General features: G+C 41.1%; 2 protein-coding genes across 2 annotated transcripts; both read left to right on the top strand.

Moving 5' to 3' along the window:
• Positions 1–207,433: 207,433 nt before the first annotated feature.
• LOC145129549 (delta(12)-fatty-acid desaturase FAD2-like) lies at positions 207,434–208,852 on the top strand. The gene has a single exon (XM_079064297.1). The coding sequence runs from the start codon at positions 207,552–207,554 to the stop codon at positions 208,698–208,700; it is 1,149 nt and encodes a 382-aa protein (XP_078920423.1). The 5' UTR covers positions 207,434–207,551; the 3' UTR covers positions 208,701–208,852.
• Positions 208,853–1,138,774: 929,922 nt separating this feature from the next.
• Positions 1,138,775–1,139,545, top strand: LOC145130796 (uncharacterized). Its single transcript, XM_079065561.1, has one exon. It carries the CDS (start codon positions 1,138,775–1,138,777, stop codon positions 1,139,543–1,139,545), a length of 771 nt encoding a protein of 256 aa, XP_078921687.1.
• The last annotated feature ends 13,888 nt before the right edge of the window (positions 1,139,546–1,153,433 follow it).

The raw sequence follows: 1,153,433 nt of genomic DNA, 5'->3' as shown, positions 1-1,153,433 counted from the left end.
CTCCAGGGATATAATCGAACATGTTGAAGTTTTGTCTTAACATCTCCTGACGACTCTCTTTCATGTCTTCAATTCCCTCGTAAACCTCAAAAACCATTAAAAGCACAACTAGAACTTAAAAGTCAAACCCAAAAAAATATGCCCTTTGACTATAAACCTCAAAAGTCAACCTTAAAAGTCAAATTTAAAAAGTCAAACTCAAAAGTCAAACTTGAAAAGTCAAACTTAAAAGTCAAACCGAAAAGCTAAATTTGAAAATTTAAAAGTTAAACGAGAAAGTCAAAGTTTAAAGTCAAAGGTCAAACTTGAAAGTCAAAGTCAAAATTTTAAGGTCAAAAGTTAAAAAATAAAGTCAAAAATTAAAAACTAAATTTTTGGGTTGAAAATGGAATTTTAAAATAAAGAAAATTGATTTTTGGGGTTAAAAGTGTTAAATTTGCGAAAGTGGAACCGAAGGGGGACACTTTATGAATTAAAAACGGAAGTGGGATATCATCTCGCAATGTAGTTGAGCTGGTAACGCGCTTGGCTGTGTTGGCAGGAGCCCTGGCTTCGATCCCCGACACCTACAACTTCGCTTCCTTTTTATTGATGCGAGGGCGCTGAGTGCGAAGCCGAGGCGCGATGCGATGCGAGGACGAGGTGCGAGGTGCGAAGCGCTGATGCGAAGCTTGCTGCTGCTGAGCCGGCTTCCCTAGCCGTTCACTGAGCCGAATTCCGAGCCGATGCCGCAAACTCCGGCAACCGTAAACCGCCGACCGTAAACTCCGGCGACCATAAACACGTTTACGGCCGTAAACTCCGGACCATAAACTGCCGACTGTAAACTCCGGCGACCGTAAACACATTTACTGCCGTAAACTCAGGACCGTAAACTCCGGGAAATCCTAGCCGCCGCCGACCGTAAACCCTTCAAGGACCGTAAACTCTTCGCAGATTACGTGAAAAACAGCGTTTTTCACCTCTTTTTGCTCCAAAACTCGATCAAAAACCCATTTTTATCAAAAACACGAAGAACAAACCCCCCCTGATTTTCAGAGATCTATCCAAAAACGCAGGAATTTTTCAAAAATAAGATCAAATATGCTCCAGATCTGACAAAAATGACTGATACAATCCAAGCTCTGATACCAATTGTAAGTCCCTAATCTGCTTGTGTATCAATCAGATCCGTTTGATGGTGCGGAATCCCAATCAAACGGATGATGTCAGATCAAATAGAGGAGAAGGAGAAGAAGAAGATGATGAATCTTGTATGTATTGATATGAATGAAGATCTGGATACAAGATTCACACACACTAACACACACTCTCTTTTCTCTCTCTAGAACACCTTCAAATGCACACACTTAAGCTCCTCTAGTGTTTGTGTTCATCACTCTACATGCACTCCTCACCCTATATATATATGGACCTAAGGCCAAGCCGAAAATACAAATAATCCAATGCTCGGTCCAAGCTACAATTAATCCTATACTATTTTTGGCCCAAATAATAAAATCAATAAATGCTTAGAAAAGCAAAGTATAAACCATATTTTTGACCCAACAATTGGAACACCATGCAGTCAATTAATCTCTCGGACACTCGTTCTAGTTAACTTATCTATTTTTCCTATTTCTTTCAAGTTGCAGGAAGCGTGCAGACTTTTGCTCTGAAGTTCATGATAAGACTCAGATTTGGCTCATCCACCATCACCTCGTGTATACGAGTTGTATATAATTTAGATTGACAAAACGTTCTGTTGGGTGGCTCTGCCCCAGGTCCACAACCAAACAAGGAACAGGAGATAGGGCGGAATCACATATCTAAAATCTTGTTAAGTCTAAATTATATACCACTCTTGTGTATACATTTAGCAGCGATAGATTAACCTCATGAGTTCTTAGTCTCTATTCTTGAACTTGACATTACGGTACTAGCGATCTCCCTATGAAATCTATTGGGGTGCTTCGGTGGTTACTGCTTCTGAGACTCCTTGAGTGTCTTCCGCTTTGCGTTTCCTATCTATTGAGTAGACTAGAAGGGCGTGGTACCCTTCGCATGGGTACTTCTGAAGTGATGAAGAGAGAGATGATATAAGGGTTCGCGTTATGGATTGGAAGAATTTCATCTGACGGCTGATTAAGGAAAAAGTTCTTTTACACAGCATAAGGAATTTGCATGATAAGGACCAAGCCAAACCATGTCGGATGATGATGTCGGAACTTCTCGACGAAACATATATTAATAGGGCTGGCAATTCTCGACATGACCCACGACACGACCCGCGACACGACACGAATTAAATGGGTTTGGGTTGAATTTTTCAACCTGCCAACCCGGTAACCCGTCAACCCGCCAACTCATTTATTAAACGGGTCATATATGGGTTTCTCAAAAAATTAACGGGTTGACCCGCTTACCCGTTTATATTTTTAATAAAAAAAATTATTTTATTTTTAAATGTATTTATGTATCAAATATTAATATTGAAAAAGTATTATATAATATATACCATTGATTCATAGACCATTTGACTGTTTTGACATTTTGACTCGTGGTGGATGGCCTAAGGTCGTAAGTCGTAACCTGTAAGGCTAAGTCTGTAACCATTTTGCCATTTTTCCTAAATAAAAATCTCAAATTCAAATCGTGTATGAGCATATCTTCCTCTTCCAAACTTCTAGTCTCCCGCTCTCCTACAATCCCACTATCCCCTCTGTTACTCTATGATCGAAATCAGGTATCGAAATCGTGTTGGAGAATTGACTTTGTTTTTTGTGAGAAAAAAATTGGAATTGTGGCTATTACTTTAGCACTTGAATTATCTATGTTTGTATTAATGTGTAGTTTGAACATGTTTCTATGAATGTTTTTAATTTTCATTTGGATGTTTAAGACTTAAGTGTCTAAAATTCGGATATATTTGCATCAACCATCAAGAATTTATTCATGTTTAGTTGTCAATTTTATTTATGGAATTTGACCCACGAACCCACCAACCTGTGAACCCGTATAAATAAATGGGTTGGCGGGTCATATATGGGTTTATGTTCCAAACCCGCCAACTCGTGACCTGTATATTTAAATGGGTCGTGTTTGGGTTGGCATATTTTGACCCGCCAACCCGCAACACGCCAACCCGAACATGACACGATTGCCAGGCCTAGATATTAAGTCGTTCTGGAAGAAATGATTACTAGGATGACGAACTATCCTATGTATATAAGTTTTCAGTGCTTCGGGTTTTATTCTGTTATTATTGCTACGAACCCCCTTTTTGATTCGAAATTGGCAGGTACTAACAATACGAGGGTTCTGATAATTTGAAATACGGAACTTTCATGAAATGATCCCTGCTAGGTCTCTCTATAACCACTTGGTGTACACAAGTCATGTATAATTAAGATTGGTAAGACCGTTGACTGAGAAATCCTGCCCTAAATCTACAACCAAAGAAGGAACAAGAATTGAGGCGGGATTACTCACTCTAAGTCTACAAATCTTAATTATAAATGACCCTAATGTATATACTAAGCCATCATAGCTTACCTGTTAGGGCTTCAAGTTTTCTATGAGTGCTGTGATTTGGTTCGAACGAGAGAGTAATCATAATTAATATTAATTATTGGGGTTTGGAAGCGTACCAAAATTATAGCAGGGTTCTTTGATACTTCCCTGTGATCTGGGGTCAAACTCCTCCTGCTTCCCCGTCATTCCTCTCGGTTGGACAGTCCCTCTTGAAATGTCCTATTTCACCACAAAGATGACATATTGGACTGGTTCAACATTGGTAGTTGAAGTTATGAACTCAACCGTAGTCCTACAGATGCGGACGTTGTGCCCCTTCATGTTGCATCTATTTCAATTCATCTCTCGACAAACTCCATGATGATGGTAGTTGCACTTGCTGCAGTGTGGAAGGTTTCCTAAGTACGGCGTGGTTGGTGCTGGAATAACAGGGCTGATGGGGGTATTGACTGCCCCAGTTCGTTGCCCTCTACTAGGTTCTTGAGTTGAACAACTCCCTTTCTCGTTCTTGAACTTTCGTTTCAGGATATTAGGTTTGAGGTTCGGAGTGTCCCTACAAGTAGACACTCTTTGCTGAAATTGGTTATCACCATGATCGGGATTGCCGATAACATTTTCGCTAATATTTGCATTGTTAGCATTAAGATGGGTCATGACAGCTATTACAGCTGCTGTGACTGCATCTTGAAACGTAGTCGCATCTATCTGAAGGATTGGTGTTTTTCCGGTGGACGTTTCTTTGGAGGCATGATTCTGCTACACGAAGAGAAAACGAGCTCGTGAGCAACAATAGTTGCCTCTAGATGTATTCTAATCATTTATATATACATATAAATTTGTCGTTTTGTTTAACGGTTCTCAATGTTTCAAACTACATCCCTATGATGCATTCCTGGTAAAGAGCATAAATAAGTTTCTAGAATGGTTATGAACCGAGTGTCATCCGAACTAAGTTACCTTCAATTGGTGGATATCGTTTTCCAACTTTTGAAAAGATTTGAAAACAATTCATAATAAAGTCTACATAAAATAGACTTATGAATTTGAGAAGTAATCGCTCTCAATTTAGATTTTATGATCCGATTTATTGTTATTAGTCGTGTCAGGGAAAGACGATAAGCTCAAAACCTAATGTGAGTAATATAAACACTAACTCACTAGGTTGCATTATTTATTAGTTATTACTGAGATGAAAAGGCGCTCAAACACTTCCCATGAATCACGTGTGGTTTTCCTCTGTTCTCCGTTCTATTATGGGCGGTAATAATTTGTTCTCTCCTGGTATCTATATGGTGTCCTTCTCGTCCGTAGGTATATTGAATTCCTGATCCGTCTTACTTCCGATTCTGACACCGATCCCCATTACTTCATAATGAAGAGTTTGAATCCCGAAAGTTCATGTGAACCTCTCATTGGTGTCCTTAATAGGGTAAGGGCACTAATGATTTCTATAGTTTCTTTACTTCTCATCTGTTTCTTTCTCGAAATTCTCTTAATGTAACTCTGCTGCATCCTCCTTGACTCTTCTATTGAATGCTGGAGTGACTACATCTATCTAAGGGGTTTATACGAGAATGGGAATGTCTAAAGAATCTATGAGAAAAATTAAATTTTTTACGAAGGTGATCCTTTCCGGTCTTTCTATAATCACATAGTGTGTACCGATTATATATAATCCAGATCAAATAGACCTTCGAATAAGTAATTCTACTCTAAAACCACATCCAAACAAGAAAAAGGGAGTAGAGTGAAAATCACATATTCTAAGTCTATAAAGTCTCAACTATATGTAACCTTAACGTAAACACTTAATAATTATAAACCTACCAGAAAAGGTCTTTTAAAATTTCCCAAAAGTTTATTTATGGCACCTCAAATACTCCTATGGTATTTTAATTATATGATTGATTCTTGAACTTCTTGATATATGAAGTTAATAAGTTTTGAGTTATGTTGCTATAGCATCATAAAATACTCCTATAGTATTTTAAACTTTATGTTTGAGTCTAAAATTCTTCTGGTATCTAGGTAAGTTTTAGGCTTGTTGCAACACTACGATCACTCCCAAACACATGTTGGTCATATCTCAAATAAAAATAGTTGATCAGGCTATATTGATCCTTGATAATATTACATAACTGTCCAGGTTTAACTGTAATGACCAACATCCAAATACTTTTGTTTTGTTCTTCTTGTGATACTCGTTCTAGTATATATATTTTGCATGTACTTATACTTTTATAAAATATTGTTATATTTTAAAGTATAAATCTTGGTCAGAGTGTTTTTATCCTAATGTGTTTATAGTTGTATATCTTTTATGACTGATATACTGAGTTCACTATAAACAATGCTCTGATACCAATCTATCACACCCCCAAACTAGAACGGCGGAAACGTTCGGGGGCGGAGGAAGTCATGTCAAGTATCACAACACATGCATTATAATAATCAAAGTACAAACAACCATTGCATTAATAAGTATAAGTTTTACATAAGTGTTTAAACATTACATATTCAAACATCAAAGTAGATATGGTAAAAGACAAAAGACGCAACACGGTACTAGGCTGTCTTCTCAAAAGCTCTGAGAGTGTACCTGTCTACTGGATTCCTGAGAATACAAGTTATTTTGAAAGAGTAGATCAGCATTTAAGCTGGTGAGTTCATAAGTATTTTAGTTATTTAAAGTATACTCTAAGTTCTTGGAAAAATTCGTCGGTTCCTCCAGAAAATCATATATTTTCTGATGTGATAAAATGATAACCATAATGGTTCCCTCTACAATTACTTAGTTTATACTAGTTATATATAACCTAATACCGAACGGACAGTTAAATATGTGAATCTGCCCTAAGTCCACAACCAAACAAGGAATAGGAAGTAAGGCGGAAGTCACACATTCCACTGCCAATCGGATATTACTTATATATAACTCTGATGTATAAACTAAGGAATTATAGAATTAACCATTTAAGGTCCTTTATGTTATACTAGTTTTGAGAAAGTGACTGATTACGCTCCAGAAAATCCTATATTTTCTGCTTTACAACTGATAAATAGTTTTAATCCTATAAAACCGTTCTATTTAAGTATTATTGTAGTTATAATAAAGTTTAACATAATTTTAACTATCAATAAAATTATAAGAAGAATGTTTTCCTTTTTGTTGGTGAAAAGTAGTTTTAAATCCCTATAAAACCCTTCTATAAAGTAGTTTTAAATTCCCATAAAACCGTTCAGTTTTGTTTATGGAAAGTGATTAATACGGTAGTATTTCTTAAAAATAAACTACTGAAGAATAACTACCCTAATATTAACCTGGTTAATTAGGATTTAAAATGTGATAAAGTTGTAACCATGCTGGACTAGAATGAACACGACGACCTACTGGTGTCGAAACTGAATATGTTACATTTGTCACCCCATGGCTGGTCTGCCGGATTGTAGCTAGCAGTCCGGATGTGGGATTGTCGGTCCCGTATAGATCTACACACACAATGCCCGCTCTCCCTCCAGGAGACTATGGTTACAAGAATGTAACATAGCAAGTATTGCTATGTCCTGAATACATACCATCACATTTTAGTTTGAGTAAAGATCGAATTATATCATTTTCTCGACAAAGTAGTTTAGACCTCGTATACTTATCTAGAAAATAGATTTCTCGTTTGTTTCATAAATTATACCTATTATAATTTATACGTTCTATCTGATTAGCATGATTTATCCTGAAAGTACCCCTTTGCTCAGCATGATACAAAGGTAATGATACCGACTGAAGTAACCCTTTATATTCCCATATGTATAATATATATAATTAAGAAGGAAACGACCTTCAGATAAATAACCCCACCTGAAGCCCACATCCAAACAAGGAAAAGGATATAAGGCAACTCATTAGTCCTAATCCCTTTAAGTCTTATTTATATACTTATACATATATGAACATGATTTTGACAATTATAAGTTAAAAGAATTATAAATTCATTTTAAAGAGTTTAACGGTATCTTAAAAGAGTTTATGTGATTTTCAAAAGAGTTCACATGACTTCAAGTCATTATGGAAGTATTGGGTAATCCTTTATTGTAAAAATAAAGATTCAAAGCATAAGGAAATCTTTTATGCGATTGATATCACATGTATTCACTAACACAATTAGATTGTGTTCAACGTGTATTCCCCCTAAAAAGCATTTAAAATCATTTAAAAAGTAGATTATAGGGGTATGAACTCACCTGATGTTGGAGATTTGATTGAAGATATGATATAAGATGTTTGGTATGTCAAGTGAAGTTCCGAGCACAAATGGACCCTAATTGGCATATATAGACATATATAGGCATATAATTAGTGTTTATAACTACTAATATGTAAGGGAAACAACTCTAGGAAGTAGGAAACACTTTGAATGAAGTGTTAGAAGTGAAAGTGTGGGGTTGAAATTTTTTACGGCCCAATCATGAAGGGTTCACGACCCTTGGGTTGTTCACGGCCAAGGAACATGAAGAACACTTGAAGTGTTCACGACCAAGATGAAGGGTTCACGGCCGTGAACTCTTGAACATCATGAAGATCATGAAAAGAAGTGTTGCATCTAGGCTAGAATCAAGTGTTTCAAAGGGACTACAAGAAGAGGGATGAGATACTTACGTTTTTAGAGTGAAAAGAGGGCCTTCACTTGATGATACTTGAGAGAGAATGGGGTGGTTCACGGCTGGAAGGTGAGAAATGAGGAGAAAATGGCTAACACCCTTATATATAAGCGAGGGTTCACGGTCCGAGGAGTTCACGGCTGTGAACCTTTTGCGGCCCGAAGTGTATCATCTGAAGTTCACTTGTTCTCGGTTGCGATGTTGGTGTCCGAAGGGAAAGAAAGAATGGATTTCGGACTTCAAGTTTTCACCTCTTAAACATATAACACCTTGAATACGAGGTGTACACATTTATATAACATCAATATAATCCATTTAAAATAGAATAAGATTTAAGTTGATTTTAGTTGACCCAAGTTTAAACTTTGACTGAGTCGGTTTGACTTTTCAAGATGAAAATAACGGGTTGTCATGGAATCCCAACTCCCACCGAAGTCTATAACACACACCCTCAACATATCCTCGAGGGTCTGAATGGTCCGCTCGCTCTGACCGTCGATCTGCGGATGAAATGTTGTGCTAAAATGCAGCTGCGTGCCCAGTTCCTCGTGGAACTTCTGCAGGAAACGGGAGGTAAATCTAACATCTCGGTCGGAAACAATGGAGACCGGAACCCCATGGCGAGCTACAATCTCGCGAACATACACGTCGGCCAACTTCTCGGCCGATGAACTCTCCCGTATAGCCATGAAATGGGCACTCTTGGTCAGTCAATCTACGATGACCCATATAGCATCAAATCCCTTCGCCTTCCTCGGCAACTTGTTAATGAATTCCATCGTGATCTGTTCCCATTTCCACATGGGAATCTCTAGGGGCTGCAGCATACCATGCGGCCTCTGATGCTCGGCCTTGACCATCTTGCAGGTCAAGCACCTCTCGATATACCAAGCGATTTCTCGCTTTCATACATGGCCACCAGTAACTCAAACTCAGGTCTCGATACATCTTGGTGGCCCCCGGGTGAATAGAGAAGTGAGACTTATGAGCCTCCTCCATGACTGTCTGTCTGACCCCACCAGACATCGGAACCCATACCCGACCGCATCAGGTTAATAATCCTCGGCTATCATGCACAAACTGGGTGTTCTCACCCTTGATCCTCTCCAATTTCCAGTTCACTGTTCGCATGCCGTCGACCTGAGCATCTCTGATCAAACTCACAAGCGGAGAATCCACCGTTATCCTCATACATATCGTTGGGGTAGAAGACCCAGCGGACTTGCGGCTCAAAGTGTCCGCCACCACATTCGCTTTACCGGGGTGGTAAAGGATCTCGCAATCATAGTCCTTGACTACATCCAGCCACCTACATTGCCTCATGTTCAGGTTCGGCTGATACATGATGTGTCTCAGGCTCTTGTGATCCGTGTATATGGTATAACGGACCCCATATAGGTAATGCCTCCAAATCTTGAGAGTAAATACCACCGCCCCCAACTCCAGATCATGCATAGGGTATCTCGTCTCATGTGGCTTCGCTTGTCGTGATGCGTGGGCTATCACTCGTCCTCTCTCCATGAGGACCGCCCCAAACCTGTGATGGATGCATCACAGAACACTACAAAATCCTCAACTCCCTCCGGGAGAGTCAAAACTGGAGCCTCTCACAAACGCTGAAGGAGGGTCTCAAACGCCCTCTGCTGCTCAGGGCCCCACCGGAAATCCACCCCCTTCCTCGTCAGACGAGTGAGGTGTACTGCAATCTTGGAGAAATCCCGAATGAATCTCCGGTAGTACCCTGCTAATCCCAGAAAACTCCTAATGTCTGAAGGAGATCTTGGCACCTCCCACTGCATGACTGCCTCGATTTTGGCCGGGTCGACCAAAATCCCGTCCTGGTTAACAAGATGTATGAGGAACTGAACCTCTTGTAACCAAAACTCACACTTCTAGAACTTGTCATAAAGTCATTCTCGTCCCAGAACTCCCAATAACTCCCTAAGGTGCTCCTCGTGCTGTTCTCGGGTCTTGGAATATACCAAGATATCATCTATAAACACGATAATCAAGCAATCAAGCATCGGTCTGCAAACCCGATTCATCAGGTCCATAAATATTGTTGGCGCGTTGGTGAGCCCAAATTGCAGCTGTGAAGACATCTGCTGCATCTCGGGCGGCGCCAACCGGTACGGCGCCTTGGCGATAGCAGCCGCACCCGGCATCAGGTCGATCCGGAACTCGACTTGTCTCTCCGAAGGTACCCCCGGTAACTCCTCCGGGAACACATCAGCAAACTCTCTAACCACTGGAACCTCTAAAACTGGATTCTGACCTCCGGACCGCGTATCCACCACATACGCTAGATAACCCGCACACCCGTGCTGAAAATACTGCTGAGCCCTGGCAGCTGAACAAAACCCTGATCCCACATTGGTTCCCTCGCCATATACAATCAGGTCTCCCCCACTTGGGGTTCGAACAACCAACCCCTGGCCCTCGCAATCTATCATGGCACCAAATCGACTAAGCCAGTCCATCCTCACAATCACGCACACCTCCCCCATGGGAATCGGAATCAAATCTATCAGTAAGGACACTCTGAAGATCTCCAAATCGCATCTTCGGTAGACCGAAGAAGCAGAAACTCCGTGTTCGTATGCGATAGAGACTCGCAACAGACACTCTAGCTCGCCTACTGGCACACTGAATTCCCTACTAAATGCCTGAGATACGAAAGACCGACTTGCCCCCGAGTCAAATAAAACCAATGCAGGCAAGGAGTTCACTAAAAACGTACCTAATCACAGGTACAACAAATAAGCATAAAACAGATATAATAAATGAGATAAAGGACAGAAACATACCAGTAACCACATCCGGTGCTGCCCTGGCCTCCTCAGCTGTAAGCTGGAAGGCACGCCCCTAAGCCTTCGGAGGCTCTGCCCTAACTGGCCTCCCATCCGCAATCCTCAATGTAGCGGACGCTGGAACCTACACCGGCCTAGCTGCGAGCTGTGGACAGTTGGTCTTCACGTGACCAACCTGATGACAATGATAGCATATCCTCATATCCGATGCAGGGGCGGACTGGCGAAAGTCCCTAGCATAGTGCCCCTCCTTGCCACACTTGTGGCACCCTCTACCCGCTCGACAAGCTCCAAAATGACCCTTGCCGCATTTTCCACAAGTGCGTCTCTGTTAACCCCCGATCCTGGAATCAGTGGTCTTAGACCGCTTCGGCGCCGCCTGAGACTGTGTCGGGGCCTAACGCTGCTCCCTCAACTGCAGCTCAATCTCCAACTCATGCCGCCTAGCGGCCTCCTGTAGATCCAGTAGATTATCAAATCGTTGTGTGGCAACAAACTGACGGATGTCTGTCTTGAGCATGCTCAGATAACGAGTCATCTGAGCCTGCTCGGAAGCAAACTCCGGGTAAAACATCGCCCTCTCAGTGAACATACGAGTGATCTCTGTCAACGACTCCCCATCCTGCCTCAAACTCAAAAACTCCTGCGCCAAACGTTCCCGCTCGACCCGTGGAATGTATCGGGCACGGAACATATCCCTAAACTGCTCCCAAGTAACAACAGCTCTCTGTTCATCAGTGTACGACCTTGTCGTCAACCTCCACCAGTCCTTGGCCCTGAGCCTCAGCATGTTCAGGGCACACCTGACCTTCTGGTCAGTAGGACATGAACACGTGAAGAAACAGCCATCCACGTCAGATAACCACCTCATGGCTCTAATCGGATCCCGGGTACAATCGAATGTCGGGGGCTTCGTGTTATCGAAGTCCTGGTACTGCAAGCCCCGACTGGCTCCACCTCCTCCTGTCGCTTTTACATCCGATGCATTGCAGCGGCAGCCGTCTCTGCAAGGGCTGCGTAACGCTCGTCGAAGTACTCGACCATAGCGGTCTTAATAGACCCAAACATCTCCGGCAGCTGTGCCCGGAACATAGCAGCAACCTCATCATGCAGGATCTCTCGAATCCTGGCATCCAGATCCTCTGTACCCATCTGCACCACAGGCTCAGGTGCTGTTGGCCCCTCCTGGCCTCCGTCTCCTGATCCTGATCCTGACTCAGATCCAGTCACAAAGCGTCTTGTAACCACCATATTGGAAGTATAACGGGAAGATATCATATAATCCGCATAAATAACTGGGAACCAACTCCCGACTAAACCCTAGGGGTTATGACTTCCTTGCTACGCGTATGGGTCCTGTGCTTTCAGTAGTACGGGCCCATACTACCTTCCAAACCTACCCATATTTGTCTCAAGCATCACCACAACACCCTAACAATATATATATATATATATATATATATATATATATATATATATATATATATATATATATATATATATATATATATATATATATATATATATATATATATATATATATATATATATATATATATATATATATATATATATAAACATAGCGAGCACTCAATCCTCACTCCTAGAGGAATGCTAAATATCTCATAACTGGCCTCTAAGCCTCGTACGAACCACCCATCCATGAAACTTTCACCAACCCTGCAGCACTAGTGTATGCTAGTCATACATAACACTGAACCCTATAGACTTTCGAATATCCAATCCTACCCTAAGCCCCCAATCAACAAGAACATAACATAAGCCTAAATCAAACATTCTCAGGCTATAAGATCTTAATTATGTATAACTGTGATGTATACACTAAACAACTACAGTAATGATGTCAATCTCATATAAGGAAAACCCTAGGCTAGCAGGCATCATGTAATCAGGAAATTCTATCATGCAATTCCTGAAGATCCCTAGCCTAGTACTAGCATGATGTTCTAACATATCACAATATCAAATAACCGTCTGGTACTTTGGGGACTACTTACTGGCTCCGACTGATCGTACACTCTGCATTCTCCTTTTCTCATTTTGATAACCATTTTAAAATTATTTTGAAAATCCTTCCTTGGTTTGAGACTGGACTCACACGAGTGTTCATCCAATTCACTCAAACCAAGGCTCTGATACTAACTTGTAACACCCATAAAATCATGCCAAATTTGAACTTTTAAAAACATTTCAAAACCATTAAATCATTACAAACTTGTTTTCAAAATGTATAATATCAGATTTTTCCTAGAAACATAAACAAAACATGAGGAGCTGTACGATCACGCCTTTGCCTTGTCGCGATCCCTTGATGTACCTGAAACAATAAACTGAAACTGTAAGCCTGAAAGCTTAGTGAGTTACCCCCATAATACCCACCTCATATAACCATAATCATATCGTATCAATAGATACAGAACAACATGCATAACGAGCCTTCAGCCTGACTGGATCGCCTCGCAGGGCCTACGGCCTATCTGGACCGCTCCCGAGCCTTCGGCATGACTGGACCTCCTCGCAGGGCCTACAGCCTATCCGGACCGCTCACCGGGTATGTTGGCCTACAGCACAAAGCAGGACCGCCTCAACCCAACCCCCAATCGAAAAACATGTGCACATAAATATCATACGCTAGCTCATATCATATAACAGTCAAACAGATCTAGCAGATCCCTAATCATAGCAACATCCCAATAATCGGGGTACAGACCTAACCGGTCACTAGCATAGCATCATCCTATAATCAGGACAATGACCTAACCAGGTTACTAAGCATAAGCATATCACCATCCTAACTACCAGGATGTAAACAATAAAGATATCATGCCATAATCCGGATACGAATCCATAAAGGGCCGGCCTTGGTGCCTTAGACCCTATTGATATAGTGAGGATAACTCACCTCGCAACTGTCAACTCGAAAGATAAGCTCAACCTATCGGATCACCAAAACGAACTCCACCACCTATATTTACAATAAAACCATTTCCATAAATTTCCAAAAATACCCCGAGAGGTCAAACTCGTCAACCCATAGTCCAAGTCAAAGTCAACGGTCCATGTTGACCCAACTCGTCGAGTGCAACTAGCAACTCGTTGAGTTCTTTAAGATTTTTGATGGTCATAAAACCCTCACTGACTCGCCGAGTTTTCGACCAACTCGTCGAGTCTATGCATGTCCAAAAGTCGAGAAAACCCTAGTTCACTCGCCGAGTCACCCTACTGACTCGTCGAGTCCACGACAATCTTCATCGGACTCGCCGAGTTGACAATCCAACTCACCGAGTCCCTTCAGTCCATATCCATACAGATGCTTATTAAGCCATCTTAAGGTTCCATATTGCAGATCCAGCTTCCCAAGGCATGTTTATCACGTAAAGTTGCAAACTTTACGTGAATGCAAGGCTCTAAAGTCTTATAATGACAAAACCAAGCTTGTAATGGAGTTTTACACTTGAGGAGAGGTTAATACTTGCCAAAGCTGAAAACTTTATGGACTTAGAGACCAAGGAGAGTCCAGATCGGAAGTTACAACTTCAGATCTTAGCTTATACCCATGAATGGCTTCTTATTACGCTAGAAAAGCCCTAATCTTTAACCAAATGAGATATAGAATGAAATGAGGTCAAGGTAACGAAGTGATACTTTCCACTAGATGCCAACTGAGGTAGATATCAGATCCCCACAAGTTCCTTGCTTCTAGTCACTTGATCTCCAAGCTCTTCTCACCAAGAATCCTCTTCCAAAGCTTAAAACACACAATGGACCACACACACACGTATTAGGGTTTTGTTGATCTCTCAAGGGACTGTAAAGAGGCTGAAGGAGGCTTATGATTCTGTAAATAGTGTGCAAAACCCCGAAAATTAGGGTTTCATCCCCCAGCTCCTACTAGTCGAGTCCATTCTGGGACTCGGCGAGTAGGTCACTTAAACACGTGGCCCAACCCGCTTCTACTCGACGAGTCAGGGCATCCAACTCGTCGAGTAGACCTTTCAATTCATGAAAAATCAAAGCTATAAAATTATCACATGAGAGTCGGGGCATTACAAGAGTTTTGATAAGTTTCAAAACTTGCCCTCAAGTTTTGGAATTTGTAGAGTCTCACTAATGAAACGTTAATTCCAAACCCTAGAGTTTTAAAAGTTAAAATTTAACCCTTATACTTTATAATATTCAACCGTTAGTAGGCCTCATTCACGAAACCAGTCTATACGGGGGTATAAGGTTACCGCCTATAAAATGGTAGTTTAATGGGTGTCCACTCTCACCCACCGCTTCCTTGACAGGTGGAGGGTCGTTAGCCGAACGGGTAGGATAGGACATTAATTCTCCTTCATTAAAAAGTATAATGATAAAATATAAAGTAACTAAACTTTTATTAAATTCTCAATCTTAGTTACTTGAGGAAAAATGTGAAATGGTGCTAATCCATGAAATTACACTTTGCACCTTGTTAAATAGTTAGTGGAGCGTGTGTGGTTAACCGGCACACTAATCTGGGACTGACAATGTGTGGCAAAGGGTAAATTGGTGTTAATCATAGATCAATGGAGCGTGTGTGGTTAACCGGCACATTGATTAGGTGATTTGTAACATTGGGTGTACCAAGCTAATTTGCATGGTTATTCACTCCTTGTTTGTGATCCTAGACATCCCAGTCACAAACTTGAAGGGCACAATCGAGATTTAAACATGCCATTGAAAAGTTAAATGAGTCTCAAACATCTAGGAATTTCAAACCAATTAAAACTTAATAATCTATTTCGTTTTTCATGGTGGAAATTGGTAAATCATCATTTACCTACCTTCCAATATTTTACAATTGGATTACGGCATCCCTATTCGCAATTGTATAATATTGTGTTGGGTCCTAGCCTTAATATTTCATATTGGGAGTAATATAAAGGATTATCATCTAATCTAAACTTTGTTCTTCTTCTTTTACAGATGTCTACCCCAAACAATTCTTCCAACCCAATCCCTTCAGGCTCTTTCTGTTGGGTTTTGAGCATTCTAACACTCCTATGGTGTACATGCAACCCTATATACCTTGGATCTATGTCTTTTCTATTATACATGCAAATATCAATTTTCCAAGGTATCATCCTAACTAGCATATTATGGAGTATATACAATATGAAATATAGTTGAATGACATACCTTTTGTTGTAGCTTGATTCCTTGTACCTTTAAAGAGCTTAGTGCCCCAAGTGTTGCACCTCAAATGGTTCACACAACACCACCAACAGTTGGAATAACTTGAGAGAATGATACTTCCACTCACAAATCGGCTAGCCCTCTTATCTCTATCACTAGTGCCATTTCATGAGCTATGAGGCTTCTTATATAGTGTGCACATTATGGTTACACCATGTAACTCATTACTTTCCATATTCCTCATGATCCATGGGTTTTAACCTCCATGGAGTATCCATGGGTCACCACATGGGTTTAGCCCAACATGAAGAACTATGGATCATAAGACCACTTTATAAGAATGAATGATTTACCAAATCAATACCCATTTATTTAATTAGTCTCTTTTGATCACAAAATTAATTCCAAACTAATTATTGATCAATACTAATTAAATAATATTAAAATATTAGAACTTATAATATATTAATAAATCATAAATATCCTCTTCTCACAAAAGTCTATCCAAATTGTTCTAATGCCATGCAACCCAAATGAACCATGCTACTCTCGGGTCAAGTACATACCAATAATAGTTATGGGCTTAGACACCTAATCCGATAGTCTCCCACTTGGATAAGTCTAATAACTATTATTGCAAGCATGAAAGCCAACCCGACTAGCAATCGTAGCTCTTAAAAGCCGTTGTCGAACTCTGATCTAGTCAATGACGTGCCCATTAGATAAGGGATCATATATTCCTCCATTCTGGATATCATATGGACTGAGACATGGATTATAATCATTCTCTCGGTCCATCTGTTGTTTCCCGATTTCTGATTTATGACGACCGACTAATTGAACAAATCAAACCAGTCAGGCTTGGCGAAGCACTTAGGAGTGTCATCACAAAATCATCGAGGGGCCCATAGATATCGCTTTTATCCACATGGGGTAAAAGGAACGGATAAACTTCGACCCAAATGCTCGCTTGCACTTACTCATCAAATTACACACAACGATATGTTTTATAACGACCAAGTTACTGGTGCGTTTGCATACGTCAATGTGCAACCGACTTGCAACTACAACTCAAATGTCTCCGTTTGAAGAATATAAGATATTATTGTCTCATGATCACTCGTGATAATATCCATGAAGTGCTTTAAATGAGCGTGGGTTGAATCCAATACTCGAATCTTATTCCAGGAGCACTCATGAACACTGTAGCAAACTTGTGCTAAGACCAAAACACACCTCTACAGACCCATTCATAACAGTCTTACCTCAATACCTACTTCCAAAGTATGATCGACTGTGGATGGTTTGAATAACCTAGTTATTCGGGAAGTCAAAACATGAAAAGTGAAACACAAAAATAATACTAATCCTATATGGTCCCAAAATGTTTGAGTCCCATATTGATTACTCATTATTCATTGTATAATGTTTCGAATAATCAACTTAATACTTGAATTAAAACCATAGTCATGCATGCTTCAAGCATGCACACTATGTTTGTCTAAACAATAGTTATGCCATGCTCCAAGCATGCACACTATGTTTGTCTGTGGTCCTTATTTTGTGAAATAGATTAATTGAAAAACATTTCAATGATGCTCATTTCACAATTTCAAATCCTTATTGAAAGTTTAAGAATTCCAAATTCTTGTCACTGGTAGAAAGTGTTACATTCTAAACTATCATGCAATGATTCTTTTGTAATGTCTAGCTACCAGAAGTCACAGAGACTTGACCAATGATATTACAAAATATTCCTTTGGAGATTGTTATAGGACAATTCCATTGAAATGAAGTCTCAAATTCAAAGTACAGTCCTTTGAACATCCTTCTTGCACAAAGTTTCTAACTTTCTCATCTATTCTTCAACTCCCAATATGGAAACCTTCCATATTTTCCATACGACAATTCATTATTAATAGACTTGTAAGGTCCCAATTACAAGATCCAAACCAGTGATCAAAACAAACAATAACAATAATGAGTAGAATAAAAGAATTAGCAAGCAATGCACACGTTCATTCTGAAAAACGTTCGGTACACCTTGAAGATACACACACACTGACCGTAAACACTATGGTACGTCACTACCTGACAGACTCTGACACATACTATATATAGGGACAGATTGGTCGTAAACAGGTTTACGGCCGTAAACCTGCTTACGACCATGAACACTAATTCAGCCGTAAACACACTTCAACAAGCTACAAACACATCCAACATGACCAAAACCCTACCAAGACTTATACAAAAGATTGTCTAGCCCAAACCACAAATCTATGACCTATCAATCTCCCCCTGGTTTGGGGCTAGCATTGATTTTGTCCTTCTCGATAATGAGCACATCAGACCTCCCCATTAACCCAAGCCACATCTGATTCTCGATAATCTCAGAGATCATAGCAGTATACTCTTTAGCGGCAGCTTCAAAAATCTCTTCAGCAACCTGGATTTAATGTTGAGCCAGATAATGTATATCCTATTTTCCAAATTGAAGCAGATCTTTCTTGTCAAATAGTCGAAATACACCTTCTGGGAATCTGATGACAGCGGAAGCTGTGGTTTCATCATAGACCTAGTAAAGCATACTCGTTAATGAACCATCCTGGAAGTTTTGCACAACAGGAATCTGTTTCAGTTGCTTAGCGGGAGGCCACATCACCGTCTTAAAAGTCTCATTAGTCTTTGGATCCAGATCGAACATGCAGGAAGCTCTTGATGAAAGACTCAGCAGTCTTCATATCAGAAAAGCCCTTCTTCACCTGATCTTCCAGAAAGTGCTTGAAATCTGTTGCTTGTTGATCATTTGATGGATTAGCAAAGGGAGCATTGGCAAGTTCAGACAGATCAACCCTTACCCATGAACTAAAGTCATGTTTGTCTTTGTAATACTCCACATTTGAATTTTTTCATTTCACAAGCCACAGTTTCAATCGATCATGAAAGCCCCACGACACAATTCCTGACCGATCACCGTACTTAGTACCAAATTTTTTCTGCTTGAGCTTAGTAACGGTGAGTCGGGGTTGATCTCCACGAACGTTCTGATCTGAACTCCTTTTGAACAACCACATTTGTTTTTTAGAAGATGAAGCTTGTTGAGCTCGCTTCAAAGTAACTAAGTGTGGAGCTTGAGCTGGCTCACGATCAAATCGATCAACTATTCAGGTTTTTCTTACAGCGGGAGGATCAACACGGGGTTCTTGTTGTGAAGCTTGGGCAAAGTCAGCTCTGTCTGGTTCTCTGACAGAAGATTTGAATTTGTCACCACATTCCATGGCTAGTTTATCCTTAAGGTCAAAGTAACAAGTAGTCAGAGCTCCTAGGTGGGTCTGTAAATCGGAGATCTGTGTTGTCTTCAGAGAGTTGTCTGCCTTAAGCTCCAAAACTTCAGTTTTGAGGCTATCAATTAAAATATCTCTCTCAACGATTCTCTGATTTAACACACCCATTTCATTCTTGAGCCCTTGGACAGATTGGTCCACTCCCTCTGAGTTGCCTTTCTCAATTGAGATACCTTTTCCACGAGGAGGAAGGCATGTTGCTTTTTGTTCAGCCAAGACCTGTGCAAGTCTTTCAGACGTGATGTCATGAACAGGTCTTGGGAGGGAGGAACCTCCAGGAGCTGAAGCACTCCCTACTTCAAAGATGGTTCTTGGTCCTTCATGATCAGTAGCGGTTGAAATGGTTGTAGTAGTAGCTGATGGTTTAATTGCATGATGAACGGGTGAGGCATGTTCCTGAATTAGTACCCCCGGCCTCCGATCATGTCTTCTTCGCTTCAATGGAGGCTGGGAGGTGTGTGTCACAGGCGGATCACTCACAAATGGCATGGAAGTTGGAACATCAACATTAAGGGGAGGAAGCCTTGATGTTGTATCTGTATCTATTGGAGTATTGGCCATCTGTGTTGAGGAAGGAGGCGTAGCTTCTTGAACATAAACCACTTCATGTGTCTCCGTTGCCGGTTGAGCAACTTCATGGACATTGTCAAAGAATGTGTCAAGGTCCTCTTTTGAATGGCAATAATCATTCTCAAATCCGAAGTTCAAGTCAAAATCAATTGGTCCTGACATGTTGAGATTGCATGGCCTAGACATATCGCCTCCAAAAATTGAATCATCATCTTCAAATCCCTCTTCTTCACCACCATCATCACCAGTATTTACACTCTCATGAAAGTCACTCTGCACTTCCACATTGACCATATTATCATGTTCCTCTGCTACAATTGCAACAGGAGGAACTCTCTCATCTTCATGATCAGAGACAGTTATCACATCATCTTCAGATTCCAAATGTTCAAGGGACTCTTCAAACTCAGATGAATCACTTAGCTCCATAAATGCTCCAAACTTCGCCAAAGGATATTTTCCATGAAACATGACTTTTCCCTTACGGTTTTGTTTAATTAAACCAATAGTGTGTGATCCAAGAGATTTCATATCAAGTGTTTCTCCTGCTTTCTCAATCTCTGGGTATTGCACATTGATGATCACTTGAAGGAATCTTGGATACATGAAGAATTTGTCTCTTTCTTTCCTTCAAGGTTCTCGACAAGTTCGTCCAAGATGAACTTGGAGAAATTGAAATCAAACCCTGCAGCCAGAGCAGCGATTGTGCCTATATTTCATCTGCCCCAGATTTCCTTCCCCAGATGCAACTCACAAAGACATGAGCTAGAAACCTCCAGTATGGTGGTAACAGCTTCTTGAGAGTAGGATGAAAATCTCCTTCATATCCAATTTTACCAAGGAGTTCTTGAGATTGATCCATTGCAATCTCAGTGGGAAAACCTGGTTGATCTTCAATTCTTAGCACCTCCCAGACGATTTGTTCTCTTGCTATGACTTTGCATCCCTTGACAGTAGCTTTAATAGACTTTGATCCATCATCCCCCTTTTTCACCATTATAGTCTTCCAGAATTCTTGAATCAGACTTTAATAGACCACTAGATTTAGAGTCAGAGCAGTAGCTAAGCAACATTTCTTCAAACCATGGATCATAGACTTGAATTCACCATGAGCTGATGGAGGGTCAACCAAAAATCTCACCAAATTGTGACTATCAGCAAATTTGAGTTCAGCCATTTGATCTACACTTCACCAAGCCAAGTGAGAAAACAACTTACTTAATCATTTAAGACTAAGGTTTTACTCATGTAACAATTTAATTAGGCTTTAATGGTGATTAAGTGTTAAAAACAGTTCAAATGTCCAAAAACATTGAGTGTACGGTCAGATGGGTGTGTACGGCCGTAAATGGGTGTACGGCCGTAAACGGGTGTACAGCCGTAAACTGGTGTACGGCCGTAAACTAGTGTACGGACGTAAGCCCTTCAATAGCCGTAAACTGCTCAAGAGTCGTAAACGCCGACAGATACAATTTCATCGATTAATCCTTCGATTCACGATCGATTTCTTGTTAAAATAACATTTTGGTGGTCGGAATATGCATACCCACAAGAGTAAACAGTCGATTTCGAGTTATGAACACAGATGAGATGGAACGATGAACAGTAATAGAGAGGATTTGGGATGGAGTTTACGGCCGTAGAGAGAAAAATGAGAAATAATGAGTTTACAGCTAGACTTTAGCACTTTATATACTCGGACCCATGACCCGGTCGAAAACCCATGGACTACAACCCAAAAAGCTTTAAAAATTAAGCCCAATACCCAAAAACAATTAAAGATAATGCATTTTGAGGACTAAAAAATAAAATAAAATAAAAATAAAACAAATTCTAAAAATTAAACTAAGCAAAATTTTTAAATTTTAATTTTTAAAATTTTTTAATTTTATCAAGATAAAAATAAAAATAAACATAAAAATAAAATTTGAAATTAAAATGAATTAACACTAATTTTACCTCAACTAATGCTAATAAAAAATTTTATGAGATTGGGATCAAAGTGTTTAGACAGTCCAATTCCGTTTATCGGTACCTCTACCTTCATGTCTAGATCTGGTCGATCGCCAGTATTGTGGTCCACTTAAACACGAAAGTTTGTGACAAGTTTTTGACATACTATAAATGACAAGGCATTGTGACCTTACGTTTCTAGATAAAATTCCTAGGGACCATTCATATGACGACGACCAAGGATATTGTTGTCCACCTAAATTGAGCAGCGAGATCTACAGACAACCAAGTGATTGTTCAATTTTAAATGTACTAGAACATGTTTCCCGCTTCCTGACATACCCCAATAATCAGGAACTTCCAAAGTACCCCTTACTTTAGGTGAGTAGAGAATTATTATGGGAGAAGTCAGATTTAGAATGCATATGCTATACACCCAAGTCGGATCTCTTCCAATCTCGCAGAGGGTGAAACATATGACTAACCAGATTTAGAGGGATATAGAAGTAGAATGGTGCATATGTTGTGTACCAGGTCGGATATATTTCAATCACGCAAAGGAGACAGCATATGGCTAACAGATAGGAAGAATTGCATAGATAGAAGATGCAGAGAAATAGAATTTCATATGTTGCAGTCCATGTCGGATGTATTTCAATCACACAGAGGAGGCAACATATGACTAACAGAAAGAAAGAAAGAAAATAATTTCCTACAGACCTACTTTATCGGAATTCCCCAGTTGCCCCGTCAATACCGGAATTAAGGACAGAGTTCGTACATCAAGGAAGAGTTAAAACACGATTCTAGATACGGATTACTTTAGTGTGACCGGTGGATTCTCATGTATATCTCCCTGCTCAACCTACCCAAGCGTCGCATTGTCAGGCTAAACGGAACTATCTAGGTTAAGATTTGTCAAATCTCCGGATTCCTTAAGTTCGTCTATACCTAGTCAAGTCCATTTAAATCTTTCGTGCCTACCAGCGCATCGAACACAGAGCCTAGAAAATTGAACTTTGGTACATTACACATATTCAAATTTCCTGTTATCACATGAATATATCACTTCCCAACACAACACTTATAGAAAAACAACTGTTTTTTTTTTTTGAATTTTGAATTTTCTAATTTTTGTTTGGTTTTTGTTTAATTTCTCCCCCTAAATTTGTGCATGGATGAGAATGAAAATTAAATGTGCAAATTTAAACTAACCTAAAACAAAAATTAGTCCTCAAAGCGTATCATTTTCAAAAATCCCACAAGCACATCGAATTGTGCTTTGTTAAACGGTTTTGTAAACAGATCCACCATATTATTAGCAGTGGGAACCTGTTCCAACCGAATGAGCGAACGCTCATAACAGTCTCTGATAAAGTGCACCTTGATGTCGATGTGCTTGGTTTTCGAGTGTTTGACCGGATTTTTAGCAATTTGAATTGCAGCTTCATTATCACAAAAAAAGGGTTTCTAGAAAATTCAAACCGTAATCCAGTAATTGATGTTGTTGTTGGATTAATGTCTAAGTTCATAACTATAATTGGTAAGACTTGACCCGACCCGGCATGGTCCATTTGGGTTGCATGGCATCGTGCATTTGGATAGACTATAATGAGAGAAATAACACTTAAGGTTGGTTAATATATTATAAGTTCTAATATATTAATAAGGTTATTTAATTAGTATTGATCAAGAATTAATTTGGAATTAATTAAGTGATCAAAAGGAGACTAATTAAATATATGGGTTGATTGTGTAAATCATTCATTCTTATATATGTGGGCTTGTGATCCAAGATTCCTTATGTTGGACTAAGTCCATGAGGTGACCCATGGATACTCCATGGAGGTTAAAATCCATGGAGCATAAGGAATGGGTAAAGTTATGAGTTACATGGTGTAACCCTAATAGCCACCATATAAAAGAATCCCATGGCTCAAGAAATCGTGCACTAATGTGTGAGTGTGAGGTCTAGACGATTTCAAGGAGTGTTCAAGTTTCTCTCAAGTTATTCCAAGTGTATTTGGTGTTGTGTGAACCATTTGAGGTGTCACACTTGGGGCACTAGGCAATCAAGCTTCATGAAGACATTCTACATCAAAGAGGTATGTATTCTATCTTGTTATATTTATTATTTTGTATGCTAGATTAGGATAATACCTTGGATGTTCATAATTGTATGTATAATAGAGAAAACATAGATCCAAGGTATTTAGGGTTGCATGTACACTTAGGAGTGTTAGAATGCTCATAACCCAACAGTGGTATCAGAGACTGGTTTGTTTTCTTGTTATACTTGCAAAAGTAGCTGAAAAATCGAGTTGGATGCATATATTCGATTGTTTTGGCTGGAATTGGACTAGGAACATTACCCTAAGATGTTTTTGTAAACTTGTTTTTGATGTGGTAATGTTCATGCTAATCCAATTTCTAAGATAATTGTCATAATTTCAAGATTTGTATTAGTTTGTATGTTCATGCTAATTTCTTGAAGATTGATGATTTGAATTATCTTGTTCTTATGAGGTTCTTAGATTAATAGAAAAGTTGTGTGAAATAGTTGTTTTCAATCCATTTTAATCTAAGAGTTGATTCCAAAGTGTGTTTTTGTAACTTGTCCTCAAGTTATATGAAAAGTCACATTTAAGAATCATAAAACTCATAAAAGTTGGCAAAGGTTACAAAATGAAGAGTCTAGTTCTAATTAAATGGTTTTATGACTCCATAACTTGTCCTCAAGTTATGGAGGTTCAAGAGTCTCTTCATTAAATTAAAAAAAAAGTGTAACCTTAATTAGTTCCATAAGTTACAATAAAAAAAGTTATTTTTTTTTTATTAATTAGTTTAAAGTCTTCCATAACTTGTCCTCAAGTTATGGAACTTGAAGAGTTTTTTTTTTTTTTTTTTTTAATTAAAACTACTTTAAACTCATAAGTTATGGAATTAATTAGTTTTGAATAGTTTCAAAACTTGCCCTCAAGTTTTGGAATTTGAAAAGTTTTCACTTATGAATACTTTAATTCCAAGTTAGCCCTTAGAATTTTAAAAGTTAAAATTCAACCCTTATACTTTATAATATTATAAGTTAATAATATTTATATATATGTATAAGAGTAAAGTCAGTCTTACCGTTAGTAGGCCTCATTCACGAAGCCGGTCTATAAGGGAAGTATAAGGTTACTGCCTATAAAATGGCAGTTTAATGGGTGTCCACTCTCACCCACCGCTTCCTTGACTGGTGGAGGGTCGTTAGCCGAACGGGTAGGACAAGGACTATAATTCTCCTTTCATTAAAAGTATTAATGATAAATACTAAGTAACTAAACTCTTATTAATACCCAATCTTAGTTACTTAGGAAAATGTGAATTTGGTGCTAACCCATGAAATTACACTTTGCACTTTGCTTAAGTCGTTAGTGGAGCGTGTGTGGTTAACCGGCACACTAACCTGGACTTAACAAGGTAGGCAAAGGGTAACTTAATATTTATCATAGTATCGGTGGAGCGTGTGTGGTTAACCGGCACACTGATTAAGGGGTAAATATTAAGGGTACCAAGTATATTTGCATGGTTATTCACACCTTGTTTTGTGATCCTCGGCATCCCAGTCACAAAACCTGAAGGGCACACTCGAGATTGAAACATGCCTTTGAACAGTTCAATGAATCTCAAAGATCTAGGACTTTCAAATCCAATTAAAACCTAATAAATTATTTCATTTTTCATGGTGGAAATTGGTGAATCGTCATTCACCTACCTTCAAATATTTTATAGCTTGGATTACGACATCCCTCTTCTAAGTTATAAAATAGTTTGTTGGGTCCTAGCCTTAATATTTCATATTGGGTGTCATATTAAGGACTTTAAATCAACTATCTTGAATATCTCCCAAAAAGATGTTTGGTCTAGACATTTATGATCTTCCCAAATCTCTTGAAACAAGCTTTCCTAAATGAAGATGATGTCCCATGGATATCATACTTCTTTCACCTCCTCCAATTATTCTCCCTAACCCACAAGTTCCTAAAAAGTTTAAGGTCACTCAAGCCCTATTGGCAAGGCAAGGTCTAGGTGTGATCACATCTTGGAGATGTAGTCACATATTGACAAGCCGGGAGAGTTGGGTGTCAAAGTCTTGAGAAAGTTGGTGGCTCAACTACTTTCTAAGTCACATAGTGAGTTCTTTTGGGAATCCTATGAAACAGACTAAGACAAGACCCTTAATGATGTTATCTATTTGCTAAGATCAACTTCCTAAAACGCTATGGACATTGACAATGATGACATTGGATATCCAGTAAAGCTCTCTCTTCCCAATGGAAAGGGATCGGCCATAGTCAACTCGGTTGACCCAATGGTAAAGAGAGAGGCAAGTCTGAGATAGTCCCATTATCAAGGGTCCATAGGTAACTATTGCCAAAGGAAGGGGCATTGGTTACGAAGCTGCCAAATTTACCTAAGGATGTTAAAGTCAATAAGTTTGGCTCTACTTCAGGTAAAGTCCATTGTCTAACTCTATTAAGTACATGTTGATTCTGATCGCGAAGATGGATTTCAATCACATGGTTCGGTGATCAGAATTTTGGGCTATTACTTAAGAGTTATGATATTTATATTGCTTAGGAATAGATAACAACAAGGTTTTCATATGGATTGTAAGGATAAGTTTTTCCGCAAAGTTTTAAAATAAAAGAAAAAGGTTTTGATTTTATATATTTTAAGTATCCTTACAATGGCATTTGTGAAAAGTTGTTGCTTATAAGATTCCATTGATAGCAATATTGGAAAAATGGATTTGATTCTTTCGGTTGTGGTAGTGTCTAATATTACCAAATAAGGAAAGAGTCTCATCACCCAAGGTTCAATTGGACCGAAACTTGGAATCATGCAAGTTGTATAGTATGATGAATGAGAACTTTCAGCTTGGAAAATTAAGACTAATTCCTTATGTGAATAAGGAAAGGACTAAGGGATCGACTACACATTATTGTGCACTGGTCAAGTCCACCACAAAAGATCAAGAAGACTATTCGTCATGATTTACTTAAGTTCAGTAAATATGGTTATACTTATAAGTTTAAGTATAAGTCTGTAGCATTGGAGAAGTTTCAATGTGAGACAGAACGAATAAGAAGAATCAAAGTATGGCAGAAAGATAAAAGTTTCTCAAATCTGAAAAGATGGGAGAGTACTTTAGTATCATGTTTATGATCATCTTAATGATTAAGATACCATATCACAATTGGTCCTCTAAAGTCATCTTAGTGCATTCTTATGACTAAGAAGAGGAGTCATGAATTGTTGAAATGGTTCAATCAAAAAGATGAGTCATACTTCGTTCCAAAACAATTCTTAGAGTCATAATCCAAGATTGTAACTTGAGTGACATATCTTATAGAGGGTTTGTTAACACTAGTCAAATGTAAGAGTAAAAGGTTATCTACTCTTGTACATTTGAAATTGGTAAGTTGTGATGTTTTGGATAAAACAGAGACCAACTTAGGCCAATTGTGTAAAGTGTTAGTCTTGATAAAGAATCCGCACTATCTCTTGAATATTTGACAAGGGAGTCTTATATGTCAAGAGGACAGTGGGATTCTTAAAGCTCTTGAAAGTTTCAAGACTTAATCAAGAATAAAACCTAAAGTCCTTCACTAGCACACGACTTGAGGTTTATAACCTATCGTGTTGAAATTTTTGTGCCTATTCAAGTTGGCTTTGCATAGGAGTTCTGAGAGTTCTCAATTGGTTGCACAACTACTTGGAAGCAATGGCAGGCACCTGAGCTGCCAAATGGCAAGAATTTAAGATTGCACAAGTTTAATCAATATGAGTTTGGATTTGTCACTAACCTTTTTTTGTGATTATGGTTTTGACAAATTCACATGGATAAGAACACATACACTATTAAATCTAAGTGTCATAAGGTTTCTCTCCGATTCATGAAAATGATGGTGAGGAAACACTTTCACTAAGTAGATTTTAGCTAGATAGCAATTGTGATATTTGCATTCTCAAAGCCGTTAGTGGAGCGTGTGTGGTTTACCGGCACACTAACATGGACTTGTGAGAAGTGGCAAAGGTCTAAACAATTGAGACTATGATTACGGCATCCCTTTTCATAGTTCTAAAATTGTTTAGACACACATGTGAGCTATCTAAGAGAGGTGTATGATTTTGATAAAGTTTTATCAAAACAATCTAGTATCAGAAATCTGAACTTTGGTAAGAAAGTGAGCTGATTTCTGAGTACATGTCAAAGCTAGTGGGAGCATAAGTGTTATGCTAATAATCATCATGTTAGTGGAAGCATGATAATTATGATAAAGGTTGCAAGTTAGCAATGTTAATTATAGAAAACAAAAGTTTCAATTCGTGAGGTTGCAGGGGTTGAAAAAGTTGTTTTGCTATAATTAAGGGAGAGGAAATTATACTTCATTTCAATTCTAAAAGCTTAGATTGAGATTTTAATCGTATTTAATCAAGGATATATATATATATATGAATTTCATGTTGGAATGGCTCAACATAAGGAAATTCTATATATGGGTCCATTATTTGCGTTCTAAAATTCGATTATGATTACGGCATCCCTTTTCATAATCTGAATTTTGAGAACTTGGCAAATTGAAATGGAAATATTATAGCAAAAGACTGGTTTAGTCTTTATGTGAGACATCATGAATCGTGTCCCATATGCTTCGGATATAGGATCGATTACATGTGCTATATTCGTCCCTTCTAAAATTTTCCAAATGCTTGGAGCATTATGAAGGGAAAAGGTCTAGAATTGGATATGACTAAAATGATTAAGCAATTGTCGAGGACAATCTAAGGTTTACCAAAGATTGGTTGCTCAAGGACAGTTGGAAGTATAATGTTAATTCTGGAAGGACCATATTGACATAATCTGTAAGGAGGCAACTCTTGTTCAGAAGTGATAGTCAAAATGGAATATGGAAATGTTTCAAAGTTAGAAATTATTCAATCTGTGTAAGATTAGGAAACTTAATGAAATAAGGATGTTTCCGAGGAGCTGATCTTCTTTGGAATGCTCTGTAATGATTGTTGTCAAGTCTTTCTGACTTTGTGCATAATCATTAAGAGGATCAATGCATATAAGTTTAGAATCTAACAGATTTCAGTAAATGGCATGAATTTGGAATTCTTGCATTTGCAGTAAGGATTTGGGACTGTGAAAAGAGGATCATTGGAGTGATGTTCAATTGATCTATTTTACAAAGTAAAGATCATAGACAAACATAATATGCATACTTGGTGTATGGCATGACTAGTGTTTAGAAAACATAGTGTACATGCTTGGAGCATGGGACAACTATTGTTTTAAATTCAAGTATAAAGTTGATAAAACCGAAACAATGAATAATGAGTAATCAGTATGGTGATAAATAAAAGTGTTTATTTATATTCATAGGGTTTGATACCATATTTGATTCATTTATTCTTGTGTTTCACTTTGCATGTTTTGACTTCCAGAATAACTAAGTCGCTCTTCCTGAATGATTAAGTTATTCAAACCATCCACAGTCGGTCATATGTTGGAAGTAGATATGAATCAAGACTGTCATGGGTTGATTTGTAGAGGTCCAAGTTGGTGGACAAAGTGGTGCTACAACACTCATGAGTGCTCATAAGTTCTGAGTATTGGATTCAACCCGCGCTCATTTGAATCACTTCATGGATTTTATCACGAGTGATCATGAGACGATAATATCTTATATTCTTCAAACCTAGAGATATGAGTTGTTACTATGAGTTGGTTATACATTGATTGCACGAAAACGCATTGGTAACTCGATGTTATAAAACATGCCTTTGTGTATGATTCAACAAGTAGTAGAACAAGCCATATGAGTCGAAGTTTATCCATTCCTTTTACCTTCGGGATAAAAGCGATATTTGTGGGCCCCTCGATGATTTAAAGATGATACATGTGAGTGCTTGGCCAAGCCAGGACTGATTTGATTTGTTCAATCAGTCAGTCATCATGAATCGGAAATCGGGAAACAACAAATGGACAGAGAGAATGATTGATAATCCATGTCTCAGTCCATATGATATCTAGAATGGAGGAATATATGATCCCTTATCTAATGGACAAGTCATTGACAAAGGTCAGAGTTCATCAACAAGGTCAGAGTTCGACAGAAGATTTTGAGAGCTACGATTGTTGATCGGTTCCTGAAGTCATACGCAATAATAGTTTTAGACTTATCCAAGTGGGAGACTGTTGGATTAATGTCTAAGTCCATAACTATAACTGGTAAGACTTGACCCGACCCGGCATGGTCCATTTGGGTTGCATGGCATCATGCATTTGGATAGACTATAATGAGAGAAATAACACTTAAGGTTGGTTAATATATTATAAGTTCTAATATATTAATAAGGTTATTTAATTAGTATTGATCAAGAATTAATTTGGAATTAATTAAGTGATCAAAAGGAGACTAATTAAATATATGGGTTGATTGTGTAAATCATTCATTCTTATATATGTGGGCTTGTGATCCAAGATTCCTTATGTTGGACTAAGTCCATGGGGTGACCCATGGATACTCCATGGAGGTTAAAATCCATGGAGCATAAGGAATGGGTAAAGTTATGAGTTACATGGTGTAACCCTAATAGCCACCATATAAAAGAATCCCATGGCTCAAGAAATCATGCACTAATGTGTGAGTGTGAGGGCTAGACGATTTCAAGGAGTGTTCAAGTTTCTCTCAAGTTATTCCAAGTGTATTTGGTGTTGTGTGAACCATTTGAGGTGTCACACTTGGGGCACTAGGCACTCAAGCTTCATGAAGACATTCTACATCAAAGAGGTATGTATTCTATCTTGTTATATTTATTATTTTGTATGCTAGATTAGGATAATACCTTGGATGTTCATAATTGTATGTATAATAGAGAAAACATAGATCCAAGGTATTTAGGGTTGCATGTACACTTAGGAGTGTTAGAATGCTCATAACCCAACAGTTGTATCCAGATAACTTGAGAACAACAGGCAGAAGCAGCTACGTAATCCGCTTCTACCGTTGAGGTTGAGACTGTATGTTGTTTCTTGCACTGCCATGACACCAGCCTGTCTCCAAGAAATTGACATCCGTCGGACGTTAATTTCCTATCAAGCTCACAGCCTCCATAATTACTGTCAATAAAAGCATATAAATCAAATTCAGAATTTTTCGGGTACCAAAGACCCAATTTTCATCTGCCTTTGAGATACCGAAAATTTCTTTTGACAACAATAACATGTGAAAGTTTAGGATTAGCCTGGTATCGTGCTTATTGACAAACCGCGAACATAATGTATGGCCTGCTCGCGGTAAGATACATCAACGATCCGATCATCGATCTGTAGTTAGTCTGATCTACGGATTCGCCTTCAATATCTGGAGTCAACAGAGGTCTTTCGGCCATTGGTGTCCGTGCAGGTTTTGCATCTCGAAACCCGAACTTCTCCAGCATATCTTCAACATACTTGTATTGATGTATCAGGATTCCGGTTGACTTTTGTTTGACCTGAAGCCCCAAAAACATGGTCATCTCCCCCAGAGAACTCATCTCGAACCTCTTATTCATCACGTTTTCAAACTCTTTGCATAGTTGTGGATCCGAAAATGATGTCATCGATGTAGATTTGAACAAGAATCTGATCGGCCCCAACATGCTTAATGAACAAGGTTTGATCGATCGTCCCCCGTGAATAACCATGCTTAACCAAGTGCGTCGTAAGAGTTGCATACCACGCCCTTGGAGCTTGATGTAACCCATAAAAATCCTTGTCCAATTTGTAGACGTGATTCGGAAGCTTCGAATTGACAAACCCAGGAGGTTGATCAACATAGAATTCTTCTTTCACAGCGTCGTACAGGAAGGCAGTCTTGACGTCCATCTAGTAAACCGTGAAGTTAATGTAGGAAGCATACGCGAGGAAAATGCGAATAGCCTCCAAGCGAGCTATCGGAGCATAAACTTCGGTGTAGTCAAGACCCTCAATTTGGCGAAATCCACATACAACCAATCGGGCCTTATTGCGCACAATAACCCCCGAATCATCTTGCTTGTTTCTATAAACCCAGCGCGTGTCGAGTGACTTCTTGCCCTTAGGTAATTCAACCAGCTTCCAAACTCCAAGCTTTTCAAACTAATTCAGCTCCTCATGCATAGCATCCACCCAGCTGGGCTCATTCAAAGCCATTTCAACATTCTTTGGCTCTATTTGAGATATGAAGCAAGAATAGAGACATGTATTTACATCTCCACTCTTACTCTGCATTTGAACACCGTCGCCCAGCTGACCAATGACGTTTTCGATTGGGTGATCGCATTGAATTCTGGAAGGTAGCTCATGGCTGATGTCATTGAGCGTTACGGGAAGGTTGTGAATATTGATAAATCCATCATCTGCTGAATGATCCACCTCAGACGGTCTGGAATCGTGAGAGGGGCTTGCCACGAACTCATTAGCAATTGGTTCAGGAAAGAGAAGTTCCATGAATGTTTGAGTAACAGCGGAAGCATCTTTGGACATGAACTCTCTTTCATCATGATTAAGAGCAGTGGCATCAACATCTGGATTGTTTTCTTGACTTGGAGAATCGGACAAATTCCTTGGAACAAATGCATCCACTGTAGGAGTCGTAAAAGACACCACCGGCGGTCTGTAGACAACTTCTTTGTCTTCATCTTCAAGCACAGCCTTCGAACCAGAACTGGAACCAGACAAATCATCTGAAACACAATGAACGACTTGAAAAGAGATGTATAATTAAGAAACCAATCTGGACCAACTCTGGCATCCGTTTCGTTCTCCTCCAACCAGCGCACGTCGAAGGATTCTACGATTTGCTTCGTCTTCTTATTGTAGACCTTGTACGCCGTGCGAGCTGCATACCCCACAAAGTAATAATCATCGGCTTTGGCGTTGAATTTAGGGTTGGATTCCAGATGAAGGGGGGTACAAGGACAGCCAAAAATACGGAAGTGACTAATAGATGGTTTGTGACCGTAGAGAATTTCGTATGGAGTCTTCATTTGAGCTTTGTTGATCAGAACATGATTTTGAACATAACACGCTGTGTTGATCGCCTCGGCCCAAAAGAAAACCAGAAGTTTGGAGTCACATAACATCGTCCTTGCAGCGTCTTGTAAAGTTCGGTTTCGCCGCTCAGCAACACCATTTTGTTGCGGTGTGCGAACGACACTGTATTGACGAACTATCCCTTTTTCCGCACAAAAATGATCGAGAACAACATTCTTGAATTCTGTCCCGTTGTCAGTTCTGAGTGCCTTCACCTGGTGGTTGGTCTGGTTCTCTATCATCACAATAAACTTCTTAATCAAATCAGCAACCCCAGCTTTGTTGGACAGAAAGAAGACCCACGTGAACCGCGAGAAATCATCGATCACAACCTGACAATATGAATTTCTGTTGATGCTGAGGATGTTGACCGGACCAAATAAGTCCATATGTAACAATTGGAGCACCTGGTTGATTGAATTGACCTGTTTTGGCAGTTGTGGATTTATGATGTTTTCCTTGGGCGCATGCCACACACTTTTCAAACGTGATAAAATCCTTGACAGGAAGCCCGCGCACTATTTCATTCTTAGCAAGACAATTCAAGTTCTTTGCGTTAGCATGTCCGAGTCTTCGATGCCACAACATAGCATTGTGCTCGGAAACTTTTGAGAAAAGGCAAGTGACTTGTTCAGGAAGATTGTTGTTCATGTCAATGATCTATGCGTCGCCATCCCGTTTTGATTTTACAAGAATCCATTCATCTGGAATGACAATGCCTGGCTTCAAATATAGAAATTCTTTATCTGTGAAATGCATCGAATAGCCCTTGTCACAAATCTGAGAAACACTTAACAAACTGCGCTTTAACTCAGACGCATAGTTAACATTCTCGAAGCTCAGCACTCCATTGGAAACTGTTCCTTTTTTAGTGATCTTTCCGCCATCTCCTCCCGCAAAGGAAACGTATCCCCCATTAAAATTCTGAATGTTGTGCAGTTGGGAGATGTCCCTGTCATGTGCCTGGAACAACCGGTGTCGACATACCATGGTCTGGCGACATTCCTCCGCAGCTGTTCCTTCACAATGAGCGGAATCATTTAGATTTGGTGACCCATGTCATTACATCCATGGGTTTACCATTGACATTCACAGATTTAACATTTTGATTTTTCAAATTTTCATTAATATCAGAAACACCGTGAAAAGATGATGATGATTAGACAAGTGTAGATTTGGGCATCCACTGATAGTTAGGTTTTGAAGAAATTACAGGTGATTTAGAAACATTTTTCTTTTTCTTTAAGCGTTTAGATCTTTGGCTAGGATTAGTCAAAGATCCAGACGCACCCTTTGATCAAATCAACCTTAGCTTAACCACATTCGATTTCGGCAAAGCACCTGTTGCTTGTTTAGTGAAAACCTGTTTGTTCATTTTAAGATCAGCCCTTTTCTTATCATTATGAACTTTCCGATCATCATCACGAAGACGAGATCTTGAGGACCTTCTCGTTAAAGACCTTCCTCGAGACTCGTTTTCTCTTGTCGGTGCAGAAAAATGCACAAATGCCCTGTTGGGATAATTTCGAGAAATGTGGCCGGCAGTACCACAGTTGAAACAAATTTGCTTATTATCATTAGACCTGGTACCACCTTTATCAGATTTCATGCTCTTATTGACTTTTCTAACTTTTCCACACTTGCATGTACATGATTCAGATTGTGTGACAGGTGTAGAAGATGTGGATGTGCTAGTTTCAGATTCAGTAGATTTATCAAAACCAACACCCCAATTATCAAAAACATTTGAGTTTGACACCAAATCATCACAAATTAAAAGATCAGTCTTAACATCAAAAACAGACTCATCAACTTTTGAAATAGGAACACCAAATTTTGACACAAACTTATTTTCAGACTCAATTCTTCCATTCTCCTGCTTTTCTTGGCTTACTGATGAATCTGCATCGAAAGTAGAAACGTTGGTATCTAAATTCCTAGCACTACATTCGGTTGCCTGTTTAGCAGCTGCTTTACCATAAACCATAAATGGTTCACGATCTATCTCAGCTTGAGTTAATGGAATAGCAGTATAATTGTGATTAAACGGGGGAGGGACACTCTCATAACCTATTCCTACTTTCTTCTGATCCTTCCATTTCATTTGTTTTTCAATTATTGTTGCAACTCTTTCACTTGACACATCGAATTTCTTGAAGTTAAAATCAGCATTTGCAAAACGAGTTTTCAATGTGTCAATTTCCACAGTTACAGCATCAAAATCAATTTTAAGATATCTATAATGAACACACTTGTCACTATAGTCTGCCTGTAATTTCTTATAGTGATTTGTCTTGGCCTCTAATTGGTCTTTCAATGGTTTCTGGCCTTTCCTAAGTTGGTATCATTCATACTTTAGTTCCTCTATTTCTCTACACATCAAATCAGCCTGTTCTCGAAAAAAAATTGATAGTTTTAATACAAGATGGAGAGCAAGTGATTTCACTGACCTCAGACTTTTCAGGCTCTGGCATAGTTTGAACCATGAATACAAATTGTTGATTCATCATCTCCTCCTCCGGATCCATCTCAGCTTCTCCTTTCGCAATGTCGTTGATTTGAGCAAGATGCGTATTTTCAGATCCCGAGATGTTCAAGGCCTGAATTTGGTCATCTGAATTAAACGACTGAGCTACTACAACAAGGTTTTCAGTCTGGTTGCTGGTGGTAGCTCCCCTGTTGTTATCCACTAGCACCATTGTTCTTTCATTGTTTTCTCTTCTGTCAGGCTTCGGGCAGTCTCTGGCAAAATGGCCAGGTTCATGGCAGTTAAAGCATCGGAGTTTGCCTTTGTTGAACCCCACCTTCTTTTCGGCATTCATACCCAAGTTATTTTTGCCAGTCTTCTTGGAGAACTGTTTTGCCCGGAACACTGCCATAGCGATTTGCCATGTAATATCCATCTCCTCAACATCTTCGGGATGAATTTGATCCAAATCGGCGAAAGATAGTTGAGGAGGTAGTTCACCAGCCACAAAAGCATTGTAGCAATTGACAAGACCAGTAGCAAGAGCCAAATTTTCATCATTTTCCTTGGGAGTAGGAGCTGGAGCTGGTGCTTTTGAAGAAGAAACAACTTGTGGATCAGATAATGGAGGCTGAGCACTTTGCATGAATGGAGGGACATTTGATGATGGTTGAGGCACAATGAATGGTTGAACTTAAGGAGTGGTGAATGATGAAAATGCATTGTTAGATTGAATCCCAAGATTAGTAGTGGAATATGAGTTTACATGATTCATCTCCCGTTCTTTGTCATCAAGATCGCACGCTTTGATGATGGCCATGGTTTCAACCAGACTAATCCGGTTAAGATCTTTTGTTTTCTTGATGACAGCAACATTCATATCCCATGCCTTTGGAAGAGAATTCAACGGTTTCTTGTTAATTTCAGATCTTGGCACTGAGATCCCAGCCGAACTCATTTCAGTAGTCAAAGTGATGAATCGTTGAAGTTGAGCTTCCACGGTTTCTCCAAGAACATGGTCAAACATATTGAACTTTTGTCTCAGTATATCTTGGCGACTCTGTTTCATATCCTCATTTCCTTCATAAACTTCAATCAATGCCTCCCATAGTGCCTTTGCAGATGTGTATTCACGAAAACTGTCACACCCCAAAACCGGAACGACGGAAACGTTCGGGGGTGGTGGACGTCATGTTTAGTATCACAAGTCATGCATCATAGTAATCAAAGTAATAAACAACCATTTCATTAGAAAGAAAGTGTTTACAAAGTATGTGGTTCACATAACATAGAATACAAAGTAAATAAAAAAACAAGACATGAAGCTATACTGCTCCATTTTCTGAATCCCAGTGCGCGTACCTGTCTACTTGTCTCCTGAGAATACAAGTTATTTTGAAAGAGTAGATCAGCATTTAAGCTGGTGAGTTCATAAGATTTTAGTGATGTAAGTAAGTTGTAAGAAAGTTGTAGTACGTTGTAAGAAAGTTGTAGTAAGTTGTAAGTTCTTTTAGAAATGTTCGCTTGTTCCTCCAAAAAATCCTATATTTCCTGCTTTGATGAAAGATAAGTAAAAATGACTCTACAATCCTTTCTATGAGTGCTAAATGGATACAAGTTATATAAAACCCAGAGTAACAAACAATCGATTATGTGTATCTGCCCTAAGCCCACAAGCAAACAAAGAACAAAAATGAGGCGGAAGGCACACATCCCATTGGTTGTTAGATCTTCATTGTATATAACCCTGGTGTATTCACTTGGTACTCACGGAGTTAAATGTAATAGTTCCTTTATATTTGATGAAAACATTCTTTAAGAAAACCCTTATTTCTTTTAGTAAAAATGGTAACCACAATGGTTCCTTCTATAATCACTATGTTTATACTAGCTATATATAATCTAATATCGAACAGATAGTTAATTATGTGAATCTACCCTAAGCCCACAACCAAACAAGGAACAAGAAATGAGGCGGAAAGCACACATCTAACTACCTATCGGGTATTAATTATATATAACCCTGATGTATAAACTAATGTATTATAGAATTAACCACGTAAGGTCCTTTAAGTTATACTGGTTTAATAAATGGATTAAACCCTTACAGGTAAGTTTTTAGTTTTGTATACTAAATGTTCTATTTGAAAAGTATTTTTGTACTAGAAAACGGTGTATTGAATTAGTGTCCTATGACCTGACCCATACCTGGTACCCCTTATGATTACTTGGTGTATACGGAACATATATATAGCTAAGATCGGATAGAGAGTAGGCTGGGTGAATCTGCTCTAAGCCCACAACCAAACAAGGAACAGGAAATGAAGCGGAAAGCACACATCCTACTACCTGTCGGATCCGATTAATATATATTCCTGATGTATAAACTAAGGAATCATAAAGTTATCGTTATAGGCCCCTTTCTACTAAATGTACTAGACTCGACTGTTCTGTTTGTCGTTTGAAAAGATGTAAGTTTTCCCTAGTTAATAATTATCTTAACTCGAAAATAGTTTGCATTAACTTTCAAGTGGAACTGTCACAATATGAAAGTGATGGGAAAATGTAAGTACTCAATTGTGTTTTGAATTGACATCCTGAAGTACTGATTACCTTAAAACAAGTTTGTTTTATTAAGGTCATAATGTGATGAGTAGTACCCATACTATACGCTCTCCCTGCAAGAGATTTTGGTTATCAAACGCGACTTCAACAAACAAATTGCTAAGCCGTGAAGTAGTCTCACATTAAAGTTATCTGATCATGTATACCCAATTTATTATCACCTTTTGTTTAGAACAATAAGTTAGTGATTGTTGGTATAATTAGATCTTGGTTTGTTCTTCTGCTATAGCATCTTAGTATGTTCTTTCTGTTATAGTATCTTAGTATGTTATTTCTGTTATGGTATCTTAGTATGTTCTTTCTGTTATCGTGTATTGTATCTTCCTCCCTATTTTTCTTTATAGTATGTTCTCTATGTTATCGTGTATCGTATCTACCTCCCTGTTTCTCTTTATAGTATGTTCTAGTATGTAGTATGAACTGAACCCCTAAACTATACCTATTATATTTTACTAGTATGTTTACTTGAACTGTTACTGAAAAATACTCATTTATCTACTAAGTGATGATCGTACATTAAAAACGTAGTTTTATAAACTATAAAGTAACATAACTTAAAAAGAGATTTTGAAATGTTTTGATCACTTATAAAAACATAAGCAATCCTTTGAAAGATGTTTATAACAAACATTTATATAATTATCATTGTGTTCAACTTGTATTCCCCCCCCCCCCTTTAAAAGCATTTAAAACAGTTTAAAAGATTGATTATAGGGGTATGAACTCACCTTATGTGGGTGATTCAAACGAATATGTGCGTAAGGATGAGAAGTTCCACGAATGAAGTCCCGAGACACAAACGAGTCCTAAATGACATATATGGTATGTATTGGCATGAATATAGTGTTTATAAGCAACTACATTCAAGGAAACACCCTTAGGGACTAGGAAACACTTGGACCAAGTGTTAGAATCACATGTGATTCATCATAGGGGTGTTTACGGCCACACATAGGTGCTTACGGCCAAGGGGTTTACGGTCTAAGGAGTTTACGGCCACAATGGGGAGTGTGCGGACATGGGTGTATGGCCATGGAGTGTACGGCCATACACTCATGGTAAAAAGTGCACAAAAGTGTGTTTGAATGATAGGGAAGCTTGTGGGACTATTGCTCATCAAGTGTTGAAGCTAGATTTGCATTTTGGAGGCCCTTTTGGGGTGTTTTGAGGGGTGTACGGCCACACATGGGTGTACGGCCGTACACTCCTTTTGATCTTGATTTTTGATCGTTTTTAGGGTGTTAAACAAGTGTTCCTAACATGAACTAAGCATAGGGAAAAAATACTTACGTTCTTGAGGCTTGAAAAGGGTTCACAACCACCAAGAACAAGTGTGTGTTCTTGGTGTTCTTGGTGAAATGGATGAAGATTTGAAGATCTACCCAAAAAGATGATTTCCATGGATGAAATCAAAGGGTGTTACTAGGTTAAGAAGAATAACAACTAATCAAAACGGAAGAAAGGCTTACATTCTTGAATATCGGGGTGAAAGGCTTAATGATAGTTGAGAGAAAAATCGATTTCTTGACTTGGAAACTGAAGAAATGACTTAGAAATGAAGGGATAGCATACTTGTGGAGGGGTTGTACGGCTAACATTGGTGTACGGCCGTACACTCCCTCTGATGGAGTGTTCGGCTCGATTTCAACGCGAAGAACTTTAGCTGGCACTTCCCTAAACCCAATGCCTGAGTCTACTGAGCTTAGAACCCTTAAACAGACTCTAAACAATGCTAACTGATAGCAGAAACGGGTCTGACACACGGTTGAATTGAATGGCTGGACTTACAAGGCAAAAAATTTCGGGTTGTCACATCATCCCCCCGTTAGATGGAATTTCGTCCCGAAATTAGCTTTCTTAGCAGTACTACTAGGGTTGTGCTCCTCTGATTAGCAGAATACCCACTCGTAGACCTGGAAACGTTTCCCTACTGTTCATGATAGGATTCATACTTGGTCCATCTATCATTACCTCGTGTATACAAGTCGTATATAATTAAGATTAGTAAGACGGTCGGATGTGCGACCCTATCCCAGGTCCACAACCAAACAAGGAACAGGAGATAGGGCGGAAGCACACATACTAAATCTGCATAATCATAATCATATACCACCCTCGCGTATACACTTATTAGTGTTAGGTGGGCTGTATTTGTCCTTAGCCTCTGTGCTTGAACTTGGTCTGCTGAACGAGTGGTATTTCGGGAAGGTCTGTTGAACATACGTCGGCAAGGTTTCAGAGGGCAAAGTACCATTCGCATGAGTACTTCGGGGTTTTAGAATACGAGGGACAAAAACTAAGGTCTAGGTCGGACTGTCGTTACGAATGATGAAGGTTTCGTGAATTTGACGGTCAAGGCGATAGAAACATATGAACTTAGTATGGTGAGGACCATGCCAACTCATGACGAATAATAGCAACGGACTCTTTACTGAACAAAGTTTGGCCGATTTGAAAGAAACGTCTGTTATACGATGATGTACCCCTAGTGTGTTCGACAATGTACTCTGTGTAAATGTTCTAGTGTCTTTTGTGTTCCCCTTGATGTTAACACTTCTACGTATCGTACCGCGATGAGCGAGTACATACAATGAAAGTGCTTTGATAACTAGTGTCGATACTTTATACTACGATCCTCCTCGGTACCACTATAATCGCCTGTAATATACAAGTTATGAATAATTAAGACGAATTAGACAGTCGACTGAGTAACTCTGCCTCAAATCCACAACCAAACAAGGAATAGGAATCAAGGTGGAATCACTCACTCTAAGTCTGCAAAATCTTAGCTATGCACAACCCTGATGTACATACTAACCCATCATAGCTTCTCTGAAGGGATCTTTTAGTTCTCTTGAATACTATGACTAGTTTCAATAAGTGAGTTATTATAATTACTTTTAAGTGTTTTCCCCAAGTTTTAATCTTATATAAATAAAAATTAATTTTTAAAGTAATTCTCATTTTATTTCGAAAACGTACCGCTGCTCGCTGGCGACTCCGGGGTTGATTCTCCTACGGTGATCATCAGAATTCGTTCATCCACTCCTGAGTTCTTCGTTATCGGGCAGTCCTTCTTATAGTGTCCATTCTCACCACAGCCATAGCAGGCTTGGTTTTCTTCGACTCTGGGGACTTGGGAGATCGGTTGAGCCGGTGCCCTGCAGAAATGGAGTGTGTGTCCCATTCTGTGGCAGTTCAGGCACTGCATTTCCCGACATACTCCGGTGTGGTGATAGTTGCACTTTCCACACTTCGGGAGGGTTCCAGCATATCGAATGGCAGGTGCTGGAGTAGGAGGTGTTGTGGCGGTGTACATAGTACTCGTTTGTTGCTCCTGCGAGGTTTCCTATGTTGTTCGCTTCTTCTTCCTCTTGTTCCCCGACTTTTGTTTATAGTCCTCTCCCCTCGATGGCTCGGGAACGGGGACTACCACGCCATGGCGGATTCCATGGTCAATGAGTCGCTGTGCCAGGCATTTTGGTTGGGTTAGAAGACAGTACATCTCCTTGGATCGAGGCAGATAAACCCCATATGTATCTTTCTATCTTCTTGCACTCCGGGGTAACCATCTCGGGGCATAGTGTTTCCAGGTCGCTAAACTTGTCAGTGTAGGCTACTATGTTTGAGCCGACCATCGTAAGCTCCCATAGTTCTTGTTCCAGCTTTTGAACTTCGCCCATCGGGCAGTATTCTTCTAGCATTAACTCTTTTAGGTTCTCCCAACCTATTGAGTTAGCCACTGATAGGGTCAGTGACTTAACATGGCTATTCCACCATGTTAGGGCTCTGTCGGAGAAGGTGCAGGCAGCAAACTTCACTTTGCTCCCTTCTCGGCACGAACAGATTGCGAAGACCGAATCTGTTTTCTCGAACCATCGCATCAGAACGATGGCTCCACCATTTCCATTAAACGAATTGGGTTTGCAGTTCAGGAAGTCCTTGTACAAACACTCCCTTGGGTGTTCGTGAGTAACTCCGGGGTTTGTTAAGTGGGTACCGCTACCAGATTCGAAGGTACCACTTTCGCCGAAGTGAGATAGAGCAGTTGCCACTGCGGCTGATATCGCTGCTTGGAGAGTAACAGGATCGAATTGTGGCAGAGGTAGTGGCGGTTGAGTTAGAGTTATTGGAGTAGTGCGTCTGTTTGATCTGCGAGGAGACATCTTTGCTAAAAGAATACAAAGATGAGACGGAATAAGTCTATAGCAGTGGATATAAGCCGAAAGCTGAAAGACAAGGTTATCCTAGTTCTGAGTGTATCGGGTCCTGACTTCCACAGGGTTCTGGAAATAATTCATAAAAGAGTCTATACCAAATAAACTTTATGAATTAGAAATGGCTATCCTCGAATGAATATCTATGACATGAATAACTGTTACCAGTTGCACGAAACAAAATAATCCTAACACATAATGTGAGCAGTGTTTCCACTAACTCATTAAGTTAGACAAGATTATTATTTATTAGTGTGACGCATATGACATGTTGGTTACTTCGGCTGACTCTTCCTTGAAAACTTCTCATGAACCTGCTCTTGTTCCTCTTTGACTCTTCTGTTGACTGCTATGAGGAAGTGGTTACATTTATCTGGGTTTGCCATGCGAGAATGGAAGTGTCTAAAGAATCTATGAGATTTAAGTGAAACATTATGGGGTGATCCTTACAGAGTCCTCCTATAATTGCACAATGTATACAAGTTGTATATAATTTAAGATTAAATAGACCTTCGAATAGGTGATCCTACTCCAAAACCACAACTAAACAAGGAACAGGTAGTGAAGCGTAGATCACAAATTCTAAGTCTATAAAATCTCAATTATATAAAACCTTGGAAGTATACATTGCAAGATTATAGACCTATCCGTAAGGGTCTTTTAAGTTATCACATAACTTATTTATATAGTGCCTAAAATACTCCTATAGTATTTTAATGCAATGAACTTGGTATGTTTTAAACTTGTTGTCGTGTTATAGTATCATAAAATACTCCCATAGTATCTTAACTTTATGTTCTGATCTAGAAATCCCTTGACTAGCGTTAGGTAAGTTTTAAGACTGTTGCAACACCACATCACTCCCAAACACATGTCGGTCACATCTCGAATGAATATAGTTGATCAGGCTATATTGATACTAGCTATGATTACACAACTGTCCAGGTTTGACCGCAGTGTTCAACCTTTAAATACTTCTGTTCTGTTCTTCTTGTGATACTTGTTCTAGTATGTATATATGTATAAGCATCTATGTATACTTTTATAAGGTATCGTTATATATTTAAAATATATTATTATCCAAAGCACTTCGGCCCCATTGTATTTATAGTTGTATATCTTTTATCGGTTGATATACTTAGTTCACTATAAACAATGCTCTGATACCAATCTGTCACACCCCAAAACCGGAACGGCGGAAATGTTCGGGGGTGGAGGACGTCATGTTTAGTATCACAAGTCATGCATCATAGTAATCAAAGTAATAAACAACCATTTCATTAGAAAGAAAGTGTTTACAAAGTATGTGGTTCACATAACATAGAATACAAAGTAAATAAGAAAATAAGACATGAAGCTATACTGCTCCATCTTCTGAATCCCAGTGCGCGTACCTGTCTATTGGTCTCCCGAGAATACAAGTTATTTTGAAAGAGTAGATCAACATTTAAGCTGGTGAGTTCATTAGATTTTAGTGATGTGAGTAAGTTGTAAGAAAGTTGTAGTAAGTTGTAACAAAGTTGTAGTAAGTTGTAAGTTCTTTTAAAAAAGTTCGCCTGTTCCTCTAGAAAATCCTATATTTCCTTCTTTAATGAAAGATAAGTAAAAATGACTCTACAATCCTTTCTATGAGTGCTAAATGGATACAAGTTATATAAAACCCAAAGTAAACAAACAATCGATTGTGTGTATCTGCCCTAAGCCCACAACCAAACAAGCAACAGGAAATGAGGCGGAAGGCACACATCCCATTTGTTGTTAGATCTTCGTTGTATATAACCCTGGTGTATTCACTTGGTACTCACGGAGTTAACTGTAATAGTTCCTTTATATTTGATGAAAACATTCTTTAAGAAAACCCTTATTTCTTTTAGTAAAAATGGTAACCACAATGGTTCCTTCTATAATCACTTAGTTTATACTAGCTATATATAATCTAATATCGAACAGATAGTTGATTGTGTGAATCTTCCCTAAGCCCAAAACCAAACAAGGAACAGGAAATGAGGCGGAAAGCACACATCCAACTACCTATCGGGTATTAATTATATATAACCCTGATGTATAAACTAAGGTATTATAGAATTAACCACCTAAGGTCCTCTAAGTTATACTGGTTTAATAAATGGATTAAACCCTTACAGGTAAGTTTTTAGTTTTGTATACTAAATGTTCTATTTGAAAAGTATTTTTTGTACTAGAAAACGGTGTATTGAGTAAGTGTCCTATGACCTGACCCATACCTGGTACCCCTTATGATTACTTGGTGTATACGGAACATATATATAGCTAAGATCGGATAGAGAGTAGGCTGGGTGAATCTGCTCTAAGCCCACAACCAAACAAGGAACAAGAAATGAAGCGAAAAGCACACATCCTACTACCTGTCGGATCCGATTAATATATATTCCTGATGTATAAACTAAGGAATCATAAAGTTAGCATTATAGAACCATTTTTACTGAATGTACTAGACTCGACTGTTCTGTTTGTCGTTTGAAAAGATGTAAGTTTTCCCTAGTTTATAACTATCTTAACTCGAAAATAGTTTGCATTAACATTCAAGTGGAACTGTCACAATATGAAAGTAATGGGAAAATGTAAGTACTCAGTTGTCTTTTGAAATGACATCCTGAAGTACTGATTACCTTAAAACAAATTTGTTTTATTAAGGTCATAATGTGATGAGTAGTACCCATACTATACGCTCTCCCTGCAAGCGATTCTGGTTACCAAACGCGACTTCGGCAAACAAATTGCTAAGCCGTGAAGTAGTGTGACATTAAAGTTATCTGATCATGTATACCCAATTTATTATCACCTTTTGTTTAGAACAATGAGTTAGTGATTATTGGTATAATTAGATCCTGGTTTGTTCTTCTGCTATAGCATCTTAGTATGTTCTTTCTATTATAGTATCTTAGTATGTTCTTTCTGTTATAGTATCTTATTATGTTCTTTCTGTTATCGTGTATTGTATCTTCCTCGCTGTTTCTCTTTATAGTATGTTCTCTATGTTATCGTGTATGGTATGTACCTCCCTGTTTCTCTTTATAGTATGTTCTAGTATGTAGTATGAACTGAACCCCTAAACTATAACTATTATAGTTTACTAGTATGTTTACTTGAACTGTTACTGAAAAAGACTCATTTATCTACTAAGTTATGATTGTAATTTAAAAACGGAGTTTTATAAACTATAAAGTAACATAACTTAAAAAGAGATTTTGAAATGTTTTGATCACTTATAAAAACATAAGCAATCCTTTGAAAGATGTTTATAACAAACATTTATATAATTATCATTGTGTTCAACTTGTATTCCCCCCCCCCCCTTTAAAAGCATTTAAAACAGTTTAAAAGATTGATTATAGGGGTATGAACTCACCTTATGTGGGTGATTCAAACGAATATGTGCGTAAGGATGAGAAGTTCCACGAATGAAGTCCCGAGACACAAACGAGTCCTAAATGACATATATGGTATGTATTGGCATGAATATAGTGTTTATAAGCAACTACATTCAAGGAAACACCCTTAGGGACTAGGAAACACTTGGACCAAGTGTTAGAATCACATGTGATTCATCATAGGGGTGTTTACGGCCACACATAGGTGTTTACGGCCAAGGGGTTTACGGTATAAGGAGTTTACGGCCACAATGGGGAGTGTGCGGCCATGGAGTGTACGGTTGTACACTCATAGTAAAAAGTGCACAAAAGTGTGTTTGAATGATTAGGAAGCTTGTGCGACTATTGATCATCAAGTGTTGAAGCTAGATTTGCATTTTGGAGGCCCTTTTGGGGTGTTTTGAAGGGTGTACGGCCACACATGGGTGTACGGCCGTACACTCCTTTTGATCTTGAGTTTTGGTCGTTTTTAGGGTGTTAAACAAGTGTTCCTAACATGAACTAAGCATAGGGAAAGAATACTTACGTTCTGGAGTCTTGAAAAGGGTTCACAACCACCAAGAACAAGTGTGTGTTCTTGGTGTTTTTGGTAAAATGGATGAAGATTTGAAGATCTACCCAAAAAGATGATTTCCATGGATGAAATCAAAGGGTGTTACTAGGTTAAGAAGAATAACAACTAATCAAAATGGAAGAAAGGCTTACATTCTTGAAGATCGGGGTGAAAGGCTTGATGATAGTTGAGAGAAAACTCGAGTTCTTGACTTGGAAACTGAAGAAATGACTTAGAAATAAAGGGATAGCATACTTGTGGAGGGGGTGTACGACCAACATGGGTGTACGGTCGTACACTCATGTGTACGGCTGTACACTCCCTCTGAAGGAGTGTTCGGCTCGATTTCAACGCGAAGAACTTTAGCTGACACTTCCCTAAACCCAATGCTTAAGTGTACTGAGCTTAGAACCCTTAAACAGACTCTAAACAATGCTAACTGATAGCAGAAATGGGTCTGACACACGCTTGAATTGAATGGCTGGACTTACAAGGCAAAAAATTTCGGGTTGTCACAAAAACTCTGAGCAATTTTTTGTGACAAAGCCATAGTAAGTGTAGCAAGTGCTCTCTCTTGCTGTTCAACTTTATCAAATTCTTCATCAGTATACTCTTCAACAGCCTTGTCAACGATCGTTCTATCCGGAAGTGTTGTGGTGATTCTGATGGGTCCCTTCAAAATACATCTCCAAATTTTGAAGTCTTTCATCTTGATATATTTCTCCATATGATATTTCCATTCCGGAAACCCCTCAGCCGATAACAAACGGGGGATGCGAGTGGTAGTGCCCATAACAGAATCGAGTTCATGGTGAGAATTTTGTGAATCCATTTTTTTGATTTTGTTTTTTTTTAATTTTCTAAATTAAGTGAAAAGATACTTGAAAACAAAAATTAGTATACGAGAACTGATTTACAGCCGTAATCAATCTACACCCGTTTACGGCCGAAAGCTGTTTACGGTCGTATACTCGAATACGGTTAAATAGATTACGGTCAAGCAAGAGTTTCTGGTCCTTGAAGATTAACTGTTTACGGCTTTAGAATATTAGCTATTTACGGCCTTTGAAGATCAATGGATTACAGCCGCATAAAATGTTTACGGTCATACTCCCTTCAACACCAATAACCGTAAACTCCCAGAAACGAACACCAAAAACTATAAACTCCCAGAAACGATGAAAACAAGTGTTTTTCAGTCAGTTCTTGATTCCCTTAGCTGTGAAAACACGATCTAATGCAGAACCAAGCCTTGAACAATGAAGAAACTGAAGCTTCTTTCAACCGTAAACACCACTAAAGTTTCTTTTGACACCAGATCTGCTCTGATACCAATTGTAAGGTCCCAATTACAAGATCCAAACCAGTGATCAAAACAAACAATAACAAGAATGAGTAGAAGAAGAGAATTATCAAGCAATGCACACGTTCATTCAGAAAAACGTCTGGTACACCTTGAAGATACACACACACTGACCGTAAACACTATGGTACGTCACTACCTGACAAACTCTGACACATACTATATATAGGGACAAACTGGCCGTAAACAGGTTTACGGCCGTAAAACTGGCCGTAAACAGGTTTACGGCCGTGAGCACCAATTTAGCCGTAAACACACTTCAACAAGCTACAACACACATCCAACATGACCAAGACCCTACCAAGACTTATACAAAATATTGCCTAGCCCAAACCACAAATCTATGACCTATCAAGACTCCTGTCTATTCATAACAATGTCAATATGGTCCTTCCATTACTATACTTCCAACTGTCCTTAAGCGACCAATCTTTGGAGAACCTAAGATTGTCCTTAACAATTGTTTAACCACTTTAGTCAAATCTGGTTCTATTCCTTTTTCCCTCTTAATTCCCTAGGCATTTGGAAAATTAGAACACGAGAATATTATAGCATATGCAATCGATCCTATACCGGAAGCATATGGAACACGATTCATAATGTCTAACAGAAAGACACGATACTTAATCAGTCTTTTGCTATAAAAATTTTATATATGCCATGTTCTCTCAATTCGAATTATGAAAAGGGATTTCGTAATCATAATCAAATTTTGAGAACGCAATTAACATTTCCGTATATGGAATTCCCTTATGATGGACCATTCCAACATAACATTCATATATATTTGACTAAAATTGATTAAAAATTCAATCTAAGCTTTTAGAATTAAAATGAAGTATGAATTTCTCTCCCTTAATTATAGCAAAACAACTTTTCAAACCCTGCAACTTGTGATTTGAAACTTTTTTTTCTATAATTAACATTGCTAACTTGCAACACTTTCCATAATAATTATGCTCCCACTAGGATTATAATTATTATCTTACCAGCATAACACTTATGCTCCCAATAGCTTTGACATGTACCCAGAAATTAGTTGGACTTCTAGAAATCAATACTTATTTACTTTCTTACCAAAGTTTAGATTTCTGATACGAGATGCTTCGATAAGACTTTATCTAGGATTCTCAAAATCATACACCTTTCCTTAGACAACTCACACGTGTGTCTAAACAGTTTTAGAACTTACAACCATAAGTCTGAAATTTTTAGACCTTTGCCATTTCTCACAATTCGAATTATGAAAAGGGATGCTGTAATCATAATCAAATTTGAGAATGCAAATATCACAATTCTATCTCCTTAAAATCTACTTAGTGAAAGCGTTTCCTCACCATCATTTTCAAGAATCGGAGAGAAACCTTATGACACTTAGATTTTATTGTGTATGTGTTCCCATCCATGTTAATTTCACAAGACAAGGTTGCTGACAAATCCAAACTCATATGGACTGAACTTGTTTAATCTTAATTTCTTGCCACTTGGTGGCATAAGGCCTACCATTGCTTCCAGGTTGTTATGAAAACATTTGAGAACTCATAGAACTCACATGGGTTTTGAGCATTCTAACACTCCTATGGTGTACATGCAACCCTATATACCTTGGATCTATGTTTTCTCTATTATACATGCAAATATCAATTTTCCAAGGTATCATCCTAACTAGCATATTATGGAGTATATACAATATGAAATACAGTTGAATGACATACCTTTTGTTGTAGCTTGATTCCTTGTACCTTTAAAGAGCTTAGTGCCCCAAGTATTGCACCTCAAATGGTTCACACAACACCACCAACAATTGGAATAACTTGAGAGAATGATACTTCCACTCACAAATCGGCTAGCCCTCTTATCTCTATCACTAGTGCCATTTCATGAGCTATGAGGCTTCTTATATAGTGTGCACATTAGGGTTACACCATGTAACTCATTACTTTCCATATTCCTCATGATCCATGGGTTTTAACCTCCATGGAGTATCCATGGGTCACCACATGGGTTTAGCCCAACATGAAGAACTATGGATCATAAGCCCACTTTATAAGAATGAATGATTTAACAAATCAATCCCCATTTATTTAATTAGTCTCTTTTGATCACAAAACTAATTCCAAACTAACTCTTGATCAATAGTAATTAAATAATATTAATATATTAGAGCTTATAATATATTAATGAATCATAAATATCCTCTTCTCACAAAATTCTATCCAAATTGTTCCGATGCCATGCAACCCAAATGGATCATGCTACTCTCGGGTCAAGTACATACCAAGCTATGGGCTTAGACACCTAATCCAACACTTTCTCCCTCATGAACCTATGTGGGAGGTTCATTTTCAATGGCTCGAATTTCAATGACTGGATTCGAAACATCAGGATGGCTATTCGTTACGAGGACAAAGAACATGTCATAGATAAAGAGCTCAAAGAGATTGATGTCACCACTGCTACTCCTGAACAAATCGCTGAACACACTACTCATGAGAGGGATGCGACAAAGGTTTCGTGTCTAATGATTGCAACCATGACCGCTGAGCTGCAGAAGTCCTATAAGGACTACTACCCCTATGAAATGTATCATGATTTGATGGAAAGGTACCATCAAAGTGCTCGGCAGGAGAGGTATGAGATCATTGCCTCCATGATCACAACCAAAATGAAGGATGGTGAACCCATCACGGCACACTTGCAGAAGATGCAGAGATTCGTGGACCGCTTGCTTAAATTAAATGTTAATTTTGATGAAGAGTTGTCCATAGATATTATTCTACACTCTTTACCTTATTGTTATGATCAGTTTCGTATGACTTATCATATGAACAAGGAGGAGGTCACTCTTAGCAAGTTTCAAGGCCTTCTTTAGACTGCAGAAAGCAATTTGAAAGTCAAATCGGTTGTGTCTACTCCTACTACTACTTCTGCCCCTGTTCTGGGAATCGGACATGGGAAGGGAAAGAAGAGGAAGGCTCCCTACAAGAGCCGCAAGGGAAATTCACTTGATGGATCCTCTTCAAGTGGGACCAAAGTCGATTCAGTTAATCCCTCTTCCAATCCGAAGGAAGCTGAGTGCTTCCACTGTCATGATAAAGGGCACTGGAAACGAAGTTGCCCCAAGTACTTGCAGGACATTAATGATGGAAAGATCAAACCCTCCCTTGCAGGTATTTACACTATTCAATCTAATAACTCATCTCATGCTAATTCTTGGGTCCTTGATACAGGTTTTGGTATTCACATTTGTTCTGATTTGCAGGGACTGAAAGGAAGTATGGATGTGGAGCACGGGAAGATAAACTTAATCATGGGATATAGGAAAGTGTCGCTTGTGGCCAAGATTGGAGTTTATTCTTTGTTGCTTAGTAATGGTTTTAATTTATATTTGAATAATTGTTGTTACTCGGCCGATATGGCGAGAAATGTTATTTCCTTTCACAGTTTGTATAAACAAGGTTTTACTTTTTCCTTTAATAATGAAAATGGTGGTATTTATGCTTATTGTAATGGTGTATTTTATTTTGAAGCATTAACTTGCAATGGTATATATGAAACTGTGATGGTTGTAGATAACTTAGGAAATAATGTGTTCAATATTGATTCTTCCAATGAATTGGATAAGGCATGCTTGTGGCATTGTCGTCTTAGACATGTCAACAAGAAGCGCATAGCCCAACTCCAAAAGGATGGAGTTTTGGAGTCATTCGACTTAAAGTCAGATGACACTTGCGAATCTTGTTTACTTGGAAAGATGACCAAGTCACCCTTCACTGGTACTTGTGAAAGGGGTGAAGGTCTGTTGGATCTCATACACACTGATGTGTGTCGACCATTTAGAACCGCCACAAGGGATACTAACCGTTTCTATGTGACTTTTACTGATGATTATAGTAGATATGGGTATATTTACTTAATCAAGCATAATTCAGAAACTTTCGAAAAGTTCAAAGAGTTTAAACAAGAAGTGGAGAATCAATTGGGCAGGAAGATAAAGATGCTACGATCCGATCGTGGAGGAGAGTATCTTAGTATCGAGTTCCTTGACTATCTTAAGGAATGTGGAATTGTTTCACAATTGACGCCACCTAGGACACCACAACTTAATGATGTGGCTGAGAGGTGCAATAGAACCTTGCTAGACATGGTTCGTTCCATGATGAGTCGAGCTTCGTTACCTATCTCATTCTGGGGGTATGCCTTAGAGACTGTCTCCCATATCCTTAATCTAGTGCCTACCAAAAAGGTTTCCAAAACACCTCACGAGATGTGGACAGGGAAAGTTCCCACATTAGACCACATCAAAGTTTAGGGTTGTGAGGCTTTTGTGAGAAAATAAACTCACGACAAGCTCGAACCTCGGAGTGAGCGATGTATTTTCATCGGCTACCCACAGAAATCCTTTGGATATCTCTTCTACAAACATAGTGACAATGTTGTCTTCGTTGCGAAGAGAGGAGTCTTTCACGAGAGAGAACTCATAGGACAAGGAAACAGTGGGAGGAAAATTGACCTTGAAGAGCTTCAAGAGTCAAACAGTGAAGGAACCTCAAACACTAGCAATCAACCTGAGGAGGAAACTCCAGTTGATCCAATTGACGATTCCTTGCCTCTGAGGCGTTCCTAGAGATAGAAATACACATGAATTTTATGGTTTACATATTACTACTGAAGGTGATACATTTATCAGTGATAGCACACTGGTAAATTTGGATGAACCTAACAACTACAAGGAAGCCATGACAGGCCCCGAGTCTGCAAAATGGAAAGAGGCTATGGACAGCAAGATTCAGTCCATGTATGACAATCAAGTTTGGAACTTGGTTGATAATGTACCAGATCGTAAGACAGTCGGGTGCAAATGGATCTTCAAGAAGAAGAGTGACATGGATGGGAATGTACACACATATAAAGCGCGACTGGTTGTGAAGGGCTTTACTCAAACTCCGAGAGTTGACTATGATGATACCTTCTCACCAGTAACGAAGATTAAATCTATAAGGGTTATGTTGGCCATAGCTACATTTCATGATTATGAAATATGGCAAATTGATGTCAAAACCGCTTTCCTTAATGGAAAGTTGGATGAAGATGTTTACATGAGTCAGTCAGAGGGTTTTGTCAATACAAAGTACCCTAATAGAGTGTGTAAGCTTGATAAATCCATTTATGGATTAAAAAAAAGCATCTCGCAGATGGAATCTTTGTTTTGATGAGAAAGTCAAAGAGTTTGGTTTTTCAAGAAGCGAGGATGAGTCATGTGTATATGTCAAATCTAGTGGGAGTATAGTTAGCTTTCTGTTATTGTATGTAGATGAAATACTGCTCATAGGAAACGACATCCCAACCTTGCAGGAGGTCAAGTCCTGGCTTGGGAAGTGTTTCGCTATGAAGGACCCCGGAGAAGTTGCTTATATCTTAGGGATAAGGATATTGAGATACAGGAGTGAAAGACTAATAGGACTTCGTCAAAGCACATACTTGGACAAGGTGTTGAAACCTTTCAGCATGGAGAACTCCAAGAAAGGTAACCTACCTATCCTAAGCAATACCAAACTGAGTAAGACACAGTGTCCGAGTATAGAGGCTGAGATAGCAGAGATGAGTCGAATACCATATGCTTCTGCAATTGGCTCTATCATGTATGCTATGACTTGTACTCGCCCTGATGTGGCCTTTGCTTTGAGCATGTTCAGCAGATATCAAGGGAACCCTGGTAAAACTCATTAGACTGCAGTTAAGAACATTCTTAAGTACATGCGGAGGACTAAGGACTGGATCCTTACCCTCGGTGGGAGTGATGACTTGAGAGTGACAGGGTATAGTGACGCCAGCTTTCAGACCGACAGAGATAATTTCCGCTCTCATTCGGGCTGGGTGTTTACCCTGAATGGAGGAGCAGTGACATGGAAAAGTTCCAAGTAGGAGACTGTAGTTAATCCAATGTACGAATCAGAGTACATAGCAACAAGTGAAGCATCGAAGGAGGCGATATGGTTGAAAAACTTCATTGGAGACCTTGGAGTCATTCCATCCATAAAGGAGCCTATGGAGATTTTCTGCGATAATGAAGGGGCGGTTGCCTTAACCAAGGAACCAAGAGATCATGGTAGATCCAGGCATATCGACAGAAAATACCACTTCATAAGACATCAAGTAGAAGAAGGACACCTCGTGGTAAAGGGGATATCGTTGGAGGACAACCCAGCAAATCCTCTTACAAAGGGACTGACTTGGGATAAGCACTTGCAGCATGCAAGGGGCATTGGGCTAACGATCGATATTAGTTTTAGTGGTTAGATAAATAGAAACTTGTAATAGCTAAATTGTAATTGACAATTGATGATTAAATAAAAGGAATTTTATTTATAAGTAAAGTTACTGTCTTGTGCCAATTATTTACTATTGTTTCACTTTGCATGTTTTGACTTCCAGAATAATAAAATTATGATTATTATTATTATACAAACTATCTACAGTCGATCATACGTTGGAAGTAAGTATAAAAGTGTAACAACGTAAATTCCAAAACAATTTTTCTCTTTAAAAAAATATAATTTCATTCATAAATATTATCAATCTCAATGTATCACATATCAAATCCATAAAATTCATCCCAAGATCACAATACATAACAACTCCACAGGTGTGTACTGATCATGTCGGCGCCTTCTCGCGATCCTCACTGGTACCTAAAACACATAACACAAAACGTTGTAAGCATAAATGCTTAGTGAGTTCCCCAAAATACCACATATAACACATATTAGCCACTCGAGGCTATAACTCTGTGGGCCTACTGGCCCTAACTCTGTGGACCCTCTGGTCCTAGCTCTGTGGACCTTCCGGTCCTAACTCTGGGAACTCTGGAATACACACAGCATAAATCACACAGAAGTAATGCAGTGCAGCACATCACATATATATAGCATACAAGATACTCTGTCACATAACTCTACTTACCACTCAAGGTAAAGTATAGTGAGAAGACTCACCTCGGATAACTCGGTAAACCTCGAACTCGGAAATACTGATCTAGCCTTCGCCTAATCACATAAAATAATTACTCTAATTAATACGACTTTCAAAGACTAGGCTAATCCCTCTCTAAGTTCTCTAAGAAGGGTAAAAGACCATTCTACCCCTCCAATGGCTCACAAGTCCAAACATTGACTCAACCCTAAAAGTCAACGAAGTCAACTCTAGTCAACGGTCAAACTTTGACCAGACTCGTTGAGTGCATCCGGGCGACTCGACGAGTCCATGCGGGTCCTATGAATCCTTCTAAGCCTCACTTGGCACGTCGAGTCCCTCCTCCACTCGTCGGGTTTCTCTGCAACGAATCGCGGGGCAACCCCAACTCGACTCGTCGAGTCCACTTATGAACTCGGCGAGTTGCTCCCATGACAATACTCAAATGACCTTCTAAGGTCATATCTGCTTCTCAAAACTATAGATCTGACTTCCCCACGACCAATAACCACGTAAAGGTCGAATTTTGACTCACATGCAACGCACCCAAGGCTTCTTTTGGTGAAATAACTACTAAAATGGCCACCTAGGCTCATAACCTCAAAGGAATGGCATAAAGCAGAGTGATAGGGGCTCTCTGGACCTCTTAAGGTCCAGATCTAAGAATCATTTCACCTTGGGACCTCACACACTCCAGATTCAAGCTAAATAATGCATAAAGAAACCCTAGATTCAACTAAATCATCATAAATACGAGAATAAGCACAGATTGATACCTCCAACAGCTTCCTCTGATCAAATGGAAGTAGATCCAAGCTCCCCAACCCGCCTGGCTTGTCCTTCCTCCTTCCTTCTTGCTAAAACACACAAGAAATTAGGGCCATAAGGTCCTTTAAATAGGGTGCAAGCCCGGGGATTTAGGGTTTCAGCCCACGGCGCGGACTCGTCGAGTCCACCCTTTCCGACTCGTCGAGTCCATTCATTAATCCAGTCAGCATTCGCGATCCTACTCGACGATTTTAAGCGTCAACTCGTCGAGTCCCTCTCTTTAACTCAAAATAAATGATCAAAACATAATACCTGGGAATCCGGGTGTTACAGAAAGAAGATTGTCATGAGTTGGCTTGTAGATTGTCTAAGGAGTTATGCATAGCAACAGTTTGCTACACCATTCATGAGTACTTCTGAAATAAGATTTGAGTATTGGATCAACCCACGCTCACCTGAATTACTTAATGGAATTTATCACGAGTAATTGTGAGACGATAATATCATATAGTCTTCAAACCTAGATATATGAGTTGTTGACTACGAGTCAGTTGTGCATTGATGGCATGAAAACGCATCAGTAACTTGATGTTATAAAACGTGTCGTTGTGCATGATTTGATGAGTAGTTAGTACAAGCATATAATGTCGAAGTTTATTTGTTCCTTTTATCCTAAGAGGATTAAAAGCGATATCTTGGGACCCTCGATGATTATGTTTTGACTTATGTTCCGGGCCTGGTCAGAACTAAATTGATGTGTTCAGTTATGTTCTATGTCAAACAAATCAGAAATTGGGAAAAAAACTAAGTATGACATTGTTCCATGTATTTGTCTAGCTGATATCTTGAGAACAGAGGAATATATGATCACTTATCTAAAGGATGCGTCACTGACTGGGTCATAGTTGACAACAGCTTTTGAAAGCTTACGATTACTAAGTCGGATCCTGAAGTTACATTGGCAGCTATAGTTATTAGACTTATCCAAGTGGGAGACGGTTGGATTTGGTGTCTAAGCCCATAACTATAACTGGTATGTACTTGACCCGATTGTAGCATGGTCCCTTTTTGGGTTGCCATCACCAATGCAAATTTGATAGGAAGGATTTATTAGAATAAGGTTATTTGTGATTTATTAATATATTACAAGTATAATATATTAATATTATTTAATTAGTATTTGTCAATAATTAATTTGGAATTAATTTTGTGATCAAAAGAGACTAATTAAATATATGGGGATTGATTATATAAATCAATGATTCTTCTAATGTGGACTAATGATCCATGACTACATGGTTGGGCTAAACCAATAAGATAATCAATGGATAGTCCATGGAGGTTAACCCATGGAGCATAAGAATGTGAAAAGTCATGGAGCATTAGGGTTTACAAAGTTTAACACTAGTGTTTGCCATATTATAAGTAGTGCCCCCCATATGCCAAAATCGGCTACATACTCTTTGGTGTCAAGTATCTTATTCTCCTAAAACCTCCTCTTGTATTTTGGTGTTTGTGAACCAATAAAGGCATCACACTTGAGGTGCTCAAGCTTTCAAAGGTCAAGAACTCTACCCTACTCAAGAGGTAAGCATCCAAATTAATCTTTAATTATATAGCTTCAGTTGTATGCTAGTTAGGGAGAATGCTTTGGAAAAAGAAAATGCATGTATAATTAGAGAAAACATAGATCCAAAGTATTTAGGGTTTCATGTGCACCAGAGGAGTGTTATAGTGCTCAAAACCCTACAGATTTATCAAAGCATTTCCGAAGAAATGTATTTCATTATATTAAACCTTGGGATGTCATGTTCGATACAGATCAAAAGCATAAACAAAACAACATAGGCCTTACAACATTTATTTATATCTACTGGCCTATAATCCGTAATTCATCAAGTCATCCAACTATGCTCTTGTGCCACTACCTGTAATATAAGAAACTGAGTGGGTCAGGCTTGGGAGCCTGGTGAGCACATAGGGTTTTCAACCCACAATAAATAAATTTATCAATTTCATCAAACCAATTAACCCGATTACCCGTTCCCGTTATCCTCACTTTACGTCCCTAAAGCTTCTATTATAAGGGACCTAGCCTAAGGATATTCATCGGGGTTACAGCATTGCTTTGGGGATTCCTCAGCAATTTATGTCAAATAAGGCAACCATGTGGGGGATGGAGTACTGCTGGTGAACACTAAGTTCAAATAAACACCTACAGGTTGCGAGCCTGCTAGCGTTCCACTGGACTATCTAGAAAAGTCTGTGGTCGTCATCTATACTCCGCTAGATGATTGGATCAACGTCAACATCGAGGCCTCTCATCATTTTATTTCATCACACACCAACTATTATATCTACCCATGTTTTACCCAACACATTTTGTAGATATAAAATACATATACAGTTTAAATCATTTAAAACGTATATAAAATCGATCATCCAGCATAGACAGCAAGTATTCAGATAATATGCACACATATCACGTAATTTTATATAAAATACTTCATATCTATGTGTAAGATGAAAGTAACTATACACTCACTTGTAGTGTGCTTTAATAGAATCTATCTAGAAACGGTCAGCGGTTCGTGATCGTCGGGCTTGGGACGGGAAACGGCTTCAGCAAACGAGAGAGAGAGAGAGAGAGAGAGAGAGAGAGAGAGAGAAGAATTGGGTGCAAGAAAGCTTAGGGTCGAAATGGCTATTTATAGGCAGATTTTTGGCCTCTCACGTCGTGAGAATTCATTGCTCGCGTCATGAGCCATGCCTGCTCACCCCGTAGACTTTCCATTTGCGTTTATAGCTTCGAAACGTATCCGGACGACTTCTCACGTCGTGAGAATGATAAGCTCGCGTTGTGAGCTTTAAAGAGTCATCTCGTAGACTTCCCAGGTGTTTTCTAGGCTCGATTAGTGTCCGTTTGACTTCTCACGTCGTGAGAATTAATGCTCACGTCGTGAGTCCAGTCAGATTACGGTTTCTGACACGTGTCATGCTCTCAGGCAGCGACATCTTAGGAAGGCCATAACTTTTACATACAAGCTCCGTTTTTGACGTTCTTTATATCCACGCGAAGGTAGAGACGTACTCTACAACTTTCATTTAGAACCCTAAGGCTAAAAAGTAATATATCGTAAACTCACTTTTTACGATTCCCGGTGTCGTGCCGGTTTTGTCGCGAAACTTCGACAGGTCATAACTTCTTCGTTATAACTCGGATTTCAGCTCTCTTTATATCTCCGGAATCCTTGTCACGACCACTACAACTTTTTTTAGAGATATCGGGTTTATCTAACATTTTATTTTTGGCGCTTATTTTTATTCTTAATTTATTATATCATTATAAACAAGTAAATAAGCACATAATTCACATAATTCCTCTGTATTACTTCAAAATGAGTTACAATGGTTGACCATATCTATTACATCATCTCACTAATGTTTAGCCTGAAACACGGGCGTTACATGTCTTGATATATTAGATATGATATCTTCATTTAGTAATTGTTGTGTTCTATATTAGAATGTTCAATCCTTAAATAACGTTGTTATTCTAAATGTCCATAGTCGTTCATAGTTGTGGGATCATCTATGAAATAAGACTAATATGAATGGATTGGTTGATTTTCATGGAGATTAAAATAGAAAAGGGTTGCGACCAAATTCATAGGTACTTTATTGGAGAATAAGTATTATACATGACTTGCATCAAGATCATTTCATCGATCATTATCATGAGTGATGTTTGATTAATGTAATATCTATGTATTATTCGACCTAAGATACATATTTGGCACTTAAGTGTAGGAATTGTTGTGCTTGGTTTAACATTTTTCTTATTAACAAGAAATTAAGAGGGTTATCATTGGGTATAACATGAACTATATGATAAGTGTATGTCGTCACTATGTGATTTTTTTTTCTCTTATACGTTGATAATTAGACATATATGGCCTTACTAAAGGTTAAATGCCACAGGAGATTGATTGTGATCCATGTCTCGTGTTCAACATGATGTCTATGACAAAGGGATAATTTATACAACACCTTATAACCAATTGTGGCTTGGAACTCTTGGAAATTGGTAGTTGCTAGATGACACATCTTCGTGTGATGTTGGGGGCATTGATCTGTTGTTACACGTCAACCAATATATAACCTAATCTTTAATGAATCTTGTGTAAGTGGGAAATTGTTGGATCTATATGTCCAATAATCATTTTAGAATGATGTTTTCCAATAACATAAGATCCTATAGGGTCACACCTTTAGCAAGTTGTCACTTATTGATTATTTATTGAGAATTTTATTATTAATAAATATATTCAACTCTTGTATTTAATTTGAAGAAATTATTATTTTGTGAAAATAGTTTTGGGAAATTATTATTTTATGAAAATAATATTTTAGAGAGTATAACTAGCTATTTAATCATATGGTATGATTAAATATGTTATCTACAAGTTTTTGGACACTTCAGATTTCACTAGACATTTATATACAATAGTTTAATAAGATAATGTGTAAAACATTTCACCATCTTATCACACCCATAATTTCCGGCCATCACTTGAAAGAGAAGAGATGTATTGCTTGTTTGACTTTGTTCATACACGCATCATGCTTGTAAGTCCTATACATTTGTATTTAAATAAAAAAGCATGGGTCTTGGATCTCAAGTACAAGTATATATGGAAAACTAGGACTTTCATTTACAAGCTAGTTTTTGATCTCATACTCTTTCTCTCAAAAGTCATGGGTTTCCCCCTTTCTCAATCTCTTACTCTCTTTTGAATCTAATTAAGTTTTGGTGTACTTATAAAGTGTTTCTCCTTTAGTACTTAATTGTGACAAGTACTTAAAGGCAAAAGAAGTGATTTAAAAAAGAGAACCAGCATTCCTGGTGACTTAATCTTGTTGGTGGATACATTATAGAGAAGCTCTATCTTGAGAATTTTATCTCTTCATCAACTCCCTAATTGCCAAGAAGGATGAAATCGTCAAAGATTATCTTCTAAACATCTCATATGTTGATTATACTCTTTCTATATCATGTAAATGTAGTCTTGGTGGTTTTTTTTTAACTTAAAATAATAGTTATTAATTGTGAGACTCATTTACTACACATGTTTATTTAAAAAAATATAAAGGTCTAAATATTTAGGAATTACAATTTATAAAACAAGGTGAAAAAATATTGTGTTTATTGAAATTGAAGTGCTTATTTCTCTTTTTAATTTAAGAAAATAACTTAAATATATAAACAAAGAAAATAATTTGGATTTAATTTAAGAATTTTGAAATAAGAAAGAAACTTGCTTTAATTATTTTAATAAAATGGAAATAAAATCATAAAATAACATGTGGAAAAAAAATTAAAATAACCACCAAAATGAGATGCGACAAAACAAATAAAAATGTAACATGTGAAAAAAAAATTTATTAGAATAAAATTTAAAATTATTTCTCTTTGCCCTTAAAATGATTTGGGTAAATAATATAAAAAACACTAAGTTTATATCAAAATTATAATTTGACACTGTGTTTTTTTTCTTTCAAATTTGACACTGTGTTTTCTAATTTTTTACAATTCTAACTACTTGATTGGTCAACCCGGTTACTTGCTGACGTGACATGATAGTGTGTCAGTTTTGATGACTTGACAAGCTGGCATATCAAAATTGATTTTTTTTTTCCACGAAAGACAATAAGTTTTCACTTTTATCGATTTTAATATTAAGTTTAATTTTTTCCTTCAATTTTGACATTCTATTTTTTTTTGTTGCAAATCGAACATTATTTTTTTGAATTTTGTTGAATGTTGACCATTTTCATTTGAAACCATATAAATATTTTTTAATACTTTTTAAACCGTAGATACATTTTTTTTCATTTAAAAACTATATTTTTGTATAAATAGAATTTTTTTTTACATTCAAACCATGATTTTATGTATATATATGTGTTAGTTATATAAAACCGTATATTATATTAAATACGCAACTTTAAAATGAGTTTGTAGGTTTAGAGGCGTGTAGTCGATCAATGCACAGACGTCAGGTTGCAACCAATGAAATTTTTACGTCTTATTCGAAGCGTATGATTAGTTTGGTTCTCATGATATAACTAACGCATATTTATGCATAACATTATATTAAAAAAAAAAAAAAAAAAAAAAAAAAAAAAAAAAAAACTTTTCTATTTATATATTTATATGGTTTAAAATATAATAAAAAATTATTTATACGGCTTCAAATGAAAATTTGTCAACATTGAACAAAATTAGAAAAATCATGTTGATTTGGAACAAAAAATAGTGTCTTTTGTGGAACAAAAATTCAATTTTAATACGTCAGAATGTTATGTTAACATGACATATCATCATAACAAGTCAGCAGGTAACTTGGTTGACCGCTCAAATGGTTATAATTTGAAATTTTGAAAAACACAGTGCAAAATTTAAGACAGAAAAACACAATATCAAATTACAATTTTAGTATAAACTTAATATCTGCTATTTACCCAAATAATTATTTTATAAAAAAAATCATTTTAAACTTCTGAAGACTCATTAGAACCGACGTCAAATTCTTCCACAATTAAAAATCACATTATAAAATAACACTTTCCAAAAGTACTATTCCCAAATTGAGGTGAATAAGAAATGCTATGTACCCAACAAACACTCTAATCCAGACAAAACAATAATTTACTTAAATTAAACAAAAAGTTGTGATTGGAATCAAAATAAACTGGCCTGTTTGACGGAATCCAATTTTTAAATGGGCCTATTTTTTGTTATATCCTTCCAACTGTCTTAGTTTTAACCCCTTATAGTATTATTTTAGTTAATATTATATTATACATAAGTGATTTTCAATCTTTATTGATATATTACTTATTCTATTTTTATTGGTATTATATTAAATACTATTGTTATTTATATTGCTATCTTACTAACTACTAATGCTATTATTTTTTAGTACACCCCTTATATTACATATTATTTTAGTTAATATTATATTATCCATAAGTGATTTTCAATCTTTATTGATATATTTAATAACGATATGTTAGTTTTATTATATTAATACTTATTATATTTTTATTGTTATTATATTAAATATATTATTATTATTTATATTGTTATCTTACTAACTACTATTACTATTGTTTTTTAGTACATCCCGTATATTTGTCATGTCTACCTCCTATTACTTTATATTCATAATTGATATCAAAATAAATATTTATATTAAATATAAAGTTTGTTTTTAGGTCATGGAACGTTGTCTTTCAATGTTGATTGATATATCGCTTTTACAATTTTCTTGAATTTTTTATAATATTAATACTTTATATATATATATATATATATATATATATATATATATACACACACGGTGTATACTCGCGCAAAACGGCGGCGACAATTATTAATGTTTCAATGAATTGTTTTTTATTCAGAAAATGTTATTTGAATGTTTTAGTGGCTATAAATTTTATAGCTGATATGTTTGAAAAATTTTATGCCCAACCCTTGGGAAAACATGATGCCCACGTTAAAAAAGAAAAAAAAAATTAATTCATGTTTCCTTCCTTAAATATTTTCGTTGATAGATATCTAAACAACTAAAAATAAAAAAATTATTTCATTTTCAAACCATAATAAGTTAATCATGTCAAAGTTATGTAATAGTTTAAAAAAGAATCAAACACCCATGTCATATAGTGATGTTAATTCACATAATGTGACAAATAAAGTATAGCTAATTATAGAAAATAACAACAACAAAAAACTCAATATTCATCTCGCATTTTGTAAAAGACGTGAAAATTTTATTATGAAAATAGTTATAGGAACCGGTAACGAAGCTCTTCAAGCAATATAACATAAAAAACATCATCAATGTTGTTACTTATTACTTCTCTCTTTGCATTCCTAATGGCAAGCACATGAAAGTACAAAGCTATAGTTTAAAATTTACAACCTGCAATGTCTTAATGAAAAAATAATCGAGGGTATAAACCTAAAATGATTGAAACTCCACATCTAAATAAAAACCAAAATTTATCATTGTCAAAAGATAACTAAATCAATCAATTACATGAAACTGGTTTTTATTTTTGTTTCAAAGCTTTTATACACTTGCCAGGTTCTTCACTTGAAGTTTGATAAATTATGACAAGATTGGTTAGCAATTATCTTTTTAATATATAATAGAATATTTTCTATTTCTGTGTGCAACACCCTCTATCAACATATACCATAAAACTATCCATCTAAAATACTTTTTTTTTTATTAAATCTACCATATGGTTAAACGACATCTTACCAATATCACATATCCGATTATAACTTCAATAATTTAATACACAACTGGGCTTTTTTACTTAATTTACAGTTCAATAACATGTAAAATTGTAGTTTAGGATTTGAGTTTTCTTTTAATTTTTTTCTCATGTTGTTGATGAGTTTCATTCTTCGTGCTTATCTACTATTATCAGAAGCAGCACTACCGGAACTTCTATACTTCTTATTCACGGTTGTTGCTTGTGGATGTTTTAATTTTGGTGTAGACACCTTCATATTTGGATATTAATAATATGTGAAATATATATGATTGAAAGACGGCCATCATAACTGCAAGTACATTGGCTTCAACAACTACATTAGCATCATGATTAGTGCATCTGAAGGTCATTAACATCACAAATCAGTCAATATGCATTGTTATTTCTTGTAAATAACCCTAAAATATAACCCAAATCAATATATTTTTCTGGATCAAAATTACTACTTTTACTCTTAGATAACCAGTCATGCAGATAATAGATTAAAACTTGCTAAATAACTTAAGAAGCTTGGCTATATTGAAAATCAAAGTTGCTTCTTTTATATTGTGACTGTAAACACCATTCTAAAAATCCAATGATAAGGTCACAACGAGGTCAATTAAACATAAAACTTGGTAAATGATAGTTAAGAAGCTTACCCATAAGTACAATTAAATACCAAAATGATCTTAAATTGTCTTAGATTTAATACATTTTGATTTGTGGAAACTTTGTCCACTTATGTTCCAGCACTTATTTGCTTTCTTTCGTCATAGAACTAAAGATTCTATGTTGCATGATTAACAAAAAAAAAAGTTGGACACATTCAGATGGTTTATTTTCTAAGAGTTTACTATGGTAATAACATTTTTCTTTTCTTTGAGATGCTCAGATGGAATCGCTTGTTGAACTATCATATCCTTGTTACACCATATAAGTTTTTGAAATAATTAAATCGGGCATGCTATCGATGTTTATTATGTTACTTTTAAACTATATGAAAGTTCTGACAGGGATCTAAAAAGTTAAGAAATAGCAAATTAATGTTTATCAATTTTAATGAACAATAAGTTTTGCTAATAAAGTATCCATAAATCAACAAACTAATTCTAGTGCCACAATTTGTCAAACAATTGGCAGGCGAAACACATATAAGTTAATGAAATGGGGATCCACCAATTACATATGCCACAAACATTCACTCAAAATAATGTCCGCCCAATAAACAATCAGTTAAAGCCATTCAGACATTTCAACAAACACCTTACACTCAATATACAAAACCAAAATCAAATGTGTTGCAGAAAACCAGAATAAATCACGAACAATAGAGACTCATGTGATGTAGGGATAATTCCATGCATATTTGTTCTACATTCACCAAGACTTACGTCTTGCAAAGCAGGGCCCTTGACTGATGTTTTTTGCTTCTTATTATTAAAGAACCAAAAACCAAACATACAATAATCAAACATACAACAAAACTGAGTAAAAGAATGCTATGAAAAGTTCAACTATTCTACCAAGGACATGTCAATACTAAACCTTATGAAAAACGAAAGGTATACAAACTGGTTACTTAAAACGCAAATATGTTTAGAGGATGACACACAAACAACCACACACGCATTCAAAACAAATGAATACACATACAAATATCGTATAGAATAAGAAGAAATTTGATTATTAACCTGAAATCAGTTGCTTGATTAGAATAATCTTCAAATCGATGCCAAAAACGGAATGTACTTAATTTGATGAATATGTTGAGAAAGACGATATTCAAAGAGACAGGTGACGATGTGTCACACCCCCAAACCAGAACGGCGGAAACGTTCAGGGGCGGAGGACTTCAGGTAAGTATCACAACACATGCAATATAGTAATCAAAGTACAAACAACCATTGCATTAATAAGTATAAGTTTTACATAAGTGTTTAAACATTTCATAATCAAACACCAAAGTAGGTACAGTAGAAGACAAGAGTTGTGGTCCGGTACTAGGTAGTCTTCTCAAAAGCTTCGGGAGTGTACCTGTCTACTGGATTCCTGAGAATACAAGTTATTTGGAAAAAGAGTAGATCAACATTTAAGCTGGTGACTTCATAAGTATTTTAGTTATGTTAAGTATACCCTAAGTTCTTTGGATAAGTTCACTGGTTCCTCCAGAAAATCGTATATTTCCTGAGGTGATAAACTGATAACCTCAATAGTTTCCCTCTGTAATTACTTAGTTTATACTAATTATATATAAATTAATATCGAACAGACAGTTAAATGGGTGTATCTGCCCTAAGCCCACAACCAAACAAGGAACAGGAAGTAAGGCGGAAGTCACACATTTCACTGCCAATCGGATATTACTTATGTATAACTATGATGTAATAACTAAGGAATTATAGAATTAACCACTAAAGGTCCTTTATGTTATACTAGTTGACTAAGTTCCAATTGTAAAAGTAGTTTAATCCCATAAACCGTTTCATTTGTAAAAGTGGTTTAATCCCATAAACCGTTTCATTTTTAAAAGTCGTTTAATTCCATAAACCGTTTCATTTGTAAAAGTGGTTTAATCCCATAAACCGTTTCCTTTGTAAAAGTGGTTTAATCCCATAAACCGTTTCCTTTGATGCCTTCCCATGTATTGGGGTCAAACTCCTCCTGCTCCCCCGTCGTTCTTCTCTATTAGACAATCCCTCTTGTAATGTCCTATTTCACCACAAATGTGACATATGGGAATGGTTCCAACATTGGTAGTTGAAGTGATGAACTCAACCGAAGTTCTACAGATGTGGGCGGTATTCCCCTTCAGGTTGCATTTATTGCAATGCAGCTCTCGGCAAACTCCATGATGATGGTAGTTGCACTTGCTGCAGTGTGGTAGGTTTCCTAAGTACGGCGTGGTCGATGCTAGAATAACAGGGCTGATGGGGGTATTGACTGCCCCAGTTTGTTGCCCTCTTTTGGGTCCTTGATTTGAACAACTCCCTTTCTTGTTCTCGAACTTTCGTTTCAGGATATTAGGCTTAAGGTTCGAAGTGTCCTTACAAGTAGGTGCTCTTTGCTGTACTTAGCCATCACCACGATCGGGGTTACCGATAGCATTACCACTAACATTTGCATTGTTATCATTAAGGTGTACCATGACAGCTGCTACAGCTGCTGTGATTGCAGCTTGAAACGTAGCTGCATCTATTTGAAGGATTGGTGTTTTACTGGTGGGTTGGTTACGTTCCTTCGGAGGCATGATTCTGTTTCATGATAAGAAAATGAGTTCGTGAGTGACTATCGTTGTCTCTAGATGTATTCTAACCATTTTTATCTATGTATAAATCTTTCGTTTTGTTATATTGTTCTCAATGATTCGACCTGCATCCCTATGATGCAGTCCTGGTAAGGAACCGAAATAAGTTTCTAGAATGGTTATGAACCGAGTATCATCCGAACTAAGTTACCTTCGATTGGTGGATATCGTTTTCCAACTTTCGAAAATATTTGAAAATAATTCATAACAGTGTCTACATAAAATAGACTTATGAATTTGAAAAGTAATCACTATCAATTAAGATTTCGTGATCTGATTTATTGTTATTAGTTGTGACAGGAAAAGAAGATAAGCTCAAAACCTAATGTGAGTGGTATAAATACTAACTCACTATGTTGTATCATTTATTAGTTATTACTTAAATGAAAAGGCGCTCAAACTCTTCACATGAATCATAGGTGGTTTTCCTTTGTTCTATGTTCTTCTGGGTGGTAATGATTTATTTTCTCCTGGTATCTATAGGGTGTCCTTCTCCTCCGTAGGTATATTGAATTCCTGAGTTGTCTTACTTCCGATTCTGACACTGATCTCCATTATTTCGTAATGAAGATTTTGAATCTCGGAAGTTCATGTGAATCTCTCATTGGTGTCCTTAATAGGATAAGGGCACTAAATGATTTCTATAGTTTATTTACTTATCATCTGTTTCTTTCTCGGAATTCTCCTAATGAAATTCTGTTGGATCTCCTTGACTCTTCTTTTGATTGCTGAAGTAACTACATCTATCTCGGGGGTTTACACGAGAATGGGAATGTCTAAAGAATCTATGAGAAAATTTAAATTTTTACGAAGGTGATCCTTTCTGGTCCTTCTAGAATCACATGGTGTGTATCGATTATATATAATCCAGATCAAATAGACCTTCGAATAAGTAATCCTACTCTAAAACCACATCCAAACAAGGAAAAGGAAGTAGAATGAAAATCACATATTCTAAGTCTATAAAATCTCGACTATACATAACCTTAACGTATCCACTTAGTAATTATAGACTTATCAGAAAAGATCTTTTTAACATTTCCCCAAGGTTATTTATGGTATCTAAAATACCTCCATGGTATTTTAATTATAAGTTTGATTCTTGGACTTCTAGATATCAGAACTTGACAAGTTTTTAGTTTTCTTGTTATAGCATCCTAAAATACTCCTATAGTATTTTAATCTTTATGTTTGGTTCTAGAATTCTCCTGGTACTTAGGTAAGTTTTAGACATGATGGTCATATCTCAAATGAATATAGTTGATCAGGCTATATTGATCCCAGATATGATTACGTCACTGTCTAGGTTTAACTGTAATGTCCAACATCCAAATACTTTTGTTTTGTTCTTCTTGTGATACTCAATCTAGTATATACATTATGTATGTACTTATACTTTTATAAAATATTGTTATATTTTTAAAGTATAACTCTTGGTCAGAGTGTTTTTATCCCAATGGGTTTATAGTTGTATATCTTTTATGACTGATATACTGAGTTCACTATAAACACTGCTCTGATACCAGTCTGTCACACCCCCAAACCAGAACGGCGGAAACGTTCGGGGGCGGAGGACTTTAGGTAAGTATCACAACACATGCAATATAGTAATCAAAGTATAAACAACGATTGCATTAATAAGTATAAGTTTTACATAAGTGTTTAAACATTTCATATTCAAACACCAAAGTAGGTACAGTAGAAGACAAGAGTTGTGGTACGGTACTAGGTAGTCTTCTCAAAAGCTTCGGGAGTGTACCTGTCTACTGGATTCCTGAGAATACAAGTTATTTGGAAAGAGAGTAGATCAACATTTAAGCTGGTGAGTTCATAAGTATTTTAGTTCTGTTAAGTATACCCTAAGTTCTTTGGATAAGTTCACTGGTTCCTCCAGAAAATCCTATATTTCCTGAGGTGATAAACTGATAACCTTAATAGTTTCCCTCTGTAATTACTTAGTTTATACTAATTATATATAAATTAATATCGAACGGACAGTTAAATGGGTGTATCTGCCCTAAGCCCACAACCAAACAAGGAACAGGAAGTAAGGCGGAAGTCACACATTTCACTGTCAATCGGATATTACTTATGATTAACTCTGATGTAATAACTAAGGACTTATAGAATTAACCACTAAAGGTCCTTTATGTTATACTAGTTGACTAAGTTCCAATTGTAAAAGTAGTTTAATACCATAAACCGTTTCATTTGTAAAAGTGGTTTAATCCCATAAACCGTTTAATTTGTAAAAGTAGTTTAATTCCATAAACCGTTTCATTTGTAAAAGTGGTTTAATCCCATAAACCGTTTCCTTTGTAAAAGTGGTTTAATCCCATAAAACGTTTCATTTGTAAAAGTATTCTTAGTTTTATCCGTTCTACAGTAAAACATTAGTATTAATCCTGGAAAATATTATATTATCCATAATACTGACTTGTGGTTTTAAATGTTCCAAATCAGAAGTACAAGTATATTTAGTTTTTACTATAACTAAAAACTAACAGAAGGTATATTTGGTCAGGATGTAATTATCTTTTCTTACTGTTTTAAGAGAAGTATATTACTTAGTAATTTACTCGTTATTTTATCCATGTGAGTTCTATTAACCATACTAATATGACTGATATGCCTGATGCGACGTTCTTCAGGCGTCGGAAATGATATGATATTTGACACCCTAGGCCTTCCGGCCAAACTGTAGCGAACAGTAAAGGTGCGGGATTGTCAGTCGCATATAGATCTATACACAAATTCACGCTCTCCCTACAAGAGATTCTGGTTAATATGTCAAGACTTAAGGTCGTACTTAGATAAGTACACCATGCAGAGTCTCACAAATTTATTGTTTCAACGAGATTTACGATGTATTATTACCCCGTGATTGCTAACCCTGGTACTCTGTATTGTACCTTTGTTAATGCAAACCCGGTATGATGTATTATTAACCCGTGTTTGCTAACCCTGGTACGTTGTATTTGTACCTTTGTTAATGCAAACCCGGTATGATGTATTATTACCCCGTGATTGCTAACCCTGGTACGTTGCATTTGTACCTTTGTTAATGCAAACCCGGTATGATGTATTATTACCCCGTGATTGCTAACCCTGGTACGTTGTATTTGTACCTTTGTTAATGCAAACCCGGTATGATGTATTATTACCCCGTGATTGCTAACCCTGGTACGTTGTATTTGTACATTTGTTAATGCAAACCCGGTATGATGTATTATTACCCCGTGATCGCTAACCCTGGTACTCTGTATCGTACCTTTGTTAATGCAATCCCGGTATGATGTATTATTACTTCTTTAATATGTTTTTCATATATTAAAGGTATTATACATATCCTGGTATAGATAAATGAATTGTTGGTATTTTCCTTGGAAAGTATACAGTCGTGAATCATACTTGTATATTTAGTTTTGAATCATAAATTATACCTATTATAATTTATATGTTCTATCTGATTAGCATGATTTCTCATGGATTAACACCTTTGCTCAGCATGATGCAAAGGTAATGATACCGAATGAAGTAACCTTTTATATTCATATATATATATATATATATATATATATATATATATATATATATATATATATATATATATATATATATAATTAAGAAGAAAACAACTTTCGGACAAATAACCTCACCTCAATTCCTCATCCAAACAAGGAAAGGAAATAAGATAATTCATTAGTCCTAAGCCCTTCAAATCTTATTTATATATTTATACATATATAAACATGATTTTGGCGATTATAATTTGAAATAGTTTATAAAACCTTTTTCAAAGAGTTTAACGGAGTTTACATGACTTTAAAGATTTAACATGACTTTAAGTCATTTTGAAAGTATTTGGTAATCCTTAAAAGCATAAGGAAACCCTTTGTGTTATTATTATCACATACAGTTGTTAACACAATTTATATTGTGTTCAACTTGTATTCCCCCCCCTAAAAAGCATTTAAAAACCATTAAAAAGGTAAATTATAGGGGTATTAACTTACTTTGATAAGTGGTGATTTAGGCAGCGTTTCGTTTCTATAGATGATCTTTCTCGAAGAAACCGCGAGTTTTTGAGTAAAAACCGGGCTTTATGCGGGCAACACTTCGACTGGAAAGAGGTTAGCTTCTTGAGAATTCCGGGGCTCCAGGGCTTTCTTTGGGTTTTAGACACTATACCGGGGCCTTGGGGGTTGTTTGTGAAGTTATGGAAGTGAAAGGGGTGAAAAAGGAGCAAAAATGGTGTAAAAAGGGGTTAAGAACCGGAGGGTCTCGCACCTCCTATTTATAGTCCAAAGTCTCGGACAGCTGGTGAAGGGAAGGAGGAGTCAGCAGCACACGCGTCGGTCATGCGAAGTGTACACGGGGCGAGGCTTCGGACGTGGTGGCTTCTGAGTGGGCCGAACTTCGGTCCAATGGGAAGAGGGCATGTGTCCGAGGGGTGTCTCATGCGAATGTGTCGGCTGCTTACTGGACCTCGGCTGCGAGGGTGACGTGTCCGAAGAGAGTCCATGCGAAATTTTCCGGTTTTCTAGATTTCTTGATTTCTGTGCCAAAAACTTGCGAAATTCATAACTTTCTCATACGAGCTCCGTTTTTGGCGCTCTTTATATGAACACGTAGGTAAAATTATACTCTACGACTTTCGTTTAGACTTCGTCGGCTAATTTTGATTTTATTTTTAATATTATTATTTTTAACAGACCGGGACATGAAATCCGTTAAAAATTCATAACTTCTTTATCCGACGTCTGTTTTCGTCTGTCTTTTTACCGTTGTACTACTTTTGAAGAGACCTTCGATTCTCGTTTAAGTTGCGTCGGCTAAATATCTATCGATTTATATTTCGAATTTTAAGCTGTCTACTGCTAAACCGAAACTTAGAAAAATCATAACTTCCTCATACGAAGTCACATTTTTACGTTCTTTTTATGAATGTTCTCGGTTTAACATATTCTACAACTTTCATTTAGATTGTTAAGGCTAAAAAGCCTTTTATCGAAAATTCACTTTTTACACTGAACAGTGTTTTGCCGGTTTTGTCGCGGAATTTCGATTGATCATAACTTCTTCGTTATAACTCGGATTTCAGTGTTCTTTATATTTTTGGAAACCTTGTTACAATCTCTACCGTTTTGTTCATCCCAATTACGATTATTGATAAATTTATTTTTGACCTAAATTTGTCTGGTGTCACACGATGTCTATGGGTATCATTTATAGGGAGAGTTGCACAACTTGACAGTCGTTGAATATCGGTTATAGAAGCAACAAAAGCCCAAACAGGCAACAAAACTGATGTTATCACTTTAGTATACTAAATGAAACAATCAATTAGAGAGAAAAAGAATCAAAACACGAGGATGAACACGATTGCAAGAAAATAAGATGAAAGCGAAGAAGAAATAAAGTTGATTTACTTTTCTATGTGATTAAGCCGCCTCTATATCTACAATCTGAAAAAGAGTGCAGATGTGATTTTAGGTTTTAATCAACCGCCTAAATTCAAAACAAACATAATTTTGAGGGGATAATGAGAAACAACAACATCAAAGTGGATCAAATCAACCGACATCTTCATTTGTCGAAAGCATGCCATCAAATAAAAAAAACAAAATGCATACTTAAAAATTGAAAAACAAAATTAAATGTGTTTACTCGTTCAAAAAAAACCACACGTTTGGTTGAAGTTGTATATGTAACAAATTGGAAGATGCGTTCGAGGTATATATGACGTGGAAAGAAGCCCTAGTCTACCGATTTCAAATTTGGATAAAAATACATTCCTGATTTGCAAAAGAAAAACCATATTGATTACAAAAGAGGTTAAAGAGAATTCAAATTTGAAATTTTCAATCCCAAAAATCAAGAGATTAGATAAGGAAAATACGGTAGAAAACCAAGAAGAGAATCAATACCAGATTTAATGCACTGTGAGGAATATAATATCTTGGCGAAAGAGATTATATCGAAGGGCAAAGCAGAAATTTCATATAGATGTTTTGAGCAGGAAAATTCACAAGGGGGTGCTCAGCTATTAATATAATATCTTGGCGAAAGAGATTATATCGAAGGGCAAAACAGAAATTTCATATAGATGTTTTGAGCAGGAAAATTCGCAAGGGGGTGCTCAGCTATTGTCACCTGACAATTGGGTATTGTTTTATTAGGATAGAAGATAAGTATTTTATTAACTTTTTCAATCTAAATTTCAATATATTTAAAATATACATATAAATTATATGTAAATATATATGTACATTTGTATTAATATTACCTAATAATAGAATAAAATCAGCCGTTCTAACAAAAACAAAATTTGAATAAAATAATTTTTTTTAATAAATTCGTAATTAATAAATAAATTAATATTTTTGTATGAGATTATAAGGTGAAATATTAGTCATATATTATTTAAAATTCTCGATCTTTAACATAAAATTTTATGTAGATTTCCGTTTTCTATTGATTAATATTATTAGTTAATTTGCGGTAGTCTTCACTCAAGATTTCATTAAACATATTATATTATTTAATTATTTAGATTAATTAAAAAACATCTCATTAATATATTATGTTGTTATATTGCCTTTATCTTTCGGGTTTTCCATAGAAAATCATACATTTGATTTTTTATTAGACCGAAAAGTTTTTTCTTTAAATCCCAATGTTTACATATTAATTGTTATCTTAACTTCCATCAGGTTAACAGTATGTAAATTAAGATTTTTTTTTTCAAAATTAAAGATCTTATATTTTGCTTTTTTTTAGACCTAAACTTCTTTTTTTCAATAAACTTAATTTTAATATATCCTTTGTTATTTCGTTAATAGATCGGTTGTCAATAGGTAACCCTATATCTAGCTAACATGCACCCTAACATCTAAAAGAATGATTTTGAAGCCCTACACTTTTTGGACCTATCATTTATATTCACTGGTTTCCATTATGGGTTATCATTATTGTACCCCAACGATGTTTAGTATATTGGTTTAAAATGTCGCTCATGACTTTTGTATGTTTGTTTTTTTTTTTTTTTTGCCTTTAAGGGTACTGTTAGGTGCATTTTATGCACACCTTTTAGTCCCTTTTATGCATCTATTTCACATAATTGTTTTTCATTTTTTCTTGCATCTGATCAAAGTCATGTTAGTCGCTAGAACAATTTTATTTGCACGCTTTTATGGTTTTTTCAGGTAAACCGGAGGTTGAAACGTGCTTTGGGAGGTGCCGGGAAGTATGGGTGAAGATTCCGGGATGATTGGATGCAAAAAGGAAAAGTTGGAAAATAAAGATTGGACCTGGAAGCAGGAGCGAACACGGGGCGTGTTGGATTTGCACTGAAAAGTGAACACGGGTCGTGTTTGACCAAGAAGAAGCTGTTGACAATGCTGAACACGACCCGTGTTAGTTTAGCCTATTTTGACACGGGCCGTGTTGGTCCAGCTGTGTAACACCCATAAAAATCATGCCAAATTTAAACTTTTAAAAACATTTCAATCCATTAAAAATCATTACAACTTTGTTTTCAAAATGTATAATATCAGAGTTTCCCAGAAACATAATCAAATCATGAGGAGCTGTACGATCCTGCCTTCGCCTTGCCGCGATCCCCTGATGTACCTGAAACAATAAACTGAAACTGTAAGCCCGAAAGCTTAGTGAGTTCCCCCAAAATACCTATACCCACAACAATACACATATAATCATAAACAACATACTATGAGTCCAGTCAACCATCGGGTTGGAATACCCCAGGCCCACAACCAACAAGTTGGAATGCCCATATACTATAGGTCCAATCATCCTCGGGATGGAATACCCCAGGCCCACAACCAACAGGTTGGAATGCCCACATATTATGAGTCCAGTCATCCTCGGGATGGAATACTCACGGCCCACAACAAACAGGATGGAATGCCTATGTCTATTGGCCTTCACACAGATCAGATAAGCCTCAACCGCCAACAAACATGTGCACATATAACAGATAATCACATAACAGTCTATAGACAGCAACTGATCTACCGGATCGTACCACATAGCATATAATATTATCCTACCCTCTAGGATATCGAACTAACAGGTCATACCACATACCACAAGATATTTCCTACCCTCTAGGATACCGATCTAATAGATCATACTAGCATATCATAACAGATAACAATCCAAAGGGCCGGCGTTGGTGCCTTAGACCCTTGAGTATAGTGAGGATAACTCACCTCACAAATGTCACACTAAAGTGATAGGCTCAAACTCCCGATTCACCAACACGAACTCCACCACCTATAGTTACCATAAAACCTTTTTCCATAAATTTCCAAATTACCAAAATACCCACAGAGGTCAACTGGTCAACCCTTGGGTAAAGTCAAAGTCAACAGTCAAGGTCAACAGTCCATGTTGACCCGACTCGTTGAGTGCAGTTCACCGACTCGTCGAGTCCATCCTGAACTCGAGAAGTTGTGAGATCCTTGGTTGACTTGTCGAGTTTCCCTGTAACTCGCCAAGTTCATGTGTGTCCAAAAGTCGGGAAAATCCCAGAAGACTTGCCGAGTCATCTCCCAGACTCGCCGAGTTCAGTCGTACCCCCTGTTATGTAAACCTTACATTGACTCGTCAAGTCGGATTATCCGACTCGCCGAGCCCATGCAATCTATACCCATAATCAACCGATTCCGAGCTAACTCATCGTTCCAAACAATAGATCTGAGTTCCTAGGGTGTGTTTTCAACGTAAAGTTGCCACCTTTACGTGCTTGCATGGCTTTAAAGGCTAAAAAGGCACTTTTCAATCTTAAAATGGGGTTTGATTCCTAAGGAAGGGCTCGTACATTGCAACGCTCAGAACTTTATGAACTTAGATCCCAAGAAGGGTCCAATTCTGAAGTTTCAACTTCAGATCTAGCTCATGCACCCAATATAGCTCCATAATCAAGGAAAAAAGCCCTAACGTCACCCAATGAGATCTAGAAGTAAATAAAGTTAGGATCACGAATTGATACCTCAAAATGAAACTAGAGGAGGCAGGTTTTTGTTGGGTCTAAGGGTTGCGCCATTGGGCTTCGTTAGTTAGTCTAATATTGTCACGGTATGGGCCTGTCCATCAGTGTTTATGATATTAGGGTTTAGTATATAAGATGCATGCATGCATCTTTCTTAGTACGCTCAATAATAATTATTCTGTTATTGTACTGTAACCCTAGAACACCTCTACAGTTGAAGTTCTTTGTCGAGCTCTTCTGAGGTGGAGCATATTAATCATTCATCTCTTGTTTGATTCATTCTGGTGTTTATTACTTTCTTTATATTCATTCATCTGTTAACGAATCTATCGATCTTAGAGAATAATATTCTCATTAATTGGTATCAGAGCAGGAGACTGTGTAATTCATACGCATCTCTTCTGTTGGAAGGATCTCTTTAGGGTTTCCGCTTTTATTGAAATCGTTGAAGGCGTCATCTCATTATTGACGTTGTTCCACGTTTTAATAAAACCCTGAATCAACCTTACAAGTCTGGTTCTTAACAGATATTCAAGAAGGTCATCATGTCTCACAAAGATTCACAAACTAACCCTATCAACATATCCAACAACATCGGATCTACTACAAGAATCCCAATCTTGTACACTCAAGATTATGAAGTCTGGACGCATCACTTTGAAGACTATGTTCTTGGTTCAGAAGATAATGGGTATCTAATCTGGGAGGCTATCACTTTGGGTCCGTTTACTCACTTTGGAACAAATAGAATCATCAAAACTCAAAAGGAGTACAATCAGCTGATGATCGACGTGGAAAACGTTCTTCAAGACGAGAAGGACAAACTAATGAGAAACATTAAAGCTATGAGGATGATCAGATTTGCCTTGCAATCTGATACTTTTCGCCTGGTCAGTTCGTGCACGATGGCAAAACAAATCTGGAATAGACTGAAGGAGCTGTATTCCACTGATGAGGATCTGGAGCACTCAATACAAACTCTTTTGCTCTCTGAGTTCGGTAAGTTCAAGCAAAAACCAGAGGAAAAACTCATTCAGGCGTTCGATCGTTTCAATCATCTTCTTAGCAAGGTGATCAAGCATGGTATTGGCAGAGAAGTTATCGAACAGAAGATCACTTTCATGAATGGCCTGAGGCCCGAATGGATGGCTGTGGTCTCAACTGTGAAAGCTCATGAACAGTTCAAAACCTATTCGTTGGAAAAGCTTGTAGGAATACTCAAGTCACATGAAAGTGTAGTGACTAAGGAAACGAAGGTGGTGTCTAGTATGGGATCTTTGGCTCTTATCTCAAAGGGCAAGAACGTAGCTGAAGAAGAAGAAGAGTTGGATCTCTCTGAATGTGATCTGACAAATGATGAATATGCATTAATGATCTCAAATCCCAAGAAGTTTGCTCGCAAAAAGTTTCCCACCTCTAAGAACCGAAACTGGAAAGGGAGCTATTGTTCAGAAAAAGCGAAAGAAGAGGTTAAAAATACTCCTCAGCAAGAAAAAGCGAAGAAGGAGAACAAGCTTGTGGGTGACTCTGGATATGACTGCAATTTCTGTCATGGCAAATATCACTTTGCCAAATATTGTATGTTGAGAAAGCTGTCCGAGAAGAAGGATGGAGAAGACGATGAATCATACCATTCATGCAAGCTAGAGGAAATAAAGAAGAAGAAAGCCTCTAAAAATACAATGAATGCTTTGATTGTGCAGGAAAACATTGTTGATGATGAGTTTGGAGGTGTAGAAGTCTAGTCCACAGACTCTGAAGATGAAGAAGTGCGTAAGCCCACGCATGGCAAGGCTTTTGTTGCTAAAGAAGAAAAATCTGAGTTTGCAGGAAGATGTTTGATGGTGACTGCTGGAGTGTCAAGATTGAGAGGATATACAACCGAAGGCGAAAGCGAGGAAGCGAAGGAAAAAGAAGACAAGTGCTTCGCTACCAAACCGATGGGAGAGCAGATCAACGAATGTGATCAGTTGATCAAGAAGGTAAAATCTATCCTTGAATCTCTAAAAATACCAGTTAATAACTATGAAAAGGAATTAAACGAGTTAAAATCCAAGTTTTCTAGTTTAAGTGGTAGTCTAAAACAAACTCGCCTCACGAATTCTAACCTAACTGATCAAATTAGCAGGGTGTCTTCCAAGAGTGAGGAGCGAAGGATGTGGATAGAGAAGAAGGAATTAGAGTTAGTTAGGGCAAAAGACGAACTGATTTATTTGCAACGTGATAAGTTGAAGTTTTTGAAACAAATTTGTTTAATTGCTAAACGTCTTTATACCAATATTACTCAATTGTATTTAAATTGTGAGATTGGAGATAGGATTCACAAAATGATTTTGCCTTTCCTTGAATTAAAGGAAGACGAAATAGATGCTGATTGCTATAAAAGTGAATCTATAGTCTCTTCAGATGAGATTTCTGATGCCTACAGAATCGGTCTGGATAAAATCGAGTCCTTTATCGAGTCCAAAGACCACAAGCACATGCTTAAGAATCTTTTGGACGAGAATGATAAATTGAATATCAAGACTGAAACTGTACAAAAATTTGACTCGTTGAATGCCAATTTGAGTTCAGAAAACAAGTTAAAAGTGGAAAACTCTTCTGAATTTGACGAGGATAGTGATATGAGTGAAATTTCTATGGAGGATGTAATTGACTGTTCAGTAATTTGTCAAAAGCAAAATCACACCTACGAAAGGTCTTATATCTGAAAATTCATTTGAGTTCGCTCGGATGTCCCAAGATAAATCCAAAGTTCTGAAACCAAAGGCAGTGGTTTATCAAAAAGTACAAACAGTACCAAATCAAGTATACACCACAACAAGAGTTACTCAGAAACACACAGCCGAACTCACATCCATAGTAAACGAAGACAACTCAGGTGGCTGTGATATTTATTTTTGGTCTGTTCCGATTGACAATGCAGAAGTAACTGTTGGTTTATCAGAAAGAACATCATGGAGATTCAAATGCAGATATGTGGCAGAACCGCTCAACAAGCCAGCAAGCTTTGATGTGCCGAGCACAAGTGGTACAAAAGAAATTCCAAGCGAACCTACGAAGGCGGCAAGCGAAACCTCTTCATTGAAGAGTAAAACTCAAGTTGAGAGACCGAAGCCAAGAGTAAACATTCACAAGTCTCAAAAGCAGCTTGCTGAACAAAAACGCCAACGAAATAGGAGATATCAACAGAATCTCAATGAAAGGAAGCAGTTTTGGCACTCCTAAAACTCCAATTATGTTCGCATAGAAAAGATGTCCAATCACAAGGCGAAAGAAAAATCAAAGGCCAACTCTGATCCGTGCACTCACTGCCAGTCCTTTAGTTAGGCGAACCGAAAGACTAGTTTCGATCCCAAATCTAGCAGCGACAAGAAACAAAAGACCAGTTTCGGTCCCAAAACTAGCAGAGATAATAACCGAAAGTCTAGTTTCGGTCCTAAATCCCATCCTAGTCATTCTCAACCAAAGCAATATCCTAACAAGGATATCAAGGGAAAAGGAAAGCTTGTCTCTGAAGACGAAGAGCAGAAGAAGAAAACGTCAGCTAAGCCTAGGAAACACGAAAACAAGTTTGTTAAGAATCAAAATGAAAATCCTAAACCCGATTCAAACAAATCTAATACTAACAAAATCAAAGTTTTCACCGTCAAAAGGAAAAATGAAACCACTTTAATAAAATGAACTTATATGGTTGATCTTTCTATTGCTATTCCCTGTTCTATAAAAGGCTCACGTGGACCCAAGCAACTTTGGGTTCCTAAATCTGCTTGATTTTTGCAAGTTATCAGTGACGAGCAGTTCGACGATGAATGGTATATCGATAGTGGCTGCTCGCGTCACATGAGAGGGAGACGGGAAGAGCTGAGAGAGTTTCGTGCTCTAAAAGATGGTAGTTGTGTGAAATATGGTAACAACTCATATGGCACAATAAAATCTATGGAATGATCACGAACGGGGATTTTTCGATTAGAAAAGTGGCATACGTGGAAGGATTGCAACACAATCTAATTAGTGTTTCGAAATTGGTTGTGGGAACTGGCCTAAAGGTTTCATTTGATGATGAAGTTTCTGAGATCGTTGAATAGAAAACTAAAATAGTTATGTTGAAGTCCCAGTGCAAAGGCGAAATGTATCCATTGAATCTGAACCCGGTACGAGGGAAGCCAGCAGTATGCCTTCTAACGAAAGCTCATTCTGTTGAAAGTTGGCTATGGCATCGAAGACTCTCGCACCTTAACTTCAAGGACATCAACAAGCTGTTTATTGGTGATCATGTACGAGGACTGCCACTTCTAAACTTTGACAAGGAACACTTGTGTGCTGCATGCGAAATGGGAAAGCAAAGCCGAAAAAGTCATCCCACACGTGTTAACATAAAGATCATCGAACCTCTTGAGCTTCTACACATCGATTTTTGTGGTCCATCGGCCATAGAAAGTATCGATGGTAATAAGTACATACTTGTTATTGTAGATGATTTTTCTCGTTTCACCTGGGTCAGAGGCAACTCCACAACTCAAACTCTTCATAAAACAGGTGGAAGTAAAGCTGAGAAAGATAGTGAGAAATATCAGAAGCGACAATGGGTTAGAATTCAAAAACCACGATTCTGAAGAATTTCTGGACGAAAAGGGAGTAACTCACAACTTCTATGCTCCCTATACTTGTGACAACCCGAAATTTCTATTCTGTACAACCATTCACTTTAATAGAAGTCAGAACTGTTTCTGCTAACTTTTAAGCTTTTTGGAGTCAGTTTGAGTGTTCTAAACCCTAGTACTGCAAGAGATAACTGGAGAGAGGATACTCTAGGGTTTATTGTGCATCAATAAATTCTCAAAACTCCAAGAGTTTGGAGTTTACGGCCCAAACATGGAGTTTACGGCCGTAAACTCTAAGGAGTATAAATATGACACTTAGTCATTTTATTCACTTTTTTACCATTTCAAGCCTAGAAACTCATTCTCTCTCAAGTAGCATCCGATTTTCCTTCTTGATCTTCAACTTTGTAAGTGTTTCTTGCCTTAATTAGTTGATATCCTTCATCATCTAGTGATCTTACATGATTTCATCCATGAAATCTCTTCATTTTGATAGATCTTCAAGTGTTCTTCATTTCACCAAGAACACACACTAGTGTTCTTGGACTTTCAACACCCTTACAAGCTTATATATTGCAAGTACTCTTACCTTAGCTTGTTATAGGCTTGATATACTTGTTAAACAACTAGAAAACATCAAGAAACATAAGATCATAAGAGTTTACGGCCAAGGCAATCTCCTTGGACCGTAAACTCTAATGAAGGGCCATTGTGAGCCCTAGTCCCTTCCTTAGCCTTGGATACTAGTCTAGATCACTTCCTTGAAGTGTTTAGGACCTTAAACATCAAAAAGATCAAGAACACATAGATTTTACGGCCGTAAACCCATTAGGACCGTAAACCCTAAACCATAAACTCATGAAGAGTTTACCCTTGGACCGTAAACTCAAAAACAAAGCCCTACAACCCCTAGATGCAATCCTTGGTACTTATAGCAATTGAATCAAAGTGTTTTCCATGTTCTAGGGTGTCTTAACTTGATTAATTAGTTATCAAATGACTAATTGGATACATATATGTGTCATTATATGTTAAATAGGATCCGTGTGTGTGTTCAAGTCTTCACTTGACACTTAGCATCCTATACCATCTGTTCATCCAAACCACTCACTACAGGTGAGTTCATACCCCTTAATCAACCTTTTAAATGATTTTAAATGCTTTTATGGGGGGGGGGAATACAAGTTGAACTATTATAGTTATTATATCAATCACATGTGATTAATAACTACCAAACAAATGGATTTCTTACTTTTCAAACTGTGTTATCAAGCAAACTAATTCAAACTGTTTTACAAACCCTTTTACATGTTAAATACTTTTTTTAAACTCTTTTAAACTTATATTTTGTTAAATGTGTATCTATATAGATATATTTATATAAGTAGGATTGGAAGGACTTAGGATTGATAGCTCACCTTACCTCCTGTTCCTTGTTTGGTTGTGGACTTAGGGTATCGGTTGTTTGTCCGAAGGTCGTTTGAATTCTAGTTATATATTATGTATATGTATATAGATATAAAAGTTCCTTCTTTCTATTCAATACCTTTGGGTAGCAAAGGTATACAAACATGTTCATTCATACAAACAACATTGCTAGTAAACTATAATAGATATAGTTTAGGAAGTTACTAATACTAATAGTAGAACAATGAAACATACAATGAGTCAGTTCATACATGAGTCAACACTTACTATTATGAGAAACAGAGAGAACATACTTACATACTAGACAGAGAGAGAACATACAAATACAGCTAGTACATACTATACATTATACAAGAGAACTTACTATTATGAGAAACAGAGAGAACATACTTACATACTAGACAGAGAGAGAACATACAAATACAGCTAGTACATACTATACATTATACAAGAGAACATACTATTATGAGAAACAGAGAGAACATACATACATACTAGACAGAGAGAGAACATACAATACAACTAGTACACATAATACATATACAAGAACACTACTACAGTTATGTGAGCCACGTAACGGGGCATGGCATCACCTGTCATGGCTCGTTTTGTATCCAGAATCTCCTTAAGTGGAGAGCATTGAGTTTGTGTATAGATCTATACTGGATTGACTATCCTACACCTTGCTGCTCGCTACAGTGGGACTTGCAAGTCTACGGGTGCCAAACGTCATTTCTTCCGACGTCTTTCATCGTCGTGTTTTTAGTCGGTAGTATGGTACATGCATATCACATGGTACTTTAAATAACAATTGGTTTAAGGTAGTTAGTACAGCAGTAGTTACTTAATACAACACTACAGTACTATTTTATTTCCCCATTGCATTCACTTTGTGATCTTCACACAATGAACAGTAATGTAAACACTATATTTTTGGATAATGATAGTCAGATTTGGGAAAATACATACTCTTACAAGAGACTTACATACAAACATTTGATGCCTTGGTAGAAGGCTACTTTTAGTAGAAAACATAGGGTTTTCTAGGAGAGTTCAAACAATTACAAACATTTACAAACATTTACAAACTTATATATCAAGTACTTACAAACACTTTCATACAAACACAGACATTAAAATACTTATGATCTCACCAGCTTTAAAGCTGATAAACTCTTTCAAAATAACTTGTATTCTCAGGTCACTAGTAGACAGGTACCGGTGCCAGGTTTTGAGAAGATGGAGCTCGTTCAAGACTCATCTCATATTTTGATTTACATTTTTGGTGTCTTATAAACTTTACAGAACACACTTGTATGAAATTATATTATTAATGCAATGGATGATGTTGTTGCTTGTTTACTACTATGCATTGTTGTGATACTGTACATGACGTCCTCCACCCCCGAACGATTCCGCCGTTCCGGTTTTGGGGTGTGACAGATTGGTATCAGAGCACTGTTTATAGTGAATCGAGTATATCAACCCATAAAAGATATACGAACTATAAACACAACGGGATTTAAAAATACACTGATAAAGAGTTTATACTTTTAAATAATAATATATTTAACCAAGTATACCTACCTGCATTCATACTAAAATCAGTGTCACTAGGACAGAACAAAAGAATTACGATTGTTGGGCAGCACAAGTAGACTTAGAGACATATAGTCAAATCTGGGAAGATATAGCCTGATCAACTATATTATCCGAGGAGTGACTAGCATGTGCCTAAGTGTGGTTGTGAGGTTGCAACAAGTCTAAAAACTTACCAACAATACCACAACGAAAACCTTAGAACAAAACATAAACCTAAAATACTATAGGATTATTTTGTGTTACTATAAATTACTTATGTGCTTATTTCTTATATCCCTCTTCTCGCATAGATATCATGGCTGGATTCCATCTTCCCGGAGACCCGTACTATCCCAACAACGGCAATGCAGGATGGCTGGGAGAAGAACCAGAAGATGATCACCCAATCCCTTTGGATGATCACCAAGCTGAAGGCTTTTTTGATGGTTCTGACTCAGAGCCGGAAGTCAACAACTTACCCCCAGTAGCTCAAAACCCAAACCCAAATCCTAACCCTCGTCCAGCATTTCAAGGCCCCACACCTCTGTGGGCAACAAACTTGAACAAATGGAGTCATGAGCAAGGTCAGCCGTTACCTTACAATGGAGACCGAAGCTTCTATGACTTAAGCGAGGGAGGTTCAGCTGATCGAGTCCTGCCCATCCTGGTACGTAGGATTGCTCGGAACACCGAGGAAGGTCGAGCATCTATTGACCGACTCCTGGAGATTGACGCCAACTCTGGCGTTAACACGGTCTGCATTCTCCAACTCGAGGTAGCTATGGAAAGGACTAGGATAACCAATGAGACTCTGCAGCAACAGCTAGCTGCATCCCAAGCTGAAGTTAGGGAACTTCAGGCTAGGCAGCCAATGTATGAAAGGCGCATGCGAGACATAGAGCGCCGTCTGTCTGAATCAAGGACTCATTCGAGTGGCTCTCGTCGTAGATAGAGCCTACTCAACCTTCTCTTTTGGATATAACTTCGTTATGTAAAACTCTAGTCTAATTTCCTATCTATGTTAAAACTTGGACCTGTTAGGTCTTGATTAGGTCAAAGTTCTGTCAAAATTTTCCCATCTTGGTTGATGTAAGACCTACTTCTAGGTCATTTTTCCCGAACTCGTTACATATGTAATTCCAGTATTATTGACAGATATCTAATCTCATGGAAATTATTATCCAACTGCTATCATCTGTTAGTACTAGATCTACATTCAATCATACTATTCAATTGTGTTGTTGGGCTATGGAGAGTTAGTCCATGAGTCACTCTCATCAATTTCTCTATTCTTACCAGTATTGTCATCTTTGTAAACTTTTAGCTAGAAGATGCCTCCGCGTCGATCAACGAGACGCAATCCCCCATTAACTGCAACACCACCTGCTCCTCAAATTGGTACAACAGCTCTAAATGCTGCAGTAGCTGCGGCTGTGGCAACAGCCATGGCTCAATATCATTCTTCGAGTGCCACCGGAGGTGGTACACCTGTTCATTCTACCCATGGTGAAGCTCCTGTGCGCTTGAGAGAGTGCTCCTATAAGGACTTCACCAATTGCAAGCCATTGTCCTTTAAAGGGACTGGCGGAGTCATTGCTCTCTCGCAATGATTCGAAAAGATGGAGTCGATCTTCGAGATCTGCTCATGCCCGAAAGGAAGCAAAGTCAAATTTGCTGCGTGCACCTTCGAGGCAAAAGCCTTGACATGGTGGAATAGCCATGTCAAGTCACTATCTCTCATATTGGCTAATGTTATGGGCTGGGAAGCTCTGAGGGAGCTAATGATTGAAGAATACTGCCCGAGGGGCGAAATCCAGAAGCTGGAGCAAGAACTTTGGAGCCTGACCATGAAGGGCTGCGACATTGTGACCTATACCGCCAGATTCTGCGAGCTGGTGGCCCTCTGTCCCAACATGGTTAATACAGAGGGAAAGAAAATCGAAAGGTACATCTGGGGGCTGGTGCCTCCATTTCAGGGGAATGTTTTAGCTTCAAACCCCACTACATTCGATAGTGCCAAGAGGTTGGCACAGAGGCTCATTGACCATGGGGTCCGTACCCCAGCAACAACAACAACCCTAGCCATCTCAGAACCCTCCAAAGCCGCTAACAACAAGCGGAAATTCTGGGATGACAAGAAGAAGAAGAAGGCTGCCAAAAAACAGCAGGTCGTGGCAATTCATGCTGCAATAGCACCTGCCGCTGCTGCTCCGGTAAAGCAGTATGCTGGAAGTTTGCCAAAGTTCAACAGATGCAACTTCCACCACACAGGAGCCTGCCGGGAAATGCAGTGCTCTAACTGCAATAGGAAGGGGCACAATGCCCGTTTCTGCAAAGCTCCGGCAAGGCCAGTCAACCAAGTCCCCGGCGCTGCAGTGGGCCAAGCTTGCTACAATTGTGGTGAAGTGGGCCACTACAAAAGGAACTGCCCAAAGGCAGGGATCGCCGGTGGAGTAGGAAGAGTTCTGGCTATAGGCCATGAGGAAGCGGTTACCGACCCCACAGTGGTCACTGGTACGTTTCTCCTTGATAACTATTATGCATGCATATTGTTTGATAGTGGAGCGGAGAGGAGTTTCGTGAACCAAAAATTTGCTCATTTACTTAAGCAAAAATCACGAGCGCTTAAAGAACCGTTCACTGTAGAAATGGCTAATGGAAAGACGGAGAGCACTAGCAGTATATACATAGGGTGTACCCTAACTCTAGATAGCCATTCATTTTCGATCGACCTCATGCCGGTCTCAATTAAAAGTTTCGACGTCATTATCGGCATGGATTGGTTGAGTCTTCATCGTGCCGACATCATGTGTTATGAAAAGGCTGTTCGCCTTAATCTGCGGTCTGGCGAAACTCTGGTAGTTTATGGTGACAAACCCGGCACGAACCTTCATATCATCTCGAGCATTCAAGCCCAGAAATTCTTGCGAAAGGAATGTCGCGCATTCCTTGCTCATGTGGTAGATGTGAGCCAAGAAACGAAAGACGTTAAGAACATTCCAGTAGTATGCGACTTTCCCGATATCTTTCCAGAAGAACTCCCAGGATTACCTCCACAACGTAAAGTCGAGTTCAGAATCGACTTAGTTCCAGGGGCTACCCCCGTAGCCAAATCGCCCTATCGTCTAGCACCTGCAGAGATGCAAGAACTGTCCAGTCAACTTAACAAACTGCTCAACAAGGGCTTTATAAGACCAAGCTTCTCACCCTGGGGAGCTCCAGTCTTGTTCGTCAAGAAGAAAGACGGATCGTTTCGTATGTGCATCGACTACAGGGAGCTCAACAAACTGACCGTCAAAAATCGTTATCCTCTGCCTCGTATAGACGATTTATTTGATCAACTGCAAGGGGCGAACTTCTTTTGAAAAATCGATCTAAGATCCGGATATCACAACCTACGAGTGCTAGGGGAGGATGTCCCGAAGACAGCCTTCCGAACTCGTTATGGGCACTACGAATTCGTAGTGATGCCGTTCGGATTAACAAACGCGCCCGCAGTATTCATGGATTTAATGAATAGGGTGTGTCGTCCTTACTTAGATCAGTTTGTCATCGTCTTCATCGATGACATACTTATCTACTCTCGTAGTAAGGAAGAGCATAGTCAACATCTGCGACTAGTCTTAGAAACGCTGCGTTCGGAGAAGCTCTATGCGAAGTTCTCGAAATGCGAATTTTGGATCCGAAGAGTCGAATTCTTATGGCACGTGGTTAGCGAAGAGGGAATACACATGGACCCTTCCAAAATCAAAGCCATTGAGAGCTGGTCAGCACCAAAGACGCCTACCAAAATTCGTCAATTTATAGGCCTCGCTGGCTACTATCACAGGTTCATTCAGAACTTCTCCCGAATTGCGAAACCTCTTACAAGAATGACCCAGAAGGGCGTGGCCTTTGACTGGGAAGAGAAGCAGGAGAGAGCGTTCCAAACGCTCAAGCGAGCCTTGTGCACCGCACCAATACTATCCCTCCCCGAAGGGATAGAAGATTTTGTTGTCTATTGCTATGCGTCAAATCAAGGGCTCGACTGTGTTCTGATGCAACGAGGTAAGGTCATCGCCTATGCCTTGATACAGCTGAAGACACACGAGGTCAACTACACCACTCACGATCTTGAGCTAGGAGCAGTTGTGTTTGCTCTGAAGATCTGGAGACACTACCTGTATGGTACGAAAATCACTATCTTTACAGACCACAAAAGCCTACAACATATATTCGACCAGAAGGAGCTCAACATGAGACAACGACGGTGGGTCGAGCTACTTAGTGATTACGAATGTGAAATTCGTTATCATCCGGGTAAAGCCAACGTAGTAGCTGACGCCCTAAGTCGGAAAGAATACTATGGTCGTAGAGTCAAATCATTGACTATGACTATCCATTCACACTTATCCACGCAAATTAAGGAGGCTCAGCTCGACGCTTTGAAACCTGAAAATGTGGCGAGTGAATCCCTGAGAGGGATGGATAAGAACTTGGAAGTCAAAGGTGGCGGAGCCTTATATTTCATGGATCGGATCTGGACACCGAAACACGATGGTTTCAGAGACTTGGTCATGACCGAGGCGCATAACACTCGTTATTCCGTCCACCCAGGTTCAGATAAGATGTATATGGATCTTAAAAATCTATACTGGTGGCCTAACATGAAAGCAGAGATTGCTACCTTCGTAAGTAAATGCCTTACTTGCGTCAAGGTCAAGGTCGAATACCAGAAACCCTCAGGCCTACTACAACAGCCGGAGATACCAGAATGGAAGTGGGAGCGCATCACTATGGACTTCATAACCAAGCTGCCCAAGACAACGGGTGGACTTGATACCATATGGGTCATTGTCGACAGATTGACCAAGTCCGCACACTTCCTGCCTATCAAAGAAACAGACAAGATGGAAAAGCTAACAAGAACCTACATAAGGGAGATAGTACGACTGCATGGTGTTCCAATATCTATTATCTCCGATAGAGATAGTAGATTCACTTCGAGGTTCTGGCAGTCGCTACAAAGTTCCCTAGGAACTAGGCTGGATATGAGTACAACCTATCATCCACAGACCGACGGATAAAGTGAGAGGACTATCCAAACCTTGGAAGATATGTTGCGAGCCTGTGTGATCGACTTTGGGAAAGCATGTGATACTCATTTACCCCTTGTCGAATTTTCCTACAACAACAGTTATCACACGAGCATAAAAGGCTGCTCCATTCGAGGCCCTCTATGGACGAAAGTGCAGATCCCCTCTGTGCTAGGCTGAGGTGGGTGATACCCAGTTAGCTAAAGGACGAGTTCCTGACAGCACTCTCACGGGTCCGGAGATCATTCGGGAAACGACAGAGAAGATCGTTCAGATTCGTGAACGATTGAAATCCTCTAGAGACCGACAGAAAAGCTACGCAGATAAACGAAGGAAACCGTTGGAATTCCAGGTGGGAGACCGTGTTCTACTGAAGGTCTCACCCTGGAAGGGCTTAATACGCTTTGGAAAGTGTGGAAAGCTAAATCCAAGATACATAGGGCCTTTCAAGATTCTCGCTAGAATTGGCCCTGTAGCTTACAAACTTAACATACCTAGCGAACTCAGTAACGTACATTCTACTTTCCACGTCTCGAACTTGAAAAAGTGTCTGTCCGACGAGACTCTTGTAATCCCACTCGACGAGATCGAGATCAACGAGAGCCTCAACTTCGTGGAAGAACCTGTGGAGATCATGGACCGGGAGGTCAAGCAAACGAAACAAAGACGTATCCCGATAGTGAAGGTTCGCTGGAACGCCTAGCGAGGACCTGAATTCACTTGGGAGCGAGAGGATCAGATGAAACTGAAATATCCTCATCTTTTTACTTAGTTATTTGTAACTACTTATTTGCTTAAACTCTAATTTCGGGACGAAATTCCTTCTAACGGGGGGATGATGTGACAACCCGAAATTTCTATTCTGTACAGCCATTCACTGCAATAGAAGTCAGAACTGTTTCTGCTAACTTTTAAGCTTTTTGGAGTCAGTTTGAGTGTTCTAAAGCCTAGTACTGCAAGAGATAACTGGAGAGAGGATACTCTAGGGTTTATTGTGCATCAATAAAGTCTCAAAACTCCAAGAGTTTGGAGTTTAAGGCCCAAACATGGAGTTTATGGCCGTAAACTCTAAGGAGTATAAATATGACACTTACTCATTTTATTCATTTTTTTACCATTTCAAGCCTAGAAACTCATTCTCTCTCAAGTAGCATCCAATTTTCCTTCTTGATCTTCAACTTTGTAAGTGTTTCTTGCCTTGATTAGTTGATATCCTTCATCATCTAGTGATCTTACATGATTTCATCCATGAAATCTCTTCATTTTGATAGATCTTCAGGTGTTCTTCATTTCACCAAGAACACCAAGAACACACACTAGTGTTCTTGGACTTTAAACAACCTTACAAGCTTCTATATTGTAAGTACTCTTACCTTAGCTTGTTATAGGCTTGATACACTTGTTAAGCAACTAGAAAACATCAAGAAACATAAGATCATAAGAGTTTACAGCCAAGGCAATCTTCTTGGACCGTAAACTCTAATGAAAGGGCCATTGTGAGCCCTAGTCCCTTCCTTAGCCTTGGATACTAGTCTAGATCACTTCCTTGAAGTGTTTAGGACCTTAAACATCAAAAAGATCAAGAACACATAGATTTTACGGCCGTAAACCCATTAGGACCGTAAACCCTAAACCGTAAACTCATGAAGAGTTTACCCTTGGACCGTAAACTCAAAAACAAAGCCCTACAACCCCTAGATGCAATCCTTGGTACTTATAGCACTTGAATCAAAGTGTTTTCCATGTTCTAGGATGTCTTAACTTGATTAATTAGTTATCAAATGACTAATTGGATACATATATGTGTCATTATATGTTAAATAGGATCCGTGTGTGTGTTCAAGTCTTCACTTGACACTTAGGATCCTATACCATCCGTTCATCCAAACCACTCACTACAGGTGAGTTCATACCCCTTAATCAACCTTTTAAATGATTTTAAATGCTTTTATGGGGGGGGAATACAAGTTGAACTATTATAGTTATTATATCAATCACATGTGATTAATAACTACCAAACAAATGGATTTCTTACTTTTCAAACTGTGTTATCAAGCAAACTAATTCAAACTGTTTTACAAACCCTTTTACATGTTAAATACTTTTTTTAAACTCTTTTAAACTTATATTTTGTTAAATGTGTATCTATATAGATATATTTATATAAGTAGGATTGGAAGGACTTAGGATTGATAGCTCACCTTACCTCCTGTTCCTTGTTTGGTTGTGGACTTAGGGTATCGGTTGTTTGTCCGAAGATCGTTTGAATTCTAGTTATATATTATGTATATGTATATAGATATAAAAGTTCCTTCTTTCTATTCAATACCTTTGGGTAGCAAAGGTATACAAACATGTTCATTCATACAAACAACATTGCTAGTAAACTATAATAGATATAGTTTAGGAAGTTACTAATACTAATACTAGAACAATGAAACATACAATGAGTTAGTTCATACATGAGTCAACACTTACTATTATGAGAAACAGAGAGAACATACTTACATACTAGACAGAGAGAGAACATACAAATACAACTAGTACATATTATACATTATACAAGAGAACTTACTATTATGAGAAACAGAGAGAACATACTTACATACTAGACAGAGAGAGAACATACAAATACAACTAGTACATACTATAAATTATACAAGAGAACATACTATTATGAGAAACAGAGAGAACATACATACATACTAGACAGAGAGAGAACATACAATACAGCTAGTACACACAATACATATACAAGAACACTACTACAGTTATGTGAGCCACGTAACGGGGCATGGCATCACCTGTCATGGCTCGTTTTGTATCCAGAATCTCCTTAAGTGGAGAGCGTTGAGTTTGTGTATAGATCTATACTGGATTGAGTATCCTAAACCTTGCTGCTCGCTACAGTGGGACTTGCAAGTCTACGGGTGCCAAACGTCATTTCTTTCGACGTCTTTCATCGTCGTGTTTTTAGTCGGTAGTATGGTACATGCATATCACATGGTACTTTAAATAACAATTGGTTTAAGGTAGTTAGTACAACAGTAGTTACTTAATACAACACTACAATACTATTTTATTTCCCCATTGCATTCACTTTCTGATCTTCACACAATGAACAGTAATGTAAACACTATATTTTTGGATAACGATAGTCAGATTTGGGAAAATACATACTCTTACAAGAGACTTACATACAAACATTTGATGCCTTGGTAGAAGGCTACTTTTAGTAGAAAACATAAGGTTTTCTAGGAGAGTTCAAACAATTACAAACATTTACAAACATTTACAAACTTATACATCAAGTACTTACAAACACTTTCATACAAACACAAACATTAAAATACTTATGATCTCACCAGCTTTAAAGCTGATAAACTCTTTCAAAATAACTTGTATTCTCAGGTCACTAGTAGACAGGTACCGGTGCCAGGTTTTGAGAAGATGGAGCTCGTTCAAGAATCATCTCATATTTTGATTTACATTTTTGGTGTCTTATAAACTTTACAGAACACACTTGTATGAAATTATATTATTAATGCAATGGATGATGTTGTTGCTTGTTTACTACTATGCATTATTGTGATACTGTACATGACGTCCTCCACCCCCGAACGATTCAGCCGTTCCGGTTTTGGGGTGTGACAATACTCCACAACAAAATGGTGTAGTTGAAAGTCGAAACCGTTCGTTGTGTGAAGCCGCTCGAACCATGCTTAGCTTTGCTTCCCTACCACTGTACTTCTGGGTTGATGCAATTTCTGCTGCTTGTTTTACCCAGAACCGAACCTTCCTCAATAAGCAATTTTCAATCACACCATATGAAATTCTGAATAATCGCAAGCCTAATGTGAAATTCTTCCATGTCTTCGGTTCTAGATGCTTCATCTTCAACTCTAAAGAGAACCGAAACAAGTTTGATGTGAAGGCAGACGAAGGGATTTTTCTAGGCTACTCTCTTACCTCCAAGGCATATAGGGTTCTGAATAAAAGATCAAAGAAGATAGAAGAAACCTATTATGTCACTTTTCATGACAATTACATGAAGAAACTTCAAACCAGAAAAAGTTCTATGGAGGAAATCTTTCCACAAACTGGTCAAGTCACGACTCCTATAGCAAATCTGTTTGAAGAATACATATTGCTTTTTGATGAACCAGAGAAAGGCATTCTATCTGAAGCTAAAGCAACTGATAATAAGGTTGACAATCTAAAGAGGATAATCAACGAAGCGGCAAAAGCTATGGAAAGCGAATCTCATGATTCTTACGAATCTCAAGGTCCAAACGAATCTCAAGGTCAAAGCGAACCCAAAAATGATCGCACCACATTCGAGGGGGAGAGCTCATCTACACCAAAGCATCCTAACTTTCCATTCCATGGGGAGAACGCATCTCTAATCGAGGGGGAGAATTCTGAACCTGATGTGGAAATTGTTTCATCGTTCGAGGGGGAGAGTCGTAATACGAATGATGATGACAACCAGTCAGAATTTGAAGAAGTAAATACTGAATTGGATCTGGCTTATGATCCTAACTACCCTCCTCTCACTAAATGGTCAAAAGATCATCCGAAAACTCAAGTCATTGGTGAACCATCTGAGGGAGTTCTTACACACTCTCAACTGGAAGCGAAGCAAACAGCTTTGTTCTCTCAAGTGGAATTCTGCATGTTCAATTCATTTGTCTCCAAGATTGAGCCAAAAACGGTTAACACTGCACTTGATCACCCTGATTGGGTACATGCTATGCAAGACGACCTCAATGAGTTTGAGCGAAACCGGGTATGGAGACTAATTCCCACACCAAAGGATGCATCTGTGGTTGGATTGAAATGGGTATTCAGGAACAAAATGGATAAAGAAAGGAACGTTATACGTAACAAGGAAAGGCTGGTAGTTAAGGGATACTGTCAGGAAGAAGGAATAGATTACGAAGTAACCTTCGCTCCTGTAGCAAGGTTAGAGTCTGTTCGGATCTTTCTAGCATACGCTCCTCACAAGAATTTCCAAGTTTTTTAAATGGACGTCAAATGCGCATTCTTAAATGGAGAACTAGAAGAGACAGTGTACGTTGAACAACCACCTGGATTTGTGAACGAGAAGTTTCCCAATCATTGCTACATTATGGACAAGGCAGTTTATGGTCTGAAACAAGCCCCGAGAGCCTGGTATGAAACTCTAACTCGTTTTCTAAAAATGTCTAAATTCAAACAAGGTTCGGTTGACCCAACCTTCTTTTTCAAGAAAGATGGTGAACACCTAATGATTGTCCAAATTTACGTCGATGACATCATCTTCGGTTCTACGAATCCTAGCTTAACAGCTGAATTTCGGAAGTTGATGGAGACTAAATTTGAGATGAGCTCAATGGGTCCAATTAACTTTTTCCTTGGACTGAACATAAGACAGGGACCAGAAGGTGTATTCATTAATCAGGAGGCTTACACGAAGACTCTACTGGCTAAGTTTGGCATGACGGGAGATTCTAAAGTAAAGGTTCCAATGGCATTCAGAATGAAGCTGACACCATCTCTGAAGAAACTGGCTGCTGATATGACACTCTATCGTTAAATGATAGGGTCTCTTATGTATCTAACTGCTAGTACACCAGATATTATGTTTTCTGTCTGCTATTGTGCCAGGTTCCAGGCTAATCCACGCGAACCTCATATGGTGGCTGTGAAAAATATCTTCATATATTTGAACCGAACCTCATCTCTCGGTCTTTGGTACCCAACGAAACCTGGCTTCTTTGTTCAAGCATTTTCTGATGCCGATCTTGGAGGATGTGGGTTAGATCGAAAGAGCACGACTGGCGGATGTCAATTCCTTGATGGTAAACTTGTTAGCTGGCAATCCAAGAAGCAAACATGCGTGTCTCTTTCTACGGCCGAAGCTGAATATATTGCTGCAGCGTCTTGCACATCACATGTCATATGGATACAAAGTCAACTTAGAGACTACGACCTAAACATGAAGAAGATTCCTCTCTATTGTGACTCAGAAAGCGCTATTAGGATTTGTCACACCCCAGTGCAACACTCTAAAAAGAAACATATAGCACTGAGATACCACTTCATCAAGGATCACGTTGAAGATGGTAACGTGGAGATTCACTTTGTTCGATCCAGTGATCAATTAACTGACATCTTCACGAAAGCCTTACCAGAAGCAAGCTTTAATAAAATACTCCAAGGCTTAGGGATGATGGAAGCTGAGTCAGTACCGAAACCACTTTCGCTTCTTTAAAATTAAGCAAGCGAAATATAGCGAACGCTCGGTCTATTTCGGTTCCATATTTTTCGGGAACCGAAATGAACCGAACGCTCGGTCCATTTCGCTTCATCTCTCCAAAAGTGAGGTTTCGGTTGTATTCTTTTTGTACACTATGTATTTTCCTTCTTAATTAGTTTTATGTTTTTCATTTCGTTTCATAAAATCCAAAAATATTTTTTCCTTTCTGTTTTTATTTCTTTTCAGAAAAATCATAAAATCCAAAATTATTTTCTTTTCTGTTTTTATTGTTATTTTTCAGAAAAACCAAAATGTCCAAAAATGTTTTATCTTGTGTTAAGTTTTATTTATTTTCTTTCTCAAAATAAAAGAACTCATGGATGACTTTCAATGATGAAGTTGGGACATGTATAACTTTCTTTATCTTCGTACTAGCTAAGTGTCCCTAGAAGCATGCTGCTGCATGTTGTCCTAAGCCTCGACGACTCTAAGTGAAGCCTTACTGATCCAATATATACAAATTGTTTCTTCCCCATAAGGCTGCTACAATCACTCAAGTCATGAGCTACCTTACTCCTCTCATATTGAGTTAAGAGTTTTCTACTCGATCCTTACTATATAGCAGAGGTACTTTCGATTCTTTAACCACCTCACACTTTTCTCCATCCTTTCGGTTCATAATAGTAACCCTTGAGACTCTCAGAACTTACCACTGAGGTTTATGGTTACACAAAATCTGTGTTTATGATCTTAGTTTCGTCAACCATGATCTAAGTGAAACCCAAAAGACCAACACCTACAATGAATTGACGGTGAACAATTATGTATTCTAGTTTTCACCCAAGTATTAACGAAACGACGTTAGTGGGAGGTACCAAGAAACCTCTTTTAATTTTTTTGAGCGATCTTTATGAAATTGTCTAAAACCGAGACTTTTCTACCCAAAAGATCCAGTTTATTTTTGTTTTTGAGATTTCTACGATATCACCAAGTCACTGAAAAATGATCAAACCTACTTGTTTTATAGGCTACACCAGTCTCACAAGTACTTCAATCAACTTTCGGTCTTATATCAAGTTCCGTAGTTTGTTTGAAGCGAAAGCCACCCTATTAGCCTTATACTGAAAATATGCCTTTCAATGCTTCTTAATAAGTGCTTGATCGTATTTTATCGGGAAACCACACAGACACTTCTAAGTCCTTCTTGACTTTGAAGGAAGAGATTCGTGCCCGGGATCCACAGTTTTATGTCTTAATTGACATCACTTATATCCCACAAATAATTTGTTTTATTTCTTTTCTTTGACACTCTAATGCACGAAGATATTTATCATCTTCCATAATTCTTTATCATGGTATTAATGGCTATATCTCAGATTTGATGGCAAAGGCTAGTTGATTCTAATGGAAGCGAACGGGTGAGTTCAATTTCAAAGGGAATTTGAACCGTTTAAAATAAAAGAGGCGGTGAATGGATAAGATCTTAAAAGGCGCGTGAATTTGAACCGTTTCCTTTTCTCACGCCGCCTGACGCCATTGACACAGTTTTCGGGGTAACAGCTGTCAAATCCCGCTTTTTCAGGCGTCACTTCAGAAAATCGTGCAATCATCACTCCGGATTTTTCTCTCTCATGGTAATCGTATAAAGAGATTTATCAACTTCCTTTTACGCTCTTACCACTTAAAAATCCTCTCGAGCATTACGACAAATTCTCTCTACTGTTCATCTTCTTCTCATCAAAGTTCATCAATGGCGGACTCCTCATCTGTTCATAAACAAAGCGCACAGACCTCTATTCTCACCATTAAACCAAATCAAAACCTGATCATTGATCTCTCACCTTTCCAGTATGATTCCTATATGATCCAAGTGGTTGAATGCCTAAAATAGTCAACCCTTGTTGTTGCCCTAACCAAGGTGGAATATGTCCCAATGTCGCTACTCTCTCAAGTCTACTCTACAACACTATACGATAAAGTAAAGGAGAGAATTTTCTGTGAGATATTCAATCAAAAGACATCGATTTCAAAAACTAGGTTTTGCTCGTTGCTATGGATTTCTGTCGACGACTCCATGATCAACCCATATTCAATCTCCACAACTCAACTCTTTACCATGTTCTATGATATGGGCTACACTGAAGTTCTTACCACTGTCACAGAGTTCAAGAAGTCGTGTCTTCCTCCACAGTGGAATGGCCTTTTTACCCTCCTCTTCAAAGGTTTATCAGAGAGGATTGCCAGGTCCGATGGGGCAAGCAAGGCATTCATGACCCTTCTCTATGGTCTGTACCATGGAATCAACATGTATTTTGGGTCTATTTTATGGTCACAGTTGGTTCAAAGTCTAAACTCTACTTCTCGCTTTTCTGAAATCTCTTGTGCTAGGTTTTGGACCCTTGTTACACAATGGGCAATGGAAAAATTCCATATTCCTATAATGGCGGATTCTTTGATGTCCTCTATTGCTACTTTTCACACGACGAAGATCATTGTCACCGATCCTACAAAGTTTTTGTTCATTGGCTCGATTCCGGAATCCATGTACAGATGTGTTTCCAGTGAAAGTAAAGTTATCAGTGAATACAAGAAGCTTCCCCCCTACATGACCGAGGCAACTTACTCCCGAAATGCAAAGCTCTTTGGATGATGCTGATAAACCTACAAAACGAGGGAAGAAGGCTGAACGAAAAAGCAAGAAGGAAGGATCTTCATCTAAAGCTGCTTCGCCTAAGCCAAAGACTCCGTCTTCAAGTGATTCAGATTACATTCCATCTGACCATCAACCCGAACCAGAGTCAAGCGAAGGTGAAAGTTCTCAGGAAGAGAGTTCGCTCCGAGGGAATACACCTCCTGCTTCACCGACTCATCGTGGTAACCGAGACTGCCTCCTTCCTCTCCTATTCATTCTGTTCCAATAACAATTGCTCCATGTCCTCCTCCAATATCTTCTTCAACTGCAACCTCAATACCCATACCAACCCCTTTATTCACTGAACTTACCACCACCACCACTACTCCAACCGAACCTTCAGTTCGTGTCAACGTATCTAATACGAGGGCACCTACTTCAGGCTCCGAAACCCTAGTTACCTCCAAACCTCTATCTCCACCAGTCTCAAGCGAATCAGCCACCATTCTTGGTGGGGAGGATGCTGACTTTGACTCTTTCTATTTTAGCCCCTACAGAGTTCAGAGCGAGGATGACGATGATGATGCTCCTGTAACGAAACGGAATTTAAAGGATCTTAATGAGAAACTTGACAAGCTGATTTCCTCTTTTTCTTCTACTCCTAGTGAGACTTACTTAGAGGCTACTATCAAAGCTTTGTTGGCAACTTTTGTCAAGGAGCATGTGTCACACCCCAAAACCGGAACGACGGAAACGTTCTGGGGTGGAGGACGTCGTGTCAAGTATCACAACACATGTAGTATAGTAATCAAAGTACAACAACCATTGCATTAATAGTATAAGTTTTACATAGGTTACATTTAGTAACAACATCAAAAGAAGATATAGAGAATAACATAAGGTGCAGCTCGGTACAAGGTTGACTTCGCAAAAGCTCCCGGAGTGTACTTGTCTACTGACGACCTGAGAATACAAGTTATTTTGAAAGAGAGGATCAGCATTTTAATGCTGGTGAGTTCATAAGTATTTTAATGATATTGATATAAATACATGTTTTTCCTTGAAATAATCTCATTAGATGAATGTGATAAAAGTTTCTAAAGTATTTGAATTCCTTCCAGAAAATCCTATATTTTCTAATAAAAGTAGTCTTCTACCAAGACTCGACTGTTTCATGTTTAAAAGAATGAATTTCTCTACTAAAAGTAGTCTTCTACCAAGACTCAACTGTTTCATGTTTAAAAGAATATTTTTCCCAAATGTTACTATCATTATCAAAATATAGTTTTACTTTAACGTTTTAAGTCAAAAACGTTCCAAGTTTAATGTATTAGGGAAATATTATAGTACCTTAGTTTTATATGTAGAAACTATCGTGGTACTAATTACCTTAAGGCCATGAATTATAAGGTAAATGTGAAAATACTCGTAACCATACTGATTGACGGATGTAAACACGACGACCTGCTGGCGTCGAAGTAAATGTGACATTTGTCACCCCTTGGCTTGGTCGGCCGGGACCGTAGCTAGCAGTCAGGATGTGGGATGGTCTGTCCCGTATAGATCTATACACATAATGCCCGCTCTCCCTCCAGGAGACTCTGGTTATCAACTCGACAATGGTGAAATCCGCGTCATGAGGATGTATCTCGTGTTTTGATTGCTATATACGTTTCTTTTTCCTAAAAGTACATGTTTTAGAATATTGATATAGCTAGTTTCTCCTCATAAAAGTTATTGTTGATTTCTAAACTATACCTATTATAGTTTACTTGAGAGGTTATCTAGGTACCTTTGCTACCCAAAGGCGTTGAACTGGAGTAAGAGTTTTAATATCTAAACAGATATACATAATATATAACTAGGACTTCAATGAAACTCGGACAAATAACCAGATACTCTAAGTCCACAACCAAACAAGGAACAGGAAATAAAGCGGGCTATCAGTCCTAAGTCCTTCAAACCCTACTTATATAACTATATCTATATAGACATGAATCTAACAAGAATATAAGTTTAAAAGACTTTGATAAAATTTTAGTAATTTAGAAAGAGATTATAGTACTTTAAAAGAGATTTGAAAGTAATATATGAAAACCTTTAGCTGAATAAAATAGTTTAACATGCAAAAATCTATTTGATTGACAGTTATTAATCACATGTGATTGATATAATAAATTAATAGTTCAACTTGTATCCCCCCCCCATAAAAGCATTTAAAATCATTTCAAAGGTTGATTAAGGGGGTATGAACGCACCTGTAGTGAGTGGTTTGGATGAAAGTGCCGGATAGGATGCTAAGTGTCAAGTGAGGACTTGAGCACACATGGATCCTATGCACATATAATGACACATATATGTATCTAATTAGTGTTTAAGCAACTAATTACGCAAGCAAAGACACCCTAGGACATGGAAAACACTTTGATTCAAGTGTTAGAAGTACAAAGGGTTGCATCTAAGGGTTGTAGGGCTTTGCTTTTTGAGTTTACGGTCCAAGAGTAAACTCTCCATGAGTTTACGGCCTAGGGTTTGCGGCCCTAATGGGTTTACGGCCGTAAACCCATGGTAACTTCTACCATTTTGATGTTCAAGGTCCTATACTCCTCATGGAAGTGATCTAGACTTGGTTCCAAGGCTCTAGAAGGGACTAGGGCTCATAATGGCCCCCTTATTAGTGTTTACGGCCCAAGGACCAATTCCCATGGAGTTTACGGCCTAGGGTTTACGACCCTAGTGGGTTTACGGCCGTAAACCCATGGTAACTCCTATCATTTCGTGGTTTAAGGTCCATAGCCCATGCATGCAAGGTTCTAGTCCAATATCCAAGCTCTAGAAAGTAATGGTGGCACATATGCACCACCTAATGGTGTTTACGGCCCAAGGAGATTGCCTTGGCCGTAAACCCATGTGTTCTTGGGAGTTCTTGGTGTTTTTCAAAGGTTTAACAAGTAATCTAAGCACATAACTAGTTAAGAGGGGTGTACTTACTTATAGGAAGCTTGTAAGAGTGTTTAAGGTCCAAAAACACTAGTGTGTGTTCTTGGTGAAATGAAGAACACTTGAAGATCTATGAAAAAGAGAAGATTTCATGGATGAAATCATGTATAACTACTAGATGAAGTGTTGTATCAACAAATCAAGAGAAGAAACACTTACATTTTTGAAAGATTTGGAAGAAGATCTTATGATACTTGAGAGAGAATGGGGTGTTCTTGAGCTTGGAAGTGAGAAAATGAGGAAGGAAAGGAGTAAACTCATGCCTTAAGCATGAGTTCACGGCCAAAGGGGAGTTCACGGCCAAAGGGGAGTTCACGGCCCAAACCGCTCATGTTTGGCCGTGAACACCTCATTAAGGTGTTAATTGTTTTATTTGTTACACAATAATCCTAGAAAATACTTCCTATCATTTGTTCTCTCGAAGAATTTATATTAAAATACTCAAACGGACTTTAAATCAAGCTTAAAATTAGCAGAAATGAATTTGACTTTTAATTGAAGTGCTTGACGTATGGGTTTGTACAAATGGAAATTTCGGGTTGTCACATCATCCCCCCGTTAGAGGGAATTTCGTCCCGAAATTAGAATCTTAACGAACACTCAAGGATGGATACGAAAGATGTGGATACTTCATGTTCTAGCTGATCCGTCCGAGTCTTAGGGGAATCAGATCCATACTGAGTTTTAGCGAATTTTCGTTACGAGTTATAGTTTCTTCTTCGATCTCTGGGCCACACGGGATAAGGTTACATTGGTTCCCTTTTACTGAGCTAGATTTCCCCCGTTTCCTTTAACAAACGTGGCTCTGGTTTCCATGGACCTATTCGAGAAAAATGGTGAGAGTTTTGTCGGGTACTACCGATTCATTCGCTGAGACGTGGACATGTTAGGGTGGAATTTATGGAATCCCTAAAGTAGTTGAGGTCTGACGGAAGCTGGACCAATTCTTATCAAGAATCTCTGATGGTCCTAAGTACTTGGGAAAATAGAACGTTTCAGTACCTAGAACATAATGTACTTCCATGGTGAGATCATCACTTGGCGTGATTGTCATTCTGAAGTTCCAAAAGTTTTCTCTTACTGGAGGTGTAGTCCATCTGATTGGTTCTTAGGAGGCTCAAGTCGTCTTCGGATTCATATTTCCTACTGGTTGGCTTTCGGAGGTTTTCTGGATCATTGAAGGTGCTGACTATATGCTGGTATCTATTGGTTGCGTGGCATCTACCTCAGCCCAGTACAGAAAGGACCTGCACTTTCGACTAATGAGGTGTTTCTAACGGAATCCCTCAACGTCAGGATGATAGAGGGTTTTATCAGATGATGCTTAGATAATTCCAATTTTCATCATAGTCTAATAGATGTTTTCACAGCATGATCCCTAATCGGAAGGAATCGTTCTCCCATTCGGTTCGCTGATTCATTGGATAGCAATCTCTGATTAGGGCTAGCTTCGCCCTTAGAGATTTTCAAGTGATTGACTATTTCGGGAGGTGGTTCTATTATCTCTTTAGTGATAATATTCCTTGGAACACCTAGTAGTCTAACAATCTCTATGACATGCTCCATTAGTTTTTCCATTGTGTCTGCTTCCTCAAGTTTGTAGGAAGCGCGTGATCTTGTATAACCCGTCGACTAACACCTAGACTGGTATCGATTCCACAATCTCTTTATGACCTGGGTTATACGCTTTACGCAACTTGTTGTCTACTTTACTCAAGTATTCCTGGTCGCGGAGGTAATCATGCGGTTCTTAGCATCCTAGTATTAACTTTGGTGAATGCAGACTATCATCTATAGGGCAACGGTAACTTTCTTACATGACGAGGTATCATCACAATTCTTTCCGACCTAGGCACTTCTCGTCTGTATCTGGATGAACGAAGTGCTTGAGTAGTGCGAGCATCCCTTGCAGCTACTCTTCCGATGTTACCGAGTTTCTCTCTCTAGATTAAATCTAGATGGCATAAGACTCTGCCACTCAGAACCTCTAATTTCCCCGTCCATTCTTCTCAGAGTTTAACCTGTCACAACTTTCCAGGTTTCTTGGCTCACTACTGAGATGCTTAATTTGTGGGATCAGGCGTGAATGGATGGTCGTAGTCAATGTTTTTGACTCTTACGACTTGAGTTACTTTTCCTAACTGAGGGTGTCAGCTACTATGTTGGCTTAACCCGGGATGACAACAAATTTCGAATTTGTAGTCATTTTAGTAGCCCAACCCACAATTGTTCTCTTGACTTCAGCTCCTTTCCTATGGGTATATGATGAAGGGTTTTATTTTAAGGTTCGTGGTAGACCTCATACTTGGCTCAATCACCATTACTCAGTGTATACTAGTCGTATATAATTGAGATTGACAGGATGTTCAGATGTGTGGCCTCACCCCAAACCCACAACCAAACAAGGAACAGGGAGTAGGGCGGGAGCACACATCTAAAATCTTATCGACCCAAATTATATACCACTCTAATGCATATACTCAGTAGTAGTAAGTTAGTCCCATGAGTTCTTTCTCTTGATTCACGAACTAGATCGTGCGGTGCAAGTGGTCTTTCTGGAGGATCTATTGAGTAGGCCTCGGGCGGTTATTGTCTTCCGGAATATCTGCAATGCCTTTCGCTTCTGGATTTAATGTCTAATGGGGTTGGTTAACAGCGCGTGGTACCCCTCTCCTGGGTACTTCTAAAGGTTGGGTGAGAGAGACAACAGATGGTTCTCATTAGGTTTTCTATTAGGTTCGAAATGATTTTATTTGACGCTTAGGATAAGGTGGGAGTTCTTTTTACAAAACACTAGGAATTCTCGCATGGTCAAACCAAGTCGAACCATGGTTGTCGGTAGTGTCGAAATTAACGAACATCGACACAATGTAGAATGAAGATTGATAGGACCATGTGCTGAACAGAGCACACAAGATCTTAGTGTTTCGGGTTCGTCCATGGTATTACTACCGCGAATACTTGGACCGAAATGATTGACGCTGAACGCTAGGGATCCTGATACTTTGGGAAGATGTACTTTTCATGAATAGATTTCTCACGAGGCCTCCCTATAATCGCCTAGTATACACTAGTCGTGTATAATTAAGATTAAAAGGACTGTTGACTGAGCGACTCCGCCCTAAATCCACAACCAAATAAGGAACAGGAGATAAGGCCGCATTACTCACTCGAGGTCTATCAATCCTAATTATAAATGGCCTTAACGTATATACTAAGCCATCATAGATTTACCTGATGGGTTTTTAAGTTTTACAACAGTGCTGCGACTTTTGCCTTAACGAGGGAGTAATTACAATTAGAATTGATTATTTAAAGTTTTCGATTAGCTACTTAAGGTTGAGGGGCGTACCAAAATTCTACCAGGTTCCTTGATGTTCCCCTAGGTATTAGGGTTAAACTCCTCCTGCGTCTTTGTCATTTCTTTCAGTTGGGCAGTCCCTCTTGAGATACCCAATTTCACCACATAGGTGGCATATTGGACTGGTCCCAACATTGGTGGTTGATGTAATGAACTCAACCGGGGTTCTACAGTTGCGAGCGGTATGCCCCTTCATGTTGCACCTAACACAAAAGGGTTCTCGACAGGCTCCATAATGATGGTAGTCACACTTGCTGCAGTGGGGAAAGTTTCCTAGGTATGCTCTTCTTGGTGTCGAGACAGGCGGGTTGACAGGGGTATTGTCTACCTTAGCTTGCTGTCCTTTGGAAGGTCCTTGAGCCGAGGTACTCCCCTTCTCATTCTCAAACTTTCTTTTCAGAGGATTAGATTGGAGTTCTTGGGTGGCTTTACACACCGGTGCTGGTTGCTACTGTCCATTGTTATGATCGGGATTCCCGATAGTGCTCCTGCTAACATTTGCATTGTTAGCATTCAGGTGAGCCAAGACAGCTGCTACGGCTGCGGAAACTACAGCTTGGAACGTAGCTTCATCGATCTAAAGAGTCGGTGCCTTGCTAGCGGGTTTGTTACGTTTCTTCGGAGGCATGGTTTTTCCTACACGATGAGGAACACAAACTGATGAGAGACGATGGCTACCCCTAGACGTATCTTTCTTTACTATAATAGGCATAAAATTTTTCCCGCGCTTTGAGCTATGGTTCTCTAAGTGTCGACCTACATCCCTATGATGCAGTCCTGGTAACAGGGTAGAAGTAAGTGTATCGGAAAGCCATAAAATGGGTGTCGTTCCAACTAAGTTATCTTTATATTGGAGAGGTGCACTCTTCGGTTTTGAAAAGATTCGAAAGAACTTCGGAACGAAGATTACACAAGAAAAGACTCATGAAAGTTTAGGGCTAAACACTCTCAATCGAGGTTTTGTGATCCGATCTATTCATATTAATCGCGACAGGAAAGACGATTTTCCTAACACATAGTGTGAGTAGTGTAATCACTAGCTCACTAAGTTGTATTATTTTATGGGTTATTAGCGTGACGTTAAAGAGGTAGAACCAATTCTCGGGTTTCATGCACTGGTTCCCTCTGTTCACCGCTTATTCTTGGCTGAAATGAACTTTGGTTTTCTCCGGGTATTTTTATGGGGTTCTCTTCTTCTATAGACATATCGAATTTCTGCTCCACCTCACTTCCGATTCTGACTCTGATCATCATCACTTCATAATGGATGACTGGAATCTCGGAAGTTCAGGCGAATTTCCCATCGACGTCCCTAAAAGGGTATAGGCACATGGCGATTTCAATAGTCTCATCACTGTTCAATTATTTCCTACTTGGTAATCTTCTCAATGAACCTCTTCCGGGTCTTTATCGACTCCTCTGTCGATTACTGAAGTGGATAAGGTTTTCTAAAGGGGTTTATGCGAGAATGGGAATGTCTAGAGAATCTTAAGAGATTATTAAAACATTTTAATGAGTGATCCATATCGAGTCCTTCTACAATTTCAGAGTGTACACAAATCATATATAACTTAGATCTAATAGGCCTTCGAATATGTGATTCTACTCTATATCCACATCCTAACAAGGAAAAGGAAGTAGAGTGACACCACACATTCTTAGTCTATGAGATCCTCACTATATATAACCTTGAGAGCATAGACTCTGTAATCATGGATCCATCAATAAGGGTCTTTTTAGTTTTCACGCAAGGTTATTTATGGTTCCTAAAATACTCTTATAGCATTTTAATTACATGTTGGATTCTAGAAATTCTGAACATGCTTTTAGGTTTATTGTCAGTCTTTTACTATCATAAAATACTCCTATAGTTTTTTAAATTTTATGTTCGGCTCTAGCATTCCTATATGGTAAGTTTCAGATTCATTGCAACACCACCATCACTCCCAAACACACGTTGGTCGCATCTCGAGTAAATATAGTTGATCAGGCTATATTTATTCCAGCTACGATTACATAACTTCCCAGGTTTGACGGTAATGCTCAACATCGAAAGACTTTTATTCTTGTTCTTCTTGTTATACTTGTTCGGGTTTTTATATTCTGGATGTACTTATACTTTTGTAAAATATGGTTATATTTTAAAGTATAACTCTTGGTCATAGTGTTTTTATCCCATTGTATTTATAGTTGTATATCTTTTATGATTTGATATACTGAGTTTACTATAAACAATGCTCTGATACCAATCTGTCACACCCCAAAACCGGAACGGTTGAAACGTTCTGGGGTGGAGGACGTCATGTCAAGTATCACAACACATATAGTATAGTAATCAAAGTACAACAACCATTTCATTAATAGTATAAGTTTTACATAGGTTACATTTAGTAACAACATCAAAAGAAGATATAGAGAATAACATAAGGTGCAGCTCAGTACAAGGCTGACTTCGCAAAACCTCCCGGGGTGTACCTGTCTACTGACGACCTGAGAATACAAGTTATTTTGAAAGAGAGGACCAGCATTTTAATGCTGGTGAGTTCATAAGTATTTTAATGATATTGATATAAATACATGTTTTTCCTTGAAATAATCTCATTAGATGAATGTGATAAAAGTTTCTAAAGTATTTGAATTCCTTCCAGAAAATCCTATATTTTCTAATAAAAGTAGTCTTCTACCAAGACTCGACTGTTTCATGTTTAAAAGAATGAATTTCTCTACTAAAAGTAGTCTTATACCAAGACTCAACTGTTTCATGTTTAAAAGAATGTTTTTCCCAAATGTTACTATCATTATCAAAATATAGTTTTACTTTAACGTTTTAAGTCAAAAACGTTCCAAGTTTAATGTATTAGGGAAATATTATAGTACCTTAGTTTTATATGTAGAAACTATCGTGGTACTAATTACCTTAAGGCCATGAATTATAAGGTAAATGTGAAAATACTCGTAACCATACTGATTGACGGATGTAAACACGACGACCTGCTGGCGTCGAAGTAAATGTGACATTTGTCACCCCTTGGCTTGGTCGGCCAGGACTGTAGCTAGCAGTCAGGATGTGGGATGGTCTGTCCCTTATAGATCTATACACACAATGTCCGCTCTCCCTCCAGGAGACTCTGCTTACCAACTCGACAACGGTGAAATCCGCGTCATAAGGATGTATCTCGTGTTTTGATTGCTATATACGTTTCTTTTTACTAAAAGTACATGTTTTAGAATATTGATATAGCTAGTTTCTCCTCATAAAAGTTATTGTTGATTTCTAAACTATACCTATTATAGTTTACTTGAGAGGTTATCTAGGTACCTTTGCTACCCAAAGGCGCTGAACTTGAGTAAGAGTTTTAATATCTAAACATATATACATAATATATAACTAGGACTTCAACGACACTCGGAAAAATAACCGGATACTCTAAGTCCACAACTAAACAAGGAACAGGAAATAAAGCGGGCTATCAGTCCTAAGTCCTTCAAACCCTACTTATATAGCTATATCTATATAGACATGAATCTAACAAGAATATAAGTTTAAAAGACTTTGATAAAAGTTTAGTAATTTAAAAAGAGATTATAGTACTTTAAAAGAGATTTGAAAGTAATATATGAAAACCTTTAGCTGAATAAAACAGTTTAACATGCAAAAATCTATTTGATTGACAGTTATTAATCACATGTAATTGATATAATAACTTAATAGTTCAACTTGTATCCCCCCCATAAAAGCATTTAAAATCATTTCAAAGGTTGATTAAGGGGCTATGAACTCACCTGTAGTGAGTGGTTTGGATGAAAGTGCTGGATAGGATGCTAAGTGTCAAGTGAGGACTTGAGCACAAACGGATCCTATGCACATATAATGACACATATATGTATCTAATTAGTGTTTAAGCAACTAATTACGCAAGCAAAGACACCCTAGGACATGGAAAACACTTTCATTCAAGTGTTAGAAGTACAAAGGGTTGCATCTAAGGGTTGTAGGGCTTTGCTTTTTGAGTTTACGGTCCAAGAGTAAACTCTCCATGAGTTTACGGCCTAGGGTTTGCGGCCCTAATGGGTTTACGGCCGTAAACCCATGGTAACTTCTACCATTTTGATGTTCAAGGTCCTATACTCCTCATGGAAGTGATATAGACTTGGTTCCAAAGCTCTAGAAGGGACTAGGGCTCATAATGGCCCCCTTATTAGTGTTTACGGCCCAAGGACCAATTCCCATGGATTTTACGGCCTAGGGTTTACGGCCCTAGTGGGTTTACGGCCGTAAACCCATGGTAACTCCTATCATTTCGTGGTTTAAGGTCCTTAGCTCATGCATGCAAGGTTCTAGTCCAATATCCAAGCTCTAGGAAGTAATGGTGGCACATATGCACCACCTAATGGTGTTTACGGCCCAAGGATATTGCCTTGGCCGTAAACCCTTGTGTTCTTGGGAGTTCTTGGTGTTTTTCAATGGTTTAACAAGTAATCTAAGCACATAACTAGTTAAGAGGGGTGTACTTACTTATAGGAAGCTTGTAAGAGTGTTTAAGGTCCAAAAACACTAGTGTGTGTTCTTGGTGAAATGAAGAACACTTGAAGATCTATGAAAAAGAGAAGATTTCATGGATGAAATCATGTATAACTACTAGATGAAGTGTTGTATCAACAAATCAAGAGAAGAAACACTTACATTTTTGAAAGATTTGGAAGAAGATCTTATGATACTTGAGAGAGAATGGGGTGTTATTGAGCTTGGAAGTGAGAAAATAAGGAAGGAAAGGAGTAAACTCATGCCTTAAGCATGAGTTCACGGCCAAAGGGGAGTTCACAGCCCAAACCCCTCATGTTTGGCCGTGAACACCTCATTAAGGTGTTAATTGTTTTATTTGTTACACAATAATCCTAGAAAATACTTCCTTTCATTTGTTCTCTCGAAGAATTTATATTAAAATACTCAAACGGACTTTAAATCGAGATAAAAATTAGCATAAATGAATTTGACTTTTAATTGAAGTGCTTGACGTAAGGGTTTGTACTGTAGCACCTGGTTCCTGGTATGTATTTTAATTAAGTAATTTTGCGTTTTTGGCCTGGGACTCGGCGAGTTGAAGGCCCAACTCGCCGAGTAGAAGTGGGATGAGACGCGGGATTTAAGTGATGGAGTCGTCGAGTCGGGTCCCGTACTCGACGAGTAGGCTCTGACTGGACAAAACCCTAATCTGAGGGCTTGCACCCTATTTAAACAACCTTATACAGCCTCCATCGCCCCTTTATGCTCCCAGAAACCCTCCATAGCAAACCCTAAGTGTGTTGGTGCAAAATCTAAGGCTTTTGAGTGATTTTTGTGGGTTTTGACCTCAAGGAAGGAGGAAGGACATAGAAGGATCTAGAGGAGACTGAAGGATTCGAGTTTGGTTCATCATTTGCAGTCTTTGAAAGGTATAAAGTCTGTATCTTGCTTGCTTGTTTGTTAGATCCCTTTTTGGGGAAGATTTAGGGCTTTTTAAGCCATATGAGGTAGCCAACCATGATTGCAAACATGGTTGGGGGTCAAGACTTCGGATCTAAGTCTTAGGAAGAGTCACAAGGCAGATTTGGGTTGCTTTTGCACCCAAGGAAGGCCCCATGCAACAAAAGAGCCATTTTAGAGCCTTTTTGGCTCAAAAGTCCCATGCATGCACGTAAAGTTCGTAACTTTACGTGCTACATCGAGCTTAGGGGCTTGGATCTATCATTTGGACAAGTGTTGTACATCAGAAATCGAGGATTTAGGGTGTGGACGTTATCGACTCGGCGAGTCTGTTCTTGGGACTCGACGAGTCCAAGGCTTTGAGTTCCATATCTGTTGAGGGTCAAAGAACTGAGTTGGGTGTTAGAAGGGTTGTAGCAGGATAGAAAGAGTGACCCAATGCATTGGACTTAGTTTTAGACCTGGAGTTCATGGGACTCGACGAGTGCTAGAACAGACTCGGCGAGTCCAAGGCAATCTCCTTATGATTGAAGATGAACTCGACGAGTTGTTCATACAACTCGGCGAGTCAAGGTCAGAACTTGTTCATCGGATGAAGGTGAACACGACGAGTTGTTCATACAACTCGGTGAGTCGGATGAAGGTCCATTCGATGTTCATATCGAAGAGGAACTCGTCGAGTCGTCGCTAAACTCGACGAGTAGGGTCGTGGATGAGGACAGTTGGAGAGATAGGGACTCGACGAGTTGGCGGCCCAACTCGACGAGTCGGGTCAACTGGAAGTTGACTTTGACTTTGACTTGGACTTGGTCAGGGGTAAAATGGTCATTTTACCCTAAGAGTAGATATCAGATTCTGACTGAGTGTTTTGCGGGAATTATAGCCGGAGGATTTCCGGAGCAGCAGCGGACAGAGGTTCCCGCACAAATTATCAGCAGCTACTCGTACGAGGTGAGTTACCTTCCAGTAGGGGTGGGTCTAAGGCCACAATGTCGGCCCACCAAAGAGGAGTATTTAGAAGATGATTGTCTTTGTGACAATTATCTTGGTCTGGTTACGTGCTTTGGTCATGAGTTTTATCTGTATGATATGTTACGTGTATAATAGGGATTAGTTTCCCTGACAGCGGTCCTTAGGACCGAAGGGTAGGTCAGTTCCCGGATATGCCTGACTGTATGTTTATATCTTGTTGATTGTATGCTAGTGGTAGGGGGTGGAATAGTCCCCAGTTACTGGTTGAAAGATACCGATGACAATTACCGGTTGAAAGATACCGATGATGATTACCGGTTGAAAGATACCGAGGATGATTACCGGTTGAAAGATACCGATGATGATTACCGGTTGAAAGATACCGACGATGATTACTGGTTGAAGGATACCGATGATATTGAATGGTATGTGGTATGATGGGGGAACTCACTAAGCTTTGTGCTTACAGTTTCGGTTTTGTTTTCAGGTACCTCTTCGTCTAAGGGGAAGGAGCCGGTGGCGTAGCATCGCATCACACACACATATGATTCCGCATCGGACTTTCTGGGATTGTACTCTGATTTTCCTTATTTTTGATGTCATGGTTTGGGACACAACATTATGTTTTTGTAATGTGTTGCTTTATTGACAGTGTTATGGTAAAATGTTTTAAAAATTATTAATATAAAAATGAAATTTTCGGGCTTGAATTTTGGGATGTTACATGTACAAATGGAAATTTCGGGTTGTCACAGCATGATTCTTCCATTTCCAAAGCTGCTCAAGCCATTGAAGCTTCAACCTCCATTTGCCAGAAAGCCACTATTGCTGTTGACGAATCAACAAAAGAATGCAAGAAAGCGACTGAAAACGTAGAAAAACTAATTTCTGATGCTACCATCTTTTTGGACTCTCTTCAGGCTGCTGCTCAAAAGAATGTCGCGACTGTTAATGCTACTGTTGAAAATCTCAGTAAATCACTTCAAGCTGAGAAGAAGCATTTTGAAGACGTATGCCAAGGTATCAAGTCTGCCAACACCAAGCTTCACACATCAGTTGATGCCCGTCTTACTCAACTCGAAGCCAAACTAGTTGTGGAATACAGGATAATGGATGAGCTAGATCGTCGCACTGCTCAACTCACAACTCAGACCTTGAAGCTCACTATGGCGACCAAGGAAATTGATGAACTTAAGTCTGAGCGAGCAATCATCAAAAGCTGTGTTGGTGATGTGCATTTTCTTTTGTCCAATCTACTCGAGGCACACGATTCAGTGCTTACTCTCACTGTTCTCCGGCACTTAGCTGAGAAGCTTAGACCTGCTCTTGACATGCTGAGCCGAATTGAAGGTGTTCCGGAGACGGTTGTCTCTCCAAAACAAGGGGGAGAAGATGTTCAGGGTCAACCACGACAACCTCCATCTAGCAAATCTTCTTCACAACCGAAAGTCACCACTGAACCGAAGGGTAATGAAGCAACGTGATAGAGAGCTGGATGAAAATCTTCGCATTGCAAAAGAAGAAGAAGAGAGGGAAAGAAAACGAAAAGAAGCTCACGATGCATCGGCAAGTAGAAAAACTCTATTTCCTCTGTGGTCGTTGGAGAGACTATTGAAAGAAGCAATCGAGTCTCCAAGCACGCATTGGCTTGAACCGGTCATCTCGTTTGAAGGAGAGAATTCAAAAGATTCTCAGTTTGACATGCCTATCACCCGAAAGGCATCTGTCTTTCATTTCTTTGAACCGATTGCTGCAGTTCCTTCTCCTGACCCGAAGGTTGATCGAGAACTTATTGATTGTTATCTCGCTTTCTCTCAGCCGCAATACTTAACCTAGAGTGCCCAAAAGATCACAACAGTCAAAGTATTGAAACCAACTCTAGCAGGAAATTTTATTAATGTAAAGTTCAAAGTGACCCGAGGCTCTGACAGTTCGGTCCATATGATTTCTCTTGCTGATCTGCCGAACTTAAACCCACATGACTGGATCCTATTGAACAACATTCTGCTTACCAATCAACAGCAGTACGAACCTATTATTGATCATATCAAAAGAATGTTGGTTTCTTACATTCATGAGGTTGCCAAGATGGATCAAGAGATCGCCTCTGCCTTAAGGAAGAAGCCCACAATCAAACCCATTGGGAAGGCAAGTGATGTGAACAAGATGTAGATAGGGAAGATTGACCCAAAGTATCACACTATCATGTGCACCAGATCCGAAGACCAAAAGTGCTTGTTCGCTCTTGATGATAAACACATGTTCTCCACTTCTTATCTAGAGCACATTCTTTATATTACTCACAGGTGTAAGGCAAATAGTGAAGCTGATAAGAAAAAATTTTCGGATATGCTTCGGTGGTATATCGACTTCCGTCAAACTCTTCTTGCCATCATACCGAAGCTATTCAAGACTGTGAAGAAATCTACTCTCACTCAACCAAAATGATCTCTCGCCTCAATTGATGCACAGGGGGAGATTGTTGGGTCTAAGGGTTGCGTCATTGGGCTTCGTTAGTTAGTCCAATATTGTCACGGTATGGGCCTGTTCATCCGTGTTCATGATATTAGGGTTTAGTATATAAGATGCATGCATGCATCTTTCTTAGTACGCTCAATAATAATTATTTTGTTATTGTACTGTAACCCTAGCACACCTCTACAGTTGAAGTTCTTTGTCGAGCTCTTCTGAGGTGGAGCATATTAATCATTCAACTCTTGTTTGATTCATTATGGTGTTTATTACTTTCTTTATATTCATTCATTTGTTAACGAATCTATCGATCTTAGAGAATAATATTCTCATCAGTTTTGTAGATCCACACGAGATTCTTGCTGCCAGCTTCTTGATCTTCAAGCTCCCTTCACAAACTTCACCTTTCAAAAGCTCAAACACACTCAAATGAAACTCACACACGAAATAGGGTTTTTTCTGGGCTCTTAGGGGCTGAGGGGACTGAGGGAGGCGCTAATGGTCCATTAAATAGGATGCAAATCCCCGAAAATTAGGGTTTCCTCTGCCAGCTCCTACTCGTCGAGTCCCCATTTCGACTCAGCTAGTTGTTCACTTAATGACGTGGCCCAAACCCGCTGCTACTTGACGAGTATGGAATCCAACTCGTCGAGTAGACCTTAAAACTTGAAAGTCTAAAACTGTAATATTAATACCTGAGAATCAGGGCGTTACAATTCTCCCCCACTTCAACTAGACTTCGTCCTCGAAGTCCGCTGCGATGAACAACTTCGGATAGTGCTCCCGCATCTCTGCTTCTGGCTCCCACGTCCACTCGGACCCCCTACGATGCTCCCATTGTACATTTACCAAAGGTATCTCCTTGTTCCTCAGAACTTTTATCTTCCTCTCCAGTATGGCCACAGGCCTCTCCACGTAATTCAGGCGCTCATCGACCTGAATATCATCCAGCGACACCACTGCCTCCTGATCCATAATACACTTTCGCAACTGCGAAACGTGGAAAGTGTTGTGGATCCGACTAAGTTCCTCCGGTAGCTCTAGCCTGTAAACCACCTTGCCAACCCTGGCAATGATCTTGAATGGCCCAATGTAATGGGGACCCAATTTACCCCTCTTCCTGAAGCGGATCACACCCTTCCAAGGTGAGACCTTCAGGAGAACCATATCACCCACTTGAAATTCTAGCTCAGATCGGCGTCTGTCGGTGTAACTCTTCTGCCGACTCTGAGCGGTTTGCAGTCGTTGCCTAATCTGCTGAATCTTCTCGGTAGTCTGCAAGACTACTTCCATCCGTCCCATCACCCTGTGCTCGACCTCACCCCAACAAACCGGGGTGTGACATCTCTGCCCATACAGCAGCTTGAAAGGCGGGGCGCCAATGCTGGAATAATAGTTGTTGTTGTAGGCGAACTCTACAAGCGATAGGTGGGAATCCCTGCTCCCACCGAAATCAATGACACACGCCCTCAACATATCCTCGAGGGTCTGGATGGTCCGCTCGCTCTGACCGTCAGTCTGCGGATGGAATGTTGTGCTGAAGTCCAACCGCGTGCCCAACTCCTCGTGGAACTTCTGCCAGAAACGGGAGGTAACCCTAACATCCCGATCGGAGACAATCAAGACCGGAACCCCATGGCGAGCCATGATCTTGCGGATGTACACATCGGCCAACTTCTCGGCCGATGAACTCTCCCATATGGCCAAGAAATGGGCACTCTTGGTCAATTGATCCACGATGACCCATATGACATCAAACCCTTTTGTCGTCCTCGGCAACTTGGTAATAAAGTCCATCGTGATCTGTTCCCATTTCCACATGGGAATCTCCAGGGGCTGCAGCTTGCCATGCGGCCTCTGATGTTCGACTTTGACCATCCTACAGGTCAAGCAACTCTCGACATACCAAGCGATTTCTCGCTTCATGCACGGCCACCAGTAACTCAAACTCAAGTCCCGATACATCTTGGTGGCCCCCGGGTGAATAGAGAAGTGAGACTTATGAGCCTCCTCCATGACTGTCTGTCTGACCCCACCAGTCGTCGGAACCCATACTCGTACGCATCGGGTCAACAACCACCGGCTATCCTGCACAAACCGGGCGTTTTTGCCCCTGATCCTCTCCAGTTTCCAGTTCTCTGGTCGCATGCCCTCCACCTCAGCATCTCTGATCAAACCCACAAGCGGGGAATCCACTGCTATCCTCATACATATCGTTGGGGTGGAAGTCCTAGCTGACTTGCGGCTCAGAGCGTCCGCCACCACATTCGCTTTACCGGGGTGGTAAAGGATCTCGCAATCGTAGTCCTTGACTACATCCATCCACCTGCGCTGCCTCATGTTCAGGTTCGGCTGATCCATGATGTGTCTCAAGCTCTTGTGATCCGTGTATATGGTGCATCGGACCCTATATAGGTAATGTCTCCATATCTTGAGAGCGAACATCACCACTCCCAACTCTAAATCATGCGTAGGGTATCTCGTCTCATGTGGCTTCAACTTCCGCGACACATAAGCTATCACCCGTCCCCTCTGCATGAGGACCGCCCCTAAACCTGTGATGGATGCATCACAAATCACCACAAAATCCTCAACTCCCTCTGGGAGTGTCAAAACTGGAGCCGCACACAAACACTAACAGAGGGTCTCAAACGCCCTCTACTGCTCAGGGTCCCACCAAAAATTCACCCCTTTCCTCGTCAGACGAGTGAGGGGTACTGTAATCTTGGAGAAATCCTATATGAATCTCCGGTAGTACCCTGCCAATCCCAGAAAACTCCTGATATCTGAGGGAGATTTCGGAACATCCCACTGCATGACTGCCTTGATTTTGGCCGGGTCGACCAAAATCCCATTCCGGTTAATGAGGTGCCCGAGGAACTGGACCTCTTGTAACCAAAACTCGCACTTTGAGAACTTGGCATAAAGCCACTCTCGTCTCAGAACTCCCAACAACTCCCTGAGATGCTCCTCGTGCTGATCTCGAGTCTTGGAATACACCAAGATATAATCTATAAACACGATGACCGAGGGATCCGGCATCAGTCTGCTGACCCGATTCATCAGGTCCATAAATATTGTCGGCGCGTTGGTGAGCCCAAATGGCATCACCACGAACTCGTAATGACTATAACGAATCCGAAACGCGGTCTTCTCCACGTCCTCCTCTCTGACCCGGACCTGATGATATCCCGACCTCAAATCTATCTTGGAGAACCAAGACGCCCCCTGTAACTGATCAAAGAGATCATCTATCCTCGGGAGTGGATAACGGTTCTTCACCGTCAACTTGTTCAACTCCATATAATCAATGCACATCTGGTGCGAGCCGTCCTTCTTCTGAAGAAGAAGATCGGTACTCCCCATGGAGAACTACTAGGTCGAATGAAATGCTTGCCCAGCAGTTCCTGCAGCTGTGACAACAGCTTCTACATCTCGGGTGGCGCCAGTCGGTACGGCGCCTTGGCGATAGGAGCCGCACCCGGCACCAGGTCGATCCGAAACTCGACCTGCCTCTCCGGATGTACTCCTGGAAACTCCTCCGGGAACACGTCAACAAACTCTCTAACCACTGGAACCTCTGAAACTGGAGTCGGATCCCTAGCCCGCGTATCCACCACATACGCTAGATAACCCGCACACCCGTGCTGAATGTACTGCCGAGCCCTGGCAGCTGAACAGAACCTTGATCCCACACTGGTGCCCTCGCCATATACAATTGGTTCTCCCCCACTTGGGGTGCGAACTACCTCCCGCTAGCCCTCACAATTTATCATGGCACCGAACCGACTAAGCCAATCCATACCCACGATCACACATACATCCCCCATGGGAATCTGTATCAAATCTATCGGAAAGGACACTCTGAAGATCTCCAACTCGCATCCTCGATAGACCAAAGAAGCAGAAACCCCGTTTTCGTTGGCGATCGAAACTCGCAACGGACAATCTAGCTCGCCCACTGGCATACTAAACTCCCTACTAAAAGTCTGAGAAACAAACGACCGACTCGCCCCCGAGTCAAATAACACCAATGCGGGTAAGGAGTTTACTAAAAACGTACCTAATCATAGGTACAACAGATAAGCATATAACAGATATAACAAATGAGAGTAAGGATAGAAACATACCAGCAACCACATCGGGTGCTGCCCTGGGCTCCTCGGCTGTAAGCTGGAAGGCACGACCCTGAGCCTTCGGAGGCTCTGCCCTGACTGGTCTCCCATCCGTGATCCTCAAAGTAGTCGGTGCTGGAGCCTGCGCCGGCTTGGCGGCTAGTAAAGGACACTGGGCCTTCATATGGCCCACCTGCTCACAATGATAGAAAAGCCTGACTCCGGAAGTCAGAGTCGGCTGCCTGCAATCCCTGGCCAGATGTCCCTGTTTGCTACATCGGTGGCACCCACTCCCTGCTCGGCACGTCCCTGAGTGAGCCTTTCTGCACTTCCCACAAGTGCGGCCTGACATTCCCCCAGTCCTGATATCAGCGGTCTTGGACCGCTTCGGCGCCGACGACGACTGTGCTGGGGCCTGCCGCTGCTCCCTCAACTGTAGCTCAAGCTCTAACTCACGCCGCCTGGCGGCCTCTTGTAACTCTAGCAGAGTATCACATCTCTGAGTGGCAACAAACTGGAGGATGTCAGTCTTGAGCATGCTCAGATAGCGTGTCATCTGAGCCTGCTCCGAGGCAAAATCCGGGCAAAACATCGCCCTCTCAGTAAACATACGGGTGATCTCCGTTATCGTCTCAGTACCCTGTCTCAGCTCCAAAAACTCCTGATATAACCGCTCACGCTCGACCCTCGGAATGTAGCGAGCACGAAACATGTCCCTGAACTGCTCCCAAGTAACATCAGCTCTCTGGTCATCCGTATACGAACCCGTCATCAATCTCCACCAGTCCTTTGTCCCGGACCTCAGCAGGTTCAGGGCACATCTGACCTTCTGGTCAGTAGGACATGAACATGTAAAGAAACACCCCTCCACATCCGACAGCCACCTCATGGCTACAATGGGATCCCGAGTACCATCAAAAGTCGGGGGCTTCGTGTTATCGAAGTCCCGATACTGAAAAACTCGGCCCGCTCCCCCTCCTGCCGCTGTTACAGCCGCGGTGGTTGTAGCGGCAGCTGTCTCAGTAAGGGCTGCATATCTGTCATCAAAGTACTCCATCATAGCAGACTTGATAGTCCCAAATAACTCCGGTATCTGACCCCATACAATCCCGACCACCTCCTTGCGGATGATCTCCCTGACTCGATCCTCTGTCAACAATGGCCCCTCCTGGCCGATAACCTCAGGTGCTGCTGGGGCCTCCTGATCACCCTGTCCTGATCCCAATCCGGATCCTGTCACGAAACGCCTCGTAACCACCATACTGAAAATATAACAGGAAGATATCAACAAATCCGCATAAATGACCGGGAACTAACTCCCGACTAAACCCTAGGGGTTGTGACTTCCTTGCTACGCGTATGGGTCCTATGCTTTCAGTAGTATGGGCCCCTACTACTTTCCACACCTACCCATATTTGTCTCAAGTATCACCACAACACCCTAACACTATACATACACCTGGTGGTCGCTCAACCTCACTCCTAGAGGAAGGCTAACTATCTCACAACTGACCTACCGATCTCGCACAACCCACCCATCCATGAAACTTCCACCAACCCTGCAGCACTAGTGTATGCTAGTCATACATAACGCTGGACCCTATATACTTTCGAATACCCGATCCTACCCTAAGCCCTTCATCAAACAAGAACAGGAAATAAGGCCAAACCAAACATTCTCAGGATATAAGATCTTAGTTATGTACAACCGTGATACATACACTAAACAACTACAGTAACGATGCCAATCTCATATAAGGAAAACCCTAGGCCACCAGACATCATGTAATCACACAATTCTATCATGCAATTCCTGAAGATCCCTAGCCTATCACTAGCATGCTGTTCTAACATAACACATAATCAAATAATTGTATGGTATTTTGGGGTCACTTACTGGCTCCGGCTGATCGTACACCCTGCATCCTCCTTTACTTATTTTGAAAACCATTTGAAATTCATTTTGAAAATCTTTTCCTTGATTTGAGACTGGAGTCACACGAGTGTTCCTCCAATTCACTCAAACCAAGGCTCTGATACCAACTTGTAACACCCATAAAAATCATGCCAAATTTAAACTTTTAAAAACATTTCAAACCGTTAAAAATCATTACAACTTTGTTTTCAAAATGTATAATATCAGAGTTTCCCAGAAACATAATCAAATCATGAGGAGTTGTACTATCATGCTTTCGCCTTGCCGCGATCCCCTGATGTACCTGAAACAATAAACTGAAACTGTAAGCCCGGAAGCTTAGTGAGTTCCCCCAAAATACCCATACACACAACAATACACATATAATCATAAACAGCATACTATGGGTCCAATCAACCATCGGGTTGGAATACCCCAGGCCCACAACCAACAGGTTGGAATGCCCACATACTATAGGTCCAATCATCCTCGGGATGGGATACCCCAGGCCCACAACCAACAGGTTGGAATACCCACATACTATGAGTCCAGTCATCCTCGGGATGGAATACTGACGACCCACAACCAACAGGTCGGAATTGTTGGATATAGTGTTTAAGTCCATCACTATATTTGGTATGTACTTGACCCGACCCGACATGGTCCATTTGGGTTGCATGACATTGCAATGCTTGGATAGACCAAAATGAGAGAAAGGACACTTAAGGTTTATTAATATATTATAAGTTCTATTATATTAATAATATTATTTAATTAGTATTGATCAAAGAATTAATTTTGAATGAATTAAGTGATCAAAAAAAGACTAATTAAATATATGGGGTTGATTGTGTAAATCATCCATTCCTATATAGTGGGCTAATGATCCATGGTTTATGGAGTTGGGCTAAAAACCATAAGGTGCTCCATGGATAGTCCATGAAGGTTACAAACCCATGGATCATGGAATATGGAAAGCCATGACAATTAGGGTTTACATGGTGTAACCCTACTTGTGCCACAACTATATAAAGACTCCTAGACTAGCAAAATAGGCACTTGTACAAGCAAGGAAGAGGGCTAGACGATTTTGAGGTGTTAGTGATCTTCTATAAAGGTTATTCCAAGTATTGTGGTGTTGTGTGAGACATTTGAGGCATCACACTTGAGGTGCTAGGCTCACAAGGTTTTCAAGGAATCCAAACAACATAAGGTATGTTCTACAACTAGCATTTATGTTTAAAAGTTCCCCATGCTATGCTAGATAGGTTATGATCCTTGGAAATCAAATTTGCATGTATCATAGTAAAACATAGATCCAAGGTTTCTAGGGCTGCATGTACACCATAGGAGTGTGAGAATGCTCAAATCCCATCAGTGGTATCAGAGCCTAGGCTTGTTTGTTTGATACTTGATGCAAACTTATTGAAAAAACTCAGTTTTCTGCATTCTGCAGCATGAACTCGCCGAGTCCATGGGGGGACTCGACGATTCCATGAGTTAATTCATCCTACTCGTCGAGTAGGTTCTTGCACTCGACGAGTAGGAGCCCCTAAATGCAGATTTTCGAGTTTTGTTGCTGGAAATGGACTAGAAATTCCATGTTTTTATATGTGTTAATATGATTATTGAAATTTTGATATGAATGTTCATTTTCTTATGAGTTTTAGAAGATCATAGGAATTATGTGTAAACTTGCTTGTTAATATGATTCTTGATCTTAATGCCTAATGTTGGAGTCCATAACTTGTCCTCAAGTTATGGATAACCAAAAGTCACTTCTTTAAAAGTGTCATTAAAGAATATGAGGTTATATAAAATGAAGAATCTTCATTTTAATGGACCATTAAACTCATAAGTTATGAAATGAAAAGTCTTGAATAGTTTCAATACTTGCCCTCAAGTTTTGGAATTTGTAAAGTCTTACACCCTAATACTTTAATTTCCAAATTGAACCTTAGATTTTTTAAAAAGTTTAAAATTCAACCCTTATACTATTATTATATTAAAAGTTTAAATATATAGATATGTATAAGAATAAGTCAGTCTTACCGTTAGTAGGCCTCATTCACGAAGCCGATCTATAAGGGGGGTATAAGGTTGTTGCCTATAAAATGGCAGCTTAATGGGTGTCCACTCTCACCCACCACTTCCTTGACTGGTGGAGGGTCGTTAGCCGAATGGGTAGGATAGGACCTTAATGCTCATTAAAAGTATAATGAAATTATAAAGTAACTAAACCTTAATAATTCCCAATCTTAGTTACTTTAGGAAATATGTGAAATAGGTGCTAACCCATGAAATTACACTTTGTACCTTACCAAGTCATTAGTGAAGCGTGTGTGGTTAACCGGCACACTAACAAGGACTAGTAAGAGTGGCAAAGAGTAACTTAATTTTATCATAGATCGGTGGAGCGTGTGTGGTTAACCGGCACATCGATTAGGTGATAAAAGTTAAGGGTACCAAGTCAATTTGCATGGTTATTCACACCTTGTTTGTGATCCTCGGCATCCCAGTCACAAACTTGAGAGGGAACAATCGAGACTCAAACATGCCATTGAAAGCTCAATGTATCTCAAAAGATGTAGGAATTTCAAATCCAATAAAACTTAATAATCTATTTCGTTTTTGTGGTGGAAATTGGTAAATCGTTATTTACCTACCTTCAAATATTTTATAGCTTGGATTACGGCATCCCTCTTCCAACTATAAATAGTTTGTTGGGTTCTAGCCTTAATATTTCATTTTGGGTGACTTATTAAGGACTCTTTATCTAATAAAACTTGTCTTTCTTTCTTTCAAATGTCTTCCAACACTGCTACTGGCTCAAACCCTACAGGCTCCTTTTCCCTAATGAATTTGTGTGGGAAAGTCACTTTTTGTAACAACGTAAATTATAAAAAAAAATTCATTTTTCAAACACAATAAAACTCATATAATATTCTCAAAATCTCATGTGTATCAAATGTCATCACAATAAAACATATCCAAGAATCTCAAAAACATAATCCTCTATCAGTATGTACAGATCATGTCGGCACCTTCCCGCGATCCTCGCTAGTACCTGAAACACATATCACATAACACGTAAGCATAAATGCTTAGTGAATTCCCCAAAATACCACATACAGCACATAAGCCACACGAGGCTATAACTCGGAAAGACCCTCTGGTCAATGCGTCTCAGCGGGACCCTCCAGTCCCGTAGCTCGTTGGACCCTCCGGTCCGATCTAGCTCGTTGGACCCAATGGTCCGGTCTAAATCGTTGGACCCTCCAGTCCGGTCTAAATATCACATAGCATACATAAATCACAATGCACATAATCTCAAGTAAACACATAACACATAAGACCCTCCGGTCTGCACATAGATACCACTCTAGGTAATGTATAGGGAGAAGACTCACCTCGTACGATGTCTAGCAAACTCTCGTGCTCGGTAATCCCCGACCTAGCCTCCGCCTATCAAAATGATAATATCTCTAATCAATACTCTCCTCATGTTCACATATCTAAAGAATGGGTAGAAGACCATTCTACCCTTCCATGGCCCCTCATGAATCAGTTTGACCAAATCCCCAAGGTCAACAGATGTCAACTCTAGTCAATGGTCTAACTTTGACCCGACTCGTCGAGTGCACTCGGGTGACTCGGCGAGTCCATGTGTGTCCTCTAAATCCTCCCAAGGCCATACTCGACTCGTCGAGTTAACCTTTCACTCGACGAGTTACCACTGATCACGAATCGCGGGGAAACTCGATCCGACTCGTCGAGTCCTCTTATGGACTCGGCGAGTTTCCTCCATGGCAACACTCATTTGACCTTCTGAGGTCAGATCTGCTTCTCTAACCTATAGATCTGACCTTCTAACACTCAAAAGTCACGTAAAGGTCTGAACTTGGTGTCCATGCATGGTGTATCTTGCATTATATACCATAGAAACCCCATTAATGCTTCCTAGCTTCAAAACCCTATGATTACTCGACTAAAGCTTCCTACTTTCTAGCTCTCTGGACCTAGAAAGGTCCAGATCTATAACACAACTAGGAAGAGGGATTTGATGCATTCAAGACCCCAAAAATGAAGTGATTCAAGCCCTAACCCCAAAAATGGAATCTACACAATAGGGAAGAAGAGGGGTTCGATTTGGTACCTTAGACTGAAGCTCCTTGCTTGACTAACTCAGAACAACAACCTCCTCTGGTCCTTCTTGCTGGAACTCTTCTCCTCCTTTGCAAAATCACACCAAAAAGCTCAAGATAGCTCTTCCTCTCACTCTACACACTCAAACTCGCTAGGGTTCTCTCTTCTGGAAGGTTAGCCGCAATTGAAGGCCATAAGTGCCTTTAAATAGGGCTCAGGCCCAAAGATTTAGGGTTTCTGCCAACAGCACGGACTCGTCGAGTCGACTCGCCGACTTGTCGAGTCCATTCATTAATCCTAGTCATCAGTCGTGATCCTACTCGACGAGTTTAGGCGTCAACTCGTCGAGTCCCTCTTCTTGACTCAAAGGTAAATAATTAAATTATGACACCTGGAAATCCGGATGTTACAATTCTCCCCCACTAGAATCAGACTTCGCCCTCGAAGTCTCATTCTGCAAACAACTCTGGATGTTGCTCCCGCATCTCCGTCTCCGGCTCCTAAGTCAGCTCGGACCCTCTCTGATGTTGCCACTGGACCTGAACCAGGGGCACCTCCTTGTTCCTCCGAACCTTGATCTTCCGATCCAAGATCGCGATTGGCCTCTCAATGTAATTCAGACTCGCATCCACCTGCATATCCTCTAGCGACACTACCGCCGTCTCATCGGCTATACACTTCCTCAACTTGGATACGTGGAAAGTATCATGGATCTGACCCAACTCCTCGGGTAGCTCTAAACGGTATGCAACCTTGCCCACTCTAGCGATCACTATGAAAGGACCAATGTATCGGGGCCCCAGTTTGCCCCTCTTCCTGAATCAGATCACTCCTTTCCAAGGATATACCTTCAGGAGTACAAAGTCTCCAACCTGGAACTCGAGCTCGGATCGCCGCCTATCAGCATAACTCTTCTGGCGGCTCTGGGCTGTCAGTAACCTCTGTCTGACCTGTTGTATCTGCTCAATTGTCTTAAGCACTATCTCAGTGCTACCCATCACTCGCTTCCCTACCTCTCCCTAATAGATGGGGGTCCGACACCTCCTCCCATATAAAAGCTCAATGGGAGGCATGCCAATACTCGAATGGTTGCTGTTGTTGTAAGAAAACTCAGCCAAAGGTAGGTATGTGTCCCAACTTCCCCTGAAGTCCATAACACTTGCTCAAAGCATGTCCTAGAGCGTCTGCTGCTCGGGACCCCAAATAAAAGCAACACCCTTCCGGGTCAATCTGGTGAGGGGACCGACAATCTTGGAGAAATCTCTGATAAATCTCCGATAGCAACCGGCCAACCCCAGAAAACTCCTGATCTGGGTGGGGGATCTCGGCACCTCCTAACTCATGACAGCCTCAATCTTGGCCGGATCGACCAATATCCCATTCTGATTAACGAGATGTCCCAAGAACTGGACCTCTCATAACCAAAAATCACACTTGGAGAATTTGGCATAAAGCCTCTCCGATCTCAACACTCCAAGGATCTCCCTCAGATTCTCCTCATGCTGCTCTCTGGATCTTGAATACACCAGAATGTCGTCAACGAAAACGATCACTGATCGATACAAGATCGGCCTGCATACTCGGTTCATGAGATCCATGAACACTGATGGTGCATTGGTGAGCCCAAAAGGCATCACCACGAACTCGTAATGCCCATAACGAGTCTTGAACACCGTCTTCTGGATATCCTCATCACGCACCCTCATCTGGTGATATCCAGACCTCAAGTCTATCTTGAAAAACCAAGACGCTCCCTGCAACTGATCGAACATATCATCGATCCTCGGTAGCGGATAATGGTTCTTGACCGTCAGCTTGTTCAACTCCCGGTAATCGATGCACATCCGGTGTGAACCATCCTTTTTCTTGACGAAAAGGATCGGCGCCCCCCACAGCGAGCTACTCAGTCGGATGAATCCCTTCCCCAACAGCTCCTGAAGCTGTGAGGATAACTCCAGCATCTCCGTTGGCGCAAGGCGATATGGTGCCTTGGCAATAAGCGCCACTCCCGGAACCAAATCAATATGGAACTCCACCTGCCTCTCCGGAGGCACACCCGGCAACTCCTCGGGGAAAACATCCGGGAAATCACGCACTATTGTAACCTCATCGATAGAACTCGGCCTCTCTACGGCAACTTGTGTATCCATCACATAGGCTACAAACCCTCTACAGCCCTGTTGTAGACTCTGTCTCGCTCTGGCAGCCGAACAAAATGCTGACCCATATCGGGTACCCTCGCCATACACCGTAAGTACTCCCCCTCTAGTGTCTCGTATGGTCACCAACTGATGCTCGCAGTCGATAACAGCTCCAAATTGGCTCAACCAGTCCATGACCACGATGACACAGACAACCCCCATCGCAATCGGTACCATGTCTATCGGGAACTCAACACCGAAAATCTCGAGTACGCATCCTCGAATCACATCAGTAGCATACACCGCTCGCTCGTCAGCTATAGAAACTCGTAGAGGTCGACTCAACGCCTCTTTTCGGATACTGATATGCTGACTAAACGCTAATGACACGAAAGATCGACTCGCACCCGAGTCAAATAACATCAAAGCAGGTACAGAAATCACAAGAAAAGTACCTATACATACCACCATATAAGCACAAAATCTCAAACTCAGTATAAGTAAATGAAAGAATACATACCAGCCACGACATCGGCCGCTGCGCGGACCTCCTCCGCTGTCAACTGAAAGGCTCTCCCGTGAGCCTTCGGTGCCTCGGTCTTCGTTGGCCGGGCCTCGGTAGCTCTAGCAGCAGGTGCAGATCCATGTGTTGATCCCTGAAGTAGCTGTGGGCACTCGGCCTTCCGATGGCCAGTCTGGTTGCAGTGAAAGCAAACTGCAAACCCCTTGGGGCAATCCCTCGCGAAATGCTCCTCCTTGCCACACTTGTAGCACACACCCGCTCTACACACTCCCTCATGGCTCTTGCCGCACTTCCCACAAGTACGGCCCTTCGGACCTCCAGATCTCGAATCAGCGGGCTTTGCCCGCTTGTTTGCTTGCTGAGACTGTGCCGGATGCCTATCCTTCCTCCGAGACTCCGCCTCCTCCCTGGCCTAAGTCTCCAGCTCAATCTCCCTCTTCCGAGCATTTCCCTGGAGCTCGGAAAATGTCCGGTATGTCGAGTTCGCCACGAACTCACGGATTTCTCTCCTCAGTATGCTCAGATATCGGCTCATACGTGCCTGCTCAGTAGACACATGCTCAGGGCAAAACAATTCCCTCTCATGAAACATCCTCGTAATCACTGTCACCGACTCAGTTCCCTGTTTGAGGGACAAGAAGTCATGGGCTAAACGTTCCCTCTCCACCGGGGGAACATACTCATCTCGAAACATGGTGGTGAACCTCTCCCAGGTCACCGCTGTAATCTCTGCAGAAGTGAAACCAGCCGTCGCAAACTTCCACCAATCCTTCGCTCCCAAGCGAAGCTGGTTCAGCGCGAACCGTACCCTCAGATGCTCCTAACAAGAACATGTGTAGAAGCATCCCTCAATTTCGGAGATCCATCTCATCACGGCTATCAGATCCTGAGTCCCGTTAAACTCTAGTGGCTTCGTGTTACTGAACTCCCGGTACAACAACGAGTCACCCCCCTGTGGCCTGGCAGCGGCGACGGCTGCGGTGGCTGCAGCAACAGCAGCCTCGGTAAGAGCAGCATACCTTTCGTCAAATGTATCAATCAACGTGGTCTTGATAGACCCAAACATCTCTGGTATCTCAGCTCGAATGGTTGCGGCGACCTCCTCGTGAATCAACCTACGAATCTCCTCATCACTGATACCACTGGTACCACTGCCTCCTGGGTTGTGGCGCGTACCCACCATGATGTCTCTTAAAAACAACACAAAAGAAATCAGAGACTCGCTCAAGTATACTCACACTCGATCACTCAACCCTACTTGTTCCTTAGTATCCTAAGGATTCTTACTTGGACTGCTCACTGATCCGGTGTTTCCAGTAGTACGGGCCCTATACTACCTTCCACACCACATCAGTATTCACTTCAAGTCCTCCTCCTAGGATTCCAGATCACAAGTACTCTATATCTTGCTGAGCGCAGGCTACCACCCAGTAGACCTCTCATAAGCTCCTCCTTGCTACCAACTCACACTCGAAGAAATTCAGAGTAGCAGTAACTCCTAGGCTAAGGCATCACAAATCAGGCCCACTCTAGTCCTACATATGAATACCTAGCCTACTCTAGCATGCATAACATATCACATAATATCTCATAACACATAATGTAAGGGTATTTTGGGAAATCACCGTTCGGGCGCTGGCTGATCGTACACACTGCTCCGTTCTGCTTTTCTCAAAATATTTTACTCTTTTTAGAAAAATTGTTTCTTTTATGAAAATTTTTCTCAAATCCTCAGTTTGAGTTCAGATACGCCCGAAGGTGTATCCGAATCCCTCAAACCAAGGCTCTGATACCAACTTGTAACAACATAAATTTTAAAACAATTTTTCATTTTTCAAACACAATAAAACTCATATAATATTCTCAAAATCTCATGTGTATCAAATGTCATCACAATAAAACATATCCCAGAATCTCAAAAACATAATCCTCTATCAGTGTGTACAGATCATGCCGACGCCTTCCCGCGATCCTCGCTAGTACCTGAAACACATATCACATAACACGTAAGCATAAATGCTTAGTGAGTTCCCCAAAATACCACATACAGCACATAAGTCACTCGAGGCTATAACTCGGTAAGACCCTCTGGTCAATGCGTCTCAGCGGGACCCTCCAGTCCCGTAGCTCGTTGGACCCTCCGGTCCGGTCTAGCTCGTTGGACCCTCTGGTCCGGTCTAAATCGTTGGACCCTACAGTCCGGTCTAAATATCACATAGCGTATATAAATCACAATGCACATAATCTCAAGTTAAAACATAACACATAAGACCCTCCGATCTGCACATAGATACCACTCTAGGTAATGTATAGGGAGAAGACTCACCTCGTATGATGTCTAGCAAACTCTCGTGCTCGATAATCCCCGACGGCTCCTCCGCCTATCAAAATGATAATATCTCTAATCAATACTCTCCTCATGTTCACATCTATAAAGAATGGGTAGAAGACCATTCTACCCTTCCATGGCCCCACATGAATCAGTTTGACCAAATCCCCAACGTCAGCAAATGTCAACTCCAGTAAACGGTCTAACTTTGACCAGACTCGTCGAGTGCACTCGGGTGACTCGGCGAGTCCATGCGTCTCCTTTAAACCCTCCTAAGGCCTTACTCGACTCGTCGAGTTAACCTTTCACTCGATGGGTTACCACTGATCACGAATCACGGGGCAACCCGATCCGACTCATCAAGTCCTCTTATGGACTCAACGAGTTTCCTACATGGCAACGCTCATTTGACCTTCTGAGGTCAGATCTGCTTCTCTAACCTATAGATCTGACCTTATAACACTCAAAAGTCATGTAAAGGGCTGAACTTGGTGTCCATGCTTGGTGTATCTTGCATTATATATCATAGAAACCCCATTAATGCTTCCTAGCTTCAAAACCCTATGATTACTCGACTAAAGCTTCATACTTTCTGGCTCTCTGGACCTAGAAAGGTCCATATCTATAACACAACTAGGAAGAGGGATTTGATGCATTCAAGACCCCAAAAATGAAGTGATTCAATCCCTAACCCCAAAAATGGAATCTACACAATAGGGAAGAAGAGGGGTTCGATTTGGTACCTCAGAATGAAGCTCCTTGCTTGACTAACTCAGAACAACAACCTCCTCTGGTCCTTCTTGCTGGAACTCTTCTCGTCCTTTGCAAAATCACACCAAAAAGCTCAAGATAGCTCTTCCTCTCACTCTACACACTCAAACTCGCTATGGTTCTCTCTTCTGGAAGGGTAGCCACAATTGAAGGCCATAAGTGCCTTTAAATAGGGCTCAGGCCCAAAGATTTAGGGTTTCTGCCAACAGCGCGGACTCGTCGAGTCGTCTCGTCGAGTCCATTCATTAATCCTAGTCATCAGTCGCGATCCTACTCGGCGAGTTTAGGCATCAACTCGTCGAGTCCCTCTTCTTGACTCAAAGGTAAATACTTAAATTATGATACCTGGAAATCCAGATGTTACACTTTTGATGGTTCCAATTTCAATGAATGGATTAGGAACATCAGAATGATTACTCGCTATGAGGGCAAAGAGTATGTCCTCGATAAGGAGCTAAAGGTTATCGATGTGTCAACTGCTACTCTTGAGGAGATTGCTGAGTACACTACCCATGAGAAAGATGCCACTAAGGTGTCTTGCATCATGTTGGCCACGATGACAGCAGAACTCCAAAAATCCTATGAAGATTTCTACCTTTTTGAGATGCACCAGGATCTGATGGATAGGTACCATCAGAGTGCTCGTCAGGAAAGGTATGAAATCATTTCCTCCATGATAACAGCTAGGATGAAGGAGGGAGAATCCCTCACCGGTCACTTGCAGAAAATGCAAAGGTTCGTGGACCGATTATTGAAGCTTAATGTGGACTTCCCTGAGGACATGGCGATTGACATCATTCTTCATTCCTTACCTCCAAGTGATGATCAGTTTCGAATGAATTATCATATGAACAAGGAGGAAGTCACACTGAGTAAGCTTCAAGGACTTTTAAGTACCGCTGAAAGTGGTCTTAAAAGTAAATCAACTGTTACTTCTACTCCTACTACTGCTCCTGTCCTGGCAATTGGGCAAGGAAAGGGGAAAAAGAGGAAGACCCCTTCTAAGGGTACCAAGGGAAAATCTCTTGATGGCTCCTCTTCAAGTGGAACCAAGAAAGGTTCCATTCTTACTTCTTCAAATCCAAAGGAAGCACAATGCGTCTACTTCCAGGAAAAGGGGCACTGGAAGCGAAGCTTCCCCAAATACTTGCAGGATGTAAAGGATGGGAAAGTTAAACCCACCCATGCAGGTATTTACATTATATTGTCTAATAACTCATTGAATAGTAACTCTTGGGTGCTTGATACAGGTTGTGATATTCACATTTGTACTGATTTGTAGGGCCTAAGAAGAAGTGAGAAAGTAGAGCACGGGAAGATAAACTTAATCATGGGGAATAGGAAAGCATCACCTGTTACCAAGATAGGAGTTTATTCTTTATTGCTTAATAATGGGTTAATATTATATTTGAATAAATGTTGTTACTCGTCTGAAATGGCGAGAAATACTATTTCATTTCATGGCTTGTACAAACAAGGGTTTACTTTTTCATTTGATAATGATAATGGTGCTATTAATGTTTATTACAATGATGTATTTTACTTTAAAGCATTACCTTGTGATGGTGTATATGAAGCTGTGAATGTTGTAGATAATCTAGGAAACAATGTGTTGTGTATTCATTCTTCAAATAGTTTAGACAAAGCATACTTGTGGCATTGTTGTCATGGACATGTTAACAAGAAGCGCATGGGCCAACTCCGAAAGGCTGGAGTTTTGGAATCATTTGACCTAAAGTCGGATGATAGTTGTGAGTCTTGTTTACTTGGAAAAATGACAAAGTCACACTTCACTGGTACTTGTGAGAGGGGTGAGGGTTTATTGGACCTCATACACACTGATGTGTGTGGACCCTTCAAAACCACCACAAGAGATGCTAATTGCTATTATGTGACTTTTAATGATGATTATAGTAGATATGGATATATCTACTTAATCAAGCATAAGTCAGAAACCTTTGAAAAGTTCAAAGAGTTTAAGCAGGAAGTGGAGAATCAACTGGGCAGGAACATCAAGATGCTCCGATCCGATTAGGGAGGAGAGTATCTTAGTATCGAGTTCCTTGACTATCTTAAGGAATGTGGGATTGTCTCACAATTGACACCTCCTAGGACACCATAGCTGAATGGTGTGGCTGAGAGGTGCAATCGAACCTTGTTGGACAGGGTTCGTTCCATGATGAGTCGAGCTTCGTTACCAATCTCATTCTGGGGGTATGCCTTAGAGTCTGCCGCCCATATCCTGAATCTAGTCCCTACTAAAAAGGTTGCCAAAACACGTCATGAGATGTGGACTGGAAAAGTTTCTAATCTAGATCACATCAAGATTTGGGGTTGCGAGGCTTTCGTGAGGCGCGAGACTCACGATAAGCTCGAACCTCGAAGTGAGAGGTGTATTTTCATCGGCTACCCACAGAGATCCTTTGGTTACCTCTTGTACAGACCCAGTGATAATGTGGTCTTTGTAGCAAGGAGAGGAGTCTTTCGTGTGTGAGAGTTTATAAACCAAGGAAACAGTGGGAGACAAATTGATCTTGAAGAAATTCAAGAGTCAAGTGGTGAAGGAACCTCAAACCCGAGCAATCAACCTGAGGAGGAAACTCCTGCTGATCCTACTGACGAGCCCATACCTCCGAGGCGTTCCACGAGAGTTAGGAATGCACCTGAGCATTACTATGGTTTCCATATTACTACGGAAGGTGAGCTTATCAGTGATAGTACACTGGTAAGTATGGATGAACCTAACAGCTACACGGAAGCCATGGCAGGATACTTGTGTATATGTTAGGGCTAGTGGGAGTATAGTTAGCTTTTTGGTGTTGTATGTGGATGATATACTACTCATATGAAATGACATCCCAACCTCGCATGAGGTTAAGTCCTGGCTTGGGAAGTGTTTCGCTATGAAGGACCTCGGAGAAGCTGCCTATATCCTAAGGATAAGGATATTGAGAGACAGGAGTAAGAGACTAATTGAACTTAGTCAGAGTACTTACTTGGATAAGGTGCTGAAGAGGTTCAGTATGTAGGATTCCAAGAAAGGGGAATTACCGATCCAGATTAACGCCAAACTGAGTAAGACTCAGAATCCGAGTACAAAGACTGAGATAGCTGAGATGAGTCAGGTACCATATGCTTCCGCTGTGGGCTCAATCATGTATGTTATGACTTGTACTCGCCCTGATGTGGCCTTTGCCTTGAGCATGGTCAATAGATATCAAGGGAACCCTGGCAAGGCTCATTGGATTGTGGTAAAGAACATTCTCAAGTATCTGCGAAGGACTAAGGACTCGGTCCTTACCCTTGGTGGCAGTGATGACTTGAGAGTGGCAGGGTATAGCGATGCTAGCTTTCAGACTGATAGGGATAATTTCCGCTCTCAGTCAGGGTGGGTCTTTATCCTAAATGGATGAGCAATTACTTGGAAAAGTTCCAAGCAGGAGACGGTAGCTGATTCAACTTGCGAATCAGAGTATATAGCAGCAAGCAAGGCAGAAAAAGAGGCGATATGGCTAAAGAACTTCATTGGAGACCTTGGAGTTGTACCAGCTATAAAAGAGCCAATGGAAATTTTATGTGACAGCGAAAGTGTGGTTGCTTTAGCTAAGGAACCAAGGGATCACGGGAGATCCAGACACATTGACAGAAAATACCATTTCATTAGACATCGAATAGAAGAAGGACTCCTCGTGGTAAAGAGGGTATCATCAGATGAGAACCCAGCAGATCCCCTCACGAAGGGACTGAGTAGGGTTAAGCATTTACAGCATGCGAGGCGCATCGGGCTGAAGGATGATATTAGTTTTAATAATTAGATAGTTTTGAAACTTGTAAAATGTAATTGACATTTGATGATTAAATAAAAGTTGATGTTTATTTATGAGTAAAGTGTTACTATCTTATGATTAATAGTTTACTATTGTTTCAACTTTGCATGTTTTGACTTCCAGAATAATTATATTATTCAAACTCTCCACAGTCAGTCATACTTTGGAAGTAGGTATTGAATTAAGACTGTCATGAATTGGGTTTGTAGATTCTCTAAAGGTGTATTAGACATAGCAATGGTTGCTGCAACATTCATGAGTGCTCATAAGGCCTGAGTATTGGACTCAACCCACGCTCACTTGTATCATTTCATGGAATTTATCTCGAGTGATCGTGAGACGGTAATATCATATAAATCTTCAAACCTAGAGATATGAGTTGTTGACTATGAGTTGGTTATACATTGATTGTACGAAAATGCATTGGTAACTCGATGTTATAAAACGTGCTTTTGTGCATAATTCAACAAGTAGTCAGTACAAGCATATGAGTCGAAGTTTATCTGTTCCTTCTAGGATTAGAAGCGATATCTAGGCCCCTCAATGATTTTGTTTTGACCTATGTACCGGGCCCGGTCAGAACCTAATTGATGTGTTCAACTTAGTTCTATGTCAAACAGATCAGAGATCGAGAAACAAATGTAGGACAATAAGTAAGACCACGTTCCATGTATTTGTCCGACTGATATCTTGACAACAGAGAATTATATGATCACTTATCTTAAATGGCGTATGATCATCATCTCAGTTCTGCGAGACCTTGAAAGAGCTACGATTGCTGATCGGTTCCTGAAGTCATACTTTCAGTTATAGTTATTAGACTTATCCAAGTGGGAGACTGTTGGATATAGTGTCTAAGTCCATAACTATATTTGGTAAGTACTTGACCCGACCCGGCATGGTCCATTTGGGTTGCATGACATTGCAATGCTTGGATAGACCAAAATGAGAGAAAGGACACTAATGGTTTATTAATATATTATAAGTTCTATTATATTAATAATATTATTTAATTAGTATTGATCAAAGAATTAATTTAGAATTAATTAAGTGATCAAAAAGAGACTAATTATATATATGGGGTTGATTGTGTAAATCATCCATTCTTATATAGTGGGCTAATGATCCATGGTTTATGGAGTTGGGCTAAAACCCATAAGGTGCTCTATGGATAGTCCATGGAGGTTACAAACCCATGGATCATGGAATATGGAAAGCCATGACAATTAGGGTTTACATGGTGTAACCCTACTTGTGCCACAACTATATAAAGACCCCTAGACTAGAAAAATCGGCACTTGTACAACAAAGAAAGAGGACTAGCCGATTTTGAGGTGTTAGTGAACTTCTCTCAAGGTTATTCCAAGTATTGTGGTGTTGTGTGAGACATTTGAGGCATCACACTTGAGGTGCTAGGCTCACAAGGTTTTCAAGGAATCCAAACAACATAAGGTATGTTTTACAACTAGCATTTATGTTTAAAAGTTCCCCATGGTATTCTAGATAGGTTATGAACCTTGGAAATCAAATTTTCATGTATCATAGTAAAACATAGATCCAAGGTTTCTAGGGTTGCATGTACACCATAGGAGTGTTAGAATGCTCAAATCCCATCAGGAATGCCCAGGTTTATTGGCCTTCACACAGATAAGATAAGCCTCAACCGCCAACAAACATGTGCACATATAACAGATAATCACATAGCAGTCTATAGACAGCAACTGATCTACCGGATCATACAACATAACATATAATATTATCCCACCCTCTAGGATATCGAACTAACAGGTCATACCACATACCACAAGATATTTCCTACCCTCTAGGATACTGATCTAACAGATTATACTAGCATATCATAACAGATAACTATCCAAAGGGCCGGCCTTGGTGGCTTAGACCCTTGAGTATAGTGAGGATAACTCACCTCACAAATGTCACTTTGAAGTGATAGGCTCAAACTCCTGAATCACCAACACGAACTCCACCACCTATAGTTACCATAAAACCTTTTTCCATAAATTTCCAAATTACCAAAATACCCACAAGAGGTCAACTGGTCAACCCTTGGTCAAAGTCAAAGTCAACAGTCAAGGTCAACAGTCCATGTTGACCCGACTCGTCGAGTGCAGTTCACCGACTCGTCGAGTCCTTCCTGAACTCGAGAAGTCGTGAGATCCTTGGTTGACTCGTCGAGTTTCCTTGTAACTCGCCAAGTTCATGTGTGTCCAAAAGTCAGGAAAATCCCAGAAGACTCGCCGAGTCATCTCCCCGACTCGCTGAGTTCAATCGTAACCCCTGTCCTTTAAACCTTACATTGACTCGTCGAGTAGGATTATCCGACTCGCCGAGCCCATGCAATCTATACCCATAATCAACCGATTCCGAGCTAACCCATCGTTCCAAACAGTATATCTGAGTTCCTAGGGTGTGTTTTCAACGTAAAGTTGCCACCTTTACGTGCTTGCATGGTTTTAAAGGCTACAAAGGCACTTTTCAAGCTTGAAATGGGGTTTGATTCCTAAGGAAGGGCTCGTACATGGCAAGGCTCAGAACTTTATGAACTTGGATCCCAATAAGGGTCCAGATCTGAAGTTTCAACTTCAGATCTAGCTTATGCACCCAATATAGCTCCATAATCAACGCAAAAAGCCCTAACTTCACCCAATGAGATCTAGAAGGAAATAAAGCTAGGATCATGAATTGATACCTCAAAATGAAACTAGAGGAGGTAGGTTTTGTAGATCCACATGAGATTCTTGCTGCTAGCTTCTTGATCTTCAAGCTCCCTTCACAAACTTCACCTTTCAAAAGCTCAAACACACTCAAATGAAACTCACACACGAAATAGGATTTTTTCTGGGCTCTCAGGGGCTGAGGGGACTGAGGGAGGCACTAATGTTCCATTAAATAGGGTGCAAAACCCCGAAAATTAGGGTTTCCTCTGTCAGCTCCTACTTGTCGAGTTACCATTTCGACTTAGCGAGTTGGTCACTTAATGACGTGTCCCAAACCCGCTGCAACTCGACGAGTAGGGAATCCAACTCGTTGAGTAGACCTTAAAACTTGAAAGTCTAAAATTGTAATATTAATAACTGAGAATCGGGGCGTTACAAGCTGAGCGATTTTTAGCATTGTACTTTGGTAGAAGACCTGATGACGGCTTGCATACTTCCACCCAACACGACCGGTGTTGATTTACTCTATTTCGACACGGGGCGTGTTCGGCCCAAAAACTAACTTCTAGCAGTTTTTCCTATCTTTCATATTACGGGATTGGAAACATTACACACAGAGACTTCTTTTTCCATAGCACGGGAGAATGGCAATTTCAAAGGTTTTTTCAAGGTTTCGATTGTAATCATTTGGACACATTTGTCTTTGGTTTTGTAAGTCTCGTATGTGGATTATTTCATCTTTTCTAGACTTGTTGATTGTTCTAGTCATGTGTGGCTAGAACCCTAGTTTCTCCAACTTTATGTATTGACTTTTAGTTGTGATTTCAATCATGTAATTTGATGTTTGTTTCTAATTTCTATCTAGTGAAATTGATTTCGTTTCAATCGAATGTTTGATTTTAATTTTAGTTCTTATTGGTCATTGGAATTAGGGTTAGATCATTCAAGTTTTCTATTTTGCAAAATCCGTAATTGTTTTGTGAAATAGAGCAAGTAACAAGCAAAAAGTTGAATTCTTTTGAATAAATCTAGTGTAAATCATATTCATACATTCTTACGCTCCCGAGCTTGTGAAGAGTATTGAATGTTTTTGGGAACATTCACATAAAGTTTAATGCAATATTTTAATCTAACTCTAAGAGCTTGTTTAGATTAGGTTAGTGAGGTTAGGGTTAATTAAAGAACTTATTTTGGTTATTTAATGTGGTGAATGGAAAATGTTAGAGCTTGTTAACACTTTCAAGTACCAATTTGGGTAGAATTGAAAAAAATATCATGTCATCTTGGAATCACATTGCTAAGCCATTATACATAGAGTTCGAGTCTTTAAAAATTATAAATTTACTTTAATTAGTTAATCATTTGTTTTTCCCTTGTTTCATTTATTTGAATTGTTACATACAAAACCCCACTTTTTTTATTCTTGGTGACTAAATTACCTTACACAAAAAGGTATAGACATTAGCCCTGTGTCTCTGTGGATCGACCCTGCTTATCATGTGCTACTTTTTAGTGTAATATAGCAGTGCTCTTTTGGAGTATATTGTACCCATATCATTTGTTGGCTTTGGCAACCTAACAAATTGGCGTTGTTGTCAGGTACACGGTGTTACTAATTGTTTATGCCTAGATCTTTTCGTACAAGTGCACCATTGCCAATTGACTTGAAGATAGAGAAGACTGCAAAGAGCTTACGGAAGCAAGCCAAGCTTCGTAAGAAGCAACCATGTTCCAGAACTTCTTCATCATCTACCCCTCCGGTCATCAACATTTGGGACGACATACCCCTCTCAAGTGTGTCAGAAACTGAAACAGAAACCTTCTCACTCTCACCTCAACCATCCTCATCCAAAAGTATGACTCCACCCTCTTCACCTACTCATAACATCCCAAACTCCACACCCGCAGAAACCTAAATTTCTACTCATAGCATGGGAGACAACCGTGTAGGTAATCAAGGTCCTCCAAATCCACTACCCGAGCAAACCCTTCGCCAATGGGCGAGTCAAGAGGTTAATCAACAACCTCTTTGCATCGCCTATCCAGCAGCTACTAACCTTGAACTAAAATTCGGACTCATTCATTTACTTCCAACCTTTAGAGGCCTTGAAAATGAGGATCCTCACAAATTCATCACAACACTCGATGTTGTGTGTGTCGGCATGAAACCACACAATGTCACGGAGGATCAAATCAAGCTTAGGGCATTCCCTTTCGCGGTGTAAGATTCAGCAAAAGACTGGCTCTATGACCTCCCACCGGGGACGATACTACTTGGGTAGATCTTTCACGCTTCTTCTTAGACAAATACTTGCCAGAAATGAAAGCTTCAGCCCTACGAAGGGAAATCATTGGAATCAAGCAGCATAAAAGAGAAGCCTTCCACACCTATTGGGAGAGATTCAAGAAGTTATGTGCCCGTTGTCCAAAGCATGGAATCACTGAATACCAACTTCTTCAATACTTTATTGAAGACATGACTCCAATGGAAAAAAGGTTGCTCAATGTTTCAAGTGGCGGATATTTTCCTGACAACACTCCAACTAAAATCCGCAACCTAATCAAGAACATGGCTGAAGACTCTAACATTCGGGTCATGATGAATAATGGTACACGGATGTGTTGGATTAGGTGTCTAAGCCCATAACTATTATTGGTTTGTACTTGACCCGAGATTAGCATGGTCCATTTGGGTTGCATAGCATCAGAACAATTTGGATAGAGTTTTGTGAGAAGAGGATATTTATGATTTATTAATATATTATAAGTTCTAATATATTAATATTATTTAATTAGTATTGATCAAGAATTATTTTGGAATTAATTTTGTGATAAAAAGAGAGTAATCAAATAAATGGGGATTTATTTGGTAAATCATTCATTCTTATAAACTAGGCTTATGATCCATAGTTCTTTATGTTGGGCTAAACCCATGTGGTGACCCATGGATACTCCATGGAGGTTAAAACCCATGGATCATGAGGAATATGGAAAGTCATGAGTTACATGGTGTAACCCTAATGTGCGCACTATATAAGAAGCCTCAAAGCTCATGAAATTGGGACTAAGGAGGGACTAGTGATAGACATATGAGGGCTAGCCGAGTTTGAGTGTAAATAATCTTCTCTCAAGTTATTCCAATTGTTGGTGGTGTTGTGTGAACCACTTGAGGTGTAACACTTGGGGCACAAAAGGTATGTCATTCAACTATATTTTGTATTGTATATACTCCATAATATGCTAGTTAGGATGATACTTTGGAAAAAATGATATTTGCATGTATAATAGAGAAAACATATATCCAAGGTATTTAAGGTTGCATGTACAGCTTAGGAGTGTTAGAATGCTCAAAACCCAACAGTGGTATCAGAGCCTAGGCTTATTTTCAATTATACATGATGCTACTTACTTGGAAATGCCTTAAAAATCGATTTTCTGATGTTCTGGACAGTGGACTCGCGAAGTCCACTTATGGACTCGCCGAGTCCAAGCACAAACTCATCCAACTCGCCGAGTTTGTTCATACACTCGACAAGTTGGAGCCCCTGAGTGCAGATTTTTGATGTTTTTGGCTGGAATTGGACTAGGATCATTACCCTAAGCTGTTTTTGAACATATAAACTTTTTTTTTGATGTGGTAATGATCATGCTAATCCAATTTAAAAGATAATTGTCAAAGTTTCATGTTTTGTATTAGTTTATATGATTAGGCTAATTACATGAAATTTGTTTGATATAAATTGTCTTGTTCTTATGAGTTTAATTTAGATCATAGGCAAATTGATTGTTTTTGTATGTTACAATTTTGATCTAAATGTTTTTTGATGAAATCCATAACTTGTCCTCAAGATATGGAAAAGTGAAAGGTCTTTATTTTAAAAGTCATTAAACCTCATAGGTTATAGAAAAAATGAAGAGTCCTTTTCATAAATTGTTTTATGAACTCCATAACTTGTTCTCAAGTTATGGATTTTCAAGAGTTTTTTCAATAAATCCTATATTAAACTCATAAGTTATGGATTCCAAGAATTTTTTGAATTGTTCAAAACTTGCCCTCATGTTTTGGAATTTGTAAATGTAAAAGTCTAACTTTTGAAACATTTAATTCAAAACCCTAAAATTTTAAAAGTTTAAAATTCAATCATTATACTATTATAATATTATAGGTTTAATTTTTATATATATGTATAAGAGTAAATTCAGTCTTACTGTTAGTAGGCCTCATTCATGAAGCCGGTCTATAAGGGGGTATAAGGTTACTGCCTATAAAATGACAGTTTAATGGGTGTCCACTCTCACCCACCGCTTCCTTGACTGGTGGAGGGTCGTTAGCCGAACGGGTAGGATAGGACTCTAACTCTCCCTTCTTTAAAATTATAATGATAAAGATAAAGTAACTAAACACTTGTATATTCTCAATCTTAGTTACTTAGGAAAATGTGAATATGGTGCTAACCCATGAAATTGGACTTTGCACCTTGTTAATCCGTTAGTGAGCGTGTGTGGTTAACCGACACACTAATCTGGACTGACAGTGCATGGCAAAGGGTAGCTTGATGTTAATCATAAATCAATGGAGTGTGTGTGGTTAACCGGCACATTGATTAGGTGGTTGTAACATTGGGTATACCAAGCTAATTTGCATGGTTATTCACACCTTGTTTGTGATCCTCGGCATCCCAGTCACAAACTTGAAGGGCACAATCGAGGTTTAAACATGCCATTGAATTGTTCAATGAATCTCAAAGGATCTAGGAGTTTCAATTCACTTAAAACCTAAAATTCTTTTTCGTTTTTCGTGGTGGAAATTAGTAAATCGTCATTTTCCTACCTTCAAATATTTTGCAGTTTGGATTACGGCATCCCTATTCCAAATTGTAAAATATTGTGTTGGGTCCTAGCCTTAATATTTCATTTGGGTGTTATATTAAGGACTTAAATCAACTAACTTGAATTTCTCCCATTGTAGATGTCTAGTTCAGACAGCTATGGTCTTCTCAAATCTTTTGGAATAATCTTTCCTCTAGAAGATAATGTTTCGCGGTTGGATCATGGAAGTCATACTTCACTTCCTCCACCTCCTCCAATAATTCTTCCTAACCCACAAGTTCAAAGACTTGAAAAAATTCAAGGTCACTCAAACCCTACTTGCAATGAAACATCAAGATGGAAGGCTTGTGTGTACTCACGTCTTGGAGATGAAGTCACATACTGACAGGCTGAGAGTATTGGGTGTCGTTGTCTCGAGGAAGTTGGCGGTTGACTGGGTTCTTCAATCACTTCCTGAGTCATATAGTGAGTTCATTAAGAACTACTATGTGACAGACCACGACATGACCCTTGTTGATCTTACCTATTTGCTTGTTGCTGCTGAATCAGCAATGATTTGGCGCACTGGAAAAGCAAATTTGATAGGAAGATCTACTCTCCAAACTTCCATGGACATTGACAATGGAAACATTGGAAGTCCAGAAAAGATTTCTCTTTCCAAGGGAAAGAGAAAGGCTAAGTTTGAGATTGTCCCGTGTACGATTCCCAAAGAGTCTGAGATTGTTTCTATTACTAAGAGAAGGGGTGTTGGTTGCGAAGCTACCCTGACTACCTCAAAGATCTGAGAAAAGGTAGAATCAAAAAGTTTGACTCTGCTTCAGGTAAGTCTACTATCTAACTCTATTAAGTTCCTAATTGTTGATTCTTGATAACATGATATGACAAGGTTGCATTTTGATGTTTTGTAGGATCATGCAAAGGGAACGAAGCTTAAAGGAAGAGTATGCTGAATCTGATCGCGAAGATTGATTTCAATCGCATGGTGTGAAGATCGGATTTTTGAGCTGCTGCTTAGGAGTTATGATAGATTGCTAGGAAATATGTAATAACATAATTTTCATTTGTAATTACATTGTAAGGAAAAGTTTTTTCCACAATTTATAAATAAATAAATTTTTTTGATTTTATCTTATCTTATATCTCCATACAATGACATTTATGAAAAATTGATGTTTGTATGTTTAGCAATGGATTTGATTCTTTCATTTGTGGTAGTGTCTAAATTTACCAAATTAGGAAAGATTCTCATCTCCCAAGTTTTAGTTGGACAGAAACTTGGAATCATGTAAGTTGTATTGTATGATGAACGAGAACTTTCATCTTTAGTAAATTAAGACTAATTCCTTGTTCACATGTGTATGTGAGTCAAGTGAAGGACTAGGGGATCGGGTACACTGGGTGTGCGCAGGTCAAGATCCACTACAGGGATTGATAAGACTATTAGTCAAGATTTACTAAAGTTTAGTAAATATGGTTATACTTACAAGTTTAAGTATAATTCTGAAACATTGGAAAAGGTTAAATGTATGGGAGAACGAATGAGAAGAATCAAATTAGGCAGAAAGATAAAAGTTTCTCTAATCTGAAAAGATGGGAGAGTACTTTAGTGTCATGTTTTATGATCATCTTAATGTTTATGGAAAAACCATGTCACAGTTGATCCTCTAAGGATATCTTAGTGCATTTGTATGGCTAAGAAGAGGAATCGTGAATTGTTGAAATGGTTAAATCAAGAAGATGAGTCATACTTCGTTCCCAAAACAAGTCTTAGAGTCATACTCCAAGATTGTAACCTTGAGTGACATAATCTTAAGAAAGGTTTAAAACACTCATCAAATGTAGAGTAAAATGTTTTCTACTCCTGTACATTTGAAATTCGTAAGTTGTGATGTTTTGGATAAAACAAAGACCAACTAAGGCCAATTGTGTGAAGTGTTTATCTTGGTAAGAGTCCGCACTAACTCTTGAATATTTGTTTGTCAAGTTATGTTCCTTGACAAAGTGAATCATATATGTCAAAAGGTTAGTGGGAGTCTTAAAGATCTTGACAAGTTTCAAGAACTAATCAAGAATAAACCTATTGTTAAACACTAGCACACATCTTGAGGTTTGTGACCTATCGTGTTGACGTATTCTTGTTTATGTGTCCATTCCAGTTAAAGTTGACTATGCATATGAGTTCTGAGAGTTCTCAATTGGTTGCATAACAACCTGGAAGCAATGGTAGGCCCTTGTGCTGCCAGGTGGCAAGAAATTAAGAATGAACAAGTTCAGTCCATATGAGTTTGGATTTGTCACTAACCTTGTCTTATGATTATGGTTTCGACAAATTCACGTGGATAGGAACACATACACCATAAAATCTAAGTTTCATAAGGTTTCTCTCCAATTCATGAAAATGATTGTGAGGAAACACTTTCACTAAGTAGATTTTAAGGAGATAGCACTTATGATATTTGCATTCTCAAATTCGATTATGATTACGACATCCCTTTTCATAATTCGAATTGTGAGAAATAGCAAAGGCCTAAACATTTCAGACATATAGCAATAAGTTCTAAAATTGTTAAGACACACATGTGAGCTATCTAAGGAAAGGTGTATGATTTTGACAAGCCTAGATAAAGTCTTATCGAAGCATCTCGTATCAGAAATCTGAACTTTGGTAATGAAACTCAATAAGTATTGATTTCTAGAAGTCCAGTTGATTTCTGAATACATGTCAAAGCTAGTGGGAGCATATGTTTTATGCTAATAATAATTATTATGCTAGTGGGAGCATAATTATTATGGAAAGTGTTGCAAGTTGGCAATGTTAATTATCGAAAACAAAAGCTTCAAATTGCAAGTTGCAGGGTTTGAAAAGTTGTTTTGCAATAATTAAGGGAGAGGAATTCATACCTCATTTCAATTCTAAAAGCTTAGATTGAGATTTTAATCAATTTTAGTCAAAAATATATGAATGTTATGTTGGAATGGTTCAACATAAGGAAATTCTATATATGGAAATGTTAATTGCGTGTAACATACACGTTAATAACCTTGTTCGATTATCGTGTTTTGTAAATCTGATTAGCTTAAAATGAATAATATTATATGTTTTTGAGCAATGAGTTCTAACAAGATAGTTTTATGAAGAATTGAAGTAAAACTATGTTTAGAATCATTTGGAAAGTATTGGAAGTCTTATGAGATTCCAATCAAAAGTCAATATTGAAATTAATGAAAATATAAAGTTGGAAATAAATAAAAATAATGTTACTGAAAGTTGTAGATAATTTCGTTAGAAACATTTAGGCGAAAACCTCATCGAAATCAGAGTTATAACGAAGAAGTTATGACCAATCGAAGATCCGCGACAAAACCGACAAAACACTATTTAGCGTAAAACGTGAGTTTTCAATAAACTACTTTTTAGCTTTAGTGATCTAAATGAAAGTGGTAGTATTCGTTAAACCAAGCATTTTCATAAAAAGAACGTCCAAATCTGACTTCGTATGAGGAAGTTATGATTTTTCTAGGTTTCAGTATAATAGTATACAGCTAAAAACTCGAAATAAAGATCGAGCGATTTTTAGCCGACACAACCTAAATATGAATCGAAGGTCTCTTCAATAGTAGTACAACGGTAAAAAGACAGATGGAAACGGACGTCAGATGAAGAATTTATGAATTTTTAACGGATTTTCTTGTCCCAGTCTGTTAAAAATAATAATATTAAAAATAAAATCAAAATTAGCTGACGGAGTCTAAACGAAAGTTGTAGAGTATAATCTCGCCTACGCGTGCATATAAATAACGTCAAAAACGGAGCTTGTATGCAAATGATATGAATTTTTGAAGATTAGGGCACAAAATCTGAGAATTCCCGCATGCATGCAAGGCCTAGAATTAGCCACGTCATCCGGATCTTTGCATGCTGCCCCGTGTCCGAAGCTGCTGACTCATCTGATGCACGGCCTAATCCGAGACCGATGCGTGTCTTCGTGGTGAGGCGTCCGAAGCGAGCCACGTGCCCCTCCCTCTCGTCCTCGCTGAGCCGTGTGTCCCTCTTCTCTTCGGTCCGAGGCCTTCGCACCCTATATAAAGGGAGGTGCGAACCCTCCCGGTTTTGGTTGGAAAATTCACACTTTTTACACATTTTTCACTCCCATAAACTTCTTTACAACCCCCGAAGTCCCGGGAACCTACCTAACACCTGAAAAATATCTCGAAGTGCCCGAAGACCCCAAGAAATTTATCTTTACGGTTTGAAGCTCAACCCTCGCAAGGCCGGTTTTCAATAAAAACTCTCGGTTTTCAATAAAGCTACCGGTTTCATCGAAGAAAATTATTTATAGGAACGAAGTGCTGCCCAAATTACTATTTTAACTTTCGGTTATTTCACGGTGAGTTCAATATATAGGAACAATTGTATGTTATGTGTTATATGTGCTATGTGCTTTTCCATGTTATTTTCCCGTGTTATTATTCTGTGTTATTTTGATAGCAAAGCTGTGCCTTTGGCCATATGATCAGTGAAAGAACTTAGATTCACAGTGGTATTGGTATGTAGCCTCTGGCCGTGTAGAGCATGTCTCGTAAGAGAATGACTTCTACCACTATGGCATTAGCAGAAGGTTAGATAGGGCTGAAAGCCTGTGTATTTTAGCAAAATGATATTCTGAAATTGTATTTTCTACGCCACTTAGGCTGAAGTCTTATTGATGTATATGAAGTATTGAAATTGTTATTTCTCATTGTTTGTAAATCTCACATATGCCTTTGTTGTTGTTTGTTCCTCTTGCTTCTGTCATATTGGTATATATATGGCATAACATTATATTGTATCTATTTTTGAACTCACTAAGCGTCACCGCTTATCCCTCTCAGTGTTTAACTATTGCAGGTAATAAGGATCCAGTATAGACACATACTGTTGGAAGATTTAGAATAGTTAATAATATTACTTTTGTTTTTAGTGATCGTGTATGTATAAAAATTATAATTTCCTGGGTAGTTATGTAACATACTAAAACTTAGTCGGTTTGTATCCAGTCTTTTGTAATTAAACTATAAATGTAAAATATTGTTTATAAATATGCATGTAGCATGTTTTGGAGTAATATGATGTAATTTTAGAGAGGGGTTTTTTCATTGCGTTCTCAAAATTTGATTATGATTACGGCATCCCTCTTCATAATCAAAATCATGAGAACATGGCAAATAGAGATATTATAGCAAAAGACTGATTAAGTATCAGGTCTTTATGTTAGACATTATGAATCGCATCCCATATGCTTCGGGTATAGGATCGATGGCATATGCTATAATATTCTTGTGTTCTAATTTTTCCGAATGCCTAGGGCGTTTAGAGGGAAAAAGGAATAGAACCGGATTTGACTAAAGTGGTTAAACAATTGTTAAGGACAATCTATGGTTCGCTAAAGATTGGTCGCTTAAAGACAGTTGGAAGTAGAGTAGTGGAAGGACCATATTGACATTATTATGAATAGACAGGAGTCTATTAATAATGAATTTTCGTATGGCAAATATGGAATGTTTCCATATTGGGAGTTGAAGAATAGATGAGAAAGTTAGAAACTTTTATGCAAGAAGGACGAATGTACTTTGAATTTGAGACTGCATTTCCATGGAATTGTCCTTTAACAATCTCCAAATGAATATTTTGTAATATCATTGGTCAAGTCTCTGTGACTTTTGGTACCTAGACATTACAAAAGAATCATTGCATGATAGTTTAGAATCTAACAGTTTCTAGTAGTGACAAGAATTTGGAATTCTTACACTTGCAATAAGGATTTGAAATTGTGAAATGAGCATCATTGAAATGTTTTTCAATTGATCTATTTCACAAAGTAAGGACCATAGACAAACATAGTGTGCATGCTTGGAGCATGGCATAACTATTATTTAGACAAACATAGTGTGCATGCTTGGAGCATGCCATGACTATGGTTTTAATTCAAGTATTAAGTTGATTATTCGAAACATTATACAATGAATAATGAGTAATCAATATGACTCAAAAGTTTTGGGGCCATATAGGATTAGTATTATTCTAGTGTTTCACTTTGCATGTTTTGACTTCCCGAATAACTAGGTTATTCAAACCATACACAGTCGATCATACTTTGGAAGTAGGTATTGAGGCAAGACTGTCATGAATGGTTCTGTAGTTTGTCTAGGACAAAGTGGCTGCAGTGTTCATGAGTACTCCTGGAATAAGATTCGAGTATTGGATTCAACCCACGCTCATTTGAATCACTTCATGGATTTTATCATGAGTGATCATGAGACGATAATATCTTATATTCTTTAAACGGAGACGTGTGAGTTGTAGTTATGAGTCGGTTGCACATTGACATATGTAAACGCACCAGTAACTTGGATGTTGTGACATCCCCATTTTTACGGCCAGAAAAGACCGATTTAGTTTATGCTTTTTAATAAAAATCACAGTAACTTCTTAAGAAAAGTGTTGCAGAATTTTGTTCCCAGAAAAACATGATAAATATGTTATCAAAGCATTTCCGAAGAAATGTGTTTTATTCCTTTTAAAACATTGGGATGTCAACGTCAATACAGAAACATAAGCATAAACAGAACTTACATTCATTTACACTAGTGATCTACATCTATTTAATCCCTCAGTGAAGTGTAGCTTTATATCGACACATGTGATGCAAATAAACTGAGTGGGTCAGGTTGGGAAACCTGGTGAGTACATAGGGTTTTCAACCCACAATAGTAAAGTTATTATGTTTTATCATCAAACAATTAACCCAATTACCCATCCCCATTATCTTCTTTAATTCCTAGGGATCTACCCTAAGAATCATCTATCACTCATTCCTAAGGGTTTTCCTAAGGAATAGGCACGAAGTCCATCGTCGCCAAGGTTTATAAAACAAGAACTAAATCCATAGCTGCCAGGGTTCATCCAACGGGTGCTAAGTCCATAACTCTCATTTATCGACAGTATTATTTGCGGGAGTCCACCTGCAATACATGTCAATGGGTTCTTAGAGTACACCGAGTGAACGTATTGTTCACAACACCTACAGGTAGCGAGCCTGCTAGTGTTCCACAGACTGTCTAGAATAGTCCATGGTTGTCATCCGTACTCTGCTAGATGACAGGGCCATCGTTTGGGTAAAGGTTTCTCTCATTTTTCACCTCTCACCCTCATCTCATAATCTATATTACCTTTTATCTCATCCTCTAACTCATCTTTCATCATACACCAACTATTTCATCTACCCATGTTTTACCCAACATATTTGTAGATATAAAATACATATACAGTTCAGATCGGAAGAAATAGTTTAGATTTGTAAAGAAAATACATATACGGTTCAGATCTGAAGAAAAAGGTCTAGATCTGAAAAATAAAGTCTAAATCTTTCATCATACTTTCAAAGCATAAAATGCATATACAGTCTAGATCTAAAGAAAAGGTCAGATCTGGAAAGATAGAAGTTTAGATCTTTCATCCAGTATAGATCTCAAGTATAAATAATCCATATATCAGTTTTAGATCTGAAAAGTTCAGATCTGCAGTGAGAAAGTCCAGATATGAAGGAAAAAGTTCAGATCTGAAAGAAAAGGGTTAAATCTGACAAAAATACATATACCATTCAGACCTGAAGAAAAGTCTTAGATCTAAAAGGAAAAAAAAGTTTAGATCCGAAGGAAAATCTAGATCTGAAGGAGAAAGTTCAGATCTGGAAGAAAATGTTTAGATCTAAAGGAAGAAGTTCAGATCTGAAAAGAAAGAGGTTCAGATCTTTCATCCAGCAAACATCTCAGGTAAACAGACAGCATATATTTAGACACATAGCACATAATTTATATAAAATACTTCATATTTATGTGTAAGATGAAAGTGACTATGCACTCACCTGATAAGGAGTGATTCGGACAACACTTCGCTTCTTAAAATAATCTCCTTTGACGAAACCGGGAAGTTTGTTTGAAAACCGGGCTCTACACGGGCAGAGTTTCGAACCGAAAAACTCTTTTTCTCGGAGACTCCGGGCTCTCTAAGCCTTCCTTCTAGAGATAGAAAGGTTTCCTAGGCTTCTTGTGGTGTTTTGGGAGGTTTATAGAGTGAGTAGAGAGAAGAATAAGTGGGTTTTGGTATGAAAAATGAAGGAACTCTCGGGGGTATTTATAGGCTGAAAAAGGGGTGAACTCGTCGAGTTTCTGGCCCAACTCGTCGAGTTGCTGGTCCAACTCGTCGAGTTGGTGCCACGTTTCGTCATCAGATTGTGCCACGTCACCCACTTCGCTGCAGCACCCTACCGACTTCAAAACCCCATAACTTTCGCATACGAGCTCCGTTTTCGACGTTCTTTATATCCACGCGTAGGTAAGGACAAGCTCTACAACTTTACTTTTAACCCTATTGGCTAATTCTTGACCGATTTTAAATTTAACAGTATGAGAAGATTACACTGTTAAACGACCGTGTAGAATTCACAACTTCTACATACGGAATTTGTTTTCATCTGTCTTTTTATCGTTGAGCTCCTATTAATGAGATATTTAATTCTCATTTAGGTTGTGTTGGCCAAAAATCGATCGATCTAAAATTCGAACTTCGGGCTGTACACCGCTAAGTCGAAACTTCGAAAAATCATAACTTCCTCATACGAAGTCAGATTTGGGCGTTCTTTTTATGGACGCTCTCGGTTTAACATATTCTACGACTTTCGTTTAGATCGCTAAGGCTAAAAGTCGCTCTATCGTAAATTCACTATTTACGTTTCCCGGCGTCGTGTCGGTTCCGTCGTGAAACTTCGACGGGTCATAACTTCTTCGTTATAACTCGGATTTCGGCGTTCTTTATATCCCCAGAATCCTTGTTTCGACCACTACAACTTTCTTCATCGATGTCAGGCTTATCTAACATTTTATTTTTTATGCTTATTTTATTATATCTTTATAAATAAGTATATAATCACATAAAAGCACATAATTCACATAATATTCAAATAATTCATCTTTATTACTTTAAAATAGGTTACAGTGGTTGACCTAGACTATTACATCAATGCATCAATGCTTAGCCTCGAAACACGGACGTTACAGATGTTATAAAAATATCGTTGTGTGTAATTTGATGAGTAAGTACAAGCGAGCATTTGGGTCGATGTTTATCCGTTCCTTTTACCCCATGTAGATAAAAGCGATATCTGTGGGCCCCTCGGTGATTTAGTGATGACACTCCTAATTGCTTGGCCAAGCCTAACTGATTTGATTTGTTCAATTAGTCGGTCGTCATAATCCATGTCTCAGTCCTTATGACATCCAGAATGGAGGAAGATATGATCCCTTATCTAATGGACACATCATTGACTAGATCAGAGTTCGACAATGGCTTTTAAGAGCTACAGTTGCTAGCCGGGTTGGATTCATGCTTGCAATAATAGTTATTAGACTTATCCAAGTGGGAGACTATTGTATTAGGTGTCTAAGCCCATAACTATTATTGGTATGTACTTGACCCGAGAGTAGCATGGTCCATTTGGGTTGCATGGCATCAGAACCATTTGGATAGACTTTTATGAGAAGAGGATATTTATGATTTATTAATATATTATAAGCTCTAATATATTAATATTATTTAATTAGTATTGATCAAGAATTAGTTTGGAATTAATTTTGTGATCAAAAGAGACTAATTAAATAAATGCGGATTGATTTGGTAATCATTCATTCTTATAAAGTGGGCTTATGATCCATAGTTCTTCATGTTGGGCTAAACCCATGTGGTGACCCATGGATACTCCATGGAGGTTAAAACCCATGTATCATGAGGAATGTGGAAAGTCATGAGTTACATGGTGTAACCCTAATGTGCACACTATATAAGAATCCTCAAAGCTCATGAAATTGGGACTAAGGAGTGACTAGTGATAGGCACATGGGGGCTAGCCGAGTTTGAGTGTAAATAATCTTCTCTCAAGTTATTCCAATTGTTGGTGGTGTTGTGTGAACCATTTGAGGTGCAACACTTGGGGCACTAAGCTCATTAAGGTCCAAGGAATCAAGCTACAACAAAAGGTATGTCATTCAACTATATTTTTTATTGTATATACTCCATAATATGCTAGTTAGGATGATACCTTGGAAAAAATGATATTTGCATGTATAATAGAGAAAACATAGATCCAAGGTATTTAGGGTTGCATGTACACCTAAGGAGTGTGAGAATGCTAAAAAACCAACAGGATGCACCCTGAGGTGTAAAAGAAGTCCAAACTCCTCAAATTGAAGCTCAAATGTCTGAGCTTACAAAAGTGGTAATGATGTTAGCTAAAGTTAAAGGTGTGAAACCCACACTCCGACCCTATAGTATTTGCACTCAAGTGGGGCACCCAACTGACATGTACACTCAACTTCAAGAGGAGGATTATGAAGAAGCAACTGCGTTAGGAGGGTATTCCGGGTCAAATCAAAGAGGATACGAGCAGCCACGGGGTGACCAAATATGGAACAACAATCAAGGTTGGGGAGGAAATCAACATGGGAGTTATCAATAAAGACCACCATTTCCTCAAAATCAACAAATGCCGCCTTTTCAACCTCAAAATTTCCAACCAAGGCAGCCACAACAACCACCCAAACAAATGAGTTCATCAAGCATGGCTTTAGAGGACATAGGCAAAAGCCTTGCTACTAGCACTCAAAGCTTCCAACATGAAACTAAAGATAGCATAAATATATTGGAGTAACAAGTGTCACAAATTGCTCAATCCATGAGTAGAATGGAATCACAAGGAAAGATACCATCTCAAACTGAGAAGAACCCAAAACACAATGCATGTGCCATCAATTTTAGTAGTGGAAAAAGCTATGAAGGCCCAAGAATCCCGGATGAAGAAGAGGAAGAAAAGGAGATTAAGGTATAGAAAGATGTCAAAGAAGATGAAAAGAAAGAGACTTTAAAGTCACAAAAGCCAATAGACATCAAGGTGAAAGTCACTCCAGCACCATTTCCTTTAAGGCTAACAAGCACAAAAAGAGAATAGGAAGATGACGAGATCATGGAAATGTTCTGAAAGGTTGAAATCAATATCCCTCTTTTAGATGCTATTACACAAATTCATAGATATGCTACGTTCCTTAAGGAACTTTGCACATCTAAGAAAAAGCTCAAATGAAATCAAACGGTGAAAGTAGGAGAAAACGTGTCCACCGTGTTACAAAAATGGGCACCAAAGAAATACAAGGACCCATGTGTATTCACGGTTCCTTGTAAAATGGGTAAACTCTTTGTGCCACGTGCCATGTTAGATCTTGGGGCATCAATTAATGTTTTACCTTATTTAAGCTATAAAACAATGGGAATTGGACATTTAACAAAAACTGGAGTCACAATTCAACTTGCCGACCGATCTTTAGTACACCCAAAAGGTGTATTGGAGGACGTGTTAGTGCAAGTCAATGAACTTGTATTTCCCCCTGATTTTTACGTCTTGGATATGGGTGATGACAACACCCCACAATCGAGTTCCATACTTTTAGGGAGACCCTTCATGAGTACCGTAAAACAAAAATAGATGTAGCATATGGTACTTTGTCTATGGAGTTCGATAATGAAGTGATCAACTTTAATATCTTTGAAGCTTTGCGTTATCCTAGTGATATTCATTCCTTAAACTTCATAGATGTTATTGATTCATGTACTAATGATTGCTTTGAGTAGTCAAGCCAAGATGTGCCAATTGTTGAGTTTTGAGCATAACAACAAATCTATGTGTTCATGCAACCCTAATTGCATTGGATATAAGTTTTTCACTAATTGAACATGCAAATTGAAAACAAAAGCAATAACCCTAGAAACTAGCATACAATTTCGAAATTCATATATAAATTAGGGTTAGAAGATTAACTTACTTGCTATGTAGTAATAACAAGTCAATCTTGAAGATCCTTGACTCTTGAAAGCTTAGTGCCCCAAATGTTGCACCTCTAATGGTTCACAAACACCCAATGCAAAAAGATGAAAGTAGAGACAAGGAAAATCGGCTAGAGTTATGAATCATATGCATAGGCCAAAATTCCAAGGGTTTTAGGAGGTTTATATAGGGCTAGGTTGCTTAATCTTAAAGCTGGACTTGAATAAGGAAACCGTAGTTCCCAACCCATGGACTTCCTTAAGGAAGCCCTTGGACGAAATCTTACATGTCCCACCTATAAATTTCATCCACTCCATTTCATGGAGTCCTAAGCCCAATTTCACAACTATCAATGATTTGCAAAACAGTCCCTCCATTATTAATCAGTTCCTTTAATCCCAAAATTAATCCCAGATTAATTTCTGATTAATTACTAATTAATAATATGATTTCCAAATAATATATTTATCATGTAATATAATAATAAAATCATTTTGAGTACCAATTTATTATTTCAAATAATAAATTCCACTCTCTCTCCACTAGTCATCCTATCAAGTTGCATGAGTGAAGGCAACTCAAAAGGACCATGCTACTATCAAATCAAGTACATACCAATTATAGTTATGGGCTTAGACACCAAATTCAGCAGTCTCCCACTTGGATAAGTCTAATAACTATGATTGCAAGTATGACCTCAAAATTTGACCAACAATCGTAGCTTTCAAAAGTCGTTGTCGAACTCTGACCTAGTCAGTTACGTGTCCTTTAGATAAGTGATCAAATATCCCACCATTCTACAAGATATTGCATGGATATGAGACATGGATTATAATCAATCTCTCTGTCGAAGATTTGTTTCCCGATGTATGATTTATGACGACTAATTCAGACTACAATTGAACACATCAACTTAGTCCAGGCTTGGCCAAGCGGTTTAGATGTCATCACTAAATCATCGAGGGGCCCACAAATATCGGTTTTATCACATTTAGGGTAAAAGGAACGGATAAACTTCGACTCATATTCTTGCACTATTCATTCATCAAATCATACACAACAATACGTTTTATAACATCAAGTTACTGATGCGTTTACGTATTATCAATGCACAACTGACTTGTAAAAAACAACACATATGTCTCCGTTTCAAGAATATAAGATGTTATTGTCTCAGAATTACTCGTGATAAAATCCTTGAAGTAATTCTCTGAGCGTGGGTTAATCCAATACTCAAATTCCTATTTCAGGAGTACTCATGAACACTGCAGCAAACTTGTGCCATGTCTAACTTCTTAGACAATATGCAGTCAGATTCATGACAGTCTTAATTCACTAATTACTTCCAAAAGTATGATTGACTGTGGATGTTTGAATAACCTAGTTATTCGGGAAGTAAAACATGCGAACTGAAACACAAGAATAATCACCATATTAACTAGACTTTATTCATTGTATAAGGTTTCGAGTAATCAACTTAATACTTGAATTAAAACAACAGTCATGCCATGCTCCAAGCAGTCACACATTTCAATTGAACACATTTCAAATGATACTCATTTCCCAATTCCAAATCCTTATCATAAGTGTAAGAATACCAAATTCTTGCCACTTTTAGAATCCGTTAGAGTCTAAACTTACATGCAATGATCCTTTTGTAATGTCAAGGCACCAAAGTCATAGAGACTTTTCCAATTATATTACAAAGCATTCCATTGGAGATTGGTTACAAAAACAATTCCATGAAAATGAAGTCTCACATTCAAAGAGCATTCCTTGAACATCCTTCTTGCATTAAAGTTACTAATCTTACATACAGATCTCAATAACCAACTCCCACTATGGAAACATTTCCATATTCCCATATGACTATCAATTCTGAACAAGAGTTACATCTACTCAGAACATGTCAATATGGTCCTTCCAAAATTATATTATACTTCCAACTGTCCAGAAGCAACCAATCTTTGGCAAACCTCAGATTGTCCTTAACAGTTGTTTAACAACTTCAGTCATATCCAGTTCTTGTCCTTTTTCCCTCTTAATTCCCTATGCATTTAGAAAATCAGAACGAGTGAATATTATAGCATATGTGATCAATCATGTATCTGAAGCATATGGGATTCGATACATAATGTCTTACATAAAGACATGATACTTGATCAGTCTCTTGCTATAATGTTTCCATATATTGAATTTTGCTATGTTGAATCATTTCAACATGATATTCATATATGTTCATGACTAAGTTCTATTAGATCCTTCAATCTGAACTTTTAGATTTGAAATCATGTATCAGTGCCCTCTCCCCTATAACTTTGTATAGAGAAACAACTTCTAAACTTTGCAACTTGCAAATATGTAACCTTTGTTTCCTATCAATAGTATTGCTAACACGCAACACTCATCATAATGATTATGCTCCCACTAGCATAAAAATTATGTTCTTACTAGCATAACAATTATGCTCCCACTAGCTTTGACATGTACCCAAAATTCAGTTGGACATATAGAAAACAATACCTATTGACTTTCTTAACAAAGTTTAGATTTCTGACACGTGGTGCTTCCATAAGTCTTTATCTAGAATTCTCAAGGTCATACACCTTTCATTAGATAGCTTATGTGTGTGTCTAAAACCTTTCCTAACTTATAGCAATAAGTCCCGAATGTTCAAACTATTTGCCATTTCTCACAATTCGAACTATGAAAAGGGATGCCGTAATCATACTCGAATTTGAGAATGCAATTATTACAACTGCTAACTCTAATGATATTAATCATTCCTTTAAAATCTACTAGTGGAAGCATTTCCTCACAATCATCTTCATCAAATAGAGAGAAATCTCTTGCCACTTAGATTTTATGGTGTATGTGTTCCTATCCATGTGAATTTGTCATTTCTATCCACTATCATAAGACAAGGTTTATGACAAATTTAAACTCATATAGACTGACCTTGTTTAATCTCAATTTCTTTCCATCTGGTAGCACAATGGCTCACCAGTGCTTCCATGTTATTGAGCAGCTCATCCATACAGATCAATGTACTTTCACTGATCAAGGTGCTTTGCCTTATGCAGTCAACTGAAAAACATAGAATTCATAAGCATTGCCAACTCAACTGGAATGGGCACAGAAAAAAGAATGTGTCAAAACGATAGGTCATCAACCTGAGGTCGTGTGGTAGTTATTACTAAAAGGTTTATTCTCGATAGTCTCCTGAAACTTTTCAAGATCAACCAGACTCCCACTGACTTCTTGACATACAAGATCCTCTGTCAAGGAACATTCTTCGACAAAGAAATATTCAAGAGTTAGTGTGGGTTCTTATCAAGAAACACTTCATATAATTGGTCTTAGTTGGTCTTTTTTTTAACAAAAACATCACAACTACCAATTTCAAATGTGCTAGAGCAAGAGAACTTTTCTACTCCACATTTCATGAGGTGTTATAAACCTACATAGAACATATTTCTCAACGTACAACTTGGAGTAACTAGAGTATGACTCTAAAACTTGATTTTGAAACGAAGTATGACTCATCTTCTTGACTTTTTAACCATTTCAACAATACCTGATTCCTCTTCTTAGTCATATAATTGCACTAAGGGGTTCTCAGAGGATCAATTGTGACATAGTTCCTTAATCATTAAGATGATCATAAAACATGATACTAAAGTACTCTCCTTTCCCTTTAGATTGGAGAAACTTTTATCTTTCTGCCCAATGATTCTTCTTATTTGTTCTGCTATACTTTGAAACTTATCAAGGTATTAGAATTATACTTAATCTTATAAGGTTAACCATATTTACTGAACAACAGTAAATCATGAAGAATAGTCTTTATCGTCCTTTATGGTAGATCTAACCACATCAGTGTGTACTAAATCCTTTGGTCTTTCACTTGACTCACATATACATGTGCACAAGGAATTGGTTTCAATTTTCCAAAGATCAAGATTCTCATACATCACACAATTCAAATCGCATGACTCCAAGTTTCTGTCCAACTAAAACTTGGGTGATGAGAATCCTTCCTCACTTAGTAAATTTATGACATCACCACAAGCGATATAAGTAAGAATCAAATTCAACTTTTCAACATTTCTAATAATAGAAATATAAACACCAATTTTCATAAATGTCATTGCAAGTAATCATAAAGAAAACAAGATAAAACAAAATTTTACTTTATTGATAATGTGTGGAAAACATATCCTTACAATGCAAATACATATGAAAACTATGTTTCTCAAAATTCCTAAGCAATATATCATAACTCTAAGTAGCAGCTCAAAAATCTGATCATCGAACCATGCAACCAAAATCCATTTCTCACGATCAGACTCAACTTACTCCTCTTTTAAGCTTCCTTCTTTCTTTTCGATCCTACAAAACATCAAAATGTGATTATCACATCATGTAATAAGATCTATAAATAGGAACTTAGTATAGTTAGATAGTGAACGTACCTGAAGTAGAGTCATACAATTTGACTTCACTTTCTATAAGATCTCTAAGGTAGTCGGGGCAGCTTCGCTTCCAATGTCCCTTCAATTGGCAGTAGAAACAGATGGTTCTTTAGCATTGGCACATGGAACTATCTCAGAACTGGCCTTTCTCTTATGGTCAAACTTTTTGACCTTGGTCGATTTCTCTTCCTTAGGAGGAGAAACCAATTCTGGACTATCACTGCTGCCATCAGCAACTTCCATGGAAATTTGGGAGATTAATCCTTCAAACACATTTGCTTGACCATTTCACTTTAGCATTTCTGCTTCAGCAGCAATAAGCAAATATGTCAGATCAATAAGGGTTACGTCGTTTTCAGTCATATAGTAGTCTTTAACAAACTGGCTATATGACTCAGGAAGCGAGCGAAGAACCAAGTCAACAACCATATCCTATGGGGAAACGACACCCAACATTCCCAATCTGTCAATGTGCGACTTTTATGTTTAAAACATGTGCACACACAGAATTTCCATCAAGGTATTTGCACGCTAATAAGGCTTGAGTAATCTTGAACTTTTCCAGTTGACGAAAACATGGGTCACGGAGAATCACAGGAGGAGGTGGAGGAAAAGAAGGATTTCTAGTTCCACCAATGCACGAAGAAGGGAACAATCTTTCACCTTGATCGACATGTGGAAAATCATCTTCAGATAGAAATCTTTTTCCAAAAGGATGAGGAAGATCATAGTTGTCTGAACCCGACATCTATAAAAGGGAGAAAATTCAAGTTAGTTGATTTAGATCCTTAATATAACACCCAAATGAAATATTAAGGATAGGACCCAACACAATAATTCACAATTCAGAAGAGGGATGTTGTAATCCAATTGTAAATTATTTGAAGGTAGGTAAATGACGATTTACCAATTCCACCATGAAAAACGAAAATTTTAAACGAATTAGGTTTTAAATGAAATTCCTAGATCTTTTGAGATTCATTGAACTTTTCAATGGCATGTTTAATCTCAATTATGCTCTCACTTTGTGATTGGGATGTCGAGGATCACAAACGAGATGTGAATAACCATGCAAATTAGCTTTGAAATCTCGATGTCATTTATCATCTAATCAATGTGTCGATTAACTATACATGATCCATTGACCCAATGATAATTTATGAGACACCCAGTGCCAACAATATTGGTCCTATATTAGTGTGCCGGTTAACCACACACGCTCCACTAACGACCAATAAGGTGCAATGTGTAATTTCATGGGTTAGCATCAAATTCACATTTTTCCTAAAGTAACTAAGATTGAGAATTTTATAAAAGCGTTTAGTTACTTTATGATTCATTATACTTTTATAAGAGTTTGTGTCCTATCCTACCCATTCGTCTAACGACCCTCCACTAGTCAAGAGTTCTGTGGGTAAGAATGGATACCCAATGACAGTCATTTTATAGGCTTCTTCCTTAAACACCCCGTATAGAACAGTTTCGTGAATGAGGCCTACTAACGGTAAGACTGACTTTTTTTATACACATATAATATTTATACTTTTAATTCTATATAGTATAAGGGTGCATTTTAAACTTTTAAAATACTAAGTTTTAATCTTTTAATAAAATTAAATTTAAACCATACATGGATTTATTAATTGTCTTTTAATTAATCTTTTAATTAAAGTATTAATAAAATCCATAGGATATCTTCTAGGGTCTTTCATTTAAATTTCCAAAATTAAACTTTTAATTTCAAATTTAAATAACAAAACAAAAATGGTGTATTTTCAAACTTTTCAAAAATACTAGGTTAATTTTTAAAAAGAAAATAAATTTATCATTATCCAAATTTAACCAAATCCTTTAATTATGATAAGGATATCATATTACCTTTCAGAAAATTCAGTTTTAGGTATTAAAAACGAATTAAGGAAATTATCCTAATGAAACGAAGATATCAAAATCGAAAAATCAGGGATCTGACGAGTCAACTCGTTGAGTTGGGAAATGGACTCGTCGAGTTCACTCAACTCGTCGAGTTCCTACATGAACTCGTCAAGTTCTTTGAGCAGGCATGTAGCACACCCAAACCAGAATAGCGGAAACGTTCGGGGGGGGAGGACGCCATGTACAGTATCATAACAAAGCATAATAGTAAAACAAGCAACAAAATCATCCATTGCATTAATAGTATAATTCAATACAACTGTGTTCCGTGTATAGTTGAAAGACACCAAAATATGCATCAAAATGAAAGACAAGTCTTGTATATGCTCTGTCTTCTCAAAACCTGGTCCAGTGTACCTGTCTACTGGTAACTTGAGAATACAAGTTATTTTGAAAGAGTAGATCAACATTAAAGCTAGTGAGTTTATAAGTATTTTAGTGTCATTGTTTGTATATGTTTAATGAAAGTGTTTGTAAATGTATGTTTTTAAATGTTTGTTTGCAAATGTTTGCATTTCCTAGAAAATCCTATATTTTCTACTTTAACTGAAATGTAGTCTTCTACCAAGACACGACTGTTCCGTTTGTTTGTACTTGTGTAAAAGTGAGTGTTTTCCCAAAGACTGACTATCATTTATCAAAATATAGTTTACATTACCGTTTATGTGAGAAGATCACAATTTGAATGTAATGGGAAAATAATAAAGATGTACTTGTAGTATTTGTATATAGCAACTACCGTTGTACTAACTACCTTAAAACAATTGTTTTTTGTTAAGGTAAAATGTGATGAGATTATAACCATACTTGATTGACTAGTAAAACACGACGCTCAACACGTCGAAATGGTATGACATTCGTCACCCGTAGACCTGCAGGTCCCACTGTAGCTAGAAGCAAGGTGTAGGATGGTCAATCCCGTATAGATCTATACACAAATTCACGCTCTCCCTCTAGGAGGCTCTGGTTACAAAACGTGACACAACAGTATATTGGCATGCCATGAAGTAGTGGCTCACATTAATGTTATAGTATTCTTGTGTTTGTATAGTATGTTCTAATGTATTGTATGTTCTCTCTGTTCTAGTGTATAGTATGTTCCTCCCTGTTTCTCATTATAGTATGTTCTTTTTGTTTCTCATTATAGTATGTTCTTTCTATTTCTCATTATAGTATGTTTGTACTGACTCATGTATGAACTGACTCTTGTATGTTTCATTGTACTAGAAATAGTGAGTAGTAGTTGTAACGCCCGTGTTTCTAGGCTAGGCATTAATATTGACATAATAGTCTAGGTTAACCTTTGTAACTCATTTTGAAGAAATGAAAAGGAATTATGTGAATATTATGTGAATTATGTGTTTTATGCTTAATTATTAGGATTTAATTAATTAAGAATAAAAATGAGCGTCGAAAATAAATATTAGATAAAGCCGATATCTATTAAGAAAGTTGTAGTGGTCGTGACAAGGATTCCGGATATATATAAAGAATACCGAAATCCGAGTTATAACGAAGAAGTTATGACCTGTCGAAGTTTCGCGACAAAACCGGCACGGTGCCGAATGTCGTAAAAAGTGAGTTTTTGATAAACTACTTTTTAGCCTTAGTGATCAAAACGAAAGTCGTAGTGTTCGTCAAACCATGAGCATGTATAAAAAGAACTCCCAAATCTGACTTCGTATGAGGAAGTTATGATTTTTCTAAGTTTCAGCTTAGCAGTAGACACCTAAAAACTCGAATTTTAGATCGAGTGATTTTTAACCGACACAACCTAAATGAGAATCGAAGGTCTCGTAAATAGTAGTACAACGGTTTAAAGACAGACGAAAACGGACGTCGGGTGAAGAAGTTATGAATTTTTAACGGATTTCCTGTCCCGGTCTGTTAAAAATAATAATATAAAAATTAAAATCAAAATTAGTCGACGAAGTCTAAACGAAAGTTGTAGATCGTAATTTTACCTACGCGTGCATATCAAGAACGATAAAAACGGAGCTTGTATGCGAAAGTTATGGATTTTACAAGTTTTTGCACAAAAATCGAGAAAATTCGCATAGTCATGCTTCGACCACGTCACCTTCGTTCTATGCGCGCCACGTGTCCGAACTGCTGAGTCACCCGAGGCCAGCTTGCGAGGCGTGTCGCACCCTCCTCGCACCGAAGCCTCGGCCAATCAGAAGTTTCCTCGTGCCTTCTCCGTGTCCGATCTCGGTGAGTCATCCGAAGCAGGTGAGTCATCCGAAGCTGGACCAGTCCGAAGACCACATGTGTCCGAGCCTCGCACCGCCATCAGCCTCTGAACCTTGCAGCTAAGACGCGTGTCTTCTTCTCGTTGCTTCGGGTCCGAACCTCGGCCCTATAAATAGAAGGCTGCGAGCCTTCTCGGGTAATTTTAAGAAATTGCCATTTTATACCTCTTTTTCAATATTTTCACTATTTTCACCTCCCCCGAAGCCCCGGTATCAATTTTAGCACCCGAAACACGTACCGAAGTTCCCGAGAAGCCCGAAAAATTTATCTTTTCGGTTTTGAAGTCCGACCCTTGCAGAGCCCGGTTTCTCAATAAAACTCCCGGTTTTATTAGAAACGATCGTTTTAGGAAACGAAGTGCTGCCCGATTATCGTTAAATCAAGTGAGTGTATAGTTACTTTCATCTTACACATAGATATGAAGTATTTTATATAAAATACATGCTATGTGAATATATATTGTTTGTTTATTTGAGATGGATATTGAAGGAATGATTTATACAGGTTTTTAAACTGTATATGTATTTTTATCTACAAATATGTTGGGTAAAACATGGGTAGATGAATTAGATGATGTGTGATGAAATAAAAATTGATGAGAGGTATCATTGTTTAAGATGATCTAGTCATCTAGCAGAGTATAGATAACGGCCACAAACTACTCTAGATAGTCCAGTGGAACGTTAGCAGACTCGTAATCGGTAGGTATGTTTATACTATATGTTCATAAGGTGTTCTCGAACTATATGTTCATTAGGTGTTTTTGAACCATGTGTTCATCCGATAGTTTTTCTTTTTGACACTATTACGTGTCGGGGTAAGGGAGCGTACGGGAGTACTTTATTAGTATTTTCCCTATACTTTTTATTTTGAAGAGCTTTGGAGTCTTCGTTTCTCTTATGAAGTGATCGGACGAGCTTCATGAGTCAGTGTTTCCGTTCACGATGCTGGATAGGGAGAGTCTGGGGGTAATTTACCTCACGATATTCAGACCACTGCCTAGGCAAAGTTCGATGCTGGATAGGGTGAGTCTGGGGGTTACATACCTCACGATATTCAGACCACTGCCTAGGCAAAGTTCGATGCTGGATAGGGTGAGTCTGGGGGTAAATTACCTCACGATATTCGGACCACGGCTAGGCATTGATAACTACCCCTGATTTAATTGTCTTGTGGTTCTTTCTTTTACGAACGAAGGTTCGTGGTTAAACTTATTCCATTCATTTGATGTCTTTATCGATCCTCGTTTGCTCCTAGGGAATTTCCGAAGCAGTTTCGTTAGTTGGTTGTTCATATCGATCCTTTAGGCTAGATCTAGTAAGATCACTATATAGGATCAGTATGTGGGGATCGACGTTTGTTAGTGCTTGTAGTATAAACCTCAGGCAGCGATGGACTTCGTGCCTATTCCTTAGGATGAATCCTTAGGAATGAGTGATAGTTGATTCTTAGGGTAAATCCTTAAGAAATAAATAAGATAATGGGGATTGGGTATTTGGGTTGATTGTTTGATGTTTAAACATAATAAATTTATTTATTGTGGGTTGAAAACCCTATATGCTCACCAGGCTCCCAAGCCTGACCCACTCAGTTTATTTGTATCACGGGTATCGATACGATGTTGCTTTACACTGAGAGATTAAAAAGGAGAAGTAGATCACTAGTGTAAATGAATGTAAGTTTTGTTTATGCTTATGTTTTTGTATTGACAATGACATCCGAGTGGTTTAAATGAATAAAATACATTTCTTCAGAAATGATTTGATAACATATTTATCATGTTTTTATGGGAACAAATTCCGCAACACTTTTAATCAAATGATTACTCTGGTTTTATTTTAAAAAGCATAAACGAAATCGATCTTTTCTGGCCGTGAAATTGGGGATGTCACAGTTGGTATCAGAGCATTAGTTTAAGCGAACTAGGAATTTGTAGGATTTCTAGACTTAAACTTAGAATGCTAAGCGATGATTGTGAGATAAGTGTCTGCTATATTTTAGACACGAGCAGAAGTTTATTTTAGGAAAGATGCCTAAAATGTTTTATGTGTTAAATGTTTATGTTATAGCTATAAAGATGCCTTATATGCTATTATTTGTTCGTATCTATGGTCTGTTTCCGACCGGATCTGGAAACTTTATGTGTTTAGGATTCTAAGCGTATGACTACGATATTAGAACTAGCATGTAAACGTTTCTAAGTGATAAGGAGATTTATATGTCTCTCGTAAATAAAGCTTTCCTATCTGAAATTCTCGCCCAGTACACCGAACGTCTGCTTGGGTGTACAAAACATTATGGTGAAGACTCGTAGAGAATTGAGTAGATGGAGGAAATGAAAAGCTTATGATAGTGAATGATACCTATCAGAAGATATCGTAAGAGTGGTATCTTTCCTTTAGAATATGTCTGATAAAATAACGGAACGTTTAGAGGGGTACGGTACGTCTAAAGTACACCTTCGATTGGCAGGATGATGGAATGATTGGTGTAATTCTTGAAGTTGTCCCATCGTCTGGAATTTCCATCACCAACCAAGTTGAAGTAGAATTGATGATTGAAGATACGCATGGAAGAAATCCTAGTAGAGTCTAGGAAAATTTTATGATTAATTGGACATATTCGTATGTGTTAAATTGTTTTGTGATTTTAGGACTTGGGGACTGCGAGACAGTACTTGGGACGAGTATGAGTAGGTGTGAATAGTAGTAGAGATCTATACTACTGGAAGCACAGGACTCACACTTGGATCAGGGAAAGTCACAAGGTTACCAAGGAGCTAGTAATTGATTCCATCTTATTCTGGTCTGTCGTTACCATCGTTTCGCTAATAACTAAGAAGATGATTGTTATTCCGACCCTAGAGGTCATATCGAATCGAGTCCGACTACGATGAGTTTATTACATGGTTCAGATAACCAAGTTCGATGTAGCATTTGACGTAAGCCAAATTAAAGTAAAGGATGATCAAAGCGATCAATAGAAGTATCGCGTTCGTTGTTAAAGAAGTTGGGTTAGGTTGTGTTCTGACCCAAAGGGATAAAGTGATAGCATATGCATCGAGGCAATTGAAAGAGCATGAAAAGAACTACCCCACTCATGATCTGGAGTTGGCAGTGGTAGTATTCGCCTTAAAGATATCGAGGCACTATCTTTATGGTACTAAATGGAAACTTTTCACTGATCATAAGAGTCTTCAATATCTCTTTAATCCGAAGAAATTGAACATGAGGAAACGGCGCTGCTAGAATTACTCAAGGACTACGACTGTGAGATATTTTACCACCCTGGTAAAGCAAATGTTGTTTCTGATGCTCTCAGTCGGAAGGTAAATATTGAAAAGAAAAGGCCAAGAGCGTTGAGAATTGAAATTGTCTCGACAATTGCGGAAGGTATAAAGAAAACTCAACAGGAAGCTTTAGAGAAAAATGATCGAAAGGAAGAACGTTTGGGTAAAACGTTGGTGTTTGATACAAACGGTCAAGGACTGAAGGTATTTAAAGATAGGATTTGGGTACCTAAGATGGGAGGAGTAAGAGATCTTCTGATGGAAGAAGCTCACAAGACCATGTACTCGATTCATCCCGGCAGTACAAAAATGTATAGGGATCTAAAACCCTATTACTGGTGGCCGACGATGAAGCTCGATGTTACTAAGTATGTGGCCGAGTGTGTAACATGTGCTTGGGTTAGGGCACAACATCAGAAACCGTATTGGAGTTTAGAACCTTTACTTGTACCCATGGGTAAACGGGAAGACATCACCATGGATTTTGTGACTAAACTACCCAGAACAAGGAACGGTCACGACATGATTTGGGTGGTCGATGATCGCTTCACTAAGAGTGCGCATTTCATAGCAGCCAACGAGAAATTGTCTATGGATAAACTTGCGAATTCTTACGTGAGGGAAATTAGGAGGCTTCACGGTGTTCCGTTAACGATTGTATCAGATCGTGACAGCCGTTTTACCTCAAGGTTTTGGAGTAGTCTACAAGAGGAATTGGGTACCAAGTTGTGTTTGAGTAGAGCTTATCATCCGTAAACCGATGGTCAGAGCGAACGAACAATTCAAACGTTGGAGGATATGCTGAGAGCATGTACCCTAGAATTCCAAGGTAACTGGGATGAACACTTACCTCTAGTAGAATTTTCCTATAATAATAGTTTCCACTCGAGCATCAAGATGGCACCTTATCACGCTTTGTATGGAGAAAAGTGTAGAACGCCGTCATGTTGGCTGGAAGCTGGGGAAAAGCAGTTTGTGGGACCTGAAATAGTCCATCAGACTGCTGAAAAGTTGAAAGTGATTAGAGAAAGGATGATTAGCAGCTCAACATCGACAAAAGACCTATGCTGACAAGAAAAGACAACCGATATCATTCGAAGTTGGAGATTCGATTTCACTTAAAGTCTCACCGTGGAAGGGACTTATAAGATTTGGTAAAAGGGGAAAGTTGAGTCCAAGGTTTATTGGACCATTTAAAGTTCTTCAGAGGATCGGGAATAAAGCTTACAAGCTAGAATTACCGGAAGAACTAAAGGGTATTCATAATACCTTTCATGTGTGTTATTTGAGAAAGTTCATGGGAGATGTGCCCGACATAATTTCAATTTCTGAATTAAGGTTGGATGAGAACAAGAGGTTAATTGAAGAACCTGAGGCAATCGTTGATCGTAAGACTAAGAAGTTGGGACGCAAGATGGTCGATTTAGTGCTTGTGCGTTGGAAACATACGAATGGGCCAAATCTCACCTGGGAAACGGAGAGTGACATGATGAGTCACTACCCGTAGTTGTTTGTTGATGTATGATTATGGGGACGGAATCATCCTAAGGGGCAGAGAAATGTAACGCCCGTGTTTCTAGGCTAGGCATTAATATTGACATAATAGTCTAGGTTAACCTTTGTAACTCATTTTGAAGAAATGAAAAGGAATTATGTGAATATTATGTGAATTATGCGTTTTATGCTTAATTATTAGGATTTAATTAATTAAGAATAAAAATGAGCGTCGAAAATAAATATTTGATAAAGCCGATATCTATTAAGAAAGTTGTAGTGGTCGTGACAATGATTCCGGATATATATAAAGAATACCGAAATCCGAGTTATAACGAAGAAGTTATGACATGTCGAAGTTTCGCGACAAAATCGGCATGGTGCCGAATGTCGTAAAAAGTGAGTTTTTGATAAACTACTTTTTAGCCTTAGTGATCTAAACGAAAGTCGTAGTGTTCGTCAAACCAAGAGTATGTATAAAAAGAACACCCAAATCTGACTTCGTATGAGGAAGTTATGATTTTTCTAAGTTTCAGATTAGCAGTAGAGAGCTAAAAACTCGAGTTTTAGATCGAGTGATTTTTAGCCGACACAACCTAAACGAGAATCGAAGGTCTCGTAAATAGTAGTACAACGGTAAAAAGACAGACGAAAACGGACGTCGGATGAAGAAGTTATGAATTTTTAACGGATTTCCTGTCCCGGTCTGTTAAAAATAATAATATAAAAATTAAAGTCAAAATTAGCCGACGAAGTCTAAACGAAAGTTGTAGAAAGTTGTAGAACGTCAAAAACGGAGCTCGTATGCGAAAGTTATGGATTTTAGAAGTTTTTGCACAAAAATCGAGAAAATTCGCATAGTCATGCTTCGGCCACGTCACCTTCGCTCTATGCGTGCCACGTGTCTGAACTGCTGAGTCACCCGAGGCCAGCAGGCGAGGCGTGTAGCACCCTCCTCGCACCGACGGCTCGGCCAATCAGAAGCTGCCCCGTGCCTTCTCCGTGTCCGATCTCGGTGAGTCAACCGAAGCAGGTGAGTCATCCGAAGCTGGACCAATCCGAAGACCACACGTGTCCGAGCCTCGCACCGCCATCAGCCTCTAAACCTCGCAGCTGCGACACGTGTCTTCTTCTCGTTGCTTCGGGTCCGAACCTCGGCCCTATAAATAGAAGGTTGCGAGCCTTCTCGGGTAATTTTAAGAAATTGCCATTTTATACCCCTTTTTCAATATTTTCACTATTTCCACCTCCCCCGAAGCCCTGGTATCAATTTTAGCACCCGAAATACGTCCCGAAGTTCCCGAGAAGCCCGAAAATTTATCTTTTCGGTTTTGAAGTCCGACCCTCGCAGAGCCCGGTTTCTCAATAAAACTCCCGGTTTTATTAGAAACGATCGTTTTAGGAAACGAAGTGCTGCCCGATTATCGTTAAATCAAGTGAGTGTATAGTTACTTTCATCTTACACATAGATATGAAGTATTTTATATAAAATACATGCTATGTGAATATATATTGTTTGTTTATTTGAGATGGATATTGAAGGAATGATTTATACATGTTTTTAAATTGTATATGTATTTTTATCTACAAATATGTTGGGTAAAACATGGGTAGATGAATTAGATGATGTGTGATGAAATAAAAATTGATGAGAAGTATCGATGTTTAAGATGATCTAGTCATCTAGCAGAGTATAGACAACGGCCACAAACTACTCTAGATAGTCCAGTGGAACGTTAGCAGACTCGTAATCGGTAAGTATGTTTGAACTATATGTTCATAAGGTGTTCTCGAACTATATGTTCGTTAGGTGTTTTTGAACCATGTGTTCATCCGATAGTTTTTCTTTTTGACACTATTACGTGTCGGGGTACGGGAGCGTACGGGAGTACTTTATTAGTATTTTACCTATACTTTTTATTTTGAAGAGCTTTGGAGTCTTCGTTTCTTTTATGAAGTGATCGGACGAGCTTCATGAGTCAGCATTTCCGTTCACGATGCTGGATAGGGTGAGTCTGGGGGTAAATTACCTCATGATATTCAGACCACTGCCTAGGCAAGGTTCGATGCTGGATAGGGTGAGTCTGGGGGTTACATACCTCACGATATTCAGACCACTGCCTAGGCAAAGTTTGATGCTGAACAGGGTGAGTCTGGGGGTAAATTACCTCACGATATTCGGACCACGGCTAGGCATTGATAACTACCCCTGATTTAATTGTCTTGTGGTTCTTTCTTTACGAACGAAGGTTCGTGGTTAAACTTATTCCATTCATTTGATGTCTTTATCGATCCTCGTTTGCTCCTAGGGAATTTCCGAAGCAGTTTCGTTAGTTGGTTGTTCATATCGATCCTTTAGGCTAGATCTAGTAAGATCACTATATAGGATCAGTATGTGGGGATCGACGTTTGTTAGTGCTTGTAGTATAAACCTCAGGCAGCGATGGACTTCGTGCCTATTCCTTAGGATGAATCCTTAGGAATGAGTGATAGTTGATTCTTAGGGTAAATCCTTAAGAAATAAATAAGATAATGGGGATTGGGTATTTTGGTTGATTGTTTGATGTTTAAACATAATAAATTTATTTATTGTGGGTTGAAAACCCTATATGCTCACCAGGCTCCCAAGCCTGACCCACTCAGTTTATTTGTATCACAGGTATCGATACGATGTTGCTTTACACTGAGAGATTAAAAAGGAGAAGTAGATCACTAGTGTAAATGAATGTAAGTTTTGTTTATGCTTATGTTTTTGTATTGACAATGACATCCCAGTGGTTTAAATGAATAAAATACATTTATTCAAAAATGATTTGATAACATATTTATCATGTTTTTATGGGAACAAATTCCGCAACACTTTTAATCAAATGATTACTCTAGTTTTATTTTGAAAAGCATAAACGAAATCGGTCTTTTCTGGCCGTGAAATTGGGGATGTCACAGTAGTCCTCTAAACTATACCTATTATAGTTTACTAGTTATGTTGTTTGAATGACTGAGTATGTTTGTACACCTTTGCTACCCAAAGGTGTTGAACTGATGTAAGAACTTTTATATCTATACACATATACATAATATACAACTAAGATTCAAACGACATTCGAATAAACAACCGTTACCCTAAGTCCACAACCAAACAAGGAACAGGAAATAAAGTGAGTTATCAGTCCTAAGCCCTTTCAACCTTATTTATATAACTATATCTATATAGACATGATTTTGACAATATATAAGTTGAAAAGAGTTTGATAAAGAGTTTAGCATATAAAAGAAATTTTAACCATTTGAATGGTTACAGATGACTTGATGTCAGTTTATAAAATGTTTTGAAATAGTTTGTTTGATAAACAGTTTGAAGTATAAGGAAATCCACTTGTTTGATAGTTATTAATCACATGTGATTGATATAATAACTATAAGGTTTCAACTTGTATTCCCCTGCCATAAAAGCATTTAAAATCATTTAAAATGTAAGTTAAGGGGTATGAACTCACCTGTAGTGAGTGGTTCGAATGTAAGATCGATATAGGAAGCTGAGTGTCAAATGAAGTCTCGAGCACAAACGGATCCTATTAAGCATATAATGATACATATATGGATATAATTAGTGTTTATAACAACTAATAATGCAAGGAAAACACCTAGGGACTAGGAAACACTTAGATTGAAGTGTATCAATCACATATGAATGCATTAAAGGGGTTTACGGCCACACTAGGGTGTTCACGGCCAAGGTGTTTACGGCCATGGTGTTCACGGCCATGGGAGTTTACGACCATGAGAGTTTACGGTCAACACAAGAAGAAGCTAGGGTTTACGGCCTATGATGTTCACGGTAATTGATGTTCTTGAGAAGGGTTTACGGCCAAAGGAGATGCTATGGCCGTAAACTCTTGATTAACAAGCTAAAGTGGTTGATTTCAACGGTGTGATTCAAGAGCTTCTAATGGGAAACTAGTATATGGAAAAGATACTTACGTTTTGTGTTGAATCATGAAAAAGTGACCCTCTTGAACTTCAGCTACCGCAATCAAACTCCCTCATCAGCAACCGCATCCGAAGTCATCTAGTCAGCCGCAGTCATTCTTACTTTACTTAGTCTATTTTGTCTTTCTGTAATACTCTCTATTGTCCAGTATGCCTTGCATGGCTACTCTTAGAGAAGTGATTCAAATGTAACTTCTTGAGTCTCTATAAATAGAGCTCATTCTCACTTATTAATCAATGAATCTATGAATCTGAATACACATCTCTGAAGTTATCTTCTCTATTTCTCTACGCATCACTTCTTACTCTCAAATCTTACTAGAATATAACTGATTACAATCTCTCTTCGGAGCAAGTCTCTTGTGACTTAATCACTATGTTTGATCTCACTTATTAACTTGGTTTGAATGCATTCCTCGTTATGAATCAACTTATGTGTATTCTTGATATAACAATTGTTGTCATTTCATTTCTTTACCTTTCCGCAACTAACTCTCTAACTATCTAACTCTAACTTATTAATATTATTGTTGAGCTTTTAGATCCTTCGAGATTAACTATTCCGCAATATACTTGTTCTAACGTTTGTTCAAGTGTGTATCCAAGTTTTTCTCTCAACAATTGGTATCAGAGCCATAGTGGTTGCTTTTTCAAAAACGGAACTCTGACTTTCAAAGGGCCTTCTATACCACTGAAGCTCACTTCTTCTGAAAAAAAACTTTAAAAAATATGGCACAATCGTTATCTCTGAATGTTTCCAACAGTGTTGGTGGTTCTAATCGATCCCCAATACTGGTAGCAAATGAATATCATCACTGGTCCCAAAGAATGGAAAGATACTTAAGGACACTTGGTAGAGATGTATGGCGATCCGTAGAAGAAGGACCACATGTCCCAGTTCTTACACCAGTCCAAACTGACGACGCTACAACCAGACTAGGAGGAGGTCAACCAGTCATGAACCGTCCTATCAAGGATGATCTCGATAAAATGGAAAATGACGTTGTTGCTTTTTATGAAATTTCTTGTGGAGTTGCTCCTGACAACTTCGATATTATCATAAATTGCAAATTAGCAAAAGAGATCTGAGAATTTCTCAAGAACTTGTACGAAGGCTCAGAACAAGCACAAGACAAGAAGCTTACAACCGCACTCAATGAGTTCAACAACTTCAAAGCTCACACTGGCGAAAGTTTGGAATACTCCTTCAAAAGGTTCAACCTGATAGTCACTAAATTATCCAATGTGGGCACTGTCCGCAGTAACCATGAAATAAATCTTCAGTTTCTTAATGGGTTGGGAAGACATTGGACTACGGCCAAGATGATAGTCCAAGGCGATAGAAAGATTCATTCTTTGTCACTCTACAAGCTCTATGGAGAACTACAAGCACAAGAATCCACCGTACTCAAAGACTGTGCTGACTTCGGAGGACCACTTGCTCTCATAGCACAAGCTCCACATAATCAATCTTACTCTCCCTCGTATGACACTCCACCGCAGTCATACGAAGCTGATTCAGAGTATGATGATGAAGAAGAATTTCAGAAGGCTATTGCTCTAGTTAGCCAACAGTTCAATCGACTACCACCTTCTTCCTGTCGCAAGAATCAGCAGTTCAACAAACCTCCATTCAACCGTAACTTCAACCCACATAATAATCATTCTCGTTATCCCAAAAGTTCTCATCCACCACCGCAATCTCAAAATACTCAACCAAAGGAGGTACCGCAGTCTACTCAAACCACTGACTCTGGTACTCCCTCAGATGACAAGACTGATGTTGTGATTTGCCACAAACGCAACAAAGAGAATCGTTTTGCAAGAGATTGTAAGGCCAACGTACTAAAAGACAGAGCATTCTACCTTAGAATGGCTCAAGAGTTGGAAGCTAAGGAAAAGGCAAGGGCATACGTAGCCCATGTCAAAAGAGACCATCAAGTTTGGTCATCCGGAGATGAAGATGAAGCCATCAGCAGTGTCAAAGGAAAAGGAAAAATCTGGATGCTGGCAACTGCGGATGATGATGGATCTACAAAGCTGGAAAAGAACTACTGCTACATGGCAAAGGATGGAACTCTAAGCATCATCGAACAGGTAAAACTCATGATCCAAACTCTAAACTATAGCATGCACGACTATCTACCCTACATAGATGATCTTAATGACACTTGTGCTGCCGTCCTTACAGACTATAACAAAGCGTTAGATGAGAAGAACATTGCGTCCCAAGAGATGTTCCATGTGAGAGGACGACTGGATAACAAAAGACTCAAAATGGCTATGTTAGAAAAGGACCTAGAGTTAGAGAAAGATGCAAGAATGTTGAGTGAAACACAATTAGAGATAACTTTGAACCAGAGAGATTTAGCTCAGAGTGAAATTGTACGCTTAAATATTTTAATCGAAAACTTGTTCAATGAAAGTGAAGCTATTGAAAATTTGGTAAATAATGGAACCGTGGACAATATATACAATTGGGGTTGGTCAAATGGATATCCTACCGCAATGGATTCCTCACCCCGGTTCAACAAAGACAGACTGTATATCCCTCCAGACCGAGAATTTCATTTCCCAGTCAATGACAAGACCTTTCCCGAAGACATCAAAACTCACTTCGGTAGACTTCATAATCTAAGCAATAATTGTGTCATTGAGGAAATTGTGCCCGAGGTTTCGGGTCACACAAGTGATCAAATTCCTATCTGTGGCACCATTTATCCACATTCTCAAACCTCATCCGTAGTTGATGAAGAAATTATCATTGAGGGCCCCGAAGTCTCTAGAGACCTTCCATCTCTGTCCTCATACCGTAGTGTCTCTCACTATAGTCAGAAGTCCCACAAAAGTCTCACTGAAGTCCCAACTTAGACTTACTCTGCGATAGTCAAATCTTCCCTGCCGCAGTCCTCAGTAAAAGGAACTCTGAGTCTTCAGCCAATTCATCATGAACTACCCATAGAGAACTTTGAAGTGGGTCAATGCTCTCAGACCCCTGAGTCTTCAAGTTCGGATGACTCAAGCCCACGTTTATAAAAATTTTCTAAGAATTCCAGGAAACTGCAGTTGAACATCAAAGACTGCGGTTCCCCAAAAACCTTAGCAAAAAAGGCTTTCAAAGAGGAAATTCGCTCCCGAGGCACAAATAGACAAACTTTTTCGAAAAACAAGAAGCATCTCAGATTTCCAAAGTCCAAAAGTCCAGAAAAATTTGTTTTCTCACACTACTTTTCGAAAAACTCTCCCATCAAGAAAACATTCAAAAAGGAATGTACAATTTCAACAGTCATTCCTAATTCATCTGACACAACCCAAAAGAGTGTAAAGTCTTTTCAAAACAATGGTTTTCAAGTCTATTCCTCTGATGATCCGAAATGGAAAGGTATCTTACCCACTCCAACACTTTTAAAGTCACATCAAAATTTTAACAAATGGAAGGGTATTCTACCAAATCCAACAAAAAGGACACAAAGATCTACACGTACTAAACCTTTTACAAAACAAACTTTTTCAAAGCCCAACAACATTCATGTCAGAAATTACCAACCTCGGACCGATCTCAAGCCTAACTCATCTTTTAGACCACTGACCAAACGTAGTGTCAGAACAAAAGACAAAATATCAACCTGTCAATGTCAATGTAGCTGTCAAAAAGATTTATCCTATGTCAAATCTAGTTGGAGTCAGAAACCTCGTAATTTTTCAAAAACACACAACACTCCAAAACTGCACAAACACCCAGGACTAGGATTAAAAGTTGACAAGAAACCAGTCCCTGCAACCTCGGACCATGCATCATTTAGAAACTCATCTGTTGTCCCAGGCTCCAAACTAGTTTGGATGCCTAAACTAACCGTGTAATTCTCAGGCTTTGTGCAAGGAGGAACAAGAAGAAGAATGGTTAATCGACAGTGCCTGCTCCTTGCACATGACCGGAAGGTTAGAATACCTTCGGGATTTCAGGCCAATTTGCAACGGTGGAAATGTTACATTCGGCAACAATGCGTATGGGATCATCCGAGGTTATGGTGTTCTCTCTACGGGGAACTTCTCTATTCAGAAGTTTGCTTACGTAGAAAGCCTTAAACGCAATCTCATCAGTGTTGGCCAACTATGTAAGGCATGCCATCGAGTTGAATTTGATGATCAATTTTGCTATGTAATGACAAGTAATAGGAACACATGTTTGATCAAATCTCGATCCGAAGATACTATGTATCCTCTCGATGTCTCTCTGATCATAGGCAAACCGCAGTTATGTTTCCTATCCAAAGCAGTATCCGAAGTCAGCTGGCTATGGCACGGCAAGCTAGCTCATCTCAACTTCAGATACATCAACAATTTGGTCACTGGAGAACTAGTCAGAGGTCTCCCTATTCTCAAGTTCAACAATGATACTCTTGGTCCTGCATGTGAATGCGGAAAGCAATCCAAAGCAAGTCACCCCATGGTGATTGACTCTTCAATTTCTGAACCACTAGAGCTCCTTCACATTGATCTCTGCGGTCCATCAACCGTAGCCAGTCTCCATCACAAGAAATACATATTGGTTATTGTAGATGACTTTACACGCTTCACATGGGTCTTCTTCCTTAGACTCAAGTCAGAAACACCGCATATTCTCATCAATTTCATCAAGGAGATAGAACTTCAGATCAAGCTGCCCGTAAGACGTATCCGCAGTGATAATGGAACCGAGTTTACTAATCATCTTCTCAACAGTTTCTTGGTGTCCAAAGGCATCACTCACAACTTCTCAGCTCCTTACACACCGCAACAAAATGGGGTAGTGGAGAGAAGGAACCGCACTCCAGTAGAAGCAGCCAGATCCATGCTCAACTTCGCACACCATCCTCTCTACTTCTGGGCTAAAGCAGTAGCAACTGCATGCTTTGTATAAAACCGAAGCATTGTGTGAAAACGCCTCAATAAAACACCGTATGAGGGCCCTAACAACCGCAAGCCAAATGTTCGCTTCTTTCATATCTTTGGGTGTAGATGCTTTGTGATCAACAACAGATATCATCTTAACAAGTTTGCACCGAAGTCTGATGAAGGCATCTTCCTTGGCTACTCCACTAACAAGGTTGCTTATCGAGTTCTCATTAGACACACAAGGTTGATCATTGAAAGCTTCAATGTGAAATTTGATGACTATCACAATCGCAACTCCCCTCCATCCACTGAAACCACCGCAATCCTGGAAAGTGATATTTCTGCCTCTTCGGGTCCATTAAACTTAGTTGAAGTCAACTATGACGACCTCTTCGACCCTGTAAAAATAGCAAAATTATCCGAAGTTCTTGTGTCTTAAGAAGCTCAACAGCAGCACGCTGATGTATCTGGTCCATCTCTATCCGAAGTAGCATCTCTCAATACTTCCACCTCGCCGGTTGAGGGGGAAAGCTCTACTCCGGATCAAGCAACAACCATCGAGGTTCTAGTACTTGATATAGCTCAAGTTCCCATCCGCAGAGAATCATTACCATCAAGCAACAACCATCGAGGTTCTAGTACTTGATATAGCTCACTCTTCCATCCGCAGTCCAGGGGGAACCTTCTCAGGTTCCAGAGGAACTCCCATCAGCAATCCAGGGGGAACCTCTTCCGACTACTCAAGAAAATTCCATTCTCATTCCAACAAACCAAGATGATTCCGCAGGATGTTCTCAAATCCAGGGGGAACTGCCATCTCCAACCGCAGAATCTTCTGACATTAAAGACATTCCCTCTACCGCAGCTGCTGATCATCTGCAACCCTGTCTACACGTATGGACGAAGGACCACCCACCAGGTCAAATCATTGGCAACCCATCCGCAGGTATCCAGACTCGATCTTCCAAGGACTTATCTGATCATTGTCACTACGCAGCATTTATGTCCTCAATCGAGCCCCGACCGATCAAAGAAGCATTACTAGAACCTGATTGGATATCCGCAATGCAAGAAGAGCTAGAAGAATTCAAAAGAAACAAAGTGTGGCAGCTCATCCCTAAACCACATGGTCACACCATTGTTGGTACTAGATGGGTATTCAAAAACAAGCTGGATGAATCTGGTGCGGTAGTCAGAAACAAGGCAAGGTTAGTTGCAAAGGGCTACAGTCAACTTGAAGGTATTGACTATGGTGAAACGTATGCTCTGGTGGCACGAATGGAAGCTATCTGAATCTTCTTAGCATACGCATCCCACAAGAACGTCAAGGTACACCAAATGGACGTAAAGAGTGCATTTCTCAATGGGGAATTAAAAGAAGAGGTTTATCTTCAGCAACCTCTAGGTTTTGAAAGTATTGAATTCCCAGACTACTGCTACAAACTTGAAAAAGCAGTCTATGGTCTGAAGCAAGCCCCAAGAGCGTGGTATGAGACTCTCTCTGAATTTCTTGTCTCATCCGGATACAAAAGAGGAGTGATTGATCCCACTTTATTTAGAAAAGAAAATGGTGATCACCTCATGCTTGTACAAATATATGTGGATGATATTATCTTCGGATCAACTGATCAAGGAATGGTGGATGAATTTGCTAAGCTCATGACAAACAAATTCCAAATGAGCAGGAATAGAGAGATTAACTTCTTTCTAGGACTTCAAGTGAAACAAATTCCGCAAGGGATATTCATACATCAGGAGAAATACACCACTGAACTGTTAAAGAAATATTCTATGGACAACTGCTCTTCGGCTAAGGTCCCCATGGCCTTCGGATATAAGATCTCTGTTGATCCCTCAGGCGAATCTGTAGATCAAAAGACTTATAGAGGTATCATAGGCTCTTTGATGTACCTCACCGCAAGCAGGCCAGACATTGTTTTTGCTACAGGTGTATGCGCAAGGTACCAGGCTGATCCAAAAGTGTCACATATGACCGCAGCCAAACAAATACTACGGTACCTGAAAGGAAGCAAGTCTCTTGGATTATGGTACCCTGCAGGCAATGACTTCAGTCTTCAAGCATTCACAGATGTGGATCACGCCGGATGCAAACTAGATCGAAAAATCACCTCTGGTGGATGTCAATTTCTGGGTGGAAGACTCGTCAGCTGGTCATCAAGGAAACAAAATTGTGTATCTCTGTCTACCGCAGAAGCTGAATATGTGGCCGCAGCCAGCTGTTGTTCACAAGTATTATGGATGAAAACACAACTTATGGACTACGGATACAGAATGCTGCGGATACCGATTTACTGTGACTCTGAAAGTGCCATAGCGATTTCTCACAATCCTATTCAACACTCCAAGACCAAGCATATTGAACTACGGTATCACTTTATCAAAGACCACATCCTGAAAGGTAACATTGAACTCATCTTTGTCCATACTCATGAAGAGATTGCTGATGTGTTCACAAAGGCACTTGACTCTACAAAGCTCAACACTTTCCTGCAAATGTTAGGAATGATGAATCCGAACCCGCAATTCTTCTTGAATTGATAGGTACCGCAGACCATCCTTGGTCTCTGTTGCGGTCCTAACTGAAGTTACTTATGATAGATGGTTTTGGTATATCATGTGTACCGCAGTCTATGTACCGCAACCATATATCATATTTATCTTTCACTGGTCCTTATTGTTTGTTATTACTAATTTCTTGTACAAGTGTTCTCCTCAGTTTCTCTATTACAAACATTCATCTGATCATCCGCAATGACATCTGGTCATCCGCAATGACATCCGGTCATCCATAATAACATAGAGTCATCCGCAATGAAACCTTCATCCGCAACCACCTTGATATTTTCTCAACTGTTCTATTAATCTTTGAATCATGGTGTGTTATTTAATGATCCTTCATTAAATAAGAATACATTAAATAAAAAAACATTCCTTGGAGAAACTGTCCCCTCACCTTTTGAATAAAACTTGTGTCAGACCTATTTTAGGTATGATGACAAAAAGAACGTTTTTCCATAAACAAATCCTTAATCTGTCTTTTCCTCACACCCAACACGTCCAATCCGTTACAACTTCTCTTTGCACAACGGATTAAATCAACTCCATCCACACGATCACCTGACGTGATGATAGTACGTCTGACATTTCATTAAATGAAAACCCCTTTTTGGTAAAATCTCAAAAATTTAAAACCGTTTCATATTTTGTGGCTGAGATTTCATCTCCCAAAATCGAAAGAACCCCCAATTTTTTTTTTTACCTTATTATTTTTCACCTGGGGTAAATAAAAGATAAATGTTTCCCGCTCCCATAAGCCCCTACAAAACCTTTCTTCTTCCCCAAGAACAGTTTACGCTCTCTGAACTTTGAACCCTTTTCTCCATTATCACACTCTGTTTCTTCACTTTTTCTCAAACTCCTACAATGGTGAAATCTGGTGTATCCAAGAAACAATCCAAAGCTTCTGGATCAGTAAACCCTACTGGTTCAGACTCTGCTTCAAGACATCCCGCTCCCACGATAGCTTCAAGCAATTTCAGATCCGTGTTCGAAGACCATTCATCTTACAATGCCCCGATCAAGCTGATGATCAAGTTCTTGCACAATCACCCCCTGTTTGGCCCTTTCGATTCTTTTACAGACGTTGTTCCCCTTTCTACCCTATTCAAATGTGCCTTTTCAGCCTATCGACCACTCGAGAACCCACAAGAAGTGCATCTAAACCTAGTTAACGATTCTTTAGTAATTATGTCTAAAGAAAAGTTTCTTTCTGCCATTAACCTTCTTGTTCATCCTTCCATCAAGGTCTTTACTCCATCCATGGCGAACATCACTTCTGCACTTTATCAAATGGGATATCAGAAGAAAATCAAAGGCATTGGAGAATTCAAGAAAAACCAACTGCCTGCAGTCTGGCAATTCGTTTGCCATTTTGTCATCCGCAGTCTATCCGGCAGAACCGGAGGCACGGATAATATGGGACTCAAACTCCTGGAGTTAGTATGGAGTATCTTCACAGGCCATGACGTAAACTACGGTCAGATTCTATGGGATGATTTTCTACAATACATTCCCAAGTAGAGCCCAAAGGAGAACCCTACCGAGCTTACTTTTGCAAGATTCTGGTCCCTCTGCATTTCAGACCTCCATGCGGACGCAGGGATCAGCATGGGCAACGACATCAACTACTTTGTCACCAAGGATCTCAAAAGGTACAATCCCTCATCTGATCAATCTGTCTTTGGACCAATTAGAAGACTTCCAACCCACATTCTCACCACTCTTGGTCTTGAGACTGCTGATGTCTCAGATCATACTGAGGCTACGGAAGGTATTGCCCCATACCTTCCTACCCCGCCTTTTCAAAACCCATCTACAATCATTACCCCTGGAAGTACCGCAGTCCCATCTTCTGCTACTCTCTCAAATATTTCTCAAAGAAGAAAGAAATAGGCCTCAACTCATCAAGGCCCCCGCAACGTCTCAAAGAAACAAAGAACCCCAAAGAAAGATGCTCCCAAACCAACCGCACCCTCAAAGAAACGCAAAACCAAACCAACCGCACCCACAAATGAAAGTGACTCTGATGAGGATGCGCAACCAATTGCCATCCTTAAGAAAAGAAAAACCAATCCCACTGGCCAAATGCGTGACCGGACTGATACCCTAGCCTCTCAAAAGGCTCCGGTAGTCCTTGGGGTGGCCGCAGACCCATTCAACTCCACAATCGAATACCACTCCAGCTCAGAAAGTGAGTCTGTTTCATCTCATCGTGGAGACTCCCCCCCCAGTTCAATCCCAAGAGGATAACACTGGCTCTCGCCCAAAGGTCTCCAGGGCTTCCCGACTGCATTTCTTTTCTCCTGAGGAGTTGAACTCCATCCTCTTGAATGTCACCCATTTACTTCAAACACCTTCCCAACCGCAGTGCACTTCTTCCGCCCTTGCCGGAACTGAGCCGAGGCCAAACTTGACTATGGGTCAAGGAGACCGAGGAAGCTCAGGAAATCCTACTCTGCTTACATCAGTAACAGGTGGTTTAGGCACGGTGGCACCAATGTGCAAGGATCCGTGGACCCGAAGGACACTTCGGTGCGATACCAAGGATTTGACGGTGACCAATCTAATGACTCATGGTTGAACTACACTCCGGTATCTGAAGCCGACATTCAGCAGTATGCCGCTTTCCGTAGGGCATTCCAAGCACGAAAAGATCAACAAATCAAGCAACAGCAGCAAAAGGAACAAGAAATCCAAGTTGTGGCTAAGTATTGGGCAGATGCAATTAACAATGCCAATACCGTAGCGACCATACTGAAAGTTCAAGACTGTATGATAGAGATGGCTGAGACGATCCTTAAAGCTCAATCCACTGCTGAAGGTGCAGGCCCCTCCAAAGTCACTCCAACTCCAAATCCAATTCCAACTCCCATTGTTCAAGAATCACAAGACGAAGGAACCGCAATCGAAGTCAGTTCTGCTCCCACCTTCGGTTTTGATGATGTTGATCTACAAGAGGTAAACAAACCCTCTCCCTCTGATGATGATCTTATGATGTTTGATGAAGAAGAAGAATCTAGTGGCTCTCATCATTCTACTTCTAAGCCCAAAGAGAAGAAGAAAAAGAAGAAGAATGTGGTATCAAGGAAAGAATTTCTAAGTCTTCAAACAAAGGTAGATCAAATTCTTGCTGCGGTCAAGCTAACTCAACCGCAACCAGAAGACATGCTCGGACCGCAGTCATTGATCGAAAGGATCGAGAGATTGGAAACTCGTGAGAGATTGGCTGCTGAACGAATTTCTCTCAAAGTTGAAATGGGAATCCGGTCCCTGGACAACAATCGTCAAGCAGATCACAAGGCATTCATGGCCACTGCGGAACGCCTCATCTCTGAGGTGACCGCAATCAAGAAAGATCTACAAGCAGCCATTGCGGATCAAGCCACCCAATCTCAAAAGCTGATAGTTGAGACTCACACAGCATATGAGTCCATTGTCTCAGTCCTTCAAGCTACTATCAACCGATTGCAACGCTCCTTGTCAACCAACTTCCATGGTCCTGAAATCCTTCAACTCACCAAGGAAATTCACAGGCTGCTCTTCAACTCTACCATCCCCAACAATCAACAATTGGCAGATGCCCTCAAAGCTTAATTTCAAGAAGTCTATGCCAAAGTTGATGGCCTTAAACAATGGCTTGAGGAAGCTCCTGGGTTGCATTCCTCAAGAGGGGGAAGTGAAGATGAAGTCCATCACTCCAATCACTCCATCTCACAACATCAAAGTCCCCCCATCATTACAAGAAAAATTCCTACACCGCAACCCTCACCACATCCATCTCATCAGACTCCCCCCATCATTACAGAAAGAATTTCTACACCGCAACCCTCACCGCAACCATCTCATCATACTCCACCTCATCATACTCCACCACAAAAGGAGATCACTCCTGAGAAACCAGAGACTCCCCCTCACTTCAAAATTTTGGTTGATCACATGTCCTCTCCAAGCTCAAATGACTCTCCTGCCACTACCCAAAAGAAAAAAGACTGGAAAGCAGCTAAACTTGCTGAGCTTATATGGAGAGAATGCGGTTTTGACACTATCATGGATGAATCCTTGATAAACTCTTGGATCAATCCCCACCGCAGACTGCTGGATGATAACTACAAGCCATATCTCACATATGCTGAACCCCCTTCGGATGGCTACTGGGATGTTCCAATCTCCCCAAACGCTAAATACTTCACAGTGTTTGAGCAGTTCGACCGCAGCCTTCCAGATCACAAAATACTGCCAATGGAATTCGAGAGACTTAACCATTTTTATGCAAAGCATGCCTCTCCCATTGAAACAATATGGTCTAACGATAGACCATCCGCATTCAAAAACTACAAGCTCTGGAAATTCATGAAGGCTGACTTCATCCAATACACTCTCACTAGAAGGGAACACGACTATGTCCGCACCCAAGCTGACTTCCCCTGCATGAATCCTGAAGAAGTCTTTCTCATAGCTAAGGTGTTCCAGAACAAGTCGGAGAAGCATCCGAAGATGAAGATAGCTCTTGAAAGGGCTAGTACATTTTTGAAGGAGACTGTCTGTGATTTTGCTAAAATCGATGCAGACATCTACCCCACCATTGCCAAGAAGATCAATCTACCACCTCTCGATCCTACACCAATGCCTACCGAAGGCTATCAAGAAAGATCCTTAGGTGCAACCAACTTTCCTGATCTCGGAGTCCTTTTCAAAAGGAAGACCGATAAAGTCAAATACTTTATTCCTATGACTGCCATGAATCGCCTCACCAGGAAGCAACTTGAAATTTGTCGCACCGCAGTCGAAAGATCAAAACATACAACTGCCGAAGTCAAGTTCGAGATTTTAAGAAGGATCGCTTGGTTGGAAAACATCAAGAAGTTTTGGTGGATCCTGATCAAGTTTCTTAAACTTGATAGCTGAACAAAAGTTAAAGAGGTCACTTAGGGGGAAATTGTTGAATCATGAAAAAGTGACCCTCTTGAACTTCAGCTACCGCAGTCAAACACCCTCATCAGCAACTGCATCCGAAGTCATCTAGTCAACCGCAGTCATTCTTACTTTACTTAGTCTAATTTTTCTTTCTGTAATACTCTCTATTGTCCAGTATGCCTTGCATGGCTACTCTTAGAGAAGTGATTCAAATGTAACTTCTTGAATGTCTATAAATAGAGCTCATTCTCACTTATCAATCAATGAATCTATGAATCTGAATACACATCTCTGAAGTTATCTTCTCTATTTCTCTACGCATCACTTCTTACTCTCAAATCTTAGTAGAATATAACTGATTACAATCTCTCTTCGGAGCAAGTCTCTTGTGACTTAATCACTATGTTTGATCTCACTTATTAACTTGGTTTGAATACATTCCTCGCTATGAATCAACTTATGTGTATTCTTGATATAACAATTGTTGTCATTTCATTTCTTTACCTTTCCGCAACTAACTCTCTAACTATCTAACTCTAACTTATTAATATTATTGTTGAGCTTTTAGATCCTTCGATATTAACTATTCCGCAATATACTTGTTCTAACGTTTGTTCAAGTGTGTCTCAAAGTTTTTCTCTCAACATTTTGAAGCTTAAAAAGGTGTTCACGTCCCAAAGAACTAGTGTGTGTTCTTGGTGTTCTTCATGTTCTTGGTGTTCTTGAAGATCTAACCCAAAAGAGTTGATTTCACGGATGAAATCAAGGGGCTTTACAAGATTATGAAAGGTATCAACTAATAAACGGAAGAATCACTTACAAATTTGTCAGTAAATCGATGTGATATTGATGATACTTGAGAGAGAAAAAAGAGTTCTTGAGTTGAAAGTGTAAGAAATGAAGAATAATGAAGGAATATTTATCTTATGGAAGGAGTTCACAGCCAACATAGAGATTACGGCCGTAAACTCCAAGACTTGGAGTTTTCCGGCTTGAATGAAGTACACTGAACTCTCGTAGATACTTCCTAACACCCAATCCTTGAATGTAATAAGCTTGGAACACTCAAACAGGCCCTAAACAATGCTAAAAGATAGTAGAAACGAGTCTGTATTTGATTGAATTGAATGGTTGTACAAGATAGAAATTTCGGGTTGTCACAAGGCAGCAAAAAACGATTGTGTTTCTGCCTTGGACAGTTCACTATTGCATCAATTCAATTGAAACCCATCCTAGGCTCTGATACCACTATTGGGTTTTGAGCATAACAACAAACCTATGTGTTCATGCAACCCTGATTGTTTTGGATCTAAGTTTTTCACTAATTGAACATGTAGATTGAAAACCAATGAAATAACCCTAGAAACCAGCATACAATTTCGAAATTCATATATAAATTAGGGTTAGAAGATTACCTTACTTGTTATGCAGTAATAACAAGACAATCTTGAAGATCCTTGACTCTTGAAAGCTTAATGCCCCAAATGTTGCACCTCTAATGGTTCACAAACACCCAATGCAACAAGATGAGAGGAGAGACAAGGAAAATTGGCTAGATTTATGAATCATATGCATAGGCCGAAATTCCAAGGGTTTTAGGAGGTTTATATAGGGCTAGGTTGCTTAATGTTAAAGGTGGACTTGAATAAGGAAACTCTAGTTTCCATCCAAAACCCTAAGCAACCTATGGACCTCTTTAAGGAAGCCCTTGGACGAAATCTTACATACCCAACCTATTAATTTCGTCCACTCCATTTCATGGAGTCCTCAGCCTAGTTTCACAACTATCAATGATTTGAAAAACAGTCCCTCCATTATTAATCAGTTCCTTTAATCCCAAAATTAATCACAGATTAATTTCTGATTAATTACTAATTAATAATATGATTTCCAAATAATATATTAATCTTGTAATATATTAATAAAATCATTTTGAGTACCACGCTACTATCAAATCAAGTACATACCAATTATAGTTATGGGCTTAGACACCAAATCCAACACTAACCACCATCTTGAGCAAGCATTTTGATGAGACAGGGATCAAGAATCTAGCTAAGAAGTATACTTTGGAGGATGAGTTGATTGAAGCAATCAACTCTTTGGAAAAAGCACAACCTATGAGAGCTGAACCACCTCGCCTGAAGCTCAAAAATTCTGATCTGAAACTCCTTCCTTCCATAGTACAACCACCAGTTCTTGACTTGAAGACTCTTCCTGACCATCTCAAGTATGTTTATCTTGGAGAGCAAGAGACATTATCGGTGATAAACTCAACCAAGTTGTCAAAAGAAGAAGAAAAAGAGCTGGTTGGCACTTTGAAGAAGTAAAAGGAAGTCATTGGTTAGAGCATCGCGGACATGAAGGGGTCCATCATTATGCATGCACACAATATTGATGAAAGAGGACTTCAACCAACCCACGAAGCCCAAAGGAGAGTAAATCCATCCATGATGGAGGTGGTTAAAAAAGAGATCATGAAGCTCTTAAATGCAGGTATAATCTATCCCATCTCTGATAGCAAATGGGTAAGTCCCGTGCAAGTTGTCCCGAAAAAAGCCGGAGTTACGGTTGTCAAGAACTCCGAGGGAGAGTTGGTACCCACCCGTGTGAAAAACGGGTGGAAAGTTTGTATCGATTATAGGAAGTTGAATGCTTCCATCCGCAAAGACCATTTCCCTTAGCCATTCATCGATCAAATGCTTGAAAGATGGCTAGAAAGTCCCACTATTGTTGCCTTGATGGTTTTTCTAGTTTTCACGAAATCCCGGTCGCCCCAGAAGACCAAGAGAAAACCAAATTTACATGTCCCTTCAGCACCTTTGCGTATAGACGCATGCCATTTGGTTTGTACAATGCGCCCGCAACTTTTCAAAGATGCATGGTGAGCATATTTTGAGAATATGTTGAAAATATTATAAAGGTTTTCATGGATGATTTCACTGTTTATGGAAATTCTTTTGGCGAATATTTGCAAAATCTCAACAAAATGTTACAAAGGTGCATTGACACAAATCTAGTCCTTAATTATGAAAAATGTCATTTTATGGTTGACAAGGGCTTGATACTTGGACATGTAGTGTCACAAAAAGGATTAGAAGTAGATAAGGCCAAAATTGTTGTCATTAAGAGCTTACCATACCCGACAAATATTCAGGAAGTGCGTTCTTTTCTTGGCCATGCAGGTTTTTATCGGCGATTCATCAAATACTTTTCCAAAATTACAGTGTCAATGTGCCAACTTCTACAAAACGAGGCCGAGTTTGAGTTTAGTGATGCCTGTAAAAGTGCATTTGATCGTTTGAAGCATTTTTTGACATCCGCCCCCATCATTCAACCGCCGAATTGGGATCTTACATTTGAGATCATGTGCGATGCTAGTAATACCGTGGTTAGGGCGGTTTTGGGTAAAAAGGTGGACCGAGCTCATCATGTCATTTACTATGCGTCCAAGACCCTTGATAATGAACAAATCAACTATACCACAACAGTGAAAGAGTTGCTTTCTATTGTCTTTGCACTAGAGAAGTTTCGACAATATCTCCTTGGGACTAAAGTTATCATCTATTCGGACCATACAACGATAAAGCATTTACTAAACAAGAAAGATTCGAAACCGAGGTTAATATGGTGGATGTTGTGTTTGCAAGAGTTTGATATATAGATTAAGGACAAAAGTGGGAAGGAGACTTTAGTTGCAGATCACCTTAGTCGTACTGTATCACTCGAAGATGGTACGCCAATCTGTGACATATTTTCGGATGAGCACTTGTTCGTGACCAAAGAAGCTCCATGGTATGCGTAAAAAGTCAACTACCTGGTCACGAATCAATTCCCCCGGAATCCACATGTTGGCAAAAGGAAAAAATCAAGAAGGAGGCAAAGCGGTATGTATAGGATGAGCCATACCTTTGAAAGTATTGTGCAGACCAAATGATTTGATGGTGTGTTGAGAAAAATGAGGTACAATCCATACTTAACTTTTGTTATTCCTATGCTGGTGGAGGTCATTTTGGGCCCCAAAGGACAAGTAGAAAAGTTTTAGATAACGGATTTTATTGGCCTACTATTTTTCATGATTCTTATGTGCTATGTGCACATTTTAATAAGTGGAAAAAATCCGGGTCCATAAGTTCTAGGAATCAAATGCCCCTTACCCGATCTTAGTTTGTGAAATATTCGATGTATGGGGTATAGACTTCATGAGACCATTTATGCCCTCTTTTGGTTGTTTATATATTTTTTGGCGGTGGACTATGTGTCCAAATGGGTGGAGGCCAAGACCACCCATACTAATGATTCCAAAGTTCTTGTGGATTTCCTTAAAGCATTGATTTTCTCTCGGTTTGGCACTCCAAAAGCTCTCATAAGTGATCGTGGGACTCACTTCTGCAATCGAATGCTTGAAGTCGTCTTGAAAAAGTATTGGGTGACTCATAAAGGCTCAACAACTTCTCACCCTCAAACTAATGGGCAAGCAGAGGTCTCCAATAGGCAAATCGAAGGAATCTTGGAGAAAACAGTCAATCCAAACCACAAGGACTGGAACATAAGGTTGGATGATGCCTTATGGTCATACCATACCGCTTTCAAGACTCCTATTGGTATGTCTCCATATCGGTTAGTGTTTGGGAAACCATGTCGTCTTCCGGTAGAGCTTGAGCACAAAGCATTTTGGGTTGTGAAGAAATTTAACTTGAATGAAGATGAAGCGGGCAACAAAAGGAAGTTAGACATTTAAGAGTTAGAGGAGATTAGAAATGATGCGTATGAGAATGAAATGATTTACAAAGAGAAGAAAAAGGTGTACCATGACAAAATGATATCCCGAAAGACTTTTACAATGGGTCAAAAAGTGCTTCTTTACCACTTGAGGTTCAAGTTGATATCGGGGAAGTTAAGATCAAGATGGGTTGGTCCTTTTGTGGTCACAAAAGTCTTTGACCATGGTGCGGTGGAAATCACAAGCCAACAAACTGAAAAAATATTTAAAGTCAATGGTCATAGATTGAAACTGTTTTACGAGGGATTCAAGGTGAAGAATGATGAGCTAGAAATGGTTGAGAACCCCACGTACCAAGAATGAAGCATATTCAGGGGCCAAGTCGAGCCAACACGGGCCATGCTCGATTTTTATGATTTTTTCCAAAGAAAAACCTCATGAACACGGGTCATGTTCTTTTAGTGCAATTTGACACGGGTCTTGTTCAGCCAATTCCCAGCCATTTTTCACCCAACACGGACCATGTTGATTTGACCTAAAACGACATGGGTCATGTTAGCGCATCAGATCAGTGGGACTTCCAACATTAAATCGTGTTTTTCACCTCATTTACCACAAACACATCTCAAACAGTTTGCTCTCTCCCAAAAAACCCCTCAATTCCGATTTTCACTAACATACCTTGATTCTTCACCAATTCTTGCTTGCATCTTCAAAAAGGTTTGATTTTTTATCTTCTACACTTCATCTCTTACATCACACACACCATTTCCGTGCACTTTCATGGTGGATTTGGGGATTTTCATAAACCCTAGGTCTGAAATTTCTTAAAGTTTTTGGTGTTCTTATGCTTGAATCTTTATGTAGGAAAACTTAGGGAGGTTGAAGAGGAACTTCTCACCCACAACAACGCGTCTCCACTAACGATTCGATACAATCCTTCCAATTCTTCAATTGTTGATAATGTGCTTTTAAAGTCAAATTGCATGCATTTATGGTCATTTTGGACTGGAAAATCACTAGTAAATCGTTCAAATCTGAGTTTCCTGCGAAATCTTGGTGACTAAATTTATGTTGACTGGACCCGTCAAACAGTTGACTTTTTGACCCATTGACCTGTTGACTTTTTGACTCCAAATTCTGAACATGGAAAATGAGCAACCTAAACGAACTAGGCACACTAAGATGTCAGCCCATCATCCTAGGTCCCCATCACCACCGCCTTTACCTCCACCTAATCTGGAACATGGTGGTGTGATTTGTCTTGGTCCATATTAAGTTCCCAAACTTGAGGCCTTCCATCAGCACACTCATACCATTCAAAAGTTTGCGCATGTGCCATATTTCCATGAGTTTCACATCTATCACCAACTCCACACCTTGTTCCGAAACATTGGCTGGGAAGGGTTGCTTCAAGTCCATGAACTCAGCTACAAAATCTCAGCAACCGAGTTTTTGTCCTCCATCTATTTAGACCACGATGTCCTCAATTTTTGGCTCATGAATCTTGACTATGCCCTTTCCTTGTACCAAATCAATGCCATTTGTTGGGGCCCCAACCGAAAACACTTTTGGCCCCACTGACCCAATTCTGGGATACAATGAACTCACTTAGTGGACTCAACTTACCCATCAGCATCCTTATGTCTCAAGTGCACCTAAAGCCTCATCTCTCATCCACCTGTGATGAATGTGGATCACCGGATCATTTCTTCGCTCGTCATCCCTAGATAGGAGCGAAGCACCATTAGCGTGTTGGGATTTATTATATTAATTAAAAATGTAGGGGATCTTTGGCAATTTATTGATAGTTGAGGAATTGGGCACTAGAACCTCCCTAGAAGAGGTTGGACGAAAATCTCTAGGAAGGCCCTAGAATTTTCGTCCAAGGGCTCTTGGATGGGGATTCTTGGGCTTTCTTGGTCCCTAAGCTAAGGGAATTAGGGTTTCCTCCTAAATGCCTAGCATTGGCTCTAACCTACCTTACTATATAAAGGGCATTACCCCTTCACATTTTTGGACTACTTGATTCCTTAGGGAATAGCCGAAAATTCTCAAGCCTCCTCTCCTCTATCCTATCTCATCCTCACGCTTATTTTGGGTGTGAAAATTCTCAAGCCTCCTCTCCTCTATCCTATCTCAAGGTTTCATTGTTATTTCTATATAACAATCAAAGGTATGTTTTTCTAACCCTATATCTAAACTTCGAAAATAACATAGGTTTCCTAGGGTTTCCAATTGATGTTCAAATGTTGTATGTTCAATTAGAGAAAACATAGACCGGGAAAATTAGGGGTGCATGCACACATAGGCTTTTGTTTGTTATGCTCAAAACACATCAGTGGTATCAGAGACTTGGCTTGTTTTCTATTGAATGTGATTGCAATATGTTTGAATTTGATCAATTAGGGTTTATGGCAATTAAACTCCTTTGGGACTTAGGATTTTCGATTCTAGGGTTTTTGGACCCTAGATTTCGAAATTTTTAGAAAGGATCTTATCCCTTTCCTTTGTTCCTCAAATTTCAAATTAAGGGTTCCTTTACCCTCAAGGATTTCGAAATTTTGGCAAGGATTTGAAATCCTTGCCTTCCTCCCCAAGATTTGCCAAATTTTGAAAATTAGGGTTTGTTGATAGGGTTTCTTATTTTTGGTAATTATCTCCTTATTTGATTAACTAGATAGTTATAAGATTTGGTGTATCCCTCCCATGATTTTCGAAATTTAGTGGGGAGAGGATTAGGTTAAATTATCTTGATTAATTTTATTAGCTGATCCTCATCTGATTTAATAAATTAATTAAATGTTTAATTCAGATAGTTATTAAATCATGTGGTTTAATTTTAAATTTAAATTAAAGGTTTTAATTTTCGAAATTTAATAATTAAACCTAGTATTTTGAAAAGTTTAAAATACATCTTTATGGATCTTATTATTAATTTAACTAAGTGATTATTGAAAAGATAATTAATAAATCCATAAATTGGTTTAAATTTAATTAAATTAAAAGTTTAATTTATTAAAGGATTAAACCCTTGCTATTTTAAAATGTTTTAAAATACACATTATACTATGTATATAATTAAAAATTAATATATACTATATGTATAAGACTAAGTCAGTCGAACCGCTAGTACGTCTCATTCACGAAGCCAATCTATAACTGGAGTTTAAGTAAGCAGCCTATAAAATGACCGCCATTGGGTATCCACTCTTACCCACCGCTCCCTTGATTGGTGGAAGGTCGTTAGCCGAATAGGTTTGATAGGACATAACCTCATTAAAAGTAACTAAACTATTTTCTAAAATCCCACTCTTAGTTACTTTAGGAAAAATATGAATTTGATGCTAATCCATGAAATTGCACATTACACTTTATAAGTCGTTAGTAGAGCACGTATGGCTAAACGGCACACTAATATGGAACTACTAAAGGGTGGTAATGGGTGTCTTGAAAATTATCCTTGATTAATGGAGCGCATGTGGTTAACCGGCACATTAAAATAAGATGGTAAATGACATCCAGAGTACCAAGCTAATTTGCATGGTTATTCACATCTTGTTTGTGATCCTCAGCATCCCAGCCACAAAGTGAGAGGAAAATTGAGATTAAGCATGCCATTGATTAAATTCAATGAATCTCAAATGATCTAGGAGTTTCATGAGATTGAAATTGGTAAATGTTTTACCTACCTAAAATAGATTCGAATTTGATTACAGCATCCCTCTCCAAAGTTCGATTTGAAAATATGGATCCTAGCCTTAATTTAAATTTATGGGTTAATAATTAAGGATTAAAATCAACTAACTTGAATTCTATTTTCTCCTATTATAGACGTCAAGTTCAGACAACAATGGTCTTCCTCGTTCTTCTAGAAATGTTTTTTTTCCTTCTGAAGATGATCTTCCACATTCTACTCAAGGTGAAAGTATACTCCCTTCTTCTGAGAATGGTGGAAATGGAGGTCATGCTTCTTCAACTCTTCCTCCTCCTCCAGTGACTCTTCCTAAGTCATGTTTCCTTCAAGCTGAACAATACGAAGTCACTCAAGCCCTGTTGGCATGTAAACATCAAAATGGAAAGTCTATGTGTGCGCGTGTTCTGAAAATGAAATCGCACATTGACATATTGGGGATGTTGGGTGTCGTTTTCCCAAGGGAGCTGGCTATTGACTTTATTCTACTTTTGCTTCCGGAGTCATATACTCAGTTCATTAAAGACTACTATGTGAGGGACCACGACGTGACCCTAATTGATCTAACATATATGTTGATTGCTGCTGAAGCAGAAATGCTTAAAAGCACAAGTCAAGCAAAAGTGTTTGAAGGATCTGTCTCCAAAATTTCCGTGGACATTGATAATGGCAACAATGGTAGTCCAGAAAAGCTTTCTCTTCCCAATGAAAGGGGATCGGCCAAGGTCAAATCATTTGATCGTATGGCTAAGAGAAAATATAATTATAAGATAATTCCATGTGCTAATCATGAAAGGTCCATATGTTTCTATTGCCGATTGGACGGACATTGGTTGCGAAGTTGCCCAGACTACCTGAAAGATCTTAGAGATGGTAAAGTCAAATCGTGTGACTCTACTTCAGGTACATCCATTATCTAACTTCATTATTTTATTAAGTTCCTATTCGTAGATTCTTAATACATGATGTGATGATCACATTTTGATGTTTTGCAGGATCTAAGAGATAGAAGGAAGCTTAGGAAGAGTAAGTTAAATCTGATCATGAGAGATGGATTTCGATCGCATCGTTCGATGATCAGATTTTGGAAGCTACTACTTAGGAGTTATGATAATTTAATAGATTTCTTAGGAAATGTCAAGAAACATTGTTTTCATATTTCTTGCATTGTAAGGACAAATTTTTCCGCTTATCATCAATAAAAGTGAATTGTTGATTTATGAAGTTTACTTTGTATTTTCTTGCAATGGAATTTATGAAAGTGTTGGTTACATTTCTATTATTAGAAATATTAATTGTGGATTTGATTCTTGTTATATCACTTGTGGTAATGTCATAAATGACCAAGTGAAAAGGAATTCTCATCACCCAAGTTTCAGTTGGATAGAAACTTGGAGTCATGCAATTTGAATAGTGTGATATATGAGAATCTTGATTGTTGGAAGATTATGACTAATTCTTTGATCACATGTTTACGTGAGTCAAGTGAATGACTGAAGGATCTAGTACACATTGATGTGGACTATTTTGATCCACCACAAAGGATGATAACTTTATTCGTCATGATTTACTGATGCTTTGAGTAAATATGGTCGTTTTATAAGATTAAGAATAATTATGATATTTTGAAAAGTTTCAAAGAGTGGCAGAACGAATAAGAAGAATCTATTAGGCAGAAAGATAAAAGTATCTCCAATCTAAAAGGAGAGGAGATTACTTTAGTATCATGTTCTATGATCATCTTAATGGTTACAGAACTATATCACAATTGATCCTCGAAGAACATCTTAGTGCAATTATTTGACTAAGAAGAGGAATCAGATATTATTGAAATAGTTCAATCGAGAGATGTGTCATACTTCGTTTCAATCAAGATTTAGAGTCATACTCTAGTTACTTCGAGTCGTAATTTGCAAGTTTATTTCATACTACGTAGGTTTATGACACCTCATAAAATGTGGAGTGATAATGTTTTCTTACTCTAGCACATTTGGAATTGGAAGTTATGATGTTTTGGTTAAAACAAAGGATGAACTAAGACCAATTATGTGAAGTGTTTTTTCTTGTTAAGAATCCACTTTGACTTTTGAATATTTGTTTAAGCTTGTCGAGGAATGTTCCTTAAATGGAAAACTTATATGTCAAGAAGTCGGTGGGAGTCTTATTGATCTTGAAGAGTTTCAGGAGTCAATCAAGAATTAACCTTTTAGTTATCACTAGCACACGACATGAGGTTGATAACCTATCATGTTAAGTTAACACATTCTTCTTTCTGTGCATCTTCCATTTAAGTTGGCAATGCTTATGAGTTCTATGGTTCTCATTTGACTACAAAAGGCAGGGCACGTTGGTCAGTGAATGTACATTGAGCAGTATGGGTGAACTGCTTAACAACTTGGAAGCATTGGTAGACCATTGTGCTACCAGAAGGCAAGAAATTAAGAATGAGCAAAGTTCAGTCCATGAAAGGAAAACTAAATTTGATTTTGGTTTTGTCCTCAACCTTATCTTATGATTGTAGGTTGGAAATGATAAGATTCACATAGATGGGAACACATACACCATAAAATCTAGGCGGAAAACGTTTTCGCTCTAATTCATGAAAATGATTATGAGTAAACACTTTCGCTAGTAGATATTAAAGATTGATAAATATCATTTTGGTTAGTGTTTGTGTTAATTGCGTTCTCAAATTCGCAGTATGATTACAACATCCTTTTTCATAGTTCGAATTGTGAAAAATGGGAAGGAACTGTTTGAACGTTCAGGACTTATAACTATAAGTCCTGAAAGGGTTTAAACACACACATATGCTATCTAATGAAAGGTGTATGAGCTTGAGAAGTCTGGCTAAAGACTTATCGAAGCATTACGTATTAGAAATCTGCACTTTAGTAAGAAAGTCAAAAAGTATTGATTTCTACAAGTCCAGTTGATTTCTAGATACATGTCAAAGATAGTGGGATCATAATTGTTATGCTAGTGGGAGCATAATTGTTATGTTAAGTGTTGCAAGTTGGCAATATTAGTTGTAGGAAACAAAGATTTCAAAAATTTTCAAATTGCAAAGTTTGAGAATTGTTTTGCTACATAAATATTTGGGGGAGAGGGCACTCATACTTCATTTCAAATCTAAAAGTTTAGATTGAAGTTTTAATGGAACTTAGTCTTGTACATATATGAATGTCGTGTTGAAATGATTCAATATAGGAAATTCGATATATGGAAATATTATAGCAAGAGAATGATCAAACATCAGGTATCTATGTAAGACATTATGTGTCGAGTCCTATATGCTTTGGATATAGGATCGTTTACATATGTTATAATATCCAATTGTTCTGATTTTTCCAAAATGCCTTGCATATTGAGAAGGAAAAAGGACTAGAACATGGTGTGACTAAAGTTGTTAAACAACTGTCAAGGAAACTCTAAGGTTTACTGAAGATTGGTTGATTTTGGACAGTTGAAAGTATAGTATTAATTTGGACAGACCATATTGACATAATTCATAATGGAGGCGACTCTTGTTTAGAATTGATAGTCATATGGGAATATGGAAATGTTTCCATAATGGGACTTGATGATTAGAATCTACATGTGAGTTAGGAACTTTAATGCAAGGAAGATGTTCAAGGAGTGTATCCTGAATTTGAGACTTTGTTACCATGGAATTGTTCTAAGTAACAAAGTTTCAATGGAACGTTTTGTAATACCGTTGGCTAAGTCTTTGTGATTTTGAAGCCTCGACATCACAAACGGATATTACATGTAAGGTTGAACAATAACACATTTAGTAGCAACAAGAATTTGAAATTGTAAAAATGAGCATCATTGGAATAGCGTCAAATCGATCTGTTCACAAAGGAAGAACTATAGGGAGACATAGTATGCATGTTTACAACATGGCATGACTGATGTTTAATTCAAGTGTTTAGTTGATTACTCGAAACATTATACAATGAATAAAGTCTATTTGATATGGTGATTAAATAATAAGAGTTTTATTTATATTCAATAGCTTTGAGACCATAGTTAGTTAGGTTATTCTTGTGTTTCACTTCGTATGCTTTACTTCCCGAATAATTTGATTATTCAAACATCCACAATCACTCGTACTTTTGGAAGTAAGTAGCGAATTAAGACTGTCATGAATTGAATTGTAGATTGTCTAAGGGTTTAGACATAGCAATGGTTTTGCTACAATGTTCATGAGTACTTGGAAAATGGGGATTTTAAGTATTGGATAAATCCACGCTCAGAGAATTACTTCATGGATTTTATCATGAGTAATTTTGATACGATAATATCTTATATTCTTGAAACGGAGATATATGAGTTGTTGTTTACAAGTCAGTTGAGCATTGATAATACGTAAACGCATCAGTAACTTGATGTTATAAAACGTATTATTATGTGTGATCTGATGAGTAAATAGTGCAAGCATATGAGTCGAAGTTTATCCGTTCCTTTTGCCCTAACGAAAAAAGTGATATATGTGGGCCCCTCGATGATTTGATGTCGACATCTAAAGCGTTTGACCAAGCCTGGACTAAATTGATGTGTTCAATTGGTATTCTAAATCGATCGTCATAAATTAGAAATCGGGAAACAAAATCTTGGACAATGAGATTGATTATAATCCATATCTCATGTTGGTACGATATCTTGTAGAACGGAGTAATATTTGATCACTTATCTTAGGACACGTAACTGACTGGGTCAGAGTTCGACAACGGTTTTGAGAGCTACAATTTGCTAATCAACTTTTGAAGTTATACTGGCAACTATAGGTATTAGACTTATCAAAGTGGGAGACTGTTGGATTAGGTGTCTAAGCCCATAACTATAATTGGTATATACTTAAATTGATAGTAACACAATCCTTTTGGGTTGCCCTCAAAACTAGCAACTAGACATGATAACTTTTGGAGAGAGAGGTTGAATTTATTATTTGATTAATAAATTGAAATAAATGATTTATTAATGTATTATGGAGATAATATAGTAATTATAAATCATATTATTTAATTTATAGTTAATAAGAAATTAATTGGAATTAATTTTGGGGTTAATTGTTTTAATTAAAAGTGTAGTGGCTGTTTGGCAATTTATTGATAATTGAGGAATTGGGCTCTAGAACCTCCCTAGAGGATGTTGGACGAAAATCTCTAGGAAGGCCTTGGAATTTTCGTCCAAGGGCTCTTGGATGGGGATTCTTGGGCTTGCTTGGTCCCTATGCTAAGAGATTAGGGTTTCCTCCTAAAACCCTAGTTTTGGCTCTAAGCTACCTCACTATATAAAGGGAATTACCCCTTCACATCTCCGGCCAACTTAATTCCTTAGAGGAATAGCCGAAAATTCTTATGCCTCCTCTCCTCTCTCCTCTCTCATCCTCTTGCTTAGTTTGGGTGTGAAGCATTAAAGGCGTGACACTTGTGATGTTTTCTCTCAAGGTTTCAAGAAGACTAGGATTTCATTGGTAATTCTATATCACAATCAAAGGTATGTTTTTCTAACCCTAGATCTAAACTTCAAAAATAACATAGGTTTCCTAGGGTTTCCCAACTGATGTTCTCAATTAGAGAAAACATAGATCAGGAAAATTACGGTTGCATGCACACATAGGTTTTTGTTTGTTATGCTCAAAACCCATCATAGCGGTCTTGAGCTAAAAATCCTTTATGCTATGGCCCATCCAAATGATAACCTCACACCTCACTACGGTTCATTTCTTTCCAACAAACTCATCCCTGTCACCACATCCCGATCAGGAAAAATTTATTGTGGTGACATTGTTAGCATGTTTGCCAAAAGTGTACCGGTCCGGGCCCCATATCTCGGAAATCACCAACCATTGCCCGGTGATCCTTATCTCACCATGGCAGTGCTCGATTCCATGAGGGTGTTCCAATCGGTGGACGGCAATCATAATTGGACCGTGGCCCAAAACCACGACCCAAAGCTCCTTATCACACCTGATAACCGAAACATTCTTGCCCTAAAACATACGACCAACCTCACCGATTGGCAAATCACCCTGTACCTTTTCCCCGTATCCTCTTTCGGTAAGGAAGATGAGGAAGGTGAAGAAAGTGAGGAGGATGACGATGATGAGGATGGAGAGGAGGAACCACAAAATCTTCCTTCGACGGGTGGAGCCAGCTCATCCAATGATGCTGGACACCCGTCGTATCACCAACAATACATGGACCAATTCCAATCAATTCACACCCGCCTTGACACCTACCATCAAGACCTCACACGTCTAACCCAAAATTTTTCCACCTTCACCACCCAATATGCCTGTGATCAAGACCGTGAATGCAAGCACGAGGAGGACTTTTGGATTTGGACCCGAAACCCCGGGTACTATCCTCCTCCTCCTCCTCCTCAATAGGTTGTTCTGCCCTCTCCAAGCATCGGGGACGATGCCTATATTCAAGCTTGGGGAGGGGTAGAGTTGTACATTAGGATTATCTCCATGCATTTTCATTTTCATGCATTTCATTTAAACCAAAACAAAATTAAGAAATTCAAAAAGATTTTTTGTTTATGTTCTTAGTTTCCCACTTTCCTTCCTAGTTGCTTTAAAAAAAACAGATGAGGACAATCTTTACGTACGATCGCTCCGTGAAGTGGGAAAATGAAAATCAAAATGAAAGAAATCTGAAGCGACCGGATCGTTATTGGAAGTGTAGAATCAACTGTCATAACTAGGGGACCCAAACACCGTAATCTGAGACCCCAGCCTTAGAAAGTAAAAACAAAATGGCGCACTAAAACATTTTGTGAGCGGTAATAACAACTTTGGGATGATTTGTTTTTGAATGTTTAAAGAAAATTTTTATCGACAACTCTAGACCCATAGAACATGACTCTATTTGTCGACACACGTTACCCTTGGGTAACCAAGGACCTTATATCAGATCCAAACAATCGAGAAGGAAGAAGGGTACAACTGTCATATCCGGTACCCAAGTCGAATTTCAAGCACTAAAGCGAAGAAAAAAATCTCAAGAAATTCAAAAGTTGATGGAAGAACTCAAATTGAAGACAAGATGCAAATTCAAGTTCAATCAAATCAAGAGCCACAACGAAGACAAATCTGGCACAAAAATTGTGTGATATGATATTCGTCGTCCTCTACCAAGTGAAAGCATAGAGCTCTGGGCTACGGGAGTTGGCCCATTGTTGCTTCGGTGAAAGGTGATATGGTCATGCCGAGTTCTTAGGGATGCGTCGATTCTGACTCTTGACTATCTAGTCTTAAAGACATGAGATCTTGGATTGTGTTATTTTCGCTCAAACAGCTAGTTAAGGTATAAAGTTTAAATAAAACTATGGTTGGATTATTAGGTTACACCGTTTCTTGTTTTTCCTCACTTTGGGAGTCTGTGATACATGAAAGGTAGCAAGATGGTCGCCTAGGTATTAGTGGTTGGAGCCTCCTTGATGTAAAGTCTGGTCGTATAAAGAAAAAAAAATTATTCGTGTTTTTGAATTTTTCTTCGGTTCTTTTTTCTTAAGCTTCTTTTGTACATATATTTCTTTTTCATGGTTTTCATTGCATGCATTTGTTCTTAGCTTTTAGGATCTTTCTGTCCCCTTTTGTTATATGTTTCTTTTTGCCATCTAGAAATCGTCCTGTTTCGTTCGATTCTTGGTCTTTATTGAGGACAATAAAGGTCTAAGCTTGGGGAGACTTGTTAGGTGCATTTTGTGCACCTTTTTGCACACCTTTTAGTCCCTTTTATCCATCCATTTAACATAGTTGTTTTTCATTTTTTCTTGCATTTCATCAAAGTCATGTTAGTCTCTAGAACAACCTTATTTTCACGCTTTTATGGTCTTCTCAGGTAAACCGGAGGTTGAAACGTGCTTTGGGAGGTGCCAGGAAGCATGGGTGAAGATTCCGGGATGAGTGGATGCAAAACGGAAAAGTTGGAAAAATCAAGATAGGACCTGAAAGCAGGAGCGAACATGGGGCGTGTTGGATTTGCACTGAAAAGTGAACACGGATTGTGTTTGACCAAGAAGAAGCTATTAACCATGTTGAACACGGTCCGCGTCACTTTAGCATATTTTGACACGGTCCGTGTTGGTCCAGTTGAGCGTTTTTTAGCATTGTACTTTGGTAGAAGACCTAATGACAACTTGCATATTTCCACCCAACATGACCCGTGTTAATTTACTCTATTTCGACACGTGGCGTGTTCGACCGAAAAACTAACTTTTAGCAGTTTTTCCTATCTTTCATATTATGGGATTGGGGACATTACACACGGAGACTTCATTTTCCATAGCATGGGAAAAGGGCAATTTCGAAGGTTTTTGTAAGGTTTCGATTGTAATCATTTGGAAACATTTGTCTTTGGTTTTGTAAGTCTCGTATGTGGATTATTTCATCTTTTCTAGACCTGTTGATTGTTGTAGTCATGTGTTGCTTGAACCCTAGTTTCTCCAACTTTATGTCTTGAATTTTAGTTGTGATTTCAATCATGTGATTTGATGTTTGTTTCTAATTTCTATCTAGTGAATTTGATTTTGGTTCAATCGAATGTTTGATTTTAATTTTAGTTCTTATTGGCCATTTGAATTAGGGTTAGATCATTCAAGTTATCTATTTTGCAAAATCCGTAATTGTTTTGTGAAATAGAGCAAGTAACAAGCACTAAATTGAATTCTTTTGAATAAATTTAGTGTAGATCATATTCATACATTCTTACGCTCCCGAGGTTGTGAGGAGTATTGAATGTTTTTGGGAACATTCACATAATGTTTAATGCAATCTCTTAATCTAAATCTAAGAGCTTGTTTAGATTAGGTTAGTGAGGTTATGGTTAATCAAAGAACATATTTTGGTTAATTAATGTGGTGAATGGAAAATGTTAGAGTTTGTTAACACTTTCAAGTACCAATTTGGGTAGAATTGAACAAATATCATGTCATCTTGGAATCACATTGCTAAGTCATTATACATAGACTTCAAGTCTTTAAATATTTTGAATTTACTTTAAATAGTTAATCATTTCTTTGCCCCTTGTTTCATTTATTTGAATTGTTACATACAACCCCCCCCCTTTATTCTTGGTGACTAAATTACCTTACGCAAAAAGGTATAGACATTAGCCCTGGGTCTCTGTGGGTTGACCCTGCTTATCTTGTGCTACTTTTTAGTGCAATATATCAATGTTCTTTTGGAGTATATTGTACCCCTATCATTTGTTGGGTTTGACAACCTAACAGGTACATACTTGTATTTTACCGTTTTAAAAGGTCATTACAAAAAATATGAAGTGGTCACCCGATGAACCCCTTCCAAATCATCAGTTATGATATGCCACATGACATTTGGTCAACAATCCCTATAAAGCTCTATTTATCTTTTTTTCTTTGCTGGCAATTCAAGGCAGAGATGGGTTGTAGACGCTAATTCTGGTGAGTCCTAGTTATGTAAACTATTCCGACCACCACTAACCACCACCACAACTGCCGACGTCAGAGAATTTCATGTTTCTAAAGAATCATCATCAACACCCATCACATACACAACAATATGTAGGGATCCCTCTTTCGTTACAACCATCAGGTTTTATTCATTCCCAATATGACATCTCTACTCTCCACACCTTCATGCCACGAGTTCAGTACAACATGTATTCTCCGGCGGAGCTGGCGGCGCCACCGGATGAAATCACGAGATTCCAACAAGGTTTATTATTGACACTCTCATCTCAGTAATCTAAATTCGGGTCTTATGTTGTCGGAGTATCCCCCATTTCTCTGAGGACGAAATGAAGAATAATCCCTAGTGATGGCGGCGGCGGAGATAATAGTGGTAGTCGATCGACAACATTCTGGGGTTTCAAACGTAGTGAACAGTATGCAGAGTGTACTCTTGAATTCCAAATACTTAAAGGCAACCCATGAGATTCTTGAAGAAGTTGTGAACGTGGGTGAAGGTGTTTTCAAGAACTCCGATCAGTCTACTAAGAACCTTATCATTGTCGGCAATGTCATGGAATGTAAAACTAATATGCAGTTTTTCTGAATCGTAGCGTTAATTAGAAGATCCTTTTTAGACACTTCACGATTTACATCAATTTAGAAGTTGAAACTTAACATGTTTGATATTCTTAATTATCTACAATTCATGTTCTTAAAATTCATGTGAATTTTGGTAATTAGCATGTGTTCGCTTGTGAAAATCAAGAAATTTTATGGGGGTTTTTTTTAAAGGTGGAACAGAGGTACAGACAATACCATAACCAGATGCAAGTCATAATCTCATGGTTTGAACAAGCATCTGGAATCGGATCTGCTAAAACTTACACATCATTAGCACTTCAAACAATTTAAAAGCAATTCAGATGCTTGAAAGATGCGATCATGGGGCAAACTAAAACTGCTAGCAGGAATTTAGGTGAAGAAGACAATAAGATTGAAGGTGGTTCATGGCTGAAATTTGTAGATAATCAGTTTCGACAACAAAGGGTTGTACAAAGGTTTGGGTATTATTGCTTTTCCCTCTGATGAAGAACACGAAGTTCGATTTGTGCTTAGGTGTAATAACTCTTGGCTTACATGGCAACGATGATCATTGTTGACTCACCTGCTTAGTTGGCAGTTGACAAGGCAATGTAAAGGTATGAAATTAACTGGTAAAACAAAAGTTGGTAACCTTTAAAGGCAAACTTTAATTCTGATTGACCATTTAAACCAATATACAAAACATTGTTGAGCTACAATGACAATAACGCTTCCATTATAAGGCCTCTTACTTATTGTGTTTGAGAAAATCATATAAAAAATAAACCCATTTCAACTTATTACTTTTGAATTAAATTGGGCAATTTTTAATTAAATCAAGGTTTATTTGAGGTTTTTCCATTTCAGTCTAAACTGAAACAAAAACTCTTAAATAGGTGATGCCAAATGCTATGAAACTTGTATGGGTAATGATATATATGGCAGACAATATAGCTACCAGATGAGGATGAAGGGTTAAAGAGATGAAGTTTATAAAAAGCAATGAAACTTGATCAATGTAAGGTATTTTAGGGATGCATACATAAAACAGCTGATTTAAAGCTTGAAGAGCAGATCGACATACAATCAGAAAGAGTCCTTTTAACTTGGTTGTTATTTATCAGAAAAGAATTGACACCATTTTTTTCATTTTTGGTCATATAGTTTCTCTATTTTTGTAACAGTGACGTTTTCAGAACTTTATATTATTAATTTAACAGGTTAAAACTCGTGTGACACACGGATTGACAAATTAAAATAGTAAAACTAATGCATAATAAATGGTTTGTAATAAAAAAAATCAACAATATTCAAAAAAATATTAAATGTAAAAAAAATAGTATTTTTGATTGTAAGTAAACCTGAAAGTCCGTAATCTTATGTAAAAATATGTATTTATGCTACATAGATGTTGTAGTTAATGTTTTGTTATTGGTTCGTAAGTTAATATGATCCATGTTATTCTACGAATATATAAAACAATAATAATAATAACAACAAAAAGTTATTTATCTGACCATAATTTATTCTTTTAATACTCAACATTATTTTTCTTCATTTTCTTCATTTTCCATTATTAAAAATGAAGATATTCATGGTTAATATTATACCATCGTTGTGTACATGTTTATCAATATTAGATATATTAATAGTTATTATAAAATTGAATTTAGATTAATAAACATAATGGAATTACAAATATTATATTTTAAATTAAATTTAAAAGATATACATCGTAAAAATCAAATAAGCGCCTTATACTATATGTATTGACAAATACAAAATTTAATTTAAAAAATATCAATAAAAAAGTAAATATACAACACATACATACATAAAACATATACAAACCACACCCAGGCAACAACACATACACAGAAAATCATTACATTTGTGTTGCATTTCTTTTTTAACTTTTAAAAAAATTGAAAGTAGGTTGCTGTAATATAAAAGTAATTGAAGGTATAATGGTATTTGTTGGTTGTTATGAAACGGTTGTTTACTGGAAACATACAAAGCAAGTTAATATCAAATAAATAAGTTTTTAAAAAGTAAAATACAGTTTAAAAAAAGCTACAATGCACAAATCAATGAAAATATAGCATTCTGCACAAATCAGTTTACATTATTGACAATTATAGCAATATACTTAGAAAGTACATTGCTATTTTAGGGTAGAAAGGATAAAAAGTCATAATAAATATATTGTATAAACTAGTAAAAAAAAAATGCATTGCTATATTATGGTTATATTGCGATATTAAGTCATTGTTAGTTATAAAAAATGGTATTATGGGAAGTTTCCAAAAAAATTTAGTAATTTGCAAGAATAGTTCTTGTTTGAAAGGTCCATGTGTTACTAACTTTACAAAAAAGGTCCCTTTGTTACTAACTTTACAAAAAATCTTATATTTTTAGAAATTTACAGAAAAGGTCCCTGTTTTTTCAAAGTTAACATAAATTATCATTATTTTAATTCATTGAGAATAAAAATAACTGTAAGATGCTATATTTGACAAAGGTAATAAACTGAAAAAAATAAACATAAATGGTCCCTGTTTTAATATGAAATAATTGCAAATACATGAATGGTCCCTGTGATACTAACTTTCCAAAAAAACCCATGTTTTAAAGTTTTATTGAAATGGTCTCTGTTTTGTAAGAATTAACAGAAAGTGTCAATATTCATAATTTTATAGTAAACAACAATGTACTTTGCAGTGCTTGTCTAATATAGCATCATTTCATTTTGAATAAAAGTAATTGTAAGATTATATACTTCACAAAGGTAATAAATAATGAACTTGAAATATTAAAAAGGACGATGGATTATGAATTTATTATTGATAAATTATCATTACTTTTTTTGGCTTTTGAAATAGAACCATACTTTGCATCAAGTTGTTGAGAGGTCCATCCACCAAGCACTCATGCTCAAGGCCTCAATATAAACAAAATGATATTTATTGGGGGAATGGTATTATTGTCTTTTCATAGATGTTATAGGGTATGACCTTATAGTGCGTGAGTAAGCCATTCCATAATGGTTGTTTACTAAGAACTTTTGGATTTCCAAGAATCACAATACCATATCGAGCACGAGTAAGTGCAACATTAAGCCTACATGGATCATTCAGAAACCCAATACCCTAAAATACACAAGCAAACCATAATTAAAATCTCATCACCCCGTTATAAACCCTAAACTAAATACAGATCATAGCAATGGGTAAAAACTGTATGTGTTGTCATTTTCTATAAAGAAAATGTAAGTATGTTGCTATTGAGAGTTAAATATTTGTTATTATTGGGAAAAAGTATTAACCAACCTGATGTTCGTTACTTCTAACGCATGACAAAATAATGTAATCTTTTTCCCTCCCTTGGAATGAATCCACACTTGCAACCTGAGTATACATGATGTAGCTCATGAATTATATGAATTTATCAAAAAATGAGAAAAGAAAAATGTGAAATTACCTAAATTTCCTTGTAAAGCTGCTGCGTAAGTGCACCGTTTCTTGACATATAATTAACAATAAATGCATGTTGGCCTTCGTATGGTGTTATAACCCCTATCTGCATAATATTTAAGTATAATAATAAATTAATTATATCCTATCAGTTTCAGTTATTTTTACAAAAATATATATACCTGACTTGGAAGTACACCACTTTTTAAAAAAGTAGGCACTATTTTTTCAACATTTGCAGCAACTGTTCTATTAAGATAGGATGTCTCACTAGCACTAATTTCTTCTTGTCCCATATTACAATATAAAATAAATTAGTGAACTCAATACATAAAACAACATTAAGATTTAACTTTTAAGACCATTTTGCCCTTGTCACGCATACCTGGATATAAAAAAACATGGGGCGATTTGGGACAGGCCATGGAAAATCAATGCCTGTTGATTGCCTTTCGTTTATGGTAACTCCATTTTGGAAGGTACCTTCTTAAAAATTATTTGAAGGGAATTCTGAAAGACATGGATGCATACGATATTGCACCTAAAATTTTTCAGAAGGAAAAAGTCAACATTTTTTTTGTTTTGTAAAAAGACGTATTTGCCCTTGTCACACATATTAATATTTTTTTTAAAACATGTAATCGAATTAGTTTTACACCAAGAAGCACAAGTCTAACCTTGTTCAACTTTTAATTGTTGAAGCTTGTGAAGTTCACTCTTTTCAGATGTATCAAGATGGCGAACCTTAAATGAAAACATATAGAATTCAAACTATTAAAAATCAAGTGTGTAAAATTCATAAATGTATACAATTTGGAACATTAAGAAAAAAGAAACCTGAAAGAACCATAAAGCAAAAAAAAAAGGCATATCATCGACCACCTTCTAGACATGACAACAAATCATAACATACAAAGATTTCAACGCCAAAGAAATATAAAACATGTAATATATAAATAAATCAAAAGTATTATACATGGAAATGGGAAAATCAGAATATCATAATCATACCTAGTTCCCATGTTCATGGTCATTTTTGTCCACAGGCTCAAGTAAATGATTGAATCTTGAAAATATCCTTCACATCTTTAACCCCTTCATCATACAAAAAATTGCCATTAATATTCAATAAGTTATACCATGGTTTACAATATTATCATAAAAAGACCTAGTTACTACTCTCTCTAGTGTACAAACATGACATGATACAAAAGGATTAAAAACAATTCTCTTGTTACTCAAAAAAATCTTACACATTCTTAGACAGCAAAGATAACTAATATGAAAACTAACTGCATGATGCCAAACGAAGTAGTAGGAAAAGTGATGTCAAAGATTTGAGGGTTTGCTTGAATCGATCGGAAATTTCAGCGGTGGACTCGCTGAAAAAGCCGGTTTGAAATCGCATCTTTTACTTCATGGTATTCCAGTTTTGATTTGGGTTGGAATTCAAAGACTTAACATGTTGATATAGGATTTTCATTCCAAATGTTGAAGATAATTATAAAAAAAGAGTAAGAAGGATTAGCTTTGGCTAACACGTGTTCAGATTGTTGTGTGCCTTCTGTACCTTGCATGGCGCTTCAATTGCATAAAAGAAGTGTTCCATTTTGACGACCTAGCTTTGTAGTAAAAAAAAGATGCGATTGAAGATTAGTTTTAGAAATGATTTTGTTCCTCATTTATTCTTATCAGTTGACAGAAAATCGATGAGTTAGTTCTTGATTTATAGCCTTCAATTTTGAAACTTGATAAAAATGTGTTGATTGTATGCGAGGGCTTAAGAAGAAGGGAAAGTGAAAGTGGAAAGGGCATGGGGGGAAATTCACTTTGGTATTTTGAGTCGGAAAAATCGATTGGGGAGGGCTTAGAGAATGTCACGTGGCAAAAATCTACTTATTTATTAGATTAGGGGATTATGTGTACCCACACTTGAATTATTTGATTCAACTATAACTTTCCGTATGAGCCGATACAATCATAGTTTGGCTAACTTTCCGTATGAGCCGATACAATCATAGTTTGGCTAACATTGGTGCATTGGAAATAATGATATCATTGGTGTTGGCGGTGTGCATAAGGGCGGTGCCAAGGGGAAAGGTATGGTTGAGAATACATATGTTGATATTGATATTTCTCTTATGAAATGGCAAAATAATGATGCAATTTGGTCAAGTCAATATGTATATGTAAATTGGTTTCTTTCTAAAATTTCACATGTATATGTAAATTGGTTTCTTTCTAAAATTTCACCTCCTGGAAGTACTAACACGCAATGAAGGAATGAGTGGTGGTGCACCTACCTTTTTTTTTTCTCCTAATACCATCATTGTATGTTAACTCGGTTTCCAAAACTAAAAAATAATCCATAATGAATTTAGGCTAACCTGTTTTTGATTGGAGAGCTTGATAAAATCTTTTGATAAATAATTTTTAAACAATGTTAATTAGGTAAGGTAACAAACGACAGGTTTGAGATTTATATTAATATAAGAGTAAATTACGTAAGGTTTGAGATAAACTATGCGTTCGTCCCTAAGATAAGTTCAATTGAATAAAACTTTGGTTACTAAATAAGCAAACAATGACGAAAAAATCATTATTTAGTTTAAGGAACTAAGTTTATTACTTGAATATAAACTTATATTATAAGTTAAGAGACATTGATTTAGAAAATATATTTTCCAAATAAATTAGATGTGTGTTCGCGCAAAGCAACGACGATAAATATAATATTTATGTTTATAACTTATCTCTATATTGAATGTTTATATATTTGATGTAAAGTAATTAATAGCGGTGTGTAGTTTAATAAATATAAATGAATTTATATATATGAATTTATTATTTTAAATTTATCATTTTGTTCTAAATTGAATTTTTTAATAATTTTTTTAATTCAAATCTTCAAACTTTTGGCAAGTATTAATGATTTATTATGCATAATTGATTTGTATAAAAAACAGTATAACTTATATCTCGTAAAATTCAAGATATAACTAATATGTTTTATAATATACTATAAGTATATTTTTATGTACAAACTATCAAAAATCTACTAATAAAAAAATTGTTTAATTGAAGTCATATAACAACTTATTTCAACAAAGTTGGTTTGTATAATAAATTAATTTCAAAAAATAGGTTCACATTTATCATGATATTTCATTTAATCAAAAGGCAAAACTGTCATTTGTGTTATTTTATGGGTTTTGTGTGTGCGTTTTGATGTGTTCGTATATGTGTACATATGTGTGTTATATTTTTGTTTGTATGTTTGTGATTATCTATTTTATTTTAATTTATCAATAGTATAATACACAAATTTTTTCGTGATACATACGTATTATTTATAAATCATTTTCAAAGGTTAACGAGGGGCAGAATTATTTTCTTAATAACAGGGGCAACTTGTAATTTTCAAGTGGCCGTCATTCTTGACTCATTATATTATTTTATTGAATTAGAATAGTATTATTTTCGAAATCCATCAATGTAAATACCGATAGCAAATCACAATTGTAGATCATCAGAGTCCTCCAATATTCTCTGAGCAAATTTATATAGTTTGTTGCTTATGCAATCAAATTGAAAAAAGCTTTCTGCTATTAGACGGAAAATAATCAAAAAAGATGGGTTCCGGTGGCCATGCAACGGAGAGAGATAACTCCGGGAATGAAGTTATTAAGCGAGCCCCATCTTCCAAACCACCTTTCACTCTTGGGGATATAAAAAAAGCCATACCACCACACTGTTTTAATCGATCCCTCCTCCGATCTTCATCCTACCTTTTCGTTGATCTCTTTTTTTCCTTCTTCTTTTACTACGTTGCCGCCAAGTTCATCGTCCCCCTTTCAACCCCTCTTTCTTATGTGGCGTGGCCGGTCTATTGGGTGCTCCAAGGTAGTGTCCAGATGGGTTTGTGGGTCATCGGCCATGAGTGCGGGCACCAAGCTTTTAGTGACTACACATGGCTAAATGACACCATCGGATACTTTCTACACACGGGTATGCTTGCTCCTTATTTCTCTTGGAAATACAGTCACCGTCGTCACCATTCCAACACTTCTTCACTCGAGAATGATGAATCTTTTGTCCCAAAAAAGAAGTCCGCCCTAAATTCTTCTGCGAGACTACTCAACACTCCACCTGGTCGTCTGTTTAGGCTCGTCGTTTTATGCACCATAGGCTGGCTTTTGTACATTTGTTTCAATGTTTCTGGCCGGAAGTATGAGAAATTTGCAAACCATTTTGACCCAAAGAGCCCTATTTACAGTGATCGTGAGCGATTCCAAATATTCCTTACCGATGTTGGACTTGTTGTAGCAAGCTATGGCCTCTACAAAGTGGCCTTGGCACAAGGGGTCATATGGTTGTTGATGGTCTACTTTGCTCCTTTAGTGATCGTTTATGGGTTTCTGGTGGTAATCACTTGGTTGCACCACACTCACCCATCGTTGCCCCATTACGACTCGACCGAATGGAACTGGTTGAGGGGGGCTTTGTCAACCATTGATAGGGATTACGGTTTGTTCAACACAATACTTCATCACATCACGGACACACATGTTGCCCACCATTTGTTCTTCACCATTCCTCATTATAACGCAATGGAGGCCACAAAAGCAATTAAACCCATCTTAAAAGAATACTATCAGTTTGACGACACACCTATTATCAAAGCAATGTGGAGAGAAGCTACCGAGTGTTTCTTTGTTGAGGCTGACAAAGGTGACGACAACACCACCAAAGGTGTCTACTGGTTCAACAATAAAATGTGAAAATTATGTAATTCCCCCTATAAACGTCTTGATTCTGGTTCAACAATAAAATGTTAAAATCATTTATTCCGCCCATGTCAACGTCTTGATTCACTAGATTGCATATGTACTAAGCTTTAATTTTAGTAATGGCTAAATTACATTATTATGGATATCGTTTGTATGTATTTAGGGCGTTTGAGATTGTTTATTTAAGTTCTTTATTATTATATTGCGGTTTGACACTGTTAATAAATAAAAAGTTTTTAGTGGATAGATTAAAATTAAAAGTGTTTATTTATTTAAATAAAGAGTTTTTGATAAGTTATTAAACGCTAAGGGTTGTTGATAGTTGTTATTGAATATGTATATATATGTGGTTCCACAACTGAAATCTTTTATTAATAAAATAAAAGTAAATTATATATATATATATATATATATATATATATATATATATATATATATGTGTGAATTTTATAGATATTAGGTGTATATGATATCTGCGTAAAATCTTACGTCGAACATAATAAATAGGACTAAAAAAGAAATTAAAAATAAAATATTATTTAGGATAAATAATCTATACAAAAGTCGTAGTAACTAAAAAGCGAACTCGTGTATATAAAGAACGCCTAAATTTGAGTTTATGAGAGGAAATTATGTTTTTTCGAAATTTCAACCTAACAGTATATGGCTTAGAAACCGAAATTAAAATCGATCGATTGTTAGGAAAAACAAATCTAAACTAGAGTTGAAGATCGCGTCAACGTGATTCGTGCATATAAAGAACGCCTAAATTTGACTTTATGAGAGGAAATTATGTTTTTTCGAAATTTCAACGTAACAATATATGGCTTAGAAACCGAAATTAAAATCGATCGATTGTTAGGAAAAACAAATCTAAACTAGAGTTGAATATCTCGTCAACGTGATTCGTCGATATAAAGACAGTTGAGAACGAATATCTTATGTAAAAGTTAGGATTTTTATACAGATTTTAACAGTCTAAACCTGTAAAAAATATAACTTTAAAAATAAAGTGAAAATTTGCCGATAGAGTCTAAACGAAAGTTGTAGATCTCATGGATAGCTACACATGGATATAAAGAATGTCAAAAACGAAGCTTGTATTAAGAAGTTATTATTTTTTGTAATTCTGATAAAAACCCACACGCTCAGGCGTGCACCAACAAGGCATGCGAAGTGCGTTTGACATTCCACTAGAATTCCGCTACATGTCACACCTCTGCTGGAGCCATGCCAACGCCCCCGTTAAGAGGAGCGGCGCGCCCTTCAGTTTTTCATCTATAAATTTGACGTCAATTGCATCCATTTCTCACACCATTCGATCCAATCTCTCTAGAACCTCTTCCACCCCTTATCCCCTTTACTCCCTAGTTCCTGACTACTTTAGTGTAGCCCTCCGGGATCAGAGATCTAGAGAAATAGAAGTTCTCGGGTAAAAGTTCTCCCAACGCAATTACCAGTTCTCGTTAGAAAGCTCTGTAAGCTAAATTACACTTATTATGCTTTAAGTGTAACTTATATTTATAGTCATATTCGTTGTTATGAACCTATAAATAAGATTTATCAGTGATTCCAAGTCATTATACTAATTGATCTACTTATGGGAGTGATGTCTACATTGGATTTAATGACGTGTTTAAAGTGGGATTTCCAAACAATATACTCTGTATACCAAATAGATCCTACCTCCGATATGATCATACGTGGTTGTTCCTTATTTCATAGATCTTGATGTAGACATTGGGATCATCGAGGAATCTGGATTATCATTATTATAGTCACTAGGAATTTTAAACTAGACTAAGATTAATGCCATTTAAATCTAGGTCTTTTAAAAAGGATAAGGTGTTAAGGCGAAGCGCTGCCCTAACCTCGAATCACTCATTTTTGTCAGGTGAGTGCATACTTACTCTCAAGAGCATAATTTAATATATGTATGTATTAAATGCTAATTGTAGTAATTATAATTTGTGTTATTTGTATAATATAATAGTATTGCTTATTAAGAATTGTGTCGTAACCAGATTTGCCTTTAGTTATAGTTTGGGTTAGTTATAGACTTATAAAAGGTGCTTATTTCCAAATAAGTTGAATATCGGATAGGTCTCTTTTTAGGGTAGAGTGTGAGATCAAAACGAAATGTAGTAGTCCTCCTCCTTTTGGATGACCAAAAATGGTGGGTCCAGATCAGACAACTGGCAAGTATGTCTGGGTCATCGACCAAAGTAGATGACAACAATTGACTATTCAAGTCGGTCTAGTGAGTTACGTTGCAAGTGTGGACTTATAACCCACAGACATAGATAAAATGGGATACCATATTAATCAAATATTATGTACATTGGTTACCTTAATATTACTTACACTGGCCAAGGACTCCCCTAGTTGTGTAGTCAAACAGTTACTCAGAAGATTTATCAGGTAAGATGATTCTTCCAGATGATTGTCTAATTAGGATTTTTGAGAATCAATTAGGAACGATAGATGGTCTTACATCAGATTACATACAGCTATAATGTTTATTGCATGAGTTTTATTAAGATTTATTATCATTAAAATATAATGGGCTTGAAAACCCAATGTATCTCACTAGGTTTTCCAAACCCGACCCACTTAATTTATATGCATCACAGGTAGCGGAACTAAGGCTGCTAGAATCTAGTTAGGACGATGCGTGAAATAAGAGACTGGCCTGTATAAGTATTTCAAGACTTTTTTATTTTTACGTTGTAACCTTTGTTTGGATATTAATGGTGACATCCATGATATTTTAATAAAATAAAATAAATTATGTTATCTCAATTGTTTTAATTTAACTGGGATTTTCCGCAACACAATGACTTAAAGCGTAAAGAAAAAGGTTTTAGTCAATTATGAAAATATGGGGATGTCAAGTATCAGAGCATTAGTTTAAGCGAACTAGGAATTTTGCTAGATTTCTAGACTTAAACTTGGAAGCTAAGTATAAACGGTGAGTTATTGTTCGATTATGTGTCTAAGCCAATAACTAAATTAGTATAATCTTGAATTATTAGCAAAGTCCTTTTGAGTTGCCCTCAAACCTAGTATTTGGATAAAGATGACTTTTAGAGAGAGACTGATTTATTAATTTATTATGTGATTAATAAATTAGTTAGAAATCAAAATGAATTAGTAATATGTTACGAAATAATATATTAATTAGAAATTGTATTATTTAATTATTAATTAATCAGAAATTAATTAGAATTAATTTTGGGATTAATTTGATTAATTAAAAGTACAGGGACTGTTTGGTTATTTATTGAAAGTTGAAGCAGGAAGGTTCTAGGACCCCATGGGATGGGGTGGACGAAAATTGGCTAGGAATAGCCTAGAATGTTCATCCAATAGGGTAAGGATAAGAAGAAAAGGCAGCTTGATTATTATATTATTTAATCTAGGCCTTATCCCAAAAACCCTAGCTTTAGCCCAAAGTTTCCTTCAGCTATATAAACACCTCCCTAAATTCATATTTCTTCCACTCCTTTCCAAGACAACAAGGCTGAAATTTTGAAGCTCCCATTTCCTCTCTCTTTAAACCTCCTTGTTACTAGGGTTGGGTGTGAATCATCAAAGGCACGATATTTATGGTGCTAGCTTCCATGCAATTTCAAGAAGGGTTTTGTTTTGGTTATCTACTAACATAGTCAAAATGTATGTTTTCTATACCCTTTTATAGATTTTGAGAATACTAGGGTTACAATAGGGTTCTTGATATTAAAATTGATTATTGCATTCAATAGTGAAAACTTAGATCCTTAGGGTGTTTGTGAACTTAGGGTTTTATGTTTTCCACCAAAAATATGATTTTTTGTTATCTATAAAACCCATCAGTGGTATCAGAGCGTATTTTTAATATTGAATTGCATAATAGTTGAATAGATCAAGATTAAGGTTACTAGAAATTAAACCTAAAGGATCAAAATTTTGTCTTGGGCTAGGGTTCTTTGAAACCCTAGCCTCCACCCTAATTTTTAAAATTTCTAGGGTTTCCTTATTTGATCATTATTGATTTTAAATTGTTAAAATGGGATAATTATATAAAATTAGATAACCCTCATCCGTTGAATTTTCGAAAAATCTAGATGGGAAGGGATTAGGATTAAACTTAAATTATTTAATTAATTGTTAATAGTAAATAATTATTTAATCCTTATAAGATTTAAATTAATTTAATTAATTTTTAATTAAAAGTTAAAGATTAAATCTTAATAGGTTTATTTTAAATTAAGTTAAATTTCGAAAATTTAATTTAAACCTAGTATTTTGAATAAGTTTTAAAATACACCTTATACTATATATATATATATATATATATATATATATATATATATATATATATATATATATAAATATATAAAGGTTTAATATATACTATATGTATAAGATAAAGTTAGTCAAATCGCTAGTACGCCTAATTCACGAAGCTGAACTATAAGGGGGGTATAAGGAAACTTCCTATAAAATGATAGTTGAATGGGTGTCCACTCTCACCTACCACTTCCTTGTTAGCCGAACAGATTTAATAGAACAAAATCTCATTAATAAGTATAATGCTATAAAATTAACTAAACCTTTTATAAAATCTCACTCTTAGTTACTTTAAGAAAATGTGAAAAGCATGCTAATCCATAAAATTACACATTATACTTTATAGTAGTTAATGGAGAGCGTGTGGTTAACCGACACACTAACTGTAACACCCGGATTCCCAGGTATTGTGTTTTGATCATTTATTCTGAGTTAAAGAGAGGGACTCGACGAGTTGACGCTTAGACTCGTCGAGTAGGATCGCGAATGCTGACTGGACTAATGAATGGACTCGACGAGTCGGAAAGGGTGGACTCGACGAGTCCGCGCTGTGGGCTGAAACCCTAAATCCCCGGGCCTGCACCCTATTTAAAGGACCTTATGGCCCTTATTTGCGGCTACCTTCGTCTTTGAGAGTACCAGAGCATCTGTGAGTCTTGTGAGTGAGAAAGGAGGTCATTGTTCACCATTTCTTGTGTGTTTTAGCAAGAATGAAGGAGGAAGGACAAGCTAGGAGGGTTGGGGAGCTTGGATCTACTTCCATTTGATCAGAGGAAGCTGTTGGAGGTATCAATCTGTGCTTATTCTCGTATTTATGATGATTTAGTTGAATCTAGGGTTTCTTTATGCATTATTTAGCTTGAATCTGGAGTGTGTGAGGTCCCAAGGTGAAATGATTCTTAGATCTGGACCTTAAGAGGTCCAGAGAGCCCCTATCACTCTGCTTTATGCCATTCCTTTGAGGTTATGAGCCTAGGTGGCCATTTTAGTAGTTATTTCACCAAAAGAAGCCATGGGTGCGTTGCATGTGAGTCAAGATTCAACCTTTACGTGGTTATTGGTCATGGGGAAGTCAGATCTATAGTTTTGAGAAGCAGATCTGACCTCAGAAGGTCATTTGAGTGTTGTCATGGGAGCAACTCGCCGAGTTCGTAAGTGGACTCGACGAGTCGAGTCGGGGTTGCCCCGCGATTCATTGCAGAGAAACTCGACGAGTGGAGGAGGGACTCGACGTGCCAAGTGAGGCTTAGAAGGATTCAGAGGACCCGCGTGGACTCGCCGAGTCGCCCGGATGCACTCGACGAGTCTGGTCAAAGTTTGACCGTTGACTAGAGTTGACTTCGTTGACTTTTAGGGTTGAGTCAATGTTTGGACTTGTGAGCCATTGGAGGGGTAGAATGGTCTTTTACCCTTCTTAGAGAACATAGAGAGGGATTAGCCTAGTCTTTGAAAGTCGTATTAATTAGAGTAATTATTTTATGTGATTAGGCGAAGGCTAGATCAGTATTTCCGAGTTCGAGGTTTACCGAGTTATCCGAGGTGAGTCTTCTCACTATACTTTACCTTGAGTGGTAAGTAGAGTTATGTGACAAAGTATCTTGTATGCTATGTATGTGATGTGTTGCACTGCATTATTTCTATGTGATTTATGTTATGTGTATTCCAGAGTTTACAGAGTTAGGACCGGAAGGTCCACAGAGCTAGGACCAGAGGGTCCACAGAGTTAGGGCCAGTAGGCCCACAGAGTTATAGCCTCGAGTGGCTAATATGTGTTATATGTGGTATTTTGGGGAACTCACTAAGCATTTATGCTTACAGTGTTTTGTGTTATGTGTTTCAGGTACCAGTGAGGATCACAGGAAGGCGTCGGCATGATCAGTACACACCTGTGGAGTTTTCATGTATTGTGATCTTGGGATGAATTTTATGGATTTGATATGTGATACATTGAGATTGATAATATTAATGAATGAAATTATATTTTATTTTTGAGAAAAATGGTTTTGGAATTTACGGTGTTACAAGTTGGTATCAGAGCCTTGGTTTGAGGGATTCGGATGCACCTCCGGGCGCATTTGGACTCAAACTGAGGATTTGAGAAACTTTTCGAAATAAAACAAAATTTTTCTAAAGGAATAAAAGGTTTTGAAAAGAGCAGAGCAGAGCAGTGTGTACGATCAGCCAGCGCCCGAACGGTGATTTCCCAAAATACCCTTATATTATGTGTTATAAGATATGATATGATACGTTATGCGTGCTAGAGTAGGCTAGGTATTCTTATTCGGACTAGAGTGGCCTGATTCGTGATGCCTTAGCCTAGGGGTTTTGCTGCTGGGAGATGCTTGAGAGTGAGTAGATAGCAGTGAGGAACTTATGACAGGTTTGCTAGAGAGTAGCCTATGCATAGTGAGAGTAGAGTACTTGGGTTTTGGGATCCTAGGAGGAGGACTTGGGGTGAATACTGATGCGGTGTGGACGGTAGTATTGGGCCCGTACTACTGAAGACATCGGATCAGTTCGCAGTCCAAGTAAGAATCCTTAGGGTACAAAGGAACAAGTAGGGCTGAGTGCCGAGTGTGAGTATGCTCGAGCGAGTCTCTGATATTTCTTATGTTGTATTTCAGAGACATCATGGTTGGGACACGCCACAGACCAGAGACCAGCGGTGTGAGTGACGAGGAGCTTCGTCAGATGATCCACGAGGAGGTGGTTGCGGCTATCCGCGCATAGATTCCGGAGATGTTTGGGTCTATTAAGACCACATTGATTGAGACCTTTGATGAAAGATACACAGCGGTTACTGAGGCTGCAGCCGCTGCAGCTACCGCAGCTGTTGTTGCTGCTAGACCTCAGGGTGGTGATGCGTTGCTATTCCGGGAGTTCAGCAACACGAAGCCACCAGAGTTTGATGGGACGCAGGATCTGATTGCTGCGATGAGGTGGGTTTCTGACATCGAGGGATGCTTCTATACATGTTCTTGTCCGGAGCATCTGAGAGTTCGGTTCGCGCTAAACCAGCTTCGCTTGGGAGCGAAGGACTGGTGGAAGTTTGTGACAGCGCACTATTCTTCTGCAGAGCTTGCCGCAGTGACCTGGGAGAGGTTCACCGCTATGTTCCGTGATGAGTACGTTCCTCCGGTGGAAAGGGAACGGTTGGCCCAGGAGTTCTTGACCCTCAAGCAGGGTATTGAGTCTGTTACTGTGATCACGAGGATGTTCCATGAGAGGGCGATGTTCTGCCCTAAGCACGTGTCTTCCGAGCAGGCATGCATGAGTCGGTATTTGAGCATTTTGAGGAGAGACGTCCGCGAGTTCGTGGCGAACTCGTCGTACTGGACATTTGCCGAGCTTCAGGTGAATGCTCGGAAGAGGGAGATAGAGCTTGAGACTCAGGCTAGGGAGGAGGCGAAGTCTCAGGGGAGGGATCGGCGACTGGCACAGTCCCAGCCGGCAGCCAAGCGGGCCAAGCCCGCCGATTCGAGATCAGGGAACCAGAAGGGCCGCACTTGTGGCAAGTGCGGCAAGGGTCATGAGGGGATTTGTAGAGCAGGGTCTTACTACAAGTGTGGCAAGGAGGGGCACATGGCCAAGGATTGCCCCAAGGGGTTTGCAGTCTGTTTCCACTGCAACCAGACCGGACAGCGGAAGGCCGAGTGTCCGCAGCTGCGGGGGTCAGCACAGGGAGCATCGTAGGGATCTGCCCCTGCTACTGTACAAGCTACCGAGAGTCAGCGGGTGAAGGCTGAGGCACCGAAGGCACGAGGGAGAGCCTTCCAGTTGACAGCGGAGGAGATCTGCGCAACGCCCGATGTCGTGGCTGGTATGTATTCTTTCATGCATTTATTTTGAGTTTGAGATATTGTGCTTATATCATGATATGCGTAGGTACTTTTCTTGTGAGTTCTGTACCTGCCTTGGTGTTATTTGACTCGGGTGCAAGTCGATCTTTTGTATCATTAGCCTTTAGTCAGCACATCAGTGTCCGTCGAGAGGCGTTGAGTCGACCTCTACGAGTTTCCATAGCTGACGAAAGAGTGGTGTATGCCACTGATGTGATCCGAGGATGTGTACTCGAGATCTTCGGCGTTGATTTTCCGATTGATTTGGTCCCGATTGCGATGCGAGATGTCTGTGTCATCATGGGCATGGACTGGTTGAGTAGATTTGGAGTGGTTATCGACTGCGAGCGACAGCTGGTGACCATACGAGACCCTAGTGGGGGAGTTCTTACGGTGTATGGCGAGGGTACCCGTTCTGGGTCAACGTTTTGTTCGGCCGCTAGAGCGAGGCAGAGCCTACAGCAGGGTTGTAGTGGGTTTGTGGCTTATGTGATGGATACGAGGTTTGATGTGGAGAGGCCGAGATCGGTCGATGAGGTTCCGATAGTGCGTGATTTCCCGGATGTTTTCCCCGAGGAGTTGCCGGGTGTGCCTCCCGAGAGGCAAGTAGAGTTCCGTATCGATTTGGTTCTGGGGGCAGCGCTTATTGCCAAGGCACCCTATCGCCTTGCGCCTCCAGAGATGCAAGAGTTATCCTCGCAGCTTTAGGAGTTGCTGGGGAAGGGGTTTATTCGGCCAAGTAGCTCGCCATGGGGAGCACCGATCCTTTTTGTAAAGAAAAAGGATGGTTCACACCGGATGTGCATTGATTACCGGGAGTTGAACAAGTTAACGGTCAAGAACCGTTACCCCTTACCGAGGATCGATGATTTGTTCGATCAGTTGCAGGGAGCGTCTTGGTTCTCCAAGATCGATATGAGATCTGGATATCATCAGATGAGAGTACGTGATGAGGATATCCAGAAGACGGCGTTCAGGACTCGTTATGGGCATTACGAGTTCGTGGTGATGCCTTTCGGGCTCACCAATGTACCGGCGGCGTTCATGGATCTCATGAACAGGGTGTGTAGACCGATGTTGGATCGTTCGGTGATAGTGTTCATTGATGATATATTGGTGTATTCGAGATCCAGAGAGCAGCATGAGGAGCATTTGAGGGAGATCCTTGGAGTTCTGAGATCGGAGAGGCTTTACGCCAAATTCTCCAAGTGTGATTTCTGGTTACGAGAGGTCCAGTTCCTGGGACATCTCGTTAACCAGAATGGGATATTGGTCGATCCGGCCAAGATTGAGGCGGTGATGAGTTGGGAGGTGTCGAGATCCCCCACCGAGATCAGGAGTTTTCTGGGGTTGGCCGGCTATTATAGGAGATTTATTAAAGATTTCTCCAAGATTGTTGTTCCCCTCACCAGGTTGACCCGGAAGGGCGTGGCTTTTAGTTGGGACCCAGAGCAGCAGGCCTCGTTTGAGACACTTCGCCAGAGATTATGCGAAGCCCCGGTGTTAGCCTTTCCGGAGGGGGTGGAGGATTTTATAGTGTATTGTGACGCGTCGATATCAGGATTGGGTGCGGTGCTGATGCAGAGAGGGCATGTGATAGCATACGCATCGAGGCAGCTGAAGCCTCATGAGGCGAGGTATCCTACTCACGATCTGGAGTTGGGGGCTGTGGTGTTCGCCCTCAAGATCTGGCGTCACTATCTATATGGGGTCCGGTGTACCATATACACGGATCACAAGATCTTGAAGTATTTGATGGATCAGCCCAACCTGAATATGCGCCAGAGGAGATGGTTGGATGTGGTAAAGGATTATGAGTGTGAGATCCTATACCACCCGGGCAAGGCTAACGTTGTAGCCGATGCCCTGAGTCGTAGGGCGGAGAGTGCCCAGATACGTGATGTTTGTTTGAGGTTGACGGTGATGACTCCGGTGTTGGACACCATTCGGGAGGCTCAGGTTGAGGCCATGAGGCCGGAGAACCGCAAGAGAGAGCGGGTGATCGGGCAGGTGTCTGAGTTCGTTGCCGATAGCCGAGGGCTTATGACCTTTCAGGGAAACTATTAAGGTTATCAGTTTATCACCTCAGGAAATATAGGATTTTCTGGAGGAACCAGTGAACTTATCCAAAGAACTTAGGGTATACTTAACAGAACTAAAATACTTATGAGCTCACCAGCTTAAATGTTGATCTACTCTCTTTCCAAATAACTTGTATCTCAGGAATCCAGTAGACAGGTACACTCCCGAAGCTTTTGAGAAGACTACCTAGTACCGTACCACAACTCTTGTCTTCTACTGTACCTACTTTGGTGTTTGAATATGAAATGTTTAAACACTTATGTAAAACTTATACTTATTAATGCAATCGTTGTTTATACTTTGATTACTATATTGCATGTGTTGTGATACTTACCTGAAGTCCTCCGCCCCCGAACGTTTCCGCCGTTCTAGTTTGGGGGTGTGACAGACTGGTATCAGAGCAGTGTTTATAGTGAACTCGGTATATCAGTCATGAAAGATATACAACTATAAACCCATTGGGATAAAAACACTCTGACCAAGAGTTATACTTTAAAAATATAAAAATATTTTATAAAAGTATAAGTACATGCAGAATGTATATACTAGATTGAGTATCACAAGAAGAACAAAACAAAAGTATTTGGATGTTGGACATTACAGTTAAACCTAGACAGTGACGTAATCATATCTGGGATCAATATAGCCTGATCAACTATATTCATTTGAGATATGACCATCATGTCTAAAACTTACCTAAGTACCAGGAGAAGTCTAGAACCAAACATAAAGATTAAAATACTATAGGAGTATTTTAGGATGCTATAACAAGAAAACTGAAAACTTGTCAAGTTTTGATATCTAGAAGTCCAAGAATCAAACTTATAATTAAAATACCATGGAGGTATTTTAGATACCATAAATAACCTTGGGGAAATGTTAAAAAGATCTTTTCTGATAAGTCTATAATTACTAAGTGGATACGTTAAGGTTATATATAGTCGAGATTTTATAGACTTAGAATATGTGATTTTCACTCTACTTCCTTTTCCTTGTTTGGATGTGGTTTTAGAGTAGGATTACTTATTCGAAGGTCTATTTGATCTGGATTATATATAATCGGTACACACCATGTGATTCTAGAAGGACCAGAAAAGATCACCTTCGTAAAAATTTAAATTTTCTCATAGATTCTTTAGACATTCCCATTCTCGTGTAAACCCCCTAGATAGATGTAGTTACTTCAGCAATCAAAAGAAGAGTCAAGGAGGATCCAACAGAATTTCATTAGGAGAATTCCGAGAAAGAAACAGATGATAAGTAAATAAACTGTAGAAATCATTTAGTGCCCTTATCCTATTAAGGACCAATGAGAGATTCACATGAACTTCCGAGATTCAAAATCTTCATTACGAAATAATGGAGATCAGTGTCAGAATCGGAAGTAAGACAACTCAGGAATTCAATATACCTACGGAGGAGAAGGACACCCTATAGATACCAGGAGAAAATAAATCATTACCACCCAGAAGAACATAGAACAAAGGAAAACCACCTATGATTCATGTGAAGAGTTTGAGCGCCTTTTCATTGAAGTAATAACTAATAAATGATACAACCTAGTGAGTTAGTATTTATACCACTCACATTAGGTTTTGAGCTTATCTTCTTTTCCTGTCACAACTAATAACAATAAATCAGATCACGAAATCTTAATTGATAGTGATTACTTTTCAAATTCATAAGTTTATTTTATGTAGACACTGTTATGAATTATTTTCAAATATTTTCGAAAGTTGGAAAACGATATCCACCAATCGAAGGTAACTTAGTTCGGATGATACTCGGTTCATAACCATTCTAGAAACTTATTTCGGTTCCTTACCAGGACTGCATCATAGGGATGCAGGTCGAATCATTGAGAACAATATAACAAAACGAAAGATTTATACATAGATAAAAATGGTTAGAATACATCTAGAGACAACGATAGTCGCTCACGAACTCATTTTCTTATCATGAAACAGAGTCATGCCTCCGAAGGAACGTAACCAACCCACCAGTAAAACACCAATCCTTCAAATATATGCGGCTACGTTTCAAGCTGCAGTCACAGCAGCTGTAGCAGCTGTCATGGTACACCTTAATGATAACAATGCAAATGTTAGTGGTAATGCTATCGGTAACCCCGATCGTGGTGATGGCCAAGTACAGCAAAGAGCACCTACTTGTAAGGACACTTCGAACCTTAAGCCTAATATCCTGAAACGAAAGTTCAAGAACAAGAAAGGGAGTTGTTCAAATCAAGGACCCAAAAGAGGGCAACAAACTGGGGCAGTCAATACCCCCATCAGCCCTGTTATTCTAGCATCGACCACGCCGTACTTAGGAAACCTACCACACTGCAGCAAGTGCAACTACCATCATCATGGAGTTTGCCGAGAGCTGCATTGCAATAAATGCAACCTGAAGGGGCATACCGCCCGCATCTGTAGAACTTCGGTTGAGTTCATCACTTCAACTACCAATGTTGGAACCATTCCCATATGTCACCTTTGTGGTGAAATAGGACATTAGAAGAGGGACTGTCTAATAGAGAAGAACGACGGGGGAGCAGGAGGAGTTTGACCCCAATACATGGGAAGGCATCAAAGAACCCTGCTATATTTTGCTACGCTTCCAAACCCCGATAATTATCTATAATTATGATTACTCTCCCGTTCAAATTAAGTCACAGCATCTATATAAAATTTGAAACCCTAACAGGTAAGCTATGACGACTTAGTGTATACATAAGGGTCATTTATAATTAAGATTTGTAGACTTAGAGTGAGTAATCCCGCCTCATTTCCTATTCCTTGTTTGGTTGTGGATTTAGGGCAGGGTTGCTCAGTCAAAGGTCTTACCAATCTTAATTATACATGACTTGTATACACCAAGCGATTATAGAGAGACCTAGTAAGGATCCTTTCATGAAAGTTCATAATTTCAAATTATCAGAACCCTCGTATTGGTAGTACCCGCCAATTTCAAAAAGGGGATTCGTAACCAGAAGCGCTGAAAACTTAGGTATATAGGATATCATCCTAGTAATCATTCCTCCTAGAACGACTTAGTATCTATTTCGTCGAGAAAATTCCGACATCCTCATTCGACATGGTTTGGCCTGGCCCTTACCATGTGAAAATTCTTATGCTGTGCAAGAGAAATTTTTTCCTTAATCAGCAGTAAGATGAAATTCTTCCAATCCACAACGCAAACCCTTAGGTTGTCTCTTATTTCAAAACTTCAGAAGTACCCATGCGAAGGGTACCACGCCCTTTTAGCCTACTCAGTAGACAGGAAACTTCAAACGAAAAGCACCAAAGTAGTCTTATAAGACAGTAACCACCGAAGTACACCAATAGATCTCATAGGAAAATCATTATACCGCAGGTCAAGTTCAAGAATAGAGACTAAGAACTCATTTGGTTAATCTATCGCTGCTAAGTGTATACACGAGAGTGGTATATAATTTAGACTTAACAAGATTAAGGATGTGTAATTCCGCCCTATCTCCTGTTCCTTGTTTGGTTGTGGACCTGGGGCAGAGTCACCCATCCGAACGTTTTGTGAAATCCAAATTATATACGACTTGTATACACGACGTGATGGTGGATGAGCCCAGTATGAGTCTTATCATGAACTTCGGAGCAAAAACCTTCATCATATATACTACCCGGAGGAATTTAACGGGAGACCACGACAGTGGGTCGAGCTACTAAATGACTATGAATTCGAAATTCATTATCATCCCGACAAAGCCAATATAGTAGCTGACACCCTAAGCTGGAAAGAGTACTCATGTCATAGAGCCAATCATTGACTATGATAACCTATTCAAATCTGTCCACACAAAGTAAGGAGGCTCAACAGGAAGCCTTGAAACCTGAAAATGTGGCAAGAAGAGAAGATAACTAGAACGTGTGAGTGCACGGTATTCCAATATCTGTTATCTCCGTTGAGATAATAGAATCATCTCCCAGTTCAGGCAGTCACTTCAAAAATCTCTAGGATCTAGAGTAGTCATGAGCCTATGTGATCGACTATGGTAAAGTATGGGATACCCATTTACCAATTAGTCGAGTCCTTTATCACGCTAGCATTCAAGTTGCTCCATTCAAAACCTTCTGTGGTCACAAGTGCAGATCCTATCTGCACTGGACTAAATTAGGTAATACGCAACTAGCTAGAGATCCAATTTCCACACAGCACCTTCGCTGATCTGGAATTCATCCGAGAAACTACCAAAAAGAAAATACGAATCAGGAAGCGACATAAAGCTTCCAGAGTTAATCAGAAAAGCTACGACTTCGATAAAAGAAAACCCTTGAAATTCCAGGATTGATGACCTTGTCATATGAAGGTCTCACACCGGAAGGACAAGATACGCTTGAGAAAGCGTGGAATACTAAATTCAAGGTACATAGGACCATTCGATATTCTTATCAGAATCGGTCTTGTAGCTTATAAACTTAGACTACCACAAAAACTTAATAACATTCATCCCACCTTTCACATTTCTAATCTAAAGAGGTGTCTATCCGATAAAACACTTGTTATTTCACTCGATGAAATCAAGTTAAATAAAAGTCTACACTTTATAGAAGAACCAATGAAAATCATGGATAGGGAAATCAAAAGAACCAAGCAAAGTCTTATCCCGTTAGTAAAGGTCAGCTGGATTACAAACCGGGGACCTGAATTCACTTGGGACAGGGAAGATTAGACCTAGTCCATGAGTATCACTTTAGACTTAATTTCGGGACGAAATTCCCTCTAACGGGGGGATAATGTGACACCAGTCAAATTTAGGTCAAAGAAAAATTGATCAATAATCGTAATTGGGATGAACAAAGTGATAGAGATTGTAACAACGTTTCCAAAAATATAAAGAACACTGAAATCCGAGTTATAACGAAGAAGTTATGACCAATCGAAAATCCGCGACAAAACCGGCAAAACATTGTTCAGTGTAAAAAGTGAATTTTCGATAAAAGGCTTTTTAGCCTTAACAATCTAAATGAAAGTTGTAGAATATGTTAAACCGAGAACGTTCATAAAAAGAACTAAAAACCTGACTTGGTATGAGGAAGTTATGATTTTTATAAGTTTCGGTTTACCAGTAGACAGCTAAAAATTCGAAATATAAATCGATCGATATTTAGCCGATGCAACTTAAACGAGAATCGTAGGTCTCGTCAAAATTAGTACAACGGTAAAAAGACAGACGAAAACGGACGTCAGATGAAGAAGTTATGAATTTTTAACGGATTTCCTGTCCCGGTCTGTTAAAAATAATAATATTAAAAATAAAATCAAAATTATCTGACGAAGTCTAAACGAAAGTCGTAGAGTATAATTTTAGCTACGCGTGCATATAAAGAAATCCAAAAACGGAGCTCGTATGCGAAAGTTATGAATTTCGCAAGCTTTTGGCACGAAAATCAAGAAATCTAGAAAACCGGGAAATTTCGCATGGACTCTCTTCGGACACGTCACCCTCGCATGCGAGCCTCCACGTGTCACCTTCTGATAGGACCGAAGTTCGCCGTGTCACCATCTGATTGGACCGCAGCCAAGGTCCAGTAAGCAGCCGACACCTTCGCATGAGACACCCCCCGGACACCCCTCGGACACCCCCTCGGACACATGCCCTCTTCCCATTGGACCGAAGTTCGGCCCACTCAGAAGCCACCACGTCCGAAGCCTCGCCCCATGTACCCTTCGCATGACCGACGCGTGTGCTGCTGACTCCTCCTTCCCTTCGCCAGCTGTCCGAGACTTTGGACTATAAATAGGAGGTGCGAGACCCTTCGGTTCTTAACCCCTTTTTACACCATTTTTGCTCCTTTTTCACCCCTTTCACTTCCATAACTTCACAAACAACCCCCAAGGCCCCGGTATAGTGTCTAAAACCCGAAGAAAGCCCCGGAGCCCCGAAATTCTCAAGAAGCTAACCTCTTTCCAGTCGAAGTGTTGTCCGCATAAAGCCCGGTTTTTACTCAAAAACTCGCGGTTTCTTCGAGAAAGATCATCTATAGAAACGAAACGCTGCCCAAATCACCACTTATCAAAATGAGTTCATACCCCTATAATTTACCTTTTTAATGGTTTTTAAATGCTTTTTAGGGGGGGAATACAAGTTGAACACAATATAAATTGTGTTATAAACTGTATGTGATAATAAAAACACAAAGGGTTTCCTTATGCTTTTAAGGATTAACAAATACTTCCAAAATGACTTAAAGTCATGTTAAATCTTTAAAGTCATGTAAACTCCGTTAAACTCTTTGAAAAAGGTTTTATAAACTATTTCAAATTATAATCGCCAAAATCATGTTTATATATGTATAAATATATAAATAAGATTTGAAGGGCTTAGGACTAATGAATTATCTTATTTCCTTTTCCTTGTTTGGATGAGGAATTAAGGTGGGGTTATTTGTCCGAAAGTCGTTTCCTTCTTAATTATATATATATATATATATATATATATATATATATATATATATATATATATATATATATATATATATTATACATATATGAATATAAAAGGTTACTTCATTCGGTATCATTACCTTTGCATCATGTTGAGCAAAGGTGTTCATCCATGAGAAATCATGCTAATCAGATAGAACATATAAATTATAATAGGTATAATTTATGATTCAAACTAAATATACAAGTATGATTCACGACTGTATACTTTCCAAGGAAAATACCAACAATTCATTTATCTATACCAGGATATGTATAATACCTTTAATATATGAACAACATATTACAGAAGTAATAATACATCATACCGGGATTGCATTAACAAAGGTACGATATAGAGTACCAGGGTTAGCGATCACGGGGTAATAATACATCATTCCGGGTTTGCATTAACAAATGTACAAATACAACGTACCAGGGTTAGCAATCACGGGGTAATAATACATCATACCGGGTTTGCATTAACAAAGGTACAAATACAACGTACCAGGGTTAGCAATCACGGGGTAATAATACATCATACCGGGTGTGCATTAACAAAGGTACAAATACAACGTACCAGGGTTAGCAATCACGGGGTAATAATACATCATACCGGGTTTGCATTAACAAAGGTACAAATACAACGTACCAAGGTTAGCAATCACGGGGTAATAATACATCATATCGGGTTTGCATTAACAAAGGTACAAATACAACGTACCAGGGTTAGCAAACACGGGGTAATAATACATCATACCGGGTTTGCATTAACAAAGGTACAATACAGAGTACCAGGGTTAGCAATCACGGGGTAATAATACATCGTAAATCTCGTTGAAACAATAAATTTGTGAGACTCTTCATGGTGTACTTATCTAAGTACGACCTTAAGTCCTGACTTATTAACCAGAATCTCTTGTAGGGAGAGCGTGAATTTGTGTATAGATCTATATGGGACTGACAATCCCGCACCTTTACTGTTCGCTACAGTTTGGCCGGCAGGCCTAGGGTGTCAAATATCATATCGTTTCCGACGCCTAAAGAACATCGCATCAGGCATATCAGTCATATTAGTATGGTTAATATAACTCACATGGATAAAATAACGAGTAAATTACTAAGTAATATACTTCTCTTAAAACAGTAAGAAAAGATAATTACATCCTGACCAAATATACCTTCTGTTAGTTTTTACTTACAGTAAAAACTACGTATCATGAAATCAAGTATGACAAATATACTTGTACTTCTGGTTTGGAACATTTAAAAACCACAAGTCAGTATTATGGATAATATAATATTTTCCAGGATTAATACTAATGTTTTACTGTAGAACGGATAAAACTAAGAATACTTTTACAAATGAAACGATTTATGGGATTAAACCACTTTTACAAAGGAAACGGTTTATGGGATTAAACCACTTTTACAAATGAAACGGTTTATGGAATTAAACGACTTTTAAAAATGAAACGGTTTATGGGATTAAACCAATTTTAGAAATGAAACATTTTATGGGATTAAACTACTTTTACAATTGGAACTTAGTCAACTAGTATAACATGAAGGACCTTTAGTGGTTAATTCTATAATTCCTTAGTTATTACATCATAGTTATACATAAGTAATATCTGATTGACAGTGAAATGTGTGACTTCCGCCTTACTTCCTGTTCCTTGTTTGGTTGTGGGCTTAGGGCAGATACACCTATTTAACTGTCTGTTCGATATTAATTTATATATAATTAGTATAAACTAAGTAATTACAGAGGGAAACTATTGAGGTTATCAGTTTATCACCTCAGGAAATATAGGATTTTCCGGAGGAACCAGTGAACTTATCCAAAGAACTTAGGGTATACTTAACAGAACTAAAATACTTATGAAGTCACCAGCTTAAATGTTGATCTACTCTCTTTCCAAATAACTTGTATTCTCAGGAATCCAGTAGACAGGTACACTCCCGAAGCTTTTGAGAAGACTACCTAGTACCGGACCACAACTCTTGTCTTCTACTGTACCTACTTTGGTGTTTAAATATGAAATGTTTAAACACTTATGTAAAACTTATACTTATTAATGTAATGGTTGTTTGTACTTTGATTACTATATTGCATGTGTTGTGATACTTACCTGAAGTCCTCCGCCCCTGAACGTTTCCGCCGTTCTGGTTTGGGGGTGTGACACATCGTCACCTGTCTCTTTGAATATCGTCTTTCTCAACATATTCATCAAATTAAGTACATTCCGTTTTTGGCATCGATTTGAAGATTATTCTAATCAAGCAACTGATTTCAGGTTAATAATCAAATTTCTTCTTATTCTATACGATATTTGTATGTGTATTCATTTGTTTTGAATGCGTGTGTGGTTGTTTGTGTGTCATCCTCTAAACATATTTGCATTTTAAGTAACCAGTTTGTATACCTTTCTTTTTTCATAAGGTTTAGTATTGACATGTCCTTGGTAGAATAGTTGAACTTTTCATAGCATTCTTTTAATCAGTTTTGTTGTATGTTTGATTATTGTATGTTTGGTTTTTGGTTCTTTAATAATAAGAAGCAAAAAACATCAGTCAAGGGCCCTGCTTTGCAAGACGTAAGTCTTGGTGAATGTAGAGCAAATATGCATGGAATTCTCCCTACATCACATGAGTCTCTATTGTTCGTGATTTATTCTGGTTTTCTGCAACACATTTGATTTTGGTTTTGTATATTGAGTGTAAGGTGTTTGTTGAAATGTCTGAATGGCTTTAACTGATTGTTTATTGGGCGGACATTATTTTGAGTGAATGTTTGTGGCATATGTAATTGGTGGATCCCCATTTCATTAACTTATATGTGTTTCGCCTGCCAATTGTTTAACAAATTGTGGCACTAGAATTAGTTTGTTGATTTATGGATACTTTAGTAGCAAAACTTATTGTTCATTAAAATTGATAAACATTAATTTGCTATTTCTTAACTTTTTAGATCCCTGTCAGAACTTTCATATAGTTTAAAAGTAACATAATAAACATCGATAGCATGCCCGATTTAATTATTTCGAAAACTTATATGGTGTAACAAGGATATGATAGTTCAACAAGCGATTCCATCTGAGCATCTCAGAGAAAATAAAAATGTTATTACCATAGTAAACTCTTAGATAATAAACCATCTGAATGTGTCCAACTTTTTTTTTTGTTAATCAGGCAACATAGAATCTTTAGTTCTATGACGAAAGAAAGCAAATAAGTGCTGGAACATAAGTGGACAAACTTTCCACAAATCAAAATGTATTAAATCTAAGACAATTTAAGATCATTTTGGTATTTAATTGTACTTATGGGTAAGCTTCTTAACTATCATTTACCAAGTTTTATGTTTAATTGACCTCGCTGTGACCTTATCATTGGATTTTTAGAATGGTGTTTACAGTCACAATATAAAAGAAGCAACTTTGATTTTCAATATAGCCAAGCTTCTTAAGTTATTTAGCAAGTTTTAATCTATTATCTGCATGACTGGTTATCTAAGAGTAAAAGTAGTAATTTTGATCCAGAAAAATATATTGATTTGGGTTATATTTTAGGGTTATTTACAAGAAATAACAATGCATATTGACTGATTTGTGATGTTAATAACCTTCAGATGCACTGATCATGATGCTAATGTAGTTTGATCATGATGCTAATGTAGTTGTTGAAGCCAATGTACTTGCAGTTATGATGGCCGTCTTTCAATCATATATATTTCACATATTATTAATATCCAAATATGAAGGTGTCTACACCAAAATTAAAACATCCACAAGCAACAACCGTGAATAAGAAGTATAGAAGTTCCGGTAGTGCTGCTTCTGATAATAGTAGATAAGCACGAAGAATGAAACTCATCAACAACATGAGAAAAAAATTGAAAGAAAACTCAAATCCTAAACTACAATTTTACATGTTATTGAACTGTAAATTAAGTAAAAAAGCTCAGTTGTGTATTAAATTATTGAAGTTATAATCGGATATGTGATATTGGTAAGATGTCGTTTAACCATATGGTAGATTTAATAAAAAAAAGTATTTTAGATGGATAGTTTTATGGTATATGTTGATACAGGGTGTTGCACACAGAAATAGAAAATATTCTATTATATATTAAAAAGATAATTGCTAACCAATCTTGTCATAATTTATCAAACTTCAAGTGAATAACCTGGCAAGTGTATAAAAGCTTTGAAACAAAAATAAAAACCAGTTTCATGTAATTGATTGATTTAGTTATCTTTTGACGATGATAAATTTTGGTTTTTATTTAGATGTGGAGTTTCAATCATTTTAGGTTTATACCCTCGATTATTTTTTCATTAAGACATTGCAGGTTGTAAATTTTAAACTATAGCTTTGTACTTTCATGTGCTTGCCATTAGGAATGCAATGAGAGAAGTAATAAGTAACAACATTGATGATGTTTTTTATGTTATATTGCTTGAAGAGCTTCGTTACCGGTTCCTATAACTATTTTCATAATAAAATTTTCACGTCTTTTACAAAATGCGAGATGAATATTGAGTTTTTTGTTGTTGTTATTTTCTATAATTAGCTATACTTTATTTGTCACGTTATGTGAATTAACATCACTATATGGCATGGGTGTTTGATTCTTTTTTAAACTATTACATAACTTTGACATGATTAACTTATTATGGTTTGAAAATGAAATAATTTTTTTATTTTTAGTTGTTTAGATATCTATCTTTGTAATTTAATAAATTTTTTGTAAATATTTGATTAGTTATTATGCTTTAAAATTACCAACGGTGTTTTTTTTTCAACCGTAGTTTCCACGGGTGTAAACCTAATTTGTTGTATAAATTTAGATGGTTAGAGTAAAACGGGACGTAAACCTTTAAAAGGTTTGATGAGGGCTATCTTTCAAATAATATATATATATATATATATATATATATATATATATATATATATATATATATATATATATATATATATATACATATTATCTTTAACTATATTATAAAGCATATTTTTTTTTTTGAAATTTAAGAGGTACATGCTTGGTAACTAAATGTACAAATCTGTTATGCACAAACCAGTCATCTTTTTTATAAACAAAAACTAATTATGATAAAAACTAATCAACGGAAATATTTAAGTAAGGAAACATGAATTAATTTTTTTTTTAACATGGGCATCATGTTTTCCCAAGGGTTGGGTATAAAATTTTTCAAACATATCAGCTATAAAATTTATAGCCACTAAAACATTCAAATAACATTTTCTGAATAAAAAACAATTCATTGAAACATTAATAATTGTCGTCGCCGCTTTGCGCGAGTATACATCGTGTGTGTGTATATATATATATATATATATATATATATATATATATATATATATATATATATATATATATATATATATAAGTATTAATATTATCCAAAATTCAAGAAAATTGTAAAAGCGATATATCAATCAACATTGAAAGACAATGTTCCATGACCTAAAAACAAAATTTATATTTAATATAAATATTTATTTTGATATCAATTATGAATATAAAGTAATAGGAGGTAGACATGGCAAATATACGGGGTGTACTAAAAAACAATAGTAATAGTAGTTAGTAAGATAACAATATAAATAATAATAATATATTTAATATAATAACAATAAAAATATAATAAGTATTAATATAATAAAACCAACATATCGTTATTAAATATATCAATAAAGATTGAAAATCACTTATGGATAATATAATATTAACTAAAATAATATGTAATATAAGGGGTGTACAAAAAAATAATAGCATTAGTAGTTAGTAAGATAGCAATATAAATAACAATAGTATTTAATATAATACCAATAAAAATAGAATAAGTAATATATCAATAAAGATTGAAAATCACTTATGTATAATATAATATTAACTAAAATAATACTATAAGGGGTTAAAACTAAGACAGTTGGAACTTGGAAGGATATAACAAAAAATAGGCCCATTTAAAAATTGGATTCCGTCAAACAGGCCAGTTTATTTTGATTCCAATCACAACTTTTTGTTTAATTTAAATAAATTATTGTTTTGTCTGGATTAGAGTGTTTGTTGGGTACATAGCATTTCTTATTCACCTCAATTTGGGAATAGTACTTTTGGAAAGTGTTATTTTATAATGTGATTTTTAATTGTGAAAGAATTTGACGTCGGTTCTAATGAGTTTTCAGAAGTTTAAAATGATTTATTTTATAAAATAATTATTTGGGTAAATAGCAGATATTAAGTTTATACTAAAATTGTAATTTGATATTGTGTTTTTCTGTCTCAAATTTTGCACTGTGTTTTTCAAAATTACAAATTATAACCATTTGAGCGGTCAACCAAGTTACCTACTGACTTGTTATGATGATATGTCATGTTAACATAAAATTCTGACGTGTTAAAATTGAATTTTTGTTCCACAAAAGACACTATTTTTTGTTCCAAATCAACATGATTTTTCTAATTTTGTTCAATGTTGACAATTTTTCATTTGAAGCCGTATAAATAAATTTTTATTATATTTTAAACCATATAAATATATAAATAGAAAAGTTTTTTTTTTTAATATAATGTTATGCATAAATATGCGTTAGTTATATCATGAGAACCAAACTAATCATAAGCTTCGAATAAGACGTAAAAATTTCATTGGTTGCAACCTGACGTCTGTGCATTGATCGACTACACGCCTCTAAACCTACAAACTCATTTTAAAATTGCGTATTTAATATAATATACGGTTTTATATAACTAACACATATATATACATAAAATCATGGTTTGAATGTAAAAAAACATTCTATTTATACAAAAATATGGTTTTTAAATGAAAAAAAATGTATCTACGGTTTAAAAAGTATTAAAAAATATTTATATGGTTTTAAATGAAAATGGTCAACATTCAACAAAATTCAAAAAAATAATGTTCGATTTGGAACAAAAAAAATAGAATGTCAAAATTGAAGGAAAAAATTAAACTTAATATTAAAATCGATAAAAGTGAAAACTTATTGTCTTTCGTGGAAAAAAAATCAATTTTCATATGCCAGCTTGTCAAGTCATCAAAACTGACACACTGTCATGTCACGTCAGCAAGTAACCGGGTTGACCAATCAAGTGGTTAGAATTGTAAAAAATTAGAAAACACAGTGTCAAATTTGAAAGAAAAAAAAACATAGTGTCAAATTATAATTTTGATATAAACTTAGTGTTTTTTATATTATTTACCCAAATCATTTTAAGGGCAAAGAGAAATAATTTTAAATTTTATTCTAATAAATATTTTTTTGTCACATGTTACATTCTTATTTGTTTTGTCGCATCTCATTTTGGTGGTTATTTTAATTTTTTTTCCACATGTTATTTTATGATTTTATTTCCATTTTATTAAAATAATTAAAGCAACTTTCTTTCTTATTTCAAAATTCTTAAATTAAATCCAAATTATTTTCTTTGTTTATATATTTAAGTTATTTTCTTAAATTAAAAAGAGAAATAAGCACTTTAATTTCAATAAACACAATATTTTTTCACCTTGTTTTATAAATTGTAATTCCTAAATATTTAGACCTTTATATTTTTTTAAATAAACATGTGTAGTAAATGAGTCTCACAATTAATAACTATTATTTTAAGTTAAAAAAAACCACCAAGACTACATTTACATGATATAGAAAGAGTATAATCAACACATGGGATGTTTAGAAGATAATCTTTGACGATTTGATCCCTCTTGGCAATTAGGGAGTTGATGAAGAGATCAAAATCTCAAGATAGAGCTTCTCTATAATGTATCCACCAACAAGATTAAGTCACCAGGAATGCTGGTTCTCTTTTTTAAATCACTTCTTTAGCCTTTAAGTACTTGTCACAATTAAGTACTAAAGGAGAAACACTTTATAAGTACACCAAAACTTAATTAGATTCAAAAGAGAGTAAGAGATTGAGAAAGGGGGAAACCCATGACTTTTGAGAGAAAGAGTATGAGATCAAAAACTAGCTTGTAAATGAAAGTCCTAGTTTTCCATATATACTTGTACTTGAGATCCAAGACCCATGCTTTTTTATTTAAATACAAATGTATAGGACTTACAAGCATGATGCGTGTATGAACAAAGTCAAACAAGCAACACATCTCTTCTCTTTCAAGTGATGGCCAGAAATTATGGGTGTGATAAGATGGTGAAATGTTTTACACATTATCTTATTAAACTATTGTATATAAATGTCTAGTGAAATCTGAAGTGTCCAAAAACTTGTAGATAACATATTTAATCATACCATATGATTAAATAGCTAGTTATACTCTCTAAAATATTATTTTCATAAAATAATAATTTCCCAAAACTATTTTCACAAAATAATAATTTCTTCAAATTAAATACAAGAGTTGAATATATTTATTAATAATAAAATTCTCAATAAATAATCAATAAGTGACAACTTGCTAAAAGTGTGACCCTATAGGATCTTATGTTATTGGAAAACATCATTCTAAAATGATTATTGGACATATAGATCCAACAATTTCCCACTTACACAAGATTCATTAAAGATTAGGTTATATATTGGTTGACGTGTAACAACAGATCAATGCCCCCAACATCACACGAAGATGTGTCATCTAGCAACTACCAATTTCCAAGAGTTCCAAGCCACAATTGGTTATAAGGTGTTGTATAAATTATCCCTTTGTCATAGACATCATGTTGAACACGAGACATGGATCACAATCAATCTCCTGTGGCATTTAACCTTTAGTAAAGCCATATATGTCTAATTATCAACGTATAAGAGAAAAAAAATCACATAGTGACGACATACACTTATAATGTAGTTCATGTTATACCCAATGATAACCCTCTTAATTTCTTGTTAATAAGAAAAATGTTAAACCAAGCACAACAATTCCTACACTTAAGTGCCAAATATGTATCTTAGGTCGAATAATACATAGATACTACATTAATCAAACATCACTCATGATAATGATCGATGAAATGATCTTGATGCAAGTCATGTATAATACTTATTCTCCAATAAAGTACCTATGAATTTGGTCGCAACCCTTTTCTATTTTAATCTCCATGAAAATCAACCAATCCATTCATATTAGTCTTATTTCATAGATGATCCCACAACTATGAACGACTATGGACATTTAGAATAACAACGTTATTTAAGGATTGAACATTCTAATATAGAACACAACAATTACTAAATGAAGATATCATATCTAATATATCAAGACATGTAACGCCCGTGTTTCAGGCTAAGCATTAGTGAGATGATGTAATAGATATGGTCAACCATTGTAACTCATTTTGAAGTAATACAGAGGAATTATGTGAATTATGTGCTTATTTACTTGTTTATAATGATATAATAAATTAAGAATAAAAATAAGCGCCAAAAATAAAATGTTAGATAAACCCGATATCTCTAAAGAAAGTTGTAGTGGTCGTGACAAGGATTCCGGAGATATAAAGAGAGCTGAAATCCAAGTTATAACGAAGAAGTTATGACCTGTCGAAGTTTCGCGACAAAACCGGCACGACACCGGGAATCGTAAAAAGTGAGTTTACGATATATTACTTTTTAGCCTTAGGGTTCTAAATGAAAGTTGTAGAGTACGTCTCTACCTTCGCGTGGATATAAAGAACGTCAAAAACGGAGCTCGTATGTAAAAGTTATGGCCTTCCTAAGATGTCGCTGCCTGAGAGCATGACACGTGTCAGAAACCGTAATCTGACTGGACTCACGACGTGAGCATTAATTCTCACGACGTGAGAAGTCAAACGGACACTAATCGAGCCTAGAAAACACCTGGGAAGTCTACGGGATGACTCTTTAAAGCTCACAACGTGAGCTTATCATTCTCACGACGTGAGAAGTCGTCCGGATACGTTTCGAAGCTATAAACGCAAATGGAAAGTCTACGGGGTGAGCAGGCATGGCTCATGACGCGAGCAATGAATTCTCACGACGTGAGAGGCCAAAAATCTGCCTATAAATAGCCATTTCGACCCTAAGCTTTCTTGCACCCAATTCTTCTCTCTCTCTCTCTCTCTCTCTCTCTCGTTTGCTGAAGTCGTTTCCCGTCCCAAGCCCGACGATCACGAACCGCTGACCGTTTCTAGATAGATTCTATTAAAGCACACTACAAGTGAGTGTATAGTTACTTTCATCTTACACATAGATATGAAGTATTTTATATAAAATTACGTGATATGTGTGCATATTATCTGAATACTTGCTGTCTATGCTGGATGATCGATTTTATATACGTTTTAAATGATTTAAACTGTATATGTATTTTATATCTAAAAAATGTGTTGGGTAAAACATGGGTAGATATAATAGTTGGTGTGTGATGAAATAAAATGATGAGAGGCCTCGATGTTGACGTTGATCCAGTCATCTAGCGGAGTATAGATGACGACCACAGAATTTTCTAGATAATCCAGTGGAACGCTAGCAGGCTCGCAACCTGTAGGTGTTTATTTGAACTTAGTGTTCACCAGCAGTACTCCATCCCCCACATGGTTGCCTTATTTGACATAAATTGCTGAGGAATCCCCAAAGCAATGTTGTAACCCCGATGAATATCCTTAGGCTAGGTCCCTTATAATAGAAGCTTTAGGGACGTAAAGTGAGGATAACGGGAACGGGTTATCGGGTTAATTGGTTTGATGAAATTGATAAATTTATTTATTGTGGGTTGAAAACCCTATGTGCTCACCAGGCTCCCAAGCCTGACCCACTCAGTTTCTTATATTACAGGTAGTGGCACAAGAGCATAGTTGGATGACTTGATGATGAATTACGGATTATAGGCCAGTAGATATAAATAAATGTTGTAAGGCCTATGTTGTTTTGTTTATGCTTTTGATCTGTATCGAACATGACATCCCAAGGTTTAATATAATGAAATACATTTCTTTGGAAATGCTTTGATAAATCTGTAGGGTTTTGAGCACTATAACACTCCTATGGTGCACATGAAACCCTAAATGCTTTGGATCTATGTCTTCTCTAATTATACATGCATTTTCTTTTTCCAAAGCATTCTCCCTAACTAGCATACAACTGAAGCTATATAATATAAAGCTTAGTTTGGATGCTTACCTCTTGAGTAGGGTAGAGTTCTTGACCTTTGAAAGGTTGAGCACCTCAAGTGTGATGCCTTTATTGGTTCACAAACACCAAAATGCAAGAGGAGGTTTTAGGAGAATAAGATACTTGACACCAAAGAGTATGTAGCCGATTTTGGCATATGGGGGCACTATTTATAATATGGCAAACACTAGTGTTAAACTTTGTAAACCCTAATGCTCCATGACTTTTCACATTCTTATGCTCCATGGGTTAACCTCCATGGACTATCCATTGATTATCTTATTGGTTTAGCCCAACCATGTAGTCATGGATCATTAGTCCACATTAGAAGAATCATTGATTTATATAATCAATCCCCATATATTTAATTAGTCTCTTTTGATCACAAAATTAATTCCAAATTAATTATTGACAAATACTAATTAAATAATATTAATATATTATACTTGTAATATATTAATAAATCACAAATAACCTTATTCTAATAAATCCTTCCTATCAAATTTGCATTGGTGATGGCAACCCAAAAAGGGACCATGCTACAATCGGGTCAAGTACATACCAGTTATAGTTATGGGCTTAGACACCAAATCCAACCGTCTCCCACTTGGATAAGTCTAATAACTATAGCTGCCAATGTAACTTCAGGATCCGACTTAGTAATCGTAAGCTTTCAAAAGCTGTTGTCAACTATGACCCAGTCAGTGACGCATCCTTTAGATAAGTGATCATATATTCCTCTGTTCTCAAGATATCAGCTAGACAAATACATGGAACAATGTCATACTTAGTTTTTTTCCCAATTTCTAATTTGTTTGACATAGAACATAACTGAACACATCAATTTAGTTCTGACCAGGCCCGGAACATAAGTCAAAACATAATCATCGAGGGTCCCAAGATATCGCTTTTAATCCTCTTAGGATAAAAGGAACAAATAAACTTCGACATTATATGCTTGTACTAACTACTCATCAAATCATGCACAACGACACGTTTTATAACATCAAGTTACTAATTCGTTTTCATGCCATCAATGCACAACTGACTCGTAGTCAACAACTCATATATCTAGGTTTGAAGACTATATGATATTATCGTCTCACAATTACTCGTGATAAATTCCATGAAGTAATTCAGGTGAGCGTGGGTTGATCCAATACTCAAATCTTATTTCAGAAGTACTTATGAATGGTGTAGCAAACTGTTGCTATGCATAACTCCTTAGACAATCTACAAGCCAACTCATGACAATCTTCTTTCTGTAACACCCGGATTCCCAGGTATTATGTTTTGATCATTTATTTTGAGTTAAAGAGAGGGACTCGACGAGTTGACGCTTAAACTCGTCGAGTAGGATCGCGAATGCTGACTGGATTAATGAATGGACTCGACGAGTCGGAAAGGGTGGACTCGACGAGTCCGCGCTGTGGGCTGAAACCCTAAATCCCCGGGCTTGCACCCTATTTAAAGGACCTTATGGCCCTTATTTTCGGCTACCTTCGTCTTTGAGAGTACCAGAGCATCTGTGAGTCTTGTAAGTGAGAAAGGAGGCCATTGTTCACCATTTCTTGTGTGTTTTAGCAAGAAGGAAGGAGGAAGGACAAGCTAGGCGGGTTGGGGAGCTTGGATCTACTTCCATTTGATCAGAGGAAGCTGTTGGAGGTATCAATCTGTGCTTATTCTCGTATTTATGATGATTTAGTTGAATCTAGGGTTTCTTTATGCATTATTTAGCTTGAATCTGGAGTGTGTGAGGTCCCAAGGTGAAATGATTCTTAGATCTGGACCTTAAGAGGTCCAGAGAGCCCCTATCACTCTGCTTTATGTCATTCCTTTGAGGTTATGAGCCTAGGTGGCCATTTTAGTAGTTATTTCACCAAAAGAAGCCTTGGGGGCGTTGCATGTGAGTCAAGATTCGACCTTTACGTGGTTATTGGTCGTGGGGAAGTCAGATCTATAGTTTTGAGAAGCAGATCTGACCTCAGAAGGTCATTTGAGTGTTGTCATGGGAGCAACTTGCCGAGTTCATAAGTGGACTCGACGAGTCGAGTCGGGGTTTCCCCGCGATTCATTGCAGAGAAACCCGGCGAGTGGAGGAGGGACTCGACGTGCCAAGTGAGGCTTAGAAGGATTCAGGGGACCCGCGTGGACTCGCCGAGTCGCCCGGATGCACTCGACGAGTCTGGTCAAAGTTTGACCGTTGACTAGAGATGACTTCGTTGACTTTTAGGGTTGATTCAATGTTTGGACTTGTGAGCCATTGGAGGGGTAGAATGGTCTTTTACCCTTCTTAGAGAACTTAGAGAGGGATTAGCCTAGTCTTTGAAAGTCGTATTAGTTAGAGTAATTATTTTATGTGATTAGGCAAAGGCTAGATCAGTATTTCCGCGTTCGAGGTTTACCGAGTTATCCGAGGTGAGTCTTCTCACTATACTTTACCTTGAGTGGTAAGTAGAGTTATGTGACAGAGTATCTTGTATTCTATGTATGTGATGTGTTGCACTGCATTATTTTTATGTGATTTATGCTGTGTGTATTCCAGAGTTTACAGAGTTAGGACCGGAAGGTCCACAAAGCTAGGACCAGAGGGTCCGCAGAGTTAGGGCCAGTAGGCCCACAGAGTTATAGCCTCGAGTGGCTAATATGTGTTATATGTGGTATTTTGGGGAACTCACTAAGCATTTATGCTTACAGTGTTTTGTGTTATGTGTTTCAGGTACCAGTGAGGATCGCGGGAAGGCGCCGGCATGATCAGTACACACCTGTGGAGTTTTCATGTATTGTGATCTTGGGATGAATTTTATGGATTTGATATGTGATACATTGAGATTGATAATATTGATGAATGAAATTATATTTTATTTTTGAGAAAAATGGTTTTGGAATTTACGGTGTTACACTAATAGTGACTATAATGAGTAATAATGGGCATCTCAAAAATTATCATTGATTAATTGAGCGTGTGTGCTTAACCGACACATTAATATGAGATGATAAATAACATCGAGAGTGCCAAGCATATTTGTATGGTTATTCACATCTTATATGTGATCATCGGTATCCCAATCATAAATAGAAGAGCATAGTCTGAGATTAAACATGCCATTGATAGATTCAATGAATCTCAAAAATATGTAGGAATTTCATAGTTCGAAATTGGTAAATTGCTTTTACATACCTTCTTAAATTCACAATAAGATTATGGAATCCCTCTTATTTGTTGTGAATTATTATTGTGGATCCTAGCCTTAATCGTGTATTATGGGTTAAAATATTAAGGATTATTGAAATCTAACTAGAACTATTCTTTTTCTCTATAGATGTCTACTCCTGGTGATTATTTTGCTCCATTGTCGTCTACCAACCACTTGGGGTTCTCCCTAATCTCCATTGTGTCCAAGGTGACCTTTGATAGCACCAACTATAATGATTGGATGCATAATATGAAGATGGCTCTTCGATTCGAGGGAAAAGAATATGTCCTTGATGAAAAACTCATGGAAATCGATGAAGCTAATGCTACTCCTGAACAACTAGCCTTATGCAGGAAACACTACGATGATGCAACAAAAGTTGTTTGCATCATGGTCGCTACAATGACTCCTAAATTACAGAAGTTCTATGAGGACGGACTACTGTCCATTTGAGATGAACAATGAACATGTGGAAAAGTACCACAAGAGAGCTCGTTAAGAGAATATGAAGTGGTCAAGTCCCTCATGGGTTGCAAGATGAAAGAGGGAGCGTCTGCCTGCAACCATGTGCAGAGAATGCAAATATATGTGGAACACCTTGTTAGGCTCAATGTGCACTTTGATGAGGAGTTGGCTATTCACATGGTCTTAAACTCCTTTCCAAGTTGTTATGATCAATTCATATTGGCTTATCATCTGAACAACACGAAAACCATATTGGCCCAACTCCACAACTTGCTATAGACTGCTGAGTCAGGAATGAAGGGACATAATTTGGCATTTTCTACTAATGCTCCCGTTCTCGCCATTGGACAAGGAAAATGGAAGAAAAGGAAGGTTGCTCCCAAAGCTAACTTGAAGAACAAGGCCCATGCTGGGTCATCAAGCAATGGGCCAAAGGCGAGGCCAAACTCATACATTGCAGCTATTAGTGACCCTAAAGAGGCCACTTGATATTACTACAATGATAAGGACCATTGTAAGAGGAGTTGTTCCAAATGCTTGCAAGACATCAAGAATGGAAAGGTGAAGCCATCGTCATCAGTTATATACACTATTCAAACTAATAACTCACAATCTACTTGTCCTTGGGTCCTTGATACAGGATGTGGTTTTCACATTTGTTCTTATTTGTAGGGGCTAAAAGAAAGTGAATACGTGATCTTCTCCTATTACCAAGATTGGGACTTATCATCTTATGCTTAGTAATGAAGCTAGTTTAGATTTGATAGATTGTTTCTATTCTTCAGAAATAACACGAAACATTATTGTTGAGTTGAAAAACTCTTAGATCGATTAGATCTTCAACAGGTTAAACAATAAAATCAAATAAACACGAAGAACACAATATCGAATCAAATGATGTTGAATGATTCAAATGTAGTCACGCCTTAGCAGAGCTCGACAAAGAACTTCCACTGTAGAGGCGAGCTAGGGTTTGTAGTACAAAACTTTTAATAATAATCAAAGCGCTTCAAATAAAGGCTGCATGCATGCACCTTAAATACTAAACCCTAAACAAAAACAATCACGGTTGGACAGGCCCAAAACCGGATGCAAAACTGGGCTAAGGACTGAGCCCATGACGCAACACTATACAACCCAACAATCTCCCCCTTTGCGTCAAATGAGGCGAGAGATTATTTTTGTTGAGTAGCCTTCACTGTCTTCACAACTTTGAACAGCCGAGGAATGATAGCAAGAAGTGTCTGCCGAAATTGAATATACCATCGTAGCATGTCAGTAAATAACTTCTTGTCAGCTGCAGAATTCTAATTACACCTGTGAATGATCTCCAAAATATGCTCCAAGCAAGCAGTTGAGAACAGATGCTTATCACAAAGAGCAAAAAGACATTTGTGATTTTCACCCTAACGAACATCACTGTATGAAATTTGGGGTTGATTTTACCCTTGACCATCACATTCACATTGCCAGTTCTTCCAGTTGGTTTGATCGTTGGTCACTTGTGAATGGCAGATGCGATTTCTTGATCCATTTTCGCTACTTCATGAATGTATCAGACAAGCATTCGTTTGATGTGGTCAATAATCGGCTGATACTCCTGAGGATTGGACAGCAGAATATTGTTGAGGAGTATCCAGTCGTGAGGGTTAAGGTTCGGTAGATCAGCCAGGGAAAAATTATGAACCGAGCTGTCAGAGCCTCGGGTCACTTTAAACTTGACATTTACAAATTTTCCAGCTGAATAAGGCTTCAGTACCTTAACCGTAGTAATCTTCTGTGAGCTCCAGGTCAAGTACTGTGGCTAAGCGAACTCCAGATAAAATTCCAACAGATCTCGATCTACCTTCGGGTCAGGAGAGGGAATGACAGCAGTTGAGTCTAAGCAATGAAATATAAATGCCTTTCGCGTGATTGGCATATCAAATTGAGCGTCCTTCGAGTTCTCAAGACCGAACGACATTACAGGTTCAAGCCAATGAGTACTCGGTTCATCTATAGCTTCTCTCTGGAGCGATTCAGTGGTCCATTCTGGAAAAATGGACTTCTTTTTCTCCAAGAGCTCCTTTTCTTTTAGCTTCTTCTCGAGCTCAACTGATTCCTTCTCAATCTTTTTCTCAAGCTCCTTATCAGTGAGCTTGACTTTCTGAAAGGGCTTAGAGGGATTTTCACCCAAGATATCTTCGAAATCATCATCATCATCTTCATCATCTTCTCCAATCTTCTTCTTCTTTTTATCCCTTTTGTTGACCGAAGCTACATTATCCTTCGGTGTAGCTGTTGATTTGGGTTCGGGAGGAGGTTAAGTTTCATCCTTGCCAGCTTGAGTAACCATTTCTCCCCCTTGTTTCGGTTTGACAGAAGTCACCGGAACACCCTCTATCCGACTCAAGATATCCAACGCAGGTCTGAGCTTTTCGGCTAAATGGCGTCTAATGGATATAGTCAGAATAGAGTCATGAGCGTCGAGAAGGTGTAACAGAATGGAATGAACGTCACCCACCGAGCTTTGAATAACTTCTCTTTCAGACTTTAAATCATCAAGGTCTTTTGTGGCAGAGCGAAGCTTGAGGTTTTGGATTTTCAGCTGAGAGGTTCGCTTGTCTAATTCATCCATAATCCGATTTTCAACGGCAAGTTCGGCTTCCAGCTGAGTCAAACGCTCATTAACATTATTATGAATGTTTTTGTTTGCATCTTCAATGGCTAGGCGAGCGAATTCAAGATTAGTCCTTTCAGCTTCAAGAGAACGCTTGAGATTATCAACTGAAGCATTCACAGTCTGAGAGTTCTTTTGAGCGGCAGCTTGCAAAGAATCTAGGAATAGTTGAGCCTCAGAAATTAGTTTTTCTACTTTTGTGGTCGCTTCTTTGCATTCTTTTGTGGAGGCCTCAACAGCAAGCGAGGCCTTCTGACATTGAGATGTAGAGACATCGATAGCCTTTGCTGCGGCAGAGAGAGAGGCATCATGCTCTTGAACAACCGAAGAGAACAAGGCCTTGAGAGCAGTTTCGGAGTAAGTACCAGTGGAGGAGGAAGAAAGTAGCTGATCAAGCTTATCAGTAACAGCCTTGAGATGGCGCTTGGTAACTGGAGCATCGTCATCATCATCACTTTGGACACGGTATGGACTGAAGTAAGTGGAATCAAACTCCAAGTCCTCACCTCCAAGAACAGTGTTGGTTTCAGTGGATTGGGTTGGAGATTGTGGTTCGGTAGTAACTGGAGGTTCGGTCGTGATTGGGGGTTCGGTCGTGACTGGGGGTTTGGGTGCTGAAGAACGAGCCCCCGTATCAGATACGTTGGTTCGAACTCCAGTAGTGGTGGTAGTAGTAGCCTCAGAGAAGATGGGTGCAGAAATAGGAATGGAGGAAGATGGTTGAGATGTAATGATAGGAAAAATAGGAGGGATGGAGACAGGAATAGAGACAGGTGGAGGAGAAGGTGCTCGGGACCGAACAGGTACCTCTGGTGTAGGCGAGCGAGGCGGGGTATGACCACGAACCGAACCCTCATCCTCTGAGCTTTCGCTTTCAGATTCACTGGGAAGAATTGTGGGTTGATTAGGCGGCACATATTCTGAGTCAGAATCACTTGAGGATTGAAGAATTAGCCGGCGAGCGGGTTTCTTGACTTTCTTCGGCTTAGGTTGAGCTGGTGCTGCCTTCTCAGACTTTCGCTTCCTAGGGGTTTGAACTTTTGAAACTTGACCCCCCTTATCACCCTTTTTCACTTCTGGCTTCTTGCCTCTCTTTGCAGGTTTGTCTGCATCATCAATTGATTTCACCATGTCAGCAGTGAGTTCCCTTGGACTAGAGGAGGTAAGCTTCTTGTATTCCTGAATAAGCTTGCTTGAAGGAGGCACGAAAGCAGACATCGACTCAGGAATGGAACCAACAAAAAGAAACTTTGAGGGATGAGTAACAATAATGTTGGTAGTATGAAACGTCGCAATGGAAGAAAGCATTGAGTCCGCCATGATAGGAACATGGAAACGATCCATTGGCCACTGAGTAATAATAGTCCAGAAGCGAGCACAAGAGATCTCGGTGTGGCGAGAGGAAGATGATAAACTCTGAATAAGTTGAAGCCATAAAACCATTCCATAATCCAGATTAAGACCGTGATACACACCATAAAGCAGAGTCATGAAGGACTTGCTCGCACCGTCAGATCCAGCACTTCGTTCTGAAAGCCCTTTGAAGAGTAGAGTGAAGAGGCCAATACATTGAGGAGGAAGGCAGGACTTTTTGAACTTTGTCACAGTGGTTAGGGTTTCAGTATACCCCATGTTGTAGAACATTGAGAAGAGCTGACCTGTGGTAATGGAATCGGGATTAACCATGGAGTCTTCATATGCAAGCCCTAGAAGAGAGCAGAAACGATTCCTGGAGATTGAGGCTTTCTGGTTAAGAATATCGAAGAAAATTTTGTCTGCCCCTTTGTCATACGTTGCAGAGGAATAGATTTGAGAGAGACAGGACATCGGAACAACTTCGACTGTGGTTAGGGCTTTGACGAGTGGGGAATATTTCAGGTATTCCACCACTTGATACATGTACGTATCGTAGAGGAAAGGAGAGAGATCGATCAGCGGGTTCTGATTGGGCTTGATTGCAAGAAGAGTGGAGCGTGCAGTAGTTTTCTGAACTGAAGATGATTCTGCCATTGATGAAGCTTGTCGAGGAAGATGATGAACAGTGAGAAATTAATCGTCTGCTTTTGCTCTAGAGAATTGAGGTGTGGTAAGGAATAGTCGCACAGAAATTAGCCCTTATATACGATCTTAGAGAGAGAAAAATCATAAGTGATGATTGCTGAAATCTTGGAAACGACTCCTGAAAAAGCGTGATTTGACACCTTGCAACCCCGATAAAGTAGAGATGACGCATGATGACCGATTCAAATTCTGGCGCCTTCCAAACTTATCCATAATTCAAAACGTCAAGCGTTTAAACTTCCTGCTGAGTCATCATATGAATCTTCAATAAAATTGCTATTACCATAATAAGTCAAAGACGTTACACCGACCCATCGCTTTTAAATTTGAAACCGTCTGCATAAACTCGTTAAGAACCGAACAATACCTTGTTGTGAATGTTGAATATGTGTGCATTAGAGTGTAAAAGATAAAGAAATAAAGCAAACTTTTTGTGGGAATTTGTGATGTCTCTTGAGACATTAAGCAGTTGATCCCGGGCACGAATCTCTTCCTTCAAAGTCAAGAGAGACTTTGAAGTGCTTGTGTGGATTCCCGTTGAATTACGATCAAGTACTTGTTAAGAAGCATTGAAAGGCATCTTTTAGATTAAAGCTATTAATGGTGGCTTTCGCTTCAATTCATGATTTCGATACTTGATATAAGACCGAAACAGAACGAAGTACTTTTGAGACCAATGTGGCCTGTTAAACAAGTAGGTAGGAAACATATTCAGTGACTTGTTGACAATTTTTGACAGGAAATCTCAAAAAAAAAATTTAAAACTGGATCCTTTTGGAAGAAAGAGTCGTGGTGAAAAACAATTTCATAAGGATCTCGCAAAAAGAAAATTGGAGATTTCATAAGGTGACAAATAATAGCTAGAGCTTTGACGAGTTCACCGTTAATTCATTGTGGGAGTTGGATTTTGGGTTTCACTTAATTCGTGGTAGACGAAACTAAGATCATCAACACAAAAGTTGTGTAACCATAAACCTCAGTGGTTATTGCTGAGAGTCTCAAGGGTTACAAAATGTGAATCGAACCGTGATGGAGAAAAATAAGGTGGGTTAGAGAATCGAATGTGCCTCTGCCATAAAAGATTTGACAAAGCAGAAAAACTCTTAACTCAATTTGAGAAGAGTAAGGCAGCTCATGATTAGAGTAAATTTGACGTCCTGATTGGTGAGACAAGATTTGTATATATCAAGTCATTAAGGCTTTACTCAAAATTGCTCGAGGCTTTGGACAACATACATCAGCATGCTTCTAGGGACACTTAGCTAGTGCATAGATTGAGATTGATACCTGCCCCAGCTCCATCAGAGAGAGAAATTCTTGTACAGAAAGTAAGCAAGAAACGAAAATGAAAAGAAAAATATTTTTGGATGTTATGAAATATTCTGAAAAAGAATTAAAAAAACAGAAAGAAATTTTTTTGGATTTTATGAAATATTCTGAAAAAGAATTAAAAAACAAATAGAAATATTTTTGGATTTTATTAAAGAAATGCATAAAGAAAGTTGCAAGAACATAGTATACAAAATATACAACCAAAACCGTAAGATAGAAATTAGAGGCGAATCGAGATCGGGGAAACCGAAACCGAAATGGACCGAGCATTCGGTGCATTTCGGTTCCAAGAAGAACCGAATCCGAAATGGACCGAGCGTTCGCTCTATTTCGCTTCTAACTTTTATTGAAACATTGGGGATTTCGGTACAGATTCAGCTTCCATCATTCCTAAGCCATGCAGGATTTTATTAAAACTTGCTTCAGGCAAGGCCTTAGTAAAGATGTCAGCCAATTGATCAGTGGTTCTTACAAAATGAATTTCAACGTTACCATCTTCCACATGATCTTTGATAAAATGATACCTCAGTGCTATGTGTTTCGTCTTTGAGTGTTGCACTGGGTTGTGACAAATCCTAATTGCGCTTTCGGAGTCACAATATAGTGGGATTTTCTTCATATTCAGGCCAAAGTCACGAAGTTGACTTTGTATCCAGATGACCTGAGATGTGCATGATGCTGCGGCAATGTATTCTGCTTCGGCAGTGGAGAGAGATACACATGTTTATTTCTTCGATTGCCAGCTTACGAGTTTGTCGTCCAGAAATTGACATCCTCCAGTGGTACTCTTCCGGTCTAGTCCACATCCCCCAAGATCAGCATCTGAGAATGCTTGGACAAAGAACCTTGATTTGGCTGGGCACCACAACCCGAGAGAAGTAGTTCGTTTTAGATAACGAAAGATGTTCTTAACTGCCAACAGATGAGGTTCGCGTGGATTTGCTTGAAACCTGGCACAATAACAAACAGAGAACATTATATCTGACCGACTAGCAGTGAGATACATTAGAGACCCTATCATGTGACGATAAAGAGTCATGTCAGCAGCCGGTTTGTCCAGAGAAGGTGTTAGCTTTGTGCCAAAGGCCATAGGAACCTTCACTTTTGAGTCTCCCAGCATTCCAAACTTGGCAAGCAATGTCTTCGTGTAAGCCTCTTGATTAATGAAAATGCCTTCGGATCCCTGTCTTATATTTAGACCAAGGAAAAAGTTAATAGGACCCATTGAGCTCATTTCAAATTTAGTTTCCATCAGCTTCCTGAACTCAGCAGTTAAGCTAGGATTTGTAGAGCCGAAGATGATGTCATCAACGTAAATTTGAACAATCATAAGGTGGTTACCCTCTTTCTTACGAAAGAAGGTTGGGTCAACCGAACCTTGTTTAAATTTAGACATTTTCAAAAATCTAGTTAGAGTTTCATACCAGGCTCGTGGAGCTTGTTTGAGACCATAGACCGCCTTGTCCAGGATGTAGCAGTGATCTGGAAATTTTTCGTTCACAAAGCCCGGTGGTTGCTCTACACACACGGTTTCTTCCAGTTCTCCGTTTAAGAAGGCACACTTTACATCCATTTGGAAAACTTCAAAGTTTTTGTGTGCAGCATAGGCGAGAAAAATGCAAACCGATTCCAGCCTTGCTTTTGGAGCGAAGGTCTCTTCATAATCTATGCCTTCTTCTTGACAGTAGCCTTTCACAACCAACCTCGCCTTGTTTCGTATCACATTCCCTTCCTTATCCATCTTATTCCTGAACACCCATTTTAATCCAACCACAGAAGCATCCCTTGGTGTTGGAATCAGTCTCCACACTTTATTTCGTTCGAATTCATGTAGTTCGTCCTGCATTGCCTGTACCCAATCAGAATGATCAAGTGCAGTCTTGACTGTTTTCGGTTCGCCTTTTGAGACGAAAGAATTAAACATGCAAAATTCTACTTTTGAGAAGAGTGATGTTCGTTTCTCTTTGAATTGAGATCGTGTGAGAACCTTTTATGTGGAATCACCAATGACTTGAGATTGGGGATGATCTTTGGTCCATTTGATGAGTGGAGGATAATTAGGATCGAATGAAGGATCCAGTTCAGCGTTCACTTCTTCTTCAAGTTCCGACTGAGTGTCATCGTCGTTAATGTTCACATTCTCCCCCTCGAGCGATGATACGTCTTCTGTTGCAGGATTAGAATCCTTCCCTTCGAAGGATGATACTTCCTCAGATTCGGGCTTGGAATTTTCCATTTGAACTTTACTTTCGGTTGCAGAGCTCTCCCCCTGGAATGTTGAATCTGAGTTGGGAAGATCAGACAAACCCTCCCCCTGAGCATGAGAACAAACTTTTTGAGGTTCACTCGTGTGTGGCTTGTTGATTTCAACACGTTGATTTTCTTCCATATTCGCTGCAGCCTCATCTATTATCTTCTTCAAGTTATCTACCTTGTTGTCGGCAGCTGTAGATTCAGAGTGAATGGCCTTTTCGGGCTCATCAAACAGTAGCATGTATTGTTCAAAAAGATTTGAGATTGGTATTGTAACTTGACCAGAAATTAGAAATATATCCCCCACGGAACCTTCAGCGGTTTTGAGTTTCTTGACGTAGTTATCGTCGAAGGTAACATAATAGGTCTCCTCGATTTTCTTTGAACGTTTGTTGAGAACCCTATATGCTTTGGAGGTTAAGGAATAGCCCAGAAAGATTCCTTCATCTGCTTTCACATCAAACTTATTTCGGTGCTCCTTTGAATTAAAGATGAAGCATCTTGAGCCGAACACATGAAAGAACTTGACATTTGGCTTTCGGTTGTTTAAGATCTCATATGGAGTGATTAAAATCGTTTTTTGAGGTAAGATCTGTTCTGCGTAAAGCATGCAACTGCGATGGCATCAGCCCAGAAATACAGAGGCAGTGAAGCGAAGCTCAGCATAGTTCGGGCTGCTTCACACAGAGATCGGTTTCGCCTTTCAACAATACCATTCTGTTGTGGAGTGTATGGAGCCGAGAAATTGTGAGTTGTTCCTTTCTCTGCAAGAAACTCTTCAAAGTCTTTGTTCTTAAACTCCAATCCGTTGTCACTTCTTATGTTACGAATAACCTTTCTCAGCTGGAATTCGACCTGCTTGATAAAGAGTTTAAGTTTATTAGTAGCCTCTAATTTCTGCTTTAAGAAGAATACCTAGGTAAATCGAGAGAAGTCATCCACTATTACAAGTATATACTTATTGCCACCAACACTTTCGATTGAAGATGGACCACATAAATCAATATGGAGTAATTCAAGTGGTTCAATAATTTTTGTATTGATGCGAGAAGAATGACTCTGTCGACTCTGCTTTCCCATTTCACATGCAGCACACAAGTGTTCTTTATCGAATTTCAGAACAGGAAGACCTCGAACATGATCTCCAAGCACCAATTTGTTGATGTCTTTAAAATTCAAATGGGAGAGTCTTCGGTGCCAAAGCCAGCTTTCGTTTGATTGAGCCTTTGATAGCAAACAGATTGCTGGTTTTCCCCGAATGGGATTGAGGTTCAGAGGGTACATCTCTCCTTTTCTTATTGATTTCAGCAGAATATTGTTTGACTTCTTTTCGGTAATCTCTGATCCCTCATCGTCGAAAGACACCTTTAGCCCGGTTCCAACCACCAGTTGAGAAACACTGATGAGGTTGTGTTGCAAACCCTCAACATACGCCACTTTTCTTATTGAGAACTCGCCATTGGTAATCATACCATAACCTTTGATTGTGCCATAAGAGTTGTTACCATACTTGACACTTCCACCATTTGTAAGAGACCGAAACTCCCTTAGTTCTTCCCTTCTTCCTGTCATGTGACGTGAGCAGCCACTGTCTATGTACCATTCATCATCAAACTGCTCATCACGTATAACCTGCAAAAATTAAGCAGATTTAGGAACCCAAAGAGTCTTGGGTCCTCGTGAGCCTTTTACAGAATAGGGATTTGTTATTGAAACATCAACTAAAAAGGTTCTTTTTATTAACGTTGTTTCATCTTTTCTTTTTAAGGTGAAAACTTTGATTTTGTCTTTAGGTGGAGTTGCCGAATATGTGTATTTTACGTTAGCATATTTTCGATCAACATCATGCTTAAATGACGAATCCTTTGCATTATCTGGACAAAGTTTTTCTTTTCCCTTTTGATTATTCTGGGAGTGAAGGTTAGAACCAGGTGAATGAGATTTGGAAACGGAGTTAGCTTTTGGGATATGGTTCTTTTGTGATTGAGAGCGAGAATTACTTTTCCTTCGTTTCTGCTCACTGATTGGTCTAGAAACGAAACCACCCTTTTGGTTTTTCTTATCTTGAGAACCGAAGCCTTGTGTTTGGTTGACCTTCTCTGGTGGACCGAAACTCTTTTTTCGGTTGGACTGATGATTAGGATCGATATGCTTCTTTCGGTTGGGATAGTTCTTAGGACCGAAACTCTGTTTTCGGTTGTTATTGCCATGCTGAGTGCGAATGTTGGAGTTTTCTCTTCCTTCCTCCTGTTGCTTAGAAGGTTTTTCATAGCGAACGTAGTTGGAATTTTGAGAACGCCAGAACTGCTTCCTTTCAGTAAGGTTTTTCTTGTACCTCACATTCCTTTGATGCTTTCGTTCTTTCACCTGTTTTGAATTTCTGTGGATGTTAGCCTTTTTCTCAGATTTTTGAACAGGAGATTCACTCTTAAGTGAAGAGGTTTCGCTTGAGACTACGCCTTGTTCGTCTAAAGGCATTTTGGTACCACATGTGCTAGGCTCATCAAAACTAGTAGTATCATTGAGTGGTTCGGCTACATATCTTCCTTTCACTCTCCATGAAGTTTTCTGTGACAAACCTACTGTTTCATCTGCATTGTCAATGGGTGCTGACCAGAAATATTCATCACAGCCTTCTGCATTATCTTCTGCAACTATTGCCGTCAGTTCGGCTGTTTGTTGCAAGGTAACTCCATTAACTTTGTACACCTGATTTGGAGTAGTTTGGACCTTTTGATACACAATGGCCTTTTCTTTAAGGACTTTGGACTTGTCTTTGGACAAACGAGCAAACTCAACCGAATTTTCAGAAATAAGATTTTTGTTAGTTTCGGGTTCGCTTTTGACAAATTCGGAACAATCAACCACATCATCCACTGAAATGACACTTATATCATCATCCTCATCGAATTTAGAAGTGTTTTCAACATCAATTTTATTTTCTGAACTCAACTTAGTATTCAATAAGTCAAATTTCTATACAGTTTCGGTTTGGATTTTCAATTTGTCATTTTCATCCAACAGATTTTTAAGCATGTCCTTATGGTCTTTGGACTTTATGAAGGACTCTATTTTGTCAAGACCAATTTTGTAAGCAGGAGAAATTTTTTCAGAAGAAACAACATTTTCACAGTTATATGCATCAGCATCGATTTCATCCTCCTTTAACTCAAGGAAGGGTAAAATCATACGATGTATCTTCTTCCCTATTTCACAATCAAGATGCAATTGAGTAATATTGGTATATAACCTCTTAGCAATTAAACAGAAAACATTTCGTTGTTTTAAAAGCTTCAAATTATCTCTTTGCAAATAAATTGTTTCATCCCTAGACCTAATTAACTCCTTCTCCTTTTGCTCAATCCACATTCGCCTCTCCTCACTCTTCGATGACACCCTGCTGATTTGATCAGTTAGGTTAGAGTTTGTGACGCGAGTTTGAGTTAAACTTCCACTTAAACTAGAAAATTTAGATTTTAATCCATTGAATTCCTTTTCGTAGTCAGTGATTGGAATTTTCAGAGAGATAAGAATAGATTGTACCTTCTGGATCAACTCGTCACATTCGTTGATTTGCTGACTGACAGGCTTTGCTGCAAAGCAACGGTCTTCTCTCTCCTTATCTCCATCATGTCCCCCATCAGTTGTATAGCCTCGAATGTGTGACACTCCAGAGGTCACCATCAAACACCTTCCTGTAGTATCCTCTTCTTTCACCAACAAGGCTCTGCCATGCGTTGGCTTCCTTACTTCTTCGTCCTCTGAATCAGTTGACCAAACTTTAACACCTCCAAATTCATCATCAGCAACATTTCCCTGCACAATGAGAGCATTCATAGTGTTGTTAGATCCTTCTTTCTTCTTCCTGATTTCCTCCAAACGCCTTGTGAGGTTCGTTTCCTCATCCTCATCTTCGTTTTTCTCAGACATCTTTCTTAGCATGCAGTCTTTGGCGAAGTGATTTTTACCTCCACAGTAGTGACAACTAAAGCCCGAGTCACCTTCAAGTTTCGGTTCCTTCTTTGATTCTTCCGTCTTAGAAACACTTTTTGGTTCCTCCTTTGCTTTCTCAGCACTGTAACTGTCGTGCCAGTTTCGGTTCTTGTTTGTTGGGAACCTTCTCTTAATGAACTTCTTGGGATTTGACACCATCAGAGCATAATCTTCGCTTATTAGATCATATTCAGAGAGATCTAAATCTTCTTCTTCCTCAGCAGTATTCTTACCTTTTGAGATTAGGGCCAATGATCCCATGCTAGAAACCACATTCGTTTCTTTACTCAAGGCATTCTCATGCGACTTTAGTATCCCCACCAGTTTTGCAAGAGAATAACTTTTGAACAGTTCATGTGCCTTCACCGTTGACACCACAACCATCCATTCCGATCTAAGGCCATTCATGAATGTTACCTTCTGCTCGATGACCTTTCTTTCGATCCCATGTTTAATCATCTTGCTTAAGAGATGATTGAAGCGATCAAAGGATTGAACAGGCTTCTCTTCAGGCTTTTGTTTGAAATCACCAAATTCTGAGAGCAACAATGTTTGGATTGAGTGCTCAAGATCTTCATCTGTAGAGTACAGTTCCTTCAACCTGACCCATATTTCCTTTGCTGCCGTGCATGAACTTACCAGCCGAAACATGTCTGACTGTAACGCAAACCTAATCATCCTTAGAGCTTTGATATTGCACTGAAACTTTTCCTTCTCATCTTGAGGTATATCTTTCACGTCACCAATGATTTGATTATATTCCTTTTGAGTTTTAACAACTCTTGAGGTACTTGCATGAACAAATGGACCAACAGTTATTGCCTCCCAGATTAAGTATCCATTATCTTTTGAGCCAATCACTTAGTCCTCAAAGTGATGCGCCCAGACCTCATAATCTTGAGTGTATAAAATAGGAATCCTTGTGGTCGACCCTATGCTGTTTGAGATGTTGATTGGGTTTGACTGAGAATCGTCCATGGATGTGTCGATGTTTGTTTGAAAACTTGCTTAAGGTCAGACTTGTAAATAACGTTAGGGTAAGATCGAATATTTAAAGAATCACGTCAATAGCAGATGACGGCTCCAGTAATATCAATCTAAGCGGAAAACCCTAAGATCTTCTTCAACAGAAGAGATGTGTATGAGTTACATAGTCTCCTGCTCTGATACCAATTGTTGAGTTGAAAAACTCTTAGATCGATTAGATCTTCAACAGGTTAAACAATAAAATCAAATAAACACGAAGAACACAATATAGAATCAAATGATGTTGAATGATTCAAATGTAGTCACACCTCAGCAGAGCTCGACAAAGAACTTCCACTGTAGAGGCGAGCTAGGGTTTGTAGTACAAAACTTTTAATAATAATCAAAGCGCTTCAAATAAAGGCTACATGCATGCACCTTAAATACTACACCCTAAACAAAAACAATCACGGTTGGACAGGCCCAAAACCGGATGCAAAACTGGGCTAAGGACTGAGCCCATGACGCAACACTATGCAACCCAACAATTATTTCATTTCATCCATTATTTAGAAAAGGTTTTCGCTACTCATTTAATGATTTGAATGGTTCAATTTTAGTTTATAAAAATGGTGTTTTATATTCGAAGCTTTCCCTTGTAATGGTGTGTATGAAACTGTGACTTGTGTTGATAGCTTAGGCAATAATGTATTTCACATTGGTTTGTTTAATGGTTTAGACAAGGCATGCTTGTGCCATTGTCTTCTTGGGAACTTTAACAAGAAACGCATTGCCCAACTCGAAAAGGATGGAGTCTTGGACTCATTTGACCTAAAGCCAAATGATGAATGTGAATCTTATCTTTTGGGCAAGATGACAAAATCACATTTCACTGGATCTTGTGAAAGAGGTGATGGTTTGTTGGACCTCATACACACAGATGTGTGTAGGCCCTTCAGATCCAGCATAAGAGATGCTAATCGATTTTATGTAACATTTACGAATGATTATAGTAGATATGATTATATTTACTTGATCAATCATAAATCAGAAACATTTGAAAAGCTCAAATAGTTTAAACATGAACTCGAGAATAAATTAGGTAGGAAGATAAATATGCTACGATCTGATATAGGAGGAGAGCATCTTAGTATCGAGTTCCATGACTACCTCAATGAATGTGAAATAGTTTCACAATTGACTCCTCTTAGGACACCACAACTTAATGGTGTGTTTGAGAGGCGCAATCGAACCTTGTCGGACATGGTTCATTTCGTGATGACTCGAGCCACTCTTCCTATTTCCTTCCAGGGGTATGCCTTATAGACAGTCGCCCATATCCTCAATCTTATCCCTACCAAAAAGCTTTCCAAAGCATCTCGTGAGATGTGCACAAGGAAAGTTACCTCGTTAGCACATATCAAAGTCTGGGGTTGTGAAGCTTTCGTTAGACGAGAGACTCATGACAAGCTACACGCTAGAAATGAGAGATGTATATTCATTAGCTACCCATAAAAGTCCTTTGGATACTTGTTTTACAAGCCTAGTGAAAAAGTGTTCTTTATAGAATGAAGACGATTCTTTCACGAGAGAGAACTCATATGCATAGAGGATAGTGGGAGCACAATTGACCTTGAAGAGATTCATGTAACATACACGTTTTGAAATCGTGTTATGTAATTTGAAAAGTTAATAATATTATGAAATATTATGTGAAATTGAGTGTTGAGTTCTAACAGATAGTTTTTACTAGAAATAAAGTAAAACTATGTTTAGAATCACTCATAAAATGTTGGAAGTCTTATGAGATTCCAATTAAAACCCAAATAGTGAAATTTAGCGAAAATATAAAATTTGAAATAAGTAAAATTTATTATTGAAAGTTGTAGATAATCTCGTTAGAAACACGTAGGCGAAAACCTCATCGAAATCCGAGTTATAACGAAGAAGTTATGACCAATCGAAGATCCGCGATAAAACCGACACGGTGCCGAATGACGTAAAAAGTGAGTTTTTGATAAACTACTTTTTAGCCTTAGTGATCTAAATGAAAGTCGTAGTATTCGTTAAACCGAGAATTTTGATAAAAAGAACGTCAAAATCTGACTTCGTATGAGGAAGTTATGATTTTTACAAGTTTCAGCTTAGCAGTAGACAGCTAAAAACTCGAATTTTAGATCGAGTGATTTTTAGCCGACACAACCTAAATGAGAATCGAAGGTCTCGTCATTAGTAGTACAACGGTAAAAAGTCTGACGAAAACGGACGTCAGATGAAGATGTTATGAATTTTTAACGGATTTACCAGTCCCGGTCTGTTAAAAATAATAATATAAAAATAAAGTCAAAATTTTCCGACGAAGTCTAAACGAAAGTTGTAGAGCATAATTTTCTCTACGTGTGCATATAAAGAACGTCAAAAACAAAGCCTGTATGCAAAAGTTACGGATTTTAGAAGGTCGGGGCACAATTTCCGAGAAACCTCGCAAGGATAAGGCTGATTTCAGTGAGTCATCGCGCCACGAGTCCGAGCCGAAGACCCAGCTGCTGACGCGTCGCCTTCTGATTCATCCGAGCAGCGGCCCAATCCTCGTCCAACGTGTTGCTGTCTCCGTGTCCGATGCATGCGCTGTGCGTCCGAGCGTCCGACGCGTGTAGTCTCGCATCCGACGCGTGTTTGGTCCGGAGTCCGAAGCGCCAGCTGCCCCCCCCCCCACCCTGTCTCTCTCCCTCGCTGCCATTTGTCCCTTCTCGGCCGAAGCTCCGGATCTCCTCCCTATAAATACAAGGCCTGCGAGCCTTGCCGAGGAATTTTAGACTTTTGCCATTTTTGACCCCAAAATCAATATTTTTATTATTTTGACATCCCCCGAAGCCCCGATATCATTTTTAGCACCCGAAACACACCCCGAAATTCCCGAGAAACCCGAAAAATTTATCTTTTCGGTTTCGAAGCCCAACCCCCGCAGGGGCCGGTTTTCAAGAAAATTCCCGGTTTTCAACGACGAAAGTCATATTTATAGCCGAAATGCTGCACAAATTATTATTTTGACCCCCGGTTAATTCAAGGTGAGTTTAATATGTAGAAACAATTGTATGTTATGTGTTATATGTGCTATGTGCTTTTCCATGTTATCATCTCGAGTTGTTGTATCCGCTATTTTTATAGCAAGGCTGTACCTATGACTTGAAGTGTATGACATAGGCATCACTTGGGTATTGGTATGAACCGTTGACCATGAAGTGTATGACATAGGCATCACTTTGGCTTCGGTAGAATGATATTCCTGAGTATTTTCCCGTGTTATTTTTATTTCTGCTATTTATGATAGCAAAGTTATACCTTTGACCATGTGATCAGTTTAAGAACTCAGATTCACAGTGGTACTGGTATGTAGCCTCTGGCCATGTAGAGCATGTCCCCCAGTAAGTGAATGACTCTATTCTATGGCATTGGCAGATGGTTAGACAGGGCGTGAAAACCTGAAATCTACCAAAATGTTAATCCGAAGTTATATGTCTTCTGTGCCATTTGGGCCAAAGCGTTATTGATGTATATCAAGTAATCAGAAATTGTTATGTCTCAATGATTGTATATCTTTGAATCAATGATTGTTAGGGAAAGCTTATCACATTATGTCTTTGTTGTTCCTTGCTCCTATTTGCTTCTGCCATATTGGTTTATATATGGCATAACTTTGTATTGTATCTATTATTGAACTCAGTAAGCGTTATCGCTTACCCCTCCCAATGTTTTAACATAATGCAGGCAATAAGCACCTAGTATAGTTGGAAGACTTAGAATAGTTGTAATATTATTTTTTTGTATTTTGGTTTAGGTTTGTATAGATTTACAATATCCTAGGTAGTCATGTAAAATCTTAAAACATAGTCGGTTTGTATCCAATCTTTTGTAATGACTTTATCAATGTAAAAATACTATTTTATGAATATACATGTAGCATGTTTTGGAGTGACTATATTTTCAAGTATGAAAGTTTGGGTCTTTCAGAAATATGAAAGTATAGAAAGGGGATCTTTCAATCATGGTATCAGAGCAGTGGTTTAAGTGAACTAAATCCCATGGATTGGTATTTAGACTTAAACTATTGGAAGTTCAATATATGAACTGAATCATTGTAAATATATGGATACAAACCATAGGAAACACTTAAGTGGGGTATTGGGTAGTGATAAACCCTAGTATTCTAAGACATTAAGTTACTTCAAAACTTTTAGAGAATTAGTATATATGAACTAGGAATTTTGAGAATTTCTAGATTTAAACATGAATTGTTAAGTGATGATACAATATGTATCTGGTATACTTTAGGTTGAATACATAATGGGGACAAGAACTAGAATATTAAGAGGAGATATGCCCTATATTCTAATATGTGCTAAATGATAAATGAATGTAGCACGCCTTTAGAGTGCTTATCTATAATTGCTATTATTTGAGAAAGTTTAAGGTCTGTTCCCGACCTTGATTTAGAAAATTTTATGTTCAGAATTCTAAGAATTTCTGTAATAGAATTTACATGAAACTTCTCGAAGTGATAGAGACACTTATGATAGTTAACATCGATAAGTTTATAAATAAACAATCACGGGATATCGTAAAATAATAAATATGGAATGTTATCGTAAATAGTGTATTAATACCTATGAAGTGGTATTATACATTTAAAATATGTAAGATAATATAATAACATCTTTGGAAGAAAGATGTGCGTTTAAAATACATTTAGATGAGATAAATGTTTTGGCATAACCGATGAAGTTGTTCCACCGCTGTCCAGATTAAAGCAGAGATTGTTTATAGAGTCAGAAGAACCGAAGATGGTGATAAATACTTCGACAGTATTGAAACTAATGTAGTACCAGATTTAGAAGAATTAAAAGAAGATCAAAGGAAAGGCTAATGAAGTTTTCAGACTCAATAGGCCAAGACTTTGTGAGGTAGTATGTAGTTCAAGTAGTAACATTATACAGGATGCTCAGACTTAGTATTTAATAATACTAAGTAATGATTGACTTCTATCACATCCTTATGGAAGTTCCATTGTGTGTTAAGCCGACTTTAACATACAAGATTGGGATGGTGAAATAGGTTATTTGGTTGTGAAAAGGCTGAGTGGCTTACTTGTTAGAGTAAGGTAGAGTACTTAGTTGAAGAAGATATACACTCATATTATTATATGAGAAGAAATGTTGTAATTAGGAATGACAGAGAACCAAGTTGAAGCTGGTAGAGCTTGCTGAGATGCAGCTATAATGCAGACTTCTTAGGATAGACTCCTATGAAGTAGACTTAAAAGATACAACCATGAGAAGAAGACTTACTCAGATACAGGAATGACGATTTCATGAAAGGATAATGAAACCAACAAATATGCATGATGGTTTGCATGAGTTAGAAGATGATGTAAGTAGTTGGAAACGATTTGTCTTTACACTGCTAGAGGAAATTTTGGGTGTAGTATGTCTTACAGAGTAGACACTACCCGAGAAAGAATTTATATGAAGAAATGGAAGTAAAATTTCTATCGACCTATGGAAAAGTATTAGGATATATTAAATCGAGCATATGCATGAGAAGAATCCTAGAAGGCGAGTATAGGTAATCCAATATATGTTTGATAGAAACGTGAAAACCCTAGTTGAGTCTAGGAGAAACTGTTGTATGTACTTGTTTGAATGCACTTAGGTGTGAAAAAAAAATTTGCTTTGTGAAAACTTTTGAATGGTGACTTGGGAACTGCGAGACAATACTTGGGACGAGTATGAGTAGGTGTGAATAGTAGTAGAGGCCTATACTACTAGAAGCACAAGACTCACACTTGGATCAGGCAAAGTCACAAGGTTACCAAGAAGCTAGTAAATGATTCCGTTTTATTCATATGTGTCGTTACCTTCGTTTCGGTAATGACTAAGAAGATAATTATCGTTCAAATCTTAATGTCATAAAGAATCGAGTCCGATTAGTATAAATCCGCGAACGGAGTTGATTGGTTCACAGAACCATGTCTTATATAGTGACGAAACTTCAGTGGAATACTGAAGAAGTAAATGGTCGAGGTAGTCGATAGAAATATAATGATCTTCATTAAAGGATTGAGCAATCATTAGCCAGAGATGTGACTGGCTATGTGGTGTTACTGGCCACAAGAAATGTTTCCGCCCTACTCTTACTAGTCAAATGACGGGGAGTCAAGTTTCCGTTCAACAATCAAAGAGTACTCCAACTAAAAAGGAGGAGGTGCTAAAAGCTAAAAGGTGTATATGTCCGAAAGCACGAATTAGGGATACGTGGTGCTATTCTTTCTATTTCGAAGCATCCACGTGTTGTTCAAACTCTTTTTTTCTTTATTCCATCAGCTTGATTTATTCGATCTGATTCTAATACAAGAGTTTGGTTCGTTACGTGTCTTGTGCATTATAAAATCAAAGGTCATTAGAATAAGACCATTCGAGTTGTTGTTATAACAAAAGTAAAGGCCTTATCTTGGGTTTAGTCTATAAACCAAGAAGGAGCAGGAGTTTGCAATGAGAATTGAGTTTTAACTCAAAGATTAGGATCGAAGGCCCAATAGAGAATGATGAGCGGGTGCAGGTTTGAGCACGGATAGTAATTAAGAAGTTTGAAGAGTTTGACAATCGTTTGGCAAACCAAAAGATAAATATCGTACATTTTAGATTACCACAGAGGAGGTAAGATAGGACTCGAATGTTGTGACTAGTAATTTTCTTGTAAACTTTAGATCTTCTCACATCTTATTTGATTATGATGCCTCAGATTCTTTCGTGCCTTATAAATTCGCACATTCTTTTCAAATTGCTTATTATGCAATTGTCCAATCATTTCATATAGATAACATAGGAAATATATCATCACTTGCTGATAAAGTCTATAGAGATAGTGTTATAGGAATTGAAAGTTATAATCTTCCTGCTAACCTAATTCCTATCTCTTTGCCCAACTTTGATATTATTCTCGACATGAATCGATTGTCAAAGAACTACGCAGATCTCTTGTGCTATGAAGAGATGATATGCATCCCTATCGAAAGGAGGGATTCTATTTATGTCTACGGTGAAAATAATAAATTTCTTTCTTAAAAACTCGTAAATTTATATCGAAGGGATATTCTACTTATCCGGCTTATACAGTTAATACCTTGAAAGAGGAGAAGAAAACTGTGAATGATAGCCTTTGGATAATTATCGACCAGCTGATTAAGAGTGCATATTTTCTCGTCATACGTACAACGGTTCTAATGGAGAAATACGCACAAGTTTACTTAGACGAAATTATGGCGAGACATGGTGTGCCACTAAAGATTATTTCCGATCGTGATACTCGCTTCACTTCTCACTTTTGGGCGAGTATGAAGAGTGAATTGGGATCTCGAGTTACTCCCAACACAACTTATCATCCCCAGACAAATGGTTAGACGGAGAGAACAATCCAAGCAGTAGAAGATATGCTTCGTGCATATGTCTTAGAGTTCGGTAGTAACTGTGAACACCATTATGTTGGCATAATGTAGGATAGAAAATCCTTGGTGGTCCTGAAATGATTCAAGACACCACTGATAAGATTCAAATTATACAAGAAAGAATGAAAGTAGCCCAGGATCGACAAAAGACCTGTGTAGAAATGGAGGAGACGATCCATAGAATTCCAAGTGGGTGATACTGAAGGTAACCCCGTGGAAAGGTATTATGAAATTTGAGAAGAAAAGGAGATTGAGTCCTAGATTTATTGGACTTTTCAAAATTATCTAACAAGCATACCGCTTGGAATTGCCTGAAGATTTGGTAGGTATTCATGATGTATTTCATGTAAGATATCTACGTAAATTCTTGAGCGTATATGATGAAACGGTTCCATTATCCGAGGTGAAACAGGATAATAAATTAAGTAGAAGAGATCGTAAATGAAAGAGCGACTAATCTACGTAATAAAGAAGTAAAGTTGGTTCTTGTCAAGTGGAAACACCATCGAGGCACAAATTATACTTAGGGAAAATAAGAATGAGATAAGAGCGAAATATCCTCATTTGTCTAAATCGTTGTGATTTCGGGGACGAAGTCCTCAAAAGGAGGAGGTAATTGTAACATACACGTTTTGAAATCGTGTTATGTAATTTGAAAAGTTAATAATATTATGAAATATTATGTGAAATTGAGTGTTGAGTTCTAACAGATAGTTTTTACTAGAAATAAAGTAAAACTATGTTTAGAATCACTCATAAAATGTTGGAAGTCTTATGAGATTCCAATTAAAAACCAAATAGTGAAATTTAGCGAAAATATAAAATTTGAAATAAGTAAAATTTTATTATTGAAAGTTGTATATAATCTCGTTAGAAACACGTAGGCGAAAACCTCATCGAAATCCGAGTTATAACGAAGAAGTTATGACCAATCGAAGATCCGCGATAAAACCGGCACGGTGCCGAATGACGTAAAAAGTGAGTTTTTGATAAACTACTTTTTAGCCTTATTGATCTAAATGAAAGTCTTAGTATTCGTTAAACCGAGAATTTTGATAAAAAGAACGCCAAAATCTGACTTCGTATGAGGAAGTTATGATTTTTACAAGTTTCAGCTTAGCAGTAGACAGCTAAAAACTCGAATTTTAGATTGAGTGATTTTTAGCCGACACAACCTAAACGAGAATCGAAGGTCTCGTCATTAGTAGTACAACGGTAAAAAGTCTGACGAAAACGGACGTCGGATGAAGATGTTATGAATTTTTAACGGATTTACCAGTCCCGGTCTGTTAAAAATAATAATATAAAAATAAAGTCAAAATTTTCCGACGAAGTCTAAACGAAAGTTGTAGAGCATAATTTTCTCTACGCGTGCATATAAAGAACGTCAAAAACGGAGTCCGTATGCAAAAGTTACGGATTTTAGAAGGTCGGGGCACAATTTCCGAGAAACCTCGCAAGGATAAGGCTGATTTCGGTGAGTCATCGCGCCACGTGTCCGAGCCGAAGACCCAGCTGCTGACGCGTCGCCTTCTAATTCGTCCGAGCAGTGGCCCAATCCCCGTCTGACGTGCTGCTGTCTCCGTGTCCGATGCATGTGCTGTGCGTCCGAACGTTCGACGCGTGTAGTCTCGCATCCGACGCGTGTTTGGTCCGGAGTCCGAAGCGCCAGCTGCGCCCCCCCCCCTCGCGTGTCTCTCTCCCTCGCTGCCATCTGTCCCTTCTCGGCCGAAGCTCCGGATCTCCTCCCTATAAATACAAGGCCTGCGAGCCTTGCCGAGGAATTTTAGACTTTTGCCATTTTTGACCCCAAAATCAATATTTTTATTATTTTGACATCCCCCGAAGCCCCGATATCATTTTTAGCACCCGAAACACACCCTGAAATTCCCGAGAAACCTGAAAATTTTATCTTTTCGGTTTCGAAGCCCAACCCCCGCAGGGCCCGGTTTTCAAGAAAATTCCCGGTTTTCAACGACGAAAGTCATATTTAGAGCCGAAATGCTGCACAAATTATTATTTTGACCCCCGGTTAATTCAAGGTGAGTTTAATATGTAGAAACAATTGTATGTTATGTGTTATATGTGCTATGTGATTTTCCATGTTATCATCTCGAGTTGTTGTATCTGCTATTTTTATAGCAAGGTTGTACCTCTGACTTGAAGTGTATGACATAGGCATCACTTGGGTATTGGTATGAACCGTTGACCATGAAGTGTATGACATAGGCATCACTTTGGCTTCGGTAGAATGATATTCTTGAGTATTTTCCCGTGTTATTTTTATTTCTGCTATTTATGATAGCAAAGTTATACATTTGACCATGTGATCAGTTTAAGAACTCAAATTCACAGTGGTACTGGTATGTAGCCTCTGGCCATGTAGAGCATGTCCCCCAGTAAGTGAATGACTCTATTCTATGGCATTGGCAGATGGTTAGACAGGGCGTGAAAACCTGAAATCTACCAAAATGTTAATCCGAAGTTATATGTCTTCTGTGCCATTTGGGCCAAAGCGTTATTGATGTATATCAAGTAATCAGAAATTGTTATGTCTCAATGATTGTATATCTTTGAATCAATGATTGTTAGGGAAAGCTTATCACATTATGCCTTTATTGTTCCTTGCTCCTATTTGCTTCTGCCATATTGGTTTATATATGGCATAACTTTGTATTGTATCTATTATTGAACTCACTAAGCGTTATCGCTTACCCCTCCCAATGTTTTAACATAATGCAGGCAATAAGCACCCAGTATAGTTGGAAGACTTAGAATAGTTGTAATATTATTTTTTTGTATTTTGGTTTAGGTTTGTATAGATTTACAATATCCTGGGTAGTCATGTAAAATCTTAAAACATAGTCGGTTTGTATCCAATCTTTTGTAATGACTTTATCAATGTAAAAATACTATTTTATAAATATACATGTAGCATGTTTTGGAGTAACTATATTTTCAAGTATGAAAGTTTGGGTCTTTCAGAAATATGAAAGTATAGAAAAGGGATCTTTCAATTCAAGAGCCAACCAATGAAGGAACCTTAGATGATACTGGCGGTCAACCAAAGAATGAGACTCCTATTGAACCTATTGATATTTCATTACCTCTTCGTTGTTCCATTAGAGTTAGCATGCACCTTCACTTTATGGTTTCCATATAACTGCAGAAGGTGATACATTTATCAGTGATCAAACACCGGTAAATTTAGATGAGCCAGCTAACTACAAGGAAGCAATAGCAGGCCCTGAGGCTGCTAAATGGAAAAAGGAAATGCACAAAAAGATCAAATCCATATATGACAACCAAGTTTGGAACTTGGTTGATCAACAAGCTGGTCCAAAGATAGTTGGTTGCAAATGTATCTTCAAAACAAATTCCAACATGGATGGAAATGTGCACACTTTCAAGGCACAACTTGTTGAGATGGGCTTTACTCTAACCCAAGTGGTTGTGTAACATCCGGATTCCCAGGTATTCTATGTTATTCATTTATTTTGAGTTATGAGGAGGGACTCGACGAGTTGACGCCTAGACTCGTCGAGTAGGATCGTGATTTGCTGACTGGATTAATGAAGGGACTCGACGAGTCGATGGGCGGACTCGACGAGTCCGCGCTGTGGACAGAAACCCTGAATCTTTGGGCATGTGCCTTATTTAAGGATCCTTATAGCCCTCAATTGCAGCTACCAGTCCAGAGAGAGAAACCCTAGAGAGCTTGAACGAGTGGTATGAGAGAGAGAGAGAGAGCCTTTTTGATCCTTATTAGTGTGATTTTGCAAAGAAGAAGGTGTTTCCAGCAAGAGAAGGTCAAGGGGATTGCTATTCTGTGGATTTCCAACTTGGATCTGCAACTTTGAGGTAGTAAATCGATCCCTTCTTCTGTTTAGTATGATATCCTTGAATTTAGGGTTTTCTATACCCTTTTATTGGCTTGAATGATGAGTATATTGCCCCTTTGAGTGTTAGACTCTGGATCTGGACCTGTAGAGGTCCAAAGAGCCTTATCCAACCTGCTTTATGTTGTTCCATGGAAGAAATGATCTTAGGTTGCCTTTTTAGAGATGATTTCACCAAACAGAGCCCTATGTGTGTTGCATGAGTGTAAAGGTCGGACCTTTACGTGATTATTGTAGATGGGGAGGGCAGATCTATAGATTAGAGAAGCGGATCTGACCTCAGAAGGTCATTTAAGTGTTGCCATGGACGCTACTCGCCGAGTTCATAAGTGGACTCGACGAGTCGAGTCGGGGTTGCCCCGCGATTCATGACAGGTGTAGCCTGTCGAGTGAAGGGATGACTCGACGTGCCAAGTGAGGCTAGAAGGATTCTGAGGACCCGCATGGACTCGCCGAGTCGCCCATGTGCACTCGACGAGTCGGGTCAAAGTTTGACCGTTGACTTCAGTTGACCTTAGGGTTTTGGTCAAGCTGATTCATGAGAGTTCAGGGAGGGGTAGGATGGCCTTCTACCCAATCTTTAGAGATGAGGCTATGAGAGGGTATTGATTAGGAATGTTATTCGTATGATAGGAGGAGGCTAGGTCGGGACGTCAAGCACGAGAGTTTATCCGACTTCGTACGAGGTGAGTCTTCTCACTATACTGTACCTAGAGTGGTACCTATGTGTGACCGGAAGGTCTTATATGCTATGAGATGTATGTGTTGTATGTTGTTATATGATATGGATGTGTTATGTATGTTATGAATGCTAAGGACCGGAATGTCATTATGATATGGACCGGATGGTCAAGATGATATGGACCAGAAGGTCATTACGGGAAGGACCGGAAGGTCTACCAGGGTTGTGGGACGGAAGTCCTCTGATACACAGTGACCGGAAGGTCTTATAGCCTTGAGTGGCGTATGTGCGTATGTGGTATTTTGGGGAACTCACTAAGCATTTATTCTTACAATTGTTGTGTTATGTGTTTCAGGTACTAGCGAGGATCGCGGGAAGGCGCCGGCATGATCCGTACACACTCATGGAGTTTATGTCTTGAGATTCTGGGATATGTTTTGTTATGATAACATTGGATACATTATGTTTTGATATTATCTTATGAATAAAAGTATGTTTTAAAAATGAAAAATTGTTTTGGAAATTTACGTTGTTACAAGTTGGTATCAGAGCCTTGGTTTGAGGGTTTCGGATGCACCTTCGGGTGTATTTGAACTCAAACTGAGGATTTGAGAAAGTTTTTCATAAAATAAACAATTTTCTAAAAAGTAAAAGAATTTGAGAAAAACAGAAAGAAGCAGTGTGTACGATCAGCCAGCGCCCGAACGGTGATTTCCCAAAATACCCTTACATTATGTGTTATGAGTTATGTTATTATTTGTTACGCATGCTAGAGTAGGCTAGGTATTCATATTAGGACTAGAGTGGCCTGATTTGTGATGCCTTAGCCTAGGAAGATTTCTGCTGCTATGAGATGCTTGAGAGTGAGTAGGTAGCAGTGAGGAGCTTATGAGAGGTCTACCGAAGGGTAGCCTATGCTAGCGAGATGTAGAGTACTTGTGATCTGGGATCCTAGGAGGAGGACTTGGGGTGAATACTTATGCGGTGTGGACGGTAGTATAGGGCCCGTACTACTGAAGACACCGGATCAGTGCGCAATCCAAGTAAGAATCCTTAGGGTACTAGGGAACAAGTAGGGTTGAGTGATCGAGTGCGAGTATACTCGAGCGAGTCTCTGATATTTTATGTTTGTATTACAGAGACATCATGGTTGGGACACACCACAGACCTGAGACGAGCGGCGTGAGTGACGAGGAGCTTAGTCAAATGATCCACGATGAGGTGGCTGCGGCGATCCGAGCCGAGATTCCGGAGATGTTTGGGTATATCAAGACCACATTGACTGAGACCTTTGATGAGTGGTACGCAGCGGTTGCTGAGGCTGCGGATGCTGCAGCTACAGCAGCTGTTGCTGCTGCTAGACCTCAGGGGGTGACTCGATGTTGTTCCGGGAGTTCAGCAACACGAAGCCACCGGAGTTTGATGGGACGCAGGATCCGATTGCTGCGATGAGATGGATTTCTGATATCGAGGGATGCTTCTACACCTGTTCGTGTCCGGAGCATTTGAGGGTTCGGTTTGCACTGAACCAGCTTCGCTTGGGAGCGAAGGACTGGTGGAAGTTTGTTACGGCAAACTTCACTCTTGCAGAGATTTCGGAGGTGACCTGGGAGAGGTTCACCAACATGTTCAGAGATGAGTACGTTCCCCCGGTAGAGAGGGACCGGTTGGCACAGGAGTTTTTGTCCCTCAAGTAGGGGACGGAGTCAGTGACCGTAATCACACGGATGTTCCATGAGAGGGCGTTGTTTTGCCCTGAGCACGTGTCGTCTGAGCAGGCACGCATGAGTCGGTACTTGAGCATTTTGAGGAGGGATATCAGGGAGTTTGTGGCGAACTCATCATACCGGACATTTGCTGAGCTCCAGGAAAATGCCCGGAAGAGGGAGATTGAGCTGGAGACTCAGGCCCGGGAGGAGGCCGAGTCTCAGGGGAGGGACCGGCGGCCGGCACAGTCTCAGCCGGCAGCCAAGCGGGCAAAGCCCGCCGATTCGAGATTTGGAGGCCAGAAGGGCCGCACTTGTGGGAAGTGCGGCAAGGGGCATGATGGGGTTTGTTGATCAGGTGCTTGCTACAAATGTGGCAAGGAGGGACACATAGCCAAGGATTGCCCCAAGGGGTTCATGGTTTGCTTTCATTGCAACCAAACCGGACACCGGAAGGCCGAGTGTCCACAGCTGCGGGGGACAGCACAGGGAGCACCGCAGGGATCTGCCCCTGCTGCCGTGTGAGCTACTGAGGTTCGGCCGATGAAGGCCGAGGCACCGAAGGCTCGCAGGAGAGCCTTCTAGTTGACAGCGGAGGAGGTCTGCGCAACGCCCAATGTCGTGGCAGGTATGTATTCTTTCATTTATTTATGCTGAGTTTGAGATATTGTGCTTATATTATGATATGCGTAGGTACTTTTCTTGTGAGTTTTGTACCTGCTTTGGTGTTATTTGACTCGGGTGCGAGTCGGTCATTTGTGTCGTTAGCGTTTAGTCAGTACATCAGTATCCAGCGGGAGGCGTTGAGTCGACCTCTACGAGTTTCCATAGCTGACGAGCGAGCGGTGTATGCTACGGATATGATTCAAGGATGTGTAATCGAGATCTTCGGTGTTGAGTTCCCGATAGATCTAGTCCCGATTGCGATGGGGGACATGTGTATCATAGTGGGCATGGATTGGTTGAGCCGGTTTGGGGCTGTTATAGACTGCGAGCGACAGTTGGTGACGATACGAGACCCTAGTGGGGGATTACTTACGGTGTACGGCGAGGGTACCCGTTCGGAGTCAGCATTTTGTTCTGCTGCTAGAGCGAGGGGGAGCCTACGGCAGGGCTGTAGTGGGTTTGTGGCTTATGTGGGGGATTCACAGGTGGCCGCAGAGGGTCCGGGTTCGGTTAGTGATGTGCCGATAGTGCGTGAGTTCCCAGATGTTTTCCCCGAGGAGTTGTCGGGTGTGCCTCCCGAGAGGCAAGTGGAGTTTCGCATCGATTTGGTTCCGGGAGTGGCGCCCTATCGCCTTGCGCCACCATAGATGCAGGAGTTATCCTCACAGCGTCAGGAGCTGTTGGGGAAAGGATTTATCAGACCGAGTAGCTCACCTTGGGGAGCGCCGATCCTTTTTGTCAAGAAAAAGGATGGTCCACACCGGATGTGCATTGATTACCGGGGGTTGAACAAGTTGACGGTCAAGAACCGTTATCCACTACCGAGGATTGATGATCTGTTCGATTATTTGCAGGGAGCATCTTGGTTCTCCAAGATAGATTTGAGGTCTGGATATCACCAGATGAGGGTGCGAGATGAGGATATCCAGAAGACGGCGTTTAGGACTCGTTATGGGCACTACGAGTTTGTGGTGATGCCTTTTGGGCTCACCAATGCACCAGCAGCATTCATGGATCTCATGAACGGGGTATGTAGACCGATGTTGGACAGGTCGGTAATTGTATTCATCGACGATATTCTGGTGTATTCGAGATCTAGGGAGCAGCATGAGGAGCATCTGAGAGAGATTCTCGGAGTTTTGAGATCGGAGAGGCTCTATGCCAAATTCTCCAAGTGCGAGTTTTGGTTACGGGAGGTCCAGTTCTTGGGGCATATCGTTAACCAGAATGGGATATTGGTCGATCCGGCCAAGATTGAGGCTGTGATGAGTTGGGAGGTGCCGAGATCACCCACCGAGATCAGGAGTTTTCTGGGGTTGGCCGGCTACTATCGAAGATTTATCAAGGATTTCTCCAAGATTGTCGTACCTCTCACCAAGTTGACCCGGAAGGGCGTTGCTTTTTCGTGGGGTCCGGAGCAGCAGAACTCGTTTGAGACTCTTCGCCAGAGGTTGTGCGAAGCCCCGGTGTTATCCCTTCCAGAGGGATTGGAGGATTTTGTGGTGTACTGCGACGCATCGATATCGGGGTTAGGGGCGGTGCTTATGCAGAGAGGGCATGTGATAGCGTATGCATCGAGGTAGCCGAAGCCTCATGAGACTAGGTATCCCACCCACGATCTGGAGTTGGGGGCAGTGGTGTTCGACCTCAAGATCTGGCGTCACTATCTGTATGGGGTTCGGTGTACCATATACACGGACCACAAGAGTTTGAAGTATTTGATGGATCAACCCAACCTGAATATGCGCCAGAGGAGATGGTTGGATGTGGTAAATGATTACGATTGTGAGATCCTGTACCACCCGGGCAAAGCTAATGTCGTCGCTGATGCTCTGAGCCGTAGGGCAGAGAGTGCCCCGATTTGAGACACTTGTATGCGATTGACGGTGATGACTCCGATGTTGGACACCATTCGGGAAGCCCAGGCAGAGGCCGTAATACCGGAGAACCGCAAGAGGGAGCGGGTGATCGGGCAGGTGACTGAGTTCATTACCGATAGCCGAGGGCTGATGACCTTTCAAGGTCGGATTTGGGTGCCGTATACAGGCGGGGCACGTACCATTCTGATGGAGGAGGCGCATAGATTGAGGTTCTCGATCCATCCCGGAGACACTAAGATGTATTTGGATTTGAAGAAAGACTATTGGTGGCCCTGTATGAAGAGGGATGTTGCGTGGTTCGTTGAGAGGTGCTTGACCTGTTGCCGGGTTAAGGCCGAGCACCAGCTTCCGCATGGCAAGTTGCAGCCACTTGAGGTTCCCCAGTGGAAGTGGGAACAGATTTCCACAGATTTTATCACCAAATTGCCAAGGACCGCGAGGGGTGTCGATGCAATTTGGGTGATTGTTGACCGGCTGACGAAGAGCGCTCACTTCCTTGCTATCAGTGAGAGCTCTTCCGCAGAGAGGCTGGCCGAGTTGTATGTGAGAGAGGTGGTATCGCGTCATGGAGTACCGATCTCGATTGTGTCAGATCGAGATGTACGTTTCACTTCCAGGTTCTGGAAGAAGTTCCATGAGGAGTTGGGTACAAGATTGCATTTCAGTACCACCTACCACCCACAGACGGACGGACAGAGTGAGCGGACGATTCAGACGCTCGAGGACATGCTTCGAGCATGTGTGTTGGACTTCGGAGGAAGTTGGGACACGTACTTGTCGTTGGCTGAGTTTTCCTATAACAACAGCAACCATTCGAGTATTGGTATGCCTCTCTTCGAGTTGTTGTACGGAAGGATATGTCGGACTCCCTTTTGCTGGGGAGAGGTAGGGAAGCGCGTGATGGGTAACCCTAAGATAGTGCTTCAGACAACTGAGCAGATACAGCAGGTCAAGCAGAGGTTTTTGACAGCTCAAAGTCGCCAGAAGAGTTATGCGGATAGGCGACGATCCAAGCTGGAGTTTCAGGTGGGAGACTTCGTACTCCTGAAGGTGTCTGCTTGGAAAGGAGTGATCCGATTCAGGAAGAGGGGCAAGCTGGGGCCCCGGTACATTGGTCCGTTCAGGGTGACAGCGAGGGTGGGCAGGGTAGCGTATCGTTTGGAGCTACCAGCGGAGTTGAGCCAGATTCATGATACCTTCCACGTGTCTCAGTTGAGGAAGTGTATAGCCGACGAGTCGGCGGTGGTGCCGCTGGAGGATATTCAGGTGGATGCGAGCCTGAATTATGTTAAGAGACCGATCGCGATCCTGGATCGGAAGATCAAGGTTCTGAGGAACAAGGAGGTGCCCCTGGTTCAGGTCCAGTGGCAACATCGGAGAGGGTCCGAGCTGACTTGGGAGCCGGAGTTAGAGATGCGGGAGCAGCACCTAGATTTGTTTGTCGAGCGAGACTTCGAGGGCGAAGTCTAATTCTAGTGGGGGAGAATTGTAACATCCGGATTCCCAGGTATTCTATGTTATTCATTTATTTTGAGTTATGAGGAGGGACTCGACGAGTTGACGCCTAGACTCGTCGAGTAGGATCGGAATTTGCTGACTGGATTAATGAAGGGACTCGACGAGTCGATGGGCGGACTCGACGAGTCCGCGCTGTGGACAGAAATCCTAAATCTTTGGGCATGTGCCCTATTTAAGGGTCCTTATAGACCTCAATTGCGGCTACCAGTCCAAAGAGAGAAACCCTAGAGAGCTTGAACGAGTGGTATAAGAGAGAGAGCCTTTTTTATCCTTATTAGTGTGATTTTGCAAAGAAGAAGGTGTTTCCAGCAAGAGAAGGTCAAGGAGATTGCTATTTCGTGGATTTCCAGCTTGGATCTGCAACTTTGAGGTAGTAAATCGATCCCTTCTTCTGTTTAGTATGAGATCCTTGAATTTAGGGTTTTCTATACCCTTTTATTGGCTTGAATGATGAGTATATTGTCCCTTTGAGTGTTAGACTCTGGATCTGGACCTGTAGAGGTCCAAAGAGCCTTATCCAACCTGCTTTATGTTGTTCCATGGAAGAAATGATCTTAGGTTGCCTTTTTAGAGATGATTTCACCAAAGAGAGCCCTATGTGTGTTGCATGAGTGTAAAGGTCGGACCTTTACGTGATTATTGTAGATGGGGAGGGCAGATCTATAGATTAGAGAAGCGGATCTGACCTCAGAAGGTCATTTGAGTGTTGCCATGGACGCTACTCGCCGAGTTCATAAGTGGACTCGACGAGTCGAGTCAGGGTTGCCCCGCGATTCGTGACAGGTGTAGCCCGTCGAGTGAAGGGATGACTCGACGTGCCAAGTGAGGCTAGAAGGATTCTGAGGACCCGCATGGACTCGCCGAGTCGCCCATGTGCACTCGACGAGTCGGGTCAAAGTTTGACCGTTGACTTCAGTTGACCTTAGGGTTTTGGTCAAGCTGATTCAGGAGAGTTCAGGGAGGGGTAGGATGGCCTTCTACCCAATCTTTAGAGATGAGGCTATGAGAGGGTATTGATCAGGAATGTCATTCCTACGATAGGAGGAGGCTAGGTCGGGACGTCAAGCACGAGAGTTTATCCGACTTCGTACGAGGTGAGTCTTCTCACTATACTGTACCTAGAGTGGTACCTATGTGTGACCGGAAGGTCTTATATGCTATGAGATGTATGTGTTGTATGCTGTTATATGATATGGATGTGTTATGTATGTTATGAATGCTAAGGACCGGAATGTCATTATGATATGGACCGGATGGTCAAGATGATATGGACCAGAAGGTCATTACGGGAAGGACCGGAAGGTCTACCAGGGTTATGGGACGGAAGTCCTCTGATACACAGTGACCGGAAGGTCTTATAGCCTTGAGTGGCGTATGTGCGTATGTGGTATTTTGGGGAACTCACTAAGCATTTATGCTTACAATTGTTGTGTTATGTGTTTCAGGTACTAGCGAGGATCGCGGGAAGGCGCCGGCATGATCCGTACACACTCATGGAGTTTATGTCTTGAGATTCTGGGATATGTTTTGTTATGATAACATTGGATACATTATGTTTTGATATTATCTTATGAATAAAAGTATGTTTTAAAAATGAAATTTTTTTTTGGAAATTTACGTTATTACAGGTTGACTATGATGAGACCTTGTAAGCAGTGGCTAAAATTAAATCTATTAGGATAATGCTCGCCAGTGCTGCTTTTCATGATTATGAAATTTGGCAGATGGATGTCAAAACCGCTTTCCTTAATGGGAGGTTGGCTGAAGATGTTTAGATGAGTCAGCTAGAGGGTTTTGTTGATGCAAAGTTCCCCATTAGAGTGTGTAAGCTTGAGAAATCCATCTATGGATTGAAACAAACATCTCACAGCTTGAGTCTTTGCTTCCATGAAAAAGTCAAAGAATTTGGTTTTTCTAGAAGTGACGATGAGTCCTGTGTGTATGTCAAAGCTAGTGGGAGTATAGTAACTTTTCTAGTATTGTATTTTGATGACATACTACTCATGGAAAACGACATTCCAACCTTGCAAGAAGTATAATATTGGCTTGGAAAGTGTTTCGCTATGAAAGATCTAAGAGAGGCAACCTATATTCTCGAGATAAGAATTTTGAGAGATAGAAAGAATAGGATAATTGGACTTAGTCAAAGTACATACTTGGACAAGGTACTAAAACGATTTAGTATGGAAAATTACAAGAATGGAGAGCTACCTATTCAAAGCAAGGCCAAGTTGAGTAAGACTCAAAGCCTAAGTATGGATGAACAGATAGCTGATATAAGTCGAGTCCCTTATGCTTTGGCTGTAGGATCGATCACGTACGATATGACATGTACTCACCCTAATGTGTCCTTTTCCTTGAGCATTGTTAGTCGCTATCAAGGAAATCCTGGCAGAGCTCATTGGACAGCAATTAAGAACATTCTCAAGTATTTGCGAAGTACAAAGGATATGGTTCTAGTCCTTGGTGGCAGTGATACGTTGAGAGTGACTGGGTATAGTGACACCAACTTTCAAACAGATAGAGACAACTTTCGTTCTCAATCTGGCCAGGTGTTTACATTAAATGGTGGAGCAGTTAGTTGGAAAAGTTCCAATCAAGACACAATGGTTGTTTCTACTTCTGAACCAGAGTACATAGCAGCAAGTGAAGTAGAAAAGGAAGAAGCTTGGTTGAAGAACTTCATCGGAGATCTTGGAGTAGTTCCAAACATTAAGGAACTAATGGAACTTTTATGCGATAATGAAGGTGCGGTTTCCTTGACTAAAGAAACAAGAGATCATGGAAAATCAAGACATATCGACATAAAGTACCATTATATCAAATATAGAGTAGAGGAAGGTCACCTCATTATGAAGATGGTATAATCAGAAGAGAATCCTACATATCCTTTGACAAAGGCTCTGAGTAGGGTTAAGCACAATCAACATGCTAGAAGCATTGGATTGAGAGATGATATTAGTTTTAATAGTTATATGATTAGTTTGAAACTTGTAACAAAATAAATGTAATTGACTTTTGGTGATTAAATAATAGATATTATTTATGAGTTTGTTTATTACCTTTGTCAATTATTTATTCTTGTGTTTCATTTTACATGTTTTACTTCCTGAATAATCTAATTATTCAAATTCCACAGTCGCTCATAGTTTAGGAAGTAGGTAGTAAATTAAGATTGTCATAAATTGGATTGTAGATTGTCTAAAGAGGTTATACATAGCAATTGTATTGCTACAATATTTCTGAGTACTTAGAAATTTAGATTTAAGTATTGGATAAACCCACGCTCCAAAAATTACTTCATGGATTATATCACGATTAATTTTGAGATGATAATATCTTGTATTCTTGAAACATATCTATATGAGTTGTAATTTACAAGTCAGTTGTACATTGGTATTACGAAAACATGTTAGTAACGTGATGTTATAAAATGTAGTATCAAGTATGATTTGGTGAGTAAAGGATGCAACCATATTAGTCAAAGTTTATTCGTTCCTTTTGCTCTAACAGGAAAACCGATATCTTTGGGCCCCTCGGTGATTTGGTGTTGACTTATACTGCTGGGCCCAACCAGGACTCAATTGATGTGTTCAATTTGAAGTCTTATGTCATCATCATAAATTAGGAAATAGGGAAACAAAATTTTGGACAATGAGATTGATTCTAGTCCATGTCTCATGTTTGTATGACATCTAGTAGAACATAGGAATACTGGATCACTTATCTTAGGACCAATGTATTTTTAGTTAAGAGTTCGTCAGTTGCTATGGAAGCACTCTTTCCTGTTTAATTTAGTAGTTATACCAGTAATTTAGTTTTAGACTTATCCAAGTGGGAGAATGTTGCATTAGGTGTCTAAGACAATAACTAAATTAGTATAATCTTGAATTATGAGCAAAGTTCTTTTAGGTTACCCTCAAACCTAGTATTTGAAAATGATGACTTTTAGAGAGAGAGACTGATTTATTAATTTATTATGTGATTAATAAATTAATTAGAAATAAAAAAGAAATAATAATATTTTATGAAAATAATATATTAATTAGAAATTGTATTATTTAATTAATAATTAATCGGAAATTAATTAGAATTAATTTTGGGATTAATTGGATTAATTAAAAGTATAGGTACTGATGAGAATAATATTCTCTAAGATCGATAGATTCAAACAGATATCAATAAGACAATAACAAGTAATAAAAAGCGATGAACACCACTATGAATCAAACGAGTGTCGAATGATTAAAACAACAACACCTCAGAAGAGCTCGATGAAGAACTTCTACTTTAGAGGCGTGCTAGGGTTACAGTACTTGTTAAAGGAAATATTCAAGAAGCATGATTAATATAATGCATGCATGCACTATATATACTAAACCCTAAAAACAAAACATGGCTGGACAAGCCCAAACCTTGAATACATATGGACCAAACTAACTAAGCCCAATGGCGCAACACATCGACTCAACAATCTCCCCCTTTGCGCCAGTTGAGACAAAAGATCACTTCAGTTGAGTAATGGTGACTTTCTTCATAGTCTTGAATAGTTTTGGTATGATGGCAAGAAGAGTTTGATGAAAGTTAATGTACCACCGAAGCATATCTGAAAACATCTTCTTATCTACTTCACTGTTCTGATTGCACCTGTGTATGATATCGAGAATATGCTCCAAGCAGGAAGTGGAGAACAGGTGTTTGTCAACAAGAGTGAACATGCATGTTTGACCTTCGCCCCTGATGAACATGACTGTATGAAACTGTGGGTCTATTTTTCCCTTCATCATCAGGTTGATGTCGCTTGCCTTTCCTATTGGCTTGATAGTGGGCTTCCTTCTCAAGGCAGAGGCGATTTCCTGATCCATCTTTGCAACTTCAAGAATATAGCACACCAGCATTCGCTTAATGTGATCAACTATAGGCTCATACTCTTGTTGATTAGTCAACAAAATATTGTTCAGGAGAATCCAATCATGAGGATTCAAATTTGAAAGATCAGCTAGGGAGATCATGTGAACCGAACTGTCTGAGCCTCGGGTCACTTTGAATTTAACATTGATAAACTTCCCTGCTGAAGTGGGTTTCAACACCTTGACTGTTGTGATCTTCTGTTTACTCCAAGTCAGATATTACAGTTGAGAGAACGTAAGATAGTATTCAATTAGGTCTCGATCAACTTCGGGTCAGGAGAAGGGATGTCAACTGTTGACTCAAAACAATGAAAGATGAATGCCTTTTGGATGATTGGCATATCAAATTGAGAATCCTTGGAATTCTCAAGATCGAACGAAAGGACCGGTTCGAGCCAATGTATGCTTGGAGCTTCAATTACCTCCTTCAGAAGCTTTTCCATAGTCCACAGAGGGAACATAGATTTCCTATGTTCTAATACATCGTTCGCTTCCTTTTGTTTCCTTTCCCTTTCAACTTCTTCCTTTGCTTTACCAACCTTTTCCTCAAGCTCTCGATCATTTGGCTTGATTTTGAGGTTTTCGGTTTTGGAAGCTTTTTGTTCGGTTTCAGCCACATCTTCGATTTCATCATCATCATCATCACCAATTTTCTTCTTTCTTTTGTCCTTCATACTGCCCGAAACTTCATTATCCTTCGGTTCAGCAGTGACTTTTGGTTGAGAGAGGGGTTTGCATATTGGAGGATTTTGTGATTGACCCTGGGTAACATTTTCTCCCCCTTGTTTCGGAGGGACAACGGGCTCCGAAACACTTTTAATCTAGAGCAAGTCTCAATTTCTCAGCTAAGTGGCGTCGAACCGAGATTGTAAGGACCGAGTCATGTGCTTCCAGAAGATGTAAAAGAATAGAATGCACATCACCAATAGAGCTTTTGACGATTGCTCGCTCAGAATTAAGTTCTTCAATTTCCTTGGTTTCCATCTTGAGCTTTTGAGTTCTGAGTTTTAAGCTGAGAAGTTCGACGATCCAGCTCATCTATGATCTTGCTTTCCACAGCCAGTTCGGCTTCAAGTTGAGTAAGAAGGGAATCAACAGATGTGTGAAGCTCGGTGTTGGCAGACTGAATGGCTTTTCGTGTTTCCTCAAAGTGCTTCTTTTCAGCTTGAAGCGAGCTGGTAAGAGTATCAACAGAAGCATTCACCATTTGAGCGTTCTTCTGAGCTGTAGCCTGAAGAGAATCAAGAAAAATTTGAGTATCAGAAATTAGTTTTTCGATGTTTGCGGTCGCTTGCTTCCAATCTTTGGTGGAGTCTTCAACTGCAATAGAAGCTTTCTGACATGTGGAAGTGGAAGCATCTATAGCTTTGACAACATCGGAAATGGAAGTGTCATGCTCCTTTACAAAAGTTGCCAACAGAGCCTTGATAGCTGCTTCAGAGTATGCATTACTGGAAGTAGAAGAGGAAGAAAGAAATTGGTCAAGCTTGTTATTCAGATCCTTTATCTGCCTCTTTGTCACAGGAGCGTCATCATCATCATCGCTCTGTACTCGATATGGGCTAAAATAGACAGAATCAAATTCCATTTCTGCTCCTCCAAGAACAGTGTCAAATTCGTGTGAGGGAGGTGGGGATAGAGGTTTTGAGGTAATTGGGGTTTCAGAGTCGAAAGTAGTTGCCCCCGTATCAGATACGTTGACACAAACATTAGATTCGGTTGTAGTAGTAGTAGTTGTGGTAACTTCGGTTAATAAAGGGGTGGGAATGGTAATTGACGTTGTAGTTGAAGATGAGATGGGAGGTAGTCACGGAGCAATGATAATAGGAACCGATTGTGTAGGAGAAGGAGGAGGTGAGTTTCGGTTACCTTCATGAGTTGGTGAGGGTGGAGGCGAATTACCTCGAGGCGGAATTTCGTGTTGAGAAACGTCATCATCACTGGACTCTGGTTCGGGCTGTTGGTCAGATGGAACGTAGTCAGAATCACTTGAAGAATAAGAAGGAGCCTTCGGCTTGTGTGCCTTCTTCTTAGTCTTTCGCTTCTTTGGAGCAGTAGGGGCTACTTGTTCAGACTTTCGCTTCTTGGGAGTTGAAACTTTAGAGGATTGACCTTCCTTCTCCCCTTTTCTTTCAGGCTTCTTCCCACTTTTCGTAGGTTTATCTGCTGCGTCTAGCGAGCTTTGCATTTCGGGTGTAAGCTGCCTTGGTCCTGTAGGGGGTAGCTTGTTGTACTTATCTATCACTTTGCTTTCACTGGAAACACACTTGTACATGGATTCCGGAACCGAACCAATAAAGAGAAACTTCGATGGATCGGAGACAATTATCTTCGTCGTGTGGAAAGTAGCAATAGACGACATCAATGAGTCCGCCATTGTTGGAACATGAAGCTTCTCCATCGCCCAATGAGTAACGAGAGTCCACAACCTAGCGCAAGAGATTTCAGAGTAGCGTGAAGTAGAACTCATACTTTGAACTAATTGAGACCATAAGATTGATCCAAAGTCCAAGTTGATCCCATGGTACAGACCGTAGAAAAGGGTCATGAATGCCTTGCTCGCTCCATCAGAACCTGCAACCCTCTCTGATAAACCCTTAGAGAGGAGGGTAAAAAGACCATTCCACTGAGGAGGAAGGCATGATTTCTTGAACTTTGTGAGAGTCGTAAGAACCCCATATCATAGAACATTGTGAATAGTTAAGTGGTGGTAATGGAATCAGGGTTGATCATGGAGTCGTCGATAGCAATCCTTAGTAACAGACAGAACCTAGCTTTTGAAATCGACGTCTTTTTATTGACGATCTCAAAGAAAATTCGCTCCTTGATTTTATCGTAGACAGCGGTTGAGTATACCTGAGAAAGTAGCGACATTGGAACATACTCCACCTTGGTTAGGGCAACTACAAGTGGTGAATATTTGAGGCATTCAACCACTTGCAGCATGTAGGGATCATATTGGAAAGGTAAGAGATCAATGATGAGGTTTTGATTTGGTTTAATGGTGAGAAGAAAGGACTGTGCAGATTGTTCATGAACAGATGAAGATTCAGCCATTGTTGCAGGTGTGAAGAAGAAGATGAAAAGTAGAAATTTGCCGGTGTGTTCTTGAGAGAGTTGTGAATTGGTAAAGTGGTACAAGGGGTGTGAGAAAACCTTATATACCATCTCTAGGATAGAGAAAGAATCCACAGTAATGATGCGACGATCTTCTGAATCGACGTCTAAAAAAGCGCGATTTGACAGTTGTGTTTCCCTAGGAAGACGTCATCAGCGTGATGTTAGGAACCGTTTCAAATTCACGCGCCCGTTGCAAATCTTATCCAATGACTCGGTTTGAAATCTTATCTTGTTACCGCCGTTTCAACTTCGAAAACTTTTCAAATTCCTTTTCAAACTGTGACAAACCCTTTCGCCTCATATAAGGCTGGCAGTGTTCGCGCCTTAACATAGTATACCACCATAACATTTACAACCGAAGCATCAAATCTGAAAAATTGCCATTAGTACCACGAACAAGAATTGGGAAAATCATAATGATCTTCGTGCAAGAGTGTACCAATAGAAAATAAATGAAGCAAAGTATTTGTGGGATTTTAAGTGATGTCTATTTAGACACGAAACTATGGATCCCGGGCACGAATCTCTTCCTTCAAAGTCAAGAGAGACTTAGAAGTGTCTGTGTGGTTTCCCGTTGAAATACGATCAAATGTTTATTAAGAAACATTGAAAGGTATCTTTTCAAATTTAAGCTATAAGGGGTGGCTCAGCTTCAACCGAACTTCAGTACTTGACATAAGACCGAAAGTTGGATGAAGTACTTGTGAGACCAATGTGGTCTATTAAACAAGTAGGTTAGAGAATATATTCAGTGACTTGGTGAGTTTTGTAGAAATCTCAAAAACAAAAATAAACTGGATCTTATGGGAAGAAAAGCCTTGGTGTCAGACAATTTCATAAAGATCGCACAAAAATTAAAAAGAGATTTCTTAGTACCTTCCACTAAAGTGGTTTCGTTAAAACGTGGGTGAAAACTAGAGCATTTGATTGTTCACCGTCAATTCGTTATAGGTGTTGGATTTTGGGTTTCATTTAGCACGTGGTGAAACGAAGCTAAGATCATTAACACAGATTTTGTGTAACCATAAACCTCAGTAGTTAATTCTGAGAGTCTTAAGGGTTACGATTAGGTACCGAAGTATGATGGAGAAAAATGATAAGCAGGTTAAAGAACCGAAAGTACCTCTGCTATGTAAAAAGGACCGAGCAGACAACTCTTAACTCAATGTGAGACGAGTAAAGTAGCTCATAACATAAGTGATTTTATCTGCCTGATTGGGAAGATTTGATTGGTGCAAATCAAATCAGTAAGGCTTCACTTGAAGTTTTGGAGGCTTTGGTCGACATGCAACAGCATGCTTCTAGGAACACTTAGCTAGTACAAAGATAAAGAGATTTATACCTATCCCAGCTCCATTATTTGAATGATCCATGATACCTTTTAGCGATATTTTTTTGTATTTCTGATTTTTATAAAAAGCAACAAGAACAACAAGAAAAATATTTTTGGATTTTATGAATTTTCTGAAAAAGAAATAAAAACATAAAAGAAAATATTTTTGAGTTTTATGAATTTTCTGAAAAAGAAATAAAAACAGAAAGGAAAATATTTTTGAGTTTTACGAATTTTCTGAAAAAGAAATAAAAACAGAAAGGAAAATATTTTTGAGTTTTATGAATTGAAATGAATTAAGAAAAGATATACGTAGGGTACAAAGTATACAACCGAAACTTCACCTAAATGTAGTGAAGCGAAATAGACCGAGCGTTCGGTTCATTTCGGTTCCCGAAAAATCAGGAACCGAAATAGACCGAGCGTTCGCTCTATTTCGCGTGCGGTCCATTTCGGTTCCCAAAAACTCTGGAGCCGAAATAGACCGAGTGTTCGCTCTATTTCGCTTGTTCAGTTTTAATGAGGCGAAAGTAGTTTCGGTACTGATTCAGCTTCCATCATTCCCAAGCCTTGGAGGATTTTATTAAAACTTACTTCAGGTAAGGATTTCGTAAAGATGTCAGCTAGTTGATCAGCAGACCTAACAAAGTGGATTTCCGCATTACCATCTTCCACATGATCTTTGATGAAGTGGTATCTCAGTGCTATATTTTTCGTCTTGGAATGCTGCACTAGATTATGAAAAATCCTGATGGCGCTTTCAGAATCGCAGTAAAGAGGAATCTTCTTCATATTCAGGCCATAATCTCTTAATTGGCTTTGGATCCAAATGACCTGGGAAGTGCAAGATGCTGCAACAATATATTCAGCTTCGACTGTAGAGAGTGAAACGCATGTTTGTTTCTTGGACTGCCAGCTGACGAGTTTGCCATCGAGGAATTGACATCCGCCTGTAGTGCTCTTTCTGTCCAAACCGCATCCTCCAAGATCAGCATCAGAGAATGCTTGAACGAAAAATCCTGATTTAGCAAGATACCACAGAACGAGAGATGAGGTTCTTTTCAAATATCTGAAGATGTTCTTAACAACCACCATATGAGGTTCGCGTGGATTAGCTTGGAACCTGGCACAATAACAAACAGAAAACACTATATCCGGTCTATTAGCTGTTAGATACATTAGAGACCCTATCATTTGACGATAGAGAGTCATATCAGCAACCGGTTTCTCCAGAGATGGTGTTAACTTCGTTCCAAATGCCATAGGAACCTTTACTTTGGAATCTCCCATCATGCCAAACTTACCCTGGAGGGTCTTCGTGTAAGCCTCCTGATTGATAAATATGCCTTCGGGTCCCTGTCTAATATTCAAGCCAATGAAAAAGTTAATTGGACCCATTGAGCTCATCTCAAACTTAGTCTCCATCAACTTCCCGAATTCAGCTGTTAGGTTGGGATTCGTGGAACCGAAGATGATATCATCGACGTATATTTGGACGATCATTAAGTAGTCACCCTCTTTCTTGCGAAAGAAGGTTGGGTCAACCGAACCTTGTTGAAACTTGGACATTTTTAGAAATCGAGTAAGGGTTTCATACCATGCTCAAGGAGCTTGCTTCAAACCATAGACGGCTTTATCCAGAATATAGCAATGATCAGGATACCTTTCATTCATGAAACCCGGTGGTTGGTCAACATATACAGTCTCCTCTAGTTCTCCATTCAAGAATGTACATTTGACGTCCATTTGAAAGACTTCAAATTTCTTGTGAGCAGCGTATGCCAGAAAGATCCGAACTGATTCTAACCTTGCTACAGGAGCGAAGGTTTCTTTGTAATCTATACCTTCTTCCTAACAATATCCCTTGACTACCAGCCTGGCCTTGTTGCGAATTACATTCCCTTCTTTATCCATCTTGTTCCTGAATACCCATTTTAATCCAACCACAGATGCATCCTTTGGTGTGGGAATCAGTCTCCAGACTCGATTTCGCTCAAACTCGTGGACTTCGTCTTGCATTGCCTGTACCCAATCGGAGTGATCGAGTGCAATATTAACCATTTTTGGTTCTATTTTCGAGACGAACGAATTAAACATGAAAAATTCTACTTGAGATAACAGAGCAGTTTGCTTCGCTTTTATTTGAGACTGAGTAAGAACTCCTTCAGATGTTTCACCGATTACTTGAGTTTTTGGATGATCTTTTGTCCATTTTGTGAGAGGAGGGTAGTTTGGATCATAGGCTGGATCCAATTCTGCATTTATTTCCTCTTCCAATTCTGATTGAGTATCCGAATCATCATTCGTATTATGATTCCCCCCCCCTCGAATGATGAGACTATTTCAACATCAGGTTCAGAATGCTCCCCCTCGAATGGAATTTCATGGGTCATCGTTGGAGATGGGTTCTCCCCCTGGAATGGTAAGTCTGGTCGCCTTGGTGTATATGAACTCTCCCCCTGGAATGTAGAACATTAATGAGTAGGATCGCTCGAGCTTTGGGGTTCGCCTTGAACTCGAGGTTCGCTTGGACCAGGCTGTTCGGTTGGTCCTTGATGTTCGCTTTCCCGTTCGCTTGGACCTGGCTGTTCGGTTGGTCCTTGATGTTCGCTTTCCATTTCTTTTGCTGCTTCATCAATAATTTTCTTCAAGTTGTCGATCTTGTTGTCAGCTACCTTTGCCTCAGAATGAATTTCTCTCTCTGGTTCATCAAAGAGCAACATGTATTCTTCAAATAGATTGGAAATTGGAACCGAGACTTGACCTGATTTTGGAAAGATTTCCTCCGTTGGTCCTTTGTTGGATTGAAGTTTCTTTACGTAATCATCATCAAAGGTGACATAGTAGGTTTCTTCAAGTTTCTTTGAACGTTTATTCAGAACCCTATATGCCTTTGAAGTTAGCGAGTAACCAAGAAAAATTCCTTCATCTGCCTTTACATTGAACTTGTTTCGGTTCTCTTTGGAGTTGAAAATAAAGCACCTTGAACCGAACATATGGAAGAACTCGACATTTGGCTTGCGATTATTCAAAATATCGTATGGAGTGATGGAAAATCTCTTGTTGAGGAAGGTTCGGTTCTAGGTATAGCAGGAAGCAGCAATTGCATCAGCCCAAAAGTACAGAGGTAGAGAAGCGAAACTAAGCATGGTTCGGGCCGCTTCACACAATGAACGGTTTCGCCTTTCAACTACGCCATTTTACTGTGGAGTATAGGGAGCAGAGAAGTTGTGAGACACTCCCTTTTCAGCGAGAAATTCTTCAAACTCTTGGTTTTTGAATTCCAGCCCATTGTCAATTCGGACATTTCTAACCATATTTCGCAATTGAAGTTCCACTTGCTTTATAAATGCTTTAAGCTTTGGAGTTGCCTCTGATTTCTGTTTAAGAAAGAAAACCCAGGTGAAACGAGAAAAGTCATCAACAATAACTAAAATGTACTTACTACCACCGATGCTTTCTATGGCCGAAGGACCACATAGATCGATGTGAAGAAGCTCAAGAGGTTCGATGATTTTTGTGTTGATAATTGTGGGATGACTCTTTCGACTTTGCTTTCCCATCTCGCATGCTGCGCACAAGTGTTCCTTATGAAATTTGAGAAGTGGAAGTCCTCGTACATGATCACCGATAATCAACTTGTTGATATCCTTAAAGTTGAGATGTGAGAGCCTTCGGTGCCATAGCCAACTTTCGTCAGAGTGTGCTTTCGTTAAAAGGCATACAGTTGGCTTTCCTCGAATTGGGTTAAGATTTAGAGGATACATTTCTCATTTTCGCTTGGATTTTAACAGGAAAGCCTTAGTTTTATTTTCAACAATCTCCGAACCTTCATCATCGAACGAAACCTTCAAGCCAGTTCCCACACCCAGTTGAGAGACACTGATGAGATTGTGCTGCAATCCCTCTACGTATGCTACCTTCCAGATTGAGAATTCCCCATTTGTGATCATTCTGTAGCCTTTGATCGTGCCATATGAATTATTCTCGTATTTGACACATCCACCATCCTTAAGAGCCCAAAACTCCCTTCGCTCTTCCCTCCTTCCTGTCATGTGACGTGAGCAGCCACTATCAATGTACCATTCGTCATCGAACTGCTCGTCACTTATAACCTGCAAAAATCAAGCAGATTTAGGAACCCAAAGTTGCTTGGGTCCACGTGAGCCTTTTACAGAACAGGGAATAGCAATAGAAGGATCAACCATATAAGTTATTTGTATTAGTGTGGCTTCGTCTTTCCTTTTGATGGTAAAGACCTTGAGTTTGTTTAAATCAGATTGAGGATTTTTGTTTTGATTCTTAACAAACTTGTTTTCGTGTTTCCTAGGGTTAGCTGACGTCTTCTTTGTTTGCGTTTTGTCTTTAGAGACGAGCTTCCCTTTTCCCTTGCCATCCTTGACATCCTTGTTAGGATTCTGCTTTGGTCGAGAATGAGGAGGATAGGATTTAGGACCGAAACTTCTCTTTCGGTTCTTATCAAGGCTAGTTTTAGGACCGAAACTAGTCTTTCGGTTCTTGTCACCACTTGATTTGGGACCGAAACTAGGCTTTCGGTTCGCTTGAATGTAGGATTGGCAGTGAGTGCATGGATCATAATTATCCTTTGATCCTGCTTTCGCCATGAGATTTGACGCCTTTTCTGTGCGAACATAATTGGAGTTTTTGGAGTTCCAAAACTGCTTCCTTTCATTGAGATTCTTTTGATATCTTTTGTTTCGCTGGTATTTTTGTTCAGCAAGCTGCTTTTGAGACTTGTGTATGTTTGCCCTTGGCTTCAGTCTCTCAGCATGAGTTTCACTCTTCAGTGAAGAGGTTTCGCTTGCAGTCGTCATTGGTTCGCTTGGGATTTCTTTGGTACCACTTGTGCTTGGTACATCAAAGCTTGCAGGCTTGTTGAGTGGTTCATCCACATATCTGCTTTTAACCCTCCATGAGCTTCTCTCTGATAAACCGGCAGTCTCATCTGCATTGTCCATTGGGTTGGACCAAAAATAATTATCACAACCACCTGTGTTATCTTCGTTTACTATAGCTGTAAGTTCGGCTGTGTGTTTCTGAGTAACCCCTGATGTGGTGTATACCTGATTTGGTACAGTTTGTACCTTTTGATAAACCACTGCCTTCGGTTTCAGAACTTTGGATTTATCTTGGGACATCCTAGCGAACTCAACTGAATTCTCAGATATAAGACCTTTGGTAGGTTCGGTTTCGCTTTTGACAAATTCTGAACAGTCAACCATATCCTCTACAGAAATTTCACTCATATCACTGTCCTCATCAAATTCAGAAGTGTTTTCTACATTTATCTTGTTTTTTGAACTCAACGAATCAAATTTATGTATGGTTTTGGTCTTGATTTTCAGTTTATCATTCTCGTCCAGAAGATTTTTAAGCATGTCCTTATGGTCTTTGGACTTGATAAAGGACTCGATTTTGTCCAGACCAACCCTGTAAGCGTCAGATATATTATCTGAAGAAACAATAGATTCACAGTTATAACCATCAATATCAACTTCGTCCTCCTTTAACTCCAGGAAGGGCAAAATCATTTTGTGAATCTTTTTGCCAATTTCACAATCTAAATGCAATTGATTGATATTGGTATATAAACGTTTAGCAATCAAGCAAAAAATATTCTTTGTTTCAAAAGTTTTAAGTTATCACGTTGCAAATAAATAACTTCATCTCTCGCCCTAACTAACTCTAACTCCGTCTTCTCTATCCACATCCTTCGCTCCTCATTCTTGGATGTCACCCTGCTAATTTGATCGGTTAGGTTAGCATTTGTGAGGCGTGTTTGCATTAGACTGCCACTTAAACTAGAAATTTTGAATTTTAATTCGTTTAATTCCTTTTCATAGTTTGTTACCGGTATCTTAAGTGATTCGAGAATAGATTGTAGCTTCTTGATCAACTGATCGCAGTCGTTGATCCTTTCGCTCACCAGTTTGGCAGCAAAACACTTATCTTCCTTCAGATTCGCCTCATCATACTCGCCTTCGGTTGTGTAGCCCCTCATTTGTGACACTCCAGCTGTCACCATCAAGCATCTCCCTGCAAACTCAGTATTATCTTCTTTCGCCACAAACACCTTGCCATGCGTGGGTTTACGTACTTCTTCATCTTCAAAGTCTGTAGACCAGACCTCTACGCCACCGAACTCATCATCAACAACGTTCTCCTGCACAATCAAAGCATTCATTGAACTGTTAGAGGCTTTCTTCTTTTTTATCTCCTCCATCTTGCGCATGTGGTATGCTTCATCATCTTCACCCTCCTTCTTTTCTGATAGCTTTCTTAACATGCAATCTTTGGCAAAGTGGTTTTTGCCATGGCAGAAGTTGCAATCGTATCCAGAGTCTCCTACCAGTTTGCTCTCCTTCTTCTCTTCTTCTTTCTGAGGATTATTTTTTATCTCCTCTTTCGCCTTTTCTGAGCTATAGCTTCCCTGCCAGTTTCGGTTCTTGGCAATAGGGAACTTTTTGCGAGCAAACCTCTTCGGGTTAGAAACCATCATTGCATACTCTTCCCTTGTCAGATCACATTCTGACATTTCTGACTCTTCTTCATCTTCTGCCACATTCTTCGCCTTAGAGAGAAGGGCCAAGGATCCCATACCTGACACCACTTTCGCTTCCTTTATCACAACACTTTCATGAGACTTGAGAATACCCACCATCTTTGCCAATGAATAGGTTTTAAATTGCTCATGAGCCTTCACAGTTGATACCACAGCCATCCATTCGGGTCTTAAACCATTCATAAATGTGACCTTCTGTTCGATCACTTCTCTTCCAATACCGTGCTTGATCATCTTCTTCAAAAGATGGTTGAAACGATCGAATGCCTGAATAAGTTTTTCATCTGGCTTTTGTTGGAAAGCATAGAACTCAGAGAGCAATAGAGTTTGAATAGAATGCTCTAGGTCCTAATCAGTGGAATACAACCTTTTAAGTCTATCCCAGATCTCTTTTTCCGTGGTGCAAGGGCTTACCAATCGAAAAGTATCAGAATATAAAGCAAATCTGATCTTTCTCATGGCTTTGACATTACACAACAACTTATCTTTTTCGTCTTGAGGAATCTTGTCCACATCAGTTAAGAGTTTGTTGTACTCCTTTTGAGTCTTAATAGTTCTATTTGTTCCAGAATGAACAAAAGGACCCAATGTTATTGCTTCCCAGATAAGATAGCCATTGTCTTCAGAACCAACGACATAGTCCTCAAAGTGATGCGTCCAAACTTCATAATCTTGAGTGTATAGAATCGGGATTCTGGTTGTGGATCCAATACTGTTGGAGATATTGATCAGATTGGTTTGTGAATCTTCATAAGACATGATGACCTTTTTCAGATAATTGCTAAGAATCAGACTTGTAAAGATTGAATAGGGTATTATCGAGATCTATGAACAACGTCAATGAAGGAATGACGGCTCAACAGATCCAATAAAAGCGGAAACCCTAAGAAAATTCTTCAAACAGAAGAGATGCGTATGATTTACACAGCCTCCTGCTCTGATACCAATTGATGAGAATAATATTCTCTAAGATCGATAGATTCAAACAGATATCAATAAGACAATAATAAGTAATAGAAAGCGATGAACACCACTATGAATCAAACGAGTGTCGAATGATTAAAATAGCAACACCTCAGAAGAGCTCGATGAAGAACTTCTACTTTAGAGGCGTGTTAGGGTTACAGAACTTGTTAAAGGAAATATTCAAGAAGCGTGATTAATATAATGCATGCATACACTGTATATACTAAACCCTTAAAACAAAACAAGGCTGGACAGGCCTAAACCATGAATACATATGGACCGAACTAACTAAGCCCAATGGCGCAACACATAGACTCAACAGGTACTATTTGGTTATTTATTGAAAGTTGAAACAGGAAGGCTCTAGAACCCCATGGGATGGGGTGGATGAAAATTGGCTAGGAATAGCTTAGAACTTTCGTCCAATAGAATAAGGATAAGAAGATAAGGCAGCTCGATTATTATATTAATTAATCTATGCCTTATCCCAAAAACTCTAACTTTGGACCCAAGTTTCCTTAAGCTATGAAGTGTGTTAGATTTGATTACGAACACAATTGATCCAAGAAAAAAACTTAAGAACACAAGATGTAAATATAATTTGGTTGGCTCGTATTTAGTTTGAATTTAGTAAAAATTATCGAGAGTGTTTACAATCAGGAGTGCTAAAGAAGTAACCCTCTATTCTACTACTTACCCTATTTATAGGGTACAACAGATTCAACAAAAAATACAAGAACTAAATGTTCTAGCATCGAAACTAATAGTGCCTTGTAAATACATAGAGAGTCGAAATCATTTGGATTTCAACTCATCACTATTAACGTTTCGACCCCTATAATCTTCCCTTAGTGATAGAAGTCGAATTTATGCGATAAACTTTAGAGTCTAAAGAAGTACAATCTGAATCTCCATGTACCAGAAAATGATCTTTCGAATCTCTGCCTTGTCTTCATTTTCATTCTTCTTGTACTTGTTAATTCGAATAAGGAGATTTGTATACTGAGAATTTGTATATCTCTCAAGATCACTCACTTGGAACAAAAACTTTGTCATCCGCCCATTCTTATTCTTTCCTCAAAAAACGACACCAAGAGGCTGATGAATTATCTCACCATCTTCATAATCATTGATGTTCATATTTCCTCTTAGCAAAGATTGTGGGACTTTCGAAGGTTTATTGACAACTAATGTAAGCTTAATATCAGTGATTTCCAAATAATCATAGTAGTTGTCTATGAAAACTTTGATATAAGCAAAACCAATGACGAAATCATCCTTGTTGGTCTCTGATATCTTTGAAACATCCACATTACTCAAAATCTTTATGACCGTGATCAATTCATTTAAGTTTATTAATGGGAAATCTGCAATTGTGAACTCGAAAGAAACATTATTTGCTCTTAAGACAACGTAACGAAAGTTTTGCAGCATACCTTCAAACAAGTTGTCACGAATGATGGTCATCACCTTCATTATCTTCACATGCGGCCATATCTCTTCTTCATTTTTCCCCAAGACTGCATGAAAATGGATATTCAGTCTTTTGAATTCTTCTTTATCATTGAAATTCCCAACAATCTTGAATTGAGAAGAGGTAAACACGATGTCGTTGATCGGAAAATCAAGCTAATTGAAAATGGAATTCTCAATGTCATAGTTCTTCTTAGGCACCTTTAGAAAGTAATCATTCAATCCAATCGAAAAAATGTATTCAATTGTTTCATAACACCACTGCTTGTTGGGATCACCTTTGTTCAAGCTAGGTAGGTCATTAGCTCTTTGCCTCAAGATACTATTGATCTGCCTTAGTTTCTCGATTTCAAGAGCTAGTTGCTTTTTCTTCTCTTTTTCTGTCGGAACAATAGAAATAGCTTTACCTTTATCACTTGTATCATCATTCGAAGTTGGCTTGTTAGAAATCGAGCACGAACTCGAACCTCCAGCTCCTTCGTTTAATGAGATTTCTTTTGTCAACGCTCTTATTGTTGTGGAAGTTGTGGTCAAAGACATGGGAAGTGAAGTCGGAATTTAAGTCGAACTTACTTTCCCAACTACAACTCCTTTCTATTTATCATCATCCATAGAAGAACCAACTCCTCCAATTCCTTTCTCTCCACCTTTTGACACTTGCACAACACGTGGAGCATTAGTTGGTAGACGAAGAACCAACTCAAGGATTGAAGCGAGCTTGGATTTGATATTGGAATCAATTGTAGTGGTGTTGATTATGATGGCATGTGCGGAATAAGAAAAGATCTAGTGAATCATCATGTAAACTTAAGAACACAAGGAGTAAATAAATCTGTGTAAGCTCATATTAGATCTAGAAAGGATATACAAATGGGTTTGTACAAATTTCTCTCTCTAGTCTAACACTCCAAAATGGTTCCTTACATAATGGGAGTCACTCACTTCCTATTTATAGGAAAGACTCAACCCATTTACACATACAAGAGGGTAAGCCTAAAACACTACATCCAATAGTGACTTTGCACCCTAACATTAATTGTAGTGATTCTAGAACATGGTTTGGCATGCGGAATTAAAGATTTCACAATGAACATGGTGATTTAGGTGTTCAAGAGATGTATTGATTATGTATGGTGTTACACAAAAAGGGATCTAGATATAGTCTACATAAATAACACACACTTACACACTCAACTTTTACATCTCTCAAGCACACCTCTACAAGTGGAATAAACCCACCTTATATAGAGGTGTTTACATGTCTCTCTCTCACTCTCTATCTCATGAGTCAAAAGGCTAATAAACCACATGCAAGTGGGTCTACAAAAGTCAAACATTACAAAGTCATTCATGGAAAACTTTGTACCCCAACATTCTCCTCCTCAAAGTTAGGAATGAATGACCCACTTCAAATCTTCCAAAATCGAGCAACTACGCGATCCGTGCCTCAAGGGTGACACATGTCGAAACGAACTTCAATCTTCAATTCTTCCATGATTCATCAATTTGGGCTCTAGGATGTGAGACCATACAAACCGAGCATCAACGAATGATCACGAGCTTCTCAAACTCCAAATTGATCACCAAAAGTTGAGCACAAAAGCACACCCCAAAAATCTTCAATAAAACCAAACCCATTTCGAAAATAAATCATTTTCGAACTTCCAATTGCATCATTTCGTAAGCTTCAAAAATTCAAGGTCACTTCGGTCGTCAAATCCGCGTAATATGAAAAATTCAAGTTCGAATTTCCATATAAATTTCTCCCCCTTTTTATAATCGAAATTTGATTATAAAACCTTCAGGGAAAGAGAACGTGCTCTATTCGGAATTTTTCGTGTCAAAACTCCCCCTTAACATGTGGCATAAACTTTGTGCTTCAATCCGGAAAATCCAAAAAATATTGAATTTTTATCTTCGTTCATGGACCGCCTTTGACAAAATTTCTCAAAAAAGGGTAGAAATTGTCAATTTCAAAATTCTGCAGTGACCCGGTGCGCCCAAAACAGCAAAATATGCAAAACTCTCCCCCTTTTCCAAAGCTGGGTAGAAAGCGTCAATTTGCATAAACTGCAGGGGCCTGAAATGTATTTTCTTCAATTTTCAGCAAAAACAGTCCTTTTTCGAATTTGGGTACGAACTGCCAAACATTCGAAGCCTCGGGGACTATTTTCGAAAATTCTGCCCTTTGTGCTCCAAACATACGAAGAGTTGTCCCAAACATACGAAGCTTCAGACAATTTTCAAAGTTGGGTGAAATGTGTCAAAAGTTCGAAACTTTAGTCAATTGTCAAGGTTGCCAAATATTCGAAGGTTAAGGGACTGAATTTGAAAATTTGTCATTTGTTCAAATCATACGAAACTTTGATCATTCATACGAAGGTTGAACCTTTTATACCACTTCGTTAAAAGAGCAGGGACCAAAATTGTAACTATTTGATTTCTTCTTCCATTCATACGAAGCACTGTATCTCTTCGTACATTCAAAATCATAGACCCTTCGTACGAAATCCTCTCTACCACTTCGTATGAAATTCAACTGCCGATTTTCTCTCTCCTCTTCGTATGAAACTTCATCTTCCCCAATCAAACGAAAAATTCTCAGCATACGAAGCCTATCCAGTGAACAGTAACATCTTAATCATTCAACCTCTGAATCAACTTTAGAATCAACATACCAACATCAAACCAACATCAACAATTGACCCATCGTATCTTCAAAATCCAAACACAGGGACCCTTCGTACATTAACCCCAAATTCTTTCCAAATCAAAATTATCGATCATCAAGAACAAACACATGAACTCCAAAAGCTTCAAGGCTTCATCTGATTCAAACACAGTTTCAAAATTCGTTCTTACAGTTCTTCGTTTCTTATACATCTAACCACTCCCCGTTCGTTCGTCCACTCTTCCATTCGATTTTTCATTCAAGAATCGTCATCAAACATTCGAAAATCGACTCCAAACCCATGGACTTTAACTGATTCGATCATAACCCAAAAACACAATCTAATCCAAAATCAGAAATCGTTAACGTCAATGCATCGATCAAAATCCATATGTTCCAAATGACAAATCGATTCTAATGATTCCAACATTTGCGAACCCAGCAAATGAACTCCAAAAAAAATCAGATTTCGTCATCATCGATTTTCATGACATATTGACTTTCAAATTAGATGAGAACGACATGAAGAAATCAAACGAAATCGATCAACATTCAAGTACAGCCCTTCGATAGCATTCAAAATCCAAAATCAGTCATCGACATAGTCATGTGTTCTTGATTCGGTTCATCAAAATCAAGATCCAAATATCAATTTCTACTATATGACATGAATCAAATCGATTTCATCATATACAAATCATTTGAAATCGATTCTCACAAACAATAACCATCGATTATTAGAAACGATGGAATGAACACGTAACTCAAGAATGAGATTAACCAGTAACGTTGAACGCGACATCCGAGTTTCGAACATATGTTGACGAACACATAAACGGATTTTAATGAATAAATGGGATCGATTAAGTGAACAGTATTGGATCTATTCGTTTGGGCTCACATATTCTCGGATATTGAATTAAAAGGAGTTTTGTGCTCAAATACGTGAATCATGAACAGTAAGTAGATATTAGATTGGACACGAATTGATGAACAGTAAAGGATTTATGAATTTGGATCAATGCTTTGGGTTTAAAAACAATTTGAATCAAATTTGAAGTTTGGGCTTAGATATTGGATCAATGAACAGTAGACGCAAATTTGATTTTGTTTTTAGTTAGAATTGATCAAAAAAAATTTATTGGATCGTCAATGGGGTTTTTCAAGAAAAATTTGATCCAACGAATCAAACGATCAAAAATCAAGAACGCAATGCACGAATTCAATGAAATCAAGAGAGATCATAGAGAGAGACACACCAAACTTGCTTCAATTGTGACAAAAGTTGCCAAACCGAGAATCGTTCTTCAAAAATCACCTTGATCTTGAAGACCCGCTCTGATACCAATTGTAGTGATTATAGAACATGGTTTGGCATGCGAAATTAAAGATTGCACAATGAACATGGTGATTTGGGTGTTCAAGAGATGTATTGATTATGTATGGTGTTACACAAAAAGGGATCTAGATCTAGTCTACATAAATAACACACACTTACACACTCAGCTTTTACATCTCTCAAGCACACCTCTACAAGTGGAATAAACCCACCTTATATAGAGGTGTTTACATGTCTCTCTCTCACTCTCTATCTCATGAGTCAAAAGGCTAATACACCACATGCAAGTGGGTCTACAAAAGTCAAACATTACAAAGTCATTCATGGAAAACTTTGTACCCCAACATCAATAATCAAAATCAATTGAGAAAGCGACTCTTGAGAGACTGTTGATTGATTTGTAGGATCAACCTTGGAAATAGACTCCATGGTACTTGACAAAATTTCTTCCATCTTCTCAAACACATGAGAATCCTTTTCTGACTTGCCTTCAAGCTTATTCGTATACTTAGAATTAAACTCAACCAACTTAGTGATAGCAGACGCAAATACATCGACTTTGCCATGCAACAAGGTGTAGTTTTTCTCCATTTTCTAATCTTCTTTCAAGAACTTGGATTTCAGTTCAACAATTTTGAGATCCACATACTCCTTTATTTTAGTTAATTGTTCAACAAAGAGTTCATGACATTCCTTTGCAACATCACGAAGCTTCTGAATCTCATAGTCATAGATCTTGGAAGGAAACGCTAACCTTTCTGCTTGTTTCCGCTCAATGCTCTCAATCATGTTCTGAAAGGGATTTTCTTGAGCTTTCAACAAATATTCCATCTCGATGTCGGTAACAAACACTACAAGAAAAACGTGATTTTGCTAGGGAAGGTTGCTATGGAACGTATTTTCGTTGTTAATCTGCAATGGATCGTGCTATGGAATGTCGTTCCATAGCAATGTTGCTACCACATTGTCTATGGATTTTATTTCTGGTAGCGAGAGTGGGAGTTGCTAGGGAAAATGCTACCGACTCCATATCCGTTGGTATTATGTACCGATAGTTCTATGGAACAAAAATTCGTAGCAATTTTCCAACAACATTTGTTACCAAATCACTTTCCGTTGTACTGCTGCTATGGAATTCATCATCGTGGTTAATATGCAACGGAGTTTCTGACGGAAACCAATTCCATAGTTGAATTGCTATGGAAGTACCATTCATAGGTATTTGCTAGGAAATTCTGTTATGGAATACAATTTCGTTTGCTTGTTTTGCTATGGAACAAAACGCGTAGCTAATTTGTGACGGCATTTATTGGGATGTTGTATGCTTAATTAATTTTGTTATACTATGGATGAATTATTATTATGATCATTGGAGTTTGTAAGATATAGTTTGAATGAAATGTTTTTGAATTGGTAATATGTGGCATAAACTAACGGCTAAAAAATGTAAAAATGAATAGATATTGGTGGCAAGCAGACTCGAACTTAAGCTTATGCTAGAAAAGGGCGCGGTTAAGCCACTTGTGCTAATCAATTTGTGTATAATTTATTGAAAACATTGTATTATAATGAATAATTAACAATGAATTCATTACAAAGTTATTTTTAATTACATTAACCGGGCATGTTAAAGTATATATAATCCATGTAGATAATTTTCCTTAATAACAAATTCATTACAAACTTATTTTTAATTACATTAACTATACTTCATCACAAAAATAACATGGGTTTTTCAAATACTTCATCCTACTCAAACAACATAGCAAGCAAAAATGACTAAAATGCCCTTATAACAGAACCAAAATAAAATTGTAGTAGTACTATACAACTTCATATACAATACAATAAGAACACTAATATTCAATGTCCATTCTATTATCAACCATTAATATTGTTTAAGAAATATACAAACCTACCATACTCTACATACCAATGACAAACCGTGCAATATCTTTGTCGATCCTCATCCTCTTCATGGCCTATTGCCAATGCACCTTTAACAGAATGATGTGGGTCTTGACATTGGAATGTGATGTTATTCGTTGTAAGTCTATGAACAACATCAATAGCCCGCAACAACTCTTTGGCACTATCAACCACACCCGTGTACTCCCCATCATCCGGAACTGCCCAACCAAAATAGGCATCAAGTAATTGTAAACCTACACATTAAAATATCCATCAATTAATCCAGTGTACCCTTTTCAATAAAACAGTAAATATTATACAACACAACACAACTAAATATTAACCCCAAACTACAAACATGCCTTAATTAACTATATATATATATAACGTAATTTACATATATACCATATATACATACCTTCATCACATTGATGACACCCTCTTGAAATGTAGATCATTCCAAGCAAATAAATTGCCTCAAGATGATCTTCATCTGCTGCTTTTCTCAACAAAGTCAATCCTAAATCAAAATTGTCATAATAAAAGCACTCATCCTGTTGACAGAATAACAATATCAATATATAACATCTATGACACAAAATATTAATAAATGGTATATTTAGATTACATATAATTACTGAAATTACACATACAATTCCTTGTCTATACATGACTTCAATGTTATTATGCAATGCACATGTGCGTATAAATGAATCAGCTTTCAGAGTTTTGGGACCCATTCCTTCAAACATGTCAATGCATGTTGTTCTGTACATTTGAGGATCACCCCCTGCTTCATACATCTTCTTTGAACTTCAAATTTTTAAATACACAGTAAATAACAAACAAATAAAGTTTTATTTAATCAAATATACATTCATTAGTTGATGTTTACTGATAATTACCAAAGTCTTGCAGAGACGATGTCTTTCGCAGATTCTGACCCTAAAACTACAAATATCCGACTCAAAAGCTCCAGTGGGAGATCATCTAACGAAAGACGACTTCTAGTATTCGACATTCTACTTACAAAATACATATTCGAGTAGTTGATTTCAATTTCTTTTTTTAAAAATTAAGCGTAAATATGAAAGACAGTGTAACAGGGTATGGAAAAAAAACTTACTTTATGCTGATTTGGTCGAGAGTAGTACAGGAGTCTCTATTATCGGAGAAAATCGTTTTTGAGAACGATTATTCTAAGACGATTTGGGGTTTTACTGTTTGTATACAGATTTATCGTCCAGAAAAGTTGAGACGTTATGAATGGTTGAAGAACTGGAACGCCGGTGTGACGTCAGATGTATGATGGCGCCTTAACAATTTAGAGTGCAAAAAGACCAAATTGCCCATGAAATCATTCCAAATATGTGAATACTAAGGGTATTTGTGTCAAAACACATATTCAACTATTATAGCCTTTTATAGCTAGGTAATATTGGACATTTGATTGTTAAAATGAAAAAGACATAAATAACATATATATCATAATCCATAATGTAATACGTTTATATTAACATTTCACCAAATTACTAGTATATATTCATGTACTAATATACATATTAAAAGTGGAAAAAGATTTTAATAGTAAACTTATTTAGTCCATATGTTTATTCCTTTAACATTTTACCCTATTAAAAGCATGGGTACTCCACTAGTTGATATTAAACCAAATTACCAAGTCCAAAATAAAATACATGTTTGTTTATGCCTTTACAAATGTATTTCATATGTATTTAATACTAGGAAAGAACAAACATTTGCTACATACAACTATAATCACAATACAATATAAACACTAATATTAAAAGTCCAAAATACATTATTCAAATTTCAAACATTATTTAAACATCATTCCAAACTTTAACTCATTTAGTCCCTTATATTAAACCAAAAGAATCTACATAGCATTAATTGTCATAATATGAAAGTACATATCAACAAACTACTCATAAATTATACCAAACTCCCTAGAAAACCTAACGAAACAAGAATCCCATAAACAAATGCCACACATAAACACCCATATGTCATCCATATGTCAACCATGGACACCTTAATCAACTACTATGTTGACCAATGGCCCATATGTCATCCATATGTCAACCATGGACACCATAATCAACTACCATGTTGACCAATGGCCCATATGTCAACCATGGACACCATAAGCAACAACCATGTTGATCGATGGCCCATATGTCAACCATGGCCACCATAATCAACTACCATGTTGACCAATGGCCCATATGTCAACCATGGACACCATAATCAACTACCATGTTGACCAATGGACCATATGTCATCCATATGTCAACCATGGACACCATAATCAACTACCATGTTGACCAATGACCCATATGTCAACCATGGACACCATAATCAACTACCATGTTGACCAATGGACCATATGTCAACCATAGACACCATAATCAACTACCATGTTGACCAATGGCTCATATGTCATCCATATATCAACCAGGGACACCTTAATCAACTACCATGTTGACCAATGGCCCACATGTCATCCATATGTCAACCATGGACACCATAAGCAACTACCATGTTGACCAATGGCCCATTTTTCATCCATATGTCAACCATGGACACCTTAATCAACTACCATGTTAACTAATGGCCCATATGTCATCCATATGTCAACCATGGACACCATAAGCAACTACCATGTTGACCAATGGCCCATATGTCATCCATATGTCAACCATGGACACCTTAATCAACTACCATGTTGACCAATGGCCCATATGTCATCCATATGTCAACCATGGACACCATAATCAACTACCATGTTGACCAATGGCCCATATGTAAACCATGGACACCATAATCAACAACCATGTTGACCAATGGCCCATATGTCATCCATATGTCAACCATGGACACCATAATCAACTACCATGTTGACCAATGGCCCATATGTCAACCATGGACACCATAATCAACTACCACGTTGACCAATGGCCCATATGTCAACCATGGACACCATAATCAACTACCATGTTTACCAATGGCCCATATGTCATCCATATGTCAACCATGGACACCTTAATCAACTACCATGTTGACCAATGGCCCATATGTCATCCATATGTCAACCATTGACACCATAATCAACTACCACGTTGACCAATGGCCCATATGTCAACCATGGACACCATAATCAACTACCATGTTGACCAATGGCCCATATGTCATCCATATGTCAACCATGGACACCATAATCAACTACCATGTTAACCAATGGCCCATATGTCAACCATGGACACCATAATCAACTACCATGTTGACCAATGGCCCATATGTCAACCATGGAAACCATAATCAACTACCATGTTAACCAATGGCCCATATGTCATCCATATGTCAACCATGGACACCTTAATCAACTACCATGTTGAACAATGGCCCATATGTCATCCATATGTCAACCATGGACACCATAAGGAATTACCATGTTAACCAATGGCCCATATGTCATCCATATTTCAACCATGGACACCTTAATCAACTACCATGTTGACCAGTGGCCCATATGTCATCCATATGTCAACCATGGACACCATAATCAACTACCATGTTGACCAATGGCCCATATGTCAACCATAGACACCATAAGCAAAAACCATGTTGACCAATGGCCCATATGTCATCCATATGTAAACCATGGACACCATAATCAACTACCATGTTGACGAATGGCGCATATGTCAACCATGGACACCATAATCAACTACCATGTTGACCAATGACCCATATGTCAACCATGGACACCATAATCAACTCCCATGTTGACCAATGGCCCATATGTCATCCATATGTCAACCATGGACACCATAATCAACCACCATGTTGACCAATGGCCCATATGTAACCCATGGACACCATAAGCAACAACCATGTTGATCGATGGCCCATATGTCAACCATGGCCACAACAATCAACTACCATGTTGACCAATGGCCTATATGTCAACCATGGACACCATAATCAACTACCATGTGGACCAATGGCCCGTATGTCATCCATATGTCAACCATGGACACCATAATCAACTACCATGTTGACCAATGGCCCATATGTCATCCATTTGTCAACCATGGACCCCATAATCAACTACCATGTTGACTAATGGCCCATATGTCAACCATGGACACCATAAGCAAAAACCATGTTGACCAATGGCTCATATGTCATCCATATGTCAACCATGGACACCATAATCAACTACCATGTTGACCAATGGCCCATATGTCAACCATGGACACCATAATCAACTACCATGTTGACCAATGGCCCATATGTCCACCATGGACACCATACTCAACTACCATGTGGACCAATGGCCCATATGTCATCCATATGTCAACCATAGACACCATAATCAACTACCATGTTGACCAATGGCCCATATGTCAACCATGGACACCATAATCAACTACCATGTTGACCAATGGCCCATATGTCATCCATATGTCAACCATGGACACCTTAATCAACTACCATGTTGACCAATGGCCCATATGTCATCCATATGTCAACCATGGACACCATAATCAACTACCACGTTGACCAATGGCCCATATGTCAACCATGGACACCATAATCAACTACCTTGTTGACCAATGGCCCATATGTCATCCATATGTCAACCATGGACACCATAATCAACTACCATGTTGACCAATGGCCCATATGTCAACCATGGACACCATAATCAACTACCATGTTGACCAATGGCCCATATGTCATCCATATGTCAACCATGGACACCATAATCAACTACCATGTTGACCAATAGCCCGTATTGTTGGATTAATGTCTAAGTCCATAACTATAATTGGTAAGACTTGACCCGACCCGGCATGGTCCATTTGGGTTGCATGGCATCATGCATTTGGATAGACTATAATGAGAGAAATAACACTTAAGGTTGGTTAATATATTATAAGTTCTAATATATTAATAAGGTTATTTAATTAGTATTGATGAAGAATTAATTTGGAATTAATTAAGTGATCAAAAGGAGACTAATTAAATATATGGGTTGATTGTGTAAATCATTCATTCTTATATATGTGGGCTTGTGATCCAAGATTCCTTATGTTGGACTAATTCCATGGGGTGACCCATGGATACTCCATGGAGGTTAAAATCCATGGAGCATAAGGAATGGGTAAAGTTATGAGTTACATGGTGTAACCCTAATAGCCACCATATAAAAGAATCCCATGGCTCAAGAAATCGTGCACTAATGTGTGAGTGTGAGGGCTAGACGATTTCAAGGAGTGTTCAAGTTTCTCTCAAGTTATTCCAAGTGTATTTGGTGTTGTGTGAACCATTTGAGGTGTCACACTTGGGGCACTAGGCACTCAAGCTTCAAGAAGACATTCTACATCAAAGAGGTATGTATTCTATCTTGTTATATTTATTATTTTGTATGCTAGATTAGGATAATACCTTGGATGTTCATAATTGTATGTATAATAGAGAAAACATAGATCCAAGGTATTTAGGGTTGTATGTACACTTAGGAGTGTTAGAATGCGCAAAACCCAACACATATGTCAACCATGGACACCATAATCAACTACCATGTTGACCAATGGCCCATATGTCAACCATGGACACCATAAGCAAAAACCATGTTGACCAATGGCCCATATGTCAACCATGGACACCATAATCAACTACCATGTTGACCAATGGCCCATATGTCAACCATGGACACCATAATCAACTACCATGTTGACCAATGGCCCATATGTCAACCATGGACACCATAATGAACTACCATGTTGACCAATGGCCCATATGTCATCCATATGTCAATCATGGACACCTTAATCAACTACCATGTTGACCAATGGCCCATATGTCATCCATATGTCAAGAATGGACACCATAATCAACTACCGTGTTGACCAATGGCCCATATGTCAGAGTTCATCGATAAGGTAAGAGTTCGACAGAAGCTTTTGAGAGCTACGATTGCTGATCGGTTCCTGAAGTCATACGCAATAATAGTTTTAGACTTATCCAAGTGGGAGACTGTTGGATTAATGTCTAAGTCCATAACTATAATTGGTAAGACTTGACCCGACCCGGCATGGTCCATTTGGGTTGCATGGAATCATGCATTTGGATAGACTATAATGAGAGAAATAACACTTAAGGTTGGTTAATATATTATAAGTTCTAATATATTAATAAGGTTATTTAATTAGTATTGATCAAGAATTAATTTGGAATTAATTAAGTGATCAAAAGGAGACTAATTAAATATATGGGTTGATTGTGTAAATCATTCATTCTTATATATGTGGGCTTGTGATCCAAGATTCCTTATGTTGGACTAATTCCATGGGGTGACCCATGGATACTCCATGGAGGTTAAAATCCATGGAGCATAAGGAATGGGTAAAGTTATGAGTTACATGGTGTAACCCTAATAGCCACCATATAAAAGAATCCCATGGCTCAAGAAATCGTGCACTAATGTGTGAGTGTGAGGGCTAGACGATTTCAAGGAGTGTTCAAGTTTCTCTCAAGTTATTCCAAGTGTATTTGGTGTTGTGTGAACCATTTGAGGTGTCACACTTGGGGCACTAGGCACTCAAGCTTCATGAAGACATTCTACATCAAAGAGGTATGTATTCTATCTTGTTATATTTATTATTTTGTATGCTAGATTAGGATAATACCTTGGATGTTCATAATTGTATGTATAATAGAGAAAACATAGATCCAAGGTATTTAGGGTTGCATGTACACTTAGGAGTGTTAGAATGCGCAAAACCCAACAGTGGTATCAGAGCCTAGGCTTGTTTTCTTGTTATACTTGCAAAAGTAGCTGAAAAATCGAGTTGGATGCATATATTCGATTGTTTTGGCTGGAATTGGACTAGGAACATTACCCTAAGATGTTTTTGGACTTATAAACTTGTTTTTGATGTGGTAATGTTCATGCTAATCCAATTTCTAAGATAATTGTCATAATTTCAAGATTTGTATTAGTTTGTATGTTCATGCTAATTTCTTGAAGATTGATGATTTGAATTATCTTGTTCTTATGTGGTTCTTAGATTAATAGAAAAGTTGTGTGAAATAGTTGTTTTCAATCCATTTTAATCTAAGAGTTGATTCCAAAGTGTGTTTTTGTAACTTGTCCTCAAGTTATATGAAAAGTCACATTTAAGAATCATAAAACTCATAAAAGTTGGCAAAGGTTACAAAATGAAGAGTCTAGTTCTAATTAAATGGTTTTATGACTCCATAACTTGTCCTCAAGTTATGGAGGTTCAAGAGTCCCTTCATTAAATTAAAAAAAAAGTGTAACCTTAATTAGTTCCATAAGTTACAATAAAAAAAAAGTTATTTTTTTTATTAATTAGTTTAAAGTCTTCCATAACTTGTCCTCAAGTTATGGAACTTGAAGAGTTTTTTTTTTAATTAAAACTACTTTAAACTCATAAGTTATGAAATTAATTAGTTTTGAATAGTTTCAAAACTTGCCCTCAAGTTTTGGAATTTGAAAAGTTTTCACTTATGAATACTTTAATTCCAAGTTAGCCCTTAGAATTTTAAAAGTTAAAATTCAACCCTTATACTTTATAATATTATAAGTTAATAATATTTATATATATGTATAAGAGTAAAGTCAGTCTTACCGTTAGTAGGCCTCATTCACGAAGCCGGTCTATAAGGGGGGTATAAGGTTATTGCCTATAAAATGACAGTTTAATGGGTGTCCACTCTCACCCACCGCTTCATTGACTGGTGGAGGGTCGTTAGCCGAACGGGTAGGACAAGAACTATAATTCTCCTTTCATTAAAAGTATTAATGATAAATACTAAGTAACTAAACTCTTATTAATACTCAATCTTAGTTACTTAGGAAAATGTGAATTTGGTGCTAACCCATGAAATTACACTTTGCACTTTGCTTAAGTCGTTAGTGGAGCGTGTGTGGTTAACCGGCACACTAACCTGGACTTAACAAGGTAGGCAAAGGGTAACTTAATATTTATCATAGTATCGGTGGAGGGTGTGTGGTTAACCGGCACACTGATTAAGGGGTAAATATTAAGGGTACCAAGTATATTTGCATGGTTATTCACACCTTGTTTTGTGATCCTCAGCATCCCAGTCACAAAACCTGAAGGGCACACTCGAGATTGAAACATGCCTTTGAACAGTTCAATGAATCTCAAAGATCTAGGACTTTCAAATCCAATTAAAACCTAATAAATTATTTCGTTTTTCATGGTGGAAATTGGTGAATCGTCATTCACCTACCTTCAAATATTTTATAGCTTGGATTACGGCATCCCTCTTCTAAGTTATAAAATAGTTTGTTGGGTCATAGCCTTAATATTTCATATTGGGTGTCATATTAAGGACTTTAAATCAACTATCTTGAATATCTCCCAAAAAGATGTCTGGTCTAGACATTTATGATCTTCCCAAATCTCTTGAAACAAGCTTTCCTAAATGAAGATGATGTCCCATGGATATCATACTTCTTTCACCTCCTCCAATTATTCTCCCTAACCCACAAGTTCCTAAAAAGTTTAAGGTCACTCAAGCCCTATTGGCAAGGCAAGGTCTAGGTGTGATCACATCTTGGAGATGTAGTCACATATTGACAAGCCGGGAGAGTTGGGTGTCAAAGTCTTGAGAAAGTTGGTGGCTCAACTACTTTCTAAGTCACATAGTGAGTTCTTTTGGGAATCCTATGAAACAGACTAAGACAAGTCCCTTAATGATCTTATCTATTTGCTACGATCAACTTCCTAAAACGCTATGGACATTGACAATGATGACATTGGATATCCAGTAAAGCTCTCTCTTCCCAATGGAAAGGGATCGGCCATAGTCAACTCGGTTGACCCAATGGTAAAGAGAGAGGCGAAGTCTGAGATAGTCCCATTATCAAGGGTCCATAGGTAACTATTGCCAAAGGAAGGGGCATTGGTTACGAAGCTGCCAAATTTACCTAAGGATGTTAAAGTCAATAAGTTTGGCTCTACTTCAGGTAAAGTCCATTGTCTAACTCTATTAAGTACATGATGATTCTGATCGCGAAGATGGATTTCAATCGCATGGTTCGGTGATCAGAATTTTGGGCTATTACTTAAGAGTTATGATATTTATATTGCTTAGGAATAGATAACAACAAGGTTTTCATATGGATTGTAAGGATAAGTTTTTCCGCAAAGTTTTAAAATAAAAGAAAAAGGTTTTGATTTTATTTATTTTAAGTATCCTTACAATGGCATTTGTGAAAAGTTGTTGCTTATAAGATTCCATTGATAGCAATATTGGAAAAATGGATTTGATTCTTTCGGTTGTGGTAGTGTCTAATATTACCAAATAAGGAAAGATTCTCATCACCCAAGGTTCAATTGGACCGAAACTTGGAATCATGCAAGTTGTATAGTATGATGAATGAGAACTTTCAGCTTGGAAAATTAAGACTAATTCCTTATGTGAATAAGGAAAGGACTAAGGGATCGAGTACACATTCTTGTGCACTGGTCAAGTCCCCCGCAAAAGATCAAGAAGACTATTCGTCATGATTTACTTAAGTTCAGTAAATATGGTTATACTTATAAGTTTAAGTATAAGTCTGTAGCATTGGAGAAGTTTCAATGTGAGACAGAACGAATAAGAAGAATCAAAGTATGGCAGAAAGATAAAAGTTTCTCAAATCAGAAAAGATGGGAGAGTACTTTAGTATCATGTTTATGATCATCTTAATGATTAAGATACCATATCACAATTGGTCCTCTAAAGTCAACTTAGTGCATTCTTATGACTAAGAAGAGGAGTCATGAATTGTTGAAATGGTTAAATCAAAAAGATGAGTCATACTTCGTTCCAAAACAATTCTTAGAGTCATACTCCAAGATTGTAACTTGAGTGACATATCTTAAAGAGAGTTTGTTAACACTAGTCAAATGTAAGAGTAAAAGGTTATCTACTCTTGTACATTTGAAATTGGTAAGTTGTGATGTTTTGGATAAAACAGAGACCAACTTAGGCCAAGTGTGTAAAGTGTTAGTCTTGATAAAGAATCCGCACTATCTCTTGAATATTTGACAAGGGAGTCTTATATGTCAAGAGGACAGTGGGAGTCTTAAAGCTCTTGAAAGTTTCAAGACTTAATCAAGAATAAAACCTAAAGTCCTTCACTAGCACACGACTTGAGGTTTATAACCTATCGTGTTGAAATTTTTGTGCCTATTAAAGTTGGCTTTGCATAGGAGTTCTGAAAGTTCTCAATTGGTTGCATAACAACTTGGAAGCAATGGCAGGCCCTGTACTGCCAGGTGGCAAGAAGTTAAGATTGCATATGTTCAGTCCATATGAGTTTGGATTTGTCATTATCCTTGTCTTGTGACTATGGTTTTGACGATTCACATGGATAAGAACACATACACCATAAAATCTAAGGGTCATAAGGTTTCTCTCCGATTCATGAAAATGATGGTGAGGAAACACTTCCACCAAGTAGATTTGAAGCAGATGGCAAAAGGTCTAAACAATTGAGACTATGATTACGGCATCCCTTTTCATAGTTCTGAAATTGTTTAGACACACATGCATGCTATCTAAGGAAAGGTGTATGATTTTGATAAAGTTTTATCAAAGCATCTCGTATCAGAAATCTGAACTTTGGTAAGAAAGTCAATAAAGTATTGATTTCTAGAAGTCCAGCTGATTTCTGAGTACATGTCAAAGCTAGTGGGAGCATAAGTGTTATGCTAATAATCATCATGTTAGTGGGAGCATGATAATTATTGTTAGTATTGCAAGTTAGCAATGTTAATTATAGAAAACAAAAGTTTCAATTCGTGAGGCTGCAGGGATTGAAAAAGTTGTTTTGCTATAATTAAGGGAGAGGATATACTTCATTTCAGTTCTAAAGGCTTAGATTGAGACCTTAATCATCTTTAGTCAAGAATATATATATGAATTTCATGTTGGATTGGTTCAACTTAAGGAAATTCTATATATTGCGTTCTCAAAATTCGATTATGATTACGGCATCCCTCTTCATAGTCAAATTTTGAAAACATGGCAAATAAAAATATTGTAGCAAAAGACTGATCTAGAATCATGTCTTTATGTGAGACATCATGAATCGTGTGCCATTTGCTTTGGGTACAGGATCGATTGCATGTGCTATAATATTTGTCATTTCTAAATTTTTCCAAATGCCCAGAGGCATTAAGAAGGGAAAAGGTCTAGAATTGGATATGACTAAAATGATTAAGCAATTGTCGAGGACAATCTGAGGTTTACCAAAGATTGGTTGCTCAGGGACAGTTGGAAGTATAGTGCTAATTTTGGAAGGACCATATTGACATATTCTGAAAAGAGGCATCTCTTATTCAGAAGTGATAGTCAAAATGAGAATATGGAGTTGTCTCCATAGGTGGAAGTTATCTGTGTAAGATTAGAAAACTTAATGCAAGAAGCATGTCCAAAGCAATGTACTTTGAATATGAGACTTAGTTTCCATGGAGTTGATCTCCATTGGAATACCTTATAATGATTGTTGACAAGTCTTTGTGACTTTGTACATATTCATTACAGGAGGGTCAGTGCATATAAGTTTAAAATCTAAACAGATTTCGATAAATGATAGGAATTTGAAATTCTCACATTTTTCGATAAGGATTTGGGAGTGTGAAATAAGAATCATTGAAATTATGTTCAATTGGTTTATTTCACAAAGTAAGGATCATAGACAAACATAGAGTGCATACTTGGTGTATGGCAAAGCTATTGTTTAAGAAAAACATAGTGTACATGCTTGGAGCATGGGACAACTAGTGTTTCTAATTCAAATATAAAGTTGATAAAACCGAAACAATGAATAATAAGTAATCAGTATGGTGATAAATAAAAGTGTTTATTTATATTCATAGGGTTTGATACCATATTTGATTCATTTATTCTTGTGTTTCACTTTGCATGTTTTGACTTCCAGAATAACTAAGTCGCTCTTCCTGAATGATTAAGTTATTCAAACCATCCACAGTCGGTCATATGTTGGAAGTAGATATGAATCAAGACTGTCATGGGTTGGTTTGTAGAGGTCCAAGTTGGTGGACAAAGTGGTGCTACAACACTCATGAGTGCTCATAAGTTCTGAGTATGGATTCAACCCACGCTCATTTGAATCACTTCATGGATTTTATCACGAGTGATCATGAGACGATAATATCTTATATTCTTCAAACCTAGAGATATGAGTTGTTACTATGAGTTGGTTATACATTGATTGCACGAAAACGCATTGGTAACTCGATGTTATAAAACGTGCCTTTGTGTATGATTCAACAAGTAGTAGAACAAGCCATATGAGTCGAAGTTTATCCATTCCTTTTACCTTCGGGATAAAAGCGATATCTGTGGGCCCCTCGATGATTTAAAGATGATACATGTGAGTGCTTGGCCAAGCCAGGACTGATTTGATTTGTTCAATCAGTCAGTCATCATGAATCAGAAATCGGGAAACAACAAATGGACAGAGAGAATGATTGATAATCCATGTCTCAGTCCATATGATATCTAGAATGGAGGAATATATGATCCCTTATCTAATGGACAAGTCATTGACAAAGGTCAGAGTTCATCGACAAGGTCAGAGTTCGACAGAAGCTTTTGAGAGCTACGATTGCTGATCGGTTCCTGAAGTCATATGCAATAATAGTTTTAGACTTATCCAAGTGGGGGACTGTTGGATTAATGTCTAAGTCCATAACTATAATTGGTAAGACTTGACCCGACCCGACATGGTCCATTTGGGTTGCATGGAATCATGCATTTGGATAGACTATAATGAGAGAAATAACACTTAAGGTTGGTTAATATATTATAAGTTCTAATATATTAATAAGGTTATTTAATTAGTATTGATCAAGAATTAATTTGGAATTAATTAAGTGATCAAAAGGAGACTAATTAAATATATGGGTTGATTGTGTAAATCATTCATTCTTATATATGTGGGCTTGTGATCCAAGATTCCTTATGTTGGACTAATTCCATGGGGTGACCCATGGATACTCCATGGAGGTTAAAATCCATGGAGCATAAGGAATGGGTAAAGTTATGAGTTACATGGTGTAACCCTAATAGCCACCATATAAAAGAATCCCATGGCTCAAGAAATCGTGCACTAATGTGTGAGTGTGAGGGCTAGACGATTTCAAGGAGTGTTCAAGTTTCTCTCAAGTTATTCCAAGTGTATTTGGTGTTGTGTGAACCATTTGAGGTGTCACACTTGGGGCACTAGGCACTCAAGCTTCAAGAAGACATTCTACATCAAAGAGGTATGTATTCTATCTTGTTATATTTATTATTTTGTATGCTAGATTAGGATAATACCTTGGATGTTCATAATTGTATGTATAATAGAGAAAACATAGATCCAAGGTATTTAGGGTTGTATGTACACTTAGGAGTGTTAGAATGCGCAAAACCCAACACATATGTCAACCATGGACACCATAATCAACTACCATGTTGACCAATGGCCCATATGTCAACCATGGACACCATAAGCAAAAACCATGTTGACCAATGGCCCATATGTCAACCATGGACACCATAATCAACTACCATGTTGACCAATGGCCCATATGTCAACCATGGACACCATAATCAACTACCATGTTGACCAATGGCCCATATGTCAACCATGGACACCATAATGAACTACCATGTTGACCAATGGCCCATATGTCATCCATATGTCAATCATGGACACCTTAATCAACTACCATGTTGACCAATGGCCCATATGTCATCCATATGTCAAGAATGGACACCATAATCAACTACCGTGTTGACCAATGGCCCATATGTCAACCATGGACACCATAATCAACTACCATGTTGACCGATGGCCCATATGTCATCCATATGTCAACCATGGACACCATAATCAACTACCATGTTGACCAATGGCCCATATGTCAACCATGGACACCATAATCAACTACCATGTTGACCAATGGCCCATATGTCAACCATGGACACCATAATCAACTACCATGTTGACCAATGGCCCATATGTCAACCATGGACACCTTAATCAACTACCATGTTGACCAATGGCCCATATGTCATCCATATGTCAATCATGGACACCATAATTAACTATCATGTTGACCAATGGCCCATATGTCAACCATGGACACCATAATCAACTACCATGTTGACCAATGGCCCATATGTCATCCATATGTCAACCATGGACACCATAATCAACTACCATGTTGACCAATGGCCCATATGTCAACCATGGACACCATAATCAACTACCATGTTGACCAATGGCCCATATGTCAACCATGGACACCATAATCAACTACCATGTTGACCAATGGCCCATATGTCAACCATTAACACCATAATCAACTACCATGTTGAAAAATGGCCCATATGTCAACCATGGACACCATAATCAACTACCATGTTGACCAATGGCCCATATGTCAACCTTGGACACCATAATGAACTACCCTGTTGACCAATGGCCCATATGTCATCCATATGTCAACCATGGACACCTTAGTCAACTACCATGTTGACAAATGCCCATATGTCATCCATATGTCAACCATGGACACCTTAATCAACTACCATGTTGACCAATGACCCATATGTCATCCATATGTCAACCATGGACACCATAATCAACTACCATGTTGACCAATGGCCCATATGTCAACCATGGACACCATAATCAACTACCTTGTTGACCAATGGCCCATATGTCAACCATGGACACCATAAGCAAAAACCATGTTGACCAATGGCCCATATGCCATCCATATGTCAACCATGGACACCATAATCAACTACCATGTTGACCAATGGCCCATATGTCATCCATATGTCAACCACGAACACCATAATCAACTACCATGCTAACCAATGGCCCATATGTCAACCATGGACACCATAATCAACTACCATGTTGACCAATGGCCCATATGTCATCCATATGTCAAGCATGGACACCATAATCAACTACCATGTTGACCAATGGCCCTTATGTCAACCATGGACACCATAATCAACTACCATGTTGACCGATGGCCCATATGTCATCCATATGTCAACCATGGACACCATAATCAGCTACCATGTTGACCAATGGCCCATATGTCAACCATGGATACCATAATCATCTACCATGTTGACCAATGGCCCATATGTCAACCATGGACACCATAATCAACCACCATGTTGACCAATAGCCCATATGTCAACCATGGACAACATAATCGACTACCATGTTGACCAATGGCCCATATGTCAACCATGGACACCTTAATCAACTAGCATGTTGACCAATGGCCCATATGTCATCCATATGTCGATCATGGACACCATAATTAACTATCATGTTGACCAATGGCCCATATGTCAACCATGGACACCATAATCAACTACCATGTTGACCAATGGCCCATATTTCATCCATATGTCAACCATGGACACCATAATCAACTACCATGTTAACCAATGGCCCATATGTCAACCATGGACACCATAATCAACTACCATGTTGACCAATGGCCCATATGTCAACCATGGACACCATAATCAACTACCATGTTGACCAATGGCCCATATGTCATCCATATGTCAACCATTGACACCATAATCAACTACCATGTTGACCAATGGCCCATATGTCAACCATGGACACGTTAATCAACAACCATGGACACCATAATGAACTACCATGTTGACCAATGGCCCATATGTCATCCATATGTCAACCATGGACACCTAAATCAACTACCATGTTGACCAATGCCCATATGTCATCCATATGTCAACCATGGACACCTTAATCAACTACCATGTTGACCAATGGCCCATATGTCATCCATATGTCAACCATGGACACCATAATCTACTACCATGTTGACCAATGGCCCATATGTCAACCATGGACACCATAATCAACTACCTTGTTGACCAATGGCCCATATGTCATCCATATGTCAACCATGGACACCATAATCAACTACCATGTTGACCAATGGCCCATATGTCATCCATGGACACCATAATCAACTACCATGTTGACCAATGGCCCATATGTCAACCATGAACACCATAATCAACTACCATGTTGACCAATGGCCCATATGTCAACCATGGACACCATAATCAACTACCATGTTGACCAATGGCCCATATGTCAACCATGGACACCATAATGAACTACCATGGTGACCAATGGCCGATATATCGACCATGGACACCTTAATCAACTACCATGTTGACCAATGGCCCATATGTCATCCATATGTCAAGCATGGACACCATAATCAACTACCATGTTGACCAATGGACCTTATGTCAACCATGTACACCATAATCAACTACCATGTTGACCGATGTCCCATATGTCATCCATATGTCAACCATGGACACCATAATCAACTACCATGTTGACCAATGCCCCATATGTCAACCATGGACACCATAATCAACTACCATGTTGACCAATGGCCCGTATGTCAACCATGGACACCATAATCAACTACCATGTTGACCAATGGCCCATATGTCAACCATGGACACCATAATCAACTACCATGTTGACCAATGGCCCATATGTCATCCATATGTCAACCATGGACACCTTAATCAACTACCATGTTCACCAATGGCCCATATGTCATCCATATGTCAACCATGGGCACCATAAGCAACTACCATGTTGACCAATGGCCCATAAATCAACCATGGACACCTTAATCAACTACCATGTTGACATATGTCATCCATATGTCAACCATGGACACCATAATCAACTACCATGTTGACCAATGGCCCATATGTCAATCATGGACACCATAATCAACTACCATGTTGACTAATGGCCCATATGTTAACCATGGACACCATAATCAACTACCATGTTGACCAATGGCCCATATGTCAACCATGGACACCATAATCAACTACCATGTTGACCAATGGCCCATATGTCAACCATGGACACCATAATGAACTACCATGTTGACGAATGGCCCATATGTCATCCATATGTCAACAATGGACACCTTAATCAACTATCATGTTGACCAATGGCCCATATGTCATCCATATGTCAAGCATGGACACCATAATCAACTACCATGTTGACCAATGGCCCATATGTCAACCATGGACACCATAATCAACTACCATGTTGACCGATGGCCCATATGTCATCCATATGTCAACCATGGACACCATAATCAACTACCATGTTGACCAATGGCCCATATGTCAACCATGGACACCATAATCAACTACCATGTTGACCAATGGCCCATATGTCAACCATGAACACCATAATCAACTACCATGTTGACCAATGGCCCATATGTCAACCATGGACACCATAATCAACTACCATGTTGACCAATGGCCCATATGTCAACCATGGACACCATAATGAACTACCATGGTGACCAATGGCCGATATATCGACCATGGACACCTTAATCAACTACCATGTTGACCAATGGCCCATATGTCATCCATATGTCAAGCATGGACACCATAATCAACTACCATGTTGACCAATGGACCTTATGTCAACCATGTACACCATAATCAACTACCATGTTGACCGATGTCCCATATGTGATCCATATGTCAACCATGGACACCATAATCAACTACCATGTTGACCAATGGCCCATATGTCAACCATCGACACCATAATCAACTACCATGTTGACCAATGGCCCGTATGTCAACCATGGACACCATAATCAACTACCATGTTGACCAATGGCCCATATGTCAACCATGGACACCATAATCAACTACCATGTTGACCAATGGCCCATATGTCATCCATATGTCAACCATGGACACCTTAATCAACTACCATGTTCACCAATGGCCCATATGTCATCCATATGTCAACCATGGGCACCATAAGCAACTACCATGTTGACCAATGGCCCATAAGTCAACCATGGACACCTTAATCAACTACCATGTTGACATATGTCATCCATATGTCAACCATGGACACCATAATCAACTACCATGTTGACCAATGGCCCATATGTCAATCATGGACACCATAATCAACTACCATGTTGACTAATGGCCCATATGTCAACCATGGACACCATAATCAACTACCATGTTGACCAATGGCCCATATGTCAACCATGGACACCATAATCAACTACCATGTTGACCAATGGCCCATATGTCAACCATGGACACCATAATGAACTACCATGTTGACCAATGGCCCATATGTCATCCATATGTCAACAATGGACACCTTAATCAACTATCATGTTGACCAATGGCCCATATGTCATCCATATGTCAAGCATGGACACCATAATCAACTACCATGTTGACCAATGGCCCATATGTCAACCATGGACACCATAATCAACTACCATGTTGACCGATGGCCCATATGTCATCCATATGTCAACCATGGACACCATAATCAACTACCATGTTGACCAATGGCCCATATGTCAACCATGGACACCATAATCAACTACCATGTTGACCAATGGCCCATATGTCAACCATGGACACCATAATCAACTACCATGTTGACCAATGGCCAATATGTCATCCATATGTCAACCATGGACACCTTAATCAACTACCATGTTGACCAATGGCCCATATGTCATCCATATGTCAACCATGGACACCATAAGCAGCTACCATGTTGACCAATGGCCCATATGTCATCCATATGTCAACCATGGACACCTTAGTCAACTACCATGTTAACCAATGGCCCATATGTCGTCTATATGTCAACCATGGACACCATAATCAACTACCATGTTAACCAATGGCCCATATGTCAACTATAGACACCATAAGCAAAAACCATGTTGACCAATGGCCCATATGTCATCCATATGTCAACCATGGACACCATAATCAACTACCATGTTGACCAATGGCCCATATGTCATCCATATGTCAACCATGGACACCATAATCAACTACTATGTTGACCAATGGCCCATATGTCAACCATGGACACCATAATCAACTACCATGTTGACCAATGGCCCATATGTCAACCATGGAAACAATAATCAACTACCACATTGACCAATGGCCCATATGTCATCCATATGTCAACTATGGACACCTTAATCAACGACCATGTTGACCAATGGCCCATATCTCATCCATATGTCAACCATGGACACCATAAGCAACTACCATGTTGACCAATAACCCATAAATCAACCATGGACACCTTAATCAACTACCATGTTGACCAATGGCCCATATGTCATCCATATGTCAACCATGGACACCATAATCAACTACCATGTTGACGAATGGCCCATCTGTCAACCATGGACACCATAATCAACCACCATGTTGACCAATGGCCCATATGTCAACCATGGAAACCATAATCAAGTACCATGTTAACCAATGTCCCATATGTGATCCATATGTCAACCATGGACACCTTAATCAACTACCATGTTGACTAATGGCCCATATGTCATCCATATGTCAACCATTGACACCATAAGCAACTACCACGTTGACCAATGGCCCATATGTCATACATATGTCAACCATGGACACCTTAATCAACTACCATGTTGACCAATGGCCCATATGTCGTCCATATGTCAACCATGGACACCATAACCAACTACCATGTTGACCAATGGCCCATATGTCAACTATAGACACCATAAGCAAAAACCATGTTGACCAATGGCCCATATGTCATCCATATGTCAACCATGGACACCATAATAAACTACCATGTTGACCAATGGCCCATATGTCAACCATAGACACCATAATCAACTACCATGTTGACCAATGGCCCATATGTCAACCATGGACACCATAATCAACTACCGTGTTGACCAATGGCCCACATGTCATCCATATGTCAACCATAATCAACTACCATGTTGACCAATGGCCCATATGTCAACCATGTACACCATAATCAACTACCATGTTGACCAATGGCCCATATGTCAACCATGGACACCATAATGAACTACCATGTTGACCAATAGCCCATATGTCATCCATATGTCAACCATGGACACCTAAATCAACTACCATGTTGACCAATGCCCATATGTCATCCATATGTCAACCATGGACACCTTAATCAACTACCATGTTGACCAATGGCCCATATGTCATCCATATGTCAACCATGGACACCATAATCTACTACCATGTTGACCAATGGCCCATATGTCAACCATGGACACCATAATCAACTACCTTGTTGACCAATGGCCCATATGTCATCCATATGTCAACCATGGACACCATAATCAACTACCATGTTGACCAATGGCCCATATGTCAACCATGGACACCATAATCAACTACCATGTTGACCAATGGCCCATATGTCAACCATGAACACCATAACCAACTACCATGTTGACCAATGGCCCATATGTCAACCATGGACACCATAATCAACTACCATGTTGACCAATGGCCCATATGTCAACCATGGACACCATAATGAACTACCATGGTGACCAATGGCCGATATATCGACCATGGACACCTTACTCAACTACCATGTTGACCAATGGCCCATATGTCATCCATATGTCAAGCATGGACACCATAATCAACTACCATGTTGACCAATGGACCTTATGTCAACCATGGACACCATAATCAACTACCATGTTGACCGATGCCCCATATGTCATCCATATGTCAACCATGGACACCATAATCAACTACCATGTTGACCAATGGCCCATATGTCAACCATGGACACCATAATCAACTACCATGTTGACCAATGGCCCATATGTCAACCATCGACACCATAATCAACTACCATGTTGACCAATGGCCCATATGTCATCCATATGTCAACCATGGACACCTTAATCAACTACCATGTTGACCAATGGCCCATATGTCATCCATATGTCAACCATGGGCACCATAAGCAACTACCATGTTGACCAATGGCCCATAAGTTAACCACGGACACCTTAATCAACTACCATGTTGACCAATGGCCCATATGTCAACCATGGACACCATAATCAACTACCATGTTGACCAATGGCCCATATGTCAATCATGGACACCATAATCAACTACCATGTTGACTAATGGCCCATATGTCAACCATGGACACCATAATCAACTACCATGTTGACCAATGGCCCATATGTCAACCATGGACACCATAATCAACTACCATGTTGACTAATGGCCCATATGTCAACCATGGACACCATAATGAACTACCATGTTGACCAATGGCCCATATATCATCCATATGTCAACCATGGACACCTTAATCAACTACCATGTTGACCAATGGCCCATATGTCATCCATATGTCAAGCATGGACACCATAATCAACTACCATGTTGACCAATGGCCCATATGTCAACCATGGACACCATAATCAACTACCATGTTGACCGATGGCCCATATGTCATCCAAATGTCAACCATGGACACCATAATCAACTACCATGTTGACCAATGGCCCATATGTCAACCATGGACACCATAATCAACTACCATGTTGACCAATGGCCCATATGTCAACCATGGACACCATAATCAACTAACATGTTGACCAATGGCCAATATGTCATCCATATGTCAACCATGGACACCTTAATCAACTACCATGTTGACCAATGGCCCATATGTCATCCATATGTCAACCATGGACACCATAAGCAGCTACCATGTTGACCAATGGCCCATATGTCATCCATATGTCAACCATGGACACCTTAGTCAACTACCATGTTAACCAATGGCCCATATGTCGTCTATATGTCAACCATGGACACCATAATCAACTACCATGTTAACCAATGGCCCATATGTCAACTATAGACACCATAAGCAAAAACCATGTTGACCAATGGCCCATATGTCATCCATATGTCAACCATGGACACCATAATCAACTACCATGTTGACCAATGGCCCATATGTCATCCATATGTCAACCATGGACACCATAATCAACTACTATGTTGACCAATGGCCCATATGTCAACCATGGACACCATAATCAACTACCATGTTGACCAATGGCCCATATGTCAACCATGGAAACAATAATCAACTACCACATTGACCAATGGCCCATATGTCATCCATATGTCAACCATGGACACCTTAATCAACGACCATGTTGACCAATGGCCCATATCTCATCCATCTGCCAACCATGGACACCATCAGCAACTACCATGTTGACCAATGACCCATAAATCAACCATGGACACCTTAATCAACTACCATGTTGACCAATGGCCCATATGTCATCCATATGTCAACCATGGACACCATAATCAACTACCATGTTGACGAATGGCCCATATGTCAACCATGGACACCATAATCAACTACCATGTTGACCAATGGCCCATATGTCAACCATGGAAACCATAATCAAGTACCATGTTAACCAATGGCCCATATGTGATCCATATGTCAACCATGGACACCTTAATCAACTACCATGTTGACCAATGGACCATATGTCATCCATATGTCAACCATTGACACCATAAGCAACTACCACGTTGACCAATGGCCCATATGTCATACATATGTCAACCATGGACACCTTAATCAACTACCATGTTGACCAATTGCCCATATGTCGTCCATATGTCAACCATTGACACCATAATCAACTACCATGTTGACCAATGGCCCATATGTCAACTATAGACACCATAAGCAAAAACCATGTTGACCAATGGCCCATATGTCATCCATATGTCAACCATAATCAACTACCATGTTGACCAATGGCCCATATGTCAACCATGGACACCATAATCAACTACCATGTTGACCAATGGCCCATATGTCAATCATGGACACCATAATCAACTACCATGTTGACTAATGGCCCATATGTCAACCATGGACACCATAATCAACTACCATGTTGACCAATGGCCCATATGTCAACCATGGACACCATAATCAACTACCATGTTGACCAATGGCCCATATGTCAACCATGGACACCATAATGAACTACCATGTTGACCAATGGCCCATATATCATCCATATGTCAACCATGGACACCTTAATCAACTACCATGTTGACCAATGGCCCATATGTCATCCATATGTCAAGCATGGACACCATAATCAACTACCATGTTGACCAATGGCCCATATGTCAACCATGGACACCATAATCAACTACCATGTTGACCGATGGCCCATATGTCATCCATATGTCAACCATGGACACCATAATCAACTACCATGTTGACCAATGGCCCATATGTCAACCATGGACACCATAATCAACTACCATGTTGACCAATGGCCCATATGTCAACCATGGACACCATAATCAACTACCATGTTGACCAATGGCCAATATGTCATCCATATGTCAACCATGGACACCTTAATCAACTACCATGTTGACCAATGGCCCATATGTCATCCATATGTCAACCATGGACACCATAAGCAGCTACCATGTTGACCAATGGCCCATATGTCATCCATATGTCAACCATGGACACCTTAGTCAACTACCATGTTAACCAATGGCCCATATGTCGTCTATATGTCAACCATGGACACCATAATCAACTACCATGTTAACCAATGGCCCATATGTCAACTATAGACACCATAAGCAAAAACCATGTTGACCAATGGCCCATATGTCATCCATATGTCAACCATAATCAACTACCATGTTGACCAATGGCCCATATGTCATCCATATGTCAAGCATTGGCACCATAATCAACTACCATGTTGACCAATGGCCCATATGTCAACCATGGACACCATAATCAACTACCATGTTGACCGATGGCCCATATGTCATCCATATGTCAACCATGGACACCATAATCAACTACCATGTTGACCAATGGCCCATATGTCAACCATGGACACCATAATCAACTATCATGTTGACCAATGGCCCATATGTCAACCATGGACACCATAATCAACTACCATGTTGACCAATGGCCAATATGTCATCCATATGTCAACCATGGACACCTTAATCAACTACCATGTTAACCAATGGCCCATATGTCATCCATATGTCAACCATGGACACCATAAGCAGCTACCATGTTGACCAATGGCCCATATGTCATCCATATGTCAACCATGGACACCTTAGTCAACTACCATGTTAACCAATGGCCCATATGTCGTCTATATGTCAACCATGGACACCATAATCAACTACCATGTTAACCAATGGCCCATATGTCAACTATAGACACCATAAGCAAAAACCATGTTGACCAATGGCCCATATGTCATCCATATGTCAACCATGGGCACCATAATCAACTACCATGTTGACCAATGGCCCATAAGTCATCCATATGTCAACCATGGACACCATAATCAACTACTATGCTGACCAATGGCCCATATGTCAACCATGGACACCATAATCAACTACCATGTTGACCAATGGCCCATATGTCAACCATGGAAACAATAATCGACTACCACATTGACCAATGGCCCATATGTCATCCATATGTCAACCATGGACACCTTAATCAACGACCATGTTGACCAATGGCCCATATCTCATCCATCTGCCAACCATGGACACCATCAGCAACTACCATGTTGACCAATGACCCATAAATCAACCATGGACACCTTAATCAACTACCATGTTGACCAATGGCCCATATGTCATCCATATGTCAACCATGGACACCATAATCAACTACCATGTTGACGAATGGCCCATATGTCAACCATGGACACCATAATCAACTACCATGTTGACCAATGGCCCATATGTCAACCATGGAAACCATAATCAAGTACCATGTTAACCAATGGCCCATATGTGATCCATATGTCAACCATGGACACCTTAATCAACTACCATGTTGACCAATGGACCATATGTCATCCATATGTCAACCATTGACACCATAAGCAACTACCACGTTGACCAATGGCCCATATGTCATACATATGTCAACCATGGACACCTTAATCAACTACCATGTTGACCAATGGCCCATATGTCGTCCATATGTCAACCATGGACACCATAATCAACTACCATGTTGACCAATGGCCCATATGTCAACTATAGACACCATAAGCAAAAACCATGTTGACCAATGGCCCATATGTCATCCATATGTCAACCATAATCAACTACCATGTTGACCAATGGCCCATATGTCAACCATGGACACCATAATCAACTACCATGTTGACCAATGGCCCATATGTCAACCATGGACACCATAATCAACTACCATGTTGACTAATGGCCCATATGTCAACCATGGACACCATAATCAACTACCATGTTGACCAATGGCCCATATGTCAACCATGGACACCATAATCAACTACCATGTTGACCAATGGCCCATATGTCAACCATGGACACCATAATGAACTACCATGTTGACCAATGGCCCATATATCATCCATATGTCAACCATGGACACCTTAATCAACTACCATGTTGACCAATGGCCCATATGTCATCCATATGTCAAGCATGGACACCATAATCAACTACCATGTTGACCAATGGCCCATATGTCAACCATGGACACCATAATCAACTACCATGTTGACCGATGGCCCATATGTCATCCATATGTCAACCATGGACACCATAATCAACTACCATGTTGACCAATGGCCCATATGTCAACCATGGACACCATAATCAACTACCATGTTGACCAATGGCCCATATGTCAACCATGGACACCATAATCAACTAGCATGTTGACCAATGGCCAATATGTCATCCATATGTCAACCATGGACACCTTAATCAACTACCATGTTGACCAATGGCCCATATGTCATCCATATGTCAACCATGGACACCATAAGCAGCTACCATGTTGACCAATGGCCCATATGTCATCCATATGTCAACCATGGACACCTTAGTCAACTACCATGTTAACCAATGGCCCATATGTCGTCTATATGTCAACCATGGACACCATAATCAACTACCATGTTAACCAATGGCCCATATGTCAACTATAGACACCATAAGCAAAAACCATGTTGACCAATGGCCCATATGTCATCCATATGTCAACCATAATCAACTACCATGTTGACCAATGGCCCATATGTCAACCATGGACACCATAATCAACTACCATGTTGACCAATGGCCCATATGTCAATCATGGACACCATACTCAACTACCATGTGGACAAATGGCCCATATGTCATCCATATGTCAACCATAGACACCATAATCAACTACCACGTTGACCAATGGCCCATATGTCAACCATGGACACCATAATCAACTACCATGTTGACCAATGGCCCATATGTCATCCATATGTCAACCATGGACACCTTAATCAACTACCATGTTGACCAATGGCCCATATGTCATCCATATGTCAACCATGGACACCATAATCAACTACCACGTTGACCAATGGCCCATATGTCAACCATGGACACCATAATCAACTACCTTGTTGACCAATGGCCCATATGTCATCCATATGTCAACCATGGACACCATAATCAACTACCATGTTGACCAATGGCCCATATGTCAACCATGGACACCATAATCAACTACCATGTTGACCAATGGCCTATATGTCATCCATATGTCAACCATGGACACCATAATCAACTACCATGTTGACCAATGGCCCATATGTCAACCATGGACACCATAAGCAACTACCATCTTGACCAATGGCCCATATGTCAACCATTAAAACCATAATCAACTACCATATTGACCAATGGCCCATATGTCATCCATATGTCCACCATGGACACCTTAATCAACGACCATGTTGGCCAATGGCCCATATGTCAACCATAGACACCATAATCAACTACCATGTTGACCAATGGCCCATATGTCAACCATGGACACCATAATCAACTACCACGTTAACCAATGGCCCATATGTCAACAATGGACACCTTAATCAACTACCATGTTGACCAATGGCCCATATGTCATCCATATGTCAATCATGGACACCATAAATAACTATCATGTTGACCAATGGCCCATATGTCAACCATGGACACCATAATCAACTACCATGTTAACCAATGGCCCATATGTCATCCATATGTCAACCATGGACACCATAATCAACTACCATGTTGACCAATGGCCCATATGTCAACCATGGACACCATAATCAACTACCATCTTGACCAATGGCCCATATGTCCACCATGGAAACCATAATCAACTACCATGTTAACCAATGGCCCATATGTCATCCATATGTCAACCATGGAGACCTTAATCAACTACCATGTTGACCAATGGCCCATATGTCATCCATATGTCAACCATGGACACCATAATCAACTACCATGTTGACCAATGGCCCATATGTCAACTATAGACACCATAAGCGAAAACCATGTTGACTAATGGCCCATATGTCAACCATGGACACCATAATCAACTACCATGTTGACCAATGGCGCATATGTCAACCATGGACACCATAATCAACTACTATGTTGACCAATGGCCCATATGTCAACCATGGACACCATAATCAACTACCATGTTGACCAATGTCCAATATGTCAACCATGGACACCATAATCAACTACCATGTTGACCAATGGCCCATATGTCAACCATGGACACCATAATGAACTACCATGTTGACCAATGGCCGATATGTCATCCATATGTCAACCATGGACACCTTAATCAACTACCATGTTGACCAATGCCCATATGTCATCCATATATCAAGCATGGACACCATAATCTACTACCATGTTGACCAATGGCCCATATGTCAACCATGGACACCATAATCAAATACCATGTTGACCAATGGTCCATATGTCATCCATATGTCAACCATCGACACCATAATCAACTACCATGTTGACCAATGGCCCATAAGTCAACCACGGACACCTTAATCAACTACCATGTTGACCAATGGCCCATATGTCATACATATGTCAACCATGGACACCATCAGCAACTACCATGTTGACCAATGACCCATAAATCAACCATGGACACCTTAATCAACTACCATGTTGACCAATGGCCCATATGTCATCCATATGTCAACCATGGACACCATAATCAACTACCATGTTGACGAATGGCCCATATGTCAACCACGGACACCATAATCAACTACCATGTTGACCAATGGCCCATATGTCAACAATGGAAACCATAATCAAGTACCATGTTAACCAATGGCCCATATGTGATTCATATGTCAACCATGGACACCTTAATCAACTACCATGTTGACCAATGGCCCATATGTCATCCATATGTCAACCATTGACACCATAAGCAACTACCACGTTGACCAATGGCCCATATGTCATACATATGTCAACCATGGACACCTTAATCAACTACCATGTTGACCAATGGCCCATATGTCGTCCATATGTCAACCATGGACACCATAATCAACTACCATGTTGACCAATGGCCCATATGTCAACTATAGACACCATAAGCAAAAACCATGTTGACCAATGGCCCATATGTCATCCATATGTCAACCATGGACACCATAATAAACTACCATGTTGACCAATGGCCCATATGTCAACCATGGACACCATAATCAACTACCATGTTGACCAATGGCCCATATGTCAACCATGGACACCATAATCAACTACCATGTTGACCAATGGCCCACATGTCATCCATATGTCAACCATGGACACCATAATCAACTACCATGTTGACCAATGGCCCATATGTCAACCATGTACACCATAATCAACTACCATGTTGACCAATGGCCCATATGTCAACCATGGACACCATAATGAACTACCATGTTGACCAATAGCCCATATGTCATCCATATGTCAACCATGGACACCTAAATCAACTACCATGTTGACCAATGCCCATATGTCATCCATATGTCAACCATGGACACCTTAATCAACTACCATGTTGACCAATGGCCCATATGTCAACCATGGACACCATAATCTACTACCATGTTGACCAATGGCCCATATGTCAACCATGGACACCATAATCAACTACCTTGTTGACCAATGGCCCATATGTCATCCATATGTCAACCATGGACACCATAATCAACTACCATGTTGACCAATGGCCCATATGTCAACCATGGACACCATAATCAACTACCATGTTGACCAATGGCCCATATGTCAACCATGAACACCATAACCAACTACCATGTTGACCAATGGCCCATATGTCAACCATGGACACCATAATCAACTACCATGTTGACCAATGGCCCATATGTCAACCATGAACACCATAACCAACTACCATGTTGACCAATGGCCCATATGTCAACCATGGACACCATAATCAACTACCATGTTGACCAATGGCCCATATGTCAACCATGGACACCATAATGAACTACCATGGTGACCAATGGCCGATATATCGACCATGGACACCTTACTCAACTACCATGTTGACCAATGGCCCATATGTCATCCATATGTCAAGCATGGACACCATAATCAACTACCATGTTGACCAATGGACCTTATGTCAACCATGGACACCATAATCAACTACCATGTTGACCGATGCCCCATATGTCATCCATATGTCAACCATGGACACCATAATCAACTACCATGTTGACCAATGGCCCATATGTCAACCATGGACACCATAATCAACTACCTTGTTGACCAATGGCCCATATGTCAACCATGGACACCATAATCAACTACCATGTTGACCAATGGACCATATGTCATCCATATGTCAACCATGCACACCTTAATCAACTACCATGTTGACCAATGGCCCATATGTCATCCATATGTCAACCATGGGCACCATAAGCAACTACCATGTTGACCAATGGCCCATAAGTCAACCATGGACACCTTAATCAACTACCATGTTGACCAATGGCCCATATGTCAACCATGGACACCATAATCAACTACCATGTTGACCAATGGCCCATATGTCAATCATGGACACCATAATCAACTACCATGTTGACGAATGGCCCATATGTCAACCATGGACACCATAATCAACTACCATGTTGACCAATGGCCCATATGTCAACCATGGACACCATAATCAACTACCATGTTGACCAATGGCCCATATGTCATCCATATGTCAACCATGGACACCATAATCAACTACCATGTTGACCAATGGCCCACATGTCATCCATATGTCAACCATGGACACCATAATCAACTACCATGTTGACCAATGGCCCATATGTCAACCATGTACACCATAATCAACTACCATGTTGACCAATGGCCCATATGTCAACCATGGACACCATAATGAACTACCATGTTGACCAATAGCCCATATGTCATCCATATGTCAACCATGGACACCTAAATCAACTACCATGTTGACCAATGCCCATATGTCATCCATATGTCAACCATGGACACCTTAATCAACTACCATGTTGACCAATGGCCCATATGTCAACCATGGACACCATAATCTACTACCATGTTGACCAATGGCCCATATGTCAACCATGGACACCATAATCAACTACCATGTTGACCGATGGCCCATATGTCATCCATATGTCAACCATGGACACCATAATCAACTACCATGTTGACCAATGGCCCATATGTCAACCATGGACACCATAATCAACTACCATGTTGACCAATGGCCCATATGTCAACCATGGACACCATAATCAACTAACATGTTGACCAATGGCCAATATGTCATCCATATGTCAACCATGGACACCTTAATCAACTACCATGTTGACCAATGGCCCATATGTCATCCATATGTCAACCATGGACACCATAAGCAGCTACCATGTTGACCAATGGCCCATATGTCATCCATATGTCAACCATGGACACCTTAGTCAACTACCATGTTAACCAATGGCCCATATGTCGTCTATATGTCAACCATGGACACCATAATCAACTACCATGTTAACCAATGGCCCATATGTCAACTATAGACACCATAAGCAAAAACCATGTTGACCAATGGCCCATATGTCATCCATATGTCAACCATGGACACCATAATCAACTACCATGTTGACCAATGGCCCATATGTCATCCATATGTCAACCATGGACACCATAATCAACTACTATGTTGACCAATGGCCCATATGTCAACCATGGACACCATAATCAACTACCATGTTGACCAATGGCCCATATGTCAACCATGGAAACAATAATCAACTACCACATTGACCAATGGCCCATATGTCATCCATATGTCAACCATGGACACCTTAATCAACGACCATGTTGACCAATGGCCCATATCTCATCCATCTGCCAACCATGGACACCATCAGCAACTACCATGTTGACCAATGACCCATAAATCAACCATGGACACCTTAATCAACTACCATGTTGACCAATGGCCCATATGTCATCCATATGTCAACCATGGACACCATAATCAACTACCATGTTGACGAATGGCCCATATGTCAACCATGGACACCATAATCAACTACCATGTTGACCAATGGCCCATATGTCAACCATGGAAACCATAATCAAGTACCATGTTAACCAATGGCCCATATGTGATCCATATGTCAACCATGGACACCTTAATCAACTACCATGTTGACCAATGGACCATATGTCATCCATATGTCAACCATTGACACCATAAGCAACTACCACGTTGACCAATGGCCCATATGTCATACATATGTCAACCATGGACACCTTAATCAACTACCATGTTGACCAATTGCCCATATGTCGTCCATATGTCAACCATTGACACCATAATCAACTACCATGTTGACCAATGGCCCATATGTCAACTATAGACACCATAAGCAAAAACCATGTTGACCAATGGCCCATATGTCATCCATATGTCAACCATAATCAACTACCATGTTGACCAATGGCCCATATGTCAACCATGGACACCATAATCAACTACCATGTTGACCAATGGCCCATATGTCAATCATGGACACCATAATCAACTACCATGTTGACTAATGGCCCATATGTCAACCATGGACACCATAATCAACTACCATGTTGACCAATGGCCCATATGTCAACCATGGACACCATAATCAACTACCATGTTGACCAATGGCCCATATGTCAACCATGGACACCATAATGAACTACCATGTTGACCAATGGCCCATATATCATCCATATGTCAACCATGGACACCTTAATCAACTACCATGTTGACCAATGGCCCATATGTCATCCATATGTCAAGCATGGACACCATAATCAACTACCATGTTGACCAATGGCCCATATGTCAACCATGGACACCATAATCAACTACCATGTTGACCGATGGCCCATATGTCATCCATATGTCAACCATGGACACCATAATCAACTACCATGTTGACCAATGGCCCATATGTCAACCATGGACACCATAATCAACTACCATGTTGACCAATGGCCCATATGTCAACCATGGACACCATAATCAACTACCATGTTGACCAATGGCCAATATGTCATCCATATGTCAACCATGGACACCTTAATCAACTACCATGTTGACCAATGGCCCATATGTCATCCATATGTCAACCATGGACACCATAAGCAGCTACCATGTTGACCAATGGCCCATATGTCATCCATATGTCAACCATGGACACCTTAGTCAACTACCATGTTAACCAATGGCCCATATGTCGTCTATATGTCAACCATGGACACCATAATCAACTACCATGTTAACCAATGGCCCATATGTCAACTATAGACACCATAAGCAAAAACCATGTTGACCAATGGCCCATATGTCATCCATATGTCAACCATAATCAACTACCATGTTGACCAATGGCCCATATGTCATCCATATGTCAAGCATTGACACCATAATCAACTACCATGTTGACCAATGGCCCATATGTCAACCATGGACACCATAATCAACTACCATGTTGACCGATGGCCCATATGTCATCCATATGTCAACCATGGACACCATAATCAACTACCATGTTGACCAATGGCCCATATGTCAACCATGGACACCATAATCAACTATCATGTTGACCAATGGCCCATATGTCAACCATGGACACCATAATCAACTACCATGTTGACCAATGGCCAATATGTCATCCATATGTCAACCATGGACACCTTAATCAACTACCATGTTAACCAATGGCCCATATGTCATCCATATGTCAACCATGGACACCATAAGCAGCTACCATGTTGACCAATGGCCCATATGTCATCCATATGTCAACCATGGACACCTTAGTCAACTACCATGTTAACCAATGGCCCATATGTCGTCTATATGTCAACCATGGACACCATAATCAACTACCATGTTAACCAATGGCCCATATGTCAACTATAGACACCATAAGCAAAAACCATGTTGACCAATGGCCCATATGTCATCCATATGTCAACCATGGGCACCATAATCAACTACCATGTTGACCAATGGCCCATAAGTCATCCATATGTCAACCATGGACACCATAATCAACTACTATGCTGACCAATGGCCCATATGTCAACCATGGACACCATAATCAACTACCATGTTGACCAATGGCCCATATGTCAACCATGGAAACAATAATCGACTACCACATTGACCAATGGCCCATATGTCATCCATATGTCAACCATGGACACCTTAATCAACGACCATGTTGACCAATGGCCCATATCTCATCCATCTGCCAACCATGGACACCATCAGCAACTACCATGTTGACCAATGACCCATAAATCAACCATGGACACCTTAATCAACTACCATGTTGACCAATGGCCCATATGTCATCCATATGTCAACCATGGACACCATAATCAACTACCATGTTGACGAATGGCCCATATGTCAACCATGGGCACCATAATCAACTACCATGTTGACCAATGGCCCATATGTCAACCATGGAAACCATAATCAAGTACCATGTTAACCAATGGCCCATATGTGATCCATATGTCAACCATGGACACCTTAATCAACTACCATGTTGACCAATGGACCATATGTCATCCATATGTCAACCATTGACACCATAAGCAACTACCACGTTGACCAATGGCCCATATGTCATACATATGTCAACCATGGACACCTTAATCAACTACCATGTTGACCAATGGCCCATATGTCGTCCATATGTCAACCATGGACACCATAATCAACTACCATGTTGACCAATGGCCCATATGTCAACTATAGACACCATAAGCAAAAACCATGTTGACCAATGGCCCATATGTCATCCATATGTCAACCATAATCAACTACCATGTTGACCAATGGCCCATATGTCAACCATGGACACCATAATCAACTACCATGTTGACCAATGGCCCATATGTCAACCATGGACACCATAATCAACTACCATGTTGACTAATGGCCCATATGTCAACCATGGACACCATAATCAACTACCATGTTGACCAATGGCCCATATGTCAACCATGGACACCATAATCAACTACCATGTTGACCAATGGCACATATGTCAACCATGGACACCATAATGAACTACCATGTTGACCAATGGCCCATATATCATCCATATGTCAACCATGGACACCTTAATCAACTACCATGTTGACCAATGGCCCATATGTCATCCATATGTCAAGCATGGACACCATAATCAACTACCATGTTGACCAATGGCCCATATGTCAACCATGGACACCATAATCAACTACCATGTTGACCGATGGCCCATATGTCATCCATATGTCAACCATGGACACCATAATCAACTACCATGTTGACCAATGGCCCATATGTCAACCATGGACACCATAATCAACTACCATGTTGACCAATGGCCCATATGTCAACCATGGACACCATAATCAACTAGCATGTTGACCAATGGCCAATATGTCATCCATATGTCAACCATGGACACCTTAATCAACTACCATGTTGACCAATGGCCCATATGTCATCCATATGTCAACCATGGACACCATAAGCAGCTACCATGTTGACCAATGGCCCATATGTCATCCATATGTCAACCATGGACACCTTAGTCAACTACCATGTTAACCAATGGCCCATATGTCGTCTATATGTCAACCATGGACACCATAATCAACTACCATGTTAACCAATGGCCCATATGTCAACTATAGACACCATAAGCAAAAACCATGTTGACCAATGGCCCATATGTCATCCATATGTCAACCATAATCAACTACCATGTTGACCAATGGCCCATATGTCAACCATGGACACCATAATCAACTACCATGTTGACCAATGGCCCATATGTCAATCATGGACACCATACTCAACTACCATGTGGACAAATGGCCCATATGTCATCCATATGTCAACCATAGACACCATAATCAACTACCACGTTGACCAATGGCCCATATGTCAACCATGGACACCATAATCAACTACCATGTTGACCAATGGCCCATATGTCATCCATATGTCAACCATGGACACCTTAATCAACTACCATGTTGACCAATGGCCCATATGTCATCCATATGTCAACCATGGACACCATAATCAACTACCACGTTGACCAATGGCCCATATGTCAACCATGGACACCATAATCAACTACCTTGTTGACCAATGGCCCATATGTCATCCATATGTCAACCATGGACACCATAATCAACTACCATGTTGACCAATGGCCCATATGTCAACCATGGACACCATAATCAACTACCATGTTGACCAATGGCCTATATGTCATCCATATGTCAACCATGGACACCATAATCAACTACCATGTTGACCAATGGCCCATATGTCAACCATGGACACCATAAGCAACTACCATCTTGACCAATGGCCCATATGTCAACCATTAAAACCATAATCAACTACCATATTGACCAATGGCCCATATGTCATCCATATGTCCACCATGGACACCTTAATCAACGACCATGTTGGCCAATGGCCCATATGTCAACCATAGACACCATAATCAACTACCATGTTGACCAATGGCCCATATGTCAACCATGGACACCATAATCAACTACCACGTTAACCAATGGCCCATATGTCAACAATGGACACCTTAATCAACTACCATGTTGACCAATGGCCCATATGTCATCCATATGTCAATCATGGACACCATAAATAACTATCATGTTGACCAATGGCCCATATGTCAACCATGGACACCATAATCAACTACCATGTTAACCAATGGCCCATATGTCATCCATATGTCAACCATGGACACCATAATCAACTACCATGTTGACCAATGGCCCATATGTCAACCATGGACACCATAATCAACTACCATCTTGACCAATGGCCCATATGTCCACCATGGAAACCATAATCAACTACCATGTTAACCAATGGCCCATATGTCATCCATATGTCAACCATGGACACCTTAATCAACTACCATGTTGACCAATGGCCCATATGTCATCCATATGTCAACCATGGACACCATAATCAACTACCATGTTGACCAATGGCCCATATGTCAACTATAGACACCATAAGCGAAAACCATGTTGACTAATGGCCCATATGTCAACCATGGACACCATAATCAACTACCATGTTGACCAATGGCGCATATGTCAACCATGGACACCATAATCAACTACTATGTTGACCAATGGCCCATATGTCAACCATGGACACCATAATCAACTACCATGTTGACCAATGTCCAATATGTCAACCATGGACACCATAATCAACTACCATGTTGACCAATGGCCCATATGTCAACCATGGACACCATAATGAACTACCATGTTGACCAATGGCCGATATGTCATCCATATGTCAACCATGGACACCTTAATCAACTACCATGTTGACCAATGCCCATATGTCATCCATATATCAAGCATGGACACCATAATCTACTACCATGTTGACCAATGGCCCATATGTCAACCATGGACACCATAATCAAATACCATGTTGACCAATGGTCCATATGTCATCCATATGTCAACCATCGACACCATAATCAACTACCATGTTGACCAATGGCCCATAAGTCAACCACGGACACCTTAATCAACTACCATGTTGACCAATGGCCCATATGTCATACATATGTCAACCATGGACACCATCAGCAACTACCATGTTGACCAATGACCCATAAATCAACCATGGACACCTTAATCAACTACCATGTTGACCAATGGCCCATATGTCATCCATATGTCAACCATGGACACCATAATCAACTACCATGTTGACGAATGGCCCATATGTCAACCACGGACACCATAATCAACTACCATGTTGACCAATGGCCCATATGTCAACAATGGAAACCATAATCAAGTACCATGTTAACCAATGGCCCATATGTGATTCATATGTCAACCATGGACACCTTAATCAACTACCATGTTGACCAATGGCCCATATGTCATCCATATGTCAACCATTGACACCATAAGCAACTACCACGTTGACCAATGGCCCATATGTCATACATATGTCAACCATGGACACCTTAATCAACTACCATGTTGACCAATGGCCCATATGTCGTCCATATGTCAACCATGGACACCATAATCAACTACCATGTTGACCAATGGCCCATATGTCAACTATAGACACCATAAGCAAAAACCATGTTGACCAATGGCCCATATGTCATCCATATGTCAACCATGGACACCATAATAAACTACCATGTTGACCAATGGCCCATATGTCAACCATGGACACCATAATCAACTACCATGTTGACCAATGGCCCATATGTCAACCATGGACACCATAATCAACTACCATGTTGACCAATGGCCCACATGTCATCCATATGTCAACCATGGACACCATAATCAACTACCATGTTGACCAATGGCCCATATGTCAACCATGTACACCATAATCAACTACCATGTTGACCAATGGCCCATATGTCAACCATGGACACCATAATGAACTACCATGTTGACCAATAGCCCATATGTCATCCATATGTCAACCATGGACACCTAAATCAACTACCATGTTGACCAATGCCCATATGTCATCCATATGTCAACCATGGACACCTTAATCAACTACCATGTTGACCAATGGCCCATATGTCAACCATGGACACCATAATCTACTACCATGTTGACCAATGGCCCATATGTCAACCATGGACACCATAATCAACTACCTTGTTGACCAATGGCCCATATGTCATCCATATGTCAACCATGGACACCATAATCAACTACCATGTTGACCAATGGCCCATATGTCAACCATGGACACCATAATCAACTACCATGTTGACCAATGGCCCATATGTCAACCATGAACACCATAACCAACTACCATGTTGACCAATGGCCCATATGTCAACCATGGACACCATAATCAACTACCATGTTGACCAATGGCCCATATGTCAACCATGAACACCATAACCAACTACCATGTTGACCAATGGCCCATATGTCAACCATGGACACCATAATCAACTACCATGTTGACCAATGGCCCATATGTCAACCATGGACACCATAATGAACTACCATGGTGACCAATGGCCGATATATCGACCATGGACACCTTACTCAACTACCATGTTGACCAATGGCCCATATGTCATCCATATGTCAAGCATGGACACCATAATCAACTACCATGTTGACCAATGGACCTTATGTCAACCATGGACACCATAATCAACTACCATGTTGACCGATGCCCCATATGTCATCCATATGTCAACCATGGACACCATAATCAACTACCATGTTGACCAATGGCCCATATGTCAACCATGGACACCATAATCAACTACCTTGTTGACCAATGGCCCATATGTCAACCATGGACACCATAATCAACTACCATGTTGACCAATGGACCATATGTCATCCATATGTCAACCATGCACACCTTAATCAACTACCATGTTGACCAATGGCCGATATGTCATCCATATGTCAACCATGGGCACCATAAGCAACTACCATGTTGACCAATGGCCCATAAGTCAACCATGGACACCTTAATCAACTACCATGTTGACCAATGGCCCATATGTCAACCATGGACACCATAATCAACTACCATGTTGACCAATGGCCCATATGTCAATCATGGACACCATAATCAACTACCATGTTGACGAATGGCCCATATGTCAACCATGGACACCATAATCAACTACCATGTTGACCAATGGCCCATATGTCAACCATGGACACCATAATCAACTACCATGTTGACCAATGGCCCATATGTCAACCATGGACACCATAATGAACTACCATGTTGACCAATGGCCCATATATCATCCATATGTCAACCATGGACACCTTAATCAACTACCATGTTGACCAATGGCCCATATGTCATCCATATGTCAAGCATGGACACCATAATCAACTACCATGTTGACCAATGGCCCATATGTCAACCATGGACACCATAATCAACTACCATGTTGACCGATGGCCCATATGTCATCCATATGTCAACCATGGACACCATAATCAACTACCATGTTGACCAATGGCCCATATGTCAACCATGGACACCATAATCAACTACCATGTTGACCAATGGCCCATATGTCAACCATGGACACCATAATCAACTACCATGTTGACCAATGGCCAATATGTCATCCATATGTCAACCATGGACACCTTAATCAACTACCATGTTGACCAATGGCCCATATGTCATCCATATGTCAACCATGGACACCATAAGCAGCTACCATGTTGACCAATGGCCCATATGTCATCCATATGTCAACCATGGACACCTTAGTCAACTACCATGTTAACCAATGGCCCATATGTCGTCTATATGTCAACCATGGACACCATAATCAACTACCATGTTAACCAATGGCCCATATGTCAACTATAGACACCATAAGCAAAAACCATGTTGACCAATGGCCCATATGTCATCCATATGTCAACCATGGACACCATAATCAACTACCATGTTGACCAATGGCCCATAAGTCATCCATATGTCAACCATGGACACCATAATCAACTACCATGTTGACCAATGGCCCATATGTCAACCATGGAAACAATAATCAACTACCACATTGACCAATGGCCCATATGTCATCCATATGTCAACCATGGACACCTTAATCAACGACCATGTTGACCAATGGCCCATATCTCATCCATCTGCCAACCATGGACACCATCAGCAACTACCATGTTGACCAATGACCCATAAATCAACCATGGACACCTTAATCAACTACCATGTTGACCAATGGCCCATATGTCATCCATATGTCAACCATGGACACCATAATCAACTACCATGTTGACGAATGGCCCATATGTCAACCATGGACACCATAATCAACTACCATGTTGACCAATGGCCCATATGTCAACCATGGAAACCATAATCAAGTACCATGTTAACCAATGGCCCATATGTGATCCATATGTCAACCATGGACACCTTAATCAACTACCATGTTGACCAATGGACCATATGTCATCCATATGTCAACCATTGACACCATAAGCAACTACCACGTTGACCAATGGCCCATATGTCATACATATGTCAACCATGGACACCTTAATCAACTACCATGTTGACCAATTGCCCATATGTCGTCCATATGTCAACCATTGACACCATAATCAACTACCATGTTGACCAATGGCCCATATGTCAACTATAGACACCATAAGCAAAAACCATGTTGACCAATGGCCCATATGTCATCCATATGTCAACCATAATCAACTACCATGTTGACCAATGGCCCATATGTCAACCATGGACACCATAATCAACTACCATGTTGACCAATGGCCCATATGTCAATCATGGACACCATAATCAACTACCATGTTGACTAATGGCCCATATGTCAACCATGGACACCATAATCAACTACCATGTTGACCAATGGCCCATATGTCAACCATGGACACCATAATCAACTACCATGTTGACCAATGGCCCATATGTCAACCATGGACACCATAATGAACTACCATGTTGACCAATGGCCCATATATCATCCATATGTCAACCATGGACACCTTAATCAACTACCATGTTGACCAATGGCCCATATGTCATCCATATGTCAAGCATGGACACCATAATCAACTACCATGTTGACCAATGGCCCATATGTCAACCATGGACACCATAATCAACTACCATGTTGACCGATGGCCCATATGTCATCCATATGTCAACCATGGACACCATAATCAACTACCATGTTGACCAATGGCCCATATGTCAACCATGGACACCATAATCAACTACCATGTTGACCAATGGCCCATATGTCAACCATGGACACCATAATCAACTACCATGTTGACCAATGGCCAATATGTCATCCATATGTCAACCATGGACACCTTAATCAACTACCATGTTGACCAATGGCCCATATGTCATCCATATGTCAACCATGGACACCATAAGCAGCTACCATGTTGACCAATGGCCCATATGTCATCCATATGTCAACCATGGACACCTTAGTCAACTACCATGTTAACCAATGGCCCATATGTCGTCTATATGTCAACCATGGACACCATAATCAACTACCATGTTAACCAATGGCCCATATGTCAACTATAGACACCATAAGCAAAAACCATGTTGACCAATGGCCCCTATGTCATCCATATGTCAACCATAATCAACTACCATGTTGACCAATGGCCCATATGTCATCCATATGTCAAGCATTGACACCATAATCAACTACCATGTTGACCAATGGCCCATATGTCAACCATGGACACCATAATCAACTACCATGTTGACCGATGGCCCATATGTCATCCATATGTCAACCATGGACACCATAATCAACTACCATGTTGACCAATGGCCCATATGTCAACCATGGACACCATAATCAACTATCATGTTGACCAATGGCCCATATGTCAACCATGGACACCATAATCAACTACCATGTTGACCAATGGCCAATATGTCATCCATATGTCAACCATGGACACCTTAATCAACTACCATGTTAACCAATGGCCCATATGTCATCCATATGTCAACCATGGACACCATAAGCAGCTACCATGTTGACCAATGGCCCATATGTCATCCATATGTCAACCATGGACACCTTAGTCAACTACCATGTTAACCAATGGCCCATATGTCGTCTATATGTCAACCATGGACACCATAATCAACTACCATGTTAACCAATGGCCCATATGTCAACTATAGACACCATAAGCAAAAACCATGTTGACCAATGGCCCATATGTCATCCATATGTCAACCATGGGCACCATAATCAACTACCATGTTGACCAATGGCCCATAAGTCATCCATATGTCAACCATGGACACCATAATCAACTACTATGCTGACCAATGGCCCATATGTCAACCATGGACACCATAATCAACTACCATGTTGACCAATGGCCCATATGTCAACCATGGAAACAATAATCAACTACCACATTGACCAATGGCCCATATGTCATCCATATGTCAACCATGGACACCTTAATCAACGACCATGTTGACCAATGGCCCATATCTCATCCATCTGCCAACCATGGACACCATCAGCAACTACCATGTTGACCAATGACCCATAAATCAACCATGGACACCTTAATCAACTACCATGTTGACCAATGGCCCATATGTCATCCATATGTCAACCATGGACACCATAATTAACTACCATGTTGACGAATGGCCCATATGTCAACCATGGACACCATAATCAACTACCATGTTGACCAATGGCCCATATGTCAACCATGGAAACCATAATCAAGTACCATGTTAACCAATGGCCCATATGTGATCCATATGTCAACCATGGACACCTTAATCAACTACCATGTTGACCAATGGACCATATGTCATCCATATGTCAACCATTGACACCATAAGCAACTACCACGTTGACCAATGGCCCATATGTCATACATATGTCAACCATGGACACCTTAATCAACTACCATGTTGACCAATGGCCCATATGTCGTCCATATGTCAACCATGGACACCATAATCAACTACCATGTTGACCAATGGCCCATATGTCAACTATAGACACCATAAGCAAAAACCATGTTGACCAATGGCCCATATGTCATCCATATGTCAACCATAATCAACTACCATGTTGACCAATGGCCCATATGTCAACCATGGACACCATAATCAACTACCATGTTGACCAATGGCCCATATGTCAATCATGGACACCATAATCAACTACCATGTTGACTAATGGCCCATATGTCAACCATGGACACCATAATCAACTACCATGTTGACCAATGGCCCATATGTCAACCATGGACACCATAATCAACTACCATGTTGACCAATGGCCCATATGTCAACCATGGACACCATAATGAACTACCATGTTGACCAATGGCCCATATATCATCCATATGTCAACCATGGACACCTTAATCAACTACCATGTTGACCAATGGCCCATATGTCATCCATATGTCAAGCATGGACACCATAATCAACTACCATGTTGACCAATGGCCCATATGTCAACCATGGACACCATAATCAACTACCATGTTGACCGATGGCCCATATGTCATCCATATGTCAACCATGGACACCATAATCAACTACCATGTTGACCAATGGCCCATATGTCAACCATGGACACCATAATCAACTACCATGTTGACCAATGGCCCATATGTCAACCATGGACACCATAATCAACTACCATGTTGACCAATGGCCAATATGTCATCCATATGTCAACCATGGACACCTTAATCAACTACCATGTTGACCAATGGCCCATATGTCATCCATATGTCAACCATGGACACCATAAGCAGCTACCATGTTGACCAATGGCCCATATGTCTTCCATATGTCAACCATGGACACCTTAGTCAACTACCATGTTAACCAATGGCCCATATGTCGTCTATATGTCAACCATGGACACCATAATCAACTACCATGTTAACCAATGGCCCATATGTCAACTATAGACACCATAAGCAAAAACCATGTTGACCAATGGCCCATATGTCATCCATATGTCAACCATAATCAACTACCATGTTGACCAATGGCCCATATGTCAACCATGGACACCATAATCAACTACCATGTTGACCAATGGCCCATATGTCAATCATGGACACCATACTCAACTACCATGTGGACAAATGGCCCATATGTCATCCATATGTCAACCATAGACACCATAATCAACTACCACGTTGACCAATGGCCCATATGTCAACCATGGACACCATAATCAACTACCATGTTGACCAATGGCCCATATGTCATCCATATGTCAACCATGGACACCTTAATCAACTACCATGTTGACCAATGGCCCATATGTCATCCATATGTCAACCATGGACACCATAATCAACTACCACGTTGACCAATGGCCCATATGTCAACCATGGACACCATAATCAACTACCTTGTTGACCAATGGCCCATATGTCATCCATATGTCAACCATGGACACCATAATCAACTACCATGTTGACCAATGGCCCATATGTCAACCATGGACACCATAATCAACTACCATGTTGACCAATGGCCTATATGTCATCCATATGTCAACCATGGACACCATAATCAACTACCATGTTGACCAATGGCCCATATGTCAACCATGGACACCATAAGCAACTACCATCTTGACCAATGGCCCATATGTCAACCATTAAAACCATAATCAACTACCATATTGACCAATGGCCCATATGTCATCCATATGTCCACCATGGACACCTTAATCAACGACCATGTTGGCCAATGGCCCATATGTCAACCATAGACACCATAATCAACTACCATGTTGACCAATGGCCCATATGTCAACCATGGACACCATAATCAACTACCACGTTAACCAATGGCCCATATGTCAACCATGGACACCTTAATCAACTACCATGTTGACCAATGGCCCATATGTCATCCATATGTCAATCATGGACACCATAAATAACTATCATGTTGACCAATGGCCCATATGTCAACCATGGACACCATAATCAACTACCATGTTAACCAATGGCCCATATGTCATCCATATGTCAACCATGGACACCATAATCAACTACCATGTTGACCAATGGCCCATATGTCAACCATGGACACCATAATCAACTACCATCTTGACCAATGGCCCATATGTCCACCATGGAAACCATAATCAACTACCATGTTAACCAATGGCCCATATGTCATCCATATGTCAACCATGGACACCTTAATCAACTACCATGTTGACCAATGGCCCATATGTCATCCATATGTCAACCATGGACACCATAATCAACTACCATGTTGACCAATGGCCCATATGTCAACTATAGACACCATAAGCGAAAACCATGTTGACTAATGGCCCATATGTCATCCGTATGTCAACCATGGACACCATAATCAACTACCATGTTGACCAATGGCGCATATGTCAACCATGGACACCATAATCAACTACTATGTTGACCAATGGCCCATATGTCAACCATGGACACCATAATCAACTACCATGTTGACCAATGTCCAATATGTCAACCATGGACACCATAATCAACTACCATGTTGACCAATGGCCCATATGTCAACCATGGACACCATAATGAACTACCATGTTGACCAATGGCCGATATGTCATCCATATGTCAACCATGGACACCTTAATCAACTACCATGTTGACCAATGCCCATATGTCATCCATATATCAAGCATGGACACCATAATCTACTACCATGTTGACCAATGGCCCATATGTCAACCATGGACACCATAATCAAATACCATGTTGACCAATGGTCCATATGTCATCCATATGTCAACCATCGACACCATAATCAACTACCATGTTGACCAATGGCCCATAAGTCAACCACGGACACCTTAATCAACTACCATGTTGACCAATGGCCCATATGTCATACATATGTCAACCATGGACACCATATGCAACTACCATGTTAACCAATGGCCCATATGTCATCAATATGTCAACCATGGACACCTTAATGAACTACCATGTTGACCAATGGCCCATATGTCATCCATATGTCAACCATGGACACCATAATCAACTACCATGTTGACCAATGGCCCATATGTCAGCCATGGACACCATAAGCAAAAACCATGTTGACCAATGGCCCATATGTCATCCATATGTCAACCTTGGACACCATAATCAACTACCATGTTGACCAATGGCCCATATGTCAACCAAGGACACCATAATCAACTACCATGTTGACCAATGGCCCATATGTCAACCATGGACACCATAATGAACTACCATGTTGACCAATGGCCCATATGTCATCCATATGTCAACCATGGACACCTTAATCAACTACCATGTTTAACAATGGCCCATATGTCATCCATATGTCAAGCATGGACACCATAATCAACTACCCAGTTGACCAATGGCCCATATGTCATCCATATGTCAACCATGGACACCTTAATCAACTACCATGTTGAACAATAGCCCATATGTCATCCATATGTCAAGCATGGACACCATAATCAACTACCAAGTTGACCAGTGGCCCATATGTCAACCATGGACACCATAATCAACTACGATGTTGACCGATGGCCCATATGTCATCCATATGTCAACCATGGACACCATAATCAACTACCATGTTGACCAATGGCCCATATGTCAACCATGGACACCATAATCAACTACCATGTTGACCGATGGCCCATATGTCAACCACGGACACCATAATCAACTACCATGTTGACCGATGGCCCATATGTCATCCATATATCAACCATGGACACCATAATCAACTACCATGTTGACCAATGGCCCATATGTCAACCATGGACACCATAATCAACTACCATGTTGACCAATGGCCCATATGTCAACCATGGACACCATAATCAACTACCATGTTGACCAATGGCCAATATGTCATCCATATGTCAACCATGGACACGTTAATCAACTACCATGTTGACCAATGGCCCATATGTCATCCGTATGTCAATCATGGACACCATAATTAACTATCATGTTGACCAATGGCCCATATGTCAACCATGGACACCATAATCAACTACCATGTTGACCAATGGCCCATATGTCAACCATGGACACCTTAATCAACGACCATGTTGACCAATGGCCCATATGTCATCCATATGTCAACCATGGACACCATAAGCAACTACCATGTTGACAAATGGCCCATAAATGAACCATGGACACCTTAATCAACTACCATGTTGACAACTGGGCCATATGTCATCCATATGTCAACCATGGACACCATAATCAACTACCATGTTGACCAATGGCCCATATGTCAACCATGGACACCATAATCAACTACCATGTTGCCCAATGACCCATATGTCATCCATATGTCAACCATTGACACCATAATCAACTACCATGTTGACCAATGGCCCATATGTCAACCATGGACACCATAATCAACTACCATTTGACCAATGGCCCATATGTCAACCATGGACACCATAATCAACTACCATGTTTACCAATGGCCCATATGTCAACCATGGAAACCATAATCAACTACCATGTTAACCAATGGCCCATATGTCATCCATATGTCAACCATGGACACCTTAATCAACTACCATGTTGACCAATGGCGCATATGTCATCCATATGTCAACCATGGACACCATAAGCAACTAGCATGTTGACCAATGGCCCATATGTCATTAATATGTCAACCATGGACACCTTAATCACCTACCATGTTGACCAATGGCCCATATATCGTCCATATGTCAACCATGGACACCATAATCAACTACCATGTTGACCAATGGCCAATATGTCAACTATAGACAACATAAGCAAAAACCATGTTGACCAATGGCCCATATGTCATCCATATGTCAACCATGGACACTATAATCAACTACCATGTTGACCAATGGCCCATATGTCAACCATGGACACCATAATCAACTACCATGTTGACCAATGGCCCATATGTCAACCATGGACACCATAATCAACTACCATGTTGACCAATGACCCATATGTCATCCATATGTCAACCATTGACACCATAATCAACTACCATGTTGACCAATGGCACATATGTCAACCATGGACACCATAATCAACTACCATTTGACCAATGGCCCATATGTCAACCATGGACACCATAATGAACTACCATGTTGACCAATGGCCCATATGCCATCCATATGTCAACAATGGACACCTTAATCAACTACCATGTTGACCAATGCCCATATGTCATCCATATGTCAAGCATGGACACCTTAATCAACTACCATGTTGACCAATGGCCCATATGTCAACCATGGACACCATAATCAACTACCATGTTGACCAATGGCCCATATGTCAACCATGGACACCTTAATCACCTACCATGTTGACCAATGGCCCATATATTGTCCATATGTCAACCATGGACACCATAATCAACTACCATGTTGACCAATGGCCCATATGTCAACTATAGACAACATAAGCAAAAACCATGTTGACCAATGGCCCATATGTCATCCATATGTCAAGCATGGACACATAATCAACTACCATGTTGACCAATGGCCCATATGTCAACCATGGACACCATAATCAACTACCATGTTGACCAATGGCCCATATGTCAACCATGGACACCATAATCAACTACCATGTTGACCAATGACCCATATGTCATCCATATGTCAACCATTGACACCATAATCAACTACCATGTTGACCAATGGCCCATATATCAACCATGGACACCATAATCAACTACCATGTTGACCAATGGCCCATATGTCAACCATGGACACCATAATGAACTACCATGTTGACCAATGGCACATATGTCATCCATATGTCAACAATGGACACCTTAATCAACTACCATGTTGACCAATGCCCATATGTCATCCATATGTCAAGCATGGACACCATAATCAACTACCATGTTGACCAATGGCCCATATGTCAACCATGGACACCATAATCAACTACCATGTTGACCAATGGCCCATATGTCATCCATATGTCAACCATCGACACCATAATCAACTACCATGTTGACCAATGGCCCATAAGTCAACCATGGACACCTTAATCAACTACCATGTTGACCAATGGCCCATATGTCATCCATATGTCAACCATGGACACCATAAACAACTACCATGTTGACCAATGGCCCATATGTCATCAATATGTCAACCATGGACACCTTAATCAACTACCATGTTGGCCAATGGCCCATATGTCATCCATATGTCAACCATGGACACCATAATCAACTACCATGTTGACCAATGGCCCATATGTCAACCATGGACACCATAAGCAAAAACCATGTTGACCAATGGCCCATATGCCATCCATATGTCAACCATGGACACCATAATCAACTACCATGTTGACCAATGGCCCATATGTCAACTATGGACACGATAATCAACTACCATGTTGACCAATGGCCCATATGTCAACCATGGACACCATAATGAACTACCATGTTGACCAATGGCCTATATGTCAACCATGGACACCATAATCAACTACCATGTTGACCGATGGCCCATATGTCATCCATATGTCAACCATGGACACCTTAATCAACTACCATGTTGACCAATGGCCAATAGGTCATCCATATGTCAATCATGGACACCATAATTAACTATCATGTTGACCAATGGCCCATATATCAACCATGGACACCATAATCAACTACCACGTTGACCAATGGCCCATATGTCATCCACATGTCAACCATGGACACCATAATAAACTACCATGTTGACCAATGGCCAATATGTCAACCATGGACACCATAATCAACTACCATCTTGACCAATGGCCCATATGTCAACCATGGAAACCATAATCAACTACCATATTGACCAATGGCCCATATGTCATCCATCTGTCAACCATGGACACCATAAGCAACTACCATGTTGACCAATGGCCCATAAGTCAACCATGGACACCTTAATCAACTACCATGTTGACCAATGACCCATATGTCATCCATATGTCAACCATGGACACCATAATCAACTACCATGTTGACCAATGTCCCATATGTCAACCATGGACACCATAATCAACTACCATGTTGACCAATGGCCCATATGTCAACCATGGAAACCATAATCAACTACCATGTTAACCAATGGCCCATATGTCATCCATATGTCAACCATGGACACCATAATAAACTACCATGTTGACCAATGGCCAATATGTCAACCATGGACACCATAATCAACTACCATCTTGACCAATGGCCCATATGTCAACCATGGAAACCATAATCAACTACCATATTGACCAATGGCCCATATGTCATCCATATGCCAACCATGGACACCATAAGCAACTACCATGTTGACCAATGGCCCATAAGTCAACCATGGACACCTTAATCAACTACCATGTTGACCAATGGCCCATATGTCATCAATATGTCAACCATGGACACCTTAATCAACTACCATGTTGGCCAATGGCCCATATGTCATCCATATGTCAACCATGGACACCATAATCAACTACCATGTTGACCAATGGCCCATATGTCAACCATGGACACCATAAGCAAAAACCATGTTGACCAATGGCCCATATGTCATCCATACATCAACCATGGACATCATAATCAACTACCATGTTGACCAATGGCCCATCTGTCAACCATGGACACCATAATCAACTACCATGTTGACCAATGGCCCATATGTCAACCATGGACACTATAATGAACTACCATGTTGACCAATGGCCCATATGTCATCCATATGTCAATCATGGACACCTTAATCAACTACCATGTTGACCAATGGCCCATATGTCATCCATATGTCAAGCATGGACACCATAATCAACTACCATGTTGACCAATGGCCCATATGTCAACAATGGACACCATAATCAACTACCATGTTGACCGATGGCCCATATGTCATCCATATGTCAACCATGGACACCATAATCAACTACCATGTTGACGAATGGCCCATATGTCAACCATGCACACCATAATCAACTACCATGTTGACCAATGGCCCATATGTCAACCATGGACACCTTAATCAACTACCATGTTGACCAATGGCCCATATGTCATCCATATGTCAATCATGGACACCATAATTAACTATCATGTTGACCAATGGTCCATATGTCAACCATGGACACCATAATCAACTACCATGTTGACCAATGGCCCATATGTCATCCATATGTCAACCATGGACACCATAATCAACTACCATGTTGACCAATGGCCCATATGTCAACCATGGACACCATAAGCAACTACCATCTTGACCAATGGCCCATATGTCAACCATTGAAACCATAATCAACTACCATATTGACCAATGGCCCATATGTCATCCATATGTCCACCATGGACACCTTAATCAACGACCATGTTGACCAATGGCCCATATGTCAACCATGGACACCATAATCAACTACCATGTTGACCAATGGCCTATATGTCAACCATGGACACCATAATCAACTACCATGTTAACCAATGGCCCATATGTCAACCATGGACACCTTAATCCACTACCATGTTGACCAATGGCCCATATGTCATCCATATGTCAATCATGGACACCATAATTAACTATCATGTTGACCAATGGCCCATATGTCAACCATGGACACCATAATCAACTACCATGTTGACCAATGGCCCATATGTCATCCATATGTCAACCATGGACACCATAATCAACTACCATGTTGACCAATGGCCCATATGTCAACCATGGACACCATAATCAACTACCATCTTGACCAATGGCCCATATGTCCACCATGGAAACCATAATCAACTACCATGTTAACCAATGGCCCATATGTCATCCATATGTCAACCATGGACACCTTAATCAACTACCATGTTGACCAATGGCCCATATGTCATCCATATGTCAACCATGGACACCATAATCAACTACCATGTTGACCAATGGCCCATATGTCAACTATAGACACCATAAGCGAAAACCATGTTGACTAATGGCCCATATGTCATCCGTATGTCAACCATGGACACCATAATCAACTACCATATTGACCAATGGCGCATATGTCAACCATGGACACCATAATCAACTACTATGTTGACCAATGGCCCATATGTCAACCATGGACACCATAATCAACTACCATGTTGACCAATGTCCAATATGTCAACCATGGACACCATAATCAACTACCATGTTGACCAATGGCCCATATGTCAACCATGGAAACCATAATGAACAACCATGTTGACCAATGGCCGATATGTCATCCATATGTAAACCATGGACACCTTAATCAACTACCATGTTGACCAATGCCCATATGTCATCCATATATCAAGCATGGACACCATAATCTACTACCATGTTGACCAATGGCCCATATGTCAACCATGGACACCATAATCAAATACCATGTTGACCAATGGTCCATATGTCATCCATATGTCAACCATCGACACCATAATCAACTACCATGTTGACCAATGGCCCATAAGTCAACCACAGACACCTTAATCAACTACCATGTTGACCAATGGCCCATATGTCATACATATGTCAACCATGGACACCATATGCAACTACCATGTTAACCAATGGCCCATATGTCATCAATATGTCAACCATGGACACCTTAATGAACTACCATGTTGACCAATGGCCCATATGTCATCCATATGTCAACCATGGACACCATAATCAACTACCATGTTGACCAATGGCCCATATGTCAGCCATGGACACCATAAGCAAAAACCATGTTAACCAATGGCCCATATGTCATCCATATGTCAACCTTGGACACCATAATCAACTACCATGTTGACCAATGGCCCATATGTCAACCAAGGACACCATAATCAACTACCATGTTGACCAATGGCCCATATGTCAACCATGGACACCATAATGAACTACCATGTTGATCAATGGCCCATATGTCATCCATATGTCAACCATGGACACCTTAATCAACTACCATGTTTAACAATGGCCCATATGTCATCCATATGTCAAGCATGGACACCATAATCAACTACCCAGTTGACCAATGGCCCATATGTCATCCATATGTCAACCATGGACACCTTAATCAACTACCATGTTGAACAATGGCCCATATGTCATCCATATGTCAAGCATGGACACCATAATCAACTACCAAGTTGACCAGTGGCCCATATGTCAACCATGGACACCATAATCAACTACGATGTTGACCGATGGCCCATATGTCATCCATATGTCAACCATGGACACCATAATCAACTACCATGTTGACCAATGGCCCATATGTCAACCATGGACACCATAATCAACTACCATGTTGACCAATGGCCCATATGTCAACCACAGACACCATAATCAACTACCATGTTGACCGATGGCCCATATGTCATCCATATATCAACCATGGACACCATAATCAACTACCATGTTGACCAATGGCCCATATGTCAACCATGGACACCATAATCAACTACCATGTTGACCAATGGCCCATATGTCAACCAGGGACACCATAATCAACTACCATGTTGACCAATGGCCAATATGTCATCCATATGTCAACCATGGACACGTTAATCAACTACCATGTTGACCAATGGCCCATATGTCATCCGTATGTCAATCATGGACACCATAATTAACTATCATGTTGACCAATGACCCATATGTCAACCATGGACACCATAATCAACTACCATGTTGACCAATGGCCCATATGTCAACCATGGACACCTTAATCAACGACCATGTTGACCAATGGCCCATATGTCATCCATATGTCAACCATGGACACCATAAGCAACTACCATGTTGACAAATGGCCCATAAATCAACCATGGACACCTTAATCAACTACCATGTTGACAACTGGGCCATATGTCATCCATATGTCAACCATGGACACCATAATCAACTACCATGTTGACCAATGGCCCATATGTCAACCATGGACACCATAATCAACTACCATGTTGACCAATGGCCCATATGTCAACCATGGAAACCATAATCAACTACCATGTTAACCAATGGCCCATATGTCATCCATATGTCAACCATGGACACCTTAATCAACTACCATGTTGACCAATGGCCCATATGTCATCCATATGTCAACCATGGACACCATAAGCAACTACCATGTTGACCAATGGCCCATATGTCATTAATATGTCAACCATGGACACCTTAATCACCTACCATGTTGACCAATGGCCCATATATCGTCCATATGTCAACCATGGACACCATAATCAACTACCTTGTTGACCAATGGCCAATATGTCAACTATAGACAACATAAGCAAAAACCATGTTGACCAATGGCCCATATGTCATCCATATGTCAACCATGGACACTATAATCAACTATCATGTTGACCAATGGCCCATATGTCAACCATGGACACCATAATCAACTACCATGTTGACCAATGGCCCATATGTCAACCATGGACACCATAATCAACTACCATGTTGACCAATGCCCCATATGTCATCCATATGTCAACCATTGACACCATAATCAACTACCATGTTGACCAATGGCCCATATGTCAACCATGGACACCATAATCAACTACCATTTGACCAATGGCCCATATGTCAACCATGGACACCATAATGAACTACCATGTTGACCAATGGCCCATATGTCATCCATATGTCAACAATGGACACCTTAATCAACTACCATGTTGACCAATGCCCATATGTCATCCATATGTCAAGCATGGACACCTTAATCAACTACCATGTTGACCAATGGCCCATATGTCAACCATGGACACCATAATCAACTACCATTTGACCAATGGCCCATATGTCAACCATGGACACCATAATGAACTACCATGTTGACCAATGGCCCATATGTCATCCATATGTCAACAATGGACACCTTAATCAACTACCATGTTGACCAATGCCCATATGTCATCCATATGTCAAGCATGGACACCTTAATCAACTACCATGTTGACCAATGGCCCATATGTCAACCATGGACACCATAATCAACTACCATGTTGACAAATGGCCCATATGTCAACCATGGACACCTTAATCACCTACCATGTTGACCAATGGCCCATATATCGTCCATATGTCAACCATGGACACCATAATCAACTACCATGTTGACCAATGGCCCATATGTCAACTATAGACAACATAAGCAAAAACCATGTTGACCAATGGCCCATATGTCATCCATATGTCAAGCATGGACACATAATCAACTACCATGTTGACCAATGGCCTATATGTCAACCATGGACACCATAATAAACTACCATGTTGACCAATGGCCCATATTTCAACCATGGACACCATAATCAACTACCATGTTGACCAATGACCCATATGTCAACCATTGACACCATAATCAACTACCATGTTGACCAATGGCCCATATATCAACCATGGACACCATAATCAACTACCATGTTGACCAATGGCCCATATGTCAACCATGGACACCATAATGAACTACCATGTTGACCAATGGCACATATGTCATCCATATGTCAACAATGGACACCTTAATCAACTACCATGTTGACCAATGCCCATATGTCATCCATATGTCAAGCATGGACACCATAATCAACTACCATGTTGACCAATGGCCCATATGTCAACCATGGACACCATAATCAACTACCATGTTGACCAATGGCCCATATGTCATCCATATGTCAACCATCGATACCATAATCAACTACCATGTTGACCAATGACCCATAAGTCAACCATGGACACCTTAATCAACTACCATGTTGACCAATGGCCCATATATCATCCATATGTCAACCATGGACACCATAAACAACTACCATGTTTACCAATGGCCCATATGTCATCAATATGTCAACCATGGACACCTTAATCAACTACCATGTTGGCCAATGGCCCATATGTCATCCATATGTCAACCATGGACACCATAATCAACTACCATGTTGACCAATGGCCCATATGTCAACCATGGACACCATAAGCAAAAACCATGTTGACCAATGGCCCATATGCCATCCATATGTCAACCATGGACACCATAATCAACTACCATGTTGACCAATGGCCCATATGTCAACTATGGACACGATAATCAACTACCATGTTGACCAATGGCCCATATGTCAACCATGGACACCATAATGAACTACCATGTTGACCAATGGCCTATATGTCAACCATGGACACCATAATCAACTACCATGTTGACCGATGGCCCATATGTCATCCATATGTCAACCATGGACACCTTAATCAACTACCATGTTGACCAATGGCCCATATGTCATCCATATGTCAATCATGGACACCATAATTAACTATCATGTTGACCAATGGCCCATATATCAACCATGGACACCATAATCAACTACCACGTTGACCAATGGCCCATATGTCATCCATATGTCAACCATGGACACCATAATAAACTACCATGTTGACCAATGGCCAATATGTCAACCATGGACACCATAATCAACTACCATCTTGACCAATGGCCCATATGTCAACCATGGAAACCATAATCAACTACCATATTGACCAATGGCCCATATGTCATCCATATGTCAACCATGGACACCATAAGCAACTACCATGTTGACCAATGGCCCATAAGTCAACCATGGACACCTTAATCAACTACCATGTTGACCAATGACCCATATGTCATCCATATGTCAACCATGGACACCATAATCAACTACCATGTTGACCAATGTCCCATATGTCAACCATGGACACCATAATCAACTACCATGTTGACCAATGGCCCATATGTCAACCATGGAAACCATAATCAACTACCATGTTAACCAATGGCCCATATGTCATCCATATGTCAACCATGGACACCATAATAAACTACCATGTTGACCAATGGCCAATATGTCAACCATGGACACCATAATCAACTACCATCTTGACCAATGGCCCATATGTCAACCATGGAAACCATAATCAACTACCATATTGACCAATGGCCCATATGTCATCCATATGTCAACCATGGACACCATAAGCAACTACCATGTTGACCAATGGCCCATAAGTCAACCATGGACACCTTAATCAACTACCATGTTGACCAATGGCCCATATGTCATCAATATGTCAACCATGGACACCTTAATCAACTACCATGTTGGCCAATGGCCCATATGTCATCCATATGTCAACCATGGACACCATAATCAACTACCATGTTGACCAATGGCCCATATGTCAACCATGGACACCATAAGCAAAAACCATGTTGACCAATGGCCCATATGTCATCCATACATCAACCATGGACATCATAATCAACTACCATGTTGACCAATGGCCCATCTGTCAACCATGGACACCATAATCAACTACCATGTTGACCAATGGCCCATATGTCAACCATGGACACTATAATGAACTACCATGTTGACCAATGGCCCATATGTCATCCATATGTCAATCATGGACACCTTAATCAACTACCATGTTGACCAATGGCCCATATGTCATCCATATGTCAAGCATGGACACCATAATCAACTACCATGTTGACCAATGGCCCATATGTCAACAATGGACACCATAATCAACTACCATGTTGACCGATGGCCCATATGTCATCCATATGTCAACCATGGACACCATAATCAACTACCATGTTGACGAATGGCCCATATGTCAACCATGGACACCATAATCAACTACCATGTTGACCAATGGCCCATATGTCAACCATGGACACCATAATCAACTACCATGTTAACCAATGGCCCATATGTCAACCATGGACACCTTAATCAACTACCATGTTGACCAATGGCCCATATGTCATCCATATGTCAATCATGGACACCATAATTAACTATCATGTTGACCAATGGTCCATATGTCAACCATGGACACCATAATCAACTACCATGTTGACCAATGGCCCATATGTCATCCATATGTCAACCATGGACACCATAATCAACTACCATGTTGACCAATGGCCCATATGTCAACCATGGACACCATAAGCAACTACCATCTTGACCAATGGCCCATATGTCAACCATTGAAACCATAATCAACTACCATATTGACCAATGGCCCATATGTCATCCATATGTCCACCATGGACACCTTAATCAACGACCATGTTGACCAATGGCCCATATGTCAACCATGGACACCATAATCAACTACCATGTTGACCAATGGCCCATATGTCAACCATGGACACCATAATCAACTACCATGTTAAGCAATGGCCCATATGTCAACCATGGACACCTTAATCAACTACCATGTTGACCAATGGCCCATATGTCATCCATATGTCAACCATGGACACCATAATCAACTACCATGTTGACCAATGGCCCATATGTAAACCATGGACACCATAATCAACAACCATGTTGACCAATGGCCCATATGTCATCCATATGTCAACCATGGACACCATAATCAACTACCATGTTGACCAATGGCCCATATGTCAACCATGGACACCATAATCAACTACCACGTTGACCAATGGCCCATATGTCAACCATGGACACCATAATCAACTACCATGTTGACCAATGGCCCATATTTCATCCATATGTCAACCATGGACACCTTAATCAACTACCATGTTGACCAATGGCCCATATGTCATCCATATGTCAACCATTGACACCATAATCAACTACCACGTTGACCAATGGCCCATATGTCAACCATGGACACCATAAGCGAAAACCATGTTGACAAATGGCCCATATGTCATCCGTATGTCAACCATGGACACCATAATCAACTACCATGTTGACCAATGGCGCATATGTCAACCATGGACACCATAATCAACTACTATGTTGACCAATGGCCCATATGTCAACCATGGACACCATAATCAACTACCATGTTGACCAATGTCCAATATGTCAACCATGGACACCATAATCAACTACCATGTTGACCAATGGCCCATATGTCAACCATGGACACCATAATGAACTACCATGTTGACCAATGGCCGATATGTCATCCATATGTCAACCATGGACACCTTAATCAAGTACCATGTTGACCAATGCCCATATGTCATCCATATATCAAGCATGGACACCATAATCTACTACCATGTTGACCAATGGCCCATATGTCAACCATGGACACCATAATCAAATACCATGTTGACCAATGGTCCATATGTCATCCATATGTCAACCATCGACACCATAATCAACTACCATGTTGACCAATGGCCCATAAGTCAACCACGAACACCTTAATCAACTACCATGTTGACCAATGGCCCATATGTCATACATATGTCAACCATGGACACCATATGCAACTACCATGTTAACCAATGGCCCATATGTCATCAGTATGTCAACCATGGACACCTTAATTAACTACCATGTTGACCAACGGCCCATATGTCATCCATATGTCAACCATGGACACCATAATCAACTACCATGTTGACCAATGGCCCATATGTCAGCCATGGACACCATAAGCAAAAACCATGTTGACCAATGGCCCATATGTCATCCATATGTCAACCTTGGACACCATAATCAACTACCATGTTGACCAATGGCCCATATGTACACCAAGGACACCATAATCAACTACCATGTTGACCAATGGCCCATATGTCAACCATGGACACCATAATGAACTACCATGTTGGCCAATGGCCCATATGTCATCCATATGTCAACCATGGACACCTTAATCAACTACCATGTTTAACAATGGCCCATATGTCATCCATATGTCAAGCATGGACACCATAATCAACTACCCAGTTGACCAATGGCCCATATGTCATCCATATGTCAACCATGGACACCTTAATCAACTACCATGTTGAACAATGGCCCATATGTCATCCATATGTCAAGCATGGACACCATAATCAACTACCAAGTTGACCAGTGGCCCATATGTCAACCATGGACACCATAATCAACTACGATGTTGACCGATGGCCCATATGTCATCCATATGTCAACCATGGACACCATAATCAACTACCATGTTGACCAATGACCCATATGTCAACCATGGACACCATAATCAACTACCATGTTGACCAATGGCCCATATGTCAACCACGGACACCATAATCAACTTCCATGTTGACCGATGGCCCATATGTCATCCATATATCAACCATGGACACCATAATCAACTCCCATGTTGACCAATGGCCCATATGTCAACCATGGACACCATAATCAACTACCATGTTGACCAATGGCCCATATGTCAACCATGGACACCATAATCAACTACCATGTTGACCAATGGCCAATATGTCATCCATATGTCAACCATGGACACGTTAATCAACTACCATGTTGACCAATGGCCCATATGTCATCCGTATGTCAATCATGGACACCATAATTAACTATCATGTTGACCAATGACCCATATGTCAACCATGGACACCATAATCAACTACCATGTTGACCAATGGCCCATATGTCAACCATGGACACCTTAATCAACGACCATGTTGACCAATGGCCCATATGTCATCCATATGTCAACCATGGACACCATAAGCAACTACCATGTTGACAAATGGCCCATAAATCAACCATGGACACCTTAATCAACTACCATGTTGACAACTGGGCCATATGTCATCCATATGTCAACCATGGACACCATAATCAACTACCATGTTGACCAATGGCCCATATGTCAACCATGGAAACCATAATCAACTACCATGTTAACCAATGGCCCATATGTCATCCATATGTCAACCATGGACACCTTAATCAACTACCATGTTGACCAATGGCCCATATGTCATCCATATGTCAACCATGGACAGCATAAGCAACTACCATGTTGACCAATGGCCCATATGTCATTAATATGTCAACCATGGACACCTTAATCACCTACCATGTTGACCAATGGCCCATATATCGTCCATATGTCAACCATGGACACCATAATCAACTACCATGTTGACCAATAGCCAATATGTCAACTATAGACAACATAAGCAAAAACCATGTTGACCAATGGCCCATATGTCATCCATATGTCAACCATGGACACTATAATCAACTACCATGTTGACCAATGGCCCATATGTCAACCATGGACACCATAATCAACTACCATGTTGACCAATGGCCCATATGTCAACCATGGACACCATAATCAACTACCATGTTGCCCAATGACCCATATGTCATCCATATGTCAACCATTGACACCATAATCAACTACCATGTTGACCAATGGCCCATATGTCAACCATGGACACCATAATCAACTACCATTTGACCAATGGCCCATATGTCAACCATGGACACCATAATGAACTACCATGTTGACCAATGGCCCATATGTCATCCATATGTCAACAATGGACACCTTAATCAACTACCATGTTGACCAATGCCCATATGTCATCCATATGTCAAGCATGGACACATAATCAACTACCATGTTGACCAATGGCCCATATGTCAACCATGGACACCATAATCAACTACCATGTTGACCAATGGCCCATATGTCAACCATGGACACCTTAATTAACTACCATGTTGACCAATGGCCCATATGTCATCCATATGTCAACCATGGACACCATAATCAACTACCATGTTGACCAATGGCCCATATGTCAGCCATGGACACCATAAGCAAAAACCATGTTGACCAATGGCCCATATGTCATCCATATGTCAACCTTGGACACCATAATCAACTACCATGTTGACCAATGGCCCATATGTCAACCAAGGACACCATAATCAACTACCATGTTGACCAATGGCCCATATGTCAACCATGGACACCATAATGAACTACCATGTTGACCAATGGCCCATATGTCATCCATATGTCAACCATGGACACCTTAATCAACTACCATGTTTAACAATGGCCCATATGTCATCCATATGTCAAGCATGGACACCATAATCAACTACCCAGTTGACCAATGGCCCATATGTCATCCATATGTCAACCATGGACACCTTAATCAACTACCATGTTGAACAATGGCCCATATGTCATCCATATGTCAAGCATGGACACCATAATCAACTACCAAGTTGACCAGTGGCCCATATGTCAACCATGGACACCTCAATCAACTACGATGTTAACCGATGGCCCATATGTCATCCATATGTCAACCATGGACACCATAATCAACTACCATGTTGACCAATGGCCCATATGTCAACCATGGACACCATAATCAACTACCATGTTGACCAATGGCCCATATGTCAACCACGGACACCATAATCAACTACCATGTTGACCGATGGCCCATATGTCATCCATATATCAACCATGGACACCATAATCAACTACCATGTTGACCAATGGCCCATATGTCAACCATGGACACCATAATCAACTACCATGTTGACCAATGGCCCATATGTCAACCATGGACACCATAATCAACTACCATGTTGACCAATGGCCAATATGTCATCCATATGTCAACCATGGACACGTTAATCAACTACCATGTTGACCAATGGCCTATATGTCATCCGTATGTCAATCATGGACACCATAATTAACTATCATGTTGACCAATGACCCATATGTCAACCATGGACACCATAATCAACTACCATGTTGACCAATGGCCCATATATCAACCATGGACACCTTAATCAACGACCATGTTGACCAATGGCCCATATGTCATCCATATGTCAACCATGGACACCATAAGCAACTACCATGTTGACAAATGGCCCATAAATCAACCATGGACACCTTAATCAACTACCATGTTGACAACTGGGCCATATGTCATCCATATGTCAACCATGGACACCATAATCAACTACCATGTTGACCAATGGCCCATATGTCAACCATGGAAACCATAATCAACTACCATGTTAACCAATGGCCCATATGTCATCCATATGTCAACCATGGACACCTTAATCAACTACCATGTTGACCAATGGCCCATATGTCATCCATATGTAAACCATGGACACCATAAGCAACTACCATGTTGAGCAATGGCCCATATGTCATTAATATGTCAACCATGGACACCTTAATCACCTACCATGTTGACCAATGGCCCATATATCGTCCATATGTCAACCATGGACACCATAATCAACTACCATGTTGACCAATAGCCAATATGTCAACTATAGACAACATAAGCAAAAACCATGTTGACCAATGGCCCATATGTCATCCATATGTCAACCATAGACACTATAATCAACTACCATGTTGACCAATGGCCCATATGTCAACCATGGACACCATAATCAACTACCATGTTGACCAATGGCCCATATGTCAACCATGGACACCATAATCAACTACTATGTTGACCAATGACCCATATGTCATCCATATGTCAACCATTGACACCATAATCAACTACCATGTTGACCAATGGCCCATATGTCAACCATGGACACCATAATCAACTACCATTTGACCAATGGCCCATATGTCAACCATGGACACCATAATGAACTACCATGTTGACCAATGGCCCATATGTCATCCATATGTCAACAATGGACACCTTAATCAACTACCATGTTGACCAATGCCCATATGTCATCCATATGTCAAGCATGGACACCTTAATCAACTACCATGTTGACCAATGGCCCATATGTCAACCATGCACACCATAATCAACTACCATGTTGACCAATGGCCCATATGTCAACCATGGACACCTTAATCACCTACCATGTTGACCAATGGCCCATATATCGTCCATATGTCAACCATGGACACCATAATCAACTACCATGTTGACCAATGGCCCATATGTCAACCATGGACACCTTAATCACCTACCATGTTGACCAATGGCCCATATATCGTCCATATGTGAACCATGGACACCATAATCAACTACCATGTTGACCAATGGCCCATATGTCAACCATGGACACCATAATCAACTACCATGTTGACCAATGACCCATATGTCATCCATATGTCAACCATTGACACCATAATCAACTACCATGTTGACCAATGGCCCATATGTCAACCATGGACACCATAATCAACTACCATGTTGACCAATGGCCCATATGTCAACCATGGACACCATAATGAACTACCATGTTGACCAATGGCCCATATGTCATCCATATGTCAACAATGGACACCTTAATCAACTACCATGTTGACCAATGCCCATATGTCATCCATATGTCAAGCATGGACACCATAATCAACTACCATGTTGACCAATGGCCCATATGTCAACCATGGACACCATAATCAACTACCATGTTGACCAATGGCCCATATGTCATCCATATGTCAACCATCGACACCATAATCAACTACCATGTTGACCAATGGCCCATAAGTCAACCATGGACACCTTAATCAACTACCATGTTGACCAATGGCCCATATGTCATCCATATGTCAACCATGGACACCATAAACAACTACCATGTTGACCAATGGCCCATATGTCATCAATATGTCAACCATGGACACCTTAATCAACTACCATGTTGGCCAATGGCCCATATGTCATCCATATGTCAACCATGGACACCATAATCAACTACCATGTTGACCAATGGCCCATATGTCAACCATGGACACCATAAGCAAAAACCATGTTTACCAATGGCCCATATGCCATCCATATGTCAACCATGGACACCATAATCAACTACCATGTTGACCAATGGCCCATATGTCAACCATGGACACGATAATCAACTACCATGTTGACCAATGGCCCATATGTCAACCATGGACACCATAATGAACTACCATGTTGACCAATGGCCTATATGTCAACCATGGACACCATAATCAACTACCATGTTGACCGATGGCCCATATGTCATCCATATGTCAACCATGGACACCTTAATCAACTACCATGTTGACCAATGGCCCATATGTCATCCATATGTCAATCATGGACACCATAATTAACTATCATGTTGACCAATGGCCCATATATCAACCATGGATACCATAATCAACTACCACGTTGACCAATGGCCCATATGTCATCCACATGTCAACCATGGACACCATAATAAACTACCATGTTGACCAATGGCCAATATGTCAACCATGGACACCATAATCAACTACCATCTTGACCAATGGCCCATATGTCAACCATGGAAACCATAATCAACTACCATATTGACCAATGGCCCATATGTCATCCATGTGTCAACCATGGACACCATAAGCAATTACCATGTTGACTAATGGCCCATATGTCAACCAAGGACACCATAATCAACTACCATGTTGACCAATGGCCCATATGTCAACCATGGACACCATAATGAACTACCATGTTAACCAATGGCCCATATGTCATCCATATGTCAACCATGGACACCTTAATCAACTACCATGTTTAACAATGGCCCATATGTCATCCATATGTCAAGCATGGACACCATAATCAACTACCCAGTTGACCAATGGCCCATATGTCATCCATATGTCAACCATGGACACCATAATCAACTACCATGTTGACCAATGGCCCATATGTCAGCCATGGACACCATAAGCAAAAACCATGTTGACCAATGGCCCATATGTCATCCATATGTCAACCTTGGACACCATAATCAACTACCATGTTGACCAATGGCCCATATGTCAACCAAGGACACCATAATAAACTACCATGTTGACCAATGGCCCATATGTCAACCATGGACACCATAATGAACTACCATGTTGACCAATGGCCCATATGTCATCCATATGTCAACCATGGACACCTTAATCAACTACCATGTTTAACAATGGCCCATATGTCATCCATATGTCAAGCATGGACACCATAATCAACTACCCAGTTGACCAATGGCCCATATGTCATCCATATGTCAACCATGGACACCTTAATCAACAACCATGTTGAACAATGGCCCATATGTCATCCATATGTCAAGCATGGACACCATAATCAACTACCAAGTTGACCAGTGGCCCATATGTCAACCATGGACACCATAATCAACTACGATGTTAACCGATGGCCCATATGTCATCCATATGTCAACCATGGACACCATAATCAACTACCATGTTGACCAATGGCCCATATGACAACCATGGACACCATAATCAACTACCATGTTGACCAATGGCCCATATGTCAAACACGGACACCATAATCAACTACCATGTTGACCGATGGCCCATATGTCAACCATGGACACCATAATCAACTACCATGTTGACCAATGGCCAATATGTCATCCATATGTCAACCATGGACACGTTAATCAACTACCATGTTGACCAATGGCCTATATGTCATCCGTATGTCAATCATGGACACCATAATTAACTATCATGTTGACCAATGACCCATATGTCAACCATGGACACCATAATCAACTACCATGTTGACCAATGGCCCATATGTCAACCATGGACACCTTAATCAACGACCATGTTGACCAATGGCCCATATGTCATCCATATGTCAACCATGGACACCATAAGCAACTACCATGTTGACAAATGGCCCATAAATCAACCATGGACACCTTAATCAACTACCATGTTGACAACTGGGCCATATGTCATCCATATGTCAACCATGGACACCATAATCAACTACCATGTTGACCAATGGCCCATATGTCAACCATGGAAACCATAATCAACTACCATGTTAACCAATGGCCCATATGTCATCCATATGTCAACCATGGACACCTTAATCAACTACCATGTTGACCAATGGCCCATATGTCATCCATATGTAAACCATGGACACCATAAGCAACTACCATGTTGAGCAATGGCCCATATGTCATTAATATGTCAACCATGGACACCTTAATCACCTACCATGTTGACCAATGGCCCATATATCGTCCATATGTCAACCATGGACACCATAATCAACTACCATGTTGACCAATAGCCAATATGTCAACTATAGACAACATAAGCAAAAACCATGTTGACCAATGGCCCATATGTCATCCATATGTCAACCATAGACACTATAATCAACTACCATGTTGACCAATGGCCCATATGTCAACCATGGACACCATAATCAACTACCATGTTGACCAATGGCCCATATGTCAACCATGGACACCATAATCAACTACTATGTTGACCAATGACCCATATGTCATCCATATGTCAACCATTGACACCATAATCAACTACCATGTTGACCAATGGCCCATATGTCAACCATGGACACCATAATCAACTACCATTTGACCAATGGCCCATATGTCAACCATGGACACCATAATGAACTACCATGTTGACCAATGGCCCATATGTCATCCATATGTCAACAATGGACACCTTAATCAACTACCATGTTGACCAATGCCCATATGTCATCCATATGTCAAGCATGGACACCTTAATCAACTACCATGTTGACCAATGGCCCATATGTCAACCATGGACACCATAATCAACTACCATGTTGACCAATGGCCCATATGTCAACCATGGACACCTTAATCACCTACCATGTTGACCAATGGCCCATATATCGTCCATATGTCAACCATGGACACCATAATCAACTACCATGTTGACCAATGGCCCATATGTCAACCATGGACACCTTAATCACCTACCATGTTGACCAATGGCCCATATATCGTCCATATGTGAACCATGGACACCATAATCAACTACCATGTTGACCAATGGCCCATATGTCAACCATGGACACCATAATCAACTACCATGTTGACCAATGACCCATATGTCATCCATATGTCAACCATTGACACCATAATCAACTACCATGTTGACCAATGGCCCATATGTCAACCATGGACACCATAATCAACTACCATGTTGACCAATGGCCCATATGTCAACCATGGACACCATAATGAACTACCATGTTGACCAATGGCCCATATGTCATCCATATGTCAACAATGGACACCTTAATCAACTACCATGTTGACCAATGCCCATATGTCATCCATATGTCAAGCATGGACACCATAATCAACTACCATGTTGACCAATGGCCCATATGTCAACCATGGACACCATAATCAACTACCATGTTGACCAATGGCCCATATGTCATCCATATGTCAACCATCGACACCATAATCAACTACCATGTTGACCAATGGCCCATAAGTCAACCATGGACACCTTAATCAACTACCATGTTGACCAATGGCCCATATGTCATCCATATGTCAACCATGGACACCATAAACAACTACCATGTTGACCAATGGCCCATATGTCATCAATATGTCAACCATGGACACCTTAATCAACTACCATGTTGGCCAATGGCCCATATGTCATCCATATGTCAACCATGGACACCATAATCAACTACCATGTTGACCAATGGCCCATATGTCAACCATGGACACCATAAGCAAAAACCATGTTTACCAATGGCCCATATGCCATCCATATGTCAACCATGGACACCATAATCAACTACCATGTTGACCAATGGCCCATATGTCAACCATGGACACGATAATCAACTACCATGTTGACCAATGGCCCATATGTCAACCATGGACACCATAATGAACTACCATGTTGACCAATGGCCTATATGTCAACCATGGACACCATAATCAACTACCATGTTGACCGATGGCCCATATGTCATCCATATGTCAACCATGGACACCTTAATCAACTACCATGTTGACCAATGGCCCATATGTCATCCATATGTCAATCATGGACACCATAATTAACTATCATGTTGACCAATGGCCCATATATCAACCATGGATACCATAATCAACTACCACGTTTACCAATGGCCCATATGTCATCCACATGTCAACCATGGACACCATAATAAACTACCATGTTGACCAATGGCCAATATGTCAACCATGGACACCATAATCAACTACCATCTTGACCAATGGCCCATATGTCAACCATGGAAACCATAATCAACTACCATATTGACCAATGGCCCATATGTCATCCATGTGTCAACCATGGACACCATAAGCAATTACCATGTTGACTAATGGCCCATATGTCAACCAAGGACACCATAATCAACTACCATGTTGACCAATGGCCCATATGTCAACCATGGACACCATAATGAACTACCATGTTAACCAATCGCCCATATGTCATCCATATGTCAACCATGGACACCTTAATCAACTACCATGTTTAACAATGGCCCATATGTCATCCATATGTCAAGCATGGACACCATAATCAACTACCCAGTTGACCAATGGCCCATATGTCATCCATATGTCAACCATGGACACCATAATCAACTACCATGTTGACCAATGGCCCATATGTCAGCCATGGACACCATAAGCAAAAACCATGTTGACCAATGGACCATATGTCATCCATATGTCAACCTTGGACACCATAATCAACTACCATGTTGACCAATGGCCCATATGTCAACCAAGGACACCATAATCAACTACCATGTTGACCAATGGCCCATATGTCAACCATGGACACCATAATGAACTACCATGTTGACCAATGGCCCATATGTCATCCATATGTCAACCATGGACACCTTAATCAACTACCATGTTTAACAATGGCCCATATGTCATCCATATGTCAAGCATGGACACCATAATCAACTACCCAGTTGACCAATGGCCCATATGTCATCCATATGTCAACCATGGACACCTTAATCAACAACCATGTTGAACAATGGCCCATATGTCATCCATATGTCAAGCATGGACACCATAATCAACTACCAAGTTGACCAGTGGCCCATATGTCAACCATGGACACCATAATCAACTACGATGTTAACCGATGGCCCATATGTCATCCATATGTCAACCATGGACACCATAATCAACTACCATGTTGACCAATGGCCCATATGACAACCATGGACACCATAATCAACTACCATGTTGACCAATGGCCCATATGTCAAACACGGACACCATAATCAACTACCATGTTGACCGATGGCCCATATGTCATCCATATATCAACCATGGACACCATAATCAACTACCATGTTGACCAATGGCCCATATGTCAACCATGGACACCATAATCAACTACCATGTTGACCAATGGCCCATATGTCAACCATGGACACCATAATCAACTACCATGTTGACCAATGGCCAATATGTCATCCATATGTCAACCATGGACACGTTAATCAACTACCATGTTGACCAATGGCCTATATGTCATCCGTATGTCAATCATGGACACCATAATTAACTATCATGTTGACCAATGACCCATATGTCAACCATGGACACCATAATCAACTACCATGTTGACCAATGGCCCATATGTCAACCATGGACACCTTAATCAACGACCATGTTGACCAATGGCCCATATGTCATCCATATGTCAACCATGGACACCATAAGCAACTACCATGTTGACAAATGGCCCATAAATCAACCATGGACACCTTAATCAACTACCATGTTGACAACTGGGCCATATGTCATCCATATGTCAACCATGGACACCATAATCAACTACCATGTTGACCAATGGCCCATATGTCAACCATGGAAACCATAATAAACTACCATGTTAACCAATGGCCCATATGTCATCCATATGTCAACCATGGACACCTTAATCAACTACCATGTTGACCAATGGCCCATATGTCATCCATATGTCAACCATGGACACCATAAGCAACTACCATGTTGAGCAATGGCCCATATGTCATTAATATGTCAACCATGGACACCTTAATCACCTACCATGTTGACCAATGGCCCATATATCGTCCATATGTCAACCATGGACACCATAATCAACTACCATGTTGACCAATAGCCAATATGTCAACTATAGACAACATAAGCAAAAACCATGTTGACCAATGGCCCATATGTCATCCATATGTCAACCATAGACACTATAATCAACTACCATGTTGACCAATGGCCCATATGTCAACCATGGACACCATAATCAACTACCATGTTGACCAATGGCCCATATGTCAACCATGGACACCATAATCAACTACCATGTTGACCAATGACCCATATGTCATCCATATGTCAACCATTGACACCATAATCAACTACCATGTTGACCAATGGCCCATATGTCAACCATGGACACCATAATCAACTACCATTTGACCAATGGCCCATATGTCAACCATGGACACCATAATGAACTACCATGTTGACCAATGGCCCATATGTCATCCATATGTCAACAATGGACACCTTAATCAACTACCATGTTGACCAATGCCCATATGTCATCCATATGTCAAGCATGGACACCTTAATCAACTACCATGTTGACCAATGGCCCATATGTCAACCATGGACACCATAATCAACTACCATGTTGACCAATGGCCCATATGTCAACCATGGACACCTTAATCACCTACCATGTTGACCAATGGCCCATATATCGTCCATATGTCACCCATGGACACCATAATCAACTACCATGTTGACCAATGGTCCATATGTCAACCATGGACACCTTAATCACCTACCATGTTGACCAATGGCCCATATATCGTCCATATGTGAACCATGGACACCATAATCAACTACCATGTTGACCAATGGCCCATATGTCAACCATGGACACCATAATCAACTACCATGTTGACCAATGACCCATATGTCATCCATATGTCAACCATTGACACCATAATCAACTACCATGTTGACCAATGGACCATATGTCAACCATGGACACCATAATCAACTACCATGTTGACCAATGGCCCATATGTCAACCATGGACACCATAATGAACTACCATGTTGACCAATGGCCCATATGTCATCCATATGTCAACAATGGACACCTTAATCAACTACCATGTTGACCAATGCCCATATGTCATCCATATGTCAAGCATGGACACCATAATCAACTACCATGTTGACCAATGGCCCATATGTCAACCATGGACACCATAATCAACTACCATGTTGACCAATGGCCCATATGTCATCCATATGTCAACCATCGACACCATAATCAACTACCATGTTGACCAATGGCCCATAAGTCAACCATGGACACCTTAATCAACTACCATGTTGACCAATGGCCCATATGTCATCCATATATCAACCATGGACACCATAAACAACTACCATGTTGACCAATGGCCCATATGTCATCAATCTGTCAACCATGGACACCTTAATCAACTACCATGTTGGCCAATGGCCCATATGTCATCCATATGTCAACCATGGACACCATAATCAACTACCATGTTGAGCAATGGCCCATATGTCAACCATGGACACCATAAGCAAAAACCATGTTTACCAATGGCCCATATGCCATCCATATGTCAACCATGGACACCATAATCAACTACCATGTTGACCAATGGCCCATATGTCAACCATGGACACGATAATCAACTACCATGTTGACCAATGGCCCATATGTCAACCATGGACACCATAATGAACTACCATGTTGACCAATGGCCTATATGTCAACCATGGACACCATAATCAACTACCATGTTGACCGATGGCCCATATGTCATCCATATGTCAACCATGGACACCTTAATCAACTACCATGTTGACCAATGGCCCATATGTCATCCATATGTCAATCATGGACACCATAATTAACTATCATGTTGACCAATGGCCCATATATCAACCATGGATACCATAATCAACTACCACGTTGACCAATGGCCCATATGTCATCCACATGTCAACCATGGACACCATAATAAACTACCATGTTGACCAATGGCCAATATGTCAACCATGGACACCATAATCAACTACCATCTTGACCAATGGCCCATATGTCAACCATGGAAACCATAATCAACTACCATATTGACCAATGGCCCATATGTCATCCATGTGTCAACCATGGACACCATAAGCAATTACCATGTTGACTAATGGCCCATATGTCAACCAAGGACACCATAATCAACTACCATGTTGACCAATGACCCATATGTCAACCATGGGCACCATAATGAACTACCATGTTGACCAATGGCCCATATGTCATCCATATGTCAACCATGGACACCTTAATCAACTACCATGTTAAACAATGGCCCATATGTCATCCATATGTCAAGCATGGACACCATAATCAACTACCCAGTTGACCAATGGCCCATATGTCATCCATATGTCAACCATGGACACCTTAATCAACTACCATGTTGAACAATGGCCCATATGTCATCCATATGTCAAGCATGGACACCATAATCAACTACCAAGTTGACCAGTGGCCCATATGTCAACCATGGACACCATAATCAACTACGATGTTGACCGATGGCCCATATGTCATCCATATGTCAACCATGGACACCATAATCAACTACCATGTTGACCAATGGCCCATATGTCAACCATGGACACCATAATCAACTACCATGTTGACCAATGGCCCATATGTCAACCACGGACACCATAATCAACTACCATGTTGACCGATGGCCTATATGTCATCCATATATCAACCATGGACACCATAATCAACTACCATGTTGACCAATGGCCCATATGTCAACCATGGACACCATAATCAACTACCATGTTGACCAATGGCCCATATGTCAACCATGGACACCATAATCAACTACCATGTTGACCAATGGCCAATATGTCATCCATATGTCAACCATGGACACGTTAATCAACTACCATGTTGACCAATGGCCCATATGTCATCCGTATGTCAATCATGGACACCATAATTAACTATCATGTTGACCAATGACCCATATGTCAACCATGGACACCATAATCAACTACCATGTTGACCAATGGCCCATGTGTCAACCATGGACACCTTAATCAACGACCATGTTGACCAATGGCCCATATGTCATCCATATGTCAACCATGGACACCATAAGCAACTACCATGTTGACAAATGGCCCATAAATCAACCATGGACACCTTAATCAACTACCATGTTGACAACTGGGCCATATGTCATCCATATGTCAACCATGGACACCATAATCAACTACCATGTTGACCAATGGCCCATATGTCAACCATGGAAACCATAATCAACTACCATGTTAACCAATGGCCCATATGTCATCCATATGTCAACCATGGACACCTTAATCAACTACCATGTTGACCAATGGCCCATATGTCATCCATATGTCAACCATGGACACCATAAGCAACTACCATGTTGACCAATGGCCCATATGTCATTAATATGTCAACCATGGACACCTTAATCACCTACCATGTTGACCAATGGCCCATATATCGTCCATATGTCATCCATGGACACCATAATCAACTACCATGTTGACCAATAGCCAATATGTCAACTGTAGACAACATAAGCAAAAACCATGTTGACCAATGGCCCATATGTCATCCATATGTCAACCATGGACACTATAATCAACTACCATGTTGACCAATGGCCCATATGTCAACCATGGACACCATAATCAACTACCATGTTGACCAATGGCCCATATGTCAACCATGGACACCATAATCAACTACCATGTTGACCAATGACCCATATGTCATCCATATGTCAACCATTGACACCATAATCAACTACCATGTTGACCAATGGCCCATATGTCAACCATGGACACCATAATCAACTACCATTTGACCAATGGCCCATATGTCAACCATGGACACCATAATGAACTACCATGTTGACCAATGGCCCATATGTCATCCATATGTCAACAATGGACACCTTAATCAACTACCATGTTGACCAATGCCCATATGTCATCCATATGTCAAGCATGGACACCTTAATCAACTACCATGTTGACCAATGGCCCATATGTCAACCATGGACACCATAATCAACTACCATGTTGACCAATGGCCCATATGTCAACCATGGACACCTTAATCACCTACCATGTTGACCAATGGCCCATATATCGTCCATATGTCAACCATGGACACCATAATCAACTACCATGTTGACCAATGGCCCATATGTCAACCATGGACACCTTAATCACCTACCATGTTGACCAATGGCCCATATATCGTCCATATGTGAACCATGGACACCATAATCAACTACCATGTTGACCAATGGCCCATATGTCAACTATAGACAACATAAGCAAAAACCATGTTGACCAATGGCCCATATGTCATCCATATGTCAAGCATGGACACATAATCAACTACCATGTTGACCAATGGCCCATATGTCAACCATGGACACCATAATCAACTACCATGTTGACCAATGGCCCATATGTCAACCATGGACACCATAATCAACTACCATGTTGACCAATGACCCATATGTCATCCATATGTCAACCATTGACACCATAATCAACTACCATGTTGACCAATGGCCCATATGTCAACCATGGACACCATAATGAACTACCATGTTGACCAATGGCCCATATGTCATCCATATGTCAACAATGGACACCTTAATCAACTACCATGTTGACCAATGCCCATATGTCATCCATATGTCAAGCATGGACACCATAATCAACTACCATGTTGACCAATGACCCATATGTCAACCATGGACACCATAATCAACTACCATGTTGACCAATGGCCCATATGTCAACCATGGACACGATAATCAACTACCATGTTGACCAATGGCCCATATGTCAACCATGGACACCATAATGAACTACCATGTTGACCAATGGCCTATATGTCAACCATGGACACCATAATCAACTACCATGTTGACCGATGGCCCATATGTCATCCATATGTCAACCATGGACACCTTAATCAACTACCATGTTGACCAATGGCCCATATGTCATCCATATGTCAATCATGGACACCATAATTAACTATCATGTTGACCAATGGCCCATATATCAACCATGGACACCATAATCAACTACCACGTTGACCAATGGCCCATATGTCATCCACATGTCAACCATGGACACCATAATAAACTACCATGTTGACCAATGACCAATATGTCAACCATGGACACCATAATCAACTACCATCTTGACCAATGGCCCATATGTCAACCATGGAAACCATAATCAACTACCATATTGACCAATGGCCCATATGTCATCCATATGTCAACCATGGACACCATAAGCAACTACCATGTTGACCAATGGCCCATATGTCAACCAAGGACACCATAATCAACTACCATGTTGACCAATGGCCCATATGTCAACCATGGACACCATAATGAACTACCATGTTGACCAATGGCTCATATGTCATCCATATGTCAACCATGGACACCTTAATCAACTACCATGTTTAACAATGGCCCATATGTCATCCATATGTCAAGCATGGACACCATAATCAACTACCCAGTTGACCAATGGCCCATATGTCATCCATATGTCAACCATGGACACCTTAATCAACTACCATGTTGAACAATGGCCCATATGTCATCCATATGTCAAGCATGGACACCATAATCAACTACCAAGTTGACCAGTGGCCCATATGTCAACCATGGACACCATAATCAACTACGATGTTGACCGATGGCCCATATGTCATCCATATGTCAACCATGGACACCATAATCAACTACCATGTTGACCAATGGCCCATATGTCAACCATGGACACCATAATCAACTACCATGTTGACCAATGGCCCATATGTCAACCACGGACACCATAATCAACTACCATGTTGACCGATGGCCCATATGTCATCCATATATCAACCATGGACACCATAATCAACTACCATGTTGACCAATGGCCCATATGTCAACCATGGACACCATAATCAACTACCATGTTGACCAATGGCCCATATGTCAACCATGGACACCATAATCAACTACCATGTTGACCAATGGCCAATATGTCATCCATATGTCAACCATGGACACGTTAATCAACTACCATGTTGACCAATGGCCCATATGTCATCCGTATGTCAATCATGGACACCATAATTAACTATCATGTTGACCAATGACCCATATGTCAACCATGGACACCATAATCAACTACCATGTTGACCAATGGCCCATATGTCAACCATGGACACCTTAATCAACGACCATGTTGACCAATGGCCCATATGTCATCCATATGTCAACCATGGACACCATAAGCAACTACCATGTTGACAAATGGCCCATAAATCAACCATGGACACCTTAATCAACTACCATGTTGACAACTGGGCCATATGTCATCCATATGTCAACCATGGACACCATAATCAACTACCATGTTGACCAATGGCCCATATGTCAACCATAGACACCATAATCAACTACCATGTTGACCAATGGCCCATATGTCAACCATGGAAACCATAATCAACTACCATGTTAACCAATGGCCCATATGTCATCCATATGTGAACCATGGACACCTTAATCAACTACCATGTTGACCAATGGCCCATATGCCATCCATATGTCAACCATGGACACCATAAGCAACTACCATGTTGACCAATGGCCCATATGTCATTAATATGTCAACCATGGCCACCTTAATCACCTACCATGTTGACCAATGGCCCATATATCGTCCATATGTCAACCATGGACACCATAATCAACTACCATGTTGACCAATAGCCAATATGTCAACTATAGACAACATAAGCAAAAACCATGTTGACCAATGGCCCATATGTCATCCATATGTCAACCATGGACACTATAATCAACTACCATGTTGACCAATGGCCCATATGTCAACCATGGACACCATAATCAACTACCATGTTGACCAATGGCCCATATGTCAACCATGGACACCATAATCAACTACCATGTTGACCAATGACCCATATGTCATCCATATGTCAACCATTGACACCATAATCAACTACCATGTTGACCAATGGCCCATATGTCAACCATGGACACCATAATCAACTACCATTTGACCAATGGCCCATATGTCAACCATGGACACCATAATGAACTACCATGTTGACAAATGGCCCATATGTCATCCATATGTCAACAATGGACACCTTAATCAACTACCATGTTGACCAATGCCCATATGTCATCCATATGTCAAGCATGGACACCTTAATCAACTACCATGTTGACCAATGGCCCATATGTCAACCATGGACACCATAATCAACTACCATGTTGACCAATGGCCCATATGTCAACCATGGACACCATAATCAACTACCATGTTGACCAATGACCCATATGTCATCCATATGTCAACCATTGACACCATAATCAACTACCATGTTGACCAATGGCCCATATGTCAACCATGGACACCATAATCAACTACCATTTGACCAATGGCCCATATGTCAACCATGGACACCATAATGAACTACCATGTTGACCAATGGCCCATATGTCATCCATATGTCAACAATGGACACCTTAATCAACTACCATGTTGACCAATGCCCATATGTCATCCATATGTCAAGCATGGACACCTTAATCAACTACCATGTTAACCAATGGCCCATATGTCAACCATGGACACCATAATCAACTACCATGTTGACCAATGGCCCATATGTCAACCATGGACACCTTAATCACCTACCATGTTGACCAATGGCCCATATATCGTCCATATGTCAACCATGGACACCATAATCAACTACCATGTTGACCAATGGCCCATATGTCAACCATGGACACCTTAATCACCTACCATGTTGACCAATGGCCCATATATCGTCCATATGTGAACCATGGACACCATAATCAACTACCATGTTGACCAATGGCCCATATGTCAACTATAGACAACATAAGCAAAAACCATGTTGACCAATGGCCCATATGTCATCCATATGTCAAGCATGGACACATAATCAACTACCATGTTGACCAATGGCCCACATGTCAACCATGGACACCATAATCAACTACCATGTTGACCAATGGCCCATATGTCAACCATGGACACCATAATCAACTACCATGTTGACCAATGACCCATATGTCATCCATATGTCAACCATTGACACCATAATCAACTACCATGTTGACCAATGGCCCATATGTCAACCATGGACACCATAATCAACTACCATGTTGACCAATGGCCCATATGTCAACCATGGACACCATAATGAACTACCATGTTGACCAATGGCCCATATGTCATCCATATGTCAACAATGGACACCTTAATCAACTACCATGTTGACCAATGCCCATATGTCATCCATATGTCAAGCATGGACACCATAATCAACTACCATGTTGACCAATGTCCCATATGTCAACCATGGACACCATAATCAACTACCATGTTGACCAATGGCCCATATGTCATCCATATGTCAACCATCGACACCATAATCAACTACCATGTTGACCAATGGCCCATAAGTCAACCATGGACACCTTAATCAACTACCATGTTGACCAATGGCCCATATGTCATCCATATGTCAACCATGGACACCATAAACAACTACCATGTTGACCAATGGCCCATATGTCATCAATATGTCAACCATGGACACCTTAATCAACTACCATGTTGGCCAATGGCGCATATGTCATCCATATGTCAACCATGGACACCATAATCAACTACCATGTTGACCAATGGCCCATATGTCAACCATGGACACCATAAGCAAAAACCATGTTTACCAATGGCCCATATGCCATCCATATGTCAACCATGGACACCATAATCAACTACCATGTTGACCAATGGCCCATATGTCAACCATCGACACGATAATCAACTACCATGTTGACCAATGGCCCATATGTCAACCATGGACACCATAATGAACTACCATGTTGACCAATGGCCTATATGTCAACCATGGACACCATAATCAACTACCATGTTGACCGATGGCCCATATGTCATCCATATGTCAACCATGGACACCTTAATCAACTACCATGTTGACCAATGGCCCATATGTCATCCATATGACAATCATGGACACCATAATTAACTATCATGTTGACCAATGGCCCATATATCAACCATGGACACCATAATCAACTACCACGTTGACCAATGGCCCATATGTCATCCACATGTCAACCATGGACACCATAATAAACTACCATGTTGACCAATGACCAATATGTCAACCATGGACACCATAATCAACTACCATCTTGACCAATGGCCCATATGTCAACCATGGAAACCATAATCAACTACCATATTGACCAATGGCCCATATGTCATCCATATGTCAACCATGGACACCATAAGCAACTACCATGTTGACCAATGGCCCATATGTCAACCAAGGACACCATAATCAACTACCATGTTGACCAATGGCCCATATGTCAACCATGGACACCATAATGAACTACCATGTTGACCAATGGCCCATATGTCATCCATATGTCAACCATGGACACCTTAATCAACTACCATGTTTAACAATGGCCCATATGTCATCCATATGTCAAGCATGGACACCATAATCAACTACCTAGTTGACCAATGGCCCATATGTCATCCATATGTCAACCATGGACACCTTAATCAACTACCATGTTGAACAATGGCCCATATGTCATCCATATGTCAAGCATGGACACCATAATCAACTACCAAGTTGACCAGTGGCCCATATGTCAACCATGGACACCATAATCAACTACGATGTTGACCGATGGCCCATATGTCATCCATATGTCAACCATGGACACCATAATCAACTACCATGTTGACCAATGGCCCATATGTCAACCATGGACACCATAATCAACTACCATGTTGACCAATGGCCCATATGTCAACCACGGACACCATAATCAACTACCATGTTGACCGATGGCCCATATGTCATCCATATATCAACCATGGACACCATAATCAACTACCATGTTGACCAATGGCCCATATGTCAACCATGGACACCATAATCAACTACCATGTTGACCAATGGCCAATATGTCATCCATATGTCAACCATGGACACGTTAATCAACTACCATGTTGACCAATGGCCCATATGTCATCCGTATGTCAATCATGGACACCATAATTAACTATCATGTTGACCAATGACCCATATGTCAACCATGGACACCATAATCAACTACCATGTTGACCAATGGCCCATATGTCAACCATGGACACCTTAATCAACGACCATGTTGACCAATGGCCCATATGTCATCCATATGTCAACCATGGACATCATAAGCAACTACCATGTTGACAAATGGCCCATAAATCAACCATGGACACCTTAATCAACTACCATGTTGACAACTGGGCCATATGTCATCCATATGTCAACCATGGACACCATAATCAACTACCATGTTGACCAATGGCCCATATGTCAACCATGGACACCATAATCAACTACCATGTTGACCAATGGCCCATTTGTCAACCATGGAAACCATAATCAACTACCATGTTAACCAATGGCCCATATGTCATCCATATGTCAACCATGGACACCTTAATCAACTACCATGTTGACCAATGGCCCATATGCCATCCATATGTCAACCATGGACACCATAAGCAACTACCATGTTGACCAATGGCGCATATGTCATTAATATGTCAACCATGGCCACCTTAATCACCTACCATGTTGACCAATGGCCCATATATCGTCCATATGTCAACCATGGACACCATAATCAACTACCATGTTGACCAATAGCCAATATGTCAACTATAGACAACATAAGCAAAAACCATGTTGACCAATGGCCCATATGTCATCCATATGTCAACCATGGACACTATAATCAACTACCATGTTGACCAATGGCACATATGTCAACCATGGACACCATAATCAACTACCATGTTGACCAATGGCCCATATGTCAACCATGGACACCATAATCAACTACCATGTTGACCAATGACCCATATGTCATCCATATGTCAACCATTGACACCATAATCAACTACCATGTTGACCAATGGCCCATATGTCAACCATGGACACCATAATCAACTACCATTTGACCAATGGCCCATATGTCAACCATGGACACCATAATGAACTACCATGTTGACCAATGGCCCATATGTCATCCATATGTCAACAATGGACACCTTAATCAACTACCATGTTGACCAATGCCCATATGTCATCCATATGTCAAGCATGGACACCTTAATCAACTACCATGTTGACCAATGGCCCATATGTCAACCATGGACACCATAATCAACTACCATGTTGACCAATGGCCCATATGTCAACCATGGACACCTTAATCACCTACCATGTTGACCAATGGCCCATATATCGTCCATATGTCAACCATGGACACCATAATCAACTACCATGTTGACCAATGGCCCATATGTCAACCATGGACACCTTAATCACCTACCATGTTGACCAATGGCCCATATATCGTCCATATGTCAACCATGGACACCATAATCAACTACCATGTTGACCAATGGCCCATATGTCAACTATAGACAACATAAGCAAAAACCATGTTGACCAATGGCCCATATGTCATCCATATGTCAAGCATGGACACATAATCAACTACCATGTTGACCAATGGCCCATATGTCAACCATGGACACCATAATCAACTACCATGTTGACCAATGGCCCATATGTCAACCATGGACACCATAATCAACTACCATGTTGACCAATGACCCATATGTCATCCATATGTCAACCATTGACACCATAATCAACTACCATGTTGACCAATGGCCCATATGTCAACCATGGACACCATAATCAACTACCATGTTGACCAATGGCCCATATGTCAACCATGGACACCATAATGAACTACCATGTTGACCAATGGCCCATATGTCATCCATATGTCAACAATGGACACCTTAATCAACTACCATGTTGACCAATGCCCATATGTCATCCATATGTCAAGCATGGACACCATAATCAACTACCATGTTGACCAATGGCCCATATGTCAACCATGGACACCATAATCAACTACCATGTTGACCAATGGCCCATATGTCATCCATATGTCAACCATCGACACCATAATCAACTACCATGTTGACCAATGGCCCATAAGTCAACCATGGACACCTTAATCAACTACCATGTTGACCAATGGCCCATATGTCATCCATATGTCAACCATGGACACCATAAACAATTACCATGTTGACCAATGGCCCATATGTCATCAATATGTCAACCATGGACACCTTAATCAACTACCATGTTGGCCAATGGCCCATATGTCATCCATATGTCAACCATGGACACCATAATCAACTACCATGTTGACCAATGGCCCATATGTCAACCATGGTCACCATAAGCAAAATCCATGTTTACCAATGGCCCATATGCCATCCATATGTCAACCATGGACACCATAATCAACTACCATGTTGACCAATGGCCCATATGTCAACCATGGACACGATAATCAACTACCATGTTGACCAATGGCCCATATGTCAACCATGGACACCATAATGAACTACCATGTTGACCAATGGCCTATATGTCAACCATGGACACCATAATCACCTACCATGTTGACCGATGGCCCATATGTCATCCATATGTCAACCATGGACACCTTAATCAACTACCATGTTGACCAATGGCCCATATGTCATCCATATGTCAATCATGGACACCATAATTAACTATCATGTTGACCAATGGCCCATATATCAACCATGGACACCATAATCAACTACCACGTTGACCAATGGCCCATATGTCATCCACATGTCAACCATGGACACCATAATAAACTACCATGTTGACCAATGGCCAATATGTCAACCATGGACACCATAATCAACTACCATCTTGACCAATGGCCCATATGTCAACCATGGAAACCATAATCAACTACCATATTGACCAATGGCCCATATGTCATCCATATGTCAAGCATGGACACCATAAGCAACTACCATGTTGACCAATGGCCCATAAGTCAACCATGGACACCTTAATCAACTACCATGTTGACCAATGACTCATATGTCATCCATATGTCAACCATGGACACCATAATCAACTACCATGTTGACCAATGGCCCATATGTCAACCATGGACACCATAATCAACTACCATGTTGACCAATGGCCCATATGTCAACCATGGAAACCATAATCAACTACCATGTTAACCAATGGCCCATATGTCATCCATATGTCAACCATGGACACCATAATAAACTACCATGTTGACCAATGGCCAATATGTCAACCATGGACACCATAATCAACTACCATCTTGACCAATGGCCCATATGTCAACCATGGAAACCATAATCAACTACCATATTGACCAATGGCCCATATGTCATCCATATGTCAACCATGGACACCATAAGCAACTACCATGTTGACCAATGGCCCATAAGTCAACCATGGACACCTTAATCAACTACCATGTTGACCAATGGCCCATATGTCATCAATATGTCAACCATGGACACCTTAATCAACTACCATGTTGGCCAATGGCCCATATGTCATCCATATGTCAACCATGGACACCATAATCAACTACCATGTTGACCAATGGCCCATATGTCAACCATGGACACCATAAGCAAAAACCATGTTGACCAATGGCCCATATGTCATCCATACATCAACCATGGACATCATAATCAACTACCATGTTGACCAATGGCCCATCTGTCAACCATGGACACCATAATCAACTACCATGTTGACCAATGGCCCATATGTCAACCATGGACACTATAATGAACTACCATGTTGACCAATGGCCCATATGTCATCCATATGTCAATCATGGACACCTTAATCAACTACCATGTTGACCAATGGCCCATATGTCATCCATATGTCAAGCATGGACACCATAATCAACTACCATGTTGACCAATTGCCCATATGTCAACAATGGACACCATAATCAACTACCATGTTGACCGATGGCCCATATGTCATCCATATGTCAACCATGGACACCATAATCAACTACCATGTTGACGAATGACCCATATGTCAACCATGGACACCATAATCAACTACCATGTTGACCAATGGCCCATATGTCAACCATGGACACCATAATCAACTACCATGTTAACCAATGGCCCATATGTCAACCATGGACACCTTAATCAACTACCATGTTGACCAATGGCCCATATGTCAATCATGGACACCATAATTAACTATCATGTTGACCAATGGTCCATATGTCAACCATGGACACCATAATCAACTACCATGTTGACCAATGGCCCATATGTCATCCATATGTCAACCATGGACACCATAATCAACTACCATGTTGACAAATGGCCCATATGTCAACCATGGACACCATAAGCAACTACCATCTTGACCAATGGCCCATATGTCAACCATTGAAACCATAATCAACTACCATATTGACCAATGGCCCATATGTCATCCATATGTCCACCATGGACACCTTAATCAACGACCATGTTGACCAATGGCCCATATGTCAACCATGGACACCATAATCAACTACCATGTTGACCAATGGCCCATATGTCAACCATGGACACCATAATCAACTACCATGTTAACCAAAGGCCCATATGTCAACCATGGACAACTTAATCAACTACCATGTTGACTAATGGCCCATATGTCATCCATATGTCAATCATGGACACCATAATTAACTATCATGTTGACCAATGGCCCATATGTCAACCATGGACACCATAATCAACTACCATGTTGACCAATGGCCCATATGTCATCCATATGTCAACCATGGACACCATAATCAACTACCATGTTGACCAATGGCCCATATGTCAACCATGGACACCATAATCAACTACCATCTTGACCAATGGCCCATATGTCGACCATGGAAACCATAATCAACTACCATGTTAACCAATGGCCCATATGTCATCCATATGTCAACCATGGACACCTTAATCAACTACCATGTTGACCAATGGCCCATATGTCATCCATATGTCAACCATGGACACCATAATCAACTACCATGTTGACCAATGGCCCATATGTCAACTATAGACACCATAAGCGAAAACCATGTTGACTAATGGCCCATATGTCATCCGTACGTCAACCATGGACACCATAATCAACTACCATGTTGACCAATGACGCATATGTCAACCATGGACACCATAATCAACTACTATGTTGACCAATGGCCCATATGTCAACCATGGACACCATAATCAACTACCATGTTGACCAATGTCCAATATGTCAACCATGGACACCATAATCAACTACCATGTTGACCAATGGCCCATATGTCAACCATGGACACCATAATGAACTACCATGTTGACCAATGGCCGATATGTCATCCATATGTCAACCATGGACACCTTAATCAACTACCATGTTGACCAATGCCCATATGTCATCCATATATCAAGCATGGACACCATAATCTACTATCATGTTGACCAATGGCCCATATGTCAACCATGGACACCATAATCAAATACCATGTTGACCAATGGTCCATATGTCATCCATATGTCAACCATCGACACCATAATCAACTACCATGTTGACCAATGGCCCATAAGTCAACCACGGACACCTTAATCAACTACCATGTTGACCAATGGCCCATATGTCATACATATGTCAACCATGGACACCATATGCAACTACCATGTTAACCAATGGCCCATATGTAATCAATATGTCAACCATGGACACCTTAATGAACTACCATGTTGACCAATGGCCCATATGTCATCCATATGTCAACCATGGACACCATAATCAACTACCATGTTGACCAATGGCCCATATGTCAGCCATGGACACCATAAGCAAAAACCATGTTGACCAATGGCCCATATGTCATCCATATGTCAACCTTGGACACCATAATCAACTACCATGTTTACCAATGGCCCATATGTCAACCAAGGACACCATAATCAACTACCATGTTGACCAATGGCCCATATGTCAACCATGGACACCATAATGAACTACCATGTTGACCAATGGCCCATATGTCATCCATATGTCAACCAGGGACACCTTAATCAACTACCATGTTTAACAATGGCCCATATGTCATCCATATGCCAAGCATGGACACCATAATCAACTACCCAGTTGACCAATGGCCCATATGTCATCCATATGTCAACCATGGACACCTTAATCAACTACCATGTTGAACAATGGCCCATATGTCATCCTTATGTCAAGCATGGACACCATAATCAACTACCAAGTTGACCAGTGGCCCATATGTCAACCATGGACACCATAATCAACTACGATGTTGACCGATGGCCCATATGTCATCCATATGTCAACCATGGACACCATAATCAACTACCATGTTGACCAATGGCCCATATGTCAACCATGGACACCATAATCAACTACCATGTTGACCAATGGCCCATATGTCAACCACGGACACCATAATCAACTACCATGTTGACCGATGGCCCATATGTCATCCATATATCAACCATGGACACCATAATCAACTACCATGTTGACCAATGGCCCATATGTCAACCATGGACACCATAATCAACTACCATGTTGACCAATGGCCCATATGTCAACCATGGACACCATAATCAACTACCATGTTGACCAATGGCCAATATGTCATCCATATGTCAACCATGGACACGTTAATCAACTACCATGTTGACCAATGGCCCATATGTCATCCGTATGTCAATCATGGACACCATAATTAACTATCATGTTGACCAATGGCCCATATGTCAACCATGGACACCATAATCAACTACCATGTTGACCAATGGCCCATATGTCAACCATGGACACCTTAATCAACGACCATGTTGACCAATGGCCCATATGTCATCCATATGTCAACCATGGACACCATAAGCAACTACCATGTTGACAAATGGCCCATAAATCAACCATGGACACCTTAATCAACTACCATGTTGACAACTGGGCCATATGTCATCCATATGTCAACCTTGGACACCATAATCAACTACCATGTTGACCAATGGCCCATATGTCAACCATGGACACCATAATCAACTACCATGTTGACCAATGGCCCATATGTCAACCATGGAAACCATAATCAACTACCATGTTAACCAATGGCCCATATGTCATCCATATGTCAACCATGGACACCTTAATCAACTACCATGTTGACCAATGGCCCATATGTCATCCATATGTCAACCATGGACACCATAAGCAACTACCATCTTGACCAATGGCCCATATGTCATTAATATGTCAACCATGGACACCTTAATCACCTACTATGTTGACCAATGGCCCATATATCGTCCATATGTCAACCATGGACACCATAATCAACTACCATGTTGACCAATGGCCAATATGTCAACTATAGACAACATAAGCAAAAACCATGTTGACCAATGGCCCATATGTCATCCATATGTCAACCATGGACACTATAATCAACTACCATGTTGACCAATGGCCCATATGTCAACCATGGACACCATAATCAACTACCATGTTGACCAATGGCCCATATGTCAACCATGGACACCATAATCAACTACCATGTTGACCAATGACCCATATGTCATCTATATGTCAACCATTGACACCATAATCAACTACCATGTTGACCAATGGCCCATATGTCAACCATGGACACCATAATCAACTACCATTTGACCAATGGCTCATATGTCAACCATGGACACCATAATGAACTACCATGTTGACCAATGGCCCATATGTCATCCATATGTCAACAATGGATACCTTAATCAACTACCATGTTGACCAATGCCCATATGTCATCCATATGTCAAGCATGGACACCTTAATCAACTACCATGTTGACCAATGGCCCATATGTCAACCATGGACACCATAATCAACTACCATGTTGACCAATGGCCCATATGTCAACCATGGACACCTTAATCACCTACCATGTTGACCAATGGCCCATATATCGTCCATATGTCAACCATGGACACCATAATCAACTACCATGTTGACCAATGGCCCATATGTCAACTATAGACAACATAAGCAAAAACCATGTTGACCAATGGCCCATATGTCATCCATATGTCAAGCATGGACACATAATCAACTATCATGTTGACCACTGGCCCATATGTCAACCATGGACACCATAATCAACTACCATGTTGACCAATGGCCCATATGTCAACCATGGACACCATAATCAACTACCATGTTGACCAATGACCCATATGTCATCCATATGTCAACCATTGACACCATAATCAACTACCATGTTGACCAATGGCCCATATGTCAACCATGGACACCATAATCAACTACCATGTTGACCAATGGCCCATATGTCAACCATGGACACCATAATGAACTACCATGTTGACCAATGGCCCATATGTCATCCATATGTCAATAATGGACACCTTAATCAACTACCATGTTGACCAATGCCCATATGTCATCCATATGTCAAGCATTGACACCATAATCAACTACCATGTTGACCAATGGCCCATATGTCAACCATGGACACCATAATCAACTACCATGTTGACCAATGGCCCATATGTCATCCATATGTCAACCATCGACACCATAATCAACTACCATGTTGACCAATGGCCCATAAGTCAACCATGGACACCTTAATCAACTACCATGTTGACCAATGGCCCATATGTCATCCATATGTCAACCATGGACACCATAAACAACTACCATGTTGACCAATGGCCCATATGTCATCAATATGTCAACCATGGACACCTTAATCAACTACCATGTTGGCCAATGGCCCATATGTCATCCATATGTCAACCATGGACACCATAATCAACTACCATGTTGACCAATGGCCCATATGTCAACCATGGACACCATAAGCAAAAACCATGTTGACCAATGGCCCATATGCCATCCATATGTCAACCATGGACACCATAATCAACTACCATGTTGACCAATGGCCCATATGTCAACCATGGACACGATAATCAACTACCATGTTGACCAATGGCCCATATGTCAACCATGGACACCATAATGAACTACCATGTTGACCAATGTCCTATATGTCAACCATGGACACCATAATCAACTACCATGTTGACCGATGGCCCATATGTCATCCATATGTCAACCATGGACACCTTAATCAACTACCATGTTGACCAATGGCCCATATGTCATCCATATGTCAATCATGGACACCATAATTAACTATCATGTTGACCAATGGCCCATATATCAACCATGGACACCATAATCAACTACCACATTGACCAATGGCCCATATGTCATCCACATGTCAACCATGGACACCATAATAAACTACCATGTTGACCAATGGCCAATGTGTCAACCATGGACACCATAATCAACTACCATCTTGACCAATGGCCCATATGTCAACCATGGAAACCATAATCAACTACCATATTGACCAATGGCCCATATGTCATCCATATGTCAACCATGGACACCATAAGCAACTACCATGTTGACCAATGGCCCATAAGTCAACCATGGACACCTTAATCAACTACCATGTTGACCAATGACCCATATGTCATCCATATGTCAACCATGGACACCATAATCAACTACCATGTTGACCAATGGCCCATATGTCAACCATGGACACCATAATCAACTACCATGTTGACCAATGGCCCATATGTCAACCATGGAAACCATAATCAACTACCATGTTAACCAATGGCCCATATGTCATCCATATGTCAACCATCGACACCATAATAAACTACCATGTTGACCAATGGCCAATATGTCAACCATGGACACCATAATCAACTACCATGTTGACCAATGGCCCATATGTCAACCATGTAAACCATAATCAACTACCATATTGACCAATGGCCCATATGTCAACCATATGTCAACCATGGACACCATAAGCAACTACCATGTTGACCAATGGCCCATAAGTCAACCATGGACACCTTAATCAACTACCATGTTGACCAATGGCCCATATGTCATCAATATGTCAACCATGGACACCTTAATCAACTACCATGTTGGCCAATGGCCCATATGTCATCCATATGTCAACCATGGACACCATAATCAACTACCATGTTGGCCAATGGCCCATATGTCATCCATACATCAACCATAGACATCATAATCAACTACCATGTTGACCAATGGCCCATCTGTCAACCATGGACACCATAATCAACTACCATGTTGACCAATGGCCCATATGTCAACCATGGACACTATAATGAACTACCATGTTGACCAATGGCCCATATGTCATCCATATGTCAATCATGGACACCTTAATCAACTACCATGTTGACCAATGGCCCATATGTCATCCATATGTCAAGCATGGACACCATAATCAACTACCATGTTGACCAATGGCCCATATGTCAACAATGGACACCATAATCAACTACCATGTTGACCGATGGCCCATATGTCATCCATATGTCAACCATGGACACCATAATCAACTACCATGTTGACGAATGGTCCATATGTCAACCATGGACACCATAATCAACTACCATGTTGACCAATGGCCCATATGTCAACCATGGACACCATAATCAACTACCATGTTAACCAATGGCCCATATGTCAACCATGGACACCTTAATCAACTACCATGTTGACCAATGGCCCATATGTCATCCATATGTCAATCATGGACACCATAATTAACTATCATGTTGACCAATGGTCCATATGTCAACCATGGACACCATAATATACTACCATGTTGACCAATGGCCCATATGTCATCCATATGTCAACCATGGACACCATAATCAACTACCATGTTGACCAATGGCCCATATGTCAACCATGGACACCATAAGCAACTACCATCTTGACCAATGGCCCATATGTCAACCATTGAAACCATAATCAACTACCATATTGACCAATGGCCCATATGTCATCCATATGTCCACCATGGACACCTTAATCAACGACCATGTTGACCAATGGCCCATATGTCAACCATGGACACCATAATCAACTACCATGTTGACCAATGGCCCATATGTCAACCATGGACACCATAATCAACTACCATGTTAACCAATGGCCCATATGTCAACCATGGACACCTTAATCAACTACCATGTTGACCAATGGCCCATATGCCATCCATATGTCAATCATGGACACCATAATTAACTATCATGTTGACCAATGGCCCATATGTCAACCATGGACACCATAATCAACTACCATGTTGACCAATGGCCCATATGTCATCCATATGTCAACCATGGACACCATAATCAACTACCATGTTGACCAATGGCCCATATGTCAACCATGGACACCATAATCAACTACCATCTTGACCAATGGCCCATATGTCCACCATGGAAACCATAATCAACTACCATGTTAACCAATGGCCCATATGTCATCCATATGTCAACCATGGACACCTTAATCAACTACCATGTTGACCAATGGCCCATATGTCATCCATATGTCAACCATGGACACCATAATCAACTACCATGTTGACCAATGGCCCATATGTCAACTATAGACACCATAAGCGAAAACCATGTTGACTAATGGCCCATATGTCATCCGTATGTCAACCATGGACACCATAATCAACTACCATGTTGACCAATGGCGCATATGTCAACCATGGACACCATAATCAACTACTATGTTGACCAATGGCCCATATGTCAACCATGGACACCATAATCAACTACCATGTTGACCAATGTCCAATTTGTCAACCATGGACACCATAATCAACTACCATGTTGACCAATGGCCCATATGTCAACCATGGACACCATAATGAACTACCATGTTGACCAATGGCCGATATGTCATCCATATGTCAACCATGGACACCTTAATCAACTACCATGTTGACCAATCCCCATATGTCATCCATATATCAAGCATGGACACCATAATCTACTACCATGTTGACCAATGGCCCATATGTCAACCATGGACACCATAATCAAATACCATGTTGACCAATGGTCCATATGTCATCCATATGTCAACCATCGACACCATAATCAACTACCATGTTGACCAATGGCCCATAAGTCAACCACGGACACCTTAATCAACTACCATGTTGACCAATGGCCCATATGTCATACATATGTCAACCATGGACACCATATGCAACTACCATGTTAACCAATGGCCCATATCTCATCAATATGTCAACCATGGACACCTTAATGAACTACGATGTTGACCAATGGCCCATATGTCATCCATATGTCAACCATGGACACCATAATCAACTACCATGTTGACCAATGGCCCATATGTCAGCCACGGACACCATAAGCAAAAACCATGTTGACCAATGGCCCATATGTCATCCATATGTCAACCTTGGACACCATAATCAACTACCATGTTAACCAATGGCCCATATGTCAACCAAGGACACCATAATCAACTACCATGTTGACCAATGGCCCATATGTCAACCATGGACACCATAATGAACTACCATGTTGACCAATGGCCCATATGTCATCCATATGTCAACCATGGACACCTTAATCAACTACCATGTTTAACAATGGCCCATATGTCATCCATATGTCAAGCATGGACACCATAATCAACTACCCAGTTGACCAATGGCCCATATGTCATCCATATGTCAACCATGGACACCTTAATCAACTACCATGTTGAACAATGGCCCATATGTCATCCATATGTCAAGCATGGACACCATAATCAACTACCAAGTTGACCAGTGGCCCATATGTCAACCATGGACACCATAATCAACTACGATGTTGACCGATGGCCCATATGTCATCCATATGTCAACCATGGACACCATAATCAACTACCATGTTGACCAATGGCCCATATGTCAACCATGGACACCATAATCAACTACCATGTTGACCAATGGCCCATATGTCAACCACGGACACCATAATCAACTACAATGTTGACCGATGGCCCATATGTCATCCATATATCAACCATGGACACCATAATCAACTACCATGTTGACCAATGGCCCATATGTCAACCATGGACACCATAATCAACTACCATGTTGACCAATGGCCCATATGTCAACCATGGACACCATAATCAACTACCATGTTGACCAATGGCCAATATGTCATCCATATGTCAACCATGGACACGTTAATCAACTACCATGTTGACCAATGGCCCATATGTCATCCGTATGTCAATCATGGACACCATAATTAACTATCATGTTGACCAATGGCCCATATGTCAACCATGGACACCATAATCAACTACCATGTTGACCAATGGCCCATATGTCAACCATGGACACCTTAATCAACGACCATGTTGACCAATGGCCCATATGTCATCCATATGTCAACCATGGACACCATAAGCAACTACCATGTTGACAAATGGCCCGTAAATCAACCATGGACACCTTAATCAACTACCATGTTGACAACTGGGCCATATGTCATCCATATGTCAACCATGGACACCATAATCAACTACCATGTTGACCAATGGCCGATATGTCAACCATGGACACCATAATCAACTACCATGTTGACCAATGGCCCATATGTCAACCATGGAAACCATAATCAACTACCATGTTAACCAATGGCCCATATGTCATCCATATGTCAACCATGGACACCTTAATCAACTACCATGTTGACCAATGGCCCATATGTCATCCATATGTCAACCATGGACACCATAAGCAACTACCATGTTGACCAATGGCCCATATGTCATTAATATGTCAACCATGGACACCTTAATCACCTACCATGTTGACCAATGGCCCATATATCGTCCATATGTCAACCATGGACACCATAATCAACTACCATGTTGACCAATGGCCAATATGTCAACTATAGACAACATAAGCAAAAACCATGTTGACCAATGGCCCATATGTCATCCATATGTCAACCATGGACACGATAATCAACTACCATGTTGACCAATGGCCCATATGTCAACCATGGACACCATAATCAACTACCATGTTGACCAATGGCCCATATGTCAACCATGGACACCATAATCAACAACCATGTTGACCAATGACCCATATGTCATCCATATGTCAACCATTGACACCATAATCAACTACCATGTTGACCAATGGCCCATGTGTCAACCATGGACACCATAATCAACTACCATTTGACCAATGGCCCATATGTCAACAATGGACACCATAATGAACTACCATGTTGACCAATGGCCCATATGTCATCCATATGTCAACAATGGACACCTTAATCAACTACCATGTTGACCAATGCCCATATGTCATCCATATGTCAAGCATGGACACCTTAATCAACTACCATGTTGACCAATGGCCCATATGTCAACCATGGAGACCATAATCAACTACCATGTTGACCAATGGCCCATATGTCATCCATATGTCAACCATCGACACCATAATCAACTACCATGTTGACCAATGGCCCATAAGTCAACCATGGACACCTTAATCAACTACCATGTTGACCAATGGCCCATATGTCATCCATATGTCAACCATGGACACCATAAACAACTACCATGTTGACCAATGGCCCATATGTCATCAATATGTCAACCATGGACACCTTAATCAACTACCATGTTGGCCAATGGCCCATATGTCATCCATATGTCAACCATGGACACCATAATCAACTACCATGTTGACCAATGGCCCATATGTCAACCATGGACACCATAAGCAAAAACCATGTTGACCAATGGCCCATATGCCATCCATATGTCAACCATGGACACCATAATCAACTACCATGTTGACCAATGGCCCATATGTCAACCATGGACACGATAATCAACTACCATTTTGACCAATTGCCCATATGTCAACCATGGACACCATAATGAACTACCATGTTGACCAATGGCCTATATGTCAAACATGGACACCATAATCAACTACCATGTTGACCGATGGCCCATATGTCATCCATATGTCAACCATGGACACCTTAATCAACTACCATGTTGACCAATGGCCCATATGTCATCCATATGTCAATCATGGACACCATAATGAACTATCATGTTGACCAATGGCCCATATATCAACCATGGACACCATAATCAACTACCACGTTGACCAATGGCCCATATGTCATCCACATGTCAACCATGGACACCATAATAAACTACCATGTTGACCAATGGCCAATATGTCAACCATGGACACCATAATCAACTACCATCTTGACCAATGGCCCATATGTCAACCATGGAAACCATAATCAACTACCATATTGACCAATGGCCCGTATGTCATCCATATGTCAACCATGGACACCATAAGCAACTACCATGTTGACCAATGGCCCATAAGTCAACCATGGACACCTTAATCAACTACCATGTTGACCAATGACCCATATGTCATCCATATGTCAACCATGGACACCATAATCAACTACCATGTTGACCAATGGCCCATATGTCAACCATGGACACCATAATCAACTACCATGTTGACCAATGGCCCATATGTCAACCATGGAAACCATAATCAACTACCATGTTAACCAATGGCCCATATGTCATCCATATGTCAACCATGGACACCTTAATCAACTACCATGTTGACCAATGGCCCATATGTCATCCATATGTCAACCATGGACACCATAAGCAACTACCATGTTGACCAATGGCCCATAAATCATCCATGGACACCTTAATCAACTACCATGTCGACCAATGGCCCATATGTCATCCATATGTCAACCATGGACACCATAATCAACTACCATGTTGACTAATGGCCCATATGTCAACCATGGACACCATAATCAACTACCATGTTGACCAATGGCCTATATGTCAACCATGGAAACCATAATCAACTACCATGTTAACCAATGGCCCATATGTCATCCATATGTCAACCATTGACACCTTAATCAACTACCATGTTGACCAATGGCCCATATGTCATCCATATGTCAACCATGGACACCATAAGCAACTACCATGTTGACCAATGGCCCATATGTCATCCATATGTCAACCATGGACACCTTAATCAACTACCATGTTGACCAATGGCCCATATGTCAACCATGGACACCATAATCAACTACCATGTTGACCAATGGCCCATATGTCAACCATGGAAACCATAATCAACTACCATGTTAACCAATGGCCCATATGTCATCCATATGTCAACCATGGACACCTTAATCAACTACCATGTTGACCAATGGCCCATATGTCATCCATATGTCAACCATGGACACCATAAGTAACTACCATGTTGACCAATGGCCCATATGTCATCCATATGTCAACCATGGACACCTTAATCAACTACCATGTTGACCAATGGCCCATATGTCAACCATGGACACCATAATGAACTACCATGTTGACCAATGGCCCATATGTCAACAATGGACACCTTAATCAACTACCATGTTGACCAATGCCCATATGTCATCCATATGTCAAGCATGGACACCTTAATCAACTACCATGTTGACCAATGGCCCATATGTCAACCATGGACACCATAATCAACTACCATGTTGACCAATGGCCCATATGTCATCCATATGTCAACCATGGACACCTTAATCACCTACCATGTTGACCAATGGCCCATATATCGTCCATATGTCAACCATGGACACCATAATCAACTACCATGTTGACCAATGGCCCATATGTTAACTATAGACAACATAAGCAAAAACTATGTTGACCAATGGCCCATATATCATCCATATGTCAACCATGGACACCATAATCAACTACCATGTTGACCAATGGCCCATATGTCAACCATGGACACCATAATCAACTACCATGTTGACCAATGGCCCATATGTCAACCATGGACACCATAATCAACTACCATGTTGACCAATGGCCCATATGTCAACCATGGACACCATAATGAACTACCATGTTGACCAATGGCCCATATGTCTTCCATATGTCAACAATCGACACCTTAATCAACTACCATGTTGACCAATGCCCATATGTCATCCATATGTCAAGCATGGACACCATAATCAACTACCATGTTGACCAATGGCCCATATGTCAACCATGGACACCAGAATCAACTACCATGTTGACCAATGGCCCATATGTCATCCATATGTCAACCATCGACACCATAATCAACTAGCATGTTGACCAATGGCCCATAAGTCAACCATGGACACCTTAATCAACTACCATGTTGACCAATGGCCCATATGTCATCCATATGTCAACCATGGACACCATAAACAACTACCATGTTGACCAATGGCCCATATGTCATCAATATGTCAACCATGGACACCTTAATCAACTACCATGTTGACCAATGGCCCATATGTCATCCGTATGTCAACCATGGACACCATTATCAACTACCATGTTGACCAATGGCCCATATGTCAACCATGGACACGATAAGCAAAAACCATGTTGACCAATTGCCCATATGCCATCCATATGTCAACCATGGACACCAAAATCAACTACCATGTTGACCAATGGCCCATATGTCAACCATGGACACGATAATCAACTACCATGTTGACCAATGGCCCATATGTCAACCATGGACACAATAATGAACTACCATGTTGACCAATGGCCCATATGTCATCCATATGTCAATCATGGACACCTTAATCAACTACCATGTTGACCAATGGCCCATATGTCATCCATATGTCAAGCATGGACACCATAATCAACTACCATGTTGAGCAATGGCCCATATGTCAACCATGGACACCACAGTCAACTACCATGTTGACCGATGGCCCATATGTCATCCATATGTCAACCATCGACACCATAATCAACTACCATGTTGACCAATGGCCCATATGTCAACCATAGACACCATAATCAACTACCATGTTGACCAATGGCCCATATGTCAACCATGTACACCATAATCAACTACCACGTTGACCAATGGCCCATATGTCAACCATGGACACCTTAATCAACTACCATGTTGACCAATGGCCCATATGTCATCCATATATCAATCATGAACACCATAGTTAACTATCATGTTGACCAATGGCCCATATGTCAACCATGGACACCACAATCAACTACCATGTTGACCAATGGCCCATATGTCAACTATAAACACCATAAGCAAAACCCATGTTGACCAATGGCCCATATGTCATCCATATGTCAACCATGGACACCATAATCAACTACCATGTTGACCAATGGCCCATATGTCAACCATGGACACCATAATCAACTACTATGTTGACCAATGGCCCATATATCAACCATGTACACCATAATCAACTACCATGTTGACCAATGGCCCATATGTCATCCATATGTCAACCATGGACACCATAATCAACTACTATGTTGACCAATGGCCCATATGTCAACCATGGACACCATAATCAACTACCTTGTTGACCAATGGCCCATATGTCAACCATGGACACCATAATGAACTACCATGTTGACCAATGGCCCATATGTCAACCATATGTCAACCATGGACACCTTAATCAACTACCATGTTGACCAATGCCCATATGTCATCCATATGTCAAGCATGGACACCATAATCAACTAACATGTTGACCAATGGCCCATATGTCAACCATGGACACCATAGACAACTACCATATCGACCAATGGCCCATATGTAATCCATATGTCAACCACCGACACCATAATCAACTACCATGTTGACCAATGGCCCATAAGTCAACCATGGACACCTTAATCAACTACCATGTTGACCAATGGCCCATATGTCATCCATATGTCAACCATGGACACCATAAGCAACTACCATGTTGACCAATGGCCCATATGTCATCAATATGTCAACCATGGACACCTTAATCAACTACCATGTTGACCAATGGCCCATATGTCATCCATATGTCAACCATGGACACCATAATCAACTACCATGTTGACCAATGGCCCATATGTCAACCATGGACACCATAAGCAAAAACCATGTTGACCAATGGCCCATATGTCATCCATATGTCAACCATGGACACCATAATCAACTACCATGTTCACCAATGGCCCATATGTCAACCATGGACACCATAATGAACTACCATGTTGACCAATAGCCCATATGTCATCCATATGTCAACCATGGACACCTTCATCAACTACCATGTTGACCGATGGCCCATTTGTCATCCATATGTCAAGCATGGACACCATAATCAACTACCAAGTTGACCAATGGCCCATATGTCAACCATGCACACAATAATCAACTACCATGTCGACCGATGGCCCATATGTCATCCATATGTCAACCATGGACACCATAATCAACTTCCATGTTGACCAATGGCCCATATGTCAACCATGGACACCATAATGAACTACCATGTTGACCAATGGCCCATATGTCAACCATGGACACAATAATCAACTACCATGTTGACCGATGGCCCATATGTGATCCATATGTCAACCATGGACACCTTAATCAACTACCATGTTGACCAATGGCCCATATGTCATCCATATGTCAATCATGGACACCATAATTAACTATCATGTTGACCAATGGCCCATATGTCAACCATGGACACCATAATCAACTACCATGTTGACCAATGGCCCATATGTCATCCACATGTCAACCATGGACACCATAATAAACTACCATGTTGACCAATGGCCAATATGTCAACCATGGACACCATAATCAACTACCATCTTGACCAATGGCCCATATGTCAACCATGGAAACCATAATCAACTACCATATTTACCAATGGCCCATATGTCATCCATATGTCAACCATGGACACCTTAATCAACGACCATGTTGACCAATGGCCCATATGTCATCCATATATCAACCATGGACACCATAAGCAACTACCATGTTGACCAATGGCCCATAAGTCAACCATGGACACCTTAGTCAACTACCATGTTGACCAATGACCCATATGTCATCCATATGTCAACCATGGACACCATAATCAACTACCATGTTGATCAATGGCCCATATGTCAACCATGGACACCATAATCAACTACCATGTTGACCAATGGCCCATATGTCAACCATGGAAACCATAATCAACTACCATGTTAACCAATGGCCCATATGTCATCCATATGTCAACCATGGACACCTTAATCAACTACCATGTTGACCAATGGCCCATATGTCATCCATATGTCAACCATGAACACCATAAGCAACTACCATGTTGACCAATGGCCCATATGTCAACCATGGACACCATAATCAACTACCATGTTGACCAATGGCCCATATGTCAACCATGGAAACCATAATCAACTACCATGTAAACCAATGGCCCATATGTCATCCATATATCAACCATGGACACCTTAATCAACTACCATGTTGACCAATGGCCCATATGTCATCCATATGTCAACCATGGACACCATAAGCAACTACCATGTTGACCAATGGACCATATGTCATCCATATGTCAACCATGGACACCTTAATCAACTACCATGTTGACCAATGGCCCATATGTCAACCATGGACACCATAATCAACTACCATGTTGACCAATGGCCCATATGTCAACCATGGAAACCATAATCAACTACCATGTTAACCAATGGCCCATATGTCATCCATATGTCAACCATTGACACCTTAATCAACTACCATGTTGACCAATGGCCCATATGTCATCCATATGTCAACCATGGACACCATAAGCAACTACCATGTTGACCAATGGCCCATATGTCATCTATATGTCAACCATGGACACCTTAATCAACTACCATGTTGACCAATGGCCCATATGTCATCCATATGTCAACCATGGACACCATAATCAACTACCATGTTGACCAATGGCCCATATGTCAACTATAGACACCATAAGCAAAAACCATGTTGACCAATGGCCCATATGTCAACCATGGACACCATAATCAACTACCATGTTGACCAATGGCCCATATGTCAACCATGGACACCATAATCAACTACCATGTTGACCAATGGCCCATATGTCAACCATGAACACCATAATCAACTACCATGTTGACCAATGGACCATATGTCAACCATGGACACCATAATCAACTACCATGTTGACTAATGGCCCATATGTCAACCATGGACACCATAATGAACTACCATGTTGACCAATGGCCCATATGTCATCCATATGTCAACCATGGACACCTTAATCAACTACCATGTTGAGCAATGCCCATATGTCATCCATATTTCAAGCATGGACACCATAATCAACTACCATGTTGACCAATGGCCCATATGTCAACCATGGACACCATAATCAACTACCATGTTGACCAATGGCCCATATGTCATCCATATGTCAACCATCGACACCATAATCAACTACCATGTTGACCAATGGCCAATAAGTCAACCATGGACACCTTAATCAACTACTATGTTGACCAATGGCCCATATGTCATCCTTATGTCAACCATGGACACCATAAGCAACTTCCATGTTGACAAATGGCCCATATGTCATCAATATGTCAACCATGGACACCTTAATCAACTACCATGTTGACCAATGGCCCATATGTCATCCATATGTCAACCATGGACACGATAATCAACTACCATGTTGACCAATGGCCCATATGTCAACCATGGACACCATAAGCAAAAACCATGTTGACCAATGGCCCATATGTCATCCATATGTCAACCATGGACACCATAATCAACTACCATGTTGACAAATGGCCCATATGTCAACCATGGACACCATAATCAACTACCATGTTGACCAATGGCCCATATGTCAACCATTGACACCATAATGAACTACCATGTTGACCAATGGCCCATATGTCATCCATATGTCAACCATGGACACCTTAATCAACTACCATGTTGACCAATGGCCCATATGTCATCCATATGTCAAGCATGGACACCATAATCAACTACCAAGTTGACCAATGGCCCATATGTCAACCATGGACATCATAATCAACTACCATGTTGACCAATGGCCCATATGTCATCCATATGTCAATCATGGACACCATAAGCAACTACCATGTTGACCAATGGCCCATATGTCAACCATGGACACCATAATAAACTACCATGTTGACCAATGGCCCATATGTCAACCATGGACACCATAATCAACTACCATGTTGACCGATGGCCCATATGTCATACATATGTCAACCATGGACACCATAATCAACTACCATGTTGACCAATGGCCCATATGTCAACCATGGACACCATAATCAACTACCATGTTGACCAATGGCCCATATGTCAACCATGGACACTATAATCCACTACCATGTTGACCAATGGCCAATATGTCATCCAATTGTCAACCATGGACACCTTAATCAATTACCATGTTGACCAATGGCCCATATGTCATCCATATGTCAACTATGGACACGATAATCAACTACCATGTTGACCAATGGCCCATATGTCAACCATGGACACCATAAGCAAAAACCATGTTGACCAATGGCCCATATGTCATCCATATGTCAACCATGGACACCATAATCAACTACCATGTTGACCAATGACCCATATGTCAACCATGGACACCATAATCAACTACCATGTTGACCAATGGCCCATATGTCAACCACGGACACCATAATGAACTACCATGTTGACCAATGGCCCATATGTCATCCATATGTCAACCATGGACACCTTAATCAACTACCATGTTGACCAATGGCCCATATGTCATCCATATGTCAAGCATGGACACCATAATCAACTACCAAGTTGACCAATGGCCCATAAATCAACCATGGACACCTTAATCAACTACCATGTTGACCAATGGCCCATATGTCATCCATATGTCAACCATGGACACCATAATCAACTACCATGTTGACCAATCGCCCATATGTCAACCATGGACACCATAATCAACTACCATGTTGACCAATGGCCCATATGTCAACCATGGAAACCATAATCAACTACCATGTTAACCAATGGCCCATATGTCATCCATGGACACCTTAATCAACTACCATGTTGACCAATGGCCCATATGTCATGCATATGTCAACCATGGACATCATAAGCAACTACCATGTTGACCAATGGCCCATATGTCATCCATATGTCAACCATGGACACCATAAACAACTACCATGTTGACCAATGGCCCATAAATCAACCATGGACACCTTAATCAACTACCATGTTGACCAATGGCCCATATGTCATCCATATGTCAACCATGGACACCATAATCAACTACCAAGTTGACCAATGGCCCATATGTCAACCATGGACACCATAATCAACTACCATGTTGACCGATGGCCAATATGTCATCCATATGTCAATCATGGACACCATAATCAACTACCATGTTGTCCAATGGCCCATATGTCAACCATGGACACCATAATCAACTACCATGTTGGCCAATGGCCCATATGTCAACCATGGACACCATAATCAACTACCATGTTGACCAATGGCCCATATGTCAACCATGGACACCATAATCAACTACCATGTTGACCAATGGCCAATATGTCATCCATATGTCAACCATGGACACCTTAATCAACTACCATGTTGACTAATGGCCCATATGTCATCCATATGTCAATCATGGACACCATAATTAACTATCATGTTGACCAATGGCCCATATGTCAACCATGGACACCATAATCAACTACCATGTTGACCAATGGCCCATATGTCATCCATATGTCAACCATGGACACCATAATCAACTACTATGTTGACCAATGGCCCATATGTCAACCATGGACACCATAATCAACTACCATGTTGACCAACGGCCCATATGTCAACCATGGAAACCATAATCAACTGCCGTATTGACCAATGGCCCATATGTCATCCATATGTCAACCATAAACACCATAATCAACTACCATGTTGACCAATGGACCATATGTCAACCATGGACACCATAATCAACTACTATGTTGACTAATGGCCCATATGTCAACCATGGACACCATAATGAACTACCATGTTGACCAATGGCCCATATGTCATCCATATGTCAACCATGGACACCTTAATCAACTACCATGTTGACCAATGTCCATATGTCATCCATATTTCAAGCATGGACACCATAATCAACTACCATGTTGACCAATGGCCCATATGTCATCCATATGTCAACCATCGACACCATAATCAACTACCATGTTGACCAATGGCCCATAAGTCAACCATGGACACCTTAATCAACTACCATGTTGACCAATGGCCCATATGTCATCCTTATGTCAACCATGGACACCATAAGCAACTTCCATGTTGACAAATGGCCCATATGTCATCAATATATCAACCATGGACACCTCAATCAACTACCATGTTGAACAATGGCCCATATGTCATCCATATGTCAACCATGGACACCTTAATCAATTACCATGTTGACCAATGGCCCATATGTCATCCATATGTCAAGCATGGACACCATAATCAACTACCATGTTGACCAATGGCCCATAAATCGACCGTGGACACCTTAATCAACTACCATGTTGACCAATGGCCCATATGTCATCCATATGTCAACCATGGACACCATAATCAACTACCATGTTGACCAATGGCCTATATGTCAACCAGGGACACCATAATCAACTACCATGTTGACCAATGGCCCATATGTCAACTATGGAAACCATAATCAACTACCATGTTAACCAATGGCCCATATGTCATCCATGGACACCTTAATCAACTACCATGTTGACCAATGGCCCATATGTCATCCATATGTCAACCATGGACACCATAAGCAACTAACATGTTGACCAATGGCCCATATGTCATCCATATGTCAACCATGGACACCATAAGCAACTATCATGTTGACCAATGGCCCATAAATCAACCATGGACACCTTAATCAACTACCATGTTGACCAATGGCCCATATGTCATCCATATGTCAACCATGGACACCATAATCAACTACCAAGTTGACTAATGGCCCATATGTCAACCATGGACACCATAATCAACTACCATGTTGACCGATGGCCAATATGTCATCCATATGTCAACCATGGACACCATAATCAACTACCATGTTGACCAATGGCCCATATGTCAACCATGGACACCATAATCAACTACCATGTTGGCCAATGGCCCATATGTCAACCAAGGACACCATAATCAACTACCATGTTGACCAATGGCCCATATGTCAACCCTGGACACCATAATCAACTACCATGTTGACTAATGGCCAATATGTCATCCATATGTCAACCATGGACACCTTAATCAACTACCATGTTGACTAATGGCCCATATGTCATCCATATGTCAATCATGGACACCATAATTAACTATCATGTTGACCAATGGCCCATATGTCAACCATGGACACCATAATCAATTACCATGTTGACCAATGGCCCATATGTCATCCATATGTCAACCATGGACACCATAATCAACTACTATGTTGACCAATGGCCCATATGTCAACCATGGACACCATAATCAACTACCATGTTGACCAACGGCCCATATGTCAACCATGGAAACCATAATCAACTGCCGTATTGACCAATGGCCCATATGTCATCCATATGTCAACCATGAACACCATAATCAACTACCATGTTGACCAATGGACCATATGTCAACCATGGACACCATAATCAACTACCATGTTGACTAATGGCCCATATGTCAACCATGGACACCATAATGAACTACCATGTTGAACAATGGCCCATATGTCATCCATATGTCAACCATGGACACCTTAATCAACTACCATGTTGACCAATGTCCATATGTCATCCATATTTCAAGCATGGACACCATAATCAACTACCATGTTGACCAATGGCCCATATGTCATCCATATGTCAACCATCGACACCATAATCAACTACCATGTTGACCAATGGCCCATAAGTCAACCATGGACACCTTAATCAACTACCATGTTGACCAATGGCCCATATGTCATCCTTATGTCAACCATGGACACCATAAGCAACTTCCATGTTGACAAATGGCCCATATGTCATCAATATGTCAACCATGGACACCTCAATCAACTACCATGTTGAACAATGGCCCATATGTCATCCATATGTCAACCATGGACACCTTAATCAACTACCATGTTGACCAATGGCCCATATGTCATCCATATGTCAAGCATGGACACCATAATCAACTACCATGTTGACCAATGGCCCATAAATCGACCGTGGACACCTTAATCAACTACCATGTTGACCAATGGCCCATATGTCATCCATATGTCAACCATGGACACCATAATCAACTACCATGTTGACCAATGGCCTATATGTCAACCAGGGACACCATAATCAACTACCATGTTGACCAATGGCCCATATGTCAACTATGGAAACCATAATCAACTACCATGTTAACCAATGGCCCATATGTCATCCATGGACACCTTAATCAACTAGCATGTTGACCAATGGCCCATATGTCATCCGTATGTCAACCATGGACACCATAAGCAACTACCATGTTGACCAATGGCCCATATGTCATCCATATGTCAACCATGGACACCATAAGCAACTACCATGTTGACCAATGGCCCATAAATCAACCATGGACACCTTAATCAACTACCATGTTGACCAATGGCCCATATGTCATCCATATGTCAACCATGGACACCATAATCAACTTCCATGTTGACCAATGGCCCATATGTCAACCATGGACACCATAATGAACTACCATGTTGACCAATGGCCCATATGTCATCCATATGTCAACCATGGACACCTTAATCAACTATCATGTTGACTAATGCCCATATGTCATCCATATTTCAAGCATGGACACCATAATCAACTACCATGTTGACCAATGGCCCATATGTCAACCATGGACACCATAATCAACTACCATGTTGACCAGTGGCCCATATGTCATCCATATGTCAACCATCGACACCATAATCAACTACCATGTTGACCAATGGCCCATAAGTCAACCATGGACACCTTAATCAACTACCATGTTGACCAATGGCCCATATGTCATCCTTATGTCAACCATGGACACCATAAGCAACTTCCATGTTGACAAATGGCCCATATGTCATAAATATGTCAACCATGGACACCTTAATCAACTACCATGTTGACCAATGGCACATATGTCATCCATATGTCAACCATGGACACGATAATCAACTACCATGTTGACCAATGGCCCATATGTCAACCATGGACACCATAAGCAAAAACCATGTTGACCAATGGCCCATATGTCATCCATATGTCAACCATGGACACCATAATCAACTACCATGTTGACCAATGGCCCATATGTCAACCATGGACACCATAATCAACTACCATGTTGACGAATGGCCCATATGTCATCCATGGACACCATAATGAACTACCATGTTGACCAATGGCCCATATGTCATCCATATGTCAACCATGGACACCTTAATCAACTACCATGTTGACCAATGGCCCATATGTCATCCATATGTCAAGCATGGACACCATAATCAACTACCAAGTTGACCAATGGCCCATATGTCAACCATGGACACCATAATCAACTACCATGTTGACCAATGGCCCATATGTCAATCATGGACACCATAATCAACTACCATGTTGACCAATGGCCCATATGTCAACCATGGACACCATAATCAACTACCATGTTGACCAATGGCCCATATGTCAACCATGGACACCATAATCAACTACCATGTTGACCGATGGCCCATATGTCATACATATGTCAACCACGGACACCATAATCAACTACCATGTTGACCAATGGCCCATATGTCAACCATGGACACCATAATCAACTACCATGTTGACCAATGGCCCATATGTCAACCATGGACACCATAATCAACTACCATGTTGACCAATGGCCAATATGTCATCCATATGTCAACCAGGACACCTTAATCAATTACCATGTTGACCAATGGCCCATATGTCATCCATATGTCAACCATGGACACGATAATCAACTACCATGTTGACCAATGGCCCATATGTCAACCATGGACACCATAAGCAAAAACCATGTTGACCAATGGCCCATATGTCATCATATGTCAACCATGGACACCATAATCAACTACCATGTTGACCAATGACCCATATGTCAACCATGGACACCATAATCAACTAACATGTTGACCAATGGCCCATATGTCAACCATGGACACCATAATGAACTACCATGTTGACCAATGGCTCATATGTCATCCATATGTCAACCATGGACACCTTAATCAACTACCATGTTGACCAATAGCCCATATGTCATCCATATGTCAAGCATGGACACCATAATCAACTACCATGTTGACCAATGGCCCATAAATCAACCATGAACACCTTAATCAACTACCATGTTGACCAATGGCCCATATGTCATCCATATGTCAACCATGGACACCATAATCAACTACCATGTTGACCAATGGCCCATATGTCAACCATGGAAACCATAATCAACTACCATGTTAACCAATGGCCCATATGTTATCCATGGACACCTTAATCAACTACCATGTTGACCAATGGCCCATATGTCATCCATATGTCAACCATGGACACCATAAGCAACTACCATGTTGACCAATGGCCCATATGTCATCCATATGTCAACCATGGACACCATAAGCAACTACCATGTTGACCAATGGCCCATAAATCAACCATGGACACCTTAATCAACTACCATGTTGACCAATGGCCCATATGTCATCCATATGTCAACCATGGACACCATAATCAACTACCATGTTGACCAATGGCCCATATGTCAACCATGGACACCATAATCAACTACCACGTTGACCAATGGCCCATATGTCAACCATGGACACCATAATCAACTACCATGTTGACCAATGGCCCATATTTCATCCATATGTCAACCATGGACCCCTTAATCAACTACCATGTTGACCAATGGCCCATATGTCATCCATATGTCAACCATTGACACCATAATCAACTACCACGTTGACCAATGGCCCATATGTCAACCATGGACACCATAAGCGAAAACCATGTTGACTAATGGCCCATATGTCATCCGTATGTCAACCATGGACACCATAATCAACTACCATGTTGACCAGTGGCCCATATGTCATCCATATGTCAACCATCGACACCATAATCAACTACCATGTTGACCAATGGCCCATAAGTCAACCATGGACACCTTAATCAACTACCATGTTGACCAATGGCCCATATGTCATCCTTATGTCAACCATGGACACCATAAGCAACTTCCATGTTGACGAATGGCCCATATGTCATAAATATGTCAACCATGGACACCTTAATCAACTACCATGTTGACCAATGGCACATATGTCATCCATATGTCAACCATGGACACGATAATCAACTACCATGTTGACCAATGGCCCATATGTCAACCATGGACACCATAAGCAAAAACCATGTTGACCAATGGCCCATATGTCATCCATATGTCAACCATGGACACCATAATCAACTACCATGTTGACCAATGGCCCATATGTCAACCATGGACACCATAATCAACTACCATGTTGACGAATGGCCCATATGTCATCCATGGACACCATAATGAACTACCATGTTGACCAATGGCCCATATGTCATCCATATGTCAACCATGGACACCTTAATCAACTACCATGTTGACCAATGGCCCATATGTCATCCATATGTCAAGCATGGACACCATAATCAACTACCAAGTTGACCAATGGCCCATATGTCAACCATGGACACCATAATCAACTACCATGTTGACCAATGGCCCATATGTCAATCATGGACACCATAATCAACTACCATGTTGACCAATGGCCCATATGTCAACCATGGACACCATAATCAACTACCATGTTGACCAATGGCCCATATGTCAACCATGGACACCATAATCAACTACCATGTTGACCGATGGCCCATATGTCATACATATGTCAACCACGGACACCATAATCAACTACCATGTTGACCAATGGCCCATATGTCAACCATGGACACCATAAACAACTACCATGTTGACCAATGGCCCATATGTCAACCATGGACACCATAATCAACTACCATGTTGACCAATGGCCAATATGTCGTCCAGATGTCAACCAGGACACCTTAATCAATTACCATGTTGACCAATGGCCCATATGTCATCCATATGTCAACCATGGACACGATAATCAACTACCATGTTGACCAATGGCCCATATGTCAACCATGGACACCGTAAGCAAAAACCATGTTGACCAATGGCCCATATGTCATCATATGTCAACCATGGACACCATAATCAACTACCATGTTGACCAATGACCCATATGTCAACCATGGACACCATAATCAACTAACATGTTGACCAATGGCCCATATGTCAACCATGGACACCATAAGGAACTACCATGTTGACCAATGGCTCATATGTCATCCATATGTCAACCATGGACACCTTAATCAACTACCATGTTGACCAATAGCCCATATGTCATCCATATGTCAAGCATGGACACCATAATCAACTACCATGTTGACCAATGGCCCATAAATCAACCATGGACACCTTAATCAACTACCATGTTGACCAATGGCCCATATGTCATCCATATGTCAACCATGGACACCATAATCAACTACCATGTTGACTAATGGCCCATATGTCAACCATGGACACCATAATCAACTACCATGTTGACCAATGGCCCATATGTCAACCATGGAAACCATAATCAACTACCATGTTAACCAATGGCCCATATGTTATCCATGGACACCTTAATCAACTACCATGTTGACCAATGGCCCATATGTCATCCATATGTCAACCATGGACACCATAAGCAACTACCATGTTGACCAATGGCCCATATGTCATCCATATGTCAACCATGGACACCATAAGCAACTACCATGTTGACCAATGGCCCATAAATCAACCATGGACACCTTAATCAACTACCATGTTGACCAATGGCCCATATGTCATCCATATGTCAACCATGGACACCATAATCAACTACCATGTTGACCAATGGCCCATATGTCAACCATGGACACCATAATCAACTACCATGTTGGCCAATGGCCCATATGTCAACCATGGACACCATAATCAACTACCATGTTGACCAATGGCCCATATGTCAACCATGGACACCATAATCATCTACCATGTTGACCAATGGCCAATATGTTATCCATATGTCAACCATAGACACCTTAATCAACTACCATGTTGACCAATGGCCCATATGTCATCCATATGTCAATCATGGACACCATAATTAACTATCGTGTTGACCAATGGCCCATATGTCAACCATGGACACCATAATCAACTACCATGTTGACCAATGGCCCATATGTCATCCATATGTCAACCATGGACACCATAATCAACTACTATGTTGACCAATGGCCCATATGTCAACCATGGACACCATAATCAACTACCATGTTGACCAATGGCCCATATGTCAACCATGGAAACCATAATCAACTACCATATTGACCAATGGCCCATATGTCATCCATATGTCAACCATGGACACCTTAATCAACGACCATGTTGACCAATGGCCCATATGTCATCCATATGTCAACCATGGACACCATACGCAACTACCATGTTGACCAATGGCCCATAAATCAACCATGGACACCTGAATCGACTACCATGTTGACCAATGGCCCATATGTCATACATATGTCAACCATGGACACCATAATCAACTACCATGTTGACCAATGGCCCATATGTCAACCATGGACACCATAATCGACTACCATGTTGACCAATGGCCCATATGTCAACCATGGACACCATAATCAACTACCATGTTGACCAATGGCCAATATGTCATCCATATGTCAACCATGGACACCTTAATCAACTACCATGTTGACCAATGGCCCATATGTCATCCATATGTCAATCATGGACACCATAATTAACTATCATGTTGACCAATGGCCCATATGTCAACCATGGACACCATAATCAACTACCATGTTGACCAATGGCCCATATGTCATCCATATGTCAACCATGGACACCATAATCAACTACTATGTTGACCAATGGCCCATATGTCAACCATGGACACAATAATCAACTACCATGTTGACCAATGGCCCATATGTCAACCATGGAAACCATAATCAACTACCATATTGACCAATGGCCCATATGTCATCCATATGTCAACCATGGACACCTTAATCAACGACCATGTTGACCAATGGCCCATATGTCATCCATATGTCAACCATGGACACCATAAGCAACTACCATGTTGACCAATGACCCATAAATCAACCATGGACACCTTAATCGACTACCATGTTGACCAATGGCCCATATGTCATCCATATGTCAACCATGGACACCATAATCAACTACCATGTTGACCAATGGCCCATATGTCAACCATGGACACCATAATCGACTACCATGTTGACCAATGGCCCATATGTCAACCATGGAAACCATAATCAACTACCATGTTAACCAATGACCCATTTGTCATCCATGGACACCTTAATCAACTACCATGTTGACCAATAGCCCATATGCCATCCATATGTCAACCATGGACACCATAAGCAACTACCATGTTGACCAATGGCCCATATGTCATCCATATGTCAACCATGGACACCTTAATCAACTACCATGTTGACCAATTGCCCATATATCGTCCATATGTCAACCATGGACACCATAATCAACTACCATGTGGACCAATGGCCCATATGTCAACTATAGACAACATAAGCAAAAAGCATGTTAACCAATGGCCCATCTGTCATCCATATGTCAACCATGGACACCATAATCAACTACCATGTTGACCAATGGCCCATATGTCAACCATGGACACCATAATCAACTACCATGTTGATCAATGGCCCATATGTCAACCATGGACACCATAATCAACTACCATGTTGACCAATGACCCATATGTCATCCATATGTCAACCATTGACACCATAATCAACTACTATGTTGACCAATGGCCCATATGTCAACCATGGACACCATAATCAACTACCATGTTGACCAATGGCCCATATGTCAACCATGGACACCATAATGAACTACCATGTTGACCAATGGCCCATATGTCATCCATATGTCAACCATGGACACCTTAATCAACTACCATGTTGACTATTGCCCATATGTCATCCATATGTCAAGCATGGACACCATAATCAACTACCATGTTGACCAATGGCCCATATGTCAACCATGGACACCATAATCAACTACCATGTTGACTAATGGCCCATATGTCATCCATATGTCAACCATGGACACCATAAGCAACTACCATGTTGACCAATGGCCCATATGTCATCAATATGTCAACCATTGACACCTTAATCAACTACCATGTTGACCAATGGCCCATATGTCATCCATATGTCAACCATGGACACCATAATCAACTACCATGTTGACTAATGGCCCATATGTTAACCATGGACACCATAAGCAAAAACCATGTTGACCAATGGCCCATATGTCATCCATATGTCAACCATGGACACCATAATCAACTACCATGTTGACCAATGGCCCATATGTCAACCATGGACTCCATAATCAACTACCATGTTGACCAATGGCCCATATGTCAACCATGGACACCATAATGAACTACCATGTTGACCAATGGCCCATATGTCGTCCATATGTCAATCATCGACACCTTAATCAACTACCATGTTGACCAATGGCCCATATGTCATCCATATGTCAAGCATGGACACCATAATCAACTACCATGTTGAGCAATGACCCATATGTCAACCATGGACACCATAATCAACTGCCATGTTGACCGATGGCCCATATGTCATCCATATGTCAAGCATGGACACCATAATCAACTACCATGTTGACCAATGGCCCATAAATCAACCATGGACACCTTAATCAACTACCATGTTGACCAATGGCCCATATGTCATCCATATGTCAACCATGGACACCATAATCAACTACCATGTTGACTAATGGCCCATATGTCAACCATGGACACCATAATCAACTACCATGTTGACCAATGGCCCATATGTCAACCATGGAAACCATAATCAACTACCATGTTAACCAATGGCCCATATGTTATCCATGGACACCTTAATCAACTACCATGTTGACCAATGGCCCATATGTCATCCATATGTCAACCATGGACACCATAAGCAACTACCATGTTGACCAATGGCCCATATGTCATCCATATGTCAACCATGGACACCATAAGCAACTACCATGTTGACCAATGGCCCATAAATCAACCATGGACACCTTAATCAACTACCATGTTGACCAATGGCCCATATGTCATCCATATGTCAACCATGGACACCATAATCAACTACCATGTTGACCAATGGCCCATATGTCAACCATGGACACCATAATCAACTACCATGTTGGCCAATGGCCCATATGTCAACCATGGACACCATAATCAACTACCATGTTGACCAATGGCCCATATGTCAACCATGGACACCATAATCATCTACCATGTTGACCAATGGCCAATATGTTATCCATATGTCAACCATAGACACCTTAATCAACTACCATGTTGACCAATGGCCCATATGTCATCCATATGTCAATCATGGACACCATAATTAACTATCGTGTTGACCAATGGCCCATATGTCAACCATGGACACCATAATCAACTACCATGTTGACCAATGGCCCATATGTCATCCATATGTCAACCATGGACACCATAATCAACTACTATGTTGACCAATGGCCCATATGTCAACCATGGACACCATAATCAACTACCATGTTGACCAATGGCCCATATGTCAACCATGGAAACCATAATCAACTACCATATTGACCAATGGCCCATATGTCATCCATATGTCAACCATGGACACCTTAATCAACGACCATGTTGACCAATGGCCCATATGTCATCCATATGTCAACCATGGACACCATACGCAACTACCATGTTGACCAATGGCCCATAAATCAACCATGGACACCTGAATCGACTACCATGTTGACCAATGGCCCATATGTCATCCATATGTCAACCATGGACACCATAATCAACTACCATGTTGACCAATGGCCCATATGTCAACCATGGACACCATAATCGACTACCATGTTGACCAATGGCCCATATGTCAACCATGGACACCATAATCAACTACCATGTTGACCAATGGCCAATATGTCATCCATATGTCAACCATGGACACCTTAATCAACTACCATGTTGACCAATGGCCCATATGTCATCCATATGTCAATCATGGACACCATAATTAACTATCATGTTGACCAATGGCCCATATGTCAACCATAGACACCATAATCAACTACCATGTTGACCAATGGCCCATATGTCATCCATATGTCAACCATGGACACCATAATCAACTACTATGTTGACCAATGGCCCATATGTCAACCATGGACACAATAATCAACTACCATGTTGACCAATGGCCCATATGTCAACCATGGAAACCATAATCAACTACCATATTGACCAATGGCCCATATGTCATCCATATGTCAACCATGGACACCTTAATCAACGACCATGTTGACCAATGGCCCATATGTCATCCATATGTCAACCATGGACACCATAAGCAACTACCATGTTGACCAATGACCCATAAATCAACCATGGACACCTTAATCGACTACCATGTTGACCAATGGCCCATATGTCATCCATATGTCAACCATGGACACCATAATCAACTACCATGTTGACCAATGGCCCATATGTCAACCATGGACACCATAATCGACTACCATGTTGACCAATGGCCCATATGTCAACCATGGAAACCATAATCAACTACCATGTTAACCAATGACCCATATGTCATCCATGGACACCTTAATCAACTACCATGTTGACCAATAGCCCATATGCCATCCATATGTCAACCATGGACACCATAAGCAACTACCATGTTGACCAATGGCCCATATGTCATCCATATGTCAACCATGGACACCTTAATCAACTACCATGTTGACCAATTGCCCATATATCGTCCATATGTCAACCATGGACACCATAATCAACTACCATGTGGACCAATGGCCCATATGTCAACTATAGACAACATAAGCAAAAAGCATGTTAACCAATGGCCCATCTGTCATCCATATGTCAACCATGGACACCATAATCAACTACCATGTTGACCAATGGCCCATATGTCAACCATGGACACCATAATCAACTACCATGTTGATCAATGGCCCATATGTCAACCATGGACACCATAATCAACTACCATGTTGACCAATGACCCATATGTCATCCATATGTCAACCATTGACACCATAATCAACTACTATGTTGACCAATGGCCCATATGTCAACCATGGACACCATAATCAACTACCATGTTGACCAATGGCCCATATGTCAACCATGGACACCATAATGAACTACCATGTTGACCAATGGCCCATATGTCATCCATATGTCAACCATGGACACCTTAATCAACTACCATGTTGACTATTGCCCATATGTCATCCATATGTCAAGCATGGACACCATAATCAACTACCATGTTGACCAATGGCCCATATGTCAACCATGGACACCATAATCAACTACCATGTTGACTAATGGCCCATATGTCATCCATATGTCAACCATGGACACCATAAGCAACTACCATGTTGACCAATGGCCCATATGTCATCAATATGTCAACCATTGACACCTTAATCAACTACGATGTTGACCAATGGCCCATATGTCATCCATATGTCAACCATGGACACCATAATCAACTACCATGTTGACTAATGGCCCATATGTTAACCATGGACACCATAAGCAAAAACCATGTTGACCAATGGCCCATATGTCATCCATATGTCAACCATGGACACCATAATCAACTACCATGTTGACCAATGGCCCATATGTCAACCATGGACTCCATAATCAACTACCATGTTGACCAATGGCCCATATGTCAACCATGGACACCATAATGAACTACCATGTTGACCAATGGCCCATATGTCGTCCATATGTCAATCATCGGCACCTTAATCAACTACCATGTTGACCAATGGCCCATATGTCATCCATATGTCAAGCATGGACACCATAATCAACTACCATGTTGAGCAATGACCCATATGTCAACCATGGACACCATAATCAACTGCCATGTTGACCGATGGCCCATATGTCATCCATATGTCAACCATGGACACCATAATCAACTACCATGTTGACCAATGGCCCATATGTCAACCATGGACACCAGAATCAACTACCATGTTGACGAGTGGCCCATATGTCAACCATGGACACCATAATCAACTACCATGTTGACCAATGGCCCGTATGTCAACCATGGACACCTTAATCAACTACCATGTTGACCAATGGCCCATATGTCATCCATATGTCAATCATGGACACCATAGTTAACTATCATGTTGACCAATGTCCCATATGTCAACCATGCACACCATAATCAACTACCATGTTGACCAATGGCCCATATGTCAACTATAGACACCGTAAGCAAAAACCATGTTGACCAATGGCCCATATGTCATCCATATGTCAACCATGGACACCATAATCAACTACCATGTTGACCAATGGGCCATATGTCAACCATGGACACCATAATCAACTACCATGTTGACCAATGGCCCATATGTCAACCATGGACACCATAATCAACTACCATGTTGACCAATGGCCCATATGTCATCCATATGTTAAACCGTGGACACCATAATCAACTACCATGTTGACCAATGAGCCATATGTCATCCATGGACACCTTAATCAACTACCATGTTGACCAATGCCCATATGTTATCCATATGTCAAGCATGGACACCATAATCAACTACCATGTTGACCAATGGCCTATCCGTCAACCATGGACACCATAATAAACTACCATGTTGACCAATGGCCCATATATCATCCATATGTCAACCATCGACACCATAATCAACTACCATGTTGACCAATGGCCCATAAGTCAACCATGGACACCTTAATCAACTACCATGTTGACCAATGGCCCATATGTCATCCATATGTCAACCATGGACACCATAAGCAACTACCATGTTGACCAATGGCCCATATGTCATCGATATGTCAACCAAGGACACCTTAATCAACTACCATGTTGACCAATGGCCCATATGTCATCCATATGTCAACCATGGACACCATAATCAACTACCATGTTGACCAATGGCCCATATGTCAACCATGGACACCATAATCAACTACCATGTTGACCAATGGCCCATATGTCATTCATATGTCAACCATGGACACCATAATCAACTACCATGTTGACCAATGGCCCATATGTCAACCATGGACACCATAATCAACTACCATGTTGACCAATGGCCCATATGTCAACCATGGACACCATAATGAACTACCATGTTGACCAATGGCCCATATGTCATCCATATGTCAACCATGGACACCTTAATCAACTACCATGTTGACCGATGGCCCATATGTCATCCATATGTCAAGCATGGACACCATAATCAACTACCAAGTTGACCAATGGCCCATATGTCAACCATGGACACCATAATCAACTACCATGTTGACCGATGGCCCATATGTCATCCATATGTCAACCATGGACACCATAATCAACTACCATGTTGACCAATGGCCCATATGTCAACCATGGACACCATAATCAACTACCATGTTGACCGATGGCCCATATGTCAACCATATGTCAACCATGGACACCATAATCAACTACCATGTTGACCAATGGCCCATATGTCAACCATGGACACCATAATCAACTACCATGTTGACCAATGGCCAATATTGATGGGTTTTTAAGCATTCTAACACTTCCTAAGTGTACATGCAACCCTAATAACCTTGAATCTATGTTTTCTCTATATACATGCAAATTTCTTCTTCAAGGTTATTTCCTAACTAGCATGGCATGGGGATTACATAAAACATAAAAACTAGTAGAAATACATACCTTGTTGTTGCTTGGATTCCTTCAAGACTTTGTGAGCCTAGCACCCCAAATGTTGTGCCTCAAATGCTTCACACAACACCACAAGACTTGGAATAACTTGAGAGAATACTTCTAGCACTCAAAATCGGTTATGCCCTCTCTAGTAACACTAGGTCTCGATTTTGCTAGCCATAGGGTTCCTTTTATAGTGTTGTCACAATTAGGGTTTACACATGAATGCCCTTAATTGTCATAACTCTTGATTTCTCATGACCCATGGGTTTGTAACTCCCATAGACTATCCATGGAGCTCTATATGGTTATAACCAAACCCATAAACCATGGATCATTAATCCACCATAAAAGAATTGATGATTGTCATAATCAACCCTATATATTTAATTAGTCTCACTTTGATCACTAGATTAATACTAGATTAATACCTGATCAATACTAATTAAATAATACTATTATTAATATATTAGAACTTATAATATATTAATAATCATAAGTGCTTTATTCTCTCATTTAGTCTATCCAAGTATTGCAATGCCATGCAACCCAAATTGACCATGTCGGGTCGGGTCAAGTACATACCAAATAAAGTTATGGACTTAGACACTATATCCAACAGTCTCCCGCTTGGATAAGTCTAATAACTATATTTGCAAATATGACTTCAAAATCCGACTAGCAATCGTAGCTCTTTCAAAGTCTATCGGAACTGAGATGATGATGATACGCCATTTAAGATAAGTGATCATATAATCCTCTGTTCTCATGATATCAGCCGGACAAACACATGGAAGATGGTCTTACTTATTGTCCAGCATTTGTTTCTCGATCTCTGATTTGTTTCGACATAGAACTAAATTGAACACATCAATTAGGTTCTGACCGGGCCCGGTACATAGGTCAAAACCAAATCATCGAGGGGCCCAGATATCGCTTCTATTTCTAGAAGGAACAGATAAACTTCGACTGATATGCTTGTACTAACTACTTGTTGAATTATTCACAAAGGCACGTTTTATGACATCGAGTTACCAATGCGTTTTCGTGCAATCAATGAATAACCAACTCATAGTCAACAACTCATATCTCTAGGTTTGAAGATTTATATGATATTACCGTCTCACGATCACTCGAGATAAATTCCATGAAGTGATGCAAGTGAGCGTGGGTTGGATCCAATACTCAGCCCTTATGAGTACTCATGAATGTTGTAGCAACCATTGCATTGTCCAAAGCACTTTTAGACAAATCATACAAGCCAAATTCATGACAGTCTTAAATCAATACTTACTTCCAAAGTTTGACTGACTGTGGATGGTTTGAATAATAACATAATTATTCTGGAAGTAAAAACATGCAAAATTGAAACATAGTAAACAATCAACACAAGATAGTAACACCTTACTCATAAATAAATAACTACTTTTATTTATCATCAAATGTCAATTACATTTTACAAGTTTCAGGAATCTAATTATTGAAACTAATGCGCCTCGCATGCTGTAAATGCTTAACCCTGCTCAGTCCCTTCGTGAGGGGATCTGTCGGGTTCTCATCTGATGATACCCTCTTAGCCACGAGGAGTCCTTCTTCTATTCGATGTCTGATGAAATGGTATTTTCTGTCAATGTGCCTAGATCTCCCGTGATCTCTTGGTTCCTTAGCCAAAGCAACCGCACTTTCGCTGTCACAGAAAATTTCCATTGGCTCCTTTATAGCTGGTACAACTCCAAGGTCTCTGATGAAGTTCTTTAGCCATATTGTCTCCTTAGCTGCTTCACTTGCTGCTATGTACTCTGATTCACAAGTAGAATCAGCTACTGTCTCCTGCTTGGAACTTTTCCAAGTAATTGCCCCTCCATTTAGGATAAAGACCCAGCCTGACTGAGAGTGGAAATTATCCCTATCAGTCTGGAAGCTAGCATCGCTATATCCTTCCACTCTCAAGTCATCACTGCCTCCGAGGGTAAGGACCCAATCTTTAGTCCTCCGCAGATACTTGAGAATGTTCTTTACCGCTGTCCAGTGTGCTTTGCCAGGGTTCCCTTGATATCTACTGACCATGCTCAAAGCAAAGGCCACATCAGGGCGAGTACAAGTCATAGCATACATGATCGAGCCCACAGCGGAAGCATATGGTATATGACTCATTTCAGCTATCTCAGCCTCTGTACTCGGACTTTGAGTTTTACTCAGCTTGGCATTACTCTGGATTGGTAATTCTCCTTTTTTGGAATCTTGCATATTGAACCTCTTCAGCACCTTATCCAAGTAAGTACTTTGACTAAGTCCAATTAGTCTCTTACTCCTATCTCTCAATATCCTTATCCCTAGGATATAGGCAACTTCCCCAAGGTCCTTCATAGCGAAACACTTCCCAAGCCAGGACTTAACCTCCTGCAAGGTTGGGACGTCGTTTCCTATGAGAAGTATGTCATCCACATACAACACCAAGAAGCTAAATATGCTCCCACTAGCCCTGACATACACACAAGACTCATCCTCACTCCTAGAAAAGCCAAACTCTTTGACTTTCTCATCAAAGCAAGATTCCATCTGCGAGATGCTTGTTTCAATCCATAAATGGATTTATCAAGCTTACACACTCTATTAGGGTATCTTGTATCGACAAAACCCTCTGGTTGAGCCATGTAAACATCCTCAGCCAACTTTCCATTAAGGAAAGCGGTTTTGACATCCATTTGCCATATTTCATAATCATGAAATGTAGCAATGGCTAACAATACTCTAATAGACTTAATCTTAGTTACTGGTGAGAAGGTCTCATCATAGTCAACTCCCGGAGTTTGAGTAAAGCCCTTCGCAACCAGTCGCGCTTTGTAAGTATGTACCTTCCCATCCATGTCGGTCTTCTTCTTGAAGATCCATTTGCACCCAACTGTCTTACGACCTGGTACATTGTCAACCAAGTTCCAAACTTGATTGTCATACATGGACTGAATCTCGCTGTCCATAGCCTCCTTCCATTTAGCAGACTCAGGGCCTGCCATGGCTTCCCTGTAGTTATTAGGTTCATCCAAATCTATTAGTGTACTATCACTAATAAATGTATCACCTTCAGTGGTGATGTGATAACCATAATAAAAATCAGGTGTGTTCCTCACCCTAGTGGAACGTCTTGGAGGTACAGACTCATCTATCGGATCAACAGAAGTGTCCTCCTCAGGTTGGTCGATAGCATTTGAGGTTCCTTCACCACTTGACTCTTGAAGCTCTTCAAGGTCAATTTGCCTCCCACTGTCCCCTTGGCTTATGAATTCTCTCTCACGAAAGACTCCTCTTCTTGCTACAAAGACCACATTATCACTGGGTCTGTAGAAGAGGTAACCAAAGGATCTCTGTAGGTAGCCGATGAAAATACACCTCTCACTTCGAGGTTCAAGCTTATCATGAGTCTCACGCCTCACGAAAGCTTCACAATGCCAAATCTTGATGTGGTCAAAATTGGGAACTTTCCCAGTCCACATCTCGTGAGGTGTTTTGGCAACCTTTTTAGTAGGGACTAGATTAAGGATATGGGCGGCAGTCTCTAAGGCATACCCCCAGAAAGAGATTGGTAACGAAGCTCGACTCATCATGGAACGAACCATATCCAACAAGGTTCGATTGCGCCTCTCAGCTACACCATTCAACTGTGGTGTTCTGGGAGGTGTCAATTGTGAGACAATCCCACATTCCTTAAGATAGTCAAGGAACTCAATGCTAAGATACTCTCCTCCCCGATCGGATCGGAGCATCTTGATGTTCCTGCCCAATTGATTCTCCACTTCCTGCTTAAACTCTTTGAACTTTTCAAAGGTTTCTGACTTATGCTTGATTAAGTAAATATATCCATATCTACTGTAATCATCAGTAAAAGTCACATAATAGCGATTAGCATCCCTTGTAGCAACTCTGAAGGGCCCACACACATCCGTGTGTACAAGGTCCAACAAACCTTCACCCCTATCACAAGTACCTGTGAAGGGTGACTTTGTCATTTTTCCAAGCAAACAAGACTCGCAACTATCATCTGACTTGAGGTCAAATGATTCCAAGACTCCAGCCTTTTGGAGTTGGCCTATGCGCTTCTTGTTAACATGTCCAAGACGACAATGCCACAAGGATGCTTTATCCAAGCTATCTGAAGAATCAATATACAACACATTATTTCCTAGATTGTCTACAACATTCACAGCTTCATATACACCATCACAAGGTAATGCTTTAAAGTAAAATACATCATTGTAATAAACATTAATAGCACCATTTTTATTATCAAATGAAAATGAAAAACCTTGTTTGTACAAGCCATGAAAAGAAATAATATTTCTCGCCATTTCGGGCGAGTAACAACACTTATTCAAATCTAACATTAACCCATTATTAAGCAATAAAGAATAAACTCCTATCTTGGTAACAGGTGATGCTTTCCTGTTGCCCATGACTAAGTTTATCTTCCCGTGCTCCACTTGCTCACTTCTTCTTAGTGCCTGCAAATCAGTACAAATGTGAATACCACAACCTGTATCAAGCACCCAAGAATTAGCATTAGATGATTTATTAGACAATATTGTGTAAATACCTGCATGGGTGGGTTTAACCTTCCCATCCTTTACATCTTGCAGATATTTAGGGCAGCTTCGCTTGAAGTGTCCCTTATCCTAGCAGTAGAAGCACTGTGCTTCCTTTGGGTTTGAAGAAGGAGTAATGGGACCTTTCTTTGTCCCACTTGAAGAGGAACCATCAAGAGTCTTACCCTTGGTACCCTTCGAAGGGCTTTTCCTCTTCTTACCCTTTCCCTGCCCAATAGCCAGAACAGGGGCTGTTGAAGGAGTAGAAGTAGCAACCGCTTTACCCTTAAGGCCATTTTCAGCTGTCCTTAAGAGTCCTTGAAGTTTGCTAAGTGTGACTTCCTCCTTGTTCATATGATAAGTCATACGAAACCGATCATAACTTGGAGGTAAGGAATGGAGAATGATGTCAATCGCCATTTCCTCAGGAAAGTCAACATTTAGCTTCAGCAACCGGTCAACGAACATTTGCATCTTCTGCAAGTGACCGGTGATGGGTTCACCATCCTTCATCCTTGCGGTTATCATGGAGGAGATGATTTCATACCTCTCCTGACGCGCGCTCTGATGGTACCTTTCCATCAGATCCAGGTGCATCTCATAGGGGTAGAAATCTTCATAGGATTTTTGAAGTTCAGGAGTCATGGTGGCCATCATGATGCATGCTACTTTAGTAGCATCCTTTTCATGTGCAACAAACTCCGCAAACTCTTCAGGAGTAGCAGTGGCTTCACTCACAACCTTAAGCTCCCTATCGAGGACATATTCTTTGTCCTCATAGCGGGTAGTCATTCTGATGTTTATGATCCACTCATTGAAATTGGATCCATCAAAGATGACCTTACCGCACAAGTTCTTAAGGGAAAAGGAGCCTGTTGGGTTTGAGCCAGAAACATTGTTGGAAGACATCTGAAAGGAAAGAAAGACAAGTTTCATTAGATTAGGAATCCTTAATAATTCACCCAAATGAAATATTAAGGCTAGGATCCAACAAACTATTTATAGTTGGAAGAGGGATGTCGTAATCCATACTATAAAATATTTGAAGGTAGGTAAATGACGATTTACCAATTTCCACCATAAGAACGAAATATTTTATTATTAGGTTTTATTGGTTTTGAAACTCCTAGATCTTTTGAGATACATTGAACTTTTCAATGGCATGTTTGAATCTCGATTGTGCCCTCTCAAGTTTGTGACTGGGATGCCGAGGATCACAAACAAGGTGTGAATAACCATACAAATTGACTTGGTACCCTCAACAATATTACCTAATCGATGTGCCGGTTAACCACACACGCTCCACCGATCTATAATAAAGTCAAGTTACCCTTTGCGACTCTTACTAGTCCATGTTAGTGTGCCGGTTAACCACACACGCTCCACTAACGACTTGGTAAGGTACAAAGTGTAATTTTATGGGCTAGCACCAATTTCACATTTTCCTAAAGTAACTAAGATTGGGAATTTATAATGTATAGTTACTTTATAATTCATTATACTTTTAACGAGTATTTAAAGTCGTATCCTACCCGTTCGGCTAACGACCCTCCACCGATCAAGGAAGCGGTGGGTGAGAGTGGACACCCATTAAGTCACCATTTTATAGGCAACAACCTTATACCCCCCTTATAGACCGGCTTCGTGAATGAGGCCTACTAACGGTAAGAATGACATATTCTTATACATATCTATATAATAAAATTATAATAATAGTATAAGTGTTGATTTTTAAACTTTTTAAAAATCTAAGGTTTAATTTGGAATTAAAGTATTAAAGTGTAAGACTTTTCAAATTCCAAAACTTGAGGGCAAGATTTGAAACTATTCCAAGTCTCTTCAATTTGTAACTTATGAGTTTTAATGGTTCATAAAAATGAAGACTCTTCATTTTATGAAACCTCTTTAGTTCTTTAATCACAATTTAAAGAAGTGACTTTTGGTTATCCATAACTTGAGGACAAGTTATGGACACCATCATTGCCATTAAGATCACGAATTAAACACACATGGAGGTTACACATAATTCCTATGATCTTCTAAACTCATATGAACACAAATTCATGTCAAGCAATTTCAAGAAAATCATATAAACATATACAATACTTGAAAATTGATAAAAGTCATGTAAAATGGGTTAACATAATCATTATCATTTTGAAAAACAGATTTTACAAGTCCAAAACAGATTGGGATAATGATCTTAATCCATTTCCAGCAACAAAACTCGAAAAAACGGCCCAACACGCTCCTACTCGCCGAGTGCATTATTCTACTCGTCGAGTAGGATGAATTTGTTCATGGACTCGGCGAGTCCTCCCCATGGACTCGGCGAGTCCAGTCGTCAGAGTGCAGAATTTTCGATTTTTAAGCAGTTTTGCATCAAGTATACAGAAAACAAACCTGGCTCTGATACCACTGATGGGTTTTTAAGCATTCTAACACTTCCTAAGTGTACATACAACCCTAATAACCTTGAATCTATGTTTTCTCTATATACATGCAAATTTCTTTTCCAAGGTTATTTCCTAACTAGCATGGCATGGGGATTACATAAAACATAAAAACTAGTAGAAATACATACCTTGTTGTTGTTTGGATTCCTTCAAGACTTTGTGAGCCTAGCACCCCAAATGTTGTGCCTCAAATGCTTCACACAACACCACAAGACTTGGAATAACTTGAGAGAATACTTCTAGCACTCAAAATCGGTTATGCCCTCTCTAGTAACACTAGGTCTCGATTTTGCTAGCCATAGGGTTCCTTTTATAGTGTTGTCACAATTAGGGTTTACACATGAATGCCCTTAATTGTCATGACTCTTGATTTCTCATGACCCATGGGTTTGTAACTCCCATAGACTATCCATGGAGCTCTATATGGTTATAACCAAACCCCTAAACCATGGATCATTAATCCACCATAAAAGAATTGATGATTGTCATAATCAACCCTATATATTTAATTAGTCTCACTTTGATCACTAGATTAATACTAGATTAATACCTGATCAATACTAATTAAATAATACTATTATTAATATATTAGAACTTATAATATATTAATAATCATAAGTGCTTTATTCTCTCATTTAGTCTATCCAAGTATTGCAATGCCATGCAACCCAAATGGACCATGCCGGGTCGGGTCAAGTACATACCAAATAAAGTTATGGACTTAGACACTATATCCAACAAATATGGCATCCATATGTCAACCATGGACACCTTAATCAACTACCATGTTGACCAATGGCCCATATGTCATCCATATGTCAATCATGGACACCCCAATTAACTATCATGTTGACCAATGACCCATATGTCAACCATAGACACCATAATCAACTACCATGTTGACCAATGGCCCATATGTCATCCATATGTCAACCATGGACACCATAATCAACTACCATCTTGACCAATGGCCCATATGTCAACCATGGACACCATAATCAACTACCATGTTGACCAATGACCCATATGTCAACCATGGACACCATAAGCAACTACCATGTTGACCAATGGCCCATATGTCATCAATATGTCAACCATGGACACCTTAATCAACTACCATGTTGACCAATGGCCCATATGTCATCCATATGTCAACCATGGACACCATAATCAACTACCATGTTGACCAATGGCCCATATGTCAACCGTGGACACCATAATCAACTACCATGTTGACCAATGGCCCATATGTCAACCATGGAAACCATAATCAACTACCATGTTGACAAATGGCCCATATGTCCACCATGGACACCATAATCAACTACCATGTTGACCAATGGCCCATATGTCATCCATATGTCAACCATGGACACCATAATCAACTACAATGTTTACCAATGGCCCATATGTCAACCATGGACACCATAATCAACTACCATGTTGACCAATGGCCAATATCTCATCCATATGTCAACTATGGACACCTTAATCAACTACCATGTTGACCAATGGCCCATATGTCATCCATATGTCAATCATGGACACCATAATTAACTACCATGTTGACCAATGGCCCATATGTCAACCATGGACACCATAATCAACTACTATGTTGACCAATGGCCCATATGTCAACCATGGACACCATAATCAACTACCATCTTGACCAATGGCCCATATGTCAACCATGGAAACCATAATCAACTACCATATTGACCAATGGCCCATATGTCAACCATGGACACCTTAATCAACGACCATGTTGACCAATGGCCCATATGTCATCCATATGTCAACCATGGACACCATAATCAACTACCATGTTGACCAATGGCCCATATGTCAACCATGGACACCATAATCAACTACCATGTTGACCAATGGCCCATATGTCAACCATGGAAACCATAATCAACTACCATGTTAACCAATGACCCATATGTCAGCCATGGACACCTTAATCAACTACCATGTTGACAAATAGCCCATATGCCATCCATATGTCAACCATGGACACCATAAGCAACTACCATGTTGACCAATGGCCCATATGTCATCCATATGTCAACCATGGACACCTTAATCAACTACCATGTTGACCAATTGCCCATATATCGTCCATATGTCAACCATGGACACCATAATCAACTACCATGTTGACCAATGTCCCATATGTCAACTATAGACAACATAAGCAAAAAGCATGTTGACCAATGGCCCATATGTCATCCATATGTCAACCATGGACACCATAATCAACTACCATGTTGACCAATGGCCCATATGTCAACCATGGACACCATAATCAACTACCATGTTGACCAATGGCCCATATGTCAACCATGGACACCATAATCAACTACCATGTTGACCAATAACCCATATGTCATCCATATGTCAACCATTGACACCATAATCAACTACCATGTTGACCAATGGCCCATATGTCAACCATGGACACCATAATCAACTACCATGTTGACCAATGGCCCATATGTCAACCATGGACACCATAATCAACTACCATGTTGAACAATGGCCCATATGTCATCCATATGTCAACCATGGACACCTTAATCAACTACCATGTTGACTATTGCCCATATGTCATCCATATGTCAAGCATGGACACCATAATCAACTACCATGTTGACCAATGGCCCATATGTCAACCATGGACACCATAATCAACTACCATGTTGACTAATGGCCCATATGTCAACCATGGACACCATAATCAACTACCATGTTGACCAATGGCCCATATGTCAACCATGGACACCATAATGAACTACCATGTTGACCAATGGCCCATATATCATCCATATGTCAACCATGGACACCATAATCCACTACCATGTTGACTATTGCCCATATGTCAAGCATGGACACCATAATCAACTACCATGTTGACCAATGGCCCATATGTCAACCATGGACACCATAATCAACTATCATGTTGACTAATGGCCCATATGTCATCCATATGTCAACCATGGACACCATAAGCAACTACCATTTTGACCAATGGCCCATATGTCATCAATATGTCAACCATTGACACCTTAATCAACTACCATGTTCACCAATGGCCCATATGTCATCCATATGTCAACCATGGACACAATAATCAACTACCATGTTGACCAATGGCCCATATGTCAACCATGGACACCATAAGCAAAAACCATGTTGACCAATGGCCCATATGTCATCCATAAGTCAACCATGGACACCATAATCAACTACCATGTTGACCAATGGCCCATATGTCAACCATGGACAGCATAATCAACTACCATGTTGACCAATGGCCCATATGTCAACCATGGACACCATAATGAACTACCATGTTGACCAATGGCCCATATGTCATCCATATGTCAATCATGGACACCTTAATCAACTACCAAGTTGACCAATGGCCCATATGTCATCCATATGTCAAGCATGGACACCATAATCAACTACCATGTTGAGCAATGGCCCATATGTCAACCATGGACACCATAATCAACTGCCATGTTGACCGATGGCCCATATGTCATCCATATATCAACCATGGACACCATAATCAACTACCATGTTGACCAATGGCCCATATGTCAACCATGGACATCGTAATCAACTACCATGTTGACGAATGGCCCATATGTCAACCATGGACACCATAAGCAACTACCATGTTGACCAATGGCCCATATGTCAACCATGGACACCTTAATCAACTACCATGTTGACCAATGGCCCATATGTCATCCATATGTCAATCACGGACACCATAGTTAACTATCATGTTGACCAATGGCCCATATGTCAACCATAGACACCATAATCAACTACCATGTTGACCAATGGCCCATATGTCAACTATAGACACCATAAGCAAAAACCATGTTGACAAATGGCCCATATGTCATCCATATGTCAACCATGGACACCATAATCAACTACCATGTTGACCAATGGGCCACATGTCAACCTTGGACACCATAATCAACTACCATGTTGACCAATGGCCCATATGTCAACCATGGACACCATAATCAACTACCATGTTGACCAATGGCCCATATGTCATCCATATGTCAAACCGTGGAGACCATAATCAACTACCATGTTGACCAATGGCCCATATGTCAACCATGGACACCATAATCAACTACCATGTTGACCAATGGCCCATATGTCAACCATGGCCACCATAATGAACTACCATGTTGACCAATGGCCCATATGTCAACCATGGACACCTTAATCAACTACCATGTTGACCAATGCCCAAATGTCATCCATATGTCAAGCATGGACACCATAATCAACTATCATGTTGACCAATGGCCCATCCGTCAACCATGGACACCATAATCAACTACCATGTTGACCAATGGCCCATATGTCATCCATATGTCAACCATCGACACCATAATCAACTACCATGTTGACCAATGGCCCATAAGTCAACCATGGACACCTTAATCAACTACTATGTTGACCAATGGCCCATATGTCATCCATATGTCAACCATGGACACCATAAGCAACTACCATGTTGACCAATGGCCCATATGTCATCAATATGTCAACCAAGGACACCTTAATCAACTACCATGTTGACCAATGGCCCATATGTCATCCATATGTCAACCATGGACACCATAATCAACTACCATGTTGACCAATGGCCCATATATCAACCATAGACACCATAATCAACTACCATGTTGACCAATGGCCCATATGTCATTCATATGTCAACCATGGACACCATAATCAACTAGCATGTTGACCAATGGCCCATATGTCAACCATGGACACCATAATCAACCACCATGTTGTCCAATGGCCCATATGTCAACCATGGACACCATAATCAACCACCATGTTGACCAATGGCCCATATGTCATTCATATGTCAACCATGGACACCATAATCAACTACAATGTTTACCAATGGCCCATATGTCAACCATGGACACCATAATCAACTACCATGTTGACCAATGGCCAATATCTCATCCATATGTCAACTATGGACACCTTAATCAACTACCATGTTGACCATTGGCCCATATGTCATCCATATGTCAATCATGGACACCATAATTAACTACCATGTTGACCAATGGCCCATATGTCAACCATGGACACCATAATCAACTACTATGTTGACCAATGGCCCATATGTCAACCATGGACACCATAATCAACTACCATGTTGACCAATGGCCCATATGTCAACCATGGAAACCATAATCAACTACCATATTGACCAATGGCCCATATGTCAACCATGGACACCTTAATCAACGACCATGTTGACCAATGGCCCATATGTCATCCATATGTCAACCATGGACACCATAATCAACTACCATGTTGACCAATGGCCCATATGTCAACCATGGACACCATAATAAACTACCATGTTGACCAATGGCCCATATGTCAACCATGGAAACCATAATCAACTACCATGTTAACCAATGACCCATATGTCAGCCATGGACACCTTAATCAACTACCATGTTGACCAATAGCCCATATGCCATCCATATGTCAACCATGGACACCATAAGCAACTACCATGTTGACCAATGGCCCATATGTCATCCATATCTCAACCATGGACACCTTAATCAACTACCATGTTGACCAATTGCCCATATATCGTCCATATGTCAACCATGGACACCATAATCAACTACCATGTTGACCAATGTCCCATATGTCAACTATAGACAACATAAGTAAAAAGCATGTTGACCAATGGCCCATATGTCATCCATATGTCAACCATGGACACCATAATCAACTACCATGTTGACCAATGGCCCATATGTCAACCATGGACACCATAATCAACTACCATGTTGACCAATGGCCCATATGTCAACCATGGACACCATAATCAACTACCATGTTGACCAATAACCCATATGTCATCCATATGTCAACCATTGACACCATAATCAACTACCATGTTGACCAATGGCCCATATGTCAACCATGGACACCATAATCAACTACCATGTTGACCAATGGCCCATATGTCAACCATGGACACCATAATGAACTACCATGTTGAACAATGGCCCATATGTCATCCATATGTCAACCATGGACACCTTAATCAACTACCATGTTGACTATTGCCCATATGTCATCCATATGTCAAGCATGGACACCATAATCAACTACCATGTTGACCAATGGCCCATATGTCAACCATGGACACCATAATCAACTACCATGTTGACTAATGGCCCATATGTCAACCATGGACACCATAATCAACTACCATGTTGACCAATAGCCCATATGTCAACCATGGACACCATAATGAACTACCATGTTTACCAATGGCCCATATATCATCCATATGTCAACCATGGACACCATAATCAACTACCATGTTGACTATTGCCCATATGTCATCCATATGTCAAGCATGGACACCATAATCAACTACCATGTTGACCAATGGCCCATATGTCAACCATGGACACCATAATCAACTATCATGTTGACTAATGGCCCATATGTCATCCATATGTCAACCATGGACACCATAAGCAACTACCATTTTGACCAATGGCCCATATGTCATCAATATGTCAACCATTGACACCTTAATCAACTACCATGTTCACCAATGGCCCATATGTCATCCATATGTCAACTATGGACACCATAATCAACTACCATGTTGACCAATGGCCCATATGTCAACCATGGACACCATAAGCAAAAACCATGTTGACCAATGGCCCATATGTCATCTATATTTCAACCATGGACACCATAATCAACTACCATGTTGACCAATGGCCCATATGTCAACCATGGACACCATAATCAACTACCATGTTGACCAATGGCCCATATGTCAACCATGGACACCATAATGAACTACCATGTTGACCAATGGCCTATATGTCATCCATATGTCAATCATGGACACCTTAATCAACTACCATGTTGACCAATGGCCCATATGTCATCCATATGTCAAGCATGGACACCATAATCAACTACCATGTTGAGCAATGGCCCATATGTCAACCATGGACACCATAATCAACTACCATGTTGACCGATGGCCCATATGTCATCCATATATCAACCATGGACACCATAATCAACTACCATGTTGACCAATGGCCCATATGTCAACCATGGACACCGTAATCAACTACCATGTTGACGAATGGCCCATATGTCAACCATGGACACCATAAGCAACTACCATGTTGACCAATGGCCCATATGTCAACCATGGACACCTTAATCAACTACCATGTTGACCAATGGCCCATATGTCATCCATATGTCAATCACGGACACCATAGTTAACTATCATGTTGACCAATGGCCCATATGTCAACCATAGACACCATAATCAACTACCATGTTGACCAATGGCCCATATGTCAACTATAGACACCATAAGCAAAAACCATGTTGACAAATGGCCCATATGTCATCCATATGTCAACCATGGACACCATAATCAACTACCATGTTGACCAATGGGCCACATGTCAACCTTGGACACCATAATCAACTACCATGTTGACCAATGGCCCATATGTCAACCATGGACACCATAATCAACTACCATGTTGACCAATGGTCCATATGTCATCCATATGTCAAACCGTGGAGACCATAATCAACTACCATGTTGACCAATGGCCCATATGTCAACCATGGACACCATAATCAACTACCATGTTGACCTATTGCCCATATGTCAACCATGGCTACCATAATGAACTACCTTGTAGACCAATGGCCCATATGTCATCCATATGTCAACCATGGACACCTTAATCAACTACCATGTTGACCAATGCCCAAATGTCATCCATATGTCAAGCATGGACACCATAATCAACTATCATGTTGACCAATGGCCCATCCGTCAACCATGGACACCATAATCAACTACCATGTTGACCAATGGCCCATATGTCATCCATATGTCAACCATCGACACCATAATCAACTACCATGCTGACCAATGGCCCATAAGTCAACCATGGACACCTTAATCAACTACTATGTTGACCAATGGCCCATATGTCATCCATATGTCAACCATGGACACCATAAGCAACTACCATGTTGACCAATGGCCCATATGTCATCAATATGTCAACCAAGGACACCTTAATCAACTACCATGTTGACCAATGGCCCATATGTCATCCATATGTCAACCATGGACACCATAATCAACTACCATGTTGACCAATGGCCCATATATCAACCATAGACACCATAATCAACTACCATGTTGACCAATGGCCCATATGTCATTCATATGTCAACCATGGACACCATAATCAACTAGCATGTTGACCAATGGCCCATATGTCAACCATGGACACCATAATCAACCACCATGTTGTCCAATGGCCCTTATGTCAACCATGGACACCATAATGAACTACCATGTTGACCAATGGCCCATATGTCATCCATATGTCAACCATGGACACCTTAATCAACTACCATGTTGACCGATGGCCCATATATCATCCATATGTCAAGCATGGACACCATAATCAACTACCAAGTTGACCAATGGCCCATATGTCAACCATGGACACCATAATCAACTACCATGTTGACCGATGGCCCATATGTCATCCATATGTCAACCATGGACACCATAATCAACTACCATGTTGACCAATGGCCCATATGTCAACCATGGACAACATAATCAACTACCATGTTGACCGATGGCCCATATGTCAACCATATGTCAACCATGGACACCATAATCAACTACCATGTTGACCAATGGCCCATATGTCAACCATGGACACCATAATCAACTACCATGTTGACCAATGGCCAATATGTCATCCATATGTCAACCATGGACACCTTAATCAACTACCATGTTGACCAATGGCCCATATGTCATCCATATGTCAATCATGGACACCATAATTAACTATCATGTTCACCAATGGCCCATCTGTCAACCATAGACACCATAATCAACTACCATGTTGACCAATGGCCCATATGTCATCCATATGTCAACCATGGACACCTTAATCAACTATCATGTTGACTATTGCCCATATGTCATCCATATGTCAAGCATGGACACCAAAATCAACTACCATGTTGACCAATGGCCCATATGTCAACCATGGACACCATAATCAACTACCATGTTGACTAATGACCCATAGTCATCCATATGTCAACCATGGACACCATAAGCAACTACCATGTTGACCAATGGTCCATATGTCATCAATATGTCAACCATTGACACCTTAATCAACTACCATGTTGACCAATGGCCCATATGTCATCCATATGTCAACCATGGACACCATAATCAACTACCATGTTGACCAATGGCCCATATGTCAACCATGGACACCATAAGCAAAAACCATGTTGACCAATGGCCCATATGTCATCCATATGTCAACCATGGACACCATAATCAACTACCAAGTTGACCAATGGCCCATATGTCAACCATGGACACCATAATCAACTACCATGTTGACCAATGGCCCATATGTCAACCATGGACACCATAATGTACTACCATGTTGACCAATGGCCCATATGTCATCCATATGTCAATCATGGACACCTTAATCAACTACCATGTTGACCAATGGCCCATATGACATCCATATGTCAAGCATGGACACCATAATCAACTACCATGTTGAGCAATGGCCCATATGTCAACCATGGACACCATAATCAACTGCCATGTCGACCGATGGCCCATATGTCATCCGTATGTCAACCATGGACACCATAATCAACTACCATGTTGACGAATGGCCCATATGTCAACCATGGACACCATAATCAACTACCATGTTGACGAATGGCCCATATGTCAACCATGGACACCATAATCAACTACCATGTTGACCAATGGCCCATATGTCAACCATGGACACCTTAATCAACTACCATGTTGACCAATGGCCCATATGTCATCCATATGTCAATCATGGACACCATAGTTAACTATCATGTTGACCAATGGCCCATATGTCAACCATGGACACCATAATCAACTACCATGTTGACCAATGGCCCATATGTCAACTATAGACACCATAAGCAAAAACCATGTTGACCAATGGCCCATATGTCATCCATATGTCAACCATGGACACCATAATCAACTACCATGTTGACCAATGGGCCATATGTCAACCATGGACACCATAATCAACTACCATGTTGACCAATGGCCCATATGTCAACCATGGACACCATAATCAACTACCATGTTGACCAATGGCCCATATATCATCCATATGTCAAACCGTGGACACCATAATCAACTACCATGTTGACCAATGGCCCACATGTCAACCATGGACACCATAATCAACTACCATGTTGACCAATGGCCCATATGTCAACCATGGACACCATAATCAACTACCATGTTGACCAATGGCCCATATGTCAACCATGGCCACCATAATGAACTACCATGTAGACCAATGGCCCATATGTCATCCATATGTCAACCATGGACACCTTAATCAACTACCATGTTGACCAATGCCCATATGTCATCCATATGTCAAGCATGGACACCATAATCAACTACCATGTTGACCAATGGCCCATCCGTCAACCATGGACACCATAATCAACTACCATGTTGACCAATGACCCATATGTCATCCATATGTCAACCATTGACACCATAATCAACTACCATGTTGACCAATGGCCCATAAGTCAACCATGGACACCTTAATCAACTACCATGTTGACCAATGGCCCTTATGTCATCCATATGTCAACCATGGACACCATAAGCAACTACCATGTTGACCAATGGCCCATATGTCATAAATATGTCAACCAAGCACACCTTAATCAACTACCATGTTGACCAATGGCCCATATTTCATCCATATGTCAACCATGGACACCATAATCAACTAACATGTTGACCAATGGCCCATATGTCAACCATGGACACCATAATCAACTACCATGTTGACCAATGGCCCATATGTCATTCATATGTCAACCATGGACACCATAATCAACTACCATGTTGACCAATGGCCCATATGTCAACCATGGACACCATAATCAACTACCATGTTGACCAATGGCCCATATGTCAACCATGGACACCATAATGAACTACCATGTTGACCAATGGCCCATATGTCATCCATATGTCAACCATGGACACCTTAATCAACTACCATGTTGACCGATGGCCCATATGTCATCCATATGTCAAGCATGGACACCATAATCAACTACCAAGTTGACCAATGGCCCATATGTCAACCATGGACACCATAATCAACTACCATGTTGACTGATGGCCCATATGTCATCCATATGTCAACCATGGACACCATAATCAACTACCATGTTGACCAATGCCCCATATGTCAACCATGGACACCATAATCAACTACCATGTTGACCGATGGCCCATATGTCAACCATATGTTAACCATGGACACCATAATCAACTACCATGTTGACCAATGGCCCATATGTCAACCATGGACACCATAATCAACTACCATGTTGACCAATGGCCAATATGTCATCCATATGTCAACCATGGACACCTTAATCAACTACCATGTTGACCAATGGCCCATATGTCATCCATATGTCAATCATGGACACCATAATTAACTATCATGTTGACCAATGGCCCATATGTCAACCATAGACACCATAATCAACTACCATGTTGACCAATGGCCCATATGTCATCCATATGTCAACCATGGACACCATAATCAACTACTATGTTGACCAATGGCCCATATGTCAACCATGGACACCATAATCAACTACCATGTTGACCAATGACCCATATGTCAACCATGGACACCATAATCAACTACCATGTTGACCATTGGCCCATATGTCAACCATGGACACCATAAGCAACTACCATGTTGACCAATGGCCCATATGTCATCAATATGTCAACCATGGACACCTTAATCAACTACCATGTTGACCAATGGCCCATATGTCATCCATATGTCAACCATGGACACCATAATCAACTACCATGTTGACCAATGGCCCATATGTTAACCATGGACACCATAATCAACTACCATGTTGACCAATGGCCCATATGTTAACCATGGAAACCATAATCAACTACCATGTTGACAAATGGCCCATATGTCCACCATGGACACCATAATCAACTACCATGTTGACCAATGACCCATATGTCATCCATATGTCAACCATGGACACCATAATCAACTACCATGTTGACCAATGGCCCATATGTTAACCATGGACACCATAATCAACTACCATGTTGACCAATGGCCCATATGTCAACCATGGAAACCATAATCAACTACCATGTTGACAAATGGCCCATATGTCCACCATGGACACCATAATCAACTACCATGTTGACCAATGGTCCATATGTCATCCATATGTCAACCATGGACACCATAATCAACTACCATGTTGACCAATGGCCCATATGTTAACCATGGACACCATAATCAACTACCATGTTGACCAATGGCCCATATGTCAACCATGGAAACCATAATCAACTACCATGTTGACAAATGGCCCATATGTCCACCATGGACACCATAATCAACTACCATGTTGACCAATGGCCCATATGTCATCCATATGTCAACCATGGACACCATAATCAACTACCATGTTGACCAATGGCCCATATGTCATCCATATGTCAACCATGGACACCATAATCAACTACTATGTTGACCAATGGCCCATATGTCAACCATGGACACCATAATCAACTACCATGTTGACCAATGGCCCATATGTCATCCATATGTCAACCATGGACACCATAATCAACTACTATGTTGACCAATGACCCATATGTCAACCATGGACACCATAATCAACTACCATGTTGACCAATGGCCCATATGTCAACCATGGAAACCATAATCAACTACCATATTGACCAATGGGCCATATGTCATCCATATGTCAACCATGGACACCTTAATCAACGACCATGTTGACCAATGGCCCATATGTCATCCATATGTCAAACATGGACACCATAAGCAACTACCATGTTGACCAATGGCCCATAAATCAACCATGGACACCTTAATCGACTACCATGTTGACCAATGGCCCATATGTCATCCATATGTCAACCATGAACACCATAATCAACTACCATGTTGACCAATGGCCCATATGTCAACCATGGACACCATAATCAACTACTATGTTGACCAATGGCCCATATGTCAACCATGGAAACCATAATCAAGTACCATGTTAACCAATGGCCCATATGTCATCCATGGACATCTTAATCAACTACCATGTTGAACAATGGCCCATATGTCATCCATATATCAACCATGGACACCATAAGCAACTACCATGTTGACCAATGGCCCATATGTCATCCATATGTCTACCATGGACACCTTAATCAACTACCATGTTGACCAATTGCCCATATATCGTCCATATGTCAACCATGGAAACCATAATCAACTACCATGTTGACCAATGGCCCATATGTCAACTATAGATAACATAAGCAAAAAGCATGTTGACCAATGGCCCATATGTCATCCATATGCCAACCATGGACACCATAATCAACTACCAGGTTGACCAATGGCCCATATGTCAACCATGGACACCATAATCAACTACCATGTTGACCAATGGCCCATATGTCAACCATGGACACCATAATCAACTACCATGTTGACCAATGACCCATATGTCATCAATATGTCAACCATTGACACCATAATCAACTACCATGTTGACCAATGGCCCATATGTCAACCATGGACACCATAATCAACTACCATGTTGACCAATGGTCCATATGTCAACCATGGACACAATATTGAACTACCATGTTGACCAATGGCCCAAATGTCATCCATATGTCAACCATGGACACCTTAATCAACTACCATGTTGACCATTGCCCATATGTCATCCATATGTCAAGCATGGACACCATAATCACCTACCATGTTGACCAATGGCCCATATGTCAACCATGGACACCGTAATCAACTACCATGTTGACTAATGGCCCATATGTCATCAATATGTCAACCATGGACACCATAAGCAACTACCATGTTGACCAATGGCCCATATGTCATCAATATGTCAACCATGGACACCTTAATCAACTACCATGTTGACCAATGGCCCATATGTCAACCATGGACACCATAATCAACTACCATGTTGACCAATGGCCCATATGTCAACCATGGACACCATAAGCAAAAACCATGTTGACCAATGGCCCATATGTCATCCATATGTCAACCATGGACACCATAATCAACTACCATGTTGACCAATGGCCCATATGTCAACCATGGACACCATAATCAACTACCATGTTGACCAATGGCCCATATGTCAACCATGGACACCATAATCAACTACCATGTTGACCAATGGCCAATATGTCAACCATGGACACCATAATCAACTACCATGTTGCCCAATGGCCCATATGTCATCCATATGTCAACCATGGACACCTTAATCAACTACCATGTTGACCAATGGCCCATATGTCATCCATATGTCAACCATCGACACCATAATCAACTACCATGTTGACGAATGGCCCATATGTCAACCATGGACACCATAATCAACTACCATGTTGACCAATGGCCCAGATGTGAACCATGGACACCTTAATCAACTACCATGTTGACCAATGGCCCATATATCATCCATATGTCAATCATGGACACCATAGTTAACTATCATGTTGACCAATGGCCCATATATCAGCCATCGACACCATAATCAACTACCATGTTGACCAATGGCCCATATGTCAACTATAGACACCATAAGCAAAAACCATGTTGACCAATGGCCCACATGTCATACATATGTCAACCATGGACACCATAATCAACTACCATGTTGACCAATGGGCCTGTGTCAACCATGGACACCATAATCAACTACCATGTTGACCAATGGCCCATATGTCAACCATGGACACCATAATCAACTACCATGTTGACCAATGGCCCATATGTCATCATTATGTCAAACCGTGGACACCATAATCAACTACCATGTTGACCAATGGCCCATATGTCAACCATGGACACCATAATCAACTATCATGTTGACCAATGGCCCATATGTCAACCATGGCCACCATAATGAACTACCATGTAGACCAATGGCCGATATGTCATCCATATGTCAACCATGGACACCTTAATCAACTACCATGTTGACCAATGCCCATATGTCATCCATATGTCAAGCATGGACACCATAATCAACTACCATGTTGACCAATGGCCCATCCGTCAACCATGGACACCATAATTAACTACCATGTTGACCAATGGCCCGTATCTCATCCATATGTCAACAATCGACACCATAATCAACTACCATGTTGACCAATGGCCCATATGTCATCCATATGTCAACCATGGACACCATAAGCAACTACCATGTTGACCAATGGCCCATATGTCATCAATATGTCAACCAAGGACACCTTAATCAACTACTGTGTTGACTAATGGCCCATATGTCATCCATATGTCAACCATGGACACCATATCAACTACCATGTTGACCAATGGCCCATATGTCAACCATGGACACCATAATCAACTACCATGTTGACCAATGGCCCATATGTCATCCATATGTCAACCATGGACACCATAATCAACTACCATGTTGACCAATGGCCCATATGTCAACCATGGACACCATAATCAACTACCATGTTGACCAATGGCCCATATGTCAACCATGGACACCATAATTAACTACCATGTTGACCAATTGCCCATATGTCAACCATGGACACCATAATGAACTACCATGTTGTCCAATGGCCCATATGTCATCCATATGTCATCCATATGTCAACCATGGACACCTTAATCAACTACCATGTTGACCGATGGCCCATATGTCATCCATATGTCAAGCATGGACACCATAATCAACTACCAAGTTGACCAATGGCCCATATGTCAACCGTGGACACCATAATCAACTACCATGTTGACCGATGGCCTATATGTCATCCATATGTCAACCATGGACACCATAATCAACTACCATGTTGACCAATGGCCCATATGTCAACCATGGACACGATAATCAACTACCATGTTGACCAATGGCCCATATGTCAACCATATGTCAACCATGGACACCATAATCAACTACCATGTTGACCAATGGCCCATATGTCAACCATGGACACCATAATCAACTACCATGTTGACCAATGGCCAATATGTCATCCATATGTCAACCATGGACACCTTAATCAACTACCATGTTGACCAATGGCCCATATGTCATCCATATGTCAATCATGGACACCATAATTAACTATCATGTTGACCAATGGCCCATATGTCAACCATAGACACCATAATCAACTACCATGTTGACCAATGGTCCATATGTCATCCATATGTCAACCATGGACACCATAATCAACTACTATGTTGACCAATGGCCCATATGTCAACCATGGACACCATAATCAACTACCATGTTGACCAATGGCCCATATTTCAACCATGGACACCATAATCAACTACCATGTTGACCAATGGCCCATATGTCAACCATGGACACCATAAGCAACTACCATGTTGACCAATGGCCCATATGTCATCAATATGTAAACCATGGACACCTTAATCAACTACCATGTTGACCAATGGCCCATATGTCATCCATATGTCAACCATGGACACCATAATCAACTACCATGTTGACCAATGGCCCATATGTCAACCATGGACACCATAATCACCTACCATGTTGACCAATGGCCCATATGTCAACCATGGAAACCATAATCAACTACCATGTTGACAAATGGCCCATATGTCCACCATGGACACTATAATCAACTACCATGTTGACCAATGGCCAATATGTCATCCATATGTCAACCATGGACACCTTAATCAACTACCATGTTGACCAATGGCCCATATGTCATCCATATGTCAATCATGGACACCATAATTAACTATCATGTTGACCAATGGCCCATATGTCAACCATGGACACCATAATCAACTACCATGTTGACCAGTGGCCCATATGTCAACCATGGACACCTTAATCAACTATCATGTTGACTATTGCCCATATGTCATCCATATGTCAAGCATGGACACCAAAATCAACTACCATGTTGACCAATGGCCCATATGTCAACCATGGACACCATAATCAACTACCATGTTGACTAATGGCCCATATGTCATCCATATGTCAACCATGGACACCATAAGCAACTACCATGTTGACCAATGGCCCATATGTCATCAATATGTCAACCATTGACACCTTAATCAACTACCATGTTGACCAATGGCCCATATGTCATCCATATGTCAACCATGGACACCAAAATCAACTACCATGTTGACCAATGGCCCATATGTCAACCATGGACACCATAAGCAAAAACCATGTTGACCAATGGCCCATATGTCATCCATATGTCAACCATGGACACCATAATCAACTACCAAGTTGACCAATGGCCCATATGTCAACCATGGACACCATAATCAACTACCATGTTGACAAATGGCCCATATGTCAACCATGGACACCATAATGTACTACCATGTTGACCAATGGCCCATATGTCATCCATATGTCAATCATGGACACCTTAATCAACTACCATGTTGACCAATGGCCCATATGTCATCCATATGTCAAGCATGGACACCATAATCAACTACCATGTTGAGCAATGGCCCATATGTCAACCATGGACACCATAATCAACTGCCATGTCGACCGATGGCCCATATGTCATCCATATGTCAACCATGGACACCATAATCAACTACCATGTTGACGAATGGCCCATATGTCAACCATGGACACCATAATCAACTACCATGTTGACGAATGGCCCATATGTCAACCATGGACACCATAATCAACTACCATGTTGACCAATGGCCCATATGTCAACCATGGACACCTTAATCAACTACCATGTTGACCAATGGCCCATATGTCATCCATATGTCAATCATGGACACCATAGTTAACTATCATGTTGACCAATGGCCCATATGTCAACCATGGACACCATAATCAACTACCATGTTGACCAATGGCCCATATGTCAACTATAGACACCATAAGCAAAAACCATGTTGACCAATGGCCCATATGTCATCCATATGTCAACCATGGACACCATAATCAACTACCATGTTGACCAATGGGCCATATGTCAACCATGGACACCATAATCAACTACCATGTTGACCAATGGCCCATATGTCAACCATGGACACCATAATCAACTACCATGTTGACCAATGGCCCACATGTCAACCATGGACACCATAATCAACTACCATGTTGACCAATGGCCCATATGTCAACCATGGACACCATAATCAACTACCATGTTGACCAATGGCCCATATGTCAACCATGGCCACCATAATGAACTACCATGTAGACCAATGGCCCATATGTCATCCATATGTCAACCATGGACACCTTAATCAACTACCATGTTGACCAATGCCCATATGTCATCCATATGTCAAGCATGGACACCATAATCAACTACCATGTTGACCAATGGCCCATCCGTCAACCATGGACACCATAATCAACTACCATGTTGACCAATGACCCATATGTCATCCATATGTCAACCATCGACACCATAATCAACTACCATGTTGACCAATGGCCCATAAGTCAACCATGGACACCTTAATCAACTACCATGTTGACCAATGGCCCATATGTCATCCATATGTCAACCATGGACACCATAAGCAACTACCATGTTGACCAATGGCCCATATGTCATAAATATGTCAACCAAGCACACCTTAATCAACTACCATGTTGACCAATGGCCAATATTTCATCCATATGTCAACCATGGACACCATAATCAACTACCATGTTGACTAATGGCCCATATGTCAACCATGGACACCATAATCAACTACCATGTTGACCAATGGCCCATATGTCATTCATATGTCAACCATGGACACCATAATCAACTACCATGTTGACCAATGGCCCATATGTAAACCATGGACACCATAATCAACTACCATGTTGACCAATGGCCCATATGTCAACCATGGACACCATAATGAACTACCATGTTGACCAATGGCCCATATGTCATCCATATGTCAAGCATGGACACCATAATCAACTACCAAGTTGACCAATGGCCCATATGTCAACCATGGACACCATAATCAACTACCATGTTGACCGATGGCCCATATGTCATCCATATGTCAACCATGGACACCATAATCAACTACCATGTTGACCAATGGCCCATATGTCATCCATATGTCAATCATGGACACCATAATTAACTATCATGTTGACCAATGGCCCATATGTCAACCGTGGACACCATAATCAACTACCATGTTGACCAGTGGCCCATATGTCAACCATGGACACCTTAATCAACTATCATGTTGACTATTGCCCATATGTCATCCATATGTCAAGCATGGACACCAAAATCAACTACCATGTTGACCAATGGCCCATATGTCAACCATGGACACCATAATCAAGTACCATGTTGACTAATGGCCCATATGTCATCCATATGTCAACCATGGACACCATAAGCAACTACCATGTTGACCAATGGCCCATATGTCATCAATATGTCAACCATTGACACCTTAATCAACTACCATGTTGACCAATGGCCCATATGTCATCCATATGTCAACCATGGACACCAAAATCAACTACCATGTTGACCAATGGCCCATATGTCAACCATGGACACCATAAGCAAAAACCATGTTGACCAATGGCCCATATGTCATCCATATGTCAACCATGGACACCATAATCAACTACCAAGTTGACCAACGGCCCATATGTCAACCATGGACACCATAATCAACTACCATGTTGACCAATGGCCCATATGTCAACCATGGACACCATAATGTACTACCATGTTGACCAATGGCCCATATGTCATCCATATGTCAATCATGGACACCTTAATCAACTACCATGTTGACCAATGGCCCATATGTCATCCATATGTCAAGCATGGACACCATAATCAACTACCATGTTGAGCAATGGCCCATATGTCAACCATGGACACCATAATCAACTACCATGTCGACCGATGGCCCATATGTCATCCATATGTCAACCATGGACACCATAATCAACTACCATGTTGACGAATGGCCCATATGTCAACCATGGACACCATAATCAACTACCATGTTGACGAATGGCCCATATGTCAACCATGGACACCATAATCAACTACCATGTTGACCAATGGCCCATATGTCAACCATGGACACCTTAATCAACTACCATGTTGACCAATGGCCCATATGTCATCCATATGTCAATCATGGACACCATAGTTAACTATCATGTTGACCAATGGCCCATATGTCAACCATGGACACCATAATCAACTACCATGTTGACCAATGGCCCATATGTCAACTATAGACACCATAAGCAAAAACCATGTTGACCAATGGCCCATATGTCATCCATATGTCAACCATGGACACCATAATCAACTACCATGTTGACCAATGGGCCATATGTCAACCATGGACACCATAATCAACTACCATGTTGACCAATGGCCCATATGTCAACCATGGACACCATAATCAACTACCATGTTGACCAATGGCCCATATATCATCCATATGTCAAACCGTGGACACCATAATCAACTACCATGTTGACCAATGGCCCACATGTCAACCATGGACACCATAATCAACTACCATGTTGACCAATGGCCCATATGTCAACCATGGACACCATAATCAACTACCATGTTGACCATTGGCCCATATGTCAACCATGGCCACCATAATGAACTACCATGTAGACCAATGGCCCATATGTCATCCATATGTCAACCATGGACACCTTAATCAACTACCATGTTGACCAATGCCCATATGTCATCCATATGTCAAGCATGGACACCATAATCAACTACCATGTTGACCAATGGCCCATCCGTCAACCATGGACACCATAATCAACTACCATGTTGACCAATGACCCATATGTCATCCATATGTCAACCATCGACACCATAATCAACTACCATGTTGACCAATGGCCCATAAGTCAACCATGGACACCTTAATCAACTACCATGTTGACCAATGGCCCATATGTCATCCATATGTCAACCATGGACACCATAAGCAACTACCATGTTGACCAATGGCCCATATGTCATAAATATGTCAACCAAGCACACCTTAATCAACTACCATGTTGACCAATGGCCAATATTTCATCCATATGTCAACCATGGACACCATAATCAACTACCATGTTGACTAATGGCCCATATGTCAACCATGGACACCATAATCAACTACCATGTTGACCAATGGCCCATATGTCATTCATATGTCAACCATGGACACCATAATCAACTACCATGTTGACCAATGGCCCATATGTAAACCATGGACACCATAATCAACTACCATGTTGACCAATGGCCCATATGTCAACCATGGACACCATAATGAACTACCATGTTGACCAATGGCCCATATGTCATCCATATGTCAACCATGGACACCTTAATCAACTACCATGTTGACCGATGGCCCATATGTCATCCATATGTCAAGCATGGACACCATAATCAACTACCAAGTTGACCAATGGCCCATATGTCAACCATGGACACCATAATCAACTACCATGTTGACCGATGGCCCATATGTCATCCATATGTCAACCATGGACACCATAATCAACTACCATGTTGACCAATGGCCCATATGTCAACCGTGGACACCATAATCAACTACCATGTTGACCGATGGCCCATATGTCAACCATATGTTAACCATGGACACCAGAATCAACTACCATGTTGACCAATGGCCCATATGTCAACCATGGACACCATAATCAACTACCATGTTGACCAATGGCCAATATGTCATCCATATGTCAACCATGGACACCTTAATCAACTACCATGTTGACCAATGGCCCATATGTCAATCATGGACACCATAATTAACTATCATGTTGACCAATGGCCCATATGTCAACCATAGACACCATAATCAACTACCATGTTGACCAATGGCCCATATGTCATCCATATGTCAACCATGGACACCATAATCAACTACTATGTTGACCAATGGCCCATATGTCAACCATGGACACCATAATTAACTACCATGTTGACCAATGGCCCATATGTCAACCATGGACACCATAATCAACTACCATGTTGACCAATGGCCCATATGTCAACCATGGACACCATAAGCAACTACCATGTTGACCAATGGCCCATATGTCATCAATATGTCAACCATGGACACCTTAATCAACTACCATGTTGACCAATGGCCCATATGTCAACCATGGACACCATAATCAACTACCATGTTGACCAATGGCCCATATGTTAACCATGGACACCATAATCAACTACCATGTTGACCAATGGCCCATATGTCAACCATGGAAACCATAATCAACTACCATGTTGACAAATGGCCCATATGTCCACCATGGACACCATAATCAACTACCATGTTGACCAATGGCCCATATGTCATCCATATGTCAACCATGGACACCATAATCAACTACCATGTTGACCAATGGCCCATATGTCATCCATATGTCAACCATCGACACCATAATCAACTACCATGTTGACCAATGGCCCATATGTCAACCATGGACACCATAATCAACTACCATGTTGACCAATGGCCCATATGTCAACCATGGACACCTTAATCAACTACCATGTTGACCAATGGCCCATATGTCATCCATATGTCAATCATGGACACCATAGTTAACTATCATGTTGACCAATGGCCCATATGTCAACCATGGACACCATAATCAACTACCATGTTGACCAATGGCCCATATGTCAACTATAGACACCATAAGCAAAAACCATGTTGACCAATGGCCCATATGTCATCCATATGTCAACCATGGACACCATAATCAACTACCATGTTGACCAATGGGCCATATGTCAACCATGGACACCATAATCAACTACCATGTTGACCAATGGCCCATATGTCAACCATGGACACCATAATCAACTACCATGTTGACCAATGGCCCATATATCATCCATATGTCAAACCGTGGACACCATAATCAACTACCATGTTGACCAATGGCCCACATGTCAACCATGGACACCATAATCAACTACCATGTTGACCAATGGCCCATATGTCAACCATGGACACCATAATCAACTACCATGTTGACCAATGGCCCATATGTCAACCATGGCCACCATAATGAACTACCATGTAGACCAATGGCCCATATGTCATCCATATGTCAACCATGGACACCTTAATCAACTACCATGTTGACCAATGCCCATATGTCATCCATATGTCAAGCATGGACACCATAATCAACTACCATGTTGACCAATGGCCCATCCGTCAACCATGGACACCATAATCAACTACCATGTTGACCAATGACCCATATGTCATCCATATGTCAACCATCGACACCATAATCAACTACCATGTTGACCAATGGCCCATAAGTCAACCATGGACACCTTAATCAACTACCATGTTGACCAATGGCCCATATGTCATCCATATGTCAACCATGGACACCATAAGCAACTACCATGTTGACCAATGGCCCATATGTCATAAATATGTCAACCAAGCACACCTTAATCAACTACCATGTTGACCAATGGCCAATATTTCATCCATATGTCAACCATGGACACCATAATCAACTACCATGTTGACTAATGGCCCATATGTCAACCATGGACACCATAATCAACTACCATGTTGACCAATGGCCCATATGTCATTCATATGTCAACCATGGACACCATAATCAACTACCATGTTGACCAATGGCCCATATGTAAACCATGGACACCATAATCAACTACCATGTTGACCAATGGCCCATATGTCAACCATGGACACCATAATGAACTACCATGTTGACCAATGGCCCATATGTCATCCATATGTCAACCATGGACACCTTAATCAACTACCATGTTGACCGATGGCCCATATGTCATCCATATGTCAAGCATGGACACCATAATAAACTACCAAGTTGACCAATGGCCCATATGTCAACCATGGACACCATAATCAACTACCATGTTGACCGATGGCCCATATGTCATCCATATGTCAACCATGGACACCATAATCAACTACCATGTTGACCAATGGCCCATATGTCAACCGTGGACACCATAATCAACTACCATGTTGACCGATGGCCCATATGTCAACCATATGTTAACCATGGACACCAGAATCAACTACCATGTTGACCAATGGCCCATATGTCAACCATGGACACCATAATCAACTACCATGTTGACCAATGGCCAATATGTCATCCATATGTCAACCATGGACACCTTAATCAACTACCATGTTGACCAATGGCCCATATGTCAATCATGGACACCATAATTAACTATCATGTTGACCAATGGCCCATATGTCAACCATAGACACCATAATCAACTACCATGTTGACCAATGGCCCATATGTCATCCATATGTCAACCATGGACACCATAATCAACTACTATGTTGACCAATGGCCCATATGTCAACCATGGACACCATAATTAACTACCATGTTGACCAATGGCCCATATGTCAACCATGGACACCATAATCAACTACCATGTTGACCAATGGCCCATATGTCAACCATGGACACCATAAGCAACTACCATGTTGACCAATGGCCCATATGTCATCAATATGTCAACCATGGACACCTTAATCAACTACCATGTTGACCAATGGCCCATATGTCAACCATGGACACCATAATCAACTACCATGTTGACCAATGGCCCATATGTTAACCATGGACACCATAATCAACTACCATGTTGACCAATGGCCCATATGTCAACCATGGAAACCATAATCAACTACCATGTTGACAAATGGCCCATATGTCCACCATGGACACCATAATCAACTACCATGTTGACCAATGGCCCATATGTCATCCATATGTCAACCATGGACACCATAATCAACTACCATGTTGACCAATGGCCCATATGTTAACCATGGACACCATAATCAACTACCATGTTGACCAATGGCCCATATGTCAACCATGGAAACCATAATAAACTACCATGTTGACAAATTGCCCATATGTCCACCATGGACACCATAATCAACTACCATGTTGACCAATGGCCCATATGTCATCCATATGTCAACCATGGACACCATAATCAACTACATGGACACCATAATCAACTACTATGTTGACCAATGGCCCATATGTCAACCATGGACACCATAATCAACTACCATGTTGACCAATGGCCCATATGTCAACCATGGACACCATAATCAACTACCATGTTGACCAATGGCCCATATGTCATCCATATGTCAACCATGGACACCATAATCAACTACCATGTTGACCAATGTCCCATATGTCAGCCATGGACACCATAATCAACTACCACGTTGACCAATGGACCATATGTCAACCATGGACACCATAATCAACTACCATGTTGACCAATGGCCCATATGTCATCCATATGTCAGCCATCGACACCATAATCAACTACCATGTTGACCAATGGGCCATATGTCAACCATGGACACCATAATCAACTACCATGTTGACCAATGGCCCATATGTCAACCATGGACACCATAATCAACTACCATGTTGACCAATGGCCCATATATCATCCATATGTCAAACCGTGGACACCATAATCAACTACCATGTTGACCAATGGCCCACATGTCAACCATGGACACCATAATCAACTACCATGTTGACCAATGGCCCATATGTCAACCATGGACACCATAATCAACTACCATGTTGACCAATGGCCCATATGTCAGCCATGGCCACCATAATGAACTACCATGTAGACCAATGGCCCATATGTCATCCATATGTCAACCATGGACACCTTAATCAACTACCATGTTGACCAATGCCCATATGTCATCCATATGTCAAGCATGGACACCATAATCAACTACCATGTTGACCAATGGCCCATCCGTCAACCATGGACACCATAATCAACTACCATGTTGACCAATGACCCATATGTCATCCATATGTCAACCATCGACACCATAATCAACTACCATGTTGACCAATGGCCCATAAGTCAACCATGGACACCTTAATCAACTACCATGTTGACCAATGGCCCATATGTCATCCATATGTCAACCATGGACACCATAAGCAACTACCATGTTGACCAATGGCCCATATGTCATAAATATGTCAACCAAGCACACCTTAATCAACTACCATGTTGACCAATGGCCCATATTTCATCCATATGTCAACCATGGACACCATAATCAACTACCATGTTGACCAATGGCCCATATGTCAACCATGGACACCATAATCAACTACCATGTTGACCAATGGCCCATATGTCATTCATATGTCAACCATGGACACCATAATCAACTACCATGTTGACCAATGGCCCATATGTAAACCATGGACACCATAATCAACTACCATGTTGACCAATGGCCCATATGTCAACCATGGACACCATAATGAACTACCATGTTGACCAATGGCCCATATGTCATCCATATGTCAACCATGGACACCTTAATCAACTACCATGTTGACCGATGGCCCATATGTCATCCATATGTCAAGCATGGACACCATAATCAACTACCAAGTTGACCAATGGCCCATATGTCAACCATGGACACCATAATCAACTACCATGTTGACCGATGGCCCATATGTCATCCATATGTCAACCATGGACACCATAATCAACTACCATGTTGACCAATGGCCCATATGTCAACCATGGACACCATAATCAACTACCATGTTTACCGATGGCCCATATGTCAACCATATGTTAACCATGGACACCATAATCAACTACCATGTTGACCAATGGCCCATATGTCAACCATGGACACCATAATCAACTACCATGTTGACCAATGGCCAATATGTCATCCATATGTCAACCATGGACACCTTAATCAACTACCATGTTGACCAATGGCCCATATGTCATCCATATGTCAATCATGGACACCATAATTAACTATCATGTTGACCAATGGCCCATATGTCAACCATAGACACCATAATCAACTACCATGTTGACCAATGGCCCATATGTCATCCATATGTCAACCATGGACACCATAATCAACTACTATGTTGACCAATGGCCCATATGTCAACCATGGACACCATAATCAACTACCATGTTGACCAATGGCCCATATGTCAACCATAGACACCATAATCAACTACCATGTTGACCAATGGCCCATATGTCAACCATGGACACCATAAGCAACTACCATGTTGACCAATGGCCCATATGTCATCAATATGTCAACCATGGACACCTTAATCAACTACCATGTTGACCAATGGCCCATATGTCATCCATATGTCAACCATGGACACCATAATCAACTACCATGTTGACCAATGGCCCATATGTTAACCATGGACACCATAATCAACTACCATGTTGACCAATGGCCCATATGTCAACCATGGAAACCATAATCAACTACCATGTTGACAAATGGCCCATATGTCCACCATGGACACCATAATCAACTACCATGTTGACCAATGGCCCATATGTCATCCATATGTCAACCATGGACACCATAATCAACTACCATGTTGACCAATGGCCCATATGTTAACCATGGACACCATAATCAACTACCATGTTGACCAATGGCCCATATGTCAACCATGGAAACCATAATAAACTACCATGTTGACAAATGGCCCATATGTCCACCATGGACACCATAATCAACTACCATGTTGACCAATGGCCCATATGTCATCCATATGTCAACCATGGACACCATAATCAACTACCATGTTGACCAAAGGCCCATATGTCATCCATATGTCAACCATGGACACCATAATCAACTACTATGTTGACCAATGGCCCATATGTCAACCATGGACACCATAATCAACTACCATGTTGACCAATGGCCCATATGTCATCCATATGTCAACCATTGACACCATAATCACCTACCATGTTGACCAATGGCCCATATGTCAACCATGGACACCGTAATCAACTACCATGTTGACTAATGGCCCATATGTCATCAATATGTCAACCATGGACACCATAAGCAACTACCATGTTGACCAATGGCCCATATGTCATCAATATCTCAACCATGGACACCTTAATCAACTACCATGTTGACCAATGGCCCATATGTCAACCATGGACACCATAATCAACTACCATGTTGACCAATGGCCCATATGTCAACCATGGACACCATAAGCAAAAACCATGTTGACCAATGGCCCATATGACATCCATATGTCAACCATGGACACCATAATCAACTACCATGTTGACCAATGGCCCATATGTCAACCATGGACACCATAATCAACTACCATGTTGACCAATGGCCCATATGTCAACCATGGACACCATAATCAACTACCATGTTGACCAATGGCCCATATGTCAACCATGGAAACCATAATCAACTACCATGTTAACCAATGGCCCATATGTCATCCATGGACACCTTAATCAACTACCATGTTGAACAATGGCCCATATGTCATCCATATATCAACCATGGACACCATAAGCAACTACCATGTTGACCAATGGCCCATATGTCATCCATATGTCTACCATGGACACCTTAATCAACTACCATGTTGACCAATTGCCCATATATCGTCCATATGTCAACCATGGAAACCATAAGCAACTACCATGTTGACCAATGGCCCATATGTCAACTATAGACAACATAAGCAAAAAGCATGTTGACCAATGGCCCATATGTCATCCATATGCCAACCATGGACACCATAATCAACTACCATGTTGACCAATGGCCCATATGTCAACCATGGACACCATAATCAACTACCATGTTGACCAATGGCCCATATGTCAACCATGGACACCATAATCAACTACCATGTTGACCAATGACCCATATGTCATCAATATGTCAACCATTGACACCATAATCAACTACCATGTTGACCAATGGCCCATATGTCAACCATGGACACCATAATCAACTACCATGTTGACCAATGGTCCATATGTCAACCATGGACACAATAATGAACTACCATGTTGACCAATGGCCCACATGTCATCCATATGTCAACCATGGACACCTTAATCAACTACCATGTTGACCATTGCCCATATGTCATCCATATGTCAAGCATGGACACCATAATCACCTACCATGTTGACCAATGGCCCATATGTCAACCATGGACACCGTAATCAACTACCATGTTGACTAATGGCCCATATGTCATCAATATGTCAACCATGGACACCATAAGCAACTACCATGTTGACCAATGGCCCATATGTCATCAATATCTCAACCATGGACACCTTAATCAACTACCATGTTGACCAATGGCCCATATGTCAACCATGGACACCATAATCAACTACCATGTTGACCAATGGCCCATATGTCAACCATGGACACCATAAGCAAAAACCATGTTGACCAATGGCCCATATGACATCCATATGTCAACCATGGACACCATAATCAACTACCATGTTGACCAATGGCCCATATGTCAACCATGGACACCATAATCAACTACCATGTTGACGAATGGCCCATATGTCAACCATGGACACCATAATCAACTACCATGTTGACCAATGGCCCAGATGTCAACCATGGACACCTTAATCAACTACCATGTTGACCAATGGCCCATATATCATCCATATGTCAATCATGGACACCATAGTTAACTATCATGTTGACCAATGGCCCATATATCAGCCATGGACACCATAATCAACTACCATGTTGACCAATGGCCCATATGTCAACTATAGACACCATAAGCAAAAACCATATTGACCAATGGCCCACATGTCATCCATATGTCAACCATGGACACCATAATCAACTACCATGTTGACCAATGGGCCTGTGTCAACCATGGACACCATAATCAACTACCATGTTGACCAATGGCCCATATGTCAACCATGGACACCATAATCAACTACCATGTTGACCAATGGCCCATATGTCATCATTATGTCAAACCGTGGACACCATAATCAACTACCATGTTGACCAATGGCCTATATGTCAACCATGGACACCATAATCAACTATCATGTTGACCAATGGCCCATATGTCAACCATGGCCACCATAATGAACTACCATGTAGACCAATGGCCGATATGTCATCCATATGTCAACCATGGACACCTTAATCAACTACCATGTTGACCAATGCCCATATGTCATCCAAATGTCAAGCATGGACACCATAATCAACTACCATGTTGACCAATGGCCCATCCGTCAACCATGGACACCATAATTAACTACCATGTTGACCAATGGCCCATATGTCATCCATATGTCAATAATCGACACCATAATCAACTACCATCTTGACCAATGGCCCATATGTCATCCATATGTCAACCATGGACACCATAAGCAACTACCATGTTGACCAATGGCCCATATGTCATCAATATGTCAACCAAGGACACCTTAATCAACTACCATGTTGACTAATGGCCCATATGTCATCCATATGTCAACCATGGACACCATATCAACTACCATGTTGACCAATGGCCCATATGTCAACCATGGACACCATAATAAACTACCATGTTGACCAATGGCCCATATGTCATCCATATGTCAACCATGGACACCATAATCAACTACCATGTTGACCAATGGCCCATATGTCAACCATGGACACCATAATCAACTACCATGTTGACCAATGGCCCATATGTCAACCATGGACACCATAATCAACTACCATGTTGACCAATGGCCCATATGTCAACCATGGACACCATAATGAACTACCATGTTGTCCAATGGCCCATATGTCATCCATATGTCAACCATGGACACCTTAATCAACTACCATGTTGACCGATGGCCCATATGTCATCCATATGTCAAGCATGGACCCCATAATCAACTACCAAGTTGACCAATGGCCCATATGTCAACCGTGGACACCATAATCAACTACCATGTTGACCGATGGCCTATATGTCATCCATATGTCAACCATGGACACCATAATCAACTACCATGTTGACCAATGGCCCATATGTCAACCATGGACACGATAATCAACTACCATGTTGACCGATGGCCCATATGTCAACCATATGTCAACCATGGACACCATAATCAACTACCATGTTGACCAATGGCCCATATGTCAACCATGGACACCATAATCAACTACCATGTTGACCAATGGCCAATATTGCATCCATATGTCAACCATGGACACCTTAATCAACTACCATGTTGACCAATGGCCCATATGTCATCCATATGTCAATCATGGACACCATAATTAACTATCATGTTGACCAATGGCCCATATGTCAACCATAGACACCATAATCAACTACCATGTTGACCAATGGCCCATATGTCATCCATATGTCAACCATGTACACCATAATCAACTACTATGTTTACCAATGGCCCATATGTCAACCATGGACACCATAATCAACTACCATGTTGAGCAATGGCCCATATTTCAACCATGGACACCATAATCAACTACCATGTTGACCAATGGCCCATATGTCAACCATGGACACCATAAGCAACTACCATGTTGACCAATGGCCCATATGTCATCAATATGTAAACCATGGACACCTTAATCAACTACCATGTTGACCAATGGCCCATATGTCATCCATATGTCAACCATGGACACCATAATCAACTACCATGTTGACCAATGGCCCATATGTCAACCATGGACACCATAATCAACTACCATGTTGACCAATGGCCCATATGTCAACCATGGAAACCATAATCAAGTACCATGTTGACAAATGGCCCATATGTCCACCATGGACACCATAATCAACTACCATGTTGACCAATGGACCATATGTCATCCATATGTCAACCATGGACACCATAATCAACTACTATGTTTACCAATGGCCTATATGTCAACCATGGACACCATAATCAACTACCATGTTGACCAATGGCCAATATGTCATCCATATGTCAACCATGGACACCTTAATCAACTACCATGTTGACCAATGGCCCATATGTCAATCATGGACACCATAATTAACTATCATGTTGACCAATGGCCCATATGTCAACCATGGACACCATAATCAACTACCATGTTGACCAATGGCCCATATGTCATCCATATGTCAACCATGGACACCATAATCAACTACTATGTTGACCAATGGCCCATATGTCAACCATGGACACCATAATCAACTACCATGTTGACCAATGGCCCATATGTCAACCATGGAAACCATAATCAACTACCATATTGACCAATGGCCCATATGTCATCCATATGTCAACCATGGACACCTTAATCAATGACCATGTTGACCAATGGCCCATATGTCATCCATATGTCAACCATGGACACCATAAGCAACTACCATGTTGACCAATGGCCCATAAATCAACCATGGACACCTTAATCGACTACCATGTTGACCAATGGCCCATATGTCATCCATATGTCAACCATGGACACCATAATCAACTACCATGTTGACCAATGGCCCATATGTCAACCATGGACACCATAATCTACTACCATGTTGACCAATGGCCCATATGTCAACCATGGAAACCATAATCAACTACCATGTTAACCAATGGCCCATATGTCATCCATGGACACCTTAATCAACTACCATGTTGAACAATGGACTATATGTCATCCATATGTCAACCATGGACACCATAAGCAACTACCATGTTGACCAATGGCCCATATGTCATCCATATGTCTACCATGGACACCTTAATCAACTACCATGTTGACTAATTGCCCATATATCGTCCATATGTCAACAATGGACACCATAATCAACTACCATGTTGACCAATGGCCCATATGTCAACTATAGACAACATAAGCAAAAAGCATGTTGACCAATGGCCCATATGTCATCCATATGTCAACCATGGACACCATAATCAACTACCATGTTGACCAATGGCCCATATGTCAACCATGGACACCATAATCAACTACCATGTTGACCAATGGCCCATATGTCAACCATGGACACCATAATCAAATACCATGTTGACCATTGACCCATATGTCAACCATTGACACCATAATCAACTACCATGTTGACCAATGGCCCATATGTCATCATTATGTCAAACCGTGGACACCATAATCAACTACCATGTTGACCAATGGCCTATATGTCAACCATGGACACCATAATCAACTATCATGTTGACCAATGGCCCATATGTCAACCATGGCCACCATAATGAACTACCATGTAGACCAATGGCCGATATGTCATCCATATGTCAACCATGGACACCTTAATCAACTACCATGTTGACCAATGCCCATATGTCATCCAAATCTCAAGCATGGACACCATAATCAACTACCATGTTGACCAATGGCCCATCCGTCAACCATGGACACCATAATTAACTACCATGTTGACCAATGGCCCATATGTCATCCATATGTCAATAATCGACACCATAATCAACTACCATCTTGACCAATGGCCCATATGTCATCCATATGTCAACCATGGACACCATAAGCAACTACCATGTTGACCAATGGCCCATATGTCATCAATATGTCAACCAAGGACACCTTAATCAACTACCATGTTGACTAATGGCCCATATGTCATCCATATGTCAACCATGGACACCATATCAACTACCATGTTGACCAATGGCCCATATGTCAACCATGGACACCATAATAAACTACCATGTTGACCAATGGCCCATATGTCATCCATATGTCAACCATGGACACCATAATCAACTACCATGTTGACCAATGGCCCATATGTCAACCATGGACACCATAATCAACTACCATGTTGACCAATGGCCCATATGTCAACCATGGACACCATAATCAACTACCATGTTGACCAATGGCCCATATGTCAACCATGGACACCATAATGAACTACCATGTTGTCCAATGGCCCATATGTCATCCATATGTCAACCATGGACACCTTAATCAACTACCATGTTGACCGATGGCCCATATGTCATCCATATGTCAAGCATGGACCCCATAATCAACTACCAAGTTGACCAATGGCCCATATGTCAACCGTGGACACCATAATCAACTACCATGTTGACCGATGGCCTATATGTCATCCATATGTCAACCATGGACACCATAATCAACTACCATGTTGACCAATGGCCCATATGTCAACCATGGACACGATAATCAACTACCATGTTGACCGATGGCCCATATGTCAACCATATGTCAACCATGGACACCATAATCAACTACCATGTTGACCAATGGCCCATATGTCAACCATGGACACCATAATCAACTACCATGTTGACCAATGGCCAATATTGCATCCATATGTCAACCATGGACACCTTAATCAACTACCATGTTGACCAATGGCCCATATGTCATCCATATGTCAATCATGGACACCATAATTAACTATCATGTTGACCAATGGCCCATATGTCAACCATAGACACCATAATCAACTACCATGTTGACCAATGGCCCATATGTCATCCATATGTCAACCATGTACACCATAATCAACTACTATGTTTACCAATGGCCCATATGTCAACCATGGACACCATAATCAACTACCATGTTGAGCAATGGCCCATATTTCAACCATGGACACCATAATCAACTACCATGTTGACCAATGGCCCATATGTCAACCATGGACACCATAAGCAACTACCATGTTGACCAATGGCCCATATGTCATCAATATGTAAACCATGGACACCTTAATCAACTACCATGTTGACCAATGGCCCATATGTCATCCATATGTCAACCATGGACACCATAATCAACTACCATGTTGACCAATGGCCCATATGTCAACCATGGACACCATAATCAACTACCATGTTGACCAATGGCCCATATGTCAACCATGGAAACCATAATCAAGTACCATGTTGACAAATGGCCCATATGTCCACCATGGACACCATAATTAACTACCATGTTGACCAATGGACCATATGTCATCCATATGTCAACCATGGACACCATAATCAACTACTATGTTTACCAATGGCCTATATGTCAACCATGGACACCATAATCAACTACCATGTTGACCAATGGCCAATATGTCATCCATATGTCAACCATGGACACCTTAATCAACTACCATGTTGACCAATGGCCCATATGTCATCCATATGTCAATCATGGACACCATAATTAACTATCATGTTGACCAATGGCCCATATGTCAACCATGGACACCATAATCAACTACCATGTTGACCAATGGCCCATATGTCATCCATATGTCAACCATGGACACCATAATCAACTACTATGTTGACCAATGGCCCATATGTCAACCATGGACACCATAATCAACTACCATGTTGACCAATGGCCCATATGTCAACCATGGAAACCATAATCAACTACCATATTGACCAATGGCCCATATGTCATCCATATGTCAACCATGGACACCTTAATCAATGACCATGTTGACCAATGGCCCATATGTCATCCATATGTCAACCATGGACACCATAAGCAACTACCATGTTGACCAATGGCCCATAAATCAACCATGGACACCTTAATCGACTACCATGTTGACCAATGGCCCATATGTCATCCATATGTCAACCATGGACACCATAATCAACTACCATGTTGACCAATGGCCCATATGTCAACCATGGACACCATAATCTACTACCATGTTGACTAATGGCCCATATGTCAACCATGGAAACCATAATCAACTACCATGTTAACCAATGGCCCATATGTCATCCATGGACACCTTAATCAACTACCATGTTGAACAATGGCCTATATGTCATCCATATGTCAACCATGGACACCATAAGCAACTACCATGTTGACCAATGACCCATATGTCATCCATATGTCTACCATGGACCCCTTAATCAACTACCATGTTGACTAATTGCCCATATATCGTCCATATGTCAACAATGGACACCATAATCAACTACCATGTTGACCAATGGCCCATATGTCAACTATAGACAACATAAGCAAAAAGCATGTTGACCAATGGCCCATATGTCATCCATATGTCAACCATGGACACCATAATCAACTACCATGTTGACCAATGGCCCATATGTCAACCATGGACACCATAATCAACTACCATGTTGACCAATGGCCCATATGTCAACCATGGACACCATAATCAAATACCATGTTGACCATTGACCCATATGTCAACCATTGACACCATAATCAACTACCATGTTGACCAATGGCCCATATGTCAACCATGGACACCATAATCAACTACCATGTTGAGCAATGGCCCATATGTCAACCATGGACACCATAATGAACTACCATGTTGACCAATGGCCCATATGTCATCCATATGTGAACCATGGACACCTTAATCGACTACCATGTTGACCATTGCCCATATGTCATCCATATGTCAAGCATGGACACCATAATCAACTACCATGTTGACCAATGGCCCATATGTCAACCATGGACACCATAATCAACTACCATGTTGACTAATGGCCCATATTTCATCCATATGTCAACCATGGACACCATAAGCAACTACCATGTTGACCAATGGCCCATATGTCATCAATATGTCAACCATGGACACCTTAATCAACTACCATGTTGACCAATGGCCCATATGTCAACCATGGACACCATAATCAACTACCATGTTGACCAATGGCCCATATGTTAACCATGGACACCATAATCAACTACCATGTTGACCAATGGCCCATATGTCAACCATGGAAACCATAATCAACTACCATGTTGACAAATGGCCCATATGTCCACCATGGACACCATAATCAACTACCATGTTGACCAATGGCCCATATGTCATCCATATGTCAACCATGGACACCATAATCAACTACCATGTTGACCAATGGCCCATATGTTAACCATGGACACCATAATCAACTACCATGTTGACCAATGGCCCATATGTCAACCATGGAAACCATAATAAACTACCATGTTGACAAATGGCCCATATGTCCACCATGGACACCATAATCAACTACCATGTTGACCAATGGCCCATATGTCATCCATATGTCAACCATGGACACCATAATCAACTACATGGACACCATAATCAACTACTATGTTGACCAATGGCCCATATGTCAACCATGGACACCATAATCAACTACCATGTTGACCAATGGCCCATATGTCAACCATGGACACCATAATCAACTACCATGTTGACCAATGGCCCATATGTCATCCATATGTCAACCATGGACACCATAATCAACTACCATGTTGACCAATGTCCCATATGTCAGCCATGGACACCATAATCAACTACCACGTTGACCAATGGACCATATGTCAACCATGGACACCATAATCAACTACCATGTTGACCAATGGCCCATATGTCATCCATATGTCAGCCATCGACACCATAATCAACTACCATGTTGACCAATGGGCCATATGTCAACCATGGACACCATAATCAACTACCATGTTGACCAATGGCCCATATGTCAACCATGGACACCATAATCAACTACCATGTTGACCAATGGCCCATATATCATCCATATGTCAAACCGTGGACACCATAATCAACTACCATGTTGACCAATGGCCCACATGTCAACCATGGACACCATAATCAACTACCATGTTGACCAATGGCCCATATGTCAACCATGGACACCATAATCAACTACCATGTTGACCAATGGCCCATATGTCAACCATGGCCACCATAATGAACTACCATGTAGACCAATGGCCCATATGTCATCCATATGTCAACCATGGACACCTTAATCAACTACCATGTTGACCAATGCCCATATGTCATCCATATGTCAAGCATGGACACCATAATCAACTACCATGTTGACCAATGGCCCATCCGTCAACCATGGACACCATAATCAACTACCATGTTGACCAATGACCCATATGTCATCCATATGTCAACCATCGACACCATAATCAACTACCATGTTGACCAATGGCCCATAAGTCAACCATGGACACCTTAATCAACTACCATGTTGACCAATGGCCCATATGTCATCCATATGTCAACCATGGACACCATAAGCAACTACCATGTTGACCAATGGCCCATATGTCATAAATATGTCAACCAAGCACACCTTAATCAACTACCATGTTGACCAATGGCCCATATTTCATCCATATGTCAACCATGGACACCATAATCAACTACCATGTTGACCAATGGCCCATATGTCAACCATGGACACCATAATCAACTACCATGTTGACCAATGGCCCATATGTCATTCATATGTCAACCATGGACACCATAATCAACTACCATGTTGACCAATGGCCCATATGTAAACCATGGACACCATAATCAACTACCATGTTGACCAATGGCCCATATGTCAACCATGGACACCATAATGAACTACCATGTTGACCAATGGCCCATATGTCATCCATATGTCAACCATGGACACCTTAATCAACTACCATGTTGACCGATGGCCCATATGTCATCCATATGTCAAGCATGGACACCATAATCAACTACCAAGTTGACCAATGGCCCATATGTCAACCATGGACACCATAATCAACTACCATGTTGACCGATGGCCCATATGTCATCCATATGTCAACCATGGACACCATAATCAACTACCATGTTGACCAATGGCCCATATGTCAACCATGGACACCATAATCAACTACCATGTTTACCGATGGCCCATATGTCAACCATATGTTAACCATGGACACCATAATCAACTACCATGTTGACCAATGGCCCATATGTCAACCATGGACACCATAATCAACTACCATGTTGACCAATGGCCAATATGTCATCCATATGTCAACCATGGACACCTTAATCAACTACCATGTTGACCAATGGCCCATATGTCATCCATATGTCAATCATGGACACCATAATTAACTATCATGTTGACCAATGGCCCATATGTCAACCATAGACACCATAATCAACTACCATGTTGACCAATGGCCCATATGTCATCCATATGTCAACCATGGACACCATAATCAACTACTATGTTGACCAATGGCCCATATGTCAACCATGGACACCATAATCAACTACCATGTTGACCAATGGCCCATATGTCAACCATAGACACCATAATCAACTACCATGTTGACCAATGGCCCATATGTCAACCATGGACACCATAAGCAACTACCATGTTGACCAATGGCCCATATGTCATCAATATGTCAACCATGGACACCTTAATCAACTACCATGTTGACCAATGGCCCATATGTCATCCATATGTCAACCATGGACACCATAATCAACTACCATGTTGACCAATGGCCCATATGTTAACCATGGACACCATAATCAACTACCATGTTGACCAATGGCCCATATGTCAACCATGGAAACCATAATCAACTACCATGTTGACAAATGGCCCATATGTCCACCATGGACAACATAATCAACTACCATGTTGACCAATGGCCCATATGTCATCCATATGTCAACCATGGACACCATAATCAACTACCATGTTGACCAATGGCCCATATGTTAACCATGGACACCATAATCAACTACCATGTTGACCAATGGCCCATATGTCAACCATGGAAACCATAATAAACTACCATGTTGACAAATGGCCCATATGTCCACCATGGACACCATAATCAACTACCATGTTGACCAATGGCCCATATGTCATCCATATGTCAACCATGGACACCATAATCAACTACCATGTTGACCAATGGCCCATATGTCATCCATATGTCAACCATGGACACCATAATCAACTACCATGTTGACCAATGGCCCATATGTCAACCATGGACACCATAAGCAACTACCATGTTGACCAATGGCCCATATGTCATCAATATGTCAACCATGGACACCTTAATCAACTACCATGTTGACCAATGGCCCATATGTCAACCATAGACACCATAATCAACTACCATGTTGACCAATGGCCCATATGTCAACCATGGACACCATAAGCAACTACCATGTTGACCAATGGCCCATATGTCATCAATATGTCAACCATGGACACCTTAATCAACTACCATGTTGACCAATGGCCCATATGTCATCCATATGTCAACCATGGACACCATAATCAACTACCATGTTGACCAATGGCCCATATGTTAACCATGGACACCATAATCAACTACCATGTTGACCAATGGCCCATATGTCAACCATGGAAACCATAATCAACTACCATGTTGACAAATGGCCCATATGTCCACCATGGACACCATAATCAACTACCATGTTGACCAATGGCCCATATGTCATCCATATGTCAACCATTGACACCATAATCACCTACCATGTTGACCAATGGCCCATATGTCAACCATGGACACCGTAATCAACTACCATGTTGACTAATGGCCCATATGTCATCAATATGTCAACCATGGACACCATAAGCAACTACCATGTTGACCAATGGCCCATATGTCATCAATATCTCAACCATGGACACCTTAATCAACTACCATGTTGACCAATGGCCCATATGTCAACCATGGACACCATAATCAACTACCATGTTGACCAATGGCCCATATGTCAACCATGGACACCATAAGCAAAAACCATGTTGACCAATGGCCCATATGACATCCATATGTCAACCATGGACACCATAATCAACTACCATGTTTACCGATGGCCCATATGTCAACCATATGTTAACCATGGACACCATAATCAACTACCATGTTGACCAATGGCCCATATGTCAACCATGGACACCATAATCAACTACCATGTTGACCAATGGCCAATATGTCATCCATATGTCAACCATGGACACCTTAATCAACTACCATGTTGACCAATGGCCCATATGTCATCCATATGTCAATCATGGACACCATAATTAACTATCATGTTGACCAATGGCCCATATGTCAACCATAGACACCATAATCAACTACCATGTTGACCAATGGCCCATATGTCATCCATATGTCAACCATGGACACCATAATCAACTACTATGTTGACCAATGGCCCATATGTCAACCATGGACACCATAATCAACTACCATGTTGACCAATGGCCCATATGTCAACCATAGACACCATAATCAACTACCATGTTGACCAATGGCCCATATGTCAACCATGGACACCATAAGCAACTACCATGTTGACCAATGGCCCATATGTCATCAATATGTCAACCATGGACACCTTAATCAACTACCATGTTGACCAATGGCCCATATGTCATCCATATGTCAACCATGGACACCATAATCAACTACCATGTTGACCAATGGCCCATATGTTAACCATGGACACCATAATCAACTACCATGTTGACCAATGGCCCATATGTCAACCATGGAAACCATAATCAACTACCATGTTGACAAATGGCCCATATGTCCACCATGGACAACATAATCAACTACCATGTTGACCAATGGCCCATATGTCATCCATATGTCAACCATGGACACCATAATCAACTACCATGTTGACCAATGGCCCATATGTTAACCATGGACACCATAATCAACTACCATGTTGACCAATGGCCCATATGTCAACCATGGAAACCATAATAAACTACCATGTTGACAAATGGCCCATATGTCCACCATGGACACCATAATCAACTACCATGTTGACCAATGGCCCATATGTCATCCATATGTCAACCATGGACACCATAATCAACTACCATGTTGACCAATGGCCCATATGTCATCCATATGTCAACCATGGACACCATAATCAACTACCATGTTGACCAATGGCCCATATGTCAACCATGGACACCATAAGCAACTACCATGTTGACCAATGGCCCATATGTCATCAATATGTCAACCATGGACACCTTAATCAACTACCATGTTGACCAATGGCCCATATGTCAACCATAGACACCATAATCAACTACCATGTTGACCAATGGCCCATATGTCAACCATGGACACCATAAGCAACTACCATGTTGACCAATGGCCCATATGTCATCAATATGTCAACCATGGACACCTTAATCAACTACCATGTTGACCAATGGCCCATATGTCATCCATATGTCAACCATGGACACCATAATCAACTACCATGTTGACCAATGGCCCATATGTTAACCATGGACACCATAATCAACTACCATGTTGACCAATGGCCCATATGTCAACCATGGAAACCATAATCAACTACCATGTTGACAAATGGCCCATATGTCCACCATGGACACCATAATCAACTACCATGTTGACCAATGGCCCATATGTCATCCATATGTCAACCATTGACACCATAATCACCTACCATGTTGACCAATGGCCCATATGTCAACCATGGACACCGTAATCAACTACCATGTTGACTAATGGCCCATATGTCATCAATATGTCAACCATGGACACCATAAGCAACTACCATGTTGACCAATGGCCCATATGTCATCAATATCTCAACCATGGACACCTTAATCAACTACCATGTTGACCAATGGCCCATATGTCAACCATGGACACCATAATCAACTACCATGTTGACCAATGGCCCATATGTCAACCATGGACACCATAAGCAAAAACCATGTTGACCAATGGCCCATATGACATCCATATGTCAACCATGGACACCATAATCAACTACCATGTTGACCAATGGCCCATATGTCAACCATGGACACCATAATCAACTACCATGTTGACCAATGGCCCATATGTCAACCATGGACACCATAATCAACTACCATGTTGACCAATGGCCCATATGTCAACCATGGAAACCATAATCAACTACCATATTAACCAATGGCCCATATGTCATCCATGGACACCTTAATCAACTACCATGTTGAACAATGGCCCATATGTCATCCATATATCAACCATGGACACCATAAGCAACTACCATGTTGACCAATGGCCCATATGTCATCCATATGTCTACCATGGACACCTTAATCAACTACCATGTTGACCAATTGCCCATATATCGTCCATATGTCAACCATGGAAACCATAAGCAACTACCATGTTGACCAATGGCCCATATGTCAACTATAGACAACATAAGCAAAAAGCATGTTGACCAATGGCCCATATGTCATCCATATGCCAACCATGGACACCATAATCAACTACCATGTTGACCAATGGCCCATATGTCAACCATGGACACCATAATCAACTACCATGTTGACCAATGGCCCATATGTCAACCATGGACACCATAATCAACTACCATGTTGACCAATGACCCATATGTCATCAATATGTCAACCATTGACACCATAATCAACTACCATGTTGACCAATGGCCCATATGTCAACCATGGACACCATAATCAACTACCATGTTGACCAATGGTCCATATGTCAACCATGGACACAATAATGAACTACCATGTTGACCAATGGCCCACATGTCATCCATATGTCAACCATGGACACCTTAATCAACTACCATGTTGACCATTGCCCATATGTCATCCATATGTCAAGCATGGACACCATAATCACCTACCATGTTGACCAATGGCCCATATGTCAACCATGGACACCGTAATCAACTACCATGTTGACTAATGGCCCATATGTCATCAATATGTCAACCATGGACACCATAAGCAACTACCATGTTGACCAATGGCCCATATGTCATCAATATCTCAACCATGGACACCTTAATCAACTACCATGTTGACCAATGGCCCATATGTCAACCATGGACACCATAATCAACTACCATGTTGACCAATGGCCCATATGTCAACCATGGACACCATAAGCAAAAACCATGTTGACCAATGGCCCATATGACATCCATATGTCAACCATGGACACCATAATCAACTACCATGTTGACCAATGGCCCATATGTCAACCATGGACACCATAATCAACTACCATGTTGACGAATGGCCCATATGTCAACCATGGACACCATAATCAACTACCATGTTGACCAATGGCCCAGATGTCAACCATGGACACCTTAATCAACTACCATGTTGACCAATGGCCCATATATCATCCATATGTCAATCATGGACACCATAGTTAACTATCATGTTGACCAATGGCCCATATATCAGCCATGGACACCATAATCAACTACCATGTTGACCAATGGCCCATATGTCAACTATAGACACCATAAGCAAAAACCATATTGACCAATGGCCCACATGTCATCCATATGTCAACCATGGACACCATAATCAACTACCATGTTGACCAATGGGCCTGTGTCAACCATGGACACCATAATCAACTACCATGTTGACCAATGGCCCATATGTCAACCATGGACACCATAATCAACTACCATGTTGACCAATGGCCCATATGTCATCATTATGTCAAACCGTGGACACCATAATCAACTACCATGTTGACCAATGGCCTATATGTCAACCATGGACACCATAATCAACTATCATGTTGACCAATGGCCCATATGTCAACCATGGCCACCATAATGAACTACCATGTAGACCAATGGCCGATATGTCATCCATATGTCAACCATGGACACCTTAATCAACTACCATGTTGACCAATGCCCATATGTCATCCAAATGTCAAGCATGGACACCATAATCAACTACCATGTTGACCAATGGCCCATCCGTCAACCATGGACACCATAATTAACTACCATGTTGACCAATGGCCCATATGTCATCCATATGTCAATAATCGACACCATAATCAACTACCATCTTGACCAATGGCCCATATGTCATCCATATGTCAACCATGGACACCATAAGCAACTACCATGTTGACCAATGGCCCATATGTCATCAATATGTCAACCAAGGACACCTTAATCAACTACCATGTTGACTAATGGCCCATATGTCATCCATATGTCAACCATGGACACCATATCAACTACCATGTTGACCAATGGCCCATATGTCAACCATGGACACCATAATAAACTACCATGTTGACCAATGGCCCATATGTCATCCATATGTCAACCATGGACACCATAATCAACTACCATGTTGACCAATGGCCCATATGTCAACCATGGACACCATAATCAACTACCATGTTGACCAATGGCCCATATGTCAACCATGGACACCATAATCAACTACCATGTTGACCAATGGCCCATATGTCAACCATGGACACCATAATGAACTACCATGTTGTCCAATGGCCCATATGTCATCCATATGTCAACCATGGACACCTTAATCAACTACCATGTTGACCGATGGCCCATATGTCATCCATATGTCAAGCATGGACCCCATAATCAACTACCAAGTTGACCAATGGCCCATATGTCAACCGTGGACACCATAATCAACTACCATGTTGACCGATGGCCTATATGTCATCCATATGTCAACCATGGACACCATAATCAACTACCATGTTGACCAATGGCCCATATGTCAACCATGGACACGATAATCAACTACCATGTTGACCGATGGCCCATATGTCAACCATATGTCAACCATGGACACCATAATCAACTACCATGTTGACCAATGGCCCATATGTCAACCATGGACACCATAATCAACTACCATGTTGACCAATGGCCAATATTGCATCCATATGTCAACCATGGACACCTTAATCAACTACCATGTTGACCAATGGCCCATATGTCATCCATATGTCAATCATGGACACCATAATTAACTATCATGTTGACCAATGGCCCATATGTCAACCATAGACACCATAATCAACTACCATGTTGACCAATGGCCCATATGTCATCCATATGTCAACCATGTACACCATAATCAACTACTATGTTTACCAATGGCCCATATGTCAACCATGGACACCATAATCAACTACCATGTTGAGCAATGGCCCATATTTCAACCATGGACACCATAATCAACTACCATGTTGACCAATGGCCCATATGTCAACCATGGACACCATAAGCAACTACCATGTTGACCAATGGCCCATATGTCATCAATATGTAAACCATGGACACCTTAATCAACTACCATGTTGACCAATGGCCCATATGTCATCCATATGTCAACCATGGACACCATAATCAACTACCATGTTGACCAATGGCCCATATGTCAACCATGGACACCATAATCAACTACCATGTTGACCAATGGCCCATATGTCAACCATGGAAACCATAATCAAGTACCATGTTGACAAATGGCCCATATGTCCACCATGGACACCATAATCAACTACCATGTTGACCAATGGACCATATGTCATCCATATGTCAACCATGGACACCATAATCAACTACTATGTTTACCAATGGCCTATATGTCAACCATGGACACCATAATCAACTACCATGTTGACCAATGGCCAATATGTCATCCATATGTCAACCATGGACACCTTAATCAACTACCATGTTGACCAATGGCCCATATGTCATCCATATGTCAATCATGGACACCATAATTAACTATCATGTTGACCAATGGCCCATATGTCAACCATGGACACCATAATCAACTACCATGTTGACCAATGGCCCATATGTCATCCATATGTCAACCATGGACACCATAATCAACTACTATGTTGACCAATGGCCCATATGTCAACCATGGACACCATAATCAACTACCATGTTGACCAATGGCCCATATGTCAACCATGGAAACCATAATCAACTACCATATTGACCAATGGCCCATATGTCATCCATATGTCAACCATGGACACCTTAATCAATGACCATGTTGACCAATGGCCCATATGTCATCCATATGTCAACCATGGACACCATAAGCAACTACCATGTTGACCAATGGCCCATAAATCAACCATGGACACCTTAATCGACTACCATGTTGACCAATGGCCCATATGTCATCCATATGTCAACCATGGACACCATAATCAACTACCATGTTGACCAATGGCCCATATGTCAACCATGGACACCATAATCTACTACCATGTTGACCAATGGCCCATATGTCAACCATGGAAACCATAATCAACTACCATGTTAACCAATGGCCCATATGTCATCCATGGACACCTTAATCAACTACCATGTTGAACAATGGCCTATATGTCATCCATATGTCAACCATGGACACCATAAGCAACTACCATGTTGACCAATGGCCCATATGTCATCCATATGTCTACCATGGACACCTTAATCAACTACCATGTTGACTAATTGCCCATATATCGTCCATATGTCAACAATGGACACCATAATCAACTACCATGTTGACCAATGGCCCATATGTCAACTATAGACAACATAAGCAAAAAGCATGTTGACCAATGGCCCATATGTCATCCATATGTCAACCATGGACACCATAATCAACTACCATGTTGACCAATGGCCCATATGTCAACCATGGACACCATAATCAACTACCATGTTGACCAATGGCCCATATGTCAACCATGGACACCATAATCAAATACCATGTTGACCATTGACCCATATGTCAACCATTGACACCATAATCAACTACCATGTTGACCAATGGCCCATATGTCATCATTATGTCAAACCGTGGACACCATAATCAACTACCATGTTGACCAATGGCCTATATGTCAACCATGGACACCATAATCAACTATCATGTTGACCAATGGCCCATATGTCAACCATGGCCACCATAATGAACTACCATGTAGACCAATGGCCGATATGTCATCCATATGTCAACCATGGACACCTTAATCAACTACCATGTTGACCAATGCCCATATGTCATCCAAATCTCAAGCATGGACACCATAATCAACTACCATGTTGACCAATGGCCCATCCGTCAACCATGGACACCATAATTAACTACCATGTTGACCAATGGCCCATATGTCATCCATATGTCAATAATCGACACCATAATCAACTACCATCTTGACCAATGGCCCATATGTCATCCATATGTCAACCATGGACACCATAAGCAACTACCATGTTGACCAATGGCCCATATGTCATCAATATGTCAACCAAGGACACCTTAATCAACTACCATGTTGACTAATGGCCCATATGTCATCCATATGTCAACCATGGACACCATATCAACTACCATGTTGACCAATGGCCCATATGTCAACCATGGACACCATAATAAACTACCATGTTGACCAATGGCCCATATGTCATCCATATGTCAACCATGGACACCATAATCAACTACCATGTTGACCAATGGCCCATATGTCAACCATGGACACCATAATCAACTACCATGTTGACCAATGGCCCATATGTCAACCATGGACACCATAATCAACTACCATGTTGACCAATGGCCCATATGTCAACCATGGACACCATAATGAACTACCATGTTGTCCAATGGCCCATATGTCATCCATATGTCAACCATGGACACCTTAATCAACTACCATGTTGACCGATGGCCCATATGTCATCCATATGTCAAGCATGGACCCCATAATCAACTACCAAGTTGACCAATGGCCCATATGTCAACCGTGGACACCATAATCAACTACCATGTTGACCGATGGCCTATATGTCATCCATATGTCAACCATGGACACCATAATCAACTACCATGTTGACCAATGGCCCATATGTCAACCATGGACACGATAATCAACTACCATGTTGACCGATGGCCCATATGTCAACCATATGTCAACCATGGACACCATAATCAACTACCATGTTGACCAATGGCCCATATGTCAACCATGGACACCATAATCAACTACCATGTTGACCAATGGCCAATATTGCATCCATATGTCAACCATGGACACCTTAATCAACTACCATGTTGACCAATGGCCCATATGTCATCCATATGTCAATCATGGACACCATAATTAACTATCATGTTGACCAATGGCCCATATGTCAACCATAGACACCATAATCAACTACCATGTTGACCAATGGCCCATATGTCATCCATATGTCAACCATGTACACCATAATCAACTACTATGTTTACCAATGGCCCATATGTCAACCATGGACACCATAATCAACTACCATGTTGAGCAATGGCCCATATTTCAACCATGGACACCATAATCAACTACCATGTTGACCAATGGCCCATATGTCAACCATGGACACCATAAGCAACTACCATGTTGACCAATGGCCCATATGTCATCAATATGTAAACCATGGACACCTTAATCAACTACCATGTTGACCAATGGCCCATATGTCATCCATATGTCAACCATGGACACCATAATCAACTACCATGTTGACCAATGGCCCATATGTCAACCATGGACACCATAATCAACTACCATGTTGACCAATGGCCCATATGTCAACCATGGAAACCATAATCAAGTACCATGTTGACAAATGGCCCATATGTCCACCATGGACACCATAATTAACTACCATGTTGACCAATGGACCATATGTCATCCATATGTCAACCATGGACACCATAATCAACTACTATGTTTACCAATGGCCTATATGTCAACCATGGACACCATAATCAACTACCATGTTGACCAATGGCCAATATGTCATCCATATGTCAACCATGGACACCTTAATCAACTACCATGTTGACCAATGGCCCATATGTCATCCATATGTCAATCATGGACACCATAATTAACTATCATGTTGACCAATGGCCCATATGTCAACCATGGACACCATAATCAACTACCATGTTGACCAATGGCCCATATGTCATCCATATGTCAACCATGGACACCATAATCAACTACTATGTTGACCAATGGCCCATATGTCAACCATGGACACCATAATCAACTACCATGTTGACCAATGGCCCATATGTCAACCATGGAAACCATAATCAACTACCATATTGACCAATGGCCCATATGTCATCCATATGTCAACCATGGACACCTTAATCAATGACCATGTTGACCAATGGCCCATATGTCATCCATATGTCAACCATGGACACCATAAGCAACTACCATGTTGACCAATGGCCCATAAATCAACCATGGACACCTTAATCGACTACCATGTTGACCAATGGCCCATATGTCATCCATATGTCAACCATGGACACCATAATCAACTACCATGTTGACCAATGGCCCATATGTCAACCATGGACACCATAATCTACTACCATGTTGACCAATGGCCCATATGTCAACCATGGAAACCATAATCAACTACCATGTTAACCAATGGCCCATATGTCATCCATGGACACCTTAATCAACTACCATGTTGAACAATGGCCTATATGTCATCCATATGTCAACCATGGACACCATAAGCAACTACCATGTTGACCAATGACCCATATGTCTACCATGGACACCTTAATCAACTACCATGTTGACTAATTGCCCATATATCGTCCATATGTCAACAATGGACACCATAATCAACTACCATGTTGACCAATGGCCCATATGTCAACTATAGACAACATAAGCAAAAAGCATGTTGACCAATGGCCCATATGTCATCCATATGTCAACCATGGACACCATAATCAACTACCATGTTGACCAATGGCCCATATGTCAACCATGGACACCATAATCAACTACCATGTTGACCAATGGCCCATATGTCAACCATGGACACCATAATCAAATACCATGTTGACCATTGACCCATATGTCAACCATTGACACCATAATCAACTACCATGTTGACCAATGGCCCATATGTCAACCATGGACACCATAATCAACTACCATGTTGAGCAATGGCCCATATGTCAACCATGGACACCATAATGAACTACCATGTTGACCAATGGCCCATATGTCATCCATATGTGAACCATGGACACCTTAATCGACTACCATGTTGACCATTGCCCATATGTCATCCATATGTCAAGCATGGACACCATAATCAACTACCATGTTGACCAATGGCCCATATGTCAACCATGGACACCATAATCAACTACCATGTTGACTAATGGCCCATATTTCATCCATATGTCAACCATGGACACCATAAGCAACTACCATGTTGACCAATGGCCCATATGTTATCAATATGTCAACCATGGACACCTTAATCAACTACCATGTTGACCAATGGCCCATACGTCATCCATATGTCAACCATGGACACCATAATCAACTACCATGTTGACCAATGGCCCATATGTCAACCATGGACACCATAAGCAAAAACCATGTTGACCAATGGCTCATATGTCATCCATATGTCAACCATGGACACCATAATCAACTACCATGTTGACCTATGGCCCATATGTCAACCATGGACACGATAATCAACTACCATGTTGACCAATGGCCCATATGTCAACCATGGACACCATAATGAACTACCATGTTGACCAATGGCCCATATGTCAATCATGGACACCTTAATCAACTACCATGTTGACCAATGGCCCATATGTCATCCATATGTCAAGCATGGACATCATAATCAACTACCATGTTGAGCAATGGCCCATATGTCAACCATGGACACCATAATCAACTACCATGTTGACCGATGGCCCATATGTCATCCATATGTCAACCATGGACACCATAATCAACTACCATGTTGACCAATGGCCCATATGTCAACCATGGACACCATAATCAACTACCATGTTGACGAATGGCCCATATGTCAACCATGGACACCATAATCAACTACCATGTTGAATAATGGCCCATATGTCAACCATGGACACCATAATCAACTACCATGTTGACCAATGGCTCATATGTCAACCATGGACACCATAATCAACTACCATGTTGACCAATGGCCCATATGTCATCCATATGTCAACCGTGGACACCATAATCAACTACCATGTTGACCAATGGCCCATATGTCAACCATGGACACCATAATCAACTACCATGTTGACCAATGGCCCATATGTCAATCATGGCCACCATAATGAACTACCATGTAGACCAATGGCCCATATGTCATCCATATGTCAACCATGGACACCTTAATCAACTACCATGTTGACCAATGAACATATGTCATCCATATGTCAGGCATGGACACCATAATCAACTACCATGTTGACCAATGGCCCATCCGCCAACCATGGACACCATAATCAACTACCATGTTGACCAATGGCCCATATGTCATCCATATGTCAACCATCGACACCATAATCAACTACCATGTTGACCAATGGCCCATAAGTCAACCATGGACACCTTAATCAACTACCATGTTGACCAATGGCCCATATGTCATCCATATGTCAACCATGGACACCATAATCAACTACCATGTTGACCAATGGCCCATATGGCAACCATGGACACCATAATCAACTACCATGTTGACCAATGGCCCATATGTCATCCATATGTCAACCATGGACGCCATAATCAACTACCATGTTGACCAATGGCCCATATGTCAACCATGGACACCATAATCAACTACCATGTTGACCAATGGCCCATATGTCTACCATGGACACCATAATGAACTACGATGTTGACCAATGGCCCATATGTCATCCATATGTCAACCATGGACACCTTAATCAACTACCATGTTGACCGATGGCCCATACGTCATCCATATGTAAAGCATGGACACTATAATCAACTACCAAGTTGACCAATGGCCCATATGTCAACCATGGACACCATAATCAACTACCATGTTGACCGATGGCCCATATGTCATCCATATGTCAAGCATGGACACCATAATCAACTACCATGTTGAGCAATGGCCCATATGTCAACCATGGACACCATAATCAACTACCATGTTGACCGATGGCCCATATGTCAACCATGGACACCATAATCAACTACCATGTTGACCGATGGCCCATATGTCAACCATGGACACCATAATAAACTACCATGTTGACCAATGGCCAATATGTCATCCATATGTCAACCATGGACACCTTAAACAACTACCATGTTGACCAATGGCCCATATGTCATCCATATGTCAATCATGGACACCATAATTAACTATCATGTTGACCAATGGCCCATATGTCAACCATAGACACCGTAATCAACTACCATGTTGACCAATGGCCCATATGTCATCCATATGTCAACCATGGACACCATAATCAACTACTATGTTGACCAATGGCCCATATGTCAACCATGGACACCATAATCAACTACCATGTTGACCAATGGCCCATATGTCAACCATGGACACCATAAGCAACTACCATGTTGACCAATGGCCCATATGTCATCAATATGTCAACCATGGACACCTTAATCAACTACCATGTTGACCAATGGCGCATATGTCATCCATATGTCAACCATGGACACCATAATCAACTACCATGTTGAGCAATGGCCCATATGTCAACCATGGACACCATAATCAACTACCATGTTGACCAATGGCTCATATGTCAACCATGGACACCATAATCAACTACCATGTTGACCAATGGCCCATATGTCATCCATATGTCAACCATGGACACCATAATCAACTACCATGTTTACCAATGGCCCATATGTCAACCATGGACACCATAATCAACTACCATGTTGACCAATGGCCAATATGTCAACCATGGACACCATAATCAACTACCATGTTGCCCAATGGCCCATATGTCATCCATATGTCAACCATGGACACCTTAATCAACTACCATGTTGACCAATGGCCCATATGTCATCCATATGTCAACCATGGACACGATAATCAACTACCATGTTGACCAATGGCCCATATGTCAACCATGGACACCATAATGAACTACCATGTTGACCAATGGCCCATATGTCAATCATGGACACCTTAATCAACTACCATGTTGACCAATGGCCCATATGTCATCCATATGTCAAGCATGGACATCATAATCAACTACCATGTTGAGCAATGGCCCATATGTCAACCATGGACACCATAATCAACTACCATGTCGACCGATGGCCCATATGTCATCCATATGTCAACCATGGACACCATAATCAACTACCATGTTGACCAATGGCCCATATGTCAACCATGGACAACATAATCAACTACCATGTTGACGAATGGCCCATATGTCAACCATGGACACCATAATCAACTACCATGTTGAATAATGGCCCATATGTCAACCATGGACACCATAATCAGCTACCATGTTGACCAATGGCTCATATGTCAACCATGGACACCATAATCAACTACCATGTTGACCAATGGCCCATATGTCATCCATATGTCAACCGTGGACACCATAATCAACTACCATGTTGACCAATGGCCCATATGTCAACCATGGACACCATAATCAACTACCATGTTGACCAATGGCCCATATGTCAATCATGGCCACCATAATGAACTACCATGTAGACCAATGGCCCATATGTCATCCATATGTCAACCATGGACACCTTAATCAACTACCATGTTGACCAATGAACATATGTCATCCATATGTCAGGCATGGACACCATAATCAACTACCATGTTGACCAATGGCCCATCCGCCAACCATGGACACCATAATCAACTACCATGTTGACCAATGGCCCATATGTCATCCATATGTCAACCATCGACACCATAATCAACTACCATGTTGACCAATGGCCCATAAGTCAACCATGGACACCTTAATCAACTACCATGTTGACCAATGGCCCATATGTCATCCATATGTCAACCATGGACACCATAATCAACTACCATGTTGACCAATGGCCCATATGTCAACCATGGACACCATAATCAACTACCATGTTGACCAATGGCCCATATGTCATCCATATGTCAACCATGGACGCCATAATCAACTACCATGTTGACCAATGGCCCATATGTCAACCATGGACACCATAATCAACTACCATGTTGACCAATGGCCCATATGTCTACCATGGACACCATAATGAACTACGATGTTGACCAATGGCCCATATGTCATCCATATGTCAACCATGGACACCTTAATCAACTACCATGTTGACCGATGGCACATATGTCATCCATATGTCAAGCATGGACACCATAATCAACTACCAAGTTGACCAATGGCCCATATGTCAACCATGGACACCATAATCAACTACCATGTTGACCGATGGCCCATATGTCATCCATATGTCAAGGATGGACACCATAATCAACTACCATGTTGAGCAATGGCCCATATGTCAACCATGGACACCATAATCAACTACCATGTTGACCGATGGCCCATATGTCAACCATGGACACCATAATCAACTACCATGTTGACCGATGGCCCATATGTCAACCATGGACACCATAATCAACTACCATGTTGACCAATGGCCAATATGTCATCCATATGTCAACCATGGACACCTTAAACAACTACCATGTTGACCAATGGCCCATATGTCATCCATATGTCAATCATGGACACCATAATTAACTATCATGTTGACCAATGGCCCATATGTCAACCATAGACACCGTAATCAACTACCATGTTGACCAATGGCCCATATGTCATCCATATGTCAACCATGGACACCATAATCAACTACTATGTTGACCAATGGCCCATATGGCAACCATGGACACCATAATCAACTACCATGTTGACCAATGGCCCATATGTCAACCATGGACACCATAAGCAACTACCATGTTGACCAATGGCCCATATGTCATCAATATGTCAACCATGGACACCTTAATCAACTACCATGTTGACCAATGGCGCATATGTCATCCATATGTCAACCATGGACACCATAATCAACTACCATGTTTAGCAATGGCCCATATGTCAACCATGGACACCATAATCAACTACCATGTTGACCAATGGCTCATATGTCAACCATGGACACCATAATCAACTACCATGTTGACCAATGGCCCATATGTCATCCATATGTCAACCATGGACACCATAATCAACTACCATGTTTACCAATGGCCCATATGTCAACCATGGACACCATAATCAACTACCATGTTGACCAATGGCCAATATGTCAACCATGGACACCATAATCAACTACCATGTTGCCCAATGGCCCATATGTCATCCATATGTCAACCATGGACACCTTAATCAACTACCATGTTGACCAATGGCCCATATGTCATCCATATGTCAACCATCGACACCATAATCAACTACCATGTTGACCAATGGCCCATATGTCAACCATGGACACCATAATCAACTACCATGTTGACCAATGGCCCATATGTCATCCATATGTCAACCATGGACACCATAATCAACTACCATGTTGACCAATGTCCCATATGTCATCCATGGACACCATAATCAACTACCACGTTGACCAATGGACCATATGTCAACCATGGACACCATAATCAACTACCATGTTGACCAATGGCCCATATGTCATCCATATGTCAGCCATCGACACCATAATCAACTACCATGTTGACCAATGGCCCATAAGTCAACCATGGACACCATAATCAACTACCATGTTGACCAATGGCCCATATGTCATCCATATGTCAACCATGGACACCATAAGCAACTACCATGTTGACCAATGGCCGTTATGTCATCAATATATCAACCATGGACACCTTAATCAACTACCATGTTAACCAATGGCCCATATGTCATCCATATGTCAACCATGGACACCATAATCAACTACCATGTTGACCAATGACCCATATGTCAACTATAGACACCGTAAGCAAAAACCATGTTGACCAATGGCCCATATGTCATCCATATGTCAACCATGGACACCATAATCAACTACCATGTTGACCAATGGCCCATATGTCAACCATGGACACCATAATCAAATACCATGTTGACCAATGGCCCATATGTCAACCATGGACACCATAATCATCTACCATGTTGACCAATGGCTCATATGTCAACCATGGACACCATAATCAACTACCATGTTGACCAGTAGCCCATATGTCATCCATATGTCAACCGTGGACACCATAATCAACTACCATGTTGACCAATGGCCCATATGTCAACCATGGACACCATAATCAACTACCATGTTGACCAATGGCCCATATGTCAATCATGGCCACCATAATGAACTACCATGTAGACCAATGGCCCATATGTCATCCATATGTTAACCATGGACACCTTAATCAACTACCATGTTGACCAATGCCCATATGTCATCCATATGTCAATCATGGACACCATAATCAACTACCATGTTGACCAATGGCCCATCCGTCAACCATGGACTCCATAATCAACTACCATGTTGACCAATGGCCCATATGTCATCCATATCTCAACCATCGACACCATAATCAACTACCATGTTGACCAATGGCCCATAAGTCAACCATGGACACCTTAATCAACTACCATGTTGACCAATGGCCCATATGTCATCCATATGTCAACCATGGACACCATAAGCAACTACCATGTTGACCAATGGCCCATATGTCATCAATATGTCAACCAAGGACACCTTAATCAACTACCATGTTGACCAATGGCCCATATGTCAACCATGGACACCATAATCAACTACCATGTTGACCAATGGCCCATATGTCAACCATGGACACCATAATCAACTACCATGTTGACCAATGGCCCATATGTCATCCATATGTCAACCATGGACGCCATAATCAACTACCATGTTGACCAATGGCCCATATGTCAACCATGGACACCATAATCAACTACCATGTTGACCAATGGCCCATATGTCTACCATAGACACCATAATGAACTACCATGTTGACCAATGGCCCATATGTCATCCATATGTCAACCACGGACACCTTAATCAACTACCATGTTGACCGATGGCCCATATGTCATCCATATGTCAAGCATGGACACCATAATCAACTACCAAGTTTACCAATGGCCCATATGTCAACCATGGACACCATAATCAACTACCATGTTGACCGATGGCCCATGTGACATCCATATGTCAAGCATGGACACCATAATCAACTACCATGTTGAGCAATGGCCCATATGTCAACCATGGACACCATAATCAACTACCATGTTGACCGATGGCCCATATGTCATCCATATGTCAACCATGGACACCATAATCAACTACCATGTTGACCAATGGCCCATATGTCAACCATGGACACCATAATCAACTACCATGTTGACCAATGGCCAATATGTCATCCATATGTCAACCATGGACACCTTAATCAACTACCATGTTGACCAATGGCCCATATGTCATCCATATGTCAATCATGGACACCATAATTAACTATCATGTTGACCAATGGCCCATATGTCAACCATAGACACCATAATCAACTACCATGTTGACCAATGGCCCATATGTCATCCATATGTCAACCATGGACACCATAATCAACTACCATGTTGAGCAATGGCCCATATGTCAACCATGGACACCATAATCAACTACCATGTTGACCAATGGCTCATATGTCAACCATGGACACCATAATCAACTACCATGTTGACCAATGGCCCATATGTCATCCATATGTCAACCATGGACACCATAATCAACTACCATGTTTACCAATGGCCCATATGTCAACCATGGACACCATAATCAACTACCATGTTGACCAATGGCCAATATGTCAACCATGGACACCATAATCAACTACCATGTTGCCCAATGGCCCATATGTCATCCATATGTCAACCATGGACACCTTAATCAACTACCATGTTGACCAATGGCCCATATGTCATCCATATGTCAACCATGGACACGATAATCAACTACCATGTTGACCAATGGCCCATATGTCAACCATGGACACCATAATGAACTACCATGTTGACCAATGGCCCATATGTCAATCATGGGCACCTTAATCAACTACCATGTTGACCAATGGCCCATATGTCATCCATATGTCAAGCATGGACATCATAATCAACTACCATGTTGAGCAATGGCCCATATGTCAACCATGGACACCATAATCAACTACCATGTTGACCGATGGCCCATATGTCATCCATATGTCAACCATGGACACCATAATCAACTACCATGTTGACCAATGGCCCATATGTCAACCATGGACACCATAATCAACTACCATGTTGACGAATGGCCCATATGTCAACCATGGACACCATAATCAACTACCATGTTGAATAATGGCCCATATGTCAACCATGGACACCATAATCAACTACCATGTTGACCAATGGCTCATATGTCAACCATGGACACCATAATCAACTACCATGTTGACCAATGGCCCATATGTCATCCATATGTCAACCGTGGACACCATAATCAACTACCATGTTGACCAATGGCCCATATGTCAATCATGGCCACCATAATGAACTACCATGTAGACCAATGGCCCATATGTCATCCATATGTCAACCATGGACACCTTAATCAACTACCATGTTGACCAATGAACATATGTCATCCATATGTCAGGCATGAACACCATAATCAACTACCATGTTGACCAATGGCCCATATGTCATCCATATGTCAACCATCGACACCATAATCAACTACCATGTTGACCAATGGCCCATAAGTCAACCATGGACACCTTAATCAACTACCATGTTGACCAATGGCCCATATGTCATCCATATGTCAACCATGGACACCATAATCAACTACCATGTTGACCAATGGCCCATATGTCAACCATGGACACCATAATCAACTACCATGTTGACCAATGGCCCATATGTCATCCATATGTCAACCATGGACGCCATAATCAACTACCATGTTGACCAATGGCCCATATTTCAACCATGGACACCATAATCAACTACCATGTTGACCAATGGCCCATATGTCTACCATGGACACCATAATGAACTACGATGTTGACCAATGGCCCATATGTCATCCATATGTCAACCATGGACACCTTAATCAACTACCATGTTGACCGATGGCCCATATGTCATCCATATGTCAAGCATGGACACCATAATCAACTACCAAGTTGAGCAATGGCCCATATGTCAACCATGGACACCATAATCAACTACCATGTTGACCGATGGCCCATATGTCATCCATATGTCAAGCATGGACACCATAATCAACTACCATGTTGAGCAATGGCCCATATGTCAACCATGGACACCATAATCAACTACCATGTTGACCGATGGCCCATATGTCAACCATGGACACCATAATCAACTACCATGTTGACCGATGGCCCATATGTCAACCATGGACACCATAATAAACTACCATGTTGACCAATGGCCAATATGTCATCCATATGTCAACCATGGACACCTTAAACAACTACCATGTTGACCAATGGCCCATATGTCATCCATATGTCAATCATGGACACCATAATTAACTATCATGTTGACCAATGGCCCATATGTCAACCATAGACACCGTAATCAACTACCATGTTGACCAATGGCCCATATGTCATCCATATGTCAACCATGGACACCATAATCAACTACTATGTTGACCAATGGCCCATATGTCAACCATGGACACCATAATCAACTACCATGTTGACCAATGGCCCATATGTCAACCATGGACACCATAAGCAACTACCATGTTGACCAATGGCCCATATGTCATCAATATGTCAACCATGGACACCTTAATCAACTACCATGTTGACCAATGGCGCATATGTCATCCATATGTCAACCATGGACACCATAATCAACTACCATGTTGAGCAATGGCCCATATGTCAACCATGGACACCATAATCAACTACCATGTTGACCAATGGCTCATATGTCAACCATGGACACCATAATCAACTACCATGTTGACCAATGGCCCATATGTCATCCATATGTCAACCATGGACACCATAATCAACTACCATGTTTACCAATGGCCCATATGTCAACCATGGACACCATAATCAACTACCATGTTGACCAATGGCCAATATGTCAACCATGGACACCATAATCAACTACCATGTTGCCCAATGGCCCATATGTCATCCATATGTCAACCATGGACACCTTAATCAACTACCATGTTGACCAATGGCCCATATGTCATCCATATGTCAACCATCGACACCATAATCAACTACCATGTTGACCAATGGCCCATATGTCAACCATGGACACCATAATCAACTACCATGTTGACCAATGGCCCATATGTCATCCATATGTCAACCATGGACACCATAATCAACTACCATGTTGACCAATGTCCCATATGTCAGCCATGGACACCATAATCAACTACCACGTTGACCAATGGACCATATGTCAACCATGGACACCATAATCAACTACCATGTTGACCAATGGCCCATATGTCATCCATATGTCAGCCATCGACACCATAATCAACTACCATGTTGACCAATGACCCATAAGTCAACCATGGACACCTTAATCAACTACCATGTTGACCAATGGCCCATATGTCATTCATATGTCAACCATGGACACCATAAGCAACTACCATGTTGACCAATGGCCGATATGTCATCAATATGTCAACCATGGACACCTTAATCAACTACCATGTTGACCAATGGCCCATATGTCATCCATATGTCAACCATGGACACCATAATCAACTACCATGTTGACCAATGACCCATATGTCAACTATAGACACCGTAAGCAAAAACCATGTTGACCAATGGCCCATATGTCATCCATATGTCAACCATGGACACCATAATCAACTACCATGTTGACCAATGGCCCATATGTCAACCATGGACACCATAATCAAATACCATGTTGACCGATGGCCCATATGTCAACCATGGACACCATAATCATCTACCATGTTGACCAATGGCTCATATGTCAACCATGGACACCATAATCAACTACCATGTTGACCAGTAGCCCATATGTCATCCATATGTAACCCGTGGACACCATAATCAACTACCATGTTGACCAATGGCCCATATGTCAACCATGGACACCATAATCAACTACCATGTTGACCAATGGCCCATATGTCAATCATGGCCACCATAATGAACTACCATGTAGACCAATGGCCCATATGTCATCCATATGTCAACCATGGACACCTTAATCAACTACCATGTTGACCAATGCCCATATGTCATCCATATGTCAAGCATGGACACCATAATCAACTACCATGTTGACCAATGGCCCATCCGTCAACCATGGACTCCATAATCAACTACCATGTTGACCAATGGCCCATATGTCATCCATATCTCAACCATCGACACCATAATCAACTACCATGTTGACCAATGGCCCATAAGTCAACCATGGACACCTTAATCAACTACCATGTTGACCAATGGCCCATATGTCATCCATATGTCAACCATGGACACCATAAGCAACTACCATGTTGACCAATGGCCCATATGTCATCAATATGTCAACCAAGGACACCTTAATCAACTACCATGTTGACCAATGGCCCATATGTCAACCATGGACACCATAATCAACTACCATGTTGACCAATGGCCCATATGTCAACCATGGACACCATAATCAACTACCATGTTGACCAATGGCCCATATGTCATCCATATGTCAACCATGGACGCCATAATCAACTACCATGTTGACCAATGGCCCATATGTCAACCATGGACACCATAATCAACTACCATGTTGACCAATGGCCCATATGTCTACCATGGACACCATAATGAACTACCATGTTGACCAATGGCCCATATGTCATCCATATGTCAACCACGGACACCTTAATCAACTACCATGTTGACCGATGGCCCATATGTCATCCATATGTCAAGCATGGACACCATAATCAACTACCAAGTTTACCAATGGCCCATATGTCAACCATGGACACCATAATCAACTACCATGTTGACCGATGGCCCATGTGTCATCCATATGTCAAGCATGGACACCATAATCAACTACCATGTTGAGCAATGGCCCATATGTCAACCATGGACACCATAATCAACTACCATGTTGACCGATGGCCCATATGTCATCCATATGTCAACCATGGACACCATAATCAACTACCATGTTGACCAATGGCCCATATGTCAACCATGGACACCATAATCAACTACCATGTTGACCAATGGCCAATATGTCATCCATATGTCAACCATGGACACCTTAATCAACTACCATGTTGACCAATGGCCCATATGTCATCCATATGTCAATCATGGACACCATAATTAACTATCATGTTGACCAATGGCCCATATGTCAACCATAGACACCATAATCAACTACCATGTTGACCAATGGCCCATATGTCATCCATATGTCAACCATGGACACCATAATCAACTACCATGTTGAGCAATGGCCCATATGTTAACCATGGACACCATAATCAACTACCATGTTGACCAATGGCTCATATGTCAACCATGGACACCATAATCAACTACCATGTTGACCAATGGCCCATATGTCATCCATATGTGAACCATGGACACCATAATCAACTATCATGTTTACCAATGGCCCATATGTCAACCATGGACACCATAATCAACTACCATGTTGACCAATGGCCAATATGTCAACCATGGACACCATAATCAACTACCATGTTGCCCAATGGCCCATATGTCATCCATATGTCAACCATGGACACCTTAATCAACTACCATGTTGACCAATGGCCCATATGTCATCCATATGTCAACCATCGACACCATAATCAACTACCATGTTGACCAATGGCCCATATGTCAACCATGGACACCATAATCAACTACCATGTTGACCAATGGCCCATATGTCATCCATATGTCAACCATGGACACCATAATCAACTACCATGTTGAACAATGTCCCATATGTCAGCCATGGACACCATAATCTACTACCACGTTGACCAATGGACCATATGTCAACCATGGACACCATAATCAACTACCATGTTGACCAATGGCCCATATGTCATCCATATGTCAGCCATCGACACCATAATCAACTACCATGTTGACCAATGGCCCATAAGTCAACCATGGACACCTTAATCAACTACCATGTTGACCAATGGCCCATATGTCATTCATATGTCAACCATGGACACCATAAGCAACTACCATGTTGACCAATGGCCGATATGTCATCAATATGTCAACCATGGACACCTTAATCAACTACCATGTTGACCAATGGCCCATATGTCATCCATATGTCAACCATGGACACCATAATCAACTACCATGTTGACCAATGACCCATATGTCAACTATAGACACCGTAAGCAAAAACCATGTTGACCAATGGCCCATATGTCATCCATATGTCAACCATGGACACCATAATCAACTACCATGTTGACCAATGGCCCATATGTCAACCATGGACACCATAATCAAATACCATGTTGACCGATGGCCCATATGTCAACCATGGACACCATAATCATCTACCATGTTGACCAATGGCTCATATGTCAACCATGGACACCATAATCAACTACCATGTTGACCAGTAGCCCATATGTCATCCATATGTAACCCGTGGACACCATAATCAACTACCATGTTGACCAATGGCCCATATGTCAACCATGGACACCATAATCAACTACCATGTTGACCAATGGCCCATATGTCAATCATGGCCACCATAATGAACTACCATGTAGACCAATGGCCCATATGTCATCCATATGTCAACCATGGACACCTTAATCAACTACCATGTTGACCAATGCCCATATGTCATCCATATGTCAAGCATGGACACCATAATCAACTACCATGTTGACCAATGGCCCATCCGTCAACCATGGACTCCATAATCAACTACCATGTTGACCAATGGCCCATATGTCATCCATATCTCAACCATCGACACCATAATCAACTACCATGTTGACCAATGGCCCATAAGTCAACCATGGACACCTTAATCAACTACCATGTTGACCAATGGCCCATATGTCATCCATATGTCAACCATGGACACCATAAGCAACTACCATGTTGACCAATGGCCCATATGTCATCAATATGTCAACCAAGGACACCTTAATCAACTACCATGTTGACCAATGGCCCATATGTCAACCATGGACACCATAATCAACTACCATGTTGACCAATGGCCCATATGTCAACCATGGACACCATAATCAACTACCATGTTGACCAATGGCCCATATGTCATCCATATGTCAACCATGGACGCCATAATCAACTACCATGTTGACCAATGGCCCAACCATGGACACCATAATCAACTACCATGTTGACCAATGGCCCATATGTCTACCATGGACACCATAATGAACTACCATGTTGACCAATGGCCCATATGTCATCCATATGTCAACCACGGACACCTTAATCAACTACCATGTTGACCGATGGCCCATATGTCATCCATATGTCAAGCATGGACACCATAATCAACTACCAAGTTTACCAATGGCCCATATGTCAACCATGGACACCATAATCAACTACCATGTTGACCGATGGCCCATGTGTCATCCATATGTCAAGCATGGACACCATAATCAACTATCATGTTGAGCAATGGGCCATATGTCAACCATGGACACCATAATCAACTACCATGTTGACCGATGGCCCATATGTCATCCATATGTCAACCATGGACACCATAATCAACTACCATGTTGACCAATGGCCCATATGTCAACCATGGACACCATAATCAACTACCATGTTGACCAATGGCCAATATGTCATCCATATGTCAACCATGGACACCTTAATCAACTACCATGTTGACCAATGGCCCATATGTCATCCATATGTCAATCATGGACACCGTAATTAACTATCATGTTGACCAATGGCCCATATGTCAACCATAGACACCATAATCAACTACCATGTTGACCAATGGCCCATATGTCATCCATATGTCAACCATGGACACCATAATCAACTACCATGTTGAGCAATGGCCCATATGTTAACCATGGACACCATAATCAACTACCATGTTGACCAATGGCTCATATGTCAACCATGGACACCATAATCAACTACCATGTTGACCAATGGCCCATATGTCATCCATATGTGAACCATGGACACCATAATCAACTATCATGTTTACCAATGGCCCATATGTCAACCATGGACATAATAATCAACTACCATGTTGACCAATGGCCAATATGTCAACCATGGACACCATAATCAACTACCATGTTGCCCAATGGCCCATATGTCATCCATATGTCAGCCATGGACACCTTAATCAACTACCATGTTGACCAATGGCCCATATGTCATCCATATGTCAACCATCGACACCATAATCAACTACCATGTTGACCAATGGCCCATATGTCAACCATGGACACCATAATCAACTACCATGTTGACCAATGGCCCATATGTCATCCATATGTCAACCATGGACACCATAATCAACTACCATGTTGACCAATGTCCCATATGTCAGCCATGGACACCATAATCAACTACCACGTTGACCAATGGACCATATGTCAACCATGGACACCATAATCAACTACCATGTTGACCAATGGCCCATATGTCATCCATATGTCAACCATCGACACCATAATCAACTACCATGTTGACCAATAGCCCATAAGTCAACCATGGACACCTTAATCAACTACCATGTTGACCAATGGCCCATATGTCATCCATATGTCAACCATGGACACCATAAGCAACTACCATGTTGACCAATGGCCCATATGTCATCAATATGTCAACCATGGACACCTTAATCAATTACCATGTTGACCAATGGCCCATATGTCATCCATATGTCAACCATGGACACCATAATCAACTACCATGTTGACCAATGACCCATATGTCAACTATAGACACCGTAAGCAAAAACCATGTTGACCAATGGCCCATATGTCATCCATATGTCAACCATGGACACCATAATCAACTACCATGTTGACCAATGGCCCATATGTCAACCATGGACACCATAATCAAATACCATGTTGACCAATGGCCCATATGTCAACCATGGACACCATAATCATCTACCATGTTGACCAATGGCTCATATGTCAACCATGGACACCATAATCAACTACCATGTTGACCAGTAGCCCATATGGCATCCATATGTCAACCGTGGACACCATAATCAACTACCATGTTGACCAATGGCCCATATGTCAACCATGGACACCATAATCAACTACCATGTTGACCAATGGCCCATATGTCAATCATGGCCACCATAATGAACTACCATGTAGACCAATGGCCCATATGTCATCCATATGTCAACCATGGACACCTTAATCAACTACCATGTTGACCAATGCCCATATGTCATCCATATGTCAACCATGGACACCATAATCAACTACCATGTTGACCAATGGCCCATCCGTCAACCATGGACTCCATAATCAACTACCATGTTGACCAATGGCCCATATGTCATCCATATCTCAACCATCGACACCATAATCAACTACCATGTTGACCAATGGCCCATAAGTCAACCATGGACACCTTAATCAACTACCATGTTGACCAATGGCCCATATGTCATCCATATGTCAACCATGGACACCATAAGCAACTACCATGTTGACCAATGGCCCATATGTCATCAATATGTCAACCAAGGACACCTTAATCAACTACCATGTTGCCCAATGGCCCATATGTCATCCATATGTCAACCATGGACACCATAATCAACTACCATGTTGACCAATGGCCCATATGTCAACCATGGACACCATAATCAACTACCATGTTGACGAATGGCCCATATGTCAACCATGGACACCATAATCAATTACCATGTTGAATAATGGCCCATATGTCAACCATGGACACCATAATCAACTACCATGTTGACCAATGGCTCATATGTCAACCATGGACACCATAATCAACTACCATGTTGACCAATGGCCCATATGTCATCCATATGTCAACCGTGGACACCATAATCAACTACCATGTTGACCAATGGCCCATATGTCAATCATGGCCACCATAATGAACTACCATGTAGACCAATGGCCCATATGTCATCCATATGTCAACCATGGACACCTTAATCAACTACCATGTTGACCAATGAACATATGTCATCCATATGTCAGGCATGAACACCATAATCAACTACCATGTTGACCAATGGCCCATCCGCCAACCATGGACACCATAATCAACTACCATGTTGACCAATGGCCCATATGTCATCCATATGTCGACCATCGACACCATAATCAACTACCATGTTGACCAATGGCCCATAAGTCAACCATGGACACCTTAATCAACTACCATGTTGACCAATGGCCCATATGTCATCCATATGTCAACCATGGACACCATAATCAACTACCATGTTGACCAATGGCCCATATGTCAACCATGGACACCATAATCAACTACCATGTTGACCAATGGCCCATATGTCATCCATATGTCAACCATGGACGCCATAATCAACTACCATGTTGACCAATGGCCCATATTTCAACCATGGACACCATAATCAACTACCATGTTGACCAATGGCCCATATGTCTACCATGGACACCATAATGAACTACGATGTTGACCAATGGCCCATATGTCATCCATATGTCAACCATGGACACCTTAATCAACTACCATGTTGACCGATGGCCCATATGTCATCCATATGTCAAGCATGGACACCATAATCAACTACCAAGTTGAGCAATGGCCCATATGTCAACCATGGACACCATAATCAACTACCATGTTGACCGATGGCCCATATGTCATCCATATGTCAAGCATGGACACCATAATCAACTACCATGTTGAGCAATGGCCCATATGTCAACCATGGACACCATAATCAACTACCATGTTGACCGATGGCCCATATGTCAACCATGGACACCATAATCAACTACCATGTTGACCGATGGCCCATATGTCAACCATGGACACCATAATAAACTACCATGTTGACCAATGGCCAATATGTCATCCATATGTCAACCATGGACACCTTAAACAACTACCATGTTGACCAATGGCCCATATGTCATCCATATGTCAATCATGGACACCATAATTAACTATCATGTTGACCAATGGCCCATATGTCAACCATAGACACCGTAATCAACTACCATGTTGACCAATGGCCCATATGTCATCCATATGTCAACCATGGACACCATAATCAACTACTATGTTGACCAATGGCCCATATGTCAACCATGGACACCATAATCAACTACCATGTTGACCAATGGCCCATATGTCAACCATGGACACCATAAGCAACTACCATGTTGACCAATGGCCCATATGTCATCAATATGTCAACCATGGACACCTTAATCAACTACCATGTTGACCAATGGCGCATATGTCATCCATATGTCAACCATGGACACCATAATCAACTACCATGTTGAGCAATTGCCCATATGTCAACCATGGACACCATAATCAACTACCATGTTGACCAATGGCTCATATGTCAACCATGGACACCATAATCAACTACCATGTTGACCAATGGCCCATATGTCATCCATATGTCAACCATGGACACCATAATCAACTACCATGTTTACCAATGGCCCATATGTCAACCATGGACACCATAATCAACTACCATGTTGACCAATGGCCAATATGTCAACCATGGACACCATAATCAACTACCATGTTGCCCAATGGCCCATATGTCATCCATATGTCAACCATGGACACCTTAATCAACTACCATGTTGACCAATGGCCCATATGTCATCCATATGTCAACCATCGACACCATAATCAACTACCATGTTGACCAATGGCCCATATGTCAACCATGGACACCATAATCAACTACCATGTTGACCAATGGCCCATATGTCATCCATATGTCAACCATGGACACCATAATCAACTACCATGTTGACCAATGTCCCATATGTCAGCCATGGACACCATAATCAACTACCACGTTGACCAATGGACCATATGTCAACCATGGACACCATAATCAACTACCATGTTGACCAATGGCCCATATGTCATCCATATGTCAGCCATCGACACCATAATCAACTACCATGTTGACCAATGGCCCATAAGTCAACCATGGACACCTTAATCAACTACCATGTTGACCAATGGCCCATATGTCATTCATATGTCAACCATGGACACCATAAGCAACTACCATGTTGACCAATGGCCGATATGTCATCAATATGTCAACCATGGACACCTTAATCAACTACCATGTTGACCAATGGCCCATATGTCATCCATATGTCAACCATGGACACCATAATCAACTACCATGTTGACCAATGACCCATATGTCAACTATAGACACCGTAAGCAAAAACCATGTTGACCAATGGCCCATATGTCATCCATATGTCAACCATGGACACCATAATCAACTACCATGTTGACCAATGGCCCATATGTCAACCATGGACACCATAATCAAATACCATGTTGACCGATGGCCCATATGTCAACCATGGACACCATAATCATCTACCATGTTGACCAATGGCTCATATGTCAACCATGGACACCATAATCAACTACCATGTTGACCAGTAGCCCATATGTCATCCATATGTAACCCGTGGACACCATAATCAACTACCATGTTGACCAATGGCCCATATGTCAACCATGGACACCATAATCAACTACCATGTTGACCAATGGCCCATATGTCATCCATATGTCAACCATGGACACCTTAATCAACTACCATGTTGACCAATGGCCCATATGTCATTCATATGTCAACCATGGACACCATAAGCAACTACCATGTTGACCAATGGCCGATATGTCATACATATGTCAACCATGGACACCTTAATCAACTACCATGTTGACCAATGGCCCATATGTCATCCATATGTCAACCATGGACACCATAATCAACTACCATGTTGACCAATGACCCATATGTCAACTATAGACACCGTAAGCAAAAACCATGTTGACCAATGGCCCATATGTCATCCATATGTCAACCATGGACACCATAATCAACTACCATGTTGACCAATGGCCCATATGTCAACCATGGACACCATAATCAAATACCATGTTGACCGATGGCCCATATGTCAACCATGGACACCATAATCATCTACCATGTTGACCAATGGCTCATATGTCAACCATGGACACCATAATCAACTACCATGTTGACCAGTAGCCCATATGTCATCCATATGTAACCCGTGGACACCATAATCAACTACCATGTTGACCAATGGCCCATATGTCAACCATGGACACCATAATCAACTACCATGTTGACCAATGGCCCATATGTCAATCATGGCCACCATAATGAACTACCATGTAGACCAATGGCCCATATGTCATCCATATGTCAACCATGGACACCTTAATCAACTACCATGTTGACCAATGCCCATATGTCATCCATATGTCAAGCATGGACACCATAATCAACTACCATGTTGACCAATGGCCCATCCGTCAACCATGGACTCCATAATCAACTACCATGTTGACCAATGGCCCATATGTCATCCATATCTCAACCATCGACACCATAATCAACTACCATGTTGACCAATGGCCCATAAGTCAACCATGGACACCTTAATCAACTACCATGTTGACCAATGGCCCATATGTCATCCATATGTCAACCATGGACACCATAAGCAACTACCATGTTGACCAATGGCCCATATGTCATCAATATGTCAACCAAGGACACCTTAATCAACTACCATGTTGACCAATGGCCCATATGTCAACCATGGACACCATAATCAACTACCATGTTGACCAATGGCCCATATGTCAACCATGGACACCATAATCAACTACCATGTTGACCAATGGCCCATATGTCATCCATATGTCAACCATGGACGCCATAATCAACTACCATGTTGACCAATGGCCCATATGTCAACCATGGACACCATAATCAACTACCATGTTGACCAATGGCCCATATGTCTACCATGGACACCATAATGAACTACCATGTTGACCAATGGCCCATATGTCATCCATATGTCAACCACGGACACCTTAATCAACTACCATGTTGACCGATGGCCCATATGTCATCCATATGTCAAGCATGGACTCCATAATCAACTACCAAGTTTACCAATGGCCCATATGTCAACCATGGACACCATAATCAACTACCATGTTGACCGATGGCCCATGTGTCATCCATATGTCAAGCATGGACACCATAATCAACTACCATGTTGAGCAATGGCCCATATGTCAACCATGGACACCATAATCAACTACCATGTTGACCGATGGCCCATATGTCATCCATATGTCAACCATGGACACCATAATCAACTACCATGTTGACCAATGGCCCATATGTCAACCATGGACACCATAATCAACTACCATGTTGACCAATGGCCAATATGTCATCCATATGTCAACCATGGACACCTTAATCAACTACCATGTTGACCAATGGCCCATATGTCATCCATATGTCAATCATGGACACCATAATTAACTATCATGTTGACCAATGGCCCATATGTCAACCATAGACACCATAATCAACTACCATGTTGACCAATGGCCCATATGTCATCCATATGTCAACCATGGACACCATAATCAACTACCATGTTGAGCAATGGCCCATATGTTAACCATGGACACCATAATCAACTACCATGTTGACCAATGGCTCATATGTCAACCATGGACACCATAATCAACTACCATGTTGACCGATGGCCCATATGTCATCCATATGTGAACCATGGACACCATAATCAACTATCATGTTTACCAATGGCCCATATGTCAACCATGGACACCATAATCAACTACCATGTTGACCAATGGCCAATATGTCAACCATGGACACCATAATCAACTACCATGTTGCCCAATGGCCCATATGTCATCCATATGTCAACCATGGACACCTTAATCAACTACCATGTTGACCAATGGCCCATATGTCATCCATATGTCAACCATCGACACCATAATCAACTACCATGTTGACCAATGGCCCATATGTCAACCATGGACACCATAATCAACTACCATGTTGACCAATGGCCCATATGTCATCCATATGTCAACCATGGACACCATAATCAACTACCATGTTGACCAATGTCCCATATGTCAGCCATGGACACCATAATCAACTACCACGTTGACCAATGGACCATATGTCAACCATGGACACCATAATCAACTACCATGTTGACCAATGGCCCATATGTCATCCATATGTCAACCATCGACACCATAATCAACTACCATGTTGACCAATAGCCCATAAGTCAACCATGGACACCTTAATCAACTACCATGTTGACCAATGGCCCATATGTCATCCATATGTCAACCATGGACACCATAAGCAACTACCATGTTGACCAATGGCCCATATGTCATCAATATGTCAACCATGGACACCTTAATCAATTACCATGTTGACCAATGGCCCATATGTCATCCATATGTCAACCATGGACACCATAATCAACTACCATGTTGACCAATGACCCATATGTCAACTATAGACACCGTAAGCAAAAACCATGTTGACCAATGGCCCATATGTCATCCATATGTCAACCATGGACACCATAATCAACTACCATGTTGACCAATGGCCCATATGTCAACCATGGACACCATAATCAAATACCATGTTGACCAATGGCCCATATGTCAACCATGGACACCATAATCATCTACCATGTTGACCAATGGCTCATATGTCAACCATGGACACCATAATCAACTACCATGTTGACCAGTAGCCCATATGGCATCCATATGTCAACCGTGGACACCATAATCAACTACCATGTTGACCAATGGCCCATATGTCAACCATGGACACCATAATCAACTACCATGTTGACCAATGGCCCATATGTCAATCATGGCCACCATAATGAACTACCATGTAGACCAATGGCCCATATGTCATCCATATGTCAACCATGGACACCTTAATCAACTACCATGTTGACCAATGCCCATATGTCATCCATCTGTCAAGCATGGACACCATAATCAACTACCATGTTGACCAATGGCCCATCCGTCAACCATGGACTCCATAATCAACTACCATGTTGACCAATGGCCCATATGTCATCCATATCTCAACCATCGACACCATAATCAACTACCATGTTGACCAATGGCCCATAAGTCAACCATGGACACCTTAATCAACTACCATGTTGACCAATGGCCCATATGTCATCCATATGTCAACCATGGACACCATAAGCAACTACCATGTTGACCAATGGCCCATATGTCATCAATATGTCAACCAAGGACACCTTAATCAACTACCATGTTGCCCAATGGCCCATATGTCATCCATATGTCAACCATGGACACCATAATCAACTACCATGTTGACCAATGGCCCATATGTCAACCATGGACACCATAATCAACTACCATGTTGACGAATGGCCCATATGTCAACCATGGACACCATAATCAACTACCATGTTGAATAATGGCCCATATGTCAACCATGGACACCATAATCAACTACCATGTTGACCAATGGCTCATATGTCAACCATGGACACCATAATCAACTACCATGTTGACCAATGGCCCATATGTCATCCATATGTCAACCGTGGACACCATAATCAACTACCATGTTGACCAATGGCCCATATGTCAATCATGGCCACCATAATGAACTACCATGTAGACCAATGGCCCATATGTCATCCATATGTCAACCATGGACACCTTAATCAACTACCATGTTGACCAATGAACATATGTCATCCATATGTCAGGCATGAACACCATAATCAACTACCATGTTGACCAATGGCCCATCCGCCAACCATGGACACCATAATCAACTACCATGTTGACCAATGGCCCATATGTCATCCATATGTCGACCATCGACACCATAATCAACTACCATGTTGACCAATGGCCCATAAGTCAACCATGGACACCTTAATCAACTACCATGTTGACCAATGGCCCATATGTCATCCATATGTCAACCATGGACACCATAATCAACTACCATGTTGACCAATGGCCCATATGTCAACCATGGACACCATAATCAACTACCATGTTGACCAATGGCCCATATGCCATCCATATGTCAACCATGGACGCCATAATCAACTACCATGTTGACCAATGGCCCATATTTCAACCATGGACACCATAATCAACTACCATGTTGACCAATGGCCCATATGTCTACCATGGACACCATAATGAACTACGATGTTGACCAATGGCCCATATGTCATCCATATGTCAACCATGGACACCTTAATCAACTACCATGTTGACCGATGGCCCATATGTCATCCATATGTCAAGCATGGACACCATAATCAACTACCAAGTTGAGCAATGGCCCATATGTCAACCATGGACACCATAATCAACTACCATGTTGACCGATGGCCCATATGTCATCCATATGTCAAGCATGGACACCATAATCAACTATCATGTTGAGCAATGGCCCATATGTCAACCATGGACACCATAATCAACTACCATGTTGACCGATGGCCTATATGTCAACCATGGACACCATAATCAACTACCATGTTGACCGATGGCCCATATGTCAACCATGGACACCATAATAAACTACCATGTTGACCAATGGCCAATATGTCATCCATATGTCAACCATGGACACCTTAAACAACTACCATGTTGACCAATGGCCCATATGTCATCCATATGTCAATCATGGACACCATAATTAACTATCATGTTGACCAATGGCCCATATGTCAACCATAGACACCGTAATCAACTACCATGTTGACCAATGGCCCATATGTCATCCATATGTCAACCATGGACACCATAATCAACTACTATGTTGACCAATGGCCCATATGTCAACCATGGACACCATAATCAACTACCATGTTGACCAATGGCCCATATGTCAACCATGGACACCATAAGCAACTACCATGTTGACCAATGGCCCATATGTCATCAATATGTCAACCATGGACACCTTAATCAACTACCATGTTGACCAATGGCGCATATGTCATCCATATGTCAACCATGGACACCATAATCAACTACCATGTTGAGCAATGGCCCATATGTCAACCATGGACACCATAATCAACTACCATGTTGACCAATGGCTCATATGTCAACCATGGACACCATAATCAACTACCATGTTGACCAATGGCCCATATGTCATCCATATGTCAACCATGGACACCATAATCAACTACCATGTTTACCAATGGCCCATATGTCAACCATGGACACCATAATCAACTACCATGTTGACCAATGGCCAATATGTCAACCATGGACACCATAATCAACTACCATGTTGCCCAATGGCCCATATGTCATCCATATGTCAACCATGGACACCTTAATCAACTACCATGTTGACCAATGGCCCATATGTCATCCATATGTCAACCATCGACACCATAATCAACTACCATGTTGACCAATGGCCCATATGTCAACCATGGACACCATAATCAACTACCATGTTGACCAATGGCCCATATGTCATCCATATGTCAACCATGGACACCATAATCAACTACCATGTTAACCAATGTCCCATATGTCAGCCATGGACACCATAATCAACTACCACGTTGACCAATGGACCATATGTCAACCATGGACACCATAATCAACTACCATGTTGACCAATGGCCCATATGTCATCCATATGTCAGCCATCGACACCATAATCAACTACCATGTTGACCAATGGCCCATAAGTCAACCATGGACACCTTAATCAACTACCATGTTGACCAATGGCCCATATGTCATTCATATGTCAACCATGGACACCATAAGCAACTACCATGTTGACCAATGGCCGATATGTCATCAATATGTCAACCATGGACACCTTAATCAACTACCATGTTGACCAATGGCCCATATGTCATCCATATGTCAACCATGGACACCATAATCAACTACCATGTTGACCAATGACCCATATGTCAACTATAGACACCGTAAGCAAAAACCATGTTGACCAATGGCCCATATGTCATCCATATGTCAACCATGGACACCATAATCAACTACCATGTTGACCAATGGCCCATATGTCAACCATGGACACCATAATCAAATACCATGTTGACCGATGGCCCATATGTCAACCATGGACACCATAATCATCTACCATGTTGACCAATGGCTCATATGTCAACCATGGACACCATAATCAACTACCATGTTGACCAGTAGCCCATATGTCATCCATATGTAACCCGTGGACACCATAATCAACTACCATGTTGACCAATGGCCCATATGTCAACCATGGACACCATAATCAACTACCATGTTGACCAATGGCCCATATGTCAATCATGGCCACCATAATGAACTACCATGTAGACCAATGGCCCATATGTCATCCATATGTCAACCATGGACACCTTAATCAACTACCATGTTGACCAATGCCCATATGTCATCCATATGTCAAGCATGGACACCATAATCAACTACCATGTTGACCAATGGCCCATCCGTCAACCATGGACTCCATAATCAACTACCATGTTGACCAATGGCCCATATGTCATCCATATCTCAACCATCGACACCATAATCAACTACCATGTTGACCAATGGCCCATAAGTCAACCATGGACACCTTAATCAACTACCATGTTGACCAATGGCCCATATGTCATCCATATGTCAACCATGGACACCATAAGCAACTACCATGTTGACCAATGGCCCATATGTCATCAATATGTCAACCAAGGACACCTTAATCAACTACCATGTTGACCAATGGCCCATATGTCAACCATGGACACCATAATCAACTACCATGTTGACCAATGGCCCATATGTCAACCATGGACACCATAATCAACTACCATGTTGACCAATGGCCCATATGTCATCCATATGTCAACCATGGACGCCATAATCAACTACCATGTTGACCAATGGCCCATATGTCAACCATGGACACCATAATCAACTACCATGTTGACCAATGGCCCATATGTCTACCATGGACACCATAATGAACTACCATGTTGACCAATGGCCCATATGTCATCCATATGTCAACCACGGACACCTTAATCAACTACCATGTTGACCGATGGCCCATATGTCATCCATATGTCAAGCATGGACACCATAATCAACTACCAAGTTTACCAATGGCCCATATGTCAACCATGGACACCATAATCAACTACCATGTTGACCGATGGCCCATGTGTCATCCATATGTCAAGCATGGACACCATAATCAACTACCATGTTGAGCAATGGGCCATATGTCAACCATGGACACCATAATCAACTACCATGTTGACCGATGGCCCATATGTCATCCATATGTCAACCATGGACACCATAATCAACTACCATGTTGACCAATGGCCCATATGTCAACCATGGACACCATAATCAACTACCATGTTGACCAATGGCCAATATGTCATCCATATGTCAACCATGGACACCTTAATCAACTACCATGTTGACCAATGGCCCATATGTCATCCATATGTCAATCATGGACACCATAATTAACTATCATGTTGACCAATGGCCCATATGTCAACCATAGACACCATAATCAACTACCATGTTGACCAATGGCCCATATGTCATCCATATGTCAACCATGGACACCATAATCAACTACCATGTTGAGCAATGGCCCATATGTTAACCATGGACACCATAATCAACTACCATGTTGACCAATGGCTCATATGTCAACCATGGACACCATAATCAACTACCATGTTGACCAATGGCCCATATGTCATCCATATGTGAACCATGGACACCATAATCAACTATCATGTTTACCAATGGCCCATATGTCAACCATGGACACCATAATCAACTACCATGTTGACCAATGGCCAATATGTCAACCATGGACACCATAATCAACTACCATGTTGCCCAATGGCCCATATGTCATCCATATGTCAACCATGGACACCTTAATCAACTACCATGTTGACCAATGGCCCATATGTCATCCATATGTCAACCATCGACACCATAATCAACTACCATGTTGACCAATGGCCCATATGTCAACCATGGACACCATAATCAACTACCATGTTGACCAATGGCCCATATGTCATCCATATGTCAACCATGGACACCATAATCAACTACCATGTTGACCAATGTCCCATATGTCAGCCATGGACACCATAATCAACTACCACGTTGACCAATGGACCATATGTCAACCATGGACACCATAATCAACTACCATGTTGACCAATGGCCCATATGTCATCCATATGTCAACCATCGACACCATAATCAACTACCATGTTGACCAATAGCCCATAAGTCAACCATGGACACCTTAATCAACTACCATGTTGACCAATGGCCCATATGTCATCCATATGTCAACCATGGACACCATAAGCAACTACCATGTTGACCAATGGCCCATATGTCATCAATATGTCAACCATGGACACCTTAATCAATTACCATGTTGACCAATGGCCCATATGTCATCCATATGTCAACCATGGACACCATAATCAACTACCATGTTGACCAATGACCCATATGTCAACTATAGACACCGTAAGCAAAAACCATGTTGACCAATGGCCCATATGTCATCCATATGTCAACCATGGACACCATAATCAACTACCATGTTGACCAATGGCCCATATGTCAACCATGGATACCATAATCAAATACCATGTTGACCAATGGCCCATATGTCAACCATGGACACCATAATCATCTACCATGTTGACCAATGGCTCATATGTCAACCATGGACACCATAATCAACTACCATGTTGACCAGTAGCCCATATGGCATCCATATGTCAACCGTGGACACCATAATCAACTACCATGTTGACCAATGGCCCATATGTCAACCATGGACACCATAATCAACTACCATGTTGACCAATGGCCCATATGTCAATCATGGCCACCATAATGAACTACCATGTAGACCAATGGCCCATATGTCATCCATATGTCAACCATGGACACCTTAATCAACTACCATGTTGACCAATGCCCATATGTCATCCATATGTCAACCATGGACACCATAATCAACTACCATGTTGACCAATGGCCCATCCGTCAACCATGGACTCCATAATCAACTACCATGTTGACCAATGGCCCATATGTCATCCATATCTCAACCATCGACACCATAATCAACTACCATGTTGACCAATGGCCCATAAGTCAACCATGGACACCTTAATCAACTACCATGTTGACCAATGGCCCATATGTCATCCATATGTCAACCATGGACACCATAAGCAACTAACATGTTGACCAATGGCCCATATGTCATCAATATGTCAACCAAGGACACCTTAATCAACTACCATGTTGCCCAATGGCCCATATGTCATCCATATGTCAACCATGGACACCATAATCAACTACCATGTTGACCAATGGCCCATATGTCAACCATGGACACCATAATCAACTACCATGTTGACCAATGGCCCATATGTCATCCATATGTCAACCATGGACGCCATAATCAACTACCATGTTGACCAATGGCCCATATGTCAACCATGGACACCATAATCAACTACCATGTTGACCAATGGCCCATATGTCTACCATGGACACCATAATGAACTACCATGTTGACCAATGGCCCATATGTCATCCATATGTCAACCATTGACACCTTAATCAACTACCATGTTGACCGATGGCCCATATGTCATCCATATGTCAAGCATGGACACCATAATCAACTACCATGTTTACCAATGGCCCATATGTCAACCATGGACACCATAATAAACTACCATGTTGACCGATGGCCCATATGTCATCCATATGTCAAGCATGGACACCATAATCAACTACCAAGTTGAGCAATGGCCCATATGTCAACCATGGACACCATAATCAACTACCATGTTGACCGATGGCCCATATGTCATCCATATGTCAAGCATGGACACCATAATCAACTACCATGTTGAGCAATGGCCCATATGTCAACCATGGACACCATAATCAACTACCATGTTGACCGATGGCCCATATGTCAACCATGGACACCATAATCAACTACCATGTTGACCGATGGCCCATATGTCATCCATATGTCAACCATAGACACCATAATCAACTACCATGTTGACCAATGGCCCATATGTCAACCATGGACACCATAATCAACTACCATGTTGACCAATGGCCAATATGTCATCCATATGTCAACCATGGACACCTTAATCAACTACCATGTTGACCAATGGCCCATATGTCATCCATATGTCAATCATGGACACCATAATTAACTATCATGTTGACCAATGGCCCATATGTCAACCATAGACACCATAATCAACTACCATGTTGACCAATGGCCCATATGTCATCCATATGTCAACCATGGACACCATAATCAACTACTATGTTGACCAATGGCCCATATGTCAACCATGGACACCATAATCAACTACCATGTTGAACAATGGCCCATATGTCAACCATGGACACCATAATCAACTACCATGTTGACCAATGGCCCATACGTCAACCATGGATACCATAAGCAACTACCATGTTGACCAATGGCCCATATGTCATCAATATGTCAACCATGGACACCTTAATCAACTACCATGTTGACCAATGGCGCATATGTCATCCATATGTCAACCATGTACACGATAATCAACTACCATGTTGACCAATGGCCCATATGTCAACCATGGACACCATAATCAACTACCATGTTGACCAATTGCTCATATGTCAACCATGGACACCATAATCAACTACCATGTTGACCAATGGCCCATATGTCATCCATATGTCAACCATGGACACCATAATCAACTACCATGTTTACCAATGGCCCATATGTCAACCATGGACACCATAATCAACTACCATGTTGACCAATGGCCAATATGTCAACCATGGACACCATAATCAACTACCATGTTGACCAATGGCCCATATGTCATCCATATGTCAACCATGGACACCTTAATCAACTACCATGTTGACCAATGGCCCATATGTCATCCATATGTCAACCATGGACACCATAATCAACTACCATGTTGACCAATGGCCCATATGTCAACCATGGACACCATAATCAACTACCATGTTGACCAATGACCCATATGTCATCCATATGTCAACCATGGACACCATAATCAACTACCATGTTGACCAATGGCCCATATGTCAGCCATGGACACCATAATCAACTACCATGTTGACCAATGGACCATATGTCAACCATGGACACCATAATCAACTACCATGTTGACCAATGGCCCATATGTCATCCATATGTCAACCATGGACACCTTAATCAACTACCATGTTGCCAATGGCCCATAAGTCAACCATAGACACCTTAATCAACTACCATGTTGACCAATGGCCCATATGTCATCCATATGTCAACCATGGACACCATAAGCAACTACCATGTTGACCAATGGCCCATATGTCATCAATATGTCAACCATGGACACCTTAATCAACTACCATGTTGACCAATGGCCCATATGTCATCCATATGTCAACCATGGACACCATAATCATCTACCATGTTGACCAATGACCCATATGTCAACTATAGACACCGTAAGCAAAAACCATGTTGACCAATGGCCCATATGTCATCCATAAGTCAACCATGGACACCATAATCAACTACCATGTTTACCAATGGCCCATATGTCAATCATGGACACCATAATCAAATACCATGTTGACCAATGGCCCATATGTCAACCATGGACACCATAATCAACTACCATGTTGACCAATGGCCCATATGTCAACCATGGACACCATAATGAACTTCCATGTTGACCAATGGCCCATCTGTCATCCATATGTCAACCATGGACACCTTAATCAACTACCATGTTGACCAATGCCCATATGTCATCCATATGCAAGCATGGACACCATAATCAACTACCATGTTGACCAATGGCCCATATGTCAACCATGGACACCATAATCAACTACCATGTTGACCAATGGCCCATATGTCATCCATATGTCAACCATCGACACCATAATCAACTACCATGTTGACCAGTGGCCCATAAGTCAACCATGGACACCTTAATCAACTACCATGTTGACAAATGGACCATATGTCATCCATATGTCAACCATGGACATCATAAGCAACTACCATATTGACCAATGGCCCATATGTCATCAATATGTCAACCATGGACACCTTAATCAACTACCATGTTGACCAATGGCCCATATGTCATCAATATGTCAACCATGGACACCTTAATCAACTACCATGTTGACCATTGGCCCATATGTCATCCATATGTCAACCATGGACACCATAATCAACTAGCATGTTGACCAATGGCCCATATGTCAACCATGGACACCATAAGCAAAAACCATGTTGACTAATGGCCCATATGTCGTCCATATGTCAACCATGGACACCATAATCAACTACCATGTTGACCAATGGCCCATATGTCAACCATGGAAACCATAATCAACTACCATGTTGACAAATGGCCCATATGTCCACCATGGACACCATTATCAACTAACATGTTGACCAATGGCCCATATGTCATCCATATGTCAACCATGGACACCATAATCAACTACCATGTTTACCAATGGCCCATATGTCAACCTTGGACACCGTAATCAACTACCATGTTGACCAATGGCTAATATGTCAACCATGGACACCATAATCAACTACCATGTTGACCAATGGCCCATATGTCATCCATATGTCAACCATGGACACCTTAATCAACTACCATGCTGACCAATGGCCCATATGTCATCCATATGTCAACCATGGACACCATAATCAACTACCATGTTGACCAATGGCCCATATGTAAACCATGGACACCATAATCAACTACCATATTGACCAATGGCCCATATGTCATCCATATGTCAACCATGGACACCATAATCAACTACCATGTTGACCAATGGCCCATATGTCAACCATGGACACCATAATCAACTACCATGTTGACGAATGGCCCATATGTCAACCATGGACACCATAATCAACTACCATGTTGACCAATGGCCCATATGTCAACCATGGACACCTTAATCAACTACCATGTTGACCAATGGCCCATATATCATCCATATGTCAATCATGGACACCATAGTTAACTATCATGTTGACCAATGGCCCATATGTCAACCATGGACACCATAATCAACTACCATGTTGACCAATGGCCCATATGTCAACTATAGACACCATAAGCAAAAACCATGTTGACCAATGGCCCATATGTCATCCATATGTCAACCATGGACACCATAATCAACTACCATGTTAACCAATAGGCCATATGTCAACCATGGACACCATAATCAACTACCATGTTGACCAATGGCCCATATGTCAACCATGGACACCATAATCAACTACCATGTTGACCAATGGCCCATATGTCATCCATATGTCAAACCGTGGACACCATAATCAACTACCATGTTGACCAATGGCCCATATGTCAACCATGGACACCATAATCAACTACCATGTTGACCAATGGCCCATATGTCAACCATGGCCACCATAATGAACTACCATGTAGACCAATGGCCCATATGTCATCCATATGTCAACCATGGCCACCATAATGAACTACCATGTAGACCAATGGCCCATATGTCATCCATATGTCAACCATGGACACCTTAATCAACTACCATGTTGACCAATGCCCATATGTCATCCATATGTCAAGCATGGACACCATAATCAACTACCATGTTGACCAATGGCCCATCCGTCAACCATGGACACCATAAGTAACTACCATGTTGACCAATGGCCCATATGTTATCCATATGTCAACCATGGACACCATAAGCAACTACCATGTTGACCAATGGCCCATATGTCATCAATATGTCAACCATGGACACCTTAATCAACTACCATGTTGACCAATGGCCCATATGTCATCCATATGTCAACCATGGACACCATAATCAACTACCATGTTGACCAATGGCCCATATGTCAACCATGGACACCATAAGCAAAAACCATGTTGATTAATGGCTCATATGTCATCCATATGTCAACCATGGACACCATAATCAACTACCATGTTGACCAATGGCCCATATGTCAACCATGGACACCATAATCAACTACCATGTTGACCAATGGCCCATATGTCAACCATGGACACCATAATGAACTACCATGTTGACCAATGGCCCATATGTCATCCATATGTCAATCATGGACACCTTAATCAACTACCATGTTGACCAATGGCCCATATGTCATCCATATGTCAAGCATGGACACCATAATCAACTACCATGTTGAGCAATGGCCCATATGTCAACCATGGACACAATAATCAACTACCATGTTGACCGATGGCCCATATGTCATCCATATGTCAACCATGGACACCATAATCAACTACCATGTTGACCAATGACCCATATATCAACCATGGACACCATAATCAACTACCATGTTGACGAATGGCCCATATGTCAACCATGGACACCATAATCATCTACCATGTTGACCAATGGCCCATATGTCAACCATGGACACCATAATCAACTACCATGATGAACAATGGCTCATATGTCAACCATGGACACCATAATCAACTACCATGTTGACCAATGGCCCATATGTCATCCATATGTCAACCGTGGACACCATAATCAACTACCATGTTGACCAATGGCCCATATGTCAACCATGGACACCATAATCAACTACCATGTTGACCAATGGCCCATATGTCAATCATGGCCACCATAATGAACTACCATGTAGACCAATGGCCCATATGTCATCCATATGTCAACCATGGACACCTTAATCAACTACCATGTTGACCAATGCCCATATGTCATCCAGATGTCAAGCATGGACACCATAATCAACTACCATGTTGACCAATGGCCCATCCGTCAACCATGGACACCATAATAAACTACCATGTTGACCAATGGCCCATATGTCATCCATATGTCAACCATCGACACCATAATCAACTACCATGTTGACCAATGGCCCATAAGTCAACCATGGACACCTTAAGCAACTACCAAGTTGACCAATGGCCCATATGTCATCCATATGTCAACCATGGACACCATAATCAACTACCATGTTGACCAACGGCCAATATGTCAACCATGGACACCATAATCAACTACCATGTTGACCAATGGCCCATATGTCATCCATATGTCAACCATCGACACCATAATCAACTACTATGTTGACCAGTGGCCCATAAGTCAACCATGGACACCTTAATCAACTACCATGTTGACAAATGGACCATATGTCATCCATATGTCAACCATGGACACCATAAGCAACTACCATATTGACCAATGGCCCATATGTCATCAATATGTCAACCATGGACACCTTAATCAACTACCATGTTGACCAATGGCCCATATGTCATCAATATGTCAACCATGGACACCTTAATCAACTACCATGTTGACCAATGGCCCATATGTCATCCATATGTCAACCATGGACACCATAATCAACTAGCATGTTGACCAATGGCCCATATGTCAACCATGGACACCATAAGCAAAAACCATGTTGACTAATGGCCCATATGTCGTCCATATGTCAACCATGGACACCATAATCAACTACCATGTTGACCAATGGCCCATATGTCAACCATGGAAACCATAATCAACTACCATGTTGAAAAATGGCCCATATGTCCACCATGGACACCATTATCAACTAACATGTTGACCAATGGCCCATATGTCATCCATATGTCAACCATGGACACCATAATCAACTACCATGTTTACCAATGGCCCATATGTCAACCTTGGACACCGTAATCAACTACCATGTTGACCAATGGCTAATATGTCAACCATGGACACCATAATCAACTACCATGTTGACCAATGGCCCATATGTCATCCATATGTCAACCATGGACACCTTAATCAACTACCATGCTGACCAATGGCCCATATGTCATCCATATGTCAACCATGGACACCATAATCAACTACCATGTTGACCAATGGCCCATATGTCAACCATGGACACCATAATCAACTACCATATTGACCAATGGCCCATATGTCATCCATATGTCAACCATGGACACCATAATCAACTACCATGTTGACCAATGGCCCATATGTCAACCATGGACACCATAATCAACTACCATGTTGACGAATGGCCCATATGTCAACCATGGACACCATAATCAACTACCATGTTGACCAATGGCCCATATGTCAACCATGGACACCTTAATCAACTACCATGTTGACCAATGGCCCATATATCATCCATATGTCAATCATGGACACCATAGTTAACTATCATGTTGACCAATGGCCCATATGTCAACCATGGACACCATAATCAACTACCATGTTGACCAATGGCCCATATGTCAACTATAGACACCATAAGCAAAAACCATGTTGACCAATGGCCCATATGTCATCCATATGTCAACCATGGACACCATAATCAACTACCATGTTAACCAATAGGCCATATGTCAACCATGGACACCATAATCAACTACCATGTTGACCAATGGCCCATATGTCAACCATGGACACCATAATCAACTACCATGTTGACCAATGGCCCATATGTCATCCATATGTCAAACCGTGGACACCATAATCAACTACCATGTTGACCAATGGCCCATATGTCAACCATGGACACCATAATCAACTACCATGTTGACCAATGGCCCATATGTCAACCATGGCCACCATAATGAACTACCATGTAGACCAATGGCCCATATGTCATCCATATGTCAACCATGGACACCTTAATCAACTACCATGTTGACCAATGCCCATATGTCATCCATATGTCAAGCATGGACACCATAATCAACTACCATGTTGACCAATGGCCCATCCGTCAACCATGGACACCATAAGTAACTACCATGTTGACCAATGGCCCATATGTTATCCATATGTCAACCATGGACACCATAAGCAACTACCATGTTGACCAATGGCCCATATGTCATCAATATGTCAACCATGGACACCTTAATCAACTACCATGTTGACCAATGGCCCATATGTCATCCATATGTCAACCATGGACACCATAATCAACTACCATGTTGACCAATGGCCCATATGTCAACCATGGACACCATAAGCAAAAACCATGTTGATCAATGGCTCATATGTCATCCATATGTCAACCATGGACACCATAATCAACTACCATGTTGACCAATGACCCATATGTCAACCATGGACACCATAATGAACTACCATGTTGACCAATGGCCCATATGTCAACCATGGACACCATAATGAACTACCATGTTGACCAATGGCCTATATGTCAGCCATATGTCAATCATGGACACCTTAATCAACTACCATGTTGACCAATGGCCCATATGTCATCCATATGTCAAGCATGGACACCATAATCAACTACCATGTTGAGCAATGGCCCATATGTCAACCATGGACACAATAATCAACTACCATGTTGACCGATGGCCCATATGTCATCCATATGTCAACCATGGACACCATAATCAACTACCATGTTGACCAATGACCCATATGTCAACCATGGACACCATAATCAACTACCATGTTGACGAATGGCCCATATGTCAACCATGGACACCATAATCATCTACCATGTTGACCAATGGCCCATATGTCAACCATGGACACCATAATCAACTACCATGTTGAACAATGGCTCATATGTCAACCATGGACACCATAATCAACTACCATGTTGACCAATGGCCCATATGTCATCCATATGTCAACCGTGGACACCATAATCAACTACCATGTTGACCAATGGCCCATATGTCAACCATGGAGACCATAATCAACTACCATGTTGACCAATGGCCCATATGTCAATCATGGCCACCATAATGAACTACCATGTAGACCAATGGCCCATATGTCATCCATATGTCAACCATGGACACCTTAATCAACTACCATGTTGACCAATGCCCATATGTCATCCAGATGTCAAGCATGGACACCATAATCAACTACCATGTTGAGCAATGGCCCATCCGTCAACCATGGACACCATTATAAACTACCATGTTGACCAATGGCCCATATGTCATCCATATGTCAACCATCGACACCATAATCAACTACCATGTTGACCAATGGCCCATAAGTCAACCATGGACACCTTAAGCAACTACCAAGTTGACCAATGGCCCATATGTCATCCATATGTCAACCATGGACACCATAAGCAACTACCATGTTGACCAACGGCCCATATGTCAACCATGGACACCATAATCAACTACCATGTTGACTAATGGCCCATATGTCATCCATATGTCAACCATGGACACCATAAGCAACTACCATGTTGACCAATGGCCCATATGTCATCAATATGTCAACCATGGACACCTTAATCAACTACCATGTTGACCAATGGCCCATATGTCATCCATATGTCAACCATGGACACCATAATCAACTACCATGTTGACCAATGGCCCATATGTCAACCATGGACACCATAATCAATTACCATGTTGACCAATGGCCCATATGTCATCCATATGTCAACCATGGACACCATAATCAACTACCATGTTGACCAATGGCCCATATGTCAATCATGGCCACCATAATGAACTACCATGTAGACCAATGGCCCATATGTCATCCATATGTCAACCATGGACACCTTAATCAACTACCATGTTGACCAATGCCCATATGTCATCCAGATGTCAAGCATGGACACCATAATCAACTACCATGTTGACCAATGGCCCATCCGTCAACCATGGACACCATAATCAACTACTATGTTGACCAATGGCCCATATGTCATCCATATGTCAACCATCGACACCATAATCAACTACCATGTTGACCAATGGCCCATAAGTCAACCATGGACACCTTAATCAACTACCATGTTGACCAATGGCCCATATGTCATCCATATGTCAACCATGGACACCATAAGCAACTACCATGTTGACCAATGGCCCATATGTCAGCCATGGACACTATAATCAACTACCATGTTGACTAATGGCCCATATGTCATCCATATGTCAACCATGGACACCATAAGCAACTACCATGTTGACCAATGGCCCATATGTCATCAATATGTCAACCATGGACACCTTCATCAACTACCATGTTGACCAATGGCCCATATGTCATCCATATGTCAACCATGGACACCATAATCAACTACCATGTTGACCAATGGCCCATATGTCAACCATGGACACCATAATCAACTACCATGTTGACCAATGGCCCATATGTCAACCATGGACACCATAATGAACTACCATGTTGACCAATGGCCCATATGTCATCCATATGTCAACCATGGACACCTTAATCAACTACCATGTTGACCGATGGCCCATATGTCATCCATATGTCAAGCATGAACACCATAATCAACTACCAAGTTGACCAATGGCCCATATGTCAACCGTGGACACCATAATCAACTACCATGTTGACCGATGGCCCATATGTCACCCATATGTCAACCATGGACACCATAATCAACTACCATGTTGACCAATGGCCCATATGTCAACCATGGACACCATAATCAACTACCATGTTGACCGATGGCCCATATGTCAACCATGGACACCATAATCAACTACCATGTTGACCAATGGCCCGTATGTCAACCATGGACACCATAATCAACTACCATGTTGACCAATGGCCAATATGTCATCCATATGTCAACCATGGACACCTTAATCAACTACCATCTTGACCAATGGCCCATATGTCATCCATATGTCAATCATGGACACCATAATTAACTATCATGTTGACCAATGGCCCATATGTCAACCATAGACACCATAATCAACTACCATGTTGACCAATGGCCCATATGTCATCCATATGTCAACCATGGACACCATAATCAACTACTATGTTGACCAATGGCCCATATGTCAACCATGGACACCATAATCAACTACCATGTTGACCAATAGCCCGTATTTCAACCATGGACACCATAATCAACTACCATGTTGACCAATGGCCCATATCTCAACCGTGGACACCATAAGCAACTACCATGTTGACCAATGGCCCATATGTCATCAATATGTCAACCATGAACACCTTAATCAACTACCATGTTGACCAATGGCCCATATGTCATCCATATGTCAACCATGGACACCATAATCAACTACCATGTTGACCAATGGCCCATATGTCAACCATGGACACCATAATCAACTACCATGTTGACCAATGGCCCATATGTCAACCATGGCCACCATAATGAACTACCATGTAGACCAATGGCCCATATGTCATCCATATGTCAACCATGGACACCTTAATCAACTACCATGTTGACCAATGCCCATATGTCATCCATATGTCAAGCATGGACACCATAATCAACTACCATGTTGACCAATGGCCCATCCGTTAACCATGGACACCATAAGTAACTACCATGTTGACCAATGGCCCATATGTTATCCATATGTCAACCATGGACACCATAAGCAACTACCATGTTGACCAATGGCCCATATGTCATCAATATGTCAACCATGGACACCTTAATCAACTACCATGTTGACCAATGGCCCATATGTCATCCATATATCAACCATGGACACCAGAATCAACTACCATGTTGACCAATGGCCCATATGTCAACCATGGACACCATAAGCAAAAACCATGTTGATCAATGGCTCATATGTCATCCATATGTCAACCATGGACACCATAATCAACTACCATGTTGACCAATGGCCCATATGTCAACCATGGACACCATACTCAACTACCATGTTGACCAATGACCCATATGTCAACCATGGACACCATAATGAACTACCATGTTGACCAATGCCCCATATGTCATCCATATGTCAATCATGGACACCTTAATCAACTACCATGTTGACCAATGGCCCATATGTCATCCATATGTCAAGCATGGACACCATAATCAACTACCATGTTGAGCAATGGCCCATATGTCAACCATGGACACAATAACCAACTACCATGTTGACCGATGGCCCATATGTCATCCATATGTCAACCATGGACACCATAATCAACTACCATGTTGACCAATGACCCATATGTCAACCATGGACACCATAATCAACTACCATGTTGACGAATGGCCCAAATGTCAACCATGGACACCATAATCATCTACCATGTTGACCAATGGCCCATATGTCAACCATGGACACCATAATCAACTACCATGTTGAACAATGGCTCATATGTCAACCATGGACACCATAATCAACTACCATGTTGACCAATGGCCCATATGTCATCCATATGTCAACCGTGGACACCATAATCAACTACCATGTTGACCAATGGCCCATATGTCAACCATGGACACCATAATCAACTACCATGTTGACCAATGGCCCATATGTCAATCATGGCCACCATAATGAACTACCATGTAGACCAATGGCCCATATGTCATCCATATGTCAACCATGGACACCTTAATCAACTACCATGTTGACCAATGCCCATATGTCATCCAGATGTCAAGCATGGACACCATAATCAACTACCATGTTGACCAATGGCCCATCCGTCAACCATGGACACCATAATCAGCTACCATGTTGACCAATGGCCCATATGTCATCCATATGTCAACCATCGACACCATAATCAACTACCATGTTGACCAATGGCCCATAAGTCAACCATGGACACCTTAATCAACTACCAAGTTGACCAATGGCCCATATGTCATCCATATGTCAACCATGGACACCATAAGCAACTACCATGTTGACCAACGGCCCATATGTCAACCATGGACACCATAATCAACTACCATGTTGACTAATGGCCCATATGTCATCCATATGTCAACCATGGACACCATAAGCAACTACCATGTTGACCAATGGCCCATATGTCATCAATATGTCAACCATGGACACCTTAATCAACTACCATGTTGACCAATGGCCCATATGTCATCCATATGTCAACCATGGACACCATAATCAACTACCATGTTGACCAATGGCCCATATGTCAACCATGGACACCATAATCAATTACCATGTTGACCAATGGCCCATATGTCATCCATATGTCAACCATGGACACCATAATCAACTACCATGTTGACCAATGGCCCATATGTCAATCATGGCCACCATAATGAACTACCATGTAGACCAATGGCCCATATGTCATCCATATGTCAACCATGGACACCTTAATCAACTACCATGTTGACCAATGCCCATATGTCATCCAGATGTCAAGCATGGACACCATAATCAACTACCATGTTGACCAATGGCCCATCCGTCAACCATGGACACCATAATCAACTACTATGTTGACCAATGGCCCATATGTCATCCATATGTCAACCATCGACACCATAATCAACTACCATGTTGACCAATGGCCCATAAGTCAACCATGGACACCTTAATCAACTACCATGTTGACCAATGGCCCATATGTCATCCATATGTCAACCATGGACACCATAAGCAACTACCATGTTGACCAATGGCCCATATGTCAACCATGGACACTATAATCAACTACCATGTTGACTAATGGCCCATATGTCATCCATATGTCAACCATGGACACCATAACCAACTACCATGTTGACCAATGGCCCATATGTCATCAATATGTCAACCATGGACACCTTAATCAACTACCATGTTGACCAATGGCCCATATGTCATCCATATGTCAACCATGGACACCATAATCAACTACCATGTTGACCAATGGCCCATATGTCAACCATGGACACCATAATCAACTACCATGTTGACCAATGGCCCATATGTCAACCATGGACACCATAATGAACTACCATGTTGACCAATGGCCCATATGTCATCCATATGTCAACCATGGACACCTTAATCAACTACCATGTTGACCGATGGCCCATATGTCATCCATATGTCAAGCATGAACACCATAATCAACTACCAAGTTGACCAATGGCCCATATGTCAACCGTGGACACCATAATCAACTACCATGTTGACCGATGGCCCATATGTCACCCATATGTCAACCATGGACACCATAATCAACTACCATGTTGACCAATGGCCCATATGTCAACCATGGACACCATAATCAACTACCATGTTGACCGATGGCCCATATGTCAACCATATGTCAACCATGGACACCATAATCAACTACCATGTTGACCAATGGCCCATATGTCAACCATGGACACCATAATCAACTACCATGTTGACCAATGGCCAATATGTCATCCATATGTCAACCATGGACACCTTAATCAACTACCATCTTGACCAATGGCCCATATGTCATCCATATGTCAATCATGGACACCATAATTAACTATCATGTTGACCAATGGCCCATATGTCAACCATAGACACCATAATCAACTACCATGTTGACCAATGGCCCATATGTCATCCATATGTCAACCATGGACACCATACTCAACTACTATGTTGACCAATGGCCCATATGTCAACCATGGACACCATAATCAACTACCATGTTGACCAATGGCCCGTATTTCAACCATGGACACCATAATCAACTACCATGTTGACCAATGGCCCATATGTCAACCGTGGACACCATAAGCAACTACCATGTTGACCAATGGCCCATATGTCATCAATATGTCAACCATGAACACCTTAATCAACTACCATGTTGACCAATGACCCATATGTCATCCATATGTCAACCATGGACACCATAATCAACTACCATGTTGACCAATGGCCCATATGTCAACCATCGACACCATAATCAACTACCATGTTGACCAATGGCCCATATGTCAACCATGGAAACCATAATCAACTACCATGTTGACAAATGGTCCATATGTCCACCATGGACACCATAATCAACTACCATGTTGACCAATGGCCCATATGTCATCCATATGTCAACCATGGACACCATAATCAACTACCATGTTTACCAATGGCCCATATGTCAACCATGGACACCATAATCAACTACCATGTTGACCAATCGCCAATATGTCATCCATATGTCAACCATGGACACCTTAATCAACTACCATGTTGACCAATGCCCCATATGTCATCCATATGTCAATCATGGACACCATAATTAACTATCATGTTGACCAATGGCCCATATGTCAACCATGGACACCATAATCAACTACCATGTTGACCAATGGCCCATATGTCATCCATATGTCAACCGTGGACACCATAATCAACTACTATGTTGACCAATGGCCCATATGTCAACCCTGGACACCATAATCAACTACCATGTTGACCAATGGCCCATATGTCAACCATGGAAACCATAATCAACTACCATATTGACCAATGGCCCATATGTCATCCATATGTCAACCATGGACAGCATGTTGACCAATGGCCCATATGTCATCCATATGTCAACCATGGACACCACAAGCAACTACCATGTTGACCAATGGCCAATAAATCAACCATGGACACCTTAATCGACTACCATGTTGACCAATGGCCCATATGTCATCCATATGTCAACCATGGACACCATAATCAACTACCATGTTGACCAATGGCCCATATGTCAACCATGGACACCAAAATCAACTACCATGTTGACCAATGGCCCATATGTCAACCATGGAAACCATAATCAACTACCATGTTAACCAATGGCCTATATGTCATCCATGGACACCTTAATCAACTTCCATGTTGAACAATGGCCCATATGTCATCCATATGTCAACCATGGACACCATAAGCAACTACCATGTTGACCAATGGCCCATATGTCATCCATATGTCTACCATGGACACCTTAATCAACTACCATGTTGACCAATTTCCCATATATCGTCCATATGTCAACCATGGACACCATAATCAACTACCATGTTGACCAATGGCCCATATGTCAACTATAGACAACATAAGCAAAAAACATGTTGACCAATGGCCCTTATGTCATCCATATGTCAACCATGGACACCATAATCAACTACCATGTTGACCAATGGCCCATATGTCAACCATGTACACCATAATCAACTACCATGTTGACCAATGGCCCATATGTCAACCATGGACACCATAATCAACTACCATGTTGACCAATGACCCATATGTCATCCATATGTCAACCATTGACACCATAATCAACTACCATGTTGACCAATGGCCCATATGTCAACCATGGACAGCATAATCAACTACCATGTTGACCAATGGCCCATATGTCAACCATGGACACCATAATGAACTACCATGTAGACCAATGGCCCATATGTCATCCAAATGTCAACCATGGACACCTTAATCAACTACCATGTTGACCATTGCCCATATGTCATCCATATGTCAAGCATGGACACCATAATCAACTACCATGTTGACCAATGGCCCATATGTCAACCATGGACACCATAATCAACTACCATGTAGACTAATGGCCCATATGTCATCCATATGTCAACCATGGACACCATAAGCAACTACCATGTTGACCAATGGCCCATATTTCATCAATATGTCAACCATGGACACCTTAATCAACTACCATGTTGACCAATGGCCCATATGTCATCCATATGTCAACCATGGACACCAAAATCAACTACCATGTTGACCAATGGCCCATATGTCAACCATGGACACCATAAGCAAAAACCATGTTGACCAATGGCTCATATGTCATCCATATGTCAACCATGGACACCATAATCAACTACCATGTTGAGCAATGGCCCATATGTCAACCATGGACACCATAATCAACTACCATGTTGACCGATGGCCCATATGTCATCCATATGTCAACCATGGACACCATAATCAACTACCATGTTGACCAATGGCCCATATGTCAACCATGGACACCATAATCAACTACCATGTTGACCAATGGCCAATATGTCATCCATATGTCAACCATGGACACCTTAATCAACTACCATGTTGACCAATGGCCCATATGTCATCCATATGTCAAGCATGGACACCATAATCAACTATCATGTTGACCAATGGCCCATATGTCAACCATAGACACCATAATCAACTACCATGTTGACCAATGGCCCATATGTCATCCATGTGTCAACCATGGACACCATAATCAACTACTATGTTGACCAATGGCCCATATGTCAACCATGGACACCATAATCAACTACCATGTTGACCAATGGCCCATATGTCAACCATGGACACCATAATCAACTACCATGTTGACCAATGGCCCATATGTTAACCATGGACACCATAAGCAACTACCATGTTGACCAATGGCCCATATGTCATCAATATGTCAACCATGGACACCTTAATCAACTACCATGTTGACCAATGGCCCATATGTCATCCATATGTCAACCATGGACACCATAATCAACTACCATGTTGACCAATGGCCCATATGTCAACCATGGACACCATAATCAACTACCATGTTGACCAATGGCCCATATGTCAACCATGGACACCATAATCAACTACCATGTTGACCAATGGCCCATATGTCATCCATATGTCAACCATGGACACCATAATCAACTACCACGTTTACCAATGGCCCATATGTCAACCATGGACACCATAATCAACTACCATGTTAACCAATGGCCAATATGTCAACCATGGACACCATAATCAACTACCATGTTGACCAATGGCCCATATGTCATCCATATGTCAACCATGGACACCTTAATCAACTACCATGTTGACCAATGGGCCATATGTCATCCATATGTCAACCATGGACACCATAATCAACTACCATGTTGACCAATGGCCCATATGTCAACCATGGACACCATAATCAACTACCATGTTGACCAATGACCCATATGTCATCCATATGTCAACCATGGACACCATAATCAAATACCATGTTGACCAATGGCCCATATGTCAGCCATGGACACCATAATCAACTACCATGTTGACCAATGGACCATATGTGAACCATGGACACCATAATCAACTACCATGTTGACCAATGGCCCATATGTCATCCATATGTCAACCATCGACACCATAATCAACTACCATGTTGACCAATGGCCCATAAGTCAACCATGGACACCTTAATCAACTACCATGTTGACCAATGGCCCATATGTCATCCATATGTCAACCATGGACACCATAAGCAACTACCATGTTGACCAATGGCCCATATGTCATCAATATGTCAACCATGGACACCTTAATCAACTACGATGTTGACCAATGGCCCATATGTCATCCACATGTCAACCATGGACACCATAATCAACTACCATGTTGACCAATGACCCATATGTCAACTATAGACACCGTAAGCAAAAACCATGTTGACCAATGGCCCATATGTCATCCATATGTCAACCATGGACACCATAATCAACTACCATGTTGACCAATGACCCATATGTCAACTATAGACACCGTAACAAAAACCATGTTGACCAATGGCCCATATGTCATCCATATGTCAACCATGGACACCATAATCAACTACCATGTTGACCAATGGCCCATATGTCAACCATGGACACCATAATCAAATACCATGTTGACCAATGGCCCATATGTCAACCATGGACACCATAATCATCTACCATGTTTACCAATGGCCCATATGTCAACCATGGACACCATAATGAACTTCTATGTTGACCAATGGCCCATATGTCATCCATATGTCAACCATGGACACCTTAATCAACTACCATGTTGACCAATGCCCATATGTCATCCATATGCAAGCATGGACACCATAATCAACTACCATGTTGACCAATGGCCCATATGTCAACCATGGACACCATAATCAACTACCATGTTGACCAATGGCCCATATGTCATCCATATGTCAACCATCGACACCATAATCAACTACCATGTTGACTAATGGCCCATAAGTCAACCATGTACACCTTAATCAACTACCATGTTCACCAATGGACCATATGTCAACCATGGACACCATAAGCAACTACCATGTTCACGAATGGCCCATATGTCATCAATATGTCAACCATGGACACCATAAGCAACTACCATGTTCACCAATGGCCCATATGTCATCCATATGTCAACCATGGACACCATAATCAACTACCATGTTGACCAATGGCCCATATGTCAACCATGGACACCATAAGCAAAAACCATGTTGACTAATGGCCCATATGTCATCCATATGTCAACCATGGACACCATAATCAACTACCATGTTGACCAATGGCCCATATGTCAACCATGGAAACCATAATCAACTACCATGTTGAAAAATGGCCCATATGTCCACCATGGACACCATTATCAACTAACATGTTGACCAATGGCCCATATGTCAGCCATATGTCAACCATGGACACCATAATCAACTACCATGTTTACCAATGGCCCATATGTCAACCATGGACACCATAATCAACTACCATGTTGACCAATGGCTAATATGTCAACCATGGACACCATAATCAACTACCATGTTGACCAATGGCCCATATGTCATCCATATGTCAACCATGGACACCTTAATCAACTACCATGCTGACTAATGGCCCATATGTCATCCATATGTCAACCATGGACACCATAATCAACTACCATGTTGACCAATGGCCCATATGTCAACCATGGACACCATAATCAACTACCATATTGACCAATGGCCCATATGTTATCCATATGTCAACCATGGACACCATAATCAACTACCATGTTGACCAATGGCCCATATGTCAGCCATGGACACCATAATCAACTACCATGTTGACCAATGGCCAATAAGTCAACCATGGACACCATAATCAACTACCATGTTGACCAATGGCCCATATGTCATCAATATGTCAACCATGGACACCTTAATCAACTATCATGTTGACCAATGGCCCATATGTCATCCATATGTCAACCATGGACACCATAATCAACTACCATGTTGACCAATGACCCATATGTCAACTATAGACACCATAAGCAAAAACCATGTTGACCAATGGCCCATATGTCATCCATGTGTCAACCATGGACACCATAATCAACTACCATGTTGACCAATGGCCCATATGTCAACCATGGACACCATAATCAAATACCATGTTGACCAATGGCCAATATGTCATCCATATGTCAACCATGGACACCTTAATCAACTACCATGTTGACCAATGGCCCATATGTCATCCATATGTCAAGCATGGACACCATAATTAACTATCATGTTGACCCATGGCCCATATGTCAACCATAGACACCATAATCAACTACCATGTTGACCAATGGCCCATATGTCATCCATATGTCAACCATGGACACCATAATCAACTACTATGTTGACCAATGGCCCATATGTCAACCATGGACACCATAATCAACTACCATGTTGACCAATGGCCCATATGTCAACCATGGACACCATAATCAACTACCATGTTGACCAATGGCCCATATGTTAACCATGGACACCATAAGCAACTACCATGTTGACCAATGGCCCATATGTCATCAATATGTCAACCATGGACACCTTAATCAACTACCATGTTGACCAATGGCCCATATGTCATCCATATGTCAACCATGGACACCATAATCAACTACCATGTTGACCAATAGCCCATATGTCAACCATGGACACCATAATCAACTACCATGATGACCAATGGCCCATATGTCAACCATGGACACCATAATCAACTACCATGTTGACCAATGGCCCATATGTCATCCATATGTCAACCATGGACACCATAATCAACTACCATGTTTACCAATGGCCCATATGTCAACCATGGACACCATAATCAACTACCATGTTAACCAATAGCCAATATGTCAACCATGGACACCATAATCAACTACCATGTTGAACAATGGCCCATATGTCATCCATATGTCAACCATGGAGACCTTAATCAACTACCATGTTGACCAATGGGCCATATGTCATCCATATGTCAACCATGGACACCATAATCAACTACCATGTTGACCAATGGCCCATATGTCAACCATGGACACCATAATCAACTACCATGTTGACCAATGGCCCATATGTCATCCATATGTCAACCATGGACACCATAATCAAATACCATGTTGACCAATGGCCCATATGTCAGCAATGGACACCATAATCAACTACCATGTTGACAAATGGACCATATGTCAACCATGGACACCATAATCAACTACCATGTTGACCAATGGCCCATATGTCATCCATATGTCAACCATCGACACCATAATCAACTACCATGTTGACCAATGGCCCATAAGTCAACCATGGACACCTTAATCAACTTCCATGTTGACCAATGGCCCATATGTCATCCATATGTCAACCATGGACACCATAAGCAACTACCATGTTGACCAATGGCCCATATGTCATCAATATGTCAACCATGGACACCTTAATCAACTACCATGTTGACCAATGGCCCATATGTCATCCACATGTCAACCATGGACACCATAATCAACTACCATGTTGACCAATGACCCATATGTCAACTATAGACACCGTAAGCAAAAACCATGTTGACCAATGGCCCATATGTCATCCATATGTCAACCATGGACACCATAATCAACTACCATGTTGACCAATGGCCCATATGTCAACCATGGACACCATAATCAAATACCATGTTGACCAATGGCCCATATGTCAACCATGGACACCATAATCATCTACCATGTTGACCAATAGCCCATATGTCAACCATGGACACCATAATGAACTTCCATGTTGACCAATGGCCCATATGTCATCCATATGTCAACCATGGACACCTTAATCAACTACCATGTTGACCAATGCCCATATGTCATCCATATGCAAGCATGGACACCATAATCAACTACCATGTTGACCAATGGCCCATATGTCAACCATGGACACCATAATCAACTACCATGTTGACCAATGGCCCATATGTCATCCATATGTATACCATCGACACCATAATCAACTACCATGTTGACTAATGGCCCATAAGTCAACCATGTACACCTTAATCAACTACCATGTTGACCAATGGACCATATGTCATCCATATGTCAACCATGGACACCATAAGCAACTACCATGTTCACGAATGGCCCATATGTCATCAATATGTCAACCATGGACACCTTAATCAACTACCATGTTGACCAATGGCCCATATGTCATCAATATGTCAACCATGGACACCTTAATCAACTACCATGTTGACCAATGGCCCATATGTCATCCATATGTCAACCATGGACACCATAATCAACTACCATGTTGACCAATGGCCCACATGTCAGCCATATGTCAATCATGGACACCTTAATCAACTACCATGTTGACCAATGGCCCATATGTCATCAATATGTCAACCATGGACACCTTAATCAACTACCATGTTGACCAATGGCCCATATGTCATCCATATGTCAACCATGGACACCGTAATCAACTACCATGTTGACCAATGGCCCATATGTCAACCATGGACACCATAAGAAAAAACCATGTTGACCAATGGCCCATATGTCATCCATACGTCAACCATGGACACCGTAATCAACTACCATGTTGACCAATGGCCCATATGTCAAACATGGAAACCATAATCAACTACCATGTTGACAAATGGCCCATATGTCCACCATGGACACCATAATCAACTAACATGTTGACCAATGGCCCATATGTCATCCATATGTCAACCATGGACACCATAATCAACTACCATGTTTACCAATGGCCCATATGTCAACCATGGACACCATAATCAACTACCATGTTGACCAATGGCCAATATGTCAACCATGGACACCATAATCAACTACCATGTTGACCAATGGCCCATATGTCATCCATATGTCAACCATGGACACCTTAATCAACTACCATGTTGACCAATGGCCCATATGTCATCCATATGTCAACCATGGACACCATAATCAACTACCATGTTGACCAATGGCCCTTATGTCAACCATGGACACCATAATCAACTACCATGTTGACCAATGGCCCATATGTCATCCATATGTCAACCATGGACACCATAATCAACTACCATGTTGACCAATGGCCCATAAGTCAACCATGGACACCTTAATCAACTACCATGTTGACCAATGGCCCATATGTCATCCATATGTCAACCATCGACACCATAATCAACTACCATGTTGACCAATGGCCCATAAGTCAACCATGGACACCTTAATCAACTACCATGTTGACCAATGGCCCATATGTCATCCATATGTCAACCATGGACACCATAAGCAACTACCATGTTGACCAATGGCCCATATGTCATCAATATGTCAACCATGGACACCTTAATCAACTACCATGTTGACCAATGGCCCATATGTCATCCACATGTCAACCATGGACACCATAATCAACTACCATGTTGACCAATGACCCATATGTCAACTATAGACACCGTAAGCAAAAACCATGTTGACCAATGGCCCATATGTCATCCATATGTCAACCATGGACACCATAATCAACTAGCATGTTGACCAATGGCCCATATGTCAACCATGGACACCATAATCAAATACCATGTTGACCAATGGCCCATATGTCAACCATGGACACCATAATCATCTACCATGTTGACCAATGGCCCATATGTCAACCATGGACACCATAATGAACTTCCATGTTGACCAATGGCCCATATGTCATCCATATGTCAACCATGGACACCTTAATCAACTACCATGTTGACCAATGCCCATATGTCATCCATATGCAAGCATGGACACCATAATCAACTACCATGTTGACCAATGGCCCATATGTTAACCATGGACACCATAATCAACTACCATGTTGACCAATGGCCCATATGTCATCGATATGTCAACCATCGACACCATAATCAACTAACATGTTGACTAATGGCCCATAAGTCAACCATGTACACCTTAATCAACTACCATGTTGACCAATGGACCATATGTCATCCATATGTCAACCATGGACACCATAAGCAACTACCATGTTCATGAATGGCCCATATGTCATCAATATGTCAACCATGGACACCTTAATCAACTACCATGTTGACCAATGGCCCATATGTCATCAATATGTCAACCATGGTCACCTTAATCAACTACCATGTTGACCAATGGCCCATATGTAATCCATATGTCAACCATGGACACCATAATCAACTACCATGTTGACCAATGGCCCATATGTCAACCATGGACACCATAAGCAAAAACCATGTTGACTGATGGCCCATATGTCATCCATATGTCAACCATGGACACCATAATCAACTACCATGTTGACCAATGGCCCATATGTCAACCATGGAAACCATAATCAACTACCATGTTGACAAATGGCCCATATGTCCACCATGGACACCATTATCAACTAACATGTTGACCAATGGCCCATATGTCAGCCATATGTCAACCATGGACACCATAATCAACTACCATGTTTACCAATGGCCCATATGTCAACCATGGACACCATAATCAACTACCATGTTGACCAATGGCTAATATGTAGACCATGGACACCATAATCAACTACCATGTTGACCAATGGCCCATATGTCATCCATATGTCAACCATGGACACCTTAATCAACTACCATGCTGACCAATGGCCCATATGTCATCCATATGTCAACCATGGACACCATAATCAACTACCATGTTGACCAATGGCCCATATGTCAACCATGGACACCATAATCAACTACCATATTGACCAATGTCCCATATGTTATCCATATGTCAACAATGGACACCATAATCAACTACCATGTTGACCAATGGCCCATATGTCAGCCATGGACACCATAATCAACTACCATGTTGACCAATGGCCAATATGTCAACCATGGACACCATAATCAACTACCATGTTGACCAATGGCCCATATGTCATCAATATGTCAACCATGGACACCTTAATCAACTACCATGTTGACCAATGGCCCATATGTCATCCATATGTCAACCATGGACACCATAATCAACTACCATGTTGACCAATGACCCATATGTCAACTATAGACACCATAAGCAAAAACCATGTTGACAAATGGCCCATATGTCATCCATGTGTCAACCATGGACACCATAATCAACTACCATGTTGACCAATGGCCCATATGTCAACCATGGACACCATAATCAACTACCATGTCGACCAATGGCCCATATGTCAACCATGGACACCATAATCAACTACCATGTTGACCAATGGCCCACATGTCAGCCATATGTCAATCATGGACACCTTAATCAACTACCATGTTGACCAATGGCCCATATGTCATCCATATGTCAACCAGGGACACCATAAGCAACTACCATGTTGACCAATGGCCCATATGTCATCAATATGTCAACCATGGACACCTTAATCAGCGACCATGTTGACCAATGGCCCATATGTCATCAATATGTCAACCATGGACACCTTAATCAACTACCATGTTGACCAATGGCCCATATGTCATCCATATGTCAACCATGGACACCGTAATCAACTACCATGTTGACCAATGGCCCATATGTCAACCATGGACACCATAAGAAAAAACCATGTTGACCAGTGGCCCATATGTCATCCATATGTCAACCATGGACACCGTAATCAACTACCATGTTGACCAATGGCCCATATGTCAAACATGGAAACCATAATCAACTACCATGTTGACAAATGGCCCATATGTCCACCATGGACACCATAATCAACTAACATGTTGACCAATGGCCCATATGTCATCCATATGTCAACCATGGACACCATAATCAACTACCATGTTTACCAATGGCCCATATGTCAACCATGGACACCATAATCAACTACCATGTTGACCAATGGCCAATATGTCAACCATGGACACCATAATCAACTACCATGTTGACCAATGGCCCATATGTCATCCATATGTCAACCATGGACACCTTAATCAACTACCATGTTGACCAATGGCCCATATGTCATCCATATGTCAACCATGGACACCATAATCAACTACCATGTTGACCAATGGCCCTTATGTCAACCATGGACACCATAATCAACTACCATGTTGACCAATGGCCCATATGTCATCCATATGTCAACCATGGACACCATAATCAACTACCATGTTGACCAATGGCCCATATGTCAGCCATGGACACCATAATCAACTACCAAGTTGACCAATGGCCAATATGTCAACCATGGACACCATAATCAACTACCATGTTGACCAATAGCCCATATGTCATCCATATGTCAACCATTGACACCAGAATCAACTACCATGTTGACCAATGGCCCATATGTCAACCATGGACACCATAATGAACTACCATGTTGACCAATGGCCCATATGTCAACCATGGAAACCATAATCAACTACCATGTTGACAAATGGCCTATATGTCCACCATGGACACCATAATCAACTACCATGTTGACCAATCGACCATATGTCATCCATATGTCAACAATGGACACCATAATCAACTACCATGTTTACCAATGGCCCATATGTCAACCATGGACACCATAATCAACTACCATGTTGACCAATGGCCAATATGTCAACCACGGACACTATAATCAACTACCATGTTGACCAATGGCCCATATGTCACCCATATGTCAACCATGGACACCTTAATCAACTACCATGTTGACTAATAGCCCATATGTCATCCATATGTCAACCATTGACACCATAATCAACTACCATGTTGACCAATGGCCCATATGTCAACCATGGACACCATAATCAACTACCATGTTGACCAATGGCCCATATGTCATCCATATGTCAACCATGGACACCATAATCAACTACCATGTTGAGCAATCACCCATATGTCACCCATGGACACAATAATCAACTACGATGTTGACCAATGGCCCATATGTCATCCATATGTCAACCATGGACACCATAATGAACTACCATATTGACCAATGGCCCATATGTCATCCATATGTCAACCATGGACACCATAATCAACTACCATGTTGACCAATGGCCCATATGTCACCCATGGACACCATAATCAACTACCATGTTGACCAATGGCCAATATGTCAACCATGGACACCATAATCAACTACCATGTTGACCAATGGCCCATATGTCATAAATATGTCGACCATGGACACCTTAATCAACTACCATGTTGACCAATGGCCCATATGTCATCCATATGTCAACCATGGACACCATAATCAACTACCATGTTGACCAATGACCCATATGTCAACTATAGACACCATAAGCAAAAACCATGTTGACCAATGGCCCATATGTCATCCATATGTCAACCATGGACACCATAATCAACTACCATGTTGACCAATGGCCCATATGTCAACCATGGACACCATAATCAAATACCATGTTGACCAATAGCCCATATGTCAACCATGGACACCATAATCAACTACCATGTTGACTAATGGCCCATATGTCAACCATGGACACCATAATCAACTACCATGTTGACCAATGGCCTATATGTCAGCCATATGTCAATCATGGACACCTTAATCAACTACCATGTTGACCAATGGCCCATATGTCATCCATATGTCAACCATGGACACCATAAGCAACTACCATGTTGACCAATGGCCCATATGTCATCAATATGTCAACCATGGACACCTTAATCAACGACCATGTTGACCAATAGCCCATACGTCATCAATATGTCAACCATGGACACCTTAATCAACTACCATGTTGACCAATGGCCCATATGTCATCCATATGTCAACCATGGACACCATAATCAACTACCATGTTGACCAATGGCCCATATGTCAACCATGGACACCATAAGCAAAAACCATGTTGACCAATGGCCCATATGTCAACCATGGACACCATAATCAACTACCATGTTGACCAATGGCCCATATGTCAAACATGGAAACCATAATCATCTACCATGTTGACAAATGGACCATATGTCCACCATGGACACCATATTCAACTAACATGTTGACCAATGGCCCATATGTCATCCATATGTCAACCATGGACACCATAATCAACTACCATGTTTACCAATGGCCCATATGTCAACCATGGACACCATAATCAACTACCATGTTGACCAATGGCCAATATGTCAACCATGGACACCATAATCAACTACCAAGTTGACCAATGGCCCATATGTCATCCATATGTCAACCATGGACACCTTAATCAACTACCATGTTGACCAATGATCCATATGTCATCCATATGTCAACCATGGACACCATAATCAACTACCATGTTGACCAATGGCCCATATGTCAACGATGGACACCATAATCAACTACCATGTTGACCAATGGCCCATATGTCAACCATGGACACCATAATCAACTACCATGTTGGCCAATGGCCCATATGTCAACCATGGAAACCATAATCAACTACCACGTTGACAAATGGCCCATATGTCCACCATGGACACCATAATCAACTACCATGTTGACCAATCGACCATATGTCATCCATATGTCAACAATGGACACCATAATCAACTACCATGTTTACCAATGGCCCATATGTCAACCATGGACACCATAATCAACTACCATGTTGACCAATGGCCAATATGTCAACCACGGACACCATAATCAACTACCACGTTGACCAATGGCCCATATGTCACCCATATGTCAACCATGGACACCTTAATCAACTACCATGTTGACTAATGGCCCATATGTCATCCATATGTCAACCATTGACACCATAATCAACTACCATGTTGACCAATGGCCCATATGTCAACCATGGACACCATAATCAACTACCATGTTGACCAATGGCCCATATGTCAACCATGGACACCATAATCAACTACCATGTTGAGCAATCGCCCATATGTCACCCATGGACACCATAATCAACTACCATGTTGACCAATGGCCCATATGTCATCCATATGTCAACCATGGACACCATAATCAACTACCATGTTGACCAATGGCCCATATGTCAACCATGTACACCATAATCAACTACCATGTTGACCAATGGCCCATATGTCAACCATGGACACCATAATGAACTACCATGTTGACCAATGGCCCATATGTCATCCATATGTCAACCATGGACACCATAATCAACTACCATGTTGACCAATGGCCCATATGTCACCCATGGACACCATAATCAACTACCATGTTGACCAATGGCCAATATGTCAACCATGGACACCATAATCAACTACCATGTTGACCAATGGCCCATATGTCATCAATATGTCAACCATGGACACCTTAATCAACTACCATGTTGCCTAATGGCCCATATGTCATCCATATGTCAACCATGGACACCATAATCAACTACCATGTTGACCAATGACCCATATGTCAACTATAGACACCATAAGCAAAAACCATGTTGACCAATGGCCCTTATGTCATCCATATGTCAACCATGGACACCATAATCAACTACCATGTTGACCAATGGCCCATATGTCAACCATGGACACCATAATCAAATACCATGTTGACCAATGGCCCATATGTCAACCATGGACACCATAATCAACTACCATGTTGACCAATGGCCCATATGTCAACCATGGACACCATAATCAACTACCATGTTGACCAATGGCCCATATGTCATCCATATGTCAACCATCGACACCATAATCAACTAACATGTTGACTAATGGCCCATAAGTCAACCATGTACACCTTAATCAACTACCATGTTGACCAATGGACCATATGTCATCCATATGTCAACCATGGACACCATAAGCAACTACCATGTTCACGAATGGCCCATATGTCATCAATATGTCAACCATGGACACCTTAATCAACTACCATGTTGACCAATGGCCCATATGTCATCAATATGTCAACCATGGTCACCTTAATCAACTACCATGTTGACCAATGGCCCATATGTCATCCATATGTCAACCATGGACACCATAATCAACTACCATGTTGACCAATGGCCCATATGTCAACCATGGACACCATAAGCAAAAACCATGTTGACTAATGGCCCATATGTCATCCATATGTCAACCATGGACACCATAATCAACTACCATGTTGACCAATGGCCCATATGTCAACCATGGAAACCATAATCAACTACCATGTTGACAAATGGCCCATATGTCCACCATGGACACCATTATCAACTAACATGTTGACCAATGGCCCATATGTCAGCCATATGTCAACCATGGACACCATAATCAACTACCATGTTTACCAATGGCCCATATGTCAACCATGGACACCATAATCAACTACCATGTTGAGCAATGGCTAATATGTAGACCATGGACACCATAATCAACTACCATGTTGACCAATGGCCCATATGTCATCCATATGTCAACCATGGACACCTTAATCAACTACCATGCTGACCAATGGCCCATATGTCATCCATATGTCAACCATGGACACCATAATCAACTACCATGTTGACCAATGGCCCATATGTCAACCATGGACACCATAATCAACTACCATATTGACCAATGGCCCATATGTTATCCATATGTCAACCATGGACACCATAATCAACTACCATGTTGACCAATGGCCCATATGTCAGCCATGGACACCATAATCAACTACCATGTTGACCAATGGCCAATATGTCAACCATAGACACCATAATCAACTACCATGTTGACCAATGGCCCATATGTCATCAATATGTCAACCATGGACACCTTAATCAACTACCATGTTGACCAATGGCCCATATGTCATCCATATGTCAACCATGGACACCATAATCAACTACCATGTTGACCAATGACCCATATGTCAACTATAGACACCATAAGCAAAAACCATGTTGACCAATGGCCCATATGTCATCCATGTGTCAACCATGGACACCATAATCAACTACCATGTTGACCAATGGCCCATATGTCAACCATGGACACCATAATCAAATACCATGTTGACCAATGGCCCATATGTCAACCATGGACACCATAATCAACTACCATGTCGACCAATGGCCCATATGTCAACCATGGACACCATAATCAACCACCATGTTGACCAATGGCCCACATGTCAGCCATATGTCAATCATGGACACCTTAATCAACTACCATGTTGACCAATGGCCCATATGTCATCCATATGTCAACCATGGACACCATAAGCAACTACCATGTTGACCAATGGCCCATATGTCATCAATATGTCAACCATGGACACCTTAATCAGCGACCATGTTGACCAATGGCCCATATGTCATCAATATGTCAACCATGGACACCTTAATCAACTACCATGTTGACCAATGGCCCATATGTCATCCATATGTCAACCATGGACACCGTAATCAACTACCATGTTGTCCAATGGCCCATATGTCAACCATGGACACCAGAAGAAAAAACCATGTTGACCAATGGCCCATATGTCATCCATATGTCAACCATGGACACCGTAATCAACTACCATGTTGACCAATGGCCCATATGTCAAACATGGAAACCATAATCAACTACCATGTTGACAAATGGCCCATATGTCCACCATGGACACCATAATCAACTAACATGTTGACCAATGGCCCATATGTCATCCATATGTCAACCATGGACACCATAATCAACTACCATGTTTACCAATGGCCCATATGTCAACCATGGACACCATAATCAACTACCATGTTGACCAATGGCCAATATGTCAACCATGGACACCATAATCAACTACCATGTTGACCAATGGCCCATATGTCATCCATATGTCAACCATGGACACCTTAATCAACTACCATGTTGACCAATGGCCCATATGTCATCCATATGTCAACCATGGACACCATAATCAACTACCATGTTGACCAATGGCCCTTATGTCAACCATGGACACCATAATCAACTACCATGTTGACCAATGGCCCATATGTCATCCATATGTCAACCATGGACACCATAATCAACTACCATGTTGACCAATGGCCCATATGTCAGCCATGGACACCATAATCAACTACCATGTTGACCAATGGCCAATATGTCAACCATGGACACCATAATCAACTACCATGTTGACCAATAGCCCATATGTCATCCATATGTCAACCATTGACACCATAATCAACTACCATGTTGACCAATGGCCCATATGTCAACCATGGACACCATAATGAACTACCATGTTGACCAATGGCCCATATGTCAACCATGGAAACCATAATCAACTACCATGTTGACAAATGGCCTATATGTCCACCATGGACACCATAATCAACTACCATGTTGACCAATCGACCATATGTCATCCATATGTCAACAATGGACACCATAATCAACTACCATGTTTACCAATGGCCCATATGTCAACCATGGACACCATAATCAACTACCATGTTGACCAATGGCCAATATGTCAACCACGGACACCATAATCAACTACCACGTTGACCAATGGCCCATATGTCACCCATATGTCAACCATGGACACCTTAATCAACTACCATGTTGACTAATGGCCCATATGTCATCCATATGTCAACCATTGACACCATAATCAACTACCATGTTGACCAATGGCCCATATGTCAACCATGGACACCATAATCAACTACCATGTTGACCAATGGCCCATATGTCATCCATATGTCAACCATGGACACCATAATCAACTACCATGTTGAGCAATCGCCCATATGTCACCCATGGACACCATAATCAACTACCATGTTGACCAATGGCCCATATGTCATCCATATGTCAACCATGGACACCATAATCAACTACCATGTTGACCAATGGCCCATATGTCAACCATGTACACCATAATCAACTACCATGTTGACCAATGGCACATATGTCAACCATGGACACCATAATGAACTACCATGTTGACCAATGGCCCATATGTCATCCATATGTCAACCATGGACACCATAATCAACTACCATGTTGACCAATGGCCCATATGTCAGCCATGGACACCATAATCAACTACCATGTTGACCAATGGCCAATATGTCAACCATGGACACCATAATCAACTACCATGTTGACCAATGGCCCATATGTCATCAATATGTCAACCATGGACACCTTAATCAACTACCATGTTGCCCAATGGCCCATATGTCATCCATATGTCAACCATGGACACCATAATCAACTACCATGTTGACCAATGACCCATATGTCAACTATAGACACCATAAGCAAAAACCATGTTGACCAATGGCCCATATGTCATCCATATGTCAACCATGGACACCATAATCAACTACCATGTTGACCAATGGCCCATATGTCAACCATGGACACCATAATCAAATACCATGTTGACCAATGGCCCATATGTCAACCATGGACACCATAATCAACTACCATGTTGACCAATGGCCCATATGTAAACCATGGACACCATAATCAACTACCATGTTGACCAATGGCCCATATGTCATCCATATGTCAACCATCGACACCATAATCAACTAACATGTTGACTAATGGCCCATAAGTCAACCATGTACACCTTAATCAACTACCATGTTGACCAATGGACCATATGTCATCCATATGTCAACCATGGACACCATAAGCAACTTCCATGTTCACGAATGGCCCATATGTCATCAATATGTCAACCATGGACACCTTAATCAACTACCATGTTGACCAATGGCCCATATGTCATCAATATGTCAACCATGGTCACCTTAATCAACTACCATGTTGACCAATGGCCCATATGTCATCCATATGTCAACCATGGACACCATAATCAACTACCATGTTGACCAATGGCCCATATGTCAACCATGGACACCATAAGCAAAAACCATGTTGACTAATGGCCCATATGTCATCCATATGTCAACCATGGACACCATAATCAACTACCATGTTGACCAATGGCCCATATGTCAACCATGGAAACCATAATCAACTACCATGTTGACAAATGGCCCATATGTCCACCATGGACACCATTATCAACTAACATGTTGACCAATGGCCCATATGTCAGCCATATGTCAACCATGGACACCATAATCAACTACCATGTTTACCAATGGCCCATATGTCAACCATGTACACCATAATCAACTACCATGTTGACCAATGGCCCATATGTCAACCATGGACACCATAATGAACTACCATGTTGACCAATGGCCCATATGTCATCCATATGTCAACCATGGACACCATAATCAACTACCATGTTGACCAATGGCCCATATGTCACCCATGGACACCATAATCAACTACCATGTTGACCAATGGCCAATATGTCAACCATGGACACCATAATCAACTACCATGTTGACCAATGGCCCATATGTCATCAATATGTCAACCATGGACACCTTAATCAACTACCATGTTGCCTAATGGCCCATATGTCATCCATATGTCAACCATGGACACCATAATCAACTACCATGTTGACCAATGACCCATATGTCAACTATAGACACCATAAGCAAAAACCATGTTGACCAATGGCCCTTATGTCATCCATATGTCAACCATGGACACCATAATCAACTACCATGTTGACCAATGGCCCATATGTCAACCATGGACACCATAATCAAATACCATGTTGACCAATGGCCCATATGTCAACCATGGACACCATAATCAACTACCATGTTGACGAATGGCCCATATGTCAACCATGGACACCATAATCAACTACCATGTTGACCAATGGCCCATATGTCATCCATATGTCAACCATCGACACCATAATCAACTAACATGTTGACTAATGGCCCATAAGTCAACCATGTACACCTTAATCAACTACCATGTTGACCAATGGACCATATGTCATCCATATGTCAACCATGGACACCATAAGCAACTACCATGTTCACGAATGGCCCATATGTCATCAATATGTCAACCATGGACACCTTAATCAACTACCATGTTGACCAATGGCCCATATGTCATCAATATGTCAACCATGGTCACCTTAATCAACTACCATGTTGACCAATGGCCCATATGTCATCCATATGTCAACCATGGACACCATAATCAACTACCATGTTGACCAATGGCCCATATGTCAACCATGGACACCATAAGCAAAAACCATGTTGACTAATGGCCCATATGTCATCCATATGTCAACCATGGACACCATAATCAACTACCATGTTGACCAATGGCCCATATGTCAACCATGGAAACCATAATCAACTACCATGTTGACAAATGGCCCATATGTCCACCATGGACACCATTATCAACTAACATGTTGACCAATGGCCCATATGTCAGCCATATGTCAACCATGGACACCATAATCAACTACCATGTTTACCAATGGCCCATATGTCAACCATGGACACCATAATCAACTACCATGTTGAGCAATGGCTAATATGTAGACCATGGACACCATAATCAACTACCATGTTGACCAATGGCCCATATGTCATCCATATGTCAACCATGGACACCTTAATCAACTACCATGCTGACCAATGGCCCATATGTCATCCATATGTCAACCATGGACACCATAATCAACTACCATGTTGACCAATGGCCCATATGTCAACCATGGACACCATAATCAACTACCATATTGACCAATGGCCCATATGTTATCCATATGTCAACCATGGACACCATAATCAACTACCATGTTGACCAATGGCCCATATGTCAGCCATGGACACCATAATCAACTACCATGTTGACCAATGGCCAATATGTCAACCATAGACACCATAATCAACTACCATGTTGACCAATGGCCCATATGTCATCAATATGTCAACCATGGACACCTTAATCAACTACCATGTTGACCAATGGCCCATATGTCATCCATATGTCAACCATGGACACCATAATCAACTACCATGTTGACCAATGACCCATATGTCAACTATAGACACCATAAGCAAAAACCATGTTGACCAATGGCCCATATGTCATCCATGTGTCAACCATGGACACCATAATCAACTACCATGTTGACCAATGGCCCATATGTCAACCATGGACACCATAATCAAATACCATGTTGACCAATGGCCCATATGTCAACCATGGACACCATAATCAACTACCATGTCGACCAATGGCCCATATGTCAACCATGGACACCATAATCAACCACCATGTTGACCAATGGCCCACATGTCAGCCATATGTCAATCATGGACACCTTAATCAACTACCATGTTGACCAATGGCCCATATGTCATCCATATGTCAACCATGGACACCATAAGCAACTACCATGTTGACCAATGGCCCATATGTCATCAATATGTCAACCATGGACACCTTAATCAGCGACCATGTTGACCAATGGCCCATATGTCATCAATATGTCAACCATGGACACCTTAATCAACTACCATGTTGACCAATGGCCCATATGTCATCCATATGTCAACCATGGACACCGTAATCAACTACCATGTTGTCCAATGGCCCATATGTCAACCATGGACACCAGAAGAAAAAACCATGTTGACCAATGGCCCATATGTCATCCATATGTCAACCATGGACACCGTAATCAACTACCATGTTGACCAATGGCCCATATGTCAAACATGGAAACCATAATCAACTACCATGTTGACAAATGGCCCATATGTCCACCATGGACACCATAATCAACTAACATGTTGACCAATGGCCCATATGTCATCCATATGTCAACCATGGACACCATAATCAACTACCATGTTTACCAATGGCCCATATGTCAACCATGGACACCATAATCAACTACCATGTTGACCAATGGCCAATATGTCAACCATGGACACCATAATCAACTACCATGTTGACCAATGGCCCATATGTCATCCATATGTCAACCATGGACACCTTAATCAACTACCATGTTGACCAATGGCCCATATGTCATCCATATGTCAACCATGGACACCATAATCAACTACCATGTTGACCAATGGCCCTTATGTCAACCATGGACACCATAATCAACTACCATGTTGACCAATGGCCCATATGTCATCCATATGTCAACCATGGACACCATAATCAACTACCATGTTGACCAATGGCCCATATGTCAGCCATGGACACCATAATCAACTACCATGTTGACCAATGGCCAATATGTCAACCATGGACACCATAATCAACTACCATGTTGACCAATAGCCCATATGTCATCCATATGTCAACCATTGACACCATAATCAACTACCATGTTGACCAATGGCCCATATGTCAACCATGGACACCATAATGAACTACCATGTTGACCAATGGCCCATATGTCAACCATGGAAACCATAATCAACTACCATGTTGACAAATGGCCTATATGTCCACCATGGACACCATAATCAACTACCATGTTGACCAATCGACCATATGTCATCCATATGTCAACAATGGACACCATAATCAACTACCATGTTTACCAATGGCCCATATGTCAACCATGGACACCATAATCAACTACCATGTTGACCAATGGCCAATATGTCAACCACGGACACCATAATCAACTACCACGTTGACCAATGGCCCATATGTCACCCATATGTCAACCATGGACACCTTAATCAACTACCATGTTGACTAATGGCCCATATGTCATCCATATGTCAACCATTGACACCATAATCAACTACCATGTTGACCAATGGCCCATATGTCAACCATGGACACCATAATCAACTACCATGTTGACCAATGGCCCATATGTCATCCATATGTCAACCATGGACACCATAATCAACTACCATGTTGAGCAATCGCCCATATGTCACCCATGGACACCATAATCAACTACCATGTTGACCAATGGCCCATATGTCATCCATATGTCAACCATGGACACCATAATCAACTACCATGTTGACCAATGGCCCATATGTCAACCATGTACACCATAATCAACTACCATGTTGACCAATGGCACATATGTCAACCATGGACACCATAATGAACTACCATGTTGACCAATGGCCCATATGTCATCCATATGTCAACCATGGACACCATAATCAACTACCATGTTGACCAATGGCCCATATGTCAGCCATGGACACCATAATCAACTACCATGTTGACCAATGGCCAATATGTCAACCATGGACACCATAATCAACTACCATGTTGACCAATGGCCCATATGTCATCAATATGTCAACCATGGACACCTTAATCAACTACCATGTTGCCCAATGGCCCATATGTCATCCATATGTCAACCATGGACACCATAATCAACTACCATGTTGACCAATGACCCATATGTCAACTATAGACACCATAAGCAAAAACCATGTTGACCAATGGCCCATATGTCATCCATATGTCAACCATGGACACCATAATCAACTACCATGTTGACCAATGGCCCATATGTCAACCATGGACACCATAATCAAATACCATGTTGACCAATGGCCCATATGTCAACCATGGACACCATAATCAACTACCATGTTGACCAATGGCCCATATGTAAACCATGGACACCATAATCAACTACCATGTTGACCAATGGCCCATATGTCATCCATATGTCAACCATCGACACCATAATCAACTAACATGTTGACTAATGGCCCATAAGTCAACCATGTACACCTTAATCAACTACCATGTTGACCAATGGACCATATGTCATCCATATGTCAACCATGGACACCATAAGCAACTTCCATGTTCACGAATGGCCCATATGTCATCAATATGTCAACCATGGACACCTTAATCAACTACCATGTTGACCAATGGCCCATATGTCATCAATATGTCAACCATGGTCACCTTAATCAACTACCATGTTGACCAATGGCCCATATGTCATCCATATGTCAACCATGGACACCATAATCAACTACCATGTTGACCAATGGCCCATATGTCAACCATGGACACCATAAGCAAAAACCATGTTGACTAATGGCCCATATGTCATCCATATGTCAACCATGGACACCATAATCAACTACCATGTTGACCAATGGCCCATATGTCAACCATGGAAACCATAATCAACTACCATGTTGACAAATGGCCCATATGTCCACCATGGACACCATTATCAACTAACATGTTGACCAATGGCCCATATGTCAGCCATATGTCAACCATGGACACCATAATCAACTACCATGTTTACCAATGGCCCATATGTCAACCATGGACACCATAATCAACTACCATGTTGACCAATGGCTAATATGTAGACCATGGACACCATAATCAACTACCATGTTGACCAATGGCCCATATGTCATCCATATGTCAACCATGGACACCTTAATCAACTACCATGCTGACCAATGGCCCATATGTCATCCATATGTCAACCATGGACACCATAATCAACTACCATGTTGACCAATGGCCCATATGTCAACCATGGACATCATAATCAACTACCATATTGACCAATGGCCCATATGTTATCCATATGTCAACCATGGACACCATAATCAACTACCATGTTGACCAATGGCCCATATGTCAGCCATGGACACCATAATCAACTACCATGTTGACCAATGGCCAATATGTCAACCATGGACACCATAATCAACTACCATGTTGACCAATGGCCCATATGTCATCAATATGTCAACCATGGACACCTTAATCAACTACCATGTTGACCAATGGCCCATATGTCATCCATATGTCAACCATGGACACCATAATCAACTACCATGTTGACCAATGACCCATATGTCAACTATAGACACCATAAGCAAAAACCATGTTGACCAATGGCCCATATGTCATCCATGTGTCAACCATGGACACCATAATCAACTACCATGTTGACCAATGGCCCATATGTCAACCATGGACACCATAATCAAATACCATGTTGACCAATGGCCCATATGTCAACCATGGACACCATAATCAACTACCATGTCGACCAATGGCCCATATGTCAACCATGGACACCATAATCAACCACCATGTTGACCAATGGCCCACATGTCAGCCATATGTCAATCATGGACACCTTAATCAACTACCATGTTGACCAATGGCCCATATGTCATCCATATGTCAACCATGGACACCATAAGCAACTACCATGTTGACCAATGGCCCATATGTCATCAATATGTCAACCATGGACACCTTAATCAGCGACCATGTTGACCAATGGCCCATATGTCATCAATATGTCAACCATGGACACCTTAATCAACTACCATGTTGACCAATGGCCCATATGTCATCCATATGTCAACCATGGACACCGTAATCAACTACCATGTTGTCCAATGGCCCATATGTCAACCATGGACACCATAAGAAAAAACCATGTTGACCAATGGCCCATATGTCATCCATATGTCAACCATGGACACCGTAATCAACTACCATGTTGACCAATGGCCCATATGTCAAACATGGAAACCATAATCAACTACCATGTTGAAAAATGGCCCATATGTCCACCATGGACACCATAATCAACTAACATGTTGACCAATGGCCCATATGTCATCCATATGTCAACCATGGACACCATAATCAACTACCATGTTTACCAATGGCCCATATGTCAACCATGGACACCATAATCAACTACCATGTTGACCAATGGCCAATATGTCAACCATGGACACCATAATCAACTACCATGTTGACCAATGGCCCATATGTCATCCATATGTCAACCATGGACACCTTAATCAACTACCATGTTGACCAATGGCCCATATGTCATCCATATGTCAACCATGGACACCATAATCAACTACCATGTTGACCAATGGCCCTTATGTCAACCATGGACACCATAATCAACTACCATGTTGACCAATGGCCCATATGTCATCCATATGTCAACCATGGACACCATAATCAACTACCATGTTGACCAATGGCCCATATGTCAGCCATGGACACCATAATCAACTACCATGTTGACCAATGGCCAATATGTCAACCATGGACACCATAATCAACTACCATGTTGACCAATAGCCCATATGTCATCCATATGTCAACCATTGACACCATAATCAACTACCATGTTGACCAATGGCCCATATGTCAACCATGGACACCATAATGAACTACCATGTTGACCAATGGCCCATATGTCAACCATGGAAACCATAATCAACTACCATGTTGACAAATGGCCTATATGTCCACCATGGACACCATAATCAACTACCATGTTGACCAATCGACCATATGTCATCCATATGTCAACAATGGACACCATAATCAACTACCATGTTTACCAATGGCCCATATGTCAACCATGGACACCATAATCAACTACCATGTTGACCAATGGCCAATATGTCAACCACGGACACTATAATCAACTACCATGTTGACCAATGGCCCATATGTCACCCATATGTCAACCATGGACACCTTAATCAACTACCATGTTGACTAATGGCCCATATGTCATCCATATGTCAACCATTGACACCATAATCAACTACCATGTTGACCAATGGCCCATATGTCAACCATGGACACCATAATCAACTACCATGTTGACCAATGGCCCATATGTCATCCATATGTCAACCATGGACACCATAATCAACTACCATGTTGAGCAATCGCCCATATGTCACCCATGGACACAATAATCAACTACCATGTTGACCAATGGCCCATATGTCATCCATATGTCAACCATGGACACCATAATCAACTACCATGTTGACCAATGGCCCATATGTCAACCATGTACACCATAATCAACTACCATGTTGACCAATGGCCCATATGTTAACCATGGACACCATAATGAACTACCATATTGACCAATGGCCCATATGTCAACCATGGACACCATAATCAACTACCATGTTGACCAATGGCCCATATGTCAGCCATGGACACCATAATCAACTACCATGTTGACCAATGGCCAATATGTCAACCATGGACACCATAATCAACTACCATGTTGACCAATGGCCCATATGTCATAAATATGTCAACCATGGACACCTTAATCAACTACCATGTTGACCAATGGCCCATATGTCATCCATATGTCAACCATGGACACCATAATCAACTACCATGTTGACCAATGACCCATATGTCAACTATAGACACCATAAGCAAAAACCATGTTGACCAATGGCCCATATGTCATCCATATGTCAACCATGGACACCATAATCAACTACCATGTTGACCAATGGCCCATATGTCAACCATGGACACCATAATCAAATACCATGTTGACCAATGGCCCATATGTCAACCATGGACACCATAATCAACTACCATGTTGACTAATGGCCCATATGTCAACCATGGACACCATAATCAACTACCATGTTGACCAATGGCCTATATGTCAGCCATATGTCAATCATGGACACCTTAATCAACTACCATGTTGACCAATGGCCCATATGTCATCCATATGTCAACCATGGACACCATAAGCAACTACCATGTTGACCAATGGCCCATATGTCATCAATATGTCAACCATGGACACCTTAATCAACGACCATGTTGACCAATAGCCCATACGTCATCAATATGTCAACCATGGACACCTTAATCAACTACCATGTTGACCAATGGCCCATATGTCATCGATATGTCAACCATGGACACCATAATCAACTACCATGTTGACCAATGGCCCATATGTCAACCATGGACACCATAAGCAAAAACCATGTTGACCAATGGCCCATATGTCAACCATGGACACCATAATCAACTACCATGTTGACCAATGGCCCATATGTCAAACATGGAAACCATAATCTTCTACCATGTTGACAAATGGACCATATGTCCACCATGGACACCATAATCAACTAACATGTTGACCAATGGCCCATATGTCATCCATATGTCAACCATGGACACCATAATCAACTACCATGTTTACCAATGGCCCATATGTCAACCATGGACACCATAATCAACTACCATGTTGACCAATGGCCAATATGTCAACCATGGACACCATAATCAACTACCAAGTTGACCAATGGCCCATATGTCATCCATATGTCAACCATGGACACCTTAATCAACTACCATGTTGACCAATGATCCATATGTCATCCATATGTCAACCATGGACACCATAATCAACTACCATGTTGACCAATGGCCCATATGTCAACGATGGACACCATAATCAACTACCATGTTGACCAATGGCCCATATGTCAACCATGGACACCATAATCAACTACCATGTTGGCCAATGGCCCATATGTCAACCATGGAAACCATAATCAACTACCATGTTGACAAATGGCCCATATGTCCACCATGGACACCATAATCAACTACCATGTTGACCAATCGACCATATGTCATCCATATGTCAACAATGGACACCATAATCAACTATCATGTTTACCAATGGCCCATATTTCAACCATGGACACCATAATCAACTACCATGTTGACCAATGGCCAATATGTCAACCACGGACACCATAATCAACTACCACGTTGACCAATGGCCCATATGTCACCCATATGTCAACCATGGACACCTTAATCAACTACCATGTTGACTAATGGCCCATATGTCATCCATATGTCAACCATTGACACCATAATCAACTACCATGTTGACCAATGGCCCATATGTCAACCATGGACACCATAATCAACTACCATGTTGACCAATGGCCCATATGTCATCCATATGTCAACCATGGACACCATAATCAACTACCATGTTGAGCAATCGCCCATATGTCACCCATGGACACCATAATCAACTACCATGTTGACCAATGGCCCATATGTCATCCATATGTCAACCATGGACACCATAATCAACTACCATGTTGACCAATGGCCCATATGTCAACCATGTACACCATAATCAACTACCATGTTGACCAATGGCCCATATGTCAACCATGGACACCATAATGAACTACCATGTTGACCAATGGCCCATATGTCATCCATATGTCAACCATGGACACCATAATCAATTACCATGTTGACCAATGGCCCATATGTCAGCCATGGACACCATAATCAACTACCATGTTGACCAATGGCCAATATGTCAACCATGGACACCATAATCAACTACCATGTTGACCAATGGCCCATATGTCATCAATATGTCAACCATGGACACCTTAATCAACTACCATGTTGACCAATGGCCCATATGTCATCCATATGTCAACCATGGACACCATAATCAACTACCATGTTGACCAATGACCCATATGTCAACTATAGACACCATAAGCAAAAACCATGTTGACCAATGGCCCATATGTCATCCATATGTCAACTATGGACACCATAATCAACTACCATGTTGACCAATGGCCCATATGTCAACCATGGACACCATAATCAAATACCATGTTGACCAATGGCCCATATGTCAACCATGGACACCATAATCAACTACCATGTTGACCAATGGCCCATATGTCAACCATGGACACCATAATCAACTACCATGTTGACCAATGGCCTATATGTCAGCCATATGTCAATCATGGACACCTTAATCAACTACCATGTTGACCAATGGCCCATATGTCATCCATATGTCAACCATGGACACCATAAGCAACTACCATGTTGACCAATGGCCCATATGTCATCAATATGTCAACCATGGACACCTTAATCAACGACCATGTTGACCAATGGCCCATACGTCATCAATATGTCAACCATGGACACCTTAATCAACTACCATGTTGACCAATGGCCCATATGTCATCCATATGTCAACCATGGACACCATAATCAACTACCATGTTGACCAATGGCCCATATGTCAACCATGGACACCATAAGCAAAAACCATGTTGACCAATGGCCCATATGTCATCCATATGTCAACCATGGACACCATAATCAACTACCATGTTGACCAATGGCCCATATGTCAAACATGGAAACCATAATCATCTACCATGTTGACAAATGGACCATATGTCCACCATGGACACCATAATCAACTAACATGTTGACCAATGGCCCATTCGTCATCCATATGTCAACCATGGACACCATAATCAACTACCATGTTTACCAATGGCCCATATGTCAACCATGGACACCATAATCAACTACCATGTCGACCAATCGACCATATGTCATCCATATGTCAACAATGGACACCATAATCAACTACCATGTTTAGCAATGGCCCATATGTCAACCATGGACACCATAATCAACTACCATGTTGACCAATGGCCAATATGTCAACCACGGACACCATAATCAACTACCACGTTGACCAATGGCCCATATGTCACCCATATGTCAACCATGGACACCTTAATCAACTACCATGTTGACTAATGGCCCATATGTCATCCATATGTCAACCATTGACACCATAATCAACTACCATGTTGACCAATGGCCCATATGTCAACCATGGACACCATAATCAACTACCATGTTGACCAATGGCCCATATGTCATCCATATGTCAACCATGGACACCATAATCAACTACCATGTTGACCAATGGCCTATATGTCAACTATAGACACCATAAGCAAAAACCATGTTGACCAATGGCCCATATGTCATCCATATGTCAACCATGGACACCATAATCAACTACCATGTTGACCAATGGCCCATATGTCAACCATGGACACCATAATCAACTACCAAGTTGACCAATGGCCCATATGTCATCCATATGTCAACCATGGACACCTTAATCAACTACCATGTTGACGAATGATCCATATGTCATCCATATGTCAACCATGGACACCATAATCAACTACCATGTTGACCAATGGCCCATATGTCAACGATGGACACCATAATCAACTACCATGTTGACCAATGGCCCATATGTCAACCATGGACACCATAATCAACTACCATGTTGGCCAATATCCCATATGTCAACCATGGAAACCATAATCAACTACCATGTTGACAAATGGCCCATATGTCCACCATGGACACCATAATCAACTACCATGTTGACCAATCGACCATATGTCATCCATATGTCAACAATGGACACCATAATCAACTACCATGTTTACCAATGGCCCATATTTCAACCATGGACACCATAATCAACTACCATGTTGACCAATGGCCAATATGTCAACCACGGACACCATAATCAACTACCACGTTGACCAATGGCCCATATGTCACCCATATGTCAACCATGGACACCTTAATCAACTACCATGTTGACAAATGGCCCATATGTCATCCATATATCAACCATTGACACCATAATTAACTACCATGTTGACCAATGGCCCATATGTCAACCATGGACACCATAATCAACTACCATGTTGACCAATGGCCCATATGTCATCCATATGTCAACCATGGACACCATAATCAACTACCATGTTGAGCAATCGCCCATATGTCACCCATGGACACCATAATCAACTACCATGTTGACCAATGGCCCATATGTCATCCATATGTCAACCATGGACACCATAATCAACTACCATGTTGACCAATGGCCCATATGTCAACCATGTACACCATAATCAACTACCATGTTGACCAATGGCCCATATGTCAACCATGGACACCATAATGAACTACCATGTTGACCAATGGCCCATATGTCATCCATATGTCAACCATGGACACCATAATCAATTACCATGTTGACCAATGGCCCATATGTCAGCCATGGACACCATAATCAACTACCATGTTGACCAATGGCCAATATGTCAACCATGGACACCATAATCAACTACCATGTTGACCAATGGCCCATATGTCATCAATATGTCAACCATGGACACCTTAATCAACTACCATGTTGACCAATGGCCCATATGTCATCCATATGTCAACCATGGACACCATAATCAACTACCATGTTGACCAATGACCCATATGTCAACTATAGACACCATAAGCAAAAACCATGTTGACCAATGGCCCATATGTCATCCATATGTCAACCATGGACACCATAATCAACTACCATGTTGACCAATGGCCCATATGTCAACCATGGACACCATAATCAAATACCATGTTGACCAATGGCCCATATGTCAACCATGGACACCATAATCAACTACCATGTTGACCAATGGCCCATATGTCAACCATGGACACCATAATCAACTACCATGTTGACCAATGGCCTATATGTCAGCCATATGTCAATCATGGACACCTTAATCAACTACCATGTTGACCAATGGCCCATATGTCATCCATATGTCAACCATGGACACCATAAGCAACTACCATGTTGACCAATGGCCCATATGTCATCAATATGTCAACCATGGACACCTTAATCAACGACCATGTTGACCAATGGCCCATATGTCATCCATATGTCAACCATGGACACCATAATCAACTACCATGTTGACCAATGGCCTATATGTCAACTATAGACACCATAAGCAAAAACCATGTTGACCAATGGCCCATATGTCATCCATATGTCAACCATGGACACCATAATCAACTACCATGTTGACCAATGGCCCATATGTCAACCATGGACACCATAATCAACTACCAAGTTGACCAATGGCCCATATGTCATCCATATGTCAACCATGGACACCTTAATCAACTACCATGTTGACGAATGATCCATATGTCATGCATATGTCAACCATGGACACCATAATCAACTACCATGTTGACCAATGGCCCATATGTCAACGATGGACACCATAATCAACTACCATGTTGACCAATGGCCCATATGTCAACCATGGACACCATAATCAACTACCATGTTGGCCAATGGCCCATATGTCAACCATGGAAACCATAATCAACTACCATGTTGACAAATGGCCCATATGTCCACCATGGACACCATAATCAACTACCATGTTGACCAATCGACCATATGTCATCCATATGTCAACAATGGACACCATAATCAACTACCATGTTTACCAATGGCCCATATTTCAACCATGGACACCATAATCAACTACCATGTTGACCAATGGCCAATATGTCAACCACGGACACCATAATCAACTACTACGTTGACCAATGGCCCATATGTCACCCATATGTCAACCATGGACACCTTAATCAACTACCATGTTGACTAATGGCCCATATGTCATCCATATGTCAACCATTGACACCATAATCAACTACCATGTTGACCAATGGCCCATATGTCAACCATGGACACCATAATCAACTACCATGTTGACCAATGGCCCATATGTCATCCATATGTCAACCATGGACACCATAATCAACTACTATGTTGAGCAATCGCCCATATGTCACCCATGGACACCATAATCAACTACCATGTTGACCAATGGCCCATATGTCATCCATATGTCAACCATGGACACCATAATCAACTACCATGTTGACCAATGGCCCATATGTCAACCATGTACACCATAATCAACTACCATGTTGACCAATGGCCCATATGTCAACCATGGACACCATAATGAACTACCATGTTGACCAATGGCCCATATGTCATCCATATGTCAACCATGGACACCATAATCAACTACCTTGTTGACCAATGGCCCATATGTCAGCCATGGACACCATAATCAACTACCATGTTGACCAATGGCCAATATGTCAACCATGGACACCATAATCAACTACCATGTTGACCAATGGCCCATATGTCATCAATATGTCAACCATGGACACCTTAATCAACTACCATGTTGACCAATGGCCCATATGTCATCCATATGTCAACCATGGACACCATAATCAACTACCATGTTGACCAATGACCTATATATCAACTATAGACACCATAAGCAAAACCCATGTTGACCAATGGCCCATATGCCATCCATATGTCAACCATGGACACCATAATCAACTACCATGTTGACCAATGGCCCATATGTCAACCATGGACACCATAATCAAATACCATGATGACCAATGGCCCATATGTCAACCATGGACACCATAATCAACTACCATGTTGACCAATGGCGCATATGTCAACCATGGACACCATAATCAACTACCATGTTGACCAATGGCCTATATGTCAGCCATATGTCAATCATGGACACCTTAATCAACTACCATGTTGACCAATGGCCCATATGTCATCCATATGTCAACCATGGACACCATAAGCAACTACCATGTTGACCAATGGCCCATATGTCATCAATATGTCAACCATGGACACCTTAATCAACGACCATGTTGACCAATGGCCCATATGTCATCAATATGTCAACCATGGACACCTTAATCAACTACCATGTTGACTAATGGCCCATATGTCATCCATTTGTCAACCATGGACACCATAATCAACTACCATGTTGACCAATGGCCCATATGTCAACCATGGACACCATAAGCAAAAACCATGTTGACCAATGGCCCATATGTCATTCACATGTCAACCATGGACACCATAATCAACTACCATGTTGACCAAGGGCCCATATGTCAAACATGGAAACCATAATCATCTACCATGTTGACAAATGGCCCATATGTCCACCATGGACACCATAATCAACTAACATGTTGACCAATGGCCCATATGTCATCCATATGTCAACCATGGACACCATAATCAACTACCATGTTTACCAATGGCCCATATGTCAACCATGGACACCATAATCAACTACCATGTTGACCAATGGCCAATATGTCAACCATGGACACCATAATCAACTACCAAGTTGACCAATGGCCCATATGTCATCCATATGTCAACCATGGACACCTTAATCAACTACCATGTTGACCAATGATCCATATGTCATCCATATGTCAACCATGGACACCATAATCAACTACCATGTTGACCAATGGCCCATATGTCAACGATGGACACCATAATCAACTACCATGTTGACCAATGGCCCATATGTCATCCATATGTCAACCATGGACACCATAATCAACTACCATGTTGACCAATGGCCCATATGTCAGCCATGGACACCATAATCAACTACCATGTTGACCAATGACCAATATGTCAACCATGGACACCATAATCAACTACCATGTTGACCAATGGCCCATATGTCATCCATATGTCAACCATTGACACCATAATCAACTACCATGTTGACCAATGGCCCATATGTAAACCATGGACACCATAATGAACTACCATGTTGACCAATGGCCCATATGTCAACCATGGAAACCATAATCAACTACCATGTTGACAAATGGCCCATATGTCCACCATGGACACCATAATCAACTACCATGTTGACCAATCGACCATATGTCATCCATATGTCAACAATGGACACCATAATCAACTACCATGTTTACCAATGGCCCATATGTCAACCATGGACACCATAATCAACTACCATGTTGACCAATGGCCAATATGTCAACCACGGACACCATAATCAACTACCATGTTGATCAATGGCCCATATGTCACCCATATGTCAACCATGGACACCTTAATCAACTACCATGTTCACTAATGGCCTATATGTCATCCATATGTCAACCATTGACACCATAATCAACTACCATGTTGACCAATGGCCCATATGTCATCCATATGTCAACCATGGACACCATAATCAACTACCATGTTGACCAATGGCCCATATGTCAACCATTGACACCATAATCAAATACCATGTTGACCAATGGCCCATATGTCAACCATGGACACCATAATCAACTACCATGTTGACCAATGGCCCATATGTCAACCATGGACACCATAATCAACTACCATGTTGACCAATGGCCTATATGTCAGCCATATGTCAATCATGGACACCTTAATCAACTACCATGTTGACCAATGGCCCATATGTCATCCATATGTCAACCATGGACACCATAAGCAACTACCATGTTGACCAATGGCCCATATGTCATCAATATGTCAACCATGGACACCTTAATCAACTACCATGTTGACTAATGGCCCATATGTCATCCATATGTCAACCATTGACACCATAATCAACTACCATGTTGACCAATGGCCCATATGTCAACCATGGACACCATAATCAACTACCATGTTGACCAATGGCCCATATGTCATCCATATGTCAACCATGGACACCATAATCAACTACCATGTTGAGCAATCGCCCATATGTCACCCATGGACACCATAATCAACTACCATGTTGACCAATGGCCCATATGTCATCCATATGTCAACCACGGACACCATAATCAACTACCATGTTGACCAATGGCCCATATGTCAACCATGTACACCATAATCAACTACCATGTTGACCAATGGCCCATATGTCAACCATGGACACCATAATGAACTACCATGTTGACCAATGGCCCATATGTCATCCATATGTCAACCATGGACACCATAATCAACTACCTTGTTGACCAATGGCCCATATGTCAGCCATGGACACCATAATCAACTACCATGTTGACCAATGGCCAATATGTCAACCATGGACACCATAATCAACTACCATGTTGACCAATGGCCCATATGTCATCAATATGTCAACCATGGACACCTTAATCAACTACCATGTTGACCAATGGCCCATATGTCATCCATATGTCAACCATGGAAACCTTAATCAACTACCATGTTGACAAATGGCCCATATGTCCACCATGGACACCATAATCAACTACCATGTTGACCAATCGACCATATGTCATCCATATGTCAACAATGGACACCATAATCAACTACCATGTTTACCAATGGCCCATATGTCAACCATGGACACCATAATCAACTACCATGTTGACCAATGGCCAATATGTCAACCACGGACACCATAATCAACTACCATGTTGATCAATGGCCCATATGTCACCCATATGTCAACCATGGACACCTTAATCAACTACCATGTTCACTAATGGCCTATATGTCATCCATATGTCAACCATTGACACCATAATCAACTACCATGTTGACCAATGGCCCATATGTCATCCATATGTCAACCATGGACACCATAATCAACTACCATGTTGACCAATGGCCCATATGTCAACCATTGACACCATAATCAAATACCATGTTGACCAATGGCCCATATGTCAACCATGGACACCATAATCAACTACCATGTTGACCAATGGCCCATATGTCAACCATGGACACCATAATCAACTACCATGTTGACCAATGGCCTATATGTCAGCCATATGTCAATCATGGACACCTTAATCAACTACCATGTTGACCAATGGCCCATATGTCATCCATATGTCAACCATGGACACCATAAGCAACTACCATGTTGACCAATGGCCCATATGTCATCAATATGTCAACCATGGACACCTTAATCAACTACCATGTTGACTAATGGCCCATATGTCATCCATATGTCAACCATTGACACCATAATCAACTACCATGTTGACCAATGGCCCATATGTCAACCATGGACACCATAATCAACTACCATGTTGACCAATGGCCCATATGTCATCCATATGTCAACCATGGACACCATAATCAACTACCATGTTGAGCAATCGCCCATATGTCACCCATGGACACCATAATCAACTACCATGTTGACCAATGGCCCATATGTCATCCATATGTCAACCATGGACACCGTAATCAACTACCATGTTGACCAATGGCCCATATGTCAACCATGTACACCATAATCAACTACCATGTTGACCAATGGCCCATATGTCAACCATGGACACCATAATGAACTACCATGTTGACCAATGGCCCATATGTCATCCATATGTCAACCATGGACACCATAATCAACTACCTTGTTGACCAATGGCCCATATGTCAGCCATGGACACCATAATCAACTACCATGTTGACCAATGGCCAATATGTCAACCATGGACACCATAATCAACTACCATGTTGACCAATGGCCCATATGTCATCAATATGTCAACCATGGACACCTTAATCAACTACCATGTTGACCAATGGCCCATATGTCATCCATATGTCAACCATGGACACCATAATCAACTACCATGTTGACCAATGACCTATATATCAACTATAGACACCATAAGCAAAACCCATGTTGACCAATGGCCCATATGTCATCCATATGTCAACCATGGACACCATAATCAACTACCATGTTGACCAATGGCCCATATGTCAACCATGGACACCATAATCAAATACCATGATGACCAATGGCCCATATGTCAACCATGGACACCATAATCAACTACCATGTTGACCAATGGCGCATATGTCAACCATGGACACCATAATCAACTACCATGTTGACCAATGGCCTATATGTCAGCCATATGTCAATCATGGACACCTTAATCAACTACCATGTTGACCAATGGCCCATATGTCATCCATATGTCAACCATGGACACCATAAGCAACTACCATGTTGACCAATGGCCCATATGTCATCAATATGTCAACCATGGACACCTTAATCAACGACCATGTTGACCAATGGCCCATATGTCATCAATATGTCAACCATGGACACCTTAATCAACTACCATGTTGACTAATGGCCCATATGTCATCCATTTGTCAACCATGGACACCATAATCAACTACCATGTTGACCAATGGCCCATATGTCAACCATGGACACCATAAGCAAAAACCATGTTGACCAATGGCCCATATGTCATTCACATGTCAACCATGGACACCATAATCAACTACCATGTTGACCAAGGGCCCATATGTCAAACATGGAAACCATAATCATCTACCATGTTGACAAATGGCCCATATGTCCACCATGGACACCATAATCAACTAACATGTTGACCAATGGCCCATATGTCATCCATATGTCAACCATGGACACCATAATCAACTACCATGTTTACCAATGGCCCATATGTCAACCATGGACACCATAATCAACTACCATGTTGACCAATGGCCAATATGTCAACCATGGACACCATAATCAACTACCAAGTTGACCAATGGCCCATATGTCATCCATATGTCAACCATGGACACCTTAATCAACTACCATGTTGACCAATGATCCATATGTCATCCATATGTCAACCATGGACACCATAATCAACTACCATGTTGACCAATGGCCCATATGTCAACGATGGACACCATAATCAACTACCATGTTGACCAATGGCCCATATGTCATCCATATGTCAACCATGGACACCATAATCAACTACCATGTTGACCAATGGCCCATATGTCAGCCATGGACACCATAATCAACTACCATGTTGACCAATGACCAATATGTCAACCATGGACACCATAATCAACTACCATGTTGACCAATGGCCCATATGTCATCCATATGTCAACCATTGACACCATAATCAACTACCATGTTGACCAATGGCCCATATGTAAACCATGGACACCATAATGAACTACCATGTTGACCAATGGCCCATATGTCAACCATGGAAACCATAATCAACTACCATGTTGACAAATGGCCCATATGTCCACCATGGACACCATAATCAACTACCATGTTGACCAATCGACCATATGTCATCCATATGTCAACAATGGACACCATAATCAACTACCATGTTTACCAATGGCCCATATGTCAACCATGGACACCATAATCAACTACCATGTTGACCAATGGCCAATATGTCAACCACGGACACCATAATCAACTACCATGTTGATCAATGGCCCATATGTCACCCATATGTCAACCATGGACACCTTAATCAACTACCATGTTCACTAATGGCCTATATGTCATCCATATGTCAACCATTGACACCATAATCAACTACCATGTTGACCAATGGCCCATATGTCATCCATATGTCAACCATGGACACCATAATCAACTACCATGTTGACCAATGGCCCATATGTCAACCATTGACACCATAATCAAATACCATGTTGACCAATGGCCCATATGTCAACCATGGACACCATAATCAACTACCATGTTGACCAATGGCCCATATGTCAACCATGGACACCATAATCAACTACCATGTTGACCAATGGCCTATATGTCAGCCATATGTCAATCATGGACACCTTAATCAACTACCATGTTGACCAATGGCCCATATGTCAACCATGGACACCATAATCAACTACCATGTTGACCAATGGCCAATATGTCAACCACGGACACCATAATCAACTACCATGTTGATCAATGGCCCATATGTCACCCATATGTCAACCATGGACACCTTAATCAACTACCATGTTCACTAATGGCCTATATGTCATCCATATGTCAACCATTGACACCATAATCAACTACCATGTTGACCAATGGCCCATATGTCATCCATATGTCAACCATGGACACCATAATCAACTACCATGTTGACCAATGGCCCATATGTCAACCATGGACACCATAATCAAATACCATGTTGACCAATGGCCCATATGTCAACCATGGACACCATAATCAACTACCATGTTGACCAATGGCCCATATGTCAACGATGGACACCATAATCAACTACCATGTTGACCAATGGCCTATATGTCAGCCATATGTCAATCATGGATACCTTAATCAACTACCATGTTGACCAATGGCCCATATGTCATCCATATGTCAACCATGGACACCATAAGCAACTACCATGTTGACCAATGGCCCATATGTCATCAATATGTCAACCATGGACACCTTAATCAACGACCATGTTGACCAATGGCCCATATGTCATCAATATGTCAACCATGGACACCTTAATCAACTACCATGTTGACCAATGGCCCATATGTCATCCATATGTCAACCATGGACACCATAATCAACTACCATGTTGACCAATGGCCCATATGTCAACCATGGACACCATAAGCAAAAACCATGTTGACCAATGGCCCATATGTCATTTATATGTCAACCATGGACACCATAATCAACTACCATGTTGACCAAGGGCCCATATGTCAAACATGGAAACCATAATCATCTACCATGTTGACAAATGGCCCATATGTCCACCATGGACACCATAATCAACTAACATGTTGACCAATGGCCCATATGTCATCCATATGTCAACCATGGACACCAAAATCAACTACCATGCTTACCAATGGCCCATATGTCAACCATGGACACCATAATCAACTACCATGTTGACCAATGGCCAATATGTCAACCATGGACACCATAATCAACTACCAAGTTGACCAATGGCCCATATGTCATCCATATGTCAACCATGGACACCTTAATCAACTACCATGTTGACCAATGATCCATATGTCATCCATATGTCAACCATGGACACCATAATCAACTACCATGTTGACCAATGGCCCATATGTCAACGATGGACACCATAATCAACTACCATGTTGACCAATGGCCCATATGTCATCCATATGTCAACCATGGACACCATAATCAACTACCATGTTGACCAATGGTCCATATGTCAGCCATGGACACCATAATCAACTACCATGTTGACCAATGACCAATATGTCAACCATGGACACCATAATCAACTACCATGTTGACCAATGGCCCATATGTCATCCATATGTCAAGCATTGACACCATAATCAACTACCATGTTGACCAATGGCCCATATGTAAACCATGGACACCATAATGAAGTACCATGTTGACCAATGGCCCATATGTCAACCATGGAAACCATAATCAACTACCATGTTGACAAATGGCCCATATGTCCACCATGGACACCATAATCAACTACCATGTTGACCAATCGACCATATGTCATCCATATGTCAACAATGGACACCATAATCAACTACCATGTTTACCAATGGCCCATATGTCAACCATGGACACCATAATCAACTACCATGTTGACCAATGGCCAATATGTCAACCACGGACACCATAATCAACTACCATGTTGATCAATGGCCCATATGTCACCCATATGTCAACCATGGACACCTTAATGAACTACCATGTTCACTAATGGCCCATATGTCATCCATATGTCAACCATTGACACCATAATAAACTACCATGTTGACCAATGGCCCATATGTCATCCATATGTCAACCATGGACACCATAATCAACTACCATGTTGACCAATGGCCCATATGTCAACCATTGACACCATAATCAAATACCATGTTGACCAATGGCCCATATGTCAACCATGGACACCATAATCAACTACCATGTTGACCAATGGCCCATATGTCAACCATGGACACCATAATCAACTACCATGTTGACCAATGGCCTATATGTCAGCCATATGTCAATCATGGACACCTTAATCAACTACCATGTTGACCAATGGCCCATATGTCATCCATATGTCAACCATGGACACCATAAGCAACTACCATGTTGACCAATGGCCCATATGTCATCAATATGTCAACCATGGACACCTTAATCAACGACCATGTTGACCAATGGCCCATATATCATCAATATGTCAACCATGGACACCTTAATCAACTACCATGTTAACCAATGGCCCATATGTCATCCATATGTCAACCATGGACACCATAATCAACTACCATGTTGACCAATGGCCCATATGTCAACCATGGACACCATAAGCAAAAACCATGTTGACCAATGGCCCATATGTCATTCATATGTCAACCATGGACACCATAATCAACTACCATGTTGACCAAGGGCCCATATGTCAAACATGGAAACCATAATCATCTACCATGTTGACAAATGGCCCATATGTCCACCATGGACACCATAATCAACTAACATGTTGACCAATGGCCCATATGTCATCCATATGTCAACCATGGACACCATAATCAACTACCATGTTTACCAATGGCCCATATGTCAACCATGGACACCATAATCAACTACCATGTTGACCAATGGCCAATATGTCAACCATGGACACCATAATCAACTACCAAGTTGACCAATGGCCCATATGTCATCCATATGTCAACCATGGACACCTTAATCAACTACCATGTTGACCAATGATCCATATGTCATCCATATGTCAACCATGGACACCATAATCAACTACCATGTTGACCAATGGCCCATATGTCAACGATGGACACCATAATCAACTACCATGTTGACCAATGGCCCATATGTCATCCATATGTCAACCATGGACACCATAATCAACTACCATGTTGACCAATGGCCCATATGTCAGCCATGGACACCATAATCAACTACCATGTTGACCAATGACCAATATGTCAACCATGGACACCATAATCAACTACCATGTTGACCAATGGCCCATATGTCATCCATATGTCAACCATTGACACCATAATCAACTACCATGTTGACCAATGGCCCATATGTAAACCATGGACACCATAATGAACTACCATGTTGACCAATGGCCCATATGTCAACCATGGAAACCATAATCAACTACCATGTTGACAAATGGCCCATATGTCCACCATGGACACCATAATCAACTACCATGTTGACCAATCGACCATATGTCATCCATATGTCAACAATGGACACCATAATCAACTACCATGTTTACCAATGGCCCATATGTCAACCATGGACACCATAATCAACTACCATGTTGACCAATGGCCAATATGTCAACCACGGACACCATAATCAACTACCATGTTGATCAATGGCCCATATGTCACCCATATGTCAACCATGGACACCTTAATCAACTACCATGTTCACTAATGGCCCATATGTCATCCATATGTCAACCATTGACACCATAATCAACTACCATGTCAACCATGGACACCATAATCAACTACCATGTTGACCAATGGCCCATATGTCATCCATATGTCAACCATGGACACCATAAACAACTACCATGTTGAGCAATCGCCCATATGTCACCCATGGACACCATAATCAACTACCATGTTGACCAATGGCCCATATGTCAACCATGGACACCATAATGAACTACCATGTTGACCAATGGCCCATATGTCATCCATATGTCAACCATGGACACCTTAATCAACTACCATGTTGACCAATGCCCATATGTCATCCATATGTCAAGCATGGACACCATAATCAACTACCATGTTGACCAATCGCCCATATGTCAACCATAGACACCATAATCAACTACCATGTTGACCAATGGCCCATATGTCATCCATATGTCAACCATCGACAACATAATCAACTACCATGTTGACCAATGGCCCATAAGTCAACCATCGACACCTTAATCAACAACCATGTTGTCCAATGGCCCATATGTAATCCATATGTCAACCATGGACACCATAAGCAACTACCATGTTGACCAATGGCCCATATGTCATCAATATGTCAACCATGGACACCTTAATCAACTACCATGTTGACCAATTGCCCATATGTCATCCATATGTCAACCATAGACACCATAATCAACTACCACGTTGACCAATGGCCCATATGTCCACCATGGACACCATAAGCAAAAACATGTTGACCAATATCCTATATGTCATCCATATGTCAACCATGGACACCATAATCAACTACCATGTTAACCAATGGCCCATATGTCAACCATGGAAACCATAATCAACTACCATGTTGTCAAATGGCCCATATCTCCACCATGGAAACCATAATCAACTACCATGTTGACCAATGGCCCATATGTCATCCATATGTCAACCATGGACACCATAATCAACTACCATGTTTACCAATGGCCCATATGTCAACCATGGACACCATAATCAACTACCATGTTGACCAATGGCCAATATGTCAACCATGGACACCATAATCAACTACCATGTTGACCAATGGCCCATATGTCATCCATATGTCAACCGTGGACACCTTAATCAACTACCATGTTTACCAATGGCCCATATGTCATCCATATGTCAACCATGGACACCATAATCAAATACCATGTTGACCAATGGCCCATATGTCAACCATGGACACCATAATCAACTACCATGTTGACCAATGGCCCATATGTCATCCATATGTCAACCATCGACACCATAATCAACTACCATGTTGACCAATGGCCCATAAGTCAACCATGGACACCTTAATCAACTACCATGTTGACCAATGGCCCATATGTCATCCATATGTCAACCATGGACACCATAAGCAACTACCAAGTTGACAAATGGCCCATATGTCATCAATATGTCAACCATGGACACCTTAATCAACTACCATGTTGACCAATGGCCCATATGTCATCAATATGTCAACCATGGACACCTTAATCAACTACCATGTTGCCCAATGGCCCATATGTCATCCATATGTCAACCATGGACACCATAATCAACTACCATGTTGACCAATGGCCCATATGTCAACCATGGACACCATAAGCAAAAACCATGTTGACCAATGGCCCATATGTCATCCATATGTCAACCATGGACACCATAATCAACTACCATGTTGACCAATGGCCCATATGTCAACCATGGAAACCAATCAACTACCATGTTGACAAATGGCCCATATGTCCACCATGGACACCATAATCAACTAACATGTTGACCAATGGCCCATATGTCATCCATATGTCAACCATGGACACCATAATCAACTACCATGTTTACCAATGGCCCATATGTCAACCATGGACACCATAATCAACTACCATGTTGACCAATGGCCAATATGTCAACCATGGACACCATAATCATATACCATGTTGACCAATGGCCCATATGTCATCCATATGTCAACCATGGACACCTTAATCAACTACCATGTTGACCAATGGCCCATATGTCATCCATATGTCAACCATGGACACCATAATCAACTACCATGTTGACCAATGGCCCATATGTCAACCATGGACACCATAATAAACTACCATGTTGACCAATGGCCCATATGTCATCCATATGTCAACCATGGACACCATAATCAACTACCATGTTGACCAATGGCCCATATGTCAGCCATGGACACCATAATCAACTACCATGTTGACCAATGGCCAATATGTCAACCATGGACACCATAATCAACTACCATGTTGACCAATGGCCCATATGTCATCCAGATGTCAACCATTGACACCATAATCAACTACCATGTTGACCAATTGCCCATATGTCAACTATGGACACCATAATGAACTACCATGTTAACCAATGGCCCATATGTCAACCATGGAAACCATAATCAACTACCATCTTGACAAATGGCCCATATGTCCACCATGGACATCATAATCAACTACCATGTTGACCAATGGACCATATGTCATCCATATGTCAACCATGGACACCATAATCAACTACCATGTTTACCAATGGCCCATATGTCAACCATGGACACCATAATCAACTACCATGTTGACCAATGGCCAATATGTCAACCATGGACACCATAATCAACTACCATGTTGACCAATGGCCCATATGTCACCCATATGTCAACCATGGACACCTTAATCAACTACCATGTTGACCAATGGCCCATGTGTCATCCATATGTCAACCATGGACACCATAATCAACTACCATGTTGACCAATGGCCCATATGTCAACCATGGACACCATAATCAACTACCATCTTGACCAATGGCCCATATGTCATCCATATGTCAACCATGGACACCATAATCAACTACCATGTTGAGCAATCGCACATATGTCACCCATGGACACCATAATCAACTACCAAGTTGACCAATGGCCTATATCTCATCCATATGTCAACCATGGACACCATAATCAACTACCATGTTGACCAATGGCCCATATGTCAACCATGTACACCATAATCAACTAACATGTTGACCAATGGCCCATATGTCAACCATGGACACCATAATGAACTACCATGTTGACCAATGGCCATATGTCATCCATATGTCAACCACGGACACCTTAATCAACTACCATGTTGACCAAGGCCCATATGTCATCCATATGTCAAGCATGGACACAATAATCAACTACCATGTTGACCAATGGCCCATATGTCAACCATGGACACCATAATCAACTACCATGTTGACCAATGGCCCATATGTCATCCATATGTCCACCATCGACACCATAATCAACTACCATGTTGACCAATGGCCCATAAGTCAACCATGGACACCTTAATCAACTACCATGTTGACCAATGGCCCATATGTAATCCATATGTCAACCATGGACACCATAAGCAACTACCATGTTGACCAATGGCCCATATGTCATCAATATGTCAACCATGGACACCTTAATCAACTACCATGTTGACCATTGTCCCATATGTCATCCATATGTCAACCATAGACACCATAATCAACTACCATGTTGACCTATGGCCCATATGTCAACCATGGACACCATAAGCAAAAACCATGTTGACCAATGGCCCATATGTCATCCATACGTCAACCATGGACACCATAATCAACTACCATGTTGCCCAATGGCCCATATGTCAACCATGGAAATCATAATCAACTACCATGTTGACAAATGGCCCATATGTCCACCATGGACACCATAATCAACTACCATGTTGACGAATGGCCCATATGTCACCCATATGTCAACCATGGACACCATAATCAACTACCATGTCTACCAATGGCCCATATGTCAACCATGGACACCATAATTAACTACCATGTTGACCAATGGCCAATATATCAACCATGGACACCATAATCAACTACCATGTTGACCAATGGCCCATATGTCATCCATATGTCAACCATGGACACCTTAATCAACTACCATGTTTACCAATGGCCCATATGTCAACCATGGACACCATAATCAACTACCATGTTGACCAATGGCCCATATGTCAACCATGGACACCATAATTAACTACCATGTTGACCAATGGCCCATATGTCATCCATATATCAACCATGGACACCTTAATCAACTACCATGTTGACCAATGCTCATATGTCATCCATATGTCAAGCATGGACACCATAATCAACTACCATTTTGACCAATGGCCCATATGTCAACCATGGACACCATAATCAACTACCATGTTGACCAATGGCCCATATGTCATCAATATGTCAACCATGGACACCTTAATCAACTATAATGTTGACCAATGGCCCATATGTCATCCATACGTCAACCATGGACACCTTAATCAACTACCATGTTGACCAATGGCCCATATATGATCCATATGTCAACCATGGACACCATAATCAACTACCATGTTGACCAATGGCCCATATGTCAACCATGGACACCATAATCAACTACCATGTTGACCAATGGCCCATATGTCATCCATATGTCAACCATGGACACCATAATCAACTACCATGTTGAGCAATCGCCCATATGTCACCCATGGACACCATAATCAACTACCATGTTGACCAATGGCCCATATGTCATCCATATGTCAACCATGGACACCATAATCAACTACCATGTTGACCAATGGCCCATATGTCAACCATGTACACCATAATCAACTACCATGTTGACCAATGGCCCATATGTCAACCATGGACACCATAATGAACTACCATGTTGACCAATGGCCCATATGTCATCCATATGTCAACCATGGACACCTTAATCAACTACCATGTTGACCAATGCCCATATGTCATCCATATGTCAAGCATGGAGACCATAATCAACTACCATGTTGACCAATGGCCCATATGTCAACCATGGACACCATAATCAACTACCATGTTGACCAATGGCCCATATGTCATCCATATGTCAACCATCGACACCATAATCAACTACCATGTTGACCAATGGCCCATAAGTCAACCATGCACACCTTAATCAACTACCATGTTGACCAATGGCCCATATGTCATCCATATGGCAACCATGGACACCATAAGCAACTACCATGTTGACCAATGGCCCATATGTCATCAATATGTCAACCATGGACATCTTAATCAACTACCATGTTGACCAATGGCCCATATGTCATCCATATGTCAACCATAGACACCATAATCAACTACCATGTTGACCAATGGCCCATATGTCAACCATGGACACCATAAGCAAAAACCATGTTCACCAATGGCCCATATGTAATCCATATGTCAACCATGGACACCATAATCAACTACCATGTTGACCAATGGCCCATATGTCAACCATGGAAACCATAATCAACTACCATGTTGACAAATGACCCATATCTCCGCCATGGACACCATAATCAACTACCATGTTGTCCAATGGCCCATATGTCATCCATATGTCAACCATGGACACCATAATCAACTACCATGTTGACCAATGGCCCATATGTCAACCATGGACACCATAATCAACTACCATGTTGACCAATGGCCCATATGTCATCCATATGTCAACCATGGACACCATAATCAACTACCATGTTGACCAATGACCCATATGTCAACCATGGAAACCATAATCAACTACCATATTGACCAATGGCCCATATGTCATCCATATGTCAACCATGGACACCTTAATCAACGACCATGTTGACCAATGGCCCATATGTCATCCTTATGTCAACCATGGACACCATAATCAACTACCATGTTGACCAATGGCCCATATGTCATCCATATGTCAACCATGGACACCATAATCAACTACCATGTTGAGCAATCGCCCATATGTCACCCATGGACACCATAATCAACTACCATGTTGACCAATGGCCCATATGTCATCCATATGTCAACCATGGACACCATAATCAACTACCATGTTCACCAATGGCCCATATGTCAACCATGGACACCATAAGCAAAAACCATGTTGACCAATGGCCCAAATGTCATCCATATGTCAACCATGGACACCATAATCAACTACCATGTTGACAAATGGCCCATATGTCCACCATGGACACCATAATCAACTAACATGTTAACCAATGGCCCATATGTCATCCATATGTCAACCATGGACACCATAATCAACTACCATGTTTACCAATGGCCCATATGTCAACCATGGACACCATAGTCAACTACCTTGTTGACCAATGGCCAATATGTCAACCATGGACACCATAATCAACTACCATGTTGACCAATGGCCCATATGTCATCCATATGTCAACCATGGACACCTTAATCAACTACCATGTTGACCAATGGCCCATATGTCATCCATATGTCAACCATGGACACCATAATCAACTACCATGTTGACCAATGGCCCATATGTCAACCATGGACACCATAATAAACTACCATGTTGACCAATGGCCCATATTGAGGGGTTTTAGGTACAACAAATAAACTAGAAACAATTCCTAAGTTCACATGCAACCTACTTTTGATCTATGTTTTAACTATTGAACATACAACTTTGAATTGCAAAACAAGAACCCTAGAGGAGAGAGGCTAATTTTGAAATTAACAAACTAGGGTTTTGGGTTTACATACCTTTCAATTGTTATAGCAAACAATTGATAATCCCTTGATCTTGATCTTGATCTTCTTGGAAGCTTTAGCACCACAAGTGTAATGCCTCTAATGGAATCACACCCAATGACTAGCAAGAAGGAAAGTAGAAGAGAGAGGGGAGAGGGAGTATGCAAAATCTCGGCCTTAGGGTTTCTTCAAAAGAAAGAGTGACCAAAAACATGAACCAGGAGGCTCCTTATATAGCTGAGGGATTTAGGGTTTAAGGGAAACCCTAGTTATCCTTTGCTTAGGGCCTAAGCAAACCCAAGGGCCTTATCCAAGCCCCTATGGACGAAATTATTAGGGTTTCCCCTAAAGATTTCGTCCACCCTCTTCCAAGGGGGTTCTAGAGCCTTCCACTCAACTATTAGATAATTGCAAACTAGTCCCTGCACCTTATAATTAATTCTTTTAACCCCAAAATCAATTCTGATTAATTTCTGGCTAATAATTAATTAAACATAATGATTTCTAATTAATATATTAATCCATTAACATATTAATAAATCATTTATATATATATTAATTTATTAATCTTATAAATTAATATCTCTCCTTTCATAATTTCCTTGTCCAGTTGCTAGGTTGAGGGCAACCCAAAAGGACTGTGCTGCTATCAATTCAAGTACATACCAATTATAGTTATGGGCTTAGACACCTAATCCAACAGTCTCCCACTTGGATAAGTCTGTAACTATAATTGCTAGTATGCCTTCTAAATTTGACCAGCAAATTGTAGCTTCCAAAAAACTGCTGCCGAACTCTGACCCAGTCAGTTACGTGTCCTAAGATAAGTGATCATATAACCCTTCGTTCTGCTTGATATCCCCAGACAAAAGACATGGAATGTAATCAATTTGTTTGTCCAGAATCTATGTTTCCCGATTCCTGATTTGTGATGATGTAGGACTTCTAATCGAACACATCAATTTAGTCCTGGCTGGGCCCAGCACATAAGTCAACACCAAATCATCGAGGGGCCCACATATATCGCTTTTCCTGTTAGGGCAAAAGGAACGAATAAACGTTGACTCATATGCTTGTATCTTTTACTCATCAAATTATGCATGACAATACGTTTTATAACACCAAGTTACTGATGCGTTTTCGTATCACCAATGCACAACCGACTTGTAAATTACAACTCATATATCTTCGTTTCAAGATTATAAGATATTATCGTCTCAGTATTACTCGTGATGAATTCCATGAAGTAATACTCTGAGCGAGGGTTTATCCAATACTCAAATCTCAATTTCTGAGTACTCATGAACATTGCAGCAATTCTATTGCCATGTCTATCCTTAGGCAATCTGCAATCCAATTCATGACAGTCTTAATTCACTACTTACTTCCAAGAGTACGAGCGACTGTGGAGTTTGAATAATCTCATTATTCAGGAAGTAAAACATGCAAAAATGAAACACAATAATAAACAATCGACAAAAGGTAGTAGCCAAACTTATAAATAATACTTTATTATTTAATCACCAAAAGTCAATTACATTTACTTTGTTACAAGTTTCAAAAACTAATCTAACTACTAAAACTAATATCATCTTTCAGTCCTATGCTCCGAGCATGCTGAATATGCTTAGCCCTACTCAGACCCTTTGTGAGAGGATCTGTTGGGTTATCTTCAGATGACACCCTCTTTACTATAAGATGGCCTTCTTCTACTCTATGTCTGATGAAATGGTACTTTCTGTCGATATGTCTGGTCTTACCATGATCTCTTGGTTCCTTTGTCAAGGCAACCGCTCCTTCATTATCGCAGAACAGTTCCATAGGCTCCTGGATGGTTGGAACAACTCCGAGATCCCCGATGAAGTTCCTCAACCAAGCTGCTTCTTTCGACGCTTCACTTGCTGCTATGTACTCTGATTCACAAGTAGAATCAGCCACCGTATTTTGCTTGGAACTCTTCCAAGTAACTGCTCCTCCATTCAGTAAAAACACCCAGCCTGACTGAGAACGGAAGTTATCTCTATCCGTCTGAAAGCTGGCATCACTGTAACCATCTACTCTCAAAGTATCACTGCCACCAAGCACAAGGACCCAGTCCTTTGTCCTTCGCAAATACTTGAGCATATTCTTAACTGCTACCCAATGAGCTCTACCTGGGTTTCCCTGATAGCGACTGACCATGCTCAAAGCAAATGCCACATCAGGGCGAGTACATGTCATAGCGTACATGATCGATCCGACAGCGGAAGCATAAGGTACACGACTCATGTCATCTATTTCAACATCTGTACTCGGGCATTGAGTCTTACTCAATTTGGTATTGCTCTGGATAGGTAGCTCTCCCTTCTTGGAGTTTTCTATACTAAACCTCTTTAGTACCTTATCCAAGTATGTGCTCTGACTAAGTCCAATTAGTCTCTTCTTTTTATCTTTCAATATTCTAATCCCAAGAATATAGGCAGCTTCTCCAAGGTCTTTCATGGCAAAACACTTTCCAAGCCAAGACTTAACTTCTTTCAAGGTTGGAACATCGTTACCAATGAGTAATATGTCATCGACATATAACACTAGAAAAGTTACTATACTCCCACTAGCCTTGATATACACACAAAACTCATCTTCACTTCTAGAGAAACCAAACTCTTTGACTTTCTCATGGAAGCAAAGATTCCAACTGCGAGATGCTTGTTTCAATCCATAAATGGATTTCTCAAGCTTGCACACTCTATTGGGGAACTTTGCATCAACAAAACCCTCTGGCTGACTCATGTAAACATCTTCAGCCAACTTCCCATTAAGGAAAGCAGTTTTGACATCCATCTGCCAGATTTCATAATCATGGAAGGCAGCTATGGCGAGCAATATCCTAATAGATTTAATCTTAGCTACTGGTGAGAAGGTCTCATCATAGTCAACCCCTGGGGTTTGAGTGAAACCTTTTGCAACCAGTCTTTGAATGTGTGCACATTCCCATCCATGTCTGTCTTCTTCTTAAAGATCCATTTGCACCCAACTGTCTTGCGACCTGGTGCACTATCAACCAAATTCCAAACTTGGTTGTCATACATGGACTTAATCTCGCTGTCCATTGCCTCTTTCCACTTGGAAGCCTCTGGGCCTGCCATTGCTTCCTTATAAGTGACTGGTTCATCTAAGTTTACCAGTGTTCTGTCACTTATGAATGTGTCACCATCTGAAGTAATATGAAAACCATACAACTCAGGTGGCACACTCACCCTAGTGGATCTTCTAAGAGGTAATGAGTTATCAATTGGTTCAACAGGAACTGTTTCCTCTGGTTGAATGCTAGTGTCATCTAAGGTTCCTTCATTGGCTGACTCTTGAATTTCTTCAAGGTCAATAGTGCTCCCACTGTCCTCTTTGAATATGAGCTCTCTTTCAAGAAAGACTCCTCTTCGTGCTACAAAGACCACGTTCTCACTAGGCCTGTAGAACAAATATCCAAAAGACTGCTTTGGGTAACCAATGAAAACACATTTCTCACTTCTAGCTGCTAGCTTGTCGTGAGTCTCTCGTCTTACGAAAGCTTCACAACCCCAGACTTTAATATGTGCTAACGAGGGAACTTTCCCTGTCCACATTTCATGAGGTTTTTTGGCAACCTTCTTTGTAGGGACAAGATTGAGGATGTGGGCGGCTGTCTCTAAGGCATACCCCCAGAAGTGAATAGGAAGCGAAGCCCGACTCATCATAGAACGAACCATGTCTAACAAGGTTCGATTGCGCCTCTCAGCTACACCATTTAATTGTGGTGTCCTAGGAGGAGTCAATTGTGAGACTATCCCACATTCTTTCAGATAGTCGTTGAACTCGATACTAAGATACTCCCCGCCTCTATCGGATCTAAGTATCTTTATCTTTCTGCCCAATTGATTTTCGACTTCATGCTTAAACTCTTTGAACTTTTCAAAAGTTTCTGACTTATGCTTGATCAAGTAGATATATCCATATCTGCTATAATCGTCAGTGAAAGTCACATAGAATCGATTAGCATCTCTTGTAGTTGATCTGAAGGGCCCACACACATCTGTGTGTATGAGATCCAACAGACCTTCACCTCTTTCACAAGACCCTGTGAATGGTGATTTTGTCATCTTTCCCAAAAGACAAGATTCACACATATCATCTGACTTTAGGTCAAATGATTCCAACACTCCATCCTTTTGGAGTTGGGCTATGCGTTTCTTGTTAATGTGTCCAAGACGACAATGCCACAAGCATGCCTTGTCTACACTATTAGACAAGTCAATATTAAGTACACTATTTCCTAGGCTATCAACACAAGTCACTGTTTCATACACACCATTACAAGGCAAAGCTTCAAACATAAAAACACCATTCTTATAAACAGAAATTGAACCATTCAAATCATTAAAAGAATATGTAAAACCTTGTCTGAACAATGCATGAAATGAAATAATGTTTCTCGTCATCTCAGACGAATAGCAACAATTTATTAAATCTAATCTAACATCATTACTAAGCAGAAGCTGATAAACTCCGATCTTGGTTACTGGTGAAGACTTTCTGTTTCCCATGATCAGGTTTATCCTTCCTCGCTCTATCTCCTCACTTTCCTTTAGACCCTGCAAATCAGAACAGATATGAAAACCACATCCTGTATCAAGGACCCATGAACGAGAAGATAATGAGTTATTAGCAGAAATAGTGTAAATACCTGCCGAAGATGGCTTCACTTTGCCATCCTTGATATCTTGCAGATACTGTGGGCAAGATCTCTTCCAATGCCCCTTTTGGTTGCAGTAAAAGCAAACTGCCTCTTTTGGATCAGAAACATGGGGAGTGGAACCATTGGGCTTAGCCTTTGGGCCATTACTAGCTGACCCAGCTTGAGCCTTGCTCTTCCAGTTTTGCTTGGGAGGACCTTTCCTCTTTTTCCCCTTTCCCTGTCCAATAGCCAAAACAGGGGCACTCGTAGGTGTGGAGGGTATACTTTTACCCTTCATCCCCGCCTCAGCTGTCTGCAACAAGTTGTGCAATTGGGCCAAGGTCTGCTCAGTATTGTTCAAATGGTAAGTTAGAATAAACTGACCATAACATTCAGGAAGTGAGTTCAAGACCATGTCAATGGCCAATTCCTCATCAAAGTGAATATTGAGCTTGACCAAACGCTCTATGTAGCGTTGCATTCTTTGCACATGTGACACAACTGACTCCCCATCTTTCATCTTGCAAGCCATGAGTGACTTGACTACTTCGAACTTTTCTTGACGAGCTCGCTTATGGTACTTTTCCATAAGGTCCTTGTTCATCTCGAAAGGCCAGTAGTCCTCATAGTACCTCTGCAGTTCTGGGGACATAGTTGCCACCATGATGCATGCCACTTTGGTAGCATCATCGTAATGTTTCTTGTAGGCAGCAAGATCTTCAGGAGTAGCTTCATTCTCATCAAGCTCTTTGAGCTCCTTTTCAAGAACATATTCTTTGTTCTCGAAACGAAGAGCCATCTTGATGTTGCGCATCCAATCGTTATAGTTTGAGCCATCCATAACGACTTTGGAGCAGATATTGAGCAAAGAGAAGTTCTGATTGGAGGAGGATGAAGCAGAAGTGTTTCCAGGAGTAGACATCTGAAAAGAAAGAAAGTTTTAGTTAGATTTCAAGATACCTTAATAGAATAACCCAAAGATATAATATCAAGGTTAGGATCCAACTATGAAGATTCACAACTTAGAAATGGGATGCCGAGATCCAAGTGCAAATTTCATAAAGGTAGGTGAATGACGATTCACCAATTCCACCATTAGACGAAACAAACGAAGTGAAATTCCTAATTCTTTTGAGATACATTGAAACTATTCAATGGCATGTTTTAATCTCAGATTATGCTCTTCTATTTGTGACTGGGATGCCGAGGATCACAAACAAGATGTGAATAACCATGCAAATGTGCTTGGTAACCTCATTGTCTTTATCATTAACTATTGATGTGCTGGTAAACCACACACGCTCCATCAAAATGACAATTATGAGATACCCATTACTACTCTTTATTAGTGTCTTTTAGTGTGCTGGTTAACCACACACGCTCCACTAACGATCAATAAAGCATAATGTGCAATTTCATGGATTAGCATACTTTTCACATTTTTCCTAAAGTAACTAGAGTTGGGATTTTGAAAATAATGTTCTAGTACTTTCTTTAATATCATTATACTTTTAATGAGAAGTAGTTGTCCTATCAAATCTGTTCTGCTAACGACCCTCCACTAATCAAGGAAGCGGTGGGTGAGAGTGGACACCCATTCAACTACCATTTTATAGGCAGTTTCCTTATACCCCCCTTATAGATTAGCTTCGTGAATGAGGCATACTAGCGATTTGACTGACCATGTTCTTATACATATATAATATTAAACTTTTAATTATAATATATATATATAAGGTGTGTTTTAAAATATTTTAAAACTTCAAGGGTTTATAAATTTCGAAATTTAAGCTATTAAATTTAAATTTAAATAAACCAATTAACTAGATTTAATATTTATCTTTTAATTAACTATTAATCAAATTATTAAATCTTGTAAGGATTATCTAATTAAATTAATCCATTAATTTAATCATAATCCTTATCCCTCTAAATTTCGAAAATTAGGGTAAGGATAATTATCCAATTAATCTAATTAAGTAACAATTATCCAAAACAAGAAACCCTAGTTATCCTCTAGCATATTTCGAAATTTACAAGGGAGGAGGCTAGGGTTTTCAAAACCCTAACCCTAATTTCGATTAGGGTTCTTTAAGGCTAGGGTTTTCGAAAAAACCCTTTGATCCAAAACCCTAGAAATCGAAAATTTGGCCTTTAGGGTTTAATAGCTATAAACCCTAATTTGCAATTCAACAATTGTAGCAATTCAATTTAAAACAATAATGTCTCTGATACCACTGAGGGGTTTTAGGTACAACAAATAAACTAGAAACAATTCCTAAGTTCACATGCAACCTACTTTGGATCTATGTTTTAACTATTGAACATACAACTTTGAATTGCAAAACAAGAACCCTAGAGGAGAGAGGCTAATTTCGAAATTAAAAAACTAGGGTTTAGGGTTTACATACCTTTCAATTGTTATAGCAAACAATTGATAATCCCTTGATCTTGATCTTGATCTTCTTGGAAGCTTTAGCACCACAAGTGTAATGCCTCTAATGGAATCACACCCAATGACTAGCAAGAAGGAAAGTAGAAGAGAGAGGGGAGAGGGAGTATGCAAAATCTCGGCCTTAGGGTTTCTTCAAAAGAAAGAGTGACCAAAAACATGAACCAGGAGGCTCCTTATATAGCTGAGGGATTTAGGGTTTAAGGGAAACCCTAGTTATCTTTTGCTTAGGGCATAAGCAAACCCAAGGGCCTTATCCAAGCCCCTATGGACGAAATTATTAGGGTTTCCCCTAAAGATTTCGTCCACCCTCTTCCAAGGGGGTTCTAGAGCCTTCCACTCAACTATTAGATAATTGCAAACTAGTCCCTGCACCTTATAATTAATTCTTTTAACCCCAAAATCAATTCTGATTAATTTCTGGCTAACAATTAATTAAACATAATGATTTCTAATTAATATATTAATCCATTAACATATTAATAAATCATTTATATATATATTAATTTATTAATCTTATAAATTAATATCTCTCCTTTCATAATTTCCTTGTCCAGTTGCTAGGTTGAGGGCAACCCAAAAGGACTGTGCTGCTATCAATTCAAGTACATACCAATTATAGTTATGGGCTTAGACACCTAATCCAACACATATGTCATCCATATGTCAACCATGGACACCATAATCAACTACCATGTTGACCAATGGCCCATATGTCAGCCATGGACACCATAATCAACTACCATGTTGACCAATGGCCAATATGTCAACCATGGACACCATAATCAACTACCATGTTGACCAATGGCCCATATGTCATCCATCTGTCAACCATTGACACCATAATCAACTACCATGTTGACCAATTGCCCATATGTCAACTATGGACACCATAATGAACTACCATGTTAACCAATGGCCCATATGTCAACCATGGAAACCATAATCAACTACCATCTTGACAAATGGCCCATATGTCCACCATGGACACCATAATCAACTACCATGTGGACCAATGGACCATATGTCATCCATATGTCAACCATGGACACCATAATCAACTACCATGTTTACCAATGGCCCATATGTCAACCATGGACACCATAATCAACTACCATGTTGACCAATGGCCAATATGTCAACCATGGACACCATAATCAACTACCATGTTGACCAATGGCCCATATGTCACCCATATGTCAACCATGGACACCTTAATCAACTACCATGTTGACCAATGGCCCATATGTCATCCATATGTCAACCATGGACGCCATAATCAACTACCATGTTGACCAATGGCCAATATGTCAACCATGGACACCATAATCAACTACCACGTTGACCAATGGCCCATATGTCATCCATATGTCAACCATGGACACCTTAATCAACTACCATGTTGACCAATGGCCCATATGTCATCCATATGTCAACCATGGACACCATAATCAACTACCATGTTGACCAATGGCCCATATGTCAACCATGGACACCATAATAAACTACCATGTTGACCAATGGCCCATATGTCATCCATATGTCAAACATGGACACCATAATCAACTACCATGTTGACCAATGGCCCATATGTCAGCTATGGACACCATAATCAACTACCATGTTGACCAATGGCCAATATGTCAACCATGGACACCATAATCAACTACCATGTTGACCAATGGCCCATATGCCATCCATATGTCAACCATTGACACCATAATAAACTACCATGTTGACCAATGGCCCATATGTCAACCATGGACACCAGAATGAACTCCCATGTTGACCAATGGCCCATATGTCAACCATGGAAACCAGAATCAACTACCATGTTGACAAATGGCCCATATGTCCACCATGGACACCATAATCAACTTCCATGTTGACCAATGGACCATATGTCATCCATATGTCAACCATAGACACCATAATCAACTACCATGTTAACAATGGCCCATATGTCAACCATGGACACCATAATCAACTACCATGTTGACCAATGGCCAATATGTCAACCATGGACACCATAATCAACTACCATGTTCACCAATGGCCCATATGTCACCCATATATCAACCATGGACACCTTAATCAACTACCATGTTGACCAATGGCCCATATGTCATCCATATGTTAACCATGGACACCATAATCAACTACCATGTTGACCAATGACACCATAATCAACTACCATGTAAACCAATGGCCCATATGTTATCCATATGTCAACCATGGACACCATAATCAACTACCATGTTGACCAATGGCCCATATGTCAACCATGGACACCATAATCAACTACCATGTTGACCAATGGCCCATATGTCATCCATATGTCAACCATGGACACCATAATCAACTACCATGTTGAGCAATCGCCCATATGTCACCCATGGACACCATAATCAACTACCATGTTGACCAATGGCCCATATGTCATCCATATGTCAACCATGGACACCATAATCAACTACCATGTTGACCAATGGCCCATATGTCAACCATGTACACCATAATCAACTACCATGTTGACCAATGGCCCATATGTCAACCATGGACACCATAATGAACTACCATGTTGACCAATGGCCCATATGTCATCCATATGTCAACCATGGACACCTTAATCAACTACCATGTTGACCAATGCCCATATGTCATCCATATGTCAAGCATGGAGACCATAATCAACTACCATGTTGACCAATGGCCCATATGTCAACCATGGACACCATAATCAACTACCATGTTGACCAATGGCCCATATATCATCCATATGTCAACCATCGACACCATAATCAACTACCATGTTGACCAATGGCCCATAAGTCAACCATGGACACCTTAATCAACTACCATGTTGACCAATGGCCCATATGTCATCTATATGTCAACCATAGACACCATAAGCAACTACCATGTTGACCAATGGCCCATATGTCATCAATATGTCAACCATGGACATCTTAATCAACTACCATGTTGACCAATGGCCCATATGTCATCCATATGTCAACCATAGACACCATAATCAACTACCATGTTGACCAATGGCCCATATGTCAACCATGGACACCATAAGCAAAAACCATTTTCACCAATGGCCCATATGTCATCCATATGTCAACCATGGAAACCATAATCAACTACCATGTTGACCAATGGCCCATATGTCAACCATGGAAACCATAATCAACTACCATGTTGACAAATGGCCCATATGTCAACCATGGACACCATAATCAACTACCATGTTGACCAATGGCCCATATGTCATCCATATGTCAACCATGGACACCATAATCAACTACCATGTTGAGCAATCGCCCATATGTCACCCATGGACACCATAATCAACTACCATGTTGACCAATGGCCCATATGTCATCCATATGTCAACCATGGACACCATAATCAACTACCATGTTGTCCAATGGCCCATATGTCAACCATGTACACCATAATCAACTACCATGTTGACCAATGGCCCATATGTCAACCATGGACACCATAATGAACTACCATGATGACCAATAGCCCATATGTCATCCATATGTCAACCATGGACACCTTAATCAACTACCATGTTGACCAATACCCATATGTCATCCATATGTCAAGCACGGAGACCATAATCAACTACCATGTTGACCAATGGCCCATATGTCAACCATGGACACCATAATCAACTACCATGTTGACCAATGGCCCATATGTCATCCATATGTCAACCATCTACACCATAATCAACTACCATGTTGACCAATGGCCCATATGTCAACCATGGACACCATAATCAACTACCATCTTGACCAATGGCCCATATGTCCACCATGGAAACCATAATCAACTACCATGTTAACCAATGGCCCATATGTCATCCATATGTCAACCATGGACACCTTAATCAACTACCATGTTGACCAATGGCCCATATGTCATCCATATGTCAACCATGGACACCATAATCAACTACCATGTTGACCAATGGCCCATATGTCAACTATAGACACCATAAGCGAAAACCATGTTGACTAATGGCCCATATGTCATCCGTATGTCAACCATGGACACCATAATCAACTACCATGTTGACCAATGGCGCATATGTCAACCATGGACACCATAATCAACTACTATGTTGACCAATGGCCCATATGTCAACCATGGACACCATAATCAACTACCATGTTGACCAATGTCCAATATGTCAACCATGGACACCATAATCAACTACCATGTTGACCAATGGCCCATAAGTCAACCATGGACACCTTAATCAACTATCATGTTGACCAATGGCCCATATGTCATCCATATGTCAACCATGGACACCATAAGCAACTACCATGTTGACCAATGGCCCATATGTCATCAATATGTCAAGCATGAACATCTTAATCAACTACCATGTTGACCAATGGCCCATATGTCATCCATATGTCAACTTTAGACACCATAATCAAGTACCATGTTGACCAATGGCCCATATGTCAACCATGGACACCATAAGCAAAAGCCATGTTCACCAATGGCCCATATGTCATCCATATGTCAACCATGGACACCATAATCAACTACCTTGTTGACCAATGGCCCATATGTCAACCATGGAAACCATAATCAACAACCATGTTGACAAATGGCCCATATCTCCACCATGGACACCATAATCAACTACCATGTTGTCCAATGGCCCATATGTCATCCATATGTCAACCATGGACACCATAATCAACTACCATGTTGACCAATGGCCCATATGTCAACCATGTTCACCATAATCAACTACCATGTTGACCAATGGCCCATATGTCAACCATGGACACCATAATGAACTACCATGTTGACCAATGGCCCATATGTCATCCATATGTCAACCATGGACACCTTAATCAACTACCATGTTGACCAATGCCCATATATCATCCATATGTCAAGCATGGACACCATAATCAACTACCATGTTGACCAATGGCCCATATGTCAACCATGGACACCATAATCAACTACCATGTTGACCAATGGCCCATATGTCAACCATGGACACCATAATGAACTACCATGTTGACCAATGGCCCATATGTCATCCATATGTCAACCATGGACACCTTAATCAACTACCATGTTGACCAATGGCCCATATGTCATCCATATGTCAACCATCGACACCATAATCAACTACCATGTTGACCAATGGCCCATAAGTCAACCATGGACATCTTAATCAACTACCATGTTGACCAATGGCCCATATGTCATCCATATGTCAACCATGGACACCATAAGCAACTACCATGTTGACCAATGGCCCATATGTCATCAATATGTCAACCATGGACATCTTAATCAACTACCATGTTCACCAATGGCCCATATGTCATCCATATGTCAACCATATACACCATAATCAACTACCATGTTGACCAATGGCCCATATGTCAACCATGGACACCATAAGCGAAAGCCATGTTCACCAATGGCCCATATGTCATCCATATGTCAACCATGGACACCATAATCAACTACCATGTTGACCAATGGCCCATATGTCAACCATGGAAACCATAATCAACTACCATGTCAACCATGGACACCATAATCAACTACCATGTTGACATATGTCAACCATGGACACCATAATCAACTACCATGTTGACCAATGGCCCATATGTCAACCATGGAAACCATAATCAACTACCATGTTGACAAATGGCCCATATCTCCACCATGGACACCATAATCAACTACCATGTTGTCCAATGGCCCATATGGCATCCATATGTCAACCATGGACACCATAATCAACTACCATGTTGACCAATGGCCCATATGTCAACCATGTTCACCATAATCAACTACCATGTTGACCAATGGCCCATATGTCAACCATGGACACCATAATGAACTACCATGTTGACCAATGGCCCATATGTCATCCATATGTCAACCATGGACACCTTAATCAACTACCATGTTGACCAATGCCCATATGTCATCCATATGTCAAGCATGGACACCATAATCAACTACCATGTTGACCAATGGCCCATATGTCAACCATGGACACCATAATCAACTACCATGTTGACCAATGGCCCATATGTCATCCACATGTCAATCATCGACACCATAATCAACTACCATGTTGACCAATGGCCCATAAGTCAACCATGGACACCCTAATCAACTACCATGTTGACCAATGGCCCATATGTCATCCATATATCAACCATGGACACCATAAGCAACTACCATGTTGACCAATGGCCCATATGTCATCAATATGTCAACCATGGACACCTTAATCAACTACCATGTTGACCAATGGCCCATATGTCATCAATATGTCAACCATGGACACCTTAATCAACTACCATGTTGACCAATGGACCATATGTCATCCATATGTTAACCATGGACACCATAATCAACTACCATGTTGACCAATGGCCCATATGTCAACCATGGACACCATAAGAAAAAACCATGTTGACCAATGGCCCATATGTCATCCATATGTCAACCATGGACACCATAATAAACTACCATGTTGACCAATGGCCCATATGTCAACCATGGAAACCATAATCAACTACCATGTTGACAAATGGCCCATATGTCCACCATGGACACCATAATCCACTAACGTGTTGACCAATGGCCCATATGTCATCCATATGTCAACCATGGACACCATAATCAACTACCATGTTTACCAATGGCCCATATGTCAACCATGGACACCATAATCAACTACCATGTTGACCAATGGCCAATATGTCAACCATGGACACCATAATCAACTACCATGTTGACCAATGGCCCATATGTCATCCATATGTTAACCATGGACACCTTAATCAACTACCATGTTGACCAATGGCCCATATGTCATCCATATGTTAACCATGGACACCATAATCAACTACCATGTTGACCAATGGCCCATATGTCAACCATGGACACCATAATAAACTACCATGTTGACCAATGGCCCATATGTCATCCATATGTCAACCATGGACACCATAATCAACTACCATGTTGACCAATGGCCCATATGTCAGCCATGAACAACATAATCAACTACCATGTTGACCAATGGCCAATATGTCAACCATGGACACCATAATAAACTACCATGTTGACCAATGGCCGATATGTCATCCATATGTCAACCATTGACACCATAATCAACTACCATGTTGACCAATGGCCCATATGTCAACCATAAACACCATAATGAACTACCATGTTGACCAATGGCCCATATGTCAACCATGGAAACCATAATCAACTACCATCTTGACAAATGGCCCATATGTCCACCATGGACACCATAATCAACTACCATGTTGACCAATGGACCATATGTCATCCATATGTCAACCATGGACACCATAATCAACTACCATGTTTACCAATGGCCCATATGTCAACCATGGACACCATAATCAACTACCATGTTGACCAATGGCCAATATGTCAACCATGGACACCATAATCAACTACCATGTTGACCAATGGCCCATATGTCACCCATATGTCAACCATGGACACCTTAATCAACTACCATGTTGACCAATGGCCCATATGTCATCCATATGTCAACCATGGACGCCATAATCAACTACCATGTTGACCAATGGCCAATATGTCAACCATGGACACCATAATCAACTACCACGTTGACCAATGGCCCATATGTCATCCATATGTCAACCATGGACACCTTAATCAACTACCATGTTGACCAATGGCCCATATGTCATCCATATGTCAACCATGGACACCATAATCAACTACCATGTTGACCAATGGCCCATATGTCAACCATGGACACCATAATAAACTACCATGTTGACCAATGGCCCATATGTCATCCATATGTCAAACATGGACACCATAATCAACTACCATGTTGACCAATGGCCCATATGTCAGCTATGGACACCATAATCAACTACCATGTTGACCAATGGCCAATATGTCAACCATGGACACCATAATCAACTACCATGTTGACCAATGGCCCATATGCCATCCATATGTCAACCATTGACACCATAATAAACTACCATGTTGACCAATGGCCCATATGTCAACCATGGACACCAGAATGAACTCCCATGTTGACCAATGGCCCATATGTCAACCATGGAAACCAGAATCAACTACCATGTTGACAAATGGCCCATATGTCCACCATGGACACCATAATCAACTTCCATGTTGACCAATGGACCATATGTCATCCATATGTCAACCATAGACACCATAATCAACTACCATGTTAACAATGGCCCATATGTCAACCATGGACACCATAATCAACTACCATGTTGACCAATGGCCAATATGTCAACCATGGACACCATAATCAACTACCATGTTCACCAATGGCCCATATGTCACCCATATATCAACCATGGACACCTTAATCAACTACCATGTTGACCAATGGCCCATATGTCATCCATATGTTAACCATGGACACCATAATCAACTACCATGTTGACCAATGACACCATAATCAACTACCATGTAAACCAATGGCCCATATGTTATCCATATGTCAACCATGGACACCATAATCAACTACCATGTTGACCAATGGCCCATATGTCAACCATGGACACCATAATCAACTACCATGTTGACCAATGGCCCATATGTCATCCATATGTCAACCATGGACACCATAATCAACTACCATGTTGAGCAATCGCCCATATGTCACCCATGGACACCATAATCAACTACCATGTTGACCAATGGCCCATATGTCATCCATATGTCAACCATGGACACCATAATCAACTACCATGTTGACCAATGGCCTATATGTCAACCATGTACACCATAATCAACTACCATGTTGACCAATGGCCCATATGTCAACCATGGACACCATAATGAACTACCATGTTGACCAATGGCCCATATGTCATCCATATGTCAACCATGGACACCTTAATCAACTACCATGTTGACCAATGCCCATATGTCATCCATATGTCAAGCATGGAGACCATAATCAACTACCATGTTGACCAATGGCCCATATGTCAACCATGGACACCATAATCAACTACCATGTTGACCAATGGCCCATATATCATCCATATGTCAACCATCGACACCATAATCAACTACCATGTTGACCAATGGCCCATAAGTCAACCATGGACACCTTAATCAACTACCATGTTGACCAATGGCCCATATGTCATCTATATGTCAACCATAGACACCATAAGCAACTACCATGTTGACCAATGGCCCATATGTCATCAATATGTCAACCATGGACATCTTAATCAACTACCATGTTGACCAATGGCCCATATGTCATCCATATGTCAACCATAGACACCATAATCAACTACCATGTTGACCAATGGCCCATATGTCAACCATGGACACCATAAGCAAAAACCATGTTCACCAATGGCCCATATGTCATCCATATGTCAACCATGGAAACCATAATCAACTACCATGTTGACCAATGGCCCATATGTCAACCATGGAAACCATAATCAACTACCATGTTGACAAATGGCCCATATGTCAACCATGGACACCATAATCAACTACCATGTTGACCAATGGCCCATATGTCATCCATATGTCAACCATGGACACCATAATCAACTACCATGTTGAGCAATCGCCCATATGTCACCCATGGACACCATAATCAACTACCATGTTGACCAATGGCCCATATGTCATCCATATGTCAACCATGGACACCATAATCAACTACCATGTTGTCCAATGGCCCATATGTCAACCATGTACACCATAATCAACTACCATGTTGACCAATGGCCCATATGTCAACCATGGACACCATAATGAACTACCATGTTGACCAATAGCCCATATGTCATCCATATGTCAACCATGGACACCTTAATCAACTACCATGTTGACCAATACCCATATGTCATCCATATGTCAAGCACGGAGACCATAATCAACTACCATGTTGACCAATGGCCCATATGTCAACCATGGACACCATAATCAACTACCATGTTGACCAATGGCCCATATGTCATCCATATGTCAACCATCTACACCATAATCAACTACCATGTTGACCAATGGCCCATATGTCAACCATGGACACCATAATCAACTACCATCTTGACCAATGGCCCATATGTCCACCATGGAAACCATAATCAACTACCATGTTAACCAATGGCCCATATGTCATCCATATGTCAACCATGGACACCTTAATCAACTACCATGTTGACCAATGGCCCATATGTCATCCATATGTCAACCATGGACACCATAATCAACTACCATGTTGACCAATGGCCCATATGTCAACTATAGACACCATAAGCGAAAACCATGTTGACTAATGGCCCATATGTCATCCGTATGTCAACCATGGACACCATAATCAACTACCATGTTGACCAATGGCGCATATGTCAACCATGGACACCATAATCAACTACTATGTTGACCAATGGCCCATATGTCAACCATGGACACCATAATCAACTACCATGTTGACCAATGTCCAATATGTCAACCATGGACACCATAATCAACTACCATGTTGACCAATGGCCCATAAGTCAACAATGGACACCTTAATCAACTATCATGTTGACCAATGGCCCATATGTCATCCATATGTCAACCATGGACACCATAAGCAACTACCATGTTGACCAATGGCCCATATGTCATCAATATGTCAAGCATGAACATCTTAATCAACTACCATGTTGACCAATGGCCCATATGTCATCCATATGTCAACTTTAGACACCATAATCAAGTACCATGTTGACCAATGGCCCATATGTCAACCATGGACACCATAAGCAAAAGCCATGTTCACCAATGGCCCATATGTCATCCATATGTCAACCATGGACACCATAATCAACTACCTTGTTGACCAATGGCCCATATGTCAACCATGGAAACCATAATCAACTACCATGTTGACAAATGGCCCATATCTCCACCATGGACACCATAATCAACTACCATGTTGTCCAATGGCCCATATGTCATCCATATGTCAACCATGGACACCATAATCAACTACCATGTTGACCAATGGCCCATATGTCAACCATGTTCACCATAATCAACTACCATGTTGACCAATGGCCCATATGTCAACCATGGACACCATAATGAACTACCATGTTGACCAATGGCCCATATGTCATCCATATGTCAACCATGGACACCTTAATCAACTACCATGTTGACCAATGCCCATATATCATCCATATGTCAAGCATGGACACCATAATCAACTACCATGTTGACCAATGGCCCATATGTCAACCATGGACACCATAATCAACTACCATGTTGACCAATGGCCCATATGTCAACCATGGACACCATAATGAACTACCATGTTGACCAATGGCCCATATGTCATCCATATGTCAACCATGGACACCTTAATCAACTACCATGTTGACCAATGGCCCATATGTCATCCATATGTCAACCATCGACACCATAATCAACTACCATGTTGACCAATGGCCCATAAGTCAACCATGGACATCTTAATCAACTACCATGTTGACCAATGGCCCATATGTCATCCATATGTCAACCATGGACACCATAAGCAACTACCATGTTGACCAATGGCCCATATGTCATCAATATGTCAACCATGGACATCTTAATCAACTACCATGTTCACCAATGGCCCATATGTCATCCATATGTCAACCATATACACCATAATCAACTACCATGTTGACCAATGGCCCATATGTCAACCATGGACACCATAAGCGAAAGCCATGTTCACCAATGGCCCATATGTCATCCATATGTCAACCATGGACACCATAATCAACTACCATGTTGACCAATGGCCCATATGTCAACCATGGAAACCATAATCAACTACCATGTCAACCATGGACACCATAATCAACTACCATGTTGACATATGTCAACCATGGACACCATAATCAACTACCATGTTGACCAATGGCCCATATGTCAACCATGGAAACCATAATCAACTACCATGTTGACAAATGGCCCATATCTCCACCATGGACACCATAATCAACTACCATGTTGTCCAATGGCCCATATGGCATCCATATGTCAACCATGGACACCATAATCAACTACCATGTTGACCAATGGCCCATATGTCAACCATGTTCACCATAATCAACTACCATGTTGACCAATGGCCCATATGTCAACCATGGACACCATAATGAACTACCATGTTGACCAATGGCCCATATGTCATCCATATGTCAACCATGGACACCTTAATCAACTGCCATGTTGACCAATGCCCATATGTCATCCATATGTCAAGCATGGACACCATAATCAACTACCATGTTGACCAATGGCCCATATGTCAACCATGGACACCATAATCAACTACCATGTTGACCAATGGCCCATATGTCATCCATATGTCAATCATCGACACCATAATCAACTACCATGTTGACCAATGGCCCATAAGTCAACCATGGACACCCTAATCAACTACCATGTTGACCAATGGCCCATATGTCATCCATATATCAACCATGGACACCATAAGCAACTACCATGTTGACCAATGGCCCATATGTCATCAATATGTCAACCATGGACACCTTAATCAACTACCATGTTGACCAATGGCCCATATGTCATCAATATGTCAACCATGGACACCTTAATCAACTACCATGTTGACCAATGGACCATATGTCATCCATATGTCAACCATGGACACCATAATCAACTACCATGTTGACCAATGGCCCATATGTCAACCATGGACACCATAAGAAAAAACCATGTTGACCAATGGCCCATATGTCATCCATATGTCAACCATGGACACCATAATCAACTACCATGTTGACCAATGGCCCATATGTCAACCATGGAAACCATAATCAACTACCATGTTGACAAATGGCCCATATGTCCACCATGGACACCATAATCCACTAACGTGTTGACCAATGGCCCATATGTCATCCATATGTCAACCATGGACACCTTAATCAACTACCATGTTGACCAATGGCCCATATGTCATCCATATGTCAACCATCGACACCATAATCAACTACCATGTTGACCAATGGCCCATAAGTCAACCATGGACATCTTAATCAACTACCATGTTGACCAATGGCCCATATGTCATCCATATGTCAACCATGGACACCATAAGCAACTACCATGTTGACCAATGGCCCATATGTCATCAATATGTCAACCATGGACATCTTAATCAACTACCATGTTCACCAATGGCCCATATGTCATCCATATGTCAACCATATACACCATAATCAACTACCATGTTGACCAATGGCCCATATGTCAACCATGGACACCATAAGCGAAAGCCATGTTCACCAATGGCCCATATGTCATCCATATGTCAACCATGGACACCATAATCAACTACCATGTTGACCAATGGCCCATATGTCAACCATGGAAACCATAATCAACTACCATGTCAACCATGGACACCATAATCAACTACCATGTTGACATATGTCAACCATGGACACCATAATCAACTACCATGTTGACCAATGGCCCATATGTCAACCATGGAAACCATAATCAACTACCATGTTGACAAATGGCCCATATCTCCACCATGGACACCATAATCAACTACCATGTTGTCCAATGGCCCATATGGCATCCATATGTCAACCATGGACACCATAATCAACTACCATGTTGACCAATGGCCCATATGTCAACCATGTTCACCATAATCAACTACCATGTTGACCAATGGCCCATATGTCAACCATGGACACCATAATGAACTACCATGTTGACCAATGGCCCATATGTCATCCATATGTCAACCATGGACACCTTAATCAACTACCATGTTGACCAATGCCCATATGTCATCCATATGTCAAGCATGGACACCATAATCAACTACCATGTTGACCAATGGCCCATATGTCAACCATGGACACCATAATCAACTACCATGTTGACCAATGGCCCATATGTCATCCATATGTCAATCATCGACACCATAATCAACTACCATGTTGACCAATGGCCCATAAGTCAACCATGGACACCCTAATCAACTACCATGTTGACCAATGGCCCATATGTCATCCATATATCAACCATGGACACCATAAGCAACTACCATGTTGACCAATGGCCCATATGTCATCAATATGTCAACCATGGACACCTTAATCAACTACCATGTTGACCAATGGCCCATATGTCATCAATATGTCAACCATGGACACCTTAATCAACTACCATGTTGACCAATGGACCATATGTCATCCATATGTCAACCATGGACACCATAATCAACTACCATGTTGACCAATGGCCCATATGTCAACCATGGACACCATAAGAAAAAACCATGTTGACCAATGGCCCATATGTCATCCATATGTCAACCATGGACACCATAATCAACTACCATGTTGACCAATGGCCCATATGTCAACCATGGAAACCATAATCAACTACCATGTTGACAAATGGCCCATATGTCAACCATAGACACCATAATCAACTACCATGTTTACCAATGGCCCATATGTCAACCATGGACACCATAATCAACTACCATGTTGACCAATGGCCAATATGTCAACCATGGACACCATAATCAACTACCATGTTGACCAATGGCCCATATGTCATCCATATGTTAACCATGGACACCTTAATCAACTACCATGTTGACCAATGGCCCATATGTCATCCATATGTTAACCATGGACACCATAATCAACTACCATGTTGACCAATGGCCCATATGTCAACCATGGACACCATAATAAACTACCATGTTGACCAATGGCCCATATGTCATCCATATGTCAACCATGGACACCATAATCAACTACCATGTTGACCAATGGCCCATATGTCAGCCATGAACAACATAATCAACTACCATGTTGACCAATGGCCAATATGTCAACCATGGACACCATAATAAACTACCATGTTGACCAATGGCCGATATGTCATCCATATGTCAACCATTGACACCATAATCAACTACCATGTTGACCAATGGCCCATATGTCAACCATAAACACCATAATGAACTACCATGTTGACCAATGGCCCATATGTCAACCATGGAAACCATAATCAACTACCATCTTGACAAATGGCCCATATGTCCACCATGGACACCATAATCAACTACCATGTTGACCAATGGACCATATGTCATCCATATGTCAACCATGGACACCATAATCAACTACCATGTTTACCAATGGCCCATATGTCAACCATGGACACCATAATCAACTACCATGTTGACCAATGGCCAATATGTCAACCATGGACACCATAATCAACTACCATGTTGACCAATGGCCCATATGTCACCCATATGTCAACCATGGACACCTTAATCAACTACCATGTTGACCAATGGCCCATATGTCATCCATATGTCAACCATGGACACCATAATCAACTACCATGTTGACCAATGGCCCATATGTCAACCATGGACACCATAATCAACTACCATGTTGACCAACGGCCCATATGTCATCCATATGTCAACCATGGACACCATAATCAACTACCATGTTGAGCAATCGCCCATATGTCACCCATGGACACCATAATCAACTACCATGTTGACCAATGGCCCATATGTCATCCATATGTCAACCATGGACACCATAATCAACTACCATGTTGACCAATGGCCCATATGTCAACCATGTACACCATAATCAACTACCATGTTGACCAATGGCCCATATGTCAACCATGGACACCATAATGAACTACCATGTTGACCAATGGCCCATATGTCATCCATATGTCAACTATGGACACCTTAATCAACTACCATGTTGACCAATGCCCATATGTCATCCATATGTCAAGCCTGGAGACCATAATCAACTACCATGTTGACCAATGGCCCATATGTCAACCATGGACACCATAATCAACTACCATGTTGACCAATGGCCCATATGTCATCCATATGTCAACCATCGACACCATAATCAACTACCATGTTGACCAATGGCCCATAAGTCAACCATGGACACCTTAATCAACTACCATGTTGCCAATGGCCCATATGTAATCCATATGTCAACCATGGACACCATAATCAACTACCATGTTGACCAATGGCCCATATGTCAACCATGGACACTATAATCAAGTACCATGTTGACCAATGGCCCATATGTCATCCATATGTCAACCATGGACACCTTAATCAACTACCATGTTTACCAATGGCCCATATGTCAACCATGGACACCATAATCAACTACCATGTTGACCAATGGCCCATATGTCAACCATGTACACCATAATCAACTACCATGTTGACCAATGGCCCATATGTCATCCATATGTCAACCATCGACACCATAATCAACTACCATGTTGACCAATGGCCCATATGTCATCAATATGTCAACCATGGACACCTTAATCAACTACCATGTTGACCAATGGCCCATATGTCATCAATATGTCAACCATGGACACCTTAATCAACTACCATGTTGACCAATGGCCCATATGTCATCCATATGTCAACCATGGACACCATAATCAACTACCATGTTGACCAATGGCCCATATGTCAACCATGGACACCATAATAAACTACCATGTTGACCAATGGCCCATATGTCATCCATATGTCAACCATGGACACCATAATCAACTACCATGTTGACCAATGGCCCATATGTCAGCCATGGACACCATAATCAACTACCATGTTGACCAATGGCCAATATGTCAACCATGGACACCATAATCAACTACCATGTTGACCAATGGCCCATATGTCATCCATATGTCAACAATTGACACCATAATCAACTACCATGTTGACCAATGGCCCATATGTCAACCATGGACACCATAATGAACTACCATGTTGACCAATGGCCCATGTGTCAACCACGGAAACCATAATCAACTACCATCTTGACAAATGGCCCATGTGTCCACCATGGACACCATAATCAACTATCATGTTGACCAATGGACCATATGTCATCCATATGTCAACCATGGACACCATAATCAACTACCATGTTTACCAATGGCCCATATGTCAACCATGGACACCATAATCAACTACCATGTTGACCAATGGCCAATATGTCAACCATGGACACCATAATCAACTACCATGTTGACCAATGACCCATATGTCACCCATATGTCAACCATGGACACCTTAATCAACTACCATGTTGACCAATGGCCCATATGTCATCCATATGTCAACCATGGACACCATAATCAACTACCATGTTGACCAATGGCCCATATGTCAACCATGGACACCATAATCAACTACCATGTTGACCAATGGCCCATATGTCATCCATATGTCAACCATGGACACTATAATCAACTACCATGTTGAGCAATCGCCCATATGTCACCCATGGACACCATAATCAACTACCATGTTGACCAATGGCCCATATGTCATCCATATGTCAACCATGGACACCATAATCAACTACCATGTTGACCAATGGCCCATATGTCAACCATGTACACCATAATCAACTACCATGTTGACCAATGGCCCATATGTCAACCATGGACACCTTAATCAACTACCATGTTGACCAATGGCCCATATGTCACCCATATGTCAACCATGGACACCTTAATCAACTACCATGTTGACCAATGCCCATATGTCATCCATATGTCAAGCATGGACACCATAATCAACTACCATGTTGACCAATGGCCCATATGTCAACCATGGACACCATAATCAACTACCATGTTGACCAATGGCCCATATGTCATCCATATGTCAACCATCGACACCATAATCAACTACCATGTTGACCAATGGCCCATAAGTCAACCATGGACACCTTAATCAACTACCATGTTGACCAATGGCCCATATGTAATCCATATATCAACCATGGACACCATAAGCAACTACCATGTTGACCAATGGCCCATATGTCATCAATATGTCAACCATGGACACCTTACTCAACTACCATGTTGACCAATGGCCCATATGTCATCCATATGTCAACCATAGACACCATAATCAACTACCATGTTGACCTATGGCCCATATGTCAACCATGGACACCATAAGCAAAAACCATGTTGACCAATGGCCCATATGTCATCCATATGTCAACCGTGGACACAATAATCAACTACCATGTTGACCAATGGCCCATATGTCAACCATGGAAACCATAATCAACTACCATGTTGACAAATGGCCCACATCTCCACCATGGACTCCATAATCAACTACCATGTTGACGAATGGCCCATATGTCAACCATGGACACCATAATCAACTACCATGTCTACCAATGGCCCATATGTCAACCATGGACACCATAATCAACTACCATGTTGACCAATGGCCAATATATCAACCATGGACACCATAATCAACTACCATGTTGAGAAATGGCCCATATGTCATCCATATGTCAACCATGGACACCTTAATCAACTACCATGTTTACCAATGGCCCATATGTCAACCATGGACACCATAATCAACTACCATGTTGACCAATGGCCCATATGTCAACCATGTACACCATAATCAACTACCATGTTGACCAATGGCCCATATGTCATCCATATGTCAACCATCGACACCATAATCAACTACCATGTTGACCAATGGCCCATATGTCATCAATATGTCAACCATGGACACCTTAATCAACTACCATGTTGACCAATGGCCCATATGTCATCAATATGTCAACCATGGACACCTTAATCAACTACCATGTTGACCAATGGCCCATATGTCATCCATATGTCAACGATGGACACCATAATCAACTACCATGTTGACCAATGGCCCATATGTCAACCATGGACACCATAAGCAAAAACCATGTTGACTAATGGCCCATATGCCATCCATATGTCAACCATGGACACCATAATCAACTACCATGTTGACCAATGGCCCATATGTCAACCATGGAAACCATAATCAACTACCATGTTGACAAATGGCCCATATGTCCACCATGGACACCATAATCAACGAACATGTTGACCAATGGCCCATATGTCAACCATGGACACCATAATCAACTACCATGTTTACCAATGGCCCATATGTCAACCATGGACACCATAATCAACTACCATGTTGACCAATGGCCAATATGTCAACCATGGACACCATAATCAACTACCATGTTGACCAATGGCCCATATGTCATCCATATGTCAACCATAGACACCTTAATCAACTACCATGTTGACCAATGGCCCATATGTCATCCATATGTCAACCATGGACACCATAATCAACTACCATGTTGACCAATGGCCCATATGTCAACCATGGACACCATAATAAACTACCATGTTGACCAATGGCCCATATGTCATCCATATGTCAAACATGGACTCCATAATCAACTACCATGTTGACCAATGGCCCATATGTCAGCCATGGACACCATAATCAACTATCATGTTGACCAATGGCCAATATGTCAACCATGGACACCATAATCAACTACCATGTTGACCAATGGCCCATATGTCATCCATATGTCAACCATTGACACCATAATCAAGTACCATTGTTGACCAATGGCCCATATGTCAACCATGGACACCATAATGAACTACCATGTTGACCAATGGCCCATATGTCAACCATGGAAACCATAATCAACTACCATGTTGACAAATGGCCCATATGTCCACCATGGACACCATAATCAACTTCCATGTTGACCAATGGACCATATGTCATCCATATGTCAACTATAAACACCATATTTAAACTACCATGTTTACCAATGGCCCATATGTCAACCATGGACACCATAATCAACTACCATGTTGACCAATGGCCAGTATGTCAACCATGGACACCATAATCAACTACCATGTTCACCAATGGCCCATATGTCACCCATATGTCAACCATGGACACCTTAATCAACTACAGAGTTGACCAATGGCCCATATGTCATCCATATGTCAACCATGGACACCATAATCAACTACCATGTTGACCAATGGCCCATATGTCAACCATGGACACCATAATCAACTACCATGTTGACCAATGGCCCATATGTCATCCATATGTCAACCATGGACACCATAATCAACTACCATGTTGAGCAATCGCCCATATGTCACCCATGGACACCATAATCAACTACCATGTTGACCAATTGCCCATATGTCATCCATATGTCAACCATGGACACCATAATCAACTACCATGTTGACCAATGGCCCATATGTCAACCATGTACACCATAATCAACTACCATGTTGACCAATAGCCCATATGTCAACCATGGACACCATAATGAACTACCATGTTGACCAATGGCCCATATGTCATCCATATGTCAACCATGGACACCTTAATCAACTACCATGTTGACCAATGCCCATATGTCATCCATATGTCAAGCATGGAAACCATAATCAACTACCATGTTGACCAATGGCCCATATGTCAACCATGGACACCATAATCAACTACCATGTTGACCAATGGCCCATATGTCATCCATATGTCAACCATCGACACCATAATCAACTACCATGTTGACCAATGGCCCATAAGTCAACCATGGACACCTTAATCAACTACCATGTTGACCAATGGCCCATCTGTCATCCATATGTCATCCGTGGACACCATAAGCAACTACCATGTTGACCAATGGCCCATATGTCATCAATATGTCAACCATGGACACCTTAATCAACTACCATGTTGACCAATGACCCATATGTCATCCATATGTCAACCATAGACACCATAATCAACTACCATGTTGACCAATGGCCCATATGTCAACCATGGACACCATAAGCAAAAACCATGTTCACCAATGGCCCATATGTCATCCATATGTCAACCATGGACACCATAATCAACTACCATGTTGACCAATGGCCAATATGTCAACCATGGACACCATAATAAACTACCATGTTGACCAATGGCCCATATGTCATCCATATGTCAACCATGGCCACCTTAATTAACTACCATGTTGACCAATGGCCCATATGTCATCCATATGTCAACCATGGACACCATAATCAACTACCATGTTGACCAATGGCCAATATGTCAACCATGGACACCATAAGCAAAAACCATGTTGACTAATGGCCAATATGTCATCCATATGTCAACCATGGACACCTTAATCAACTACCATGTTGACCAATGGCCCATGTGTCATCCATATGTCAACCATGGACACCATAATCAACTACCATGTTGACCAATGGCCCATATGTCAACCATGGACACTATAATCAACTACCATGTTGACCAATGGCTCATATGTCATCTATATGTCAACCATGGACACGATAATCGACTACCATGTTGACCAATGGCCCATATGTCAGCCATGGACACCATAATCAACTACCATGTTGACCAATGGCCCATATGTCAACCATGGACACCATAATCAACTACCATGTTGACCAATCGCCCATATGTCATCCATATGTCAACCATCGACACCATAATCAACTACCATGTTGACCAATGGCCCATAAGTCAACCATGGAGACCTTAATCAATTACCATGTTGACCAATGGCCCATATGTCATCCATATGTCAACCATGGACACCATAAGCAACTACCATGTTGACCAATGTCCCATACGTCATCAATATGTCAACCATGGACACCTTAATCAACTACCATGTTGACCAATGGCCCATATGTTATCCATATGTCAACCATGGACACCATAATAAACTACCATGTTGACCAATGGCCCATATGTCAACCATGGACACCATAAGCAAAAACCATGTTGACCAATGGCCCATAAGCAAAAACCATGTTGACCAATGGCCCATATGTCATCAATATGTCAACCATGGACACCTTAATCAACTACCATGTTGACCAATGGCCCATATGTCATCCATATGTCAACCATGGACACCATAATCAACTACCACGTTTACCAATGGCCCATATGTCAACCATGGACACCATAATCAACTACCATGTTGACCAATGGCCAATATGTCAACCATGGACACCATAATCAACTACCATGTTGACCAATGGCCCATATGTCAACCATGGACACCATAAGCAAAAACCATGCTGACCAATGGCCCATATGTCATCCATATGTCAACCATGGACACCATAATCAACTACCATGTTGACCAATGGCCCATATGTCAACCATGGAAACCATAATCAACTACCATGTTTACAAATGGCCCATATGTCCACCATGGACACCATAATCAACTAACATGTTGACCAATGGCCCATATGTCATCCATATGTCAACCATGGAGACCATAATCAACTACCATGTTTACCAATGGCCCATATGTCAACCATGGACACCATAATCAACTACCATGTTGACCAATGGCCAATATGTCAACCATGGACACCATAATCAACTACCATGTTGACTAATGGCCCATATGTCATCCATATGTCAACCATGGACACCATAATCAACTACCATGTTGACCAATGGCCCACACGTCAGCCATGGACACCATAATCAACTACCATGTTGACCAATGGCCAATATGTCAACCATGGACACCATAATCAACTACCATGTTGACCAATGGCCCATATGTCATCCATATGTCAATTATTGACACCATAATCAACTACCATGTTGACCAATGGCCCATATGTCAACCATAGACACCATAATCAACTACCATGTTGACCAATGGCCAATATGTCAACCATGGACACCATAATAAACTACCATGTTGACCAATGTCCCATATGTCATCCATATGTCAACCATGGACACCTTAATCAACTACCATGTTGACCAATGGCCCATATGTCATCCATATATCAACCATGGACACCATAATCAACTACCATGTTGACCAATGGCCCATATGTCAACCATGGACACCATAAGCAAAAACCATGTTGACTAATGGCCAATATGTCATCCATATGTCAACCATGGACACCTTAATCAACTACCATGTTGACCAATGGCCCATATGTCATCCATATGTCAACCATGGACACCATAATCAACTACCATGTTGACCAATGGCCCATATGTCAACCATGGACACTATAATCAAGTACCATGTTGACCAATGGCCCATATGTCATCCATATGTCAACCATGGACACGATAATCGACTACCATGTTGACCAATGGCCCATATGTCAGCCATGGACACCATAATCAACTACCATGTTGACCAACGGCCCATATGTCACCCATGGACACCATAATCAACTACCATGTTGACCAATCGCCCATATGTCATCCATATGTCAACCATCGACACCATAATCAACTACCATGTTGACCAATGGCCCATAAGTCAACCATGGACACCTTAATCAACTACCATGTTGACCAATGGCCCATATGTCATCCATATGTCAACCATGGACACCATAAGCAACTACCATGTTGACCAATGGCCCATACGTCATCAATATGTCAACCATGGACACCTTAATCAACTACCATGTTGACCAATGGCCCATATGTTATCCATATGTCAACCATGGACACCATAATAAACTACCATGTTGACCAATGGCCCATATGTCAACCATGGACACCATAAGCAAAAACCATGTTGACCAATGGCCCATATGTCATCCATATGTCAACCATGGACACCATAATCAACTACCAAGTTGACCAATGGCCCATATGTCAACCATGGAAACCATAATCAACTACCATGTTGACAAATGACCCATATGTCCACCATGGACACCATAATCAACTACCATGTTGACCAATGGCCCATATGTCATCCATATGTCAACCATGGACACCATAATCAACTACCACGTTTACCAATGGCCCATATGTCAACCATGGACACCATAATCAACTACCATGTTGACGAATGGCCAATATGTCAACCATGGACACCATAATCAACTACCATGTTGACCAATGGCCCATATGTCAACCATGGACACCATAAGCAAAAACCATGTTGACCAATGGCCCATATGTCATCCATATGTCAACCATGGACACCATAATCAACTACCATGTTGTCCAATGGCCCATATGTCAACCATGGAAACCATAATCAACTACCATGTTGACAAATGGCCCATATGTCCACCATGGACACCATAATCAACTAACATGTTGACCAATGGCCCATATGTCATCCATATGTCAACCATGGAGACCATAATCAACTACCATGTTTACCAATGGCCCATATGTCAACCATGGACACCATAATCAACTACCATGTTGACCAATGGCCAATATGTCAACCATGGACACCATAATCAACTACCATGTTGACTAATGGCCCATATGTCATCCATATGTCAACCATGGACACCATAATCAACTACCATGTTGACCAATGGCCCATACGTCAGCCATGGACACCATAATCAACTACCATGTTGACCAATGGCCAATATGTCAACCATGGACACCATAATCAACTACCATGTTGACCAATGGCCCATATGTCATCCATATGTCAACTATTGACACCATAATCAACTACCATGTTGACCAATGGCCCATATGTCAACCATGGACACCATAATCAACTACCATGTTGACCAATGGCCAATATGTCAACCATGGACACCATAATAAACTACCATGTTGACCAATGTCCCATATGTCATCCATATGTCAACCATGGACACCTTAATCAACTACCATGTTGACCAATGGCCCATATGTCATCCATATATCAACCATGGACACCATAATCAACTACCATGTTGACCAATGGCCCATATGTCAACCATGGACACCATAAGCAAAAACCATGTTGACTAATGGCCAATATGTCATCCATATGTCAACCATGGACACCTTAATCAACTACCATGTTGACCAATGGCCCATATGTCATCCATATGTCAACCATGGACACCATAATCAACTACCATGTTGACCAATGGCCCATATGTCAACCATGGACACTATAATCAAGTACCATGTTGACCAATGGCCCATATGTCATCCATATGTCAACCATGGACACGATAATCGACTACCATGTTGACCAATGGCCCATATGTCAGCCATGGACACCATAATCAACTACCATGTTGACCAATGGCCCATATGTCAACCATGGACACCATAATCAACTACCATGTTGACCAATCGCCCATATGTCATCCATATGTCAACCATCGACACCATAATCAACTACCATGTTGACCAATGGCCCATAAGTCAACCATGGACACCTTAATCAACTACCATGTTGACCAATGGCCCATATGTCATCCATATGTCAACCATGGACACCATAAGCAACTACCATGTTGACCAATGGCCCATACGTCATCAATATGTCAACCATGGACACCTTAATCAACTACCATGTTGACCAATGGCCCATATGTTATCCATATGTCAACCATGGACACCATAATAAACTACCATGTTGACCAATGGCCCATATGTCAACCATGGACACCATAAGCAAAAACCATGTTGACCAATGGCCCATATGTCATCCATATGTCAACCATGGACACCATAATCAACTACCAAGTTGACCAATGGCCCATATGTCAACCATGGAAACCATAATCAACTACCATGTTGACAAATGACCCATATGTCCACCATGGACACCATAATCAACTACCATGTTGACCAATGGCCCATATGTCATCCATATGTCAACCATGGACATCATAATCAACTACCACGTTTACCAATGGCCCATATGTCAACCATGGACACCATAATCAACTACCATGTTGACCAATGGCCAATATGTCAACCATGGACACCATAATCAACTACCATGTTGACCAATGGCCCATATGTCAACCATGGACACCATAAGCAAAAACCATGTTGACCAATGGCCCATATGTCATCCATATGTCAACCATGGACACCATAATCAACTACCATGTTGACCAATGGCCCATATGTCAACCATGGAAACCATAATCAACTACCATGTTGACAAATGGCCCATATGTCCACCATGGACACCATAATCAACTAACATGTTGACCAATGGCCCATATGTCATCCATATGTCAACCATGGAGACCATAATCAACTACGATGTTTACCAATGGCCCATATGTCAACCATGGACACCATAATCAACTACCATGTTGACCAATGGCCAATATGTCAACCATGGACACCATAATCAACTACCATGTTGACCAATGGCCCATATGTCATCCATATGTCAAGCATGGACACCATAATCAACTACCATGTTGATCAATGGCCCATACGTCAGCCATGGACACCATAATCAACGACCATGTTGACCAATGGCCAATATGTCAACCATGGACACCATAATCAACTACCATGTTGACCAATGGCCCATATGTCATCCATATGTCAACTATTGACACCATAATCAACTACCATGTTGACCAATGGCCCATATGTCAACCATGGACACCATAATCAACTACCATGTTGACCAATGACCCATATGTCAACCATGGAAACCATAGTAAACTACCATGTTGACAAATGGCCCATATGTCCACCATGGACACCATAATCAACTACCATGTTGACCAATGGACCATATGTCATCCATATGTCAACAATGGACACCATAATCAACTACCATGTTCACCAATGGCCCATTTGTCAACCATGGACACCATAATCAACTACCATGTTGACCAATAGCCAATATGTCAACGATGGACACCATAATCAACTACCATGTTGACCAATGGCCCATATGTCACACATATGTCAACCATGGACACCTTAATCAACTACCATGTTCACCAATGGCCAATATGTCATCCATATGTCAACCATGGACACCATAATCAACTACCATGTTGACCAATGGCCCATATGTCAACCATGGACACCATAATCAACTACCATGTTGACCAATGGCCCATATATCATCCATATGTCAACCATGGACACCATAATCAACTACCATGTTGAGCAATGGCCCATATGTCACCCATGGACACCATAATCGACTACCATGTTAACCAATGGCCCATATGTCATCCATATGTCAACCATGGACACCATAATCAACTACCATGTTGACCAATGGCCCATATGTCAACCATGTACACCATAATCAACTACCATGTTGACCAATTGCCCATATGTCAACCATGGACACCATAATGAACTACCATGTTGACCAATGGCCCATATGTCATCCATATATCAACCATGGACACCTTAATCAACTACCATGTTGACCAATGCTCATATGTCATCCATATGTCAAGCATGGACACCATAATCAACTACCATTTTGACCAATGGCCCATATGTCAACCATGGACACCATAATCAACTACCATGTTGACCAATGGCCCATATGTCATCCATATGTCAACCATCGACACCATAATCAACTAGCATGTTGACCAATGGCCCATAAGTCAACCATGGACACCTTAATCAACTACCATGTTGACCAATGGCCCATATGTCATCCATATGTCAACCATGGACACCATAAGCAACTACCATGTTGACAAATGGCCCATATGTCATCAACATGTCAACCATGGACACCTTAATCAACTACCATGTTGACCAATGGCCCATATGTCATCGATACGTCAACCATAGACATCATAATCAACTACCATGTTGACCAATGGCCCATATGTCAACCATGGACACCATAAGCAAAAACCATGTTCACCAATGGCCCATATGTCATCCATATGTTAACCATGGACACCACAATCAACTACCATGTTGACCAATGGCCCATATATCAACCATCGACACCATAATCAACTACCATGTTGACAAATGGCCCATATCTCCACCATGGACACCATAATCAACTACCATGTTGACCAATGGCCCAAATGTCATCCATATGTCAACCATGGACACCATAATCAACTATCATGTTTACCAATGGCCCATATGTCAACCATAGACACCGTAATCAACTACCATGTTAACCAATGGCCAATATGTCAACCATGGACACCATAATCAACTACCATGTTGACCAATGGCCCATATGTCATCCATATGTCAACCATGGACACCATAATCAACTACCATGTTGACCAATGGCCCATATGTCAACCATGGACACCATAAGCAAAAACCATGTTAACTAATGGCCAATATGTCATCCATATGTCAACCATGGACACCTTAATCAACTACCATGTTGACGAATGGCCCATATGTCATCCATATGTCAACCATGGACACCATAATCAACTACCATGTTGACCAATGGCCCATATGTCAACCATGGACACCATAATCAACTACCATGTTGACCAATGGCCCATATGTCATCCATATGTCAACCATCGACACCATAATCAACTAGCATGTTGACCAATGGCCCATAAGTCAACCATGGACACCTTAATCAACTACTATGTTGACCAATGGCCCATATGTCATCCATATGTCAACCATGGACACCATAAGCAACTACCATGTTGACAAATGGCCCATATGTCATCAATATGTCAACCATGGACACCTTAATCAACTACCATGTTGACCAATGGCCCATATGTCATCCATACGTCAACCATAGACATCATAATCAACTACCATGTTGACCAATGGCCCATATGTCATCCATATGTCAACCATCGACACCATAATCAACTAGCATGTTGACCAATGGCCCATAAGTCAACCATGGACACCTTAATCAACTACCATGTTGACCAATGGCCCATATGTCATCCATATGTCAACCATGGACACCATAAGCAACTACCATGTTGACAAATGGCCCATATGTCATCAATATGTCAACCATGGACACCTTAATCAACTACCATGTTGACCAATGGCCCATATGTCATCCATACGTCAACCATAGACATCATAATCAACTACCATGTTGACCAATGGCCCATATGTCAACCATGGACACCATAAGCAAAAACCATGTTCACCAATGGCCCATATGTCATCCATATGTTAACCATGGACACCATAATCAACTACCATGTTGACCAATGGCCCATATATCAACCATCGACACCATAATCAACTACCATGTTGACAAATGGCCCATATCTCCACCATGGACACCATAATCAACTACCATGTTGACCAATGGCCCAAATGTCATCCATATGTCAACCATGGACACCATAATCAACTATCATGTTTACCAATGGCCCATATGTCAACCATAGACACCGTAATCAACTACCATGTTAACCAATGGCCAATATGTCAACCATGGACACCATAATCAACTACCATGTTGACCAATTGCCCATATGTCATCCATATGTCAACCATGGACACCTTAATCAACTACCATGTTGACCAATGGCCCATATGTCATCCATATGTCAACCATGGACACCATAATCAACTACCATGTTGACCAATGGCCCATATGTCAACCATGGACACCATAAGCAAAAACCATGTTAACTAATGGCCAATAAGTCATCCATATGTCAACCATGGAAACCTTAATCAACTACCATGTTGACGAATGGCCCATATGTCATCCATATGTCAACCATGGACACCATAATCAACTACCATGTTGACCAATGGCCCATATGTCAACCATGGACACCATAATCAACTACCATGTTGACCAATGGCCCATATGTCATCCATATGTCAACCATGGACACCATAATCAACTACCATGTTGACCAATGGCCCATATGTCAGCCATGGACACCATAATCAACTACCATGTTGACCAATGGCTCATATGTCAACCATGGACACCATAATCAACTACCATGTTGACCAATGGCCCATATGTCGTCCATATGTCAACCATCGACACCATAATCAACTACCATGTTGACCAATGGCCCATAAGTCAACCATGGACACCTTAATCAACTACCATGTTGACCAATGGCCCATATGTCATCCATATGTAAACCATGGACACCATAAGCAACTACCATGTTGACCAATGGCCCATATGTCATCAATATGTCAACCATGGACACCTTAATCAACTACCATGTTGACCAATGGCCCATATGTCATCCATATGTCAACCATGGACACCATAATAAACTACCATGTTGACCAATGGCCCATATGTCAACCATGGACACCATAAGCAAAAACCATGTTGACCAATGGCCCATATGTCATCCATATGTCAACCATGGACACCATAATCAACTACCATGTTGACCAATGGCCCATATGTCAACCATGGACACCATAATCAACTACCATGTTGACCAATGGCCCATATGTCATCCATATGTCAACCATCGACACCATAATCAACTACCATGTTGACCAATGGCCCATAAGTCAACCATGGACACCTTAATCAACTACCATGTTGACCAATGGCCCATATGTCATCCATATGTAAACCATGGACACCATAAGCAACTACCATGTTGACCAATGGCCCATATGTCATCAATATGTCAACCATGGACACCTTAATCAACTACCATGTTGACCAATGGCCCATATGTCATCCATATGTCAACCATGGACACCATAATAAACTACCATGTTGACCAATGGCCCATATGTCAACCATGGACACCATAAGCAAAAACCATGTTGACCAATGGCCCATATGTCATCCATATGTCAACCATGGACACCATAATCAACTACCATGTTGACCAATGGCCCATATGTCAACCATGGAAACCCTAATCAACTACCATGTTGACAAATGGCCCATATGTCCACCATGGACACCATAATCAACTACCATGTTGACCAATGGCCCATATGTCATCCATATGTCAACCATGGACACCATAATCAACTACCATGTTTACCAATGGCCCATATGTCAACCATGGACACCATAATCAACTACCATGTTGACCAATGGCCAATATGTCAACCATGGACACCATAATCAACTACCATGTTGACCAATGGCCCATATATCATCCATATGTCAACCATGGACACCTTAATCAACTACCATGTTGACAAATGGGCCATATGTCATCCACATGTCAACCATGGACACCATAATCAACTACCTTGTTGACCAATGGCCCAAATGTCAACCATGGACATCATAATCAACTACCATGTTGACCAATGGCCCATATGTCATCCATATGTCAACCATGGACACCATAATCAACTACCATGTTGACCAATGGCCCATATGTCAGCCATGGACACCATAATCAACTACCATGTTGACCAATGGCCCATATGTCAACCATGGAAACCATAATCAACTACCATGTTAACCAATGGCCCATATGTCATCCATATGTCAACCATGGACACCTTAATCAACTACCATGTTGACCAATGGCCCATATGTCAACCATAGACAACATAAGCAACTACCATGTTGACCAATGGCCCATATGTCATCCATTTGTCAACCATCGACACCATAATCAACTACCATGTTGACCAATGGCCCATATGTCATCCATATGTCAACCATGGACACCATAATCAACTACCATGTTGACCAATGGCCCATATGTCATCCATATGTCAACCATGGACACCATAATCAACTACTATGTTTACCAATGGCCCATATGTCAACCATGGACACCATAATCAACTACTATGTTGACCAATGGCCAATATGTCAACCAACGACACCATAATCAACTACCATGTTGACCAATGGCGCATATGTCAACCATGGACACCTAAATCAACTACCATGTTGACCAATGGCCCATATGTCATCCGTATGTCAACCATGGACACCATAATCAACTACCATGTTGACCAATGGCCCATATGTCAACCATGGACACCATAATCAACTACCATGTTGACCAATGGCCCATATGTCAACCATGGACACCATAATCAAGTACCATGTTGACCAATGGCCCATATGTCATCCATGGACACCATAATCAACTACCATGTTGACCAATGGCCCATATGTCATCCATATGTCAACCATGGACACCATAATCAACTACCATGTTGACCAATGGCCCATATGTCATCCATATGTCAACCATGGACACCATAATCAACTACCATGTTGACCAATGGCCCATATGTCAACCATGGACACCATAATCAACTACCATGTTGACCAATGGCCCATATGTCAACCATGGAAACCATAATCAACTACCATATTGACCAATGGCCCATATGTCATCCATATGTCAACCATGGACACCTTAATCAACGACCATGTTGACCAATGGCCCATATGTCATCCATATTTCAACCATGGACACCATAAGCAACTACTATGTTGACCAATGGCCCATAAATCAACCATGGGCACCTTAATCAACTACCATGTTGACCAATGGCCCATATGTCATCAATATGTCAACCATGGACACCTTAATCAACTACCATGTTGACCAATGGCCCATATGTCATCCATATGACAACCATGGACACCATAATCAACTACCATGTTGACCAATGACCCATATGTCAACAATGGACACCATAAGCAAAAACCATGTTGACTAATGGCCAATATGTCATCCATATGTCAACCATGGACACCATAATCAACTACCATGTTGACCAATGGCCCATATGTCAACCATGGAAACCATAATCAACTACCATGTTGACAAAATGGCCCATATGTCCACCATGGACACCATAATCAACTACCATGTTTACCAATGGCCCATATGTCAACCATGGACACCATAATCAACTACCATGTTGACCAATGGCCAATATGTCAATCACGGACACCATAATCAACTACAATGTTGACCAGTGGCCCATATGTCATCCATATGTCAACCATGGATACCTTAATCAACTACCATGTTGACCAATGGCCCATATGTCATCCATATGTCAACCATAGACACCATAATCAACTACCATGTTGACCAATGGCCCATATGTCAACCATGGACACCATAATCAACTACCATGTTGACCAATGGCCCATATGTCATCCATATGTCAACCATGGACACCATAATCAACTACCGTGTTGACCAATGGCCCATATGTCAGGCATGGACACCATAATCAACTACCATGTTGACCAATGGCCCATATGTCATCCATATGTCAACCATGGACACCATAATCAACTACCATGTTGACTAATGGCCCATATGTCAACCATGGACACCATAATCAACTACCATGTTGACCAATGGCCCATATGTCAACCATGGAAACCATAATCAACTACCATGTTGACAAATGGCCCATATGTCCACCATGGACACCATAATCAACTACCATGTTGACGAATGGCCCATATGTCATCCATATGTCAACCATGGACACCATAAAGAACTACCATGTTTACCAATGGCCCATATGTCAACCATGGACACCGTAATCAACTACCATGTTGACCAATAGCCAATATATCTACCATGGACACCATAATCAACTACCATGTTGACCAATGGCCTATATGTCATCAATATGTCAACCAAGGACACCTTAATCAACTACCATGTTGACCAATGGCCCATATGTCATCCATATGTCAACCATGGACACCATAATCAACTACCATGTTGACCAATGGCCCATATGTCAACCATGGACACCATAAGCAAAAACCATGTTGACCAATGGCCCATATGTCATCCATATGTCAACCATGGACACCATAATCAACTACCATGTTGACCAATGGCCCATATGTCATCCATATGTCAACCATGGACACCATAATCAACTACCATGTTGACCAATGGCCCATATGTCAACCATGGACACCATAATCAACTACCATGTTGACCAATGGCCCATATGTCAACCATGGACACCATAATAAACTACCATGTTGACCAATGGCCAATATGTCATCCATATGTCAACCATGGACACCATAATCAACTACCATGTTGACCAATGGCCCATATGTCAACCATGGACACCATAATTAACTACCATGTTGACCAATAGCCTATATGTCATCCATATGTCAACCATGGACACCTTAATCAACTACCATGTTGACCAATGGCCCATATGTCATCCATATGTCAAGCATGGACACGATAATCAACTATCATATTGACCAATGGCCCATATGTCAACCATGCACACCATAATCAACTACCATGTTGACCGATGGCCCATATGTCATCCATATGTCAACCATGAACACCATAATCAACTACCATGTTGACCAATGGCCCATATGTCAACCATGGACACCATAATCAACTACCATGTTGACCAATGGACCATATGTCAACCATGGACACCATAATCAACTACCATGTTGACCAATGACCCATATGTCATCCATATGTCAACCATGGACACCTTAATCAACTACAAGTTGACCAATGGCCCATATGTCATCCATATGTCAATCATGGACATCATAATTAACTATGATGTTGACCAATGGCCCATATGTCAACCATGGACACCATAATCAACTACCATGTTCACCAATGGCCCATATGTCATCCATATGTCAACCATGGACACGATAATTAACTACCATGTTGAGCAATGGCCCATATGTCAACCATGGACACCATAATCAACTACCATGTTGACTAATGACCTATATGTCAACCATGGAAACCATAATCATCTACCATATTGACCAATGGCCCATATGTCATCCATATGTCAACCATGGACACCTTAATCAACGACCATGTTGACTAATGGCCCATATGTCATCCATATGTCAACCATGGACACCATAAGCAACTACCATGTTGACAAATGGCCCATAAGTCAACCATGGACACCTTAATCAACTACCATGTTGACCAATGGCCCATATGTCATCCATATGTCAACCATGGACACCATAATCCACTACCATGTTGACCAATGGCCTATATGTCAACCATGGACACCATAATCAACTACCATGTTGACCAATGGCCCATATGTCAACCATGGAAACCATAATCAACTACCATGTTAACCAATGGCCCATATGTCAACCATATGTCAACCATGGACACCTTAATCAACTACCATGTTGACCAATGGCCCATATGTTATCCATATGTCAACCATGGACACCATAAGCAACTACCATGTTGACCAATGGCCCATAAATCAACCATGGACACCTTAATCAACAACCATGTTGACCAATGGCCCATATGTCATCCATATGTCAACCATGGACACCATAATCAACTACCATGTTGACCAATGGCCCATATGTCAACCATGGACACCATAATCAACTACCATGTTGACCAATGGCCCATATGTCAACCATGGAAACCATAATCAACTACCATGTTAACCAATGGCCCATATGTCATCCATATGTCAACCATGGACAACTTAATCAACTACCATGTTGACCAATGGCCCATATGTCATCCATATGTCAACCATGGACACCATAAGCAACTACCATGTTGACCAATGGCCCATATGTCAACCATGGACACCTTAATCAACTACCATGTTGACCAATGGCCCATATGTCATCCATATGTCAACCATGGACACCATAATCAACTACCATGTTGACCAATGGCCCATATGTCAACTTCGGACACCGTAAGCAAAAACCATGTTGACCAATGGCCCATATGTCATCCATATGTCAACCATGGACACCATAATCAACTACCATGTTGACCAATGGCCCATATGTCAACCATGGACACCATAATCAACTACCATGTTGACCAATGGCCCATATGTCATCCATATGTCAACCATGGACACCATAATCAACTACCATGTTGACCAATGGCCCATATGTCAACCATGGACACCATAATTAACTACCATGTTGACCAATGGCCTATATGTCATCCATATGTCAACCATGGACACCTTAATCAACTACCATGTTGACCAATGGCCTATATGTCATCCATATGTCAAGCATGGACACGATAATCAACTATCATGTTAACCAATGGCCCATATGTCAACCATGGACACCATAATCAACTACCATGTTGACCGATGGCCCATATGTCATCCATATGTCAACCATGAACACCATAATCAACTACCATGTTGACCAATGGCCCATATGTCAACCATGGACACCATAATGAACTACCGTGTTGACCAATGGCCCATATGTCAACCATGGACACCATAATCAACTACCATGTTGACCAATGGCCCATATGTCATCCATATGTCGACCATGGACACCATAATCAACTACCATGTTGACCAATGGCCCATATGTCAACCATGGACACCATAATCAACTACCATGTTGACTAATGACCTATATGTCAACCATGGAAACCATAATCAACTACCATATTGACCAATGGCCCATATGTCATCCATATGTCAACCATGGACACCATAATCAACTACCATGTTGACCAATGGCCCATATGTCATCCATATGTCAACCATGGACACCATAATCAACTACCGTGTTGACCAATGGCCCATATATCAGGCATGGACACCATAATCAACTACCATGTTGACCAATGGCCCATATGTCATCCATATGTCAACCATGGACACCATAATCAACTACCATGTTGACCAATGGCCCATATGTCAACCATGGACACCATAATCAACTACCATGTTGACCAATGGCCCATATGTCAACCATGGAAACCATAATCAACTACCATGTTGACAAATGGCCCATATGTCCACCATGGACACCATAATCAACTACCATGTTGACTAATGGCCCATATGTCATCCATATGTCAACCATGGACACCATAAAGAACTACCATGTTTACCAATGGCCCATATGTCAACCATGGACACCGTAATCAACTACCATGTTGACCAATGGCCAATATATCAACCATGGACACCATAATCAACTACCATGTTAACCAATGGCCCATATATCATCAATATGTCAACCAAGGACACCTTAATCAACTACCATGTTGACCAATGGCCCATATGTCATCCATATGTCAACCATGGACACCATAATCAACTACCATGTTGACCAATGGCCCATATGTCAACCATGGACACCATAAGCAAAAACCATGTTGACCAATGGCCCATATGTCATCCATATGTCAACCATGGACACCATAATCAACTACCATGTTGACCAATGGCCCATATGTCAACCATGGACACCATAATCAACTACCATGTTGACCAATGGCCCATATGTCAACCATGGTGACCATAATTAACTACCATGTTGACCAATGGCCTATATGTCATCCATATGTCAACCATGGACACCATAATCAACTACCATGTTGACCAATGGCCCATATGTCAACCATGGACACCATAATTAACTACCATGTTGACCAATGGCCTATATGTCATCCATATGTCAACCATGGACACCTTAATCAACTACCATGTTGACCAATGGCCCATATGTCATCCATATGTCAAGCATGGACACGATAATCAACTATCATGTTGACCAATGGCCCATATGTCAACCATGGACACCATAATCAACTACCATGTTGACCTATGGCCCATATGTCATCCATATGTCAACCATGAACACCATAATCAACTACCATGTTGACCAATGGCCCATATGTCAACCATGGACACCATAATCAACTACCATGTTGACCAATGGCCCATATGTCAACCATGGACACCATAATCAACTACCATGTTGACCAATGACCCATATGTCATCCATATGTCAACCATGGACACCTTAATCAACTACCAGTTGACCAATGGCCCATATGTCATCCATATGTCAATCATGGACATCATAATTAACTATGATGTTGACCAATGGCCCATATGTCAACCATGGACACCATAATCAACTACCATGTTGACCAATGGCCCATATGGCATCCATATGTCAACCATGGACACCATAATCAACTACATTGTTGAGCAATGGCCCATATGTCAACCATGGACACCATAATCAACTACCATGTTGACTAATGACCTATATGTCAACCATGGAAACCATAATCAACTACCATATTGATCAGTGGCCCATATGTCATCCATATGTCAACCATGGACACCTTAATCAACGACCATGTTGACCAATGGCCCATATGTCATCCATATGTCAACCATGGACACCATAAGCAACTACCATGTTGACCAATGGCCCATAAGTCAACCATGGACACCTTAATCAACTACCATGTTGACCAATGGCCCATATGTCATCCATATGTCAACCATGGACACCATAATCAACTACCATGTTGACCAATGGCCCATATGTCAACCATGGACACCATAATCAACTACCATGTTGACCAATGGCCCATATGTCAACCATGGAAACCATAATCAACTACCATGTTAACCAATCGCCCATATGTCAACCATATGTCAACCATGGACACCTTAATCAACTACCATGTTGACTAATGGCCCATATGTCATCCATATGTCAACCATGGACACCATAAGCAACTACCATGTTGACCAATGGCCCATAAATCAACCATGGACACCTTAATCAATAACCATGTTGACCAATGGCCCATATGTCATCCATATGTCAACCATGGACACCATAATCAACTACCATGTTGACCAATGGCCCATATGTCAACCATGGACACCATAATCAACTACCATGTTGACCAATGGCCCATATGTCAACCATGGAAACCATAATCAACTACCATGTTAACCAATGGCCCATATGTCATCCATATGTCAACCATGGACAACTTAATCAACTACCATGTTGACCAATGGCCCATATGTCATCTATATGTCAACCATGGACACCATAAGCAACTACCATGTTGACCAATGGCCCATATGTCAACCATGGACACCTTAATCAACTACCATGTTGACCAATGGCCCATATGTCATCCATATGTCAACCATGGACACCATAATCAACTACCATGTTGACCAATGGCCCATATGTCAACTTCGGACACCATAAGCAAAAACCATGTTGACCAATGGCCCATATGTCATCCATATGTCAACCATGGACACCATAATCAACTACCATGTTGACCAATGGCCCATATGTCAACCATGGACACCATAATCAACTACCATGTTGACCAATGGCCCATATGTCATCCATATGTCAACCATGGACACCATAATCAACTACCATGTTGACCAATGGCCCATATGTCAACCATGGACACCATAATTAACTACCATGTTGACCAATGGCCTATATGTCATCCATATGTCAACCATGGACACCTTAATCAACTACCATGTTGACCAATGGCCTATATGTCATCCATATGTCAAGCATGGACACGATAATCAACTATCATGTTAACCAATGGCCCATATGTCAACCATGGACACCATAATCAACTACCATGTTGACCGATGGCCCATATGTCATCCATATGTCAACCATGAACACCATAATCAACTACCATGTTGACCAATGGCCCATATGTCAACCATGGACACCATAATCAACTACCGTGTTGACCAATGGCCCATATGTCAACCATGGACACCATAATCAACTACCATGTTGACCAATGGCCCATATGTCATCCATATGTCAACCATGAACACCTTAATCAACTACCATGTTGACCAATGGCCCATATGTCATCCATATGTCAATCATGGACATCATAATTAACTATCATGTTGACCAATGGCCCATATGTCAACCATGGACACCATAATCAACTACCATGTTGACCAATGGCCCATATGTCATCCATATGTCAACCATAGACACCATAATCAACTACCATGTTGACCAATGGCCCATATGTCAACCATGGACACCATAATCAACTACCATGTTGACTAATGACCTATATGTCAACCATGGAAACCATAATCAACTACCATATTGACCAATGGCCCATATGTCATCCATATGTCAACCATGGACACCATAATCAACTACCATGTTGACCAATGGCCCATATGTCATCCATATGTCAACCATGGACACCATAATCAACTACCGTGTTGACCAATGGCCCATATGTCAGGCATGGACACCATAATCAACTACCATGTTGACCAATGGCCCATATGTCATCCATATGTCAACCATGGACACCATAATCAACTACCATGTTGACCAATGGCCCATATGTCAACCATGGACACCATAATCATCTACCATGTTGACCAATGGCCCATATGTCAACCATGGAATCCAGAATCAACTACCATGTTGACAAATGGCCCATATGTCCACCATGGACACCATAATCAACTACCATGTTGACCAATGGCCCATATGTCATCCATATGTCAACCATGGACACCATAAAGAACTACCATGTTTACCAATGGCCCATATGTCAACCATGGACACCGTAATCAACTACCATGTTGACCAATGGCCAATATATCAACCATGGACACCATAATCAACTACCATGTTGACCAATGGCCCATATGTCATCAATATGTCAACCAAGGACACCTTAATCAACTACCATGTTGACCAATGGCCCATATGTCATCCATATGTCAACCATGGACACCATAATCAACTACCATGTTGACCAATGGCCCATATGTCAACCATGGACACCATAAGCAAAAACCATGTTGACCAATGGCCCATATGTCATCCATATGTCAACCATGGACACCATAATCAACTACCATGTTGACCAATGGCCCATATGTCAACCATGGACACCATAATCAACTACCATGTTGACCAATGGCCCATATGTCAACCATGGACACCATAATTAACTACCATGTTGACCAATGGCCTATATGTCATCCATATGTCAACCATGGACACCATAATCAACTACCATGTTGACCAATGGCCCATATGTCAACCATGGACACCATAATTAACTACCATGTTGACCAATGGCCTATATGTCATCCATATGTCAACCATGGACACCTTAATCAACTACCATGTTGACCAATGGCCCATATGTCATCCATATGTCAAGCATGGACACGATAATCAACTATCATGTTGACCAATGGCCCATATGTCAACCATGGACACCATAATCAACTACCATGTTGACGGATGGCCCATATGTCATCCATATGTCAACCATGAACACCATAATCAACTACCATGTTGACCAATGGCCCATATGTCAACCATGGACACCATAATCAACTACCATGTTGACCAATGACCCATATGTCAACCATGGACACCATAATCAACTACCATGTTGACCAATGACCCATATGTCATCCATATGTCAACCATGGACACCTTAATCAACTACCAGTTGACCAATGGCCCATATGTCATCCATATGTCAATCATGGACATCATAATTAACTATGATGTTGACCAATGGCCCATATGTCAACCATGGACACCATAATCAACTACCATGTTGACCAATGGCCCATATGTCATCCATATGTCAACCATGGACACCATAATCAACTACCATGTTGAGCAATGGCCCATATGTCAACCATGGACACTATAATCAACTACCATGTTGACTAATGACTTATATGTCAACCATGGAAACCATAATCAACTACCATATTGACCAATGGCCCATATGTCATCCATATGTCAACCATGGACACCTTAATCAACGACCATGTTGACCAATGGTCCATATGTCATCCATATGTCAACCATGGACACCATAAGCAACTACCATGTTGACCAATGGCCCATAAGTCAACCATGGACACCTTAATCAACTACCATGTTGACCAATGGCCCATATGTCATCCATATGTCAACCATGGACACCATAATCAACTACCATGTTGACCAATGGCCCATATGTCAACCATGGACACCATAATCAACTACCATGTTGACCAATGGCCCATATGTCAACCATGGAAACCATAATCAACTACCATGTTAACCAATGGCCCATATGTCAACCATATGTCAACCATGGACACCTTAATCAACTACCATGTTGACCAATGGCCCATATGTCATCCATATGTCAACCATGGACACCATAAGCAACTACCATGTTGACCAATGGCCCATAAATCAACCATGGACACCTTAATCAACAACCATGTTGACCAATGGCCCATATGTCATCCATATGTCAACCATGGACACCATAATCAACTACCATGTTGACCAATGGCCCATATGTCAACCATGGACACCATAATCAACTAACATGTTGACCAATGGCCCATATGTCAACCATGGAAACCATAATCAACTACCATGTTAACCAATGCCCATATGTCATCCATATGTCAACCATGGACACCTTAATCGACTACCATGTTTATATATGGCCCATATGTCATCCATATGTCAACCATGGACACCATAATCAACTACCATGTTGACCAATGGCCCATATGTCAACCATGGACACCATAATCAACTACCATGTTGACCAATGGCCCATATGTCAACCATGGAAACCATAATCAACTACCATGTTGACAAATGGCCCATATGTCCACCATGGACACCATAATCAACTACCATGTTGACCAATGGCCCATATGTCATCCATATGTCAACCATGGACACCATAAAGAACTATCATGTTTACCAATGGCCCATATGTCAACCATGGACACCGTAATCAACTACCATGTTGACCAATGGCCAATATATCAACCATGGACACCATAATCAACTACCATGTTGACCAATGGCCCATATGTCATCAATATGTCAACCAAGGACACCTTAATCAACTACCATGTTGACCAATGGCCCATATGTCATCCATATGTCAACCATGGACACCATAATCAACTACCATGTTGACCAATGGCCCATATGTCAACCATGGACACCATAAGCAAAAACCATGTTGACCAATGGCCCATATGTCATCCATATGTCAACCATGGACACCATAATTAACTACCATGTTGACCAATGGCCCATATGTCAACCATGGACACCATAATCAACTACCATGTTGACCAATGGCCCATATGTCAACCATGGACACCATAATTAACTACCATGTTGACCAATGGCCTATATGTCATCCATATGTCAACCATGGACACCATAATCAACTACGATGTTGACCAATGGCCCATATGTCAACCATGGACACCATAATTAACTACCATGTTGACCAATGGCCTATATGTCATCCATATGTCAACCATGGACACCTTAATAAACTACCATGTTGACCAATGGCCTATATGTCATCCATATGTCAAGCATGGACACGATAATCAACTATCATGTTGACCAATGGCCCATATGTCAACCATGGACACCATAATCAACTACCATGTTGACCGATGGCCCATATGTCATCCATATGTCAACCATGAACACCATAATCAACTACCATGTTGACCAATGGCCCATATGTCAACCATGGACACCATAATCAACTACCATGTTGACCAATGGCCCATATGTCAACCATGGACACCATAATCAACTACCATGTTGACCAATGACCCATATGTCATCCATATGTCAACCATGGACACCTTAATCAACTACCAGTTGACCAATGGCCCATATGTCATCCATATGTCAATCATGGACATCATAATTAACTATGATGTTGACCAATGGCCCATATGTCAACCATGGACACCATAATCAACTACCATGTTGACCAATGGCCCATATGTCATCCATATGTCAACCATGGACACCATAATCAACTACCATGTTGAGCAATGGCCCATATGTCAACCATGGACACCATAATCAACTACCATGTTGACTAATGACCTATATGTCAACCATGGAAACCATAATCATCTACCATATTGACCAATGGCCCATATGTCATCCATATGTCAACCATGGACACCTTAATCAACGACCATGTTGACCAATGGCCCATATATCATCCATATGTCAACCATGGACACCATAAGCAACTACCATGTTGACCAATGGCCCATAAGTCAACCATGGACACCTTAATCAACTACCATGTTGACCAATGGCCCATATGTCATCCATATGTCAACCATGGACACCATAATCAACTACCATGTTGACCAATGGGCCATATGTCAACCATGGACACCATAATCAACTACCATGTTGACCAATGGCCCATATGTCAACCATGGAAACCATAATCAACTACCATGTTAACCAATGGCCCATATGTCAACCATATGTCAACCATGGACACCTTAATCAACTACCATGTTGACCAATGGCCCATATGTCATCCATATGTCAACCATGGACACCATAAGCAACTACCATGTTGACCAATGGCCCATAAATCAACCATGGACACCTTAATCAACAACCATGTTGACCAATGGCCCATATGTCAACCATGGACACCATAATCAACTACCATGTTCACCAATGGCCCATATGTCAACCATGGACACCATAATCAACTACCATGTTGACCAATGGCCCATATGTCAACCATGGAAACCATAATCAACTACCATGTTAACCAATGGCCCATATGTCATCCATATGTCAACCATGGACAACTTAGTCAACTACCATGTTGACCAATGGCCCATATGTCATCCATATGTCAACCATGGACACCATAAGCAACTACCATGTTGAGCAATGGCCCATATGTCAACCATGGACACCTTAATCAACTACCATGTTGACCAATGGCCCATATGTCATCCATATGTCAATCATGGACACAATAATCAACTACCATGTTGACCAATGGCCCATATGTCATCCATATGTCAACCATGGATACCTTAATCAACTACCATGTTGACCAATGGCCCATATGTCATCCATATGTCAACCATAGACACCATAATCAACTAACATGTTGACCAATGGCCCATATGTCAACCATGGAAACCATAATCAACTACCATGTTGACAAATGGCCCATATGTCCACCATGGACACCATAATCAACTACCATGTTGACCAATGGCCCATATGTCATCCATATGTCAACCATGGACACCATAAAGAACTACCATGTTTACCAATGGCCCATATGTCAACCATGGACACCGTAATCAACTACCATGTTGACCAATGGCCAATATATCAACCATGGACACCATAATCAACTACCATGTTGACCAATGGCCCATATGTCATCAATATGTCAACCAAGGACACCTTAATAACCTACAATGTTGACCAATGGCCCATATGTCATCCATATGTCAACCATAGACACCATAATCAACTACCATGTTGACCAATGGCCCATATATCAACCATGGACACCATAAGCAAAAACCATGTTGACCAATGGCCCATATGTCATCCATATGTCAACCATGGACACCATAATCAACTACCATGTTGACCAATGGCCCATATGTCAACCATGGACACCATAAGCAAAAACCATGTTGACCAATGGCCCATATGTCATCCATATGTCAACCATGGACACCATAATTAACTACCATGTTGACCAATGGCCCATATGTCAACCATGGACACCATAATCAACTACCATGTTGACCAATGGCCCATATGTCAACCATGGACACCATAATTAACTACCATGTTGACCAATGGCCTATATGTCATCCATATGTCAACCATGGACACCATAATCAACTACGATGTTGACCAATGGCCCATATGTCAACCATGGACACCATAATTAACTACCATGTTGACCAATGGCCTATATGTCATCCATATGTCAACCATGGACACCTTAATAAACTACCATGTTGACCAATGGCCTATATGTCATCCATATGTCAAGCATGGACACGATAATCAACTATCATGTTGACCAATGGCCCATATGTCAACCATGGACACCATAATCAACTACCATGTTGACCGATGGCCCATATGTCATCCATATGTCAACCATGAACACCATAATCAACTACCATGTTGACCAATGGCCCATATGTCAACCATGGACACCATAATCAACTACCATGTTGACCAATGGCCCATATGTCAACCATGGACACCATAATCAACTACCATGTTGACCAATGACCCATATGTCATCCATATGTCAACCATGGACACCTTAATCAACTACCAGTTGACCAATGGCCCATATGTCATCCATATGTCAATCATGGACATCATAATTAACTATGATGTTGACCAATGGCCCATATGTCAACCATGGACACCATAATCAACTACCATGTTGACCAATGGCCCATATGTCATCCATATGTCAACCATGGACACCATAATCAACTACCATGTTGAGCAATGGCCCATATGTCAACCATGGACACCATAATCAACTACCATGTTGACTAATGACCTATATGTCAACCATGGAAACCATAATCATCTACCATATTGACCAATGGCCCATATGTCATCCATATGTCAACCATGGACACCTTAATCAACGACCATGTTGACCAATGGCCCATATATCACCCATATGTCAACCATGGACACCATAAGCAACTACCATGTTGACCAATGGCCCATAAGTCAACCATGGACACCTTAATCAACTACCATGTTGACCAATGGCCCATATGTCATCCATATGTCAACCATGGACACCATAATCAACTACCATGTTGACCAATGGCCCATATGTCAACCATGGACACCATAATCAACTACCATGTTGACCAATGGCCCATATGTCAACCATGGAAACCATAATCAACTACCATGTTAACCAATGGCCCATATGTCAACCATATGTCAACCATGGACACCTTAATCAACTACCATGTTGACCAATGGCCCATATGTCATCCATATGTCAACCATGGACACCATAAGCAACTACCATGTTGACCAATGGCCCATAAATCAACCATGGACACCTTAATCAACAACCATGTTGACCAATGGCCCATATGTCAACCATGGACACCATAATCAACTACCATGTTCACCAATGGCCCATATGTCAACCATGGACACCATAATCAACTACCATGTTGACCAATGGCCCATATGTCAACCATGGAAACCATAATCAACTACCATGTTAACCAATGGCCCATATGTCATCCATATGTCAACCATGGACAACTTTGTCAACTACCATGTTGACCAATGGCCCATATGTCATCCATATGTCAACCATGGACACCATAAGCAACTACCATGTTGAGCAATGGCCCATATGTCAACCATGGACACCTTAATCAACTACCATGTTGACCAATGGCCCATATGTCATCCATATGTCAATCATGGACACAATAATCAACTACCATGTTGACCAATGGCCCATATGTCATCCATATGTCAACCATGGATACCTTAATCAACTACCATGTTGACCAATGGCCCATATGTCATCCATATGTCAACCATAGACACCATAATCAACTAACATGTTGACCAATGGCCCATATGTCAACCATGGAAACCATAATCAACTACCATGTTGACAAATGGCCCATATGTCCACCATGGACACCATAATCAACTACCATGTTGACCAATGGCCCATATGTCATCCATATGTCAACCATGGACACCATAAAGAACTACCATGTTTACCAATGGCCCATATGTCAACCATGGACACCGTAATCAACTACCATGTTGACCAATGGCCAATATATCAACCATGGACACCATAATCAACTACCATGTTGACCAATGGCCCATATGTCATCAATATGTCAACCAAGGACACCTTAATCAACTACAATGTTGACCAATGGCCCATATGTCATCCATATGTCAACCATGGACACCATAATCAACTACCATGTTGACCAATGGCCCATATATCAACCATGGACACCATAAGCAAAAACCATGTTGACCAATGGGCCATATGTCATCCATATGTCAACCATGGACACCATAATCAACTACCATGTTGACCAATGGCCCATATGTCATCCATATGTCAACCATGGACACCATAATCAACTACCATGTTGACCAATGGCCCATATATCAACCATGGACACCATAAGCAAAAACCATGTTGACCAATGGCCCATATGTCATCCATATGTCAACCATGGACACCATAATCAACTACCATGTTGACCAATGGCCCATATGTCAACCATGGACACCATAATCAACTACCATGTTGACCAATGGCCCATATGTCAACCATGGACACCATAATTAACTACCATGTTGACCAATGGCCTATATGTCATCCATATGTCAACCATGGACACCATAATCAACTACGATGTTGACCAATGGCCCATATGTCAACCATGGACACCATAATTAACTACCATGTTGACCAATGGCCTATATGTCATCCATATGTCAACCATGGACACCTTAATCAACTACCATGTTGACCAATGGCCCATATGTCATCCATATGTCAAGCATGGACATGATAATCAACTATCATGTTGACCAATGGCCCATATGTCAACCATGGACACCATAATCAACTACCATGTTGACCGATGGCCCATATGTCATCCATATGTCAACCATGAACACCATAATCAACTACCATGTTGACCAATGGCCCATATGTCAACCATGGACACCATAATCAACTACCATGTTGACCAATGGCCCATATGTCAACCATGGACACCATAATCAACTACCATGTTGACCAATGACCCATATGTCATCCATATGTCAACCATGGACACCTTAATCAACTACCAGTTGACCAATGGCCCATATGTCATCCATATGTCAATCATGGACATCATAATTAACTATGATGTTGACCAATGGCCCATATGTCAACCATGGACACCATAATCAACTACCATGTTGACCAATGGCCCATATGTCATCCATATGTCAACCATGGACACCATAATCAACTACCATGTTGAGCAATGGCCCATATGTCAACCATGGACACCATAATCAACTACCATGTTGACTAATGACCTATATGTCAACCATGGAAACCATAATCAACTACCATATTGACCAATGGCCCATATGTCATCCATATGTCAACCATGGACACCTTAATCAACGACCATGTTGACCAATGGCCCATATATCATCCATATGTCAACCATGGACACCATAAGCAACTACCATGTTGACCAATGGCCCATAAGTCAACCATGGACACCTTAATCAACTACCATGTTGACCAATGGCCCATATGTCATCCATATGTCAACCATGGACACCATAATCAACTACCATGTTGACCAATGGCCCATATGTCAACCATGGACACCATAATCAACTACCATGTTGACCAATGGCCCATATGCCAACCATGGAAACCATAATCAACTACCATGTTAACCAATGGCCCATATGTCAACCATATGTCAACCATGGACACCTTAATCAACTACCATGTTGACCAATGGCCCATATGTCATCCATATGTCAACCATGGACACCATAAGCAACTACCATGTTGACCAATGGCCCATAAATCAACCATGGACACCTTAATCAACAACCATGTTGACCAATGGCCCATATGTCAACCATGGACACCATAATCAACTACCATGTTGACCAATGGCCCATATGTCAACCATGGACACCATAATCAACTACCATGTTGACCAATGGCCCATATGTCAACCATGGAAACCATAATCAACTACCATGTTAACCAATGGCCCATATGTCATCCATATGTCAACCATGGACAACTTAATCAACTACCATGTTGACCAATGGCCCATATGTCATCCATATGTCAACCATGGACACCATAAGCAACTACCATGTTGACCAATGGCCCATATGTCAACCATGGACACCTTAATCAACTACCATGTTGACCAATGGCCCATATGTCATCCATATGTCAACCATGGACACAATAATCAACTACCATGTTGACCAATGGCCCATATGTCATCCATATGTCAACCATGGATACCTTAATCAACTACCATGTTGACCAATGGCCCATATGTCATCCATATGTCAACCATAGACACCATAATCAACTACCATGTTGACCAATGGCCCATATGTCAACCATGGAAACCATAATCAACTACCATGTTGACAAATGGCCCATATGTCCACCATGGACACCATAATCAACTACCATGTTGACCAATGGCCCATATGTCATCCATATGTCAACCATGGACACCATAAAGAACTACCATGTTTACCAATGGCCCATATGTCAACCATGGACACCGTAATCAACTACCATGTTGACCAATGGCCAATATATCAACCATGGACACCATAATCAACTACCATGTTGACCAATGGCCCATATGTCATCAATATGTCAACCAAGGACACCTTAATCAACTACCATGTTGACCAATGGCCCATATGTCATCCATATGTCAACCATGGACACCATAATCAACTACCATGTTGACCAATGGCCCATATGTCAACCATGGACACCATAAGCAAAAACCATGTTGACCAATGGCCCATATGTCATCCATATGTCAACCATGGACACCATAATCAACTACCATGTTGACCAATGGCCCATATGTCAACCATGGACACCATAATCAACTACCATGTTGACCAATGGCCCATATGTCAACCATGGACACCATAATTAACTACCATGTTGACCAATGGCCTATATGTCATCCATATGTCAACCATGGACACCATAATCAACTACCATGTTGACCAATGGCCCATATGTCAACCATGGACACCATAATTAACTACCATGTTGACCAATGGCCTATATGTCATCCATATGTCAACCATGGACACCTTAATCAACTACCATGTTGACCAATGGCCCATATGTCATCCATATGTCAAGCATGGACACGATAATCAACTATCATGTTGACCAATGGCCCATATGTCAACCATGGACACCATAATCAACTACCATGTTGACCGATGGCCCATATGTCATCCATATGTCAACCATGAACACCATAATCAACTACCATGTTGACCAATGGCCCATATGTCAACCATGGACACCATAATCAACTACCATGTTGACCAATGGCCCATATGTCAACCATGGACACCATAATCAACTACCATGTTGACCAATGACCCATATGTCATCCATATGTCAACCATGGACACCTTAATCAACTACCAGTTGACCAATGGCCCATATGTCATCCATATGTCAATCATGGACATCATAATTAACTATGATGTTGACCAATGGCCCATATGTCAACCATGGACACCATAATCGACTACCATGTTGACCAATGGCCCATATGTCATCCATATGTCAACCATGGACACCATAATCAACTACCATGTTGAGCAATGGCCCATATGTCAACCATGGACACCATAATCAACTACCATGTTGACTAATGACCTATATGTCAACCATGGAAACCATAATCAACTACCATATTGACCAATGGCCCATATGTCATCCATATGTCAACCATGGACACCTTAATCAACTACCATGTTGAGCAATGGCCCATATGTCAACCATGGACACCATAATCAACTACCATTTTGACTAATGACCTATATGTCAACCATGGAAACCGTAATCAACTACCATATTGACCAATGGCCCATATGTCATCCATATGTCAACCATGGACACCTTAATCAACGACCATGTTGACCAATGGCCCATATATCATCCATATGTCAACCATGGACACCATAAGCAACTACCATGTTGACCAATGGCCCATAAGTCAACCATGGACACCTTAATCAACTACCATGTTGACCAATGGCCCATATGTCATCCATATGTCAACCATGGACACCATAATCAACTACCATGTTGACCAATGGCCCATATGTCAACCATGGACACCATAATCAACTACCATGTTGACCAATGGCCCATATGTCAGCCATGGAAACCATAATCAACTACCATGTTAACCAATGGCCCATATGTCAACCATACGTCAACCATGGACACCTTAATCAACTACCATGTTGACCAATGGCCCATATGTCATCCATATGTCAACCATGGACACCATAAGCAACTACCATGTTGACCAATGGCCCATAAATCAACCATGGACACCTTAATCAACAACCATGTTGACCAATGGCCCATATGTCAACCATGGACACCATAATCAACTACCATGTTGACCAATGGCCCATATGTCAACCATGGACACCATAATCAACTACCATGTTGACCAATGGCCCATATGTCAACCATGGAAACCATAATCAACTACCATGTTAACCAATGGCCCATATGTCATCCATATGTCAACCATGGACAACTTAATCAACTACCATGTTGACCAATGGCCCATATGTCATCCATATGTCAACCATGGACACCATAAGCAACTACCATGTTGACCAATGGCCCATATGTCAACCATGGACACCTTAATCAACTACCATGTTGACCAATGGCCCATATGTCATCCATATGTTAACCATGGACACCTTAATCAACTACCATGTTGACCAATGGCCCATATGTCATCCATATGTCAACCATAGACACCATAATCAACTACCATGTTGACCAATGGCCCATATGTCAACCATGGAAACCATAATAAACTACCATGTTGACAAATGGCCCATATGTCCACCATGGACACCATAATCAACTAGCATGTTGACCAATGGCCCATATGTCATCCATATGTCAACCATGGACACCATAAAGAACTACCATGTTTACCAATGGCCCATATGTCAACCATGGACACCGTAATCAACTACCATGTTGACCAATGGCCAATATATCAACCATGGACACCATAATCAACTACCATGTTGACCAATGGCCCATATGTCATCAATATGTCAACCAAGGACACCTTAATCAACTACCATGTTGACCAATGGCCCATATGTCATCCATATGTCAACCATGGACACCATAATCAACTACCATGTTGACCAATGGCCCATATGTCAACCATGGACACCATAAGCAAAATCCATGTTGACCAATGGCCCATATGTCATCCATATGTCAACCATGGACACCATAATCAACTACCATGTTGACCAATGGCCCATATGTCAACCATGGACACCATAATCAACTACCATGTTGACCAATGGCCCATATGTCAACCATGGACACCATAATTAACTACCATGTTGACCAATGGCCTATATGTCATCCATATGTCAACCATGGACACCATAATCAACTACCATGTTGACCAATGGCCCATATGTCAACCATGGACACCAAAATTAACTACCATGTTGACCAATGGCCTATATGTCATCCATATGTCAACCATGGACACCTTAATCAACTACCATGTTGACCAATGGCCCATATGTCATCCATATGTCAAGCATGGACACGATAATCAACTATCATGTTGACCAATGGCCCATATGTCAGCCATGGACACCATAATCAACTACCATGTTGACCGATGGCCCATATGTCATCCATATGTCAACCATGAACACCATAATCAACTACCATGTTGACCAATGGCCCATATGTCAACCATGGACACCATAATCAACTACCATGTTGACCAATGGCCCATATGTCAACCATGGACACCATAATCAACTACCATGTTGACCAATGACCCATATGTCATCCATATGTCAACCATGGACACCTTAATCAACTACCAGTTGACCAATGGCCCATATGTCATCCATATGTCAATCATGGACATCATAATTAACTATGATGTTGACCAATGGCCCATATGTCAACCATGGACACCATAATCAACTACCATGTTGACCAATGGCCCATATGTCATCCATATGTCAACCATGGACACCATAATCAACTACCATGTTGAGCAATGGCCCATATGTCAACCATGGACACCATAATCAACTACCATGTTGACTAATGACCTATATGTCAACCATGGAAACCATAATCAACTACCATATTGACCAATGGCCCATATGTCATCCATATGTCAACCATGGACACCTTAATCAACGACCATGTTGACCAATGGCCCATATATCATCCATATGTCAACCATGGACACCATAAGCAACTACCATGTTGACCAATGGCCCATAAGTCAACCATGGACACCTTAATCAACTACCATGTTGACCAATGGCCCATATGTCATCCATATGTCAACCATGGACACCATAATCAACTACCATGTTGACCAATGGCCCATATGTCAACCATGGACACCATAATCAACTACCATGTTGACCAATGGCCCATATGTCAACCATGGAAACCATAATCAACTACCATGTTAACCAATGGCCCATATGTCAACCATATGTCAACCATGGACACCTTAATCAACTACCATGTTGACCAATGGCCCATATGTCATCCATATGTCAACCATGGACACCATAAGCAACTACCATGTTGACTAATGGCCCATAAATCAACCATGGACACCTTAATCAACAACCATGTTGACCAATGGCCCATATGTCAACCATGGACACCATAATCAACTACCATGTTGCCAATGGCCCATATGTCAACCATGGACACCATAATCAACTACCATGTTGACCAATGGCCCATATGTCAACCATGGAAACCATAATCAACTACCATGTTAACCAATGGCCCATATGTCATCCATATGTCAACCATGGACAACTTAATCAACTACCATGTTGACCAATGGCCCATATGTCATCCATATGTCAACCATGGACACCATAAGCAACTACCATGTTGACCAATGGCCCATATGTCAACCATGGACACCTTAATCAACTACCATGTTGACCAATGGCCCATATGTCATCCATATGTCAACCATGGACACAATAATCAACTACCATGTTGACCAATGGCCCATATGTCATCCATATGTCAACCATGGATACCTTAATCAACTACCATGTTGACCAATGGCCCATATGTCATCCATATGTCAACCATAGACACCATAATCAACTACCATGTTGACCAATGGCCCATATGTCAACCATGGAAACCATAATAAACTACCATGTTGACAAATGGCCCATATGTCCACCATGGACACCATAATCAACTACCATGTTGACCAATGGCCCATATGTCATCCATATGTCAACCATGGACACCATAAAGAACTACCATGTTTACCAATGGCCCATATGTCAACCATGGACACCGTAATCAACTACCATGTTGACCAATGGCCAATATATCAACCATGGACACCATAATCAACTACCATGTTGACCAATGGCCCATATGTCATCAATATGTCAACCAAGGACACCTTAATCAACTACCATGTTGACCAATGGCCCATATGTCATCCATATGTCAACCATGGACACCATAATCAACTACCATGTTGACCAATGGCCCATATGTCAACCATGGACACCATAAGCAAAATCCATGTTGACCAATGGCACATATGTCATCCATATGTCAACCATGGACACCATAATCAACTACCATGTTGACCAATGGCCCATATGTCAACCATGGACACCATAATCAACTACCATGTTGACCAATGGCCCATATGTCAACCATGGACACCATAATTAACTACCATGTTGACCAATGGCCTATATGTCATCCATATGTCAACCATGGACACCATAATCAACTACCATGTTGACCAATGACCCATATGTCAACCATGGACACCATAATTAACTACCATGTTGACCAATGGCCTATATGTCATCCATATGTCAACCATGGACACCTTAATCAACTACCATGTTGACCAATGGCCCATATGTCATCCATATGTCAAGCATGGACACGATAATCAACTATCATGTTGACCAATGGCCCATATGTCAACCATGGACACCATAATCAACTACCATGTTGACCGATGGCCCATATGTCATCCATATGTCAACCATGAACACCATAATCAACTACCATGTTGACCAATGGCCCATATGTCAACCATGGACACCATAATCAACTACCATGTTGACCAATGGCCCATATGTCAACCATGGACACCATAATCAACTACCATGTTGACCAATGACCCATATGTCATCCATATGTCAACCATGGACACCTTAATCAACTACCAGTTGACCAATGGCCCATATGTCATCCATATGTCAATCATGGACATCATAATTAACTATGATGTTGACCAATGGCCCATATGTCAACCATGGACACCATAATCAACTACCATGTTGACCAATGGCCCATATGTCATCCATATGTCAACCATGGACACCATAATCAACTACCATGTTGAGCAATGGCCCATATGTCAACCATGGACACAATAATCAACTACCATGTTGACTAATGACCTATATGTCAACCATGGAAACCATAATCAACTACCATATTGACCAATGGCCCATATGTCATCCATATGTCAACCATGGACACCTTAATCAACGACCATGTTGACCAATGGCCCATATATCATCCATATGTCAACCATGGACACCATAAGCAACTACCATGTTGACCAATGGCCCATAAGTCAACCATGGACACCTTAATCAACTACCATGTTGACCAATGGCCCATATGTCATCCATATGTCAACCATGGACACCATAATCAACTACCATGTTGACCAATGGCCCATATGTCAACCATGGACACCATAATCAACTACCATGTTGACCAATGGCCCATATGTCAACCATGGAAACCATAATCAACTACCATGTTAACCAATGGCCCATATATTAACCATATGTCAACCATGGACACCTTAATCAACTACAATGTTGACCAATGGCCCATATGTCATCCATATGTCAACCATGGACACCATAAGCAACTACCATGTTGACCAATGGCCCATAAATCAACCATGGACACCTTAATCAACAACCATGTTGACCAATGGCCCATATGTCAACCATGGACACCATAATCAACTACCATGTTGACCAATGGCCCATATGTCAACCATGGACACCATAATTAACTACCATGTTGACCAATGGCCTATATGTCATCCATATGTCAACCATGGACACCATAATCAACTACCATGTTGACCAATGACCCATATGTCAACCATGGACACCATAATTAACTACCATGTTGACCAATGGCCTATATGTCATCCATATGTCAACCATGGACACCTTAATCAACTACCATGTTGACCAATGGCCCATATGTCATCCATATGTCAAGCATGGACACGATAATCAACTATCATGTTGACCAATGGCCCATATGTCAACCATGGACACCATAATCAACTACCATGTTGACCGATGGCCCATATGTCATCCATATGTCAACCATGAACACCATAATCAACTACCATGTTGACCAATGGCCCATATGTCAACCATGGACACCATAATCAACTACCATGTTGACCAATGGCCCATATGTCAACCATGGACACCATAATCAACTACCATGTTGACCAATGACCCATATGTCATCCATATGTCAACCATGGACACCTTAATCAACTACCAGTTGACCAATGGCCCATATGTCATCCATATGTCAATCATGGACATCATAATTAACTATGATGTTGACCAATGGCCCATATGTCAACCATGGACACCATAATCAACTACCATGTTGACCAATGGCCCATATGTCATCCATATGTCAACCATGGACACCATAATCAACTACCATGTTGAGCAATGGCCCATATGTCAACCATGGACACAATAATCAACTACCATGTTGACTAATGACCTATATGTCAACCATGGAAACCATAATCAACTACCATATTGACCAATGGCCCATATGTCATCCATATGTCAACCATGGACACCTTAATCAACGACCATGTTGACCAATGGCCCATATATCATCCATATGTCAACCATGGACACCATAAGCAACTACCATGTTGACCAATGGCCCATAAGTCAACCATGGACACCTTAATCAACTACCATGTTGACCAATGGCCCATATGTCATCCATATGTCAACCATGGACACCATAATCAACTACCATGTTGACCAATGGCCCATATGTCAACCATGGACACCATAATCAACTACCATGTTGACCAATGGCCCATATGTCAACCATGGAAACCATAATCAACTACCATGTTAACCAATGGCCCATATATTAACCATATGTCAACCATGGACACCTTAATCAACTACAATGTTGACCAATGGCCCATATGTCATCCATATGTCAACCATGGACACCATAAGCAACTACCATGTTGACCAATGGCCCATAAATCAACCATGGACACCTTAATCAACAACCATGTTGACCAATGGCCCATATGTCAACCATGGACACCATAATCAACTACCATGTTGACCAATGGCCCATATGTCAACCATGGACACCATAATCAACTACCATGTTGACCAATGGCCCATATGTCAACCATGGAAACCGTAATCAACTACCATGTTAACCAATGGCCCATATGTCATCCATATGTCAACCATGGACAACTTAATCAAATACCATGTTGACCAATGGCCCATATGTCATCCATATGTCAACCATGGACACCATAAGCAACTACCATGTTGACCAATGGCCCATATGTCAACCATGGACACCTTAATCAACTACCATGTTGACCAATGGCCCATATGTCAACCATGGACACAATAATCAACTACCATGTTGACCAATGGCCCATATGTCATCCATATGTCAACCATGGATACCTTAATCAACTACCATGTTGACCAATGGCCCATATGTCATCCATATGTCAACCATAGACACCATAATCAACTACCATGTTGACCAATGGCCCATATGTCAACCATGGAAACCATAATCAACTACCATGTTGACAAATGGCCCATATGTCCACCATGGACACCATAATCAACTACCATGTTGACCAATGGCCCATATGTCATCCATATGTCAACCATGGACACCATAAAGAACTACCATGTTTACCAATGGCCCATATGTCAACCATGGACACCGTAATCAACTACCATGTTGACCAATGGCCAATATATCAACCATGGACACCATAATCAACTACCATGTTGACCAATGGCCTATATGTCATCCATATGTCAACCATGGACACCTTAATCAACTACCATGTTGACCAATGGCCCATATGTCATCCATATGTCAAGCATGGACACGATAATCAACTATCATGTTGACCAATGGCCCATATGTCAACCATGGACACCATAATCAACTACCATGTTGACCAATGGCCCATATGTCATCCATATGTCAACCATGGACACCATAATCAACTACCATGTTGAGCAATGGACCATATGTCAACCATGGACACCATAATCAACTACCATGTTGACTAATGACCTGTATGTCAACCACGGACACCATAATCAACTACCATATTGACCAATGGCCCATATGTCATCCATATATCAACCATGGACACCTTAATCAATGACCATGTTGACCAATGGCCCATATAACATCCATATGTCAACCATGGACACCATAAGCAACTACCATGTTGACCAATGGCCCATAAGTCAACCATGGACACCTTAATCAACTACCATGTTGACCAATGGCCCATATGTCATCCATATGTCAACCATGGACACCATAATCAACTACCATGTTGACCAATGGCCCATATGTCAACCATGGACACCATAATCAACTACCATGTTGACCAATGGCCCATATGTCAACCATGGAAACCATAATCAACTACCATGTTAACCAATGGCCCATATGTCAACCATCTGTCAACCATGGACACCTTAATCAATGACCATGTTGACCAATGGCCCATATAACATCCATATGTCAACCATGGACACCATAAGCAACTACCATGTTGACCAATGGCCCATAAGTCAACCATGGACACCTTAATCAACTACCATGTTGACCAATGGCCCATATGTCATCCATATGTCAACCATGGACACCATAATCAACTACCATGTTGACCAATGGCCCATATGTCAACCATGGACACCATAATCAACTACCATGTTGACCAATGGCCCATATGTCAACCATGGAAAATATAATCAACTACCATGTTAACCAATGGCCCATATGTCAACCATATGTCAACCATGGACACCTTAATCAACTACCATGTTGACCAATGGCCCATATGTCATCCATATGTCAACCATGGACACCATAAGCAACTACCATGTTGACCAATGGCCCATAAATCAACCATGGACACCTTAATCAACAACCATGTTGACCAATGGCCCATATGTCAACCATGGACACCATAATCAACTACCATGTTGACCAATGGCCCATATGTCATCCATATGTCAACCATGGACACCATAAGCAACTACCATGTTGACCAATGGCCCATATGTCAACCATGGACACCTTAATCAACTACCATGTTGACCAATGGCCCATATGTCATCCATATGTCAACCATGGACACAATAATCAACTACCATGTTGACCAATGGCCCATATGTCATCCATATGTCAACCATGGATACCTTAATCAACTACCATGTTGACCAATGGCCCATATGTCATCCATATGTCAACCATAGACACCATAATCAACTACCATGTTGACCAATGGCCCATATGTCAACCATGGAAACCATAATAAACTACCATGTTGACAAATGGCCCATATGTCCACCATGGACACCATAATCAACTACCATGTTGACCAATGGCCCATATGTCATCCATATGTCAACCATGGACACCATAAAGAACTACCATGTTTACCAATGGCCCATATGTCAACCATGGACACCGTAATCAACTACCATGTTGACCAATGGCCAATATATCAACCATGGACACCATAATCAACTACCATGTTGACCAATGGCCCATATGTCATCAATATGTCAACCAAGGACACCTTAATCAACTACCATGTTGACCAATGGCCCATATGTCATCCATATGTCAACCATGGACACCATAATCAACTACCATGTTGACCAATGGCCCATATGTCAACCATGGACACCATAAGCAAAATCCATGTTGACCAATGGCACATATGTCATCCATATGTCAACCATGGACACCATAATCAACTACCATGTTGACCAATGGCCCATATGTCAACCATGGACACCATAATCAACTACCATGTTGACCAATGGCCCATATGTCAACCATGGACACCATAATTAACTACCATGTTGACCAATGGCCTATATGTCATCCATATGTCAACCATGGACACCATAATCAACTACCATGTTGACCAATGACCCATATGTCAACCATGGACACCATAATTAACTACCATGTTGACCAATGGCCTATATGTCATCCATATGTCAACCATGGACACCTTAATCAACTACCATGTTGACCAATGGCCCATATGTCATCCATATGTCAAGCATGGACACGATAATCAACTATCATGTTGACCAATGGCCCATATGTCAACCATGGACACCATAATCAACTACCATGTTGACCGATGGCCCATATGTCATCCATATGTCAACCATGAACACCATAATCAACTACCATGTTGACCAATGGCCCATATGTCAACCATGGACACCATAATCAACTACCATGTTGACCAATGGCCCATATGTCAACCATGGACACCATAATCAACTACCATGTTGACCAATGACCCATATGTCATCCATATGTCAACCATGGACACCTTAATCAACTACCAGTTGACCAATGGCCCATATGTCATCCATATGTCAATCATGGACATCATAATTAACTATGATGTTGACCAATGGCCCATATGTCAACCATGGACACCATAATCAACTACCATGTTGACCAATGGCCCATATGTCATCCATATGTCAACCATGGACACCATAATCAACTACCATGTTGAGCAATGGCCCATATGTCAACCATGGACACAATAATCAACTACCATGTTGACTAATGACCTATATGTCAACCATGGAAACCATAATCAACTACCATATTGACCAATGGCCCATATGTCATCCATATGTCAACCATGGACACCTTAATCAACGACCATGTTGACCAATGGCCCATATATCATCCATATGTCAACCATGGACACCATAAGCAACTACCATGTTGACCAATGGCCCATAAGTCAACCATGGACACCTTAATCAACTACCATGTTGACCAATGGCCCATATGTCATCCATATGTCAACCATGGACACCATAATCAACTACCATGTTGACCAATGGCCCATATGTCAACCATGGACACCATAATCAACTACCATGTTGACCAATGGCCCATATGTCAACCATGGAAACCATAATCAACTACCATGTTAACCAATGGCCCATATATTAACCATATGTCAACCATGGACACCTTAATCAACTACAATGTTGACCAATGGCCCATATGTCATCCATATGTCAACCATGGACACCATAAGCAACTACCATGTTGACCAATGGCCCATAAATCAACCATGGACACCTTAATCAACAACCATGTTGACCAATGGCCCATATGTCAACCATGGACACCATAATCAACTACCATGTTGACCAATGGCCCATATGTCAACCATGGACACCATAATCAACTACCATGTTGACCAATGGCCCATATGTCAACCATGGAAACCGTAATCAACTACCATGTTAACCAATGGCCCATATGTCATCCATATGTCAACCATGGACAACTTAATCAAATACCATGTTGACCAATGGCCCATATGTCATCCATATGTCAACCATGGACACCATAAGCAACTACCATGTTGACCAATGGCCCATATGTCAACCATGGACACCTTAATCAACTACCATGTTGACCAATGGCCCATATGTCAACCATGGACACAATAATCAACTACCATGTTGACCAATGGCCCATATGTCATCCATATGTCAACCATGGATACCTTAATCAACTACCATGTTGACCAATGGCCCATATGTCATCCATATGTCAACCATAGACACCATAATCAACTACCATGTTGACCAATGGCCCATATGTCAACCATGGAAACCATAATCAACTACCATGTTGACAAATGGCCCATATGTCCACCATGGACACCATAATCAACTACCATGTTGACCAATGGCCCATATGTCATCCATATGTCAACCATGGACACCATAAAGAACTACCATGTTTACCAATGGCCCATATGTCAACCATGGACACCGTAATCAACTACCATGTTGACCAATGGCCAATATATCAACCATGGACACCATAATCAACTACCATGTTGACCAATGGCCTATATGTCATCCATATGTCAACCATGGACACCTTAATCAACTACCATGTTGACCAATGGCCCATATGTCATCCATATGTCAAGCATGGACACGATAATCAACTATCATGTTGACCAATGGCCCATATGTCAACCATGGACACCATAATCAACTACCATGTTGACCAATGGCCCATATGTCATCCATATGTCAACCATGGACACCATAATCAACTACCATGTTGAGCAATGGACCATATGTCAACCATGGACACCATAATCAACTACCATGTTGACTAATGACCTGTATGTCAACCACGGACACCATAATCAACTACCATATTGACCAATGGCCCATATGTCATCCATATATCAACCATGGACACCTTAATCAATGACCATGTTGACCAATGGCCCATATAACATCCATATGTCAACCATGGACACCATAAGCAACTACCATGTTGACCAATGGCCCATAAGTCAACCATGGACACCTTAATCAACTACCATGTTGACCAATGGCCCATATGTCATCCATATGTCAACCATGGACACCATAATCAACTACCATGTTGACCAATGGCCCATATGTCAACCATGGACACCATAATCAACTACCATGTTGACCAATGGCCCATATGTCAACCATGGAAACCATAATCAACTACCATGTTAACCAATGGCCCATATGTCAACCATCTGTCAACCATGGACACCTTAATCAATGACCATGTTGACCAATGGCCCATATAACATCCATATGTCAACCATGGACACCATAAGCAACTACCATGTTGACCAATGGCCCATAAGTCAACCATGGACACCTTAATCAACTACCATGTTGACCAATGGCCCATATGTCATCCATATGTCAACCATGGACACCATAATCAACTACCATGTTGACCAATGGCCCATATGTCAACCATGGACACCATAATCAACTACCATGTTGACCAATGGCCCATATGTCAACCATGGAAAATATAATCAACTACCATGTTAACCAATGGCCCATATGTCAACCATATGTCAACCATGGACACCTTAATCAACTACCATGTTGACCAATGGCCCATATGTCATCCATATGTCAACCATGGACACCATAAGCAACTACCATGTTGACCAATGGCCCATAAATCAACCATGGACACCTTAATCAACAACCATGTTGACCAATGGCCCATATGTCAACCATGGACACCATAATCAACTACCATGTTGACCAATGGCCCATATGTCAACCATGGACACCATAATCAACTACCATGTTGACCAATGGCCCATATGTCAACCATGGAAACCATAATTAACTACCATGTTAACCAATGGCCCATATGTCATCCATATGTCAACCATGGACAACTTAATCAACTACCATGTTGACCAATGGCCCATATGTCATCCATATGTCAACCATGGACACCATAAGCAACTACCATGTTGACCAATGGCCCATATGTCAACCATGGACACCTTAATCAACTACCATGTTGACCAATGGCCCATATGTCATCCATATGTCAACCATGGACACAATAATCAACTACCATGTTGACCAATGGCCCATATGTCATCCATATGTCAACCATGGATACCTTAATCAACTACCATGTTGACCAATGGCCCATATGTCATCCATATGTCAACCATAGACACCATAATCAACTACCATGTTGACCAATTGCCCATATGTCAACCATGGACACCATAATCAACTACCATGTTGACCAATGGCCTATATGTCATCCATATGTCAACCATGGACACCATAATCAACTACCGTGTTGACCAATGGCCCATATGTCAGGCATGGACACCATAATCAACTACCATGTTGACCAATGGCCCATATGTCATCCATATGTCAACCATGGACACCATAATCAACTACCATGTTGACCAATGGCCCATATGTCAACCATGGACACCATAATCAACTACCATGTTGACCAATGGCCCATATGTCAACCATGGAAACCATAATCAACTACCATGTTGACAAATGGCCCATATGTCCACCATGGACACCATAATCAACTACCATGTTGACCAATGGCCCATATGTCATCCATATGTCAACCATGGACACCATAAAGAACTACCATGTTTACCAATGGCCCATATGTCAACCATGGACACCGTAATCAACTACCATGTTGACCAATGGCCAATATATCAACCTTCGACACCATAATCAACTACCATGTTGACCAATGGCCCATATGTCATCAATATGTCAACCAAGGACACCTTAATCAACTACCATGTTGACCAATGGCCCATATGTCATCCATATGTCAACCATGGACACCATAATCAACTACCATGTTGACCAATGGCCCATATGTCAACCATGGACACCATAAGCAAAAACCATGTTGACCAATGGCCCATATGTCATCCATATGTCAACCATGGACACCATAATCAACTACCATGTTGACCAATGGCCCATATGTCAACCATGGACACCATAATCAACTACCATGTTGACCAATGGCCCATATGTCAACCATGGACACCATAATTAACTACCATGTTGACCAATGGCCTATATGTCATCCATATGTCAACCATGGACACCATAATCAACTACCATGTTGACCAATGGCCCATATGTCAACCATGGACACCATAATTAACTACCATGTTGACCAATGGCCTATATGTCATCCATATGTCAACCATGGACACCTTAATCAACTACCATGTTGACCAATGGCCCATATGTCATCCATATGTCAAGCATGGACACGATAATCAACTATCATGTTGACCAATGGCCCATATGTCAACCATGGACACCATAATCAACTACCATGTTGACCGATGGCCCATATGTCATCCATATGTCAACCATGAACACCATAATCAACTACCATGTTGACCAATGGCCCATATGTCAACCATGGACACCATAATCAACTACCATGTTGACCAATGGCCCATATGTCAACCACGGACACCATAATCAACTACCATGTTGACCAATGACCCATATGTCATCCATATGTCAACCATGGACACCTTAATCAACTACCAGTTGACCAATGGCCCATATGTCATCCATATGTCAATCATGGACATCATAATTAACTATGATGTTGACCAATGGCCCATATGTCAACCATGGACACCATAATCAACTACCATGTTGACCAATGGCCCATATGTCATCCATATGTCAACCATGGACACCATAATCAACTACCATGTTGAGCAATGGCCCATATGTCAACCATGGACACCATAATCAACTACCATGTTGACTAATGACCTATATGTCAACCATGGAAACCATAATCAACTACCATATTGACCAATGGCCCATATGTCATCCATATGTCAACCATGGACACCTTAATCAACGACCATGTTGACCAATGGCCCATATGTCATCCATATGTCAACCATGGACACCATAAGCAACTACCATGTTGACCAATGGCCCATAAGTCAACCATGGACACCTTAATCAACTACCATGTTGACCAATGGCCCATATGTCATCCCTATGTCAACCATGGACACCACAATCAACTACCATGTTGACCAATGGCCCATATGTCAACCATGGACACCATAATCAACTACCATGTTGACCAATGGCCCATATGTCAACCATGGAAACCATAATCAACTACCATGTTAACCAATGGCCCATATTTCAACCATATGTCAACCATGGACACCTTAATCAACTACCATGTTGACCAATGGCCCATATGTCATCCATATGTCAACCATGGACACCATAAGCAACTACCATGTTGACCAATGGCCCATAAATCAACCATGGACACCTTAATCAACAACCATGTTGACCAATGGCCCATATGTCATCCATATGTCAACCATGGACACCATAATCAACTACCATGTTGACCAATGGCCCATATGTCAACCATGGACACCATAATCAACTACCATGTTGACCAATGGCCCATATGTCAACCATGGAAACCATAATCAACTACCATGTTAACCAATGGCCCATATGTCATCCATATGTCAACCATGGACAACTTAATCAACTACCATGTTGACCAATGGCCCATATGTCATCCATATGTCAACCATGGACACCATAAGCAACTACCATGTTGACCAATGGCCCATATGTCAACCATGGACACCTTAATCAACTACCATGTTGACCAATGGCCCATATGTCATCCATATGTCAACCATGGACACCATAATCAACTACCATGTTGACCAATGGCCCATATGTCAACTTCGGACACCATAAGCAAAAACCATGTTGACCAATGGCCCATATGTCATCCATATGTCAACCATGGACACCATAATCAACTACCATGTTGACCAATGGCCCATATGTCAACCATGGACACCATAATCAACTACCATGTTGACCAATGGCCCATATGTCATCCATATGTCAACCATGGACATCATAATCAACTACCATGTTGACCAATGGCCCATATGTCGACCGTGGACACCATAATTAACTACCATGTTGACCAATGGCCTATATGTCATCCATATGTCAACCATGGACACCTTAATCAACTACCATGTTGACAATTGGCCTATATGTCATCCATATGTCAAGCATGGACACGATAATCAACTATCATGTTAACCAATGGCCCATATGTCAACCATGGACACCATAATCAACTACCATGTTGACCGATGGCCCATATGTCATCCATATGTCAACCATGAACACCATAATCAACTACCATGTTGACCAATGGCCTATATGTCAACCATGGACACCATAATCAACTACCGTGTTGACCAATGGCCCATATGTCAACCATGGACACCATAATCAACTACCATGTTGACCAATGGCCCATATGTCATCCATATGTCAACCATGAACACCTTAATCAACTACCATGTTGACCAATGGCCCATATGTCATCCATATGTCAATCATGGACATCATAATTAACTATCATGTTGACCAATGGCCCATATGTCAACCATGGACACCATAATCAACTACCATGTTGACCAATGGCCCATATGTCATCCAAATGTCAACCATGGACACCATAATCAACTACCATGTTAACCAATGGCCCATATGTCAACCATGGACACCATAATCAACTACCATGTTGACTAATGACCTATATGTCAACCATGGAAACCATAATCAACTACCATATTGACCAATGGCCCATATGTCATCCATATGTCAACCATGGACACCTTAATCAACTACCATGTTGACCAATGGCCCATATGTCATCCATATGTCAAGCATGGACACGATAATCAACTATCATGTTGACCAATGGCCCATATGTCAACCATGGACACCATAATCAACTACCATGTTGACCGATGGCCCATATGTCATCCATATGTCAACCATGAACACCATAATCAACTACCATGTTGACCAATGGCCCATATGTCAACCATGGACACCATAATCAACTACCATGTTGACCAATGGCCCATATGTCAACCACGGACACCATAATCAACTACCATGTTGACCAATGACCCATATGTCATCCATATGTCAACCATGGACACCTTAATCAACTACCAGTTGACCAATGGCCCATATGTCATCCATATGTCAATCATGGACATCATAAATAACTATGATGTTGACCAATGGCCCATATGTCAACCATGGACACCATAATCAACTACCATGTTGACCAATGGCCCATATGTCATCCATATGTCAACCATGGACACCATAATCAACTACCATGTTGAGCAATGGCCCATATGTCAACCATGGACACCATAATCAACTACCATGTTGACTAATGACCTATATGTCAGCCATGGAAACCATAATCAACTACCATATTGACCAATGGCCCATATGTCATCCATATGTCAACCATGGACACCTTAATCAACGACCATGTTGACCAATGGCCAATATGTCATCCATATGTCAACCATGGACACCATAAGCAACTACCATGTTGACCAATGGCCCATAAGTCAACCATGGACACCTTAATCAACTACCATGTTGACCAATGGCCCATATGTCATCCATATGTCAACCATGGACACCACAATCAACTACCATGTTGACCAATGGCCCATATGTCAACCATGGACACCATAATCAACTACCATGTTAACCAATGGCCCATATGTCAACCATGGAAACCATAATCAACTACCATGTTAACCAATGGCCCATATGTCAACCATATGTCAACCATGGACACCTTAATCAACTACCATGTTGACCAATGGCCCATATGTCATCCATATGTCAACCATGGACACCATAAGCAACTACCATGTTGACCAATGGCCCATAAATCAACCATGGACACCTTAATCAACAACCATGTTGACCAATGGCCCATATGTCATCCATATGTCAACCATGGACACCATAATCAATTACCATGTTGACCAATGGCCCATATGTCAACCATGGACACCATAATCAACTACCATGTTGACCAATGGCCCATATGTCAACCATGGAAACCATAATCAACTACCATGTTAACCAATGGCCCATATGTCATCCATATGTCAACCATGGACAACTTAATCAACTACCATGTTGACCAATGGCCCATATGTCATCCATATGTCAACCATGGACACCATAAGCAACTACCATGTTGACCAATGGCCTATATGTCAACCATGGACACCTTAATCAACTACCATGTTGACCACTGGCCCATATGTCATCCATATGTCAACCATGGACACCATAATCAACTACCATTTTGACCAATGGCCCATATGTCAACTTCGGACACCATAAGCAAAAACCATGTTGACCAATGGCCCATATGTCATCCATATGTCAACCATGGACACCATAATCAACTACCATGTTGACCAATGGCCCATATGTCAACCATGGACACCATAATCAACTACCATGTTGACCAATGGCCCATATGTCATCCATATGTCAACCATGGACATCATAATCAACTACCATGTTGACCAATGGCCCATATGTCAACCATGGACACCATAATTAACTACCATGTTGACCAATGGCCTATATGTCATCCATATGTCAACCATGGACACCTTAATCAACTACCATGTTGACCAATGGCCTATATGTCATCCATATGTCAAGCATGGACACGATAATCAACTATCATGTTAACCAATGGCCCATATGTCAACCATGGACACCATAATCAACTACCATGTTGACCGATGGCCCATATGTCATCCATATGTCAACCATGAACACCATAATCAACTACCATGTTGACCAATGGCCTATATGTCAACCATGGACACCATAATCAACTACCGTGTTGACCAATGGCCCATATGTCAACCATGGACACCATAATCAACTACCATGTTGACCAATGGCCCATATGTCATCCATATGTCAACCATGAACACCTTAATCAACTACCATGTTGACCAATGGCCCATATGTCATCCATATGTCAATCATGGACATCATAATTAACTATCATGTTGACCAATGGCCCATATGTCAACCATGGACACCATAATCAACTACCATGTTGACCAATGGCCCATATGTCATCCAAATGTCAACCATGGACACCATAATCAACTACCATGTTAACCAATGGCCCATATGTCAACCATGGACACCATAATCAACTACCATGTTGACTAATGACCTATATGTCAACCATGGAAACCATAATCAACTACCATATTGACCAATGGCCCATATGTCATCCATATGTCAACCATGGACACCTTAATCAACTACCATGTTGACCAATGGCCCATATGTCATCCATATGTCAAGCATGGACACGATAATCAACTATCATGTTGACCAATGGCCCATATGTCAACCATGGACACCATAATCAACTACCATGTTGACCGATGGCCCATATGTCATCCATATGTCAACCATGAACACCATAATCAACTACCATGTTGACCAATGGCCCATATGTCAACCATGGACACCATAATCAACTACCATGTTGACCAATGGCCCATATGTCAACCACGGACACCATAATCAACTACCATGTTGACCAATGACCCATATGTCATCCATATGTCAACCATGGACACCTTAATCAACTACCAGTTGACCAATGGCCCATATGTCATCCATATGTCAATCATGGACATCATAATTAACTATGATGTTGACCAATGGCCCATATGTCAACCATGGACACCATAATCAACTACCATGTTGACCAATGGCCCATATGTCATCCATATGTCAACCATGGACACCATAATCAACTACCATGTTGAGCAATGGCCCATATGTCAACCATGGACACCATAATCAACTACCATGTTGACTAATGACCTATATGTCAGCCATGGAAACCATAATCAACTACCATATTGACCAATGGCCCATATGTCATCCATATGTCAACCATGGACACCTTAATCAACGACCATGTTGACCAATGGCCCATATGTCATCCATATGTCAACCATGGACACCATAAGCAACTACCATGTTGACCAATGGCCCATAAGTCAACCATGGACACCTTAATCAACTACCATGTTGACCAATGGCCCATATGTCATCCATATGTCAACCATGGACACCACAATCAACTACCATGTTGACCAATGGCCCATATGTCAACCATGGACACCATAATCAACTACCATGTTGACCAATGGCCCATATGTCAACCATGGAAACCATAATCAACTACCATGTTAACCAATGGCCCATATGTCAACCATATGTCAACCATGGACACCTTAATCAACTACCATGTTGACCAATGGCCCATATGTCATCCATATGTCAACCATGGACACCATAAGCAACTACCATGTTGACCAATGGCCCATAAATCAACCATGGACACCTTAATCAACAACCATGTTGACCAATGGCCCATATGTCATCCATATGTCAACCATGGACACCATAATCAATTACCATGTTGACCAATGGCCCATATGTCAACCATGGACACCATAATCAACTACCATGTTGACCAATGGCCCATATGTCAACCATGGAAACCATAATCAACTACCATGTTAACCAATGGCCCATATGTCATCCATATGTCAACCATGGACAACTTAATCAACTACCATGTTGACCAATGGCCCATATGTCATCCATATGTCAACCATGGACACCATAAGCAACTACCATGTTGACCAATGGCCTATATGTCAACCATGGACACCTTAATCAACTACCATGTTGACCAATGGCCCATATGTCATCCATATGTCAACCATGGACACCATAATCAACTACCATTTTGACCAATGGCCCATATGTCAACTTCGGACACCATAAGCAAAAACCATGTTGACCAATGGCCCATATGTCATCCATATGTCAACCATGGACACCATAATCAACTACCATGTTGACCAATGGCCCATATGTCAACCATGGACACCATAATCAACTACCATGTTGACCAATGGCCCATATGTCATCCATATGTCAACCATGGACATCATAATCAACTACCATGTTGACCAATGGCCCATATGTCAACCATGTACACCATAATTAACTACCATGTTGACCAATGGCCTATATGTCATCCATATGTCAACCATGGACACCTTAATCAACTACCATGTTGACCAATGGCCTATATGTCATCCATATGTCAAGCATGGACACGATAATCAACTATCATGTTAACCAATGGACCATATGTCAACCATGGACACCATAATCAACTACCATGTTGACCGATGGCCCATATGTCATCCATATGTCAACCATGAACACCATAATCAACTACCATGTTGACCAATGGCCTATATGTCAACCATGGACACCATAATCAACTACCGTGTTGACCAATGGCCCATATGTCAACCATGGACACCATAATCAACTACCATGTTGACCAATGGCCCATATGTCATCCATATGTCAACCATGAACACCTTAATCAACTACCATGTTGACCAATGGCCCATATGTCATCCATATGTCAATCATGGACATCATAATTAACTATCATGTTGACCAATGGCCCATATGTCAACCATGGACACCATAATCAACTACCATGTTGACCAATGGCCCATATGTCATCCAAATGTCAGACATGGACACCATAATCAACTACCATGTTAACCAATGGCCCATATGTCAACCATGGACACCATAATCAACTACCATGTTGACTAATGACCTATATGTCAACCATGGAAACCATAATCAACTACCATATTGACCAATGGCCCATATGTCATCCATATGTCAACCATGGACACCATAATCAACTACCATGTTGACCAATGGCCCATATGTCATCCATATGTCAACCATGGACACCATAATCAACTACCGTGTTGACCAATGGCCCATATGTCAGGCATGGACACCATAATCAACTACCATGTTGACCAATGGCCCATATGTCATCCATATGTCAACCATGGACACCATAATCAACTACTATGTTGACCAATGGCCCATATGTCAACCATGGACACCTTAATCAACTACCATGTTGACCAATGGCCCATATGTCAACCATGGAAACCATAATCAACTACCATGTTGACAAATGGCCCATATGTCCACCATGGACACCATAATCAACTACCATGTTGACCAATGGCCCATATGTCATCCATATGTCAACCATGGACACCATAAAGAACTACCATGTTTACCAATGGCCCATATGTCAACCATGGACACCGTAATCAACTACCGTGTTGACCAATGGCCAATATATCAACCATGGACACCATAATCAACTACGATGTTGACCAATGGCCCATATGTCATCAATATGTCAACCAAGGACACCTTAATCAACTACGATGTTGACCAATGGCCCATATGTCATCCATATGTCAACCATGGACACCATAATCAACTACTATGTTGACCAATGGAACATATGTCAACCATGGACACCATAAGCAAAAACCATGTTGACCAATGGCCCATATGTCATCCATATGTCAACCATAGACACCATAATCAACTACCATGTTGACCAATGGCCCATATGTTAACCATGGACACCATAATCAACTACCATGTTGACCAATGGCCCATATGTCCTCCATATGTCAACCATGGACACCATAATCAACTACCGTGTTGACCTATGGCCCATATGTTAGGCATGGACACCATAATCAACTACCATGTTGACCAATGGCCCATATGTCATCCATATGTCAACCATGGACACCATAATCAACTACCATGTTGACCAATGGCCCATATGTCAACCATGGACACCATAATCAACTACCATGTTGACCAATGGCCCATATGTCAACCATGGAAACCATAATCAACTACCATGTTGACAAATGGCCCATATGTCCACCATGGACACCATAATCAACTACCATGTTGACCAATGGCCCATATGTCATCCATATGTCAACCATGGACACCATAAAGAACTACCATGTTTACCAATGGCCCATATGTCAACCATGGACACCGTAATCAACTACCATGTTGACCAATGGCCAATATATCAACCTTCGACACCATAATCAACTACCATGTTGACCAATGGCCCATATGTCATCAATATGTCAACCAAGGACACCTTAATCAACTACCATGTTGACCAATGGCCCATATGTCATCCATATGTCAACCATGGACACCATAATCAACTACCATGTTGACCAATGGCCCATATGTCAACCATGGACACCATAAGCAAAAACCATGTTGACCAATGGCCCATATGTCATCCATATGTCAACCATGGACACCATAATCAACTACCATGTTGACCAATGGCCCATATGTCAACCATGGACACCATAATCAACTACCATGTTGACCAATGGCCCATATGTCAACCATGGACACCATAATTAACTACCATGTTGACCAATGGCCTATATGTCATCCATATGTCAACCATGGACACCATAATCAACTACCATGTTGACCAATGGCCCATATGTCAACCATGGACACCATAATTAACTACCATGTTGACCAATGGCCTATATGTCATCCATATGTCAACCATGGACACCTTAATCAACTACCATGTTGACCAATGGCCCATATGTCATCCATATGTCAAGCATGGACACGATAATCAACTATCATGTTGACCAATGGCCCATATGTCAACCATAGACACCATAATCAACTACCGTGTTGACCGATGGCCCATATGTTATCCATATGTCAACCATGAACACCATAATCAACTACCATGTTGACCAATGGCCCATATGTCAACCATGGACACCATAATCAACTACCATGTTGACCAATGGCCCATATGTCAACCACGGACACCATAATCAACTACCATGTTGACCAATGACCCATATGTCATCCATATGTCAACCATGGACACCTTAATCAACTACCAGTTGACCAATGGTCCATATGTCATCCATATGTCAATCATGGACATCATAATTAACTATGATGTTGACCAATGGCCCATATGTCAACCATGGACACCATAATCAACTACCATGTTGACCAATGGCCCATATGTCATCCATATGTCAACCATGGACACCATAATCAACTACCATGTTGAGCAATGGCCCATATGTCAACCATGGACACCATAATCAACTACCATGTTGACTAATGACCTATATGTCAACCATGGAAACCATAATCAACTACCATATTGACCAATGGCCCATATGTCATCCATATGTCAACCATGGACACCTTAATCAACGACCATGTTGACCAATGGCCCATATGTCATCCATATGTCAACCATGGACACCATAAGCAACTACCATGTTGACCAATGGCCCATAAGTCAACCATGGACACCTTAATCAACTACCATGTTGACCAATGGCCCATATGTCATCCATATGTCAACCATGGACACCACAATCAACTACCATGTTGACCAATGGCCCATATGTCAACCATGGACACCATAATCAACTACCATGTTGACCAATGGCCCATATGTCAACCATGGAAACCATAATCAACTACCATGTTAACCAATGGCCCATATGTCAACCATATGTCAACCATGGACACCTTAATCAACTACCATGTTGACCAATGGCCCATATGTCATCCATATGTCAACCATGGACACCATAAGCAACTACCATGTTGACCAATGGCCCATAAATCAACCATGGACACCTTAATCAACAACCATGTTGACCAATGGCCCATATGTCATCCATATGTCAACCATGGACACCATAATCAACTACCATGTTGACCAATGGCCCATATGTCAACCATGGACACCATAATCAACTACTATGTTGACCAATGGCCCATATGTCAACCATGGACACCATAATCAACTACCATGTTGACCAATGGCCCATATGTCAACCATGGAAACCATAATCAACTACCATGTTGACAAATGGCCCATATGTCCACCATGGACACCATAATCAACTACCATGTTGACCAATGGCCCATATGTCATCCATATGTCAACCATGGACACCATAAAGAACTACCATGTTTACCAATGGCCCATATGTCAACCATGGACACCGTAATCAACTACCATGTTGACCAATGGCCAATATATCAACCATGGACACCATAATCAACTACCATGTTGACCAATGGCCCATATGTCATCAATATGTCAACCAAGGACACCTTAATCAACTACCATGTTGACCAATGTCCCATATGTCATCCATATGTCAACCATGGACACCATAATCAACTACCATGTTGACCAATGGCCCATATGTCAACCATGGACACCATAAGCAAAAACCATGTTGACCAATGGCCCATATGTCATCCATATGTCAACCATGGACACCATAATCAACTACCATGTTGACCAATGGCCCATATGTCAACCATGGACACCATAATCAACTACCATGTTGACCAATGGCCCATATGTCAACCATGGACACCACAATTAACTACCATGTTGACCAATGGCCTATATGTCATCCATATGTCAACCATGGACACCATAATCAACTACCATGTTGACCAATGGCCCATATGTCAACCATGGACACCATAATTAACTACCATGTTGACCAATGGCCTATATGTCATCCATATGTCAACCATGGACACCTTAATCAACTACCATGTTGACCAATGGCCCATATGTCATCCATATGTCAAGCATGGACACGATAATCAACTATCATGTTGACCAATGGCCCATATGTCAACCATGGACACCATAATCAACTACCATGTTGACCGATGGCCCATATGTCATCCATATGTCAACCATGAACACCATAATCAACTACCATGTTGACCAATGGCCCATATGTCAACCATGGACACCAAAATCAACTACCATGTTGACCAATGGCCCATATGTCAACCACGGACACCATAATCAACTACCATGTTGACCAATGACCCATATGTCATCCATATGTCAACCATGGACACCTTAATCAACTCCCAGTTGACCAATGGCCCATATGTCATCCATATGTCAATCATGGACATCATAATTAACTATGATGTTGACCAATGGCCCATATGTCAACCATGGACACCATAATCAACTACCATGTTGACCAATGGCCCATATGTCATCCATATGTCAACCATGGACACCATAATCAACTACCATGTTGAGCAATGGCCCATATGTCAACCATGGACACCATAATCAACTACCATGTTGACTAATGACCTATATGTCAACCATGGAAACCATAATCAACTACCATATTGACCAATGGCCCATATGTCATCCATATGTCAACCATGGACACCTTAATCAACGACCATGTTGACCAATGGCCCATATGTCATCCATATGTCAACCATGGACACCATAAGCAACTACCATGTTGACCAATGGCCCATAAGTCAACCATGGACACCTTAATCAACTACCATGTTGACCAATGGCCCATATGTCATCCATATGTCAACCATGGACACCACAATCAACTACCATGTTGACCAATGGCCCATATGTCAACCATGGACACCATAATCAACTACCATGTTGACCAATGGCCCATATGTCAACCATGGAAACCATAATCAACTACCATGTTAACCAATGGCCCATATGTCAACCATATGTCAACCATGGACACTATAATCAACTACCATGTTGACCAATGGCCCATATGTCATCCATATGTCAACCATGGACACCAAAAGCAACTACCATGTTGACCAATGGCCCATAAATCAACCATGGACACCTTAATCAACAACCATGTTGACCAATGGCCCATATGTCATCCATATGTCAACCATGGACACCATAATCAACTACCATGTTGACCAATGGCCCATATGTCAACCATGGACACCATAATCAACTACCATGTTGACCAATGGCCCATATGTCAACCATGGAAACCATAATCAACTACCATGTTAACCAATGGCCCATATGTCATCCATATGTCAACCATGGACAACTTAATCAACTACCATGTTGACCAATGGCCCATATGTCATCCATATGTCAACCATGGACACCATAAGCAACTACCATGTTGACCAATGGCCCATATGTCAACCATGGACACCTTAATCAACTACCATGTTGACCAATGGCCCATATGTCATCCATATGTCAACCATGGACACCATAATCAACTACCATGTTGACCAATGGCCCATATGTCAACTTCGGACACCATAAGCAAAAACCATGTTGACCAATGGCCCATATGTCATCCATATGTCAACCATGGACACCATAATCAACTACCATGTTGACCAATCGCCCATATGTCAACCATGGACACCATAATCAACTACCATGTTGACCAATGGCCCATATGTCATCCATATGTCAACCATGGACACCATAATCAACTACCATGTTGACCAATGGCCCATATGTCAACCATGGACACCATAATTAACTACCATGTTGACCAATGGCCTATATGTCATCCATATGTCAACCATGGACACCTTAATCAACTACCATGTTGACCAATGGCCTATATGTCATCCATATGTCAAGCATGGACACGATAATCAACTATCATGTTAACCAATGGCCCATATGTCAACCATGGACACCATAATCAACTACCATGTTGACCGATGGCCCATATGTCATCCATATGTCAACCATGAACACCATAATCAACTACCATGTTGACCAATGGCCTATATGTCAACCATGGACACCATAATCAACTACCGTGTTGACCAATGGCCCATATGTCAACCATGGACACCATAATCAACTACCATGTTGACCAATGGCCCATATGTCATCCATATGTCAACCATGAACACCTTAATCAACTACCATGTTGACCAATGGCCCATATGTCATCCATATGTCAATCATGGACATCATAATTAACTATCATGTTGACCAATGGCCCATATGTCAACCATGGACACCATAATCAACTACCATGTTGACCAATGGCCCATATGTCATCCATATGTCAACCATGGACACCATAATCAACTACCATGTTAACCAATGGCCCATATGTCAACCATGTACACCATAATCAACTACCATGTTGACTAATGACCTATATGTCAACCATGGAAACCATAATCAACTACCATATTGACCAATGGCCCATATGTCATCCATATGTCAACCATGGACACCATAATCAACTACCATGTTGACCAATGGCCCATATGTCATCCATATGTCAACCATGGACACCATAATCAACTACCGTGTTGACCAATGGCCCATATGTCAGGCATGGACACCATAATCAACTACCATGTTGACCAATGGCCCATATGTCATCCATATGTCAACCATGGACACCATAATCAACTACCATGTTGACCAATGGCCCATATGTCAACCATGGACACCATAATCAACTACCATGTTGACCAATGGCCCATATGTCAACCATGGAAACCATAATCAACTACCATGTTGACAAATGGCCCATATGTCCACCATGGACACCATAATCAACTACCATGTTGACCAATGGCCCATATGTCATCCATATGTCAACCATGGACACCCTAAAGAACTACCATGTTTACCAATGGCCCATATGTCAACCATGGACACCGTAATCAACTACCATGTTGACCAATGGCCAATATATCAACCATGGACACCATAATCAACTACCATGTTGACCAATGGCCCATATGTCATCAATATGTCAACCAAGGACACCTTAATCAACTACCATGTTGACCAATGGCCCATATGTCATCCATATGTCAACCATGGACACCATAATCAACTACCATGTTGACCAATGTCCCATATGTCAACAATGGACACCATAAGCAAAAACCATGTTGACCAATGGCCCATATGTCATCCATATGTCAACCATGGACACCATAATCAACTACCATGTTGACCAATGGCCTATATGTCAACCATGGACACCATAATCAACTACCATGTTGACCAATGGCCCATATGTCAACCATGGACACCATAATTAACTACCATGTTGACCAATGGCCTATATGTCATCCATATGTCAACCATGGACACTATAATCAACTACCATGTTGACCAATGGCCCATATGTCAACCATAGACACCATAATTAACTACGATGTTGACCAATGCCTATATGTCATCCATATGTCAACCAAGGACACCTTAATCAACTACCATGTTGACCAATGGCCCATATGTCATCCATATGTCAAGCATGGACACGATAATCAACTATCATGTTGACCAATGGCCCATATGTCAACCATGGACACCATAATCAACTACCATGTTGACCGATGGCCCATATGTCATCCATATGTAAACCATGAACACCATAATCAACTACCATTTTAACCAATGGCCCATATGTCGACCATGGACACCATAATCAACTACCATGTTGACCAATGGCCCATATGTCAACCATGGACACCATAATCAACTACCATGTTGACCAATGACCCATATGTCATCCATATGTCAACCATGGACACCTTAATCAACTACCAGTTGACCAATGGCCCATATGTCATCCATATGTCAATCATGGACATCATAATTAACTATGATGTTGACCAATGGCCCATATGTCAACCATGGACACCATAATCAACTACCATGTTGACCAATGGCCCATATGTCATCCATATGTCAACCATGGACACCATAATCAACTACCATGGACACCATAATCAACTACCATGTTGACTAATGACCTATATGTCAACCATGGAAACCATAATCAACTACCATATTGACCAATGGCCCATATGTCATCCATATGTCAACCATGGACACCATAAGCAACTACCATGTTGACCAATGGCCCATAAGTCAACCATGGACACCTTAATCAACTACCATGTTGACCAATGGCCCATATGTCATCCATATGTCAACCATGGACACCATAATCAACTACCATGTTGACCAATGGCCCATATGTCAACCATGGAAACCATATTCAACTACCATGTTAACCAATGGCCCATATGTCAACCATATGTCAACCATGGACACCTTAATCAACTACGATGTTGACCAATGGCCCATATGTCATCCATATGTCAACCATGGACACCATAAGCAACTACCATGTTGACCAATGGCCCATAAATCAACCATGGACACCTTAATCAACAACCATGTTGACTAATGGCCCATATGTCATCCATATGTCAACCATGGACACCATAATCAACTACCATGTTGACCAATGGCCCATATGTCAACCATGGACACCATAATCAACTACCATGTTGACCAATGGCCCATATGTCAACCATGGAAACCATAATCAACTACCATGTTAACCAATGGCCCATATGTCATCCATATGTTAACCATGGACAACTTAATCAACTACCATGTTGACCAATGGCCCATATGTCATCCAGATGTCAACCATGGACACCATAAGCAACTACCATGTTGACCAATGGCCCATATGTCAACCATGGACACCTTAATCAACTACCATGTTGACCAATGGCCCATATGTCATCCATATGTCAACCATGGACACCATAATAAACTACCATGTTGACCAATGGCCCATATGTCAACTTCGGACACCATAAGCAAAAACCATGTTGACCAATGGCCCATATGTCATCCATATGTCAACCATGGACACCATAATCAACTACCATGTTGACCATTGGCCCATATGTCAACCATGGACACCATAATCAACTACCATGTTGACCAATGGCCCATATGTCATCCATATGTCAACCATGGACACCATAATCAACTACCATGTTGACCAATGGCCCATATTTCAACCATGGACACCATAATTAACTACCACGTTGACCAATGACCTATATGTCATCCATATGTCAACCATGGACACCTTAACCAACTACCATGTTGACCAATGGCCTATATGTCATCCATATGTGAAGCATGGACACGATAATCAACTATCATGTTAACCAATGGCCCATATGTCAACCATGGACACCATAATCAACTACCATGTTGACCGATGGCCCATATGTCATCCATATGTCAACCATGAACACCATAATCAACTACCATGTTGACCAATGGCCCATATGTCAACCATGGACACCATAATCAACTACCATGTTGACCAATGGCCCATATGTCAACCATGGACACCATAATCAACTACCATGTTGACCAATGGCCCATATGTCATCCATATGTCAACCATGAACACCTTAATCAACTACCATGTTGACCAATGGCCCATATGTCATCCATATGTCAATCATGGACATCATAATTAACTATCATGTTGACCAATGGCCCATATGTCAACCATGGACACCATAATCAACTACCATGTTGACCAATGGCCCATATGTCATCCATATGTCAACCATGGACACCATAATCAACTACCATGTTGACCAATGGCCCATATGTCAACCATGGACACCATAATCAACTACCATGTTGACTAATGACCAATATGTCAACCATGGAAACCATAATCAACTACCATATTGACCAATGGCCCATATGTCATCCATATGTCAATCATGGACACCTTAATCAACGACCATGTTGACCAATGGCCCATATGTCATCCATATGTCAACCATGGACACCATAAGCAACTACCATGTTGACCAATGGCCCATAAGTCAACCAGGGACACCTTAATCAACTACCTTGTTGACCAATGGCCCATATGTCATCCATATGTCAACCGTGGACACCATAATCAACTACCATGTTGACCAATGGCCCATATGTCATCCATATGTCAACCATGGACACCATAATCAACTACCATGTTGACCAATGGCCCATATGTCAACCATGGACACCATAATCAACTACCATGTTGACCAATGGCCCATATGTCAACCATGGAAACCATAATCAACTACCATGTTGACAAATGGCCCATATGTCCACCATGGACACGATAATCAACTACCATGTTGACCAATGGCCAATATGTCATCCATATGTCAACCATGGACACCATAAAGAACTACCATGTTTACCAATGGCCCATATGTCAACCATGGACACCGTAATCAACTACCATGTTGACCAATGGCCAATATATCAACCATGGACACCATAATCAACTACCATGTTGACCAATGGCCCATATGTCATCAATATGTCAACCAAGGACACCTTAATCAACTACCATGTTGACCAATGGCCCATATGTCATCCATATGTCAACCATGGACACCATAATCAACTACCATGTTGACCAATGGCCCATATGTCAACCATGGACACCATAAGCAAAAACCATGCTGACCAATGGCCCATATGTCATCCATATGTCAACCATGGACACCATAATCAACTACCATGTTGACCAATGGCCTATATGTCAACCATGGACACCATAATCAACTACCATGTTGACCAATGGCCCATATGTCAACCATGGACACCATAATTAACTACCATGTTGACCAATGGCCTATATGTCATCCATATGTCAACCATGGACACCATAATCAACTACCATGTTGACCAATGGCCCATATGTCAACCATGGACACCATAATTAACTACCATGTTGACCAATGGCCTATATGTCATCCATATGTCAACCAAGGACACCTTAATCAACTACCATGTTGACCAATGGCCCATATGTCATCCATATGTCAAGCATGGACACGATAATCAACTATCATGTTGACCAATGGCCCATATGTCAACCATGGACACCATAATCAACTACCATGTTGACCGATGGCCCATATGTCATCCATATGTAAACCATGAACACCATAATCAACTACCATGTTGACCAATGGCCCATATGTCGACCATGGACACCATAATCAACTACCATGTTGACCAATGGCCCATATGTCAACCATGGACACCATAATCAACTACCATGTTGACCAATGGCCCATATGTCATCCATATGTCAACCATGGACACCATAATCAACTACCATGTTGACCAATGGCCCATATGTCAACCATGGACACCATAATCAACTACCATGTTGACCAATGACCCATATGTCATCCATATGTCAACCATGGACACCTTAATCAACTACCAGTTGACCAATGGCCCATATGTCATCCATATGTCAATCATGGACATCATAATTAACTATGATGTTGACCAATGGCCCATATGTCAACCATGGACACCATAATCAACTACCATGTTGACCAATGGCCCATATGTCATCCATATGTCAACCATGGACACCATAATCAACTACCATGTTGAGCAATGGCCCATATGTCAACCATGGACACCATAATCAACTACCATGTTGACTAATGACCTATATGTCAACCATGGAAACCATAATCAACTACCATATTGACCAATGGCCCATATGTCATCCATATGTCAACCATGGACACCATAAGCAACTACCATGTTGACTAATGGCCCATAAGTCAACCATGGACACCTTAATCAACTACCATGTTGACCAATGGCCCATACGTCATCCATATGTCAACCATGGACACCATAATCAACTACCATGTTGACCAATGGCCCATATGTCAACCATGGACACCATAATCAACTACCATGTTGACCAATGGCCCATATGTCAACCATGGAAACCATATTCAACTACCATGTTAACCAATGGCCCATATGTCAACCATATGTCAACCATGGACACCTTAATCAACTACCATGTTGACCAATGGCCCATATGTCATCCATATGTCAACCATGGACACCATAAGCAACTACCATGTTGACCAATGGCCCATAAATCAACCATGGACACCTTAATCAACAACCATGTTGACCAATGGCCCATATGTCATCCATATGTCAACCATGGACACCATAATCAACTACCATGTTGACCAATGGCCCATATGTCAACCATGGACACCATAATCAACTACCATGTTGACCAATGGCCCATATGTCAACCATGGAAACCATAATCAACTACCATGTTAACCAATGGCCCATATGTCATCCATATGTCAACCATGGACAGCTTAATCAACTACCATGTTGACCAATGGCCCATATGTCATCCATATGTCAACCATGGACACCACAAGCAACTACCATGTTGACCAATGGCCCATATGTCAACCATGGACACCTTAATCAACTACCATGTTGACCAATGGCCCATATGTCATCCATATGTCAACCATGGACACCATAATAAACTACCATGTTGACCAATGGCCCATATGTCAACTTCGGACACCATAAGCAAAAACCATGTTGACCAATGGCCGATATGTCATCCATATGTCAACCATGGACACCATAATCAACTACCATGTTGACCAATGGCCCATATGTCAACCATGGACACCATAATCAACTACCATGTTGACCAATGGCCCATATGTCATCCATATGTCAACCATGGACACCATAATCAACTACCATGTTGACCAATGGCCCATATGTCAACTATGAACACCATAATTAACTACCATGTTGACCAATGGCCTATATGTCATCCATATGTCAACCATGGACACCTTAATCAACTACCATGTTGACCAATGGCCTATATGTCATCCATATGTCAAGCATGGACACAATAATCAACTATCATGTTAACCAATGGCCCATATGTCAACCATGGACACCATAATCAACTACCATATTGACCGATGGCCCATATGTCATCCATATGTCAACCATGAACACCATAATCAACTACCATGTGGACCAATGGCCCATATGTCAACCATGGACACCATAATCAACTACCATGTTGACCAATGGTCCATATGTCAACCATGGACACCATAATCAACTACCATGTTGACCAATGGCCCATATGTCATCCATATGTCAACCATGAACACCTTAATCAACTACCATGTAGACCAATGGCCCATATGTCATCCATATGTCAATCATGGACATCATAATTAACTATCATGTTGAGCAATGGCCCATATGTCAACCATGGACACCATAATCAACTACCATGTTGACCAATGGCCCATATGTCATCCATATGTCAACCATGGACACCATAATCAACTACCATGTTGACCAATGGCCCATATGTCAACCATGGACACCATAATCAACTACCATGTTGACTAATGACCTATATGTCAACCATGGAAACCATAATCAACTACCATATTGACCAATGGCCCATATGTCATCCATATGTCAATCATGGACACCTTAATCAACGACCATGTTGACCAATGGCCCATATGTCATCCATATGTCAACCATGGACACCATAAGCAACTACCATGTTGACCAATGGCCCATAAGTCAACCATGGACACCTTAATCAACTACCATGTTGACCAATGGCCCATATGTCATCCATATGTCAAGCATGGACACCATAATCAACTACCATGTTGACCAATGGCCCATATGTCAACGATGGACACCATAATCAACTACCATGTTGACCAATGGCCCATATGTCAACCATGGAAACCATAATCAACTACCATGTTAACCAATGGCCCATATGTCATCCATATGTCAACCATGGACACCATAATCAACTACCATGTTTATATATGGCCCATATGTCATCCATATGTCAACCATGGACACCATAAGCAACTACCATGTTGACCAATGACCCATAAATCAACCATGGACACCTTAATAAACTACCATGTTGACCAATGGCCCATATGTCATCCATATGTCAACCATGGACACCATAATCAACTACCATGTTGACCAATGGCCCATATGTCACCCATGGACACCATAATCAACTACCATGTTGACTAATGGCCCATATGTCAACCATGGAAACCATAATCAACTACCATGTTAACCAATGGCCCATATGTCATCCATATGTCAACCATGGACAACTTAATCAACTACCATGTTGACCAATGGCCCATATGTCATCCATATGTCAACCATGGACACCATAAGCAACTACCATGTTGAGCAATGGCCCATATGTCATCCATATGTCAACCATGGACACCTTAATCAGCTACCATGTTGACCAATGGCCCATATGTCATCCATATGTCAACCATGTACACCATAATCAACTACCATGTTGACCAATGGCCCATATGTCAACTTCAGACACCATAAGCAAAAACTATGTTGACCAATGGCCCATATATCATCCATATGTCAACCATGGACACCATAATCAACTACCATGTTGACCAATGGCCCATATGTCAACCATGGACACCATAATGAACTACCATGTTGACCAATGGCCCATATGTCATCCATATGTCAACCATGGACACCTTAATCAACTACCATGTTGACCAATGCCCATATGTCATCCATATGTCAAGCATGGACACCATAATAACCTACCACGTTGACCAATGGCCCATATGTCAACCATGTACACCATAATCAACTACCATGTTGACCAATGGCCCATATGTCATCCATATGTCAACCATGGACGCCATAATCAACTACCATGTTGACCAATGGCCCATATGTCAACCATGGACCCCATAATCAACTACCATGTTGACCAATGGCCCATATGTCAACCATGGACACCATAATCAACTACCATGTTGACCAATGGCCCATATGTCATCCATATGTCAACCATAGACACCTTAATCAACTACCATGTTGACCAATGGCCCATATGTCATCCATATGTCAATCATGGACATCATAATTAACTATCATGTTGACCAATGGCCCATATGTCAACCATGGACACCATAATCAACTACCATGTTGACCAATGGCCCGTATGTCATCCATATGTCAACCACGGACACCATAATCAACTACCATGTTGACCAATGGCCCATATGTCAACCATGGACACCATAATCAACTACCATGTTGACTAATCACCTATATGTCAACCATGGAAACCATAATCAACTACCATATTGACCAATGGCCCATATGTCATCCATATGTCAACCATGGACACCTTAATCAACGACCATGTTGACCAATGGCCCATATGTCATCCATATGTCAACCATGGACACCATAAGCAACTACCATGTTGACCAATGGCCCATAAGTCAACCATGGACACCTTAATCAACTACCATGATGACCAATGGCCCATATGTCATCCATATGTCAACCATAGACACCATAATCAACTACCATGTTGACCAATGGCCCATATGTCAACCATGGACACCATAATCAACTACCATGTTGACCAATGGCCCATATGTCAACCATGGAAACCATAATCAACTACCATGTTAACCAATGGCCCATATGTCATCCATATGTCAACCATGCACACCTTAATCAACTACCATGTTGACCAATGGCCCATATGTCATCCAAATGTCAACCATGGACACCATAAGCAACTACCATGTTGACCAATGGCCCATAAATCAACCGTGGACACCTTAATCAACTACCATGTTGACCAATGGCCCATATGTCATCCATATGTCAACCATGGACACCATAATCAACTACCATGTTGACCAATGGCCCATATGTCAACCATGGACACCATAATTAACTACCATGTTGACCAATGGCCTATATGTCATCCATATGTCAACCAAGGACACCTTAATCAACTACCATGTTGACCAATGGCCCATATGTCATCCATATGTCAAGCATGGACACGATAATCAACTATGATGTTGACCAATGGCCCATATGTCAACCATGGACACCATAATCAACTACCATGTTGACCGATGGCCCATATGTCATCCATATGTCAACCATGAACACCATAATCAACTACCATGTTGACCAATGGCCCATATGTCAACCATGGACACCAAAATCAACTACCATGTTGACCAATGGCCCATATGTCAACCATGGACACCATAATCAACTACCATGTTGACCAATGACCCATATGTCATCCATATGTCAACCATGGACACCTTAATCAACTACCAGTTGACCAATGGCCCATATGTCATCCATATGTCAATCATGGACATCATAATTAACTATGATGTTGACCAATGGCCCATATGTCAACCATGGACACCATAATCAACTACCATGTTGACCAATGGCCCATATGTCATCCATATGTCAACCATGGACACCATAATCAACTACCATGTTGAGCAATGGCCCATATGTCAACCATGGACACCATAATCAACTACCATGTTGACTAATGACCTATATGTCAACCATGGAAACCATAATCAACTACCATATTGACCAATGGCCCATATGTCATCCATATGTCAACCATGGACACCTTAATCAACGACCATGTTGACCAATGGCCCATATGTCATCCATATGTCAACCATGGACACCATAAGCAACTACCATGTCGACCAATGGCCCATAAGTCAACCATGGACACCTTAATCAACTACCATGTTGACCGATGGCCCATATGTCATCCATATGTCAACCATGAACACCATAATCAACTACCATGTTGACCAATGGCCCATATGTCAACCATGGACACCATAATCAACTACCATGTTGACCAATGGCCCATATGTCAACCATGGACACCATAATCAACTACCATGTTGACCAATGGCCCATATGTCATCCATATGTCAACCATGAACACCTTAATCAACTACCATGTTGACCAATGGCCCATATGTCATCCATATGTCAATCATGGACATCATAATTAACTATCATGTTGACCAATGGCCCATATGTCAACCATGGACACCATAATCAACTACCATGTTGACCAATGGCCCATATGTCATCCATATGTCAACCATGGACACCATAATCAACTACCATGTTGACCAATGGCCCATATGTAAACCATGGACACCATAATCAACTACCATGTTGACTAATGACCTATATGTCAACCATGGAAACCATAATCAACTACCATATTGACCAATGGCCCATATGTCATCCATATGTCAATCATGGACACCTTAATCAACGACCATGTTGACCAATGGCCCATATGTCATCCATATGTCAACCATGGACACCATAAGCAACTACCATGTTGACCAATGGCCCATAAGTCAACCATGGACACCTTAATCAACTACCATGTTGACCAATGGCCCATATGTCATCCATATGTCAACCATGGACACCATAATCAACTACCATGTTGACCAATGGCCCATATGTCAACCATGGACACCATAATCAACTACCATGTTGACCAATGGCCCATATGTCAACCATGGACACCATAATTAACTACCATGTTGACCAATGGCCTATATGTCATCCATATGTCAACCATGGACACCTTAATCAACTACCATGTTGACCAATGGCCTATATGTCATCCATATGTCAAGCATGGACACGATAATCAACTATCATGTTAACCAATGGCCCATATGTCAACCATGGACACCATAATCAACTACCATGTTGACCGATGGCCCATATGTCATCCATATGTCAACCATGAACACCATAATCAACTACCATGTTGACCAATGGCCCATATGTCAACCATGGACACCATAATCAACTACCATGTTGACCAATGGCCCATATGTCAACCATGGACACCATAATCAACTACCATGTTGACCAATGGCCCATATGTCATCCATATGTCAACCATGAACACCTTAATCAACTACCATGTTGACCAATGGCCCATATGTCATCCATATGTCAATCATGGACATCATAATTAACTATCATGTTGACCAATGGCCCATATGTCAACCATGGACACCATAATCAACTACCATGTTGACCAATGGCCCATATGTCATCCATATGTCAACCATGGACACCATAATCAACTACCATGTTGACCAATGGCCCATATGTAAACCATGGACACCATAATCAACTACCATGTTGACTAATGACCTATATGTCAACCATGGAAACCATAATCAACTACCATATTGACCAATGGCCCATATGTCATCCATATGTCAATCATGGACACCTTAATCAACGACCATGTTGACCAATGGCCCATATGTCATCCATATGTCAACCATGGACACCATAAGCAACTACCATGTTGACCAATGGCCCATAAGTCAACCATGGACACCTTAATCAACTACCATGTTGACCAATGGCCCATATGTCATCCATATGTCAACCATGGACACCATAATCAACTACCATGTTGACCAATGGCCCATATGTCAACCATGGACACCATAATCAACTACCATGTTGACCAATGGCCCATATGTCAACCATGGAAACCATAATCAACTACCATGTTAACCAATGGCCCATATGTCATCCATATGTCAACCATGGACACCATAACCAACTACCATGTTTATATATGGCCCATATGTCATCCATATATCAACCATGGACACCATAAGCAACTACCATGTTGACCAATGGCCCATAAATCAACCATGGACACCTTAATCAACTACCATGTTGACCAATGGCCCATATGTCATCCATATGTCAACCATGGACACCATAATCAACTACCATGTTGACCAATGGCTCATATGTCACCCATGGACACCATAATCAACTACCATGTTGACTAATGGCCCATATGTCAACCATGGAAACCATAATCAATTACCATGTTAACCAATGTCCCATATGTCATCCATATGTCAACCATGGACAACTTAATCAACTACCATGTTGACCAATGGCCCATATGTCATCCATATGTCAACCATGGACACCATAAGCAACTACCATGTTGAGCAATGGCCCATATGTCATCCATATGTCAACCATGGACACCTTAATCAACTACCATGTTGACCAATGGCCCATATGTCATCCATATGTCAACCATGTACACCATAATCAACTACCATGTTGACCAATGGCCCACATGTCAACTTCAGACACCATAAGCAAAAACTATGTTGACCAATGGCCCATATATCGTCCATATGTCAACCATGGACACCATAATCAACTACCATGTTGACCAATGGCCCATATGTCAACCATGGACACCATAATGAACTACCATGTTGACCAATGGCCCATATGTCATCCATATGTCAACCATGGACACCTTAATCAACTACCATGTTGACCAATGCCCATATGTCATCCATATGTCAAGCATGGACACCATAATAACCTACCACGTTGACCAATGGCCCATATGTCAACCATGTACACCATAATCAACTACCATGTTGACCAATGGCCCATATGTCATCCATATGTCAACCATGGACGCCATAATCAACTATCATGTTGACCAATGGCCCATATCTCAACCATGGACCCCATAATCAACTACTATGTTGACCAATGGCCCATATGTCAACCATGGACACCATAATCAACTACCATGTTGACCAATGGCCCATATGTCATCCATATGTCAACCATAGACACCTTAATCAACTACCATGTTGACCAATGGCCCATATGTCATCCATATGTCAATCATGGACATCATAATTAACTATCATGTTGACCAATGGCCCATATGTCAACCATGGACACCATAATCAACTACCATGTTGACCAATGGCCCGTATGTCATCCATATGTCAACCACGGACACCATAATCAACTACCATGTTGACCAATGGCCCATATGTCAACCATGGACACCATAATCAACTACCATGTTGACTAATCACCTATATGTCAACCATGGAAACCATAATCAACTACCATATTGACCAATGGCCCATATGTCATCCATATGTCAACCATGGACACCTTAATCAACGACCATGTTGACCAATGGCCCATATGTCATCCATATGTCAACCATGGACACCATAAGCAACTACCATGTTGACCAATGGCCCATAAGTCAACCATGGACACCTTAATCAACTACCATGTTGACCAATGGCCCATATGTCATCCATATGTCAACCATGGACACCATAATCAACTACCATGTTGACCAATGGCCCATATGTCAAGCATGGACACCATAATCAACTACCATGTTGACCAATGGCCCATATGTCAACCATGGAAACCATAATCAACTACCATGTTAACCAATGGCCCATATGTCATCCATATGTCAACCATGGACACCTTAATCAACTACCATGTTGACCAATGGCCCATATGTCATCCATATGTCAACGATGGACACCATAAGCAACTACCATGTTGACCAATGGCCCATAAATCAACCATGGACACCTTAATCAACTACCATGTTGACCAATGGCCCATATGTCATCCATATGTCAACCATGGACACCATAATCAACTACCATGTTGACCAATGGCCCATATGTCAACCATGGACACCATAATCAACTACCATGTTGACCAATAGCCCATATGTCAACCATGGAAACCATAATCAACTACCATGTTAACCAATGGCCCATATGTCAACCATGGACAACTTAATAAACTACCATGTTGACCAATGGCCCATATGTCATCCATATGTCAACCATGGACACCATAAGCAACTACCATGTTAACCAATAGCCCATATGTCATCCATATGTCAACCATGGACACCTTAATCAACTACCATGTTGACCAATGGCCCAAATGTCATCCATATGTGAACCATGGACACCATAATCAACTACCATGTTGACCAATAGACCATATGTCAACTTCAGACACCATAAGCAAAAACTATGTTGACCAGTGGCCCATATGTCATCCATATGTCAACCATGGACACCATAATCAACTACCATGTTGACCAATGGCCCATATGTCAACCATGGACACCATAATCAACTACCATGTTGACCAATGGTCCATATGTCAACCATGGACACCATAATCCACTACCATGTTGACAAATGGCCCATATGTCATCCATATGTCAACCATGGACACCATAATCAACTACCTTGTTGACCAATGGCCCATATGTCAACCATGGACACCATAATCAACTACCATGTTGACCAATGGCCCATATGTCAACCATGGACACCATAATGAACTACCATGTTGACCAATGGCCCATATGTCATCCATATGTCAACCATGGACACCTTAATCAACTACCATGTTTACCAATGCCCATATGTCATCCATATGTCAAGCATGGACACCATAATCAACTACCATGTTGACCAATGGCCCATATGTCAACCATGGACACCATAATCAACTACCATGTTAACCAATGTCCCATATGTCATCCATATCTCAACCATCGACACCATAATCAAATACCATGTTGACCAATGGCCCATAAGTCAACCATGGACACCTTAATCAACTACCATGTTGACCAATGGCCCATATGTCATCCATATGTCAACGATGGACACCATAAGCAACTACCATGTTGACCAATGGCCCATAAATCAACCATGGACACCTTAATCAACTACCATGTTGACCAATGGCCCATATGTCATCCATATGTCAACCATGGACACCATAATCAACTACCATGTTGACCAATGGCCCATATGTCAACCATGGACACCATAATCAACTACCATGTTGACCAATAGCCCATATGTCAACCATGGAAACCATAATCAACTACCATGTTAACCAATGGCCCATATGTCAACCATGGACAACTTAATAAACTACCATGTTGACCAATGGCCCATATGTCATCCATATGTCAACCATGGACACCATAAGCAACTACCATGTTAACCAATAGCCCATATGTCATCCATATGTCAACCATGGACACCTTAATCAACTACCATGTTGACCAATGGCCCAAATGTCATCCATATGTGAACCATGGACACCATAATCAACTACCATGTTGACCAATAGACCATATGTCAACTTCAGACACCATAAGCAAAAACTATGTTGACCAGTGGCCCATATGTCATCCATATGTCAACCATGGACACCATAATCAACTACCATGTTGACCAATGGCCCATATGTCAACCATGGACACCATAATCAACTACCATGTTGACCAATGGTCCATATGTCAACCATGGACACCATAATCCACTACCATGTTGACAAATGGCCCATATGTCATCCATATGTCAACCATGGACACCATAATCAACTACCTTGTTGACCAATGGCCCATATGTCAACCATGGACACCATAATCAACTACCATGTTGACCAATGGCCCATATGTCAACCATGGACACCATAATGAACTACCATGTTGACCAATGGCCCATATGTCATCCATATGTCAACCATGGACACCTTAATCAACTACCATGTTTACCAATGCCCATATGTCATCCATATGTCAAGCATGGACACCATAATCAACTACCATGTTGACCAATGGCCCATATGTCAACCATGGACACCATAATCAACTACCATGTTAACCAATGTCCCATATGTCATCCATATCTCAACCATCGACACCATAATCAAATACCATGTTGACCAATGGCCCATAAGTCAACCATGGACACCTTAATCAACTACCATGTTGACCAATGGCCCATATGTCATCCATATGTCAACCATGGACACCATAAGCAACTACCATGTTGACCAATGGCCCATATGTCATCAATATGTCAACCATGGACACCTTAATCAACTACCATGTTGACCAATGGCCCATATGTCATCCAAATGTCAACCATGGACACCATAATCAACTACCATGTTGACCAATGGCCCATATGTCATCCATATGTCAACCATGGACACCATAATTAACTACGATGTTGACCAATGGCCCATATGTCAACCATGGACACCATAATCAACTACCATGTTGACCAATGGCCCATATGTCAACCATGGACACCATAATGAACTACCATGTTGACCAATGGCCCATATGTCATCCATATGTCAACCATGGACACCTTAATCAACTACCATGTTGACCAATGGCCCATATGTCATCCATATGTCAAGCATGGACACCATAATCAACTACCATCTTGACCAATGGCCCATATGTCATCCATATGTCAACCATGGACACCATAATCAACTACCATGTTGACCAATGGCCCATATGTCAACCATGGACACCATAATCAACTACCATGTTGACCAATGGCCCATATGTCAACCATGGAAACCATAATCAACTACCATGTTAACCAATGGCCCATATGTCATCCATATGTCAACCATGGACACCTTAATCAACTACCATGTTGACCAATGGCCCATATGTCATCCATATGTCAACCATGGACACCATAAGCAACTACCATGTTGACCAATGGCCCATAAATCAACAATGGACACCTTTATCAACTACCATGTTGACCAATGGCCCATATGTCATCCATATGTCAACCATGGACACCATAATCAACTACCATGTTGACCAATGGAACATATGTCAACTATGGACACCATACTCAACTACCATGTTGACCAATAGCCCATATGTCAACCATGGAAACCATAATCAACTACCATGTTAACCAATGGCCCATATGTCAACCATGGACAACTTAATAAACTACCATGTTGACCAATGGCCCATATCTCATCCATATGTCAACCATGGACACCATAAGCAAATACCATGTTGACCAATGTCCCATATGTCATCCATATGTCAACCATGGACACCTTAATCAACTACCATGTTGACCAATGGCCCAAATGTCATCCATATGTCAACCATGGACACCATAATCAACTACCATGTTGACCAATGGCCCATATGTCAACTTCAGACACCATAAGCAAAAACCATGTTGACCAGTGGCCCATATGTCATCCATATGTCAACCATGGACACCATAATCAACTACCATGTTGACCAATGGCCCATATGTCAACCATGGACACCATAATCAACTACCATGTTGACCAATGGTCCATATGTCAACCATGGACACCATAATGAACTACCATGTTGACCAATGGCCCATATGTCATCCATATGTCCACCATGGACACCTTAATCAACTACCAAGTTGACCAATGCCCATATGTCATCCATATGTCAAGCATGGACACCATAATCAACTACCATGTTGACCAATGGCCCATATGTCAACCATGGACACCATAATCAACTACCATGTTAACCAATGTCCCATATGTCATCCATATCTCAACCATCGACACCTTAAGCAAATACCATGTTGACCAATGGCCCAGAAGTCAACCATGGACACCTTCATCAACTACCATGTTGACCAATGGCCCATATGTCATCCATATGTCAACCATGGACACCATAAGCAACTACCATGTTGACCAATGGCCCATATGTCATCAATATGTCAACCATGGACACCTTAATCAACTACCATGTTGACCAATGGCCCATATGTCATCCAAATGTCAACCATGGACACCATAATCAACTACCATGTTGACCAATGGCCCATATGTCAACCATGGACACCATAAGAAAAAACCATGTTGACCAATGGCCCATATGTCATCCATATGTCAACCATGGACACCATAATTAACTACCATGTTGACCAATGGCCCATATGTCAACCATGGACACCATAATCAACTACCATGTTGACCAATGGCCCATATGTCAACCATGGACACCATAATGAACTACCATGTTGACCAATGGCCCATATGCCATCCATATGTCAACCATGGACACCTTAATCAACTACCATGTTGACCAATGGCCCATATGTCATCCATATGTCAAGCATGGACACCATAATCAACTACCATGTTGACCAATGGCCCATATGTCAACCATGGACACCATAATCAACTACCATGTTTACCGATGGCCCATATGTCATCCATATGTCAACCATGGACACCATAATCAACTACCACGTTCACCAATGGCCCATATGTCAACCATGGACACCATAATCAACTACCATGTTGACCAATGGCCCATATGTCAACCATGGACACCATAATCAACTACCATGTTGACCAATGGCCCATATGTCATCCATATGTCAACCATGGACACCTTAATCAACTACCATGTTGACCAATGGCCCATATGTCATCCATAAGTCAATCATTGACACCATAATTAACTATCATGTTGAACAATGGCCCATATGTCAACCATGGACACCATAATCAACTACCATGTTGACCAATGGCCCATATGTCGTCCATATGTCAACCATGGACACCATAATCAACTACCATGTTGACCAATGGCCCATATGTCAACCATGGAAACCATAATCAAGTACCATACTGACCAATGGCAAATATGTCATCCATATGTCAACCATGGACACCTTAATCAACGACCATGTTGACGAATGGCCCATATGTCATCCATATGTCAACCATGGACACCATAAGCAACTACCATGTTGACCAATGGCCCATAAGTCAACCATGGACACCTTAATCAACTACCATGTTGATCAATGGCCCATATGTCATCCATGGACACCATAATCAACTACCATGTTGACCAATGGCCCATATGTCAACCATGGACACCATAATCAACTACCATGTTGACCAATGGTCCATATGTCAACCATGGAAACCATAGTCAACTACTATGTTAACCAATGGCCCATATGTCATCCATATGTCAACAATGGACACCTTAATCAACTACCATGTTGACCAATGGCCCATATGTCATCCATATGTCAACCATGGACACTATAAGCAACTACCATGTTGACCAATGGCCCATATGTCATCCATATGTCAACCATGGACACCTTAATCAACTACCATGCTGACCAATGGCCCATATGTCATCCATATGTCAACCATGGACACCATAATCAACTACCATGTTGACCAATGGCCCATATGTAAACGATAGACACCATAAGCAAAAACCATATTGACCAATGGCCCATATGTCATCCATATGTGAACCATGGACACCAAAATCAACTACCATGTTTACCAATGGCCTATATGTCAACCATGGATACCATAATCAACTACGATCTTGACCAATGGCCAATATGTCAACCATGGACACCATAATCAACTACCTTGTTGACCAATGGCCCATATGTCAACCATGGACACCATAATCAACTACCATGTTGACCAATGGCCCATATGTCAACCATGGACACCATAATGAACTAGCATGTTGACCAATGGCCAATATGTCAACCATGGACACCATAATCAACTACCATGTTGACCAATGGCCCATATGTCATCCATATGTCAACCATCGACACCATAATCAACTACCATGTTGACCAATGGCCCATAAGTCAACCATGGACACCTTAATCAATTACCATGTTGACCAATGGCCCATATGTCATCCATATGTCAACCATGGACACCATAAGCAACTACCATGTTGACCAATGTCCCATACGTCATCAATATGTCAACCATGGACACCTTAATCAACTATCATGTTGACCAATGGCCCATATGTTATCCATATGTCAACCATGGACACCATAATAAACTACCATGTTGACCAATGGCCCATATGTCAACCATGGACACCATAAGCAAAAACCATGTTGACCAATGGCCCATATGTCATCCATATGTCAACCATGGACACCATAATCAACTACCATGTTCACCAATGGCCCATATGTCAACCATGGACACCATAATCAACTACCATGTTGACCAATGGCCCATATGTCATCCATATGTCAACCATGGACACCTTAATCAACTACCATGTTGACCAATGGCCCATATGTCATCCATAAGTCAATCATTGACACCATAATTAACTATCATGTTGAACAATGGCCCATATGTCAACCATGGACACCATAATCAACTACCATGTTGACCAATGGCCCATATGTCGTCCATATGTCAACCATGGACACCATAATCAACTACCATGTTGACCAATGGCCCATATGTCAATCATGGACACCATAATCAACTACCATGTTGACCAATGGCTCATATGTCAACCATGGAAACCATAATCAAGTACCATATTGACCAATGGCAAATATGTCATCCATATGTCAACCATGGACACCTTAATCAACGACCATGTTGACGAATGGCCCATATGTCATCCATATGTCAACCATGGACACCATAAGCAACTACCATGTTGACCAATGGCCCATAAGTCAACCATGGACACCTTAATCAACTACCATGTTGACCAATGGCCCATATGTCATCCATGGACACCATAATCAACTACCATGTTGACCAATGGCCCATATGTCAACCATGGACACCATAATCAACTACCATGTTGACCAATGGCCCATATGTCAACCATGGAAACCATAGTCAACTACCATGTTAACCAATGGCCCATATGTCATCCATATGTCAACAATGGACACCTTAATCAACTACCATGTTGACCAATGTCCCATATGTCATCCATATGTCAACCATGGACACCATAAGCAACTACCATGTTGACCAATGGCCCATATGTCATCCATATGTCAACCATGGACACCTTAATCAACTACCATGCTGACCAATGGCCCATATGTCATCCATATGTCAACCATGGACACCATAATCAACTACCATGTTGACCAATGGCCCATATGTAAACGATAGACAGCATAAGCAAAAACCATATTGACCAATGGCCCATATGTCATCCATATGTCAACCATGGACACCATAATCAACTACCATGTTTACCAATGGCCCATATGTCAACCATGGATACCATAATCAACTACGATCTTGACCAATGGCCAATATGTCAACCATGGACACCATAATCAACTACCTTGTTGACCAATGGCCCATATGTCAACCATGGACACCATAATCAACTACCATGTTGACCAATGGCCCATATGTCAACCATGGACACCATAATGAACTAGCATGTTGACCAATGGCCAATATGTCAACCATGGACACCATAATCAACTACCATGTTGACCAATGGCCCATATGTCATCCATATGTCAACCATCGACACCATAATCAACTACCATGTTGACCAATGGCCCATAAGTCAACCATGGACACCTTAATCAATTATCATGTTGACCAATGGCCCATATGTCATCCATATGTCAACCATGGACACCATAAGCAACTACCATGTTGACCAATGTCCCATACGTCATCAATATGTCAACCTTGGACACCTTAATCAACTACCATGTTGACCAATGGCCCATATGTTATCCATATGTCAACCATGGACACCATAATAAACTACCATGTTGACCAATGGCCCATATGTCAACCATGGACACCATAAGCAAAAACCATGTTGACCAATGGCCCATATGTTATCCATATGTCAACCATGGACACCATAATCAACTACCATGTTGACCAATGGCCCATATGTCAACCATGGAAACCATAATCAACTACCATGTTGACAAATGACCCATATGTCCACCATGGACACCTTAATCAACTACCATGTTGACCAATGGCCCATATGTCATCCATATGTCAACCATGGACATATAATAATCATCTACCACGTTTACCAATGGCCCATATGTCAACCATGGACACCATAATCAACTACCATGTTGACCAATGGCCAATATGTCAACCATGGACACCATAATCAACTACCATGTTGACCAATGGCCCATATGTCAACCATGGACACCATAAGCAAAAACCATGCTGACCAATGGCCCATATGTCATCCATATGTCAACCATGGACACCATAATCAACTACCATGTTGACCAATGGCCCATATGTCAACCATGGAAACCATAATCAACTACCATGTTGACAAATGGCCCATATGTCCACCATGGACACCATAATCAACTACCATGTTGACCAATGGCCCATATGTCAACCATGGACACCATAATGAACTAGCATGTTGACCAATGGCCAATATGTCAACCATGGACACCATAATCAACTACCATGTTGACCAATGGCCCATATGTCATCCATATGTCAACCATCGACACCATAATCAACTACCATGTTGACCAATGGCCCATAAGTCAACCATGGACACCTTAATCAATTACCATGTTGACCAATGGCCCATATGTCATCCATATGTCAACCATGGACACCATAAGCAACTACCATGTTGACCAATGTCCCATACGTCATCAATATGTCAACCATGGACACCTTAATCAACTACCATGTTGACCAATGGCCCATATGTTATCCATATGTCAACCATGGAAACCATAATAAACTACCATGTTGACCAATGGCCCATATGTCAACCATGGACACCATAAGCAAAAACCATGTTGACCAATGGCCCATATGTCATCCATATGTCAACCATGGACACCATAATCAACTACCATTTTCACCAATGGCCCATATGTCAACCATGGACACCATAATCAACTACCATGTTGACCAATGGCCCATATGTCAACCATGGACACCATAATCAACTACCATGTTGACCAATGGCCCATATGTCATCCATATGTCAACCATGGACACCTTAATCAACTACCATGTTGACCAATGGCCCATATGTCATCCATAAGTCAATCATTGACACCATAATTAACTATCATTTTGAACAATGGCCCATATGTCAACCATGGACACCATAATCAACTACCATGTTGACCAATGGCCCATATGTCGTCCATATGTCAACCATGGACACCATAATCAACTACCATGTTGACCAATGTCCCATATGTCAACCATGGACACCATAATCAACTACCATGTTGACCAATGGCTCATATGTCAACCATGGAAACCATAATCAAGTACCATATTGACCAATGGCAAATATGTCATCCATATGTCAACCATGGACACCTTAATCAACGACCATGTTGACGAATGGCCCATATGTCATCCATATGTCAACCATGGACACCATAAGCAACTACCATGTTGACCAATGGCCCATAAGTCAACCATGGACACCTTAATCAACTACCATGTTGACCAATGGCCCATATGTCATCCATGGACACCATAATCAACTACCATGTTGACCAATGGCCCATATGTCAACCATGGACACCATAATCAACTACCATGTTGACCAATGGCCCATATGTCAACCATGGAAACCATAGTCAACTACCATGTTAACCAATGGCCCATATGTCATCCATATGTCAACAATAGACACCTTAATCAACTACCATGTTGACCAATGGCCCATATGTCATCCATATGTCAACCATGGACACCATAAGCAACTACCATGTTGACCAATGGCCCATATGTCATCCATATGTCAACCATGGACACCTTAATCAACTACCATGCTGACCAATGGCCCATATGTCATCCATATGTCAACCATGGACACCATAATCAACTACCATGTTGACCAATGGCCCATATGTAAATGATAGACACCATAAGCAAAAACCATATTGACCAATGGCCCATATGTCATCCATATGTCAACCATGGACACCATAATCAACTACCATGTTTACCAATGGCCCATATGTCAACCATGGATACCATAATCAACTACGATCTTGACCAATGGCCAATATGTCAACCACGGACACCATAATCAACTACCTTGTTGACCAATGGCCCATATGTCAACCATGGACACCATAATCAACTACCTTGTTGACCAATGGCCCATATGTCAACCATGGACACCATAATGAACTAGCATGTTGACCAATGGCCAATATGTCAACCATGGACACCATAATCAACTACCATGTTGACCAATGGCCCATATGTCATCCATATATCAACCATCGACACCATAATCAACTACCATGTTGACCAATGGCCCATAAGTCAACCATGGACACCTTAATCAATTACCATGTTGACCGATGGCCCATATGTCATCCATATGTCAACCATGGACACCATAAGCAACTACCATGTTGACCAATGTCCCATACGTCATCAATATGTCAACCATGGACACCTTAATCAACTACCATGTTGACCAATGGCCCATATGTTATCCATATGTCAACCATGGACACCATAATAAACTACCATGTTGACCAATCGCCCATATGTCAACCATGGACACCATAAGCAAAAACCATGTTGACCAATGGCCCATATGTCATCCATATGTCAACCATGGACACCATAATCAACTACCAAGTTGACCAATGGCCCATATGTCAACCATGGAAACCATAATCAACTACCATGTTGACAAATGACCCATATGTCCACCATGGACACCTTAATCAACTACCATGTTGACCAATGGCCCATATGTCATCCATATGTCAACCATGGACACCATAATCAACTACCACGTTTACCAATGGCCCATATGTCAAGCATGGACACCATAATCAACTACCATGTTGACCAATGGCCAATATGTCAACCATGGACACCATAATCAACTACCATGTTGACCAATGGCCCATATGTCAACCATGGACACCATAAGCAAAAACCATGCTGACCAATGGCCCATATGTCTTCCATATGTCAACCATGGACACCATAATCAACTACCATGTTGACCAATGGCCCATATGTCAACCATGGAAACCATAATCAACTACCATGTTGACAAATGGCCCATATGTCCACCATGGACACCATAATCAACTAACATGTTGACCAATGGCCCATATGTCATCCATATGTCAACCATGGTGACCATAATCAACTACCATGTTTACCAATGGCCCATATGTCAACCATGGACACCATAATCAACTACCATGTTGACCAATGGCCAATATGTCAACCATGGACACCATAATCAACTACCATGTTGACCAATGGCCCATATGTCAACCATGGACACCATAAGCAAAAACCATGTTGACCAATGGCCCATATGTCATCCATATGTCAACCATGGACACCATAATCAACTACCATGTTGTCCAATGGCCCATATGTCAACCATGGAAACCATAATCAACTACCATGTTGACAAATGGCCCATATGTCCACCATGGACACCATAATCAACTAACATGTTGACCAATGGCCCATATGTCATCCATATGTCAACCATGGAGACCATAATCAACTACCATGTTTACCAATGGCCCATATGTCAACCATGGACACCATAATCAACTACCATGTTGACCAATGGCCAATATGTCAACCATGGACACCATAATCAACTACCATGTTGACTAATGGCCCATATGTCATCCATATGTCAACCATGGACACCATAATCAACTACCATGTTGACCAATGGCCCATACGTCAGCCATGGACACCATAATCAACTACCATGTTGACCAATGGCCAATATGTCAACCATGGACACCATAATCAACTACCATGTTGACCAATGGCCCATATGTCATCCATATGTCAACTATTGACACCATAATCAACTACCATGTTGACCAATGGCCCATATGTCAACCATGGACACCATAATCAACTACCATGTTGACCAATGGCCAATATGTCAACCATGGACACCATAATAAACTACCATGTTGACCAATGTCCCATATGTCATCCATATGTCAACCATGGACACCTTAATCAACTACCATGTTGACCAATGGCCCATATGTCATCCATATATCAACCATGGACACCATAATCAACTACCATGTTGACCAATGGCCCATATGTCAACCATGGACACCATAAGCAAAAACCATGTTGACTAATGGCCAATATGTCATCCATATGTCAACCATGGACACCTTAATCAACTGCCATGTTGACCAATGGCCCATATGTCATCCATATGTCAACCATGGACACCATAATCAACTACCATGTTGACCAATGGCCCATATGTCAACCATGGACACTATAATCAAGTACCATGTTGACCAATGGCCCATATGTCATCCATATGTCAACCATGGACACGATAATCGACTACCATGTTGACCAATGGCCCATATGTCAGCCATGGACACCATAATCAACTACCATGTTGACCAATGGCCCATATGTCAACCATGGACACCATAATCAACTACCATGTTGACCAATCGCCCATATGTCAACCATCGACACCATAATCAACTACCATGTTGACCAATGGCCCATAAGTCAACCATGGACACCTTAATCAACTACCATGTTGACCAATGGCCCATATGTCATCCATATGTCAACCATGGACACCATAAGCAACTACCATGTTGACCAATGGCCCATACGTCATCAATATGTCAACCATGGACACCTTAATCAACTACCATGTTGACCAATGGCCCATATGTTATCCATATGTCAACCATGGACACCATAATAAACTACCATGTTGACCAATGGCCCATATGTCAACCATGGACACCATAAGCAAAAACCATGTTGACCAATGGCCCATATGTCATCCATATGTCAACCATGGACACCATAATCAACTACCATGTTGACCAATGGCCCATATGTCAACCATGGAAACCATAATCAACTACCATGTTGACAAATGACCCATATGTCCACCATGGACACCTTAATCAACTACCATGTTGACCAATGGCCCATATGTCATCCATATGTCAACCATGGACACCATAATCAACTACCACGTTTACCAATGGCCCATATGTCAACCATGGACACCATAATCAACTACCATGTTGACCAATGGCCAATATGTCAACCATGGACACCATAATCAACTACCATGTTGACCAATGGCCCATATGTCAACCATGGACACCATAAGCAAAAACCATGCTGACCAATGGCCCATATGTCATCCATATGTCAACAATGGACACCATAAAAACAACTACCATGTTGACCAATGGCCCATATGTCAACCATGGAAACCATAATCAACTACCATGTTGACAAATGGCCCATATGTCCATCATGGACACCATAATCAACTAACATGTTGACCAATGGCCCATATGTCATCCATATGTCAACCATGGAGACCATAATCAACTACCATGTTTACCAATGGCCCATATGTCAACCATGGACACCATAATCAACTACCATGTTGACCAATGGCCAATATGTCAACCATGGACACCATAATCAACTACCATACCAATGGCCCATATGTCATCCCTATGTCAAGCATGGACACCATAATCAACTACCATGTTGATCAATGGCCCATACGTCAGCCATGGACACCATAATCAACTACTATGTTGACCAATGGCCAATATGTCAACCATGGACACCATAATCAACTACCATGTTGACCAATGGCCCATATGTCATCCATATCTCAACTATTGACACCATAATCAACTACCATGTTGACCAATGGCCCATATGTCAACCATGGACACCATAATCAACTACCATGTTGACCAATGGCCCATATGTCAACCATGGAAACCATAATAAACTACCATGTTGACAAATGGCCCATATGTCCACCTTGGACACCATAATCAACTACCATGTTGACCAATGGACCATATGTCATCCATATGACAACCATGGACACCATAATCAACTACCATGTTCACCAATGGCCCATATGTCAACCATGGACACCATAATCAACTACCATGTTGACCAATGGCCAATATGTCAACCATGGACACCATAATCAACTACCATGTTGACCAATGGCCCATATGTCACACATATGTCAACCATGGACACCTTAATCAACTACCATGTTCACCAATGGCCAATATGTCATTCATATGTCAACCATGGACACCATAATCAACTACCATGTTGACCAATGGCCCATATGTCAACCATGGACACCATAATCAACTACCATGTTGACCAATGGCCCATATATCATCCATATGTCAACCATGGACACCATAATCAACTACCATGTTGAGCAATGGCCCATATGTCACCCATGGACACCATAATCGACTACCATGTTAACCAATGGCCCATATGTCATCCATATGTCAACCATGGACACCATAATCAACTACCATGTTGACCAATGGCCCATATGTCAACCATGTACACCATAATCAACTACCATGTTGACCAATTGCCCATATGTCAACCATGGACACCATAATGAACTACCATGTTGACCAATGGCCCATATGTCATCCATATATCAACCATGGACACCTTAATCAAGTACCATGTTGACCAATGCTCATATGTCATCCATATGTCAAGCATGGACACCATAATCAACAACCATTTTGACCAATGGCCCATATGTCAACCATGGACACCATAATCAACTACCATGTTGACCAATGGCCCATATGTCAACCATGGACACCATAATCAACTACCATGTTGACCAATGGCCCATATGTCATCCATATGTCGACCATGGACACCTTAATCAACTACAATGGACACCATAATCAACTACCATGTTCACCAATGGCCAATATGTCATCCATATGTCAACCATGGACACCATAATCAACTACCACGTTGACCAATGGCCCATATGTCAACCATGGACACCATAATCAACTACCATGTTGACCAATGGCCCATATATCATCCATATGTCAACCATGGACACCATAATCAACTACCATGTTGAGCAATGGCCCATATGTCACCCATGGACACCATAATCGACTACCATGTTAACCAATGGCCCATATGTCATCCATATGTCAACCATGGACACCATAATCAACTACCATGTTGACCAGTGGCCCATATGTCAACCATGTACACCATAATCAACTACCATGTTGACCAATTGCCCATATGTCAACCATGGACACCATAATGAACTACCATGTTGACCAATGGCCCATATGTCATCCATATATCAACCATGGACACCTTAATCAACTACCATGTTGACCAATGCTCATATGTCATCCATATGTCAAGCATGGACACCATAATCAACTACCATTTTGACCAATGGCCCATATGTCAACCATGGACACCATAATCAACTACCATGTTGACCAATGGCCCATATGTCATCCATATGTCAACCATCGACACCGTAATCAACTAGCATGTTGACCAATGGCCCATAAGTCAACCATGGACACCTTAATCAACTACCATGTTGACCAATGGCCCATATGTCATCCATATGTCAACCATGGACACCATAAGCAACTACCATGTTGACAAATGGCCCATATGTCATCAATATGTCAACCATGGACACCTTAATCAACTACCATGTTGACCAATGGCCCATATGTCATCCATACGTCAACCATAGACATCATAATCAACTACCATGTTGACCAATGGCCCATATGTCAACCATGGACACCATAAGCAAAAACCATTTTCACCAATGGCCCATATGTCATCCATATGTTAACCATGGACACCATAATCAACTACCATGTTGACCAATGGCCCATATGTCAACCATCGACACCATAATCAACTACCATGTTGACAAATGGCCCATATCTCCACCATGGACACCATAATCAACTAACATGTTGACCAATGGCCCATATGTCATCCATATGTCAACCATGGAGACCATAATCAACTACCATGTTTACCAATGGCCCATATGTCAACCATGGACACCATAATCAACTACCATGTTGACCAATGGCCAATATGTCAACCATGGACACCATAATCAACTACCATGTTGACCAATGGCCCATATGTCATCCCTATGTCAAGCATGGACACCATAATCAACTACCATGTTGATCAATGGCCCATACGTCAGCCATGGACACCATAATCAACTACTATGTTGACCAATGGCCAATATGTCAACCATGGACACCATAATCAACTACCATGTTGACCAATGGCCCATATGTCATCCATATCTCAACTATTGACACCATAATCAACTACCATGTTGACCAATGGCCCATATGTCAACCATGGACACCATAATCAACTACCATGTTGACCAATGGCCCATATGTCAACCATGGAAACCATAATAAACTACCATGTTGACAAATGGCCCATATGTCCACCTTGGACACCATAATCAACTACCATATTGACCAATGGACCATATGTCATCCATATGTCAACCATGGACACCATAATCAACTACCATGTTCACCAATGGCCCATATGTCAACCATGGACACCATAATCAACTACCATGTTGACCAATGGCCAATATGTCAACCATGGACACCATAATCAACTACCATGTTGACCAATGGCCCATATGTCACACATATGTCAACCATGGACACCTTAATCAACTACCATGTTCACCAATGGCCAATATGTCATCCATATGTCAACCATGGACACCATAATCAACTACCATGTTGACCAATGGCCCATATGTCAACCATGGACACCATAATCAACTACCATGTTGACCAATGGCCCATATATCATCCATATGTCAACCATGGACACCATAATCAACTACCATGTTGAGCAATGGCCCATATGTCACCCATGGACACCATAATCGACTACCATGTTAACCAATGGCCCATATGTCATCCATATGTCAACCATGGACACCATAATCAACTACCATGTTGACCAATGGCCCATATGTCAACCATGTACACCATAATCAACTACCATGTTGACCAATTGCCCATATGTCAACCATGGACACCATAATGAACTACCATGTTGACCAATGGCCCATATGTCATCCATATATCAACCATGGACACCTTAATCAAGTACCATGTTGACCAATGCTCATATGTCATCCATATGTCAAGCATGGACACCATAATCAACAACCATTTTGACCAATGGCCCATATGTCAACCATGGACACCATAATCAACTACCATGTTGACCAATGGCCCATATGTCAACCATGGACACCATAATCAACTACCATGTTGACCAATGGCCCATATGTCATCCATATGTCGACCATGGACACCTTAATCAACTACAATGGACACCATAATCAACTACCATGTTCACCAATGGCCAATATGTCATCCATATGTCAACCATGGACACCATAATCAACTACCACGTTGACCAATGGCCCATATGTCAACCATGGACACCATAATCAACTACCATGTTGACCAATGGCCCATATATCATCCATATGTCAACCATGGACACCATAATCAACTACCATGTTGAGCAATGGCCCATATGTCACCCATGGACACCATAATCGACTACCATGTTAACCAATGGCCCATATGTCATCCATATGTCAACCATGGACACCATAATCAACTACCATGTTGACCAGTGGCCCATATGTCAACCATGTACACCATAATCAACTACCATGTTGACCAATTGCCCATATGTCAACCATGGACACCATAATGAACTACCATGTTGACCAATGGCCCATATGTCATCCATATATCAACCATGGACACCTTAATCAACTACCATGTTGACCAATGCTCATATGTCATCCATATGTCAAGCATGGACACCATAATCAACTACCATTTTGACCAATGGCCCATATGTCAACCATGGACACCATAATCAACTACCATGTTGACCAATGGCCCATATGTCATCCATATGTCAACCATCGACACCGTAATCAACTAGCATGTTGACCAATGGCCCATAAGTCAACCATGGACACCTTAATCAACTACCATGTTGACCAATGGCCCATATGTCATCCATATGTCAACCATGGACACCATAAGCAACTACCATGTTGACAAATGGCCCATATGTCATCAATATGTCAACCATGGACACCTTAATCAACTACCATGTTGACCAATGGCCCATATGTCATCCATACGTCAACCATAGACATCATAATCAACTACCATGTTGACCAATGGCCCATATGTCAACCATGGACACCATAAGCAAAAACCATTTTCACCAATGGCCCATATGTCATCCATATGTTAACCATGGACACCATAATCAACTACCATGTTGACCAATGGCCCATATGTCAACCATCGACACCATAATCAACTACCATGTTGACAAATGGCCCATATCTCCACCATGGACCCCATAATCAAGTACCATGTTGACCAATGGCCCAAATGTCATCCATATGTCAACCATAGACACCGTAATCAACTACCATGTTAACCAATGGCCAATATGTCAACCATGGACACCATAATCAACTACCATGTTGACCAATTTCCCATATGTCATCCATATGTCAACCATGGACACCTTAATCAACTACCATGTTGACCAATGGCCCATATGTCATCCATATGTCAACCATGGACACCATAATCAACTACCATGTTGACCAATGGCCCATATGTCAACCATGGACACCATAAGCAAAAACCATGTTAACTAATGGTCAATATGTCATCCATATATCAACCATGGACACCTTAATCAACTACCATGTTGACCAATGGCCCATATGTCATCCATATGTCAACCATGGACACCATAATCAACTACCATGTTGACCAATGGCCCATATGTCAACCATGGACACCATAATCAACTACCATGTTGACCAATGGCCCATATGTCATCCATATGTCAACCATGGACACCATAATCAACTACCATGTTGACCAATGGCCCATATGTCAACCATGGACACTATAATCAAGTACCATGTTGACCAATGGCCCATATGTCATCCATATGTCAACCATGGACACGATAATCGACTACCATGTTGACCAATGGCCCATATGTCAGCCATGGACACCATAATCAACTACCATGTTGACCAATGGCCCATATGTCAACCATGGACACCATAATCAACTACCATGTTGACCAATCGCCCATATGTCAACCATCGACACCATAATCAACTACCATGTTGACCAATGGCCCATAAGTCAACCATGGACACCTTAATCAACTACCATGTTGACCAATGGCCCATATGTCATCCATATGTCAACCATGGACACCATAAGCAACTACCATGTTGACCAATGGCCCATACGTCATCAATATGTCAACCATGGACACCTTAATCAACTACCATGTTGAGCAATGGCCCATATGTTATCCATATGTCACCCATGGACACCATAATAAACTACCATGTTGACCAATGGCCCATATGTCAACCATGGACACCATAAGCAAAAACCATGTTGACCAATGGCCCATATGTCATCCATATGTCAACCATGGACACCATAATCAACTACCATGTTGACCAATGGCCCATATGTCAACCATGGAAACCATAATCAACTACCATGTCGACAAATGACCCATATGTCCACCATGGACACCTTAATCAACTACCATGTTGACCAATGGCCCATATGTCATCCATATGTCAACCATGGACACCATAATCAACTACCACGTTTACCAATGGCCCATATGTCAACCATGGACACCATAATCAACTACCATGTTGACCAATGGCCAATATGTCAACCATGGACACCATAATCAACTACCATGTTGACCAATGGCCCATATGTCAACCATGGACACCATAAGCAAAAACCATGCTGACCAATGGCCCATATGTCATCCATATGTCAACAATGGACACCATAAAAACAACTACCATGTTGACCAATGGCCCATATGTCAACCATGGAAACCATAATCAACTACCATGTTGACAAATGGCCCATATGTCCACCATGGACACCATAATCAACTAACATGTTGACCAATGGCCCATATGTCATCCATATGTCAACCATGGAGACCATAATCAACTACCATGTTTACCAATGGCCCATATGTCAACCATGGACACCATAATCAACTACCATGTTGACCAATGGCCAATATGTCAACCATGGACACCATAATCAACTACCATGTTGACCAATGGCCCATATGTCATCCCTATGTCAAGCATGGACACCATAATCAACTACCATGTTGATCAATGGCCCATACGTCAGCCATGGACACCATAATCAACTACTATGTTGACCAATGGCCAATATGTCAACCATGGACACCATAATCAACTACCATGTTGACCAATGGCCCATATGTCATCCATATCTCAACTATTGACACCATAATCAACTACCATGTTGACCAATGGCCCATATGTCAACCATGGACACCATAATCAACTACCATGTTGACCAATGGCCCATATGTCAACCATGGAGACCATAATAAACTACCATGTTGACAAATGGCCCATATGTCCACCTTGGACACCATAATCAACTACCATGTTGACCAATGGACCATATGTCATCCATATGTCAACCATGGACACCATAATCAACTACCATGTTCACCAATGGCCCATATGTCAACCATGGACACCATAATCAACTACCATGTTGACCAATGGCCAATATGTCAACCATGGACACCATAATCAACTACCATGTTGACCAATGGCCCATATGTCACACATATGTCAACCATGGACACCTTAATCAACTACCATGTTCACCAATGGCCAATATGTCATCCATATGTCAACCATGGACACCATAATCAACTACCATGTTGACCAATGGCCCATATGTCAACCATGGACACCATAATCAACTACCATGTTGACCAATGGCCCATATATCCTCCATATGTCAACCATGGACACCATAATCAACTACCATGTTGAGCAATGGCCCATATGTCACCCATGGACACCATAATCGACTACCATGTTAACCAATGGCCCATATGTCATCCATATGTCAACCATGGACACCATAATCAACTACCATGTTGACCAATGGCCCATATGTCAACCATGTACACCATAATCAACTACCATGTTGACCAATTGCCCATATGTCAACCATGGACACCATAATGAACTACCATGTTGACCAATGGCCCATATGTCATCCATATATCAACCATGGACACCTTAATCAAGTACCATGTTGACCAATGCTCATATGTCATCCATATGTCAAGCATGGACACCATAATCAACAACCATTTTGACCAATGGCCCATATGTCAACCATGGACACCATAATCAACTACCATGTTGACCAATGGCCCATATGTCAACCATGGACACCATAATCAACTACCATGTTGACCAATGGCCCATATGTCGACCATGGACACCTTAATCAACTACAATGGACACCATAATCAACTACCATGTTCACCAATGGCCAATATGTCATCCATATGTCAACCATGGACACCATAATCAACTACCACGTTGACCAATGGCCCATATGTCAACCATGGACACCATAATCAACTACCATGTTGACCAATGGCCCATATATCATCCATATGTCAACCATGGACACCATAATCAACTACCATGTTGAGCAATGGCCCATATGTCACCCATGGACACCATAATCGACTACCATGTTAACCAATTGCCCATATGTCATCCATATGTCAACCATGGACACCATAATCAACTACCATGTTGACCAGTGGCCCATATGTCAACCATGTACACCATAATCAACTACCATGTTGACCAATTGCCCATATGTCAACCATGGACACCATAATGAACTACCATGTTGACCAATGGCCCATATGTCATCCATATATCAACCATGGACACCTTAATCAACTACCATGTTGACCAATGCTCATATGTCATCCATATGTCAAGCATGGACACCATAATCAACTACCATTTTGACCAATGGCCCATATGTCAACCATGGACACCAAAATCAACTACCATGTTGACCAATGGCCCATATGTCATCCATATGTCAACCATCGACACCGTAATCAACTAGCATGTTGACCAATGGCCCATAAGTCAACCATGGACACCTTAATCAACTACCATGTTGACCAATGGCCCATATGTCATCCATATGTCAACCATGGACACCATAAGCAACTACCATGTTGACAAATGGCCCATATGTCATCAATATGTCAACCATGGACACCTTAATCAACTACCATGTTGACCAATGGCCCATATGTCATCCATACGTCAACCATAGACATCATAATCAACTACCATGTTGACCAATGGCCCATATGTCAACCATGGACACCATAAGCAAAAACCATTTTCACCAATGGCCCATATGTCATCCATATGTTAACCATGGACACCATAATCAACTACCATGTTGACCAATGGCCCATATGTCAACCATCGACACCATAATCAACTACCATGTTGACAAATGGCCCATATCTCCACCATGGACCCCATAATCAAGTACCATGTTGACCAATGGCCCAAATGTCATCCATATGTCAACCATAGACACCGTAATCAACTACCATGTTAACCAATGGCCAATATGTCAACCATGGACACCATAATCAACTACCATGTTGACCAATTTCCCATATGTCATCCATATGTCAACCATGGACACCTTAATCAACTACCATGTTGACCAATGGCCCATATGTCATCCATATGTCAACCATGGACACCATAATCAACTACCATGTTGACCAATGGCCCATATGTCAACCATGGACACCATAAGCAAAAACCATGTTAACTAATGGTCAATATGTCATCCATATATCAACCATGGACACCTTAATCAACTACCATGTTGACCAATGGCCCATATGTCATCCATATGTCAACCATGGACACCATAATCAACTACCATGTTGACCAATGGCCCATATGTCAACCATGGACACCATAATCAACTACCATGTTGACCAATGGCCCATATGTCATCCATATGTCAACCATGGACACCATAATCAACTACCATGTTGACCAATGGCCCATATGTCAGCCATGGACACCATAATCAACTACCATGCTGACCAATGGCCCATATGTCAACCATGGACACCATAATCAACTACCATGTTGACCAATGGCTGATATGTCCTCCATATGTCAACCATCGACACCATAATCAACTACCATGTTGACCAATGGCCCATAAGTCAACCATGGACACCTTAATCAACTACCATGTTGACCAATGGCCCATATGTCATCCATATGTAAACCATGGACACCATAAGCAACTACCATGTTGACCAATGGCCCATATATCATCAATATGTCTACCATGGACACCTTAATCAACTACCATGTTGACCAATGGCCCATATGTTATCCATATGTCAACCATGGACACCATAATAAACTACCATGTTGACCAATGGCCCATATGTCAACCATGGACACCATAAGCAAAAACCATGTTGACCAATGGCCCATATGTCATCCATATGTCAACCATGGACACCATAATCAACTAACATGTTGACCAATGGCCCATATGTCAACCATGGAAACCATAATCAACTACCATGTTGACAAATGACCCATATGTCCACCATGGACACCTTAATCAACTACCATGTTGACCAATGGCCCATATGTCATCCATATGTCAACCATGGACACCATAATCAACTACCACGTTTACCAATGGCCCATATGTCAACCATGGACACCATAATCAACTACCATGTTGACCAATGGCCAATATGTCAACCATGGACACCATAATCAACTACCATGTTGACCAATGGCCCATATGTCAACCATGGACACCATAAGCAAAAACCATGCTGACCAATGGCCCATATGTCATCCATATGTCAACCATGGACACCATAATCAACTACCATGTTGACCAATGGCCCATATGTCAACCATGGAAACCATAATCAACTACCATGTTGACAAATGGCCCATATGTCCACCATGGACACCATAATCAACTAACATGTTGACCAATGGCCCATATGTCATCCATATGTCAACCATGGAGACCATAATCAACTACCATGTTTACCAATGGCCCATATGTCAACCATGGACACCATAATCAACTACCATGTTGACCAATGGCCAATATGTCAACCATGGACACCATAATCAACTACCATGTTGACCAATGGCCCATATGTCAACCATGGACACCATAACCAAAAACCATGTTGACCAATGGCCCATATGTCATCCATATGTCAACCATGGACACCATAATCAACTACCATGTTGTCCAATGGCCCATATGTCAACCATGGAAACCGTAATCAACTACCATGTTGACAAATGGCCCATATGTCCACCATGGACACCATAATCAACTAACATGTTGACCAATGGCTCATATGTCATCCATATGTCAACCATGGAGACAATAATCAACTACCATGTTTACCAATGGCCCATATGTCAACCATGGACACCATAATCAACTACCATGTTGACCAATGGCCAATATGTCAACCATGGACACCATAATCAACTACCATGTTGACTAATGGCCCATATGTCATCCATATGTCAACCATGGACACCATAATCTACTACCATGTTGACCAATGGCCCATACGTCAGCCATGGACACCATAATCAACTACCATGTTGACCAATGGCCAATATGTCAACCATGGACACCATAATCAACTACCATATTGACCAATGGCCCATATGTCATCCATATGTCAACTATTGACACCATAATCAACTACCATGTTGACCAATGGCCCATATGTCAACCATGGACACCATAATCAACTACCATGTTGACCAATGGCCAATATGTCAACCATGGACACCATAATAAACTACCATGTTGACCAATGTCCCATATGTCATCCATATGTCAACCATGGACACCTTAATCAACTACCATGTTGACCAATGGCCCATATGTCATCCGTATATCAACCATGGACACCATAATCAACTACCATGTTGACCAATGGCCCATATGTCAACCATGGACACCATAAGCAAAAACCATGTTGACTAATGGCCAATATGTCATCCATATGTCAACCATGGACACCTTAATCAACTGCCATGTTGACCAATGGCCCATATGTCATCCATATGTCAACCATGGACACCATAATCAACTACCATGTTGACCAATGGCCCATATGTCAACCATGGACACTATAATCAAGTACCATGTTGACCAATGGCCCATATGTCATCCATATGTCAACCATGGACACGATAATCGACTACCATGTTGACCAATGGCCCATATGTCAGCCATGGACACCATAATCAACTACCATGTTGACCAATGGCCCATATGTCAACCATGGACACCATAATCAACTACCATGTTGACCAATCGCCCATATGTCAACCATCGACACCATAATCAACTACCATGTTGACCAATGGCCCATAAGTCAACCATGGACACCTTAATCAACTACCATGTTGACCAATGGCCCATATGTCATCCATATGTCAACCATGGACACCATAAGCAACTACCATGTTGACCAATGACCCATACGTCATCAATATGTCAACCATGGACACCTTAATCAACTACCATGTTGACCAATGGCCCATATGTCATCCATATGTCAACCATGGACACCATAATCAACTACCATGTTGACCAATGGCCCATATGTCAACCATGGACACCATAAGCAAAAACCATGTTAACTAATGGCCAATATGTCATCCATATGTCAACCATGGACACCTTAATCAACTACCATGTTGACCAATGGCCCATATGTCATCCATATGTCAACCATGGACACCATAATCAACTACCATGTTGACCAATGGCCCATATGTCAACCATGGACACCATAATCAACTACCATGTTGACCAATGGCCCATATGTCATCCATATGTCAACCATGGACACCATAATCAACTACCATGTTGACCAATGGCCCATATGTCAGCCATGGACACCATAATCAACTACCATGCTGACCAATGGCCCATATGTCAACCATGGACACCATAATCAACTACCATGTTGACCAATGGCTGATATGTCATCCATATGTCAACCATCGACACCATAATCAACTACCATGTTGACCAATGGCCCATAAGTCAACCATGGACACCTTAATCAACTACCATGTTGACCAATGGCCCATATGTCATCCATATGTAAACCATGGACACCATAAGCAACTACCATGTTGACCAATGGCCCATATGTCATCAATATGTCAACCATGGACACCTTAATCAACTACCATGTTGACCAATGGCCCATATGTTATCCATATGTCAACCATGGACACCATAATAAACTACCATGTTGACCAATGGCCCATATGTCAACCATGGACACCATAAGCAAAAACCATGTTGACCAATGTCCCATATGTCATCCATATATCAACCATGGACACCATAATCAACTAACATGTTGACCAATGGCCCATATGTCAACCATGGAAACCATAATCAACTACCATGTTGACAAATGACCCATATGTCCACCATGGACACCTTAATCAACTACCATGTTGACCAATGGCCCATATGTCATCCATATGTCAACCATGGACACCATAATCAACTACCACGTTTACCAATGGCCCATATGTCAACCATGGACACCATAATCAACTACCATGTTGACCAACGGCCAATATGTCAACCATGGACACCATAATCAACTACCATGTTGACCAATGGCCCATATGTCAACCATGGACACCATAAGCAAAAACCATGCTGACCAATGGCCCATATGTCATCCATATGTCAACCATGGACACCATAATCAACTACCATGTTGACCAATGGCCCATATGTCAACCATGGAAACCATAATCAACTACCATGTTGACAAATGGCCCAGATGTCCACCATGGACACCATAATCAACTAACATGTTGACCAATGGCCCATATGTCATCCATATGTCAACCATGGAGACCATAATCAACTACCATGTTTACCAATGGCCCATATGTCAACCATGGACACCATAATCAACTACCATGTTGACCAATGGCCAATATGTCAACCATGGACACCATAATCAACTACCATGTTGACCAATGACCCATATGTCAACCATGGACACCATAATCAAAAACCATGTTGACCAATGGCCCATATGTCATCCATATGTCAACCATGGACACCATAATCAACTACCATGTTGTCCAATTGCCCATATGTCAACCATGGAAACCATAATCAACTACCATGTTGACAAATGGCACATATGTCCACCATGGACACCATAATCAACTAACATGTTGACCAATGGCCCATATGTCATCCATATGTCAACCATGGAGACCATAATCAACTACCATGTTTACCAATGGCCCATATGTCAACCATGGACACCATAATCAACTACCATGTTGACCAATGGCCAATATGTCAACCATGGACACCATAATCAACTACCATGTTGACTAATGGCCCATATGTCATCCATATGTCAACCATGGACACCATAATCAACTACCATGTTGACCAATGGCCCATACGTCATCCATGGACACCATAATCAACTACCATGTTGACCAATGGCCAATATGTCAACCATGGACACCATAATCAACTACCATGTTGACCAATGGCCCATATGTCATCCATATGTCAACTATTGACACCATAATCAACTACCATGTTGACCAATGGCCCATATGTCAACCATGGACACCATAATCAACTACCATGTTGACCAATGGCCAATATGTCAACCATGGACACCATAATAAACTACCATGTTGACCAATGTCCCATATGTCATCCATATGTCAAACATGGACACCTTAATCAACTACCATGTTGACCAATGGCCCATATGTCATCCATATATCAACCATGGACACCATAATCAACTACCATGTTGACCAATGGCCCATATGTCAACCATGGACACCATAAGCAAAAACCATGTTGACTAATGGCCAATATGTCATCCATATGTCAACCATGGACACCTTAATCAACTGCCATGTTGACCAATGGCCCATATGTCATCCATATGTCAACCATGGACACCATAATCAACTACCATGTTGACCAATGGCCCATATGTCAACCATGGACACTATAATCAAGTACCATGTTGACCAATGGCCCATATGTCAACCATGGACACGATAATCGACTACCATGTTGACCAATGGCCCATATGTCAGCCATGGACACCATAATCAACTACCATGTTGACCAATGGCCCATATGTCAACCATGGACACCATAATCAACTACCATGTTGACCAATCGCCCATATGTCAACCATCGACACCATAATCAACTACCATGTTGACCAATGGCCCATAAGTCAACCATGGACACCTTAATCAACTACCATGTTGACCAATGGCCCATATGTCATCCATATGTCAACCATGGACACCATAAGCAACTACCATGTTGACCAATGGCCCATACGTCATCAATATGTCAACCATGGACACCTTAATCAACTACCATGTTGACCAATGGCCCATATGTCATCCATATGTCAACCATGGACACCATAATCAACTACCATGTTGACCAATGGCCCATATGTCAACCATGGACACCATAAGCAAAAACCATGTTAACTAATGGCCAATATGTCATCCATATGTCAACCATGGACACCTTAATCAACTACCATGTTGACCAATGGCCCATATGTCATCCATATGTCAACCATGGACACCATAATCAACTACCATGTTGACCAATGGCCCATATGTCAACCATGGACACCATAATCAACTACCATGTTGACCAATGGCCCATATGTCATCCATATGTCAACCATGGACACCATAATCAACTACCATGTTGACCAATGGCCCATATGTCAGCCATGGACACCATAATCAACTACCATGCTGACCAATGGCCCATATGTCAACCATGGACACCATAATCAACTACCATGTTGACCAATGGCTGATATGTCATCCATATGTCAACCATCGACACCATAATCAACTACCATGTTGACCAATGGCCCATAAGTCAACCATGGACACCTTAATCAACTACCATGTTGACCAATGGCCCATATGTCATCCATATGTAAACCATGGACACCATAAGCAACTACCATGTTGACCAATGGCCCATATGTCATCAATATGTCAACCATGGACACCTTAATCAACTACCATGTTGACCAATGGCCCATATGTTATCCATATGTCAACCATGGACACCATAATAAACTACCATGTTGACCAATGGCCCATATGTCAACCATGGACACCATAAGCAAAAACCATGTTGACCAATGGCCCATATGTCATCCATATGTCAACCATGGACACCATAATCAACTAACATGTTGACCAATGGCCCATATGTCAACCATGGAAACCATAATCAACTACCATGTTGACAAATGACCCATATGTCCACCATGGACACCTTAATCAACTACGATGTTGACCAATGGCCCATATGTCATCCATATGTCAACCATGGACACCATAATCAACTACCACGTTTACCAATGGCCCATATGTCAACCATGGACACCATAATCAACTACCATGTTGACCAATGGCCAATATGTCAACCATGGACACCATAATCAACTACCATGTTGACCAATGGCCCATATGTCAACCATGGACACCATAAGCAAAAACCATGCTGACCAATGGCCCATATGTCATCCATATGTCAACCATGGACACCATAATCAACTACCATGTTGACCAATGGCCCATATGTCAACCATGGAAACCATAATCAACTACCATGTTGACAAATGGCCCATATGTCCACCATGGACACCATAATCAACTAACATGTTGACCAATGGCCCATATGTCATCCATATGTCAACCATGGAGACCATAATCAACTACCATGTTTACCAATGGCCCATATGTCAACCATGGACACCATAACCAACTACCATGTTGACCAATGGCCAATATGTCAACCATGGACACCATAATCAACTACCATGTTGACCAATGGCCCATATGTCATCCCTATGTCAAGCATGGACACCATAATCAACTACCATGTTGATCAATGGCCCATACGTCAGCCATGGACACCATAATCAACTACTATGTTGACCAATGGCCAATATGTCAACCATGGACACCATAATCAACTACCATGTTGACCAATGGCCCATATGTCATCCATATCTCAACTATTGACACCATAATCAACTACCATGTTGACCAATGGCCCATATGTCAACCATGGACACCATAATCAACTACCATGTTGACCAATGGCCCATATGTCAACCATGGAAACCATAATAAACTACCATGTTGACAAATGGCCCATATGTCCACCTTGGACACCATAATCAACTACCATGTTGACCAATGGACCATATGTCATCCATATGTCAACCATGGACACCATAATCAACTACCATGTTCACCAATGGCCCATATGTCAACCATGGACACCATAATCAACTACCATGTTGACCAATGGCCAATATGTCAACCATGGACACCATAATCAACTACCATGTTGACCAATGGCCCATATGTCACACATATGTCAACCATGGACACCTTAATCAACTACCATGTTCACCAATGGCCAATATGTCATCCATATGTCAACCATGGACACCATAATCAACTACCATGTTGACCAATGGCCCATATGTCAACCATGGACACCATAATCAACTACCATGTTGACCAATGGCCCATATATCATCCATATGTTAACCATGGACACCATAATCAACTACCATGTTGAGCAATGGCCCATATGTCACCCATGGACACCATAATCGACTACCATGTTAACCAATGGCCCATATGTCATCCATATGTCAACCATGGACACCATAATCAACTACCATGTTAACCAATGGCCCATATGTCAACCATGTACACCATAATCAACTACCATGTTGACCAATTGCCCATATGTCAACCATGGACACCATAATGAACTACCATGTTGACCAATGGCCCATATGTCATCGATATATCAACCATGGACACCTTAATCAACTACCATGTTGACCAATGCTCATATGTCATCCATATGTCAAGCATGGACACCATAATCAACAACCATTTTGACCAATGGCCCATATGTCAACCATGGACACCATAATCAACTACCATGTTGACCAATGGCCCATATGTCAACCATGGACACCATAATCAACTACCATGTTGACCAATGGCCCATATGTCATCCATATGTCAACCATGGACACCTTAATCAACTACAATGGACACCATAATCAACTACCATGTTCACCAATGGCCAATATGTCATCCATATGTCAACCATGGACACCATAATCAACTACCACGTTGACCAATGGCCCATATGTCAATCATGGACACCATAATCAACTACCATGTTGACCAATGACCCATATATCATCCATATGTCAACCATGGACACCATAATCAACTACCATGTTGAGCAATGGCCCATATGTCACCCATGGACACCATAATCGACTACCATGTTAACCAATGGCCCATATGTCATCCGTATGTCAACCATGGACACCATAATCAACTACCATGTTGACCAGTGGCCCATATGTCAACCATGTACACCATAATCAACTACCATGTTGACCAATTGCCCATATGTCAACCATGGACACCATAATGAACTACCATGTTGACCAATGGCCCATATGTCATCCATATATCAACCATGGACACCTTAATCAACTACCATGTTGACCAATGCTCATATGTCATCCATATGTCAAGCATGGACACCATAATCAACTACCATTTTGACCAATGGCCCATATGTCAACCATGGACACCATAATCAACTACCATGTTGACCAATGGCCCATATGTCATCCATATGTCAACCATCGACACCATAATCAACTAGCATGTTGACCAATGGCCCATAAGTCAACCATGGACACCTTAATCAACTACCATGTTGACCAATGGCCCATATGTCATCCATATGTCAACCATGTACACCATAAGCAACTACCATGTTGACAAATGGCCCATATGTCATCAATATGTCAACCATGGACACCTTAATCAACTACCATGTTGACCAATGGCCCATATGTCATCCATACGTCAACCATAGACATCATAATCAACTATCATGTTGACCAATGGCCCATATGTCAACCATGGACACCATAAGCAAAAACCATGTTCACCAATGGCCCATATGTCATCCATATGTTAACCATGGACACCATAATCAACTACCATGTTGACCAATGGCCCATATGTCAACCATCGACACCATAATCAACTACCATGTTGACAAATGGCCCATATCTCCACCATGGACCCCATAATCAAGTACCATGTTGACCAATGGCCCAAATGTCATCCATATGTCAACCATGGACACCATCATCAACTATCATGTTTACCAATGGCCCATATGTCAACCATAGACACCGTAATCAACTACCATGTTAACTAATGGCCAATATGTCAACCATGGACACCATAATCAACTACCATGTTGACCAATTGCCCATATGTCATCCATATGTCAACCATGGACACCTTAATCAACTACCATGTTGACCAATGGCCCTAATGTCAACCATAAGTCCACCATGGACACCTTAATCAACTACCATGTTGACCAATGGCCCATATGTCAACCATTTACACCATAATCAAATACCATGTTGACCAATGGCCCATATGTCAACCATGGAGACCATAATCAACTACCATGTTGACCAATGGCCCTAATGTCGTCCATATGTCAATCATGGACACCATAATCAACTACCATGTTGACCAATGCCCATATGTTAACCATGGACGACATAATCAACTACCATGTTGACAAATGGCCCATATGTCAACCATGGACACCATAATCAACTACCATGTTGACCAATGGCCCATATGTCAACCATGGACACCATAAGCAAAAACCATGTTAACTAATGGCCAATATGTCATCCATATGTCAACCATGGACACCTTAATCAACTACCATGTTGACCAATGGCCCATATGTCATCCATATGTCAACCATGGACACCATAATCAACTACCATGTTGACCAATGGCCCATATGTCAACCATGGACACCATAATCAACTACCATGTTGACCAATGGCCCATATGTCATCCATATGTCAACCATGGACACCATAATCAACTACCATGTTGACCAATGGCCCATATGTCAGCCATGGACACCATAATCAACTACCATGCTGACCAATGGCCCATATGTCAACCATGGACACCATAATCAACTACCATGTTGACCAATGGCTGATATGTCATCCATATGTCAACCATCGACACCATAATCAACTACCATGTTGACCAATGGCCCATAAGTCAACCATGGACACCTTAATCAACTACCATGTTGACCAATGGCCCATATGTCATCCATATGTAAACCATGGACACCATAAGCAACTACCATGTTGACCAATGGCCCATATGTCATCAATATGCCAACCATGGACACCTTAATCAACTACCATGTTGACCAATGGCCCATATGTCATCCATATGTCAACCATGGACACCATAATAAACTACCATGTTGACCAATGGCCCATATGTCAACCATGGACACCATAAGCAAAAACCATGTTGACAAATGGCCCATATGTCATCCATATGTCAACCATGGACACCATAATCAACTACCATGTTGACCAATGGCCTATATGTCAACCATGGAAACCCTAATCAACTACTATGTTGACAAATGGCCCATATGTCCACCATGGACACCATAATCAACTACCATGTTGACCAATGGCCCATATGTCATCCATATGTCAACCATGGACACCATAATCAACTACCATGTTTACCAATGGCCCATATGTCAACCATGGACACCATAATCAACTACCATGTTGACCAATGGCCAATATGTCAACCATGGACACCATAATCAACTACCATGTTGACCAATGGCCCATATATCATCCATATGTCAACCATGGACACCTTAATCAACTACCATGTTGACAAATGGGCCATATGTCATCCATATGTCAACCATGGACACCATAATCAACTACCTTGTTGACCAATGGCCCATATGTCAACCATGGACACCATAATCAACTACCATGTTGACCAATGGCCCATATGTCATCCATATGTCAACCATGGACACCATAATCAACTACCATGTTGACCAATGGCCCATATGTCAGCCACGGACACCATAATCAACTACCATGTTGACCAATGGCCCATATGTCAACCATGGAAACCATAATCAACTACCATGTTAACCAATGGACCATATGTCATCCATATGTCAACCATGGACACCTTAATCAACTACCATGTTGACCAATGGCCCATATGTCATCCATATGTCAACCATAGACAACATAAGCAACTACCATGTTGACCAATGGCCCATATGTCATCCATATGTCAACCATGGACACCATAATCAACTACCATGTTGACCAATTGCCCATATGTCAACCATGTACACCATAATCAACTACCATGTTGACCAATTGCCCATATGTCAACCATGGACACCATAATGAACTACCATGTTGACCAATGGCCCATATGTCATCCATATATCAACCATGGACACCTTAATCAACTACCATGTTGACCAATGCTCATATGTCATCCATATGTCAAGCATGGACACCATAATCAACAACCATTTTGACCAATGGCCCATATGTCAACCATGGACACCATAATCAACTACCATGTTGACCAATGGCCCATATGTCAACCATGGACACCATAATCAACTACCATGTTGACCAATGGCCCATATGTCATCCATATGTCAACCATGGACACCTTAATCAACTACAATGGACACCATAATCAACTACCTTGTTCACCAATGGCCAATATGTCATCCATATGTCAACCATGGACACCATAATCAACTACCACGTTGACCAATGGCCCATATGTCAATCATGGACACCATAATCAACTACCATGTTGACCAATGACCCATATATCATCCATATGTCAACCATGGACACCATAATCAACTACCATGTTGAGCAATGGCCCATATGTCACCCATGGACACCATAATCGACTACCATGTTAACCAATGGCCTATATGTCATCCATATGTCAACCATGGACACCGTAATCAACTACCATGTTGACCAGTGGGCCATATGTCAACCATGTACACCATAATCAACTACCATGTTGACCAATTGCCCATATGTCAACCATGGACACCATAATGAACTACCATGTTGACCAATGGCCCATATGTCATCCATATATCAACCATGGACACCTTAATCAACTACCATGTTGACCAATGCTCATATGTCATCCATATGTCAAGCATGGACACCATAATCAACTACCATTTTGACCAATGGCCCATATGTCAACCATGGACACCATAATCAACTACCATGTTGACCAATGGCCCATATGTCATCCATATGTCAACCATCGACACCATAATCAACTAGCATGTTGACCAATGGCCCATAAGTCAACCATGGACACCTTAATCAACTACCATGTTGACCAATGGCCCATATGTCATCCATATGTCAACCATGTACACCATAAGCAACTACCATGTTGACAAATGGCCCATATGTCATCAATATGTCAACCATGGACACCTTAATCAACTACCATGTTGACCAATGGCCCATATATCATCCATACGTCAACCATAGACATCATAATCAACTACCATGTTGACCAATGGCCCATATGTCAACCATGGACACCATAAGCAAAAACCATGTTCACCAATGGCCCATATGTCATCCATATGTTAACCATGGACACCATAATCAACTACCATGTTGACCAATGGCCCATATGTCAACCATCGACACCATAATCAACTACCATGTTGACAAATGGCCCATATCTCCACCATGGACCCCATAATCAAGTACCATGTTGACCAATGGCCCAAATGTCATCCATATGTCAACCATGGACACCATCATCAACTATCATGTTTACCAATGGCCCATATGTCAACCATAGACACCGTAATCAACTACCATGTTAACCAATGGCCAATATGTCAACCATGGACACCATAATCAACTACCATGTTGACCAATTGCCCATATGTCATCCATATGTCAACCATGGACACCTTAATCAACTACCATGTTGACCAATGGCCCATATGTCATCCATATGTCAACCATGGACACCATAATCAACTACCATGTTGACCAATGGCCCATATGTCAACCATGGACACCATAAGCAAAAACCATGTTAACTAATGGCCAATATGTCATCCATATGTCAACCATGGACACCTTAATCAACTACCATGTTGACCAATGGCCCATATGTCATCCATATGTCAACCATGGACACCATAATCAACTACCATGTTGACCAATGGCCCATATGTCAACCATGGACACCATAATCAACTACCATGTTGACCAATGGCCCATATGTCATCCATATGTCAACCATGGACACCATAATCAACTACCATGTTGACCAATGGCCCATATGTCAGGCATGGACACCATAATCAACTACCATGCTGACCAATGGCCCATATGTCAACCATGGACACCATAATCAACTACCATGTTGACCAATGGCTGATATGTCATCCATATGTCAACCATCGACACCATAATCAACTACCATGTTGACCAATGGCCCATAAGTCAACCATGGACACCTTAATCAACTACCATGTTGACCAATGGCCCATATGTCATCCATATGTAAACCATGGACACCATAAGCAACTACCATGTTGACCAATGGCCCATATGTCATCAATATGCCAACCATGGACACCTTAATCAACTACCATGTTGACCAATGGCCCATATGTCATCCATATGTCAACCATGGACACCATAATAAACTACCATGTTGACCAATGGCCCATATGTCAACCATGGACACCATAAGCAAAAACCATGTTGACAAATGGCCCATATGTCATCCATATGTCAACCATGGACACCATAATCAACTACCATGTTGACCAATGGCCTATATGTCAACCATGGAAACCCTAATCAACTACCATGTTGACAAATGGCCCATATGTCCACCATGGACACCATAATCAACTACCATGTTGACCAATGGCCCATATGTCATCCATATGTCAACCATGGACACCATAATCAACTACCATGTTTACCAATGGCCCATATGTCAACCATGGACACCATAATCAACTACCATGTTGACCAATGGCCAATATGTCAACCATGGACACCATAATCAACTACCATGTTGACCAATGGCCCATATATCATCCATATGTCAACCATGGACACCTTAATCTACTACCATGTTGACAAATGGGCCATATGTCATCCATATGTCAACCATGGACACCATAATCAACTACCTTGTTGACCAATGGCCCATATGTCAACCATGGACACCATAATCAACTACCATGTTGACCAATGGCCCATATGTCATCCATATGTCAACCATGGACACCATAATCAACTACCATGTTGACCAATGGCCCATATGTCAGCCATGGACACCATAATCAACTACCATGTTGACCAATGGCCCATATGTCAACCATGGAAACCATAATCAACTACCATGTTAACCAATGGACCATATGTCATCCATATGTCAACCATGGACACCTTAGTCAACTACCATGTTGACCAATGGCCCATATGTCATCCATATGTCAACCATAGACAACATAAGCAACTACCATGTTGACCAATGGCCCATATGTCATCCATATGTCAACCATGGACACCATAATCAACTACCATGTTGACCAATGGCCCATATGTCATACATATGTCAACCATGGACACCATAATAAACTACCATGTTGACCAATGGCCCATATGTCATCCATATGTCAACCATGGACACCATAATCAACTACTATGTTTACCAATGGCCCATATGTCAACCATGGACACAATAATCAACTACTATGTTGACCAATGGCCAATATGTCAACCATGGACACCATAATCAACTACCATGTTAACCAATGGCCCATATGTCAACCATGGACACCTTAATCAACTACCATGTTGACCAATGGCCCATATGTCATCCATATGTCAACCATGGACACCATAATCAACAACCATTTTGACCAATGGCCCATATGTCAACCATGGACACCATAATCAACTACCATGTTGACCAATGGCCCATATGTCAACCATGGACACCATAATCAACTACCATGTTGACCAATGGCCCATATGTCATCCATGGACACCATAATCAACTACCATGTTGACCAATGGCCCATATGTCATCCATATGTCAACCATGGACACCATAATCAACTACCATGTTGACCAATGGCCCATATGTCATCCATATGTCAACCATGGACACCATAATCAACTACCATGTTGACCAATGGCCCATATGTCAACCATGGACACCATAATCAACTACCATGTTGACCAATGGCCCATATGTCAACCATGGAAACCATAATCAACTACCATATTGACCAATGGCCCATATGTCATCCATATGTCAACCATGGACACCTTAATCAACGACCATGTTGACCAATGGCCAATATGTCATCCATATTTCAACCATGGACACCATAAGCAACTACCATGTTGACCAATGGCCCATAAATCAACCATGGGCACCTTAATCAACTACCATGTTGACCAATGGCCCATATGTCATCAATATGTCAACCATGGACACCTTAATCAACTACCATGTTGACCAATGGCCCATATGTCATCCATATGACAACCATGGACACCATAATCAACTACCATGTTGACCAATGGCCCATATGTCAACCATGGACACCATAAGCAAAAACCATGTTGACTAATGGCCAATATGTCATCCATATGTCAACCATGAACACCATAATCAACTACCATGTTGACCAATGGCCCATATGTCAACCATGGAAACCATAATCAACTACCATGTTGACAAAATGGCCCATATGTCCACCATGGACACCATAATCAACTACCATGTTTACCAATGGCCCATATGTCAACCATGGACACCATAATCAACTACCATGTTGACAAATGGCTGATATGTCATCCATATGTCAACCATCGACACCATAATCAACTACCATGTTGACCAATGGCCCATAAGTCAACCATGGACACCTTAATCAACTACCATGTTGACCAATGGCCCATATGTCATCCATATGTAAACCATGGACACCATAAGCAACTACCATGTTGACCAATGGCCCATATGTCATCAATATGTCAACCATGGACACCTTAATCAACTACCATGTTGACCAATGGCCCATATGTCATCCATATGTCAACCATGGACACCATAATAAACTACCATGTTGACCAATGGCCCATATGTCAACCATGGACACCATAAGCAAAAACCATGTTGACCAATGGCCCATATGTCATCCATATGTCAACCATGGACACCATAATCAACTACCATGTTGACCAATGGCCTATATGTCAACCATGGAAACCCTAATCAACTACCATGTTGACAAATGGCCCATATGTCCACCATGGACACCATAATCAACTACCATGTTGACCAATGGCCCATATGTCATCCATATGTCAACCATGGACACCATAATCAACTACCATGTTTACCAATGGCCCATATGTCAACCATGGACACCATAATCAACTACCATGTTGACCAATGGCCAATATGTCAACCATGGGCACCATAATCAACTACCATGTTGACCAATGGCCCATATATCATCCATATGTCAACCATGGACACCTTAATCAACTACCATGTTGACAAATGGGCCATATGTCATCCATATGTCAACCATGGACACCATAATCAACTACCTTGTTGACCAATGGCCCATATGTCAACCATGGACACCATAATCAACTACCATGTTGACCAATGGCCCATATGTCATCCATATGTCAACCATGGACACCATAATCAACTACCATGTTGACCAATGGCCCATATGTCAGCCATGGACACCATAATCAACTACCATGTTGACCAATGGCCCATATGTCAACCATGGAAACCATAATCAACTACCATGTTAACCAATGGCCCATATGTCATCCATATGTCAACCATGGACACCTTAAAAAACTACCATGTTGACCAATGGCCCATATGTCATCCATATGTCAACCATAGACAACATAAGCAACTACCATGTTGACCAATGGCCCATATGTCATCCATATGTCAACCATGGACACCATAATCAACTACCATGTTGACCAATGGCCCATATGTCATCCATATGTCAACCATGGACACCATAATCAACTACCATGTTGACCAATGGCCCATATGTCATCCATATGTCAACCATGGACACCATAATCAACTACTATGTTTACCAATGGCCCATATGTCAACCATGGACACCATAATCAACTACTATGTTGACCAATGGCCAATATGTCAACCATGGACACCATAATCAACTACCATGTTGACCAATGGCCCATATGTCAACCATGGACACCTTAATCAACTACCATGTTGACCAATGGCCCATATGTCGTCCGTATGTCAACCATGGACACCATAATCAACTACCATGTTGACCAATGGCCCATATGTCAACCATGGACACCATAATCAACTACCATGTTGACCAATGGCCCATATGTCAACCATGGACACCATAATCAACTACCATGTTGACCAATGGCCCATATGTCATCCATGGACACCATAATCAACTACCATGTTGACCAATGGCCCATATGTCATCCATATGTCAACCATGGACACCATAATCAACTACCATGTTGACCAATGGCCCATATGTCATCCATATGTCAACCATGGACACCATAATCAACTACCATGTTGACCAATGGCCCATATGTCAACCATGGACACCATAATCAACTACCATGTTGACCAATGGCCCATATGTCAACCATGGAAACCATAATCAACTACCATATTGACCAATGGCCCATATGTCATCCATATGTCAACCATGGACACCTTAATCAACGACCATGTTGACCAATGGCCCATATGTCATCCATATTTCAACCATGGACACCATAAGCAACTACCATGTTGACCAATGGCCCATAAATCAACCATGGGCACCTTAATCAACTACCATGTTGACCAATGGCCCATATGTCATCAATATGTCAACCATGGACACCTTAATCAACTACCATGTTGACCAATGGCCCATATGTCATCCATATGACAACCATGGACACCATAATCAACTACCATGTTGACCAATGGCCCATATGTCAACCATGGACACCATAAGCAAAAACCATGTTTACTAATGGCCAATATGTCATCCATATGTCAACCATGAACACCATAATCAACTACCATGTTGACCAATGGCCCATATGTCAACCATGGAAACCATAATCAACTACCATGTTGACAAAATGGCCCATATGTCCACCATGGACACCATAATCAACTACCATGTTTACCAATGGCCCATATGTCAACCATGGACACCATAATCAACTACCATGTTGACCAATGGCCAATATGTCAACCACGGACACCATAATCAACTACCATGTTGACCAATGGCCCATATGTCATCCATATGTCAACCATGGACACCATAATCAACTACCATGTTGACCAATGGCCCATATGTCAACCATGGACACCATAATCAACTACCATGTTGACCAATGGCCCATATGTCAACCATGGAAACCATAATCAACTACCATATTGACCAATGGCCCATATGTCATCCATATGTCAACCATGGACACCTTAATCAACGACCATGTTGACCAATGGCCCATATGTCATCCATATTTCAACCATGGACACCATAAGCAACTACCATGTTGACCAATGGCCCATAAATCAACCATGGGCACCTTAATCAACTACCATGTTGACCAATGGCCCATATGTCATCAATATGTCAACCATGGACACCTTAATCAACTACCATGTTGACCAATGGCCCATATGTCATCCATATGACAACCATGGACACCATAATCAACTACCATGTTGACCAATGGCCCATATGTCAACCATGGACACCATAAGCAAAAACCATGTTGACTAATGGCCAATATGTCATCCATATGTCAACCATGAACACCATAATCAACTACCATGTTGACCAATGGCCCATATGTCAACCATGGAAACCATAATCAACTACCATGTTGACAAAATGGCCCATATGTCCACCATGGACACCATAATCAACTACCATGTTTACCAATGGCCCATATGTCAACCATGGACACCATAATCAACTACCATGTTGACCAATGGCCAATATGTCAACCACGGACACCATAATAAACTACCATGTTGACCAATGGCCCATATGTCATCCATATGTCAACCATGGATACCTTAATCAACTACCATGTTGACCAATGGCCCATATGTCATCCATATGTCAACCATAGACACCATAATCAACTACCATGTTGACCAATGGCCCATATGTCAACCATGGACACCATAATCAACTACCATGTTGACCAAAGGCCCATATGTCATCCATATGTCAACCATGGACACCATAATCAACTACCGTGTTGACCAATGGCCCATATGTCAGGCATGGACACCATAATCAACTACCATGTTGACCAATGGCCCATATGTCATTCATATGTCAACCATGGACACCATAATCAACTACCATGTTGACCAATGGCGCATATGTCATCCATATGTCAACCATGTACACCATAATCAACTACCATGTTGACCAATGGCCCATATGTCAACCATGGAAACCATAATCAACTACCATGTTGACAAATGGCCCATATGTCCACCATGGACACCATAATCAACTACCATGTCGACCAATGGCCCATATGTCATCCATATGTCAACCATGGACACCATAAATAACTACCATGTTTACCAATGGTCCATATGTCAACCATGGACACCGTAATCAACTACTATGTTGACCAATGGCCAATATATCAACCATGGACACCATAATCAACTACCATGTTGACCAATGGCCCATATGTCATCAATATGTCAACCAAGGACACCTTAATCAACTACCATGTTGACCAATGGCCCATATGTCATCCATATGTCAACCATGGACACCATAATCAACTACCATGTTGACCAATGGCCCATATGTCAACCATGGACACCATAAGCAAAAACCATGTTGACCAATGGCCCATATGTCATCCATATGTCAACCATGGACACCATAATCAACTACCATGTTGACCAATGGCCCATATGTCAACCATGGACACCATAATCAACTACCATGTTGACCAATGGCCCATATGTCAACCATGGACACCATAATTAACTACCATGTTGACCAATGGCCTATATGTCATCCATATGTCAACCATGGACACCATAATCAACTACCATGTTGACCAATGGCCCATATGTCAACCATGGACACCATAATTAACTACCATGTTGACCAATGGCCTATATGTCATCCATATTTCAACCATGGACACCTTAATCAACTATCATGTTGACCAATGGCCCATATGTCATCCATATGTCAAGCATGGACACGATAATCAACTATCATGTTGACCAATGGCCCATATGTCAACCATGGACACCATAATCAACTACCATGTTGACCGATGGCCCATATGTCATCCATATGTCAACCATGAACACCATAATCAACTACCATGTTGACCAATGGCCCATATGTCAACCATGGACACCATAATCAACTACCATGTTGACCAATGGCCCATATGTCAACCATGGACACCATAATCAACTACCATGTTGACCAATGACCCATATGTCATCCATATGTCAACCATGGACACCTTAATCAACTACCAGTTGACCAATGGCCCATATGTCATCCATATGTCAATCATGGACATCATAATTAACTATGATGTTGACCAATGGCCCATATGTCAACCATGGACACCATAATCAACTACCATGTTGACCAATGGCCCATATGTCATCCATATGTCAACCATGGACACCATAATCAATTACCATGTTGAGCAATGGCCCATATGTCAACCATGGACACCATAATCAACTACCATGTTGACTAATGACCTCTATGTCAACCATGGAAACCATAATCAACTACCATATTGACCAATGGCCCATATGTCATCCATATGTCAACCATGGACACCTTAATCAACGACCATGTTGACCAATGGCCCATATATCATCCGTATGTCAACCATGGACACCATAAGCAACTACCATGTTGACCAATGTCCCATAAGTCAACCATGGACACCTTAATCAACTACCATGTTGACTAATGGCCCATATGTCATCCATATGTCAACCATGGACACCATAATCAACTACCATGTTGACCAATGGCCCATATGTCAACCATGGACACCATAATCAACTACCGTGTTGACCAATGGCCCATATGTCAACCATGGAAACCATAATCAACTACCATGTTAACCAATGGCCCATATGTCAACCATATGTCAACCATGGACACCTTAATCAACTACCATGTTGACCAATGGCCCATATGTCATCCATATGTCAACCATGGACACCATAAGCAACTACCATGTTGACCAATGGCCCATAAATTAACCATGGACACCTTAATCAACAACCATGTTGACCAATGGCCCATATGTCATCCATATGTCAACCATGGACACCATAATCAACTACCATGTTGACCAATGGCCCATATGTCAACCATGGACACCATAATCAACTACCATGTTGACCAATGGCCCATATGTCAACCATGGAAACCATAATCAACTACCATGTTAACCAATGGCCCATATGTCATCCATATGTCAACCATGGACAACTTAATCAACTACCATGTTGACCAATGGCCCATATGTCATCCATATGTCAACCATGGACACCATAAGCAACTACCATGTTGACCAATGGCCCATATGTCAACCATGGACACCTTAATCAACTACCATGTTGACCAATGGCCCATATGTCATCCATATGTCAACCATGGACACCATAATCAACTACCATGTTGACCAATGGCCCATATGTCATCCATATGTCAACCGTGGATACCTTAATCAACTACCATGTTGACCAATGGCCCATATGTCATCCATATGTCAACCATAGACACCATAATCAACTACCATGTTGACCAATGGCCCATATGTCAACCATGGACACCATAATCAACTACCATGTTGACCAATGGCCCATATGTCATCCATATGTCAACCATGGACACCATAATCAACTACCGTGTTGACCAATGGCCCATATGTCAGGCATGGACACCATAATCAACTACCATGTTGACCAATGGCCCATATGTCATCCATATGTCAACCATGGACACCATAATCAACTACCATGTTGACCGATGGCCCATATGTCAACCATGGACATCATAATCAACTACCATGTTGACCAATGGCCCATATGTCAACCATGGAAACCATAATCAACTACCATGTTGACAAATGGCCCATATGTCCACCATGGACACCATAATCAACTACCATGTTGACCAATGGCCCATATGTCATCCATATGTCAACCATGGACACCATAAAGAACTACCATGTTTACCAATGGCCCATATGTCAACCATGGACACCGTAATCAACTACCATGTTGACCAATGGCCAATATATCAACCATGGACACCATAATCAACTACCATGTTGACCAATGGCCCATATGTCATCAATATTTCAACCAAGGACACCTTAATCAACTACCATGTTGACCAATGGCCCATATGTCATCCATATGTCAACCATGGACACCATAATCAACTACCATGTTGACCAATGGCCCATATGTCAACCATGGACACCATAAGCAAAAACCATGTTGACCAATGGCCCATATGTCATCCATATGTCAACCATGGACACCATAATCAACTACCATGTTGACCAATGGCCCATATGTCAACCATGGACACCATAATCAACTACCATGTTGACCAATGGCCCATATGCCAACCATGGACACCATAATTAACTACCATGTTGACCAATGGCCTATATGTCATCCATATGTCAACCATGGACACCATAATCAACTACCATGTTGACCAATGGCCCATATGTCAACCATGTACACCATAATTAACTACCATGTTGACCAATGGCCTATATGTCATCCATATGTCAACCATGGACACCTTAATCAACTACCATGTTGACCAATGGCCCATATGTCATCCATATGTCAACCATGGACACCATAATCAACTACCATGTTGACCAATAACCCATAAGTCAACCATAGACATCTTAATCAACTACCATGTTGACCAATGGCCCATATGTCAACCATGGACACCATAATCAACTACCATGTTGACCAATGGACCATATGTCAACCATGGACACCATAATCAACTACCATGTTGACCAATGACCCATATGTCATCCATATGTAAACCATGGACACCTTAATCAACTACCAGTTGACCAATGGCCCATATGTCATCCATATGTCAATCATGGACATCATAATTAACTATGATGTTGACCAATGGCCCATATGTCAACCATGGACACCATAATCAACTACCATGTTGACCAATGGCCCATATGTCATCCATATGTCAACCATGGACACCATAATCAACTACCATGTTGAGCAATGGCCCATATGTCAACCATGGACACCATAATCAACTACCATGTTGACTAATGACCTATATGTCAACCATGGAAACCATAATCAACTACCATATTGACTAATGGCCCATATGTCATCCATATGTCAACCATGGACACCTTAATCAACGACCATGTTGACCAATGGCCCATATGTCATCCATATGTCAACCATGGACACCATAAGCAACTACCATGTTGACCAATGGCCCATAAGTCAACCATGGACACCTTAATCAACTACCATGTTGACCAATGGCCCATATGTCATCCATATGTCAACCATGGACACCATAATCAACTACCATGTTGACCAATGGCCCATATGTCAACCATGGACACCATAATCAACTACCATGTTGACCAATGGCCCATATGTCAACCATGGAAACCATAATCAACTACCATGTTAACCAATGGCCCATATGTCAACCATATGTCAACCATGGACACCTTAATCAACTACCATGTTGACCAATGGCCCATATGTCATCCATATGTCAACCATGGACTGCATAAGCAACTACCATGTTGACCAATGGCCCATAAATCAACCATGGACACCTTAATTAACAACCATGTTGACCAATGGCCCATATGTCATCCATTTGTCAACCATGGACACCATAATCAACTACCATGTTGACCAGTGGCCCATATGTCAACCATGGACACCATAATCAACTACCATGTTGACCAATGGCCCATATGTCAACCATGGAAACCATAATCAACTACCATGTTAACCAATGGCCCATATGTCATCCATATGTCAACCATGGACAACTTAATCAACTACCATGTTGACCAATGGCCCATATGTCATCCATATGTCAACCATGGACACCATAAGCAACTACCATGTTGACCAATGGCCCATATGTCAACCATGGACACCTTAATCAACTACCATGTTGACAAATGGCCCATATGTCATCCATATGTCAACCATGGACACCATAATAAACTACCATGTTGACCAATGGCCCATATGTCAACTTCGGACACCATAAGCAAAAACCATGTTGACCAATGGCCCATATGTCATCCATATGTCAACCATGGACACCATAATCAACTACCATGTTGACCAATGGCCCATATGTCAACCATGGACACCATAATCAACTACCATGTTGACCAATGGCCCATATGTCATCCATATGTCAACCATGGACACCATAATCAACTACCATGTTGACCAATGGCCCATATGTCAACCATAGACACCATAATTAACTACCATGTTGACCAATGGCTTATATGTCATCCATATGTCAACCATGGACACCTTAATCAACTACCATGTTGACCAATGGCCTATATGTCATCCATATGTCAAGCATGGACACGATAATCAACTATCATGTTAACCAATGGCCCATATGTCAACCATGGACACCATAATCAACTACCATGTTGACCGATGGCCCATATGTCATCCACATGTCAACCATGAACACCATAATCAACTACCATGTTGACCAATGGCCCATATGTCAACCATGGACACCATAATCAACTACCATGTTGACCAATGGCCCATATGTCATCCATATGTCAACCATGAACACCTTAATCAACTACCATGTTGACCAATGGCCCATATGTCATCCATATGTCAATCATGGACATCATAATTAACTATCATGTTGACCAATGGCCCATATGTCAACCATGGACACCATAATCAACTACCATGTTGACCAATGGCCCATATGTCATCCATATGTCAACCATGGACACCATAATCAACTACCATGTTGACCAATGGCCCATATGTCAACCATGGACACCATAATCAACTACCATGTTGACTAATGACCTATATGTCAACCATGGAAACCATAATCAACTACCATATTGACCAATGGCCCATATGTCATCCATATGTCAATCATGGACACCTTAATCAACGACCATGTTGACCAATGGCCCATATGTCATCCATATGTCAACCATGGATACCATAAGCAACTACCATGTTGACCAATGGCCCATAAGTCAACCATGGACACCTTAATCAACTACCATGTTGACCAATGGCCCATATGTCATCCATATGTCAACCATGGACACCATAATCAACTACCATGTTGACCAATGGCCCATATGTCAACCATGGACACCATAATCAACTACCATGTTGACCAATGGCCCATATGTCAACCATGGAAACCATAATCAACTACCATGTTAACCAATGGCCCATATGTCATCAATATGTCAACCATGGACACCTTAATCAACTACCCTGTTTATATATGGCCCATAAGTCATCCATATGTCAACCATGGACACCATAAGCAACTACCATGTTGACCAATGGCCCATAAATCAACCATGGACACCTTAATCAACTACCATGTTGACCAATGGCCCATATGTCATCTATATGTCAACCATGGACACCATAATCAACTACCATGTTGACCAATGGCCCATATGTCACCCATGGACACCATAATCAACTACCATGTTGACTAATGGCCCATATGTCAACCATGGAAACCATAATCAACTACCATGTTAACCAATGGAACATATGTCATCCATATGTCAACCATGGACAACTTAATCAACTACCATGTTGACCAATGGCCCATATGTCATCGATATGTCAACCATGGACACCATAAGCAACTAACATGTTGAGCAATGGCCCATATGTCAACTTCAGACACCATAAGCAAAAACTATGTTGACCAATGGCCCATATATCATCCATATGTCAACCATGGACACCATAATCAACTACCATGTTGACCAATGGCCCATATGTCAACCATGGACACCATAATGAACTACCATGTTGACCAATGGCCCATATGTCATCCATATGTCAACCATGGACACCTTAATCAACTACCATGTTGACCAATGCCCATATGTCATCCATATGTCAAGCATGGACACCATAATCAACTACCACGTTGACCAATGGCCCATATGTCAACCATGTACACCATAATCAACTACCATGTTGACCAATGGCCCATATGTCAACCATGGACGCCATAATCAACTACCATGTTGACCAATGGCCCATATGTCAACCATGGACCCCATAATCAACTACCATGTTGACCAATGGCCCATATGTCAACCATGGACACCATAATCAACTACCATGTTGACCAATGGCCCATATGTCATCCATATGTCAACCATAGACACCTTAATCAACTACCATGTTGACCAATGGCCCATATGTCATCCATATATCAATCATGGACATCATAATTAACTATCATGTTGACCAATGGCCCATATGTCAACCATGGACACCATAATCAATTACCATGTTGACCAATGGCCCGTATGTCATCCATATGTCAACCACGGACACCATAATCAACTACCATGTTGACCAATGGCCCATATGTCAACCATGGACACCATAATCAACTACCATGTTGACTAATCACCTATATGTCAACCATGGAAACCATAATCAACTACCATATTGACCAATGGCCCATATGTCATCCATATGTCAACCATGGACACCTTAATCAACGACCATGTTGACCAATGGCCCATATGTCATCCATATGTCAACCATGGACACCATAAGCAACTACCATGTTGACCAATGGCCCATAAGTCAACCATGGACACCTTAATCAACTACCATGTTGACCAATGGCCCATATGTCATCCATATGTCAACCATGGACACCATAATCAACTACCATGTTGACCAATGGCCCATATGTCAACCATGGACACCATAATCAACTACCATGTTGATCAATGGCCCATATGCAACCCATGGAAACCATAATCAACTACCATGTTAACCAATGGCCCATATGTCATCCATATGTCAACCATGGACACCTTAATCAACTACCATGTTGACCAATGGCCCATATGTCATCCATATGTCAACCATGGACACCATAAGCAACTACCATGTTGACCAATGGCCCATAAATCAACCATGGACACCTTAATCAACTACCATGTTGACCAATGGCCCATATGTCATCCATATGTCAACCATGGACACCATAATCAACTCCCATGTTGACCAATGGCCCATATGTCAACCATGGACACCATAATCAACTGCCATGTTGACCAATAGCCCATATGTCAACCATGGAAACCATAATCAACTACCATGTTAACCAATGGCCCATATGTCAACCATGGACAACTTAATAAACTACCATGTTGACCAATGGCCCATATGTCATCCATATGTCAACCATGGACACCATAAGCAACTACCATGTTGACCAATGGCCCATATGTCATCCATATGTCAACCATGGACACCTTAATCAACTACCATGTTGACCAATGGCCCAAATGTCATGCATATGTCAACCATGGACACCATAATCAACTACCATGTTGACCAATGGCCCATATGTCAACTTCAGACACCATAAGCAAAAACCATGTTGACCAGTGGCCCATATGTCATCCATATGTCAACAATGGACACCATAATCAACTACCATGTTGACCAATGGCCCATATGTCAACCATGGACACCATAATCAACTGCCATGTTTACCAATGGTCCATATGTCAACCATGGACGCCATAATCCACTACCATGTTAACCAATGGCCCATATGTCATCCATATGTCAACCATGGACACCATAATCAACTACCTTGTTGACCAATGGCCCATATGTCAACCATGGACACCATAATCAACTACCATGTTGACCAATGGCCCATATGTCAACCATGGACACCATAATGAACTACCATGTTGACCAATGGCCCACATGTCATCCATATGTCAACCATGGACACCTTAATCAACTACCATGTTGACCAATGCCCATATGTCATCCATATGTCAAGCATGGACACCATAATCAACTACCATGTTGACCAATGGCCCATATGTCAACCATGGACACCATAATCAACTACCATGTTAACCAATGTCCCATATGTCATCCATATCTCAACCATCGACACCATAATCAAATACCATGTTGACCAATGGCCCATAAGTCAACCATGGACACCTTAATCAACTACCATGTTGACCAATGGCCCATATGTCATCCATATGTCAACCATGGACACCATAAGCAACTACCATGTTGACCAATGGCCCATATGTCATCAATATGTCAACCATGGACACCTTAATCAACTACCATGTTGACCAATGGCCCATATGTCATCCAAATGTCAACCATTGACACCATAATCAACTACCATGTTGACCAATGGCCCATATGTCATCCATATGTCAACCATGGACACCATAATTAACTACCATGTTGACCAATGGCCCATATGTCAACCATGGACACCATAATCAACTACCATGTTGACCAATGGCCCATATGTCAACCATGGAAACCATAATCAACAACCATGTTCACCAATGGCCCATATGTCATCCATATGTCAACCATGGACACCTTAATCAACTACCATGTTGACCAATGGCCCATATGTCATCCATATGTCAACCATGGACACCATAAGCAACTACCATGTTGACCAATGGCCCATAAATCAACCATGGACACCTTAATCAACTACCATGTTGACCAATGGCCCATATGTCATCTATATGTCAACCATGGACACCATAATCAACTACCATGTTGACCAACGGAACATATGTCAACCATGCACACCATAATCAACTATCATGTTGACCAATAGCCCATATGTCAACCATGGAAACCATAATCAACTACCATGTTACCCAATGGCCCATATGTCAACCATGGACAACTTAATAAACTACCATGTTGACCAATGGCCCATATGTCATCCATATGTCAACCATGGACACCATAAGCAACTACCATGTTGACCAATGGCCCATATGTCATCCATATGTCAACCATGGACACCTTAATCAACTACCATGTTGACCAATGGCCCAAATGTCATCCATATGTCAACCATGGACACCATAATCAACTACCATGTTGACCAATGGCCCATATGTCAACTTCAGACACCATAAGCAAAAACCATGTTGACCAGTGGCCCATATGTCATCCATATGTCAACCATGGACACCATAATCAACTACCATGTTGACCAATGGCCCATATGTCAACCATGAACACCATAATCCACTACCATGTTGACCAATGGCCCATATGTCATCCATATGTCAACCATGGACACCATAATCAACTACCTTGTTGACCAATGGCCCATATGTCAACCATGGACACCATAATCAACTACCATGTTGACCAAAGGCCCATATGTCAACCATGGACACCATAATGAACTACCATGTTGACCAATGGCCCATATGTCATCCATATGTCAACCATGGACACCTTAATCAACTACCATGTTGACCAATGCCCATATGTCATCCATATGTCAAGCATGGACACCATAATCAACTACCATGTTGACCAATGGCCCATATGTCAACCATGGACACCATAATCAACTACCATGTTCACCAATGTCCCATATGTCATCCATATCTCAACCATAGACACCATAATCAAATACCATGTTGACCAATGGCCCATAAGTCAACCATGGACACCTTAATCAACTACCATGTTGACAAATGGCCCATATGTCATCCATATGTCAACCATGGACACCATAAGCAACTACCATGTTGACCAATGGCCCATATGTCATCAATATGTCAACCATGGACACCTTAATCAACTACCATGTTAACCAATGGCCCATATGTCATCCAAATGTCAACCATGGACGCCATAATCAACTACCATGTTGACCAATACCCCATATGTCAACCAAGGACACCATAAGAAAAAACCATGTTGACCAATGGCCCATATGTCATCCATATGTCAACCATGGACACCATAATTAACTACCATATTGACCAATGGTCCATATGTCAACCATGGACACCATAATCAACTACCATGTTGACCAATGTCCCATATGTCAACCATGGACACCATAATGAACTACCATGTTGACCAATGGCCCATATGTCATCCATATGTCAACCATGGACACCTTAATCAACTACCATGTTGACCAATGGCCCATATGTCATCCATATATCAACCATGGACACCATAATCAACTACCATGTTGACCAATGGCCCATATGTCAACCATGGACACCATAATCAACTACCATGTTGACCAATGGCCCATATGTCATCCATATGTCAACCATGGACACCATAATCAACTACCATGTTGACCAATGGCCCATATGTCAACCATGGACACCATAATCAACTACCATGTTGACCAATGGCTCATATGTCAACCATGGAAACCATAATCAACTACCATATTGACCAATGGCAAATATGTCATCCATATGTCAACCATGGACACCTTAATCAACGACCATGTTGACCAATGGCCCATATGTCATCCATATGTCAACCATGGACACCATAAGCAACTACCATGTTGACCAATGGCCCATATGTCATCCATGGACACCATAATCAACTACCATGTTGACCAATGGCCCATATGTCAACCATGGACACCATAATCAACTACCATGTTGACCAATGGCCCATTTGTCAACCATGGAAACCATAGTCAACTACCATGTTAACCAATGGCCCATATGTCATCCATATGTCAACAATGGACACCTTAATCAACTACCATGTTGACCAATGGCCCATATGTCATCCATATGTCAACCATGGACACCATAAACAACTACCATGTTGACCAATGGCCCATATGTCATCCATATGTCAACCATGGACACCTTAATCAACTACCATGCTGACCAATGGCCCATATGTCATCCATATGTGAACCATGGACACCATAATCAACTACCATGTTGACCAATGGCCCATATGTAAACGATAGACACCATAAGCAAAAACCATATTGACCAATGGCCCATATGTCATCCATATGTCAACCATCGACACCATAATCAACTACCATGTTTACCAATGGCCCATATGTCAACCATGGATACCATAATCAACTACGATCTTGACCAATGGCCAATATGTCAACCATGGACACCATAATCAACTACCTTGTTGACCAATGGCCCATATGTCAACCATGGACACCATAATCAACTACCATGTTGACCAATGGCCCATATGTCAACCATGGACACCATAATGAACTAGCATGTTGGCCAATGGCCAATATATCAACCATGGACACCATAATCAACTACCATGTTGACCAATGGCCCATATGTCATCCATATGTCAACCATCGACACCATAATCAACTACCATGTTGACCAATGGCCCATAAGTCAACCATGGACACCTTAATCAACTACCATGTTGACCTATGGCCCATATGTCATCCATAGGTCAACCATGGACACCATAAGCAACTACCATGTTGACCAATGGCCCATATGTCATCAATATGTCAACCATGGACACCTTAATCAACTACCATGTTGACCAATGGCCCATATGTCATCCATATGACAACCATGGACACCATAATCAACTACCATGTTGACCAATGGCCCATATGTCAACCATGGACACCATAAGCAAAAACCATGTTGACTAATGGCCAATATGTCATCCATATGTCAACCATGGACACCATAATCAACTACCATGTTGACCAATGGCCCATATGTCAACCATGGAAACCATAATCAACTACCATGTTGACAAAATGGCCCATATGTCCACCATGGACACCATAATCAACTACCATGTTGACCAATGGCCCATATGTCATCCATATGTCAACCATTGACACCATAATCAATTACCATGTTTACCAATGGCCCATATGTCAACCATGGACACCATAATCAACTACCATGTTGACCAATGGCCAATATGTCAACCATGGACACCATAATCAACTACCATGTTGAGCAATGGCCCATATGTCATCCATATGTCAACCATAGACACCTTAATCAACTACAATGTTGACCAATGGCCCATATGTCATCCATATGTCAACCATGGACACCATAATCAACTACCATATTGACCAATGGCCCTTATGTCAACCATGGACACCATAATCAACTACCATGTTGACCGATGGCCCATATGTCAACCATATGTCAACCATGGACACCATAATCAACTACCATGTTGACCAATGGCCCATATGTCAACCATGGACACCATAATCAACTACCATGTTGACCAATGGCCCATATGTCAAGCATGGACACCATACACAACTACCATGTTTACCAATGGCCCATATGTCATCCATATGTCAACCATGGACACCTTAATCAACTACCATGTTGACCAATGGCCCATATCTCATACATATGTCAACCATGGGCACCATAATCAACTACCATGTTGACCAATGGCCTATAAGTCAACCATGGACATCTTAATGAACTACCATGTTGACCAATGGCCCATATGTCAACCATGGACACCATAATAAACTACCATGTTGACCAATGGCCCATATGTCAACCATGGACACCATAATCAACTACCATGTTGACCAATGGCCCATATGTAAACCATGGACACCATAATAAACTACCATGTTAACCAATGGCCCATATGTTAACCATGGACACCATAATCAACTGCCATGTTGACCAATGGCCCATATGTCATCCATATGTCAACCATGGACACCAAAATCAACTACCATATTGACCAATGGCCCATATGTCAACTATAGACACCAGAAGCAAAAACCATGTTGACCAATGGCCCATATGTCATCCATATGTCAACCATGGACACCATAATCAACTACCATGTTGACCAATGGCCCATATGTCAACCGTAATCAACTACCATGTTGACCAATGGCCCATATGTCAACCATGGACACAATAATCAACTACCATGTTTACCAATGGCCCATAGATCATCCATATGTCAACCATGGACACCATAATCAACTACCATGTTGACCAATGACCCATAAGTCTACCATGGACACCTTAATCAACTACCATGTTGACCAATGGCCCATATGTCATCCATGGACACCATAATCAACTACCATGTTGAACAATGGCCCATCTGTCAACCATGGACACCATAATCAACTACCATGTTGACCAATGGCCCATATGTCAATCATAGAAACCATAATCAACTACCATGTTAACCAATGGCCCATATGTCATCCATATGTCAACCATAGACACCTTAATCAACTACCATGTTGACCAATGGCCCATATGTCATCCATATGTCAACCATGGACACCATAAGCAACTACCATGTTGACCAATGGCCCATATGTCATCCATTTGTCAACCATGGACACCATAATCAACTACCATGTTGACCAATGGCCCATATGTCAACTATAGACACCATAAGCAAAAACCATGTTGACCAATGGCCCATATGTCATCCATATGTCAACCATGGACACCATAATCAACTACCATGTTGACCAATGGCACGTATGTCAACCATGGATACCATAATCAACTACCATCTTGACCAATGGCCCATATGTCAACCATGGACACCATAATCAACTACCATGTTGACCAATGACCCATATGTCATCCATATGTCAACCATGGAAACCATAATCAACTACCATGTTGACCAATGGCCCATACGTCAACTATAGACACCATAAGCAAAAACCATGTTGACCAATGGCCCATATGTCATCCATATGTCAACCATGGACACCATAATGAACTACCATGTTGACCAATGGCCCATATGTCATCCATATGTCAACCATGGACACCTTAATCAACTACCATGTTGACCAATGGCCCATATGTCATACATATGTCAACCATGGGCACCATAATCAACTACCATGTTGACCAATGGCCCATAAGTCAACCATGGACATCTTAATGAACTACCATGTTGACCAATGGCCCATATGTCAACCATGGACACCATAATCAACTAACATGTTGACCAATGGCCCATATGTCAACCATGGACACCATAATCAACTACCATGTTGACCAATGGCCCATATGTAAACCATGGACACCATAATAAACTACCATGTTAACCAATGGCCCATATGTTAACCATGGACACCATAATCAACTGCCATGTTGACCAATGGCCCATATGTCATCCATATGTCAACCATGGACACCATAATCAACTACCATGTTGACCAATGGCCCATATGTCAACTATAGACACCATAAGCAAAAACCATGTTGACCAATGGCCCATATGTCATCCATATGTCAACCATGGACACCATAATCAACTACCATGTTGACCAATGGCCCATATGTCAACCGTAATCAACTACCATGTTGACCAATGGCCCATATGTCAACCATGGACACAATAATCAACTACCATGTTTACCAATGGCCCATAGATCATCCATATGTCAACCATGGACACCATAATCAACTACCATGTTGACCAATGACCCATAAGTCTACCATGGACACCTTAATCAACTACCATGTTGACCAATGGCCCATATGTCATCCATGGACACCATAATCAACTACCATGTTGAACAATGGCCCATATGTCAACCATGGACACCATAATCAACTACCATGTTGACCAATGGCCCATATGTCAATCATAGAAACCATAATCAACTACCATGTTAACCAATGGCCCATATGTCATCCATATGTCAACCATAGACACCTTAATCAACTACCATGTTGACCAATGGCCCATATGTCATCCATATGTCAACCATGGACACCATAAGCAACTACCATGTTGACCAATGGCCCATATGTCATCCATTTGTCAACCATGGACACCATAATCAACTACCATGTTGACCAATGGCCCATATGTCAACTATAGACACCATAAGCAAAAACCATGTTGACCAATGGCCCATATGTCATCCATATGTCAACCATGGACACCATAATCAACTACCATGTTGACCAATGGCACGTATGTCAACCATGGATACCATAATCAACTACCATCTTGACCAATGGCCCATATGTCAACCATGGACACCATAATCAACTACCATGTTGACCAATGACCCATATGTCATCCATATGTCAACCATGGAAACCATAATCAACTACCATGTTGACCAATGGCCCATACGTCAACTATAGACACCATAAGCAAAAACCATGTTGACCAATGGCCCATATGTCATCCATATGTCAACCATGGACACCATAATGAACTACCATGTTGACCAATGGCCCATATGTCATCCATATGTCAACCATGGACACCTTAATCAACTACCATGTTGACCAATGGCCCATATGTCATACATATGTCAACCATGGGCACCATAATCAACTACCATGTTGACCAATGGCCCATAAGTCAACCATGGACATCTTAATGAACTACCATGTTGACCAATGGCCCATATGTCAACCATGGACACCATAATCAACTAACATGTTGACCAATGGCCCATATGTCAACCATGGACACCATAATCAACTACCATGTTGACCAATGGCCCATATGTAAACCATGGACACCATAATCAACTACCATGTTAACCAATGGCCCATATGTTAACCACGGACACCATAATCAACTGTCATGTTGACCAATGGCCCATATGTCATCCATATGTCAACCATAGACACCATAATCAACTACCATGTTGACCAATGGCCCATATGTCAACTATAGACACCATAAGCAAAAACCATGTTGACCAATGGCCCATATGTCATCCATATGTCAACCATGTACACCATAATCAACTACCATGTAGACCAATGGCCCATATGTCAACCATAATCAACTACCATGTTGACCAATGGCCCATATGTCAACCATGGACACGATAATCAACTACCATGTTTACCAATGGCCCATAGGTCATCCATATGTCAACCATGGACACCAAAATCAACTACCATGTTGACCAATGACCCATAAGTCTACCATGGACACCATAATCAACTACCATGTTGACCAATGGCCCATATGTCATCCATGGACACCATAATCAACTACCATGTTGACCAATGGCCCATATGTCAACCATGGACACCATAATCAACTACCATGTTGACCAATGGCCCATATGTCAATCATAGAAACCATAATCAACTACCATGTTAACCAATGGCCCATATACCATCAATATGTCAACCACGGACACCTTAATCAACTACCATGTTGACCAATGACCCATATATCATCCATATGTCAACCATGGACACCATAAGCAACTACCATGTTGACCAATGGCCCATATGTCATCCATTTGTCAACCATGGACACCATAATCAACTACCATGTTGACCAATGGCCCATATGTCAACTATAGACACCATAAGCAAAAACCATGTTGACCAATGGCCCATATGTCATCCATATGTCAACCATGGACACCATAATCAACTACCATGTTGACCAATGGCCCGTATGTCAACCATGGATACCATAATCAACTACCATCTTGACCAATTGCCCATATGTCAACCATGGACACCATAATCAACTACCATGTTGACCAATGACCCATATGTCATCCATATGTCAACCATGGAAACCATAATCAACTACCATGTTGACCAATGGCCCATACATCAACTATAGACACCATAAGCAAAAACCATGTTGACCAATGGCCCATATGTCATCCATATGTCAACCATGGACACCATAATGAACTACCATGTTGACCAATGGCCCATATGTCATCCATATGTCAACCATGGACACCTTAATCAACTACCATGTTGACCAATGGCCCATATGTCATACATATGTCAACCATGGGCACCATAATCAACTACCATGTTGACCAATGGCCCATAAGTCAACCATGGACATCTTAATGAGCTACCATGTTGACCAATGGCCCATATGTCAACCATGGACACCATAATCAACTAACATGTTGACCAATGGCCCATATGTCAACCATGGACACCATAATCAACTACCATGTTGACCAATGGCCCATATGTAAACCATGGACACCATAATCAACTACCATGTTAACCAATGGCCCATATGTTAACCATGGACACCATAATCAACTGTCATGTTGACCAATGGCCCATATGTCATCCATATGTCAACCATGGACACCATAATCAACTACCATGTTGACCAATGGCCCATATGTCAACTATAGACACCATAAGCAAAAACCATGTTGACCAATGGCCCATATGTCATCCATATGTCAACCATGTACACCATAATCAACTACCATATTGACCAATGGCCCATATGTCAACCATAATCAACTACCATGTTGACCAATGGCCCATATGTCAACCATGGACACGATAATCAACTACCATGTTTACCAATGGCCCATAGGTCATCCATATGTCAACCATGGACACCAAAATCAACTACCATGTTGACCAATGACCCATAAGTCTACCATGGACACCTTAATCAACTACCATGTTGACCAATGGCCCATATGTCATCCATGGACACCATAATCAACTACCATGTTGACCAATGGCCCATATGTCAACCATGGACACCATAATCAACTACCATGTTGACCAATGGCCCATATGTCAATCATAGAAACCATAATCAACTACCATGTTAACCAATGGCCCATATGTCATCCATATGTCAACCATGGACACCTTAATCAACTACCATGTTGACCAATGGCCCATATATCATCCATATGTCAACCATGGACACCATAAGCAACTACCATGTTGACCAATGGCCCATATGTCATCCATTTGTCAACCATGGACACCGTAATCAACTACCATGTTGACCAATGGCCCATATGTCAACTATAGACACCATAAGCAAAAACCATGTTGAGCAATGGCCCATATGTCATCCATATGTCAACCATGGACACCATAATCAACTACCATGTTGACCAATGGCCCGTATGTCAACCATGGATACCATAATCAACTACCATCTTGACTAATGGCCCATATGTCAACCATGGACACCATAATCAACTACCATGTTGACCAATGACCCATATGTCATCCATATGTCAACCATGGAAACCATAATCAACTACCATGTTGACCAATGGCCCATACGTCATCTATAGACACCATAAGCAAAAACCATGTTGACCAATGGCCCATATGTCATCCATATGTCAACCATGGACACCATAATGAACTACCATGTTGACCAATGGCCCATATGTCATCCATATGTCAACCATGGACACCTTAATCAACTACCATGTTGACCAATGCCCATATGTCATCCATATGTCAAGCATGGACACCATAATCAACTACCATGTTGACCAATGGCCCATATGTCAACCATGGACACCATAATCAACTACCATGTTGCCCAATGGCCCATATGTCATCCATATGTCAACCATCGATACCATAATCAACTACCATGTTGACCAATGGCCCATAAGTCAACCATGGACACCTTAATCAACTACCATGTTGACTAATGGCCCATATGTCATCCATAGGTCAACCATGGACACCATAAGCAACTACCATGTTGACCAATGGCCCATATGTCATCAATATGTCAACCATGGACACCTTAATCAACTACCACGTTGACAGATGGCCCATATGTCATCCATATGACAACCATGGACACCATAATCAACTACCATGTTGACCAATGGCCCATATGTCAACCATGGACACCATAAGCAAAAACCATGTTGACTAATGGCCAATATGTCATCCATATGTCAACCATGGACACCACAATCAACTACCATGTTGACCAATGGCCCATATGTCAACCATGGAAACCATAATCAACTACCATGTTGACAAAATGGCCCAGATGTCCACCATGTACACCATAATCAACTACCATGTTGACCAATGGCCCATATGTCATCCATATGTCAACCATGGACACCACAATCAACAACCATGTTTACAAATGGCCCATATGTCAACCATGGACACCATAATCAACTACCATGTTGACCAATGGCCAATATGTCAACCATGGACACCATAATCAACTACCATGTTGACCAATGGCCCATATGCCATCCATATGTCAACCATAGACACCTTAATCAACTACCATGTTGACCAGTGGCCAATATGTCATCCATATATCAACCATGGACACCATAATCAACTACCATGTTGACCAATGGCCCATATGTCAACCATGGACACAATAATCAACTACCATGTTGACCAATGGCCCATATGTCATCCATATATCAACCATGGACACCATAATCAATTACCATGTTGACCAATGGCCCATATGTCAGCCATGGACACCATAATCAACTACCATGTTGACCAATGGCCCATATGTCATCCATATGTCAACCATGGACACCTTAATCAACTACAATGTTGACCAATGGCCCATATGTTATCCATATGTAAACCATGGACACCATAATCAACTACCATGTTGACCAATGGCCCTTATATCAACCATGGACACCATAATAAACTACCATGTTGACCGATGGCCCAGATGTCATCCATATGTCAACCATGGACACCATAATCAACTACCATGTTGACCAATGGCCCATATGTCAACCATGGACACCATAATCAACTACCATGTTGACCAATGGCGCATATGTCAAGCATGGACACCATACACAACTACCATGTTTACCAATGGCCCATCTGTCATCCATATGTCAACCATGGACACCTTAATCAACTACCATGTTGACCAATGGCCCATATGTCGTCCATATGTCAACCATGGGCACCATAAGCAACTACCATGTTGACCAATTGCCCGTAAGTCAACCATGGACATCTTAATGAACTACCATGTTGGCCAATGGCCCATATGTGAACCATGGACACCAAAATCAACTACCATGTTGACCAATGGCCGATATGTCAACCATGGACACCATAATCAACTGCCATGTTGACCAATGGCCCATATGTCAACCATGGACACCATAATCAACTACCATGCTAACCAATGGCCCATATGTTAACCATGGACACCATAATCAACAACCATGTTGACCAATGGCCCATATGTCATCCATATGTCAACCATGGACACCATAATCAACTACCATGTTGACCAATGGCCCATATGTCAACTATAGACACCATAAGCAAAAACCATGTTGACCAATGGCCCATATGTCAACCATGGACACCATAATGAACTACCATGTTGACCAATGGCCCATATGTCATCCATATGTCAACCATGGACACCTTAATCAACTACCATGTTGACCAATGCCCATATGTCATCCATATATCAAGCATGGACACCATAATCAACTACCATGTTGACCAATGGCCCATATGTCAACCATGGACACCATAATCAACTACCATGTTGCCTAATGGCCCATATGTCATCCATATGTTGACAATCGACACCATAATCAACTACCATGTTGACCAATGGCCCATAAGTCAACCATGGACACCTTAATCAACTACCATGTTGACCAATGGCCCATATGTCATCCATAGGTCAACCATGGACACCATAAGCAACTACCATGTTGACCAATGGCCCATATGTCATCAATATGTCAACCATGGACACCTTAATCAACTACCATGTTGACCAATGGCCCATATGTCATCCATATGACAACCATGGACAACAATATCAACTACCATGTTGACCAATGGCCCATATGTCAACCATGGACACCATAAGCAAAAACCATGTTGACTAATGGCCAATATGTCATCCATATGTCAACCATGGACACCATAATCAACTACCATGTTGACCAATGGCCCATATGTCAACCATGGAAACCATAATCAACTACCATGTTGACAAAATGGCCCATATGTCCACCATGGACACCATAATCAACTACCATGTTGACCAATGGCCCATATGTCATCCATATGTCAACCATGGACACCATAATCAACTACCATGTTTACCAATGGCCCATATGTCAACCATGGACACCATAATCAACTACCATGTTGACCAATGGCCAATATGTCAACCATGGACACCATAATCAACTACCATGTTGACCAATGGCCCATATGTCATCCATATGTCAACCATAGACACCTTAATCAACTACCATGTTGACCAATGGCCCATATGTCATCCATATATCAACCATGGACACCATAATCAACTACCATGTTGACCAATGGCCCATATGTCAACCATGGACACCATAATCAACTACCATGTTGACCAATGGCCCATATGTCATCCATATGTCAACCATGGACACCATAATCAACTACCATGTTGACCAATGGCCCATATGTCAGCCATGGACACCATAATCAACTACCATGTTGACCAATGGCCCATATGTCATCCATATGTCAACCATGGACACCTTAATCAACTACAATGTTGACCAATGGCCCATATGTCATCCATATGTCAACCATGGGCACCATAAGCAACTACCATGTTGACCAATGGCCCATAAGTCAACCATGGACATCTTAATGAACTACCATGTTGACCAATGGCCCATATGTGAACCATGGACACCATAATCATCTACCATGTTGACCAATGGCCGATATGTCAACCATGGACACCATAATCAACTACCATGTTGACCAATGGCCCATATGTCAACCATGGACACCATAATCAACTACCATGTTAACCAATGGCCCATATGTTAACCATGGACACCATAATCAACTACCATGTTGACCAATGACCCATATGTCATCCATATGTCAACCATGGACACCTTAATCAACTACCATGTTAACCAATGCCCATATGTCATCCATATATCAAGCATGGACACCATAATCAACTACCATGTTGACCAATGCCCCATATGTCAACTATGGACACCATGATCAACTACCATGTTGGCCAATGGCCCATATGTCATCCATATGTCAACCATCAACACCATAATCAACTACCATGTTGACCAATGGCCCATAAGTCAACCATGGACACCTTAATCAACTACCATGTTGACCAATGGCCCATATGTCATCCATAGGTCAACCATGGACACCATAAGCAACTACCATGTTGACCAATGGCCCATATGTCATCAATATGTCAACCATGGACACCTTAATCAACTACCATGTTGACCAATGGCCCATATGTCATCCATATGACAACCATGGACACCATAATCAACTACCATGTTGACCAATGACCCATATGTCAACCATGGACACCATAAGCAAAAACCATGTTGACTAATGGCCAATATGTCATCCATATGTCAACCATGGACACCATAATTAACTACCATGTTGACCAATGTCCCATATGTCAACCATGGAAACCATAATCAACTACCATGTTGACAAAATGGCCCATATGTCCACCAAGGACACCATAATCAACTACCATGTTGACCAATGACCCATATGTCATCCATTTGTCAACAATGGACACCATAATCAACTACCATGTTTACCAATGGCCCATATGTCAACCATGGACACCATAATCAACTACCATGTTGACCAATGGCCAATATGTCAACCATGGACACCATAATCAACTAGCATGTTGACCAATGGCCCATATGTCATCCATATGTCAACCATAGACACCTTAATCAACTACCATGTTCACCAATGGCCCATATGTCATCCATATGTCAACCATGGACACCATAATCAACTACCATGTTGACCAATGGCCCATATGTCAACCATGGACACCATAATCAACTACCATGTTGACCAATGGCCCATATGTCATCCATATGTCAATCATGGACACCATAATCAACTACCATGTTGACCAATGGCCCATATGTCAGCCATGGACACCATAATCAACTACCATGTTGACCGATGGCCCATATGTCATCCATATGTCAACCATGGACACCTTAATCAACTACAATGTTGACCAATGGCCCATATGTCATCCATATGTCAACCATGGACACCATAATGAACTACCATGTTGACCAATGGCCCATATGTCATCCATATGTCAACCATGGACACCTTAATCAACTACCATGTTGACCAATGCCCATATGTCATCCATATATCAAGCATGGACACCATAATCAACTACCATGTTGACCAATGGCCCATATGTCAACCATGGACACCATAATCAACTACCATGTTGCCTAATGGCCCATATGTCATCCATATGTTGACAATCGACACCATAATCAACTACCATGTTGACCAATGGCCCATAAGTCAACCATGGACACCTTAATCAACTACCATGTTGACCAATGGCCCATATGTCATCCATAGGTCAACCATGGACACCATAAGCAACTACCATGTTGACCAATGGCCCATATGTCATCAATATGTCAACCATGGACACCTTAATCAACTACCATGTTGACCAATGGCCCATATGTCATCCATATGACAACCATGGACAGCATAATCAACTACCATGTTGACCAATGGCCCATATGTCAACCATGGACACCATAAGCAAAAACCATGTTGACTAATGGCCAATATGTCATCCATATGTCAACCATGGACACCATAATCAACTACCATGTTGACCAATGGCCCATATGTCAACCATGGAAACCATAATCAACTACCATGTTGACAAAATGGCCCATATGTCCACCATGGACACCATAATCAACTACCATGTTGACCAATGGCCCATATGTCATCCATATGTCAACCATGGACACCATAATCAACTACCATGTTTACCAATGGCCCATATGTCAACCATGGACACTATAATCAACTACCATGTTGACCAATGGCCAATATGTCAACCATGGACACCATAATCAACTACCATGTTGACCAATGGCCCATATGTCATCCATATGTCAACCATAGACACCTTAATCAACTACCATGTTGACCAATGGCCCATATGTCATCCATATATCAACCATGGACACCATAATCAACTACCATGTTGACCAATGGCCCATATGTCAACCATGGACACCATAATCAACTACCATGTTGACCAATGGCCCATATGTCATCCATATGTCAACCATGGACACCATAATCAACTACCATGTTGACCAATGGCCCATATGTCAGCCATGGACACCATAATCAACTACCATGTTGACCAATGGCCCATATGTCATCCATATGTCAACCATGGACACCTTAATCAACTACAAAATTGACCAATGGCCCATATGTCATCCATATGTCAACCATGGGCACCATAAGCAACTACCATGTTGACCAATGGCCCATAAGTCAACTATGGACATCTTAATGAACTACCATGTTGACCAATGGCCCATATGTGAACCATGGACACCATAATCAACTACCATGTTGACCAATGGCCGATATGTCAACCATGGACACCATAATCAACTACCATGTTGACCAATGGCCCATATGTCAACCATGGACACCATAATCAACTACCATGTTAACCAATGGCCCATATGTTAACCATGGACACCATAATCAACTACCATGTTGACCAATGACCCATATGTCATCCATATGTCAACCATGGACACCTTAATCAACTACCATGTTAACCAATGCCCATATGTCATCCATATATCAAGCATGGACACCATAATCAACTACCATGTTGACCAATGCCCCATATGTCAACTATGGACACCATGATCAACTACCATGTTGCCCAATGGCCCATATGTCATCCATATGTCAACCATCAACACCATAATCAACTACCATGTTGACCAATGGCCCATATGTCAACCATGGAAACCATAATCAACTACCATGTTGACAAAATGGCCCATATGTCCACCAAGGACACCATAATCAACTACCATGTTGACCAATGACCCATATGTCATCCATTTGTCAACAATGGACACCATAATCAACTACCATGTTTACCAATGGCCCATATGTCAACCATGGACACCATAATCAACTACCATGTTGACCAATGGCCAATATGTCAACCATGGACACCATAATCAACTAGCATGTTGACCAATGGCCCATATGTCATCCATATGTCAACTATAGACACCTTAATCAACTACCATGTTCACCAATGGCCCATATGTCATCCATATGTCAACCATGGAAACCATAATCAACTACCATGTTGACCAATGACCCATATGTCAACCATGGACACCATAATCAACTACCATGTTGACCAATGGCCCATATGTCATCCATATGTCAACCATGGACACCATAATCAACTACCATGTTGACCAATGGCCCATATGTCAGCCATGGACACCATAATCAACTACCATGTTGACCGATGGCCCATATGTCATCCATATGTCAACCATGGACACCTTAATCAACTACAATGTTGACCAATGGCCCATATGTCATCCATATGTCAACCATGGACACCATAATCAACTACCATGTTGACCAATGGCCCTTATGTCAACCATGGACACCATAATAAACTACCATGTTGACCGATGGCCCATATGTCATCCGTATGTCAACCATGGACACCATAATCAACTACCATGTTGACCAATGGCCCATATGTCAACCATGGACACAATAATCAACTACCGTGTTGACCAATGGCCCATATGTCAAGCATGGACACCATACACAACTACCATGTTTACCAATGGCCCATATGTCATCCATATGTCAACCATGGACACCTTAATCAACTACCATGTTGACCAATGGCCCATATGTCATCCATATGTCAACCATGGGCACCATAAGCAACTACATGTTGACCAATGGCCCATAAGTCAACCATGGACATCTTAATGAACTACCATGTTGACCAATGGCCCATATGTCAACCATGGACACCATAATCAACTACCATGTTGACCAATGGCCGATATGTCAACCATGGACACCATAATCAACTACCATGTTGACCAATGGCCCATATGTCAACCATGGACACCATAATCAACTACCATATTAACCAATGGCCCATATGTTAACCATGGACACCATAATCAACTACCATGTTGACCAATGGCCCATATGTCATCCATATGTCAACCATGGACACCATAATCAACTACCATGTTGACCAATGGCCCATATGTCAACTATAGACACCATAAGCAAAAACCATGTTGACCAATGGCCCATATGTCATCCATATGTCAACCATGGACACCATAATCAACTACCATGTTGACCAATGGCCCATATGTCAACCATAATCAACTACCATGTTGACCAATGGCCCATATGTCAACCATGGACGCCATAATCAACTACCATGTTGACCAATAGCCCATAGGTCATCCATATGTCTACCATTGGCACCATAATCAACTACCATGTTGACCAATGGCCCATATGTCAAGCATGGACACCATAATCAACTACCATGTTGACCAATGGCCCATATGTCAACCATGGACACCATAATCAACTACCATGTTGACCAATGGCCCATATGTCATCCATATGTCAACCATCGACACCATAATCAACTACCATGTTGACCAATGGCCCATATGTCAACCATGGAAACCATAATAAACTACCATGTTGACAAAATGGCCCATATGTCCACCATGGACACCATAATCAACTACTATGTTGACCAATGGCCCATATGTCATCCATATGTCAACCATGGACACCATAATCAACTACCATGTTTACCAATGGCGCATATGTCAACCATGGACACCATAATCAACTACCATGTTGACCAATGGCCAATATGTCAACCATGGACACCATAATCAACTACCATGTTGACCAATGGCCCATATGTCATCCATATGTCAACCATGGACACCTTGATCAACTACCATGTTGACCAATGGCCCATATGTCATCCATATGTCAACCATGGACACCATAATCAACTACCATGTTGACCAATGGCCCATATGTCAACCATGGACACCTTAATCAACTACCATGTTGACCAATGGCCCATATGTCATCCATATGTCAACCATGGACACCATAAGCAACTACCATGTTGACCAATGGCCCATATGTCATCAATATGTCAATCATGGACACCTTAATCAACTATCATGTTGACCAATGGCCCATATGTCATCCATATGTCAACCATGGACACCATAATCAACTACCATGTTGACCAATGGCCCATATGTCAACCATAGACACCATAAGCAAAAACCATTTTGACCAATGGCCAATATGTCATCCATATGTCAACCATGGACACCATAAACAACTACCATGTTGACCAATGGCCCATATGTCAACCATGGAAACCATAATCAACTACCATGTTGACAAAATGGCCCATATGTCCACCATGGACACCATAATCAACTACCATGTTGACCAATGTCCCATATGTCATCCATACGTCAACCATGGACACCATAATCAACTACCATGTTTACTAATGGCCCATATGTCAACCATGGACACCATAATCAACTACCATGTTGACCAATGGCCAATATGTCAACCATGGACACCATAATCAACTACCATGTTGACCAATGGCCCATATGTCATCCATATGTCAACCATGGACACCTTAATCAACTACCATGTTGACCGATGGCCCATATGTCATCCATATGTCAACCATGGACACCATAATCAACTACCATGTTGACCAATGGCCCATATGTCAACCATGGACACCATAATCAACTACCATGTTGACCAATGGCCCATATGTCATCCATATGTCAACCATGGACACCATAATCAACTACCATGTTGACCAATGGCCCATATGTCAGCCATGGACACGATAATCAACTACCATGTTGACCAATGGCCCATATGTCATCCATATGTCAACCATGGACACCTTAATCAACTACCATGTTGACCAATGGCCCATATGTCATCCATATGTCAACCATGGACACCATAATCAACTACCATGTTGACCAATGACCCTTATGTCAACAATGGACAGCATAATCAACTACCATGTTGACCAATAGCCCATATGTCAACCATGGACACCATAATCAACTACCATGTTGACCAATGCCCCATTTGTCAAGCATGGACACCATAATCAACTACCATGTTGACCAATGGCCCATATGTCAAGCATGGACACCATACACAACTACCATGTTTACCAATGGCCCATATGTCATCCATATGTCAACCATGGACACCTTAATCAACTACCATGTTGACCAATGCCCATATGTCATCCATATGTCAACCATGGGCACCATAAGCAACTACCATGTTGACCAATGGCCCATAAGTCAACCATGGACATCTTAATGAACTACCATGTTGACCAATGGCCCATATGTCAACCATGGACACCATAATCAACTACCATGTTGACCAATGGCCCATATGTCAACCATGGACACCATAATCAACTACCATGTTGACCAATGGCCCATATGTAAACCATGGACACCATAATCAACTACCATGTTAACCAATGGCCCATATGTTAACCATGGACACCATAATCAACTACCATGTTGACCAATGGCGCATATGTCATCCATATGTCAACCATGGACACCATAATCAACTACCATGTTGACCAATGGCCCATATGTCAACTATAGACACCATAAGCAAAAACCATGTTGACCAATGGCCCATATGTCATCCATATGTCAACCATGGACACCATAATCAACTACCATGTTGACCAATGGCCCATATGTCAACCATGGACGCCATAATCAACTACCATGTTGACCAATAGCCCATAGGTCATCCATATGTCTACCATTGGCACCATAATCAACTACCATGTTGACCAATGGCCCATATGTCAAACATGGACACCATAATCAACTACCATGCTGACCAATGGCCCATATGTCAACCATGGACACCATAATCAACTACCATGTTGACCAATGGCGCATATGTCATCCATATGTCAACCATTGACACCATAATCAACTACCATGTTGACCAATAGCCCATAAGTCAACCATGGACACCTTAATCAACTACCATGTTGACCAATGGCCCATATGTCATCCATATGTCAACCATGGACACCATAAGCAACTACCATGTTGACCAATGGCCCATATATCATCAATATGTCAATCATGGACACCTTAATCAACTATCATGTTGACCAATGGCCCATATGTCATCCATATGTCAACCATGGACACCATAATCAACTACCATGTTGACCAATGGCCCATATGTCAACCATGGACACCATAATCAACTACCATATTAACCAATGGCCCATATGTTAACCATGGACACCATAATCAACTACCATGTTGACCAATGGCCCATATGTCATCCATATGTCAACCATGGACACCATAATCAACTACCATGTTGACCAATGGCCCATATGTCAACTATAGACACCATAAGCAAAAACCATGTTGACCAATGGCCCATATGTCATCCATATGTCAACCATGGACACCATAATCAACTACCATGTTGACCAATGGCCCATATGTCAACCATAATCAACTACCATGTTGACCAATGGCCCATATGTCAACCATGGACGCCATAATCAACTACCATGTTGACCAATAGCCCATAGGTCATCCATATGTCTACCATTGGCACCATAATCAACTACCATGTTGACCAATGGCCCATATGTCAAGCATGGACACCATAATCAACTACCATGTTGACCAATGGCCCATATGTCAACCATGGACACCATAATCAACTACCATGTTGACCAATGGCCCATATGTCATCCATATGTCAACCATCGACACCATAATCAACTACCATGTTGACCAATGGCCCATATGTCAACCATGGAAACCATAATAAACTACCATGTTGACAAAATGGCCCATATGTCCACCATGGACACCATAATCAACTACTATGTTGACCAATGGCCCATATGTCATCCATATGTCAACCATGGACACCATAATCAACTACCATGTTTACCAATGGCGCATATGTCAACCATGGACACCATAATCAACTACCATGTTGACCAATGGCCAATATGTCAACCATGGACACCATAATCAACTACCATGTTGACCAATGGCCCATATGTCATCCATATGTCAACCATGGACACCTTGATCAACTACCATGTTGACCAATGGCCCATATGTCATCCATATGTCAACCATGGACACCATAATCAACTACCATGTTGACCAATGGCCCATATGTCAACCATGGACACCTTAATCAACTACCATGTTGACCAATGGCCCATATGTCATCCATATGTCAACCATGGACACCATAAGCAACTACCATGTTGACCAATGGCCCATATGTCATCAATATGTCAATCATGGACACCTTAATCAACTATCATGTTGACCAATGGCCCATATGTCATCCATATGTCAACCATGGACACCATAATCAACTACCATGTTGACCAATGGCCCATATGTCAACCATAGACACCATAAGCAAAAACCATTTTGACCAATGGCCAATATGTCATCCATATGTCAACCATGGACACCATAAACAACTACCATGTTGACCAATGGCCCATATGTCAACCATGGAAACCATAATCAACTACCATGTTGACAAAATGGCCCATATGTCCACCATGGACACCATAATCAACTACCATGTTGACCAATGTCCCATATGTCATCCATACGTCAACCATGGACACCATAATCAACTACCATGTTTACTAATGGCCCATATGTCAACCATGGACACCATAATCAACTACCATGTTGACCAATGGCCAATATGTCAACCATGGACACCATAATCAACTACCATGTTGACCAATGGCCCATATGTCATCCATATGTCAACCATGGACACCTTAATCAACTACCATGTTGACCGATGGCCCATATGTCATCCATATGTCAACCATGGACACCATAATCAACTACCATGTTGACCAATGGCCCATATGTCAACCATGGACACCATAATCAACTACCATGTTGACCAATGGCCCATATGTCATCCATATGTCAACCATGGACACCATAATCAACTACCATGTTGACCAATGGCCCATATGTCAGCCATGGACACGATAATCAACTACCATGTTGACCAATGGCCCATATGTCATCCATATGTCAACCATGGACACCTTAATCAACTACCATGTTGACCAATGGCCCATATGTCATCCATATGTCAACCATGGACACCATAATCAACTACCATGTTGACCAATGACCCTTATGTCAACAATGGACAGCATAATCAACTACCATGTTGACCAATAGCCCATATGTCAACCATGGACACCATAATCAACTACCATGTTGACCAATGCCCCATTTGTCAAGCATGGACACCATAATCAACTACCATGTTGACCAATGGCCCATATGTCAAGCATGGACACCATACACAACTACCATGTTTACCAATGGCCCATATGTCATCCATATGTCAACCATGGACACCTTAATCAACTACCATGTTGACCAATGCCCATATGTCATCCATATGTCAACCATGGGCACCATAAGCAACTACCATGTTGACCAATGGCCCATAAGTCAACCATGGACATCTTAATGAACTACCATGTTGACCAATGGCCCATATGTCAACCATGGACACCATAATCAACTACCATGTTGACCAATGGCCCATATGTCAACCATGGACACCATAATCAACTACCATGTTGACCAATGGCCCATATGTCAACCATGGACACCATAATCAACTACCATGTTAACCAATGGCCCATATGTTAACCATGGACACCATAATCAACTACCATGTTGACCAATGGCGCATATGTCATCCATATGTCAACCATGGACACCATAATCAACTACCATGTTGACCAATGGCCCATATGTCAACTATAGACACCATAAGCAAAAACCATGTTGACCAATGGCCCATATGTCATCCATATGTCAACCATGGACACCATAATCAACTACCATGTTGACCAATGGCCCATATGTCAACCATGGACGCCATAATCAACTACCATGTTGACCAATAGCCCATAGGTCATCCATATGTCTACCATTGGCACCATAATCAACTACCATGTTGACCAATGGCCCATATGTCAAACATGGACACCATAATCAACTACCATGCTGACCAATGGCCCATATGTCAACCATGGACACCATAATCAACTACCATGTTGACCAATGGCGCATATGTCATCCATATGTCAACCATTGACACCATAATCAACTACCATGTTGACCAATAGCCCATAAGTCAACCATGGACACCTTAATCAACTACCATGTTGACCAATGGCCCATATGTCATCCATATGTCAACCATGGACACCATAAGCAACTACCATGTTGACCAATGGCCCATATATCATCAATATGTCAATCATGGACACCTTAATCAACTATCATGTTGACCAATGGCCCATATGTCATCCATATGTCAACCATGGACACCATAATCAACTACCATGTTGACCAATGGCCCATATGTCAACCATAGACACCATAAGCAAAAACCATGTTGTCTAATGGCCAATATGTCATCCATATGTCAACCATGGACACCATAAACAACTACCATGTTGACCAATGGCCCATATGTCAACCATGGAAACCATAATCAACTACCATGTTGACAAAATGGCCCATATGTCCACCATGGACACCATAATCAACTACCATGTTGACCAATGGCCCATATGTCATCCATATGTCAACCATGGACACCATAATCAACTACCATGTTTACCAATGGCGCATATGTCAACCATGGACACCATAATCAACTACCATGTTGACCAATGGCCAATATGTCAACCATGGACACCATAATCAACTACCATGTTGACCAATGGCCCATATGTCATCCATATGTCAACCATGGACACCTTGATCAACTACCATGTTGACCAATGGCCCATATGTCATCCATATGTCAACCATGGACACCATAATCAACTACCATGTTGACCAATGGCCCATATGTCAACCATGGACACCATAATAACCTACCATGTTGACCAATGGCCCATATGTCATCCATATGTCAACCATGGACACCATAATCAACTACCATGTTGACCAATGGCCCATATGTCAGCCATGGACACCATAATCAACTACCATGTTGACCAATGGCCCATATGTCATCCATATGTCAACCATGGACACCTTAATCAACTACCATGTTGACCAACGGCCCATATGTCATCCATATGTCAACCATGGACACCATAATCAACTACCATGTTGACCAATGACCCTTATGTCAACAATGGACAGCATAATCAACTACCATGTTGACCAATAGCCCATCTGTCAACCATGGACACCATAATCAACTACCATGTTGACCAATGCCCCATTTGTCAAGTAGGGACACCATAATCAACTACCATGTTGACCAATGGCCCATATGTCATCCATATGTCAACCATGGACACCTTAATCAACTACCACGTTGACCAATGGCCCATATGTCATCCATATGTCAACCATGGGCACCATAAGCAACTACCATGTTGACCAATGGCCCATAAGTCAACCATGGACATCTTAATCAACTACCATGTTGACCAATGGCCCATATGTCGACCATGGACACCATAATCAACTACAATGTTGACCAATGGCCCATATGTCCACCATGTACACCATAATCAACTACCGTGTTGACCAATGGCCCATATGTCAACCATGGACACCATAATCAACTACCATGTTAACCAATGGCCCATATGTCAACCATGGACACCATAATCAACTACCATGTTGACCAATGGCCCATATGTCATCCATATGTCAACCATGGACACCTTAATCAACTACAATGTTGACCAATGGCCCATATGTCATCCATATGTCAACCATGAACACCATAATCAACTACCATGTTGACCAATGGCCCTTATGTCAACCATGGGCACCATAATAAACTACCATGTTGACCGATGGCCCATATGTCATCCATATGTCAACCATGGACACCATAATCGACTACCATGTTGACCAATGGCCCATATGCCAACCATGGACACCATAATCAACTACCATGTTGACCAATGGCCCATATGTCAAGCATGGACACCATACACAACTACCATGTTTACTAATGGCCCATATGTCATCCATATGTCAACCATGGACACCTTAATAACTACCATGTTGACCAATGGCCCATATGTCATCCATATGTCAACCATGGGCACCATAAGCAACTACCATGTTGACCAATGGCCCATAAGTCAACCATGGACATCTTAATGAACTACCATGTTGACCAATGGCCCATATGTCAACCATGGACACCATAATCAACTACCATGTTGACCAATGGCCGATATGTCAACTATAGACACCATAAGCAAAAACCATGTTGACCAATGGCCCATATGTCATCCATATGTCAACCATGGACACCATAATGAACTACCATGTTGACCAATGGCCCATATGTCATCCATATGTCAACCATAGACACCTTAATCAACTACCATGTTGACCAATGCCCATATGTCATCCATATATCAAGCATGGACACCATAATCAACTACCATGTTGACCAATGGCCCATATGTCAACCATGGACACCATAATCAACTACCATGTTGCCTAATGGCCCAAATGTAATCCATATGTTGACCATCGACACCATAATCAACTACCATGTTGACCAATGGCCCATAAGTCAACCATGGACACCTTAATCAACTACCATGTTGACCAATGGCCCATATGTCATCCATAGGTCAACCATGGACACCATAAGCAACTACCATGTTGACCAATGGCCCATATGTCATCAATATGTCAACCATGGACACCTTAATCAACTAACATGTTGACCAATGGCCCATATGTCATCCATATGACAACCATGGACAGCATAATCAACTACCATGTTGACCAATGGCCCATATGTCAACCATGGACACCATAATCAACTACCATGTTGACCAATGGCCCATATGTCAACCATGGAAACCATAATCAACTACCATGTTGACAAAATGGCCCATATGTCCACCATGGACACCATAATCAACTACCATGTTGACCAATGGCCCATATGTCATCCATATGTCAACCATGGACACCATAATCAACTACCATGTTTACCAATGGCCCATATGTCAACCATGGACACCATAATCAACTACCATGTTGACCAATGGCCAATATGTCAACCATGGACACCATAATCAACTACCATGTTGACCAATGGCCCATATGTCAACCATAGACACCTTAATCAACGACCATGTTGACCAATGGCCCATATGTCATCCATATATCAACCATGGACACCATAATCAACTACCATGTTGACCAATGGCCCATATGTCAACCATGGACACCATAATCAACTACCATGTTGACCAATGGCCCATATGTCATCCATATGTCAACCATGGACACCATAATCAACTACCATGTTGACCAATGGACCATATGTCAGCCATGGACACCATAATCAACTACCATGTTGACCAAGGGCCCATATGTCATCCATATGTCAACCATGGACACCTTAATCAACTACACTGTTGACCAATGGCCCATATGTCATCCATATGTCAACCATGGACACCATAATCAAGTACCATGTTGACCAATGGCCCTTATGTCAACCATGGACACCATAATAAACTACGATGTTGACCGATGGCCCATATGTCAACCATGGACACCATAGTCAACTACCATGTTGACCAATGGCCCATATGTCAACCATGGACACCATAATCAACTACCATGTTGACCAATGACGCATATGTCAAGCATGGACACCATACACAACTACCATGTTTACCAATGGCCCATATGTCATCCATATGTCAACCATGGACACCTTAATCAACTACCATGTTGACCAATGGCCCATCTGTCATCCATATGTCAACCATGGGCACCATAAGCAACTACCATGTTGACCAATGGCCCATAAGTCAACCATGGACATCTTAATGAACTACCATGTTGACCAATGGCCCATATGTGAACCATGGACACCATAATCGACTACCATGTTGACCAATGGCCGATATGTCAACCATGGACACCATAATCAACTACCATGTTGACCAATGGCCCATATGTCAACCATGGACACCATAATCAACTACCATGTTAACCAATGGCCCATATGTTAACCATGGACACCATAATCAACTACCATGTTGACCAATGGCCCATATGTCATCCATATGTCAACCATGGACACCATAATCAACTACCATGTTGACCAATGGCCCATATGTCAACTATAGACACCATAAGCAAAAACCACGTTGACCAATGGCCCATATGTTATCCATATGTCAACCATGGACACCATAATGAACTACCATGTTGACCAATGACCCATATGTCATCCATATGTCAACCATGGACACCTTAATCAACTACCATGTTGACCAATGCCCATATGTCATCCATATATCAAGCATGGACACCATAATCAACTACCATGTTGACCAATGGCCCATAAGTCAACCATGGACACCTTAATCAACTACCACGTTGACCAATGGCCCATATGTCATCCATATGTCAACCATCAACACCATAATCAACTACCATGTTGACCAATGGCCCATAAGTCAACCATGGACACCTTAATCAACTACCACGTTGACCAATGGCCCATATGTCATCCATAGGTCAACCATGGACACCATAAGCAACTACCATGTTGACCAATGGCCCATATGTCATCAATATGTCAACCATGGACACCGTAATCAACTACCATGTTGACCAATGGCCCATATGTCATCCATATGACAACCATGGACACCATAATCAACTACCATGTTGACCAATGACCCATATGTCAACCATGGACACCATAAGCAAAAACCATGTTGACCAATGGCCCATATGTCATCCATATGTCAACCATGGACACCATAATCAACTACCATGTTGACCAATGGCCCATATATCAACCATGGACACCATAATCAACTACCATGTTGACCAATGGCCCATATGTCAACCATGGACACCATAATCAACTACCATGTTAACCAATGGCCCATATGTCAACCATGGACACCATAATCAACTACTATGTTGACCAATGGCCCATATGTCAACCATAATCAACTACCATGTTGACCAATGGCCCATATGTCATCAATATGTCAACCATGGACACCTTAATCAACTACCATGTTGACCAATGGCCCATATGTCATCCATATGTCAACCATGGACACCATAACCAACTACCATGTTGACCAATGGCCCATATGTCAACCATAGACACCATAAGCAAAAACCATGTTGAGCAATGGCCAATATGTCATCCATATGTCAACCGTGGACACCATAATCAACTACCATGTTCACCAATGGCCCATATGTCAACCATGGTAACCATAATCAACTACCATGTTGACAAAATTGCCCATATGTCCACCATGGACACCATAATCAACTACCATGTTGACCAATGGCCCAAATGTCATCCATATGTCAACCATGGACACCATAATCAACTACCATGTTTACCAATGGCCCATATGTCAACCATGGACACCATAATCAACTACCATGTTGACCAATGGCCCATATGTCAACCATGGAAACCATAATCAACTACCATGTTAACCAATGGCCCATATGTCAACCATATGTCAACCATGGACACCTTAATCAACTACCATGTTGACCAATGGCCCATATGTCATCCATATGTCAACCATGGACACCATAAGCAACTACCATGTTGACCAATGGCCCATAAATCAACCATGGACACCATAATCAACTACCATGTTGACCAATGGCCAATATGTCAACCATGGACACCATAATCAACTACCATGTTGACCAATGGCCCATATGTCATCCATATGTCAACCATGGACACCTTAATCAACTAGCATGTTGACCAATGGCCCATATGTCATCCATATGTCAACCATGGACACCATAATCAACTACCATGTTGACCAATGGCCCATATGTCAACCATGGACACCATAATCAACTACCATGTTGACTAATGGCCCATATGTCATCCATATGTCAACCATGGACACCATAATCAACTACCATGTTGACCAATGGCCCATATGTCAGCCATGGACACCATAATCAACTACCATGTTGACCAATGGCCCATATGTCATCCATATGTCAACCATGGACACCTTAATCAACTACAATGTTGACCAATGGCCCATATGTCATCCATATGTCAACCATGGACACCATAATCAACTACCATGTTGACCAATGGCCCTTATGTCAACCATGGACACCATAATAAACTACCATGTTGACCGATGGCCCATATGTCATCCGTATGTCAACCATGGACACCATAATCAACTACCATGTTGACCAATGGCCCATATGTCAACCATGGACACCATAATCAACTACCATGTTGACCAATGGCCCATACGTCAAGCATGGACACCATACACAACTACCATGTTTACCAATGGCCCATATGTCATCCATATGTCAACCATGGACACCTTAATCAACTACCATGTTGACCAATGGCCCATATGTCATCCATATGTCAACCATGGACACCATAAGCAACTACCATGTTGACCAATGGCCCATAAGTCAACCATGGACATCTTAATGAACTACCATGTTGACCAATGGCCCATATGACAACCATGGACACCATAATCAACTACCATGTTGACCAATGGCCGATATGTCAACCATGGACACCATAATCAACTACCATGTTGACCAATGGCCCATATGTCAACCATGGACACCATAATCAACTACCATGTTAACCAATGGCCCATATGTTAACCATATGTCAACCATGGACACCATAATCAACTACCATGTTGACCAATGGCCCATATGTCAGCCATGGACACCATAATCAACTACCATGTTGACCAATGGCCCATATGTCATCCATATGTCAACCATGGACACCTTAATCAACTACCATGTTGACCAATGGCCCATATGTCATCCATATGTCAACCATGGACACCATAATCAACTACCATGTTGACCAATGACCCTTATGTCAACAATGGACAGCATAATCAACTACCATGCTGACCAATGGCCCATATGTCAACCATGGACACCATAATCAACTACCATGTTGACCAATGGCCCATTTGTCAAGCATGGACACCATAATCAACTACCATGTTGTCCAATGGCCCATATGTCATCCATATGTCAACCATGGACACCTTAATCAACTACCATGTTGACCAATGGCCCATATGTCATCCATATGTCAACCATGGGCACCATAAGCAACTACCATGTTGAACAATGGCCCATAAGTCAACCATGGACATCTTAATCAACTACCATGTTGACCAATGGCCCATATGTCGACCATGGACACCATAATCAACTACCATGTTGACCAATGGCCCATATGTCAAAAATGGACACCATAATCAACTACCATGTTGACCAATGGCCCATAAGTCAACCATGGACACCATAATCAACTACCATGTTAACCAATGGCCCATATGTCAACCATGGACACCATAATCAACTACCATGTTGACCAATGGCCCATATGTCATCCATATGTCAACCATGGACACCTTAATCAACTACAATGTTGACCAATGGCCCATATGTCATCCATATGTCAACCATGAACACCATAATCAACTACCATGTTGACCAATGGCCCTTATGTCAACCATGGCACCATAATAAACTACCATGTTGACCGATGGCCCATATGTCATCCATATGTCAACCATGGACACCATAATCGACTACCATGTTGACCAATGGCCCATATGCCAACCATGGACACCATAATCAACTACCATGTTGACCAATGGCCCATATGTCAAGCATGGACACCATACACAACTACCATGTTTACTAATGGCCCATATGTCATCCATATGTCAACCATGGACACCTTAATCAACTACCATGTTGACCAATGGCCCATATGTCATCCATATGTCAACCATGGGCACCATAAGCAACTAACATGTTGACCAATGGCCCATAAGTCAACCATGGACATCTTAATGAACTACCATGTTGACCAATGGCCCATATGTCAACCATGGACACCATAATCAACTACCATGTTGACCAATGGCCGATATGTCAACTATAGACACCATAAGCAAAAACCATGTTGACCAATGGCCCATATGTCATCCATATGTCAACCATGGACACCATAATGAACTACCATGTTGACCAATGGCCCATATGTCATCCATATGTCAACCATTGACACCTTAATCAACTACCATGTCCACCAATGCCCATATGTCATCCATATATCAAGCATGGACAGCATAATCAACTACCATGTTAACCAATGGCCCATATGTCAACCATGGACACCATAATCGACTACCATGTTGCCTAATGGCCCATATGTCATCCATATGTTGACCATCGACACCAAAATCAACTACCATGTTGACCAATGGCCCATAAGTCAACCATGGACACCTTAATCAACTACCATGTTGACCAATGGCCCATATGTCATCCATAGGTCAACCATGGACACCATAAGCAACTACCATGTTGACCAATGGCCCATATGTCATCAATATGTCAACCATGGACACCTTAATCAACTACCATGTTGACCAATGGCCCATATGTCATCCATATGACAACCATGGACAGCATAATCAACTACCATGTTGACCAATGGCCCATATGTCAACCATGGACACCATAAGCAAAAACAATGTTGACTAATGGCCAATATGTCATCCATATGTCAACCATGGACACCATAATCAACTACCATGTTGACCAATGGCCCATATGTCAACCATGGAAACCATAATCAACTACCATGTTGACAAAATGGCCCATATGTCCACCATGGACACCATAATCAACTACCATGTTGACCAATGGCCCATATGTCATCCATATGTCAACCATGGACACCATAATCAACTACCATGTTTACCAATGGCCCATATGTCAACCATGGACACCATAATTAACTACCATGTTGACCAATGGCCAATATGTCAACCATGGACACCATAATTAACTACCATGTTGACCAATGGCCCATATGTCATCCATATGTCAACCATAGACACCTTAATCAACTACCATGTTGACCAATGGCCCATATGTCATCCATATATCAACCATGGACACCATAATCAACTACCATGTTGACCAATGGCCCATATGTCAACCATGGACACCATAATCAACTACCATGTTGACCAATGGCCCATATGTCATCCATATGTCAACCATGGACACCATAATCAACTACCATGTTGACCAATGGCCCATATGTTAGCCATGGACACCATAATCAACTACCATGTTGACCAATGGCCCATATGTCATCCATATGTCAACCATGGACACCTTAATCAACTACAATGTTGACCAATGGCCCATATGTCATCCATATGTCAACCATGGACACCATAATCAATTACCATGTTGACCAATGGCCCTTATGTCAACCATGGACACCATAATAAACTACGATGTTGACCGATGGCCGATATGTCATCCATATGTCAACCATGGACACCATAATCAACTACCATGTTGACCAATGGCCCATATGTCAACCATGGACACCATAATCAACTACCATGTTGACCAATGGCGCATATGTCAAGCATGGACACCATACACAACTACCATGTTTACCAATGGCCCATATGTCATCCATATGTCAACCATGGACACCTTAATCAACTACCATGTTGACCAATGGCCCATATGTCATCCATATGTCAACCATGGGCACCATAAGCAACTACCATGTTGACCAATGGCCCATAAGTCAACCATAGACATCTTAATGAACTACCATGTTGACCAATGGCCCATATGTGAACCATGGACACCATAATCAACTACCATGTTGACCAATGGCCGATATGTCAACCATGGACACCATAATCAACTACCATGTTGACCAATGGCCCATATGTCAACCGTGGACACCATAATCAACTACCATGTTAACCAATGGCCCATATGTTAACCATGGACACCATAATCAACTACCATGTTGACCAATGGCCCATATGTCATCCATATGTCAAGCATGGACTCGATAATCAACTACTATGTTGACTAATGACCCATATGTCAACCACGGACACCATAATCAACTACCATGTTGACCAATGGCCCATATGTCATCCATATGTCAACCATGGACACCATAATGAACTACCATGTTGACCAATGACCCATATGTCATCCATATGTCAACCATGGACACCTTAATCAACTACCATGTTGACCAATGCCCATATGTCATCCATATATCAAGCATGGACACCATAATCAACTACCATGTTGACCAATGCCCCATATGTCAACCATGGACACCATAATCAACTACCATGTTGCCTAATGGCCCATATGTCATCCATATGTCAACCATCAACACCATAATCAACTACCATGTTGACCAATGGCCCATAAGTCAACCATGGACACCTTAATCAACTACCATGTTGACCAATGGCCCATATGTCATCCATTAGGTCAACCATGGACACCATAAGCAACTACCATGTTGACCAATGGCCCATATGTCATCAATATGTCAACCATGGACACCTTAATCAACTACCATGTTGACCAATGGCCCATATGTCATCCATATGACAACCATGGACACCATAATCAACTACCATGTTGACCAATGACCCATATGTCAACCATGGACACCATAAGCAAAAACCATGTTGACCAATGGCCCATATGTCATCCATATGTCAACCATGGACACCATAATCAACTACCATGTTGACCAATGGCCCATATATCAACCATGGACACCATAATCAACTACCATGTTGACCAATGGCCCATATGTCAACCATGGACACCATAATCAACTACCATGTTAACCAATGGCCCATATGTCAACCATGGACACCATAATCAACTATCATGTTGACCAATGGCCCATATGTCTGCCATGGACACCATAAGCAACTACCATGTTGACCAATGGCCCATATGTCATCAATATGTCAACCATGGACACCTTAATCAACTACCATGTTGACCAATGGCCCATATGTCATCCATATGTCAACCATGGACACCATAACCAACTACCATGTTGACCAATGGCCCATATGTCAACCATAGACACCATAAGCAAAAACCATGTTGACCAATGGCCAATATGTCATCCATATGTCAACCGTGGACACCATAATCAACTACCATGTTGACCAATGGCCCATATGTCAACCATGGAAACCATAATCAACTACCATGTTGACAAAATGGCCCATATGTCCACCATGGACACCATAATCAACTACCATGTTGACCAATGGCCCAAATGTCATCCATATGTCAACCATGGACACCATAATCAACTACCATGTTTACCAATGGCCCATATGTCAACCATGGACACCATAATCAACTACCATGTTGACCAATGGCCAATATGTCAACCATGGACACCATAATCAACTACCATGTTGACCAATGGCCCATATGTCATCCATATGTCAACCATGGACACCTTAATCAACTACCATGTTGACCAATGGCCCATATGTCATCCATATGTCAACCATGGACACCATAATCAACTACCATGTTGACCAATGGCCCATATGTCAACCATGGACACCTTAATCAACTACCATGTTGACCAATGGCCCATATGTCATCCATATGTCAACCATGGACACCATAATCAACTACCATGTTGACCAATGGCCCATATGTCAGCCATGGACACCATAATCAACTACCATGTTGACCAATGGCCCATATGTCATCCATATGTCAACCATGGACACCTTAATCAACTACAATGTTGACCAATGGCCCATATGTCATCCATATGTCAACCATGGACACCATAATCAACTACCATGTTGACCAATGGCCCTTATGTCAACCATGGACACCATAATAAACTACCATGTTGACCGATGGCCCATATGTCATCCGTATGTCAACCATGGACACCATAATCAACTACCATGTTGACCAATGGCCCATATGTCAACCATGGACACCATAATCAACTACCATGTTGACCAATGGCCCATATGTCAAGCATGGACACCATACACAACTACCATGTTTACCAATGGCCCATATGTCATCCATATGTCAACCATGGACACCTTAATCAACTACCATGTTGACCAATGGCCCATATGTCATCCATATGTCAACCATGGGCACCATAAGCAACTACCATGTTGACCAATGGCCCATAAGTCAACCATGGACATCTTAATGAACTACCATGTTGACCAATGGCCCATATGTCAACCATGGACACCATAATCAACTACCATGTTGACCAATGGCCGATATGTCAACCATGGACACCATAATCAACTACCATGTTGACCAATGGCCCATATGTCAACCATGGACACCATAATCAACTACCATGTTCACCAATGGCCCATATGTTAACCATGGACACCATAATCAACTACCATGTTGACCAATGGCCCATATGTCATCCATATGTCAACCATGGACACCATAATCAACTACCATGTTGACCAATGGCCCATATGTTAACTATAGACACCATAAGCAAAAACCATGTTGACCAATGGCCCATATGTCATCCATATGTCAACCATGGACACCATAATCAACTACCATGTTGACCAATGGCCCATAAGTCACCATAGACACCATAAGCGAAAACCATGTTGACCGATGGCCAATATGTCATCCATATGTCAACCATGGACACCATAAACAACTACCATGTTGACCAATGGCCCATATGTCAACCATGGAAACCATAATCAACTACCATGTTGACAAAATGGCCCATATGTCCACCATGGACACCATAATCAACTACCATGTTAACCAATGGCCCATATGTCACCCATATGTCAACCATGGACACCATAATCAACTACCATGTTTACCAATGGCCCATATGTCAACCATGGACACCATAATCAACTACCATGTTGACCAATGGCCAATATGTCAAGCATGGACACCATAATCAACTACCATGTTGACCAATGGCCCATATGTCATCCATATGTCAACCATGGACACCTTAATCAACTACCATGTTGACCAATGGCCCATATGCCATCCATATGTCAACCATGGACACCATAATCAACTACCATGTTGACCAATGACCCTTATGTCAACAATGGACAGCATAATCAACTACCATGTTGACCAATGGACCATATGTCAACCATGGACACCATAATCAACTACCATGTTGACCAATGGCCCATTTGTCAAGCATGGACACCATAATCAACTACCATGTTAACCAATGGCCCGTATGTCATCCATATGTCAACCATGGACACCTTAATCAACTACCATGTTGACCAATGGCCCATATGTCATACATATGTCAACCATGTGCACCATAAGCAACTACCATGTTGACCAATGGACGATAAGTCAACCATGGACATCTTAATCAACTACCATGTTGACCAATTGCCCATATGTCGACCATGGACACCATAATCAACTACCATGTTGACCAATGGCCCATATGTCCACCATGGACACCATAATCAACTACCATGTTGACCAATGGCCCATATGTCAACCATGGACACCATAATCAACTACCATGTTAACCAATGGCCCATATGTCAACCATGGACACCATAATAAACTACCATGTTGACCAATGGCCCATATGTCATCCATATGTCAACCATGGACACCTTAATCAACTACCATGTTGACCAATGGCCCATATGTCATCCATATGTCAAGCATGGACACCATAATCAACTACCATGTTGACCAATGGCCCATATGTCATCCATATATCAACCATGGACACCATAATCAACTACCATGTTGACCAATGGCGCATAAGTCAACCATGGACACCTTAATCAACTACCATGTTGACCAATGGCCCATATGTCAAGCATGGACACCATACACAACTACCATGTTTATTAATGGCCCATATGTCATCCATATGTCAACCATGGACACCTTAATCAACTACCATGTTGACCAATGGCCCATATGTCATCCATATGTCGACCATGGGCACCATAAGCAACTACCATGTTGACCAATGGCCTATAAGTCAACATGGACATCTTAATGAACTACCATGTTGACCAATGGCCCATATGTCAACCATGGACTCCATAATCAACTACCATGTTGACCAATGGCCGATATGTCAACCATGGACACCATAATCAACTACCATGTTGACCAATGGCCCATATGTCAACCATGGACACCATAATCAACTACCATGTTAACCACTGGCCCATATGTTAACCATGGACACCATAATCAGCTATCATGTTGACCAATGGCCCATATGTCATCCATATGTCAACCATGGACACCATAATCAACTACCATGTTGACCAATGGCCCATATGTCAACTATAGACACCATAAGCAAAAACCATGTTGACCACTGGCCCATATGTCATCCATATGTCAACCATGGACACCATAATCCACTACCATGTTGACCAATGGCCCATATGTCAACCATAATCAACTACCATGTTGACCAATGGCCCATATGTCAACCATGGACACCATAATCAACTACCAAGTTGACCAATGGCCCATAGGTCATCCATATGTCTACCATGGACACCATAATCAACTACCATGTTGACCAATGGCCCATATATCAAGCATGGACACCATAATTAACTACCATGTTGACCAATGGCCCATATGTCAACCATGGACACCATAATCAACTACCATGTTGACCAATGGCCCATATGTCATCCATATGTCAACCATCGACACCATAATCAACTACCATGTTGACCAATGGCCCATAAGTCAACCATGGACACCTTAATCAACTACCATGTTGACCAATGGCCCATATGTCATCCATATGTCAACCATGGACACCATAAGCAACTACCATGTTGACCAATGGCCTATATGTCATCAATATGTCAACCATGGTCACCTTAATCAACTACCATGTTGACCAATGGCCCATATGTCATCCATATGTCAACCATGGATACCATAACCAACTACCATGTTGACCAATGGCCCATATGTCAACCATAGACACCATAAGCAAAAACCATGTTGACCAATGGCCAATATGTCATCCATATGTCAACCATGGACACCATAATCAACTACCATGTTGACCAATGGCCCATATGTCAACCATGGAAACCATAATCAACTACCATGTTGACAAAATGGCCCATATGTCCACCATGGACACCATAATCAACTACCATGTTGACCAATGGCCCATATGTCATCCATATGTCAACCATGGACACCATAATCAACTACCATGTTTACCAATGGCCCATATGTCAACCATGGACACCATAATCAACTACCATGTTGACCAATGGCCAATATGTCAACCATGGACACCATAATCAACTACCATGTTGACCAATGGCCCATATGTCATCCATATGTCAACCATGGACACCTTAATCAACTACCATGTTGACCAATCGCCCATATGTCATCCATATGTCAACCATGGACACCATAATCAACTACCATGTTGACCAATGGCCCATATGTCAACCATGGACACCATAATCAACTACGATGTTGACCAATGGCCCATATGTCATCCATATGTCAACCATGGACACCATAATCAACTACCATGTTGAGCAATGGCCCATATGTCAGCCATGGACACCATAATCAACTACCATGTTGACCAATGGCCCATATGTCATCCATATGTCAACCATGGACACCATAATCAACTACCATGTTGACCAATGGCCAATATGTCAACCATGGACACCATAATCAACTACCATGTTGACCAATGGCCAATATGTCAACCATGGACACCATAATCAACTACCATGTTGACCAATGGCCCATATGTCAACCATGGACACCATAATCAACTACCATGTTAACCAATGGCCCATATGTCAACCATGGACACCATAATCAACTACCATGTTGACCAATGGCCCATATGTCATCCATATGTCAACCATGGACACCTTAATCAACTACCATGTTGACCAATGGCCCATATGTCATCCATATGTCAAGCATGGACACCATAATCAACTACCATGTTGACCAATGGCCCATATGTCATCCATATATCAACCATGGACACCATAATCAACTACCATGTTGACCAATGGCGCATAAGTCAACCATGGACACCTTAATCAACTACCATGTTGACCAATGGCCCATATGTCAAGCATTGACACCATACACAACTACCATGTTTATTAATGGCCCATATGTCATCCATATGTCAACCATGGACACCTTAATCAACTACCATGTTGACCAATGGCCCATATGTCATCCATATGTCAACCATGGGCACCATAAGCAACTACCATGTTGACCAATGGCCCATAAGTCAACCATGGACATCTTAATGAACTACCATGTTGACCAATGGCCCATATGTCAACTATAGACACCATAAGCAAAAACCATGTTGACCAATGGCCCATATGTCATCCATATGTCAACCATGGACACCATAATCAACTACCATGTTAACCAATGGCCCATATGTCAACCATAATCAACTACCATGTTGACCAATGGCCCATATGTCAACCATGGACGCCATAATCAACTACCATGTTGACCAATAGCCCATAGGTCATCCATATGTCTACCATTGGCACCATAATCAACTACCATGTTGACCAATGGCCCATATGTCAAGCATGGACACCACAATCAACTACCATGTTGACCAATGGCCCATATGTCAACAATGGATACCATAATCAACTACCATGTTGACCAATGGCCCATATGTCAACCATATGTCAACCATCGACACCATAATCAACTACCATGTTGACCAATGGCCCATAAGTCACCATAGACACCATAAGCGAAAACCATGTTGACCGATGGCCAATATGTCATCCATATGTCAACCATGGACACCATAAACAACTACCATGTTGACCAATGGCCCATATGTCAACCATGGAAACCATAATCAACTACCATGTTGACAAAATGGCCCATATGTCCACCATGGACACCATAATCAACTACCATGTTGACCAATGGCCCATATGTCATCCATATGTCAACCATGGACACCATAATCAACTACCATGTTTACCAATGGCCCATATGTCAACCATGGACACCATAATCAACTACCATGTTGACCAATGGCCAATATGTCAACCATGGACACCATAATCAACTACCATGTTGACCAATGGCCCATATGTCATCCATATGTCAACCATGGACACCTTAATCAATTACCATGTTGACCAATGGCCCATATGTCATCCATATGTCAACCATGGACACCATAATCAACTACCATGTTGACCAATGGCCCATATGTCAACCATGGACACCATAATCAACTACGATGTTGACCAATGGCCCATATGTCATCCATATGTCAACCATGGACACCATAATCAACTACCATGTTGACCAATGGCCCATATGTCAGCCATGGACACCATAATCAACTACCATGTTGACCAATGGCCCATATGTCATCCATATGTCAACCATGGACACCATAATCAACTACCATGTTGACCAATGACCCTTATGTCAACAATGGAGAGCATAATCAACTACCATGTTGACCAATGGCCCATATGTCAACCATGGACACCATAATCAACTACCATGTTGACCAATGGCCCATTTGTCAAGCATGGACACCATAATCAACTACCATGTTGACCAATGGCCCGTATGTCATCCATATGTCAACCATGGACACCTTAATCAACTACCATGTTGACCAATGGCCCATATGTCATCCATATGTCAACCATGGGCACCATAAGCAACTACCATGTTGACCAATGGACGATAAGTCAACCATGGACACCATAATCAACTACCATGTTGACCAATGGCGCATAAGTCAACCATGGACACCTTAATCAACTACCATGTTGACCAATGGCCCATATGTCAAGCATGGACACCATACACAACTACCATGTTTATTAATGACCCATATGTCATCCATATGTCAACCATGGACACCTTAATCAACTACCATGTTGACCAATGGCCCATATGTCATCCATATGTCAACCATGGGCACCATAAGCAACTACCATGTTGACCAATGGCCCATAAGTCAACCATGGACATCTTAATGAACTACCATGTTGACCAATGGCTCATATGTCAACCATGGACTCCATAATCAACTACCATGTTGACCAATGGCCGATATGTCAACCATGGACACCATAATCAACTACCATGTTGTCCAATGGCCCATATGTCAACCATGGACACCATAATCAACTACCATGTTAACCACTGGCCCATATGTTAACCATGGACACCATAATCAACTACCATGTTGACCAATGGCCCATATGTCATCCATATGTCAACCATGGACACCATAATCAACTACCATGTTGACCAATGGCCCATATGTCAACTATAGACACCATAAGCAAAAACCATGTTGACCACTGGCCCATATGTCAACCATATGTCAACCATGGACACCATAATCCACTACCATGTTGACCAATGGCCCATATGTCAACCATAATCAACTACCATGTTGACCAATGGCCCATATGTCAACCATGGACACCATAATCAACTACCAAGTTGACCAATGGCCCATAGGTCATCCATATGTCTACCATGGACACCATAATCAACTACCATGTTGACCAATGGCCCATATATCAAGCATGGACACCATAATTAACTACCATGTTGACCAATGGCCCATATGTCAACCATGGACACCATAATCAACTACCATGTTGACCAATGGCCCATATGTCATCCATATGTCAACCATCGACACCATAATCAACTACCATGTTGACCAATGGCCCATAAGTCAACCATGGACACCTTAATCAACTACCATGTTGACCAATGGCCCATATGTCATCCATATGTCAACCATGGACACCATAAGCAACTACCATGTTGACCAATGGCCCATATGTCATCAATATGTCAACCATGGTCACCTTAATCAACTACCATGTTGACCAATGGCCCATATGTCATCCATATGTCAACCATGGATACCATAACCAACTACCATGTTGACCAATGGCCCATATGTCAACCATAGACACCATAAGCAAAAACCATGTTGACCAATGGCCAATATGTCATCCATATGTCAACCATGGACACCATAATCAACTATCATGTTGACCAATGACCCATATGTCAACCATGGAAACCATAATCAACTACCATGTTGACAAAATGGCCCATATGTCCACCATGGACACCATAATCAACTACCATGTTGACCAATGGCCCATATGTCATCCATATGTTAACCATGGACACCATAATCAACTACCATGTTTACCAATGGCCCATATGTCAACCATGGACACCATAATCAACTACCATGTTGACCAATGGCCAATATGTCAACCATGGACACCATAATCAACTACCATGTTGACCAATGGCCCATATGTCATCCATATGTCAACCATGGACACCTTAATCAACTACCATGTTGACCAATCGCCCATATGTCATCCATATGTCAACCATGGACACCATAATCAACTACCATGTTGACCAATGGCCCATATGTCAACCATGGACACCATAATTAACTACGATGTTGACCAATGGCCCATATGTCATCCATATGTCAACCATGGACACCATACTCAACTACCATGTTGACCAATGGCCCATATGTCAGCCATGGACACCATAATCAACTACCATGTTGACCAATGGCCCATATGTCGTCCATATGTCAACCATGGACACCTTAATCAACTACCATGTTGACCAATGGCCCATATGTCATCCATATGTCAACCATGGACACCATAATCAACTACCATGTTGACCAATGACCCTTATGTCAACAATGGACAGCATAATCAACTACCATGTTGACCAATGGCCCATATGTCAACCATGGACACCATAATCAACTACCATGTTGACCAATGGCCCATTTGTCAAGCATGGACACCATAATCAACTACCATGTTGACCAATGGCCCGTATGTCATCCATATGTCAACCATGGACACCTTAATCAACTACCATGTTGACCAATGGCCCATATGTCATCCATATGTCAACCATGGGCACCATAAGCAACTACCATGTTGACCAATGGCCGATAAGTCAACCATGGACATCTTAATCAACTACCATGTTGACCAATTGCCCATATGTCGACCATGGACACCATAATCAACTACCATGTTGACCAATGGCCCATATGTCATCCATATGTCAACCATGGACACCATAATCAACTACCATGTTTACCAATGGCCCATATGTCAACCATGGACACCATAATCAACTACCATGTTGACCAATGGCCAATATGTCAACCATGGACACCATAATCAACTACCATGTTGACCAATGGCCCATATGTCATCCATATGTCAACCATTGACACCTTAATCAATTACCATGTTGACCAATGGCCCATATGTCATCCATATGTCAACCATGGACACCATAATCAACTACCATGTTGACCAATGGCCCATATGTCAACCATGGACACCATAATCAACTACCATGTTGACCAATGGCCCATATGTCAGCCATATGTCAACCTGGACACCATAATCAACTACCATGTTGACCAATGGCCCATATGTCAGCCATGGACACCATAATCAACTACCATGTTGACCAATGGCCCATATGTCATCCATATGTCAACCATGGACACCTTAATCAACTACAATGTTGACCAATGGCCCATATGTCATCCATATGTCAACCATGGACACCATAATCAACTACCATGTTGACCAATGGCCCTTATGTCAACCATGGACACCATAATAAACTACCATGTTGACCGATGGCCCATATGTCATCCGTATGTCAACCATGGACACCATAATCAACTACCATGTTGACCAATGGCCCATATGTCAACCATGGACACCATAATCAACTACCATGTTGACCAATGGCCCATATGTCAAGCATGGACACCATACACAACTACCATGTTTACCAATGGCCCATATGTCATCCATATGTCAACCATGGACACCTTAATCAACTACCATGTTGACCAATGGCCCATATGTCATCCATATGTCAACCATGGGCACCATAAGCAACTACCATGTTGACCAATGGCCCATAAGTCAACCATGGACATCTTAATGAACTACCATGTTGACCAATGGCCCATATGTCAACCATGGACACCATAATCAACTACCATGTTGACCAATGGCCGATATGTCAACCATGGACACCATAATCAACTACCATGTTGACCAATGGCCCATATGTCAACCATGGACACCATAATCAACTACCATGTTCACCAATGGCCCATATGTTAACCATGGACACCATAATCAACTACCATGTTGACCAATGGCCCATATGTCATCCATATGTCAACCATGGACACCATAAGCAACTACCATGTTGACCAATGGCCCATATGTCATCAATATGTCAACCATGGTCACCTTAATCAACTACCATGTTGACCAATGGCCCATATGTCATCCATATGTCAACCATGGATACCATAACCAACTACCATGTTGACCAATGGCCCATATGTCAACCATAGACACCATAAGCAAAAACCATGTTGACCAATGGCCAATATGTCATCCATATGTCAACCATGGACACCATAATCAACTATCATGTTGACCAATGACCCATATGTCAACCATGGAAACCATAATCAACTACCATGTTGACAAAATGGCCCATATGTCCACCATGGACACCATAATCAACTACCATGTTGACCAATGGCCCATATGTCATCCATATGTTAACCATGGACACCATAATCAACTACCATGTTTACCAATGGCCCATATGTCAACCATGGACACCATAATCAACTAACATGTTGACCAATGGCCAATATGTCAACCATGGACACCATAATCAACTACCATGTTGACCAATGGCCCATATGTCATCCATATGTCAACCATGGACACCTTAATCAACTACCATGTTGACCAATGGCCCATATGTCATCCATATGTCAACCATGGACACCATAATCAACTACCATGTTGACCAATGGCCCATATGTCAACCATGGACACCATAATTAACTACGATGTTGACCAATGGCCCATATGTCATCCATATGTCAACCATGGACACCATACTCAACTACCATGTTGACCAATGGCCCATATGTCAGCCATGGACACCATAATCAACTACCATGTTGACCAATGGCCCATATGTCGTCCATATGTCAACCATGGACACCTTAATCAACTACCATGTTGACCAATGGCCCATATGTCATCCATATGTCAACCATGGACACCATAATCAACTACCATGTTGACCAATGACCCTTATGTCAACAATGGACAGCATAAAAAACTACCATGTTGACCAATGGCCCATATGTCAACCATGGACACCATAATCAACTACCATGTTGACCAATGGCCCATTTGTCAAGCATGGACACCATAATCAACTACCATGTTGACCAATGGCCCGTATGTCATCCATATGTCAACCATGGACACCTTAATCAACTACCATGTTGACCAATGGCCCATATGTCATCCATATGTCAACCATGGGCACCATAAGCAACTACCATGTTGACCAATGGCCGATAAGTCAACCATGGACATCTTAATCAACTACCATGTTGACCAATTGCCCATATGTCGACCATGGACACCATAATCAACTACCATGTTGACCAATGGCCCATATGTCATCCATATGTCAACCATGGACACCATAATCAACTACCATGTTTACCAATGGCCCATATGTCAACCATGGACACCATAATCAACTACCATGTTGACCAATGGCCAATATGTCAACCATGGACACCATAATCAACTACCATGTTGACCAATGGCCCATATGTCATCCATATGTCAACCATTGACACCTTAATCAATTACCATGTTGACCAATGGCCCATATGTCATCCATATGTCAACCATGGACACCATAATCAACTACCATGTTGACCAATGGCCCCTATGTCAACCATGGACACCATAATCAACTACCATGTTGACCAATGGCCCATATGTCAGCCATATGTCAACCTGGACACCATAATCAACTACCATGTTGACCAATGGCCCATATGTCAGCCATGGACACCATAATCAACTACCATGTTGACCAATGGCCCATATGTCATCCATATGTCAACCATGGACACCTTAATCAACTACAATGTTGACCAATGGCCCATATGTCATCCATATGTCAACCATGGACACCATAATCAACTACCATGTTGACCAATGGCCCTTATGTCAACCATGGACACCATAATAAACTACCATGTTGACCGATGGCCCATATGTCATCCGTATGTCAACCATGGACACCTTAATCAACTACCATGTTGACCAATGGCCCATATGTCATCCATATGTCAACCATGGGCACCATAAGCAACTACCATGTTGACCAATGGCCGATAAGTCAACCATGGACATCTTAATCAACTACCATGTTGACCAATTGCCCATATGTCGACCATGGACACCATAATCAACTACCATGTTGACCAATGGCCCATATGTCATCCATATGTCAACCATGGACACCATAATCAACTACCATGTTTACCAATGGCCCATATGTCAACCATGGACACCATAATCAACTACCATGTTGACCAATGGCCAATATGTCAACCATGGACACCATAATCAACTACCATGTTGACCAATGGCCCATATGTCATCCATATGTCAACCATTGACACCTTAATCAATTACCATGTTGACCAATGGCCTATATGTCATCCATATGTCAACCATGGACACCATAATCAACTACCATGTTGACCAATGGCCCATATGTCAACCATGGACACCATAATCAACTACCATGTTGACCAATGGCCCATATGTCAGCCATATGTCAACCTGGACACCATAATCAACTACCATGTTGACCAATGGCCCATATGTCAGCCATGGACACCATAATCAACTACCATGTTGACCAATGGCCCATATGTCATCCATATGTCAACCATGGACACCTTAATCAACTACAATGTTGACCAATGGCCCATATGTCATCCATATGTCAACCATGGACACCATAATCAACTACCATGTTGACCAATGGCCCTTATGTCAACCATGGACACCATAATAAACTACCATGTTGACCGATGGCCCATATGTCATCCGTATGTCAACCATGGACACCATAATCAACTACCATGTTGACCAATGGCCCATATGTCAACCATGGACACCATAATCAACTACCATGTTGACCAATGGCCCATATGTCAAGCATGGACACCATACACAACTACCATGTTTACCAATGGCCCATATGTCATCCATATGTCAACCATGGACACCTTAATCAACTACCATGTTGACCAATGGCCCATATGTCATCCATATGTCAACCATGGGCACCATAAGCAACTACCATGTTGACCAATGGCCCATAAGTCAACCATGGACATCTTAATGAACTACCATGTTGACCAATGGTCCATATGTCAACCATGGACACCATAATCAACTACCATGTTGACCAATGGCCGATATGTCAACCATGGACACCATAATCAACTACCATGTTGACCAATGGCCCATATGTCAACCATGGACACCATAATCAACTACCATGTTCACCAATGGCCCATATGTTAACCATGGACACCATAATCAACTACCATGTTGACCAATGGCCCATATGTCATCCATATGTCAACCATGGACACCATAATCAACTACCATGTTGACCAATGGCCCATATGTCAACTATAGACACCATAAGCAAAAACCATGTTGACCAATGGCCCATATGTCATCCATATGTCAACCATGGACACCATAATCAACTACCATGTTGACCAATGGCCCATATGTCAACCATAATCAACTACCATGTTGACCAATGGCCCATATGTCAACCATGGACGCCATAATCAACTACCATGTTGACCAATAGCCCATAGGTCATCCATATGTCTACCATTGGCACCATAATCAACTACCATGTTGACCAATGGCCCATAGGTCATCCATATGTCTACCATGGACACCATAATCAACTACCATGTTGACTAATGGCCCATATATCAAGCATGGACACCATAATTAACTACCATGTTGACCAATGGCCCATATGTCAACCATGGACACCATAATCAACTACCATGTTGACCAATGGCCCATATGTCATCCATATGTCAACCATCGACACCATAATCAACTACCATGTTGACCAATGGCCCATAAGTCAACCATGGACACCTTAATCAACTACCATGTTGACCAATGGCCCATATGTCATCCATATGTCAACCATGGACACCATAAGCAACTACCATGTTGACCAATGGCCCATATGTCATCAATATGTCAACCATGGTCACCTTAATCAACTACCATGTTGACCAATGGCCCATATGTCATCCATATGTCAACCATGGATACCATAACCAACTACCATGTTGACCAATGGCCCATATGTCAACCATAGACACCATAAGCAAAAACCATGTTGACCAATGGCCAATATGTCATCCATATGTCAACCATGGACACCATAATCAACTATCATGTTGACCAATGACCCATATGTCAACCATGGAAACCATAATCAACTACCATGTTGACAAAATGGCCCATATGTCCACCATGGACACCATAATCAACTACCATGTTGACCAATGGCCCATATGTCATCCATATGTTAACCATGGACACCATAATCAACTACCATGTTTACCAATGGCCCATATGTCAACCATGGACACCATAATCAACTACCATGTTGACCAATGGCCAATATGTCAACCATGGACACCATAATCAACTACCATGTTGACCAATGGCCCATATGTCATCCATATGTCAACCATGGACACCTTAATCAACTACCATGTTGACCAATGGCCCATATGTCATCCATATGTCAACCATGGACACCATAATCAACTACCATGTTGACCAATGGCCCATATGTCAACCATGGACACCATAATTAACTACGATGTTGACCAATGGCCCATATGTCATCCATATGTCAACCATGGACACCATACTTAACTACCATGTTGACCAATGGCCCATATGTCAGCCATGGACACCATAATCAACTACCATGTTGACCAATGGCCCATATGTCGTCCATATGTCAACCATGGACACCTTAATCAACTACCATGTTGACCAATGGCCCATATGTCATCCATATGTCAACCATGGACACCATAATCAACTACCATGTTGACCAATGACCCTTATGTCAACAATGGACAGCATAATCAACTACCATGTTGACCAATGGCCCATATGTCAACCATGGACACCATAATCAACTACCATGTTGACCAATGGCCCATTTGTCAAGCATGGACACCATAATCAACTACCATGTTGACCAATGGCCCGTATGTCATCCATATGTCAACCATGGACACCTTAATCAACTACCATGTTGACCAATGGCCCATATGTCATCCATATGTCAACCATGGGCACCATAAGCAACTACCATGTTGACCAATGGCCGATAAGTCAACCATGGACATCTTAATCAACTACCATGTTGACCAATTGCCCATATGTCGACCATGGACACCATAATCAACTACCATGTTGACCAATGGCCCATATGTCATCCATATGTCAACCATGGACACCATAATCAACTACCATGTTTACCAATGGCCCATATGTCAACCATGGACACCATAATCAACTACCATGTTGACCAATGGCCAATATGTCAACCATGGACACCATAATCAACTACCATGTTGACCAATGGCCCATATGTCATCCATATGTCAACCATTGACACCTTAATCAACTACCATGTTGACCAATGGCTCATATGTCATCCATATGTCAACCATGGACACCATAATCAACTACCATGTTGACCAATGGCCCATATGTCAACCATGGACACCATAATCAACTACCATGTTGACCAATGGCCCATATGTCAGCCATATGTCAACCTGGACACCATAATCAACTACCATGTTGACCAATGGCCCATATGTCAGCCATGGACACCATAATCAACTACCATGTTGACCAATGGCCCATATGTCATCCATATGTCAACCATGGACACCTTAATCAACTACAATGTTGACCAATGGCCCATATGTCATCCATATGTCAACCATGGACACCATAATCAACTACCATGTTGACCAATGGCCCTTATGTCAACCATGGACACCATAATAAACTACCATGTTGACCGATGGCCCATATGTCATCCGTATGTCAACCATGGACACCATAATCAACTACCATGTTGACCAATGGCCCATATGTCAAGCATGGACACCATACACAACTACCATGTTGACCAATGGCCCATATGTCAACCATGGACACCATAATCAACTACCATGTTGACCAATGGCCCATATGTCATCCATATGTCAACCATCGACACCATAATCAACTACCATGTTGACCAATGGCCCATAAGTCAACCATGGACACCTTAATCAACTACCATGTTGACCAATGGCCCATATGTCATCCATATGTCAACCATGGACACCATAAGCAACTACCATGTTGACCAATGGCCCATATGTCATCAATATGTCAACCATGGTCACCTTAATCAACTACCATGTTGACCAATGGCCCATATGTCATCCATATGTCAACCATGGATACCATAACCAACTACCATGTTGACCAATGGCCCATATGTCAACCATAGACACCATAAGCAAAAACCATGTTGACCAATGGCCAATATGTCATCCATATGTCAACCATGGACACCATAATCAACTATCATGTTGACCAATGACCCATATGTCAACCATGGAAACCATAATCAACTACCATGTTGACAAAATGGCCCATATGTCCACCATGGACACCATAATCAACTACCATGTTGACCAATGGCCCATATGTCATCCATATGTTAACCATGGACACCATAATCAACTACCATGTTTACCAATGGCCCATATGTCAACCATGGACACCATAATCAACTACCATGTTGACCAATGGCCAATATGTCAACCATGGACACCATAATCAACTACCATGTTGACCAATGGCCCATATGTCATCCATATGTCAACCATGGACACCTTAATCAACTACCATGTTGACCAATGGCCCATATGTCATCCATATGTCAACCATGGACACCATAATCAACTACCATGTTGACCAATGGCCCATATGTCAACCATGGACACCATAATTAACTACGATGTTGACCAATGGCCCATATGTCATCCATATGTCAACCATGGACACCATACTCAACTACCATGTTGACCAATGGCCCATATGTCAGCCATGGACACCATAATCAACTACCATGTTGACCAATGGCCCATATGTCGTCCATATGTCAACCATGGACACCTTAATCAACTACCATGTTGACCAATGGCCCATATGTCATCCATATGTCAACCATGGACACCATAATCAACTACCATGTTGACCAATGACCCTTATGTCAACAATGGACAGCATAATCAACTACCATGTTGACCAATGGCCCATATGTCAACCATGGACACCATAATCAACTACCATGTTGACCAATGGCCCATTTGTCAAGCATGGACACCATAATCAACTACCATGTTGACCAATGGCCCGTATGTCATCCATATGTCAACCATGGACACCTTAATCAACTACCATGTTGACCAATGGCCCATATGTCATCCATATGTCAACCATGGGCACCATAAGCAACTACCATGTTGACCAATGGCCGATAAGTCAACCATGGACATCTTAATCAACTACCATGTTGACCAATTGCCCATATGTCGACCATGGACACCATAATCAACTACCATGTTGACCAATGGCCCATATGTCATCCATATGTCAACCATGGACACCATAATCAACTACCATGTTTACCAATGGCCCATATGTCAACCATGGACACCATAATCAACTACCATGTTGACCAATGGCCAATATGTCAACCATGGACACCATAATCAACTACCATGTTGACCAATGGCCCATATGTCATCCATATGTCAACCATTGACACCTTAATCAACTACCATGTTGACCAATGGCCCATATGTCATCCATATGTCAACCATGGACACCATAATCAACTACCATGTTGACCAATGGCCCATATGTCAACCATGGACACCATAATCAACTACCATGTTGACCAATGGCCCATATGTCAGCCATATGTCAACCTGGACACCATAATCAACTACCATGTTGACCAATGGCCCATATGTCAGCCATGGACACCATAATCAACTACCATATTGACCAATGGCCCATATGTCATCCATATGTCAACCATGGACACCTTAATCAACTACAATGTTGACCAATGGCCCATATGTCATCCATATGTCAACCATGGACACCATAATCAACTACCATGTTGACCAATGGCCCTTATGTCAACCATGGACAGCATAATAAACTACCATGTTGACCGATGGCCCATATGTCATCCGTATGTCAACCATGGACACCATAATCAACTACCATGTTGACCAATGGCCCATATGTCAACCATGGACACCATAATCAACTACCATGTTGACCAATGGCCCATATGTCAAGCATGGACACCATACACAATGACCATGTTTACCAATGGCCCATATGTCATCCATATGTCAACCATGGACACCTTAATCAACTACCATGTTGACCAATGGCCCATATGTCATCCATATGTCAACCATGGGCACCATAAGCAACTACCATGTTGACCAATGGCCCATAAGTCAACCATGGACATCTTAATGAACTACCATGTTGACCAATGGCCCATATGTCAACCATGGACACCATAATCAACTACCATGTTGACCAATGGCCGATATGTCAACCATGGACACCATAATCAACTACCATGTTGACCAATGGCCCATATGTCAACCATGGACACCATAATCAACTACCATGTTCACCAATGGCCCATATGTTAACCATGGACACCATAATCAACTACCATGTTGACCAATGGCCCATATGTCATCCATATGTCAACCATGGACACCATAATCAACTACCATGTTGACCAATGGCCCATATGTCAACTATAGACACCATAAGCAAAAACCATGTTGACCAATGGCCCATATGTCATCCATATGTCAACCATGGACACCATAATCAACTACCATGTTGACCAATGGCCCATATGTCAACCATAATCAACTACCATGTTGACCAATGGCCCATATGTCAACCATGGACGCCATAATCAACTACCATGTTGACCAATGGCCCATATGTCATCCATATGTCAACCATGGATACCATAACCAACTACCATGTTGACCAATGGCCCATATGTCAACCATAGACACCATAAGCAAAAACCATGTTGACCAATGGCCAATATGTCATCCATATGTCAACCATGGACACCATAATCAACTATCATGTTGACCAATGACCCATATGTCAACCATGGAAACCATAATCAACTACCATGTTGACAAAATGGCCCATATGTCCACCATGGACACCATAATCAACTACCATGTTGACCAATGGCCCATATGTCATCCATATGTTAACCATGGACACCATAATCAACTACCATGTTTACCAATGGCCCATATGTCAACCATGGACACCATAATCAACTACCATGTTGACCAATGGCCAATATGTCAACCATGGACACCATAATCAACTACCATGTTGACCAATGGCCCATATGTCATCCATATGTCAACCATGGACACCTTAATCAACTACCATGTTGACCAATGGCCCATATGTCATCCATATGTCAACCATGGACACCATAATCAACTACCATGTTGACCAATGGCCCATATGTCAACCATGGACACCATAATTAACTACGATGTTGACCAATGGCCCATATGTCATCCATATGTCAACCATGGACACCATACTCAACTACCATGTTGACCAATGGCCCATATGTCAGCCATGGACACCATAATCAACTACCATGTTGACCAATGGCCCATATGTCGTCCATATGTCAACCATGGACACCTTAATCAACTACCATGTTGACCAATGGCCCATATGTCATCCATATGTCAACCATGGACACCATAATCAACTACCATGTTGACCAATGACCCTTATGTCAACAATGGACAGCATAATCAACTACCATGTTGACCAATGGCCCATATGTCAACCATGGACACCATAATCAACTACCATGTTGACCAATGGCCCATTTGTCAAGCATGGACACCATAATCAACTACCATGTTGACCAATGGCCCGTATGTCATCCATATGTCAACCATGGACACCTTAATCAACTACCATGTTGACCAATGGCCCATATGTCATCCATATGTCAACCATGGGCACCATAAGCAACTACCATGTTGACCAATGGCCGATAAGTCAACCATGGACATCTTAATCAACTACCATGTTGACCAATTGCCCATATGTCGACCATGGACACCATAATCAACTACCATGTTGACCAATGGCCCATATGTCATCCATATGTCAACCATGGACACCATAATCAACTACCATGTTTACCAATGGCCCATATGTCAACCATGGACACCATAATCAACTACCATGTTGACCAATGGCCAATATGTCAACCATGGACACCATAATCAACTACCATGTTGACCAATGGCCCATATGTCATCCATATGTCAACCATTGACACCTTAATCAACTACCATGTTGACCAATGGCCCATATGTCATCCATATGTCAACCATGGACACCATAATCAACTACCATGTTGACCAATGGCCCATATGTCAACCATGGACACCATAATCAACTACCATGTTGACCAATGGCCCATATGTCAGCCATATGTCAACCTGGACACCATAATCAACTACCATGTTGACCAATGGCCCATATGTCAGCCATGGACACCATAATCAACTACCATATTGACCAATGGCCCATATGTCATCCATATGTCAACCATGGACACCTTAATCAACTACAATGTTGACCAATGGCCCATATGTCATCCATATGTCAACCATGGACACCATAATCAACTACCATGTTGACCAATGGCCCTTATGTCAACCATGGACAGCATAATAAACTACCATGTTGACCGATGGCCCATATGTCATCCGTATGTCAACCATGGACACCATAATCAACTACCATGTTGACCAATGGCCCATATGTCAACCATGGACACCATAATCAACTACCATGTTGACCAATGGCCCATATGTCAAGCATGGACACCATACACAATGACCATGTTTACCAATGGCCCATATGTCATCCATATGTCAACCATGGACACCTTAATCAACTACCATGTTGACCAATGGCCCATATGTCATCCATATGTCAACCATGGGCACCATAAGCAACTACCATGTTGACCAATGGCCCATAAGTCAACCATGGACATCTTAATGAACTACCATGTTGACCAATGGCCCATATGTCAACCATGGACACCATAATCAACTACCATGTTGACCAATGGCCGATATGTCAACCATGGACACCATAATCAACTACCATGTTGACCAATGGCCCATATGTCAACCATGGACACCATAATCAACTACCATGTTCACCAATGGCCCATATGTTAACCATGGACACCATAATCAACTACCATGTTGACCAATGGCCCATATGTCATCCATATGTCAACCATGGACACCATAATCAACTACCATGTTGACCAATGGCCCATATGTCAACTATAGACACCATAAGCAAAAACCATGTTGACCAATGGCCCATATGTCATCCATATGTCAACCATGGACACCATAATCAACTACCATGTTGACCAATGGCCCATATGTCAACCATAATCAACTACCATGTTGACCAATGGCCCATATGTCAACCATGGACGCCATAATCAACTACCATGTTGACCAATAGCCCATAGGTCATCCATATGTCTACCATTGGCACCATAATCAACTACCATGTTGACCAATGGCCCATATGTCAAGCATGGACACCATAATCAACTACCATGTTGACCAATGGCCCATATGTCAACCATGGACACCATAATCAACTACCATGTTGACCAATGGCCCATATGTCATCCATATGTCAACCATCGACACCATAATCAACTACCATGTTGACCAATGGCCCATAAGTCACCATAGACACCATAAGCGAAAACCATGTTGACCGATGGCCAATATGTCATCCATATGTCAACCATGAACACCATAAACAACTACCATGTTGACCAATGGCCCATATGTCAACCATGGAAACCATAATCAACTACCATGTTGACAAAATGGCCCATATGTCCACCATGGACACCATAATCAACTACCATGTTGACCAATGGCCCATATGTCATCCATATGTCAACCATGGACACCATAATCAACTACCATGTTTACCAATGGCCCATATGTCAACCATGGACACCATAATCAACTACCATGTTGACCAATGGCCAATATGTCAACCATGGACACCATAATCAACTACCATGTTGACCAATGGCCCATATGTCATCCATATGTCAACCATGGACACCTTAATCAACTACCATGTTGACCAATGGCCCATATGTCATCCATATGTCAACCATGGACACCATAATCAACTACCATGTTGACCAATGGCCCATATGTCAACCATGGACACCATAATCAACTACGATGTTGACCAATGGCCCATATGTCATCCATATGTCAACCATGGACACCATAATCAACTACCATGTTGACCAATGGCCCATATGTCAGCCATGGACACCATAATCAACTACCATGTTGACCAATGGCCCATATGTCATCCATATGTCAACCATGGACACCTTAATCAACTACCATGTTGACCAATGGCCCATATGTCATCCATATGTCAACCATGGACACCATAATCAACTACCATGTTGACCAATGACCCTTATGTCAACAATAGACAGCATAATCAACTACCATGTTGACCAATGGCCCATATGTCAACCATGGACACCATAATCAACTACCATGTTGACCAATGGCCCATTTGTCAAGCATGGACACCATAATCAACTACCATGTTGACCAATGGCCCGTATGTCATCCATATGTCAACCATGGACACCTTAATCAACTACCATGTTGACCAATGGCCCATATGTCATCCATATGTCAACCATGGGCACCATAAGCAACTACCATGTTGACCAATGGCCGATAAGTCAACCATGGACATCTTAATCAACTACCATGTTGACCAATTGCCCATATGTCGACCATGGACACCATAATAAACTACCATGTTGACCAATGGCCCATATGTCCACCATGGACACCATAATCAACTACCATGTTGACCAATGGCCCATATGTCAACCATGGACACCATAATCAACTACCATGTTTACCAATGGCCCATATGTCAACCATGGACACCATAATCAACTACCATGTTGACCAATGGCCCATATGTCATCCATATGTCAACCATGGACACCTTAATCAACTACCATGTTGACCAATGGCCCATATGTCATCCATATGTCAAGCATGGACTCGATAATCAACTACTATGTTGACTAATGACCCATATGTCAACCATGGACACCATAATCAACTACCATGTTGACCAATGGCCCATATGTCATCCATATGTCATCCATATGTCAACCATGGACACCATAATCAACTACCATGTTGAACAATGGCGCATAAGTCAACCATGGACACCTTAATCAACTACCATGTTGACCAATGGCCCATATGTCATCCATATGTCAACCATGGACACCATAAGCAACTACCATGTTGACCAATGGCCCATATGTCATTCATATGTCAACCATGGACACCTTAATCAACACCCATGTTGACTAATGGCCCATATGTGATCCATACGTCAACCATGGACACCATAATCAACTACCATGTTGACCAATGACCCATAATTTCAACCATGGACACCATAATAAACTACCATGTTGACCAATGGCCCATATGTCATCCATATGTCAATCATGGACACCATAATCAACTACCATGTTGACCAATGGCCCATATGTCAACCATGGACACCATAATCAACTACCATGTTGACCAATGGCCGATATGTCATCCATATGTTAACCATGGACACCATAATCAACTACCATCTTGACCATTGGCTCCTATGTCAACCATGTACACCATAAACAACTACCATGTTGACCAATGGCCCATATGTCAACCATGGACACCATAATCAACTACCTTGTTGACCAATGACCCATATGTCATCCATATGTCAACCATGGACACCTTAATCAACTACCATGTTGACCAATGGCCCATATGTCATCCATATGTCAACCATGGACACCATAATCAACTACCACGTTGACCAATGGCCCATATGTCAACCATGGACACCATAATCAACTACCATGTTGACCAATGGCCCATAAGTCACCCATGGACACCTTAATCAACTACCATGTTGACCAATGGCCCATATGTCATCCATATGTCGACCATGGACACCATAAGCAACTACCATGTTGACCAATGGCCCATATGTCATCCATATGTCAACCATGGACACCTTAATCAACTACCATGTTGACCAATGGCCCATATGTCATCCATATGTCAACCATGGACACCATAATCAACTACCATGTTGACCAATGGCCCAAATGTCAACCATGGACACCATAAGCAAAAACAATGTTGACCAATGGCCCATATGTCGTCCATATGTCAACCATGGACACCATAATCAACTACCATGTTGACCAATGGCCCATATGTTAACCATGGACACCATAATCAACTACCATGTTGACTAATGGCCCATATGACAACCATGGATACCATAATCAACTACCATGTTGACCAATGGCCCATAGGTCATCCATATGTCTACCATGGACACCATAATCAACTACCATGTTGACCAATGGCCCATATGTCAACCATGGACACCATAATCAACTACCATGTTGACCAATGGCCCATATGTCAACCATGGACACCATAACGAACTACCATGTTGGCCAATGGCCCAGATGTTATCCATATGTCAACCATGGACACCTTAATCAACTACCATGTTGACCAATTCCCATATGTCATCCATATGTCAAGCATGGACACCATAATCAACTACCATGTTGACCAATGGCCCATATGTCATACATATGTCATCCATATGTCAACCATGGACACCATAATCAACTACCATGTTGAACAATGGCGCATAAGTCAACCATGGACACCTTAATCAACTACCATGTTGACCAATGGCCCATATGTCATCCATATGTCAACCATGGACACCATAAGCAACTACCATGTTGACCAATGGCCCATATGTCATTCATATGTCAACCATGGACACCTTAATCAACACCCATGTTGACTAATGGCCCATATGTGATCCATACGTCAACCATGGACACCATAATCAACTACCATGTTGACCAATGACCCATAATTTCAACCATGGACACCATAATAAACTACCATGTTGACCAATGGCCCATATGTCATCCATATGTCAACCATGGACACCATAATCAACTACCATGTTGACCAATGGCCCATATGTCAACCATGGACACCATAATCAACTACCATGTTGACCAATGGCCGATATGTCATCCATATGTTAACCATGGACACCATAATCAACTACCATCTTGACCATTGGCTCCTATGTCAACCATGTACACCATAAACAACTACCATGTTGACCAATGGCCCATATGTCAACCATGGACACCATAATCAACTACCTTGTTGACCAATGACCCATATGTCATCCATATGTCAACCATGGACACCTTAATCAACTACCATGTTGACCAATGGCCCATATGTCATCCATATGTCAACCATGGACACCATAATCAACTACCACGTTGACCAATGGCCCATATGTCAACCATGGACACCATAATCAACTACCATGTTGACCAATGGCCCATAAGTCACCCATGGACACCTTAATCAACTACCATGTTGACCAATGGCCCATATGTCATCCATATGTCGACCATGGACACCATAAGCAACTACCATGTTGACCAATGGCCCATATGTCATCCATATGTCAACCATGGACACCTTAATCAACTACCATGTTGACCAATGGCTCATATGTCATCCATATGTCAACCATGGACACCATAATCAACTACCATGTTGACCAATGGCCCAAATGTCAACCATGGACACCATAAGCAAAAACAATGTTGACCAATGGCCCATATGTCGTCCATATGTCAACCATGGACACCATAATCAACTACCATGTTGACCAATGGCCCATATGTTAACCATGGACACCATAATCAACTACCATGTTGACCAATGGCCCATATGACAACCATGGATACCATAATCAACTACCATGTTGACCAATGTCCCATAGGTCATCCATATGTCTACCATGGACACCATAATCAACTACCATGTTGACCAATGGCCCATATGTCAACCATGGACACCATAATCAACTACCATGTTGACCAATGGCCCATATGTCAACCATGGACACCATAACGAACTACCATGTTGGCCAATGGCCCAGATGTCATCCATATGTCAACCATGAACACCTTAATCAACTACCATGTTGACCAATTCCCATATGTCACCCATATGTCAAGCATGGACACCATAATCAACTACCATGTTGACCAATGGCCCATATGTCAACCATGGACACCATAATCAACTACCATTTTGACCAATGGCCCATATGTCATCAATATGTCAACCATGTACACCTTAATCAACTACCATGTTGACCAATTGCCCATATGTCATACATATGTCAACCATGGACACCATAATCAACTACCATGTTGACCAACGGCCCATATGTCAACCATGGACACCATAAGCAAAAACCATGTTGAGGAATGGCCAATATGTCATCCATATGTCAACCATGGACACCATAATCAACTACCATGTTGACCAATGGCCCATATGTCAACCATGGAAACCATAACCAACTACCATGTTGACAAAATGGCCCATATGTCCACCATGGACACCATAATCAACTACCATGTTGACCAATGGCCCATATGTCATCCATATGTCAACCATGGACACCATAATCAACTACCATGTTTACCAATGGCCCATATGTCAACCATGGACACCATAATACACTACCATGTTGACCAATGGCCAATATGTCAACCATGGACACCATAATCAACTACCATGTTGACCAATGGCCCATATGTCATCCATATGTCAACCATGGACACCTTAATCAACTACCATGTTGACCAATGGCCCATATGTCATCCATATGTCAACCATGGACACCATAATCAACTACCATGTTGACCAATGGCCCATATGTCAACCATGGACACCATAATCAACTACCATGTTGATCAATGGCCCATATGTCATCCATATGTCAACCATGGACACCATAATCAACTACCATGTTGACCAATGGCCCATATGTCAGCCATGGACACTATAATCAACTACCATGTTGACCAATGGCCCATATGTCATCCATATGTCAACCATGGACACCTTAATCAACTACTATGTTGACCAATGGCCCATATGTCATCCATATGTCAACCATGGACACCATAATCAACTACCATGTTGACCAATGACCCTTATGTCAACCATGGACAGCATAATCAACTACCATGTTGACCGATGGCCCATATGTCATCCATATGTCAACCATGGACACCATAATCGACTACCATGTTGACCAATGGCCCATATGTCAAGCATGGACACCATAATCAACTACCATGTTGACCAATGGCCCATATGTCAAGCATGGACACCATAATCAACTACCATGTTGACGAATGGACCATATGTCATCCATATGTCAACCATGGAAACCTTAATCAACTACCATGTTGACCAATGGCCCATATGTCTTCCATATGTCAACCATGGGCACCATAAGCAACTACCATGTTGACCAATGGCCCATAAGTCAACCATGGACATCTTAATCAACTCCCATGTTGACCAATGGCCCATATGTCAACCATGGACACCATAATCAACTACCATGTTGACCAATGGCCCATATGTCAACCATGGACACCATAATCAACTACCATGTTGACCAATGGCCCATATGTCAACCATGGACACCATAATCAACTACCATGTTCACCAATGGCCCATATGTCAACCATGGACACCATAATCAACTACCATGTTGACCAATGGCCCATATGTTATCCATATGTCAACCATGGCCACCTTAATCAACTACCATGTTGACCAATGGCCCATATGTCATCTATATGTCAAGCATGGACTCGATAATCAACTACCATGTTGACCAATGGCCCATATGTCAACCATGGACACCATAAGCAAAAACAATGTTGACCAATGGCCCATATGTCGTCCATATGTCAACCATGGACACCCTAATCAACTACCATGTTGACCAATGGCCCATATGTTAACCATGGACACCATAATCAACTACGATGTTGACCAATGGCCCATATGACAACCATGGATACCATAATCAACTACCATGTTGACCAATGGCCCATAGGTCATCCATATGTCTACCATGGACACCATAATCAACTACCATGTTGACCAATGGCCCATATGTCAACCATGGACACCATAATCAACTACCATGTTGACCAATGGCCCATATGTCAACCATGGACACCATAACGAACTACCATGTTGGCCAATGGCCCAGATGTCATCCATATGTCAACCATGGACACCTTAATCAACTACCATGTTGACCAATTCCCATATGTCATCCATATGTCAAGCATGGACACCATAATCAACTACCATGTTGACCAATGGCCCATATGTCAACCATGGACACCATAATCAACTACCATGTTGACCAATGGCCCATATGTCATCCATATGTCAACCATCGACACCATAATCAACTACCATGTTGACCAATGGCCCATAAGTCAACCATGGACACCTTAATCAACTACCATGTTGACCAATGGCTCATATGTCAACCATGGACACCATAAGCAACTACCATGTTGACCAACGGCCCATATGTCATCAATATGTCAACCATGTACACCTTAATCAACTACCATGTTGACCAATGGCCCATATGTCATCCATATGTCAACCATGGACACCATAATCAACTACCATGTTGACCAACGGCCCATATGTCAACCATGGACACCATAAGCAAAAACCATGTTGAGGAATGGCCAATATGTCATCCATATGTCAACCATGGACACCATAATCAACTACCATGTTGACCAATGGCCCATATGTCAACCATGGAAACCATAACCAACTACCATGTTGACAAAATGGCCCATATGTCCACCATGGACACCATAATCAACTACCATGTTGACCAATGGCCCATATGTCATCCATATGTCAACCATGGACACCATAATCAACTACCATGTTTACCAATGGCCCATATGTCAACCATGGACACCATAATACACTACCATGTTGACCAATGGCCAATATGTCAACCATGGACACCATAATCAACTACCATGTTGACCAATGGCCCATATGTCATCCATATGTCAACCATGGACACCTTAATCAACTACCATGTTGACCAATGGCCCATATGTCATCCATATGTCAACCATGGACACCATAATCAACTACCATGTTGACCAATGGCACATATGTCAACCATGGACACCATAATCAACTACCATGTTGATCAATGGCCCATATGTCATCCATATGTCAACCATGGACACCATAATCAACTACCATGTTGACCAATGGCCCATATGTCAGCCATGGACACTATAATCAACTACCATGTTGACCAATGGCCCATATGTTATCCATATGTCAACCATGGACACCTTAATCAACTACTATGTTGACCAATGGCCCATATGTCATCCATATGTCAACCATGGACACCATAATCAACTACCATGTTGACCAATGACCCTTATGTCAACCATGGACAACATAATCAACTACCATGTTGACCGATGGCCCATATGTCATCCATATGTCAACCATGGACACCATAATCGACTACCATGTTGACCAATGGCCCATATGTCAAGCATGGACACCATAATCAACTACCATGTTGACCAATGGCCCATATGTCAAGCATGGACACCATAATCAACTACCATGTTGACCAATGGACCATATGTCATCCATATGTCAACCATGGAAACCTTAATCAACTACCATGTTGACCAATGGCCCATATGTCTTCCATATGTCAACCATGGGCACCATAAGCAACTACCATGTTGACCAATGGCCCATAAGTCAACCATGGACATCTTAATCAACTCCCATGTTGACCAATGGCCCATATGTCAACCATGGACACCATAATCAACTACCATGTTGACCAATGGCCCATATGTCAACCATGGACACCATAATCAACTACCATGTTGACCAATGTCCCATACGTCAACCATGGACACCATAATCAACTACCATGTTCACCAATGGCCCATATGTCAACCATGGACACCATAATCAACTACCATGTTGACCAATGGCCCATATGTTATCCATATGTCAACCATGGCCACCTTAATCAACTACCATGTTGACCAATGGCCCATATGTCATCTATATGTCAAGCATGGACTCGATCATCAACTACCATGTTGACCAATGGCCCATATGTCAACCATGGACACCATAATCAACTACCATGTTGACCAATGGCCCATATGTCAAGCATGGACACCATAATCAACTACCATGTTGACCAATGGACCATATGTCATCCATATGTCAACCATGGAAACCTTAATCAACTACCATGTTGACCAATGGCCCATATGTCTTCCATATGTCAACCATGGGCACCATAAGCAACTACCATGTTGACCAATGGCCCATAAGTCAACCATGGACATCTTAATCAACTCCCATGTTGACCAATGGCCCATATGTCAACCATGGACACCATAATCAACTACCATGTTGACCAATGGCCCATATGTCAACCATGGACACCATAATCAACTACCATGTTGACCAATGGCCCATACGTCAACCATGGACACCATAATCAACTACCATGTTCACCAATGGCCCATATGTCAACCATGGACACCATAATCAACTACCATGTTGACCAATGGCCCATATGTTATCCATATGTCAACCATGGCCACCTTAATCAACTACCATGTTGACCAATGGCCCATATGTCATCTATATGTCAAGCATGGACTCGATAATCAACTACCATGTTGACCAATGGCCCATATGTCAACCATGGACACCATAATCAACTACCATGTTGACCAATGGCCCATATGTCATCCATATGTCAACCATGGACACCATAATCAACCTACCATGTTGACCAATGGCCCATAAGTCAACCATGGACACCTTAATCAACTACCATGTTGACCAATCGCCCATATGTCATCCATATGTCAACCATGGACACCATAAGCAACTACCATGTTGACCAATGGCCCATATGTCATTCATATGTCAACCATGGACACCATAAGCAACTACCATGTTGACTAATGGCCCATATGTGATCCATACGTCAACCATGGACACCATAATCAACTACCATGTTGACCAATGGCCCATATGTCAACCATGGACACCATAATCAACTACCATGTTGACCAATGGCCCATATGTCAGCCATATGTCAGCCATGGACACCATAATCAACTACCATGTTGACCAATGGCCCATATGTCAACCATGGACACCATAATAAACTACCATGTTGACCAATGGCCCATATGTCATCCATATGTCAACCATGGACAACTTAATCAACTACAATTTTGACCAATGGCCCATACGTCATCCATATGTCAACCATGGACACCATAATCAACTACCATGTTGAGCAATGGCCCATATGTCAACCATGGACACCATAATCAACTACCATGTTGACCAATGGCCCATATGCCATCCATATGTCAACCATGGACACCATAATCAACTACCATGTTCACCAATGGCCCATATGTCACCCATGGACACCATAATCAACTACCATGTTGACCAATGGCCCATATGTCAACCATGGAAACTATAATCAACCACCATGTTGACCAATGGCCCATATGTCATCCATATGTCAACCATGGACATCATAATCAACTACCATGTTGACCAATGTCCCATATGTCAACCATGGACACCATAATCAACTACCATGTTGACCGATGGCCCATATGTCATCCATATGTCAACCATGGACACCATAATCAACTACCATGTTGACCAGTGGCCCATATGTCAGCCATGGACACCATAATCAACTACCATGTTGACCAATGGCCCATATGTCATCCATATGTCAACCATGGACACGTTAATCCACTACCATGTTGACCAATGGCCCATATGTCATCCATATGTCAACCATGGACACCATAATCAACTACCATGTTGACCAATGACCCTTATGTCAACCATGGACAACATAATCAACTACCATGTTGACCGATGGCCCATATGTCATCCATGTGTCAACCATGGACACCATAATCAACTACCATGTTGACCGATGGCCCATATGTCATCCATATGTCAACCATGGACACCATAATCAACTACCATGTTGACCAATGGCCCGTATGTCAACCATGGACACCATAATCAACTACCATGTTGACCAATGGCCCATATGTCAAGCATGGACAACATAATCAACTACCATGTTGACCAATGGCCCATATGGCATCCATATGTCAACCATGGACACCTTAATCAACTACCATGTTGACCAATGGCCCATATATCATCCATATGTCAACAATGGGCACCATAAGCAACTACCATGTTGACCAATGGCCCATAAGTCAACCATGGACATCTTAATCAACTACCATGTTGACCAATGGCCCATATGTCAACCATGGACACCATAATCAACTACCATGTTGACCAATGGCCCATTTGTCATCCATATGTCAACCATGGACACCTTAATCAACTACCATGTTGACCAATGGCCCATATGTCATCCATATCTCAAGCATGGACTCGATAATCAACTACCATGTTGACCAATGGCCCATATGTCAACCATGAACACCATAATCAACTACCATGTTGACCAATGGCCCATATGTTATCCATATGTCAACCATGGACACCATAATCAACTACCATGTTGACCAATGTCCCATAAGTAAACCATGGACACCTTAATCAACTACCATGTTGACCAATAGCCCATATGTCATCCATATGTCAACCATAGACACCATAAGCAACTACCATGTTGACCAATGGCCCATATGTGATTCATATGTCAACCATGGACACCTTAATCAACACCCATGTTGACTAATGGCCCATATGTGATCCATACGTCAACCATGGACACCATAATCAACTACCATGTTTACTAATGGCCCATATGTCAACCATGGACACCATAATCAACTACCATGTTGACCAATGGCCCATATGTCATCCATATGTCAACCATGGACACCATAATCAACTATCATGCTGACCAATGGCCCATATGTCAACCATGGGCACCATAAGCAACTACCATGTTGACCAATGGCCCATAAGTCAACCATGGACATCTTAATCAACTCCCATGTTGACCAACGGCCCATATGTCAACCATGGACACCATAATCAACTACCATGTTGACCAATGGCCCATATGTCAAGCATGGACACCATAATCAACTACCATGTTGACCAATGGCCCATATGTCAAGCATGGACACCATAATCAACTACCATGTTGACCAATGGACCATATGTCATCCATATGTCAACCATGGAAACCTTAATCAACTACCATGTTGACCAATGGCCCATATGTCTTCCATATGTCAACCATGGGCACCATAAGCAACTACCATGTTGACCAATGGCCCATAAGTCAACCATGGACATCTTAATCAACTCCCATGTTGACCAATGGCCCATATGTCAACCATGGACACCATAATCAACTACCATGTTGACCAATGGCCCATATGTCAACCATGGACACCATAATCAACTACCATGTTGACCAATGGCCCATATGTCAACCATGGACACCATAATCAACTACCATGTTCACCAATGGCCCATATGTCAACCATGGACAGCATAATCAACTACCATGTTGACCAATGGCCCATATGTTATCCATATGTCAACCATGGCCACCTTAATCAACTACCATGTTGACCAATGGCCCATATGTCATCTATATGTCAAGCATGGACTCGATAATCAACTACCATGTTGACCAATGGCCCATATGTCAACCATGGACACCATAAGCAAAAACAATGTTGACCAATGGCCCATATGTCGTCCATATGTCAACCATGGACACCATAATCAACTACCATGTTGACCAATGGCCCATATGTTAACCATGGACACCATAATCAACTACGATGTTGACCAATGGCCCATATGACAACCATGGATACCATAATCAACTACCATGTTGACCAATGGCCCATAGGTCATCCATATGTCTACCATGGACACCATAATCAACTACCATGTTGACCAATGGCCCATATGTCAACCATGGACACCATAATCAACTACCATGTTGACCAATGGCCCATATGTCAACCATGGACACCATAACGAACTACCATGTTGGCCAATGGCCCAGATGTATTCCATATGTCAACCATGGACACCTTAATCAACTACCATGTTGACCAATTCCCATATGTCATCCATATGTCAAGCATGGACACCATAATCAACTACCATGTTGACCAATGGCCCATATGTCAACCATGGACACCATAATCAACTACCATGTTGACCAATGGCCCATATGTCATCCATATGTCAACCATCGACACCATAATCAACTACCATGTTGACCAATGGCCCATAAGTCAACCATGGACACCTTAATCAACTACCATGTTGACCAATGGCTCATATGTCAACCATGGACACCATAAGCAACTACCATGTTGACCAACGGCCCATATGTCATCAATATGTCAACCATGTACACCTTAATCAACTACCATGTTGACCAATGGCCCATATGTCATCCATATGTCAACCATGGACACCATAATCAACTACCATGTTGACCAACGGCCCATATGTCAACCATGGACACCATAAGCAAAAACCATGTTGAGGAATGGCCAATATGTCATCCATATGTCAACCATGGACACCATAATCAACTACCATGTTGACCAATGGCCCATATGTCAACCATGGAAACCATAACCAACTACCATGTTGACAAAATGGCCCATATGTCCACCATGGACACCATAATCAACTACCATGTTGACCAATGGCCCATATGTCATCCATATGTCAACCATGGACACCATAATCAACTACCATGTTTACCAATGGCCCATATGTCAACCATGGACACAATAATACACTACCATGTTGACCAATGGCCAATATGTCAACCATGGACACCATAATCAACTACCATGTTGACCAATGGCCCATATGTCATCCATATGTCAACCATGGACACCTTAATCAACTACCATGTTGACCAATGGCCCATATGTCATCCATATGTCAACCATGGACACCATAATCAACTACCATGTTGACCAATGGCCCATATGTCAACCATGGACACCATAATCAACTACCATGTTGATCAATGGCCCATATGTCATCCATATGTCAACCATGGACACCATAATCAACTACCATGTTGACCAATGGCCCATATGTCAGCCATGGACACTATAATCAACTACCATGTTGACCAATGGCCCATATGTTATCCATATGTCAACCATGGACACCTTAATCAACTACTATGTTGACCAATGGCCCATATGTCATCCATATGTCAACCATGGACACCATAATCAACTACCATGTTGACCAATGACCCTTATGTCAACCATGGACAACATAATCAACTACCATGTTGACCGATGGCCCATATGTCATCCATATGTCAACCATGGACACCATAATCGACTACCATGTTGACCAATGGCCCATATGTCAAGCATGGACACCATAATCAACTACCATGTTGACCAATGGCCCATATGTCAAGCATGGACACCATAATCAACTACCATGTTGACCAATGGACCATATGTCATCCATATGTCAACCATGGAAACCTTAATCAACTACCATGTTGACCAATGGCCCATATGTCTTCCATATGTCAACCATGGGCACCATAAGCAACTACCATGTTGACCAATGGCCCATAAGTCAACCATGGACATCTTAATCAACTCCCATGTTGACCAATGGCCCATATGTCAACCATGGACACCATAATCAACTACCATGTTGACCAATGGCCCATATGTCAACCATGGACACCATAATCAACTACCATGTTGACCAATGTCCCATACGTCAACCATGGACACCATAATCAACTACCATGTTCACCAATGGCCCATATGTCAACCATGGACACCATAATCAACTACCATGTTGACCAATGGCCCATATGTTATCCATATGTCAACCATGGCCACCTTAATCAACTACCATGTTGACCAATGGCCCATATGTCATCTATATGTCAAGCATGGACTCGATAATCAACTACCATGTTGACCAATGGCCCATATGTCAACCATGGACACCATAATCAACTACCATGTTGACCAATGGCCCATATGTCAAGCATGGACACCATAATCAACTACCATGTTGACCAATGGACCATATGTCATCCATATGTCAACCATGGAAACCTTAATCAACTACCATGTTGACCAATGGCCCATATGTCTTCCATATGTCAACCATGGGCACCATAAGCAACTACCATGTTGACCAATGGCCCATAAGTCAACCATGGACATCTTAATCAACTCCCATGTTGACCAATGGCCCATATGTCAACCATGGACACCATAATCAACTACCATGTTGCCAATGGCCCATATGTCAACCATGGACACCATAATCAACTACCATGTTGACCAATGGCCCATACGTCAACCATGGACACCATAATCAACTACCATGTTCACCAATGGCCCATATGTCAACCATGGACACCATAATCAACTACCATGTTGACCAATGGCCCATATGTTATCCATATGTCAACCATGGCCACCTTAATCAACTACCATGTTGACCAATGGCCCATATGTCATCTATATGTCAAGCACGGACTCGATAATCAACTACCATGTTGACCAATGGCCCATATGTCAACCATGGACACCATAATCAACTACCATGTTGACCAATGGCCCATATGTCATCCATATGTCAACCATGGACACCATAATCAACCTACCATGTTGACCAATGGCCCATAAGTCAACCATGGACACCTTAATCAACTACCATGTTGACCAATCGCCCATATGTCATCCATATATCAACCATGGACACCATAAGCAACTACCATGTTGACCAATGGCCCATATGTCATTCATATGTCAACCATGGACACCATAAGCAACTACCATGTTGACTAATGGCCCATATGTGATCCATACGTCAACCATGGACACCATAATCAACTACCATGTTGACCAATGGCCCATATGTCAACCATGGACACCATAATCAACTACCATGTTGACCAATGGCCCATATGTCAGCCATATGTCAGCCATGGACACCATAATCAACTACCATGTTGACCAATGGCCCATATGTCAACCATGGACACCATAATAAACTACCATGTTGACCAATGGCCCATATGTCATCCATATGTCAACCATGGACAACTTAATCAACTACAATTTTGACCAATGGCCCATACGTCATCCATATGTCAACCATGGACACCATAATCAACTACCATGTTGAGCAATGGCCCATATGTCAACCATGGACACCATAATCAACTACCATGTTGACCAATGGCCCATATGCCATCCATATGTCAACCATGGACACCATAATCAACTACCATGTTCACCAATGGCCCATATGTCACCCATGGACACCATAATCAACTACCATGTTGACCAATGGCCCATATGTCAACCATGGAAACTATAATCAACCACCATGTTGACCAATGGCCCATATGTCATCCATATGTCAACCATGGACATCATAATCAACTACCATGTTGACCAATGTCCCATATGTCAACCATGGACACCATAATCAACTACCATGTTGACCGATGGCCCATATGTCATCCATATGTCAACCATGGACACCATAATCAACTACCATGTTGACCAGTGGCCCATATGTCAGCCATGGACACCATAATCAACTACCATGTTGACCAATGGCCCATATGTCATCCATATGTCAACCATGGACACGTTAATCAACTACCATGTTGACCAATGGCCCATATGTCATCCATATGTCAACCATGGACACCATAATCAACTACCATGTTGACCAATGACCCTTATGTCAACCATGGACAACATAATCAACTACCATGTTGACCGATGGCCCATATGTCATCCATGTGTCAACCATGGACACCATAATCAACTACCATGTTGACCGATGGCCCATATGTCATCCATATGTCAACCATGGACACCATAATCAACTACCATGTTGACCAATGGCCCGTATGTCAACCATGGACACCATAATCAACTACCATGTTGACCAATGGCCCATATGTCAAGCATGGACAACATAATCAACTACCATGTTGACCAATGGCCCATATGGCATCCATATGTCAACCATGGACACCTTAATCAACTACCATGTTGACCAATGGCCCATATATCATCCATATGTCAACAATGGGCACCATAAGCAACTACCATGTTGACCAATGGCCCATAAGTCAACCATGGACATCTTAATCAACTACCATGTTGACCAATGGCCCATATGTCAACCATGGACACCATAATCAACTACCATGTTGACCAATGGCCCATTTGTCATCCATATGTCAACCATGGACACCTTAATCAACTACCATGTTGACCAATGGCCCATATGTCATCCATATCTCAAGCATGGACTCGATAATCAACTACCATGTTGACCAATGGCCCATATGTCAACCATGAACACCATAATCAACTACCATGTTGACCAATGGCCCATATGTTATCCATATGTCAACCATGGACACCATAATCAACTACCATGTTGACCAATGTCCCATAAGTAAACCATGGACACCTTAATCAACTACCATGTTGACCAATAGCCCATATGTCATCCATATGTCAACCATAGACACCATAAGCAACTACCATGTTGACCAATGGCCCATATGTGATTCATATGTCAACCATGGACACCTTAATCAACACCCATGTTGACTAATGGCCCATATGTGATCCATACGTCAACCATGGACACCATAATCAACTACCATGTTTACTAATGGCCCATATGTCAACCATGGACACCATAATCAACTACCATGTTGACCAATGGCCCATATGTCATCCATATGTCAACCATGGACACCATAATCAACTACCATGTTGACCAATGGCCCATATGTGATTCATATGTCAACCATGGACACCTTAATCAACACCCATGTTTACTAATGGCCCATATGTCATCCATATGTCAACCATGGACATCTTAATCAACTCCCATGTTGACCAATGGCCCATATGTCAACCATGGACACCATAATCAACTACCATGTTGACCAATGGCCCATATGTCAACCATGGACACCATAATCAACTACCATGTTGACCAATGGCCCATATGTCAACCGTGGACACCATAATCAACTACCATGTTCACCAATGGCCCATATGTCAACCATGGACACCATAATCAACTACCATGTTGACCAATGGCCCATATGTTATCCATATGTCAACCATGGCCACCTTAATCAACTACCATGTTGACCAATGGCCCATATGTCATCTATATGTCAAGCATGGACTCGATAATCAACTACCATGTTGACCAATGGCCCATATGTCAACCATGGACACCATAATCAACTACCATGTTGACCAATGGCCCATATGTCATCCATATGTCAACCATGGACACCATAATCAACCTACCATGTTGACCAATGGCCCATAAGTCAACCATGGACACCTTAATCAACTACCATGTTGACCAATGGCCCATATGTCATCCATATGTCAACCATGGACCCCATAAGCAACTACCATGTTGACCAATGGCCCATATGCCATTCATATGTCAACCATGGACACCATAAGCAAATACCATGTTGACTAATGGCCCATATGTGATCCACACGTCAACCATGGACACCATAATCAACTACCATGTTGACCAATGGCCCATATGTCAACCATGGACACCATAATCAACTACCATGTTGACCAATGGCCCATATGTCAGCCATATGTCAACCAAGGACACCATAATCAACTACCATGTTGACCAATGGCCCATATGTCAACCATGGACACCATAATAAACTACCATGTTGACCAATGGCCCATATGTCATCCATATGTCAACCATGGACACCTTAATCAACTACAATGTTGACCAATGGCCCATATGTCATCCATATGTCAACCATGGACACCATAATCAACTACCATGTTGAGCAATGGCCCATATGTCAACCATGGACACCATAATCAACTACCATGTTGACCAATGGCCCATATGTCATCCATATGTCAACCATGGACACCATAATCAACTACCATGTTCACCAATGGCCCATATGTCACCCATGGACACCATAATCAACTACCATGTTGACCAATGGCCCATATGTCAACCATGGACACCATAATCAACTACCATGTTGACCAATGGCCCATATGTCAACCATGGACACCATAATCAACTACCATGTTCACCAATGGCCTATATGTCAACCATGGACACCATAATCAACTACCATGTTGACCAATGGCCCATATGTTATCCATATGTCAACCATGGCCACCTTAATCAACTACCATGTTGACCAATGGCCTATATGTCATCTATATGTCAAGCATGGACTCGATAATCAACTACCATGTTGACCAATGGCCCATATGTCAACCATGGACACCATAATCAACTACCATGTTGACTAATGGCCCATATGTCATCCATATGTCAACCATGGACACCATAATCAACCTACCATGTTAACCAATGGCCCATAAGTCAACCATGGACACCTTAATCAACTACCATGTTGACCAATGGCCCATATGTTATCCATATGTCAACCATGGACACCATAAGCAACTACCATGTTGACCAATGGCCCATATGTCATTCATATGTCAACCATGGACACCATAAGCAACTACCATGTTGACTAATGGCCCATATGTGATCCATACGTCAACCATGGACACCATAATCAACTACCATGTTGACCAATGGCCCATATGTCAACCATGGACACCATAATCAACTACCATGTTGACCAATGGCCCATATGTCACCTATATGTCAATCATGGACACCATAATCAACTACCATGTTGACCAATGGCCCATATGTCAACCATGGACACCATAATAAACTACCATGTTGACCAATGGCCCATATGTCATCCATATGTCAACCATGGACACCTTAATCAACTACAATGTTGACCAATGGCCCATATGTCATCCATATGTCAACCATGGACACCATAATCAACTACCATGTTAAGCAATGGCCCATATGTCAACCATGGACACCATAATCAACTACCATGTTGACCAATGGCCCATATGTCATCCATATGTCAACCTTGGACACCATAATCAACTACCATGTTCACCAATGGCCCATATGTCACCCATGGACACCATAATCAACTACCATGTTGACCAATGGCCCATATGTCAACCATGGAAACTATAATCAACCACCATGTTGACCAATGGCCCATATGTCATCCATATGTCAACCATGGACATCATAATCAACTACGATGTTGACCAATGTCCCATATGTCAACCATGGACACCATAATCAACTACCATGTTGACCGATGGCCCATATGTCATCCATATGTCAACCATGGACACCATAATCAACTACCATGTTGACCAGTCGCCCATATGTCAGCCATGGACACCATAATCAACTACCATGTTGACCAATGGCCCATATGTCATCCATATGTCAACCATGGACACGTTAATCAACTACCATGTTGACCAATGGCCCATATGTCATCCATATGTCAACCATGGACACCATAATCAACTACCATGTTGACCAATGACCCTTATGTCAACCATGGACAGCATAATCAACTACCATGTTGACCGATGGCCCATATGTCATCCATGTGTCAACCATGGACACCATAATCAACTACCATGTTGACCGATGGCCCATATGTCATCCATATGTCAACCATGGACACCATAATCAACTACCATGTTGACCAATGGCCCGTATGTCAACCATGGACACCATAATCAACTACCATGTTGACCAATGGCCCATATGTCAAGCATGGACAACATAATCAACTACCATGTTGACCAATGGCCCATATGTCATCCATATGTCAACCATGGACACCTTAATCAACTACCATGTTGACCAATGGCCCATATGTCATCCATATGTCAACAATGGGCACCATAAGCAACTACCATGTTGACCAATGGCCCATAAGTCAACCATGGACATCTTAATCAACTACCATGTTGACCAATGGCCCATATGTCAACCATGGAGACCATAATCAACTACCATGTTGACCAATGGCCCATATGTCAACCACGGACACCATAATCAACTACCATGTTGACCAATGGCCCATATGTCAACCATGGACACCATAGCAACTACCATGTTGACCAATGGCCCATATGTCAACCATGGACACCATAATCAACTACCATGTTGACCAATGGCCCATATGTCATCCATATGTCAACCATGGACACCTTAAAAAACTACCATGTTGACCAATGGCCCATATGTCATCCATATGTCAAGCATGGACTCGATAATCAACTACCATGTTGACCAATGGCCCATATGTCAACCATGGACACCATAATCAACTACCATGTTGACCAATGGCCCATATGTTATCCATATGTCAACCATGGACACCATAATCAACTACCATGTTGACCAATGTCCCATAAGTCAACCATGGACACCTTAATCAACTACCATGTTGACTAATAGCCCATATGTCATCCATATGTCAACCATGGACACCATAAGCAACTACCATGTTGACCAATGGCCCATATGTGATTCATATGTCAACCATGGACACCTTAATCAACACCCATGTTGACTAATGGCCCATATGTGATCCATACGTCAACCATGGACACCATAATCAACTACCATGTTTACTAATGGCCCATATGTCAACCATGGACACCATAATCAACTACCATGTTGACCAATGGCCCATATGTCATCCATATGTCAACCATGGACACCATAATCAACTATCATGCTGACCAATGGCCCAGATGTCAGCCATGGACACCATAATCAACTACCATGTTGACCAATGGCCCATATGTCATCCATATGTCAACCATGGACACCTTAATCAGCTACCATGTTGACCAATGGCCCATATGTCATCCATATGTCAACCATGGACACCATAATCAACTACCATGTTGACCAATGGCCCATATGTCAACCATGTACACCATAAGCAAAAACCATGTTGACCAATGGCCCATATGTCGTCCATATGTCAACCATGGACACCATAATCAACTACCATGTTGACCAATGGCCCATATGTTAACCATGGACACCATAATCAACTACCATGTTGACCAATGGCCCATATGTCATCCATATGTCAACCATGGACACCTTAATCAACTACCATGTTGACCAATGGCCCATATGTCATCCATATGTCAACAATGGGCACCATAAGCAACTACCATGTTGACCAATAACCCATAAGTCAACCATGGACATCTTAATCAACTACAATGTTGACCAATGGCCCATATGTGAACCATGGACACCATAATCAACTACCATGTTGACCAATGGCCCATATGTCAACCATGGACACCATAATCAACTACCATGTTGACCAATGGCACATATGTCAACCATGGACACCATAATCAACTACGATGTTGACCAATGGCCCATATGTCAACCATGGACACCATAATCAACTACCATGTTGACCAATGGCCCATATGTCAACCATGGACACCATAATCAACTACCATGTTGACCAATGGCCCATATGTCAACCATGGACACCATAATCAACTACAATGTTGACCAATGGCCCATATGTCATCCATATGTCAACCATGGACACCATAATCAACTACCATGTTGACCAATGGCCCATAACTCAACCATGGACACCTTAATCAACTACCATGTTGACCAATAGCCCATATGTCATCCATATGTCAACCATGGACACCATAAGCAACTACCATGTTGACCAATGGCCCATATGTCATTCATATGTCAACCATGGACACCTTAATCAACACCCATGTTGACTAATGGCCCATATGTGATCCATACGTCAACCATGGACACCATAATCAACTACCATGTTTACTAATGGCCCATATGTCAACCATGGACACCATAATCAACTACCATGTTGACCAATGGCCTATATGTCATCCATATGTCAACCATGGACACCATAATCAACTATCATGCTGACCAATGGCCCAGATGTCAGCCATGGACACCATAATCAACTACCATGTTGACCAATGGCCCATATGTCATCCATATGTCAACCATGGACACCTTAATCAGCTACCATGTTGACCAATGGCCCATATGTCATCCATATGTCAACCATGGACACCATAATCAACTACCATGTTGACTAATGGCCCATATGTCATCCATATGTCAACAATGGGCACCATAAGCAACTACCATGTTGACCAATGGCCCATAAGTCAACCATGGACATCTTAATCAACTACCATGTTGACCAATGGCCCATATGTCAACCATGGAGACCATAATCAACTACCATGTTGACCAATGGCCCATATGTCAACCACGGACACCATAATCAACTACCATGTTGACCAATGGCCCATATGTCAACCATGGACACCATAGCAACTACCATGTTGACCAATGGCCCATATGTCAACCATGGACACCATAATCAACTACCATGTTGACCAATGGCCCATATGTCATCCATATGTCAACCATGGACACCTTAAAAAACTACCATGTTGACCAATGGCCCATATGTCATCCATATGTCAAGCATGGACTCGATAATCAACTACCATGTTGACCAATGGCCCATATGTCAACCATGGACACCATAATCAACTACCATGTTGACCAATGGCCCATATGTTATCCATATGTCAACCATGGACACCATAATCAACTACCATGTTGACCAATGTCCCATAAGTCAACCATGGACACCTTAATCAACTACCATGTTGACTAATAGCCCATATGTCATCCATATGTCAACCATGGACACCATAAGCAACTACCATGTTGACCAATGGCCCATATGTGATTCATATGTCAACCATGGACACCTTAATCAACACCCATGTTGACTAATGGCCCATATGTGATCCATACGTCAACCATGGACACCATAATCAACTACCATGTTTACTAATGGCCCATATGTCAACCATGGACACCATAATCAACTACCATGTTGACCAATGGCCCATATGTCATCCATATGTCAACCATGGACACCATAATCAACTATCATGCTGACCAATGGCCCAGATGTTAGCCATGGACACCATAATCAACTACCATGTTGACCAATGGCCCATATGTCATCCATATGTCAACCATGGACACCTTAATCAGCTACCATGTTGACCAATGGCCCATATGTCATCCATATGTCAACCATGGACACCATAATCAACTACCATGTTGACCAATGGCCCATATGTCAACCATGTACACCATAAGCAAAAACCATGTTGACCAATGGCCCATATGTCGTCCATATGTCAACCATGGACACCATAATCAACTACCATGTTGACCAATGGCCCATATGTTAACCATGGACACCATAATCAACTACCATGTTGACCAATGGCCCATATGTCATCCATATGTCAACCATGGACACCTTAATCAACTACCATGTTGACCAATGGCCCATATGTCATCCATATGTCAACAATGGGCACCATAAGCAACTACCATGTTGACCAATAACCCATAAGTCAACCATGGACATCTTAATCAACTACAATGTTGACCAATGGCCCATATGTGAACCATGGACACCATAATCAACTACCATGTTGACCAATGGCCCATATGTCAACCATGGACACCATAATCAACTACCATGTTGACCAATGGCACATATGTCAACCATGGACACCATAATCAACTACGATGTTGACCAATGGCCCATATGTCAACCATGGACACCATAATCAACTACCATGTTGACCAATGGCCCATATGTCAACCATGGACACCATAATCAACTACCATGTTGACCAATGGCCCATATGTCAACCATGGACACCATAATCAACTACAATGTTGACCAATGGCCCATATGTCATCCATATGTCAACCATGGACACCATAATCAACTACCATGTTGACCAATGGCCCATAACTCAACCATGGACACCTTAATCAACTACCATGTTGACCAATAGCCCATATGTCATCCATATGTCAACCATGGACACCATAAGCAACTACCATGTTGACCAATGGCCCATATGTCATTCATATGTCAACCATGGACACCTTAATCAACACCCATGTTGACTAATGGCCCATATGTGATCCATACGTCAACCATGGACACCATAATCAACTACCATGTTTACTAATGGCCCATATGTCAACCATGGACACCATAATCAACTACCATGTTGACCAATGGCCTATATGTCATCCATATGTCAACCATGGACACCATAATCAACTATCATGCTGACCAATGGCCCAGATGTCAGCCATGGACACCATAATCAACTACCATGTTGACCAATGGCCCATATGTCATCCATATGTCAACCATGGACACCTTAATCAGCTACCATGTTGACCAATGGCCCATATGTCATCCATATGTCAACCATGGACACCATAATCAACTACCATGTTGACTAATGGCCCATATGTCAACCATGCACACCATAAGCAAAAACCATGTTGACCAATGGCCCATATGTCGTCCATATGTCAACCATGGACACCATAATCAACTACCATGTTGACCAATGGCCCATATGTTAACCATGGACACCATAATCAACTACCATGTTGACCAATGGCCCATATGTCATCCATATGTCAACCATGGACACCTTAATCAACTACCATGTTGACCAATGGCCCATATGTCATTCATATGTCAACAATGGGCACCATAATCAACTACCATGTTGACCAATAACCCATAAGTCAACCATGGACATCTTAATCAACTACAATGTTGACCAATGGCCCATATGTGAACCATGGACACCATAATTAACTACCATGTTGACCAATGACCCATATGTCAACCATGGACACCATAATCAACTACCATGTTGACCAATGGCACATATGTCAACCATGGACACCATAATCAACTACGATGTTGACCAATGGCCCATATGTCAACCATGGACACCATAATCAACTACCATGTTGACCAATGGCCCATATGTCAACCATGGACACCATAATCAACTACCATGTTGACCAATGGCCCATATGTCAACCATGGACACCATAATCAACTACAATGTTGACCAATGGCCCATATGTCATCCATATGTCAACCATGGACACCATAATCAACTACCATGTTGACCAATGGCCCATAACTCAACCATGGACACCTTAATCAACTACCATGTTGACCAATAGCCCATATGTCATCCATATGTCAACCATGGACACCATAAGCAACTACCATGTTGACCAATGGCCCATATGTCATTCATATGTTAACCATGGACACCTTAATCAACACCCATGTTGACTAATGGCCCATATGTGATCCATACGTCAACCATGGACACCATAATCAACTACCATGTTTACCATTAGCCCATATGTCAACCATGGACACCATAATCAACTACCATGTTGACCAATGGCCCATATGTCATCCATATGTCAACCATGGACACCATAATCAACTACTATGTTGACCAATGCCCAATATGTCAACCATGGACACCAAAATCAACTACCATGTTGACCAATGGCCCATATGTCATCAATATGTCAACCATGGACACCTTAATCAACTACCATGTTGACCAATGGCCCATATGCCATCCATATGTCAACCATGGACACCATAATCAACTACCATGTTGACCAACGGCTCATATGTAAACCATGGACACCATAAGCAAAAACCATGTTGACCAATGGCCAATATGTCATCCATATGTCAACTATGGACACAATAATCAACTACCATGTTGACCAATGGCCCATATGTCAACCATGGAAACCATAATAAACTACCATGTTTACAAAATGGCCCATATGTCCACCATGGACACCACAATCAACTACCATGTTGACCAATGGCCCATATGTCATCCATATGTCAACCATGGACACCATAATCAACTACCATGTTTACCAATGGCCCATATGTTAACCATGGACACCATAATCCACTACCATGTTGACCAATGGCCAATATGTCAACCATGGACACCATAATCAACTACCATGTTGACCAATGGCCCATATGTCATCCATATGTCAACAATGGACACCTTAATCAACTACCATGTTGACCAATGGCCCATATGTCATCCATATGTCAACCATGGACACCATAATCAACTACCATGTTGACCAATGGCCCATATGTCAACCATGGACACCATAATCAACTACCATGTTGACCAATGCCCCATATGTCATCCATATGTCAACCATGGACACCATAATCAACTACCATGTTGACCAATGGCCCATATGTCAGCCATGGACACTATAATCAACTATCATGTTGACCAATGGCCCATATGTCATCCATATGTCAACCATGGACACCTTAATCAACTACCATGTTGACCAATGGCCCATATGTCATCCATATGTCAACCATGGACACTATAATAACCTACCATGTTGACCAATGGCCCATAAGTCAACCATGGACACCTTAATCAACTACCATGTTGACCAATGGCCCATATGTCATCCATATGTCAACCATGGACACCATAAGCAACTACCATGTTGACCAATGGCCCATATGTCATTCATATGTCAACCATGGACACCATAAGCAACTACCATGTTGACTAATGGCCCATATGTGATCCATACGTCAACCGTGGACACCATAATCAATTACCATGTTCACCAATGGCCCATATGTCAACCATGGACACCATAATCAACTACCATGTTGACCAATGGCCCATATGTCAACCATGGAAACTATAATCAACTACCATGTTGACCAATGGCCCATATGTCATCCATATGTCAACCATGGACACCTTAATCAACTACCATGTTGACCAATGGCCCATATGTCGTCCATATGTCAACCATGGACATCATAATCAACTACCATGTTGACCAATGGCCCATATGTCAACCATGGACACCATAATCAACTACCATGTTGACCGATGGCCCATATGTCATCCATATGTCAACCATGGACACCATAATCAACTACCATGTTGACCAATGGCCCATATGTCAGCCATGGACACCATAATCAACTACCATGTTGACCAATGGCCCATATGTCATCCATATGTCAACCATGGACACCTTAATCAACTACCATGTTGACCAATGGCCCATATGTCATCCATATGTAAACCATGGACACCATAATCAACTACCATGTTGACCAATGACCCTTATGTCAACCATGGACAGCATAATCAACTACCATGTTGACCGATGGCCCATATGTCATCTATATGTCAACCATGGACACCATAATCAACTACCATGTTGACCAATGGCCCATATGTCAAGCATGGACACCATAATCAACTACCATGTTGACCAATGGCCCATATGTCATCCATATGTCAACCATGGACACCTTAATCAACTACCATGTTGACCAATGGCCCATTTGTCATCCATATGTCAACAATGGGCACCATAGGCAACTACCATGTTGACCAATGGCCCATAAGTCAACCATGGACATCTTAATCAACTACCATGTTGACCAATGGCCCATAAGTCAACCATGGACACCATAATCAACTACCATGTTGACCAATAGCCCATATGTCAACCATGGACACCATAATCAACTACCATGTTGACCAATGGCCCATATGTCAACCATGGACACCATAATCAACTACCATGTTCACCAATGGCCCATATGTCAACCATGGACACCATAATCAACTACCATGTTTACCAATGGCCCATATGTCATCCATATGTCAACCATGGACACCTTAATCAACTACCATGTTGACCAATGGCCCATATGTCATCTATGTGTCAAGCATGGACTCGATAATCAACTACCATGTTGACCAATGGCCCATATGTCAACCATGGACACCATAATCAACTACCATGTTGACCAATGGCCCATATGTCATCCATATGTAAACCATGGACACCGTAATAACCTACCATGTTGACCAATGGCCCATAAGTCAACCATGGACACCTTAATCAACTACCATGTTGACCAATGGCCCATATGTCATCCATATGTCAACCATGGACACCATAAGCAACTACCATGTTGACCAATGGCCCATATGTCATTCATATGTCAACCATGGACACCATAAGCAACTACCATGTTGACTAATGGCCCATATGTGATCTATACGTCAACCATGGACACCATAATCAACTACCATGTTGACCAATGGCCCATATGTCAACCATGGACACCATAATCAACTACCATGTTGACCAATGGCCCATATGTCATCCATATGTCAACCATGGACACCATAGTCAACTACCATGTTGACCAATGGCCCATATGTCAACCATGGACACCATAATCAACTACCATGTTGACCAATGGCCAATATCTCATCCATATGTCAACCATGGACACCATAATCAACTACCATGTTGACCATTGGCTCATATGGCAACCATGTACACCATAAACAGCTACCATGTTGACCAATGGCCCATATGTCAACCATGGACACCATAATCAACTACCATGTTGACCAATGGCCCATATGTCATCCATATGTCAACCATGGACACCTTAATCAACTACCATGTTGACCAATGGCCCATATGTCATCCATGGACACCATAATCAACTACCATGTTGAGCAATGGCCCATATGTCAACCATGGACACCATAATCAACAACCATGTTGACCAATGGCCCATATGTCATCCATATGTCAACCATGGACACCATAATCAACTACCATGTTCACAAGTGGCCCATATGTCAACCATGGACACCATAATCAACTATCATGTTGACCAATGGCCCATATGTCAACCATGGAAACTATAATCAACTACCATGTTGACCAATGGCCCATATGTCATCCATATGTCAACCATGGACACCTTAATCAACTACCATGTTGACCAATGGCCCATATGTCATCCATATGTCAACCATGGACATCATAATCAACTACCACGTTGACCAATGGCCCATATGTCAACCATGGACACCATAATCAATTACCATGTTGACCGATGGCCCATATGTCATCCATATGTCAACCATGGACACCATAATCAACTAACATGTTGACCAATGGCCCATATGTCAGCCATGGACACCATAATCAACTACCATGTTGACCAATTGCCCATATGTCATCCATATGTCAACCATGGACACCTTAATCAACTACCATGTTCACCAATGGCCCATATGTCATCCATATGTCAACCATGGACACCATAATCAACTACCATGTTGACCAATGACCCTTATGTCAACCATGGACAGCATAATCAACTACCTTGTTGACCGATGGCCCATATGTCATCTATATGTCAACCATGGACACCATAATCAACTACCATGTTGACCAATGGCCCATATGTCAAGCATGGACACCATAATCAACTACCATGTTGACCAATGGCCCATATGTCATCCATATGTCAACCATGGACACCTTAATCAACTACCATGTTGACCAATGGCCCATATGTCATCCATATGTCAACAATGGGCACCATAAGCAACTACCATGTTGACCAATGGCCCATAAGTCAACCATGGACATCTTAATCAACTACCATGTTGACCAATGGCCCATATGTCAACCATGGACACCATAATCAACTACTATGTTGACCAATGGCCCATATGTCAACCATGGACACCATAATCAACTACCATGTTGACCAATGGCCCATATGTCAACCATGGACACCATAATCAACTACCGTGTTGACCAATGGCCCATATGTCAACCATTGACACCATTATCAACTACCATGTTGACCAATGGCCCATATGTCATCCATATGTCAACCATGGACTCGATAATCAACTACCATGTTGACCAATAGCCCATATGTCATCCATATGTCAACCATGGACACCATAAGCAACTACCATGTTGACCAATGGCCCATATGTCATTCATATGTCAACCATGGACACCTTAATCAACACCTATGTTGACTAATGGCCCATATGTGATCCATACGTCAACCATGGACACTATAATCAACTACCATGTTTACCAATGGCCCATATGTCAACCATGGACACCATAATCAACTACCATGTTGACCAATGGCCCATATGTCAGCCATGGATACCATAATCAACTACCATGTTGACCAATGGCCCATATGTCATCCATATGTCAACCATGGACACCTTAATCAACTACCATGTTGACCAAAGACCCTTATGTCAACCATGGACAACATAATCAACTACCATGTTGACCGATGGCCCATATGTCATCCATATGTCAACCATGGACACCATAATCAACTACCATGTTGATCAATGGCCCATATGTCAAGCATGGACACCATAATCAACTACCATGTTGACCAATGGCCCATATGTCATCCATATGTCAACCATGGACACCTTAATCAACTACCATGTTGACCAATGGCCCATATGGCATCCATATGTCAACAATGGGCACCATAAGCAACTACCATGTTGACCAATAACCCATAAGTCAACCATGGACATCTTAATCAACTACCATGTTGACCAATGGCCCATATGTCAACCATGGACACCATAATCAACTACCATGTTGACCAATGGCCCATCTGTCAACCATGGACACCATAATCAACTACCATATTGACCAATGGCCCATATGTCAACCATGGACACCATAATCAACTATGATGTTGACCAATGGCCCATATGTCAACCATGGACACCATAATCAACTACCATGTTGACCAATCGCCCATATGTCAACCATGGATACGATAACCAACTACAATGTTGACCAATGGCCCATATGTCATCCATATGTCAACCATGGACACCATAAGCAACTACCATGTTGACCAATGGCCCATATGTCATTCATATGTCAACCATGGACACCTTAATCAACACCCATGTTGACTAATGGCCCATATGTGATCCATACGTCAACCATGGACACCAAAATCAACTACCATGTTTACCATTGGCCCATATGTCAACCATGGACACCATAATCAACTACAATGTTGACCAATGGCCCATATGTCATCCATATGTCAACCATGGACACCATAATCAACTACCATGTTGACCAATGGCCAATATGTCAACCATGGACACCATAATCAACTACCATGTTGACCAATGGCCCATATGTCATCAATATGTCAACCATGGACACCTTAATCAACTACCATGTTGACCAATGGCCCATATGTCATCCATATGTCAACCATGGACACCTTAATCAACTACCATGTTGACCAATGGCCCATATGTCATCCATATGTAAACCATGGACACCATAATCATCTACCATGTTGACCAATGACCCTTATGTCAACCATGGACAGCATAATCAACTACCATGTTGACCGATGGCCCATATGTCATCTATATGTCAACCATGGACACCATAATCAACTACCATGTTGACCAATGGCCCATATGTCAAGCATGGACACCATAATCAACTACCATGTTGACCAATGGCCCATATGTCATCCATATGTCAACCATGGACACCTTAATCAACTACCATGTTGACCAATGGCCCATATGTCATCCATATGTCAACAATGGTCACCATAGGCAACTACCATGTTGACCAATGGCCTATAAGTCAACCATGGACATCTTAATCAACTACCATGTTGACCAATGGCCCATATGTCAACCATGGACACCATAATCAACTACCATGTTGACCAATGGCCCATATGTCAACCATGGACACCATAATCAACTACCATGTTGACCAATGGCCCATATGTCAACCATGGACACCATAATCAACTACCATGTTCACCAATGGCCCATATGTCAACCATGGACACCATAATCAACTACCATGTTTACCAATGGCCCATATGTCATCCATATGTCAACCATAGACACCTTAATCAACTACCATGTTGACCAATGGCCCATATGTCATCTATGTGTCAAGCATGGACTCGATAATCAACTACCATGTTGACCAATGGCCCATATGTCAACCATAGACACCATAATCAACTACCATGTTGACCAATGGCCCATATGTCATCCATATGTCAACCATGGACACCATAATAACCTACCATGTTGACTAATGGCCCATAAGTCAACTATGGACACCTTAATCAACTACCATGTTGACCAATGGCCCATATGTCATCCATATGTCAACCATGGACACCATAAGCAACTACCATGTTGACCAATGGCCCATATGTCATTCATATGTCAACCATGGACACCATAAGCAACTACCATGTTGACTAATGGCCCATATGTGATTCATACGTCAACCATGGACACCATAATCAACTACCATGTTGACCAATGGCCCATATGTCAACCATGGACACCATAATAAACTACCATGTTGACCAATGGCCAATATGTCATCCATATGTCAACCATGGACACCATAATCAACTACCATGTTGACCAATGGCCCATATGTCAACCATGGACACCATAATCAACTACCATGTTGACCAATGGCCAATATGTCATCCATATGTCAACCATGGACACCATAATCAACTACCATGTTGACCATTGGCTCATATGGCAACCATGTACACCATAAACAGCTACCATGTTGACCAATGGCCCATATGTCAACCATGGACACCATAATCAACTACCATGTTAACCAATGGCCCATATGTCATCCATATGTCAACCATGGACACCTTAATCAACTACCATGTTCACCAATGGCCCATATGTCATCCATGGACACCATAATAAATTACCATGTTGAGCAATGGCCCATATGTCAACCATGGACACCATAAGCAACTACCATGTTGACTAATGGCCCATATGTCATCCATATGTCAACCATGGACACCATAATCAACTACCATGTTCACCAATGGCCCATATGTCAACCATGGACACCATAATCAACTATCATGTTGACCAATGGCCCATATGTCAACCATGGAAACTATAATCAACTACCATGTTGACCAATGGCCCATATGTCATCCATATGTCAACCATGGACACCTTAATCAACTACCATGTTGACCAATGGCCCATATGTCATCCATATGTCAACCATGGACATCATAATCAACTACCATGTTGACCAATGGCCCATATGTCAACCATGGACACCATAATCAATTACCATGTTGACCGATGGCCCATATGTCATCCATATGTCAACCATGGACACCATAATCAACTACCATGTTGACCAATGGCCCATATGTCAGCCATGGACACCATAATCAACTACCATGTTGACCAATGGCCCATATGTCATCCATATGTCAACCATGGACACCTTAATCAACTACCATGTTCACCAATGGCCCATATGTCATCCATATGTCAACCATGGACACCATAATCAACTACCATGTTGACCAATGACCCTTATGTCAACCATGGACAGCATAATCAACTACCTTGTTGACCGATGGCCCATATGTCATCTATATGTCAACCATGGACACCATAATCAACTACCATGTTGACCACAGGCCCATATGTCAAGCATGGACACCATAATCAACTACCATGTTGACCAATGGCCCATATGTCATCCATATGTCAACCATGGACACCTTAATCAACTACCATGTTGACCAATGGCCCATATGTCATCCATATGTCAACAATGGGCACCATAAGCAACTACCATGTTGACCAATGGCCCATAAGTCAACCACGGACATCTTAATCAACTACCATGTTGACCAATGGCCCATATGTCAACCATGGACACCATAATCAACTACTATGTTGACCAATGGCCCATATGTCAACCATGGACACCATAATCAACTACCATGTTAACCAATGGCCCATATGTCAACCATGGACACCATAATCAACTACCGTGTTGACCAATGGCCCATATGTCAACCATTGACACCATAATCAACTACCATGTTGACCAATGGCCCATATGTCATCCATATGTCAACCATGGACTCGATAATCAACTACCATGTTGACCAATAGCCCAGATGTCATCCATATGTCAACCATGGACACCATAAGCAACTACCATGTTGACCAATCGCCCATATGTCATTCATATGTCAACCATGGACACCTTAATCAACACCCATGTTGACTAATGGCCCATATGTGATCCATACGTCAACCATGGACACTATAATCAACTACCATGTTTACCAATGGCCCATATGTCAACCATAGACACCATAATCAACTACCATGTTGACCAATGGCCCATATGTCAGCCATGGATACCATAATCAACTACCATGTTGACCAATGGCCCATATGTCATCCATATGTCAACCATGGACACCTTAATCAACTACCATGTTGACCAAAGACCCTTATGTCAACCATGGACAACATAATCTACTACCATGTTGACCGATGGCCCATATGTCATCCATATGTCAACCATGGACACCATAATCAACTACCATGTTGACCAATGGCCCATATGTCAAGCATGGACACCATAATCAACTACCATGTTGACCAATGGCCCATATGTCATCCATATGTCAACAATGGACACCTTAATCAACTACCATGTTGACCAATGGCCCATATGTCGTCCATATGTCAACAATGGGCACCATAAGCAACTACCATGTTGACCAATAACCCATAAGTCAACCATGGACATCTTAATCAACTACCATGTTGACCAATGGCCCATATGTCAACCATGGACACCATGATCAACTACCATGTTGACCAATGGACCATATGTCAACCATGGACACCATAATCAACTACCATGTTGACCAATGGCCCATATGTCAACCATCGATACCATAATCAACTACGATGTTGACCAATGGCCCATATGTCAACCATGGACACCATAATCAACTACCATGTTGACCAATGGCCCATATGTCAACCATGGACACCTTAATCAACTACCATGTTGACCAATGGCCCATATGTCATCCATATGTCAAGCATGGACTCGATAATCAACTACTATGTTGACTAATGACCCATATGTCAACCATGGATACCATAATCAACTACCATGTTGACCAATGGCCCATATGTCATCCATATGTCAACCATGGACACCATAATCAACTACCATGTTGACCAATGGCCCATATGTCATTCATATGTCAACCATGGACACCTTAATCAACACTCATGTTGACTAATGGCCCATATGTGATCCATACGTCAACCATGGACACCAAAATCAACTACCATGTTTACCATTGGCCCATATGTCAACCATGGACACCATAATCAACTACCATGTTGACCAATGGCCCATATGTCATCCATATGTCAACCATGGACACCATAATCAACTACCATGTTGACCAATGGCCAATATGTCAACCATGGACACCATAATCAACTACCATGTTGACCAATGGCCCATATGTCATCAATATGTCAACCATGGACACCTTAATCAACTACCATGTTGACCAATGGCCCATATGTCATCCATATGTCAACCATGGACACCATAATCAACTACCATGTTGACCAATGGCCCATATGTCAACCATGGACACCATAAGCAAAAACCATGTTGACCAATGGCCAATATGTCATCCATATGTCAACCATGGACACAATAATCAATTACCATGTTGACCAATGGCCCATATGTCAACCATGGAAACCATAATCAACTACCATGTTTACAAAATGGCCCATATGTCCACCATGGACACCACAATCAACTACCATGTTGACCAATGGCCCATATCTCATCCATATGTCAACCATGGACACCATAATCAACTACCATGTTTACCAATGGCCCATATGTCAACCATGGACACCATAATCCACTACCATGTTGACCAATGGCCAATATGTCAACCATGGACACCATAATCAACTACCATGTTGACCAATGGCCCATATGTCATCCATATGTCAACAATGGACACCTTAATCAACTACCATGTTGACCAATGGCCCATATGTCATCCATAGTCAACCATGGACACCATAATCAACTACCATGTTGACCAATGGCCCATATGTCAACCATGGACACCATAATCAACTACCATGTTGACCAATGGCCCATATGTCATCCATATGTCAACCATGGACACCATAATCAACTACCATGTTGACCAATGGCCCATATGTCAGCCATGGACACTATAATAAACTATCATGTTGACCAATGGCCCATATGTCATCCATATGTCAACCATGGACACCTTAATCAACTACCATGTTGACCAATGGCCCATATGTCATCCATATGTCAACCATGGACACCATAATAACCTACCATGTTGACCAATGGCCCATAAGTCAACCATAGACACCTTAATCAACTACCATGTTGACCAATGGCCCATATGTCATCCATATGTCAACCATAGACACCATAAGCAACTACCATGTTGACCAATGGCCCATATGTCATTCATATGTCAACCATGGACACCATAAGCAACTACCATGTTGACTAATGGCCCATATGTGATCCATACGTCAACCATGGACACCATAATCAACTACCATGTTCACCAATGGCCCATATGTCAACCATGGACACCATAATCAACTACCATGTTGACCAATGGCCCATATGTCAACCATGGAAACTATAATCAACTACCATGTTGACCAATGGCCCATATGTCATCCATATGTCAACCATGGACATCATAATCAACTACCATGTTGACCAATGGCCCATATGTCAACCATGGACACCATAATCAACTACCATGTTGACCGATGGCCCATATGTCATCCATATGTCAACCATGGACACCATAAGCAACTACCATGTTGACCAATGGCCCATAAGTCAACCATGGACACCTTAATCAACTACCATGTTGACCAATGACCCATATGTCATCCATATGTCAACCATGGACACCTTAATCAACTACCATGTTGACCAATGGCCCATATGTCATCCATATGTCAACCATGGACACCATAATAACCTACCATGTTGACCAATGGCCCATAAGTCAACCATGGACACCTTAATCAACTACCATATTGACCAATGGCCCATATGTCATCCATATGTCAACCATGGACACCATAAGCAACTACCATGTTGACCAATGGCCCATATGTCATTCATATGTCAACCATGGACACCATAAGCAACTACCATGTTGACTAATGGCCCATATGTGATCCATACGTCAACCATGGACACCATAATCAACTACCATGTTCACCAATGGCCCATATGTCAACCATGGACACCATAATCAACTACCATGTTGACCAATGGCCCATATGTCACCCATGGAAACTATAATCAACTACCATGTTGACCAATGGCCCATATGTCATCCATATATCAACCATGGACACCTTAATCAACTACCATGTTGACCAATGGCCCATATGTCATCCATATGTCAACCATGGACATCATAATCAACTACCATGTTGACCAATGTCCCATAAGTCAACCATGGACACCTTAATCAACTACCATGTTGACCAATAGCCCATATGTCATCCATATGTCAACCATGGACACCATAAGCAACTACCATGTTGACCAATGGCCCATATGTGATTCATATGTCAACCATGGACACCTTAATCAACACCCATGTTGACTAATGGCCCATATGTGATCCATACGTCAACCATGGACACCATAATCAACTACCATGTTTACTAATGGCCCATATGTCAACCATGGACACCATAATCAACTACCATGTTGACCAATGGACCATATGTCATCCATATGTCAACCATGGACACCATAATCAACTATCATGCTGACCAATGGCCCATATGTCAGCCATGGACACCATAATCAACTACCATGTTGACCAATGGCCCATATGTCATCCATATGTCAACCATGGACACCTTAATCAGCTACCATGTTGACCAATGGCCCATATATCATCCATATGTCAACCATGGACACCATAATCAACTACCATGTTGACCAATGGCCCATATGTCAACCATGCACACCATAAGCAAAAACCATGTTGACCAATGGCCCATATGTCGTCCATATGTCAACCATGGACACCATAATCAACTACCATGTTGACCAATGGCCCATATGTTAACCATGGACACCATAATCAACTACCATGTTGACCAATGGCCCATATGTCATCCATATGTCAACCATGGACACCTTAATCAACTACCATGTTGACCAATGGCCCATATGTCATCCATATGTCAACAATGGGCACCATAAGCAACTACCATGTTGACCAATAACCCATAAGTCAACCATGGACATCTTAATCAACTACAATGTTGACCAATGGCCCATATGTGAACCATGGACACCATAATCAACTACCATGTTGACCAATGGCCCATATGTCAACCATGGACACCATAATCAACTACCATGTTAACCAATGGCACACATGTCAACCATGGACACCATAATCAACTACGATGTTGACCAATGGCCCATATGTCAACCATGGACACCATAATCAACTACCATGTTGACCAATGGCTCATATGTCAACCATGGACCCCATAATCAACTACCATGTTGACCAATGGCCCATATGTCAACCATGGACACCATAATCAACTACAATGTTGACCAATGGCCCATATGTCATCCATATGTCAACCATAAACACAATAATCAACTACCATGTTGACCAATGGCCCATAACTCAACCATGGACACCTTAATCAACTACCATGTTGACCAATAGCCCATATGTCATCCATATGTCAACCATGGACACCATAAGCAACTACCATGTTGACCAATGGCCCATATGTCATTCATATGTCAACCATGGACACCTTAATCAACACCCATGTTGACTAATGGCCCATATGTGATCCATACGTCAACCATGGACACCATAATCAACTACCATGTTTACCATTGGCCCATATGTCAACCATGGACACCATAATCAACTACCATGTTGACCAATGGCCCATATGTCATCCATATGTCAACCATGGACACCATAATCAACTACCATGTTGACCAATGGCCAATATGTCAACCATGGACACCATAATCAACTACTATGTTGACCAATGGCCCATATGTCATCAATATGTCAACCATGCACACCTTAATCAACTACCATGTTGACCAATGGCCCATATGTCATCCATATGTCAACCATGGACACCATAATCAACTACCATGTTGACCAACGGCTCATATGTAAACCATGGACACCATAAGCAAAAACCATGTTGACCAATGGCCAATATGTCATCCATATGTCAACCATGGACACAATAATCAACTACCATGTTGACCAATGGCCCATATGTCAACCATGGAAACCATAATCAACTACCATGTTTACAAAATGGCCCATATGTCCGCCATGGACACCACAATCAACTACCATGTTGACCAATGGCCCATATGTCATCCATATGTCAACCATGGACACCATAATCAACTACCATGTTTACCAATGGCCTATATGTCAACCATGGACACCATAATCCACTACCATGTTGACCAATGGATAATATGTCAACCATGGACACCATAATCAACTACCATGTTGACCAATGGCCCATATGTCATCCATATGTCAACAATGGACACCTTAAGCAACTACCATGTTGACCAATGGCCCATATGTCATCCATATGTCAACCATGGACACCATAATCAACTACCATGTTGACCAATGGCCCATATGTCAACCATGGACACCATAATCAACTACCATGTTGACCAATGGCCCATATGTCATCCATATGTCAACCATGGACCCCATAATCAACTACCATGTTGACCAATGGCCCATATGTCAGCCATGGACACTATAGTCAACTATCATGTTGACCAATGGCCCATATGTCATCCATATGTCAACCATGGACACCTTAATCAACTACCATGTTGACCAATGGCCCATATGTCATCCATATGTCAACCATGGACACCATAATAACCTACCATGTTGACCAATGGCCCATAAGTCAACCATGGACACCTTAATCAACTACCATGTTGACCAATGGCCCATATGTCATCCATATGTCAACCATGGACACCATAAGCAACTACCATGTTGACCAACGGCCCATATGTCATTCATATGTCAACCATGGACACCATAAGCAACTACCATGTTGACTAATGGCCCATATGTGATCCATACGTCAACCGTGGACACCATAATCAACTACCATGTTCACCAATGGCCCATATGTGAACCATGGATACCATAATCAACTACCATGTTGACCAATGGCCCATATGTCAACCATGGAAACTATAATCAACTACCATGTTGACCAATGGCCCATATGCCATCCATATGTCAACCATGGACACCTTAATCAACTACCATGTTGACCAATGGCCCATATGTCATCCATATGTCAACCATGGACATCATAATCAACTACCATGTTGACCAATGGGCCATATGTCAGCCATGGACACCATAATCAACTACCATTTTGACCAATGGCCCATATGTCATCCATATGTCAACCATGGACACCTTAATCAACTACCATGTTGACCAATGGCCCATATGTCATCCATATGTAAACCATGGACACCATAATCAACTACCATGTTGACCAATGACCCTTATGTCAACCATGGACAGCATAATCAACTACCATGTTGACTGATGGCCCATATGTCATCTATATGTCAACCATGGACACCATAATCAACTACCATGTTGACCAATGGCCCATATGTCAAGCATGGACACCATAATCAACTACCATGTTGACCAATGGCCCATATGTCATCCATATGTCAACCATGGACACCTTAATCAACTACCATGTTGACCAATGGCCCATATGTCATCCATATGTCAACAATGGGCACCATAAGCAACTACCATGTTGACCAATGGCCCATAAGTCAACCATGGACATCTTAATCAACTACCATGTTGACCAATGGCCCATATGTCAATCATGGACACCATAATCAACTACCGTGTTGACCAATGGCCCATATGTCAACCATGGACACCATAATCAACTACCATGTTGACCAATGGCCCATATGTCAACCATGGATACCATAATCAACTACCATGTTCACCAATGGCCCATATGTCAACCATGGACACCATAATCAACTACCATGTTTACCAATGGCCCATATGTCATCCATATGTCAACCATGGACACCTTAATCAACTACCATGTTGACCAATGGCCCATATGTCATCTATGTGTCAAGCATGGACTCGATAATCAACTACCATGTTGACCAATGGCCCATATGTCAACCATGGACACCATAATCAACTACCATGTTGACCAATGGCCCATATGTCATCCATATGTCAACCATGGACACCATAATAACCTACCATGTTGACCAATGGCCCATAAGTCAACCATGGACACCTTAATCAACTACCATGTTGACCAATGGCCCATATGTCATCCATATGTCAACCATGGACACCATAAGCAACTACCATGTTGACCAATGGCCCATATGTCATTCATATGTCAACCATGGACACCATAAGCAACTACCATGTTGACTAATGGCCCATATGTGATCCATACGTCAACCATGGACACCATAATCAACTACCATGTTGACCAATGGCCCATATGTCAACCATGGACACCATAATCAACTACCATGTTGACTAATGGCCCATATGTCATCCATATGTCAACCATGGACACCATAATCAACTACCATGTTGACCAATGGCCCATATGTCAACCATGGACACCATAATCAACTACCATGTTGACCAATGGCCAATATGTCATCCATATGTCAACCATGGACACCATAATCAACTACCATGTTGACCATTGGCTCATATGGCAACCATGTACACCATAAACAGCTACCATGTTGACCAATGGCCCATATGTCAACCATGGACACCATAATCAACTACCATGTTGACCAATGGCCCATATGTCATCCATATGTCAACCATGGACACCTTAATCAACTACCATGTTGACCAATGGCCCATATGTCATCCATGGACACCATAATCAACTACCATGTTGAGCAATGGCCCATATGTCAACCATGGACACCATAATCAACAACCATGTTGACCAATGGCCCATATGTCATCCATATGTCAACCATGGACACCATAATCAACTACCATGTTCACCAATGGCCCATATGTCAACCATGGACACCATAATCAACTATCATGTTGACCAATGGCCCATATGTCAACCATGGAAACTATAATCAACTACCATGTTGACCAATGGCCCATATGTCATCCATATGTCAACAATGGACACCTTAATCAACTACCATGTTGACCAATGGCCCATATGTCATCCATATGTCAACCATGGACACCATAATCAACTACCATGTTGACCAATGGCCCATATGTCAACCATGGACACCATAATCAATTACCATGTTGACCGATGGCCCATATGTCATCCATATGTCAACCATGGACACCATAATCAACTACCATGTTGACCAATGGCCCATATGTCATCCATGGACACCATAATCAACTACCATGTTGACCAATGGCCCATATGTCATCCATATGTCAACCATGGACACCTTAATCAACTACCATGTTCACCAATGGCCCATATGTCATCCATATGTCAACCATGGACACCATAATCAACTACCATGTTGACCAATGACCCTTATGTCAACCATGGACAGCATAATCAACTACCTTGTTGACCGATGGCCCATATGTCATCTATATGTCAACCATGGACACCATAATCAACTACCATGTTGACCAATGGCCCATATGTCAAGCATGGACACCATAATCAACTATCATGTTGACCAATGGCCCATATGTCATCCATATGTCAACCATGGACACCTTAATCAACTACCATGTTGACCAATGGCCCATATGTCATCCATATGTCAACAATGGGCACCATAAGCAACTACCATGTTGACCAATGGCCCATAAGTCAACCGTGGACATCTTAATCAACTACCATGTTGACCAATGGCCCATATGTCAACCATGGACACCATAATCAACTAATATGTTGACCAATGGCCCATATGTCAACCATGGACACCATAATCAACTACCATGTTGACCCATGGCCCATATGTCAACCATGGACACCATAATCAACTACCGTGTTGACCAATGGCCCATATGTCAACCATTGACACCATAATCAACTACCATGTTGACCAATGGCCCATATGTCATCCATATGTCAACCATGGACTCGATAATCAACTACCATGTTGACCAATAGCCCATATGTCATCCATATGTCAACCATGGACACCATAAGCAACTACCATGTTGACCAATGGCCCATATGTCATTCATATGTCAACCATGGACACCTTAATCAACACCCATGTTGACTAATGGCCCATATGTGATCCATACGTCAACCATGGACACTATAATCAACTACCATGTTTACCAATGGCCCATATGTCAACCATGGACACCATAATCAACTACCATGTTGACCAATGGCCCATATGTCAGCCATGGATACCATAATCAACTACCATGTTGACCAATTGGCCATATGTCATCCATATGTCAACCATGGACACCTTAATCAACTACCATGTTGACCAAAGACCCTTATGTCAACCATGGACAACATAATCAACTACCATGTTGACCGATGGCCCATATGTCATCCATATGTCAACCATGGACACCATTATCAACTACCATGTTGACCAATGGCCCATATGTCAAGCATGGACACCATAATCAACTACCATGTTGACCAATGGCCCATATGTCATCCATATGTCAACCATGGACACCTTAATCAACTACCATGTTGACCAATGGCCCATATGTCATCCACATGTCAACAATGGGCACCATAAGCAACTACCATGTTGACCAATAACCCATAAGTCAACCATGGACATCTTAATCAACTACCATGTTGACCAATGGCCCATATGTCAACCATGGACACCATAATCAACTACCATGTTGACCAATGGCCCATATGTCAACCATGGACACCATAATCAACTACCATGTTGACCAATGGCCCATATGTCAACCATGGACACCATAATCAACTACGATGTTGACCAGTGGCCCATATGTCAACCATGGACACCATAATCAACTACCATGTTGACCAATGGCCCATATGTCAACCATGGACACGATAACCAACTACAATGTTGACCAATGGCCCATATGTCATCCATATGTCAACCATGGACACCATAATCAACTACCATGTTGACCAATGGCCCATAACTCAACCATGGACACCTTAATCAACTGCCATGTTGACCAATAGCCCATATGTCATCCATATGTCAACCATGGACACCATAAGCAACTACCATGTTGACCAATGGCCCATATGTCATTCATATGTCAACCATGGACACCTTAATCAACATCCATGTTGACTAATGGACCATATGTGATCCATACGTCAACCATGGACACCAAAATCAACTACCATGTTTACCATTGGCCCATATGTCAACCATGGACACCATAATCAACTACCATGTTGACCAATGGCCCATATGTCATCCATATGTCAACCATGGACACCATAATCAACTACCATGTTGACCAATGGCCAATATGTCAACCATGGACACCATAATCAACTACCATGTTGACCAATGGCCCATATGTCATCAATATGTCAACCATGGACACCTTAATCAACTACCATGTTGACCAATGGCCCATATGTCATCCATATGTCAAGCATGGACACCATAATCAACTACCATGTTGACCAATGGCCCATATGTCAACCATGGACACTATAAGCAAAAACCATGTTGACCAATGGCCAATATGTCATCCATATGTCAACCATGGACACAATAATCAACTACCATGTTGACCAATGGCCCATATGTCAACCATGGAAACCATAATCAACTACCATGTTTACAAAATGGCCCATATGTCCACCATGGACACCACAATCAACTACCATGTTGACCAATGGCCCATATCTCATCCATATGTCAACCATGGACACCATAATCAACTACCATGTTTACCAATGGCCCATATGTCAACCATGGACACCATAATCCACTACCATGTTGACCAATGGCCAATATGTCAACCATGGACACCATAATCAACTACCATGTTGACCAATGGCCCATATGTCATCCATATGTCAACAATGGACACCTTAATCAACTACCATGTTGACCAATGGCCCATATGTCATCCATATGTCAACCATGGACACCATAATCAACTACCATGTTGACCAATGGCCCATGTGTCAACCATGGACACCATAATCAACTACCATGTTGACCAATGGCCCATATGTCTTCCATATGTCAACCATGGACACCATAATCAACTACCATGTTGACCAATGGCCCATATGTCAGCCATGGACACTATAATCAACTATCATGTTGACCAATGGCCCATATGTCATCCATATGTCAACCATGGACACCTTAATCAACTACCATGTTGACCAATGGCCCATATGTCATCCATATGCCAACCATGGACACCATAATAACCTACCATGTTGACCAATGGCCCATAAGTCAACCATGGACACCTTAATCAACTACCATGTTGACCAATGGCCCATATGTCATCCATATGTCAACCATGGACACCATAAGCAACTACCATGTTGACCAATGGCCCATATGTCATTCATATGTCAACCATGGACACCATAAGCAACTACCATGTTGACTAATGGCCCATATGTGATCCATACGTCAACCATGGACACCATAATCAACTACCATGTTCACCAATGGCCCATATGTCAACCATGGACACCATAATCAACTACCATGTTGACCAATGGCCCATATGTCAACCATGGAAACTATAATCAACTACCATGTTGACCAATGGCCCATATGTCATCCATATGTCAACCATGGACACCTTAATCAACTACCATGTTGACCAATGGCCCATATGTCATCCATATGTCAACCATGGACATCATAATCAACTACCATGTTGACCAATGGCCCATATGTCAACCATGGACACCATAATCAACTACCATGTTGACCGATGGCCCATATGTCATCCATATGTCAAAGATGGACACCATAATCAACTACCATGTTGACCAATGGCCCATATGTCAGCCATGGACACCATAATCAACTACCATGTTGACCAATGGCCCATATGTCATCCATATGTCACCCATGGACACCTTAATCAACTACCATGTTGACCAATGGCCCATATGTCATCCATATGTAAACCATGGACACCATAATCAACTACCATGTTGACCAATGACCCTTATGTCAACCATGGACAGCATAATCAACTACCATGTTGACCGATGGCCCATATGTCATCTATATGTCAACCATCGACACCATAATCAACTACCATGTTGACCAATGGCCCATATGTCAAGCATGGACACCATAATCAACTACCATGTTGACCAATGGCCCATATGTCAACCATGTACACCATAAGCAAAAACCATGTTGACCAATGGCCAATATGTCATCCATATGTCAACCATGGACACAATAATCAACTACCATGTTGACCAATGGCCCATATGTCAACCATGGAAACCATAATCAACTACCATGTTTACAAAATGGCCCATATGTCCACCATGGACACCACAATCAACTACCATGTTGACCAATGGCCCATATCTCATCCATATGTCAACCATGGACACCATAATCAACTACCATGTTTACCAATGGCCCATATGTCAACCATGGACACCATAATCCACTACCATGTTGACCAATGGCCAATATGTCAACCATGGACACCATAATCAACTACCATGTTGACCAATGGCCCATATGTCATCCATATGTCAACAATGGACACCTTAATCAACTACCATGTTGACCAATGGCCCATATGTCATCCATATGTCAACCATGGACACCATAATCAACTACCATGTTGACCAATGGCCCATATGTCAACCATGGACACCATAATCAACTACCATGTTGACCAATGGCCCATATGTCATCCATATGTCAACCATGGACACCATAATCAACTACCATGTTGACCAATGGCCCATATGTCAGCCATGGACACTATAATCAACTATCATGTTGACCAATGGCCCATATGTCATCCATATGTCAACCATGGACACCTTAATCAACTACCATGTTGACCAATGGCCCATATGTCATCCATATGTCAACCATGGACACCATCATAACCTACCATGTTGACCAATGGCCCATAAGTCAACCATGGACACCTTAATCAACTACCATGTTGACCAATGGCCCATATGTCATCCATATGTCAACCATGGACACCATAAGCAACTACCATGTTGACCAATGGCCCATATGTCATTCATATGTCAACCATGGACACCATAAGCAACTACCATGTTGACTAATGGCCCATATGTGATCCATACGTCAACCATGGACACCATAATCAACTACCATGTTCACCAATGGCCCATATGTCAACCATGGACACCATAATCAACTACCATGTTGACCAATGGCCCATATGTCAACCATGGAAACTATAATCAACTACCATGTTGACCAATGGCCCATATGTCATCCATATGTCAACCATGGACACCTTAATCAACTACCATGTTGACCAATGGCCCATATGTCATCCATGGACATCATAATCAACTACCATGTTGACCAATGGCCCATATGTCAACCATGGACACCATAATCAACTACCATGTTGACCGATGGCCCATATGTCATCCATATGTCAAAGATGGACACCATAATCAACTACCATGTTGACCAATGGCCCATATGTCAGCCATGGACACCATAATCAACTACCATGTTGACCAATGGCCCATATGTCATCCATATGTCACCCATGGACACCTTAATCAACTACCATGTTGACCAATGGCCCATATGTCATCCATATGTAAACCATGGACACCATAATCAACTACCATGTTGACCAATGACCCTTATGTCAACCATGGACAGCATAATCAACTACCATGTTGACCGATGGCCCATATGTCATCTATATGTCAACCATGGACACCATAATCAACTACCATGTTGACCAATGGCCCATATGTCAAGCATGGACACCATAATCAACTACCATGTTCACCAATGGCCCATATGTCATCCATATGTCAACCATGGACACCTTAATCAACTACCATGTTGACCAATGGCCCATATGTCATCCATATGTCAACAATGGGCACCATAAGCAACTACCATGTTGACCAATGGCCCATAAGTCAACCATGGACATCTTAATCAACTACCATGTTGACCAATGGCCCATATGTCAACCATGGACACCATAATCAACTACCATGTTGACCAATGGCCCATATGTCAACCATGGACACCATAATCAACTACCATGTTGACCAATGGCCCATATGTCCACCATGGAAACTATAATCAACTACCATGTTGACCAATGGCCCATATGTCATCCATATGTCAACCATGGACACCTTAATCAACTACCATGTTGACCAATGGCCCATATGTCATCCATATGTCAACCATGGACATCATAATCAACTACCATGCTGACCAATGGCCCATATGTCAACCATGGACACCATAATCAACTACCATGTTGACCGATGGCCCATACGTCATCCATATGTCAAAGATGGACACCATAATCAACTACCATGTTGACCAATGGCCCATATGTCAGCCATGGACACCATAATCAACTACCATGTTGACCAATGGCCCATATGTCATCCATATGTCACCCATGGACACCTTAATCAACTACCATGTTGACCAATGGCCCATATGTCATCCATATGTAAACCATGGACACCATAATCAACTACCATGTTGACCAATGACCCTTATGTCAACCATGGACAGCATAATCAACTACCATGTTGACCGATGGCCCATATGTCATCTATATGTCAACCATGGACACCATAATCAACTACCATGTTGACCAATGGCCCATATGTCAAGCATGGACACCATAATCAACTACCATGTTGACCAATGGCCCATATGTCAACCATGGACACCATAAGCAAAAACCATGTTGACCAATGGCCAATATGTCATCCATATGTCAACCATGGACACAATAATCAACTACCATGTTGACCAATGGCCCATATGTCAACCATGGAAACCATAATCAACTACCATGTTTACAAAATGGCCCATATGTCCACCATGGACACCACAATCAACTACCATGTTGACCAATGGCCCATATCTCATCCATATGTCAACCATGGACACCATAATCAACTACCATGTTTACCAATGGCCCATATGTCAACCATGGACACCATAATCCACTACCATGTTGACCAATGGCCAATATGTCAACCATGGACACCATAATCAACTACCATGTTGACCAATGGCCCATATGTCATCCATATGTCAACAATGGACACCTTAATCAACTACCATGTTGACCAATGGCCCATATGTCATCCATATGTCAACCATGGACACCATAATCAACTACCATGTTGACCAATGGCCCATATGTCAACCATGGACACCATAATCAACTACCATGTTGACCAATGGCCCATATGTCATCCATATGTCAACCATGGACACCATAATCAACTACCATGTTGACCAATGGCCCATATGTCATCCATATGTCAACCATGGACACCTTAATCAACTACCATGTTGACCAATGGCCCATATGTCATCCATATGTCAACCATGGACACCATAATAACCTACCATAAGTCAACCATGGACACCTTAATCAATTACCATGTTGACCAATGGCCCATATGTCATCGATATGTCAACCATGGACACCATAAGCAACTACCATGTTGACTAATGGCCCATATGTGATCCATACGTCAACCATGGACACCATAATCAACTACCATGTTCACCAATGGCCCATATGTCAACCATGGACACCATAATCAACTACCATGTTGACCAATGGCCCATATGTCAACCATGGACACTATAATCAACTACCATGTTGACCAATGGCCCATATGTCATCCATATGTCAACCATGGACACCTTAATCAACTACCATGTTGACCAATGGCCCATATGTCATCCATGGACATCATAATCAACTACCATGTTGACCAATGGCCCATATGTCAACCATGGACACCATAATCAACTACCATGTTGACCTATGGCCCATATGTCATCCATATGTCAAAGATGGACACCATAATCAACTACCATGTTGACCAATGGCCCATATGTCAGCCATGGACACCATAATCAACTACCATGTTGACCAATGGCCCATATGTCATCCATATGTCACCCATGGACACCTTAATCAACTACCATGTTGACCAATGGCCCATATGTAATCCATATGTAAACCATGGACACCATAATCAACTACCATGTTGACCAATGACCCTTATGTCAACCATGGACAGCATAATCAACTACCATGTTGACCGATGGCACATATGTCATCTATATGTCAACCATGGACACCATAATCAACTACCATGTTGACCAATGGCCCATATGTCAAGCATGGACACCATAATCAACTACCATGTTCACCAATGGCCCATATGTCATCCATATGTCAACCATGGACACCTTAATCAACTACCATGTTGACCAATGGCCCATATGTCATCCATATGTCAACAATGGGCACCATAAGCAACTACCATGTTGACCAATGGCCCATAAGTCAACCATGGACATCTTAATCAACTACCATGTTGACCAATGGCCCATATGTCAACCATGGACACCATAATCAACTACCATGTTGACCAATGGCCCATATGTCAACCATGGACACCATAATCAACTACCATGTCGACCAATGGCCCATATGTCAACCATGGACACCATAATCAACTACCATGTTAACCAATGGCGCATATGTCAACCATGGACACCATAATCAACTACCATGTTTACCAATGGCCCATATGTCATCCATATGTCAACCATGGACACCTTAATCAACTACCATGTTGACCAATAGCCCATATGTCATCTATGTGTCAAGCATGGACTCGATAATCAACTACCATGTTGACCAATGGCCCATATGTCAACCATGGACACCATAATCAACTACCATGTTGACCAATGGCCCATATGTCATCCATATGTCAACCATGGACACCATAATAACCTACCATGTTGACCAATGGCCCATAAGTCAACCATGGACACCTTAATCAACTACCATGTTGACCAATGGCCCATATGTCATCCATATGTCAACCATGGACACCATAAGCAACTACCATGTTGACCAATGGCCCATATGTCATTCATATGTCAACCATGGACACAATAAGCAACTACCATGTTGACTAATGGCCCATATGTGATCCATACGTCAACCATGGACACCATAATCAACTACCATGTTGACCAATGGCCCATATGTCATCCATATGTCAACCATGGACACCATAATCAACTACCATGTTGACCAATGGCCCATATATCAACCATGGACACCATAATCAACTACCATGTTGACCAATGGCTAATATGTCATCCATATGTCAACCATGGACTCCATAATCAACTACCATGTTGACCATTGGCTCATATGTCAACCATGTACACCATAAACAGCTACCATGTTGACCAATGACCCATATGTCAACCATGGACACCATAATCAACTACCATGTTGACCAATGGCCCATATGTCATCCATATGTCAACCATGGACACCTTAATCAACTACCATGTTGACCAATGGCCCATATGTCATCCATGGACACCATAATCAACTACCATGTTGAGCAATGGCCCATATGTCAACCATGGACACCATAATCAACAACCATGTTGACCAATGGCCCATATGTCATCCATATGTCAACCATGGACACCATAATCAACTACCATGTTCACCAATGGCCCATATGTCAACCATGGACACCATAATCAACTATCATGTTGACCAATGGCCCATATGTCAACCATGGAAACTATAATCAACTACCATGTTGACCAATGGCCAATATGTCATCCATATGTCAACCATGGACACCTTAATCAACTACCATGTTGACCAATGGCCCATATGTCATCCATATGTCAACCATGGACATCATAATATACTACCATGTTGACCAATGGCCCATATGTCAACCATGGACACCATAATCAATTACCATGTTGACCGATGGCCCATATGTCATCCATATGTCAACCATGGACACCATAATCAACTACCATGTTGACCAATGGCCCATATGTCAGCCATGGACACCATAATCAACTACCATGTTGACCAATGGCCCATATGTCATCCATATGTCAACCATGGACACCTTAATCAACTACCATGTTGACCAATGGCCCATATGTCATCCATATGTCAACCATGGACACCTTAATCAACTACCATGTTGACCAATGGCCAATATGTCAACCATGGACACCATAATCAACTACCATGTTGACCAATGGCCCATTTGTCATCCATATGTCAACCATGGACACCATAATCAACTACCATGTTGACCAATGGCCCATATGTCAAGCATGGACACCATAATCAACTACCATGTTGACCAATGGCCCATATGTCATCCATATGTCAACCATGGACACATTAATCAACTACCATGTTGAACAATGGCCCACATGTCATCCATATGTCAACAATGGGCACCATAAGCAACTACCATGTTGACCAATGGCCCATAAGTCAACCATGGACATCTTAATCAACTACCATGTTGACCAATGACCCATATGTCAACCATGGACACCATAATCAACTACCATGTTGACCAATGGCCCATATGTCAACCATGGACACCATAATCAACTACCATGTTGACCAATGGCCCATATGTCAATCATGGACACCATAATCAACTACCGTGTTGACCAATGGCCCATATGTCAACCATGGACACCATAATCAACTACCCTGTTGACCAATGGCCCATATGTCATCCATATGTCAACCATGGACACCTTAATCAATTACCATGTTGACCAATGGCCCATATGTCATCCATATGTCAACCATGGACTCGATAATCAACTACCATGTTGACCAATAGCCCATATGTCATCCATATGTCAACCATGGACACCATAAGCAACTAACATGTTGACCAATGGCCCATATGTCATTCATATGTCAACCATGGACACCTTAATCAACACCCATGTTGACTAATGGCCCATATGTGATCCATACGTCAACCATGGACACTATAATCAACTACCATGTTTACCAATGGCCCATATGTCAACCATGGACACCATAATCAACTACCATGTTGACCAATGGCCCATATGTCAGCCATGGACACCATAATCAACTACCATGTTGACCAATGGCCCATATGTCATCCATATGTCAACCATGGACACCTTAATCAACTACCATGTTGACCAATGACCCTTATGTCAACCATGGACAACATAATCAACTACCATGTTGATCGATGGCCCATATGTCATCCATATGTCAACCATGGACACCATAATCAACTACCATGTTGACCAATGGCCCATATGTCAAGCATGGACACCATAATCAACTACCATGTTGACCAATGGCCCATATGTCATCCATATGTCAACCATGGACACCTTAATCAACTACCATGTTGACCAATGGCAGATATGTCATCCATATTTCAACAATGGGCACCATAAGCAACTACCATGTTGACCAATAACCCATAAGTCAACCATGGACATCTTAATCAACTACCATGTTGACCAATGGCCCATATGTCAACCATGGACACCATAATCAACTACCATGTTGACCAATGGCCCATATGTCAACCATGGACACCATAATCAACTACCATGTTGACCAATGCCCCATATGTCAACCATGGACACCATAATCAACTACCATGTTGACCAATGGCCCATATGTCAACCATGCACACCATAATTAACTACCATGTTGACCAATGGCCCATATGTCAACCATGGACATCATAATCAACTACCATGTTGACCAACGGCCCATATGTCATCCATATGTCAAGCATGGACACCATAATCAACTATCATGTTGACCAATGGCCCATAAGTCAACCATGGACACCTTAATCAACTACCATGTTGACCAATAGCCCATATGTCATCCATATGTCAACCATGGACACCATAAGCAACTACCATGTTGACCAATGGCCCATATGTCATTCATATGTCAACCATGGACACCTTAATCAACACCCATGTTGACTAATGGCCCATATGTCATCCATATGTCGACCATGGACACCATAATCAACTACCATGTTGACCAATGGCCCATATGTCAACCATGGACACCATAATCAACTACCATGTTGACCAATGGCCAATATGTCATCCATATGTCAACCATGGACACCATATTCAACTACCATGTTGACCATTGGCTCATATGTCATCCATGTACACCATAAACAACTACCATGTTGACCATTGGCTCATATGTCATCTATGTACACCATAAACAACTACCATGTTGACCAATGGCCCATATGTCAACCATGGACACCATAATCAACTACCATGTTGACCAATGGCCCATATGTCATCCATATGTCAACCATGGACACCTTAATCAACTACCATGTTGACCAATGGCCCATATGCCATCCATATGTCAACCATGGACACCATAATCAACTACCATGTTGAGCAATGGCCATATGTCAACCATGGACACCATAATCAACTACCATGTTGACCAATGGCCCATATATCTTCCATATGTCAACCATGGACACCATAATCAACTACCATGTTCACCAATGGCCCATATGTCAACCATGGACACCATAATCAACTACCATGTTGACCAATGGCCCATATGTCAACCACGGAAACTATAATCAACTACGATGTTGACCAATGGTCCATATGTCATCCATATGTCAACCATGGACACCTTAATCAACTACCATGCTGACCAATGGCCCATATGTCATCCATATATCAACCATGGATACCAGAAGCAACTACCATGTTGACCAATGGCCCATATGTCATCCATATGTCAACCATGGACACCATAATCAACTACCATGTTGAGCAATGGCCCATATGTCAACCATGGACACCTTAATCAACTACCATGTTGACCAATGGCCCATATGTCAACCATGGACAGCATAATCAACTACCATGTTGACCGATGGCCCATATGTCAACCATGGACACCATAATCAACTACCATGTTGACCAATGGCCCATATGTCAACCATGGACACCATAATCAACTACGATGTTGACCAGTGGCCCATATGTCAACCATGGACACCATAATCAACTACCATGTTGACCAATGGCCCATATGTCAACCATGGACACGATAACCAACTACAATGTTGACCAATGGCCCATATGTCATCCATATGTCAACCATGGACACCATAATCAACTACCATGTTGACCAATGGCCCATAACTCAACCATGGACACCTTAATCAACTGCCATGTTGACCAATAGCCCATATGTCATCCATATGTCAACCATGGACACCATAAGCAACTACCATGTTGACCAATGGCCCATATGTCATTCATATGTCAACCATGGACACCTTAATCAACATCCATGTTGACTAATGGCCCATATGTGATCCATACGTCAACCATGGACACCAAAATCAACTACCATGTTTACCATTGGCCCATATGTCAACCATGGACACCATAATCAACTACCATGTTGACCAATGGCCCATATGTCAACCATGGACACCATAATCAACTACCATGTTGACCAATGGCCAATATGTCATCCATATGTCAACCATGGACACCATATTCAACTACCATGTTGACCATTGGCTCATATGTCATCCATGTACACCATAAACAACTACCATGTTGACCATTGGCTCATATGTCATCTATGTACACCATAAACAACTACCATGTTGACCAATGGCCCATATGTCAACCATGGACACCATAATCAACTACCATGTTGACCAATGGCCCATATGTCATCCATATGTCAACCATGGACACCTTAATCAACTACCATGTTGACCAATGGCCCATATGTCATCCATATGTCAACCATGGACACCATAATCAACTACCATGTTGAGCAATGGCCATATGTCAACCATGGACACCATAATCAACTACCATGTTGACCAATGGCCCATATATCTTCCATATGTCAACCATGGACACCATAATCAACTACCATGTTCACCAATGGCCCATATGTCAACCATGGACACCATAATCAACTACCATGTTGACCAATGGCCCATATGTCAACCACGGAAACTATAATCAACTACGATGTTGACCAATGGTCCATATGTCATCCATATGTCAACCATGGACACCTTAATCAACTACCATGCTGACCAATGGCCCATATGTCATCCATATATCAACCATGGATACCAGAAGCAACTACCATGTTGACCAATGGCCCATATGTCATCCATATGTCAACCATGGACACCATAATCAACTACCATGTTGAGCAATGGCCCATATGTCAACCATGGACACCTTAATCAACTACCATGTTGACCAATGGCCCATATGTCAACCATGGACACCATAATCAACTACCATGTTGACCGATGGCCCATATGTCAACCATGGACACCATAATCAACTACCATGTTGACCAATGGCCCATATGTCAACCATGGACACCATAATCAACTACGATGTTGACCAGTGGCCCATATGTCAACCATGGACACCATAATCAACTACCATGTTGACCAATGGCCCATATGTCAACCATGGACACGATAACCAACTACAATGTTGACCAATGGCCCATATGTCATCCATATGTCAACCATGGACACCATAATCAACTACCATGTTGACCAATGGCCCATAACTCAACCATGGACACCTTAATCAACTGCCATGTTGACCAATAGCCCATATGTCATCCATATGTCAACCATGGACACCATAAGCAACTACCATGTTGACCAATGGCCCATATGTCATTCATATGTCAACCATGGACACCTTAATCAACATCCATGTTGACTAATGGCCCATATGTGATCCATACGTCAACCATGGACACCAAAATCAACTACCATGTTTACCATTGGCCCATATGTCAACCATGGACACCATAATCAACTACCATGTTGACCAATGGCCCATATGTCAGCCATGGACACCATAATCAACTACCATGTTGACCAATGGCCCATATGTCATCCATATGTCAACCATGGACACCTTAATCAACTACCATGTTGACCAATGACCCTTATGTCAACCATGGACAACATAATCAACTACCATGTTGATCGATGGCCCATATGTCATCCATATGTCAACCATGGACACCATAATCAACTACCATGTTGACCAATGGCCCATATGTCAAGCATGGACACCATAATCAACTACCATGTTGACCAATGGCCCATATGTCATCCATATGTCAACCATGGACACCTTAATCAACTACCATGTTGACCAATGGCAGATATGTCATCCATATTTCAACAATGGGCACCATAAGCAACTACCATGTTGACCAATAACCCATAAGTCAACCATGGACATCTTAATCAACTACCATGTTGACCAATGGCCCATATGTCAACCATGGACACCATAATCAACTACCATGTTGACCAATGGCCCATATGTCAACCATGGACACCATAATCAACTACCATGTTGACCAATGCCCCATATGTCAACCATGGACACCATAATCAACTACCATGTTGACCAATGGCCCATATGTCAACCATGGACACCATAATTAACTACCATGTTGACCAATGGCCCATATGTCAACCATGGACATCATAATCAACTACCATGTTGACCAACGGCCCATATGTCATCCATATGTCAAGCATGGACACCATAATCAACTATCATGTTGACCAATGGCCCATAAGTCAACCATGGACACCTTAATCAACTACCATGTTGACCAATAGCCCATATGTCATCCATATGTCAACCATGGACACCATAAGCAACTACCATGTTGACCAATGGCCCATATGTCATTCATATGTCAACCATGGACACCTTAATCAACACCCATGTTGACTAATGGCCCATATGTGATCCATACGTCAACCATGGACACCATAATCAACTACCATGTTTACCAATGGCCCATATGTCAACCATGGACACCATAATCAACTACCATGTTGACCAATGGCCCATATGTCATCCATATGTCGACCATGGACACCATACTCAACTACCATGTTGAACAATGGCCCATATGTCAACCATGGACACCATAATCAACTACCATGTTGACCAATGGCCAATATGTCATCCATATGTCAACCATGGACACCATATTCAACTACCATGTTGACCATTGGCTCATATGTCATCCATGTACACCATAAACAACTACCATGTTGACCATTGGCTCATATGTCATCTATGTACACCATAAACAACTACCATGTTGACCAATGGCCCATATGTCAACCATGGACACCATAATCAACTACCATGTTGACCAATGGCCCATATGTCATCCATATGTCAACCATGGACACCTTAATCAACTACCATGTTGACCAATGGCCCATATGTCATCCATATGTCAACCATGGACACCATAATCAACTACCATGTTGAGCAATGGCCATATGTCAACCATGGACACCATAATCAACTACCATGTTGACCAATGGCCCATATGTCTTCCATATGTCAACCATGGACACCATAATCAACTACCATGTTCACCAATGGCCCATATGTCAACCATGGACACCATAATCAACTACCATGTTGACCAATGGCCCATATGTCAACCACGGAAACTATAATCAACTACGATGTTGACCAATGGTCCATATGTCATCCATATGTCAACCATGGACACCTTAATCAACTACCATGCTGACCAATGGCCCATATGTCATCCATATATCAACCATGGATACCAGAAGCAACTACCATGTTGACCAATGGCCCATATGTCATCCATATGTCAACCATGGACACCATAATCAACTACCATGTTGAGCAATGGCCCATATGTCAACCATGGACACCTTAATCAACTACCATGTTGACCAATGGCCCATATGTCAACCATGGACACCATAATCAACTACCATGTTGACCGATGGCCCATATGTCAACCATGGACACCATAATCAACTACCATGTTGACCAATGGCCCATATGTCAACCATGGACACCATAATCAACTACGATGTTGACCAGTGGCCCATATGTCAACCATGGACACCATAATCAACTACCATGTTGACCAATGGCCCATATGTCAACCATGGACACGATAACCAACTACACCGTTGACCAATGGCCCATATGTCATCCATATGTCAACCATGGACACCATAATCAACTACCATGTTGACCAATGGCCCATAACTCAACCATGGACACCTTAATCAACTGCCATGTTGACCAATAGCCCATATGTCATCCATATGTCAACCATGGACACCATAAGCAACTACCATGTTGACCAATGGCCCATATGTCATTCATATGTCAACCATGGACACCTTAATCAACATCTATGTTGACTAATGGCCCATATGTGATCCATACGTCAACCATGGACACCAAAATCAACTACCATGTTTACCATTGGCCCATATGTCAACCATGGACACCATAATCAACTACCATGTTGACCAATGGCCCATATGTCAGCCATGGACACCATAATCAACTACCATGTTGACCAATGGCCCATATGTCATCCATATGTCAACCATGGACACCTTAATCAACTACCATGTTGACCAATGACCCTTATGTCAACCATGGACAACATAATCAACTACCATGTTGATCGATGGCCCATATGTCATCCATATGTCAACCATGGACACCATAATCAACTACCATGTTGACCAATGGCCCATATGTCAAGCATGGACACCATAATCAACTACCATGTTGACCAATGGCCCATATGTCATCCATATGTCAACCATGGACACCTTAATCAACTACCATGTTGACCAATGGCAGATATGTCATCCATATTTCAACAATGGGCACCATAAGCAACTACCATGTTGACCAATAACCCATAAGTCAACCATGGACATCTTAATCAACTACCATGTTGACCAATGGCCCATATGTCAACCATGGACACCATAATCAACTACCATGTTGACCAATGGCCCATATGTCAACCATGGACACCATAATCAACTACCATGTTGACCAATGCCCCATATGTCAACCATGGACACCATAATCAACTACCATGTTGACCAATGGCCCATATGTCAACCATGGACACCATAATTAACTACCATGTTGACCAATGGCCCATATGTCAACCATGGACATTATAATCAACTACCATGTTGACCAACGGCCCATATGTCATCCATATGTCAAGCATGGACACCATAATCAACTATCATGTTGACCAATGGCCCATAAGTCAACTATGGACACCTTAATCAACTACCATGTTGACCAATAGCCCATATGTCATCCATATGTAAACCATGGACACCATAAGCAACTACCATGTTGACCAATGGCCCATATGTCATTCATATGTCAACCATGGACACCTTAATCAACACCCATGTTGACTAATGGCCCATATGTGATCCATACGTCAACCATGGACACCATAATCAACTACCATGTTTACCAATGGCCCATATGTCAACCATGGACACCATAATCAACTACCATGTTGACCAATGGCCCATATGTCATCCATATGTCGACCATGGACACCATAATCAACTACCATGTTGACCAATGGCCCATATGTCAACCATGGACACCATAATCAACTACCATGTTGACCAATGGCCAATATGTCATCCATATGTCAACCATGGACACCATATTCAACTACCATGTTGACCATTGGCTCATATGTCATCCATGTACACCATAAACAACTACCATGTTGACCATTGGCTCATATGTCATCTATGTACACCATAAACAACTACCATGTTGACCAATGGCCCATATGTCAACCATGGACACCATAATCAACTACCATGTTGACCAATGGCCCATATGTCATCCATATGTCAACCATGGACACCTTAATCAACTACCATGTTGACCAATGGCCCATATGTCATCCATATGTCAACCATGGACACCATAATCAACTACCATGTTGAGCAATGGCCATATGTCAACCATGGACACCATAATCAACTACCATGTTGACCAATGGCCCATATGTCTTCCATATGTCAACCATGGACACCATAATCAACTACCATGTTCACCAATGGCCCATATGTCAACCATGGACACCATAATCAACTACCATGTTGACCAATGGCCCATATGTCAACCACGGAAACTATAATCAACTACGATGTTGACCAATGGTCCATATGTCATCCATATGTCAACCATGGACACCTTAATCAACTACCATGCTGACCAATGGCCCATATGTCATCCATATATCAACCATGGATACCAGAAGCAACTACCATGTTGACCAATGGCCCATATGTCATCCATATGTCAACCATGGACACCATAATCAACTACCATGTTGAGCAATGGCCCATATGTCAACCATGGACACCTTAATCAACTACCATGTTGACCAATGGCCCATATGTCAACCATGGACACCATAATCAACTACCATGTTGACCGATGGCCCATATGTCATCCATATGTCAACCATGGACACCATAATCAACTACCATGTCGACCAATGGCCCATATGTCAGCCATGGACACCATAATCAACTACCATGTTGACCAATGGCCCATATGTCATCCATATGTCAACCATGGACACCTTAATCAACTACCATGTTGACCAATGGCCCATATGTCATCCATATGTAAACCATGGACACCATAATCAACTACCATGTTGACCAATGACCCTTATGTCAACCACGGACAGCATAATCAACTACCATGTTGACCGATGGCCCATATGTCATCTATATGTCAACCATGGACACCATAATCAACTACCATGTTGACCAATGGCCCATATGTCAAGCATGGACACCATAATCAACTACCATGTTGACCAATGGCCCATATGTTATCCATATGTCAACCATGGACACCTTAATCAAGTACCATGTTGACCAATGGCCCATATGTCATCCATATGTCAACAATGGGCACCATAAGCAACTACCATGTTGACCAATGGCCCATAAGTCAACCATGGACATCTTAATCAACTACCATGTTGACCAATGGCCCATATGTCAACCATGGACACCATAATCAACTACCATGTTGACCAATGGCCCATATGTCAACCATGGACACCATAATCAACTACCATGTTGACCAATGCCCCATATGTCCACCATGGACACCTTAATCAACTACCATGTTAACCAATGGCCCATATGTCAACCATGGCCACCATAATCAACTACCATGTTTACCAATGGCCCATATGTCATCCATATGTCAACCATGGACACCTTAATCAACTACCATGTTGACCAATGGCCCATATGTCATCTATGTGCAAAGCATGGACTCGATAATCAACTACCATGTTGACCAATGGCCCATATGTCAACCATGGACACCATAATCAACTACCATGTTGACCAATGGCCCATATGTCATCCATATGTCAACCATGGACACCATAATAACCTACCATGTTGACCAATGGCCCATAAGTCAACCATGAATACCTTTATCAACTACCATGTTGACCAATGGCCCATATGTCATCCATATGTCAACCATGGACACCATAAGGAACTACCATGTTGACCAATGGCCCATATGTCATTCATATGTCAACCATGGACACCATAAGCAACTACCATGTTGACTAATGGCCCATATGTGATCCATACGTCAACCATGGACACCATAATCAACTACCATGTTGACCAATGGCCCATATGTCAACCATGGACACCTTAATCAACTACCATGTTGACCAATGGCCCATATGTCATCCATATGTCAACCATGGACACCATAATCAACTACCATGTTGACCAATGGCCCATTTGTCAACCATGGACACCATAATCAACTACCATGTTGACCAATGGCCAATATCTCATCCATATGTCAACCATGGACACCATAATCAACTACCATGTTGACCATTGGCTCATATGTCAACCATGTACACCATAAACAGCTACCATGTTGACCAATGGCCCATATGTCAACCATGGACACCGTAATCAACTACCATGTTGACCAATGGCCCATATGTCATCCATATGTCAACCATGGACACCTTAATCAACTACCATGTTGACCAATGGCCCATATGTCATCCATGGACACCATAATCAACTACCATGTTGAGCAATGGCCCATATGTCAACCATGGACACTATAATCAACAACCATGTTGACCAATGGCCCATATGTCATCCATATGTCAACCATGGACACCATAATCAACTACCATGTTCACCAATGGCCCATATGTCAACCATGGACACCATAATCAACTATCATGTTGACCAATGGCCCATATGTCATCCATATGTCAACCATGGACACCTTAATCAACTACCATGTTGACCAATGGCCCATATGTCATCCATGGACACCATAATCAACTACCATGTTGAGCAATGGCCCATATGTCAACCATGGACACTATAATCAACAACCATGTTGACCAATGGCCCATATGTCATCCATATGTCAACCATGGACACCATAATCAACTACCATGTTGACCAATGGCCCATAACTCAACCATGGACACCTTAATCAACTGCCATGTTGACCAATAGCCCATATGTCATCCATATGTCAACCATGGACACCATAAGCAACTACCATGTTGACCAATGGCCCATATGTCATTCATATGTCAACCATGGACACCTTAATCAACATCCATGTTGACTAATGGCCCATATGTGATCCATACGTCAACCATGGACACCAAAATCAACTACCATGTTTACCATTGGCCCATATGTCAACCATGGACACCATAATCAACTACCATGTTGACCAATGGCCCATATGTCAGCCATGGACACCATAATCAACTACCATGTTGACCAATGGCCCATATGTCATCCATATGTCAACCATGGACACCTTAATCAACTACCATGTTGACCAATGACCCTTATGTCAACCATGGACAACATAATCAACTACCATGTTGATCGATGGCCCATATGTCATCCATATGTCAACCATGGACACCATAATCAACTACCATGTTGACCAATGGCCCATATGTCAAGCATGGACACCATAATCAACTACCATGTTGACCAATGGCCCATATGTCATCCATATGTCAACCATGGACACCTTAATCAACTACCATGTTGACCAATGGCAGATATGTCATCCATATTTCAACAATGGGCACCATAAGCAACTACCATGTTGACCAATAACCCATAAGTCAACCATGGACATCTTAATCAACTACCATGTTGACCAATGGCCCATATGTCAACCATGGACACCATAATCAACTACCATGTTGACCAATGGCCCATATGTCAACCATGGACACCATAATCAACTACCATGTTGACCAATGCCCCATATGTCAACCATGGACACCATAATCAACTACCATGTTGACCAATGGCCCATATGTCAACCATGGACACCATAATTAACTACCATGTTGACCAATGGCCCATATGTCAACCATGGACATTATAATCAACTACCATGTTGACCAACGGCCCATATGTCATCCATATGTCAAGCATGGACACCATAATCAACTATCATGTTGACCAATGGCCCATAAGTCAACTATGGACACCTTAATCAACTACCATGTTGACCAATAGCCCATATGTCATCCATATGTAAACCATGGACACCATAAGCAACTACCATGTTGACCAATGGCCCATATGTCATTCATATGTCAACCATGGACACCTTAATCAACACCCATGTTGACTAATGGCCCATATGTGATCCATACGTCAACCATGGACACCATAATCAACTACCATGTTTACCAATGGCCCATATGTCAACCATGGACACCATAATCAACTACCATGTTGACCAATGGCCCATATGTCATCCATATGTCGACCATGGACACCATAATCAACTACCATGTTGACCAATGGCCCATATGTCAACCATGGACACCATAATCAACTACCATGTTGACCAATGGCCAATATGTCATCCATATGTCAACCATGGACACCATATTCAACTACCATGTTGACCATTGGCTCATATGTCATCCATGTACACCATAAACAACTACCATGTTGACCATTGGCTCATATGTCATCTATGTACACCATAAACAACTACCATGTTGACCAATGGCCCATATGTCAACCATGGACACCATAATCAACTACCATGTTGACCAATGGCCCATATGTCATCCATATGTCAACCATGGACACCTTAATCAACTACCATGTTGACCAATGGCCCATATGTCATCCATATGTCAACCATGGACACCATAATCAACTACCATGTTGAGCAATGGCCATATGTCAACCATGGACACCATAATCAACTACCATGTTGACCAATGGCCCATATGTCTTCCATATGTCAACCATGGACACCATAATCAACTACCATGTTCACCAATGGCCCATATGTCAACCATGGACACCATAATCAACTACCATGTTGACCAATGGCCCATATGTCAACCACGGAAACTATAATCAACTACGATGTTGACCAATGGTCCATATGTCATCCATATGTCAACCATGGACACCTTAATCAACTACCATGCTGACCAATGGCCCATATGTCATCCATATATCAACCATGGATACCAGAAGCAACTACCATGTTGACCAATGGCCCATATGTCATCCATATGTCAACCATGGACACCATAATCAACTACCATGTTGAGCAATGGCCCATATGTCAACCATGGACACCTTAATCAACTACCATGTTGACCAATGGCCCATATGTCAACCATGGACACCATAATCAACTACCATGTTGACCGATGGCCCATATGTCATCCATATGTCAACCATGGACACCATAATCAACTACCATGTCGACCAATGGCCCATATGTCAGCCATGGACACCATAATCAACTACCATGTTGACCAATGGCCCATATGTCATCCATATGTCAACCATGGACACCTTAATCAACTACCATGTTGACCAATGGCCCATATGTCATCCATATGTAAACCATGGACACCATAATCAACTACCATGTTGACCAATGACCCTTATGTCAACCACGGACAGCATAATCAACTACCATGTTGACCGATGGCCCATATGTCATCTATATGTCAACCATGGACACCATAATCAACTACCATGTTGACCAATGGCCCATATGTCAAGCATGGACACCATAATCAACTACCATGTTGACCAATGGCCCATATGTTATCCATATGTCAACCATGGACACCTTAATCAAGTACCATGTTGACCAATGGCCCATATGTCATCCATATGTCAACAATGGGCACCATAAGCAACTACCATGTTGACCAATGGCCCATAAGTCAACCATGGACATCTTAATCAACTACCATGTTGACCAATGGCCCATATGTCAACCATGGACACCATAATCAACTACCATGTTGACCAATGGCCCATATGTCAACCATGGACACCATAATCAACTACCATGTTGACCAATGCCCCATATGTCAACCATGGACACCTTAATCAACTACCATGTTAACCAATGGCCCATATGTCAACCATGGCCACCATAATCAACTACCATGTTTACCAATGGCCCATATGTCATCCATATGTCAACCATGGACACCTTAATCAACTACCATGTTGACCAATGGCCCATATGTCATCTATGTGCAAAGCATGGACTCGATAATCAACTACCATGTTGACCAATGGCCCATATGTCAACCATGGACACCATAATCAACTACCATGTTGACCAATGGCCCATATGTCATCCATATGTCAACCATGGACACCATAATAACCTACCATGTTGACCAATGGCCCATAAGTCAACCATGAATACCTTAATCAACTACCATGTTGACCAATGGCCCATATGTCATCCATATGTCAACCATGGACACCATAAGGAACTACCATGTTGACCAATGGCCCATATGTCATTCATATGTCAACCATGGACACCATAAGCAACTACCATGTTGACTAATGGCCCATATGTGATCCATACGTCAACCATGGACACCATAATCAACTACCATGTTGACCAATGGCCCATATGTCAACCATGGACACCTTAATCAACTACCATGTTGACCAATGGCCCATATGTCATCCATATGTCAACCATGGACACCATAATCAACTACCATGTTGACCAATGGCCCATTTGTCAACCATGGACACCATAATCAACTACCATGTTGACCAATGGCCAATATCTCATCCATATGTCAACCATGGACACCATAATCAACTACCATGTTGACCATTGGCTCATATGTCAACCATGTACACCATAAACAGCTACCATGTTGACCAATGGCCCATATGTCAACCATGGACACCGTAATCAACTACCATGTTGACCAATGGCCCATATGTCATCCATATGTCAACCATGGACACCTTAATCAACTACCATGTTGACCAATGGCCCATATGTCATCCATGGACACCATAATCAACTACCATGTTGAGCAATGGCCCATATGTCAACCATGGACACTATAATCAACAACCATGTTGACCAATGGCCCATATGTCATCCATATGTCAACCATGGACACCATAATCAACTACCATGTTCACCAATGGCCCATATGTCAACCATGGACACCATAATCAACTATCATGTTGACCAATGGCCCATATGTCAACCATGGAAACTATAATCAACTACCATGTTGACCAATGGCCCATATGTCATCCATATTTCAACCATGGACACCTTAATCAACTACCATGTTGACCAATGGCCCATATGTCATCCATATGTCAACCATGGACATCATAATCAACTACCATGTTGACCAATGGCCCATATGTCAACCATGGACACCATAATCAATTACCATGTTGACCGATGGCCCATATGTCATCCATATGTCAACCATGGACACCATAATCAACTACCATGTTGACCAATGGCCCATATGTCAGCCATGGACACCATAATCAACTACCATGTTGACCAATGGCCCATATGTCATCCATATGTCAACCATGGACACCTTAATCAACTACCATGTTGACCAATGGCCCATATGTCATCCATATGTCAACCATGGACACCATAATCAACTACCATGTTGACCAATGACCCTTATGTCAACCATGGACAGCATAATCAACTACCTTGTTGACCGATGGCCCATATGTCATCTATATGTCAACCATGGACACCATAATCAACTACCATGTTGACCAATGGCCCATATGTCAAGCATGGACACCATAATCAACTACCATGTTGACCAATGGCCCATATGTCATCCATATGTCAACCATGGACACCTTAATCAACTACCATGTTGAACAATGGCCCATATGTCATCCATATGTCAACAATGGGCACCATAAGCAACTACCATGTTGACCAATGGCCCATAAGTCAACCATGGACATCTTAATCAACTACCATGTTGACCAATGGCCCATATGTCAACCATGGACACCATAATCAACTACCATGTTGACCAATGGCCCATATGTCAACCATGGACACCATAATCAACTACCATGTTGACCAATGGCCCATATGTCAACCATAGACACCGTAATCAACTACCGTGTTGACCAATGGCCCATATGTCAACTATGGACACCATAATCAACTACCATGTTGACCAATGGCCCATATGTCATCCATATGTCAACCATGGACACCTTAATCAACTACCATGTTAACCAATGGCCCATATGTCATCCATATGTCAACCATGGACTCGATAATCAACTACCATGTTGACCAATAGCCCATATGTCATCCATATGTCAACCATGGACACCATAAGCAACTACCATGTTGACCAATGGCCCATATGTCATTCATATGTCAACCATGGACACCTTAATCAACACCCATGTTGACTAATGGCCCATATGTGATCCATACGTCAACCATGGACACCATAATCAACTACCATGTTTACCAATGGCCCATATGTCAACCATGGACACCATAATCAACTACCATGTTGACCAATGGCCCATATGTCATCCATATGTCGACCATGGACACCATAATCAACTACCATGTTGACCAATGGCCCATATGTCAACCATGGACACCATAATCAACTACCATGTTGACCAATGGCCAATATGTCATCCATATGTCAACCATGGACACCATATTCAACTACCATGTTGACCATTGGCTCATATGTCATCCATGTACACCATAAACAACTACCATGTTGACCATTGGCTCATATGTCATCTATGTACACCATAAACAACTACCATGTTGACCAATGGCCCATATGTCAACCATGGACACCATAATCAACTACCATGTTGACCAATGGCCCATATGTCATCCATATGTCAACCATGGACACCTTAATCAACTACCATGTTGACCAATGGCCCATATGTCATCCATATGTCAACCATGGACACCATAATCAACTACCATGTTGAGCAATGGCCATATGTCAACCATGGACACCATAATCAACTACCATGTTGACCAATGGCCCATATGTCTTCCATATGTCAACCATGGACACCATAATCAACTACCATGTTCACCAATGGCCCATATGTCAACCATGGACACCATAATCAACTACCATGTTGACCAATGGCCCATATGTCAACCACGGAAACTATAATCAACTACGATGTTGACCAATGGTCCATATGTCATCCATATGTCAACCATGGACACCTTAATCAACTACCATGCTGACCAATGGCCCATATGTCATCCATATATCAACCATGGATACCAGAAGCAACTACCATGTTGACCAATGGCCCATATGTCATCCATATGTCAACCATGGACACCATAATCAACTACCATGTTGAGCAATGGCCCATATGTCAACCATGGACACCTTAATCAACTACCATGTTGACCAATGGCCCATATGTCAACCATGGACACCATAATCAACTACCATGTTGACCGATGGCCCATATGTCATCCATATGTCAACCATGGACACCATAATCAACTACCATGTTGACCAATGGCCCATATGTCAGCCATGGACACCATAATCAACTACCATGTTGACCAATGGCCCATATGTCATCCATATGTCAACCATGGACACCTTAATCAACTACCATGTTGACCAATGGCCCATATGTCATCCATATGTAAACCATGGACACCATAATCAACTACCATGTTGACCAATGACCCTTATGTCAACCACGGACAGCATAATCAACTACCATGTTGACCGATGGCCCATATGTCATCTATATGTCAACCATGGACACCATAATCAACTACCATGTTGACCAATGGCCCATATGTCAAGCATGGACACCATAATCAACTACCATGTTGACCAATGGCCCATATGTTATCCATATGTCAACCATGGACACCTTAATCAAGTACCATGTTGACCAATGGCCCATATGTCATCCATATGTCAACAATGGGCACCATAAGCAACTACCATGTTGACCAATGGCCCATAAGTCAACCATGGACATCTTAATCAACTACCATGTTGACCAATGGCCCATATGTCAACCATGGACACCATAATCAACTACCATGTTGACCAATGGCCCATATGTCAACCATGGACACCATAATCAACTACCATGTTGACCAATGCCCCATATGTCAACCATGGACACCTTAATCAACTACCATGTTAACCAATGGCCCATATGTCAACCATGGACACCATAATCAACTACCATGTTTACCAATGGCCCATATGTCATCCATATGTCAACCATGGACACCTTAATCAACTACCATGTTGACCAATGGCCCATATGTCATCTATGTGTCAAGCATGGACTCGATAATCAACTACCATGTTGACCAATGGCCCATATGTCAACCATGGACACCATAATCAACTACCATGTTGACCAATGGCCCATATGTCATCCATATGTCAACCATGGACACCATAATAACCTACCATGTTGACCAATGGCCCATAAGTCAACCATGAATACCTTAATCAACTACCATGTTGACCAATGGCCCATATGTTATCCATATGTCAACCATGGACACCATAAGGAACTACCATGTTGACCAATGGCCCATATGTCATTCATATGTCAACCATGGACACCATAAGCAACTACCATGTTGACTAATGGCCCATATGTGATCCATACGTCAACCATGGACACCATAATCAACTACCATGTTGACCAATGGCCCATATGTCAACCATGGACACCTTAATCAACTACCATGTTGACCAATGGCCCATATGTCATCCATATGTCAACCATGGACACCATAATCAACTACCATGTTGACCAATGGCCCATTTGTCAACCATGGACACCATAATCAACTACCATGTTGACCAATGGCCAATATCTCATCCATATGTCAACCATGGACACCATAATCAACTACCATGTTGACCATTGGCTCATATGTCAACCATGTACACCATAAACAGCTACCATGTTGACCAATGGCCCATATGTCAACCATGGACACCGTAATCAACTACCATGTTGACCAATGGCCCATATGTCATCCATATGTCAACCATGGACACCTTAATCAACTACCATGTTGACCAATGGCTCATATGTCATCCATGGACACCATAATCAACTACCATGTTGAGCAATGGCCCATATGTCAACCATGGACACTATAATCAACAACCATGTTGACCAATGGCCCATATGTCATCCATATGTCAACCATGGACACCATAATCAACTACCATGTTCACCAATGGCCCATATGTCAACCATGGACACCATAATCAACTATCATGTTGACCAATGGCCCATATGTCAACCATGGAAACTATAATCAACTACCATGTTGACCAATGGCCCATATGTCATCCATATTTCAACCATGGACACCTTAATCAACTACCATGTTGACCAATGGCCCATATGTCATCCATATGTCAACCATGGACATCATAATCAACTACCATGTTGACCAATGGCCCATATGTCAACCATGGACACCATAATCAATTACCATGTTGACCGATGGCCCATATGTCATCCATATGTCAACCATGGACACCATAATCAACTACCATGTTGACCAATGGCCCATATGTCAGCCATGGACACCATAATCAACTACCATGTTGACCAATGGCCCATATGTCATCCATATGTCAACCATGGACACCTTAATCAACTACCATGTTGACCAATGGCCCATATGTCATCCATATGTCAACCATGGACACCATAATCAACTACCATGTTGACCAATGACCCTTATGTCAACCATGGACAGCATAATCAACTACCTTGTTGACCGATGGCCCATATGTCATCTATATGTCAACCATGGACACCATAATCAACTACCATGTTGACCAATGGCCCATATGTCAAGCATGGACACCATAATCAACTACCATGTTGACCAATGGCCCATATGTCATCCATATGTCAACCATGGACACCTTAATCAACTACCATGTTGAACAATGGCCCATATGTCATCCATATGTCAACAATGGGCACCATAAGCAACTACCATGTTGACCAATGGCCCATAAGTCAACCATGGACATCTTAATCAACTACCATGTTGACCAATGGCCCATATGTCAACCATGGACACCATAATCAACTACCATGTTGACCAATGGCCCATATGTCAACCATGGACACCATAATCAACTACCATGTTGACCAATGGCCCATATGTCAACCATAGACACCGTAATCAACTACCGTGTTGACCAATGGCCCATATGTCAACTATGGACACCATAATCAACTACCATGTTGACCAATGGCCCATATGTCATCCATATGTCAACCATGGACACCTTAATCAACTACCATGTTAACCAATGGCCCATATGTCATCCATATGTCAACCATGGACTCGATAATCAACTACCATGTTGACCAATAGCCCATATGTCATCCATATGTCAACCATGGACACCATAAGCAACTACCATGTTGACCAATGGCCCATATGTCATTCATATGTCAACCATGGACACCTTAATCAACACCCATGTTGACTAATGGCCCATATGTGATCCATACGTCAACCATGGACACTATAATCAACTACCATGTTTACCAATGGCCCATATGTCAACCATGGACACCATAATCAACTACCATGTTGACCAATGGCCCATATGTCAGCCATGGACACCATAATCAACTACCATGTTGACCAATGGCCCATATGTCATCCATATGTCAACCATGGACACCTTAATCAACTACCATGTTGACCAATGACCCTTATGTCAACCATGGACAACATAATCAACTACCATGTTGACCGATGGCCCATATGTCATCCATATGTCAACCATGGACACCATAATCAACTACCATGTTGACCAATGGCCCATATGTCAAGCATTGACACCATAATCAACTACCATGTTGACCAATGGCCCATATGTCATCCATATGTCAACCATGGACACCTTAATCAACTACCATGTTGACCAATGGCAGATATGTCATCCATATGTCAACAATGGGCACCATAAGCAACTACCATGTTGACCAATAACCCATAAGTCAACCATAGACATCTTAATCAACTACCATGTTGACCAATGGCCCATATGTCAACCATGGACACCATAATCAACTACCATGTTGACCAATGGCCCATATGTCAACCATGGACACCATAATCAACTACCATGTTGACCAATGGCCCATATGTCAACCATGGACACCATAATCAACTACGATGTTGACCAATGGCCCATATGTCAACCATGGACACCATAATCAACTACCATGTTGACCAATGGCCCATATGTCAACCATGGACATCATAATCAACTACCATGTTGACCAACGGCCCATATGTCATCCATATGTCAACCATGGACACCATAATCAACTACCATGTTGACCAATGGCCCATAAGTCAACCATGGACACCTTAATCAACTACCATGTTGACCAATAGCCCATATGTCATCCATATGTCAACCATGGACACCATAAGCAACTACCATGTTGACCAATGGCCCATATGTCATTCATATGTCAACCATGGACACCTTAATCAACACCCATGTTGACTAATGGCCCATATGTGATCCATACGTCAACCATGGACACCATAATCAACTACCATGTTTACCAATGGCCCATATGTCAACCATGGACACCATAATCAACTACCATGTTGACCAATGGCCCATATGTCATCCATATGTCGACCATGGACACCATAATCAACTACCATGTTGACCAATGGCCCATATGTCAACCATGGACACCATAATCAACTACCATGTTGACCAATGGCCAATATGTCATCCATATGTCAACCATGGACACCATATTCAACTACCATGTTGACCATTGGCTCATATGTCATCCATGTACACCATAAACAACTACCATGTTGACCATTGGCTCATATGTCATCTATGTACACCATAAACAACTACCATGTTGACCAATGGCCCATATGTCAACCATGGACACCATAATCAACTACCATGTTGACCAATGGCCCATATGTCATCCATATGTCAACCATGGACACCTTAATCAACTACCATGTTGACCAATGGCCCATATGTCATCTATATGTCAACCATGGACACAATAATCAACTACCATGTTGAGCAATGGCCATATGTCAACCATGGACACCATAATCAACTACCATGTTGACCAATGGCCCATATGTCTTCCATATGTCAACCATGGACACCATAATCAACTACCATGTTCACCAATGGCCCATATGTCAACCATGGACACCATAATCAACTACCATGTTGACCAATGGCCCATATGTCAACCACGGAAACTATAATCAACTACGATGTTGACCAATGGTCCATATGTCATCCATATGTCAACCATGGACACCTTAATCAACTACCATGCTGACCAATGGCCCATATGTCATCCATATGTCAACCATGGATACCATAAGCAACTACCATGTTGACCAATGGCCCATATGTCATCCATATGTCAACCATGGACACCATAATCAACTACCATGTTGAGCAATGGCCCATATGTCAACCATGGACACCTTAATCAACGATCATGTTGACCAATGGCCCATATGTCAACCATGGACACCATAAGCAACTACCATGTTGACCAATGGCCTATAAATCAAGCATGGACACCTTAATCAACTACCATGTTGACCAATGGCCCGTATGTCATCGATATGTCAACCATGGACACCATAAGCAAAAACCATGTTGACCAATTTCCCATATGTCATCCATATGTCAACCATGGACACCATAATCAACTACCATGTTGACCAATGGCCCATATGTCAACCATGGAAACCATAATCAACTACCATGTTGACAAATGGCCCATATATCCACCATGGACACCATAATCAACTACCATGTTGACCAATGGCCCACATGTCATCCGTATGTCAACCATGGACACCATAATCAACTACCATGTTTACCAATGGCCCTTATGTCAACCATGGACACCATAATCAACTACCATGTTGACCAATGGCCAATATGTCAACCATGGACACCATAATCAACTACCATGTTGACCAATGGCCCATATGTCATCCATATGTAAACCATGGACACCTTAATCAACTACCATGTTGACCAATGGCCCATATGTCATCCATATGTCAACCATGGACACCATAATCAACTACCATGTTGACCAATGGCCCATATGTCATCCATATGTCAACCATGGACACCATAATCAACTACCATGTTGACCAATGGCCCATATGTCAGCCATGGAACCATAATCAACTACCATGTTGACTAATGGCCCATATGTCACCCATGGACACCATAATCAACTACCATGTTGACCAATGGCCCATATGTCATGCATATGTCAACCATCGACACCATAATCAACTACCATGTTGACCAATGGCCCCTAAGTCAACCATGGACACCTTAATCAACTACCATGTTGACCAATGGCACATATGTCATCCATATGTCAACCATGGACACCATAAGCAACTACCATGTTGACCAATGGCCCATATGTCATCAATATGTCAACCATGGACACCTTAATCAACTACCATGTTGACCAATGGCCAATACGTCAACCATGGACACCATAATCAACTACCATGTTGACCAATGGCCCATTTGTCATCCATATGTCAACCATGGACACCTTAATCAACTACCATGTTGACCAATGGCCCATATGTCATCTATATGTCAACCATGGACACCATAATCAACTACCATGTTGACCAATGGCCCATATGTCATCCATATGTCAACCATGGACACCATAATCAACTACCATGTTGACCAATGGCCCATATGTCAGCCATGGAACCATAATCAACTACCATGTTGACTAATGGCCCATATGTCAACCATGGACACCATAATCAACTACCATGTTGACCAATGGCCCATATGTCATGCATATGTCAACCATCGACACCATAATCAACTACCATGTTGACCAATGGCCCATAAGTAAACCATGGACACCTTAATCAACTACCATGTTGACCAATGGCCCATATGTCATCCATATGTCAACCATGGACACCATAAGCAACTACCATGTTGACCAATGGCCCATATGTCATCAATATGTCAACCATGGACACCTTAATCAACTACCATGTTGACCAATGGCCCATATGTCATCCATATGTCAACCATGGACACCATAATCAACTACCATGTTGACCAATGGCCCATATGTCAACCATGGACACCATAAGCAAAAACCATGTTGACTAATGGCCCATATGTCATCCATATGTCAACCATGGACACCATAATCAACTACCATGTTGACCAATGGCCCATATGTCAACCATGGAAACCATAATCAACTACCATGTTGACAAATGGCCCGTATGTCCACCATGGACACCATAATCAACTACCATGTTGACCAATGGCCCATATGTCATCCATATGTCAACCATAGACACCATAATCAACTACCACGTTTACCAATGGCCCATATGTCAACCATGGACACCATAATCAACTACCATGTTGACCAATGGCCAATATGTCAACCATGGACACCATAATCAACTACCATGTTGACCAATGGCCCATATGTCATCCATATGTCAACCATGGACACCTTAATGAACTACCATGTTGACCAATGGCCCATATGTCATCCATATGTCAACCATGGACACCATAATTAACTACCATGTTGACCAATGGCCCATATGTCAACCATGGACACCATAATCAACTACCATGTTGATCAATGGCCCATATGTCATCCATATGTCAACCATGGACACCTTAATCAACTACCATGTTGACCAATGGCCCATATGTCATCCATATGTCAACCATGGACACCATAATCAACTACCATGTTGACCAATGGCCCATATGTCAACCATGGACACCATAATCAACAACCATGTTGACCAACGGCCCATATGTCATGCATATGTCAACCATCGACACCATAATCAACTACCATGTTGACCAATGGCCCATAAGTCAACCATGGACACCTTAATCAACTACCATGTTGACCAATGGCCCATATGTCATCCATATGTCAACCATGGACACCGTAAGCAACTACCATGTTGACCAATGGCCCATATGTCATCAATATGTCAACCATGGACACCATAATCAACTACCATGTTGACCAATGGCCAATATGTCAACCATGGACACCATAATAAACTACCATGTTGACCAATGGCCCATATGTCATCCATATGTCAACCATGGACACCTTAATCAACTACCATGTTGACCAATGGCCCATATGTCATCCATATGTCACCCATGGACACCATAATCAACTACCATGTTGACCAATGGCCCATATGTCAACCATGGACACCATAATCAACTACCATGTTGACCAATGGCCCATATGTCATCCATATGTCAACCATGGACACCATAATCAACTACCATGTTGACCAATGGCCCACATGTCAGCCATGGAACCATAATCAACTACCATGTTGACCAATGGCCCATATGTCAACCATGGACACCATAATCAACTGCCATGTTGACCAATGGCCCATATGACATGCATATGTCAACCATCGACACCATAATCAACTACCATGTTGACCAATGGCCCATAAGTCAACCATGGACACCTTAATCAACTACCATGTTGACCAATGGCCCATATGTCATCCATATGTCAACCATGGACACCATAAGCAACTACCATGTTGACCAATGGCCCATATGTCATCAATATGTCAACCATGGACACCTTAATCAACTACCATGTTGACCAATGGCCCATATGTCAACCATGGAAACCATAATCAACTACCATGTTGACAAATGGCCCATATGTCCACCATGGACACCATAATCAACTACCATGTTGACCAATGGCCCACATGTCATCCGTATGTCAACCATGGACACCATAATCAACTACCATGTTTATCAATGGCCCTTATGTCAACCATGGACACCATAATCAACTACCATGTTGACCAATGGCCAATATGTCAACCATGGACACCATAATCAACTACCATGTTGACCAATGGCCCATTTGTCATCCATATGTCAACCATGGACACCTTAATCAACTACCATGTTGACCAATGGCCCATATGTCATCCATATGTCAACCATGGACACCATAATCAACTACCATGTTGACCAATGGCCCATATGTCAACCATGGACACCATAATCAACTACCATGTTGACCAATGGCCCATATGTCATCCATATGTCAACCATGGACACCATAATCAACTACCATGTTGACCAATGGCCCATATGTCAGCCATGGAACCATAATCAACTACCATGTTGACTAATGGCCCATATGTCAACCATGGACACCATAATCAACTACCATGTTGACCAATGGCCTATATGTCATGCATATGTCAACCATCGACACCATAATCAACTACCATGTTGACCAATGGCCCATAAGTCAACCATGGACACCTTAATCAACTACCATGTTGACCAATGGCCCATATGTCATCCATATGTCAACCATGGACACCATAAGCAACTACCATGTTGACCAATGGCCCATATGTCATCAATATGTCAACCATGGACACCTTAATCAACTACCATGTTGACCAATGGCCCATATGTCATCCATATGTCAACCATGGACACCATAATCAACTACCATGTTGACCAATGGGCCATATGTCAACCATGGACACCATAAGCAAAAACCATGTTGACTAATGGCCCATATGTCATCCATATGTCAACCATGGACACCATAATCAACTACCATGTTGACCAATGGCCCATATGTCAACCATGGAAACCATAATCAACTACCATGTTGACAAATGGCCCGTATGTCCACCATGGACACCATAATCAACTACCATGTTGACCAATGGCCCATATGTCATCCATATGTCAACCATAGACACCATAATCAACTACCGTGTTTACCAATGGCCCATATGTCAACCATAGACACCATAATCAACTACCATGTTGACCAATGGCCAATATGTCAACCATGGACACCATAATCAACTACCATGTTGACCAATGGCCCGTATGTCATCCATATGTCAACCTTGGACACCTTAATCAACTACCATGTTGACCAATGGCCCATATGTCATCCATATGTCAACCATGGACACCATAATTAACTACCATGTTGACCAATGGCCCATATGTCAACCATGTACACCATAATCAACTACCATGTTGATCAATGGCCCATATGTCATCCATATGTCAACCATGGACACCTTAATCAACTACCATGTTGACCAATGGCCCATATGTCATCCATATGTCAACCATGGACACCATAATCAACTACCATGTTGACCAATGGCCCATATGTCAACCATGGACACCATAATCAACTACCATGTTGACCAATGTCCCATATGTAATCCATATGTCAACCATGGACACCATAATCAACTACCATGTTGACCAATGGCCCATATGTCAGCCATGGAAGCGTAATCAACTACCATGTTGACCAATGGCCCATATGTCAACCATGGACACCATAATCAACAACCATGTTGACCAATGGCCCATATGTCATGCATATGTCAACCATCGACACCATAATCAACTACCATGTTGACCAATGGCCCATAAGTCAACCATGGACACCTTAATCAACTACCATGTTGACCAATGGCCCATATGTCATCCATATGTCAACCATGGACACCATAAGCAACTACCATGTTGACCAATGGCCCATATGTCAACCATGGACACCATAATCAACAACCATGTTGACCAATGGCCCATATGTCATGCATATGTCAACCATCGACACCATAATCAACTACCATGTTGACCAATGGCCCATAAGTCAACCATGGACACCTTAATCAACTACCATGTTGACCAATGGCCCATATGTCATCCATATGTCAACCATGGACACCATAAGCAACTACCATGTTGACCAATGGCCCATATGTCATCAATATGTCAACCATGGACACCTTAATCAACTACCATGTTGACCAATGGCCCATATGTCAACCATGGAAACCATAATCAACTACCATGTTGTCAAATGGCCCATATGTCCACCATGGACACCATAATCAACTACCATGTTGACCAATGGCCCACATGTCATCCGTATGTCAACCATGGACACCATAATCAACTACCATGTTTACCAATGGCCCTTATGTCAACCATGGACACCATAATCAACTACCATGTTGACCAATGGCCAATATGTCAACCATGGACACCATAATCAACTACCATATTGACTAATGGCCCATATGTCATCCATATGTCAACCATGGACACCTTAATCAACTACCATGTTGACCAATGGCCCATATGCCATCCATATGTCAACCATGGACACCATAATCAACTACCATGTTGACCAATGGCCCATATGTCAACCATAGACACCATAATCAACTACCATGTTGACCAATGGCCCATATGTCATCCATATGTCAACCATGGACACCATAATCAACTACCATGTTGACCAATGGCCCATATGTCAGCCATGGAACCATAATCAACTACCATGTTGACTAATGGCCCATATGTCAACCATGGACACCATAATCAACTACCATATTGACCAATGGCCCATATGTCATGCATATGTCAACCATCGACACCATAATCAACTACCATGTTGACCAATGGCCCATAAGTCAACCATGGACACCTTAATCAACTACCATGTTAACCAATGGCCCATATGTCATCCATATGTCAACCATGGACACCATAACTAACTACCATGTTGACCAATGGCCCATATGTCATCAATATGTCAACCATGGACACCTTAATCAACTACCATGTTGACCAATGGCCCATATGTCATCCATATGTCAACCATGGACACCATAATCAACTACCATGTTGACCAATGGCCCATATGTCAACCATGGACACCATAAGAAAAAACCATGTTGACTAATGACCCATATGTCATCCATATGTCAACCATGGACACCATAATCAACTACCATGTTGACCAATGGCCAATATGTCAACCATGGAAACCATAATCAACTACCATGTTGACAAATGGCCCGTATGTCCACCATGGACACCATAATCAACTACCATGTTGACCAATGGCCCATATGTCATCCATATGTCAACCATAGACACCATAATCAACTACCATGTTTACCAATGACCCATATGTCAACCATGGACACCATAATCAACTACCATGTTGACCAATGGCCAATATGTCAACCATGGACACCATAATCAACTACCATGTTGACCAATGGCCCATATGTCATACATATGTCAACCATGGACACCTTAATCAACTACCATGTTGACCAATGGCCCATATGTCATCCATATGTCAACCATGGACACCATAATCAACTACCATGTTGACTAATGGCCCATATGTCAACCATGGACACCATAATCAACTACCATGTTGATCAATGGCCCATATGTCATCCATATGTCAGCCATGGACACCATAATCAACTACCATGTTGACCAATGGCCCATATGTCAGCCATGGACACCATAATCAACTACCATGTTGACCAATGGCCCATATGTCATCCATATGTCAACCATGGACACCATAATCAACTACCATGTTGACCAATGGCCCATATGTCAACCATGGACACCATAATCAACTACCATGTTGAGCAATGGCCCATATATCATCCGTATGTCAACCATGGACACCATAATCAACTACCATGTTGACCAATGGCCCATATGTCAGCCATGGACACCATAATCAACTACCATGTTGATCAATGGCCCATATGTCATCCATATGTCAACCATGGACACCATAATCAACTACCATGTTGACCAATGGCCCATATGTCATCTATATGTCAACCATGGACACCATAATCAACTACCATGTTGACCAATGGCCCATATGTCAACCATGGACACCATAATCAGCTACCATGTTGACCAATGGCCCATATGTCAACCATGGAAACCATAATCAACTACCATATTGACCAATGGCCCGTATTTCATCCATATGTCAACCATGGACACCTTAATCAACGACCATGTTGACCAATGGCCCATATGTTATCAATATGTCAACCATGGACACCATAAGCAACTACCATGTTGACCAATGGCCCATAAATCAACCATGGACACCTTAATCAACTACCATGTTGACCAATGGCCCATATGTCATCCATATGTCAACCATGGACACCATAATCAACTAACATGTTGACCAATGGCCCATATGTCAACCATGGACACCATAATCAACTATAGTGTTGACCAATGGCCCATATGTCAACCATGGAAGCCATAATCAACTACCATGTTAACCAATGGCCCATATGTCATCCATATGTCAACCATGGACACCTTAATCAACTACCATGTTGACCAATGGCCCATATGTCATCCATATGTCAACCATGGACACCATAAGCAACTACCATGTTGACCAATAGCCCATTTGTCATCCATATGTCAACCATGGACACCTTAATCAACTACCATGTTGACCAATGGCCCATATGTCATCCATATGTCAACCATGGACACCATAATCAACTACCATGTTGACCAATGGCCCATATGTCAACTATAGACACCATAAGCAAAAACCATGTTGACCAATGGCCCATATGTCATCCATATGTCAACCATGGACACCATAAGCAACTACCATGTTGACCAATGGCACATATGTTGGATAAGGTGTCTAAGTCCATAACTATTTCTGGTATGTACTTGACCCGACCTGGCATGGTCCATTTGGGTTGCATGGCACCATGCAATTGGATAAACTAAAATGAGAGAAATAACACTTATGGTTTATTAATATATTATAAGTTCTAATATATTAATAATATTATTTAATTAGTTTGATCAAGAATTAATTTAGAATTAATTAAGTGATCAAAAGATAACTAATTAAATATATGGGTAGATTATGTAAATCTTTCATATCTTATATAGTGGGCTAAGAGGCTACATGGATTATCAAGTTGGGTTCCACCCATAGGATGCTCCATGGATGCTCCATGGGAGTTACAAACCCATGGGTCATGTAAATGAAGAGTCATGACACATTAGGGTTTACATGGTGTAACCCTAGATGTGTCAACACTATATAAGAAACCCATTCTCCACCAAAATAGGCTACACATAAGAAACAAGAGGGCTAGAGCCGATTTTGCAAGTGTAAATTTCTCTCAAAGTTTACTCCTTTGCATTTGGTGTTGTGTGAAGCATTTGAGGCATCACACTTGGGGTGCTAGGCTCACAAGGTTTCAAGGATCATAATCAACAACAAGGTAAGTTATTCTATCTTTCATTCAAGTTAAAAATGTTCCCCATGTATGCTAGATAGGAATATAACCTTGGAATTCAACTTTGCATGATTATTAGACAAACATAGATCTAAGGTTATTAGGGTTGCATGTACACTTAGGAAGTGTTAGAATGCTCAAAACCCATCAGTGGTATCAGAGCCTAGGTTTGTTTGTTGTTTTTTTTTTGTGTGCAAACAGCTTGAAAAAAAAATCGTTAAATTACAAGTTTTTTTTAAGTGTAATTTTTGATTCTTGAAAGTGTTCATATTCATGTTCTTGAACTTATGAAGATTACATGATCATAGGAATTGTTTGTAACCTTCATGGTGGTTTAATTCATGATCATAATGTGTTTTAATGGAGTCCATAACTTGTCCTCAAGTTATGGAAAACCAAAAGTCTCACTTTTATTAAAGCCATTAAAAGAACACAAGAGTTATAAAAATGAAGAGTCTTCATTTTTATTACTCAATTAATTCATAAGTTATAAGAAATGAAAAGTTTTGGAAGTTTACAAAACTTGCCCTCAAGTTTTGGAACATGTAAAGTCTTGATTAAAACTTTAGTTCCAACCCTTAGAATTTTAAAAGTTAAAATTCAACCCTTATACTTTATAATATTATAAGTTACTAATATATATATGTATAACAACAAGTCGTCTTACCGCTAGTACGCCTCATTCACGAAGCCGGTCTATAAGGGGGGTATAAGGTTGTTGCCTATAAAATGGCAACTTAATGGGTATTCACTCTCACCCACCGCTTCATTGATCGGTGGAGGGTCGTTAGCCGAACGGGTAAGACAAGGACCTATAAATTCTCATTAAAAGTATGATGAATATTATAAAGTAACTAAATGCTTTTATTAAATTCCTAATCTTAGTTACTTTAGGAAAATGTGAATAAGGTGCTAATCCATGAAATTACACTTTACACTTTGTTTAAGTCGTTGGTGGAGCGTGTGTGGTTAACCGGCACACTAACTTGGACTTAACAAGGTAGGTAAAGGGTGACTTAAGGTTTACCATAGTATCGGTGGAGCGTGTGTGGTTTACCGGCACATCGATTGAGTGATAAACCTTGAGGGTACAAAGTGATTTGCATGGTTACTTCACACCTCGTTTTGTGATCCTCGGTATCCCAGTCACAAAACTTGGAGGGCACACTCGAGATTGAAACATGCCTTTGAAAAGTTCATTGAATCTTAAAAGAATCTAGGAATTTCTAAGAACCAATTAAAAACCTAATATTTATATTTCGTTTTTCATGGTGGAAATTGGTGAATCGTCATTCACCTACCTTTCAAATATGTTATAGCTTGGATTACGGCATACCTCTTCTAAGTTATAATATATTGTGATTGGATCCTAGCCTTAATATTACATTTGGGTGTTTTATTAAGGACTCTCTTAATATCTAAACTAATCTTGTCCTCTTCTTTCAGATGTCTTCAAACAATGCTGCTTCTGGCTCTAATCCTAATGGCTCCTTTACCCTTATGAACTTGTGTGGGAAAGTCACTTTTGATGGATCCAACTTCAATGAATGGATCAGAAACATCAGGATGATTACCCGCTACGAGGACAAAGAATATGTCCTTGACAAGGAGCTTAAGGAGATTGATGAGACCACTGCAACTCCCCAGGAGATCGCTGACTTCCGGGAACATGAAAGGGATGCTACAAAAGTGGCATGCATCATGTTGGCCACCATGACAGCGGAACTCCAAAAGTCCTATGAGGACTTCTACCCTTTTGAAATGCACCAAGATCTGATGGAAAGATACCATCAAAGTGCACGACAAGAGAGGTATGAAATCATATGCTCTATCATAACAACCATGATGAAGGACGGGGAATCCGTCACGAGCCACATGCAGAAAATGCAAAGGTATGTGGATCGGTTGCTGAAGCTTAATGTGAACTTCCCTGAGGAGCTTGCAATAGATATCATTTTGCACTCCTTACCATCGTGCTATGATCAATTCCGCATGACATATCACATGAATAAGGAAGAGGTCACACTCAGCAAACTTCAGGTACTCCTCAAGACCGCAGAAACAGGTCTTAAGGGTAAGTCGGTTGTTAACACTCATACTCTAAACTCCGCCCCGGTTTTGGCAATCGGGAAAGGTAGAGGGAAGAAGAGGAAGAGCTCTTCGAAGGGTACCAAGGCTAGGACCCTTGATGGCTCTTCATCAAGTGGAACCAAGAAAGGTTTTGTCACTCCTTCTTCTGACCCTAAAGAGGCTGAATGCTTCTATTGCCATGAAAAGTCATATTGGAAGCGGAACTGCCCAAAGTACCAGCAAGATGTGAAGGATGGGAAAGTTAAACCCAACCATGCAGGTATTTACACTATCTTATCTAATAACTCACCCCATTCTAACTCTTGGGTCCTTGATACCGGTTATGGTATTCATATCTGTTCTGATTTGCAAGTACTAAGAAGAAGTGAGAATGTGGAGCATGGAAGAATAAACTTAATCATGGGGAAGAGGAAAGCTTTACCTGTCACCAAGATTGGAGTTTATACTTTATCGCTAAGTAGTGGGTTTAGTTTAGATTTGAATAAATGTTGTTATTCGCCAGAAATGGCAAGAATTATTATTTCCTTTCATGCATTGTATAAACAAGGTTTCACCTTTTCATTTGATAATGAAGTTGGTTCGATTAATGCTTTCTTTAATAATGTTCTTTATTTTAAAGCATTACCTTGTGATGGTGTGTATGAAACTGTATCTGTGGTTGATAACTTATGAAATAATGTATTGTGTATTGATTCTGTTAATGATAATAACTTGGATAAAGCATCATTATGGCATTGTCGTCTTGGACATATAAGCAAGAAACGCATAGGCCAACTCCAAAAGGATGGAGTATTGGAGTCATTTGACCTAAAGTCAGATGATAGTTGCGAATCATGCTTACTTGGAAAAATGACAAAGTCACCCTTCACAGGTTCTTGTGAGAGGGGTGAAGGTTTGTTGGATCTTATACACACGGATGTGTATGGGCCCTTAAAACATGCCACAAGGGATGCTAATCGTTATTATTTGACTTTTACTGATGATTACAGTAGATATGGATATGTCTACTTAATCAAGCATAAGTCAGAGAATTTTGAGAGGTTTAAAGAGTTTAAACAGGAAGTCGAGAATCAATTGGGCAGGAACATTAAGATTCTTCGATCCGATCGAGGTGGTGAGTATCTTAGTTCAGAGTTCCTCGACTATCTTAGGGAATGTGGGATTGTCTCACAATTGACACCTCCCAGGACACCGCAGTTGAATGGTGTAGCTGAGAGGTGTAATCGAACCTTGTTGGATATGGTTCGTTCCATGATGAGTCGAGCTTCGCTACCAATCTCATTTTGGGGGTATGCCTTAGAGACTGCCGCCCATATCCTTAATCTAGTTCCCACAAAGAAAGTTGCCAAAACTCCTCATGAGATGTGGACTGGTAAAGTACCCAAACTAGACCACATTAAGATTTGGGGTTGCGAGGCTTTCGTGAGATGCGAGACTCATGATAAGCTCGAACCTCGAAGTGAGAGGTGTATGTTCATCGGCTACCCACAAAAATCCTTTGGTTACCTCTTCTACAGACCTAGTGAGAATGTGGTCTTTGTAGCTAGGATGGCTTTCTTTCGAGAGAGAGAGTTCATAAGCCAAGGAGACAGTGGGAGGCAAGTTGACCTTGAAGAAATTCAAGAGTCAAGTGGTGAAGGAACTTCAAACCCTAGCACTCAACTTGAGGAGGAAACTCCTGTTGAGCCAATTGACAAGTCTGTACCTCTGAGGCGTTCCACAAGGGTTAGGAATGCACCCGAGCATTACTATGGATTCCATATTACTGTGGAAGGTGATACACTTATCAGTGATGAGACACTGATAGGTCTGGATGAACCTAACAGTTACGCGGAAGCCATGGCAGGCCCTGAGTCAGCCAAGTGGAAAGAGGCAATAGACAGCGAGATACAGTCCATGTATGACAATCAAGTTTGGAACTTGGTTGAGAATGTACCAGGTCGTAAGACTGTAGGGTGCAAATGGATCTTCAAGAAGAAGACCGACATGGATGGTAATGTACACACTTATAAGGCACGACTGGTTGCAAAGGGTTTCTCACAAACTCCGGGAGTTGATTATGATGAGACCTTTTCTCCAGTGGCCAAGATTAAGTCTATTAGGGTTCTGTTAGCCATAGCCGCATTTCATGACTATGAAATATGGCAAATGGATGTCAAAACCGCTTTCCTTAATGGAAAGTTGGCTGAGGATGTTTACATGAGTCAGCCAGAGGGTTTTGTCAACACAGAGTACCCTAATAGAGTGTGTAAGCTTGAGAAATCCATTTATGGGTTAAAGCAAGCACCTCGCAGATGGAATCTTTGCTTTGATGAGAAAGTCAAGGAATTTGGCTTTTCTAGGAGTGAAGATGAATCTTGTGTATATGTCAAGGCTAGTGGGAGTATAGTTAGCTTTTTGGTATTGTATGTGGATGACATACTACTCATAGGAAATGACATCCCAACTCTGCAGGAAGTTAAGTCCTGGCTTGGGAAGTGTTTCTCTATGAAGGACCTAGGAGAAGCTGCCTATATTCTAGGGATAAGGATCTTGAGAGACCGGAGTAAAAGACTAATTGGACTTAGTCAGAGTACTTACTTGGATAAGGTGTTGAAGAGATTCGGCATGCAGGACTCCAAGAAAGGAGAGTTACCCATCCAGAGTAACGCCAGATTGAGTAAGACACAAAGCCCTAGTACTGAGGCTGAGATAGCATAAATGAGTCGAATACCTTATGCTTCGGCTGTAGGATCGATCATGTATGCTATGACGTGTACTCGACCTGATGTAGCCTTTTCTTTGAGCATGGTTAGCAGGTATCAGGGGAACCCTGGCAAGGCACACTGGACTGCGGTAAAGAATATCCTCAAGTACCTACGGAGGACTAAGGACTGGGTCCTTACCCTCGGTGGGAGTGAAGACTTGAGAGTTGTAGGGTATAGTGATGCTAGCTTTCAGACTGATAGGGATAATTTCCGCTCTCAGTCAGGCTGGGTCTTTACCTTAAATGGAGGAGCAATTTCTTGGAAGAGTTCCAAGCAAGAGACAGTGGCTGATTCAACTTGCGAATCAGAGTATATAGCAGCTAGTGAGGCAGCAAAGGAGGCGATATGGCTGAAGAACTTCATTGGAGACCTTGGAGTTGTACCAGCTATTAAAGAGCCAATGGAAATTTTCTGTGATAGTGAAAGTGCAGTTGCCTTAGCCAAGGAACCAAGGGATCACGGGAGATCCAGACACATCGACAGAAAATACCATTTCATCAGACATCGAATAGAAGAAGGACTCCTCGTGGCAAAGAGGGTATCATCGGATGAGAATCCAGCAGATCCCCTCACGAAGGGACTGACTCGGGTTAAGCATCTCCAGCATGCTCGGAGCATAGGGCTGAAGGATTATATTAGATTTAGTAGTTAGATAACCTTGAAATTTGTAAAGTGTAATTGACATTAGATGATGAATAAAAGGTGTTTTATTTATGAGTAAAGTGTTGCTATCTCTTGTCGATCGTTTACTATATTTCTTTTGCATGTTTTGACTTCCAGAATAATTATGTTTGGTATATCATATTATTCGAACCTCCACAGTCGGTCATATGTCGGAAGTAGGTATGAATCAAGACTGTCATGATTGGTTGCAGAGGTCTAAGTTGTTGGACATGGCTACAACACTCATGAGTGCTCATAAGTTCTGAGCATTGGACTCAACCCACGCTCACTGGAATCACTTCATGGAATTTATCTCGAGTGATCGTGAGACGGTAATATCATATAAGTCTTCAAACCTAGATATATGATTTGTTACTTATGAGTTGGTTATGCATTGATTGTACGAAAACGCATTGGTAACTCGATGTTATAAAACGTGCTCTTGTGTATAATTCAATGAGTAGTAGAACAAACATATGAGTCGAAGTTTATCTGTTCCTTCTTGGATTAGAAGCTGATATCTGGCCCCTCGATGATTTTGTTTTGACCTATGTACCGGGCCCGGTCAGAACTAAGTTGATGTGTTCAATTAAGTTCTTTGTCAAACAAATCGGAAATCGGGAAACAAACTGCTGGACAATAAGTAAGACATTGTTCCATGTATTTGTCCGGCTGATATCTAGAACAGAGGATTATATGATCACTTATCTTAAATGGCGTATCATCATCTTCTCAGTTCCGAGAGACCTTGAAAGAGCTACGATTGCCGATCGGTTCCTGAAGTATTGCAGTTATAGTTATTAGACTTATCCAAGTGGGAGACTGTTGGATAAGGTGTCTAAGTCCATAACTATTTCTGGTATGTACTTGACCCGACCCGGCATGGTCCATTTGGGTTGCATGGCACCATGCAATTGGATAAACTAAAATGAGAGAAATAACACTTATGGTTTATTAATATATTATAAGTTCTAACATATTAATAATATTATTTAATTAGTTTGATCAAGAATTAATTTAGAATTAATTAAGTGATCAAAAGATAACTAATTAAATATATGGGTAGATTATGTAAATCTTCCATATCTTATATAGTGGGCTAAGAGGCTCCATGGATTATCAAGTTGGGTTCCACCCATAGGATGCTCCATGGATGCTCCATGGGAGTTACAAACCCATGGGTCATGGAAATGAAGAGTCATGACACATTAGGGTTTACATGGTGTAACCCTAGATGTGTCAACACTATATAAGAAACCCATTCTCCACCAAAATAGGCTACACATAAGAAACAAGAGGGCTAGAGCCGATTTTGCAAGTGTAAGATTCTCTCAAAGTTTACGCCTTTGCATTTGGTGTTGTGTGAAGCATTTGAGGCATCACACTTGGGGTGCTAGGCTCACAAGGTTTCAAGGATCATAATCAACAACAAGGTAAGTTATTCTATCTTTCATTCAAGTTAAAAATGTTCCCCATGTATGCTAGATAGGAATATAACCTTGGAATTCAACTTTGCATGATTATTAGACAAACATAGATCCAAGGTTATTAGGGTTGCATGTACACTTAGGAAGTGTTAGAATGCTCAAAACCCATCAGTTGCTCCATTCCACTCCCAAGTGATCCAAACCTTTTCCAGATGCTCCATACCCCCTTTTAGACGATTCATTCCTTTAGCACTTGATTCCTTCCTTTGTCATATGATTCATTCCTTTTTCAAATGATCTATTCCTTTGTTACATGCTCCATGAACCCCAAGTTATCCATTGAGTTCCAAGTCCTCCTTTGAAATCAAATGCTCCATGAGAATGCTCTAAATTCTCAAGTCACATTTAACAATCTCCAGCTTGACTTAAGCATCCTATAAAATACACCTTAAACAAGAACTTCCTATCCCTTCATGCCATCAATCCCCAAAGCGGCTTACCTTTTGTAAACACCATATGTCATCCATATGTCAACCATGGACACCATAATCAACTACCATGTTGAGCAATGGCCCATATGTCAACCATGCACACCTTAATCAACGACCATGTTGACCAATGGCCCATATGTCATCCATATGTCAACCATGGACACCATAAGCAACTACCATGTTGACCAATGGCCCATAAATCAACCATGGACACCTTAATCAACTACCATGTTGACCAATGGCCCATATATCATCCATATGTCAACCATGGACACCATAATCAACTAACATGTTGACCAATGACCCATATGTCAACAATGGACACCATAATCAACTACCATGTTGACCAATGGCCCATATGTCAACCATGGACACCATAAGCAAAAACCATGTTGACCAATTGCCCATATGTCATCCATATGTCAACCATGGACACCATAATCAACTACCATGTTGACCAATGGCCCATATGTCAACCATGGAAACCATAATCAACTACCATGTTGACAAATGGCCCATATGTCCACCATGGACACCATAATCAACTACCATGTTGACCAATTGCCCACATGTCATCCGTATGTCAACCATGGACACCATAATCAACTACCATGTTTACCAATGGCCCTTATGTCAACCATGGACACCATAATCAACTACCATGTTGACCAATGGCCAATATGTCAACCATGGACACCATAATCAACTACCATGTTGACCAATGGCCCATATGTCATCCATATGTCAACCATGGACACCTTAATCAACTACCATGTTGACCAATGGCCCATATGTCATCCATATGTCAACCATGGACACCATAATCAACTACCATGTTGACCAATGGCCCATATGTCAACCATGGACACCATAATCAACTACCATGTTGACCAATGGCCCATATGTCATCCATATGTCAACCATGGACACCATAATCAACTACCATGTTGACCAATGGCCCATATGTCAGCCATGGACACCATAATCAACTACCATGTTGACCAATGGCCCATATGTCATCCATATGTCAACCATGGACACCATAATCAACTACCATGTTGACCAATGGCCCATATATCATCCATAGGTCAACCATGGACACCATAATCAACTACCATGTTGACCAATGGCCCATATGTCAACCATGGACACCATAATCAACTACCATGTTGACCAATGGCCCATATGTCAACCATGGAAACCATAATCAACTACCATATTGACCAATGACCCATATGTCATCCATATGTCAACCATGGACACCTTAATCAACGACCATGTTGACCAATGGCCCATATGTCATCCATATGTCAACCATGGACACCATAAGCAACTACCATGTTGACCAATGGCCCATAAATCATCCATGGACACCTTAATCAACTACCATGTTGACCAATGGCCCATATGTCATCCATATGTCAACCATGGACACCATAATCAACTAACATGTTGACCAATGGCCCATATGTCAACCATGGACACCATAATCAACTACCATGTTGACCAATGGCCCATATGTCAACCATGGAAACCATAATCAACTACCATGTTGACAAATGGCCCATATGTCCACCATGGACACCATAATCAACTACCATGTTGACCAATGGCCCACATGTCATCCGTATGTCAACCATGGACACCATAATCAACTACCATGTTCACCAATGGCCCTTATGTCAACCATGGACACCATAATCAACTACCATGTTGACCAATGGCCAATATGTCAACCATGGACACCATAATCAACTACCATGTTGACCAATGGCCCATATGTCATCCATATGTCAACCATGGACACCTTAATCAACTACCATGTTGACCAATGGCCCATGTGTCATCCATATGTCAACCATGGACACCATAATCAACTACCATGTTGACCAATGGCCCATATGGCATCCATATGTCAACCATGGACACCATAATCAACTACCATGTTGACCAATGGCCCATATGTCAGCCATGGACACCATAATCAACTACCATGTTGACCAATGGCCCATATGTCATCCATATGTCAACCATCGACACCATAATCAACTACCATGTTGACCAATGGCCCATATGTCATCCATAGGTCAACCATGGACACCATAATCAACTACCATGTTGACCAATGGCCCATATGTCAACCATGGACACCATAATCAACTACCATGTTGACCAATGGCCCATATGTCAACCATGGAAACCATAATCAACTACCATATTGACCAATGACCCATATGTCATCCATATGTCAACCATGGACACCTTAATCAATGACCATGTTGACCAATGGCCCATATGTCAACCATGGACACCATAAGCAACTACCATGTTGAACAATGGCCCATAAATCAACCATGGACACCTTAATCAACTACCATGTTGACCAATGGCCCATATGTCATCCATATGTCAACCATGGACACCATAATCAACTACCATGTTGACCAATGGCTCATATGTCAACCATGGACACCATAATCAACTACCATGTTGACCAATGGCCCATATGTCATCCATATGTCAACCATGGACACCATAATCAACTACCATGTTGACCAATGGCCCATAAGTCAACCATGGACACCTTAATCAACTACCATGTTGACCAATGGCCCATATGTCATCCATATGTCAACCATGGACACCATAAGCAACTACCATGTTGACCAATGGCCAATTATGTCATCAATATGTCAACCATGGACACCTTAACCAACTACCATGTTGACCAATGGCCCATATGTCATCCATATGTCAACCATGAACACCATAATCAACTACCATGTTGACCAATGGCCCATATGTCAACTATAGACACCATAAGCAAAAACCATGTTGACCAATGGCCCATATGTCATCCATATGTCAACCATGGACACCATAATCAACTACCATGTTGACCAATGGCCCATATGTCAACCATGGACATCATAATCAACTACCATGTTGACCAATGGCCCATATGTCAACCATGGACACCATAATCAACTACCATGTTGACCAATGGCCCATATGTCATCCATATGTCAACTATGGACACCATAATCAACTACCATGTTGACCAATGGCCCATATGTCAACCATGGACACCATAATAACCTACCATGTTGACCAATGGCACATATGTCAACCATGGACACCATAATGAACTACCATTTTGACCAATGGCCCATATGTCATCCATATGTCAACCATGGACACCTTAATCAACTACCATGTTGACCAATTCCCATATGTCATCCATATGTCAAGCATGGACACCATAATCAACTACCATGTTGACCAATGGCTCATATGTCAACCATGGACACCATAATCAACTACCATGTTGACCAATGGCCCATATGTCATCCATATGTCAACCATGGACACCATAATCAACTACCATGTTGACCAATGGCCCATAAGTCAACCATGGACACCTTAATCAACTCCCATGTTGACTAATGGCCCATATGTCATCCATATGTCAACCATGGACACCATAAGCAACTACCATGTTGACTAATGGCCAATTATGTCATCAATATGTCAACCATGGACACCTTAATCAACAACCATGTTGTCCAATGGCCCATATGTCATCCATATGTCAACCATGGACACCATAATCAACTACCATGTTGACCAATGGCCCATATGTCCACTATAGACACCATAAGCAAAAACCATGTTGACCAATGGCCCATATGTCATCCATATGTCAACCATGAACACCATAATCAACTACCATGTTGACCAATGGCCCATATGTCAACCATGGACACCATAATCAACTACCATGTTGACCAATGGCCCATATGTCGACCATGGACACCATAATGAACTACCATGTTGACCAATGGCCCATATGTCATCCATATGTCAACCATGGACACCTTAATCAACTACCATGTTGACCAATGGCCCATAGGTCATCCATATGTCAACCATGGACACGATAATCAACTACCATGTTGACCAATGGCCTATATGTCAATCATGGACACTATAATCAACTACCATGTTGACCGATGGCCCATATGTCATCCATATGTCAACCATGGACACCATAAGCAACTACCATGTTGACCAATGGCCCATAAATCATCCATGGACACCTTAATCAACTACCATGTTGACCAATGGCCCATATGTCATCCATATGTCAACCATGGACACCATAAGCAACTACCATGTTGACCAATGGCCCATAAATCATCCATGGACACCTTAATCAACTACCATGTTGACCAATGGCCCATATGTCATCCATATGTCAACCATGGACACCATAATCAACTAACATGTTGACCAATGGCCCATATGTCAACCATGGACACCATAATCAACTACCATGTTGACCAATGGCCCATATGTCAACCATGGAAACCATAATCAACTACCATGTTGACAAATGGCCCATATGTCCACCATGGACACCATAATCAACTACCATGTTGACCAATGGCCCACATGTCATCCGTATGTCAACCATGGACACCATAATCAACTACCATGTTCACCAATGGCCCTTATGTCAACCATGGACACCATAATCAACTACCATGTTGACCAATGGCCAATATGTCAACCATGGACACCATAATCAACTACCATGTTGACCAATGGCCCATATGTCATCCATATGTCAACCATGGACACCTTAATCAACTACCATGTTGACCAATGGCCCATATGTCATCCATATGTCAACCATGGACACCATAATCAACTACCATGTTGACCAATGGCCCATATGGCATCCATATGTCAACCATGGACACCATAATCAACTACCATGTTGACCAATGGCCCATATGTCAGCCATGGACACCATAATCAACTACCATGTTGACCAATGGCCCATATGTCATCCATATGTCAACCATCGACACCATAATCAACTACCATGTTGACCAATGGCCCATATGTCATCCATAGGTCAACCATGGACACCATAATCAACTACCATGTTGACCAATGGCCCATATGTCAACCATGGACACCATAATCAACTACCATGTTGACCAATGGCCCATATGTCAACCATGGAAACCATAATCAACTACCATATTGACCAATGACCCATATGTCATCCATATGTCAACCATGGACACCTTAATCAACGACCATGTTGACCAATGGCCCATATGTCAACCATGGACACCATAAGCAACTACCATGTTGAACAATGGCCCATAAATCAACCATGGACACCTTAATCAACTACCATGTTGACCAATGGCCCATATGTCATCCATATGTCAACCATGGACACCATAATCAACTACCATGTTGACCAATGGCTCATATGTCAACCATGGACACCATAATCAACTACCATGTTGACCAATGGCCCATATGTCATCCATATGTCAACCATGGACACCATAATCAACTACCATGTTGACCAATGGCCCATAAGTCAACCATGGACACCTTAATCAACTACCATGTTGACCAATGGCCCATATGTCATCCATATGTCAACCATGGACACCATAAGCAACTACCATGTTGACCAATGGCCAATTATGTCATCAATATGTCAACCATGGACACCTTAATCAACTACCATGTTGACCAATGGCCCATATGTCATCCATATGTCAACCATGAACACCATAATCAACTACCATGTTGACCAATGGCCCATATGTCAACTATAGACACCATAAGCAAAAACCATGTTGACCAATGGCCCATATGTCATCCATATGTCAACCATGGACACCATAATCAACTACCATGTTGACCAATGGCCCATATGTCAACCATGGACATCATAATCAACTACCATGTTGACCAATGGCCCATATGTCAACCATGGACACCATAATCAACTACCATGTTGACCAATGGCCCATATGTCATCCATATGTCAACTATGGACACCATAATCAACTACCATGTTGACCAATGGACCATATGTCAACCATGGACACCATAATAACCTACCATGTTGACCAATGGCACATATGTCAACCATGGACACCATAATGAACTACCATTTTGACCAATGGCCCATATGTCATCCATATGTCAACCATGGACACCTTAATCAACTACCATGTTGACCAATTCCCATATGTCATCCATATGTCAAGCATGGACACCATAATCAACTACCATGTTGACCAATGGCTCATATGTCAACCATGGACACCATAATCAACTACCATGTTGACCAATGGCCCATATGTCATCCATATGTCAACCATGGACACCATAATCAACTACCATGTTGACCAATGGCCCATAAGTCAACCATGGACACCTTAATCAACTCCCATGTTGACTAATGGCCCATATGTCATCCATATGTCAACCATGGACACCATAAGCAACTACCATGTTGACCAATGGCCAATTATGTCATCAATATGTCAACCATGGACACCTTAATCAACAACCATGTTGTCCAATGGCCCATATGTCATCCATATGTCAACCATGGACACCATAATCAACTACCATGTTGACCAATGGCCCATATGTCCACTATAGACACCATAAGCAAAAACCATGTTGACCAATGGCCCATATGTCATCCATATGTCAACCATGAACACCATAATCAACTACCATGTTGACCAATGGCCCATATGTCAACCATGGACACCATAATCAACTACCATGTTGACCAATGGCCCATATGTCGACCATGGACACCATAATGAACTACCATGTTGACCAATGGCCCATATGTCATCCATATGTCAACCATGGACACCTTAATCAACTACCATGTTGACCAATGGCCCATAGGTCATCCATATGTCAACCATGGACACGATAATCAACTACCATGTTGACCAATGGCCTATATGTCAATCATGGACACCATAATCAACTACCATGTTGACCGATGGCCCATATGTCATCCATATGTCAACCATGGACACCATAAGCAACTACCATGTTGACCAATGGCCCATAAATCATCCATGGACACCTTAATCAACTACCATGTTGACCAATGGCCCATATGTCATCCATATGTCAACCATGGACACCATAAGCAACTACCATGTTGACCAATGGCCCATAAATCATCCATGGACACCTTAATCAACTACCATGTTGACCAATGGCCCATATGTCATCCATATGTCAACCATGGACACCATAATCAACTAACATGTTGACCAATGGCCCATATGTCAACCATGGACACCATAATCAACTACCATGTTGACCAATGGCCCATATGTCAACCATGGAAACCATAATCAACTACCATGTTGACAAATGGCCCATATGTCCACCATGGACACCATAATCAACTACCATGTTGACCAATGGCCCACATGTCATCCGTATGTCAACCATGGACACCATAATCAACTACCATGTTCACCAATGGCCCTTATGTCAACCATGGACACCATAATCAACTACCATGTTGACCAATGGCCAATATGTCAACCATGGACACCATAATCAACTACCATGTTGACCAATGGCCCATATGTCATCCATATGTCAACCATGGACACCTTAATCAACTACCATGTTGACCAATGGCCCATATGTCATCCATATGTCAACCATGGACACCATAATCAACTACCATGTTGACCAATGGCCCATATGGCATCCATATGTCAACCATGGACACCATAATCAACTACCATGTTGACCAATGGCCCATATGTCAGCCATGGACACCATAATCAACTACCATGTTGACCAATGGCCCATATGTCATCCATATGTCAACCATCGACACCATAATCAACTACCATGTTGACCAATGGCCCATATGTCATCCATAGGTCAACCATGGACACCATAATCAACTACCATGTTGACCAATGGCCCATATGTCAACCATGGACACCATAATCAACTACCATGTTGACCAATGGCCCATATGTCAACCATGGAAACCATAATCAACTACCATATTGACCAATGACCCATATGTCATCCATATGTCAACCATGGACACCTTAATCAACGACCATGTTGACCAATGGCCCATATGTCAACCATGGACACCATAAGCAACTACCATGTTGAACAATGGCCCATAAATCAACCATGGACACCTTAATCAACTACAATGTTGACGAATGGCCCATATGTCATCCATATGTCAACCATGGACACCATAATCAACTACCATGTTGACCAATGGCTCATATGTCAACCATGGACACCATAATCAACTACCATGTTGACCAATGGCCCATATGTCATCCATATGTCAACCATGGACACCATAATCAACTACCATGTTGACCAATGGCCCATAAGTCAACCATGGACACCTTAATCAACTACTATGTTGACCAATGGCCCATATGTCATCCATATGTCAACCATGGACACCATAAGCAACTACCATGTTGACCAATGGCCAATTATGTCATCAATATGTCAACCATGGACACCTTAATCAACTACCATGTTGACCAATGGCCCATATGTCATCCATATGTCAACCATGAACACCATAATCAACTACCATGTTGACCAATGGCCCATATGTCAACTATAGACACCATAAGCAAAAACCATGTTGACCAATGGCCCATATGTCATCCATATGTCAACCATGGACACCATAATCAACTACCATGTTGACCAATGGCCCATATGTCAACCATGGACATCATAATCAACTACCATGTTGACCAATGGCCCATATGTCAACCATGGACACCATAATCAACTACCATGTTGACCAATGGCCCATATGTCATCCATATGTCAACTATGGACACCATAATCAACTACCATGTTGACCAATGGCCCATATGTCAACCATGGACACCATAATAACCTACCATGTTGACCAATGGCACATATGTCAACCATGGACACCATAATGAACTACCATTTTGACCAATGGCCCATATGTCATCCATATGTCAACCATGGACACCTTAATCAACTACCATGTTGACCAATTCCCATATGTCATCCATATGTCAAGCATGGACACCATAATCAACTACCATGTTGACCAATGGCTCATATGTCAACCATGGACACCATAATCAACTACCATGTTGACCAATGGCCCATATGTCATCCATATGTCAACCATGGACACCATAATCAACTACCATGTTGACCAATGGCCCATAAGTCAACCATGGACACCTTAATCAACTCCCATGTTGACTAATGGCCCATATGTCATCCATATGTCAACCATGGACACCATAAGCAACTACCATGTTGACCAATGGCCAATTATGTCATCAATATGTCAACCATGGACACCTTAATCAACAACCATGTTGTCCAATGGCCCATATGTCATCCATATGTCAACCATGGACACCATAATCAACTACCATGTTGACCAATGGCCCATATGTCCACTATAGACACCATAAGCAAAAACCATGTTGACCAATGGCCCATATGTCATCCATATGTCAACCATGAACACCATAATCAACTACCATGTTGACCAATGGCCCATATGTCAACCATGGACACCATAATCAACTACCATGTTGACCAATGGCCCATATGTCGACCATGGACACCATAATGAACTACCATGTTGACCAATGGCCCATATGTCATCCATATGTCAACCATGGACACCTTAATCAACTACCATGTTGACCAATGGCCCATAGGTCATCCATATGTCAACCATGGACACGATAATCAACTACCATGTTGACCAATGGCCTATATGTCAATCATGGACACCATAATCAACTACCATGTTGACCGATGGCCCATATGTCATCCATATGTCAACCATGGACACCATAAGCAACTACCATGTTGACCAATGGCCCATAAATCATCCATGGACACCTTAATCAACTACCATGTTGACCAATGGCCCATATGTCATCCATATGTCAACCATGGACACCATAATCAACTAACATGTTGACCAATGGCCCATATGTCAACCATGGACACCATAATCAACTACCATGTTGACCAATGGCCCATATGTCAACCATGGAAACCATAATCAACTACCATATTGACCAATGACCCATATGTCATCCATATGTCAACCATGGACACCTTAATCAACGACCATGTTGACCAATGGCCCATATGTCAACCATGGACACCATAAGCAACTACCATGTTGAACAATGGCCCATAAATCAACCATGGACACCTTAATCAACTACCATGTTGACCAATGGCCCATATGTCATCCATATGTCAACCATGGACACCATAATCAACTACCATGTTGACCAATGGCTCATATGTCAACCATGGACACCATAATCAACTACCATGTTGACCAATGGCTCATATGTCAACCATGGACACCATAATCAACTACCATGTTGACCAATGGCCCATATGTCATCCATATGTCAACCATGGACACCATAATCAACTACCATGTTGACCAATGGCCCATAAGTCAACCATGGACACCTTAATCAACTACCATGTTGACCAATGGCCCATATGTCATCCATATGTCAACCATGGACACCATAAGCAACTACCATGTTGACCAATGGCCAATTATGTCATCAATATGTCAACCATGGACACCTTAATCAACTACCATGTTGACCAATGGCCCATATGTCATCCATATGTCAACCATGAACACCATAATCAACTACCATGTTGACCAATGGCCCATATGTCAACTATAGACACCATAAGCAAAAACCATGTTGACCAATGGCCCATATGTCATCCATATGTCAACCATGGACACCATAATCAACTACCATGTTGACCAATGGCCCATATGTCAACCATGGACATCATAATCAACTACCATGTTGACCAATGGCCCATATGTCAACCATGGACACCATAATCAACTACCATGTTGACCAATGGCCCATATGTCATCCATATGTCAACTATGGACACCATAATCAACTACCATGTTGACCAATGGCCCATATGTCAACCATGGACACCATAATAACCTACCATGTTGACCAATGGCACATATGTCAACCATGGACACCATAATGAACTACCATTTTGACCAATGGCCCATATGTCATCCATATGTCAACCATGGACACCTTAATCAACTACCATGTTGACCAATTCCCATATGTCATCCATATGTCAAGCATGGACACCATAATCAACTACCATGTTGACCAATGGCTCATATGTCAACCATGGACACCATAATCAACTACCATGTTGACCAATGGCCCATATGTCATCCATATGTCAACCATGGACACCATAATCAACTACCATGTTGACCAATGGCCCATAAGTCAACCATGGACACCTTAATCAACTCCCATGTTGACTAATGGCCCATATGTCATCCATATGTCAACCATGGACACCATAAGCAACTACCATGTTGACCAATGGCCAATTATGTCATCAATATGTCAACCATGGACACCTTAATCAACAACCATGTTGTCTAATGGCCCATATGTCATCCATATGTCAACCATGGATACCATAATCAACTACCATGTTGACCAATGGCCCATATGTCCACTATAGACACCATAAGCAAAAACCATGTTGACCAATGGCCCATATGTCATCCATATGTCAACCATGAACACCATAATCAACTACCATGTTGACCAATGGCCCATATGTCAACCATGGACACCATAATCAACTACCATGTTGACTAATGGCCCATATGTCGACCATGGACACCATAATGAACTACCATGTTGACCAATGGCCCATATGTCATCCATATGTCAACCATGGACACCTTAATCAACTACCATGTTGACCAATGGCCCATAGGTCATCCATATGTCAACCATGGACACCATAATCAACTACCATGTTGACCAATGGCCCATATGTCAACCATGGACACCATAATAACCTACCATGTTGACCAATGGCACATATGTCAACCATGGACACCATAATGAACTACCATTTTGACCAATGGCCCATATGTCATCCATATGTCAACCATGGACACCTTAATCAACTACCATGTTGACCAATGCCCATATGTCATCCATATGTCAAGCATGGACACCATAATCAACTACCATGTTGACCAATGGCTCATATGTCAACCATGGACACCATAATCAACTACCATGTTGACCAATGGCCCATATGTCATCCATATGTCAACCATGGACACCATAATCAACTACCATGTTGACCAATGGCCCATAAGTCAACCATGGACACCTTAATCAACTACCATGTTGACTAATGGCCCATATGTCATCCATATGTCAACCATGGACACCATAAGCAACTACCATGTTGACCAATGGCCAATTATGTCATCAATATGTCAACCATGGACACCTTAATCAACTACCATGTTGTCCAATGGCCCATATGTCATCCATATGTCAACCATGGATACCATAATCAACTACCATGTTGACCAATGGCCCATATGTCCACTATAGACACCATAAGCAAAAACCATGTTGACCAATGGCCCATATGTCATCCATATGTCAACCATGAACACCATAATCAACTACCATGTTGACCAATGGCCCATATGTCAACCATGGACACCATAATCAACTACCATGTTGACCAATGGCCCATATGTCGACCATGGACACCATAATGAACTACCATGTTGACCAATGGCCCATATGTCATCCATATGTCAACCATGGACACCTTAATCAACAACCATGTTGACCAATGGCCCATAGGTCATCCATATGTCAACCATGGACACCATAATCAACTACCATGTTGACCAATGGCCCATATGTCAACCATGGACACCATAATAACCTACCATGTTGACCAATGGCACATATGTCAACCATGGACACCATAATGAACTACCATTTTGACCAATGGCCCATATGTCATCCATATGTCAACCATGGACACCTTAATCAACTACCATGTTGACCAATGCCCATATGTCATCCATATGTCAAGCATGGACACCATAATCAACTACCATGTTGACCAATGGCTCATATGTCAACCATGGACACCATAATCAACTACCATGTTGACCAATGGCCCATATGTCATCCATATGTCAACCATGGACACCATAATCAACTACCATGTTGACCAATGGCCCATAAGTCAACCATGGACACCTTAATCAACTACCATGTTGACTAATGGCCCATATGTCATCCATATGTCAACCATGGACACCATAAGCAACTACCATGTTGACCAATGGCCAATTATGTCATCAATATGTCAACCATGGACACCTTAATCAACTACCATGTTGTCCAATGGCCCATATGTCATCCATATGTCAACCATGGACACCATAATCAACTACCATGTTGACCAATGGCCCATAAGTCAACCATGGACACCTTAATCAACTCCCATGTTGACTAATGGCCCATATGTCATCCATATGTCAACCATGGACACCATAAGCAACTACCATGTTGACCAATGGCCAATTATGTCATCAATATGTCAACCATGGACACCTTAATCAACAACCATGTTGTCTAATGGCCCATATGTCATCCATATGTCAACCATGGATACCATAATCAACTACCATGTTGACCAATGGCCCATATGTCCACTATAGACACCATAAGCAAAAACCATGTTGACCAATGGCCCATATGTCATCCATATGTCAACCATGAACACCATAATCAACTACCATGTTGACCAATGGCCCATATGTCAACCATGGACACCATAATCAACTACCATGTTGACCAATGGCCCATATGTCGACCATGGACACCATAATGAACTACCATGTTGACCAATGGCCCATATGTCATCCATATGTCAACCATGGACACCTTAATCAACTACCATGTTGACCAATGGCCCATAGGTCATCCATATGTCAACCATGGACACCATAATCAACTACCATGTTGACCAATGGCCCATATGTCAACCATGGACACCATAATAACCTACCATGTTGACCAATGGCACATATGTCAACCATGGACACCATAATGAACTACCATTTTGACCAATGGCCCATATGTCATCCATATGTCAACCATGGACACCTTAATCAACTACCATGTTGACCAATGCCCATATGTCATCCATATGTCAAGCATGGACACCATAATCAACTACCATGTTGACCAATGGCTCATATGTCAACCATGGACACCATAATCAACTACCATGTTGACCAATGGCCCATATGTCATCCATATGTCAACCATGGACACCATAATCAACTACCATGTTGACCAATGGCCCATAAGTCAACCATGGACACCTTAATCAACTACCATGTTGACTAATGGCCCATATGTCATCCATATGTCAACCATGGACACCATAAGCAACTACCATGTTGACCAATGGCCAATTATGTCATCAATATGTCAACCATGGACACCTTAATCAACTACCATGTTGTCCAATGGCCCATATGTCATCCATATGTCAACCATGGATACCATAATCAACTACCATGTTGACCAATGGCCCATATGTCCACTATAGACACCATAAGCAAAAACCATGTTGACCAATGGCCCATATGTCATCCATATGTCAACCATGAACACCATAATCAACTACCATGTTGACCAATGGCCCATATGTCAACCATGGACACCATAATCAACTACCATGTTGACCAATGGCCCATATGTCGACCATGGACACCATAATGAACTACCATGTTGACCAATGGCCCATATGTCATCCATATGTCAACCATGGACACCTTAATCAACAACCATGTTGACCAATGGCCCATAGGTCATCCATATGTCAACCATGGACACGATAATCAACTACCATGTTGACCAATGGCCTATATGTCAACCATGGACACCATAATCAACTACCATGTTGACCGATGGCCCATATGTCATCCATATGTCAACCATGGACACCATAATCAACTACCATGTTGACCGATGGCCCATATGTCAACCATGGACACCATAATCAACTACCATGTTGACCGATGGCCCATATGTCAACCATGGACACCATAATCAACTACCATGTTGGCCAATGGCCCATATGTCAACCATGGACACCATAAGCAACTACCATGTTGACCAATGGCCAATTATGTCATCAATATGTCAACCATGGACACCTTAATCAACTACCATGTTGACCAATGGCCCATATGTCATCCATATGTCAACCATGGACACCATAATCAACTACCATGTTGACCAATGGCCCATATGTCAACTATAGACACCATAAGCAAAAACCATGTTGACCAATGGCCCATATGTCATCCATATGTCAACCATGGACACCATAATCAACTACCATGTTGACCAATGGCCCATATGTCAACCATGGACACCATAATCAACTACCATGTTGACCAATGGCCCATATGTCATCCATATGTCAACCATGGACACCATAATCAACTACCATGTTGACCAATGGCCCATATGTCAACCATGGACACCATAATAACCTACCATGTTGACCAATGGCACATATGTCAACCATGGACACCATAATGAACTACCATTTTGACCAATGGCCCATATGTCATCCATATGTCAACCATGGACACCTTAATCAACTACCATGTTGACCAATGCCCATATGTCATCCATATGTCAAGCATGGACACCATAATCAACTACCATGTTGACCAATGGCTCATATGTCAACCATGGACACCATAATCAACTACCATGTTGACCAATGGCCCATATGTCATCCATATGTCAACCATGGACACCATAATCAACTACCATGTTGACCAATGGCCCATAAGTCAACCATGGACACCTTAATCAACTACCATGTTGACTAATGGCCCATATGTCATCCATATGTCAACCATGGACACCATAAGCAACTACCATGTTGACCAATGGCCAATTATGTCATCAATATGTCAACCATGGACACCTTAATCAACTACCATGTTGACCAATGGCCCATATGTCATCCATATGTCAACCATGGACACCATATTCAACTACCATGTTGACCAATGGCCCATATGTCCACTATAGACACCATAAGCAAAAACCATGTTGACCAATGGCCCATATGTCATCCATATGTCAACCATGAACACCATAATCAACTACCATGTTGACCAATGGCCCATATGTCAACCATGGACACCATAATGAACTACCATGTTGACCAATGGCCCATATGTCATCCATATGTCAACCATGGACACCTTAATCAACTACCATGTTGACCAATGGCCCATAGGTCATCCATATGTCAACCATGGACACGATAATCAACTACCATGTTGACCAATGGCCTATATGTCAACCATGGACACCATAATCAACTACCATGTTGACCGATGGCCCATATGTCATCCATATGTCAACCATGGACACAATAATCAACTACCATGTTGACCAATGGCCCGTATGTCAGCCATGGACACCATAATCAACTACCATGTTGACCAATGGCCCATATGTGAACCATGGACACCATAATCAACTACCATGTTGACCAATGGCCCATATGTCATCCATATATCAACCATGGACACCTTAATCAACTACCATGTTGACCAATGGCCAATATGTCATCCATATGTCAATCATGGACACCATAATTAACTATCATGTTGACCAATGGCCCATATGTCAACCATGGACACCATAATCAACTACCATGTTGACCAATGGGCCATATGTCATCCATATGTCAACCATGGACACCATAATCAACTACCATGTTGACCAATGACCCTTATGTCAACCATGGACACCATAATCAACTACCATGTTGACCGATGGCCCATATGTCATCCATATGTCAACCATGGACACCATAATCAACTACCATGTTGACCAATGGCCCATATGTCAACCATGGACACCATAATCAACTACCATGTTGACCAATGGCCCATATGTCATCCATATGTCAACCATGGACACCATAATCAACTACCATGTTGACCAATGGCCCATATGTCAACCATGGACACCATAATCAACTACCATGTTGACCAATGGCCCATATGTCATCCATATGTCAACCATGGACACCATAATCAACTACCATGTTGACCAATGGCCCATATGTTAACCATGGACACCATAATAACCTACCATGTTGACCAATGGCACATATGTCAACCATGGACACCATAATGAACTACCATTTTGACCAATGGCCCATATGTCATCCATATGTCAACCATGGACACCTTAATCAACTACCATGTTGACCAATGCCCATATGTCATCCATATGTCAAGCATGGACACCATAATCAACTACCATTGACCAATGGCTCATATGTCAACCATGGACACCATAATCAACTACCATGTTCACCAATGGCCCATATGTCATCCATATGTCAACCATGGACACCATAATCAACTACCATGTTGACCAATGGCCCATAAGTCAACCATGGACACCTTAATCAACTACCATGTTGACTAATGGCCCATATGTCATCCATATGTCAACCATGGACACCATAAGCAACTACCATGTTGACCAATGGCCAATTATGTCATCAATATGTCAACCATGGACACCTTAATCAACTACCATGTTGACCAATGGCCCATATGTCATCCATATGTCAACCATGGACACCATAATCAACTACCATGTTGACCAATGGCCCATATGTCCACTATAGACACCATAAGCAAAAACCATGTTGACCAATGGCCCATATGTCATCCATATGTCAACCATGAACACCATAATCAACTACCATGTTGACCAATGGCCCATATGTCAACCATGGACACCATAATCAACTACCATGTTGACCAATGGCCCATATATCGACCATGGACACCATAATGAACTACCATGATGACCAATGGCCCATATGTCATCCATATGTCAACCATGGACACCTTAATCAACTACCATGTTGACCAATGGCCCATATGTCATCCATATGTCGATCATGGGCACCATAAGCAACTACCATGTTGACCAATGGCCCATAAGTCAACCATGGACATCTTAATCAACTACCATGTTGACCAATGGCCCATATGTCAACCATGGACACCATAATCAACTACCATGTTGACCAATGGCCCATATGTCAACCATGGACACCATAATCAACTACCATGTTGACCAATGGCCCATATGTCAACCATGGACACCATAATCATCTACCATGTTGACCAATGGCCCATATGTCAACCATGGACACCATAATCAACTACCATGTTAACTAATGGCCCATATGTCAACCATGGACACCATAATCAACTATCATGTTGACCAATGGCCCATATGTCATCCATATGTCAACCATGCACACCTTAATCAACTACCATGTTGACCAATGGCCCATATGTCATCCATATGTCAAGCATGGACTCGATAATCAACTACCATGTTGACCAATGGCCCATATGTCAACCATGGACACCATAATCAACTACCATGTTGACCAATGGCCCATATGTCATCCATATGTCAACCATGGACACCATAATCAACTACCATGTTGACTAATGGCCCATAAGTCAACCATGGACACCTTAATCAACTACCATGTTGATCAATGGCCCATATGTCATCCATATGTCAACCATGGACACCATAAGCAACTACCAAGTTGACCAATGGCCCATATGTCATTCATATGCCAACCATGGACACCTTAATCAACACCCATGTTGACTAATGGCCCATATGTCATCCATACGTCAACCATGGACACCATAATCAACTACCATGTTGACCAATGGCCCATATGTCAACCATGGACACCATAATCAACTACCATGTTGACCAATGGCCCATATGTCAACCATGGACACCATAATAACCTACCATGTTGACCAATGGCCCATATGTCAACCATGGACACCATAATGAACTACCATGTTGACCAATGGCCCATATGTCATCCATATGTCAACGATGGACACCTTAATCAACTACCATGTAGACCAATGCCCATATGTCATCCATATGTCAAGCATGGACACCATAATGAACTACCATGTTGACCAATGGCTCATATGTCAACCATGGACACCATAATCAACTACCATGTTGACCAATGGCCCATATGTCATCCATATGTCAACCATGGACACCATAATCAACTACCATGTTGACCAATGGCCCATAAGTCAACCATGGACACCTTAATCAACTACCATGTTGACCAATGGCCCATATGTCATCCATATGTCAACCATGGACACCATTAGCAACTACCATGTTGACCAATGGCCAATTATGTCATCAATATGTCAACCATGGACACCTTAATCAACTACCATGTTGACCAATGGCCCATATGTCATCCATATGTCAACCATGGACACCTTAATCAACTACCATGTTGACCAATGCCCATATGTCATCCATATGTCAAGCATGGACACCATAATCAACTACCATTGACCAATGGCTCATATGTCAACCATGGACACCATAATCAACTACCATGTTCACCAATGGCCCATATGTCATCCATATGTCAACCATGGACACCATAATCAACTACCATGTTGACCAATGGCCCATAAGTCAACCATGGACACCTTAATCAACTACCATGTTGACTAATGGCCCATATGTCATCCATATGTCAACCATGGACACCATAAGCAACTACCATGTTGACCAATGGCCAATTATGTCATCAATATGTCAACCATGGACACCTTAATCAACTACCATGTTGACCAATGGCCCATATGTCATCCATATGTCAACCATGGACACCATAATCAACTACCATGTTGACCAATGGCCCATATGTCCACTATAGACACCATAAGCAAAAACCATGTTGACCAATGGCCCATATGTCATCCATATGTCAACCATGAACACCATAATCAACTACCATGTTGACCAATGGCCCATATGTCAACCATGGACACCATAATCAACTACCATGTTGACCAATGGCCCATATATCGACCATGGACACCATAATGAACTACCATGATGACCAATGGCCCATATGTCATCCATATGTCAACCATGGACACCTTAATCAACTACCATGTTGACCAATGGCCCATATGTCATCCATATGTCGATCATGGGCACCATAAGCAACTACCATGTTGACCAATGGCCCATAAGTCAACCATGGACATCTTAATCAACTACCATGTTGACCAATGGCCCATATGTCAACCATGGACACCATAATCAACTACCATGTTGACCAATGGCCCATATGTCAACCATGGACACCATAATCAACTACCATGTTGACCAATGGCCCATATGTCAACCATGGACACCATAATCATCTACCATGTTGACCAATGGCCCATATGTCAACCATGGACACCATAATCAACTACCATGTTAACTAATGGCCCATATGTCAACCATGGACACCATAATCAACTATCATGTTGACCAATGGCCCATATGTCATCCATATGTCAACCATGCACACCTTAATCAACTACCATGTTGACCAATGGCCCATATGTCATCCATATGTCAAGCATGGACTCGATAATCAACTACCATGTTGACCAATGGCCCATATGTCAACCATGGACACCATAATCAACTACCATGTTGACCAATGGCCCATATGTCATCCATATGTCAACCATGGACACCATAATCAACTACCATGTTGACTAATGGCCCATAAGTCAACCATGGACACCTTAATCAACTACCATGTTGATCAATGGCCCATATGTCATCCATATGTCAACCATGGACACCATAAGCAACTACCAAGTTGACCAATGGCCCATATGTCATTCATATGCCAACCATGGACACCTTAATCAACACCCATGTTGACTAATGGCCCATATGTCATCCATACGTCAACCATGGACACCATAATCAACTACCATGTTGACCAATGGCCCATATGTCAACCATGGACACCATAATCAACTACCATGTTGACCAATGGCCCATATGTCAACCATGGACACCATAATAACCTACCATGTTGACCAATGGCCCATATGTCAACCATGGACACCATAATGAACTACCATGTTGACCAATGGCCCATATGTCATCCATATGTCAACGATGGACACCTTAATCAACTACCATGTAGACCAATGCCCATATGTCATCCATATGTCAAGCATGGACACCATAATGAACTACCATGTTGACCAATGGCTCATATGTCAACCATGGACACCATAATCAACTACCATGTTGACCAATGGCCCATATGTCATCCATATGTCAACCATGGACACCATAATCAACTACCATGTTGACCAATGGCCCATAAGTCAACCATGGACACCTTAATCAACTACCATGTTGACCAATGGCCCATATGTCATCCATATGTCAACCATGGACACCATTAGCAACTACCATGTTGACCAATGGCCAATTATGTCATCAATATGTCAACCATGGACACCTTAATCAACTACCATGTTGACCAATGGCCCATATGTCATCCATATGTCAACCATGGACACCATAATCAACTACCATGTTGACCAATGGCCCATATGTCCACCATGGACACCATAAGCAAAAACCATGTTGACCAATGGCCCATATGTCATCCATACGTCAACCATGAACACCATAATCAACTACCATGTTGACCAATGGCCCATATGTCAACCATGGACACCATAATCAACTACCATGTTGACCAATGGCCCATATGTCAACCATGGACACCATAATGAACTACCATGTTGACCAATGCCCCATATGTCATCCATATGTCAACCATGGACACCTTAATCAACTACCATGCTGACCAATGGCCCATATGTCATCCATATGTCAACCATGGACACGATAATCAACTACCATGTTGACCAATGGCCAATATGTCATCCATATGTCAATCATGGACACCATAATTAACTATCATGTTGACCAATGGCCCATATGTCAACCATGGACACCATAATCAACTACCATGTTGACCAATGGCCCATATGTCATCCATATGTCAACCATGGACACCATAATCAACTACCATGTTGACCAATAACCCTTATGTCAACCATGGACACCATAATCAACTACCATGTTGACCGATGGCCCATATGTCATCCATATGTCATCCATGGACACAATAATCAACTACCATGTTGACCAATGGCCCATATGTCAACCATGGACACCATAATCAACTACCATGTTGACCAATGGCCCATATGTCAACCATGGACACCATAATCAACTACCATGTTGACCGATGGCCCATATGTCATCCATATGTTAACCATGGACACAATAATCAACTACCATGTTGACCAATAGCCCATATGTCAACCATGGACACCATAATCAACTACCATGTTGACCAATGGCCCACATGTCATCCGTATGTCAACCATGGACTCCATAATCAACTACCATGTCTACCAATGGCCCTTATGTCAACCATGGACACCATAATCAACTACCATGTTGACCAATGGCCAATATGTCAACCATGGACACCATATTCAACTACCATGTTGACCAATGGCCCATATGTCATCCATATGTCAACCATGGACACCTTAATCAACTACCATGTTGACCAATGGTCCATATGTCATCCATATGTCAACCATGGACACCATAATCAACTACCATGTTGACCAATGGCCCATATGTCATCCATATGTCAACCATGGACACCATAATCAACTACCATGTTGACCAATGGCCCATATGTCAGCCATGGAACCATAATCAACTACCATGTTGACCAATGGCCCATATGTTAACCATGGACACCATAATCAACTACCATGTTGACCAATGGCCCATATGTCATCCATATGTCAACCATGGACACCATAATCAACTACCATGTTGACCAATGGCCCATAAGTCAACCATGGACACCTTAATCAACTACCATGTTGACCAATGGCCCATATGTCATCCATATGTCAACCATGGACACCATTAGCAACTACCATATTGACCAATGGCCAATTATGTCATCAATATGTCAACCATGGACACCTTAATCAACTACCATGTTGACCAATGGCCCATATGTCATCCATATGTCAACCATGGACACCGTAATCAACTACCATGTTGACCAATGGCCCATATGTCCACTATAGACACCATAAGCAAAAACCATGTTGACCAATGGCCCATATGTCATCCATATGTCAACCATGAACACCATAATCAACTACCATGTTGACCAATGGCCCATATGTCAACCATGGACACCATAATCAACTACCATGTTGACCAATGGCCCATATGTCGACCATGGACACCATAATGAACTACCATGTTGACCAATGGCCCATATGTCATCCATATGTCAACCATGGACACCTTAATCAACTACCATGTTGACCAATGGCCCATAGGTCATCCATATGTCAACCATGGACACGATAATCAACTACCATGTTGACCAATGGCCTATATGTCAACCATGGACACCATAATCAACTACCATGTTGACCGATGGCCCATATGTCATCCATATGTCAACCATGGACACAATAATCAACTACCATGTTGACCAATGGCCCATATGTCAACCATGGACACCATAATCAACTACCATGTTCACCAATGGCCCATATGTCAACCATGGACACCATAATCAACTACCATGTTGACCAATGGCCCATATGTCATCCATATATCAACCATGGACACCTTAATCAACTACCATGTTGACCAATGGCCAATATGTCATCCATATGTCAATCATGGACACCATAATTAACTATCATGTTGACCAATGGCCCATATGTCAACCATGGACACCATAATCAACTACCATGTTGACCAATGGCCCATATGTCATCCATATGTCAACCATGGACACCATAATCAACTACCATGTTGACCAATGACCCTTATGTCAACCATGGACACCATAATCAACTACCATGTTGACCGATGGCCCATATGTCATCCATATGTCAACCATGGACACCATAATCAACTACCATGTTGACCAATGGCCCATATGTCGACCATGGACACCATAATCAACTACCATGTTGACCAATGGCCCATATGTCAAGCATGGACACCATAATCAACTACCATGTTGACCAATGGCCCATATGTCATCCATATGTCAACCATGGACACCTTAATCAACTACCATGTTGACCAATGGCCCATATGTCATCCATATGTCAATCATGGGCACCATAAGCAACTACCATGTTGACCAATGGCCCATAAGTCAACCATGGACATCTTAATCAACTACCATGTTGACCAATGGCCCATATGTCAACCATGGACACCATAATCAACTACCATGTTGACCAATGGCCCATATGTCAACCATGGACACCATAATCAACTACCATGTTGACCAATGGCCCATATGTCAACCATGGACACCATAATCAACTACCATGTTAACCAATGGCCCATATGTCAACCATGGACACCATAATCAACTATCATGTTGACCAATGGCCCATATGTCATCCATATGTCAACCATGGACACCTTAATCAACTACCATGTTGACCAATGGCCCATATGTCATCCATATGTCAAGCATGGACTCGATAATCAACTACCATGTTGACCAATGGCCCATATGTCAACCATGGACACCATAATCAACTACCATGTTGACCAATGGCCCATATGTCATCCATATGTCAACCATGGACACCATAATCAACTACCATGTTGACTAATGGCCCATAAGTCAACCATGGACACCTTAATCAACTACCATGTTGACCAATGGCCCATATGTCATCCATATGTCAACCATGGACACCATAAGCAACTACCAAGTTGACCAATGGCCCATATGTCATTCATATGTCAACCATGGACACCTTAATCAACACCCATGTTGACTAATGGCCCATATGTCATCCATACGTCAACCATGGACACCATAATCAACTACCATGTTGACCAATGGCCCATATGTCAACCATGGACACCATAATCAACTACCATGTTGACCAATGGCCCATATGTCAACCATGGACACCATAATAACCTACCATGTTGACCAATGGCCCATATGTCAACCATGGACACCATAATGAACTACCATGTTGACCAATGGCCCATATGTCATCCATATGTCAACCATGGACACCTTAATCAACTACCATGTAGACCAATGCCCATATGTCATCCATATGTCAAGCATGGACACCATAATTAACTACCATGTTGACCAATGGCTCATATGTCAACCATGGACACCATAATCAACTACCATGTTGACCAATGGCCCATATGTCATCCATATGTCAACCATGGACACCATAATCAACTACCATGTTGACCAATGGCCCATAAGTCAACCATGGACACCTTAATCAACTACCATGTTGACCAATGGCCCATATGTCATCCATATGTCAACCATGGACACCATTAGCAACTACCATGCTGACCAATGGCCAATTATGTCATCAATATGCAACCATGGACACCTTAATCAACTACCATGTTGACCAATTGCCCATATGTCATCCATATGTCAACCATGGACACCATAATCAACTACCATGTTGACCAATGGCCCATATGTCCACCATGGACACCAAAAGCAAAAACCATGTTGACCAATGGCCCATATGTCATCCATATGTCAACCATGAACACCATAATCAACTACCATGTTGACCAATGGCCCATATGTCAACCATGGACACCATAATCAACTACCATGTTGACCAATGGCCCATATGTCAACCATGGACACCATAATGAACTACCATGTTGACCAATGGCCCATATGTCATCCATATGTCAACCATGGACACCTTAATCAACTACCATGCTGACCAATGGCCCATATGTCATCCATATGTCAACCATGGACACGATAAGCAACTACCATGTTGACCAATGGCCCATATGTCAACCATGGACACCATAATCAACTACCATGTTGACCGATGGTCCATATGTCATCCATATGTCAACCATGGACACAATAATCAACTACCATGTTGACCAATGGCCCATATGTCAACCATGGACACCATAATCAACTACCATGTTGACCAATGGCCCACATGTCAACCATGGACACCATAATCAACTACCATGTTTACCGATGGCCTATATGTCATCCATATGTTAACCATGGACACAATAATCAACTACCATGTTGACCAATGGCCCATATGTCAACCATGGACACCATAATCAACTACCATGTTGACCAATGGCCCACATGTCATCCGTATGTCAACCATGGACTCCATAATCAACTACCATGTCTACCAATGGCCCTTATGTCAACCATGGACACCATAATCAACTACCATGTTGACCAATGGCCAATATGTCAACGATGGACACCATAATCAACTACCATGTTGACCAATGGCCCATATGTCATCCATATGTCAACCATGGACACCTTAATCAACTACCATGTTGACCAATGGCCCATATGTCATCCATATGTCAACCATGGACACCATAATCAACTACCATGTTGACCAATGGCCCATATGTCAACCATGGACACCATAATCAACTACCATCTTGACCAATGGCCCATATGTCATCCATATGTCAACCATGGACACCATAATCAACTACCATGTTGACCAATGGCCCATATGTCAGCCATGGAACCATCATCAACTACCATGTTGACCAATGGCCCATATGTTAACCATGGACACCATAATCAACTACCATGTTGACCAATGGCCCATATGTCATCCATATGTCAACCATGGACACCATAATCAACTACCATGTTTACCAATGGCCCATAAGTCAACCATGGACACCTTAATCAACTACCATGTTGACCAATGGCCCATATGTCATCCATATGTCAACCATGGACACCATAAGCAACTACCATGTTGACCAATGGCCCATATGTCATCAATATGTCAACCATGGACACCTTAATCAACTACCATGTTGACCAATGGCCCATATGTCATCCATATGTCAACCATGGACACCATAATCAACTACCATGTTGACCAATGGCCCATATGTCAACCATGGACACCATAAGCAAAAACCATGTTGACCAATGGCCCATATGTCATCCATATGTCAACCATGGACACCATAATCAACTACCATGTTGACCAATGGCCCATATGTCAACCATGGAAACCATAATCAACTACCATGTTGACAAATGGCCCACATGTCCACCATGGACACCATAATCAACTACCATGTTGACCAATGGCCCATATGTCATCCATATGTCAACCATGGACACCATAATCAACTACCATGTTTACCAATGGCCCATATGTCAACCATGGACACCATAATCAACTACCATGTTGACCAATGGCCAATATGTGAACCATGGACACCATAATCAACTACCATGTTGACCAATGGCCCATATGTCATCCATATGTCAACCATGGACACCTTAATCAACAACCATGTTGACCAATGGCCCATATGTCATCCATATGTCAACCATGGACACCATAATCAACTACCATGTTGACCAATGGCTCATATGTCAACCATGGACACCATAATCAACTACCATGTTGATCAATGGCCCATATGTCATCCATATGTTAACCATGGACACCATAATCAACTACGATGTTGACCAATGGCCTATATGTCAGCCATGGACACCATAATCAACTACCATGTTGACCAATGGCCCATATGTCATCCATATGTCAACCATGGACACCATAATCAACAACCATGTTGACCAATGGCCCATATGTCAACCACGGACACCATAATCAACTACCATGTTGACCAATGGCCCATATGTCATCCATATGTCAACCATGGACACCATAATCAACTACCATGTTGACCAATGGCCCATATGTCAGCCATGGACACTATAATCAACTACCATGTTGACCAATGGCCCATATGTCATCCATATGTCAACCATGGACACCATAATCAAGTACCATGTTGACCAATGGCCCATATGTCATCCATAGGTCAACCATGGACACCATAACCAACTACCATGTTGACCAATGGCCCATATGTCAACCATGGACACCATAATCAACTACCATGTTGACCAATGGCCCATATGTCAACCATGGAAACCATAATCAACTACCATATTGACCAATGGCCCATATGTCATCCATATGTCAACCATGGACACCTTAATCAACGACCATGTTGACCAATGGCCCATATGTCATCCATATGTCAACCATGGACACCATAAGCAACTACCATGTTGACCAATGGCCCATAAATCAACCATGGACTCCTTAATCAACTACCATGTTGACCAATGGCCCATATGTCATCCATATGTCAACCATGGACACCATAATCAACTAACATGTTGACCAATGGCCCATATGTCAACCATGGACACCATAATCAACTAGCATGTTGACCAATGGCCCATATGTCAACCATGGAAACCATAATTAACTACCATGTTAACCAATGGCCCATATGTCAACCATGGACACCATAATCAACTACCATGTTGACCAATGGCCCATATGTCATCCATATGTCAACCATGGAGACCATAAGCAACTACCATGTTAACCAATGGCCCATTTGTCATCCATATGTCAACCATGGACACCTTAATCAACTACCATGTTGACCAATGGCCCATATGTCATCCATATGTCAACCATGGACACCATAATCAACTACCATGTCGACCAATGGCCCATATGCCAACTATAGACACCATAAGCAAAAACCATGTTGACCAATGGCCCATATGTCATCCATATGTCAACCATGGACACCATAATCAACTACCATGTTGACCAATGGCCCATATGTCAACCATGGACATCATAATCAACTACCATGTTCACCAATGGCCCATATGTCAACCATGGACACCATAATCTACTACCATGTTGACCAATGTCCCATATGTCATCCATATGTCAACCATGGACACCATAATCAACTACCATGTTGACCAATGGCCCATATGTCAACCATGGACACCATAATAACCTACCATGTTGACCAATGGCCCATATGTCAACCATGGACACCATAATGAACTACCATGTTGTCTAATCGCCCATATGTCATCCATATGTCAACCATGGACACCTTAATCAACTACCATGTTGACCGATGCCCATATGTCATCTATATGTCAAGCATGGACACCATAATCAACTACCATGTTGACCAATGGCTCATATGTCAACCATGGACACCATAATCAACTACTATGTTGACCAATGGCCCATATGTCATCCATATGTCAACCATGGACACCATAATCAACTACCATGTTGACCAATGGCCCATAAGTCAACCGTGGACACCTTAATCAACTACCATGTTGACCAATGGCCCATATGTCATCCATATGTCAACCATGGACACCATAAGCAACTACCATGTTCACCAATGGCCAATTATGTCATCAATATGTCAACCATGGACACCTTAATCAACTACCATGTTGACCAATGGCCCATATGTCATCCATATGTCAACCATGGACACCATAATCAACTACCATGTTGACCAACGGCCCATATGTCCACCATGGACACCATAAGCAAAAACCATGTTGACCAATGGCCCATATGTCATCCATATGTCAACCATGAACACCATAATCAACTACCATGTTGACCAATTGCCCATATGTCAACCATGGACACCATAATCAACTACCATGTTGACCAATGGCCCATATGTCAACCATGGACACCATAATGAACTACCATGTTGACCAATGGCCCATATGTCATCCATATGTCAACCATAGACACCTTAATCAACTACCATGTTGACCAATGGCCCATATGTTAACCATGGACACCATAATGAACTACCATGTTGACCAATGGCCCATATGTCATCCATATGTCAACCATGGACACCTTAATCAACTACCATGTTGACCAATGGCCCATATGTCATCCATATGTCAACCATGGACACGATAATCAACTACCATGTTGACCAATGGCCCATATGTCAACCATGGACACCATAATCAACTACCATCTTGACCGATGGCCCATATGTCATCCATATGTCAACCATGGACACAATAGTCAACTACAATGTTGACCAATGGCCCATATGTCAACCATGGACACCATAATCAACTACCATGTTGACCAATGGCCCATATGTCAACCATGGACACCATAATCAACTACCATGTTGACCAATGGCCCATATGTCATCCATATATCAACCATGGACACCTTAATCAACTACCATGTTGACCAATAGCCAATATGTCATCCATATGTCAATCATGGACACCATAATTAACTATCATGTTGACCAATGGCCGATATGTCATCCATATGTCAACCATGGACACCGTAATCAACTACCATGTTGACCAATGGCCCATATGTCAACCATGGACACCATAATCAACTACCATGTTGACCAATGGCCCATATGTCATCCATATATCAACCATGGACACCTTAATCAACTACCATGTTGACCAATAGCCAATATGTCATCCATATGTCAATCATGGACACCATAATTAACTATCATGTTGACCAATGGCCGATATGTCATCCATATGTCAACCATGGACACCATAATCAACTACCATGTTAACCAATGGCCCATATGTCAACCATGGACACCATAATCAACTATCATGTTGACCAATGGCCCATATGTCATCCATATGTCAACCATGGACACCTTAATCAACTACCATGTTGACCAATGGCCCATATGCTATCCATATGTCAAGCATGGACTCGATAATCAACTATCATGTTGACGAATGGCCCATATGTCAACCATGGACACCATAATCAACTACCATGTTGACCAATGGCCCATATGTCATCCATATGTCAACCATGGACACCATAATCAACTACCATGTTGACCAATGGCCCATAAGTCAACGATCGACACCTTAATCAACTACCATGTTGACCAATGGCCCATATGTCATCCATACGTCAACCATGGACACCATAAGCAGCTACCATGTTGACCAATGGCCCATATGTTATTCATATATCAACCATGGACACCTTAATCAACACCCATGTTGACTAATGGCCCATATGTCATCCATACGTGAACCATGGACACCATAATCAACTACCATGTTGACCAATGGCTCATATGTCAACCATGGACACCATAATCAACTACCATGTTGACCAATGGCACATATGTCATCCATATGTCAACCATGGACACCATAATCAACTATCATGTTGACCAATGGCCCATATGTCAGCCATGGACACCATAATCAACTACCATGTTGACCAATGGCCAATATGTCATCCATATGTCAACCATGGACACCATAATCAACTACCATGTTGATCATTGGCTCATATGTCAACCATGTACACCATAAACAACTACCATGTTGACCAATGGCCCATATGTCAACCATTGACACCATAATCAACTACCATGTTGACCAATGGCCCATATGTCATCCATATGTCAACCATGGACACCTTAATCAACTACCATGTTGACCAATGGCCCATATGTCATCCATATGTCAACCATGGACACCATAATCAACTACCATGTTGAGCAATGGCCCATATATCAACCATGGACACCATAATCAACTACCATGTTGACCAATGGCCCATATGTCATCCATATGTCAACCATGGACACCATAATCAACTACCATGTTCACCAATGGCCCATATGTCAACCATGGACACCATAATCAACTACCATGTTGACCAATGGCCCATATTTCAACCATGGAAACTATAATCAACTACCATGTTGACCAATGGCCCATATGTAATCCATATGTCAACCATGGACACCTTAATCAACTACCATGTTGACCAATGGCCCATATGTCATCCATTTGTCAACTATGGACACCATAAGCAACTACCATGTTGACCAATGGCCCATATGTCAACCATGGACACCTTAATCAACTATCATGTTGACCAATGGCCCATATGTTATACATATGTCAACCATGGACACCATAATCAACTACCATGTTGACCAATGGCCCATATGTCAACCATGGACACCATAATCAACTACCATGTTGACCAATGGCCCATATGTCAACCATGGACACCTTAATCAACTACCATGTTGACCAATGGCCCATATGTCATCCATATGTCAACCATGGACACCATAATCAACTACCATGTTGACCAATGGCCCATATGTCCACCATGGACACCATAAGCAAAAACCATGTTGACCAATGGCCGATATGTCATCGATATGTCAACCATGGACACCATAATCAACTACCATGTTGACTAATGGCCCATATGTCAACCATGTACACCATAATCAACTACCATATTGACCTATGGCCCATATGTCAACCATGGACACCATAATGAACTACCATGTTGACCAATGGCCCATATGTCATCCATATGTCAACCATGGACACCTTAATCAACGAACATGTTGACCAATGGCCCATATGTCATCCATACGTCAACCATGGACACGATAATCAACTACCATGTTGACCAATGGCCCATATGTCAACCATGGACACCATAATCAACTACCATATTGACCGATGGCCCATATGTCATCCATATGTCAACCATGGACACCATAATCAACTACCATGTTGACCAATGGCCCATATGTCAACCATGGACACCATAATCAACTACCATGTTGACCAATGGCCCATATGTCATCCATATGTCAACCATGGACACCATAATCAACTACCATGTTGACCAATGGCCTATATGTCAACCATGGACACCATAGTCAACTACCATGTTGACCAATGGCCCATATGTCAACCATGGACACCATAATCAACTACCATGTTGACCAATGGCCCATATGTCATCCATATGTCAACCATGGACACCTTAATCAACTACCATGTTGACCAATGGCCCATATGTCATCCATATGTCAACCATGGACACCATAATCAACTACCATGTTGAGCAATGGCCCATATGTCAACCATGGACACCTTAATCAACGACCATGTTGACCAATGGCCCATATGTCATCCATATGTCAACCATGGACACCATAATCAACTACCATGTTGACCAATGGCCCATATGTCAACCATGGACACCATAATCAACTACCATGTTAACCAATGGCCCATATGTCAACCATGGACACCATAATCAACTATCATGTTGACCAATGGCCCATATGTCATCCATATGTCAACCATCGACACCTTAATCAACTACCATGTTGACCAATGGCCCATATGCTATCCATATGTCAAGCATGGACTCGATAATCAACTACCATGTTGACGAATGGCCCATATGTCAACCATGGACACCATAATCAACTACCATGTTGACCAATGGCCCATATGTCATCCATATGTCAACCATGGACACCATAATCAACTACCATGTTGACCAATGGCCCATAAGTCAACCATGGACACCTTAATCAACTACCATGTTGACCAATGGCCCATATGTCGTCCATATGTCAACCATGGACACCATAAGCAGCTACCATGTTGACCAATGGCCCATATGTTATTCATATATCAACCATGGACACCTTAATCAACACTCATGTTGACTAATGGCCCATATGTCATCCATACGTGAACCATGGACACCATAATCAACTACCATGTTGACCAATGGCCCATATGTCAACCATGGACACCATAATCAACTACCATGTTGACCAATGGCACATATGTCATCCATATGTCAACCATGGACACCATAATCAACTATCATGTTGACCAATGGCCCATATTTCATCCATATGTCAACCATGGACACCATGTTGACCAATCGCCCATATGTCAACCATGGACACCATAATCAACTACCATGTTGACCAATGGCCAATATGTCATCCATATGTCAACCATGGACACCATAATCAACTACCATGTTGACCATTGGCTCATATGTCAACCATGTACACCATAAACAACTACCATGTTGACCAATGGCCCATATGTCAACCATTGACACCATAATCAACTACCATGTTGACCAATGGCCCATATGTCATCCATATGTCAACCATGGACACCTTAATCAACTACCATTTTGACCAATGGCCCATATGTCATCCATATGTCAACCATGGACACCATAATCAACTACCATGTTGAGCAATGGCCCATATATCAACCATGGACACCATAATCAACTACCATGTTGACCAATGGCCCATATGTCATCCATATGTCAACCATGGACACCATAATCAACTACCATGTTCACCAATGGCCCATATGTCAACCATGGACACCATAATCAACTACCATGTTGACCAATGGCCCATATTTCAACCATGGAAACTATAATCAACTACCATGTTGACCAATGGCCCATATGTAATCCATATGTCAACCATGGACACCTTAATCAACTACCATGTTGACCAATGGCCCATATGTGATCCATATGTCAACTATGGAAACCATAAGCAACTACCATTTGACCAATGGCCCATATGTCAACCATGGACACCTTAATCAACTATTATGTTGACCAATGGCCCATATGTTATACATATGTCAACCATGGACACCATAATCAACTACCATGTTGACCAATGGCCCATATGTCAACCATGGACACCATAATCAACTACCATGTTGACCAATGGCCCATATATCAACCATGGACACCTTAATCAACTACCATGTTGACCAATGGCCCATATGTCATCCATATGTCAACCATGGACACCATAATCAACTACCATGTTGACCAATGGCCCATATGTCCACCATGGACACCATAAGCAAAAACCATGTTGACCAATGGCCGATATGTCATCGATATGTCAACCATGGACACCATAATCAACTACCATGTTGACTAATGGCCCATATGTCAACCATGGACACCATAATCAACTACCATATTGACCTATGGCCCATATGTCAACCATGGACACCATAATGAACTACCATGTTGACCAATGGCCCATATGTCATCCATATGTCAACCATGGACACCTTAATCAACGACCATGTTGACCAATGGCCCATATGTCATCCATATGTCAACCATGGACACGATAATCAACTACCATGTTGACCAATGGCCCATATGTCAACCATGGACACCATAATCAACTACCATATTGACCGATGGCCCATATGTCATCCATATGTCAACCATGGACACCATAATCAACTACCATGTTGACCAATGGCCCATATGTCAACCATGGACACCATAATCAACTACCATGTTGACCAATGGCCCATATGTCATCCATATGTCAACCATGGACACCTTAATCAACTACCATGTTGACCAATGGCCCATATGTCATCCCTATGTCAACCATGGACACCATAATCAACTACCATGTTGAGCAATGGCCCATATGTCAACCATGGACACCATAATCAACTACCATGTTGACCAATGGCCCATATGTCATCCATATGTCAACCATGGACACCATAATCAACTACCATGTTGACCAATGGCCTATATGTCAACCATGGACACCATAGTCAACTACCATGTTGACCAATGGCCCATATGTCAACCATGGACACCATAATCAACTACCATGTTAACCAATGGCCCATATGTCATCCATATGTCAACCATGGACACCTTAATCAACTACCATGTTGACCAGTGGCCCATATGTCATCCATATGTCAACCATGGACACCATAATCAACTACCATGTTGAGCAATGGCCCATATGTCAACCATGGACACCTTAATCAACGACCATGTTGACCAATGGCCCATATGTCAACCATGGACACCATAATCAACTACCATGTTGACCAATGGCCCATATGTCAACCATGGACACCATAATCAACTACCATGTTAACCAATGGCCCATATGTCAACCATGGACACCATAATCAACTATCATGTTGACCAATGGCCCATATGTCATCCATATGTCAACCATGGACACCTTAATCAACTACCATGTTGACCAATGGCCCATATGCTATCCATATGTCAAGCATGGACTCGATAATCAACTACCATGTCGACGAATGGCCCATATGTCAACCATGGACACCATAATCAACTACCATGTTGACCAATGGCCCATATGTCATCCATATGTCAACCATGGACACCATAATCAACTACCATGTTGACCAATGGCCCATAAGTCAACGATCGACACCTTAATCAACTACCATGTTGACCAATGGCCCATATGTCATCCATACGTAAACCATGGACACCATAAGCAGCTACCATGTTGACCAATGGCCCATATGTTATTCATATATCAACCATGGACACCTTAATCAACACCCATGTTGACTAATGGCCCATATGTCATCCATACGTGAACCATGGACACCATAATCAACTACCATGTTGACCAATGGCTCATATGTCAACCATGGACACCATAATCAACTACCATGTTGACCAATGGCACATATGTCATCCATATGTCAACCATGGACACCATAATCAACTATCATGTTGACCAATGGCCCATATGTCAGCCATGGACACCATAATCAACTACCATGTTGACCAATGGCCAATATGTCATCCATATGTCAACCATGGACACCATAATCAACTACCATGTTGATCATTGGCTCATATGTCAACCATGTACACCATAAACAACTACCATGTTGACCAATGGCCCATATGTCAACCATTGACACCATAATCAACTACCATGTTGACCAATGGCCCATATGTCATCCATATGTCAACCATGGACACCTTAATCAACTACCATGTTGACCAATGGCCCATATGTCATCCATATGTCAACCATGGACACCATAATCAACTACCATGTTGAGCAATGGCCCATATATCAACCATGGACACCATAATCAACTACCATGTTGACCAATGGCCCATATGTCATCCATATGTCAACCATGGACACCATAATCAACTACCATGTTCACCAATGGCCCATATGTCAACCATGGACACCATAATCAACTACCATGTTGACCAATGGCCCATATTTCAACCATGGAAACTATAATCAACTACCATGTTGACCAATGGCCCATATGTAATCCATATGTCAACCATGGACACCTTAATCAACTACCATGTTGACCAATGGCCCATATGTCATCCATTTGTCAACTATGGACACCATAAGCAACTACCATGTTGACCAATGGCCCATATGTCAACCATGGACACCTTAATCAACTATCATGTTGACCAATGGCCCATATGTTATACATATGTCAACCATGGACACCATAATCAACTACCATGTTGACCAATGGCCCATATGTCAACCATGGACACCATAATCAACTACCATGTTGACCAATGGCCCATATGTCAACCATGGACACCTTAATCAACTACCATGTTGACCAATGGCCCATATGTCATCCATATGTCAACCATGGACACCATAATCAACTACCATGTTGACCAATGGCCCATATGTCCACCATGGACACCATAAGCAAAAACCATGTTGACCAATGGCCGATATGTCATCGATATGTCAACCATGGACACCATAATCAACTACCATGTTGACTAATGGCCCATATGTCAACCATGTACACCATAATCAACTACCATATTGACCTATGGCCCATATGTCAACCATGGACACCATAATGAACTACCATGTTGACCAATGGCCCATATGTCATCCATATGTCAACCATGGACACCTTAATCAACGAACATGTTGACCAATGGCCCATATGTCATCCATACGTCAACCATGGACACGATAATCAACTACCATGTTGACCAATGGCCCATATGTCAACCATGGACACCATAATCAACTACCATATTGACCGATGGCCCATATGTCATCCATATGTCAACCATGGACACCATAATCAACTACCATGTTGACCAATGGCCCATATGTCAACCATGGACACCATAATCAACTACCATGTTGACCAATGGCCCATATGTCATCCATATGTCAACCATGGACACCATAATCAACTACCATGTTGACCAATGGCCTATATGTCAACCATGGACACCATAGTCAACTACCATGTTGACCAATGGCCCATATGTCAACCATGGACACCATAATCAACTACCATGTTGACCAATGGCCCATATGTCATCCATATGTCAACCATGGACACCTTAATCAACTACCATGTTGACCAATGGCCCATATGTCATCCATATGTCAACCATGGACACCATAATCAACTACCATGTTGAGCAATGGCCCATATGTCAACCATGGACACCTTAATCAACGACCATGTTGACCAATGGCCCATATGTCATCCATATGTCAACCATGGACACCATAATCAACTACCATGTTGACCAATGGCCCATATGTCAACCATGGACACCATAATCAACTACCATGTTAACCAATGGCCCATATGTCAACCATGGACACCATAATCAACTATCATGTTGACCAATGGCCCATATGTCATCCATATGTCAACCATCGACACCTTAATCAACTACCATGTTGACCAATGGCCCATATGCTATCCATATGTCAAGCATGGACTCGATAATCAACTACCATGTTGACGAATGGCCCATATGTCAACCATGGACACCATAATCAACTACCATGTTGACCAATGGCCCATATGTCATCCATATGTCAACCATGGACACCATAATCAACTACCATGTTGACCAATGGCCCATAAGTCAACCATGGACACCTTAATCAACTACCATGTTGACCAATGGCCCATATGTCGTCCATATGTCAACCATGGACACCATAAGCAGCTACCATGTTGACCAATGGCCCATATGTTATTCATATATCAACCATGGACACCTTAATCAACACTCATGTTGACTAATGGCCCATATGTCATCCATACGTGAACCATGGACACCATAATCAACTACCATGTTGACCAATGGACCATATGTCAACCATGGACACCATAATCAACTACCATGTTGACCAATGGCACATATGTCATCCATATGTCAACCATGGACACCATAATCAACTATCATGTTGACCAATGGCCCATATTTCATCCATATGTCAACCATGGACACCATGTTGACCAATCGCCCATATGTCAACCATGGACACCATAATCAACTACCATGTTGACCAATGGCCAATATGTCATCCATATGTCAACCATGGACACCATAATCAACTACCATGTTGACCATTGGCTCATATGTCAACCATGTACACCATAAACAACTACCATGTTGACCAATGGCCCATATGTCAACCATTGACACCATAATCAACTACCATGTTGACCAATGGCCCATATGTCATCCATATGTCAACCATGGACACCTTAATCAACTACCATTTTGACCAATGGCCCATATGTCATCCATATGTCAACCATGGACACCATAATCAACTACCATGTTGAGCAATGGCCCATATATCAACCATGGACACCATAATCAACTACCATGTTGACCAATGGCCCATATGTCATCCATATGTCAACCATGGACACCATAATCAACTACCATGTTCACCAATGGCCCATATGTCAACCATGGACACCATAATCAACTACCATGTTGACCAATGGCCCATATTTCAACCATGGAAACTATAATCAACTACCATGTTGACCAATGGCCCATATGTAATCCATATGTCAACCATGGACACCTTAATCAACTACCATGTTGACCAATGGCCCATATGTGATCCATATGTCAACTATGGACACCATAAGCAACTACCATGTTGACCAATGGCCCATATGTCAACCATGGACACCTTAATCAACTATCATGTTGACCAATGGCCCATATGTTATACATATGTCAACCATGGACACCATAATCAACTACCATGTTCACCAATGGCCCATATGTCAACCATGGACACCATAATCAACTACCATGTTGACCAATGGCCCATATATCAACCATGGACACCTTAATCAACTACCATGTTGACCAATGGCCCATATGTCATCCATATGTCAACCATGGACACCATAATCAACTACCATGTTGACCAATGGCCCATATGTCCACCATGGACACCATAAGCAAAAACCATGTTGACCAATGGCCGATATGTCATCGATATGTCAACCATGGACACCATAATCAACTACCATGTTGACTAATGGCCCATATGTCAACCATGGACACCATAATCAACTACCATATTGACCTATGGCCCATATGTCAACCATGGACACCATAATGAACTACCATGTTGACCAATGGCTCATATGTCATCCATATGTCAACCATGGACACCTTAATCAACGACCATGTTGACCAATGGCCCATATGTCATCCATATGTCAACCATGGACACGATAATCAACTACCATGTTGACCAATGGCCCATATGTCAACCATGGACACCATAATCAACTACCATATTGACCGATGGCCCATATGTCATCCATATGTCAACCATGGACACCATAATCAACTACCATGTTGACCAATGGCCCATATGTCAACCATGGACACCATAATACTCTACCATGTTGACCAATGGCCCATATGTCATCCATATGTCAACCATGGACACCTTAATCAACTACCATGTTGACCAATAGCCCATATGTCACCCATATGTTAATCATGGACACCATAATTAACTATCATGTTGACCAATGGCCCATATGTCAACCATGGACACCATAATCAACTACCATGTTGACAAATGGCCCATATGTCATCCATATGTCAACCATGGACACCATAATCAACTACCATGTTGACCAATGACCCTTATGTCAACCATGGACACCATAATCAACTACCATGTTGACCGATGGCCCATATGTCATCCATATGTCAACCATGGACACCATAATCAACTACCATGTTGACCAATGGCCCATATGTCAACCATGAACACCATAATCAACTACCATGTTGACCAATGGCCCATATGTCAAGTATGGACACCATAATCAACTACCATGTTGACCAATGGCCCATATGTCATCCATATGTCAACCATGGACACCTTAATCAACTACCATGTTGACCAATGGCCCATATGTCATCCATATGTCAACCATGGACACCATAATCAACTACCATGTTGAGCAATGGCCCATATATAAACCATGGACACCATAATCAACTACCATGTTGACCAATGGCCCATATGTCATCCATATGTCAACCATGGACACCATAATCAACAACCATGTTCACCAATGGCCCATATGTCAACCATGGACACCATAATCAACTACCATGTTGACCAATGGCCCATATTTCAACCATGGAAACTATAATCAACTACCATGTTGACCAATGGCCCATATGTAATCCATATGTCAACCATGGACACCTTAATCAACTACCATGTTGACCACTGGCCCATATGTCATCCATATGTCAACTATGGACACCATAAGCAACTACCATGTTGACCAATGGCCCATATGTCAACCATGGACACCTTAATCAACTATCATGTTGACCAATGGCCCATATGTTATACATATGTCAACCATGGACACCATAATCAACTACCATGTTGACCAATGGCCCATATGTCAACCATGGACACGATAATCAACTACCATGTTGACCAATGGCCCATATGTCAACCATGGACACCATAATCAACTACCATGTTGACCGATGGCCCATATGTCATCCATATGTCAACCATGGACACCATAATCAACTACCATGTTGACCAATGGCCCATATGTCAACCATGGACACCATAATCAACTACCATGTTGACCAATGGCCCATATGTCATCCATATGTCAACCATGGACACCTTAATCAACTACCATGTTGACCAATGGCCCATATGTCACCCATATGTTAATCATAGACACCATAATTAACTATCATGTTGACCAATGGCCCATATATCAACCATGAACACCATAATCAACTACCATGTTGACCAATGGCCCATATGTCATCCATATGTCAACCATGGACACCATAATCAACTACCATGTTGAGCAATGACCCTTACGTCAACCATGGACAACATAATCAACTACCATGTTGACCGATGGCCCATATGTCATCCATATGTCAACCATGGACACCATAATCAACTACCATGTTGACCAATGGCCCATATGTCAACCATGAACACCATAATCAACTACCATGTTGACCAATGGCCCATATGTCAAGTATGGACACCATAATCAACTACCATGTTGACCAATGGCCCATATGTCATCTATATGTCAACCATGGACACCTTAATCAACTACCATGTTGACCAATGGCCCATATGTCATCCATATGTCAACCATGGGCACCATAAGCAACTACCATGTTGACCAATGGCCCATAAGTCAACCATGGACATCTTAATCAACTACCATGTTGACCAATGGACCATATGTCAACCATGCACACCATAATCAACTACCATGTTGACCAATGGCCCATATGTCAACCATGGACACCATAATCAACTACCATGTTGACCAATGGCCCATATGTCAACCATGGACACCTTAATCAACTACCATGGTAACCAATGGCCCATATGTCAACCATGGACACCATAATCAACTATCATGTTGACCAATGGCCCATATGTCATCCATATGTCAACCATGGACACCTTAATCAACTACAATGTTGACCAATGGCCCATATGCTCTCCATATGTCAAGCATGGACTCGATAATCAACTACCATGTTCACGAATGGCCCATATGTCAACCATGGACACCATAATCAACTACCATGTTGACCAATGGCCCATATGTCATCCATATGTCAACCATGGACACCATAATCAACTACCATGTTGACCAATGGCCCATAAGTCAACCATGGACACCTTAATCAACTACCATGTTGACCAATGGCCCATATGTCATCTATATGTCAACCATGGACACCATAAGCAACTACCATGTTGACCAATGGCCCATATGTCTTTCATATGTCAACCATGGACACCTTAATCACCACCCATGTTGACTAATGGCCCATATGTCATCCATACGTGAACCATGGACACCAAAATCAACTACCATGTTGACCAATGGCCCATATGTCAACCATGGACACCATAATCAACTACCATGTTGACCAATGGCCCATATGTCATCCATATGTCAACCATGGACACCATGTTGACCAATGGCCCATATGTCAACCATGGACACCATAATCAACTACCATGTTGACCAATGGCCAATATGTCATCCATATGTCAACCATGGACACCATAATCAACTACCATGTTAACCATTGGCTCATATGTCAACCATGTACACCATAAACAACTACCATGTTGACCAATGGCTCATATGTCAACCATGGACACCATAATCAACTACCATGTTGACCAATGGCCCATATGTCATCCATATGTCAACCATGGACACCTTAATCAACTACCATGTTGACCAATGGCCCATATGTCATCCATATGTCAACCATGGACACCATAATCAACTACCATGTTGAGCAATGGCCCATATGTCAACCATGGACACCATAATCAACTACCATGTTGACCAATGGCCCATATGTCATCCATATGTCAACCATGGACACCATAATCAACTACCATGTTGACCAATGGCCTATATGTCAACCATGGACACCATAGTCAACTACCATGTTGACCAATGGCACATATGTCAACCATGGACACCATAATCAACTACCATGTTGACCAATGGCCCATATGTCATCCATATGTCAACCATGGACACCTTAATCAACTACCATGTTGACCAATGGCCCATATGTCATCCATATGTCAACCATGGACACCATAATCAACTACCATGTTGAGCAATGGCCCATATGTCAACCATGGACACCTTAATCAACGACCATGTTGACCAATGGCCCATATGTCATCCATACGTCAACCATGGACACCATAAGCAACTACCATGTTGACCAATGGCCCATAAATCAACCATGGACACCTTAATCAACTACCATGTTGACCAATGGCCCATATGTCATCCATATGTCAACCATGGACACCATAATCAACTAACATGTTGACCAATGGCCCATATGTAAACCATGGACACCATAATCAACTACCATGTTGACCAATGGCCCATATGTAAACCATGGACACCATAAGCAAAAACCATGTTGACCAATTGCCCATATGTCATCCATATGTCAACCATGGACACCATAATCAACTACCATGTTGACCAATGGCCCATATGTCAACCATGGACACCATAATCAACTACCATGTTGACAAATGGCCCATATGTCCACCATGGACACCATAATCAACTACCATGTTGACCAATTGCCCATATGTCATCCATATGTCAACCATGCACACCATAATCAACTACCATGTTTACCAATGGCCCATATGTCAACCATGGACACCATAATCAACTACCATGTTGACCAATGGCCAATATGTCAACCATGGACACCATAATCAACTACCATGTTGACCAATGGCCCATATGTCATCCATATGTCAACCATGGACACCTTAATCAACTACCATGTTGACCAATGGCCCATATGTCATCTATATGTCAACTACCATGTTGAGCAATGGCCCATATGCTATCCATATGTCAAGCATGGACTCGATAATCAACTACCATGTTGACGAATGCCCCATATGTCAACCATGGACACCATAATCAACTACCATGTTGACCAATGGCCTATATGTCATCCATATGTCAGCCATGGACACCATAATCAACTACCATGTTGACCAATGGCCCATAAGTCAACCATGGACACCTTAATCAACTACCATGTTGACCAATGGCCCATATGTCATCCATATGTCAACCATGGACACCATAAGCAACTACCATGTTGACCAATGGCCCATATGTCTTTCATATGTCAACCATGGACACCTTAATCAACACCCATGTTGACTAATGGCCCATATGTCATCCATACGTGAACCATGGACACCAAAATCAACTACCATGTTGACCAATGGCCCATATGTCAACCATGGACACCATAATCAACTACCATGTTGACCAATGGCCCATATGTCATCCATATGTCAACCATGGACACCTTAATCAACTACCATGTTGACCAATGGCCCATATGTCACCCATATGTTAATCATAGACACCATAATTAACTATCATGTTGACCAATGGCCCATATATCAACCATGAACACCATAATCAACTACCATGTTGACCAATGGCCCATATGTCATCCATATGTCAACCATGGACACCATAATCAACTACCATGTTGAGCAATGACCCTTACGTCAACCATGGACAACATAATCAACTACCATGTTGACCGATGGCCCATATGTCATCCATATGTCAACCATGGACACCATAATCAACTACCATGTTGACCAATGGCCCATATGTCAACCATGAACACCATAATCAACTACCATGTTGACCAATGGCCCATATGTCAAGTATGGACACCATAATCAACTACCATGTTGACCAATGGCCCATATGTCATCCATATGTCAACCATGGACACCTTAATCAACTACCATGTTGACCAATGGCCCATATGTCATCCATATGTCAACCATGGGCACCATAAGCAACTACCATGTTGACCAATGGCCCATAAGTCAACCATGGACATCTTAATCAACTACCATGTTGACCAATGGACCATATGTCAACCATGCACACCATAATCAACTACCATGTTGACCAATGGCCCATATGTCAACCATGGACACCATAATCAACTACCATGTTGACCAATGGCCCATATGTCAACCATGGACACCTTAATCAACTACCATGTTAACCAATGGCCCATATGTCAACCATGGACACCATAATCAACTATCATGTTGACCAATGGCCCATATGTCATCCATATGTCAACCATGGACACCTTAATCAACTACAATGTTGACCAATGGCCCATATGCTCTCCATATGTCAAGCATGGACTCGATAATCAACTACCATGTTCACGAATGGCCCATATGTCAACCATGGACACCATAATCAACTACCATGTTGACCAATGGCCCATATGTCATCCATATGTCAACCATGGACACCATAATCAACTACCATGTTGACCAATGGCCCATAAGTCAACCATGGACACCTTAATCAACTACCATGTTGACCAATGGCCCATATGTCATCTATATGTCAACCATGGACACCATAAGCAACTACCATGTTGACCAATGGCCCATATGTCTTTCATATGTCAACCATGGACACCTTAATCACCACCCATGTTGACTAATGGCCCATATGTCATCCATACGTGAACCATGGACACCAAAATCAACTACCATGTTGACCAATGGCCCATATGTCAACCATGGACACCTTAATCAACTACAATGTTGACCAATGGCCCATATGCTCTCCATATGTCAAGCATGGACTCGATAATCAACTACCATGTTCACGAATGGCCCATATGTCAACCATGGACACCATAATCAACTACCATGTTGACCAATGGCCCATATGTCATCCATATGTCAACCATGGACACCATAATCAACTACCATGTTGACCAATGGCCCATAAGTCAACCATGGACACCTTAATCAACTACCATGTTGACCAATGGCCCATATGTCATCTATATGTCAACCATGGACACCATAAGCAACTACCATGTTGACCAATGGCCCATATGTCTTTCATATGTCAACCATGGACACCTTAATCACCACCCATGTTGACTAATGGCCCATATGTCATCCATACGTGAACCATGGACACCAAAATCAACTACCATGTTGACCAATGGCCCATATGTCAACCATGGACACCATAATCAACTACCATGTTGACCAATGGCCCATATGTCATCCATATGTCAACCATGGACACCATGTTGACCAATGGCCCATATGTCAACCATGGACACCATAATCAACTACCATGTTGACCAATGGCCAATATGTCATCCATATGTCAACCATGGACACCATAATCAACTACCATGTTAACCATTGGCTCATATGTCAACCATGTACACCATAAACAACTACCATGTTGACCAATGGCTCATATGTCAACCATGGACACCATAATCAACTACCATGTTGACCAATGGCCCATATGTCATCCATATGTCAACCATGGACACCTTAATCAACTACCATGTTGACCAATGGCCCATATGTCATCCATATGTCAACCATGGACACCATAATCAACTACCATGTTGAGCAATGGCCCATATGTCAACCATGGACACCATAATCAACTACCATGTTGACCAATGGCCCATATGTCATCCATATGTCAACCATGGACACCATAATCAACTACCATGTTGACCAATGGCCTATATGTCAACCATGGACACCATAGTCAACTACCATGTTGACCAATGGCACATATGTCAACCATGGACACCATAATCAACTACCATGTTGACCAATGGCCCATATGTCATCCATATGTCAACCATGGACACCTTAATCAACTACCATGTTGACCAATGGCCCATATGTCATCCATATGTCAACCATGGACACCATAATCAACTACCATGTTGAGCAATGGCCCATATGTCAACCATGGACACCTTAATCAACGACCATGTTGACCAATGGCCCATATGTCATCCATACGTCAACCATGGACACCATAAGCAACTACCATGTTGACCAATGGCCCATAAATCAACCATGGACACCTTAATCAACTACCATGTTGACCAATGGCCCATATGTCATCCATATGTCAACCATGGACACCATAATCAACTAACATGTTGACCAATGGCCCATATGTAAACCATGGACACCATAATCAACTACCATGTTGACCAATGGCCCATATGTAAACCATGGACACCATAAGCAAAAACCATGTTGACCAATTGCCCATATGTCATCCATATGTCAACCATGGACACCATAATCAACTACCATGTTGACCAATGGCCCATATGTCAACCATGGACACCATAATCAACTACCATGTTGACAAATGGCCCATATGTCCACCATGGACACCATAATCAACTACCATGTTGACCAATTGCCCATATGTCATCCATATGTCAACCATGCACACCATAATCAACTACCATGTTTACCAATGGCCCATATGTCAACCATGGACACCATAATCAACTACCATGTTGACCAATGGCCAATATGTCAACCATGGACACCATAATCAACTACCATGTTGACCAATGGCCCATATGTCATCCATATGTCAACCATGGACACCTTAATCAACTACCATGTTGACCAATGGCCCATATGTCATCTATATGTCAACTACCATGTTGAGCAATGGCCCATATGCTATCCATATGTCAAGCATGGACTCGATAATCAACTACCATGTTGACGAATGCCCCATATGTCAACCATGGACACCATAATCAACTACCATGTTGACCAATGGCCTATATGTCATCCATATGTCAGCCATGGACACCATAATCAACTACCATGTTGACCAATGGCCCATAAGTCAACCATGGACACCTTAATCAACTACCATGTTGACCAATGGCCCATATGTCATCCATATGTCAACCATGGACACCATAAGCAACTACCATGTTGACCAATGGCCCATATGTCTTTCATATGTCAACCATGGACACCTTAATCAACACCCATGTTGACTAATGGCCCATATGTCATCCATACGTGAACCATGGACACCAAAATCAACTACCATGTTGACCAATGGCCCATATGTCAACCATGGACACCATAATCAACTACCATGTTGACCAATGGCCCATATGTCATCCATATGTCAACCATGGACACCTTAATCAACTACCATGTTGACCAATGGCCCATATGTCACCCATATGTTAATCATAGACACCATAATTAACTATCATGTTGACCAATGGCCCATATATCAACCATGAACACCATAATCAACTACCATGTTGACCAATGGCCCATATGTCATCCATATGTCAACCATGGACACCATAATCAACTACCATGTTGAGCAATGACCCTTACGTCAACCATGGACAACATAATCAACTACCATGTTGACCGATGGCCCATATGTCATCCATATGTCAACCATGGACACCATAATCAACTACCATGTTGACCAATGGCCCATATGTCAACCATGAACACCATAATCAACTACCATGTTGACCAATGGCCCATATGTCAAGTATGGACACCATAATCAACTACCATGTTGACCAATGGCCCATATGTCATCCATATGTCAACCATGGACACCTTAATCAACTACCATGTTGACCAATGGCCCATATGTCATCCATATGTCAACCATGGGCACCATAAGCAACTACCATGTTGACCAATGGCCCATAAGTCAACCATGGACATCTTAATCAACTACCATGTTGACCAATGGACCATATGTCAACCATGCACACCATAATCAACTACCATGTTGACCAATGGCCCATATGTCAACCATGGACACCATAATCAACTACCATGTTGACCAATGGCCCATATGTCAACCATGGACACCTTAATCAACTACCATGTTAACCAATGGCCCATATGTCAACCATGGACACCATAATCAACTATCATGTTGACCAATGGCCCATATGTCATCCATATGTCAACCATGGACACCTTAATCAACTACAATGTTGACCAATGGCCCATATGCTCTCCATATGTCAAGCATGGACTCGATAATCAACTACCATGTTCACGAATGGCCCATATGTCAACCATGGACACCATAATCAACTACCATGTTGACCAATGGCCCATATGTCATCCATATGTCAACCATGGACACCATAATCAACTACCATGTTGACCAATGGCCCATAAGTCAACCATGGACACCTTAATCAACTACCATGTTGACCAATGGCCCATATGTCATCTATATGTCAACCATGGACACCATAAGCAACTACCATGTTGACCAATGGCCCATATGTCTTTCATATGTCAACCATGGACACCTTAATCACCACCCATGTTGACTAATGGCCCATATGTCATCCATACGTGAACCATGGACACCAAAATCAACTACCATGTTGACCAATGGCCCATATGTCAACCATGGACACCTTAATCAACTACAATGTTGACCAATGGCCCATATGCTCTCCATATGTCAAGCATGGACTCGATAATCAACTACCATGTTCACGAATGGCCCATATGTCAACCATGGACACCATAATCAACTACCATGTTGACCAATGGCCCATATGTCATCCATATGTCAACCATGGACACCATAATCAACTACCATGTTGACCAATGGCCCATAAGTCAACCATGGACACCTTAATCAACTACCATGTTGACCAATGGCCCATATGTCATCTATATGTCAACCATGGACACCATAAGCAACTACCATGTTGACCAATGGCCCATATGTCTTTCATATGTCAACCATGGACACCTTAATCACCACCCATGTTGACTAATGGCCCATATGTCATCCATACGTGAACCATGGACACCAAAATCAACTACCATGTTGACCAATGGCCCATATGTCAACCATGGACACCATAATCAACTACCATGTTGACCAATGGCCCATATGTCATCCATATGTCAACCATGGACACCATGTTGACCAATGGCCCATATGTCAACCATGGACACCATAATCAACTACCATGTTGACCAATGGCCAATATGTCATCCATATGTCAACCATGGACACCATAATCAACTACCATGTTAACCATTGGCTCATATGTCAACCATGTACACCATAAACAACTACCATGTTGACCAATGGCTCATATGTCAACCATGGACACCATAATCAACTACCATGTTGACCAATGGCCCATATGTCATCCATATGTCAACCATGGACACCTTAATCAACTACCATGTTGACCAATGGCCCATATGTCATCCATATGTCAACCATGGACACCATAATCAACTACCATGTTGAGCAATGGCCCATATGTCAACCATGGACACCATAATCAACTACCATGTTGACCAATGGCCCATATGTCATCCATATGTCAACCATGGACACCATAATCAACTACCATGTTGACCAATGGCCTATATGTCAACCATGGACACCATAGTCAACTACCATGTTGACCAATGGCACATATGTCAACCATGGACACCATAATCAACTACCATGTTGACCAATGGCCCATATGTCATCCATATGTCAACCATGGACACCTTAATCAACTACCATGTTGACCAATGGCCCATATGTCATCCATATGTCAACCATGGACACCATAATCAACTACCATGTTGAGCAATGGCCCATATGTCAACCATGGACACCTTAATCAACGACCATGTTGACCAATGGCCCATATGTCATCCATACGTCAACCATGGACACCATAAGCAACTACCATGTTGACCAATGGCCCATAAATCAACCATGGACACCTTAATCAACTACCATGTTGACCAATGGCCCATATGTCATCCATATGTCAACCATGGACACCATAATCAACTAACATGTTGACCAATGGCCCATATGTAAACCATGGACACCATAATCAACTACCATGTTGACCAATGGCCCATATGTAAACCATGGACACCATAAGCAAAAACCATGTTGACCAATTGCCCATATGTCATCCATATGTCAACCATGGACACCATAATCAACTACCATGTTGACCAATGGCCCATATGTCAACCATGGACACCATAATCAACTACCATGTTGACAAATGGCCCATATGTCCACCATGGACACCATAATCAACTACCATGTTGACCAATTGCCCATATGTCATCCATATGTCAACCATGCACACCATAATCAACTACCATGTTTACCAATGGCCCATATGTCAACCATGGACACCATAATCAACTACCATGTTGACCAATGGCCAATATGTCAACCATGGACACCATAATCAACTACCATGTTGACCAATGGCCCATATGTCATCCATATGTCAACCATGGACACCTTAATCAACTACCATGTTGACCAATGGCCCATATGTCATCTATATGTCAACTACCATGTTGAGCAATGGCCCATATGCTATCCATATGTCAAGCATGGACTCGATAATCAACTACCATGTTGACGAATGCCCCATATGTCAACCATGGACACCATAATCAACTACCATGTTGACCAATGGCCTATATGTCATCCATATGTCAGCCATGGACACCATAATCAACTACCATGTTGACCAATGGCCCATAAGTCAACCATGGACACCTTAATCAACTACCATGTTGACCAATGGCCCATATGTCATCCATATGTCAACCATGGACACCATAAGCAACTACCATGTTGACCAATGGCCCATATGTCTTTCATATGTCAACCATGGACACCTTAATCAACACCCATGTTGACTAATGGCCCATATGTCATCCATACGTGAACCATGGACACCAAAATCAACTACCATGTTGACCAATGGCCCATATGTCAACCATGGACACCATAATCAACTACCATGTTGACCAATGGCCCATATGTCATCCATATGTCAACCATGGACACCTTAATCAACTACCATGTTGACCAATGGCCCATATGTCACCCATATGTTAATCATAGACACCATAATTAACTATCATGTTGACCAATGGCCCATATATCAACCATGAACACCATAATCAACTACCATGTTGACCAATGGCCCATATGTCATCCATATGTCAACCATGGACACCATAATCAACTACCATGTTGAGCAATGACCCTTACGTCAACCATGGACAACATAATCAACTACCATGTTGACCGATGGCCCATATGTCATCCATATGTCAACCATGGACACCATAATCAACTACCATGTTGACCAATGGCCCATATGTCAACCATGAACACCATAATCAACTACCATGTTGACCAATGGCCCATATGTCAAGTATGGACACCATAATCAACTACCATGTTGACCAATGGCCCATATGTCATCCATATGTCAACCATGGACACCTTAATCAACTACCATGTTGACCAATGGCCCATATGTCATCCATATGTCAACCATGGGCACCATAAGCAACTACCATGTTGACCAATGGCCCATAAGTCAACCATGGACATCTTAATCAACTACCATGTTGACCAATGGACCATATGTCAACCATGCACACCATAATCAACTACCATGTTGACCAATGGCCCATATGTCAACCATGGACACCATAATCAACTACCATGTTGACCAATGGCCCATATGTCAACCATGGACACCTTAATCAACTACCATGTTAACCAATGGCCCATATGTCAACCATGGACACCATAATCAACTATCATGTTGACCAATGGCCCATATGTCATCCATATGTCAACCATGGACACCTTAATCAACTACAATGTTGACCAATGGCCCATATGCTCTCCATATGTCAAGCATGGACTCGATAATCAACTACCATGTTCACGAATGGCCCATATGTCAACCATGGACACCATAATCAACTACCATGTTGACCAATGGCCCATATGTCATCCATATGTCAACCATGGACACCATAATCAACTACCATGTTGACCAATGGCCCATAAGTCAACCATGGACACCTTAATCAACTACCATGTTGACCAATGGCCCATATGTCATCTATATGTCAACCATGGACACCATAAGCAACTACCATGTTGACCAATGGCCCATATGTCTTTCATATGTCAACCATGGACACCTTAATCACCACCCATGTTGACTAATGGCCCATATGTCATCCATACGTGAACCATGGACACCAAAATCAACTACCATGTTGACCAATGGCCCATATGTCAACCATGGACACCATAATCAACTACCATGTTGACCAATGGCCCATATGTCATCCATATGTCAACCATGGACACCATGTTGACCAATGGCCCATATGTCAACCATGGACACCATAATCAACTACCATGTTGACCAATGGCCAATATGTCATCCATATGTCAACCATGGACACCATAATCAACTACCATGTTAACCATTGGCTCATATGTCAACCATGTACACCATAAACAACTACCATGTTGACCAATGGCTCATATGTCAACCATGGACACCATAATCAACTACCATGTTGACCAATGGCCCATATGTCATCCATATGTCAACCATGGACACCTTAATCAACTACCATGTTGACCAATGGCCCATATGTCATCCATATGTCAACCATGGACACCATAATCAACTACCATGTTGAGCAATGGCCCATATGTCAACCATGGACACCATAATCAACTACCATGTTGACCAATGGCCCATATGTCATCCATATGTCAACCATGGACACCATAATCAACTACCATGTTGACCAATGGCCTATATGTCAACCATGGACACCATAGTCAACTACCATGTTGACCAATGGCACATATGTCAACCATGGACACCATAATCAACTACCATGTTGACCAATGGCCCATATGTCATCCATATGTCAACCATGGACACCTTAATCAACTACCATGTTGACCAATGGCCCATATGTCATCCATATGTCAACCATGGACACCATAATCAACTACCATGTTGAGCAATGGCCCATATGTCAACCATGGACACCTTAATCAACGACCATGTTGACCAATGGCCCATATGTCATCCATACGTCAACCATGGACACCATAAGCAACTACCATGTTGACCAATGGCCCATAAATCAACCATGGACACCTTAATCAACTACCATGTTGACCAATGGCCCATATGTCATCCATATGTCAACCATGGACACCATAATCAACTAACATGTTGACCAATGGCCCATATGTAAACCATGGACACCATAATCAACTACCATGTTGACCAATGGCCCATATGTAAACCATGGACACCATAAGCAAAAACCATGTTGACCAATTGCCCATATGTCATCCATATGTCAACCATGGACACCATAATCAACTACCATGTTGACCAATGGCCCATATGTCAACCATGGACACCATAATCAACTACCATGTTGACAAATGGCCCATATGTCCACCATGGACACCATAATCAACTACCATGTTGACCAATTGCCCATATGTCATCCATATGTCAACCATGCACACCATAATCAACTACCATGTTTACCAATGGCCCATATGTCAACCATGGACACCATAATCAACTACCATGTTGACCAATGGCCAATATGTCAACCATGGACACCATAATCAACTACCATGTTGACCAATGGCCCATATGTCATCCATATGTCAACCATGGACACCTTAATCAACTACCATGTTGACCAATGGCCCATATGTCATCTATATGTCAACTACCATGTTGAGCAATGGCCCATATGCTATCCATATGTCAAGCATGGACTCGATAATCAACTACCATGTTGACGAATGCCCCATATGTCAACCATGGACACCATAATCAACTACCATGTTGACCAATGGCCTATATGTCATCCATATGTCAGCCATGGACACCATAATCAACTACCATGTTGACCAATGGCCCATAAGTCAACCATGGACACCTTAATCAACTACCATGTTGACCAATGGCCCATATGTCATCCATATGTCAACCATGGACACCATAAGCAACTACCATGTTGACCAATGGCCCATATGTCTTTCATATGTCAACCATGGACACCTTAATCAACACCCATGTTGACTAATGGCCCATATGTCATCCATACGTGAACCATGGACACCAAAATCAACTACCATGTTGACCAATGGCCCATATGTCAACCATGGACACCATAATCAACTACCATGTTGACCAATGGCCCATATGTCATCCATATGTCAACCATGGACACCATGTTGACCAATGGCCCATATGTCAACCATGGACACCATAATCAACTACCATGTTGACCAATGGCCAATATGTCATCCATATGTCAACCATGGACACCATAATCAAGTACCATGTTGACCATTGGCTCATATGTCAACCATGTACACCATAAACAACTACCATGTTGACCAATGGCTCATATGTCAACCATGGACACCATAATCAACTACCATGTTGACCAATGGCCCATATGTCATCCATATGTCAACCATGGACACCTTAATCAACTACCATGTTGACCAATGGCCCATATGTCATCCATATGTCAACCATGGACACCATAATCAACTACCATGTTGAGCAATGGCCCATATGTCAACCATGGACACCATAATCAACTAGCATGTTGACCAATGGCCCATATGTCATCCATATGTCAACCATGGACACCATAATCAACTACCATGTTGACCAATGGCCTATATGTCAACCATGGACACCATAATCAACTACCATGTTGACCAATGGCCCATATGACAACCATGGACACCATAATCAACTACCATGTTGACCAATGGCCCATATGTCATCCATATGTCAACCATGGACACCTTAATCAACTACCATGTTGACCAATGGCCCATATGTCATCCATATGTCAACCATGGACACCATAATCAACTACCATGTTGAGCAATGGCCCATATGTCAACCATGGACACCTTAATCAACGACCATGTTGACCAATGGCCCATATGTCATCCATATGTCAACCATGGACACCATAAGCAACTACCATGTTGACCAATGGCCCATAAATCAACCATGGACACCTTAATCAACTACCATGTTGACCAATGGCCCATATGTCATCCATATGTCAACCATGGACACCATAATCAACTAACATGTTGACCAATGGCCCATATGTAAACCATGGACACCATAATCAACTACCATGTTGACCAGTGGCCCATATGTAAACCATGGACACCATAAGCAAAAACCATGTTGACCAATTGCCCATATGTCATCTATATGTCAACCATGGACACCATAATCAACTACCATGTCGACCAATGGCCCATATGTCAACCATGGACACCATAATCAACTACCATGTTGACAAATGGCCCATATGTCCACCATGGACACCATAATCAACTACCATGTTGACCAATTGCCCATATGTCATCCATATGTCAACCATGCACACCATAATCAACTACCATGTTTACCAATGGCCCATATGTCAACCATGGACACCATAATCAACTACCATGTTGACCAATGGCCAATATGCCAACCATGGACACCATAATCAACTACCATGTTGACCAATGGCCCATATGTCATCCATATGTCAACCATGGACACCTTAATCAACTACCATGTTGACCAATGGCCCATATGTCATCCATATGTCAACCATGGACACCATAATCAACTACCATGTTGACCAATGGCCCATATGTCAACCATGGACACCAAAATCAACTACCATTTTGACCAATGGCCCATATGTCATCCATATGTCAACCATGGACACCATAATCAACTACCATGTTGACCAATGGCCCATATGTCAGCCATGGACACCATAATCAACTACCATGTTGACCAATGGCCCATATGTCAGCCATGGACACCATAATCAACTACCATGTTGACCAATGGCCCATATGTCAACCATGGACACCATAATCAACTACCATGTTGACCAATGGCCCATATGTCATCCATATGTCAACCATGGACACCATAAGCAACTACCATGTTGACCAATGGCCCATATGCCATCAATATGTCAACCATTGACACCTTAATCAACTACCATGTTGACCAATGGCCCATATGTCATCCATATGTCAACCATGGACACCATAATCAACTACCATGTTGACCAATGGCCCATATGTCAACCATGGACACCATAAGCAAAAACCATGTTGACCAATGGCCCATATGTCATCCATATGTCAACCATGGACACCATAATCAACTACCATGTTGACCAACGACCCATATGTCAACCATGGAAACCAAAATCAACTACCATGTTGACAAATGGCCCATATGTCCACCATGGACACCATAATCAATTACCATGTTGACCAATGGCCCATATGTCATCCATATGTCAACCATGGACACCATAATCAACTACCATGTTTACCAATGGCCCATATGTCAACCATGGACACCATAATCAACTACCATGTTGACCAATAGCCAATATGTCAACCATGGACACCATAATCAACTACCATGTTGATCAATGGCCCATATGTCATCCATATTTCAACCATGGACACCTTAATCAACTACCATGTTGACCAATGGCCCATATGTCATCCATATGTCAACCATGGACACCATAATCAACTACCATGTTGACCAATGGCCCATATGTCAACCATGGACACCATAATCAACTACCATGTTGACCAATGGCCCATATGTCATCCATATGTCAACCATGGACACCATAATCAACTACCATGTTGACCAATGGCCCATATGTCAGCCATGGACACCATAATCAACTACCATGTTGACCAATGGCCCATATGTCATCCATATGTCAACCATGGACACCATAATCAACTACCATGTTGACCAATGGCCCATATGTCAACCATGAACACCATAATCAACTACCATGTTGACCAATGGCCCATATGTCATCCATATGTCAACCATGGACACCATAATCAACTACCATGTTGACCAATGGCCCATATGTCAGCCATGGACACCATAATCAAGTACCATGTTGACCAATGGCCCATATGTCAACCATGGACACCATAATCAACTACCATGTTGACAATTGGCCCATATGTCATCCATATGTCAACCATGGACACCATAATCAACTACCATGTTGACCAATGGGCCATATGTCAGCCATGGACACCATAATCAACTACCATGTTGACCAATGGCCCATTTGTCAACCATGGAAACCATAATCAACTACCATATTGACCAATGGCCCATATGTCATCCATATGTCAACCATGGACACCTTAATCAACGACCATGTTGACCAATGGCCCATATGTCATCCATATGTCAACCATGGACACCATAAGCAACTACCATGTTGACCAATGGCCCATAAATCAACCATGGACACCTTAATCAACTACCATGTTGACCAATGGCCCATATGTCAACCATGGACACCATAATCAACTACCATGTTGACCTCTGGCCCATATGTCATCCATATGTCAACCATGCACACCTTAATCAACTACCATGTTGACCAATGGCCCATATGTCATCCATATGTCAATCATGGACACCGTAATTAACTATCATGTTGACCAATGGCCCATATGTCCACCATGGACACCATAAGCAAAAACCATGTTGACCAATTGCCCATATGTCATCCATATGTCAACCATGGACACCATAATCAACTAACATGTTGACCAATGGCCCATATGTCAACCATGGACACCATAATCAACTACCATGTTGACCAATGGCCCATATGTCAACCATGGAAACCATAATCAACTGCCATGTTAACCAATGGCCCATATGTCATCCATATGTCAACCATGGATACCTTAATCAACTACCATGTTGACCAATGGACCATATGTCATCCATATGTCAAGAATGGACACCATAATCAACTACCATGTTGACCAATGGCCCATATGTCAACCATGGACTCCGTAATCAACTGCCATGTTGACCAATGGCCCATATGTCATCCATATGTCAACCATGGACACCATAATCAACTACCATGTTGACCAATGGCCTATATGTCAACCATGGACACCATAATAACCTACCATGTTGACCAATGGCCCATATGTCAACCATGGACACCATAATGAACTACCATGTTGACCAATGGCCCATATGTCATCCATATGTCAACCATGGACACCTTAATCAACTACCATGTTGACCAATGCCCATATGTCATCCATATGTCAAGAATGGACACCATAATCAAGTACCATGTTGACCAATGGCCCATATGTCAACCATGGACTCCATAATCAACTACCATGTTGACCAATGGCCCATATGTCATCCATGTGTCAACCATCGACACCATAATCAACTACCATGTTGACCAATGGCCCATAAGTCAACCATGGACCCGTTAATCAACTACCATGTTGACCAATGGCCCATATGTCATCCGTATGTCAACCATGGACACCATAAGCAACTACCATGTTGACCAATGGCCTATATATGAATATTATGTCAACCATGGACACCTTAATCAACTACCATGTTGACCAATGGCCCATATGTCATCCATATGCCAACCATGTACACCATAACCAACTACCATGTTGACCAATGGCCCATATGTCCACCATGGACACCATAAGCAAAAACCATGTTGACCAATTGCCCATATGTCATCCATATGTCAACCATGGACACCATAATAAACTACCATGTTGACCAATGGCCCATATGTCAACCATGGACACCATAATCAACTACCATGTTGACCAATGGCCCATATGTCAACCATGGACACCATAATGAACTACCATGTTGACCAATGGCCCATATGTCATCCATATGTCAACCATGGACACCTTAATCAACTACCATGTTGACCAATGGCCCACATGTCATCCATATGTCAAGCATGGACACGAGAATCATCTACCATGTTGACCAATGGCGCATATGTCAACCATTGACACCATAATCAACTACCATGTTGACCGATGGCCCATATGTCATCCATATGTCAACCATGGACACCATAATCAACTACCATGTTGACCAATGGCCCATATGTCAACCATGGACACCATAATCAACTACCTTGTTGACCAATGGCCCATATGTCAACCATGGACACCATAATCAACTACCATATTGACCAATGGCCCATATGTCATCCATATGTCAACCATGGACACCTTAATCAACTACCATGTTGACCAATGGCCCATACGTCATCCATATGTCAATCATGGACACCGTAATTAACTATCATGTTGACCAATGGCCCATATGTCAACCATGGACACCATAATCAACTACCATGCTGACCAATGGCCCATATGTCATCCATATGTCAACCATGGACACCATAATCAACTACCATGTTGACCAATGGCCCATATGTCAACCATGGACACCATAATCAACTACCATGTTGACCAATGACCTATATGTCAACCATGGAAACCATAATCAACTACCATATTGACCAATGGCCCATATGTCATCCATATGTCAACCATGGACACCTTAATCAACGACCATGTTGACCAATGGCCCATATGTCATCCATATGTCAACCATGGACACCATAAGCAACTACCATGTTGACCAATGGCCCATAAGTCAACCATGGACACCTTAATCAACTAGCATGTTGACCAATGGCCCATATGTCATCCATATGTCAACCATGGACACCATAATCAACTACCATGTTCACCAATGGCCCATATGTCAATCATGGACACCATAATCAACTACCATGTTGACCAATGGCCCATATGTCAACCATGGACACCATAAGCAAAAACCATGTTGACCAATTGCCCATATGTCATCCATATGTCAACCATGGACACCATAATCAACTAACATGTTGACCAATGGCCCATATGTCAACCATGGACACCATAATCAACTACCATGTTGACCAATGGCCCATATGTCAACCATGGAAACCATAATCAACTACCATGTTAACCAATGGCCCATATGTCATCCATATGTCAACCATGGATACCTTAATCAACTACCATGTTGACCAATGGACCATATGTCATCCATATGTCAAGAATGGACACCATAATCAACTACCATGTTGACCAATGGCCCATATGTCAACCATGGACTCCGTAATCAACTGCCATGTTGACCAATGGCCCATATGTCATCCATATGTCAACCATGGACACCATAATCAACTACCATGTTGACCAATGGCCCATATGTCAACCATGGACACCATAATAACCTACCATGTTGACCAATGGCCCATATGTCAACCATGGACACCATAATGAACTACCATGTTGACCAATGGCCCATATGTCATCCATATGTCAACCATGGACACCTTAATCAACTACCATGTTGACCAATGCCCATATGTCATCCATATGTCAAGAATGGACACCATAATCAAGTACCATGTTGACCAATGGCCCATATGTCAACCATGGACTCCATAATCAACTACCATGTTGACCAATGGCCCATATGTCATCCATGTGTCAACCATCGACACCATAATCAACTACCATGTTGACCAATGGCCCATAAGTCAACCATGGACCCGTTAATCAACTACCATGTTGACCAATGGCCCATATGTCATCCGTATGTCAACCATGGACACCATAAGCAACTACCATGTTGACCAATGGCCTATATATGAATATTATGTCAACCATGGACACCTTAATCAACTACCATGTTGACCAATGGCCCATATGTCATCCATATGCCAACCATGTACACCATAATCAACTACCATGTTGACCAATGGCCCATATGTCCACCATGGACACCATAAGCAAAAACCATGTTGACCAATTGCCCATATGTCATCCATATGTCAACCATGGACACCATAATCAACTACCATGTTGACCAATGGCCCATATGTCAACCATGGACACCATAATCAACTACCATGTTGACCAATGGCCCATATGTCAACCATGGACACCATAATGAACTACCATGTTGACCAATGGCCCATATGTCATCCATATGTCAACCATGGACACCTTAATCAACTACCATGTTGACCAATGGCCCACATGTCATCCATATGTCAAGCATGGACACGAGAATCATCTACCATGTTGACCAATGGCGCATATGTCAACCATTGACACCATAATCAACTACCATGTTGACCGATGGCCCATATGTCATCCATATGTCAACCATGGACACCATAATCAACTACCATGTTGACCAATGGCCCATATGTCAACCATGGACACCATAATCAACTACCTTGTTGACCAATGGCCCATATGTCAACCATGGACACCATAATCAACTACCATGTTGACCAATGGCCCATATGTCATCCATATGTCAACCATGGACACCTTAATCAACTACCATGTTGACCAATGGCCCATATGTCATCCATATGTCAATCATGGACACCGTAATTAACTATCATGTTGACCAATGGCCCATATGTCAACCATGGACACCATAATCGACTACCATGCTGACCAATGGCCCATATGTCATCCATATGTCAACCATGGACACCATAATCAACTACCATGTTGACCAATGGCCCATATGTCAACCATGGACACCATAATCAACTACCATGTTGACCAATGACCTATATGTCAACCATGGAAACCATAATCAACTACCATATTGACCAATGGCCCATATGTCATCCATATGTCAACCATGGACACCTTAATCAACGACCATGTTGACCAATGGCCCATATGTCATCCATATGTCAACCATGGACACCATAAGCAACTACCATGTTGACCAATGGCCCATAAGTCAACCATGGACACCTTAATCAACTAGCATGTTGACCAATGGCCCATATGTCATCCATATGTCAACCATGGACACCATAATCAACTACCATGTTCACCAATGGCCCATATGTCAATCATGGACACCATAATCAACTACCATGTTGACCAATGGCCCATATGTCAACCATGGAAACCATAATCAACTACCATGTTAACCAATGGCCCATATGTCATCCATATGACAACCATGGACACCTTAATCAACTACCATGTTGACAAAAATGGCCCATATGTCATCCATATGTCAACCATGGACACCAAAAGCAACTACCATGTTGACCAATGGCCCATAAATCAACCATGGACACCTTAATCAACTACCATGTTGACCAATGGCCCATATGTCATCCATATTGCAACCATGGACACCATAATCAACTACCATGTTGACCAATGGCCCATATGTCAACCATGGACACCATAATCAACTACCATGTTGACTAATAGCCCATATGTCAACCATGGAAACCATAATCAACTACCGTGTTAACCAATGGCCCATATGTCATCCATATGTCAACCATGGACAACTTAATCAACTACCATGTTGACCAATGGCCCATATGTCATCCATATGTCAACCATGGACACCATAAGCAACTACCATGTTGACCAATGGCCCATATGTCATTCATATGTCAACCATGGACACCTTAATCAACTACCATGTTGACCAATGGCCCATATGTCATCCATATGTCAACCATGGACACCATAATCAACTACCATGTTGACCTGTGGCCTATATGTCAACTATAGACACCATAAGCAAAAACCATGTTGACCAATGGCCCATATGTCATCTATATGTCAACCATGGACACCATAATCAACTACCATGTTGACCAATGGCCCATATGTCAACCATGGAGACCATAATCAACTACCATGTTGACCAATGGCCCATATGTCATCCATATGTCAACCATGGACACCATAATCAACTACCATGTTGACCAATGGCCCATATGTCAACCATGGACACCATAATAAACTACCATGTTGACCAATGGCCCATATGTCAACCATGGACACCATAATGAACTACCATGTTGACCAATGGCCCATATGTCATCCATATGTCAACCATAGACACCTTAATCTACTACCATATTGACCAATGCCCATATGCCATCCATATGTCAAGCATGGACACCATAATCAACTACCATGTTGACCAATGGCCCATATGTCAACCATGGACACCATAATCAACTGCCATGTTGACCAATGGCCTATATGTCATCCATATGTCAACCATCGACACCATAATCAACTACCATGTTGACCAATGGCCCATAAGTCAACCATGAACACCTTAATCAACTACCATGTTGACCAATGGCCCATATGTCATCCATATGTCAACCATGGACACCATTAGCAACTACCATGTTGACCAATGGCCCATATGTCATCAATATGTCAACCATGGACACCTTAATCAACTACCATGTTGACCAATGGGGCATATGTCATCCATATGTCAACCATGGACACCATAATCAACTACCATGTTGACGAATGGCCCATATGTCAACCATGGACACCATAAGAAAAAACCATGTTGACCAATGGCCCATATGTCAACCATGGACACCATAATAAACTACCATGTTGACCAATGGCCCATATGTCAACCATGGACACCATAATGAACTACCATGTTGACCAATGGCCCATATGTCATCCATATGTCAACCATAGACACCTTAATCTACTACCATATTGACCAATGCCCATATGCCATCCATATGTCAAGCATGGACACCATAATCAACTACCATGTTGACCAATGGCCCATATGTCAACCATGGACACCATAATCAACTGCCATGTTGACCAATGGCCTATATGTCATCCATATGTCAACCATCGACACCATAATCAACTACCATGTTGACCAATGGCCCATAAGTCAACCATGAACACCTTAATCAACTACCATGTTGACCAATGGCCCATATGTCATCAATATGTCAACCATGGACACCATTAGCAACTACCATGTTGACCAATGGCCCATATGTCATCAATATGTCAACCATGGACACCTTAATCAACTACCATGTTGACCAATGGGGCATATGTCATCCATATGTCAACCATGGACACCATAATCAACTACCATGTTGACGAATGGCCCATATGTCAACCATGGACACCATAAGAAAAAACCATGTTGACCAATGGCCCATATGTCATCGATATGTCAACCATGGACACCATAATCAACTACCATGTTGACCAATGGCTCATATGTCAACCATGGACACCATAATCAACTACCATGTTGAACAATGGCCCATATGTCAACCATGGACACCATAATGAACTACCATGTTGACCAATGGCCCATATGTCATCCATATGTCAACCATGGACACCTTAATCAACTACCATGTTGACCAATGGGCCATATGTCATCCATATGTCAAGCATGGACACCATAATCAACTACCATGTTGACCAATGGCCCATATGTCAACCATGGACACCATAATCAACTACCATGTTGACCGATGGCCCATATGTCATCCATTTGTCAACCATGGACACCATAATCAACTACCATGTTGACCAATGGCCCATATATCAACCATGGACACAATAATCAACTACCATGTCGACCAATGGCCCATATGTCAACCATGGACACCATAATCAAGAACCATGTTGACCAATGGCCCATATGTCATCCATATGTCAACCATGGACACCATAATCAAGTACCATGTTGACCAATGGCCCATATGTCAACCATGGACACCATAATCAACTACCATGTTGACCAATGGCCCATATGTCAACCATGGAAACCATAATCAACTACCTTATTGACCAATGGCCCATATGTCATCCATATGTCAACCATGGACACCTTAATCAACGACCATGTTGACCAATGACCCATATGTCATCCATATGTCAACCATGGACACCATAGGCAACTACCATGTTGACGAATGGCCCATAAGTCAGCCATGGACACCTTAATCAACTACCATGTTGACTAATGGCCAATATGTCATCCATATGTTAACCATGGACACCATAATCAACTACCATGTTGACCAATGGCCCATATGTCAACCATGGACACCATAATCAACTACCATGTTGACCAATAGCCCATATGTCAACCATGGAAACCATAATCAACTACCATGTTAACCAATGGTCTATATGTCAACCATGGACACCTTAATCAACTACCATGTTGACCAATGGCCCATATGTCAACCATGGAAACCATAATCAACTACCATGTTAACCAATGGTCTATATGTCAACCATGGACACCTTAATCAACTACCATGTTGACCAATGGCCCATATGTCATCCATATGTCAACCATGGACACCATAATCAACTACCATGTTGACAAATGGCCCATATGTCAACTATAGACACCATAAGCAAAAACCATGTTGACCAATGGCCCATATGTCATCCATATGTCAACCATGGACACCATAATCAACTACCATGTTGACCAATGGCCCATATGTCAACCATGGATACCATAATCAACTACCATCTTGACCAATGGCCCATATGTCAACCATGGACATCACATTTAACTACCATGTTGACCAATGGCCCATATGTCATCCATATGTCAAGCATGGACACCATAATCAACTACCATGTTGACCAATGGCCCATATGTCAACCATGGACACCATAATCAACTACCATGTTGACCAATGGCCCATATGTCATCCATATGTCAACCATCGACACCATAATGAACTACCATGTTGACCAATGGCCCATAAGTCAACCATGGACACCTTAATCAACTACTATGTTGACTAATGGCCCATATGTCATCCATATGTCAACCATGGACACCATAAGCAACTACCATGTTGACCAATGGCCCATATGTCATCGATATGTCAACCATGGACACCTTAATCAACTACCATGTTGACCAATGGCCCATATGTCATCCATATGTCAACCATGGACACCATAAGCAAAAACCATGTTGACTAATGGCCAATATGTCATCCATATGTCAACCATGGACACCATAATCAACTACCATGTTGACCAATGACCCATATGTCAACCATGGAAACCATAATCAACTACCATGTTGACAAAATGGCCCATATGTCCACCATGGACACCATAATCAACTACCATGTTGACCAATGGCCCATATGTCATCCATATGTCAACCATGGACACCATAATCAACTACCATGTTTACCAATGGCCCATATGTCAGCCATGGACACAATAATCAAGTACCATGTTGACCAATGGCCCATATGTCAACCATGGACACCATAATCAACTACCATGTTGACAATTGGCCCATATGTCATCCATATGTCAACCATTGACACCATAATCAACTACCATGTTGACCAATGGCCCATATGTCAGCCATGGACACCATAATCAACTACCATGTTGACCAATGGCCCATTTGTCAACCATGGAAACCATAATCAACTACCATATTGACCAATGGCCCATATGTCATCCATATGTCAACCATGGACACCTTAATCAACGACCATGTTGACCAATGGCCCATATGTCATCCATATGTCAACCATGGACACCATAAGCAACTACCATGTTGACCAATGGCCCATAAATCAACCATGGACACCTTAATCAACTACCATGTTGACCAATGGCCCATATGTCATCCATATGTCAATCATGGACACCATAATCAACTAACATGTTGACCAATGGCCCATATGTCAACCATGGACACCATAATCAACTACCATGTTGACCAATGGCCCATATGTCAACCATGGAAACCATAATCAACTACCATGTTAACCAATGGCCCATATGTCATCCATATGTCAACCATGGATACCTTAATCAACTACCATGTTTACCAATGGCCCATATGTCATCCATATGTCAAGAATGGACACCATAATCAACTACCATGTTGACCAATGGCCCATATGTCAACCATGGACTCCGTAATCAACTGCCATGTTGACCAATGGCCCATATGTCATCCATATGTCAACCATGGACACCATAATCAACTACCATGTTGACCAATGGCCAATTTGTCAACCATGGACACCATAATAACCTACCATGTTGACCAATGGCCCATATGTCAACCATGGACACCATAATGAACTACCACGTTGACCAATGGCCCATATGTCATCCATATGTCAACCATGGACACCTTAATCAACTACCATGTTGACCAATGCCCATATGTCATCCATATGTCAAGAATGGACACCATAATCAAGTACCATGTTGACTAATGGCCCATATGTCAACCATGGACTCCATAATCAACTACCATGTTGACCAATGGCCCATATGTCATCCATGTGTCAACCATCGACACCATAATCAACTACCATGTTGACCAATGGCCCATAAGTCAACCATGGACCCGTTAATCAACTACCATGTTGACCAATGGCCCATATGTCATCCGTATGTCAACCATGGACACCATAAGCAACTACCATGTTTACCAATGGCCCATATATCAATAATATGTCAACCATGGACACCTTAATCAACTACCATGTTGACCAATGGCCCATATGTCATCCATATGCCAACCATGTACACCATAATCAACTATCATGTTGACCAATGGCCCATATGTCCACCATGGACACCATAAGCAAAAACCATGTTGACCAATTGCCCATATGTCATCCATATGTCAACCATGGACACCATAATCAACTACCATGTTGACCAATGGCCCATATGTCAACCATGGACACCATAATCAACTACCATGTTGACCAATGGCCCATATGTCAACCATGGACACCATAATGAACTACCATGTTGACCAATGGCCCATATATCATCCATATGTCAACCATGGACACCTTAATCAACTACCATGTTGACCAATGGCCCACATGTCATCCATATGTCAAGCATGGACACGAGAATCATCTACCATGTTGACCAATGGCCCATATGTCAGGCATGGACACCATAATCAACTACCATGTTGACCAATGGCCCATTTGTCAACCGTGGAAACCATAATCAACTACCATATTGACCAATGGCCCATATGTCATCCATATGTCAACCATGGACACCTTAATCAACGACCATGTTGCCGAATGGCCCATATGTCATCCATATGTCAACCATGGACACCATAAGCAACTACCATGTTGACCAATGGCCCATAAATCAACCATGGACACCTTAATCAACTACCATGTTGACCAATGGCCCATATGTCATCCATATGTCAACCATGGACACCATAATCAACTAACATGTTGACCAATGGCCCATATGTCAACCATGGACACCATAATCAACTACCATGTTGACCAATGGCCCATATGTCAACCAAGGAAACCATAATCAACTACCATGTTAACCAATGGCCCATATGTCATCCATATGTCAACCATGGATACCTTAATCAACTACCATGTTGACCAATGGCCCATATGTCATCCATATGTCAAGAATGGACACCATAATCAACTACCATGTTGACCAATGGCCCATATGTCAACCATGGACTCCGTAATCAACTGCCATGTTGACCAATGGCCCATATGTCATCCATATGTCAACCGTGGACACCATAATCAACTACCATGTTGACCAATGGCCCATATGTCAACCATGGACACCATAAGCAACTACCATGTTGACCAATGGCCCATATGCCATCAATATGTCAACCATTGACACCTTAATCAACTACCATGTTGACCAATGGCCCATATGTCATCCATATGTCAACCATGGACACCATAATCAACTACCATGTTGACCAATGGCCCATATGTCAACCATGGACACCATAAGCAAAAACCATGTTGACCAATGGCCCATATGTCATCCATATGTCAACCATGGACACCATAATCAACTACCATGTTGACCAACGGCCCATATGTCAACCATGGAAACCAAAATCAACTACCATGTTGACAAATGGCCCATATGTCCACCATGGACACCATAATCAATTACCATGTTGACCAATGGCCCATATGTCATCCATATGTCAACCATAGACACCATAATCAACTACCATGTTTACCAATGGCCCATATGTCAACCATGGACACCATAATCAACTACCATGTTGACCAATAGCCAATATGTCAACCATGGACACCATAATCAACTACCATGTTGATCAATGGCCCATATGTCATCCATATTTCAACCATGGACACCTTAATCAACTACCATGTTGACCAATGGCCCATATGTCATCCATGTGTCAACCATGGACACCATAATCAACTACCATGTTGACCAATGGCCCATATGTCAACCATGGACACCATAATCAACTACCATGTTGACCAATGGCCCATATGTCATCCATATGTCAACCATGGACACCATAATCAACTACCATGTTGACCAATGGCCCATATGTCAGCCATGGACACCATAATCAACTACCATGTTGACCAATGGCCCATATGTCATCCATATGTCAACCATGGACACCATAATCAACTACCATGTTGACCAATGGCCCATATGTCAACCATGAACACCATAATCAACTACTATGTTGACCAATGGCCCATATGTCATCCATATGTCAACCATGGACACCATAATCAACTACCATGTTGACCAATGGCCCATATGTCAGCCATGGACACCATAATCAAGTACCATGTTGACCAATGGCCCATATGTCGACCATGGACACCATAATCAACTACCATGTTGACAATTGGCCCATATGTCATCCATATGTCAACCATGGACACCATAATCAACTACCATGTTGACCAATGGCCCATATGTCAGCCATGGACACCATAATCAACTACCATGTTGACCAATGGCCCATTTGTCAACCATGGAAACCATAATCAACTACCATATTGACCAATGGCCCATATGTCATCCATATGTCAACCATGGACACCTTAATCAACGACCATGTTGACCAATGGCCCATATGTCATCCATATGTCAACCATGGACACCATAAGCAACTACCGTGTTGACCAATGGCCCATAAATCAACCATGGACACCTTAATCAACTACCATGTTGACCAATGGCCCATATGTCATCCATATGTCAACCATGGACACCATAATCAACTAACATGTTGACCAATGGCCCATATGTCAACCATGGACACCATAATCAACTACCATGTTGACCAATGGCCCATATGTCAACCATGGAAACCATAATCAACTACCATGTTAACCAATGGCCCATATGTCATCCATATGTCAACCATGGATACCTTAATCAACTACCATGTTAACCAATGGCCCATATGTCATCCATATGTCAAGAATGGACACCATAATCAACTACCATGTTGACCAATGGCCCATATGTCAACCATGGACTCCGTAATCAACTACCATGTTGACCAATGGCCCATATGTCATCCATATGTCAACCATGGACACCATAATCAACTACCATGTTGACCAATGGCCCATATGTCAACCATGGACACCATAATAACCTACCATGTTGACCAATGGCCCATATGTCAACCATGGACACCATAATGAACTACCATGTTGACCAATGGCCCATATGTCATTTATATGTCAACCATGGACACCTTAATCAACAACCATGTTGACCAATGCCCATATGTCATCCATATGTCAAGAATGGACACCATAATCAAGTACCATGTTGACCAATGGCCCATATGTCAACCATGGACTCCATAATCAACTACCATGTTGACCAATGGCCCATATGTCATCCATGTGTCAACCATCGACACCATAATCAACTACCATGTTGACCAATGGCCCATAAGTCAACCATGGACCCGTTAATCAACTACCATGTTGACCAATGGCCCATATGTCATCCGTATGTCAACCATGGACACCATAAGCAACTACCATGTTGACCAATGGCCCATATATGAATATTATGTCAACCATGGACACCTTAATCAACTACCATGTTGACCAATGGCCCATATGTCCACCATGGACACCATAAGCAAAAACCATGTTGACCAATTGCCCATATGTCATCCATATGTCAACCATGGACACCATAATCAACTACCATGTTGACCAATGGCCCATATGTCAACCATGGACACCATAATCAACTACCATGTTGACCAATGGCCCATATGTCAACCATGGACACTATAATGAACTACCATGTTGACCAATGGCCCATATGTCATCCATATGTCAACCATGGACACCTTAATCAACTACCATGTTGACCAATGGCCCACATGTCATCCATATGTCAAGCATGGACACGAGAATCATCTACCATGTTGACCAATGGCGCATATGTCAACCATGGACACCATAATCAACTACCATGTTGACCGATGGCCCATATGTCATCCATATGTCAACCATGGACACCATAATCAACTACCATGTTGACCAATGGCCCATATGTCAACCATGGACACCATAATCAACTACCTTGTTGACCAATGGCCCATATGTCAACCATGGACACCATAATCAACTACCATGTTGACCAATGGCCCATATGTCATCCATATGTCAACCATGGACACCTTAATCAACTACCATGTTGACCAATGGCCCATATGTCATCCATATGTCAATCATGGACACCGTAATTAACTATCATGTTGACCAATGGCCCATATGTCAACCATGGACACCATAATCAACTACCATGCTGACCAATGGCCCATATGTCATCCATATGTCAACCATGGACACCATAATCAACTACCATGTTGACCAATGGCCCATATGTCAACCATGGACACCATAATCAACTACCATGTTGACCAATGACCTATATGTCAACCATGGAAACCATAATCAACTACCATATTGACCAATGGCCCATATGTCATCCATATGTCAACCATGGACACCTTAATCAACGACCATGTTGACCAATGGCCCATATGTCATCCATATGTCAACCATGGACACCATAAGCAACTACCATGTTGACCAATGGCCCATAAGTCAACCATGGACACCTTAATCAACTAGCATGTTGACCAATGGCCCATATGTCATCCATATGTCAACCATGGACACCATAATCAACTACCATGTTCACCAATGGCCCATATGTCAATCATGGACACCATAATCAACTACCATGTTGACCAATGGCCCATATGTCAACCATGGAAACCATAATCAACTACCATGTTAACCAATGGCCCATATGTCATCCATATGTCAACCATGGACACCTTAATCAACTACCATGTTGACCAATGGCCCATATGTCATCCATATGTCAACCATGGACACCAAAAGCAACTACCATGTTGACCAATGGCCCATAAATCAACCATGGACACCTTAATCAACTACCATGTTGACCAATGGCCCATATGTCATCCATATGTCAACCATGGACACCATAATCAACTACCATGTTGACCAATGGCCCATATGTCAACCATGGACACCATAATCAACTACCATGTTGACTAATGGCCCATATGTCAACCATGGAAACCATAATCAACTACCGTGTTAACCAATGGCCCATATGTCATCCATATGTCAACCATGGACAACTTAATCAACTACCATGTTGACTAATGGCCAATATGTCATCCATATGTCAACCATGGACACCATAAGCAACTACCATGTTGACCAATGGCCCATATGTCATTCATATGTCAACCATGGACACCTTAATCAACTACCATGTTGACCAATGGCCCATATGTCATCCATATGTCAACCATGGACACCATAATCAACTACCATGTTGACCAATGGCCTATATGTCAACTATAGACACCATAAGCAAAAACCATGTTGACCAATGGCCCATATGTCATCTATATGTCAACCATGGACACCATAATCAACTACCATGTTGACCAATGGCCCATATGTCAACCATGGACACCATAATCAACTACCATGTTGACCAATGGCCCATATGTCATCCATATGTCAACCATGGACACCATAATCAACTACCATGTTGACCAATGGCCCATATGTCAACCATGGACACCATAATAAACTACCATGTTGACCAATGGCCCATATGTCAACCATGGACACCATAATGAACTACCATGTTGACCAATGGCCCATATGTCATCCATATGTCAACCATAGACACCTTAATCTACTACCATATTGACCAATGCCCATATGCCATCCATATGTCAAGCATGGACACCATAATCAACTACCATGTTGACCAATGGCCCATATGTCAACCATGGACACCATAATCAACTGCCATGTTGACCAATGGCCCATATGTCATCCATATGTCAACCATCGACACCATAATCAACTACCATGTTGACCAATGGCCCATAAGTCAACCATGAACACCTTAATCAACTACCATGTTGACCAATGGCCCATATGTCATCCATATGTCAACCATGGACACCATTAGCAACTACCATGTTGACCAATGGCCCATATGTCATCAATATGTCAACCATGGACACCTTAATCAACTACCATGTTGACCAATGGGGCATATGTCATCCATATGTCAACCATGGACACCATAATCAACTATCATGTTGACCAATGGCCCATATGTCAACCATGGACACCATAAGAAAAAACCATGTTGACCAATGGCCCATATGTCATCCATATGTCAACCATGGACACCATAATCAACTACCATGTTGACCAATGGCTCATATGTCAACCATGGACACCATAATCAACTACCATGTTGACCAATGGCCCATATGTCAACCATGGACACCATAATGAACTACCATGTTGACCAATGGCCCATATGTCATCCATATGTCAACCATGGACACCTTAATCAACTACCATGTTGACCAATGGGCCATATGTCAACCATGGACACCATAATCAACTACCATGTTGACCGATGGCCCATATGTCATCCATTTGTCAACCATGGACACCATAATCAACTACCATGTTGACCAATGGCCCATATGTCAACCATGGACACAATAATCAACTACCATGTTGACCAATGGCCCATATGTCAACCATGGACACCATAATCAAGAACATGTTGACCAATGGCCCATATGTCATCCATATGTCAACCATGGACACCATAATCAAGTACCATGTTGACCAATGGCCCATATGTCAACCATGGACACCATAATCAACTACCATGTTGACCAATGGCCCATATGTCAACCATGGAAACCATAATCAACTACCTTATTGACCAATGGCCCATATGTCATCCATATGTCAACCATGGACACCTTAATCAACGACCATGTTGACCAATGACCCATATGTCATCCATATGTCAACCATGGACACCATAGGCAACTACCATGTTGACGAATGGCCCATAAGTCAGCCATGGACACCTTAGTCAACTACCATGTTGACTAATGGCCAATATGTCATCCATATGTTAACCATGGACACCATAATCAACTACCATGTTGACCAATGGCCCATATGTCAACCATGGACACCATAATCAACTACCATGTTGACCAATGGCCCATATGTCAACCATGGAAACCATAATCAACTACCATGTTAACCAATGGTCTATATGTCATCCATATGTCAACCATGGACACCTTAATCAACTACGATGTTGACCAATGGCCCATATGTCAACCATGGACACCATAATCAACTGCCATGTTGACCAATGGCCCATATGTCATCCATATGTCAACCATCGACACCATAATCAACTACCATGTTGACCAATGGCCCATAAGTCAACCATGAACACCTTAATCAACTACCATGTTGACCAATGGCCCATATGTCATCCATATGTCAACCATGGACACCATTAGCAACTACCATGTTGACCAATGGCCCATATGTCATCAATATGTCAACCATGGACACCTTAATCAACTACCATGTTGACCAATAGGGCATATGTCATCCATATGTCAACCATGGACACCATAATCAAGTATCATGTTGACCAATGGCCCATATGTCAACCATGGACACCATAAGAAAAAACCATGTTGACCAATGGCCCATATGTCAACCATGGACACCATAATCAACTACCATGTTGACCAATGGTTCATATGTCAACCATGGACACCATAATCAACTACCATGTTGACCAATGGCCCATATGTCAACCATGGACACCATAATGAACTACCATGTTGACCAATGGCCCATATGTCATCCATATGTCAACCATGGACACCTTAATCAACTACCATGTTGACCAATGGGCCATATGTCAACCATGGACACCATAATCAACTACCATGTTGACCGATGGCCCATATGTCATCCATTTGTCAACCATGGACACCATAATCAACTACCATGTTGACCAATGGCCCATATGTCAACCATGGACACAATAATCAACTACCATGTTGACCAATGGCCCATATGTCAACCATGGACACCATAATCAAGAACCATGTTGACCAATGGCCCATATGTCATCCATATGTCAACCATGGACACCATAATCAAGTATCATGTTGACCAATGGCCCATATGTCAACCATGGACACCATAATCAACTACCATGTTGACCAATGGCCCATATGTCAACCATGGAAACCATAATCAACTACCTTATTGACCAATGGCCCATATGTCATCCATATGTCAACCATGGACACCTTAATCAACGACCATGTTGACCAATGACCCATATGTCATCCATATGTCAACCATGGACACCATAGGCAACTACCATGTTGACGAATGGCCCATAAGTCAGCCATGGACACCTTAATCAACTACCATGTTGACTAATGGCCAATATGTCATCCATATGTTAACCATGGACACCATAATCAACTACCATGTTGACCAATGGCCCATATGTCAACCATGGACACCATAATCAACTACCATGTTGACCAATGGCCCATATGTCAACCATGGAAACCATAATCAACTACCATGTTAACCAATGGTCTATATGTCATCCATATGTCAACCATGGACACCTTAATCAACTACCATGTTGACCAATGGCCCATATGTCATCCATATGTCAACCATGGACACCATAAGCAACTACCATGTTGACCAAAGGCCCATATGTCATCCATATGTCAACCATGGACACCTTAATCAACTACCATGTTGACCAATGGCCCATATGTCATCCATATGTCAACCATGGACACCATAATCAACTACCATGTTGACAAATGGCCCATATGTCAACTATAGACACCATAAGCAAAAACCATGTTGACCAATGGCCCATATGTCATCCATATGTCAACCATGGACACCATAATCAACTACCATGTTGACCAATGGCCCATATGTCAACCATGGATACCATAATCAACTACCATCTTGACCAATGGCCCATATGTCAACCATGAACATCATAATTAACTACCATGTTGACCAATGGCCCATATGTCATCCATATGTCAAGCATGGACACCATAATCAACTACCATGTTGACCAATGGCCCATATGTCAACCATGGACACCATAATCAACTACCATGTTGACCAATGGCCCATATGTCATCCATATGTCAACCATGGACACCATAATGAACTACCATGTTGACCAATGGCCCATAAGTCAACCATGGACACCTTAATCAACTACTATGTTGACCAATGGCCCATATGTCATCCATATGTCAACCATGGACACCATAAGCAACTACCATGTTGACCAATGGCCCATATGTCATCGATATGTCAACCATGGACACCTTAATCAACTACCATGTTGACCAATGGCCCATATGTCATCCATATGTCAACCATGGACACCATAAGCAAAAACCATGTTGACTAATGGCCAATATGTCATCCATATGTCAACCATGGACACCATAATCAACTACCATGTTGACCAATGACCCATATGTCAACCATGGAAACCATAATCAACTACCATGTTGACAAAATGGCCCATATGTCCACCATGGACACCATAATCAACTACCATGTTGACCAATGGCCCATATGTCATCCATATGTCAACCATGGACACCATAATCAACTACCATGTTTACCAATGGCCCATATGTGAGCCATGGACACCATAATCAAGTACCATGTTGACCAATGGCCCATATGTCAACCATGGACACCATAATCAACTACCATGTTGACAATTGGCCCATATGTCATCCATATGTCAACCATGGACACCATAATCAACTACCATGTTGACCAATGGCCCATGTGTCAGCCATGGACACCATAATCAACTACCATGTTGACCAATGGCCCATTTGTCAACCATGGAAACCATAATCAACTACCATACTGACCAATGGCCCATATGTCATCCATATGTCAACCATGGACACCTTAATCAACGACCATGTTGACCAATGGCCCATATGTCATCCATATGTCAACCATGGACACCATAAGCAACTACCATGTTGACCAATGGCCCATAAATCAACCATGGACACCTTAATCAACTACCATGTTGACCAATGGCCCATATGTCATCCATATGTCAACCATGGACACCATAATCAACTAACATGTTGACCAATGGCCCATATGTCAACCATGGACACCATAATCAACTACCATGTTGACCAATGGCCCATATGTCAACAATGGAAACCATAATCCACTACCATGTTAACCAATGGCCCATATGTCATCCATATGTCAACCATGGATACCTTAATCAACTACCATGTTGACCAATGGCCCATATGTCATCCATATGTCAAGAATGGACACCATAATCAACTACTATGTTGACCAATGGCCCATATGTCAACCATGGACTCCGTAATCAACTGCCATGTTGACCAATGGCCCATATGTCATCCATATGTCAACCATGGACACCATAATCAACTACCATGTTGACCAATGGCCCATATGTCAACCATGGACACCATAATAACCTACCATGTTGACCAATGGCCCATATGTCAACCATGGACACCATAATGAACTACCATGTTGACCAATGGCCCATATGTCATCCATATGTCAACCATGGACACCTTAATCAACTACCATGTTGACCAATGCCCATATGTCATCCATATGTCAAGAATGGACACCATAATCAAGTACCATGTTGACCAATGGCCCATATGTCAACCATGGACTCCATAATCAACTACCATGTTGACCAATGGCCCATATGTCATCCATGTGTCAACCATCGACACCATAATCAACTACCATGTTGACCAATGGCCCATAAGTCAACCATGGACCCGTTAATCAACTACCATGTTGACCAATGGCCCATATGTCATCCGTATGTCAACCATGGACACCATAAGCAACTACCATGTTGACCAATGGCCCATATATCAATAATATGTCAACCATGGACACCATAATCAACAACCATGTTGACCAATGGCCCATATGTCATCCATATGTTAACCATGGACACCATAATCAACTACCATGTTGACCAATGACACCATAATCAACTACCATGTAAACCAATGGCCCATATGTTATCCATATGTCAACCATGGACACCATAATCAACTACCATGTTGACCAATGGCCCATATGTCAACCATGGACACCATAATCAACTACCATGTTGACCAATGGCCCATATGTCATCCATATGTCAACCATGGACACCATAATGAACTACCATGTTGACCAATGGCCCATAAGTCAACCATGGACACCTTAATCAACTACTATGTTGACCAATGGCCCATATGTCATCCATATGTCATCCATGGACACCATAAGCAACTACCATGTTGACCAATGGCCCATATGTCATCGATATGTCAACCATGGACACCTTAATCAACTACCATGTTGACCAATGGCCCATATGTCATCCATATGTCAACCATGGACACCATAAGCAAAAACCATGTTGACTAATGGCCAATATGTCATCCATATGTCAACCATGGACACCATAATCAACTACCATGTTGACCAATGACCCATATGTCAACCATGGAAACCATAATCAACTACCATGTTGACAAAATGGCCCATATGTCCACCATGGACACCATAATCAACTACCATGTTGACCAATGGCCCATATGTCATCCATATGTCAACCATGGACACCATAATCAACTACCATGTTTACCAATGGCCCATATGTGAGCCATGGACACCATAATCAAGTACCATGTTGACCAATGGCCCATATGTCAACCATGGACATCATAATCAACTACCATGTTGACAATTGGCCCATATGTCATCCATATGTCAACCATGGACACCATAATCAACTACCATGTTGACCAATGGCCCATGTGTCAGCCATGGACACCATAATCAACTACCATGTTGACCAATGGCCCATTTGTCAACCATGGAAACCATAATCAACTACCATACTGACCAATGGCCCATATGTCATCCATATGTCAACCATGGACACCTTAATCAACGACCATGTTGACCAATGGCCCATATGTCATCCATATGTCAACCATGGACACCATAAGCAACTACCATGTTGACCAATGGCCCATAAATCAACCATGGACACCTTAATCAACTACCATGTTGACCAATGGCCCATATGTCATCCATATGTCAACCATGGACACCATAATCAACTAACATGTTGACCAATGGCCCATATGTCAACCATGGACACCATAATCAACTACCATGTTGACCAATGGCCCATATGTCAACAATGGAAACCATAATCCACTACCATGTTAACCAATGGCCCATATGTCATCCATATGTCAACCATGGATACCTTAATCAACTACCATGTTGACCAATGGCCCATATGTCATCCATATGTCAAGAATGGACACCATAATCAACTACTATGTTGACCAATGGCCCATATGTCAACCATGGATTCCGTAATCAACTGCCATGTTGACCAATGGCCCATATGTCATCCATATGTCAACCATGGACACCATAATCAACTACCATGTTGACCAATGGCCCATATGTCAACCATGGACACCATAATAACCTACCATGTTGACCAATGGCCCATATGTCAACCATGGACACCATAATGAACTACCATGTTGACCAATGGCCCATATGTCATCCATATGTCAACCATGGACACCTTAATCAACTACCATGTTGACCAATGCCCATATGTCATCCATATGTCAAGAATGGACACCATAATCAAGTACCATGTTGACCAATGGCCCATATGTCAACCATGGACTCCATAATCAACTACCATGTTGACCAATGGCCCATATGTCATCCATGTGTCAACCATCGACACCATAATCAACTACCATGTTGACCAATGGCCCATAAGTCAACCATGGACCCGTTAATCAACTACCATGTTGACCAATGGCCCATATGTCATCCGTATGTCAACCATGGACACCATAAGCAACTACCATGTTGACCAATGGCCCATATATCAATAATATGTCAACCATGGACACCATAATCAACAACCATGTTGACCAATGGCCCATATGTCATCCATATGCCAACCATGTACACCATAATCAACTACCATGTTGACCAATGGCCCATATGTCCACCATGGACACCATAAGCAAAAACCATGTTGACCAATTGCCCATATGTCATCCATATGTCAACCATGGACACAATAATCAACTACCATGTTGACCAATGGCCCATATGTCAACCATGGACACCATAATCAACTACCATGTTGACCAATGGCCCATATGTCAACCATGGACACCATAATGAACTACCATGTTGACCAATGGCCCATATGTCATCCATATGTCAACCATGGACACCTTAATCAACTACCATGTTGACCAATGGCCCACATGTCATCCATATGTCAAGCATGGACACGAGAATCATCTACCATGTTGACCAATGGCGCATATGTCAACCATGGACACCATAATCAACTACCATGTTGACCGATGGCCCATATGTCATCTATATGTCAACCATGGACACCATAATCAACTACCATGTTGACCAATGGCCCATATGTCAACCATGGACACCATAATCAACTACCATGTTGACCAATGGCCCATATGTCAACCATGGACACCATAATCAACTACCATGTTGACCTATGGCCCATATGTCATCCATATGTCAACCATGCACACCTTAATCAACTACCATGTTGACCAATGGCCCATATGTCATCCATATGTCAATCATGGACACCGTAATTAACTATCATGTTGACCAATGGCCCATATGTCAACCATGGACACCATAATCAACTACCATGTTGACCAATGGCCCATATGTCATCCATATGTCAACCATGGACACCATAATAAACTACCATGTTGACCAATGGCCCATATGTCAACCATGGACACCATAATCAACTACCATGTTGACCAATGACCTATATGTCAACCATGGAAACCATAATCAACTACCATATTGACCAATGGCCCATATGTCATCCATATGTCAACCATGGACACCTTAGTCAACGACCATGTTGACCAATGGCCCATATGTCATCCATATGTCAACCATGGACACCATAAGCAACTACCATGTTGACCAATGGCCCATAAGTCAACCATGGACACCTTAATCAACTAGCATGTTGACCAATGGCCCATATGTCATCCATATGTCAACCATGGACACCATAATCAACTACCATGTTCACCAATGGCCCATATGTCAATCATGGACACCATAATCAACTACCATGCTGACCAATGGCCCATATGTCAACCATAGAAACCATAATCAACTACCATGTTAACCAATGGCCCATATGTCTACCATGGACACCTTAATCAACTACCATGTTGACCAATGGCCCATATGTCATCCATATGTCAACCATGGACACCAAAAGCAACTACCATGTTGACCAATGGCCCATAAATCAACCATGGACACCTTAATCAACTACCATGTTGACCAATGGCCCATATGTCATCCATATGTCAACCATGGACACCATAATCAACTACCATGTTGACCAATGGCCCATATGTCAACCATGGACACCATAATCAACTACCATGTTGACTAATGGCCCATATGTCAACCATGGAAACCATAATCAACTACCGTGTTAACCAATGGCCCATATGTCATCCATATGTCAACCATGGACAACTTAATCAACTACCATGTTGACCAATGGCCCATATGTCATCCATATGTCAACCATGGACACCATAAGCAACTACCATGTTGACCAATGGCCCATATGTCATCCATATGTAAACCATGGACACCTTAATCAACTACCAAGTTGACCAATGGCCCATATGTCATCCATATGTCAACCATGGACACCATAATCAACTACCATGTTGACCAATGGCCTATATGTCAACTATAGACACCATAAGCAAAAACCATGTTGACCAATGGCCCATATGTCATCTATATGTCAATCATGGACACCATAATCAACTACCATGTTGACCAATGGCCCATATATCAACCATGGACACCATAATCAACTACCATGTTGACCAATGGCCCATATGTCATCCATATGTCAACCATGGACACCATAATCAACTACCATGTTGACCAATGGCCCATATGTCAACCATGGACACCATAATAAACTACCATGTTGACCAATGGCCCATATGTCAACCATGGACACCATAATGAACTACCATGTTGACCAATGGCCCATATGTCATCCATATGTCAACGATAGACACCTTAATCTACTACCATATTGACCAATGCCCATATGCCATCCATATGTCAAGCATGGACACCATAATCAACTACCATGTTGACCAATGGCCCATATGTCAACCATGGACACCATAATCAACTGCCATGTTGACCAATGGCCCATATGTCATCCATATGTCAACCATCGACACCATAATCAACTACCATGTTGACCGATGGCCCATAAGTCAACCATGAACACCTTAATCAACTACCATGTTGACCAATGGCCCATATGTCATCCATATGTCAACCATGGACACCATTAGCAACTACCATGTTGACCAATGGCCCATATGTCATCAATATGTCAACCATGGACACCTTAATCAACTACCATGTTGACCAATGGGGCATATGTCATCCATATGTCAACCATGGACACCATAATCAACTACCATGTTGACCAATGGCCCATATGTCAACCATGGACACCATAAGAAAAAACCATGTTGACCAATGGCGCATATGTCATCCATATGTCAACCATGGACACCATAATCAACTACCATGTTGACCAATGGCTCATATGTCAACCATGGACACCATAATCAACTACCATGTTGACCAATGGCCCATATGTCAACCATGGACACCATAATGAACTACCATGTTGACCAATGGCCCATATGTCATCCATATGTCAACCATGGACACCTTAATCAATTACCATGTTGACCAATGGGCCATATGTCATCCATATGTCAAGCATGGACACCATAATCAACTACCATGTTCACCAATGGCCCATATGTCAACCATGGACACCATAATTAACTACCATGTTGACCGATGGCCCATATGTCATCCATTTGTCAACCATGGACTCCATAATCAACTACCATGTTGACCAATGGCCCATATGTCAACCATGGACACAATAATCAACTACCATGTTGACCAATGGCCCATATGTCAACCATGGACACCATAATCAACTACCACGTTGACCAATGGCCCATATGTCATCCATATGTCAACCATGGACACCTTAATCAACTACCATGTTGACCAATGGCCCATATGTCATCCATATCTCAATCATGGACACCATAGTTAACTATCATGTTGACCAATGGCCCATATGTCAACCATGGACACCATAATCAAGAACCATGTTGACTAATGGCCCATATGTCATCCATATGTCAACCATGGACACCATAATCAAGTACCATGTTAACCAATGGCCCATGTGTCAACCATGGACACCATAATCAACTACCATGTTGACCAATGGCCCACATGTCAACCATGGAAACCATAATCAACTACCTTATTGACCAATGGCCCATATGTCATCCATATGTCAACCATGGACACCTTAATCAACGACCATGTTGACCAATGACCCATATGTCATCCATATGTCAACCATGGACACCATAAGCAACTTCCATGTTGACGAATGGCCCATAAGTCAGCCATGGACACCTTAATCAACTACCCTTTGACTAATGGCCAATATGTCATCCATATGTTAACCATGGACACCATAATCAACTACCATGTTGACCAATGGCCCATATGTCAACCATGGACACCATAATCAACTACCATGTTGACCAATGGCCCATATGTCAACCATGGAAACCATAATCAACTACCATGTTAACCAATGGTCTATATGTCATCCATATGTCAACCATGGACACCTTAATCAACTACCATGTTGACCAATGGCCCATATGTCATCCATATGTCAACCATGGACACCATAAGCAACTACCATGTTGACCAAAGGCCCATATGTCATCCATATGTCAACCATGGACACCTTAATCAACTACCATGTTGACCAATGGCCCATATGTCATGCATATGTCAACCATGGACACCATAATCAACTACCATGTTGACAAATGGCCCATATGTCAACTATAGACACCATAAGCAAAAACCATGTTGACCAATGGCCCATATGTCATCCATATGTCAACCATGGACACCATAATCAACTACCATGTTGACCAATGGCCCATATGTCAACCATGGATACCATAATCAACAACCATCTTGACCAATGGCCCATATGTCAACCATGGACACCATAATTAACTACCATGTTGACCAATGGCCCATATGTCATCCATATGTCAAGCATGGACACCATAATCAACTACCATGTTGACCAATGGCCCATATGTCAACCATGGACACCATAATCAACTACCATGTTGACCAATGGCCCATATGTCATCCATATGTCATCCATCGACACCATAATCAACTACCATGTTGACCAATGGCCCATAAGTCAACCATGGACACCTTAATCAACTACTATGTTGACCAATGGCCCATATGTCATCCATATGTCAACCATGGACACCATAAGCAACTACCATGTTGACCAATGGCCCATATGTCATCGATATGTCAACCATGGACACCTTAATCAACTACCATGTTGACCAATGGCCCATATGTCATCCATATGTCAACTATGGACACCATAAGCAAAAACCATGTTGACTAATGGCCAATATGTCATCCATATGTCAACCATGGACACCAAAATCAACTACCATGTTGACCAATGACCCATATGTCAACCATGGAAACCATAATCAACTACCATGTTGACAAAATGGCCCATATGTCCACCATGGACACCATAATCAACTACCATGTTGACCAATGGCCCATATGTCATCCATATGTCAACCATGGACACCATAATCAACTACCATGTTCACCAATGGCCCATATGTCAACCATGGACACCATAATCAACTATCATGTTGACCAATGGCCAATATGTCAACCATGGACACCATAATCAACTACCATGTTGACCAATGGCCCATATGTCATCCATATGTCAACCATGGACACCTTAATCAACTACCATGTTGACCAATGGCCCATATGTCATTCATATGTCAACCATGGACACCATAATCAACTACCATGTTGACCAATGGCCCATATGTCAACCATGGACACCATAATCAACTACCATGTTGACCAATGGCCCATATGTCATCCATATGTCAACCATGGACACCATAATCAACTACCATGTTGACCAATGGCCCATATGTCAGCCATGGACACCATAATCAACCACCATGTTGACCAATGGCCCATATGTCATCCATATGTCAACCATGGACACCTTAATCAAATACAATGTTGACCAATGGCCCATATGTCATCCATATGTCAACGATGGGCACCATAATCAACTACCATGTTGACCAATGGCCCTTATGTCAACCATGGACACCATAATCAACTACCATGTTGACCGATGGCCCATATGTCATCCATATGTCAACCATGGACACCATAATCAACTACCATGTTGACCAATGGCCCATATGTCAACCATGGACACCAAAATCAACTACCATGTTGACCAATGGCCAATATGTCAAGCATGGACACCATAATCAACTACCATGTTGACCAATGTCACATATTTCATCCATATGTCAACCATGGACACCTTAATCAACTACCATGTTGACCAATGGCCTATATGTCATCCATATGTCAACCATGGGCACCATAAGCAAGTACCACGTTGACCAATGGCCCATAAGTCAACCATGGACATCTTAATCAACTACCATGTTGACCAATGGCCCATATGTCAACCATGGACACCATAATCAACTACCATGTTGACCAATGGCCCATATGTTAACCATGGACACCATAAGCAAAAACCATGTTGACCAATGGCCCATATGTCATCCATATGTCAACCATGGACACCATAATCAACTACCATGTTGACCAATGGCCTATATGTCAACCATGGATACCATAATCAACTACCATGTTGACCAATGGCCCATATGTCAACCATGGACACCATAATTAACTACCATGTTTACCAATGGCCCATAGGTCATCCATATGTCAACCATGGACACCATAATCAACTACCATGTTGACCAATGGCCCATATGTCAACCATGGACACCAAAATCAACTACCATGTTAACCAATGGCCCATATGTCAACCATGGACACCATAATCAACTACCATGTTGACCAATGGCCCATATGTCAACCATGGATACCATAATCAACTACCATGTTGACCAATGGCCCATATGTCAACCATGGACACCAAAATTAAGTACCATGTTTACCAATGGCCCATAGGTCATCCATATGTCAACCATGGACACCATAATCAACTACCATGTTGACCAATGGCCCATATGTCAACCATGGACACCATAATCAACTACCACGTTAACCAATGGCCCATATGTCAACCACGGACACCATAATAAACTACCATGTTGACTAATGGCCCATATGTCATCCATATGTCAACCATGGACACCATAATCAACTACCATGTTGACCAATGGCCTATATGACAACCATGGACACCATAATCAACTACCATGTTGACCAATGGCCCATATGTCAACCATGGACACCATAATCAACTACCATGTTGACCAATGGCCAATATGTCAGCCATGGACACCATAATCAACTACCATGTTGACCAATGGCCCATATGTCATCCATATGTCAACCATGGACACCTTAATCAACTACCATGTTGACCAATGGCCCATATGTCATCCATATGTCAACCATGGACACCATAATCAACTACCATGTTGACCAATGACCCTTATGTCAACCATGGACACCATAATCAACTACCATGTTGACCGATGGCCCATATGTCATCCATATGTCAACCATGGACACCATAATCAACTGCCATGTTGACCCATGGCCCATATGTCAACCATGGACACCATAATCAACTACCATGTTGACCAATGGCCCATATGTCATGCATGGACACAATAATCAACTACCATGTTGACCAATGGCCCATATGTCATCCATATGTCAACGATGGATACCTTAATCAACTACCATGTTGACCAATGGCCCATATGTCATCCATATGTCAACCATGGGCACCATAAGCAACTACCATGTTGACCAATGGCCCATAAGTCAACCATAGACATCTTAATCAACTACCATGTTGACCAATGGCCCATATGTCAACCATAGACACCATAATCAACTTCCATGTTGACCAATGGCCCATATGTCAACCATGGACACCATAATCAACTACCATGTTGACCAATGGCCCATATGTCAACCATGGACACCATAATCAACTACCATGTTGACCAATGGCCCATAAGTCAACCATGGACACCTTAATCAACTACCATGTTGACAAATGGCCCATATGTCATCCATATGTCAACCATGGACACCATAAGCAACTACCATGTTGACCAATGGCCCATATGTCATTTATATGTCAACCATGGACACCTTAATCAACACCCATGTTGACTAATGGCCCATATGTCATCCATACGTCAACCATCGACACCATAATCAACTACCATGTTGACCAATGGCCCATATGTCAACCATGGACACCATAACTAAAAACCATGTTGACCAATGGCCCATATGTCATCCATATGTCAACCATGGACACCATAATCAACTACCATGTTGACCAATGGCCCATATGTCAAACATGGACACCATAATCAACTACCATGTTGACCAATGGCCAATATGTCATCTATATGTCCACCATGGACACCATAATCAACTACCATGTTGACCATTGGCTCATATGTCAACCATGTACACCATAAACAACTACCATGTTCACCAATGGCCCATATTTCAACCATGGAAACCATAATCAACTACCATGTTGACCAATGGCCCATATATCCTCCATATTTCAACCATGGACACCTTAATCAACTACCATTTTGACCAATGGCCCATATGTCATCCATATGTCAACCATGGACATCATAATCAACTACCATGTTGAGCAATGGCCCATATGTCAACCATGGACACCATAATAAACTACCATGTTGACCAATGGCACATATGTCATCCATATGTCAACCATGGACAACATAATCAACTACCATGTTCACCAATGGCCCATATGTCAACCATGGACACCATAATCAACTACCATGTTGACCAATGGCCCATATGTCATCCATATGTCAACCATGGACACCATAAGCAACTACCATGTTGACCAATGGCCCATATGTCATCCATATGTCAACCATGGACACCTTAATCAACTATCATGTTGACCAATGGCCCATATGTCATCCATATGTCAACCATGGACACCATAATCAACTACCATGTTGACCAATGGCCCATATGTCAACCATGGACACCATAAGCAAAAACCATGTTGACCAATGGCCCATATGTCATCCATATGTCAACCATGGACACCATAATCAACTACCATGTTGACTAATGGCCCATATGTCAACCATGGACACCATAATCAACTACCATGTTGAGCAATGGCCCATATGTCAACCATGGACACAATAATCAACTACGATGTTGACCAATGGCCCATATGTCATCCATATGTCAACCATGGACACCATAATCAACTACGATGTTGACCAATGGCCCATATGTCAACCATGTACACCATAATCAACTACCATGTTGACCAATTGCCCATATGTCAACCATGGACACCATAACGAACTACCATGTGACCAATGGCCCATATGTCATCCATATGTCAACCGTGGACACCTTAATCAACTACCATGTTGACCAATGGCCCATATGTCATCCATATGTCAAGCATGGACACCATAATCAACTACCATGTTGACGAATGGCCCATATGTCAACCATGGACACCATAATCAACTACCATGTCGACCAATGGCCCATATGTCATCCATATGTCAACCATGGACATTATAATCAACTACCATGTTGACCAACAGCCCATAAGTCACCCATGGACACCTTAATCAACTACCATGTTGACCAATGGCCCATATGTCACCCATATGTCGACCATGGACACAATAAGCAACTACCGTGTTGACCAATGGCCCATATGTCATTCATATGTCAACCATGGACACCTTAATAAACTACCACGTTGACCAATGGCCCATATGTCATCCATATTTCAACCATGGACACCATAATCAACTACCATGTTGACCAATGGCCCATATGTCAACCATGGACACCATAAGCAAAAACCATGTTGACCAATGGCCCATGTGTCATCCATATGTCAACCATGGACACCATAATCAACTACCATGTTGACCAATGGCCCATATGTCAACCATGGACACCATAATCAACTACCATGTTGACCAATGGCCCATATGTCAACCATGGACACCATAATCAACTACCATGTTGACCAATGGCCCATATGTCATCCATATGTCAACCATGGACACCATAATCAACTACCATGTGACCAATGGCCCATAAGTCAACCATGGACACCTTAATCAACTACCATGTTGACCAATGGCCCATATGCGAACCATGGACACCATAATCAACTACCATGTTGACCAATGGCCCATATGTCAACCATGGACACCATAATCAACTACCATGTTGACCAGTGGCCCATATGTTAACCATGGACACCATAATCAACTACCATGTTGACCAATGGCCCATATGTCAACCATGGAAATCCTTAATCAACTACCATGTTGACCAATGACCCATATGTCAACCATGGACACCATAATCAACTACCATGTTGACCAATGGCCCATATGTCATCCATATGTCAACCATGGACACCTTAATCAACTACCATGTTGACCAATGGCCCATATGTCAACCATGGACACCATAAGCAAAAACCATGTTGACCAATGGCCCATATGTCATCCATATGTCAACCATGGACACTATAATCAACTACCATGTTGACCAATGGCCCATATGTCCTCCATATTTCAACCATGGACACCTTAATCAACTACCATGTTGACCAATGGCCCATATGTCATCCATATGTCAACCATGGACACCATAATCAACTACCATGTTGAGCAATGGCCCATATATCAACCATGGACACCATAATCAACTACCATGTTGACCAATGGCACATATGTCATCCATATGTCAACCATGGACACCATAATCAACTACCATGTTCACCAATGGCCCATATGTCAACCATGGACACCATAATCAACTACCATGTTGACCAATGGCCCATATGTCAACCATGGAAACTATAATCAACTACCATGTTGACCAATGGCCCGTATGTCATCCATATGTCAACCATGGACACCTTAATCAACTACCGTGTTGACCAATGGCCCATATGTCATCCATATGTCAACCATGGACACCATAAGCAACTACCATGTTGACCAATGGCCCATATGTCATCCATATCTCAACCATGGACACCTTAATCAACTATCATGTTGACCAATGGCCCATATGTCAACCATGGACACCATAATCAACTACCATGTTGACCAATGGCCCATATATCAACCATTGACACCATAATCAACTACCATGTTGACCAATGGCCCATATGTCATTCATATGTCAACCATGGACACCTTAATCAACTACCATGTTGACCAATGGCCCATATGTCATCCATATGTCAACCATGGACACCATAATCAACTACCATGTTGAGCAATGGCCCATATGTCAACCATGGACACCATAATCAACTACCATGTTGACCAATAGCCCATATGTCATCCATATGTCAACCATGGACACCATAATCAACTACCATGTTCACCAATGGCCCATATGTCAACCATGGACACCATAATCAACTACCATGTTGACCAATGGCCCATATGCCAACCATGGAAACTATAATCAACTACCATGTTGACCAATGGCCCATATGTCATCCATATGTCAACCATGGACACCTTAATCAATTACCATGTTGACCAATGGCCCATATGTCATCCATATGTCAACCATGGACACCATAAGCAACTACCATGTTGACCAATGGCCCATATGTCATCCATATGTCAACCATGGACACCTTAATCAACTATCATGTTGACCAATGGCCCATATGTCATCCATATGTCAACCATGGACACCATAATCAACTACCATGTTGACCAATGGCCTATATGTCAACTATGGACACCATAAGCAAAAACCATGTTGACCAATGGCCTATATGTCATCCATATGTCAACCATGGACACCATAATCAACTACCATGTTGACTAATGGCCTATATGTCAACCATGGACACCATATTCAACTACCATGTTGAGCAATGGCCCATATGTCAACCATGGACACCATAATCAACTACGATGTTGACTAATGGCCCATATGTCAACCATGAACACCATAATCAACTACCATGTTGAGCAATGGCCCATATGCCAACCATGGAAACTATAATCAACTACCATGTTGACCAATGGCCCATATGTCATCCATATGTCAACAATTGGACACCTTAATCAATTACCATGTTGACCAATGGCCCATATGTCATCCATATGTCAACCATGGACACCATAAGCAACTACCATGTTGACCAATGGCCCATATGTCATCCATATGTCAACCATGGACACCTTAATCAACTATCATGTTGACCAATGGCCCATATGTCATCCATATGTCAACCATGGACACCATAATCAACTACCATGTTGACCAATGGCCCATATGTCAACCATGGACACCATAAGCAAAAACCATGTTGACCAATGGCCCATATGTCATCCATATGTCAACCATGGACACCATAATCAACTACCATGTTGACTAATGGCCCATATGTCAACCATGGACACCATAATCAATTACCATGTTGACCAATGGCCCATATGTCAACCATGGAAACTATAATCAACTACCATGTTGACCAATGGCCCGTATGTCATCCATATGTCAACCATGGACACCTTAATCAACTACCGTGTTGACCAATGGCCCATATGTCATCCATATGTCAACCATGGACACCATAATCAACTACGATGTTGACCAATGGCCCATATGTCAACCATGTACACCATAATCAACTACCATGTTGACCAATGGCCCATATGTCAACCATGGACACCATAACGAACTACCATGTTGACCAATGGCCCATATGTCATCCATATGTCAACCGTGGACACCTTAATCAGCTACCATGTTGACCAATGGCCCATATGTCATCCATATGTCAAGCATGGACACCATAAGCAACTACCATGTTGACGAATGGCCCATATGTCAACCATGGACGCCATAATCAACTACCATGTTGACCAATGGCCCATATGTTAACCATGGACACCATAAGCAAAAACCATGTTGACCAATGGCCCATATGCCATCCATATGTCAACCATGGACACCATAATCAACTACCATGTTGACCAATGGCCCATATGTCAACCATGGACACCATAATCAACTACCATGTTGACCAATGGCCCATATGTCAACCATGGACACCATAATCAACTACCATGTTGGCCAATGGCCCATATGTCATCCATATATCAACCATGGACACCATAATCAACTACCATGTTGACCAATGGCCCATAAGTCAACCATGGGCACCTTAATCAACTACCATGTTGACCAATGGCCCATATGCGAACCATGGACACCATAATCAACTACCATGTTGACCAATGGCCCATATCTCAACCATGGACACCATAATCAACTACCATGTTGACCAATGGCCCATATGTCATCCATATGTCAACCATGGACACCATAATCAACTACCATGTTAACCAATGGTCCATATGTCAACCATGGAAATCCTTAATCAACTACCATGTTGACCAATGGCCCATATGTCAACCATGGACACCATAATCAACTACCATGTTGACCAATGGCCCATATGTCATCCATATGTCAACCATGGACACCTTAATCAACTACCATGTTGACCAATGGCCCATATGTCAACCATGGACACCATAAGCAAAAACCATGTTGACCAATGGCCCATATGTCATCCATATGTCAACCATGGACACCATAATCAACTACCATGTTGACCAATGGCCCATATGTCAACCATGGACACCATAATCAACTACCATGTTGACCAATGGCCAATATGTCAACCATGGACACCATAATCAACTACAATGTTGACTAATGGCCCATATATCATCCATATGTCAACCATGGACACCTTAATCAACTACCATGTTGACCAATGGCCCATATGTCAACCATGTACACCATAATCAACTACCATGTTGACCAATGGCCCATATGTCAACCATGGACACCATAATGAACTACCATGTTGACCAATGGCCCATATGTCATTCGTATGTCAACCATGGACACCTTAATCAACTACCATGTTGACCAATGGCCCATATGTCATCCATATGTCAAGCATGGACACCATAATCAACTACCATGTTGACGAATGGCCCATATGTCAACCATGGACACCATAATCAACTACCATGTCGACCAATGGCCCATATGTCATCCATATGTCAACCATGGACACCATAATCAACTACCATGTTGACCAACAACCCATAAGTCATCCATGGACACCTTAATCTACTACCATGTTGACCAATGGCCCATATGTCATCCATATGTCGACCATGGACACCATAAGCAACTACCATGTTGACCAATGGCCCATATGTCATCCATATGTCAACCATGGACACCATAATCAACTACCATGTTGACCAATGGCCCATATGTCAACCATGGACACCATAAGCAAAAACCATGTTGACCAATGGCCCATATGTCATCCATATGTCAACCATGGACACCATAATCAACTACCATGTTGACCAATGGCCCATATGTCAACCATGGACACCATAATCAACTACCATGTTGACCAATGGCCCATATGTCAACCATGGACACAATAATCAACTACCATGTTGACCAATGGCCCATATGTCATCCATATGTCAACCATGGACACCATAATGAACTACCATGTTGACCAATGGCCCATAAATCAACCATGGACACCTTAATCAACTACCATGTTGACCAATGGCCCATATGCGAACCATGGACACCATAATCAACTACCATGTTGACCAATGGCCCATATGTCAACCATATACACCATAATCAACTACCATGTTGTCCAATGGCCCATATGTCATCCATATGTCAACCATGGACACCATAATCAACTACCATGTTGACCAATGGCCCATATGTCAACCATGGAAATCCTTAATCAACTACCATGTTGACCAATGACCCATATGTCAACCATGGACACCATAATCAACTACCATGTTGACTAATGGCCCATATGTCATCCATATGTCAACAATGGACACCTTAATCAACTACCATGTTGACCAATGGCCCATATGTCATCCATATGTCAACCATGGACACCATAATTAACTATCATGTTGACCAATGGCCCATATGTCAACCATAGACACCATAATCAACAATCATGTTGCCTAATGTCCCATATGTCATCCATATGTCAACCATGGACACCATAATCAACTACCATGTTGACCAATGGCCCATATGTCAACCATGGACACCATAATTAACTACCATGTTGACCAATGGCCCATATGTCAACCATGGAAACCATAATCAACTACCATGTTGACCAATGGCCCATATGTCATCCATATGTTAACCATGGACACCTTAATCAACGACCATGTTGACCAATGGCCCATATGTCATCCATATGTCAACCATGGACACCATAGGCAACTACCATGTTGACCAATGGTTCATAAGTCAACCACGGACACCATAATCAACTACCATGTTGACCAATGACCCATATGTCAACTATGGACACCCTAATCAACTACCATGTTGACCAATGGCCCATATGTCATCCATATGTCAACCATGGACACCATAATCAACTACAATGTTGACCACTGGCCCATATGCAACAATGGACACCTTAATCAACTACCATGTTGACCAATGGCTCATATGTCAACCATGTACACCATAATCAACTACCATGTTGACCAATGGCCCATATGTCAACCATGGACAACATAATGAACTACCATGTTGACCAATGGCCCACATGTCATCCATATGTCAACCATGGACACCTTAATCAACTACCATGTTGACCAATGGCCCATATGTCATCCATATGTCAAGCATGGACACCATAATCAACTACCATGTTGACGAATCGCCCATATGTCAACCATGGACACCATAATCAACTACCATGTCGACCAATGGCCCATATGTCATCCATATGTCAACCATGGACATCATAATCAACTACCATGTTGACTAACAGCCCAGAAGTCATCCATGGACACCTTAATCAACTACCATGTTGACCAATGGACCATATGTCATCCATATGTCGACCATGGACACCATAAGCAACTACCATGTTAACCAATGTCCCATATGTCATCCATATGTCAACCATGGACACCTTAATAAACTACCATGTTGACCAATGGCCCATATGTCAACCATGGACACCATAAGCAAAAACCATGTTGACCAATGGCCCATATGTCATCCATATGTCAACCATGGACACCATAATCAACTACCATGTTCACCAATGGCCCATATGTCAACCATGGACACCATAATCAACTACCATGTTGACCAATGGCCCATATGCCAACCATGGAAACTATAATCAACTACCATGTTGACCAATGGCCCATATGTCAACCATGGACACCTTAATCAATTACCATGTTGACCAATGGCCCATATGTCATCCATATGTCAACCATGGACACCATAAGCAACTACCATGTTGACCAATGGCCCATATGTCATCCATATGTCAACCATGGACACCTTAATCAACTATCATGTTGACCAATGGCCCATATGTCATCCATATGTCAACCATGGACACCATAATCAACTACCATGTTGACCAATGGCCTATATGTCAACGATGGACACCATAAGCAAAAACCATGTTGACCAATGGCCCATATGTCATCCATATGTCAACCATGGACACCATAATCAACTACCATGTTGACTAATGGCCTATATGTCAACCATGGACACCATAATCAACTACCATGTTGAGCAATGGCCCATATGTCAACCATGGACACCATAATCAACTACGATGTTGACTAATGGCCCATATGTCAACCATGAACACCATAATCAACTACCATGTTGAGCAATGGCCCATATGCCAACCATGGAAACTATAATCAACTACCATGTTGACCAATGGCCCATATGTCATCCATATGTCAACAATTGGACACCTTAATCAATTACCATGTTGACCAATGGCCCATATGTCATCCATATGTCAACCATGGACACCATAAGCAACTACCATGTTGACCAATGGCCCATATGTCATCCATATGTCAACCATGGACACCTTAATCAACTATCATGTTGACCAATGGCCCATATGTCATCCATATGTCAACCATGGACACCATAATCAACTACCATGTTGACCAATGGCCCATATGTCAACCATGGACACCATAAGCAAAAACCATGTTGACCAATGGCCCATATGTCATCCATATGTCAACCATGGACACCATAATCAACTACCATGTTGACTAATGGCCCATACGTCAACCATGGACACCATAATCAATTACCATGTTGACCAATGGCCCATATGTCAACCATGGAAACTATAATCAACTACCATGTTGACCAATGGCCCGTATGTCATCCATATGTCAACCATGGACACCTTAATCAACTACCGTGTTGACCAATGGCCCATATGTCATCCATATGTCAACCATGGACACCATAATCAACTACGATGTTGACCAATGGCCCATATGTCAACCATGTACACCATAATCAACTACCATGTTGACCAATGGCCCATATGTCAACCATGGACACCATAACGAACTACCATGTTGACCAATGGCCCATATGTCATCCATATGTCAACCGTGGACACCTTAATCAGCTACCATGTTGACCAATGGCCCATATGTCATCCATATGTCAAGCATGGACACCATAAGCAACTACCATGTTGACGAATGGCCCATATGTCAACCATGGACGCCATAATCAACTACCATGTTGACCAATGGCCCATATGTTAACCATGGACACCATAAGCAAAAACCATGTTGACCAATGGCCCATATGCCATCCATATGTCAACCATGGACACCATAATCAACTACCATGTTGACCAATGGCCCATATGTCAACCATGGACACCATAATCAACTACCATGTTGACCAATGGCCCATATGTCAACCATGGACACCATAATCAACTACCATGTTGGCCAATGGCCCATATGTCATCCATATATCAACCATGGACACCATAATCAACTACCATGTTGACCAATGGCCCATAAGTCAACCATGGACACCTTAATCAACTACCATGTTGACCAATGGCCCATATGCGAACCATGGACACCATAATCAACTACCATGTTGACCAATGGCCCATATCTCAACCATGGACACCATAATCAACTACCATGTTGACCAATGGCCCATATGTCATCCATATGTCAACCATGGACACCATAATCAACTACCATGTTGACCAATGGTCCATATGTCAACCATGGAAATCCTTAATCAACTACCATGTTGACCAATGGCCCATATGTCAACCATGGACACCATAATCAACTACCATGTTGACCAATGGCCCATATGTCATCCATATGTCAACCATGGACACCTTAATCAACTACCATGTTGACCAATGGCCCATATGTCAACCATGGACACCATAAGCAAAAACCATGTTGACCAATGGCCCATATGTCATCCATATGTCAACCATGGACACCATAATCAACTACCAAGTTGACCAATGGCCCATATGTCAACCATGGACACCATAATCAACTACCATGTTGACCAATGGCCAATATGTCAACCATGGACACCATAATCAACTACAATGTTGACTAATGGCCCATATATCATCCATATGTCAACCATGGACACCTTAATCAACTACCATGTTGACCAATGGCCCATAAGTCAACCATGGACACCTTAATCAACTACCATGTTGACCAATGGCCCATATGCGAACCATGGACACCATAATCAACTACCATGTTGACCAATGGCCCATATCTCAACCATGGACACCATAATCAACTACCATGTTGACCAATGGCCCATATGTCATCCATATGTCAACCATGGACACCATAATCAACTACCATGTTGACCAATGGTCCATATGTCAACCATGGAAATCCTTAATCAACTACCATGTTGACCAATGGCCCATATGTCAACCATGGACACCGTAATCAACTACCATGTTGACCAATGGCCCATATGTCATCCATATGTCAACCATGGACACCTTAATCAACTACCATGTTGACCAATGGCCCATATGTCAACCATGGACACCATAAGCAAAAACCATGTTGACCAATGGCCCATATGTCATCCATATGTCAACCATGGACACCATAATCAACTACCAAGTTGACCAATGGCCCATATGTCAACCATGGACACCATAATCAACTACCATGTTGACCAATGGCCAATATGTCAACCATGGACACCATAATCAACTACAATGTTGACTAATGGCCCATATATCATCCATATGTCAACCATGGACACCTTAATCAACTACCATGTTGACCAATGGCCCATATGTCAACCATGGAAACCATAATGAACTACCATGTTGACCAATGGCCCATATGTCATCCGTATGTCAACCATGGACACCTTAATCAACTACCATGTTGACCAATGGCCCATATGTCAACCATGGACACCATAAGCAAAAACCATGTTGACCAATGGCCCATATGTCATCCATATGTCAACCATGGACACCATAATCAACTACCAAGTTGACCAATGGCCCATATGTCAACCATGGACACCATAATCAACTACCATGTTGACCAATGGTCCATATGTCAACCATGGAAATCCTTAATCAACTACCATGTTGACCAATGGCCCATATGTCAACCATGGACACCATAATCAACTACCATGTTGACCAATGGCCCATATGTCATCCATATGTCAACCATGGACACCTTAATCAACTACCATGTTGACCAATGGCCCATATGTCAACCATGGACACCATAAGCAAAAACCATGTTGACCAATGGCCCATATGTCATCCATATGTCAACCATGGACACCATAATCAACTACCAAGTTGACCAATGGCCCATATGTCAACCATGGACACCATAATCAACTACCATGTTGACCAATGGCCAATATGTCAACCATGGACACCATAATCAACTACAATGTGTACTAATGGCCCATATATCATCCATATGTCAACCATGTACACCATAATCAACTTCCATGTTGACCAATGGCCCATATGTCAACCATGGACACCATAATGAACTACCATGTTGACCAATGGCCCATATGTCATCCGTATGTCAACCATGGACACCTTAATCAACTACCATGTTGACCAATGGCCCATATGTCAACCATGGACACCATAATCAACTACCATGTTGACCAATGGCCCATATGTCAACCATGGACACCATAATCAACTACCATGTTGGCCAATGGCCCATATGTCATCCATATGTCAACCATGGACACCATAATGAACTACCATGTTGACCAATGGCCCATAAATCAACCATGGACACCTTAATCAACTACCATGTTGACCAATGGCCCATATGCGAACCATGGACACCATAATCAACTACCATGTTGACCAATGGCCCATATGTCAACCATATACACCATAATCAACTACCATGTTGACCAATGGCCCATATGTCATCCATATGTCAACCATGGACACCATAATCAACTACCATGTTGACCAATGGCCCATATGTCAACCATGGAAATCCTTAATCAACTACCATGTTGACCAATGACCCATATGTCAACCATGGACACCATAATCAACTACCATGTTGACCAATGGCCCATATGTCATCCATATGTCAACAATGGACACCTTAATCAACTACCATGTTGACCAATGGCCCATATGTCATCCATATGTCAACCATGGACACCATAATTAACTATCATGTTGACCAATGGCCCATATGTCAACCATAGACACCATAATCAACAATCATGTTGCCTAATGGCCCATATGTCATCCATATGTCAACCATGGACACCATAATCAACTACCATGTTGACCAATGGCCCATATGTCAACCATGGACACCATAATTAACTACCATGTTGACCAATGGCCCATATGTCAACCATGGAAACCATAATCAACTACCATGTTGACCAATGGCCCATATGTCATCCATATGTTAACCATGGACACCTTAATCAACTATCATGTTGACCAATGGCCCATATGTCATCCATATGTCAACCATGGACACCATAATCAACTACCATGTTGACCAATGGCCTATATGTCAACTATGGACACCATAAGCAAAAACCATGTTGACCAATGGCCCATATGTCATCCATATGTCAACCATGGACACCATAATCAACTACCATGTTGACTAATGGCCTATATGTCAACCATGGACACCATAATCAACTACCATGTTGAGCAATGGCCCATATGTCAACCATGGACACCATAATCAACTACGATGTTGACTAATGGCCCATATGTCAACCATGAACACCATAATCAACTACCATGTTGAGCAATGGCCCATATGCCAACCATGGAAACTATAATCAACTACCATGTTGACCAATGGCCCATATGTCATCCATATGTCAACAATTGGACACCTTAATCAATTACCATGTTGACCAATGGCCCATATGTCATCCATATGTCAACCATGGACACCATAAGCAACTACCATGTTGACCAATGGCCCATATGTCATCCATATGTCAACCATGGACACCTTAATCAACTATCATGTTGACCAATGGCCCATATGTCATTCATATGTCAACCGTGGACACCATAATCAACTACCATGTTGACCAATGGCCCATATGTCAACCATGGACACCATAAGCAAAAACCATGTTGACCAATGGCCCATATGTCATCCATATGTCAACCATGGACACCATAATCAACTACCATGTTGACTAATGGCCCATATGTCAACCATGGACACCATAATCAATTACCATGTTGACCAATGGCCCATATGTCAACCATGGAAACTATAATCAACTACCATGTTGACCAATGGCCCGTATGTCATCCATATGTCAACCATGGACACCTTAATCAACTACCGTGTTGACCAATGGCCCATATGTCATCCATATGTCAACCATGGACACCATAATCAACTACGATGTTGACCAATGGCCCATATGTCAACCATGTACACCATAATCAACTACCATGTTGACCAATGGCCCATATGTCAACCATGGACACCATAACGAACTACCATGTTGACGAATGGCCCATATGTCATCCATATGTCAACCGTGGACACCTTAATCAGCTACCATGTTGACCAATGGCCCATATGTCATCCATATGTCAAGCATGGACACCATAAGCAACTACCATGTTGACGAATGGCCCATATGTCAACCATGGACGCCATAATCAACTACCATGTTGACCAATGGCCCATATGTTAACCATGGACACCATAAGCAAAAACCATGTTGACCAATGGCCCATATGCCATCCATATGTCAACCATGGACACCATAATCAACTACCATGTTGACCAATGGCCCATATGTCAACCATGGACACCATAATCAACTACCATGTTGACCAATGGCCCATATGTCAACCATGGACACCATAATCAACTACCATGTTGGCCAATGGCCCATATGTCATCCATATATCAACCATGGACACCATAATCAACTACCATGTTGACCAATGGCCCATAAGTCAACCATGGACACCTTAATCAACTACCATGTTGACCAATGGCCCATATGCGAACCATGGACACCATAATCAACTACCATGTTGACCAATGGCCCATATCTCAACCATGGACACCATAATCAACTACCATGTTGACCAATGGCCCATATGTCATCCATATGTCAACCATGGACACCATAATCAACTACCATGTTGACCAATGGTCCATATGTCAACCATGGAAATCCTTAATCAACTACCATGTTGACCAATGGCCCATATGTCAACCATGGACACCATAATCAACTACCATGTTGACCAATGGCCCATATGTCATCCATATGTCAACCATGGACACCATAAGCAAAAACCATGTTGACCAATGGCCCATATGTCATCCATATGTCAACCATGGACACCATAATCAACTACCATGTTGACCAATGGCCCATATGTCAACCATGGACACCATAATCAACTACCATGTTGACCAATGGCCAATATGTCAACCATGGACACCATAATCAACTACAATGTTGACTAATGGCCCATATATCATCCATATGTCAACCATGGACACCTTAATCAACTACCATGTTGACCAATGGCCCATATGTCAACCATGTACACCATAATCAACTACCATGTTGACCAATGGCCCATATGTCAACCATGGACACCATAATGAACTACCATGTTGACCAATGGCCCATATGTCATCCGTATGTCAACCATGGACACCTTAATCAACTACCATGTTGACCAATGGCCCATATGTCATCCATATGTCAAGCATGGACACCATAATCAACTACCATGTTGACGAATGGCCCATATGTTAACCATGGACACCATAATCAACTACCATGTCGACCAATGGCCCATATGTCATCCATATGTCAACCATGGACATCATAATCAACTACCATGTTGACCAACAGCCCATAAGTCATCCATGGACACCTTAATCTACTACCATGTTGACCAATGGCCCATATGTCATCCATATGTCGACCATGGACACCATAAGCAACTACCATGTTGACCAATGGCCCATATGTCATCCATATGTCAACCATGGACACCATAATCAACTACCATGTTGACCAATGGCCCATATGTCAACCATGGACACCATAAGCAAAAACCATGTTGACCAATGGCCCATATGTCATCCATATGTCAACCATGGACACCATAATCAACTACCATGTTGACCAATGGCCCATATGTCAACCATGGACACCATAATCAACTACCATGTTGACCAATGGCCCATATGTCAACCATGGACACAATAATCAACTACCATGTTGAACAATGGCCCATATGTCATCCATATGTCAACCATGGACACCATAATGAACTACTATGTTGACCAATGGCCCATAAATCAACCATGGACACCTTAATCAACTACCATGTTGACCAATGGCCCATATGCGAACCATGGACACCATAATCAACTACCATGTTGACCAATGGCCCATATGTCAACCATATACACCATAATAAACTACCATGTTGACCAATGGCCCATATGTCATCCATATGTCAACCATGGACACCATAATCAACTACCATGTTGACCAATGGCCCATATGTCAACCATGGAAATCCTTAATCAACTACCATGTTGACCAATGACCCATATGTCAACCATGGACACCATAATCAACTACCATGTTGACCAATGGCCCATATGTCATCCATATGTCAACAATGGACACCTTAATCAACTACCATGTTGACCAATGGCCCATATGTCATCCATATGTCAACCATGGACACCATAATTAACTATCATGTTGACCAATAGCCCATATGTCAACCATAGACACCATAATCAACAATCATGTTGCCTAATGGCCCATATGTCATCCATATGTCAACCATGGACACCATAATCAACTACCATGTTGACCAATGGCCCATATGTCAACCATGGACACCATAATTAACTACCATGTTGACCAATGGCCCATATGTCAACCATGGAAACCATAATCAACTACCATGTTGACCAATGGCCCATATGTCATCCATATGTTAACCATGGACACCTTAATCAACGACCATGTTGACCAATGGCCCATATGTCATCCATATGTCAACCATGGACACCATAAGCAACTACCATGTTGACCAATGGTTCATAAGTCAGCCACGGACACCATAATCAACTACCATGTTGACCAATGACCCATATGTCAACCATGGACACCCTAATCAACTACCATGTTGACCAATGGCCCATATGTCATCCATATGTCAACCATGGACACCATAATCAACTACAATGTTGACCACTGGCCCATATGCAACAATGGACACCTTAATCAACTACCATGTTGACCAATGGCTCATATGTCAACCATGTACACCATAATCAACTACCATGTTGACCAATGGCCCATATGTCAACCATGGACAACATAATGAACTACCATGTTGACCAATGGCCCACATGTCATCCATATGTCAACCATGGACACCTTAATCAACTACCATGTTGACCAATGGCCCATATGTCATCCATATGTCAAGCGTGGACACCATAATCAACTACCATGTTGACGAATCGCCCATATGTCAACCATGGACACCATAATCAACTACCATGTCGACCAATGGCCCATATGTCATCCATATGTCAACCATGGACATCATAATCAACTACCATGTTGACTAACAGCCCATAAGTCATCCATGGACACCTTAATCAACTACCATGTTGACCAATGGACCATATGTCATCCATATGTCGACCATGGACACCATAAGCAACTACCATGTTAACCAATGTCCCATATGTCATCCATATGTCAACCATGGACACCTTAATAAACTACCATGTTGACCAATGGCCCATATGTCAACCATGGACACCATAAGCAAAAACCATGTTGACCAATGGCCCATATGTCATCCATATGTCAACCATGGACACCATAATCAACTACCATGTTGACCAATGGCCCATATGTCAACCATGAACACCATAATCAACTACCATGTTGACCAATGGCCCATATGTCAACCATGGACACCATAATCAACTACCATGTTGACCAATGGCCCATAAGTCAACCATGGACACCTTAATCAACTACCATGTTGACCAATGGCCCATATGCGAACCATTGACACCATAATTAACTACCATGTTGACCAATGGCCCATATGTCAACCATGGACACCATAATCAACTACCATGTTGACCAATGGCCCATATGTCATCCATATGTCAACCATGGACACCATAATCAACTACCATGTTGACCAATAGCCCATATGTCAACCATGGAAATCCTTAATCAACTACCATGTTGACCAATGGCCCATATGTCAACCATGGACACCATAATCAACTACCATGTTGACCAATGGCCCTTATGTCATCCATATGTCAACAATGGACACCTTAATCAACTACCATGTTGACTAATGGCCCATATGTCATCCATATGTCAACCATGGACACCATAATTAACTATCATGTTGACCAATGGCCCATATGTCAACCATGGACACCATAATCAACAATCATGTTGAGTAATGGCCCATATGTCATCCATATGTCAACCATAGACACCATAATCAACAACCATGTTGACCAATGGCCCATATGTCAACCATGGACATCATAATCAACTACCATGTTGACCAATGGCCCATATGTCAACCATGGACACCATAATCAAATACCATGTTGACCAATGGCCCATATGTCAACCATGGACACCATAATCAACTACTATGTTGACCAATGGCCCATATGTCAACCATGGACACCATAATGAACTACCATGTTGACCAATGGCCCATATGTCATCCATATGTCAACCATGGACACCTTAATCAACTACCATGTTGACTAATGGCATATATATCATCCATATGTCAAGCATGGACACCATAATCAACTACCATGTTGACCAATGGCCCATATGTCAACCATGGACACCATAATCAACTACCATGTTGACCGATGGCCCATATGTCATCCATATATGAACCATGGACACCATAATCAACTACAATGTTGACCAATGGCCCATATGTCAACCATGGACACCATAACGAACTACCATGTTGACCAATGGTCCATATGTCATCCATATGTCAACCGTGGACACCTTAATCAGCTACCATGTTGACCAATGGCCCATATGTCATCCATATGTCAAGCATGGACACCATAAGCAACTACCATGTTGACGAATGTCCCATATGTCAACCATGGACACCATAATCAACTACCATGTTGACCAATGGCCCATATGTCAACCATGGACACCATAATGAACTACCATGTTGACCAATGGCCCATATGCCATCCGTATGTCAACCATGGACACCTTAATCAACTACCATGTTGACCAATGGCCCATATGTCATCCATATGTCAAGCATGGACACCATAATCAACTACCATGTTGACGAATGGCCCATATGTCAACCATGGACACCATAATCAACTACCATGTCGACCAATGGCCCATATGTCATCCATATGTCAACCATGGACATCATAATCAACTACCATGTTGACCAACAGCCCATAAGTCATCCATGGACACCTTAATCTACTACCATGTTGACCAATGGCCCATATGTCATCCATATGTCGACCATGGACACCATAAGCAACTACCACGTTGACCAATGGCCCATATGTCATCCATATGTCAACCATGGACACCATAATCAACTACCATGTTGACCAATGGCCCATATGTCAACCATGGACACCATAAGCAAAAACCATGTTGACCAATGGCCCATATGTCATCCATATGTCAACCATGGACACCATAATCAACTACCATGTTGACCAATGGCCCATATGTCAACCATGGACTCCATAATCAACTACCATGTTGACCAATGGCCCATATGTCAACCATGGACACAATAATCAACTACCATGTTGACCAATGGCCCATATGTCATCCATATGTCAACCATGGACACCATAATCAACTACCATGTTGACCAATGGCCCATAAATCAACCATGGACACCTTAATCAACTACCATGTTGACCAATGGCCCATATGCGAACCATGGACACCATAATCAACTACCATGTTGACCAATGGCCCATATGTCAACCATGTACACTATAATCAACTACCATGTTGACCAATGGCCCATATGTCATCCATATGTCAACCATGGACACCATAATCAACTACCATGTTGACCAATGGCCCATATGTCAACCATGGAAATCCTTAATCAACTACCATGTTGACCAATGACCCATATGTCAACCATGGACACCATAATCAACTACCATGTTGACCAATGGCCCATATGTCAACCATGGACACCATAATCAACTACCATGTTGACCAATGGCCCATATGTCATCCATATATCAACCATGGACACCATAATCAACTACCATGTTGACTAATGGCCCATAAGTCAATCATGGACACCTTAATCAACTACCATGTTGACCAATGGCCCATATGCGAACCATTGACACCATAATCAACTACCATGTTGACCAATGGCCCATATGTCAACCATGGACACCATAATCAACTACCATGTTGACCAATGGCCCATATGTCATCCATATGTCAACCATGGACACCATAATCAACTACCATGTTGACCAATAGCCCATATGTCAACCATGGAAATCCTTAATCAACTACCATGTTGACCAATGGCCCATATGTCAACCATGGACACCATAATAAACTACCATGTTGAACAATGGCCCATATGTCATCCATATGTCAACAATGGACACCTTAATCAACTACCATGTTGACTAATGGCCCATATGTCATCCATATGTCAACCATGGACACCATAATTAACTATCATGTTGACCAATGGCCCATATGTCAACCATGGACACCATAATCAACAATCATGTTGAGTAATGGCCCATATGTCATCCATATGTCAACCATAGACACCATAATCAACTACCATGTTGACCAATGGCCCATATGTCAACCATGGACATCATAATCAACTACCATGTTGACCAATGGCCCATATGTCAACCATGGACACCATAATCAAATACCATGTTGACCAATGGCCCATATGTCAACCATGGACACCATAATCAACTACTATGTTAACCAATGGCCCATATGTCAACCATGGACACCATAATGAACTACCATGTTGACCAATGGCCCATATGTCATCCATATGTCAACCATGAACACCTTAATCAACTACCATGTTGACTAATGGCCCATATGTCATCCATATGTCAAGCATGGACACCATAATCAACTACCATGTTGACCAATGGCCCATATGTCAACCATGGACACCATAATCAACTACCATGTTGACCGATGGCCTATATGTCATCCATATGTGAACCATGGACACCATAATCAACTACAATGTTGACCAATGGCCCATATGTCAACCATGGACACCATAACGAACTACCATGTTGACCAATGGTCCATATGTCATCCATATGTCAACCGTGGACACCTTAATCAGCTACCATGTTGACCAATGGCCCATATGTCATCCATATGTCAAGCATGGACACCATAAGCAACTACCATGTTGACGAATGGCCCATATGTCAACCATGGACACCATAATCAACTACCATGTTGACCAATGGCCCATATGTCAACCATGGACACCATAAGCAAAAACCATGTTGACCAATGGCCCATATGCCATCCATATGTCAACCATGGACACCACAATCAACTACCATGTTGACCAATGGCCCATATGTCAACCATGGACACCATAATCAACTACCATGTTGACCAATGGCCCATATGTCAACCATGGACACCATAATCAACTACCATGTTGACCAATGGCCCATATGTCATCCATATATCAACCATGGACACCATAATCAACTACCATGTTGACCAATGGCCCATAAGTCAACCATGGACACCTTAATCAACTACCATGTTGACCAATGGCCCATATGCGAACCATGGACACCATAATCAACTACCATGTTGACCAATGGCTCATATCTCAACCATGGACACCATAATCAACTACCATGTTGACCAATGGCCCATATGTCATCCATATGTCAACCATGGACACCATAATAACCTACCATGTTGACCAATGGTCCATATGTCAACCATGGAAATCCTTAATCAACTACCATGTTGACCAATGGCCCGTATGTCAACCATGGACACCATAATCAACTACCATGTTGACCAATGGCCCATATGTCATCCATATGTCAACCATGGACACCATAATCAACTACCATGTTGACCAATGGCCCATATGTCAACCATGGACACCATAAGCAAAAACCATGTTGACCAATGGCCCATATGTCATCCATATGTCAACCATGGACACCATAATCAACTACCATGTTGACCAATGGCCCATATGTCAACCGTGGACACCATAATCAACTACCATGTTGACCAATGGCCAATATGTCAACCATGGACACCATAATCAACTACAATGTTGACCAATGGCCCATATATCATCCATATGTCAACCATGGACACCTTAATCAACTACCATGTTGACCAATGGCCCATATGTCAACCATGTACACCATAATCAACTACCATGTTGACCAATGGCCCATATGTCAACCATGGACACCATAATGAACTACCATGTTGACCAATGGCCCATATGCCATCCGTATGTCAACCATGGACACCTTAATCAACTACCATGTTGACCAATGGCCCATATGTCATCCATATGTCAAGCATGGACACCATAATCAACTACCATGTTGACGAATGGCCCATATGTCAACCATGGACACCATAATCAACTACCATGTCGACCAATGGCCCATATGTCATCCATATGTCAACCATGGACATCATAATCAACTACCATGTTGACCAACAGCCCATAAGTCATCCATGGACACCTTAATCTACTACCATGTTGACCAATGGCCCATATGTCATCCATATGTCGACCATGGACACCATAAGCAACTACCACGTTGACCAATGGCCCATATGTCATCCATATGTCAACCATGGACACCATAATCAACTACCATGTTGACCAATGGCCCATATGTCAACCATGGACACCATAAGCAAAAACCATGTTGACCAATGGCCCATATGTCATCCATATGTCAACCATGGACACCATAATCAACTACCATGTTGACCAATGGCCCATATGTCAACCATGGACACCATAATCAACTACCATGTTGACCAATGGCCCATATGTCAACCATGGACACAATAATCAACTACCATGTTGACCAATGGCCCATATGTCATCCATATGTCAACCATGGACACCATAATCAACTACCATGTTGACCAATGGCCCATAAATCAACCATGGACACCTTAATCAACTACCATGTTGACCAATGGCCCATATGCGAACCATGGACACCATAATCAACTACCATGTTGACCAATGGCCCATATGTCAACCATGTACACCATAATCAACTACCATGTTGACCAATGGCCCATATGTCATCCATATGTCAACCATGGACACCATAATCAACTACAATGTTGACCAATGGCCCATATGTCAACCATGGAAATCCTTAATCAACTACCATGTTGACCAATGACCCATATGTCAACCATGGACACCATAATCAACTACCATGTTGACCAATGGCCCATATGTCATCCATATGTCAACAATGGACACCTTAATCAACTACCATGTTGACCAATGGCCCATATGTCATCCATATGTCAACCATGGACACCATAATTAACTATCATGTTGACCAATGACCCATATGTCAACCATAGACACCATAATCAACAATCATGTTGCCTAATGGCCCATATGTCATCCATATGTCAACCATGGACACCATAATCAACTACCATGTTAACCAATGGCCCATATGTCAACCATGGACACCATAATTAACTACCATGTTGACCAATGGCCCATATGTCAACCATGGAAACCATAATCAACTACCATGTTGACCAATGGCCCATATGTCATCCATATGTTAACCATGGACACCTTAATCAACGACCATGTTAACCAATGGCCCATATGTCATCCATATGTCAACCATGGACACCATAAGCAACTACCATCTGACCAATGGTTCATAAGTCAACCACGGACACCATAATCAACTACCATGTTGACCAATGACCCATATGTCAACCATGGACACCCTAATCAACTACCATGTTGACCAATGGCCCATATGTCATCCATATGTCAACCATGGACACCATAATCATCTACAATGTTGACCACTGGCCCATATGCAACAATGAACACCTTAATCAACTACCATGTTGACCAATGGCTCATATGTCAACCATGTACACCATAATCAACTACCATGTTGACCAATGGCCCATATGTCAACCATGGACAGCATAATGAACTACCATGTTGACCAATGGCCCATATGTCATCCATATGTCAACCATGGACACCTTAATCAACTACCATGTTGACCAATGGCCCATATGTCATCCATATGTCATGCATGGACACCATAATCAACTACCATGTTGACGAATCGCCCATATGTCAACCATGGACACCATAATCAACTACCATGTCGACCAATGGCCCATATGTCATCCATGGAAACCATAATCAACTACCATGTTGACCAATGGCCCATATGTCATCCATATGTTAACCATGGACACCTTAATCAACGACCATGTTGACCAATGGCCCATATGTCATCCATATGTCAACCATGGACACCATAAGCAACTACCATGTTGACCAATGGTTCATAAGTCAACCATGGACACCATAATCAACTACCATGTTGACCAATGGCCCATATGTCAACCATGGACACCCTAATCAACTACCATGTTGACCAATGGCCCATATGTCATCCATATATCAACCATGGACACCTTAATCAACTACCATGTTGACCAATAGCCAATATGTCATCCATATGTCAATCATGGACACCATAATTAACTATCATGTTGACCAATGGCCGATATGTCATCCATATGTCAACCATGGACACCATTATCAACTACAATGTTGACCAATGGCCCATATGTCAACCACGGACACAATAATCAACTACCACGTTGACCAATGGCCCATATGTCAATCATGGACACCATAATCAACTACCATGTTGACCAATGGCCCATATGTCATCCATATGTTAACCATGGACACCTTAATCAACTACCATGTTGACCAATGGCCCATATGTCAACCATGAGCACCATAAGCAACTACCATGTTGACCAATGGCCCATAAGTCAACCATGGACACCTTAATCAACTACCATGTTGACCAATGGCTCATATGTCAACCATGGACACCATAATCAACTACCATGTTGACTAATGGCCCATATGTCAACCATGGACACCATAATCAACTACCATGTTGACCAATGGCCCATATGTCATCCATATGTCAACCATGGACACCATAATCAACTACCATGTTGACCAATGGCCCATATGTCAACCATGGACACCATAATCAACTACCATGCTGACCAATGGCCCATATGTCAACCATGGACACCATAATCAACTACCATGTTGACCAATGGCCCATATGTCAACCATGGACACCATAATGAACTACCATGTTGACCAATGGCCCATATCTCATCCATATGTCAACCATGGACACCTTAATCAATTACCATGTTGACTAATGGCCCATATGCCATCCATATGTCAAGCATGGACATCATAATCAACTACCATGTTGACCAATGGCCCATATGTCAACCATGGACACCATAATGTACTATCATGTTGACCGATGGACTATATGTCATCCATATGTGAACCATGGACACTATAATCAACTACCATGTTGACCAATGGCCCATATTTCAACCATGGACACAATAATCAACTACCATGTTGACCAATGGCCCATATGTCAATCATGGACACCATAATCAACTACCATGTTGACCAATGGCCCATATGTCATCCATATGTCAACCATGGACACCTTAATCAACTACCATGTTGACCAATGGCCCATATGTCAACCATGAGCACCATAGGCAACTACCATGTTGACCAATGGCCCATAAGTCAACCATGGACACCTTAATCAACTACCATGTTGACCAATGGCTCATATGTCAACCATGGACACCATAATCAACTACCATGTTGACTAATGGCCCATATGTCAACCATGGACACCATAATCAACTACCATGTTGACCAATGGCCCATATGTCATCCATATGTCAACCATGGACACCATAATCAACTACCATGTTGACCAATGGCCCATATGTCAACCATGGACACCATAATCAACTACCATGCTGACCAATGGCCCATGTGTCAACCATGGACACCATAATCAACTACTATGTTGACCAATGGCCCATATGTCAATCATGGACACCATAATGAACTACCATGTTGACCAATGGCCCATATGTCATCCATACGTCAACCATGGACACCTTAATCAACTACCATGTTGACTAATGGCCCATATGTCATCCATATGTCAAGCATGGACACCATAATCAACTACCATGTTGACCAATGGCCCATATGTCAACCATGGACACCATAATCAACTACCATGTTGACCGATGGCCCATATGTGAACCATGGACACCATAATCAACTACAATGTTGACCAATGGCCCATATGTCAACCATGGACACAATAATCAACTACCATGTTGACCAATGGCCCATATGTCAACCATGGACACCATAATCAACTACCATGTTGACCAATGGCCCATATGTCATCCATATGTCAACCATGGACACCATAATCAAATACCATGTTGACCAATGGCCCATATGTCAACCATGGACACCATAATCAACTACTATGTTGACCAATGGCCCATATGTCAACCATGGACACCATAATGAACTACCATGTTGACCAATGGCCCATATGTCATCCATATGTCAACCATGGACACCTTAATCAACTACCATGTTGACTAATGGCCCATATGTCATCCATATGTCAAGCATGGACACCATAATCAACTACCATGTTGACCAATGGCCCATATGTCAACCATGGGCACCATAATCAACTACCATGTTCACCGATGGCCCGTATGTCATCCATATGTCAACCATGGACACCATTATCAACTACAATGTTGACCAATGGCCCATATGTCAACCACGGACACAATAATCAACTACCACGTTGACCAATGGCCCATATGTCAATCATGGACACCATAATCAACTACCATGTTGACCAATGGCCCATATGTCATCCATATGTTAACCATGGACACCTTAATCAACTATCATGTTGACCAATGGCCCATATGTCAACCATGAGCACCATAAGCAACTACCATGTTGACCAATGGCCCATAAGTCAACCATGGACACCTTAATCAACTACCATGTTGACCAATGGCTCATATGTCAACCATGGACACCATAATCAACTACCATGTTGACTAATGGCCCATATGTCAACCATGGACACCATAATCAACTACCATGTTGACCAATGGCCCATATGTCATCCATATGTCAACCATGGACACCATAATCAACTACCATGTTGACCAATGGCCCATATGTCAACCATGGACACCATAATCAACTACCATGCTGACCAATGGCCCATATGTCAACCATGGACACCATAATCAACTACCATGTTGACCAATGGCCCATATGTCAACCATGGACACCATAATGAACGACCATGTTGACCAATGGCCCATATGTCATCCATATGTCAACCATGGACACCATAAGCAACTACCATGTTGACCAATGGTTCATAAGTCAACCACGGACACCATAATCAACTACCATGTTGACCAATGACCCATATGTCAACCATGGACACCCTAATCAACTACCATGTTGACCAATGGCCCATATGTCATCCATATGTCAACCATGGACACCATAATCATCTACAATGTTGACCACTGGCCCATATGCAACAATGGACACCTTAATCAACTACCATGTTGACCAATGGCTCATATGTCAACCATGTACACCATAATCAACTACCATGTTGACCAATGGCCCATATGTCAACCATGGACAGCATAATGAACTACCATGTTGACCAATGGCCCATATGTCATCCATATGTCAACCATGGACACCTTAATCAACTACCATGTTGACCAATGGCCCATATGTCATCCATATGTCATGCATGGACACCATAATCAACTACCATGTTGACGAATCGCCCATATGTCAACCATGGACACCATAATCAACTACCATGTCGACCAATGGCCCATATGTCATCCATGGAAACCATAATCAACTACCATGTTGACCAATGGCCCATATGTCATCCATATGTTAACCATGGACACCTTAATCAACGACCATGTTGACCAATGGCCCATATGTCATCCATATGTCAACCATGGACACCATAAGCAACTACCATGTTGACCAATGGTTCATAAGTCAACCATGGACACCATAATCAACTACCATGTTGACCAATGGCCCATATGTCAACCATGGACACCCTAATCAACTACCATGTTGACCAATGGCCCATATGTCATCCATATGTCAACCATGGACACCATAATCAACTACAATGTTGACCACTGGCCCATATGCAACCATGGACACCATAATCAAATACCATGTTGACCAATGGCCCATATGTCAACCATGGACACCATAATCAACTACTATGTTGACCAATGGCCCATATGTCAACCATGGACACCATAATGAACTACCATGTTGACCAATGGCCCATATGTCATCCATATGTCAACCATGGACACCTTAATCAACTACCATGTTGACTAATGGCCCATATGTCATCCATATGTCAAGCATGGACACCATAATCAACTACCATGTTGACCAATGGCCCATATGTCAACCATGGACACCATAATCAACTACCATGTTGACCAATGGCCCATATGTCATCCATATATCAACCATGGACACCTTAATCAACTACCATGTTGACCAATAGCCAATATGTCATCCATATGTCAATCATGGACACCATAATTAACTATCATGTTGACCAATGGCCGATATGTCATCCATATGTCAACCATGGACACCATTATCAACTACAATGTTGACCAATGGCCCATATGTCAACCACGGACACAATAATCAACTACCACGTTGACCAATGGCCCATATGTCAATCATGGACACCATAATCAACTACCATGTTGACCAATGGCCCATATGTCATCCATATGTTAACCATGGACACCTTAATCAACTACCATGTTGACCAATGGCCCATATGTCAACCATGAGCACCATAAGCAACTACCATGTTGACCAATGGCCCATAAGTCAACCATGGACACCTTAATCAACTACCATGTTGACCAATGGCTCATATGTCAACCATGGACACCATAATCAACTACCATGTTGACTAATGGCCCATATGTCAACCATGGACACCATAATCAACTACCATGTTGACCAATGGCCCATATGTCATCCATATGTCAACCATGGACACCATAATCAACTACCATGTTGACCAATGGCCCATATGTCAACCATGGACACCATAATCAACTACCATGCTGACCAATGGCCCATATGTCAACCATGGACACCATAATCAACTACCATGTTGACCAATGGCCCATATGTCAACCATGGACACCATAATGAACTACCATGTTGACCAATGGCCCATATCTCATCCATATGTCAACCATGGACACCTTAATCAATTACCATGTTGACTAATGGCCCATATGCCATCCATATGTCAAGCATGGACATCATAATCAACTACCATGTTGACCAATGGCCCATATGTCAACCATGGACACCATAATGTACTATCATGTTGACCGATGGACTATATGTCATCCATATGTGAACCATGGACACTATAATCAACTACCATGTTGACCAATGGCCCATATTTCAACCATGGACACAATAATCAACTACCATGTTGACCAATGGCCCATATGTCAATCATGGACACCATAATCAACTACCATGTTGACCAATGGCCCATATGTCATCCATATGTCAACCATGGACACCTTAATCAACTACCATGTTGACCAATGGCCCATATGTCAACCATGAGCACCATAGGCAACTACCATGTTGACCAATGGCCCATAAGTCAACCATGGACACCTTAATCAACTACCATGTTGACCAATGGCTCATATGTCAACCATGGACACCATAATCAACTACCATGTTGACTAATGGCCCATATGTCAACCATGGACACCATAATCAACTACCATGTTGACCAATGGCCCATATGTCATCCATATGTCAACCATGGACACCATAATCAACTACCATGTTGACCAATGGCCCATATGTCAACCATGGACACCATAATCAACTACCATGCTGACCAATGGCCCATGTGTCAACCATGGACACCATAATCAACTACTATGTTGACCAATGGCCCATATGTCAATCATGGACACCATAATGAACTACCATGTTGACCAATGGCCCATATGTCATCCATATGTCAACCATGGACACCTTAATCAACTACCATGTTGACTAATGGCCCATATGTCATCCATATGTCAAGCATGGACACCATAATCAACTACCATGTTGACCAATGGCCCATATGTCAACCATGGACACCATAATCAACTACCATGTTGACCGATGGCCCATATGTGAACCATGGACACCATAATCAACTACAATGTTGACCAATGGCCCATATGTCAACCATGGACACAATAATCAACTACCATGTTGACCAATGGCCCATATGTCAACCATGGACACCATAATCAACTACCATGTTGACCAATGGCCCATATGTCATCCATATGTCAACCATGGACACCTTAATCAACTACCATGTTGACCAATGGCCCATATGTCAACCATGAGCACCATAAGCAACTACCATGTTGACCAATGGCCCATAACTCAACCATGGACACCTTAATCAACTACCATGTTGACCAATGGCCCATATGTCAACCATGGACACCCTAATACTCTACCATGTTGACCAATGGCCCATATGTCATCCATATGTCAACCATGGACACCATAATCAACTACAATGTTGACCACTGGCCCATATGCAACAATGGACACCTTAATCAACTACCATGTTGACCAATGGCTCATATGTCAACCATGTACACCATAATCAACTACCATGTTGACCAATGGCCCATATGTCAACCATGGACAACATAATGAACTACCATGTTGACCAATGGCCCATATGTCATCCATATGTCAACCATGGACACCTTAATCAACTACCATGTTGACCAATGGCCCATATGTCATCCACATGTCAAGCATGGACACCATAATCAACTACCATGTTGACGAATCGCCCATATGTCAAACATGGACACCATAATCAACTACCATGTCGACCAATGGCCCATATGTCATCCATATGTCAACCATGGACATCATAATCAACTACCATGTTGACCAACAGCCCATAAGTCATCCATGGAAACCTTAATCAACTACCATGTTGACCAATGGACCATATGTCATCCATATGTCGACCATGGACACCATAAGCAACTACCATGTTAACCAATGTCCCATATGTCATCCATATGTCAACCATGGACACCTTAATAAACTACCATGTTGACCAATGGCCCATATGTCATCCATATGTCAACCATGGACACCATAATCAACTACCCTGTTGACCAATGGCCCATATGTCAACCATGGACACCATAAGCAAAAACCATGTTGACCAATGGCCCATATGTCATCCATATGTCAACCATGGACACCATAATCAACTACCATGTTGACCAATGGCCCATCTGTCAACCGTGGACACCATAATCAACTACCATGTTGACCAATGGCCCATATGTCATCCATATGTCAACCATGGACACCATAATCAACTACCATGTTGACCAATGGCCCATAAGTCAACCATGGACACCTTAATCAACTACCATGTTGACCAATGGCCCATATGCGAACCATTGACACCATAATCAACTACCATGTTGACCAATGGCCCATATGTCAACCATGGACACCATAATCAACTACCATGTTGACCAATGGCCCATATGTCATCCATATGTCAACCATGGACACCATAATCAACTACCATGTTGACCAATAGCCCATATGTCAACCATGGAAATCCTTAATCAACTACCATGTTGACCAATGGCCCATATGTCAACCATGGACACCATAATCAACTACCATGTTGACCAATGGCCCATATGTCATCCATATGTCAACAATGAAGACCTTAATCAACTACCATGTTGACCAATGGCCCATATGTCATCCATGGACACCATAATTAACTATCATGTTGACCAATGGCCCATATGTCAACCATGGACACCATAATCAACAATCATGTTGACTAATGGCCCATATGTCATCCATATGTCAACCATGGACACCATAATCAACTACCATGTTGACCAATGGCCCATATGTCAACCATGGACACCATAATCAACTACCATGTTGACCAATGGCCCATATGTCAACCATGGACACCATAATCAAATACCATGTTGACCAATGGCCCATATGTCAACCATGGACACTATAATCAACTACTATGTTGACCAATGGCCCATATGTCAACCATGGACACCATAATGAACTACCATGTTGACAAATGGCCCATATGTCATCCATATGTCAACCATGAGCACCATAAGCAACTACCATGTTGACCAATGGCCCATAAGTCAACCATGGACACCTTAATCAACTACCATGTTGACCAATGGCTCATATGTCAACCATGGACACCATAATCAACTACCATGTTGACTAATGGCCCATATGTCAACCATGGACACCATAATCAACTACCATGTTGACCAGTGGCCCATATGTCATCCATATGTCAACCATGGACACCATAATCAACTACCATGTTGACCAATGGCCCATATGTCAACCATGGACACCATAATCAACTACCATGCTGACCAATGGCCCATATGTCAACCATGGACACCATAATCAACTACCATGTTGACCAATGGCCCATATGTCAACCATGGACACCATAATGAACTACCATGTTGACCAATGGCCCATATCTCATCCATATGTCAACCATGGACACCTTAATCAATTACCATGTTGACTAATGGCCCATATGTCATCCATATGTCAAGCATGGACATCATAATCAACTACCATGTTGACCAATGGCCCATATGTCAACCATGGACACCATAATCTACTATCATGTTGACCGATGGCCCATATGTCATCCATATGTGAACCATGGACACTATAATCAACTACCATGTTGACCAATGGCCCATATGTCAACCATGGACACAATAATCAACTACCATGTTGACCAATGGCCCATATGTCAATCATGGACACCATAATCAACTACCATGTTGACCAATGGCCCATATGTCATCCATATGTCAACCATGGACACCTTAATTAACTACCATGTTGACCAATGGCCCATATGTCAACCATGAGCACCATAAGCAACTACCATGTTGACCAATGGCCCATAAGTCAACCATGGACACCTTAATCAACTACCATGTTGACCAATGGCTCATATGTCAACCATGGACACCATAATCAACTACCATGTTGACTAATGGCCCATATGTCAACCATGGACACCATAATCAACTACCATGTTGACCAATGGCCCATATGTCATCCATATGTCAACCATGGACACCATAATCAACTACCATGTTGACCAATGGCCCATATGTCAACCATGGACACCATAATCAACTACCATGCTGACCAATGGCCCATATGTCAACCATGGACACCATAATCAACTACTATGTTGACCAATGGCCCATATGTCAACCATGGACACCATAATGAACTACCATGTTGACCAATGGCCCATATGTCATCCATATGTCAACCATGGACACCTTAATCAACTACCATGTTGACTAATGGCCCATATGTCATCCATATGTCAAGCATGGACACCATAATCAACTACCATGTTGACCAATGGCCCATATGTCAACCATGGACACCATAATCAACTACCATGTTGACCGATGGCCCATATGTCATCCATATGTGAACCATGGACACCATAATCAACTACAATGTTGACCAATGGCCCATATGTCAACCATGGACACAATAATCAACTACCATGTTGACCAATGGCCCATATGTCAACCATGGACACCATAATCAACTACCATGTTGACCAATGGCCCATATGTCATCCATATGTCAACCATGGACACCTTAATCAACTACCATGTTGACCAATGGCCCATATGTCAACCATGAGCACCATAAGCAACTACCATGTTGACCAATGGCCCATAAGTCAACCATGGACACCTTAATCAACTACCATGTTGACCAATGGCCCATATGTCAACCATGGACACCCTAATACTCTACCATGTTGACCACTGGCCCATATGTCATCCATATGTCAACCATGGACACCATAATCAACTACAATGTTGACCACTGGCCCATATGCAACAATGGACACCTTAATCAACTACCATGTTGACCAATGGCTCATATGTCAACCATGTACACCATAATCAACTACCATGTTGACCAATGGCCCATATGTCAACCATGGACAGCATAATGAACTACCATGTTGACCAATGGCCCATATGTCATCCATATGTCAACCATGGACACCTTAATCAACTACCATGTTGACCAATGGCCCATATGTCATCCACATGTCAAGCATGGACACCATAATCAACTACCATGTTGACGAATCGCCCATATGTCAACCATGGACACCATAATCAACTACCATGTCGACCAATGGCCCATATGTGATCCATATGTCAACCATGGACATCATAATCAACTACCATGTTGACCAACAGCCCATAAGTCATCCATGGAAACCTTAATCAACTACCATGTTGACCAATGGACCATATGTCATCCATATGTCGACCATGGACACCATAAGCAACTACCATGTTAACCAATGTCCCATATGTCATCCATATGTCAACCATGGACACCTTAATAAACTACCATGTTGACAAATGGCCCATATGTCATCCATATGTCAACCATGGACACCATAATCAACTACCATGTCGACCAATGGCCCATATGTCAACCATGGACACCATAAGCAAAAACCATGTTGACCAATGGCCCATATGTCATCCATATGTCAACCATGGACACCATAATCAACTACCATGTTGACCAATGGCCCATATGTCAACCGTGGACACCATAATCAACTACCATGTTGACCAATGGCCCATATGTCATCCATATGTCAACCATGGACACCATAATCAACTACCATGTTGACCAATGGCCCATAAGTCAACCATGGACACCTTAATCAACTACCATGTTGACCAATGGCCCATATGCGAACCATTGACACCATAATCAACTACCATGTTGACCAATGGCCCATATGTCAACCATGGACACCATAATCAACTACCATGTTGACCAATGGCCCATATGTCATCCATATGTCAACCATGGACACCATAATCAACTACCATGTTGACCAATAGCCCATATGTCAACCATGGAAATCCTTAATCAACTACCATATTGACCAATGGCCCATATGTCAACCATGGACACCATAATCAACTACCATGTTGACCAATGGCCCATATGTCATCCATATGTCAACAATGAACACCTTAATCAACTACCATGTTGACCAATGGCCCATATGTCATCCATATGTCAACCATGGACACCATAATGAACTATCATGTTGACCAATGGCCCATATGTCAACCATGGACACCATAATCAACAATCATGTTGACTAATGGCCCATATGTCATCCATATGTCAACCATGGACACCATAATCAACTACCATGTTGACCAATGGCCCATATGTCAACCATGGACACCATAATCAACTACCATGTTGACCAATGGCCCATATGTCAACCATGGCCACCATAATCAAATACCATGTTGACCAATGGCCCATATGTCAACCATGGACACCATAATCAACTACTATGTTGACCAATGGCCCATATGTCAACCATGGACACCATAATGAACTACCATGTTGACCAATGGCCCATATGTCATCCATATGTCAACCATGAGCACCATAAGCAACTACCATGTTGACCAATGGCCCATAAGTCAACCATGGACACCTTAATCAACTACCATGTTGACCAATGGCTCATATGTCAACCATGGACACCATAATCAACTACCATGTTGACTAATGGCCCATATGTCAACAATGGACACCATAATCAACTACCATGTTGACCAGTGGCCCATATGTCATCCATATGTCAACCATGGACACCATAATCAACTACCATGGTGACCAATGGCCCATATGTCAACCATGGACACCATAATCAACTACCATGCTGACCAATGGCCCATATGTCAACCATGGACACCATAATCAACTACCATGTTGACCAATGGCCCATATGTCAACCATGGACACCATAATGAACTACCATGTTGACCAATGGCCCATATCTCATCCATATGTCAACCATGGACACCTTAATCAATTACCATGTTGACTAATGGCCCATATGTCATCCATATGTCAAGCATGGACATCATAATCAACTACCATGTTGACCAATGGCCCATATGTCAACCATGGACACCATAATCTACTATCATGTTGACCGATGGCCCATATGTCATCCATATGTGAACCATGGACACTATAATCAACTACCATGTTGACCAATGGCCCATATGTCAACCATGGACACAATAATCAACTACCATGTTGACCAATGGCCCATATGTCAATCATGGACACCATAATCAACTACCATGTTGACCAATGGCCCATATGTCATCCATATGTCAACCATGGACACCTTAATCAACTACCATGTTGACCAATGGCCCATATGTCAACCATGAGCACCATAAGCAACTACCATGTTGACCAATGGCCCATAAGTCAACCATGGACACCTTAATCAACTACCATGTTGACCAATGGCTCATATGTCAACCATGGACACCATAATCAACTACCATGTTGACTAATGGCCCATATGTCAACCATGGACACCATAATCAACTACCATGTTGACTAATGGCCCATATGTCATCCATATGTCAACCATGGACACCATAATCAACTACCATGTTGACCAATGGCCCATATGTCAACCATGGACACCATAATCAACTACCATGCTGACCAATGGCCCATATGTCAACCATGGACACCATAATCAACTACTATGTTGACCAATGGCCCATATGTCAACCATGGACAACATAATGAACTACCATGTTGACCAATGGCCCATATGTCATCCATATGTCAACCATGGACACCTTAATCAACTACCATGTTGACTAATGGCCCATATGTCATCCATATGTCAAGCATGGACACCATAATCAACTACCATGTTGACCAATGGCCCATATGTCAACCATGGACACCATAATCAACTACCATGTTGACCGATGGCCCATATGTCATCCATATGTCAACCATGGACACCATAATCAACTACAATGTTGACCAATGGCCCATATGTCAACCATGGACACAATAATCAACTACCATGTTGACCAATGGCCCATATGTCAACCATGGACACCATAATCAACTACCATGTTGACCAATGGCCCATATGTCATCCATATGTCAACCATGGACACCTTAATCAACTACCATGTTGACCAATGGCCCATATGTCAACCATGAGCACCATAAACAACTACCATGTTGACCAATGGCCCATAAGTCAACCATGGACACCTTAATCAACTACCATGTTGACCAATGGCCCATATGTCAACCATGGACACCCTAATACTCTACCATGTTAACCAATGGCCCATATGTCATCCATATGTCAACCATGGACACCATAATCAACTACAATGTTGACCACTGGCCCATATGCAACAATGGACACCTTAATCAACTACCATGTTGACCAATGGCTCATATGTCAACCATGTACACCATAATCAACTACCATGTTGACCAATGGCCCATATGTCAACCATAGACAACATAATGAACTACCATGTTGACCAATGGCCCATATGTCATTCATATGTCAACCATGGACACCTTAATCAACTACCATGTTGACCAATGGCCCATATGTCATCCATATGTCAAGCATGGACACCATAATCAACTACCATGTTGACGAATCGCCCATATGTCAACCATGGACACCATAATCAACTACCATGTCGACCAATGGCCCATATGTCATCCATATGTCAACCTTGGACATCATAATCAACTACCATGTTGACCAACAGCCCATAAGTCATCCATGGAAACCTTAATCAACTACCATGTTGACCAATGGACCATATGTCATCCATATGTCGACCATGGACACCATAAGCAACTACCATGTTAACCAATGTCCCATATGTCATCCATATGTCAACCATGGACACCTTAATAAACTACCATGTTGACTAATGGCCCATATGTCATCCATATGTCAACCATGGACACCATAATCAACTACCATGTTGACCAATGGCCCATATGTCAACCGTGGACACCATAATCAACTACCATGTTGACCAATGGCCCATATGTCATCCATATGTCAACCATGGACACCATAATCAACTACCATGTTGACCAATGGCCCATAAGTCAACCATGGACACCTTAATCAACTACCATGTTGACCAATGGCCCATATACGAACCATTGACACCATAATCAACTACCATGTTGACCAATGGCCCATATGTCAACCATGGACACCATAATCAACTACCATGTTGACCAATGGCCCATATGTCATCCATATGTCAACCATGGACACCATAATCAACTACCATGTTGACCAATAACCCATATGTCAACCATGGAAATCCTTAATCAACTACCATGTTGACCAATGGCCCATATGTCAACCATGGACACCATAATCAACTACCATGTTGACCAATGGCCCATATGTCATCCATATGTCAACAATGGACACCTTAATCAACTACCATGTTGACCAATGGCCCATATGTCATCCATATGTCAACCATGGACACCATAATTAACTATCATGTTGACCAATGGCCCATATGTCAACCATGGACACCATAATCAACAATCATGTTGACTAATGGCCCATATGTCATCCATATGTCAACCATGGACACCATAATCAACTACCATGTTGACCAATGGCCCATATGTCAACCATGGACACCATAATCAACTACCATGTTGACCAATGGCCCATATGTCAACCATGGACACCATAATCAAATACCATGTTGACCAATGGCCCATATGTCAACCATGGACACCATAATCAACTACTATGTTGACCAATGGCCCATATGTCAACCATGGACACCATAATGAACTACCATGTTGACCAATGGCCCATATGTCATCCATATGTCAACCATGGACACCTTAATCAACTACCATGTTGACTAATGGCCCATATGTCATCCATATGTCAAGCATGGACACCATAATCAACTACCATGTTGACCAATGGCCCATATGTCAACCATGGACACCATAATCAACTACCATGTTGACCGATGGCCCATATGTCATCCATATGTGAACCATGGACACCATAATCAACTACAATGTTGACCAATGGCCCATATGTCAACCATGGACACAATAATCAACTACCATGTTGACCAATGGCCCATATGTCAACCATGGACACCATAATCAACTACCATGTTGACCAATGGCCCATATGTCATCCATATGTCAACCATGGACACCTTAATCAACTACCATGTTGACCAATGGCCCATATGTCAACCATGAGCACCATAAGCAACTACCATGTTGACCAATGGCCCATAAGTCAACCATGGACACCTTAATCAACTACCATGTTGACCAATGGCCCATATGTCAACCATGGACACCATAATCAACTACCATGTTGACTAATGGCCCATATGTCAACCATGGACACCATAATCAACTACCATGTTGACCAATGGCCCATATGTCAACCATGGACACCATAATGAACTACCATGTTAACCAATGGCCCATATCTCATCCATATGTCAACCATGGACACCTTAATCAATTACCATGTTGACTAATGGCCCATATGTCATCCATATGTCAAGCATGGACATCGTAATCAACTACCATGTTGACCAATGGTCCATATGTCAACCATGGACACCATAATCTACTATCATGTTGACCGATGGCCCATATGTCATCCATATGTGAACCATGGACACTATAATCAACTACCATGTTGACCAATGGCCCATATGTCAACCATGGACACAATAATCAACTACCATGTTGACCAATGGCCCATATGTCAACCATGGACACCATAATCAACTACTATGTTGACCAATGGCCCATATGTCAACCATGGACACCATAATGAACTACCACGTTGACCAATGGCCCATATGTCATCCATATGTCAACCATGAGCACCATAAGCAACTACCATGTTGACCAATGGCCCATAAGTCAACCATGGACACCTTAATCAACTACCATGTTGACCAATGGCCCATATGTCAACCATGGACACCATAATCAACTACCATGCTGACCAATGGCCCATATGTCAACCATGGACACCATAATCAACTACCATGTTGACCAATGGCCCAAATGTCAACCATGGACACCATAATGAACTACCATGTTGACCAATGGCCCATATCTCATCCATATGTCAACCATGGACACCTTAATCAATTACCATGTTGACTAATGGCCCATATGTCATCCATATGTCAAGCATGGACATCATAATCAACTACCATGTTGACCAATGGCCCATATGTCATCCATGGACACCATAATCTACTATCATGTTGACCGATGGCCCATATGTCATCCATATGTGAACCATGGACACTATAATCAACTACCATGTTGACCAATGGCCCATATGTCAACCATGGACACAATAATCAACTACCATGTTGACCAATGGCCCATATGTCAATCATGGACACCATAATCAACTACCATGTTGACCAATGGCCCATATGTCATCCATATGTCAACCATGGACACCTTAATCAACTACCATGTTGACCAATGGCCCATATGTCAACCATGAGCACCATAAGCAACTACCATGTTGACCAATGGCCCATAAGTCAACCATGGACACCTTAATCAACTACCATGTTGACCAATGGCTCATATGTCAACCATGGACACCATAATCAACTACCATGTTGACTAATGGCCCATATGTCAACCATGGACACCATAATCAACTACCATGTTGACCAATGGCCCATATGTCATCCATATGTCAACCATGGACACCATAATCAACTACCATGTTGACCAATGGCCCATATGTCAACCATGGACACCATAATCAACTACCATGCTGACCAATGGCCCATATGTCAACCATGGACACCATAATCAACTACTATGTTGACCAATGGCCCATATGTCAACCATGGACACCATAATGAACTACCATGTTGACCAATGGCCCATATCTCATCCATATGTCAACCATGGACACCTTAATCAATTACCATGTTGACTAATGGCCCATATGTCATCCATATGTCAAGCATGGACATCATAATCAACTACCATGTTGACCAATGGCCCATATGTCAACCATGGACACCATAATCTACTATCATGTTGACCGATGCCCCATATGTCATCCATATGTGAACCATGGACACTATAATCAACTACCATGTTGACCAATGGCCCATATGTCAACCATGGACACAATAATCAACTACCATGTTGACCAATGGCCCATATGTCAATCATGGACACCATAATCAACTACCATGTTGACCAATGGCCCATATGTCATCCATATGTCAACCATGGACACCTTAATCAACTACCATGTTGACCAATGGCCCATATGTCAACCATGAGCACCATAAGCAACTACCATGTTGACCAATGGCCCATAAGTCAACCATGGACACCTTAATCAACTACCATGTTGACCAATGGCTCATATGTCAACCATGGACACCATAATCAACTACCATGTTGACTAATGGCCCATATGTCAACCATGGACACCATAATCAACTACCATGTTGACCAATGGCCCATATGTCATCCATATGTCAACCATGGACACCTTAATCAACTACCATGTTGACCAATGGCCCATATGTCAACCATGAGCACCATAAGCAACTACCATGTTGACCAATGGCCCATAAGTCAACCATGGACACCTTAATCAACTACCATGTTGACCAATGGCCCATATGTCAACCATGGACACCCTAATACTCTACCATGTTAACCAATGGCCCATATGTCATCCATATGTCAACCATGGACACCATAATCAACTACAATGTTGACCACTGACCCATATGCAACAATGGACACCTTAATCAACTACCATGTTGACCAATGGCTCATATGTCAACCATGTACACCATAATCAACTACCATGTTGACCAATGGCCCATATGTCAACCATGGACAGCATAATGAACTACCATGTTGACCAATGGCCCATATGTCATCCATATGTCAACCATGGACACCTTAATCAACTACCATGTTGACCAATGGCCCATATGTCATCCATATGTCAAGCATGGACACCATAATCAACTACCATGTTGACGAATCGCCCATATGTCAACCATGGACACCATAATCAACTACCATGTCGACCAATGGCCCATATGTCATCCATATGTCAACCATGGACATCATAATCAACTACCATGTTGACCAACAGCCCATAAGTCATCCATGGAAACCTTAATCAACTACCATGTTGACCAATGGACCATATGTCATCCATATGTCGACCATGGACACCATAAGCAACTACCATGTTAACCAATGTCCCATATGTCATCCATATGTCAACCATGGACACCTTAATAAACTACCATGTTGACTAATGGCCCATATGTCATCCATATGTCAACCATGGACACCATAATAAACTACCATGTTGACCAATGGCCCATATGTCAACCATGGACACCATAAGCAAAAACCATGTTGACCAATGGCCCATATGTCATCCATATGTCAACCATGGACACCATAATCAACTACCATGTTGACCAATGGCCCATATGTCAACCGTGGACACCATAATCAACTACCATGTTGACCAATGGCCCATATGTCATCCATATGTCAACCATGGACACCATAATCAACTACCATGTTGACCAATGGCCCATAAGTCAACCATGGACACCTTAATCAACTACCATGTTGACCAATGGCCCATATACGAACCATTGACACCATAATCAACTACCATGTTGACCAATGGCCCATATGTCAACCATGGACACCATAATCAACTACCATGTTGACCAATGGCCCATATGTCATCCATATGTCAACCATGGACACCATAATCAACTACCATGTTGACCAATAGCCCATATGTCAACCATGGAAATCCTTAATCAACTACCATGTTGACCAATGGCCCATATGTCAACCATGGACACCATAATCAACTACCATGTTGACCAATGGCCCATATGTCATCCATATGTCAACAATGGACACCTTAATCAACTACCATGTTGACCAATGGCCCTTATGTCATCCATATGTCAACCATGGACACCATAATTAACTATCATGTTGACCAATGGCCCATATGTCAACCATGGACACCATAATCAACAATCATGTTGACTAATGGCCCATATGTCATCCATATGTCAACCATGGACACCATAATCAACTACCATGTTGACCAATGGCCCATATGTCAACCATGGACACCATAATCAACTACCATGTTGACCAATGGCCCATATGTCAACCATGGACACCATAATCAAATACCATGTTGACCAATGGCCCATATGTCAACCATGGACACCATAATCAACTACTATGTTGACCAATGGCCCATATGTCAACCATGGACACCATAATGAACTACCATGTTGACCAATGGCCCATATGTCATCCATATGTCAACCATGGACACCTTAATCAACTACCATGTTGACTAATGGCCCATATGTCATCCATATGTCAAGCATGGACACCATAATCAACTACCATGTTGACCAATGGCCCATATGTCAACCATGGACATCATAATCAACTACCATGTTGACCGATGGCCCATATGTCATCCATATGTGAACCATGGACACCATAATCAACTACAATGTTGACCAATGGCCCATATGTCAACCATGGACACAATAATCAACTACCATGTTGACCAATGGCCCATATGTCAACCATGGACACCATAATCAACTACCATGTTGACCAATGGCCCATATGTCATCCATATGTCAACCATGGACACCTTAATCAACTACCATGTTGACCAATGGCCCATATGTCAACCATGGACACCATAATCAACTACCATGTTGACTAATGGCCCATATGTCAACCATGGTAACCATAATCAACTACCATGTTGACCAATGGCCCATATGTCAACCATGGACACCATAATGAACTACCATGTTAACCAATGGCCCATATCTCATCCATATGTCAACCATGGACACCTTAATCAATTACCATGTTGACTAATGGCCCATATGTCATCCATATGTCAAGCATGGACATCGTAATCAACTACCATGTTGACCAATGGCCCATATGTCAACCATGGACACCATAATCTACTATCATGTTGACCGATGGCCCATATGTCATCCATATGTGAACCATGGACACTATAATCAACTACCATGTTGACCAATGGCCCATATGTCAACCATGGACACAATAATCAACTACCATGTTGACCAATGGCCCATATGTCAACCATGGACACCATAATCAACTACTATGTTGACCAATGGCCCATATGTCAACCATGGACACCATAATGAACTACCATGTTGACCAATGGCCCATATGTCATCCATATGTCAACCATGAGCACCATAAGCAACTACCATGTTGACCAATGGCCCATAAGTCAACCATGGACACCTTAATCAACTACCATGTTGACCAATGGCTCATATGTCAACCATGGACACCATAATCAACTACCATGTTGACTAATGGCCCATATGTCAACCATGGACACCATAATCAACTACCATGTTGACCAATGGCCCATATGTCATCCATATGTCAACCATGGACACCATAATCAACTACCATGTTGACCAATGGCCTATATGTCAACCATGGACACCATAATCAACTACCATGCTGACCAATGGCCCATATGTCAACCATGGACACCATAATCAACTACCATGTTGACCAATGGCCCATATGTCAACCATGGGCACCATAATGAACTACCATGTTGACCAATGGCCCATATCTCATCCATATGTCAACCATGGACACCTTAATCAATTACCATGTTGACTAATGGCCCATATGTCATCCATATGTCAAGCATGGACATCATAATCAACTACCATGTTGACCAATGGCCCATATGTCAACCATGGACACCATAATCTACTATCATGTTGACCGATGGCCCATATGTCATCCATATGTGAACCATGGACACTATAATAGACTACCATGTTGACCAATGGCCCATATGTCAACCATGGACACAATAATCAACTACCATGTTGACCAATGGCCCATATGTCAATCATGGACACCATAATCAACTACCATGTTGACCAATGGCCCATATGTCATCCATATGTCAACCATGGACACCTTAATCAACTACCATGTTGACCAATGGCCCATATGTCAACCATGAGCACCATAAGCAACTACCATGTTGACCAATTGCCCATAAGTCAACCATGGACACCTTAATCAACTACCATGTTGACCAATGGCTCATATGTCAACCATGGACACCATAATCAACTACCATGTTGACTAATGGCCCATATGTCAACCATGGACACCATAATCAACTACCATGTTGACCAATGGCCCATATGTCATCCATATGTCAACCATGGACACCATAATCAACTACCATGTTGACCAATGGCCCATATGTCAACCATGGACACCATAATCAACTACCATGCTGACCAATGGCCCATATGTCAACCATGGACACCATAATCAACTACTATGTTGACCAATGGCCCATATGTCAACCATGGACACCATAATGAACTACCATGTTGACCAATGGCCCATATGTCATCCATATGTCAACCATGGACACCTTAATCAACTACCATGTTGACTAATGGCCCATATGTCATCCATATGTCAAGCATGGACACCATAATCAACTACCATGTTGACCAATGGCCCATATGTCAACCATGGACACCATAATCAACTACCATGTTGACCGATGGCCCATATGTCATCCATATGTGAACCATGGACACCATAATCAACTACAATGTTGACCAATGGCCCATATGTCAACCATGGACACAATATTCAACTACCATGTTGACCAATGGCCCATATGTCAACCATGGACACCATAATCAACTACCATGTTGACCAATGGCCCATATGTCATCCATATGTCAACCATGGACACCTTAATCAACTACCATGTTGACCAATGGCCCATATGTCAACCATGAGCACCATAAGCAACTACCATGTTGACCAATGGCCCATAAGTCAACCATGGACACCTTAATCAACTACCATGTTGACCAATGGCCCATATGTCAACCATGGACACCCTAATACTCTACCATGTTGACCAATGGCCCATATGTCATCCATATGTCAACCATGGACACCATAATCAACTACAATGTTGACCACTGGCCCATATGCAACAATGGACACCTTAATCAACTACCATGTTGACCAATGGCTCATATGTCAACCATGTACACCATAATCAACTACCATGTTGACCAATGGCCCATATGTCAACCATGGACAGCATAATGAACTACCATGTTGACCAATGGCCCATATGTCATCCATATGTCAACCATGGACACCTTAATCAACTACCATGTTGACCAATGGCCCATATGTCATCCATATGTCAAGCATGGACACCATAATCAACTACCATGTTGACGAATCGCCCATATGTCAACCATGGACACCATAATCAACTACCATGTCGACCAATGGCCCATATGTCATCCATATGTCAACCATGGACATCATAATCAACTACCATGTTGACCAACAGCCCATAAGTCATCCATGGAAACCTTAATCAACTACCATGTTGACCAATGGACCATATGTCATCCATATGTCGACCATGGACACCATAAGCAACTACCATGTTAACCAATGTCCCATATGTCATCCATATGTCAACCATGGACACCTTAATAAACTACCATGTTGACTAATGGCCCATATGTCATCCATATGTCAACCATGGACACCATAATCAACTACCATGTTGACCAATGGCCCATATGTCAACCATGGACACCATAAGCACAAACCATGTTGACCAATGGCCCATATGTCATCCATATGTCAACCATGGACACCATAATCAACTACCATGTTGACCAATGGCCCATATGTCAACCGTGGACACCATAATCAACTACCATGTTGACCAATGGCCCATATGTCATCCATATGTCAACCATGGACACCATAATCAACTACCATGTTGACCAATGGCCCATAAGTCAACCATGGACACCTTAATCAACTACCATGTTGACCAATGGCCCATATACGAACCATTGACACCATAATCAACTACCATGTTGACCAATGGCCCATATGTCAACCATGGACACCATAATCAACTACCATGTTGACCAATGGCCCATATGTCAACCATGGACACCATAATCAACTACCATGTTGACCAATAGCCCATATGTCAACCATGGAAATCCTTAATCAACTACCATGTTGACCAATGGCCCATATGTCAACCATGGACACCATAATCAACTACCATGTTGACCAATGGCCCATATGTCATCCATATGTCAACAATGGACACCTTAATCAACTACCATGTTGACCAATGGCCCATATGTCATCCATATGTCAACCATGGACACCATAATTAACTATCATGTTGACCAATGGCCCATATGTCAACCATGGACACCATAATCAACAATCATGTTGACTAATGGCCCATATGTCATCCATATGTCAACCATGGACACCATAATCAACTACCATGTTGACCAATGGCCCATATGTCAACCATGGACACCATAATCAACTACCATGTTGACCAATGGCCCATATGTCAACCATGGACACCATAATCAAATACCATGTTGACCAATGGCCCATATGTCAACCATGGACACCATAATCAACTACTATGTTGACCAATGGCCCATATGTCAACCATGGACACCATAATGAACTACCATGTTGACCAATGGCCCATATGTCATCCATATGTCAACCATGGACACCTTAATCAACTACCATGTTGACTAATGGCCCATATGTCATCCATATGTCAAGCATGGACACCATAATCAACTACCATGTTGACCAATGGCCCATATGTCAACCATGGACACCATAATCAACTACCATGTTGACCGATGGCCCATATGTCATCCATATGTGAACCATGGACACCATAATCAACTACAATGTTGACCAATGGCCCATATGTCAACCATGGACACAATAATCAACTACCATGTTGACCAATGGCCCATATGTCAACCATGGACACCATAATCAACTACCATGTTGACCAATGGCCCATATGTCATCCATATGTCAACCATGGACACCTTAATCAACTACCATGTTGACCAATGGCCCATATGTCAACCATGAGCACCATAAGCAACTACCATGTTGACCAACGGCCCATAAGTCAACCATGGACACCTTAATCAACTACCATGTTGACCAATGGCCCATATGTCAACCATGGACACCATAATCAACTACCATGTTGACTAATGGCCCATATGTCAACCATCGACACCATAATCAACTACCATGTTGACCAATGGCCCATATGTCAACCATGGACACCATAATGAACTACCATGTTAACCAATGGCCCATATCTCATCCATATGTCAACCATGGACACCTTAATCAATTACCATGTTGACTAATGGCCCATATGTCATCCATATGTCAAGCATGGACATCGTAATCAACTATCATGTTGACCAATGGCCCATATGTCAACCATGGACACCATAATCTACTATCATGTTGACCGATGGCCCATATGTCATCCATATGTGAACCATGGACACTATAATCAACTACCATGTTGACCAATGGCCCATATGTCAACCATGGACACAATAATCAACTACCATGTTGACCAATGGCCCATATGTCAACCATGGACACCATAATCAACTACCATGTTGACCAATGGCCCATATGTCATCCATATGTCAACAATGGACTCCTTAATCAACTACCATGTTGACCAATGGCCCATATGTCATCCATATGTCAACCATGGACACCATAATTAACTATCATGTTGACCAATGGCCCATATGTCAATCATGGACACCATAATCAACAATCATGTTGACTAATGGCCCATATGTCATCCATATGTCAACCATGGACACCATAATCATCTACCATGTTGACCAATGGCCCATATGTCAACCATGGACACCATAATTAACTACCATGTTGACCAATGGCCCATATGTCAACCATGGAAGCCATAATCAACTACCATGTTGACCAATGGCCCATATGTCATCCATATGTTAACCATGGACACCTTAATCAACGACCATGTTGACCAATGGCCCATATGTCATCCATATGTCAACCATGGACACCATAAGCAACTACCATGTTGACCAATGGTTCATAAGTCAACCATGGACACCATAATCAACTACCATGTTGACCAATGGCCCATATGTCAACCATGGACACCCTAATCAACTACCATGTTGACCAATGGCCCATATGTCATCCATATGTCAGCCATGGACACCATAATCAACTACAATGTTGACCACTGGCCCATATGCAACCATGGACACCATAATCAACTACCATGTTGACCAATGACCCATATGTCAACCATGGAAACCATAATCAAATACGATGTTGACCAATGGCCCATATGTCAACCATGGACACCATAATCAACTACTATGTTGACCAATGGCCCATATGTCAACCATGGACACCATAATGAACTACCATGTTGACCAATGGACCATATGTCATCCATATGTCAACCATGGACACCTTAATCAACTACCATGTTGACTAATGGCCCATATGTCATCCATATGTCAAGCATGGACACCATAATCAACTACCATGTTGACCAATGGCCCATATGTCAACCATGGACACCATAATCAACTACCATGTTCACCGATGGCCCATATGTCATCCATATGTCAACCATGGACACCATAATCAACTACAATGTTGACCAATGGCCCATATGTCAACCATGGACACAATAATCAACTACCATGTTGACCAATGGCCCATATGTCAATCATGGACACCATAATCAACTACCATGTTGACCAATGGCCCATATGTCATCCATATGTCAACCATGGACACCTTAATCAACTACCATGTTGACCAATGGCCCATATGTCAACCATGAGCACCATAAGCAACTACTATGTTGACCAATGGCCCATAAGTCAACCATGGACACCTTAATCAACTACCATGTTGACCAATGGCTCATATGTCAACCATGGACACCATAATCAACTACCATGTTGACTAATGGCCCATATGTTAACCATGGACACCATAATCAACTACCATGTTGACCAATGGCCCATATGTCATCCATATGTCAACCATGGACACCATAATCAACTACCATGTTGACCAATGGCCCATATGTCAACCATGGACACCATAATCAACTACCATGCTAAACAATGGCCCATATGTCAACCATGGACACCATAATCAACTACCATGTTGACCAATGGCCCATATGTCAACCATGGACACCATAATGAACTACCATGTTGACCAATGGCCCATATCTCATCCATATGTCAACCATGGACACCTTAATCAATTACCATGTTGACTAATGGCCCATATGTCATCCATATGTCAAGCATGGACATCATAATCAACTACCATGTTGACCAATGGCCCATATGTCAACCATGGACACCATAATCTACTATCATGTTGACCGATGGCCCATATGTCATCCATATGTGAACCATGGACACTATAATCAACTACCAAGTTGACTAATGGCCCATATGTCAACCATGGACACAATAATCAACTACCATGTTGACCAATGGCCCATATGTCATCCATGGACACCATAATCAACTACCATGTTGACCAATGGCCCATATGTCATCCATATGTCAACCATGGACACCTTAATCAACTACCATGTTGACCAATGGCCCATATGTCATCCATATGTCAACCATAGGCACCATAAGCAACTACCATGTTGACCAATGGCCCATAAGTCAACCATGGACACCTTAATCAACTACCATGTTGACCAATGGCCCATATGTCAACCATGGACACCATAATCAACTACCATGTTGACCAATGGCCCATATGTCAACCATGGACACCATAATCAACTACCATGTTGACCAATGGCCCATATGTCATCCATATGTCAACCATGGACAACATAATCAACTACCATGTTGACTAATGGCCCATATGTCAACCATGGACACCATAATCAACTACCATGTTGACCAATGGCCCATATGTAAACCATGGACACCATAATGAACTACCATGTTGACCAATGGCCCATATGTCATCCATATGTCAACCATGGACACCTTAATCAACTACCATGTTGACCAATGGCCCATATGTCATCCATATGTCAAGCATGGACACCATAATCAACTACCATGTTGACCAATGGCCTATATGTCAACCATGGACACCATAATCAACTACCATGTTGACCGATGGCCCATATATCATCCATATGTCAACCATGGACACCATAATCAACTACCATGTTGACCAATGGCTCATAAGTCAACCATGGACACCATAATCAACTACCATGTTGACCAATGGCCCATATGTCAACCATGGACACCATAATCAACTACCATGTTGACCAATGGCCCATATGTCATCCATATGTCAACCATGGACACCTTAATCAACTACCATGTTGACCAATGGCCCATATGTCATCCATATGTCAACCATGGACACCAAAATTAACTATCATGTTGACCAATGGCCCATATGTCAACCATGGACACCATAATCAAGTACCATGTTGACCAATGGCCCATATGGAATCCATATGTCAACCATGGACACGATAATCAACTACCATGTTGACCAATGGCCCATATGTCAACCATGGACACCATAATCAACTACCATGTTGACCAATGGCCCATATGTCAACCATGGAAACCATAATCAACTACCATGTTGACCAATGGCCCATATGTCATCCATATGTCAACCATGGACACCTTAATCAACGACCATGTTGACCAATGACCCATATGTCATCCATATGTCAACCATGGACACCATAAGCAACTACCATGTTGACCAATGGCCCATAAGTCCACCATGGACACCTTAATCAACTACCATGTTGACCAATGGCCCATATGTCAACCATGTACACCATAATCAAATACCATGTTGACCAATGGCCCATATGTCAACCATTGAGACCATAATCAACTACCATGTTGACCAATGGCCCTAATGTCGTCCATATGTCAACCATGGACACCATAATCAACTACCATGTTGACCAATGCCCATATGTTAACCATGGACGACATAATCAACTACCATGTTGACAAATGGCCCATATGTCAACCATGGACACCATAATGAACTACCATGTTAACCAATGGCCCATATGTCATTCATATATCAACCATGGACACCTTAATCAACTACCATGTTGACCAATGGCCCATATGTCATCCATATGTCAAGCAAGGACACCATAATCAACTACCATGTTGACCAATGGCCCATATGTCAACCACGGACACCATAATCAACTACCATGTTGACCAATGGCCCATTTGTCATCCATATGTCAACCATGGACACCATAATAAACTACCATGTTGACCAATGGCGCATAAGTCAACCATGGACACCTTAATCAACTACCATATTGACCAATGGCCCATATGTCATCCATATGTCAACCATGGACACCATAAGCAACTACCATGTTGACCAATGGCCCATATGCCATCCATATGTCCACCATGGACACCTTAATCAACACCCATGTTGACTAATGGCCCATATGTCATCCATACGTCAACCATGGACACCATAATCAACTACCATGTTGACCAATGGCGTATATGTCAACCATGGACACCATAAGCAAAAACCATGTTGACCAATGGCCCATATGTCATCCATATGTCAACCGTGGACACCATAATCAACTACCATGTTGACCAATGGCCCATATGTCAGCCATGGACACCATAATCAACTACCATGTTGACCAATGGCCCATATTTCATCCATATGTCAACCATGGACACCATAATCAACTACCATGTTGACCAATGGCTCATATGTCAACCATGTACACCATAATCAACTACCATGTTGACCAATGGCCCATATGTCATCCATATGTCAACAATGGACACCATAATCAACTACCATGTTGACCAATGGCCCATATGTCATCCATATGTCAACCATTGACACCATAATCAACTACCATGTTGAGCAATGGCCCATATGTCAACCATGGACACCATAATCAACAACCATGTTGACCAATGGCCCATATGTCATCCATATGTCAACCCTGGACACCATAATCAACTACCATGTTCACCAATGGCCCATATGTCAACCATGGACACCATAATCAACTACCATGTTGACCAATGGCCCATATGTCAACCATGGAAACTATAATCAACTACGATGTTGACCAATGGCCCATATGTCATCCATATGTCAACCATGGACACCATAAGCAACTACCATGTTGACCAATGGCCCATATGTCATCCATATGTCAACCATGGACACTTTAATCAACTATCATGTTGACTAGTGGCCCATATGTCATCCATATGTCAACCATGGACACCATAATCAACTACAATGTTGACCAATGGCCCATATGTCAACCATGGACACAATAATCAACTACCATGTTGACCAATGGCCCATATGTCAATCATGGACACCATAATCAACTACCATGTTGACCAATGGCCCATATGTCATCCATATGTCAACCATGGACACCTTAATCAACTACCATGTTGACCAATGGCCCATATGTCAACCATGAGCACCATAAGCAACTACTATGTTGACCAATGGCCCATAAGTCAACCATGGACACCTTAATCAACTACCATGTTGACCAATGGCTCATATGTCAACCATGGACACCATAATCAACTACCATGTTGACTAATGGCCCATATGTTAACCATGGACACCATAATCAACTACCATGTTGACCAATGGCCCATATGTCATCCATATGTCAACCATGGACACCATAATCAACTACCATGTTGACCAATGGCCCATATGTCAACCATGGACACCATAATCAACTACCATGCTAAACAATGGCCCATATGTCAACCATGGACACCATAATCAACTACCATGTTGACCAATGGCCCATATGTCAACCATGGACACCATAATGAACTACCATGTTGACCAATGGCCCATATCTCATCCATATGTCAACCATGGACACCTTAATCAATTACCATGTTGACTAATGGCCCATATGTCATCCATATGTCAAGCATGGACATCATAATCAACTACCATGTTGACCAATGGCCCATATGTCAACCATGGACACCATAATCTACTATCATGTTGACCGATGGCCCATATGTCATCCATATGTGAACCATGGACACTATAATCAACTACCAAGTTGACTAATGGCCCATATGTCAACCATGGACACAATAATCAACTACCATGTTGACCAATGGCCCATATGTCATCCATGGACACCATAATCAACTACCATGTTGACCAATGGCCCATATGTCATCCATATGTCAACCATGGACACCTTAATCAACTACCATGTTGACCAATGGCCCATATGTCATCCATATGTCAACCATAGGCACCATAAGCAACTACCATGTTGACCAATGGCCCATAAGTCAACCATGGACACCTTAATCAACTACCATGTTGACCAATGGCCCATATGTCAACCATGGACACCATAATCAACTACCATGTTGACCAATGGCCCATATGTCAACCATGGACACCATAATCAACTACCATGTTGACCAATGGCCCATATGTCATCCATATGTCAACCATGGACAACATAATCAACTACCATGTTGACTAATGGCCCATATGTCAACCATGGACACCATAATCAACTACCATGTTGACCAATGGCCCATATGTAAACCATGGACACCATAATGAACTACCATGTTGACCAATGGCCCATATGTCATCCATATGTCAACCATGGACACCTTAATCAACTACCATGTTGACCAATGGCCCATATGTCATCCATATGTCAAGCATGGACACCATAATCAACTACCATGTTGACCAATGGCCTATATGTCAACCATGGACACCATAATCAACTACCATGTTGACCGATGGCCCATATATCATCCATATGTCAACCATGGACACCATAATCAACTACCATGTTGACCAATGGCTCATAAGTCAACCATGGACACCATAATCAACTACCATGTTGACCAATGGCCCATATGTCAACCATGGACACCATAATCAACTACCATGTTGACCAATGGCCCATATGTCATCCATATGTCAACCATGGACACCTTAATCAACTACCATGTTGACCAATGGCCCATATGTCATCCATATGTCAACCATGGACACCAAAATTAACTATCATGTTGACCAATGGCCCATATGTCAACCATGGACACCATAATCAAGTACCATGTTGACCAATGGCCCATATGGCATCCATATGTCAACCATGGACACGATAATCAACTACCATGTTGACCAATGGCCCATATGTCAACCATGGACACCATAATCAACTACCATGTTGACCAATGGCCCATATGTCAACCATGGAAACCATAATCAACTACCATGTTGACCAATGGCCCATATGTCATCCATATGTCAACCATGGACACCTTAATCAACGACCATGTTGACCAATGACCCATATGTCATCCATATGTCAACCATGGACACCATAAGCAACTACCATGTTGACCAATGGCCCATAAGTCCACCATGGACACCTTAATCAACTACCATGTTGACCAATGGCCCATATGTCAACCATGTACACCATAATCAAATACCATGTTGACCAATGGCCCATATGTCAACCATTGAGACCATAATCAACTACCATGTTGACCAATGGCCCTAATGTCGTCCATATGTCAACCATGGACACCATAATCAACTACCATGTTGACCAATGCCCATATGTTAACCATGGACGACATAATCAACTACCATGTTGACAAATGGCCCATATGTCAACCATGGACACCATAATGAACTACCATGTTAACCAATGGCCCATATGTCATTCATATATCAACCATGGACACCTTAATCAACTACCATGTTGACCAATGGCCCATATGTCATCCATATGTCAAGCAAGGACACCATAATCAACTACCATGTTGACCAATGGCCCATATGTCAACCACGGACACCATAATCAACTACCATGTTGACCAATGGCCCATTTGTCATCCATATGTCAACCATGGACACCATAATAAACTACCATGTTGACCAATGGCGCATAAGTCAACCATGGACACCTTAATCAACTACCATATTGACCAATGGCCCATATGTCATCCATATGTCAACCATGGACACCATAAGCAACTACCATGTTGACCAATGGCCCATATGCCATCCATATGTCCACCATGGACACCTTAATCAACACCCATGTTGACTAATGGCCCATATGTCATCCATACGTCAACCATGGACACCATAATCAACTACCATGTTGACCAATGGCGTATATGTCAACCATGGACACCATAAGCAAAAACCATGTTGACCAATGGCCCATATGTCATCCATATGTCAACCGTGGACACCATAATCAACTACCATGTTGACCAATGGCCCATATGTCAGCCATGGACACCATAATCAACTACCATGTTGACCAATGGCCCATATTTCATCCATATGTCAACCATGGACACCATAATCAACTACCATGTTGACCAATGGCTCATATGTCAACCATGTACACCATAATCAACTACCATGTTGACCAATGGCCCATATGTCATCCATATGTCAACAATGGACACCATAATCAACTACCATGTTGACCAATGGCCCATATGTCATCCATATGTCAACCATTGACACCATAATCAACTACCATGTTGAGCAATGGCCCATATGTCAACCATGGACACCATAATCAACAACCATGTTGACCAATGGCCCATATGTCATCCATATGTCAACCCTGGACACCATAATCAACTACCATGTTCACCAATGGCCCATATGTCAACCATGGACACCATAATCAACTACCATGTTGACCAATGGCCCATATGTCAACCATGGAAACTATAATCAACTACGATGTTGACCAATGGCCCATATGTCATCCATATGTCAACCATGGACACCATAAGCAACTACCATGTTGACCAATGGCCCATATGTCATCCATATGTCAACCATGGACACTTTAATCAACTATCATGTTGACTAGTGGCCCATATGTCATCCATATGTCAACCATGGACACCATAATCAACTACCATGTTGACCAATGGCCCATATGTCAACCATGGACACCATAACATACTACCATGTTGACCAATGGCCCATATGTCATCCATATGTCGACCATGGACTCCTTAATCAACTACCATGTTGACCAATGGCCCATATGTAATCCATATGTCAACCATGGACACCATAATCAACTACCATGTTAAGCAATGGCCCCTATGTCAACCAGGGACACCATAATCAACTACCATGTTGACCAATGGCCCATATGTCATCCATATGTCAACCATGGACACCTTAATCAACTACCATGTTGACCAATGGCCCATATGTCAACCATGAGAACCATAAGCAACTACCATGTTGACCAATGGCCCATACGTCAACCATGGACACCTTAATCAACTACCATGTTGACCAATGGCCCATATGTCAACCATGGACACCATAATACACTACCATGTTGACTAATGGCCCATATGTGAACCATGGACACCATAATCAACTACCATGTTGACCAATGGCCCATATGTCATCCATATGTCAACCATGGACACCATAATCAACTACCATGTTGACCAATGGCCCATATGTCAACCATGGACACCATAATCAACTACCGTGTTGACCAATGGCCCATATGTCAATCATGGACACCATAATGAACTACCATGTTGACCAATGGCCCATATCTCATCCATATGTCAACCATGGACACCTTAAACAATTACCATGTTGACTAATGGCCCATATGTCATCCATATGTCAAGCATGGACATCATAATAACCTACCATGTTGACCAATGGCCCATATGTCAACCATGGACACCATAATCTACTATCATGTTGACCGATGGCCCATATGTCATCCATATGTGAACCATGGACACTATAATCAACTACCATGTTGACCAATGGCTCATATGTCAACCATGGACACAATAATCAACTACCATGTTGACCAATGGCCCATATGTCAACCATGGACACCATAATCAACTACCATGTTGACCAATGGCCCATATGTCATCCATATGTCAACCATGGACACCATAATCAACTACCATGTTGACCAATGGCCCATATGTCCACCATGGACACCATAAGCAAAAACCATGTTGACCAATGGCCCATATGTCATCCATATGTCGACCATGGACACCATAAGCAACTACCATGTTGACCAATGGCCCATATGTCATCCATATGTCGACCATGGACACCATAAGCAACTACCATGTTGACCAATGGCCCATATGTCATCCATATGTCAACCATGGACACCATAATCAACTACCATGTTGACCAATGGCCCATATGTCAACCATGGACACCATAAGCAAAAACCATGTTGACCAATGGCCCATATGTCATCCATATGTCAACCATGGACACCATAATCAACTACCATGTTGACCAATGGCCCATATGTCAACCATGGACACCATAATCAACTACCATGTTGACCAATGGCCCATATGTCAACCATGGAAATCCTTAATCAACTACCATGTTGACCAATGGCCCATATGTCAACCATGGACACCATAATCAACTACCATGTTGACCAATGGCCCATATGTCATCCATATGTCAACAATGGACACCTTAATCAACTACCATGTTGACCAATGGCCCATATGTCATCCATATGTCAACCATGGACACCATAATTAACTATCATGTTGACTTATGGCCCATATGTCAACCATGGACACCATAATCAACAATCATGTTGACTAATGGACCATATGTCATCCGTATGTCAACCATGGACACCATAATCAACTACCATGTTGACCAAATGCCCATATGTCAACCATGGACACCATAATTAACTACCATGTTGACCAATGGCCCATATGTCAACCATGGAAACCATAATCAACTACCATGTTGACCAATGGCCCATATGTCATCCATATGTTAACCATGGACACCTTAATCAACGACCATGTTGACCAATGGCCCATATGTCATCCATATGTCAACCATGGACACCATAAGCAACTACCATGTTGACCAATGGTTCATAAGTCAACCATGGACACCATAATCAACTACCATGTTGACCAATGGCCCATATGTCAACCATGGACACCCTAATCAACTACCATGTTGACCAATGGCCCATATGTCATCCATATGTCAACCATGGACACCATAATTAACTACAATGTTGACCACTGGCCCATATGCAACCATGGACACCATAATCAACTACCATGTTGACCAATGGCCCATATGTCAACCGTGGACACCATAATCAAATACCATGTTGACCAATGGCCCATATGTCAACCATGGACACCATAATCAACTACTATGTTGACCAATGGCCCATATGTCAACCATGGACACCATAATGAACTACCAGGTTGACCAATGGCCCATATGTCATCCATATGTCAACCATGGACACCTTAATGAACTACCATGTTGACTAATGGCCCATATGTCATCCATATGTCAAGCATGGACACCATAATCAACTACCATGTTGACCAATGGCCCATATGTCAACCATGGACACCATAATGAACTACCATGTTGACCAATGACCCATATCTCATCCATATGTCAACCATGGACACCTTAATCAATTACCATGTTGACTAATGGCCCATATGTCATCCATATGTCAAGCATGGACATCATAATCAACTACCATGTTGACCAATGGCCCTAATGTCAACCATGGACACCATAATCAACTACCATGTTGACCAATGGCCCATATGTCATCCATATGTCAACCATGGACACCATAATCAACTACCATGTTGACCAATGGCCCATATGTCAACCATGGAAATCCTTAATCAACTACCATGTTGAGAAATGGCCCATATGTCAACCATGGACACCATAATCAACTACCGTGTTGACCAATGGCCCATATGTCATCCATATGTCAACAATGGACACCTTAATCAACTAACATGTTGACCAATGGCCCATATGTCATCCATATGTCAACCATGGACACCATAATCAACTACAATGTTGACCACTGGCCCATATGCAACCATGGACACCATAATCAACTACCACGTTGACCAATGGCCCATATGTCAACCATGGACACCATAATCAAATACCATGTTGACCAATGGCCCATATGTCAACCATGGACACCATAATCAACTACTATGTTGACCAATGGCCCATATGTCAACCATGGACACCATAATGAACTACCATGTTGACCAATGGCCCATATGTCATCCATATGTCAACCATGGACACCTTAATCAACTACCATGTTGACTAATGGCCCATATGTCATCCATATGTCAAGCATGGACACCATAATCAACTACCATGTTGACCAATGGCCCATATGTCAACCATGGACACCATAATCAACTACCATGTTGACCGATGACCCATATGTCATCCATATGTCAACCATGGAGACCATAATCAACTACAATGTTGACCAATGGCCCATATGTCAACCATGGACACAATAATCAACTACCATGTTGACCAATGGCCCATATGTCAACCATGGACACCATAATCAACTACCATGTTGACCAATGGCCCATATGTCATCCATATGTCAACCATGGACACCTTAATCAACTACCATGGTGACCAATGGCCCATATGTCAACCATGAGCACCATAAGCAACTACCATGTTGACCAATGGCCCATAAGTCAACCATGGACACCTTAATCAACTACCATGTTGACCAATGGCCCATATGTCAACCATGGACACCATAATCAACTACCATGTTGACTAATGGCCCATATGTCAACCATGGACACCATAATCAACTACCATGTTGACCAATGGCCCATATGTCAACCATGGACACCATAATGAACTACCATGTTAACCAATGGCCCATATCTCATCCATATGTCAACCATGGACACCTTAATCAATTACCATGTTGACTAATGGCCCATATGTCATCCATATGTCAAGCATGGACATCATAATCAACTAACATGTTGACCAATGGCCCATATGTCAACCATGGACACCATAATCTACTATCATGTTGACCGATGGCCCATATGTCATCCATATGTGAACCATGGACACTATAATCAACTACCATGTTGACCAATGGCCCATATGTCAACCATGGACACAATAATCAACTGCCATGTTGACCAATGGCCCATATGTCAACCATGGACACCATAATCAACTACCATGTTGACCAATGGCCCATATGTCATCCATATGTCAACAATGGACTCCTTTATCAACTACCATGTTGACCAATGGCCCATATGTCATCCATATGTCAACCATGGACACCATAATTAACTATCATGTTGACCAATGGCCCATATGTCAATCATGGACACCATAATCAACAATCATGTTGACTAATGGCCCATATGTCATCCATATGTCAACCATGGACACCATAATCAACTACCATGTTGACCAATGGCCCATATGTCAACCATGGACACCATAATTAACTACCATGTTGACCAATGGCCCATATGTCAACCATGGAAGCCATAATCAACTACCATGTTGACCAATGGCCCATATGTCATCCATATGTTAACCATGGACACCTTAATCAACGACCATGTTGACCAATGGCCCATATGTCATCCATATGTCAACCATGGACACCATAAGCAACTACCATGTTGACCAATGGTTCATAAGTCAACCATGGACACCATAATCAACTACTATGTTGACCAATGGCCCATATGTCAACCATGGACACCCTAATCAACTACCATGTTGACCAATGGCCCATATGTCATCCATATGTCAACCATGGACACCATAATTAACTACAATGTTGACCACTGGCCCATATGCAACCATGGACACCATAATCAACTACCATGTTGACCAATGGCCCATATGTCAACCGTGGACACCATAATCAAATATCATGTTGACCAATGGCCCATATGTCAACCATGGACACCATAATCAAGTACTATGTTGACCAATGGCCCATATGTCAACCATGGACACCATAATGAACTACCAGGTTGACCAATGGCCTGTATGTCATCCATATGTCAACCATGGACACCTTAATGAACTACCATGTTGACTAATGGCCCATATGTCATCCATATGTCAAGCATGGACACCATAATCAACTACCATGTTGACCAATGGCCCATATGTCAACCATGGACACCATAATCAACTACCATGTTGACCGATGGCCCATATGTCATCCATATGTCAACCATGGACACCATAATCAACTACAATGTTGACCAATGGCCCATATGTCAACCATGGACACAATAATCAACTACCATGTTGACCAATGGCCCATATGTCAACCATGGACACCATAATCAACTACCATGTTGACCAATGGCCCATATGTCATCCATATGTCAACCATGGACACCTTAATCAACTACCATGTTGACCAATGGCCCATATGTCAACCATGAGCACCATAAGCAACTACCATGTTGACCAATGGCCCATAAGTCAACCATGGACACCTTAATCAACTACCATGTTGACCAATGGCCCATATGTCAACCATGGACACCATAATCAACTACCATGTTGACTAATGTCCCATATGTCAACCATGGACACCATAATCAGCTACCATGTTGACCAATGGCCCATATGTCATCCATATGTCAACCCTGGACACCATAATCAACTACCATGTTGACCAATGGCCCATATGTCAACCATGGACACCATAATCAACTACCATGTTGACCAATGGCCCATATGTCAACCATGGACACCATAATCAACTACCATGTTGACCAATGGCCCATATGTCAACCATGGACACCATAATGAACTACCATGTTGACCAATGACCCATATCTCATCCATATGTCAACCATGGACACCTTAATCAATTACCATGTTGACTAATGGCCCATATGTCATCCATATGTCAAGCATGGACATCATAATCAACTACCATGCTGACCAATGGCCCATATGTCAACCATGGACACCATAATCAACTACCATGTTGACCAATGGCCCATATGTCATCCATATGTCAACCATGGACACCATAATCAACTACCATGTTGACCAATGGCCCATATGTCAACCATGGAAATCCTTAATCAACTACCATGTTGACCAATGGCCCATATGTCAACCATGGACACCATAATCAACTACCATGTTGACCAATGGCCCATATGTCATCCATATGTCAACAATGGACACCTTAATCAACTACCATGTTGACCAATGGCCCATATGTCATCCATATGTCAACCATGGACTCCATAATCAACTACAATGTTGACCACTAGCCCATATGCAACCATGGACACCATAATCAACTACCATGTTGACCAATGGCCCATATGTCAACCATGGACACCATAATCAAATAAGATGTTGACCAATGGCCCATATGTCAACCATGGACACCATAATCAACTACTATGTTGACCAATGGCCCATATGTCAACCATGGACACCATAATGAACTACCATGTTGACCAATGGCCCATATGTCATCCATATGTCAACCATGGACACCTTAATCAACTACCATGTTGACTAATGGCCCATATGTCATCCATATGTCAAGCATGGACACCATAATCAACTACCATGTTGACCAATGGCCCATATGTCAACCATGGACACCATAATCAACTACCATGTATACCGATGGCCCATATGTCATCCATATGTGAACCATGGACACCATAATCAACTACAATGTTGACCAATGGCCCATATGTCAACCATGGACACAATAATCAACTACCATGTTGACCAATGGCCCATATGTCAACCATGGACACCATAATAAACTACCATGTTGACCAATGGCCCATATGTCATCCATATGTCAACCATGGACACCTTAATCAACTACCATGTTGACCAATGGCCCATATGTCAACCATGAGCACCATAAGCAACTACCATGTTGACCAATGGCCCATAAGTCAACCATGGACACCTTAATCAACTACCATGTTGACCAATGGCCCATATGTCAACCATGGACACCATAATCAACTACCATGTTGACTAATGGCCCATATGTCAACCATGGACACCATAATCAACTACCATGTTGACCAATGGCCCATATGTCAACCATGGACACCATAATGAACTACCATGTTAACCAATGGCCCATATCTCATCCATATGTCAACCATGGACACCTTAATCAATTACCATGTTGACTAATGGCCCATATGTCATCCATATCTCAAGCATGGACATCATAATCAACTACCATGTTGACCAATGGCCCATATGTCAACCACGGACACCATAATCTACTATCATGTTGACCGATGGCCCATATGTCATCCATATGTGAACCCTGGACACTATAATCAACTATCATGTTGACCAATGTCCCATATGTCAACCATGGACACAATAATCAACTACCATGTTGACCAATGGCCCATATGTCAACCATGGACACCATAATCAACTACCATGTTGACCAATGGCCCATATGTCATCCATATGTCAACAATGGACTCCTTAATCAACTAACATGTTGACCAATGGCCCATATGTCATCCATATGTCAACCATGGACACCATAATTAACTATCATGTTGACCAATGGCCCATATGTCAATCATGGACACCATAATCAACAATCATGTTGACTAATGGCCCATATGTCATCCATATGTCAACCATGGACACCATAATCAACTACCATGTTGACCAATGGCCCATATGTCAACCATGGACACCATAATTAACTACCATGTTGACCAATGGCCCATATGTCAACCATGGAAGCCATAATCAACTACCATGTTGACCAATGGCCCATATGTCATCCATATGTTAACCATGGACACCTTAATCAACGACCATGTTGACCAATGGCCCATATGTCATCCATATGTCAACCATGGACACCATAAGCAACTACCATGTTGACCAATGGTTCATAAGTCAACCATGGACACCATAATCAACTACCATGTTGACCAATGGCCCATATGTCAACCATGGACACCCTAATCAACTACCATGTTGACCAATGGCCCATATGTCATCCATATGTCAACCATGGACACCATAATCAACTACAATGTTGACCACTGGCCCATATGCAACCATGGACACCATAATCAACTACCATGTTGACCAATGACCCATATGTCAACCGTGGACACCATAATCAAATACCATGTTGACCAATGGCCCATATGTCAACCATGGACACCATAATCAACTACTATGTTGACCAATGGCCCATATGTCAACCATGGACACCATAATGAACTACCATGTTGACCAATGGCCCATATGTCATCCATATGTCAACCATGGACACCTTAATCAACTACCATGTTGACTAATGGCCCATATGTCATCCATATGTCAAGCATGGACATCATAATCAACTACCATGTTGACCAATGGCCCATATGTCAACCATGGACACCATAATCAACTACCATGTTCACCGATGGCCCATATGTCATCCATATGTCAACCATGGACACCATAATCAACTACAATGTTGACCAATGGCCCATATGTCAACCATGGACACAATAATCAACTACCATGTTGACCAATGGCCCTAATGTCAACCATAAGTCCTCCATGGACACCTTAATCAACTACCATGTTGACCAATGGCCCATATGTCAACCATTTACACCATAATCAAATACCATGTTGACCAATGGCCCATATGTCAACCATGGAGACCATAATCAACTACCATGTTGACCAATGGCCCTAATGTCGTCCATATGTCAATCATGGACACCATAATCAACTACCATGTTGACCAATGCCCATATGTTAACCATGGACGACATAATAACCTACCATGTTGACAAATGGCCCATATGTCAACCATGGACACCATAATGAACTACCATGTTAACCAATGGCCCATATGTCATTCATATGTCAACCATGGACACCTTAATCAACTACCATGTTGACCAATGGCCCATATGTCATCCATATGTCAAGCAAGGACACCATAATCAACTACCATGTTGACCAATGGCCCATATGTCAACCACAGACACCATAATCAACTACCATGTTGACCAATGGCCCATTTGTCATCCATATGTCAACCATGGACACCATAATCAACTACCATGTTGACCAATGGCCCATAAGTCAACCATGAACACCTTAATCAACTACCATATTGACCAATGGCCCATATGTCATCCATATGTCAACCATGGACACCATAAGCAACTACCATGTTGACCAATGGCCCATATGTCAACCATGGACACCTTAATCAACACCCATGTTGACTAATGGCCCATATGTCATCCATACGTCAACCATGGACACCATAATCAACTACCATGTTGACCAATTGCGTATATGTCAACCATGGACACCATAAGCAAAAACCATGTTGACCAATGGCCCATATGTCATCCATATGTCAACCGTGGACACCATAATCAACTACCATGTTGACCAATGGCCCATATGTCAGCCATGGACACCATAATCAACTACCATGTTGACCAATGGCCCATATTTCATCCATATGTCAACCATGGACACCATAATCAACTACCATGTTGACCAATGGCTCATATGTCAACCATGTACACCATAATCAACTACCATGTTGACCAATGGCCCATATGTCAACCATGGACACCATAATCAACAACCATGTTGAGCAATGGCCCATATGTCATCCATATGTCAACAATGGACACCATAATCAACTACCATGTTGACCAATGGCCCATATGTCATCCATATGTCAACCATTGACACCATAATCAACTACCATGTTGAGCAATGGCCCATATGTCAACCATGGACACCATAATCAACAACCATGTTGACCAATGGCCCATATGTCATCCATATGTCAACCCTGGACACCATAATCAACTACCATGTTCACCAATGGCCCATATGTCAACCATGGACACCATAATCAACTACCATGTTGACCAATGGCCCATATGTCAACCATGGAAACTATAATCAACTACCATGTTGACCAATAGCCCATATGTCATCCATATGTCAACCATGGACACCATAAGCAACTACCATGTTGACCAATGGCCCATATGTCATCCATATGTCAACCATGGACACTTTAATCAACTATCATGTTGACCAATGGCCCATATGTCATCCATATGTCAACCATGGACACCATAATCAACTACCATGTTGACCAATGGGCCATATGTCAACCATGGACACCATAATATACTACCATGTTGACCAATGGCCCATATGTCATCCATATGTCGACCATGGACACCTTAATCAACTACCATGTTGACCAATGGCCCATATGTCATCCATATGTCAACCATGGACACCATAATCAACTACCATGTTAAGCAATGGCCCCTATGTCAACCAGGGACACCATAATCAACTACCATGTTGACCAATGGCCCATATGTCATCCATATGTCAACCATGGACACCTTAATCAACTACCATGTTGACCAATGGCCCATATGTCAACCATGAGAACCATAAGCAACTACCATGTTGACCAATGGCCCATAAGTCAACCATGGACACCTTAATCAACTACCATGTTGACCAATGGCCCATATGTCAACCATGGACACCATAATCAACTACCATGTTGACTAATGGCCCATATGTGAACCATGGACACCATAATCAACTACCATGTTGACCAATGGCCCATATGTCATCCATATGTCAACCATGGACACCATAATCAACTACCATGTTGACCAATGGCCCATATGTCAACCATGGACACCATAATCAACTACCGTGTTGACCAATGGCCCATATGTCAATCATGGACACCATAATGAACTACCATGTTGACCAATGGCCCATATCTCATCCATATGTCAACCATGGACACCTTAAACAATTACCATGTTGACTAATGGCCCATATGTCATCCATATGTCAAGGCATGGACATCATAATAACCTACCATGTTGACCAATGGCCCATATGTCAACCATGGACACCATAATCTACTATCATGTTGACCGATGGCCCATATGTCATCCATATGTGAACCATGGACACTATAATCAACTACCATGTTGACCAATGGCTCATATGTCAACCATGGACACAATAATCAACTACCATGTTGACCAATGGCCCATATGTCAACCATGGACACCATAATCAACTACCATGTTGACCAATGGCCCATATGTCATCCATATGTCAACCATGGACACCATAATCAACTACCATGTTGACCAATGGCCCATATGTCCACCATGGACACCATAAGCAAAAACCATGTTGACCAATGGCCCATATGTCATCCATATGTCGACCATGGACACCATAAGCAACTACCATGTTGACCAATGGCCCATATGTCATCCATATGTCAACCATGGACACCTTAATAAACTACCATGTTGACCAATGGCCCATATGTCATCCATATGTCAACCATGGACACCATAATCAACTACCATGTTGACCAATGGCCCATATGTCAACCATGGACACCATAAGCAAAAACCATGTTGACCAATGGCCCATATGTCATCCATATGTCAACCATGGACACCATAATCAACTACCATGTTGACCAATGGCCCATATGTCAACCATGGACACCATAATCAACTACCATGTTGACCAATGGCCCATATGTCAACCATGGACACCATAATCAACTACTATGTTGACCAATGGCCCATATGTCAGCCATATGTCAACCATGGACACCATAATCAACTACCATGTTGACCAATGGCCCATAAGTCAACCATGGACACCTTAATCAACTACCATGTTGACCAATGGCCCATATGCGAACCATGGACACCATAATCAACTACCATGTTGACCAATGGCCCATATGTCAACCATGGACACCATAATCAACTACCATGTTGACCAATGGCCCATATGTCATCCATATGTCAACCATGGACACCATAATCAACTACCATGTTGACCAATGGCCCATATGTCAACCATGGAAATCCTTAATCAACTACCATGTTGACCAATGGCCCATATGTCAACCATGGACACCATAATCAACTACCATGTTGACCAATGGCCCATATGTCATCCATATGTCAACAATGGACACATTAATCAACTACCATGTTGACCAATGGCCCATATGTCATCCATATGTCAACCATGGACACCATAATTAACTATCATGTTGACTAATGGCCCATATGTCAACCATGGACACCATAATCAACAATCATGTTGACTAATGGACCATATGTCATCCGTATGTCAACCATGGACACCATAATCAACTACCATGTTGACCAAATGCCCATATGTCAACCATGGACACCATAATTAACTACCATGTTGACCAATGGACCATATGTCAACCATGGAAACCATAATCAACTACCATGTTGACCAATGGCCCATATGTCATCCATATGTTAACCATGGACACCTTAATCAACGACCATGTTGACCAATGGCCCATATGTCATCCATATGTCAACCATGGACACCATAAGCAACTACCATGTTGACCAATGGTTCATATGTCAACCATAGACACCATAATCAACTACCATGTTGACCAATGGCCCATATGTCAACCATGGACACCCTAATCAACTACCATGTTAACCAATGGCCCATATGTCATCCATATGTCAACCATGGACACCATAATCAACTACAATGTTGACCACTGGCCCATATGCAACCATGAACACCATAATCAACTACCATGTTGACCAATGGCCCATATGTCAACCGTGGACACCATAATCAAATACCATGTTGACCAATGGCCCATATGTCAACCATGGACACCATAATCAACTACTATGTTGACCAATGGCCCTATGTCAACCATGTACACCATAATGAACTACCAGGTTGACCAATGGCCCATATGTCATCCATATGTCAACCATGGACACCTTAATGAACTACCATGTTGACTAATGGCCCATATGTCATCCATATGTCAAGCATGGACACCATAATCAACTACCATGTTGACCAATGGCCCATATGTCAACCATGGACACCATAATCAACTACCATGTTGACCGATGGCCCATATGTCATCCATATGTCAACCATGGACACCATAATCAACTACAATGTTGACCAATGGCCCATATGTCAACCATGGACACAATAATCAACTACCATGTTGACCAATGGCCCATATGTCAACCAAGGACACCATAATCAACTACCATGTTGACCAATGGCCCATATGTCATCCATATGTCAACCATGGACACCTTAATCAACTACCATGTTGACCAATGGCCCATATGTCAACCATGAGCACCATAAGCAACTACCATGTTGACCAATGGCCCATAAGTCAACCATGGACACCTTAATCAACTACCATGTTGACCAATGGCTCATATGTCAACCATGGACACCATAATCAACTACCATGTTGACTAATGTCCCATATGTCAACCATGGACACCATAATCAACTACCATGTTGACCAATGGCCCATATGTCATCCATATGTCAACCATGGACACCATAATCAACTACCATGTTGACCAATGGCCCATATGTCAACCATGGACACCATAATCAACTACCATGTTGACCAATGGCCCATATGTCAACCATGGACACCATAATCAACTACCATGTTGACCAATGGCCCATATGTCAACCATGGACACCATAATGAACTACCATGTTGACCAATGACCCATATCTCATCCATATGTCAACCATGGACACCTTAATCAATTACCATGTTGACTAATGGCCCATATGTCATCCATATGTCAAGCATGGACATCATAATCAACTACCATGTTGACTAATGGCCCATATGTCAACCATGGACACCATAATCAACTACCATGTTGACCAATGGCCCATATGTCATCCATATGTCAACCATGGACTCCATAATCAACTACCATGTTGACCAATGGCCCATATGTCAACCATGGAAATCCTTAATCAACTACCATGTTGACCAATGGCCCATATGTCAACCATGGACACCATAATCAACTACCATGTTGACCAATGGCCCATATGTCATCCATATGTCAACAATGGACACCTTAATCAACTACCATGTTGACCAATGGCCCATATGTCATCCATATGTCAACCATGGACACCATAATCAACTACAATGTTGACCACTGGCCCATATGCAACCATGGACACCATAATAAACTACCATGTTGACCAATGGCCCATATGTCAACCATGGACACCATAATCAAATACCATGTTGACCAATGGCCCATATGTCAACCATGGACACCATAATCAACTACTATGTTGACCAATGGCCCATATGTCAACCATGGAAACCATAATGAACTACCATGTTGACCAATGGCCCATTTGTCATCCATATGTCAACCATGGACACCTTAATCAACTACCATGTTGACTAATGGCCCATATGTCATCCATATGTCAAGCATGGACACCATAATCAACTACCATGTTGACCAATGGGCCATATGTCAACCATGGACACCATAATCAACTACCATGTTGACCGATGGCCCATATGTCATCCATATGTGAACCATGGACACCATAATCAACTACAATGTTGACCAATGGCCCATATGTCAACCATGGACACAATAATCAACTACCATGTTGACCAATGGCCCATATGTCAACCATGGACACCATAATCAACTACCATGTTGACCAATGGCCCATATGTCATCCATATGTCAACCATGGACACCTTAATCAACTACCATGTTGACCAATGGCCCATATGTCAACCATGAGCACCATAAGCAACTACCATGTTGACCAATGGCCCATAAGTCAACCATGGACACCTTAATCAACTACCATGTTGACCAATGGCCCATATGTCAACCATGGACACCATAATCAACTACCATGTTGACTAATGGCCCATATGTCAACCATGGACACCATAATCAACTACCATGTTGACCAATGGCCCATATGTCAACCATGGACACCATAATGAACTACCATGTTAACCAATGGCCCATATATAATCCATATGTCAACCATGGACACCTTAATCAATTACCATGTTGACTAATGGCCCATATGTCATCCATATGTCAAGCATGGACATCATAATCAACTACCATGTTGACCAATGGCCCATATGTCAACCATGGACACCATAATCTACTATCATGTTGACCGATGGCCCATATGTCATCCATATGTGAACCATGGACACTATAATCAACTACCATGTTGACCAATGGCCCATATGTCAACCATGGACACAATAATCAACTACCATGTTGACCAATGGCCCATATGTCAACCATGGACACCATAATCAACTACCATGTTGACCAATGGCCCATATGTCATCCATATGTCAACAATGGACTCCTTAATCAACTACCATGTTGACCAATGGCCCATATGTCATCCATATGTCAACCATGGACACCATAATTAACTATCATGTTGACCAATGGCCCATATGTCAATCATGGACACCATAATCAACAATCATGTTGACTAATGGCCCATATGTCATCCATATGTCAGCCATGGACACCATAATCAACTACCATGTTGACCAATGGCCCATATGTCAACCATGGACACCATAATTAACTACCATGTTGACCAATGGCCCATATGTCAACCATGGAAGCCATAATCAACTACCATGTTGACCAATGGCCCATATGTCATCCATATGTTAACCATGGACACCTTAATCAACGACCATGTTGACCAATGGCCCATATGTCATCCATATGTCAACCATGGACACCATAAGCAACTACCATGTTGACCAATGGTTCATAAGTCAACCATGGACACCATAATCAACTACCATGTTGACAAATGGCCCATATGTCAACCATGGACACCCTAATCAACTACCATGTTGACCAATGGCCCATATGTCATCCATATGTCAACCATGGACACCATAATCAACTACAATGTTGACCACTGGCCCATATGCAACCATGGACACCATAATCAACTACCATGTTGACCAATGACCCATATGTCAACCATGGACACCATAATCAAATACCATGTTGACCAATGGCCCATATGTCAACCATGGACACCATAATCAACTACTATGTTGACCAATGGCCCATATGTCAACCATGGACACCATAATGAACTACCATGTTGACCAATGGCCCATATGTCATCCATATGTCAACCATGGACACCTTAATCAACTACCATGTTGACTAATGGCCCATATGTCATCCATATGTCAAGCATGGACACCATAATCAACTACCATGTTGACCAATGGCCCATATGTCAATCATGGACACCATAATCAACTACCATGTTCACCGATGGCCCATATGTCATCCATATGTCAACCATGGACACCATAATCAACTACAATGTTGACCAATAGCCCATATGTCAACCATGGACACAATAATCAACTACCATGTTGACCAATGGCCCATATGTCAATCATGGACACCATAATCAACTACCATGTTGACCAATGGCCCATATGTCATCCATATGTCAACCATGGACACCTTAATCAACTGCCATGTTGACCAATGGCCCATATGTCAACCATGAGCACCATAAGCAACTACTATGTTGACCAATGGCCCATAAGTCAACCATGGACACCTTAATCAACTACCATGTTGACCAATGGCTCATATGTCAACCATGGACACCATAATCAACTACCATGTTGACTAATGGCCCATATGTCAACCATGGACACCATAATCAACTACCATGTTGACCAATGGCCCATATGTCATCCATATGTCAACCATGGACACCATAATCAACTACCATGTTGACCAATGGCCTATATGTCAACCATGGACACCATAATCAACTACCATGCTGACCAATGGCCCATATGTCAACAATTGACACCATTATCAACTACCATGCTGACCAATGGCCCATATGTCAACCATGGACACCATAATGAACTACCATGTTGACCAATGGCCCATATCTCATCCATATGTCAACCATGGACACCTTAATCAATTACCATGTTGACTAATGGCCCATATGTCATCCATATGTCAAGCATGGACATCATAATCAACTACCATGTTGACCAATGGCCCATATGTCAACCATGGACACCATAATCTACTATCATGTTGACCGATGGCCCATATGTCATCCATATGTGAACCATGGACACTATAATCAACTACCAAGTTGACCAATGGCCCATATGTCAACCATGGACACAATAATCAACTACCATGTTGACCAATGGCCCATATGTCAACCATGGACACCATAATCAACTACCATGTTGACCAATGGCCCATATGTCATCCATATGTCAACCATGGACACCTTAATCAACTATCATGTTGACCAATGGCCCATATGTCATCCATATGTCAACCATAGGCACCATAAGCAACTACCATGTTGACCAATGGCCCATAAGTCAACCATGGACACCTTAATCAACTACCATGTTGACCAATGGCCCATATGTCAACCATGGACACCATAATCAACTACCATGTTGACCAATGGCCCATATGTCAACCATGGACACCATAATCAACTACCATGTTGACCAATGGCCCATATGTCATCCATATGTCAACCATGGACAGCATAATCAACTACCATGTTGACTAATGGCCCATATGTCAACCATGGACACCATAATCAACTACCATGTTGACCAATGGCCCATATGTAAACCATGGACACCATAATGAACTACCATGTTGACCAATTGCCCATATGTCATCCATATGTCAACCATGGCCACCTTAATCAACTACCATGTTGACCAATGGCCCATATGTCATCCATATGTCATCCATATGTCAAGCATGGACACCATAATCAACTACCATGTTGACCAATGGCCCATATGTCAACCATGGACACCATAATCAACTACCATGTTGACCGATGGCCCATATATCATCCATATGTCAACCATGGACACCATAATCAACTACCATGTTGACCAATGGCTCATAAGTCAACCATGGACACCATAATCAACTACCATGTTGACCAATGGCCCATATGTCAACCATGGACACCATAATCAACTACCATGTTGACCAATGGCCCATATGTCATCCATATGTCAACCATGGACACCTTAATCAACTACCATGTTGACCAATGGCCCATATGTCATCCATATGTCAACCATGGACACCAAAATTAACTATCATGTTCACCAATGGCCCATATGTCAACCATGGACACCATAATCAAGTACCATGTTGACCAATGGCCCATATGTCATCCATATGTCAACCATGGACACGATAATCAACTACCATGTTGACCAATGGCCCATATGTCAACCATGGACACCATAATCAACTACCATGTTGACCAATGGCCCATATGTCAACCATGGAAACCATAATCAACTACCATGTTGACCAATGGCCCATATGTCATCCATATGTCAACCATGGACACCTTAATCAACGACCATGTTGACCAATGGCCCATATGTCATCCATATGTCAACCATGGACACCATAAGCAACTACCATGTTGACCAATGGCCCATAAGTCCAGCATGGACACCTTAATCAACTACCATGTTGACCAATGGCCCATATGTCAACCATGTACACTATAATCAAATACCATGTTGACCAATGGCCCATATGTCAACCATGGAGACCATAATCAACTACCATGTTGACCAATGGCCCTAATGTCGTCCATATGTCAACCATGGACACCATAATCAACTACCATGTTGACCAATGCCCATATGTTAACCATGGACGACATAATCAACTACCATATTGACAAATGGCCCATATGTCAACCATGGACACCATAATGAACTACCATGTTAACCAATGGCCCATATGTCATTCATATATCAACCATGGACACCTTAATCAACTACCATGTTGACCAATGGCCCATATGTCATCCATATGTCAAGCAAGGACACCATAATCAACTACCATGTTGACCAATGGCCCATATGTCAACCACGGACACCATAATCAACTACCATGTTGACCAATGGCCCATTTGTCATCCATATGTCAACCATGGACACCATAATCAACTACCATGTTGACCAATGGCCCATAAGTCAACCATGGACACCTTAATCAACTACCATATTGACCAATGGCCCATATGTCATCCATATGTCAACCATGGACACCATAAGCAACTACCATGTTGACCAATGGCCCATATGCCATCCATATGTCAACCATGGACACCTTAATCAACACCCATGTTGACTAATGGCCCATATGTCATCCATACGTCAACCATGGACAACATAATCAACTACCATGTTGACCAATGGCGTATATGTCAACCATGGACACCATAAGCAAAAACCATGTTGACCAATGGCCCATATGTCATCCATATGTCAACCGTGGACACCATAATCAACTACCATGTTGACCAATGGCCCATATGTCAGCCATGGACACCATAATCAACTACCATGTTGACCAATGGCCCATATTTCATCCATATGTCAACCATGGACACCATAATCAACTACCATGTTGACCAATGGCTCATATGTCAACCATGTACACCATAATCAACTACCATGTTGACCAATGGCCCATATGTCAACCATGGACACCATAATCAACTACCATGTTGACCAATGGCCCATATGTCATCCATATGTCAACAATGGACACCATAATCAACTACCATGTTGACCAATGGCCCATATGTCATCCATATGTCAACCATTGACACCATAATCAACTACCATGTTGAGCAATGGCCCATATGTCAACCATGGACACCATAATCAACAACCATGTTGACCAATGGCCCATATGTCATCCATATGTCAACCCTGGACACCATAATCAACTACCATGTTCACCAATGGCCCATATGTCAACTATGGACACCATAATCAACTACCATGTTGACCAATGGCCCATATGTCAACCATGGAAACTATAATCAACTACCATGTTGACCAATAGCCCATATGTCATCCATATGTCAACCATGGACACCATAAGCAACTACCATGTTGACCAATGGCCCATATGTCAACCATGGACACTTTAATCAACTATCATGTTGACCAATGGCCCATATGTCATCCATATGTCAACCATGGACACCATAATCAACTACCATGTTGACCAATGGGCCATATGTCAACCATGGACACCATAATATACTACCATGTTGACCAATGGCCCATATGTCATCCATATGTCGACCATGGACACCTTAATCAACTACCATGTTGACCAATGGCCCATATGTCATCCATATGTCAACCATGGACACCATAATCAACTACCATGTTAAGCAATGGCCCCTATGTCAACCAGGGACACCATAATCAACTACCATGTTGACTAATGGCCCATATGTCATCCATATGTCAACCATGGACACCTTAATCAACTACCATGTTGACCAATGGCCCATATGTCAACCATGAGAACCATAAGCAACTACCATGTTGACCAATGGCCCATAAGTCAACCATGGACACCTTAATCAACTACCATGTTGACCAATGGCCCATATGTCAACCATGGACACCATAATCAACTACCATGTTGACTAATGGCCCATATGTGAACCATGGACACCATAATCAACTACCATGTTGACCAATGGCCCATATGTCATCCATATGTCAACCATAGACACCATAATCAACTACCATGTTGACCAATGGCCCATATGTCAACCATGGACACCATAATCAACTACCGTGTTGACCAATGGCCCATATGTCAATCATGGACACCATAATGAACTACCATGTTGACCAATGGGCCATATCGCATCCATATGTCAACCATGGACACCTTAAACAATTACCATGTTGACTAATGGCCCATATGTCATCCATATGTCAAGCATGGACATCATAATAACCTACCATGTTGACCAATGGCCCATATGTCAACCATGGACACCATAATCTACTATCATGTTGACCGATGGCCCATATGTCATCCATATGTGAACCATGGACACTATAATCAACTACCATGTTGACCAATGGCTCATATGTCAACCATGGACACAATAATCAACTACCATGTTGACCAATGGCCCATATGTCAACCATGGACACCATAATCAACTACCATGTTGACCAATGGCCCATATGTCATCCATATGTCAACCATGAACACCTTAATAAACTACCATGTTGACCAATGGCCCATATATCATCCATATGTCAACCATGGACACCATAATCAACTACCATGTTGACCAATGGCCCATATGTCAACCATGGACACCATAAGCAAAAACCATGTTGACCAATGGCCCATATGTCATCCATATGTCAACCATGGACACCATAATCAACTACCATGTTGACCAATGGCCCATATGTCAACCATGGACACCATAATCAACTACCATGTTGACCAATGGCCCATATGTCAACCATGGACACCATAATCAACTACCATGTTGACCAATGGCCCATATGTCAGCCATATGTCAACCATGGACACCATAATCAACTACCATGTTGACCAATGGCCCATAAGTCAACCATGGACACCTTAATCAACTACCATGTTGACCAATGGCCCATATGCGAACTATGGACACCGTAATCAACTACCATGTTGACCAATGGCCCATATGTCAACCATGGACACCATAATCAACTACCATGTTCACCAATGGCCCATATGTCATCCATATGTCAACCATGGACACCATAATCAACTACCGTGTTGACCAATGGCCCATATGTCAATCATGGACACCATAATGAACTACCATGTTGACCAATGGCCCATATCGCATCCATATGTCAACCATGGACACCTTAAACAATTACCATGTTGACTAATGGCCCATATGTCATCCATATGTCAAGCATGGACATCATAATAACCTACCATGTTGACCAATGGCCCATATGTCAACCATGGACACCATAATCTACTATCAGGTTGACCGATGGCCCATATGTCATCCATATGTGAACCATGGACACTATAATCAACTACCATGTTGACCAATGGCTCATATGTCAACCATGGACACAATAATCAACTACCATGTTGACCAATGGCCCATATGTCAACCATGGACACCATAATCAACTACCATGTTGACTAATGTCCCATATGTCAACCATGGACACCATAATCAACTACCATGTTGACCAATGGCCTATATGTCATCCATATCTCAACCATGGACACCATAATCAACTACCATGTTGACCAATGGCCCATATGTCAACCATGGACACCATAATCAACTACCATGTTGACCAATGGCCCATATGTCAACCATGGACACCATAATCAACTACCATGTTGACCAATGGCCCATATGTCAACCATGGACACCATAATGAACTACCATGTTGACCAATGACCCATATCTCATCCATATGTCAACCATGGACACCTTAATCAATTACCATGTTGACTAATGGCCCATATGTCATCCATATGTCAAGCATGGACATCATAATCAACTACCATGTTGACCAATGGACCATATGTCAACCATGGACACCATAATCTACTATCATGTTGACCGATGGCCCATATGTCATCCATATGTGAATCATGGACACTATAATCAACTACCATGTTGACCAATGGCCCATATGTCAACCATGGACACAATAATCAACTACCATGTTGACCAATGGCCCATATGTCAACCATGGACACCATAATCAACTACCATGTTGACCAATGGCCCATATGTCATCCATATGTCAACCATGGACACCTTAATCAACTACCATGTTGACCAATGGCCCATATGTCATCCATATGTCAACCATAGGCACCATAAGCAACTACCATGTTGACCAATGGCCCATAAGTCAACCATGGACACCTTAATCAACTACCATGTTGACAAATGGTCCATATGTCAACCATGGACACCATAATCAACTACCATGTTGACCAATGGCCCATATGTCAACCATGGACACCATAATCAACTACCATATTGACCAATGGCCCATATGTCATCCATATGTCAACCATGGACAACATAATCAACTACCATGTTGACTAATGGCCCATATGTCAACCATGGACACCATAATCAACTACCATGTTGACCAATGGCCCATATGTAAACCATGGACACCATAATGAACTACCATGTTGACCAATGGCCCATATGTCATCCATATGTCAACCATGTACACCTTAATCAACTACCATGTTGACCAATGGCCCATATGTCATCCATACGTCAAGCATGGACAACATAACCAACTACCATGTTGACCAGTGGCCCATATGTCAACCATGGACACCATAATCAACTACCATGTTGACCGATGGCCCATATGTCATCCATATGTCAACCATGGACACCATAATCAACTACCATGTTGACCAATGGCTCATAAGTCAACCATGGACACCATAATCAACTACCATGTTGACCAATGGCCCATATGTCAACCATGGACACCATAATCAAGTACCATGTTGACCAATGGCCCATATGTCATCCATATGTCAACCATGGACACCTTAATCAACTACCATGTTGACCAATGGCCCATATGTCATCCATATGTCAACCATGGACACCATAATTAACTATCATGTTGTCTAATGGCCCATATGTCAACCATGGACACCATAATCAAGTACCATGTTGACCAATGGCCCATATGTCATCCATATGTCAACCATGGACACGATAATCAACTACCATGTTGACCAATGGCCCATATGTCAACCATGGACACCATAATCAACTACCATGTTGACCAATGGCCCATATGTCAACCATGGAAACCATAATCAACTACCATGTTGACCAATGGCCCATATGTCATCCATATGTCAACCATGGACACCTTAATCAACGACCATGTTGACCAATGGCCCATATGTCATCCATATGTCAACCATGGACACCATAATCAACTACCATGTTGACCAATGGCCCATAAGTCAACCATGGACACCTTAATCAACTACCATATTGACCAATGGCCCATATGTCATCCATATGTCAACCATGGACACCATAAGCAACTACCATGTTGACCAATGGCCCATATGCCATCCATATGTCAACCATGGACACATTAATCAACACCCATGTTGACTAATGGCCCATATGTCATCCATACGTCAACCATGGACGCCGTAATCAACTACCATGTTGACCAATGGCGTATATGTCAACCATGGACACCATAAGCAAAAACCATGTTGACCAATGGCCCATATGTCGTCCATATGTCAACCATGGACACCATAATCAACTACCATGTTGACCAATGCCCCATATGTTAACCATGGACACCATAATCAACTACCATGTTGACCAATGGCCCATATTTCATCCATATGTCAACCATGGACACCATAATCAACTACCATGTTGACCAATGGCTCATATGTCAACCATATACACCATAATCAACTACCATGTTGACCAATGGCCCATATGTCAACCATGGACACCATAATCAACTACCATGTTGACCAATGGCCCATATGTCATCCATATGTCAACCATGGACACCGTAATCAACTACCATGTTGACCAATGGCCCATATGTCATCCATATGTCAACCATGGACACCATAATCAACTACCATGTTGAGCAATGGCCCATATGTCAACCATGGACACCATAATCAACAACTTTGACCAATGGCCCATATGTCATCCATATGTCAACCATGGACACCATAATCAACTACCATGTTCACCAATGGCCCATATGTCAACCATGGACACCATAATCAACTACCATGTTGACCAATGGCCCATATGTCAACCATGGAAACTATAATCAACTACCATGTTGACCAATGGCCCATATGTCATCCATATGTCAACCATGGACACCATAAGCAACTACCATGTTGACCAATGGCCCATATGTCATCCATATGTCAACCATGGACACTTTAATCAACTATAATGTTGACCAATGGCCCATATGTCATCCATATGTCAACCATGGACACCATAATTAACTACCATGTTGACCAATGGCCCATATGTCATCCATATGTCAACCATGTACACCATAATCAACTACCATGTTGACCAATGCCCCATATGTCAACCATGGACACCATAATCAACTACCATGTTGACCAATGGCCCATATTTCATCCATATGTCAACCATGGACACCATAATCAACTACCATGTTGACCAATGGCTCATATGTCAACCATGTACACCATAATCCACTACCATGTGGACCAATGGCCCATATGTCAACCATGGACACCATAATCAACTACCATGTTGACCAATGGCCCATATGTCATCCATATGTCGACCATGGACACCTTAATCAACTACCATGTTGACCAATGGCCCATATGTCATCCATATGTCAACCATGGACACCATAATCAACTACCATGTTAAGCAATGGCCCATATGTCAACCATGGACACCATAATCAACTACCATGTTGACCAATGGCCCATATGTCAACCATGGACACCTTAATCAACTACCATGTTGACCAATGGCCCATATGTCAACCATGAGCACCATAAGCAACTACCATGTTGACCAATGGCCCATAAGTCAACCATGGACACCTTAATCAACTACCATGTTGACCAATGGCCCATATGTCAACCATGGACACCATAATCAAGTACCATGTTGACTAATGGCCCATATGTCAACCATGGACACCATAATCCACTACCATGTTGACCAATGGCCCATATGTCATCCATATGTCAACCATGGACACCATAATCAACTACCATGTTGACCAATGGCCCATATGTCAACCATGGACACCATAATCAACTACCATGTTGACCAATGGCCCATATGTCAACCATGGACACCATAATGAACTACCATGTTGACCAATGGCCCAAATCTCATCCATATGTCAACCATGGACACCTTAATCAATTACCATGTTGACTAATGGCCTATATGTCATCCATATGTGAAGCATGGACATCATAATCTACTACCATGTTGACCAATGGCCCATATGTCAACCATGGACACCATAATCTACTATCATGTTGACCGATGGCCCATATGTCATCCATATGTGAACCATGGACACTATAATCAACTACCATGTTGACCAATGGCCCATATGTCAACCATGGACATAATAATCAACTACCATGTTGACCAATGGCCCATATGTCAACCATGGACACCATAATCAACTACCATGTTGACCAATGGCCCATATATCATCCATATGTCAACCATGGACACCTTAATCAACTACCATGTTGACCAATGGCCCATATGTCATCCATATGTCAACCATAGGCACCATAAGCAACTACCATGTTGACCAATGGCTCATAAGTCAACCATGGACACCTTAATCAACTACCATGTTGACCAATGGCCCATATGTCAACCATGGACACCATAATCAACTACCATGTTGACCAATAGCCCATATGTCAACCATGGACACCATAATCAACTACCATGTTGACCAATGGCCCATATGTCATCCATATGCCAACCATGGACAGCATAATCAACTACCATGTTGACTAATGGCCCATATGTCAACCATGGACACCATAATCAACTACCATGTTGACCAATGGCCCATATGTAAACCATGGACACCATAATGAACTACCATGTTGACCAATGGCCCATATGTCATCCATATGTCAACCATGGACACCTTAATCAACTACCATGTTGACCAATGGCCCATATGTCATCCATATGTCAACCATGGACACCATAATCAACTACCATGTTGACCAATGGCCCATATGTCAACCATGGACACCTTAATCAACTACCATCTTGACCAATGGCCCATATGTCAACCATGGACACCATAATCAACTAACATGTTGACCAATAGCCCATATGTCAACCATAGACACCATAATCAACTACCATGTTGACCAATGGCCCATATGTCATCCATATGCCAACCATGGACAGCATAATCAACTACCATGTTGACTAATGGCCCATATGTCAAACATGGACACCATAATCAACTACCATGTTGACCAATGGCCCATATGTAAACCATGGACACCATAATGAACTACCATGTTGACCAATGGCCCATATGTCATCCATATGTCAACCATGGACACCTTAATCAACTACCATGTTGACCAATGGCCCATATGTCATCCATATGTCAACCATGTACACCATAATCAACTACCATGTTGACCAATGGCCCATATGTCATCCATATGCCAACCATGGACAGCATAATCAACTACCATGTTGACTAATGGCCCATATGTCAACCATGGACACCATAATCAACTACCATGTTGACCAATGGCCCATATGTAAACCATGGACACCATAATGAACTACCATGTTGACCAATGGCCCATATGTCATCCATATGTCAACCATGGACACCTTAATCAACTACCATGTTGACCAATGGCCCATATGTCATCCATATGTCAACCATGTACACCATAATCAACTACCATGTTGACCAATGGCCCATATGTCAACCATGGACACCATAATCAACTACCATGTTGACCAATGGCCCATATGTCATCCATATGTCAACCATGGACACCGTAATCAACTACCATGTTGAACAATGGCCCATATGTCATCCATATGTCAACCATGGACACCATAATCAACTACCATGTGGAGTAATGGCCCATATGTCAACCATGGACACCATAATCAACAACCATGTTGACCAATGGCCCATATGTCATCCATATGTCAACCATGGACACCATAATCAACTACCATGTTCACCAATGGCCCATATGTCAACCATGGACACCTTAATCAACTACCATGTTGACTAATGGCCCATATGTCATCCATATGTCAAGCATGGACACCATAATCAACTACCATGTTGAGCAATGGCCCATATGTCAACCATGGACACCATAATCTACTATCATGTTGACCAATGGCCCATATGTCATCCATATGTCAACCATGTCATCCATATGTGAACCATGGACACTATAATCAACTACCATGTTGACCAATGGCCCATATGTCAACTATGGACACAATAATCAACTACCATGTTGACCAATGGCCCATATGTCAACCATGGACACCATAATCAACTATATGTTGACCAATGGCCCATATGTCATCCATATGTCAACCATGGACACCTTAATCAACTACCATGTTGACCAATGGCCCATATGTCATCCATATGTCAACCATGGGCACCATAAGCAACTACCATGTTGACCAATGGTCCATAAGTCAACCATGGACACCTTAATCAACTACCATGTTGACCAATGGCCCATATGTCAACCATGGACACCATAATCAACTACCATGGTGACCAATGGCCCATATGTCAACCATGGACACCATAATCAACTACCATGTTGACCAATGGCCCATATGTCATCCATATGTCAACCATGGACACCATAATCAACTACCATGTTGACTAATGGCCCATATGTCAACCATGGACACCATAATCAACTACCACGTTGAACAATGGCCCTTATGTAAACCATGGACACCATAATGAACTACCATGTTGACTAATGGCCCATATGTCATCCATATGTCAACCATGGACACCTTAATCAACTACCATGTTGACCAATGGCCCATATGTCATCCATATGTCAAGCATGTACACCGTAATCAACTACCATGTTGACCAATGGCCCATATATCAACCATGGACACCATAATCAACTACCATGTTGACCGATGGCCCATATGTCATCCATATGTCAACCATGGACACCATAATCAACTACCATGTTGACCAATGGCCCATAAGTCAACCATGGACACCATAATCAACTACCATGTTGACCAATGGCCCATATGTCAACCATGGACACCATAATAAACTACCATGTCGACCAATGGCGAATATGTCATCCATATGTCAACCATGGACACCTTAATCAACTACCATGTTGACCAATGGCCCATATGTCAACCATGGACACCATAATCAACTACCATGTTGACCAATGGCCCATATGTCATCCATATCTCAACCATGGACACGATAATCAACTACCATGTTGACCAATGGCCCATATGTCAACCATGGACACCATAATCAACTACCATGTTGACCAATGGCCCATATGTCAACCATGGAAACCATAATCAACTACCATGTTGACCAATGGCCCATATGTCATCCATATGTCAACCACGGACACCTTAATCAACGACCATGTTAACCAATGGCCCATAAGTCAACCATGGACACCTTAATCAACTACCATGTTAACCAATGGCCCATATGTCAACCATGGACACCATAATCAACTACCATGTTGACCAATGGCCCATATGTCAACCATGGACACCATAATCAACTACCATGTTGACCAATGGCCCATATCTCAACCATGGACACCATAATCAACTACCATGTTGACCAATGGCCCATATGTTAACCATGGACGACATAATCAACTACCATGTTGACCAATGGCCCATATGTCAACCATGGACACCATAATGAACTACCATGTTAACCAATGGCCCATATGTCATTTATATGTCAACCATGGACACCTTAATCAAATACCATGTTGACCAATTGCCCATATGTCATCCATATGTCAAGCAAGGACACCATAATTAACTACCATGTTGACCAATGGCCCGTATGTCAACCATGGTCACCATAATCAACTACCATGTTGACCAATGGCCCATTTGTCATCCATATGTCAACCATGGACACCATAATCAACTACCATGTTGACCAATGGCCCATAAGTCAACCATGGACACCTTAATCAACTACCATGTTGACCAATGGCCCATATGCGAACCATGGACACCATAATCAACTACCATGTTGACCAATGGCCCGTATGTGAACCATGGACACCATAATCAACTACCATGTTGACCAATGGCCCATATGTCATCCATATGTCAACCATGGACACCATAATCAACTACCATGTTAACCAATGGCCCATATGTCAACCATGGAAATCCTTAATCAACTACCATGTTGACCAATGGCCCATATGTCATCCATATGTCAACCATTGACACCTTAATCAACTACCATGTTGACCAATGGCCCATATGTCATCCATATGTCAACCATGGACACCATAATTAACTATCATGTTGACCAATGGCCCATATGTCAACCATGGACACCATAATCAACAATCATGTTGACCAATGGCCCATATGTCATCCATATGTCAACCATGGACACCATAATCAACTACCATGTTGACCAATGGCCCATATGTCAACCATGGACACCACAATTAACTACCATGTTGACCAATGGCCCATATGTCAACCATGGAAACCATAATCAACTACCATGTTGACCAATGGCCTATATGTCATCCATATATTAACCATGGACACCTTAATCAATGACCATGTTGACCAATGGCCCAAATGTCATCCATATGTCAACCATGGACACCATAATCAACTACCATGTTGACCAATGGCCCATATGTCATCCATATGTCAACCATGGACACCTTAATCAACTACCATGTTGACCAATGGCCCATATGTCATCCATATGTCAACCATGGACACCATAATTAACTATCATGTTGACCAATGGCCCATATGTCAACCACGGACACCATAATCAACAATCATGTTGACCAATGGCCCATATGTCATCCATATGTTAACCATGGACACCATAATCAACTACCATGTTGACCAATGGCCCATATGTCAACCATGGACACCATAATCAACTACCATGTTGACCAATGGCCCATAAGTCAACCATGGACACCTTAATCAACTACCATATTGACCAATGGCCCATATGTCATCCATATGTCAACCATGGACACCATAAGCAACTACCATGTTGACCATTGGCCCATATGCCATCCATATGTCAACCATGGACACCTTAATCAACACCCATATTGACTAATGGCCCATATATCATCCATACGTCAACCATGGACACCATAATCAACTACCATGTTGACCAATGGCCTATATGTCAACCATGGACACCATAAGCAAAAACCATGTTGACCAATGGCCCATATGTCATCCATATGTCAACCATGGACACCATAATCAACTACCATGTTGACCAATGGCCCATATGTCAACCATGGACACCATAATCAACTACCATGTTGACCAATGGCTCATATGTCAACCATGTACACCATAATCAACTACCATGTTGAGCAATGGCCCATATGTCAACCATGGACACCATAATCAACTACCATGTTGACCAATGGCCCATATGTCATCCATATGTCAACCATGGACACCATAATCAACTACCATGTTCACCAATGGCCCATATGTCAACCATGGACACCATAATCAACTACCATGTTGACCAATGGCCCATATGTCAACCATGGAAACTATAATCAACTACCATGTTGACCAATGGCCCATATGTCATCCATATGTCAACCATGGACATCATAAGCAACTACCTTGTTGACCAATGTCCCATAAGTCAACCATGGACACCTTAATCAACTACCATGTTGACCAATGGCCCATATGTCAACCATGGACACCATAATCAACTACCATGTTGACCAATGGCCCATATGTCAACCATGGACACCATAATCAACTACCATGTTGACCAATGGCCCATATGTCATCCATATGTCAACCATGGAGACCATAATCAACTACCATGTTGACCAATGGCCCATATGTTAACCATGAACGACATAATCAACTACCATGTTGACCAATGGCCCATATGTCAACCATGGACACCATACTGAACTACCATGTTAACCAATGGCCCATATGTCATTCATATATCAACCATGGACACCTTAATCAACTACCATGTTGACCAATGGTCCATATGTCAACCATGGACACCATAATCAACTACCATGTTGACCAATGGCTCATATGTCAACCATGTACACCATAATCAACTACCATGTTGACCAATGGCCCATATGTCAACCATGGACACCATAATCAACTACCATGTTGACCAATGGCCCATATGTCATCCATATGTCAACCATGGACAACGTAATCAACTACCATGTTGACCAATGGCCCATATGTCATCCATATGTCAACCATGTACAGCATAATCAACTACCATGTTGAGCAATGGCCCATATGTCAACCATGGACACCATAATCAACTACCATGTTGACCAATGGCCCATATGTCATCCATATGTCAACCATGGACACCATAATCAACTACCATGTTCACCAATGGCCCATATGTCAACCATGGACACCATAATCAACTACCATGTTGACCAATGGCCCATATGTCAACCATGGAAACTATAATCAACTACCATGTTGACCAATGGCCCATATGTCATCCATATGTCAACCATGGACATCATAAGCAACTACCTTGTTGACCAATGTCCCATAAGTCAACCATGGACACCTTAATCAACTACCATGTTGACCAATGGCCCATATGTCAACCATGGACACCATAATCAACTACCATGTTGACCAATGGCCCATATGTCAACCATGGACACCATAATCAACTACCATGTTGACCAATGGCCCATATGTCATCCATATGTCAACCATGGACACCATAATCAACTACCATGTTGACCAATGGCCCATATGTTAACCATGAACGACATAATCAACTACCATGTTGACCAATGGCCCATATGTCAACCATGGACACCATACTGAACTACCATGTTAACCAATGGCCCATATGTCATTCATATATCAACCATGGACACCATAATCAACTACCATGTTGACCAATGGTCCATATGTCAACCATGGACACCATAATCAACTACCATGTTGACCAATGGCTCATATGTCAACCATGTACACCATAATCAACTACCATGTTGACCAATGGCCCATATGTCAACCATGGACACCATAATCAACTACCATGTTGACCAATGGCCCATATGTCATCCATATGTCAACCATGGACAACGTAATCAACTACCATGTTGACCAATGGCCCATATGTCATCCATATGTCAACCATGTACAGCATAATCAACTACCATGTTGAGCAATGGCCCATATGTCAACCATGGACACCATAATCAACTACCATGTTGACCAATGGCCCATATGTCATCCATATGTCAACCATGGACACCATAATCAACTACCATGTTCACCAATGGCCCATATGTCAACCATGGACACCATAATCAACTACCATGTTGACCAATGGCCCATATGTCAACCATGGAAACTATAATCAACTACCATGTTGACCAATGGCCCATATGTCATCCATATGTCAACCATGGACATCATAAGCAACTACCTTGTTGACCAATGTCCCATAAGTCAACCATGGACACCTTAATCAACTACCATGTTGACCAATGGCCCATATGTCAACCATGGACACCATAATCAACTACCATGTTGACCAATGGCCCATATGTCAACCATGGACACCATAATCAACTACCATGTTGACCAATGGCCCATATGTCATCCATATGTCAACCATGGACACCATAATCAACTACCATGTTGACCAATGGCCCATATGTTAACCATGAACGACATAATCAACTACCATGTTGACCAATGGCCCATATGTCAACCATGGACACCATACTGAACTACCATGTTAACCAATGGCCCATATGTCATTCATATATCAACCATGGACACCTTAATCAACTACTATGTTGACCAATGGCCCATATGTCATCCATATGTCAAGCAAGGACACCATAATCAACTACCATGTTGACCAATGGCCCATATGTCAACCATGGTCACCATAATCAACTACCATGTTGACCAATGGCCCATTTCTAATCCATATGTCAACCATGGACACCATAATCAACTACCATGTTGACCAATGGCCCATAAATCAACCATGGACACCTTAATCAACTACCATATTGACCAATGGCCCATATGTCATCCATATGTCAACCATAGACACCATAAGCAACTACCATGTTGACCAATGGCCCATATGCCATCCATATGTCAACCATGGACACCTTAATAAACACCCATGTTGACTAATGGCCCATATGTCATCCATACATCAACCATGGACACCATAATCAACTACCATGTTGACCAATGGCCTATATGTCAACCATGGACACCATAAGCAAAAACCATGTTGACCAATGGCCCATATGTCATCCATATGTCAACCGTGGACACCATAATAACTACCATGTTGATAAATGGCCCATATGTCAACCATGGACACCATAATCAACTACCATATTGACCAATGGCCCATATTTCATCCATACGTCAACCATGGACACCATAATCAACTACCATGTTGAGCAATGGCTCATATGTCAACCATGTACACCATAATCAACTACCATGTTGACCAACGGCCTATATGTCAACCATGGACACCATAATCAACTACCATGTTGACCAATGGCCCATATGTCATTCATATGTCAACCATGGACAACGTAATCAACTACCATGTTGACCAATGGCCCATATGTCATCCATATGTCAACCATGGACACAATAATCAACTACCATGTTGAGCAATGGCCCATATGTCAACCATGGACACCATAATCAACTACCATGTTGACCAATGGCCCATATGTCATCCATATGTTAACCATGGACACCATAATCAACTACCATGTTCACCAATGGCCCATATGTCAACCATGGACACCATAATCAACTACCATGTTGACCAATGGCCCATATGTCAACCATGGAAACTATAATCAACTACCATGTTGACCAATGGCCCATATGTCATCCATATGTCAACCATGGGCAGCATAAGCAACTACCATGTTGACCAATGGCCCATATGTCATCCATATGTCAACCATGGATACTTTAATCAACTATCATGTTGACCAATGCCCATATGTCATCCATATGTCAACCATTGACACCATAATCAACTACCATGTTGACCAATGGCCCATATGTCAACCATAGACACCATAATCAACTACCATGTTGACCAATGGCCCATATGTCATCCATATGTCAACCATGGACACCTTAATCAACTACCATGTTGACCAATGGCCCATATGTCATCCATATGTCATCCATGGACACCATAATCAACTAGCATGTTAAGCATTGGCCCATATGTCAACCATGGACACCATAATCAACTACCATGTTGACCAATGGCCCATATGTCATCCATATGTCAACCATGGACACCATAATCAACTACCATGTTCACGAATGGCCCATATGTCAACCATGGACACCATAATCAACTACCATGTTGACCAATGGCCCATATGCCAACCATGGAAACTATAATCAACTACCATGTTGACCAATGGCCCATATGTCATCCATATGTCAACCATGGACACCTTAATCAACTACCATGTTGACCAATGGCCCATATGTCATCCATATGTCAACAATGGACACCATAAGCAACTACCATGTTGACCAATGGCCCATATGTCATCCATATGTCAACCATGGACACCTTAATCAACTATCATGTTGACCAATGGCTCATATGTCATCCATATGTCAACCATGGACACCATAATCAACTACCATGTTGACCAATGACCCATATGTCAACCATGGACACCATAAGCAAAAACCATGTTGACCAATGGCCCATATGTCATCCATATGTCAACCATGGACACCATAATCAACTACCATGTTTACCAATGGCCTATATGTCAACCATGGACACAATAATCAACTACCATGTTGACTAATGGCCCATATGTCAACCATGGACACCATAATCAACTACCATGTTGACCAATGGCCCATATGTCATCCATATGTCAACCATGGACACCATAATCAACTACCATGTTGACCAATGGCCCATATGTCAACCATGTACACCATAATCAACTACCATGTTGACCAATGGCCCGTATGTCAACCATGGACACCATAATGAACTATCATGTTGACCTATGGCCTATATGTCATCCATATGTCAACCATGGACACCTTAATCAACTACCATGTTGACCAATGACCCATATGTCATCCATATGTCAAGCATGGACACCATAATCAACTACCATGTTGACCAATGGCCCATATGTCATCCATATGTCAACCATGGACACCATAATCAACTACCATATTGACCAATGGCCCAGATGTCAACCATGGACACCATAAGCAAAAACCATGTTGACCAATGGCCCATATGTCATCCATATGTCAACCATGGACACCATAATCAACTACCATGTTGACCAATGGCCCATATGTCAACCATGGACACCATAATCAACTACCATGTTGACCAATGGCCCATATGTCATCAATATGTCAACCATGGACACCATAATCAACTACCATGTTGACCACTGACCCATATATCAACCATGGACACAATAAGCCACTACCATATATATTGACATGACCCGTACGTCTTTTGTATATAAATTTTGGTTTAATTAGAAAAGCAAAAGAGGTATAGTTTTTTAATGTTTAGTCCTCGTATATAATTTTAAGTTAAAATTATACTATGAACACATCGTTACTCTATGTACTTTCTTGACGTTATTTATATGTATATATCCTATCTATCAATCTATAGCTACTTTAAATAAATTTGAATTACTAAATATTTAGCGGTAATTAGCACAGTTCGAATTTTTTATTAGTGGAGGTTCAAAGTATTTCACATTTCGTTTCCCTCCAACCTACACACGTTTATGCTGCATATTAGGGTTATTAATTACCGATTAGAAATAGGGTTTACATTTTCTGTAATCATCATCTCCGGCGGTTTATTGCTCGAAATCTTTGTTCGTTATACGTTTGTGCACTGACTTTGGTGATATAGGTTGTCACTCATCTAAAATTTATTTTAATTTAATTTACTTTTGTCGTGATGATCGATCGTTTTTTGTTCTCTGATCATCTTCATGTAAATTTGTTTTGATTGTATTCAATAGTTTGCATGCAAAGTAATGCCTTCATATATAATTTATTTTTATTGTTTGTGTCAGAAAGATGTCGACCTCGAAAGCAAAAGGAGCATCCGGTGTGAAGCCAACTAAATTCATTGCACCACAAGTTATGAAACGCAACAAGATTTCTGCTGCAAAATTCATAAACAGACACTTACAAGATAAAGAAATCGACTTGCCAATACCAACAACCACATCCAAAGCACCTATAACATCTACCAACAAAACCCCTAAACCTATATCATTAACATCACCCATGACTACCACTTCCTCTACATCACTTAAAACATCCATACCCTCATTTGAAAAAAAAAATTAAATCTTCAGAAGCTGGAACAATACAATCGTCAACATGAACATCAATAACGAAAACTTCAGAACCTACATCATCTAAACCATCCTCAACACCAACACCCACTACCACATCATCAACACCTATATCTACTACCACAACCTCAAAACCTGCATCTACACTACCATCCTCCACAACTACAATAACTACCACACCTTCCTTAAGTAAAGGAACTACCACATCCTCAACATATACATCTATCCCAACACCTACCCCAAAATATACCCCATCAACAACACCTATCCCAGAATCTACCCCATCACCAACACAACCACCCATGAATGGATCTGTAGTGGAAAGTGTAGAAGGTGAAAACAATTCCTCTGAAGATTGTGGACCAGATGGACGTTTTAATGTTCAGGTTTGGAAAAATACGCGAGTTACCAGTTCAAATCTTAATTACAATTTTTTTTATGTATTAAATTTTGGTTTACACCTACATATCAATTCATAACTAAACACATCGCATGATTACTTGCAGGCTAATGCCACCAGGCCCTTGTGCACACGTTATTAGTCAGTCCTTTAAACAAGGAGTACATCCAGAAGGGTACGCTTGGGCAAAAGTAAGCAAAGAAATGCGCGACTTATATTGGGAGGAGTTTCAGGTAACTATAAGTGATATATTGTTGTTTGGTAAACATTTACACTTCAACTTATGTTTATATTGTTAATTTGTAGAAAAAATGTTGTTGGGATGAGACAATAGACTCGCTGGTGAGGCAAGCTTGGGCAAGGAAAGCGGCACAAAGTTATGGTAAATATCTCTTCAACATGAGGAGCCCAAAAAGAAACAAACAAGGCTTTAAACCAGCTCATATTCCACAGGAAGTCTGAAACTTCTGGCAATTAAAATGGAATACAGAAGAATACAAGCTAAAATCTGAGCAAAACAAGAAGAATAGGCGTAACAGTGTGGTTGATGGAGTAGCAAAACCCACACATAATGTAACATACACGTTTTGAAATCGTGTTATGTAATTTGAAAAGTTAACAATATTATGAAATATTATGTGAAATTGAGTGTTGAGTTTTAACAGATAGTTTTTACTAGAAATGAAGTAAAACTATGTTTAAAATCACTCAGAAAATATTGGAAGTCTTATGAGATTCCAATTAAAAGCCAAATAGTAAAATTTAGCGAAAATATAAAATTTGAAATAAGTAAAATTTTATTATTGAAAGTTGTAAAGAATCTCGTTAGAAACATTTAGGCTAAAACCTCGTCGAAATCCGAGTTATAACGAAGAAGTTATGTCCAATCGAAGATCCACGACAAAACCGACACGGCACCGAATGACGTAAAAAGTGAGTTTTTGATAAACTACTTTTTAGCCTTGGTGATCTAAATGAAAGTCGTAGTATTTGTTAAACCGAGAATTTTAATAGAAAGAACGCCAAAATCTGACTTCGTATGAGGAAATTATGATTTTTCTAAGTTTCAGCTTAGCAGTAGACAGCTAAAAACTCGAATTTTAGATCGAGCGATATTTAGCCGACACAACCTAAACGAGAATTGAAGATCTCGTCAATAGTAGTACAACGGTAAAAAGTCTGACGAAAACGGATGTCGGATGAAAAAGTTATGAATTTTTAACGGATTTTCCTGTCCCGGTCTGTTAAAAATAATAATATTAAAAACAAAGTCAAAATTAGCAGACGAAGTCTAAATGAAAGTTGTACAATATATTCCCGCCTACGCGTGCATATAAAGAACGTCAAAAACGGAGCCCGTATGCGAAAGTTATGGATTTTAGAAGTTCGGGGCACAATTTCCGAGAAACCTCGCAAGGATAAGGCCGATTTCGGTGAGTCACGCGCGCCACGTGTCCGAGCCGAAGACCCAGCTGATGACGCGTCGCCTTCTTATTCGTCCGAACAGCGGTCCAATGCGCGTCCGACGCGCCTCGCACCAGGTGCCTCGCGTCCGAGCTTGCTTCCGTGACTCTCGCATCCGAGCCAGCTGCTTCGCTCCGCGGTCACCATCTGGCCTTCGCTGCTGCTGCCACGTGCCATCGCTGCCACCTCCTTCTCGGCCGAACCCTCGCTTCCTCGCCCTATAAATAAGAGGGCTGCGAACCCTCCCGAGTAAAATGGTAAATTAGCCATTTTTCACCCCCTTTCTAATATTTTTATTATTTTGACATCCCCCGAAGCCCCGATATCATTTTTAACACCCGAAACACGCCCCGAAGTGCCCGTGAAGCCCGAGAAATTTATCTTTTCGGTTTGAAGTTCTACCTTTGCAGAGCCCGTTTTTTTAATAAATCTCCCGGTTTTCAACGAATAAAGTCGTATTTAGAGCCGAAATGTTGCACAAATTATTATTTTAACCCCCGGTTATTTCAAGGTGAGTTTAATATATAGGAACAATTGTATGTTATGTGTTATATGTACTATGTGCTTTTCAGTGTTATTATTCCGGGTTATTTTCCCGTGTTATTCTATTCGCTATTTTTTAATAGCAAAAGAAATACCTTTGACCATGTGATCAGTGAAAGGACTTAGATTCATATTGGTACTGGTATGTAGCCTCTGGCCATGTAGAACATGTCTCCGTAAGAGAATGATTTCTATTCTATGGTATTGGCAGAAGGTTAGACAGGGCTATAAGCCTGAAATCTACCAAAATGTTAATCCGAAGTTGTATGTCTTCTGTGCCATTTGGGCCAATGTTTTATTGATGTATATCAAGTATGGAAATTGTTATGTCTCATTGATTGTATATCTTTGAATTAAATCAATGATTGATATGGAAAGTTTGTCACATGATTCACATATGTATTTGTTGTTCCTTGTTCCTCTTTGCTTCTGCCATATTGAAGTATATATATGGCATAACGTTATATTGTATCTATTATTGAACTCACTAAGCGTCACCGCTTACCCTCTCAATGTTTTAATATATTGCAGGCAATAAGCACCCAATATAGCTTTATACTGTTGGAAGAATTAAAATAGTCTATACTATTACTTTTGTATTTAAGTTTTAGTATGCATAAAATATACAATATCCTGGGTAGTTTTGTAATAAACTTAAACTTAGTCGGTTTGTATCCAGTCGTTTGTAAACAAGTTATCAATGTAAAATATTGTTTTTATGAATATGCAAGTAGCATGTTTTGGAGTAACTATATTGTCAAGTATGAAAGTTTGGGTCTTTCAGAAATATGAAAGTTTAGAAAGGGGTTCTTTCACATAACGCTCGATCTGCATGTCATTTGAAGATAGCTTCTGATTTGGTAATTTTTTAAATGGTACATCGTATCAATGTTTGCATATGTTTATCTGTATATTTGACTTTTTACATGGTATTTATGTAGAAGTGGAAATTAGGACATGAGCCACCCCATAGTGAATTGTTCCTGTATACACACACTAAGAATCATGATGGAGTCACTTTCACAAATGAAAAAGATAGACAAATTCCTGTAATATTCATTCCAGTTTAAAATTAACTTTTATATTGTAGGTACTCCATAATATCATTCCTAAATTTGATATCTTTTAACTTATAATATTTTTATTTTGTAGGCGGCCTATATACAGAAAAACGGGAAGAGTTGGAAGCTGAAGGTATTGAATTTGAGGAGGACAAACTATTTTATGTTGTTGTAGGTGGTCCTTCATATCTTCAAGTTTTTCCTAAGTTCCTTCATATCTTCAAGTTTTTCCTCAAGAACACCAAGCACATCTTCAAATATTCATATTTTCCCCAAGAACACCTTCAAATAATTCCTAAGGCTTTTTGTAAGTATTTCTTACAATATTTAGTGTTGTTTAACACTTTAAATTATTATTTAAATTATTACGCTAATTAAAATACGATATCGTGTATAAATATTATTAGGATACGACTATTCACATGAGTCCTAACCCGATTATCACCGCTACCACTTCGTATCGAAACAAGAACATGCACTTGAGGTGAGTTCATACCCCTACGTTTTCAATATTTTTTCATGTTTTTAGGGGGAAGGGGGGGGGGGGGAATACAAGTACAACACAATTAATTTTTGTGTTAACATCCAAACGATTTCAAACGATTTTAAACGTTTCAAACTACTTTAAAATGTTTCATGCTATTCTCAATTATTTCAACTGTTTCAACTATTGTTTTTACTGATATATATATATATATATATATATATATATATATATATATATATATATATATATATATATATATATAAGATTCAACAGACTTAGGAGTGGTGATTTCGCCTTAACTCCTGTTTCTTGTTTGGTTGTGGGCTTAGGGTAAAATTTACTTGTCCGACTGTCTTTTAAATTTAATTATATATGCCTTATATATATATATATATATATATATATATATATATATATATATATATATATATATATATAGGTTTAACCCTTTTTGTAACATGCCGAGCAAAGGGGTATTGTCATAAACATTTACATTACATACAAAACATACATATAAACTATAATAGGTATAGTTTGTGGAACACTATGCTATTTTACTAGTTAAAGAACACTATACATAAACAAGTACATAAACTATAATATGTATAGTTTATGGAACACTTACACTATTCCACTATTTCAAGGATACATTACTAAAATAATTATTTAAGTATAATTATTTTACACTATAAGTACAGTACTACAAGATAATACATACATTTTCAAGTACAAGAGAACATTAGAATACTATACGTAAACTAGTTAATACATGTTTGTGAGCCACTACTTCACTGTGCCTTTTAAGGTATCCGCTAAAGTCCTAAATTATAACCAGAGTCTCTTGTAGGGAGAGTGTGAATTTGTGTATAGATCTATACGAGACTGACAATCCCGCACCTTAACTGTTAGCTACTGTTAGGCCAGCAGATCTGGGGTGAAAATTGTCATAACATTCCGATGCCTGAAGAACGTCGTGCATGCCACTAGTCAATTTAGCATGGTTATAATATCACTCATAATAAGAATTAACTAAACATTTTGTTTACTGGACAAATATAACTTCAAAGGTTTTATTTTTATAATAGGATTACATCACCCTACTATGAAGTACAGCTGGTGGATTCCAGTCTCATACTTACAAAAGGGATCTCATACAAATGCAAAACAGTACACTATTTTCCAAATACAGTACAATATACATTTTGGGAAGCAGTCATTATATAGTTTTTATTTGATAATAAGACTATAGTATACTATTTCAGAGTACTATAACTCTAAAAAATTTTGGTCTAAAGGCCTAAGACTACATTTCATTTACTAAAGAAAATATTGGATTTTCTGGAGAAATACACTCACATATTTCAATGAACAAAACAGACTTCTAATACTAAAATTCTTATGAACTCACCAACTTAAATAATCATACACATTCAAAATCACTTGTATTCTCAGGGAACCAGTAGACAGGTACACTTACAGGTTTTGAGAAGACGGAGCACTATGTAGTCACGTATTATAGTTTTTGATATATAATTTCGATGTCATACAAACTATGTTATGAACAGATGTAAAAACTATACTTTATCAATGTAATGGTAGTGTTTGCTTTTATTACTATTATACAATTGTTGTGATACTGTACATGACGTCCTCTATCCCCGAACGTTTCCGCCGTTCTGGTTTGGGGGTGTGACAGATTGGTATTAGAGCATTGTTTATAGTGAAGTAAGTATATCAAACCATACAAGATATACAACTATAAACACAATGGGGCTAAAGCGCTCTTACTAAAAGTATACTTTTAAAAATCTAAGTATATTTATAAGAAGTATACAAACATACATACATACTAGAAACAATATCACAGTAAGAACTACACAAAAGTATTTAGATGTTGGACATTGCAGTTAAACCTAGACAATTATGTAATCATATTTTGGAGAAATATATCCTGATCAACTATATTTATTTGAGATACGACCAACATGTGTTTGAAAGTGATAGTGGTGTTGTAACGAGTCTAAAGCTTACCAACTCTATACATAAGAGAAACTCTAGAACCAAACATGAAGTTAAAATACTATACGAGTATTTTATAGCACTATAACACTAGAACAAAAACATTTAGGCCTCAATAGTTATATAAACTAATAGTCGAGAAGGGCCTTCTTACCAGAATCAATCATGAGAAAACAAAGAACCCTTGCTGGTAGGCCTATAATTGCTAAGTGTATACGTAAGAGTTATATATAATTAAGATTTTATGGACTTAGAATTTGTGATCTAGCTTTACTGCCTGTTCCTTGTTTGGTTGTGGATTTAGAGTAGGATCACAAAATCGAAGGTCTATTTGATCTTGGTTATATATAACTTATATACACTATGTGATTATAGGAGGACCCCGTATGAGTCACACTATACAAATTCGTTACAAGTGTTGCTATAAATTTCATAAATTAAAATTGCGATTTATACTTGTATTAAGTAGACTTCTATTGTAAATCGCTTAATAGAACACTATAAAAGTCAGGATAGGATGTGTTTTGTTTTAAAGATATATTTTGTTCAATATATCACCTGAATCTTGACCACTATAGAGGACTTATCATCACTTCCTCTTAAATCATTTTAGAAAAAGGTGCCGCCACGTAGATCAAGAAGACGTGTCAACAACACACAATCAACTCCACCACCACCACCACCTGACGATGAAGGACTCCGATATTACTGCGTACACTGCCAGATTTAGTGACCTGGCTATTCTGTCTCCCGGGATGGTCACCCCGGAGAGCAAGAAAGTGGAAAGGTACATCTGGGGACTATCTCCTCAGATCCAAGGGAACGTAATAGCTGCAAATCAATGTCAGTGGCACTAGTGGGGCGGGTAGTGGTGGAAACCCTTCTAATCACGGAGAAAGCCATGGACACCCGAGGGAGTGTTCATTCAAAAGATTTCACGAAAGCTAAACCTAGATCTTTTGATGGCACTGGAGGTGTCATTTCCCTCACACGTTGGTTTGAGAAAATAGAATCGGTGTTTGAAATTTATGCGTGCCCCGAAGCTAGCAAAGTCAAATTTTCAGCATGCGCTTTCATGGACAGAGCCCTCTCTTGGTGGAACGGCTATGTCAAGTCATTGACTCTCCCGATAGCCAATTCCATGAGCTGGGAAGACTTAAAAGTTCTGATGCTGGCAGAATACTGTCCAAGAGGCGAGATACAAAAACTAAAGCAAGAGCTCTGGCGCCTGACGATGAAGGACTCCGATATTACTGCGTACACTGCCAGATTTAGTGACCTGGCTATTCTGTCTCCCGGGATGGTCACCCCGGAGAGCAAGAAAGTGGAAAGGTACATCTGGGGACTATCTCCTCAGATCCAAGGGAACGTAATAGCTGCAAATCCACTTACTTTCGGCAGTGCCAAGCGTCTGGCACAGACACTAGGTGATCATGCAGTTCATCAAGGCTTCATGACAGTTGTTCCTGAGCAACCCAAAGAGAGCAGTAGCAAAAAGAAGTTCTGGAACAAAAGAAAGGGCCAATCTTCATAAGAGTCCTCAAAGAAACAACAAATAGTGGCAGTCCATGCTGCTACCATTCCTGCTGTTTTTCCTGCTGCACTAGCACCTCCCAGTCGATATGATGGAAAACTTCTGAAGTGCAATAAGTGTGGTTTCCATCACCACGGACCCTGTCGGGAACTACATTACAATAACTGCATTAGGAAGGGGCATACTGCCAGTTTATGTAAGGCACCAGCACAACCCATCACCATGTCCCCGATGGAGGAGTAAGCCAGACTTGTTATGGGTGTGATGAAATAGGACACTTCAAGAGGGATTGTCCGAAAGGAAAGAATGATGGCGGTGTGGGAAGAGTGCTAGCTATTGGACAGGAGGAAGCAATAGCAGATCCCACGGTACTCACGGGTACGTCCCCTCTCGATAACTCTTATGCATGCATACTCTTTGATAGTGGTGCGGAGAGGAGTTTTGTTAGCCATAAATTTAATCATCTACTCAAACAAAAACCACAATCATCAAACGAAACATTCACTGTCGAGATGGAAAACGGGAAGACATAGAGCACCACGACATATTCATAGGTTGTACCCTCACTCTAAACGACCATTCTTTTCAAATCGACCTTATACCGGTCTCCATAAAAAGCTTTGACATCATCACCGACATGCATTGGTTAAGTCCTCACCGTTCCGATATTCTTTGTTACGAAAAGGATGTTTGCCTTAATCTGCCAAGTGGTGAAACCCTCGTTATCTATGGTAACAAACCCAGTACGAACCTTCGCATCATGTCTTGCGTCAAAGCCCAAAAATACCTACGCAAGGAGTACTACGCATTCTTAGCACACGTAGTGAACAAGAAACAGGAAGTAAAAGACATCGAGAGCATTCCTGAAGTCTGTAATTTTCCCGACATCTTTCCCGAACATATTCCAGGAGTTCGTCCTGAACGACAAGTCGAGTTCCGAATCGACTTGATTCGTGGAGCCACCCCCGTAGCCAAATCCCCGTATCGCCTTGCACCAGCAGAGATGCATGAACTATCCAGCCAACTAAACAAACTGCTCAGCAAAGGATTCATTAGACCGAGCTTCTCACCCTGGGGAGCACCGGTCCTGTTCGTGAAGAAGAAGGATGGATCGTTTCGCATGTGCATAGATTACCGCGAACTAAACAAGCTTACCATTAAGAACCGATACCCTCTACCGCGAATAGACAACCTCTTCGATCAACTCCAAGGAGCAAGCTACTTTTTAAATATTGACCTGAGATCGGGATATCACCAACTACGAGTACAGGAGGATATTGTTCCCGAAACAACATTTCGAACTTGTTATGGTCACTACGAGTTTGTAGTGATGCCCTTCGGTCTGACAAATGCACTCGCAATATTAATGGATTCAATGAATCGGGTATGCCGTCCTTTCCTAGACAAATTCGTAATAGTATTCATAGATGATATACTCATCTACTCATGAAGTAAGGAAGATCATAACCAGCACCTGAGACAAGTTCTAGAAACATTAAGGGCAGAGAAGCTATATGCGAAGTTCTAAAAGTGCGAGTTCTGGATTAGGAAGGTGAATTTCCTTGGTCATGTGGTCAACGAGGAAGAGATTCATTTGGATCCCTCCAAAATTAAAGCAATAAAAAACTGGGCGACCCTTAGAACGCCAACAGAGATTCGTCAATTTCTAGGTGTCGTTGGCTACTACAGAAGGTTCATCCAAAACTTCTCTAGAATCGCTAAGCCTCTTACCACCCTGACTCAGAAGGGCGTAACTTTTAGCTGCGGAGAGAAACAAGCCACTACGTTCCAAACGCTGAAGCAAGCCCTATGCAGCACACCTATCTTGTTCCTCCCAGAAGGAACAGAAGACTTTGTAGTATACTGCAATGCATCCAATCAGGGACTAGGCTTTGTACTTATGAAATGAGGAAAGGTCATTGCCTATGCATCGAGACAGCTAAAGGCACAGGAGGTCAACTATACCACTCATGATCTTGAGTTGGGAGCAGTAGTGTTTGCTCTGAAAATCTGGAGGCACTACCTTCACGGTACAAAGTGCACCATTTTTAACGACCACAAAAGCCTTCAGAACATCTTCGACCAGAACGAACTTAACATGAGAAAACGATGATGGGTGGAACTACTAAATGATTACGAATCCGAAATTCACTATCATCCCGACAAAGTCAATGTAGTAGCAGATGCCTTTAGTCGAAATGAGTACTCAGGTCGCAGAGTAAAAGCACTAACCATGACCATCCATTCACAACTGTCCACACAGATCCAAGAGGCTCAGCTGGAAGCCTTGAAGCCTGATAATGTGGCAGATGAAGCCTTAAGAGGAATGGAGAAGAACTTAGAAATCAAGGGTGACGGAGTTCGTTATTTCATGAATCAGATCTGGACACCATACTTTGGTGGCTACAGAGATGTTGTCGTGAACGAAGCCCATAAAACTCGATACTCCATTCATCCAGGTTCAAATAAGATGTATCTGGATTTCAAGAAACTCTATTGGTGGCCGAACATGAAATCCGAGATTGCTACCTATATGGGCAAGTGTCTAACTTACGCCAAAGTCAATGTAGAATACCAGAAGCCCTCAGGTTTACTACAACAACTAGAGATACCTGAGTGGAAGTGGGAACAGATTACAATGGATTTCATAACCAAGTTGCCCAAGACCAAGGATGGGCATGACACCATTTGGGAAATCATCGACAGATTAACCAAATCCGCTCACTTCCTACCAATAAAGGAAACAAACAAGATGGAGAAATTGACCAGAACTTACATTAGAGAGACAATACGACTGTATCGTGTGCCAATATCTATTATCTCTGACAGAGACAATAGATTCACCTCACGGTTCTGGCAGTCACTGCAGAAATCTCTGGGAACTAGGTTGGACATGAGTACAACCTACCACCCACAAACCGACGGCCAGAGTGAGAGAACTACTCAAACCCTAGAAGACATGTTGAGAGCTTGTGTGATCGACTTTGGTAAAGCATGGGATAAATATTTGCCACTTGTCGAGTTTTCATACAACAATATCTATCACACTAGCATGAAGGTTTCCCCGTTCGAAGCCCTCTATAGCCGTAAGTGCAGATCCCCTCTGTGCTGGGCTGATGTGGGTGACAGACAACTAGCTAGAGGCCAAGCTCCTGACAACACTCTCACCGGCCCGAAGATCATTCGAGAAACCACAGAAAAGATCGTCTAAATCTGAGAACGACTGAAAGCTTCTAGAGAAAGAGAAAAGAGCTACGCAGACAAAAGACGAAAACCCTTGGAATTCCGGGTTGGTGACCGCGTTCTATTAAAGGTCTCACCCTAGAAGGGCATGATACGCTTCAGAAAGCGTGGAAAACTAAATACAAGGTACATCAGGCCGTTCGAGATTCTTGCTAGAATCGGCCCAATAGCTTACAAACTCCGACTACCTCAAGAACTTAATAACGTACATCCTATCTTCCATGTGTATAACCTAAATAAGTGCCTATCCGACGAGACTCTTGTGATTCCACTCGATGAAATCGAGATAAACGACAACCTACACTTTGTGGAAGAACCAGTAGAAATCATGGATAGGGAAGTCAAACGAACAAAACAAAGTCGCATACCAATAATGAAGGTTCACTGGAATGCCAAGCGGGGACCTGAATTCACTTGGGAGCGAGAAGACCAGATGAAACAAAAGTACCCGCATCTGTTCCCTAGTCCATGAATGCTCACTATAGAAATAATTTGCGGACGAAATTCCCTCTAACGGGGGATAAATTAACAACCCGTTATTTCAAGTCAATGTAAGTCAAACTTGTTCAAATAAAGTCTAAACTAAAACCATGTACAAGTAAATTCATAACATAACTTGATGCAATAAGAACTTTGAATGCCTATACTGCATGTTTATTTAACTTATATACAAGTAGATATGAAAAACCATGTTGAATAGGCTAGTACAAGCTTAATACTTAACTTAAAATCACAATATATATATATATATATATATATATATATATATATATATATATATATATATATATATATATGGTTTTCGTTTTAGGGAATCTAATCCCTAACCAAAACCAAAATCACATGCTTTTGAAAAGCCAAGACCGCAAACCCTTTTCTATTTGACTCTAAGGCCGAATCTCCTTTCTTGTTGACTTAAGGACCGAAAACCTATCAAGTCCCATATGTAGGACCGAAAACACACTTTGTTTAGGCCCATTAGGACCGAAAACCACACTTATATATAGTTTCATCCGAAAACACAACGCATTTCTCAACTTTTAGGCAACAAACACCCTCAATTTGCTCTCAAAACTCATACAGAACCTTCATATCTTCATAAGATATTGCCCAGATCTTCATCCAATCTTCAAATCTTCAACCGAAATCATCATCCCACTTTCAAATCTTCATAAGTTCCTTCATATCTTCAAGTTTTTCCTCAAGAACACCAAGCACATCTTAAAATATTCATCTTTTCCCCGAGAACACCAAGAACACCTTCAAATAATTCCTAAGGCTTTTTGTAAGTATTTCTTACGATATTTAGTGTTGTTTAACACTTTAAATTATTATTTAAATTATTACGCTAATTTAAGTACGATATCGTGTATAATTATTATTAGGATACGACTATTCACACGAGTCCTAACCCGAGGATTACCGCTACCACTTCGTATCCAAACGAGTACACGCACTCGAGGTAAGTTCATACCCCTACGTTTTCACTATTTTTCCATGTTTTTAGGGGGGAAATACATGTACAACACAATTAATTTTTGTGTTAACATCCAAACGATTTCAAACGATATTCAACGTTTCAAACTACTTTAAACTGTTTCATGCTATTCTCAATTATTTCAACTGTTTCAACTATTCTTTTTACTGTATATATATATATATATATATATATATATATATATATATATATATATAAGATTCAACAGACTTAGGACTAGTGGTTTCGTCTTAACTCCTGTTCCTTGTTTGGTTGTGGCTTAGAGTAAAATTTAGTTGTCCGACTGTCTTTTCATTTTAATTATATATGCCTTATATATATTGGCTTAGGTTATTTTGTTTAAAGTAATTATTGTGTTATTGTATGCATAAATGTGGGCCAATTAAATTTACTTATTTTAAGAAAGTGATTAATATATATTATTGAATTAAATATAATTGAAAAAATAATCTTAATTAATTACAAGGGTAATTTAGTCAATTAATATATATTTAATGAAGGAAAATTTCATTTTTTAAGGGAAATTTCACCAATGCATCGGCCCTGATGATCATCCCAGATCATAACCTTATTTAGAGGGTACTGAGGCTGAGAACTGCCTCCGACTAACGCAAGTATATTGCATCGAAACAGCATCTCCACGATCCCAATACCGCCTTCACTTTCAAAATCCCAACGAAAGATCCCAATACCACCACCAAGACCACCTCTTTTCGATGCTTGATCGCTCGATTCTTCCCTCTCCCGATCTATGAAGAAGACGATGAAGGGTCGCTAGTGTCGATTTGTTCAATTTAGGGTTTTCAAAATCGGTTTTTAGATAAAGATGTGAACGAGATTTAAACTGGAGAGATACCATGATTATAGGGATTATTTTTGGAATTTATTAAGCAAATTACTAAATTACCCTTATTTATTTATTTAATTATTTAATTATTTATTTAATTTTGATTGTCCCACATTTATGCATACAATAACACAATACTTAGTTAAAACATTTGAACCTAGCTCTCTCTCTCTCTCTCTATATATATATATATATATATATATATATATATATATATGTATATATATATATATATATATATATATATATATATATATATATATATATATATAAATGACTACAAGACTTTAACCCTTTTTGTAACATGCCGAGCAAAGGGGTATTTTCATAAACATTTACATTACATACAAAACTTACATATAAACTATAATAGGTATAGTTTGTGGAACACTATGCTATTTTACTAGTCAAACAAAAGGAAAAGGTTATTCACCTTAATCTGCCAAGTGGCGAAACCCTCGTTATCTATGGTGAGAAACCCAGTACGAACCTTCGCATCATGTCTTGCGTCAAAGCCCAAAAATACTTACGCAAGGAGTACTACACATTCTTAGCACACGTAGTGAACGAGAAACAGGAAGTAAAAGACATCGAGAGCATTCCTGAAGTCTGTAATTTTCCCGACATCTTTCCCGAAAATATTCCAGGAGTTCGTCCTGAACGACAAGTCGAGTTCCGAATCGACTTGATTCGTGGTGCTACCCCCGTAGCCAAATCCCCGTATTGCCTTGCACCAGCAGAGATACATGAACTATCTAGCCAACTAAACAAACTGCTCAACAAAGGATTCATTAGACCGAGCTTCTCACCCTGGGGAGCACCGGTCCTATTCGTAAAGAAGAAGGATGGATCGTTTCGCATGTGCATAGATTACCACGAACTAAACAAGCTTACCATTAAGAACCGATACCCTCTACCGCGAATAGACAACCTCTTCGATCAACTCCAAGGAGCAAGCTACTTTTTAAAGATCGACCTGAGATCGGGATATCACCAACTACGAGTACAGGAGTATATTGTTCCCGAAACAACATTTCGAATTTGTTATGGTCACTACTAGTTTGTAGTGATGCCCTTTGGTCTGACAAATGCACTCGCAATATTAATGGAGTCAATGAATCGGGCATGCCGTCCTTTCCTAGACAAATTCGTGATAGTATTCATAGATGATATACTCATCTACTCACGAAGTAAGGAAGATCATAACCAGCACCTGAGACAAGTTCTAGAAACATTAAGGGCAGAGAAGCTATATGCGAAGTTCTCAAAGTGCGAGTTCTGGATTAGGAAGGTAAATTTCCTTGGTCATGTGGTCAACGAGGAAGGGATTCATGTGGACCCTCCAAAATTAAAGCTATCAAAAACTGGGCGACCCTTAGAACGGCAACAGAGATTCGTCAATTTCTAGGTCTCGCTGGCTACTACAGAAGGTTCATCCAAAACTTCTCCAGAATCGCTAAGCCTCTTACCACCCTGACTCAGAAGGGCGTAACTTTTAGCTGGGGAGAGAAACAAGCCACTACGTTCCAAACGCTGAAGCAAGTCCTATGCAGCACACCTATCTTGTTCCTCCCAGAAGGAACAGAAGACTTTGTAGTATACTGCAATGCATCCAATCAGGGACTAGGCTTTGTACTTATGCAACAAGGAAAAGTCATTGCCTATGCATCGAGACAGCTAAAGGCACACGAGGTCAACTATACCACTCATGATCTTGAGTTGGGAGCAGTAGTGTTTTCTCTGAAAATATGGATGCACTACCTTTACGGTACAAAGTGCACCATTTTTACCGACCGCAAAAGCCTTCAGAACATTTTCGACCAGAAGGAACTTAATATGAGACAACGATGATGGGTGGAACTACTAAATGATTACGAATGCGAAATTCACTTTCATCCCAGCAAAGTCAATGTAGTAGCAGATGCCCTTAGTCGAAATGAGTACTCAGGTCGCAGAGTAAAAGCACTAACTGTGACCATCCATTTACATCTGTCCACATAGATCAAAGAGGTTCAGCTGGAAGCCTTGAAGCCTGATAATGTGGCAGATGAAGCCTTAAGAGGAATGGAGAAGAACTTAGAAATCAAGGGTGACTGAGTTCGTTATTTCATGAATCGGATCTGGACACCGTAGTTGGGTGGCTACAGAGATGTTGTCGTGAACGAAGCCCACAAAAATCGATACTCCATTCATCCAGGTTCAAATAAGATGTATCTGGATCTCAAGAAACTCTATTGGTCGTCGAACATGAAATCCAAGATTGCTGCCTATATGGGCAAGTGTCTAACTTACGCCAAAGTCAATGTAGAATACCAGAAGCCCTCAGGTTTACTACAACAACCAGAGATACCTGAGTGGAAGTGGGAACGGATTATAATGGATTTCATAACCAAGTTGCCCAAGACCAAGGATGGGCATGACACCATTTGGGAAATCATCGACAGATTAACCAAATCCGCTCACTTCCTACTAATAAAGGAAACAGACAAGATGGAGAAATTGACCAGAACTTACATTAGAGAGACAATACGACTGTATGGTGTGCCAATATCTATTATCTCTGACAGAGACAGTAGATTCACCTCGCGGTTCTGGCAGTCACTGCAAAAATCTCTAGGAACTAGGTTGGGCATGACTACAACCTACCACCCACAAACCGACGGGCAGAGTGAGAGAACTATTCAAACCCTAGAAGACATGTTGAGAGCTTGCGTGATCGACTTTGGTAAAGCATGGGATAATTATTTGCCACTTTTCGAGTTTTCATACAACAATATCTATCACACTAGCATGAAGGTTTCCACGTTCGAAGCCCTCTATGGCCGTAAGTGCAGATCCCCTCTGTGCTGGGCTGAAGTGGGTGACACGCAACTAGCTAGAGGCCAAGCTCCTGACAGCACTCTCACCGGCCCGAAGATCATTCGAGAAACCACAGAAAAGATCGTCTAAATCCGAGAACGACTGAAAGCTTCTAGAGACAGAGAAAAGAGCTACGCAGACAAAAGACGAAAACCCTTGGAATTCCAGGTTGGTGCCCGCGTTCTTTTGAATTATCACCCTGGAAGGGAATGATACGCTTCAAAAAGCGTGGAAAACTAAATACAAGGTACGTCAGGCCGTTCGAGATTCTTGCTAGAATCGGCCTAGTAGCTTACAAACTCGGAATACCTCAAGAACTTAATAACGTACATCCTATCTTCCACGTGTCTAACCTAAAGAAGTGCCTATCTAACGAGACTCTTGTGATTCCACTCGATGAAATCGAGATAAACGACAGCCTACACTTTGTGGAAGAACCAGTAGAAATCATGGATAGGGAAGTCAAACGAACAAAACAAAGTCGCATACCAAAAATGAAGGTTCATTGGAATGCCAAGCGGGGACCTGAATTCACTTGGGAGCGAGAAGACCAGATGAAACAAAAGTACCCGCATCTTTTCCCTAGTCCATGAATGCTCACTATAGAAATAATTTGCGGACGAAATACCCTCTAACGGGGGATAATGTAACAACCCGTTATTTCAAGTCAACGTAAGTCAAAATTGTTCAAATAAAGTCTAAACTAAAACCATGTACAAGTAAATTCATAACATAACTTGATGCAATAAGAACTTTTAATGCCAAGAGTGCATGTTTATTTAACTTATATACATGTAGATATGGAAAACCATGTTGAATAGGCTAGTATAAGCTTAATACTTAACTTAAAATCACAATATATCTATTATATATATATATATATATATATATATATATATATATATATATATATATATATATATATATATATATATATATATATATATATGGTTTTCGGTTTAGGGAATCTAATCCCTAACCAAAACCAAAATCACATGCTTTTGAAAAGCCAAGACCACAAACCCTTTTCTATTTGACTCTAAGGCCGAATCTCCTTTCTTGTTGACTTTAGGACCGAAAACCTATCAAGGCCCATATGTAGGACCGATAACACACTTTGTTTAGGCCCATTAGGACCGAAAACCACACTTATATATATATATATATATAGTTTCATCCGAAAACACAATTCATTTCTCAACTTTTAGGCAGCAAACACCCTCAATTTTCTCTCAAAACTCATACAGAACCTTCATATCTTCATAAGATATTGCCCAGATCTTCATCCAATCTTCAAATCTTCAACTGAAATCATCATCCCACCTTCAAATCTTCATAAGTTCCTTCATATCTTCAAGTTTTTCCTCAAGAACACCAAGCACATCTTCAAATATTCATATTTTCCCCGAGAACATCAAGAACACCTTCAAATAATTCCTAAGGCTTTTTGTAAGTATTTCTTACAATATTTAGTGTTGTTTAACACTTTAAATTATTATTTAAATTATTACGCTAATTTCAATATGCTATCGTGTATAATTATTATTAGGATACGACTATTCACACGAGTCCTAACCCGAGCATCACCGCTACCACTTCGTATCCAAACGAGAACACGCACTCGAGGTGAGCTCATACCCCTACGTTTTCACTGTTTTTTCCATGTTTTTAGGGGGGGGGGAATACAAGTACAACACAATTAATTTTTGTGTTAACATCCAAACAATTTCAAACGATATTCAACGTTTCAAACTACTTTAAACTGTTTCATGCTATTCTCAATTATTTCAACTGTTTCAACTATTGTTTTTAATGAATATATATATATATATATATATATATATATATATATATATAGATAAGATTCAGCAGACTTAGGACTAGTGGTTTCGCCTTAACTACTGTTCCTTGTTTGGTTGTGGGCTTAGAGTAAAATTTACTTGTCCGTCTTTTAATTTTAATTATATATGCCTTATATATATATGCATATATGTATATATATATATATATATATATATATATATATATATATATATATATATATATATATGAGTATAAGACTTTAACCCTTTTTGTAACATGCCGAGCAAAGGGGTATTTTGATAAACATTTACATTACATAAAAAACTTACATATAAACTATAATAGGTATAGTTTGTAGAACACTACGCTATTTTACTCGTTCAAGAACACTATACAGTAACAAGCATATAAGGTAATACATACATTTTTAAGTACAAGAGAACATCAGAACACTATACGTAAACTAGTTAATACAAGATTGTGAGCCACTACATCACTATGCCTTCTAAGGTACCCGCTAAAGTCCTGAATTATAATCAGAGTCTCTTGTAGGGAGAGCGTGAATTAGTGTATACATCTATACGGGACTGACAATCCCGTACCTTAACTGTTAGCTACAGTTAGGCTGGCAGGCCTGGGGTGACAAATGTCATAACATTCTGATGCCTGAAGGACATCGTACATGCCACTAGTCAATTTAGCATGGTTATAATATCACTCACAATAAGCATTAACTAAACATTTTGTTTACTGGACAAACATAAGTTCAAAGGTTTTATTTTTATAATAAGATTACATCACCCTACTATACAGTACAGCTCGTGGATTCCAGTCTCACACTTACAAAAGAGATTTCATACAAATGCAAAACAGTACACTATTTTCCAAATACAATACAATATACATTTTGGGAAGCAGTCATTATGTAGTTTTTATTTGATACCAAGACTATAGTATACTATTTCAGAGTACTATAACTCTCAAACATTTTGGTCTAAAGGCCTAAGACTACATTTCATTTACTAAAGAAAATATTGGATATTCTGGAGAAATACACTCACATATTTCAATGAACAAAACAGACTTCAAATACTAAAATGCTTATGAACTCACCAACTTAAATGTTGATACAATTTCAAAATCACTTGTATTCACAGGGAACCAGTAGACAACTACACTTACAGGTTTTCAGAAGACGGAGCACTATGTAGTCACATCTTATAGTTTTTGTTATACGCTTTTGATGTAATACAAAGTATGTTATGAACAGATGTGAAAAGTATACTTTATCAATGTAATGGTTGTGTTTGCTTTGTTTACTATTATACAATTTTGTGATGTTGTACATGACGTCCTCCGCCCCCGAACGTTTCCATCGTTCTGGTTTGTGGGTGCGACAGGATTGATGAAGATCTTTGGAGCTGCATTACCGATGGAAATCGTCCTTTAGGAAGGCTAGAACAAGTCGGAACTGGTGGTTATGTTCCTGATGTTGTATTACAAACAAATAAACAAAAGGCAAATGACAAGAGATGTTTGCGAGAACTTTGCGGTGCTCTTCCACCGGCGGTTTACAATTACGTACGTGGTTGTAAAACAACAAAAGAGATTTGGGATACTTTGATAGAGAGGTATTAGGGAAGTGAGAAGACTAAAAGAGATCGGTGAAGCAATGCTTGCTCGAATTAGTGGAAATCAAGCAGAAAGAGAACACAACAGGCTTCAATAACTATTTTGCTTACAGTCGATATGGAGTCAATCGTTCTAATGAGTGAATCTTTGAGTGTAGTCGATATGGATTCAATATGGAGTCAATCGTTCTAATCTTGAGTACAATGTCACATTCTTAATGGGACTTCAAAAGGAGTGGAGAAACATCAGTTTGATGATCAAGACACAACAGGGATTCAATAACTATTCGCTGGGAGATCTCTATAATGTTCTAAAAGCTCATGAAAGTGAGATCAACGAAATAGCTGAAGAAGGAAAATGAATTTGGGAGGTCCTCTTGCATTGGTTTCGAAAGTGTCAGGAAAAGAGTCTGAAGTCGAATCTGCTGTGATTGATGGTTATGGTTGTCACACCCCAAAACCGGAACGACGGAAACGTTCGGGGGCGGAATAGGCATCAAGTTCCGGAATTCGGTTGAGGGCTGTCCTACCCTGAATTTTGTTATGAGCAACCCTGCGGACCAGAATAGGCAGGACTCTGTCCGTTGAGCCTCCTTCGCTCACATTGTAGAAACTTATGTCTCCATTGTAGGGAATGGGTTGACCCTGTTCTTGGCTCCATGTCTCCAAATTTTCCACCCACAGAGGCGTCGGGCCTTGAAAAGCTGGACGAGGGCTAGGATTTGGGTTTGGAGCTACCAGGGGTTGATCGTTGACTTCTGGCTCGGAGTCAGAATCCTCCGGGAAGTTCTCAGCAAAGTCATTGTCCAATGGAATTGCAGGTTCCTCTTCGGGCTCAACATCGAGCTATCCTCCGTCGCCTTGGTTGGGAAAGTACGGGTCTCCGAGGATATAAAATCCAGCCATGTTATCTAAGCGATAAAAGGGGTAAAAGAAATAATTAATAGACGTACTAATTAAGATATAACAAACCATTATTTCAAACCTATGTAATCATGTAGGTCAATTTGTATTTCTTTTTAAAATAATAAAGAGAAATTTTAGCATACTGTGTATATTTACATAATTGATCCTCAAAAATAAATTATTAAACAATCTCGATTGGGATGAACCAAGTGATAGAGATTGAAACAAGGTTTCCAAAAATATAAAGAACACTAAAATTCGAGTTATAACGAAGAAGTTATGACCAATCGAAGATCCGCGACAAAACCGGCAAAACACTGTTCAGTGTAAAAACTGAATTTTCAATAAAAGGCTTTTTAGCCATAACAATCTAAATGAAAGTTGTAGTTTTTGTCAAACCGAGAATTTTCATAAAAAGAACGTCAAAATCTGACTTCGTATGAAGAAGTTATGATTTTTCTAAGTTTCAGTATAGCAGTGTACAGCTAAAAACTCGAAATAAAGATCGAGTGATTTTTAGCCGTCACAACCTAAACGAGAATTGAAGGTCTCGTCAATAGTAGTACAACGGTAAAAAGACAGACAAAAACGGACGTCGGATGAAGAAGTTATGAATTTTTAACGGATTTCCTGTCCCGGTCTGTTAAAAATAATAATATTAAAAGTAAAGTCAAAATCAGCCAACAAAGTCTAAACGAAAGTCGTAGAGTATAATTTTACCTACACGTGCATATAAAGAACGTCGAAAACGGAGCTCGTATGCGAAAGTTATGATTTTTGCAAGTTTTTGGCACAAAAATCAAGAAATATTGAAAACCGGGCAATTTCGCAAGGCTGACCTTCGGCCACGTCACCTCGCATGCGAGGCCTCCACGTGTCACCTTCTGATTGCACCGCAGTTCACCGTGTCGCATTCTGATTGGACCGCAACCGAGGTCCACTAAACAGCCGACACCCTCGCATAAGACACCCCCGGACACCCCTCAGACCTTCGTGGCGCCTTCCCATTGGACCAAAGTTGGGTCCAGTCCGAAGCCACCACCTGCGAGCCACCTGTCCGAAGCAGCCTCCTCCCTTCGCCACCTGTCCGAACACGCGGCAGCCTCCCACAGCTTCGGATCCGAGGCTTCGGTGTATATAAGAGGTGCGAGACCCTCCGGATTTTTCACCTTTTTCACACCAATTTTCACACACTTTCACCCCTTTCACTTCCATAAGCTCACATACAACCCCTAAAGCCCCGGTATCAAGTCTAAAACCCTAATCAAGCCTCGAAGCCCCGAGATTCCCGAGAAGTTAACCTCTCTCCAGTCGAAACTCTGCCCAATGTGAGCCGATTTTTCGTCAAATAAACTCCTATCCGGGAAACGAAACGCTGTCCGAATCACTACCTATCATGTGAGTTCATACCCCCGTATTTTCTTAATTTCTACTGTTTTAAGGGGGGGGGGGGAATACAAGCACAACACAAGAACTTTGTGTTATAAAATCATGATAAAACGACATTAAAATCATCAAAAATACTCAAAAACATTAAACTCTTTTATAATCTTATATTTTCCCCCAAAATTCATATATATATATATATATATATATATATATATATATATATATATATATATATATATATATATATATATATGTGTGTGTGTGTGTGTGTGTATATATAAATAAGATTTGAAAGGTTTAGGACTGATAACTCATTCTGGATCCTTTTCCTTGTTTGGATGTGGGCTTATAGTTCCGGTTATTTGTCCGAGTGTCGTTTAAATTTCACTTATATATAAAATTGTGTATGTATATAAATATAAAAGTTATTTCATCAGTTCAAATACCTTTGTAACATGTTGAGCAAGGGGTTACATGCTAAAAACAGTTAAATACCGATTCAGAAAGTACATATAAATTATAATAGGTATAATTTATGATACATAGAACAATAATTCATGATTCAAGCATACTAGAATACACTGTTTTACAAGAAACAAGGGTTTTGATTCAGAACAAATCAAGGGTTTACACTTGTCAAATACATGTTCGGAATACTAATTCAGGAACATACTGTCAATCATTTATTTCAGAATGATTGGGTTTTCATGACTAATATACACGTAACGTTTATATGCTTTTTATGAGACATTCAATTCAGGTTGTTTAATTCATTTTAGACAACCAAGGTAAAGTCCTGATGTGACATCCCCTTTTTCACGGCCAGAAAAGACCGCTTTTGTTTATGCTTGTTTGAAAACCAGAGTATTATTTTAAATAAAAGTGTTGCGGAATTTGTCCCAAAACAAAATATAATAAAGATTTATCAAAAGCATTTCCAAAGAAATGTATTTCATTAAAAGACTCGGGATGTCATGTTCGATACAGATCAAAAGCATAAACAGTACAACATAAGCCTTACTACATTATTTCGTATTTACAGGCCTATAATCCCTTATCTCTCATCCAAACATCTATGCTCATGCGCCACTATCTGTAATACAAGAAACTGAGTGGGTCAGGCTTGGGAGCCTGGTGAGCACATAGGGTTTTCAACCCACAATAAATAAGTTTATTAACTTTATTAAACGAAACAAACCCGATTACCCGTTCCGGTTATCCTCACTTTACGTCCCTAAAATATCTAACACAAGGGACCTAGTCTAAGGACTTTCATCGGTGTGAAAACACATGCTTCGGGGATTCCTCAGCAATTCATGTCAAATAAGGCAACCGTGTGGGGGATGGAGTACTGCTGGTAAACACACAGTTCAAATAAACACCTACAGGTTGCGAGCCTGCTAGCGTTCCACTAGACTGTCTAGAATAGTCCGTGGTCGTCATCTATACTCCAATAGATGACTGGATCATCAGTAACATCTATAACGAGGCCTCTCATTATTTTATTTTGTCACACAACAACTATTAAAACTACCCATGTTTTACCCAACACATTTTGTAGATATAAAATACATATATACAGTTTAAATCATTTAAAACATGTATAAAATCGTTCATCCAGCATAGATAGCAAGTATACATATAATATGCACACGTAGCACGTAATTTATATAAAATACTTCATATCTATGTGTAAGATGAAAGTAACTATGCACTCACCTAAATAGGTGGTGACTCGGTACACGGACAACGCTTCGTTATCTCAAAACAATTTTTCCTTGACCAAAACCTAGTATCAATACCACTAGAGTTTAGTTTTAACGTTAACCGCGACTAATTAATAGTCTAGCTATTATTATTATTATATAAGCGTTAAATAACACTCAATATAACTCATAATAATAGCCCAAATAATTATTTTAAGGACCTAATAACATTACTATAATTATTTAAAAGTTATATTAAAAATTGTGTAGGCGTAGGTCACTTACAACAGATTTTAAAGAAAACCGGGCTTTGCTCGGAGCAGCGTTTCCGAACCGAAAGACCCTTTTTCTCGGGACTCCGGGAGCCTCGGGGCTTCCTTCGGGTGCTAGGGGGTTTACCTAGGCTTAGGGGGGGGGGGGGTTAGGGAGCTAGAGAGAGAACCTAGAGAGAGAAAGAAAGGTTGAATTTGGTGTGAAAAATGAGCTGCCTTCGCAGCCCTTTTATAGCCAGGCGAGGCTGCTGAACGTGCTGCGTTCCTCGGAGCTACGCTCAGCATTCCTCGGACGCATGGCGCTCCTCGGCTACGCCCAACGTTCGTACAAGACAGGTGTCCGAAGCTCCATGGTGCGACGTGGTCCACCCGAGTCGAAGCGAGTCCGAACGCGAGGCGCTCCTTGTACGCGCTGCGTTGCGAGGCCAGGTGTCTCCATCCGAAGCGAGGCCTGTGAACATCAAGGGACGGTTGGGATCGCGCCACGTCATCGATCTACCAACAGCTTCGCAATTTTTCCTTTCCGACTACTAAAAATCATAACTTTCGCATTCGAGCTCCGTTTTCGATGCTCTTTATATCCACGTGTAGGCGGGAATGTACTCTACAACTTTAGTTTAGACTCCGTCGGCTAATTTTGAATTTATTTTTAATTTTATATTTTTAACAGGCCGGGACAGGATTGGTCCGTTAAAAATCCATACCTTTTTCATTCGACGTCCATTTTCGTCTGTCTTTTCATCGTTATGCTACTATTAACGAGATCTTCGATTCTCGTTTAGGTTGTGTCGGCTAAAAACCGCTCGATCTAATATTCGAACTTTGGGCTGTACACTCTCGGTTATTGATGATCCAGTCGATCTAATTTTCGTCTGTCTTTTGGGCGTTCTTTTTATGGACGCTCTCGGTTTAACGTTTTCTACGACTTTCGTTAGATCGCTAAGGCCAAAACTCGCTCTATCGTAAATTCACTATTTACGCTTCCCGGTATCGTGCCGGTTACATCACGAAACTTCGACGGGTCATAACTTCTTCGTTATAACTCGAATTTCGGCGTCCTTTACATCCCTGAAATCCTTGTTTCGACCACTACAACTTTCTATAAAGATATCGGGCTTATCTCACACTTTAATTTTGACGCTTATTTTTATTCTTTATTAATTATGCATTTATAATTAAATAATAAGCACACAAATACACATAATTCACATAGTATTCAAATATTTCATCTTTATTACATAAAAAAGAGTTACAATAGTTGACCTAGACTATTACATCGTCTAAAAATGCTTAGCCCCGAAACCCGGGCGTTACAATTCTCTCCCCCTTAGGATGATTCCGTCCCGGAATCATGCGTCAGCAAACAAATGCGGATAGCGACTCATCATGTCATCCTCTGTTTCCCAAATGAGATTCGGCCCATTCGAATGTTTCCACTGGACTAGCACTAAGTCGACCATCTTGCGTCGTAACTTCTTAGTCTTACGGTCAACAATTGCCTCGGGCTCTTCAATCAGCCTCTTGTTCTCATCCATTCTTAATTCTGAGATTGGAATTATGTCGGGAACTTCTCCCGTGAATTTCCTCAGATAACACAAATGGAAGGTGTTATTAATACCATCGAGTTCTTCGGGCAATTCCAGCTTGTAAACTTGGTTCCCAATCTTCTGAAGAACTTTCAACGGTCCAATAAACTGTGGACTCAACTTTCCTCGTTTTCTGAATCTTATAAGTCCCTTCCACGGTGAGACTTTAAGCAAAACTGAATCCCCAACTTCGAAGGTCATCGGTCGTCTTTTCTTGTCAACATAGCTCTTCTGACGATCCTGAGCTGCTAACATTCTTTCCCTAATCACCTTCAGCTTCTCAGCAGTCTCATGGACTATCTCGAGGCCCATAAACTGCTTTTCTCCGGCCTCAAGCCAACAAGACGGCGTACGACACTTCTGTCCGTACAAAGCTTGATAGGGTGCCATCTTGATGCTCGAGTGGAAACTGTTATTATAGGAAAATTCTACCAAAGGTAAGTGCTCATCCCAGTTACCTTGGAACTCAAGGGTACATGCTCTTAGCATATCTTCAAGCGTTTGAATCGTTCTTTCGCTCTGACCATCAGTCTGCGGATGGTAAGCAGTACTTAGACACAACTTCGTACCCAGTTCCTCTTGTAGACTCCTCCAAAACCTCGACGTGAAACTACTATCACGATCCGATACAATCGCTAGAGGAACACCGTGAAGTCTCACAATTTCCTTCACGTAAGAATTTGCAAGCTTATCCATAGACCACCTTTCGTTGGCAGATATGAAGTGTGCACTCTTTGTGAAACGATCCACGACCACCCAAATCATGTCGTGACCGTTCTTCGTCCTGGAAGTTTAGTCACAAAATCCATGGTGATGTCTTCCCATTTACCCATGGGTACAGGTAAGGGTTCTAAACTTCCGTATGGTTTCTGATGTTGTGCCTTGACTCTTGCACAAGTTACACACTCAGCCACATACTTTGCAACATCGAGCTTCATCGTCGGCCACCAGTAGTAGGGTTTTAGGTCCCTATACATTTTAGTGCTACCGGGATGAATCGAGTACATGGTCTTGTGAGCTTCTTCCATCAGAAGATCTCTTATTCCTCCCGTCTTAGGTACCCAAATCCGATCTTGGAATACCTTCAGTCCTTGATGGTTTGTACCGAATACCAATGTCTTTCCCAAACGTTCTTCTTTTCGGTCATTCTTTTCTGAAGCTTCTTCTTGAGCTTTCTTGATACTTTCCACAATTGTCGAGACAACTTCAATTCTCAATTCTCTTGGCCTTTTCCTTTCAAGATTGACTTTCCGACTGAGAGCATCAGCAACAACATTTGCTTTACCGGGGTGGTAAAGTATCTCACAATCATAGTCCTTGAGTAATTCTAGCCAACGTCGTTGTATCATGTTCAATTCTTTCTAATTAAAGAGATACTGGAGACTCTTATGATCAGTGAAAAGTTTGCACTTCGTGCCATAGAGGTAATGCCTCCATATCTTTAAGGCAAATACTACCGCTGCCAACTCCAGATCATGAGTGGGGTAGTTATTTTCGTGCTCTTTCAATTGTCGAGAGGCATATGCTATCACCTTTTCTCTTTGGTTCAGAACACAACCCAAGCCGACTCCCAACGCATCGCTATACACCGCAGAATCTTCAGCTCCATCGGGTAGAGAAAGAATTGGTGCTTCGCATAACTTCTTCTTTAGCTTCTCGAATGCCTCTTCGTGTTTCTCATTCCACGTATATGTAGCTCCTTTGTGGGTTAACGCTGTCAATGGAGCAGCTATCGAAGAAAAGCCTTGGATAAATCGTCGGTAATATCCAGCTAATCCAAGAAAGCTTCGAATCTCTGTGGGACTCTTTGGACGTTCCCACTTCATCACAACTTCGATTTTTGCTGGGTCAACCATTATTCCCTCCTGGTTAACCACATGACCCAAGAATTGTATTTCTCGGATCCAAAAATCGCACTTGGAGAACTTTGCATACAACTTCTCCTTCTTTAAGACTTCCAACACCTCTCGTAGATGCTTGCCATGCTCCTCTTGGATTTTCAAGTAGATCAGAATGTCGTCGATGGACACTATCACGGATTTATCGAGGAATGGTTTACAAACCCGGTTCATCAAATCCATGAATCCTGCTGGAGCATTAGTTAGTCCAAACGACATAACCAAGAACTCGTAGTGTCCATATCTCGTTCTGAACTCAGTCTTCTCGATATCCTGCTCTCTCACTTTCAGCTGATGATACCCTGACCTAAGATCGATCTTTGAGAAGTAGCTCGAACCTTGTAGCTGGTCGAATAGGTTATCAATCCTTGGCAAAGGGTACTTATTCTTTACCATTGCCTTGTTCAGCTCTCTGTATTCTATGCACATTCTCATGCTCCCGTCTTTCTTCTTCACGAATAGCACCGGAGCTCCCCAGGGTGATGAACTAGGTCGAATGAAACCGTTGTCCAACAACTCCTAAAGTTGCGTCATAAGCTCCTTCATCTCCGTCGGTGCTAATCGGTACGGTGCCTTTGCTATCGGTGTTGTACCTGGTAACAAGTCTATCCGAAATTCCACTTGTCTATCAGGTGGTAATCCGGGAAGATCTTCGGGAAAGACTTCCGGATAATCACACACGACTGGTATATTCTCCACCTCTTTCTTTTCCTTCTTAGCATCGATTACGAATGCCAAGTATGATGCACATCCCTTGGACAAACATTTTCTGGCTTTCATCAGGGAGATGATTCCAGAATTTACTCGGCGTTTGTCCCCGTACACCATAAATGACTCTTTTCCGGGTGGGTTTACCCTTACTATCTTCTTTCGGCATTGAATCTCAGCATCGTTGGCGCTAAGCCAATCCATACCCAAAACGATATCGAAACCAATTAACTCTATGGGTAATATCTCTTCGTGGAATTCATTTCCGTTTAGGTCTATGACGATGTTCCTAATACGGTTACTAACAGGTACGAACTTGCCACTGGCAACTTCCACAATTAGGGCATTATCAAGTTTTTCTACAGGCAATGCTAATTTCCTACCAAATTTATGTGACACAAAGGAGTAGTTGGCTCCGAAATCAAATAGTATATTCGCAGGCAATCCATTTACAAGAAAGGTACCTGAAGCGACGTTTGCTGCTTCCTTTGCAGCCTCGAGCGTCATCTGGAAGGCTCTCGCCTTCGGCTTTGGTGGAATGTTGGGCCTTGCCGCGTCTTTCTTCTTCGGGCAATCCTTAGCAATATGCGCTTCTTCACGACACTCGTAGCACACCCTTTTGTTGATGGTGCACGCATTTGCATAGTGCCCGTTTTCCCACACTTGTAGCAGGTTACTTCCTCGCTGCATTTTTCCGAGTGCTTCTTCTTGCACTTCTCGCACCATTTTGATTCATTTCCTCCCCCGAACTTCTTTGAACCGAACTTGCTTTTCTTATTGTTGGGTTTAGCAGACCCTTCAAATTTTCTCTTCTCGCCAACCTCAACCTTGCTGGCAGTTCTTCCCTTGATCATTTCCTCAACAGACTTGGCAGCCCAGATAGCCGCCTCCAGAGTATGTGCCTGACGTACCGGCACCGCATACTCCCATAGGAGTCCCTTAGCGTACTTGTCGATCTTTGTCAGCTCATCCGGGACAAGACACAAGGTAAACTCCATTTTCTCCGTGAAGTTGTTAGTGTACTCATCAATGGACATGCTTCCTTTCTTCAGGGTTAGGAAGTGGTTCTCTAGCTCGAGAAGGTTTTGGGCTGAGCAGTACTTGCGCTTGAATTGTACTAAAAACTTCGCCCATGTCAGTTGCAGGGGCTCATTGGGGCTCAAGGTCTTCCCCAGGGTGTTCCACCAACGTACAGCGCCTCCTCGGAACTGACGCACTGCAAACGTGGTCTGTACTGTGCCTCTGCAACCACACGTCATAAAAGCTAACTCCATCTCCGAGATCTAATCCACGACCCCGATTGGATCTTCCTTTCCAGTGAAAGTCGATGGCTTGCAAGTCAGAAAATCCTTGTACTTGCATCCATTCCTTTCGACTCCGTCATCCTGGTTGTTTTGTCGAACTATCGGTGGGTTGACTTGACCAACGGTTCCACTGTAGTTCCCCTCCTCAGTTTTCCCTTCGTTCAACTCGGGCTGTTCGATCTGTATGGTAGCTTCCTCTCGATTTTGTTGAAGCAAACGTCTGGTTTCCTCCATTTGACGATCCAACATCGCCTGGATCATCGCTTGCACTCCGGCCATCGTTATTGGCTCAGCAGCGGCTACCACAACCGGTATTTTCTCAATCACTGGGGGTTGGTTTCTGTTCCTATTTTCATTCCCGGATCCACTGCGGGTTCTTGCCATTTTGATCTATAGACCGAATAAGGTGAATTTAGATCTTTATTTAGGATAGTCGTTTAAACCGTCGTCATCACTCCGAAATGTTTACATGTTAGTTCTAATATCGTAGTCGTACGTTTAGAATCCTAAACACATAAGGTTTCCAGATCCGGTCGGCAACAGACCATAGATACGAACAAATAACAGCATATCAGACACAAAGCATTTAGCACATAAAAGCATTTTAGGCATAATTCCTAAAATAAGCTAGTGCTCACACCTCACAATCATCGCTTAACATTCTAAGTTTAAGTCTAGAAATCCTACAAATTCCTAGTTCGCTTAAACTAATGCTCTGATACCAACTGTGACATCCCCATTTTCACGGCCAGAAAAGACCGATTTTGTTTATGCTTGTTTGAAAATCAGAGTATCATTTTAAATAAAATTGTTGCGGAATTTGTCCCAAAACAAAATATGATAAAGATTTATCAAAAGCATTTCCAAAGAAATGTATTTCATTAAAAGACTCGAGATGTCATGTTCGATACAGATCAAAAGCATAAACAGTACAACATAAGCCTTACTACATTATTTCGTATTTACAGGCTTATAATCCTTTATCTCTCATCCAAACATCTATGCTCATGCGTCACTACCTGTAATACAAGAAACTGAGTGGGTCGGGCTTGGGAGCCTGGTGAGCACATAGGGTTTTCAAACCACAATAAATAAGTTTATTAACTTTATCAAACCAAACAAACCCGATTACCCGTTCCCGTTATCCTCACTTTACGTCCCTATAATATCTAACACAAGGGACCTAGTCTAAGGACTTTCATCGGGGTGACAACACATGCTTCGGGGATTCCTCAGCAATTCATGTCAAATAAGGCAACCATGTGGGGGATAGAGTACTGCTGGTAAAAACACAGTTCAAATAAACACCTACAGGTTGCGAGTCTGCTAGCGTTCCACTGGACTGTCTAGAATAGTTCGTGGTCGTCATCTATACTCCGCTAGATGACTGGATCATCAATAACATCTATAACGAGGCCTCTCATTATTTTATTTTGTCACACAACAACTATTACATCTACCCATGTTTTACCCAACACATTTTGTAGATATAAAATACATATACAGTTTAAATCATTTAAAACATGTATAAAATCGTTCATCCAGCATAGATAGCAAGTATACAGATAATATGCACACGTAGCACGTAATTTATATAAAATACTTCATATCTATGTGTAAGATGAAAGTAACTATGCACTCACCTGAATAGGTGGTGACTCGGTACTTGGACAGTGCTTCGTTATCTCAAAACAATTTTTCCTTGACCAAAACCTAGTATCAATATCACTAGAGTTTAGTTTTAACGTTAACCGCGACTAATTAATAGTGTAACTATTATTATTATTATATAAGCGTTAAATAACACTCAATATAACTCATAATAATAGCCCAAATATTTATTTTAAGGACCTAATAACATTACTATAATTATTTAAAAGTTATATTAAAAATTGCGTAGGCGTAGCTCACTTACAGCGGATTTTAAAGAAAACCGGGCTTTGCTCGGAGCAGCGTTTCGGAACCGAAAGACCCTTTTTCTCAGGACTCCGGGAGCCTCGGGGCTTCCTTCGGGTGCTTGGGGGTTTACCTAGGCTTAGGGGGGGTTAGGGAGCTAGAGAGAGAACCTAGAGAGAGAAAGAAAGGTTGAATTTGGTGTGAAAAATGAGCTGCCTTCGCAGCCCTTTTATAGCCAGGCGAGGCTGCTGAACGCGCTGCGTTCCTCGGAGCTACGCTCAGCGTTCCTCGGACGCATGGCGCTCCTCGGCTACGCCCAGTGTTTGTACAAGACAGGTGTCCGAAGCTCCATGGTGCGACGTGGTCCATCCGAGTCCAAGTGAGTCCGAACGCGAGGCGCTCCTTGTACGCGCTGCGTAGCAAGGCCAGGTGTCTCCATCTGAAGCGAGGACTGTGAACATCAAGGGACGGTTGGGATCGCGCCACGTCATCGATCTAGCAACAGCTTTGCAATTTTTCCTTTCCGACTTCTAAAAATCATAACTTTCGCATACGAGCTCCATTTTCGACGCTCTTTATATCCACGTGTAGGCAGGAACGTACTCTACAACTTTCGTTTAGACTCCGTCGGCTAATTTTGACTTTATTTTAAATTTTATATTTTTAACAGGCCGGGACAAGATTGGTTCGTTAAAAATCCATAACTTCTTCATCCGACGTCCATTTTCGTCTGTCTTTTTATCGTTATGCTACTATTAACGAGATCTTCGATTCTCGTGTAGGTTGTGTCGGCTAAAAACCGCTCGATCTAATATTCGAACTTCGGGCTGTACACTGCTAAGCCGAAACTTCAAAAAATCATAACTTTCTCATACGAAGTCAGATTTGGGCGTTCTTTTTATGGACGCTCTCGGTTTAACGTTTTCTACGACTTTCGTTTAGATTGCTAAGGCCAAAACTCGCTCTATCGTAAATTCACTATTTACGCTTCCCGATATCGTGCCGGTTCCAACACGAAACTTCGACGGGTCATAACTTCTTCGTTATAACTCGGATTTCGGCGTCCTTTACAACCCCGGAATCCTTGTTTCGACCACTACAACTTTCTATAAAGATATCGGGCTTATCTCACACTTTAATTTTGACGCTTATTTTTATTCTTTATTAATTATGCATTTATAATTAAATAATAAGCACACAAATACACATAATTCACATAGTATTCAAATATTTCATCTTTATTACATCAAAAAGAGTTACAATAGTTGACCTAGACTATTACATCGTCTAAAAATGCTTAGCCCTGAAACCCGGGCGTTACACCTGACATTATAACCAGAATCTCCAGCCCCGAGATCGAAACAAGTTGTGTGTAGATCTATATCGGGATTGGCAACCCCGCACTCAGGCTGCTAGCTACAGTCAGGCATACACGCCAATGAGTGGCAATTGTTATCAACAGTTTAAACGCCCACAAAGCGTTTGTTTCAGGCCATCCGTCATAGTATGGTTATAATAACTCATTAAAAATATATTAACAATACGTTAATGTATAAACAACTAAGCGAAAGTACACCTTCAAAGTACCAGTTTACAGAATTCAAACTACAATGGTTCAATACAGTTTTCAATAACAGCTGGTGGAGCCAGGCACACTCTTAGTTACAAGTTTTCATAAAGGAATACAAATACAAAACATTGGTACAAAGAGAACGGTTTTATGGGAATAAAACTACTTTTCATATACAACAAAAAATATAGGATTTTCTGGAACAGTTTACATATACAAGATACAGAGATACTCTTTCAAACATAAAAACTTATGCACTCACTCAACTTTATATTGATACTCTCTTTTCAAATTACTTGTATTCTCAGAGAAATAATACACAGGTACTCCCTGAGCTTTTTGAGAAGATGGTGCTATGTTGAGTCATATCTTCTTTTGTATAACTATTTTGGTTCAATATACAATGACTGAACACATGTAAATAGTTATACTTTTTAAATACAATGGTTGTTTGTACTTTGATTACTATGATGTATGTATTGTGATACTACAATTGAAGTCCTCCACCCCCGGACGTTTCCGTCGTCTGGTTTGGGGGTGTGGCAGATTGGTATCAGAGCATTGTTTATAGTGAACTCAGTATATCAATCCATAAAAGATATACAAACTATAAATACATTGGGGCTAAGAGCTCTGACCACAAGTATAATTTTTAAGAATTCTAAGTATTTTTACAAGAAGTATACTAACACTCATACCTACAAGTACAGTATCACAGTCATAAGAATTTAAAAGTATTTGGATATTGAACACTATAGTCAAACCTGGCAGTTATGTAATCATATCTGGAATTAATATAGCCTGATCAACTATATTGATTTGAGATATGACCAACATGTGTTTGGGAGTGATAGTAGTGTTGCGACATGTCTAAAACTTACCATACATATTCAGAAGAACTATAGAACAGAACACAAAGATTAAAATACTACGGAGAGTATTTTACTAACCTTACTTCTAATTCAGAACCTATGGCTGAACCCAATTTACCTGGGGACCCCTATAATCCACAAAATGCAGGCTGGATCTCAGACTCAGATGAATAGCCCTTTGAGGACAACGAATCAAGTGGTACGGATACAGAGCCACAAGTCTGCAACCCTTGGGAGCGTCCCCTGAGACAAGAGGAAGCAGAACCCATACCCGAGTGGGGCCAATGCATAAACCATTGGAGTCGACAAGACGGCCAACGCCATCCTTACGGAATGACACGAGGTTTCAATAACATCTCGAGAGGAGGAACAACTGATAGAGCTCTTCCAGTTATAGTAAACCGAATAGCCCGGCAATTCGATCAATCAAGGATTTCGATTAATCGAATCCTTCAAGTGAATACGGTTGTGCAGGCTAACACTGCAGATATCCTTCGTCTTGACGAAATGCAGGATGACACCCAACACCATACTGAAGCCCTTCAAAGGCAACTTAATGCTGCTGAATCAGAGATAAGAGAATTGAGGGAGCATCAAGCTGCCCAAGAAAGGCGCTGGAAAGCACAAGACGAAGCAAAACCCAGCAACCGTCGTAGCAACCGCCGTAAGTAGTGTTCGCACTACTTCTACTTTCTACTTTCTATATCGAATGTATATACTACTTTTCACAATATATACAAAACCGAGTATCAATAAAACAATAAGCACTTTACTTCAACAAGAGTTAGTACAATTCTCATAAACATCCTATTCCAAAGTTTTGGATCACAGAAATGTTCCAGTGTTATTTTTCATGTTTTCAATACGACCGCGAAAATTTTATTTTTGGTAGGTCGGTTTGATGTCGACACTTCCTCAGTATTGTGGTATATTATAGACCTGCTTTAAGGTCAAGTGTTCCAGATTACATACACTTAATATACCAATACAGTCGACATATACATTCATACTCTTTGAAAAATAACCATTCAATTTCATATTATCCTGTTGCAAGTTGTACTTGCAGTGGATTTCTATTTCCAATTCTTTACAAGATTCATGTTGAATTAAGTGTTTTGTTCAGAGATATCAAATTCATATTCATTCTTGATATCTCACTATGTTTTTATCTATTAACTTTTATAGCAAGAGATACCTCCTCGTAGAAATCCAAGACATGTCAATGAAACACCGACGCCATCCCCACCACCACCTCTTCAATTCGACCCCGCTGTGTTTCAAGCGGCGGTCACGGCGGCTGTAGCGACTGCCATGTCTCATATCCATACTCCTGGTGTTACTGGGTCGGGAGTTGGTGCACATCCTTCTAACCATGGCGAAAGTCATGGGCATTCGCGAGAGTGCACTTATAAGGATTTTTCTAATGCCAAACCCAGGACCTTTAATGGGACTGGGGGAGTTATGGCACTAAGGCAGTGGATAGAGAAGACAGAAGAAATTTTCGAAATTTACTCCTGTCCGGAGGGTAGCAAATTTTAATTTGCTGCCTGTACTTTTTCAGATAGGGCCCTAACATGGTGGAATGGCCACATTAAGTCACTTACTCTGGTAGTGGCTAACTCTATCAGCTGGGAGAGCCTAAAAGCCATGTTAATGCGGGAATACTGTCCGCGAGGGGAAATACAGAAACTGGAGCAAGAACTCTAGGGTCTTACAATGGTTGGTTCTGACATATCAAATTATATCAGTAGGTTCTGTGATCTGGAAATTCTTTGTCCGGATATGGTTCCTATGGAGAGAAAAAAGATTGAGAGATATATATTTGGGGTATGTCGCCCCAAATTCAGTCAAGTGTTTTAGCTTCGAAGCCTATTACTTTTGACAGTGCCAAAGAGCTGGCACAATCTCTTATCGACCGTGGAAATCGTCAAAATTCTGTGGTTTCTGCTCTAGAACAACCCAAGGAGAACAACAACAACAGCAAGAAGAAGGGTTGGAACAAGAGGAAGGGCAAATCTCCTCTGGAACCTGCAAAGAAGCAACGAGTAGTGGCAGTCCATGCTACTACTGTACCTGCTACCATACCTGCTAGTGTACCTGCTGCTGTCCCTAATAACCTTGCACCAACTAAGCCCTATGCTGGTACCCTCCCTAATTGCAACAAGTGCAATTTTCACCACAACGGAAATTGCCGAGAAATGCAATGCCGTAACTGCAATAGGAAAGGGAATACTGCCCAATTCTGTAGAATACCACCCCAACCACTTAACCAAGTACCTGCTGCTGGAGTAGGCCGAGCATGCTACCAATGCGGTGATGTGGGGCATTTCAAGAAAGATTGTCCAAAAGCTGGAAATGCCGGTGGAGTTGGGAGGATTTTAGCACTGGGTCATGAAGAAGCGGTGGCAGACCCTGCAGTGGTCACGGGTACGTTCCTTCTCAACGATACTTATGCATGCATTCTATTTGATTGTGGTGCTGAGAGGAGCTTCGTGAGCCATAATTTTAAACATCTACTAAATCAAAATTCCGAACCACTAAATGAAACTTTCACAATAGAAATGGCTAACGGGAAATCTGAATCCACCAACGATATATACATAGGATGTATCCTTACCTTGAATGACTTGTCTTTCCCAATAGACCTTATGTCGGTCTCTATCAAACGTTTTGACATCATAATAGGTATGGATTGGTTGTGCCCCAACCATGCCGACATCCTATGTTATGAAAGAGCTATTCGTTTGAACTTGCCAACTAATGAAACTCTTATTATCTATGGCGACAAACCCGGAACGAACCTTCAGATCATTTCTTGCATCAAGGCACAGAAGTACCTTTGCAAAGAGTACTGTGCATTCTTCGCTCACGTCGTAGACAAAAAGCAAGAAGTGAAAGATATCGCGAGCATTCCAGAGGTCTGCAACTTTCCCAATATTTTTCCCGATGATCTCCCAGGAGTACCTCCCGAACGACAAGTCGAATTCCGAATCGACTTAATCCCTGGAGCTACCCCTGTAGCCAAATCCCCCTATCGTTTTGCACCTTCTGAAATGCAAGAATTATCCAGCCAGCTTACCGAACTCCTTAGCAAAGGTTTCATAAGACCAAGCTTCTCACCATGGAGAGCACCGGTTTTGTTCGTAAAGAAGAAGGATGGATCATTCCGCATGTGCATAGACTACCGCGAGCTGAATAAACTTACCATCAAGAATCGATATCCTTTGCCTCGCATTGACGATCAGTTCGACCAACTTCAAGGTGCGAACTACTTCTTGAAAATAGACTTAAGATCCGGGTATCACCAGTTAAGGATTTCGGAGGAAGACATTCCCAAGACCGCGTTTAGAACTCGTTATGGTCATTACGAGTTTATAGTGATGCCATTCGCATTGACGAATGCACCTGCTGTGTTCATGGATCTAATGAACAGAGTGTGTCGTTCATTCCTGGATAAATTCATCATAGTCTTCATCGACGACATCCTTATCTACTCAAGAAGCAAAGAGGAACATGGACAACATCTTCGTCTAGTATTACAAACCCTTAGGACAGAAAAACTCTATGCGAAGTTTTCAAAGTGAGAGTTTTGGATTAGGAAGGTTGAATTCCTAGGTCACGTGGTCAGTTTAGAAGGAATACACGTGGACCCTTCCAAAATCAAGGCAATTGAAAACTGGCCAGCACCCAAAACACCTATAGAAATCCGTCAATTCTTAGGTCTTGCTGGGTACTATCGCATATTCATCCAAAATTTCTGCCGAATCGCTAAACTGCTTACCACCCTGACGCAAAAGGGTGTAACTTTTAGTTGGGGAGAGAAGCAAGAAACAACATTCCAAACACTCAAACAAGCCTTGTGCAGTGCACCGATCTTGTCTCTACCCGAAGGGACAGAAGACTTTGTAGTGTACTGTGATGCTTCAAATCAAGGGCTTGGGTGTGTATTTATGCAAAGAGGAAAGGTTATCTCCTACGCCTCAAGACAACTTAAGACACATGAAGTCAACTATACAACACACGACCTTGAACTAGGAGCGGTGGTGTTTGCTCTGAAGATCTGGAGACATTACTTATATGGCATGAAATGCACAATATTCACGGACCATAAAAGTCTCCAGCACATCTTCGATCAGAAAGAGCTGAACATGAGACAACGACGATGGGTGGAGCTACTGAACGACTATGAATGTGAAATTCTTTATCACCCTTGTAAAGCAAACGTAGTAGCTGACACCCTTAGCAGAAAAGAATACTCGGGATGCCGAGTAAAGTCGTTGACCATGACAATCCATTCACATCTGTCCACACAGATCAAAGAAGCTCAACTTGAAGCCTTGAAACCCGAAAACGTGGCAGGTGAAACTCTGAGAGGAATGGATAAGAACTTCGAAGTCAGGGATGATGGAGTCTATTATTTCATGAACCGGATCTGGACACCAAAGTTCGGTGGTTACAGAGACGTGGTTATGAATGAAGCACACAAAACCGGATACTCCATTCATCCAGGTTCAGACAAGATGTATTTGGACCTTAAGAAACTATACTGGTGGCCTAACATGAAGGCCGAAATCGCTACCTTTGTGGGCAAGTGCCTTACTTGTGCCAAAGTCAAGGTAGAGTACCAGAAACCTTCAGGTTTATTACAACAACCTGAAATCCCGGAATGGAAGTGGGAGTGGATTAAAATGGATTTCATAACCAAATTACCCAAGACTTCGGGTGGTTATGATACTATTTGGGTAATCGTCGACAGATTAACCAAATCCGCACACTTCTTGCCAATAAAAGAAACCGACAAGATGGAGAAACTAACCAGAACTTACCTCAGGGATATTGTTAGACTGCATGGTATACCAATATCTATTATTTCGGACCGAGATAATAGATTCATCTCTCGTTTCTGGCAGTCTTTACAAAACTCTTTGGGAACTAGGCTGGACATGAGTACAGCCTACCATAAATAAACCGACAGACAAAGTGAGAGGACGATTCAAACATTAGAAGACATGTTGCGAGCTTGCGTGATAGACTTTGGAAAGGCATGGGATATTCATTTACCCCTTGTTGAATTCTCTTATAACAATAGTTATCGCACTAGCATAAAGGTTGCCCCTCTATGGCCGCAAGTGCAGATCCCCTCTGTGCTGGGCTGAAGTGGGTGACACGCAGCTAGCTAGAGGTCAAACTCCTGACAGTGCTCTCACTGGTCCGGAAATTATTCGAGAAACCACCAAGAAAATCGTACGAATTCGGTAGCGACTTAAAGCTTCCAGAGATAGACAGAAAAGCTACGCTGACAAGGAGAAAACCCTTGGAATTCCAGGTTGGTGACCGCGTCTTGTTAAAGGTCTCACCCTGGAAGGGCATGATACGCTTTGGAAAGCGTGACAAATTGAATCCAAGGTACATAGGACCATTCGAGATTCTTGCCATAATCGGTCCTGTAGCTTACAAACTTCGATTACCCCAAGAACTAAATAACATTCATCCTACCTTCCACGTTTCGAACTTGAAAAAGTGTCTATCCGACGAGACTCTTGTGATCCCACTCGAGGAAATCGAGTTAAACGAGAGCCTCAACTTTGTGGAAGAACCCGTAGAGATTCTAGACAGGGAAGTTAAGAAAACTAAACAAAGTTGTATCCCGATAGTGAAGGTTCGCTGGAATGCAAAACGGGGACCTGAATTAACTTGGGAACAGGAGGATCAAATGCAACAGAAATATCCACATCTTTTTCCCTAGTCTATCTGTAATGCTAATTTTGGGACGAAATTCTCTCTAACGGGGGGATAATGTAACAAACCGTTATTTCAAACCTATGTAATAATGTAGGTCAATTTGTATTTCATTTTAAAATAATAAAGAGAAATTTTAGCATACTGTGTATATTTACATAATTGACCCTCAAAAATAAATTATTAAACAATCTCGATTGGGATGAACCAAGTGATAGAGATTGTAACAAGGTTTCCAAATACATAAAGAACATTAAAATCCGAGTTATAACGAAGAAGTTATGACCAATCGAAGATCCGCGAGAAAACCGGCAAAACATTATTCAGTGTAAAAACTGAATTTTCAATAAAAGTCTTTTCAATGAAAGTTGTAGTTTATGTTAAACCGAGAACTTTCATAAAAAGAACGTCAAAATCTGACTTCGTATGAAGAAGTTATGATTTTTCTAAGTTTCAGTATAGCAGTGTACAGCTAAAAACTCGAAATAAAGATCGATTGATTTTTAGCCGACACAACCTAAACGGGAATTGAAGGTTTCGTCAATAGTAGTACAACGGTAAAAAGACAGAAAAAAACGGACGTCGGATGAAGAAGTTATGAATTTTTAACGGATTTCCTGTCCCGATCTGTTAAAAATAAGAATATTAAAAATAAAATCAAAATCAGCCGACGAAGTCTAAACAAAAGTCGTAGAGTATAATTTTACCTACACGTGCATATAAAGAACGTCGAAAACGGAGATCGTATGCGAAAGTTACGATCTTCGCAAGTTTTTGGCACAAAAGTAAGAAATATTGAAAACCGGGCAATTTCGCAAGGCTGACCTTCGGTCACGTCACCTCGCATGCGAGGCCTCCACGTGTCACCTTCTGATTGCACCGCAGTTCACCGTGTCGCATTATGATTGGACCGCAGCCGAGGTCCACTAAGCAGCCGACACCCTCGCATGAGACACCCCCGGACACCCCTCGGACACCCCTCAGACACCCCTCGGACCTTCGTGGCGCCTTCCCATTGGACCGAAGTTGGGTCCAGTCCGAAGCCACCACCTGCAAGCCACCTGTCCATAGCAGCCTCCTCCCTTTGCCACCTGTCCGAACACGCGACAACCTCCCACAGCTTCGGATCCGAGGCTTCGGTGTATATAAGAGGTGCGAGACCCTCCAGATTTTTCACCTTTTTCACACCAATTTTCACACACTTTCACCCCTTTCACTTCCATAAGCTCGCATACAACCCCTAAAGTCCCGGTATCAAGTCTAAAACCCTAATCAAGCCTCGAAGCCCCGAGATTCCCGAGAAGTTAACCTCTCTCCAGTCGAAACTCTGCCCAATTTGAGCCGGTTTTTCGTCAAATAAACTCCTTTCCGGGAAACGAAACGCTGTCCGAATCACCACCTATCATGTGAGTTCATACCCCCGTATTTTCATAATTTCTACTGTTTTAAGGGGGGGGGGGGGGGGGGGAATGCAAGCATAACACAAGAACTTTGTGTTATAAAATCATGATTTCAAATCATGATAAAACGACATTAAATCATCAAAAATACTCAAAACATTAAACTCTTTTATAATCTTATATTTTCCCCCAAAATTCATATTTGTATATATATATATATATATATATATATATATATATATATATATATATATATATATATATATATATATGTGTGTGTGTATATAAATAAGATTTAAAAGGCTTAGGACTGATAACTCATTCTGGGTCCTTTTCCTTGTTTGGATGTGGGCTTACAGTTCCGGTTATTTGTCCGAGTGTCGTTTAAATTTTACTTATATACAAAATTGTGTATGTATATAAATATAAAAGTTATTTCATCAGTTCAAATACCTTTGTAACATGTTGAGCAAGGGGTTACATGCTAAAAACAGTTAAATACCGATTCAGAAAGTACATATAAATTATAATAGGTATAATTTATGATACATAGAACAATAATTCATGATTCAAGCATACTAGAATACACTGTTTTACAAGAAACAAGGGTTTTGATTCAGAACAAATCAAGGGTTTACACTTGTCAAATACATGTTCGGAATACTAATTCAAGAACATATTGTCAATCATTTATTTCAGAATGATTGGGTTTTCATGACTAATATACATGTAACGTTTATATGCTTTTTATGAGACATTTAATTCAGGTTGTTTAATTCATTTTAGACAACCAAGGTAAAGTCCTAACATTATAACCAGAATCTCCAGCCCGGGGATCGAAACAAGTTGTGTGTAGATCTATATCGGGATTGACAACCCCACACTCAGGCTGCTAGCTACAGTCAGGCATACACGCCAATGGGTGGCAATTGTTATCAACAGTTTAAACGCCCACAAAGCGTTTGTTTCAGGCTATCCGTCATAGTATGGTTATAACAAGTCATTAAAAAGATATTAACAATACGTTAATGTATAAACAACTAAGCGAAAGTACACCTTCAAAGTACCAGTTTACAGAATACAAACTACAACGAGAACGGTTTTATGGGAATAAAACTACTTTTCATATACAACAGAAAATATAGGATTTTCTGGAACAGTTTACATATACAGGATACAGAGATACTCTTTCAAACATAAACACTTATGCACTCACTCAACTTTATGTTGATACTCTCTTTTCAAATTACTTGTATTCTCAAGGAAATAATACACAGGTACTCCCCGAGCTTTTTGAGAAGATGGAGCTATGTTGAGTCATATCTTATTTTGTATAACTATTTTGGTTCAATATATAATGATTGAACACATGTAAATAGTTATACTTTTTAAATACAATGGGTGTTTGTACTTTGATTACTATGATGCATGTGTTGTGATACTACAATTGAAGTACTCCACCCCCGGACGTTTCCGTCGTCTGGTTTGGGGGTGTGACATTAGATAATTATAAGATGATCCTTACCAGTTACTCCAACATTTGCGTAGTGCATACCAGTCAAATGTAACCAAAACAGGATAGACTTTCGAATAAGTGACCCTAACTCTAAGCCCACAACCAAACAAGGAACAGGAAGTAAAGCAAAGATCACAGATTCTAAGTCTATGACACCCTAGTCACATATAACCTTAGCGCATCCACTCAGCAACTATTGACATACTAGTAAAGATCTTTTTAGTTTTCAGATAAGTAATTATAGTAACACAAAATACTCTTATAGTATTTTTAGTTTATGTTATGTTCTAATGTTTTCATTGTAGTAGTGTTGGTAAGTTTTTAGACTTGATGCAACACCACAACCTTTCCTGGGCACATGCTAATCACTTCTCGGAGAGATATAGTTGATCAGGCTATATCACTCCCATATCTGATTAGATGTTCCCAAGCCTAATCGTGTTGCTCAACAATCGTAATGCTTTTGTTCTGTCCCAGTGACACTGATTTTAGTATGAATGCAGGTATGTATACTATGGTTAAATATTTTATTATTTCAAAGTATAAACTCTTGGTCAGAGTATTTTAATCCCGTTGTGTTTATAGTTGTATATCTTTTATGGGTTGATATACTCAATTCACTATAAACAATGCTCTGATACCAATCTGTCACACCCCAAAACCGGAACGGCGGAAACGTTCGGGGGCGGAGGACGTCATGTACAATATCACAACAATGCATAATAGTAAAACAAGCAACAACATCATCCATTGCATTAATAGTATAAATTAATACAAGTGTGTTATGTATAGTTTATAAGACACGAAAAATGAATGATCAAAATAAGAGATGAGTCTTGAACGTGCTCCATCTTCTCAAAACCTGCTCATCGGTACCTGTCTACTGGTGACCTGAGAATACAAGTTATTTTGAAAGCGTAGATCAGCATTAAAGCTGGTGAGTTCATAAGTATTTTAGTGTCATTGTTTGTATAAGTTTGAAGAATGTACTTGTAAATGTTTCATGTAAAAGTTTGTAAGTATTTGATGTAAATGTTTGTAAACTTCCTAGAAAATCATATATTTTCTACTAAAGTAGTCTTCTACCAACACTCAACTGTTCTCTATGTTTGTTATTTTGTAAAAGTGTAAGTTTTCCCAAAGTACGACTATCATTACCAAAATATAGTTTCTCATTACCGTTTATGTGAGAAGATCACAATGTGAATGAATTGGGAAAAATAAAGACGTACTGTAGTTTTATCTAGGTAACTAATAATGTACTAACTACCTTTAAACTTGTTAGTTAATTAAGGTAAAATGTGATATGATTGTAACCATACTTGATCGACCAGTATAACACGATGTTCTAGTCGTCGAAATGATATGACATTCGTCACCCGTAGACCTGCAGGTCCCACTGTAGCTAGCAGCAAGGTGTAGGAGGGTCAGTCTCGTATAGATCTATACACAAATTCACGCTCTCCCTCTCTAGGAGACTCTGGGTACAAAACGTGACGTAGCAGTATCTTGCCGAGCCATGAAGTAGTATCTCACATTAATGTTATAGTATTCTTGTATTTGTATAGTATGTACTAGTGTAGTGTATGTTCTCTTTGTCTAGTATGTAGTATGTTCTCTAGTGTATCGTGTGTAGTATCTATTGTTTCTCGTTATAGTATGGTCTATCTGTTTCTCTTTATAGTGAGTGTTGTTTCTCGTTATAGTATTCTCTATCTGTTTCTCTTTATAGTGAGTATTGTTTCTCGTTATAGTATGTACTGAGTCATGTATGAAGTGACTCTTTGTGTGTTTCATTGTTCTAGTAATAGTAATAGTGACTTCCTAAACTATACCTATTATAGTTTACTAGCAATGTTGTTTGTATGATTGAACATGTTTGTACACCTTTGCTACCCAAAGGTATTGAACTGAAAGAAGAAATTTAATATCCATATACATACACATAATATATAACTAAGATTCAAACGACCTTCGGACAAACAACCGATACCCTAAGTCCACAACCAAACAAGGAATAGGAAATAAGGCGAGTTATCAGTCCTAGGTCCTTTCAGTCTTACTTATATAACTATATCTATATAGACATGATTTTGACAAAACATAAGTTTAAAAGAGTTTAATAGAGAGTTTTGCATATAAAAGGGTTTGTAAAACTATTTGAAGCAATTTGTTTGAAAACACAGTTTGAAGTATAAGAAATCTGTCTGTTTGATAGTTATTAATCATATGTGATTGATATAATAACTATAATGTTTCTATTTGTATTCCCACCATAAAAGCATTTAAAATCATTTAAAAGGTAAGTTAAGGGGTATGAACTCTCCTGCAGTGAGTGATACGAATGAAAGATCCATTTGCAGGATGCTAAGTGCCAAGTGAAGCCTTGAGCACAACGGATCCTAATAAGCATATAATGACACATATATGTATATAATTAGTGTTTATACAACTAATCAAGTAAGGAAAACCACCTTACGACTTAGGAAACACTTAGATTGAAGTGTTAGAAGTATAAAGGGTTGCATCTAAGAGGTGTATGGCCACACAATGGAATTTACGGCCATGTGTTCACGGCCATATGAGTTTACGGCCATAGGGTTTACGGCCCTATTAGTTTACGACTGTAAACTCATGAAGTCTTGTGCCAAAGAGGTGATTTAAGGTCATACAAACATCATGGAAGTGTTCTAGACCCAATCCAAGCCTTAAGGAAGAGTTTATGTCCAACTAGAAGACTTAACAAGGGTTTACGGCCAAGGGAGATGCTATTGGCCGTAAACTCTCTTTGATCTTGGATACTGGATGATTTCAAGTAGCATAACTAGTAAGTAATACACATAGGAAGGTACTTACGAGTTTAGAAGCCTTTAGGGGTGTTTGAAGTCCAAGAACTTAGTAGGTGTTCTTGGTGAAAATGAAGAACACTTGAAGATCAAACCCAAAAGATGAAGTTAATGGATGAAATCAAAGGGTGATACTAGATATTGAGATGTATAAATGATTCAAGGGAAGAACACTTACAATCTTGAAGATCTAAGAGTAAAAATCGGATGATAGTTGAGAGAGAAATCAAGTTCTTGAGGTTGAAATGGTGAATAATGAGGAAGAAATGAAAGAACATCATGTATAAGGCATGAGTTTACGGCCACCTTGAGTTTACGGCCGTAAACTCATATGGTGTGGCCGTAAACTCCACATGATGAAGTTTATGGCTTGCTTGGTGCACAATGGACTCAAGCAGATAATTCCTAACACTCATTTCTTGGATGAACTAGGCTTAAAACGCTCTAATTGACTTTAAACAATGCTAGAAGATAGCAAAACGAGTCCAACCTTGATTGATTTGGATAACTATTCAAGATAGAAATTTCGGGTTGTCACATCATCCCTCCGTTAGAGAGAATTTCATCCCGAAATTAGAGTTTAAACAATAAGCTATTACAAATAACTAAATGAAAAGATGAGGATATTTCAGTTTCATTTGATCCTCGCGCTCCCATGTGAATTCAGGTCCTCGCTTGGCATTCGAGCGAACCTTTACTATCGGGAGACGGCTTTGCTACGTTTGCTTGACCTCTCGGTATATGATCTCTACAGGTTCTTCCATGAAGTTGAGGCTCTCGTTGATCTCGTTCTCGTCGAGTGGGATTACAAGAGTCTCGTCGGACAAACACTTTTTCAAGTTCGAGACATGGAAAGTAGAATGTACGTTACTGAGTTCGCGAGGTAGTTTGAGTTTGTAAGCTACATGGACGATTCTAGCGAGAATCTCGAAAGGCCCTACGTATCTTTTATTTAGCTTTCCACGTTTTCCGAATCGTATCAAGCCCTTCCAGGGTGAGACCTTCAATAGAACACGGTCGCCTACCTGGAATTCCAACGGTTTCCTTCTCTTGTCTGCGTAGTTTTTCTGTCGGTCTCTAGAGGCTTTCAATCGCTCACGAATCTGAACGATCTTCTCTGTCGTTTCCCGAATGATCTCCGGACCTGTGAGAGTGCTGTCAGGAACTCGTCCTTTAGCTAACTGAGTGTCGCCCACCTCAGCCCAACACAGAAGGGATATGCACTTACGGCCATAGAGGGCTTCAAATGGAGCAGCCTTTATGCTCGTGTGATAACTATTGTTGTAAGAAAACTCGACAAGGGGTATATGAGTATCCCATGCCTTCCCAAAGTCTATCACGCAGGCTCGCAACATATCTTCCAAAGTTTGAATCATCCTCTCACTTTGTCCGTCGGTTTGCGGATGGTAGGCTGTGCTCATGTCCAGCCTAGTTCCTAGGGAACTTTGTAGCGACTGCCAGAACCTCGAAGTGAATCTACTATCTCTATTTGAGATAATGGATATGGGAACACCATGCAGTCGTACAATTTCCCTAACGTATGTTCTAGTGAGCTTCTCCATCTTGTCAGTCTCTTTGATAGGCAGGAAGTGTGCGGACTTTGTTAGCCTTTCTACGATCACCCATATGGTATCGAGACCACCAGTTGTCTTGGGAAACTTGGTTAAGAAGTCCATCGTGATCCGCTCCCACTTCCATTCAGGTATCTCCGGTTGCTGAAGTAAGCCTGATGGTTTCTAGTATTGGACCTTAACCTTGGCGCAAGTAAGGCATTTACTCACGAAGGTAGCAATCTCTGCTTTCATGTTAGGCCACCAGTAAAACTTTTTAAGATCCAGATACATCTTATCTGAACCTGGGTGGACGGAATATCGAGTGTTGTGAGCTTCGGTCATGACCAAGACTCTAAAACCACCATGTTTCGGTGTCCAGATCCGATCCATGAGGTATAAGGCTCCGCCACCCTTGACTTACAAGTTCTTATCCATCCCTCTCAGGGATTCACCCGCCACATTTTCAGGTTTCAAAGCTTCGAGCTGAGCCTCCTTAATTTGTGTGGACAAGTGTGAATGGATAGACGTAGTCAATGATTTGACTCTACGACCAGAGTATTCTTTCCGACTTAGGGTGTCAGCTACTACATTGGCCTTGCCGGGATGATAACGAATTTCGCATTCGTAATCACTGAGTAGCTCGACCCACTGTCGTTGTCTCATGTTAAGCTCCTTCTGGTCGAATATGTGTTGTAGGCTTTTGTGGTCTGTGAAGATAGTGCTTTTCGTACCGTACAGGTAGTATCTCTAGATCTTCAGAGCGAACACTACAACTCCTAACTCAAGATCATGTGTGGTGTAGTTGACCTCGTGTGTCTTCAGCTGTCTTGAGGCATAGGCGATGACCTTACCTCGTTGCATCAGAACACAGTCAAGCCCTTGATTGGATGCATCGCAATAAACCACGAAGTCTTCTATCCCTTCGGGGAGGGATAGTACCGGTGCGGTGCATAAGGATCGCTTCAGCGTTTGGAACGCTTTCTCTTGTTTCTCTTCCCAGTCAAAGGCCACGCCCTTCTGGGTCAATGTTGTAAGAGGTTTCGCAATCTGCGAGAAGTTCTGAATGAACATGCGATAGTAGCCAGCGAGGCCTAGAAATTGACGGATTTATTTAGGCATCTTCGGTGCCGACCAGTTCTCAATGACTTTGATTTTGGAAGGGTCCACATGTTTTACCTCTTCGCTAACCACGTGCCCTAAGAATTCGACTCTTCGGATCCAAAATTCGCATTTCGAGAACTTCGCATAGAGCTTCTCTGATCGCAGCGTTTCTAAGACCTGTCGCAGATGTTGACTATGTTCCTCCTTACTACGAGAGTAGATAAGTATGTCATCGATGAAGACAATGACGAACTGATCCAAGTAAGGACGGCACACCCTATTCATTAAGTCCATGAATACTGCGGGCGTATTGGTCAATCCTAACGGCATCACTACAAACTCGTAGTGTCCATAACGAGTTCGGAAGGTTGTCTTTGGAATATCCTCCCCTAGCACTCGTAATTGGTGATACCCGGATCTCAGGTCAATCTTTGAAAAGAAAGTCGCCCCTTGCAGTTGGTCGAACAAATCGTCTATGCGAGGCAGAGGGTAACGATTTTTTACAGTTAGCTTGTTAAGTTCCCTGTAGTCGATGCACATATGGAACGATCCATCTTTCTTCTTGACGAACAAGACTGGTGCTCCCCAGGGTGAGAAGCTTGGCCTAATGAAGCCCTTGCTGAGCAATTTGTTAAGTTGACTGGATAGCTCCTGCATCTCAGCTGGTGCTAGACGATAGGGCGATTTGGCTACTGGGGTAGCCCCTGGGACTAAGTCGATTCTGAACTCGACTTGACGTTGCGGAGGTAATCAGGGAGTTCTTCTGGAAAGATATCGGGAAAATCGCATACCACTTGAATGTTCTTTATGTATTTCGTCTCTTGGCTCACGTCGACAACATGAGCAAGGAATGTGCGACATTCCTTTCGCAAGAATTTCTGGGCTTGAATGCTCGAGATGAGGCGAAGGTTCATGCCGGGTTTGTCGCCGTAGATTACTAGAGTTTCGCTAGACGGCAGATTAAGGCAAGCAGCCTTTTCGTAACACATAATGTCGACACGATGAGAACTAAACCAATCCATGCCGATTATGACGTCAGAACTTGTAATTGAGACCGACATGAGGTCGATTGGAAATGAATGGCTATCTAGTGTTATTGTACAACCTATGTATATGCAGCTAGTGCTCTCTGTCTTTCCATTATCCATTTCTATGGTGAACGGTTCTTTAAGTGCTCGTGATTTTTGCTTAAGTAATTGAGCAAATTTCCGATTCACGAAACTGCTCTCCGCTCCACTATCAAACAGTATGCATGCATATGAGTTATCGAGGAGAAACGTACCAGTGACCACTGTAGGGTTAGCAACAACTTCCTCGTGGCCTAGAGCCAAAACCCTTCCCACTACGCCGACATTCCCTTCCTTCGGGCAGTTTCTCTTGTAGTGGCCCGCCTCGCCACATCCGGAGCAAGTCTGGCCCACACTAGCGCCGGGGACTTGGGTGATTGGCCTTGCCGGAACCTTGCAAAAACGGGCAATGTGCCCCTTCCTGTTGCAGTTAGAGCACCGCATTTCCCGGCAGGGTCCATTGTGGTGGAAGTTGCATTTGTTGCACTTCGGCAAGTTTGCAGCGTACTGCTTCACTGGTGCAGCAGCGGTAGGTGCTGTCGCAGCATGAACAGCTACGACCTGCTGCTTTTTGGCAACTCTCTGCTTTTTCTTGTCATCCCAGAACTTCCGCTTGTTGTCGGCGGCTTTGGAGGGTTCTGAGATGGCTAGGGTTGTTGTTGTTGACGGGGTTCGGACCCCATGGTCAATAAGCCTTTGTGCCAATCGCTTGGCACTATTGAAGGTAGTGGGGTTGGAAGCTAGAACATTCCCCTGAAATGGAGGCACCAGCCCCCAGATGTACCTTTCTACCTTCTTCGCCTCAGAAGGGACCATTCCCGGACATCGCGCTACCAGATCGCTGAATCTGGCATTGTAGGAGACTATGTCGGAGCCCTTCATGGTTAGGCTCCAGAGCTCCTGCTCCAACTTCTGAACTTTGCCCCTCGGGCAGTATTCCTCGATCATGAGCTCTTTAAGAGCTTCCCAGCCGATAGCATTCGCCACTATTAGAGATAGTGACTTGACATGGTTGTTCCACCACGTCAGAGCTCTGTCCGCGAAGGTGCAGACGGAAAATTTTACCTCGCTTTCTTCCGGACAGGAGCAGATCTCAAAGATCGACTCCGTCTTCTCGAACCTTTACGAGAGGGCAAGGATTCCGCCAGTTCCATTGAAGGCCCTGGGTTTGCAGCTGGTGAAATCCTTGTACGAGCACTCCCTAGAGCGCACTGGAGTTTCAACTGTGGTGGGAGGCACATTCGTCCCACTCCCACTAATACCGGTCGAGGTGAATTGCGCTAGAGTTGCCGTAACAGCCGCATTCACATCAGCTTGGATAGCTGCTGGGTTGTATTGAGGAGGAGGAGGTGGAGTTTGATTCGGAGGGTTGCGCCTCGTTATCCGGCGTGGAGGCATCTTGTAGCTATAAGTTTAACAGATGAAGATATTGATAAGAATTCAAAGAGAGAGAATGATGAGAGTGACTCATGGACTAACTCTCCATAGCCCAACAACACATATGAGAGTATGATTGAATAGAAATCTAGCACTAGAAAGATGAAAGCATTTGGATAATAATTTTTCACGAGATTAACTATCTGTCAGTAATACTGGTATTACAGATGTAATAAGTTCGGGAAAAATGACCTAGGCGAAGGTCTTACATCACACCAATATAAGATAATTTTGACAGAATAAAGACCTAATAGACTGAAAGTTCAAGGTCTTAAGATAACAGGAAATTACAGGAAAAGTGCTACTTAGAGCATAGATAAGAAGGCTAATCCTTAATCCAAAAGAAAAGGGATGAGCAGAGCATCCCCTACTGACGGCGGGAACCCTTTGGGCGAACCCTTAAGTCATCCATCTGACGATCCAGTTCAAGAAGGCGTCGCTCGTACACTCGCTGGCGCACACGATGCTCTATGACTTCAGCCTTAGTCTCAGCTAGTGCTTGAAGTAGAGACTCATGGTCTCTTTTAGTTCTCTCACGAGCATCTTCCAGACGACGAATGCGGACAGTGTTGATCCCTGAATTGGCATCAAGTTCTGCAATTCGGTTGAGGGCTGTCCTACCCTGAATTTCGTTACGAGCAGCCCTGCGGACCAGAATAGGCAGGACTCTGTCCGTTGAGCCTCCTTCGCTCACATTGTAGAAACTTCTGTCTCCATTGTAGGGAATGGGTTGACCCTGTTCTTGGCTCCCTGTCTCCAAACTTTCCACCCACAGAGGCGTCGGGCCTTGAAAAGCTGGACAAGGGTTATGATTTGGGTTTGGAGCTACCAGGGGTTGATCATTGACTTCTGGCTCGGAGTCAGAATCCTCCGGGAAGTTCTCAGCAAAGTCATCGTCTAATGGAATTGCAGGTTCCTCTTCGGGCTCAACATCGAGCCATCCTCCGTCGCCTTGTTTGGGAAACTACGGGTCTCCGGGGATATGGAATCCAGCCATGTTATCTAAGCGAGAAAAGGGGTAAAAGAAATAATTAATAGACGTACTAATTAAGATAATTATAAGATGATCCTTACCAGTTACTCCAACATTTGCATAGTGCATACCAGTCATATGTAACCAAAACAGGATAGACTTTTGAATAAGTGACCCTAACTCTAAGCCCACAACCAAAAAAGGAACAGGAAGTAAAGCAAAGATCACAGATTCTAAGTCTATGACACCCTAGTCACATATAACCTTAGCGCATCCACTCAGGAACTATTTACATACTAGTAAAGGTCTTTTTAGTTTGCAGATAAGTAATTATAGTAACACAAAATACTCCTATAGTATTTTAAGTTTATGTTCTGTTCTAATGTTTTCATTGTAGTAGTGTTGGTAAGTTTTTAGACTTGCTGCAACACCACAACCTTTCCTGGGCACATGCTAATCACTTCTCGGAGAGATATAGTTGATCAGGCTATATAACTCCCAGATCTGATTAGATGTTCCCAAGCCTAATCGTGTTGCTCAACAATCGCAATACTTTTGTTCTGTTCCAGTGTCACTGATTTTAGTATGAATGCAGGTATGTATACTTTGGTTAAATATTTTATTATTTAAAAGTATAAACTCTTGGTCAGAGTATTTTAATCCCGTTGTGTTTATAGTTGTATATCTTTTATAGGTTGATATACTCAATTCACTATAAACAATGCTCTGATACCAATCTGTCACATCCCAAAACCGGAACGGCGGAAACGTTCGGGGGCGGAGGACGTCATGTACAGTATCACAACAATGCATAATAGTAAAACAAGCAACAACATCATCCATTGCATTAATAGTATAAATTAATACAAGTGTGTTCTGTATAGTTTATAAGACACGAAAAATGAATGATCAAAATAAGAGATGAGTCTTGAACGTGCTCCATCTTCTCAAAACCTGCTCATCGGTACCTGTCTACTGGTGACCTGAGAATACAAGTTATTTTGAAAGCGTAGATCAGCATTAAAGCTGGTGAGTTCATAAGTATTTTAGTGTCATTGTTTGTATAAGTTTGAAGAATGTACTTGTAAATGTTTCATGTAAAAGTTTGTAAGTATTTGATGTAAATGTTTGTAAACTTCCTAGAAAATCATATATTTTCTACTAAAGTAGTCTTCTACCAAGACTCAACTGTTCTCTATGTATGTTATTTTGTAAACGTGTAAGTTTTCCCAAAGTATGACTATCATTACCAAAATATAGTTTCTCATTACCGTTTATGTGAGAAGATCACAATGTGAATGAATTGGGAAAAACAAAAGACGTACTGTAGTTTTATCTAGGTAACTAATAATGTACTAACTACCTTTAAACTTGTTAGTTAATTAAGGTAAAATGTGATATGATTGTAACCATACTTGATCGACCAGTATAACATGTTCTAGTCGTCGAAATGATATGACATTCGTCACCCGTAGATCTGCAGGTTCCACTATAGCTAGCAGCAAGGTGTAGGAGGGTCAGTCCTGTATAGATCTATACACAAATTCACGCTCTCCCTCTCTAGGAGACTCTGGGTACAAAACGTGACGTAGCAGTATCTTGCCGAGCCATGAAGTAGTATCTCACATTAATGTTATAGTATTCTTGTATTTGTATAGTATGTACTAGTGTAGTGTATGTTCTCTCTATCTAGTATGTAGTATGTTATCTAGTGTATAGTGTGTAGTATGTATTGTTTCTCGTTATAGTATGCTCTATCTGTTTCTCTTTATAGTGAGTGTTGTTTATCGTTATAGTATTCTCTATCTGTTTCTCTTTATAGTGAGTATTATTTCTCGTTATAGTATGTACTGAGTCATGTATTAACTGACTCTTTGTGTGTTTTATTGTTCTAGTAATAGTAATAGTGACTTCCTAAACTATACCTATTATAGTTTACTAGCAATGTTGTTTGTATGATTGAACATGTTTGTACACATTTGCTACCCAAAGTTATTGAACTGAAAGAAGAACTTTAATATCCATATACATACACATAATATATAACTAAGATTCAAACGACCTTCGGACAAACAACTGATACCCTAAGTCCACAACCAAACAAGGAACAGGAAATAAGGCGAGTTATCAGTCCTAAGTCCTTTCAATCTTACTTATATAACTATATCTATATAGACATGATTTTGACAAAACATAAGTTTAAAAGAGTTTAATAAAGACTTTTGCATATAAAAGGGTTTGTAAAGTTATTTAAAGCAATTTGTTTGAAAACATAGTTTCAAGTATAAGAAATTTGTCTGTTTGATAGTTATTAATCACATGTGATTGATATAATAACTATAGTGTTTCTACTTGTATTCCACCACATAAAAGCATTTAAAATCATTTAAAAGGTAAGTTAAGGGGTATGAACTCACCTGCAGTTAGTGATACGAATGAAAGATGGATTTGCAGGATGCTAAGTGCCAAGTGAAGCCTTGAGCACAACGGATCCTAATAAGCATATAATGACACATATATGTATATAATTAGTGTTTATACAACTGATCAAGTAAGGAAAACCACCCTAGGACTTAGGAAACACTTAGATTGTAGTGTTAGAAGTACAAAGGGTTGCATCTAAGAGGTGTATGGCCACACAATGGAGTTTACGGCCATGTGTTCACAACCATATGAGTTTACGGCCATATGGTTTACGGCCCTATGAGTTTACGACCGTAAACTCATGAAGTCTTGTGCCAAAGAGGTGATTTAAGGTCATACAAACATCATGGAAGTGTTCTAGACCCAATCCAAGCCTTAAGGAAGAGTTTATGTCCAACTAGAAGACTTAACAAGGGTTTACGGCCAAGGGAGATGATCTTGGCCGTAAAATCTCTTTGATCTTGGATACTGGATGATTTCAAATAGCATAACTAGTAAGTAATACACATACGAAGGTACTTACGAGTTTAGAAGCCTTTAGGGGTGTTTGAAGTCCAAGAACTTAGTAGGTATTCTTGGTGTTCTTGGTGAAAATGAAGAACACTTGAAGATCAAACCCAAAAGATGAAGTTAATGGATGAAATCAAAGGGTGATACTAGATAATGAGATGTATCAATGATTCAAGGGAAGAACACTTACAATCTTGAAGATCTAAGAGTAAAAATCGGATGATAATTGAGAGAGAAATCAAGTTCTTGAGGTTGAAATGCTGAATAATGAGGAAGAAATGAAAGAACATCATGTATAAGGAATGAGTTTACGGCCATAAACTCATTTGGTGTGGTCGTAAACTCCACATGATGAAGTTTATGGCTTGCTTGGTGCACAATGGACTCAAGCAGATAATTCCTAACACTCATTTCTTGGATGAAATAGGCTTAAAACGTTCTAATTGACTCTAAACAATGCTAGAAGATAGCAAAACAAGTCCAACCTTGATTGATTTGGATAACTATTCAAGATAGAAATTTCGGGTTGTCACAATGGTGATGAAGATTTTCTCATGAATTCGGAAGATGAAGCTATGGCCTATTATTCAAACAACAAAGTTATGAAGTTCTTTAAGAAGTCATTCAATCCAAATTCAAAGGAAACAATTATTTTCAAGGGAAACTCATCATCTGAGAAGAATGGAAGAGAAGAGTCGAAGGTTGAGAAGAAAGAGAGTAAGTTTACTAGTGAGAAGGTGGAGAAGAAGTTAAAAGGAAACTCTAGTTTTTGATTGCAGCTACTATAATGGTGTGAACCATTGGCAGTTGATTGCATGTTGATGAAAATAGAGGAGAAGAAGGATATAGTGAAGGATGAAGCCTATTATGTCGAAAGGCTGAAGGAAGTGAGAGCAAAGACGAAGGGAATGTCGCTTGTAGCAAACAGAAGTGATGATGGGATGGTACTTATCAAATCTGGTCATCTGGATCAGATGATGAGCAAATGAGGAACCCCACACATGGAGCAATGTATGCGAGGTATGAAGAAGGAAGTCAAGATAAGGAGAAAGTGACTGCAAAGTGTTTCGCTTCTACTGGAGCACACAACTCTCCAATGACTTCGAAGGTATGTTCTCTTCTTGAATCCTTTAATATTCCTTTTAGTTCATATGATAATGTTTTATCTGATTTCGATGATACTATTACGTATGTTAATGACTTGCTTATTTCTATTAGTAGTGATGCTGAAAAATCGAAATCCTTATTGATAGAAACACAGAAACGGTTGGAGTCGAAGAGGAATAGAATAGAAAATCTTGAGTTGCAATTGAAAAATGTTACTTTTGATAGGGATCATGTTAGAACATATAATTGTATTTTGATGAAACAAAGTAACATTTACTATAATTTAGCTAAAAGATTGTATACTAAACTAACCGATTTACATCATTCCTCTGACATTAGTAAGGAACAACATAGGAAACTATTTTCGTCCTTGGTATTCAAAAGGGAGAAAATAGTTTCGACATCATATGATTGTGAGAAAAAGATTTCAGAATTTGAAAAAGTCCCAAATGATTCATATGCATATGGAATTGTTAAGATAGATGAATGTATAGATTCTAATTAATTGGTACATATTGTGAATGAGACCTTGATAAATACCGAACAAATAAAATTTTGAAAAGGACTGAGAATTCGACATCTGACTCTCAACACAATTTTGCTGATATCGAAGATGATTATGACAATATCAGTGAAATTGAGGAGGAAGAGGTAGTTGATTGTTCTCAGTTATCTGTCATTAATGTCACTTTGATGGCTAAGGGTAAAGAAATTTGTAATGTTTCATTCGAAAAGGTTGACACTGACCAACCTTAACATCAAAAGTTCATGACTATGACCATGTGATTGTTGAAGATAGTCAAACTGATAGTGATAATGATGATGAAGATGTTCCAATTGAAACGAATATTCCCAGAGTTGTTGTCGATCAAGTTTATAAGGAAACAGAGAAATTTGAAAAAGTGATGAAGGAAAAAGGTCCTCATTGTCTCAAAGCGAACTCAGTTGTTTATCCAAATTTCAAATGCACCGATGATGTGGTGTTTCCCAATCAGGTGTTTGTCACTACAGGAAATTGAGACAAATTGAATCCTGAAATCAATAAAATTGTTGGTGAAGATAACAAAGAAGTTTTGAAAGAAGGGTTTTTCTCAAACCACAGCACGGTTGAAAAATACTCTTAACAAAAAGTCATCCAGTTTTCAAAGGCAAAAACTAAAAAGAACTTGGGAAGTTAAGACAACAAAAGCAAATGATGACAAACAATCAAATGAACCAATTTCTCACAATCAAAAGACAAAAGCACAAATTTTCAATGAACAAATTCAAAAGGTTTCAAAAGAAGAAGGAATTTCGATGTCAAAAGCACGAAACAAGGTGTATTGGAAAAATATCAAGTCTTTTAATAAACAAAAAGAATTTGGACAAAAATCGTCTGACCAGAAAACAAGTGAACAAGTTCAGATTTTTCACAAAATAAGTCTTTTTCTCAGAACAAACCCGCTCATAAACAAAAAGATTTTTCAGAAAGTCATTCAAAAGTTCAAAAATCAAATCAAAAACCGAATGTTCAAAAACCAAGAAATGCGAATTTTGTTCAAATCCAACAACAAAGGAATTTTGTTTCTAATCGTCAAAACACAAGATTTTCACAAATCAAAGCCGATTTTCTAATGAACAACAAGTTTGTAATCGAACATCTGTCGGTTATCACAATTTTTTTCAAAACCACGCAAAACCATCATTTTGAAAAAGAGATTTTGTAAAGCTGGATGTCAAAGGCAAGAGATACGGGCCATTTAAGCCAAAACAACCTCACTTTCCCAATCCTGATTTGAAGCAGAAAGTCAATGCTTCATTTGTAAAAGGAAAAACTGGCACGAAGAATATAAATCAATGGCTTGAAGGAAAAGGACAACCATACCAATCACAAAAGTTTTCACAAGAGGAAATCAGGTATGCCTACGAAAGCTACTTGAATGAATCACAAACTGGGAGTTGTTCGTTATTAGATTCGAATCCTTTAGTTCGAAAATGGAAAGAAGTTCCTAAATCAAAAGTTGTGGCCAAACGAACTGCTGATGAAAAAGGAAAAGTTAGTGTAACACCAAAACCAATGAATGATTTCGTTTCGATACCTAAGTCAGTAAAGTTGACTTAATCGATATTGTGAAATCCAAAGTTCGAAGTTGGGTGTTAGGATCTGCGTTTTACAATGCATTTCATTTTAATAACCAAGGACCCAAAATGCCTTGGCGACCTAAATTCTTTAATTGATCGCAGGTTTTAAGTGACGAGCAATATGACGAACACTGGTATACCAACAGTGGTTGCTCTCTTCACATGACAGGTCGAAAGGAAAATTTCATAGATTATCAAAATCTAGAAAATGCTGGAGTTATGAAATTTGGAAATAACCAAAAATGCCAAGTTAAAGGCTATGGGAAAGTTACAAATGGAAAGTTCACAGTCAATCGAGTGGCATACGTCGAAGGTCTTAAACACAACTTGGTTAGTGTTTCACAACTTGTTGTGGGCACTGGTAATGAAGTAGTCTTCGATAAGGAAGGAAGTGTCATTTCAAACAAAAAACCAAAGAGTTTTTGCTCAAGTTTAATAGGAAAGGTGATATGTTCACTCTCGACATCAAGCCAATCGTTGGAGTACCATCTATTTGCTTACTTTCGAAGGCGTCATCTGATTTGAGCTGTTGTGGCATCAAAGACTGTCTCATCTGAATTTCAAAAATCTGAACAAATTGGTGGTAAATGATCTTGTTTGAGGCTTACCCATTTTAAAATTTGATAATGATTCGTTATGTCTAGCATGCGAACAGGGGAAAGAACACCGTCAAGGTCATCCAATCGTCATCGATTCGAAGATCATTGAACCTCTAGAACTTCTTCACATTGATCTTTGTGGACCTTCTATTGTTGAGACACTCAATAAGAAGGGGTACATCTTGGTCATTGTCGATAAGTTTTCACGGTTTACTAGGGTTTAATTTCTTCGTCATAAGTCAGAAACTGCTCAAGTAATGATCGATTTCATCAAGCACATTGAACTCAGTTTGAGAAACAAAGTCAAAAAGATCAAAAGTGATAATGGCTCAGAATTCAAGAAGCACGTTCTTGATTCCTTTTTGGCTGATCTAGGGATTACATATAATTTTTCATCTCCTTACACACCTCAACAAAATGGTGTTGTCGAAAGGTGAAACAGGTCTCTATGCGAAGCAGCGAAGACTATGCTCACCTATACGAATCTACCACAATATCTATGGGCCGAATCCGTTTCGGCAGCATGTTTCACTCAAAACCGATCGTTTATTCATCTTCTTTTTAATATCACCCCGTATGAAATCATTACTAATCGAAAACCAAATGTGAAACTTTTCCATGTTTTTGGTTGCAGATGTTTTATCATGAATCTCAAAGATAACCTTTCGAAATTTCAGTCCAAAGGTGATGAAGGGATATTTTGTGATATTCGATCAACTTAGTTCCATATAAGGTGTTGAATAAGCGAACAAGGAAGATTGAAGAAACTTTCAATCTCACTTTCGATCATTACTATGTTAAACGTGTCGAAAAGACTTTTGAACAGAAGCCTATCATCACAGAAACCAAGGATGAGTCGGCAATTACTAATTCTTTCGATATAGATTATGGCTTAATTTTTGGTGTCCCTGACAGGGAAATAGATGTAGAAGTTAATGCAAATGATAATCAGATTCCTGAAGCATCGAAACATTCTGATGGTTCGACATTAACTAAGAAAGATGCTGATTTAAATTCTACAACAAACTATCCAAGACTTGTCGAAAGTCACCCGGTGTTGCAAGGTGATCAAGTGGAGGGGGAGCACTTGCATTCGATATCTCATAGTCATTTCAATAAGTCTAAAGTTGAGGGGGAGCATAAACATTCAAATGTTGATGTTGAGGGGGAGCATCATAATTTGAATCCAACTGTCGAGGGGGGAGAATCACAATACTAATCCAATTGTTGAGGGGGAGCAAAATAGATTTATACCTAATGTTTCAAATGAACAATCGAATGTTTTTCATGATGTGTCTGATAATGAGTCCAATGCAGGAGAAGAAACATATGAAATGTTTGAAGATGCACCTTTGGATTTTGATCCTGCATATCCACCACTGGACAAATGTACAAGGAATCATCCTAAAGAACAAGTTCTTGGTGATCCTCAAGATGGAGTTTTGAAAAGGGCTTAGCTATGTGCCAAAAATGAGGTACTGAATGTACACCAAGAATTTTGTATGTTTAATGTCTTTATATCGAAAATGGAACCGAAAATAGTTAAGGTTGCATTGGATGATACTGACTGGATTGTTGCAATGCAATCCGAATTAGCTGAATTCAAAAGAAATAAGGTTTGGCGTTTAGTTCCAAAACTTGATGATGTGTCATTAATTGGATTAAAATGGATTTTTAAGAATAAAACATACAAAGAACGTAATATTGTTCGAAACAAAGCAAAGTTGGTTGTTAAGGGATATTCGCAACAAAAAGGTATTGACTATGATGAAACATTTGCCCCTGCCGCGAGACTTGAGGTTGTTCGAATATTTATTGCTTATGCAGCACACAAGGACTTCGATGTCTATCAAATGGATGTCAAGTGTGCTTTTCTGAATGGAGTATTGGAAGAAATTGTGTATGTTGAGCAACCACCAGGTTTTGTAAATGATAAATTCCCTAATCATTGTTATATTCTCGATAAAGCTGTTTATGTATTAAAACAAGCACCACAAGCCTGGTATGCAACTCTTACTAATTTCTTAAAACTCTCGAAATTTAAACAAGGATTATTTGATCCCACTCTCTTTCGAAAGAAAGTTGGGGATCATCTCATTCTTGTTCAAATTTATGTAGATGATATTATTTTTGGATCTACTGATCCCTTGTTGTCTAATGAATTTGAGAATATGATGAAAAGCCAGTTCGAGATGAGCATGATGGGTAAGATCAATAATTTTTTGGGTCTGAATGTTCGTCAAAGTAGGTATGGAATTTTCATCAATCAAGAGAAATACTCACGTAATCTGCTTGAAAAGTTTGGAATGACGAATAGTTTGAAATTAAGAGTACCAATGGCAGTCGACACGCGCTTAGGTCCTTCGTTGGATAAGCCTGTTGTCGATATTACGTTGTACAGGAGCATGATCGGTTTGTTACTATACTTAACAGCTAGTAGACCTGACATTATGTTCGCTGTTTGTAATTGTGCCAGGTATCAGCCGAATCCCAGTGAACCCCATCTAACAGCTGTCATGAATATCTTTCGATATCTCAAAGGGACAATGTCATTGGCTTTATGGTACCCTTCGAAGACAGGTTTCTTCATTTAGGCATTTTCCAATGCAGATCTTGGTGGGTGTCAATTCGACAGAAAGAGCACTAGTGGTGGATGTCAACTATTGGACAGGAAGCTTGCTAGCTGGCAATCAAAAAAACAAACATGTGTTTTGATTTCTACCACATAAGCAAAATATGTTGTTGCAGCAGCTTGCACTTCTTAGGTCATATGGATACAAAGTCAACTTCGTGATTATGCAATCGACATGAAAAAGATACCATTGTATTGCGATTCACAAAGTGCAATAATCATCTGCCATAATACGGTGCAACATTCGAAGCTCAAGCATATAGAACTTCGCTATCATTTCATCAAGGATCATGTCAAGGATGGAAATATAGAGGTTCACTTTGTGAAAATGACGGATCAACTTGTTGACATTTTTACAAAGCCTTTGGATGAGAAATCTTTTCTAACGATCTTGTCTGGATTTGGAATGCTTGATGAGAATGCAGTTCCAAGCTTTCCCTCATCATGAAAGAACGAGGAGTCGAAACATCGCTGAATGATTCAGATGTTACTGTTCACCATTCAATGTTCGACCCCCTTCGTTTTCAACATATCGCTGAATGATTCAGATCCTACTTTGTTGTCTGAGAAGACTTTTTGCTTCGAAGTACTATGTCTGGACGTCAATGCTTTTCATTTCGAAAATCTAATAACATTTTATTGTTTTTAATATTGTTTTTACAAACCAAAAATATTTTATTTCTTTTGTCTTTAATTTTCAAAAACCTCAAAACTCCCAAAAATATTTTTTTCATTTATCTTTAAATTTCAAAAACAAAAAATCCAAAAAGATTTTCTTATTTTCGTCTTTTTCATTTAAGAAACAAAAAGTTCAAAAATTGTTTTGTGTGTTTAACGATTTCCTGTGTAGTTCTCCATCGACATATTATGGTGGTTATTGCTTCGTGACTATGGGATGGGTATTATTTCGAATCTTTGCACTAGTTAGGTGTCCCTAGAAGCATACTTCTGTATGTCGACCTAAGCCTCATAGACTCAATGTGTTTCAAAGCCTTAATGGATCACTCACTATGAGGGTTCCTTCCCAATAAGGCTACATTCGCATTAGTCGACGAGCTACCTTTCTATTCTCATTTTGAGTTAAGAGATTTATGCTATCTCAATATCATTCGCAGAGGTACACTATGTTTATTAACCAATCTTTTTCATCAATTTCATTCTTCACTATTCACACACTTCACTTGCATACCCTCGATATCTATGGTAAACACCAACCAGAATGTAGATATTGCACAAGTCTGTGTTCATGATCCTGATTCATGAGTCTGTGATGATGGTGAAACCCAACACTTCCAACTCTTTAATGAATTGACGGTGAACTTTGTTCAATATTTTAACGAAACCTTTGTTTCTGTACCTTTATTCGATATTCAAAAGCGTATTCCATTTGTTATGTGTGATGTTGACAAAATGTTCTTTTCCTAAGACATTTTTACCCAACAAGGTCCAGTCTTTCATTTTTATATGGAATATGATTTCAGTCTGAATATCACCTGATACTTGTCACTTTACAACTTTATCACACCTTCGTTTGTCCCTGACCACACTGGTCATACAGGTAATTTTGATCATTGAATTCACACTTATGTTAAGTTGTGAGAATGAACAAAATTGAGCCTACCTTCGAAGCCTATGTAAAAGAAGCCCTTCGATACTCCTTCATGAGTATTCGATTGTATTTCATGGGATACCACACAAGAAGTTCAATATCTTTCTTGATATTGAATGAAGTGATCTTTGCTTGGGATTCATCTTCTTTTACATCGAATGTTTATTTAATGTCACTATACGCACATTTTTTTACCTTGGTTCCCACTATTTCTTTGGCACACATTTGCACAGAAATCCTAGAGGTCTTGGGTATTACCAACTCAAACCTAGTTTCACAAGTCTGGCTATGATTTCATTTCTCATCCCAAAAGCGAATTAGCCTTGCCTCGAAACGAAGGTTCACTGACGGTTCTTATCCTCTTGGGGGCAAACGAAAAGTTTGATTGATGTGATGGTTTAGTTACTTCACGGTTTTCCCGAAAAAAGTGCTCATTACTTTTCAAACGTGACAACTTTTAACACAACTGGCCCACTTTCCTAGAATACACGTAGCAAAATTTCATTGATGGCCGGTTTAAATTCAAATTGATTATTAAGTAAAAAAGGAATTTAGGGGTCTCAAATCAACACTTTACACATCCTGGTTGAATATTTTCCCCAAAATCTTCTTTCCTTATACTTATCACTTCACACAATTCTCCAAAACCCTAACATTGGTGGCAACAACTGCTCATGTTGATCCATCACAAATTACTGATGAAGCCACATCCCAACCTATATTGAAGATTCAGAGTTCCAATTATCGATTTCAACCAGACGTTTCCAAGTACCCATAAGAGTTACAAATGTTGATCATTGCTCTTAATCACTCTATGGTTTCAACGGTCATGAATTCTTCTTTTTTAGTGCCCATGACTTGGTTATCTTTGTCCGGTTCCACTTCTGTGTTCAATAAAACTTCCAAAGTTGTGACGTTTCAATTTACGAATAAAAGGAAGCATAAGCTCACGAAGAAACACTTTGCACATATCATGAAACTTCCCAACACTAGTCCATTTTATGAAGTGACGAATGACCAGCTGATACATATGTTCAATGAGATGGGTCATCGACCCCCACTCACTGGAATCAGTCAGTTCAAGAAGTCTTCTTTACCTTGTATGTAACAACGTAAATTTCTAAAACAATTTTTCATTTTTAAATCATACTTTTAATCATAAGACAATATCAAAACATAATGTATCCAATGTTATCATCACAAAACAATTCCCAGAATCTCAACATAATCTCTATGAGTGTCTACTGATCATGCCGACGCCTTCCCGCTTTCCTCACTGGTACCTGAAACACGTAACACACAACACGGTAAGCATAAATGCTTAGTGAGTTCCCCAAAATGCCACATACGCACATACGCCACTCAAGGCTATAAGACCTTCCGGTCACTGTGTCTCAGAGGACTTCCGTCCCACAACCCTGGTAGACCTTCCGGTCCTACCCGTAATAACCTTCCGGTCCATATCATGTTGACCTTCCGGTCCATATCATAATGACCTTCCGGTCCTTAGCATAATGACCTTCCGGTCCTTGACATTCATAACATACATAACACATTCATATCATATAACAGCATACAACACATACATCTCATAGCATATAAGACCTTCCGGTCACACATAGGTACCACTCTAGGTATAGTGAGAAGACTCACCTCGGGTATCTCGGATAATCTCGCACACGAAAACACTGAGCTAGCCCCTGCCTAAACACATAAACAGTACTCTCGAATAAATAATGGCTCTCAAAGGCTAGATTACATCCCTTCCTACAATCCCACAGAAGGGTAAAAGACCATTTTACCCCTCCCTGACCCAAAAGTCCAAATGTTGACCAAAACCCTAAAAGTCAATGAAAGTCAACAGGAGGCAGTACGCGGGGCGTACGCCGGTGATCCATAATCGGGGTTTCAACCCCTTACGCTGCGCGTTCTGAGAGTTACGCCCAGCGTAAGTCTCAGTTTCAGCCTTTCTTGGATTTTGGTCTTAAACGGTTAAGACATAAACTCAAACTCTAGATCTGACTTCTCTAAGATCACTTAATCCATAAAGACGAGACCTTTAAGCCTTTGCATGGCTGTAAAGGTCCCTAATCACTCTAACACCTTTCCTTCTTCCTCATAAAGTCTAGATCTCATGCATAGCTCAATATTCACGTCTAAGATTGGATTTTTATGAACATAAAACTCATATTACCCTGAAATATGGCAGATCTAGGCCAATGGAGACCATTTGCTCATAAAGTCTCCACATTGGGACCAAAAACCCTAAAAATTGGTCGAAGAAGCACAAATAAAAAATGACAAGGAAAGCTTTGAGATTTTTACCTCAGAAAGAAGCTCCAACCTCTGTAGAATTCGGATCTACTCTTCTCCACCAACTTCTAGCTCCTAAAATGGCCTCCTCTTCTCTTTCACCACCTTGAAATGGCACTTTGAAGCTTAGAATACACACTCAAGCTTAATACGGGTTTTTTGCTCTCTTAGGGTTCACTCACTGAAGTATGGTGGCTAGGGATAAGGCCTTAACATTCCTTTTATAGTGTAGAAGCCTCAAATTAGGGTTTGCATCTGGGCCCGCTACACCCAGCGTAACCCTGGGTACGCCCAGCGTACCTAGGCGAGTCTGCGTCCAACTTAAGCGCATGAGTACGCGCAGCGTACTCTTTAGTACGCCCAGCGTACTTATTTGCCTTAATATTTCCTTTAAGGGTTAAACTTGACAACTTGGAAAAGAAGAAGGGTTTAAGAGATGCACCTGAATTCCGGGATGTTACAATTCTCCCCCACTAGAACCAGGCTTCGCCCTCGAAGTCTCATGCCACAAACAACTCCGGATGCTGCTCCCGCATCTCTGACTCCGGCTCCCAAGTCAGCTCGGACCCTCTCCGATGTTGCCACTGGACCTGAACCAGAGGCACCTCCTTGTTCCTTAGAACCTTGATCTTCCGATCCAAGATCGCGATCGGTCTCTCAACATAATTTAGGCTCGCATCCACCTGAATATCCTCCAGAGGCACCACCGCCGACTCGTCGGCTATACACTTCCTCAACAGAGACACGTGGAAGGTATCATGTATCTGGATCAACTCCGCAGGTAGCTCCAATCGGTACGCTACCCTGCCCACCCTTGCGGTCACCGTGAACGTACCAATATACCGGGGCCCTAGCTTGCCCCTCTTCCTGAATCGGATCACTCCTTTCCAAGGAGACACCTTCAGGAGTACGAAGTCTCTTCTGACCTGGAACTCAAGCTCGGATCGTCGCCTATCCGCATAGCTCTTCTGGCGACTCTGAGCTGTCAACAACCTCTGCCTGACCTGCTGTATCTGCTCCATCGTCTGAAGCACTATCTCGGTGCTACCCATCACGCGCTGCCCTACCTCTCCCCAGCAGATGGGAGTCCGACATCTCCTCCCATACAACAACTCGAAGGGGGGCATACCAATACTCGAATGGTGGCTGTTTTTATAGGAAAACTCAGCCAACGGCAATTACGTGTCCCAACTTCCTCCGAAGTCCAACACACATGCTCGAAGCATGTCCTCGAGCGTCTGAATCGTCCGCTCACTCTGCCCGTCAGTCTGTGGGTGGTAGGCGGTACTGAAATGCAACCCCGTACCCAACTCCTCATGGAACTTCTTCCAGAACCTGGAAGTGAAACATACATCTCGATCTGATACGATTGAGATCGGTACCCTATGACGCGATACCACCTCTCTCACATACAACTCGACCAACCTCTCTGCAGAAGAGCTCTCACTGATAGCAAGGAAGTGAGCGCTCTTCGTCAGCCGATCAACAATCACCCAAATTGCATCGACACCCCTCGCGGTCCTTGGCAATTTGGTGATAAAATCCATGGAAATCTGTTCCCACTTCCACTGGGGAACCTCAAGTGGCTGCAACTTGCCATGCGGACGCTGGTGCTCGGCCTTAACCCGGCAACAGGTCAAGCACCTCTCAACGAACCACGCAACATCCCTCTTCATACAGGGCCACCAATAGTCTTTCTTCAAATCCAAATACATCTTAGTGGCTCTGGTACGTGCCCCGCCTGTATACAACACCCAAATCCGACCTTGAAAGGTCATCAACCCTCGATTATCGGTAACGAACTCAGACACCTGCCCGATCACCCGCTCGCTCTTGTGATTCTCTGGTATTACGGCCTCTACCTGGGCCTCCCGAATGGTGTCCAACACCGGAGTCATCACCGTCAGTCGCATACAAGTGTCTCGAATCGGGGCACTCTCTGCCCTACGGCTCAGAGCATCAGCCACAACATTAGTTTTTCCCGGGTGGTACAGGATCTCACAATCGTAATCCTTCACCACATCCAACCATCTTCTCTGGCGCATATTCAGGTTGGGCTGATCCATCAAATACTTCAAACTTTTGTGGTCTCATGAGGCTTCAACTGCCTCGATGCATATGCTATCACATGCCCTCTCTGCATAAGCACTGCACCCAACACCGATATCGATGCGTCGTAGAACACCACAAAATCCTCCATTCCCTCCGGAAGGGATAACACCGGGGCTTCGCACAACCTCTGGCGAAGAGTCTCAAATGAGGTCTGCTGCTCCGGACCCCACGAAAAAGCAATGCCCTTCCGGGTCAAATTGGTGAGAGGCACGACAATCTTGGAGAAATCCCTGATAAATCTCCGATAGTAGCTGCCCAACCCCAGAAAACTCCTGATCTCGGTGTGTGACACCCAAATTTTGCAAAAATTTTAAACTTTTAAAACCCATCTTAAACTAAATTAAAACAACTGATATAGTCATAACATAATCCATCAACTTAATAATCATATAAAATAAGTGCGGAAGTAATAATAATAATAATGTCCCAACAAAAATAACTAGCAGCGATGTCCCGGTGCTCCATGTCAAGCCTTAGCCTCTTTAATCTTAACACCTGAAAAGTTATAAGGGAAACCGTAAGCACAAAGCTTAGTGAATTCAAAAACAGACATTGTACTAACATTTATATTTACTAACCCTAATCCATTTTCCAATTATAATTATATGATAAGGACAAAGAACGAATCAATGCCTATAATACAAGAAGGACTTGTAGGTTTGAACCGCACCTGGAAGATCCCGTATCATTTGGCCCTAATCATCGCACATCATGATGAGTATTACGTTGGTGATATTACCTACCCACCGCACCGGTAAATCCGTATCCTTTGGTGGTGTCCCCATATCCATAATTAGTTACATACAATGCACATGTACGGATTAAAACAATAGTTATATAGCATGCTCTTATAATGAATTCAAATAATCACACACGAGCTAACTAGCAAACACAATCATCAATACAACGGTGTGAGAGAACTCACCTTGAGTGAGTAGTAAGGATAGCGAACAATCAAATAATGCTACCAAGCTTGATCAAACTTCAAAACCTCACCTAAGAAGGACTAAAGGTTAGAAAGGAGAAGTAATGAAGCTATGAGTTGAGAAAAGAGTAATCACAGCAAGGTCTCTAAAACAGACCTACTGTTCAAAACGGATTTACTCCAAAATATAAAACAGAAACATAGCTTTAACAAAATTTTATAGGAAACTATGATTGTTAAGGATTCGAAAACTATAAAGAACTCCTTCTAACTCCAAAGGATGAATTAAATATGAATTTTACAAAAAGGTGTATCACTGCTGTCTCCAACAGGACAGTCAAGTGATGTTGGCCAATTCTACCTAACTTTTGAGTAGAATTCGTCCAAACCAAAATTCAGAGAAGTAAAGGACATACATATGAATGTCTCAGAGTTGGAATTGAATAAAAAGAATTTCCGAAGATCCGGATATAAAATTCACATTGTGGACAATCACAGCACTAGTAAAAGCTGGTGACTGCCCACTGATCTGGAGTGTGGATCCATTATAACCAATTTATAATTGGAAACAACACCTCATCTGCTCCAGATCTTAAATTCATAATATAAGGAACATATAGAAACTTGGAATCATTCTGGATCCTTTTCCAAGCCTTAGAAATGATGAAAACAAAATGACATATCAGAACAGACCCGGATCAGACTTAACAGAAAAGATGCCATTCGTGCCCATAGATAAATCCTTATCAGTGAGGTTGGCCTCCTTACGAAAGTTAGCCAACTCAATTTGGGAACTTTGGGCACTGGTTTGGGGTCTGTTTGAGTTCTAGAGCTCAAGATATGATTTTTACAAAATGACTACATATCTGATGGAAAACAGAATTGTAGCCACTCGTGATTCCTTTTTGGCTTATCCATCCTTCTCCCATTGAAACACATTTTAGGATGTGTTCATCATCCCGATTCAGTCCCCATGATCATGGTGGTACTAAAAAGGGTTAGGGATCATTAGGATTTCATTTAGCCACAAGAATGTAATAATAATCAACATGAAAATAAACATAAAGCACATAAAATCACCATTCTCCCTTTTAGGGTTTCCATGATCTTTTGCAACATGTAATCACCTAGATCCATCATCCACCATATATGGGGTGAAGATAGGATCTTGAGATGATGTATAACATACAATTCTTTTGCAAATAACAAAAGAGATACAAATCAAATAAGAAGGAGTAGAAGTGAAGATGAAATCATAAAACCAGAACAAGGTTATGAATCAAGTTGTAAGAAATGATAAGGAGGTTCATACCAATACGAATCAAGATTGGAAATGAACAAGAATTAAGCTCTAAACAACAGCCCCTTGGCTGCTCTTGATCCCAAAGAGAGAGAGAAGGATGGCGTGAGGGAGAGAGAGAGAGAGAGAGAGAGAGAGAGAGAGAGGATAGGGTTTAGAGTGTTTTTCTTGTGTGTGTTCCAAATGACTCAATTAACACATTAAGTACTATTAACTAGATGGATTTTGCAAATAGGCCCATAGCCCATAGACTTCAATAAAAGGAGTTTACAAGATGATCAAAAGAGTCTAATAACATAAGAAAATCAGACCTTGGTTAAATAAATTAACCCAAGGTTACAAGAATAATTAAATTAAAATAACTAAACGTACCGAGAAAAACCAGGGCGTTACAACTCTCCCCCACTAAGAACGGACTTCGTCCTCGAAGTCAACACCTAAAAACAGATCTGGATAGTGAGCCCTCATCTCGTCTTCTGGTTCCCAAGTCCATTCCGAACCCTTCCTATGTTGCCACTGCACCTTAACCAGGTTTATAGTCTTGTTGCGGAGAGCTTTCGTCTTTCGTTCTAAAATAGGGATTGGTTTCTCAACATAATTGAGACGCTCGTCAACAAGGCATTTTCGTAACTGATACACGTGAAACGTATTATGAATTAGACTAAGCTTGTCAGGCAGCTCTAAACGGTAAGCCACCTTTCCCACACGGGCTATGACCTTGTAGGGTCCAATCAATCAGGGTCTGAGCTTTCCCCGTTTTCAAAATCGAATCAGTCCTTTCCAGGGGGAGACTTTGAGCAACACATAATCTCCCACCTGGAACTCAAGATCGGAGCATCTTTTGTCGTCATAACGTTTCTGACGACTCCTCGCTATAACTAAATGATCCCGAATCACTTGGATTTTCTCTGTAGTCCAAAGCACGATATCGGTACTCCCAAGTACCCTCTGCCCAACCTCACCCCAACAAACGGGCGTCAAGAATCAGATCTAACAAAGACGACACCATCGTCATCCGGAGACACTTAGCTCGAATCGGTTCGGCAGATTGTTTACGACTGAGAGCATCAGCTACAACATTAGATTTACCGGGGTGGTAGTGAATTTCACAATCATAATCGCTTACCACATCCAACCATCTGATCTGCCTCATGTTCAAATCCCGCTACTCGAACAAGTATTTCAGACTCTTATGTTCAGTGTATATGATACACTTTACTCCATAGAGATAGTGTCTCTAAATCTTAAGAGCGAAAACAACAGCCCCAAGTTCCAAATCATGAGTGGGGTAGTTCCGTTCGTGGGGTTTCAGCTGTTGGGAGGCATAGGCTATCACAGTAAACCACCATATCCTCAACCCTATCAGGTAAGGCCAAAATCGGAGCATCACACAATCGCTTCCTCAGCTCATCAAACGCAAATTGTTGCTCCAGGCCCCAAACGAATTCACTGATTTCTTAGTCAATCGGGTGAGTGGCAAGGTGATTTTAGAGAAATTTTCAATAAACCTACGGTAATAACCGGCTAAACCCAAGAAACTGCGAATTTCAGAAGGTGTTTTTGGAATTTCCCATTGTTTAACCGCATCAACCTTGGCTTGATTGACCTTAATACCGTGTTTGTTTACCACATGCCCCAAGAACTGAACTTCTTCTAACCAAAATTCACATTTTGAGAATTTAGCATAAAGCCTTTCTCTTGCCAGAGTTTCCAGAATCTCCCGAAGGTGTTGCTCATGCTCCTCTTTGGTCTTAGAATAGACCAAGATGTCATCAATGAACACTATGACCGAACGGTTAAGCATCGGGATACACACCCGGTTCATGAGATCCATAAACGTTGCGGGTGCATTGGTGAGCCCAAAAGGCATCACCACGAACTCAAAATGCCCATAACGAGTACGGAATGCTGTTTTCTCAATGTCTTCTTCACGAACCCGCATCTGATGGTAACCGGAACGTAAATCAATCTTGGAGAACCAAGACGCTCCCTGAAGCTTATCGAAAAGATCGTCAATACGTGGAAATGGGTACCTATTCTTTATCGTGCGCTTGTTTAGCTCCCTATAATCAATACACATTCGCTGGGATCCATCTTTCTACTTCACAAAGAGAATAGGAGCACCCCATGGCGAGCAGCTTGGTCGTGTAAACCCTTTATCACTTAGTTCCTGAAGTTGATCTTGGAGCTCTTTCATCTCAGGTGGTGCCAAGCGGTAATGAGATTTAGCTACCAGAGTCGCACCCGACACCAAATCAATGCGAAACTCTACTTGCCGAATAGGTGGCAAACCAGGGAGTTCCTCCGGAAAGACATCACTGAAGTCGGAAAAGATAGGAACGTCGTCTAGTGCTATAGCAGAAGAGCAAGAAGCGATGGCCAGGCGGGAAATGTCCCCCTGAATGATAAGTTCTCCACCTCTAGGGTTTTGAACACGAACTTGCTTCTTACGACAGTGGATTTCCACATCACACGCATCAAGCCAATCCATGCCTACGATAACGCAGAGCTCTCGCATCGCAATAGGGATAAGATCAATGGGGAATTCAACTCCAGAAAACTCGAGAGTGCAACCCCGATAAACATCAGTGACATAAATAGTGCGGTTGTCGGCAACTTCGACAACCATTAGGTGAGCCAATTTTCCGATACTACGCCCCAAACGATTAATAAACGTGCGGGATACAAAAGAATGGGTAGCACCGCTATCAAACATAACAACATCGGGCTCGGAATCTAGCAAATAAGTGCCTGCCACTGTCGCTGTAATCACCGGCTCCTCCGCAGTAATCTGGTGAGCACGACCTCGTGTCACCATAGTGGGTCCCTTAGAGGACGATGCAATTGCAGGATTTGTACCCCCGTCTCCTTTACTAGTCTTCAACTTCGGGCATTCGGGCTTCTTGTGTCCCGTCTCGTCGCAGTGATAGCAGACGGGAACTGCAGAAGTAATATGAGGTACTGCACTCGCATGGGGATCCCTACAATTCTTCCAATGATGCCCTGGCTTTTTGTAGTTGTAGCATATCAACGGATTTTTCTCGCCCTGAAGACGTCCTATACTCATACCTTGCCTTACTACCCTGCTTTTGCTTTTTCTGGGCATCTCTGGATGTCTTGGAAGAGGTGTCATTGGCCTTCCTCTTGGACTGGGTCTGCAACTCGATTTCCCTCCTCCTCGCTGCATTCATGATCGCGGATATAGTCGAGAACTCTTGCATGCTAACGAATTCCCGAATCTCGGTACGTAGGATGGCCGTGTACCGGCTGACCAACCAGGCCTCGTTCCCAGCAAACGAGGGGCAAAAAGATAGCATCTCCAAGAACTTGGCGTTCAGGTCGCTAACGGACTCGGTAGTCTGCTGTAAAGCCATGAACTCTTGCTTCATCCGCTGCTGCTCCACCTTAGGCACATATTGTGCCTCGAACCTCTCCACAAATTGGGCCCAAGACATGGCCCTCACTTCTTCTTCATTCAATAGAGCGGTGATGGTGTTCCACCATGTCTTTCCCCTTTTTCGCAGCTGATTCATGGTGATCACTACTTTGTACTGGTCCGGACACCCAACAGTTATGAAGGCGCCCTCAACATCTGACACCCAGTGCTTAGCAGCAACTGGGTCGGATTCACCGTTCCAAAGAGGAGGGCTACACTTGCTGAACTTCTCGAAGTAGTATGCCGAATCCTGAACAGGCAGAGCCGGTAACGCTCCCCCGGGAATAGCCGCGAGGCGCTCATCCAGAAGAGCACCGACTTGGTTGATTATGTCGTTGGTCACACCCGAGATTAGTTCGTTGAAAGCGTTATTGAATTCCTCAGCGACAATATCCCTAACTTGCTCCATTTGGAGCTGATTAAGTCGAGCAGGCGGAGCCATTGGTATCCACAGAAGAAGGAAAATCTTAGAAACAATTCAGCCTAGATATTTATAGGAAGACAAAACACTCAGCTTGCCGAAAATTTTTCAACCTTGCCCCGACCCGAAACCGGCACCAATGTTTTAAATAGTAGGGGCCCTTCTACTACCTTCCACACAAGTTCCAATTTCGCATTCGCGTCTAGTTTCAAAATTTCCAGTTCGCTCTAGCCGTTAATTTTACAACTCTCTCACATGTTAACACTAACTAAGTGTGTAATCTAACATTTTAAGGCTAGTAGAATCCAATTCATAGTCAACAATTTAACATAAACATTTAACATAAGAAATAAGGCTTACTTGGCTGGCTGACTGGCACACCACGACATCTTCCACTACTAGTCTTCAGAAGGTTTGAAAAATATTTTAAAAAGAAAATAAACTCTTATAGAGCCTCAAATTTGAGTCTAGAACATCTACAAGAATGCCTAGTTCCCTCAAACTGTGGCTCTGATACCAACTTGTGACACCCAAATTTTGCAAAAATTTTAAACTTTTAAAACCCATCTTAAACTAAATTAAAACAACTGAAATAGTCATAACATAATCCATCAGCTTAATAATCATATAAAATAAGTGCGGAAGTAATAATAATAATAAGGTCCCAACAAAAATAACTAGTAGCGATGTCCCGGTGCTCCATGTCAAGCCTTAGCCTCTTTAATCTTAACACCTGAAAAGTTATAAGGGAAACCGTAAGCTCAAAGCTTAGTGAATTCAAACACAGACATTGTACTAACATTCATATTTACTAACCCTAATCCATTTTCCAATTATAATTATATGATAAGGGCAAAGAATGAATCAATGCCTATAATACAAGAAGGACTTGTAGGTTTGAACCGCACCGGGAAGATCCCATATCATTTGGCCCTAATCACCGCACCTCATGATGAGTATTACGTTGGTGATATTACCTACCCACTGCACCGGTAAATCCATATCCTTTGGTGGTGTCCCCATATCCATAATTAGTTACATACAGTGCACATGTACGGATTAAAACAATAGTTATATAGCATGCTCTTATAATGAATTCAAATAATCACACACGAGCTAACTAGCAAACACAATCATCAATACAACGGTGTGAGAGAACTCACCTTGAGTGAGTAGTAAGGATAGCTAACAATCAAATAATGCTACCAAGCATGATCAAACTTCAAAACCTCACCTAAGAAGGACTAAAGGTTAGAAAGGAGAAGTAATGAAGCTATGAGTTGAGAAAAGAGTAATCACAGCAAGGTCTCTAAAACAGACCTGCTGTTCAAAACGGATTTACTCCAAAATATAAAACAGAAACATAGCTTTAACAAAATTTTATAGGAAACTATGATTGTTAAGGATTCGAAAACTATAAAGAACTCCTTCTAACTCCAAAGGATGAATTAAATATGAATTTTACAAAAAGGTGTATCACTGCTGTCTCCAACAGGACAGTCAAGTGATGTTGGCCAGTTCTACCTAACGTTTGAGTAGAATTCGTCCAAACCAAAATTTAGAGAAGTAAAGGACATACATATGAATGTCTCAGAGTTGGAATTGAATAAAAAGAATTTCCGAAGATCCGGATATAAAATTCACATTGTGGACAATCACAGCACTAGTAAAAGCTGGTGACTGCCCACTGATCTGGAGTGTGGATCCATTATAACCAATTTATAATTGGAAACAACACCTCATCTGCTCCAGATCTTAAATTCATAATATAAGGAACATATAGAAACTTGGAATCATTCTGGATCCTTTTCCAAGCCTTAGAAATGATGAAAACAAAATGACATATCAGAACAGACCCGGATCAGACTTAACAGAAAAGATGCCATTCGTGCCCATAGATAAATCCTTATCAGTGAGGTTGGCCTCCGTACGAAAGTTAGCCAACTCAATTTGGGAACTTTGGGCACTGGTTTGGGGTCTGTTTGAGTTCTAGAGCTCAAGATATGATTTTTACAAAATGACTACATATCTGATGGAAAACAGAATTGTAGCCACTCGTGATTCCTTTTTGGCTTATCCATCCTTCTCCCTTTGAAACACATTTTAGGATGTGTTCATCATCCCGATTCAGTCCCATGATCATGGTGGTACTAAAAAGGGTTAGGGATCATTAGGATTTCATTTAGCCACAAGAATGTAATAATAATCAACATGAAAATAAACATAAAGCACATAAAATCACCATTCTCCCTTTTAGGGTTTCCATGATCTTTTGCAACATGTAATCACCTAGATCCATCATCCACCATATATGGGGTGAAGATTGGATCTTGAGATGATGTATAACATACAATTCTTTCGCAAATAACAAAAGAGATACAAATCAAATAAGAAGGAGTAGAAGTGAAGATGAAATCATAAAACCAGAACAAGGTTATGAATCAAGTTGTAAGAAATGATAATGAGGTTCATACCAATACGAATCAAGGCTGGAAATGAACAAGAATTAAGCTCCAAACAACAGCCCCTTGGCTGCTCTTGATCCCAAAGAAAGAGAGAAGGATGGCTTGAGGGAGAGAGAAAGAGAGAGAGGATAGGGTTTAGAGTGTTTTTCTTGTGTGTGTTCCAAATGACTCAATTAACACATTAAGTACTATTAACTAGATGGATTTTGCAAATAGGCCCATAGCCCATGGACTTCAATAAAAGGAGTTTACAAGATGATCAAAAGAGTCCAATAACATAAGAAAATCAGACCTTGGTTAAATAAATTAACCCAAGGTTACAAGAATAATTAAATTAAAATAACTAAACGTACCGAGAAAAACCGGGGAGTTACACGGTGGGGGATCTCGGCACCTCCCAACTCATCACAGCCTCAATCTTGGCCGGATCGACCAACATCCCATTCTGGTTCACAAGATGCCCCAAGAACTGGATCTCTCGTAACCAGAAATCGCACTTGGAGAATTTGGCGTAAAGCCTCTCCGACCTCAATACTCCGAGGATCTCTCTCAAATGCTCCTCATGCTGCTCTCTGGATCTCGAATACACCAGCATATCGTCGATGAATACGATCACCGAACGATCCAACATCGGTCTGCACACCCTGTTCATGAGATCTATGAACGTTGCCGGTGCGTTGGTGAGCCCAAAAGGCATCACCACGAACTTGTAATGCCCATAACGAGTCCTGAACGCCGTCTTCTGGGTATCCTCATCTCGCACCCTCATCTGGTGATATCTAGACCTCAAATCTATCTTGGAGAACCAAGATGCTCCCTGCAACTGATCGAACATATCATCAATCCTCAGCAGTGGGTAACGGTTCTTGACCGTTAGCTTGTTCAACTCCCGGTAATCAATGCACATCCGGTGTGAACCATCCTTTTTCTTGACAAAAAGGATCGGCGCTCCCCAAGGTGAGCTACTCGGCCTAATAAATCCTTTCCCCAACAGCTCCTGAACCTGTGAGGATAACTCCTGCATCTCTGGTGGCGTAAGGCGATAGGGCGCCTTGGCGATAGGCGCCGCTCCCAGAACCAAATCAATGCGAAACTCCACCTGCCTCTCGGGAGGCACACCCGGCAACTCCTCGGGAAAAACATCTGGAAACTCACGTACTATCGGAACATCATCAACCGAACTCGGCCTCCCTGCGACCACTCGCGTATCCATCACATAAGCTACAAACCCGCTGCAGCCCTATTGTAGACTCTGCCTCGCTCTAGCAGCCGAACAGAACGCTGACCCAGATCGGGTACCCTCGCCGTATACCGTAAGTACTCCCCCACTAGGGTCTCGTATCGTCACCAACTGTCGCTCGCAGTCTATAACAGCCCCAAATCGGCTCAACCAATCCATGCCCACTATGACACACACGTCCCCCATCGTAATCGGGACTAGATCTATCGGGAACTCAACACCGAAGATCTCGAGTACACATCCTCGAATCACGTCCGTAGCATACACCGCTCGCTCGTCAGCTATGGAAACTCGTAGAGGTCGACTCAACGCCTCCCGCTGGATACTGATGTGCTGACTAAACGCTAAAGACACAAATGACCGACTCGCACCCGAGTCAAATAACACCAAAGCAGGTACATAACTCACAAGAAAAGTACCTATGCATATCATAATATAAGCACAATATCCCAAACTCAGCATAAATAAATGAAAGAATACATACCAGCCACAACATCGGGCGCTGCGCGGACCTCCTCCGCTGTCAACTGGAAGGCTCTCCCGTGAGCCTTCGGTGCATCGGCCTTCATCGGTCGAACCTCAGTAGTTCGCACAGCAGCAGGGGCAGATCCCTGCGGTGCTCCCTGTGCTGTCCCCCGCAGCTGCGGACACTCGGCCTTCCGGTGTCCAGTTTGGTTGCAATGAAAGCAAACCATGAACCCCTTGGGGAAATCCTTGGCTATGTGCCCCTCCTTGCCACATTTGTAGCAAGCACCTGATCGACAAACCCCATCATGTCCCTTGCCGCACTTCCCACAAGTGCGGCCCTTCTGGCCTCCATATCTCGAATCGGCGGGCTTTGCCCGCTTGGCTGCCGGTTGAGACTGTGCCAGCCGCCAGTCCCTACCCTGAGACTCGACCTCCTCCCGGGCCTGAGTCTCTAGCTCAATCTCCCTCTTCCGGGCATTTGCCTGGAGCTCAGCAAATGTCCGGTATGATGAGTTCGCCACGAACTCCCTGATATCTCTCCTCAAAATGCTCAAGTACCGGCTCATACGTGCCTGCTCAGACGACACGTGCTCAGGGCAAAACAACGCCCTCTCATGAAACATCCTTGTAATCACCGTCACAGACTCAGTTCCCTGCTTGAGGGACAAGAACTCCTGGGCTAAACGTTCCCTCTCCACAGGGGGAACATACTCATCTCGAAACATCGTGGTGAACCTCTCCTAGGTCACCGCAGTAAGCTCTGCCGTAGTGAAGTCTGCCGTCACAAACTTCCACCAATCCTTCACCCCCAAGCGAAGCTGGTTCGGTGCAAACCGAACCCTCAGATGCTCCGGACACGAGCAGGTGTAGAAGCATCCCTCGATATCAGAAATCCATCTCATCGCAGTATTCGGATCTTGCGTCCCATCAAACTCTGGTGGCTTCGTGTTGCTGAACTCCCGGAATAGCAACGAGTCACCCCCTTGAGGTCTAGCAGCAGCAACAGCTGCAGTAGCTGCAGCAGCCGCAGCCTCAGTAACCGCTGCGAACCACTCATCAAAGGTCTCAATCAGTGTGGTCTTGATAGACCCAAACATCTCTGGAATCTCGGCTCGGATCGCCGCAGCCACCTCATCGTGGATCATCTGGCGAAGCTCCTCGTCACTCACGCCGCTCGTCTCAGGTCTGTGGCGTGTCCGAACCATGATGTCTCTGAAATACAACATAAAAATATTAGAGACTTGCTCGAGCACACTCGTACTCGATAACTCAACCCTACTTGTTCCCTAGTACCCTAAGGATTTTTACTTGGACTGCGTACTGATCCGGTGTCTTCAGTAGTACGGGCCCTATACTACCGTCCACACCGCATCAGTATTCACCCCAAGTCTTCCTCCTAGGATCCCAGATCACAAGTACTCTACATCTCGCTGGCATAGGCTACCCTTCGGTAGACCCCTCATAAACTCCTCACTGCTACCTACTCACTCTCAAGCATCTCATAGCAGCAGAAATCTTCCTAGGCTAAGGCATCACAAATCAGGCCACTCTAGTCCTAATATGAATACCTAGCCTACTCTAGCATGCGTAACATATCATAACATAACTCATAACACATAATGTAAGGGTATTTTGGGAAATCACCGTTTGGGCGCTGGCTGATCGTACACACTGCTCTGCTCTGCTCTTTTCAAAACCTTTTATTCCTTTAGGAAAATTTTGTTTTATTTCGAAAAATTTCTCAAATCCTCAGTTTGAGTTCAAATGCGCCCGAAGGTACATCCGAATCCCTCAAACCAAGGCTCTGATACCAACTTCTAACAACGTAAATTTCCAAAACAATTTTTCATTTTTAAATCATACTTTTAATCATAAAACAATATCAAAACATAATGTATCCAATGTCATCATCACAAAACAATTCCCAGAATCTCAACATAATCTTTATGAGTGTGTACTGATCATGACGGCGCCTTCCCGCGTTCCTCACTGGTACCTGAAACACGTAACACACAACACGGTAAGCATAAATGCTTAGTGAGTTCCCCAAAATACCACATACGCACATACGCCACTCAAGGCTATAAGACCTTCTGGTCGCTGTGTCTCAGAGGACTTCCATCCCACAACCCTGGTAGACCTTCCGGTCCTACCCGTAATGAACTTCCGGTCCATATCATGTTGACCTTCCGGTCCATATCATAATGACCTTCCGGTCCTTAGCATAATGACCTTCCGGTCCTTGACATTCATAACATACATAACACATTCATATCATATAACAGCATACAACACATACATCTCATAGCATATATGACCTTTCAGTCACACATAGGTACCACTCAAGGTATAGTGAGAAGACTCACCTCAGGTATCTTGGATAATCTCGCAAACGAAAACACTGATCTAGCCCCCGCCTAAACACATAAACAGTACTCTCGAATAAATAATGGCTCTCAAAGGCTAGATTACATCCCTTCCTACAATCCCACAGAAGGGTAAAAGACCATTTTACCCCTCCCTGACCCAAAAGTCCAAATGTTGACCAAAACCCTAAAAGTCAACGAAAGTCAACAGGAGGCAGTACGCGGCGCGTACCATCTCTGTACGCGGGGCGTACGCCGGTGATCCATAATCGGGGTTTCAACCCCTTACGCTGCGCGTTCTGAGAGTTACGCCCAACGTAAGTCTCAGTTTCAGCCTTTCTTGGATTTTGGTCTTAAACGGTTAAGACATAAACTCAAACTCTAGATCTGACTTCTCTAAGATCACTTAATCCATAAAGTCGAGACCTTTAAGCCTTTGCATGGCTGTAAAGGTCCCTAATCACTCTAACACCTTTCCTTCTTCCTCGTAAAGTCTAGATCTCATGCATGGCTCAATATTCACATCTAAGATTGGATTTTTATGAACATACAACTCATATTACCCTGAAATATGGCAGATCTAGGCCAATGGAGACCATTTGCTCATAAAGTCTCCACCTTGGGACCAAAAACCCTAAAAATTGTTCCAAGAAGCACAAATCAAAAATGACAAGGAAAGCTTTGAGCTTTTTACCTCAGAAAGAAGCTCCAACCTCTGTAGAATTCAGATCTACTCTTGTCCACCAACTTCTAGCTCCTAAAATGGCCTCTTCTTCTCTTTCACCACCTTGAAATGGCACTTTGAAGCTTAGAATACACACTCAAGCTTAATACGGGTTTTCTGCTCTCTTAGGGTTCACTCACTGAAGTATGGTGGCTGGGGATAAGGCCTTAACATTCCTTTTATAGTGTACAAGCCTCAAATTAGGGTTTGCATCTGGGCCCACTACGCCCAGCGTTACCCTGGGTACGCCCATCATACCTAGGCGAGTCTGCGTCCAACTTAAGCGCATGAGTACGCGCAACGTACTCATTTGCCTTAATATTTCCTTTAAGGGTTAAACTTGACAACTTGGAAAAGAAGAAGGGTTTAAGAGACGCACCTGAATTCCGGGATGTTACACTGTATCTGGAATTTTATGTTTGGGATTTTCTCCGTTGTCTCACAGGTCAAAGTATTGGTCTTGACAAAGCTAAATTGGAGCTATATCCCTTGATCGTTGGGTTATACTATGATTTAAACGTGGATTATGTTACGCAGCTATGGGATGATATCGGAACTGGTATCTTACACACCAATGTTGTGAATGGTGTTTCTTGTGCTCGATATTGGAGTTTGATATTACAAGAGGTGTATGAGAAAGAAGGAATTCTCCTACCATCTGATGTTCTAAAAGCAGAGTTCACAATCTATCAACATCCTAAAACAGTTGAAGATGATCGTTATTTGTTTCCATCTGTGGCATGCATTCCTGATGCAATGCTTCAAAAGATGGATCCAAGTAATCCATTTCTTGTTACTTATCTATCGACAATCAACCCTAATGAACAGGTTGTGGTTTTTTTTGGCCAAAGTAATTGAAGGTACTTCGAAACGTGGTAAAGTGTCAAAGAAATCCACGAAGGGTACACAACCTAAGTATGATCATGTGACAGTGGAAAAGGAGGTTCCAAATCATGTTCAAGATCCTGTTGTTCACAAAACTGAAAAGGAAGTGGTTCCTTCGAAAAAAGGAGTTCTTAAAAGAACGAAGAAGCCAACACACAGACCTCGTCATTCACCAGAAAGGCCCATTGTTAAAGAAGTTCCTAAGAAGCCTGTTTCTCCACCAAAGGAGAGTTTTGTTTCGAAGTTCAAGAAAATTCGCAAACCCCCTACTCAATCGAAAGGGTGTGTTAATTCGAGAGGTTCCAGCTCCTGTTTCACCCGCCTCGAAGAAACAAAAAGCCTAGGAAATGGTGAAAAAGATCAAGAAGAAGGTGAAGCAATTGGAAGATCCTTTGGATGAGGTCGTTCAGGAGACTAATTTCGAAGATGGTAGTGATCAATCTCCTATTCGCACTACATATATTGTCTTCACATCACCTAAGAGGGACTCTCCAGTCAAGTCGACTTTCGAGCCGACTGGAAGTCCAGGTGGCTTTGTGAAAGTATCTAATACAAACACAACCACTACTTTGGGTGATCATTCAACTTTTTCCATCCCTGAGTAGACCGAAGTCATTCCACCCGAAGTTTCGATTGTTGAATCCGTTTCACATGAGGTTCGAACTTCAGGCATCCCTGTGAACATATCTAATATGGATACAAATGTCAACATGGGTGATGAGATCTCGATTTTCGAAGCCCAAGGTAACACTTCTGTTGCAACTTCATCAGTTCCTATTTCTCTTATTCTATCACCCATAATCGAAAATACACTCATCGACACTTCTTCTTCCTTACCACCATTTCATACACCCACTCCTATTTTGTTACCTGCTTCAAGTATATCACCTAGATATAACAACATCATGAATCAACCCATTACTTCTCTTTTATCTTCTCAATCAACCGAGGGTGAAAAGTAAGTTCCCGAAACAGATCATGATGACGATGATGTGATGGTCTCTTTTGTTGATATTCAGTTCGACCTAGAGGAGGATACCATTCTTGATTATATGCTTATGTCAGGAAAGCAGTTCAAGATTTTAATTCATCAGCTGAATTCGTTATTACAGATTCAGGCTGATACGAGTGGTCAGAATACTATTTCTGGGATAGAGGTTGATATGATACTTAAATCACAAGAGCATCGGTTGAAGTTGGCCATGACGAATATCTAAAGACAACAGGAAGATCTCTTGAAACTTCATGGCATCAATTTTGATGGCGGTGGTACGTGTCGCTGGTAGACGTCTTCAGGATAACGAAGATGTATTCCTTCAACCGATTAAGGTCTTAAAACGACTAGATGCATATCAAGAGATTCCACAATTGACAGTAGGTAGAGATTACAAGGCGGTGGTGTGCGCCGGTGGCAGGTATCGTCACGATAACGCAGATATATTCCTTCAACTAATTTAGGGCTTGAAATTATGTCGGGGGTGGATAACTAAAGAGGAAGAGACTATGAGTGTGGATTGAGGGTGAAGTGAAGAAATGAGGTTGCTTATATGAGACAGTAAGTTGAAGTTGTTGAGGGATCTAGAAAAAAAACAGTGGAACAATCCTATTGGAGCTGGAAACACGTACCATTCAAGCCTTTAACTCTAACCAATGACAGGGTAAAAAATTAAAAAGTGAAAACCTTAAGGGCAAGAAGACATACACAACAAAAGTTCAGAGGTAGAAAAATATAAAATAAGCCATTTTTACTATTCATAAGGGGCTTTGATATATATATATATATATATATATATATATATATATATATATATATATATATATATATATATATATATATAAGTTCAGAGGTAGAAAAATATAAAATAAGCCATTTTTACTATTCATAAGGGGCTTTGATATATATATATATATATATATATATATATATATATATATATATATATAATATCATAATTAAAATGATGAAATAAAATAAAATATAAAATAGTTAAATATAAAAAATATAAAAATATATTGACCACATAATATATATTGACTGATAAATATAAAAAATAAACAAATTATATTTTTTGATAAAATTAATTAGTAATAAATGACAAAACAAATAATATTTTACTATATTTTTTTAAATGTCTATCTATAAAAAAAATACAGTTATTCATGTGGGCTATTAATATCATACCTCCTATCAAACCTTTACTTGAAAATGTTATATATTATGATGTTGTTTGTACTTCTCGTGAATAAAATTCTTAATTTTGTTGTTATTTTATAATATGGACCCACTTTTCGTTACCCTACCCCCTTCCCCCTCCCAGGTCCGAGTGCTACTCTCAATTATCCACTGTCCAAGAAATGTTTGAAATTATCAAAGATTTTTTGGCCCATAATTTGTTCCAACTTTATCGAACATGATATCTAACAAGTGGTAGAATGAGTCTTTTAAATCCCCTATCCTAATAAATAAGTAGATTTTTGCCACGTGTCAGTCTATTAGCCTCCCCTAATCGATTTTTCCCGCTCATTTTATGAAAGTGAATTACCGGATTGCATTCTGTAAGTTGTTCACTTTTGGTAAGTGATTTTCCCATTATACATTTCTATGATTAGGAAATCTAAGTCAGTTTTGCACTTTCAAATTTGAATATTGAATATCAGAATCAACCGAGATATCATTTTGAAGAGATATTTTATGATTTTAGTAAACTTAATATGCCAGAAATCTTCTCCTTAATATTCGAGATTTTTCAGTTAATTAGCAAGGAATCGACATAAATTGTGAAGGTAATCTCACTAAATCAATTCCAAAATCACCGAGATTATTAATCTCTATGTGTATACTATTCGATTCTGGAGTGTTTGTTTTAACCAAAATAAGCTCTTCTCTTTTTTCACTGTGCATCGACTTGGAGGTTTTTCCGGTACATTTGGAAGTTGCTAAACCGAGATGCCTACAAGTGGTGAGTGTGTTGTTTCATTTTAATTTTTTGATGATTTTGTTTTAAGAATTGATATGCTCTGAATTATGTTGTTTATGAGTTTTTGATATTGCACCCTAGGTGTTTGATAAAATGTCTATGAGAATTGATATACTTAATAGTAGATAAAATAAGATAACAGGACTCTTAGATGAGAATAAGGACCAGCATGAGAAGGTCCATTTGAGATCAGTGAAATCAGGATGGTGTTTAGTCCAGATTTAATCAAGTTCTAACATGATTTTGGTTTTAGGTGATTATTTTACTGGTGGTGATGAAAGTTATTGTGAACAATGTAAAATCTATATTGTCGTTCAAAACTGTTTAATCTAATTTTATTATGATTAACTTTTTGTTTTGTAAGATATTTTGGTAACATTTATTTAATCTCTTTTATTCTTCATGCTTAAGTTGTAATTATTTTTTTTTCTGATCATTTGAATAACACTGACTCCTTTTTTTCACTCACTTTGACCAAAGCTCAAATACACATCGTTTTTTAATTAAATACTTTGAAAGTGGAGATGCCAAGGTAATGTTGTTATGGATTATACTCATGACCATATTGATTATTTCAAGACAATATTAATACATCATGAAGTTGCAGCATTGTATAAAGGAAAATGATTAATTTTTCTCATGGACAATGTTCGTGACAGTCAAGGTGTCTTCCAGATAACTTATGTTTCTCACAAATTAAACAAGTTTTTTTTTATTTATTACATGTGCATAGTAATAACTTCTTGGTAATTTTGATGAACAGTATTGTTAAAGAAGATGAAACCTTCAAAGTGGCTTCTCTTGACTAGAAACTATCAAACTATCTCGAGAGCATAACCGTCAAGAAAAGGTTTTACATCCCCGAAAAGATTTTAAACATCATTTTGGAGCACAAATTTAAAAAAGTTGCTTCCCCATAGCATTTATTTCAGTTCTATATTATCAGGAATAAAAGTACATTCATCTTATAGAGGCTTATGGGGTGCAGAGAATTTAGAATTTTAGATAGATAATTTTTTTTATCGGAATTGCTAAAATTAATAGTAGATTTGTACATGAACTGTGCTTTATTGTTTCACTTATTCTAATTTTGTTGTTTATTTATTTTTATTTTTTCAAAATTATGTCACTTATATCATCTTACTTATATGTTTTAAAAATAGTATTAAAAGAAATAAAAGTTGGTTGCTAAAATTGTATTGATTTAATACTTATATGTTTTTAAAACATTTTTAATCCATAATGACAACCGACTATAATTTTTAACAAGAGAATTCTGGAAAAGGGGCATTTTGGTCCTTTTATTAAGGGTAAAGTGCATTGTTATGTACAATGTTATTTTGGATAAAAAAAATGAAAAATAGGACACTATTTCTATAGTTTCTACAATTCGTACAAAGTTGTCATGCCCTGATCATTTTCATTTTTTACACAAGGTCAAATCGGTAAATTGGAAAAGAAACTTATTTGCCTTTTATAAATTTGTTGTTTATTTATTTTTATTTTTCAGATTTATGTCACTTATAGCATTAAACTTATATGTTTTATCAGACATATTAAAAGAAATAAAAGTAGGTCGCTAAGATTGTATCGATATCATACTTATATGTTTTAAAAACATATCTAACCCATAATGACAACCAACTATAATTTTGAATAGGGGAAATCTGTGAAAAGGGCATTTTGGTCCTTTTATTATGAAACCATGTTATTTGTTTAATTTTTACTTCATATAATTACTAAGTTTTAGTAATTTGGGTTCAATTACATACTTATTCAATAAAGTCTTTGCTTATATGTAAAAGTATTACTTTACTAATTGCTTGATGTTTAAAATTTGATATATTTTTTTAATTAACCCGTGTGATACACGGGTCTTACACCTAGTTTACTTTATAAAGTCTAAATAAGATTTATATAACTTCAAATTAATAGATGTGTATATATTTGGTCAATATGGGGGTATATAGATTGATCCATCCATCATCCTTCAAATTTACTTTATAATGTTTAAGTATTATTAAATAGTATTTATATAATATGAAATTAATAAAACTAATAAAGGTATATATTTGGTCAATATGGGGGTATATGGATAAACCACCCAATATCCTTTAAATTACTGTGATAAAAGCTTTATAGCCATGACACAATGCCATTAACAATTTATCTTTGTTTGATTATTTAAAAAATATAGGTAAAAATGTCAATAAATAGTTAGGATCCGTTATATATTAAAGCAACATGGATAGTAGGAAATTTTATATAAGGCTTAGAGCGTTACATTTTGACGATATGCAATTACAAATGGTAAAGAGACAATATTTTGTATCTCTAAATAAGAGCATGTTTAATCATATTTTTTTTATAGTTAGTTATGATTTGTTTTTAATTAACCATACAAAGCTATTGAGAAATATGTATTTTAAATTTTTTTTATTAAGCATTCAATAAAAAGGATGAATATAGTTCATTTTGTTTACATCTAAAGGTTGTTGTTTTAATCATATTTCAATTTATCTTTTCAATTATAATTTAATTTTAAATATATTTAACTAATTAATTAATTAATTCTATTAATTATTTAATGACATTTTATTTATAAAATATAACTTTTATGATAATTATATAATATTTTGAATGTTTTTTTGTAACTATGATGTAACATATTCCTTTCAAAACAGTGGAATGTAATATTTTTAATTATATAAATATTAATGTCTATTGATATTTAAAATATAATGTGTGTTTAAAAAAACACTAATTAAACCATGAAGGTTTTATAAAACATATTAGATATATAAGATAAATTAATTAAATTTATACAATATTTTAGGTAGATAGAAGTATATTAGTTAAACTTATAGAAAAACTATTTAAAAAGTTAACCATTATAAAAGTCATTTATGGTTAAAGTTAATATAGTGATTAGAGGAGGATAATTTTAAATCATATTATATGTATACCATTTGAGATGCTTTAAGGTTCAACGTTGAAGAGACTCTTAGGCATTTAAGAATCCTTCATAAGTTTATAGTTAATCCACAACACAGAATTATCTTTACAAATTTTAAAATAGATGTCATCTAAGTTAATGTTCAAAGTTAATGTGGTTCAATATAGGTTATCTATCTTAAACCATATTTATTTGAAACTCTCAATTTTTCATCTTACTAATAATTAACCATATTAATTTATTTTAATATAAACTATTCAACGTTCAACTAATTAATCGTTAAAACCAAAAAGATTTTTAATTTGTAATAGTTAACTAAATACTGATATTTAGGACATTTAATTGGTTAATAGTAACTATATATAGTGCATATATAGATGAAATTTCTAGGTTTTGAAGAATGGGGTGGAGAAAATGACTACGGAACATAAACCTCTACTTTTGAGTGCATATATTCATATTGATTTGCAAAGAACAAAATACTTTTGAGTGCATATATTCGTATTGATTTGCAAAGAAGAAAATAGGACCTTCGAAGATGCAAATTTATAAAAACAAGCTCATTTGTTAATAGAATTTAGAGTGGCCTTCTTTATATCGGGATAAGTTATGCTATATTGTATATTTAGTAGTATATACATGATTTTTTTATATTATCAAAAAGTTATACTTAGTGGTACATATAATTTATCATATGGAAATATACACAGATAATATCCTCCAAATTAAAAAGTTTGATAAGGAATTTAAATTAACTTAAGTTATCAATCAATTATATTGTAAAGTTTATTGATTATAATATTATTATTTGATACTATTTTAAGTTCTACATGAAAATTGAATAAATCATACTCTCAAAAGTGTTTTACGAGAATGTAGAATGGATTCATAGACTTAGAAATTCACACAAAATCGATTTTATTGGTCTTCAAGAGACGAGGGTGGCAGACTCGAACAACATTGACTTTTTAGGTGTCTGGGGTAACTCTGATTTTCAAGTCGATTCAGTGAACCCTGTTGGGCGATCGGAAGAATTGGCCAGTCTGTGGGATCCAACTATATTCTTTAAAATTCAATCTGCTTTATCTTGGAACTTTCTTGTAATTTTCGGCCAGTGGCAGGGATTTCCTGGTATCACAACAATGGATAATGTCTACGGACCCCAGGCTATTCCCGACAAAAAAAAAAAACTATGGGAAGATCTAATCAAATTGAAAAAAAAGCACAGTTGGTGTCTGGATCTTTTTGGCGACTTCAATGTCGTTCAAAGTGTTGATGAAAGATTTAACTCTCAATTTTGCAAATACACAACTGTTGACTTCAATAGCTTCATAGCGGAGGCCGAGCTACAAGAATTCAATCTAAGTGCCAAGAAATTCACATCAGATGAGGATGGTCTCAAACTTAGCAAACTCGATCGATACTTGGTATGTTCTAACTTCATGTCTCTTCAACCCCTATCTTCGGTCATTGCACTCCCCCGTAAAAAATCAGATCATTGCCCGATAGTTTTGAAGCCTTCTAATCAGAATTTTAGCCCACCCCCCTTTCGGTTCTTCAACTCATTGCTACTTATGGATGATTTCAAGGAAATTTTTACAAATGCGTGGTGTTCATTTGTGGGGTATGGAACGCTGGACATGCTTCTCAAAGCTAAGTTACATTTTGTTAAAAATGTTTTTAGACAATGGAGAATATCAGATTCACAAAATGAATTGAAATTGCTAGAGCAAACAAAAGAAAAAGTGGAAGCACTTGAATGTTTGGCAGAATCCAGAATCTTATCTGATTCCGAACTGTTCCTAAGAAGAGAATGTAAATTCAAGATTTGTGAATTAGAAATTTTTGCAAAAATGTATCTGCAACAGAAGGCCAAAGTTAGGTGGCTAACAGATGGTGATGAGAATACGTGATTTTTTCATGGATCAATCAAAAACAAAAATAGAAAAAAATAGGCTTCATGGCCTCGTAATCAATGGAAAATGGAATGCAGACCCAACCGCCATCAAGAAGGAGTGTAACATCCCAACTCTCAGGTATAATATTTATATAATTTTCATGATTTTGACTGAGCAACCTCGACGAGTTGGAGGCCCCAACTCGTCGAGTAGAGAAGGGTTTCGGCCGCGTGGGTTTTTCGACCGACTCGACGAGTTGGAGGGACCAACTCGACGAGTTGGCGCTGTGAGAGGAAACCCTAATTTCCCGGGGTTGTGTCCTATTTAAAGGACCTTAAGCCCTCATTTCCGCCTCCCATGTCACCTTACTCCCCTGTGTGAAACTGTTGAGAGAAAAACTTGAGACACACTTGAACAAATGTTAGAACAAGTATAGTTGCGGAATAGTTTATCTCAAAGGATCTAAAAGCTCAACAATAATAATAAGTTAACGAGTTAGATAATTAGACAGTTAGTTGCGGAAATGTAAGGAAATATAAATGACAGCCGGTGTTATATCAAGTATACACATAAGTTGATTCATAACATGGAATGCATTCAAACCAAGTTAGTAAGTGAGATCAAACTTAGTGATTAAGTCACTAATGACTTGCTCCGAAGAGAAATAATATTCAGTTATGTTCAAGTGAACTTTGAGAGTAAGGAGAGATTTAAGATGCGTAATCAGATAAAAGTGAGAGATGTAATTGATAGCATAGAAGTTGTATTGAATGAGAAAGATTGAGCTCTATATAAAGAGACTCAAGAATTACATTGGATCAAATCTCTAAGAGTAGCCATGCAAGGCATACTGGACAATAGAGAGTACTACAACAAAAGTAGATAAAGTTAAACTGAGTAAACTAGTAAGTAAAGTTGCGGTTGATGATGACTTCGGATGAGGTTGCTGATGAAGGCTGACTGCGGATCCTTGAGAGCTGCTGTAGCTCTAGAAAGAGGGTCACTTTTATGATTCAAAAATTTCCCCCTAAGTGACCTCTTTAACTTCTCTTCAGTTATCAAGTTTTAGGAACTTGATAAGAATCCACCAAAACCATCTGATATTTTCCAACCAGGTGATCCTTCTTAAAATTTCGAACTTGACTTCGGCAGTCGTGTGTTTTGATCTTTCAACTGCGGTTCGACAAATTTCAAGTTGCTTCCTTGTGAGGCGATTCATGGCAGTCATGGGAATGAAGTATTTGGTTTTATCGACCTTTCTTTTCAAAATGACTCCAAGTTCTGGGAAGTTTGTTGCACCTAGGGATCTCTCTTGATAACCTTCGGTAGGCATCGGTGTAGGGTCAAGTGGTGGTAGATCGAACTTTTTGGAAATTGTAGGGTAAATGTCTACATCAATCTTTGCGAAGTCACAGACGGTTTCCCTCAGAAATGTGCTTGCCCTTTCAAGTGCTATCTTCATCTTTGGATACTTCTCGCTTTTGTTTTGGAACACCTTTGCTATCAGGAAGACTTCTTCTGGATTCATACATGGGAAGTCAGCTTGGGTGCGGACGTAGTCTTGATTCCTTCTTGTAAGAGTATACTGAATAAAGTCAGCTTACATGAATTTCCGGGGCTTAAAGTTCTTGACTGCGGATGGTCTATCATTAGACCAAATTTTCTCTATGGAAGAAGCATGTTTGGCATAGAATCGATTGAGTCTTTCGAATTCCATGGGCAGTCTCTTGTGATCAGGTAGGCTACGGTCAAACTGCTCATATACAGTGAAGTATTTAGCATTTGGGGAGATTGGAACATCCCAGTAACCGTCAGAAGGGGGTTCAGCATAAGTAAGGTAGGGTTTGTAGTCATCATCCAACAGTCTTCGGTGGGGATTGATCCAGGAATTGACTAAGGATTCATCCATGGTGATGTCGAATCCGTTTTCTCTCCAGATGAGTTCAGCAAATTTGGCTGCTTTCCAATCTGCTTTCTTCTGTTTTGTTGTGGGAGAGTCGTTGCAGTGTTCGGATGACATGTTGGATGCTAGATTCTTGAAGTGGGGAGGAGTCTCCGGTCGCTCAGGAGAAGTTTCTTGAGTGATTTTCTGTTGCGGTGGAGACTGATGCGGTGGTGTCTGATGAGGAGATGATTGTGGTGAGGGAACTTTTTCAGTTATGATGGGGGGCTCCTATGATGAGAGACGCTGTTTGAATGATGGTCTTCATCACTTCCCCCTCTTGAGGAATGCAAAACCGGAGCATCCTCAAGCCATTGCTTAAGACCATCGACTTTGGCACACACCTCCTGGAATTGAGCTTTAAGAGCATCAGCCAGTTATTGATTGTCTGGGATGGCGGTGTTGAAGAGTAGTCGATGAATCTCCTTTGTAAGTTGAAGGATCTCAGGACCATGAAAATTTGAAGACAAGGAGCGTTGAAGTCTGTTGATGGTAGATTGAAGAACCGAGATGGTGGATTCATAGGCAGTGTGAGTCTCAGCTATCGGCTTCTGTGAGTGAGTTGACTGGTCCGCAATGGCTGTTTGTAAATCTGCCTTGATTGCGGATACCTCAGAGATGAGGCGCTCCGCAGCAGCCATGAATTGCTTATGATCAGCCTGGCGACTTGTATCCAGGGATCGAATCCCCATTTCAACTTTCAGAGAAATTCGCTCAGCAGCCAGTCGTTCACGGGTTTCCAGTCTTTCGATTCTTTCAATTAAGGACTGCGGTCCTGGAATGTCTTCAGGTTGCGGTTGAGTGGGCTTAACCGCAGCAAGAATCTGATCTACTTTGGCTCGTAGACTCTGAAATTCTTTTTCTTCTTTTTCTCTTTCGAATTGGAGGTTGAGTGTTTAGAGCCACTCGATTCTTCTTCCTCATCAAACATCATTAAATCATCATCAGAAGGGTTAGGCTGATTTACCTCATTGAGATCAAAGTCATCGAATCCGAAGGTAGGAGCGGAGCTAACATCGATTGCGGTTCCCTCGTCTTGAGAATCTCTAACAGTTGGAGTTGGAGCTGTAGGGAGTTTAGATGTACCTTCACCACCATGAGTGGACTGAGCAATGCAGATTGTCCTAGCCATTGAGGACATTCACTCTTGTACTTTCAGAATGGTGGCTATGGTATTGGCGTTATTGATTGCGTCCGCCCAATACTTGGCTACGGATTGAATCTCCTGTTGTTTTTGTTGAAGTTGCTTGATTTGCTGATCCTTCCTTGCTTGAAATGCCCTACGGAAAGCGGCATATTTCTAGATATCGGATTCAGAGACCGGATTGTAATGTAACCACGAATCATTTGATTCGTCACCGTCAAATCCTTCGAATCGCACCGAGGTGTCCCTCGGGTCCACGGATCCTTTCACATTGGTGCTCACCGTGCCTAAACCACATGTAAAAGATGTAAGTAGAGTAGGATTTCCTAAGCTTCCTCGGTCTCCTTGACTCGTGGTCAAGTCTGGCCTCGGCTCAGTTCTCACAAGGGCGGAAGAATTGCCCTGCGGTTGGGAAGGTGTTTGTAGTGTTTGAGTTACAGACAAAAGGATGGAGTTCAACTCCTCAGGGGAAAAGAAATGTAGAAGGGAAGCCCTGGAGACCTTATGGCGAGAACCAGTTCCATCCCCTTGGGAGTGAGCTGGGGGTGAGTCTCCATGTTGAGTTGAAACAGACACACTTTCTGTGTCTGAGTGGAATTCGATGGTTGTATTGAATGGGTCTGCAGCCACCCCAAGGACTACCAGAGCCTTTTGAGAGGCTGCAACATCAGTCCGGTCACGCATTTGGTCTGTGGGATTGGTCTTTCTTTTCTTGAGGATAGAGATGGTTGTGCATCCTCATCAGAATCACTCATAGAGGGAGAGTGAGATCGATTTTCGGTTGATTCGTCATCTGAGGGCACAATTTGTTTGAGTTTTCGTTTCTTTGATGGTTCAGTTTGTTTGGGAGCATCTTTCTTCTTTGGGGTTCCATGTTTCTTGGTGATGTTGCGGGGGCCTTGATGGACTGAGGCTAACTGCTTGCGTCTTTTTGATAAAGACAAGTTGGATAGAGTGGTGGAGGATGAGACTGCGGTACTACCAGGGATTATGAGTGCGGATGTGGTTTGTAGAGGCGGGGTAGGAAGGTATGGGTCAATACTTCCGTAGCCTCTATATGGTCTGTGACATCATTGGTTTCAAGACCAAGGGTAGATAGAATGTGGACTGGTAGCCGTCTAATGGGTCCAAAAATAGATTGATCGGTAGAGGGATTGTACCTTTTAAGATCTTTAGTGATGAAGAGGTTGATATCATTGCCCATGCTAAGTCCTGCATCCGCATGAAGATCTGAGATGCATAGAGACAAGAACCTAGCAAATGTGAGTTCGGTAGGGTTTTCTCTTGGACTCTGTTTGGGAATGTACTGCAAGAAGTCATCCCACAAGATCTGACTGTAGTTGACATCGTGGCCAGCGAAAATACTCCACACTAACTCCAGGAGCTTGAGACCCATGTTATCAGTGCCTCCGGTTCTGCCTGACAGACTGCAGATCACGAAGTGGCAAACGAACTGCCACACCGCAGGCAACTGATTTTTCTTGAATTCGCCTATGCCTTTGATCTTCTTCTGGTAACCCATTTGGTAGAGTGCAGAAAGAATGCCTGCCATGCTTGGAGTGAAGACCTTGGTTGAAGGATGAACTAACAGATTGATGGCATTGAGGAATTTTTCCTTGGTCAGAATAACCAAAGAATCGTTCATCAGATTCAGATGCACCTCTTGAAGATTTTAGAGGGGTCGATATGCAGAGAAGGCACATTTGAAGAGGGTTGAAAGAGGAACCACATCTGTGAATGAATCGAAGGGACATAACAGTGGGTGATTGGACAGGAACTTGATCATCAAGTTGATCGGAGCATTATAGGAGGAATGCTCTTCGAAGACACAGCCCTAAAATTGCTTGAAGCAATCGTTGACATTTGTTTCCTTGAAGCAGAGTCTGAACCAGTTGGGTTTGCTGAGGCAGATGCCTTGGAATGTTTCTTTGAGATACCAGATTTCACCATTTTTGAGAGTTGAAGAAACTTGCAGGAAAACAGAGTGCAAGAAGATGAAGGAGAAGAAGTTCGATGTTCAGAAAGCGTAAAAACTTTCTTGGGGAAGAAGAAGGGGGTTTTATAGTTGCGGATTTGAAACGGTTATTGATTTTACCCTAAGTGAAATTAGATAAGGTAAAAACGTTTGGGTGTTTTCTTTGATTGGGAGAGGAAATCTCAGCCACAGATAAAAAAAGGTTTAATTTATTTTTCGAGATTTACCAAAAGGGGTTAGCATTTAATGAAGTGTCAGTCTAAGACATCACGTCTGAAGAACGTGTGGTGAGAGTGGGTTTAATCCGTTGTGTAAAAGGGGAAGATGTAACGGATTTGACGTTTTGGGGTAATAGGAAGATGTGACATCCCCTAATTTCTCGGCCAGGAAAGACCGATTTAATTTATGCTTTTTAATATAAAATCAGAGAAATCTTTTTAAAAGATGTTGCGGAATTGGTCCCCAATACAAAATATGATAAAAGTTTGTCAAAACCTTTCTCTAAGAAATATATAATTTCATTTCATATCAAAACCTCGCATCCGACGCGTGTCCAAAATTTTGTTGAGTCATCCGAACTGGAGAAGCCATCCGAAGTGGTCCAATGAAGTTCCGACGCGTGTCCCTTTCCTCATGCATCCGAGCTATAATGTCAATATGAGTTACAAAGGTTAACCTAGACTATAATGTCAATATTAATGCCTAGCGTAGAAACACGGGCATTACAATTCTCTCCCCCTTAGGATGATTCCGTCCTCGGAATCACACATCAGCAAACAAATGCGGGTAGCGACTCATCATGTCACTCTCCTTTTCCCAGGTGAGATTTGGCCCATTCGTATGTTTCCAACGCACAAGCACTAAATCAACCATCTTGCGTCTCAACTTCTTAGTCTTACGGTCAACGATTGCCTCAGGTTCTTCAATCAACCTCTTGTTTTCATCCAACCTTAATTCAGAAATGGGAATTATGTCGGTCACATCTCCCGTGAACTTTCTCAAATAATACACATGAAAGGTGTTATGAATACCCTCTAGTTCTTTCGGTAACTCTAGCTTATAAGCTTGATTCCCGATCCTCTGAAGAACTTTAAATGGTCCAATAAACCTTGGACTCAACTTTCCCCTTTTACCAAATCTTATAAGTCCCTTCCACGGCGAGACTTTAAGTAAAACCGAATCTCCAACTTCGAAGGATATCAGTTGTCTTTTCTGGTCAGCATAACTCTTTTGCCGATCTTGAGCTGCTAACATCCTTTCCCTTTTCACTTTCAACTTTTCAGCAGTCTGAAAGACTATTTCAGGTCCCATAAACTGCTTTTCCCCAGCTTCAAGCCAACATGACGGCGTTCGATACTTTTCTCCATACAAAGCGTGATAAGGTGCCATCTTGATGCTTGAGTGGAAACTATTATTATAGGCAAATTCTACTAGATGTAAGTGTTAATCCCAGTTACCTTGGAATTCTAGGGTACATGCTCTCAGCATATCCTCCAATGTTTGAATTGTTCTTTCGCTCTGACCATCAATTTGCGGATGGTAAGCTGTACTCAAACACAACTTGGTACCCAATTCCTCTTGTAGACTTCTCCAAAACCTTGAGGTAAAACGGCTGTCACGATCGGATACAATCGTTAACGGAACACCGTGAAGCCTCACAATTTCCTTCACGTAAGAATTCGCAAGTTTATCTATAGACCATTTCTCATTGGCTGCTATGAAATGCGCACTCTTAGTGAAGCGATCAACGACCACCCAAATCATGTCGTGACCGTTCCTTGTTCTGGGCAGTTTAGTCACAAAATCCATGGTAATGTCCTCACATTTACCCATGGGTACATGTAAAGGTTCTAAACTCCCATACGGTTTCTGATGTTGTGCCTTAACCCTAGCACAAGTTACACACTCGGCCACATACTTAGCAACATCGAGCTTCATCGTCGGCCACCAGTAATAGGGTTTTAGATCCCTATACATTTCCGTACTGCTGGGATGAATCGAGTACATGGTCTTGTGAGCTTCTTTCATCAGAAGATCTCTTACTCCTCCCGTCTTAGGTACCCAAATCCTATCTTTGAATACCTTCAGTCCTTGACCGTTTGTATCAAACACCAACGTTTTACCCAAACGTTCCTCATTCCGGTCATTTTTCTGTAAAGCTTCCTCCTGAGCTTTCTTTATACTTTCCACAATTGTCGAGACAACTTCAATTTTCAACGCTCTTGGCCTTTTCTTTTCAAGATTCATCTTCCGACTGAGAGCATCAGCAACAACATTTGCTTTACCAGGGTGGTAAAGTATCTCACAGTCGTAGTCCTTGAGTAATTCCAGCCAGCGCCGTTGCCTCATGTTCAATTCCTTCTGATTAAAGAGATAATGAAGACTCTTATGATCAGTGAAAAGTTTGCATTTAGTACCATAAAGATAGTGCCTCCATATCTTTATTGCGAATACTACCGCTGCCAACTCCAAATCATGAGTGGGGTAGTTCTTTTCATGCTCTTTCAATTGCCTCGATGCATACGCTATCACTTAATCCCTTTGGGTCAGAACACAACCTAACCCAACTCCAGAGGCATCACTATAGACTGCGAAGTCATCAACTCCTTCAGGTAATGAAAGAATCGGTGCTTCACACAATCTCTTCTTGAACTTCTGAAAGGCTTCCTTATGCTTCTCATTCCAAGTATAAGTAGCTCCTTTGTGGGTCAAAGCTGTTAATGGAGTAGCGATCGAATAAAAGCCTTGGATAAATCGGCGATAATATCCGGCTAATCCTAAAAAGCTTCGAATCTCCGTAGGACTTTTTGGTTGTTCCCACTTCATCACAACTTCAATCTTTGCTGGGTCAATCATTATTCCTTCTTGGTTAACCACATGACCTAAAAATTGGACTTCTTGAATCCAAAATTCACATTTGGAGAACTTTGCATACAACTTCTCCTTTTTCAGAACTTCTAGCACCTCACGCAGATGCTTTTCATGCTCCTGCTTGCTTTTCGAATAAATCAAGATAGCGTCTATGAATACTATCACGGATTTATCAAGGTATGGTTTACAAACCCTGTTCATCAAATCCATGAAAGCTGCTGGGGCATTGGTTAGTCCGAACGACATAACCAAAAATTCATAGTGTCCATATCTTGTTCTGAACGCAGTCTTTTCGATATCCTGCTCTCTCACCTTTAGTTGATGGTATCCCGACCTAAGATCAATCTTCGAGAAATAGCTTGAACCTTGCAACTGGTCGAACAGGTCATCGATCCTCGGCAACGGGTACTTGTTCTTTATCGTCGCTTTATTCAGCTCTCTGTAATCGATGCACATTCTCATGCTCCCGTCTTTCTTCTTTACAAACAACACAGGGGCTCCCCAGGGTGATGAACTAGGTCGAATGAAACCTTTGTCCAATAACTCCTGAAGTTGTGTCATAAGTTCTTTCATCTCTGTTGGTGCTAATCGATATGGTGTTTTTGCTATCGGCGTCGTTCCTGGTAACAAGTCGATACGGAATTCTACTTGTCGATCAGGGGGCAATCCGGGAAGATCTTCGGGAAAGACTTCCGGATAATCACACACCACCGGAATATTCTGCACCTCCTTCTTTTCCTTCTGAGCATCGATCACGAACACTAGATATGATGTACATCCCTTGGCCAAACACTTTCTGGCTTTCATTAGGGAAATGATTCCAGAGTTTACTCTTCGTTTGTCTCCATACACCATAAACGACTCTTTCCCTGGCGGGTTTACTTTTACTATCTTCTTCCTACACAATATTTCAGCATTATTGGCGCTAAGCCAATCCATTCCTAAAACTATATCGAAACCATTTAACTCGATAGGCAATAGTTCCTCGTGGAACTTATTCCCATCCAAGTCAATGAGGATGTTTTTCATACGATGGCTAACAGGTACAAACTTGCCACTAGCAATCTCGACTATTATAGCATTAACTAGTCTATCTACAGGCAAAGCTAGTTTTCTACCAAATTCATGCGAAATAAAGGAGTAATTGGCTCCAGAATCAAACAAAATTTGGGCAGGCAATTCGTTTACGAGAAAGGTACCTGAAGCGACATCGACTTCTTCTTTTGCAGCTTCAAGTGTCATCTGAAAGGCTCTCGCCTTCGGCTTTGGTGGTAGATTGGGCTTTGTTGCATCCTTCCTCTTTGGACAGTCTTTAAAAATATGCCCTTCTTCATGGCACTCAAAACATACCCTCTGGTTAGACGGACACACATTGGCAAAATGCCCAGTCTTTCCACATTTATAGCAAGTCACCCCCTCACTATATTTCCCAGAGTGCTTTTTCTTGCACTTCTCACACCATTTCACTTCGCCTCCTCCTCCTCCAAACTTTCTCGAACCAGTCTTCGAGAACTTGTTCTTTTTATTGGAACCTGAAGTTCCTTCAAACTTTCTCTTTTCGCCAACTTCTGCCCTCTCAAGACCCTTCTCTCTGATCTGAATCTCAACATTCTTAGCAACCCAGATGACGGCTTTCAAAGTGGTTGCTTGTTTAACCATCGGACCAAAGTCCGCTGGTAATCCGAGGGCAAACTTGTTGACCTTGGAGAGTTCAGTTGGAACTAGATGAGGAACAAGCTTCATCTTTTCTGTAAAACTAGCAGCATATTCAGTAACGCTCATCTTTCCCTTCTTTAAATTCTGGAACTCATTATTAATTTCCAGAAGATCCTGCTCAGAGTCCTGCTCAGAGCAGTATTGCAATTTTAGTTGTACCACAAAGTCTTCCCAAGACATCTTGCTAGCTTCTCCCTTGGGCATCGTATCAGCTAGTAACTTCCACCAGCTCAATACACCAGACTTTAACAGAGGAATTGCAAGTGCGGTCTTTTGTTTGTTGCTGCACTCATAACTTTCAAACATCGTCTCCATTTCGGAGATCCAATTCATGACTTCCACCGGTGTCGGACTTCCAGATAGACATGGTGGTTTAGATGCCATGAAATCTTTGTATTTGCATCCGCATCCATCAACTCCTCCATCCTGGTTTTTTTGTCTAACTATCGGTGGGTTGGCTTGACCAAGAGTCCCACTGTAGTTACCTCCTACTGATTGCCGTTCATTCAATTCGGGCTGTTCAACAGGTATCGTAGTTTCTTCTCTATGTTGTTGTAGTAATCACCTTGTCTCCTCCATCTGGCGATCTAACATCATCTGCATCATTGCTTGTACCCCAGCCATCATCATTGGCTCAGGTGCAACTCCTACAACAGGTACTTGCTCAACTACTTGAGGTTGAGGTTGTTGATCCCTGTTTCCGTTTGCATTTGCAAATCCACTACGAGTTCTTGCCATTACAATCTATATACCGAATAAGGCGAATTTAGGTCTTTATCCTCGATAGGTATTTAAATTCCCTTATCACTCCGAAACGTTTACATGTTAGTTCTAATCTCGTAATCATATGCTTAGAATCCTACACACATAAGGTTTCCAGATCCGGTGGGCAACATACCATAGATCCGAACAAATAATGGCATATATGGCAAACATATAACATTTAGCACATAAAAGCATTATAGGCATCTTTCCTAAAATAAACTAGTGCTCGTGTCTAAAATATGGTAGACACTCATGTCACAATCATCACTTAGCATTCTAAGTTTAAGTATAGAAATTGTAGGATATTTCTTAGTTCTCTTAAACTAATGCTCTGATACCAACTGTGACATCCCCTAATTTCTCAGCCAGAAAAGACCGATTTAATTTATGCTTTTTAAAATAAAATCAGAGAAATCTTTTTAAAAGATGTTGCGGAATTGGTCCCCAATACAAAATATGATAAAAGTTTGTCAAAACCTTTCTTTAAGAAATATATAATTTCATTTCATATCAAAACCTCAGGATGTCATGTTCCGATACAGATCAAAAGCATAAACAAGACATTATAAGCTTTTCAACAGTTATTTACAACTACTGGCCTATAATCCAAAAATCTCTCATCGTCCTCCAACTATGCTCGGGGTCCACTACCTGTAACATAAAAAGCTGAGTGGGTCAGGCTTGGGAGCCTGGTGAGCATATAGGGTTTTCAACCTACAGTAATAATAAACTTATTAAGTTCACCAATCAACAATAACCTTGATTACCCGTTCCCGTTATCCTCACTTTACGTCCCTAAACACTTATCACAAGGGACCTAGCCTAAAGAATATCATCGGGATGGATACTACTGCTAAGGGGTTTCCTCAGCCATACATGTCCTAAAGGCAACCATGAGGGGGATGGAGTACAGCGAATGAACACCCAAGTTCATTAACACCTACAGGTTGCGGGCCTGCCAGCGTTCCACTGGACTGTCTAGAAAAGTCCGTGTTCGTCATCCAAACTCCGCTAGATGACTGGATCACAATCACATCGAGGCCTCTCATCATTTTATCTCATCACACATCAACTATCTACCCATGTTTTACCCAACATATTTGTAGATAAAAATACATATACAGTTCAAAACTTGTATAAAACATCAATTCAACAGTCACCTCAATTAAACAATTAATATAATTACACGTAGCACGTATTTTATAGAAAATACTTCATATCTACGTGTAAGATGAAGGTGACTATACACTCACTTGATTTGATGAAAATCGGGCAGCAATTCGTTTCCTAAAACGATCGTTTCTAATAAAACCGGGAGTTTTATTCAGAAACCGGGCTCTGCAAAGGTCGGGCTTCGAAGCTGAAAAGATAAATTTTCCGGGCTTCTCGGGCTCTTCGTGGCGTATTCCGGGGGTTATAATCGATACCGGGGCTTTGGGGGATGTTAAGATGAAGAAAATATGAAGAAAGGGGCTAAAAGTGGTAATTTTCCAAATGTATCCGAGAAGGCTCGCAGCCTTCTATTTATAGGCCGAGGCTGCTGATCGGACGGCTGGAGAGAAGCCATGCGGCAGCAGATCCGAAGAGGGCAACACCTGGCTCGCACGTGGGCTGCGCATGCAAGGGCTCGGTGGCAGCCTCTGATTGGACCGAGGTCTAGTCCGAGGAGGGGGGGGGGGTCCGTGGCACCATGCGAAGCTCGGATGCACGAGGAAAGGGACACGCGTCGGAACTTCATTGGACCACTTCGGATGGCTTCTCCAGTTCGGATGACTCAGCCAAATTTTGTACACGCGTCAGATGCGAGGCGAGGACACATGGCCGAAGTCCACGTATGCGAAAATTCCCGGTTTTGACATTATTTCTCGATTTTCGCGCCAAAACTTATAAAATCCATAACTTTCGCATACGAGCTCCGTTTTTGACGTTCTTTATATGCACGCGTAGGTACATTTACGCTTTACAACTTTCGTTTAGACTTCCTCATCTAATTTTGACTTTAATTTTTATATTATTATTTTTAACAGACCGGGACAGAAAATCCGTTAAAAATTCATAACTTCTTCATCCGACGTCCGTTTTCGTCTGTCTTTTTACCGTTGTGTTACTATTGACGAGACCTTCGATTCTCGTTTAGGTCGTGTCGGCTAAAAATCACTTGATCTAAGATTCGAGTTTTTAGCTGTGTACTGCTAAGCTGAAACTTCGAAAAATCATAACTTCCTCATACGAAGTCAGATTTGGGCGTTCTTTTTATACATACTCTCGGTTTAACGAACATTACGACTTTCATTTAGATCACTAAGGCCAAAAAGTAGTTTATCAAAAACTCACTTTTTACGACATTCGGCACCGTGCCGGTTTTGTCGCGAAACTTCGACAGGTCATAACTTCTTCGTTATAACTCGGATTTCGGTATTCTTTATATATCCGTAATCCTTGTCACGCCCACTACAAGTTTCGTAATAGATACGGCTTTATCTAATATTTATTTTCGATGCTCATTTTTATTCTTAATTAGTTAAACCCTAATAATTAAGCATAAAACACATAATTCACATAATATTCACATAATTCCTTTTCATTTCTTCAAAATGAGTTACAAAGGTTAACCTAGACTATAATGTCAATATTAATGCCTAGCCTAGAAACACGGGCATTATAGAAGAGACACTTTAAAAAAGGGTTTTTTTTTTGGAAAATCGTTCTTTTTGTCATCATACCCAAAATAGGTCTGACACAAGGTTTATTCAAAAAGTGGAAATGGTACAGTGATATGTTACACAAGGAATGTTTTTCTTTTTTAATGAAGGATCATTAAATAGCACACCATGATTCAAGAATTAATGAAAAACTTGAGAAATCAATCAATGTGATTGCGGATTGAGACTTCATTACTGATGGATCATTTGTCATTGCGGATGGTTTTTTTTTATTGCGGATGGACGGTTGGATGACTGTAGTAGAAGAACTGAGGAGAACACTTGAACAAAAATTAGTAATAACAAACAATAAGGACCATTGAAAGATAAATATGATATATAGTTGCGGTACATAGAGTATACTGCGGTACAGAGGATATACCAAAACTATCTAGCATAAATAACTTCAATTAGGACCGCAACAGAGACCAAGGATGTTCTGCGGTACCTATCAATTCAAAAAGAATTGTGGGTCCGGATTCATCATTCCTAACATTCGTAAGAAACTGTTACGTTTTGTAGAGTCAAGTGCCTTTGTGAATACATCAGCAATCTCTTCATGAGTATGTACAAAAATTAGTTCAATGTTACCTTTCAGGATGTGGTCTTTGATGAAATGATACCGTAGTTCAATATGCTTTGTCTTAGAGTGCTGGATTGGATTGTGAGAAATCGCTATAGCACTTTTAGAGTCACAATAAATTGGTATCCGCAGCATTCTGTATTCGTAGTCCATAAGTTGTGTTTTCACCCATAAGACTTGTGAACAACAGCTGGCTGCGGCCACA

Source organism: Lactuca virosa, chromosome 8 (genome assembly GCF_052849685.1).
Source record: "Lactuca virosa cultivar CGN04683 chromosome 8, Lactuca_virosa_CGN04683_v6, whole genome shotgun sequence".
Taxonomy (NCBI): Eukaryota; Viridiplantae; Streptophyta; class Magnoliopsida; order Asterales; family Asteraceae; genus Lactuca; species Lactuca virosa.
The sequence above is the reverse complement of the archived record's forward strand: the minus strand, read 5'-3'. Positions and strand labels throughout refer to the sequence as shown.

What these genes read in the sequence shown, in the direction of transcription:
- LOC145129549 (XM_079064297.1), top strand. Translation starts at nt 207,552, where the DNA reads ATGGGTTCCGGTGGCCATGCAACGGAGAGAGATAACTCCGGGAATGAA.
- LOC145130796 (XM_079065561.1), top strand. Translation starts at nt 1,138,775, where the DNA reads ATGGATAATGTCTACGGACCCCAGGCTATTCCCGACAAAAAAAAAAAA.